The sequence below is a fragment of the Lissotriton helveticus genome, chromosome 1_1, assembly GCF_964261635.1.
Source record: "Lissotriton helveticus chromosome 1_1, aLisHel1.1, whole genome shotgun sequence".
In the NCBI taxonomy this organism is placed as follows: domain Eukaryota; kingdom Metazoa; phylum Chordata; class Amphibia; order Caudata; family Salamandridae; genus Lissotriton; species Lissotriton helveticus.
The window spans coordinates 431,068,141-432,221,573 of NC_136057.1; the positions used below are offsets into that span (position 1 = coordinate 431,068,141).

The 1,153,433-nt window shown below is 46.0% G+C and overlaps 3 protein-coding genes across 3 annotated transcripts; 2 read left to right on the forward strand and 1 right to left on the reverse strand.

Annotated features, from left to right (window-relative positions):
- Positions 1 to 7,141: 7,141 nt before the first annotated feature.
- Positions 7,142 to 627,440, reverse strand: TTC38 (tetratricopeptide repeat domain 38). The gene is made up of 14 exons (XM_078673810.1): positions 627,262 to 627,440; positions 544,593 to 544,670; positions 512,894 to 512,975; positions 410,538 to 410,709; positions 362,882 to 363,055; positions 329,957 to 330,032; positions 260,197 to 260,316; positions 233,704 to 233,763; positions 230,434 to 230,472; positions 206,811 to 206,892; positions 164,318 to 164,483; positions 128,673 to 128,832; positions 101,900 to 101,973; positions 7,142 to 7,365 (listed from the first exon to the last, which is right to left on the reverse strand). The coding sequence occupies exons 1-14, from the start codon at positions 627,295 to 627,297 to the stop codon at positions 7,233 to 7,235; spliced, it is 1,452 nt and encodes a 483-aa protein (XP_078529936.1). The 5' UTR covers positions 627,298 to 627,440; the 3' UTR covers positions 7,142 to 7,232.
- Positions 627,441 to 842,656: 215,216 nt separating this feature from the next.
- PKDREJ (polycystin family receptor for egg jelly) lies at positions 842,657 to 851,144 on the forward strand. The gene has a single exon (XM_078673809.1). It carries the CDS (start codon positions 842,683 to 842,685, stop codon positions 850,540 to 850,542), a length of 7,860 nt encoding a protein of 2,619 aa, XP_078529935.1. The 5' UTR covers positions 842,657 to 842,682; the 3' UTR covers positions 850,543 to 851,144.
- Positions 851,145 to 1,011,320: 160,176 nt separating this feature from the next.
- Positions 1,011,321 to 1,013,260, forward strand: LOC144762349 (putative sentrin-specific protease 8). Its single transcript, XM_078647514.1, has 7 exons — positions 1,011,321 to 1,011,578; positions 1,011,684 to 1,011,728; positions 1,011,838 to 1,011,906; positions 1,012,014 to 1,012,083; positions 1,012,266 to 1,012,350; positions 1,012,515 to 1,012,623; positions 1,013,249 to 1,013,260. The coding sequence occupies exons 1-7, from the start codon at positions 1,011,321 to 1,011,323 to the stop codon at positions 1,013,258 to 1,013,260; spliced, it is 648 nt and encodes a 215-aa protein (XP_078503640.1).
- Positions 1,013,261 to 1,153,433: the final 140,173 nt, after the last annotated feature.

Below are 1,153,433 nucleotides of genomic sequence, written 5' to 3' on the forward strand. Positions count from 1 at the left end.
TCTGTCGGATCCGAATCGCTAGTATTTCTATCGTCAAAGTGAACAGTAGAGGGGACAGCGGGCACCCCTGACGTGTTCCCCTGTAAATGCAGAATTCGCGTGACAGTCGTCCATTCACTCGCACCCGTGCCTTTGGACCCGAGTACAGGAGTCGAAGCCACTGCAAAAACTTAGGTCCAAAGCCGAACCTCTGCAACGTCTCAAATAGGAAGGGCCAGTGCACCGCATCGAAGGCCTTCTCGGCGTCCAACGAGAGGAACCAGTGGGGCTCACTCCTCTCTCGGACTTCCTGCAGCCAGTTATGGGTGCGGCGGAGATTTAGTTTGGTCGCCCTGTCCGGGAGGAACCCGGACTGATCTGCATGCACTAAATCAGAGATGACCCCCCGTAGGCGCCTAGCCAGGATCGTAGCCAGAATCTTTGTCTCCATATTAAGGAGAGAGATCGGGCGGTAGGAGGCGCACCTGTCTCTAGGTTTCCCCTCCTTATGAATAGGGACAATTGTGGCCAAGGCCAAGTCCGGTGGCCAGCTCGCCGTTTGGCGTGCCTCGGCAAATAATTGACTAATATGGCGTTGCAGCAGGTCCGCTGTACGTTTGAAAAATTCCGCCGGGAAGCCGTTAGGTCCCGGCGTCTTCCCCGGCTTCAGGGACGTTATTGCTTCTCCTATTTCTTCAAACGTGATCTCTGCCTCCAGTTCCGTAGCATCTTCCTGAGACAGTTGCGGAACCTCCATGTCACTCAGATAGTGGTTAGCGTCCGTCTCGTCCCCCAAGTCCCTAGCTCTATAAAAGTCCTCGTAGTACGTCGCAAAGGCCTCCGCTATGGCCTCGTCTGTACAGGCTGTTCTGTGCCCTGCCTCTTCAATCCTGTCAACCCATCGCGCCGCCCTTTCTCTCTTGCTCAGCCATGCTAGGAGTTTTCCCGATTTGTCGCCCACGTCGTAGAGGCGGTGGATTGTCGCCAGGGCTTGTGTGCGTGCCTCTCCCGTGACCAATTCTCTATAGTGTCTCTGCGTGTCTAGTAGTTTCCTAAGCGTCTTTTCTTCCTTTCCCTGGTGGTATTCTGACTCGAGGTCTAAAATCGTGGCCTCCTTTGTCCTAACCGCCTGCTGCAGTTCCCTCCTGGCAGTTCCCAATCTGCAATTTATACGATCTCTAAGGACCGGCTTCAATGCTTCCCAGAGCGTGATCCCCGATTCTACTGAGCCCTCATTCTCATCCATATAGACCTTTATGTCCGCTCTGATTCCCTTCAGTATATCTGGTGTTTGCAGATCCCATGCTGCGAGGCGCCATTCCCTAGTCTTTACCCTTCTCTCTCTTCCTAGGTGTACATAGAGGGGGGAGTGGTCCGAAATTCCCCGTGCCTTATAGTCCGCTAAGTCATTGACCGTGATTTCTTGCCTAGAGGTAAATAGGTAATCTAGCCTGGAAAAGACCTTGTGAGCCCCGGAATAAAAGGAGTAGGCCTCCTGTGTCGGGTGGAGCCATCTCCAGACATCAGTGAGGCCCAAAGTGTTCATCTGTCTAGCCAGTGGTGTACCCCGTCCTGTCGTACGTGGGGAACCCGATCTATCTCTAGTGGTACACATTACATCGTTAAAGTCCCCCCCCACTATCTGAATCGTGTCTGCCGTGTCCAGAAGGATAGCCGTGACCGCAGTGAGGGTGCGTGATTGCAATTTTGGTGGGGCACAAACCGAAACAATTGTATATCTGCGCCTCTTCCATGTTCCCTGTACTCCTGCATATGTCCTCTGTGGGTCCAACCATGTGCGGGTGACGGCAAACGGTGTGGATTTTTTTACTAGGACTGCCGCCCCCCTGGAATCTGCCTTGTAACCTGCGTGCGCCAGCACCACGTGCCTACCTCTTGCTATAAAAGCGCATTGGGTGCCTCTGAGATGCGTCTTCTGAAGTAATATTATGTCAGGCGCTAGCCTCCTAAGATATGTATTTACTAGACCTCTTTTAATCTTCGACCCAAGGCCATTCACATTCCACGAGAGTATCGTGACGCCAGGGTCACCAGTGTGGTTGTGATCTAGTGGGTCTGCCATTGTGCGTTTCTTCCATAGTTCCCCGAATGGCACTCGCAGTGGAGTGGTGTAAGGAGCGTATTAGCATGCAGTCGCTGTTTCTCAACATCCCCCCCCCCCAACTCAAGAGAACTCTGGTCCCCCCTGGACCCCCCCCCCTCCCCACCACCCTCCCCGTCCAGACTCATCCCCATATTGGACCGAGCTTTCAGCGGGAGACGGTCTGTCGCCCACCCCTTCCACCCCTTAACTCAACTAAACCCTTGCCTTTCCCCCAACTCGAAAGGCAGTGAGAGCACCTGTTCCAGTGTTTATCTAGCCCAATGTCTCAACCAAGTCTAGGCAAGAAAGCATATACACTGAACCGGGGGATGACAACCAACACAAGGGAGAACTGGGAACTTGCGTCTCCTCGTGTCTCCCGGCCGTCTTCTTCAGTTAGCCACTCTGCAGCGTTCAGGAGTGTGAGTCTTGCGTGGCGGTGTCGGGACCGCTCTGTTTGCCGGATGAGTCTAGTTCCAGATGGTGGATCTCCTTCTCCAGCGGGTGCATCGAGTCTCTCTTCTCACCAGGGTCTGCTTCCCCCTGTTCCGAATCCCCATCGTCCGCTCGATCTTCATCGTCTCCTTCCGAGAGTGCCGAATTACGTGGGATTTGTCGTCTCATGCCCGCCGTGGAGGACCCTCCTGGCGATTCCGATCGGCCTCTCCTGGCCCCCGTGGGCATGCGTGCCTGATATGGAGTCCCAGTCGCGCGGGAGTGGAGTCTCCTCGATATCCGCCGTTGTGGTTTTGGGAGCCCCCAGCTGACTCTCTCTCTCAGCGACCTGTCCAATTCTTCGCGTCCTGCCGTCTCTCTACTGTTGAGGACAGGCCTCTCCTCCAGCCACTGCCAAGCGTCGTCTGGGTGTGTAAAGAAGATTGATTTGTCCTTGTATAGAACTTTAAGTTTCGCTGGGAACAGCAGCATGTAGGTGATATTCAGTGTTCTCAGTTTCGCTTTCACCAGATCAAAAGAGCGTCGCTGTTTCTGGACTTCCTGGCTATAATCCGGGAAGATCATGATGTTGGTGTTCTCCAGCCTGATCTCCCCCATTTTTCTGGCCTCACGAAGAATGAGGTCGCGATCCGCAAAATTCAGGAAACGTGCTATTACTGGCCTAGGTCGTGCACCCTCCGGGGGCTTCGCCAGCAGGGCCCTATGGGCTCGTTCGATTATGAAGCACGCCGAGAAGCGTGCCGTAGAGAAGGTCGAGGTCAGCCACGTGTGGAGGAAGGCCGCCATATCGTTCCCCTCAATTCCCTCCCTAAAACCCACAAAGCGGAGGTTATTGCGGCGTGCCCTATTTTCCGCATCGTCCACCTTCCAGAGGAGTTGTCTATGAGATGCTTGGAGTTCTGCCATTTCTTTGCGGAGTGTGGTAATGGAACCCTCTGCGTCTCCAAGGCGTGTTTCATTTTCCGTGACTCGCGCCGAAAGGTTCCTAAAGTCCTGCCGGAGGAGGGTGACCTCCGAGCCTACCTCGCCTATTTTAACTTCCAACGCCGCTCTCGATTCTTGGATGTCGGATCTTGAGGCTTGAATGGCTGCTAGAAGCCTATCAGTGTCTGGTAGGCCCTCTTGAGGTGCGCTGGGGTGATCCTTCCCCGGGCGGGAGGTCGCGAAGTTATCCATTGGGCCTTGTTTCAGGGATTTGAGAGCCGGAGTGTTTTTCCCCATGGCCCCCCACCGATAGGGCGTACGCCTCCGGATACAATGAGGACTACCTCCCCTCCTTGCACAGACAGATGGATGTAATCCGTGTGTATCTAGTGATTGCAGATATCAATCGCCAAGTCCCACTCCGCTGCCCGAGATATCGACATGTGTGTCTGTTCCTTGTCTGGTAAGTGTCCTCCACTCCGTGGGCTGACGGATACTCTCCCCTGTTGTGTCACAGTGTGAAGTGAGGATCTACACTTAAATGAGGAGGCAGGGTGAGGCAGGTTTGGCGTAGGAATCCCCACGGGCAGAATCAGTAGGTTCACTCAGGATTCAGGTGTCGGCCGGGTACCCCGTGCAGGGTCTAGCACGGTTTCCAAGCCCTCGTGGATAGTAGTGGGTGGGCAGGTGTTCAAGAGTGAGGAGGCCCACGCATATGGGGTGACGGGCCGGCTTCCCGGCCAGCAGGCTGGTACCACCCGGGACAGGAGGGGGCTCAGTTGGCCTCTGGTCCGATCGCCCCCACTGCACAGAGCCGGCACTTCGGCGATCGCCAGAGTAGGCTTGTGGCGCGTCTCTGTGGTCTGCTGTCTTCCGCCTCTCCTCTGTGTTCCCGCCGAAGTCGACTCTCGGTCTTTCCGTTGTCAGGCGCGGTGTCACCTCAGTTGGGCGCCATATTGGTAAAGGGTGTCCCCGTGCGTGCCGGGTCATGTGAGGCCGCTCCCCGCAGTGCCAGACCTTCCGCAGGTGTTCAGGACGCTTCCTTGGGTCTCGTACTCCAGCCCCAGGCAGGTCTCCCCGCCCCCGGCAATCCCGATCCCCCAGTCACGCCGCCATGTTGGTAAAGGTAGGTGCCGTCGCGGCGCGGTGCGGGGGGGGGGGCGCGGGGGAGGGGGGGGGGACCGTCTCTTCCTACCTGGGGCTTGCAGTGGGTCGCCGCCGCGGGGGCCTCGGGCTCTCGCCGGAGTCAGCAATACTGTGCGTTGGAGACCCCGGTGTATCCTGCTGGCGACCTCGTCATCCGTATCTCCGCCGACAGCTGCGGCCCCCGCCTCTCTCGGATCAAGTCGTGCAGGTAACCAAGCCGAGGCACACTCCTCTCCTGTTCCGCGTCCTGCAGCGATCACTCCCCGGCTGCCGCGTTCTGCTCCCGGTGTCCTGCCGAGGCTAGCGCCGAGCCCGGGGCGCCATCTTGGTTTCGCCTCATCCACCTATTTCAGACACGGGATTCACGAAATGCAGGCTCTCTGCCCGTCCGCAGACTCTCGCAGCCGCGTCGAGGCTTCAGCTTCCCTTTCAGAGTGCAACACAGCGATTTTCGAGTTTGTGGCTTTCAATTTAAGGCGGATTTGGTTATAGACGGCCGGGAGCTCTCAAGCCCTGCGTCTAGCTCGGCATGCTGCTAAGCCACCATGCATAAGGATTCTTAGCATTATATCTTAATCCCCTGCCTGCAGGATGACCATATTCTGTATAATAACTCTGTACAAAAGTCACTGCTATCATCATCCTTGGATGACAGGCCCACAGTAACATTACATATCTAGGTAGAACCCCTGAGGTTACCTTCCGTGTATACAAGCATAAAATCTTCACTGGGCAACCAGAGGAGAATCTTCCATGCTGACACAAGATGCTGAGATTCCTGCAGACTGAAACTCCATCCCGCAGTGCGGGGTGTCCGATTCGAGACCAAGACGGGGTCCTTCGTTCTCTCCCATCAGGTAGTGGGGTTGGCTTTTTACAAAGGGATTCTTGGCTTTACACCTACATACATGCTAGGTACACTTAGCTAGGGTTTGCATCTTAGGAGTACACTTGATTACAGCCATGTATCTATATGCCTGCATATATTCATTGTTTTAGTACCATGTAGAATTCTACCTCTTATTTACTCTGTTGGTGCTCGTAATCATAAAGATCTGTTTCTGTCTAATGGTTGTTGAAGCATACGTATTTTATACTAGAACGACGCTGGTTCAATAAATGTTTATAGAAAACGTCCCCATAATTTCGTCTGTGTATTTCTCTGAGAAGAAGGGAGCACAAGTGACTGAGCGAAAAGTACCAAATTGTTTCCACGATCCCTGAAGGATCAAGGGTTGTCATGTTTGATAGTTGCCAGAAACTATTTGCCCCTTGGTATGGTTAGGGGGCTTATAGTGGCACTGGGAGCTAGCTGGTCTAAAGGCTAAAATCCTTTGGGGGTGTCTGGAATCATTCTGGACACCAATCCCTTAGTTTATGTTGTCTAAACACGCAGATCCTACATAGATTAGAAGGAACTACACAATATTAGGATATACTTACATTTGCTTAATTATTGTCTATTGGAGACATCTTGAAGCAGATATTTGTATCAACAAGTTAGCAGGGACCTTGGGACGTCTAGGGTTAGCAAAGGTAGAGGAAGGTATTGCAGGGCCCTGGTAAGAAGGTTGAATGTATTGAAGTGGAAATGTAAAAGTAGGTGAACTGTAAGGCACCAGAATGAACATACCAGAGAAAACAAAAGCATGACAGATGGACATTCTAATTGCATTTGGGGTTCTCGACACCTCTTGGCTTGCTACAGTCTTAAGAATCGATGGCAGAACGAAAGTGATAGAACAGGCTCTGGCATTGCACTGATTTCACGGGCAGTCCAACCCCCCCCCCCCCCCCCAAAACCCCACTGCACTCATGTTATTGGCTGCATCCAGAGTTGAAAACTCCACGGGAAGAGAGCAAGAGTCAATGCAACTTCGCAAACAAAGGGCAAAGAACAGCAGGCAGTAGGAAAGCACATGGGAAGGTGGCTGCTTCATATGGTTTGTCAAGAGAGCTGCACATCACAAAGTAAAACAAATAGGTCACCCCTCCCTAGGTGGAATCATCTGACTGCTCTACCAATTAAACATCCACGTCTTGCAAAGGTGAAACTCCACAGATCATGAAATTAATTTGCATATCACACACTGAACGGTGGGCCAATATTTACACAAGTTACAAATAAACTGGGACCTCCCTGTGATGATATTAAAGGGGGGATTAATGAACATGCAACACCTAACAAATGGGAAACACAAGTACCTGCATTCTAACTCGCTGTTAAGAAGGGACCTTACCATTTGGTAGTTTTCATACCTACTGGCGTGAACCGAAAGCACAGTATTATCATGATAACCACCTCATCAATGCCATGAACAAACAGTGGTGGGTTCTCATACTGTCACCCTGTATCTTTGTCAGGAATGCGGACCGCTGCATGGACGGGGGGGTAAGACTTGGCAGCCAGGCATAGCTGAACTACTTAGAAGCCTGTATTTCATCGATTTACATCTTGATTGTAGCTTACAATACGCGGAGTATGATTTGACAGCTGGTGATTAGTAAGGATTAGAGCCCTCCAAATGTGAATGTAATTAAAAAAACATTTAATCAAATCGTCCAGCCCTTGTTGAAGCAAATCATGTCTTCAGTATCACAATCAAGGCTCCTCTGTCTGCAATCAGATACTGTCGACTATCTTGTCGGGCAGGGATCCGAGGTGTGCCAAAGCGTGAACAGCCGATGCCTTCCGCATGAGTCTCTCTGTCAAAGGCGAATTTGGCTTCAGAGCATCCCGCTCTATTAACAGAGAACTAGAAAAAGGAAACATCTGTTAGATTGTTGAAACGCAGTGGTGTAACAATAGATATCGTCTGTGGCTTTTTTGAGGGAAGCTCCATCAATTGGAGTAACAAATGTTTACCGAAAATAATGAATGTTTTTATGTTTGCAAACTATGTGTCCCAAGGTTTATACAATGATGACTTAACTGAGTATTTGCACACAAATCTCACAATGTTGAAGCTAACAGAACCAGGGCCAAAACATATTTTATTTTCATTGAAGGTGATAGAGTAGATTCAACTAAATAATGACTGTTTAGTAACCTGAATGAGGTACATATGCAAGAGATTATAGGACACTACAGAATTGTTTTTCCTGGGATTGGCTAAATAAGGCTTGAACTAGGCCCAAATTCTATTTTGGATTTAAAATCGTGATAATGTTTTCCTTCTTACTGTCTGCACTCGCAGCAAAAAGTGCACAGAAACATTAGAAGTAATGTGTACTGTGATTTTCTTATAATAAATAATGTTGTTCTATGTAGGTGGTAGTGATAGTTTTCCTCTAAAATGCTGTTGTTCAAAGTTATTCCAGTTCTTACGGCCTCAAGCTCAGAGGGCCTATTTATTTATTAAGTTTCTCATCGTTTTACACACACCAAGATTTGTACTGTTGCATACAATAACATAACGGCAAAGAAAGGGCTAATTATTGTTCATTCAGGGGATGGTGATATGTATTGCTACATTTTATTCTGAATTGTGATTTCTGAGCCTAGGTATCATTTTGCTCACCTTATATAAATTGTGTGATTTTTACTGTGTATTTTACTATAAAAGAGGAATTCTGGAGGTGAGCTGTACTTGTTCAGACTTTCTCTTAGGCAGCAGACTAGTGCTATTGAGAGAGGCTTTAAGTCATCTCATTCTGCATTTGACTGAACGTTATGTTAATTCCCCATATATGAGATACGATAAATCACATTTTGCTCTTGTTAATAACCTCAATTATTTAATAACCCTTCATGGTTGCTATCTTTATCTTGCTCAAGAAGGTTTATTTATCTGACTATACTATTTTATTTAACGTCAATCCTAATCTATTTTGTGACACATTTCCAGATACATCCTTCAGAACTCCATCACCCCGATCCTGCGCAGATGCTTTATTTCTAGATCATCTATACGATAATGCCATCAGTTTTGGTGGAGAATGTGGGCAGAGCAACACAAAAGTAATAGAATAAATAAGATACAGGGATAACATTTCCCCTGCCTTGGATCGGTCTACACTAGCTTTTTGCAAACTGTGAGAGGGGAGATTGTAGACCTGACACCCTTGGCGTGGTTTTCCCCTATCTTTTTGCCTCTGCCTCCTGTATTTTTGATGCTGTGCTGGATTTCGTTTTTGCTGGTTTAGATGCTTTGGACACTCTGCCACTGCTGATCAGTGCCAGAGTGTAAGTGCTCCCTATGGAAATTGTGATATTGATTAGATATACATGATTGGCCTATTTGTATTACCAAGTCCCTAGTAAAGTGCACTGGGTGTGCCAGGGCTGGTGATGACAGATGCTACTAGTGGGCCTGCAGCGCTGATTGTGCCACCCACATGAGTAGCCCTAAAATGCTGTCTCAGACCTGCCACCGCAGTGCCTGTGTGCAGTCAGTGAACTGCCATGTCCTCCTGGTCAGTGTCCCCACTGACTAGGCCTAACCCTTCCCTTTTTGTGCACATTGGTCACCCCTATGGAAGGCTCAAGGCACCCCCTTGGGCAGGGTACAGTGTATACGAAAGGTAGAGCATGTACTAGTGCAGGTAACATGCTCTGGTAGTGAACAGCAGCCATTTTGTGTGATCACTGCTGCAAGGTTATCTTGCTCCATAGACTAACATGGGGGGCTGGACCCAATGGCTACCAGCCTATCTTACCATAGGAACAAGATAGGACATAAGTGATTCATATCCCTGAACTCAGAATTTAATAACACATCTTTTAGGAAAGGTTGTTTTTAAATTATGTGTTTGAGAACAGCACTTTTAGAAATGAGCTGTTCTCTTGTCTGACCTTTCTGTGTGCCTTGGCCTGCTTGTGGATTGACTGTCTAGTTTGAGGGTGACAGGGGCTGGGGAGCCCCCAGGAGGTTGTCCGAGTCAGCCCTTGGCTGAATGACTGCATTTGCAACTAGAGTGGTGGGAGGGGATAGCACCTGGGAGTGAATAGGGCTGTGCCTGCCTGCCACAATGCTGGCTCCACCTCCTGCCGGGCGGCTGACAACTCTGCCCCTCACTCTGAAAAGAAGGAAGAAGCCAAGTAAACAAAGTGACCCAGCAACACCCAGAACTGGTTCAGACCGGGCTCAGGACCCACTTGCACAAAGACTTCAAAGACTTTTAGGGGTATAAGAGAAGGACCCCTGACAACAGATTTTCAGATTCTACATTCAAGAGGAACCTCTGCCAGAAGAAGAACCGCTGAAGAAACTAGGAAGACTGCCCTTGCTGTGTGCTCTGGGGCTGACCGGTTTTGCTGCTCAACTGAAGGAGAGAAGAAGGGGACTTTGCTGTGTGCTGTGACTCCTGCCTGCTTGACCTCAAGACTTTGCTGTGTGCTGTGTCTACAAGAATCTTCAAGGGCCTGAGAAGAGCTGGCCTCCTGTCCTGGAACCCAGGGTCAAAAGGTTCCCCCAGAAACTGCAAGACGCTGTGGAGATCGTGCTCCATTGACTACTTGGTGCGTGAGTTTTCCACTGCAGGCCGTGCCAGCTGACAGGTGTGCTCATCGGCACATCAGTGTAGAAGATCGGAGGATCGTTGTGCCTCCCCTCGTGGCCTAGCCCCTAAAAAGAGTTGGTGGCTTCACAAGCTCTCTGCCGGCCTTTTGCCCATTCAGAAATCGCCGTGCCGCTTACACCACCGCTGCCCGGGGCCTGAATCATCCCGGAAATCTTGCCGTCCCGTGCCGGGGTCGCTGAAGGAAAACCGAAGGATCGGAGCCCTGATTGGCTCAAAGTGGTGAGCCCCCTTCAGCAACGCCGCGCAAGGATTGGCTGGCAGCGAGAAGCACTTTCGCGGCGCCGCACTGTCATTGGCGGGCTGCGGGAGGCTTGCTTGTAGGTTGCAAGCTGATTGGCTGGTTCGAGAGCAATGCCGTGGCGTCACGAGGGGCTCGCCGACGGAGCCGCGCCCGGATTGGTCAGCGACACAAGAGCATCGCCGCAAAGACGCCGAGGGAGCCGTAAGAACCTTCCCCGGCCTGCCGTCTTCCCGTCCACATCGTGACACACCCAGGGAGCCGTGAGAGTATCCCCGGCCTGCCGTCCCCGCGCCTGTCAGGTATTTTAGCTCCCCGCCGCCCGTTGGATTGTCAAGGGCAGGCGGAGAGCTTGCGGGACCGGCGGGGGCCGAAGGGGGGTGATTTCCTGCTTAAAGAGGCTCCGGGTGTAATTCCGCTAAAAGCGCTTCGTGAACAGCGCTAGCTACAGCATTTTTGGTCTTTGTCTCTAAGCATTATCGATTACAGCTATCTTCCTGCAAGTGCTTTGCTAAACTGAAGACTGAGACTGGGATAAGTTCCCTAGATAACTTCCTAACAAAGTGCCAATATAAAGAAGAGTTAAGCAATTTGTGTGTAACTGCCTTACCTTTGGTGAACTGTCTAAAACTAGATAAAGATATTTTTTTTTGATATACTTACCTGTGTGGTGTCAGTTTGTGGTGTATACTGAAGTTATTATGTGTGTGTTAAGTGCAACTACCTTACGCATTGCCTTGGGGATAGGCCTGTCTGCTCGTGCCACGCTACCTAAGGGGTGAGCAGGGGTTATCTGCAGTGTGTATCTCTCTACCCTGACTAGAAGTAGGGGTCCCTATTTGGTCAAAGGTAATTACCTCTGCCAACTAGAGACCCCCAGTTCTAACAGAGATGATTTATGGTGGGTTGCGAAAGTCCAAGCAATAAATAAAGTTGACTTTAAATTCTGTATTTATCTTGACACTGTTCCTGCACTTCTAAAACATAGGTCAAATGTTAGGCTATGTCTCTTGAAAAACTGCGGATTTTTTTTTAACATGGGGATCGGTGTTTACAAATTCCTCTCACTTTGCAATCAGAGAAAGAAAAGTAAAGTAAATTATGTGACAATCTTGCTGGAGTACAGGAGTATGAAAGGAAAGGCTGTAGGATATAAAAATGTAAATACCTGTACATGAACTGAACACATTCACCAGTTAGGAATGCAAAAATGAAGCCGTTTTTTGTAATTCTGAAATGTGATAGAAGGGATCATGTTGCTTACCCAGAAAGCATCTGTTCTTGGCATGCAGAGTTGTAGATTCACATGCTTTGCATATTCCTGCCATCTAGTGTTGGGTCCGGAAATTTGTACGTTGTTTTCTTTCAAAGAAGTCTTTCCAGTCATGATGTAAGGTGACTCCTCCTTTCGGTAATAGTGTGCATGGGCATCAACTCCATTGTTAGATTGTTTTCCTGCAAGAGGGTGAGAATGGAATGTATGTAGTAAAGAGATGTCCATGCGTAAATAATGTAATTAATGAGAACTGCAACAACTACAGATGTGCGGGGAGGTGGGAGGGCACATGTGAATCTACAGCTCTATATGCCAAGAACAGATGCTTAAAGGGTAAGTAACATAATCCGTTCGAGGCATTTGTGTTGTAGATACACATGCTTTGCATAGATTATATAGCAGTATTCTCCCAAAGCAGTGGCTAACCAGTAGATGTTGCAGTTGTCAGAAAAAGTGTTTTTAGCACTGCTTGTTCTACATTGGCTTATTGGCGTGCTAATACATCCACACAATAGTGTTTGGTAAATGTGTGTGGTTTAGACCATGTTGCTGCTTTACAGATGTCATTTATAGGGATCTTACCTAAGAAGGTCATAGATGCCCTTATTTTGAGAGTGGAATGTGCTTTAGGGGGTATAGATAAAGGTCTTTTAGCATTTGTGTAGCAAGTTTTAATGCAATCCATCTTGAAATTCCGGATTTACAAATAAGATTGCCTTTGTGAGGTGGTGTAAATGAAACAAACAGTTGCTTTGTTATACGAAAATCTTTTGCTCTGTCAATATAATACAATAAAGCTCTTGTGACATTAACTGTGTAAACAGCCCGTTCTGCTACGGAATCAGTTTGAGGAAAGAACACAGGTAACTTAACTGATTGGTTAATATGGAAAGCAGGAACCACTTTGGGAAGGAATCTGGGATTGGAACGAAGAACTACCCTATCTTTATGGAGTAGAAAGATGGGTTCTTCGAAGGTTATAGCCTGTAGCTCACCAACTCTCCTTAGCCCCTTCCATGCTAATAACAAGGTCAGCTCGTCATGCAGTGTACTGGAGCTGTGCTTATGACGAGCTGACCTTGTCATGAACAAGGGAAAATCTGAATTTCAGCACCCAGCGGGAATTGCCTTAGCACCAATGTGGTTAATGAAGTGACTGCAGTGAGGAATGCAACCTTTTATGAGAGAAAATAAATGTAAAAGACACTTGTGTAGTGGTTCAAAGGGTGGACCCATAAGTCTTTTAAGTACAACAGTAAGCTTCCACACTGGTCCCGGGGGAATTCTTGGTGGTAGGACTCTCTTTAAGACCTCCATAAAGGTTTTAATGACAAGAACTTTGAACTAAGACAAATGCTGTCTGTTTTGTAAATAGGCAGCTACCGCTGCAAGGTGTAACTGAATAGATGTGCAAGTTAGCCCACAATGCTGTAGGTGCAGAAGGTAACAGCCAATGTCCTGAACCAAAGCATCTAGAGGTAGAATTTTGTTGTTATCACAGTAGACAACAAATCGTTTCCATTTTGCTGCACAGCAAGTTCTGGTAGTAGGTCTTCTTTCAAAATAGTCATTCAGTCTGGTGGCAAATTTAAATATCCAAACTCTATGACTTCAGGAGCCAAATCGCTAAGTTGAGCTCATTTAGATTTGGATGCTTGATTTCTCCATGATTCTGAGTGAGGAGACTGGAGTTGTGATGTAGCTTTTGATGTGGAACTACTGAGAGTTCTAACACAGTGGTGTACCACGGTTGACAGGCCCATGTGGGAGCTACCAAAATCAGTGTGAGTGATGTTTTCCAGAGTTTTCGAACCACAAACGGAAGGAGTGGGAGAGGCGGAAAAGCATAGGCAAATATCTCTGACCAATTCATCAATAGAGCATTGCCTTCGGATAGAGGGTGTGGGAAGCTGGAGGTGAAGTTTGGGCATTGTGCGATGTCTACTGTGGCGAACAGATCTATTTGCGGGTATCCACATTGTTGACAGTACGGAAGGAGAACTTGGGAAGGAAGTTCTCACTCGTGTATATGTTGTCTCTTTCTGCTGAGGAGGTCGGCAATCTGATTGTTCACTCCTGGGAGGTATTCTGCCTGAAGGTGAATATTGTGATGGACTGCCCATTTCCAAATCGTCTGAGACAGGTGTGACAGAGACAGTGTCCCCCTCCCCCTGTTTTTGTACATAGTACACAACCGTCAGTTTGTCCGTGCGGACTAGTACAACTTTGCCTGTGAGATGAGACTGAAAATCTTTCAGTGCTAGAAATACTGCTAAAAGCTCTTGATAGTTGATATGGAGACATTTGTGTTTGTCGTCCCAGAGACACTGAATTGTGTAATGATAGGATGTACACCCAAACCAGTGAGAGATGCGTCTGCTGTTAGCACGACTTGTGGAACAGGGTAGATGAAAGGCCGCCCTTTTGATAAAATGTGTGTGTTCCACCACTGCAGAGAGCAATGGGTGCAGCTGTCCACCAACGCTAGGGGCCAGATGTATGACAATTTGCTTTTGCGACTCACAAATTGCGAAAAATTGCGAGTCGCAAATGTACAACAGTGTCAGAGACTCTGTAAGTGATTCCCAATGGGGTCGCAAAATGAGTCGCTCATGAATATAAATGAGCCACTCGCAATTTGCGACCCCATTGGGAATGGCTGGCCCTCCCAGGGATGGTGGCCTGCTGGGCTCAGCAGACCCTCACGTCTGGGACTGCTTCTAAATGCAGGAAAACTGGATGCATAAAAAAAGAAAAATGTTTTAGTTTCATTTTTTAAGGGCAGGCAGTGGTCCTTGAGACCACTGTCTGCCCTTAAAACATATGTTCCCATGCATTCCCAAGAGGAAGTGTTTGTGAATGCTTTACCAACCACTTGAAGTGGGTGGTAAATTGCGACTGTTTTGCGACTGCAATTGCGGTCGCAAAACAGTCATACATAGGGCTCAGACTCGCCATTAGGAAGGGACACTCTTGAAACGCCCCTTCCTAAAAGCGAGTATCAAATAAATTGTGATTCGCTGATTAGGGTTTGTACATGGCCCTTAGGTATTTTCGCATGCGCAAATGGGTCGCAAACCCGTTTGCGCATGCAAAAATGCGTTGTACATCTTGTCCCAAATCTGTTATTTGAGCCTGTGACTGATCCCACTGACGCGCTAAGCATTCTTGTAATGGACGCATGTGTAGTCTTGCATGAGGCACTATTGCAATGCATGACGCCATCATTCTTAGTATATGCATGAAAGTCCTGGCTGGCAAGGTTTCGACCTGTAGCAATAGAGTTTAGATATTTCAAAATCTGGCTGCATTGGGGGAGGCTAGAGTCGTGTGAGTGTTAAGAGTGGCTACTAGATAAGATTGTGAAGGCTGTAGGTGAGACTTTTGAATGTTGACCGTGAAACCCAATTGGTGGAGTAGGTGTAGTGTGGTGGGAGTGTGTTCTTGACACTTTTGGTGTGTGCTGGCTTTGATGAACCAGTCATCTAGGTACGGAAATACATGAATTTGTTGTCTTCTGAGATGAGCTGCCACTACTGCTAGACATGTTGTAAACACTCTGGGAGCAGTAGTTACTCCGAATGGGAGAACTTTGAACTGATAGTGCTTGCCTGCTATCACAAATCTGAGATATTTGCAAAGGACTGGATGAGTGGGAATGTGAAAATAGGCATCTTTTAAGTCCAGTGTGGACATAAAATTACCTTGCTGTAGAAGCGGAAGAACCTGTTGAAGTGTTACCATATGGAAATGTTCTGACAGTATGTACTGGTTTAACTCTCCGAGATCCAAAATTGGTCTTAAGGAGCCATCCTTTTTGGGGATTAGAAAATAAAAAGTGTAAACCCCTGAACCTTGGCATTGAATTGGAACTAATTCTATGGCTCCTTTTTCTAAATGAGATTACACCTCTTGTTTGAGTAACTGTAAAAGGTTTGATGAACGTTTGTGAACGCAAGGTGGAATGTTTGGTGGATTGGAGGTGAGCTCTAGGCAATAACCATGTTGGATAAGGTTGAGCACCCATTAGTCGGTTGTTCTAGTTTACTAAATAGGGAAAAACTGTTGAAGTCTTCCCCCACCAGGTGGTAAGTGATCAGGGGAAGTATTGGCAAGTCACGGTTTATTAGGGGAAGGGGTGTTACACGGTGTGGTGCCTTTACCCTTACCTTTGGAATTGTTTCCTCTATATCATCCTCTACAGAAACCTCTAGAGGGAAAGGCCTGAATGTTGCCTTTATAAGAGGAAGCATTAGGGTCAGAGGATGTTGTTTTGGACCCTGCTCTGTAAAATGAGTGGCAAAAGGAGCCTCTATTGAATGGGGACTGGCATTCATAGACTTTGCCACTTTGGTGTCCTTTTTCATCTTTTCTAAGGACTGGTCAACTACAGGACCAAACAGGTGTTCCTTGTCGAAGGGGGTGTTCAAAATGGACTGTTGAACTTCAGGGTTAAACCCCGAGATCCTAAGCCATGCATGCTTTCTGATGAGAATGCTGGTATTGATCACCCTAGCTGGGATGTCAGCTGCATCTAAAGCCCATCTGAATTAGGAGTTCGAGATTAATTTTCCTTTTCAACTACCTGCTGTGCCTTAGTTTTGTGATTGACTGGGAGATATTGGATCAGCTGCTCCATCTCATCCCAGTGTGCCCTTCGTACCTAACTAGTAGGCCCTGTGTGTTTGTGATGAACCAGTAGTCAGCGGCTTGAACAGCCACTCATTTTCCTAAGCCATGTATACGTTTTGATTCTTTATCTGAGGGAAGTACATCCCCAGAGGTTTGTGAGTTAGCTCTTTTGCGAGCATTGGTCACTACTAGGGATTCAAGAGGTAATTGTCCTTTGATAAACACAGGATCTGATGGTGAGGGTATATATTTTGTATCTACTCTTGGAGATAAAATACGTGTTAGTACCGGTTCTTTAAAGAGATCATCTGCATGCCTTTAAGCATAGGGAGTGTTTGACTTGATCTGTGTGTGGCTTCAAGTGATTCAAATAAAAAAGTCCTGTTATTGTCTCTTTATGTAAGGCCACCCCATGATACTCTGCTGCTCTAGCAATGAGCTGTTGGTAAGCCATATTATCGTCTGGTGGTGATGGCTTTGGAGGGCAAAGGTCTGGGTCATTGTTCGCTGGAGAGTCAATGGTGTAATCGTTCCATGGGTCTACAGGCAAATGAGTACCATCATCACCATGATTCCCATCTGGATCTGTATGTGGAGATCCCTGAGGTGTTGTGTAAGGGATCTTTAATTATTAACAGTTGAGAAGATGGTGGAGGCGGCGAGGGCTGTGGGGCAGGATAAACAGGGCTGGTAACCATGTCCTCCTTCTTCTTTAGAGGAGTCTTACTGGCAGTGTCCTCTGAAGGAAGCTTGTGCTTTGCTGGTGTTTTAGCAGAAATATGTCAATTATCAGGATTAATATAAATCTTTTTCTGTTTAGGATCCAATTTGGCCTTAAGAACGTCTAACATTGGTTCTGGAGGCTCGGAGACACTGTCCTTAGATTTCGGCATCACAATCGACTTTGGTAGTAAAAGGTTTACGCTCTGAACCGTGCTTTTGTTTCAAAGCAGAGTGTTTCAGCTCTGAAGCATGTTTTTTTGTTTCTAAGCAGAGGGTTTCGGCTCTGAACTAGGTTTGTCCTTGGAGCCTGATAGTTTCAGATCCAAATGTTAATTTGGTCGACTTGGACCCGAGCCGGAAGGCTTGACGGTTTGTTTTAGTGCTTTACCGAGAGGCGGGGCTTCAGAAACATTGTCTCAGTGCTGACCTTGGCCAGAAGGCAGATGTGGTTTCGTAGCCTTATGAGTTTTGGAAGAGGGTTTAGGGGGCATGGGGTCTTCGGTACTCACAGCACCTTGTCCGGGAGACACATCTTCTTACTCCAGATTGATCTTGAGCTTGGACTCTGGAACTGAGAAGGCCTCTTCTTCTAGGGCGGATACTTCGATTTACTCATTCGGAATCTTGCTTGAAGATATCCGGAGTGCGTTAGATGCTTTGACATTGCATCTCTCGTCGTCGAGCCCGACATTCGCGTGGAGTCTTCTTGGACCGAAACAATTTGCAAGCGTCGCAGTCTTCCTCCTTGTGCTCCGGGGAGAGGCACAAGTTACAAACTTGATGTAGGTCTGTGTGAGGGTACTTGGCGTGGCTCCCAGGACAATTGGAATGGAGTCCTTTCCATTGGCAGAAGGCTGGACCGACACGGCTAGGCCCGACGGCCGCCCACGAGGTTTTCGATCAAATACGGAGAATTTGTCGAGATATTCGATACGAGGAGAACAGGGAAACACGTACAGAAACAAGAAAGTTGAGGGTAGAGTGGATTGCGTACCGAGGGGAACACAAAGAACAATTTTGAACTGGAGCGCAGCACTACATGTCCGAACCCGATGGCGGAAAAAAAACCCAATCTAACAATCGATCAGATGTCCATGCACGCTATCACCGAAAGGAGGAGTCACCTTACCTTGTGACTGGAAAGACATCTTCGAAGGAAAACAACTTGCAAACATCCGAACCCAACACTAGATGGCAGGAGTATGCAACGCATGTGTATCTAAAGCATACATGTCTCAAATATAAAGATTTTAATAGGATCAAAACAAATCAAGACACTATTTGCACAAATGATGAACATTCACTAAAACCCGATTTACACACATTATTATTTGTAAGTAATATAGATTTATCAGTAAAACCATATGTCTGTGCATATTTAGTGGCTATTTTAATGGAAAATTTGCGGTCTGTAAATGACAGAGCGATACCACATGATGCTTACATTTCATTAGAAATTGCCTGCTTAATGTCCATTAAAGCTAGGTGGGTCGCAGGAATAAGGAAGGAGGAATAAGGAACCAGCAACATGACCTCAGGACGACGCGGAGCAAAGGAACTTTGTTGTCGCACACCCAATATGCAAGTAAGGGGGGGAGGGAGGGGAGGAGGGCAAGGAGGTGGGAGGGGGTGCGGGGAGAACACAAATGGGTTGATACTACTCTCTTCTCTTTTCCTATCTTTCTACATCTATCACCTATCTCTAGGGAATGTACACTGGAACTCTAAGCACAGGAGTAAAGATAGTCAACGAACAACACACAAGGACAAACGTAGGCCTAAGATAAGAAGACGATCAAAACGCAACCAGACAACACGCCAGTGTAGACAGAACGAAAGATGACGCACGACACACACCATAATCTAACGACAGACATTAAGGTAGTGTCCCTGAACGTAAAGGGCCTCAACCACCCAGTGAAGAGGAGGAAGATCCTAGATTACCTGGCCAAGCTCAAAAGCGACATCTATGTCCTGCAGGAGACAAGACTAGAGGAAGGAGACATAGACCGCCTAAAAGCCAGCTGGATAGGTCAGGTAATAGGATCACCGGCAAGAAACAAAAAGAATGGGGTGATCACAATACTCAGCAAAAAGTCAAAACTCGCACTAGTAAAGTCGCAGACGGACACAGAGGGCAGGTTACTAGTCACCAGTCTGCTCCGGGGGAGGAACCTATACACGTGGCAACTATCTATGGCCCCAACACCGAAGACAAGGCATTCTGGGAACAGACTGGGAAAGAACTGGGAACACTCCCACTAGGGGAACTTCTGATAGTAGCCGGAGATATGAATCAGATACTAGACCCAGCCCTAGACAGACACGCCCAAAAAAATGGCCAGACAACACAGAGAGGGAACATCCTACAGAACCTATGCACAAAACTACAACTCGGAGATCCCATGGAGACTACAAAACCCAGATGGGAGAGAGTACACTTTCTACTCGCCCCCGCACAACTCCTACAGCAGAATTGACTATATCTTCATGTCAAACACACACACCCACCTCATAGATCACACAGAGATTGGCCCAAGGACCATCTCAGACCACTCCCACATCTGCCTCACACTGACGGGCAAACACAATGAACGTCCGACACGCAGGTGGAGATTTGACGACGACCTACTCAAAAACATAAACAACAGTGCTGAGATAGAGTTAGCCATAAAAGAGTACCTCACAAACAATGACAGCCCAGACATGGACAGGGGGACCCTGTGGGATGCACTGAAAGCCACAATACGAGGAACAATAATCAGTATCAAAGGGAGACAGAACAGGGAAAGAGGCAAAAAGATAAATGGCCTAGAGAGGGAAATCAAAAAACTAGAAACAGGACACATAGCCAACTAAGAAGACAGGAACACCCTCACGACCCTAACAAAGAAAAAATATGAACTGAACAAGATCCTTAGCGAGAGGGCAGGGACCTGGATCAACAAATACAAAGCAATCAATCTATGCACCGCCAATAGGGCAGGGAAGGCACTTGCATCCTACCTCAAGGGCAAACAGAGGCAACACACGATAGCAGCCGTTAAGGCCAGTGCGAACAGATCGCAGACGACGAACAAAGGAATACTCAACACCTTCAGGGACTTCTATGCGCAGCTTTACAAAAAAGACGACACACTAAGCGATGATGGGGGTAGAGAACTCCTGAAACACATCACAACACCAGAACTGACCGAAGCCCAAAGGGAGAGGCTTGACTCAAAAATAACTAGCGAGGAGATAGAAAGACCAGTCAAAAGCCTTAAAGACAGCAAAGGACCAGGGCCAGACGGGTTCACAGCCAAGTTCTACAAACATTATATCACCATACTCAGACCCGCGATGACATCAGTGTTCACAAGCTGTGTACACAACGGGCGCTTGACCCAATCGATAACGGAAGCAAATATTATCGTAATCCCAAAGGAAGGCAAGGACACACAACACCCCAAAAACTACAGGCCTATCTCACTCACAAATGTAGACTGCAAAATCTACGCCAAGATCCTAGCAACTAGACTCAACACATACCTACCCACTCTCATACACTGCGCGCAGGTGGGATACCTGAAAAATAGAAAGTCCCACGACAACACAAAACTGCTCTGCCACATAATCAACCACGCAGCTAAAAGCAATAACGCGGCGGTCATGATTGCCCTGGATGCAGAAAAAGCTTTTGACAGGGTGTCATGGCCGTACCTGGACCAATGCATGCAAAAATTCGGATTAGGCCCCAACTACAGGAAGATGGTAATGGCCCTATATAACGAACCCAAGGCTCGAGTGGTAGTAAACGGAGGCACGTCAGAGCTGCTAGACCTAAAGCGAGGGACCAGACAGGGATGCCCGCTCTCGCCGGCCCTCTTCCTGCTAGCAATAGAACCCCTACTCAACATGATACGAGCAAACCCAGACATAAAGGGTATACCTATAGAGGGAGAGACCTTCAAGCTCGCAGCATACGCTGACGACGTCCATCAAGGCTATGATGGACACTATAGAACAATACGCTCAGGTGTCAGGATACAAACTAAACAGAGAAAAATCTGAATGTAAACCACTGAACATCCACACCAACAGAACAACGCTAAGGTCCTCAGGACTGACCTGGCAGAAGAAAGCCATCAAATACCTGGGCCTCCTCTTCGAAAGGGACCTGCGCACCACACTAGACCAGAATGAACAAGCAATATTAAACAAAATAAGAGAGAAGCTTGTAGGATGGTCTCCCAAATTCACCACATGGTGGGGGAGGGTGGAGACCATCAAGATGATAGTCACCCCAATGGTTAACTACATGCTCAACATGTTACCATTGACCAACACAGCAGACTTCCATAAAAAGCTGGACAAGCTGCTTAACACATTCCTATGGAGGGGGAAGAAACCCAGAATTAGCCTTCAAAAACTCAGACTCCCCAAGACATTAGGAGGTCTTAACATAACGAATTTCAAAATATTTCAAACAGCTTGCATAGCAAAACAAGGCTTGCACTGGCTCACTCCGAAGAACGACTACACCCCGGCCTGGCTTTCATTAGAAAGGAGACTGTTAGGCGGCATGGAACCCATAGCCCTGCTCACGGCGACCAAACACCCTGCAATCAAACACAACCCAATCCTAAGGAACACAAGAGTGGCCCTACTAAGAATAGATAAGCTACTAGACACTAGTATTAGGAACACCCAACTGGAATCCCTATGGCACAACCCTAGAATAAAATACAGGAACAGCACACTAGACATGCACACATGGTACCGACACGGCATCACCACAGTAAGCCAGCTGCAGTACAAAGGAACGCAGACAACCTTTGATTCACTCAAAGAACAACATAAGCTACACAGCGCAGAGCTGTACAACTTCTTAAAGATCAGAGTGGCAATCACCAAAGCAGACATAAACAAACTCACACCCTCAATACTACAATATACCACTAGCCTGAACAGAATAGGACACCAAGTGGCGCACCTGTACAAAGCCCTGTGCCCCAAGGCATCTAAACTAAATACCAAGATCACGAACCACTGGGGTAGAGCGGCGGGTAGAGAGCTAAGCGAGAAAGAGAGGGCCGACCTCTGGTCCTCCACATCAAGAAGGAAGGTGACAACAACCCTAGACCAGACAAAATTCTGGCTGTTACACAAGGCCTACTGGACCCCAGCCCGCTTAGCCTCCATGGGTATCCGAGAAAACGATTCCTGTTGGAACTGCAATAAGCAAAAAGGGGATCTTGCTCACCTCCTCTTCCACTGCGCCAAGGTCAGAAAATTCTGGGACTCAATAAACATAATAATCAATAACGTAACAGGAGCCACACTAACACTTGACTTCCACTATCTGGTCCTGGGATACACCGATCCATCCATAACATCAGAAGAAGACAGGGACCTGATTGACCTCCTGCTCACAGCGGCGGTCAAGACGGTATTGAATAACTGGAAAGACACAGCGAAAGCCACCTTTAAAGCCTGGTTCAATTGGGTCATATTCCTGCGGGGGGCTGACAGCATAACGACCAACAACCTACCAAACTCACGAAAGAAAAGCGAAATGTGGCTCTCGCTGGACAACTACCTGTCCTCACACAAGCCACCCTGAACGATATGGGGGCGACCGGGGAAGATACCCCAGAGACTGGTCACCGCAGCCCTACACAGAGCGCCTATCCTGAAACACCCTGTGCTTCTCTACTCTCTATATCTCCATACCTCACTCTCTCTACGCCACCAGGGGTGCGAAAAGACAATCAAACAGTCCAATGGAGGGAACGGGGGAACGCCGAAAGGAACCACAAGAAGAAGAAACAAGAGTGAATAATGGACAATTAGCCCGCGAGTCAACGCTTGACCCCCCACCCCCCCGGGGCGCCCTTTTCCCTGTTTTCTTTTGTCTGTGTTTTCCAGCTATCTCCCATGTATATGTATATCCTCTGCACCATGTAAATATAATTTTCAATAAAAATTACTGAAATAAATTTTTTTAAAAAAAAAGCTAGGTGGGTCGCAAAAGTTTGGAATTTTATAAATTGTGTTCAATTCTAAAATGTTTGGGAGGCATTACTGGCTTACAGTCTTGGTTTCTATGGTCTGGACAATTTGATTACTAAGAGTGTTCCAGTGTTCCTTAAGTATGTCCCATACAAAAGTGTGAGTATTACTATGGCAAATGCATTGTGGCATTGACAGAGTGCATTGTGGTATTTGGAGTTTGTGGGTGTGGATTATTTTGGTGTGATGAATAGTGGTATGTGTAAGCGGTTTTGAATTGCGAGTTATTAAGAGTCAAAATTATTGTGATTCTGATGATTTGGCATATTTTTCAGTTAAAGTAATGGCCCTCACTACTGCATTAGTTTGAGCATTGTTGAAAGGACGTTGGAAATTTAGGGATTGAATGCATAAAAAATATTGAATTATTTTGATTGTTGGAGTTTTGGATTGGTAAATGGATTTGTTGAAATCCAAGATCTTCGAAATGTAATCATCATCATCAAAAATCTTTATTTTGCAATGTTTCCAATGCATATAAAGTACAAGAAATAAAAGCATCTATAATAAAATAGGTACATATCATAAAAGGCTCATGGAGACGGAATTAAAATCTGTGTTTAAAAGTTAAAAAGACAATCACCACAAACATGTAATTGTGGCCTCAAAATGATTCTTAGTTGCCTCCCTTTTATCCTTCGCTCTCCCATTCTTTCATGGCCCTTCTACTAATCAAGGAGGACCATATAAACGAAGCCTTAGTGAAACAAATAAAGGGATTAGACAGTTGTTTTATAAAAATTGAGCATTGGCGGCATTGTTTAAAATGGATTTTACTTAAAAGGGGGTGAATATACATTTTCCTATGTAAGTTGTGAAAACAACACAAAGAAATATGTGCAAATCTGAATGGACTGACCTTTTATCACAAGGGCAAACTGGCAGGTAATTTAGCGAATAGATATTCTTTGGGAACCCCATCATTAGAAGTATGAGGTTCAAACGGAACCTATTGAATAAAACTATGTTGTAGATTTGACACAAATACTAATTATGATTCGCCAGCCTGAGTAGGGAGGGGACAGGTGAGGCATAGCTTTACTGAGGTTTTATTACGACTTGCTTCCACTCTCTCTCCTACAGTCTTCTCTAGGAAGATTTGTTTGATTCTTGCTTTGGAAACAGATCTTCAGCTACATGGATTAACTAGTAGATCTCTCAGACCCATAGCTCCCTGTGTAGATTTCACATATTGCAACCAAGTGATCTTATTTACATTATCTAGGGCTAAACAGTCAGTGATACTATTTTAGGTCAGGCTAACAGTGTATCTCTTCCTCATCGAATGCCATTACAAAATAGGTGGTAGTCTCACAATATCGGAAATGAATGAGGCATCTAGCTTGGTGTGACAGTTCAAATTTGAGCAATTACTTGGGAGGGCTAATAATCTGTTATAAAAACCATCCTCTATTCTTTGTAGAGGATCAATCGCCACCACCCCCACACCCCCGCTCCATACGATACTATAGCAACAGATTTTGCAGGATACACTTTTTTGTTCCCTCAATCATCTTAAACCCCAGCTTCTTGATGAAGCTAAAGATAGCCCTTATGCTTTTTTCCATGACTAGAGCTCTGTTGTCTACCATGTTTAACCAGGTGTGTTTTCTGTCTAGCACAACCCCCAGATAGGAAAAGGTGTTCACCACTGCCAGCCTGCATGCCTATGTGAAACGCTGGAAGTCTACTATGGCGTGTCCCTGCCACAAGTACGGCTTTAGCTTAGTTAACATGAAGGTCTAAACTAGTCAAAGTGTGAATAGGTCTCTATGAGTTTTTGCAACACTGCCCAAGGTCTTGCAGCTAACACAGCATCCTCTGCAGAGCAGTATAGGAAGGGGTGTTGGTTGAAAATGGGTACATCTTGCGTGGCTTCGGTCACCGCTGCCTGCACCCTGTTAATGAATACTGAAAGTAAAAAGGGGGCAGGAACGCAACCCTGTCTTAAACGCCGTTTTCTCTCGAAATGCCTTGTACACTCTCTATTCTTGCCATAGCGACACAGGCAGTAGCCTGGGCACACATCCGACAGATAAAAAGAATTATCGCTGTATCAATCCCAATCTCTACCACAATGGTCCATAATTTAGGCAGGGAAACAATCAAAAGCAGCCGACAAATCCATGAAGGCTACATAGATTTTTTAAGATTTTGCCAATGTATTTTTAGTCAAACTTAGGTTGAGGCATTGGTCTATAGTCCCCTTACCACTTTTCTGGAAACCATATTGCACTGGTATTAAAATGTTCCTCTCTAACCCAATTATCCAACCTGTTCAACAGGACGCATCTCATCAGTTTTGCTGTACTAACTAAAAGGGAGATGGGTTTATAGTTTTGCAGATTGGACTTATCCCCCGTTTTACAGATGGGAATTATTACTGTGGTATTCCAAGAGGCTGGTGGGCCCACCCTGCTTATGTTGTGGGAGAGGTGTGGCGCCGCGGCCAGGGCGACTGACGCTGGAATCTGGGGACCACGGTTCGATCCCCGGCTCCGGCAGCAGATTAGCCCAGCACCATGTGACTCTGGGCAATAGCTCGCTTAATCTTCCCGACGGCCCCCCAGCGCCTAGAGACCCTTACGGGTGATTGTGCGCTTTACAAATGTGGACTTTACTTTACTTTTTTGTTAAAAATATGAGTTAAAAGTGGAGTCCAGATCTCTCGATGTGCTAAGAAGAAATCTATTGGGAACCCCAGGTGCCTTTAAGGTGATACATTGAGCCAGGCTCAGTTTCACCTCTGCTATATTTAAGGCCAAGTTCTCCTTATGGGATAACTGTGCAGAGTTTCAAGGAAGTTCTGTAGGCACAGCCAGCGAGGAAGATTTGCTCAAAATGAGCCACCCAGTTATCCTCACCAATGTGTAAGGAATCATCTGGGGCATCAATTACTCTCCAGAAATCCCTAAGGTTTTTTGTAACAACTACGAGTGACAGGCTCACCCACGCTCCCTCCCTCAGGCCCCTGATTCTCACTTTATGTGACTCGTTATATGCTATGTGCAGGGCCCTCACCAGTTTTTGATCTCTTGGGCTGGTTCTGAGGTCACCATGCAGATTTTTTAGGTCTTAGAACAGGCTGCATCAAACTAGCCGACCGCAAGGTGACATGGGGGGAACTCTTCCGGAGCAGGTTATTTTTTACCTCAGCCAATATACCTGCAAATGCCATCAATAAGCCTTCCGGATTATGGACTGGATCTAAACATATCAAAACCTCACTTAGTTTTTTTTGTGATTATCAGTGGAACAACTCAGTCTTTATCAATCTTTTCCCATTTTAGTGAGTACCCAGTGTTCCTTGCTAAAATTTGCTCAGGCACTTTATCTGCTACTAGGCTGCTACGCGTTGCCATACCATATTGGAGGAAAGTGACGTATTATCATTAAATAGGGAAAAATGGTTCAGCTTCCATCAAGGTTTTTCAAAAGCTAGTATAAAGTCTATGGTGGGCCCAGACTTCCTGTGCCCAAATGTCTTTGGGATTAAGTCCGTATCGGGATCGGGCATATTGATTATTTCAAGATTCCAAGTTATTAAAAACCTGTTAAGCAAATTCCCATAGTCACTATGGATAAAATGAAAGATTGTATCTCCCTCCGTATCACCTAGTCCACACACAGATGCTATCATAATATCACAAGAATGCACATTAAAATCACCCAGCCACATATAAGTATATTTCTGATGTGCTTTCGCTGATCATAGATATTCCCCTTACCAAGTAGTCTGCAAATGAGGACATATTGCCTGTAAAATTAATATTATAGTAATTGATCAGCAGCCAAGCAGCCAGTCCCAATCGCCTAAACCCTGACAAAATAGAATGTGGAAATGGGGGGTGGGGGAGGTGTGAAGGATTAAAAAACTTCATAACATTTAGCCCAAGTGTATTTGCTACTAGTGTCATGATTCCACCCGTCGCTCTGCCCATTGAGGAAGGGACTGCTGCTGTTTGAAATGATCTGTACCCCGCTAAAAATATCTGGCCAGGTTTCCTGGAGGCACAGGATATCATATTTTACTACAAGGCTTTTCCAATCTAAATTTCCCATTTTTTGTTTTAAACAAGCTACACTCCAGGTATCTAATTTTAAAGTGCAATTGACTATTTCCTTCCTATCCACCCCTGTCTCAACTGCTTTAATGAGGGATGTGTTCATGGTAGGAACTATGGGGACATTATTCAATCAATCGTAAGATTCTAGATCTTACAGAGGGGTGGAATGATTATCAAACCCTTACTTCGTATCTCCCCATATCTGGAAAAAGGGGGAATATTAGAGGGTAAGTTTCATTTCTATTCCTCACCATCTAGAAAGAGGACAGCCTGGGGGGGGGTTCTATAGAAGTAGCCTAAAGGAATCCTTAACCCTTAAATTGTCTGCCGAGTGGAGGTGTTATATTGTGAGGCGCCGCATTCACACCAATAAGGTATTTTAAGGAGTCAGTAAAGGTTTAGATGTGGATGCGTTCTGATCTGGACTGGTGATTGTTTATTCTTGGTGTACAGGAGTAAACGTACAGGAGTAAACGTGGGTTACCACTGGTCGAGAGCCTGCCTTAGTGTGATTGATAGTGCAATAAAGGTACTATTCTTTTCCTCAAGTGAGATTTGAAATTGACTGCCTTTTCTTCATTTCTAGGAACAGCAGGCAAGAAAGTTTGTTTGTCTGTGTTGTGTGCAGTCCAGACAGCATTACACTGCAGCAAGCAGCACTGCGACTCGTCTATGGTCATTTTGAACCATGCTGTAATTAGTTATTGCTGTGAGTTACCCTGTAACTGATTGATCCCTATTTTAGTTGCCCTTTGATTGGTTAATTAACAATGTTTATATTAAATGTTATGTGAAGAGTTAGATCTAAATGGGTTCTGCATTGAACAAGTTCTCAATTACTATAACTGAGGGAAAAAAGATGCCTCTGGAAGATTCTTCTCTCTATGAAATGATGCCAAATGCAGGGCTACATACGTGTCTTTAATTTAAAGAATGGAATGAGATCACAACTGGTGACAAGAACATGCAATTTCCTTTGGAAGCTACCTTTAAATGTGAGATAGCTTGAAAATTTGAGGCATGTGATATATGAGAGAAACTAGCAGCCGAGACCTGAACAGTTTGAAGTGTTGAATGAGAGGAATCACATAGCAATTGAAAAGGAACAAAAGTAAATGAAGAGCCGGGTTAGAAATGCTCTGAGCTAGCAGTTCCATTGAAGATGGGGTATGCAGAGAAAAGCAAACACAAGGAGATGATGGATGGGGCGCTAAAACCTTTCAGACACTCAGTCACAGATCTGGGTTGAATCCATCATCGTTCTTTAGCTCATTTCTATGACCTCAGAAGCCGGATCGCCAGGTTGCTAGATTTGGCATCTGGGTACCTGATTTCTCCATGGTTTCGAGTGAGAATGTCTGGCCTGTAGAGGAGTTTCATGTGGGAACTTTAAAGAGGTCTAGTAACGTTCTGAACCAGGGCTGACAAGCCCATGTGGGTGCTACCAGTATGAGTGTGACAGACGTTTGCATGAACTTCCGAACTAGAAATGGAAGGAGTGCAAGAGGAGGAAAAGCCGCGGAAAATGTCTCAGACCAATTCTTCCATAGTGCGTTACTGTTGGATTGTGGGAACCTGGAGGAGAAGTTTGGGGATTTGGAGTTGTCCGCGCTTGCGAACAGATCTATTTGAGGAAACCCTCACCTCTGGAAGTATGGGAGGAGGACTTGCGAGTAGAGTTCCCGCTCGTAAACCTGTTGCCACATCCTGCTGAGGAGGTTGGCAAAAACATGGTCTGTTCCCGGAAGTTACTTCGCTAACAGATTAATTTTGCGACGGAGAGCACAGCGCCAATTGGTCTGGGATAGGTGAGACAGTTGTGGAGAATGTGTCCCTCCTTGTTTCTGTAGGTAGTACATGGCAGTCATATTGTGTCTGAACTAGTACAACCTTGCCGATTTGGTGAGTTCTGTACCCGTCTCCTTTCTTTAAATATTTAACTCCGATAAATTCAATTTCCATGACTAGGATTCTCCGTGTGCTTTGTTTTGCTTTGTGCTCTGTGAATTGCATTAATTGCCCGTGGTTGTTCTGCTGGACACCTAGGAGTCTGATCATATTGGACTGACTTATAAATAACTTAGGTACCACAAAAACTTAGAGAATAAGTGAAATCCCTTGTAGACACCTTTCACTTTGATAATTTTCATTGCCCAAGCCTACAAGGGTTTATTGGGTTAGCCAACTTTTTGAAACTGTGTAGGTGTGCGGCTACCACTGCAAGGCACTTGGTAAATACCCAATGTGCGGTTGTTACCCTGAAAGGGAGGACCATGAACTGATAATGTTTGCTGCCCACCACAAACCTGAGATATCAGCAATGTGCTGGGTGTATTGGTATGTGAAAATAGGTGTCCTTTAAGTCTAGTGCAGCCATAAAGTCGCCCTTTGGAGAAGGGGACACATCTTGTAGCGTTACCATATGCTTTGACAGGATGCATTTGTTTAGGGCCTGGAGGTCTGGAATTGGCAATAAAGAGCAGTCCTTTTGGGTATTAGAAAGTATTGTGAGTACACTACTGTACCCTCGTGACATATAGGCATATAGGGACAGGTTGTGACATATAGGGACAAGTTCTATAGCTCCTTTTGAGGAGGAGACCTTTGACCTTTTGTTTGAGCAGTGTTTTATGTTCCAGTGATAGCCTGTTTGAGATGTGGAATGTTGGGAGGTGTGGTAATGAGCACCAGACAATAGCCATGCTGGATAATGTCCAAAACCCACTGATCTGACGTAATGTTTTGCCATGTGGGTAGGAAATGTTGTAAGCGACCTCCGACTGGTGATATGTGATTGGGAGATAATGGAGGGAAGTCATTGTTTAGTGGTGGGTGCAGCTTCACGTTGCGAAGCACACTGGCCACTACCTTTGGAATTGTTACCTATATAGGACCCGCTGAAATAACCCAGAGGGGATGTATGTTGACCCTGATTGCGTTGGTATGAGGTGGAGGTGTCAGAAGATGTTGCCTTGGAAACCACTGTAGTTGGGGCAGCTAAAGAAGCACTGGGAGCAGCAAAAGGACAGGGAGCAAGTGTTTGGCAAGCCCTCACTGCCTTTACAGTCTGTGTCTTTTTTTATTTACTCCGAAGTTTGGTCCACGTGAGGCCCAAACAGGTGTTCTTTATCAAATGGCATGTTCAGCACATATTGTTGAACCTCTGGTTTGAAACCAGAAATACGGAGCCATGCATGATCTCTCAATAGGATGCTAGAGTGTATTCCCCAGGCTGCAGTGTCAGCTGAGTCCAAGGCACAATGGATGGGGGTGTTTGAAAAAAGCTTGCCTTCAGAGACAAGTTCTTGGCCCCACTTCTTGTGCTCATTTGGGAGGTATTGGAGAATGTCCTCCATTTCATACCAGTGAGGACAATCGTACTGTGCATGGCAGCCCAAAGAGTTGGTGATACGCCAATGGTTGACTGATTGTGCTGCAACCCTTTGCCCTGCTGCATCTATATGTTTACTTTCTTTGTCGGGTGGCAGGATATCTCCACTGGCCTGTGAGTTTGCTCGATTCCAAGCAGTGGTGATAACCAGGGATTTTGGTGGAGGTTGGCTCCAGATGCGGATGGGGTCCAATGGGGAGGCCTTATACTTTTTATCCACTCTGGGTGCTATAACCATAGATCCAATAGGGTCTTTAAACATGTCTTCTGTATGCCTAAGCATGCCCTTGAGCACTGGGAGGTATTGTGTTGCTCTGTGGGTGGAAAAACGTGTTTCAAAGAGGAAATCTTCCAAAGGGAGTTTTATGGAGTTCAACTTGATGGAAAGAGGCAGCCCTCCCTATAGGCTCGGGACAGGATGGGGAGATATCAGGAGGGGACGGTCGGGCGAGATAGAGACTTGGGCCTGTGTCCCCTGGTGGTTCTAGATCATAGGTATCCCAGGGGTCATTATGTGGTAGCGTACCAACCGTGTCCTGTCCCCCACCATGCCCAGTTGTATCAGAATGTGGAAATCCCGGAGATTAAATATCTAGTGGGTCCCCTGTAGAATGTGGTCGAGTGGGTGAAGCTTGTGAAAGTGCTGAGGGTGGTGCAAGAGGTAAAGGACCAGTGTTTAGCAGGAACTAGTATGTTCAGCCTCCTGGAAAGACAACTGTTTTTTGGGTGGTTGAGGAATAAGTGACAAAGAGCGGGCAAGGATTCGACATATATGAGGTTGGATGACAATGTATTGCTGGCTGGTGTTCAGAGACCAAAGTAGTCAATGCTGAAGGTTCTCGTTTGGTTGCTTTTTCAGCGCCAGAAGGCGGGTGTCGCAACTAATTACTCAGTGCTGACCACTGGACAGTAGGCTGTGGAGGTCCTATTGCCTCCGCATGATCTTCCAGAGGAGCTGATTCTTTTGGGCTGATCGAAACAGTGTTGAAGGGCAAAGGGTACCGTACTCAGACATTTGAGCAGGCGTTACATCCTTCATCTCCAGGTCAACCTAAAGGTTGAATCCAGAACTGCCCTCGATCAAGAACACCTCTTCCTCTGCAGCCGACAGTTTAGGGTGTTCTTCCTCCTCGACATCATCATGACAGAAGAGGTTTGGAGTGTCCTCTATGCAGCACAATACAAACCCGATAGCACAGGATGTTGGATGGATACAGGATGTTGTAGTCAACTGCACCAGTCCAACTGGCTTCTGCCCTGAATGTGCAAAATCAAAGGCAGTTTAATACAAATATGCCTGTAGCGCCAGTGATGCAGCAAAACATTTGAAATGAAATACCTCATTTTCAACAGAATCCTTGTTTTCAGCAAAATCCTTAAATGATTAATAGTGATATTTTCCTCAGTTTTCAACAATATTAGGAAGTCTGAATATAACTCCTACTGGACCACATCAGTTGTCAGTTGGCTGAGGGGGAGGGGGACTGCATGTTTGGTAGAGTCCTAGCGGTAGATCAGAGTGGCCCATATGTAGATGGTGAGGTGAATGGCCACCCAGTATCATTGATAATTGGTACAGGTGTAGGAGAGTAGGGTCTGCTTCCTATGGTTACCCCCACTTTTTGCTGTGATTCTCTTGTTTTTCGACTTTAGTTTGGCTGTGGACCTGCTAATCAGGCCCACAGCCCAGCTGTTCTCTCTCTAAACTGATACCATGTACTTTAGGTACATACCAGATTGGTTACTGGGTCACTCTTGTGAGCCCCTGTATAGTGTACCATAGGTACCCAGGGCATAGGTGCACCCTAGGCCTACCAGGGGCTGCAGCATGTATTGTGCCATTCTTGGGTTGCCTTCCAAACTGACACCACAAGTCTGTTCACACAGCCTGGGTAAGGTGGTGCAATCACCCCTTACTTAGATATAGTATACCTATATCTTACACCTATAAGTCACTCCTATGGCAGGCCTTGACAATCCTGAAGCAGAGTGCTTGGTTTTATGTGAGAGGGTGCCCTAGCATGAGCTGAGCCCCTCTGCAGCTTTCGGAACCATCTCCTTATAGCTGTTCTATGACATAGCCATACCATATAATTTTACTTATACTGCATTATAATCCTCGCGGTTAATTCTAACTTTGGTTTGGCTTTATCAAAACATGTCGTGTAAGGTGTCAAACACTTTGGAATACTACCCACCCTGCCAGTCCTGGCGGCGGGGGTAGCATTCCACCCTTCTAGAGGGAGAAGCCATGTAGTTACTGGTTTACCCGGTTAAAGTTAAACAGAGCCTCAGCATCACAAAATGGATGCTGCTGCCACAGACATGAGTCTGACCTCCTGTTGCTGGACAAAACTCCGGCAGGGGAGGCCTGGACAATAGGTTTCCTGTCCAAGGAGGTGCTGGCACCTCCCCAGACAGGCTTTTGTGTATTGGGGCAGGGAGGGCTGCATTCAGTGAATGATTTCCAGACACTGCCTGGGGCACACAAGGTGCTTCATGCATTTCCCAGTTCAAACCGGTTGCTGGAGCACTCAAACCCAGCTCTGGCGCGAAACTGGACAAAGATAAAGGGGTTTAACCACCCCCTTCCCAGGTCACCTATTGGAGGGACCTTAAGGGTAGTCCATCCCCTAAACTTAGTATAAGTATAGGAACCCAGTCACTAGGGCTTTAGATTACCCTGGACGAAACTTTGAAACATAAATTCTGGACCTTCGACATTCCATTTCGACCGGAAGACATCTCCCTTGTGGTCAAGGAGTGACCACCCTGTTCAAACAGGCACCAACAGCAACTTAGCCGGTCTGCATTTTAGAGGTTCCCGCCGGATCCCGAAGAATCTGCGACACAGGACACGGACTTCCAGACATCTCTGACCCCGACCTTCGCTCACAGCAAAGCTGAGACCCGTGGCGGACACGAGAGACGTGGGACCAGAACTCCTGGACATCCTGCATTTTGCAAGCTGCACTCACTTCACGAGGTGACTCAAAGTTGAGCATTGGGGTGCTTGAAGCCCCAGACCTGAGCATCATTTGCACCGAAGCTCAGAGGCCCCCACTCCACGAGTGACCCGTGGGTCCCGCTTTTGCATTTCAGCTCGACGCATCTTCGCAGTTCCTAGTCTGTTGGCTAGTGAGCCCTCGAAGACTTTCTTTTGAATCTAACTAATCCAACTTGCTTTCCTGGTTGCTCCAGACTTGCTCCAACTTCCCTACAAAGGAGAAGTTCCTCAGACCTTGCTGGTCTGCACCGAAGCCAATCTCGACATCCTGCGTGGGTTGCGTTCGCCAAGGCTTGTTGGGTCCAGTCCGGATACCGACACCGCAGTCAACTAGATCCTTCGTGGGACAGCTTGAATCCAGCTCCTGGTCGTCGTCGACGCCTCCTGGTCCTCCTGGATGAAGAGACAAACTTCACATCGTCACCTGAAATCACCCGACATCTGGTGGCATCTTTCTATCGCCGCCCTGGTCACTGGCAAGTGACCCAGACTCTGTCCCTTCTGCTTTCAGGTTCTCCAGATCTTCGATCCACCCTTGGATCCACCCGGACACTTTTCCTCTGGTCCCCTGCAGCACTTCTTTGCAGCTCTCCACTGAAAACGACGGAACCAGACACGAAAAGACACCTTTGCACCCGGCTTCCCTGGGTGAGGTAACACGAATACTCCGGTGCTCCCGTGGGTCTTGCCTCTCGAAGTGTCCTAGTTTAAATGGTTCCATCGTAGTCCATCGGGAAGTGTCCTTAAAGTGTAACTTTGTAACTTCTTCGTTTCCCATAAAAGTCAATAGTAATCTGCGGCTGTGTTTAGACACTGCACGCGTCTTCCATGGGCCTCCTACTTCCTAACCTTTGGTTGTTTAGAGTAGCCCCAGCGATTCCACACGCCCCAGGCCTGCTTTCTAATTCTCTACGTGGTTCTTATACCACTATTTTAGTATATGGTTTGTGAGGCCCCTAGGGCATAACGTAAACTGTGCAACTTATCGTATGCTAATTGAGTAACTTGTATTGTACTTTTACCTCTGACCTCATAAAGAGTGCAGAGGGATTGTGTTTAGAATAAATACATATATTTTTGATATATACCTTGTGTGGTGTCCTTTCATTTGGTACTCAAGGGATTATAATTGGTAAAACAACTTGCTTAATAATAATAATAATAATAATAATAATGGGAAATTTATAGTGCGCGAACTTAGCCCAAGGCCATCAAGGCGCAGGGACAGACAGACATACAGTAATAAGCTCTCTGAAGTCTTAGCCGGATGACTGCTGGTGCATGCTCCCACTAGGATAGTTTCTATATGATTGACTTTACAACCACCATCCATAAGGGTCGATTAGACTGCTGCAAGGTGCCCACTAGAACTAGTGGACATCATATGCCAGGCTAACTTCTCACAACAGGTGCTACCCGCTCCATGGTATGACTCATGGAGGTTCCCAACCTACCCCTCTTCGGAAAATAAGTCCAAGCTGTAAGTATATTAAACAAGCAAATAAAGAATCAGATTTCAGCAAATGCCACTGTAAAAAAAAACTCTTCTGAAAAAGACCATCAGTTCACAATAAGTGATACAAGTTCTGTTAATCTATTAGGTCGAAATTTCCTATGTAAACTGAATTGCATAACTTACGGCTCCCAGAACGGTGTGGAAATTCAGACACCGGAAAAGTACTCTGATTTTAAAATAAAATCACAGGAGTCGAAAGTTAATTTTTTTCCAGTTCTTACAAAAAAAGGTTTTCTTTCTGATTTAAGATACACAGTGAAAGAGTAGGTATGGCATGTTATAAGCAAAGAAATTGGATTGATTAAAAGTGCAGAGCATTAGAGAATTATAGTGAAATCAAACGCAGTTTACCCCCAAACTCTTCAATATAAGTTTACACAAGAAGCAGAGGAGGGAATGAAACCTGCTATTAAGACGATTGAGCAGGGCATTTTAAGAGGTTTTAAGAGAAGTGCTAGGAAGCTCTAGCAACTCGCTGATTATGGGCATAAAAAAACGAGTAGCGAATGGAGGGTAGTTCAAGAAAAGTGCAAAAGTGAAGGGCTTATAGGGCTTTGGTGCAAGCTGTTTTGAAGCTGTCACGTGGTTTTCATGAATAAGTTTGGGCAGCAGTTGTAAGAGACTGTCTGATGTGGGTTGTGATATGTATAAAGGCCAAATTAACCTCGGTGGCTGCAGCTTGGGTATAGAGATAGGTAGCAACTTCCAAGTGGTTGAAACGGAGGAGTGAGGGAAGAAAACTCGTGTTAGCCATCTTGGCCCATTTAATAGAAAAGAATACGGGCCAAAACTAGTTTGTAACAAACTTTAGAGAGAGGTTTAAACAGACCCTTGTACCCTACCCTCACAGTTGATGGGGCATGGTCACAAAACCAAGTAAATTTGGCTTCAAAATCACTAACACAGTTGCCCAAGGTTGCAGAGACCAAAATATAATTAATGGTCGCGTTATATGAATTACTCAAGAAGGTAGGGGCAAGATTTATAACCACTACACCCAAAACATTGGTCATAATTAAATTATATTTAATCAGGAGATTATTCAGCCCGTTCCCATAAGGGTCGCGGGCAAAGTGGGTTAGGGGCTCCTCATTAGTGTCCACCAAACTACAGACTAACTTAGCAGGGAGTCTGCAGTGGTGGGCATTAAATCACCCAAACAGAAGAAATGCACAGGCTTCGGGTGCAAGCTAAAAATTGTCTGGAATGTGTCGTCCGGGTCAGCCACCACCTGAGCTCTTTTAGCATCAAAACAGTTATTATAGAGATTAACTAAAATCATATCCACTCTTCCGCCAGATTGAACACATGTAGATGGAATATAACACAGTATCTAACAAACCTAATCAGCCTTCCAGGAAAGGTGTTTCTAACTTATGTCGCTAAGCCACCGTCAGCTCTTCGGGAGTGAAATAGCTGTGCTAGTGTACAGTGCACGGAGTACCCCTCAACAAATCTTTCCTAAAGTCTCCCAGGTTTCCTGGAAACAAAGAACGTGAAAGTTATGGATATACTCCCTCCAGTTCCCCATGTCCAACCTTTTCTTTATTCCTTGCTATGTTCCATGAGAGAGGCCCAAGTTTGGGCAGATCTCTATTATAACTGTCAGTGTTTGCAGCCCTAGCAACTGCGGGGGATAAAGGGGATATGGCATCAGTCCTCCCATGGGGCAAGTTGCTTAGAAGTGAATAAGATGGATCGGCCATTGTGTGATCCTTTCCCGGGCCTCATACTGTGGGCTGATTAGAGGGAATCAATCCTGGCAGTTCGGTCGCTAAAGCAACCGAAGCTGACACCCCTCCTCCATTCCTTATCGGTTTGGTGGAAAAATCCTATAATTATACTGAGGGCGAGGTTTCCAGTCAAACCTTGGGAGGAATGTAGGTTCTCTATAAACTCGACAACTTCAAAGCAGCCTCCGCCGCCGACCACAAGCTCATCAGATACTCAAGGAAGAAAGCACTCCAGGATAGAATCTCCACCCACATACACAACAGCAAGGAACTCTTCAGCATCATCAAAGAATTCGCCCAACCCAACAGTGAGACAACCGACATCCCCCCTCCCCTAGGACCTCTGAGACAGACTTCGCGCCTTCTTCCATCACAAAATCAAGAACATTGATGATAACTTCGACGACAACCAACATGCGGAACCTACACCCACCGTTCCCAACACCATGCAGCGACACTTGACAGCTGGACCGCCCTCACCACTGAAGACACCCAGAAGACTATGAAGTCAACCCCCACCACATCTACCACAGAGCCGCAGACATCATCGCCCGAGCTTCAACAAATTATCAACCGCTCCTTCGAGACTGCCTCCTTCACCGAGAACTGGAAACACAACGAGATCAACCCTCTCCTGAAAAAACCTTCGGCAGACCCCACCGACCTCAAGAATTTCAGACCGATCTCCCTACTCCTGTCCCCAGCAAAAGTCATTGAAAGAGCCGTCAACAGTCAGCTCGCCTCCTTCATAGAAGAAAACAACATTCTCGACTCCTCCCAATCAGGCTTCAAGAAAAACCACAGCACCAAAACTTCCCTTCTTGCCATGACAGACGACATTTGCTCCATCCTTGACAGAGTAGAGACTGTGGCGCTCATCCTCCTAGACCTCTCCGCAGGCTTCAACACAGTCTCATACCACACCCTAGACCACAGACTCCACAACGCAGGGATACGGAACAAGGCCCTCGACTGGATCTGCTCATTCCTCTCCAGCAGAACACAGTGGGTCAGACTCCCACTCTTCCTCTCAGACCCCCCCACCCTGTTCAATGTCAACATGGCCCCGCCCGCACCCATTGTCAGCTCCCACGGGCTCAACATCGTATCGTACGCAGACGACACCCAACTCATCCTCTCCCTGTCCAACAAACCCAACTTCTCCAAACACAACTTTCAAGAAGGAATAGAAGCAGTCGCCAGGTGGATGACGAACAGCTGCCTACAACTAAACATGGACAAAACCAAAGTACTCATCCCTGGTCCACACTCCGATGCCTGGAACATCACCTGGTGGCGCCCCGCCCTTGGGAAACCTCCCTCCCCCACTGATCACACACGCAACCTCAGAATCATCCTGGACACCAAACTCAAAATGGACCGCCAAATCAATGCTGTCACTTCCTCCTGTTTCCATACCGTCATCTCCTATGAAAGACCTTCAACTTGATTCCCGTCGAACACATTAAACCCATCAGCCATGCCCTCATCAGCAGCAGACTGGACTACGGCAACGCACTCTACACTGGGATCAACAAGAACCTCACCTGCAAACTACAGAACTCCTCCGCCAGACTAGTCCTTAACCTACCCGCCACTGCCACATCACCTAACACCTGCAGAAACTACCTGGCTCCCCGTCGACAAGAGAATCACCTTTAAACTTCTCACCCGTGCCCACAAAGTCCTCCACAACAACTGGACCTGCCTACATGAACCACCGCCTCTCGTTCCATCCCCCCAAAGATCCCTCCGCTCAGCCCAGCTCTCCCTTGCTACAGTGCCGCGCATCTAGAAGACCAGAACAGGAGGTTGTTCCTTCACCTTCCTTGTGGCCAAGGCATGGAACACCTGTCCGCTCCACCTCTGACAGACACCAATAATCCCCAAGTTCTTGAAGGACCTCAAGACCTGGCTCTTCGACGAATCACCATGAATATCCAGGTGCTGCACCTCCCCCCCCCCTTACCACCCCCCACCAGCACCTTGAGTCCCTTTCGGGTGCGTAGCTGCGCTTAACAAACCCTTGATTGATTAAGTGATCTACAGGAATGGCCATCCTAGGCGGTGGGACTATCTAAATAGATTTAGGGAAAATGAGGGTACAAGAAAAGATACTGAGGATCTTCATGACCAATGAGGCCTCATGGAAGTTGATCTCAATACAGTCCCCATCCTGTATCTCAGCTTCTTTGCCCACACAATTGACCCATCTAACCATAATCAGGTTATGGAACAAAACGTTGGTCATGCCAACCCTGCATTCCAACCATTGTACACATTTATTTTTTATCTCCTTTCACGATTTAGACTTATTTCCTGGACGGGGGGTTACCTCTGAAGGTCTTACAGGCTCAAAAACTAATTTGTCTAGTTACGGCTTCCCATACGCTGCTCTCAGCCGCAAAACCACCCGATGTCCTGCCACACGCCCAAACTCACTCAGCTCATAGGAGTCAGACAGGGTGGCAGAGATACCGACGAATCATGGGGTGTTAAATTAGAAGGAGGACCTGTAGGAGAAAGTAAAGTCAAGCCCCACAAAATAGCGCCAAAGGGGAGAGAAGTAATGGGACCCCCTCCTATAGTTGCAGCAGCTCTCCTGCGAGCTTCCATGGTTTCCAAGGCTCCAGTGCGCTTGTCAACCGTCTGTCCATCCTGATGTGTGGGCGAGCATGGCAACAGGGGAGGAGCGCACAGCTCAGTGTGGAGTCATAGAGTGGAGCAGATTGTCAGACTGGAGTGGCATAGTGTGTCATACAGTGGAGTAGAGTGTAGTAAAGTAGAGTGTCAGTTGATGGGTGTAGATTTGAAGTGCTAAGATTGGAGTAAAGTGTGGTAGAGGGAAACGGTGAGTGGAATGGCATAGCGTAGGGTGGAATAAAGTGAAGTAAAGTAGCAGAGAGGGGAGTAGAGTGGCACAGACATAGAGGTGTGTAGAGTGTTGCAGAGTGGAGTAGAGTTGCATAGAGTGAAGCGTCGTGGAGTGTGGTGGAGTGTCATGTTGTGTAGCAGAGTGGCATAGAGTGGAGGAGCACAGTGTTGTAGTGTGGAGTGGTGTGGAGTATGCTTGGAGTGGTAGTGCACTGCCATTACACACACACACATTTTCAATTGAAATGCCCATTACATTTGCACATACAGTTTTACTGATAAAAACTAATGATAATATGTGGAAATGGCATCACCTAGGGTACTGCACCTAGGGTCAGATGTACGACCCATTTTTGCATGCGCAAACGGGTTTGAGACCCGTTTGCGCAAGCAAAAATAACAATGGGCCATGTACAAACCCTATGTAGCGAGTCACAATTTATTTGCGACTCCCTAAATAGGATTTGCGACTCGCTATTAGGAAGGGGCATTCCAAGGGCATCCCATCCTAATAGCGACTCGCTACCCTATGTAAGAATGTTTTGCGACCGTAATTGCGGTTGTAAAACACTCACAATTTACCGCCCTCTTCAAGAAGGTGGTAAAACACTCGCAAAAAGGAAGGGGTCCCCAGGGGACCCCTTTCCCTTAGTGAATGCAGGGGAAAATATTTTTCAGGAGCAGGCAGTTGTCCCAGGGACCACTACCTGCTTTTAAAAAAATGAAACGAAAACGTTTAATTTTTCTTTTTTGAAATGCATCCCGTTTTCCTTTAAGGAAAACAGGCTCCTTTAAAAAAATAAACAGCTTTATTTAAAAGTAGTCCCAGATATGGAGGTCGGCTGAGCCTAGCAGGACACCATAACTGGGAGGACCAGCCATTCCCTATGGGGTCGCAAGCTGCGAGTGCCTCATGAATATTGATGAGGCATGCAATTTGCGACCCCATTGGGAATCGCAAACAGTGTCTCTGACGGAAGGGATGAAGACATGCTGGACAGGATATAACAAATAAAGCCAGCAAATAGAGAGCCAGAAAATGTGAGTTACAACCCACAAAGCCAATGGTAAGCAATGGGTGGAATGCATTCCCATGGCATCTTTCAGAATATCCTCAAAAAGTCTTTCACAACCAGACACAGAAAAAGGAGCGAGATATTTTTATATAGATTGCGTTTCTACAATTCGGAGAATTCGCTACTGTTCCCACGGATTCCAGACGTTTCCCTGATTGCTAAGTAATGCAAGTGATCCGGTGTCAAGTGACTGTGAATATATGAGTGCCTTCCTAGAGCTCGGACACAAACTCTGTTGGGCACCTGCTTTGGAGTGCCAAATTACTCATAAAAAAAGAAATTTTGTGGATTATTCGTTCTTGCTCAAAAATTTGGTGCACTGAAACAGCCTGTGGCATATTTTTCTGCCACATTGGATCCAGTAGCTCAGTGCCTCCTAGGTGTTTAAAATCAGTGAAAGCAATTTGTCTTGCAATTTAGCAGAGCAAAAGAATTGCGATCAGTTATACACATATTGTTTTAGTCCCTTATTCAGATGAGATTTGGCTGATTCATACTCAGAATCATACAAAAAGCTAACTCAGTCGAACAGATAATCTTAGCGGCTGACAATATTTTAACAGATGATGCAATACCTTGAATTTCAAATTGCAGACAAAGACAAAGGTAAAGATAAATGCGATCATGATTGTATTTATGTAAGGCACCAAACCAAGACCAGACATAAGAGACGTAGCACTTGAACTGGCAGATGTAACTTATTTGTGTTTGATTTTCGTCTGAGAGACCATCATGGAACATTGAGAAATGAATAATGCACCATGTCAAATATTTTGTAAGCATCATGCTTGTGTAATGTCATTTCACAATTGGTAAAACTGATTGATTTAGCAACAGAATGCAGCTCAGTCAACTAATTCAATGTTAACATCTAAACTGACAGCCTGTAGGGTTTTGCAGTGGTCCATGATTTAGAACACTGTGGTCAACAAGAGGGGTTCAAGACATCTTCTGGTACACCGATAGGAAATGGTAAACACATTTGAGCCTATTGGAAGCACTGCAACTACCTAAAGAAATTTCAGTTAAGTGTGCTGCTTGGCTTACGCAGTGGGTAGCGAGGGCTACTAGGGGAGAAGAAGACTCGGGTGAGCTAACGGGACCGTTGCTGGTGTTGTCCCACATTGTCTTGCACCTTCCGATTGGGGATATGCACCTCACTCAGGAGTTCAACACAGCCCGAAAATGCTGGAATAGGTACCTGCGAAGGGGGGCTATATCGACCCCTTACGCGCAGGAGTTACCACTAAGGATGGGCAGGGCGTTACTGCACAGTGGATCCTGGCAGATGCTGCAGACCTGGGTCAGCAGGGGTTGTCGACACTGGGGGACCTATATGAAGATGGCACCCTTATGCCGCTTGATATCCTCCAGGACCGTTTTGAGTTATCTGGAGATGACTTTTTATTGCATGCGGCGCTCACGACGGCGGTGCGGAAACACTGGAAAACGGGTATGAAGGAGCCATCTACATCTATGGGGTGTCAATATGTTGTGGTTGCGGCGGGCACTATCAAGGCGGTAACCTGCCTCTACAGGCGCATGACCCTAGAAGCCTTGGTCCCTTTGACGGCCTTAAAAACAAAATGGGAAACGGATACAGGTCAAGACATACCAGATGAGGCGTGGAATGGAGTAGTGGAGAGGGCTTGGAAAAGTACGCATAATGCGCGGTTCCAGTTGGTGCATTTTTACATCCTACATAGGGCATACCTCACACCAGCCCGCTTACATAACTATTTCCCGAAGCAGTCAGCGTCCTGCCCCCGATGTGCAATGGATGACGCTGATTTTAAACATATGTTGTGGGCTTGTCCTTTGCTGGAACCCTTTTGGCAGGGGGTGACGACATTGCTGAGGGAGGTTACAGAGAGGGAACTGCAACCCTCAATGGCACATTGCATTCTCCATTGGTTTCCCCACACTTCGAAGACTAAAATCACCAGTAAATTTATAGACCTGGGTTTCCTCCTGGCTAAGAGATCCATAACATCCCAGTGGAAAGCGAGTACAGGTCCCATTTTCGAAAAATGGAAAGCTGAATTTGGTAGATGGGCTGGGTGCGAGGGGGTGGCCCGGCTCCAAATGGCTCACAGAACAGGTAACGTGCAAGCGCTGGAGAAGGCGAGAGCCTGGGAAAGGCTGGTCATGGAACTTACGCTACCTGCGGCTGAGGATGAAGAAGGCCCAGCTGACGGCCCTGGGGAGCGCCCACTATGATCGGCCAGGGTGTTAGCAGACACCTCATTTGGACTGACTGGCGGGCCGCAGCCCCGCCCGGTCCATGGAGTGGATTTGTTTCCCTGGGAATCCATTTATCTATGGGCGAGAGGAGTTCAGGGTTGTAGTCCCGGTTGCATGGCAGCGAGGACATAATCGGCGCGCCTGAGAAGGGGGGGGGGGGGGGGACTGTTAAGGGGGGAGATGGGGACACTGTTGGAGAAGCTTCTGTCTGGCGCTAGGCTGTCGATGGTGCCAGATATGCAGGCCCTAATAAGATGTATTGCATGGTAGTCCACTTGGACTGGCCTGGTCATACCCATTAGATAATGGCGACGGGATTGCACACCCCTACTTTTGGTCAGGTAACAAAATGCTACCTCTTCCTGTAAAGTGAGGCTCTTTTTCTATCACATACTATGCATTGGCCCAGTTGAGGGATTCAGCCACAGTTTTAGGTCCGCTTACACTCCGGTGGGAACACGCTATGACACGCCTGGGGGGGGGGGGGGGGGGGGGGGTGTTGGAATGTTTTAAGGATGGGAAGAGGGAAGATTAGTTGGGAGCGATGTATTATTGTGTGTTTGTGTCAATAAAAAATAAAAAATAAAAATGTGCAAAGTAGAGACAACATGGTCACTTTCGGCAATAAGTATGCTGATGAACCCGCAACGCATAGTGTTCTTGGATCTGCTACATTTAAATTGGGTGGTAGCAAGACTCAATTCCGGAGGCTCTCTTAACAACAGATTAGTGAAAGCCATGATTGTAGCACCCAGGTGCTACCCTGATCCTCCTGATGACAGCAATGTACTACTAATGCAGATATTTGCAGAAGACCGAGTGGCGAGCAGTGAATGGACAAAAATCCCCTCATAGTCTTCACTACTGCTTAGCAAGGCGAGAGACTACAAAAGTGGTCTTGTGGAATCAGTCACGGAAGTAGAACAGCTTCACAACTCTGAGACACTTACAACCTTTGAGATGATTAGAGGCAACTGTGGGCTACCACTGCAGCAGATTTCTGGCCCATGCAGTTTTACACATGGCAGGAGTGGTAACATGGGAGCAAGCCACAGATGAAACAAAAATGGACTGCATGTTGCAAATGCAACTAGCTTGGGCAGATGGCGACATATGATCATCAATCTCGACAAATCTCTCAGAAAAAAGCAGAGGATTGATCGTAATAGGTCTCAATGATAGCTGCAAAAAGGGACTTAGATGACATGCCATGTTTGTGTAAAAGCACCAACAGAGTACAAAAGGCCATTTAAACCCAGCAGACATAGGATGTGCAGAACCTGAATGAATGTCTGAATCAAAACTTTTGGATGCCCCTTCCGAATTTCCACAATCTGAGGTGGGAGGAACAGCCTTCATACAGGTCATATCCAGCACCACCCCTAAGGAGGTCATCCGCTTCATGGGAGTAAAATTATATTTCTGTTGATCGTCATGCATAAGTTGTGGAAAAGGTGGGACACAATTCTGGATATGTTTCTAGCTCAGCCACACAGCCTCGGCTTTTATCAGTAAGTTCTCAAAACATGGACTTCAGGCCTCTACAGTGAAGAGGTCAGAACTGCCAGCACTGGTGGCACTGTTGCCAGTCCAAGTGGTAGATCTGGAACTCCATAATACATCTCATGTAATGTCTGTTGAGGGAGGATTGGAAGGTGAAACTAGGCATTGTAGAGACCCTGGACGGGAGCCTACAGGACCTGCCACAGGAAAAAAAACTTTAACTTGTCCTGCGAATACAAAGATTATGGAGGTTCATGTCCAGGATGAGTCGCATACCTGGAAGTTAAAGGGGGTAAAATCATGTACCTCTTTCCATGGGCACCACCTCTATGGTTCTTCTGTTTAGCAGGCTAAGTACTTTCATCCCTGAAACTCGGATTCGGCGCAAATCCAGGTGGGAGGGCAATTCGGGGAAATAGACAGGAATTGTAGGTCACAGCCCTTCTGTAATAGTTGAATGAACCAGCGATCTGTTGTGATTGATTCCATAATACTAAATAAATGGGAGACCCTCTAGCCCACCAGAGGAGACTTTGAGGTAGCAGAGCCAGCAGCCGATGACAGTGACTGGCTTCACTGTTGCTGGTGGCATACTCTAGATCCATCTCAGTCCAAAAGGAGCAGTACATCTGTTGAGGTCTTGGATCGGCTGCTAAAGTTGGCGCTGAATCCTCGAACAGCTTCAAAATGTTCTGAACTGCTCATGGAACTGCCTCACTGAGGAGGCTCGGCCCAGCAAATGAACTGTAGCGTTCCAGAGACGAGACAGCCTTTGCGCTGAAATCCATGAGACTAGCTTGGACATCGTCTGTGGAATGCATGAATGTGTATCAACATAAGTTGACAGCTATGCCCATTGATCGGGCCAGTGTCGCAAAAATCCAGGTAGTACTTCAAGATCTGTGGCGAAACCTCCAAATCACCATTGGTCAAGCATGAGAAGGACTTTTTTTATGAAGTCGGGGAGAACGATTTGCCATTTCTTATGGGCTTGGACATATTCGTCATGCAGAGAGCAAGGCTACTGGAAGCATAGTCCTTACATTCCATTTCTTTAGACTCTTGTGTGGAGGGGCTGTGAGAAAGGTATTCAGAATCAATTTTGAAGAAAAGGTTTGGAGCACTAAGTTTTCTGGCTTAGGGTATGATGAGAACATCTTTGGGTCATACGGAGAAAGTCTATGTCTTATTGCTACTTGTCTATAGACTTCTGGACCTGAGAAAGAGTTCTCCCAAGGAGTCACAAAGGAGCAAGCAGTACTTCATAAGAGGGGAAGGAGTGCTAGCAGGTAAGGGATATCGTTCTGGAGAAGTATGCAGACCACTCACCAGATATAAACCAACATCAGTGTTGTAAGGGGGTGGTGATCATCATTTAAGCCCTATTAGCCATAACAAGGGCACTGGAGGTGGACCTAAAAAGTTATTCCATCCTAACAAACCTATGGGCCCTATGAAGATGTTACTCTGAGGGCTTGTCATCAAACCATGCCTTATCCACTACTCAGTTGTTTTCAGCTAACTTTGAAAACAGCACCAAAGGAGGCATCTGAATCAGCATCATAAGTGCTGCTGACCTATCAGGGAATGAGAGCATTGACTTCCTCTTGATACTCTGGTAGTAGGCCATGGATTGGTGGAAGTGGGAGACATCAGGATAAGAGCCATCAGAGTTGCCACAGAGCAGGCTCACCCATGTTGAGTTAATGAAAGTAGGGGTGGGCGCTAAACTCTGCTCCGCAGACAGAGGTTGCAGAGTTTTGCCAACTCTGCGCTCCACTTGAAGCGTGGAGTTCAGCAAAAACTCCGACTCTGCAGCGTAGCGGAGTTTATTGGTGTCCACTCAGATGCCTGCCGTGCATGGCAACCCATGCCGCTTTCAGTCAACCAAGGCCTGCAGTGGTTTCCTGTCCGTTGTGTGGTTCCTGTTCTTTTATGTTTCTTGTCTGATTGGGTGATGCTCACAGACAGACGGTGATGCCTCCTGCCACACTTCGGTTTCATTTTTCCTCAAGAAGTCACAGCGCCAACACCTCCTGTGTTTTTGCTCCTGATGTTGAGTTGGGAGGGATAATTTAGATTGGTTTCCGATTACTGGAGCAAGTGCTCAGAAATGAATTAAGGATTGCATTATGCATGGGTGTATGTGGCTCCCAGTTAAAGGTTTTCTGTCCAAGATGTCTCCCACTGTAGTCAATGTACCGTCCAAAACGTAAGCACTAGCAGGCATTAATCAACTAAGACGTGATTGGCGCACATCTTGGAATGTTGCCTCATTGCTAAGGGTTTTCCTCTAATCCGCCCTATTCGCTTTCAGTTGCTCACTGCACGTGACATTAGCTGCCTACCACAGTATTCATGCTTTGTTGGTGATGTGAGTGGTGTCCTGCATTCTCTCTGTGTAGCTGTCTCTCTCAGCAATGCAGATGTGAGGGGCAGAGGGGCGCACCTGCAGCTTTCTTCCCTGGGGCAGGGCCAGCTGATCGGGGGATGTTGGTTCCATAGCGCGGGAGGCACTGTGTCCCTGTGTGGAGGCGACAGCAACTGATACATTAATTACAGTAGAAACAGCAGATACCCAGGTTGCCCCCCCGGATAGACTCTATGAGATTATTTTCCAAATTTAAGGTGACATACAGCGTTCAATCAGAGCGGCTTTCTGGGAGAATTTAACCTTCTGGTACGACATCTTCTTGGCAGAGGCAGATTGGCCTCCACCCTTTGTGTTAGCCGCTTCTAGAGGGGAGGACGTGATACTTCCAAGTTTTTCGCGTTATGTCCCTCAGGAACATGGAACAGCTTTCACAGCTAAGTGGACTTTGGCCCTTGCCCCAGCGGTGTACCGTAATCAGGTGGGTTGGGATATTGATTCACCGGCTCATGAGATACCTTTAAGATCTATGCCACAGCCACAACCACAATATCTAGACTTGAAGCTAAGGCTTACGTTTGTGACATTCTAACACAGTTAGAGTATCAAGGAGTGATTGGATCATGTACATCACCGATGAATAATCCTCTCTTTAGGGAATCAAAATCTGACGGTTCATATTGCATTATCTTGGATTACCGAAATTTGAATAGTCATTGTTGCACTTTTGTAGTACAAAACACACACAGCTCTGCGCTTGTGAACAATCTGGTTTGTAAAAAATACATGGCATTGCGGATTATTGGTATTTGCGTTTTGATGGTATGCGGGGTAAAAGATTTGTGGTAATGGTTGTTTACCTTCCAGAACATACCTCTATCCTACATTCTTTGCAATCTGACATGCTTGCAACTACCTACTTGTTGATGTGTGATAACATAACGAACCTGGTGATATGTAAAGTGCCAGGGGTGGTAGGTTTCACTTACTTGACGTTCAATGAGGGAGACAGTACCTATTGCATATAAATCACATTTGCACACTGCAGCTGCAATGTGTTTTTCAAATATTGAATTTTTTTGGACAGTGGTCCAGATGGTGTTTCTGAAAGAACGCTCACTGGCGAAATGTAAACGAATTCTTATTGTCACGCCCTTCACTTCTTTGGAGGCTGTGACTAAGGCAAGTGTACCTAACTCTAAAGCATTACAACCCCTTTGGATACATTGGGCTATGTCTTTGACATCATCTGATGTCACATTTGTCTTTGACCCTGCACTTCAGACACAGGAGTTTTTACAGTATGCTCATGTTCATCCTCCTACGTTGTCATTGCTTCCTTTACATGAGTACAAATGTATCATTTATACCAATGCCTCGTCTCAACCGGCCACCGGTTCCAAACACGCTTATTCAGCGGCTTGCGCAATTTTTGCTGGCTCAATTGTCAATGGAGAATTTAAGTCTTCCATAGTGCATATTCAAGCACTTGGGGACTGTACGGCACAATTGGCAGAGCTGCGTGCTCTTGTTCTTGCTCTCGAGTATGCTGATCCTGAGTATGCTGATCCTAATGTGAATACTCTCACTGTGTACGATTCTTACTACTGTGTCCAGTCTTTTAATGACAACTTATTCTTTTGGTCTCAAAATGACTACCGAGACTTTGAAGTCAGCGCAATTAAGCATAAAACGCTTTGGGTTTGAGTGGCAGACCTTAAACAATGTCTGCCCCTCACACGTTATACATACTCTTGCCCATCAGCGCGTGGGAGCACATGCTCTTGGTAATTCTTTGGCTGACGAAGCGGCCAAATCTGCAGTAGCCAAGTGTTCTGTAGCAGCAGTTACAAGGTCCATGACTAAAATAGATAATGATATTCTAGCAGCGGTGGCTGCTATGAGGGAGGGAACACCTTATCCTCAGGGTTTGCCTTTGAAATACTCTTATCATATAACTCCTGAACAGGTTCCTTTTGCTGAGATTACATCTGTTGGGGATCGGCTGATTCCCAACATGGACCGCAGACTTGCTCTGATCAAAGCCGCACATGAGGGCATGGCTTCTGCTCATGCCGGTGTGTCGGCGACAGTCTCGATTCTGCAGCAACGTTATTGGTGGCGTTGTTTATATAAACAGACCCATAATTATGTACTTTCTTTTGTCATTTGTCAACAAATTAAGCCATCGACGGTCACACGCCCACCTCAAACACAGCTATGTATTTCTAATCAACCATTTGGCTGTGTATATTTTGATCACTGCGGTCCATTCTCTTCTGATACTGCGTATAAATATATATTTGTTGCAGTTGATTCGTGTACTCAGTTCCTTTGGGTTCGGTCACAACGCAGTGCTGGCGCATGAAATGTAATCAGGGATTTGCGTGTCTTTGCCCGGATGTTTGCCTGTGGCATCTAGCATTCGGACCAGGGTCCAGCGTTTGCCTCAACGGCGTACAAGGACGAGATGAAGTCAATGGGGGTGCTGGTGCAGTGTGCAAATCCATTGTGGAGCGAATGAACTGTGACTTAAAGCAATCCTTGACATATAGAGTCTTAGGTACTGGCAGGAACTGGCTGGCCCATTTGTATGGTGTTCAACATGCACTCAATCTCCCTCGAAGATCTCAGGGTGGGCGGACCCCATACGAAATGCTCTTTGGCATTAAAATGTTTGTGCCAGACCTTGATGGTCTAGATGTTATGGCGGTGGCCGCAACTTTTGACATCGATAATCATTCTACTGTGTTACAGGATCTACAAAAGACCTGTGATAGCTACGCGACGGAACAGTTACCCGCTTCCACTGATGTGGTACTGCTGATTCCGGTTGCCGGCTGGCTTCCTAAGATTGGAGATCTGGTACGAGAAAAGCTAGAGAACAAAAAAGAATTTGGTCCCGTCCCTCATATCATGCACCAGTTCCAGTACTTGGATTGAAGGGTACTTGTGCAGACATTTTACCACCTTTACCTGGTCGCAAAGACAACAGATACATCTCAGTGGACAATGTCAAGTTACACCATCTGGCAGATTCTGAATAGTGTAACTCCTGCTGTTTCCTGCAACACTATTTCTTTGAATCCGGTAACCTCAACGTCTGCGACTAAAGCCCGTACTGGTGAGAGAGAGATGGAAACTGCTGTTGACCTTTTGTCTGTTCTGCCTCCAACCTCTTCCACCGCAGATGTCGAGTATAAGTATACCACAGATGAGTTCCAGAGGGAAGTGCTGATCAATCCTCGACAACATCATGCTGATATATCCCACCCACCTTTAATACCAAGGGATGCAAATGGTTATTTTGGGGACCATGCAAGCTTCTCTTATGACTCTTCCTCCTCGTCTTCCAGTTTGGCAGTAACACCAACTAAATTGAGTGTTTTCATCTTGTGGTTCAAAAAGACTTACCTGGTCCCACCATCGACTTACATCTGGTTGGTGCTTATCATGATTTTTCTCTTTATGTTGTTTGGGTTTGTGACCATGTTTTTCTTACTCATCAATGGTCAACATTTGCCAGAACGTTCTCCTGTGAACTTGGTCAATGGAATTCTGGCCCCTCACACATTGTCCCATATCATGAAACGTGTTCAGACACTTATGAACATTTCAGTATTGCCAGTTGCAGATGGCATCGTTTGGGACAAAGCAGCTTTCGAAATTCACGGTCCGACTGAGGTGCTCGGGGTGCCATACGTGTTTCGCTTCTCATTAGGAGGTGTGGTAACGTAGAATATACATACTGATGACTGGGATGTGCAAGTAGTACATTCATTATTTTCAGATTTAAAATATTATGATGCTTTTGATGCTGAAGATTTGTATTTAAATTGACAATTATGCTGATCTCTTCTGTTATCAAGATTATGGGCATCCTTTTTTACACAAAACAAACACGTTAAGACATGTTCTTAATTACATTCAATGGGAACATTGTCCTACTCCGTACAAGGGAGTTCTAAAACTCTTAGAGATAAGTTCACTTATTTGACCGATTATGACGCGTCTAATCCGGAATCCTATTTCTTTAAACTGCAATTGTCTTCACAATCCAAATTTATCTTGACCCACACTAAATTGATTAACTCTAACTCTTTTAGGACTAAATTGGCCACACAGGGTTATGATCACTGGAAAGAGACCATTGAGTTTAAATCGATCTGGGGCAGGTTCAGGAAACTGAAGCATTACATCGTGCCTGCCTGATCTGTACTCAAATTTTATTTTTGTCAACATTTCTTTTTATTGAGCATCAAACACAGCATAACAAATAGGGTAATGACCTCAAAGCCACCCGGGGGCGTGCTGGCTCCATGGTTGCAAAAACAGTCAGCTATGATGGTTTCAGTTTCATATGATCCCGAGTCCTGCTGCATCCCCCTCTCAAAATGAGTGATGCTAATTTTAAAGAAAATATATCACAAGGAGACGCGGCAAACCAAATATCCATCCTCCAAACACCCCCCCCCCCGACCAAAAGAACTACCCCCCCTCCCGGTGGTGTCTAGACTATAATGAAAAACAAAAAAAAATACATACGAGGCAATTTTTGACCAGGCATATTGACTAGTGGAGAGGTCCTTTGAACTCAACGCTGCCAAGCTCTGGAATTCCCTTCCCCTCTCCCTAAGATCCAACCAGAGCCTTTTGTCCTTCCGCAAAGAATTAAAAACCTTCCTCTTCAAAAACTAATTTCACTCCCAGCCTCCTCAGAGTACTCCTTCACTCAGCACTTGGACGCCTTCGGGCAGCAGCCGCGCTATACAAATCCCCTTTTCATTTCATTTCATTAAGGCAGTCCCAAAGTATATCTTATGGGCCTCAGTGTGTCAAAATTTCTAAGGGGAAACCTATATTTGGAAGAGGTGCAAAGCCCGCACTGTTGGAGGGCAAACCGCAGAAAGCAGACCCTGAGACAGAAAGGCTACCAGTCGACCCCAGCTGAGCTCAAAGTCTACGTAATTGTCCCGAAAAATGTCCGCAAGACGTTCCATGGAAAGTATCCTCCACAGTCAAGCATGCCACAGTGATGTCGCCAGAGTATCCGCCTTCTTCCATGCAGCAGCAACAGTAAGCTTGGCCGCCTCCAAACACGTCCACATAATCGCCTTGTCGGCTTTAGTTTGGCGGTCTAAGATGGGGTCTCTAACTCAAAGGAGAGCAAAGTCTATGGAGTTTGGAATTGGATAACCCAACATGTCTTTGATATGAGATAAAATATCATCCCAGAATGGCCATATCTTAGGGCAATCCCACCATATATGCCTGAAGTCCCCCTGAAGCCCACATCCCCACCAGCAAAGATCCGAGGTGTCAGGGAAAATTCGTCGAAGCTTGGTGGGGTATAGGTAGTAATCATGTAGCGTTTTATAGTAAGCTTCTCGAAGAACCATGGACTTGTTGTGTTTGTCAATGTCCCTCCAGATATGTGCCCATTCACCCTCCGAAATGTCCCAGCCCAAAACTTGCTCCCAAAAGGTCATGCAGCGTGCCCGTGGAGAATGTAGAGTGTGGAGCAGCATGCCATAAAGGGCTGAGATACTGCCTTTCATGGAGCCCGCCCTATGAACCTCTCGCAGGGATTCTGCTCCTACACAGAACTGTGCATAGAGACTTGGAACCTCAGTGAATTAGGGTGTACTAAAACTCACCTTAGTATCCAAAATCCCCTAACAGACTAGCAATCAGTGTCTCATTGGTTCTTCCATACCCCCAATGATTAGACAACCCAGAACATGGACTTCGAACACCTCAGGTAACGTGGAACACATGAACACTCTTTCGTTATACTATCATACCTGTCCAAAACGAGGAGTAAATGAAGACACGTGCAAGTTTGAAATATTTATTCCTAGTGCCGTGTTCTCAAGCGCAGTATCTTAGCTAATACAAGCAAACATATTATAAGCAACAAGGTTATCAGAATAGTTACTATTCCATAAAATACAAACGGAGAAAGCATGTTAAAATGCTAAAGGGAAGAAGGCTAAATTACACCTCAGTCTTACCCTCCCTTGCTAGTATATTATATTATATTTACAGAAGGTCTCTTTGGGTTTACAAGGACGGCCCCATACCTCTGGTCCTAGTAGAAAGGTATCACATCATTTTCTACATCAGTTCTCTGCATGCGAATGTTCTCCAAGTGTGTGTGCATGCTCTGCGCAGTGCATTATTAAACGCGCCAAAATCAGAGGTGGCCACAGCTGCATATGTGTTATGTCTAGGACGTGCGTAGATCAGACCGCACAACAACCACTGTGTTGAAATAACCTTGAAGGCCTCGGCACTCACTGTTCAGACATAGCTTACCAAGCAAGGCTGATACTATAGGAAAACATATTATTCTTGTGTGAAGCAAAATATTCTGCGGGACTCTAAACATTTATAATATTGTGTGCCGTGTGCAAAAGCAGCAGAAAGTAAAAATGGCGTTTAAACTTCTAATAAGCTCATGCGAACTTAACACAATGCAAAGGCAAAGCCCATCTCCATGACACCCTCCCTTGATCCGAGCACGGATAAGATAAGATAAGATAAGGGGCAAATTTCGGAATGCAGATTTCAAGAACAATAGTGAGACCCAGTCTCAAATTTGCACAAGGGGGTAAAAATGTTGTAGAACAAAAAACGTATAGTTCGATAATAGTTCCATTTACAAAAATGTAGCCATTGGACATAGTGAAGTCAATAGGTCTGGGCAAAGAAAAAAATTGATAAAAAATAAAAGAGAGAGAGGCGAAGACACATCCATTTTGAAATAAACAAAACAGTAAAAGAACGCCTGCAGCCACAGCCAGCAGTAAGGGAAACCCACCAAACAGGCTGGAAAAAAATCGAATGACAAAATGCCGGGAACACACCAAATATAGTTTGAAAAGAAGTCACAAGGCCACTGCTTACAACTTTAAAAAAGTGTGCCAGCCCTGTGGTGGAGGATGCATTAAAGATAGTGTGAATGAACTCACCGAAATGCAAGGGCAAATCAGTATTCAATAAAGCATGCACTTCTGTGCGGGTGTTTGCCACGTGAAGGACTAATGTCTCACAAGCAGATATGAGGGCAACTTCTTTCTGGGACAATAGAGCTCTTATGCGACTCATCTTGTTGAACTCTGCTTTCAAGGTCGGAATCTTGGGCCAGATGGAAACATCAAGCTTCCCATGCTGAGGAGGATACATTACATTTTTACAGCAAACCACACGCTCACTGACGGTGACAACATAAGCAATTCCCGCTACTAATCCACAACAGTCCTCATTATTTAAAAGTAAATAACTCCTGTTTGACAGCTTTTTGGATTGGCCGCGTCCCATCAGCGTGACTACCGAGGCCCGTCGGGTAGGCGTGGCAGCGTAGGAGAGCGGAGAGGCTGCCGGCAGTGGGTGCGCGGTGTGCGGGGGCTGCCGCGCTGTGAGCCGGAGACGAGCGGGGAGCGAGCTGCGAGCTGGTGAGGGCGCAGTGAGACAGACGGCCGTCTGTAGCCGTGGGGGAGAACGATTGAGAGACTCGCGGTAAGACAGCATTCGGCACGCGCGAGGGGGGGCACAGGGATCAACAGGGGCTGAGGCTGATTGAGAGGCAAATTGAGAGGCCACCTCTCGTACCACCACCGCCGTTCACTCCGCTGAGCGGTCGGCTTTTTCTCCTGTCCCCCCTGCCCCCCCTGACGCGCAGATTGTTGGCGCCTGCTTTGCGATTGCGCTTGCAGCCCCACGCGCCCAGAGCCTCAGAGCTCTCGAGTCCTGAGCTTCTCTCTGAGTTCTCCCCACCGGCCTAGCTCCCGTAGCCCTCGGCCTGCTGTGCTCCCATTGTTCTCGTTGGGGCTCCTGGCGGGCCCTTCAGCCTCCTAGCGCCTACCGCCCTTAGTCATCCCTCACTCGCTGCTCGTCGCTTGGCTGGCCACGGGAACCCACCAGCTCTGGGGCTGCTCCCCATGCTTTCCATCCCAGAGCCAGCCCGGGTCCTGACCGGCCCACCCAGACCCTGTTGGCCCCATTTCCCCCCCAGGCCTTGTGGTGCTTGCACGCGCCTCTTAGAGTTTGCGTAGCACGCAGCCCCAGTTGCTCTCAGACCTTGGTCCGACCCGGAGAGGCGAGGCGGTGAGGAGGTGGTGTCAGCGGGTTGGGGTTAGGGCAGGTGGACCCAGTGCAGGAGGGATGGGGTGAGTAGGGGGGTGCCACACACCAGTATAGCCACACAACGCACAGCTTGCACACAGCCCCAGAAGCCAGAATTTCAACAACTCGCTGCAGTGATAAAGCTGCAATAAAGCACCACTGGTGCCAGACCTGAGACCAACCAGAAGAGCCCAAGCCCAAGCCCAAGTCCTCAGGAACAATGAGATCAGGAAAAGAAAGGAAGTACACAGCGCCCAAAAGAAGGAAAGCTAAACAACCTGACGTCGCAGAGGTGTCGGCCAACGCCAACACCAACCACAGTTTAAAAACTCAAAAACCCCTAAGCATACGGGACTTCTTTAGAAAAACATCATCAAAGCCCGTGGAATCGTCACAACCACAAGCGCAATCTCCGGAGGCAATTACCATTAATACCCTGGCCCAACCAGGGTCGATTAACTTGGCCCTGGCGCAACAGTGGGCACCCGAAACCGCGAGGGCAATTGAGCCATCAGAGGTCTATATTTTTGGGCCTACCTGCACCGACCTTAACAGTAAAAAAATCTCACCCTGTCCACCTCCTATTGGACAAACTTTCAGTGTCTCCAGCAGAGGACCACTGGTCTTGTCAAACACCGCAAACTCAGTTGGAGAACACTACATGCTCAACAGAGGTCCACTCAAAGCCGCCACAACCTACTGTCATTTGTGTAGCGACCCCGATCAAGCCTCCTGTGGCCTCTTTTCACCAAACAACGATGGCGCAAATTCACGGGCAAGCCAACCCCGAGCACTCCAATAGCAGTCAACAATTCTCAACCACACAAACATTAATCTCCCCAACAGCGCCACTAGCTTTGAGTCCCCCGTACATGTTATTTTCGCCATCTGGTCACACAAAGGACACATCGCAAAGCCAGCCAGTACTGCCTTCCCAGAATGAACAGTTCATGACGGACTTGTCTCTTTTTTTCAAGACGTCTCAAAGTTCCCCTAGGTCTTGCCCCACCCCAAACGAAAAACAAAATATTGAAGGAAACACTGGGACCAGTGCCTGGCCACAACTTCTACAGACTCTTCAGCAAACAGTTAATGCACTTAATTACCATTCGATAAAATTGGAGGTGCAGGTTGACCTACTAAATACCCTGGCACTATTTACGTCTGGTATCGACAGCAAATTAGACAAACTCAATTCCTTAATTTTAAGGGCGCAAGCCTCCACGAAGCTTGCCCAATCAACTTGCTGTTGTTCCCCAATTATAGACTCTCTTTCTCTGCTCCCAGAATGCCTAACCACCGTCATAAGGGAAGTTAAGTTGCTGAGGGGAGGTAACGTTTTTACCAAACTGCCACCCCCTACACAGCAAGAACATCTAAAGCCCATTGAGGTTCCTGCTAAGCAAAACACAAACACAAATAAAGGAGAGGTGCCAAACACAGGAACAACCACCAGCTTAACGAAGCTGAACGGTCATTGCCAGAGCGCTCAACCACAACCAAATCTGATGGTTGAAAACGCCCCCCCATTGTCACCAATTGGACTTACAACCAGGCATGATCAACTTCAGCCTGTGCGAACAAATAGCCCTGTCTCTCAGACCGAATCAACAGTGGCGGCCCTCTCAGGGCCTCTTTTACCACGCAGCAAGAGAGAGCGTTACTGTCAGCGAAAAGCCAGAAATAAACTTAGGGCAAGCTCCAACATGATCCACCAGGAACTTTTTCCTATCTTCAAAAAAGTCGGAAACAAAAAATCTTCCATCAAAAACAGTGTCGCAGAGAAAAGGACAACCCCCAAGGGAGTCGCCCTGGAAAAACCTACCCAAGAACCAGTGAGGAGCCCACAGGACCAAAGCAAATAAACTATGGCCCTAGAAACAGCCGAGGGCAGTGCCCACACAGAAAACACCAGGGTGAGTTTAGAGATGGCAAGTGAAACCGAGCCAAAGACGACACCAGAAATATCCAGGCCACCGCTGGTTCTTATCTCTCCTGGAAAAGAAAATGCAATGTCAAGACTCAATTACTCCAAAACTATCTGCAACGATCCTATAGCTCCGACCAGTCTCAGTCTATATTCAAAGAGGGCTTCGCAACGACTGTCACAGCAGTTATATGAAATCAAACCAGACAGGATAGCCGAACACTCCAACATTAAGCCCACAAGTGTCGCGGAGACAATCAACAATGACCCATCGGGTCATCAGATTTTACTGGCCCCCGAATATAAATCCAAAGGGCGGCATGACATCCTCAACAGAACCAACCTGCTAAAATTAGCAGAAGGAATTCCGGGACTAGCTGGACTGGCCACGAACAACATAGAATCCATTGAATTCCTCTCCCCTCGAGGAAACCAACCCTCTAAGGTCACTGTGGCGACTTTTTCATCGGCCAGCTGGGCAGCAGCTTTTCTCGAACAGAAGTCCACTCTGCGGAACTGGGGAATTAGAGTGTACCCTTATTCCACCACTGGGTATCTTACTTCCCTGTTAACAAGATCAACCTCACCCAGCAATCTGGCAACAACCAAAACAACAGGACGTGCGAGACCCTACTCGGTCTTAAAAAATGCCTCAGGGCCCGACGACGAATCAAAAAGCCCCAAAAAAGCCGGGGACAATGCAGAATCTAATTATAGTTGGGGGTGGCTGCCAGCAATCCTGTCATCAAAACACTCAAACTGACCGCCTGTGGGTGAAACACTCGTAGAAACACACAAACCCTCTAGAAAACCCCTCTTAGCGGCAGACACACAGCACAAAAGAGACAACAAGCAAGGGCGGCCTCCCTTTTCATTGTGTTCATGGAATATCAGTGGACTTCATCAAAAAACCTCCAACGATGACACCATGGCCTTCTTGTGCAAACATGCAGCAATCGCCCTACAGGAAACCTGGGCGACAGAGGGCCGCCCCATAGAAGGATACATTGAATTCCGGAAACCAGCACTTAGGGACAGCCGATTTGGCCACCCCAAAGGCGGTCTTGTCCATATACATCTCAAACAACCTAAAAGGTGCATTCAATCAACTTCATTTCAAAGAAGACTGGTTATTAGGGGTCAAAATTAACCCATGGAGGAGGCAGCGTTTGCTCCTCCTCGTTAACGCGTACATTAACCCCAGCACCCGTACAAAAAAAGACCACCTGGTCCGACTGTGTGAGATCATGAACGACATCGCCGCTGAATATCCCAACTCGGACCGCATCATTACGGGAGATTTTAACACAAATCTATTTCAGGGGAACGCAGCAGACATGGAAGGGCCGGACCTGACTAACATCATCGAGGCATTGACTCAATCCAAACCTCCGAGGCAAGCCCCTAACATATTAGGTGAACTCTCTGTGATGAGATTCTACAACGCAGGCTACCTGGTAGTGAATGGAAGGTCAACAAGTGATTCACCTCCAAACTGGACCTGGTCGAACGGAAGAAAAAAGTCTTACCTAGATTTCACCATCTGCAATTCAGAACTACTATTTAACTTGAACAGTTTTTGCATCCACCCACGGTCTGAAAGCGATCACAGGCCCCAGGTCATCACCTTCACTACAAACCCGGAATTCCATAAAGCGGCTCCTATAACCTATAAGGGAATTCACACTGAAAACCTAAAGCGCCTCAAATGGAATGAATCCAACAGTCAGAGTGTTTTAAAAGCAAGTAAGGACTTTACAACAGGCAGTCACGATAAAGATGCCAACCCGATATGGGAATGGTCGCAGTTGTGCCTTCATCTGATCAGCTCATATCCAGCGACTGCGCGGAGATCAAACCGTGTACCACCAGCAGGGGCTGCAACCTCCACCGTCATAAAATCACTAAAGAGAGCAAGGAACAACGCATTGATGTTGGTCTCAAAATTTCCGGGGAACAGCGCCTTTTCTGCTACATTTCACCATGCCCAAAAAGTATTCAGGAGGGCAGTCTCCCAAGAGAAACAAGCCCATGAAAACCAATACTGGGTAAAATTGGTGTGGGAAAGCAAGCAAAAAAACTCAAGGAAATTCTGGTCCCTTGTTAACCGCACCAACCTGAACTTAACAAACTCTGGCTCAGCAAACATCCAGGAAGCAGAATGGGTATCATACTTAACAGATCATTTTCAGGGACAAGATTATCATGACTGCACTAGTTCATCCAGAGCATGCGGGATTGGAGTAGATGTATCCCTGAATACTTCCTCCGATACAACTCGGGGGCTAACCCCGGCATATGAACTAACCGAGGAACGAGTTGCCAAAGCAGTGACAAAAGGGAGACAAGATGGAGCACCAGGCCCGAATGGCCTGCCACAGAGGTTATTCAAATCGGACATCCCCTTCTGGTCCACGGTGTTACTTAATCTCTTTAACTACACCTTGAGGACATTGACAATCCCGGACTCATGGCGGGGCGCAATAATTCACCCCATTTATAAAGCTGGATCACGAGCCATCCCGAATAACTACAGACTAATCGCCCTACTGGATATAGAGGCGAAACACTATGCAGGACTCATTCTGGAGGATCTCAGGCAATGGGTAAAGGACCATGATCTGATTTCTCTGAATCAAACAGGGTTTGTTGCCAATTCAGGAACTACGACAAATTTATTAGCAGTTTCCATTATAATCGACAAAGCTTTATCAACACGCAGGATGGCTTTTTGCTGCTTTGTCGATTTCAAAGCAGCGTTTGATAGAGTGCCCAGGGCGGCTCTCTGGAAAAAACTGACACAGTGGGGAATTCCAAATAAAATCCTGAACCCAATCATTCAACTTTATTCTGATACATGGGTTCGAGTGAAGCTAGGGTCCGGCTCGCATCTCTCGCGAAAAATCATGACCTCACGCGGTGTCAAGCAGGGATGCGAGCTGGCCCCCCTTCTCTTTAACCTATTCATAGCCGACCCTTCAAGCACTCTAGACAAGGTAAATAGTCATCCACCTAAAATAGGAGGTACGGCACTATGTAATCTTTTATATGCCGACGATCTGGCCCTGTTTAGCCTCACTAGAGTAGGGTTACAAAGGCTCCTTGATGCACTATCGCAATATACGATTGGTAATCAACTAGAAATTAATATGGAAAAAACCCTGATAGTTCCATTTGGTAAGAAACATTACAGTGGCAGTGGCTGGTCAATTAACAAAACAAGACTTTCGATCGGCCAATCATACAAATATTTAGGTGTCCACTTGGACTCAAGGGGCAGCTTCTCAAAGCACAGCAATGTGATCGCAGCTAAAACTACTGCCCTAGTGGTCTCCTAGGCTAAGCTATCAAAGAAACTTTCAGGTCCAACTTTTTTCCCTCTATTAGAAGTCCTTAGAGCAAAGATCGGGCCAACACTTTCATATGGCATAGAGATCTTTAAAGGCAAAATGAATACTGTCCTAAACAAGCACACAACTAAAAACTATAGAAAGGCACTTCTTTTGCCGAGTACCGCTTCCCCGGCCCAGATTAGATTGGAGCTGGGATTAAAAAACTATGAAGCCTCTAATGTTGGTACCTATCTTAAGCTCTGTCACAAACTAAGACAGGCCGAACCAGGTACCCTAGAATCTCTAGTTTGGAAAGAAATCAATGAGGTTAATCCAGGGGGAACATTCGGCTGCCTTTTGAATGACTATATCCATCAAATGTCAGCTGCCGACCTTTGGGCTCTCAACCCTAGTCAGACGACCTTTAAAAATACAATCAAAAAATGTGTAAGACTGAAATCTCTGGCTTCAGATAAAGCCCTTGTCACAAAACGTAGTCAAAGTCAAAATAAGCTTTATTCGATATTCACAATGGATATCATAAAAGCATTCATAATATTTGTTAAAAAGGATCACTTTGCAATTATACACATAATTATCATAAAAAAGATATAGAATTTTAAAAAAACATTTTCATCAAAATTAATTTAAAAGACAGGATGTCAAGAAAAGGCTGGTGTGCATTTGGATCTTTAACAAACTGCCAAATCACGTAGACCCTGATAACGAGTTTCTAAATTTAAGTAGCAATTTTAAGTAATGTTCCATTTTACATATAACTTCCCTGTCCTCCAGCTCTTGTAAACGTTCCAACGCATCTCTGCAAGACCTTAGTCCCCAACTCTTCAGCAAGGGTCTCAATAAGGATTTCCTGGGGGTCGTATAGAAAGTACAAAATAATATGGAATGGATGTTTGATTGAGCAGAATTATCGTCACAGGGACATAAGCCCAAATTTCGCGACCAATCATTACATACCGGAAATGTTATAAAACAAAAAAAAGAGCCCAATCTAAATCTTGTAAGCAGCATTCTTGTAAAACAGGAAAAGTCAGTAGAAAGATATAGTTGTAACCCCTTATTCAGGGTGATCCTTTGATAAACCTGGATTGATTTATTTAATTTCTGGGTAGCCCACCTTTTGGCTTCCAGGTGATCCAATACGGTCTTTCTCAGGTTTTTCCTTGAGATGTGCTCCAATGTCGTTGGGTCGGTATAATACTCCGGCCGATCTATATCTTGGAACATCTTTTTTACGTATGCTAGCCATTTCATATGTTTTGCCCCCTCCAAGTTAAGAATATCCATTATTATTTCTCGATTTAGAGCGGTTTCAGGGGTGGTCCAGATTTTATGCCATAGGAGGGGTGGCTCAACTTTAATTAAATCTGTGATAAATGTTAGGCCTAGCTCTATGTGAATCATATAGACTGATGTTGCTTTTGGTGTCGCTAGCAAGTACTGTAAGAAATTATTTTCTGCTACTTGGATAGATGAGATGTTATTATCAATACCCCACAGGCCGGCCCCATATGTCGCTGTTGAAACACACTTGGCTTTATATATCATGGTAAGTTGTTTTACTGGCCTCCCTCCTATTTTGCTTGCAAAGTCACGTAGTCCTCCAATTGCTCTAACAAAGGCAAGTTTCCTTGCTTTGACAGCAGACTGCCATAGCACCCTCCTATTTATAGATATACCGAGATAGGTAAAATTATCAACTGTCTCCAGTCTTTGGTCTTTAATAAATATGGGGCATGGAATTTCCTTTCTTCCCTTACTGCATGCCATAGAAAAGGTCTTCCCAATGTTCACTTTCAAGCCCCTTTCATGCATATAATCGGTAAATGCAGCAACAGCTCTTTGTAGCCCCAATCTTGTTTGTGAAATGATAGCCGCATCATCGGCATACAACAAGATTGGGATGGCTTGGCCTCCCACCTTCGGGTAGTCACATTCGATGTTTTTTAAATGCTCACCAATGGCATTTATATAGAGGGAAAAAAGCAGGGGGGCTAAAATGCACCCCTGCCTAACCCCTCTATTGATGGTAAACCTTGGTGAACATTCTCCCTTTAGGCCAAACCGCACCCTGGCACCAGCATCTCTGTACAGTTTCATAATGAAAACAAGAATTGATGGATCCATCCCTTGACGCTCAAGAGTTTCCCATAGCTGATCATGGACCACACAGTCAAATGCTGAGCTTAAGTCTATATATGTTATGTAGAGGTTTCCCTTCTTTACCTCTACATATTTAGACATAATAAGATGTAAATTCAATCTCTGCTCGACTGTGCCGCTTCCCAATCGGAAACCATATTGGAGTTTTGATAGTATGTCCTCCTCTTCTGTCCACTTATGCAAACGTTTCAGGATGATTCGCCCCGCGATCTTCATCAAAGAATCGAGCAAGGAGATTGGTCGATAACATGATGGCAGGTGCCTGTCTCCTTTTTTATATATGGGTATCACTATTGCTTCAGCCCAAGTTGGAATTTGGCCAAAGGCATTCGCTGAATTTAAAGCAGCGGTTAGTAGTGGAGCCCACAAATATATTTCAGCCTTGAAAACGTCTGCAGGGATGGCATCTGGACCAGGTGCCTTCCCGGTCGGACTCTCCCTGATAGCTAGCATCACCTCCTCATATGAAAACACAATGTTGGTAATACTTTTGCTCGTAGCTGGTGATGTTATATATGAGGGGAGAATGGAGTCCAACGGGGTACTATTTGAGGCAGTTGGTTTACTGTATAATTCTTGAAAATGAACAGCCCAGGTATCACCATCGATTGCAAGGTCCAGGTGCCTCTCTGGCATTTTTGTCCATGGGAGTGGGGTGTTTAGAAATTTCCAAAAGGCTGACGAGTCACGGTTTTCACTGGTTGTCAAAAGGGTCTGCCATGCTTCCTCCTTCAGAGTTTTTTTCCTATTTTTGATGGCAAGATTATATCGCAGTCTGGCTTGTCGTATGTCGATAATTTGTTTTGGTGTTGTATGAAGAGCTTTCTTCAATGATTTTAGAGCTCTTGTACAGTCTTTGTCAAACCACCCTTTTGGGGTAATGGGGCCTGGCTTGAACTGTCTTGTAAGAAGTATTTTGAGACTCTCTTGGATTTTCAAGAAGGCTTCCAGGATGGATTGGGGGTGTTCATTTACGGACAAACATATGTGTATCTCCTCCCACCTCAGCTTCAGTAAATTTTTAAGAAGATTAGCTGGATTGATTTTTTCCCATTTAAGGGAATAACCATTTAATGTTCCTAGTCTGATGGGTTGTTCATAGTTAATTCTGGGATTTTCATGGCTAATACTGGGAAGGGGTAACACAACGGCTAAAGCCAAAGGATAATGATCACCAAAAAGGTGATCAAGCGTGTCCCAAGAAGATATTAAAGAGGCGAGCATCTTTGAAAAGAGGATGAAATCAATGGTGGAATTTACAGCTCTGCCGTGAAAAGTGGGTTTAAATGGTTTCAAAGGGAGTGATAAGACATTTGCAAAATCTAAATTAAAAGAAGCCATAAAATTGTTTAATAATTCCCCTATATTTGTGTGTAAGAAGTGATCTGGCATGTCATCCTCTAATTCCTTATCTTGTAGGGGAGAAAAATCACACACACCCCTGGAAGTGTTTTGACAGATATGACAATTAAAATCACCCATAAACACTGTCGCACACTCACCCCCCCGCGTTTCTTTGATCGAAACAATAGCTTGAGACAAGTCATCTAAGACTTTCTCCAAGCGATCTATGGGCATATTATTATAAAAATTAATAATTAAAAGACTCAGAGCCGGACCTAAGTCCATAACTATTATTTGATAGGAATCCCTGAGTACATGATTCCGAATCCTATGTCCCACATCTACTCTAACGTATATACACAGACCCCCCCGATGTTTGCCCTGGTTACTCTCTATTGCCGATGAGTGAAAGGTTTGGAAGCCCAATGAGTGTATCGGGGTAAGGACCCAGGTTTCCTGGAAACACAGGACAGAATAGGAATTTACTACCTCCAGCCATGCTGGTTGAACAATTTTTGAGGATATTCCGGCCAAATTCCAACTAAGCATATGTAGTTTAGAAGATAGTTCTCGGGTTTCCACACGGGTATGCAAAATATTTATATTGTTTCGCTGTTTGACAGGGGGCGAATAGTGTGCTGAATACTGTATATTTGCCCCATTTACCAACCCTTCGGGTGTCTTGCTGTTTTCCGAAAAGCTCTTCATGGGTGATACGTTTAGAGGTATAGTGGCATTTTTCCCCCCATCCAAATTCTCGACCTTTTCTACAGAAAGTCAGTCTATATCCTCCAGACCATAGAGTGGCTCATAATAGTTGTTACAGGGAAAATTCCAGGAGGGAGTTGTTGGCGGGAAGCAGTTGCCATAACCCGCTTGGTCATATCTAGGAGTTAAGGGGGTATTGTTTCTCCACGACCTGCCACTATTTAAATGTAGATCGTGGGCGGGAAAGATATCTCCCCTCTTTCCCTGTCCTGGGAAATGGAAATTTCGCGGTGGTCTTTGATGATATCGGGTAATAGGATTCTCATGATAATGTTTGGAACGATATGGCTTTGGGGGCATTAAGGCTTCTGGGTAAAAATATGGTAAAAATTTAGGTGAAATCGGGCCTTTATTGAAAGCTGAAAACCAATCCATGATATGGCTGGTGACTCTAGGATCTTTAAAAGTGATTATTATTACATCGCCCTCAATGTCTTTGGGGCGTAGGCCCACCCAGTTAGTTCTCCTCACCATGATGATGTCACCATTTAGATGGGGTGGCAATGGCCTATTATTTTTTAGCCAATAAATGACCTTATTTTTAAGGCTAACATGGTCTTCATATCCTACTGAAGTTGGTAAAGGCGGAACCCCCGTTAAAACAATGACATTATGAGATGCTGCTGGAGGTAGATCCACATGTCTCTCACACAGTGGTCTCTTATATTTCTGAAGAGAATTTTTCATATCCCGCGTGGATTTGGTGTTCCCCATTCTTGCCGAATCCACAAGAGATTTTATTTGGGCTGACTGTATTCGAGAGTCTAGGGGCGATTTAGTTGGACCAGAGGGAACTTTATTTGTTGGCCGCAAAGCAGCTGGGGGTCTTGGTATAGTAGGGGTATTTGGTCTCTTTACAGTTTTATCAAACTTGGGCATTTTGACCTCTTTGGTCACTTTCTCTCTCTCCTTAATAATCGGTGGGGGGTTTGCCAAATCCTTACTAATTGGAATATTTAGAGTGGGACATCCTATAAGAGTATCCAATTGAGCTCCTAATTTCTTTACTCTCTCCACTATAGGGATAAGTAATGCTTTCATTAAGTGCTCCATCGCATCGACAAAATCTTTTATGGTGGGAGGAACCTGGGAAGTTAGTGTATTTCTAAGGACGTTGGGTACCCCTTTAGCTATTTGATGTAATTCTTTCATTAGAAGGTCCTTATGGGGCATTAATTTGTGGATAGTAGTGTCTGCCTGGCCCAAGCTTTTTTTCCTGCGCTTTTTAGGGGGTGATCTAATGATTACCTTTTTCCTTTTCAAAGACTTTTGGCCTCTTAATGATTTGGGGGCCTTATGCTTAAAAGTGAATAGATCACATTTTCTTCGCTGTCCCGCCTCCGAGGATATAGATGCCTCCATAATACATGAACTTTCGTAAACAGTAGTCTTAGGAGGTTTAGGAGTGACAAAATCAATAAGATCAATAATTGAGTTATTACTAGGGAGGGGTTGCTCAAGTTGGTGACTGGTAAGGTTTTCGTATTTGGGAGACGAGCTGGGCTGGAAGATTAAAGGAATATTATCCGTATTAAATAACTCGGCGTCAATATTTTCCAGAATTGGATAATCCAGCTGAACGTCAGGGAGAACTTTAATACCAGGGTCCAGGACTGTGTTTTTGAGTTGTTCAATTGATAGGCGTCGAGCAGCACGGCGCTCAGCCAGGGCCAGCTCTCTGTCAACCTCAGCATTGGCTTTTATGAAATATTTATCCAATGGGCCCAAGATGGAGGAACCTACCCTAGGTGGTAAAACGTCATCAGTGGGCATAGACATACCTGGCGTGTGTTCCTAGAAACACGATGTATTGGGATAAGTCCCAATAACGGAATGGTACACGACAGGGGAGTGGCCAAGCCGAGCCCTGTCTGGCCTTGGAGGGCCGTTGAGGGCCCGCCCTTTGCCCGGGCTTCGCCCCGGGCTCCGACCCGCGCGCGTCCCGCGGTGCGCGTTGGTAAACTAACCTAAATTCCTATTGGAAGAAAGGAGGCGTGGCACTGGGAGGGGGCGCGGCTCACACGGGAAGAGGACCCAGCTGATGATGGTGAATGCTGGTCCTTGCAGTCCCGGGGCCGCGCCTCTCACCTCCTCTGCGGCCACGAAGTTGGTCCCCTCCTCACAAAGGAATCAAAAAAGGCGGCAAAGGGTCTTTTCAGCTACTCCTGTAGCGAAGGGCTGGAAACACAGTGGCAAGAAACCTCTGAGCGAGCGGCACCCAAAACGTAGTCATTCCTGGGCAGTAGTCAACTCCTACAAACGACTAACCCCTGTCGCATACCTCTCCACGACATTTTCACTTTATCTAAAGCGCGGCCTGATCGCCCTAAGAATGGGAGATTGGCGCTTTATTCAAAACGTACCCACCTGGCGTCGCAAGGAGGAGGACACAACATGTAGAGGATGCGGGTTAGCAACAGAAACAATCTTGCATGTGCTCTGTATCCGTCCCTCATTTAATTCTCAACGCAGGTGTCTGCTTAAGCCAGAATGGAATAGGCTGGGAGTCCGGACCTGTAGGCATGCCATTATTGCTGCTTTGTCTCTAGATAATATTGCCTTAAATATAAAATTGGCCAAATTCATTCACCAAGCATACCGCAATCCAGATAAAATGGACACTGCTAAGGCCTTACTGCTCACTGTCTAGACTGAACATGTATTTTAATAGAACTTGCAACGACCAATCTACAAAATGAAATGTTTTAATAAGCAAGCGTACGGTCATATTTTTTTTCTTTTAACTTTTTTAACCATTTTTTTTTCTATTCACAAAACTGTATATAATGTGATTTGTGTAATCTTTTAAAGATATGTTTTATATCTAAATTAAGGAATTTATTAATATTATTATTATTATTATTATCCTGTTTGCCAGTAATGTGAACGTGGGTATGATAGCAGGCACCAGTGTACCTTTCAAAATACAGGCTAAATTCGGCTCATTCTGATTACAAGAGCCATGCAATTGGATAGGTCTACAAATTAATGAGTGATCTGGTGTTTCAGTGCAATCTTCACCATTCAAATAAACTTCCTTACCCTCCCTAAGGCATCTACAGGTAAATGGAAGCGACCAAGCTTCATGGAGATAGGCACTTCCAAGAGGCTCATATCTACCAATTGCAAAGTACTTCATACACCCCTCGAACTTGAATAGAGGAAACGGGAGAGTTATTAACCAGTGGATAAGCCACGTTGCTGAATTGGCTTCAGCCACTGAAAACGGTAAAGGTTGCAACCTCTCAATGTGTAACATAGAAAAAGTTGCATCCTTCATTGACAGTAGACGTTGCTTGTCAGTCAAATTAAACGGGGCAAATAATGATGACGTGTTCATGCAATGCCATGGCACTTTTCCAGCTTTCAAGATCTGCAAGGTCCATGCAAACTGCATAATGGAACAAAATTGATTTTGACCATGGTACAAAACAGACACTTTATCCTGGACAATATCAACAACAGATGATACAATATTGTCTAACGTGTAAATGAGGGAAGAGAGCGTGTTAATGCTGTTATCTACAACTGCTAGCACCTTTTCTAAATTAGAAGGATCTATAGCTCTAATGCGGATAGCCGCCTCAATCTGGGACGTTTTCCAGACTTCGTTGTAAATAGCATATATCCATCTTTTAGATCTGCCGTTAGCCGGGCCCTTTATTAAATCATTCAGATCAACATTGTCAGTCAGTTTAGATAAATGCAACTTAACCGACGCCAAAGTGGAATGTTTGAGCCAATTCTGACATAATTTGCCTACAGAATAGGTAGTAACAGAATGGCCACTTTCAAAACGGGGATCCACCCTGACCTGTGTAAAGCCATGAGCTAAACCCAGAAAACGATGCTGGCAAGAATCAGCACTTCTGTGCCAGAGCAACCAACCCTTGGGATCCAAACTGGATATGTTAAAGGAAGAATTCAGCAACAGAGTTTTTAACTCTTTGATCGAAAATTTAGTAGCATTATCCCAACCGGAATATTCTTCTAAGTCAGGAAAAGAAGGAGCATTTAATTTTTTAGTAGTAGCCAATCCAAAGCATGTTGTCTGTGAAATTGTAGAATTCAAGAATAACATATGGTTCGGGATGAGGCATGCACGGTGCAAAGCCTCAGTGCCTTGCACTTGCCAGCTCTTGGAACCCCAGATATATTTAAGATCAATGGTATCCTTCCACAACTCGTAGCCCCCAAAAGCTAATAGGCCTAGAAAGGACTTCGAATACAATAATTTTGTGTCGGTAAGTCTAACCTTGGATGTGGACTTCTCGGTCATCTTAAAATAAAATGCACTGGGATTTGACTGATTAAAATCGGTAAAATAAGTGAACCTTTTAAAAAAAGAAGCAGAACTGCCTTGTACAGGAGCGGGACATTGTTCCCATTGTGTATAATTGACAGTGTTCCTCCTGGTATTAGCTTTATGCAGGTAGTGATTGCCAAAATGTTGGTAACAATACAAATCACCGTAATTAGCAGATTCTAAATACAAATATTCAGCATCAAAGGCAGCATAATATTTCAAATCAGAAAACAAAGCTTCTACGGCCTGAACATCCCAATCATCAGAACGTATATTTTGTTTAATCACATCCCCCATAGAAACTCTAAGCACATTAGGGACATTTATAACTTCAGTGGGCCCATGGATTTGAAATCGAACAGCATCCCGTACAATCCCGTCTAAGACAGGCCAAGCAGTGATATTAACAAAAGCCAGGTCCCTCTTCAATCGGTGTGATGAGGAATGGGGAGCCAATGTTCCATTGATATGTCGAATGCATGTTCTCTCTTCGACATAGTGTCCATTGACAAGTCGAAAACAATACACCACAAAGTCAATTGACATGAATAGGTATATCGAAAAAAGCACCAACCAAATGTAGGTCCAAGGTGGAATCAAAAAATGTTTTTTAAACAGTCTTGCTAAAACAGAAATTTTTGAAGGGGTCTTCGATGTGCGAGAGTCAGTGTCAAATGAAAATCTTGATTCTGTAGCCAAACGAGTTTGCAAATCAGGCATCGATAAGTCAGTGGGGTAAGTGTAGTCAGTTTCATCAAGGTGAGTACCAGGCAGTGAACTCAGTAAAGGACTCAAAACTGCAGGCATCTCGAGGGCAACATCAGGCCTTGGATCAGAAGCCGGGGCCAAAACAGAATTTCTCAAAATCTAAGGACATGAGACTGCCGGTGTCATACTAAGAAGAATCGGCCACTCTGTGTATTTTGACATTGTCAATGGAGATATACCTGTTTGCTTTACGACCTGGAAGTGGTGGTAAAATGACTGTTCTTGTGCCCTTCACGCCAAGCACCGGAACTGGAGCTCGTTAAGAGGGACCAAATTCTTTCTTGTTATCGATCTTCTCTCGAACCAGTTCTCCAACTTGGGGTAGCCAGCCAACTACCGGAATCTGCAACGCAGCTTCAGATGTGCAAGGCAAATGTTCCTTTGTAAGACCGTCTCTCGTCTTTTGTAGATCCTGTAAAACATTGCATTGTTCATCTACGTCAAAGGAGTAAGCAACAGCCGCCCAGTCTAGACCGTCAAGGTCCGGGACGAATATCTTGATACCAAAGAGCATTTCGTATGGGGTCCGCCCACCCAGAGACCTTCTAGGGAGATTATTAAGGGCACGCTGCACGCTATTGAGGTGGGCCAGCCAGTTCCTGCCAGTGCCTATAACTCTAGCTGTCAAAGACTGCTTTAAATCACGGTTCATTCGTTCCACAACACTATTACCCTCAGGTCTGTATGGAGACGAAAACTTGACTTGGACCCCCAACAAAATCATGGCATCCTTATACGCCTTAGAGGTGAAAGCAGGACCCTCATCCGAATGGAAGGTACCACAGGCAAAAATCCCTACAAAGACACGCAAGTCTCTTATGACAGTTTGCGAATCAGCGCTGCGGTGAGGCCACACCCACACAAAGCGTGTGCATGAATCAACTGCTACTAAGATGAACTTATATGCAGTATCAGAAGAAAAAGGACCGCAGTGATCTAAGTAAACACAACCAAGTGGTTTATTAGAAGTGTACAACTGTGTCTGGGGCGGAGGCGCAACAGTGGAAGGATTAATCTGCTGGCAAATGTCACATTGAAGGACATAATCACGCGTCTGCTTGTACAGTCCCGGCCACCAGAAACGTTGTTGTAACTGAGATACAGCAGCCGAAACGCCCGCATGCACAATCACAATACCTTCATGGGCAGCTGTAATCAGTGTGGACTTGCGGTCCGCATTGGGAATTAACCTCTCACCAACGTCCGGTATTTTCTAACCCTGGGCGTAGTGTGCGGAGTGGGGCTCCGCGGAGCTACGCGAAGTGGGCGCAAAACTACGCCCACCCGCGCACTCCGCGTAGCCCCACTACGCGCCGCCCGCCTCCCTCCCGCCCTCCCTAAATATTTAAATAAAAGGATAGAAAGCTTTTAAAAACACTTACCTTGTCCGCCGCATCCCCGGGGCTCCCTCTCGCCGTCCCTGGATTTGCGCCGTCGCCATTTCAGATACTAATGCGCATGCTCGGGTGCCCGCGCATGCGCATTTCTCATGAGAAATGCGCATGCGCGGCCGCCCGCGCATGCGCATTAGTATCCGAAATGGCGGCGCGAATCCAGGGACGGCGAGAGGGAGCCCTGGGGACGCGGCGGACAAGGTAAGTGTTTTTAAAAGCTTTCTATCATTTTATTTAAATATTTAGGGAGGGCGGGAGGGAGGCGGGTGGCGGCCGGCTACGCACCGTCTGCGGAGCGCGCGTAGTGCCGCCTGGCTACGCCCGCTACGCAAAATGCGTAGGAGACGGCACTACGCGCACTCCGTGCACGGAGCGTAGCTGGCCGCCCAACCTTAGTATTTTCACATAAGGAACTTTATCAGGACTTAAGTGGTATGAATACTTCGAAGGGAACCCCTTAGGATATTTACTCCCCTTCTCAGTCGCGGCTACAGCCGCCATGATATCATCATCAATCTTACTCTTGGAACGTGTAACTGCCGCAACCAAATATATCGATACTACTGATTTTGCGGCCTGATCGGCCAAAGAATTGCCAACAGCGTGAACCCCCACGCGCTGATGACCAAAAGTATGAATTACATACACGAGTGGCAAATGCTCCTTAAGCTCAGCCACTCGGACCCAGATAATTTTATGTTTTTTTGTGCTATCCTTGGAATCACGAAAATCATTCTGAATCCAAAAGAACAGATTTTCATTGTAAGACTGGACACAGTAGTAAAAATCACTCACAATAAGAGTCGTCACACTAGGATCAGCGTACTCCAATGCAAGCATTAGAGCACGAAGTTCTTCCAATTGTGCGGTGCAGTCCCCTAAAGTCTGCGTGTGCACGACCTTGGACTTGAATTCATCATTCACCATGGCACCTACCACAATGGTGCAACCTGAAACGTATGCATGCTTAGATCCATGCGCAACTTAAGCTGAACCATCAGTGTAAATGATACAATGGAAATCCTCCAAAGGCCGCATAGTCAATGGCGCAGGATGAACAAATTCATACTGCAAAAACTCTTGTGACTGTAAGGAGGCATCAAAAACAAACGTGACATCCGGAGACGTCAGGGACGCAGCCCATTGTATCCACCGTCGGTGCAAAGCTTCAGAATTAGGTACACTGGCCTTCGTCACTGCCTCTAGTGCAGGATACGGGGTAACAACCAACATGCATTTTCCCTGCGACAGTGCTCGTTCCTTGTGAATCGCCATTTGCACTGCTGTCAAAACTTTTTACACAGTGGAAAACCGCATTTCAGCCGAAGTGTACAAGTGTGACTTGTAAGCAATAGGTACTGTGTCGCCCTCGTTAAAAGTAAGGTAAGTGAAACCCACCGCCCCAGGGATGATTCTTATCACCAGGTTGGTGTGGTTATCACAAGTCAGTAAGAATTTAGATTCACGAAGATCAGCCTGCAAAGATTGCAAAATGGCTGTATGTTCTGGCAGCCAGCACGATTTGGTAAAAGTTGGTTGTATCAAAGCATACAAAGGCTTGATACGCTGGGCATATTCAGGTATGTAGGTACGTCCGAAGTTTAAAAATCCCAGCAAGGACTGTAATTTTTTCAGTGTTGTCGGAGCTCGCAGCTGTGCGCATTTCTCCAAGAAGTGAGGAGCCGATCCTCGACCTTCATTGTTGAGCTCATAGCCCAGTAACAACACTGTGTACTCAGCAATATGAGACTTAGCAAAGTTGAATTTGTAACCGAAGTCCGCAAAGCTACAAATTATGCGGTCAACGCGACACAGATGCGCCCAAAGTTTGTCGTCTGTGATATAGCTGTCATCTACATACGAACACGCATCTGGGTCAACTCTCTCCAAGAGAGTTACAATGTGGGCGGCAATCACACCCGGACTATTTTTATAGCCCACCGCTAGGCATTTAAATTGGCGTTGTTTGCCGCCACAGGTAAAACTGGTCCATTGAGAACTTAGACCATCCAAATTGTGGGCAAAAAAACCATTGGATATGTCAAGTGTGGTCTTAAACCGTTTACGCACAAGACTATCAACTAGAGCAGAGCCGTGGGTATTCTGTACTGCACAGGTACGGCAATGCGAGTTTAAATGCCGGTAATCCAATACCAAACGGTACGAACCGTCAGGTGTGGTCACAGTAAAAAGTGGGTTATTCATTGGTGATACACAAGCTTCAATTACACCTTGATATTCCAATTGTTCAAGGATTTCCGCAACGGAAGCCTTAGCTTCGCGTCGGATGGGCTATTGAGGTTGAGGCTGTGGCATAGACCGTAAGGGAATTTCGTGGTGTGGGGAAAATTTATCCCAACCACAATGCGTACGGTACAGAGCCGGAGCAAGGGCCTTAGCCCACTCTTCTGCAAAATTCAGCGCATGCTCCTTTGAGACAGTGTGCGCGAAACTAGGGAGGATCACCTCCTCCCCGCTCGGAGCTGCGAGAACAAAAGGTGGGGGCCAGTCAGCCTCCGCTAACAAAATGTCATAGGTAGTTGTAAGATTTTCCCAAAATACCCCTTTTATGGTACGTTGTATGTCACCTTCAATTAAAAGAACTATTTCATAAAGTCTATAAGGGGAAGCTACTCTGGTATCAGCTGTCTCCACAACAACATATTGGTCAGTCGCTGTCACCTTCAGTAGTGAACGCAGGGCCTCTCGCACTATGGTAATCTCCGCCGCGCTGTCCAGCAAGGTCAGAGCCCATGTCAGATTCCGAAGCTGTGTTCTCACTATCTGTGGCATATCTCGCCGTTAAAGCAGCAACTTCCTTTTTCTGAAACTGGGGCCTCTTCTGTGAAGAATCGTCCTGCTTGTCTTTTCCGTCTTTCGTGCGGGGCTGGTCGCGAGTCTGCGGGCCACCCCTACCACTTCCGCCGCCTCCACCACCGGACGATGAGGCCGATGTGTCCTGAAAAGAACGTTGATCAGGAACCTGAAATCTAATAGGCGACTTAATCGAACTGCAGTTGCGCAAGTCATAAACACGCTCAGTAGACGCGGGCACTGGTGATGGGGGACGGGACTCCTGTTTCTGTTATTGTTTACCCTGTTTTTTGTTTTTAGACCAATTTCGCTTCTTGGTCTTGGGTTGATCGTCAGTTTCAGACTTCGACCCTTGGGGTTGCTTTTTCTCTTTAGTAGAAAATGGCTCGACACACAGACTATTACGGCCAATTGTTTTATAAGCAGCTGTGATAATCTTCGGTAACTGTCGGGGTTTATCGGCAACGGGGACCGCGAGCAAAGCATTAGACACCTGAAAGTTTACCGCGTCTCCCTTTACATTAGAAAGGATGAGCTCGGAAACTACGTCAAATGCGCCGCATAGTCTCATTCCCAATTCAACCGCAGCCTCGGGTCCGTGTTCGTCCTGAACACGCTTAATGACCGTAGGAAGACAGCCATTGACGGAGTGCCGAAGCACCTCGTGTACACTGCCGCAAAAATTCTACCCCATGACTCGCAGTCACCGGCGTCCGGTATCAAGTCTTTCGGCAACCTATTTGTAAGAATCCTGTGTTTTTCAACAGGGGTCGTGTTAGGAAATACTGCTTCCAGCTGGTCAAATTTCTCGGCCAGTCAGAAAGGCATATCATTCTTATCCTGGGGACGCTTGCTCATCAAAGCATTAACCATTACTGGACTCAGCTTCATACCACTAGGTCCGGCTGGAAGCGCCGCAAAACTCGGGACCCCGCCCCGGAGATTGCGGGTAATGTATTGTACCAAGGCCCTAATAACTGCGATTGCGGTTGTATGTAGGACCCGTAGATCAGCAACGGGGACAGCACCTATTCGAAGATGCGGAGTAAATCCTGCCAAAACAGGCCAAGTTGCGCCTGGAATGGACAAAGGACCCAATCTAGTTGTCGCTAATGAGTGGGGATGGGCGCCATTAAACCAAACACGATGCTGCCAAGCATTAATTGGAACTTCCTGTGTCCTATGAGGAATATATTCTGCGGGCACGGCTGAGTGAGCATATGTGTGAAATACACCAGAATTTGCGTCCATTGCAGGAAAAGTCACCCACGAGTAAAAGATCTCATATGGGTACGCGACTTCAGCACTCGCACTGGGTGTGAGTGTTTGATTGATTCATATGCTCCGTCCATCACCACCCCCTTTTGTACCACCTTCAGGGAGGACCCAGCGAAAATAACCTCGGACTCTGAGGACACCACCGGTCACTCGGACAACAGCGTGCTGCTCTTTCCTACGATTACACCTAGAGCTGCAGATGACCTCATAGACAGCTGACCTGTCGGGTGATATCCCGAGTTGTCTCCTCTGCAGCAGTTGATGCACGGTATCCTTTTCTGTTATACCTAGACCCCGAGGGAACAGTGAAGGAGGCGGGAGGTGGGTGAGATGAAGGGTGAATGTACAAGAACTCATACCCCAAAGCGCACCACGTCCTCTGGAAATGACACTGTACTGAGAGGCCCCGGGGTGCGGCTCGTGGCCGCTTACTGCCAATCATACAAACCCTGTCCGTAATCACACTGAGCTTTCCTCTAAGCGTTGAGTGCCCGGCCGGGCCACTGTTGAGCCGGTGGAGACCGGAACTGATAACGAAATGACTGTATGTGTGCTGAACCCACCCCCCCAAGGCGAATGCACACACATTTGGTTTTTTATCTTGCTATTGTTAGAGTTGGGCCCAGCTAGGTTTTATGGCTGCGCCAAGTTTGTTCTAGAAATGTTATTAATCTTTATAGGTGCACTCTCCTGGGTTCAGCTCCCCGGTGTTCTCGAAACAGGGCCAACCCCGGGACTGATTCTTCCGCACACTGACCATGGCTGAACGAATTGGAATGTATAAGGTCACCACCTGGAATGTGCAAGGGCTGGGGGCAGTGCAGAAAAGACACCGGGTCCACTCCTACCTCCTTAGACAGCAGACACAAATTGCCTTCTTACATGAAACACACCTCACGGTCTCCGAAGCTTAGAAGCTACGGAAAAAGTGGAGAGGGACTATATATTCTACATCCTACTCAGCATTCTCTAGAGGGGCCACTATCTGGGTGCGACACGGAGCACCATTTACTGCAATAGAAAAGAAAGTGGATGAACAGGGCAGGTATATCCTGGTGAAAGGTGCCCTAGATGGCAAGTTGATTGTCCTGGGATGCATTTATGCCCCGAATTACGATCAGGACTTATTCTTACAGAGGGTCGGGAGGGCACTCTCCCCGTGGGCGGATATCCCCTGGGTGCTCGGGGGGACTGTGTTGGACCTGGCCCTGGATAGATCACACCCACCCCTGCAGGCGCCCGGCGCAACTAAGCTCACGGACACATTCAGGGCATGGGTGGAAGGCTGGAGACTCAGTGATGTATGGCGATGTACAGCCCACACATAAAGAATACTCCTTCTACTCCCCCATACACGACTTGCACACACGTATTGACCGCTTCCCATGCTCCCATGCGCTGGTCCCACTGATGTGCGCCCCAGAATACCTAGCAAAGACCTTCTCGGACCACAGGCCCCTCAAATGTACTATCTCCTGGGGTAGAGTCCCGACTCCAGTCCCTACATGGCGACTGAACCCCCAGCACTTGGAAGACGGTCCATTCAAAGCAACTCTTTCAGAGGCCCTGTCACGGTACTGAGAGGTTAACTGGGATACAGCCTCCTCCAACTTGGTAGTCTGGGATGCGATGAAGGTGGTTGTGCGGGGAGTGGCGATTGGGAAATTGGTGGGCGCTAGACAGGAGATCCACCAGAAATTGTGTGCGGTGGAGGACCGACTAGCGGAACTTGAGCGAGGGGCAGTGGAGGACCCGGGGAGGAAACAGACTACAGGCACAACACATCTTACACGCTGAGACGTTAGAAACGCTGCGCAATATTGACTACAAGGCCTACTTACAATGACAACACACGGAGGCGGACCGCTCAGGGGCGTTGCTCGCCGGCATCATACGTGATAAGCCGGACACCCCAGTCATTACCCAAATCCGTAACCCAGAAGGCGAGCTAGTGGACACGCAATGTGGCATAAACCGGGCATTCCACGACCACTTACAGGCACTGTATGCCCGATCTGGACCGGAAGACTCCACATCTATAACTGATTTCATGCAGGACCTCCCCTTTCCTCAACTGACAGCAGCGGTACGAGAAACTATAGAAGGCCCCATCACCCAACACGAAATACGCACTGCGATCAAACACCTGAACAAAAACAAGACTCCGGGCATGGATGGACTCCCGGTGGAGTTCTATTCCACTTATGCCAACATATTAGTGCCGATACTGGAACGGATTTATAGGGAGGCCTTCGAGAAGGGCCATTTGCCGCATTCAACCATGCAGGCCGTAGTGATATTTATCCCTAAGCCGGATAGGGACGCTCTGGAGCTCACGAACTATAGACCTTTATCCATGTTGGCCACGGAATATACAATCCTGAGCAAAGCTATTAACCTACGGATCCAGCCCCATCTGACTACACTTATACACTGCGACCAGTGTGGCTTCCTCCCGGGGGGCAGCACCTCCCTCAACACGAGACGCCTGCACGCTGTCATGACAGCGACGCCGACCGCGCTGGCGGGCTGTGTCACGTTAGACCTCAAGCAAGCGTTTGACTCGCTCTCTTGGCCCTTTATGTTCGAAGCCCTGCGCTGATTCGGGTTCCCAGCCCCGCTGATACGGTGGATTACGCTGTTGTACACCGGTCCCACGGCTAGGGCAAGCACGGCGCGCTACGTATCGGCTGAATACCCAGTTTATCGGGGCACCAGGCAAGGATGCCCCTTGTCCCCATTGTTGTTCGTGCTGGCATTGGAACAATTAGCTATTTCTCTTCGCCAACACGCGGAGGAGAGGGGGGTACTAGTAGCGGGGTCGTCCCATCTTCTATCAGTATATGTGGACGATATGCTACTGTACCTCTGGGATCTGGAGGCTGACCACACAATACTATATGACACTTTCCGCCGCTTTGAAACGGCATCGGGACTGGCTATCAACCCAGACAAATCTGTGGGGTTTTATTTCCACGAGGGGCCTCGCCGCCCTCTCTGCCATTTGGCAATTATACGATCCCGGTAGCCCAATCCAGCTTTAAATACCTGGGAATCCACGTATACCGGAAGTCGGAGGACCAACTAGATGGCAATATTTCTAGAGCCATTACTGGCCTCCGGGGTAGTGTCGGTTTTTGGACCTCGCTCCCCTTGTCGGTCATGGGCCGCATCGCGATAGCGAAGATGGTAATGCTACCACGCCTGCTATACTACTTCGTGAACCTACCCATATGCGTCCCGCACCACACCTTCGTGTCCCTGAAATCCTTATTGATTACCCCTATATGGGGGTCAAGCAGACGGCGGATTAGCTTGCGGAAATTACAACTCAGTACCTCACAGGGGGGACTGGGTGCCCCTGATTTCCAAGGCTATTTTTATGCAAGCCAACTTTAATGGTTGTCTTACTGGCTGGCGGGGAGGAATCTCCACGAGATCGGATGGACGGAGGGCCGGCTGGGCCGAGGGGAATTACACGCCTTACTGCTACCCAAATGTAGAATTCCGCGCGAGTGCCACCCACTGCTCCGCGTTGCCCTTCTATGCTGGAAGAAGGCTTTAGCTTATACGTTCACCGCCCTGCCATATGCAGATAATATACCACTGCTCGGTATCCCAACACCACAGGGCAGACTTACTAGACATGCCCTCAGGGACTGGACGGCGAACGGGATCGAGGGGGTGGGCAGTTTCTTCGGGGACGACCTATTGTTAGACCACCGCACCTTCGTGCAGGCGACCGGGACCTCGGACAGACATTACCTACTACATGCTATGATCTCTCATTACAACAGGACGGTTTGGGCGCCACAACGCATCCACCCACAGCAGCATGAACTAGTACACCTAATGCACTACATGGGGGCCGGCGGTCACTTGGTACGATGGCTGTACACCGGAATTAGGGCCTATGCCGCACCCTCCCTCGACACACTACGAGAGCTCTGGTCACGAGATACAGGGGAGGAACTTACAGATACGACTTGGCGGGTGGCCCTGGAACACTCAAGGAGGGTCTCCAGAAACGTGAAATACATTCAGGCCATGATCCTCCATAGGGCATACCTCACCCCGGAGAGGATCCACAAGATGTTCCCCAATGCCTCCCATCAGTGCCCGCGCTGTGGGACGGACGAGGCGGACTTCCTCCATATGCTTTGGTCGTGCCCACGGTTGAGGGGGTACTGGAGGGAGGTGTGTCGGACACTACGAGAGGTATCTCAGATTCAGGTAAAGGAAAGTGCACTGTATTGCCTAGTTGGAGCCCGGCCTCGCCCCAAGACGTTAAAACCCAAGCTGAGATTCGTAGACTTGGCCCTCCTCCTAGCGATCAGGAAAATTACAATGCAGTGGAAATCCCCGCGAGCGCCTAGGGAGGAGGCATGGCGAATGGACGTAGTGAAATGGGGTAGAGCAGAAAGTGCTGCCCTTAGAAAGGAGGAAGACGGGGGGAGATGAAAAATCCCGATGGCAATGGACTGGGAGGCTATGCTACTAACATTGGACGGTATTGACCAGCCCTTGTCCCAGGACACCTGAGCGTACTGAGACCTGGAGGAACTATGGTAGCACGTGATAGGCACTGAGATGAGTGGGGGTTGGTTGGAGGAGGTTTCATTGCAAAATCCTGGTAGAGAATGAACTGCACTGGGGAGCGTAGGCCGATTAGACAGGAGGAACTGAGCACCAGAGTTGGACGGGTGGGGGAGGGATAGTTGGGGAGGGTGTGGGTGGGTGAATGGACAGTTCACGAAGTTAATGGAGACAGGTACTATTGTATGCAAATTTGGATGGAAAGACTTAGAAGATGGAACTCTGCTCCTTATTTGTAGACTGGGAGAAAATTGAAAAACGTGATGTATTGCATGTCTGTCGTAAAAATGTACGCTACGTTGGTAATATACATTCACAAATAAAGTTTAAAAAAAAAAATGTCTGGGACGTGCGCTGATCAGACCGAACAACAACCACTGTGTTGAAATAACCTTGAAGGCCTCGGCACTCACTGTTCAGAAATAGCTTACCAAGCAAGGCTGATACTATAGGAAAACATATTATTCTCGTGTGAAGCAAAATATTCTGCGAGACCCTAACATTTATAATATTGTGTGCCGTGTGCAATAGCAGCAGAAAGTAAAAATGGCGTTTGAACTTCTAATAAGCTCATGCTAACTTAACACAGTGTAAAGGCAAAGCCCATCTCCATGACAAACCACAAACTTTTCCATTTCCGAAAGATCCCTAGTAGCCGCCTTCATAATGTGAGGTGTCATGACCCAATGTTTAAGCTGGAGATAGTGTTAGTGTTCACTCTGCGGGATTGCAAATTCCTGTGTACACTCCTCAAACGTCAGGACCTCCCCATTACGAAACATATCAGATATTTTGAGGCAATTCCCCTCCCTCCAACAGTCAAAGGGCCCCTCATGTAGCGCCAGGGGGAATACCAGGTTAAAATGGATGGGTGTGTAGGGGGAAGGGAATGAAGTCCAACCCTCCCTACGTGTAATCGTATCCCAAATGGTCAGAGTTGTACGGGTGGGGGTGCTAATATATGCACTGGGAGGACGATCTCTCCTGGGCTTCCAAAGTACATCCCATATATATCGCCCCACTACGGAGCGGTCCTTATGGTGCCAGTGATTGTCCGATTCCCTTGTCGACCACTCTGTTGTCACCAGTAACTGAGCAGCCTGATAATATAAAGCAAAGTCAGGCAGGGCCATGCCGCCGTTATCTCGAGGGCATCTGAGCACATGATAGGGCAGGCGCGCCCTCCCCCCATGCCAAATAAATTTAGTGATCAGAGTGCGAAGGCTCGGCAATAAAGTACGCTCCAACACGATAGGTAGCGCTTGGAATAAGTATAAAAATTTAGGTAAAACCGTCATTTTGATTGCATTAATTCTCCCCAGCCACGAAATGTACAGAGGCGACCATCGTTTAAGGTCCTGCTGGAGTTGAGTCAGCAAAGGAGGGTAATTCGCTTTGTACAGCTCACCAAGTTTAGCCTTGAGATGCACTCCCAAATAGAGTAAAGAGTGTTTTGCCCATTGAAAAGACGTCTGGTTTTTCAAGCGAAGCACCACAGCGGGAGGAAGGGTGAGATTAAGTATGAAGGATTTTGTGAAATTTATCTTAAACCTAACCCTGGGCGTAGTAGGCGTAGTGGGGCTACGCAAAGCTACGCAAAGTGGACCAGAAACTACGTCCACCTACGCACTTCGCGTAGCCCCACTACACGCCACCCGCTTCCCTTCCACACGCGGGTGGCGGGCAACTTCGCTACGCACACGGAGTGGGCGTAGTGTTGCCTGCTACGCCTACTTCGCAAATGGCAAAGTGGGCGTAGCGAAGTACTATGCCCAGGGTTACTTAAACCCTGCAAAGCTGCGTAGTTCTCCCTGTACCGCCTGCTGCGAGTTCATCGGATCCGTAAGTGAAAGTAGGATGTCATCGGCAAAAAAAGATGCTTTGTGCTCAAAACCGCCAGAGGGAATGCCCGGATCTCATCATTGGACCTGAACCTGACCGCCAAGGGTTCGATACTGAAGGCAAAAGAGAGGGGCAAGAGAGGCCACTCATGTCGGGTGCCTCTGCTCAAGCAAAACGGGAGGAGGAGCAACCATTTACCATCACTCGAGAGGTGGGATGATGGAGTTGACCTTCACCATATTAAGAAAAGTATCTCCAAATCGGAACTTCCGCATAGGTAAAAAAGGAAAGTCCAATCCACCCGATCGAAGGCTCTTTCCGCATCGAAACCCACTAAAACTGCAGGGATCCTAAACCTAGAAGCCTAACTGATCAGATGGACAGTGCGCCTGAAGTTGCCATGTGTTTGCCTGCATTTTATAAAGCCGGATTGGTCGGGATGCATTAACTCCGGCATCAGATTTTCCAAAAGCGCTGCTAAGATTGCGGAATATAGTTTAGCATCCAGAAGCGCGATGGGTCTATAGGAGCCGCAGAGCTGCGGATCCTTACCAGGTTTGGGAATTACTGTGATCATTGCCTCCGCCATAGAGCCCGAGACACACGCGTCGGAGGCGATGGTTTGAAACAAAGCTGTAAGATGAGGAATGAGCTCTGCTGAAAAACACCTATAGAAATGAGCCATCAGGCCCTGGGGCTCTATGCAGTTTGAGTCTAGAAATAGCCTCCCGGAATCCTCTGGAGTTATGGGGGAATCCAACACTGCGGCCGACGCACGAGATAACTGCAGAAGAGTAAGGGTATCTAAAAATTGCTGTTGCCGTGCCGTGTCTGGAGTAGTGCCCTGATATAGCTGACAGTAGAAATCCCCAAATATGTTTGCTTTAGCAGAGTCTGAGTGTGTGAGGTGCCCCTGATGATCTAAAATCCCCCCAATATAGTCCCTTTACCTTTGTACCCTGAGCTGGCTTGCCAAATCTGTGCCCACCTTAATGCTCTGTGCGAAAGAAGACTGAAAAATCTTTAGCAGAGTGAATTCCGCTCGGTTGGAGTATATGAACCGAAGTTTACCCCTAAGGGCGGGGAGTTGTCTCTGGAGAACTCGGGTTGGGGTGGCTTTGTGTGCCTGTTCCGCAATCTCTAATTCTTTCTCAAGAGCCTCTCTTTCCCTTGTCCTCTGTTTATTTAGTGTCGACTTAAGTTGAATGCATTTCCCTTGTATTAAGGCCTTAAAGGCATCCCAGGTTTTCTGTGGGGATGTGTCCTGCGGGTCATTAAGCACAAAGAAGTCAGTAATGGCCGCCCTTATGTCCTCCCTGGCCACCGGGTCTCGAGTGAGAGCCAACGGAAAATACCACTGAGGAAACCTCAGAGAGGCCCCGCTCCAGTGAAGGCCTAGGGTGACCAAACTAGGGTCTCAAACAGCGATCGGGAGTATCTGGGTAGCCTGTGCTGCCCCTCAGAGGGATTGACCAATAAAAATGTAATCAATTCTGAAGTACGTCCTATGTACATGGGAGAAGTGTGTATAGTCTTTGGTATTAGGGTGTAAGGAACGCCAAGCATCCATTAGCCCCAGGTCAGTGATTTTCTGTCTAACCCTGCTAGAAAAGGTGCTGGTGATAGCCCTATTAGTACTAGTACTATCAAGGGACCCCTGACATGTAAGATTAAAGTCCCCCGTAAGCACGATGGGGCCTTCAGCGAATCCCCCTATTTGATCAAAAGCATGTGAAAGGAAGACAGACTGCCCCGAGTTAGGAGCGTAAAGTGAGACAAATGTGCAAAGCGTGCCCCTCAGTCGACCTTTACCTATCAGCAATCTCCCCTCCTTATCTGATTTGACAGACTCGAATTGGGAATTTGTCGTGACATGGAAGAGCAAAGCCACCCTATTGTGTTTAGTAGCAGCGGAGGAGGTATAAATCATCGGATAGCCCCTGTGACGCAGCCTAGTGACCTCAGCCCTCTTGAGATGAGTCTTTTGCAATGCTACAACCTCAAATTTGCGGTAATTCAAGTATTTCCACATTTTCTGGCGTTTCTGGGGGGAGTTCAGTCCCTTGACATTCCAGGAGGCTACGTTAACCATCGAAAAGGATAGCCCTGCTCCTTTCCCCATACTGTCCCACTGACCACAACCCCACAGAGCAAGTCACTGAACACAGATCACAAGTCCATCTCCCCCCACAAGGCCCCCTCACCACTAAGAGGTTATAAGCCCGCTCTTCAAGAAAAACAAAGAACAACCCCCAACAGTCACCACCGGGAACCCTCCCCCCCTATAAAGAACCCCCCCTCCCCCCAAAACCCAAAGCCGTTGGACCCATAGGCCCACGGCACCAACACCCTCCAGACAAAAAAGGAGGAATAATGGGTAATACGGGCAAGACCCGCACCCCCCGATCGCAATGCCATAAAATACTAGGGAACAGCACAATGTGGAATGAACAATAAAATAAAAACCTCAGTGTCCTTGGTGATCAAGTCGGTCAACCACCGGCGCCGTAGTGGCCACTCTTGCCATTGAGCCCAACGACGGTACCGTGTGCTAAGGATTGGGACTCCTCCTGGACAGTGCTGCCTCCGTTGGCGACTTCTAAGTTGGAGGTTCCTCTGACAAGGGTAATCCTAGGACATGGAGACCCTCAGAGAGATCTGATATGTGGTGAGTTTTGTTTCCATGATCGAAAACGAGACCAACGGGAAAGGTCCATCGATAACTAATTTTATCTTCTTGCAACTTGGCAGTAATTGGTCGCATCATTTGCCGGCGGGCCAGAGTCGCAGGGGCTAGGTCCTGGAAGAGGGAGCAACCGTGACCCTGAAATGATACCTCTTCCTTTTTCCTGGCAGCAGAGAGAACGGCTTCTTTCAGTTTGAAAGAATAGAGTTTGACTAAGACATCTCGCGGGTGCTTACGGCTCCCTGTCGATAGAATGCCCACACGGTGAACCCTGTCTAGCTTGATCTTGGGTTGCTGCGGGGCAAGAACCCCAGCAAAGAGGCCTACAACAAAAGCCTCCAGATCAGGCCCCTCCGCCCCTTCCTCCAGGTCACGGATCCGAATGTTCTCGCTCGGGTTCTATTCTCCAAATCTTCCGCTTTAAGCAGAACTTGCTGTAGCTGAGCTTGAAGGTTCTGCTGTTTATCCTGCACCTTGGAGTTAGCCGCCACTAGATCTTGCATTTGCGCCTCCACCTCCAATACTCGGGTCCCCACGGCGCCACATCCTGCCGTAGAGTGGTGAGCTTTTCGGTAAGATCAGCTTTCAATTGATCCACCAAGGTTCTAGAATCTTGTTTAAACTCCCGGCAGATGTCAGCCTTAAAGTCGCAGAGAGTAGCGACCAAATCTTCACGTGTGAGCGCCATGTCTGACATAGGAGTGGTGTCCACTGGGGTGGAGGACGTCTCTGAGGCCTTAAAATACCCGCAGACCTTATTGGTATGTTTCTTGGGAGGCATAGGGTCCCCTCTGCGCAAATGAGCGTGACCAAACACTGCCCAGGGCCTGGGGTAGGTCGAAACTGCAAAAAATGAGGGTCTCATGATAAACTTCTTCCACACAGGCCCTGCCAACTGCACTGATTCAGGCTCCACGAGCCAGCAGCAAGGCTAGGTCGTCTAGGCACTTCTGAGGATTAGTTGATGCCGCCGCTGCTGATGGAGGGCCTTGGGAGCAACACCATCATTAGTACCTGCCCCTCCCCCCCCCCCAAAAAGTCGGCAACCGCAACTTCCCCCAAGATCATAACTCAATCAAGGGCCCACTTCCCACGCTGCCAGCCGTTACAGCAACGCAGACATCTTAGGGTCAGGCAAGCCCATCCTCAACCTTCTCTTCTCTGCTGCCGGGTTCTCGCCAAACCGCAACAGGAGCCCTGCAAGGGAACTCAACTGCGCGACTTCCTCATAGCAGCCGGCGCCCCCCACAGCTGCTCTATTCCGCCATTGCCCCCGCTGCGCTGAACTCACTGATGGGGGTCGCCGCTGGATCGTCCACACCGACGGGACGATTCTCCCAATGCGCTCGGCAGCGCAGCATCCGACAGACAGGAGGATCCCTCTGGGGCAAGAGGAAACCCCCACTGCCTCCACCAGCGCCAACAGCCGTCTGCGGGGCCCACATGCGGAATGCTCACAAAATGGCGCCCAGGTCTCTGCCCCCTGCCGTGCGGCCTCCTTCTCACCAGCTCCCCCACGTCTCCGGCATCGCCGACAGCTCCAGCAGCTCCCCAGAAGCAGCGGACACCGGAGAGGTATGTGACAGTGTCCCTAGGCTTCAGAAAAGCCCATGAAACGATCAGTAGGGTCCGGAGCTGAGCCAGGTCCCGACCGCTCTGCCATCTTACTTGGCCACGTCCCCTCAAATTTTATTTTTAAATGATGCAGTGTACCAAACCACTTGTTTCGGCCTGGCAACTGTAAAAAGTTTAAATATCTCATCCATTCCGTCCTTAGTGGAATACGACAATTGGTGTGCTCAGGCAAATTATACTAGCGATGCCTTGCAGGCTTTGTTTCAAACTGAGACTTTCAATGTCTCTGCAATGGATTCATCCGTGTGGTTGGTGTGGCAAACAAATTCAAATGCATGTCAATTGCGTTTTTATAAGGTAACACGTGGTTTTACACAGACTAGACCGGATCCTCGTTATCCACTTGCACATTCGGTCACCACATACTCGGTGGGTAAATTATGCCAACAGTGGTTGGAACATTCCACCTTATCAGTGAAACAACACCTCACACTCCCGTCAAGCGACATCAATTTGGCTGATTTTATCTTAGGACCTAGAATTCCTAGATCTAAGAGATTTCTTTATGCCGCTTATAATGAAATTTGGAAACTTTCGCAGATTGAGGCAGCTCTTTGTCTGCGTCAAATTGTTTCTTCTGTTATTGATATTGTTCAGAGTGATGTATCTGTGTTGTCAGAATCAGTTACGATCAGTTATGCAGTTTGCATGGACGTTACAGACCCTTAAAATGGGTGAAAGTCCCTTGGGATTATTTGAATGCTTCTGCTTTGTTTCTACCATTTAATCTGACTGATAAACAGAGATTTATGTCCATGAAAGATGCTGCATGTACACTGTTGCATATTGAACAATTGGAGCCCTTGCCGTTCTCTGTTGCGGAAACAGACACTACTGTTTTGTTGATTCATGGGGTTATCTCTCTTCCATTTTCATTGTTTCAATTTAAATCATGCATACAACATGTTCTGATTGGCCATTTTAAACCACTGGGTAGTGTATTTCTCCAGTTAACGTCGTTTACAACGCGGTGTTTACACAGCACAACCTTTACCACGTTGCCATTACAACGCAAGTCGTTACTATGACTTGCGCTGGAGGGCGCTGTTGGTTAAGGAATACTGTAATTTTATATTCTAACAACTTCCCTACTGGTACGTGGACTGGTGTTGGAATATACAATTATAATATTCCTCAATCCGCGCCCTCCAATGCAAGTCGTCGTAACGACTTGCGTTGTAATAACCGCGTTGTTAAGTACCGCAATCTAAAAGATCGCGTTCTACTGACATACATCCATTTCTCCACAAATGATGGTCCCTACCTTTCACTTACAGATGTCAGCGGGTGGATAAGGACGTTTTCCTAACAGGGGAGGACTGCGATTCCACAGTAGAACATTCCCTGGTTTGAAAAATGTTATGTTGCACAGCGCTTGTATTGTGTCCCTGCCTAATCTGCCTTGTTTTTTAAAAGGAACTCCAGTCCCATCAATAATTCCCGCTTTTACCTTCCTTACTAACGTCTGTTATCTTATTTTAAACAACCAAGACTGCTGTGGTTTATGGTCAGGAATCCCTTATTTGGTACAGTTTCACAGCGTTGTTGTAAATGTAAATGTTAATGTGTGTATACTTGTAAAGCGCACTGCCGCCCCATCTCGGGGCATCCTGGCGCTGGATAGCGCAGTGGAACCCTTCCTGGCTTTCCCTATGAGATGCTCCCTCCAGGGCACCTCCAAGGTGAAGCCAGGCATCCCAGCGCTGTTGGGGCCATTGTGGAGATTAAGCAAGCTATTGCTCAGAGTTGCAGAGTGGGACCCATGATTAGAGTAGGCACCGAGGCGAGAATTATTGAGTCCGCGGACATTGAGCCCAAGACCCTGCCGCGTCGGGCATTGAACCCTGGTCCCGGGCCTGACCTCTGCTTCAGGGTCTGCCGCTTCTAACCAGTGAGCCACACTTCTCCACTGTTGTAGCAATGTGCTTTTTCCGCCCCCGCATGGGAGTGCAGATAGTTCTATTTGGCCTTCCATTCCGACTATGAAAACAGATTCCAACAAATTAATCAGGCTCAACGCACTATTGTTCCAAAAAGAAGCGGCTCTCACTTCAGCTCGATAGACCTTCGAGTTACAGGTGGCTAGTACGTCTAGTGAGATTCAGTCACTTCTGAATAGTAACCTCCCACTTCACTTTGGGGAGCTTATACATCAAATATTTAATGCGTCTGACACTAAAGGCCTTGCACATTTTTTAATCATGGGGGATACGCTCTTGTGACTTCTTTTCAGATGATATTTGGAGTAATACCGTCTTTTATTCATTCTATTTTTTCCAGCAACCTCGGAGAATTCCCTTTATTACTAGCGTTAGCTGGTGTAATACTACTTGTCCTGTTCCTGCTGCGCAAGGGCTGCTCATCTTGTGGTAATGCACAGACCAGGCCAACTGTAATTGTAACATGATCGAATGCAAGAGGTTTTTGGATGCTTGCCATTAGCAATGCTTGGTGTGAGTTATGGATTAACTATTTGCTTTGCCTACTTTACTTGCGTGCAACTAGTGTTCTACTGTCGACGGTGCCCCTTCTATTGGGCTATAGATTCATGCCTCTCCAATACGTCATGTCCGGTCCCACATTTTAACCAGTTACTGGGCCCCTTAGAGGCTCATGACCAAGCTTGATCTGGTGATGGCCGTATGGCTGAATGGAATATCTGTGCGGCTGCGCAGAACCTCTTGCATCAGAGTTTCATTGAATATCATGCAAGTTGTCCAGTTATAGGTTTGGAAGCATCAGATTACGAGGAACACGTTTGTTCCTTGGACCTACTTGATTGGATGGCATCCCTTTTTTCTACTAACGATAGGGAGGAACTTTTGGAGGGGATTGCATTCTTAAGTTCACGTACTTTGATGGATTTATCACCTCCTTCATAATAACATTTTACCGAAAACAACGCTCTTTCAATAGTCGCAAAGAATTTATTGCAGTTTTTTGAATTTTTTCCACTTTAGTTTTTTTTTCCAAACACTTTTGAACTCTGTTGGGATTTTGAACTCTGTTTTGGTCCTTTGTCTATGTCCTACGACCTTACAAAGGGGAGGGTGTTATAAAGCCATTAGGGTCATGTCGACATTGCTAAGTTAGCATGAGCTTTGCTGCCATGATGCTGCTTTTGCGCACACTACTAGGGGTGGGCGGACATCTCCGTTCCGCCCACGGAATGTGCGGAGATTTGCCCCTTCTGTCTTGCGAAAAGAAGGCGGAGAAACGAGGCAAATCTCTGCACATTCGGGGGCGGAACGGAAGTTGGCCGCCCGCCTCCCGCCATATTAAATTATATTTAAAAGCCTAAAATTAAATTTAAATACAACTTACCTTTTTGCAGGCGCATCCTTGCCCGTCGCGGCTTCATCTGGGAACTGCGCATGCGCGGGAGCCTGCGCATTCCTCGCCAGGAATGCGCATGCGCAGTTCCAAGAAGAAGGTGCGATGGGCAAGGATGCACCTGCAATAAGGTACGTTTTATTTAAATTACATTTTTGGCTTTTAAATATCATTTAATACGGCGGGCGGGCGTCGGGCCGGCGTCACGTAACGGAAATATGTGGAGAGGCACGGAGATTGGTCCAATCTCCGTGCCTCTCCGCGAAAGTCCCTTTCGTGACTTCCGCCCAACCCTACACATTACTACATGCTCTTTATTTTGCCAGACTCTGTTTATGCCGTTCACATGAGAACTGTCTGCCTTTCACGTTCTCTGCTGAGTTCCTGGAGTTTGGTCCGAACACGATGTGCAAGGTCGCTAAACAAAGGCCCTTGTTATTCTGTTCCGGTCAATCCCTAGCACCTAGACATAACATGCTAAACACAGCTGAACTGCTGAAGACTCGTGCTTTGATATTTGATATTACGGGGATGCATGTTATTTTAACACACACTTGGAGAGAGCCCTTTCCATGGAGAAGAACTACGCTTTGCCTATGATGTAAACATTCCTCTAGGCTTTAAGGTATGGGGTCTGCTGACAAAGCCCAGAGATATTCTTTCATATATTAATATTCTTCCAGTCAAGGGGAGGGTGGTTAGGTTTTATAGTCCTTTTTCCACAGTCTTTATATAATGACTTCCCGCTTCGTACTCTATGGAATTGTTCTGAGTTTATGCATTTTGCTGCTCATAGTGGCTCGTATACTGTATTATGGAGCACAATAGTTAAAATAAATATTTTAAACTATTACAGTGATTCTGTCAATTCCCTTTGTGGACAAGTACGAGTGAGCGAGCAAAAGGGTATGTCTTGCTACCGCGATTCCTGAGATAGTCGGGAGTGTTGTGTTCGGGGTTGTCTAATCATTTGTAGCTTCGTGATTTTGCATGAGAACGAATGAGACACTATAGCTAGTCGCTTTTGGGATTTTGGGTACTAAGGTGATAGGTTGGTACACCCCTATCCACCGAGGTCCTGTTTTCCTGCACATAGTTCTGTGTAGGTGCAGAATCCCCACAACAGCCCAGTCGGAAAGTCTGAATCTGCGAGGGATAAGCTGATGGAGTTGGAAATTCTGGCTCCATCTTTAATATTAGGATCGTTTCTGATGACGAGGAGTAGTCCAGCATAGGAGAACTGCATTGAGACTCTAAATGGTCCAAACATTGAAATCTTAGGAGACCTTTGACCTATTTTTTTGTCAAAAGTTGAGGACTATCTTTTAAAAAACAAAATGAGCAATCTGGACTGCCTTAATGAGGATCTGAGGTCTGTTCATGCCTAAAAATATGCACAGGGCACAAATCGGGGGTACTCGCGGGTGGACGGTGTCCGTCCACTATTTTCACAGGGTGGACACCATCAACCCTTCCAAGAAGTTGGGCCCTACTGTAAAACATGCTGAACTCGTCCCGGTGTCATTTTCAAATGCCGGAACATATTCACCAACACCTGCAAGTTTCTGCTTTCAATCCGTAACAATGTGCAGGCAGGGAATGGGCTTTCTTATTTCAGACTCCCGCTGGGCTCATAACAAAAGCCAAATTTGAGGGGTAATCAGGCCTCCTTTTGTTCTAGTTTACTGGCTGAGAGCGATCTGGAACCTCATACCTAGATGCAAATACAGTGGAGGGGAAATAAAGGTGCACAAATCGTAAGCACTTTACACTTAAAGGAGATGTATGCTTTTGACTTTGTTCAGCCCCTGTATACGAGATATGCATGCACTGTAATTGGATTTATATAGTGCTTAATACCCCTGATGAGGCGTTGAAATAACTTAAATGCCACTATTTTTTCTTTTATAGTGCTACTCATCAGAATGCCAGAGTGATTTACATCATTCTGTCAGAGTGCTTTACATCACACTTATACATTACATATACAATAAATCATATACGTTTGTAAATCGATGTACTACATAAGACAGAGGGGTTACAAGTTGGAGAAGTCATTTCATAGCTCACTGTGCTATATTAGAAGGGTTATAATTCAACTGCAAGTAACATAAGATTGTCTGTGTTCAAAGCAGTAATCCACTTGGCTATCTACATAAAATAAAATCTGTCATCTGCGTGTAACAAGATGGGACAAATTAACCCTCTACGCTACTTTGAGTCATAACGGGTGTTAGAAAAAACACAGATCTGTCTAGTAAGTGCATCAATCTCTAGAGTTATCTTACCATTCTTATTCACTCAGATTTACTGGGAGCGCACAGATCTCTACAACAGGTGCCTTAACCCTTATAAGATATTTTAAAATTCCGGCTTTGCAAACTATGAAGCAGAATTTTGAGGTTTGCAAATTGAGGTTTGCAAGGGATTTTGGGTAATTGAATCTAGTGAGAGCCACACAGGTAACCCCCATCCTGGATTCCCATGGGTGTCCAGCTCCCCGCCGCGGCCCTTCGCCCCTAGTTGTCCAGCGCATATAGTCCCCTAAACTGCGCTGCAAGTAGCAGAGTAGCACATTGGGGCACAGCGGCTACAAGACAAGGGGTTTGCTGAGCCACCACACCCGCGAAACACCCATAAACAGACCTATTGGGTGATTCGGTGCTCCCACGACAAAATGGCGCCCAAGCAATAACATACTGTGGACGGAGGAGTGCGTTCTCTCCGGTCTAACGTTTCGACCAGGAGACACCAACACAACAGCGATCCACAAGCCAGAGCGTTCCACAGGCGGTGAGTGGCTCCAGTGCAGAGAGAGGCGAGCGCCGTCCCCCCCGATCGATACACGCCCGGATTGATGTGTGAAAGGCACGGAGGCGTGAAAATTGAGGACGTGGCTTCATGGCCTGGCGGCGACGGTGCGGGACCGGAAAGGCGCATACCAGACCTGACGATAAGGCACTGAGGATTGCGGTGTGCCTCCTCCAGACTGGCGGGGTGTCCCAGAGACTTAGACCCAGCAGCAGCCTCTCACCACAACCACGCGGCAGGCGGTGAGTGACTCCAGCGCCAAGGGAGAGGGGCGCTAATCCCCCGACAGGGGCACACCTGGCTGATGCGTGGCTGGCTCGGCAGCGTGAAAATTGAGGGCGCTGCTTTGCGGCCTGACCACTATCGCACTGGGCCCGAGGGCACTTTCCAGGCCTGGAGGTTGTTGGGGCGGGCTCCCAGTGATAGAGGGGCTAAAGCGGCGCCCGCCAAAAACGGCACAACTGGGGTGTTGATCCCGCGAAGGGGTCCTGGAGCACATCACACTTTTCAGGCAGGCAACCCATGATACCCGCCCGACATTCATCCACAACAGCTTCCCCGCGACCTGGGACGAAGCCAACAGCGCGGAGGGGGTCGGTCTGAATAGCACAACCTAGACCCCGCCTCTACGAGACTCGGGCCTGTTGCTTAGGGCCTCAGCAGGATCCAAGCGCTTGATTCCCCCACAGATGCAACCGCGGCCCCAGGAGCGACACCCCAGGACAGGGGACTGGCATTGGTAAGGGGTGAAATGACGATATACAGGCTTCAAGGTTTGAGTGTTCTGGGCTCGCTCCGGTACGGCTCCACCACAGGAAGGTGCCGACCAGATTTGGGGGGACTCTCAGAGGATTTTGATGCCCAGCTCAAGACCCTCCTTGATACACGCAACTCAGAGCTGGGAGGGCCTTGCTGAGGTACATGCTCTTGCTCCTCCTAAAGTGCACCTCTCCCAACGGCCGGGCCCTCACCTGCGGCCCCGGCGGAGCCCACTTCAGGCCCCCTCTCCGCCCTCTCGACACAGCCTAGCGGGTGGCTCCTCAAATAACACATACGTAATGATCGCCCCCTGTCTCAGCGAGGACGCACGTAGGCCAGAAGCGGACCCAACACCCGCCCTGAGAAGCTGAAGGAAGCAACCCGGCTGGAGTCCCGCACTGAATCGCTGCCGGGACCACTAAGCGACATCCAAACTACAGTGGCACCATCATGGTCACCATGCGGAAAAAAGGAGATCCCACTCTAAAAGAAATGCTTACAAAAGGGTCAGTAGCAGGAGATGGAGGAAGCCTTACCTCCCCAACATCGAAGCAACCCACTGGACAGGAAGAGGGGAGGTGCCCATTACCCGGGCATTCCTCGAAACTCTTTTTAACACCCTCCGTGGAGACTTTCAAACACTCAAACAGGAAGTGGCAGGAGAGTTTCGGGAAATACGCCGAGACATAGACGAGTTGGGAGAATGCGTGGCAGCCGTAGAGAATGGCGAACACTGAATCCGAAGAAGTGGAACAACTACAACAAGAAGTCCTCCGTCTTAAGGATCAGCAAGTCGACCTACAAGCTCATGCATAAGACATCGAAAACATATCCCGACGGAACAACATCCACGTGAGAGGTGTCCCACTACAAGCAGAAGGAGCGAGCATGACCGGATACCTCCAGGGCCTCTTCAGGGACATTCTGGGTGTTGGCCAAGACTTTGAGGTCCGCATCGACCGCGCCCACAGGGTAGGCCTGGGGAGGAAGGCACCAGCTTCCCCGCCAGACATCTTGGCCTTCTTTCCAGACTTCCCCCTAAAGGAGTGCATACTAAGAGAAGTTCGACTGAAACAACCAATCACGTACCAGGGGCATGCTATAGCTCTTTACCAAGACTTGGCCTCCATCACTCTCCAGAAATGCAAGGCTTTCAAAGAAGTGACAGCTTTCCTGAAAACCAACGGAGTGCCATACTCTTGGGGGCATCCCTTTCGCTTAACCGTTAAGTGGAATGGTAGACTACACCAACTCCGCTCCCTCCAAGAGACATGCGACTTACTCAGCCTTACAAAGCGCAGTCCCGACTCTTCTCCAAAACCTTAGCAACGATCATCAGGGGATGAATGGCAGAAAGTGGGAAGACGACGTTCACTGAAGACAGACGTGAAGCCGGATCAAGCCAAAATGACCAACGAAAGGGCTTTGGCCCTAGCAGCAGTAAGAGAGACACTTTGTACCAGAATCTCTTTAATCCTATCATGGGGACTGCAACACGCACTAAACATTAGCTAACTGTGGGGGGAGGGGGCGGGGAGCCCAGGTCATCCGGGCACCATGACCACCCTGTTATTTTCTTGCCGTATGTCCACAGCCTGGGCTGAGGATATTGTACAATGCTGGATAAATGGGAATGTTTCGTTGGGGTTGGGGAGGGGAGGGGAGTTGAGGGGACGAGGGGGAGGGGGGAACCGGTGTGCAGCCACGGGGAGAACACGGACACATGTTACATCCAGGACAGGGAGCTAATAAAGCGCAGAGTTTTTAAGTCATCTTCTTCTAATCAAAAACCCTAATCGCTCAGCTGACACGTACTCAGTGAACTACCATGTCGACCCACACAACCCAAGTCCTAACTCTTAATGTGAAGGGGTTGAATAATCCTATCAAGAGACATGCGATTCTGAGCTACCTAGAGAACTCTGGGGCCTTGATATGCCTGTTACAAGAAACACATCTGTAATCCAAAGAACGGCACAGAATGAGATCCCGAGCATTTCCTCACCAATTCTATTCCTCTATGTCAGATAAGAAAGGGGGGGGTGGCTATACTTTTGGCACGACACTTCCATGGCAGAATTGGAGACAAAATAGCAGAGATACAGGGACGGCTGCTAGCTTACAGGTTATGGATGGGTGATACCCCCGTCATCATAGGATCCCTCTACGCTCACAACGCTGGGCAAGAGCCCTTTCTTACAGACTCCCTGTTGGAAGTACTTCGCTATCATGAAAGACGATTTTAAATGGCGGAGACCTTAACCTAGTCATGGATTCAGGAAAAGCCAGACCAGGCCACCGCCATGATTGTATAGGGGCGATATCGAGTGCGGGGAGGGACTGGCTACAACATAACGGGCTGATCGATCTCTGGCGAGCAGCTAATCCTCACAGCACACAATACTCATTCTATTCCCATGTGCACCAAACGTATGCTCGACTCGAACACTTTATAGGGGCGTCCGATCTCAACGCCGTGGTGCAAACCATCGATATTATTCCGGCAGCTTTGTCTGATCATGATGCTGTGACAGTGACTTTTGACATACGCCCCCCTACACAGACCAAAGGGGAGGTGGCGACTCCGGGAATCCCTACTACAACGACCGGACATCTCACAACAGGTGCATAAATGCATCACTGACTATTTGACGACTAATGATTCTACTGCCCACCTTTGACTGCACTGTGGGGTGTCCTTAAAGCAGTTGTGAGAGGGGAGTTAATAGCTATCTCCGCAGCTGACAATAGGATCCGCAAAGGAAAGAGAGAGGAGTTAGGGGCTAAGGTGGCAGAGCTCAAGAGATTACACAGTCGGACCAGGGCCCCGCGAATGTGGCGGCAGCTGAAAGCGGCCAGGGCCCAATTGGCTAGCCTTGACCTTATAGGGCGGAGCACGCCGCCTTACGGCTTAAGTACACATACTATATCGAGGGAGATAAAAAAGGGAGGCTTCACACCTCAACCGGTGAACGGGTCGAAGGCGATGAGCAGATCGCAGAAGCCCTTCGCGACGTCTACGCAACTCTTTAGAGTAGGGACCCAACAATTGATGGTGCAGGTGAGGCTTATCTTAGCCAGGGGGAGGTAACAGCTATCAATGCGTCCGGCGCTACAGCATTAGATGCGCCAATTAGAGTGGGGGAAGTAATCAGCACGATCTCCTGCCTCAAACCTCTGAAATCACCAGGGCTGGACAGCTTCTCAGCTGGTTTTTACAAAAACTTTTGTCAGCTCCTAGCCCCGATTTTAACTCGCCTGTTCAACTCCTTTCAGAGACCGGGTTCTATCCCAGCGGATATGCTAGAAGCCGACAAAGTCGTCATTCCCAAGCCCGGGAAAGATCCCACTCAGTGCTCAGCATACCATCCAATCTCCTTACTCAATCTCGACCTGAAGCTATTTACATGTGTCTTAGCTGCCAGACTGGGCCCCCATTTGCCTGGCATTATTGAACCCGACCAATCGGGTTTCATACCCAACAGGCAAAGCAGTGACAACACCAAACGGTTAATGCGCTTCATATACAAAGACCATTATATGGGACTGGACGCTCTATTACTTTCAGTCGACGCTGATAAAGCGTTCGACAGAGTGGATTGGGGCTTTCTGGACAAAACATTAGCGCACTTTGGGCCTTGGTCGCCAGCTGCTATGACCAACCCAGAGCGACGATATGCGTCAATGGGATCAGTTCACAGCCGTTTGACATCCGGCGAGGCACAAGATAGGGGTGTCCTCTTTCACCCCTACTCTTTGCGCTTTACATCGAACCCCTAGCGCAACGGATTAAGGACAACCCCGACATCTCTGGTATCGTCTTTTGGGGGGGGGAGACGACACACCATTAGTTTATATGCGAACGATATCTTAGCGACTCTTGACACGGCCAGACGTTCTGTCCCAGCTTTCTTACAGGAACTGACTGACTTTGGCAAGGTCTCAGGTTTTAAAGTCAACTTAGGGAAATCAATGCTTTTGCCTCTGGGCCTCAATGAGAACGCTCCCGAGAGTACATTTCTAGGGCTTGGGGACTTACGATCTCACACCGAGATCCCATACTTGGGGATAAATCTGACTCCACTGACCAAACAATTGCACGCAATTATTCTAACTTCCATTCTTAATTAACAAAAGATCTTCGCTGGTGGCAGACACATCCCCTGTCGCTGTTAGGCCGCGTCACAGCAGTCAATATGTCCATATTGCCTAAAATACTATACCTATTTCAGACGATATCGGTAGGACCCCCCATGAGCTATATCCACTCATTGTAAAAAGAGATACAACATTTTATTTGGGCTGGGAAACGACCATGGTTAAGTAGAGATTTGGCATACCGACCCCCGGACGAGGGAGGCTTAGGGATTCCCAACCTACTGAGCAACTATAGAGCGAAACTACTGCGCTACCTCGTAGAATGGAGTAGACCGGAGTCAGAAAAAAGAAGGCTCTTCCAGGACAGGGCGATGGCACGACTCTCTTTGTGGAAGATACCATTCCTGAAACCTTCGGACAGACCAACATATCTCACCAAATCTCCTGCTCAGTACTGCGTGTGTGGGACTCTGTGGCGACTAAGTGGAACCGTACCTCCTTCCCTTTGCCCCTTACACCCCTATTCGACAACCCAGACTTCAGACCAGGGCGTTCCCACAATGGCGAGCCTCGGCCTGCAAAACCGCAGGACACCTATTTGATCTTAACGGGTTCATTCCTTACACTGCTTTGCCTGATTGGTTCGACGTCAAAGACCCCAAAAGATTCCAATACTTCCAACTTCGCCATTGGTTACTACATCCGGACACACTCCCCCTAGTTAGCAGACAACTCACGACCTACGAGAAGTGGCTTTCACCTAAGCACTCAGACCGCAAATTGATCTCTGAATTATATCTTCGATTGCGCCCACCGGCACCCACAGAGCGTTTGGCTGGGCTGCGACGGTGGGAGGCAGAATTAGGCAGGATCCTTTCCCTAAAAGAATGGCAACAGATCTATTATAGAGCAAACCATACTGCCAGGAACACAGCAAGCAGGGAAGCAGCGGTTAAAGTAGCCCTTTACTGGTACCTGACCCCAGCTCGACTACACAAAATCGACCCAGATCTTAGTTCCACCTGCTGGAGAGGCTGCAATGAGGAGGGCACGCTGACGCACATACTCTGGAAATGTAGGGAGGTGGCAGGTTACTCGACGGCAGTACTTGACGACATTTACACTCACTTTGAAACTGAAATACCCCGCTTTCCTGCCTATGCTCTTCTAGGGCTACCTAACGCACTCACCTTCCCATTGAAATCTGTACGAGGGAAGCAAATGGGACTAGCGATGGGCGCAGCAGTACACCACATGTTATCTCTATGGGGCACGCAGACCCGCCCAACACACACAGGGTGGCTACACAAACTGTAGTACATTATTGGTATGGAACGAATACACGCTAACCTTACACACTCATCAGCCTCTTTCCACACTATCTGGCGCCCCATCCTTTCGTTGCTGGCGCTTGAATTCAACGAAGTCACATGCCCCAAATACCTCCGCTTGCTCAGACTCACTGACGCTCCACAGTCTAAAGATACCTCATCTTCATTCTTACACGGCGCAGTGGCACACCAGTTCCGGGGAGGGTGTAAGGGGGAGTTTGGGTAGGGGGGGTGGGAGAGGGAGGGTAGCAGGCGGGTATGGTTATGGAGCAGATCTATGCACTGCCTATCAACGAAAGCTATACATTCATGGCCCAATGTTGGACACTTTTTTCACATGGACATTAGTAATAAGCAAACTTAAGATATGTTGCCTAAGGCAAGCAATGGGGTCTGTTGGGAAGCAAATGGGCAATTCTGGGTCTGCTTAAATGTAAGTTTGCCTGCTTTGAAACCAATAAAATAAAGTTATTAAAAAAATGTACAGCAGATTTCTCTAGGTGCCGGCTGAGCTAGGGCCCATAATCCACAGCTAGGTACATTGCAAAAAAAGGGTCCGTTTTCAGTGGAAAAATATGATGTGTCCATGTTGCGTTTTTACCGATTTCCGGTTGCGGGCACTAGGCCTACCCACACAAGCGAGGTACTGTTTTCATCTGAAGACTTAGGGGATCACAGAATAGTAGAACAAGTGTTACTTACATTTGTCTTTCTATGCATTTCTGCCTTCCAAATTTAAGACAGTGTGTAAAAAAGAAGACATTTTGAAAAAGGCCCCCCTTATTCACATGCTAGTATGGCTACCCAAAAATTCAGAGATGTGCAAAAAAAACACTGCTTCTAATCTCCATATCTTGTTCCCGTTTCGGAAATACATAGGTTTTTCTTGATACCTATTTTTCACTCTTTATATTTGACTAAATCTTCATTTGCCAAACAGTCATGAGCACTTAAGGAGTGCAAACCACTCCTCCCCCTGCTCTGGCCAGCCCACTTTGCGAGTGACTGCAATAGGAAAAATAAAATAATTTTACATTATTATCATTTCATTTTCCCTTTTGAACACTGGGGCGATACTCCTCTGCCTTAGCGGAGGATCTTCAACTGATTAGCAAGCAAAGTTTAGTGTAGATTCTGATAACTGGCCAATGTTTGTGGTGTCCCTTGCTGTTCCTACATCTCCCCACTAGGTTAGTTTTTCTATGCAAAATAGTAATTCCTTCTGAAGGCCAGCATTTTCTTGAAAGTGATAGTTGGGACTGGAATTGCATGTGCCTCTTTCTTTTGAGTTACCTTTGTCACCATTTCCATCTCATCCTTGGGACATTGTGCGGCTTATACTTAGTTTGATGTGGAGTGGATAACTATTATTTTGAAATGTATGGTCCATTCTTGGTGCGAGCATTCTTGTGATACTGATTCCAGGGTGAGATGTCAGGTTGTGCTGGTGAATGTGAGGGTGGTTTAGATATAGTTATGTCAACAACAAGAACGTGAGAGATGTCTGCTGCTAAATGTTAAGGTGACATTTTAGGGGTGGTGTGTAATTTGTAAAAACACAAGTACAGAGCCCCAAACGTTTTCTTAGGGTCCTATTACTGAATGCCAAGGTTGCCTTAACCTTTTTATTTCACTACCCTTCAATTCCCTATTCTTGCAGGTTCTTTTTTCATCTCCTTTTCTGCCTTCATCATTATTTTCTTATCTCATGTTCTCCTTTCTTCCCTTTCTGTCTCTCTATCTTTCATTGGGTCATGGTCATTTGGTGAAAAATGAACCCAAAACTCCTAAAATGAGTGCGAGTGGGTAAGGCTGAATAAGGATAATTCACAAACAAGAGTGGTCTTACCTCTGGAGAGCCCAGGCAGCTAAAGCAATTACATCTACATGGAAATGCGCTGTATATGGAATATTATGCCTGGTTGAGTAGGCGCAATAAACAAGGGGAGTTAGGGACGAGGATTAGGCAGGGCCGTTTTGAACTATTAGCTCTAGAACAGTAACCTGTACCTCAAACTGAATTCAGAAAAGCAACATTTCTTTATGCTAAAAGACAAACACCTTTCTTCTGTTTATACTGGTATGTTTATTTATACCTTTTTGTATGAATATTTCATTTCAAATTTCAAGCATTAGTGTCCAGAAAAAAAACATTATTTCACAAAAACATTTCAAAGCATTTCATTGTCTATTTAAAGAATAATCTAAAATGAATACCAAAAGTGTTTAATACAACAATATCACAAGACACACAAAAAATAATTGTGAATAAGTATTGTCAATAAACAACAACAGTAATCATTTAAATATCAAATTGCACGTTTCAATTCTTCCTTGGTTGAGTAGGCGGACGGTGAAGTTAGTTTTTTTAAACCTTGGGTAAAGGAAGCTTTGTGCTGACAAATGGCAACTTAGATTTGTGTATAACTTACAAAAGTGTGAGTCTTCTGCCTAAACCAGCAGTGTATGCATCTATATTCATAATGTTCTCAAATATACTCATGATAGACCTGCTAAACATATATGTGAGGTGTTGAGATCTGATGTGACTTGTTGTAATGCCACTTCTTGTAAACAATTAAGAAAAAGGTACCCCCTAATGATACTTTAGGGTCCAAGAGTAAGGGGGAGGGGACAGTAACAACTATGAAGACACTCTTGCTACACAAGTTATTTTCAAAGTGGCCAAAAAAGGCTCTTTACCTGGGTATTTTCTCAACATTGAATCTTGTTAACACAGGTGATACAAAATTCCTAACTGTTCATTAAAAGATTTTTTCATACACAAATACATTTTTGGGGGAAGTATATTTTGTTATTTTTTGAAACATTTCCTCTGTGCAAACACATACACTTAATTTCAATTATTGAATAATTTAGAGACATATCAGAATTGGCAAGTACAAAGTGCTATTATTTACAAATAAAATGTTTTGTTTCCAACGGACATAACAGATGATATACAAAATCGACAGTGAAACTTCACAGATATAACCCCACACCAACATCCATTACTCTCTCTCACCATCCACCTACTCACATACTCTCACAGCACTCTCACACACAGAGCAATCTTCAGGAAACTCCCGTCTCTTCTTATGAACATACACTGCCAAGAGGTTTACGTGGATTGATTTAATAACAGAACTGTCCACTGATACTGTTATCATTAGAAGATTTCCCCCTTATGGTCGGCCACTACCTGTAAAGTCATAGCTTGTGATGGCACTTCATGTGATGCCATGCGAAAGGTCACAAGCCGTGATGTCACTTGCATACTGCCTAACTAGGTTAGTCCCCCCATTTCTTTTTTTAGGACTTATGCCTCGTATACACAGATGTTGACACATCCTGCATGCGGATTTGTGTCTGAAGCTACAGGGTGCCATGTGGGGACGCTGGAGGATTATTGCTGAGGAACAAGTTTCTGGCCCATTCTAGCACCTGAAAAACAGTTATAAGAAGGGAATCTGCAAGAAGATGTATCCATCATAACAGGAGGTCTCCATTCCTATATGCTATCATCACTAGACAAAAGAGGCGCTATTAACTGATAATACAAATATATAACAAACCCATGTCATGTATATAAATAGACAAAAATAGGTATAAACGTAAAGCATCATTTATAGAGCATACATTCAAGACACTATCTTACAACTCCATCTCAAACCCCCTCTTAATGATTATTTTTAACATGGAAAATGTGTTTTATCTAATGTTACGTACCTTGCTAGTTTTTGATGAGAACTTAGCTTACTGTTCATAGCACAATAAATAAGTAATTGGTTGAAGACGTCTCTCTAAAAGTAAAATGTCCAATTATTAAATGATTCTTAATTTTGACAGCCAACAGAAATGCACTTTTCTGACTCTATAAAGTAGGGAGTTACAAGATTACACATTAAGATTTGGCAAAACTAATCAACAGGGTTACTTTTTCTTTCCAAGGAACCAGTTAATACAAACAACTAATAATAGAACAAAACAATTTAATTACGCTCCTTTGGGTCTGCTATTCAGTACATCAAACAATCATAGACAAAACCAACAGTTCAGACTGTTGCAACGCCTTGATCGTTCGAGGATACTGTTAAAGTAGTAAGAGTCTATTGAAATGCATGAGCAAACTCAGACCTAACATAAAAAGCATTGGCCCGGTAAGGTAAATGTTTACTAAGGGAATGATAGTTTTCCTAAAGACAACTGTGTGACACCAAAAGGGGGACTGCTTGCTATTTAAGTATAAAGGGTTTCATTATTTTACCCAAAGGCTCTATTGTATAGGTACTAGAAATGCAGGTGTCAGAACCAGTGCCATCTGACCTCAATTCTTGCCCTGGCTGCTGTTCTAACTCATAACAGGTTGCACACGCAGCCCTGTTAAAACCCTCTGTTTGGAGGATACCAACTGGTCAAATAAGGGATAATGGAGTAGATGAGAGGATAAGAGTAAGGAGAAAGAGGAATAGCAAAAGAAATGAAGGACAGGATAGAGAAAAAACAGGACAGGAAGAAAGTGGAAGAAAGAAGAATGGATTAAAAGGTAGACAACAGAAAGGTGGACTGAGGATGAGAGTTTAATCCAGAAAAGGAGTGCCCACTAATACAATTTCAGCATCAGTGACCAAGACACAGGCCCAGGGTGACTCCAGCAACAAGCCAGCCCAATAACAGCATGGAGAGGCGTGTCAGACAGTGGCATCGATGGGCAAGAGTTTGCACCACAATTCGTAAGACCAGGCATGGGACTGGAGCCTTGAGCCAAGGGGAGAAGACAGGCGGTAATGGCAGCGTGGAGAAAGAACAGCTACACTGTGGCTCATTGAGGCCAGGAACAGGGGGGAAGAAAAAGAGTGGAAGACACCCCTATGACAGGGTGACCCAACCAAAGCAGGTATTCGGCAACAATGTAAGACATTCCTTAACCATATTTTCACACTATTCCCATAAGTGAACACATTCAAATAGGAATAGATACTGCACTAAAGTGATAACACAGATCCTAGCCTACCCAGGTGAGTAAATATTGATGAGTATCTACTTCACTTGAGTAGCTGAATGGTGAGCTGTGCACGAAAAAGTACACACAGTGCTCATTTCAGCGGGCCCAGGATGCCTGCCATTACAACGAGCCATGGTTTGCTTTGCTGGGCCCCAGTGTGCCAACACCGAACCATTTCCAAGTGCTGAGAGAGAGAGTGTAAAAAGCACATCTGTGGGATAAATCAGTGCACAATGTGGATGTAACTTTTACCAGCACATTGACTGAGACACCTTGACCTAAGACCTACCATCACTCCCCCACCCGCCCAAGGGCTGAAGAACCTTCTACACTGCATGCTGACGACGACAGACCAGACATCTCCAGCCTACATGAGGCAACATACTAAATTGAAAGACTCTGGTCATGCTGACTTAAAAGGGACAAAAGTCCTGAACATGAAATAAGATGTCTAGATAAGGGGCCAGCTGGGGAGAAGATAGACAAACCTGATGTCATCTAAATTGCAGTAATCAGAGACGTTTTTGAACAAAAAATACGCTCCGTAGTAATCGACCTCAGCCTATTTCTCAATGACCTAAGAAAACTCTCTAAAACGATTGGCAAGAACTAAACCATGCTACCTGAACTGAGGTCCATCATAGCAGATGTCAATTAAACAAGTACGAGACCTTGCAGAAATGGTATGCTATTTTGAATGCAGGACCAAAGACTCAGAGGGCGGAACCAGGAGGAGTAAAATACAGATGATTGGCTTACTGAGAAAGACAGAAGGGCATTGCATGCAAACTTACGTAGAAACATGGCCTGCACACAAAAAAGCTCTGGAGGCACTGACAACATTTCATGCATTAGAAAGAGCCCACAGGGTGCGCTAGAGGCTGATACCTCTAGGAGCATCCCCTATACCAGCACTGACAATAATCCGAAAGGCATGAGAGATGGGGAACCTGAACATTGAGAAAAGAAAAGTAATGATCTTCCTGACAATACTGCAGCTGTGCAGCAACAACGGGCCTCAAACATTGGAGCAAAATGAAGACTTCAGGAAATGTAGGTAAACATGCCCTCCTCTTACCCACACTTCTGAAGGTATGGACAGACAATACCCTCTAGCCGATGGTACAGACCGAAAATAAATAGGGGCAATCAGTGTCTCAAGAGATCAAAATGCTGGCAGGCTCTGTAAGAAAGAGAACGAGCAACAAATCTCTGAAACATATTTGAAGCGCAAGATACAATGGGCAAAGTAGTCGACAAGACAAAATCTGAGCTTGATCAGCCTCACTTGTCGGAGGAAGATCCAACATTACGAGTAGTGAAGCCAGGTACAGCAGATAAATATGTATTGTATGAATGTCAGGTGAAAATGCAGCTATTGACAGAAGAGACAAGCTTAGGAGGGTAGCTGACTCAGCTAGTGTAGGTTAATTTAGTAAGATGAATGACACAGCCTGCAGGCTGGACCAGTAGGTAGAGTAAATCTTAGGGAGAACACCTTTGCAGTACACCTACATTGGTTACAGTTAGAGGTTTCCAGTTCATGGACAACCATTAGTTACCTTTCACCTCTGTTGAATCAACTATGCAGTTTTAGTCCAGGGGTAAGGATGCTGGGGAAGGTAGATACACTGTTGTTAAATGGGTCTCTGAAGAGAAAGCTAGCCTATCCGAAATGGTTTAAAACAGGGCACTTTCACTATAATGGCCTGCTTGAACCCACTCCTCCATTACTTGATTACTATTGCAGAAAATTTCAAGCTCCTTATGTGTAAAGTGAGTGGTCTGGACAACATATCAAAGTGGTATAAGATCCAATCACGTATTAAAAGAAAGGAATGTTTATCTCCTGCAGGAAACACATCTTGCACACACAAAGGGGATAGAATTGCAGAAAAGATAGAGACAGCAATTATACTAAACAAGTTACTCAGCCTATGCTAGAGGCGTCTTAACCTGGAGCTGTCTTTGGGTGCTGTTACAAGTCACTAGAACATTCACAGACAATGGAGGGCGATACATCATTACAGTGGCAGACTAGGTGGTAAGGACACTGCTTTTGTAAACATGTTTGCTCCAAACTGTGAGCAGGCAGCGTTCCGGACTGAAAAATCCAACCACCTGGCAGTACTGATACACTACCCAATTCTGGTAGACAGCGTTGTTTATTGTATTTCAGACACAGAACTGGACAGGTCACACCTATGATGACGAGAACTTCCCGAGCAGGACAAAACAAGCCAGCTATTATCCTGGTAGACTGCGGGAGGGAGCACAATAATGTAGGTCTCAAGACTATTATCTGCCAATCTGGATTAGGGCCCTTATCTTCACCATGCCTTGGCTTTTCGACCGAAACATTAAAGGCATGGGTTTCAGGTAACTGACTACCAGATCCGTATGGACTCCTCAGGGTTGACCACTCCAGCTTCCCTGTCAAAAAGAGCAGTCAGTACATATGGCACAGCTAAATCAGCAGTGGTGGCTGGTGATATTTTGAAGTGGCGGGCGTAAATGACTGTCTAGAATGCCATGTGACGAGTGAACCGCTTTCACACAATTCTGGAGACAAAACAATGATCATATCAGCAGGGTCAGTAACCCACTGAACTTCCTTAACAGAAACAATCAGAGTTAAATACAAACACTTTTTGAAAGTAAGAATGGGGCTAGTAGTGGAGAAAAACATCACAACTCGTATTGAAAAAAGTATATAATCTAGTGTGCATGTAATTCACTATGAGCAAATACAAAGAATCAGTCGAAGAGGTGGTGCCAAAAATACCACACCCTTACTACCCAAGGTGTGACTGCAACACGGGGCATTGCCCCATGTGTCAAGTATGTCCAGGAATACCATGGCACTCAACAATCAAATGTCAACCAAATATGTAACAATCTGTCCAAAGAAAATGTATTGAAATAAAAAGATTTCATTACTGATGGAGCGTATTTCAAAGATTTCCAATCAGTCTCTTTTCACAAGTTCAGATTTTCAATCAAGGTCTCTTTTCACGGGTTCAGTATTTCAAATTTACAATCCTTTGATAAACAAGTTATATTCATCGAATTTGCAAAACAATGATTGCAGCCTCAATATGTAATGAACAGTTTAAGTTCGTCCTATTCCCGGTGTTTTGGTAACAGCCGACACATGTCTCATCACACAGTGACTTTTTCATGGCTGTATAACAGTAAAGGACATAAATTGATGAATATTAGGGACAACTGACTGGTTGTCAAAGATGTACATTGTAAAGAAGATAGTACCAGTCATGATAAGTGCGCCAGAAAGGAAAGTCCAAAAGAAAGTCAAAACAAAGAAAGACCAACTATAGAGAAGATAAAACGTCAGTGCCATGAATTTCTTCCACGAGTAGTAAAGGTAATAGGCATGCAATAGAAATGCAACAGGTAGTGCCCTCGCTTGCATTGTCATGTAGATAGGCTTTGCCTTCGCACTGTGTTAAGCATGGGCTTATTAGAAGTTTAAACGCCATTTTACCTTTCTGCTGCTTCTGCACACTGCACATATTGTTATTAATGCCTTGAGCCTAGTAGAATATTTTACTTCACACGAGAATATGTTTTCCTATAGTATCATCTTTGCTTGGTAAGCTATGTCTGAACAGTGAGTGCCGAGGCCTTCAAGGTTATTTCAACACAGTGGTTGTTCTGTTTGATCAGCGCACGTCCTAGACATAACACATATGCAGCTGTGGCCAACTCTGGCTTTTGGCGCGTTTAATAATGCACTGCACAGAGCATGCAAACACACTTGATGAATATTCGCATGCAGAGAGCTGGGGTAGAAGTTGATGTGATCCCTTTCTACTAAGACCAGAAGTATGGGGCCACCCTTCTAAAACCCAAAGAGACCTTCTTTAGATATAATATAATATACTAGCAAGGGAGGGTAAGACTGAGGTGCCATTTAGCCTTCTTCCCTTTAGCATTTTAACATGCTTTCTCCCTTTGTATTTTATGGACTAGTAACTATGCTGATAACCTTGTTGCTTATAATAGGTTTGCTTCTATTAGCTAAGATACTGCGCCTGAGAACATGGCATTAGAAATAAATATTTCAAACTTGCACGTGTCTTCATTTACTCCTCGTTCTGGATTGATATGTTAGTATAACGAAAGAGTGTTCATGTGTTCCACGTTACCTAAGGTGTTCTAAGTCCATGTTCTGGGTTGTCTAATCATTGGGGGTATGGAAGAACCAATTAGACACTGATTGCTAGTCTGGTAGGGGATTTTGGATACTAAGGTGCGTTTTGGTACACCCTAATTCACTGAGGTTCCAAGTCTCTATGCACAATTCTGTGTAGGAGCAGAATACCTGCGACAGCATTATTTATGATTGGTTGTCTGGAAGGTGGTTAAAGAAGATGATCCATAAGTACTGTGAATTTCTTCCAGGAGTAGTATAGAATGAAAGGCATGCAACAGAAAGTATCCTCTTTGTATTATTTACAATAAGGAATCTGAAAGATGAGCCAAGAAATAACACCAGCTGTGAAAGAGAAACATGAAATATGTTAAAAAGGTTGTCTAACCTCAAAAAAGGGTTCTAAAGTTGTCAATAGCAGTAGGTAGATATAACGAGTATACTGTATAAGAAGGCCATCCATATACCAGCCTCGTGTTCATCGTATGAATCAAAAATCGAAAGGAAAAATAGAAGAAAACAAAGAAGTAAAACATATTGTCTCTGTGGCCAAAGTCTGTAAGGTCTTAAACAACTAAGGAAAGACACTTACAAACTAAGAAGGAACTCGTTCTGTTGACGTGAAAAAATAATATTTTGTCTCGCAAAACTGGATCCTCTACTTCAAGTCCAAAAAGCGAGGGATTCCGGAGAGTATTAACAAAAGGGTAAGTAAGTGAGAAAAGTATCATAAAAAACTGAATGCCTAATATCGCACATTTCTGAAATTAACAAGCTTTGAATATTTGTACCTGGAAGACTAAAAACAAATATAAGACTTGCTGTTATTTATCAACCAATAGGCAGCACCAAAAAACATTCAACCATTTAAAAGTCTGAATTTAAATATTTTTATATAACAAGAGAAATCCTCAGATACAAGCCTTACGTCAAATCTCCAACGTCTAAAAGAGTTGAATATCATTGAGCAGCACTAGCTCTCATTGGGAGATGTCTCAGAAAAGCGCAGAAACTCTTGTTTTAAGGTTTTGTTTTTCAAGTCTTTAATGATATTGTGGATTGGGAAAATAAAAACAACTCCAAATTTGAGCAGAGTGTTTTGCCACTTCACCTTTACAAGGAAGGTCTGCAGCAAGCTTGGATGGTTTCAACATTAAGTGAGGCCTCCTGGCCACAGGCACACATGCAGTTGTACATAATGCACATCAGGAATGATGCTTCAATACGGACTGATACACAGTACATTATTTCAAAGTTTCTGGCACAGCAGCTGAACAGTGCATCCTTTTTATGCTTGTTACCACTCATCTAGGAGTGATTCGAACAGCGCTCCATGCACTTTTATTTGTCTTCTGCAGTGCTACTCACCATGTCCTGGTTCAAAGTCCATTCAGCGATCCTCACATTGGCATGCGGAGAACCAGTCCTTTCTCAGAGCGCTGAACCATATGACATTCCACCGTCCCCATGCTTCATGCAATTCAGTGCAGTGAAGTTTGCTTCGTGTAGGCCAGCCCAGCCCAGCCCAATGTTGCTCTTTAGACTAAAGAGTATTAGACTTTTATTCAAAGTATATGAGAGCCGCATTGTGATTGGCATAAGCAGGGCAACTCAAAGCTCTATTGGAGACGAGAGACCTGCCGTCTTAGTCTCCCAGGGTCTCTGATATGGCGCTGGTCAAAAACATTTAAAGTGCGCATGTCAGATTTGGCTTGCCATAGCTATAGTCCAGGCCAACATGCGCACTTTAATTCACGACAGCCCTGTTCTCTATAGGAACTACAATATGAGGACCACGCCTCCTCCACTACACAATCGTAACTGTGCCAGGAGTATGAAAGATTTACGAAACAGACAGAGAATCATCAGACGTTGTGTGGCAGCTCCTGTGTAGAAGGGCAATAATCATTTGCCCCTATGGATGAGCTGTTGCTGTAAATCAGGCATATGTAACCTCGTGTATAGACATTCAGACTTCATCATCCTCGTCCCTGTTCAAGGTCATTCTGTTGATGCAGGAGACTTTACATGGAATCCTGGAGACCTCAATGGTGGTCAGGTCCAGCCAATCATCCCAATCCAACCATCTGAAATAAATTTATACTAAGCTGGGTAAAGTTAACAATTGTTTGCCAACTTTAATGGGACCCATTTGGAAAACTTCCTGGTAGTATGCTTGCACAATACTGGTAATAAAAGCCAGGGGAGCTGTCCCCAATGTTTTGCTAGTATCTCACCTTGGAATATATACCCACCTGTCCAATTTTATTTAGGAAATTGCATTATACTTAGGATTGTGTGAAATTCTGCTAAAATATTACCTTACCCAAGGTCAGAGGATGGGAAAAAGCTCGGGTGAAATCCTATCCCACCTCCTTGCAGTATGGCAGAAGTGTCAGGCTTAGAGGAGGCATTAAAGCAAGGAATACAACTGTCTATTAGAAAAGGCCAGGGTGCAAACAAATCTACAAGTAAAACAAGATAAACATTTTGCCTCGGGTAGCTTAGAAGCAGAAAAGTCAACTAGTGCTTTGGTAAAGAGAAACAAAGTTATCCCCCTTTTAGAAAAGGTCCAAACACTAAAACCCGGGACTCATTTATACTGTTTGATATAATTTGCAGGGGGGGGGAAAGACAATTGCAGCCATTGGACAGATCTAAGATACTGTCTATTTTCGTGCCAATTCCATCATTTTCTGGGAGGGAACTGACGACCATAGATTTCATATCACCACTGATTACAAATATGGTGTCTTTTGCCAAACCTGACCATACCCAACGGTTTAGACCCCTATACCTTAGGAGACTGATTTGTCAAAGACCCTTTTTTTTATTTGAGAGCAGTGAAGGGCAATAGGCTCCTGCAGGCCTGTGCTATCCTCGCAAAGAGAGAAGTTCCCAGGGATGCAGATGTAGAGCCTATAAATAATTCTTGGCTCATATCCACGTTCATCCACTTGAAGCCATGACACCGACTAACTTAGAATCCAAAACCATTCTTTTTGCAAATCCTTCAGTATGGCAATTAGGAATTGGGACCTGCCAACTATTCTCTTCTGAAGAGATTGGCCTATAGTTGTTAAATATGTGCTAGGAGGCTGAGGAAAAGCTTAGACAACAGTATCTTCGGCATTTACCCAATGAATGAACTAGAGGCCCATTGGACACACCTTTGGCCTATAGGATGTCTCCAGTTAAAAACGTGTGCAAAGAACCTTGGAGCATGCTCCAGATTAAGAAGGATAGAGCAACCAGACATAATAGGGTTGTCATGGAACAAGCGATGGGCTTAGTTCATTCAACAGGTACCTCACAGTTAGCTCTGGTTTAACACCAAATACTTTGTTTGTCTGATCTAGCAATGTTTATCAAATCTGTGGTAAGTACTGTTACACCAGGAACTAGTTCTTCAGCAGAAGGCTTGAAGATATAGAGTAATATGTTTATATTTCTTAAGATTTAGGCACATTCTCACCACTGGCTTCTGCACCTTCTGGAGTTTCAGTCTGTGATTCTTTTGAGTGCAGTTAAAAATTAAGCTGCTACAAGTGCGACCGATCTAGGACTAGGGCTCCAGTGAGCGTGATTTTATGTTCAATTGCAGTAATACGAGAAGCAGTTTTCTTTGCCACTGATATGATTTTGACGCTGAGATAGAGCTCCAGATCAAACCAAACTTTCAGGTTTTTCCCCCCTAACCCGTCTGAAGAGTCGGCTCGATATCCTGTAATTATAAGGTCAGTCTTGGAGCTGTTTTGGCTTAAGATGTTGTTAGTATGGAAAACAATGCATTTATTGATGAAAATTAATTCTCTTACTTATTAATAGAATCACCCGTTGTGAACTCTACATCAACTCCGACTTGAAAATATGTTGTTAAGCAGTCCATGAGACCAAGGTCCGGGATTGCTGATTGATAGTTCACAGGTGTGAGGGTGCGTAGCTGGCAGGCTAACACTCAGGCAAGAAGCTCTTGATCAGTCCCACAGATAGGTACAGCGACTTTAAAAAGGGTCAAGGTAGTTTGGCCCAATAAAGTACACATGGCTGAAGGTGTGTACGCGTTCCTAAAACATCATAAAAGTCATATGCCACATGAGTTAGGAACACAGAGCCAATCAGGAACTAGCACATGTAGTAATCACTCTCCTCATTTTTTTTTGTTTTTTTGTTTTTTAAACTTGTTTTTATTAGCATTTCGATATTGCACAATTCAGACCACATCATGAAACATATACACTACAGGGTGCATAAACAGCAGTGGAGGTCGAGAATGGAGGAACAGTGGCGTGTGGGTCGGGTCCTTGTGGTCCATGTGCTAGCAGTAGCAAGAAACGTGTGGGGTATAAACCAGGGGAAGAAGCATGTGGGTGCGAAGTGTGCGTAGGAAAGGGGGCGGTATGGGTCTGGTGAGACTAGACGTAACTAGGTGTATCGTGGAATCGTGGTGCTATCAGAGAGGGGGCCGAAGGACTGGGGTCATGACTGCATCGGGGGGCCAGGGGTGGCGGATCTGGGCGGGGGAGTTTCCGGAGCTCTCTCCTGTGTCAGTTGTTTGAAGCTGTGTATTAGCATGGCCCATTCCATGGAGATGGGACGTTTCCGGGCCCCCTTAACCTCTTCTTCACGTAGAGCATCCTCCTCCGCTGCCGCCCACTTACATACTGCTCCCACCCATGCTGCCAAGGGGGGGCCCGCGGGGGATCGCCAGTGCATGGCTATGCTCCTCTTTGCCAGGAAGAGTGCCAAGGAGATGAAACGCTTGTGTGCCCTGAGATGCTTGGGGATCCTAAATATGCCCAGCGCGCTGGCCTCCCACGTGGCGAGGGTGGTAAGTCCTGTGAGGTCTGCCAGAGTGGTATGGATAGCTTGCCATAGAGTGTGGAGGGTACGGCAGCTCCAGAACATGTGATGGAAGTCTGCGTTCTGGGAGTGACATCTGGGGCAAAGGAATTGGGAGTCGGGGTAGAATTTTTGCAGGCGCGCTGGCGTTAAATATGCCCTATGAAGAATGTTGCATTTCTAAATGTCTTTTTGGGGGCTTCGAGTGCCTTGACCCATTCAGAGTCATGTAGTGGGCGTCCGATTTCGTCTTCCCATGTGGCGCGCAGCGCTGTTAGGGGTGTGTGCGCAATGTCGCGTAGCGCCCTGTATAGCCAGGTAACCAGGTGTCTACCCGTCCCCATGTGTAGGATGGCGTGTATAACCGGATGCGTATCTGGTTCCCCAGCCTGAAGGTTGTGATGGGGGCGGAAGCCTTCCAGGAGCTGACGATAGCGCAGGAACTGACCTGGGGGGAGGCCGTACTAGGTCACAAGCTGTTGGAAAGGTTTGAGCTGGCCCTCTTCAAAGAGGGATTCCATGTCCGTGATCCCGCATGCCGTCCATGCAGTGAGCGTGTTGGTCGGGAAGTATGTGTCGAGCCTGGGCCAACCGATCAGCGGGAGTAGCGGGGAGTATGGGGGCGTACCGGGCGACATGCGATGTAACTTGAGCATGCACCGACGCGCCACCGTCACCTGTAGGAGATATGTACGCCGTGGTTTCGTACCCGGGAGAAGGAGTCGGGTGAGTTCCGGAGTGGGGATCTCTCCCGCCGGGGTGTGTGTTTCGCCCATGTACCGCCCCGCCGTCCAGTAAGACAACCACTGGAGTTGAGCCGCCAGGAAATAAGACTCGAGGAAGGGGCTCCCAGGCCTCCCTGGGTGGTCGTCAGTTGCAATGTCTTGAGTGCTATTCTGTGTCTACCCGACCCCCATATTAGTGCACGTAGGAGGGAATCAAGATCGCGGAAAAAGGCCCTGGGTGGGATGACCGGAAGGTTCACGAAGTGGTACAGGAGTCGGGGGAGCATGATCATTTTAGCTAAAGCCACACGACCGATCGGGGCGAGTGGAAGCTTGGACCAGAAGCCGAGCGGACCCCAGCCAGCGCTCTACAATTGTTTCCCTCGAATAGAACGGTCGGGGAGTGGTAGAGACGGATCCCGAGGTATCGGGGGGCCTCCGCTGTCCAGGACATTTTCTGTGCTCCCACCCAAATGTCACAGGGAGGCAAGTCCGGATGAAAGGGGTAAACTGTGGATTTGTCCCAGTTGACTCGGAGCCCGGAAGCGCTCGCTAAGTCTGTAAGCGCTGACCATATGGGAGTGAGGTCGTCCGAGATGTCTCTTACATAAATCAAGAAGTCATCAGCGTACATGGACACACTGTGGGTGACGTCCGCGAGCGGAATACCTCAGTGGACACCCTCCTGGCGCAACCGAATGGCAAGGGGTTCGACTGCGAGGGCGAACAGGAGAGGCGAGAGCGGGCAGCCTTGCCTCGTACCCTTCTGCACCGCGAAGGTCGTTGAGATGTGTTTCCCTATTCGAACCCGCGAGGTAAGGTTCGTGTACAGAAGCCGTGTGTACGCTGTGAGGACCGGGCCGATGTTCAGTCGGCGCAGGACGGAGAACAGGTATGGCCAAGTGAGGGTGTCAAACGCCTTCTCAAGGTCTAGGATGAGGCAGGCAGAGCGTGGGAAGAGATTTTTCGCTTGGTCCTGTACGTGAAAAATACGACGAATGTTCTGGGATGTGTTCCTGCCAGGGACGAACCCGCATTGATCCGGGTGTACTAGGGGGCGTATAATTTGGATATACTAGGGGGCGTATAATTTGGATATATCTATCGGCCAAGATCTTCCCTAGGATTTTACAGTCAGCCGACAAAAGTGTGATGGGGCGATACGACGACATAAGTTGTGGGTCCCGGTGTGGTTTTAGAAAGGCCACTATGACAGACTCCCGCAGAGATTGGGGGAGTGTCCCCTGTTTGAGGGCTGTCGCAAACATCGAGGTTAATTGCGGTACTAGTAATGGGGAGAATGTTGTATAGTATTCTAGCGGAAGCCCGTCTAGGCCGGGGGCCTTTTGACGGGATAGGGCGCGTGCCGCGTGGGTGACATCTGTAGACGTTATCGCGGAGTCCAGTATCTGTTTGGTAGCGTCCGTGATCGTAGGCAATGTCAGTGGATCAAGGAAGAGGTCCACCGAGGATTGGGAGATTATGTGTGGGGTGTTGTATACCGCCGCATAATAATGTCAGAACGCTAGGAGGATTTCGTGTTGGGAACGCGCTAGGGTACCATCAGGGGCGAGGATGTCGGTGATCGGTCGGATCTCGGTGTCTTGGCACGCCAACCAGGCGAGCATGGTGCCGGTCTTATCTCTGTCTTTATGTACTCGGGCAGCTAATGCCCTAAAATTGTATTTGCGGAGGTCGGCGCAAGCCGACTGATAGCCCGTTTTAGCCTTTGCCGTGAGTGCAGCATGCTCTTCGGAGAGGTCGTCCCGCTTGGTGACCATGGCGAGATGTTGTTCCGTTTTGGTAAGCGCATGTTCTAGTGTCCGCCGAACCCCGGTGATTTGTTTGATACATTCCCCGCGTGCCACCACCTTGAAGGCATCCCACTCCACCAACAGGGATGAAGCGGTGCCCGCATTGTGGGCAAAAAAGTCTTGTATGCTCTGCGTGTGTGCATGTTTAAAGACCTGGTCCATCAGACACTCCCGAGGTAGTCGCCAGGTGGGAACTGGGGGGTGGGAGGGGCGCCAGCTGAGTCGTAGGATGTGGGCATCATGATCCGAAACGACCCTCCCCAGGTAATCCGCGGAAACCACCTTAGGGAGGATCGGCGCGGAGCAAAGGAACCTGTTGAGGTGCACCCGTAAGTTGTGGGGGACAGAGTGGAAGGAATACAAGCGGGTGTGTGGGTGTAGGTGTCGCCATACGTCTGTGAGAGCCCAATGCAGGGCCCAAGCGCGGAACTTCTCCGATTGCTTATGAGTCGGGGAGCGCTGGGGCGGGGGGTGTGAGCGGTCCAGGGTGGTGTCGAGTGTGCAGTTGTAATCCCCTCCCAGAAGCCAAGGGGTTGAGGTGAATTGGGCTAAGATTCCCGTGAGGTGGTCCCAGAATTTGTCCTGCTCCATGTTTGGGGCGTAAAGCTACCAAGGAGGACTGCTTGGCCATCGAGGAGCCCCTCGAGTAGGGCGTACCTGCCCTCCTTGTCAACCACCCGGCGAAGTTCCCGGAAGGGGGTCCCTGGCCTGACCCACATCAGGGCGCCTCGTGCGAACGCGGAGTAAGACGTCGCGCAGATTGTGCCGCGCCATTTTGCCTGCAGTCTGCCCACCTCGGTGCTGGTAAGGTGGGTTTCCTGCAGGAACGCTATCCCGGCAGTATGACGTTTGATGTAGGAGTAGCGTTTCCGTGGTGTGTGTAGGCCCCGGACATTGAGTGTGAGGACGTTAACGTCCGAATGTGAAGCCGCCATCATCTGATTTGCGCACTATAGGGGGAAGGCACCCATGTGATCCGCCAGGAGTAATGACAGGGTAGTGTGTGCACGCTGATACGCACCATGCTTTAAACGCGGTGGGACCATAGTGAACCGGGGAAAAAACTGGGGATGGGAAACAGTCCCAATACATAGGATTTGTCACCGGTGGCAAGATATACAAATGAATACCCTGCTAGGGGGTGGGTATACCAAGAAAACTGCGGGGGCGGCAGCTTGTGTACTTGCGAGGCTGTGCGCGTATCGGGCCTGTGAAGGAATGTCGAATGTCGCGCGTTAGCCAACATTGTACATTGGTGGCAAGGGAGCCGTGTTAAGGGCGATGCACATCTGTGTGAGCTAGATGCCCATAGGGGCAGTAAGGAGACACAGTCACTTCAAGGATGCACCTAATTCTCCATCTAGGATAGCGTCCGCTGTTTGTGGGGTGCCCAGAGGAGGGGTGGTGGAGCCACCGCCGGAGAGAGTGCCATCACTATCGTTATCCCCCTCCGATGAGAAGATGTGCGGAGGTCGAGTAATATCCTGCAGGAGGGGCGAAGCCTGCAGATCAATGACAGCCTGTAGGGCTTCTCGGCGCTCCCGCACAATCTGTGTCAAATCCGGGGAGTCCAAAGGGGAGGAACCAGTCCCGCCGGCGGTTCCCCGGCGCGAGCGTCTCAAGCCTCGTCTGCTGGATCTTGCCGGTTTGGGAGTGGGGTTACGGTGGATCTCTGCCCTGGACTGCAATGGGCAGTGAAGGTCCGCCCAATCCTGCGCCTCTTCCGCGGTGGTGAAGTAGATGGCAGTGCCTTTGTGTAAGATCTTGAGGTGCGCTGGAAATAGCAGGGAGTATTGAACATTGTTCGCCTGGAGGCACTTCTTGACATCGAGGAAGGAGGAACGCTGTTGTTGGACAGCATGTGCGTAATCTGGAAAGATCATGATCCGGCTGTTTTCCACTTGCAAGGGACCCGCCGACCGAGCCGTTCGAAGGACCGCGTCACGGTCACGGAAGTGAAGGAATTTTGCGAGCATCGGTCTCGGGGGGAGACCCGGTTTCGGTTTCCTGTTTGGTACCCTGTGGGTACGTTCTATGGAGAAGAACGCAGTGCGGTCAGCGGCTGGGGTGAACGATTTAATCCATGTTTCCATGTATTCCAGGGGACGGAGGCCCTCAATGTCCTCCGGCAGGCCCAGGACGCGAATGTTGCAGCGTCGAGAGCGGCCTTCCAAATCGTCCGTACGCCCCTCCAGGGCCGCCATGCGATGTAGGACCTCTTGTAGCGTGGTTTGCTGTGCTCTGACTGTGGGTTGCAGATCGCCCAATGTCTTTTCCCCGTCCTTCACCTTATCCGCAAGTTTCCTGTGATCGTCGCGGATCAGGCGAATGTCCGTGGTCAGGGTGCCGAGTCGCTCTTCCATAGAGAGCCGGGATAATTCAATGGCTGCCCAGTACCTGGTCGAGTTTTGCTGATAGGGTGGGGTCGGCAGGCGGCGCGGCAGATTGTGACCATGCGGCATATTTTCAGGGGCAGTCTCGGGTACTAGGGTGGGCTGCGTGCCCTTGGGTTTCCCCATGGTGGCGATGTCCGAGGTAATCTCCCGGTGAAGACCGTGGGGTAAGTGAGGGCGCCTCACAAGTGCTTCGTTCGGGTCAACGGGGGTGAGGCGTAAGTCGCTGACCAAAATTAAAGGAGGATCCAACGAAGAGTGGTGTGGCACAACCTCCTCGCGCCTGAGGAGCGGTCAGCCTGCGAGGAGAGGTCCAGAGGCGGGGTTCCCTCCACACAAGGACAGCGCGGAAGGCAGTAGGGGGCCCCCCAGGTCCGGCAACCTCGTGGTGGGAGCAGGGTGGTTAGCAGAGTACAGGGTGGGCACTTCGATGGAGAGCACCAGAGTCAGGCAGCCACCTCGGTGGAGAGAAGAGCCGGCCACGCAAAAGGCCCTCCCAGCGGGTCACTGTAGAGGTCGCGACAATTGGTACATAGGCGTGCAGGTGTCCACGAGAAGTGGCCGCGGGAAAGTCTCACTGCGCGTCCCGAGCGGGCACCATCTTAAGGTCAGGCACAGTGGACAGCGGAGTAGCTGCAGGGGCTCAGCGGTGGTCTGGGCTCAGGAATGGGGCCCCCCTGAGGCACACAACGCCTGCCGCACGCACCTTGTCCAGGAGGGAAATCGCCAGGTAGCACGCTGTTGTATGGGCTCCACGCCGGGTGCCGGGTGCACAGCAACGGTGGAGTCGTGGCAGGTCCGGGTCCCGCAGGTCAGGAGGTAGGTCCCCACTGGAAGGATGCGTCTCGTGGGCGGTCGCAGCAGCCTCCGACGCCCCTCAGCAACCGCCGCCGTGCAGGAGATGGTGGTATGAGGTGGTCGGGAACAGCCAGCTCAGGATCACCGGGACGCGGCGGCCATCTTGGAGTCAGGCGCGCGTCCCCGGCGAGAGCATGTTCCCGGCTCCTGTGGTTGCCAGCGAGGGTGTCCGGGGCATAGGGGGCCAGTAGTGGACCACCCCCAGGAGTGGGGCGCCTGACCTCGTCGTCTGCAGTTAGCACCCCGCCCGGGAGGGAGATCGCCAGACGGCACTCCGGAGCAGGGGTTGCGCGCCGGGATCCGGGCACTCAGCCACGCCGGGGTTGCGCCGAGGGATAGGTGGCAGTTCCCCCACAGCAACTCCCAATGTCTCGCCCCAGCTGCTACCAAACAGGGAAGTGCGTCAGATGGCGGCTAGGGACGGTCGGCTCCCATTCATCGGGTCGCGGCCGCCATCTTGGGCTCCGGCGCGCTCCTCCGGTGAAAGCGAGAGTATCTTCCCTCTCCCGCGACCGCCAGTGAGGATGTTCGGGCTCACGGCGTTCTGTTGGTCACCAGGTATGTTCTGGCCTCCGAGTCTGTTGGTGATGGCTCGCCACGACCCCTGGAAACGGGCAGGATGCGAGCCCGATCGCGGAGCCTCAGCAAGTCACAGCCGCCATCGTAGCTAGCCTAGCCACGCCCCCCGTGATCACTCTCCTCATGCCAGACATCTGGACATTTTATCCACTGGCCACATCGTGTCCACGCAAGGTAGAGTCCCACCCCTGGCAACCATTAGACAACTAATTTATGACTCCAAAGGCAGCAACCACCATTCCTCATCATAAATGGTATGCTGGAAACTTTTATAACCTATGATTTTTGAATCTAAGAAGGATACCTACCAATTGTAAATCGAGACAGTCTTCAGACCGTGTGCTTGTAACTGTTCTCCCTCAATTAAAATAAACTGTTCCTGTTTCGCCAAACGCCTCATATCTTTAGTTTAAGGGGTTTCAAAGAAGTATAGGTTAGTGAGGTTATTTGAGATGAACAAATGACTTACTTTCGTTAATGGTCTTTCCAGAGGCTACTCTATTTAACTGAAGATTCCCATAACTGTAGACTATCCCCCGACTCCATTCTGGATCCAGAAATGTTTTCAGCATAGCCCCTGTGCCGCCAGTAGGTGGGATCATGCAGGTCCGTGTCGACTCAGCTCAACCCCAGAAGCGATGGCTGAAAACATATACAGGCACCACACAAGTGAGCTGATATCAGTTTTTTTCTGGACATCGCTCGCACCCTTAAACGCGGAGTCGAAAAAAATAATTGTTCGTACAAAGTGCAGTCGTCTACATAGGGATCTATGTAGATGAAAAGGAGTACATTCCATAAAATGGGGAGGTGGGAAGACAGTGAGGAGCCTGTTTGGATGGAGTAGCCACCAAAAAGTGGGTAACCAAAGATAAGTAACTTGCTTTTAGATAAGATACTTTCAAGTGTAGATTTCTCACCTGTGGAACAGAAACCAAAGTAGTATCTCCCCGATGATGGGTCTGTAGCATGCCTCACACCAAAAAGTCCTCAGAGTGGCCAAAGTACCTGGCTGTCAAGGCAGAAGTGCTCCATAAATATTTGCTCTGATGCCCACATAGTAGCGTGACAACTATCAAGGACAAGCACTCTGCATGTCAACTCAGTGGTTGCAGCCTAGGCTCTTGTGGAGTGCGCCTTCAATCCCTCAGGGGGCTGCTTCTTGGCCAACACGTAGCAGATCTTGATGAAGAGAAACAACTACCTGGTTATGGTCCTCTTCTGCACTGGATGCCTTTCTTTGCCCCAGAGAACCTCACACAGAGCTGATTATCCACTTGCTGGTCTTTGGTGTGATCGATGTAAAAGATCAGTGCTCTTCTTTTGGGGTCCAAACAATGGAGTCTCTCTTTCAAATGGTGAAGTGGGGCAAAGAACATTGCAGTGTAATAGACTGTTGGACGTGAAAGAGAATCCCAAACTTAGGTAGAAAAGCTGCTCTCGTCCTCAGTACCAGTTTATCCAGAAAGAAGGTGGTTAAGGATGACTCAACTGAAAGAGCGTGAAGTTTGCTCACATAACGAGTTGAGGTGATAGTGATTAGAAAGACCGTTTTCAGGGTCAGGAGCAATTCAGGAAATCTCTATATTGGCTACATGGTGTGTACATAAGAAAAGTAAGGACCACATTAAAGATCCATAGAAGCATCACAAACGGATTTAGTGTTAACATGCGGACCAAATCATTTTAAAAAACGCATCACAAGAGGTGAAAAGCTGGTCCAGGAAATGCAAAAAAGCTGAAAAGGGCAGACGGGCAACAATTAACAATACGCACAATTCCTCGCTCAACAGAGTAAACAGTAACACATCCAAATGTTTGGGCTGTATTGGATTCTCTGCTATCAGTGCCACAAATTTGCCACATTGGCCAGGGTAAAAGGATTTTGTAGAACATCGCCCGGCTACCAGGATGACATCCACTACTTTGGAAGGGAGACAGAATGAACTTTCACCACATAACCTCCATGCATGGAGATTTAGATTCATCATCTTGGGTACATCCTTTCAAAGTGGCCGCATGATCAGAGGACAGATGCTCATGGCTGTAGTTCCACGCACCACACTCTCCTGGCCCAATCTGGAGCAACTAGGATGACTTGGGCTAGTCGTTCCTGATCTTCTTCAAAACTCAAGGCAGGACAGGCAGCAGCAGGAAAGCATAAAGGAGTCTCGTGCCCCCCTCTAGGCAGAACGTGTGCCCAAGAGATATCCTTCTTGATAACCCCAATGCACAAAAGCATTGACACCGGCAAACAGATCAGGCCAGGGCACATTTCACTGTTGGGAGATGCCTTGTATCACCTTTGGGTGTAGCTGCCACTCATGGTTGGTTGAATGTGTCTTCCCTAGCATGTAACAATCCCACCAGGTGGGGTTTGATCAGGAAAATACCCTGACAATTCAGCTAGGTCCAGAGGTGCAAGGCCACTTGGCAGCCGATCCGTGACCCCACCCCGCTTGTTTCAATGTCAAATGGCGTAGGTGTTGACCAAGAGTACCTTAACCGGCATATTCTAGATAGCAGGAAAGCTTTCAACACCAAGCGAATGGCCTGCGACTTCAGCAAGTTCATGTGGAGATGGGTCTCCACCAGAAACCAGAATCCTCTGATTTCCACCTCTCCCAGACTGCCTCCTCAACCGAGTAGTAATGCACCTGCCACAACTGTCATCTCTGAGTGGGGTCTGCTGGCTGTCCAATTGCAATTGAGCAGCCACCAATGCATATCTTTTTCAGTCTCATTCAACATCTGTATGAAATCTGACAGGTTCCCTTAGTGCTGAGCCCACTGAGACTTTAGATCCCACTGTAGATCCTACACGTGCCATTAGGCACGGTTGATTAAAAAAAAATGTTTTAACAAACTTAATTTGGTACAGTCACAAATGTACACATGTTGATAAAAGGAAACTATAGCATTGAACATATGCATCATAATAAATTCAAACATTTTCCAAACCGATTACGTAAATGAATAAAGTGACATTGGAGTACAACTCCAACATATCGATTTCATGAAAATACAGTCATCATATAATCTAAACCAATATGAACCACCCAATCCCTCACCCTCCCGAAACTTGACATTATCACTATAGTGTGTTGTACAAGTGGTTATTAATATCGCTATAGACATTATATGAAAAACAAATGGTCCCAGACTGATTTAGAGGAACATAAGGGAAGGAGGATTTCCTGAGTTATAGGCTGCTCAAACATTCAGCAACTTGTAATTAATACATATAAAAAACAGAGACATTAATTAGTATGCACCAATAAGGTAAAAGGAAAGGCAAACCCACTGTTTATCTAGTGCAAATCTTGGTTTCTTTTATATTTTATCAAAAAATGCAAGGCGAAGGTAAAAACATTGCCACACGTATTCGAGATAAAGGGTTGCTCAAGAGAAAAAGTGCAGAGAGAAAAAGGTGCACGCGTTCTAGGTAAAATGAAAAAAGAGGCGGAGATTGCAGCATAAAGGCTGTTCAGCGTAAAGGTAGTTTCAACAATTTGAAATCAACACTGGTTAATTGGTACAATACAAACCAGTGTGGGTAGGCCTGTCCACAATACAATTTTTCAAATTCATTTTTTCATCTTTTTGTAGGAGCAGATATGCATCATCATGTAATAGGGCAAGGTGATATGATTTAGTACAGGCCCTTGGTTGGGGGTATGCGTCGATGTTTCGACCCAGCTTATTGAGTAAAGGGCAACTTAAAACCTCCGCTAGCAGTTCTTCTTCAGGACAGAGGGAACGATAGAGGCAACGTAATCCTGGTGTCAGGGGTTGGCAAGCCAGATCACTACTCCGGTTGGTAGGAAACATCCCTACTGTAGCAGCAAAATCAGGCTTCCTGATTTTGCTGCCCCAGTAGGGACGTTTTTTGCCCATTGTGGCGTTGAAGCACACCAGTGATTTGTTCACCTGTTTCCTGGCATGATCTGCTAAACTGAATGGATAGATGCAGCCAGTTTGAAAGTTTCTATATCCTGGAATGTTTGTACATCATGCCTGCACATCTCTTTTTTTAATGTAAAGTCTGGCTGGTCATTTAAATCCATGCAAGTAATATAGGGTCGGACTGTTTTCCGAAATCGTTTTTTTGGACGCTCAATTGACCTTGACACATTATTTTGTTTTATTTTGTTCCCTCCTAGTGATGTGTATTTTTTCGTTTGCCACTTGTCTGGTTTGTAATATACACTGTCTTTGTACCAGCACATTGTATTGAGCGCCATTGTCTTAATTGTTTTATTGTTCATAAAATGTAATAAAATTGTCATTTTTCTAGAATTAGTTTGCATATGGGTTTCTCTTCTCTTTTTTCTCTCTATATATCTTCTCTACTTAGTTTTTTTTCACTTACTATTTGTTTTGTCTTTGATTTGGTATTGTTTGGAATTAAAATCAAATCACAAATATCCGTGTTGCTGTGATATGTGGGATTTATTGGGCTTCCCCATTAGTTTGTAATGGTATCTTTAACAGACAATCAGTGAGGTAATGGAAGACTACGACCCCCCTAATCTCCGTAGGTATGCTGCAACCACTGCCATCTCTTTCATGATAGCCGACCCTGAAAGGACTGGGGTGCCTGTTGGGGTGCTGAGCCTTGGCTCTGTCTGTAGGCGAAGCCCCTAGCGATGCCTCAAAACTATCAAAATTGTTGGGGAGAGTGCCTTGCAGGTGTGGAGAGACTGAGGTAGCATGCAATAGTGCTCTTATTGAAGCACCTGAGTGCAAATTCGGCAATACTGATCAAGGCATATTCTCTGAGTAAAACCTTGAGTATCTCATCCACGCATGGCAACGAAGTACCACGCTTGTGCACACAGCTTTGCTCAAAGAGTTGGTCATGTCCAGACCTGACCTTATAAATGCAATTGGCTTCATCCTGGCCATCTTGAATGGTCTGTGCAGATTTGGTGTGAAATGTTTCTGGGACTGCTGGCAAGATCTCTGTGACCATGTCTCATATTACATGGGAGTAGCATCCCAGCAAACAGTTGACTGATCGGAGGTAAAAGCAAAGCTAGCGGAAGAAAACATCCTCTTCCCAAATGCTTCAATTCACTTGGACTGTCTGGGGGAGTAGTGGAAACATAATTGGAATACTTCTGCTAGTGGAGGCCTGTACTAACAGGCTCTCAGGAGTAGGGTGTTGAGTAAGAAATAGAGAGTAATCCGGAGCAGGTCTGTGGTGACATACCACCTGTCTGTCCACAGGCGGGCATGACCAGGGTTTAGCCCAAGTGCCAATGAGGGAGTCTGTCAGTGTTTCGATTAACATCTTGAGTGGCTCAGAGGAAGCTGTGCTGCAACATTTGAGTGAGGACCTTGGTTTTTACCTCAACGGAAGTCAACTATTAATCTAGTTTTTCAGCCGCACTTCTGATGAACACAGTGAATGAGGCCGACCCTTCTGTAGCCAGGGGAGAACCCAGAACCATGCCAGAGGAAGTGTCCAGTCCACTGGCCTCTTGTATATCCAGATAAAAACTGTTATCATTATATAGTGGAGAGAAAAGATTCCCACCATCACCAAAGGTTGGCTGAGTCTGGTCAAATTCTGATCCAAAACGTTGGTGGCGCTCCTGCACAAAGGCATAGTCAGATTGTATTGGGACCAGGCATATTGGAACAGAGCCAGAACTCAACTTAGGTCGAGATGAGTTTAGTTTGAAAGCACACAGAACAATGGGATCTGTATACTCCTCTGGCACTGGCGCAGGTGGAACTGGCAAGGATCATGATGCCTGCCATGGAGTCGGAGCTGAACCTGAAGAGGGTTTAGAAGGCACAGACGGCACAGAGGGTGGTGCATCTGGTGGTAACCTGAGTGGGGGACTCTGCACATCCATGGGGCATGAAGTAGCACCAGAAGAAGCCAGTAAGGTGTCAAATATGTGGAGCATAGCCTCCTCAAATGCCTCAATCTGTTGTGGTGTCACCTCTAAAATCAGGGTGCATTGGAATCAGCAGCAGAATCAGCTCCTCGGTAGGGAACCTGGAGTGATACCGAGGGGCACCTTGTTATCCGAGTAACTTCTCAGACAGAGAGTGGCGATTTGGAGTTACCTGAAGGTTTGAACAATAACAACGACCGGTTGCTCGACCATCCTGAGAGTTTAATGGATGTGTGTCCTCAACCTTGAGCAGACCCAGGTCTTTTGAGACTTCCTACAGTGCTCAGAGACGTACAGCTTGGCTCTGTGTTCCCAAATTAACTTTGAGCTCATCAGGGCTTACTCCCTGATTGATTTGGAGACCTGCAGTGTACTCAAACACTAGAGACACACCTCATTGAGATTGTAAAAGACATTTGTTTGCAACAGTCCCTACAAGGTTTAAACTCTGCAGTTTAAACTCTGCATGTTCCCTTGCACCCTGGAACAAATATTTTTAGAGACAAAAATTCAAAAGCTTATCAACAGATGAGAAAAATAGGAGCTAGCTCCCAATCCACATGGAAAGGCGCAGAAAGAAAGAAACTGACACCAGAGTGCTCGGTGGATCTTATATACGGCTCCAGATGTCACTGCCAGAAAGGAGCAGAGTTGACGTGGAGCTGCATAAGTCCACCAACTGGTGCACAGGGGCAATGCTGAAAAATCTTCGGGATCTAGTCTGTAGCCTGAGGATATTCTACAGGCAAGGAATAAGAGGTTAGAAGTATCCATCTGAAGTTGGTGGACTATTTTCTATAGTGCAGCACCTAAACACAATTAGGTCCAATAAATAGGTCTCCCAGTACACAAAATGTAGCTTACAGAGGTGTTAGATAATGTGTGACAAGGCTACAGGTGTTAAGTATGAACCTCTGAAAGGGGAATCAGAGGAAAAGACTAGCTTAGACCAAACCTGCTAGCTACATGTGCACGGCCTAGTTGCAGCCCAATTGTTCTGTGGCTGATGAGGAAGGATTCAGCTTTACCTATGGTTAAGAAGGATATCCTTTAAGACTGAGAAGACCAAGTATGTCATGAGGTAGCCCTTGCAACATCTTTGATAACTGTTCTTTTATAATTGTTTCCAATGAGCACATGTAAATCCCAGGCACAGTACGCAAAGTTGTCAAGCTGGATTTTTTTTTTTACTTATGTTCCTTTGTCAGACCCTCTAGGAATTTGCGATTTGCCAAAAATCGGGAGATCGGCCATTTGTATAAAGGCTACACTTTTTACCACACCGGCCGCGAAATTTGGATAAAACGCGAGATGGGATCATTTTATTTATTTGATGATGCTGACGTGTTGTGAATACATTAATAACAGATATTGCCTCGCCCCTTGCTGTGTCCCGGTCCTGCTGCTGGGTGAGCCATGTCCGAGATAGCTGTACAGCACTGGAAGGAGTGGAGTGGCGCGGTGCGGATACTGCTGCCGGGGGTGGGGTCCCTCCAGCACATGAGGTGGATGGGTAGAGTGAGGCTGCTGCAGGGTTCGTAGCGGAGAGCACTGTAAGGAGCCTCCCAATGTTGGTGCCACCGTCCCTGTCACCGCACCCACAGACCACTGCGCCCCCTTCCCGCGCATGTGTGGTACTCCTCTCTGGAAGCGATGCAGCTGTGGCATTAGCATGGACCCTACTCTGCCCGGGTCCGTGCATCGTAGCAGAAGCTGCAGGTCACGAATAATACCAGGCCCTTTAAATGACCATATCACTGAGGTCCCTGGTTATTGCAAGCCAGGCGTCGCTGTATTATTAATCACTGGTCCTTAAGATGCTATCTTCCAGAAGCCCTATGTCATCGTGACTCCGAGGCCCACTTATTATTTATGTGATGGTGGGTCCGTGTATTATGATCCAGGACACATTATCGCAATTATCATATCCAGGTACCTCTTTCTATGCACCCAGAGGTCCTTTAACCGTTATTACATAGAGGTGCACTGAGGACTGTATAGTAAACATGATTAACTACAGGCCAATATGTTAATATCATCCCCACTGGCTACTGGAATAATGACATCCCATCTCATATTCCATAATCACACACAATCAGATTGTATTTGTATCCCTCCGTTAGGGTCCTGTAGAGTTGGTTGAATGACATTGGCACACAGGATACCTCTGGGTCGTAGCATCATCGGCCACTCCAGGGGTTTGTGTGTTGAGATACCTGCACGCCAGAACCTTGCGTTTTCTGCAGATTGCATGAATGACATTTGCATGTTGATGACACAAAGTGTCACTCATTCATTGATGGCATAGAGGTCTGCTTGTTAAATGATGCTGGTGCATCACACGTACCTGTTAGTGCATCTCCCTGCCAGTTCATGCCTGCTGTTTTAGTGACATCTGCGCTTCCAAACCTTGCCTTTTGAGACATTTCAGAGTGAAGCTGATGTTGGTAGTTTAAGTGATTTTGGTGCTTAAAAAGTTTCTATAGCATTTGTGAGCTTGGTCAAAACCAATCCACATCTCCATGGTCTGGGGTGTCTCTCACGTCTTCATGGTCAGGGGTGTCTATGACATCTCTACGATCTGGGGTGTCTCCCAACATCTTCATGGTCAGTGGTGTCTAACCTTCCCATGGTCAGGGATGTCTCTGAGGTCTCCCTGTGCTATTGTGCTTGTTTTAACCTATGCTCCAGAATGTTACCACAAAGGAGAATATAGAAAAACCTCTCATACACTTTAAACATGCCTATTTTTAAGTGAAATACTCTGCTTAAAACTATTTGATTGATTTAAGGCTGAAAAGGGATGATCACGAGTAAAATAAAGTACTGCAATAATGCCGCAAAAATTCTACTTTTGTGCCTAAAATGTCTATTTTTGTGCCGTTAAATTTGCAAATCTATGCCGCAATATTCTGGGGGGTCTGCTTTGTGCACACTCCAGTACTCCTCAGCATTAATGAAGCTGGGAAACTTGTACCAGCTTTTCTTTTTTCTTGCATACTCCAGGAACACACACACTGACCATACTGGAGGTGAGGTCAAACACAGTGTTCAGCAAAAATGCGGAAATAGGCATAGGTGTTCCTCCTAAGGCTCAGTTATGCCCATGTTGTTTTCATTGGCGAAGCTTCATTTTCTCCCTCATCTCCCTAGATTCTCCATGCTACACATGCTTACGGTGATTCTCAATAGTTCATGCTGTCAAGTTCTATCACCTGTGAAAGTAATCTGTCATCCTGCTTCAGAAGACATGGCACAGGGAATGAGAGATCCCAGTACACATAACTACGGCCTCTGGAGGCTGGCTACCCAAGCTTTACTGTCAGAAGTTTGACACGGCAGCTCAAGAGTAGATTGTGAGGGAAGCCCACCTGAGGGCTGCACACTTTGGGATCATGGCTTGGGGCAGGGCATAATCAGAAGCCAGACTGTTGCCAGTCTTCTAAGAGGTACATGTTAATCAGTCATGGTGGCTGATAATGAGGTTTCCAAACAAGCAGCTCATTTCAATACTGCTGCTTGATACCATGAAGATCAGATCCACAAGCTCATGGTTCTACTAGGTCATGCAGTCTTTGGAGGCAAACTTTACTATATCAAACTCTGAACAGCTTGGGGATGCGGGTGTTGAATGGAAGTTAAGGGTTCATTAGATCACGTTCCAAGGTGGGCTACTGCAGACACGTTGTCACTTCTCAGTCCTCCCATCTATGTCTTCCAAAACTTCACAGAATAAGTACAGCAGCAAATACTTAACAAATGTTTATGGTGATCACTGAATATGATGGGTTGGTCGTCAGAGCTGGTTCATTTTGAATTTAAGAGAAGAATTGAGAGGTAATGCCTCGAGCAAACAGCACCTCGCAGAATAAATATTTCAGCAGTTTGGGTTAATACTTTTTAACTTTAGTCACTAGCTTAAATCAAGTACGGGGCAGAAGTGGTCAACTCATTACAAATAGACGATTTGCTGATTATACTGCCGGGAATATGTTAATGATCTTACTCCAGTTTACACTCGGCAGGTGTTCACTGTTCAAAGTATTATACGATAGTAAACAAATACCTTGTCAGTAGTCTCGACAGAGGCCAAGGAATGAATGAGCAATGACATTTTACAGCACACGAAATGCCCAAACTTATGAAGTCATACATGCACAAGCAATGACATATAGTAATAATAAATTGTTGATGTAATACCTGAGCATTGCTGCCTCCTATTTGACAGATTTGGTAGCGCAGTGGATAAATAAGTTCTACAGCTTTACTATAATTTTTATTTTCCACTTCTACAAGAGCTTGGCAAAGGGGTGAGCCCAAAGTCTTCGCAAGAGCATGTTCATAGTTATCACCAGGAGTTCTGAAAACAGGAAGTAAAAACTGCTTTACACATTTACTTCAAATAGCAGAATACATCACATATGTACATCTAAGTGCAGCCGGAAATGAATTTAGTAACAACAGCAAGTAAATGTACCTCACCAAAAGCACAACCAGGGATAGAAGTCGCCTCCATAAATCTGTAGTACATTATTAACTCAAACATTCAAAGAACTAACAACATTTGGTGCTTGCTGGTCATCTTAGCACTTGGCAGCTCTTCGTGCGCTTAGCGTGACAGTCCAGGAAGCGAGCGCTTCATTTTTAAACATTCCTGTTTGTTCTCTCATTATTTTACAGCCTCATTTCTTAGCCCCTGTTTTTAAATCATTAGCGCTTACCTGCACTGTAATTGTATTTACACCGCTGTTTGAGCGGGTCCTTAGTTGCTGCAGTCCGCCGATTTCGCAGCCATCTTGGGGGAGGCTGGGACACTCCACGGGCGCCATTTTGGTTAGCGCTTCAGTGTCCCAGGCAGACTCACGAACCGCTACATAAACCTGCAATGGAAACGCGCAGCGGTGACGCGCAGCGGGTGCGCCGGAATGGCGCCGGAGTCGCGCCAGAGTTCAGCCCGTCTGTGCCCGTCCGGGCCCAGGCGGGCTCAGGGCCAGGACCTATGTCAAATTCATCAGGGCCCAATATTATCCGTACCCGCGATTATCTTTTGGCCATACGTCCCTCAAAAAAGACGACATGTAACTATACTTATAGGGGAGTAAAACCTTTCACCTACTGTGAGGTTTGCTGCTCGCCCCAGCAATCCATAGGAAAGAGCTCCCTGCAAATGGCTTTGCTGAATTGCAGATCTCTCCCGAGGCATTCTTTAGAGATTAATTTCCTCATACAGGATCATAATTTAGACATCCTGTTTTTAACGGAAACGTGACTCACTTCGAGCACAGGGGTGGACATTGTTCGAGCCCTTCCCCCAGGCTTTCTAATATACTCCCAGAACAGGCCAGTAGGTCGAGGAGGTGGCATCGCCATATTATATAGGGATTCATTCCTTTTGTAGGGCACAGAACAGTGGGGTGCAGGATTGTGAGAGCTGTCAGTTCTCTTTGCAGATTTCACCCACGGTCTCTGTGTCAGGTCTACTGGTGTATCGCCCACCAGGGTGCACTGGAAATTTTGTCAGCTCCCTTATGGAAACCGTCACTGTTTTGGCATCTACTACTACCAACTTTATGATGCTGGGAGACTTTAATCTCCACTTTAATGATCCAATGGACGTCTTAGCGACAGACTTACAATGTGATCTTAAGGCCTATGAAGTAGGCCTGATTAATTCTGGAGCAACACATAATAAGGGTCATTTGCTTGACCCGATTTTCTCTAATGTGCCCCTTTGTAAGGCCATGCCTCCCCACCCTCTCCCGTGGTCAGACCATTTCTTGGTTCCTTTTACTTGGCAAATGGAGGCCATGACTAGACCCCCTCCTCCTAGTGTTCGCACTCTGGAAAGAGCTTGGTCCAGATTGTCGGTCGAGAATTGGGTCCTTAAACTAGAATGCTTGCGCCCCTCTCTAGTCCCTGACCCGGTACTGGCAGATGCAAATTTCGGCAACTGGTTGACCAGCTCACTTGATTCTATCCTCCCTAAAAAAACAGCTCCAAAAAGGGAGAAGAGAATAGGCTCTGCTCCTTTGTACACGCCTGAGTTGAGAATCCTTAGGAAGGGCTGCAAGAAGCTGGAGCGCACATGGAGGAAGGAGTGGGGTTAATCTAATAGAAGTGAATATCGCTCTGCGATAAGGGCATACAAATGCGCTCTACGTCGTACTAAAGCACAATTCTTTGAGAAAAGAATAAAAAACTCCTCGAATTCCTCTAGGGAAACTTTCTTAGTGGTTAAAGAACTATTGAAAGTTCCCGAGCACTCCGCAGCCCATGACAACCCAGAAGAGAAATGTAAAGACCTGGCAAACTATTTTTATACTAAAATAGAGAACATTCTAAGTGCCCTGCCCCAGATTGACCAGATAACAGAGGCTAGCAGAGAACCAGTCGGAGCCCTCGCACATCTGGAAGCCTTTGGACCAACAACAGTGGAAGAGGTCCTTAAAGTGTTGGTCACTATTAAGAGCGGCTCTCCCAGTGATCCGGTCCCTATGAGGATCCGGAAACAGGTAGGAGCTACTATTGCCAACCCTGCTACCGACTTAATCAATGCTTCCTTTGCTTGTGGTCTGGTGCCACCAAGCTGGAAGGGAGCAGTTGTGAAAGCCCTCTTGAAAAAGCCTCACCTAGATCCATTGGATCTAGCGAATTATAGGCCTATTTCTCTGCTGCCTGGACTGAGTAAAATCCCGGAAAGGCTGGTGAATCTACATCTATCACACTTTCTTGAGTCCAATGGCCTGCTGAGAAATTGGCAAACAGGCTTTCGGCCGGGTCAGGGCACCGACACCGCCCTTCTGGCAGTCGTTGAGGAAGCTAGAAGCATTCTGGATTCGGGAGGATCAGTGGCAGTGATCCTCCTGGATCTCAGTGCGGCTTTCGACACTGTTAACCATCAAGTGTTAATTCAACGGCTGTCAGACGCAGGGGTAACAGGAATGGCTCTGAAATGGCTTAAGTCATTTCTTAACGACCGGACTTACCAAGTATGGGAAGGCAGCGAGCGATCAGCATCAATCCCCCTCCATTGTGGTGTGCCACAAGGCTCATCCCTAAGCCCGACATTATTCAATGTGTATATGGCCCCCTTGGAGGATGTGGTTGCCCCATTTGGTATCAAAATCGTGAGCTACGCTGATGATACTCAGTTGGTGGTTGCCCTTTCCCAGATGGCTAAAAGTCCAGACACGCTGCACTCCTGCATGTCCAAAGTCTATACCTGGATATGTCAGTCGGCTTTGAAGCTAAATGGCTCAAAGACCGAAATAATGCTCTAAGGGCTCAAAGGAGCCTCACTTCCTCCGACTAGCTGGCCCAGCTGTTTGGGCGAGCACCCAAATCCAAAGAAGGAGATCAAGAGTCTTGGAGTCTGGCTGGAGCAAGATCTTTCTTTTAGGACCCAGGCGAAAAAAACGGCGAGAGTGTGTTTCGGTCTTCTCTGCGCAGCTCGGAAAGTTCTGCCCCTCCTCCCACCGCAATCTAGAAAACTGCTCATTCAGGGGTTGATCGTATCAAGATTAGATTATAGCAATGCTATCTTTCTTGGTGCGCCTGAAGCAACGCTTAATGAACTCCAGCAGATTCAAAATGCTGCCGCCCGGCTCCTCAAAAGCACCCCAATGTTGCGGTCAGCTAAACCTGCATTGAAGGCGCTGCATTGGCTCCCAGAGCGCGAAAGGGTCACATTTAAGTCCCTCTGTATTGCGCATAAAATTCTACAGGACAAGGGACCTCCCATCCTGAAGAATTTAGTCGTACCCTACAAAGCAAACAGAGCCTTACGCTCAGATCAAAAACATCTGCTTAGAACGCCCAAAGTCAAAAAGCCTCGAACGGGTGGGAGAAGATTCTCAGTGAATATAGCGATTCTGTGAAACTCACTCCCCCTGAGTCTACGTTCGGAGACTTGTCTTCTCCGGTTTCGTAAACTCCTTAAAACGCACCTTTTTCCCAACTAATGCCTTTGCTCACGCTTAACTGCCTCCTTTTCTTTGTTGCTCTGGAATAAGCGCTGGGATGCTTCAGGGTAACTACGCGCTATATAAAACTCGAAATAAAATAAATAAAATAAAATAAACAAATAGCCATCTACAGTGTCAGTGCAGCCAGCATGCAATTGCGTTTCCTCTCACATCACTACCATCAGTAATATTAAACAATCAAAAAAAGGTTTCTGGCAACATGATCATTTTTAAAAATTTCGAAAAATGAGAAGGTGGTATTTTCAAAGTATTACTTCAATTTTAAATCTCAACAAAAAGTGTAAAACGTGTTAGCATGTTTTGACGACTAGTTTTAAAAGGTGTTGGCGATAATTCCCACAGTGAGGCCCAAAAGAAGGGGGAATTTTATTAATCATTTTTGGGTTTCACCTGCACAGCGCTTGCAATGAGCTTGTGAAATCTACTGTTTTTAAAATTTCTTAAAAGGGGCTTCTCCTATCAGTTCCCAAGGCGAAAGTACTCATCCCAATCCTCTTTAGTGGTTGGAACGTTCTTTTATTACATTAAGGCTGCAAAGCATTTACTGTTTACAGAAACTTTTCTTTCCCTGGCTGCACGCATTTACAAAACGTATCTTCTACTAAAGCTGTTCACATGGTTTAAGTCCCATTCACTGTCCAGACTTCAGGGACTGTTCAACTATAAGATAAGATCTCTTCCCAGGGAAGAAAGCCTTCAGCTTCTAAGAGTATGCGGGAATGCTTGCTTTTTTATTACTTTGTTATGTAATGCAGATGCTTTAGCCTTAGAATGTTTGTGGCATTTCCTATTCATGAATCAGTCCCTTTCTTTGCACTTTGCAGGCATTATCGGCTCGATTTTACTACTATTGAGGAAGTCACAATTGCTGTTAAAAGGGACTTGATTTAAATGGTGCAGCAGGTGCAGTGGTACAGGGACCAAAAGGTGTCATAACGCCATTAAACACCAAATATTGCTATATTTTACTACTAAACAGGCAGTCGTAAGTGCAGTTATCTAGCAGACACTAAGGCCATGATTTCAATTGTGCAGCAAGTACAGTGGCACTGGGACCAAAAGCTCTAGCCATACCACTAAACACCGATTATTGCTATATTTTAGAACTAAACAGTAAGTCAGAAGTGCAGTTATCTTTCAGGCACTAGGGTCATGGTTTGAATGGTGCAGCAGGTGCAGTGGCACCGGGCCAAAAAGTAGTCAGAATTCCTCTAAACACCAAATATTGCCATATTTTACAACTAAACAGCAGGGGCGGCTCCTCCTTTAGAACAGAGGAGTGTCGCCCCACTTACAAATCCCTCCAAAGATGAAAATTAAATAGCACTTAACTACCATTTCATTTTTCATCCCCAGTCCCGAGCCGAGCGTCAGGACGGGGCAGGCGCTGCTGAGTGACAGGAGGATGTCATCTAGCAGGGAGGAGGGTGGGCTGGTGTGGAACTATTTAAACTGTGCATGTCTTTTTTGCGGCCGTCTTGTGACGGCCAGGCACACATTCACACTTTAAGCCTCTCAACCCAACTGTATTAAGACAGCTGGGTTGAGCTGCAGTCACAATGAGGACTTCCAGAAAACCAGAGAATTGAAAGTTGGGCCCATAAGATACCCATCGTGCTGACTGTGTGGAGAAGCACAGGTTCCTCCTGTGAATAACAGTCAGGCTGTGAGTACATTATTTGGTTTAACTTGTATGCTCCCCTAGCTCATATTGGCTACATGGGCAGCAACAAATCCACCTAACATGTCTCACACCAGAGCAGAGACATTCTATCCTCGCTGGAAAGCAACTCCAACACAGCTCTTCTCTCCTTGGGAGCACCGTCCATGCACCAAGAAGCAGAACCTGACAAACTTGATCGAATCCTTCTAGCTATAGAGGACAACAGAACGGCACTGGATAAAGAATCACGACAGCCTGGCCATGGATTTAAACTTCTTGTGTGAATACCAATGTAAACTGCCAGACAGGGTGCAGACCACTGAGGAGACCATAAAGGAACTTGTCCCGCAGCATTCTGATAATACTAGAGCCCTGAAGGACCTCACTGAGAGGGGCGAGCTGAAGACAGAGGCAAGCAGAAGACGCAAAGGGGCATGCCAGGCAGGAAGAGGTTGGCTTAGTATATGGTGCACACTTATTTAAGTGAATCACCTTGCATTCATTCAGGGAACCTTTATGGCGATTTTAGTGGTCATAGACAACCATTGAAAGCGCTCTAAGTGGGAGCTGTGGAGAGCAGCCTTCAGGCTCATCCAGAAGGAGTGTTAAGCAACTTGTTTTACTAGATCTAATCATGTAGTGTAGGTTAAACGAAAAAGAACCACACAGTGTATATAGAAAAAAACATGTCTATTTATTACACAACACTCACTACTAACACATTGATATGTTTCCTACCAGGAGATATAAATACAAATACACAATAAAACTTCAATTGCAAATAGGTAAAAAAATACAGTGGTTTCCAGGGGGAGACAAAACCATACACTAAAAAATTGGAATGAAAACTGCGGCTGAAGTCGGGACTTGGACCAGGAGACTCAGAGGAGCTGGAGACGCAAGGAATCACCCAAGGTAAGTACCCAGAAGGGGGGCGTGAAATACAGACCAAGTCAAAAATCAGCGAAAAATGTCGAGAAGGAGCTTATGCAAGTGGTGGCTTTTGTTGCCAATATGAGCTCACCTGAAAGTTGAAGGGACTACTGGTGCGTCAATCCCATAAAGAAGGAGGTGAGTCGTCAATGCTGTATAGCAAGATGTGGAGGATCAGTGTGGCCGAATCTGGTCGCAAAGATGTAAGATCAGAGAGGTGTTAACAAGGTATTTTGAGGGGAGTGCCGTAGGCCTGGTAGACACATGGAGACATACAAAGGGTTCTGGGATGGGCTACACGTTCCACAGTAAAAAATATGGTAATTTCTCCAGATTGGACTATATTTTTGTGGATAGAACTCTAGCGGAAAATATAAAGGCGGTCCATATTCTACCAGGCCATGTTTGAAGTGAAGTGAAGAAAATTTATAGTGCGCAAAACAATGACCCGCAGGTATCAAGGCGCCTAAAAATACAATCAGAATTTGAAACAGACGTCCTTACATATAGGCTTGTTGAAAGAGGCGAGTTTTTAGGGCCGTGCGGAATTTCTGTAAAGATGGAAGAGATCTCAAATCAAGAGGGAGATCGTTCCACCATTTGGGGGCTAGCGTGGAGAAAGCCCTGCCACCCCATTTAGCTCTTCAGACACGGGGGGTTTTAAGAAGCAGTTTCCCAGAGGAACGCAGGCTCCTACCAGGGGTATAGTGGGAGATGATGGACCCAATACCCGTGTCGCTATTTTTAGCGATGGCTCTGTAGGTCATACAAAGGACTTTAAACCGGATTCGGAGTTCTACCGGTAGCCAGTGCAGTGATTTCCTGGCCGCAGTGGCTGAGGAGCGTTTGGGGATATCCAGGACAAATCTGGCTATAGCGTTTTGGACCACCTGTAAGCGCTGTAGGTGGCTCCGGCTTGGCCCAGCATACAGCGCATTACAGTAGTCCAAACGTGAGCCAATAAGTGCAACAGCTATTTGTTTTCTTGCCTGCAAGGAAAGATATTTCCTGATCCTTCGCAGGGTATGGATCAAACCCCAACAGGTGGAAACAGTTCTGTTCACCTGACTGCCCATATCAAGGGCTAGATCTAGCATCACCCCAAGGTTCTTAGCAGATGTTGTAGGGGAGGGACATGTTCCTAATGAGTCAGGCCACCAATTGGCTGACCAGATGTTTTCTTTCCCCCCAAACACCAACACCTCAGTCTTCTCCCCATTCAGTTTAAGAGAGTTCTGAATCATCCAGTGACCAACCGCCTCCATACAAGATCTAAACTTGGAGGCGGCAAGCACATCAGAATGGGGGAGAGAGACGAGTATTTGGGTGTCGTCTGCGTAAGAGACTACCTCCATCCCGAAAGATCTTATTAGCCTGGCCAGTGGGGTCACATAGATGTTGAAAAGGGTCGGACTAAGCGCCGACCCTTGAGGGACCCCACATAGCACTGGTCGGGATGGAGATAGGAACTCTCCCAGCTTGACTCTTTGTTCCCTCCCAGTAAGGAAGGAAGTCAGCAGATCCAGGGCTGCACTTCTCACCCCCACCTCCCTCAGGCGAGATGTAAGCACTGAGGGGGAGAGGGTATCGAAGGCTGCTGTTAGATCTAACAGGATTAGGAGGGCGGTCTGGCCCTCATCTACTGTCGTGCGGATCTTATCAAGCACGATGGTGAGGGCTGACTCGGTGCTATGTTCCCTCCTGAATCCATGCTGGGAGGAATCCAGACATCCCGAGCTTTCCACAAAAGTAGCGAGATGCTTGTTAAGGTGTGCCTCAAGCATCTTCGCTGGGGCAGGAAGCAACGAGATGGGGCGAAAGTTTTTTAGAACCTCCGGGTCAAGGGATGCCTTCTTTAACAGGGGTTTGACAACCGCCTTCTTCCACTCTGTAGGGAAAATACCATCTCTGATGGCTAGATTCATTATTTCTAGCAGCGGTGGTAAGAGAGTCTCCCTACATTGCTTGAGAATTTTCAGTGGACAGGTATCCAAGGGAGATCCAGACTTGATCTTATTAAGCAGGATCTCCAGATCTTGTAAGATCAACGGAGGAAAAGAGTCCAGAATGCACAGTGGGGAGATGTCAGTAGTAGTCATATTCATCTCAACCCGAGTGATAGGCGCACTGACACAGAGTCTTTGTTCCTCGAGAGCCAAATGGATATCCTGTATCTTAGTGTGGAAAAAGGAGGCAATCCTGTCACATAAGTCCTGTGAAGGAATAACAGGATCAGGGGCTTGCAAGGTTGACTAAAGAGTCAACAGTTTTAAAAAGCTCCTTTGGCGAGGAAAGCGAGGTGGTCATGGTAACAAAGTAGTCTTGTTTGGCCTGTATAATCTCGGCTTTATATTTCCTGACAAGAATTTTGTGATCTTCCTTATTCTTGAAGTCCCAGCTGGCATGCCAAAGTCTTTCCTTTCGCCTCACTCCTTGCCTCAGAAGTCTGAGGGAATCGGAGAACCAAGGGGCAGATGGTCTTTTTCTGGCTCGGCGGCGGGACTGTACTGGGGCCAATTCATTCAAGGCCTCAGTGGTGACCTGTTCGAAATGGCCAACTGCATTCTGTACGCTATCCAAGCCAGTAACAGAAAGACTTGCGGCCCAGGGCGCAAAGGAGTCACTGCTGAGATTCCTAAAGTTTCTAGCTGTTTCCATGACATGATTCCCTCTTTTGCAGGAGTCCGACCTATGGTGTTCCAGAGTAAAAGGAACCGCTAGATGATCGGACCAAGATAGGTGTATCGGATCCTTGATAGTTAACCGAGAGTCATTCGAGAAGATGCCATCCAAAGTGTGGCCTGCCCGATGAGTGGCTCCGCTAACTCGTTGCGTGAGTCCACATGACTCCAAAGCCTCAATAAGGCATGATGTATCGGATAGATCATGTCGTTCTAGGTGATAATTAAAATCACCTAGGATAGACAGGTTTTGTTGGCCGAAATACGGTTCCAGAGCCTGGAGAACATTGTGAGTGAAATGGGTTCTCGAACCAGGTGGTCGATATACTAAGATCCCATTGAAAAAGGGGCATTGCACTTCCGTTAATGTAAAGTGGAGTGCTTGAAAGCTATCTGGGAAATCGGATATAGGTACGAAATGACATTGCAGGTGGTCCTTATAAAGGATCGCTAACCCCCCTCCCACTCGACCCTGTCTATCGAGTCTGACCAAACAGTATCCTTCTGGGACCGCTTCAATTAGGTCGGGATTAGAGGAGTCTTTAGCCCATGTTTCCGTGATGAATACTATAGTAGGCGATTTCTCCAGCACTAGCTCTTTAAACATTATTTTGTTCTTAACAAGAGAGCGGGCATTAAGCAGGATGCCCTCTACACCTCCTGTCTTATGGCTGGAGGCAGCGGGACGACCAGAAAGGGGATTTTTAGGTACAGAAATGGGAAACCTACGGATAGAGGAGCAACCGCAATGGAAAGGGAGAAGAAGATCATCCGGCTCGTATGAGTGCGAACATCGCAGTCGATACGGTTTCAGGCCCAGCAGTTGCTGATGGGAGTAGCTATAAAGGGCGGGAGGGGTATCGCCGGAGTCCAGAGGCCAGCCGTCCAGCGCGTTCTCAGCGCGGACGGGCGCAGACGGGCTGGACTCTGGCGTGACTCCGGCGTCACTATGGCGTCCACGCTGCGCGTCCACGCTGCGCGTATACGCTGCGCGCCATATCCTGCTGTCTATATAAGGCTCTAGTCCACCCACGTGTCTGCTCCAGCCAATGGCTGAATAGCGCTAGTGACCCACCCAAGATGGCGTCCCAGACAAACAAAGCGCGGGGACCGGGCCGCCCGAATGGCGGTGAATGCAGACCAGTTAGAGTGCAGCAGTGCGATCCGTGTCTAAGGGCACAGGTGAGGATCTAGTAATTTTAAACAATATTCTAGCTATTTTAAAATCAGGGAATAACGAGCGCGAGTCCAAAGTAAATACAAAACGGGGTATTAAAATACTATCACAAGCTTTCAGCGCGTAGCGCTATATGCAGGACGGGGATCAAGCAGGAGTGAGGAACTCTCCTACCTGATTTAAGTACTGTCGTCAATTACTGCCTCTAGTCCGCCCACGTGTCTGCTCCAGCCAATGGCTGAATAGCGCTAGTGACCCACCCAAGATGGCGTCCCAGACAAACAAAGCGCGGGGACCGGGCCGCCCGAATGGCGGTGAATGCAGACCAGTTAGAGTGCAGCAGTGCGATCCGTGTCTAAGGGCACAGGTGAGGATCTAGTAATTTTAAACAATATTCTAGCTATTTTAAAATCAGGGAATAACGAGCGCGAGTCCAAAGTAAATACAAAACGGGGTATTAAAATACTATTACAAGCTTTCAGCGCGTAGCGCTATATGCAGGACGGGGATCAAGCAGGAGTGAGGAACTCTCCTACCTGATTTAAGTACTGTCGTCAATTACTGCCTCTAGTCCGCCCACGTGTCTGCTCCAGCCAATGGCTGAATAGCGCTAGTGACCCACCCAAGATGGCGTCCCAGACAAACAAAGCGCGGGGACCGGGCCCCCCGAATGGCGGTGAATGCAGACCAGTTAGAGTGCAGCAGTGCGATCCGTGTCTAAGGGCACAGGTGAGGATCTAGTAATTTTAAACAATATTCTAGCTATTTTAAAATCAGGGAATAACGAGCGCGAGTCCAAAGTAAATACAAAACGGGGTATTAAAATACTATTACAAGCTTTCAGCGCGTAGCGCTATATGCAGGACGGGGATCAAGCAGGAGTGAGGAACTCTCCTACCTGATTTAAGTACTGTCGTCAATTACTGCCTCTAGTCCGCCCACGTGTCTGCTCCAGCCAATGGCTGAATAGCGCTAGTGACCCACCCAAGATGGCGTCCCAGACAAACAAAGCGCGGGGACCGGGCCGCCCGAATGGCGGTGAATGCAGACCAGTTAGAGTGCAGCAGTGCGATCCGTGTCTAAGGGCACAGGTGAGGATCTAGTAATTTTAAACAATATTCTAGCTATTTTAAAATCAGGGAATAACGAGCGCGAGTCCAAAGTAAATACAAAACGGGGTATTAAAATACTATTACAAGCTTTCAGCGCGTAGCGCTATATGCAGGACGGGGATCAAGCCCCATGTTTCAAATCATGCTGCGGTTAGTATGTCCTTAAAGTGTTGCAGTTGCCAAAATGTACGGTGGACATAAAAAAGGGCCATCTTTTTAGACCCCCGAGGTAATTGCTACCCTGAAACAAGCCAATGTGGGCTTCTTTCTTGATAATGCAGGATCAGCCTCCCTTGATGTAATCTGGGATACTTTTAAAGCGTATATTAGAGGGATGTTGCAAAGTCTGGTTCATTTTAAAAACAAGGTTGAGAGAATTGGCCTCAAAAGATTGGAAGATAGAGTGGGGGTACTAGAGGTCGAGCTGCAGCAGCAAGGCATCAGGTCAAATGAAGATAAGGAGAAGCTAATAAGGCAACTGGAAGAGGTGAGGCAAAGCTACAAGATCAAATTGGACACGAATTGCAGAGAGCGATGGCAAACAGGGTTTATGAGAACATTTACTTACTGCTTTGCATTTCACTCCTGAGGCTTGAGCCGGGAGGTTTACTTTTAAATATTCTTGAATACTTTTAATCTTCTGTTGAATATCTTCCGCGTGTGTCCTTTCCCCCTCCCTTTGGCATTTGGATTGATCGCGCGCTATTCAAACATTTGAGGCACGAACTTTAAGCATTTCCCTCACTTGGTTTTGAAGCGACAGACAAGGCAACGGTGATTGAAATTGTACCCGTTTCCCTTGTTAGGTGGCAGACTACTTGCCTTGACCTTGTGGGTGTGGCCGAATCACGGGCCGTCATCTGCGGGGACTAACAGAGATAGGGCAGCGGCCATCTTAGTGAGGACTCGCAGTGCACGTCGCTCGGACGACGGCATAAAACCATACGTCAATGGCTCCGCGCAGCGGACACGCATTGCGGGCGCGCCGATCGCGCGCCGGAGTCAAGCCAGAGTCCTGCACGTCTGCGCCCGTCCGCGCCCGACCGGGACGCGGGGCAGGACTCCATGGCCCCACCCATCAAACAAACTCCGCAGCCCTAGGAAGCAAAAATCACCGAATCTACTACTCGACAACAGACCTCCTCACACTCGGTAAGAACTTAACCCAACCATGCTTCCATACTATAGACCCTGATTCGATACCCTCGCACTGTAATATATGTAACCAGCCACTTCCCACGATAACCAAAATTTCTGGAGAGATAGCTAAATTGAAGATGATATTGCTAAATTGTAGGTCTATGACAAAACATAAAATGGAAATCCATGACCTATTAAAAAAGAATGATCTAGACGCCATGTTTTTGACCGAAACATGGCTAGAAGAATCATCCTCCCCTGACATTCTAGAAGCCATACCATCCAACTATAGTCTTCTGAGAATCGACAGACAAAAGCAACGTGGAGGCGGACTTGCACTCATCTGTAAAGCAGAATTAGAATGCACTTTAACTAAATCTGCCATAATTAACAGTGAGTGCGGAATATTTACTATTAAATTAGAACCCACCACTGCAATTACAGGTCTACTTATTTATCGACCTCCAGGAACTGCGGGTCCTTTCTGTAGCCAACTTATTGAATCAGCCACCCAGTTAGCAATTAAGATATAAAAACCTTATTATCTTAGGCGATCTGAATCTTCATTTCGAAGACACTAACTCTAAAGAAGCACAACTTTTAGCGACCGCTCTTAACTCGGTAGATATAAAACTTCTTTCCACTAGTCCCACTCATCAACAAGGACATCTCCTAGACCCGATTTTTGCAAATTGGGAGGGAATTAAGACCTTTCCCCCGATCCCTTTAATTTGGTCTGACCACAACATGGTACCTTTTGAAATAACAAGAGAACCCATAAAAACCGCATTTACAAAACTCCCTTTTCATAAGCGCCGAAACTGGAAAAAATTCACCCCGGAACTCTTCAAAAGCAAGCTAGATGAGCAACCCCCTACTACAGGTCACTCCTTGCAAGAAGTATGGGACAACTACGAACTATGGATAAGAAAAGCACTAGATAAAATCGCCCCATGGACCACCAAACCTCCAGCTAGACAATCTAAAACCGCTCCATGGTTTTCAAAGAAACTCAAAATAGCAAAAGCCCAATGCAAATCAATAGAGCGTAAATGGAGGAAAAATTATGCACCTGAACTTAAGGAGAGCTACAGAACTGAGCTAAAAAAATATCAAAAAATGGTTAGAATAGAGAAAAGTCAACATTTCAAAAACAGAATTGAGGAGGCAGACAATCCTACGAAGGAGTTGTTTTGCGTCTATAAAGAACTCACAACCCCCACTCGATTAGATACTCAAGATACGTATTCTACTGAAATATGTGAACAAATCGCTGACTTTTTCGTAGAAAAAGTGGAAAAAATTCATGCCACTTTCAAAAACTCCACAATTCCCGCAAACAGTAATGTAGACAATAAAGCCTTCCCAACGCAAAAGTCTTTACTCACCACGTTCACTACGCCAGATAAACAGGATCTACTGAACATTATTAATGGAATACATTCAGGTTCCCCTAGCGATATGTGCCCACAGGAAAAAAGTAAGGAAGTTATGGAAAACACACTAATTGATCAAATCAGTTATATGATCACTCTATCCTTCCAGGAATGTTACGTTCCAGAAGCTTGGAAAACTGCTCAAGTAATGCCTTTAAAAAAGAAACCTAACATTCCCATCTCCCAACTCCAAAACTTAAGACCAATTTCACTTCTTCCATTCTGTGCCAAAATCATAGAAAAGGTAGCAAACAAACACATAATGGAGTTTCTGGAGAAAGAAGCCCTCCTTCACCCCTCCCAATCGGGATTTAGACCAGGACATTCTACCGAATCAGCAGTCCTATATTCCACTGAATGTATCCGGAGGATGGTGGACGAAGGCGAGACAGCAGCGTTGGTCCTATTGGACCTCAATGCAGCATTCGACACCGTGCTGCACTCAACGCTGTTGTCTCGTCTCTCGGACATGGGAGTAAAGGGCCCAGCACTTGCCTGGCTTCAATCCTTCCTAACCAACAGATCGTTCCAGCTACACTGCCCACCCTTCAGATCATCGCCCCTCAGAGTGAGCCATGGGGTTCCACAGGGCTCTAGTTTGAGCCCTACGTTATTCAACATCTATATGGAACCCCTGGCACACATTGTAGAGGATTTTGGGGTGGGCATTGTCAGCTACGCTGACGACACGCAGTTGGTGTTCAAGCTAACCCCGGATAGTAGAGAACATGCCACCAATTTTTCAAACTATATGTCGGCAGTAGCCACCTGGATGGATAATAATTGTCTCCGTTTAAATGGAGACAAGACCGAAGTACTGGTGGTGGGGAAAGAAATTTCCGCATGGTCTCATGCATGGTGGCCCAGTGAACTGGGAAAGCTGCCCAGTCCCGTAGAGACGGTTAGAAATCTAGGTGTCATGCTGGACTCAGACCTCTCCGGTAAGACCCAAGTTAATAAAATAACAGGAAAGTGCTTTGGCATATTAAAAGTTCTCCGAAAGGTACTTGACCTTCTTCCCATCGATGCTAGAAAAACAATAGTCCATGCCTTGATAACACCTCACTTGGACTATGGAAATGCCCTCCTGATAGGTCGCAGCCAGAAGGGCCTTCACCAGCTTCAATGTGTACAAAACACAGCTGCCCGACTGGTGCTCGGTCTCTCAAGAAAATCATCTACCAAAGCAGCCCTATCAAAACTTCACTGGCTCCCTATTAAAGAGAGAATTAGATTCAAGACCCTTTGCTACGCCCACCGTATAGCTCACAATAAAGGCCCCAACTACCTGAAAAGTCTTCTTACCATTCATCGTCCAATTAGAGACTTAAGATCATCAGGCATGATGTTATTCAAACTCCCCCGAATCACAAGAGCTAAAATGGGAGGTAAATCCTTCCGTTATCTGGCCACAAAATACTGGAATGCCCTTCCACTCCACCTGCGGATGGAACCTTCCGAAATGAGATTCAGGGCAGAATTAAAAACTCATTTGTTCCCCAGTTAGTAAGTTGTCTGATAAGCTCTATGACATTACTCCTCTGGATTTGATCTGTTTAGCAGTTAGCGCGGGGACACACAGCTTTGTGCAGCCAGGCGCTTTACAAAAGTTTTATTATTTGAATATGGAGAGAGATCAGGGGCACTACAAGCACGGAAGGCAAGAGTTGAGAGATCAAGAGACCACATTAGAGAATTGGTAATCAATTCACTGGGCGATGTTTTGAATAAGGCAGAGGAAATGAAGGTCTATCTAGTCTATCGAGTATCCTTATTGGCTGAGTTATACACAGAAGAGGTTCAACCCGATATAGAGAGGCTTAGAGTTTGGCTGGAAAGCGTACAGAAGCCAGGACTTACAACGGAGGGTAAATAATGCTTGGATGCCCCTAAGACCAAGGAAGAATTTAGGACATACCTTCTGCGGATAAAGAATGGTAAGGCTGCTGGCACGGATACCTTTCCATCAGAGTTGTATAAACTTTTAATAGAAGAAATGATCTCAGAGTGGGAATTATTGTTGAACTCTATATATACCGGCAGGGAGGCCAGATCCCAAACTCATGGAAAGAGGCCACAATAGTCTTGGTCTTAAAACCTATCAAGGATCCTACGTAAGCAGACTCCTACCAACCAATCTCCCTGCTAAATGCAGATTATAAAATCTTTATGAGTATCTTAGCAGGGATATTGGCCAAGCTCGCCCCCCCAGCCGATCCATGTAGATCAGAAAGGATTTATCTCAAAGAGGCACAATCTACCTTACCATGACTCGTTCGAGTCCCCGTGGCCATGGTCGCATTCGATGTGGTTAAGGCTTTTGATCGGGTATGTTGGGCATATCTGTGGGAGGTCCTGGATGTAATGTGATTCAGCCCAGGCTTTACCCTCACTCTTCAAAATCTCTATGAGTCAGCCAAGATATTTCTAATGGCTCACTAACAAGGAGTTTTAGTATACAAAGGGGTACAAGGCAGGCTTGTGCCCTGTCACATTTGCGGTTCGATATCTATATTAAACCTCTGGCACAACAGCTACGGAAAGATATTCAGGTCTTCCCTTTTCATTCACCTTCTTTTAGTAGTAAGATTGCATTGTATTCCGGCGATTTGATAATTTATACATCAGACCCAGTTATAACTGTACAGAGGGTAGAGCAGGTGGTGGTAGAATTCAAAGCCCTGTCGGGGTACTAGGTGAATAATTCCACGATGGAGGTAAGTAATGTGTTGGAATATAGAAGGGTGGAGAGGGAGTGCAAGTGTGGAGATAAAATATTTAGGGGTTACTATTGTCAACCCAGTAGATGAAATCCCCTCACATGATTTCACAAGTGTGGTTAAGGAGGTCGACTCTTAATTTTCTAGATGGAAGAATTTCCCTCTCACAATCTTAGGGGCTCGTTAATTAAATAAAGACGTTGAGTCTCCCAAAACAGACATGCCTTTTTCACATTCCCAAGAGCAATCACAGACAAACTCCCGGGGAAAATAGTCATATGGGGTTCCAGGAGGGGTCAGGTTGGCATGGAAAAATATGAGGCGAAGGCTTGAGAAGGGTGGTTTGGCCCTCCCAGATTAAAATTTTTATTGTATAGCATTTCAGTTTAAGAATACCCGGATGTTATTGGAAAAGCCTGATAGTAACTTGGGAAAAGCTATTATGAGAAATGACAAGGAAGGTGGGTGCTGATGGGTTTATGAACAAGATTGGTGCCCCAAAATTCTTTAAAAAGGTATGACTGAAGTTTTTAAAAACAACACTCAAATCTTTGGTGCAAGGTGAGGAAAATGCTCACTATAGGATTTCATTCCAACTTTGCACCAACATGGGATTCCCCTGGCACCCCAGAATGCATGAAGGATGAATTGAGTCTTCCATTAAGGCGGGCAGGGATTGTTACCTGGGAAGTCATGATGACAATGCAAGGAATAGTACCCTGGGAATCCCTTATGGCCAAAGTTAGAGATAGTCTATGTAGGTTCAAATATGAGCAGCTGCCTTCCTGGTTTACGTCCTCGATATAGGAGACTGGGGGGAAGTGAAAATTTGAGTTTTCTCTCCAGGACGTAAGACCTAAAAGAAAGGAGGTCACCATATGGTATTGGAAACTCCTTGAAGCAGAAGATAAGAAAAGGAAATCATCACATATGGTGTGGGGAGCTATCTTCCAGGCGGTGGACTTAAAACCAATCTGGTGTGACTCTGAAATTATTATATTCTGTCGTTAAGCTGGCAAATTTGAAGCAAAATCACTTTTTCACCATTAACAGACTAAACTGGTCACCACTAAAAATTGCTACGTTCGCCTCAATACCCACCCTCAGGTGCAGAGGGTGTGGATTCTTAAAAGTTAATGATGAACATATTTTCTTCTCGTGCCCTAGGATAAAAGCGTTCTGGAGTGACATTGAGACTATCCTAAAAGACATTTTAGGGGTTACAATAGCCTTACATTCATTATTAGTCCTGTTGGCAGTAGATAAGAACACAAGCAGTCTAATGAACAGGGAGCAGAGTGGTCTCTTGTTCTACTTGATACTTATAGCGAGGAGGGAAATCTGTAAACGGTGGATGGATCCATCACTTCAGAAGGTCGCAGACTGGATCAAAGTGGCTAACTGGGCATGGCGTATGGATTTGGAATGTAAGATAGGAAGATCATCCGGGATATGGGCAGACTATCCTAGATGGAGTTGAATTTAGGGAAGAACCCCAGATAGGACAATGAGCTACTATGATTATACAGAGGCACCGCCCCAGGTGAAGGCTACGCTTGGGCAGTTCACAGTGGAGGGGCCAAGTGTGAAATCAACAGGCCAAGTGTGAAATCAAGGAACCATGAGGAGGACAGATACAGCGATCTGAGAGTTGCAGACACTAAGTTGAAATGAGGACAAAAGAAAATGCTGCACCCCAAGATCTGCCTACAAACGTGTGAGATCAGAGAGGTGTTAATAAGACATTTTAAGGAGAGTGTGATCTTCCCTTTAGCAGCTTGGCATGAATACTTATAGTTGCAAGGTTGTGGGTTTGAATAAATGTCATGCTAAGCAGAGTGTTCAAAAAGAAAGAAGGCCTCCAATTTGCTTGGGGCATTTGAGAAGGCTTGAAAGAGGGTGTATTATTTGTATTAGTGAAGCTGGCTTTCATTATCACGTATTGTATTATGCGAATTGAACAGCAGACTGTTAAGAGAGGCATTTCACGCTACTAATTTTGTCTGTAGTTTAATGTTCAGTGTCTCCCGCCTGATGACTGGTGTGCCAAAGGCAATCATGCCTGTACCTGTCTGCAGCCAGCTGCTGCCAATCAATATGCCTGTAGGTGCTTTATGTGTAATGCCCGATGTGGTACCTAGATGGAGTGGGGCCTAAAGACCCATCTCCCCCAGGTTTCTTCATGTGCCTGGCACTGATCACTGCCAGGGGCACAGGATAGGTCAGGAGTAGGGGATTCAGAGAAAACACTATTCAGGAGCTGGGTCAGGGGTTGCAAACTCTTTTCACCCCGGGGTGGGCAGGATAGAGGAGCACTTTCTCTCTCCCCTCACCCTCATTTTGTGAGTTCTTTGTGGGGTAATTGTGTGGGTGGGTGTTACTGAGGTAAGTTTTGGGTTATAACAGATTCATTTTCTTACACTTGCAGGTAGGGGGTTAAGTTGCCATAATTGGACAGGCTTTTGATGAGTAAGAGATGAGAAAGGGGTAGCTTAGGGGTCTGATGAGCCATATGCAGGCCTATGCACCTCTGGGGGGTACACAGGTGAGGGTCTGGGTCGGACGTTTTGAATTGAATTTGTAAGCTGCACAACTACCCCAAGGGGTTTGCCGGGGCCGGCCAGGTAGGAGAGCTGAGAACTAGCAAGAAGGATCTAAGAATTGAAGAACCAAGACTTCAAGCTTTTGCAGAATGCACCATAAACGGTTTCCTCACAGACATTGAGCATGGTATGGTGGAATGTTTTGAGATGTTTGAGGTTCGTGTTGGTGAGGAATATGTAGCAAGGAATGGAGAGTCAGTTGTAAAGTAGAGAAAAAATGTTTGGAGTATGAGTGGATTTTAGGAATTGTTGGCACTTTGGGGGAGACTTCAGGGACGGAGAAGCTGGGTGTATTATTTGTATTAGTGAAGCTTGAATCTGATTTCATGTAATGTATTATGTGATTTGAACTGCAGACCGGTCCTATCCTGTCCTATTAATTGGTCTTAGGCGTGCCGAAGGAAATCATGCTTGCACCTGATTAATTATACCTGCGGTGCTCATTTTGCCTCGGCAGTTGACATTAGCTAAAACAAATACAGTTAATGCTGCTAAGTCCCTATTATGTTTGCTATTTTTCAGTCAGGTGCTCTCATAGAATGCTACTGAGGTCTTAAAGAAGGAACATTTATATTGTTTATTTTGCCTGCAGAGGATGGCATTCTCTCACTTGGCACCTAGACCTGTTAATTATACTATTAATTCGCATAATTAACAGTATTGTGTAATGTCAGGTCGACTGTTAAGCACCACACCGAATGGTTGATCTCGGTCTTCAATTCAATATTCAATGCCTCATTAAAAGCCAACTGTGAGTGGACTGCACCCCTATTTTAGACAAACCTGTTTCTGAAAATTATAAAATGTATTGTTCTAGAACCAACTACAGAAGAGGCAGCGGTTTGCAACCTGAGCCGGCCTTCACACCCTCCAATATACTGAGATTCTTGCTGAGGTCATGGAGAGATTGTAAAACTACTGATGGACATAAGCTGTCCATGGCCATCATACACGTGCTGTAATCCCCGTCTGCATGTGAAGAGAGCAGATCTTGTGTGACACACACAGGCACAATATGTGTTGCATGTGCATAGTCAGATGTTGAATTACTGGCCTTCACCTGCAAATTCAAGAACACAAGAATACCCGCCACAATATCCCTTGACTAAATCATCCAGACTACCAGCAGACATTGGATAGTTCATCCCGAAAGAGAAAATTAAATCCACAAAGGGCCTGCTCTGTATTTTAGGAATGACCTGGCCGCATTACATTTGAAACATTTGAATCTAAAATGGACACACCAGGCTGAGCACTTGTTCGATCCTATTTTCACCATTTCTGGATTCCATTTCGGTGGGCTTGACCAACAGGCAATGGAGTGGAGGTGAAGAACAGGTGTTCTCGTCTGGCACCACCAGCCTCAGTCTTTATCAGAGCCGACTGCGGTCTCCCTTGCTGGTATGATCAACAATAACACTCTGTTCTGATGCCGACCCTCCCGCTGGAGGATCGTAATGCTTTGGGGGAGGACATCACCCTCTCAGAGATAAAAGAGGCCATTTCCCAACTTCAACCTGGAAAAGTGTAGGGAACACACAGAATACTGGTTGAATTCTTTAAAGGCAATGTCCATATCCTTGGCCCATATATGTTACAGCTATATCAAAAGGCTGAACAGGAAAAAAAACTACAGCTGGATCTGTGGAAAGCCACAATAGTGGTGATCCACAAGACAAGGAAATCATCTACACACTGCAGCTCCTACCGCCTAATTTTGCTTCTAAATGTTGGGACCAAAATTCCACCGTCTACAATGGCAGAGACTGGTTAAAGTGATCTTCCCCCTGATCCACAATGATCAATCCGGTTTAATGTCAAAAATATCCACTATGTTCAATCTGCAAAGGCAGAAAAGACTCACATGTTTTTCTCCCGCTTGACACAGAGAAAGCAGTTGAAGTGGTTTATTGGCCCTTCTTAATGCAGGTGCTGACTAGATTTGGTTTTGGGCCCAAATTCCAGTCATGGATAAGCTTACTTTACAGAGACCCAATAGTCAGGGTCAATGACACCCTGTCAAAGAAATTCAGCATTGGCCGGGGCATCAGACAGGGATGCCCTTTATTCACCCTTCTGTTTTCTCTAGCTGTGGAACCGATGGCATGCTTGATTCGGGCACACCCCGCTATTAGTGGATTTCAGGCAGAGGAGGAATCAGACGATAGGATTTGCAAGTCTTTGACGAATATATTGCACATTCAGGATACTCAAACTGGGATAAATCTGGCCTCTACAATACAGAAACAATGCACGTCCTAGACAACCTGCCTCGAAGGCTACGCATATAAAGAGAAGGTTTCAAATACCTGGGCATTTTTGTCACCTTAGATAAAAAAACGAGACCTGGTTCGAAATCTTCGGCGCATTCTAGTGGAATTCCAGACCAATGTGGACCAGTGGAAGAAACCACCTCTGATGCTGCTGGATTAAGCAGCAATGTTCAAGATGAGTACCTAGCCCAAATTTCTATAAATGCTCCAAAACAATTACTATCTGATCCCAGGCGACTACTTCACTAAGACAAATCGGGAGATCCGAAAAGTGTTGTGGGATTGGGGATATCCCAGAGTAGGGCTACAGACCATGCAAAGAAACAAATATGATGGAGGGATCCCTCTCCCAGATCTCTCTCCCTGATGTCAGGGCCTATTGCTGAGCCGCACAGTTAGTATTAATCAATGACTGGGCCCATACGCTGGGAAACCATCCCACGTACTCACTCGAAACCAATCCGTTCCACTCCAAATCACACCCACATTACTTAAGGGGGTAGTGGCATTAGGAGACGCCTCGGCAAAGCAGGTGACCATTGAAGCCTGGAACAAGACCAGAGCTACTTGGGGTGGGCAACCCAACACAACCAGGAGACCATGTTGTGGTTGGGCAAGAGGTTTATGGAAAACTGAGAGGCTTTGAGTCTTGGGATCTTATTGGGAGTTCTAAGTTCGGGAACCTGTAGGAGGAAGGAGAGTTGATTCCCTTAAGTTCCCTCCAACGTGAGTATCACCTCAATGCCAAGCAATACTATAAGTACATACAATTAAAGCATGCATGACAAGCTGAGGGAATAGACACGACTGAAATCCCTGAATACGCCCCCATAGAAGGGAGACTGCTCCTGGGAGAAATACCTGAGAAGTCGGACTCCTGTACGTATAGGACTAAAAATACCAGCAGGCCTAACTCCTTAAGGAAACTAAGGTAGAAATGGGAAAGGGACTTGGGTGAATTAGACAAAACAGACTGGGAAGTGGCCAAGATGCATCCGGTAGAAGTGGCTATGAAATTCCGGCTGCGTTTAGTGCAATACAAGATTCTCCATAGGGTCTATTACAACCAGGCACAGTTATACAAATCAGGAAGAGCCGAGACACCAAATTGCCTGAGGTACGGGAATCAGGGTGGCACATTCTTCCACACATTGTGGAACTGCTTCACTATTAAAGTATACTGGAGAAACATAATAGACAAACTGGCCACTATCATCTCAGTACCCATCCAGACAGATCATAAGTACATCATCCTTGGTATTCCCACAGAGGTAGACATCTCGAGAGCCCAGCTCCTTTTCTGCAATTTAAGTTAAGCAGTGGCAAAGAGACTTAGCTGAACACTGGGGCGCACCTGAGCTACCCACCCTGGAGGAATGGAGAGTAGGGATGGACCTCTAAATGATTGTGAAAAAAGTCATGTACAAGTCTAAAGGTTGCCCCAAAAGGTTTGCTAAGATGTAAGACCTATGGCAAAAATATTGTGGAATGGATGTGGCTGATGGAGAAACTGCTCACGCTGGAATGATTATCTTCTTACCAATCTGACTCTGTGTATGACTAAGTAATTTGCCACTTGCTAGATTACCTGAGAAGTACACTGGCTGCAGCGTTCTGACTTGTACACTTGTTGTTTACTATCAACTCATTGTGACCAATTGTTATGGTTTGAAAAATAAACGTATTTCTACAAAACAAAAAAGCAATAACACTGTATCCCCACTAGCACTATTTCAGCAGTACAAAACAGATGGCAGGCCTACAAAGAGCCTAAGCACTGATCAGGCCACGAAGCTGCACCAGCTATCTGTCATCGCAGACCTTGCGATCCAAGACCTGTATGTTGGCCAAAAGGACGGAGCTTGCAGCCACCACTTAAGAGTGACCCAACTACTCCCAGCGATGAAGCAGTGCACCATACCTCGTAAGCAGCCTACTGAGGCCAAGGGCTCAGCATCAGCCTAATGTGCGCTCAACAGCAGATGTGGCCTCCGACGTGGCCTGACAAGACAACTCCGCACACAATGGAAAGGGCAGATCACTTGAGACAGTGAGAACCCCATGTGTTCATTGGCGGTCCCCAAGAAGTGTTGGGGTGCCGACCAGAAAAGTAACTTCTGTGCGTGTGGAACCGGTGCACCAAGTTGTGAGGAGTGCAGCCCATGTAACCGTGGACCAGGTCAGCAGGCCCAAACGGCCAGGTGACTCTCAAGGGGGCTTGACAGAAGGCCCCCATAAACCTGCAACACAAACACAACAACCAGTGGCAGGTTCACTGTACAATGTCACTATTGTGAGCAGATCAAAATGAAATATAATTACGGCCTCTAGAAACCAACAAGTCACTACTGGGTATGAGAGAAGCAACTGTAAAAACTGAAGCCATACCATCATCATCATCGCTGAATGACCCATGCGAGCGCAAATGACCACTGCAGCTTCTAGCAGATCAAGGTCACTGTGAGGAGGAAGCACTATATTTCTTTGAACAGAACAACCTCAGCCAAGCACTATGCAGATGCAGAAGTGACCCTTATACCACCAGCATAGCAACTGGGAGAGGCCTGAGTGGCCAATCAACCAAAGAGATGTTAGCAGTCATTTCAGTCAGAGAGGGGCAAGGTGACAGACTGAAGAGTCCACAAGGTAGTCTCACAAACACGGGGGAGCTGAGCTGCCGCAGATAAGCCTCCGTAGGAGACTCTGCAACAGTTTTTGAAAGAAATCAGGGAAGTGAGAACAGATAGTTCTGACCTGAAGACATGCAGGAGGGAGCTCTAGAAAATATAAGAGTCAGGGAAACAAATTGCAGATTTGGTAATGCTTCAAGAACTGCACCATATATTTATTTATTTATGTTTGAGATCTATATAGCGCTAGCTAGTCTCGAAGGTATCAAATAGCTTTACATCTTCTGTGAATACATTTACTTACACTATACATGAGGATTTGTGTGGGTCACAAACCAAGAACAAAGGAGTAAAACATTATTTTTTTTAAATCATACTGCATTAAGGTAGTTAAAAACAGTACATTATGCCTACAACATTACAGAATGTTGGCAATCCCCCTAGTGACAGAATGGAGACTAAGTCAAGGTGACCACATCAAGGGATCCTGCCGATGGGGGTTGGATCTTTGGGAAACATAGCTCTCAGTTAGAGAGCATGTTGAAGTAGTTGTTAAGAGAAGGGTTTTGTGTTCTTGTTTGAAGCCAGAGAAGGAGCAATTACAGCAGAGGTCCTTAGACACAGAGTTCAAAATCCTAGGAGAAAGAGCACACCTGAGATGATTGTATGTTGCATGTTGAAGTAGTTGTTAAGAGAAGGGTTTTGAGTTCTTGTTTGAAGCCAGAGAAGGAGCAATTACAGCAGAGGTCCTTAGACACCGAGTTCAAAATCCTAGGAGAAAGAGCACACCTGAGATGATTTCTTCTTCATCATCATTGGAGGAATGAAAAAAAGTAGAATCTTCCCAGTACAAGGCCTCTTCCTGATCTAGATTATTTGGCTTCTAGGTATTTGGGGTTCTTTGTATGAAGGGATTTGTGAATGATTCAAGCTGTCTTGAGGGTGCATCTTCCTTTAATCGGAAGCCAACTGAGACTCTTGAAGGCAGGTGAGATGTGATCAAACTGTTTGATTCCTGTGAGGAGTCTGGCATTCCCATTGAGAATAGTTCTTAGGTGCACAAGGTGGCTTTTCAGAGTTCCAGTGATGATTGCTTGTCGTAGTTAAGTTTCGAGAGCACCATTAGTTCTGAGCTGAAGACATGGCAGAGGGAGCTCTAGAAAAACATAAGACAGTATGGCTCGAGCCTCCTCCGAGACTATTGGTAGCACCTGTGCAATCAATCCCAATATCGTGTGGGTATATTGGCCCAACAGGCATGCAGTGTTCACCGACCGCAAAGTGCAAGTGGAATATAAACCTTCTTACCAAAGGTGTCCAGCCTCTTGGATTCCCTGCCCAGGGTTAACTCAGGATGAGAAGGCCTGAACTACCAGGCTCTCCGGGGTGGGGTGCTGGATGAGGAAATTGGGATCCCCTGGAACACTGTGATGGCGGTGGGCAATTGTCCTATTCCCACAAGCCTCTGTGCAGGGCTTGGGCCAAGCCCCAAGAAGGACATCTGTAAGTGCTTCATTCAAAGGCAGTAAGGGTTTGGATGGGGTAATTCCTGGCTGAAGAACTTCTGTCAAGACGTTCGTCTTCACTGCATGCAAGGGTGGGTTAAGGTCCAAGACCTCTGCCGTCCTCCTCCACACCATAATCATTGAGACACCCACCTGGGAAGCCAGGGTAGGAGGAGAGACTAGGCCAGTGTCTGGGGAGGTGTCCAAACCACTGGCATATGCCAATTCCTCATACTAGTTGTGCTCAATGTCTTCTACAGCGTACTGGTAACTATAAGGGTCATCAGACCTCCTCCCATGTGCCCCCAAATTAAGGCCTATCGAAAGAGATAGGCACTGGCTCGGATATGAGTGTTCGGCCCCCTTCCCACCTATTGGTACCCGTGTCAGACAATGTCCATCCAGCTCTGTGTTGGCGCCTGTGAGCGTTGGCACTGGAGGAAGTGCCTGGTAAGGTCGCGGAGGCCCGACCAGTGCTGCTCCAGATCCAAGGGGCCCAACTAGCACCAGGTGCGAACCTACCACCAGAAGTCCTGTAGGGACCCCTCTTAAGCCCACATGGCCCGATGGCTCTACAACAGGGACGGCCACCCAAATATGAGATGCATGGCCTCACATAATTCTTCTAAGTTGGGCAGCTAACTCTGGAAGGTGCTGAGATGCGCAGGCTCGACCACAGAGCTAGACCGTGAATGCATTGCTCACTTGTCTCATCAGATGACTTCATCAGATGTGGTGAAGTTGAACATCCCTTTGACTTCTTGCTCTTCTTACCAGATTTCCCGGATGACTTTGATTGAGACGACAAGGGCCTGTAGTAGCTCCACGAACGAGCTCGGGACCATCTTCTAGACTGAGATCTTGAGCGTTGCGGTGTCACACAGCTCCCTCAAGATCTTGGGGTGCATGGCATGGGTAGTCGACACAGGTCTCGGCATAGTAGTTGTACTCCAAGCACCAGAGGCATACCAAATGCGGGGCTATCACCATCTGTCGATGACAGGCGACACGTGGTTTAAAACCAGCTTTCCTAGAGGACATTTTGATGCACAAGGAGACAAGGTCTCGACAAAAGGTCAAAAAAGGGTCCGGCAAAAAAAGACAGGGGGAAGATCTTCCCGGATCCATGCTTACTGGTGTGGAAAGAAAATAACTAACGTCAGCACACTGCTGTCCCCTATATAGGGACAATGCCGACGGTGCCAACTACTGGCATACAGGGGTACTGCTCAAGAAAAATTTCCAGACCCAGTCTGACGTCTGGGGATTATTCTAAGGTAAGGAATATTGAAGTCTATCAGATTAGGTTTCTAGCACAGTATTAAGAAAAGAGTTCTAATCTAGATCCTCACTTTGAAGCACCCTACTGGTTTATGTAGAGTTTTGTCACCTTGGCACTAGTGCATTCTAGCACAACTTGTTCATGAAGAAGAGAAGTGAAGGCAAGTAGGATATGATGAATGGATGACAACCATCTACAATTTTGGATGAAAGCTCCTCTACCTGGTCTATAAATACTTCTGTGATTGAAACCAGGGATGTTCAAAACCCAAACCGACTGATTTGGATGGCTAGCAGTTTTGGAGATGGATATGCCATGGATCCACATGCCTGTAGATTTACTGGGCCAATGCACCAAAACAAGCCCTTTCGAATTGTGTTTGAAATTGTAAATAGAGCCTTGTATGATAAGGGAGAAATTAGCAGATCCAAAGGAAATGATCGACGGAGCGTTGACAATACAAGCACTCACCCCCAGTCAACTGATCTGGGTTTAATCCATCACCATTCAGACTGATTTGCATATGGCCATGTCTGAACTGGGGTGGCAGAGTGGGCTAAAGAACGGTGATGGATTAAACCCAGATCAGTTGACTACGGAGTGAGTGCTTGTATTGTCAACGCTCCGTCCATCTTTCCTTTGTTTTTTCTTTGTTCGCCATAAGTTGGCAGGGTATGCTCAGACGTGAGTCCCTTGCTCATTTTGCCACTGGATTCAAGCAAGCCGGGCTGAAGAAGGCTGAAATGCCAGAAACCGGTCCTCGGCAGCTTGTTTCCGTTTCAGGGAAGGCATGGCTTGGCAGTTCGGGCTGGACTGTTCCCATGAGGCACAGGGTCAGACTGATTTGCATATGTCCATGTCTGAACTGGGGTGGCAGAGTGGGCTAAAGAACGGTGATGGATTACCAGATCAGTTGACTGGGGGTGAGTGCTTGCATTGTCAACGCTCCGTCCATCATTTCCTTTGGTTTTTCTTTGTTCGCCATAAGTTGGCAGGGTATGCTCAGAGGTGAGTCCCTTGCTCACTTTGCCACTGGATTCAAGCAAGCCGGGCTGAAGACGGCTGAAATGCCAGAAACCGGTCCTCGGCAGCTTGTTTCCGGTCCAGGGAAGGCATGGCTTGGCAGTTCGGGCTGGACTGTTCCCATAAGGCACAGGGTCAGACTGATTTGCATATGGCCATGTCTGAACTGGGGTGGCAGAGTGGGCTAAAGAACGGTGATGGATTAAACCCAGATCAGTTGACTGGGGCTGAGTGCTTGTATTGTCAACGCTCCGTCCATCATTTCCTTTGGTTTTTCAGAAATTAGCAGATCACAAACCAAATGTTTCAGATGTAGATGAGTTATTGGACAGCTGCAATCATTCTCTGGTGACTGTCAACCAACCATTGTACTAGGAAAGCAGAATGGCTGGACCTTGGCCAGCTAATAAATCCTTTAGGAAGAAATGCAGTGGTAGGAAACTGGGTGTCTGTTACAGTTCCCCCCACTTTTTGCCTGGTTTTTGATGCAACCTTGACTGGAAGTGCATAAGATCCCTGCCAATCAGGTCCTCTGTGACAGAAGCTCTTTCCCTAAACTGTACCTTTTGATTCCCAATTGGCACAACTTCAGCACCCCGTGTAAGTCCCTAGTAAAATGGTACCCCTGGTATCTAGGGCATTGGCACTGAAGAGGGACCCCCAAGGGTAGGAGCACGAATTGTGCCACCCTACGATCCCCTCACCAAAGCCATGCACCCTGCCACTGCAGACTGCATGCCTTGGTGCTGACAAAACTGAAGAGTAGACATGGCACCCATCCCTGAGTGCCATGCCCACAAACACTGGATGGGATATAGGCAAGACACCCCTCTGGCAGGCCTTATAGCCCTAAGGAAGGGTGCATTAAATCCCCTGTGAGGACAAAACTGCATGAGCGTATATGCCCCTACAATATCCATATCGATTCTTTAATATTGTAAGTGAACAGGGAAGTCTTGAATAGTACATTGGATGGATACTGGACCTTCTGATTTCTAAAAGGGTAACCACAATAACAACTGTATTGCATTGCTTTTCCGCTAGCCTTTTTCCTTCCATAGGAAATGTATTGAGTGTAATTGCGCATTACTGTGATTATTGCATTTTTTTGTAATTTATCATATTGTGACAAGTGTTTACCTTATACTGGAGTTCTTGGTCTAAATATATATATAAAAAGAAGTACTATGTTCTAATTTGGTTTTGACTTCATTTCTTGAGTGGTTGTAATTATTTATTGCCTTAGTGTGTACAACAAATGCTTAGCACTACCTACTGATAAGAATAACTGCTCTCCCAAACTACCACAAAATAGAGCGTTAGCATTATCTACTTTTGCCTCTGTAAACCAATAAAGGTCTCTTCGACATGGGTTTCCTACAGCGGTCTTCTGGTTTGTCCAGAAATGAGACCACCATGAAATCAAAGTCTTCTGCTAGAGTTTGGTGCAACATTTTTCAGGTGACCAGGAAGGTTAAGTCCTAATTCTATAAAAATGGTTGGACTTCACCTCTTCCTCAATAAAGGAAAGATCAGCGAGTGGTCATTCATAGTTACCACAATACAATGTCTTAGTAACGCCTCTCATGTCTAATGAATGCAAATGGGAGGTCCGAAACCAAAGCTGGGTTTGAGGTACAGGAACTGCCGAATCTGAGCCAGGTAAATAGGAAGGTGCAAGTATGTGTACTGCAGATTCAAGGATGTGAGGATATCTACTAAATGTACCAATAGAATGATAGACTGCAAACTCACCAACTCGAAAGAGTGATTTAAGAAAAAAAAATGTTCATCACTTTCAGGTTAATAACTGCTCGAAAAGATCCTTTGACTATTTCTTCATCAGGTACAGAATGAAACCTGGTATTTTCCCCTATTCCTCCTCTAACAAAGCTACTACATCAAGTAGGGAGCAGATGTTATTTGAAGTTTGGATTCAACTAAGTTCTGAAGCTAAGACTAGAAATCTACGTAGTAGTTGCACCACAGAGCAAAGAAGGACAGGCAGGTTCTTATAAGGATATAATGAGACACTTGTCTCCGCTCATGTTAGTTATTCAGGTGCAGAGGATATGTAGTCAGAATGTCTCTTGGAACACCCCCATCCTACCTTGGAATGGATGCCTGAAATTCTTGGTTGCAGAAGAAACCAAAGAAAAATACAGGAAACAAAATATCTCACTTTGAGTGAAAGAAGCATCTTTCCATCTCATTTAGATTTCTTCAGCAAGTTATCCTAGTTGCTTGCTTCAGCACCATTATTATTATTATTATATTTAAGTTTATAAAGCGCGCAGCTACCCGGAGGTTTCCCGGCGCTAAGGACCAAATGAGGGAGAGAGCAAACTAAAGGGTAAGGAAGGCAGTTACTGGTTAAATAACCAAGTTTTAACCTCTCTGCGGAACTTGAGATAACAAGGTTCAGTGCGCAGCGATAGGGGAAGAGAGTTCCAGAGGGAGGGAGCGAGACAGGAGAAGGAACAACCACCCATTCTGGCTCTTTTGACTCTGGGAACCAGAAACCTATGCTGAATGGATGAGCGAAGAGTACGGGGTGGACAGTACTGCTGAACCAAGGTATTAAGTTAGGGTGGGGCCCGGCCTGCATTCATTCTGTGCATAAAGCAGAGGGCCTTGAATTTCGTGCGGCTTTCAATACGGAGCCAGTGCAGGTTACGTAAAGAATTAGAAGTGGAGGATTTATTAGGAAGTTTACAGGGCAGCCGAACCGCCATGTTCTGGACTGTCTGTAGTTTACGGGTCACCTCTTTGCAGGCCCCCAGGAGAAGAATATTGCCGTAGTCCAGTCTAGAGGTGATTAAGGCCTGGACTACGGTTTTCTGTGTCTCCTGAGGGAGCATCCAAATGATCTTTCTAAGCCATTTGATGATGGTGATGCAGGTAGAGGAAGTTTTGGCCACATGGTGCTTCATAGATAACTGGTCATCAAAAATGATGCCAAGGTTACGTGCTGTTTTATAGGGAACGGGGAGGGTGTCCATTTGCGAGGGCCAATGTTGGAGCCCCCACAGAGTAGTATTATGGCCAAACAGAAGGAGCTCTGTTTTCCCCCCATTCAATTTCAATTTATTTTCGTGCATCCACGCGGCGATGTTACTAAGCCCTACGCAGAGAGAAGAGGAGGAAGAGTGAGGTCCCATCGATAGAGAGTAGATAATCTGGGTATCATCGGCATATGAGTAAATGGTGAGCCCAGCTTGCTCCGCAATAGTAGCCAAAGATCTGACATACAAGTTAAAAAGCAAGGGGCTCAAAATGGAGCCCTGAGGGACACCATAAGCCGATTTATAGATTTGAGAAGTTTATGAAGAGGAGAAGACTTGAGAAGTGCGGTCTGAGAGAAAACTAGCAAGCCAGTTGAGGGCTGAGCCAGTAATGCCAGATGATTTAAGGGCATTAATGAGGATGGGGTGGGAAACCGTGTCAAATGCGGCGCTCAAGTCAAGCAAAATGAGTGCCACGGTTTCCACCCTGTCCACCCGGCATCGGATGGTTTCTGACCATCATAACAATATCCACTGAAGACTGTACGCCTTACATGATTTCAAGGCTTCAGACTACATGACGGAATGACAAGTTAAAGTACTGATGAGTGTGGTATCAACTTCCTGATTGATTAGTGGTTAGAGCATATGTGGGGATTTGACAGGAGGAACATCCCGGAAGCAATCCTTACATGATATGATGCCTATTATGGAAGCAGCAGAATCAAAGGGTCAGCCTGCACCTTGGAACACTCTGGATTAATGGCAGACACTACATACTGGCAGCCGTCTTGTTAAAGTGGCTTGCTTCTGTGGAATTCCAAGTTGTTTGGGTGCCATTGCAAACATTCATGAGGGCGGCCCAACAGATACCTGGGTTCAAGAGACCCCTTCTAAATAAAAGCAAATAGATATGCACCAGCTTCTCATGCTCCTGATTCAACAGCAGCCTGGGTCTATTGCATGTTGGTTGAGGTTGTTTCCCACTGATGTCCTGGAGCTCATCCTACTAGGATTTGAAAACGGGGTAAAGTACAACCATTTCAGCACTGGACTCACAAGGTAAGCAGGCAGCCCGATGCTTCTCACAGAGAAGTGTTGGGGGGTGGGGGCAAGAGCTCAAAGCTCAACAGCCAACCAACAGACACAATAATTTAATGACCACAACTGTGGTTGTCTTTATTTAAAAATAAGTTCTTTAAACACACAATAAAACAAAATATTACACAATGCAATTAGGATAGCCAATACAGGGTTTTATTCCTTGTTGTGCTCTCAGTGCTCTACACCCTCCCGCTCCTGTATTCTCTCCCCACCCGAGTGACCCTACTAGTTTCAGCCCTCCTCCATCCTCGAGCTCACCCCACAGAGTTTAGATACACAAATGAGTTCCTAACACCGGTTTAAATTGAAGAACAGAGTCCTGTGCACACATATAAGGGTGAAGGTTTTAGTGGAAAAAACAAAAATAATAATGAAATCCCAATGGTTGTAGGGAAGCTGGTAGACGGACGTATAATGGCCATTACTCTGGACCTGAAGACAAATCCTACACGCCGGATTCTAGTGCCTAGACCATTTTGGTCACGGACTTACACGTCCGTCTACCAGCGTCCCTACAATCATTGGGATTTCATTATTTATTCTAGAATACTTTCCCGAAGACCGTATATTTTTGTGAACTACCCATGTTGCAACCAGGTTGGAATTATCACCGGTACAGCGATTCTATTGATACTTTGCTAACTTAACAGCCCTGAAGAGTCACAATTGTACCACGTTGTGACGAAACACGTGTCGGCTGCTTGTTCATTCTGTATTGATCCGGATTAAAAATCCCCATTATGATAACTCTGATGTCGACCTACTTGATGTCTACAAAAAGAACAATTGGAAATGTAGGTTTTTACACTAAAACCTTCACCCTTATACGTGTGCACAGGACTCTATTCTAGATTCACTGTGTAGATCTCGGCTTACACACTCACAGGGGTTGTTTTCGTTTGGGTTTGTTCCCCCTGACCTGGTAGCACCGATCTTAATTAATTGCATCTTAGAACATTTGCGTACTTGCTTGAGCGCCATTTCTTCCTGTCTTCAATCTAAACCCTTCACCGATATAGTTACCGGTTTAAATTGGGCAGAAAGTATTGAGTCCCCATGCTCTACTTTCTCAAAGCACGACTTTTAAAAAAATTAAAAAATCGTTTTATTATGTTTTTCACTTTCAACATATAGGTCATCAATACAAGACAGAAGGACTTATTAATAGCACCTCTGTAAAAGCAGTAATACAAACCAATAATGCATAGCATATTATAACCACAATGTTCAATCACATATGGTTTTGCTAATCGCAAATCCATTCCCCGTCTGCATCTAGGGTGTGTCACTATGTCGAGTACTCTGTAGGCTTGCCAATGCGGTCATATTCTAGTCCATTTGTTTGGACTCAAAGAACGTATTAGTACTTGGCTCCAGTTGCTATTTAACACTGATGGTACATGTGCAGTGATCCTGCAGGTCAGGTAATGTGATGGGCACCTTCCGTCTTCATGAAGTCCTCTTCTCAACGCCTGCATTGATGGATGATTGCAGCACAGCAAATTCAGCTTTTACATCAATTGCAGTTTCTCTGGCTGTCCGGCGCCACTCAGAAGCACTGCGTCAAGGTTGTTAAGCGCTTACAGCAAGGCAGGTCTGGGGGTCATGGCATGGCTTCTCCAGCATTTGCAGCCTCATACCCTGAGTATTGTCCTCCAGTGATCACGAGTAGTTGCAGCCTCCTAGGCTGACTTAGGTCCACTCAGCAGTGACACATCTTCCTTTCATCTACCTTTCTCTTTTCCTCACAGTATCTCCCTTCCGCAGGGCCTGGGACACTTCTTCTCTCTTTTAGCAGACAGGCCAGTTGCAACCCCACACCTCACCACTACTATCTACAAACTCAGTGTTCTAGAATAATTAGGGAGGAGCCCCCTGCTAACAAAGTATTTATGGCATTTCTATGGGTAGTCCAGTTTCCATCCTCTTCTCTTCAGTGTCTCGATCCCTATCCTTCAGCCACTGGTTGCAGGCAATACATGGTTACTGCCTGGGTTAACTTTCCTCATCCTTCATCTTGTGCCATGCTAAACCAGGGACATCCAAAATAATGGATCCGACTGGCTTCAGTACTCAGACTCGCAAACACTGTACACAGAGTCCTACTACCATGCATGTATCACAGCCTTACTGTACATGCACTTGGGTTAATAATGCAAGTTTTTGTATTACACATAACTGCAGACTTTTACAACAGAGACACTAAACGACCACTCCCACTAAAAGATATAAAGTTCTGGTCCACTGCAAATAACAAAACCCGGTATATGGTCACTGCTGCTTTTTACACTACAGCCACGACAGAGACAGTGGTCATCTGCCTACTACGAGGGCACCCTTGGTGCACCCTTCAGTTCACAGGACAAGCTCTGGACAATGTACTATCAAGAAAAATCCTAGGCCTCTGCGCACATGCAGTTGGGCAATCAGCAATGGAACATGCCAGGCACTATGCAGGAGCTATTCCCATTCCAACATGGTTTCTGTTTACTATTTCCTTGTGCGCACCATCACACTACTAAATGCAACCTCAACCAATAAGCAGCGTATGGGACAGGAGAGAAGAGGAGATTAAATAGTGGTGATCTTAGTGTGAGGATTCACATCATTAATTTCTCTACTTGCTCATTACAGGGACTCACAGACACCATTTTGTAGAACTAAGAAAACATGCTTGAACCCCAATGACCTATTCCTCCAGTATGCTTAAAGATGTGCACTATTAACATGTTGAATTCAGTACCTGTCCTCCTGTCTCATGTGAAGAAAGACTAGAAACAGGATTCTCAAAATCTATGGAAATCGGATTAGTTTAAAAAAAAATGATAACAAGAGAATTAAAAAAAGAAATCTCCCTGGTTTGAGGCATTCTAAAACACGTTCTACTTCTGATAGCCTGGGAGCATTCAGCAAGACGTTCAATGAGGATTTTACAAAGCAGACCGTGCAACTTAGTTTTGCTTTGTTTGTCTATCCTAATAGTGTTCTGGAAGGTCCATGACAACTACTGAACAACAAGACAGACCAATATATCAAGAGGCACACACAAGTCTGCTCAGAACAAAACAATGGGCATTACAGCAGCTCTCTGCTTAAGCAACTTTTGATTTTCTAACCATGAGCTACTATGCGCATGTAGGCACATAGCCCACATAAGGAAAGTAAACCAAAATTACTTTACTACCATGTGTTTACCTCTATTCTGTGGTACATGCTTTGTTAATTTGCTTTAGTTTTCTGGAAATGAGGATGTGGGTATTCCTTTTCCTGATAAAACCAGGTTGGCCAGTCCAACAAACTGAAAATGTTTCTGTTCCTGAAACTCACACTGGACTGTACTCGGCAGGCTCACCCATACGGTCAGTTTGACAATGTAATGGATGGCAGTAGGATGGCTACGTAACTCGGTCTCAAAAACCTATTTCAAAGTGATATAAGGTGCTTCTTCAAAGAGAAGAAATTCAAATGTAATACAACATTTTCTAACCAAGAGCTACATACAACATGATTGAGGATTGGGACTGTGACATTCTTTACGCATTCTCACATTGGCAACAATTATAAATTGCTTACTTTATAGCTTGCTGCAAAGTTGATAAAAGCTGACTTGTTGTGTCGTGATCACTTGCACCCAACGAGGACATCAGAACATGCAGATCATTGAAGATCAGAATATGATCTTTAGCATGCTTCTTTGTGACCTGTACAAGCTTTTTCCACCGGTCTCCGACATTTACCCCTGGAAAACAATCTGATATTTACTAACGTAACAAAAACATTCCCTTACCTTTGTAATAAAATGAACATAAATGCGAATTCTGTTATGAAATCAATGCATTTAAATCACATTTATGTGCCTGGTATACACTTATCATTGGCCACGCAAGAAGGTGTATATTCATAGTGGCCGCATTTATCTTACTATGGACTCTTATTAATGGAGCATTACCTCCAACCTAAACAATATGTACTTCAAAATTCTACATTTTTAACGTCCAACTAAAAAAATATATATATATAAAATTCAAAAAAGAAGTGGAAAGAGGAAAAAAAGAGGAAGCACAGAGCAGGAATATGTAGAAAAATAGGTAAAGAGAGTAGGAGATGAAAGAGGAAAAAAGACACCAACAGAATGGGCGATTCCCACGATTAGGAAAAAAAATGGGGGAAAAGTAAGAAAAGACTCTGAAGAAGAGAGGTGGAACAGGGTGAAGAAGAGAGGTGAACAGGGTGAAAATGTAACAGGATATATGGAAAGAAGGTAAATAAGCCCCCTGAACGTCCCCATATATTGGCTGCACTGATTCTCTTGCTACTGGGCTCTGGCAGCTACATTGATAGCACTGCCCCTCTTTATAGCACAGGATCCAATACTAAGAAGTACTTACTTTTAAAGGTTTTCTGACAAGCTGGAGCAGACGCCTGTCAACAGGTTTGAGCTCTATCAAAGGGAAATTTACGGGTCCCAAAATTCCAGTAGGTATCACTTTTTGTGAGTTTTTAACAGCGCTGTACCTTCGCGAATTTGCTGAAACTTACAGACCATTACATACTTGAGACCGGATTCACAAAGGTCCTCCGCACTCATGGCAGAGTCGCGCGGGAGTCTTCACACTCGAGGCAGAATCTACACAGTGAGAATTCTCATTGCAGCGATTCTGCCCCAAGTGCGGAGACTCCCCTATGAATATGGTACCTCCGCCACGAGTACGTATGTCCTTTGTGAATGAGGACCTCAAAGTACACTTGCAGACCTGAAAATGCCGGTCGATTGACAACACCTGTAACAGTAAGACCTATGGCAGGGATTCTATTTTTTTTTGTTTTTACCTACCAAACAAAATGTACAACTACAAGGTGTTTTAGGTTTTCAGAAATCTTTCTTTTCGACTGCCGTTTCTTTGCATCAATTCTTTTCTCCATCCCACTTTCATTCCCACAAATCAAGCAATGCCAAACATTTTTTGTTTATATATTTTTTTCTTTTATTTATTAACCTGTTTGAGGTGATCTGGCTGAATATTCTATCTCTGACTTTTTATCAAGTTGTTGATTGACGAACTGATAAAGATATTGAAGAAAAGCCTCAAACTAATTTGTGCTGTGGACCTGCTTACAAAGTCCTTCGGAAAGGCTCCGAAAGGCATTCGGATTTTCTTAAACCGTGTCAGAAACATTTCCGACCGACCGATTATGATGGAAAGGTAACAGCTCGGTCATTCCGACTCTGCTCTAACCGCCATTCGGAAACTCCAAGTCGGTTGGAGCCGATTCGTACAACTCAATGGACAGCATTTCTGACCGATCGATTGCTATGTCGGATTCCGACAGCCTTTCCGACTCGGTCTGTCCGACATGAAAAGGCTGTCAGAAACCGACTTTGGGACCCTAGCAGTCCCCCCTTCATCCAGAGGTCTCCGTTTGGGGGCTGTGGTTTTACCCAAGGGACCCCCCTGTAGAATCATGCACAGTGTGACAGGCACCAAGGGGAGCCCGCTACAGGGTGCAAGGGTTTCCAAAACCACCCCTTTATTCAATGGGAGCCTGTGTTGTTGGTCGAAACACAGGCTCCAATGGGAGACTTTCCAAACTGTGTTCGGAAGCACCATGATGGGTCGATGGAAACCTCCGGCCGCCAGTCAGTTGGAACCGTTTCCGACAAGCAGTCGGTCAGAAAGCTTTCCGACCGACATCGTAATCAGGCCATTAGTTCCTACTGGACCTGGTATAGCAGAATGAGACCATGCACCTTCAATTTATATAACATCTTCAGGGGACATGGCCACATATTGTCAAAATAATGATGTACTCACTAGACTACTCTGATCAATTCTAATGAAATAAGAGCTACTGCACATTAAAGACATACATATATAAATATACCATGTTGAAATGTGAGTAGATCCGACTACATTCCAATAGCAGCTACAGTGAAACTACAAATAAAATACTTATTTATTGCAGTCCGGACCAAGTATTTGACCACTAACAACAACATGACAGTTTGGCACATGGTCATTAAATAATTATTGCTCCTACCTAAAGGTGAACTAATTGTTTTAACAAATGATATACAGAGGTCTGCGAAATAATTGAAAAAGTATAATTTCTTAATATGGAATGTTACGTCTGGAATGGATGCTGTCTGTGATGGCCATGGGGTATCTTCCATAGGAAAATGGCAGGAGTGCTTTATGAGAAGAAATGACGCCTGGGAGGAGATGATGAGCCACAGCAAAATTCAGAGGGGATGCGCGAAACTTAATGAGACCTCCCAACATAGGTACAGCATTGCTAACTATCACTTCTCTACTAAGCTGCCACATTATGGAGCTAGTAAAGATTACTTCCAGGTATTTATAATGTATGACCGCTAGTAGTTTTTCACGTTCCAAGAATGAGGTATAGTTGATCTTTGATCAAGAGCACTCTGAAGAACAGTGTACAACTGTACAAAATACTGTCTGTAATTTGCGACCAGTATTTTTACGCCCAGTGTCTTAAAAAGCAAACTATGTTACTTATAGGGTGTTTAGCAAATAACTGATTCGTAGGGGGCGAATTTCGACCTACCGCATTTATATTAAAGATATAGGTCGCGATCTGATAGGTCTCTCGACGTGGTGGACCTGTGGCAGAAGGGGGGAGTTGTTCCGTTTGGTGAGCTGCAACGAAAATACCACCTACAGGAAGGGGAAACTTTCCGGTACCTTCAGGTGCAGAGTGTACTGCAGAAGGTGTTACCTAATGGCTCGGACTTGTCAGTTTCCTCACCATTAGAAGATCGATTACTGGATGATTACCTTCCAGACCATACTGACATACTGAAAGATTATCAATAATATGCCGGACCCTATGGGTAAGATACGGGCAAAATGGAATGACGAGGTGGGGGAGCTTGACGACGAGGAGTGGAGGGAAGACTTGGCGGTAGCGATTTGAACACGTTTTAAGTTCATCCAACTTAAAGTGCTTCACAGGACATACCAAACCAGTTCGGCTCTTGTTAAGATGGGTCTTTTGTCCTCACCGGACTGTCCTAGGGGCTGTGGACAGCTGGGTACCTTCCTGTATCAGTGGTGTGACTGCCCTGACCTCCAGAGATATTGGGGAAGAGTTGTCTCCTCCATGCCCCACTTATGTCATAGAACAATAGCTCTATCTATCCCCACGACTCTGCCTTTTGAATGTTTGGGAGGCTACTGATCAAAACAGGTACGAGCGTCTCTGGGCCACACTGGGCTGTATGATTGCCAAGGGCAACATCGCTAGAACCTGGAAGTGTGGTGAGGGGTTGCTCTTAAGTATGCGGAATGGGCATCAGACTTGGACTGGTGCATGCAGGCAGAGAGGGCGGTGTACGAAAGTAGAGGTTGCCCGGGTAAATTGACCAAGGTGTGGGGCCCTTGGAACAAAAGTAGAGGCTTTATTTGTACCCCATTTGCAGAACCGAGCGATGTTGTTGATGATGTGACATCATAGGCTGACTGTCACAGGGGCTGATGCCATTAGAGTGTTTTTCCTTTTGCCCAATGTATTCTACGGTTTCATTTATGTTTTCTGTAGTCCTTCGGTATTGGATTTTGCCTTGTAACTGCACCATTATTGTGTTCATTTTCTTTTATTTTTACTTTCAATAAAAAGAATAAAAAAAATAAACAAAAAATAAACAGATGTAGGTCGCAAATTGTGACCAACTAGGAATTGCAGCCACCATTGGGATGGTGGCCAGCTGAGCTAAGCAGACTACCTGGTCTGTGATTGCTTTTATATATGCTACATTTCTTTAAAAGGAAAACGAGATGCTTTCTAAACAAAAAATAAAATAAAAATAGGGCGACGCCCTAAACATGCCCCTTTCAAATATCAAATCGGTATTATATCACAAACCCAAACTACAATTTGATAACTTGTTACTGAATCTCAAATTCGGTTTGATACATTAGAAATAGCCTTTTTACAGTCGCAAATAGCCAGATTCTGTTAATTGGACGTAGCAACGGCACAAAAGAATAGCACATCTGACCCTCAGTACCCACCTCAGACTAACTGTGTAGAGTATGCCTACGGGATACAGAAGATAATGAAAGAAGAAAGCAAAAGTATGGTGCCTCCATACATCCCTCATTTAGTTTATTATCAAACAAAATCCATGCAGACAGTTGCTCGAAATAATCTATTTTGAAAATTTGGTCCATGATAAATTGTGTACCTGTTTAACCAAATATAATAGTGTTGGAATGGAATTCTCAAGTTACGCCAAAGCAAAACATGATCAACAAAAGTCAAAGAAGAAGAGATTTCCTCTGCTGCCATTTTGAACCTCAGCACAAGATATTACAGAGCACAGTTATGATACGACATGCTTATTCCTGGACGAAAACAAGCCTTTCCTTGAGGAATTAAATTACTTTGTGATACCTACTCTCCAACATGAAACAATAGCAGCCTAGTAAAAATCCATGCCCCAATGTCAATAACGAAGTCAGTCCATGGGCACTGAAGGTAATAAAGAGTGGTGAAGTGGAGGCGCTAAAAGAATATATATATATATATATATATATATATATATATATATATATATATATATATATATATATATATATACACACACACACAAATTTATGAATATACACTGTTTGGATAAAATATCATTTAAAAAATATAAAGAGACAGAAATATAAGAAATTAAATATTGGGACACAAATATCGTGATGCACAAATATTTTTTACAAGAATATCTTTTTTTGAGGTAAGTAATATTGTGAATTATATGTTTTTAATATTGCTTTCATTAATATAGTAGTTAAAATAATGTTTTTTTTAATTTTCATGTGTTTTAGTGCATATATTACATTTATGTGCTACTATTGCTTACATAAATGTTAATTGTTTTTAAAATACAACTTGACATTTTAAGTAAAGTAGAATATTTTATTAATATTCTTATAATTTATAGTGTTGTAGAGAGTAATTAGGTTTGTAGAGGGATAAAGTGGGAAGACAATTAGGTAATAAATAATTAACATTAATTTATACATTTTATTTTTATTTATGTAATTCTGACTTTTTTTCGTTATATATGTGTCAGCTGTCATGTTGATAGGGGTATAGGGTGAGAAGTTAAATAAGTAATACTTGACAATTATTACATATTTAATTGATTTTTATTTATGTAATTTATAGAATACTTGTTTATTTTTACTTATATGTTAGTAGGAGGCTGCTAGACTTTTAGGGTGGGAAGTTAATTAAGTAATAATTAGTGTATTATTCATTGTTAAATAATGATTTGATTGATTTTTAACTATGTAAAATATCAAATACTGATTTTACTTATAGTTTAGTTGCAGGATGCTAGGTATGTAGGGATATAGTTGGGAACTTAATTAATAAATAACTATTATTTGTAAATTATTGAATTGAATTTTAAATATGTATATTTTGGAATACTTAATTTATTTTTATTATATATGTGGGATGCTATGTTTGATGGGGTCTAGGATGGGAAGTTAAGTAAGCAATAATTAAGAATGATTTCAATTAATTATATGATTGGTATTTATTATGTAATTTATAATAATACAATTATGATATTTGTAGGGGTGAGAAGTTAATTAAGTAATTCGTAAACAATTAATTTTAAATATGTAAGTTAAGAAATAGGTATTTTATTTAGTTATATTTTAGGTGTGGTCTGCTACGTTTGTAGAGGTACAGGGTAGGAAGTAAATTAATAATTGAATAACAATTGTTTATGAATTGATCATGTTTTTATTAAATAGTAATTAGGTAACTTGGTTGTTTTTAGTTTTAAGATATTATATATCACTAATAGTTTTTTATTAAAAGTGTAATATCTTTTTTACATTCATGGGGTTACACATACATGCAATGTGTTTGAAGTGAAGTGTTTCCCATACTCTTGCTTAGACTGTTGTAGGAAATAGTAAAATTAACCTCTTCACAGTTCAAAAAGTTCCCTACTATTGTACTCTTTGGAGTGGGCATTGCTAAATTTCACCCCACCGAAATCCAACGTTTACTCTATTGTTGCAGAGACTGGAGTGGGAATAGTAAATAATATCCCTGCAAAGTCCAACACTTTCTCTGATGTTGCGTTGCCTGGAGTGGAAATAGTCCATTTTATTCCATGAAAAACAATGCTTTCCCTACTTTTGCTGCTTGAAGTGAGAAAAGTAAATTTAACTCTTCTGAAGTTCAACACTTTCCCTACAGTTGTGCTGTCTGGAGTGGGAGTAGTAAATTTCACCCTTCCCAAGTCCAATGCTTTCCCTACTGTTGCTTAGACTGAAGTGGGAATAGTAAATTTCACCCATCCGAAGTCCAGTGCTTCCCCTATTATTGCACTGACTGGAGTAGGAGTAGCAAATCTAACTCTTCTGAATTTCAACACTTTCCCTATTATTGCAATGCCTGTAGTAGGAATAGTAAATCTAACTTCTCCGAAGTCCAACACTTTTCCTATTATTGCGGTGGCTGGAGCAGAAATGGTAAATCTAACAACTCTGAAGACCAACACTTTCCCTACTATTGCATAAACTAAAGTGGTACAGTATATTTAATATTCGCATAGTCCAATAGTTTCCATAATAATAGATAAATAGATTTTATAGCATTAATTGTTTTATTTGTTATATTTTATGTTATTTCCTTATATTTGTTTTTAATTTAAAATATGTTTTGTAAACTTGGCTTTTGGAGTTTTACATTTTTAATATTGTATTTATTGTCTACATTAATATATCTTTTCTTATTCAATTTTTATATGGATTTATTGTATATATGTACATATATATATATATATATATATATAGTGCAACAATCAATACAAATATTTATTTTACATTAGATTAATTTCATTAATAGCTTATATGTATCAATTCGAATATATATGTATATTTTCATATTAATAATGTAAAATATTCTGAAGTCAAATAATGTAAAATATATTTGTATTATCTTGCACCAAATAAATATTTATTTATATAAATACAAACATAGGTGTTTGTGTGTTTATATAAGTATACATTTATACATATTAGTGGAATATATTTAATTTACATTACATTAAATATATATATTAAAATATTTAACATTTACTACTTTAAACTCCATTTATATTAAAAAACAATATTTGTGTCCATTTTTGGATGACAGTGTCAACAATATATATTTTTTGAAATTTTTGTACTTTTAAGTATAGAAGCACAATATTGCTGTAAACAATATTTTTGTCAACGATATTGTTTACCACAAATTGTGTCAGTAATCCAATTTCACTGGTGATCATCTTGGGCACACAGCAGCAATCTCAAAAGGTACTGATACTCACCAAAAGCAAGAAAGGCAGAGGGTTTCGCTTGTTCACCGAGCAGTAGCATTAAGGGGAAAAGGAGTAGTACAGTGGAATATCAGTACCTGAAACTAAATTTCTGATGGACTTGCAGCCTCTGGGGTTATGCCGTCAAACCATGATTCAGGGGTGACACAGGGATGAAACTTGCAATACAAAATGGCCCTAAAATATTGCCCCTTGCCATGTTTTTGTTTTTTAATATGGAATTCAATTCTTTATTTTGAATAACATCGGACACTGGGCCTTTGTTAGGTATCAATTAACTTCACTGATATGCAGATGAGTGGGATTGCTGGCAAGATGTTTTGCACACAACTTGTATACATTTACATGAATCTATTATATTATGAAATTGACAGTCTTGAAGGATGTGAACCTTTATGAAATTAGTTGTACCTCTCTCGACAAACCACAGTGTAGTGTTTATAATACTCTGAGGCTGTGTGTTTGCTATGGGTGTTCCTTTATGGGGGCAGAGGGAAGTACCAGGGTGGTTTTGTCAACATGATGTTTTTCCAGGCTAAGAATGGAATAGCAATGCAATGGAAGCCTCTGATCAAGGTGTAGAAAGCAGACATGGTTTGCTGGACAACGGATAGCTACTCTGCACTTTGTATCCAAAAGAACTTCTATAGTGTTCCAGATTGGAGGCAGTGGAAGTGTTATGTTCCATATAGGTACCCCAATATAGGCTCAGGTAGTCACCTAACCTTTCACCTATATTCTCCCTACCATTACACTACATAACGGTTCTTAGTACTGACCTTTTACCTAGTTACGGTAATGTCCAAAGATTACATGGGGTTTTCTCCGAAAAGCGTAAGCCTCATTCATTATGTATGAGGATTCTTGGAATCACAGCAGGACAGCAGGACTACCATCTCCTGCATAATAGCCATGTATAAGGGTCATTCCTTCTGTCATCCCAGTCTGACATGACACAGCAAGGTATATCCCCAGGAGGTACTGCTTTGGTTATATATACACCATCTCTTGCTGAGATAGTGAGAGAAGAAAGGACTTTCATGCCGACACACTGACACGAGAGGCAGAGGCTCCTGCACACAGACACTCCAGCTCGCAGTGATCTGAGATCCCTTGTGGGGTGTCCATCTCGACACCAAGACGGGGTCCCACAGTCTCTCACTTCAGGTAATGGGGTTGAATTTATCCTAGAGGGATTCTTGGCTTTCCACACACATACATGCTAGGTACATTCAGGTACATCTAGTTAGGGACGCATCGTAGGAGTATGCATTTTACTGTCATGTATTTTATATACTTGCCTATATTCATTGTATAGGACAATGGTAGAAATCTACAATCCTTTGGCACTGTGAGCTAGCTGGTATACAGGCTAACATATTCGGTAGGGGTATCTAGAATCAGTCTGACCCCAATCCTACAGCATATGTTGTCTAAAAGCGCAGATTCCACATAAGCTTTAAAGGAACTACACGACATGGCGCCGTCAACGTTGGTTTGGTACTTATTTAACAGTCAAGTCTGAGTAGTTCAGTCATGCTATTCTCTTAGACCCCTACTCACATTTCCCCGGAGACGTCTGGAGTGGGAAGGGAATTATACGCCACAGCTGAGTAGGCAAAATTCCTATTTCTTGGGCGTAGGTCAATCAAGCTTGAAGGACACACAGTTCCTATTGTGCATGAATCCTTATCTCAGTTTCCTTGAAACTTTTCCTTGAAACCTTTGTCAACAATGGCCGACAAAGACGTCGCTGGGCAAGCACAGCCTGCTGCACTCAGGGAAAAATAAATAGAAGGGGAAATTAACATTTCAGAAAATGTTAGGTATGCCCTTACTCAAAAGCTTAGAGACTATGGAGCAGCTAAGGGTGGGACATTAACATTCATGATTGAGGCTCATGAATCATATAGAACAGAGCTATTCTATTCATGGGTTAAATTCCCACAAACAGATGCACAATCAAATACATTTCATTGTTACACTGAAGATGAAACACCAAATGAACACTGTCCGTATGAAGACATTTAAATTCCGCTCACTTACCAGGAGCACATAAACTGGTTTAAAGGCACCCTTCCCCATACAAAAGACAAAGCTAGACTAGATCCACTTGGAAGAGATGGAGCTACTTGGCCAGTCCTTGCAGCTTACACGCCGCTTACTGAGATTGAAACAATGCCAGTAGCAGACCTAGGTCTACTTCATAAAGAAATAATAAAACTTTACAGAAACCCGACACAGTTCGTGATGATAACCCTCACACTTCAACCAACAGGAGCTACACAAGCAGTACAAATTCAGGGTTCTACGAATAAAATGACACCACAAATGCTATACGCAGTTATGGGTAGAATGCCCACTAAACATGAGCAAATGCCATTCTGGAAAGCCCAAAAAAGAACACAGCTGGAGGCAGTATTTACACACACAAGCCCTCAAGAAAAACACAAAATGCTAACAGTCTGCTTGCCAATGGGGATAGCTCCCCAGATAGATTGTACCACTTGGGGTACAGTTTTCACTGCCATATATACCAGTGACAGAGGGAGATAATTTTACTGCATAGTTATCCAAGCACACCCTTATCACTTAGCCAGCATTAGCCCCTGTGTAGGCCCTGCTGTTTGAGTGTTATAGGCCTCAGTTACGTTGGCCTGAGCACTGCCATTTTCTTTCAGCATAGAGCAGAAGCAGAAAGCAGGTCTGACCCAAGCTTCACTCAGCTCCACTTGTCTGCGTGGCTTCGCACCCCTTCATTTAGGCCCCCACCCTACTGTATGCTAGGTTCATGAACGATTAAGTTCAAGTTCCTTATTAATCTTGCAACACACCCCAGGCCCCCACCTGAAAGCTATGAACAGAGAACAGAGAAAGAGGAAGTTCCCCGCCACAGCTAAAGCTAGTCCGATAAATGAGGACAAAAGTAGCAAATTGGTATCACAGACTGGCACATAAACGCATAAATAGAACCCTTCAAAGTAATAATAACACATTTGTGTTGTGTGTGATGAATTAATGACAAACCTCCAGTCAAGATGCCAGGAACTCAGCCTAGACTGGCGTACGTGCCACACACAATTACGAGAAAGGGGGCTACATCTACACTTATGATGGGAAGGTACCAGGCAGGGGCGTAGGAGACGATGGGGAGATATGTGATACGAGGTTGCGTGATATGACGTAATTACAGTCTCATTGTTTGGTCACTATAAAAGGGTGGTCCGCGAGAATATCGTTGAACTACTCCGCGTCTGCACTTGTGTCGGACAGGAGTTTTTCCCAGGGGTTACTCGAGATAGCCCTTGTTCCATGTACTTAGGCTCTGCTCCTCTATTGTATATTCTGCTTTATAATACGATTTCCTTATTGCATTCAAAGTTATATTTCGCCATCTGAAATGTTATGCTATGTTATGTTTTCTCTGACCTTGTTTTATCTTCACTGCAATTAAGGTGTTTAACTTGTACTTGCAGGATAGGACTTTATACACAGTGGTGAGTGTTCCCAATACTATGTGCTTAACCTTTTTCTATGCAATCTGCCTCAAAGCTCACAAGTGTACTTAAAGCATATTCTCTCTCTCATAGCGCCTGTAAACTGTATTTTGTAAATCCAAACTGGTCCAAGCGACTTTCAAGAGAATGCTAAGAGCATTACCAAGTACTATGTGATTTATTGTGATATCATTGAATATTTCTAGAAGCTGTGTCTTCTAATAAAACTTGTACAACTTTCAGAAACAGTCTCCAAGGCTCATATATCCATTTTTTTCCTGTTTTTAGAGCAAGCGTTCCAGGAGCACTGGTTACAAATTAAGGTGTGCCGTTTCCCTTAGTTCTCTCTCACGGTCTCCCCAGCGCGGCTTCTGAGCTGCTGCGCCAAGTCCCCTGACTCCTCCTGTCCACAATTAATTTCCCCTCCAACATCTTGGTGACCTCGACGTGATGGCTAGAAACTAACTGAACAGGATGCATCTGGATTAAAGGGAGGAAGTACGAAGCTGTTAAGCGATTCTGCACCACTCTCCGGCCGGGCCATTGGGATGAACACAGCGCATGGGTAAGCATCATATTGTTTGACTGCCCGTCACTGCCATTGTTCTCTCTTGGATGCGGAGGAGAGGTGTGTTGTGTCGTGACACAAGCAGTGCTCTTGCCTGTTTTTCCATGCTCCCTGTCTGTTGGCCTCGCCATTTGATCTTGCGCAGAGGAGGGATTGTGTGCTAAATGGAGACTGAGCCTGATAGTTAGGTCATTACTATGATTTACGTATTTCTCTTTCCGTAAATAGCTAGCTGCATGTTATTGCTGCGCCTCGTGTACTTACAAAGAAGAATTGCATCTGTCATTTTGTAACGCTTATTTTTACATTTAGCTTTTTTATTCAGCATTTATTTAGCGGTTAAATGAAGCCCCTGTTGTATATAGGATACAGGGAAGGAGAGAATGCATGTGGCAGTTCTTTCGACATTTGTTTGTATCTCTGAAGGGAGAACCTCTGACTAAGTCTAATAGATTATCGGGGAAGGGAAGGTGCGTCTGGCGTCTTCCAAAAGCATATGTCTGTCTTTTTAAGAGTTCCTCTGTACTTATAAGGTTACGGAGAAGGAAAAGAGTGGAGTAAGTCATCTTTTCGGTATTTATCAAGTGAGAGTTCCTCTGTACTTATAAGGTTACGGAGAAGGAAAAGAGTGGAGTAAGTCATCTTTTCGGTATTTATCATGTCAGTGTGCCTCTCTGTATAAGGAAAGAGGGGGCCTCCATTTCAGTACTAATGGAGAAGAAGCTAATCTAAGCGGAAGAGGTGTGGCGCCGCGGCCAGGGCGACTGACGCTGGAATCTGGGGATCAGGGTTCGATCCCCGGCTCCGGCGGCAGGTCAGCCCAGCACCATGCGACTCTGGGCAATAGCTCGCTTAATCTTCCCGACGGCCCCCAGCGCCTAGAGACCCTAACGGGTGATTGTGCGCTTTACAAATGTGGATATTATTATTTATTATTATTAATCTGAAGATCCGCGTAGCTAACAGTATTTTCAGACACCGCTTGTCCCTGCTGTGTGACCAGGGAAATTCCTGCTGTGTGATCAGGAACATTTATCATTTTAGCCAGTGTATTTTCGCCAGTTAATAGTACCCTGTGTGTTTTTCTCTTCTTTTGCGTGCGCTGTTGTACATTGCTTTTTCTTTCTAAAACACAGGTACTAAGGCTGCTAATTATTAGGTATTCTTTTAAGATTGTATGTTGTTGCTTAGTGTCTAAGTAAAGAGTCTTTTATAAGGTTCAAAGGAGTAATTCGTTTTTTTATTATTGTTGTTTTCCTCATGGCCATTTTCTTATGTTGACTGGCCCCATACCAATCCTATTATTTTTCGGGTAAGGGCCTGCTAAATACTGCTGCAAATATTTTGTGAACATCAATTAAAGACTGGGTTGTTAGTGAGATTCAATAACTAGGGAGATTGTAAATGCATTTTTATGTATCCCCATGTGTTGATCTGCCACTGATAAACTAAGAGTTTCCGCAAAGATACAGCATATTGAGCACCACAATTGTCATAGATATATTGTTTTTTTATTAATGCTGCTACTCTCCTGTGTGCACACGTGGCATTCAGGATAGCCCCCTCCCTCCACGAGCACTGCAGGCTTCACGAGGGAGGATACAGAGAAACACTCTGCGCTCTCTGGATGACTGAGTGTCATTTAGTATAGCATAAGATGTTACTTTTTATTTTTTAACTACATACCAAACAAATGAATAGGATACATGACTATAGGACATACAAAACTACACACGCCATACACGTGCAGATTTTTATGACATTACTGGGACTAGAGGTACCTGCTATTGTGACATCATTGTGGCCTCGCAAACCTTTGAAGAGCAAGGTCCTTGAGGCTTGTTTTGGTAGCCACCCTACTGCCCTGGAATTCCCTGACAATTCCCCAGAAGGTATTTACAACGGCCCAGAAAAAGAAGAAATTAGAGAGGCATTTTATTCCGTCATTATAGAAGCATTAGGTGATGAGCTTGTGGTAAACTGCCCCACTCCCGAAAACAACTGACAGGAGATCAGCCAGATGTCCGGTACATATATGTACATATAACCAAAGAAGTACAGATGAGCCATAGCGGAGAACAACAAGTTGAGGTAGTTCTGCACATATTAGACAATAAAATTGTATCAGTGCAGAACGTTAGTGCACAAACACATAGGAAATTTAACAGAAGCCACATTTCCTTAATATCTAGAGCGTGGGACTTGTTGGGCATCCCACTCCCACAGGGTACCGAGATAAGGGCATCTACATTGCATCTAGTGAGACTGTGCCTCCCAGTGCCAACGTATGCATCCCTCACTGATAACACACAACTCACACTTCAGTCAGTAGGTAGTGTAATTAATAGCGAAAGCCCTGATATCGCCAACCAGTGTTCACTCACACCGCTTCCTCCAAGCACCAGCTGCCTGGAGGGGCAGGGAGATTCACAGGATACCCTCACTCCACTAGGCTGTGAGCATCCCGCCCTCGAGTTGCGTGACCAGCTGCAGCAGCAGCCATCACCAAGTCTCACAGAACTGTTACAAAGACACCCTTCCACGACGCATTATCCAGAAATGTGGGCATATTTACAAAACAGCATGTTAAAAGGAGATTAGTATTGTTGCTTTCACTGCCACAGATTGCCCGCCGCCCAAAGGAAACACTAGGATATGAGCAGACAGCCCAGACAAGACCCAAGACTACAGATCACGGTACACGTAGTGAACGGCTGTATTGTTGCCCTTTCTGAAGGTACAGCAACATCCCCTGAGTCTGTCTCACACCTGACATGTACAGTCATTTTGACACTAATCTCAGCCCTAGGAATTGACGTAACATCCTTGCAGCAGGTAAGGCTGACAATAACACCCGGTGGCGTTACACTCTTACCCCTGCTTACACACAACACAGAATAATAATGTCCACACCCACAGCACATCCACCAGCCTATGACGCAGATGACATTGATCCAGGACAGGGTATCAAGACTGACATAGAACTCTTATCAAATGTCCAGGCAGCCATAGGCCGTGACGATGCCTCAGCCCCAGACATCTCAGATAATTCACAAGACAGTAGACAGGAGGATACATTAGGCCAGCTATTACTAAGCTCCCAAAGCCCAGTACTGCAAGGAGCAGCATCAGGAATGCCAGGTCAAATTGACACGTTATTGACAGTAAAGATGAGATGTGTCCAACTCTGCAGCCCCCAGCAGGAACAAAACAAAGAGAGCAATGAGGCCTCTGGAGGTTGGCAGCACAGCTCCCACATGCCACTCCCTAGACTTGACCGCCCAGCACCCACATCCCTCACTGAGGACCATAATCCCCCAAGAACAAGAACAAGACATTATGGCCCATTCCGATCCCCTAGTCATCAGTATTATGATACACAGACATATTGGAATGAGTGGCAGCCCCTTAACACAGGTTCTAACAGAGAGAAAGAACCCCAGCTACAGGTCAATGAAGTAAGAAGAGACTGCGAACAGTATCCCTCTGAGGTAGTAACTGAGGGAGACATTAGCAGGAATAGGACAGAAAGTGACCTATGCCAAAGAATGGATAGGGAAGCAGGGGACATGTCACACAAACAGTACTCAAGAAGCCCCACAGGTAATACAGCAACACTCCAGCAACTGTCATTATACCTAGCCAGTATAGGGGATAGCATGACTGAGCTGATGGGTGACTTGGGCCAATCTAGTAAAAAGAAACAACAAGCACCAAATGAATTAGCTAGTGGTGCGAAGGAGGTAGGGCCACACAGTGGTGGGGTCCCAACTATCATGCCACAGCAAGGGTCATGGGTAGACTTACATCAGGAAGCACAAAGTGTAGCCACGCCACAGATCAACACAGCAGCTTCTCTCACAGCCAACTTAAGTGTGCCCCAAGCTCCGTCTACATTCATTAATTATAACACTCAGGTGACACGACCACCTATGCCTATACCTCAGACATCACCTCCAGTAGTTACACCACGTAGGCCAATGACACCACAGCTAGAGCAAGACTATTTGGATCTGCCAAAATTGTTCGAACAGGCAGAAAAGAGGAGAAGGCAGAGAAGAAGAGAGATAGAAATTGCAGTGTTAGGTAACAAAGGGCGACCTGAGAACATTCCACAGGAATATGATGTATCAGGTACAGCACGCCTGCGCACAGCAAGATCTAGAGAACTGAACAACATTGCCCTTTACAGGCCAAGACGGCCATTGACCAGTGGTCTGCTGACGCCAAATGAGATAGTAATACTCGGAGAAGGGAGCGACCTTTATGTCAATCCATTCTCAGATAACTTGGCAGACTGGACAAAGGCTAATGCACTTCAAAAGAGTGTCTGGCCCCGAGAAGGATCTTTTGGGCCAGAGCAAATGGCCACTGCTGAAGAATGTATCTTGCAGGAAGCAGGAGATGATGATTGGAACTATACCTACATGCGCCAAGGCCTAAGGGTCTGGAAGAAATACGCACACAGGTATGATAACACAAGACCCACAGGGGTAACACACCAGCTGCCCCTGCTATCTGAAAAGGTCAATGGCCTCCCTATCTCAGTCACTTGGTCCCTAACGGACAAAGAATAAATGAAGGAGGAACTCCCACCCCTCACAGAGGGTGCGGGAAAATGGATACAAGCCTTTGAAAATGACACTACAGGTGTGTCATTGGCTATTTGGGATATGAAAAGCCTACTCACATCCCTGATTGGAAAGGATGCAGAGGATATGTTTTCACGCATCGACGCAAGGCTTTCCACCACTAATTCAAAATTAGATGGTGATCCTTTCAATAAGATAAGATCAGCGCTATGGAATGAACTGCGCCGGAAGTTTCCCGATGTCTCGGACATTGCATCTCTAATGTCACAAACAAGGCAATTAGCTATTAAGAACGCAAATGCTAAACTAGAACAGCAAAAGTAAAGGCTCTTGATGCAGGAAGGCTAGCTACACCAGTGAGTCAAGTGACTACTGTCACTAATTCTTCACAAGGTGCCTTAAAAGTACTAGGAGGTAACGCACAGGTAACAAAAGATCACATACAACAACAGCTACCTCAGCAACACATGCCTGAGTACCAAATGGTGTCCCAGACTCAAGCTCCTGTATCACAGGGAGCTACAGTACTGCCCCCCATCAATTCGGTTTCACAGGGCACCACCCAGCAGTACCAGGATGGAGGTTATTCAAGTTAGGAAAGCCCACAGATAACTCTAGTGTGTCCAGTGTTGTCATGTCTCACAAACATTAGAGAGGACCCAGTTGTGAATGTCATGATTAACAACAAAACGTGTAGTTTCTTGATTGACACAGGTGCCACATTCTCCTGTATCAAGGAGGGGGCAGAGCGCAAACACACAAGATTTCTCTGGGGCGATACTAAGGGTCCCTTTCACAGAGCCAGTACAAATAGAAATAGGAGGTAAACGTATTCAACAGCGTCTACTTTACACACCACAGTCCCCAGTAAACCTCTTGGGACGTGATCTGATGGTCAAAATAAATATGAGAATATATTTCAATGAGAACGGCACAATGACCTTCTCTATTCCTGACACACCACAGACTAGAATGATGTCTGTCAAACAAAAATCCCTGAAGTTATGTCGTATTGTTTGATCGTAAGCCTGAAGAATGCCCTCTTCAGTGTCCCATTGCACGCTGACGACGAGTATTTTGTTAGCATTTTTCATTCAGAAATAGATAGTTATACTTTCAGTTCCAAAAGAATATGAATGTCTCTCTATGTGGATGATCAATTATAATTCACACTGTAAACTTCACCAAATATTGCAAGACTGAGCAACTGAATAGAATAATTTACTCCCGCCTCCCAATATTCAGCAGCAGCTGACACAGGCACAAGCCAGAGATAAAACGATAGAATGGAATGGAATGCACACTAGTTGCATCACATTTCTTTTCAGATAAATAAATATCACGAGTCACGAGATCATGTGCTGCTAGAGCATTTCATCCTTCTAAGGTGGATTCAAAGAATACCTTGAGTTGGAATACAATAGAGATCTGCTGTTTATCATCAATATACCATTTTGAGTGAACATGTGCATTACATATAAGCCATCTTTATTTTATAATATAACACATATATTTTGCATATTGCAAATAGAGACAACACATGTTATCAGATATTATAAAATGCAGAGAAATTAATAGAGTTTCTTTTTATTTTCGGGCCACGTTCATAAAGTAGCATTTCTGGCAAACTGCATATTCTGGGCGTAGAGCCAAACAGGAAACAGGCTTCCTGTAGTTGGCAGCGAACAATAAGATTGATAAGAAGGAAAAATACGTTGGTCTGTGGAAATGAGCAAAAAGAAATGAGTGGCCTAAAGACCACACAGTTTGGTAAAACAATTAGTAAGGAATATGTATGTGCAGATGAATAAGAAGAGATAAGGAATACGTTTCCAGATATGCACCGCTGTGTACAGCTATTACGTCATACATGCCCAGTGCTAGGAAAATGCAAACGAATACAGAAACACAGTAGATTTTAATGTTAAAAGTACGAATGCAGGGAATAAGCAATGCTCAGTATTACAATATTGTCAGACTAGAATGTGCGGACTTTAGAGGTGGTTGTATATCTGACTTGTACTTCGTTGATGGTTTTTCTACCATTAATGAAAAAAAAGGGATGAGATGTACAGGAGCTGCAGTAGTAAGAGTGATACAGAATGACTACTGAGACTCTCTAGACATTGTACAGCAGATAGCATTGCCATCACATTACTCAGCACAAGCAGCAGCTAGAAGGCCCAGACATGCACCATCTCTATCCCCAGCACAAAATGATTGAGCCCCCCCCCCATTCTGCTTGCCCAGAATGCACCCTCAACAGTGCAAGATGATCCATCATGCTTGTACACTATTGATAATACACAGCACTATGATTTCATTGCACAGCTGCACCTTAGAGAGATACAGGGAAGTGCCCCACCTGAAGGAAAAGAGCTGTGGAAGAAGAGGGGAGTACACAGAAATAAGATTTTATTTGCAGATGTTATTTGTTTATTTAGTTTTCAGACACACAAGGACAGGAAGGCTTTTGCGAATAGCACACACTCAGTTACACCTGCCTACACATGTTCCTAGTGATATCATGTCCACCACTTTGCCGACAGAGTGGTCCAACCCCAATGCACATGAGCATATACAACTCTTGGTTCAGTAATGCCTCATGGTATCAACAGTATTTCCCCAATTCAGCTATAGAAACAGTAGCATCAACAATACCAGGCCCAAGGTTCCATTGACTATGTTGACATGCTTGACAAATGCCAGAAATACAGACACGTCATGGTAGTGGTAGCCGGACCATGTGTCCATTGTGACACAAAGGCCGGAACTAAATTCCTGCTTTGTGAGGTCATATGTCACTGAGGATTACTGGATGCTATTCGCAGTGACTCGCAGTGACAGTGGCGGTCATAGTGGGCAATTGGAAGGTAATGGCTACATTGCCTTTCCGTTGCTCTGTTTACACTAGGGAACACTCCCAGCTCTGTTCATCACATCACATCTCACCGGCTTGTCACTGACAGATCAATGTATGTGGTTGTTCTCTCCACCAGACTTAAAACAAGTCACTGGGCCCTCTTCTGATATTATAAGCAATGAATTATTGTTTGTTTATGTGCACTAATGCGTGCTCCAAAGTTCTTTTTCATTCAGATATCAAAGACAAAGAAAAAGCGTCCTATCTCTAATGAACTTCCGCCTATCTGCTTTGGGACACACATCTTTTTAAAAGAAGCAGTCCGGAAGTGGAGAGACTTCAATTCAATGAACATTTGCAAATAGACTTTTTGAGGTTCCACCCGTCACCGTCCAAGATCTGAACATTGACAGCAAAGAAGACATCATGTGCCAGCTAACTATCCAAGATCAAGAATGTGGAGATCGTATGATGGCCTACGGAATGAGACGCAGCAACAGAACCACCCTCCATGTCAAGTTTTCAATGAAAAAGATATGTACAATTGCAATGATATTCTTTGTTATGTTTGTAGTTTCAGTAGCAGCATTCCACTGGTTAGCAGTGCGATCAGAGAGAGAGAGAGGAGCTATTAGCAATATTAAACTTGGAAAGACCACAGAGCTTCCCGTGTTCCAAACACTTCCTGGTAACAAGCAAACTGGGATAAGCACCAGCAGTAGCTATGACACCTATGCACCACCCACCTCGACACCTTCCTCACCCCAAGCAGACCCCACAGATAGGGACTTGGTACCTGAACTCACCCTGAATACCCCTATGACAGGTACACCTGAACGTCCCCGCCAAAAGAAAAGACGTGTTAGATATAGAATGAGTCGCGAGATAGTGCCAGTTAGATATACATCGTGTACCCAACGTAAGGAAGAACAGGCTTTGCAAATTCCAGACTGGATCAGTAATCTCCAAAAGACAGTTGTTTACACCTTCGACCAGCACTCTATGCCTGATTCCCACTCCCAGAGCCATAGTGAGAGAGCAGAGGATAATGAGATTCACAACGTTCTATTAGATAACATGTGGTATAGAGACATGAGGGAGGTTGGAAGAAAGGTCACAAATGAGTCCTGCTTTGTATGTTCACACATTCTTCACGCTGTAGGCGCAGATAGATTGCTCTCTCCTAAAGAAGTCCCACCACCCACAGCCAGATGTCTTCTACACCTGTTTCTTTGCCGCATACATGGTCAGATACAGCTCCACTCAGCCAAAGTGGATGATGCATTTGTAAATACCACAGAGTGGGATGACAAGTATGTACCATTTAGGGTCATCACTAATACATTGGAAATTGAAAGGAGAATGGAGGTTTATCGTGATATGAAAATACCAGCCGACATAATGCAGGTTTGGGAACGTCACTATAAGAAACTAGGGTACTTCACCTTCCCAACACCCCCATCGAAATGCCACTCACCTGAACATCACCGATGTAACTATACCCATGACACATGCCCTTGTCAGTGGAGACCAATTCTACACCTGAAGGCCAACATTTATTTCAACAACAAGTGGAATGGTCCACATGACTTAATATGTAAGGCAGCCTCTTTAGGTAGCACACTTGTAGGACAAGAGCACAAACATAATTTAAATGAGGATATAGAGAGGGAGTGTGCGGAGATATGGGGTAGGGAAACTAGAAGATACACTTTTAATGAGGGTACACCATACAATACGAAAAGAGCATACAAGCTAAAGTCTCCTCTCCTTTGCTTCCTAGGTAATGGAACGGTTCCTGTGGGTTGGAATACTAATTGCAACAGCACTAGTTTTAATTCGAACTTAAAGTGCGGCACATCCATCCTCATGGACATCTATTGGATCTGCGGACAAAAATCTCTATCTGCAGTTGCCCCCCCAATGGCAAGGACTTTGTTCCATCGTGACGATGCATGAATTGCATCTCGTCGTCCCAGCAGCGAACATTTCCCACATCTATGCACACCCAATGGCAGGTGATATCACCCTGCTCCACCACCGAAAAGGAGAAGTCAAAAAGTACTCCTCAGATGACACATTTCAGGAGAATCCGGAAGATTTCAACGAAGCTGAACTTTACTTTGGGGGAGTTATCCCCATGTTCCAGACCAAAGCCAATGCTCGATGGCTCCAAGTAACAAGATATGTTCATGTTCGAAGTTCTACATCGCTTTGGTTTCCCGGAAGGCCTTCTGAAGTGGATCTGCTTATTATATACAGGCCCGACGGCCAGGGCACGCACGGGGAGACACACGTCGGACAGTTATGAAGTCCACAGGGGCACCCGACAGGGCTGCCCACTGTCGCCACTACTGTTTGTGCTGACGCTGGAACCCCTGGCTATTGCACTTCGCGATAGAGCTGCGGAGGACGGCATACCGGTGGAAGGCACCGACCACATGATCTCAATATATGCCGACGACATCTTGGTGTTCCTCCGGAACCTACGAGGAGACCACTCGGTCCTGGCGAATATCTTTAGACGATTTGAGGTCATATCTGGGCTGGCTATAAACCCAGGGAAGTCCCTGGGTTTCTTCTTTCGAGAGGGCCGACAGCCCCCCCTTATACAGTTCGGGGCTCACGAAATCCAAGTGGCGCCGACCACGTTCAAATATCTCGGAATACAGGTCTACCGGGACCCGGAGGCCCAGATTGACGGTAATATCCGTAAGGCCATTAATGGCCTGCGAGGCAGCATAGGCTTCTGGACGTCCCTACCCCTATCAGTGATGGGACGAGTGGCGGTCTCGAAGATGGTCCTGCTTTCCCGCATACTGTATTATTTCGTGAACCTGCCGGTTATGCTCCCGCGTCAGATTTTTACCATGCTAAATACACTACTAGTCAGCCTTATATGGGGCTCGGGGAGAAGACGGATCAGCCTTAAAAAACTGCAATTGAACACCAGACAGGGCGGCCTGGGAGTGCCAGACCTGCGGAGTTACTACTATGCCAGCCAACTCGAATGGCTGACCCGATGGGTGGCGGGCAAGGATCTGCATGAGATCGCTTACACGGCGGACAAAGTAGCACGTGGAGACCTGCACTCCCTCCTCTTGCCCAATGCTAGGATCCCTAGGGACTGTCACCCCCTTTTGCACGTGGCCCTGACCTGCTGGAAGAAAGCTCTGTCATACTCGACTGGGACCTCCCCATATGCGGACAATATACCGCTACTGGGACTCCCGACACCACAGGGGACCCTGACACTGCGCAGATTACGACCCTGGACGGAGACTGGGGTGGACAGGGTGGGAGACCTGTTCGGAGACGACACCATGCTGGACCACCACTCGTTTATACAAGCCACGGGAGCACCCTCACGCTTATACCTACTACACGCCTCAGTGACACACTACGTGCGACGGGCTTGGGCCACACAACGTACAAAACCGGAACAACATGAACTAGTACACCTCTTATACTACATGGGCACGGGGGGACACTTAGTGAAATGGCTATATGTTGGCATCAGGGAGCATGTACCTTCGCCGATTGCTACACTCAGGGAGACCTGGACTGCGGACTCGGGTGAAAACATAACGGACGGGGAATGGAAACTTATTTTAGGCCATCATAGACGGGTGTCCAGGAATGTTAAGTTTCAGTTCATACAAGCCATGGTTCTCCACAGAGCTTACCTTACACCCCAGAGGCTACATAAGATATTCCCTGACACTGCACACTGCTGCCCGAGATGTTACCAAGACGAAGCACATATTCTCCACATGCTATGGTCATGCCCGAAGTTACACACTTATTGGGAGACGGTCAAGCATACGCTACACTCCATAACAACACTCCAGATCCCTGAGGGAGCGTCACCGTGCCTACTGGGGAACAGGAAACGCCCCAAGACATGCAAGGCACAGCTGAGACTTATGGACCTGGCACTGGTGCTGGCGATCAGGGTACTCACCATGCGATGGAAATCACCCAGGGCCCCCCAAATAGACATATGGCGCAGCGACTTACTGAAATGGGGCAAAGCAGAATCCACGGCACTGCGAGAAGAGGAGAGCAAGGGCCTGCGCAAATATCCTATAGCTCTGGAATGGGACTCGATGCTGCTGGACCTGGAAGAGACAGACCTAGCCAGCTCGGGAGACCCGGTGGGGTGACCTCACATAGGTGGCGGGAGGGGGCCGAGAAACACGAGCACCACTGCGACTCACAAGGGCTAGACCAGACCTAAGGCTTTTACCACATTACAAATAGACAGAGCCACCTTGCCCTGAGGTGGAGGGTGCACGAGTGAGAACGACCAGGAGACAGAGGGTGGGTGGGCGGGTGGGGAGGGAGAGACAGTTGGGGTGTGATGCTTATGTAAGACATGATTCTGGAGTTTACAGAATATATGTGGAACGTATCCGGGGATTGATCTGACAAGCAACTTATAACTGAAATGTAATGCTCCCACGAGTTAATGGTTATGAAAACGGAAAAGACTGATGTAAGCTATGATAAGAAAATGCACAGAACTGCTTGATATCATGTAACAGTCACGAATAAAGAGTTTAAAAAAAAAAAAAAGTAACGAGATATGAACTGATGCAGCTTGTTAACAACACCCGTGATGGGTTCAACGCCGTGAAAGAAGATCTACGAACTTTGAGACTCATGGTTCTGAAACAACACTATGTTTTGGACGAGTTAATTGCGATGAATAGTGGTGGATGCGCCAGGATGGGAAAGTCGTTCTGCTGTGCCTTAATATTGGCCGATGATGCAGATAATAGAACACTTACAAAGGCCATTGAGGACTTGGACAATTTGGGACAATAGATGCCTGAGGATGGAAGTGCAAAAGCAGATGTTTTAAGTAATTGGTCCAATTTGGACTGGATGCCTTCATGGCTATCTGCAGTACTAAAATTTATAATGCCTATATTATGTGTGCTTGTAATTGTGTATTGCGGAACACAGATTATGTTGCATTATGTTAGAAGATTAAAGCCTAAGAAAGTTGAGATGAACTACACAGATGTGAACACAGGTATGCACAGGGGACAAGGGGAAGATGTAGAGATAGCAGTGTTGAACATAGAGCGTACTGTCCCCGACCCTCACTTAGAGCAGGTCCCTTCTGAAAGTCAGTACCAGTACCCAGTACATGGTGGCCCACCACTTCTCTCAGGGAGAGACTTGGTACGTCCCTATGAGACAATGTGTAAGAGATTAGGAGGACCAGGTGAGGATTTAGGAACTACTTCTTTAGAACTCGCCCTGGCCACTTCCCCCATTTCCAGCTAAGTATACAGTTCGTATGATGTTTAAACAGGTTTGATTGGTTCAAATATGAACCAGAGGGGGGAATGACAGAAGGAGATAATTTTACTGCATAGTTATCCAAGCACACCCTTATCACTTAGCCAGCATTAACCCCTGTGTAGGCCCTGCTGTTTGAGTGTTATAGGCCTCAGTTACGTTGGCCTGAGCACTGCCATTTTCTTTCAGCTTAGAGCAGTAGCAGAAAGCAGGTCTGACCCAAGCTTCACTCAGCTCCACTTGTCTGCGTGGCTTCGCACCCCTTCATTTAGGCCCCCACCCTACTGTATGCTAGGTTCATGAACGATAAAGTTCAAGTTCCTTATTAATCTTGCAACACACCCAGGCCCCCACCTGAAAGCTATGAACAGAGAACAGAGAAAGAGGAAGTTCCCCGCCACAGCTAAAGCTAGTCCGATAAATGAGGACAAAAGTAGCAAATTGGTATCACAGACTGGCACATAAACGCATGAATAGAACCCTTCAAAGTAATAATAACACATTTGTGTTGTGTATGATGAATTAATGACAAACCTCCAGTCAAGATGCCAGGAACTCAGCCTAGACTGGAGTACGTGCCACACACAATTACGAGAAAGGGGGCTACATCTACACTTATGATGGGAAGGTACCAGGCAGGGGCGTAGGAGACGATGGGGAGATATGTGATACGAGGTTGCGTGATATGACGTAATTACAGTCTCATTGTTTGGTCACTATAAAAGGGTGGTCCGCGAGAATATCGTTGAACTACTCCGCGTCTGCACTTGAGTGTCGGACAGGAGTTTTTCCCAGGGGTTACTCGAGATAGCCCTTGTTCCATGTACTTAGGCTCTGCTCCTCTATTGTATATTCTGCTTTATAATACTATTTCCTTATTGCATTCAAAGTTATATTTCGCCATCTGAAATGTTATGCTATGTTATGTTTTCTCTGACCTTGTTTTATCTTCACTGCAATTAAGGTGTTTAACTTGTACTTGCAGGATATGACTTTATACACAGTGGTGAGTGTTCCCAATACTATGTGCTTAACCTTTTTCTATGCAATCTGCCTCAAAGCTCACAAGTGTACTTAAAGCATATTCTCTCTCTCATAGCGCCTGTAAACTGTATTTTGTAAATCCAAACTGGTCCAAGCGACTTTCAAGAGAATGCTAGGAGCATTACCAAGTACTATGTGATTTATTGTGATATCATTGAATATTTCTAGAAGCTGTGTCTTCTTATAAAACTTGTACAACTTTCAGAAACAGTCTCCAAGGCTCATATATCCATTTTTTTCCTGTTTTTAGAGCAAGCGTTCCAGGAGCACCGGTTACAAATTAAGGTGTGCCATTTCCCTTAGTTCTCTCTCACGGTCTCCCCAGCGCGGCTTCTGAGCTGCTGCGCCAAGTCCCCTGACCCTTCCTGCCCACAATTAATTTTCCCTCCAACACCAGAACTCATAGTATCCCGTCATTAGCAGTTATACCAGATGTATTAAGACAGATACAAACTGAGTATGGAGCAGAACCTGCTCTGAACTTAGGGATGAAATAACTAGGTTATTTTGCCCAGGTATCAGCTATAATATTAACAAATATAAAAGGGGAGGCAGCAGCAGTGGCAATAAGCCAATGCCTGAGGGATTTCACTCCTTTACAACAAGAATGTGAATTAACTAAAATTATCACAGACACAGAATTAGGTAGAGAGAGATTGGGAGCTAGAGCAACACAACCTCAGATCATGAGTGGTCCTGAAAAGGTTAACATCAAGCAAGCACCTGATTCTTCAAATAAGAAAAGGGATAATAACAATAAAAAACAAAAGAATAGATTTTAATCCAGGAGTGGGTCTGCTGAACAGGAGCCCTCCGAAAGAAAATATAACCTTAGGAATAGGGATGACATTAGAAAACCTGACAGGTATCAGGATATTGATACACATTCCTCTTGCTCCTTTCAGGGTTCACCAAGAAACTCAAAGAGGGAAGGACGGTCAGAACACAGACAAGAAGAGCATACGAAGTCCAGAGACACGCAACGCGCTTCAAGCTACCCTTCTAAAAAAGAAGACAAGCCACATTCTAAACCTTAATTTAATAAGTAGAAAGTAGCAGGTCTCAAAGTTAGACATGCCCAGAATTCTGAGGACTGAACTACTGAATGGGGAATGGGCTCTGACGATGCTAGACAGCGCGGAACAAACAATAGCTCACCAGAACCCGATGGAATTTCTGGTGACAGCGCAGTTAAATGAGCATATCACGGTGGAAACACCTGATATGAGGGTTAATGTCCCACATAGGTTACATGAAATAATACCCCAAATAGAAGGGGACAAACCCAGAATAGTTAAAGGTCTCTTTTAGGAGAACTTGACTTATAGCTATGACATCCTTTTCGCTGAAAAAGATTGGCAGCCTGAAATTCTTATGGACTGCCCAAAGGGAGAAACTGTAATTTTACCAGCTTTTTCTGACCACGTTCCAATTTACTTGAAACATACATACGTGCGGGAGTGGCCAGTAGCCCTTGCTCCAGCACTTTATCGCAACCATGTTGGGTGGGATGCTGAGTCACCACACCATGCAATCCCAGTACTAGTCCTACTCCTTAGAGACAGTACCCAATAAAACAAGAAGCAAAAAAACGGTCAGGGAGATCTTAGATCAACTTGAATACCAGGGTGTAATAGAAAGTTGAACCTCCCTAATGAATAATCCTTTGTTTTCCGTAACGAAACCCTATAATTCATATTGTCTAATTTTAGACTACCGACATCTGAACACATGCACTAAAACATTTGCAGTACAGAATGCACACAGTGACACATTAATGAATAACATTGTGCAGAAAAAATTCAAAACAACACTAGATATGACAAATGGATTTCTCTGTCAAAATATAGCACCGGAAAGCAGGCATTTAACAGCATTTTCCGCGCTGGGTTCCCAGGGTCAATTTTGTCGACTCCCCCAGGGGTATGAATAGCCCCGGGTTGTTCATCGCTAGGGGAACAAAATTACTTCAGAATTTGGATGAAGAAGCATTGTCCTAAATAGATGATATTTATCTGACGGATGATGATTTACAGAATCACTTAACCAGGTTGAGCACCATCATTTTGGGGTTTGGCTCAGGGGGCTACAAACTCAACTTTAAAAAATCAAAAATATCCCGCCTCAATGCCCTATTTTTTGGATATGTGCTATCCAGCAAAGCAAAGAGCTTGGTAGCTAACTTTTAAGAAAAGTGTGTGCTGCTCCAACCTCCCAAATCTTTGAAAAACTTACAATCCATATTGGGATTTTTAAATTTTGCCAGAACATACATTTTGGATTACGCAGAAAGTGTAAAACCTTTCTACGACTTAATTAGACCTGATTTTTCAGTTAGACATTGGACACAGGAACACACTGATATCCTTTGTTCCCTACAAGCTGACATTACAGCTTCAAAACACTTAGGCACGTGTACACGTACGCAATCTGGTGATCCGCATTAAAACGGGTCAATATGGGTACACTTCCCTAACCATCAATGAAGGTGAAAGGGTACCCATAGCTTACAAATCACATTTGTACACAAACGCTAAAATGCGCTTCGCTTCTACAGAAAAATACTGACGGCAGTACAGATCGCTGTAGTAAGAGAAAGAGCACTGGTTCAAAGGAATCCAATCATTGTCCTAACTCCCGTACCAGCCTTAGAGGCTGCTACAAAAGCAAGCATTCCTAATGCTAAAGCCTTACAACCCAGATGGATACAATGGGCTAATTCCCATACGGCAACGGATGTAGAATACAGATATATCCCAAGGTTAAAAACACAAGCATTCCTGAAATATGAACAAGACTATCCGCTACCAAATGAAATAATGCATCTAGATCAGAATAAATACATGATTTACACTGATGGATCTGCTCAGTCGGCCATAGGAAGTAAACAACAATACAGCACCACTTGTGCGATTGTAAAAGGTCGTATGCGGGAAGGTAAGTCCCATCCCAGCGATACATAAACCCAGTCTCTAGGAGACTGCACGGCTCAGCTGGCAGAATTAAAAGCCCTATTACTGGCACTAATAAATATGGATCGGGAATTCCCCACAAGGGAATTAATTGGCTGATGAAGCAACAAAGGGGGCAGTACGTACTGCAAACAACATCCTGTATGCTCAAATTCCTGGAGCGGGGGATAGAGTAATACCAAACATGGATCCCAGATTGGGTTGAAAACTAGCTGCACACAAGGGTCTAGGTTCTGCACACGCAGGGATTACCGCGACAGTTTCTTTACTGAAACAACGCTATTGTGGCCTGGTTTAACAAAACAGATGAAGAATTTTGTCTTAAAATGCGACATCTGTCAGCAGATGAAGGGTTCCACCGTAGCACGTGCTGCGCAGACACCTTTAATAATATCAGACAGACCACTAGTGTGTGTCTATCTAGACCACTGCGGTCCCCTACATTCGGATGGGGCTTACAAGTATATCTTAGTGGCAGTGGATTAATTTTTTTTTTTTAACTTTATTTTCAAGTTTTTGAAAAACAACCTGAGGTTAATGGGGGTACAGTTACATGGAAGGACGCAGCCGTCACACAAAAGGATAAGGCAGAATAATTTTTTCGGTACAGGCTATCATATTGTCACATGTGTCAAATATATCAACAGGAAAGGGCACATAGAGGAAATCGCTTCAAGTTACATGTTGTACTAGACATTGCGGAGGCAGTATATCAGGCAGAGGAATGTAAATGGTCATGAATAAAACATTTGGGGTATCTTCGAATCCAGTCATACATTGTACATTAGCCCATTACATGTGGCCTAGAAGGATCAACAAAGTTGCGTCTCAGCATTGCATATCAACATGGACATAATCTAGGCATCATTTCACAGTTGTCCAGTAGAGTGTCTCTCTTACAGAGCGACTTGTTGGTCAGTACAGTGATCATATAGGCAGGGGGGTGCAACCCATCACCTCCCATGTGACATATGCTCCACGCCCTCATCACCAGAATCAGTATGACTCAATAAGTAACATTGTAACAGGGCCCATATATCAGCGGGCCGCGAGGTCAGTGGCATTAACTCAGCATATGATTTAATCTGTTCTTGGCAATATACAAGGACGATCAGCCAGTCCTTAAATTTGGGCGCTCTTCCCCTTCCCCATTTACATGCCACTTTTCGTTTGGCCATGAGTAGAGCCAATGCAACAAATTTACGATGTGATACATGTATCGACTCTACACACCCCAACAGTGCAATAATAGGCGAGGGCCCCAGCTCATCATTGATCATTGTAGAAAGGGCGCCAAACACCTGCTGCCAATACACCAGTACAGCTGCACAGTTCCAAGCTAAATGTAGGAAATCAGCGCCAGGGGTGTGGCATATGTCGCATTCATGTGAATCGCGCAGTTTATACCTATATAATCGCGCAGGTGTGTAATACAATCTGTGTATAAATTTGTAATGCAGTATTCTAAGCCTACTACTAGAAGAGATACGCTCAGTTTGTTGCATGCTGAAAGTCCATTGTTCGTAAGTCAGCCCCGTTCCCAGTTCATGTTCCCAACGCGCTTTCGCATCAGGAGGGCACACATCCCTAAGGGAGCGAACTATCTTGTATATGGTGGACACCAATCGCTTTGGCGTGGCATTAAGAAGTATTTTGTGCAGGGGTGCGAACACCTGGGGTTCTTTTGGAAAATCAGGTGTAAGTGTCTTGAGTCCCTGACGAAGTCGAATATATAAAAAGGTGTCAAGGGGAGAACGTTGAGCGCCCGCAGTCAAGTCCTCTAATGAGCGGAACGTTCCACTTCGTAACATGCATGCATACCATAAGCTTGCGAGCCTCCTGCAATAGAGGCATATGTGGGTGATACACTAGAGGGAGGAGTGGCGAGTACAGCAGGGAGGTATCTAGTATTTTACCTAGTTGGTTCCATGCATTGACTGTGCTCAAGACCGTCGTCTGAGTCTTGTCTCTGCCTGGGTTGGGCAAATACAGTGCGCCATCCAGTGGGACAGGCTGTGGCAGCCAGTGTTCTGTCGCGATCTGTGGCATATACCGAGGCTGAAGGACCCAATAAAAGGCAAAGTGAGCCTGAGCGCTGCAGTAGTAGAGTTCAAAATCCGGTATGTCGAAACCCCCTTGTATATACGGTCTCGTCATAATCTCCCATTTCAATCGTGGATGTTTACCCCCCCATACCAAGCGAGTGAGTTCAGATTGGAGTTGCTGGAAGAAGTATCGTCCCGGAAAGAAGGGGATATTTAAAAATAAATACAGTAGTTGTGGCAGTACCACCATTTTGGTCAGGGATATCCTGCCCGCCATAGAGAGAGGGAGCGCGATCCATCTGGTAATTTTGTCAGTGAGGCGGGACATAACGGTACCATAATTGAGTCTCATAAGCTCGTCTCTGTCTCTGGAGATGCGAACTCCCAAATATTTAAGTTCATCATCACAACAAGTGATAGGATAGTCCATGGGAAAGCTAACAGTCGTGGGCGTTACAGGGAATAGGTAAGATTTGCTCCAGTTGATATGTATACCAGATAGCTTGCCAAATCGTATAAATTCTCGAAGTACAGGGTTCAAGTTGGCTTGGGGGTCACAGATATACAATGTGATGTCATCTGCGTACATAGACACTAAGATTTGTCTCAGTGGGCATTGCAGTCCCTTGTCAGTATGATGTTGCCTTAATTTGGAAGCGAGCGGCTCGACCGCCAAAGCGAAAAGCAGAGGCGATAGGGGACATCCCTGCCTAGTGCCTCTAGTAATATGTAAATCTTGGGACAGTTTCCCGTTGATTAGGACCTTGGCCACAGGCATTTCATATAGCAGTTTAATCCACGTGAGGAAAACCGGAGGGAATCCCATACGTGCCATTATTGCTAGTATGTAGTCCCATTCTAATGAATCAAAGGCCTTGGTGGCGTCTAGGAAAATAGCTGCAAGGGGCAGATATTCTGATACATTATTCATGACAGAAAAAAGGTCCGTAAGTTAAGGGGGTAGCCCTGCCAGGGACAAATCCCGACTGGTCGGGCAGAACTAGATTGGTCATAAGGAGATTTAATCTGGTGGCAATAAGTTTAGCTAGTATTTGGACGTCACAGTTAAGAAGTGACAAGGGTCTGTATGAGTCGCAGCTAGTCGGGGACTTCCCGAGTTTTAACAGGGATGTAATAAGAGCAGTTCTCATAGATGGGGGGAGATGTCCCACTTCAAGAGACTTGTCGTATATTTCCTTAAGCACTGGGGCCATAAAATCAATGTATGTTTTATATAATTCAACAGGTATCCCATCTAGTCCAGTGGCCTTGCCCGATAGCATGCTCATAATAGCATCTCGGACCTCGTCAAGTTCAAATGGTGCAGCTAGAAACCGCTTCTGGGTGTCGCTAAGCCACGCCAGAGCAACGTCTTGTAGATAATCATTCAGGTCAAGAGGCTCAGACCGAGATGTAGAATACAAAGCAGTGTAATGGTGTACAAAGGTGTTCAGTATTTGCGTGGTGTCTCTATACAGTACTCCATCTATCTCCTCAAGTTCAAGTATAGTGTTCGGTTGTCGCGTCAGTCGGACCACAGATGCCAAAGCCTTTCCAGGCCGTTCCCCCTCGCTGTATCTCCTAGCAGTCCAATACCGTCCTCTAAACTTAGCTTCTCTATGGGCTTCTTCTGCGTATGCCGTGATTTTTTCCCTAATTTTAGCAGTAGTATCTCAGTCGGGGTGTAGGGCTAGAGAGCGTTCCAGTGCCTTGAGTTCAGTTTCAAGCTTATTAAGCGTACCTCTGATGCTCTTAAGGACCCCCGATCCCTTAGAGATGCATATTCCACGTAATGTGACCTTGAAGGCCTCCCAAATAGTCTCAACCTCCGCTACGGTGCCCTTGTTTCGTGCAAAGAATCCTAGCATTTCCTCTCGCAATTCCTCCCGGAAAACAGTGTCTAAAAGGATGGTAGGTTGCAGTCGCCAAAAAGAACTGGAGGGGCATATATCGTCTGCGGCCAAAGTGAGACGAACCGGTGCATGGTCCGAATATGTTCTGGCTAAGTGTGTCACGTTCGATATCGCCGGGCAGAGGGCCTTCGACATCAGCAGATAATCTATGCGCGCCCATGTTGCTGCATGTGCGGTAAAGTGGGTACCTTCAAGGGTGGTGGGTGTACATGTCTCCAGGCATCAGTGAGATTGTAATCTTGTAATATGTCGTGCATCGTAGTACGAGCTTTGGTGTAATGGTGGGGGGGATGGATTAGATCTATCCACCAGGGGGTCCATCGACATGTTAAAATCTACACCCCATATTATTTTATTTGGCCCTGTGGCTATCACCGCCGCCCATAATTCTGTAAAAAATTGCGGATTGTCTACATTCGGACCGTAACACACAAGGGTGACCGATATATGGCCCAATCTTCCCCACATCATACAATAACGTCCACATATGCTGCTTTTGTGACTTACTAGTGTAAACGGGGCGCCTCGTTTAACAAGGATCGCTGTACCCCTAGCGTATGTTGAGTAGGAGGAGAAGATAGTGTGGGAAGCCCATCTACGAGCGAATGTCGGAGTGCTTTGTGGGTTGAGGTGCGTTTCTTGTAGAAAAGCGAACTGTATATCATGTCTATCAAGATATGATAACACATGTCTCTTTTTCCTGGGATCTCCCAGCCCCCGCACGTTCCACGTTATGAAATTTAAACTAGAGCACGGTGTTTGTTGCATATTAGCGAGTAAGGGTGATAAGTGAGTGCACGCTGAAACTGCCAAAGTCCCCTCCTCCACAACACATTTATATCAGCATTTTCCAATACCCGAGTCGTTGACACACAGCATCGTCTATACAAGTTTGCCGTACAAGGATAGCCAAAAGTACCAAATAATATAATTTCAAATAGCGTCCCTCCAGAAGCAACAGACCCCAAACACACTCCAACATCGTAACCGTCCTGCTCTCCACCCCTATTCATTAGTACTAGAGCAACTAACCATTGTACAGTTTGTCCCATCGCCCCCTCCCCACCCACTGCAGCAACCCAAACTTGCCAGAATAAGCCTCCCCTCCCCCGCCCAAAGAACTCCCTTGTATATGTATATACAAACTCCCCCGGGGTTGAAACAGTCCCCTATAGTCATATCTGAACATTGGGGTATGCCCATAAGGGGAAACACTTAGAGAGCGCACAGCCACGTCTCCCTCCTCCCGCCACAGGTTCTGGACTTGCATCAGAGATGGCCGGGGAGGGATAGTGGTCCCTGGCATACATTACCGCTGAATTAGAGGCACAAGGCCCCCGCAGAGGAATGTCCGATGTCCCCAGCCAGTTTACGTCATAAAGTCTTCAAGGTCATTCGGTCACCAAGATCAACAAGTGTCTTTCAGCCGACCGTTCAGGCTTCATCATCAGTTTCCGGGGGATTCTCTTGGCGTGCCGCTTCCCCACCGTTGCCTCCTCGCTGTGCTTTTTTAATGGCCTACAGATATTCTTCCACCTGTTGAGGTTTAGTGAAAAAACGTTGTTTCCCTTGGTGAGTAACACGAAGTTTCGCAGGATACAATAAAGCGTAGTCAATTTCTGCAGTACGGAGTTTCCGCTTGACCTCCAGGAATTTTCGTCTCTCCTCTTGTACAATTGTTGTGAAATCAGGGAAAATAGAGAAAGCCACTCTTTTAGGACAGGTTTTGCTTGGCACAGGCAGCTCGTAATGCCACATCACGGTCACGATAGTTTAAAAGGCGCGCTATAATGGGCCGAGGTGGAGCTCCAGGTTTGGGTAAAGGAGCCAATGACCTGTGTGCTCGTTCGACAATAAATTGTGCGGAGAAGGCGTCAGCTCCGATGGACGTGAGGAGAAGCTTTTCCACATAGTCTTCCATCCGCCCCGTGTCTGTGGATTCTGGAATGCCCGTGACGCTTCCAAGTCCTCATTCTTTGCAGCAATACCTCGCAATAAGTTGTCCATACGTGCTAGTTGGGTCGTGTGGGTAGCAGTGGTGTCATCATTGTCCGAAATTCTCCTCTCAGTCTCCGTAAGTCGCTCTTCATGTTGGTCCACTTTGTGCACCAAGGCATCCATTCTGGAGGTAAGTCTATCGACCTTATCCCCTACCATGGCGAACCCTTGTCGCATCTCTCGTAGTATTTGTTGCATATCTAAGTCACCAGGAGGAGTGTCGCTGCACGCTGCACCTTCACCAGTTGTTTTAGGATCAGGCGTGGCAGTCTGGGGTTTATTTTTGTGGGATGCGTCAAAGGTGAGTTTCGTTTGTCGATTGTCCTGTCGCAACATGTTGCCTCTGTAGTACCGGGATCCGCCGGGTCTCCGAGACGCAGCCGGCCTGTCGTGCCTTTGGTTGTTCGAGTGTAATACAATTAAAGAGGTGCAGCTGTGCCACCGTGCAACAGGGAGTCAGCGTTGCTGCAAGGAGGAGCTCACAGGATCTGAGAGGATCCACGTCGAGGACAATCCCCTAGCTGGCGCAATGGGCGTCCCGGCCCTGTAGGTGGAGATGTCACTATTCACGAGGGGCTGTAAATGGCTACCCCGTCCAGCACTTCAGGACCAATATCCTACAGGTCCAAATAGTAACCCAGGAGGGTCCCAAAGTAAATACGTTCCTGCAAGTCAATCAGCGCGCCAGGTACCTCGTGGAGGGGAGCAGCACGCTATCGTAATTACGGAGGTCACATGCGACTCTCGTCAGAGGGGCAGTCCGCGAAGAGATCTACGGGAGGTGCCCAGCAGGCCCGGCGTGTGAGGAGCAGGTATATGGCCCGATCCGCACCCTCCAGATCCAGGTGGCACACGCACCCTCCCGCCGTGATGTAAGTAAGGCAGTGCGCCTCTCATACTCAATGCCCCAGTGCTTCTCGTGGCCCCACAGCGCGCTCACCTTGCCGACTTCGCCCACAGCTAATGCCAGTTCAAACACTCGCCACAGAGAGGAAGGCTCCGGGCCGGGCGTTCTCCCGCTCGGATCCTGAAGAGCGGAATGCAGCCGGTGGGGGAGGGGGAAGGTCTAGTACTCACGGGCCAGAGCCTGAAGGGTGGCAATGTCGCCTGTCCACACTGTGAATACCAAAATGAGTAAGTGCATTCTGTGAATACCAAAATGAGCAAGTGCCTTCTGTGAATACCAAAATGTTAGTAAGTTTAGGATTTTGTAGTAAGTTAGTTCTGTGAATCGGGCCCCACATTTTTTTTTTAAATATCTCTAAATGATCGCATTACCTCCAGTACATTTTCTGATGATTGGGATTTTGAACCTGTCAATAATATGTTGTCTAATTTTGAAAAATCTGCTGCATTTGCAAACAATGAAATGTTAGAAGACACATCTAAATTTGATAGTATGCACTGTTACCATCATTATGGTCATCCCTTTTTACACAAATCGAGTATCCCTCGTAATGTTGTCACATACCACCTATGGGAACATTGCCCGACACAGCCGAAAGTTAGTTCGAAAACTTTTGCACAGAAATTTTCAAGGTTTAACACTTCTGACCCAACCTCATTTTACTATAAGGTTGCACCTACACCTGCACTGAAAAATATGCTGACTAACACCAAACAGATTTATTCTGTATCCTTTATTGCTCAACTGCCTGAACAGGGTTTCAACTTATGGAAGGACACTTTAGACACAAAATCCATCTGGGGTTCTAAGGAATGGCAAGTTCAGGGAACAGAAGCACTATTTAGAGTGTGCCTCATTCCACAACAAATGATAATGCTGAATGATACTGTGCAACAGGCTTCCTGTCTTGGACTAGCCCAGAACAAGGATTTAAACACAACACAGTTTCTCACACCTTCACACATCAATTTTACCTCACATGGAGGGGATACAATAGATGACATCATGCAGTATAACACTTCAGACCCCAATTCGAAGGGATGGTTAGTGTGGACCACAGGCACAAATAGATGTCAATCAAGATTCAGGGGTAAAATCAAAGGGTTTAGTATCCATAGTCCAGACCCACGATATGTACAAACAGAACATCCGGGGGTAGTGACATCAGTGTTGGAAAGTTGTGCTTTGATTGGCTAAAAACCTCAACACTTACTTTCAGATGAAGTGGATTTAAGGTTTTTTTAACTAGGTCTCCGAAAGCCACGTCAGAAACTTTTCCATTACGCGGTCTATCATGAACTCTGGAAAAACTCTCAACAAGAAGCTGCAGAGACTTTGTGAAATAGATAGAATTAACCTAGAAAAGGCGTTCGCTGTGGTTGACAATGGTATGACTACATTGACATCGAGGATTTTTAAATTGGACAACACTGTATCCTCTGCTAGAGACATACTGGAAGAGGACTTGTCCATACTACAACAAGGACAATATCAACTACATTCTATTATGCTATTAAACTGGACACTGCAAACATTGCTTGCTGATTATGTGCCTTGGCTATTTATCAACAGTACGTCTCTATTTTCAGCGTACAATCTAACTGAAAAACAGATTACGATTGCACAGAGAGGAGCAAAATAAACAATGCTGTGCATTGAAAAATTAGACAAATTACCTTTTACTGTTGCAGATTCATCGTCCACAGAATGGTTAATTCATGACCACATAAAAATACGGGCCCTAAAACAACACGCAGGCAGATATGAAGCTATGGGTAGGGAATTCATCAAGGAATCTTGGGAATTGTCGTACAGATTTAGATGTTAGAATGGGGACATGGAAGTGTTCCTTAGCAGACCAACTGCGAGAATTCCTTAAGTGGATCTCTCATATGCCAGGATATCATGCTTCACGGGGCCTGCAATGGTACAGTTGCTAACATCCTGTCACTTGAAAGGTTCCCCAGCTGCCGTGATTAATCCTGTGCTTCAAGTAGCCTTCAAATGGGAGTTACTTGATGCTGAATGATCAAGGTTGTTCTGGGATGTTCTCCGGCATGGCATATCTTGTCACTGTAAAGTCCAGGGTTCATGCTGTCAGGGAGGTGCCGTTATGGCCTTCGTTGAATGTTTACTTTATACGGTTTGATACTCTGAGCCGAGTGAAGGCAATACTTTTACAGCAACCCGTGCCCTTAAAAACTGCCCGAGAAACTTATGATCACCAGGTTGCAAGGCCCTCGGCTGAGATACAAACAAATTGCCCTTTCCATTTCACAGAAATGGTACAACGTTTCTTTAACATGTCTGATACAACAGGTATTGTCCACCTATTTAGGACCATAGGTTCTGGAATGTTAAGCACCTTTCAGGCAATCCTCGGAGTTGATCCCGACTTTATACACTCTGTATTCAGAAGCATTTTTGGAGGGTGATCCTCTTTCTAATAGCAGATATCCTGATTGTCCTCTTTGTGCTATGCAATTGACGTCCCAGTCACCAAGGAGATGGAACACCCGCTCTTGGAGTGCCGATACTGTGATCGCATGGCAATCCATCTGGGCACATCTGTCTTCGAGAGTCTTGGTTCTTGTCGTTTAGATCAGTCTGGATCGACTGTATTCTGCCTGTCCGCCGATGCCTGTTTTCTGGACAAGAATGTGTGTAGGATCTCTGTCTAACACTTCCAACAATTGCGCCACCAGACGTTGATGCTTTACTAGACCCGATAACAGCCCATGTTCTGCAGTGTCCTCAGCGTATTCCAATGTTGATGTCTGCATTCTTAGCGCCACCACGGGATGCTTCTGCTCCTGTTGGGAAGGATACCGGCTCCCTAACAAATACGCAAGCCTCGAATGACAATGCTACATCCCCAGCAACAGCTGTAGTGAATACGGAGGAACATCTGTGCTCGATTGACACGATCTGCGAGGTGTTGCAGGCAACAGTAATGTTGTGCCTTCCAGTCAGGACACAAACATTTGGCTTGTGTGCTGGGAAAATTAGACCTTTTTCAAAAACAACCAAATTTGGAATTTTAAACAAAAACTTTTTCTAAAAACTGCATGGCTTTCAGTTTCGAACGATATATACAAACGTATTTAGTACAGACTTCTATCACATGCACTATTTTTCTTTTTAATTTTTTTTTAGAAATTTAAAATTTTTAAGTACTATTTTTAATGGCCTTATTAATAGTTGCGTACCACGTTTAGCTGTACGTAGAATATTTAGTATGTCACCCAGTCGGATGAGGAGTGGGTGTTATGTTCCATATAGGTACCCCAAAATAGGCTCAGGTAGTCACCAAACCTTTCACCTATATTCTCCCTACCATTACACTACATAACAGTTCTTAGTACTGACCTTTTACCTAGTTATGGTAATCACCAAAGATGACGGTTTTTCTCCGAAAAGCGTAAGGCTCATTCATTATGCATGAGGATTCTTGGAATCACAGCAGGACAGCAGGCCTACCATCTCCTGCATAACTATGTATAAGGGTCATTCCTTCCGTCATCCCAGGGGTGCCGCTTTGGGTATATATATATATATATATATATATATATATATATATATATATATACACACCATCTCTTGCTGAGATAGTGAGAGGAGAAAAGGACTTCCATGCCAACACACTGATGCGAGACGCTGAGGTTCCTGCACGCAGATACTCCAGCTCGCAGTGGTCTGAGATCGCTTGCAGGGTGTCCATCACAAGACCAAGACGGGGTCCCACAGTCTCTCACTTCAGGTAATGGGGTTGACTTTATCCTAGATACCCACATACATAAGTACATTCAGGTACATCTAGTTAGGGACGCATCGTAGGAGTACGCACTTTACTGTCATGGATTTTATATAGCTGCCTATATTCATTGTTTTAGCAGGATGCTACAAATCAACCATCCTTTTACTTTGTTAGTGCATTTATATCTGTTACTGTCTAATGGTTGTTTCAGCACACCTATTTTACACTAGAATGACGCTTGTTCAATAAATGCTTATTGAGAAATGTCCCCACCGTTTATTCGGTGTATCTTTCTGAGGCAAAGTGAGCATGAGTGACTGAGCAAAAAGTAGTACACGGTTTCCACAATCCCTGATGGGACTGGGTTGTCATGTTCAATAGTTGCCAAGAACTATTCTCTCCTTGGTAGGAGTGGTTTCTAGTGGCACTGTGAGCTAGCTGGTATACAGGCTAACATATTCAGTAGGGGTGTCTAGAATCAGTCTGACTCCAATCCTACAGTATATGTTGTCTAAACGCGCAGATTCTATATAGGTTTATAAGAACTACACAACAGAAGCTGTCACCAAGAAATCTGATGACAGAAGCCCATGACAGAAAGAAACTTCCTGCTTTGACCACTAATTGAAAATCGAAATGCCTGTAAACGCAGGAAACAGAGAATTAAGTAATACGAAAGACTACACGGATCAGACTTCTATGGTGTGTATTTCCAACCACAGCTAATGTCTTTTACAAAGAATAGCTCAAATAAATACTTATTTGTGAAAATTCACTTCAATTAGATATTTGTAACAGTTTTCATGCACCACAGAATCCGCATGGTTGTTTTGAAAAGGGGAATTGTCTGGACTATATGTTTTGTTTTAGAAAATGTCAATAGAATATGTTAAAATAAAAAACATCACTTGTAGGCCAGCCTAGACTAGAATAATACGCCGTATATGAAGCACTAATATTACCTTTATTCCAGGTCATTAAAGTTTGCATTCCTTTTGGTTGGCCTGTGCCTGCATGCACGCTCACTCTTTCTTCAAGCTACCTGTCTTTGGTGGTAAATACAGGAAGTTTGGAATGTAATGCTGTGAGTCCCAGTGAGACTAAAGCGGACTACTGCAGCACACAATCTCCACTGTTTCATAAGTTAGTAGATGAGCTATTTCTAGGAGTATGTTATGTTTTTCAATCCGAACAGCAGTGACACTTGTGACTTCAATTTGTAATGCATAGATATTAGAGGTTCATGGTGACACTTGTATCTTGAGTCTTTTTAGTATTTTTACTTTCAGAAGTTTTATTTGAATTGCATACATACTTTGATTCCTACAAGTGCGTCTTCTCCTGAACTACTCAGCCAGAATGAATGTGATGACTGTGTGGAATGTTAGAGTGTCTGATGACAGAGAGAGTGGGATGTTAGTGTGCCTGCTTGTGTGGAGAGAATGACAGTTGAAGAGAGTGGGCTGAGCAGCAAACATGCCCTCTATGAAACCTGTAACATACTACTGAACCAACCAATAAACCTTCTTCATGAAATATACCTCCTGGCTACCCCTGGTCATCTTTGGAATTTACCTTACAACACAAACTTTGCATGTCTGAGTGGAACTACATTTAATATGTTCAGGTTTAAATTCACAGGAATCTAAAACACCAAGTTGAATATCGGTTATCCACCACACTTCCTGATGTTGTCACTTGAAGAAGGTCAAAATGTGTGAAGGCATCTATCTAACTACTGCTTATAGCAATAGCTAGAGTAGTAATGAACAAGAGGAAAGGCACATGGATATCAAGTAATCAGCTGCAATGCCACTACTTCAAAGATACATTCTTTCAATCAATTACAAAAAGGTCTGGGAAATAGTATTTATTTCTTGGTGATTCACTGCAAGATGTCAGCTTGACGCACGGACCAAGCAAAGAACAGGCCAACCGAAAATAAAGGTTTCTGTAGATAATCCCTTTGGTATTGTACTTGTCAAAGCACAACAAAGCGCATAAAACACATCCAAAATGGTATCTGGGATGTTAAGGACAGGTTATGAGGTTTGTTTCGCTGTTCAATAGGAAACAAACTGGATGTTCTCCGCTCAATGGCTCAGTGGTAAACGTAGTGAAAAATATTTTTCACATATATCCTCTCCTAATTTATTTCCATTGGCTGTCACCAGAACTAAAAATGTCTGCAAAATCCTAAGTAATATGCTTGAGGCCGTTCATCCCCATCAATACCTGTTCTCAAACTCTAGCAATAGAAGGTCGAGTTTGCTCGATGACAAGCAAATACCATACGATTCTTGAAATCCTTAAAGGTACTAGTAAATGCAAACCAGGCCTTTTCCTATTGCACCCAGAAACAGAGGTATTATTACTGAAGTACCTCAGATATCACATTAGGTTTTTAACTTCTAACTGGCAATAAATACTAACTTGTGTCAGTTAAAATACTTGACATAGCAGTTTGATGCAATACTGCTGTTTCTGGTTCTCTGTGTTAAAGCTGGTAAAATATTACAGTATTGTCTTAGTTAATACTACATTTCTACTATACCTTCTGATTAGGTCGGGCTCTAAAATAAACATAAGGCTAAATAAGTAAATAGGGCCTTATGCACAGAGGAATGATGCTGTCGTAAATTCTGTGATTGACCAAATCACAGGCTTTGCAACCGCAAAATACCTTTTTACATGTAAATAAGCCCTTTTATGAGTCTAGTCGCAAACCATTGATCAGTTACGGACCCCCAAGTTTGGGAGATAACTGATTCCGTGGGACACGCTTCCCCTCTGAAATAATTCGCCAGTCTCAAGGGGAGCAAGCAGTGATGCAAAGGACCAATAAATTCTTCCCCAATGGAAAACATTTTTTTAAAGCAGCACCTGGTTCTTTAATAGACACAAGCAGCTCTTTAAAAAAAATTCCATCTGAGAAAAAAAGTGATGCCCCTTGTAGTTCTTCACTCCGAATTCACAGCCAAACATACGGTAATCGCAAATTGTGATGTGCCAAACTGTGATATGTCTAATAATATTCTTCAGGCAGATAGTATTTATAGGTTACATTGTAAACTGCATTCCCATTCGCAAGCAAGTCAGTGTACAAATGACATATCCTTGGTTTGCGAATGGGATAGTTCATGAGGTCCTAAATGCTCATATTTATAAAATCATGAGTCAATTCACCATCAACATAACCAAGATAAATAAAACAATAATACAATGTTTTTACCTTCCATTTGAAGTCTGTAAAGCAAAGAGCATGTATCCACCACATCGAGCATAGCTCCACTTGAAAAACAATGAGGGGCCAGCTGAAATGCAAACAACAAATAATGCAAGACATAGGTTACTTAGCGAATTGGAGGCAAAAATGTGCGAACGTCAACAAGATCACGGGGTGTACTTTTAAATTTAAGGCCATTTATCTGCCCACAGTAAAATTACACGAATCAACATGTACAAGCAGTCTTACAGGCAGAGAGGTGCAAAATGCCTTGATGTACATCTGAGGGACGCTCTCCTGATATCCTCAGCCACCAAGGGAACATCCTGGTAACCGATTCAGGTAATGGCAGAAACCATTTCTGAACACAAAGCAGGCAGTAACTCATGATCCTTCAAATGCACCTATGCACGGTTGACATCAGCTGGCACCAGGGGTAGGCTTCCTTGTCCTTACACATCTAAGGATATAGCACTGTTAGCTTCTGTTTCTTGCATGCTGCTGCCCGCGCCTGCTACTTTTTCACATTTATATTACGAATTTTGTTACGGGTGGGGATTGAGTTCAACACATCATTGACCAACATGATGATTACCTCATCTCTACAAATTTGATACACCAGGAAGCGTGCTTAACATTCTTGCATCTAACACAAAGCTTCTAATTCCATTTACAATCCTCCAAGTACACTGCCATGTGAAATGCTTTATATCCAGCACCAGATCCGCAGGCAAGCATCAACAGGAAGTGAATGACCTGACCTTGCATTCACTCTGTCCAGCCGTCTGCTGCCTGGGAGAATCCCGGTTTAGCTCAGATAGCAATGCTGTCCTCTCTAACCTGGTCCTCCCCGCCCCCGGGTATGGTCCTGCATTATGTCAGACCACAAGGGAAGGCGATGGAGTAGTGGTTGATGGTAACAATAGTCATTCCATGTCTGCATCACTCGCCCACCATTCTGACTTACAAATCACGGAGGTGTTTAGTTGTATAAACATCAAAATTCAATGCTATCACCACCATGGAGGAAACCCCAGCTACTTTAAAAATCAAATTATCGCAATACATCATTCTTCTATATTAGTTTTGGGGGGCTTTAGAGATGTGGCAATATTAGGAGTTGATGCCTTTCCTACAAACCTTTCTACCTCCCTCTCCTAGATAGGCTTCTCGCAGCTAGTGGAGGGACCCAGCCATGACAACGGGCACATGCTAGATTATATTTTTAGTCATAAAAGTGCCATTTTGATACTTGGTGTAATCTAAACATCTGGTCAGAACATTCTTTCATTGAATTTCAACCCTGTGATCCTCTGCTGGCTCAACGTCAAACAGCACTGAAGATTCTGATCCTTCAAAGATCACAGTTAATTTTTAACCAGCTGCAAAGGGCCTAGTCCAAGCCTTAGAAACAAAATATAAGCAATCGTAAATGATCATGCGCAGCAATATTAGAGCTCTTTTCAAAGGCTATGAATAACTATGGAGTTAAATCCAATACCTCAGTTAAAACACATATATAGTCCCATCAGGTTTCTTGATTTAACCTGAATTTGAAAGATACGAAACAGGCTAATCAGAGGCTGACATCAGATGTTGTAAACACCAACGCTCCATACCCGCACAGCTCTTTGCTCAAATGTTCGAATAGAATAAAAACTCCATAAACAATCAGCCAGTCATGTGACTTGTTTAAATTGTTTAGTGCTTGTATAACACCTACCGATTGCTATGCTGGAACGACAATCTCTGTGCAGCTGTTTCAGAAACTGAGTTCTTTCTTTCTGGATAAAGTAACCAAGATAGGAGTGGGTATGGATACACATGATAAAGAGCCAGAGATCCTGTCAGGTAGACCTACTGAATCAAAAATATTGCCACAATGAGTCACCCATACAGATTCTTGAATCCCAGAGATCTCACAGTTTGACTTCTCAGGGAGTTCACAGGAGTCGATTCCCCATTATTTTTACTGGATGAGTCATTCCATCCTGGAAGGTCACCTTCGAACCCCTATTAAACAGGTAATTTTCTCCCCATTAAAAAAAAGCCAACACTGTAAGAGAGTGGAGTTCACTGGCCTGTTGGGTGGACTTGTCTTGACTAAACTCTGGTGCGGCTCCTTTAGTGGGACCAGCTGCGGCTTGAGGAGCCTAATTGCCTCAGAGGTTGGAAGTTCAGTAAACCTAATACATTGGTGCACAAGTGCCACACATTCTGGAGATCATGAGGGCCTCTGAGTACCAGAATTAAGAGCAACCCCTTCACTGAGTCGAGCCCAAGTGTAGGATGGCATTCGCTGGGTAAGGGAACCCTGGAGCCCAGAACTATTAAAAAAGATCCAAAGTATGTCGTGTCTAGTGAATAGAAATGTTCATTATTCATTCTAGAGAACAAGGTATTTTCCTTATATGGGATTTACAGTGTGGCGAGCATGTCCAGATTTGGTCACTTTTGCTTCTACTGGAACCCGATTTGTAGACAGAGTAAGCTATGTCCGGAACTCTCCATTTTTAATTTGAATATGGCTCCTCGGTGTGTAGGCGGTGTTCAATTTCTCCATCATTGAAATGAACAATAGATGTGTAAGCAACATTTATCCATCCTTTTATATTGAGGGCATGAGAGCTTTTCCATCCTTTGTAGGAAACAGGTTTTTTAGCAGTGACAATTTTACTCCTGAGATTACACACTGCCCACCCTTCGTTCTATTTAGAGGTATACGGTTTGGTAAGGTAACATGTTTAGTGTCAAACATTTTTATTTTCAGACTGGAGCGCCATCCACCCTTCTGTGGAAGTGAAGTTGTTGGTATGCTTCACAACCACTATGGTTTTATAAGTTGCAGTGCCCAAGTAACTGACAGCGATGCAGGCACGGATTGGCACATGCCACTCACCCATAAAGTTGAAGGTCATTAATCTCCATTACTGTAGTTTAAGTGAAATATTTTAGTACTGGTCTCCATCCAACATAGTTTGCTTACTATCCCTATAAAAAATTGAATTAATGCCCTGCTTCAGGTATAGAGGTGTGCAGAAGCATGAGTTTTTCCACCATTTTTATGAAGACATCAGAGGGAATAGTGCTTTAGCTGAAGTATTATAGGGACATATACTCACCCTATTAATTTAACATATAGGGTTGCTGATCTAGCCATTTCTGGTCTTTTTTTGTTGTTTTCTAGCCTGTGTAAAAAAAAATAACAATCTCCATTATATGAGTAGAATTTTTATAGATTTGAGTGGGGAAAAATTACTTCCATTCGGAACAATCTTTCTGGTGGATACTCTACCAACGTGTAGATTCCACACCTCTTGACTCTCCTCCTGGCACCAGACTAGATCCAGAAAAGTTGAAATAGCTTGCCTGTGTGATAGGTGACACTTGGTTCCATCTCAACATCGGGGTCCATCTCACACATGACATCAGATTCTCTACGCCCTTATGGTCCCGCTGGTATGAGCTGCAAGGCATCCAGGCTGCTGTTTGTAGGTTTCCTGGCACGTGGAGTATTGGCAGCGAGAGACACAGTGGAGCTATGGGTGGATTTGTGTGTGGGGCCTCTCCTGTAGGGCATGCTTCCCCTCAGCCTCCATGGCAATTCGGGTTACAAACAGCACCAAAGAGCAAGCTGAGCACTGCCTGTACATATTGTGTTCTGTATTTCAAGGATCCTTCAGCTCTTTGATCAATGATAAGTTCCTCATCTGCATTTATTTGTACGTAACTGTGTAAACACATCCCTATTTTCTTACTCAAATGTTCACAGTCTTTTTGTGAAACAGATAACATTTCAAAAGACCTACTCAGAAAAAAGAACTCCACTTGAAACTGATGGTGAGCAGCAATCCCAGATAAAAAGGTTTAAGTCTCTCAGACCACACCCAATCTATTTATGTATTTATATAGCACAGCATTCATCCCTTCGGGATGTCACGGCACTGAGGTAGCAGACAGTGGTGGGTGGGGCTGGTACTGATTAGTGACATCAATCTTTAGGGAATAGGTGTGTTTTGTGTTTCTTCCTGAATGTGGTGTAATCCTTGATCAACCGTACTGATCTCCAACTCTTACTAGAGTTCAAATGTTTCAATGAGAAACAATTTGGAAAATATGTTCCTTAACAATGCACAACACCAGAAAGACACTAGATTCCACTGTTAAACAACTGCTCATCTGAAATGTTACTTTATAGTTCAAAGTATTCATGATAATCATTCTCCTATTACAAACTGGAGTTGAGAAGTTCAATCCAGTAACGACCGACTGACGATACTGACTCACAAAGTGATGCAGTAACCTGCAAGTACCAGTAAGGACTACATTATGCTGATTACTCTGCATTAGTCCACCACATGTGCAAAAAGCTGCTGCATCTTGTCCCAGAGCCAAATGATTCTCAATACAGCACATTCCCACTGTGACTGAAGTAGGACCCTATTTGTGAAGTAAACGTGAAGAGCATAAATAACATCTTGACAAGGTCATGAAACAAGTAGGAAGGGACTTATTCCTGGCTTTCAAGTACCACCTGGAGTCTCTACTGCGTGTTCTTATTAGAGTCCAGGTATAGTGAGCTTCAGTAGTCCAATCTGGGCATTACTAGGGCAAGAGCAACCTGCTTACGGGCCGACTGCTGAATTAGCGGAAAGATTTTGTAAAGCACCCTTATAATCTAGATGTAGGTTGCTACTGTACTATTGGCCTGGGCATTGAGATTGATTTCGGTATCTATCAGAACTCAAAGGTTCTTGGCCTTCTTCCCCAGGGTCGGGCAGGTTCCTAAACATTCTGGCCAGCAGCTACTATTCCAGCTCGGAGCACTTGCACCAAAATTCACGACTTCAGTCTTTTCGCCGTTAAGTTTAAAAAAATTACAGGACATCCATTCTGACACCGTCGACATGCATCATGCAAGCTGAAAGAGCTTCCTGAAAAACCATCTTATTAAAAGGAAGCAGAATATTCCAGGAAAGGACAGATGTGTTAATGCTACCTATAATTCAAATAACTCACATACACGAGTGCTGTCTGTACTGCCCTTGTCCCAGGATCTGTATTGGAGAGGGAGTTGGCCTGTTTTGTAATGAATAATTTTAATGCTTTCTCCAATTAATCAACTTCTACTTTTTCCTTAGCCTATGGTCGACGGGTAAGGTAGTTGGTCTCAGATGATCATATGTTGGACCATTCTTCTGTATCATTTTCTCCAAGCAAACTTGGGATAGATATATTGATCTCAAGTGTCGGAAATGGATATAATGTGAGGCCAGATTTTTTAGGTATTAGAGGTTCTGTTTCATATTGGATTAGATATGAGAAGGATGTATATGAAATGGAACCATAGATGGATAAAAATCCAATCAAGAGACTTCAGGAGAGGAATGATGTGACTGGGTTTCGTAAGAAAAAGGCACATCCTGGCAATCTGGCTCTGGATATGTGGGTGCAGGCACTCACATTAGTTTGGAAATGCAGACTGACAAAGAGCCAACCTCTGTACAGCTCAGCTAGGCACTTACTGCTTGATTGACTGGAGAAGGGGTTATAGTTAGAAGTGGAAATAAAGAGATTAGTAAGGAAAGTTGTAGTGACGGTCAGAGATGACAAAGACGTCACAATGGTTTAAACAGGAGTCTTTATTCTCAAGACATAACTACTGCGACCTCAGCCACAGCCTAACGTTTCAACAGCCTCTTTACACCGTGTCCCTGGCGCTCGCCTTGGAACGCTGGTCGCGGTGACATTCTAAGTGATGTCACCGCGAGCAGCTCCATCACACGCTGAGACGCCGGGGGGGGGAAATGAAGAGGGAGATACCACACATCCCCCTTCCCTGCGGAAAGAAAGTATTAAGTACAACATGAACAGCGAAAAGCACAGGGTGACCAAAAGGAAACCAGATAAGGGATGAATAACAACATAGGACCCGGAGGAAATAACGACTCACGGTAGGCAGACAGGCATAGGTTACATCATAACATATTGATCAAAATGCCTAGGGGGTCTGGTCACTCTCCTGTTGGGCCTATTGCCTGGGTGAGGGGCTGCCGACAGCCTCTTGGTGGTGGAACTAAGGTCCTGCCTTGAGTCACCCTCCCCCCCCCCTTGCACTCTCAGGGTCTTTCTCTGGCGGGTGGTATTTTACAACTCTCCCTAGGTTCCATATTTTCCCCTCCTGTGTCTTGACTGCATTCTTGAATAGTTTGGTGATTTTAGTGGGACTGCTGTACCCTGACCAACTCGCCCTCCCTGTGGGAGATCTGATTTTGATGCTATCCCCTACTTTGAATTCGACCTCCCGTGTGGCCTTGTGCCGGTCATATCCTTCTTTCCTCTTTTTCATGGCTTCCTCTTGCTTCTTCAAGCTTTCCGCTCCTTTGGTTCGGTCTGACCACCCCTTGTGCCACTCCATCCACCCTGGGGTTAGCTTGGTGTTGGGTATCCTGGCACGGAGCAGTTCGAACGGGGTGACGCCCGTAGTCTGATGCGGCGTGAACCTGTATGCTTCTAACCGCCTCCACGCCTCTTCTTTCCAGCTTAGGCCACTGGCTTTGGCCAACTGGATGCTCTCCTTGAGGGTTTTGTTAAATCGCTCGACCATGCCATTGGTTTCGGGGTGGTATAAAGCGCAACGCTTGTGTCTGATGCCTCTTCCTTCAAGGAAGTCTTCCATTTCTTTCGAACATAGTTGTACTCCATTATCCGTGAGGATGTTGCTGGGCAGCCCTTCCCGGATGAACACCTCCTCTAGAAATCCGATGACTGTCTTGGTCGTGACTTCATTGACGAACTTTATCTCCGGCCACCGGGAATACAAATCCACGAGCACCAAGATGTAAGGCGTCCGCAGTTCTCCAGACATAGGGCCCACGATGTCTAATGCCAACTCATCCCATGGTCCAGACGGGGGCGGCCTACACACCATGGGGGGGCGTCTGTTGTCTCAGGACCTTGTCGCTGTTGCTGCACGGAATGCACTCTCTGATTCTCCTTTCGGTGACCAGGTCCATGTTCGGCCACCAATAGCTCTCTCTGAGTTTTTGTTTGGTTTTGGTGATGCCCAAATGCCCTTCGTGGGCTATCTCGACCAGGTTGTCTCTCACTGTTGCAGGTGGTACAAGCCTCGTTCCCCTGAATAGGCATCCGTCTACTATGGACAATTCATCCTTAATGGCCAGGTATGGCCGCAGGTTTTCATCCCGTTTGTCTCCGTGCTTCCATCCGCCTTTTACTCTTATGCAAATCTCCTCCAGTATCTTGTCCTCTTCCAACGCCTTTCTCCATGTTTCTTCTCCCAACGCCCTCTGGATGGTGCAGACATCCTCCACCTGAAGGCCCTCCTCTTCTTCATCCGTCTTCTCTTGCCTCTCTCTCGTTTCTTCATCACTGACGAGTCTGGATAGGCAGTCCGCTGCAAGGTTTTGCGTTCCTGGGACGTACTCGACGTCGAAAGTGTATTCTTGAAGGCTGACCACCCATCGCCTTATCCTGCTGGAGATGGCATCCAGACCCTTCTTACTGAATACTTCCACCAACGGCTTGTGGTCAGTTCGGAGGGTGAACTGAGTCCCCCACAGGAAGTCTCTGAACTTCCCTACTGCCCAAGATACTGCTAAAGCCTCTTTTTCGATCACCGAGTAGTTGTTCTCGGACTTCTGGAGTGACCTTGAGGCAAAGGCTATGGTCTCTTCTCCTTCTTCGCCTACTTGGGTGAGGACAGCTCCTAGCCCTTTGGCGCTTGCATCGGTAGTGACTCCTGTTGCCCGGTTGGGTATATATGACTTCAAACTGGGGGCCTCTGCAAGTGCCCTCCTCACATCCTCGAACTCCCTCTGGCACTCCTGACTCCATTTGAATTCCTTCTCCTTCTTCAACAGTAGCCTGATGGCGTAAGTCCTTCCCGCCAGGTTTCTTATGAACTTCCCGTAGAACTCCAACATCCCCATGAATGACTTGATCTCGTCCTTGCCCTTGGGGGGTGTCAGATTCACGATGGTGTTTTGTAGTTCGGCCTTGGGACATATACCTTCTGTCGTCACCTTGTGCCCCAGGAAGTCTAACTCTGCACAGCCAAACACACACTTGTCCTTTTTCACAGTAAGGCCTTGTGACTGAAACCTCCCAAGCACGCATCTCAGTCTTTTATCGTGCTCTTCATGGTTCTTGGCGAATATGAGCACATCATCCTGGTAACACATGACGCCTGGGATGCCCTTCAAGATGTTGCCCATGTTTCTCTGAAACACGGCGGCCGCCGAGACTAGCCCGAAAGGCATTCTTCTAAACTTGTATGTGCCCATTGGTGTCACAAATGCTGTGAGTTCCTGAGACTCGTCGTGTAGTTTTATTTGGAAATAGGCCGAGGTGAGATCGAGAGTGGAAAATACCTTAGCACCCTCTAGCATGCTCATCATTTGGGTGATGTTCGGTAAGGGGTATCGGTCGACCACGACCTCCTTGTTCAACGCCCTTAAGTCGATGCAGAGCCGGACCGACCCATCTTTCTTCTTTGCTGCCACGATGGGTGCCAACCATTCCGTCGCTTCCACCGGTTCAATGACTCCGGCCTTGCACAGTTTCTCCAGTTCGGACTTCACCTCCTCCTGGATGGCAATGGGGAGTTTCCTAACTTTAGCCACGACTGGCCTGGCGTTCTCCTTCAATCTTATCTTTTGACAGTAGTTTTTTAGGCATCCTAGTTCTTCTCTAAACACCTCTTTGAACTCTGTCACAACGTCAGCCTTGTGTTCTTGTATCTCTTGTATCAAGATCTGGGGATTACTGTTTGGATTTAAATAGACCCCTAGCTCTTTCTGTGCCTGCCAACCCAAGAGGTTGTCTCCTACAGTGGACACATACACTTTGGAGACCGTTGCTCTGTTGCTGTATTCAATTTTCCCTAGAAAATACCCTTTCATGGAGATGGGGCGACCAGCATACCCCCCAGGCCTTAAATCCATTTTCCTCAAAGTTATCATTCCCTTTGACACTCGTGAGAACTCCTTTGCATTGATAATGGTAATTCTAGAACAGGAGTCGAACAACGCTTCCAAGTCAACCTCCCCTACTTTTATGGTGTCCTTGGGGCTGCTGACCTGACCTCCCTCAACCTGCACCACTATTTCCTCACACGTAGAGTCGCTGGGACTTTGGACCTGCAACTCTTGTACTTGCACCACAATCTCATCGCACACTATATTCGTCCTGTCTCTACTCTGTCTACTGACTCCCTGCCCACTCTTGCAGTATTGCTTGAAATGACCTTTCTTACCACACTTGTTACACGTGAATCTGAGAGCGGGGCACTCTTTGTCGTTGGCTAGGTGCCCTCATCGGATTTCTAGAGGAGGTGTTCATCCGGGAAGGGCTGCCCAGCAACATCCTCACGGATAATGGAGTACAACTATGTTCGAAAGAAATGGAAGACTTCCTTGAAGGAAGAGGCATCAGACACAAGCGTTGCGCTTTATACCACCCCGAAACCAATGGCATGGTCGAGCGATTTAACAAAACCCTCAAGGGGAGCATCCAGTTGGCCAAAGCCAGTGGCCTAAGCTGGAAAGAAGAGGCGTGGAGGCGGTTAGAAGCATACAGGTTCACGCCGCATCAGACTACGGGCGTCACCCCGTTCGAACTGCTCCGTGCCAGGATACCCAACACCACAGGGAGGGCGAGTTGGTCAGGGTACAGCAGTCCCACTAAAATCAGAGGCTGTCGGCAGCCCCTCACCCAGGCAATAGGCCCAACAGGAGAGTGACCAGACCCCCTAGGCATTTTGATCAATATGTTATGATGTAACCTATGCCTGTCTGCCTACCGTGAGTCGTTATTTCCACCTACTGACTCTGCTCCCATTGCTTTGTGGTAGTGCGTGTGCTACACTCAGTTCACTTAGACTGTTTGATAGTCCCCTTTCTATTGCCACAGATATTAGTTAGGGGAACCAATCGGGATACAGCCTCCCTCCCCTTGTTGGCGGGAACTTCCTGTATAGAAGTCGTTGAGGAGAAGGTTCCTGTCAGGGCGGTGCTGCCGGTGGAGAGATAGTCACTTGGATAGCTGCAGAGGTGGAGATAGTTCTGCAACCTCTCTATAAGTACCGCCTATAGCCTGCAGCGCTCGTTTGCTGATTCTAACACTGGAGCCAAAGATTTGAGGAATTACGTCGGGGAAACACTGTTCCGCCGGAGGGAGCCCGCTACAGTTCGTGCTGGCCTCCCGCGGCTGTCTCTCAAGAATGGCGGGCCTCCTGAACAAAACAGACACCGGGGAACCCAAAAGCTGTGTGGTGACGATGGCGCAGCGCCAAACCTGGTGAGTGTCCGTCCGGCTCTGCCTGCCGGCCCTTTGCCTCGCTGCTCAACTAACGCCTGTGCGCCGCCTCAGTCCTTTGTTATCCTTTTCTCACGACGCTGCACAACAAACGATAGACGCCACCTGTGCCCGACCTGACACACGAGAAAATCTCCTTCCCCACTTCCTTCCGTGCCTTCACACAACTTCCTCCAATAGACTCACACTCTCCCGAGTCTTAATATCACAGTCACTTTCAAAGGCTTTTACGAACTTCAAAGTAATTTTCCATTCTCATTGCATCACCACAACCGCTGTTTCCGCTCTCCCACTGTTAGCCGTGGGCTCTCTCTCACCGCAATTTGGCATTACTCACTGTCTTGCAGTCTCCCTTCTCTTCATTCTTTCTTCGCTTCACCTCATGACCCCGCTGCTGCTTCTCCTTCTGCAGATTCCTTTGCGACGCGGTCTGCCTCTGCTGTTTCCGGGTGCTACTTAGTCAGCTGTCCTTTACTTCGTGGGAATTCTTCTTGCTGCTACAAGTCAGCTGTAATATTCACCTTCCTTCGGGCGTGTTGAGGTCGCAAATGTGTTTTCCCTCGTCGCCAGTGTAGTGACGGTCAGAGATGACAAAGACGTCATGATGGTTTAAACAGGAGTCTTTATTCTCAAGACATAACTACTGCGACCTCAGCCACAGCCTAACGTTTCAACAGCCTCTTTACACCGTGTCCCCGGCGCTCGCCTTGGAACGCTGGTCGCGGTGACATTCTAAGTGATGTCACCGCGAGCAGCTCCATCACACGCTGAGACGCCGGGGGGGGGGAAATGAAGAGGGAGATACTACAAAAGTTCATTTGTTTTTGTTGATGCCATTGAGTATGGTGATTGCATAGTTTCACATGACAGGACAGAAGTTGTACAGGTGCTGACGTTCCCAGGGAAACAATGGAAAGGGCACCTCAGTATGAAAAAAAGAGGCAAGCCTAACATATTACTCCAATAAAAGAGCACAATCACTGATGACACCATGGTGATGAGGAATATGTGCAGGAAAAAGCCAAACACTAGGGGAGACTGGCAGGAATAGATGCTAATGTTTCCTTGTTTGTTCTGGAGTCTAATTGCTTTGTGAGGTAGATTCCATAGCTGTAAAGGTCATCAATGATGTTCCCACCCACAATATGTCTAGGAGAGAAGTTAAAGATAATTTTAAATGTAGACATTGTTTCAAAAACTCTGCATTATGTTTCAATATAGGCTTCCACCTCCAAGAGAACTCTCATCAGACAATGTATACCCATAGTACAAGCTATGATTCGTAGGAATTTTATGTAGTTTAGTTTTACTGGTTAATGTTAGCAATAATGTGTTTTTGGACACAGCTGAAAAGGTAAATACCAATGGCAAAGCCACTAGGTCTAGACCAAAAATCAGTACTGGGGAGTGCGGGTGTGAGGCAGTGGGGTGTGTTTCGGGGGCAAAATGATGCAGCATGCATGTACCATGTCATTCTGTGTGCATGAACTTGCTTGGTGACAGTTGTGAGTGACTATGGAGTTACATGAGCCAGCTCTATTTTTTAATTTACTGTTCCAAGATGGAAATACTACTTGGAGTGGTAAATAAAAGAAATTATTTTTGATTTGATTGTGGCAACTGCTAGGCTTACACAAACATTTGAAAAAGAAAATATTTTAAGGACCATGGGTGGTGGTGGAGCAAAATAGAAGCGCTGAGGGGGAGCGTGTGCCAGTGAAACAACAGAGCAAGTATACGGAACAAAGGACGAGTTTGAGGCGGAAGGGCAAAGGAATGCTGTGGTGGGGAAAACAATGGATGATGTAGGTGGAGCAACTCTGAGCGTGTGGGGTGGAGGAAGCGCGCCAGACCTGGGGGTGTGGGAGGAGGAAGCAACACAGAAAGGGTGCACAGCAGGTATTGTGAGCAGGGAGAGTGCAAGAAAACAAATGCTTTCTCATGGAGTGCTCCGGTGGAGACAGCACTGAAGTAGCTGAGAGATGCTACAGTCATTCATGTAAACAATACGCTGCAGATCACAGTGCACTAAAGTTGCTCTCAGATGTCAACTGTCCCAATATCGTGGCCTCTACCAACTGTTCTGCGAGGATGAAGGAGGCCAAGGATAACTCTCCCTGTGTCCTGTTTTCAATAGTGAGAATGGCATAGCGACCGCAGAAGTGACCCCTCTCTTTGGCCCTCAGCACTTTGCAGGTCATGAAGGACCACAGGAGTTGACATCAACCCCGATTCCATCTTCACGACTTTGAATTGGTCACCATAAAAGTTGCCAGTGCAGCTCTGGTCAACCACCACCTTGAGGTTATATATTGCTGAGGTAACCAAGTAGCCCCTTGTGCATTTGGACAGTGAAGGAGGACTCCAACTGTCCTTGCTAGGTCTTGTCCAGGGGTTAGGAGAAGAGTTTGTTTCCATTCCAATTGTGAAATGGGAGGGATAAGCAGCTAAGAAGCTCCTCTAATACCCCACTGTGCATTTGGTTATTGCTGAGAGGGTAGGAGAGTAAGAAGATCTCTCTCCTCTGGGAAAGGTATGAAGTGCTGTTCCAGTTACCTCTCTTACATTTGGGCAACACGGGGGAGCCCGTGTAGCCATACCTGTCCATTAGGCAAAGCTGAGGGATGTCTCAAAAGATAAACCCTCGGGCAAGGCAATGTTTTTTTTTTTCAAGTGTGCATGGAGCTAATAATTCTTCCTTCTGAAGAAAAAGTAGGAATACATTAAAATACAATAAAAGTGCAGTTGCATCTCTGCCAAAAAGTATTTGTTTTTTTGCCATTCACAGAAGTACACCCGGAAAGCTGTGCCAATCGCAGGTTTCCCCATAGATGTCCGGAGAGGTCAGTTTATTTCTCTCATCCTGTTAGGGAGTTACTCCATTTCTGGAGTTCCTCTCCAACCATTTCTGGGTTGGAAATGTTTCTGCGTGTTCCCAAACTTCAAAGTGAAACCCTGGAAAACCCACTTCTTACCAACTGAGTGGGATTTACAACTAAGGGCAAAGAAATACACCCAAGTAATTGCATTTCCACCTACCAGGAGTCTCTCTGGAATTTCTCCCAGGTGTAAAAAAGGTAAATTTGGTCATAAACTTATATTTACTACCAAGGTTACCTTTGTGGATAGGGCCCTCTGTGTGTTACATCTAAGGGGCTAATTACGATGGTAGTCGTAAAAGCTCCAAATGGCATTCGGGTTGGCTGAATCCAATTCAGAACCCATCTTTCTGACCAATTCAGTAAGACTTTCGACTGACTGATTACGATAGTCGGAAAGCGTTCAGACTTTCTGAATCATTTCCGAAAAGCATTTGGAGAACCCGAATTGTTTGTAGCAGACGTTCGTAGCAGACTCGTACAGATCAATGGACCACGTTTCCGACCAACATGTTACGATGTCTGATTCAGACAGCCTTTCCGAATCGGTTGTTCCGACACGGATCAGCTGTCGAAATCCGACTTTTCAGACCCGTAGCAGGCCCCCTTCACACAAGGCTTTCCGAATGGAGCCCGTGGTGGTACCCATGGGTCTCTTTCAGACCATGCACAGTGTGGCAGGCACCCTCGGGTGCCTGCCAGAGTGCACAATTTTCCCCACCCACCACTTTCTTCAATGGGTGCCTGTGTATATGGTCGAACACAGGCTCCCATTGAAGTCAATGAGAGTCTGACCGAACGGTGAACTCCCCGAATCTGATCAGAAACCATTCCGAGACCGATTCGGTCGGAATGCTTTCCAACCGACAGCGTAATGAGGCCCTTAGCCTGGAAAGACTGTGTATTTGTTATCGGTTTGGCCATGGACAGGCCAGGCAGCTTGGGATCTGAAGTGTCTGTTGGAGCTTTTTTCTTTGAATAGGCACTATGGCAGCCTCTATGACAGGCTGGAAAAAATCTGCGTGACATAATAGGCCAAAAGTCTAGTCACCTACGTATCATACAGCACCAGCTTCTCCACTATGCTGTTATTTTTCCAGATTGTTTCATCTCAATGGTCACAAACTTGGGGAGGAACGGGAGAGTAATTGTCCATTGTGAATGCATCTGGATGGTGCATACATATTTTTTTCATTTTTGACATCAGTTAAAATTAAAGACGGATGGTACTCTTATATGCTGCAGGGAATCTGTTTACTCATATGATTCTAGAGTGTGTAGAAGATTTGGAGTCATCAAATAATAAATTTCCCCAGGAACACGAAAGATTTAGATCCCACTCTCCTCCTTTGACAAACTATCTTGAATAGTTTTTTTATGAAATTTGACAAACATTCTAGCACATCAGTCTCAGGTACTTGTTCCAGGTGCAGATAGCCCGATCAATGTAAGATGAAACGGTTGTCCTCCACTTGGTCATTTTAACTATCTATGAGGCTACAGCCTAATAACCAGCTCATGCAAATAATATCCAGGCCTATATTCTTAAGGAATTAGCATGTTCAAGCAGATTTTAGACTTTGCCTGCTAGATTCTAGACTGGGCAACAAGGCTTGGCATGCACCGGTTACAGGCTGCTATGATAAATGCTCGTTAAGGCCTCTACAAGAGCGAAGAAAAAGCTTAAGGTATTAACTTGTGAATTTCATGTCTTTTCGGGTTTTGTGCTGTAGTCATTATCACATCCCTGCCAATCTTAACTTTGTTTCCATTTATCTTTGTATGTGGTATTTGTACAGCATGGACCTAGCCAAATTGCAGTGGAGAACTATACAGTCATAGAAAAAGACACAGTCATCAAGAGATTGGAAATGCAGCTGGGTTCTAGGAACAGAAGTGGAATGTTACTGCATCGTAATATAGAGTTCTTTAAAGAGGTGCATCTTCTCATGTTTCATAAATTGGAAAGGGATTTGGGAGGCCCAAATGGATACAGGGATGCTGTACCAGAACATGGGTGCGCAGAAGAAGATGGTTTGTTGTGTTGCTTTTTCTATTTTTACACATCTTTAGTCAAAGTGTTCTGACAGCTAGTGTACCGCGGACCACTGGAGATGGTGAGCTTATTAGCTACATATGTGAGGTGCTAGCCGATATGGCTTTGTAAATGATGCAGCATATTTTGAAGGTCGTGGGGGCCAACAATGGGTGCCAGTGGAGTTCTATCAGTATGGAATGGCATGGTCATATTTATTCAAAATCAGGATGAGACAGCATATATTTCACTAGATTCGCTTCTCTGGATATAGTGAATGTGACGGCCATTTTAACACTCCTCAGTTTGATTGGTAGAGTAACGATCTGGTTACACTTCACATTCAATTTTCTAGGATTATTATAAAATTCATCATGAATTGTTATCGATTTCACAAATACTCACTTTATTCTTAGGAATTAGTCATTTTCAATATAATCACATTTCAAATCTTTTTTTTATGGCAAATCAGAATTTCTCCTAATTATGAGTAAAAAGATAACATATTTCTGGTAACCTCAGACCTATATTCTTACGTATAACCTGGTGATCACTTCAAGGGAAGTGGCACTGTATTTCAAGAACACCATACATTGTGCCAACAAATAAACATGCTACTTAAAAATACACAAAGGGTAACTCTCATTAAATACAATCACGCCCTGGATGGGCTAATGTAATGGTTAGCTTACTTTCCTATTTTTAAATTCATAGATGTTATCTAGATTGAAATTGCGTGCCCTTATGACCGTAACCTGTGTTATCGATACATTGTTTCAACCTGATTATCCCATATTACCGTACACTCATAATTAGGAGAAATGGTGATTTGCCATGAAAATTACATTTCACTATTCCAGAGAAGCGAACTAGTGAAATATATGCTGTTGGTTTGTATTTCCTCTGTTTATTTCAATGCATTCTGTACCACATGACTTGGTTTAAAAGGAGAACTGACGGTCGGTGCACTGACATTGACAAAGGCCCAGTGGCGAAACGCGTGTTTTATTAGTGTCAATAAAGTGGATGCTAAAAGTGCCGTACAGCCACGGCACTTTCAGCATCTGCCTTATTGACACTAACAAAACACGCAATTCGCCACTGGGCCTTTGTCAATGTCATGCACCAATAGATATCGATATACATGCATCTTATATTTTATTACATAAAATGCCCTCTAGAGGAACCAGTGAAATGTCGAACTTTAGTCCACCAGTCTCTGAAATAAGGGTTTCGTCATCATATCAGCCCAGTACCACTCTGAACAAATTTACTATTATCTACTGTTTAAAAATCTATTAATGAAAGGTGAACAAAACCGGAACATTATAATTCTAACCAGTGCCTGTTAGTTACACCTTGCAGAGAGCAACTTTAAAAATTATTACCTTCTACCGAGTGCGTTTAACAACTTATTTTTTCCATACAATCTGTGTTTTTTTCTAAAAATTGTACACTGATAATTAGATAATTAACAGATTTCTCCAACAGAAAACCAAACAGTATAGTCCAGCATTTAACAGATTATTTTCAACATTTCCATATTGGAAAAAAAGACAGCTTTTTCGAGCACAATGCCAAGGACGGCCATTCACCAAAATGCTACGGGTAACGTATGTAACATCAAGTCATTTGACCTCAATGGCATCTCAGGAAGCTAGGTTATTTGACCTCTGACCCACTGTCATATTACCCTCAGCTGTCCATTTCTCAACTGTCTATCTTTTTTGTATTATTTCTCTAACCTGTCTTTCTCGCCCCTACTATCTCATCCTGTATGTCAACTTTGTTTTCAACAATCTCCTTCTATCTCAAATGTCTTCCCTTCTCACCTGATTTTCTTACCTGTTCTCTCTCTCTCTCTTTGGTATGTCTTCCACCTCTAATACTCCTTTGTGTTTCTCTTTTTCAAAGGTTTGTCTTAATGTCACCTCCATATCTTTCACCTTTCGTTGTCTCTGCCCCTCTCAGGCGTGTTCTAACCTGTCTCTGTCATATCAACACTTTCCTCTCTCCCTCTCTAAAGTGTATAACAGCTCTGTCTCCCATTCAGCTCTGTCACCATCGCCACTCTATCAATTATCTCCTGTCGTTCAGCTGTCACTTTCTCCCCTGTCCACCTCTTTCAACTTTCTAATCAATCTCTTTACTGCGCCTCTCTATCACACCTGTCGCTCCTCCTTTCTGAGATCTCTCGTATCATTGCCTCTATCGTCTCTCGCAACTGTCTCTCCACCCTCTCCCACTCCTTCACCCTATGCAGACTCTTTCTCACTAGTCGCTCACCTGTCTCCCTACTAACTCAGCTGCTCTAGGAGAGGGCTCTTGTAATCACTCCAAACATTCTGAAAGCTTTGAGAAAGCTTGTGCATGTGGTTGTTACATTAATTGGCCTTTGCGTGTGGCTTTCAAGAAATGAAAGCAAGCAATTGGCCAAAGACGGCAGCATGTCCTGCCTTTTCTTTTCAGGTCAACTCCCCTGGCATAGGGAGTTCGAAAGCGAGCAGGGCGCGCATTGTGCATACTTTCCTTATCGGGATCTCGACTCATGTTCCGAAGTAAACAAACCCGCTCACTTTCGCAGTCGCGCTTGTTTTTGCTTCTGCAGGCCTGGCCCCTGTAGTTACTTTTAGCCCTGCTGTTTGCACCCCTTCCTATGTCGTGTCACCACCAGCCCCCTACCCCACCCTCTCCTGTGTTGCATATTTTCAGTTCAGCTCTCTACTTTCCATTGTCAAGCTTCGGTGTCTGATGTAATATAACGTAAACGGGGGGGCCATATGCAAAAACACAGAGAGCGCCGCAATGCATTATTGTGCGCTTGAAAACTATTCTTTGCTACAGTGTTGTTGCTATGTATTTTCTAGTTTATTTTAATTTTATTTTTTGGCGGGGCCAGGGTGATGACAGGCTGGTGGATGAGTGGTTGTACTGCTATTAAGTGCGCATGACAGTCTGGCCTGCTGTCTTATGCCAGCAATACCGTCAAGCGCACTGAAGCTCTCACCAACCCTGCCAGGATTGGCTACAGTGCACTCTTTGATCCTATGCCTGCGGAAAGGAGGGGTGCAATGCGGCAGGTAAGTGCTTTTTATTTATTTTATCTGTCTCGTCCGTCCGTCCCCTCCTCCCCGCCACAATGTCAACACACAGGCCGCTACTGGTGGTGTTCTTAACCTGCTACATACTCGAGTGGCTAAGGGAAGAGGAGTTAGATTAAAAGATATTAACTTTCATTTAATTGAATCCTATTAATGCCTCAGTGGTCTCTGTAGAATCCACCCAGGAGCGACAGATGATCAGTCTATGCTATATACAGGATAGAGACATCCTCTGCAGATGGTGTACATATTTCTCTTGGGTGACTAGTGAGTGAACCATGGGCATGTAATGTATAGAGCCTCACTATCAAACCTGTCTCCTCCTTTCTGAGATCTCTCTTATCATTGCCTCTATCGCCTTCTCGCAACTGTCTCTCCACCCTCTGCCACTCCTTCATCCTATACAGACTCTTTCTCACTAGTCTCTCACCTGTCTCCCTACTCCCTCAGCTGCCTTTTTAGGTCTCACCTAGCGCAGCGCCTATGCGCTGCACTAGGAGAGGGCTCTTGTAATCACTCTAAACATTCTGAAAGCTCTGAGAAAGTTTGTGCATGTGGTTGTTACATTAATTGGCCTTTGCGTGTGGCTTTCAAGAAATTAAAGCACGCAATTGGCCAAAGACGGCAGCATGTCCCGCCTTTTCTTTTCAAGTTAACTCCCCTGGCCTAGGGAGCTCGGGAGCGAGCAGGGCGCGCATTGTGCATACTTTCCCTATCGGGATCTCGACTCATGTTCCAAAGTAAACAAACCCGCTCACTTTCGCAGTCGCGCTTGTTTTTGCTTCTGCTGGCCTGGCCCCTGTAGTTACTTTTTGCCCTGCTGTTTGTACCCCTTCCTATGCCGTATCACCACCAGCCCCCGGCCCCACCCTCTCCTGTGTTGCATATTTTCAGTTCAGCTCTCTACTTTCCATTGTCAAGCTTCAGGTGTCTGATGTATTATAACGTGAACGGGGGGGGCATATGTTATGTTATGTTATTTATTCTTTTGTATAGCGCAACGGTGACTCAAAAAGAGTATCCCGGCGCTTTAGGTAAGGAGAACTACTTCACCATAACATAACACAGTAAAAGGAGAAAAAAAACACAAAAAAAAACAGAACACAGTAAAAAGGCTACTGAAGAGGCCTACTGGGTGAACAACCAGGTTTTAAGACCTCTCCTAAAAGCAAGGAGACTGGAAGCCCCCCGAAGTGAGAGCGGAAGCGAGTTCCACATCTGTGGAGCCAGCAAGCCGAAGGAACGGCCGCCCAGGCACGCTCTCTTCACACGTGGAACAACCGCCAGGAATAAAGATTCAGACCTCAAAGAGCGAGCCGGATGGTAAAAGGCAAGTCTCTTTTGGAGGTACTTTGCTCCCACCGCGTGGAGAGCCTTATAGGCCAAAGTCATTGCCTTAAAGGCGATCCGTTTGCGGATGGGTAGCCAGTGCAGCGTCAGCAATAGACCCGAAGCGCTAGCTCGTCTATTAAGACCAAAAATGGCCCTGGCCGCCGCATTCTGCACGACTTGGAGCCGCTGCAACAAGTACTCTGGTAGGCCCAGGTACAGAATGTTGGCATAATCTAACCTGGAGCCTATCAGAGCCTGCACGGTCAGCTTCCTGTGTTCCTCCGACAACAAAGGTAAAAACCTCCGCAGCATCTTTAGTAGGCCGAAACAGGTACCAGTCACCCCGAGGATCTGGGCCTTCATCGTCAGCCCCTTGTCCATCTTAACCCCCAAGTTCTTAGCCATGAGGGAAGAACAAGACGGGGGAAACATATCGATGGGCCACCAGGCCTGCCAGCTAGGCTCCGTGTCGCACCTGAAGAAGAGTACCTCGGACTTATCGGAATTGCACTTGAGGCTGTTCAGTTGGAACCATTTAAAAACAGCCCCAAGGCAATCCCGGATGCTCTCCCCATCAAAGTCTCCCCCTCTCTTGCAGGAGAAGAGGAGCTGGGTGTCGTCGGCGTAGGATACGATCCGGGCACCAAACGACTCAGCCAACGCCGCCAAGGGGGTCATGAAGATGTTAAAAAGGGTCGGGCTCAATATAGAGCCCTGAGGGACCCCGACTCCCAAAGGCGGCATCACGGCGGTGTCAGGAGATGTCCAGACCGTTTGCCGGCGGCCAGCTAGAAAGGAGGAAAACCAGCTGAGCACCGTCCCCCGAAGGCCGATCTCATAGAGTCTTGCGAGAAGGCCATCATGGGGGACGGTGTCAAAAGCCGCCGACAAGTCCAACAACACCAGCATGACTTTGCCCCCGGTATCCAACACCCCTTTGATGGTTTCAGAAACCTCAAGGAGCGCGGTCTCGGTGCTGAGATTTGAACGGAAGCCAGACTGGGTAGCATGCAGGATCTCGTGAGTCTCCAAAAAGTTGGAGAGCACTGCCTGAACGTGCTTCTCCAGAATTTTTACGAGAGCCGGCAGCAAAGAAATAGGCCTGTAATTGGCTGGGGCCTTCGGATCAAGACCCGGCTTTTTAAGCAGCGGGATGACCATTGCCTGCTTCCAGGCCGGCGGAACCACTCCCTGACTCAACGAGAGATTCAGAAGAGGGTTCGCCAGTGGATTGATCACTTCCGCGATCTTACCCAGAAGTTTGGCAGGGCAAGGGTCCAGTGGCGACCCAGATTTCAAATTGCCCATAAGCACTAAGGAGGCAGGGGCTGACAAAGAAGGAAACACAGCCAACGTAGCGCCATGCGAGGCCAGAGGGAGCATGTCAACCTCAGATTTAAACGGCCTAGCAGGTGCTCCAGATGGAAAAGAGTCCTGTATGAGTTTTATCTTGCTTGTAAAAAAAACAAGCAAGATCCGCCGCCCAGGATCCTGAGGGCACCTCTTCAGATGTAATCGACCGAGGGGAGATGAATTCTCTCACTATAGTGAAAATCTCCTTGCAGGAGTTGGAGGCCGCTTCAATCCTCCCTGCAAGATAGGCTTTTTTTCCAAGGCGAATGTCCCGGTGGTAGGCCTTAACCACCGCCTTGTAGGTCAACCTGTCCACACTATCATAGTGTGCCCGCCAGGCCCTTTCGGCTACCTTACACTGCTGCCGCGTAGCCCACAGTGCAGGGGTAAACCAGGGGGCCGAGACCCGCTTCGATGTCAAGCGGGGGGGCAGCACCGGGGCAAGATCGTTAAGCCTATCGGGAAGCCATGCTTGCAGGGACTCCAGATCTCTCTCCAGATCACCAGAGAGAGGACAGGGATGATCCAAAGCGGCCTGAGCCAACATCTCCGGGGTCACTCTATTAAACGCTCGGAGTGCGCGCAATGCATTATTGTGGGCTTGAAAACTATTCTTTTGTTCAGTGTTGTTGCGATGTATTTTCTTAATGGGTAATCTGCCTTTGGCTTATAAAATATTCATTTTGCCAGTAAGAGGCACCTCATTTGTTGACGGAGCGATGCCCGTGAGAATTGAAAAGCGCAGAGTGGCTCGGCTCTGCAGAATCACTGTGTACATCTGAGGTCTCACGAGGCGCCGGCGCCTCTTCGCAAACATGTAATGTATATTAATTAGAACATATTGGATGCTGCCTTTTACACCCTGACCCGGGGGACTTAAGAAGTGCTTAAAGGATCAGCAGAAATAAATATATTTTACGACTTTTTCAAAGACAACATGGTTCATCATACAAAGGAAGAAAAAAAATATTTGTATTTTTTCCTTTTCCCTCCCGATTTCCTTACTCCTTTTCTTGAGGTGTTTACTCTCAGGGTTTATATTTTTAGACACCCCTCTCGCCTTGTTGTAGAATACAGAAAACCTTCAATCACACAATGTTTGCTAATTCTCTTCTGACGGCATGCCCAATGAACCAAAGTCCCAAGTCACGACATGTGGCTCAGGACCCCCCGTCTCTGTGACTGGCGGAAGTATTCGTTGCATCTCCGGGCAGGAAACCCCTTGGTGGGTGTGAAGGGGTGTGTTATAGGGGCTGTGGTTCAAAGGTCACATACACCACTGAATCAAACGCGTCAACATTTCCTCCATTGTATCTTGGGCGTGAGAGATCGCCCGCTACATCATACCCAGTGGAGAGCAATGCGGTCCTAACTTTAAAACGACTTGTTAAAAGCGAAGTAAGTCACATAGAAGGTTTCTTGGCGCTGGGATATCACTGCCAACCGGCCGCCAAGAGACAGCATGGTTAAACACAGGCAGAATGCTCCCGATTACTACTGTGGGTAGACTCCGCTAAGAGGCCAGAGGTTGAATGATCGTGGCGTGTAAAACAAACCACAAAAAGGCTGTTCATGGGAGGGCCACCCTCTTCAGTGTCTTTTTTCTGCTTTTCTACAATCCCAACGTGTTGCACAACTAAATACTTATAAGGTCCCAAAGGCGGGACCTATTGGCTATGCCAATGCTTGTTATTACTGGTCTCTTACCTGTCCATCTTTGAGCTGTATCTTTCGAACAAGCCACATCTCCCTTCTTCCCTCTCAGTTGTCTATAACAAGGTGTCTCTTTATCAAGTTTCTCACAAGCCTCTCCCTTTCTTTCTGTCTCTCTTAGCTATCGCTTTCTCATTTCTCTTCATTTATATCAGATCCCTCATACTATTATCTGCTCTCACCGGTCTCTCCCCTTCTCCGACTCTCAGCAGTCTCTTGGTCTCCTCTCTATGTTTCTATTAAATACCGCTCTCAGCTGCTTCACTCTCTCACATTTGTCATCCTGGATTTCTCTTTAATCCCCTCCCTTCCCCTTATAGTCTTTCTTCTCAACCCACACTCCCTCTTCTCTCCTCATGTATTTCTTGCTCTGTTCGCATGCTCATGGATATCAATAGACATATAGAGATGTATTTTTAAAGGGGTCCGCTCCACTTGCAACAATAATAGTTTTATATTCCTTAATTCTAGCTGGCTGCTGATAGTTTTCATGCCTTCTTGTGCACATGATGTGGTTGTTTAACTTTGGAGACGCGAGATCTAAGGATAGTGGCAAGGGCCACAGTGCTGAAGCCAGGGATTACAGCTGTGACATCCTGTTGAGCACTAAATGATGTCTATGGTTAACATGGTTAACATGTTTAGCACGGGCCTACACACAGCCATCTCAGGGTGCTGGTGACATTTACAAACCTTCGTCCTTAAAGTTTATGACCACGATTTGATTTTGATTTGATGAGTTATACAGCACAACAGTCACCCAAGGGCATCAAGGCGCTACAGACTAAATGCCTTGAAGAATTTCAACTTGCAGCGTTTCTATATTCATCCTCGTTTTATTACTTAACATACAATGAAATTGCTCATATAATACTTACGTGCTTATCGTACACAGTTAGAGCACTTTCATATTCACCCTGTAAAAAAAGAAACAATTAGCATGGTAAATTCAACCTTGGCAGCAGTGGAACTGTCACACAACTGGAGCAACGATCATCTAAAAACAGTGGGAACAGGTGTCGGACTCGATAGAGGCTCTTTTTTGGCTACTTAACTGCAGGATCAAGAGTTATTGGGAAGTCAATAAACTCAATTTAAGGACACCCATAGTATCTACATCATGGTTCTCTGCTGGTTTTAGAGGAATGGAGGAGTAAAACTCCTAAAATAAATGGTAGGCAGACTGTAAACAATTTGTTTAAGAAAATTTCATTATGTTCACTTTTCATTTAAACTGGTTCATGCTCTGAAAGGCCTTCTCGCTCCTAGAAACAAGCCACACAGGGAGGCCTTCTAGCATCACGATGCCTAGACTGCTCTAGCCTTCTACAAGGGGGAAGCACAAGATATGTATGGACACAATTCATCAGGTACAAAACCGGGAACATAGAACCCACTTATAACCTCTATATTGGCTCCATGTTGGAATACACTGAAAGTCTTGTATACTTTATACACTGGGACCAAGGGACCAGGCTAATACCCAAGGGATTTGTATCCACAGCAAAGAAAAATAACAGCCTCTTATTTACCAGTGTTTATAAATTAACTTGATTTTTCTTTGTTTATCTTGTAGTCAATCAGTCTAACCAGGGCACAGTCTCATGTTTGACGCTTTATAAACACACCCAATGAAAAGTTTGCTATTCTCAATGAACCAGAAATCATCTTCAGTAAAAAGTAAGACAGTAGCACCAGTAGGAAATGCTAGTCAATCTTAGTGGGGTACATGCCAGAAATCAAGCTATACCATTTTTCCTTATAATGTGTATAATAGACATATGTTAAGACACATGGCCTATGCTGAGAGGAATAGATAAATGTGATTGCTTTCAAAGAGATGTTAAGACACATGGCCTATGCTGAGAGGAATAGATAAATGTGATTGCTTTCAAAGAGCTTTATTACAAGGCTGGCGGACCACAGACAGCCAAAGTTGCGGGGGCGCAGTGGTGGCGGTCTTCAGACCACACCATTACGACCAGGGCGGTGTCTAATCATCATTTCCGATTGTAGATTTAGGTGCCCCTGAAACCAGCAGGTGGAGTCAAATTTACTGGTGTAAAGTTACTGCTAGTAGTTTTTGAGACATAAGGGGAGGTCTGTGCCTCCGTAGCAGAGATTTTCCTATGATAAAGTACAGGGAAAAGTCAAAAGTTTATTAAACTTAAAAAATGTATTATTAACTTTGAATGTAAAAGAGGTTTTAAAAAGTCCACCTAAAGTAAAATGTTTATTTTGATTTATTATGTATTCAAATGTATCAAAAGGTATAAATGCAATTTATTTTAATTAATTCCTTTCTTTGAAAAAAAATGTACATTTATTTTTAAATTGTAAAAAGTTTATGTAATAACGAATTATTGCATAGTAATTCTTTTTTTAATTAAATACAACTTTTTACAGATCAAATCATATTTATATATATTTTTTCAACAGTAGAAACAAGTTAATGTATTTTAACATTATTTCCTAAGGGATTTTAGAAGTGAGTTACAGTTCTAGTGGTTGACCATGTGCGCTGCTGGACTTACTCTAGGTCTGAGCTGGAGTACATTTACAACAATTACAGCTGTTTCAGGAACGTTATGGCTGTAGTTGCTTTGGAAGTGTTTTGCAATGGGCATGCTCTTTTGTCAGTGGGTATCTGTCTCTTCTTAAACCCCACATTAGCCCTCTCAAAATCCCTTTTTATTCCTCTCTAAACTCATTCATTTAGTAGTAGGAACTCCCAATTTCCAGCCTCTCCCTCCTATCCTTCTCACATGTATTACTAAAATGTAGGCTTACGTTTGCGGAGAGCTCTGAAATCAGAATTGGCATGTGAATATTACTATTATTATTAATTAAACAACTAAGGCTCTTCAACTACCTGAATAAGGAAGGCATCCTGGAATATTGAAAAGAGGCGAGCTGAAGGTTTCTGCAGTTAGGTTTGTGAATAGCATTTTGTAGTACTTCAATGTTACTATTGTAGTACAACTAAATATACTTTGTAATGCAGTTTGTGAATTTGTGTTTCACAACAGTCTAGGTACAACCCTGTCTGTATCACTAATCTGCAGTACAGCTGATACCGTTGTGGAGAACCTTAGTACACTATATTGCTTGGTTCCTAGTCGACCACAAGATGAGATTTGGAGTAAAATATTTTACTTTAGAATTTTAGTTCTGTAGTTTGCGCCAACAGAGGCTTTAAACAAGGCGCATATAAAGCCATTAATATAACTTAATCATATATAACATTATTTCTGAACCATTTCCTTTTCATAACACACATAGGGACAGTATTGTTTTTTTAGTTCACAATGAGCATTAGCCCCTATTATTGTGCATTATAGCAGATCCATATCCTGAAGTTTGCAGTAATAGACCCTCATCTAAATTTGGAGAAAAAGTGCAAAATACATTGAAAGTGTGTATGTGTTTTTTCTAATTAATGTCTGTATTTAAAGTATTAATAGATTACACTGCGGGAATTAAAGCCATAGTGGTCAAAGGTAACGGGTGAGAGAAAAAGTAGCTGAGAAAGCCTTAAGGCTCAATCTTGGAGTTTTTTTTTTAAGAAAGAGCCAAGACTATTAAAACAAGCAAATAACCATGTTTTGAATATTTCCTTGTTTTTCGATGGTGGTTAAATAGAAGAGAGCAGTTGAGTTCATGCCCTGACAGTTTGTAAAGGGAGGACACAGCTGCTAGCTTTAACATGGCATATTTTAAGAATCTTTAAAAGATAATACTTTTCCTCAATCTTGTGATAGAAAACACAAAACAGACTAATGTTGAAAACGAAGGAAGTTATTCAAAGCTAAACAGATTAGGGGCAAACGCCAGAAAATGTCAGATGTCCTGCCCACTATATTACAGATTTCATTGATGTCAGTGACGCTCTAAATATGCAATAGAACATCCACCGTTTTTTAAAAGATGATCTACTTTGCAAACTCCAGTCAAGGCCATAAATATACTGCCCAGTCCTGTTGCCTTACGGATTCCATAAACAAATACTGCAGTATACTACACAACTGTATCAGCGTTGACAAAAAAATTCTGTAATAAGTAAGGGGTCGAAGAGAACATTACTTAAAATACCACAGTTGTAGCAGTCTCAATAAAAAAAAACTACAGACGTTAAAGGTCTCCCTTACCTTTTCGATAAAATACAGAGCATAGTGCCAATAATTATGGCAGGCAAGCATGTCACACTCCTGAAATGAAACAATGAAATGTTAAAACGAATACTCTTAAGCTGAAATACATTGCTTTGAATATTTAAATATATGATGATGCCAATGACAAGCATGTTCTATATCTTGGTGAGAAATAAGATTAGAAACTATTTGAAAGAGGTAGCATTTAGAATCCATACGCAGATCATCCTAAACATCAGCAAATGCTAGTCCGTAAACGCTCCTTCAAATTTAAGATTTCTTAAGTGTCCCTTGCATTACTTCATCAAAGCACAACTTTCCACATTGCAGAACAGAAAACTACTACCCAGAAACTGCTGAAGTATCAACTTTTTCTTGGACTTTATTTGTAGGTAACTAAAGCAGAGATGCTTCATATCTGATGACCACTCCCTCTCCATCCACTGAATCACATCCAGAGACAAGCTTCCTGTGACCGGTTTGGAGTGTCACCACTCATCAGTCAGGCAAGCTTGAATCTGGTGGCATAGCGAGCACAGGACCGACGTCTGGGCATACCAGTGCCACTCGGGGTAATAAATGGAACTTGGAGACCACTGGAGGGCTGACGGAGAGGACGAAAAAAAGACCGCACTGTGCTAGCCCAGCCAAGCTTGCGGTATTCAGGGCAAGGCCTGGAGGCTACTGCGCTCCTTCCTGATGGACAAAATCCTAACAGCGGCCTTGGATATATTTATTTCCAAATCTTTCTCTCCCTTGCGGGGTTCCACAGGAGTCCTCACTTAGCCCCACTGTTTGTAATGTTCATGTTTCAACTCTGGACCCTTTGATATGATCATTCGGTTTTCACCTAACCTGTTATGCGGATGACGCACAAATTGTGGTGTCTCTTCTTCCAGACCAGGAACCAGAGTGGGGCAAGATGTTGCATGATTGCATGAGATCGGTCAAGATGTGGATGATGCAGAACTGTTTGAAACTTAATTCAAGCAAAACAGAGGTCATTATCTTTGGAAACAATGCCAACTTAATTAGGTTGTCTTCCAAAGCCGATCAGGAAAGTAAAACATCTGGGAGTATTAGAAGACAAACTTACCTTTAAAAACCAGGTTATTATTATTATCATTATACATCTGTTAAGCGCATGGCTACCCGGAGGCATCCCAGCGCTAGCAGCATCAGGCAGGCCAGCAAGCTAGGTGGTTATAGGGCCGAATTTCTGAAACAGCCAGGTTTTTAGAAGCTTCCGGAAGGAGATATGGTGGGTCACTGCGCAAAGATGCGGAGGAAGGGTGTTCCACAATCTAGCTGTGTTATAGGAGAAGGAATGGCCTCCACATCTTGCCCTTTTCGTTTTAGGGACTAAAGCTAGGAATAAGTTAGCCAAATGTAGGCATCTCTTAGGGCGATAGACGGTGATGAGAGAATGATGATATGGGGCTCTTTTCCCCCCAGAAGGTCTTGTGGGCTAAATGCAGTTATCGCAGGTAGATGCAGTTATCGCAGCTACCTTCAAGTCGCTCAGAATTATAAGAAAAATAATGCCTCCATTACACCAGGATAGTCAACGTATTGTGATAACCTCCCTAATCTTATTAAAGTTGGATTCTGGCAATGGCCTTGTCAGTTTGCGGGTAATAACAGCAAGTAATAAATGAGGTAAGTAAAGACATTTCTTTTCATTGATGTCCTCGTATTTGTTTTGTCATACAACCTTGAAGGTTCACAGAGGGCAAAATAAATTCTTATTTCTTTCTTTTTAGGTCCTGGCAGAGTCCGTGGCGTGGTTCCTGGATGCCCTCGGAGAGAGAAAAGAATATGCTAGGGTAAGATACTTTACGTACCTTAAAGGGAAGTTTAAAAAGTATAGTGTTTCAGCCTTAAGGAGAGCATAACACCCATGCTCCAAATTGCATCACTTCCTATCAGTGCTGAATGTGATTAAATAGAGGGGAAAAAAATCGAAACAAGTATAATTATTGGCGTTGAAAGTTCACGCACTAAAGGCACGCACTGAGGGCAAACAAAAAGAGAGCCAGAGAAGGAGGAGGTGATGATTCAAAAATAAAAAAGGAGACTTACAGTCTGACCCCAAATAAGTCCAAGTCCTGTGCACACGTATTAAAAGTTATTAGGTTTTAGTGTCAAAACCAAGTGTATTCAAAAATGTTCATAGAAAGAGTAACGGAGGTCAACATCCAGGGTTTCATGTGGAAAAGATTTATATTTCAATTTGATCAGTACAAGAGAAACAAACCTGCCGACACGTGTTTCGTCACACCGTGCAACAGATGTGACTCTTTATGGGCTGTCGGTTTGATAGAAAGTTCGAGAAATCGCCAAACCGGTGTTAATTCCAACCCAGTCGCGGCCTGGTTGAGGGTTCAATATAGTTCAAGTTCAAGTTCAGGCATTTATATAGCGCACTACTCACCCGGAGGGTTTCAAGGCGCTTGGGGAAGGGGTTCATTCTTTGTCGAATAACCAGGTTTTGAGGTCTTTTCTGAAGGAGATATGGTTTTGAGTAAGGCGGAGGTGAGTGGGGAGTGAGTTCCAGGTCTTGGCAGCAAGGAAGGAGAAGGATCTGCCGCCCATGGTGGATTTTCGGATACGCGGGACTGTGGCGAGGGCTTGATTGGACGATCTTAGTCGGCGGGTAGGATTGTAAAAGGACAGTCGAGTGTTGAGGCATTCGGGTCCTAGATTGTAGAGGGCCTTGTGAGCGTGGGTGAGAAGGCGGAAGGTAATTCTTTTGTTGACGGGAAGCCAGTGGAGGTCTTTTAGGTGTCCGGTGATGTGATCTTGGCGAGGGATGTCTAAGATGAGTCTCGCTGATGCGTTTTGGATGCGTTGGAGTTTTTTCTGTAATTTTGCTGTGATTCCGGCGTATAGTGTGTTACCATAATCCAGTCGACTCGTGACCAGTGCGTGGGTGACAGTCTTTCTTGTCTCGCGGGGGATCCAGCGGAAGATCTTATTGAGAATGCGAAGTACGTTGAAGCAGGAGGATGAGACTGCGTTGACTTGTCTGGACATCGAGAGAGAGGAGTCTAGGATGAAGCCGAGGTTACGTGCATGGTCTGTGGGTGTGGGTGCTGCGCCCATAGCGGAAGGCCACCAAGAGTCGTCCCAGGCAGAGGGGGAGGATCCTAGGATGAGCACCTCCGTTTTGTCTGAGTTGAGTTTTAGGCGGCTATGTTTCATCCATTCGGCTACTTCTTTCATGCCTTCGTGAAGATTGGTTTTGGCGGTGTTGGGGTCTTTGGTGAGGGAGAGGATTAACTGGGTGTCGTCGGCGTAAGAGATGATGTTGAGGTTGTGTTGACGCGCGATGGAAGCGAGTGGGCTCATGTAAACGTTGAAGAGGGTGGGACTGAGTGAAGATCCTTGTGGTACGCCACAGGTGACTTCAGTGGCCTCAGAGTTGAATGGGGGAAGTCGGACTCTTTGAGTTCTCCCAGCGAGGAAAGAGATGATCCAGTCCAAGGCTTTTCCTTGGATGCCGGTGTTGCTGAGGCGTTGTATAAGGGTGCTGTGGCTGACTGTGTCGAAAGCGGCGGAGAGGTCGAGTAGAATGAGGGCCACTGTTTCTCCGTTGTCCAGTAGTGTTCGGATGTCGTCAGTCGCTGCTATGAGGGCGGTTTCGGTGCTGTGTTTGGCTCGGAACCCGGATTGAGATGGATCGAGGGAGTTGTTGGATTCGAGGAAGGCGGCGAGTTGGCTGTTGACGGCTTTCTCAATGACTTTGGCCGGGAATGGGAGGAGGGATATGGGTCGGTAGTTTTTAAGTTCAGAGGGGTCTGCTGTGGGTTTCTTCAGAAGGGCGCCGAGTTCGGCGTGTTTCCAGCTTTCTGGAAAGGTTGCAGAGTTGAACGAGCAGTTGATAACATCACGGAGATGGGGTGTGATGATGGAGTCAGCTTTGTTGAAGATGTAGTGGGGGCAGGGGTCGGTTGGCGAGCCAGAGTGGATCGAGTTCATTAGGCGGATGGTGTCTTCAGTGGTGATTGGGTTCCAGTCTCTAAGGTTGTTAGTTGGGGGAGAAGGACCTGGGGGGGGGTGGGGAGGGTTGGTCGCTGGGAGTATTCTCGAATCTGTTGTGGATGTCGGCAATTTTGTTGTAGAAGAAGGAGGATAATGCATTGCAGAGGTCTTGGGAGGGAGTGATGTGTCGTTAGATGCTGCGGTGGGGTTGGTGAATTCTTTGACAATGTTGAAGAGTTCCTTGCTGTTGTGAGTGTTGTTGTCGAGACGATCCTTGAATGCTGATTTCTTGGCGGATCGAATCAGTTGGTGGTGTTTGCGGGTGGCTGCCTTGAGGGTGGCCATGTTGTCTGTGGTTGGGTTTTTTCTCCATGTTTTCTCCCGGGTGCGGCATAGCTTCTTGGATTTCTTAAGGTCATCATTGAACCAGGGAGCTTTTTTACTGGCTGATTTGATCTGGTGCTTTTTCAGGGGTGCTAATTCGTCAGCACTGTGGGTGATCCATTGCTTGAGATTGGTGGCCGCTTGGTTTGGGTCCAATGAGAGGGTGGGAGGGTTTTGGTTGAGAGATGTGAGGAGTTGGTCGGAGGTGATTTTGTTCCAGTTCCTTCGAGGAATAGGTTGTGGGCGGTTGTGGTTCAGGGTGGTTTTGTAGCTGAAGTGAACACAGCTGTGGTCCGTCCAATGGAGAGCTGTGGTGCGATCGAAGGAGATGTGCTTGCTGGAGGTGAAGATAGGGTCGAGCGTGTGTCCGGCTGCATGGGTGGGGGTGTCAACAAGTTGTTTGAGTCCGAAATTGGCCAGGTTATCTAGAAGGGTGGTGGTGTTGCTGTCGTGTTTGTTTTCAAGGTGGTAGTTGAGGTCTCCTAGAAGAATGTAGTTCTCGGAGGCGAGGGCATGTGGGCTGATGAAGTCCGAGATGTCATCGCTGAATTGAGTACGGGTACCTGGGGGCCTGTAGATGAGGGTGCCTCTGAGTGTGGTCCTAGGATCGGTGTGGATCTGGAAGTGGAGATGTTCGGCGGTTGCAAAATTATCGTCGGAGCTGGTCGTGATTTTGATGGTGTTTCTGTGGATGATGGCGATGCCTCCTCCTGTTTGATTGGTGCGGTCTTTTCGGATGATCTTGTAAGCGTCCGGTATGGCTATGGCGATGTCGGGTGCTGATGATGTGTTCATCCATGTTTCTGTAAGGAAGGCGATGTCCGGTGACGCATTGTCGAGTAGGTCCCAGAGTTCAGTTGCGTGTCTGTGGACCGAGCGGGTGTTAAGTAGGATGCACTTCAGGCGGTTAGAGTCGGAGCTGTATGTGGAGGAAGTGGGTTTGGTGAGGGACCTGAAGCAGGTGAACTTGCAGGAGAGGCAGGCGAATGGGCCGTGGATACGTCCCGGGGCAGCTTCGCAGCATTGTGGTGTGCGTCCGGGGTTGAGGGCGAGGAGAGTTGCGGCATCATATGTGAATGAAGGGGGTTGGGAGCGGCGGGGACCAGGGGGACAGGCGCTGGGCGCGGTCCAGGCGCGGACGGGCGTAGACGGGCTTACCTTTGGCGCACCTTCGGCGCGGCCGCTGCGCGTGGATGCATCTGTCATAAGTAGAGAAGTGGAGGGGGGCGGAGCGTGGGAGGGGGAGCGTAGGGGAGGGACGGGCTGCAGGCACAACAAAATGGTGGACAAACAACAACAAAAAGGACAACAGGACGCTATGGGCGCAATCAGGCAGCAATTGTGCTCAGGGCGGCAATGGGGGTAATGCGATCTAGCGGTGGAGCACACAGGCACAATATAAATAAAATCACCAAACCAAGCAATGCGGAGCACTATGCCTCAGACCAGGTTCCAAATCAATTTAATTAAAGCTATGGCAGTGGGGAGGAGCAGCGCTACGCACCCAGGCACAGTTTAAATGAAATACACAATTAAAGCAATGCGGAGCGCTTACGCTACAGACCGGGAGCAAAATCAATTAGATTAAAAGTATGGCAGAGGGGAGAAGCAGCGCTACGACACAGGCACAATTTAAATAATATACACAATGTAAGCAGTGCGGAGCGCTACGCTACAGACCGGGTGCAGAATCAATTGAATTAAAAGTATGGCAGTGGGGAGAAGCAGCGCTACGATACCACTAAAGTGCTACGAGGTCGGGAGGAAGGGTGGAGCGACCGCTTCACAAGGAGTCAGGCTGGTCACAGAGAATCCCCAGCCGGGTTGTTCCTGGTGACTCGTGGGTGGGAGGGGGAGCTGGGAGGCGGGAGCGTAGGGGGAGGGACGGGCTGCAGGCACAACAAAATGGTGGACAAACAACAACAAAAAGGACAACAGAACGCTATGGTAAATATGGTAAATAGGGAAACGAATCAGGAATCCCTGGTGTTTCTGGTGCAGAGACAAGGAGGCAAACGGACAGGTGCGTCCAAATACTAAAGGAGACCAAGGCTCCCGTAGCGGTGTGTGGCAATCGTGTCACGTAATCCTGTAATGGACCCCAATCCTGTGTTTCTAACTTGGGTGTGAGACTCCTGACTGAATCCTCCTTCATCCATTCAGCCTACCAAAGATTCTGGCCCGTACCTGGCTCAGCCACGTTTCCATAGAAATGTGGCAGGGCTGTGCGCCTGACCCTGGACTCTGTTCTGGGTTGCCGGTCTCACGTCGCCACCACAGGCTATCGGTAAACAGGGATTTTACGTTCACCACTGCTGTAGCAGCGCCTGTATCACTTTCTCCACTCGAAGAGGAGGGAGGAATTCCTGATTACGGGGTTTGGGTGGTTAAACCGGTGTGGATTTTCCCTCTTCCAAGTTTTATTGAGAAAGTATGCTGGTTTTGGCCTGGTGCTTTTGTTTTACTGCTCTGGAGTCGGGTCTCTCTCGTGCTCCAATTCAGCATTTCCATCCAATAACAATAACTCTTCCTGCTTCCTGGGTTTAACAAGCATTTGCAATGCAATAGGTCTCGCATTGACTTAAGTTTGAGCTATTGGCATTGTAAATGACAATGCCTTTTTTTATGATTTGGTTTTTAAAACTTAAATCAAAGGCATTACCGTTTACAATGCCAATCCCTTAAACTCACGTAAATGCGAAACCTATTGCATTGCAAATGCTTTTTTGTTTTTTTTCATTTCGCTAAAATAAATGCACCGCTGTAATGCAGCTACCTCGAAATACAATTGTGCACTCAAAGCCAGACCCTTAATCAGGACGGCTCTGTACCTTGTTCTTCTGCAATGAATTGTTCTGTGTTTATTACTCTGTCCCCCTCGAGAGAAACTAGGCTTATATTGATGCATACATTCTAAATGAGATCACCTGTCCCGGCCCTCCCCTTGACCTTTTAAATCGCTCACTCTCCACAGGCTCTGTCCCCTCCGCTTTTAAAAGCGCTGTGGTGGTACCTATCTTAAAAAAACCCGGCTCTGACCCTGCGGTCCTGGGCAACTACCGTCCTATCTCCCTCCTCCCTTATCTGGGGAAGGTCTTGGAAACCTATGTCACCCGATGCCTGAGCACTTTCATCGAGGAAACTCATTTCCTCGATGACCAACAGGCTGGTTTCAGACCGTTCCATTCTACGGAGGCAGTGGTGGTGGCGGTTATGGACACGCTGAGACAGGGGGCTGACAAGAACATGGCCCAGGCCCTAGTGTTACTCGATCTCTCGGCCGCTTTTGACACGGTCGACCATGACATCTTGGTCGACCGTGTCAGAAATGCTGGCATCTCTGGCCTGGCCCTGTCTTGGATTGTATCCTTTCTCCAACTACGCTCCCAATCGGTACATCTGTCTTCCTTTTCTGCTCCTCGTATTTCACTTTCCTGTGGTGTTCCCCAGGGTTCTGCCTTGTCCCCTCTCTTGTTTAATCTTTATATGCAGCCCCTCCTTGTCTCTCTTCGTCATTCTTCTGTTACCACTTTTAACTATGCAGATGATCTGCAACTTATCTTTCCTATCGACCCCTCTCCTCTTTCTTGCTCTAATTTTCAAACCACAATGCTTAACATCTATGAGTGGATGAACTTCAGCCAGCTGAAGCTCAATCCGAGCAAGACAGAGTTGGTCCTGATAGGCGGGCCCCCTCACCCTTGGACTTCCAATTTCTGGCCCCCTGCCCTTGGTCCCCCTCCCTGCCCAGTCAACTCTGTGAAGAGCCTTGGTGTTACCATCTCTAGCGACCTTTCGATGCGGCCGCACATCAACGCTGTTACCTCGGCCTGCTTTTACCATCTCCGCAGAATCGGGAAGATCCGAAGGTTCCTATCACCAGAGGCTCTCACCCTTGTTATCATGGCCCTGGTCACCTCACGTTTAGACTATGCCAACTGTCTATACGTGGGGATCCCGGCATACCATCTCCAACGCCTTCAATTGGTGCAAAACCAGGCAGCCAGATTAATTTTTCAGCAGCCCAGACACCAACATGTCACTCCGCTGTTGAAAACTCTACACTGGCTCCCTGTTGCGCAACGCTGCATCTTTAAACTGGGATGTACTATTTTCAAATCTCTTTTTGCCTCTGCTCCTGTCTTTATTTCCCTCCGCTTGCACTCCTATGTTCCCTCTCGACACCTCAGATCCTCTGCTTACAATCTTTTGATCACTCCTAGGTTTAAACGCAAGAAACACGGTGGTGCCTGTTTCTCATTTCTTGCCCCGTTCACTTGGAATTCCCTCCCTCTCTCCATCCGGCTCAGCTCCGATTACTCCTCCTTTCGCAAATCCCTGAAAACACATCTGTTCCGCCTTGCCCATGGCTAGCTGCACCCACCCCCTTGTGCCCTTATCCACTGGTCTTTGAGCGCCAAGAAACCAATTGGTGTATGTGCGCGGTATCAAATTTTTTTAACATAACATAACATAACATCACAAACAGCATCCGCAGCATAAAGTGAGCTAATGTTCTCAAAGAACTTTTTTTGTAAAATTGACACGGCATACTTTGAGAAGTTACCTACGTGACTTTTATGGATTCATTGTTTTTTGTTTTTTTACCAGAATTCACTGGGGTAGTTGAAACCAGCAGGCCACTTCCGAGACTGCGGCGCTGCCCAAAAGTGACACATTCAGGGTCTGACTGGCACAGAAAGAACTCGACAAGGAACGGAAATAAAAGTGACTCCCACACCCCCCATTGGCGATTCAGATCCCTAAAAAAAGCCCACATTTGAAAATCGGGGCATTTTCGCACTTGTATGAATATAAACCCTGTATAAGTGTTTTGCAGGTTATGGGAGACATGTATTTGTCCTTACTACTGTTTTTTTGTAGTAATGTAGGCGAAATCAGCAGTAAAAAAAACAAGCTCAGTATCCGGCCTGTGAGGAGTGGGAGGGCGGGGGCTGCTTCCCATTCTTAAGTTTCGTTTTGAGGATCGAGTCCTTACTTTCACTTTCTGCCTTCCGGGACGTATATGCGCGTGGGGGGCGGGAGCAGGGCTGGCTGGTGACCAATGGCCTCTATTACATTTGTCGGGAGAGGAACAACACATGCGCAATCGCCGCAATGAGCTCACACCAGGGCAATAAAAAATGCGCGTTAGAGTGAGGTGTGTGTGGTATGATCATGCATTAGGCCAGGGGCGCGCATAGCCAAGTGAGTGAAGACAAAGCTGTTGTGATTACATGTTACAAAAGCCACGTCGCCACGCTCAGGTCAGGACTGTCCGACCGAAGAAGTCCGTCACTGGCGAGGCTCAGGTATTTACTATTTGCCATAATTTAATTAAATTGCCCGGCCCCTACCTGGCTAGCCTTGCGCTGCCCCCCTGAGGCTCAGCCCCCCTGCCTGCCTTCTGAACATCCTTGCGCCGCCCTAAATCTGAGCTGCTGCCTCAGGCCAGGCCAAGCCCAGCAGCAGGCCCGGCGGCCCTGAGTGAGTCTGTCTCCTCTGTGTCGTCACGGTGTGAGTTTGACCAGGATAGGCAGGAGCCAGGAGTGGTTCGGGTGGGGTGGGGGCGAGCGCGAGGAGGATTGACAACACTGCATGCCCAGGGTGCCAGTCTGCGCGTTCAAAGTTCCCGGCAGTTGCGTTTGGCTTTAGAAGAGCTCATCTCTGAACTGAAGTCCAATAGTAGCAGAGATTACGATGTCAGGCTAGTAGGCTACCTTCGACTGCAGCACAACACACAAGCTTTCTCCACCTGAGTGCAGCACCTAATGTTCTCATATGACCTCCAACTGCAGCACAAGTCACAATTTTATTCAAGCTGGTTCAGCGGCCAAATTGCCTTCAGCTGCTGCAGAGCCCCTATTGTCCATAAACTCCACTAAAGACCACAGCGCAGCCCTCGACAGCAGACTCGCCCTCCCCAAGTAAACCTATTGCAGAACTCTCTTGAGATGCCCCTGCTACAGCAGAGCCCTGTAAATGTCGACTCTTCAGCTTCAGCAGAGCCCCCCAAACTACATTGAAAGGCAACAACAGAATCCCTATCCCTCCCCAGCAGGCCCGGTTCTAGCGGGTGGGCCCGGCCCATCCAAAGATGAGCCTGGCCCACCCAAACAGGAGCCTTGGCCCTCGCAGTGAGGGCTTGAAGGCAGGCGTGCAACGCACAGGTCGTGTGTGTCAGCCCGGGGAGAAAGCTTCCCGGGCGCACACAGACAGTTTAAGATTATAGCAGCCGCACCAAAGTACTTAACAGGTCTTTAAAAGACCATTAACATGTTAATTAGGCTTTGTTTACTTTTTTCACCCCTTCATCTCTGCATGGTGAAAGGGGACAAATCCTTTCTCTGACAACGGTAACCTTTGCCTACTGTCCTGCTGCATTGATATTTCTTTTTCTATGCAGCGCAGCGGAAAGTGGTCTGTTTATTCCTAGTCACCCCCTGACCCCTGCAGCTGCTTATCACATAAGGCTGTGACACAAAATATGACTAATGGAGTAGGTAAGAGAATGTGTTACAAAAAAAAATTCTTTTTAAAATCTGCACAGGCCCAGCAGGACACATACTTCGTATGTGCTTCATTTAAACAGTTTTTATCATTTCATCATAGCCGATGCTGGTCAACAATAAAACAATACAAAATGGCAATGCCCAGATAAAGTTGGTGATTAATGATCCTGCTTTAGAGCAATCGTTTGTCTGTTAGTATTTTTTAGATGCAGACGCACTGTATTTTATGTGGATAGCTCAGTGGGTTACTGCCTTTGTCACAGAGATCCTTGTGTTACTTCAGAAGTTACAATCCTAACAAAAGGCAGTGAACAACGAACTGCCACCAAAGAGCTGCAAACAAACATGAATGGTATAATTAGAACTTCGCTTTTTTTGTTTTGTGATATAGTTAGAACTTCCCTAGTCTTTTCATTATTCTAATGTTGCTAAAATGAGTATGTTTGGGCAGATATACATTTTTATCAGTAAAGCTGACCCCCATGGAATACTCTTTAAATCCTAAGGTTGTGTTTCCCCAGACCAAACCCTCTTAAAATATACTACACCAGAATGGATGACCTATGATTCCTACACCTTGTAATCCTCATTGGCTTATGTGACATTCCCTGTAGACTGATTTACATACTTGCATGATTCATTGTCTCTGTAAGTGTGTGCGTGATGTAAAGTACTGACACACACTACATTGATATGAGCAGCGTTATACAACAAATTAAATGCATATGAGAGAGGGGATACGTAAACATGAGGGGCGCTGGTGGAGGGTGCCAGTGAGGTAATCCGAGGAGGAGGTAGTGGGAGGGACTATGGAGCGATGAGGGGCACTGTTGGAGGATGACAGTGAGGGAATCCGAGGAAGAGGTCATGGGGTGGAGGGGGAAGCTAGGGAGAGATGAGGGGCACTGGTAGAGGGTGGTAGTGAGGGAGTCTAAGGAGGAGGTCATGAGGGGGATGGGCTACAGAGAGATGAGGGGCGCTGGTGGAGGGTGGCAGTGAGGGAATCCGAAGAGGAGGTCATGGGGTGGAGGAAACTAGGGAGAGATGAGGGGCACCGGTGGATGGTGGTATTGAGGGAGTCTGATGAGGAGGTCATGAGGGGGAGGGGCTACAGAGAGACGAGGGGCACTGGGGGAGGGTGGCAGTGAGGGAATCCGAGGAGGAGGTCATAAAGGGGAGGGGCTATGGGGAGATGTGGGGCACTTGTGGCGTGTGGCAGTGAGGGAATCCGAGGAAGAGGTCAACAGGGGGGCATGGACGGATGAGGTACACTGTTGGAAGGTGGTAGTAAAGGTATTTATGGAGAAAGAGGTTTTTGGTGCAGCGCCAAAAAAGACTTTTGCATCAGCGCTGAAGCCGGCCCTGTCATGGCCTTTCTGTTTTTGTTTATTTAATTAGCAGTCGGGCCATAATGGCCACTGTGGAACATACTTTAAAGTGCTTGCTAATTATATTTATTGCTCTATTCAATGTTTTAAGTATGAAGGTGATTTTACTAATGTTTTTACCGGGAGATGGTGCCTGACATGGGGCGGGGCCCAAGGTCATCTTTGAGATAAGGTGCACTGGAGAGGAATAGTGGCTAATCAAGCTTGTAAGGGAGTGCGTTGAAGAGTCCGTGGTCAGGTGGAGGTAGTAATGAAGAGGGATTCTCCCTGAAGGCTGCTACAGAGGGAGCCAGAGAAGTGTCACTTGCCTGATACTCCCACCTCAGAAACCTCCTCATCCCATCAAAGGAACATTACATAGAAAACAAGCATTTGCAATGCAATAGGTCTCGTTTTAACGCAAATTTAAGCTATAGGCCTTGTAAATGACAAAGCCTTTTATTTATGTTCTAAAAACCAGAACGCAAAAATAAAGGGCATTATCATTTACATTGCTAATAGTTCAGACTCGCGTAATTGCAAGACCTATTGCATTTCCAATGCTTGTTATATCATTCGCTGTATGCATCTCCATCCACAATCTACAAATATCTTCACCACCCAAAGTGGTGTCAACTCAAATGATGCAGTCCTCTCGCATTTTTTTGCAGCCTTCTCGGATAGAAATATTTGTGAACGTTCATCAATAAAACAGGAAATATCCAGTAATTATTAAGGAACACTAAACAGTGCCTACAGGAAGAGACATGTTCACCTCCTATGGGTCTTCTGGTAACCATCAGTGACGTAAAAAGTAATAGGCGGTACTCCTACGGTTTAACAGATGCAGCATTCAGTCTGCTAAGAGGAAATGTTTTCAAACGTGATGTTATGCTGGAAAGGACAGTGCGCCTGTGTGCCCATAAACAGCATGGCCTTGACCTAAGTGAATCAATGAAGAGGCAATCGCACAATGAAGTTATTCACTAGTATGTTCAACAAATGAAGCAAAGCTACCATCTCACGAATGAAAAATATTGGTGTAAAAGGCAGCAGTGCTGTTAAGTCACTTGACAAACAGTGCAACTTCTGTGAACACGTGTTAAAAGTTGATGCATAGATTACTTACAACAGACTCCTCTACACGCAAAACGTGTGAGTCCAACTAGTCACCGAGTACTGTAGAAATACAAATGTTGATCAGACAACAGATTTCGCCATGGGATTTTAGGAGTGGGAACGAGGGAGAACCGAGTGACCCAAACAATAAAAACATTCATATTAAAAGGAAAGCAAACATGCTTTTTGCCGCACTGCAGCTACCGGTATTGACTGTCACGACAATGTCTCTTTGTTCGCACTTTAAGAAAAGAGCCCCAATGAAAACAAGCTCTTAGCATTGCTGTGGAGAGCGGGGGGGGGGAGGAGAAAGTGAAAGCGGGCATGGCGTGTTGTGCGCGTGAGAGGCACGGCATGGGGCGGCAAAGCAATTTCAAAGAGTGGGAGGGAAGGAGCGAGCATATGGGGATGAGGAGTGAGTGAGGGGGAGAAGAAGCATTTGATGTGGTGATGTGGTGTGCGAGGCATCTGTAAAGTAAAGTAATCTGTAAAGTATACCCTAACAAACATGAAGCGCAGTGTCCAGCAGCCACCGGCCGGCCACAGGGGAAGGAGGGAGATGAACGGGTGGGAGTGTAGACGCTTTACAAAAGAAGCTGCTAATTAAATACAAGAGCGGCCGGGAAGCGGCCAGGAAACACAAGTACGGCCGGCCACATAATTAGGGGAGGAGAAGCCGCACAGCACACGCTGGGCGAAGCCCTTTGATGTGCTGTGCGGCCGCGATGCGCGCTCTGTGCTGGGGGAGGGCCATTAGGAACAGGAACAGATGGCCATGAAAGTGTATGGGCCAAATGCGCGTGCCTGTACGTGCACTCGAAGAAAACGCCACGGACAAAAGTGGTGGTTTGACTATCCGATGGAGCACATGAATTCTCCCCCTTTACCATTGCTTCGCAATGGAAAAGGACGAGACCTAAAAACACTTTTTGTGAGTGATAACATTAAAAAGAGAATTGGAAAAGAGTGAGTTTTACTGGGCCTTGTAAGACTAAGAAGAGGTAAAGGAGGGCCCTGAAGCAGGCCTGCCTAGACATATATGCGACAAATCGAGCCCGCAGTGGCCCACCCAAATGCGTCCATGGCCCACCCAATTAAAAATTCCTGGAGCCGGGCCTGCTCCCCAGACACCCCCTGCTCCCCAAGGCCTCCAGCTGCAGCACAGAACCCGCTTCCGAGCCGAAATCCGGTGCGTTCCATCACATCGTGACTTAAGCTGCAGGAGAGCCCCCCCCCCCCCCCCCCCCAGGAATTCTGTTAGTTGCACGTGAAAGAAACACGGAGCCGGTGACCAACTCCAAGCTCCCGTGGAGGACAGGTGAGAATCACTGCCTGGTGCTCACCGGAGGAGTCAGCTGTGTGAGTGGAAATGCACGTACAATAACCTGCAAAGCCAAGCTAATAAACCAACCTCACTGCAGTGCTATGTTGGCCCCACAGCAGGGTTTTAAGCGGGATGAAAAAGCTGGGGGGGTCGCTCAAAGGAGCGTGGACAATCTAATTAAGGGCATTGCTTAAAAACATGTAAACTAAAAATCTGTGTTTAGCACAGTGTGCCACCCAACTTGTATTTTGCTGTTTCTGTCAGTGCATCCAGATATGACACAATAAGTAACATTATACCTACAAGTCTGGACTATTGGCTTTGTCAATGGTTGTTAGTTGCATAAGATTAATAAGCAGCAACTATGGCTTGTATTTAATATTGAAAACGCTTCCACTTAAAGCCCAGGTGACCCACGACAGTGTTGCTGCTTCTGAGTTTCAAAAAGAGAATGGAAATCCAGAGAGAAAATGAACCTCTTTGAGTGATTCCTACGACGCTCACCTGGCATGATGTCATGCCGTAACTTCTCCACTAATGCGAAGTGAGCAGAGCACATGATGTGCCTGCTGTCACTGCAGTCTGAAAAAAAAACGGACCGCCTGTGCTACGGCACAAAACAGAACCCCATGGAGACCCATTTCCAGGCCTCCTTTAAAAAACTGCCGGTGCTCAGTACCAGTGAGACCCAGCCCATTTAAAGCCCTGGCCCAGAGACAAGTTACCACTGCCTACCTCAAATAACTCAGCAAAATATCTAAATCGTTGTGTGTGTGTGAATGTCACCAGACATAAAACAGCTCCGTGATGTAAGTTGATATTTCCGAGATGTTACAATTATACCATCGGCATAAAATGATAAATGAACCTGTAGTTCTATAAAATCAATGGATCCGGCACTGGGTGTACGCTCTGCGGCGGAGTAACACTCTTCACTCATTCGGTCTTTTCTAGGACCACATACGTTGCTGCACACACGGCTGTAATCCACTGCACAGGTCAGGAGGCTTTCCACCTTGGTAGTGTGGGCCCCACATTCTATGCAGCCCAGTCCGAAGGTCTTTGCTCTGCAAGTCTTCAACCACTACCGGGAAGTTACGATCTCTGCACTGGGTTTACATTCTGCATGGGTTAAAACTGTGGTCACATCCTGTGCTGCCCAGTTTCACGTTTTGTTTTGCACAATCACTCATTCGAAGCAACCCGGTCCCAAATTCCAAGCTGCATAGTCCCACATTTCGCAGTAAGCAGTCTACCATTCTACCATTCTATGTAACTAGGTCCCTCTTCTGTGATACATAGTTCGCTATTTTCCTGCCCTATGTGCTACCCAGTCCCACACTCAGCGCCTGTGTTATCCAATGGGCATAGATGCACAGAAAGACACTTAATGCACAGCCACATCCTACGTAGCTTATTCTTTCTTCCGAGGGGCCAAAGACCACATTTTGCACTGCCCAGACTAGTCCAATGTACTTGTCTGTCCAGTCCCACATTCTTCTACGTGCAGTCTCACTCTCAGACTAGCGAGCCACACACTCTAGGGTGCATAGAATTTACATTATGCACAGGTGTAACATTTTGCCCTCCCAGACCCATATGTCGTACTACTACATCACACCTTGCACATTGCCTAGTCCAGTGTTTTGTGCTGCGGTCCCGCCCTCTGTGCAGTCCATTCCTCTGTACTGCAATGCACAATGCAATGTGCTGCATAGTGCAGTGCCCTCTCTCTGACCTGAATAGACTCGTATTCTGCATTGAGCATTCACCTTCAAATGGCTCTGTCCCATTCTCCTAACACGCGTACCCTACGCTTTGTCTCTTTGTGCACCAGCGCTTGTCAATCAGTGTACATTACATACAAGCATTACGAGAAAGAACAGATTCCTTTAAAATAGACCAGGCTATTGATATGCCATGGGTGAAGTTCCCTCTCACATTTGCTTGGTTTTGTGCCCACGAGAACACTTTGGTGTGCAGTGTACCATGTTACGCTTTGTTCTGTGTGCCACTGTGATTGTTGTATTTCATTGTACTGTGCACTTCACTGCCTGTGTGTGCAATCATAATCATATAGTTTCACTGCTAACATATTTCCATCTACCCTGCCCTGCCTGCGCCTTGCCCTGTATGTTGAGAGTGTGTTCCACTTTGACTAGAACTTACAGAAAGATAATATAGAGGCATTTCATTTAAATGTTGGAGGTTTCAAAGCAAAATATGCTAGATTTCTGGGTGGTAGGGCAAAGTGGTACATGGTGGGGCGTGCCGCCGGGTGATGGGGGGCCCCCTCCATGTGCTTTGCAGGGGGGCCCCCTCAAGTTTCGTTACGCCACTGGTGTGTGTGTGTGTGCGCCTGCCTGCGTGTGTGTGTGCGCATGTGTATGTTTGAGACAGCCTGTATAAAACAATGAAAGTATTATGTAGCTAACTTTCATGCATTTATTTTTTCATGTATGTGTTTATGGCATGCAGCCATGTTGCAGGAAACACTTCAAAATGCGAACAGAACTGCGACAAGAATCTGCTGCATCACTAAAAAAATTTACGGACTCTGTAACTTAACACTGCTACATGGAAAGGCTGGTGTTTTGTAGGCCATGTGTACTTTCTAGTGTAGTTGATTTGGAGTCAGATGTAGCTTATGATGCTAGATAGAACTGATGTTAACTAATTAAGTTCTTAGACGTTGCACGTTTGGTCTATAGGTGGAAATATCGGTTTTGGTGGCAATTTGAATTTTCACATATGGTACATGGAGGTTGATTGTGCTTCCTATAAGTGTTGCACTGTATCCGAAAACATGAAATAACTAAAAGTGGCATGTGGCCATGTTGCAGGAAAACACGTTATTTATAAGCATCCTGTGTAAAAGAACGAAACTATTATGGCGCTATGTTTAATGTATTTATTTATGTTTCTGTAACATATAGCATAAACTTTCCCTAAAGGGTGTCTGAGCACTTCACAATACGAACATAATTGACACAAGAATCTGTTGTGCTACGAACATTTTTACTAACTTTGTAAGCTAACACTGCTAGATGGGGAGGCTGGTGTTTTGGAGGCCATTTGTACTTTCTGTTGTAGCTGATTTGGGGATAGATGTAGTTTATGATTCTAGATAGAACGGGTGTCAGCTAATTTAGGTCCTGGACGTTGCAGCTTTGGTCTTTCGGTGGAAATATTGCTGTTTATAGGTGGAGGTATCGTTTTTGGTGGCAATTTGAATTTTCACATATGTTACATGGAGGTTGATTGTGCTTCCTATAAGTGTTGCACTGTATCCGAAAGCATTAAATAACTAAACGTGGCATGTGGCCATGTTGCAGAAAAACACGTTATTTATAAGCAGCATGTGTAAAAGAACAAAACTATTATGGCGCTATGTTTAGTGCGGGGCGCTGTAAAGTGCGGGGCGCTGTAGAGTGCGGGGCGCTGCAGAGTGCGGGGCGCTGCAGAGTGCGGGGCGCTGCAGAGTGCGCTGTAGAGTGTGGTGCGCTGTAGAGTGCAGTGCGCTGTAGAGTGCAGTGCGCTGTAGAGTGCAGTGCGCTGTAGAGTGCAGTGCGCTGTAGAGTGCGGTGCGCTGTAGAGTGCTGTGCGCTGCGGTGCGCTGTAGAGTGCGGTGCGCTGTAGAGGTTGGTGCGCTGCAGAGTACGGGGCGCTGTAGAGTGCAGGGCACTGCGGGGCGCTGTAGAGTGCGGGGCGCTGTAGAGTGCGGGGCGCTGTAGAGTGCGGGGCGCTGTGGGCGCTGTAGAGCGTGGTGCGTTGTAGAGCGTGGTGCGCTGTAGAGTGCGGTGCGTTGTAGAGTGCGCTGCAGAGTGCGTTGCGGGGCGCTGCAGAGTGCGGGGCGCTGCAGAGTGCGGGGCGCTGCAGAGTGCGGGGCGCTGCAGAGTGCGGTGCGCTGTAGAGTGCGGGGCGCTGTAGAGTGCAGGGCACTGCGGGGCGCTGTAGAGTGCGGGGCGCTGTAGAGTGCGGGGCGCTGTAGAGTGCGGGGCGCTGTAGAGTGTGAGGCGCTGTAGAGTGCGGGGCGCTGTAGAGTGTGGTGTAGAGTGCGGTGCGCTGTAGAGTGTGGGGCGCTGTCGAGCGCGGGACGCTGTAGAGTACATGGCGCTGCGGGGCGCTGTAGAGTGTGGGGCGCTGTAGAGTGCGGGGCGCTGTAGAGTGCGGGGCGCTGTAGAGTGCGGGGCGCTGCGGGGAGCTGTAGAGTGCGGTGCGCTGTAGAGTGTGGGGCGCTGCGGTGCGCTGTAGAGTGATGTGCGCTGTAGAGTGCGGTGCGCTGCGGGGCGCTGTAGAGCACGGTGCGCTGTAGAGCACGGTGCGCTGTTAAGTGCGGGGCGCTGTAGAGTGCGGGGCGCTGTAGAGAGTGGGGCGCTGTGGTGCGCTGTAGAGTGTGGTGCGCTGTAGAGTGCGGGGCACTGTAGTGCGCTGTAGAGTGCGGTGCGCTGTAGAGTGCAAGGTGCTGTAGAGTGCGGGGTGCTGTAGAGTGCGGGGCGCTGTGGGGCGCTGCAGAGTGTGGGGCGCTGCAGAGTGTGGGGCGCTGCAGAGTGCGGGGCGCTGTAGAGTGCGGGGCGCTGTAGAGTGCGGGGCGCTGTAGAGTGTGGGGCGCTGTAGAGTGTGGGGCGCTGTAGAGTGCGGTGCGCTGTAGAGTGCGCTGTAGAGTGCGGGGCGCTGTAGAGTGCGCTGTAGAGCGCGGGCGCTGTAGAGTGCAGGGCGCTGTAGAGTGCAGGGCGCCGCGGGGCGCTGTAGAGTGCGGGGCGCTGCGGTGCGCTGTAGAGTGTGGGGCAATGTGGTGCGGTGCGCTGTAGAGTGCGGTGTGCTGTAGAGTGTGGTGCACTGGAGCGCTGTAGAGTGCGGTGCGCTGTAGAGTGTGGTGCGCTGCAGAGTGCGTGGCGCTGCAGAGTGCGTGGCGCTGCAGAGTGCGTGGCGCTGCAGAGTGCTGTAGAGTGCAGGGCGCTGCGGGGTGCTGTAGAGTGCGGGGTGCTGTAGAGTGCGCTGCGCTGTAGAGTGCGTTGCGCTGTAGAGTGCAGGGCGCTGAGGGGCGCTGTAGAGTGCGGGGAGCTGTAGAGTGCGCTGTAGAGTGCAGGGCGCCGAGGGGCGCTGTAGAGTGCGGGGCGCTGTAGAGTGCGGGGCGCTGTAGAGTGCAGGGCGCTGTAGAGTGCGGGGCGCTGCGGGCGCAGGGCGCTGTAGAGTGCATGGCGCTGCGGGGCACATTAGAGTGCGGGGCGCTGTAGAATGCGGGGCGCTGTAGAGTGCGGGGCGCTGTAGAGTGCGGGACGCTGCGGGGTGCTGTAGAGCGCGGTGCGCTGTAGAGTGCAGGGTGCTGTGGGGCGCTGTAGAGTGTGGGGCGCTGTAGAGTGCGGGGCGCTGTAGAGTGCGGGGCGCTGTAGAGTGCAGGGCGCTGCGGGGCGCTGTAGAGCGCGGTGCGCTGTAGAGCGCGGGGCGCTGTAGAGTGCGGGGCGCTGTGGGGCGCTGCAGCGTGCGGGGCGCTGCAGCGTGCGGGGCGCTGCAGAGTGCGGGGCGCTGCAGAGTGCGGGGCGCTGCAGAGTGTGGGGCGCTGCGGGGCGCTGTAGAGTGCGGGGCGCTGCGGGGCGCTGTAGAGTGCGGGGCGCTGTAGAGTGCAGGGTGCTGCGGGGCGCTGTAGAGTGCGGGCGCTGTAGAGTGCGGGCGCTGTAGAGTGCAGGGCGCTGCGGGGTGCTGTAGAGCGCGGGCGCTGTAGAGTGCAGTGCTATGTGATGTAGAATACTGTGCGCTGTAGAGTGCGGGTCGCTGTAGAGTGCGGGGCGCTGTAGAGTGCGGGGCACTGTAGAGTGCAGGGTGCTGCGGGGCGCTGTAGAGTGCAGGGTGCTGCGGGGCGCTGTAGAGTGCAGGGTGCTGCGGGGCGCTGTAGAGTGCAGGGTGCTGCGGGCGCTGTAGAGTGCAGGGTGCTGCTGGGCGCTGTAGCGTGCAGGGTGCTGCTGGGCACTGTAGAGTGCAGGGTGCTGCGGGGCGCTGTAGAGCGCGGGGCGCTGTAGAGTGCAGGGCGCTGCGGGGTGCTGTAGAGCGCGGGGCGCTGTAGAGTGCAGTGCTATGTGATGTAGAATACTGTGAGCTGTAGAGTGTGGGGCGCTGTAGAGTGTGGGGCGCTGTAGAGTGTGGGGCGCTGTAGAGTGCGGGGCACTGCGGGGCGCTGTAGAGTGCGGGGCACTGCGGGGCGCTGTAGAGTGCGGGGCACTGCGGGGCGCTGTAGAGCGGGGGCGCAGTAGAGCCTGGGGTGCTGTAGAGCGTGGGGCGCTGTAGAGTGCGGGCGCTGTAGAGTGCAGGGTGCTGCGGGGCGCTGTAGAGTGCGGGGCGCTGTAGAGTGCGGGGTGCTGTAGAGCGCGGGGCGCTGTAGAGCGCTGTAGAGTGCGGGTCGCTGTAGAGCGCTGTAGAGTGCGGGGGCTGTAGAGCGCTGTAGAGTGCGGGGCGCTGTAGAGTGCAGGGTGCCGCAGGGCGCTGTAGAGTGCAGGGTGCCGCGGGGCGCTGTAGAGTGCACGGCGCTGCGGGGCGCTGCGGGGCGCTGTAGAGTGCAGGGCGCTGCGGGGCGCTGTAGAGTGCAGGGTGCTGCGGGACGCTGCAGAGCGCTGCAGAGTGCGGGGCGCTGCAGAGTGCGGGGCACTGCAGAGTGCGGGGCGCTGCGGGGCGCTGTAGAGTGCGGGGCGCTGTAGAGTGCAGGGCGCTGCGGGGCGCTGTAGAGTGCAGGGCGCTGCGGGGCGCTGTAGAGTGCAGGGCGCTGCGGGGCGCTGTAGAGTGCAGGGCGCTGCGGGGCGCTGTAGAGTGCAGGGCGCTGCGGGGCACTGTAGAGCGCGGGCGCTGTAGAGTGCAGGGCGCTGCGGAGCGCTGCAGAGTGCGGGGCGCTGCAGAGTGCGGGCGCTGTAGAGTGCAGGGCGCTGTAGAGTGCAGTGCTATGTGATGTAGAATACTGAGTGCTGTACATTGTAGAGTGCTGTATGCCGCAGAGCGTTGTGTGCTGTAGAATGGTGTGTGCTGTAGAATGGTGTGTGTTGTAAAATAGTGTGTGCTGCACTGCCCCTGAACCAGTAAGAACAAAAACGAAACTTTAAAACTGCAACAAAGTAGCACACTGTAGAAGCTGTGTGTGAAACTGACATGCTGTTCACAGTTGACGCGCGGGACCTAATCCAAGTCAAGAGCTGCGCGTTCACATCGCTTGTCTGCTGTCTGTTCCCCTTGAGTCCTTGAAAGCCAGAATGATTACAATAGTCTCACTTTGTGACAGCAGGCCTTTGGCCTGCAATCGCAGGGCGAGACCTAAAAAGCCCTTACTTCTTGATGATTGGTTCGGGCTTATCAAGTGAGCAGCATCGTCGGATTCTGCCTTTTGTGTTATTTCCTGCGCTTTGAAGACTGCAGGCTGCAGAGGAAAAGGAGAGCATGCAGGCGAGTCGAGAATGTGCCAGGGAATGGGTTGTTCGTCAGCTTCCTCAGGGTCCTCTATCTCCCTTTCACAGGACTATATCTGGACATCCAAAAGCAACATATGAATAAATTGCAACTACTGCAGAATGCAGTAGCCAGGTTGCTCACCGGTATCCATAAATTGACACCAGTAGCTAAAGAGACGAGAAAGCTTCATTGGCTGCCAGTAAGGCAACGGTGAGATTTAACCGCATGCGTGCGGGCGGAATTCCGCTCGTACGCTGAGATTTTTAAAAGCGCACTTTACGTGACGAGCCGGGCTCGTCATCAGCGTGGAAGGGGTTAAATCCCTTTGCACTCCCTTCAAAGCTCTGCACGGAGGAGGACCAGACCACCTCAGACACTGTTTTTGGTGAACATACCAAAGAGAACTCTCTGCTCATTAGGAGCTAGGATGGTCACATCACCTCTTTTAAAAAAACAGTCAATTGAGGAGGTAGAAGCTTTGTTACCTGTACCGCCAGAACTTTGTACGAACTCCCATTCCATATTAGAGCTTCCCCTGGTTTGATGTCATTCAGCTAATAAACAATTTCAACACAAAAAAAGAAAGGCACTGAAAACATGGCTCTTTAGGAATTAGGGACTGCATGCCATCCTGCGATCTGAGTGTTTGAGCTACGCGCCAGGACATCCTTGTGTAACAGATGCGCTTTACAAACGGACTTAACATAACATAACCTTGAGATGAAATGGCAGACTCATGAAGTATTGTCAATAAACTGCTGAGTGGCCACCATTTTTAAATGTTGCTGCATGCTTTCCTCCACCAGCCATTCTTGGAGAGAAACCATTAGTTAACTTGTTAGCTTGTTATATATAGGCAATAGTATGTATTCTATAAAAAAGGGTTATGGTAATATAGCGCATAAAGGTAGTCACAAATAGCAAAAGAATGACGCGCTATATCACATTATACTTTGTGACGTTCAATGAACACAGTGGACTCCCAATTGAATACTTTTGGCGTCTCAACATTTTAATATGAAAGCAGAATAAAGTGGCCAGTGTAAAAGGCAACATTTTGAAATGGGGAGCAAATACACGTATCCCAAACTTCACGTTAATGTGACAAAAATAAGCAATCATTGTCAAACTACATGAAAACATTTGAGAGGTATTCATTGATCAACTGAGTGGTAAAATGTATTTCGCGTCTATTTTTGGAACTGATCACAAGTCTTGCATCAAATTTGTTTGGGATTTTTAGATGGTGTGAATCTGATTGTTTAGCAAAATTTTCCAATTGTTGCTGCATGTCCAAGCAAAATTAGGCTGCTCATATTGAGTGATATCCAACTATGCAACCAAATCGCCCAAGGAGATTCGTTAGTCTCAGCAAACTGACAGGAAAACAGTACACACGTATCAAAAGATGTTTATAAAAATAAATCCTCATCACAGAATCTGTATTCGTTTGATTCTTATAAATGAGATTAGAATTTTCTGAGCGGTATTCAGACAAAATATCTAGTTTAAAATATCGTCCTACAGAAATATAGAGTTTAAAATATTGTGACATGGAAATATCGTCAGCAAGAATATCGATCTCAAGAATATCGATTTGAAGGCTAGTAATATTGATTTTGAAAATATTGACGTTAATATCTTTTGCAAAAATATAGTTTTTTAACTATGGTTATCTATTTTAGTATAAGCTTTAAATGTATATGATGTTAATTTCTTGTACAATCATTGTTGATATTTTATATATTTTTTAGTAGTTAATACATTTAATTACATTTCTTTCGTTTTTGTTCTGTAGCGGGTTGTGGGTTGATAGGGGTATAGGGTGGGAAGTAATTTAATTATAATAAATTAATGAATATTTTTTTATTTTACATTATTTAATTAAAGATATATATATTTATGTTAATTGTGCTATTCATTTTTCAATGCAGAACTTAAGTGCGCATTGTGGGGCTTATAGGGCTAAAGAGTGGAACGTAACTAATTATTAATTAATAATTCGTTAATTTACATCAATTAATAATTAATTGTGTAATTTGTTTTAGGTGCGGGTTGCGGGGTTATAAGGGTAAAGGTTGGGAAGTAATTTATTTTTAAATAATTACAATTAGTTAATTAACATTAATTAATTAATAATTAAAAATGCTAATTGTGTATTTTTTTAAGTACGGGTTGTGGGGTTATTTGGTAGAGTGGGAAGTGATTTATTTTTAATTTATAATTAGTTTTTGATTAATATTAATTAACTGATAAATATTTAGAATTGTCTAATTTATTTTATTAGGTGCGGGTTGTAGAGTGTATTAGGGTAAAGAGTGGGAAATAATTATTTTTGAATTGACCATTAATTGTTAATTAATATTATTTAAATTTTTGAATTGACCATTAATTGTTAATTAATATTTAAATAATTGATAATTATGTTAATTGTTTAATCTATTTACTCTATTTACTAGCTGCAGGTTGTGTGGTTTATAGGGGTAAAGGTTTAGTAATAAATTAATATGAACTAATTCATAATTATTTAATTCAAATTAATTATTAATTTGATTATGTTAATTGTGTAAATATTTGTCTGTAAAATGTGTGTGTTGTGTGTTTTTGGGGGGTATATTGTGGGAGGTACATGAACTAATGACTTAATATTTAATTAATTATAATTAGTTTGTTGATATATATTAATAGTGTAAATTTGTTTTTGAAAATGAAATTTTATGTGCAGGTTGTGAGTCTTGTGAGGTTATAGGGTGAGAAGTTACTATATTATATTAATGTAATACATTCTTTTGGGTTAATAAATTTGGGCCCCATTAGTTGCCTCTCCCCCACCCTTTTCATGCAGGACTCACGCCATGAAAAGGGCAGTGAAAAGGCAACTCATAATATGCTTGGTGGTGCCGGCTGCTGTACCGCCAGCATATTCGTGCCATTTGCAGACCAGCGGGATCCTTGACCCAAGCGGAGGTGGTGTCTCATGGTGGTCCTACCACCACATTCTGAGTGGTTTCAACCATTTGTTTCACGGATAGTCACACGCGAACAGTGTGTTGTGCAGCTACTTTGTTTCGAGAGGGGACCGACTTATCATTGTTTGACCACTTCAGAAATTGACGCTTGTATAAGGGTTATCATTAGCTATTTGTATAAGGACGCTATTTACAGCAGTGCGCATTGAATTATAGGCCGAAGTTGGGGACTACATTGTAAGTTTGGGACTACATTATTTTTGACCAAGACTAACAGGGAACAGCTACATAAGGATATTTGATGAAATGGTATAGCTGCAGACTCGCCAGCACATAAATAAGAGAAATAACTGTTTTGAAGTGCGCTCTGATCTCACGAATTAGTAGTGCATATCATAACCCTACTCGTACGGATGACTCGTTGCGCTTTGGAACCTCAGCTTACAACATAATGATCTTGCCTTGAGAAAGTCTGAATACGGATATGTACAGATGAAACACGTGTTGGCTTCAATAATTGCTGGGAATTTCTTTTACATCAATAAACCAACTTTTTCAATGAATGTTGTTCGTGGATTATCCTTGAAAATCCCTACATGATTGGAATAGAGTATACTCGCCTTTGGACTTGAGAATTTGAGCACTTGTTGTCATGATATATACACGTCCAATATATGCATTTTGGATTTATCGTAACTAATAAGGGTGTGCTATTACGGTGCTTTCATAAACATTCTGAGTACTGTAGGCGGACTCTCAGTATGGCGGTGGTCGGACCGCCACCACGAGTATGGCGGTCCTGTGGCAGCATACTCATTATTAAGTTCCATAAGGGGGAGGGGGAGTTTAAACATACTCAATTTCACACCTTTTTCCACATTTACACTTGTAGAACTTTCCTTCTAGTGAAAAATGAACGTGCAAAATAGGAGAACTAACTCTTCTGTAGTACAGTCAGGGAATTCTTTAACATTTAATAAAATAAATGTGTACAATCCAGGCATTCTTAAACATTTCCTAAAAGAGATTTGCTGCAAACATTGGAGTAAATATCGACTTTTATTCCCTACCTTTTGTGAAACAGGTTGACGGTGCATGGATTCTGGGAACATTAAAGTCTCACTAACAATTCTCAGAGAAAAGGCCAATGATATTGACCCTTACTTGAAATGGCAAAATGCGTTCATCATACGGTTATAGGCATCTAAACAATAAGCGCAGAGAGTTAATCAGAGGCCTTGGGATGAAATGCTCCTTAAGTCTTAGTTGGATATTGTTATCAACTTTAATGACATCCTTGTGGATTCACTGTTTCTGCAATTCATGGTAGTTCAATACTTACATAAACTGTGACTATGCGTACAACACTATGGTATGTCCAGAATACTGTGGTTTGTACAAACCTTCCAGTTTTTTTCAGTAGCCTCCATGAACCTCAATCCACTCTTCACTTCTGCTGTCATTTCATACACATGTGCAATTGTGTGTACAGACCAGGCATCTCTCTGGTCCACAGCTAACGACTAAATGAAAAGAGAATAAAAAAGATATATGTATTTGAAGATGGTCATTTTCAATACACAGATACTTTACAAGTTTCAACAGGCACTTTAACAGTATACTAACCACTCAAACTGAATAAAAAAATATTTGTATAAACAACAGTAATACACTTTTGTTTTCAACTTGCAAGAGCACGGTCCCCTGAACATTACTACTGTATTACCTCACCTCTCACTGGGTGCTACCTCAACGAACAGGAAACTGTTTAGTAAATCACAATAAGATGATTAGTTTTGTAACACAATGGTGTTAGGGCACTTTACATCACAACAGATCAAAAAACATTTTACCAGAGACTTGAGTTTACGGAAGTAGAAAGGTTGGAACAAAAATTTCAAGTACGACTGCCTTATTTTAAAAAGATGATGAACAACCATTGAAATTCCAGAAGGTCTGGTCATAAATATCTTTTTGTTTGTGGTCTGTATTCATATAACATAGTTAGTTTATTAAATGTTAGGATATATGAATTGTTTGTATTAAGTTATGTAAAGAATGTGGGATTGAATGTGTGTGGCAGTGAATATATATGATGCAAAGAAGACCAAATATCTGTTATTTAAGACATGTTTTTCCAGCGAATATTAAAGTGGTTGTATTGTAAGAAATTGCTTGCAAAATGGCACATCAGTTTAACAACTAATTCCTGCATTGGTGGCCATTACGGTCACACCAGCCTAACCGTAAGTGTGATAGTGTGCTCTACAAATTGTATAACATAGCATAACATAACAAGCAGTGTAGCTCCCACGGTCTGACATGGTGCCCCAAGAAATGTGAACAGACATGCAAGGCAGTAGTACTTCACACCTTTTTGTAGCATAAGAAGGGAAATCTTGTATTTAAAGGTTTTGAAGAATAAAAAGAAGTAAAGTAAAATGCTGTATGCGAAAAAATATCAAAATAATGGGGATAGCCCATTTATTTAGGTCTCGTATGGTTGTGAGACGTTGTGTGCAAGAAGGGGCTTGACGACTGTCCATTGCTTACAATTTGTTAGCTGCTTTGTCACTTTAATTTGCTACCATGTAACTTGGCATCGCATGCCGACATCATGTCATGTGTCTTAGTTAGGCACGGGAGAACGCTGTAATTTTTCACCATGTACACGTTACCTAAATTGCCTTCCCTTTCACGCAATGACTTTTAAAATACATTTGCATGACAATGCTGGATTAGTTTCTCTGAAACCGCTACACTCACAGAGTCTACTTAGCGAGATCATTATCACAACTCGTCGAACACCATGTACAAGGCCTCGACACACATTGTGCAAATGTTGTTAATATTTTGTATCCACGAGGAGACACAGCTATCACTAGGCCATAACCATGTCGGCCTTCCTAAAGTCTCGGCTCAAGAGCAAATTATAAATAAACAAGCATTTCCGGGTTCAGGCAGAGGAGCACTTTGCTTTCATTGCGAGATCACTACACGCTGAATCTTCAGCCCAGCTGTTTGCTGATCCCTCGGCAGGGGATGTCCAATTTGTGACCAAGACACAGACTTAGATTCTTTCCCTTCAGGTAGTGGTGTTGAATCATCCAGATCAGGGGTTCTTGGCAGAACACACACACCTACACCCTAGGGTAGGTAACGCATGGCAGGAGTACAATATATATGTATATAATGTTTTATATGCCTGCATATTTATATTTTAGCAAGATGGTGGAGCTTTTTGTTCTGTTCACTATTGTTATATTGCTAATCACTTGTAGCTACTTATGTCTATTGATCATAGCAACACATATATTCTATACAAGGATCACATGGGGTCAATAAATATTTAAAAAGCCCCACTGCGTATTTCTTGTATAATTATCTGAGAGAAAAAGAGCACAAGTGACTGAGCGAAAAGGTTCTAGTTCTTTTAAAACGAGCCCTGAAAGGGGTTCAGGGTTGTCATGTTCTGTGGTTGCCAAATCCATTTGCTAACTGTCTAGGTTTAGGGGTGCATCTAGTGGCACTGTGAGCTAGTTGGTCTCTAGGATGACATACTGCGGGGATGCATGAAATCAGTCTAGCACCATCCCTAAGTTCATGTTGCCTAACAAACACGCAGTTTCTACTGAAAGATTGAAACTACATGACAATAACTGCGAATATGCCAACTCTGCTTCTGGAGCATGGACCAAGTACAGATTGCTTCTGCTTGATTGCTATCCCTTCGCTGCTCGAAGTACTATTATTTTTTTTATTATTCATGTTGCTTCTTGCTCCTACCACCTACCCAGCCCAGAGACCTAAAAAGCAAGTGCTATGACACAGCAAGCACTGGTCACATCATATCACTTTTTTAAATTGTCTTGTTGCCCTTTCCCTCTAACTCTCTTTGTGGTTTGTGTTGCCCCTTCCTCTTTTGAAACCTTAACATCGCAGGCTGCAAATGGAAGTAATTCACACACATTGAATAAAGTTTGGAACCTAATAAAAAGCGCCTTAGAAACCTGGTCTTGTTGTTTGGATGTTTGATGAGTGGAGGGCGACCAGGTCTTCTCTTCCCTCTGTTGCTCCTTTGTGAATATATGTGCTTTTTTGTGTTGCCAGATTCATTGCAACCGCCATTCAGCAGCAATGACTACTAAATAGAGACTAGATTCCCCTGTTTTTCACTTTAGTAAAAGTAATGCTTATAGCCCTCCCACCCTCTCATTCCTTTTGCCATAAGGTTAAAAAAACACCTAGAAAGCGTGCATGCGCTCTCTGTAAGACGTGTTGTATACAATAAAACCACTTTATTCCTGCCTGCTACTTATCATTGGTTCACTGCTGCTTTGCTCTTTTTAGCTGGCCCCCAAGTTGTTCACTCAGCTGATAAGTCACTTCTGGTCAAGACTAAGCAGCACCGGCCGAGCACAGTCTCCTTACTCTTTCTTTTCATATCTGTGTTTTAGCAAACTTTTTTTTTTTTTAAAGTTGCTTTACACCCATTGCTGCTTCCACCCTCCCACCAACCTCCGACACATATACAGTGTTTAAACGTTGCGGGGTGATTCCCGTTGTATATCATAGCCGCTTCATACTGTCGTTTAGGTGTGGGTGGACATGCACAGTTTATTGTTTTTCCAGTATTGAATGTTGCGCACATTGTGATCAAATGTGGCAGCTGCCTCCCGGGCTCCTCATATTGTCAGTTTAATGCCCAGTAAGGGAGCACTCTACATGAGCTGTGGCAGAGGCACTGGGCTTGGTTTAGTGTTTGGGGGGCAGCCTGTGTTGCGGTGTTTCTGTCCCCTCCCTCGCGTTGCTTCAACCCTCCCTGCGCACAGACACAGCATCACCTCCTGCCTGTCCTTCCTTCACATGGACAACATTATGTAACATAGTTGCCAACATTTGAAAAAAAATTCCAGGAACGCTTTGCAGTATAGGGCTGCCGCAGATAGAAAGTTCTTGTGTGCGTACCTGTGTGTAATAAAGAGGAACAGTTTCTGCAACAATATTACCCGGGACAGTCTACAACTTGCCGGGACTGTCCGTGCAAAAACGGGACAATTGGCAATGCTAGCATTGTGATTAAAAATGTATATAACTCGCGTTCATGCGCAGGGTCTCTTGCACTGCCTCAAAAATATAAATAAGTTAATAGATTCAAAGCACAAGGCTTTCTATAAGGAGAACATCGAAGATGGCATGTCTGTGTGCACTATAGCTTCCCTGTGTTTTCCAGATTCACTAGATGAACGTCTGTGCCTTTAGAACGCCAAACGTTTGTTACCTTTTCAATCTTCACATTTTTGTTATGCTCGGGTCATATTAAAGTTTGTAATTAGTACTCAGAAGCATTATAGCAACCATTTTTTTTTTAGTTTTACTGCCTTGAGGACCCGCTTTTAATTCACCATTGGTACAGCAGGCGATAAGTCCAGAATTAAAGTTAGTCGGCTCGCTTTGCTCCTTTCCCTGTGAGCACAGATTGCAGGCCAGCGTGGGCAGACAGCCGCTGCCTACCCCCCTACTGCAAAAGCTTGACTGCAGGGCACAGCTGCTCACTGTGGCACAAAACGAGGCTGGGGAGGAACTCAAGCACAAAGGGTACGCACACCAGGTGTTGCCTCAAGGCTGCTTTTTCCCAGCCCACAGAAGAGGATAGCGGTGGTGTTCTATAACAGGCCGTATATGGAAAAGTTTCCTTTAACGTTCAGACTACACTCTGAGGCGAATATGTGATCTTACAACGAATTCCGTTGCAACGCATGCCTTTACCACGCATGCGTTACAACGGAATGCTTTTTCTTCGCATAGGCTTTTCCTCTAATCCTTCGTGGTGACGTCGTACGTCGTTAAGAGGAAACGGAAGATTCTTTCCGTTTCCTCTTAAAGGACGCCGTTTTCCTGCACAACTCGACGTTTTTTTAAGGTGAGTTTCTTTCGTTGGGGGGGGAGACCCCCCCAAGCCCCCCTTTTTTATGTTACCCTTTACCATACATACCTTTACTACGTACCTCGTAGTAATGGTATGCGTGGTAAAGGCTTTCGTGGTAACCACGCATGCGTTGTAATGCATGCGTGGTTAACGTTTCCGTGGAAACGGCCGCGTTGTAGTGTCTGTTTCCCCTCTGAGGCCTAATGGTTCAGAACAAATGGACGCCTTCCGTGCGGTTCAGGTTAGTTTCATTGTACTTTACTAATTACTGCAGTGCCTTGTGGTAACTGCCAAACTGCACGACTTAATTCCTCATAGGGACGACTTCATAAGAAAACAGATGGTGTACTCTCACCATCAGGATTACTAGTTCTGGTCTGTGTGTGTGCATGTGCTGTGTGTCTACTGATGACAGCACTTAACAATTGCTGCCCGCCATTGGAACTTGTTGCCAGTTAAATGCTGTTTTTCAGCTTAACAGACACATACATCAATGCACGGTAATAAATGCATAATCACAGCTACTATGGCGCCATCATGCTAAAATCAAGTTCTATTGAAAATATTTTCTTTAGTTTAATAATTGCATTTCATTTGGTGGACGATGTGGCGTATGGCCTAAGCTGCCAACTTTGGAGCTGGAGAACCGGGGTTCAGTCATTATCTTCCAAGAACCTTTGCTTGATGATTGACTGAAACGTAGTAACAGTGCTATGCTGTTACTGTGTGTACCACGCTGCTCTGCTGAGAAACCTCCCACCTTCACCGTCATCATTGCGCCTTCAGCTCCGGTCTGCAGGCTTCCGGTTCCAGTTTCGGTTTCAAGATTCCAGCTTCCGGGTCAGCCTCGGCGGCGTCGGCGGTGCTGCACGGGCAGTGCTGGACGGGCATCGTGGAAGTGGTGGTTGGCTGCCCGCTTCTCCGCGTATCCGTGCGCTGCGCGGGAAAAGTGCTACCAGCATACGCGAGGAGCATCCACCCTCGTTGTCCCCCGTTGGCGTCTGATCTGAGGAGACGCCACGGTGAGGGCGGCAGCGGATTGCAGGCACCAACTGGAGAGACTGGTTATTAGCCGGAGGTCGCCCATAGCAGGACAGGGTGAGGATAGTGACCCCTGGACCTCAAACCTGCAAGGAAAGACACACAGGAGGCTGCCAGGATCGGGAGCACGAGGACTGGAAGAGACAGAGGAAAAGGTGGTGGAGGAAGAGAGCGGGCCCACAGGACAGAGGTAAGTGGGGAAAAAAAATTATAACTGGGGGAGCTGCAGCAAAGAGTTATTGCCAGAGGGGCTGTAGTGCACTTAGAAAGTGCGGGTAATCTAACAAGGGCAGAAAACTGCCTGGAAAATCTCTGCTCCCTTGGAATTAAGCAGAGAAGGAGAATTTAAAGATATGGCATTAAGAAAGAATAAACGACGTAAAATATTAAAGAACTCTAAAACACCAGGAAATACAGGTTCTGGGGTAGAGGACATAACAGAACTACCCAAAGACTTGGAGAGTGCAATAACGACACCTACCGGAAATAAAACATCTGCATTGGGGTCTACTGCATCCTCAAGTACAATTAAACAGAAGGGGCCGATGACCGCTAAGGCAGCAGGTGTAAAAGGCGGTCCTATAGTCTCAAAATCTATTAAAGACTTCTTTGGTAAACATTTTAAAGAAAAGGAGACACCAGAAAAAGAACTAAAGGCGGTGGAGTCCCCAAAAATGACAGAGATCCTGGTATCAGACGCCGATTCCCTGAACCAGACAAACTTCGACATTGCTAAGATCCCGACAGAACCTCGGCTGTCCTCCTCCCCACGGCTGTTTCAGTCAGTATTAATCCATGACCCAGAGATAGAGGGGGAGGAAGAAAATGAAAATCAGAGCGATTCACAGCCGGAGAGAGAAGCTGCCGACGAGGAATATGGATTTAATGGGAAAGACAGTTTGGAAAATGCAAATATTGCCCAGACTGAGTTATCAGGTCTACCTGTGAATAGTTTGGAGGTGACGGGTACCTCGAGCTCATCAATGCTCGAGGTTATGCTGATGCTCCAGAAAACTTTGCAAGGAATCCTAGAGGTTTCAGTTGTAAATAATGAAATCCTAAAAACCCAAAGTAATCAGTTTAAGAACATAATTGGGGAATTGATGCAGATCAAAGACCAAATGCCATCCCTTGTAAGAACGGTAGAGAACACAGCTGACGAGGCGGGATATATGACAAGAGGAAATATTCCTAAAGAGGAGGAGCCCACTGTATATATCTCCCGCTGTCCCATGATTATAAAGAGATATGGTGAAAGAGGCATTGCCTGAAGAGGAGGAAAGAGGAAAAGGTCCAACGGGTCAAACAGGCAGTACAACAACAGGTGAACAGGAAAAAGGTACTGCAGGACCTAAGGCCCAGGGACAAGGCAGTGAAAGTAGAAATAGATAAGTTAACCCTTGTAGACACCGGTGCAAGCACCCTTAGTCCCCAGAAAAAATCATGTTGGGACCTAGGTAAATGCTTGGCTAAGAATGTAAAGGCCCCTATGAGGAAGTCCAGGGGGAGAAAAGAGGGGTTAGAACCCATATGGGAAGTGGAGATGTCCACTGATGCAGGGCCCAGTAACTTATCCCTGGCGAATAATTGTAAGAATGGAGGTAGAGTAGAAAGTAATTTGAAGAGAAGGGATAAAAGACTAGAGGAAAGCCAAAAGACTTTACAGGCATCCAGGATTATGGACACCTGGCTATACCTAGAACCTATGGGTCAGGGAAATGGGGGGAAATGGGGTAAGAAATTAAAACCCCTAAACCGCTCGCAGTTACTGTTCTCATTTGCTAAATGCCCCAGCTTAAAATATGTCAGTACAAATGACCTAAAAGAAGTGGGGTTTTTGGTTAATGATAAAGGTGAAGAAATAACAAAGGTCCTTCTCCATTCAGCTTTAATAAAAGTTGCAATGGAAAAAGCGGAAGCTGAGATGTTAAGGGAAGGAATCAGATTAGTAAATAGAGAGGATCTGAAAATGGATAACCAAGGGCACCAATTCCTTAGAAACCATGCAGGGTTGGGAGAACGGCAAATACAAATTATCTCATCTGGATGGAGTAACAAGGAAGTCCTGGAAATTACAATTATTCCCAAAAAGATAGGGTGGGGGAGGAAGATGTCTTGGTTGGGAACAGGTATAGAGAGCTGGCTTATATCGACCAGGAGGAGGAGGGGAATTTGAGTAACATCGATTAGGAAACTGGGTCGTCGCACAGCCTGCGCATCTTGTCCTGGAATATTAATGGCTACAAAAGAACACAGCCTCAAGAAACTTTAAAAAATCTCCTCGGGAAGACCGATATTATGTGCCTACAGGAGACATGGCTGTGCGACGAAATCCCCGTTACGGAAGGTTTTGCTAATCATATAAAACCTGCAAGAAAGAATCAAATGGGTAGGGCATCAGGTGGCCAGATGACGTTGGTCTCCACAAGGATAGTGAGAGATATTCTTCACCATGACTAAATATGTATCTGGGCATTGGGTAGCAGAGTGTTGATCCTAAATAACAACATAGGGGGTGGAGATTTATGTATTATCAATGTGTACATACAGAAAGGGGAAAAACATGAGTATAAAACAGTACTGGACCGTTTAAAAAAGGATTTAGAGAACTTATATGAACTCTACCCAAGAGATGTGATTTTAATTTTAGGGGATTTTAATCATAGACTAAATCCCCTAAAAACTGATGCCCGGAATAGCAACTTGCTAAAAGCGTATAACAGAGTCTGCAATGTTTATCAGCACCGAGCTCTCAAATCAGGATGTGGAGCTTGGTCAGCTGCTGGGGGCCATGGGCTTGGTTTGTGCTAATGGTAGGAAAGAAACAGATCGGCCCGCAAAGCGCACATTTAAAATAGGACAGCAAATGTGCCCCATAGACTATGTCTTTATTCAGGCTTGGTGTTTCCACTTAATTCAACATTTCGAAATACTCCAAGTAGAGGGCAGCGATCATTTCCCACTATCTATAGAAATGTATGCTAATAAGGTTCCGCCGAGACAGAAGGTGTTACATGTAGAGGTTGAATATCCCAAGCGACTCACAACCCGGATAAGTGAAGAACATCTAAATAAACTGAAGGATCTTCAGATAGTAGTTGACTTAGGAAATTTTGCAAAGGGGGAGGAGATATCCTGGTATGAGGATATGATAACACAACTTGTAGAATGCCTCAGAATAAAAATTAAACGGGGGAAGCATAGCTTGGCAAGGAAATGATCACTACATGTAATTAGTAAACCATGGTTTGATGCAGAATGCCGTAAAGCAAAGGCCGCTATTAGAAAGAGTGAAAGAAGCCTTAGGCGTAGCTATAACGATGCAGCATTTCTAGCACTGAAGAAATTAAGGATAAAATACAAGGCATCTATTAGAGAAAAAAAAAGATCTTTTAAAGAAAATTGTTGGAAGAACCTACTAGTGGCAATTGAAGAAAAAAATGTCAAAGGCTTCTGGAAACTGATACAGGAATGTACGGGGAAAACATCAGGGTCCATGCAATGTTCTGTCCCAGAGGATAAGTGGGTAATCTATCTTGAGGAGGAGATCTACAGCAATTGGCCAAGGAGGGAGGTGATAGTACCATCTAGTTGGCCAGGAGTTAGGGATGAAGTAATGGAGCAGTTCTCTCAAGGCCATATTAAAACCGTGATAGGCAACTTAAATTTAACACGAGCTGCTGGCCCAGACAATCTACCCACCATTATCATAAAAACAAATATAGATTGGTGGGCGGATTTGTTCTCGAAGACGTTCTCAAGAATACTAATAACAGGAACGTTACCAGATAGCTGGAAAGGGGCCATCATTAGACCCATACATAAAAAAGGTGATGTAAACTCCCCTAAAAATTATCGCCTGATAAACCTCTTGGATATTGGGGAAAAAGTTTTCTCTAAAATAATTTTAGGTTTGCTAAAAGATTGGGCTGAAGATAACTGTATAGTACCTCCTGAACAGGGGGAATTTAAAGAAGGGCATTCAACGGTGGATCATTGTTTTGCCCTCTGGGCGGTAGAGCGGAAGTCTATAGAGCAAAGGGGTAACCTGTTTTGCTGACTTCCGCGCGGCATTCGACCTTGTGGGCAGGGAGCAGCTTTGGTCTACCTTGGTAGGCTACAAGATACACGCAGACCTGTTAGCCCTTATCCAGGCCTTACATACAGACAACTGGGCCCAGGTAATCCTGGATGAGGAGGGCGGATTATCTGGGAGGATCCAGATTGAAAATGGCCTGAGGCAGGGGTGCGTATTAGCCCTGTTGCTCTTCTCTCTGTTTATAGCGGACCTACCTCGGAATCTAAGAGAGGTTAGAGGGGCTAGTCCAAAGCTAGGAGGTAACCACATATCTTGTCTGCTTTATGCAGACGATCTGGTGATCATGGATCAAACGGAGATAGGCCTGCAGAGGAAACTAACTATGTTCCATGAATACCGCTTAAATAAAAAAATTGGTAGTAAATATGGAAAAGACCAAAATACTGTGTTTCGGTAAAAGCAAGACCCGGTTCCCTTGGCATCTAGGCACGGAATTACTTGAGAGGGTAACGGAATATAGATACTTGGGAATATGGTTCACTAGTAACTTGTATTGGACCACCCATCTGGAAGCATTAAAAATTAGGGCAACAGCTTCTATAAAGGGCTTAAAAAGATTTAATAGGTTCTACGGAGACATGTCAGATGGGCCGGTTATAAAGGCCTACCTAGCAATGCTGCCTGCGCAATTTCTATATGGATCAGAGGTTCTCCTCCTAAGTGGGAAAAAAGGTTGGGATAAAGAGGAGGGTATGATCCTTAAAAGCTTGTTCTCGTTGCCAAAATCAGCAATGGTACAAGCAGCAAGACTGGAGCTGGGAGTTACCTCCTGGGCAATTACAACTAGGATGGCACTAATACGGTTTTGGCAGCGTCTGGGGACAGGAGAGCCCCCCAGAAAAATATCACAGTGGTGTAGAGATGAAATTGCCTCTAGCGAGTTATCTTGGGCAAAAGAAACAAGAGCCTCATTAAAAGAAGCATATGGGGAGCTAGGAATAGAACTAGATACGCAGCTAGGACACGTCAATATAGGCAAAAAAGAACTACGGTCATTGGGAGCGGACGAGTCCCGTATAAGCGATCAAGAGTATCTCCAGCAAAAAATATCGGTGTCCCATATGATCCAAGTATGGATTTTAGAAGACCATTCCTACCCCTCCTTGGACAGGTTGCCGAAAAAGCATTTAAGAAGAGAGGTATTAAAATTGAGAATGGGAATAAATCCTGTTATGTAAATAGCAGGGTTAAAAATCTCATGATAAATAGTAATGGCAACTGTACTTGTACGTTAGGTACACCCTGTGATATTATTCATATTTTATTAGACTGTAGGATGGTCCTTGATATACGTAAGGAGATTTTAGGCCCGATATTAAAAAAATATATGACTATGAATAGGAAGCAAGCTGCAGACCTTCTGGTGGGAATGACAAATCTGGATATAGCCTGTGCTTTGGGGAAATACATGAGTAGAGTTAAGGGGATTCTCCAGAGTACAGAGTTATAGGTGTATGTAACCCACCCTATATAAAAAATTTTTTTTTAAATGAGATTGCATTTTAATGTATGTATTGTGTTTATTCATGTTAACTCATGTGATTTTAACAACCTAGGAGGATACTGTTTAATAACAAAGGTGTCGAGGTTATCTTCCGGGAAATGATTGAGTTGCAATTTTACAAAAGTTCCATATTATGTGTTTTTATAAAGTTTTATAAATGTATAGTGTATACTTTTATGGTTGTAACAAACTAAATAAAGTTTTAATGACTGACTGACTGACTGACTGACTAGTGCTGGTTTTCACTGCTCTCAGCCAACTTCTACTTTATGCTTCTCCAACAGTAGTGCAGCTCTTTGCTGCTGCCAGATTGTTGGTTTACGCTACTTCCAGGATGATGCTAAAGTAAGCTGCCTTCAGAGAGATACAACTTCATGCAGTGCCAAGGGGGCGGCTAGCTTTCACTATCCCAAGGAGCTGCGGAGTCATTTTAGGTTGTTCCATAGTGCTTCGCCTGCTTTATTCTGCCCCTGCGGAGCTGCCATTGGATGTTACTCTCACAGTGCTGCATATCTTCACTGTCCCTAGGTAATGCTTCCTATCATTGTTACTAGAGTGCTGCAACTGGGAGTGTTTCTATGTTAGGCTGTTCAGATGTGCTGCAACTTTACTCTGACCTCCAAGAAGCTGGTACTTTACATGCTGCCCTGAGTGCTGTTCATTTAAGAATCGGTGGGCCATGATCAGCTTTCCCCCCAAAAAAACCACATAAATCCAGTATCTTTTTGCTGCCTGGTAATGACCCTTTATTGTAGTCGGAGCCAGCCCTTGTCTGTTTTTTAAGATCTGCACTGATTTTGATAGTTTGTAATCCATGTTTGGAAAGCAATATTGGAGGAGTTTTTCCTTTTTTTTCCCTCCAATGTTTCGATTAATGCTTTACTTGAAGGAAGGGACGTTTCCTCACTGCTCGCCCTCGGATCAATGCAATGCACTCTTACCAGCCAGTTATAAAAAATAACACTTTAAATGAGTACTTCTCAATGCAGTTGTTGGAGCACCCAGGATACTATTCTGCATAGCTAAAAACTTATAAAGTCCAAAAGGAGAGATCTATTACATTGCAAATGCTTGTATAAAAATGTTACCATTACCTCCTGTTCTACACTTCACTGCCAAACCCAATAGCTTACCCATAGGCAAGACCTATTGCTTTGCCAATGCTTGTTTTGCAATGTACTTTAGGTGCGGAGGAAAGAGAATGTGGTATGCATTCTTCTGTATGCACACCTCCATGGAAGGGAAAGATATATCTATTTAAAAAAAATGACCCTTAACAGTGGAAGTGTTTTTCAGTTGAGATTGGGGAGACATACCTCACGCTGCAGTACTGTGTCAGCATATGAACATACTATAATAACAGGCTGGGGTATAAAGGGGAGAGGGCAAGGAGAGGGCCTCAATGTACAGAGGAGCAGAGGGAGAAAAAGAGAATAAAGTGGTATCTGTGGGTAACCAAAAATTATGAAGGAGCGAAGGTCATTGAGGAAAGAAACAGGACATTTGGTTTTAAATTGAAGTTCAAAATAAAGCGCTTTAGCTGCGGTTACAGAGATGAAACATCAAAGCAATAACTATTCCAGAAGTCCAAAAAGAATACATAAATAAAGTATAAGAAAAGCAAAAAGACAAGTTGCAGTTAAAAACTGCCAGCTTAAAAGGTAATAGATGAACGCCAAGTTAAGAATCAAGCAAATAGGAATTTGAATGTGTTATTGAATAGTGCATGACGGAGAATGTGAAACGGACCATACACAGTGTTAAAAATGGAAAACTTTTGATTGTCCATATATTTATTTTTCGGTGAATGATGTAAGTACAGCTATGTTTTCACAGAGACAAGGGAACCCGAAAGGTATGCCATAGGGACCTTGGGCAGTATCAATTTACAAAAACCAGTGGTCCCTACATGTGGACAAGATAACATACAAAAATCATTAATCATACACCTGATAAGTAGTATGTCTTTTGTCCAGCCGGACAAGAAAATTTATTTTAAATGTTCTGGTTGATAAAGTGAATTTTAAGAACCAAAAAAAGATAACAAGTGGGCACAGCCGTGACCCACAACAATCAAGACAAAACAACAAAGAAATGGCCAAAAGGGCAAAGCGAAAATCTGTCTGTATACTTGTGGTCAGTGCTACAGACTCAATCTCTTAAACATAACCATACCAGTGCATCAAATAATATAGCATTATCATATTGCATATGGGGTTTTTTAGTCGACGACGTTTTAGCCAGTTTATGTTCCGACCGCAGATATCGTAATCAGTCGGCCGTACTGCAAACCGACCTTGTAGGTTAGAAAGCTTCCGACTAGCGATCAGAGGCTTTCTGACCGACATCATAATCAGCGCCTAAATATTTGATTTGCTTCACCTCATGCAACATAGATGTACCATATTGCACCCTGTGTATTTTGGTGTTAACTTCACAATAAAATAAAATGGAAAACTGTATGAATTTAAATAAATACCTTTACGATTCATGTCCACATTTCAGAACAGGAAAGTGGCAGGTTTTGAGAAATGGATAGGGTATCTATTTTACTCATTGACTTCTTTTGAAGCATAGGCAATTTCAAACAAGAGACTGCTAAAAGAAAGCTTAAGAAATCTGGCGTCTCCCACCTGAATCAGGTTTGTTGACATGTATGCTGTACATGAACTCCTATACTGTTTATTTGTATAACTGAATAATGTGCTGACTAGTGAAAGGTGTTAAATGTGTATGCGTATTAGTAATGCAAGATTCGATTGGAAATTGGAAATTAGCATTGAACGTCTACCTTCTAGCATGGGTGAGTTGTATTTTTTCTTGCACTTGGGTGGAAATGATATGGCTAAATGGAGGAGCTGCGCGTGGGTGAGGTATAGAAAGCGACATTTTATGTTTGGAAGATAGAAATAGGGGTGCGTCTCACTGTTGATACCAGGATCAGTCAGACTACTGTGGGAACTGAACCCTCTATGGATAGTAACAGGGTTTGTAAGGTCGGTAAGAATGTTTCTGTTGTGCCTTACGTTACCCCAGGCCAATAGCTTTTAGGGTCGCCATCTCGGTTTTCATACGAGTCACTTCATTGTCTAAATAACTTCCATATAAAGTCGTACCAGAGAAAGAAATATTAATTATTAAGGCTCCCTGTTTTCTTTTTTTACTGATTTTTACACATACAGACAGAAAAACATTTATTTTCTTGTCGGTATTTAATTTTAAATGTGGATAAAAATGGAAATTGGGTTGTTTTTTGAGTGATGCTAAATACTGCCTGCCATGACTGCAAGGCCAACAGCTGCATGGATTGATAGATGGGGGGGAAAGAAGTTTTAGTAAAGAAGCTTTAACAGCAGTAGATCTGCACCAGGTTGATACTGAAATTCGCACATTTTCACATACGTGCATTGATTTATCTTCTGCAGGTGTTCATATCACTGAAACCTGCCAGCCATTCAAGCAGGAGTGCATATTCAGCAGTTAAATTAATATACCAGTTCAGATTCATTTTTTCTTTAGAGAGCCCAAAATAAATATGGATGAATACAGATAAAAAAAACAACAAAAAATTATATATAAAGACGGAAATGTCCCAAAAAATAAATACCATAATATCAGAGAGCCCTAATTATTATCTGCTGAGATTCCTGTTTGAGAGCTGGTAAAAGCCAAGAAGGCCTCCTTAAGGCTAATACGTGGCAGTAACCATGTGCCACCAATGAAGATGACTAGGCAGCCGCACTGATCACTTACACCATCATACCCTTTTCAGGATTTCAATAAAATCTTCCCTGAGATCTCTTGGTAGATGGTCTATGAGTTGCTGAGGGGAGTACAATAAGGATCGGTCGCCCCTGCCCAGTAGAGATGTAGCACCTGCAGATTTCATATTTGTATCTGTTGTTCTACATAATTTACACTCTAGAGAGTCAAGTTTGCTACTTTCTTTGTATGGTGGGACTAGATGACGGAGTAGAAGCATGGACTGTTTTTGTAGCCAAGACCACAACAGAATCTGGAGGGAATCTGAACATAGGAATAGAGGATCTTGTTCAATAGGTCTATATTTTTTCTGCAGCCTGATTGCAGAATGTTTTGCTGAAGTAGGCATAATAAATAATTCTAATAGAGTGGCTTAGATGATAAACACTGGTGAAGAGTTTCAAAAATCAACAACACCTTTGCTAACGAAAAGTTCAGTTTAGTAGCTCACCAGCTGTGCAATTCTTGAAATGTGTTAATGTCATTGATTGGTCAAAATCTTGTTGGAGAAGAGTCCGTCAAAGGAGGGGAAAACCTCTTTGTATCAGAGAACGTTGTTGTTAAGTAAGAATAAGACATGAACCTGTGTCTACGCCTAGATGAATATGAATGTCTTGAAGAAGAAGTATTTCTGGAATATCATAAATTGTGTCTTGATCTTGGCAATGATCTTGAACTGCAATGAAATCTGGACCTCAGTGTTGGAGATCTAGATCTATTTGGTGCTACAGGTGGTCTTGTTGGAGAGTGAGACCCCAAAGGCACTACGATATGAGGAAGAGGGGGAGTTGTAGGAGGAACTAATTGTTGCGACTGTTAAAGTTAAGAAGTATGGTGATCAGGAGAATCTGGAATGGCTGATGGGGCGAGAATGGCAAATGTGATTCTTGAGTATTCTGAATTCAAGGAAGTCAGAAGTCTTCTCAACTTCATTTTTTCTGACCCAACAGGCAGATATAGTAATGGAAAATGAATATTTTATGCCTCTCAACATTGAATGACCTCCACAAAGAATGTCTCATATGTCTCAACGAGACGGCTTCTCTCGACGTCGAATGTCTGTGCCTCAATGTAGAATGTCATCCCTTTCTTCAACATCTACCCAGCCCTAGACCGTTAACAGGTTGCCACTATACCCTGCCTCAACTTTGAATGGGAATGTAGTCTTTTTTTCTGTAGTGTTCCTCTTTTTGGATCTCCATCACACAGAGTCCTCAGAGGGTGTAAGCAGAGCCCTGGTAGAGGACTGACCCTCTCTTGGCTAATGCAATATCGGTCCAAAAAGCCCCTCATGCTATCTGTGTAGTTCCTCCTTTCCATGAAGGAGAATCCTCTCCCTGCCCCCAGGGTACGCCTGGAGAAGGTCCTACAGTAGAAACATTTGTGTGGTGTATACCGGTCAGAAAGACAACGTATGTACATATCTTGGCAATCTTATTTTACATGTTTTTCTGCCACAGGCAGGACACATGGCAAATAAAGATGGCATTTTATTTGCTTTGGATGAACATTTTCATACCAAAAGATGGCAGAAAAACACTTTACATGCCAAAACATGTCGAGTGAAGTAGTTTATTTTCTAATCTGGAGCAATTTATAATGAACAAAGACCAAGCTCAGTGCTCCAAGATCTTGTCACCCGAAGCAGAAAAAAAACAGAGGTCACTGCTATCTGCTGAGCATGATGTGATACTAGAAGGTTATGAGCCCTAAAAGGCATATCTATGTTGCCCTATTCCTTCATCCCCATTTCCTTAGCAAATGTTTTGTGAATGAGTTTTTTTTGGGGAAAGATTATTTTTTCTGTTAATTTTCCTATTTTTATTATTTGGCCTTTTTAAATGTAAATACAGCCTACTTAACAGGCTGTAACATTTGATTCCAATTATATGTTAAAACTTGACCTTCCAGAAGTAACACAAATATCAATTTAGGAAGATACATTTCAATGACGTGATCTGGGGTCCCACATATGGGCAGGATAATTTAGAACTTGTGCTTATCAATGGAGATACCCTTATGGATAAATCAGAGTTCATATGCCATGGGGACATACGGAAATGACAAATTAAATGTCCCAAGTAATCCAAACTGATCACTGAAAATGGCCAAATCTTCAAAGCTATCAAGTTAATTGGGTGTTTTTCTTTGCTGCACAGTATACATTTACTATCACTTACATTTGTGGTTCAAATAATGTGATGCCGATGTTCTGTTCCGGGACTACCCCCAAGTCATCACATACTTATGATCAACAGGGTCAGACTGGAACAGAAAGTAGGCCCAATACCAAAATAAAAAATATTGAATTTAAAAGCAAATTAGGTTAGTTTTGAACTTGTAAATACACACTGTGTTAGTGTTTTGCAAGGTATGGAAAATTGCTTGGATCTGAGCTTATTGTAATCAATTTTTGTTTAATATCAGGAAAATTAATAGTAAAAACGGCCCAACAGCCCATAAAACAGGCACACAACCAGCCCAAAAAACTGCCCTCACACCTTCCAGTCAGTTAGACCAGCTCGTCCGGTACTGTCTGCTTGCCCTATAGGCCAGTCTTGTCTATTCACTTTCCTGTAATTCACTTTTAATGTGTGGTAGCAATAGTTTAGCCATTCTTAGGTAGGCTAAAGATGGCATGAGAACAGATGGATGGAAAGGAATTAGGAGCTCTTCCTCTGAAGACAAGATTACTTGTATTTCAGCCATCAAGCTAATTTTGCACCAACTAAATAATTACAATCGGATGTTTTAAAAATGTCTCCTAGTCAGCCATTTCTGGTCTTCTTGGTGTCTGACTTTATTCCGATGTTCACGAATATGTTCTTGCTTGACACATGTTTTGTATTCAAGGATTGCCTCATACTATCATTTATGAGAGAGATACTCAATCCATTTCACGTTTTAGGAAAGCTTTGTATAAAACTGGGAGTTGAACAACCTTTCTTTTGAGTATCATTTAATGATTTATAGGAAAACAGTGAATAAACGTTGGGCGCAATATATACTGTGCTATTATAAGGCAAGAGAGAATTGAGTATCATATTTACCATAAGGGAGAAAGTTCTTACAGTAATGAACTGGTACCACCAAAGTTTCACCTTTCTTTTGAATCATCCAAAAGGTTTCCAACTTCTCCTCGCACCTCAACAGCTACTGGTTATCTGAATCACTTACAGAAGTATAGGCAAGTTGTTTCTGAAAGCTTATGAAGTTTTAAAGTCAAACTGGAGGAACATGCTGATAAATCAAGATCAAATTCTACTTCTTTTGCTCCTGAAGAGATAGTTGCACTGTCTTCTAGTTTTCATCCTGTCCTAAAATTGCCATTAAAATTTAAACAACATTGTTTGGTCCATTTGTGATAACTCATCAGCTGGTGGACTTTCAGTTGAAGTAGCCTTAGAAGACTCATTCTTTCATTCACCCCAAATGAAATTATGTGTTCCTGATCTTCAGCATCCGCTTCAGTCCACAACTCAGCCAGTGATGGTACAAAGACAACCAGAATATGAGGTTCAAGAAATGTATGATCCTTTGATGTTTTTGAGATCGGCTTCAATTTCCAATCCACTGGAAAGACCATCCTAACAGTGGGTGTTCTTAGAAATATTCCTCTTCAGTTCACGCGCCCTTAGGCCTCAAACGCTGAGCTTCAAGAGGTTCTATATAGCTACATCGCTGACATCAGCAGGGCTGAGAGAAAGCAAATTATTCTGAAAATATTGAAGTACAAAATTCTTAAGAGCTAGAATGACAAGAAGAAATGCAGTTCTTGGCTCGTGTAGTATCTTTCCTAGGAAAATGGAGAAGTCAATAGGATGATGAGAGATTAAAGAAACGGTTTGTAGAAATTGCACTCATGATCCTCAATCAATCAAGCAGTACTTATAAAGCGTGGCTAATCACCCAAGAGGGAATCCAGGTGCTGTAATGCGGGTATCCGTCAAAGAGCCAGGGCTTGAGTCCATTCCTGAAGTGAGCCAACGAGAGTGAGGTACAGAAGTGGTAGGAAGGGTGTTCCATGACTTGGCGGCAAGGTGGGAGAAGGAGCGACCTCTGTTGCGTCAGTGGCAGATGCGTGGTATCTGTGTGAGAGTGAGGTGAGCGGTTCTGGTGGTTCCTGGGAGTAAATTGGTGGCGGTTCATGTAGGCGGGTCCTAGGTTGTGGAGGGCTTTGTAGGCATGAGTTAGAAGCTTGAATTGGCATCTTATCTGGATAGGGAGCCAGTGGAGGTCTTTCAGGTGCTGGGTGATGTGGGTCCTCATAGGCAGGTTGAAGATCAGTCTGGCTGCATCATTCTGGATCGTCTGGAGTCTTTTCATGCATTCAGTAGTGGTGTCTGCATAGAGTGCATTGCTGTAGTCCAGCCGCCTGGTGACGAGGGCCTGGGTCACTGTTTTTCTGGTTCTGATGGGGAGCCACTTGAAGAGCATGTGGAGTGTGTGGAAGCAGCCTGAGGAGACGTTGTTGACCTGACGTTTCATGGAAAGTTTGTTATCCAGAATAATACGGTGATTGCAGGTGTGGTCTTTTGGAGTGGGTTTGGGTCCAGGGTTCGATTGCCACAAGGAGTCATTCCAGAGGGAGGTGTGTCTGCCAAAGACCAGAACTTCAGTTTTGTCTGTGTTGAGCTTCAGGCAGTTGTTCTTCATCCAGGCTGAGATGTTCTTCATTCAGTTGTGAAAGGTGATCTTCGTTGAGGTGGGGCATGATGAGAGCAAGAGGATGAGCTGGGTATTGTCGGCGTAAGAGATGATGTTGATGTTGTGGGTTCTGATGATTTCTACGAGTGGTGTTGTGTAGATTTTAAAGAGGGTTGGACTGAGGGAAGAGCATTGAGGGACACTGCAGATGGGAAAGGATGCCATTGATCTGAGCGCGTCGTCTATGTTTCCGAACTGGCGCAGTTGATCAAGGAGTGTGTGGTGGGAGACGGCTGAAGAGAGGTGGAGCAGGATCAGGGTGGCTGAATCTCCTCTGTCGAGGTGGGTGTGGATGTCATCAGTTGCGGCCATCAGGGTGGTCTCTGTACTGTGATTGCCTCTGAAACCTGATTGGGAAGGGTTCAGCAGACTGCTTCTCTCCAGGTGTTTGGTGTGCTCCAGAACTTTGGCAGGAAAAGGGAGTAGTAACATGAGAGGTAGTGGGGGGTAGTTCTGGAGCTTCCTGGGGTCTGCAGAGGTTTTCTTGAGGAGGGTCTCACCTCTGCAGTAGCGGCCAGCATGGATCGGGAGTGGCAGAGGTTTGGGGGAGGTGGCTGATGTAAAAAAAAACAAGCAACCTTACCTTCTCGCCGCTATCCCTTACATCATCTTAGTCGGGCTGGAACAGTTCTGAACAAACAAATTATTCTCTACAGTGAGTTCATTACTTACTTCTGAGGGTATGATTAACCTGCCCTGCTTGTCTTTATTTGGCATAGATAGACCGATGTTATTGTAATTTTGTTTTATCACAGAGTTGAACAGCGATTGGACAGCCTTCAATTATGATTGGTTTGTCTGCCTTTTTCAGCAAGGTGATTTTTACTTACCATTTCTTTGGTGGATGGTAGCACGATTGGTGTGGGAAGAGTCTCCTTCTCTCCATGACTTTTTCTTTCCTTTTTCTAACCTTTCAGTTTTCAAACTCTGTTTCGTTTTATAATTGCCACTGAGTGAATTTCTCGACTTTTTCTAGTTTTTTCCTCTGAAGATGCCTATACCAATGCCTGTATATATATATATTTTTTTTTGTACAGTTGTGTAACGCTCAAGTCAACTTCAAGTCCTGATGATGACCGTGTAGTAATTTTGCGGTCGAAACGCCGTCGACGCTTCCTGTGGCCCAAAAATGTTTTAAGGACACATTTATTTTTGTTTGTGTTGTTCCTTTATATTTGTAATGTTTTACTGTTAAGCCACGTGTTTGGTTTGTGATATATGTTCTTTTTGTTTACCAACATTCCTGTCTTGAGCGCAACTGTTCTTTTTAATTTATAAATTAGGAATATGCTACTTACCAGTATGCATCTGTTCTTGGCATGTAGGGCTGCTGACATTTATATCTGTGCATAGATCGCCGCCTAGTGTTGGGTCCGGATGATTGCACATTGTTGTCCTGGAAGAGTCTTCGAAGTATCACGAGATAGGTGGCTCCTCCCCTGGACCACAGTGCGCATGGGCATCCTCTCCATGCTCAGATTGTTTTTCGCCATTGTGGCAGAGATGGAGTATGATACAGTAAGTGATGACCATGCCTGAGAATAGTTCTGAGTGCTACAGCTGCGACAGGCACCGGGGAGGAGGGCGGGCGATATAAATGTCAGCAGCCCTACATGCCAAGAACAGATGCATACTGGTAAGTAGCATATTCCGTTCGAGGCATGTGGGCTGCTGAATTCATATCTGTGCATAGAATAAATAGTAGTACCCTCCTTAGCGGCGGTTGCCCGTGCCAGCTGCAGAGTTCTGAGAACAGCTGACCTACAGCAGCTTGCTGTTTGGAGTGTACATCCACGCAGTAGTGTTTGGTGAATGTGTGTATGGTGGTCCATGTGGCTGCTCTACATATATCCTCTAGAGGAATGTTATCTAGGAAAGCCATGGATGCCCCTAACTTGCGTGTGGAATGCGCTCTTGGGGGAACTGTTAATGTGCGTTTAGCCTTATGATAACAGATTTGTATGCACTTAACAATCCATCTGGCTATACCTGATTTTGAAATTGGGTTGCCTTTGTGCTGTGGAGAGAAGGCAACAAACAGTTGCTTAGTTTTCCTGAAATCTTTAGTCCTGTCTATGTAATACAGGAGAGCCCTTTTAACATCCAGCGTGTGTAGTGCTCTGTCTGCCACTGAATCAGGATTTGGGAAGAATACTGTCAGTTCAATAGTTTGGTTAATGTGGAACTGAGACACCACCTTGGGCATAAATTTAGGGTTGGTACGCAGCACCACCCCATTAGCATGAATCTGAATGAAAGGTTCCTGAATAGTGAGGGCTTGCAGCTCACTAACCCTCCTTAGTGATGTGATCGCTACCAGAAAAGCCACTTTCCATGTGAAAAATTGTATCTCACAAGAGTGAAGAGGTTCAAATGGTGGACCCATGAGTCTGGTGAGAACTATGTTTAGATTCCAGACAGGCGAAGGCGGGTGTCTTGGAGGAATTACCCTTTTGAGTCCTCCATAAAAGCTTTAATGGCAGGCACTTTGAAAAGGGAAAGATGCTGTCTGTTTTGAAGATAAGCTGCCATTGCAGCTAAATGTATCCTGATGGAACTATATGCCAGATTGCATCTGTATAGGTGCAATAAATAACATATGATGTTTTGCGTTGATGCATCTAGCGGATTTACGTTATTATTGGAACAATAGATGACAAAACGCTTCCATTTGGCCGCATAGCACGCCCTGGTCGTAGGCCGTCTAGCCTCTTTGATGATGTTCATACAGTCAGGGGGCAGGTTTAGGTAGCCAAACTCTATGACCTCAGGAGCCATATTGCAAGGCTCAACTGTTGCGGATTTGGGTGCTGAATGTCGCCATGGCTCTGAGTGAGGAGACTGGGTGTGAGTCTGAGTCGCTGGTGGGGCACCACTGAAAGATGTGTCCGCCGTCAGTACTATCTGTGGTACAGGCTCTTGGAACGGTCGTCCCCTGCAAAGGTTTTGAGTGTTCCACCAATGCAGAGAGTTGTATGCACGACCGGTCACCAACACTAGGTCTTTTAACTGTCCCTGAGCCTGGTTCCACTGTTGTGCTAAGCATTCCTGAAGCGGACGTATGTGTAGCCTTGCGTGTGGGACTATAAAGATGCAGGAGGCCATCATGCCCATCAGTTGCAGGAACACTTGCGAGTGAGTGTTGGGGCCTGAATTTTTGAATTAGCACCTGCATGCTGTTGACTCTTCATGAGTTTGGCCGTGCTGTTGCTGTCAAGAGTGTTTATTTCTGCGCCTAAGTACTGTTGTACAGGTGCGGGTTGAAGAAGAGATTTTTGGTAATTTAGTGAAAATCCTAGACTGTGTAGGAGGTGAATTGTGCGGGACATGTGGCTGGCACACTGCTGGGCCGACTGTGCTTGGACAAGCCAGTCGTCCAGATATGGATAGACATGGATGTGCTGTCTCCGAAGGTGCGCAGCTACTGTTGCTAAGCACTTGGTAAACACTCTGGGGGCTGTAGTGACCCCGAAAGGCAGGACCTTGAACTGGTAATGTTGGTTGTTGATGGTGAACCTGAGATATTTCCTGTGACTGGGGTGAATGGGAATGTGGAAATATGCATCCTTCAGATCTAGGGTTGCTAGGAAATCTCCCCGACTGAGCAATGGCAGAACTTGTTGCAAAGTGAGCATGTGAAAGTGTTCTCACAGGATGTATTGGTTCAAGGGTCTGAGGTCTAGAATGGGCCTGAGAGACCCGTCTTTTTTGGGATTAAGAAGTACAGTGAGTACACCCCTGTACCCTGTTGTTCTAAAGGTACGAGTTCTATGGCCCCTTTTTGCAGCATGGAGATGACTTCTTGCTGCAATAAGTGCATGTACTCTGCGGACATAGGACGGTGCCTTGGAGGTATGTTGGGTGGAGTGGAGGTTAGTTCTAGACAATATCCGTATTGTATAAGCTGTCTCACCCACCTGTCTGTGGTAATGCCTTCCCAGACTGGCAGGAACTGCTGAAGTCTTCCCCCGACCGGTGTTATATGGTCCGGGGGCAGTGACAAGACGTCACTGTTTATTGGTGGCGGAGGATCTGGTATTATTATTTCCCCGTCCTCTGCCTTTGGTGCTGTTCCCACGGTATCCACCCCTACTGCTCTTGTTATAGGTGGTTTGTGTGCCGCCTTTATTGTATTGGGCTTGCTGCGATGCTTGTCCCCTAGAAGCCCCGGAGCGACGAAAGGAACCGCCCCTGAACTGTTGTGACTGTAGAGCCCCCATGGACTTGGCAGTTTCCGTGTCCTTTTTAGGGTTGTGTCTACATCAGGACCAAATAGAAAGTTAGGGTTAACTGGCTGATTAAGCAGAGTTGTTTGAATTTCTGACTTGAAACCAGATATGCGTAGCCAGGCCTGCCTTCTGAGCATCACACTAGTGTTGATGGCCCTAGCTGCTGTGTCAGCTGCATCTAACGCACATTTAATGGATGCGTTTGAGATTAGCTTCCCCTCCTGTATCAGCATTTCTGCTCCCTCCTTATAAGCATCAGGCAGGTGTTGCAGTAGCTGCTTCAACGTGTCGGAATGAGCCCTATCATATCTGGCTAATAGGGCCTGTGTATTTGAGATTCTCCAAATATTAGCCGCTTGAGCTGCGACACGTTTGCCAGAAGCTTCCAAGATCTTGGATTCTTTGTCCGGAGGAGGAGCATCGCCACTTGTCTGAGAGTTCACTCTCTTACGAGCATTAGCCACTACCAAGGAGTCCAACGGGAGCTGGCCTTTGATATACGTAGGGTCTACAGGCGCAGGCCGGTACTTCTTTTCAATCCTGGGGTTTACAACCCTTGCCTTTGTTGGCTCTTTGAAAATGTCACCAGCATGTTTGAGCACACCTTTAAGTATAGGCAAAGTTTTTACTGATCTTTCTGAGGTTGAGAAGGTATCAAACAGAAAGTCTTCCTCCACTGGATCAGCGTGCATGTCCACATCATGGTTAAGGGCTGCCCTTTCAATCAATGCGTTAAACGCAGCAGTATCCTCAGTAGGCGATGTCTTGACCGCATAGGACTGAGTGTCAGGGGTGGTGTGTGGTTCATCAGGGTCAACAGGGTAAGTCCATGGTTGGGACTCCTCTTGATCTGTGTCAATGGGATAATTAAACTGTTCCTCATTGTACCCTTCCTCCACATCCTCAGTGGCAGGTGTGGGAGAATAGGTGTAGTCCTGTCCATAGGATTGTATGGGTTCAAAAAGAGCAGGTGAGGTGGCAGAGTCCTTCTTTTTGAGTGGTATTTTGTATGACTCCATAGGATTTTCAGGAATGATTTTCCTTTTATAAATGGTGAGTCTACCTCAATTGGAGTCGATGAACAGTTTCGACTGGTTATCATAGGACGGTGCCTGGAACAGAACGTCCTCCTCCATGGGCTGAGTATTTGAGGCCACCGACGATGATTTGGATGCGTCGGTGCCCTTTGGGAGCTGGACCGTTTTAGGTTGTGCTGTTGGGGGCAGTCCGTATTTTATCGCGCCGTAAGCATCGGCGACGGACTGACCTGCTTCGAGGTAGGCGTCGTTTTTGATCCGACCGACTTCGACTGTTCAGCCTGCTGCTTGTGGCCATGCGTCGACTCGAGCCGTTGTTGCGCAGCAGGTACGCTCTTTTGCTTCGACTTGCTATGTTCTGTCGGGCCGAGTTTGGTTTTTGACTCGAAGGCCTTGACTATTAGTGGCTTCCGAAGCTTCGGATCGAGGGTTTTTTGAGTATCGAGTCCCTTGGAAGAGTCGCCATCTTTGGACCCCGACGTCGACGTGAGCGTGACGTGCTTAACTGTAGACACGGGCTTCGGCGCCCCGATCTTCGGGTCGACACCCCCTTGCGACCCAGAGGGGTCGATCACACGTTTTGACGTGTTTGGATCCGAAGTCGTCGAGCGATGACTGTTTTCACCAGTTTCGGTTTCGATTTAGTGTCTTTAGGTTTCGGTTTCGATTTCTCCACTGATTGTGGTCGATCGACCGATGGCTCTTTGGAAATGTTCTTAGCCTGGCCTGGATGCGGGGCTATAGAACGTGTACGAAGATCTTGGCTAAGGCCTTCCGACTATGCCTCGACCTGAGCCTTGGAAGAGCGTTTATTGGGCCCCGCTACTGCGGTTGGGCCTTGCTCATCGCTAGAGTTGTCGTCGACGGCTCCGATGGGTTGTGCGTCGTCTCCTACCTCGACGATGTCTTCATTATGGACGTAGATTTCCTCTTCGTCCTCATCGTAGTTGGAGTCTTGCTCAGACGCGGGATCCGACCGTTGATCAGGATCCTCCTCTTCTACACCCTCTTCGTCGTCAGCTCCGAAGATGTTCTCCGGGTCGGGCGCTGAGTCCCGCGCCGACTGTCGTGCAGCGCGTCGAAGCCGAAGAGTTTTCTTTGACCTGAAGCGAGAACAGGCCATGCAGCTGGCCTCGTCGTGGTCCGGTGAGAGACATTTATTGCACACCGGGTGCACATCGATGTGAGGGTATTTTTAGTTGCAAACGGGGCATTGTTTGAACGGGCTCCGTTCCATCGTCGATCGTTGATGGGGCCTTTGGTGTCGAAAAGGCAAGCGGCCTTTGACGTCCTGCTGGAAGAACTGGAACAAGTACGAGGCAGCGAACGAAAGACAATACCAACGCCCCGAAGGCCTTTTGGGCTTGAGATAAAGTTTTTATATATATTCCGAACGTGAGTGTAGAAAGTACATCCGAACCCAATGGCGGAAAAAAACAATCTAAGTATGGAGAGGATGCCCATGCGCACTGTGGTCCAGGGGAAGAGCCACCTATCTCGTGATACTTCGAAGACTCTTCCAGGACAACAATGTGCAATCATCCGGACCCAACACTAGACGGCGATCTATGCACAGATATAAATTCAGCAGCCCACATGCCTCGAACATTATATTGTTGTTTGAATATTAATTTTTATTTACTGAGGCTTCTGTTTTTTTTCATTTTCTCTTTCTTACAGCTTTTTCTCTGGATTTTAACCGTATGTATAACGTTTCATAATCTATCTGATCTCTTCTCCTGAACCTTTTGTTAGGTATACTGATGGGCTGGAACAGGAAGCAGCAAGGCTCCCTCCCCTAAGTCAATCACAATGCAGCGTTGCGATTGGTCTGAGCGCCTGGGCATGTTCTCCGCGCAGGCTGTAATGCAGCTTGCATGGAGATCATGCGAAGTGCGCATGACTGGTTTGGACGGCCCTAGAGGGCTGGTCAAACAGTCATTGCGCACTTGGAGTGAGCAAACCACTCCCCTCCCCTGCTCTGACAGCAGAACAGCCCCGCCTGCCCTACAAAGCTACATAGCAGGAACACATACAAGGATAATAACCTAGAGTTATTATCCTTGTATTTGCTCTTTCTTTCACTGCTAAGCAGCAGCAGCGGGGCGGTGCCCCTCTGCCTTAGCGGGGGAGCCGCCACTGCACCTCCATTTGTTTCCAGGCGTCAGGAAAGGTGGCTGTGGCGATGGAGGCATTGAGGATCGTGCTGAGCTGATGGCTGATCTCGTCTCTGCCGAGGTTAAAAAGTTGGTGGGTGCTCCAGAGTGGATGGAATCATTAGGGTAATTGTGTTTGGTGTGCTTCGTTGTTCCCATGCTGTTCCTATGCTGTGAGGGGGTAGTCAGCAGTAGTGGCTAATGGGATGATTGGGAGGTCGGTGGTTTGGGGTTCAACGTCGCAGAGTTCCTGTGATGAGGGGATCGAGTTTTCGGTGGTCTGAACTAATTATTATGGGGATTGCAGATATATGTTTTTAATAGAATGTTGCCAATTGGATAACAGAGATTTTCTGAAAAAGTTTATGTGGCCTAAGTTGCAGAAAAAAAACCATTCCATCTAGTTAGAAGTGGATTGTACATGGCTGTACATTTAAAGTACTGAAGGATGCAGATATGTGATACAGAGTAGCAGAAAATGAAGCATTAGGTTGTTTCTCGGTCATTAACACATTAAGGATATTGCAATGAAAAAAGATCACAAAGCAACAATGACTATTTGAACAAACAATAGCTTAAATCAATGATTCAGCTTCTATTTGCAAGAGGGGTAGGTATTTAAAATACATTTTGGGGGAGTGGAGGGCAAGATAGCAGAACTGTGAGTTGCTCCTTAGGGCATCATGTGTGCCCAATTTGAGCTAAAATATCTCAGATCCTGCAGCGATGTGGCTGCAGGGACAGTGTTTGCTGCCACTAGACCCGGAGGAAACCGTGAGACAGCACTGAGCGGTTGCGGCAGCCTATGAGAAACAACCGTAGCCTGAACCAGAGGCTGTGGTCACACAGTGTGAGTTGACGGATGCCCATCAGTGGAGGCGTGAGGTGTGAGGAACTATGTTGGACAGCCGCTGTGACCAGAGCAGTCACCCATGAGCTCCACTTGCACCTCTGAATGTGAGGATTTATCCCTGGTGGAGTAGACGGCCTGACGCCTTGTGCAAGGACCTGGGATCGGCATGGTTACCTGGGGAACCGGGTTGAGGCAGGCTGGACAGAGCTGCACGGATAGTGGGCCAGGACTGTATTACACAGTATATGATCCGGGTGGTGTGAGGGGACCCAGCACGTCAGTTCACATTCGAGACCTCCAAGGGTAAGTGGCGGAGAGGTCCTGGGCCAGATCGCCAGCACACCCGAGAGGGGTAACAACATTCCCCGACGAGGGGACCCCCCCATGCAACAGTGAGCACTCCCTCCTTGAGATCAGCAACACGGTTGAGCTGAGTGGGTTTAAGAGCTCAAAAAGCAGAAGCAAACAGACCGCACCGGAAGGACCGCACAGCAGGGGCCATGACCACATCTGGGTACTGTTAGACATGCACCCCCATGACCTCTTGAGACATATGACCCAGCGAGATACACCCTCCAGGTGGCGTGGAGTGGGGGGTGACGTGGGTCGCCCTCAGCACTTGGATTCCACCCTGGATTTCATACGCTACTGCTGTACTGCCTCACCTTCAAGCGGTGGTGCCTGTGCCAGTGGTAGAGATCTCTTTCATGCCCCCTTAAAAGAAACCCCAGACATACGGCATGTTTCTGGCATTCTTAATACGGTGCCCAACCCAACACTGAGCAACCACAGGCTAATACCTTTAACAAAGAGCATGGCGGAGCTCTGCAAATACTTTAAGTAATGCAGATGGAGCTCAGGGATGAACTTAAGCAGGATTTCATAAAGAGCATGGCGGAGTTCCGCACATACTTGGGTATCTCTTCACAGTCCACAGAGGAGACCTGGACTGAGTGGGGCAATGCATTGTAGAGACTGAAGCACACCTGTAGTCCATTGCGGCAACTCACGCAGCTAAAGAGACAACCTGCTCCGTCGTTGAGGACCAACTCATTTTTATTTTTTTTGTTATTTTAAAGTTTTATATAGCGCTAGCTTGACCCGTAGGTATCAGAGCGCTTTACATAGACACTGTGAAAAACAAAAGGACATTCCATTACATAGAAGGCTGTCAGTAAGTAAGCAAACCAAGGATAAAGAATACAGCATGAAAAATAAATAACAGTGCACTGGAGGGGGAGAGAACAATAAAAAGAAAAAGGTGATTAGCATCGTCCCTTCACCAACTATCCTTGAATGGGAGTCAACTCGGGTATTGAAGTCTAGGTTAGTTGACGTTGGTCAGGAAAGTATTTGAAATAGGGAAAGGAGGGGTTGCATTTGAGGACTCCAGGGAGAGCGTTCCATATACTGGGAGCGTTGCCAGAAAATGATCTGTATTGGATGGTTTTCTTTTTCATTTTCGGCGGAATGAGAAGGAGTGAGTTGGAGCTTCTCAGTGTTCTGGATTGACCTGCTCTTACCAGTTTGTTGTTCAGGTAGTTTGGGGCCGGAGAGTGGAGGGTTTTGTGTGTGATGCAGGCCAGCTTGTAAATACATCTCCCTTCCATGGGAAGCCATTTGAGGGAGTTGAGAGCTGGAGTTATGTGTTCAAATCTTTTTACTACAGATACAAGTTGAGCGGCCATGTTCAGCACTGCCCTTAGAGGGGCTAGGTGAGCTTCTGGAGTCCCTGTAAGCATTGCGTTCCCGTAGTCGATTTTAGAGAGAACTAGGGATTGGACTACTGTCTTGAGGTCATCATGGGGAAGAAAAGGTTTACATTTCTTAAGGTGTTTTAGAGAGAAAAGAGCACTTTTTGCAGAGTTTTTGATGTGGGCCTCCATTGATAAGTTCTTGTCAAGGGTGATGCCAAGAGACTTAACTGAGTCGGATAAGACGAGGGGGCAGTTTAGGGCAACCAGATTCTTGAGCCACTCTTGGATAGGACGATGGTTGCTTTTTGGAGAGATTAGGATTAGTTTAATTTTATCAGGGTTGAGCTTTAAGTGGTTAACGTTGAACCAAGTTTGGAACTCGGTTAGAGGGGTATTGAGGTGTTGGATGTCACTGGGAGACTAGATTTTGAAATAGATTTGGGTGTCATCCGCATAAAGGTGGTAATTCACTCCAGCTTTTTTCAAGATGATTGTGAGGGGCTCCATGAAGAGATTGAAGAGGGACGGGGAGAGGATCGAGCCTTGTGGTACCCCAAGTGTGACTTTTGTTGGCTTAGAGAGACAGGAGTTGATTTTAATTTGTTGCGAGCGATATTGGAGGAAGGAGGTGAACCATTTTAGTACTGTACGATTAATGCCGTAGCGCTTCGACAAGGTCTCCAGAAGAGCTGGATGATTTACTGTGTCAAATTCCGCAGATAGGTCAATATGGATGAGTAAGGCAGGCATCACCATCATCTGAGGCCATGTGAATGTCGTCAGAGATGTTGAGTATAGCTTTTTCTGTGCTACAGTCTTTCCTGAATCCAGATTGAAAGGCGTCGAGGAGAGTTAAACTCATCAATTTGTTTATTGAGTTGGTGGAGAATACATGTCTTCAATGTTTTTGCAAGGAATGGGAGGTTTGAGATAGGTCTGAGGTTGTTAAGATTATTAGGGTCGGCCCCAGGTTTCTTGAGAATGGGTGTGATTTGTCCTAGTTGAAGGGAGTCTGGGACACAGCCTGAGGTGAGAGAGGCGTTGAAGATTTTTGTCCAGAAAGGGGAAATGGTGTGGTTGAGTTGTTTTATAATTGTGGATGGGAGGGGATCCATGATGTGGGAGGAAGGTTTTATATTAGAAATTATATTGAAGACCTAGTTTTCGGACATTAGCTCAAAGTTGGACCAATGCGCATTGTTTTTTAGCTGGAGGCAGGTCTGATTGTCCTTATTCAGTACTCTTTCTGCGTGGTCAAGGGTGGTAGAAGTGGGGAGGTGAAGGGGGGAGGTTAAGAGGGAAGGAGGGTTTATTAGTGAAGAAGGTGGCAATTTCTTCACATCGCTCATTGGTGGCTTCGATTTCTTGAGAGGGAGTGCAGTTAGTTTGGCTTTTGACAATGCTGAAGAGTTCACTCAGTCTGTTTTTCACCAGATCTAGTTGGCTGTGGATAAAAGATGCCTTTTCTCTGAAAATGTATTTTTTGTATGCCTGCCGAGCAGATCTAAGTTGCGATAGGTGTAAGGTCGAGGGGTTAAGTCTCCAAGACCTTTCCGTTTGTCTGAGTTGATGCCTTTTATCATTCAGCTCCACGTTAAACCAGGGTTTACATTTGGTTCGCCTCGGTTGTTTGAGTGGAGCTACTTGGTCTAAAACCTCTGTAATTTTTGAGTTAAAGTGTGTTGTGAGGTCATCAGGCGTCCATGATGAGGGATGAAGTTGAAGATGGGGATGAATCATGGATTCAAGTTCGGATAAAGGGACTTTTTTGATGTTTCTGGTCAAGAGTTTTGGTTTGACATCACAAATAGGTTGGTGGCTGACAAGTGTTTCAATCCTGAACAGAATGAGGTGGTGGTCGGACCAGTCAATGGGAGAGATCGCTCTCCGAGAGACCAGTTCGTTGTTGGTAATGATCGCATCTAGTGTTGCACCTTTGATGTGAGTTGGTTTATTGCAGAGTTGTTTGAGGTTATGTACTTCCAGTAGGTTGGATAGGTTCAGGACAGTGGAGTCTTCTGGGTCGTTCCAGTGGATATTGAGGTCACCCAGGAACATGTCTTTGGTGTCTGTCATTGGTGTGGAATTTGATGGGGGAGGTGCCCTTGGTGGTGAGATCGACACCCAGGTATTCAAACGATAGGTATTCTGCAGGTTTGAGTTTGGTAATCTGTATTCCAGCTTTGTGGATGTGTGCTAGTCCCCCCCAGTTTTTATCGGCCTGTCTTGTCTGATGATGTTGTACCCCTGGAAGGGTGAGAATGTCAAGAATGGGCGTGGAGTAGACATTGAGCCAGGATTCTGTGAGGAAAGCGATGTCAATTTCTTCAGCGAGTAGAGCTTCAGCAATGTCAGTGGCATGTTGAGCTGCTGATCTACAGTTTAGGAGCATGCAAGAGAGAGGATGGGGAGCCTCGATGATGGGGGGGGAGTTAGGTGGATAGAGGTGTATTGAGCAGGAGGTCTAGGCGAGTGGATGGTATTAGGGATTCTGTTAGTGCCGATAATAACAGGGATGTGGAAAGGGGCAGACTTCTGGTTCGAAGCGAGGTAAGAGTCATTGATCATCAGGTTTCGGTACCGAAAAGGGCTGGCTATCTCAGTTGGGTCTAAGTGCCTGACTTGCCGGTGGATTGGGGGGTCGAGGGGTGCTCTGTGGGGCCATGGGAGGTGTATTGAGTGGGGCCATGGGAGGAGTATTGAGTGGGGTAGGGGGCAAAACTACCCGGGTGCAGGGAGCACGGTGGCTTGGTCCTGTTGAGGAGGTATTGTTGTAAGTGAAGGAAATCAGCAGCAAGGGAGTTAATTTTCATCTCCATTCTGTTCAGTTGCTGTGTTATTGAGCTGAAAAAGTTTAAGGTTTTAGGCAGGGGTCGAAAATGACTTGGGTCTACGGAGGGAGATTGTACAGGGGTCAGGGACTGGATGGCATCCCTGGGATTAGGAGAGGTTGGACGCAGGGAGCCGGATTTGTAATGTTCCGATTCGAGGAGGAGAAGTGGGACTAGTGTCCTAGTGAGGAGGGAGAGACATTATAGGAAGGACGTCAGAGTTCCGGGCATTGTCAGAGAGATTTTTAGTGGAGGCAGGCTGTGTATGTGGGAGTGCAACAGCAGGGGCGGTGCAGTGGAAGAAGGGGGAGAGAGACCACTGGATAGGAAATTACGTTGGACAAGTGGGAAGTGAGGGTCGAGGAAACAGGGTCTGTGTAGGTGGTAGGGGAAGATTGTGAGGGAGGGTTCAGAATATCAGGGGTAGAGAGGGGAGGGCATGTGGGGTCCCTGGGATTAGGAGAATTTGGACGAAGGGAGCCTGATTTGTAATGTACCCATTCGAGGAGTTTAGAGGAGAAGAAGTGGGACTGGTGTCCAGGTAAGGAGGGAGTTCTGGGGCATGTCAGAGAGATTAGCGGTGGAGGCAGGTTGTGTATGTGGGAGTGCAACAGTGGAAGGGGAGTGTGCAGAGGTAGGAGGGGGGAGAGAGACCACTGGATATGAAATGGCGTAAGACCCAGAGGGAGTCGGGGTCAGGAGAACAGGGACTGTGTAGGGGGTAGAAGATTGTGAGGGAGGGTTCAGATTATCATGGGTTGAGAGGGGAGTGTCTGTGGGGATTTCAGTCGCAGGAGGGCTAAAGTTAGAGACCAAACTGTCACGATCGGCCTTGAGGGGATTGTTAGTTGCGAGTCTGTCGCTCCTGGCGTGATCAGTTGATGTGATACGGGTGTGTGTTTGGCGACGGAGAGTAATGATAGGGGTAGTGTGATTGTAGTGAGTGATGGTGAATGTCAATGAGTTGAAGAGAGGATCTTCAGGGCAGGGAGATTGGATCAGTTCTACATTATTAGTGAGGGTGGTAGGGGATAGGGAGATAGGGTTTGATGGCTCAGTTGAGTTAACGAGGAGAGAAGTGGCGGTCAAAAGTGGTGAGGTGCGGGTCGGTGGTCTGTATGAGAATGGTTCCAGTTTCTGTACATGGAAATGGTGAGTTCCCCTTTGAAGGTCGGGGATATGGTAGTGGAGATTTTTTCCCCGTAGGGAATGATTACTGACTTGGTGACTTGAAGGTGAAGAGAGAAGGCGTTTTTCCATTTAGCCGGGCGATCAGTGTAAAAAATGAAGTTAGTTTTTGTGCTGCTGTTGAACGCTGAGTGGTAGTTATCTACAATGAGTGTTTCCGGGTGTTGTTTTAGAGTACTGTGTTTGAAGTTCTTTTTTGCATTACTGGTCATTTTGTTAGGGTAGTTAATGGACCAGGAGTTGGGACCGTAACGCACAAGATTGGAGTTTCGGGTGGGGTTAGGCGGGTGCATGATTGAATGGTAGAAATGTTGAGACGTAGTCAGCAATCAAGCAGTAGGCTGGGATGGTGGATTATCCTCAGTTGAGAAGGTAGACTGTGATTGGTGAGATTGTTTTGACCATACTACTTTGTGTAACTAGTTGAGAAATATTTATCTGGCATATGTACAAGAAGGAGGCCTGAAGGTGGCTTTCTCCCATTCAACTTTGTGTGACTTCTTTGAGAATTGTTATCTGGCAGATGTATTAAAAAAGTGCCAGAAGATGGCGCGGAAGCCTTATTTGTCTTCTAATCTGGTTTTCCTGTTCTAACAGTGTGCACTGTTTTTGGAGCGAAGGGAGACAGAGATGAATTGTTTTCGGAATTAACAAATTAAATTGCTACAGATAGCTCCTACAATTGGCAGACCAGTTGATTTAGAGATTGCTCGGTGTAATGCTTTTCTTTGAAGGAAGCTAGACAATCCGTGTCATACTGTGCCGCTTTCACATAAGACATCCATTTGGATAGGGTGTGTCATTATTAACTTTTATAGAGTTGCCTCAACATGGTTCAGGATGAAGGCAGCTCTAGTAATTAAGGTTGTGGTGCGGGACTGGTCAGACGTCCTCACAAATGTATTCTAAGATGGGGGCTCCCGTAGAAAATTGAGTGAGTAGAGGGGCAAAAAATGCTGGTGGAACCGACTGCCCTGCTTCAGCCTCCAGGCTGCGGAGCACAGGGAGAGACCCCCATCTCGATCACGGAGCAGGCAGCGGAGAGGGGGGGTGGGGCACACAACCTGGGAGCCCTCTGTCGCACTCAAACCCTGGGGCACGCTGTAGGGGAATCCAACTCAGGATTCCAAGTTCCGGATTCAGAGAGGGGCCAAGAGGAGCGATTTCACCAAGGGCGGGCAACAGGGGTCTGTTGTTAGTGGCCTGGGTGCAATCAGTCTCGGGGAGCCTAGGCTGCATCAATGCTCCCGCCAGACTTACCTTGGTAGATGCAAAAACGAATAGTCCGTGATGGGAGCGTGCGCACCGTAGAGAGCATTCACGTTCGGGAGGAAGGCTGTGCTGGCAGTGAGTTCGGGCGCAGACAGGCCAGAGTCAATGAAGAGCTGACTTTCACAACGTCGGCCATGTACTGGGGCAGGAAGGCTCAGAGGGTCGAGGATGCAAACCACAGCTGCAGTCAACAGGAGCGGCAAGACTTACGCTGTTAGCAGACTGTTGGACTGTCAGACAAGCAACGGCAAGCAGGCGGAGGTGAATCCATCGGGTTTGACGAGGGGAGGGATCATGAGGTAGCAAACGGAGCGTTAGGTAGCACTTCGCGTAGCAGCTTAGAGCGTAGTTTCGTGTGAGATCCGGTAGGCTCAAACCGGGCCCACAGGCCGGAGAGACTTTGGGACTGTAATGCGGGCAGGTTCCGACTTACCGGAGTCTGTTGGCGATGTAGAGGAGCTGAATTGCGGGACCACTCCGGGCGGTTGGTTCTGGGCGCCTCAGAGGGGCTCGATCCTGGCCCACGGGCAGGAGAGTCTTTGGCTTGTACGCAGTGTTGCCAGATTTTTAGACCCGGCCCAAGCCCAAAGCCGCTCAAATATAAGCCTAGAATAAGCCCAATTATACCAGTTCCAGTCCAAAAACCAGCGCAAATTCGCAAGTCTGAAATTATGCACAAATTATCATCACAAACAATTTTAAGGACAAATATACATTGTATTCAATATACAGTTGGTGGGAGGGCGTTAACTGGGCACCTGCCTTAATGCTACTCAATTTTAAGACCAGTCCTTACTGTGACTTTGTCAGCCCCCTCCCGCCCGCGGGCCGCCGCTCCCGGCCGTTGCCCCTTGGCGTGGAGTCTCCGCAGCTGCCGCGCTGCAAGGGTCCGGTCTGAAGCCTAGGGCGCTGATAACCGATGCGCGCGCTGCCCTGTCACAAGGAAGGACAGCAGCCCTGCGAAACGCTGCTCCTGTGGGCTGTACTGGCACTGCGTGTGAACCCCTCCCCTCTCCCCCCCTCTTCGCAGCACTGCCCGGGGAGCGCGGGAAGGGATGCGTTGGAAACTTCTTTTCGATTAAAGGCTCGCCAATAAAATGCCAATAAAATTCATTATGACGGGACCTGTGCCCCCCTCCCCCTATTTTGGGAAATTTAGGTAATTTAGAAAAAATTCGGCTATGACAGCAGCATACTTTCGAGTATGTTTTTTTTTCTTCTTCTGTAGAATAGTTCGTCCCCACAGCCTTCCACTCTCCCCACATACTTACACCCAAACAATGATGGAGGCGCTGATTGTACGAATCTGTTCTTAGTGGAAGGGCCAAAGTGAAAAGATAGAGCTGGAAGACAGAGGGCGGACAGAAAGACATATGATGTTCAGGTGGGCAGGTGATCATAAGAAGGGCAGGAGGGAGGATACTGAGCACCCGGCCGATTTGATAGGTAGGTGGGGAGATGATGGACTGGGGGTCAGATGATGGATAGATGGGCAGATGATGGATAGATGGGCATGGCACGCACGAAGGTGATGGGCGCTGGGCAGAGGATCAACAAATGGGCAGATGCCAATGCATGGTTTTCTTCATCAGAAGACAGGGTGTTCTCGCCAGTAAACCCTGGTATACCTGCCCTGCCTGCATAGACTGGCAACTACAGAAAGCGTGCCCTTCCCAAGGCTGCCCACCCCCAAAAGGCCAACCAAAGCAGACACTGCCTGCCCGCAATGGCTGTCCTCCACCCACCTCCCCCAAAACTTTGAAGAGTCCCTCTCTGCAGAGCACCCCGCTTAGGTAATCGTGATAAAATCTGACTTTTTGGAAAAAGTATTTGGCCCACCCTTAATTGTCTATTTGTCCCAAACCTTGTCATTTCGTAACCTACCTGGCCCTCTTTACAACCCTCTTGGTACCTCCATTTCATGTTTCTAATGAGCGGAGTTTCCCGCTTCAGAGCTCCGCGCGCTGTGCTGTGTTCCATAGAGTTTCCTGAGGTGATTTACATTGGACAGTAAAAGGTTCCTACCTGGGAACTGAAGGAGCTCTCGAGCCCAGACCCGCGGACCTCAGCTGCTGCTAGGGCTTCTTCATAGGTCTTCCCCCCGCTCCTGCCTGGGTCTGCGCGCCCAGAAAAGCAAATGAAAAGTAAAAAAAAAAATGATTACAGGCCTGCCCCCTCGCAAGACCATTGGTCCATTCTCTCTGGGGGCAGGCCATCAACAAGAAGCAGGGCCCTCATACGTAACGCATTCGCGCTATGAATGATTGACGGCCCTATTACCGATTCTCTGTGGGTGCCGCACAACCACTTATTTTGCGCACACTAGTGCAAATGTCGCCCAATTTCCCGCAACCCGCCAGGGTAGTTTTTTCCCCGCACAAATGGGAATAATGTCGCCCAATTGTGCGGGAAAACGCCCAATCTGGCAATACTGCTTGTACGGCGGGTAAGTAAAGGGGGGTGGGGATTGGCGGTAGTGTGGAGTGCTGCAGGACCGCCCCGGGGGGCTCGTTCACAGCGCCACCAGGCCGGAGGGGCTCGATCCAGGCCCACGGGCCGGAGAGGATTAGTGATTGGTGAGTCTGAGCCTGCCCGCAGTTCAATCAGAGTCAGTGGATGGAACAGAGCTGCAGTACCGCTCCAGGGGGCTCGTTAACGGCGCCACCAGGCCGGAGGGGCTCGATCCTGGCCCACGGGCAGGAGAGACTATGGGATTAGGCTGCAGGCTGGATCCGACTCACCAGAACGACACAGGTCTCTAGGTGCAATCAGGGTAACCGTTACTAGATGCGATGAGGATTTGGGGCAGGTGATCGGGTATAAACTGGGATATTAACCGAATTGTTGATCCCAAACCCGGAGCTCCAAGGGAGAGCTCCTACACCAGAAACTGGAGGGCTTGGAAAACCACTCAAGATGTGAAAATCTGAGGTGGCGTGGCCTGGCAGCCTAAGATGGCGGACGTGCTTCTCTAAAGCTCCGTCCCGGCTGTTCGCTAAAGCCACGCCAATTGCAATGGGGATCCTCTCCTTACTCTCCAACTATCGGACCGCCGAGCTGAACACCCCAGGAAACCCCCCAGCGCCACGGCGGCGCGATAGGACACGGGGTTCCCACAAGAACGAGGCGGCCAATCTGCGGCCGGGAGGAAACTAAAAATGGCGGCGCCCTTGTGAACAACCTGCGACGGAGCCTAGCAGCGACGGATCCGGGTCTCCCCATACAGGGACAGGAGTGACCCCAACTACTGGTGTGTCCTGAACGGAGGGGGCGGTGACGTGGATGTAAGCCCCCCCCCGACGTCCCCTGACCAGCAGGTGAGAGCGGATGCCACGGCGGCGCACCGGGCCCTGCTGGTGGTGGGCGACTCGCGCAGGGAACCCCACCTCTGAGCCACGTTGTCGGGGATGTTGTGGGAGCCCTCCCACTGCCCTGCGGAGCCCCCCTACCCACCTGCTTGCTGCGGGGAGGATCCGGATACGAGAGACTCCGGGCCACGGGTCGGTGGCCATGCTGTGGAGACACTGCTCAGCCTGACACCCCCTGTGCTGCATTGCCGCCGGAGTGCCTCACTGAGACCCCCATCGAGGCCCGTCAGCCCACGGCACACCACAAGCATGGGCCGCACTAGGCCAGTGCCACTCCAATGGCACTGTGAAACACCCCCCCCCCCCGATCGGCGCTAGGATTCGGAGCGCAAGGTGGGGAGACAAGGCATAGCAGTGCGAGCATAGGCGGGGAGGCAGCACGGGAACCCCGCCACACGGCGCCCTCACGCAGGAACAGCAGAGCCCCCTACACAGGCTGCACCTCAATACTCGGGGACCACGCAATCAACCGCATACCAGAACGCAGCTGGGTCCAGAGGGTGGAGTACCCCACCGTAACACGACCACACCGCCACGCCCGGACCCGAGGTGCACACGACGCAGGCCACAGTGCATGCCCGCCACACAGCCGGAGGCCCTTGCACGCCCTACACTCTGCCTCAACACCGTGCTAGCGTTGGACGGCGCCCCTGGTCCTCCCCTCCCGTTCGGCATCGGGATCCAGGGTGTACCGAGGAAGGCCGTGGACACCGCATAGTACAGACAGGCACGGGTGAGTGCCCCACATAACCACAGCAGCCACACCAACCATCGGCGGCTGGGGGGCGACAGACCAGACCAACACACTCTTGTCCCGAAACGCAGCGTTTGGCGCCAAAGAAGATGGATTCCGGCGCCGCAGCTACAGTGCCTCGACGACTACCCACAACTTGTCACACCTCGCGAGCTATGAAATGAAATGAAATGAAATGAATAAAAACTTATATTGCGCTACTTTGCCCGAAGGCATCAAGGCGCCTATGAAATAAAATCATAACAGGCAGGGCCCTAAAACTAAGGGTAAGTTTTGGCAAAGAGCCATGTCTTCAAGGCCTTTCTGAAGGCTTGCATCGATGGCAGGGACCTAATTTCACAGGGTAAAGTATTCCACCATCTAGGGGCAAGGCGCGAAAAAGCCTTGCCGCCCCACTTAGCTCTTCAAACTCGGGGAACTGATAATAGAAACTTCTTGGAAGAACGGAGGTTTCTAGAAGGAGCATATGGGAATAACAAGTCTTTTATTCCTCCCATCTCTTTTCTGGTCAAGGCCCCGTAGACCAGGCAAAGAACCTTGAAGGAGATTCTGGCTTCAATTGGAAGCCAGTGCAAGGACTTTCTAGCGGCCGTGGCTGATGACCTCCTGGGCAAATCCAGCACAAACTTAGCCGCAGCGTTTTGAACCGTTTGTAGGCGCTGTATTAAGCACTTATTTATTCCTGCATTGCAATAATCAAGCCGAGAAGCTATTAGTGCGACCACAATTTGCTTCCGGGCTTGGAGAGACAAATAATGCTTGATCTTCCGCAGGATCTTAATAATGCCCCAACACGTGGAGATAGTCCTATTTACTTGTTGACCCATTGCAAGGACCGGGTCAATCATGACCCCAAGGTTTCGGGCCAAGAGCGTAGGAACAGGGCAAGACCCCAGCGATGAAGGCCACCATTCGGCAGACCAAATGTCATCCTTCCCGCCGAACACTAAGATCTCTGTCTTCTCGCCATTCAGCCTAAATGAATTGTCAATCATCCATTGAGCAACTGCCTCCATACAGTGTCTAAAATTGGAGGCAGGAGACTGGGCAGACTGGGCGAGAGACAACAGGATCTGAGTGTCATCGGCGTAGGAGACTACCTCCATCCCAGACGATCTAATAAGCCTGGCAAGTGGGGTCACGTAGATGTTGAACAGGGTCGGACTTAATGCCGACCCCTGTGGGACCCCACACTGCACAGGCTTGGATTGAGATAGAAATTCCCCCAGCTTGACTCTCTGTTCCCTCTGGTCCAGGAAAGAGGCCAACAAACTAAGGGCTGGCCCCTCCACCCCTATCTCCCTCAGCCGAGATATTAACACCGAGGGAGACAGGGTATCGAACGCAGCCGTAAGGTCTAACAGGATAAGTAGGGTACTCATGCCCTTATCTACTGTAGTGCGGATGTTATCGAGCACTATGGTAAGGGCCGATTCCGTACTATGGCCCCTTCGAAATCCGTGCTGCGAGAGGTCCAGAAGACCAGAGGTTTCCAGAAAAGATGCAAGATGTTTATTAAGATGCGTTTCCAGCATCTTTGCAGGAGCTGGGAGCAGTGCAATGGGGCAAAAGTTTTTAAGAACCTCCGGGTCTAGGGAAGGCTTTTTCAACAGGGGTTTAACAACCGCTCTCTTCCACTGAGGAGGAAAAATGCCCACCCGCATTGCCCTGTTCATGATTTCCAATAGCGGGTGCAAGAAAGTCTCCTTACACTGTTTAAGGATTTTAAGAGGACAAGGGTCAAGAGGAGACCCTGATCTGGTCTTAGTCAGGAGGACATCCAGTTCCTGTAGGGAAAGAGGGGGAAAACTAGACAAACCTACCAGAGTAGAAGGCCCAGCAGATACTAGGGAAGAAATAGATTGAATGGGAGGAGAAAAAATTGAAGCCCTTTGTAGCTCTAGAGTCGAGACAATCTCGGTAATCTTTGTATGGAAATGAAGGGCAATATCGTCACAAAGCTGCTGAGTACAGGTGACGGGGTCCGGGGTCTGCAGGGAGGTCAACGAGTCAACGATCTTAAACAGCTCTTTAGGCGAAGTAAGGGCGGTGGTAAGCTTCAAAAAATACTCCTGCTTAGCTCTCGTGACCTCAACCTTATAGCCCCTCAAAAGGATTTTGTGGGTTTCCCTATCCTGTGTATCCCAGCTGGCCCTCCAGAGTCGCTCCTGCTTCCTGCACCCCTGTCTTAGACGTCTTAATGACTCCGAAAACCAGGGAGCAGACGGCCTTTTTCTGGCAGAGTAGCGTAGGGAGGCAGGTGCCAGTTAGACACCGCTGAACACACAACCTCGTCCAAAGCAATCGACGAAATGGGAATCAGGGGAGCCAGAGAATCATTAGTTATATTCTTAAAATTTCGCCTAAATTCCATTTTACTAGGGCCCTTCGGGATGTTGTTTACAGAGGTGACCTCCAATTTCAAAGGAACTGCGAGATGATCCGACCAGGTGAGCGGGATAGGGGCCTCGACGGTCAACCGACTATCATTCGAGAAAACCCCGTCCAACGTATGGCCCGCCTGGTGGGTAGAACCCTTAACTAACTGCTGCAGGCCACAAGCAGATAAAGTATCAAGGAGAGGAAGAGTTTCGCTCGCCTCTAGGTTTTCTAGATGGAAGTTAATATCTCCCAATACAGTTACATGCTCACAGCCAAAATGAGGTTCCAAAATACCGAGCAGATGCTGTCCAAAATCTACTCTAGGCCCAGGAGGTCTATATATAAGAAAACCCATGCATGGAACAGCATATAATGCATTGATGGAGAAATGGAGAGCCTGAAAGGCTGCATGAGGGGCTGATACTGGGGTAATGCGACATGAGTAAGAGTCCTTATACAAAATACCCAACCCTCCACCTATACGTCCCACTCTATCCTGCCTAACTAGAGTATAGCCCTCCGGTACTGCCTCAACCAAATCCGGTCCCGATGAATCTTTAGCCCATGTTTCTGTAATGAAGACCCAAGAGGGTCTTCTACCAAAACGAAATCCTTAAAAGACACATTGTTTTTTATCAAGGACCTCGCATTAATTAGAAATCCATGGTCCCTACTTGTACTCTGCATAGATTTACTAATATTGCCTGCATTAGTGGGTCCAGGAGGCACCCCAGCTCCCATACTGCTTGTCCCAAAGCATCTACAGCCGGGGGAGTTTTGGAAAGCCTCAGGGGAAAACGAATAATGGCACGGCAGCCGAGGAGGTTTAAGTTTCAGCAGGTCATGATGAGAGTACCTGTTACAGCCGAGTCCGCCCCCAGTAGAGCTGATCGCCCCTTCGTCCAGCTCGTCCTTGGCGCGGACGGGCGCAGACGGGCTGGACTCTGGCGTGACTCCGGCGTTACTACGGCACACACGCCGTGCGCATGCGTCGTGCGCATGCATATTCAAGATTAAGTAGGGCTCTAGCCAGTCAGCCTGACTGCTAGAGCGCTAACCACAATGGCGTCCGGCCGACGTCCTCTTCAGACCCCCACGATGGCGAGGAGACTCCAAGGGAGTGCGCAGGTGAGCCGCTAAAACCGCGGTGTGGGATACAATTATGGTGCAAGAATGTGGAGGAAGATAAAAACAAGGGAAAACAAAAAGTATATTTAAATTAAGAGTAGACAAAACGGGGATTTTAAAATGACCAAACAGCGCTAGAATGTCACAGCGTTACGCGCAGTAAAGGGTTGCCTTGTCAAGACTGACCCTGCTTTCACTCCGCCTTAAGTAAGTCTTTCGGTTTCCTCTAGCCAGTCAGACTGACTGCTAGAGCGCTAACCACAATGGCGTCCGGCCGACGTCCTCTTCAGACCCCCAAGATGGCGAGGAGACTCCGAGGGAGTGCGCAGGTGAGCCGCTAAAACCGCGGTGTGGGATACAATTATGGTGCAAGAATGTGGAGGAAGTTAAAAACAAGGGAAAACAAAAAGTATATTTAAATTAAGAGTAGACAAAACGGGGATTTTAAAATTACCAAACAGCACTAGAATGTCACAGCGTTACGCGCAGTAAAGGGTTGCCTTGTCAAGGGCTATAATCGTACAGCAGCCCCGGAGCCTCCCCGCTGCTCCCGGAGCTAGGGCCCAAGGCGCAAAACAGAGATCCAGATCGGAATTATTACCTACGACATCATGGGACGCCAACTCAATACAGAGACCACACAAGTGCGGAATCGCAGGCAGGATTCCCCGAAACCCACACATTCCTCTGCGGGCGAAAGGCCCTCTCACGAGCCATCCACATCAGACAAACTGGATAAAGTCCTCGCCGCCATTGAACACTCCAGAGTAACGATGGAGACTAAGTTTGGAGAGCTAGCAACGGACATTAATATCCTAAGAGATGACCACCGGAAACTGGCGGACAAAGTTAAGCATGCCGAAACGACGCTTCAAGTTATGGAACAACAGGTATGAGCACACCAGGATGCGCTGACAGACATGCAGCGTAGAATACAACTCCTTGAAAATAAAACAGACGATTTGGAAGGACACTCTCGGAGGAGTAACATCCGCATCTTGAATCTGCCGGAGGGCTCAGAAGGGTCCCACCCAATCACACACATGGAGGCCTGGATAAAGTCATTTACCCGACCAGAAGACCTAACTCAGTTTTTCTCCATAGAAAGGGCACACCGAGTACCAGCTCGTAAGTTAATACCAGGCGTACCACCTCAACCGTTTCTCCTGAAGCTACTCCACTTCCAGGATAGAGACACCATCCTTAGGGCAGCCCGGGAGAAGGGTGCGCTACTCGTGGAGGATAAACGCGTCATGCTATTCCCGGACTATTTAAGAGCCGTTCAACAACAAAGAGCCACCTTCCTGGCGGTCAAGCGAACCCTACAACAGAAACAGGTGCAATACGCTCTCCTTTTTCCAGTCCGTTTAAAAATCATCCATAAAGGCTCTACACATTTTTTCACCGACCCAGCGGAAGCAAGTACCTGGATAGACCAGCAACTACCCGGAGCGGAAGCCAAAGAGGATTCGCCACGCCGCCGGCAATCAAACCGCCCCAGACGACAACATAAAAAGGTCACCCTCACACTTACCTCCCACTCGAGGTCGCTCACGCATAGCGTCCCCAATCTGGAACAAATTATAGCAGCGCGCAGGAAGGCCCTACAGGCTGCGGCAGCGAGAAGGGAAGTTGAGAACAACTCTGATATAGAAGAAGCTCCCCACATCTTCAAGTCAGACGACGAAGCCAGCGATACACATACATCTCATGACGGATCTGGCACGCCACCGCTGGTCATCCCACAAACGGCAGACACATTGACCTAGACAGCAACGAGAAAGACTGATCATGCTAAAAACTGCAACGCCTTGACCGATGTCTGTCCCCCTACACTGCCAGTATACACGCTGCAAATATGGTTGGCGAGACTAGACAACCCCGAAAGCGACCTACCTGGGCTGGATACAACACAAACTGCAACATGCGCAACACCGAGAGAGACTGTTTCCCCAGCAACATGAACTGGTCATTATGCAGCGGGCAGCCGGACGGCTGGAGATACCCGCAACCGAGCAACCACCCCCTTCCACAAAACGACTTAAAGACAGTACATGAAGTACAGTTTGGACATCCCGTTTCCGACGCTATGTCCCTCTAGTTGGGAAATTTCCAAGACATCCAAGTTTTGTATCCCCGTTTTACAGGTTCACCCTATACCCCCTGCGGATCAATCTAATGGTAAGATATGCACCCAATGGACTGTGGGCGGAAGGAGGAGTGGGGTACAGGAGGGAAAGGTGGAGATGATACACGGAAGCGATAGGCCCGAGGTCTTGACATGCCATGACACATAGAGCCCCTAACACAGATCTAAAGATCATTACCATAAATGTCAGAGGTATGCATACGGCTAGCAAACGTTATGCTGTCTACGCATACATCAAACGACAACAGGCACAGATAGCGCTCTTACAAGAGACCGACTTCTTTGCACAAGAAGTGACCCGGCTACACAGGAAATAGCGTGGTATAGTATGTGCCACTACCTACTCGGCATATGCCAGGGGCGCCCTCATCTGGATCAGGCCAGGAGTCCCGTTTAAACAGCACACTCGAGTCACAGATAATGAAGGCCGTTACGCCCTCTTAGAGGGCTTGCTAGAAGGCCAGGCTCTCCTGCTGGGAAGTATATATGCCCCTAACGTGGACCAAGACCACTACTGGACACGCCTAACGGGAGTACTTACCCAATACATCTCAATCCCATGGCTCCTGGGCGGGGATTATAATTGCTCCCTGAACCTCCGGCTTGATAGGTCTCACCCCCCACCGCTACACTCACCGGCACAAAAACAGACGGCCCAATATCAAACATGGGTACAACACTGGAACCTGCTAGACCCGTGGCGTGAGCACAACCCGGACACACAACTATCCTCCTTTCACTCCATACCTCATAACCTACTCGTCCGTCTCGATAGATTCCTCTGTTACCACATGTACAACACTCTGACTTCCCCGGTAGAGTCCTCTCGGATCACGATGCACCTGCCCTGACACTTAGGTGGAGACCCCCACACCTCCCTGTGCCCACCTGGAAACTGACAGGTAATTGTCTTTCCGAGCAGGTATTCAGACAGACACATGACTCCTATATCCGTGAACACTTCGCGATCAACACAGGCACAGTAGGGTCTAGCCTAATAGAATGGGATGCATTTAAAGTAGCAGCCAGAGGCCACTGCATACAACCAATACTTGGCGTTCGCAAAACGCTCAACAGAACTCTACAAGCAGCGGAACTGACACTGGCGACACTCACGAAACAAACAGACACCACTGACGCCACTACCGAGCAGATAGCGGAAGCTAGAACCACCTATGCAGAGGCGCTACGAGACCTGCGCAAATATAACTTTAGAGCCTATGCTGCCGGGACACACAGGGAGGGCAACAGGGGGGGCGCGTTATTGGCATGGCTAGCCAGACAGGAGGTGACCGCAAGCCCGATCACAGAACTACTAGACCACACAGGTGCCTCCAGACACTCACAAATCGATATCTTACACATCTTCCGAGATTACTACTCAGCAATCTACCAAGCCCCAACGCAAACGAACCAACGAGAAATAGCGCAATTCCTCTGCCCCCTACACATCCCCCGCATCCCCAGAGCAACCTGGACTCTAAGATCAAGGCCCCAGAGATCACCCAAGCCCTTAGACAACTGGCACGACGTAAGGCCCCAGGTATGGACGGATTCCCGCTCGAATACTACAGCACATTCTCAATGCATCTTGTTCCCAAGGTAGTGACCGTACTCGACGAGGCGCTGGTCCGGGAGAACTCCCGAAGTCACTCCAAGAGTCTATTATTGTAACTTTTCTCAAACCACATAGAGACCCTGTCCTCCCTGCCTCGTATAAACCGATAACACTCCTAAATACAGACTGTAAACTATTAGGGAAGGTCTTAGCAAACCGATACACCCAGATCCTGCCGCCCTTGGTACACCCAGACCAAAACGGTTTTGTCCCGGGGCGAAACACCTCACAGAACATACGTAGGCTATTTCACATCCAAGATAGTGTGAGAGCACGATACCCCAACGCAGCCTGCTTGATCCTAGATCTTGAAAAGGCGTTCGATACTTTACTCTGGCCATACTTATTCGCGGTACTGCGCAGAGCCCGGGTCGGGCCTGTTCTGTTGAAATACACCAAACTACTCTACCATGGCCTCACATCTCGGGTACGGGTAGGCAAATACATTTCGACCCCGTTTCAGATAGAAAGAGGGACAAGACAAGGGTGTCCCCTATCCCCCCTCCTGGTCGCCCTAGCAGTCGAACCACTTGCAATTAAATTACGTCAGGAGGGGCAGACATGGGGAATACCGATTGCAGACGTAACACACTGCGTGTCAATTTACGCGGATGATCTCCTAATCTATGTCAGAGACATTACGAGTGATTTATCTACTGTCTGGTCGACGCTACAGAACTTTACTGTGGCCTCAGGTCTTAAAGTCAACTGGACCAAGTCCACAATATTCCCTTTAAGCCCACATCTAGCTCCACACGACCTACTGGTGGGCACCCATACGCTCACTTGGAGTACAGCAGCGCCTCGATACCTAGGGGTACAATTGTTTCACAACCCCACGGATCTATACGATGGGTATCACCGTAAGGTCCTAGCGGGACTGCGAACATCAGTATGATTCTGGAAAACGTTGCCCCTAGCCCCCATAGGCCGCATTGCACTTGCAAAGATGATAATGGTCCCACGACTTCTGTACCATTATGCCAACCTTCTGGTGGTACCACCACGTTCTTTTTTTAAAGAACTAAACACACTCCTCACAACCCTGATCTGGGGAGGGGGGGAGACACAGAGTAGCCCTGTCCACGCTTTACCTACCTACTACCCAGGGAGGACTCTGAGCCCAGTCCTTTGAATCATACTTTCTGGCGGCACAACTCCAGTGGTTGTCGTACTGGACAGCGGAGCGTCATATCGGGTAAAAACACTTACAGAGCACGGGCGGATCCCCCTTCCGGCTATATGCATACTATTGCTCCCAGGCACAAAGCCCCTACGAACATACCCCTTGCAGGTAACTGTGGCCCGCACATGGATGCTAAGGATCCACCGACTGTCCAAAGGGAAACCCCCATACTCGCCGTTACTTCCATTAGTAGGCCTCCCCCGTAATGATATTTATTATACCACCCGCGCTCTCCAGGTTTGGACAGACCACTCTATCACAGACATGGCGTCCCTTTTCGACGACGGACAGTTAATGACGTGCGCCCAATTGACCGATCTCTATGACCTCCCACCTGGGCAATTCCTACTACACCGACAGCTCATAGACAGTTTCCGCCCGTTCTGGAAAGCACGGGAGGGTGAACCCCCAACACACCCGGTAATACACACCATCATACATATGGGAGTGGGTAGACACCTGGTCACATGGTTATACAAGGCAATCCGAGAGCTTCTTCTTCGACCCCTGGACTCACAACGACAGACATGGGAGGAAGAAGTTGGTTGGGTATTTAACGATAAGCAGTGGGAAAAAGTCCTGGAGTACCCAAAAACAGTCTCTAGAAACGCCCGATTTTGAAACATCCAATTTAATATACTCCATAGAGCGTACCTCACCCCGCAGCGACTCCACCGATTCTACCCCAACATGCATTTTGCCTGCCCCGAATGCCAGGCCCTCGAAGCTGACTTCAAACACATGTTTTGGGATTGCCCCGTCATTAAACAATACTGGAACCAGGTGCATCATATACTACAGGAAGTAACTAGTAACTCAACCCTGTCCACATGGGAAGCTAGTGCCCTAGGGTTGTTCCGCAAAAGGAAAACCGAGAAAGTACCATGCCGATTCGCCTCATTGGCCATTCTTCTGTCAAAGAGGGGGATAGCCATGCACTGGCGAGCCCTGGATGGGCCCCCAGAGGAAGCATGGACAGGAGCAGTGAAGAAATGGGGGGCGGGGGAAGAGGAAGTGTTGTGAGACGAGGAGGTGAAAGGCATACGAAAACACCCAATCTCATTTGAATGGGCGCAACTGATGCACCTATTCACCTATGTTACAACGCAGCCACCCTCCCTACCCACTTCTCAGACACAGTCCGCATTGGGCTCCCCAAAAGGGCAGATAGGAGAGATCTCACGAGTAAATACTGGTCCCTAGAACATAGGATAGCTTGACACTAGCCCCACCCCCCTCACGAGATACACAGCTACCACCTTCTGCAACTACCACCCATTACGCACTAACCACAGTCCACGCCTCTTACCCGGATTTAGAATTTTTTGTTTTTTCCATGTCTACCCGTAATGGTATATCCGCATCAATATCCCCCAGTTCATTCCCCCAAAGTTAATAGTTCTCCTCAAATATCGGAAGTTCCGATTCCGATACACAGTTCTCAGGAATACATGCACCAAAGGCCTGGTAAGGGACACCACAGAGATACTTAAGAGGTAACACACAGAGTCCCCGGACACCCCAAATATTGTCGACCACATGATCCGTGCCCTCCACAGTGATACACTAAAGGGTGGACTTGGGTCTATCCACACTGAGTAATGGTTACAGATATGCAATGGGACTAGTTTGGGAAGATATCTCCAACTGTCGAATTGATATCCTACCGCTGTTCGATGTATAGGTACTAGTCATGAATTACTGAACTTCTATGATATCTTAAAAACTATGTACGCTTGCCAGGATACTTGATGTAATGTAATATAAACCTTCAATAAAAATATTCAAACAAAAAAAAAAAAAAGATGTGAAAATCTCCACCTCAGAAGCCTGAGTGAGGAGAGTTTGCATGCCAAACCTGGAGAGCTTTGTGGTAGGAATGCTCTCCTTTTTGTTTGGGAACACCCACCCTGAAATAACTGTGGATCAGGTACATCTAGCAGGCCCCAAGAGACAATCCCTACAACAGCGTTCTGTTTCACAACCACCTCGAGAATGAGAGGGCTCTACAACAGAATAGGAAAGCTTGTAAGGTTTCCTTTCAGAATTTCTCCTGAACTGCCTTTGCGGACCTATCCCAAGCTACACTCCGGCAACGTGCAGCATGTCAACCCATCATAAAAAAGCTTAGAGATGATGGCATCCGATACAAGTGGGCTTACCCTTTGGTCTCTCGTTTGAAATAGGTGACAAGCATCATTCAGTAAGGGAGGGTGGTCGAGCAGTGACAATTTTGGGCATCGTCGAGACATTTCTCCCAGTAGCCCCCAGCACCATAACACCCAGTCTGTGCAGCCAGGGAGATGGAGGGAGGGATCCTAACACAAATGATTATGCCTCCCATTGAGCCTCTCGGATACAGTGGGGCCTGGGCAACAGGGTGCCGTGGGTTCCCCTGGGACAGTGCAAAGGGCCCGAGCTATCAAATGGTGGACTCGGATCCAGTTACATGGAAAGGTCCTGAGAGATTAAGAATGGCTTCAACTTGATGAATTTTGACCTACACGGGCTATGCCCCTCAGTACCAGCTAGGTTGACTATGAAGGCCCACAGCCTCCTACCTTGAGAGACGGGGCATTCCACCAAGGGAGGAGACTTGCAGACCAGGAGACCCCGTTGGAGGACATGGCGCTATGCCTTGGGAGGCATTGGAGGCTGGTGGTCTTTATCTGTGCAGAGCCTACCATGGACGTTGAGCAAAGGAAACATGTTCTTGTAGCGTCAATTTAGTTTGCAGGGCAGGAGGGATGTCCACAAACTCTCAGTAACAGACAGACTCTAGCTAAGCAGAATATTCGGTTCAGAGGAATCTGGATGAGACGCATAGGGGGGCCTCTTGCCCCTGTGCATGGTTATGGGACGCTTTTACTTTTCCGCCTCCCTTCCGAGCTTGCCTAAGGGCAACTGTTGATTACTGTGCGCTATTGTTTTTGCTTTCATTTTCTAGTTGCAACTTATTGTAAGGGAGGGAGAGAAATACCAGTACAACATCAATCATTCTTTAGTGATTTGCGACACTTGAACACTTCTTACTAGGGAGCCACCGTGACCCAAATAATTTCATTTCATGCACGAGGGCTGAATCCCCAAATAAACGCACAGCGGTCTGGCGAGCATTAGAGAATTCCACACCTGATGTAATATGCCTTCAGGAACCTCAACTTCTCTGTAAAGATGGAACCTGGGGTATACCCCTCGGGGTACCCTGCCTTGGCTGCCGCAAAGCATATGGGGGTGGCAATATATCTGAGATGCAGACTCCCTTATGCAGTAGCCCATACCCGAGCGGACGAGGACGTCTTTTATCTCATCTTGGTGGGGTTCCTGGGTATCCCTTCACAATAGCCACAGTATATGCTCCCGGGTCCGCCCAAGGCGCTTCATTTATTGACTTCCTTGAGAAACTGGCAGGTATAGCACATGGGATATTATACTGACTAGAGGGACACTCCTCAGGAGAGGAGAGGGGGCAGACAGTGCTTAATGTGAGCCAGTGGTTTCTGGTGGTTGGCACTAGAGCTTATATGTCGGCACAACCACTTAATTGTTAACACCAGCACTTATGACAGCTACCACATGGTGCCACTGTTTGTATTATTTAGAGATGAGCAGAACATCAGGTATTTGTTAATTCAATGTACAACAAAAGCAACGAATACCTGCTCTCCAAGTCATTCTTATAGTTTTAGGGGCCTGAAATTGTCTGGATTGTCCCATTTACTTACAGGTTCTGTCATAGGCAATGCTGGCACAGGTTGTGGGTGGGGCATGCTGCTGTGGCCTCCTGACGAGGGCCCTGGCACTGACTTTTTTTTACAAATTAAGCACTGGAGTCAGACTGCCGCTTTGGGGGGCCTTCTCTAAAAGACTGAATAGGGTGCTGGCTGAGCTGGGCTTAGAGGATATGTGGCTGGTAAGACATCCGACCTTAGCAGCTATCACCTTCTACCCTCCTGTACACCACACACGCTCAGGGATTACCTACATATTGCTGAGTAATTCCCTCCTAGGACTGACCCACAACGCGAACATTGGACTAATCTCGGTATCAGTAATGCATCGACCACTGTCCAGAGTGACCTTGGGATGAAAAAGCCCTGGGGAAACTGGAGATTACACCTATCTCTGTTTAGAGACCAGGTCACCAAATATGACATAGGACAACCAACTGATGAGTACTCTGAACACAATGAAGGAGGGGGGTGCCCACTCAGGGAGCCCGGGACACCTTTATGGTCATTAGATGCTGATTTATAGCAGTAGCTGCATTATGTAAGTGTGCCCACGCCTTGGAAGTGAGGAAACTAGAGGATGAGATTTGTGACTTGGAATTGCAGAATATCTGACAGCTTCACGAGCACCAGAATGACTCTAATCTGGGCCTTTTCATCTTTTTAGAAGAACCAGACAGGGTTGCCTTTTGTTGCCTCTCCTTTTCACCTTTTTTATAGGACATGCTTGCTTCATTCCACAGATGCCAGCAGTTACACGGATTGCATTTGGCCCCTTGGAAAAGATTCCCTTTATGCTGATTATGTTATTCTGACACTCCGTTCACCAAGCACTTCACTTACAGCTGTACTGACTATACTTGAAGTCTTCCATGTTGTGTTTATAATGCGTGTGTCCCTCAGAAAGTTTTCAATTTATAATTAGAATGAGTGAGTTAGCAACCGGTTGCATATGGAATCTATCACCTCCAGAGTCGTTTCTACGTGCTGGCAGTGTGCCAGTTTTAAAGTGGGAAGAGTGGAGGGACTATTTCCTCAACTACATTTCCACGATCGAAGAAGATGCAGAATTGTAACCTGAAAAGAAGTACAAGATGTTAATGCACAATTTAGGTGCTGGAGGAATAAAAGTATACAATTCCATAAACAAGAAAGCAAGAGGTGTAAATGATGGTGATGTGTTCTCCAATGCTATTGATGACCTGAATGCGTACTATAAACCCACAGTTTGTGTTGGGGTAGACAGATACAAATTTTTCCATAGGAAACAAGAGAAGGAGGAGACAATAGACGACTATGTTTCTGCTCTTAAAGACCTAGCAATTAACTGTCGATTTGGAGGACTACACGATGAACTAATAAGGGATCAAATAGTTATGCAAGGCTCTAATGAAAACATTCAAGATAATCTTTGGGCGAAGGGGGAGTACCCTCTGCAGAACATAATAGACATAGCTAGGAAAGCTGAACTCACTGGACGTTGTGCCAAGGCTGTGTTAAAAGACGATAAGATAAAGAAAGAATGTGACAAGGTCAGCAAAGTGTCCGATCAAAAGAGTTGGAAAGTTAGCAAGCACACTGTAAGAAAGGAAGACACTATCCAACCAGAAAGCAGACAAGAAACGAGGGAAAGGATATTGTTACCGATGCCTAAGCACTGCACACATGGCATATGACTTTAGATGCCCCGCCCGTGAAGCAAGGTGCACGTTCTGTGGCCTAATTGGACATTTCAACAAGGCATGCAATAGGAAAAAACCACAACATGTAAAAGCAGTGGAAGATGATGAAGATGAGTCGGATGATGACACAGATGAAGACATCAACATGTATATCCTCAACATAGAAAATGAACAAGAGGAGGTAAAAGAAACAGGAAAAGGAGCTAAATCTAGAAAACCGATGTGTACTATGACTATTGGTGGGGTGGTAATAAGCGTAGCGGCAGATTCAGGCTCGCCTTACACCATTGTGAACGAAAAAGTATGGGAAGGAAAATTCAAGGAGGTGATCGGTGAGAAACTCTACGTACCTGATATATTTATTAAATCATTCAATGAGGAACCTGTTGAAATATTAGGGTACAGAAGTCTCAGGTTCATGTTCAAGAGTAGAGAGGCTCAATGTAAACTCTATGTATCAAAAGTTGGACCATCTGTACTTGGATGGAAGGACCAAGGAAGTCTAGGAATCAAGCTGGATCCTAACAGCCGTGAGCCCGTGCTTAGCATGTCGGACACCGACGACTACGCAGAATTACAAAGTAGAATGCCTATCAAGACCGACAATGACACTGAAACAAATGGAGTGGGTGAGTTATACCTGGGATATGTATGGGAACGTTCCAGCAGAATAACAAGGGATGAATGGATGGAGGAACAGATGAAGGACAAAGACACAGAAATGGTAATCCGTATGGTCAAAGAAGGTTGGTCTAGCGAGGATAAACTAAAAGATGGAATGAAACCTTTCTGGGAAGTGAAGGATGAATTATCCACAGAAGATGGACTACTTATGAGAAGCGGAAGATACGTACTGCCGATGGATATCCGGGAGAAAATATTGGAAGAATGCCATGAAGGACATCTGGTCGTCGCCAAAAGTAAAAACAAGGTGGGTAACATGTATTGGTGGCCTGGCATCAGCCGAGACTCTGAAAGCAAGGTGAGAAACTGTAAGTTATGTGTGGAGGCAGACAAAATTCAAGTGACTTACAGACCTCCCCCGCAGCCAATACAGTGCCCATCCATGCCTTGGGAAATTATTGGCATTGACGTGATAGGACCAGTGTCTGATCGAAAGGAACTACAATACATAATTGTTTTAATTGACCACTACACGAAATGGCCAGAAGTAAGGGTCACCAGTTAAGCTGACTCTAAACGCATAGTCCAGTTCTTAGAAGACACTTTTACGCGTGAAGGATTACCAAAAAAAGTTGTAAGTGACAACGGTGTTCAATTCACCTCTGATCTATTCAAAGAATACATGAAGAAGCACCAAATTGAACACATAACAACGTCAGTATACCGCCAAGCAACCAACGAAGCCGTAGAAAGATTTTAAAAAGTACTTGAAGGTACCATTCTGATAGCCACCTCAAACCAACTGGACTGGGAGAAAGAAATGATGAAGACAGTGTGGGCTTATAGAATAATGCCGTGTGAGTCTATTGGCCACAGCCCATTCGAACTCATGCGCGGACGGACTCCACTCACGAAGGACAATGTGGGTTGGGTTAAGGCTGCCCGCAGAGTACACTGGTCTTCAGAGGTGGTGAAGAAAACACTGGCTCAAGCACAATCTAGGAGCAAGAGTTACTACGATAAAAAACATGGGTGCAAGGAGGTGGATACTAAGGCAGGATACGTGGTGAAGGCAAGAAGAAGCGGACACGTCGGCAAGGGCCAAGAGATATACACCAAACCCCTTACCGTTCGTGAAGTGTACTGCAATTCTGCACGCTTGAGTGACGGGAAGGTCTGGCATTTCTCTGCGCTGTCAGCTCACAAACATCCTGGGAACGATGCAGTGGACAACACACCTTTTGATGCAACTGTGGAGCAATCCAGTACATTGAGGAGAAGTACAGCTAAACCATATTTTTCTGACACTGAATCTGACATTGAACTTCCTGCAACCCCAGGGCGGAGAAGTGATAATGGTGTGCACAAAGACACTCAACCTGAGGATCATTCAACCTTTTGATCCGGACCTGCTGGCACAAGGCGCAGGCTACCCACCATTCTGGACTGTGATCTGGCGCAACCTGTGGAGAGAAGCAGGGCTGGTAGACGGTGGGGACCGCCAGCTAAACTTAAGGACTATATATATGGATAGCGGAGCCTTGTGCTTCCTTCCAGTCTTTTGGTTCTAGTCCTCCCCTAAGGAGGGGGACGTGTTGTGTTTATAATGCGGGTGTCCCTCTTGGGACACCATACCCAGTGCGCTTGCCTGTGTCCCTGTGAGGACACCTTACCAGCAGTGAGGTCATCAGCTGATAACTGTCACATATGACAGTTACCAGCTGATCGCCGAGCTGACTGCTGTTTCGCTCCAAGCCTGTAGGAGCACTGCGTGTTGGCTTATAAATAAAGAAGTTAAGTTAACGTACAAGCGTCGAGCATTCTTAACATTCCAATGGGCTGCTGGATAAAGAATAATCGTGACGAATTCTAAATTCAACTCTGGAATAAGAGGAGGTGGAAATCCTGTCTCCTTGCTTTCCCTTTCAATGGGCGCAGTCTTCTATTAAGTATCTCGGAGTTCGACTTACAGGCACGATCTCAGAGCTTTTTGCAGCTATACCCTCCTCTTCTTTTCAACATAACTAAAGGTTTACAACCCTGGGGGAGTCTAATGCTGTACTGATTTGGCAGAATTAATGTCGTCAAAATTAATATATTCCCACACCTCATATTTATTTCAAGCACTTCCAATATGGCTTGACCCTTCACACTTAAAGTGCATCCAGTGCAAATTGATGACCTTTATCTCAGCCACTGTGGCGGCAAATGGACCACAAAACATCACAGAAATCTTTTGGTCTAGATTAAATGAGGCAAACAGTCAGGGATACCAGAAAAAAAAAATCACACAGGGATAACTGGGATAATCCCTTTCAGAGCGTAATCCCTCACCCACCGAAGGTGACATGCTTCATCATCTGGGATTCTCCTCTTGGCGGAAAACCCTAGTCCAACCAAGGGCTACAACCCCTTCTCTCAGAGGGAGAGCTCAGGGATGTTTTCATATATCTACTCTATAAAGGATATTCTAAACACAACAGATGAGACAAACTGGTTATGATGAGGGTGCAGCGCAACAAAAAATAACTGTGTAGGGAGTTATGGTAAAACTAACTAGCAAGAGCAAAAATATTAACTTTATTAGCTTATTCTCGCTGCCAGGATTAAAAACAGCGCCCCTGCAGTATGGATTTAAAACTGCATGTGTCAAACGAACAAGAGAGGTCTACATGTTTCAGCCATAGAGACACATGCCGTGTCAAGGCTTTCGTCAGGACCTGGATGGATGCTGCTGCACAAAAACAAGTGAAGAGTAACAAATAAATGATGCAGATACTAAAATACAAAACCACTGGTATAGTTGTTTTCAGTTCACAACATAGTGATTGTACCTATTAGAGACAGATACAAAAATATACAAACAAATAAGTAACTCTCAAACAAGTTTTCAGAAAAACCCAGATACTAAGGTGGGATACAATTTACACCATATCTTTAAATGCAACTAGCATGTGTTAATAGAGTAAAGTTTGCTTACCCGTAGTGCCCAGATAAGATACCTCACCTCTACCTGGCGGTGTGGGAGTACTCCGAGAACCAGAGTTCTGTGCTTCAGTTAGTCTATGTTCTTTTGACCGTCCCATGTTTCTTAAATTAATTTCCGGTCTTGCTCCAGATGCCTCTAACTTCCCAGTGCTTGACGACTTCATTATCTGACCAGACAATTTCAACTCTCCTGGCTCCTGCATAGTATTAGAATGCTGTTCCTCTATAGCTCTTCAGCAACTATTTACTGCTCCCATGCATGCGGTGGAACATAGGCTTAATCTAATTTTTACTTCCTTTTACTTTTGAACTAATCAGTCTTGTCCCCTTATTTGTTGGTCAGCCTATCTCACAATTTTACTCTTTCTATAGTTTTAAATGCTCTGCATGCAACTACCATAAATCAACATATCCCACCAAACGTGAACTGGCAAAGGTTACCTCAAATAACCTCTCTGTTCAACTCACACCATGATAAACTGTATCCTTGAAACTGAGACCCCTGTCAATAATATCCATTCATCGACCATCAATGATTTAGAAGGTATTACACCTTACTGCTAACCTGTTAATTACCACCAAATGCTTTCTGCCCATTGGTATACTCCGGTTTTTGTAGCTTGAAAGAAAATGCAAATTGCTTGAAACTCAGTGATGCCTCAACCATTATGCAGAAACAAAATCTGCTTACTCCTCCACCAATAAGACCTAGTCTGCACGAGCACTTTAACATTTTTTGAAGATATTAAATAGTTTAACTTTGTTCTTGTGATTCCAAATCCGTCTCCAGAATTCTTTGAATCTCAAGTGCAGTTTTCCAGCTCCAAAATACACAATATTCAATTCCCTTCACCACTTCTACCCTTACCAGGATCCCTCTACCTTCATCTCTCCTGCTTTGCACAATGCTTCTATTCTTACCCACTTTAACGTACCAGATAGTGCCACTACCAAAGATGCCATTCTAACTGCTAGATCCAATTACCCTTCTGACTCGTCTCGCTCGAATTTTCCATTCAGCTGTAGATACTCTTGCTTCTGTTTTTCACAAGACGACTAACAAATCATTTGATTCTTCTACTATTCCAGGACCCTGGAAACAAATTGCAGTACTTGTCTTATGAAATGGGCGTGGCTTACACTACATAAAAAATGGGAATCATCACATTTCTAACTTTATTACTAACTCATTATTTGATCCATACCCAGCCAGGTTCCGACCCTACCACACAACAGAGGTGGCACAAATATCAGTTAAGAATCAACTAAGACTGATCCAACATCTCAGGCACTACACCGCCCCCACCTTGGGTTTACCGGACTATGGCCTTTGATAGTGCGTTGAACGCAATTCTTCTATGGAAATTGAGGGTGGCTGATAACCAAGATAAAGCATTTAGTTGCTTTACTTCCTCCTTAAGGTTATATTGTCAGGAAACCGCCTTACCCCTTACAGATCGTCATTCCCATCCTGTATATTTGGCGTACAGCAAGGATCTTCCATGAACCCGGTACGATTCAATCAATATGGAGCCCACTTGCAAACTTTATGAGCTCCTATAATCTGGAATTAAGACACCATATTGATGAAACCCCGAATAGGAATTCAGCCACAACTCAAAATAACTTCTAAAACTGCATGATCCAGTTGCAAATGGAGAACTGCAAATGCCTGAAGTTAAAGACCAACAAATGGAGGTCATTGTCATAGGTAGTGCCAACTCAGTCTAGTCTAATCTTTAATGGGCTGCTAAACTAGGTTCTGTCTCACTCCAGCACCTATGGTTCACACCTAGGTTTCAAACTTGTTGAACAGTTGGACTAATAAGCACACATTTTTAAAGTCACCTCTTGCTTCAAAATACTGTACAATCTGAGGAAAATTCTTAATTTTCGAACTCCTGAACATCTTTTCAAACATACAGGCTGTGATTGGGTCATGTCTGAACTAATGGAACGCCCTCCATTTCAGTATTCCTAAATATCAAATCCACCACCTTCACCTTATCCACAATATGGCAGCTTGACTACTTTTTGGCCTCCTGCGCTATGCTGCCATTTCACACAACCTACGGTAACTATATGGACTCACTGTGGCCAATTCTTGTCTTTCTTTTTTTATATCAAATCCCTCTTTACAAAAGTACCTTTCACGCATGGATCTCCACTCTAATTTGCCTTTCTTCTGGTTCCATCCAAAATCCGAAGAGACCGCAAAGGTGCATGCTCTTTCTGCTGCCTTGCAGCCAAAGTCTGGAACTCCCTCCCCTGTGTATAATCAACTCACATGCAATGACATGAAATTCAGAAAACAAATCAAAGCCTGGATATTTGCGAACTGATCTCTACTGGTTGACCACAGTCACCCAATAGAAACCATTTGTGATACATTTTAAAATAATCAATCAAATTCATACCACCAGCTGAAAGGAGGAAAACAATTTTGTCTATAGCACATGAGGGTTTAAATAAGCATGGCACGCACGAGACAAAGGGTACACACTAATCATTTGTAGCTAGGAATACACAAGTTAATAACTGTGACATGGTATAGCACAAACACCGCAACTTAGCCTTTAGCTTTAGGTTCTTGATGTGTTGTTCAAACCCTGTTGTTCAAGGGGGTGCTTTATTTTGTGAATGTACTGCAAGATTAGCATTCATGATAGTATGATGTGTGAATCTCCACAAGTAAGGGTGACTATGGTACATTTAAGGATGAAAGCGATTCAGAGAGAGGGCTTCCCTCAGTTGATTTTGTGTTATAAATGAGCCCAGCTTTCTTCAAGCTTGACTGAGTCATTATTTAATAGTAGTGGAACTGAATGCTGTAAATCATCTCACTCAGATTACAACTGCATAGCTGAAAGATTTAGTAGAATGATTAAGGAGTGTGTAAGGTTTTGTAGGTGCGGGGAAAGTGGCTGGAAGAAACGCGTGCACTGCAGTATACCAGAAGCCTACATTTTACACAGCATGCAAATGATGAGCTTCTGCTTAAGGCACTGAGAGGTAGCATGCTGAACTTCAAGTGGTGTCCAAGATAGATAAAGGAAATATGATATTTGAAGAAGTAAAAAAGGGAATTACTAAAAGGGGAGCAATTTAAATGAAAAGTGATAGTGAGTGGAATGTTAACAGTGTGGTGAAATGTAAGCTAGATAAAGTAAGTTGGTAGAGAAGGAGAAAATAGGAGTATGGTCCATTTAAGTGGAGGTGAAAAAGAAAAAAATACGAAAGTGGGCTGGGATATTTGAAAGACTGGGGTTAAGTTTGTTGGCATATTATAGGTAGGCAGGGGCATGGTGGCTTGGCAATGTGGAATGGATGATTACAAGGCAGGTGTTGGGTTATGTGAGGTAAACCTCCTTTAATGGTTTTCGGTTCATTGTGGCTGGCACTTTAGAAACCATTCTAGGCTTCAGGCTGTCCTCTGGAGAGAGCTTTGCTATGTATAACAATTTCAAAAACTTCTAATAAAAGGCCATCACGAGGACCTCACTACATTTTTGTCCAAAGATATAACAAACCAATTTTTCATCTGAGGGCACACCCTATAACCTTTTCATAAACCTTTGCCATTTTAGGGTAAAAACCTTAATGCTCAGGGCACCTAACACCTTTGTGTTTCCCAACCAATGAAGCAACAGGAAGAACCACATTATCACAAAAGAATAAAAGCGTGCACTGAAACCTTTCCATGGTCTGCACACAAATGTTTATTTCCATATTGGAGGGAGACAATAGGCCAGTGATGTTCCTCAAAACAGAGACTCACTTTAAACCAACGGTGAGGAACTGTCTTCTCAGGTTTGACAGCTTCCATCCTCGTCACCTAAGAGAGAATCTGCCATATGGACAGTTCCTTCGACTGCGCCGCAATTGTTGCGACATAACTAAGTATAAATCCCAAGCCCAAGACCCGAGTAAAAAACTCAGACAAAGACGAAATCCAGCCAAAGTTATAAACCGTGCAATGAAAAGGGCACGGAACAACAACCGTGAGGCGCTCCTGGAAGACAGAACTCCAAAAGACAACACATCGAATAGAACGGTCTGTGTTACAACATACAGTTCAGTCTCTAACCAGGTCTCCAAACTGGTGAATAAACACTGGCACATTCTTACAAGCGGTACCCTAGATCTGGAAAAACCTTTGTTTGCCCACAAGAGGGGTAAGAATCTTAAAGACATCCTGGTGCACACAAGACCCCAGTGACCCAACAAACCCGGTTACAAGGGCTGTATGGACACTACCCGTGCGGGAACTGTAACAGCTGCCATCTAACTGAAAAAAGTCAGACCCTCACTTTCAAGAACGGTACAAAGTGGGAACAACGAGCATTAACGAACTGTAACAGCAGGAACGTTGTTTACCTCATCACGTGCCTATGCAACATGGAGTACGTGGGTATGACCACACGAGCTGTGAAGACCAGAATAAACGAACATAAGAGCAATGTGAGGTGTAGGAAATCAACCACAAAAATGGCAGCACATTTTTTGGAGGCACAACATTGTGTCAACGAATTACACTGGACTGTCATTGAACAACTACCAACGGATGTTGGCCTATTTGAGAAGGAACAGAGGTGGTTCTTCCGTCTTGGCACAGACACCATTGGACTCAACGACTCCATTCCATGGAGCCAGTTGCGATGACCTGTGGGCTCACATCTCTTATTTTTGGGCAGTAGCTTAAGCTTTCCTCAGCTTATAATCCAACCCCACTTATACATATCTTACCTATCCTACCCTCCCTGGACCCCTGCCTTCACATGTTTGGTATGGGCGTTCCTGGGTAGATTTCGGGATGACGTGCATATCAATCCCTATTTATGAATGCCCACGTCCTTTTTTTCACATCTTTAGGCGATCTTTATTAAGTGCAAATTTTTCTCTGTAAAAAGACCCCGAGTTTTGCATCTATTGCCTTTCTTGGGTTCCAGTATTAACCACGATGCCCCACCGCACTTGCGCGGGTAGCGAGTGTTTGTCTACGCATGCGCGCAACTAACAGTGACAACTACCCAGAGACACTTCCATCACGCGCATGCGCATTAGAGTAGAAAACGCCCTTCACTCGCGCGCAATACCGGAACATCTAGGAAGGACACACTCCTTCTTTGGGCAAAATCCGTTTCCAATCAGTACTAATTAACCAACATTCAGGCAATATATAAGGGGTTTAGTTTGAACTACTCGACATAACGTCGGAGCCGCGTTGAGGGGAAGGCAGCCTACCAGGTCTAGCAGAATCCGTGAGTTTTGGTTCTTTGTCATACAGGGCACTGGTATCCACTTTACCCGTGAGTATCAGCAACCAAGATCCTGAACTGAGCCTTTTAACATCTTCTAGGTTGCTGTACTGAGCAAGAAGGAAGAACCCCCAATACCATGCATAGACTCATGAGGCCCACTAGCCTTTGTCCATAAGTAAGCATTATCTATGAATCATGCCTTTTCCCTCCTGAAATCTAACTTAGGGATTATCATGGCGTTTTTTCCTAATATTATGTATGCCTTTGTCTGTGTGTATGTCCATGTTCTTTCTTTACAGGTTTTGTTGGACCTCATTTGGTTACACACTACCCTTCTTTATATTGAACAGGTCATTGTTCCTGACTACATCGACGTCTGATTGTGATGTGATGGTTTATCATGTTTTTTGTCTTTCACAGGTTCTGTTTTATTAACGCCAACTGGGCGCAACAGACTCTATTCTTATAAACACTATTATGTACATTGCACCTATTTTTAATTTTTGTAGAGTTCACTTTTACATTTACACTTCATGTGAGTAAGGTGAGGATAGTTGTGCATATCTTTGTCCTGAAGAAAGAGTTTTTACACTCCGAAACATGTCGACGCACTTTTGAGGTTGACGTACCCTAATATACAGTAAACAACCTCACCCTGCACCCTTTTAATGATACCAGCCGAGGCCTTAATACATTTTTTTTTATTTTTACACCTACGAGCCAGGTATCTTTTAATCACCACTTTTCACCACCTCACTACTCACACTTGTTTACCTCACACACACCAACACATAGTTCACTTTCAGTGCTCCTGCGTAGTCGCGAGTCGCAGCACGCCGCATCCCGAAGAGAGATGCGAAGACCCCAATGATGAAGCATGACACCAAGGGGCCTGTTGGTGTGTGTGAGGGGTATTTAAAACAACACTGTGTGCTCCCGACCACTGTAGGGATCACTACCACTGCCAGAGTGGATTCCATTTTGTTTATGCAAATTGCCAGAGGAGACCGAATCCACTTTCCCTCTCCCTCCCTCCTTTTGTTGTATTCTTGCAACAGGAAGAACCACATTATCACAAAAGAATCAAAGCGTGCACTGAAACCTTTCCATGGTCTGCACACAAATGTTTATTTCCATATTGGAGGGACACAATAGGCCAGTGATGTTAAAGATCAATAAGCAGTTGCATACTTTGTAGTAGTGTACTAAAAAGGATATACTGTATATTTTCACATTTTAGAGAAACATAATGGCACATTTAAGACCAACAACAGTGCAGTACGTTATGGGATAGGTACTCCACTGATAGAACAGTGGCTACGTTCAAAAAGTTCTAGACACCCACATAGCCTCAACGTTTGCTAATAAGACACCTAACTGAAGATCATTGCACATGAACAACATATATAAGTGTAAATGATACACCTTCCACAGCGGGAATTTTTCGATTGACTGCCCAGGCTCGACTTAAAAACGGATTGTGAATTTAAGCTTTTTGAGCAAATATGTTTCAACCTAGACCTTTACTCTTTCATTGTGGGTGTGGCCTCTGTGCTCCTGAACAAAGGTGGCATCAGCTACTCGGAGTACGCTGCTTTCCTGTACGTGCCACACAGATCCTCTCCCCACTTTTTAGAAAGGATAGGACAGCTTCAGTACAGCTGGAAAAATATTTGTATTCAACTAGGTCACTCAACTGATGCATTTCGGCTATGGCTGAGCCTTCGTCAAAGTGCGGGATGCCATTTTGTTCCAGATTTTATTTTCATAATCTCACAGGGCTCCATAGACACCAAACAAAATACTACAATTGATGATATTCTGTTATAACCATGAATTTAAACATAAAAAAGTGTAAAACTAAATATTCTCCTTGATGTTGCCCATATATACGCAATTAGAATAAAAACATTTTTCAAATTCATCTACATAACCATGCCCAGTTGCCTACTGGGATGTGTAGTCTTACTTCCCTTCATGCACCTAATTAATATCAGGGCACTGTTAATCATGTTGAATTCAAAGGACTATCCACCTTGACAGGGGTCTCTTCTGCACACGTTTCCCTTTCTTTGCTCCACAAGAATCCCACAATCCGTTGATTGGCCACTCACTGGCCCCCAGTTCGATCAACGTACATGCTTCAATCTAACTGTTGGAGCCTCTCCTCCTCTTATGAGTGGGTGGTGCAAAGAACATGAGTAGAGTGTTGGTTTGCCCACCATGGTCATGACTTTTGGTAAGAGTGTTGCCCTAGTATTCAGTACTAACTTGTCTGGACAAAACATTGTGTAGGGCAGGTGCCCAGACACTGCCTGGAGTTCACTCAAGTTACAAGTTGACATAATTGCAATGAGGAAGACAATCTTCAAGGTCAAGAGATGCAGGGATAAGCTATGCTTAGGCTCGAACGCCGTACAACTTCGGAATGTCAAAACAAGTTAAGATTCCACTGTGGCATAACAAATGCTTGCGAGGAAATGTGTGTTAAATCTTTAATTAATCTCCTTACAACATGACATGAACAAGAACGGTTAGTCTGGCAAACATAAAAAGGCCAGTAGGGCTGACAAATAACCTTTTACAGTAACCTCTGGAAGGCTTTGTTGGGTTAAAGACAAGAAAAAGATGTAGGACAGCTTTGCCTGCAAGGGGTCAGTTTTCTGCAGACATGGCACCAGGTTACAAATCTGTCCCAAAGCCCGGTATAAATCCACCACTTCAGGCAGGAGATCGAATGGAATCAATTGCCACCACTCAGTCTCCACACACTCAACTGTAAATTACGTAGATTTAGGTGGAGGAGGGTGACCTGTTCCTGTGACAAAAGAAACCAAGAAGTGGTAGCATGATCAGAAGACAGGTGTTTCATGACCAGGAGATCCAGGTACCATACTCTCCTTAGTCAATGTAGGGCCACTAGGATGACTGGGACTGATTGTTCCTGATCTTCAGAAGTCAGGACAAGAGAGGTAGTAGTGGGAAGGCATATGGGGAGCGAAGTCTTCCATTCAAGGTGGAATGTTCCAAATATTCTTGTGGAAACTCCAGTGTGAAAAATTGTTGATGCTGCTAATGGTGGCAGACGGATAAAGATAGAGTTCTACCCACTAATGAAAAAGACATCCTGTGCCACCTTGAGACATCTGCGCTGGTCATATGCTCTGGCATTCAGGAACAGCACCAGGGGGTTGACCCAGTAACAGGCGTACCTCCTGCAGCAGAATGAGCAAATTACCTTATTTAATTTGATTTGGTGTGGGAGGAATACTGGGGGAGAGAAGAGAAAAGGTAGGGTGTATCCTGTTTGAACTATTTGCAGGACCCATCTGCCAGACACAATGATTCGCCAATCCAGGAGGAAATGCCTTCCACTGGGTGAACACCTGCCACTAACAGAATTATAGGTGTAATGTCTCTGCTGACCTTAACGTTGTTTATCAGTTTGGCACCTGCTACCCCAAAAGGACTGGCTCATCTATTGCATCACTGGCTGAGAAGAACATCTTTACCTATACGCCAGTGCCATGGAGTAGCCCCTAAATTTCCTGAACTGGTAGGAAAATTGCTTGGCAGCGGTCAACAGCCCCATAGTATGCCCTGTAGGTTTGCTGTCCCATCAAACTGCATAAACCTTAGTGAAGCCTTAACATTATTGGAGAAAGTGGTGGAACGCATTCAGGCACGTGTGCAGGGTACAAAGTTGGTGCTGATTGCTCTACCAGTGCAGTTAGTTGAATTCAGATGGCTAAAAAAAATAATTGCCCATGCCCTGCCCCTCGTGTATCGCCTGAGCCAAAGACGCCTAAAGGTCCTCTGGGACTACTAGCATGATGTCGCTGGCCAATGTCCCAAAGATCATGCGTGTAGCATCTAAAAAGGCAGACCGTGCTTACAAAAAGTGGTGCCAAGCTGGTGGGAAAATATACATTTTCAAAGCTTCAGTCCTTTTTGATTCTCTATCTAGAGGATTGGTTGGAAAGGAGTTTTAGAAGGAAACCAAGGCATTCTCAGAAAGACTTTAAACAAGAGGTAAAATGTCCAAACAGTACAGACCTATATAACAAGCACAGTTTTTCAATTATTGCAAAACATATGTAAAATGTGCTTAATTACAACATGTGATTCATTACATATGATTTATCAGACTTGTATTCTTTGGAAAAAAACTAACGCCCAACACATGTTTTATCACTTCGGGACTTCTTCAAGGCTGTAAAGTGTTTACAAAAGAAAGCTTACATTTTTGCAAAACATTGACAGTACCTGCCAGAGAAGAAAGTATATTAAAAAAAAAAAGCAGATAGACTTTAAGCCCAAAGACGAGAAAAAAAGTGAGTCAGATGAGAAGAAAGATGTACTCCCTAAGTACTATTTTCCCACTTTACTTTCGTTTCGTACGATGTGGGATAACTTACCACTACTACCCATTTGCTTTATTGTTTGGAAAGGAGTTGGGGTTCACCTTTTTGGTTGAGGCATGTACAATAAGACTCTTCAAAGTAGGTTGCATGGTCGGAAGACTAAAGTGCCACCTATGACACAGGCTACCTGCCAGATAGCAGCGGAAGTACATGGCTTTAACCAAGTAGCCATCAAGGTATACATGAGGGCATCATTAAATAGAATTAAGGGATCATATGTTACTGGCCCAAGCTGTAGAATTTCTGTTAGAACATTTGTTTTACCCTCAATGGGGGAGGGGGAGGGGAGCTGTAATTCAATCATTTTGGGTGCCTTCTAAACCACCACTGCACATGAAGCTGTTGGTGGTCAGTGTGGCTGGTCAAGCGTTGTCTCATGAGAGGTATCAAGTTCACTAGTGTTTTGCAAATCAACATAATACATCATCAGAGTAATGAGAGGAGAAAGCCGCCTCACGATCATCATCATAATCACTAAATAACCTGTTACAGAATCATAATCAAAGCCAAAACCATAACAGCATTCAATCTAAAGCTGTAACGTAGTAGAGGCACCAGGTTAAAGTCAGAATGCATGACAATGGGATGTGTCTTTATAATCCCATGATGCAACACCAGTCAACCTCGAGACTATAAAGGCCCTGGGATCCAATATGGGTGTTGACAGTGGATTATCCTGCAGCGGTGGTTGCGTCCAGGTGGCGGGAGCCAGCATAGATCATGGGGACAGAGTGGAAGTCTGTACAGGTCCCGTAACACATCGGAAGGGGACAGCTGGAGACATTAAGGGACCCACCAGTGGTAACATGACTGGAGGTTTTTGTGATTCCATGGGGCTTGAATGCGTACCAGAGGGAGCCAGAAGTATACTCAAAATTTGCAGCATGGCTTCCTTGAAGACCTCAATCTGTTGCAGGGTTGACACAGTCTTGGAAAATCGGGGCACTATGGGACTAACAGGGGACCTGCTTCAGTGACCAATGACTTCAATAGAATGTGACTCACATTTTGATGCCCTCTCTTGCGAGTGGGGTTGAGGGGTCGAGTCCAGCTTTGCTTTCTTATGCTTAGACTTCGATTTAGTTAGAGCAGTGGCGCAGTCACAGGAGCAGCCCAGAGACCAGGCACACAACTTGGAGTTTGATCTGCACAAAGGCTGAAACGTCTTCTTGTGTTTGGTGACAAACAACTTTGACTACCAGTCTCGAATAGCGAGTGGGTGAAGTACGGTGCACTTGTCACACAACTCCGAGTCGAGCTTAGGCACCAAAGGCACATCATGTGAGGGTCTGTGACCAACATTCACTTCTTGCATTGCAGCAAGGTTTGAAGCCTGTTGTTTTTGGAGAGGACATCATTCCCTAGCACAGTGTGAAGAAAGTTTTAGGAGTCGTCAGAAAAATTGGCAGCGCAGCTCCAGATCCACATCAGAAGGCACTGAAATAAAAGAACAGACTTAACTGTGCATTGGTGGTGCTTACATGAGGCACCACTCTGTCACTTCCGGGATGCATCCTAGTGGTGCACGGGAACAGTGCTACAAAATTCTCTGGGTCCAGTCTGGGGCCTGGGATATGATCCAAGGAGAGGAATGTGTGGTTAGTAGTATCCATCAAACGTTTTCAGCTGTTTTAAACACAGACTTGCAGTGCATTGTACCAGCTACTGCTGTTAAGCATGTTACCTTTTTTATACAGCTGAGGATGGGAATATCATCTCATACAAACTTATGCCTTTAATATGTACTTTGTGCAGCTGTGCAAATTCTTTCCACACATTTACAGCTGACATTCTAAAGTGTCAAATCTGCCAATTTAAACATAGAAAAGATTTGATTTTGTTTTGTTTTAACCACAGCACTAGCAGCTGTGGACTTATTAAAAAGCAGATGAAACAGAGGTCAAAATACCAGATCCAAAGGAAAACAAAATTAGGGGGAAGTGGCAAAATTGGGGATTTCTAGGCAACAAAATAGAAGGTTTTTTATGTATCTCTACTGCAGCTATCCGATGGCTATTAATTCCAAACAAAAAGAAAAAATAATATGTGCATTGCCCTCCATTCTCAATAATGGACAACAACGATGAGTGACAACAAGTAGCACATCTGCACAGCATAAGAGTTTTCACACAACAGTCGGTCGTCGGTTAATCTTTAGGTCCCAGAGGACTGTGTAAAAGGTAGGTGAATATGCAACACCATGCATAAATATAGGAGAGGAAAAAGTTAAAAGCAGTATACACTTGTGTGACTCATTAATATCAAATGTGAATTTATCCACTAGATAAGGTTTCTCCAATGAGTAGCATTGAGCTACTGGTAGATCTCCAGCTACCTGTAACTAGCTCTCGTGTGTGCAGACCAGCATCTTAAAGTAGAGGCTTTTGGTTGGTTGGATGCATCCCAATATTGAAATGCATATATTCAAAACAAAAATGTGTACATTTTCAGAATTCATAAGCTGATATTTGGAAAAATTGGTTGGATTTCCAAAATATATCTAAGCTGATATTTGAGTGATAAATCAAGAGGCGTTGGTGGGAATTATTTGCATAATTATTAACTTGGTGTCAGAGCCAATGCAGTTATTATTGTCGTCATGTACACACAATGTTGAGGAATTTTAAATTGATGAAGACTTTCACAATTTCACAATAATGCTGGCGACCCTCCCAGATGAAGTGAAGTGATCACTACTCGTAACCTTGCATGGAGTGGCCATCTTGTCTGATGTGGTCACTATGATCATAAGTAGCTCTTGTTCTAAAGAGGTCGGAGATCCCTGCACTAGACTGACATCACAGCATGGGCGAACACTTGAGATCATGCTTCTGTATCAAGATATAAAGAAAAAGTAGAATAAAATCCTACCCTAAATCAGGTTATATTTACAATGACCATCAAGAGAAGCAGTTTAAAAATGCCTGGGCGTAGTGGTATATTTCCTGCTGGGTTATATTTTATGTTGGACCTTTCAAAAGTTGATGATGTGTAACCTGCCAAAAATGATTATTAAAAGGCTTCTGTAGAGAGAAACCACAACGAAGGGGAATTCCCAAGACTGGAAGTATTTTTGGGTGTATTCAATCTTAAAAACCTAGTGGACTATTCTTTAGAGGACGGATAGAACATTTACAATGCCAAAAAGAAAACATTAATTTGATGCTAGATAGAATACTGGGCTTTTAACCCTTTACTAACAAAGAGAAAATTGATAACTGAAGTCAGAGAATTTAAAGGGTTATCAGTTTATAAACCACAACTGGAGTAAAATGTGTTTTACACATAGCTTCTTGGAAGCCATTGAAGATTAAACACTGGTCGTAGTCAAGGAATATTTACATAACAGGATTGTCATGACACGAAGCTTAGCCTTCAAAACACCCCTTCGGATTAAAAACACTTACTGAAATAACTACCAGGCGGCTGGACTTCCAGGATTTAATGCTACCATGACAGGGGTTAAACAGCAACAAATTGATTATCTGTTAATTTGATTAAACACTGTCGAAATAACACAAATTGCACTATATGAAACATTAAAGTAAATGACAGCAGCTTACCTCAGTGGCTATCCTGTAAGCTTGGTCATAAAAGTTTGTTTCCATGAGCCCAAAAGAGTACATGCCCCTCACATAACTAAAGAAACACAAGCAAAACCAGTTGAAGACTCATTTCCTATAATTCAGCATTCAATTGTAAAATGCATTGCTTTAAGCATACAACAGTTTTTTAGCACTGGGCAATTATACGCCTATGAGCCCACAATGACCGGTAAAGTGGGTAGCCACTAATCTCTGTTCTAATAGGAGTTACTGCATCTGCAGATTCAAAAAATCTCAATTCAGTCCCAGTGAAAACGTGTTGGAATACAGTGAATTTCTGACATTTTTAAATGTGTTTTAGTGAATTCTTCTTTTTTTTTTTTAAAGGAACATTAGCACCTGAATGCAGACCTCAGCATAACCAGAGTATCTGTAGTACCTCTGTAGGTATAGTCACATCATTTACAAATACGAATCTTTAAAAGCTAATGATCTGATACATCAGCATTTAAAACCTTCTAAAAAGAACAGTTCAGTCTGTCAGATCTGAAAAACCGTTTTAATAAGTCAGGGAAAGCAATAGAAGAATAAATATGGCCCATTGGGTTGTACGTTGCCTACAGCAGAGGGCCATAAAATTAAAGTAGTGAAAAAATTACAAAGTAAAGTGTCAGCAAAAAAGTATACCCAGACAATAGCTCATGAGTCTGGAATCCTTGACCAGTCCACATGCTTTGGTGAATTTGAAACATCACAATACTAAGCTATTCCAGAGGTCTTTCCCACAAAAGTCGTTCCTGCAACTCTAGATTGGCATCCGCTACGCTCCCATTAGTTTAACCTACTACAAGCTTTGACATCTTTGCCTCATTTTCTATGACTGAGGTTGACAGGTTATGTATTAGGAGCAATGCTGAACCACCTGTGGAAGCCATGGTAGGCCAGCAAGTTCAAAAGCAGAATGTTTAGCTCCTTTCACTCTTCAGATCATCAAGGACCTGATTTCGATCTTGGCAGACTGGTTACTCCGTCACAACGATAATGGATATGTCATCTGCCGAAATATAAATCCCTTATATCCTATGGGATTTATATTTCGGCAGATGGGATATCCGGCAGCGTTGTGACGGAGTAACTCTACTGCCACGATCTAAATCTGGAGTGATGTAGACTGACTTCAAAAAGACCACTGTTTGCCACTTTAGCCAACTCTTGACCTTACTGACTCTTTAACATAGGTCAATATTTCTGCTTCTTAACACGTGCAACTGTTTGAATGTGCTGCCGCTGCCTAACTTCAACATTTTATTGAATCAGCAGGCATGTTTCATGACTCACAGGCACAGACAATCCAGTAATGGTTTAGGGATGGACACTGTGGCGAGGTCAGTCATAGATGAACGGAGAATAATTTTAAAGTTGGTGCCATGCCATGGTGGGCCTCTTAAAGGCTTTCAAGGTTTTCAAGATCCTCAATCAGATTCTCAACGATTACCTCTTACTGAGGGATTAAGAATAATGTAATCAAGTGGATCCGATATTTTATCAGTGACCAATTGCAATCTAGTCACCAGATAGCTTTCAATTTCTCATCCAAGCCCTTATATTGTGGTGTGCGACAGGGATCAGCACTCTCATCCTTACATTTTAAACTGTATTTGTATCTTTTGGGTGATAATCTTCACTGTCAACGCATAACATTTTTATGTATGTCAATGAGACCAAGTTCCTCCTAGGAAGGTACCATCTGGATTCAGCTGACAGACTTTCTACTCTGTTTAAACATGTTAAGATTTGGGCGAAAAGAAACCTTTTAAAATTCTATTTGTCCAAGTCGTTACTGATGGTCAGAGGACATAATCCCTCTGGCCAGGACGTACTTCTTAAGCCTCCATCTTTGGGTCTTAGTCCCAAATTAGTATCTGCTAGGCAGAACCTGGTCAGACTTCGATTTCTCAATGGAGGTGCCAGGTGGCTATGTTGACTGTCATGTTTTTATCAGCTACAGACAAATGTGTGGGATCTTTCCTTTTTTTGACATGTGCACGTAGGGTTATTCCCACCAATGCATTTCGAGAATTCAATCCATTGGGGTTTACTCAAAAAGAGTGCGTAGCAAGACAGTACTATGTTCAAAATGCAGCAGTCAGACCAGTTTCCTGCATTAGGAAATATGAACATGTTTCACATGCTTTCAGCTTCCCTTTAACAAAGACAATCCACTTTACTCCAGTGTGTATTCTTCATCGTGTTTATTATAGGCAAAAACTGTGCATGCTCTGTTCAAGGTTCACCAAATATGCCCGATTTAAATATCTGAATCTCTTGAACAAGTCCCTCTTAGATGAATGATACACTCATCAAAATTCCACACTTCATAAAGAAATTAATATAAGTCAAATTTATACACACAATTACGATACCTAAACTATACATTGAATTTTTATAGATACCAGTACAGGTCCGAATAATTATAATACAACTACATTAAATTAACACATTGACAGCCTGGGTGTCAACACACTGCTCTGTGCCCAACACTTTCTCTAATCTTTGTAAAAATGATGGAGGAGAATTGTATTCACTTCTGTGTCTGGTGCCCTTGATGTATGTAAGTGTAATAAGGGAGCTCCGGATACACCCTTTTATGGCATCTATATATATATATAGATACATATGCTAGCAGCTTACATTTTTAACCTTTGTACAGGCGGGCCCAAGGTCTGAGTATATAAAATTTACAACAACCGAGGTGACTACGTGTATGCTAGTAGAAGAAAATATAGTTACAAGCCCGAAAACTGCTTTTATTGCACTGACTGAACAAGGAAAAGTCACTTTGCCTTGTGTGCTTTCCAGTAAGGAAAGAGTAAAACAAAACAATGCTATGATCAGAGTTGAACTGGGACAGCACTCGAGTGAATAACAAGCATTTACAATGCAACGGTTTCGCCTTTGAAAAAGTTAGAGCTATTGGCATTGTAAATGACAACATTTTTATGTATGTGTTGGTTTTGAAAACAGATAAATAAATGACACTGTCATTTACAATGCAAATAGCTTAATCTCTCGCAAATGCCACACACAAACACACAGACCCACACAGAGTCCCACACACATACATACCTACAGAGCCACACACAGAGCAACACACACACATACACAGAGCCACAGACACAGACACACACACAGCCCCTCCCCCCCGTCAGGACGCACCCTCCAGGGCCAGCATGGACGGGAAATCCTTGCAGTTTGAGATGCCGGTGGAGTCGGTGATGCAGGTCTTCCACAAGTTGGACCAGAAGGTGGCCGTGGTGATGACTGTGCCGTCGATGCTTGACACCTTCTAGTAGTCGGTGGGCAGAGTGGAGCAGACCAGCACCCAGCCCGACAGGGCCAGCAGGACGGCCACGATCTCCCCCGCCATGCAGTCACTCACAGGCCATGAGAATCAATGGCAGAAGTGGGCTGACCCATTGTCACATTCTATATGCTAACACGTCACAAACAGAATGTGAGTGATATTAGAACAGACCAACGAAAAGGAATGCTTCATGGTCCCTCTCGAAATGTATATGGATGCATGTTTTTAATAAATTTTTCTGACTACAAGAGCCTGGAAAATAGCTAAATATGACAAGCCGGACCAAAAAAATTGGATTAATATACACAAAGCTAAATTACATGCATAAAATTGGATTATCACAATGAAAATCTACTCAGGGAGGCTTGTCAGACGGGGCTAAACACCAAAACTCTTGCTGACTATTGTAATGTGTGAGATTCCATGTTCCAAAATACTTCTGCAGACTTTACCACAGTGTAACAAAAAGCCACCCTTAAAGACCTGTTAGCTTAACCTTATGCTTTTCATAAGAAATGTTAGACTACTGCATTTTTCAAACCATTTCATAATAAACAGATTTAATCTATGGCATCAGACATCATTTTTCGATAGGAAATTGGAAACACTCATCTACAGGCTTGACAACAGTGGAATAACAAGCCACCCGTAAAAGCCTTTCAACTCCATTGCCTTTGTTTTAAGGTTCCAAGATTACCAGATCCTGGGCATCTAACATGGCATAAATTGTTTATCCCCATAACGAACTTGAGGTCTAGGCTTTCCAATACGGCATAAAGTGCAATTTAAGCACTTTTTTGTAGTGAAAGAACACATCTCCTGCCCAGTCATATCCTGTATTGAAGATAACCAACATTTAGGCAGGGCCAAAGCTCCTCTCTCAGTAGTGTTTCTTGTAACTCTTTTATGTTAATTACATGAGGTAATGAGACAGCTGTGCTGTCAAGCCAGCTCTAAAAAGAGACTCCTTATAAAGTTACATCGGTTTAGCGAAGTTTGGGGGATGGACACACATGGGATTTAATTGCTCCACAATGTATATTTGTACATACTTGTGTAGTATAAACCTAGTCGAAAGTGAGTAGAGTGCGGTACTGAGTCAAAGGCAGAGACACAACCAGAAATGTAATCTAGACAACGTTCCGGGTTCTGACAGGACAGGAGTACTAATTATAGTTCGTTGAGGCAAGAATCTACTTACGTGACTCAAACACACAATAATGGTCACCATGTGTTTTTTATCTGGCTGCTGGGCACACCACAAGGGGGTAATGCACATCATGCTGAATACCAAAAACTAGAAACAGCTGCCAACAGCACGGGCACACGGACAGCGGGGAGGGGTGGGGGGGCGGGAAGGGGAGGTCCTGGGGGGGGCTATGGACGGAGCCTGAACTCACCTGTGCGATTTATTTATCTTTGTTCACGGCGGCAATCGTAAAGGTGCACTGAAAAAGTTAATTGATCTGCTCGGTGTTTTGTTTAATCCAGTATTTAATTTATCTTGTCTTTAGGATGCGATATGTAGATGGACGAAATGTATACACTTGTATAGTGCTTCGTCCACAGGCAGAGGAGTACTGTATTAGGATAACAGGCGAAGGCGAATGAGTGCTTGGAGGAGCATTGCTGCTGCAGTCACTCACCGTGGGGGTGTGATGCAGTAAGGGCTGCCATACCCCATGACAAACTGGATATCCTGACGTTGGCATGATGAGTATGCTTGTCTGTATTTAGGCTGAGCCGGAAAGGTGGTGTCTATTGATCAAGAGACAGACAGCAGATGCGTTTAATGCAATGCAAGAATGTTGGGAATATTGTCGGAGAAGAGGCGGCTTTGGAACTGTAGAACCAAGTTCGAGTCCCTGTGACATTCAACATCCTGTGATGGTAGAGCACAATTTCCTCTGTCAGATAGATATATTAATGGGACTTTGACATCGAGACGGTGGAGTGGCCATATAGGGGCATTCCCCTTTAAAGTGAATTGACCCCGTGAAATAAAACATGCACGTGGGTTTCTTGATACTCCAACCCTGTGGTTACTTTGCTTCCGCATACGGACGGGAAAAACAGCACGGGCACACGGACAGTGGGGAGGGGTGGGGGGGCTTCCGCTCTCCTCTCTTCGGACGGGGCAGTCCTGGGGGGGAGGGGGGGGACGGACGGGAAAAACAGCACGGCCACACGGACAGCGGGGAGGGGTGTGGGGGGCGGCAAGGGGCAGTCCTGGGGGGGCTATGGACGGAGCCTGAACTCACCGGTACCTGTGCGAGGAGGTGATGGGGAGGCCGAGGGAGCCCCTCGGCCGCTGTAGCCCTGGCTTCCGCTCTCCTCTCTTCGGACGGGGCAGTCCTGGGGGAGCAACTTCAAACTCGCCAACCACTTCGGCCAAAGGCTTTTCCAAAATGAGGACAACATCAAGGGACAAAAAAAAATAAATACACGCCCACAGCCACATGACGTCAGAAAAGAGGCAGGATGAGAAAAACCTCGCCGAAACGCCACGAATCGCCTCGAACGATGACAGGCAGATCTCACTTCCAATGGCTAGCCTCCATTTTTGGAGGTAGCCAATGGGAGAGTGAGGCGGTGCCCAAGCCACAATACTCTAACAAAAGATTTCGACCTGCGCCGAAAAGCTGCGCGGCGCAGCTTTTCGCCAGGTCGAAACCTAAAAATGACCCTCACTCGTGAATCGAATAGCTAAAAAGGTGGCCCATATTTGCGAATTTGAGTCGTTTTGAACTTGCAAAGGTACTCTGTCTAGGTGTTTTGTGAGGCAGTAGAGACTTCTGTGGTACGGTTCATACATTCTCAGTCAGACTGTGCGTTGGAAGTCTCAGGGATATCAGTAACGTCATCCACATCTTTTACAAGTGCTGGGACTTTTCTGTTGTGAGTCCTGCATTCCCTAGGGGAGCCAAAACCAGTCCTGGGCCCTTGGAACTGAGTGTTTGGCCTGTAACCTTCATAAAAGCTAATCTGACGTAGTCCCAGACGCCGCTGCTTCCAGCGAAGCCGTGGTCATCCCTCGAGAGGAGCACGACACAGACCACAACATCGCAGCCCCGGCCTCACTGATAATATTGCTCCATGGCGCTGCCTACACCGAAGCAGAGAGCACAGCTTGGGAAGAGCAAAACACATCTCCTCGATGACATTGCCACCCCAGGTGTCACTGCAACAGTGCCAATAGGCTCCACCCTTGTCTCTGATGCTGCTACCTGCACCTTGGCTGAGAGCACCGCTCTTGAAGAACACGACGCATCGCCCTATCTTATATTGCAGCCCCTGGTCTGCCGATGACCGCAATCATCACAGATGCTGCCTGCATTGAAGCTGTGGTCACGGCTCATGAATAGCACAGCCCATCGACCGAGACAACATCAGAGCCTCAGCCCCACCAATGCCAGCACTCCGGAACACGACGTCACATGGCTTGAGCCTCAGCGCATGTGACTCCAAGGCCTGAACGACTTCTGCCCAACTTTTGGAACTGATGCTGGTGACGCCTAATCTTTGGATTTCAGCGCGAAATCCTCCAGGTCTCTTCACTTCCAAAGGTACTGTTTTGATGGTCTGTCCGATGCCGTATCATTGAACTCTTGGATTTGTGTTATTCACGCCGCCCCAATAGCCCCGGATGGCGCGATCAACTGACTTCAAGGAACTGTATTTCAAAGTTTATTCTTGCAAAATTCTTATCTATACTTGTGTATGTTAAATTTTTATTGTTTTTCTGAGATAAATATTGGCTATTTTTGTGCACTGGTGTGGAGTGTGTGGTTGAGGTGTGGTTGTGTGAGTGTGTGTGTATGGTTGGGGTGGGTGTGTGTGGAGTGGGGTGGTGTAAGGGGTGTGGTGTGTTTTACAGATTACTTTCGAGATAAACCTAATACTTATGCCAAGCTACCAAGGGAGTGAGCAGGGGTTATCCTATCTGCGTAACGTACTTACCCTGATGAGAATGAGGGTGCCAACTTGGACAGGGTGCATACCGAAGCCCAACTAGACACACCATTTCTAACAAACAGGATTCAGCTGGGTTGGAATTCCGGCATGGGGCTACCTCAACAATGTCAGCAAAATGTTCCTCTGTCTAAACAAAGGAATGATGTCATTTATATAATAAACTTCACCCATGTTACCATGCCGAAGCCCCAATCAGGCAGCTATTATTGATACAATCCTTGCAGAACTGTCACCGAGTGGACAACATACATCAACATTTAGAGCAGTGAACTTAGTCCTCGTACAGAATGTTCTGATAAAATGCCTACAAAGAAATGTAAATGTAAGCAAAGCCATTTCAGAGAAAATGTTCCCATACGGGCACGCAAGCAAATGTGTGTCAAGTGTCAACATTCAAGAAAGATGTCAACTTTAAACATGAGAATGTAAAATAGTGGTGTTCTTTCTCATGGCCTATGTGACCACATAACACTGCATTCATTTCTGCTTGCTGCAGGCAATGTTTGTGGCACAATGGAGAAATGAACTGTAAGCATTGGACCAACATATAATGAACAGGCCCACAACTTACCAAAATACTGGACCACACACTGACTTGTCAGACCAGCTCCTTAGGCATTGCCTTATTGCCCTAAAGTCCAGTCCGACACTGGCTATGACTAAACCATGTTCTTCGCGCTTGAGCTTTTCCCACAGTTTGAGGTGGCACACAGTAGTGTACACAGCATATCAATAAAACTCCCTACCAAGGAAATACAGAAGTTACTGCTGTAAGAAAAACAATAATCATCTGTCATGACAAGTCCAGGCCCAGTCCCGTCCAAGTCTCTTCTGTATTCCACTACTATTACTTGATGAGATGCTGAAAGTGTAGCACAGTAAATATAGATGCTCTGGGTTAAGGAGCACAAGAAAGAGCAGTAGGAGCACATGCGTCTTATGAGGAGGACTTGGGATATAATTTAAATTTCCAGTAACTGGAATAGTTCAACTATATTCGTGTACGAGCAAGAAAGATGCAATGCCCTTGGCATCTTTTGACAGTAAGCCTAGCTGAAAGTACTTTTAAAGTAATTAAACGGGGAATAGGGTGTGCTCTTCTAAAGAAGAGAAAAGGAAATGATCGTTTCCTATGAATGGTTTAATTTACTTTCTTGCATATTTAGAATTATCTAAACAGGCAACCAGGATATGTCCTGTAGCCAAAATAGCACAGGTTACAAAGGCTATAAAAGGGCCCATAAGGCAGGGACCCAATCGGATCTAGCGACCCCGACAAGAATTGTGTACATTCAAGACAGCTAAATCCTTCTAAAGGGCAACATGGTGTCACCATGCCCAAAAGAGCAAGACCAAACAGGTGGTGGTCTGAGGCAAAAGGGATGGCTAGTGTTGTGAGGATGATTTTAGGAGTCTCTATCATAAATGTTGTAAATATTGTTGCAATCAGGAACCTCTTTATTTGAGTTTGAGGTGTTTGGCCTATGTATATTATCTACTTTGACTTGTTGCTAAACGCTAAACCCACAGCAGTCATGCTCCGTAAGGGAAGATGTTGTTTTCCAGATAGAAATAATGCTTTATTAGGTTTCATCAGGTTTTTATAACAAGAGATTGCTAGTTGGAGGTACTTCTCATAGAATTACTTAAACCTACAGTCTTTATCGTATTAACATCTACTACCAAGCAGCCCAAGAGTATTATTCACATTCACACTTCATTTTGTCGACTTCGTGAAAATTCAGCACACACATTCCATTTCTTTTTTTTTTTTTGGAAAACCTTTATTTATATAGAAGTGTACACCGCTATTTAGCCGAACATCCCGGGGGCACGGCAGCATATCTAAAGGCATAGTATCATGGCATACATCGTTCACGTTTCCGGATATATGAGGTTCAATTTTACTATTAAATCAGGATGACGTCAATAACATAAAAAGCTGCAATATAACGTAAAGAGACGTGGGTGTCGGGTGCCTAACCGTAAGATATAGTCATACATCGGGCGAACCAAGCCAAAAGTTCCACATATTGAGACGACCACACAGAAGGCATGGATCACGTAGCAGAGAATCAGGATACACGTGCATTCAAATATCACAAGCACCGAGTAGACGCCCGCCCAAGTACACCAATAATGCAGCAACAGTTAAGGCATGAATCACAACAAATCAATGAAAACTCAGGGAAGTATCCAACAGACCGATCCCACATCCGAAAAAGGAAGAAAGAGAAAGGAAAACCAAAAGAGCGAAGGAAAAAGGCCATAGAAACACAAAAAAGAAAAATAATAAACCCCAACCCCCAACCCCCCACCCCGCACACCTGTAGATGGCTACGGCCTACCCCCCTAGCAGCGTGCCTGTCGCCCAGTAACTAAACCCGAAATATAGAAGAAAGAGAAAGTAGAATAGAGAGGAAAATAAAGATCCAAATAGAACAATAACACTGGAGGAAGGATCCTAGAACATACAAGCAAACAAAGTCAATTTCGGAACGAATCACGTAATAGGGTAGTCGCCTTCGGTACCAACATAGAAACCCAAAAGAGTTACAGGAAATACGTGTGAATCAGAACGAGCCAATATACAATAATAGCATGCTAACCCTTTGTCTACCCAGCAAGGTCAACAAATATAATACGAAAAACACAAGCGCACATCGCCAAATTGCGACCCAGAAAGAACAAAACTGGACCCCCCATCTAAGCAGCGGTGTGGAAAGAACAAGAAAGAAATACAAACAAAGGAAAAATAAGGGCCATAGAACAAAAAGAACGAAAACAAATCCCATCCCCCACCCCGCATACCAGCAGAAGGCTACAGCCCACCCCCCCTATAGGCATGCCTGTCGCCCCAAGCACTAAACCCCAAGTTACAAGAAAAAGAAGGAGGAGGAGCCCTGCACCCCCCCCCATCCCCCCCCCCAACTCCCAGAAGAAAAGGGTAAGCTCCCCAGGAGAGGAGGTAACCATCATTATGTGTCCGTTACATATCCCCACAATCACAATTATACGCCAAACCCTGTGTCATCAGCAAAAGCACCAATACAGCAAAACAATCATGCGACGTTCATCCCTGGCCAGTTCGAGTAAAAGTAAGCAGACACTCCAACACGGCAGTTCCATAGGCAAGCAATCCCGGCGTCCAAAGATGCATCCCAGGAGACACCCAGGCGCTCAGTAAAGGCAGGTGAATGGCAACAAGTCCCCTTCGCCAATAGTCACTGTCCAATATTGAAGGAGCCCCGTGGCACTGTTCGATGGTGGGTAAATAGAACAAAGATCCAGCAGGAATGTCGGTCGCGCAATGCAAGATGGCAGGCACACTGTAATCAAAATCCCAAACCTCTCGCCCCAAAGAATCCACGAAGACAAACGACCGATCAGCGACAGGCGACCGGTCCAACATATTTCCATCTGCGCCCCCAGGTCCCATATCAGGAACAAAAGACGCCAGCGAGTCATAGAGGGCAAACAATATAGAGCTCAGGGAGGAATGAAAGCCTGCAAGAGCCAGAAGAACATCCCCCAGTGTATGCTCCCTTTCTCCAATGTCTGCGGTGGCGACGTTCCTCGCCCCTGGGGGCCTCCCAGGCAGGATAGCAAACATCATATCGGACGTCTGGAGGGCCATTGTCGCCAGACAGGGCGTGTTGGGATCGGAGCAGAGAGAGACAGGACCCCAACTGAGTCAGCTTCACCAGCCTCTTACCCGCCATGTCCAGGAGAGATCCATAATCCAACTCCCACCGCAGCCGGCGATCGATCTGACAGGGGCCGTGTCACCCCGGCAGCACATCAAAGGGGCGATGCGGGCGGCCGGATCATCATCCGGTCTTGGGTTCTGCGGTGTCGGGAAAATCAGCCAGATGCGTACCGTGAGATCCCAGGCACTCGCATCTCACTCCGCTGGCATCCGTCAAAAACCACGAAGCGAGACTTCCGCAGGGGCCGACCGGTCTCTCCTGCTGGTTGCGTCCGTTGTTGTTCACTTCCACTTCGGCCACGTCACTGCGCAAGGTCCTGGCGTGTGGCTGGCGCAGGCCACTTTGTTTGCATCGACGTTACTCGCCCATCTGAGGTGATCGCGAACCCGGAGTTGCACGGGAAGGCTCCGCACTACCTCCGCCGTACGGGGGCATGGCGTGGACTCAGGATCAAATACAGGATATAAGGGAGGGAGAGGGCGAGCAGCGGAGCCGGGCTTCTAAGCTGCCATTTTGGATCCCGTCTTGGCTCCTCCTCCACACATTCCATTTCTGACCTTATAGTACATAAAATGTTGGGATTTAGTTGTGGCAATAAGTGAATAGAAGATTTCCTTAAGACAAAACAATGGTCAGATAAAGATGATCCAAATGTACGTACATTTCACGGCGGAGTTTGAATGAATTGAGGTTTAGTTGTCTATAGTACCGTTTTGCTCCGAATAATCCCAAAAGGAAAGCTTAATCAAAAAGCATTCAGGTCATGATCATTTTCCAGTCTGGAGAACTCAAAACCTGCAGCTATATCAATTTGACTTCCAGAGGGCCTGAAAACTGCCTGGAAATGCCTCCCAGATGGGAAGCATTTTTTAGCATTCCAAAATGTACTATCCTCGAGCAACTCCGTCTCCACTGCCGATCAGCTTCACTTCAAGATCCAGACAAGCCCTAGTACCACACTTCGCGACACCCTCGCCTAGAGACCTCCTGGTCCCTGCACTTTGTTCGCCACCACCATCACCGACCTCATCATACCCCACGCCATCACCTCCATGAACTACATACTCACAGACCTGAACTTCCACCTCGACATTCCCAGCGATCCCAACTCCACCACCCTCCTGGACAACCTCACCAACATTGGAATGAAGCAGCTCGTCACCACGCCTACCCACAAGGCAGGACACACCCTCGACCCTATCGTCACAGAAGGAAACCTCATCCACTTCAGCCACAGCACGCAACCCCATGGACAGACCACTACTGTGTACACTTCAACATAGACAAACCAAGCCGCCAAAACCTGCGCTGCGCCCCCCACAAAGGAACCGGAGCAAAGTCAATGAAGAGCAGCTCAACTCCACCCTCAACCACGACACCCCCAAGATCGCGAACAACGCCAATTTCGTAGCCAGGCAATTACACAAATGGATCTCCAGCTGCGCAGACGAGCTCGTACCCCTACACAACCCCGACAGAAAATGCCCCAGGAAGGCCGTCTGGTTCACGACTGACCTCCAAGAATCCAGACGCACCTGCAGACGCCCAGAGAAGAACTGGAGAAACAGCAAAATGGCAGAATACTGCACCACCTACAGAAAACGTCATGACTGAATAGCACCAACGCATCAGAACCACCAAAAGGACCTTCATTAATAACAAAATACTTGCCAACTCCAACAACTCCAAGGAACCCTTCAGCGTCATCACATCACCCCTTCCCAGGACCTCTGCAACAAGCTCAGATCCTCATGCCATCTGAAAAGCAAGAGCCTGTTCAACAATTTCAACGACCAGACAGCTGACACCGCAACCATCCCCTTCTCCAGCAATGCCAGCCAGCCCACCATCTCCTCCTGGACAGTTGCCATGACCGAAGAGACCATGTCGACCATGAAAGGCATACACTCAGGGGCCCACAAATACCCCTGCCCACTGCACATCTACCACAGCGCTGCCACGGAGCCAGGACTACGATGCACCATGAACGCCATCTTCAAGACCGGCACCTTTCCGATGATTGGAAACGCGCAAAAGTCAGACCCCTGCTCAAAAAGCCTTCAGCAGACCCCACGGACCTCAAGAACTACTGGCCCATCTCCCTCCTCCCCTTCATGGCAAAAATCACTGAGAAGACCATCAGCGCACAACTAACAAGGTTCGTCGAAGAGAACTCCATCCTAGACCCCTCCATATCCGGATTCCACAGCAATCACAGCACCTAGACCGCCCTACTCGCCGCCAGGGACGACATCCGTACCCTCCTCGACCAAGGACACACTGCGGTCCTGATCCTACTTGACCTCTCAGCAGCGTTTGACACGTCTCCCACCGAACACTCGCCACCAACTCCACAACGCCGGCATACATGAAACCGCACTTGACTGGTCCGCTTGTTCCTCACTGGATGATCCCAAAGAATCACACTGCCTCCCTTCCTCTCTGAATTCACGGAAAACAACTGCGGAGTAACCCAGGGATCATCGCTTAGTCCCACTCTCTTCAACATCTACATGGGCCCCATCACCGCCATTGTCAGACAGCACGGTCTCAGCATAGTATCCTAAGCCAATGACACCCAGCTTATACTCTCCCTCACCAAGGACCCCACCACCACCAGACTCAATTTCCAAGAACGTATGCAGGACGTCGCATCCTGGATGAGCACCGCTGCCTGAATCTCAACTCAGAGAAGACAGAAGTCCTCGTCCTCGGACTCTCCCCCACTGCATGGGACAACACCTGGCGGCCCACCGCCCTCGGCAGCCACCTGACCCTCACGGACCACGCCCAAAACCTCGGCATCGTACTCGACTCCTCCCTCTCCTTGAACCGACAGGTCAACACCGTCACCTCCAGCTGTTTCAACACCCTCTGCGGCCTCCGAAAGACCATCAATGGATCCACTTCCTTCCCCCCTCCCCCGAGTCAAGGAAGACCGTCACCCACGCACTCATAACCAGGATTACGGAAACGCCCTCTATACCGGGATCAACAAGGCACTACTCCGCAAGCTTCAGACCATAAAGAACACAGCAGCCATACCCGTTCTCAGCATCCCTCGACACCAACACATCACCCAACGCCTACGGACCCTCCACTGGCTCCCAAATGAGAAACAGTCACTTTCAAGATACTCCTCCACACCTACAAATGCCTCAACCCAACACCAGACCCCAATACCTCAACAAGAAAATCTCCTTCCACGTACCCAAAAGAAACCTCCGATCCACCAACCTCGCACTCGTTAAAATTTCCTGCATCCACAGAGCCAGAACAGGAGAGAGAGCGGCCAAGACCTGGAACGAGCTCCCGATCGACATCAGACGCTACCCTTCCCTGAACAGCTTCAGGAAGACGCTCAAGACCTGGCTCTTCGACTGAACGGACCAGCTTACCCCCTCATCCTCAGCGCCTTGAGACCCTCATGGGTGAATAGTGCACTTACAATTCCCTGATTAATTGATTGAGGATAGACTTTACGGTATGTAAGTCCCAATCATCAGAGATGGTGCCAGGAATGATAACATCTTGAAGTGTCAATTTAAAAACAAAACGTATTTGTAATGTTTCTGTCTGTCCAAATATTTAAAAAGGTATTTTATCTCAAACAATTCCATCAAGTACCGAAACCGCTAAAATGTTTATAAGAGACAGGTCTCTTTGCACTTTTGTGTGATGACGAATGCGGTTTCAATACCTCGACTACAGGTTCAACCGTAGAGCGTTCTGGGTGATAGTTCCAATTTAAAAGTAAAAAGAACACAGTTACAAAGCCCATCCACATTAAAAGAAAAAGCAATACCAGTGAAATCCAACATAAATCCATGGTGGAACAAAATGTATTGTTTTGAGCTCAAATATGTTTGCATGGGTTCGATGTGACGTGTCTGACGGAGCTGAAGAAAAGTAATCAAAATCCATTAAATAGCCAGAAGCAGTTTCTTCAAAAACAGGGACATTATGTGGTATTATTAAGCATGTAGTTTACTCCAACGGTGGAACATTGTAAACAACCTTGTTACTTACATTTGTTGATAAATTATTAATTTTGGGGAGTTGCGTATGAAGCTTGAACATTGTTAGCTGATATGACTGGAAGTAGCTTAACTTCAGTGTCAGATGTCCACAGCGGAGGTGTAGCAACTTCAACAACGGTTAAAGGTTGTGACTGGATTTCCCGTCTGTTAGAGAGAGGAGGCAGGTAACTACTCAGGATACCTCGGGACATACTGTTTAGGACTGGCCACGTGGTGTGGTTTGATCAGACCGATTGACACAAACCTTTTGTTTTTACAACCAGCAAGAGGCAGCAAAAGTACAGTTCTGGTACCTTCAACCGCCAGCACAGACACAAGTGCTCTGTACAATAGACCAAATTCTTTTTTGTTCACAATCTTTTCTCAGATCAGATAAAGACAGGAGTTGCAATTTGTGGCCCCACAACCCCAGTAGCTGAACATTTCTTCAATTTGGTGTGGTTGTCTTCATGGAAGCCATTCAGTTCCAGTAAGACAGCCAAACGTTCTCTCATTGTAAAAGACGATTCCGCCGCCATTGGGACAGGATTGTCTAGGTCAGATACATACATAGGGACCCCCAACAGGACCTCATAGGAAGTACAACCGCCCAAGTATCTTTTGGGCAGATTATTTAAAGCTCTCTGAACACCATAGAGGTGATATGCATCCTTTGAACCCAATACTCTAGCTGTTAAAAACTGCTTTATGTCACAGTTCTTCCTCTCCACAACAGAACTTTCCTTGGGATGGTAGTGGGAGGAGTACAGCAGTTACACCAAAGGCTTCCATGGTATCCCGGTAAACCTTTGAGGCAAAAGCGGATCGTCGGTCCGCATGGAATGCAGCTATTGCATATTTCAAGGATCAGCCGATTGCTGTTTCCAAACTCATAGGAATCAAGAGTAGGAAACCACTGCTGGTAGTATGAATACAAAACAGCCTATTTATTGTAGTCGGTGTTTGTAAAAGCATGCACTTCTCTAAGAAAAATTGGCGCTAAGCTTATGCCTTCATTTGACAACTCGTATCCCAGAATAGGACACAGTTATGCCAATTTGTGATTTAATTTATTTTTAATTTGCATCCAACCATAGTAAATCCCAGGATTATATGATCTACTCTGACCAGATGGGCGTCTAAGCCATCATCCTTAAGGTATAGGTCATTAACATAGGATAATGCTTCATTGTTCAGTCTTTATAAAAGGTCTGTTACACAGGTTGAGCACAAACCTGGGCTGTTCTTGTACCCTTGTGCCACATGGCAGAATTGTTTTTGTGACCCTAGGGTGGTAAATTCTGTCATATACCTGCTTTCAGGAGCTCTGTTTCGGCAAAAAAAAATGTCTAATGTGGTTTCATATTTTTTGCACACTATGTTATTAATTAGTGCTGCGCTGTGCACATTTTGCACTGCAAATGTTTAGTGTGGCTGTTTAATGGTCTATAGTCTAAGACTAATCTGTATAGGTGATCTGGTTTTGCTACCGGAACAAAGTATTGTCATTGGTGAATAACTAGGCTCGACGACCCTTGATATTCAAGTTGTGTTAATATTTCTCTAACTGCTTTTTGCATCATATTTAATGGGGTACTGAGGTTGCATTTGTGGGCTGGACCGTATGAGTATTATGTCATAAGGCGAATCCTTATCCTAGTCAACATGACTGCAATATAAATCTAAACCACAAGATGGTGCACTTACAAAAAAGTCTAAAGTTCTTTTTGTGGGTTGCTTACTTCCTTTATTGAGAATATTATATTTTCTTTCCTTAAAATACAGCCAAGGTTATAGCCAAAGCATTTTGTTCAGCTAAACGTAACTTAGTCAGGTCTTATTTTTGAAAATGTATATCAAATGTCTCTTTTCAGAAAATTTCACAAAGACTCCATCCTGATGCATGCCACCTTTTTGGATTGTTGCAAAAGAAACAATTGATTGACGGAATGCTTGACAATGCAAGCATTCACCCCCAGTCACAAGGATTTGGGTTAAATCCATCATTCTTTTGCTCACCACACCTCCCCTTTTGGACCCAGGCATATGCAAATCAGTCTTGACCCTGTGGGAACAGTCCAGCCCGAACTGCCAAGCCAGGTCCTCCCTGGACCAGAAACAAGCATCCTGGAACTGGTTTCAGGGCATCACCCTTCATCAGCCAGGCTAGCTTGAATCAAGTGGTGTAGTGAGCACAGGACCCACGTCTGGGCATACCCTTTCCACTTAGGGCAACATATTGCTGGCTGGACCTTATGGGTATTATGTCATAAGGCGAATCCTTATCATAGTCAACATGACTGCGATATAAAAATTAACCAAAAGATGGTGCACTTACAAAAAAGTCCGAAATTCTTTCTGTGGATTGGTTACTTCCTTTATTGAAAATATTATATTTTCTTTCCTTAAAATACAGCCAAGGTTATAGCCAATGCGTTTTATTCAGCTAAACGGAACTTCATCAGGGCCTATTTTTGAGTATATATCAAATACATCTCTTTTCAGAAAATTTCACAAAGACTCCATCTTGATGCGAGCAACCTTTTTGGATTGTGGCACCAGTACCATCCATTTGGGCTTGAGTTAGGAAATTACTCCCCAATTACAACACCTGAATCCGTGTCTCCTTTCATATGGTCACAAACTCCTTAAGGTAATCACCCGCAAATATAAAAAGTCTATTCCTTGGCAAACGCATTTTTAACTGATTCTGGAACAAAGCAAGAGAAAGCTGGATGCATCACAGATTCCCCTCCTGGGGCTACTGTTACAAAATGTATGTGGCCAATCTTTTCCAGCCAAAAGAATGTCATGGCAAAATGTCAGGTTCTCCCAAAAGAGAACTTAATGGTGTGCTCTTTATCACCCTCAATTTGGAGTTGCAATTCATATAACATGCTTGGAGAGCTGAGTCTCTGATCTGGTGTTTACAACTGAAGAAACTCATCAGTTGCTCTCGCCACCAGAAACTCTTTGAGATTCTGGTGAGCTATCAATACCTCTGCTGCGCTGTCTAGCACAGTCAGAGGCCAATGGACGTTCAGACGCAGAGTCCTCAGTATTTGTGGCCTTTTGAAACCGAGATACTTGCCACCTTCTTTTTAAATTGGGGCTTTTGTTGTGGGTGTTATTCTTCCTATTTAACAAATAAGTCTGAAGAGCATTGTGAGTCCTTCTTTGGCTTCACATAAGTCTGCTACCTGCACTCTGATTGTCCTCTTCTCTCCAGCTGTTTGTCAGATGACTTCTGAAAGGAACGAGAAGGACGTGTACCAGTATACAGATAACTATCAGGATGTTTAAGTGTTTCAAGATTTCAGAGATTATTGCGCTTTTCAGAAAACTCCTGTGGAGTAGACCCACCCTGTGGTTAAAATTTTTCTTATTATACCAGCACTTTTTTACAAGACTCAGGTGCCTGTTTGGAGTTATCCTTTTCAGAGTTCCCTTTAACTTGTATTTTATTATGTTTGGCTTCTAAACTATCCCAACCTATAGATGTATAGGTTTCTGCAATACGTTTTGGTAGTTCTTGCTCCAGATCCACTAATGAAACTTGCGCAAGATGATGGTGTACTGCCAGTGCTGCTGCTTTCCCTTTAATAATACAGCAGTTTCATCCCCAAGTCCAGGACTGGGGCTGCCTGTATGCATTTTGAACCTTTAGCACATCAGGGAAAACAGTAATGGATGGTGTACTATGTGTTGTGGTATACACAGCAGTGAACACCATGCGCCATGTGGCACAATCTTCTACCGGAGGAACCATTGCTAAAGGTAGGCATATTGTGAGAATTCTGTGTTTTTATTTACTTCCCATATAGCTCAAGCTGATTTGTTTATTTTCAGCAATCCAGACCGGAATTTCCTCCTCTCCCGTGGCAATCTTCCATTATCGAATTAATAGGTCCCGGTCTAATTTTCTGCATTGCTAAACATTCCTCGCTGGGTTTAGTGCCATTGTTTGCATGACATGCGGGTTCATAATTCTGTATAACCTAACTAGACTTGTGCATAATACACATAGTTCTAGGGCGTTTAGGTCTGCTATGTGTGGATACTGTGAGTAGCCGGCCAAGAAGGGCCATGTTGCCATTTCATTGCTGAGGGGACCCAGTCTGAAGTTTGCTGCAGTATGTGGGAGGTCGCCTTGGAACCAATTTGCTTGTTCCCGATATGTGAGCAGTATTTCTAGATCTGCATAAGCTGTGTAATTGTTGAAAACTGCTTGTACAGTGTATTCATGGAACTGTCTAAATGGTCTGTTAATTGCCAGAAACGTTACCCATCTATAGGTAATATGTATATACTTTGTGAGCCCATACTACGAAGGTAACATCTCCAGCTGTAGCTTGGAGTCCATGATATAGTAACATTTGTGTTACGGCATGTCTAATATTTACGAGTATGTTTACTGGTTGCGCGTTAGCCATGTTTATTTATGGAATTCAGAGAAGGTAACTATAGTGGGGTGATCCTTTGAAAAGTTCAAGCTTGAACAACCCCCAGGCAAAAAAAGGGGTTCCTTATTTAGCTGAGAAGGATGTATTCCTAACACCACAGTCTCTTCCAGTTAATTAGTGAGTAGGGTCTTTGGGCATACTAAAGAAAACTACTCGCGAGACCCATTAAATAAGTGCACTGGTAACAACAAGAGAGGAAGGGAACGGATTCAACGCTCCTACACCCCTTGGGAGAAGTCAAAGAAACAACTAAGGAGCGTCATGCCTTTTAAAAAAGGATAAACCTGAACTTTTAATCTTGGTCCTTTATCATACACTTCTTTTATACATATCCAATTGGCAAAACTAATACAACTTCTTTTGACACAATTTGGATATTTTTAAATCACTTAATTCACATTGCACACATCGAAAAACCCCAGCTCCGCAGTAATCTGGTGTTGCTGCACACCGGGGTGACATTCGGCCACTCCTGGTGGGGCCCGATGATGAAGCATGTCACCAAACAGCTTGGCGAGTGAGGGCTTTCTGTACAACCTAATAAGGTACCTTCTATAGTTGATCCCGGACATGGGTTACTATTGGATGCTTGCTCTTCTATTTTCTTTGGCATGACGCTCCATTAAATAAGTGCCCAAACTAGAACGTTGGGGCACTCTGTCGTACAGTTTCTACTTTTTCAGTAAAACTGTAAAATCTGAGCAACATAAGAGTCAAAAAACTTGGGACTGAGTCTGCACATACCATCAGAATATGTGGACTTAATTCCTGGGTAGCTCACAGTGCGCCATCCGGGTCCATAAGCTGACAGGGCACCGGATGGTGTCAGCAACCTCAGAACATGACAATCCTAACGCCTCCCCCACCATCCAAAGAAATCATGGAGACAAATCTTGCCCTTTCGTTAGTAACTCAGGAGTGCCCAAAGAGGTACACAAGAAATACACACGTGGTGTTTCAAATATTGCTTGAGCAAGACAAAAACGGTATACAGGATGAGTAATTCAACCATTGTACAACTGCATTAGATTATATGAATACCTAAAATTGCACTCCTACCTAGATTTGCCTATCCTGATAAGTATAGGTGTGCTCATCTGCAAGATCCCCCAGAGTGGTCTAACTCCTCATTTACCCGTGTACTTTTACCATCCGACAGCCAGGTCCGGTGTAGAGCAGGCTGCCATCCTACTCGGGATAGGGATGGAATCCATCTGGGCTAGGATTCAGGCACAGCGTGACCATGACAGTTGTGTCAAAATGCCCCTCTGTCTAAGCAAGGGCTCTTGAGGTTTATATAATAATCTAAACTCATGCATCCAGTGCCTGAGCTCCGGACTAGCCCCATCTTAGTTATTCTACCCACCCAGACAACACCCCATAAAATAGTTTGCACAGAGTACCGGGGACATTGTACAGAGTGTTCTAAGAGACGATAGTGTGACTACAAAGAAATGTACAGGCAGGCAATTATTTTCAGACCACACTGATGAGCAAGCGAAGTGTGTTACAAAGTTCACTGTTTAAAAAAATGCCAACTTTAACCGTGCATATGCAAAATGGAAGTGTTTGTTCCCAGAACCTATATGCACCTACACGTCAATTGAATGAGTGTGGGCTTATAGGGGACCCAAATCATATTTGCTTGTCCTGCCCACTAATTGGGGGTTACTCTAAAGAGGTTCTAATGATCATAAAAGGCATAGTGCAATACCCTATTGGACCAAAGCCCTAATACATGGCACACATCAAAAGAATTGAGAAACTGGACAGAGATTGTCTAACTTTTTGTGACAGAAAGGCTGGCCATTGAGAGCAATTGGAAGCTAAATCTCTCAACCGTGCTGAATATGTGGTAAGTAAACTATGGTATACAGTGGCAGGGAAAAGAATGCCACACCACCTGATAAAAGACAAAGGTGACTTCCCATCAATCTGGTGTCCATACTTGCACTTTTCAAGAGAGGATAATAGCAACCTAATATGCTCTTCACAAGTCTTTACTAGGGCTCTTTACATGTTTGATTAAAACACATGCAGGTTGGTGAAAGCTAATGAGCATGGAAAAGAAGGCTTTTGTTAAGGTTATTTTTGGTGGCTACAGAATTTACCCTCTGACTCCTCATCTTCTCCCTCCAGGAGTGAGGCTGGTGAATTAAAAATGTCTGCAGCAAGGATGAAAAGCCCATCAGGTGCCACCATTCGGATTCAGCAGTGATTCTACCTGCCAGACATGAGGACACCGGAATATATGAGGCATAATGGACCCAATCATGGTGTACACAGAAGAGCCAAAAAAAAAAGCACATAACATGTTTGCATAACTTGGGATCTCATAATCACATCACTAAATGATATAAGTATATGTCACTGCAAACTTGAGCCTTGAAGCAGTAATGTTAGGCACCAGCAAATGTCCTCTACAGGAAAGCCTATGGAAACAGCCATTGCGCTGGAAGATTGGGCAAGGATGCCCTTCAGAATGTCTTTCGGAATGTCTTTCTTAGCCAATGCGTAGCAGACCTCAAGATAGAGTAAGAAACAATGAGAAATTGTAAATTTGGTCGCTGACTTGCCATGTTTGGCTCTTGCAATGTCCACAAAGAGTTGATAATCCTCAATGCCCTGTTGAGTGCAAAGAAAGTAATAGGACAAAGCACTCCTGGATGCAGTCTATATAGCAGCTTCTCCTCTTTGGTGGGATAAGGAGGGTTAAAGGAAGGTGGAAGACTGGCCCAAGTGAAAGGCAGATACCATACTGGGTAGGAAGGTTGGACAGATAAGAAGGACCAAAATAGGAATAGCTGGTAAGGAAGATATACATAAAGTTGAAACAGATAATTTGATTGTGGACACTGAACTAATTTATTCCAACCACTCACATAGATGGACATCTTAGCAAGTTTCTTAGCACCCAAAATCGGTCACTTAATCAAGGAGGCAAAATAACTCTTGCTGGCACTGCTCAATATTCACATGCACGAGCACTGTGTTTGGGGATTTGGACTTGGAGGAACTGTAGACCTTCCTGCAAGATAAGGTACACCCTGTGCGAGAGAAGAAAAGGTGACAGGATGCCGGGTGCTAACAGATCAACGTACGTCCTTACCCAATCTGTGGAATATACCTTCAGCTGTGCCTTATCATCCCACATCTTATGTGGACCAAAGTGAAAACAATGAAATGGAGTAAAGATGGCACAGAGAAGAGCTACAATTGAAGGGGCCATTCAGAGGGAAGTGTATGTCACAAAACCAAGAAAGCTTACTGTTATTGGGTGTGGTGAACAGATCCACATATGGATACCCCTATCTGAAGAAGATCAATTTCTTCACTTCATGATGTAGCCCCCATTTGTGTTTCTCTAGCGAGAGGTGGCTGAGAACATACACTCTCTCTTTGAGGGCACTTGCAAGATAAACAGCTACCAGGAATTGTCTCCTATCATGTAATTCACAAACCCACATCGCCCTGTCTTGTTGATGTACTGGACACTGATGGTATTGTTCGCTAGAACCTGAATTGAGATCACTGACAAAAAGGAGAAATGCCTTCAAGGCAAAGCAGTCGCTTACAGCTTCAGCACATTTATGTACAGGAGCTGCTCTGAAGTGGACCAAAAGCCTTGTGCCTTCACATTGTTCAGAAGGTCACTCCAGCCTAGAAGCGGCATATGTGACCAATTTAGATTCCGCATGTGGGAGCTGAAAGGGTGATTCACTAAAAGGTAGGTATGGTCCATCCATCAATGCAAATCCAAGAAACCAATGAGAGAAGCAGCATCTAACCTGAAAGGCTCCTGTGATGTCGGAGTGGCCATTTATCAGCAACTAGTAGCAAAAGTATGCATGAGGTCATGAGACCATGCTCACGTATGACCTTCAGAAACAGAAGCTGTGTGCAAGTCAGAAATCTATGACTTATCACCCAAACATCCAGAATTCTCTGAGGAGAATGAATAGCTTTCATTTGCGTCATGTCCAGTACCGCACAGATGATGATCAACTTCTGCACTGGATTAGATAAAACATTTGATAGCGAAGCTCAAGTTGTGGAGAAGCATAATTGTGCAGTGAATTTGTTTCTCGACCAGTGCCGGGGACTCTGATTTTACTAGCCAGTCATTCACATATACAAATACATGGACGCCTGACCTTCGCAGTGAAACAGCAAGCACTATTTTTCTTTAGTAGGGTTATTTACCCATTCACAGTTTTTTCACTTCATTGGTCCTGAGGAAGCACCAGGGATCATTACGACCTTTTTAGGCCGCAAAACATGTCGACCGAAGAGATACTGAGGCCCATTATTGCCTAGTCAGTAACACACAACCTACAGGTTTTTAAAGCAGTCAGGGGAACCCAAGGATTAATTAAGATAACTTCATTTTGGTATCCCCTAGCCAGTTTTAATCAAATCATTCACTCACTCACCGTTTCTTACGAACCCTCAATCTCACACCCTCACTCATCATATGGCGTTCTCAAAAGATCTCCACTAAAGCGACACTTCGGGGGACTCGTAGGGCATTGCAGTGCCGGCCCGACGAGGAGCAACGCCCGATGATGAAGCATGACATCCCTTGGGATGTGTGAGGGCAACAAGAGACAAGACTTGGGCTTGCCTCTATTCTTTGGGGTTTATACCTAGTCCTTTCTGTTCCTTTTTCTAGTTCTTTTTCTCTGTGGACAACTATTGTGCCCACACTGGAACAGATGGTTTGAAACAGCAACCACTGCCAGCACTTCAGTGAAAACACACAGATCAGTCGTCAGCCAAAATTGCAAGACCTTGAACTGATACTGCTGAGATCCCAAGATGATTCTCAGGTAATATCTGCAGGAGGGAAGAATTGAAAGTTGAAAATAGGTGACTGGGTATCCAGGGATGGTAAGAAATCCCCATATATGGGACCAGTAAGACTTGGCTCAAGGAAAGCATCTTTAACTCGTCTTGCTGAAAGAATATGTTTAGAAAGCAGAGATACAGGATGGGCCTCAGACCTCCATTTTCTTGTGAAAGGAGTAGAATCCAAAGCGCCTTTTTTCCAGAGGCACCACCTCTATGTCCCCTTTGTCCAGCAGAGCAAAGAATATTGCCTCCAAAATTAAGGAATGTGTCAGACAGCACATCCTGGAAGAAGATGGGGAACCAGAGTGAGGAACAGAAAGGGTAGGGTGTAGCCAAAGTATATCAACTTGATGACCCCGCAATCAGTTGCCATGGTCTTCCGATCTGTAAGAAACTTAGAGACACCCCGCTACCTGAATATGGTGGTGTAAAAAAAGAAGAGAGGGGGAGATAGTAAGGTTTTCAGGCAGCATACCTGACACAGAATGGGAGAGACTGGATCTGCTGTTGCTCATGTTGGCATTCACTAGATTCATCCCTTCATTGAAAGGTGAAGGCCATATGGTGGGATGTCTGCAATGGCTGAGAGGGTTGTTTCTGTATCACTCTGGAATTGGCTTGAAATGTTCTATACTGTTTATGGAACTGTCTCATTAAGGAAGCTAGGAACAGTGAGTGAGCTGTAGCTCTATCTTCTTGATGCATTCATGTGAGGAGTCATTCTTCTCTAAGGTCAGCTGGTAGCCAACAACAGCTGGATATCTTCAGAAAAATGCATCCAAGCATCACAACACAGCATAACAACTAAGCCCGTGAATCATGTGGCGCTATTCATTGAGTTCAGACTGCACTTCAGAGTCTGCTTGGAGGCATCTATGCTGTCATTGACCAAATTGGTAAACATGTTTTTAAAATGGCTTGCAGGGACATAACTGTTTGTTTGCCAATTACCAGAGCACATGGTCATATCAGCTGAGCAGGCAGATGGCGTTCAAAGTGCAGTGCGGAAGAGAGCTCAGAGACGCAAAGACTTTTCAGTCTATAGAATTAAGTTATCAACTCCCTATGTGTGGAAAAAGCATTCCTGCTTAGCTGTGAGGAAGAAGCATGGAATATCAGAGTTTTAAGTGAAGCGTAGGAGGACGAATAGTGTGGGTCACCTTGGGGCAGGCCTATGGCATCTAGCAAATTTGTCTGTGGACCGATGGGCATGAAAAGGGTTTCTCAATGGGTAGGACGATTTCCTCAAGAAAGAAGAGGACTTCTTCATATGGCACTTTTGTTTTTTGAGTGTAAGATCATGTCGGAGATTGTTACCTGCCAAAGAACTTGCGTGAAGGCGAGTATGATCGCGCATGCGTATCCTCGCAGGTTTTTGCCATCAGCTTGTCCTCACACTCCACAAAGGCCTTCAGAGCACCGAAGCACAAAAGTCATAGGTCACTGCCATCTGTTAGGAGTGTAAATATCATAAGCAGATGTGATGTGGCTCCAATAATGACATGATCTTGCAGCATCTATAAAAGGGTTTAAAACCTAGATTCTTTGGAGGAAAGATTTAACAATTCCCTATCAAAACGCTGAGGAATTTGTCAGTGAAGCAGCTAAAGAGCTTTGAACCCTCGTCGATGAGATGCAAATAAAAAATTAACTGAAGCCAGCATGCCAGTTTGCACTTAATATATTCCGATGTCGATATGCCAAGCATGCTGAAAGCTAAAGCCACATGGTGCCACCAGGGCGCGATCAAGAGCCATTGTGGACGAAAGGTTTTCCAGACTAGTCAGAGGCCTTGAATTAAATTCATAAGGTGAGAAATCTGCAGCATAATGCATTCATCAGAATGATATCAGATTTGAGACCAAATAACTTACATACCAGAATAACCCCACACAGGCAGGAGGGGAGGAATTTTTTTGGGACAGATAGTGCATCGGGCTTGCCTTTTTTTGCTTACTTGTTGGCATATGTTTTATATCTATGTCAGTTGAGACAAGCCTAATATGCATATATTTGTTCAATTTGCTTTTATGTTGTGTAAATACTTGAAATGCGAAGTAAGATTTGGAAATAATGGATAAAAAGCTATGGAGAATAGCTGTATGTGATCTTCACATGACTATTACACAGTGATAACTAATTGCCAACAGATTCAGAAAAAGGAAAATGCTACTTACCAGTATGCATCTGTTCTTGGCATGTAGGGCTGCTGACATTCATATCTTTGCATAGATCGCCGCCTCGTGTTGGGTCCGGATGATTGCACTTTGTTGTCTTGGAAGTGTCTTCGAAGTATCAAAAGATAGGCGACTCCTCCCCTGGACCACAGTGCGCATGGGCATCCACTCCATCCTCAGATTGTTTTTCGCCATTGTGGCAAAGATGGAGTATAGTAGAGTAAAGATGGCCATGCAAAGAAAACCCTGCAGCTGCGACAGGCCCCGGGGAGGAGGGTGGGTGATATGAATGTCAGCAGCCCTACATGCCAAGAACAGATGCATACTGGTAAGTAGCATTTTCCGTTCGAGGCATGTGGGCTGCTGAATTCATATCTTTGCATAGACTGTATAGCAGTACCTCCTCTAGCGGTGGACGCCTGTCCCAGCTGCAGCAGTTTGAAAAAGAGTTTTGAGGACAGCTTGGCCTACAGCAGCTTGCTGCTTTGCTTGCACATCTACACAATAGTGTTTGGTGAAAGTGTGTATTGTAGTTTATGTGGCTGCCTTACAGATGTCCTCTAGTGGGATGTTTCCCAGGAAAGCCATGGATGCCCTCATTTTGCGCGTGGAGTGTGCTCTTGGGGGTACTGTTAGAGTGCGTTTAGCTTTTTGGTAGCATATTTGAATGCATTTAACTATCCATCTAGCTATTCCTGATTTAGAGATGGGGTTACCGTTATGTTGTGGTGAGAAAGCAACAAACAGTTGCTGTGTCTTTCTGAATGGTTTAGTTCTGTCAATGTAATATAACAGCGCTCTTCTTACATCTAGTGTGTGTAAGGCTCTTTCAGCTACTAACTGCTGGTTTTGGAAGAAAACGGGCAGTTCAATGGACTGATTGATATGGAAAGTGGAGAGGACCTTTGGCATGAATTTAGGGTTAGTACTTAGAACCACCTATCTGCATGTAAGGTTCCTGAATAGTTAAAGCCTGTAACTCACTTACTCGTCTGAGTGAAGTGATGGCAATTAAAAAAGCCAACTTCCATGTTAGAAATTGCAGTTCACATGAGTGTAGTGGTTCAAAAGGAGGTCCCATAAGTCTGGTAAGTACTATATTTAAATTCCAGACCAGTGAAGGAGGGTGTTTGGGAGGGATTATCCGTTTGAGCCCTTCCATGAAAGCATTGAATTCTGGAACTCTGAACAGAGACAGGTGTTGTCTGTTTTAGGGGTAAGCTGCTATAGCTGCAAGATGAAGTCTAATTGAAGAGTATGCTAGATTGCATCTTTGAAGATGTAACAGGTAACAGATAATGTTTTGTATTGAAGCGTCTAATGGATTGATTTGGTTATTGTTGCCATAAATTACAAATCTCTTCCATTTGGCTGCATAGCATGCTCTAGTGGTTGGGTGTCTTGCCTCTTTGATAATGTTCATGCAGTCAGGAGGCAGATTGAGATATCCAAATTCTAAGACTTCAGGAGCCAGATTGCTAGGTTCAGTTGATTGGGATCTGGGTGCCTGATTTCTCCATGGTTCTGAGTTAGGAGATGTAGCGATAGGTGCAGTCTTTGGTGTGGAACCACTGAGAGTTCTAGGAATGTTGTGTAGTGTACCATGGTTGTCTGGCCCATGTTGGAGCAACCAGGATCAGTGTCAGAGACTGCTGACGTAGTTTGCCTGCCACTAGCGGAATCAGTGGGGCTGGTGGAAAAGCGTACGCAAATCTGCCTGACCAGTTCATCCAGATCGCATTGCCCTGTGACAATGGATGTGGGAACCTGGCGGCAAAGTACCGGCATTTTGAGTTTTCGTTTGTGGCAAACAGATCTATCTCTGGATGCCCCCATTCTTGGAAGAATGGTCGGAGAACTTGAGGGTGAATCTCCCATTCGTGTATCTGTTGGCTGTGTCTGCTTAACAGATCCGCTATTTGATTGTCTTTCCCTGGCAGGTGTTCTGCTAGAAGAAAGATGTTCTTTGGAATTGCCCACCTCCATATGCTCTGCGCTAGGTAAGAAAGCTGTAGAGAGTGAGTCCCTCCCTGTTTTTGGATGTAATACATGGCTGTCATGTTGTCTGTCCGGATCAACACCGCTTTGTTGTTCCGTATGTGGTTTTGGAACGCTTTCAGTGCCAGAAAAACTGCTAGCAACTCTAATTGGTTGATATGCAGTGTATTTTGCTTGGCTGTCCAGAGTCCCTGGACTGTGTATTGATGTAGGTGGGTCCCCATCCTGTTAGTGATGAGTCTGCTGTCAATACTACTTGTGGAACTGGCTCTTGGAACAGTCGCCCCTTGGAAAGGTTTTGTGGATTCCACCACTGCAGAGAGCTGTATGCGCGACTGTCTACCAACACTAGGTCTTTTAGTTGTCCTTGAGCCTGGTTGCACTGCCTTGCTAGGCATTCTTGTAATGGACACATTTGAAGTCTGGCATGGGGGACGATGAATATGCAGGAGGCCATCATGCCTATGAGTTGCATGAACACTCGAGCTGGTAAGGAGTGTTGTGGCTGAAACCTTTGGATTAGTGTCTGCATGTTGGCTATCCTGACTGGATTGGGATATGCCTTTGCTACTGGTGTATCTATTGTAGCTCCCAGATATTGTTGTATGTGGGAGGGCTGCAGATGAGATTTTGGGTAATTTATTGAGAAACCCAGACTGTGTAGCAGCTGGAGGGTTTGAGACGTATGACTTGCACATTGGACATCTGACTTGGCTTTTATGAGCCAATCGTCGAGATAGGGAAACACGTGGATGTGTTGCCGCCTAAGGTGTGCTGCCACTACAGCTAGGCACTTCGTGAACACCCTTGGAGCTGTAGTTACTCCAAAGGGGAGACCTTTGAATTGATAGTGTTGTTCCTGTATTGCGAACCTGAGATATTTCCTGTGAGCTGGGTGTATAGGAATGTGGAAGTATGCGTCTTTGAGGTCTAATGTGGCAAGGAAATCGCCCTGCTGAAGCAGTGGGAGAACTTGTAAGGTTATCATATGGAAGTGCTTTGATAGTAATTATTGGTTCAGAGGTCTGAGGTCCACAATGGGTCTGAGCGACCCGTCCTTTTTGGGGATTAGGAAGTATAGAGAATATACTCCTGTTCCTTGGTGTTGAAAAGGGACTGGCTCTATGGCGCCTTTTGTAGCATGGATTGGACCTCTTGCTGTAACAGTGTTATGTGCTCTATGGACACGGGCCGGTTTTTGGGTGGTATGTTGGGTGGAGTAGAAGTGAGTTCCAGGCAATAACCATACTGGATAATTTGTCTCACCCACCTGTCTGTGATAATTGCGTTCCAGACAGGTAGGAACTGATTGATTCTGCCTCCGACAGGTGTTGTGTGTTCTGGAGGGAGTGTGGTGAAGTCACTGTTTGGTGGCAGTGGAGGCTCTGGTGTTATTGCCTCCACGTCCTCTGCCCTTATTATTGTTTCCTCTGTAACCTCCTCTATTGGAGCCTTTGTTAAAAGTACCCTGGGTATTTGACTTGAAGGTGGAGGAGGTTTGCGAAGTGCTGCCCCTTCCTGCACCTCTATATGAGGAGTGACGAAAGGAGCCCCGGTGTTGTTGGAACTGAAGTGCCCCCATTGACTTGACAGTTTCAGTGTCTTTTTTCATTTTATCTAAAATGGTGTCAACTGCAGTGCAAAACAGCAAATATTGGTTTACTGGTGGATTGCACCTCGCCCTTAAATCCAGATATGCGTAACCATGCATGTCTGCGTAGTAGAACGCTGGTGTTGATAGACCTGGCAGAAGTATCGGCTGCGTCTAGCGCGCATTTGATGGAGGCGTTTGTTACGAATTTGCCTTCCTGAATGAGGTCGTTGGCCTGCGCTTTAAAGGGTTCTGGTAAATGTTGCATTAGAGTCTCCAGTTGGTCGTAGTGTGCTCTATCATATCTCGCTAATAAGGCCTGTGTATTAGCGATTCTCCAAGAGTTAGCAGCTTGTGAAGCTACTCTTTTTCCTGATGCCTCTAAAATCTTTGATTCTTTATCAGGAGAGGGGGCGTCTCCTGTTGTTTGCGAATTGGCTCGTTTACGAGCGTTTGCGACGACTAAAGAATCTAAAGGCAACTGTTGTTTTATATAAGTAGGGTCTGCTGGTGATGCCTTATATGTTTTCTCTATTCTTGGATTGAGCACTCTTGCCCTAGTAGGATCCTTAAAGATATCTGGCGCGTGCTTGAGGAGCATTGGAAGAGTTCTGACATTTTTCTCAGAAGTGGGGAAGGTGTCGAACAAGAAATCTTCCTCTATAGGGTCAGTGTGCATATCTACCTTGTGATATTTAGCTGCCCTATCTATAAGCTGGTTAAACATGATTGTGTCATCTGTAGGTGACGGTTTTGTTGGGTATGAGGAAGTATCTGGGATGGGCTGATGCTCGTCATCATCCTGGTCAACCCACGTGTTATCTTGTTGATCAGGATCCCCAGTGTCATCATAATTGTATTGAGGATCCTCCCCCATGTACTCTCGCTCATTGTGATCAGAGTGTGTGGGAGAGAAAGGAACGAAAGGCATATCAGGCAGAAAAAGAGGAGGAGTGAAAGGCCTTGAGGGGGAGGTGCCAAAGTCTTTTTTCTTTGGAGGAACTGGAGAAGGAGTGTCTTGTGGTAAAGGCCTCTTCTTTCTGTGGTAGACTATGACGTGTCCTGTATCTGGATCGATATATAATTTAGCCTGCTCCTCGGACACTGGATGTGGGTGGAGTGGTTCTTCCTCGACAGTCCGTGGCTTTGGCGTCGAGGGTTTAGGTTTATGAACCTTTTTTGAAGTCTGTGGTTCGGTGCTTTTTGGTGTCGGCGCTTTATTGGGCTCGACAGCTGAATGAGGTCCGATAACTTTTTTCGGTTCGACTCGTTCTTTGTCTTTGTGTTTTCGGCAGCCTTTTTAGGTCCGCCTGTATCAGTTGGATAGACGACCTTTTTCGGTTGGACGATTTTCTTCGGTTCCGATGTCTTCGGCTCCGATGGTTTTTTCGCCTCGACTGCTAAGCCTTTTGGTGCTGAGTGTTTTTGCGGCGTGACGCTCTTTGGTGCCGAGGGTTTCGGTGCAGATGGTTTGTCGGCGTCTATAGCTTTCTTAGGCTGTACACCCTTTGGATCGACTACCTTACTTTTTGGGTCGATGATCTTTGGTCGGGCCGCCTCTTTTGGTTGTGCGCCCTTCGGGTCTACCATTTTTTTTATTTCGATGACCTTTGGCTGGAGAACTCTTTTTGGCTCGATGACTCTCTTCGGGCCTAGGCCGCCTGGAGGCGCTTGTTTGTGCTTCGGAGCCGGGCCGAGAGGTGGGGTCTCCGAAGGAATGTCTCGATCTTGGCTAAGGCCTTTCGGCGATGCTTCGACCGGAGCCTTCTTTTTAGAGCTGGGTGGAGTGGGGGGCTGGGTACTCACAGTTTTTTGCCCCGGCGTGATCTGGTGATCGGAGTCCGATTGGTCCTCAACGGTGACTATCTCGAGATCGGAGCCGGCCGCTTCGGGAAGCTCTTGGTCGTCCTCGAAGATATTCTCCAGTTCCGGTGCCGACTTCTGCATCTCTTGCCTGGCAGCCTGTCTATTCCGGATCGTTTTCTTGGATCGAAATTGGGCACACGCCGGGCAATCCTCTTCTTTGTGTTCAGGTGACAAACACTTGTTGCATACTGTGTGTTTGTCAGTATGTGGGTACTTTGAGTGGCATTGTGGGCACCTTTTAAAAGGACTCCTTTCCATCGACGGAAGTCGCACGTGGCATCGATAAGGCCCAACAGCCCGCGTCGACGACCGGATCAAGATGGAAATCTGGATAGAGTCGAGGGGTACCGAGCGAAAACAATACCGTCGAGTTTGAAGGCCTTTTGGCCTTAAGGAGTAGTTAGTTTCGATTCCGAGCTGGAGTATAGGAAATAACATCCGAACCCAATGGCGGAAAAAAAACAATTGGAGGATGGAGTGGATGCCCATGAGCACTGTGGTCCAGGGGAGGAGTCACCTATCTCGTGATACTTCGAAGACTCTTCCAAGACAATAAAGTGCAATCATCTGGACCCAACACTAGGCGGTGATCTATGCAAAGATATGAATTCGGCAGCCCACATGCCTCGAACATGTATATTTGGTATCCTGGCACCACTCACAGTATTTAAGGATGTTATTTACAGTTGGGCAGCAATGACAAATACTCCGATTTTTGGAGGAAGTGCTAATTCTGGAGAAGAAGCAGCTGGTGGAATTTTCTCTTTCATACTGCCCCTATAGTTGACTAAACTCTGCCAGCAGGTTCTCGTTCAGAAGTCTGAGCTGCTTCTGTTACCATCGAACTCTAAATCAAAACCCAATTCAATTGGTTGTGAATAAAATAATATGGAGTATAACCTAGATTCCTTCCTAAAACAATCCCTTACCTACTAAAAGGGATATTCAAGCTCCAGTAAGGCAGAACCCGTGCCACAGAATCTCTCATCTGAATACTCGTTCCAAGGTAAAAGTAAGTGTCATGAGCAAACTTCAGAGCCAGCAGATCTGTTGGGTGCTCTTGAAGGATCTTGTCCCAAAGAACAGCAGCTCTGGGTAAGCACCTAGAAAGGAAAAAAAGAACATTCGAGAATTACTGCAGGTAAGACTCATTGTAAATTGGGCTCAACCTGAAAATCCAGCAGATCACAGCTTACACTATACATTTTGAAACACATATAATTTAAGTAGAAATCAATAAGCTACTTCTTGTACTTATAATGATCAAGAAACAATGACAGAAATCTGCACCTTAACCCTATGACCTCCCTTGAGTAACTTTGTTCAAAGAATATCTTTTGCTATGCAGAGCAGAGTCACAAACCTGTCTCCAATGTCCTTTGCATTCCTTCGATCTGAAACTTTGATTTAACATGCCTTAAGAGGTTGTGTTTAGATTTGGCGTCTCTGAGTTTGATTCCAGATAAGACTTTAACCTCCACCAGAAAAACACCCTTTTTCCCCAGTACATATTGTGGTTATAAATGTATCCTGTTCTAAGGGACTGGCAATGGGATAAGAGGTTCATGGAAGGAATATGCAAAGTTCAGGCCTGGAGACTCGGGATCTGTTTCAATTGTAATATTTGTCCTGTAATAGTGCCCATTCCAAGAGTATACATTCTGGCTGAAATGTGATGCACAGAACACCACACCCAAACAAATATTTTGTAATAGCGAAAAAGTAATGTTAATTTCTATTGAAAACCTAGAGGGAATACTTTAAATGATTGTGGGCCACAGCCCTCCACCAAAAGAAATATACAGGTGCTTTTTAGTACTTCTCATACAAATGAAACAAAGAAATACCCAATTAATAATACAAAGGAACAAATGATAAATCCTCATAAAGCAAATACAGTATATATGTGGGACATGTGGACCTAAAATCAAATGTATTCTATAACTGCTATTTTGATCACATTATATACTGTTGAAGTAATCCCTGCCGTACATTATAAGAATATTGCAGGGCGTGTGTGTGTGTGTGGGAGGGGTGGGGGGGTTCAGCAACAGGGAGCTGGGCAGTTGGGGGGCCAGGAACAGGGAGAGTGGCTGGTGGGGGGCCAGCAACAGAGAGCGGGGCAGAGGGGGGTCCAGCAACAGGAAGCGGGCAGGTGGGGGGGGGGTGGGCAGCGGCAGGGAGCAGGACCGGTGGGGGGATTCAGCAACAGTGAGCGGGGCAGGTGGGGAGCCAGCGACAGGGAGCTGGGAAGGTGGGGAGCCAGCGACAGAGAGCGGGGAAGGTGGGGAGCCAGCGACAGAGAGCATGGCAGTGGGGAGCCAGCGACAGGGAGCGGGGCGCAGGTGGGGGGCCAGCGACCGGGGCCAGCGACGCAGAGCGGGTGGGGGGCCAGCAACAGGGAGCAGGGTGGGGGGAGCCAACAACAGGGAGCACCAGTAACAGGGAGCGGGCGGTGGGGGGGCCAGCAACAGGGAGTGGGTGGGTGGAGAGCAGGTGGGGGGCAGCAACTGGGAGCTTTCGGGTAGGGGGGCCAGCAACAGGGAGCAGGGTGGGTTGAGGTTCCAGCAACAGGGAGCAGGGAGGGTGGGGGCCAGCAACAGGGAGCACCCAGCAACAGGGAGCACCCAGCAACAGGGTTCAGGGCAGGTGGTGGGGCTAGCAACAGGGAGCTGCGGGGTGGGGGGGCCAGCAACAGGAAGCATTCAGCTACAGGGAGCGGGCCAGCAACATGTAGAGGGGCGGGTTGGGCACACCAGCAACAGGGAGCAGCATGGGTGGGGGGAGCCAAAAACAGGTAGCTGGGCGGATGGGTCACACCAGCAACAGCGAGCGGGGCGGGTGACCTATTACTATCAATTTTGTTTGAGATATGTATTTGGTATGAAATAAATTTCTTCCGTTCCATGGCGTCAGTCAGCTCCACAAGATCGCGTCAGCATAGTCCACGTCACCTGTACAGGCATCATCTCAACACGCTGATGTCAGCTACTTTTCACGAATTTCCATGCCAAGAGCTCAGAGCCATGAAGTACAATGGCAGTGGTATGTCCAAACTAGGGCCCTGAAATGGATCAGCCCTGACCAGAAAGATGATCAATAGACCTTACTGTACTATATTTTGCAAATGTTTTTCACTGACAGGTGTACATGGACTTGGTAGAGGGACGCCTGGGTGCCCAAATAACATTACAGACTTTGGGTGGAAGGATGAATGGCGTCAACTACCACCGCTCAATCTTCAGGCAAGAAGGCCTAGAGGTGACAGAATCAGGTGGAGGACCCTTCTCTGCTGCTGCAACAGAAGATCCTCCCTGAAGATATATGCTCAGTTGAAGCTGCTCGGGATACCAGACTCTCCGTGCTGGTTCCAGAGCCACAAGAATGACTTGGACCCAGTCGCTCCACATTTTCCTGAGCTATCTGGATAAGAGGTATTGGCGAAAGGGCGCACAAGAGGCCTGAGCGCCACTCGAAACTAAAAGCGTCGTAGAGCGCATGCTGCCTTGGAAACTCCAGGGCACAAAACCTGCTGCTGTTGCACATTCTTGGTGGAGGGGAACAAATCTAGCCAAGGCTCTCCCCACTCATGAAAGAAATCATGCAACACCTCTGGATTGAGATGCCATTCAAGATACGCTAGGCATCAAGGGCTGAGTTTGTCTGCCCTCAGGAAACCTGCCAGGTTTTGAACCACCAGGGATATGCCCTAATGTCTAGAGACGCAGGGTCTCTTGGCAAAAGGTCCATGACCCCACCCTGCCCTGTGTGTTGCAGTACCACATGGTGGTGGTTTTATCCGTGGAACACCTGACCCAGCTTCCCCTTGATGGAAAGCTTTCAATGGCAAGCGAATTGCTCAGATCTCCAGCAAGATGATGTGGGGTCCGAATTCTGCCTGAGACGATAGTCCTCTGATCTCCACACCTCCCAGATGGACACCCCATCCCGGGAGTGACAACTCTGTGAATACTGTGTGAACTGGTTGGGAAAGGGATCTGCCTCTGACCCAAATTTGGTTGTTCAAACACCACTGCAGGTCCTGTGCAGTTCCCTCTGAGATCTGAACCATGTCGGAGAGATTCCCCTGATGCTGTTCCCACTAGAACTTCAGGTCCCACGGCAGAGCTCGTAAATGCCATCTGGCATGTTTAACTAGCAGGTTGCAGGAGCCCATGAGGCCCACTAGCCTCAGACTCATTCTTACTGAAATCCTGGATGGAGGCTGAAACATCGGCATCATAGCTTGAATATACTGGACTCACTGCTCTCGAGAATAGGCCCGAAACTGCACTGTGTCCAGAACATCTCCGATGAAGGGGAGCATCTGAGAGGGAGTCAGGTGTGACTTTGGCCCGTTGATGGTGAATCCCAACGAAAGTAGAAGATTTGCTGTAGATTGGAGGTGGGCGAGGACAGTCTATGGTGAGGTCGCCTTCAACAGTCAGTTGTCACAAAAAGGGAAGACTGGCACCCGTGATCTGCGCAGATGAGCTGCAACCACCACCATCCCCTTCGTGAATTGCCGAGGGGCGCTTGCAAGGCCAAGGGGGAACACTTTAAACTGAAAGTACTCGTGGCCTACCATGAACTGAGGGTAATGAGAACGGCAGGCAGGATGTGAATGAGAAAATAGGTATCCTGCAAGTCCAAAGCTACCATCCAGTCTCCAGGGTCTAGGGCAGACAATGCTTAATTTGTGCCGGAGCTTTCCGGTGCTTAGCACCGGAACTTAATTAGCAGGGCCGAGTCTACACACATTTTGTGCATGTAATTGATTTTAAAGTCATTATTTACCTCACTACGGCACTTGGCAGTGGCATTGTCTGGCGCTGGCGGCCCAGCGGCCGCTGCTTAGTGTTGTAGGCCGCCCAGTGGGTGTGGGGTGCGAGGGACACTGAGCAGGGCTGGATTTGGGCTTCTGTGGAGGTTGGGGCTATGTGCAGCATCAGGCACACATTTTTTCTGAATGCGCGCGCATTCGCTGCTCTGCCACGCCCCGGCATACCCACAAGGCCGCACCTCACCCACCGCCGAGTCTCGTGGTTCAACGGCCCCTAGCAGCAAGTGCGGACGGACGATGTTGTTGAGGTCTGGAGTAGCCGCTGCCACCAGTGAGTACTGCTACTGGCCAGTAACAGCTCCGCGTTTCACTGATTGACTCTGAAGGGAGTGTGCGCGTTATTCCATAGACATATTGACTCTGCCTTGGGTACTCGAAGTAGCACACATCAAGAGGGCCAATTATCTGCTGATGGCGGACATATTACCAGCGCCCAGACAGCGGCAGAGCAGGACTTCCGGGAAGCCTTTCACTCGGAATGAGTGGCGGCCAAGTGACATCCAATGTCCATCTTCCTTCCTAAACAAGGACTTCACTGACGTGAGACATGCTCTGCTAGTACTGACTCCCACAGACTGAAACAATTTTATTGCTTTCGCTGTTGCATTCATGCGTTTACTGCAGGTTTGTTGCGTGCCGGTGTTGGAGGTGCCTTTTGGGAGCCAGTGTGGTAGGTGCACGCTTCTTTCTCTGATGTGCCACTATTGCTCCGGACTGCCCAGGCCTGACAGCACCGTGGTTTTATTGTGGCGAAACTTTGCAAAGTCCTACGGTGTCCCACGAGGTCCAGCTTTCCTGGTCCTGCAGTGCAGGGTTCTCTGTTTGGGGGAAACTTTCCCTGGTAGTTTATCTCGCTCACCCAAACTGTCCTGACCTGAAGCAACCGGTCTCTTGAGCAAGACCCTGTAAAAATTACTTACTGTACTATCCATTCCGAACACTAGAAGTGGGGGGCCCTTCCCTGCCGGCTGCCATGCCCAACTCAAATAAATCTACCTATCCAGTAATTCCATTGGCCTGGGGCTCAATGTCCATGTGCTCCATCTTGGACTGTGGCGTAGTAAGGGGTGAGCATGAGTAACTGTGGCTGGCCTGGCCGACACAAAGAGTCTCTGTTGGGTGGTCTGGCATTGCGTGCATGCCACCCTCCACCACTCGGAATCCATCACACAAAACACACAGACCCTTAATCTTATAGCGTGGGGGGTGCATGCAGGGCAAATGCCTGCCTGCAGTTGCATTTCTCTGGGTTGCTTCATGTCAGGTGTGCAACGCCCATTGCCCCCCCCCCCCTACACCCCCTGTCGTGTGTGTCAGCCCAGCTGAGACCGCTTCCCGGGCACACACACAGCCGCACCGAGTACTTCACAGGTCTTTAAAAGACCATTTATTCGCTAACAAGGCTTTGTTGTGTTTTCACTCCATCTTAGAGCCCCAGCATTTCTACACTGCATATTGCTGGAAGAATCAGCCCTCCCCTCCTCAAAAATTTTTGTAGCCCGCCCTCGAAATCTTTCTCTAGTTGCGCAGTGCAAGTCAGTCTACTCTAACTTATTAGCACTAACGGCATTAATGAGGAGGACACACTCTGTCAGGGTGAATTTAAAGTCTGCATCTGCCTTTCAAGATTGTATAAAAGCAGGAAAGATTCCAGATGATTGGTATTGCTTGCTGACAACAGTGATGAGTATTATTAGAATAAGATTGTTTCATTATGTTATTTTGTAAGCAGGCTGCATGGCGATAATCTAGCTAACTCAGGACCCGTAGGAGCCTGGGTAAGGAGAGAGCCTCTTGGGATGGAAAAAACAGGAACCTGGTGTTCTTAAATTTACATATTGTGTACCGGTAAGGAAGGAGTTAAACCACTGTAGGCAATGGTAGATGTAGCCAAGGCAAACTGATTCCTGACTAACTGGACAGTGGTTGCCTGTCCACTGCAGCAAGGTCTGAATCATTGATTCTACTTTGGAGTAGTTTGTGATATGTGGGTTTGAAGCTGGTTTACTATTGCACTGTTAGCTACAGGAAGTTTACAGATCATTGTACAAGATTTACGTTCATGAATCACATCTTGAATACTCACTTCCTTAAAAACTCTGATAGGGTAACGTGCACTGAGATTGCCGAACAAAACGTAGGATGAAAGATACTGAAACTGCTTCCACCGCACGCAGCATTAAAAGCCCACTAGCAAGTAAACATGTCCAGCTGGAAAACCGTGTTCAAAGTAAGTATATCCTCCACAACATCATGAAATCGAAGCACATGGGGTCCTTTCTTGGGTTGGCACTTAATACCTTCAATGTAGATATTCGAGCGTTAGCAAATGGATTTCCTGACTTTTGGCAGATCCCACCGGGGCCTGAATCTTTTTTTCTACCGAATTTATATTTGGGTGGAGGCATACTTGAACCAGAGACCACCAAAGCTCCACAAAGGAGGAAGCCATGTGGGCTTAGGCTTATAAATGCCCTCCAGAAAGCCCACCCCGACCCAGAAGTTACTTTGGGGGGCATACCCATGGACATGCTGCCCCAACCACCCCCTGCTCACACCCAGATAAGAGATGCAGGGCAAGAAGAAAACATAAGGAGAGTTTGCGGGCCCGGGAATGCATCACTGAAGGCAACCGTGACTCCACTACATCATTTCCGGGGCGGTAGAGGGACAAAGTGGAGCCACATGGCAACATAACAGTGTGCCTCAGCAATGCTACAAATTTCTCTGGACCTATTGTGGTGCCCGGGGTATATTTTAATGTGAGGATTCTGCAGTTAGAGTATCCACCAGAAAGAGTGTCAATATTAATTTGTTCTTTCGGTGCACCGCTGATGCTTCTTTTTCCTAGGTTGTAATTTGTTTGTTTGATTTGTCTCAAAAGCATGCATTGATTGCCATTCGAAGATGTTTTTTGATGGCTAATGGGGTGCTTTTATTTGAGTGTGGTTAGATTTTTGTGATATATTCTTTTACATGGGAGGAGACGTCAGTGATGTGTTCAATGTTTTCCAGTGCATGGCTGAGGTGGTCCCCTAGAATTTTGTTAGGAGGTTTTTTCAGGATCTTCTTTTGACATTTTTGGATAGTGTGATATGGGTTCACTTGTTTTATATTGAAAGGGTAGAGGCGATGATAGGGCCGTTGACCTTGATGATCTGTGCAAAAGTTAGATGAAAGGGACTGTTAGATCTGGGGGTCTCTAGTTGGCAATGGTTATCACCTTCGTCCAAATAGGGACCCTTACTGCTAAGTCAGGACAAGGGGATTACTCTCCTTATTAACCCCTGATCACCCCCTTGTTAGCTTGGCACGAGCAGACAGGCTTATCTCAGAGGCAGTGTGTTAAGCATTTGTGAATATACACAGTAATACAGTGATAGCACTACAAATGGACACAACACAGGTTTTATAAAAATAGGTGTTCTTTATATAGACTTAAACACAAGACCACAAACGACAAAAATCCAAAATACTATACTAAAGGTTACTTAAAGGATTATAAAAGTCTCTTAGTTCAAGTTGTTGGTAAATGCGACAAAGTTCTCTACAAAGTTCTTGGATGCGGCACACAAAGTAAAGAAAAGGCTCGCAGAAGGGAAGATGCGTCGGTTCCGTGACCCGGGGGAACGGTTGCGTCCTTCCTCAATGCTTGCGCAGAGTAGGGGACTCGTTGTGAGCCTTACCGGTGCGGAGGTGATGCGTAGATTCTCGACCTGTTGCGGTGCGCAAGATGGCGCCCTTGATGCGGCGATGCGATGACGCCCTGGCAGCCTTGCGACGACTCTGTACTTTGGAGCCGCGACAGGCCCTGCGATGCGCTTCTCCGGTGATGCGATGACAGCTCTCTCGATGCGCCACGCTTCTCCAGCGATGCGACAGCAGACAGCTTCGATGAACAAATGCTTCCAGGGAGATGCGACAAACTCTCGCTTATCCGGCGTTGCGATGATTTCAGCTGCGGCGGCGACACGCTTCTTCTCGATGTGTCGCGCTTCCAGCTCCCAGCGGCACGCAAGTGACTGGAGTCAGAATTCCCAGCAAGGAAATCCAGGAGGGAGCTGGGGGTGAAGTCTTTTGGCCCTGAGACTTCATCAGACAAGCACAGTTCAAGCCCTTGGAGAATATTCTGTAGATGAAAGTCCTTACAAAGTTCCTTCCCCTTTCCCTTGGCAATGAAGTAACCACTGCAAGTCAACCCAGCAAACAGCACACTGGCAGAGGGGCAGTCCAAACTCCTGCAGCTTCCTTGGTTCTTATCCTTGGTAGAAAGATTTCTTGTTACAGAAGTGATCTAAAGTCTGTGGGACTGGGTCCCAATATTTTATACCCCAAAATCCTTTGTTCTCTGAAGGCAGAGAGGCCTCTGCCTGGTTCAAACCAGTTCATGAGCACTGTGTTTACATGACTCTTCTCTTCCTTTCACTGTGCAGGGCAGAAACATCAGACGCCCCACAGGAGGTGGAGCCAGCACAGGGGAGGGAAGATGCAGCTCTGGAGCACTCTGTTGACAGGATTCCCCTTCTCCTTTCACTGTGCAGAGACATCAGACAAGCCACAGGGGGTGGAGCCAGCATTGTGGAGGGAAGGCCCAGCCCTATTCAGGTCCCAGGTGCACTCTCCCCCTCCCATCTGGAGGTAGATCTCCCTATTCACCACTGGGCTGTCCCAGACTGTCTCCTGGAATTTCCCCAGCCCTGTCACACACAAACCCAGAAAAGGAATACACAAGTCAGCAGAGGCGGGCTCAAATGGTTAGGCAAGCAAATACCTACTTCCTATAAGTGGTATTTGCAAACACAGAATATTAAAATAAACTTTACTAAAATATGTATTTTATTCTTCTGAGTTCAGGCATACTAAACTCGAATTTCTACCATGTTCCCTGAGTCAGTTAGGATTGTAGGGATGTAATAATCTTCACTGCCCATTCTAGTCTATGAGAACAGGTAGCCTTCAATAGGGAAAAATCGAAAATGGCTGTAAGTCACTACTAGAACATGCTACATACAGCAGAGCATGTCCTACCTTATACTTACAATGCACCCTGTCCTTGTGCCTACCATAGGGGTGTCTAATAGGAAGCAAAGGGAAGGTTTAGGGACTGGCAAGTGAGTGCACTTGGCCAAGTCGACATGGTAGTCACAGACTACACACAGGCCTTGCAATGGCAGGCCTGAGACACACTTTACAAGCTGCTTCTGTGGGTGGCACAACCAGTGCTACAAGCCCACCAGCAGCATTTGCTCTACAAGCCCTGGGCACCCATGGTGCACTGTACTAGGGGCTGACAGTAGATCAAATAAGCCAATCATGGAATCAAATCGGTATATCAATTTAACATAGGGAGCACTTGCACTGTGGCACAGATTAGCAGTGGCAAAGGGCCCAAAACATACAACCAGCAAAAATAGGTCAAAACAGAGGAGGCAATCCGTCAAAAATGGCAGGGAGTCTCACGCCAATGAGGTCAGGTCTAACAGGGACAAGGATGACTAGTGTTTTTCTGGCTTTGTGGGAGGTGGGTGCTAGTGGGTCAATGAAAGTTGAATTTCTTCACATGAATATTGATGTTACAGGAACCCTTCTTGTTTTTCTTTTCCCTCTTAGTGCTGAAGTCACCATGGATGTTATTTTCTGTGGAGAGCATTTGGCTGTCCATGAGAAATATTAAATGAAGTGCTTTGAGAAATCAACTCTGTTTTCTAGGAGAACGTTAGATAATTTTGACGTATGTTCTTTTGGGTGGCAAGGATCTGAGGCTGATTTTGAATCCTTTGAAGAAAAATTAAAGGTTGTGGGCTTTTTGATAATGCGTTGTGCGTACGTGGGTGGAGCCAGTGGAGGGAGTGGGTGGAGCCAGCGAAAAGTAGGTGTGGCCTCCGACAAACACTTCAGCACCTGCACTTCATATTTTACAAATTAAGCACTGAGGGCAGACAAGACCTGAGCCAAAGTGAGCATTTTGAACTTTTCCTTTTTGAGGAAACCGTTGAGGGCTCGTAGATCTAGAATATGATGATGGCCCTTGTCTTTTTTTGGGACCAGAACATAGCGGAAATAGCAACCAGAGCCTACTTCGGGTGCCAGAACACTCTCTATGGCTGCCTTGGCCAAGAGAGTCCTGATTTCCTCCTGAAGCAAGTTCAGGTGGTCCTCCGTCAGCCGGTCGTAAGTTGGAGGCATGGTGGGAGGGGCAATCTCTTAGGGGAGGAAGTAGTCCTTTCGGACCATCTGAAGACCCCACTTGTCCGATGTGACATTTTGCCAGTGAAAGTTGATCCTGACATCAACTGGCCGCCCATGATCCTGAAGGGTCAGACTAGGAAGGTTTAGAGGCTGCAGGGTTGGACTGACTTGACCCCTGGCCATCCAACCCACGTGGTTGAAAGAAGCTATGTCCACACAGCGTAGAGGTTGCTGTACTTGTGCTGCCTTGTGGCTGGGATATGGCTGGTGCAGCTGAAAGCCCCTACCGTGACCACAGAAGGGGAGAAAAGCTGACGGGGACGGGTGGTCACTGTGAGGCCGAAGGACTTGGCCGTAGCCAATGAGTTTTTAAAGCTCTCCAGGGGCCATGTCTGCCTGGTCTCCTAAGAGATGGATGCCATCAAAGGGCATGTCCATAAGGGAAGCCTAGAAAAGCCAGAAGTTCTCAGCCAGACGTGGCGTCGAACAGACACCGTCGATGACATCACTCTGCCCAACAAGTCAGTGGTGTCAAGCCCACAGCGAATGGTGAACTATCTACTATCTACTATCAGATACTCCTTTGGAGAGAATGGCTTGTGCCTCTTCTTGGACCTGTGGCAGCCCTTGCACAACAGTCAAGGCCTTGTTGAAAGGCAGGAGGGGTTCTCAGAAGGAGACACCCGGCTGCAGGTTCTCTGTCAAGATGCTCGTCTTGACTTCCATCAAAGGGAAATTAAGGTCTAGGACCTCTGCTGCCCTTCTCACCACCAGAGCATATGAAGATCCCTCCTCCATAGCCATGGTAGGAGGAGAAAGCAAGCCATAATCTGGAGAAGTATCAAGTCCACTGGCCTCACTCAGTTCCTCATACCAATCCATTTCGTGCTCAGGCTGGTGTTGTAAAGGGTCCAGCACCCCTCCTAATCTTCCTCAGTTCCTAGCCCTTCAAATTAGGGAAGAGGAACCAACCTAGGATCAAAGGGTGTCATTGTCACCGATCCGGCTCTGGTCATCAGGGATAAGAATGGGGTGGGCACCGCCGGGGGTGCTGGAGTCCCATGTGGGGGCTGGGAAAGGTCACAGTGGCACGATTGGATCCATTGGGGGGTGCCGGGGCGAAACCCAATGGGGCCCGAAGGCGCACCGGGAGGGTCAGGACTCCCAAATATGAAACACATGGCATCATAAAATTCTTTAAGCTGGCCAGGGGTTCACCATGGCTTTTGGAAAGGCAGGGAAGTACAGAGCAGACCCGGGCGCAGGTTCCACAGAACGAGGCCTAGAGCGTCGAGACTCCTCTGTCACATCGGCTGACGGATGAAGAGACGTTGAACCACACTTCGACTTCTAGTGTTTCTTATGCCTCTTACTTGACCGACCCAAAAACTTGGAGAGGGAGGATGAGGACTTAGAACTCCCGGAGCGGTGCCCGGACCTTCCTCTTGACTGGGACCGAGAACGAGACTTCCAGGGCAAATGGTGTAGAGCCAAGCATCGGGCCGCAGCAGCTTTAGGGACCGCTCCCTCAAAGCTTTCGGAGCCATGCCCGGCAATCAGAGCACAACTGAGTCGTGGTCACATTCCAGGCACCCAAGACAAATTAAGTGTGGGCAAGTCACCGACATGGCATGATGGCCAGTATCGCGCAGATTGAATGTAGAAGTCTTCGACATTGTGGAAAAAACTGCACACCAAAAATCGTTGACAAAATGCTGAAAAAAGCCTGTAAAAAATTACAGAGGGTAACAAACTGATGTCAGCGCGCTGAAGTGGCATCTATATAAGTGACGTGGACATCACTTTAGGCGTGGACGACGCAACACGAAGACGACGGACACTACCTAGCGGTGCGCAAGTGTATTGCTCGAGCAAAAGTCTTCTGGATCCAGCCGGACGCCTGGGAAACTCTAATGTAAGGAATATGCGGCTAGATGTCTCTATCAGATGATATGTTTAGTAGGTACCTTGAGACAGAAGGTAATATGACTGAGACTACTGGCATTATCACTGTCCCCTATACATACTTGTGAACCACCTCTCACTGTGGGGAACCTGTACTTACTTGTCACTGTAACTGAAAGTACAGCATATGAGCACACAAGCACAATCCACATTTTTTAATATCCACTGTGTATCTTGTACCAAAGTTCTCCTCTTAAGGTGTGGCTTGACAGAGCAGATGTGTGCAAGACCTACTGCCCATAGACAATAGGACTTGCCTAGAATGGGCTTTGGCTCCATCTAGAGGAGCATTTGTTTCAAATTACTAGATACTTTGGTGAATCTTTTCACCTTCAATGAAGCACTGTAGTACAATGCATGCACAAGTAACTATTTTACTAGTAGACTGAATCACCAAACTTCAATTCTTCATGTCACTGATGCATTGCATTAAGAAAGCAATTGTTTTCTTTGGCTTTTATTTCACAGTAGCAAGCTTTTAAATGTTTTAGTCTGGACCTAGGGGCTGGTTTAGAGTTTGAATGAGACTAATACTCACTCACAACAGGCATGGAGTACCCTGAGCATCAAACTTAAGGTCAGCCCACCTGAATTACAGGTCACATTCATACTCTTTAGATGACTTGATTGAGTAAGGGCAGTCAGAGGTTTGGCTATTCGACCACCTGCCCGCTTAAAAGAAAGGGACAGTAAAAACTTTTTAATGCAGTCTGCGTGGCCTCAGTCCCCCAAGCAGCAGCGCGGGAGGCATACACAATCTCGCAGGAGGTGTCAATCCCAGAGAGAGGTGCCCAGATCATCGAGCCTGGCAGCCCACAGGTTCAGAGGTTTTCCTAGCCCTTCGGGCTCTCTGCCTCCCCAAAGACATCAATTGACCAGCGGCTCATCTAAGGAACCTCCCTCATCGGCCCACCAGGACTTACAGAGGCCACAGACTCGGACTTGTCCGGTAGCCCAACAATCTGACACTCATGGAGACTAATGCCTGGTCTGAGGGGTTGACGCCACTTCTCAGTATGAGGTAAAGTCGGTGAACCCTGCTCAGGGGAGTGCTTCCTGTGGCCACTGCGGGCGAGGATCCCACCAACGTTCTGTAGCACTAACGATCCTTCTCCCCAAACCGCACAGAACTGTAACAGGGCCTTCTTACAGCCCTGTACAGCTGCGCCCGGACGTACTTGGGCTTCCACTGCTCTCTCCAGGGACATGCCCCCACCGACATACTGGTAAGGCGCCACAGGAGACTTATTGCTCCACTTCGCTTGTCTTTCTGCCGCGACACTGTTCATCCTTCTACAAGGAGGGGTCCGCAACCCAACCCAGCCCGAGCATTCTAGTTTCCTTCCTATTTGTTGCAGTTGGGCCGACAGATGCTTCCGTTATCCAAGTATAGGGTGGGGGGAAGGGGTGGGGGAAGGGGATGGGACAATTCTCTCATCGTTGTTTTTTGTTGTACTGCTACTCCAGACTTATTGATGCACTTTACGTTGTTCCCATGTACTACTTGCAAAGTGCCTTCATATACGCAATCCTGCACCTGCGTCAGACCCCATATGCGCCCACGACTATTCAGGGTGGGGCGCACCATCACCCCAACAAACAGCCACCATGACTGACACCTATCCTGGGAGTTTCCCTCCGCACACTGTCCTGGAACGTTAATGGGCTCCTAGACAGACTCAAAAGAATGGCTGTCCTGTGCGACCCCCAACGCCTGGGTGTTGACGTGGTCCTGCTCCAGGAGACCCACCTGATTGGTAACCACTGCCTCTTACTGGCACGCTATGGGTACGATAGAGTATGGCACTATGGTTTGCCCGGGGTTCCCTGGGGTGGCTTGATGCGTACTCTTCCCTTTGTGCTCCCTCAGGCCACTCATGACCCTCAGGGAAGGTCTGCATCTCTCAGCAGAACGCTGGGCGGAAATCCCCTTAATCTTGTGTCCATCGACTCACCCCCCTCGATGCTCACATCGACCCTGGAATATTCCACCGACCACCTCACCTCCCTGCCCTTAGGCGCCACAATAATCGGGGGAGACTTCAATGCAGTTCCTAACCCACACCTCGACACAACAGGCCCACCGCTTACCTCTAGAATTGCTCATGCTAAACAATTAATTAATTGGTCCGACTCCCTGGGTCTATGCGATGTGTGGTGAATCTGGCCCCCTCACACCAGACAGTTCACTCATACATCTGCAGCACACCACACTCAGGCGCGCATAGATGCTCATTCGTCCCATCCATTGATTGCCAAATGATCCAGGATATCGTATACTTCATAGAGGTATCTCTGACCTCTCTCCATTGCTCCTTAGTATTGAGGCCCCTCCCCCCTCAATGCGCCCAACCTGGCGGATGAATGCCTAGTTCCTCCAGGAGAAAGAATGTAGGAAGGAGGTGGGGGTGGAGCTCCAACAGTACTTCCTTGCCAACGCTGGCACTGTTCCTTCCCAGGGTACCCTATGGGAGGCAAGCAAAGCCACCATCCGTGGCTTTGCCAAGGGCCAACTCAAAAGTCAGCAGCAGACCCTGCTACATCAGATCACCTCGTGTGAGGCACAAGCGTTACTACTTGAATAATCCCCCCCTGTTGACGGCATAACACCACCCTGGAGAGACAACTTGCTCGCCTTCAGGCCGAAATCAAGCAGCTCTCCTTGGACGCCGCTAAGCTCCTCTGGAGATCGTCTGTGTCTAGGGTGTACGAATGGGGCAATAAGAATGGGAAGACTAGCCACATACCCAAGGGCCAACCGCATTATCCTTGCCTTTGCCTTCTACTATTGCACACTCTACACAGCGTAGAGCCCCTTAATGTCCTTCTCTGACCTGCTGGACATAGGCCGTGCCCACCTCCCTCGTCTGGGCCCTGCGGCAATAGCTGACCTGGATCTCTCCATCACTCACGAAGAAATTAATGAAGCGATAACTCATGCCTTGTCAGGAAAAACCCCGGTCCAGATGGGCTTCCTCAAGAATATTACGTACATACCGAGAGACCCTCATCCCACGCCTCGCAGATCTCTGAAGAGGCCCTGGAGAAGGGCTCTTTTCCACCCAAGACGGACACTGCCACCATCGTTGTTCTCCCTAAAACACAACCTCTGTCTCCTCGAAGCGCGGACTACTGCCCAATTTCTCTCGTAAATACGGAGGTTAAAATATTCACTACAATTCTCGCCCAATGGCTGAGGCCCTACCTTGCCATGTTGGTCCACCAAGACCAGTGTGGGTTTATGCCCATGAGAGGGACTAGGTACTGCCTCCGTCGTCTCCTTCTGGCCCTGACACATTGCCACTTGCTTACTCCTTACCCGGCACTCGTTGATTTCTAGAAAACCTTTGATGCAGTGGATTGGCAATACCTAGGTGAAGTGCTGGACATGATGGGTTTCGGCCCCCGCTTTCGCAGTCTGGTAAAGGTTCTGTACGCCCGGCCCCATGCCCAGGTGTTAATCAACAGGGCGCTATCAGAGGCCTTGTTGTAAACCATTTTAGGACACTATTGTAAATTTCCCGATTCATGCCCTTATATAGGTATAAATCACTATGTCCTTATATAGGCATAGGAATCATAACCATATTTAGTAATAGCTCATGCAGTCCAAATACGGCAGGGCTACTTCCACTAGTTTCGAAAATCTACAACGATTTCTTGGAAAACTCGGCTTCAGCAGCTAGGGACTTTCCCTTGCTCGAGAACTGACTTGTCCAAGAACTCATGGAGTTTTCAAAGAACTGAGAGTCTTTAATGACGTTATTATGTCCACCTTTACGTCAAACTCGGCAACTTCAAAGTATAAATATGCCCACACTTACCTTAGCAAACACACAGTGGTTTGGAGCAGTTTCACTATCTACTTGCCCGACGCATCCTGCTACAGCAAGTGCCGAAGGAAGCCGACCCTCCAGCAGACGTACAGAGAGACGCTGTCTTTTCTCCTGCCGAGAAATCCAGCTCCAGTGTTTCCATGCTACCCCTTGCAGGTTGTTGGGAAATCGAGTCCCGAGACTGACCTTCATTCTAAACTAAGGTACAGAGCTGATTAGACTCTAAGAGAAATCTTGGACAGACTCTAGGCAAAAGACGACTACATTTATGCTACACCTCACTTACTTCCTCCCTCGTACTAAGCATGGGTTAGGTACATTGGGGTAGGCGTATTTTAGAAGCACCAGTTGAGTACTTTTAGCCTCTGTTATTTATGTATATATTTATCTATGGTTTAGGAACCATACAATGTTCTTACAGTATTATTTTATTCTATTCTTTATACTGTTTGCATTATATTTTACAACCAGTTTTACGATTGTAGCAGTTCATTTCTTATGCTTGAGAAAGAAGACTGTTCAATAAAACCTTTTTATTGAAAAACGCCTGTCTATCTATTTCTCTGCACCTATGGTGAAACGAAGCATGCACGATTGACTGAGTGAAATATCTATCTATTCATTCCACGACTCTGATGATCAGTTTTATCTTGGGGAAACAAAGTTGTCATGTTTATGTGGTTGTCAGAAACTAATCCCTTCTTGTTTATTCAAGAAAGTTTCTAGTGACCTCTGAGCTAGCTGGCACTCACAATTAAGTCTAATATATTTGATAGAGACCTAGTCGACCTCAGTCCTACGTTTAAACTATAGGATATATTATTCCAATGCGCAGAGCCTATTGGAATATACGAACTACACTACATGGCACCCAACGTTAGGTAAGGCACTAATTTAACGCTAGATACTAGAGTAACTCCGTCGTGCTTTTCACAGAGACCCCTTTTTTCCTGTAAAAACTCATATAGACATCTGGAGTGGGTTAAAGGATAAAATATCCGCCTTAAACTGAGTAGGACGAAAAATCCTATGTATTAGTTTCTGGTTTTGTTCAACGTTGAAGGATACAGTGTTCCAAAATATTGTGCACCTTATCTTTATTTTCTTGAAACTTGCTCTGCAAACTTTCATTAAACAATAATGAATAACGACAACACCGAGGCCGGTGGATCTGGAAATCCTCGAACAGGTTTAGACACCACAGGGTTTAATGAAGACGACGCGGATGCTATAATCATCCCAGAAAACGTAAGAAAAGCCATAGCTATAAAGCTTATAGAAAATGCCTATAACCGAGAGGTGGTACGGTTATATTCGTCATATAGGCACATGAATATCGGCAGACAGAGGTATTCTATTCATGGATTGTCTTTCCACAAGCAAATCCAACAACACATGTGTTCCACTTCTACAAGATGGAGGAACATGCAGCAGAATACGTTCCTTTTGAGGACGTTGAAATTCCACTAACATACCAAGAGCATCAGCTCTGGTTTAAAGGTGCCCTACAACATTAAAATCACATTACCAGGCTCGGTCCACTGAGTAGACCAGGAGCTACATGGCCGGTACTAGCCAGCTATACACCACATCCTAACATTGAAAGAATGTCAGATGTAGAACTGTTAGCTCAGCTAAAACAATTAACTAAAATACATAGACAAATGGTACAATATGTCATGCGGACTTAAACAATCCAACCTGCTACAAGAATTCCACAGCACACACCTCATCAGGGGAACACAAACAAAATCACACCACAGACTATACATTCCCAATAGTACACCTCATGAGAAACACAGGATTCTAACAATCTGTTTACCAATGGGGATTGCACCACACGTGGAGGACTGTGACACTTGGGGTACAGTCTTTGCCTCAATCTACACAAAAACACAGTGTCCTGTCTATGGCGGTAATACTAGACATTCTGAGACAGATTCAAAATGAATGCGGACCAGAACCGGCCTTGAATCTTGGTATGAAATTATTGAAAGATTTCAAACAGGTCTCAGCTATCTTATTAGCTAACATTAAAGGGGAAGCAGCATCAGTGGCAATCCGCCAAAAATTAAAAGAACCCAATATTACTGAGCAACCGTATGAACTTGCCAGAATTATTTAAAAATCCTATGACGAACTAGGAAGAGATAGTTTGGGAGGGAAACCTGTAAAGCCCGAACAGAAAAGCCTGAAAAGGTTTTTATCAAAATAATCTAACTACTCCTAAAAAGAAATGGGAAAATAGTAGACAGTCACTTCCTAAAGAGAACGCTCTCAATCCAGAGGTAGATCTCCTCAAAAGGAGCACTCTGAAAAGGAGGTATAACCTTAGAAATAGGGATAATTTAAGAAAATCTGATAGATATCAAGATACTGATACACGATCCTGTCGTACCTTTCAGACTTCCTCGCAGAAATCCGAAAGAAGAGGACGATCAGAACACAAAGAAGAACGCGTGAAGCCCAAAGACGATCAACACGCTCCAAAAAATAGGAAAACTCAATTCTCCAGAAAGAAGATAGCAAGTATTAAAATCAGACATGCCGAGGATCTTGAGGACACAACTCAGGAACGGGGAGTGGGCCCAGACAATGCTGGACAGCGCAGCAGAGGTCACCATAGCTCGCAGGATCCTGAGAGATCATCTGGAGACAGTGGAACTGAATGAATGCATTCAGGTTGAAACTGCCGACACCAGGGTTAGTATACCCCATAAGTTATATGAAGTAACACTCCGGATAGTGGGGGATATAACTAGGAAAATAAAAGCACTCTTGGGAAAAACTATCCAAGGGTTATGACATCCTTCTGGCTGAAAAAGACTGGCCACCTGAATTTGTCAGGGAGAGGCCACATGGCGAAGAGATCATTATGCCAGCCTTCTCCAATCATATTCCTATTCTTAAAAAATATACCTAGGCCAGAAAATGGGCTGTAGCCCAGGCTCCAGCATTATATAAAAAAATCATGTGGGATGGGATGAGGACTCTCCTCACCATAAAATTCAGTTAAAAAATCAACCTACTGCTCAGAGGCAGTATCCAGTAAAGCAGGAAGCTAAAAAGCAAGTCAGGGAGATCTTAGATCAACTTGAATACCAAGGGGTGATTGAAACATGCACCTCGTCAATGAACAATCCTTTGTTTCTTGTCTCCAAATCAGACGAAACATATTGTCTAGTTTTGGATTACTGACATTTAAACTCTTGTTGCAAAACTTTTGCAGTACAAAATTCACACATTGCAGCACTGATGAATAACATCGTTCGGAAGAAATATAAAACTACATTAGATATTTCAAACGGTTTCTTCTGACAAAACATTGCAACAGAAAGCAGGTACTTGACTGCTTTCTCAATAATGGGGACACAACGACACTTCTGTCGTCTCCCCCAGGGATTCAAGAACAGTCCTGGATTATTTTCAGCCAGAGTAACAGTTACTACAAACGTATGATGATGAGGCATTATTTTATGTCGATGTCATCTATCTTACAGATGATGACTTGGACAGGCACTTTAACAGGGTGAACACCATAATACTTGGATTCGCCTCTGAAGGGTATAAATTCAACTTTGAATAAATCAAGAATTGCCCACCTCAACGTCCTATTCTTGGGATACGAACTTTCAAGTGAAGGCAAAAGCCTGGCAGCAAACTTTTTAGAAAAATGTGCGCTGCTCCAACCTCCAAAAACACTGAAAAACTTAGTCAATTCTAGGATTCCTAAACTTTGGAAGAACTTATATTCTGAATTACGCAGAAAGGGTTAAACCTCTCTACGAACTAATCAAACCTGGTTTCAAACCTATTAATTGGACTCAAAAACACACAGACATTTTGCGTTCACTACAAACAGACATGTTGGCAACAACACACTTACAAACACATGACAATCCAAGCAACCTTGTAATCCGAATCATCCCAGGGAGATGCGGATTCACATACCTAACCTTTAATGAAGGTGAAAAGGTACCAATAGCTTACAAGTCACACTTGTACACACAAGCTAAAATGAAATTCACTTCAACAGAAAAAATTCTGACAGCGATTCAGACAGCTGTAGTAAAGGAGAGAGCCTTCGCACAGGGTAAACGCATTAAAGTCGTTACACCTGTACCTGCCTTAGAGGCAGTTACATAGGCAAGCATTCCAAATGCAAAAGCTCTACATCCAAGATGGATGCAATGGGTTAATTCTCTTGCTGCAACAGACGTTGAATACGTTTTTGATCCTTACTTGAAGACACAAGAATTTCTCCAATACGAACCAGAATGTCCTCTGCCTACTGAAATTCTACCTCTAGAACATTACGGCTGTATAATATATACAGACGGATCAGCACAGCCTGAAATTGAGGGTAAACAAGCTTATAGTGCTGCGTGCGTGATTGTTAAAGGTCGCTGGCGCGATGGTAAATTCAGACCTATGGTAACAAAAACTCAATCACTAGGAGACTGTACAGCTCAGCGAGCTGAACTTCAAGCTTTCAAGATGGCGCTTGAAAATACCGATCTCAGAGTGTGCGATTCATATAACTGCGTCCGGAATTACAATGAATATCTGCAGACCTGGGTTCAAAATGGTTTTAAAAACACAAACGGTGACACAAACAAGCATAAAAAGCTTTTGGAACAAGTAGTTCTTTTGTAGAAAGAACTACAAAAGACTCACGTGATCCATACACTGAGGCATCAGCGTGATGGCGTTCTCGTTGAAGGGAATTCATTGGCTGATGTAGCCGCGAAGGCGTCTTCCGTAGCTACAATCAATCGTTCAAAAACAACAATTGACGGTGAAACCATGCTCGCTGTCAATGCCAGGAGCAAAGGCAGCGGAGCCGCGTTACCTCTAAATTATCAACTCAAATATAGATACATAATTGACGCAAACTCTGTTCCTTTTGCTCGAATCCCTGGAGTGGGGGATAGGGTAATTCCAAACAGAAACCGGAGAGGTGCTCCGATTCACGAAGCACACACATGTGGGAGAGGGTCTGATACATCAAGGGATCTCTAAATCTCTATTAGAATTAGAAGAGATGTACTGGTGGCCAGGGATGAAAGTACAGACACCACTGTTAGACAGCATAAGGCTTTCTACATGCGGATGTCCGAATGGACTGATGCAGTCCCACAAATATTAAGACAAGATTCATTTATTTGATGTGGCCTCAGCGCTCGGCTGAAGCCCGAACTGTTATAAAAGATTTGCGAGTCTCTATCGGCACATACGCAATCGGCACGCTACATTCTGACCAGGGTTCTGCGATTAGCGCGAGGGCTTACAAGGAGGCCATGGCCAGCTTGGGCGTTGCATTGCAATTTTCGAGTCCTTTTCATCCTGAGGGAAATTCGGTTGTGGAGAGAAAAAAATGTGACATAAAGCAATCTATAACAGCTAGGGTATTAGGTTCGGGTGATGGGTGGGTCACACATCTAACAAAAATGTCCAACGTAGTATTAATAACCTGCCAAGAAATTCTCTGGGTGGAATCACTCCATATGAAATCCTTTTTGGTACTAGAATGTTGGTTGAAGATCTTGATCGTCACACTTCAGTGGTGGAACAAAAACCCTTTGATATCAAAGATCGTTTGGCTGTTTTACAGGACTTAAATGAAACAAGAAGAAGTCTAAGCAATACCAGCGAAAATCCAACAACCACTGAAGAAAAACCACCTGTCCCAGCAAGACCTGTCTGGATTCCAAAGATTGGGGATCTGGTCAGGGAGAAAATAGGGGACAAGAAGGAATTTGGGCCTTCTTACAGAAAACCAGTACCTGTACTAGCAATCCACGGATCAAGAACAGTGCTACTGCCGCCCCTTGCTGGAAGAACGGAGAACCGGTCTGTATCAATTGACCTGGTAAAACCACACCATGTGGCCGATAATAAGTAGTAGGCCCAGTGGGCTCCCACGATGTAGCAGACGACCAAATCTTGCTACTATCCAAGAGGTTCAAACTGAAAGACTCATCACCTTTGAAGATTCTAAAGTGAGAGAAGAAGGACTATGCAACAAAGCCATGGAACTTATGTCTCTTGAAACCCAAATAACAGTTCATCAAGAAACTCCAGTCTACAATGATGTAGCAACTGACTATACAAACATGTCAAGGGAACAAACAGCTCCAGCGATTTCAAAGAATCCGGATGCAATACCAACTATTGACAGAACTGCCTCTGGCTATTTCATCAATTTTGATAACTTTTCTGAGGATCCCAGTGAGCCGGAAACAATGCCAGCAAACAAATCTTTCAAGGAAAAAGTAAAGGAACTTGGTCAAGAGCCTGCAAAAACATATCTGGTTTCACCATGGGTTGAATTATGGATTGGGTTAGGTGTATTGTATCTCCTGCTATGGCTCATTCTTGTTTTAAGTTTGGGAAAGCTGATAGATGGAAAACACATTAAAATGGACACAGCAAGTAAGAACATCAACTTGCTCCTGAAGCCACACAAATCATCTCATCGTGAACAACAAGACCGGTCATCAGTGAACATCACAGCGATTCCTCTACCTGGTGGAATAGCAGGGATACAACTGATTATGACATTTATGGCCCTGTCGAGCTGCTGAAAATTCCACACCAATTTAAGGTTTCCTTGAGTGATTTAGTTTCACCCAGCACATTTTCTGATGATTGGGACTTTGAAACTGTTAATAACATGATAGCAGACTTAAAAATGTCAGCAACATTTACAAAACATGAATACTTAGAAGGTTCATAAAAATTATGTAGAAATGTATTGTTTTAATCATTTTGGCCATCATTGCTTGCATAAATCTGCGAACCCTAGAAATGTTTTAACTGATAATCAATGGGAACATTGCCCAACACCTCCAAAAGGTAGTTCTAAAACATTTATTAGAACATTTCCATATTTTACAGGTTTTAATCTTACAAACCCAGAAAGTTTTTACTTTAAAAATGTGAATAAGACAGGCATGAAAAGTATGTTGACAAACACTAAACAATTTTATTCTGCGCCCTTTTATGCTCAATTGTCCACCTTAGGCTTTGACTTTTGGAAAGACAACATTGAGACAAAAACTGTTTGGGGCATAAAAGACTGGCAGGTACAAGGTTTAGAAGCATTCTTCAGAGCCTGCATCATCTCAGAACAAATTATGTTCTTAAATGACACTGTTCAACGGACATCTTGTCTTGGCCTGGCTAAGATAAAAGATTTAAACAAACCGTCCATACCTAAGCCCACACCTGATAGTAATAGGACTACAGATGAGGAGGTAGACGTAAAGTATATTTTACAACAGAACAGAAGAAATCCTGAATGGAAGAAATGGTTAATCTGGCCCACAGACACGAATAACTGTCAAGATAGATTCCTGAACTATACACAAGGGATCACAGTAACTCGGCCAGATCCAAGATCTATCCAAAGACAACATACAGGGATAATAACAACTTACCGTGTAGGAAAACTATGCCTTGAGTGGTTGCAGAAATCCACACTTCCAGAAATAAAACAACACTTATCTTTATTTAAAGATGGCGTAGATTTATGAGAATTCTTACTGGGACCTAGTAATCCACGATGAGTGGGAGCTCGCACAGCGTTGATGCGATTTGTGGGTTGTAAAGAATTGTAGCGTGCCACTGGATAGGGACACTGTCTGGCCAAGCAGTGTGAAACTTTGAAATCTTTCACACAGACTTCTTTGATTATAATGTTTATGGAATAAGACTACGGTCCTTTTGCTGTGCACTGGTTAGTTCCCCTCCCAGCAGGGGGACCTTCGTATTACCTAGTAATCCACGTCATAAACGTTTCATATACGCCGGTATATACGCTGCATACAATGAAGCATGGAAAGTCACGTAAATTCAAACAGATGAAAGAATACGAGAAATTGATCGTATTAACTTTGAGAAAAAAATCACTCTCTGTAGTTGACAATGGTTAACAACTCCGTCGTCCAGAATATATTCTTTGCACAGCATTGTATCCTCTGCCATAGACATAATGGAACAGGACTTGCTAATGTTACAACATGGCCAGTCTCAATTACGTTCTATAATGCGGTTAGGCTGGACGTTGCAAAACCTTAGTTCAGGCTATGTGCCTTGGCGTCTAATCAACAGTACGTCATTATTTACATTATTTAACCTTACAGATGAACAAATCTCATTGGCACAGAGGGGAGCAGACTATACGGTGCTGAGTATAGAAAAACTAGAGAGATTACCATTGACCGTTTCTGAGAAACCATCAGTTGAATCGATAATACATGGCAACATCACAATACCAGTGACGACTTTCCAGTTTCAGTATTGCTTAAAACACATACCAGCAGGCCTGTATGAAAGGTTGGGTAAAGAATACATTAAGTCAACCTTGGATTTACCATACACACATAAATGTTGGAGTGGGGGAAAAGAAGTATTTCTTAGTGGTAAAAATTGTGAAAACTCACTAAGCGGTACACTATTGTGTCAAGGTATTAACTTACACGGAGCCTGCGAGGGTTCTTCCAAAAACCTTTCTTGCCACCTGCAGGGTTCGCCAACAGAGGGGATAGATCCAATTTTTAGGCAGCTTTCCAATGGTAGCTACATTATGTTAAATGATCACAGCTGTTGTAGAATGATGCCAGGAATAGGCTATCTCGTTACTGTGTCAGCCAGGGTCACTTGTTGTATGCAAGTATTGTTTTCGAAAACCAAGACAGACGGGGAGTCGCCACTATGGCCTTCACTGAACATCTCTTCTATACGAATTGATACTTTGAGCAGAATGAAAGCCATTCTTTTACAAAAAACTGTGCCACTGACCTTGTCCAGAGAGATGTATGAGCTGCAAGTTCCTCTGCAGAGATACATGCATTAATATCAACAAACTGCCCAGTACATTTCGCAGAAATGTTAGGTCGTATATTTAACATGTCTGATACCAGCGGTATTGCACATGTATTTAAGACAATTTTTTCGGGATTATTAGCACCCTTTGAAGCAGTCCTGGGCAATTTTCCTAACTTCGTACACTCTGTGTTCGGCGGCCTACCTCTCATTTTGGGACTCGTAGCAGGGATCTTATTTTTATTCCTCCTGCTCCGTTATGGCAAATCCAGCCACCACCGATACTCAAGTCAGCATGGAGCATGCGCTCCAGGCCATGAGGTATCGAGAGAGAATAACACAGATCCTTGGCTTGGCTCGTTTGAGAGATCTGAATACCACATGGTTTCTGTCATTCAGACCAATCTGGCAAGACTGCATCTTACCTGTTCGACGATGCCTGCTTTGTGGAGAGGAATGCCTGTTAGATATCTGTCTAACACTACCATTGGTTAGGCCAACAAAGGAACGCATTACTGGGTCCGGAAACGGCTCATGTGTTGTGTTGCCCCCAACGGCTACCAATCCTGAGGGCATTCATTGAGATCTCATCGGCAAATCCAACTGGAGGTGAGATACACGGACCAACAGGTACCATCTGCTATGAACATTGCTAATGCGGCTGACACTGACGGCGATGCTTCACATCTGTGTACAATCGACCTTCTTAATGAAGTGGTTGAACTTTCATCTACTGTGGTAGACGATTTCTTTGCCAGCCTTGATGACTTAATGTTTTCTTCTGACACCGAAAATAACTTTTGAAATTAGCACACAGCGTTTTTTCTAACTCTGAAATTCGACCTTCACTTTTTTCAAAACAAATGCTTCCAAGTTTGGAACTCTATTTCACTACAGATTTATTTGACTTTTTTCCAAAAAACAAACTGAACTTTGGCACGAAGAAATCTGCTTAAAGTAGAACTATTCTTAGAGAACACGAATTCTTTGACTACTTCCTAGAAACAATATTGACCTAATACATAAATCAAACTAGCTTGTATATTCTGCTATGGGATGGTCTCGACCTTTTTTTCTGTATTTAGAGCCATTTCATAAATGTAAATTTCGTGATTCATTTGGTTAGCATTGCTAATATCATATCATATGCTTACAATTAAATCATTGCTTTTAGATGAATACTGTACAAATGATCATGTTGTGTACGACCATTTTTTAAAATACTATGCCGTCTGAGGAGGGAATAACCGGGAAGGCGGGTGGATTAAGAAATGGGTCATTGGACAAATATTTTTCTAGGGTGATGGTGATAAGGAATCCTCTATGGCTGAGCGTAGGGCTGAGCGTCGACGCTCTGTTGAAAGTATGAAAAACAGGTCCCTCACCGATACCGCTCCTCATCCTGTTGCCCAGGAGGGAGGCTCACCTAAGATTAGCGAGGATGTACTAACCCAGGATGGCGTCCCTTTTTTGTTGCGGGATTGTACTCCCACCCCCTGTTTGCCTCCCGATCAGATTGTAAGTGTCTCCCCCCCTCCTAGTTTCTGTTGTACGGCTGCTGATCGAATCACCCAGACCCCTATCGCAGTAAAGCCAAGGAAGATGAAGCCGAAACAACTAGTTGTGGTGGAGATGCATGGCCCACCACCTAGTAAGAGAAGAAGGAAGTTGAGGGAAGGGCAGGGTAAATCCAAAACTCCCCACTCCGATTTCGGTAAAGTATCTAAGCCCCCTTTCACCCCTGATATGGCAATAGTGGAGGTGCCAGAATCTCCTTCAACTCTGCCACTACCGCTAGTGGTGGCTTCACCTGTCATGGGTACCAACACCACATACCATGACAATATTTCTGGGGATCCACCACCGAATGCATTACTTCCCGCCACATCATTGGGGAACTTGGAATTTTTACTCAGGTCACTGCTCCTGCCCATTAGTGAGAGCATAAAGAAAGTTGAGATTAGACTGACCATCCTGGAGACTGCCATAAGTAGTATGGTTACTCTAGCCAAAGCCCAGGTGAGTGGGGTTGCTCCACCCGCAACCTCGGTTAGTTTATCCTCTACCAATGCTCCTATTGCTCCACCCCAGCCCCCCAAACCGAAGTCACAGCCCCATGGTAGGGCCGACCCCGTCTTCCAAAGACCGCACCCTCCAAAGCATATAAATATTCCAGTAGCAGGGCCAGTGGGTGATTCCCAAAGGGGACCGAAAATGGCCCCCACAGGAAATAAGCGGGAGGAACAGGGAAGCGCCAGACACACTAGAGCTCCAGTGACCAAGGGGCCACAAGTGGAGATACCTCCACAAGCGGTGCCTTTTGTGGTCGTCTTGACAGGGGTTCCGCCGTTACCAGATAACAAGAGGGAGGGCTACGCTCAATTGAAAAATAAAATTATACACTGGTTGAGTACTTATAGGCCCATTTCACATAACATTGATGGGGACATAGTGCATGTCAGGCGGCTCAATTGGTCGGGTAGCAGATGTAAAGATATTGAGGGTGACCTGGTGGTGGTTAATTTTAGTGGATTACATATTAAATTGGCCCACTGGAAATGGGGACAATTGCATTACCCCTTGGGCTCTGACATACTTCTATCCTAGATCAGTGGTGTTTCCCCTAACCCATGTAAGTGGGCTCTACCCCTCCAGACCCAACCCTCCGCCATTATACAGTAATAGGTATGCTCCTTATGGCCAGCACCCCGCCCAGGCCCTTTACCCCTCTGGAGACAGGCAACAGGTTCTCGTTGTTATCCGGTATGGAAGACTGCGACTGATGTCTACAGTCTAAGGGGGAGAGGGGTGGCCGACTAAGTGTGGCTAATCCTAAGGGCATAGATTTAGAGGCACTAAGGGTGGCAAGATGTAAAGACAATAGACAGGTGGGCCCCTTAGTAGCCCAAAGTACGGATGGCAGTATTACCAGAGTCTCTACGGATGTATTGTGTATAGACACCATAGATGGTAGCATTCCATCCCCCAAGCCATCTATCTGTGTGGACACCATTCCCATGCCCAAGGAGGGGGGAAGGTGTGGGAGTAAGGGGGTCCCTGGTATAGTTCCTATGGGTCACAGGGTAATACACCTGTTATCCTGGAACGTGGCAGGGTTAAAAAGGAAGATGGCTCTACCAGAATGGCACACATTTATTGAGAAGTTTGATGTTTGCCTGTTCCAGGAAACCTGGAGTCTGCTCCCACTACACAAATCTGGCTACACTACATATTTTTCCCCAGCAGTAAGCAGTGGGAGGGGTAGACCAGCGGGAGGACTATCGGTTTGGATTAAAATTGATTTGGATTGGGATGTTGTCATTCATGATTCAGTGTGTAGTGATGTACTACACCTCTCCTCTAGGGGATACATTGAGGGGAGCAGGCTCGAATTATTTAATGTCCACGCTAGAGGGGCATCGGGGGATACTGCCTCAGTAATTTTAACGAGTCTAGACTTAGCATTAGCTAAGTGTCCCCCATCTGCTAAAATTATAGTGGGCGGGGATTTTAACTGCACGTATGAACCCCTTTTAGGGGATGATCCTTTGGGTACCGAGGAGGAAGATTCTAGATGGTCTATCCCAGCCTTGTCACTACCCCCTATTCGAAAATGGTCAGCAAGGGCAATACAAATTTATGCCCTCACTAGGGAACACAATCTAAGAGCACTCAACGGCAGGACTATGTCCGACAGTGTGGGTGCAATGACCTTCAACAGGCTCAATGGTCCGTCTAGAATTGATTACATCTTACTGGACGTTAGATTGTGGAAAGACCTAATAGATATGGAGGTGGTGGCTACTCAGGATAGTGACCACAACCCCCTCTGCTCTAAGTTTAGGTGGGGTAACCCCAAGGGTAGGGGGGCGAGTGCTCCCCTGAGGTTAACCAAAGAGGTCGTCCCTTACAATAGTAACCGTAGGTTGAAATGGGACAAGGCCCATTTGCAGGAAGATCAACTTGGGAGTATAAAATCTCTTGTGGTAGATCTGACCTTGGACCTGGCGGTATGGGAACAGGGAATGGGAAGTGCCCCGGAGTCGCCCATTGCCTTTGATACAGCCTACAAAACCACAATAGAGCAAGTGAGCCAATATTTTTTATCCAAAGGGAAAAGCCATAGAGTTAATAACACACCTCCCATTTCTAGTAATCCCTGGTATTCGACCCAGTGCAAGGGAAAAATGAAAGAGCTAACAGCTGCCCTACTTAAAAAAGATCCTTCACTAGTTAGAGCGGCTAGGAAGGACTATTTAAGGGTAATGGCACTGGCCAAACGAGAGTGGGAGGAACAACATTGGCAGGACCTAAACTGTGCTGTCAGCATGAGGAATTCAAGGTTATTCTGGGACCTTATTAATAAAGCTAGGCAGCAGAGCGCACAGCCTTTAGCCGCCCACATAACAAGCCAGCAATGGTTTGACCACTTTTCGGCACTATATGGTGGAACTGAAGTCCCCTCTTGTCCAATGGTAGCTAGAGGTAGAGAAGGGGAACTTATAGGGGAGCTCGAGGACCCATTCTCGCCCTCGGAAGTAGTAGCGGCCATCAGACATCTGACCCCGAAGAAGGCGGCTGGCCCGGATGGGATCCCAGGGGACCTTTTGATAGAGGAACCTAGGGCTTGGGCCGAATTAATTGCCATTATAATGAATCTGATTGCTAGGGGTCACCCCGTGCCAAACTCTTGGAAGGGGGCAGAGGTGGTCACTGTGTTCAAAAAAGGGGCTAGAGAGGACCCTGCCAATTACAGACCTATCAGTCTGATAGACGTGATTCAGAAAGTGGTTGGCAGGGTCATCATCTCAAGGGTTGGAGCATGGATGGAAGAGGAACAAATCCTCTCCCACCTCCAAGCAGGATTCCGCCAGAAGGTGGGTACGATGGACCAGGTCTTTCGCTTTTTTGTCATCTATTGGAAGTCAGTTACCATCAAAAGGGGTAGCCTTTATATGGCTTTCATAGATCTCAAGACGGCTTTTGACCTGGTCCCTCGAGTAAAGCTGTGGGAGACACTGGAGAAGATGGGTTTCTCCGGTTCTCTTCTGAGTTTTATTGTAAGGCTCCACGAGGGGAATTATGCGAGGATCAGATGGGGCACCCAGGGCCAGCTGACAGATAGGGTGCCCGTGAGGAGGGGAGTACGCCAGGGATGTGTTATGGCACCGACCCTCTTCTCTCTGTTTGTGAATGGAGTGGTGGATCATTTAAGAGAGGAAGAGGCGGATGCACCATCCCTGGCGGGGGAAAGAATCCCCACTCCACTCTTCGCGGACGACACCATACTGATCTCTAAATCCCCGGTGGGACTCCACAGGTTCTGCACCGATTCAGCACCTTTTGTACAGATAGAGGACTTACCATTAACACCTCGAAAACTAAGCTCATGGCTCTTTCACCCTCCAAAAGATTTAGAAATAATTTTACGCTCAATGGGGCACCCTTGGAGTTGGTTGATTCATTCGACTATTTGGGGGTGCGGGTAAATAGTCGGATGAATTGGAAGGACCACCTGGCCAAAATGTTACTTGGCCATAAAAGAGTGTCAGGGGTGACCTTGAGGGAGCATCGGGAGTCAACGAGTAAACCTGTGGCACCGGTCATGGCAATCTATGAGGGCCAGATACTCCCGGCCGCATTATATGGCTCCGAGCTGTGGGGGTTTGAAAATGTTTCTGAACTAGTTGCAGCGGAAAACAAGTTTCTGAGGGACTTGGTGGCTCTTCCTGTTTCTACCCCGCTAATTCCTTTGCAGCTAGATCTGGGCAGGCGATCCTTCAAAGATCTAGTGCGGCTGCGCCCCCTATTGTTTTGGGCTCGGTTGCGAAGGACCAGGGAGCTCGCCAAATATGCTGCTGGGCTGGATGAACTAATATTGCTCGACATCGGTAACAAGATCGGGTGGTTGAGCAACATGAGGCAGTTGGTGGTGCAATTGGGCCTGAGAGATGTGTGGGCGAGCCAAATGCCACCCCCTAAACCGGTGATTAAGAAGTTATACTGGGACTGGGTTCAGGCAGAGGCAACACGCAGTGGGGTTGGGGGTTTACTTACTGAGCGGTTTTTAGAGTTTAAATGGTCTAGGAAGCTGGAACCCTTTCTCGACCTCATAGCCAAGCCTCGGGACAGAGCCCTTTATTTAAAACTCAGGTATGGGACCCTTCCGGTGCATGAGTTCACCGCGGGGTGGTCTAACGCTGGTGGTCCTCCGCGCCCCTGCCCCGGGTGCGCGGCTCCAAAGGAGTCTGTGGCGCATTTACTTTTTGCCTGCCCCGCTTATAAAGTTGCCAGGAAGGTCTGGTTGAAACCAGTATGCATGGGGTTGGGTTTGAGGTGCCATAGAATGGCCCTACGAGATCTTACCACTGACCCGATATCCCCTGCCATGGTATGCGGGGTGGCTAAATATCTGAGCAGTGCATGGCTGACTCGTACTAAAAGGATGAAGCTATACTCCACCCCGCCAAATTGCTAGCAGGCCCTTATAGGCAGGACGCTATGATGATGACTGGATGGATTTGAAGTAATTTTAACCATTATGCAATCGTGAACTGATGAGGATGTTTGGCTGGGGTCTCATAATAATCACCCAATGCACTGTATAATGTGTAGGCTTCAACTTTTAACAAGGGAATTTTATCGTTGATAGTTTTTACCAATGTTTCATTGTATAACATGTATTCTTTTATGGTGAGATTTTTTACCGAATAAAGATTATATACAAAATACGGTTCATGTATTTTTTAAGTGGGATTGTAAAAGCACATACTCTGGCTTCTATGTTTTAGTATTTACTCTTAGATGAACATAATAGCGTGGAGTGGGTGTTGTAAACCATTTTAGGACACAAATGTAAATTTCCCGATTCATGCCCTTATATAGGTATAAATCACTATGTCCTTATATAGGCATAAGAATCATAACCATATTTAGTCATAACTCATGCAGTCCAAATACGGCAGGGCTACTTCCACTAGTTCCAAAAATCCACAACAATTTCTTGGAAAACTCAGTTTCAGCAGCTAGGGACTTTCCCTTGCTCGAAAACTGACTTGTCCAAGAACTCATGAAGTTATCAAAGAACTGAGAGTCTTTAATGATGTTATTATGTCCACCTTTACGTCAAACTCTGCAACTTCAAGGTATAAATATGCCCACACTTGCCTTAGCAAACACACGGTGGTTTGGAGCGGTTCGACTATCTACTTGTCTGAGGCATCCTGCTACAGCAAGTGCCGAAGGAAGCTGACCCTCCAGCAGACGCACAGAGAGACGCTGTCTTTTCTCCTGCAGAGAAATCCAGCTCCAGTGTTTCCAAGCTACCCTTGCGGGTTATGGCAAAATCGAGTCCCGAGACGGACCTTCTTTATTCTAAACTAAGGTACGGAGCTGATTCTATGTCAGGAGCGGAGGCTTCTGATTGGGCTGTCACTTTCTCCGTTTATTGTACTCCAGCAGCCCCTAAAACATTAACATATATCACCAAACTACATTTCCCATGAACACCCGGGAAATGGAAACAAAAAATGTCCCATCAGCGACTGTCCAATCCCAGGTCAGGGCTCCTCTTATCCTCCTCTGTTGGCACTCTATCCTCCTCTTTCTTCGCTGCTCCAGCAGCATTCAGATGAGTGTTTTTCCTTTCTTACTCTGACTTTTTGTGGTGTATGAACTGTATTGTTTTCTAATCAGTGCGGGGTCGCGCAGATTGGCGCGTGTGCTTGTCCTCTTGTGGGGTATTGCTGATCTCTGCGCTGTTGCCGCGGTAGCGTTTTCCGCTCCTTTCGCGGTTCTCGTTCTGTGAGGCTCTGTGCGCGGGCGGCCTCCCGCCGCTAGGGGACCGCGCGTCCTTTCGCTACTGCTCCTAGGAGCCTTCACCCCCCGGTGGGCGCGAATCGTTGAGTTCCGCTTGGTCTGTCGGGAAAAGCGGCTCAATTTGACTCGCGCGCCACGGGGGAAGATTTACGGTGCATATTTCGGCGTCTGGGCAGCGTTAAGGTTATTTTTTGACAGAGCCCCTGCCTGGAGCCTGAACACCCGCGCGGCGGGTAAGACTGTTTAGTGTGACTTCAGGGACCGCCCAGGCAGGTTTGTCTTCACGGTGCCTCATAAGTGGGAGGCTGTCTGGTCCCAATATAGCTATTGAACCACGCTGTGTGGGCTGAGTTTATAAGGGTTCTGCCCTTCCATAACCCCTACTTGTGTTAGCTGGCTGCTATTCCAGTGCTTATGGAATACGACGAATATTACCAGGAAGAGGAGGAGGAGCAGTTCATGTACCTGCCGGTTGATGACCACTTTTGCCAAGTTATGGACTCTTCCATTTTGAAGGCTGTGACGCGGGTGGTTGCGCCACTGGAGAAGAAGATAGACCAACTTCAGGCTCAATGCCAACCCCTCGGGCAGAGGGAAGACCTTTCGGGGCAGACACCCCCCCTACCTCCAGGCCAACCATCCACGAGCAGAGTAGATCCCAAGAGGAAGCGTTCGGCTGACGCGGGAATGGACTCGGACGCGTTTTCGCATTTAAAAAAGGCGTTCTTAGATGCGAAGACCTCGAAGTCTCATTCAGACCCAAAGGAGGCGCCGTCTGGATTCGCGGGGGGTCCGGATGATGCCACCTCGGTCGATCCGGATGAGTTCCCCCAAACCTCGGATGGGGACGGGGAACCAGAGCGCTTGTGGCTTCCCTCTCATTCCGATCAGACGCCCTCAGAGCCCAGTACTGACATGCTTAATCCGGACGAGCTGCTTCACCCGCGCTCGTCGCAATGGGTTCCCGCTGCCAAGGTGGCGGCCTACATGGCAGCCAGGCTTCGTAAGCCTTTAGACCAGGAGGTTCGGAGCTGCCTACGGGCAGAGTGCCCGCGCCCCACATGGGAGGGCAAGGTCACGGCTACTCCAGAAATTGACCCCAAAGTGTCTACCTTTCTAACCAAGTTCATGAAGGACCCCAAGAAGGGCATAGATCGATCTTGGAGGGCGTGCCAAGATAAACTCTTGGACGTGGCGGAGCCTTTGGCTAAGATTTTAGACATGGCCGAGGATGCCAAGGCCTCGGGCTCTCTAATTTCCCCTGAGACGCTTTCAGGTTGGGCGCAAAGGGCAATTTTCCTGGGGAACGCTAATGTGGCGATTTCCACTGAGCGCAGGAGGTCCATTCTAATTAAAATCGACCCGAAGTTAGGGGAGCTGGCCACATCCGAAGCAGGCATGATGGCAGAAGGTAACCTCTTCGGGGACCCGTTCGTTAAAGAACTGGGTACATTTGTGAATACATTCAATTCCATTGATAAGGCCCAGACGTCTGTAAAGCGTATTGTTACCCCCCATGTTTTTGGCGCAGCCGGTCGTGGAAGGGGGCGCTCGACCGGCAGACCCTATAACAGAGGCTCCTATAAGCAGGGTGACTCCCACAGGGGTCAGTACCAAGATCCCGACAAGTTCGGCAACTTTTACCAGACCAGAGGTTACCCCCGCCGTCGTGGTGGAAGAGGCAGAGGAGACGGCGGCTACAATAATCAAAGAGGTGAGGATTCAGAATGCGAGTGGTTTGCGAGTGGGGGGCATGCTTCTGTGTTTTCTTCCAGCCTGGTCTTTGCTTACCACCGACGCCTGGGTCTTGCGGACAGTCGGAGGGTTCCGCATAGAGTATTCGGGTCTTCCCAGGCAACCTGTTGCCCCCGACCTATAACCTTCACGCCGGCCCAATGTTCTCTGATAGACAAAGAGGTCACGGACCTTCTCCAGAAAGGGGCCATTGTGCGGTCGGAACTACACCCGCGGGGTTTCGTCAGCAATATCTTTCTCGTGGAAAAACAGGACGGAGGCTATCGCCCTGTGTTAAACCTCAAAGAGTTCAACGGTTGGCTTATATACCGCCATTTCAAGATGGAGGGTATTCACCTACTACGGGACCTACTTCAGGAAGGGGATTGGATGGTCCGGTTGGACCTGAAAGATGCTTATCTCACGATCCCCATTTTCGCCCCACACAGGCGTTTTCTTCAGTTCCAGTGGGGCCGGCAGGTTTTCGAGTTTGTCTCCCTGCCTTTCGGCCTGTCTTCCGCTCCGTGGTGTTTTACCAAGGTGCTGAAACCAGTGGTGGAGCCGGAGCGCCTCCGTTCGGAGGGCATCCGCTTAATAATTTATCTGGACGACATGCTCCTCTTAGATCAGTGTCCACAGAGGTTGCTGGTCCATCTTCAGAGGGCTGTGTGCCTTCTAGAGTCCTTGGGGTTCATCATCAACGAGGACAAGTCGGAACTTCTCCCATCACGGAAGATGCAGTTCCTAGGGTTCCTCATAGACTCGGTGGAGGCCACCTTGTCCCTACCTTCTCGGAAGCTCTCCAAGATCCGGCACGAGTTGAGGCGCACTCTGGCACGTCCTACGATCTTGTTACGGCATCTGGCCAGGGTTGTAGGTCTCTTGTCAGCCTCCATTCAGGCGACATTCCCGGGCCCCTTGCACTACCGGGCCCTTCAACGCCTCAAGGCTTATCACCTGCGCAAGGGTCTCACCTACTCCCAGGTCGTTCCCCTAACGGAGGAGGCGAGGACGGAGTTACGGTGGTGGATCGAGCATATGGATGCTTGGAATGGTCGGGCGATCTTCGGATCCAAGCCGGACTTGGTAATAGAATCCGACGCCAGTGGCGTGGGCTGGGGAGCGCGTTGCGGCGCAGCTTCTACCGGAGGAGTATGGTCATCTGCAGAAAAGTCCCTGCACATCAACTGTTTGGAGTTGATGGTGGGCTCGTTCGCAGTGAAGTGCTGGACGAAGGACAGGATCCAATGCTGTGTCCTGCTGAAGATGGACAATGTGGCAGTGGTGCGCTACATCAACCATCTCGGGGGAACCCGGTCCAGAGCATTATCGGACCTAGCCCGCAGTTTGTGGGAGTATTGCCTGTCCAATGGGATATCCCTGTCGGCGGAGCACCTTCCCGGCTCCTCCAACCAAGTGGCGGACTGGTGGTCCTGGAACTGGAAGGACACCAGCCTATGGCAGCTTCGTCCCGATGTGTTCAAGGCGATCAGGGCCAGATGAGGTCCGTTCTCAGTGGACCTTTTTGCATCTCGTCTGGATGCCCAGCTGGAACGCTATTTCAGTTGGCGCCCAGACCCGAAGGCAGTGGCAGTAGATGCTTTCCTGCAGGATTGGAGCAAGGAGAGGGGTTATGCGTTTCCCCCCTTCGCAATGATTATGAGAGTGTCGACCCAGGTAAGGAGGCAGCAGGTGGATCTGGTGGTGGTCACCCCGACGTGGAGATCGCAAGCCTGGTTTCCAGTTCTGATGGAACTTTCCTGGGATTTTCCAATCCCTCTACCCCCCATTTCCGATCTCCTCGGGTATCCTCAGGGGGAGCCTCACCACCTTCTGGCCACGGGCACTCTGAGTCTGATGGCCTGGCGGGTTACAGGCAACGCTGGCAAGTCCCGGGACTTTCGGAGGACGCTGCCAGGCTGCTGGCCAAATCCTGGGCGGACAGTACCAACAAGAGGTACCGATCAGCCTGGTCTCGATGGAGTAGTTGGTGTCTGCGACAACAGATTGATCCTATGGGGGTAGACGTTGTCCATGTCCTGAACTTCTTAGCCTCGCTGGCAAAAGAAGGTTTGACGTACAGGTCAATAAATACCTTTAGGTCGGCGATCTCGGCGGGCCATGCCCCTCTGGATAATCATCCGGTAGGGGAACATCCTCTGGTTTGCAAATTGTTGCGGGGAATTAGGTTATCAGTCCCTCCGGAGCCCCGCTATACAGTTTTGTGGGATGTGAACAAAGTCCTTAACTTGTTCCGAGAGAGGCCCTCTCATAAATACTTATTGAGGAAACAGATCTCGGCTAAGCTGGCGATGTTGCTCTGTTTAATTTCTTGTCGCAGGGTCTCGGATGTGAGGGCTTTAGACCTTACAGGTCGCGTCTTTACTCCAGACGGGGTTACCTTCCACATTTCTAGGCGTACCAAGGGTGATTCACGTTCTATTTCATATCCTGCATTTCCGGATGTTCCGAAGCTATGTGTGGTTAGAGCGCTTAATGCCTATGAAGTGGCGACAATCGATATACGCCCACAGGGTGTCAAGCAGTTGTTCATTGCTCTTACAAAACCACACGGGGCGGTTTCATCCCCCACTATTGCGAGATGGGTACGCTGGGTCATGCAGGCTTGGATATCGCCCGTTTCGGGGCGCATTCTGTGAGGGGTACGATGGCGTCTAAGGCTTTTGCCCTGGGGCTCGTCTGGAGGATATTCTGAAAGCCGCAGACTGGTCCTCAGACTCCACCTTTAAAAGATTTTACTTCAAGCCAGTGGCGTCGCTGGCTTCCTTGGTGGTGGATAAGCTTTAAACTAGCCTAATCAGAAGCCTCCGCTCCTGACATAGAATATAAAATTTCCTAGCTAACGTGCAGGAAAGTTTCAATTCTATTAAGGAGAAGGAGGCGAGGATTAGCCCATCCGATCTTCTTCGAACCCTCCCAGAATCTCTGCGCTGTGGCGGTAAGTAAAATCTTTATGATGAAGTGTTCATATGTATTCTGTGGCAGGCTATGTTGCTTCTTATGTCAGTTGCTTTACCCAGTGTTGCTACTTGACTTGACCAGAAGGTATTTTCCGTGTGGCTCACCTAGTTCACCTGTTCCGTAGGTTCTGATGCTGGCAAGCAAGAATAACCGACAAGGGACTATGGAGGTGTCGCAGGAAGAAAGAGGAGGATAGAGTGCCAACAGAGGAGGATAAGAGGAGCCCTGCCCTGGGATTGGACAGTCGCTGATGGGACATTTTTTGTTTCCATTTCCCTGGTGTTCATGGGAAATTTAGTTAGGTGATATATGTTAATGTTTTAAGGGCTGCTGGAGTACAATAAACGGAGAAAGTGACAGCCTAATCCTTGCCTCTGCCTCCTTAATAGAATTGAAACTTTCCTGTACGTTAGCTAGGACATTTTATATTAGACCCTAAGAGAAATCTTGGACAGACTCTTGGCAAAAGAATACTACATTTATGCTATACCTCACTTACTTCCTCCCTCGTACTAAGCTTAGGTACATTGGGGGGCGTGGCTACGCAGGCGAACGGAATGGCCGCCTGACTGTAGAGCTCCGCCGGGCGAGAGAGGAACGGGGCCGTTCGCAAGAGATCCGGCACTGCACTGGGGTCGATTTCCGCCTGCAAATGATCCTTAACGCCATCTGATGCAGCCTGCCTAGTCTGGAGGACGGGGGACGGCGAGAACGGGCGGACCAGCTGAGGGGTGCTGAGGCCAGCAGGGCCTCGCGGGCCGTTACTTCGCAGCACCGGAGCGCCTGGTGAGTTTCCCTGATTGCCTCCTCGTTGTCCCCCTCGTCCTGGGGCCGCTGTTGAGCTCTCCCGGGTCCGCTGCACGGCCCCGGTGGTGTCCGTTGGTGGAGGTGCGGCCCCTCGGTACGTGACCGGCACTTGCGGCCTGGTCCGGCCTTGGGAGCCGGGGCCTCGATTTTCGGGGGCTGCCCGGGAAGTGCGGCGGCGGGCGGGGAGCGCTGGCAGCGGGCTCCGGGGTCGGGGGGCGATTGACGGGGAGCGTGGCCGGTGAGCTCCTGGGCGCTCTGCGGACGGCCACGCTTCGCTGCACTCGGTGGGGGCCTGTCACCTTTGCCCCCACCGCTACCGTGCACCCCAGACCCGCGCCTGTCCCCCTGCAGTGCCTTGCCTTCCACACTCTCCTGCTCGCCTGCTGATGTGATTGGCCATGTGTATCAGTCGTCTGTGCACCGTTACAAGGCCGGCGCTGGCTGCATGACCTGCGTGATATCGCCCATCTGTGCTTCGGATGCCAAGAGTTCCCGACTGCCTGGGCCCCACACTACGCTATCCTTGGCTGCCTGTCTCTGCGGGACCCTGGACCTGCCGGCTGCTGCCCAGAGATCGCCACGGCCGTTTGCTGACCCTGCTTCTTGCGCAGGGCCTCTGACGCATTGATCCAACCGCATTGATCTCCTGACGACCGGTGTGCGTCTGCCTTGCTCGGCCCCGGTGCTGGGAATCAGCGAGTACCCCTGAATCTTTGGTCCTGTCTTGCCCGCCTTGCAGTCGGGGGGCCCCATCGCTGTACTCGCCTCTCTGTCATAGGGTCCTGCGCCACTGGTGCTTCGCCCGCCATTACTTCCAACATGGTAAAGAAGGATGTTAACCAGAAGAGACTTACCTTCAGTTGGGCGCCCCTCCGTACGGCTGCGGTCTCGCCGGCAGCTGAGGCGGACACCGGTGCCCAGGTGGCTGCGAAAGATACTGCTGGTATGGTCGCTGAGATGATGGGTGAGATGCGGGCTGGATTCAAGGCCTTGGACTCTCGCTTTGATGCCCTCGAAAAGAAAATGGCGGACATGGGTGCGACGATCCAACTGCACGATAGGCGCCTGGACCTGGCGGAATCCAGAGTTTCTGACATCGAGGACGGAGCTGCGTCGACGCTGAAAAGGTTGGAACGTGTGGAGAAGATCCTTAAAGACGTCGCAATTAAGAACGAAGATTTAGAAGCGCGCAGTAGGCGCAATAATATCCGAATAATTGGTGTGGCGGAGACGACAGCTACCGGGCGCTTTGACACTTTTGTGGAACACCTCCTAATCGAACTTTTTGGCCGTGACACGTTTACAGCTGGCTTCGTGGTGGAACGCGCACACAGGTCGCTGGGACCCCGGCCCAATCCGGGCCTGCCTCCCCGACCCATTATAGCCAGGCTCATGAACTTCAGAGACAGGGACGCGGCGCTGAAGGCCGCCAGAGAGGCAGGCGAAGTTAGATGGCAAGGCGACGTGCTTTCTTTCTACCCGGACTTCACGGTCATGGTCCAAGATGCGCGCCGTAAGTACACTGGTGTCAAGGCTGCTTTGCGCAAACTGGGGTTACGTTATGGAATGCTGTATCCTGCCAGGCTCAGGGTGGACGTGGATGGCAGGTTTCGCATTTTTGACTCCCCTGCAGAGGCACAGGAATTTTGTCGATCCTACAAAAACAGAGGGTCGCCGCGAAATTCAGAAGATGCACAACGATCTCCGCCACACACTGACTCGCAGGCTAGTGCTGACCTGTTTAATGAAACCGGCCAGGGTTGATTCATCTCCACCATATTTTTCTCTGGACAGGCTATTTACCTCAGCGTTCTGCATCTGACCATGCAGTTCATTTTGGCCTTTTTTTCCTCTTTTGCAGTGCTTTCCATAATTGCTGAGACTTGAACGTTACCCCGATTGTGGTTCTCGCATGGCGGAGTGTCGCCTACCCCCATGGCGCGAGCCGTATTGTACTTTTCTCTTACGTTGTCTTTATTTTACAGGTACATTATTGGACTACTGTTATTGTCTGTTGCTTTAGGTTATCTCCGTATGGGTGGGATTAGCCTCCTAGGGCTTCAGGAGTGGCTGGGTGGTGGGTGGTTGGGATGGGTTTGTTTACGCTGTGGTTCTGTTGTTTGTGCACACGCACTATTTTTCTCTTTGAATGATGCCTGTTTTGCGGGGTGGGGCGGCGGTGCTACACATGCATGTTTTATCATGTTTCCATTGAGTTTGAATGGCTAAGGTAGGGCAGCGGTCTGGTCCTTCCAGACTTATTTCCATGTCTTGGAATGTCCGGGGTTTAAATGACACGAGGAAAAGACGGCAAGTTCTAAACTACGCAGCGCGACATGGGGTGGATGTCCTATTCCTACAGGAGACACACTTAGTGGGAGCTGATTCTTCCTCCTTTGCAAAAAGCTGGGGAGCGCACAGGTTTTTTTTCTAGCTATAGCAGGTATGCAAGAGGGGTGGCGATCTTGATACATAGACGCGTCCCTTTTGTGCTCTCGGACAGTGTCTTTGATGTAGATGGCAGATATGTTGTGGTTACGGGGGTGCTTCTGGGCTTCAAGATCACCTTTGTTGGAATTTATGGCCCCAATTCGGACTCCCCTGCTTTCTTCCAGGGTCTCCAGGATGTTCTGCTGCGTCTAGACACTGATATGATGGTAATGGGAGGGGACTTTAACCTGCTGCTGAACCCTACCAGAGATAGTACCTCCTCTTCCCCGGATTGTAAGCCCCGTTCCCATGCTGTACTGGCTGATATGTGCGCCCACTACCCACTGATCGACATTGAGGCCCGTTTACACTCTAGCACACCCACCTTCACCCATCACTCGGGGTATCACAACACCAGCACCAGAATAGACTACTGGCTCCTTTCCCCAGGGGTGGCCGGTTGGGTGGGAGACCATACGACACTCCCGCGCACGCTTTCTGATCACTCTCCCATAGTGCTTACCCTACTGATCCCCAGACTGGGAGGGTATGAGAGGCAATGGCGCTTTCCTGGCAAAGCGTTATCTGATCCGGTCTTTAAAGAAGACATTCGTACTGCCATAGAGGAGTATTTTGAGTTCAACGAGGGCTCTGTGGACACGTGGGCTACACTGTGGGAGGGGTTCAAGGCCACTATTAGAGGGGTTTGCATTAACAAACATGCAGGGGCTTTGCGCGACATCCGTGCCTCCCTGACCCGTATTGAGACGGAACTTGCCGCGCTAGACACGGACACGCTCACTAACGCAGACGGTGGGGTAGAGGCGAGAAGACTAGCACTCCTGCAAGAGTTCAGAGACACTGCAGACAGGGAACTGACATATCTCTGCACGCAACACTCAGCTAGACAATATGGTGAAGGTGATAGGCCTGGCAAGCTCTTGGCCCACTTGCTCCGTCCCCCCCGCCAGGCTTCATACATATCTGACATGGTGGACGATCTGGGTATTCGTCATCAGACCACCCCTGCCATTTGTGATGCCTTCCTCTCCTACTACAAGGGATTGTACACCTCAAGCCTGACGGCTGACTGTCGCGACCCTGGCCCTTATATTAACGAAATCTCTATGGTGTTCCTAGAGAAACATATGCAGGAATTTCTGGCGATGCCTATCGACCCGGACTGCGTTGTGGAAGCCATTGATGCTTTAAAGGGCTCTTCGGCGCCGGGTCTGGATGGTTTTTCGGCCGACTTTTATAAGGAGTACAAGGAGGAACTGGTACCTCGCCTGATCGAAGTGTATGCCGAGGCACTGGAGACAGGGATTCTGCCACCCACGTTGCGGGAGGCAGTTATTATTTTACTTCCCAAACCGGGACGGGACCCCACTAGGTGCGGATCCTACAGACCCCTTTCCCTACTGAATCTTGACTATAAGATTTTGGCGAAAGTCCTTGCCACTCGACTGTCTTTGCTTATGGAATCTATCATTTCGCCAGCCCAGTCCGGGTTCGTCCCCCATAGATCCACCTCCTTTAATCTGCGGACGCTGTTCTCTGTGCTCCACAGGATTGACCCGGATACACCGGCAGCTGCGGTGTTTTTGGACGCCGAGAAGGCTTTTGACTCCTTAGAATGGTCGTTCTTTTTGTCCGTCATGCACCGGATGGGCATGCCGGCCTTGTTTGTCTCCACGGTTGAGCTGCTTTACACTGCCCCCAGAGCAAGATTGCGGCTTAATGGCACGCTTTCTGATAGCTTCCCTCTTTCCCGGGGTACTAGACAGGGATGCCCCCTGTCCCCCCTATTATATATTTTGGCCATGGACCCACTGGTGCGCCACTTTCAGGAGCGCCACTTGCACCGCGGGCTCCAGTTCCGGACGGGTCCGTTACTCGTCTCCCTCTACGCAGATGATACCATTCTCTATGTCAGGTCTCCGGAGACCAACCTATCGCCCTTGCTGCTTGAGGTGGACCGCTTTGGGAAATACTCCGGCCTTCGTATTAACTGGCACAAATCTGACATCTTTCCGCTCACCCCCTCCACTGCCCGCTGGGACTGTCCGTTCCCGCTTGAGTGGAATACAGACTCGGTGAAGTATCTGGGTATCCACGTACATCTGGACACGGTATCCATGATTCGTCTCAATTACGGACAGGCGTTAGACTTTCTGGAGGATAATCTCGCGCGTTGGATTCGCCTCCCTCTTTCGATGGCCGGCCGTATCGCCATAATTAAAATGATTATACTTCCCCGTTTTTTGTACTTATTTAATAACATCCCGATCCCGCTCACTCAGGTCTTTTTCACCCAACTACGCTCTCTGTTGTTGCGTTTGGTGTGGGGGGATAAAAATCCTCGAGTTTCTTGGCGCACCCTGACGCTGCCTTATGAGCGGGGTGGCTTTGGAGTGCCGGACTTTTATATTTATTACCTAGTCGCGCAGTGCGCCTATGCACATCCTTGGTTCCATCCAGACGCTCGGATCCCATATTTGAGACCCGAGGCGGACTTGGTACTACCGCTTACCCTCAACTCGATATTGCCCAAAGGTGTACCCCGAGACCCACTTGACATACAAACTGTGTCCACTACATCATGGGCCTGGTTGCAGTTGCGTAGACTGCTCCAGTTAGACGTGCTGTACTCCCCGGCGCTTCCATTGCCAAACCCACACTGGCTCCCCATCACCGCGGAGGCAGTGGTCCGCAGAACGTTGTCCAAATACCAGCTCGCCACAATAGGGGATCTGTTTCCGGACGGCCATGTTTTTTCGGTGTCCGAGGATCCGCGATTTGCGGACCGAACGTTCATGGACTCCTTTGTCCTGACCAGGGTGAGGTCCATGCTTAGAACACAGTTTCCCTCGTTCCCACTGCCGCCAGATGACATGGCAGCATTGACTTTTCTGCTCCAGTCACAAACAGGAGCCCACATGGTCTCCAGGTTGTATGGACTCTGTGTGGCGGCCCTTCCTGCTTCGGACGCGAAGGTTCGTGCGGCATGGGAACTTGATCTTGGTGGCCCCACAACGGACGCCCAATGGGATGCCTGTTGCCGCTCCACTAAAGAGGTATCTGTCAACAGTAGACATAAACTAATACATTTTAAATTTTTGAGGCGACTTTACTTCACACCGGCACTGGCCCACAGAATTGACCCGAATAGGCCTCATCACTGCCCTAAATGCACAGCTCCACATGCAGATTTTGCACACCTCACATGGACCTGTCCGAAACTGCACACCTACTGGCTACAGGTGCACCATATCTTGGGCGACATTTTAGAATGCGAATTGCAACACAAGCCGGAAATTGCACTGCTTGGCTATGTCGCTGAGTTCCCCCGGACCACGCGTAAGCTTGCTGCCATAGGTTTCTTGCTGGCGAAGAGGGAAATTGCCTTACTTTGGGGGTCCAGGCGAATCCCTGATTCCAAGTCTTGGATGCGCAGCCTTGCCCAATGCAATACCAATAGCGTAGAATACTCCACACAGGTCCCAACAGCCTCACGCCCGATCGACATCTGGGGCCCATATCGACAGTATCTTAGCAAGATTACACGGGATGCACACTCCCAAGCTGCTAGCTCTATTGTCCCGGAGGGGGTGGGCTAGGTGGTTTTGGGTACCCTAGCGTGCGCTAAACACTGCGTTCCACAGTGTTTGGCATATACACACTCTCGGAAATGGATATGCATGAGCTGCTGGTTTTGGATTGCATGTTGGTTGGGGCCGAGATGTTTCTCTCTTCTGTTCCCTTGCATACCTTGCCCCGGCTGAAATGGTTGCTTCCCCCTACTCTTACATCTGTCGTTTTACCCACCCTTGCCTGCCTGCGCCTATGCCAATTCCATTTTCCTTGTCATTTGATGTGTTGCTCGCCGCTCTCTCTATCGCGAAGGCTCATTCATTTTCGTTCTGTTTGGTAACGGTTGTATCTCTTTGTATCATCATTCCGCGTGTGCAATTTTCCCTCAGGTATGGAAAAGTGAAAATGAGACTTTGGACTGTGTTACACTGCTTGTACATGTCATTGGTCCAGTCCTCCATCTGCTTTTTTTGAATAATGACCGCTAACGTTTTCATTGTAACCAGTTTACTGTGTAATTGTATGCTTGCACGGACCAATCTGATGCTAATAAAGAGATTTAAAAAAAAAAAAAAAAAAAAAGCTTAGGTACATTGGGGTAGGCGTCTTATAGAAGCACCAGTGAGTACTTTTAGCCTCTGTTATTTATGTATGTATTTATCTATGGTTTAGGAACCATACAATGCTCTTACAGTATTATTTTATTCTCCTCTTTATACTGTATGAATTATATTTTACAACCAGTTTTACGATTGTAGTAGTTCATTTCTTATGCTTGAGAAAGAAGACTGTTCAATAAAACCTTTTTATTGAAAAACGCCCGTCTATCTATTTCTCTGCACCTCTGGTGAAACGAAGCATGCACAATTGACTGAGTGAAATATCTATCTATTGTTTCCACGACTCTGATGATCAGTTTTATCTTGGGGAAACAAAGTTGTCATGTTTATGCGGTTGTCAGAAACGAATCCCTTCTTGTTTATTGACCTCTGAGCTAGCTGGCACTTACAATTAAATCTAATATATTCGTTAGAGACCTAGTCGAACTCAGTCCTACGTCTAAACTATAGGATATATTATTCCAATGCGCAGAGCCTATTGGGAATATAGGAACTACACTACAGCCTTCCCTATTCAAAGAGGGATGAGGCAGGGATGTCCCCCCTCGCCCCTCCTATTCGCCCTGGCGATGGAGCCCCTAGCGGCCCACATTCGGTCAGAGGACCGCATCCGGGGATGGGAATGGGCCAACTGGGAGGTGGACAAAATTTCCCTTTATGCAGACAATGTTTTAGTCTTTCTTGCGGAACTCGCTCAGTCAGGCCCTCACTGCCTCCGGCTCTTACACTCCTTCGGGCAAGCCTCTGGCCTACGTCTCATCCACAGTAAGTCAGTCCTGTTCCCTCTACACTTAGCCAGGGACTGCTACGACTGGCAATCCACAATACCCCTCAGGAGACAATCCTTCAAATATTAAGGGATCTGGGTGCCCTCCTACCCGACCTCAGCTGGTCCCTCAAGATCACCCTGCTGGTGAAAAAAGTAAAGAAAGACCTCCACAAGTGGCAGGTGCTCCCCCATCAACCCTCTAGGAGGGTCGCCCTGTTTAAAATGATGATTCTCCCCAGATTCCTCTATGTCCTCCAAAACACATCTTCTGCTTTCCGCGAGCTTGGTTCCGGGAACTAGATAGTACGGCCACCAAATTCCTTTGGGGGGTGGGAGGCCCCTTTTGGCTCTGACCCTATGCCGGGTTCCCCCCTTCGAAGAGAGTATGGGATGACATATTTATATTTATATTACCTGCTCACCCGCCTCCTCACCATACACGACTGGTTCAATGGGGGATGTCTGACCCGGCAAACAGGCTCGAACTGAGCAAGCTGGGTCTGCCCAAAATTCAATCTCTGATGTACGGGGGTTTCATACCTTCCACCTTGTCAGAGGGGACACGTACAGCGCTTCTGGCCTGGCGGGCATCACAGCGTCACACCCACTGGACACATAAGCTAACTCAACATACACCTCTCTGGCACAGTACCTGGCTCTGGGAAGTTAGTGGGCTGAAGGGATTCCGGTCTTGGGACCTTATAGGGATATCACAACTCGCGATGTGTGGGCTAGCGGACACATGCACTCCTTCCAGGAACTTCAATCCAGCTACTCCCTACATACGTCACAATTTTATAAGTACCTGAAACTGCGCCATGCCCTCCAAGCGCACATATCATAAGACACAGCAGTCCCGGAACACAACCCTCTCGAAGCACAAGTTATGTTAGGCAATTTGGGGTAGGGGGGTATCTCCCGCATTTATCGTACACTAATCAACAATACCCCAACCTCACTAGGTCTAGTGGGAGGGGTGAGTGGATCCAATGAAGGAAGTGGACTGAAGGGATGCACTCATGGCACCCAGGATGGTCACTGCATTGGCTAAACTCTGCCTGATTCAACTATACTATTTGCACGCTGAATTTAACCCCGGTACGCCTTCATAGGGCAGGCTTTTACCCAACTGCCTCCTGCACCGGCCAAGACCCGGCAGATTTCCTCCATATGGTGTGGGCATGTCCCCAACTGCACGGTTCTGGGGGGGGGGCATTGAGGCGGAACTCACAGAAGTTTTGGGGTGGGAAGCTCCCCACAACACTTGATCATGGGGATCACAGATGGGCTGGACGGATCCAGGAACAAGAAGCTGTTTTTTAACACGGCTATGGTGGTAGCAAAATGGGACGTAGCCGCTGCCTGGAAACGTCTAACTCCACCTAGCCTCAGGAAATGGCAAGAGGGGCTGGACTGGTGTGCGACAAAGGAAAAACCCATGTACAAAGCACGGGGATGCCCGAACAAATACCGTAGGGTGTGGGGCAAATGGCTGGGTATTATGGATTAAATCAGGAGCGTTTCCTAAATGTTTATAAAACGCTAAATCTAGTGGGGTCTTGGGTTATGTGATCGTTCATCCAACTGATTGGGAATTGTCATTTATAATGTACTGTGCTGATTCGCTGGTAACGGTTTTCTTGTCAAAAATCAATAAAATTGGTTATTAAAAAAAAAAACTTTTTAATGACCCCATAGCATGGGTAAAGTCTCCCATAGTGCACGTGGTCATTAGTCTTTGTTTTTTTCAAAAATAAAATCCCACTTTGGGATTTTGAAAAAACAAAAACATGTTGATAGAAATGTTGATGGTATAGTCTAACGTTAATACATTAACAGGAACCGCCATTATGGTGGTTCCTGGCAATTCTAATAGATGTCCACTGGGCCAGCAGACACAGCTAAATTCAGAGTACTGTTAATGTCAAGGCAACTGAATATCTTACTCCGTGGCTTCCAGAGTAAGTATCACACTCCAAAACTTAAATCAGACCTTTAAAGTGCAAGCCACAATAACTGGTTTTGCCAAAGATTGTTCTGCCTCCCGACCTCTACGCTCATGTATTCTCTACTTGCTCATTGTGTTTCTTCTCCTCTACATGAAACAAGTGGGCCCTAAATTTCAATATGTTTAATGTGAATTAACTCAAAGGAGAAAAAAACGCTTACCCTTTTGCAAATGTTTCCACTGCCGCCACGTGCAACTGCTCCCTGTTGCTCAATGGTTGCGCTTTTGAGAGCTCAACCATCCTTTTTACTGCAGTGTCCAACTCCACATCACAATGCACAGATCGACCAGTGCCGATCAGCTCCAAGCCATTAGCTATCACATGCCCCATCACTACAGAGAAAAGTGTTAGAAAACATTGTCAAGGAGGCAAGTAAACAGGAATATTAGGCTAAGCATTTTATCATAAGCTTTTCTTTGAAAATGTCACCATGCGTCACAGATTTTAAAAGGTGTATCATAAGGATAACTCATTACACAGAGCTGATCCTGTTATGTTATTAACACTTGTACAGCGCACAGTGCTTGCCCAAGGGTTATGATAACATGTTACTACCGATATTGAGGAGATGAGAAGTATTTATCTCTTCCGAAAGATTGTTTAAATAGTAACGTTTTCAATCTCTTCTGAAAGGGAACGAGAGCATTTGGTGTCCTCAAACCTTCCAGAAGTTCATTCCAGATCTGTGGTATCCAGAGGCGTAACGAGAGGCAAATTTCCAGTTGGTGTGGGGGGGCTGATACTTTTTTTGGGGGGCGGGGAGGGGGGTAATTCTCTCAGCAGAGTGCAGATGCAGGGGTCTCAAAGAAGGGGTGAAAAAACAACAAAGCCTTGTTAATAAGTGAATGGTCTTTTAAAGACCTATGAAGTACTCGGGTGCGGCTGTGTGTCTGGGAAACTATCTCAATCGGGCTGACACACACGACGCGTTGGGGTGGGGTGGTGGGGGAGGGGGGCTGAGGCCCGTTGAGCCAAATGGGCGTTGCGCGCCTGCTGGTATCATTACAGAAAATATCCGACTACCAAAAGTGTTTTTGTTGAAACATGGGCAGGTCAGCAAAAACGCCTTAGAGGAGCACAGACGGCGTCCAGGCACATATTGCCATTGCCTTTCCTTAATATAAGATGGAACTGAGCAATGCAACGTCTTATGTGCAATGCACAGGCCTTTGAACATGGTCCTCTGTTGGACTAGCAGCCAATGAAGTTGTTGCAAAAGTGGCGTTGCATGCGTCAGTCTTGGTGGCTTGAACAGTAGTTTTGCTGCATCGCTCATAACCACGTGAAGCTTATCCAACAGTTTATATGGGAGGCCAAAGTACAGGGCAATACCATAATCTAGCATGGCATGATCAACGCAGCCACCACTGTTCACCTAGCAGCAACCGAGAGGATAGGAACCAGTATGAAGTGCTGCCTCAAAAGACCTGTGCAGCTCCCACACACTGTCACTACCTGCTTAGCCATTGACGGGTTACTATCCAGCTTAATACAGAGACTTTTCACTACTGGCATGGAGTCTGGGGTGGGAGCTAACTCTCAGGGCCAAAACACACCCCTCCATCGATTCCCTGTCACAGTGATAGCTAGAACGCCAGTTTTATCAGGATTTACTTTCAGCGAGTTAGCGGTCATCCAGTTTGCTGTAAACCGCTGAATATTCTGAAGTTTCAACTGTGCCGGTGATGGAGCAAGTTTTCACACGTAAAGTGACTTGCTTGTACTCAACCCTCTCGAAAACAATATTAATGTACTAACTAATATGTTTTGTCTTATTAAAACTGCATTAAACGACATATTAGGCATCTAGCGGAAGCTTGCCAATGTATTTTTACTAACTATAATCCGCTTGCACTAAAATGGCTGCTGCTACGCGGGATTTTCTACTGCGCATGCATGTGTCATGCTCACGTAACATGTTTGGTGGGAAAACTTTTGCTTCTGCGCAATAGAACTAAGATTGCTGTTATGTGTCCTAACGTATAAGAAGCTTGCATTGCTGCTTTGCTAAGCTGTTTGTTTTCTGCTTAACATGTAACGCAATAGTTTAAATAAAATAATGGGAATAGAATAGAAAGAAGAGGTATACAGAGCATTCATTTATTCTGTGTCTCTAAAACTGTTTCCTTTCTATTTTTACATGGAACAAAATAAGGGGCCTAAATGCTTTGCTGAACACCATCTTTGGAGAAACTGCGTCTGTGCGACAAAAGTCCTGAAGCCACTAAAGCTGTAGCCTTGAACCCAAGCCAAATCAGACATGGATGGCGGAGAAGAGTGAACTCCCCGCTTTGCTAGAGGAAGCTGAATTGAACAAAATGTTAATTATGTTTATTGTTGCATTTCACTACCGGGCGGAATAAAAGTACATGGGTAGATAAAGTTATGGGGGGGAACAACTTGAATACATGATTGACAAGTTGATTCAAGAGAAATATGGTGCGGTGGCTACTCCTCGTTCTTGTCCAATAAAATTGTGGGATTCACACATTTGCAACATTTGGGGGTGGTACACTGACCTGAAAAATAGTATATCTAGGGTAGGCTTAGCTAGTTAGATTGTCCGACTTGTCCGAATAGCTAACCTGTCACTGACCCAACGCACTCAATAGGTGATCGGGAGCAGAGTTGCAGGCGGAGCACTCTGCAAGAAGATTCGATAACCCAATCGGGGTTCTGGGAAGGAGATCGATGACCCAATCGGGGTTCGACTATTAGCTGCAGAGAGGGTTTACAACGCTGGTGTTTTGAACTTTAGCTGTGGTGCAAGTCTTAGCCTGTGGTGGTCCTGTCCTGATCCAATTTGGTCCGTAACCTGTCCTGATTCTGGCTTGCACCTGTTCTTTCCTGCAGGCACCTGTACCTTGGGACTTTTATTCTTTTACTCAGCTCGTGGCCAGGGTTGGTCATCACACCGTTCTAGGTAACTATAAAGTGTGGGTTTGTCATTGTATTGTTTTCCCTTTTCTTTCCCACCCTCTGTTTAAATGCTTAATGACAATTTCTCTCCAATTCATTTGCAATGTTTATTTTTTAATCTGCATTATTCTAAAATAGAATAAGAAGTTGATTTGAGTTCATGTTTATAACTTTTCAAAATTTACTTAGATAAAGATTTTAAATCTTTCCCGAGTTTGTGGTTATTTATGAAATGCTAAATGTTACTATGATTACATATTTTCTCTCTAACTCCCTTGATCCTTTAGGACTATAGGTATCGGTGGCTTGGCTTGGTAAGACAAATGGTATAAAATCCAAATGGTAAAAAAAACCAATGTTTAATGTATACATAGACATATGGGCCCAGGTGAGTATGTTGAGCAGATGAGCCCGCGCTCTATCACCGGCATGGAACTCTCGATCCACAAGACCAACTGAGTGTCATTGGGGTTTTAAACAATTGGCAATCCAAGTGTACTAATGCTATCAGAAGGTATACATAAATACTGAACAGCAGCAGGGATAATTCAGATCCCTCTCGAACCCCAGGAGAGTGCACCCTATCTCTAGAGACATACCTACCCATCTGCACCCTCTGTGACCGTTCATTCAAAAAGGATGAAATCCACAGGAGTGCAGACCCGATAATACGGCACACTAATAACCTATACAGGAGCACTTGATGGTCAACCCTATCAAATGCTGTCGTAAGGTCCAGCAAGATCAACAAATGTTCATATCAGCCGCAACTCTAAGTTTATCCATAACCGAGAACATCACTAACCTAGCACTATAAATGGCACGAAAGCCTGATTGGCAAGGGTGGAGCACCTCTGATCTTTCATGAATTTGGTAAGGATTTTATTTAAATGCTGCTCCAGTATTTTAGCTGGAAATGGCGGCAGGGAAACTAGGCGATAGTTCTTTACGTTTTTTGTTTTTTTTTAATCGGGCCCCATGCCTTCTTCAACAGCGGGCTAACCCTAGCCCTCTAAAATCTCAGAGGATCTTTTCCTGATACCAATGAGGTTTTCAGGGGAGACTAAAGCTCGCCCTCCATAGTGGGAAAGGTTACTTCGAACACCTCCGGGGACAACGGTCCTCCAGCAAACCAGATTTAACAGCTGCCAAAGACAAGATCAGGGTTTCTAGATCATGGGTGGAAATACCTGTAGACGCCCACCCTGATTGGGAGTGCACATCAGTCACTATGTGTGGGCAAGAACAATGCGGGTGTTCCTTACTTCCTTCAGGATGTCCTTATTCTTATCCATAAAAAAACTTGCATCCTATTGCAATCCTGATGTTCTACCACCAAGGCCCGATCTTTCTACCGACTTAATTCGTTGAGCACCTTAAAGTTCCTTCTGTGGATCAGTATCTTCAGTGATCCTTGCATCTTCAAAGGCTACTTTAGTGGCCATAATCGCTCATTTGTAATTGCCCAACTCTTTTTTATACATCCACAGAGCCTCTGGCCCATAATTCTTGCGCCAGTGTCTTGCACATCAGCAAAGCCTCTGCTTCCCCTCACAAAGTGAGGGGGTGTACCAAGTGGCGCCGGGCGCCGCCTCCCCCTACGAGCCAGCGCCACCTTATCTATGGTATTCTGAATCTGTTGTAATTCTATCTAGGACCCTAATTCGATATTCCTGATTTATGCCTTTATGTGGTTATAATAAATAATATCCTTATAAAGGCATAAGAATCATATCCATATTTAGTAACAACCCATGCAGTCCAAATACAGCATGGCTACTCCTCTAGACTCCTAGAAAGTACAACGCGTTCTTTAAACAAACCAAGCCTCCAGCAGCCCGGGAAATCCCCCTGCTCTTGTTTTGATTTGTACAAGAACTCCTAGAGTCAGAAAGAACTGTTAGTTTTCGGTGACGTCTTATGTCCAACCTTACGTCAAACCCGGCACCTTTCAGGTATAAATATACCAACGTTGCCTTAAGCAAAGACACGGTGGTTTGGAGCAGAGCAGCTATCTACTTGCCCGAGAGCCCAGCTGATCCGGAGAGCCCACGGACGCCGCCCCTCCCCTTTGACGCACTGAGATAGACGCTGCCGAGAAATCCAGCTCCGGTGTTCTCAGCCGCCCTTGCTGGTTGCTGGGATATCGAGTCCTGAGAGAGAGATACCAGACCTCCTGCTTTCTAGATACCCAGGTACGGAGCTGACTAAACCCTTAAAGAGAATTCTTGACTCAGATTCTTGGCAAAACCAACTTAACTTAAACTGCTACTTACTTACTCCTTCCCACGTATTAGGCTTAGATCAGGTACACCGGGGTAGGCGTATTTAGAAGCACCAGTTGAGTACGTTAGTCAATGTATATATATATGTATATATTTTATCCATTTTAAAGTATCATATGGCTAAGAAACCATATCAATGCTTTTACAGTATTATTTTATAATACTCCTTTCACTGTACGCACTTTACTTTATGCTAAGTATTGCAATTGTGGCAATTCATTTCTCTTGCATGAGAAAGAAGACTGCTCAATAAATAACACCTTTTATTGAAAACGCCCGTCTCTCTATTCTCTGCACTCTGGTGAAACAAAGTATGCACGATTGACTGAGTAAAATAGCTGTCTATTGTTTTCACACGACTCTAGAGATACACTCATATTCTGAGGGAGCAAAGTTGTCATGTTTTATGGTTGTCAGAAGCTAATCCCTTCTTGTCTATCCAGGGAAGTTAAACTCCTCCTTGTTTATTCGAGAAAGTTTCTAGTGACCTCTGAGCTAGCTGGCAAAACTAATTAAGTCTAATATAGTCACTAGGGACCTAGTCGACCTCAGTCCTACGTCTACACTGCTGTTTATATTATTCCAATGCGCAGAGCCTATTGGAAATATAGGAACTACACTACATGGCGCCCAACGTTTGGTAAGGCGATAATCTAACGCAAGACACTAGAGTAACTCAGTCGTGCTTTTTCACACAGAACCCTTTTTCCCGTAAATACTCCAAAAGACGTCTGGAGTGGTAAAAGGTTAAAATCCGCCGGAACTTAGTAGGATGAGAATCCTATGTATAGTGTTTGGTTTAGTCAACGTTGAAGGGTACAGTGTTCCAAAATATTGTGCACCTAATCTTTGTTTCCCTTGAAACTTGATCTGCAACAAAAAGCTTTCTGTTAGTAAAAATGACGGAAAGTGAAGACGAAAGGGAGGCAGCTACAATAGCAGCTCGACTCCTAGCGGATGACACAAGTCTCCAAGAAAATGACCCGAATGCTATATTCATTTCGGTCAACATAAGAAAAACTATAACTATTAAACTTATAGAAAATGGACTGACATCACGAGGTGGTACAGTCATATTCGTGGTAGAGGCCCATGAATATCGGCAGACAGAGGTATTCTATTCATGGATACACTTTCCAGCAGCAAACGCTGCAACACACGAATTCCACTATTATAAAATAGAGGAACCTCCGGATGAATACACTCCTTTCGAGGAGATTGAAATCCCACTAAATTACCAAGAGCACCTGCTCTGGTTTAAAGGTGCCCTAAAACATAAAAATCACATCACCAGGCTCGGTCCACTAGGTAGACCAGGAGCAACGTGGCCGGTTCTAGCCAGCTACACACCACACCCAGACATTGATAAAATGTCAAACCAGGGACCTTTAGCTCAGCTAAAACAACTAATTAAAATACATAGACAATTGGTCCAATATGTAATGCGGACTTCAACAGTCCAACCAGCAATTAACATTCCACAGCTGACCCCTCATCAGGGGAACACAAACAAAATTACACCACAGAACATACAATCATTTCTTGGTAAAACACCCGTAAAACGGGAACAAATTCCATTCTGGTTAGCACAAAAAATCTGACCATCTGTCTTCCAATGGGGATCGCACCACTTGTGGAGGACTGTGACACTTGGGGCACAGTCCTTGCTTCCATTTACACAAAAACACATGGTGCTACCGTCTATGGCGGTAATACCAGATGTGCTAAGACAGATTCAAAATTAATACGGTCCAGAACCTGCTTTAACTCTGGGTATGAAATTACTGAAAGACTTCAAGCAGGTCTCAGCTATATTACTAGCAAACATAAAGGGAGAAGCAGCATCTGTGGCGATCCGCCAGAAATTGAAAGAAACCGATAGAGCAGAACAACCTTTTGAACTTGCCAGAATCATAGAAAAATCCTATGAAGAACTAGGTAGAGATAGTTTGGGTGGGAAACCAGTAAAACCCCAACTAACTGAAAATCCTGAAAAAACCTTTATTAAAAATAATATAAACACTCCAAAAAAGAGCTGGGATGGAAATAAACAATCCACTCCCAAAGAAAAACGTTTCCAGTCCAGAGGAAGGTCTCCTCAACGGAGAGAAAGATCTCCTGACCGAGGTGACAAGTCTCCCCAGAGGGAGCCCTCTGAGAAAAGATACAACCTTAGAGATAGGGATAAATTAAGAAAGCCTGATAGATATCAAGATATTGATACACGTCCCTCTCGATCTTTTCAGACTTCCTCACAGAAATTGGAAAGAAGAGGACGGTCAGAACACAAGGAAGAGCACGTCAAGTCCAAAGACAGGGAACCTGCTCATCAAAGTAATAAGTTACAATTTCCAAGAAAGAAGGTAGCCAGTATTAAAATAATTAAACATGCCGAGGATACTGAGGACACAACTGAAAACCGGAGAGTGGGCCCAGACAATGCTAGACAGCGCAGCAGAAGTGACCATAGCTCGCAAGATCTTGATGAATCTTCTGGAGACAGTGGACACGAATGAATACATTCAGGTGGAAACTGCAGATACCAGAGTTAGCAAACCTCATAAAATTTACGAGATAACATTGCGTATAGAGGGGGACAAGACTAGGAAAGTAAGGGGTCTCTTTTGGGATAACCTTTCAAAGGGCTATGACATCCTTTTAGCTGAAAAAGACTGGCCACCAGAGTTTGTCAGGGAGTGCCCTCATGGCGAAGAAATGATTATGCCTGCCTTCTGAAATCATATTTCAATTCATAAAAAATCCTTATATGCAAGGAAATGGGCAGTAGCTCAAGCTCCTGCATTATATATAAATCATGTAGGATGGAATGAGGACTCTCCTCCTCACAAAATCCAGTTAAAATGTCAACCCACTGCACAAAGGCAGTACCCAATTAAACAAGAAACTAAAAAGCAAGTCAGGGAGATCTTAGATCAACTTGAATACCAGGGGGTGATTGCACCTCACAAATGAACAATCCTTTGTTTCCTGTCTCCAAGCCAGACGATTCATATCGTCTAGTTTTGGACTACAGACACCTTAACTCACACAGTGCAGCACTAATGAATAACATTGTGCGCAAAAAATACAAAACGACATTAGACTTCTCTAATGGTTCTTTTGTCAAAACATTGCACCTGAGAGCAGGTATTTGACCGCGTTCTCAATAATGGGGTCGCAAAAACACTTCTGTCGACTCCCACAGGGATTCAAGAATAGCCCAGGATTATTCTCAGCTAGAGTAACAGAGTTACTACAAATATATGATGATGAGGCATTATCTTATGTCGATGACATCTATCTCACAGATGATGACCTGGATACTCACTTGAAAAGAGTGAACACCATAATACTTGGGTTCGCAGCTGAGGGTTACAAATTCAACTTTAAAAAGTCACGAATTGCCCATCTGACTGTTCTATTTTTAGGATATGAATTATCAAGTGAAGGCAAAAGCCTGGCAGACAATTTCTTAAAGAAGTGTGCTGTACTCCAAGCACCTAAAACGCTGAAGAACTTACAATCAATACTAGGTTTCCTGAATTTCGGAAGAACATACATTCTAAATTATGCAGAGAGGGTTAAACGTCTATGAATTAATAAAACCTGATTTCAAACCAATCAATTGGACTCAAAAACATACAGAAATTTTAAGATCATTGCAAACAGACATGTTAGCTAAAACAAAATTGCAAACTCGCGAAAACATACGCAACCTTGTAATCCGAGTCATCCCAGGAAGATGCGGATTCACGTACCTGACCTCTAATGAGGGAGAAAGGATACCAACAGCTTATAAATCACACTTGTACACACAAGCTGAAATGAAATTCAGTTGTACTGAAAAAATTCTAATAGCGGTTCAAACTGCTGTAGCAAAAGAAAGAGCCCAAGCCCAAGGCAGAAGAATAACTGTTTTAACCGCAGAATCAGCCCTTAAGGCATTAACAAGCCCACGCAATTTGAATGCTGTGGCATTAGATCCAAAATGGATACAATGGGAAAATTCTCTTGCTGCAGAAGACGAGAAGTACTATTTTGACCCAAAAATGGAAAAACTAGAAAATCTAGAATATGAAGAAGAATATCCTCTGCCAATCGAAATTCTGCCTCTCGAACAATACACATGTGTAATCTACATGGACAGATTTGCACAACACTACGATGTAGAGAAAAAATCCTACAACGCAGCGAGCGCGATTGTTAAAGGTCGCTGGCGCTTGGGTAAATTCAGACCGTTAATTACCAAAACTGAATCACTCAGAAACTGCTCAACTCAGCGAGCTGAAATAAGATCTTTAAAGATGGCGCTTGAAAATGCCGATCGCGAATTCCCCACACTAATAGTGTGCGATTCACATTACTACGTCAGATCTTACTATAATGACTTGCAGAACTGGGTTCAAAACTATTACAAAGATGACACAGGTGCCACAATAAAGCATAAAAAGCTTTGGGAACAGGTAGTTCTTTTACAGAAAGAACTACATAAGACTCACGTGATAAATACACTGAGTCATCAACGTGATGGCGTTCACGTTGCGGGGAATTCATTGGCTCACAGAGCCACAGCGGAAGCACCTCAACCGGCTTCCGTAGCCACAAAAAAGCGTTCAGAAAAATACATAGACGGGGAAACAATGCTGGCAGTAAAAACGTCTTTGCAAGGCGACTGTGCAGCATTACCTGTGAACTATCCACTCAATTATACATACATAATCGATGCAAACTCCGTTCCTTTTGCTCGAATCCCTGGAGTGGGGGATAGAGTAATTCCAAACACGAACAGGAGAGTCTTTTTAATAGCAGACGCACATATGGGATTGGGTCTAAGGCATCGAGAGATCGTGGATTCTCTAAAAGAATTACAATCAGAATACTGGTGGCCGGGGATGAGCCTGCAACATTACAAGTTTGCAAAGGATTGTCCAGACTGCAACCGAGATCGCAGTCGCGAACCGACCGGAGTATTGCCAGGACCCTTCTTTTAGAAAGCATAAGGCTATCTATACGCAAAAATCCAATAGGAGAAATGTGTACCATTTATGTTCAAGACTATATTCACTTAAAATGTAGACATCAGCGCTCGGCTGACGCCAGAACTGTTATAAAAGATTTGCGAGTCCTTATCGGCACATACGCAATTGGCATGCTAAAGTCTGACCAAGGTCCTGCTTTTAGCTCTCGAGCTTATGAGGAGGCCATGACCAGCATGGGCATTGCATTGCGGTACTCTTGTCCATTCCATCCTGAGGGAAATGCGGTAGTGGAAAGAAAAAACCGGGACATAAAGCAATCTATAATGGCGAGGGTATTAGGTTCGGGTGATGGGTGGGTCCAACATTTAACAAGTGTCCAAAGTAGTCTTAATAATCTGCCAAGAAATTCTCTAAAAGGTCTCAGTCCGTACGAACTATTGTTCGGTACTAGAATGCACATTCTGGACCTTGATAGTCAGACTTCAGTGGTAGAAGAAAAATGCTTTGATATCAAAGACCTTTTGGCTGTTTTACAGGACTTAAATGAAACAAGACGAAACCTATGCAACGTAAAGTTAAAGCAACAGCCAACAGCCACTGAAGAAAAACCACCTGTCCCAGCAAGACCTGTCTGGATTCCAAAGATTGGGGATCTGGTCAGAGAGAAGATCGCGGTAAAGAAGGAATTTGGGCCTTCTTACAGAAAAGCAGTACCTGTCTTAGCTGTCAACGGAACAAGATCAGTTGTACTACCGCCCCTTGCTGGTAAAAAGGAGAACCAAGTTGTATCCATCGACCGGGTAAAACCACAATCATGTGGCCAATAATAAGTAGTAGGCCCAGTGGACTCCCAAGAAATAGCAGAACACCCAAATTTGCTACAATACAAGAGGTTCAAACTGAGAGATTAATCACATTCGATAAACCTGCAGTAAATAAAAAAGGACTATGCAATAATGCCATGGAACTTGTGCCTCTTGAAACCCAAATTGCAACAGTTCGTCAAGAAACACCAGTCTACAACGATGTAGCCTCAGACTATGCTAATGAAACAAAGAAAAATCCAAAAGCAAATGAAAATCCGGAAGCAATTCCTACAATTGACAGAACTGCATCTGGCTACTTCATCAATTTCGATGACTTTTCTGAAGATTCAAGCGAGCCTGAAGAAACGCCAGCAACAAAAACTTTCAAAGACAAAGTAACTGAACTCTTTCATCAACTCAAAGAAACCTATCTGATTTCTCCATGGATTGAATTTTGGATTGTGTTAGGTGTACTTTTCCTCCTGCTTTGGCTCATCATGGTTCTTTGTTTGGGAAAATTCATTGAAGGAAAATACAGTACAATGGACATAGCAAGTCAGAACATCAAATTGGTCGTAAAGCCTCACAAGTCATCTCATATCGAGAAAAGAGAACTATCATCAGTGAACGTCACAGCCAATCCAATACACAGTGGGGTAGCATGGGACAGAACTGACTGACATTTTTGGCCCGATTGAGCTCTTGAAATATCCACATCAGTTCAAGGTTTCATTAAGTGACTTTGAAACACCAAGTACTCTTTCTGATGATTGGGACTTTGAAAATATAAATAATATGATGTCAGATTTAGTAATGTCAGCAAAATTCACAGAATATGATTATTTACAGGGTTCATCAAATTATGAAGAAATGTACTGCTATAATCCCTTTGGTCATCACTATTTGCATAAATCTGCACAGCCTAGAAATGTTTTTAGTTATAATCAATGGGAACATTGTGCAACTCCACCTAAAAGCAGCTCGAAAACATTCTATGAGAAATTCCCATACTTCTCAGGGTTTAACACAAGTGATGCAGAAACGTTTTATTTTAAAATGTTAAATAAGACAGGAATGACAACAATGTTGACAAATACTAAATTGATCTATTCTGAAACATTTTGTGAAAAAATGATTACATTTGGTTTTGAATTTTGGAAAAACAACATTGAAACAAAAACCATCTGGGGTACAAAAGAATGGCAGGTCCAAGGTCTAGAAGCATTGTTTAGAGCCTGCATGATCCCAAAACAATTAATATTCTTGAATGACACCATTCAACAAACTACCTGTCTTGGCCTAGCCAAAATTAAAGACTTAAACAAACCGTCTATTCCAAAGCCCATACCTGATAGTAATAGCACTACTGATATGGAGATAGACGTATCCCATATTTTATACCAAAACAGAACACATCCTGATTGGAAAAAATGGTTGATCTGGCCCATAGACACAAATAACTGTCAAGATAGATTCCTGAACAAAATACAGGGGTTCAAAATGACCAGGCCAGACCCAAGATACTCCCAGAGACAACATCCAGGGATAATTACAACATACAGTGTAGGGAAACTCTGCCTCGAATGGCTACAGAAATCCACACAGGCTGAAATTAAGCAACACTTGACTTTACTTAAAGACGGTGCTGACTTGCGTGATTTCATTCTGGGACCACACAAACAGCGTCAAAAGCGTTTCATAGCGGCCGGTATATACACTGCGTACAACGAAGCTTGGAAAGTAATGCAAATTCAAACAGTAGAAAAAATACAAGAAATTGATCGTATTAATTTGGAAAAATCACTTTCTGTTGTGGACAATGGGTTAACGACTCTGTCCTCCAGAATATATTCACTGGACAGTATCGTATCATCTGCTATTGATATAATAGAGCAAGACTTACTAATGTTACAACATGGTCAGTCCCAAATACGTTCTATTGTACAGCTTGGCTGGACGTTACAAAATATGCGTTCAGGCTACGTGCCATGGCGTTTAATCAACGTAACGTCATTATTCTCTATCTTTAACCTTACTGATAAACAAATCAGTTTGGCACAAAAAGGAGCAGACTATACGATTCTGAGCATTGAAAAACTTGAGAGATTACCATTGACAATGTCAGAAAGACCTGTCATTGAATGGATAATACACGGAATAATCACAATTCCGATAACAACTTTCCAGTTTAAATATTGCCAAGAATATATACCAGCGGGCCAGTATGAAAGGTTGGGTAAAGGGTACATCAAGTCAACATGGAAATTACCTTATACACACAAATGTTACAGTGAAAAGAAAAAGGATGTATTTCTTAGTGGTAAAAATTGTAAAAGATCACTAAGCGGTACACTCCTGTGTCAAGGCATTAACCTGCATGGAGCCTGCGAAGGGTCTTCGAATAACCTTTCATGTCACCTGCACGGCACTCCTGCAACACAGATAGAGCCATTCTTTAGACAGCTTTCTAACGGGAGCTATATTCTAATAAATGACCACAGCTGTTGTGGCATGGTGCCAGGGAAAGCCTATCTCGTAAGCGTGAGTTCCATGGTCAGGTCACTTGCTGTATGCAAGTATTATATCCAAACAGCACTCCAGATATGGAGGCGGCAATATGGCCTTGTTTGAATATCTCTTCTATTCGAATTGATACTTTAAGCAGAATGAAGTCTATTCTTTTACAGACAACTGTGCCTTTGACCTCGTCCAAGGAAACGTATGATCTACAAGTCGCAAGGACAACGGCAGAGATACATACCCTTTTATCAACAAATTGCCCCGCGCATTTCGTAGAAATGCTAAACCAAAGCCTAAACATGTCAGATACCAGTGGCATCGCACATGAATTTAAGACAATTTTTTCGGGACTGTTAACACCCTTCGAAACAGTTCTGGGCATTTTTCCCAATTTTGTCCATTCTGTCTTTGGCGGCCTACCTCTAATTTTGGGACTCATAGCAGGAATTTTATTTTTGATTCTTCTGCTCCGATATGGCAAGCCAAGTCGCAGACAAGACTCCAGAAACGATGGAAGAAACGATCCTAGCTATACGCTATCGGGACCGCATAACTAAAGTCCTCGGATTAGCCCGGCTAAGAGATCTGAATATGACCTAGTTTCTTTCATTCAGACCTATCTGGCAAAATTGCATCTTACCTGTGCTTCGATGTATGCTATGCGGAGAAGAATGCGTGTTGGACATCTGTCTTGCACTACCATCAGTAGTACCAATGGATACAGATACCTTGCTAGGTCCGGTAACGACTCATGCATCGTGTTGTCCCCAGCGGCTACCTATTCTGATGACGGCATTCGTTGAGACTTCACCACTACGAGTATGTGGCAGTGGAGTACGAGATGAGAGCAGCATCACCCAGGTACAACCTTCAGTGAGCATTGCTGATCCTGACATCGATGATAGCAATTATTCTCACGACTGCACTGTTGCAGCATTTTCAAACTTGGTCGAACTTTCACCTGATGTCGTAGACCAATTTTTTGCTAGTCTGTCTGAAATTATGTTCTCCCCGGAACAGAAAGAATAACTTTCTAAAAACAAACGAGCACACAGCGTTCCCTGAACTCTGAAATCGCCCTTCAGCTTCGATAAACAAAAGCTACTGAAAACATTTGGAACTGTTTTTTCTCCTGAAAGTGAAATTATTTTTTCTCGCTTCCAAAATATTTACCTTTTTCTGGCACAGAGTACTCTGCTTAAAGTAGAACTATTCTTAGAGAACAGAGCTTCTATTTTAGGAACTCTAGAGACAATATTTTACCTCAGCCTCTAGCACATGTACAGAATGTGTAAATTTTCGCAATTCGTTCAGCTGATGTATTTATGCATTTTTTAACTGAATGATACCACTGCTTGAAAGCGTACAGTACCAATACTCGTGTATTTACCATATACCATTTCAAATGCAAATTATGTATTTTGGGGTGGGTCGGAAAACACATGCACCATTATATGTTTACTATATCTTAGTTTTATTATGTGGTTATAATAAATAATATCCTTATAAAGGCATAAGAATCATAACCATATTTAGTAACAACCCATGCAGTCCAAATACAGCATGGCTACTCCTCTAGACTCCTAGAAAGTACAACGCGTTCTTTAAACAAACCAAGCCTCCAGCAGCCCGGGAAATCCCCCTGCTCTTGTTTTGATTTGCACAAGAACTCCTAGAGTCAGAAAGAACTGTTAGTTCTTGGTGACGTCTTATGTCCAACCTCACGTCGAACCCGGCACCTTTCAGGTATAAATATACCAACGTTGCTTTAAGCAAACACACGGTGGTTTGGAGCAGAGCGGCCATCTACTTGCCCGAGAGCCCAGCTGATGCGGAGAGCCCACGGACGCCGCCCCTCCCCTTTGACGCACTGAGAGAGATGCTGTCTTTTCTCCTGCCGAGAAATCTAGCTCCGGTGTTCTCAGCCGCCCTTGCGGGTTGCTGGGATATCGAGTCCTGAGAGAGAGATACCAGACCTCCTGCTTTCTATTACCCAGGTACGGAGCTGACTAAACCCTTAAAGAGAATTCCTGACTCAGATTCTTGGCAAAACCAACTTAACTTAAACTGCTACTTACTTACTCCTTCCCACGTATTAGGCTTAGGTCAGGTACACCGGGGTAGGCGTATTTAGAAGCACCAGTTGAGTACGTTGGTCAATGTATATATATATGTATATATTTTATCCATTTTAAAGTATCATATGGCTAAGAAACCATATCAATGCTTTTACAGTATTATTTTATAATACTCCTTTCACTGTACGCACTTTACTTTATGCTAAGTATTGCAATTGTGGCAATTCATTTCTCTTGCATGAGAAAGAAGACTGCTCAATAAATAACACCTTTTATTGAAAACGCCCGTCTCTCTATTCTCTGCACTCTGGTGAAATTAAGTATGCACGATTGACTGAGTAAAATAGCGGTCTATTGTTTTCACACGACTCTATAGATACACTCTTATTCTGAGGGAGCAAAGTTGTCATGTTTTATGGTGGTCAGAAGCTAATCCCTTCTTGTCTATCCAGGGAAGTTAAACTCCTCCTTGTTTATTCGAGAAAGTTTCTAGTGACCTCTGAGCTAGCTGGCAAAACTAATTAAGTCTAATATAGTCACTAGGGACCTAGTTGACCTCTGTCCTACGTCTACACTGCTGTTTATATTATTCCAATGCGCAGAGCCTATTGGGAATATAGGAACTACACTACAAATCCAACACACAAACCACTCACTTTTCTGTTCTACATCCTCCGCCCTATTTGGCAGCTGTATAGTGTCACTTAGAGCCTCCACTAGATGTGTTTTATTTATTTTTGACCAGTTACGTACTGTTTGCCAAATTGGTATACAACGAGCCTGCTGAGTAGGCAGGGGGATCATAAGGGGGTTGTGTGGACCATACCAAATCCAAGGTGTGGTCTTTATCAAGAGTCTGAGACTCAACTAATTACTATAAGCACAGCATTTCCATTTTCCATCCCTTCACCAAACGACACCGTTGGGGGTTCCTTGGTACAGTATCCCACCAAAAATAAAAATCCTCCCCAGCCCTCCCCATATCTGGAGCACACATCACTCATTTACTGCAGGAATAGCTGGTTAAATAGGGGAGTTACCCAAGGTGGGTGATAGACCATTATAATACCAATATACCTAACCATTAGTTCGACTTTTACCCCAGTACCTCCTGCCCATCCATAGTTTCGGCAACCACTGTCTCTGTGCCAAGATGTTTTTTCTCTTCAGACGATCATGCCAATAGCGCGAGGAGATGGTACTCCAGGGGCAGGGCCCTACAATATCCGGCGCCAACCCTGCTTCCAACCATATTTGTGTTAATGCAAATACATCTAACTCCTCATCATGCAGGATGGAGAAGATCTACAAACTGTGATTGTGGAGGGAGCGCTTGTTGAGCAGCATCACTCGAAGCTGCTCGTCTGGGCACACGTTTTTAGTGGTACTGTCCATCGTCTCTGGCCATGCTCCGCCTGTCACCAAACCCTGATCAAGGTGGACAAAATCTCATCCCAGTTTCTCTTCCCCGGGGTAAAACTGGTCAGCTGCTCCACTGGAAGTCAACAATCCATTCTCTATTGATCTCCCCACCACCCTATTAGATAGTACTTGGACAGTACCCTCTGTTCTCAACTCTTTCAGCTCCACCGCAGAATACATCAAGTCCACCAATCAGTCCTGCTCAGCAGCAGCTGACCGCTGAAGAGACTGCACTGCTCACTGGCAAACACTAAAAATCCTATCAATGCTTTACAGATTACATGCTTAGTATGAACTTGTTGAGTTCCACAATGTTATTGTTCCCTTTCCTTCCTTCAGCTACAAGACTACAGCTTCATACTATGCTTTACTTAGGTCAATTTATTCAACTTATATTTTATTTGCCCCAATTACTTTCCTCAAATAACCTAGGAATAGTTGATGAGGGAAGTGCCAAACTGGTTAAAACAACTGCTGACAAAGCCAAGGATTTAACTTACAGATAAGTCAGGGCGTAGGACTACGCGTAGTTTGCGCAACGCAAATTGCATGTAGCACAGTGCAAAAACAAGTAGCGTAGCAGCATTTTTGCTTGACATGTCAAGTTGGTGACCGCGAGCGAGCAAAATAACATCCCAGCGAGACTTTTCCCTCGTTCGCGATCAGCAACATCAAGTTGTCGATCGCGAGCGTGGAAAATAAACCTCCCGGTGATATTCTCAACGCGGGGAGGTCAGGTTTCTCATTGTGAGTGGTCGCGTATGCTCGCAACCGCTCGCGATGAGAAACTACCAGTCCGCGTTGAGAAAGCTGCCGCTCGAATACAAATCTACTTGAGCGGCAGAAAACGACCGCTTGCACTGTGCAAGATGCGGTTTGCAATGATTGCACAGAGCGGACAAGCATCCGGCACTGTGCAGTCAGTGCGAACAGCATTTTCCCTACCGCACTACGCAGTTTGTGTAGTGTAAACTGCAATTCGCGTAGCGCTACTACGCGAACTATGCCCAGGGTTACTTACAGAAATATTACCTGGATTATGTTACTAAGAATTTGATTATAGAATGAAATTACCCTTAATTATCCGACACTGAATGTGATTGCAAGGCCAGATTTACTTTGATAAATTAATGATAAACTGTATTACTGAATACTTAATTATGCATCATATATGAAGCCTATTCCTCTAACCACTTAGCAGTGCATTAGATTTAAGAGGAGGAGTACTTCAGTGTGTAAGTGATTACTTCACAGTGCAGCCAATTATAGTAGAGGAGAGCAGAGGAGCAACCTGCCGCATAGCATGGGCTGCACCAGCAATACCAGCGTCCCACACAAAGTGTAGGCAGTAGTAATAATGGTATAAGCTTCCCTACAGAAATCAGAAACTACACCACAGTTTTTCCCTAATCACAGCACAATTGAAGCACAGGCAGCAGTGAGGCTAGCCTCCCTAATGCACACACAGCAATGTTACAACAATAAGCATACCTGCAGAACACATACAGCCTAATTCTGTCTGGCTCTGCGCACAGGGCCCTAATTACAAGTCAAACTAACTGTTATGCCCTAGGGAGAACCTGCTCGGTCTGATAGCAACTGGCCCAGTGTTCGAGCACCCAAAACATCAGGCTGATTTTACCAGCCTGGAAACCCTGACAGTAAAACTGAAGGAGGGTCAGACTGCATGTGCACTGCAAGACCTGGCCCCAGGCTGCCTCCCACCTTCTTCCTGTGTCACAGAATACCCACACTTAAAACATTTCCACCTTAGATATACTTCAACAAAGTATTTTGTAACAAAGTCTTGCAAGTAATTGTTTCCATCATACCTGGAAACTCAACATCTACCAGCGGTTTGTGATTGCATGGGAGTTTGTATTAATTTGAAAATAACACCGCAGTTAAACGAGGTTCAGTTGGCATGACTAGGCCTTCGCCAGCCTGCAGTGATAGCTTTTCATATTTGCGGAATATGGCTGTTGAATATGTAATGTAATTGTTTAGCCATTTAATTTAATTTAATTTAATTGCGGGTTTATATAGCGCTAGGAATCGACTCCCGGAGGAGTATCTTCACGCTTCGACTGCTGGGGAACCCGTCCTGGCTCACCCTGAGAGATGGTCCCTGATGGGTATCTCTAAGGTGCGACCAAGCATCCCCGGCGGTCTGGGGGGGCCGTTGTGAAGATGAGGCAAGCTGATGCCCAGAGTTGCCGAGTGTGGTTTCTGACTAGAGTAGGCACCGAGGAGAGAATTATCGAGTCCGCTGACCCTGGTCCATGACCCTGCCGCGTCGGGAATCGAACCCTGGTCCCGGGCCGTTCTCTGCTTACGGGTCTGCCGCCTCTAACCAGTGAGCCACACTTCTCCATACTTCCTATGGCGTGTTTGCACTGTACTTCTTTTATGTTTATTGTACATACGTCACTCCTGTCATCTAAAATGTTCGGAGATGTACTTATGTGACGTCACTTTGTGTGCCGGCCCGTTGCTGTCACCACGCTGGTCGGAGCGCTTCTCCTTTGTCGAGCCTCTCGTAGGCCCTTGTACTTGTATATTAAACAAGTTAATTCATCTTTCCCAGTGTCATCTCTGTCTGCCACGACAACTTGGCGACGAGGACAACAGAACTTGACGGGCTCACGAGTGATGAATCAAAAGAAGGAGTTAAACGTGATTGAATGACGGCGTACGGCGGAAGCAAGGCATCACGGTAAATTGTGTCTTGAAGTTAAGGCTACCGGCATTTTTTGAAGTAAGTGAAGCTAAGTAGCGTATAAATAAAGTTGATCAGCAGCCTTCTCAGCGATTCCTGTCAGATCATGCGTAGTGCATGTCGGGAGTGGCGGGGCTGAAGCTCTGAATTGCTATTGGAGTAAAAGCTGTACACGTCATTCCGACGCAGGAGCGTGCCGCCATTTTGAGAGAAGAAACGCTGTTGCCGGACTAAGAATGTAAATGTAAATGTAAATGTGCTGGACTTGTAAAGCGCACAGCTGCCCGTAAGCGTCCCGGCGCTTGCTTAGGGAACCCGTCCTGGTATTCCCCTGTGAGAAACCCCGGCAGGGTGTCCACAAGGTGAAAGCCAGGCATCCCGCCGCGAGGGGCCGTAGTGGAGATTAAGCAAGCTATTGCCCAGAGTCGCAGAGTGTGACCCCGTGAGTTGAGTAGGCACCAGAGCAAGAATTGTCGAGTCTGTGGAATTTTGAGCCCGAGACCTGCCGAATAGCGCGTAACACCGTCACTGAGGAGACTAGCGTGATTGAAGAAGCGCCTAAAATAAAATGCTCATTATGAAGGAAATATGCGCATAGTGCGAGCATAAATAGCGCAAAACAAAGATCAGAAGGAGCAATACATATAAAATTTACAAATAGAAAGAATAATAGATGACAGAACTGACAAACATATATGAAGTAAAATATGGGACAGTTAATTAAACATCGTGAACAGTTTCTGTGGAATAAAAAAAAAGGATGTATAAATTTTGAAGGAAGAACTTGAGAGATTTGTGAAACAATCATTTGAAGAATATACATATAATAAGCAAAATACAAGTGAAATTGAGAGAAGTCTTCGGGAAATTAAAATCTATTATCAAATAAGACTTAACCTAACATGGCACAAAGGAATATATGTGTGCCACCACTTTTTCTAGAGGAACCTGGAAAACCTATAATGAAATGGAAGAGCTGGCTGAGAGCATTTGAGAACGACATAGTGTCAATTGATGGCAAAGGATACGACGAAGAACGTAAAAAAGCATTATTATTTGGTCTTCTAGGGAAAGCTGGACAGGACATATTTGATAGTTTGCCAGTATACAAAAGCCCACCAGGGGTTTTTATACCACTTAATGAATACCAAGAGGCTATTAAAAGACTCGAGAAACAATTCTCAGAGGAAACCATTTGTGCCTTCCTACCATGGTAGGAAGGCACAAATTTGCATTAAGGAGGCAAGAAGAAGGAGAGACAATTGAAGAATATATTGCGTGTTTGCGCGTATTGGCTAAATCTGTGAATTTGATGACATGACAGATGCTTATATAAGAGACCAATTGGTATTTTACTGCTTTTCAAAGAAAGTACAGGAAAGGTTATTAGCATGTAGAAACCCTACTTTGCAGGAAGTAGTGGATATTGCTAAGGGCATAGAGAGATCGCTAATATCAACTAAGGAATTGTCCTGTACTAGTAGTAATTCTAAGGTGTTTTATTTACAGGATAAAAAAAGATATGAACATAAGAGTCTTGAAAAGAACTGGAATGAAAAGAAGGTAGGAGGGAAAAATTTAAGTTGTTTCAGGTGTGGATCCAGGAGCACTTGGCTGATTTCAAAATGTGCCCTTGAGCCAGGTAAGAAATGTTTAAAATGTAAAAAATGTGGTCACAACACCTCGCTTTGCAAAACTAAGAAAAAAGGAAGTAACATGAAAATAAGTGCTTTAGGTGAATTTGATAAAGAAATGTGTGAAAATATTGTGTTGTCAATTGAAAGGGTTAATGGTAAAATTAAAGGGCCTATAGGAAAAGTAATGATTGGTGCTGTAGAATTAGACTTCACAGCTGATTCAGGTTCACCAATAACAATAATTTCAGATAAGACATTTGAGGAGAAATGGGAAAATGTACAATTGTACGAAACAGATGTGAATCCAAAGGCGTTAGGTGAACAGGATATAGACATGGTAGGGTATTTTTGTGATACACTTACGTTCAAGGGAAGAGTAATTAGTATTAAAATATATGTGGCAGAAAGAGGCAGGAATTTAGTGGGTTGGAAAGATTTAGCTAAGCTGAGAGTAATTTTGCAACCCGGGGCAGAAAACACCATAATATTCAAAGAAGATTTTATAAATTCAGTACAACTTGAAGGACGTCTGGAAGGAGTGGAAAGGGTGTTAGAAAAATTTAGTAAAGTTTTTAAGAATGAGATTGGATGTGTAAAAGGTTTTGTGCATGAAATAAAACTAAAAGAGGGGGCAGTACATGTAAAGCACAAAGTAAGAACTGTACCATTGTCAATTAAAAATGAGTTGAAAGATGTATTAGACAAATTAAGATTGGAAGGTGTCATCGAAGAAATGATGCTTCAGAGTGGGTGTCAGCTATTGTGGTTTCTAAAAAAAAGAAAACAGGAGATATAAGTGTAGACCTGAGGTCACTGAATAGTAATATACTGGTAAATTGTCACCCAGTCCCTAAAATACAGGAAATTCTAACATCAATTGCCGGGTCTAAGTACTTTACCCTAATAGATTTAAAATCGGCCTACCACCAGGTATGTTTAACCAAAGAGTCAAGAGAATTAACAACATTTATAACCCCATTTGGTGCCTTCAGGTATATCAGGCTACTATTTGGGCTTGCACCAGCATCAGGAGTCTTTCAGGTCGAGGTATTCCAGGATGACATCTTGATACACTCAAAAAACAAGGAAGAACATATCGGAATGCTAGAAAAGGTGTTAGGAATCCTAGAGAGTAAAGGAATGACAGTTTCAAAGGACAAATGTAAGTTAATGGAAAGCAAAATAGAGTATTTAGGTCATGTCTTGACATCAGAGGAGATAACACCTAAGGATGACCTAGTGGAAGCAATAAGAGATGCACCAAAGCCCAGTGACAAAGAAACACTGAAATCGTTTTTAGGCCTAAGTGAGTTTTACTCGAGATTCATTCAAGGATATGCAAACAAAGTAGAGCCATTGAGGAAATTGCTACGTAAAAATGTAAAATATCAATGGACAAGAAAGACATTACAATAGCACCGGCCCTAAAACCATATGATCCAGAGCTGGAAAACGTAGTCACTGTTGACGCTAGTGCTAAAGGAATTGGTGCGGTATTCTGCCAGATTCAAGGAAAAAAAGAGAATACTGTAGCCTTCATATCCAGAAGATTGAGCGAAACAGAGGTGAACTACAGCACTATCGAACGTGAAACACTTGCGTGTGTATGGGCTGTGGAGAAACTAAAAACATTCTTGTGGGGTAGGAAATTTGAAATAGTGACAGACCATAAACCATTGGTATTCATGATGGATGGAAAAGGCCGCGGAAATGGTAGGGCAAGTTCAAGTCTAATAAGGTTATTGTCCAAATTACAGGAGTATAATTTTACTATAAGGCACATTAAAGGAGGTCAGAACAGTAGAGCGGACTGTTTGTCACGACTACCCATGCACCAAGAGGAAGAGGGAATCTATGAAGACAATGAGTGTGTTGTAGCATATATTGATACCACTGTAATGTGCAATGCATCTATAACAGAAGAAGAATGGTTAAATAGTCAAAAGGATGACATCATAATGAAAAAAGTAATACAACACAACTACTAAATGGCCCCCAATCAGGAACCTACAAAGTGAGTTAAAAAGCTTCCAGCAAATAAGCAATGAATTAACTATAGAGAGTGGATTTTTAAAAATATGTGATCTGCTCATACCACCTGCAAAGTTGAGAATGAAACTGATAAAACTTGCTCACAAAGGCCACCCCGGGAGCAGTGCTACGAGAAACATTTTAAAAATGTACTACTGGTGGCCTGGATTGAATAGTGACGTGAGCGACTACATTGACAAATGTAAACAATGTCTAAAGGCCGACAAACATTGGAAAGTAAGCAAAGGGGAGCTTCAGATGGTAGAAATACCAAATGGTCCGTGGGCAAAGGGTGCAATTGATTTTGCAGGTCCCTTTAATGTGTTACAGGATGATTGTAGATATATGATTGTACTATCTGATTATTACTCAAAAAGGGTGCATTACAAGTCCGTGCGTTCAGTGACCACAGAACATGTTATCCAATTCTTACAAAAAGTTTTCGCAGTAGAAGGGCAACCTAAAATAATTGTCTCAGACAATGGAACGCAACTGGTGTCTAAACAAATGACAGATTTTTTACAGCACTTGGGTATTAGGCAGGAAAAGACACCGCTGTATAGTCCCAAAGTAATGGGCAAGTGGAGAGAATTAATAAGTTCATAAAGGAAGGTATCCAATTAGCGATTGCATCTAATTTGAATGTCAAGGAGTTCATACAAGTCAAAATAAGCACACATAAAAACACCCCTAATGATGCAACCAAGCACACTCCATTCTATTTAATGAGGGGGAGGAAGTGTAATAGTGAAATTACACCTAAATACAACAAGTGGTGTAAAGAAAATGAAGGTACTGAAGTAATTGATGATAATGAAGTCAGAGTCAAGGAAAAAATAGTATCTAAGCAAGAGAAATCCAAAATATATTCTGACAAGTCTAATAAGGCTAGAGAAAAAGTGATAGAACCAGGTGACTGGGTAATAGTTAAGAAACCTTACAAGGTGGCCAAGGGTAAGTCGGTGTTCAGAAAGCCAGTTCGCGTACAGGTGGCTGCCAAAGGTGCTGTGTGCATAGAAGGGAAAGGATGGCGCAGATAGGACGATGTAGTCAAGCTTAAATCAGGGCAAGAGAAGATTATAATGAAAGGGATAGGTGAACACGGAGATAATCCGGATGAGGGCAGTCTAAATTAGGAAGAAAGTGAGTCTGGCAACCAGAGTTTCTATGACATGAATGAAAGCATAAATGTATCTACTAATGAACTTGACAAGACTTTCAGTGATGTTATCAGTGATGATGTCATTGAAGCAACTTCTAACATCAGTGAACAGGATAGACCAAGTGTCAGCAGGGCAGGTAATGAAGTTGTAACCACTAGGATCAGTCAAGGAGCACAACACCAGACCAGGTCTGGTAGGGAAATCAGAGCTCCTAAACGGTTTGAGGATTTTGTATGAGAATGACAATCTCTTTGTGTTCCTTTACAAAATGTAGAAAGGGAGATGTTGAATATGTAATGTAATTGTTTAGCCGTACTTCCTATGGCGTGTTTGCACTGTACTTCTTTTATGTTTATTGTACATATGTCACTCCGGTCATCTCCGAATGTTCAGAGATGTACTTATGTGACGTCACTTTGTGTGCCGGCCAGTTGCGGTCTCCACGCTGGTCGGAGCGCTTCTCCTTTGTCGAGCCTCTCGTGGGCCCTTGTACTTTTATATTAAACAAGTTAATTAATCTTTCCCAGTGTCTTCTCTTTCTGCCACGACAATGGCATGTTTAGATTATGCAGCAATCCTTTCTCACTGTCTGTACGTTTGTGTGCTTTTCCATTTTAGACAAATCACTAAAAAGAAGCCTCTCATTCCGCGGTGTCTTTAATGCAATATTTGTGCTATGTCGAGGAAGCAATGCACAGGATGTTTCTTTTTATGGAAACTTCCCACGGTTTCCTGCCGATAAACTTAGAATGATATTCATTATTAGCCTAACAAACCACTGTATTTCTGAGTTATTTACTGAATGACTTATGCATTATTTTAGCCATTTGAATTAATTCGGAAGTAGGTTTTTCTAGACGTATCTTGTTTACAAGAATGATGGTTGGTTCATGTATGAGAAACATTTCTAGTATGTCACAAGTGTGTGTCTTCTGTACCCTGAAACCTTAAAAAATGTGTGTTATTTTGGGGAAGAGCAAGCCATTCTTCGGTTTTCTAACTGAGCAGATTCTGCATTAGTCTGTTTACTGATTTAATATTTAGTGCTTTCCTTGTACTTCCTTCAGAGACTGACCTTTTGTTGGTCCTCTTCCCTAGTTCCTAAGAATTTCAATGTATTGATGCTCGATTAGTTAAAATAATTACAGCTCAACACAAATAATTATAAAACATGATTAAAACAATATTTAAAAGGCAAAATATATCAAGTTTGTAGTCTCCTGTTGGAGCTCCAAAATACCCATTCCCGATGACACATATACTTCTCCACACTCCCGATAATCCACTATGCTTCACCTCACGCCAAACAGTCATGAACTTACAGGACCACACACTATTCTTAAGTGCTTTGTGCTAAAAAGTACTTTCAATCAATCATTCTTTTAGGGGCAAAATAGGGTCCGCCAGCCGTGGCCTCTCTCAGCCATTACTCCACATGCGGATGCTGCCCTTCACAACCGGATTGTATCCTGGAAAAGAGGGGCCGCTCGCCCCCCCGCACGTATGGCGGGGCGCCGGCCCCCTCACTCAACACCCTCGGTGGTGGGAAGTGCCCCTCCGCCGCGTCATGATGACGTGGCGGGTGCGCCCCACCACCGATTGGTGCTGGCCCCCGCGTTGGCCCAGAAGCAGTTCTAATTGCTTCCGGGTCAGGGGGCGGAGCCAGAGGGGTTAAAAGGCTGGGGGAGCACGAGATGCGCCCTCTTGCTCCAACGCTCCCACCAGGATTGCCCCCTCGCCCATCGGGCTCAAGGGGAATTTATCTTTCTTTTGTCTTTGCAGGACTCGTTTGGCGGAGGAGCAGACGGGTTTCTTGCAGCCCCGCAAGACTGTCTCCGGCTAGGAGGCATTCGTCAGGTCGCTCCCTCGAGCGCGGCCGAGGACTCGTTTCATCCGGCTGATTTCCTTCAGTTGGCCAGACTGGTTCCGGTTTTGTTGGGGGCGTGCAGATGAGGTTGCACGCTGGGCTCAGCGTTACCCTCATTGAAAGGAAGGTGGCACGAGCACAACTTGTGTGTGGGGGGTGGGGGGTGGGCGGGGCCGTGTACACGGTATGTGTTTCAGTCGGCCCGCCCTGCTTCGGCAGCCCCCTTTTTTCCAGAACAAGTTTTTTGGTCCCGTGTCCGCCTGCTTTGAATTCATGGTGTGCGCGTGAGGGGAATAAATTGGGAAGCAGCTCCTGATATAGCGAGTGCTGCATTTTTCAAGTCGGTACCGGGGGGGCTGTTGCAGGAGGTTGCAGGCAGCTTCACGAGGTTGAGGCAGGTTATGGAAGCGAAGCAGGGTCGAGCCTGGTTAGTAATTGGTTGTGAGACTGCATGTAACACTGTGTTAGAATACTGGTAATTAGCACAATTGGGTTACATTGGCATTGAGAGTGCAGGGCAGTGCGGTACAGGCAGGGTTTTTTGAAAGGCTTAGCGAACTACTGTCATCACTGTGAGGTCCTGTGTCCATCCTCATGGTTATAGGTTAAAAAACACAGGGGGTCCATTTATGGTTGAAAAGGAGCAGCTAACAGAGACAGGGTTCCTTGGTGTATGCTCATTTTACGCTGACATTGTTGCATTGCTACCCAGGACAGAGGTGCGGGGGACTCAGCTGCAAAGGGGGCAATTTCTTTAAGTGCGACAGCATTTGACAGTACTGTATGCTAACTTTCTTTTCATCGTAGGCCATCACTGAAGCGCACTGCAGGATGGAACCAATGGAGAGTGGCACGGGGGACACACGCTGTGAGAGGACACAGGCAGGCCTGCATTTCACTGCTTCTGGCGGGCCGTCGGGCTAGAGTGCGCTCGCCCAACACTCAGGCTAGCTGGTGTGTCGCGGTCACAGTTGCGTGGTGCTTAGGGCCAGTCTGTGTCCCTCCAACTAAGTAAAGGTAAACCCAGGCAGGCCCTGGTGGGGACAGGAACATATCGTACTAATAAGTATAGGTGGTTTACCTGTTGCAAGGCAGAGGGAGAATGGCTAGTGGGCGAGGCGCGAAGCGTTCCCGCAGGGAGCATATGCTGCAGGGCATGATGCGCAAGATGACAGCAATGGACAGGTGATGAGTGAAAGTAGACCAGATAGGTAGGAGTGTTGCTGAGCTCAGACAAAGGCTGGATGAGCAGGCTGGTCCAGCTGGGAGACCCAAACGGGTAATTACGCTCCCGCAGCCCAGGGGGGATTTGGATGCATTGCCCAAGCGGGTCAGAGCCAAGAGGGGTAGCGGTCGGGTCCCCAAGTCAGTGGGAGACGGGGGGCTTCTGGGGGTGGTCCCTGAGGGAGGGCTTACGCCACCGGTGGCTCCCACGCCTACTCCCATAATCCAGACAGGGGGGCCGGTGACACCAGCACCAAGTATAGTGCCCCAGGTGGTTCCAGCGGTAGTCCCTATGGTACCTGTGTTTACCCCTGCATCTATTCCGGTGCCCGGCACGGGATCCCCCATACCAGTTTCAGCACCTCCAGTGGTTGGTTAGGTACCTCCAGAGCTGGCAGCGCAGATAGCGGTGGTACTCCCTTGGCTAGGGATAGGCGGGATGTTACCTCCTTCAGTGGGCGCCAAAGAGGTAGGGGAGGACCCCGCTGCAGAGGCCCAAAGAATGGTAGCAAGAATCATGAGTGCTCAGGGTGGCGGGGGGGGCCAAGCACGCCTGTTACTCCACAGGAAGCATGTCCGGCAAGCGACTCTGCGAAGGACAAGACGGTTGGATCAACGCCGGTTGCTGAAAGTGGTAAGGAGGTGGCATTACCGGTGCTGGGGGGAGGCACAATACCCTCCAGGAGGGAAAATCTTGCCCAGCACGAAGCAGAAATAGTGAAGGATTTGATCTGGGCGGGAAAATATGTAAATATCTTATCTCTGTTAGCGGATAACAGGGAAATGGAGTATGCTAGGAAACAGAAGGACTGGATGTTGCCAAGCGAATGGCGGGGGCAATTGGCAAGGTTCAGGGTAGAGGAGACATTGGTCAACTGGATTAGAGCCTTCTCGGTTTTTATGGCGGTTACAGCCGAGCGTTTCCCAAACCTGCAGGCAGAAATGGCATGTTACCAGAGCAGGATTACTACTTTCAGTGAGAAATATAGAGGGGAGGGGTGGAAGGAGTACGACATCACATTCAGGAAGGCAAGAGAGTTTGACCAAACGCTATCCTAGGATAGGTTGGATTCCATTTCATGGTATGGCCAGTTCACAGCCTGGCAGCCAAGGAGTGCGAGCCCAAGTGGGAATAAAAACTACCCCTCCAAACCCCAACAGCCCTTTCGGACAGCACAGGGGGGGTGACACGGCCACTAAGCAGTGGTGGGCGAAAAGGGGTGTGCTGGGATTTTAACAAGCGTTCATGCACCAGGACACAAGGCACTTGTGAGTTCAAGCAGGCATGTTCCATATGTGGCCACCCTTCCCACCCAGAAACAACCTGCCGCTCAAAAGGTAACACCTCTGGAAACAGGGGAAGAAAGAAACAAGATTAAGGAGAGAGGACGGCTGGTAGCTCATTCACCCATTGATGTTCTGGCGAGGACTCCTTGGCTGAACAGGTACCCAGACCATGCCTCTGCGAGGATGCTGCAGGAAGGTTTTTTTACAGGGTTTTAGGATCCCAGCGGTGGGATATACCGGGACTCCAGAATGTAGGAATCAACTCTCAGTTAGGCACAACCCAGAGGTAGTGGCGACAAAAATTGCTAAAGAGCTGAGCTTAGGTAGGATAGTGGGTCCTTTTAATGACATCCCTGTAACTAATTTTGTGTGCTCGCCCCTCGGCGTGGTCCCAAAGAAGGAGGCAGGCGAGTACAGGCTCATTCATAACCTATCAGCACCTAGGGGCACCTCTTTAAACGACGCTATGAACGAAGACATTTGTAGTGTATGCATCTTTTGACCAGGCAGTGGAAATTTTGAGGACTCTCGGACCTGCGGCCTTGCTAGCCAAGTCAGACATTGAATCTACTTTTTGGTTACTGCCGGTCCATCCCCTAGAAAAACATATAACAGGAGTGAACCCGTAAACCCAGTTGAGACCGGGTAATGATAATAACAATAATACAGTGTCTCAACAAGGATATCTTATTGACGGACAAAATTACAAGTGAATTAATCACAATAGAACAGGGAACAAAATGGGACAAGGGAGACCAAAGAATGATACAAAATTATTATTTTGCATGTAAAGAGCACATTGACAAAATAAATTAGAGTAACCAAGAGTGTACTGGCAAAGTGAAGGTGAATAAACGGCGCAGTGACACAAGTGATTATGTGACAACGTGGGGTGGCGAGAAATAAACAATTAGCATACAATGGTCAAAATACAATATTTACATATATCTACAAAAATTACATTTATTATTCACAAATTGACCAAACAAAAGAAAAAGCCGCATTTGGCGTTGCAGGGTGGACGGCGTTTCAACCTTTATGACTTTAGGTCATCATCAGGACATTGGTTACTTAAATGGAATTCTGTGCTCTTCCAAGTAGGTAGACAGAAACCAGGAATGGGTATTGAAGGTAAATCTTCGTTATGAAAACAGGAGTTAATCCGTAGGGCTGTTGCTGACTATATACATCAATAGGCGCAAATAAACGGTGGCTGACTCAATTGGGTCCAAGATAACGGGGCAGGTTCAGTATAATCGCATGGCAGTGGCATGCCGACCAACAACGGCTATTAATCAAAGAAAAGGTCCCATGTAAATCGGGAATCTCTCTTCGCCACTGCGAGGGCCGGTCTAAGTAATCTGACCGAATTGACGAGTGAAGCGTCTGCATCCCCTAGATCAGCACCTGCTAGGTTTTGCTTTTCAAGGAAAATTCTATATGGACATGTGTATGCCCATGGGTTGCTCTGTTTCCTGTGCATACTTTGAGAAATTGTGTTCCTTTCTGGAATGGGCTTTCAGGCAAACAACAGGACACCACCATGTCATGCATTACTTGGATGACTTTCTCTTTCTGGGCTCGGCGGACTCTCAGGAGTGTGCGTGGGCATTGCAGGAATTTTGCGTGCTCATGCGGGCTTTTTGGGTCATGCTGGCACCTGGAAAGACGATGGGTCCGGCTATCAACTTGGAATTTTTAGGCATAGAATTGAACTCAGTGGTGGGTAGTGGTGGGTTGTTTCAGGTTACCCAGGGACAAAATCACGAAATTTAGAGCAGCTCTCCAGCAATGCTTGGTTAAAGAAAAGGTGACCCTCCAGCAATTACAGCAGACTGTGGGCCAGCTGAATTTCGCGCTAAGAGCAATACCTATGGCACGCCCCTTCTCACGCTCAATCTCGCAGGCCATGACGGGCCTGCGGGAAAAACACCATTGCACTAGATTGTCGGCCGAGGTTTGCCAGGACATGCGTATATGGATTGCATTTCTGGAGGATTTCAACGGCAGAGTAGTGCGGTGTGGTCCCCCACTACGTCTGCCGAGTTAGGCCTATGGACTGACGCGGCGGGCAGTGTGGGGTTTGGCGCCATCCTTGAAAACAAGTGGGTGGCCCAAAGGTGGCCGGTTTGGTGGGAGGAGATCGGTTTGACAGCTAACATCGGCTTCTTGGAGCTATTTCCAATCTGGGTAGCATTAACAGTTTGGCCTGATCAGTTGTGTAATCATTACGTGATCTTCTGGTCAGATAACATGACTGTAGTTGAATGTATCAACCAGCAGGCGGCACGGTGTAAGTTCATACTCCGCCTACTGAAAGAGATTGTGCTGGTTTGCATGAAACTGAATGTACAGTTTAGGGCCAAACATGTCCCAGGGGTGTTGAATAACGCAGCTGACGCACTTTCACGCTTTAAGATGCAGGTATTCAGGGAACATCTACCATTCGCAGAGGCTACGCCCACACACTTCCCAACAATACTCTGGCAGATTGGTGCCCCCAGCTACAGAACCTCGTGGCAGCTAGCCTAGCGCCCAGGACCAGAACAGCTTACGAAGGGGTGTTTTTGTCTTATTGCTCCTTTTTGGGACAGGACTGGGCAGAGAAATGGGATCAGGAGGGGAATATCACTCAGTACATAGATGCCTTGCATAAAGAGGGGCGCTCAGCAGCGACGGCTAGCAGACACATGTCGGCCGTATCTTTCTTTGCGCAGCTTAAGGGGGCCAAAGATCCCACAAATAGTTTCCTCGTGCGGAAGGCACTGAGGGGGTGGCGGCGCCTGCAAGCAACTGCCAAAGATTCCAGACAACCGATAGGTTTAGAACGGCTGGCATCATTATTACAGGCCTTGTCGGATACCTGCAGTTCACCAGGGGAGGTACTCTTATTCAGAGCCGCCTTTTCATTAGCTTTTTATGGGGCATTACGTGTGGGCGAGCTGGCGGCTAGCAGCAAACAGGACATGCTGGGGGGTCTTCCGCTGGAACACACAAAGATACTGGGCGATACGCTGTTGATCACCATACGGAAATCCAAAACTGATCAGGAGGCCCTGGGGGATAGTCTGGTACTACATCGTGCATGGACTAATCCTTGCTGCCCAGTGTTCCATGTAGAGGCCTTTATCAAACAACGTGCTGGCACAGCAGAGGGAGCATTTTTAATGCATGCAGACGGTACCCCATTGACCAGGTTTCAGTTCCAAAGAGTGCTGGCAATGGCTATTAGCAGGGCTGGTCTAAATGCAAAAGATTTTGGGACACATTCATTCAGGATAGGGGCAGACACGGAAGCAACGGCTAGAGTGTTGCATGTGAACAGTGTAAAAAGGATTGGGAGATGGTCTTCCAATTGTTATAAGCGTTATGTGCGGCTGCACATGTTGTGAGGTACCAAGTGAGTTACGCTGACGCCCGTCTTGTTGTTTGCTTGTATTTCAGTTTCTCGAGCCTGTCACACAAGGCGGAAACTATTACCGGATCACCGACACCAAGTGTCTTCAGCACGGCGGACCCAAGAACATAGGAAGGAGACACAAGTGGTATGGGTGGTTGGTCACTCATATGTGAAACGCATTCAATCGTTTTTCTTTTCAGGCAATTATAGACAGAGGGCGGAACAGGGAGGTTTCAAGGTTTCCTTTCATGGGAGGGGTGGTCTTTCCCTTAGTCAGTTTAGGTTTTATTTTTTACAGAATTGCTCGAGAAGCACACCCCATTGCCCTCAGTGGTTATTGTACATCTGGGTGGCAATGATTTGGTAAGTCTGGGCAGGAGGGTCCTGATAGAAGAGATAATCTCAGTAGTGAACTGGTTAGCCAAGATGCCCCGGGCTGCACCATAGTGTGGTCTCAGTTGATCCCCAGGCTAAGCTGGAGTGGGGGGGGGGACACTGTCAGGGCATTGAATCACTCGGTAAAGAGGATCAACAACAAGATAGAGAGATTATTCCGGTCACCTCAACTGCAGAATATACCACATGGATGCATCGGGGGGGGGGGGAGAACAGCTCTTCTTACAAGACGGGGTCCACCTGACTAGGGCAGGCAATGAGCTGTTTATGGCGAATATTTTGGCATGGTTGGGAGGGTTCTAGGTAGGCATGACCTTTCAGGGGAGGACGATTTGGGGGGGGGGCAGATGGTCAACTATGCTGGCCTGTGGCGGTAAGGTCATGATCAGTGAGCAGTCAATTTAAGGTCCTTAGGGGGGTCACCATTCTTGAATGGGGTCGCCCAGGGGGAGGGGCAAGTGGTCCCTTCTAGAACTTCAGGGGCGGTACATCCGCTTGGTTGGATGGGTGCGGGGAAGGGGGAGTCATGCTTTCTTTGGGCTGGTTAGCCACCCCGCACATACACTATGACGTCATTAAACGGCGCATAGTGCAAGGGCCCTCCCTTTTTGGGTAATGGAGTTCACGGAGCGTACGGGGGTAACCGGGAGGGGGAGTACCCTCTCGGTAAACGGGCCCTCTGCGCATGCGCACTCAGACGTGAGGGCGTAGCTGGTTAATAAGGATCTGACACCGGTGAGCGACCTTGCCGTAGGCCCAAAGTTAGGATGTGCAGAAAAGTTATAAGTATGATGTTAGATTCAGTTAGGAACACGCTGTATTAGACATTTGTTAAGGTTAGCCCTTTGATACCTGTCTACATTGATTGTAATCTAATGTCAACAATTTTTCTGCATAACTAATTGTGTGTAAATATAGTTTATTTTACTTTTTGATTTATTTTCATGTTTTAATAAATACGGCCGGGGGGTAGCGAGACCCCCCGCTTTCCAAAGAAACTCCTCATGTCCAAATTGCTTTAATTGTAATTCAATTCGGGTTGGCGCCCAGGTGGGGGGTGGTCGGTAGTCCCTGAACATATGGAAAGGGGGGTCCGCTCGGCTCCCCCGCACATATGGAGGGGCGCCGGCCCCCTCACCCCCCCCACCTAACACCCTCGGTGGTAGGGCGTGCCCCTCCGCCGTGTCGTGATGATGTGGCGGGTGCGCCCCACCACCGATTGGTGCTGACCCCCGCGTTGACCGGGAAGCAGTTCTAATTGCTTCTGGGTCAGGGGGCGGAGCCACAGGGGTTAAAAGGCTAGGGGAGCGCAGGATGCGCCCCCTTGTTTTTTTTCACGCTCCCACCAGGATTGCCCCCTCGTCCATCGGGGCTCAAGGAGAATTTATCCCCACCCACCATCCCCCGAAGCAGACTTGTTTGAGGGAGATTTGTAATTGTGGTAACAATGTTAGGGTCGTAATTTTCACAATAATTGTGTTGTTATTTTCCTTAGGCCTTTTTTCCCCGTTTACAGGCGTTAGTATTGAGTGATGCTTGTGGTTGTACAGTAATCATGTTGCGTAAATGTTTTTTTCCTTAGGCCTTTTTTTCCCGTTGACAGGAATATAATTGTCGTATTTATTGACATGTCATTGGTCAGGCGGTAAGGTCATGATCGGTGAGCAGTCAATTTAAGGTCCTTAGGGGGCGTCACCATTCTTGAATGGGGTCGCCCAGGGGGAGGGGCAAATGGTCCCTTCTAGAACTCCAGGGGCGGTACATCCGCTTGGTTGGGAGGGGGAGTCACGCTTTCTTTGGGCTGGGTAGCCACCCCGCACGTACACTATGACGTCATTAAACGGCGCAGAGTGCAAGGGCCCTCCCTTTTTGTGTAATGGAATTCACACAGGGTATGGGGGTAACCGGAAGGGGGGGGGGAGGGAAGTACCCTCTCGGTAAACGGGCCCTCTGCGCATGCGCACTCAGACGGGAGGGCGAAGCTGGTTAATAAGGATCTGACACTGGTTAGCGACCTTGCGGTAGGCCCAAAGCTAGGATATGCAGAAAAGTTAAAAGTATGATGTTCGATTCGGTTAGGAGGACGCTGTATTAGACATTTGTTACGGTTAGCCCTTTGATATCTGTCTACATTGATTGTAATCCCAATGTCAAGAATTTTTCTGCATAACTAATTGTGTGTACATATTGTTTATTTTACTTTTTGATTTATTTTCATGTTTTCATGTTTTAATAAATACGGTAATTCAAATCGGGTTGGCGCCCAGGTGGGGGAGGGGGATGGTCGGTAGTCCCTGACCATATGGATACTGTCCTCATTCTAGATTCAATTTAATCCCCACTGGTCCAAAGTGCTGTGTTCTAGTAAAGTGCGTCCCAAAAGGTCAAAGTGCTCCGTGCACAAAACTCCACCAATGTAAAAAAAAACATAATAAACATTTCAGATTACCAGAAATGATTAGCAAAAATCAGCTATTCTATTTAACATCAGGGTTTGAGTTGGCCCTCAAAAAAGAAAATGTTGACCCAGTCTGGTCTCTAGAAGAAAAGGAACTGAGTGAAAAATGGGAAAAACACATAAGGAATCAAAAACAATATTCTCAAGATTCCAATAGACAAAATGCAGTTACGTAGTTCTCAGTTGTAACCTGTGGAAAAAGTGATATATTTTTCTCATAGTCTTTTTTCTTATTTTAGGAAAGTAGGCAGACCACAATTAGTGAGTTACCTGAGTACAGTAGGGATTAATAGAGGTCCTGATGAGTAAAGCAGTAGGGGACTGCTTACAAAACATGTCGACCAAGTAGGGCGCATCATATAGCCCTACCACAACCCCTTTTTAACATTTCTAGCAAGAGAAGCGAATAAATCCTTTTTTTTCTACTAGCCAGGACATTTTTATCTCTCTTACATAGTACACTTCAATCCCTACACCCCTTATCACTTACACATTTGTCACACCACACATAGTCTGTCTTCAAAAATAAAAAGTGCTCCCGCGTAGTCCGTAGGTCGTAGCACGCACGCCCCGTAGAGGGACGGAAAGACCACAAACTGAAGCATGACTGTAGGAGAGTAGGGTTAGCTTTCCTATGGTCACCCCAATTTTTGCTTTTTGCTTCACTGGTTTTCGACTTAATGTGGCTGTGGGCCTGCTAATCAGACCCACAGCCCTGCTGTTCTCTCTCTAAATTCACACCATGTACTTTAGGTACATCACCAATTGGGAATTGGGTCACTCTTATGAGTCCCTGTACAGTATACCGTAGGTACCCAGGGCATAGGTGCACCCAAGGCCTACCAGGGGCTGCAGCATATCTTTTGCCACCCCTGGCTGGCCATCCAAACTGACAACTGGCTGATCACTCAGCTGGGGCAAGGTCGTGTAATCACCCCTTGCTTAGGTATAGTATTCCTATATCTAACCTTATATCTAGACACATATACACCTATAAGTCACTCCTATGGCAGGCCTTAACAATCCTGAAGGCAGAGTGCTTGGTTTTATGTGAGATGAGGCTCTAGCATGAGCTGAATTAGTCTGCAGCTTTCGGAACCATGTCCTTATAGCTGTTCTAGGATATTGCCATACCATATACTCTTAAGTGCATTATAACCCTCGCGGTTGAATGCTAACTTTGGTTTGGCTTTATCCAAACATATCGTGTAAGGTGTCATACGCTTTGGAATACTACCCCCTCGCCAGTTCTAGCGACGGGGGTAGCATTCCACCCTTCTAGAGGGAGAAGACATGTTGTTCCTACTATTCCGGGTTAAAGTTAACCAGAGCCTCAGCATCACAAAATGGATGCTGCTGCCACAGACACAAGTCTGACCTCCTCCTGCTGGGAGTCCTTCCAGCGAGGGAGGCTTGGACAATAGGTTTCCTGTCTTGGGAGGTGCTAGCACCACCCCAGACAGGCCATGGTGTATTGGAGCAGGGAGGGCTGAATGAAATGAGACACTGCCTGGGGCACACAAGGTGTCCCATGCATAGTCCAGTTCAAACCGGTGCTGGGGCACTCCAGCCCCAGCTCTGGCACGAAACTGGACAAAGATAAAGGGGTGTAACCACCCCCTTCCTGGGTCCCACCCATAGGAGGGACCTAGCAGGTAATCCAGCCCCTAAATTTGGTATATAGGTAGGAGCTGAGTCCCAAGACTTTAGATTTATCCTGACTGAAACTTGAAACGAAACTCTGGACCTTCGACATTCTACTCGACATAGAAGACTGAAGAATCTCCCTTGTGGTCAAGGAGTGACCACCCTGTGCAAGCAGGCACCATCACGAGATCAACGGTTTGCTTTGTCGACGCTCCCGCCGGAGCCCGAGCACAGAGCCTGACAAGACCCGGACTTCCAGACTTCCAACAGCCCGATCCACAGTCACAGCAGAGCTGAGACCCGTGGAGGCGACGAGAGACGTGGGACCGGCCATCTTGGAAAGCCAGCGAATTGCTTTTCATGCAACTTCTGAGGCACCCTCGAAGTTGTGCATTGGGGATTTAGAAGCCCCAGCCCCGAGCACCATCTGCACCGAAGATCAGCCCTCCACACTCCAAGGGTTCTGCGTGGGGCCCTTCTGCATTTTCCTGCTCGACGCGCCTGTCCGGTCACTTGCCCGTTGGCTAGTGGCCTCTGTGACCACGAACCTTTTGATTTACACCGCTGGTCTGGTTGCTCCAGACTGACCCTTGCTTCCCTGAAAAGGAGAAGTCCATCAGACCTTGCTGGTCTGATCCGTAAGCCAGCTTCGATTCCTGCGTGGATTGCCTTTGCCAAGGCTTGTTGATTCCAATCCGGAAGCTGACACCGCCGACAGCGAGAGCCTTCGTGGGACAGTCCGTATCCAGCTCCTGGTCGTCGTCGACACCTCCTGGTCCACGTGGCTGCAGGGTCAAGCTTCAAGACATCACCTGATCGCATCCAGACATCGCCTGGTTCCTTCCTGGTCACTGGCTAGTGACCCAGACTCTGTCCCCTCTGCTTTCAGGTACTCTTCATCCTCGATCCGCCCTTGGATCCACCCGGACACTTCCCTCCTGGTCGCCTGCAGCATCTTTCTTCAAGGCTTCATAGGATTCAGCAACGAAACCGGACACACTTTGACACCTATGCACCCGCTTCCTGTGGCTGAGGTAACGCGAGTTCTTCGGTGCTCCTGTGGGTATTTACTATCCTAGTGTCTAACTTTCTTCTTTTTTTTTTTTCTTGGCATAGATGTCTGCTTAACAGTTTACAAAATTAAAATTAAAATAAAGAATCATTAATCCATGAACTAATTGGAGCCCAGATATCTGCCTCTTTTTTACGGGCTCTAACTCCTCTACGTTTGTAAATTTCTTTCTCCCAGCGGTACGTGGTAAGCAGTTGTCCCAGCCAGCAATGAACTGAAGGGGGCTCTTTATCAAGCCATACTGTCGCTATGGTAAGCCTGAACACCGCCATCATAATATAGAGCAGCGTCTTATTGGGTGATGGCAAACCCTGGTTACTTACACCCAGCAGTATAACCTGTGGTGACAACACAATATCCCTATCCATTATTTGTGTAACGTAATGTCCCATTTTTCTAGTGTCTAGCTTTCAAGTAGCTTTCTCCTTGTCCATCCGGAAGTGACCTAAAAGAACTAGTTTCCATTTCTTTCGTTCCCGTTATAACTCTATGGTAACTCGCGTGTGTGTAAAGACACTGCATGCGCATCCCGTGGGCCTCCTGCTCCCTATCCTTTGGTAGTACAGCGTAGCCCCAGCGATTCTCCAGGCCCTAGGCCTATCCTTTGTTCGTGACGTGTTTCTTATACCACTATTTTAGTATATGGTTCGAAGTGCCCCATGGGCATTACTGTATTTTGTGCAACTTATTGTATTATAATTGAGTATCTTGTTATGTGCTTGTGCCTCTGACCTCATAAAAAGTTCAGAGGATTGTGTTAGAAATAAATACATATATATTTTGATATACAACCTGTGTGGTGTCCTTTCACTTGGTATTAAAGGGGTTACATATGGTAAAACAGCTGGCTTCACATGCCCTCTTGAGTTTAGCCCAAGACTGCTTTGTCCATGCTACCACTAGGATAGCTGGTCTATAAGGTTGACTTTACAACCATCACCATAAGAGTTGTTTGGACTGATACAGGGTGCCCACTAGAAAAGTGGACATCACATATCAGGCCAACTTCTCACAATGACACTATGGGAATCAGAGTGTGTGAGGGGTATTTTAAAAACACATAGTGCTTGTCTTTGTCATCCACAAAGACCAGCTACACACACCATATTCACATTGTATTTTGAAAAATAAAAAATAGTAATTCAGAAAACCTATTGATAGAATCCCATTGTTTGAGTATCTAGTGCAGGAGGTTGATTCTATCACTCCTACCTCTCCCCTCCCTCCTTTGTTTATTTAAATATTGACAGCGCACAGCTGTGGGAGTTTTTTCTGCTACTTGCAAACATACACCACCCCCCCCCCTTTTTTTTGCTCATCACTCATTGGAATAAAACACAATATCTTCATACACACACTGAAAATGGCCACCAACCTAGGTCTAACCTTTACAGAGGACGAGATTGCAAACCTCATGTCATCATTAGGCACCTTTGAGGGATTAAATACTACAGAGCCCTCAAAAAGCAACATTGATTGGAATGAAATAGAAGAACTGAGAAGAACCCAAATAAAGACTGCCCTGCATGGGTTACTGATGTCAGAATATTTTAAAGCCAATGCTGCACCACCTGGCTTGGTAGTTCGCAATGAACCTCACATCTTTCTTAATGACAAAAATATCAAAATCGATTGGTCACAGATATCATGGCGACGCACAAGAGATTGGATCGTGTTGATCATAAAAACTGCGAGCAGATTGGCACAAGAACTTAAAATTGAAATACAAGCAATCGAGGTACGCTTGAAGAACTACGAATCCCCTGCCAATCTGAGGAAACATCTGGAGGAACTCAATAAAACCCTCAATGAGTTTGAGGCAGGTCTCAAGCAAAGTAAATATAACAAACTCAAAAAGGATACCAGCCGCTGGAGCAATGAAAAAACATATCCATACATCAAGGATGACTATAGACCAGCACGCAGAGAAGTAACTGATGATGAATCATCAGACACAGGCTCTTCCAGCTCGGATTCCAGTAGAGGCAGAAGTCCAAGTTACCAGGGCACACGCTACAACCACAGACGTCCCAACCAACGCGGACCAAGAGGATGGAATAATTCTCAAACCCAACCGATGTATCAACCACAGCAATATGGACCCCCTCCTTTCTCGCACCCACAAGGAATATATCCACCCTGGGCCTATCAACCTCAAGAATACCCTTATTATGACCAAACTAATTTTTTAGGCTCGCGCCAGGGGAGGAACAAGGGCAGGAACCGGAGAGGCACAAACGTGCACTGGACACCCAGAGAAGACGAACCAGCAAGAGTATCGACAAGAAACATGACAGGGGCGTCGACAAGCCGGAAATTAAGCTGGTAGTAAATCTCACCAACTTCAACCTTTCTGATGCACAAATCACAGTGCTAGAAAAAGGTTTGGGATATGTACCCACGGCCAATATGGACAAATTTCTACTTTGCAAGGAAGTCCAAGAATTTATGAGACGACTCAAACGGCAAGTCTTTTTCAAAGACAAGGAAAAAGAAACACAACAGGGTGATACGGGGCTCAAACCCAAATCCAAATTAACCCCTATGGATAGCATCCTTCCCATCGAATTACTTGCTTTCGACAAAGCAGTAATGAAAGACCTCAACGACCTGGATTCACAGAACAGACAGATCTTCCAGAACATCACTAATGAAGAGAGAAGGGCCATACAAGAACTCAGCAGCAACCCAGAGCTAGTAATCAAACCAGCAGACAAGGGAGGAGCAACGGTCATACAAACCAGACAACAATACGACCATGAATGCAAGCGACTCCTACAAGACCAACGTAACTATGAGGTTCTTCGCAACAATCCCACAGAGAGGATCAAGGTGAAAATCATCACAATGGTGGAGGAAGCTCTAGCTCACAACTGGATAACCAAAAAAGAGGGTGAATTTCTATGCCAAGAGCATCCCAAGATACCATACCTATACACAATACCTAAGATTCACAAACGCCTAGACGATCCACCCGGACAGTCAATTGTATCCGGCATTGGATCAATCTTGGAGCCTGTATCAAAATTCGCCGATGCCTTTCTGAGGCCGATGGTACAAAGGACATCGACCTACCTCAGAGACACCAAGGATGTCCTGAATCTTCTGGAGGACTTAACATTTAACCCTGACACCCAACTACTAATCAGTTGTGATGTTGAAAGTCTCTACACGAGTCTTCCCCACAACGAGACATTAAACATTATTGAAGATGTCCTTTTCGAAGACGACTGGGAATACCAAACCCCTAGAAATGTAATCATGGAATGCTGCAGCCTGGCACTAAAGGAACATTTCTTGGAATATGAGGACACCCTATATCTGCAGAAACATGGGACCAGCATGGGGGGCACCTTTGCTCCCAGTATTGCTGGTCTCTATGTCCATCATTTGGAAACAACTAAGATATTACACCCCAACAATCCCTACAGAAAACACATCAACATCTGGAAACGATATATTGATTACATTTTCATCAGATGGGATAGGGATGAAACCACATCAAAGCAATTTATCACCTGGCTCAACCTCCAGGATGATTTCCTTAAGTTCACGAGTACTTTTTCCAACAGCAATGTAGTATTCTTAGACCTCAACATTTTCCCGAGAAATGGAAGATTAATGACAACTACCCAGTTCAAAAAGACATCTAAGAACTGTCTCCTGATGTATCAGAGTTTTCATCCCAAACATTTGAGAGACAATCTTCCTTATGGTCAATTTCTGCAGTCGAGACGCAATTGCACAGAAATTGCCAATTTCAAAACCCAATCAAAAGATCTCCGGAAAAAACTTGAGGTACGCCAATACCCAAACAAAATAATCAACCAGGCTTACAAACGAGCACGCAATAACTGTAGGGAAAGCCTACTCGAAGAAGCCCGACCGAAAGAAGAGGAAAGAAGGCCATTTTGCATCACCACATACAATACCAATTCCAACCAAGTGACAAAAATTGTCAATAAACATTGGAAAATACTAAACAGTGGAGGTTTGGACATTCCAAAACCTATGTTCTCACATAGAAGAGGAAGGAACATACGGGACATGCTGGTTCATACCAGACCACGGAAACAAGATGATGCCTCTCTTTATATCGGCATAGTGAACCTACAAGGACACCATCCATGCGGGAGATGCAAAGTCTGTAACCTAACAAAAAAGAGTAAAGAATTGAGATTTCAAAATGGTACCTCATGGAAAACAGAGAAAATTTACCACTTGTAATAGTCACAATGCGGTTTACCTAATCACATGTCCATGTAGACTAGAATACGTCGGCATGACCACTAGACCCGTAAAGATAAGAATAGGCGAACACAAAAGCAGCATCAAATGCAAAAAAACAAGCACCAAAATAGCCACACACTTCCCGAAAAAAAGGCCACAAACCTGAAGATATCTCATGGACTGTTATTGAGCAAGTGACCAACGACAAACACCTTTTCGAGAAAGAACAGAGGTGGGTGTTTCGTCTTAAAACCAATCTCCATGGCCTAAATGATGAGATACCGTGGGGACAACTGGAATGATGGAAACATGCTACGGCGTAAAGACCTCATGTACCACAAGCAAACCATGGCGCCACACTTGTACCAAAATGGATGTCCTGTATTTTTAATAGTATTTTTTAGTCCAGTTTTGAAAAGTTTTTGCCATAACTAAAATTACGTGTCGCTTTTCAAAAACAGCTGATCTGTGTCACCATCTAAATAGTCATCAATTTGAAGAGCTTTTTCGCCAAAATAAACTAAAGAAACTTAGTAAATGCCCCAAAATCAGAACAAGCCGATCTGAACGCACCAGATACAGTCTATCTGTGTAAACGATTAACAGGGAGGAATTTTTCAGATGTAACATACCAGTTTACCCGGGTCCTCCACCCCGCCAGTATTATAAGCCTAACATTATGGGTTACTAGTTCTTGTGCTCTGCGGGTAAGCACATTCATAAATATGCAAAAAATCACGTAAGCAAACACCGTGATTTACAACGTTCAAAATCTTCAACCACCTTTTTCCTTTTTTCCTTATTCTAATTTTAATTTTATTCCAACCTAAATCTCATGTCAATATTCTTTTTTTCATCACAAATAACAAAGTTAAAATTCTATCATAATACGGGCCATTTAGGAGCCCAATTTTTCAGAATGTGCCAGACTAACTAGAAAGAAAAAAGAGCCTGGCTCGGCAACAACACAACCGCGCTTGCCGTTTCTGGCAGCCATATTGGTTAGCGCACTAGCTCTTGGGGCATTCAATTTTACTTCCGGGTCTACCTGGAACAATGACTACGATGATGCCGGCTTTTTTTGCGGCTTTTCTAAAAACATAAATAGCGAAGCTCCAGACACTCCATAACGTCCAGGGAGCAGCACGGGGGCGGAATGAGGAGAACACCTTTTATCGGTTAAGTGAGTAAGACTACGGCCAGAAGTCAGTAAAAAATGGCCATTGTGACACGTCCATAAGATTGACTTTAGAACGCTCGTTCTTAACATTTTGTTTTCCAGAGTTACCACAAGGACTATCCTCCGATGCTGGCTCATGGGGCACGATTAGTTTAGAATAATGTATGTACATTTGAATACTTCCTTCTTTAGGTTGCACAAATCGTAAACTTGACAACAGTGTTCATTTTTCAACCACAACGTCACTGTTTAACAGGCAACCAGTTGCAACGCAACCGCTACGTACAGATCATGTGTTATAGATCATCTCGAGACCCTTTCATGAATACCAGCGACAACACCATGATTTCATTACCATAAACTATACCATTTGTAGAACCTTTTTGTTCCTAAGTAGTGAGAGTGATTCGGGTGTGTGTGAAATGCTTGGATGCAACTTCTGATAAGAAAACTGATAAGTATATCACGATAACGACGAATTTTGCAAAAAACGCATGTGGTTTGTACATACTGGTAAATCCACAGTGATCAAGAAAAAAGACTATGAGAAAAATATATCACTTTTTCCACAGGTTACAACTGAGAACTAAGTAACTGCATTTTGTCTGTTGGAATCTTGAGAATATTGTTTTTGATTCCTTATGTGTTTTTCCCATTTTTCTCTCATTTCCTTTTCTTCTAGAGACCAGACTGGGTCAACATTTTCTTTTTTGAGGGCCATCTCAAACCCTGATGTTAAATAGAATAGCTGATTTTTGCTATTCTATTTTAGGAAAGTAGGCATACCACAATTAGTGAGTTACCTGAGTACAGTAGGGATTAATAGAGGTCCTGATGATTAAAGCAGTAGGGGACTGCTTACAAAACATGTCGACCAAGTAGGGTGCATCATATAGCCCTACCACAACCCCTTTTTAACACTTCCAGCAAGAGAAGCGAATAAATCCTTTTTTTTCTACTAGCCAGGAAATTCAATCCCTACACCCCTTATCATTTACACATTTGTCACACCACACATAGTCTGTCTTCAAAAATAAAAAGTGCTCCCGCGTAGTCCGTAGGTCGTAGCACGCCCCGCCCCGTAGAGGGACGGGAAGACCCCAATGATGAAGCATGACACTACGGGAATCATAGTGTGTGAGGGGTATTTTAAAAACACATAGTGCTTGTCTTTGTCATCCACAAAGACCAGCTACACACACCATATTCACATTGTATTTTGAAAAATAAAAAATAGTAATTCACAACACCTATTGATAGAATCCCATTGTTTGAGTATCTAGTCCAGGAGGTTGATTCCATCACTCCTACCTCTCCCCTCCCTCCTTTGTTTATTTAAATAAGCCCCTCCAACAAAGACAATATAGGTGTTAACTTTACCCGTACCAAAGGGATTCGAACATTCCTCGATTCAACTTTCATTGGATGGTGTTACACTGTTAGAATTGAATGTACCATTGCCCCGTACCCCATGACGTGTACCGTGTTGTGTTAGCATTCATGTAGCTATTTCATATTGATCGCTATTGGAAAATGTGTGTGTGTCCAGCCTTTCGTAAAGTTGTGCAGGCTAAAGTTAGCATCTGAGATGCCATTTTCCTTTCTGTAGTCGTAATGTTACGCTGTAAGCAAAACCCGGCCTTTGTGCCCCTGCTCCCTGCTTGCCTCAGCAGAAGCTGCTGTTCAGAAAGTCCCCGTATCTCATTTAAGGTTGGAACCCAGATGCACGAAGAGGATAGTTTATTCATCTTTGCTTGCCTATCCCTGGACATAGTTATGATCCCACACTAGAGAGCTGAGACCGAGTAACATTTCCTTGGGAGCCTGATAACACGTACCCCATTCCGCAGGTGTTAGTTCATCCATCAGTGCCTTCTTTGTTAAGTTTTCTGCCCAAGCAGCATTTTTCCATTAGGGGCGGGGTTTTGAGAGGTGTTGGAAGGCTTATTTTGTGTGACCAAGTGTTCTGAGGGCAGTCCTTAGACAGCTATCCCATGAGGTTGGTCAGACCTGGCTCCACTGCAGTGTATTTACTAATAAAGGTGTTAAGATTGTATTCTCCACTGTCATCCAGACTCTTCATTTCTAGGAAGGCCGAGAGGTGGTCGCGAGTGACCAGAGTGGCCCATTTCGGGTCACTTCCTTCAACACCTCGCTCCTTTTCTGGTCGGCTACTATAGTATACGATACTCACAGTTCTATATAGAACTCTTCCTTCGCAGGGGCCAATGGATGGAACCCGTGCCCTGTGAAGGTGGCTGCTGTGATCTCACATGCTTAGAGGTGCAGTCATCATGACCTCACTTGACGGGGGTTACACTGTTGCCTGGCAGAGAAATTAATCTGCTTGATTGCCACTCATAAACTAGCATTTGGTCCACGCTGGCTCTTTCACAATGGGGAAAAACAGATCGGACAGGCCCCAGGCCGCCTCGGGGTGCTTGTGGGAATCTAATGACTGTCCAACAAGCAACGCCAAGGCCAACAAGTCACTGGCAGATACACTAACAGATCATTCCCATTGCTTTGATGAGCTTCTCACAGTAGTTCTGGACATTAAGTCCACCATGAGCCCTAAACTAGACACGTTATGTAGAGGATCACAAAAAGCTTGCGATCAGGGTTGAAAACTCGCAATCCATGGTGGCAGTTCTCAGGCCCACGGTGAAAGCAGTGGACGAACAACTTAGGGTCCTACAAGAGGAAGTGAAATATCTTCACGGCTGGGTTGAAGATCAAGGAGGGAGATTTCGAAGGAACAACGTTCTCATAGTGGGCCTTACAGAATGCTCGGAAGGTCAAAGCATGGAACTTTTCCTCGAAAAATGGTTCATTGATGCCATCCTCCAGGGAAAGCAGTCAACATTCATCTATGAGGAAAGAGCACATAGAGTGCCGGATGCCCTCACATCCCCTGTCCGGGCACCCCGCAGAGATCTGTGGTGGCAAGGCTATTTAATTACAGCGACAGGGGCCACAGTCAGCAAGTGACGAGAGCCTGTGGTCCATAGTCAATTGAAAACGCTCACATGCACATCTACCCAGACTACACCGTGGAGGTTGAGAAACGTAGGTCCTCCTTTACCAATGTGAAGAAAAATCTGCAAGAGCACAACGTGAAATACTCTCTTTAATTCCCAGTCACTCTGACAATACAACATTGTGGAACTACCATATTTTGCACCACTCCAGAGAAGGCCAGTGTCTGGATGGAAGAGACAAGAGATCTGGCATCCGCGTGGCAATGGGCCCGAATCTCGACCACCATGACAGACACAAAGACGACGTAAGTTGAGGAATAAGCGTCATTGCATGGCCCCACCAAAGATCAAGTGAAAGAGCCCAGGCAGAGAAGACTGCCAAAAAACACTATGGATTCTGATCTCCATCGAGCTTGGTATCGGAGGTGGAGAACCCAAAGGAGGACACTCTATCGTTGGTGAACTCACAGCTGGAAGTGGTACTGGGCGGGGGCCCTTCTGTAACCCCGCAAACATCCAAGGAACTGATATGATGAACTTCATACAGGTTTAGACTGGAATGTCATGAATGTAAACTTCTGGTATATGACCCACTGTGAGTACTGGCTTTACCATCTCACACATATATATCAATGTGCTGTACTATGGGAGAACAACAGAAATGCTGGCCTACCCACGTTCCTCATTTGTGTTTTATTACTGGTATAGACTCTGGTATGCTTTTCTTCTTTCTTCTTTCTCTTTATTTGATTTGAATTGCATATAAGTGCTGATGGCTGGCTGCACGTTGGCACACTGGCCTGGGAGTGGGAATTGGGGTTTGCTGTGCTGATATTTAAATTTCACTGTCAACACAGCAAGGTGGCACTCTTAGGACACGATGAACTGTGTCTTTCACACACTAGAGGGGGAGGAAATGTTTCCAAGTGGTGGGGGCATTAATAGCGGGGGCTGTGGTACCCAATACTGCTATGGCGGCATCTACTGGGCAACAGGGAACAGCTATATTTTTGCTGACGTGGACTGTCTGCAGATAAGCAGGATATGCCAAGCGATACCAGGTCTACCAGTACCTGCTGAGGCACAACATTACAATTGCGCTCTTTCAGGAGACCCACTTGATCTCTTAAACAATTAACTCAATGCGCAATCTAGGTGGCAGCTGGGACTCTACGGGAGGTACTATACACCCACACTGACCCGAATGGGCGCTATGTGATTCTCGAGGGGCGGCTAGATGGACTCACGATCTCACTGGTGTCACTATATGCCCCGAATTCGGGCCTCGTTCCTGCAATCACTGACAAAGGCTCTCATCCGCGACCCAGGGGCGCCAGTTTATTGGGGCGGGAATTTTAATTGCACCCCTGATTTAGACATAGACCGCTAAGATCCTCCGATCTTAAGCACTTACTCCACTACACTCACACAACACCAACAGTCTTGGATTTCTAATTTACACTTACAAGATGCATGGGACAGTATACAACCAACTAACAGGGAATGCTCGTATTACTCAGGGTTACATGACCGGCACACTAGAATGGACTTGATGTATTGCTCCAATAAGGCCCTCACCAAAGTAACCAGCACGGATAATTACAGTTGCACGTTATCCGACCACTGTCCCCTACAATTGCAGATGGTATGGGGGAGGTCCAAACCCAGAATCCCACATGGTGCTTACCTCTGGAAGTGCTCCTTGACACTTTGCTCTGTTCATCCCTGTCACAATATATCACATCGTACTTCCAAGATAAAAAGGGCACAGTCTTCAGTTTTGGGATTGAATGGGATGCACAGTCAAGGTGGTTCTGCAAGGGCAAATGATAAAATATATATGGCGCTCACTTGAACCTTTGCAGAGAATTCAGACACCCTCGAGACAGTGATCCAAAACTGTGAGCAATTATGAACCAACACAACGGAAACAGCGACTAAACTGGCCCAAGAAAAATTGTCACATAAAACAGCGATAGACCAGTTGTGTGCCCTAGATGACAAAGAGTACCTTGCTAAAAGACATGCTGAGGTAGACACTGCAGGCAGGCTGTTAGTCCGGCTCCTAAATCCAACTCACTTCACACACTCATCACTGCATTCATATCTTGGAGGGACGCCTATTCAAGAAGAGATTAACTCGGCCTTCCGCCTTTATTACACCTCTCTATATAAGGCCTACCCAGCCCAAGACCCAACAGAGATGCAGTCCTTCCTTGAGCACATAGCCCTTCCCCAAACCACGTGAGCACATCACGCTGGACATGAATCCCCTATTACAGAAACCAAAATAACCAATGCCATTCAGCAGATGGTGAAAGAGAAAACTCCTGGAGCAGATGACTGGCTTCTGGAATTATAGGTGACATTCTGCACACAACTAGCCCCTCGCCTACATCGGGTGCATATGGACACTTATGACAAGGGGACACTGCCACCCTTGCACTGAGAGGCTGTATTGGCAAACATGGCAGAGACCCATTGCACATGGGTTCCTTTCGCCCATTGTCACTTTTGAATACGGGCTACAAAATACTTGATAGGGTGTTGGCCTATAGACTGCTGGAAGTAACCCAACGTTTGGTGGATCCACACCAAAACAGATTTATACCTGGCAGAAATACCTGCCTTAATTTATGCAGGCTTTCTGTAATGTTGGAATGGGCACGCACAATGGGCGTGCCGGACTGGATTGCATCCTTGGATATTAAAAAAGCGTTCGACACCCTGGGTTGGAATTATTTACAAGCGGGGCTTGCAGGATATGGTATAAGTCTTCAGTTTCTAAAATGGACGAGACTTCTGTATAACACCCCAATGGCACATGTTGAGACAGGCCGCAAGAAATCGGACTCTTGTTACAGAGCATGGCACCAGGCAGTTTTGTCTTATATCGCCAATTATTTTCGCGCTGGCAATGGAACCCCTGGCCTGTGCGTTCCGTCAACAAGCAGTACAGTAGGTCATAAAGGCGTACAACCAATGGCATGTAGTTTCACTCTACACAGATGATGCTTTGATTTACCTACATGGCAATATGACCGTACTGCACAAATTAATGGAACTGCTAGATCGCTCTGGACACATCTCTGGACTGAAGGGTAATTGCGGTAAATCCCCTTTGTTTTCTATGCTGCACCTATCCTTGAAGCAAAGACAAGTCTTGCTCCATGCCCTGCTCACCTGGTGCTGCAACAACCTTAAATATCTAGGGGTTCAAATGTACCACTTGCATTCAGACTTAATAGACGCCAACATAGGCAAGGTGATAACCAATGCTCATGCCTCCTTAGCAGTTTGGACAGAACTACTGCTTTTCCCCATGGACTGCATAGCCAAATCTAAAATGTTGTTAATACCCAGGCTACTTTACATTTTTTAACACCCTTCCCTTTCTCTTGCCCCACAAACTGTTCCACAACCTTAGATCATTTCTAACATCCTTTATCTGGGGTAAAACTAGAACTGGAGTCTCCCTCAATAAACTTTACGCCCCGCTTTTGGAAGGGTTTCTGCAAACCCCCAATTACAAACATTATGCACCCGCGCAGCTGCAGTGTCCAATGTATTGGCTGGCAGGCAGTACCATTACTGAAATGGGACGCTGGGCACCAGGTTAGAAACTAAAAATTAGACTGGAATTGCTATTTGGGCCTGAGACAGGGATCCCACAGAAGGTGGGAATCATATTAATATCCTTGGCTCGCGACGGTTGGTCTCGTTACCTACAGAAAGCAATATCTCTACCCCCTAATGTCCCTGCCTTGCCTCTTGCCTTTTGGAATTGAGTGTATGTGTTTATGTATGTGTGCTTAAGGCATGCAATGTATTTTCCTGCGTTATTTGGTCATACAACCCTTAAAGAAGCTATGCTGCCTAAACTAATGTTTGTACTGGGTGGGTTTTAGCAGAAAAGGGAAGTTACTTTCATGCTGTGGTAGGAGAGCACAGCAAGTCTTCTGTCGTCCAAAGCAGTAGGAAATTGTAACCCATATATACTTGAAATTATGACAGCGTTAACATAACCAATCTTTTAATGGATAAGCTACCACCCTTTACTTGAACATAAAAAATGACTTAGTCCTGTTGCCCCTAAAGGAGTATTAAGTCATTTTATTGTGGACCTTTACACTCTCTATTGGTGTTGTGCTTCATCATCAGGTTACACCTGATCCCTAAAAACCAGGGTGAGCACAACCATCTTCCAGGGAGCCCTTTGGATAATGTTCTAATCCTGAAGGGGAGTGTAAATATTAAAAATAACCAAGTGGTCACCCCAAATTCCCTTTATTTTGGGTGCCAGTAGTATGATTAAAATGTGAGTAAAATACTCGCATGAATTAAGTGGAGGGTAACCACCCCTATATCCTCATAATAAGTCGACATGTTTCAGTCCTTCCTCACAACCCATACAGAGTCCCAGGCTTTCATAAGGATTGATGATGAATCCCCGTTCCTTGTTTAATGTCACTATTTAGTGTGTGATGTTGGGTCCGTCACTCGTCAATTGTCATAACAGACATAAGACTAACATTAATAGGTGAGGCTGGCTTACGTGCCTTAGCGCCTGGTTGAGAGGCATCCAATTCTGCCTTGTTTCGAAATCATAATGAAACAAAACAACAAGGAAACTAATACATGGACAGATAACAAGCATTTTCAATGCAATAGGTCTCGCATTTACGCAAGTTTGAGCTATTGTTGGTTTAAAATGCCAATGCACGAGGGGAAAGTTTATTTCGTTCTGTGCCAATACATTCAGCGACATCAGGAGCTAGTTGGTGAACCCAAGTGTTGGATATTGCGTGATTACACTTCCCACGGATAACAAGTACATTTAGGATAAAACAATCTTTTTTTAAAACGCTTCCTCAATGACCTTTTTTCTACAACATGCTGCAGAAGAAATACCTCCTGTCTCTCTCGTACCGTTTTTCTGCACCTCACGCCCTCTGAAAAGAGAGACGAGGGGACAGACAAGTGTCGTGTATGTACCATGAGACTCTAAGGACCAAACTGCTAAAACGTTCCCAAAAAAATTACATTTCAACCTACCGATCGAAACATGTTTATATAGGTACTGCTCGGAAGGGGCAAATGTTGGTTTAATATGCCAATGTACGAGGGGAAAGTTTATTTCGTTCTGTGCCAATACATTCAGCGACATCAGGAGCTAGTTGGTGAACCCAAAAGTGTTGGATATTGCGTGTGCCCCTGGACAAAGACCAGGCCTCTACAGTCCTCAGAAAAGTTACTGTAAGTGGTCTGGAGTTTTAAACCCTTTTCACACACCCTCCTTAAATAACACATGAGCCGTTCTCCCAGGAAATCCATCTCGAGAAACGGATACTTTACAAACGGAAAAGCCGTGCGCCAAAAGGGGCGAAAATATTCGCCTGCAATTGAGACACGGTAATTTAAAAAAATCAAACGTAGAAAGGAAAAATGGCCAGCTTTTACATTAGGTAATATAAAAGATATATGCATCAAGATTTGTAATGTTTCCCTGCAATACTGCGATTTAAAAATTAAAGCATCGCTTTACCTGTCGGCCGGTCCTTGCAGTCTCCTTGTGTGCGGCGAGGGCGTCTGGCAGAACCCTCTGCCCTCGATTAGAGTGGCATTACAGGGCACAGGACTGGCAAGGTGATGGGGAGGGGCCTCTGGTTCAGGGGAAAGGGGGCTACGAGAGATGTCAGTGTCTGGGCCTGTGCACATCCTGACAGGGTATGAGCAGTGCTTAATTTGTAAAATATGAAGTGCAGGTGCTGAAGTGTTTGTCGGAGGCCACACCTACTTTTCGCTGGCTCCACCCACTCCCTCCTCTGGCTCCACCCACTTACAACGCATTATCAAAAAGCCCACCACCTTGAATTTTTCTTCAAAGGACTCAAAATCAGCCTCAGAACCTCGCCACCCAAAAGAACATACGTCAAAATTATCTAACGTTCTCCTAGAAAACAGAGTTGATTTCTCAAAGCACTTCATTTAATGTTTCTCATGGACAGCCAAATGCTCTCCACAGAAAATAACATCCATGGTGACTTCAGCACTAAGAGGGAAAAGAAAAACAAGAAGTGTTCCTGTAACATCAATATTCATGTGAAGAAATTCAACTTTCATTGACCCACTAACACCCACCTCCCACAAAGCCAGAAAAACACTAGAGTCATCTTTGTCCCTGTTAGACCTGACATCATTGGCGTGAGTCTCCCTTCCATTTTTGACGGATTGCCTCCTCTGTTTTGACCTATTTTTGCTGGTTGTATGTTTTGGGCCCTGTGCCACTGCTAATCAGTGCCATAGTGCAAGTGCTCCCTATGTTAAATTGATATACCGATTTGATTCCATGATTGGCTTATTTGATCTACTGTCACCCCCTATTACAGTGCACCTTGTGTGCCCAGGGCTTGTAGAGCAAATGCTGCTGGTGGGTTTGCAGCACTGGTTGTGCCACCCACAGAAGCAGTTTGTAAAGTGTGTCTCAGGCCTGCCATTGCAAGGCCTGTGTGTAGTTTGTGACTACCATGTCGACTTGGCCAAGTGCACCCACTTGCCAGTCCCTAAACATTCCCTTTGCTTCCTATTAGACACCCCTATGGTAGGCCCAAGGGCAGGGTGCATTGTAAGTATAAGGTAGGACATGCTCTGATGTGGGTAGCATGTTCTAGTAGTGACTTACAGCCATTTTCGATTTTCACTATTGAAGGCTACCTGTTCTCATAGACTAGAATGGGCAGTGAAGATTGTTACATCCTTACAATCCTAACTGACTCAGGGAACATGGTAGAAATTAGAGTTTAGTATGCCTGAACTCAGAATAATAAAATACATCTTTTCGTAAAGTTTATTTTAATATTCTGTGTTTGCAAATACCACTTTTAGAAAGTAGGTATTTGCTTGCCTAACCATTTGAGCCCGCCTATGCTGACTTGTGTATTCCTTGCCTGGGTTTGTGTGTGACAGGCCTAGGGAAATTCCAGGAGACAGTCTGGAACAGCACAATGGTGAATAGGGAGATTTACCTCCAGATGGGAGGGGGAGAGTGCACCTGGGACCTGAATAGGGCTGGGCCTTCCCTCCACAATGCTGGCTCCACCCCCTGTGGCTTGTCTGATGTCTCTGCCCTGCACAGTGAAAGGAGAAGGGGAATCCTGTCAACAGAGTGCTCCTTGAGCTGCATCTTCCCTCCCCTGTGCTGGCTCCACCTCCTGTGGGGCGTCTGATGTTTCTGCCCTGCACAGTGAAAGGAAGAGAAGAGTCATGTAAACACAGTGCTCAAGAACTGGTTTGAACTAGGCAGAGGCCTCTCTGCCTTCAGAGAACATAGGATTTTGGGGTATAAATATTGGGACCCAGTCCCACAGACTTTAGATCACTTCTGGAACAAGAAACCTTTCTGCCAAGGAGAAGAACCAAGGAATCTGCAGGAGTTTGGACTGCCCCTCTGCCAGTGTGCTGTTTGCTGGGTTGGCCTGCAGTGGTTACTTCATTGCCAAGGGAAAGGAGAAGGAACTTTGTAAGGACTTCCATCTACAGAATATTCTCCAAGGGCTTGAACTGTACTTGCCTCCTGCTGAAGTATCAGGTCCAAAAGACTTCACCCCCAGCTCCCTCCTGAATTTCCTTGCTGGGAATTCTGACTCCAGTCACTTGCATGCCGCTGGGAGCTGGAAGCGCGACGCATTGAGAAGAAGCGTGTCGCCGCAGCAGCTGAAATCATCGCAACGCCAGAGAAGCGAGAGTACGCCGCATCTCCCTGGAAGCGTGTGTTCATCGAAGCTGTCTGCTGTCGCATCTCCGGAGAAGCGCGACGCATCGAGAGAGCTGTCATCGCATCACCGGAGAAGCGCATCGCAGGGCCTGTCGCGGCTCCAAAGTACAGAGTCGTCGCAAGGCTGCCAGGGCGTCATCGCATCGTCATCCCATCGCCGCATCAAGGGCGCCGTCTTCTCGCATCGCAACTGGATCATCGCATCGGCATCGTATCGCATCAAGGCGCCATCTTGCGCAGCGCAACAGGTCGAGCATCTACGCATCACCTCCGCACCGGTAAGGTTCACGACGAGTCCCCTACTCTGCGCAAGCATTGAGGAAGGACGCAACCATTCACCCTGGTTCAAGGAACCGACGCATCTCCCCTTCTGCGAGCCTTTTGTTTACTTTGCGTGCCGCATCCAAGAACTTTGTTGAGAACTTTGTTGCATTTACCAACAACTTGAATCATCCTTTAAGTAACCTTTGGTATAGTATTGTGGATTTTTGTCGTTTGTGGTCTTGTGTTTAAGTCTATATAAAGAATACCTAATTTTATAAAACCTGTGCTGTGTCCATCTGTAGGGCTATCACTGTATTACTGTGTATATTAACAATTGCTTAACACACTGCCTCTGAGATAAGCCTGTCTGCTCGTGCCAAGCTACCAATGGGGTGAGCAGGGGTTATTAAGGAGAGTAATCCCCTTGTCCTGACATAGAAGTAAGGGTCCCTATTTGGACGAAGGTGATAACCATTGCCAACTAGAGACTCCCAGATCTAACAGTCCCTTTCATCTAACTTTTGCACAGACCATCAAGGTCAACGGCCCTATCATCGCCTCTAGCCTTTCAATATAAAACAAATGAACCCATATCACACTATCCAAAAATGTCAAAAGAAGATCCTGAAAAAAACTCCTAACAAATAAGCCAAAAAGTTCTAGGGGCCCACCTCAGCCATGCACTGGAAAACATTGAACACATCACTGACGTCACCTCCCATGTAAAAGAATATATCCCAAAAATCTAACCACACTCAAATAAAAGCACCGCATTAGCCATCAAAAAACATCTTCGAATGGCAAGCAATGCATGCTTTTGAGACAAATCAAACAAACAAATTACAACCTAGGAAAAAGAAGCATCAGCGGTGCACCGAAAGAACAACTTAATATTGACACTCTTTCTGGTGGATACTCTAACTGCAGAATCCTCACATTAAAATATACCCCAGGAACCACAATAGGTCCAGAGAAATTTGTAGCATTGCTGAGGCACACTGTTATGTTGTTATGTTGCCATGTGGCTCCACTTTGTCCCTCTACCGCCCCGGAAATGATATAGTGGAGTCACGGTTGCCTTCAGTGATGCATTCCCTGGCCCGCACACTCTCCTTATGTTTTCTTCTTGCCCTGCATCTCTTATCTGGGTGGGAGCAGGGGGTGGTTGGAGCAGCATGACCATGGGTATGCTCCCCAAAGTAACTTCTGGGTCGGGGTGGGCTTTCTGGAGGGCATTTATAAGCCTAAGCCCACATGGCTTCCTCCTTTTTGGAGCTCTGGTGGTCTCTGGTTCAAGTATGTCTCCACCCAAATATAAATTTGGGAGACAAAAGATTCAGGCCCCAGTGGGATCTGCCATACAGGACATACTACAAAGATCAAAACAGGTTTACTATTGAGCTGTCTGTGCATGAAAGTCAGGAAATCCATTTGCTAACGCTCGAATATCTACATTGAAGGTATTAAGTGCCAACCCAAGAAAGGACCCCATGTGCTTCGATTTCATGATGTTGTGGAGTATATACTTACTTTGAACACGGTTTTCCAGCTGGACATGTTTACTTGCTAGTGGGCTGTTAATGCTGCGTGCGGTGGAAGCAGTTTCAGTATCTTTCATCCTACGTTTTGTTCGGCAATCTCAGTGCACGTTACCCTATCAGAGTTTTTAATTAAGTGAGTATTCAAGATGTGATTCATGAACGTAAATCTTGTAGAATGATCTGTAAACTTCCTATAGCTAACAGTGCAATAGTAAACCAGGTTCAAACCCACATATCACAAACTACTCCAAAGTATAATCAATGGTTCAGACCTTGCTGCAGTGGACAGGCAACCACTGTCCTGTTAGTCAGGAATCAGTTTGCCTTGGCTACATCACCATTGCCTACAGTGGTTTAACTCCTTCCTTACCAGTACACAATATGTAAATTTAAGAACACCAGGTTCCTGTTTTTTCCATCCCAAGAGGCTCTCTCCTCCCCCAGGCTCCTTCGGCTCCTGAGTTAGCTAGATTATCACCATGCAGCCTGCTTACAAAATAACATAATGAAACAATCTTATTCTAATAATACTCATCACTGTTGTCAGCAAGCAATACCAATCATCTGGAATCTTTCCTGCTTTTATACAATCTTGAAAGGCAGATGCAGACTTTAAATTCACCCTGACAGAGTGTGTCCTCCTCATTAATGCCGTTAGTGCTAATAAGTTAGAGTAGACTGACGTACACTGCGCAACTAGAGAAAAATTTCGGGGGGCGGGCTACAAACATTTTTGGGGAGTGGTGGGGCCGATTCTTCCAGCAATATGCAGTGGAGAAATGCTGGGGCTCTAAGATGGGGTGAAAACACAACAAAGCCTCGTTAGCGGATAAATGGTCTTTTAAAGACCTGTGAAGTACTCGGTGCGGCTGTGTGTGTGCCCGGGAAGCGGTCTCAGCTGGGCTGACACACACGACGGGGTGTGGTGGGGGGGCAATGGGCGTTGCGCACCCGACATCAAGCAACCCAGAGAAATGCAACTGCAGGCAGGCCCTGCATGCACCCCCCACCCTATAAGATTAAGGGTCTGTGTGTTTTGTCTGATGGATTCCGAGTGCTGGAGGGTGGCATGCACGCAATGCCAGACCACCCAACAGAGACTCTTTGTGTCGGCCAGGCCAGCCACTGTAGCTCATGCTCACCCCTTACTACGCCACAGTCCAAGATGGAGCACATGGACATTGAGCCCCAGGCCAATGGAATTACTGGATAGATAGATTTATTTGAGTTGGGCATGGCAGCCGGCAGGGAAGGGCCCCTCACTTCTAGTGTTCGGAATGGATAGTACAGTAAGTCGTTTTTACAAGGTCTTGCTAAGGAGACTGGTTGCTTCAGGTCAGGACAGTTTGGGTGAGTGGGATAAACTACCAGGGAAAGTTTCCCCCAAACAGAGATCCCTGCACTGCAGGAGCAGGAAAGCTGGACCTCGTGGGGCACCGTAGGACTTTGCAAAGTTTCGCCACAATAAAACCACGGTGCTGTCAGGCCTGGGCAGTCCGGAGCAATTGTGGCACATCAGAGAAAGAAGCGTGCACCTACCACACTGGCTCCCAAAAGGCACCTCCAACACCGGCACGCAACAAACCTGCAGTAAACGCATGAATGCAACAGCGAAAGCAATACAATTGTTTCAGTCTGAGGGAGTCAGAACTAGCAGAGCATGTCTCACGTCAGTGAAGTCCTTGTTTAGGAAGGAAGATGGACATTGGATGTCACTTGGCCGCCTCTCAGTCCGAGTGAAAGGCTTCCCGGAAGTCCTGCTCTGCCGCTGTCTGGGTGCTGGTAATATGTCCACCATCAGCAGATAATTGGCCCTTGTGATGTGTGCTACTTCGAGTACCCAAGACAGAGTCAATATGTCTATGGAATAACGGGCACACTCCCTTCAGAGTCAATCAGTGAAACGCGGCGCTGTTACTGGCCAGTAGCAGTACTCACTGGTGGCAGCGGCTACTCCAGACCTCAACAACATCGTCCGTCCGCACTTGCTGCTAGGGGCTGTTGAACCACGAGACTCGGCGGTGGGTGAGGTGCGCCTTGTGGGTATTCCAGGGCGTGGCAGAGCAGCGAATGCGTGCTCATTCAGAAAAAATGTGCGCCTGATGCTGCACACAGCCCCAAACTCCACAGAAGCCCAAATCCAGCCCTGCTCAGTGTCCCTCGCACCCCACACCCACTGGGCGGCCGACAACACTAAGCAGCGGCCGCTGGGCCACCACCGCCAGACAATGCCACTGCAACGTGCCACTGCCAAGTGCCGTAGTGAGGTAAATAATAACTTTAAATTCAATTACATGCACAAAATGTGTGTAGACCTGGCCCTGTCCCACATGCGATCCCTGGTGCATCGTCCGAAACCCGAGCTGAGCTGCAAGTCTTCACTTGTCCTCAGCGCACCGGGATCCTTAACACCTTTACACAGCATCCCCCATTGCACAACCGGTGGGCACCGGCAGCAGCTCGGGCATGAGTAGTGGGAATGTGAAGCGGGCACGGGGCAGGGGCCGGGTGGAATGTGAACCCTATAGTTGTGCAGCATCAAATTAAACTCAATGGGCAGAAAGCAGATGTTACAGTACGGTACACAATTATAAATAACCCGCATTTTTAAAAAAACATCACATGAGCGCCATTGCGAGCCACATATTGTGAAAAGAAGATGCACAGGCGCCATCATGCTGTGTTATCAGAAGAAAACCCATACACTGTTTAAAACAAGCCCTCAACATATAGCTTTAAATTGTTCTGTTATTGACTCCAGTTTCTGTTAAAATAGTATCCACCAACTTCCTTCGGAATCTACCATCGAAGTAGGGGGTTGGGGGGACGGGGGGTGTTGAGGCGATTGCAACAAGTAAATCACATTTCTAATTCTATGTTCTTCAAAAATGGTGAGAAATGCCATTGTTTTAGGGCTAGCCTCCTATTCGACAGCCCCCCCCATCCCGCGTTGAATTGGTTATTCTTCTAATCCTCCCTACCCCACCGCTTATTGTAAATGGATTCTTCTGCACTTGTATGGGCAGACAGGCATGACTCTTTGTTTTTTTACATTTCTAGACGGAGCATGCCCAAAATTGTTAACGTAACAAATTGTGTAGTTGGTGCTGGAAGTAGAGCTTTGTCCATCCGATCTCAAGTCGGTGAAACTGTCCTGTAGCTATGCTGGTGAAAATACACGTTGTCTACCGGCAAGACGGCGCCACTGTGGGTGGAACTGCAGCAGGGTGTGGTGTGAAATGCAGCAGGATGGTGTGTGAAACACTGCGCCGTGAGCGTTTACCTTCACGCTGGATCCGCTGATGTGAGTGTCCGCCCCCATGCTCTCTCCCTGGTCCTTCTTGCATGAGAGGGCTCCGCAGTTTGTATGTGGAGGTGGGCTGGCCTGGCAGCACTCTGTAACAAGCATTGTGGGCGTTGTATAAATACATTTTAGGCCACGGCGATTGCTGCTAGTTACTCTTTGGGAGGTGGCAGGGGTCAAAGAAGGAGACGCTTCAGAACGTCGCGTGCAGCCCGGTAGCTAGCAAAGATGTGATTGTTTGTGTGCACATCTGCTGTCCGGACGCAAGCTGAAAACGCGCTGCGACCTGTACACGTGCACATCTCATGTCCTTGGAGTCGTACTAACGCCGCTGTATGCGTGCACAACTGCAGTCCTTTGTGCACATGCACATGTCCTGTCCCCCTTCCGACTTAAGTCAACAACAATAGATCTTGCTAGCGACAGCGCTTCACGCTGCGTCGCTAGGCAAGACCTAAAAACAGAGGCTCTTCAACCCAGCTGTTCTGAGTGAGAATAATAGTGTTGTGTAAATATAATACATTCTCTAAATGCATGCAATGTTATGCATGTTCCATGCATGTCCAACCATTCTTATAGTGTGCCCTAGTTTCCTGATAATTGGTCGGGGACACAATCAATACAGCGTGCAAACTCATGTTTATGCATTGCATCTTATCGCGCTAGGGGAGACTGTGTCGTCCCTTTGAGTACACATCTTTGTCCAATATTCAGCAACACAAAAATATGGACAAAGTGAAAACAATTGGGTATTCCCCCAGTATTACTGCAAACATGATCTGCTAGCATTTTTGCAAAGTGAAAGGTAAAGATTACTGAATAAGTTCTTACTCTCCTAGGTGTACATTAACATCATGCACGGGCTGGTGGGTCATGTCCCCTGTAGTCATATTCTGGTGGAATTCAGATAGTGATCGTTAGTGCCCCCTAATCCACCTATATTCAATAATTAAGGGCAGGATCAGGGAGATAGTTTCCTACGGTGCCCAAAATGATAACAATTTTCTCTCTCCCCTCCCACATGTCAGTATGATTTGAAGGGATAAAATAACCATGGATTCCTAAGTAGATATTAAAGCCCCAAATTTGTGTAAAAATAGAAATGATTATTTGAAGGTGATCCACTGTATGTATACTTGAAGTTAGTGAAGATGTTGACAAAAGTTCGACGTTTAAAAAAGGTGAACTTCGGCTAGGCAAACAAGATGGCCGACCAACAGCTCTCCACACCGGCCCATTTCTTAATTTGTGCTGCAATCCACCTCTCATCTCCACATCCACCTTAAATCCACACAGATGAAAGGCCAGGAATATTTGTGGAGCAGCCTGTGGAGGAATTGTGGATAACTATGATAGAGCTCTAGCCGCAGTGGGGTGACGCCATCGTGGGCCTGTGCGGCACCCTCAGAATGGTGGAGAGGAGTGTGATGGCTGGGCTAGACTTGAAAGGCTCTGCCACGGACACTGAATAAGTTACTAGAGATCCACGGCACACACTGCCTCAGACGGGGACACAAGCGATCAAGTGTCCCAAGTGCAACTGAAGGGAGCACCCTGCCTTGAGTCGGAGGAGTGCCCCAGACCTTCTGGCCAAGAGAGTGAGAGGGGCCTGCCTGCTGCGCTTTAGCTGTTGCAGAGAGACTGCGGGAGTGCTCCGGAAGGTGGCAAGAGGGCCCCCACCTTCTTTTCTTATTTTTACACAACTGGGACCCTGAGGCAATGGGAGAGGAAGTCTGTGCCCCGGCCCCCAAATGCAAGCAGCTAGGAGGCCGTGAAGCCGCACTGCTAGAACCAGAATACCCTTGAGGAGAGGAGTGTAGTCCGCAGTGCTGCAGGGAATGACTGCCACTGGGATTGCGACCTCTATTCGGAATGATCCACTGAGAAGCTGGCATGTGGTAAAGGTGGTAAGGAGAGAGCGCAGCAACACAACAGCAGCAGGGAGGAAGCTTGATGAAGCCGGCCGAGGGGAGGAGAAGGGCAGTAGAACAAACCTGAACAAGAATGGTACCACGCTCTGAGTGGGGCCCTGGAAGGTAACTCAGCCACGGCCTCACCCATGTAGGCAACTGTACTGAAAGTGCCACTGGCCTCCTGACTGAGTCTGGATCTGAGGCCGACGCCCAGGGTTGCACGGCTGAGAACACCATGTGGCTGCCTGGGGCTCTCCTCCACTGCCACACTTTTACCCCTCAGAGGCCACGAATGACCTGGGCCTGAAGTCACCCAAAAAGTATTGGAGCTCTTGGTCAAAATTCAGCCCCTGCTCCACAGAACGGAGGCGCAGAATCCACATGGCCTCAAGACGTCTTAGCTTGAGTTCACAATTGCCACCGCGTACATCGGCTTTGGCAATATCAATCCCAAAGAAAGTGACCCTTTTGTCCAGGGTCTCATCTCCGCATGCAGCCGCATGCAGAGCAACGGGATATTTGGGGTCCTGCTTGTGTATTGCCCTCATGTGTTCTGCTATTCTGTCTTTAAGTGAGCGAATAGTGCTGCCCACATAGTGTTTCGCGCACATGCATTCGATGACATAAACCACAAATTGTGTCGTACAGTTTATGTTGCTCCTGATTGCATATAATTCTCCCTTGGAACCATAGAATTGTTTGCCCCATATGCACATGGAGCAAAAGCCACATTTGTAAAATCCCAAATTGCGGTGTGTAAGTCAGGTGGTGGTTGTGGTGCTTTGTGGAATGGTAGGACTGAGTCTATTTCTAAGGGTTTTGGCCCGTCTGAATGTGATTTGAGGGTGTTCGGCAATGTGTTCGTGGATATTCTTATCCGTCCTCAGGATGCCCCAGTGCTTGGTGAAGCTCTTGTGAATGGAATGGTGTAGACCATTGAAGTCCGTGACCATTCGGACAATTGTTCGGTTATCTGGTTTGTCAACCTTTGCTTTAAGGGTGTCTTGCCTTTTGATATTCTTAATTCTCTGAGAAGCCTTGTTTAGTGTCTTTTCATTGTAGCCCCTCCTAGTGAATCTATCCTTCTTCTCCTGTAAACTCTTGGTGAATTCCGAGTCTTCGCTGCAGTTCCTGCGAGCCCAGAGGAATTCACCATAGGGCAGTGGTTCCCAATCTGTGCGCCGCTAAAACTAGCCAGGGGCGCCGCAAATGGATGCCCACCAGTCTGGGAACCACTGACATACTCTTTTCCTGTTAGTTTGCATCGTAAATTAAAGCTCGAGCTGATGTAGACAGTTCAGTTGCGGCTGAACTTTTCCTTCCGGTGTACTCACCTCATTGGTGGGTTACAGCAGCACATCCAGGCAAAGAGCTGCCCCTCCCACCCGCTCTTGGTCTTGTGCTATGGATGACATTATCAAAGAGGCAGTGCATGGCACGAGGAAAGTAGGCAGTGCTGACGCTGCAGTGTAGCACTGGCGTCAGCAGGAAAGCCACTACCAGCATCATTCACAGGCAGTGAACAAAGGTCGTCTTAGTGGCCGTGGCCAGCATGGATATCACGGCCAGGGCACCTGACTTGCAAAGGTAAGCATGTGTGTGGTGAAAGGTGCCTCGCTGTTTCATTAATCCAGAGGAAAGTACCAGCGTGGAAGTCCTTCCCGTGGAGCGGCCTTTCAGTTACCTTGTATACAAGCGATTTCATCGTATCCCCTGTTATTAATAATTTAATTGAACTAGATATTTAGTACTTTCTGAAGAGTTGTACACTTGCCCTGCAGTCCTAAAGAGAAGAAATACTAGGAGCGAAATTCCAGAGAGTTAGAAAACAGATTTTTCCAAGTGCTAGAATTAACAGTTTCTCGCATCAGTGGAGTGCTGCAACTCAGCATATAACCCATAAGCTGTCTGGTATTTGTAGCCACCCCTTGAAACCAACTATCTGTAGCAATCTAAATTGTAGATTCTTGTAATTAATATACATTTTTATGGCAGTGGTTATCAGTTGTCCGGCGGGATTTTAGTGCACACGCAGTTGGGGTCGTACAGATACATTGCCCTGCTCAGACTGAAGAGCATGCATTGTACCTGCTATTAATAACATACATATTCTAAGTAAATAGGTCTGATCTGTTTTTTGAATGCATGTTTTGTAAAAGGTTAAGTGGTTTGGGATTTCTTTTTGTATGTCTGCATTTGTATGGAATTTTGAGTACGTAACAGGTATATCGCTTCATCCATGTCATATATATACATAGTTGGATGTTTACACTGTTATTAATACAGTTTTCACTTTATCAACATAAAACAAGCTAGAATCATAACAGCTGTTAGAAAAAAGTTGGAGCTGATAGTTTACTCGTTTTATGGAATAGTAGCAGAGGGGAGAGGGACAAAGGACCCAAGGTAAGCTTCTCCTGCTGCAGCATTGAGAGAGTGCTACTGGCCCTGTTAGGGGGCTAGACTGAACACAAGGCAGCAGTTCCAAGGTGATGAAATGAAATGAAAAAAATATTTGGTAAAGCGCACTGCGGCCAAGCGGCTTCCTGTCGCTGGGGACCTGATCAGAGCTCGCAGAGGGAACCCAGGGAGACTAGGAGGGGAATGCCTGAGAAAAAAGGAAGGTTTTGAGGGCTTTGCGGAAGTGAGTGTAGATGGGGATGGAACAAATGGAGAGTGGAAGACTGTTCCAGAACTGGGGGGCCAGGACTGAAAACCGGGTGCCCCCCATTCTGGATTTACGGAAGCGGGGGATGTGCAGAAGAGAGAGGGAAGAGGAACGAAGAGTGCAGCTGGGGACATGAGAGGAGGTGAGAGAAGTGATGAACAGGGGAGCAGAGCAGGAGTGAGCCCGAAAGGCTAGACAGGCCAGTTTAAAGAAAGATCTGAAACGGACAGGAAGCCAATGAAGGGACTTGAGAACAGGGGTGATGTGAGAGGATTTAGGGAGGGAGAGGATGAGGCGGGCAGCTTGGTTTTGAATGGCCTGGAGTCGGCGGGTTTCGTAGGCGGGTATGCCCACGTACAGGCCATTCCCATAGTCGAGGCGGGAGGTGACAAGGGCCATGACTATGGCTTTAAGTGCGTCGGTGGAAAAAAAACGCGAACTTTTCCGGATAAGACGGAGGGACAAAAAACAAGAAGACACGACGGAACTGATCTGGCTGTGCATGGATAAGTCATGACTGACTTTGATACCAAGGGTACGAAGGGAGGAAGCGGGCAAGCGAGGGGGACCAAAAGAAAGGGGCCAATGTGCAGGAGACCAAGGGTTGGAGGGACCACCAGTGAGGACAAGTTCCGTCTTGTCTGGATTGAGCTTCAAATGGTTAGCGCTCATCCACTCAGAAATAAAAACTAAGGTGGAACAAAACTTAGGGAGAGATACAGGGGTAGAAGAAAGGTCAAAAACGAGCTGGAGGTCATCTGCGTAATTGTACACAGAGACCCCCAGCTCAAGAAGGGAGGTGATGAGGGGATAGATGAACTCCTTTACTGGACAAATTGATGGGGCTTGAGGTAAGAAGGAGCAACAGGCAGGGCATACTTCCACACTGGGGTGTAGAATGAGGGCTGCTGACGTACTGCGTGAGCCGTACTGGGGAAGCAAGAGCAGGTCCAGCAAGGCGACTGCTCTATGTGCGCACAGTGTGCGCCCTGTGCACATACTGAGAGAAGGCCAAAGGAAAATACCTTGTCTGAGATGCTGTAGGAACACCACTGGCACACAGTGTTCAGCAAAGGCTGGAGGGAAGAGCCTCACACCTGCATCTGTGAATGTGCACACTGCTGCCACTGTGGGGGCTGTAGGCAAGAGGTAGGCCCTATGATTATAATACCTTCATCGGCTTCATCCCAATTATTTACAGGGAGAAAACTTGAAGTCCTTCCGAGGCCAGGTGTACATTCCGCCATCTACAAAAAAACTAAATCATAACGGGGAGCCGCGGCCCACGGCCAATAGGTCAAGGGAGCCAGGGGTCGAAAAAGTTTGGGAACCACTGCCATAGGGTATAGACCTTATCTGGTGTGGAGGGTGCGAACTGGTTGCGTGTAAAACTGCATTACATGCGGTGTCCTTTCTGTAAAGTCTGCTGTGTAATGTGTCATCCTTGACATAGATTTCCAAGTCCAGAAATTCTATCTTGGTAGTGCTGGATTGCATTGTAAAACTCATTTCCCAAGTGTTGTTATTCAGGTGTGTGTAGAAATCGTGTAACTGTTCTTCAGACCCTGCCCAAAGGAGGATACAATCGTCGATGTATCGACCCCAGAAGATTATTGAGTCCACAAAACGGGCGCCTTTTGGTCCCCATATTAGGCCAGCTTCCAATGAACCCATGAATAGATTGGCAAATGATGGCGAGAATTTTGAACCCATAGCCACCCCCTTCTTTTGCCTGTACCATTGGTTGTTCTGTATATATGTCCCAGTGTGTTGTTTTCAACACACTAACTTAGAAGGGTTATAGGGCTTACCCTTCGTCCTCTAGCACCATTGCCTACGTCTTGCTAACAATACTTACGTTAGCTGAGCGCCCAGTATTTCCCCTAACCCTCTAAAACCCTACCTCACTGTGGGATATTGTACCACAGTAAATCCCATAATTTGACTGTGGCCACCAAATATCCTTGAGAAAAGTAGCTCTTGGGCATGCTGCAAAGGACTTAAATTCAAAGCATGCGACATTCCGCACCGTGGATGGCGATTCTCCTCGGCTCTGGTGTGCCAACACCGGCGCAGCGTCCTTCCTCCCCAGTGGCAAGGCCTATCCTGGAGGCCATTAGAGCCCGGCTGCTCTGCTGGCATCTATATAGTCATCAAGAAAGGTCTTGACATTCATCTTGAGCGGTGGAAGACGCTGGAAGTGAGAAACACTGAGGGACCTTGTCTTGCAACAACTGCTTCTAGCTGCCATGATTGACGGGAATTGAGGAACTGTGCCACATGGAATGGGTGGTAAAGGAACAACTTCCTACCTAGGAGACTTTGCGCCGATAAAGCTTCAATTAGTACAAAATCAGGCGGCCCGGCTTGTATTCGGCCTCTCCCGATCTCACCACTCCACCCCGTTACTGAAGGCACTCCACTGGCTGCCTGTCAGGGAGCGTTCCCTTTTTAAAACTGGTTGTATGGTTTTTCAGGCCCGTCAGGGCTCAGCTCCTGCTTTTATTGCCTCCCTGATAAAAGAGTACGTCCCTACCAGAGAGCTGCGGTCTTCCTCTCAATCCCTGCTGCAGGTCCCCCGCTATAAGCGGAAAAAATGGGATTGGGACCAATTTCTCATGCCTGGCACCTGCCTTTTGGAACTCCCTTCCCGACCATCTGTGGTCGGCCAAACACTACCCGTTTTTCCGCAAAGGGTTAAAAACCTTCTTGTTCAACCAGGCATTTCCACAGTAACATATTCTCTGTCCCCCTCCTGTTAATTGTGCTTCCACAGCGCCAAGAAACCGTCCAGGTGAATGCTGCGCTTTATAAATATTTTAAATTCAAATTCAATTCAATGGAGACACCCTTCGCCCAGGCGAGCAGCCACCAGCGCAGCGCCCTTTGTCCCCACGTGGGGGTGCTGAGACAAGATCCAAAACCAGAGTGAGCTCAATCAAGAGGGGATTGTGGTGGACACCGGCAGTTTAACAGTGGTGTCTTTGTGAACTGTGACTCTGAATGGTGGTGTCATCTGTAGGACATCTAACGGGCTAACCATGGCCAAAGGTAACAAATCCAAGCAAGGTCAAATGGACAGATATACAAAAGTGGCGGGCCCTCAGGCATTGCCCAGATGAGGAAATGCCCCTCATGCCGAACAACATAGCGCTAATGCAATTCATACATGTTTGGAGAGAGACCCTTGAGGGAAGAATAAGAGAAGTCTGCTCTTAAGTCACTTTACTTTGCAAAGACCTCCATAAAGATTCTGAGAAAGTAACCCAGGAGGAAGGAAGAATATCAGACGTTGAAGATGCGACCCATACTCTGCGCGAGGAAGTCACAAACCTGTTAACTACCCTGAAATATGTGGTCTGGGGTGTGAATGACACATGAAGAAACAACCTACGCTTTGTTTGCTTTCCAGAGGAGGTTAAGGGCTCAGATACTAGAGTTTTCCTGGAAAAATGGTTGAAAGATTGCCTCCATATGGCGCACTTCTCCACCTGCTTTTTGTTTGAGAGTGTGCACAGGGTTCTAAACGCGAAGCCACATGCGGGTTCTCCGCCACACCCCCCTCATCGCCCTTTTCTCAACTACCAAGACAGGGACTTGAGAGAAGTAAGGCGAATGGGAGAGATTCGCTATGCTGAAGCTAAAATAATATTCTTTCCCGACTACTCACGAGAAGTGCAAAAACAGCACAGAGAGATGAACATACAAACATACAATATATGCTATTATTTCCAGCTAAATAAAGTCATGTTTGTGGGAAAGACCACCTTTTTCCTAAAATGGGAAGAGCTCCACCCACCCACGAACAGAAAGATCAAATTAGGACCATCATCATGGTGGCTCACAACAGCGAGCAAGGCCCAAAACACAGAGGATAAACAACTGACGCCAGGAATCCCTTACCAGCAACAAATGGAAGGATACCCGCCTTCCGCCCATGCGGTGGCTCTCGAAACCTGGTCTGTCATCAGATACAGAGGGTGGTATGACCAGGCATGTCGAGGAAAACACAAGGGCCTGTGAGATACCACTACAGATTTATCTGACCATGTCCACTCCACAGACTCAGAAACAGAGCACACAATGGTGGTGTCCAAAGACACCATGAACGCAGCACTACCGGCTGACACAATCCCCGATCCTTATATTGACACACCACGAGATGAGAGAGCTGATTAACTGAACATACGAGCCCGGTGGGGCCCTGGCAAAGGCGACGGTGACAGACTGCTATACTGCAGTGTCCTTAGCCGCAGAGACACAATACAGTTAACCTTACTAAAGTGTTAGTTTTTTCCCTCACAGGTTTCAACCAAGGTGGAAGGTTTCTAGAGTTTAAGGGGGTTGGGCTGTTGAACCACGGGAAGGGCAGGCAACAGACCTCTCCCACCTACCCAGGTCACAGTTGTCAAGTTGACGAGATGAAGTAAGTGTGTGGGGACGGGGGGGCTGGTGGGGTGTAAGGGGGGTTGAGTTTAACTGTTGGCAGGAGGGCCAAGTTATTGATAATTGTCGAGTAACATAGACAGACACAGCAACAAAGAGGCAGAGACAACTAAACAGTGGGGTCAGACATTATAATATCACCCAGAAGAACGGGGATGACAGGACAATTCAAGATAGGTACTCAATACGGTCATGGAACGTTAATGGACTGGGAAATAAGATTAAGCAGGGACTACTTGTCACATATGTTAAAAGGTTGAAACCTGACATAACCCCACAACAGGAAACACACCTGTGGGGCACACATTGTGGATTCTTGGGAAGGGGGCCTATAAGACGCTTGCTGATGCAGGTTTTAAACAGGCTCCAGCGGAGTAGCAATTCTGATCAGGAAAACACCACCATTTAGGGCAGAAAGAACGTCTTGCGGTCAAGAGGCTCTGAGACAAAGAGATGGTAACCCTTGTCAGTGTCTAAGCCCCCGCTGAAGATGCAAAAGATGAGCAAAATGGCAGGGATATAACTAGAGGCAGGCTCTCTTCGACATATAATTGGGCGATATTTTAATGATATGGTGAATCCCACCCAGGATCGCACCATCTCTTGCCCAGCTCCTCAAGGGGACATGAAGGCCCTGTGACTCAAAGATCTTTGGCATCGCCACTACCCACTGGCCCAAACCTATTCCAACTACTCAGGTGCACATAAGGTATTTTCTAGGCTAGACTACATCTTCTCGGCAGGAGAAGAGATAGAGGACAGAATACCTAGCCACGGACCACTCACCATTGTGGCTTACCCTCGTAGGTCTAGTGCATGGTGGAAACTCAATGCCTGGGAGCTGCGGGACGAGAAAGTGGCCAGGGAGATTAGAGTGGACATGGAGCTATCTTTTAAGGAAAATAAAGATATGGTGTCCTCGGTGGTCATATTGTGGAAGGCCTAAAAAATGGTTCTGAGGGATAGGGAGCAAAACATAACTGCGCACAAGAAAACGAGTGAAACCGGGGACTTTGAAGAGCTAGAGGCACGACTAGATCAGTTAGGGGTCAGCCGGGGCAACTAAAGACCCCTCCGTGCTACACACCATTGCGATTCCCCACAAAAAGTACCAGGCATTAGCACACAAAGAAGCTAAAGACACTATCCTAGTCACACACCGGGGTCGGTGCGATGCAGATGACAAAGCTGGGAGATTACTGGTATGGCTGAGAAGAAGGGAGGAGGCGGCAAGATGGGTAAATGCCATAATAGGTAAAAATGGTATCATCACATAACTTTATTCGGCATAAAAAGCAATACCATAAAAGTACAGATAAAACCAGTCAACAGTCTAAAATTCTCCTGAATACACATTCGATACATCAAAGATTGGGTGCCCCTCCCTTCAGCCAATTCCTTTGTAGGTCCATAAACAAGGGGTGACTTCCCAGTCAACCTACGATGGCGTGCTCTGTGGCACTTTGTGCAAATGCAGAAAATACTTATTTTCCTTTATTTGAAGTTGCTTCACATCCATAAAACCACATACCTCACTTCCGTACAAGGAATTTGGGGCTGCACATTGAGGTATATAATCTAAAAATTTGCTCAGGTGACCAACGACCTAACCTTTGTGCAAAATTTATGATCAACCCAGAGCAATTAATTAAAATACGTTTCTCCTCTAGTAAATTTTTTAAATTTAGATGGCCATCAAATAAAATCCCCAGATACGAGAAAGAATGTACTTTGCCCAGTCGATGTTCACCAATGGTATAATTGTACGTTTTACTTGTTTTTTTGCCCACTTCCATAACATATGATTTTGACAGGTTGGGAGACAAATCTAAATTCTCCATGAAAAGAACAAAGACATCTATCAAAATCTGCAGCACGAGGACCGCATCTTCCGCGTAAAGCAAGACGGGGATCCCTCGAGAGCCAATCCTGGGTGTGTCAACCTTTAAAGTGCTAAGTGCCTGATCAAGTCTATTTATATACAATGTAAACAAAAAAGGGGCCATAATGCAGCCTTGTCTGAACTCACTGGAACATGCAAAGGGTTGTGTAATATTTCCTTCCTGATTATATCTGACCGTGGCAGTGGTGTTCCAATGCAAGGATTTTAAAATGTTAAGTCCCGGATCCACACCAAGGTCACCCATGATTGCCCATAATTTCCCTCGGTTAACACGGTCAAAGGCCGCCGTCAAGTCCATAGATGCCAGGTACACAGTACCTTTGCTGGCGAAGGTATACTTGGCTGAGAGCAGATCTAAATTAAGACATTGATTGGTTGTTGACTTCCACGGCAGAAAACGAAATTGGGTGTGTTAAAATGTGCTGATACTCAGCCCAATCCATTAGTAGGCTGAGGATAGCCCTCCCTAAAACCTTTGCTGACACATCAATTCGGGAGATTGTTCTGTAACAGAGTGGGCTATCTTTGTTTCCTTTTTTTAAAATGGGGACAATCGTGACTGTGGACCAAGATGGCGGCATTACTGTATCAACTGCTGCATTGATGACCCTTGTCAGGATGGGCGCCCATAGATCTACCTTGCTCAGAAAGAGATCGGGTGGAATCCCATCAGGACCCAGGGCCTTATTTCGGGTCAGACCTTCAATCCCTGCCTTGATCTAACCCAAGGAAAATCTTATCTCTGTGATGCACAAGTTACTTACCTTTGGTAACGATATATCTGTAAGAAACATTAGTTAGTGTTAGATTCCTTACCTTAGAATATCCCCAGGGGTCAGACTGGATCCGTAAAGTTTTCGTCAGCAGTACCCCTGCGCGTCGCTAGGCGTCGTCTGCAGCTCCGCGTCTGTCGTCAGCGTCGTGATCACCGGGATGACGTCGGAGTACTTAGACTTCGCCCTTGCGCGCTCTGACATCAGTTCTGTACATAGCTTTCCGCGCCAGTAACGCAGAGCCATGATAGAAACCCACACTGGTGCCATGAAACTATGGCCCTGAAAGGGATGTCCTTAACCCTAGATATCGGTTTGGAGAACAGGGAGCATGGGTGGGGCGGTAAGGAATCTAACACGAACTAATGTTCCTTACAGATATATCGTTACCGAAGGTAAGTAACTTGATAATCTGAAAGAAACACGTTAGTGTTAGATTCCTTACCTTAGAATAGATACCCCAGCAATCCCCACCCCGGTGGTGGGTCTGCGAACCAAGATCACACCAGAAAGTCCTGGAGAATAGAACGGCCGAAAAAGCCATCTCTCCGGACTTGGTTGTCCAGGCAGCAGTGCCTAGCAAACGTGTGCAGCGAGGCCCATGTAGCTGCCTGACAGATGTCCTGCAAAGGGACTCCCCGACCCAGGGCAGTAGTAGCCGCCGTGGCCCGAGTGGAATGGGCACGCAGCCCAACAGGAGGCTCCTTTTTCGCCAAGGAGTAGCAAACCTTATTGTACAAGACGACCCACCGAGAGATGGTCCCCTTGTGCACCGCCCATACCTTCTTAGCGCCCACGTAACCAACAAAGAGCTGGTCGTCCACCATGAACTGGCGTGTGCGGTCTAGATAGAAGGAAGGCGCACGTTTTGGGTCCAGACGGTGGAGCCTCTCTTCCTCCTTCGAAGGATGCGGAGGCGGAAAGAAGGTGGCAAGGTGATGGACTGCCCGATGGGAAAGGCTGCGACTACTTTGGGCAGGAAAGAAGGACGAGTCCTCAGAACCACCTTGTCCGGATGGACAGAGAGGAAAGGAGGTTTTGAAGATAGAGCCTGGAGCTCACTCACTCTCCTGGCAGAGGTGATGGAAACCAGGAATGCAGTTTTAAGAGTCAGAAGACGAAGAGGACAGTTATGAAGTGGCTCAAAGGGAGCGCACATCAAAAAAGTCAGAACAAGGTTCAAGTCCCACTGAGGCATCACGAAGGGAACAGGAGGGAACATGTGCGTGATGCCTTTCAAGAATCTATTTACAACAGGGGACTTGAAAAGAGAAGGCTGATCAGGAAGCCGTAAGAAGGCTGAAACGGCCGAGAGGTAGCCCTTGATAGTGCCCAGAGCAGATCCCTGCTGGGCAAGAGACAGAAGGAAGTGGAGAACTTCTGAAAGGGGGGCAGAGAGTGGATCCACAGCCTTTGCTGTGCACCATGCCACAAATTTGTTCCACCTGCAGGCATATACCGTTTTTGTGGAGGGACGCCTGGCTGCCAGAATCACATCACAGACTTCAGGAGGCAAGTCAAATGGCCTCAAATGTCGCCGCTCAATCTCCACGCATGTAGGTGGAGACTGGACAGGTTCGTGTGGAGGACCCTCCCCTGCTGCTGCGACAGAAGGTCGTCCCGGAGAGGCAGACATATTGGGGGATCGACTGACATGCTGAGTAGCTCGGGATACCAGTATCTTCGTGCCCAGTCCGGAGCCACAAGGATGACTTGGGCCTGGTCTCGCCTGATCTTCTTCAGCACTCTGGGCAGAAGTAGTATAGGCGGTACAACAGACCGCAGCTCCACTCAAGACGAAAAGCGTCTCTGAGCGAGTGCCGCCTTGGAAATTCCAACGCGCAGAACTGATGACATTGCACATTCTCTTCGGTGGCGAATAGATCTAACCAAGGCTCCCCCCACTGCTGAAAGAGACCTTGTGCCATGTCTGAGTTCAGACGCCATTCGTGATCCATCAAGCACCTGCGGCTGAGTTTGTCCACCCTGGCGTTCAGGGAACCTGCCAGGTGTTGAATCACCAGGGTGACACCCTGGTGTTCCAGCCATGTCCAGAGGCGCAGAGGCTCCTGACAGAGGGTCCACGACCCCACCCGACCTGTTTGTTGCAGTGCCACATGGCGGTGGTGTTGTCCGTGAACACCTGCACTACACTTCCCCGGACAGAGGGAAGGAATGCATTCAGTGCAAGACGGATTGCCCGCAGCTCCAGAAGGTCGCTATGGAGCCAGGACTCCGCCGGAGACCAGAGGCCTCTGATCTCCCTCTCTCCCATGTTGCCCCCCATCCCAGGAGGGACGCATCTGTCACCACCACGCGCTCCGATTGGGGAAGGGAGAGAGATCTGCCGCTGACCCAATCGCGGTTCGTGAGCCACCACTGCAACTGGCTAGTCGGACAGGTTGCCCTGATGCTATGCCCACTGAAACTTCAGGTCCCACTGCAGAGCCCGCATCCGCCACCTGGCGTGATGCACCAGAAGGATACAGGAGGCAATCATCCCCAGGAGCCGCAGCGTCAACCTGACCGAGACCTGGGATAAAGGCTGAAAGATCGGAATCAGAGCCTGAATATCCCAAACCCGCTGTTCGGGGGGATAAACCCGAAACTGCGCTGACTCCAGAACCGCTCAGATGAATAGGAGCTTCTGAGAGGGGCACAGGTGTGACTTCGGCACGTTGATGGAGAACCCCAGCGAGTGCAGGAGGTCAGCAGTAGTCTGGAGGTGAGAGACGACTGTCTGGGGCGAGCTCGCCTTCATCAACCAATCGTCGAGATAGGGAAAGACTGAAACCCCTAATCTGCGCAGATGAGCTGCGACCACCGCCATCACTTTCGTGAACACCCGTGGGGCGCTGGTAAGGCCGAAGTGGAGCACGGTAAACTGAAAGTGCTCGTGGCCTACCGTGAACCGCAGGTAACGCCGGTGGGCCAGCAGGACGGGGATGTGGAAATACACGTCCTGCAAGTCCAACGCTACCATCCAGTCTTCTGGGTCCAGGTCCGCAGGACCAATGTCCAGCGGGTGACGGGCCCTTGGTCTTCCACTATGCTCTTGTGATCGCGCTGCTTTGGGGTCTAGACCGATATGACTTACTACTCCCCCAGCGGTGTTTGCCACTTCTGTCCTTCCCTGGTCTATGATGATGGCTTTACTTAGTGGGCATAAACACCTTTAACTTCCCCAGACATGCCCAGTCAATCAATGCCATTTAAATGTCTAGCATTACTAAGGGGGGCATAAAAATTGTATGTCGGGACTCTGAAATCTCCCCCATACTCTCCCCCCCGATGCCCCGTGCATTCCTGCTGGTTATTTGAGATCATCGTGTGCCTGTAAAAGTAGCCCAGTGGCATCACATAAGGTACTGTCCGGGAGATCGCAAATGAGTTTGCTATAGAACGCGCTCACTGGCAGATGTTGCCCAGATAGAATCTAACTAGAGGAAAAGAACGTCCCAGCCCTGACGGCAGTTGCCTGTCAGACGTTAGAAGAAGACGTTGCTCTTGCACAGGTGCCAACAGCCATAGGCGAGCTGCAACTTGCGAAGACCCCAGGTCCCAACAGCATACCAATGAAACTCTTCAAGAGAAATGCAGTGTTAATGAGCCCCTACCTACTAAGACAAAGGACAATGGCACCCTTCCACATAATCTCAGGAATGCTTCGATAGTTGTGATACACAAACCAGGTAAGCCCACGACAGACTGTAGTTCTTACCACCCAATCTCCCTCTTGAACACTGAGAACAAAATTCTAGCCATGAGGCTTTTGAAGGTTATTTCCACCCTCATACATTGTGACCAATTGGCCTTCATGCCCAAGAGGTCGACATGGTTTAACCTCCGTAGGTTATATAATTGGCTTGAAACAATACACCTTAGAGAGGATCCTCACATTATGCTGTCCCTTGATGCCAGTAGGAATTAGGTGCCTAACATTGGCCATTCTTGAGACAAGTCCTGGTGAAATATGGGTCTGGTCCCAAATTTCAGGCTTGGATAGCATTGCTCTACAAAGACACGATGGCCCAAGTGAAGGTGAATGGAGAATTATCTACAAAATTCCCTCTCAAGAGGGCCCCCTGCCAGGGGTGCCCTCTGTCCCTGTTTTGCTTGCTCTTGTGGTGGAACCACTAGCATGTATCACATGCACACAACCAGGTCTCCGAAGCTTCAGGGAACGGGAGGAAGCTTTGGGAGATGAATGTTATCTTTAAGTGCTGGTGATATTTTACTGTATGTCACAAACCGGCAAAAGACACTCCAAGCATTCTTCAAAATATTCGACACATGCATGAAGGCTATAGGATCAATTGTGGTAAATCTAGCCTATAGCAGACAGGTAGACACACTTTGACCAACATGAAGTTCCGGGGCACTTGAAGATAGATAGAAAGGGGTTCCGCTACCTAGGCATCCTTGTTTATGTGATCATAAACAAGGATGATCGCTTAGAGCACAACATCCACAGGGTCTTGACAGAATTCCACAAAGACATAGAAAGATGGATATCACTGCCACTGATGCTCTGGATAGAGCCTCAATGTAGAAGATTATAACATTATCCAAACTCCAATATATAGTTCAAAACACCTACCATAAAATAGCAGAGGACTTATTCGTCAAAATAGATAGGAAAGTACAGACTTCCTCTGTAATGGAGGATACCCTGTAGTGCTAGCAACACTCTTGTGGTCTGACACCCTATGAATACCTTCGATAACCATTATTTTAATTGACTTTGGTGTGTTATTTTATCCCAGCCTGAATGTACGACATCCTGCATGTGCCTTGTTTCTCTGAAAGGTTTATTTCTTGTAATCTTGCAGTCAAGGACAGTAGGACAGGCTTGCCAAAAAGAGAAAGTGTGGGATGTGCATTTGAAAGCATGAAAGAGTGAGAGGTGTGGAATGTACTTTTTGGTCTCTAAGTGCAGCGTTATGAGCAGCGGTGCACAAATGTGCACTGTATTGTACATTGAGAGATGAAGTTTATGATGCTATAAGCAGTGGTGCACAAAAGTGCATTCTGTTGTACATTGGTAGTATTATTAATTTCTTACTATTAGCTTTGACATGGCCTCATGTCATCCTGAATTCGGACTCTGCCTAGCTTGAGTTTTATCTGCGTGCACAGCCACGATTTCAAGTTGATTGGGTTAATAATGTTCAAGGATTGTTTTTTGAGAGATTGTTTAATGTACCCAGGAAGGCGTTTGTGAGCTTTGTATAGATAAAGGCCGGAACATGTGAGAATGTAGTGGGGACGTGGGATCTCCTTCCTGCCATGGAATGCTTGCTTGGAAGCTGGTCAGTCCTAGTAAGTTTCCTTGTGCGGGGATGACTATTCTCGAGCCTTCTAGTGTGTATTTTGAGATTATAAAGCCGGGAGAAATGGGGATTTTGGAATTCGAATGGGGACGGACGAGTCTACTTTGGTACAGCGGAACCAGGTTGCTGAGGCTCTTATTCCTGGCTGTTAATCCCCCAGTCAGGAGTGGGGTAAGATGTAGTGTTTGCACCAGGGAAAGTGTTGAGTTTTGATTATTGCCATTGTGATGTGTGGCCAGTGGCTTTGATCATTTGAGGTGTTTTATTTGTAATTCAGTGTATATATCTTTCTGATCTCTTGCAGGACGTCCAATATCATATTTGCTTGAGTGTTATCTCATATTATTTCTACTTGTTTATTCATTAGTATTATTCATGCATTTAACTGTTGCATTTACCAAGTGTGGTATTATTGCATGCTTAAAATATATATCTCTATGTGTATTTGAATATTGTGCATTTGGCATCTGGGAAAGCCTATCTGTTAGAAAGCATTGTGTAAAATAAAACCCCAAGCCTTCTTTCAAAAAGAGAATCTTTGCATTTTGTAAAATAAAACCCTTTTCTAGGTGTTGTTGTTGTGTGTTTATGTCTCCTGCTTTGTTGTGTGTTTTGAGCCAACGTGTGGGAGATTCTGTATTATCTGAAAGGCGAAGCAAGACATTTGCCGTCACTCGTGGATTCGAAAAAGTGCAATTTTAAAACGGGGAGATGGTCTCTAAAATGCCTATATTTTCAGTTGCTGAGTCCCGGATGGCAACTGAGTTATTTGAGAGGGAGACTGCCTCTTTTAACCCCTTTGGTGCTCATGACGGAATGGTTCCGTCATGAGCACCGGTGCTCCTGTGCTCATGACGGAACCATTCCGTCATGAGGACAGGGGCATGAAATCCCTCTGCTGTTTACAGCAGAGGGAGTTCCATTTTTTTGGGGGCCTCAGGAGGTGGGGAAGAGCTACCCCAACCTCCCGAGGCCCTTCCCTGGTTTTTAATGTAATGACGTCATTACATTGATAACAAAACTGAAACTTAGTTTCAGTGATCCAGTGTTCGTGGGAAATATCAGCCCCCCGAGCATAAACACTTGGGAGAGGTATCGTTGGAAAGGGAAGAATCTCTCCTTTCCAATGGTACCCTTCCCTAGTGGATCCCTGCTTGGAGATCCCCCCACAAGGGTGATTCCCAAGCAGGGATCCACCCACTAGCACCATGGAGGGGGGAGCAGCCCCTTGGGCGAGGACCTTTGCTGCCCCATTGTGTTTTGGGAATAACAGTCTTTCTGCCCCCCCTGGAGGGCAGAAGACCCCAATCTGCCCCCCAGGGGGGCAGAAAGCCCACTAAAATACAGCTGTTGTTTTTTTTACTGACGTTGGAATGGGGGCTGCCCGAAAGGTCATGCTAATGCCTCCCCCGGAGAAATGTTAGTCTTTCTGCCCCCCCCAGGGGGCAGACGGGAGCAGTAGCCCCCAATCTGCCCCTAGGGTGGGGGGGGCAGAAAGCAAACTAGAAACCAGAGGTTTTTTTTAATTGATGTTGGGGTGGGGGCTGCCTAAAATGACCATGACAATGCCCCCACCGCCAGTGAAACTCCAGTCTTTCTGCCCCTAGGGAGGCAGAAAGCCCATTAGAAACCAGGGATTTTTTTTTCTGATGTGGGGGTGGGAGAAGCCCAAGATGGGCAGGCCAATGCCACCATCCCCTCCAAAAAAATGCAACCATCTTTCTGATCCCCCCAGGGGCAGATGGGACAATAGGCCCTGATCTTCCCCGGGGTCGGGGCAGAAAGCCCACTAGGCTAATAATGTAGGGGTGGGGTCTGGCCAGAACGGGCATGACAATACCCACATCTCCCAAAAGAAATTGCACGGTCTTTCTCACCTGGCAGGGCGGATGGGGGCAGTGGCCCCTGATCTGCCCCCGGGGAGGGAGGGGGGGGGGGGCAGAGAGCCCACTAGGGGCCAGCTTTTTTTATGCATGGGGGCTGCCCAGAATGGGCATATCAACGCCCCCACCGCTAAAATAATAGCCACAGTCTTTCTGCACCCTTGGGGGCATATCGGGGCAACCGTCCTCCCCCTGATTTCACCCTAGGGCGGCAGAAAACCCACTAGGCACAGACATATTTAGCAATATGCCTACCTGTGGATTTTGGGCCCTAGCATATCCGGCACATAGGGAAACCTAGAAACTAGACACCAAGGGGGATCCAGGATGGGGTGACTTGTGTGCCTCTCACCAGGTTCTGTTACCCAGAATCCCTTGCAAACCTCAAACCTTTTCCTCACATTTCTGTGATGGAAAGTTCTGGGATCTGCATGGATCCACAAAATTCCACCCACCCCGCATTCCCCAAAGTCTTTCGAGAAAAATTGGTACTTCACATGTGTGGGTAGGCCTAGTGCCCGTGACAGGAAATGGCCCAAACCGCAACGTGGACGCACCACATTTTACAGTGAAAACTGACACTATTTTGCAAAGTGCCTATCTGTAGATTTTGATCCCTAGCTCTGCCGGCACCTAGGGAAACCTAGCAAACCTATACATTTTTAAAAACTAGACACCAAGGGGGATCCAGGATGGGGTGACTTGTGTGCCTCTCACCAGGTTCTGTTACCCAGAATCCCTTGCAAACCTCAAACATTTTCCTCACATTTCTGTGGTGGAAAGTTCTGGAATCTGTGTGGATCCACAAAATTCCACCCAGCCCACATTACCCTAAGTCTCCCGAGAAAAATGGTACCTCACTTGTGTCAGTGGCAAGTACCCGTGACAGGCAAGGGCTCAAAACGTATTGAGGCGACTTCAAAATTACCTGTCACAAAACCACCTGATTTTGGAAAGGGGGGGGTCCCAGGAGTTTTTGGCCCCGGGCTCGGCGGCCATCTAGGGAAACCTACCAAACCCACACATTGCTGAGAAATAGACATCCGGGGGAGTCCAGCAAGGCATCGCTTGCGTGGGTCCCCCAGCATTTCCCTGCCCAGAATCTCCTGCAAACCTCAAATATTATTAAAAAAATCTATTTTTTCGCACATTTCTGTATGGAAAAGTTGTAGGATCACCGTGTTGACACAAATTTCATATCATCCAGCGTTCCACCAGGTCTCCTGATAAAAATGGTATCTCATTTGTATAGGGTAGGTATAGTGGATGGCCCAAACCGTACAGTAGCGACTTCAAAATTACCTATCACAAAACTATCTGGGTTTTTTGTTGGGGGGGGCACCTGGGGTTTTGCCCCGGGCTCGCCGCCATCTAGGGAAACCTTAGAATTCTCGGTGCAACACCCTTATTCCCTATGTTTTGGGCTCTTCCCAGTCACAGGCCCTTGCCCCACCCACACAAGTGAAGTATCATTTAACCCGGGAGGCAGAGGGGAACGCTGTGGGGTAGGACATATGTGCTGGCATGGTGATTCCACCCAAAAATATGTGGAAAATGTGGTTTGTTTAGATATTTAGAAAATGTAAGGTTTGCAGGGCATTCTGGGTAGGAAAACGTTGGGGGATCCACGCAAGCCATACCTCACTGGACTCCCCCGGGTGTCTAGTTTTCAGAATTGTGTGGGTTTGGTAGTTTCCCAAGATGGCCGCCGAGCCAGGGGCCAAAATCCCAGGTGACTCCTCTTGCAAAACCAGGTTGTTTTGTGATAGGTCATTTTGATGTCTCCTCAATACGTTTTGGGCCCTTGCCTGCCGCGGGTACATGACCCACACCCGCGAGTGCGGTATCATTTTTATTGGGAGACCTGGGGCAACGCTGGGTGGAAGGAAATATGTAGATGCACGTGGATTCCAGAACGTTCCCACACAAAATTTTGAGAAAAGGGTGATTTTTTCACCTAAATTTAAGGTTTGCAAGGGATTCTGGGTAGGAAAATGTTGGGGGACCCACGCAAGCCATACCTCCCTAGACTGCCCCGGGTCTCTAGTTTTCAGAAATGTGTGGGTTTCTCTAGATGGCTGGCGACTCGGGACCAGAAACTCAGATGCCTCCTATGTATCCGAAAATGACCTGGTTTTGCAAGGGTGGGTCACATGAGTTTTTGGTCCCAGGCTTGGCGGCCATTTAGGGAAACCTACCAAACCCAATCCAAAAACAATCACCAATAATAAGCCCAACTCCTTAATAAAACTAAAAGCTCGCTGGGAAAATGAAGTGAGAAAGCTTGATGACAGATTGGGACACAGCCCTAATGCACGCCAAGAAGTAACATTAAATCAAGACTTAAACTGATCTAATTCAAAATCTGTCATGGGGTTTATTCAACAGGGCACGCTAGCATCGCTTCGGCAGGGTGGATTTCGCTAGTTGCCTTCATTGTGGGGCAGAGAGGGCAATTCATGCACCCATTCTGGGACTGCCCTAAGATTCAACAATACTGGAATGGCCAATGGGGTGTTAGGAGAAACGTCACCATAGACCCTAAATACATATTGTTGAATATCTCAACCGATGTAGACATTCCTAGAGCCAAACATTTGGTCAGTAAACTGGGGCTCATAGTGGAAAAGCGACACAACCAATCCCCCTATGCTGCAGGCCTGGTAAAATAGGACTGACCTCTATATGGCAACTGAGAAAGTTACATACAAGGCCAGAGGATGCCCAAGGAAGTTTACCAACATATGAGGTCTCTGGTTATGTCATTGACATGGGGGATGGCGGAGAGCAGCCCCGACCCATGGGGCCTCTCTAATGTGTGACAGATCATGTACCGACATATCTGACAGTTGCCTATTCATTACAGGTCTATGGCTACGAAAATACCACCGATTATGCATTCACTATCATGTACCTATGGTTTCTATGGTATGCCTACATGCTAGATGTGTTGACTGCGGAAAATCTCAAAATATACCCCCCAAAAAAGGGTAAACTTCAACCAAACAAAAACGTGACCAGGGGCAAAGTGCAGAGAACTTTGGCTGCACAACGGCTATGAAGTTGGTTTCCACCATGCTCTCGTGAAGGAAATCCAGCTGTATAATTTCTGAAATACCTCTAACATTCACAGTATGACTTAAAATATGAACTGTCCATTTTTAGGGGAGAGGGTTAAGTTGAAGTTCCAAGAGAAGAAAGTGATCCTGGCTGTAAGCCCTGGAGCATTACAGCAGCAATTTCAACCAGCAACATATTTCATTAAAGTTTGGCTGTACGTGCCCAGAAAAAGCAGAGGGCTATGACGTTTGAAGATGGGAGATGGTGTAAATGAGAGCGACAACTTAAAAAACGAATGACAGCGAGAGAGAGAGAAAGCGAGAGAGAGGGAGAGACAGACAAAGATTGGTAAGCCTAGCATATATCTGTGTGTTTTGCTATTTTACGTGTATTTGTAAAACGCATTATCAACCGCAAGGGTATCATGGCACTGAGCAAGTGTATGTTCTTATTCCTGCCTTTAGGTAGGTTGGTTAATTGAAAAGTCGTGTCTTCAGCTTCTTGAATAATTTAAGAAGAGTGGAGTCGTCTCTGATGTGGATTGGGAGGCCGTTCAACACTTTAGGAGCTATGTAAGAGAACACCTGTTCTCCTGATGTGGTTCTGTGTAAGCATGAAATGCATGCCAGCAGGAATTCCGTGGAGCCCAGGTGTCTGGGTGTAAGTGATGGACTGAGATGCGACTGTTCAGGTAAGTGGAGCTGTACTGCCTTGAATGCATTTGTGAGGAGTTTGAAACAAGTGTGGAGAGAGAGAGAGAGAGAGAGAGAGAGAGAGAGAGAGAGAGAGAGAGAGAGAGAGAGAGAGAGAGAGAGAGAGAGAGAGAGAGAGAGAATATGAGATAGGCTGGACTTTCAATGTACGTAGCTGAAGGGCGAGTCCCACGAGGACTAAGAATTCTCCTAGCACCGAGCTACGATAAACCACACCCAGACATGCTCAAGGAATGGGGTTTAACTAATTTGGATTCTTCAACTAAGCTGATGAAAATATTAATCAAGTATGCAGAAATTGACCGTCTGCAGCTTTTGAAAGATATGGAAGGAATCAATGAAGAACTGATAAAATTCGAGCCCAATGAGTTAATACCAAAAATGAAAAAGGAAATACAAAAACGCCTTAAGGTACATGAGGAAAAAATAAAAGCACGGAAAGATTGGAAATTTGCGCGCGAATTAAAGATGACTTTGAAAATGGTAAAATGTATACATTTGCGCGCAAATTTGAAAATGCCAAACGCCTGAAAATCAATCAAACATCAGCCCCAGCTGGTACTACAATGACAACAGGGGCAGGAGCAAGTAGTACAACACAAGAAAAAGAAGCAGGGGCCAGTGAGACAGAGTCAAACAGCAGTAACACCAGCAGTTTCTACTCGGATGAGGACCCCAGTGGGGGAACAGGCATGGCAGAACCCCAACGTGTACTCAATCTAGGCGAAGAAGTTGATTTTTTAGTCAGCGCCCGCCTACAAACTTTACGCCCTCGCAATCGGCAGGCGCAATTTCAAAAAGGACAAGAATCAACAGAAGCCGCAAACAACGCCGGAAAAAGCATAAAACAAAACAGCAACAAAAAGAAAAGACAGTTCTGGCGCAACAAGAAATAAAGAGGGCAAAAAACAATACAATTATTAACCTATCAGCGGCAGTATTAACAAGAGCGATGGAGCAGTTGCTGAGCATAGGTCTCACCATTTGCCCCATTTCAGACTTCAGTTACACTTCAACTAGAATTGATATCTTTCGATATATCCGCAAATTAAAACTGCAGAAATTTTTTAACATCAAACAAGGTCTAAATGAAATTGAGAGTAATGCAACAAGAGTACCCAAGACAGTGTTAGAGGCACGAGATGTAAGAGGCCTTCTTACACTACAACAACTGGGGGACTCTATTAGCAACAACGACACCAACACCACTCTGTCCACTCAACAAGAACTGAGGGAAGCAGAAATACAGCAAATTGGAGCTGGGGCAAGTCCATTCAAGCCCGCTTCCAGTTTTATTCCTACCATGCCAAGAGACGCCATCGATTCTTTCCATGAGGTGGTTACGGCAGACCTTAAGAGACTGTATCACCAGGTAAAACATCGCAAGAGAATCAAAACATCTAAAGAACAACAATACTGGGCTTTAGTCAATAAACTTAGAAATAACCACCAAATCATTGTGTGCAGCTCGGACAAGGGAGGCAATATTGTCATCTGGCCCCAAATACAATATATTGAAGAAGCGAACAGACAACTTTCAGAAACTGTCTGTTATGAAAAGACAAGTGCAAAACAATATGATTTAGCTAGAGAACAGTTGAAATAACTCCTTTTTAAATATAAGAGGGAAGGATTGATCTCTAGTGAGGAATTTAAATTTCTACATGTGGAACAACCGGTTATGCCCAGGTTTTACTTGATTCCCAAAGTGCATAAAGGCAGGTCTCCAGTTCCAGGGAGACCAATTATCTCAGCCATAGATAGTGTAGCGGAACATCTAGCACAATACACAGACTACTTTTTGCAATCCCTGGTTACAAGTCTGCTGACGTATATAAGGGACACAGGTCACTTTTTGCAAAAATTAAAGAACATTGCTTGGACAGACGATTGTTTACTTGTCACGTTAGACATCGAAGCCCTTTATACTAGCATAGACCATCAAACAGGGCTTAAAGCACTAGAATATTTTCTAAGTACCATACCAGTGCATTGTTACAACCACAATAAGATGCTAGTAGAATTTGTGAGTTGGTGTTTATACCATAACTATTTTATGTTTGGTAATGATGTCTACGTGCAGAAAAGGGGTGTTGCCATGGGGGCCTGCTTCTCTCCTAGCTACGCGTGTTTACACGTGGGCTGGTGGGAGAGGCGGGTCCTCATGGGGATACACCATGCAGTATTCGCAAAAAATGTGGTAATGTGGGTTCGTTTTATATACGATGTGTTTTTAATTTGGAGGGGTGATGAAGAAAGTGTGAAGGAATTCATTATGACTCTAAATAACAATGAGGAAAATCTCAGGTTCACATATAACATAAGAAACAAACCAGTGAACTTCCTAGACGTCAAGGTCTTTCACAAAGCAGGCAAACTGGCTACTACCCTCCATAGAAAGGACACATCGGGGAACACAACCCTGCATGCCACCAGTGCCCACCCCCGTCACGTCATAGACAATATCCCCTACGGGGAGTTACTCCGCCTGAAAAGAATATGTAGTAGTGATGAGGAGTTGGCGGTTTGCACTACTGAAGTACTAGACAGATTGAGGGAGCGGGGATACAAGGATAACATATTGAAAAGAGCGGTTAATAAAATGAAACTAAGATCCAGAGAAACACTGTTTAAACCAGTGACACCAAATATAGATACCAGGGAAGATTCGGCTGAATCTACCATTAGGTTCATCACTGCATATAGTTGCCAGGACAGGAAGATCCGGTCCATCCTAACTAAAAGTTGGCCTATATTAAAAACAGATGCAGTGTTATCTCAACATCTGCCAGCTCTACCTAATATCACGTTTCGGAGGGGACCCTCCTTACGTACACATATTTCCAATCCTTTCCCAGAACTGTCTAAAAAGAAATCTTGGTTCCCACCACAGCTGGGGTTTTATAAATGTACCAGTTGCAGGGCATGCAAATTTGGAGTTAATACCCAATATTATAACACTCCATTCAGCCCTACACCATTGCCAATCAAAGGAAACTACGGTTGCAAAACAGAGTATGCTGTTTACGTTCTGGCGTGCACCTGTGGCCTGAGATACGTGGGAAGTACCAGGCTTCCGGTGCATGCCAGGATATTGCAGCATATTCGGGCAATCGTCAACAATGACAGCTCCTACCCTGTGGTTAGACACTTTAAAAGTGTGCATGGGAATGACCTACAGTGTCTAAGCTATTATGTCCCTTCCTCAATTCCAAAACCCAGAAGGGGAGGTGACTGGGATAGGATGCTTCGGCAATTGGAATCGAAAATGATTTTAGAACTAGATTCCAAGGTACCAAACGGGCTGAACACCACGAAAGACCTGTACCATTTCCTGTAAATTAAGAACTTTCTTTTGGCACAGGTACCAGGTCATTTTGACAGCCCAGTGAACCCAGACTTATAGCAGAATTTTGGATAGTGCCCCTATTTAAGCCATTCTTTAATATTATTTATCCATATACAGTCTTTGTCCAACACCCAACATTTACCTAATTTATTCTCCTCTTTTAACTTTTTCGCAGTGACGGATCTAAGATTCTCCTGCACCACATAGGTTGCACTTCAAATACAGGGGGGAGAGGAAATGAATTTTTGAATTTTTCCCTCCTAAAAGTAGGATACATGAAGTCATCTTGAAAGGGGTTGCCATCAGAAGTCGATGTCCCCAATGTTGGCTATTTATATATAATATGTGAATTCATGTGAATTATGCGTTTTTATCAATACAATCTGGAGTTCTTGAAAGCACTTTAATCTTTTGCGTTGAGTTGCACATTGATCAGTGCAGTTTACATTGCTATTGTATTGTACATCCTAATGGTACTATTATAATGATGAAATGTATGGAAACATTTTTTTAGGATGGTTTTAAGCATGTATATTATTACTTTTTAAACCATGAAGTGACTCACATTTTATATACATGTTTATAGAAACTGTTTGTATTTATATGTGTATTTATAGTGTTTTACTTACAATCGCAATGTATTTATTTGTATTTTGCACATGTGTAACTGCACGACGGAAACGCACTTTAAAGTCTTTGCCAATATAGAACCGCAGAACACTATCTCAACAAGCATTTATGCTGGCAAAGAAATTCTATTACATGTTTAAAAAACACTAGTATATTTACTATCTTGTAAAGGATGAAAAAAAAAAAAACGATGTTTACACTTTGACTCTACCTACTAGTATTTTGTTTATTTTTATTTGGTCACATGGTGTATACACATTCAGTTAAAAAGAGGGCATTGTGGGAAATAATTCTGATGTGAACAAGGGCAACTGCCCGAAACGCGTCGTCTGCCACGCTGCTGTACTTCTCCCAGGAATAAAATATCCTTTGCCATCATCTGGGATTCGTTGGTCTTCTGTGTTTTGATCGCCGAGGTACTGGTGGTCTCAAGCCGACCTTTTGTAGCTGATATATATAGATAGATAGATAGATAGATAGATAGATAGATAGATAGATAGATAGATAGATAGATAGATAGATAGATAGATAGAGAGTATATGAGATAGGCTGGATTCAGAATGAATGTAAATAATGTAGAGACAGTTTTTTTAACAGAGAGACAAAAGGAAGGGGGAAAGATTGCATGACTTAAAAAGTGTCACTGAAGAGGAGAGACCTATTTACCACAGGGGTGAGATGAAAAACCATAGTGCAAATAAAGCTATCCAATCAACCAAGGCGATAAATACGAGCCTGGTGTCTCAGACTATAGCAATGCCCAACCAACAAAGGGGTCTAGGCGCCCCAGACTATTAACTATGCTTCGTACAACTGCAGGTAGTGCCTTGGTGGCTAGACGGGACAAGGTTATTAGAGTTTGGGAAATTATGTGAGCCACAACATCAAGGTTCAGCGGTAGCATTGTTAACGCAATGATTTAAGGACGCTGCAGGGGATATAAACTGTTTGGAATGGCTCTTCAATGCTGGAAGAAACTGGTCAAGAAAATCATGCAGATTTCGACATACCAATTGGTTGCACTCCCATCGATAAAAGGATAGTTTTTAACACCTCATAGAAAGAGAGTGGTGAATGTAGGGATACTACTCATTGTAAGTGATTGTTATGAGGTCGGGAAAATTAAGAGCCTAACCACGAGCTGTCTGTGAATCAGTTTTTAACCGCTTCAGCGCGGCGCAAATTTGCGCGCTGTGCTGAACGTTCTAATCAGCCAACCGGCTCATGACGGAACGGTTCCGTCATGAGCACAGGCCAACCGACGCTCATGACGGAACCGTTCCGTCATGAGCATGGAAGGGGTTAAATTAAGCAAGCAGTGCTGAAGCCCAGATGCACAAGGTGTTAAAGGTAATGCTTACATCCGGCTGCAGAAGTAGGCTGGATTTCTCTGCTGTATAAAGCCAGTAAGAGAAGAGCGGAAAGGAACTAGAGGGTAAAGAGCGGGAAAAAATATTCATATTTCTATATGTAATATCTAGGAAGTCTAGATTTAAATACAGTTAAACCAAGTATCTTCACAATACCTACATAACTTGCAACAGAATAAATAATATTGCAAGCACCGTGGACATGAAATGCCCAAGATGTAAGCAAGAAGATGCGAACTTAATCCAAATGGTGTGAAGTTTTTCCATCATAAGCTATTTCTGGGGCTGATACATTACTTTCATAGAAAGATCCCTAAATAGGACACAACGTAAGACACTATAAACTAGCTTCCTGGATTCATTCTCCTGCACTAAGGCCAAGAAAGCAGGTAACGGATTCCTGTATCTATATAGACTTTACATCAGGTGGATGTGAAATATTGAAATAACAACCCTTCTGTCCATGGAATGAATTGTGAAATCTTAGGCCTAGGGGAATACATGCAACAGAACACTGAAATACCAAAAGAACATGAAAGGAAACAAGGATAACTGCTGAACAACATATGTATATTAACTGGAGAGGGTTAAAGCCGAGGGGGTTAAAGCCGAACATATTTTGATATTTAGATGTTACTGTTTATGTTAAAGGCTAAAACAGAAACCTGATCATTCTGATGAAGCAAATCCAATAATTGATAATTAAAGTAAGAGTGAACTCAAATGTAAAGGAAGGTGATGATGTTGTAACGATAGGTTTACAACTGTCACACCAAACTTAATTTATAAACGGCTTAAAAAAAAAGTTAAATGAGAGCGTTAAACAAAGGAAACAGAAATAGCCTGAGGGGATAGCGGAGCTTGAAGAAAGAGTCATCTAAAATTAAAGTAGCAGAGGCCGGTGAGAAGAAGAACAGACAGAGACTCACCGCTCTTTCTGAGGTGCTGTTGACATATCGTGTACATTGGGGTCTTCGCACCCCTCTAACGGGATGCGGCGTGCTGCGACCTACGACTACGCGGGAGCACTTAGAGTTGGACTATGTGTGGTGTGTGTGATGCAAGTGAGGGGGTAGTTAAATGTGAGTGGTGGGGTTAGTGAAGGTTTAAAAAGTACCTGGCTCGTGGGTGTTGGAGAAAAACCTTATTCACAACCCCGGGCTGGCACTGTTAAAAGGGTGCAGGGTGAGGTAATTATCTGTCGTAACTATGAACAGTACCTCTGGTGTGCGTCAACATGTTTCGGAGCTAGTGCTCCTTCTTCAGGACGGGGGCACAACTTCCAACCTTACTCACGTATTTCTAACATATGTGTATTTTACAAAAAAGTGCAGGACTATATACAGTGAATTAATATTAGATACAGGCTATAGTGTGCCTACAGCGGTTTTTTTTGTGACCATGCACTTGCATGACCTACAAAGAAAAATAAAACGAATGAATGTGGTTGCCCTGTTCAGGGTGGCTCAACAAGGTGCAGTCACCTGGAGCACCACTTGGCGTAGTCGCCCTGTGAAAAGAAAATGACAAACAACACACATAACATAGATGGACACACAGATAGTATTTTCGAAATATTTGGTCATACTCATTATGTAGTGATGGCTTGCTTCATGAGCATTTCTGGACGTCAGGGGATGATTGCTAATTATGCAGTCTACAGGAACAAAAGAATGTTTTCAGTTTGTTTACTCACTTTTTTGCTAGGAAAAAGGTGTTTTCTGCAGACTCATACTCACTAACTCGGGACAGAATGTGTCTCCGTGTTCCCCTCACGCTGCTCCGCTGGTTTTAACTCGGAACGGGAGCTGGGCGCCTTTTGTACTGTGAATTCTCAAAAACTACCCTCTCGTCATTGGCTTATTGTCGGATATCGCTAATGCCCATATATGGCAAATCCGATCCTTGTTACCGTCACACCATGTATGGTATGTCCGGTTACGCGTAAGGTGCCAGGTGTGGTTTCTGCTGGTTAGAGTATGCGTGCATCTAAGCTCGATGGAATTCACCTGCGTGTGCTGGGGATTAGCGGCGCAAACGCATGTGCGATAGAGTAGTGATGAGCGCATGCGCACGAGATTAGCAGGGCAAACGCATGTGCAATGGAGTAGTGCCGAGCGCATGCGCACACGCGTTAGGGATGTTATCAATGCGCATGCGTGTGGTTTAGTATCTGCCAAATGGAGCTGTGTATCGCGCCTTGGTGTAATGAGACCAAACGTGGATTATGGCAGACAATGCTTCTAACCAGGATCATTATTTGTGGTGTGGTCACAGTTGTACCACGATCATTATGAGGATTTGGTTTTTATGGTGTAGCCACAGATGGAAGTACAGTGAATTCCTAAGTTCATACTCAACCACCTTCATGACGGTGCCACTGCAATGTTATGTGGCGAGGGGTATCTGTATGCACTGCATACTGGTATAGAGCAACCAAAGTCATTGCAAGGAGTTGGTCACTTATGTTGTTTCCACAGTAGGATGGTAAGGCAAGTTAAATCGCTGGGTTATTATACATGTCCCTTAAATGTGTCATAGTCTTGATGAATGGCATGGGGTGTCGCTATCAACTGGTTAGTTGCCCCCAGGGCACATCATCATTCAGCCCCTCAATATGTGTCCCAAGACGGAACACCCATCGTTGTTCCTTTTGAAAAAGACCCATTCCCGTTGGCAGGTGTTCGATTACTGTCCATTTTAAGTCATTCACACCATGTTGTTTTGCCAAGTAGTGTGTTGCCATTTTTGTCGTTGATTTTTTGCAGCGGACATTGCTTTTGTGTTCGCCTATCCTAGTTTTTACAGGTCTCGCGGTCATACCCACATATTCCAGACCACATGGACAGGTGATCATGTAGACTACATTATTGGTGTTACAATTCGTGAATTGTCTCTGTTCCCAATAAGTGCCATTTCTGAATGTCAAGTTCTTACTTTTCTTCGTGAGGTGACAGCTGCTACAGTTCCCACAAGGAAAGTGTCCCTGTATTCCAATGGCGGTCTGTCTGGTAGTGGCATTAGGCTTGGGTCTGGTATGTACCAATAGGTCTCTCAGGTTCCTACCTCGGCGATGTGCATACATTGGTTTTTCCAGATTGAGGCCGCCACAGTTCAATATCCTCCAGTGTTTATTTACAATTTTGGAGATTTCGTTTGACATTGTGGAGTATGTGGTGACACATATAGGTCTTTGTTTCTCGTCGGGTGACGGTATTTTGTCCTCCAGGAGCACTTCCCTGTGATTGTTCTTGGCCCTTTTCATGGCCTTCTCAATGATTTTAGGGGGATACTTTCGCTGTAACAGTTTTGTTTTTAGTTCCCCAGCTTGTGACTTAAAGTTGGTCAGTTCTGTGCAGTTGCGTCTTAACCTTAAGAATTGTCCATATGGGAGATTTTCCCTTAGGTGCCTCGGATGGAAGCTATCATATCTCAATAAGCAATTTCTGGCTGTAGGTTTGAAATGCGTGGTACTCTTGAGTCTGTTCCCGTCAGCATATATGTTGAGAAAAAAATCAACGACAAAAATGGCAACACACTACTTGGCAAAACAACATGGTGTGAATGACTTAAAATGGACAGTAATCGAACACCTGCCAACGGGAATGGGTCTTTTTCAAAAGGAACAACGATGGGTGTTCCGTCTTGGGACACATATCGAGGGGCTGAATGATGATGTGCCCTGGGGGCAACTAACCAGTTGATAGCGACACCCCATGCCATTCATCAAGACTATGACACATTTAAGGGACATGTATAATAACCCAGCGATTTAACTTGCCTTACCATCCTACTGTGGAAACAACATAAGTGACCAACTCCTTGCAATGACTTTGGTTGCTCTATACCAGTATGCAGTGCATAAAGATACCCCTCGCCACATAACATTGCAGTGGCACCGTCATGAAGGTGGTTGAGTATGAACTTAGGAATTCACTGTACTTCCATCTGTGGCTACACCATAAAAACCAAATCCTCATAATGATCGTGGTACAACTGTGACCACACCACAAATAATGATCCTGGTTAGAAGCATTGTCTGCCATAATCCACGTTTGGTCTCATTACACCAAGGCGCGATACACAGCTCCATTTGGCAGATACTAAACCACACGCATGCGCATTGATAACATCCCTAACGCGTGTGCGCATGCGCTCGGCACTACTCCATTGCACATGCGTTTGCCCTGCTAATCTCGTGCGCATGCGCTCATCACTACTCTATCGCACATGCGTTTGCGCCGCTAATCCCCAGCACACGCAGGTGAATTCCATCGAGCTTAGATGCACGCATACTCTAACCGGCAGAAACCACACCTGGCACCTTACGCGTAACCGGACATACCATACATGGTGTGACGGTAACAAGGATCGGATTTGCCATATATGGGCATTAGCGATATCCGACAATAAGCCAATGACGAGAGGGTAGTTTTTGAGAATTCACAGTACAAAAGGCGCCCAGCTCCCGTTCCGAGTTAAAACCAGTGGAGCAGCGTGAGGGGAACACGGAGACACATTCTGTCCCGAGTTAGTGAGTATGAGTCTGCAGAAAACACCTTTTTCCTAGCAAGAAAGTGAGTAAACAAACTGAAAACATTCTTTTGTTCCTGTAGACTGCATAATTAGCAATCATCCCCTGACGTCCAGAAATGCTCATGAAGCAAGCCATCACTACATAATGAGTATGACCAAATATTTCGAAAATACTATCTGTGTGTCCATCTATGTTATGTGTGTTGTTTGTCATTTTCTTTTCACAGGGCGACTACGCCAAGTGGTGCTCCAGGTGACTTCACCTTGTTGAGCCACCCTGAACAGGGCAACCACATTCATTCGTTTTATTTTTATTTTTCTCTTTGTAGGTCATGCAAGTGCATGGTCACAAAAAAAACCGCTGTAGGCACACTATAGCCTGTATCTAATATTAATTCACTGTATATAGTCCTGCACTTTTTTGTAAAATACACATATGTTAGAAATACGTGAGTAAGGTGGGAAGTTGTGCCCCCGTCCTGAAGAAGGAGCACTAGCTCCGAAACATGTTGACGCACACCAGAGGTACTGTTCATAGTCACGACAGATAATTACCTCACCCTGCACCCTTTTAACAGTGCCAGCCCGGGGTTGTGAATAAAGTTTTTCTCCAACACCCACGAGCCAGGTACTTTTTAAACCTTCGCTAACCCCACCACTCACATTTAACTACCCCCTCACTTGCATCACACACACCACACATAGTCCAACTCTAAGTGCTCCCGCGTAGTCGTAGGTCGCAGCACGCCGCATCCCGTTAGAGGGGTGCGAAGACCCCAATGATGAAGCATGACACCAAGGGGCCTGTTGGTGTGTGAGGGGTATTTAACCAAACACTGAGTGTCCCCACACTTGTGGTACACTCGCCGTCCCCTTCACTGTGAGTAGGATTCTTTTTGTTTATGTAATAGTGCCCGTGGAGTAAGAATCCTACATCTATACTCTACCTCCCTCCAATTGTTTTGTTTTGCTGTTGACATATCCACATGAGCCAACATCTGCCGGTGTACATGATGGAGTGCTGTAACTCCTTAGCAATTGATGTGCACTCCTTCACCAGCATCCTCTCATCCAAAGAGTGGGATTACTCCTTTTAAGCTCAGCTCATGTGAATATTATGTCAATATCTCTTAACACTGGACTTTCTAATTACTGTGGAATAATCATTAATACTATAATATGCTACATAATGTATACTGACATATATATGAACAACCCTTGCTCCCAAAGGAAAAGAGCACATACGAGAGGACTGGAGGATTAAGGCTTCTTTAATGCATTGGGCCTCCCTCAATCCAGCACGTTTTGGCTGTAGCGTATACCTTTATCAATGTGACACACACACACAGACACGCACACACACGCACACACACACACGCACACGCACACACCAATCCGTAGCTCAGCCTCGGCAGCTCGATCAGCGCCACTCCTCAGCAAACACGGACCAGGTAATAGATGCTAATTATTTTATTTTGTGCTGTTTTGCCGCCATAACGTTTCGGCTCCTGAAAGCCTTGATCACATGACACACGTAGAATATATGTATTATATATTTTATATATATATATATATATATATATATATATATATATATATATACACACACACACACACACACACACACACACACACACACACACACACACACACACACACACACACACACACACACACACACACACACACACACACACACACACACACACACACACACACACACACACACACACACACACACACACACACACACACACACACACACACACACACACACACACACACACACACACACACACACACACACACACACACACACACACACACACACACACACACACACACACACACACACACACACACACACACACACACACATATGGGGATCCGCTTGTGGATGCCGTTCCATTGGTGGGTGTGTCATATGGGGGTCATGGAAGTGAAACAGCAGCCGTACACGGAATCGAGGACGGGCCCACTTGCGGGGTCCATACAGGACTTGATTATGTGCTTTCCGCACCACACTTCCCATAATACACAGTCTCATTTGAGCCTCCCATTGGTGGGTGTGTCATATGGAAAATGGAGAAGTGGGTTAGAGGTTGCGCACTCCGCTTCTGTTAAAGCCCCTGAAGAGAAGCATATGGAGCTTCGAAACGAGTCGGGCAGATCCATTACGGAGCTGCATCTACAAGCGGATCCCTGTCCTCACCTACACATAAATCAAGCTGCTGCTCGTGTGCTACTCAAAGGTGGACAACCTTGGAGCGACAATTTATACGCGGACGTCCAGCCGCAGAGTATGCACCACCCCGTCATCCTTGGGGGTCACGGAAGTGAAACAGCAGCCGTACACGGAATCGAGGACGGGCCCACTTGCGGGGTCCATACAGGACTTGATTATGTGCTTTCCGCACCACACTTCCCATAATACACAGTCTCATTTGAGCCTCCCATTGGTGGGTGTGTCATATGGAAAATGGAGAAGTGGGTTAGCGGTTGCGCACTCCGCTTCCATTAAAGCCCCTGAAGAGAAGCATATGGAGCTTCGAAACGCGTCGGGCAGATTCATTACGGAGCTGCATCTACAAGCGGATCCCCGTCCTCACCTACACATAAATCAAGCTGCTGCTCGTGTGCTACTCAAAGGTGGACATCCTTGGAGCGACAATTTATACGCGGCCGTCCAGCCGCGGAGTATGCACCACCCCATCATCCTTGGGGGTCACGGAAGTGAAACAGCAGCCGTACACGGAATCGAGGACGGGCCCACTTGCGGGGTCCATACAGGACTTGATTATGTGCTTTCCGCACCACACTTCCCATAATACACAGTCTCATTTGAGCCTCCCATTGGTGGGTGTGTCATATGGAAAATGGAGAAGTGGGTTAGCGGTTGCGCACTCCGCTTCTGTTAAAGCCCCTGAAGAGAAGTATATGGAGCTTCGAAACGCGTCAGGAAGATCCATTACGGAGCTGCATCTACAAGCGGATCCCTATCCTCAACTACACATAAATCAAGCTGCTGCTCGTGTGCTACTCAAAGGTGGGCAACCTTGGTGTGAATATAACTCGAAGTCCCAGAAGGCTTTTCCTTAATGCACCAGAGCAAGCCCACCAGGGGGCGGAAAAAGCATTAATAAGGACTGATTGCTCCTGCACGTAATCCCCGCCTCTTTTGCACAACAGCCTGTGAACAAGAAGCAAGTTAGCTTCAAAGCGCGTCAGGCATTTACAATGGGATTTTGAAGCATGCTGACCTGCTGTAATAAAAGACTCTTCGAAAATCAAAAGGAGCCCGACCTGTTATTGAGTGCATTCCAAGCAGCTGGCACAGTTTTTTCTTGAAGTATTACGGCCTGCCAAGGGTCGTGGAATGCACCATCACAGAAACAGTTGTGAGCTGCCTTGGGATACCGGAATCTAACAATTGGCAGAATAACAGGGAAAGAGCTGAACGAGGTCCGCTTGTCTCCCAAATGAAATGGATGCAAAAAGGCAGACTTCACCAAAGAAAGCAATACACGAGCAGAAACTCGAAGTCCCAGAAGGCTTTTCCTTAATGCACCAGAGCAAGCCCACCAGGGGGCGGAAAAAGCATTAATAAGGGCTCGAACCCCCCCCCACGCCCCAGGGACCGCCACCTTCCCGGACACGAAGTATGTAAATATGGGGGTCCGTTACGGACCCCGAGCCGCGGGGACCACCATTTAACAATGTTGGGAGAGGGGGGCCGCCCTCCTGGAGCCCTCTGATGGCACTGGGGACCTCCACCCCCCAGGGCCGGCTCCTGCAGTGTCCCGGGGTGCCCACCCCCGGGACACTGCTGTTTACTATGGCAGGGGGGCGGTGGGAACCTTGCGGCTCCCACCTTGCCATAGCAAACTCTGCTTTGATTTTTGGAACGGAGAGAGCAGGAAACCTTCTCTATCTTCCAAAAAACCAAAGCCGATTGCTTTTCCACACTGGGAGCTGCATCTTAGCAGCTCCCCATGTGGAAAAGCAATGCCAGCGGGACCGTGGGGGGATTGGGGATCCCTCCACGGTCCCCAACGGAGAGGGCCAGCCCCAGGGATGGGGACCCCCGGGGCTAGAAGTGGCCCGGGAGGGGGAACATGCGGCCCCCCTCCTGAATAATTAATTTTATTAAATAAAAAAAAAACAAAGGCTGGCCCCGGGGGGTGGAGTCCCCAGGGCCATAAATGGCCTGAGGGGGGCAACGCAGCCCCCCTCCAAATAAATGTAAAAAAAAAAACAACAACAAAAAACTGGCCATGCCCCGGGGGATGGGGTCCCCGGAGCCGATTATGGCCTCGGGAGGGGGGCAAAGAGGCCCCTTCCAATTAAAAAACAAAACAAATAGGAGTCAGGCCCTGGGGATGGGGTCCCCAGGGCCAATAAAATAGGAAAAGAAGGGGGGCTACATAGCCCCCCTTCTTAAAAAAATGAATAAAAAAAAAAAAGACCAGCACCAAGCCGGAGGCCCCACCCCCTCCCTGCAACACTCTGCAAACGCGCCCCCCTGGCGGGGCGCGTTTGCAGATGGGGAACTAATTCCCCTTGAATACTGGGGGCCAACTAGCCCACCAGGTACCTCCAGTATGCGCTAGGGAGCTACGTTGCAGAGAGGTGTTCAGAGGCCCCGCCCCTTTTTACACCTCTCTGCAACGCAGCTCTGTAGTGCTTACTGGAGGTACCTAGTGGGCTAGTTGGACCCTAGGGACCCTCAGGACTCTAGGGGACTTAGTCTCCAAATTTAAAACGGCCACAGGGCGTGTTTACACAGTGGTGAAGGGAGGGGACTGGGCCTGAGGTTACATGTGCAAACATGCCCTGTGGCGCGTTTTAAATTGGGGAAATCATTCTTCAATCCTTAGGGCCCCTGGAGGCCAACCAGCCCACCAGGTGCTTCCAGTAAGCGCCACTGCACTGCGTTGCAGAGAGGTGGTCCAGGCCGTGCCCCTCTTTACACCTCTCTGCAACAGCGCTTACTGGAGGAATCTAGTGGGCAAGTTTGACCCTAGGGACCCTCAGGATTCAAGGGGACTTAATCTCCCAATTTAAAACGGCCACAAGGCATGTTTACACAGTTGGGAAGGGAGGGGACGGGGCCTGAAGTGACGTGTGCAAACACGCTCTGTGGCGCGTTTTAAGTTGGGGAAATAATTAGTCTTCAATCCTGAGGGCCCCTGGGGGCTAACTAGCAAACCAGGTGCTTCCAGTAAGTACCACTGCACTGCGTTGCAGAGAGGTGGTAAATGCCGTGCCCCTTTTTACACCTCTCTGCAACACAGCTCTGTGGCGCTTACTGGAGGTACCTAATAGGCTAGTTGGACCCTAGGGACCCTCAGAATTCAAGGGGAGTTATCACCTAAATTAACAAGCATTTGCAATGCAATAGGTCTTGCATTACTAAAGTTTGTGCTATTGGCATTTCTAAATAATGCAACACCAATAGCTCAAACTTTAATAATGCGAGACCTATTGCATTGCAAATGCTGGTTTCCTTACTTGTCAGAGTACAGAGAAAGCACTACGGCAGGCAGAGAAAGCATGATAAAAATGTTGTGCTCTGTTCTGCAGGAGCAGGTTACTGGCAGGGCATGCTGTGAGTCACACAAGACCAGTCCCTGTCAGTTGATGCCCTTAGATGAATCAGGTTTTTGTATGCAGGATTCAGGAGGTGGGAGACTAGCCTTAAAATCGGTAGTCTCCCGCCTGAATTGGGAGGATTGGCATGTATGGGTCAGGTGACCCTGCCAATAAAGGTTCAGGTGACCCTGCCAATAAAAAAGCACAAATGCACATGCTTGTGGCCAGTTTCGTAACTTTATCCACAACGTCTGTGTCACTCATTTACTAGTGGGCCTATGGCTCACAACATTACATTGGTGACGAGGGGTTCTGACCCCGTGCTGTGATGACTAGGAGGTCACTCCTGTGATTGAGGAGGAGATCAGGGCCTGCAAAGTCACTTATGCCAGCGCAAAGAGTGAACCTTTATTTGCTGGGGGAGGAAACAGAGACAGTCAGTCTGCTCCCCGTACCTCCTCGTAATAGCTACAGTGAGGGACCAGTGCAATCAAGGGACACATGGCCCCGCAAGGTAGTAGAGCGCCGAAAGAAGAGCAACCTGGCTAGTGACGAGGTACCCGCCTGGCTTATGCTGGAGCTAGCGGAGCAGCCCAACTAACTTTGCCTAAAAACTAGGTCAGAAGCGGGGGCACTGAGCCTGCAAGTCGTGCAGGGGTAGGAAACACTACTGGCTGTGTAAGAGGTGGTCCTCTATGCTCCCAATCCTCCCCAGGCCCTCACAGAGCAGCCATTTCAGCACAGACTAAGCTACCCTGCCACCCCTGAGCAAGGCTGAGAAAAAGGCAAGTGAAACGCATGTCGGCAGAGGCATAAAGCGTGGTGCCCTGCAGTAGCGAAGCAACTGTGGTCCATGTGAGATGACTGCACTCCAAGTAAGGCAGCCCAGACGAAGCGGACCACCGCTCGACAGTATAAGCCAGCCCTGCCTTTCAGTAGAATAAAGACGATCATTCCTCACAACCTTGCCTCTGATTAACTCACCTGTTTCTTACCACGTGGTGAATGGAGGCGAGTGATACATTGGTTGCTGCCCGCTGCACCTGCAAGGGGCCCAGCTGTCAGGCCCATTGGTTTTGAGGACCTGCCTGCAAGTGTTAACGGCTGCTTTGAGGCCCAGTGGGCCGTGACTGTTCCTGCAAAGCTGCAGCGACCGCTCCACGAGGTGTCGGGACAGCCGGTGTGCAAATGCAGGTGAGGAAGAGGGCGACCACAGCGCCACATAGTGGTGGTTCGCTACATCACATACAGCAACAGTGAGCTGTATGAAGCAGCCCGTACAGGGCTAAGGGCCAGATGCATCAAAGTGTTTTGCCCATTCTGTGTCTATGGGAAAATGTGTTGATGCATATGGCCCTAAGACTTTAACTAGAAATAAATACACTGAATTTCTGTGAGTGTATGAGTTAAAAGAGCTGCCGTCTGGAGGTGGAAAATAATTTTTGGCTTCGCGATGTTTTTGTGAACTATCGATGTAAGTGTTCCAATTCAACAAAGGTGCAGATGCCATAGTTGAAGATACGGCTGAGCATGCCTGCGCTGTAATTATCATGAAAACTCTGCGTAAACACTTGTAAGCAATGTTTTTAGAGAGAAAGAGAAGTTTGTAAACAGCCCGGCCACAAAAAGACGGACATGGCTTTGTCCAAGAAAGTGCGATTTTATCGATTGAAGTAGAACACACTGGGAGCTGTAAGCGTGGCCACCCACTAACAAAACAATAAAGCGCCCTGCTGTTTGCGAAAGTGAAAGTGAATTGTAAATGGTAAAGGCGGGAATACAATAAAACGCTTAGGTTGTGGAAACGACATGCGCTATGGAAAGCTATAATATAGAGCAAACCGCATCGCCGCTGTTTTGCGAGAAAAAGATGCAAAACATGTTTGTGAGGAACGTTGTGCCGTTGATTGAAGAGCATTCCACCATGCACAGGAGATTGCATTATTAAAGCCAAGAGTATAGAACAGAACGCAGGAGTGCCGTATTTTAAAACATTGCAGCACTGCTATAAAACTGAATTCTTACGAAAGTTAAACCGAATTGTATATGGTAACGGCGGGTATAAAACAAAACGCTGTGGAAACGAAATGCGCTCTAAAGAGCTATATTATAGAGCAGAAAGCATGAGTGCCGTATTTTAAAACATTGCAGCACTGATGTAAAACACAATTCTAAAAACACGCAGAGTGCTGTATTAGAAAACATTGCACCACTGTTTCCTAAGCCCGCGAGTGGTGTGCATGCGCACACGTGCCACCGCGAGCCATTATGTCTACAATTATCGCGCCAGTGTCTGGGTACAATAATTGAAACCATACGGCAGGAATGTGCGTAATAGACACCAATAGGCCATGGGCGGAAAAATTCGCCCGCCTTTGGCCTTTTGTGTGCTATCTTAAAAAAAAACATGCAGACAAAGGCCAATAGCAGGCCACAAAAGTAAAAACACATGCACAAGTGTGTACAATTCCAGGGTCCGTTTCAGAACCCCGGACAAAAGGGCTCTTGCCTGCGCGAGCACTGCTGCGCAGTGCAACACAGGGCGCGAGCCCAAAAAAGGCCACAGGGCGTGTTACACGGTGGTGAAGGGAGGGGACGGGGCCTGAGGTGACGTTTGCAAACACGCCCTGTGGTGCGTTTTAAGTTGGGGAAATAATTCCTCTTCAATCCTGAGGGCCCCTGGGGCCAACTAGCCCACCAGGTACTTCCAGTAAGCTCCACGGCACTGCTTTGCAGAGAGGTGGTCCAGACAGTGCCCCTTTTTACACCTCTCTGCAATGCAGCTCTGTGGTGCTTACTGAAGATACCTGGTGGGCTAGTTGGATCCAAGGGACACTCAGGATTCAAGGGGACTTTAAGCCTCAAATTAAAACGGCCACAGGGCACGTCACCTCAGGCACCCCCCTCCCTTCACCAGTGTGCAAACGCACCCTGTGGCGTGTTTTAAGAGGTATTTTTAATCCCCCTGCCCTATTATGTACTAGGGTCTTACAGAGGAGGTCATGGTAATCACTGGGGTATCCCATCGCATAGTGTTCCCTAGTGTATGTAGGTGTTTTCACTGTATTCTAAGTGTCTTTTAGCATAGCACTTTCTCTAGGCCTGGTTAGTCAGATTCAGTTACCATCATAACCGTCAGAAAAAGTTGTGGTTACAGGAGGACTTTCTGTTCCTCTTTTGGTTCTTTCTGTACATCTTTTTTTCTTCCTGCACTTTTCTTTGTCTTTGTGGACTTCTGTATTTCTTTTTTTCTTTCTGTGTGTTTTTTCTTCTTTCTTCACGTGTCCTACCTCTGTAGGCATAGTTAGAAACTAGCGTTTAAAAAACCTTTGAAATTCAATAGAAAAACCTTAGGTTTCAGGCACGTTATAGTTAGAAATTAGCATTTAAAAAACCTTAGAAATTCACTGAAAAAACCATAGTTAGTTGGACATTTCACTCGTACAAAACCATCTAAATTCCCCCGTTATAGTTAGTTCAGCTAACTATAACTCACGCGCCCGCAATGCACTGCTGGTGAAGTCACTTATTAGTTCACTCATGACATGGTCAGTGACATCACTCATGACATCACTGATGACATCTCAAATGACATCACTGATGACATCATCCTTGTGATAGATTGGCAGACCTCCTCTCACCCTAATATAACCTTTGATACACACACTCAAAAATAGAAACTAACATTTTAAAAACAATGGACATACCAATACCACTTACAACACACCTATTCAGTAATTTCAAGATCTACACACACATCCACTAATTCACCAACAGTCCTATACACTCATACGTGTATTCACACATCATATGTACTCATACACCTATACATCCTGTTACACCGACACTCATCCATATAGTTACTCACACACATAGTCACACATGTAAACAAAGTATCAAACATCCATTTACAACTTATACAGTTATACACACACCACCACACTTACTTCTACAGAAACTTACACATACTTGCTCTCTTAAACAATGCCTTATGGAAACACATACTTATTTACACAGGTAATCTTCCAATCTCTCACTCTCACATATACTCACTTTTATACACCAATACTCACATATACTAGGTTGTAGTTACTCATAAAGACACTATTGAGACAGTCATTCACTAACCAACACACCCATACACACACTCATCCACCCATACAGTCCTGCACATATGCGGTCTTCAACACATACAAACAGTGAGTCACTCATTCATGCATCTATGCACTAAGTATTACTAAGTAATACCCCCCACCAAACCATACAGACACTCAGACACTCATACTGATACTCAAAAAATTAACTAATAACCCATATAGACACTCATGTAGCTACTCACCAATCCATGCAGCCACTTATACACAACGTGAGAGACTTATACAGATATTTACATATTTAAACATTACCCACCAACCCATGTATTCATCAAGATATACTTTATCAGTTATACAATCAATTTTACAAAAAGAAAATCATCCATTTAGACACTTATATACCCATTTATTCTTCCATCGACCTTGAGATATACATATATAAAACATATTTAATTTTCAGAAAAACACACATTCACTAGATGTCATTAGTGATGTCATTTGAGATGTCATCATTAATGTCATTAGTGATGTCATTAGTGATGTCACTAACCATGTCATGAGTGATGTAATATGTGACGTCATCAGCAGTGCATTGCGGGCGCGCGAGTTATAGTTAGCTGAACTAACTATAACGGGGGAATTATTATATAATTTTGTACGAGCGAAATGTCCAACTAACTAGAACGCCCCTGAAACCTATGTTTTTTTCAGTAAATTTCTAAGTTTTTTTTAAATGCTAACTTCTAACTATAACACCTCTGAAACCTATGTTTTTTCAGTGAATATATATATGTATATATATATTATATATAGATAGATATATATATTTTTTCTGTTATAATTGTCTTACTTTAAATTGCTTGCTTAAAGCTCATGATTTCCAAACTTTTCTTAACTCCTTCTAGATGTATCCTTAGTGAGGTGTTTTCCATTCCATTGGTTGTTGCCAGACACATCATGAGCATGTTGTCCACCTTTGGATGGATAGCTGCAGCACTTGCCATCACACCCATCTGTGCATACTTTCATCAAGTAAAATCTAGCAAGAGTAAAAGGTTTCACCACTCACCAAATGTTGGATCTGCTTCTTGCATCTTTGAAAGACACCCCTCTATGCCTCCTAATGTTTTATCATTGGTCCATGTTACATACTGTAATTGAGAAACACAAGAGACTTTAAATACCTACTACTGAAGTCAGATGATATTTTGATCATGTCTTGCAACGGTTTTAGAATGTATGATAAAACAAGTTTATTTAATTTAGAAAATCACCAAGATATTTTACAGCTGGGAAAGAGAGACAAATTCAGACTGCACCTTGTGAAATATTACAGTGAGATGAAGGAAGGCAGCCAGGGGTCACATGGTAGGAAACAGATTCTCAAGCAAAGAAAACTAAAGGGATGATGAAAATTAGAGATTCCACCCCTTCAATCCCATGGATTTCCGGATCAGATACTATATTTAAACCTTTCGAAATAGTCAAGCTAGCTCTGTTCTTCAACCAAGGTAGCAAGAAAAGAGCATAGAGCACCCAAGTTAGTTGTAGAGTTGTTCTGTACAAGTGAAATTCCGGATTTCTTCCCAGAGTTCAACCTGAATATTTTGGCAACTTTCGGCCATTAATAGCACTCTCCGTATCAAGAAGCCACTCAAAATGAGGGCCCAATCAATGCAAAGGAAAAATATAAACATCAGCAAAATGCCATAAGCCAATACCAAAACATGACAGACACCTCATAGACCCACTGCATGGTGCATCTCACTCACACAAGTCTATCGGTTAAAGAAGGCAAATACCCTCTAACAATATCCAGCCATAAATTGGGAGATAGAAAACATATTCTAAATCAAATCGACAGTAGTTTTTTTTAAAGCTTCATAAAACATAAAGAGGCTAATCCATACATTAATGCAAAATAAAAAGATATTGAACAAAGTAATCTATTCTGGAGTTGGGGAAAGATATGCACTGATAATTTTGCCCTGAAAATATTAACCAAGGTAAAATTCACTAATGGGACGCCAATGTCCCCTGCATGCTATACAGTTATGTTCCCCAGCCCCAACTGCCTCATTTATAGTATATTGTATCCTGCTTTTTATATTTCCGCCCCAGTAGCATGCTAAACTAGTGCGCGAAGGCCTCGCCCTGTCCCATGTCATGAGTGAGGTCCCGGACCGGTCAGGTGACCTGGAGTGGTGACCCACGCATGTTCTCATTTCACTGACACAGACATACAATCTCGGTCACCAATTTGTCTAGTAGAGCAGTGGTGGCAATGTACTTTGGTTTGTCAATCAGTAGTTGAAACCAGACCTTCTCATCTGTATCACTACACTGGAAGCATTTTGGGCAACTTGGGTGAAGTTCTGCTTCTATGTACTAACCCAGATCCGTTAATTGCAATCCCAAGTTCATGTTAAAAGTGTGCATTTAAGTGGCCTTTGTGGTGCATATAGCTATGCACCAAACAAGCCTGTGTGCTGTATACAGGTGTGCATGAATAAGTCTGATTAATGAAGGTCAATTGGTTCCATTTTGGAAGTTCCTGGCCTATTCTTGTGTCTGTTTTCAGACAGTTGAAGTATATTATGGATATTTCCGAAGCCGGAGGTAGGAGACTCAGACATTGAAGTGGAGAAAGAGTAAACCGGGCCTCTTTAGAGATTCAATTATGTTATTTTGCTGAGAGGAGCTGCTGATTCGTATTCAGGAACACTGCCTATTGGTGGATGGTGGGGGTGAAAATTGGGACTGCAGTTTCTGTTGTTAGGGTGCTGTTGAGAGAAGGATGGGGCCTGCCAACTCCGCAGAGGTATGGCTGACCTGAAGTGCCAGAACTGGTGCTATGTGGATCCGCTGATCTAAGGAAGACAGCGGAGAGTGATCAGCATGCTCCAAGGCACGTGGCCACAGAGCATCTGCATGGGCAGTTCCCGGAAGAACAGTGGGCAGCGGATGTTGCAGATGCCAACACAAAGTTTGTGTCTAAGTTGGAGCCTGTCAACCAGGACGTTTGTACCACTATTGAGAGAGGTTTGGTCCGAGGCAGACTGTGCTGCACCTCTAACCCCCTCCTGGTGACTACCATTGTGCTGCTGTAACCTCCAGACACACAATGTGCTGCTGTAACCTCCAGACACACAATTGATGGACGGAATGCAGAACAAATCAATGCTGATGCCTGGACAGGTAAGTACAATATTACAGTAAAAGCACATGTGGCTCACAGTAGTCCCATTATATAACAATATCCGGGTCAACCAGTCTCAGTGTCCGCATCGTCCCCAGATTGTTCACTGCGGGCCAGCAAGTATTCCCTCAGTGGGGCCCATATATCTTTAGGCCTAGACATTTTCGGCAGCTCCTCCGTGTACAGGACCAATTGCTTTTGACAGTACACCATGTCGGTAAGCCACGTGGCAGATTTCGGGCCCTGCCACCCATCCCACGTGAATAGCACTCGCCTTTTAGCCAACAGTAGTGCCACTTTCACAAAGCAACCCAGTACACCCTTTACCTCAAGCACGTATCCTAACAAGCATATCAGCAGGGTGCATTCCAGCAAATGCCCAGTCATAGTGTAAAGCAGCTCCAACACCTCTACCCAATATGAGTGTACCCTCCTGCATCGCCATGCTAGATGCACAAAGTACGCCCCCCTTCCGGTGAACAGCCTTTACGACGCGGCTGTTACACCACGTGCCGTTACAACGCGGTTTTTTCAACGCAAGTCGTTACCACGACTTGCGCTGGAGGGCGCTGCAGGACAAGGAATTTTTTTATTTACTATCCAACACCTTCCCTACTGTACGTAGGCTGGTGTTAGAATAGTAAATAAAAAATTCCTAAGTCCGCACCCCTCCAACGCAAGTCGTGGTAACGACTTGCGTTGAAAAAACCACGTTGTAACGGCACGCGGTGTAAAAGCACGCGTTGTAAAGCCGTACAACCCCCCCTTCCTGCCCACACCACCTGCAGCAATCCGTGTCTCTAAGTCCTATTCTATGGAGTTTTATGGGGGTGTGATAGGTCTGGTGCAAGAACTTCAGGTGTATAATGCGTAGGTTACTATTAGACGATAGTTTCCCTGTCACCATACAAATCTGTTCCCATATAGTCACCGTAATCTGTGGGTCTAAAACCTTATTCCACCGCCCTAGACTTTTATCTTCTGGAAGCACCGTCTCTTCCTGTACCGCCCTGTATAGTCTAGTGAGTAGGTGTTTCTTGGTGGTCGCTGTTATAACCAACTGCAACGCCTTGGATACTTCCGGCTCCTCTGGGAAGCTGGGATAATGATCCCTGATAGCTCTACGCAGCCGATAACAGGTATACGTAAACAGTGGTGTAGGGTTAGAAATATAACTCAAATCATATCCGGTAAGATACGTCTCATCCCTATATAGGTCACCCATAACAGAAATGCCTGCCTCCTTGAGCGCGCAGATCGAGCCCCGCTCACTAGCTACTGAAATAGCACTGTGTCCCTCAATAGCCATATCCGGAGCGTACAGTGGAAGTCTATCTGTCCGCCTCCCAATGTCTTGCCAAGCCGAGACCGTGGCATCAATGGTGTTAATCTCTGACCTAGGCGTTAGTCTCTGAACATGGGTAATGATGCCTTGTAAGGGTATATTGCCCGCGTCTCCCTCCTCAACCGCCACGTGGGGAATAAAGCCATGTGGACGAAACCAGAAAAACGCATTTTGGGCCAGCCCACATAGGTAGTACATGAAGAAATCTGGAGCACAAAATCCCCCCCTTGTCAAACGGCAATGTCAGCGAGGCCCAGCTTATTCTCGGGGGCTACACCAACCGAAGCAGCTGAGTCTGCACAGTTTTAAAAAATTGTTTGTTTAACCGAATGGGGATATTGCAGAATAAATACAAGAACTTAGGTAGAACCACCATTTTGATAACTGCAATGCGATACGCTAGCGACAGGGGTAAGCCCATCCAGTGATCAACTTGCTGTACCAGTTCAGTATAGGCCCTCCCGTAATTTTCCCGTATCACAGTCACAGGATCCCAATGGATCCAAATGCCCAGATATTTCACTGGGTCCCCCGTCCACACCAAGGGATAGTCCACCTGCGGTGATTTGGTGGCAGGTGTGAGAGTAACAATGACAGACTTCTCCCAATTGATGTTCAATCCAGAAAAAAGACCAAATCGGATGTATTCCCGAATGACCCGTGACAAATATATTTGCGGCTCCCGGACATATAGAACCATGTCATCCGCATAAGCAGATATACCCACCGGTCTACTATTAAAATTCAGAGCAGCTGCCCTGTGAATTTGGTGAATTCTACACGCTAGGGGCTCTAAAACAATTGGAAAAAGAAAAGGAGACAACGGGCACCCCTGACTAGTGCCTCGCTGGATGTCCAAGGGAGCCGAAGTGAGTCCGCCCACCCTCACTCTTGCCGAAGCATCAGTGTATAGGATTTGTATCCAGCGGACGAAAACAGGAGGAAAGCCCATTCTGTTTAAGATAGATATCATGTACTTCCATTCTATCGAATCGAACGCCTTGGCCGTGTCCAATAACACAGCCACGGCAGGCAAGTCCGGGTTCAAAACATGAAACATAGCAAATATCGTTCAGAGGTTCCAGGATGTGGAGCGGTCTGGGATAAAACCAGATTGGTCTGGTAAGACCAAAAGAGGCATTAGGGGATGTAATTTAGTAGCCAACACCTTGGCGAGAATCTTAGCGTCAATATTGTTCAAGGATAAGGGGCGATAGGATTCGCATCGAGTAGGGGTCTTATCTTTCTTCAGCAACGTGATAATCAGCGCTTGTCTCAGCGAAGGCGGGAGATGTCCCACCTCATGCGCCTCCGCATACATTGCCAGAATGTGGGGTGTAAGCAGATACGCGTACTGTTTATAGAATTCTGCTGTCAGCCCATCAGGCCCCAGGGCTTTCTTATTAGGCAATGATAAAATGGCCTCCTTGACATCTGCCTCAGCTATGGGGAGGCTAAGAAATGTTCTGTTCACATCCGATAGCCAGGCGCATGCTGTATCAGACATGTACTCACCCAAATCAGATTCAGACATGTCCCCCCGGGAGGCATACGGTGTCTCATAAAATGTGCGGAATTGACCTAATATATCGTCAGGAGAAACATGGTCAACCCCCATGTCATCTACTATATGATCTATCAAGGGGGCATCTGTTCGTTCCCGAAGCCGGCTGGCCAGTACCCTAACGGGCCTACCCCCCTCCCCATATGCCCTCACCACATATCTCTTCGATAGATATTTTATCTCCGAGTTCGCTAGGGACTTGTATTCCTCCACGTATTCTCTAATGTGTGCCAGTGTGTCGGGTGTGGGCGATGCATCATAAGAAGCTTCCAATTCACGCAGTCTTTCCTCAGTACGACATAGTTGTCCCCTCAGGTCACGTAAGATGCCCGCCGATGTACCTATGCACTCCACCCTTATTGCAACTTTGAATGCTTCCCATAGGGTAGCTGCACTGTCAACCGTGCCCACATTAAGATCAAAATATTGTACGATAGCCTTCCGGATAGTATCCTCATATAAAGGATCTAGGAGAGAGTCTGCCCGGAACCGCCAAGTGAAGGGGCATCTCAAATGATGTGGCACCATTATCTGAAGCATGACTGGATTGTGATCCGAGAGGGTCCTCGGCAATATGCAGACCTCTGTCGCCCACCCGTTAGCTATACCATCTAACAGCCAATAGTCCAGACGAGACCATGTATTGCTGGAGTGATATGCGTGCCCTCCAGAACCCCATCATGTCTTAGACGCCAAGCGTCAATCAGACCCATTTCTTCCATAAAATCCCGAATACATTGGGCAAATTTGACCATATGGGTGCTAGTGGAGGCAGACTTGTCCAACTGTGGATCAATATGAGTGTTTAAGTCCCCCCCAATTAATAACGCCGCCTACGGCCATGTACGCAACACCTGAAACAAAGTCAAGAACGATGCTGGCTCGTCAACCACCGGCCCGTAGACATTTACAATAGTCACCATCACCCTCGCCAAGTTGCCACGCACCATCGCCCAACGGCCCCCTTTATCTACACAGGTGTCAAGTGGTTAAAATGGCGTCCCCTTCTTGATTAGAATCAGTACCCCTCGGGCATAATTAGAGTAAGAGGAAGACAGTCGGAAGGTAGCCCATCGCCGTGCTACCGAACCCTCGGTGTGCTTGGTTAGGTGGGTCTCCTGCAGTAAAGCGATGTGCACATCATGCCTATCCAGATGTGTGAGCACCTGCCTAGTCTTCTTGGTTGTGTTCAGGCCACGCACATTCCAGGTAATACATTTGTACTTCTCACCCGCCATTTAGCAAGCCATCAGGTAGTCTTGAGCCAGCATCGTCCCTTAACAGCAAGAATATTATCACCTGCGCACTGCACTTCAAAGAGTTAGCACCACCCCAAATCCGATCTTTCAAGCAGAAAGTAGGCCCCGGACCCCAACCCCCCCTCCCATTTTGGCAACCCCAATCCGCCAAAGACACGAATCACCCCCCCCCCTCCCCCTCGCCCCAACATCAACAACAATAGCAACCATAGTACTTTTTGGGTCATACCCAATGGGGACTGTAGCGGCAACATACACTCCCAGCACTAGGCGGGAGTGGGCCACCGCGCCTATCGCATTGTAACCCTCCCCCCAAGGCCAGCCTTCAGAAAACAGTACAAGTGTCAATCAGGGAGCAGCCATCCCATAAGCAACATACCCCAGATCAAACATTCGTAGAACTTCCCACAACCCCCCACATTATAACAGATCTATCAACAAGTGCTAGGCAGCCCCAGGTATAGCATCCAGTTCGAAACAAACTCCCAGGCGTCCCCACATCAGCTCTGCCACCCTGGAGCCCAGGAGGCGATCAATACGTTATTCTATGCAGTCCAAAACATCACATATTCATGTAGCTAGTACATTTGAATAACTCAGTCCTCAACGTCTGAAGTGGAGCCAGGGGATCTGCGCCGTTTCTGCAAAGATTTAGCATACGCCATCGCCTGCTTCGGTGTCGCGAATATTTTGCCTCCCTCGAACTCCCCGATGCGCAGCCTCGCTGGGTATAGCATGGCATACGGAATCTTCTCTTGCTGGAGCAATCGCTTCACATTTTGAAATTCTTTCTGCGCCGCCTGTAGTTGCGCAGTGAAATCCGGATAAAACGAGAGCGGATTATTTTGATATGTAATCTTTCCCTTTTGCCTGGAGATACGTAGGACAGTGTCCCTATCTCTGTAGTTTAACAGACGAACAATTATAGGTCTCGGCGGAGTTCCAGGAGGTGGACGAGCCGCCAGCGACCGGTGGGCTCGCTCAACCGCAAACATGGGGGATAGCTCGTCCGCACCACAGATCTCACATAGCATGGTCTCGATGTAATCCTCCAGACGTCCAACATTCGTCGACTCCGGCAGGCCTAGCACGCCGATATTGTTGCGCCTCAACCTCGATGTCCTCATTCTTTGCTTGAATGACCGCTAGAAGCCTCGTTATATCGGACGTTTTTTCTGCTACTTGTTGGAGTCCATCCTCTGCGTCAGTAATCCTCTGCACCGCTTCCCCTATACGTCCTGCCTGTTTGTCCAGTTTGGCAGAGAACTGGTCCATGCAGCCATTTAGAGCTTCTTTCTTCCCGTCTATCGCCTGTAGGCTAAACTGAATAGCAGCCAGCGATTTCTCCAAGGTTGAAGAGCCCTGCGAGGCAGCGTCCAAGTCAGAGTCAGAGGTCTCAGTCTGGGCCGATTTGCCGCCCCTGCGGAGCTCAAAAGTTAGTTTTGGCTGGGATTTATCCGGCTTGCCCATCTCGCACTCAGTAAGACCGAGTAGTACAGCCACAGCCTCGCTCTCCGACGTAGTCCAAGTCACCCCACTCTTGACCTCACGATGTAGACAGGTAGTCAACACGCACTTTCCACAGGCACAACACCTTATTCTGCCTGCCGTCGCTGGGTTCCCCCTCTATATGGTGATGAGAGGGGCCAAAGACGTACCCTTTTGCGTCAATCCAAAGTCAGAGAGTCTCATCACAGGCTGCTGTCTTCCAAATGAACTCCCACGTCAGCGGCCTCTGCAGGCGCACCGCCGGTGGCCCCCGCTGTGCATATCAGCACGATGTCATATCAACTAGTCCCGCAAGTGCACCAAGGGGGGGGTCAACACAACAATCACCAGTATCTGGAAGCCGCTTTTACCAACCACAGTTCCCGTACCTCGGATCCTCCATGTATTCCAGCCGCACCATCAGCATGTAAACAGTACCCGGGGGGGATTCGGCCTCCGTCACATGCCCTGCGCACCTCGCTCGCGTCCGCCCGGTAATCAGCACACTCCGTAACAGCCGCCGCCTTCTCGTAGTCTCGGGAGGGGGTGTGTGGCAAGGGGGCAAGTCTTCTTTGCAGCTGCTACCCCTCAGACAAGTCCAACAGTCAAGGCCCAGTTCTCACGGCCCATTCGCGGCCTGGCGCGGTCACTGGAGCCGGCTGCTCGCGTGATCCAGCAGCCCAGCTCCCGCAACCTCCTCCCCGCACCACCAAAATCCAGTCCCGCTCTCTGCCGAACTCCACTTATCTGGAAGCGGCTCGTCTCCTCAGGCGCGGATCCTCTCCTCTGCTCCTCGCCAGGAATCCAGTCCGCCGCAGCAGTCAAAGGTGCTGAGGGAGCGCGATCCTCAGCTGCGCTCGCACGTCCCCACCACGCCAGAGCTCAGCAGGCCTGGCTCCCAAACTTTCAGCCGCCATGCTCGCAGCTCGTTGTCACCGGGCAGCGTGAACAGGTATCGCAGCAGTCGGGGAATATATAATGGCAGTCCGCTCCCCTCCAAAATATCAAGCTACTAGCCCGGGTAGGGCAGGATACTGAAGGATTTTCACGGTGGCCGGCAGAGCAGCACTACAGCGCTGACATCTTGACGCGCACGAAGCCACACCGCCCCCAATTCTACGTCTAATTGCAAGAATTCAGAGTGAGAAGGCAGCAATAATTCAGTTTTTTCCACCCAGCCCTGAAGACACTGGTTCACTTTGCTCAGAGAGTTGTTAATATCATAAGGATAGTGTCTTCCTCTCAATTGATGTCTGTTACTCCTATCTCACTTAACACTAGCTTACCTGCAGAGGTTAAAATCAGCAGTTTGGAGTTCGAAAAGGAGGGACATAGATCAGGTCTGTCAGCTTCTGTTATGGATTCCTTCCAAGGTTCCAGAAGACATGCTACACAGATAGCATACGTTTATTGCAAGACATCCTCCTCAAAGCGGTGTAAATATGAAGATTTTCTCCAGTTCTTTGTAGCTCAGAGAATGTGTTGCAGTTTTTGCAGGACGGCTCTGATAAAGGTCTGTCTGTTTCGCTTTCCCCCTTAAGGGTGCAGTGGTCAGCTATTAAGGGATTCAGATCTCCTTGGGGTTCTGTTTTGAAAGCTGAGAAATGGATTTCACGACTCTAAGGAGTTTGAGCTCTTAAGACCAAAATTAAGAAACATCATCCTAGGGTGGGACCTCCTCTCAATTTTGGAAAACTTCAGAGATATCCTTTTGATCTTTACATTTCTGAATCTTAAAATGGTATTTTTGATTGCTATTGTTAATGCTAGGAGCCAGGAAGAACTGACTGCTATGACATGTTACTCTCCTAATTTCGAGATTTACAAGGACCATATGGTTTTGAGATTAGGTCCTTAGTTTGCGCCAAAGGTTGACTCATTATTTCACAGGTCTCAAGAGGATCAGAGAAGAGCCCTGGGGTATCTGTAGCCAAACTCCGAAATTCTGAGAGGAGTGGTGATAGTCTGACTTGCTGTGTTCTGCCGGTGAGGACGGATTGGATTCAGTCCAGGGCTTTGCCCCAAATGCCGGCGTCATGGAGTCTCATGCTTAGGGTTCAGTGAGAGATGGTGTTGAAGGTAGCCAAGAGGTCCAGGAGGATGAAGGCTGCTCTTTGTCCCCGGTCGAGGAAGGAGCGAATGTCACCGGTGGTGGCGAGGAGGGCAGTCTCGGTGCTGTGGTTGCTTTGGAAGCTGGATTGAGAGGTTGGCTTCGATGAACTAGGAGAGTTGGTCGTTGATGGCCTTCCCTATGACCTTGGCTAGGAAGGGGAGCAGGGAGATGGGTCTGCAATTCCTGAGATCTGTCAGAGGATTTCTACAGAAGAGGTAGATCTCTGCGTGTTCCTAGTCGTCGGAGAAGGTGTCTGTTTCAGTGGAGCAGTTGATGGTGTGGGGTAGCTCGGTGGCGATGGAGGTGGTGGCTCCTTGCAAGATGTGGTGAGGGCAGGGGTCCAAGGGGACTCCTGAGTGAATGCTCGTCTCAGTCTCGATAGTGTGGTCTGTGGTAAGCAGGATCCAGTTGCGCAAGAGATGTTGGGTGGCATAGTTATCCAGTATGGTGGTGGAGGGGTGATGAGCGGGTCTTGGGTGTCAAAGCTATTGTAGATCTGCTTGATCTTGTGGTGGAAAAAGGTGCAGAGTTTGTTGCAGAGGTCTCTGGTGGGTGGGACTTCTGCAGTGTGGCTGTTGAGTTTAGCGAACTCCTTGATGATGGCAAAGATTTCTTTGCTGTTGTGTGCATTGGCGTTGATTCTGTCTTGGAGGCCTGTTTTCATTGTAGTTTTGAGGAGGAGGTGTTGTGCTGTGCAGCGGTTTTGAAGGCTGTGCGGGTTTCCAGGGTTTTGTAGTTCTTCCATCTTTCTCGAACAGTCTCCAGGTGCGTCTGGAATCGTGGAGGGTGGCAGTTAACCAACTGGCTTTCTTTGAGTGTTGCTTGCCATGTGGTTTCTTGAGGGATGCCAGTGCATCAGAATAGTTGGAGATTCATTGGTGGAGGTTGCATGATAATGTATTGGCGTCTGTGGATGTCTGCGGTGTGGTAGTGCTGAGGAAGGCAGTGAGATGTTCTTTGGTGACCTTGTTCCAGTTACAGAGGGAACGGTGGGTACGGTGGTGTACGGTGGGTTTGGTGAAGGCGAAATGAACGCAGTAGAGTTTGGAGGTTTGGCTGTAGGTGATGTTTTCATTGGTGGAGGAGATGAGTTCAAGCATGTGCCCTGCTGCATGTCGGAGAGGTCAGTAGCTGCTTGAGTCTGATGTTGGCAAGATTCTCCAGAAAGGATGCGGTGTTCTGGTTGTTGGGGTTGTCTAGGTGGAAGTTGAGGTCACGGAGTAGGATGTAATCGGTAGATACAAGAGCCTGGGATGTGATGAAGTCGATGATGGCGTCGATGAAGGGCGGGGGCCAGGAGGTCTGTAGACGAGGGTGCCGGGGAGGGTGGTGTTGAGGTTGGTCTGGATCTGGAAGTGGATATGTTCCATTGTCGTCGTTGGGTCGTCCAAACTGGTAGTCAGGCAAGGGAGCTCTTGTGGACTATGGCGGTGCCTCCTCCTGGTCGGATGGTTGTTCCAGGTTTCTGTGAGGAAGGCGATGTCGGGGGGGACGGAGTCGAGGAGGTCCCAGATTTCCCTGGCTTGTTTGGGTAGGCAGTGCATGTTGAGGAGAATGCAGCTGAGCCGGTGAGGTGCACTGTGGGTCAGCAGCGCGGCGGGAGGAGTTAAAGTGCCAGGTTGGGTGAAGGCGCAGCTGCCGTTTTGTCAGGAGAAAGGTCTTTGGGTGTCCTTTGGTGACGCGAGGTGGCAGGGGGTGTGGTGTCTGGTTTTGAGAGCGAGGAGTGTGCTGGCATTGTTTCAGTGGAACATCCGAGAACCAGGGCCTGTGGCGATGCATTAGGTTGTGTGAGGGAAGAGGGCTGGCCAGCTGGGAGGTAGGAAGTGTGAAACGCAGTGCTAGAAGGAGGCAGGCCGCGGGGGTCAAGCAGGGACACAGCACAAAAAAAGAGTGAAAAAGTGAAAAAAAGTATGGAAGAGGAGGAAAAAGAGCAAACGTTAAAAAAAGAATGCAAAGAAGGCAAAGATGAAAAGGAGGAAGAAAGCACAAAGACAGAAGGTAGACCAGCTGCAGAAGAAAGATGATCTCCACTAGACCACCAGGGACGAGGCACAGGTGGGAGCCTGCGGGTGGAGGAAAGCCTCAAACCACCAACCAACAAGGGTCAGTGGATCTGCAAGGGGTAGCAGCTACCAGACGGAACTGCGTGGGGAGGGAAGCAGTTCACTGACAAGGACAGTGAAATTGATAATTTCCTGACACAGCGTCCTCCATGGAGTAGTGTGAGGGGGAGGGCTGGACAGCTGGGAGGCGGAAAGAGAGAATCGCAGCGCTGGAAGGGGGCAGGGCCACAGGGTCGTGTAGGGGAGCGGCGCGGTGCAGAAAAAAAGAGTGAAAATGTGAAAACAAGTATGCAAAAGGGGGAAAAAGAGGAAAAGTAAAAAAAGAGTGCAAAGAAGGCAGAGGGAAAAAGAGGTAGAAAGCACAAGGACAGAAGGCAGACCACCAGTAGAGCAAAGATGCTCCCCACTAGACCACCAGGGATGAAGCACAGGCCTGTGAGTGGGAGAGGGCTTCGAACCACCAAACAACAAGGGTCAGTGGATCTGCAAGGGGCAGCGGCTACCAGACGGAGCTGCTTAAGAAGCAGTTCACTGACAAGGACAGTGAAATTGCTAATTTCCTGGCACAGCGGCCTCCATTGAGTAGTGTGAGGGGGAGGGCTGGACAGCAGGGAGGGAATCGCAGCGCTGGAAGGGGGCAGGGCCACAGGGGTCGTGTAGGGGTGCGGTGCGGTGCGGTGCAGAGAAAAGAGTGAAAAAGTGAAAACAAGTATGCAAAAGGGGGAAAAAGGGGATAAGTAAAAAAGAGTGCAAAGAAGGCAGAGTGAAAAAGAGGCAGAAAGCACCAGGACAGAAGGCAGACCAGCAGCAGAGCAAAGAGGGTCCCCACTAGACCACCAGGGATGAGGCACAGACCTGTGGGTGGGAGAGGGCTTCGAACCACCAACCAACAAGGATCAGTGGACCTGCAAGGGGCAGCAACTACCAGGCAGAGCAGAACAGGGAGGGATGCAGTTCACAGACCAGGTCAGCAGAATTGCTGATCAAATGTAGACATCACCTGAATATTGAATGAACTTCACTGATTCCCCATTCAAGCCTGCATCATTTTCTTAAGACTTTAGCATATGTGTTTCATATGGCTTAGGCTACCAGCGCTCTCTACACTTGGATATAGTAAGGCCTGTATTAAAACTCCCAGAATGTACTTGTGAGGACCAGGAGAAGTCGGTTAGCCAGTGAGTGACCAACCTCTCCTAGAAAACTGCAATATCTGTAAGACCTAATACACTATCTAAAGGTCCACCAGAATCCATTAACGCCAAGACTTACTAGAGTCCCCATACCAGCTTCATCAGGGTTACTGTTGAAGGAGACTCAATCAATGCCAGAGACCTCCAAGGGGCAAAAACTTGACATTCTCACACCTGAGGTTTTCCTGCATAAGCCAACAGTTTTGCCTAGTCCCCATCCTGATGCCAGAATCCGTCAAACTCCTTCTCCCTGCACTATTCCACCGTCTACGTTCCCATAAGGCTGTTGATGGCAGGAGGCAATTATTACACAGGGACAAACCAGGTAACCTTATCGGACCCACAGTCTATCATAGCTAGCCTGAAAACTAACCCTTGTCACTATCACAACCAGTTGCATACAGTTGGCGTTTTGCACCATTTGGCGCTAGTTATATTAAAAAATTTAAAAATTCATAACTCTGGTTTCCCTTATTGAATGTTTGTCATTATGGTGTCATTTTGTTCTTTAACGTATTCGTTAGACTTCTAAAATGAACTGACAGTTTTAATTGTGTTGTCTTTTTGATGCTTTACAGTTTTAGTACTTCTAAATGGTTTACACATGTTTCTTAAGTTAAACCGGTCTGCCCCGTGCCATAGCTATCAGAGATTACACTCTGGTTTCAATTGCTGAAACCGTTACTGGGCCTAACAAAAATGATGACATTATTACTTTTGGTTGAATACCATCCACCACAACTGATAATCCACTTTCTAACACACCCCATACTTCAGTTTAAAATTCAAATGTTGAAAATATCCGATGTTACTAATTCCCAATCTAATTATACTCAAATTCTTCTTCTTAAAGGGGCTGAGTGGGCCCTGCGAGAGATTCAACAGAGGAAAATGCAATCAGCAAATTGGATGCAGGGGGATGGCTTGCTGAAATATAGCATGAATGATTAAAATCTCATGTTATGGTCTCTAGTGTTATGTAGGTTCTCAATGTTGAATTTGAACTTTTGCATCTGAAGACTACACTCCCCCAATTACTAAAGGCGGTGGAGTACAAAGCAGAAGGATTCTCATGTCACTGAATATTGAGAATTATGGTACCCATTAACATTCAATCACTCTTCAGCTCCCCACCCTCACATCTCATGTGAAGGAGGCACCATTTCTATGGAACACAACCTTCAAGACAAGTTATGCTAAGGTCGGGCGCTAGAGGGCGCACAAGCAGAATGGCCGCACTGTAGTGAGGCTCCTGCTGCCTGACTGCATGATCCTATATTAATCCTTTGCCACCAGCGCCAAAACTCTTGAAACTGCAATGAACTTGTAGGTTATCCTGACAAGCAGACTCGGTGAAAATCTGGCGACGATCGGAGGCTCCGGCTTGAAGTTACAGCCATGGCAGCGCTGTGCCGAGAACTGGGCTGGAGCTTGTCTGCCTGCGCTGCCCGGAGCCCGTGATCACGAGAGTCCGCGGCTGCCCACGAGGCGTGTGGGCCTCACCGAGCGGCGGACGGCTGTGATCCCTGCGTTGCCTCGCCCCCAGACCTGGGCGGCCTGAATGGACTACTGTGCAGCACTGTGCCCTACTACCGGCATCGGAGGCGGCTGGCATACATGCTGGACGGCGAACTACATGAGTGATCTGCCTACTGGTGAGACCCTGCGTGCAGCGGAGCGCCATATGCGGGAGGGAGGTGCGGACGGACAGTGAACCGCAGAAGACCGGCCTATACCTGGGAGCCCGCTGACTGGCATCGGAGGGACCCCCACTCCCCCCCCCCCCATACCGGAACTACCTAGAGGCGAGAGGACCTGGCGCAGTCTCCCGGACCGGCTCATCGCGGCTGCCTGTAATCTCTGCCCTGCTTGTGGAGGCTTCTTCTGGAGGTGGCTGATGACTGTAGACCCTGCTCGCACTGGTGCGATTAGCGGAGGGTGTAACGGCGACGGACCGCGGATCTTAGCGTGGGCGGTAAGGAGAGGGGGCTGGATGCGCGCCATTCGCGCTGCTGGTGGGGGTCACATGGCTGACACATCGCGTCCCTGACGAGATCCCTTGCCTTCCCCACCGAAGAGTGTCGGCTTACTACTCCCTGCACAGTGCTCGCCCACTGCACCTCGAAGACTGAGGCGGCGCTTACATATACTACCTGGGCCACTGCTCCTCCACTGCTGGGAGCTGCGTGAGCTCTATCTTTGGACCCTCAACGTCTTGGTTCAGTTACGCAGCGGACCGGCATTGTCGACCTGCCCTATCTCACGGATGCGGCGCGCCTGAAACCTGGTGCTGTTGAAGGATGCATACTGGCCTTTAAATATCGGAGGTGCTTAGAGGCCGGCCCCTATCGTTGGAGGTGGTGTTTCCTGCTGTAGGCTCGCGCTGGCCCTCTTGGCTTGCGGTGATTGTCCCACGCTCCCCTCATACTTGTGAGCGTGGTACACGGCTACTGCGAGTGCCAGCCGTTTTTTACCCTACCGGCCCTCCGGAGCCTGAGGCTGCACTTCTGGGGACTTCATTACTACCTGCCTCAACAAGACACCTACTGCGTGTTGTCCCACTTGTTTCCTTTGACTACTGATATTGTTCTGCACCTCACACAGCTAGGATAGACTGAGCCTCCCTGCATATACTTTCACAGCTTTCCCTCATTCAGCGCTGACATATCGCACTGGCGGTACCTGGCGTGACCCCTCTTCACATCACTTGTAAGGAGATCCTGTTGCGTTGTGCTGGGTTCAGACACAATTGCCTATCGCCGCTGCAGGAAGTGACGGTGCTAAAACTGCGTGCGCACGCCACACTCCGCCATGGGGAAACCCGATAACAAACAATCTAAGCTGTCTTTCGACTCTGCAGCCCCCAAGAAAGGACTGAAAAATGCGTTGGATACGGGGGAACCCCACGGCGCTGCGACATCTGGGACTAGCTCAGGCTCTGCGCCGGCGGATATGCATCAACTGATGCAGGAGATGTGACAAGAGTTTGCCACAATAGTGGATAAGGTAGACCGGATCTCCTCCAGGATGGACGCCATCGTGCAAAAGATGGACGTTCATGAGGAACGCATCACGGAAGCGGAGAGGTGAATATCAACTAATGACGACACCACGGCTTCTCACACTGCGCAACTCTCCAGGATGGATAATATCCTTAGAGTGATTGCGGCTAAGAACGAGGAGTTGGAAACTCGAAGCCATCGAAACAACATTCGCATGGTGGGCGTACCAGAATCCACCAACACAGGGCGCATGGAGGAGTACGTGGAGAGGATGCTTCTGGCGGCAGTGGGTCCTGACGCATTTTCCAAGCAATTTATCGTAGAAAGAGCGCATCGCTCCTTGGGCCCGCAGCCCAAACCTGGAGCTCCCCCGCGGCCCATCATTGCGCGGCTTCTAAACTACCGAGATCGAGACACAGCGCTGGGAGCAACACGCACCAACGGCGCCTTGTCATATGAGGAGGTCAACTTCTCTATTTACCCGGATTTCACACCTGTGGTGCAAGAACAACGCCGTAAATTCCTTGATGTCAAACGGAAACTGCGAGACCTGCAAATTGATTATGCATTGTTGTACCCGGCCAAGTTACGGGTGACTCACCAAGCCAAGCAACATTTTTTTTACAACTCCACAACAAGTGAGCGATTTTCTGAAAAATCTGCGCCAGGCGCGCTCCGGTCGCAGGGGTGCTGACGATGTGCCGAGGGACAATGCCCATTCGCTGAATGGTGATGGCTAACTGGCGGGCTCGATCGACTGGATAACTTGCTGATCCGCTGCTGTCGTCCTAGAACTTATGAACTACTTTCGATTACATTGTACACTGCTGTTGACCGAGTACACGATAGACAAGTGTTGGTATGCTGGTGGTACTGTACTTCAGGCACCACCCCCCCCCTCCTTGACCGTGCCCGCTGCAGGCCGTACAGGACGAAGGGCACGGTTATGGGGGGTGGCTATGTGCCTCCCTTGATGACCCCCATAGGGTGTACCCCCTTGGATGGGTTTGCTGCACTGCAGTGGTTGGGATGGTTACTCATTGGTGTGGGAGGTGGGTGGGACAGGATTTCTGGCAAGTTTGGGTTGCTTCAGTGGGTGGCGGGGAGGGTAGGGGCCAGTGGGAACAGGGAGAAGTTTTATCACCTCCGAGCTGTTTTTACTCACATGCTTGACCTGTTTTACTTTAGCATGATGAAAGTGGTCCCTAGGCGGGGCAAGTTGAGAGGGATGTTTACGAGTTGGAGTACGTTGTTAACTGACCAAACTTTCAAAGAGTTCTCACGTTTTAATCTGACAGGACTTTATGTGAATTATCTGCGAGACTGTTCTCTCGCACGGCATTGTGTACACACGAGCATTGCCCCACAGGCTTCTATTGGCATGTATAATCACACACGACCCGGTATGACAACCCATTGGCTTCTAGTGCATCGATTGCTGACTGTTGAGACATTGCCTTTCCATGGGAGACACTGATTTAAATGTATTAACGTGGAATGTGCGGGGATTGGGGGACCCTAGGAAGCGACGTCACATCCTATCATACTTAGATCGTCACTCGGTGCACGTGGCCCTTCTCCAGGAAACCCACCTCAGGGAACACACCCCACACACTTTCGCCTCCAGATGGGCAATACACACGGTGTTCTCATCCTTCTCTAACTATGCTAGGGGCACAGCGATACTTGTAAAAAGAGGTACGCTCTTTGTTATGACTGGTACGAGAGTGGATAGCCAGGGGCGCTATTGTATAATGTGGGGCAGATTAGGGCACATTGCTATGACACTGGTATGTTGCTACGGCCCCAACATTGATGACCCGCACTTTTTCACGGAGCTATGGGTAGCAGTTGTGGGAACAGGTCCTCAACACATTATTTGGGGGGGTGATTTCAACACTACTCTAGACCCTACCATGGATAGGTCTCATCCATCTCCGCACCATTACACTAAGGCAAGGGTGACACTATGATCGGTACTCACTGAGTGTAGTCTAGTGGACACTTGGAGGCATTGGCACGCGGGCTCCAGGGAAGGTACACACTTCACGGCACAGGCACGCTCTTGGGCGCGGCTTGACTATATATTTTTGACGCCACAACTTTCTACTTCCCTTACTAAGGCACTGCACCTCCCCAGGACGTATTCGGACCACTCCCCCGTAAGAATCACGTTACGCTCAGCGGACCTAGGCCCCTCCGTAACTGCATGGCGGATGCAACCTACGATGCTGATGCTTAGATTTTTTCCAGAGAAATAAGGACTCTGTCAATGACGTTGAAACAATCTGGGATGCATTTAAAGTAACTTTGAGAGGGCTTTGCATTGCCAAGGGCTCCGGAGTCTTAAGGAGCATTTTGACACGTTTGAGGTCGCTTGAGGCTGATCTTACACGCCTTGAGGCGTCATTGGCTATGAACGCTGACGATGCTACCCTCTTGACTATCTGCGAGAAGGTCTCTGAATATACTGAGGAGGCTGCCAGAGAAACGAAATTTAGAGGCAAATACTGGGCTGCTAGGCGCTATGGTGAGGGCGGGAGGCCAGGTAAGGCCTTGGCTGCGACGATGAAGCTGGCCAGAACACCTAATGTTATCCTAGAACTCGAGGACCCAGCCGGAGAAGTGTGTATAGACACGACTCGGATCCTCAATACCTTTGTGGAGCATTATAGCTCATTGTACACCTCCACTAGAACTGGTAGCCTCTGCTTACAAGACTATCTGGCTGACGTTTCCCTTGGGTGGCTTAGTGATGCACAAAGAGCGTTCTTAAGTGCCCCTTTCGAGGTGGATGAAGTGCGTGATGCAATCATGAGCATGCAGTCCGGGAAAGCTACGGGACTAGACGGAATCCCAATTGAATTTTACAAGACTTACATAGACTTTATGGCCCCTGTATTGAAGGAGGTATACGAAGACGCTCTTGAGGTCGGTCACTTACCGCCCTCTATGCGTGTTGCACTCATAACATCACTACTGAAGCCCGGGAAACCTGCGGCTAAATGTGACTCTTATCGGCCCCTCTCCCTCCTGAACTGCGATGTAAAAATACTTGCAAAACTAATAGCCACTCGCATCAGCCTCTTGCTCCCTGCCCTTATCTTGCCGGACAAGTCTGGTTTTGTACCTGGCAGAGCCACTTCGCATAATTTACGTACCTTTTTTTCTGTCTTGGACTCGGTCCATGAGGACTTACCTATGGCTGCCATATTTCTTGATGCCACTAAGGCTTTTGATTCCCTGGAGTGGGACTATGTATTCCGTGTCCTTGAGAGGATGGGTTTTCCAGCGATATTTATCTCATGGATTCGGCTCCTGTATGAACGTCCTGTAGCTAGAGTTCTTGTTAATGGCAAACTATCTTCGGAATTCCCAGTTACCAGGGGAACCAGACAGGGGTGCCCACTGTTGCCGCTTCTATTTGCCATAGCGACAGAGCCCCTGGCGGCAAAATTGCGACAACACCACAAAGACAATGGCCTACATTGTTTTCAGCGTCAACTACTGATATCAATGTATGCGGACGACATCACCTTATATGTGCGCAACCCGTGCGACAACTTAAATCCCATCCTAAGAGAGTTTATACGGTTTGGTAGACTCTCTGGAATTCAGATTAATTGGGGGAAATCGTGCATATTCCCACTCACGGCGTCCACGGTTAAGTTTGGTCTTGACTACCCCATAGCTTGGTGCGAAGGAGACTTTAAATATCTGGGCATCAGTATCGAGAAGAATAGGGATGAATTACTTCGGGCTAATTATGGCACCACTATGATGCGTATCACTGATAACATAACGAGATGGATCACGTTACCCCTTTCCTTAGCTGGTAGGACGTCCTTAATCAAAATGGTGATCCTCCCCCAAGTATTATACCTATTTTTGAATATCCCATTCTACCCTGGCAGATATTTCTTCCAGCAACTTCGGACGGAACTCATCAGACTTGTGTGGGGAGGGAAGTCGCCCCGCCTAAAATGGGAAACCTTGATTAGGCCCTATGCTCAGGGTGGGTTTGGTGTACCAAATTTTGAATTGTATTACCAAGCAGCTCAAGCTCATTATGCCTATTTTTGGGTGCACCAGCCTCGGTATATGCCCCAACTAGCTGTGGAACACTGGCTGGCCCATCCTATCCCCATAGAAGGAGCACTCTACGCCCTGATACCAAGTAGAGAAGACACCTACGACAGTAATGAGCACAGTAACAGCATGGTCTCGACTTACTTCTAAAATGGAGGCAGCGATGCTCTATGCGCCTTTGCTGCCTTTGGTTTACCACCCGCGTTTGCCCCTGCTACAGGAAGTTGGTTTTCGCAAACTGCTACATAATATACACGTTACTACATGGGGGGACCTATACCATAATGGCACGTTCCGATCTATGGATCATCTATATGAGAGCATAGAACCGACCCCGCTGGATGTCTTCCTATACATTAGACTTCGACAAGGTCTCAAAGCCCTCACACCTGACTTTCCACATGAGCCCCCGACGTTCCCTCCGCTGCAGCTCTTGCTTCAAAATGACACGCCTTGTAAACTTGTATCTACGCTCTATAGATCAGTACACGCGCACATAGACTACCCAGCTCTAGTTGCTAAACTGAGATGGGATCAAGAATTAGACACTCCACTAACGGACGAACAATGGGGATTCCGTCTCCAGCAGACAGAGCGCATTTCTGCCAGCAGCAGGTTTAGGATCCTCCATTATAAATATATCCACAGACTATACTACACCCCTGTCCGTATGCATAGATTCCGACTTCGCGCTACTGACACCTGTGATAGGTGCAACGCCCCTGGAGCTGATTTTCTGCATTTAGCGTGGGGATGAGGGGAGGTACAGCGATACTGGGGCCAAGTATTCGCAGCTTTGTCTAAAATGATTCATGTTGAACTAGACCCCTCCCCTGTCTTGGCTTTGTTGGGATACGTGGAGCCCTTACAGGCAGCATACCGCAGTTTTATTGCTCTAGCCCTCTTGATGGCCAAACGTAGAGTGGCATGTCGATGGGGCAGAGGCAGGGCACCCAAGTTCAAGGATTGGATTCACGATCTTACATATTGCCAGGAACAGCTTCATACATACTCTGAGCTGCTACCACTTGCCTCGCGGCCCAGGGATATATGGGCCCCACTACAGGGTTACTTAGCTCAGAGGCATGATGACGCCTCGGATGGGACGACCACCTGAAGCTTGGTGGGGGGATCGGTTTGGGTTTTCCTCTAGTGCGCGAATGTATAAGTAGGGATTGAACATGTGAGTCCTTTTGGTTGCATGAGACACTGGGATGCCCTTGTACTAGGCAAATGTGACTGCATGTAGCGGAAGCAGGTGTTGGTTTCACTGTTCTACTGGGGTGTGTGACTTGGGGGGGGGAGTGCGACAGGCGTCAGCCATCGGTATGAGAAGCTGGACTATATTATGCGCAACTATCGCATATACTACAGGACTAGTTGCTGTTCCTCTGCTGGTTTTTCTTTCGCAACGTTCTATAATATGGGTCAACTGTTATATGCATGCTCTGTGGATTGTGAACTGTGTACGAATCAATGCACTCCTTAACAATGTAATGTACCTGAAAATATCAAAATAAAGTTTAAACAAAAAAAGTTATGCTAAGGACAAGAAGATCATTCGGATCATCCTTCTCTTTCTCTGTACAATTATTTCAGTTTTTTCCTGAATTCAATTTTAACTGATTGTTGTTCATCTAATTTTTGATAAACATCATGCTTGCAATGTTCAACACTCCGTTCATCATCCCTTTTGGTTTTCCCTAAAACTGAGGGCACAATACCCTGGGTAAGAGAGAGATTCAGAAGCTGAAGGACAGTGTCAGGGTATGCCAAATAAACGGCTTTTAATATATGAAGAGGACATACCCATTTAGGGGAGCCTCATTTTACCTTATTTACTAGATCACTGAGGAGTTTCTTATTTAGTCCAGGAAAGACTGTCAAAGAGAGAGAGTTTGGAAGGACAGGAATGTCAGTGAGGCTACTGTGACTAGAGCCAATTGAGTCCTGGATTATTTATTTATTTTTTCCACGAAAAAGAAGTTCAGATCATTGCAAAGTTCCTGAGTTGCTGTGATCAGCAGGATCACGCGTACAGGAGTAGATTATTGGTGAAGAAAACTCTCAGCCTCTAAAATGGCTGTTTTATAGATAGTGAGGCTCGCGATATTGTGTGCTTTATCCTGTGCTAGGTAAGTTTTACGCCATTTCCTTTCCGCTTGGCGAACATTGAGTTTGACACTTTTTAAGTCAGCAGTGAACCATTTGGATGCTCCATGTCGCCTTAGGCGTGAGGTTTTGAATTATAAGGGGGCATGGATATCTATAGCATGAGTGTGCCAAATAGTAATCTCCTCTAAAATCTGTCCAGGTGTTCCTGAGGAGTAGGCTGGTCATGTGTTTCTAACAAGAATACCATGTCAATCCGATTCCAGTTTCTGAAAGTGCTTTTTTGTGACTTATGCAACAACATATCCCTCACATTAAAACTGATAATATAATGGTCTGACCATACACAAGGGTGGATGGTTAGATTCTGGAGTGTAACATTGATGGACCACACTTGATCAAGTGTGTGGCCTTTGATGTGCGTGGGGGAATGGATATGCTGGGTCAGACTTAAACTGGTTAGGGTCTCTGTTAGCTCCCCTGACAGCTTTCCCACTTCCGCCTCATTGGCCCAATAGTTCAGATCGCCTAGGATCAGAACTGTGTCATAATCTATGATCAGAGATGCAATGTTATTGGCTAAGACTTTAGGGAAATCTGGCATCGCTGTGGGGGGTCTATACAGAAGTACACAGACCAGTGAGGAGTTTGGAGAATCCAATATGATCACAAGAGTGTAGACTGCAGAGATTTCAATATGGGAAATGGCCATAAAAGGTAATCCTTTCTTAATAGCAACAGCCACCCCACCTCCTCTTTTTCCCCCGATGACTTATTGGTTTGTAATATGAAATAATTTCCAGGGAGGGCTGCTAGTATCTCTGGGGAAGTCTCCTCTGTTAACCATGTTTCAACCAGGAAGATCATATCTGGTGAATCAGTGGTCAAGAGATCAAAAAGTTCCAATTGGTGCTTAACAACTGAGCGTGTATTAAGGTACATAGTGTTCAGGTCCCGGTTAGGTTGACTTCCATCAGATTTAGCCAGATCTGTGTGATAAGGTTTCTGCCCCCTCCCTTCAGATTATTACAGTGAAGTGTAGAGAAGGGGCAAAGGAGATCTACCTGTGACAACTTCACGCAAACATGCTGATCATGTACTTGCCTATCTTATGGTGCCAAATTTTTAAGGGTGGCCTCTGAGTAAGTGTGTTTTAGACCATAGTGACATGCCCCTTGTCCCGTCCAGTGAAGTAAAGTGATCTGTCTACGATCAAACAACTTGGAAAATGCCATAGGCAGGGATTTGAACCTCAGATTTCCTGGTTACACACTGTGCTATTTAGTTATTGAATTGATATCTTCTTCCATTTTACCTTTTACATCAAAGGACAGTATTTTGTTCAATTCTACCAAGAGTTGACTAGTGCTCTGTATTAAATAAATGCACTGATCACAAGGTAAATCAATCATATGCAAAACATCTTTCTTTACAAAGTCAATGGCAGTCTAGAGCGGATAGCAGTCTCACAGTGGAGGTGATATTGGAAGTCAGATAAGTATTGAAGGTCCTGAGATGTGACGAATGGATGGCACATGCACTTTCTGATGGCACAAGCTAGGGAGGAAGGCAGAAAAGGTGAGGTCCAGATGGGTGCATTAGAAACAGGACTACCGGCATGACCATTCTGTGTTTTGACACTTTGGGAGCTGATCAGTAATTTGACTAAGATCACACTATTTACACAAAGCTGAAACAGTCCTTTTTAATTTCCCTGATCAACAGAGATCTCTACTTCACAGGAAGAAAACCACAAACAAAAATGTCATGTCTAAGCATGAAACTGGTATAATTCAGGAGAGGTTGTCAAGACAGAACCGTAGCATTTACCACTTCAACGAAGAAACAAAAACGGGAACCAACAAACTTTTTAGGCCTTCATAAAAGCTGGTTGCATAGCTGCATGGCCATAGGTTTTGCCATCTTGTATCAATTCAGGATGGGCTCCACAGCAAGGTGGTTGCTCTCAAAGATTCTCTGTGCAGGCGTCTGGCTACCAGGTTACTCTCTAGTCAGATCTCTTGCAGGGTCTAGTCCTCTTTAGTCAGCTGGTGTTTTTGTGAGTCAGGTGACCTACTGCTTTTTTGTGTACCTGTGTAGCCAGAAGGCCTATGATTTGGTAATAGCAATTGCAGCCCCTGTGTGCGAGGAGGACTATGGGTCCTTTTATTAGTCATCTTCTTCCAACAGAAACCAGGAGTCAGAAGTCAGGATTCTTCTTCCAGGAGGGCCTTTTTCTTCAGATGGAGCCTTCCCTGGTATAGGAATGTTCTGAGCTAGATTTATCTTGTGCTCTACCCAGGGACTGCAGGAGTTTTACCGCCCAATCCTAACAATTTTCTTGCAGTACCACCACCTCCTTTTGCCGCACTTCCTCTATGACATATTATAAACTTACTTAGGAGACCATGTTTTAAGATGTCGGCACCCATCTGCCATCAAGCAAGCCTGTGATAATTTTCTTGGACACTCCCCTACCTGACAGGGTCAAAACTGGGTTGCTCTCATATTGTGGCTGGAGCTTAGCAATCTAGTAGAGTCTTTTATTTAAAAAAATGTTTTTACCATCGAATAGATATGTATACATGCTGCCATCATACACATCAATTTGTCTTCATTTCTCTACGTCCTGATGTCAGCTCCTGTGTGTTCCCACCTAACCCAGATTCCCAGCATAGTGAATCGAAATGTTGCGTGCATGCCCGGTACTTCCACTTTGCTACGGTGCCTACGAGTGTGGAAACTAGACTTGTCTTACAGCCCGACCGCCTACTCAACAAAATCTGGGCCATGGCTCTCTGTATGGATTCTACGCCACAAGTGGCTTGGCCACTCACTCAATTGAGTGTATGATATTTAGATATCTTCTGAGATAGCACACTGAATGGCCTAAACTAAACTATAATCTACTAACTATGTCCTAGGGGAGATTTGTGCCAATACTAAAAACAGGTTGGGTGCTGAAGTCACACACACGGGGAGGGTAATAAAAACATAAAAATTGGGGGCTGTCCATGGGGGTCTTGGCGATTAATAGAAAAAGCCCATGTCGGCAGCCCCAAGTCAAAAGAGGCTGTGCTAAAGCTATCATTTGTTTCACCAACCGTCTCGGTCTACTCCCACAAATCTAATCCCTGCTTCGTGGTCAGTGGTTAAGACCCACTTGCCATTCAGGGGTACAGATGCAAGCTATTGTCCCCCGAGTAAGAATTGTCAATTCTCAGGGCCAAGGATGTGTATTCCAGCACTGGCAGTGTGATAAGTGGCAGAACTGGCTTTCAGACAGTTCTGGCACAGGCACTTTGGAGTGTTTACAAAGTTCTTTTCTGCTTACTTTATTAAAAATCTGACTTCACGATTAAGTCAGATTTTAAAAACTAAGCAGGAAATATCTAGAATGCATTTTTCCATGCCTTTCCTAAGCAGAGGTGGGAAATGAAGTTTGTAATCCCACCTAGGCCTAAAATGTCTAGCCTGGCCAACACAGTAAAATAGCTTTTGGTTTTTATTTTACTATAAGGGCACACCAACTAAAAATCGAGTGCGATATATATATATATATATATATATATCAACACGAACAGGAAAGCACATTTGAGAAAGGCCTCTGGAAGCTTAAATAAAAAGTTCATTTATTTTGCATTCGAAAACTTGCCAGCAGTCCAAACACAGGTAACAGGCTTCTCCGTGTAAAATGCTTGCCAGACGCGTTTCAGGAAATACATTCCTTTCATCAGTGGCAGGGATTGTAGTGAAGGCGTCGCGTTCAGCTTCCAAATTAATAACACCTGCCCGTGTGGGCGTGGCACTCCAAATGCCTCATGGTGTTTGTAGTTCATTTAATATCCAAGTGGATGCGATGCTCAGTCACACATAATAAAATACAAATGTTCACCCCCAGTGGGTAGATGCACTGCATTCCGTGCTTGAGCTGCCCTGCTTTGTAGTTTTCAAGTGCGAACTCTCTGCAGGCTCCAGTCCTGAATTGCAGCCTACAATGCTTCCTTCCGATGATTTCAAGCTCGTGAAGCCAGCTTGAACAGACCTGCATGAGAACAGTGAGCCTTCCTCGTTAGGCATGCCAGGCCCCATAAATCAACACGAACAGGAAAGCACATTTGAGAAAGGCCTCTGGAAGCTTAAATAAAAAGTTCATTTATTTTGCATTCGAAAACTTGCCAGCAGTCCAAACACAGGTAACAGGCATGAGGCATTTGGAGTGCCACGCCCACACGGGCAGGTGTTATTAATTTGGAAGCTGAACGCGACGCCTTCACTACAATCCCTGCCACTGATGAAAGGAATGTATTTCCTGAAACGCGTCTGGCAAGCATTTTACACGGAGAAGCCTGTTACCTGTGTTTGGACTGCTGGCAAGTTTTCGAATGCAAAATAAATGAACTTTTTATTTAAGCTTCCAGAGGCCTTTCTCAAATGTGCTTTCCTGTTCGTGTTGATTTATGGGGCCTGGCATGCCTAACGAGGAAGGCTCACTGTTCTCATGCAGGTCTGTTCAAGCTGGCTTCACGAGCTTGAAATCATCGGAAGGAAGCATTGTAGGCTGCAATTCAGGACTGGAGCCTGCAGAGAGTTCGCACTTGAAAACTACAAAGCAGGGCAGCTCAAGCACGGAATGCAGTGCATCTACCCACTGGGGGTGAACATTTGTATTTTATTATGTGTGACTGAGCATCGCATCCACTTGGATATTAAATGAACTACAAACACCATGAGGCATTTGGAGTGCCACGCCCACACGGGCAGGTGTTATTAATTTGGAAGCTGAACGCGACGCCTTCACTACAATCCCTGCCACTGATGAAAGGAATGTATTTCCTGAAACGCGTCTGGCAAGCATTTTACACGGAGAAGCCTGTTACCTGTGTTTGGACTGCTGGCAAGTTTTCGAATGCAAAATAAATGAACTTTTTATTTAAGCTTCCAGAGGCCTTTCTCAAATGTGCTTTCCTGTTCGTGTTGATTTATGGGGCCTGGCATGCCTAACGAGGAAGGCTCACTGTTCTCATGCAGGTCTGTTCAAGCTGGCTTCACGAGCTTGAAATCATCGGAAGGAAGCATTGTAGGCTGCAATTCAGGACTGGAGCCTGCAGAGAGTTCGCACTTGAAAACTACAAAGCAGGGCAGCTCAAGCACGGAATGCAGTGCATCTACCCACTGGGGGTGAACATTTGTATTTTATTATGTGTGACTGAGCATCGCATCCACTTGGATATTAAATGAACTACAAACACCATGAGGCATTTGGAGTGCCACGCCCACACGGGCAGGTGTTATTAATTTGGAAGCTGAACGCGACGCCTTCACTACAATCCCTGCCACTGATGAAAGGAATGTATTTCCTGAAACGCGTCTGGCAAGCATTTTACACGGAGAAGCCTGTTACCTGTGTTTGGACTGCTGGCAAGTTTTCGAATGCAAAATAAATGAACTTTTTATTTAAGCTTCCAGAGGCCTTTCTCAAATGTGCTTTCCTGTTCGTGTTGATATATATATATATATATATATATATATATATATATATATATATATATATATATATATATAAATATACATATATCTCCAAACATGTGGGCTATAATGTACACTGTAGGGGTGACTTATCAATCAATCAATCAGAGGATTTATTAAGCGTGATACTCACCCATGAGAGACTCAAGGCGCTGGCGGGTTTAGATCCGGGTCAGTCGAAAAGCCAGGTCTTGAGGCTATTCCTGAAGGTGTGAAGTGTGGGGGAGCGTCTGATGGTGGCTGGGAGCTCGTTCCAGGCTTTGGCTGCAACGTAGCAGAAGGCTCTTCCTCCAGCTCTGGTTTTGCGAATGCGCGTGGTCGCTGGAGCAGAGATTTCATTTGGGTGCGTGGAAAGAGATTCTTTTGTTGAGCTATTTGGGTCCGATGTTGTGGAGGGATTTGTAGGCATGGGGGGAGTAGTTTGAAAGTTACTCTCTTCTTGATGGGGAGCCAGTGGAGGTCTCGCAGTTGTTGGGTCATGTGCTCATGTCATGGGGTGCCGAGGACTAGTCTGGCTGCGGAGTTTTGGATAGTCTGGAGTTTTTATAGCAGGGAGTTGTTGATTACTGCGTAGAGGGCGTTTCTGTAGTCCAGTCTGCTAGTAATGAGGGTGTGGGTGACAGTCTTACTTATGAATATGTAAAATAGGATTTTCTTACATGGCAAAGGCATTTTCCCCCATCATGTGCCACTGCAGTGTATTTAATCCGCAGCCTACCCAAAGCACAGTGGTGCTCCAGGCAGAAACATATTTTTGTTATACATGTGGGTGGCAGAAATACACACTACAGGTCAAGTATGACATTTATCTTTCCATGCTGTATGGGCACATAAAGCACCATTCACAAGGGACTTGTAGTGAAGTTGACTAGGCTAAATCGGGTATTCTAATGGACAGCTCATATGTTAAAGGGGAAGCACAGGCACTTTACTACTTACTGTTTAGTAGTTGTAAAGTGCACCAAGTTCTACCGCCAGTAAAAATAGGGTCTCCAGAATTGTTATGTTATGTTAGCAGGTTCTTGTAAAGCACACATACACAGAATTGCTTCTAATGGATGTAAGAGTCTATCTGTACTGTCTGAACTCTCATGTTTATTCTTTGAATTTATGAGGTTCCTTTTTGCGAGATCACCTATACCTATATGAGTGTTGCAACGCAATGAATTCATGAATGTATGAATTAAATAAGATTATAATCATATTAGGTGTGGATGTTCCTGCTTTTTTTACATGGCCATTTCCACTTGTCGGCATTCAAAATAGCATGTTGGCTTAGGTGTGGCTACTGTGTAGGGGTTGTTTATATGCAGAGGTGCATGTGTGTATTGTTTGTGGACAAAACAAAGGCCAAACATATTTGTGTCAGCAATGCTTTGTACAACATGGCACTAGAGACGGAGAGACCCTTAGGGACAGAGAGCAAACTCTTCACAGCCCCACTGGCTTTTCAGAGGAACACAGCACACCTTTCAAGTGCCTGAGTCTGCACAAGCTCCACCTGCCAATCAGAGGTGGTTCTGCAATTGGAGTGACTATGATGACCCTGCTCCCCTACATAGTATTATGTCTGTCATTTGACTCTCCTCCAACCTGACAGCCTTGTCTAAGTCACATCTAAAGTGAATGACTATGCCAGAAAACCACTGGTCTTTCAGAGGCATCTGTCAAGCATTCTCATAAACACTAGAGGCCAGACTATTAGATATAGCAGTTTCCCTCCATAGCTATACTCTCTTCCTTAGACACTTTGAAGAACGTCATATTAAATAAAATATTTTAACAACACATTGTATCATCCTGTCCCTGGTATGGTGAAAGTAGATTTCTGAAAAGCTTTTCCCATCTCTGTAACCAAAAACAACTGTTGCACAAAACAAAGACAAGCATTTGCAATGAAATAGGTCTTGCATTTGCGAGAGTTTGGGATTTTGGCATTTAAACGATAATGCCTTTTATTTATGTTTACAAAACCTGCAAGTGGTGGGTAAACACCGCTTGCAGGTTTTGTAAACACAAAAAAAGGCATTAGCAAAAAGTCATGGCCATTTACAATGCCAATAGCTCAAACTCTTGCAAATGTGGCACCCATGCTTTAGCTTAAGACGTTCAAAGCGAAAAGCGCAAGGCAAACATGTAAAAAAAAAAAAAACATAATTAAACAGAAAAATTAAGTCATGGGACTGCGTTAGGCCAGCAAATAAGATAAGAAAAGCACGCCCGCCATTATTCTTGCTGCGGCGTGCCGCACTGGATAAATGAACATGAAAAAAAAGCAGTGGGGGAGAACATATTCTAAACAACTGTTTATGGACAGAATGCAGAACAATGTCATACATTCACCCCAGTACAGAGATTTGGGCCTAAATCCATTGTTTTTTTGCACTCCACACCACCCCAGTTCAGACATGGCCATATGCAAATCAGCCTTGACCCTGTGCCTCATGGGAACAGTCCAGCCCGAACTGCCAAGCCATGTCTTTCCTGGACCGGAATCAAGCATCCTAGTACCGGTTTCTAGCTATCAGCCGTCTTCAGCCAGGATAGCTTGACTCCAGTGGTGTGGAGAGCATGGGACTCACGTCTGAGCATACCCATCCCACTCGGGGTGACAAATATCCTGGCTGAAGACGGCTGATAGCCAGAAACCAGTCCTAGGATGCTTGATTCCGGTCCAGGAAAGACAAGGCTTGGCAGTTCGGGCTGGACTGTTCCCATGAGGCACAGGGTCAAGGCTGATTTGCATATGGCCATGTCTGAACTGGGGTGGTGTGGAGTGCAAAAAAACGATGGATTTAGGTCCAGATCTCTGTACTGGGGTGAATGTATGACATTGTTCTGCATTCTGTCCATCAACTGTTGTTTTTGCTTTTGTCACCCCGAGTGGGACGGGTATGCTCAGACGTGAGTCCCGTGCTCTCCATGCCACTGGAATCAAGCTATCCTGGCTGAAGATGGCTGATAGCCAGAAACCGGTCCTAGGATGCTTGGTTCCGGTCCAGGAAAGACATGGCTTGGCAGTTCGGGCTGGACTGTTCCCATGATGCACAAGGTCAAGGCTGATTTGCATGTCGCCGTGTCTGAACTGGGGTGGTGTGGAGTGCAAAAAACGATGGATTTAGGCCCAGATCTCTGTACTGGGGTGAATGTATGACATTGTTCTGCATTCTGTCCATCAACTGTTGTTTTTGCAGGAGAACATATTCTGCCTGCAACAGCAGGCAGGACAAAGTTACTTAAGAAAATAGTGCTCGGAGGCTGTAATTAAAGCCTACTGAGTAACAATACATGTAATAGGGAGTGTTCTAACAGGCAGGAACCTCTCTGGAGGGGAAAACAAACTCCAGACTAGTTTCAGCCAAGTTACATCTGTGGCACATATTGGTATAACCTTGTGTCATTACATCAAACATACAATACTACGCTGACAAAACCAAAACCATTCTAGGGTTGCTCGTGTTCTCTTCTAAGGGCAGCCTCACCAGAAAGTACCGATTTGTATAAGGTAGGCCTCTATCTAGAGCAACACGTTGGGCAAAAGAATGATGGACTGAAATGCTACCAAGAACGACTGCCATTGGTTTCGAGTAGACAATTTGTAAGCATTCCTCCCGTCATTTATTTTGTGCCTGATGGATGATACAATCACCAATAGTTGAGTCCAATGCCTCTCTCTGAATTGAGTATATGAAGTCTGTAAAACATGTAAAACTGTCTAAGCTACATCTAAAAGTATAAATACAAGCATCCTTTCAACTAATGCTTGATAGATTTTTGTATTTCAAAGTTATTTTCATCAAAGAAATATTTACCTGACTTAGTGCAGCATCAAAGAGTTTGCAGGCTTCATTGCTAGGAGTAGAAAGAGAGAGCCCAGCATCTTGCCATGCCTGCAAAAAGAAAGACAAAACATGCATTATCTGAAACCATTCCATTGCGTAGGCCAGGCTCAAACTAGATAAAGCTACTTTGAAACAATTTTTCCTAATAACTTAATTCACGGACAACAGCAAGGAACAACTACACCAATCAGGATTCTGATCCTTGACGAGTTCTGCTGCCAAAGCAAGCATTCTGATTTTTGTTGGTTGCATTAACACAACATGGACCGCTTCCCCCTTTTCAGCAATAGTAGTACCAACATTCCATCGCATCCACAGACCCTTTCAGGGAGCATAAAGAACAAAGTGTACACCCTTCCTTGAGAAGCTGTTACTGAATAAGAACCTCAAGCAGGTAATATTGTTTGTTTATCTGATCTTTAAATCAAGAGGCATTATTAAATTCAGGTATTTTAGTAAATGGCAAACATAGTTCCAAGGAAAAGGAATGCAAAATCACAGACCATTTTTATTCTAGCTAGAACATCTTATGAATGAGGAATTGTACATAGATCAGTGTGGTGTGTGTGTACAGTCCTACTGCAACTGTATTAAAGAAACCATAAATGTTGGGGAAGGTGAAAACGTGATTTTGATTGTGCTAAACAGCACAGTCCACAGTTAACCTTGAAATTACACATACTTTTACAATCCGAGGAACAGAGAGACATTACACTACCAGAACCACGCATTGTGTGTTAGGTATTAAACTCCTTAGTTGGGAGGTTACCATGGGTTCAAGGCACCTTCATGTCTTCTGGAGAACAATCCATTTATTTCATATTCTAAGTGATAAATGCTTCCCAATTCAATAAGACGCCACAGCAGGTTAACATGAGGACCCATGTCACGGTTAGAAAACATCCAACATATCATCACGACCACCAAATTGGATATGCAGGCATTTAAACAAAACAAGGAAATAGAAAGAGAGCATCAAAGTAACTCACGAGTACTTCAGCATTGACCGCAAAACCTGATATAACACTGGATAAGAGTGAAAACTGTGTAAAAGAGACCCAGGGGAGACTGTACAAAAACACTCAAGAGGACAATAAAGTCATGGGATGTAAAAACATCAAAGACCAGGCCCAGCTTCGCCCGCTCCTGTTGTGGACAAGGATTTGGAGGAGCGAAGAATTAAAACCCTATGCTGATGCCCTGGGAGATATAATGAGCCAGGGGGGTTGGGCTAAGATAAGATGGTTAAGTGACACCAAAAAGCTTTTGGAGAACATCGGCCTAGGAGATTGCTGGTCATCTCGTTCAGCCCCTCCAAAAGAAGTTGCTAAGGCGCTTTATTGGAAATGGACTGCGGAGCGTCTAATTACAACCTCTAACCACTGCAGGTCCACTGCCGCCTTTCTACAAATTAAAGACACTGTGGCCTTTGAACCCTACCTGGACTTGATTACTCTCCCCTTTGACCGAGCACTTTATTTTAAATTCAGAGTTGGTTCCCTCCCGCTAGGTGCTTTGGTATCGAAATGGTCTCTTGTGGCCCGTACTTCTCCCAACTGTGCATCTTGCCCGAGTAAGGTTGAGTCCATTGTGCATGTTTTGTTTGAATGCCCGGATTACGCAAGGCCTAGGAGTTTCTGGCTGAAACCACTCTGCCGGAATATGGGCACACGCAGTCATTTAGTAGCCTTGCGTATCCTAAGCACGGACACTTCCCCTCCTATTGTGTGCGGAATAGCTACATTTTTAAAACAGTTTTGGCTTATTCGATGTAAGAGATTGTCAGTAGCTGTTTAATTCTCTTTTTAGTTAATTTATTAATGGTCTTTCACATCTTCTTATCTCTTTTAATATTTTTATACTGACTTCTTGCGGCAATGATTTTTTGTACATTGTATTGATTGTATTGTAAATGTGCTTATAAGATATCTTGCATATCGAATAAAAGCTTATGACTGACAATAAAGTCAATCTGAACTATCATATCAGTAACATCCCAAGCCAAACAAAATACATTTTCCATATGTAACAGCAATAGACGAATCCAAACCAAGAAAGAAAATATTAATTGCAGACGTCAACAGAACTGTGAGAACTTACTTTTGTTTTTCAAATAACAAAATACCCAATTCTCTTCTAAACAGCCCCAATCATTACTTTAACCAACCACGTGTCTGCCACCCTCCAATCATTCTTCAACACCTTCACACCTGTATTAATAGTCTACATTTGAAGATCCTTTCAATTATTAGGTTTTACAGAATTACAGTTCACTTGCTCCAAATGTACTCATCCTGATAATTACCCTAATATTTTGTGTGGGATTAAATGCTGACTTGTAGAAATGGACTAGAAGAAGAATAGGACTAATGGAACTGGTTGCGTCTCTCAATAATTGACGGCTACTGTTAAGCCACTTTGTGCTCATTTGTGCTGTTTTTGGGTTTGCACTGAGTATTACACCTTCTAAACATTGCCTATACCATGGCATTTAAATACAATGTTGAAATGGAATTATCTGTTGATATTGTAGGTATGCCTTCACAAAATATTTATTATTATTTACGTTGTACTGATATTGTCTATAATATAAGACGGTATTAATGTAGTATCCAAGTATGTGGTGAAAGACAGTGGATAGAGACTAAACCAATTAACAATAGTCATTTAAGATTTACATTTAGTGCTACTAACAAAAACATACAGAACCACTGTTCTATACAATTTTTAAATAATTACTAACAGGACAGGAATCATGATTTGTCAAAAACACTATATGGTACGTAAATATGGGTCCCTAGTGTTGCAAATATATTTCTTTTGTGATACTATTTACTAAAATGCCTTATAGCTCTCATTTGATTGTCTATTTTACTGTACATTCACTTATATTTAAAAGGTTCTAGTATGCCCAACCCGGGCTGAACATTACATCTTTACTTTAAAATGTATAATTTAGTAATATTTTATCTAATCACAACATTCACACCACCTCCTATGACCTAAGCATTTATGTCTCTACCAGGCTACTCCAGAAATTAAAGGCGGCTTTGAAGGCAAATGCAGAACAAGAGCCAAGGAGCCACACTGCTGTTTGATGACATTTACTGGAGGAGAATACAAAGCATAGAGTGCTTAGCGCCAGGAGGTGGCAGAAGGAGCTACACAGCTCACCAGTCTCTCCCGCAGTGCGGGATGCAATGCTGTCTGCTGACATTTGCTGGAGGGGACTGCAACACCCAGAGTGCTCAGCGCCAGGAGGGGGTGCTATTAATCTCACCACTCTCTCCCACAGAGTGGAATGTGCTGCTGTTTGCTGACATTTGCAAGAGGGAACTACAATACCCAGAGTGCTTAGTGCCAAGAGGCGTAGAGTGCTGCTATACATATCACCATTCTCTCCTAAAGCACAGGACGTGCCTGAGTGAAGACTAGATCAAGGGTAGGCCGGTCTGGCCCATCAGTTGCTGGAGGATGCTGGGCAGGGCCACCCCTTTTTAGGTCTCGCTTGAGCCAGTGCATGCACTGCCCTGGCGAGACTATTAGTAAGTGGGCTTCAAAAAGCTGACCACACGCTTTTTGTGTGGCCTAAAGTGTGCGGTTACGAGCACAGTTACAGGCACCATCTGTTTTGAATTATCGTGCCCAGGCGCGTGCGCGATGATTCAATACAGGTGTCTCGCTGTGGCGCGCGCGCACCACTTGCGTGCTAGTTCCACCTTCCTACGGCTGTTCCCCTTTCTCCTGTCTCCTGTCTCAGTGCCACGCAGCACACCCATTTCTTTCCAAACTGCAAATGTGAAGCAGTTTCGTGCTTTCGTTGCGGCTAAAGCACCCGAGCAGTAAACAGACCTGCATTTTTATTTATTTAAAGAGTTTTGTATAGCGCGAATGTGACCCTTGGGTATCAGAGCGCTTCACACTATATGAGGTAGTTTCAAGATACATCTTGTATAACAGACATTACACAATGCTATTAGGTAGGTTAATTACAGTCATAAATGTTGACCTAACAATATATATATATAAATAGACATATGAGGTAAGTATTTGGATACATCTTGAAATCACCAGCAGCTTAATGTTTTAAAAAAACACGCAGCACATTGAGTTCACTCACTCAAACAGTTCCAAATGAAAACATGCCATTTCGAAGTTCCACACGTCTGTCTAAAAATATTGTCATTTATCAGCTTCGTTACAAATTGTTTCGATGAAAAAGTGCACAAGGTGCAAAAAAAGTAAAAGCAAATCTGTTCTTTTGAATTTCGTTTGCAATTATGTTACATTTTTTTGCAAAATTGACTGTCAAACTTTTAAGTGAGTATTATTATAAGGGCAGGACGTCAGTTTTCCTGACGTGTCACCTATCACAAATCTTCCAAAATGGCTACAAAATGCAGTGATTTATTAGTTCGCCACCAATGAGTCAATCAAAGGGTAAAAAAAACAAAAGACACACGTGATATTAAAAACCCCGAACTCCATCACCTTAATCCAAGCACCAGTCGAGGTCTTATTTGAGAACCGGCCCTGTGAGTACCCACAATGCAAGCGGCAGGGAGGGGCTCACGGCTTTAAAGCTCCACCGGCAGGTCCGTGACGCATTCACCCCTCCTACTGATGGCCACACAGGGGAGTTTCCTCCTCGCTGTTGCAGTGTGGGTACTCATAGGGGCCTGGTTTAACAAAAGGGCTTGATTTTTAGGTCTTGCAGTGCGTTTACCTGATTCATAACTCGTCTCTCTTTTCACTTCCCTCTTTCTCCTAACCTTTAAACTTATTTATTGGAGGTGGGCGAGCCACTCAAAGTTTGAGACAGGCTCCAGCCTGAAGCCTGGCTTGGCTTTATATCCTGTTCAAACCTCAAGTCTACAACTGTTTCAGCTTTCATGTGGCCTCTGCGGCTCTGCCTGCCTCCCTCTACTCTACTCTACCCAGGATTTGGCGTTACACCTGAGCTGCCGAGTTTGGAACTAGGAAACCGGATCAGATTCTCGGCATCAGTTCAACAACCACCTTAGATTCTAGGCAAATTATTTAATCTCTCTGTGTCTAAGAAAATATTAATGTGCTCTTTGTTATGTAACTGGTGCTCATGCAAGGCAGTCCACTACCTTCAGTCGAGTTCACACTATATTAAAACTGCAGAAAACAAAGTATTAACATAAAAAGCAGAGTCAATACTCATTTAGTGAATGATTTTTACCAAGTGAAAACTGAAATCTGGAACAATTGCGGCGTCCTTGCTTAAATTGTGTGATTTTAGGCACAATTTCTATTTTGACCAAAACTACTTTTTCTTCATAATCGTGTATGAAAGCACTTTGAAATAGAGAAGTTCAAAATACCAGCTGCAAAGAAATGTGTTGTGTTTGATTTAATAATAATAATAATAATAAGCATGTATCTATGAGAGTCTGGGCCACAGAGTTCACATGACAACTGTGTTGCCTCAATTCACAAATCGCACTGTCACCAGGCTAAGATCAATGGCAGCAATGGTTCTAAGCCCTAAGTTTAACAAGTGTTGGCATAGACAATAGGTCTCGCCTTTGGGACCTTATAAGTGTTCACCCATGCAACAGTTGATGTTGTTGCACCAAGGATATTGAGCTGCATAACTAAATACGTATAAGGTCCCAAAGGCGAGACCTATTGGCTATGCCACTGCTTGTTTATCTCTGCATCATAATATGGGTATGGGCAACACCAGAGGAAAAACCCTATGTGGGACCACTAATTCAACTACTGATGGCTATCTTGAAAGGATTGTTGAAACTATTTCTAAAGACACTGAATTGGCTGAAAGGCTCTCACTTACTAACAATCTGCCTGCCGCATTTCAGAAGTTTCACAGGTGCACATTGAGCAGGTCCATCACACTCCTTCTAATTCTCACATCATCTGATCTTTCTATTACCCCATCTACAGTATCCGCAAATACAGTCTCTTTATTTCACCATCTGCATCAAAATCTTCACCAAAGTGGAAGAAAAAACCACCAAAACATACCAGAATATGGAGAGTACCCCACAACCTTCAATTGCCCGCAAAGAAATCCGACAGGCGTACGGGTGATTGTTCATGAGCTATCAGAGGTACTTAGTCAGAAATGTAAACATCGATTGGGTGAAAGCTTGCATCTGTTGGTACTCTGCCTTACAGCGACTAAGCATAGGGTAGCAAAAATGGAGGAAGGGGAGGTGCAGCCTATGCATGGCATTTTGGAAGGGAATAAGAGAGGTGAAATCCTCCCTGGACCATCTAAAAAAAAGGGCTGATTTTGAAGTGCCAGAACTGTCCCATGAGAGTAGGAATATAAAAGCCCAAATCACAACGGGCAACAGCAGGTTAGCAGCAGGTCAGCCCTGTACCTCAGTCAACTGATTTACCTCCAGGCACTTTCCTTTAGATCATCATATCAATTAATCAATCAATCAATCAGGGGTTTATAAAGCGTGCTACCCACCTTCGAGGGTCTAAAGGCGCTGTGGGGGGAGGGGGGCTAGCTCCGGATCAGTTGAAGAGCCAGGTCTTGAGGCTCTTCTTGAAGGTGTGCAGAGTGATGTTGACTGGAAGCTCGTTCCAGGTCTTTGCGGAGACGTAGGAGAAGGCTCTTCCACCTGCTCTGGTTCTGCGGATGCAAGATTCTTTTTGGGTACGTGGAAGGAGACTTTTGTTGAGGTATTTGGGTCAGATGTTGTGGAGGGATTTATAGGCGTGGGTGAGTAGCTTGAAGGTTACGCTCTTCTCGTTGGGGAGCCAGTGGAGGTCTCGTTGGTGCTGGGTCATGTGCTTGTGTCGTGGGGTTCAGAGGACGAGTCTTGCTGCGGTGTTCTGGATGGTTTGTAGCTTGTGTAGCAGGGTTTTGTTGATTCCGGCATAGAGGGCATTGCCGTAGTCCAGTCTGCTGGTTAGCTGTGCATGGGCGACAGTATTTCTGCATTGGGGGGTATCTAATTAAAGGTCTTGCAGAGGATAAGGAGGGAGTTGTAGCAGGTGGAGGCGATGGCGTTGATCTGGAGGGTCAGGGTGAAGGAGGAGTCTAGAACGATGCTGAGGTTCTGGGCGTGGTCCGTCGGGGTGGGTGGGTTTCCGAGGGCACAGGGTGACACCAGGAGCTGTCCCAGGCAGCGGAGGAGGGTCCAAGTATGAGGACCTCTGTCTTCTCTGAGTTCAGTTTTAGGCAGCTGTCGCTCATCCAGGATACGACGTCTTTCATTCCTTCTTGGAAGCAGAGTCTGGTGTCTTCAGGGTTCTTCATGAGAGAGAGGATAAGCTGGGTGTCGTCAGCATAAGATACTATGCTGAGCCCATGCTGTCTGACGATGGCGGCGAGGGGGGCCAGGCCATGTAGATGTTAAAGAGTGTGGGGCTGAGCGAGGATGCTTGGGGTACTCCACAGTTGATCTCTGTAGGATCGGGGAGGGAGTCTGATCCTTTGTGTTCAACCGGAGAGAAAGGAGCGGATCCAGTCAAGGCAGTTCCCCGTATACCGGTGTTATGGAGTCTGGCTGCCAGAGTGCGGTGTGAGAAGGTGTCGAAGGCTGCGGAGAGGTCTAGTAGGATGAGGACCGCAGTGTGGCCCTGTTCGAGTAGCATGCGGATGTCATCGGTGGCGGCGAGGAATGCGTCTCGGTGCTGTGGTTGCTGCGAAATCCTGACTGGGAGGGAGGTCATTTTTCAGGTCCGTCGGGCCGGCCGAGGGTTTCTTGAGGAAGGGCTTGACCTCTGCCTACTTTCAGTCATCTGGGAAGATGCCAGATTCAAGGGAGGCGTTGATGGTCCGGCCTAGTTCAGGTGTTATGGTGTCTGCAGCTCTGTAGTAGATCTACGGAGGGCAGAGGTCTGTGGGGGCTCCTGAGTGGGTGTCCTTCATGGTTGTGGTGGTGTCATCAGTGGTGTCAGGTTTCCAAGTGGTAATGGTCAGATGGTTGTCAGTGGTGGAGAGGGGGGTGGTGTCCGAAGTCTTTCCACTGTAGTTGTCGTAGTGGGCCTTGATCTTCAGATGGAAGAAGGAGCTGAGCTTGTTGCAGAGGTCCAGAGATTGTGTGACGTCAGTGGCTTGGCTAGGGGGGTCTGGTGAACTGCTGAATGACGTTGAATAGTTCTTTTGCGTTACTTGCGTTGGTGTGGATTTTGTTCTTGATAAAGGTCAGCTTGGTGGATCTTATGCGCTGGTGGTATTCATTCATGGCGTTCCTGTAGTTGTTCTGGTCTTCAGTGGTTTTTCTGTTCCACCAGTTTCTCGAGAAGTCTGCAGGAGCGCCTGGCTTCTTGGGAGGTCGGTGGTGAACCAGGCAGCCTGACGGGGTGGCGGATGGGTGAGAGCTTGTCAGCACAGTCGGCGATCCAGTGGTGTAGTTCTTTGGCTGCGGAGTTAGCGTTGGTCGTGGTGCAGTGGGGGGGGTCATGGAGGAGGGTGGTGTTGAGGTATTCCTCTATGATCTTGCTCCAGTTCCTTTGTGGCGGGGCGCGGGCGGGTTTGGGTGTTGTGGTGGTGTTGAAGGTGAAGTGTACGCTGTGGTGGTCTGTCCGGAGGGTCTGCATGTTGTGGCTGAAGTGGATGTTTGTCCCTCCTGAGAAGATGGGGTCGAGGGTGTGTCTGGCTCTGTGGGTGGGGTGGTGATGAGCTGCTTTAGTCCGAGGTTGGTGAGGTTGTCAAGGAGGGTGGTGGAGTCAGGGTCCCTGCGGTTGTCGAGGCAGAGGTTCAGATCTACGATGAGAATTTAGTCCGTGGAGGTAATGGCGTGGGGTGCAACGAGGTCAGCAGTGGTGGTGGCAGAAGTGGCGCGAGGTCCGGGGGGTCTGTAGATGAGGGTCCTGCGCAGCATGGTTCTGGGGCTGGTCTGTGTTGGAGAGTGGGTCGCTCGTGCTGGAGGTGGACAGACGGATGGAGCACTTGTGAGGGATGGAGAGTCCTCCACCTGTGCGGTGGGGTAGTCCTTTCTTTGGATCCTGCATCAGTCGGGGATGGCGGTTTCGGGGGTGGAGGTGGTGTTGGTCCATGTGACCGTGAAGAAGGTGACGTCGGGCGAGAGGGTGTCGAGCAGGTACCAGATCTCCGTGGCATGTCAGTGGAGGACACGCACGTCGAGGAGGATGCATGTCAGGGCTTTGGTGGTGCGGGCGTCCGGCCTGGGTTCTGCGGTCATGGGGTGGCTGTTGATGCTGAAGGATTGTCTGCAGTAGAACTGGCCCTGAGTGGTATTGGGCATCCAGCTATGGCAGTTGTTGTCTTTTGCGGGGTTGTGTGTGATGAGGGCAGCTGAGTCGTACCTGTGGATGGCAGGGGGACCAGGGTCCCTGGTGCTGGCCGCGATTGGGTCACAGACGGGCTTGCCTTTGGCGCACCTTTATCAGGTAAAGTCCCGCTCGTAATCCACATCACAGAAGAAACAATGGTGCAGTTAAAAAAACAAAGTCACCTGGTCACCCAGTTAAGCTATTGACTGACATGATGAAGACTTTACCTCCTCTTCTGGCCCCTTAATTTTGCCTTGCAAATAGATTGAGGGGCTAATCGAGTCAAGTAGGACTATCACCAGTGCGGTTAGTTGGAGCATTGCAAAATGAGGAGTCCTGGAGAGGCTTTATCCTTAATGTTGATATTTTGCTGTTGCAGGAAACATGGCCATCTGTAGATATTTATTGTGATGGTTATATGCTCTACTATAAACCCTAAATTCCTTCTCCCTCAAGCACAGCAACATTTTTGTGTTGTCTGTTTGAGTTAGAACCACCTTGCTCTGCCTTATAACCCCTGATTCCTGTTGATTGTTCCTTCATACAGGCCTTTTATTTAAAGTGGCCTGGAGGATTATACATCATCTTGATTAACTTTTAAAATGGTGAATTTTCAAATAAAGTTCCCCGTAACATGTCCCTTTTGTTTGATGAAATAGATAATTTGCTAAACTCTACTGCTAACATAGGAGGAGGCTATAACCTGTTTGTGGGAGGTGACTTTAAAGTTGGGAGCAGTTTCTTGCTTCCATCTGTCAATCTGTTCACTCGTGAAGTGTTAATAAACTACTCAGGATGCAAGAGACCTTCTTGTAGAACTACTTTAAGAGGGTTAATCTTTGATATCCCCTACAATTTGTGAACCCCAGTACTGCTGTAGTTTCAACGTTTGTAGGTCATGCCACAAATCCTACTATGGATTACATTTTTGTCTCAAGACATTTGTGCAATTTCATCTTAGATGCAGACATCCTATCCAATTGTGAGATCGGTTCCACCTAAATGCATAGGTGCAGAATGACGCTAGTTCCCAACTCCCCTATTCGGCCCCTCGCGGCGGGATGCCTGGCTTTCACCTTGCGGATACCCTGCTGGGGTTATCTCACAGGGGAATACCAGGACGGGTTCCCTAAGCAAGCGCTTAGAAACCGCTTGGTGATTTGCGCTATATAAATTCATGTACATTTACATTTACATTTATTCAATTTCCCGGCCAAATGCTGTCAAAATACAATATGGCTGAAGAGGGTAAGGGGTAGGAGACAAGAAGAGACAGCTACGCCTTTCTTCCGGTTCCTCTCGGCAGATGTGTTTTTCTTCTGAGTTGTGTTGTTAGAAACGGCAAGTGGAGAAAACCTATAGTTTCACACTTTATTCTTAGAAACCATTACTTTTTCTTATTTTATTTTAATAACAGTTTCTATTCTTTACAAGCACTTACCCAATTTGACTGTAGCTAATCCCTCTCTTCAATATATTGTTTTTAATAAGCAGTATGCATCTTGTAGAAGCTTTTCTTCTGATAATGGTTCTTTCTTGATTTCCAGGAAAACCTCACGGTGAATGGTACAGCGGAAGTACCTTCAGCAATAACTGCACAGACTGGTAAGTATTATAATTAACCTGCACCGTTACCGATTAGCTTGAGTGTGTAAATACTATCTCACTTGAACCTCTGAGCCTAATCGTGTATAATCCTGACAAATGTATGAGGCTTCATATACTGGAAACGAACAGCTAAATGCCAACAGAACCTCAATTCAGTTCCCTGTATTCACCTCAGGAAAAGCTGACTGAATCATACTGGAAATGATGTTTAACACTGGTTAATTTTATGACAACTAATTTCCCTCAGACCCGTTTCCAGAAGAACGCGAGCGTGAAGGGCAACTCCCACAACTAACGCGCATAAAGCAACACTGTTCTAAGATACGAAACGTCTCTAAATATGCGCACGCCCAGGAGAGAGTCGAAAATACAAAAACTGCCAATACCTCCAAGTTCTTCAGGTGAAGTGCAAGGATTCTAATTACTCATCTGGTAAAGTTCTAACGCTCACTTCCTTCACCCAGAAACACTAGAGTGCTGAACTAGGTTTTCCTATCCCTCCTGGCAGCCATCTTAGGGTTTTTCCACTTACTGAATCTAAGTCTGGCTACACCATTTCTAACCTTGCGAAAAGCCTGGTGAGTAATTACATTGACTGACAAACTACAATTAGTGACTGATGGCTGGCTTCTGACATCAATATTTATAGCAATCATAATCCACTATTCAATTTTCTCTTTAGCCGCAAGGGGAATAAGACGGACAATGCTGATAACAGGGTCAGATTAAGAGTTAAAGGAAATGGAAAATGGCTAGTTTGGAAATTTGCTGATATGGGCTCTCTGTTGTTTAAACTGGTAGTACTCATTCAAAATATTTTTGATAGATTTTATTATCTGTGACTAGAAAGCCTTCAATGGTTATGGAGCTTTTGTGCTGTTGGGGGATAAAACCAAGGTTCCCCTTCTCCCGGTGAGGTGTAAATTTTAGCAAAACCAGTTGAAACTGGAGATCCAGATGGATGTTTTCATGCATATTTGGGAGAGTAAACCGCTTTCCGAATGAGCTAGGGTTTTTTGAATTGCAGGAAAGCAACAAATCTTCCCAGGCCTTGGACTGCAATTATTTTTTCCTTTTTTGAAGACATTGCTTTAAAACCTGCCTGCAATCAGTTTTCATTGCTCTCTCTCTAGGATCACTTTTTAGAGCCTGCAGTAGCCTTTTATTGGCAGTGGAACATGCGTGATTTAACCAGGAATTGAGGTTGAAGCGAGTATTTCTATTACATTTTAGTAATAGATCCTTGGTTTTATCCTCTACAGCACAAAAGCCTCCATAACCATTGTAGGCTTTGTAGTACTGAATGTACTAGTTGTTTTAGTTTACCTTCTGGTGTTTGCCAAGTATGCGTTTTGCCACCAATTTTATTTTTTCTTCATAGCAATGATCTAGAAGTGCATCTAATGGAAAATAAACATGACTTGTTTATGCTCAAGAATGAAACTGTACCAGTGCTTTTGTATGCTGATGATGCGGTCCTAGTAGCATGGACGGTCAGCGGTTTAAATATCTTCAGTAACATTTTTGTGAGCTTTACGAATGCCCTAAAGCATTGAAACTAATTTAACAAAAACTTTCTATGGCATGTTGGCTGAATTTTCTTTAAACTCAAGCACTATCAATGGACAGAAAGGACTCATCTATTCCCTTATCTACTAGTGACATTTGATAGCATGAACACTTGGGAGCAAAATATTTTGATCAGGAAACAACATTATGCTCAGTCTGTTTTTTTTGTTCAATTTGGCTGCAAACATAGGCAATAATCCCTTAGTGGAAATTTAGAGTAGAAAGTGTGTTATCGTTTTGACCTGCAGGGCTACCATTTGGTGGTAAGGAGTCACAAGCAGCATTCAGACGGAGGAAAATATTGCCCTTTGTCGTCTCTTGGGAGTAAGTAGTTTTAATTTTACTCACCATGAGAAATTAGGCTAGAAGGCAGACCATGTAAGGTTTGCTCCCCTGTTATTATGTTGAAGTTTCATATGGAGCAATGAACACGCTAACTTGAGCCAAGATGTAATCCTCAATTGCTTATTGTGTGTCCATGGTCAGGAGAGACCATAGATATCTTATGTCAAGATTGGCCTAGAACGACTGTGGGGGCTTCATCTGTTAACAAACCTTAAGGGACTTTAGAGCAAAAAAGGTCTGGTTAAAATAGGCTTATTCCGAATACAGGAAGAGAGCGAGATTGGTTGTTGAACAAAACAAGTCTTTAAGAGTTTATATGGACATTAAAACTTGTTTAGAATTTGGAAAGGCACTTAGATATTGTATGTAAAAGTTTTTCTGTGCAACAGTTTGATCCGTCTGTGCCTGTGCGACGAACGCTACCTGCAGAGTGCTCTGCATTTCACTTTTTTTTGTAAATATTATCTTGTGTATTCGAAATGATTTTTATTTCTGATGCTAAAACATACTGGTACTAGGAGTTGTAACCCATCTTTAATGTCTGCAAAAACTCAAGCCCTTGGAAGTTTGTGCAAATGTGTGTTTGTTAAGTCTTTGCTGTTCCAATCAATTATCAATTGTATTAATACTGGTTTATGTTACAGTTATCATTTTTATCTATCATTAGTGTTTTTATTGATTGCATTTTTAACAAATGTTTTTATCATTGTATTGTTCTTTTATGAGTGTTTATTAATAATCAAATAAATAGTGATTGAAGTGGCAAAGTTCCTAATTTGTTGGGCACTCTTTCTAATTTCCTCTAGATGTGGTGTCCCTGCAACTTTAAGGATTGTGGACAACGCCACGTGGAAAACCCTTTCTTAAGTTGGCGAAACGAGGAGAAATGCTATATTCGCCTCGTTTTTGCTTTTTCCATGTCTGCTGCCTTATGTAGCACACATGAAAAAAGCAAAACGCCTTGGATTGTTTATGTACAGGAAGGTCCCCCTTCCTGCACATAAACAATCTTTAAAAAAAAAAAAAGACATTTTTGTGACTTTCATGTGTGCAGCTTTAAACAGCACCATAGTAGTGGCAAAATGGCATTTCAAGATTGTTTCTTTCCCCTGCACGCAGACACCCTTGCACTATGGTGTAAGGGTGCCTGCGTTAGCGCTACACTGCTAAATGGAGCGCCAGCGTGGGGGAAAACGCAATGCTGCACCATATTTTTGTAAATATGATGCAACCTTGCATTTCTGAAGTGGCGGAGTGAGGCATTATGCCATGACGGCTAATGCCTCACTACACCACTTCTGGTGTACATATCCCCCTTAGTATGCTATGAACTCAGTGTGAATTAACATCCTGCCTGGCCCCTTATGTAGCGGCAAATTCTTCTCTTGGTCTTAAAACACAAAAGACTTGTGAAACCGGCTTGATTGTTCTTCAATTGCGCATTCACTGGTGGTAAACTGCAAACCACATTAACGTTGTACAGATTGGTAATGCATCTGAAAACAATTACAAATACGAATCCCCATTCCCAATGCTATTCAATGTACCCTGGCCCAAATGGTACTCAAACAAACTGTACAAGAATAAGTGAATGCAGACCAGTCAGAATGATTTTGCAACTCAAATTACAATGGTAAGACCACATTCATTGCATAACATACAGATGCTTTTTTTCTGTTCAATTAGACAGATGTAATTTGAATATCAATAAACAGAACCAGCCACCGTTCATTCACAGAACTTTCTCAAGGCTTTTGACTGAAGGTAATTTGTTTATTTGTTACAGTCTTGAAGACACGCCTCACATAGTGTGCTATGTCAGTTGTGTGCTGCTTATGAATCTCAAAAGTGGCCACTTTCAGTGCAAGAAGGTGTTAGAATCAAGGTCATAAATTGAAAATCTAAATTAGGATTTTTAAGGTGTTCATTTTAGAAACCACTATAGCACACATCTCAGCAGATCAATTCAATTCCATTGATTTAGATATCTTACGAGATCAAACATTATACTAAATACATAATCCATCCCTTTACATAAAAATCTTCTACACACTTTAAAAACTCATTTTGACACATGAACAAAAAAAGAAGAAGTCATGAATTTAAATACTTTACACCAAACAAACAAATTCATTCGGGGGCTTTTCAGAAAAGTGATCAAGTTGGTGCTGGAGGAGTGGTTATATCTAAAAACAATAGGTTTTATAAAACAATTTCTAGCCTCTACTACCTTCATACTAGAACAAGAACTTAAAACAGGTTTTAAATCTTGGGTTCCATGGTGGCATATGTAGCAGACCCCACTATCTTCGTATGGATTACTCCATCTACTTGTATGAGCTTTTAGAGGGAGTATTCCCAGTCTCAGCATAATGACATCTCCTGACACTATGCTGCAGAGTAAATTTGACATATTGTTGGGGGATCTTAAAGTCAATAGTAGAGGTGAAAGATTTCTAGTGAGATAGATGAAGGCAGTGTGCCTTCTTGAGCTCATGGCTTAATCGGGGAGTCATATTTTTCAAGAAATGCTTCAAATGTGCTTGGGACTGGATTGGCGGATGGTTTCTGTACATGGGAAATATTCTAAAGTGGGGGTGTGGCCACGACCGCCACCGAGATGGCTGGATCAGCACAAGGCTCTGGGCTCATCAGTCCCTGATATCCTGCTCGCCACTACACCATCCTGGCTCTGGGGTCCCCGCGGCATGCCAGGAGAGCCATGACCCATGGAGACGCTGGGGCAATGCCAACTCGGAGCACTGTGAGCTGAGGTCGAGGAGACTGGCGGGTGTCACCGTGCCACCGACACCGCCTCTAAGGCCCTACAGGGGTTTTGGGTGAGCCTGGGGCCGAGACTGCCCGATCTCATCGGTTGCCGGCGTGCCCCCTTCCTCCTACATTTTGCTGGATGCGGAGTGGTCAGCTCCCCGTGGCCTGGTACGCGTCCCTGTTCCTGATCTTTTGGTTGTAGGGCTGAGGGTCGGCCGCGGGGTCATGGGCGCCGGGGACTTGCAGTCTGGCCATCTGGCTGGGCACTGCGGGCTGGGCTTCTCCCATTGCTGACGCATGCAGCAAAGGGCTGGGGTCCTGTGCCGGCCTGTGTCTTTTACCCACCAGAGGAGCAGTGGGTCTTATTTGCGGATCCGTGACTGACTTAGCGAGACCTTGGTTGCTGGCAGATGTGAGGCATTGCGAACAGGTAGCGTGGCACCCATTCGTCTGATAACCCCACGAGGACTGTAACCTGGACTATTTGTCACTTGGAGTAGAGTACACAAGAGAGAAACCGCCGTCTGACCACCCGGTGGGGTGAAGATACACAGGCAGTGAACGCTAGGCACTCTGCCTCCCCACCCCCCACAGGCCCGAAACCCTTGTGACATATCAGATGTGATGGCTGAATTTAAGGCAGGCTTGAATTTAAGGCAGGCTTCGGAGCCAATGAGGCACGTTTCGACACATTAACGGGCCGCACGGACAGTCTGTGTGAGCGGAAGGACAGACAGGGCGTCTGGATCGGTGACGCAGAAGAAAAGATCGCTAGCTTAGAAGCTAGCTCCGTGACAATGCAGAAACGCCTAGATAAAATGGAGTGCCTTTTAAAACAAGATAACAATTAAGAACGAGGACAAGATCTCGAAGAAACAACATTCTTATTCCAGGAATTGCAGAGACCACCAACATGGGGCATCCTGAGAACTTTATTGAGCAAATGCTACTGAGAGAGAGAGAGAGAGAGAGAGAGAGAGAGATAAACAATGTTTATTTAGACCATAGTCTTTAAAACCATACACAGCTTTTGGATCTTCATAGTGATAACATATTAAAAGACACATTTCATTTTAACACAATTTCTAAAAAATAAATAAAACCATAAAATTCTCATCCATAAGTTCTCATTTTTGGGAGGACATATTAAAAAATTTAAAATCAGCATCCCTCTTTTTAATTTCTCCTATATAAAGTCGTGTATTGCTTTCAGGAATTCCCCCAAAGCGATTGTAATATCTAGGGATAGCATATCCATAAGAAGACAAGCCGCTTGAGCACGTGCAACTGCTAGTGGCCCTTTTTGATCGCCCTAGGTTCTCTAACACGTTTGCGGTCGAACGTGCACACAGCTAATTTGACCAGCGACCACCAGATGGTGCTCCGCCACGCTTCTTTATAGCCCATCTGCTTAACTATAGGTACAGAGACACGGCGCTGCGGCTGGCCAAGGTGGCTCTGGGCGGCCTTCAATACCAAGGCTCAATCATCTCCATTTTTCCTGACTTCACACAAATGGTACAGGAAGGTTGGCGGAAATATAGCACTTTTTAAAAATGAATTCCGCAAACGGAACATCCCTGTCTGACTGCGAATTCAGCATAAGGGACGATCCAGGATCTTTGACACCCCGGCAGATGCCGAGGCCTACTATAAATCTATCCGTGCTGGATCCCCTACAAATGATCATACTCCCCAGGATATGTATGTGTGTATGTACTGTATATTTGTAAAGCGCACTGTGATCAAAATAGTGCTAGCTAGACCATTCAGTGAAGGCATGAAACAGGCTAAGTCTTAGAAGTTTAGCCTGATTGTTGATTGTTAGTGAGGGCAGAGCCCGGTTATCAAAGATTTAATAAAACTTCAGCAGGTCAGTTGGAATCTTAGTGAGGCTGGCAGTTTTTTCCATAACTGAGCCGCTTTTACAGGAAAGGCAAGTCGTCCTTGCCGGACTTTGTTGAATCTGAGTTCTTGGACATAGTTACATTTAGCTGATCGGAGGGATCTGCCAGGGGTATTGTTTCTTAATCTGGCTTGTAAAGGTTTTTGTCATTTGTTATGTAGTGCCTTCTAAACTACACAGTGTGACCTAAATGTATTCCTCTGTTCAATAGGCAGCCAGTGGAGCTCTTTAAGGGCACCTGAGGCAGAAGAGTGTTGGATCTGTTTAGTGTTAGTTTTGCTGTAACTATGTGGATGCTTTTCAGTTTCTTTAGTAGAAAACTGGAAGCTGCTGATAAAAGGGCCTTACAGTACTCCAACCTACTTAATATGCCACCTCTAGAAATGAAGGATCTAGCTGGGACGTCAAGCTGTGGGTACAGTTTCCTGAGACTGAGGATCAGTGTGAAGCAGGTCCCAGGAATTCTATTCATCTTGCTCTTCCATAGAGAGGCCTTTGTCTAGGAATACCCCTATTTTCAGTACAGCAGTTGAGTTGCCCAACTGGGTTTCTGGGGGTAGAGGCCAGAGATTGGGAGGTAAGGATATAGAGGTTTTGCAAGGACAGCAAAGGAGCTCTGTTTTACTTCAGTTCACCATTAATGACTTTGTATTCATCCAGTTACATATATCCAAAATACAGGCCTCAAAGTTGCAATGAGAGTCAGCCGGATCTTCATTTGATGCTAAAATCAGTTGGGTGTCATCTGCATAGTTGATAAGCTTAATCTTGTGGGACTTAACAAGGGAGATTAAAGGTTTAATAAAATTGGGCTAAGAGAGGAGCCCTGGGGGACGCCACTTGGAGAAGTTCTGAAATTAGAGAGAAATGGGGGCATGGATACATTCAGTTAGGATTTTAGCCTGTTTAACATCGGGCCTCCAACACCCACTGACACTAATCTAGACAGAAGAGTGCGGTGGTTGACCAATACTACTGGTTGTCCGTTGTCTGTTATCCTATGTATTTTGTCAATGATGCAGATCAGTGCAGTCTCTGTTCCGTGACCAGGACGAAAGCCGAATTGCTCTTCTTACAGCCTTGAGTGATCCTCCAGGTATTGCAACAAGATTGTACTTACATGTTGCTCTAATATTTTTATTGGGAAGGGTAGAAGGCAGACTGGTCTAAAATTAGCTAGGACTGATGGGTCAGTCAAGGCTTTCTTCAACAGCGGCTTAACTATTGCCCTTTTACAACAGTCAGGCACCGTCTCGGTATCAAGGGAATGGATACAAAGTTGTAAGAGGGGGTGTTACAGCATACAAAGAAACTTGTATATTTTAAGAGCTTTATTCCAGGATTTGCGGCACAGCAACAACTGCATCTGGCAGGCAGACAGGAACAGTGGCAACTGACCTGATGCCTAGCAGCAGTGGAGATTCCAAGTAGAACATCAACACTACTGAAAGATGCACAATGTTTAAAGAGACATAGCTATTACAAATATGTACAACATAGAATGTAACACATCTCCTTTTTTTAACAAAGAATAACGATCACAATATAAAACAGGAAAAATGGTAATCTGCAAAAAGAAAAGAGCATTCAGTTTACATAATCAGCAAACCTACTTGGTGGACATCTGGAGTGAACAGACATCTTAACTCTCGAGGCAACATCACCATTGGTATCTAACTGTACATCTGGCACAGTAGTATTTTGCAAAGAATGATAATTGGTAAAACTTGGCAAAGAAGGACATTTAGCAACACGTTTGATGTTCCATAACTTACCATCTTGAGTAATAATACTGTTACTAAAAACGTTTACCACTTTCATAGGTTTACCAAATGTATTAGAACACTTGGTGAGAAAACCAGGTATCCTAATCCTGACCCAATCACCAATGCAAAAATTTGACTTCTTCACCTTCCACTTGTTGTCATACCATTCTCTAACCTTATCTTGTTTGCATTCCACTCTTTGTACAACATTTTTCATCAGATCATCAGAAAATGATTTATTGGAACACTTGTCTTTAAACCACCATGGGCAAATAGTAGAAGCTGGGTCACGCCCTTTTAAAAAACGGAAAGGACTAACTTCCGTTGTTGAGTGTGGGGTTATCCTGTATAACCAAAGTTTTTCTCTTAATAAATTTCTCCACCCAGAACCCGTCTTAATAACATCAGAAACAAAACCTTTCAAAACTCTGTTGAATCGTTCAACTAAACCATTCTCATGAGGTTCATACACAGAAACAGTGCAATGTCTGATGTTTTGTAGTTTGAGAAAATTTTCCATTTCCAAAGAGGTAGTTTGCACCCCATTATCTGTTACAAGAACGGAAGGACACCCTTCTCTGGAAAACACTTCTTTGAAAAACTCTATCACTATATTAGTGGAAACTGAAGACACAAACTTTACCTCCGGCCACTTAGAGTGGTAATCAACTAAAACTAAAGCATAACGGGAATCATGGGGAAGACACATAAATGGACCCGAAATTTCAAAAGCAATTTTCTTCCGAGGTTCATTTGGCCAAACAGAAATTTTTAAGGGAGGGACATTTACCCTCAACATCTTCTCACTTCCCATACAAACCTCACATTCTCTTACCTTGCGATCCGCCATTCTATCTATACCTGGCCACCAAAAGTAATTTCTTATCAGACGCTTCATGGCAGACATTCCAGGATGCATGCAATATCCAAAATAACATTTTGCATTTAAAACGGAGGTACACATTTTCCAGACTTGAAAACCAAACCATTTTCTAATTCCAACTCATCAAGAACAGTAAACATAGACATAGCACTATCCAAAATATTCTTTTTGTCAGGCCAACCCTCCAAAAGTTAATTCGTAATAGTCTGTAAAGTGACATCATGATCACCCGCAAGATTCCAAGCCTGTTCAGAAATATCTTCAAACGAACCCGACAGAACATCCTGTAAACCGGTAACCACCTCATTTTCTACAGAATTTTCATCACTACTCAATTTACAAGGCATGCGAGACATAAAATCCGCAATGACATTCTTTTTAACAGGCACAAACTCTGGTGTAAAACAATATTCCTGCAATCTTGAAGTCAATGTAGCTATGCGAGCAGTAGAACTCCATCCACCACCCGTCGAAAGAATGTTTACCAACGGTTTATGGTCAGTTCTCAAAAGAAACTTACTACCCCATATGTAATTACGAAAATGTTCTATGGCCCAGACACAGGCCAAAAGTTCCTTTTCTATAACTGCATACCTTCTTTCAGTTTCATTCAGTGTACGTGAAGCAAAACAAACATTCCACTCCTCCTTACCAGATATTTGAGACAGAACAGAGCCCAAACCATACATACTGGCATCCACAGTGATTATACACATTTTGTTCAAACAAAACGGTCTAAGGGTGGGAGCTTGTAAAATATCTGACTTAATGAGATCAAAAGCTTTTTGTTGTTCTTTTTCCCAAACAAAAACAGCATTGTGTCTGAGAAGTTTCCTTAAATGCTCCATCTTGGATGTAAAATTGTATACAAATTTGCTATAGTATTCGCACATACCTGCGAAGGAGAGCAACTGTTCCTTATTTACAGGAGCAGGAGCATTAGTAATGCCATCAGCATTCGATTTTTTTAGGCACCACACCGTCACCTGACAATGTGTGTCCCAAGTACTCTACCGAGTGTTGAAACATCTTACATTTGCTAGGTTTTAATGTAAAACCATTTTCTCTCAACTTTTCACACACGCACCTCAAATGTTGTAAATGTTCATCATTATTAGTTGAAAAAAATCAAAATGTCATCCTTGCAGCATTTGACAAACTTATCCAAATCTCTAAAGATATTAAACATGACTCTTTGAAATACTGATGCTGCCGATGCTAACCCAAACGGCATTCTAGTATACTGGTATAGTCCTTGGGGGGTGATAAAAGCTGTTAGGCATTTTGACTCTTCAGTAAGGGGAACCTGAAGGTAGGCTGATCTCAGGTCTAGAGTTGAAAACACCTTTGCCCCCTCCAACATCGATACCACTTTATTTATATTTGGAAGGGGATGACAATCTACAATGATACCTGCATTGAGAGCTCGAAGGTCCACACACATTCTTAAACTTTTATCGGGTTTCCTCACTTAAACAATGGGAGAAACCCATTCTGCCGACTCAATAGGCTCAATAATACTCTCTGCAACTAAATCATTTAGCATTTTCTTTAGTTCCTCTCTAACATTTATGGGTACACCTCTTAGTTTTTGTTTGAGAGGAATCACACCATTTTTAAGTTTGATTCTATGCGAACAGTCCTTAATCTTTCCCAAAGTATCCAAAAATACATCTTTGAAGTCTTCTTTAACTAACATTTCTAACTTACTCAATTTTCCTTTTTAACCATCGCAATATTATCTGCCTCCGCATTACTATCCAACATCACTGGCTCTTCAGCACGAGGATTTAGACTAATGCCAAACTTCCACTGGTCTCTCCAACCCAGAACATTGACACCTTTGATGGCTATGTATAATTTGAAACTCAAACATTTAGTTTTGACAGTAAGATCCACCACAAAAAAACCAACATATCAATTTTATCCTCATTAAAGCTTACAGCACAAATATCGGATGGAAAAATGTTCTTCAGGCTAAGGGTTGTACCCAGTCGTGAATCAAAATATTCCTTTGTAATAATCGTCCAAGGAGAACCTGAGTCAGCCATAAGTTCTAACTTGATACTTAAGACTTCAACCTCACACAATGTTTTTTTAATACAGATGCAGTCAGCTGGATCATTTACATTTGAAACACCTCCATCAAATATACCACAAAACCCTTCTTGTCCTCACAGTGATTCCCAGAACATTCACATTTACTCACTTTTGGGATTTCTCCAATGACAGACGCTACTTTTGCTTGAGAATTTGGAACAAACTTTTTAACATCTCTACACATGTTTGAAAAATGCCCAGTCCTACCACATTTCCTACACTCTCTGTTGATAGCGGGGCATCCTCCATATGAAGCTAAATGTGTTCTACTTCCACATCTAAAACACATGAAAGACTTGTCAAATCTTCTGACATTGCCCTGAACATAGGTCCTATTGGAATTGAAATTATGACTAGGATGTACATTTTCATTGGAAACTGATTCTGTGCGTTTGACCAAACATACTTCATCAACAGAATCAGTCTTCTGTTCACTGTGTTTTTTAACTGTACTCATCCACTTTTCAGACTGTTCTAAAGATTTGGCGATTGCAATGGCTTCAGATAACTTGGGATCACCCAATTCCCACAATCGTTCTTGTGTTTTCTTATTTTTTACATGCACAATAATTTGGCCTCTCAACATTTCATCACACATACTACCGAAATTGCAATGTATGGATAACGATCTAAGAGCAGTAATAAAATCATCAAATGATTCTGTATCATGTTGTGCTCTGGTATAACACTTATACCTGTTTAAGGCAATGTTTGTTACCGGTTTAAATCTCTTCTCTAACCTTAATAAGGCTTCTTTATAAACATTAGTGCCCTCACCCTCCCCTTCAGAGGGCGGAATTTGCGTCAGGGCCCTAAACACCATTTGTCCCTCAGACCCTAAGCAATGTAAAAGGATGCTCTTCTTTCTTTCCGCTCTCATGCGTTCGCCATCAATAGCCTTCATGTAAATGATGAACTCCTCCTTCCATCGTGTCCATGGTAAAGGTGGATCCCCTTTATGTTGCAAAAATTTGTCTGGTGGATCGAATTGCATGGCCATAAGTTCACTTTTGAGTGAAAGAACTAACTTTACTGCACAGAGTAGAACTAACCAAAAATAAAAAAGAAACAATAAAAGAAAATATATAAAGGACTAAAAATAATTTAAAAAATGGATAAAAATGTGGTGATGTATACCATCAAAGTTATCCAAAAGTCGTATCATAAAACAAATGTCTCACCTGGTTTCAAACACCATATATAAAAAAAAACGTTGTCTTTTAATATGAAGAAGAGCAGTAAATTTCCTCCAATACTGCGTGATCGATGTAATAATCCTGCTAGAATATCGTAACTTCGCTGTTTATATTCTCAAAATGAACTTCCTCGTATCGGTGACCTGTTGTCATGGAGACCGAAACAGCAAAATGTCCACCACGTTTTTAATGACGTGGCACGTCGCGTAGCGTCATTTAGTTCGTAAACGTCACCGCTGATACTTCCACGTGTAATAGAACACGAAAATGCCGCCACGAGCAGATGCAGGCGCACGCAGATAAAATATCCGGTAAGTCGCCCTCGCGCAGCACCAGCTTATCTTTAAAAGAAAACTTCTTCTCATTTACCTCATTTTGGGTTAAATTTCACTTCTCCTGACCCAAAATACATACAATAATCGGGTTTCCAGGAAATCCAAGCAAATAGCTTTCCAAGTGCGACACCTCCTCGAAATACCAATAGGTTTAATCAGATTATTCACAAAATGTTCTTTTCACTCCACGCCTGTGCCGCTATGATGTTGGTAGAGTGCATCTTCTTAGTTGACCCTCGTCGCCAAATTTTGTTACAGCATACAAAGAAACTTGTATATTTTAAGAGCTTTATTTCAGGATTTGCGGCACAGCAACAACTGCATCTGGCTGGCAGACAGGAACAGTGGCAACTGACCTGATGCCTAGCAGCAGTGGAGATTCCAAGTAGAACATCAACACTACTGAAAGATGCACAATGTTTAAAGAGACATAGCTATTACAAATATGTACAACATAGAATGTAACAGGGGGCCTGAGAGTTCATCTTCCCATCTCATCCATTGCTTTGGTGAAAGGGGATCTAGTGGTGATCCTGACTTAATGGATCTATACAATAGCCTGAATGCCTCAACAGAAATTGGGTCAAGCCTGGTCAGAGCCGCTGAAGGGAGGTCCAATAGATAGCAGGTTGAGGAGGACAATTGATGTTAGGGGTGGAGGTATTTAATTCACTAGGTTTGTCAATACTTTCTAAAATTCTTATAATCTTGTTTTCAAAGAATTCAGACAGATTGTCACGTAGTTGCTGTGATGGTGTATTTTATTGCTTAAAGCGGGAGGGATTAGTGAATTCATGGAGTATTTCAAAAGTCTGTTTTGCTTTATTGGAGGCCTCGGTGATCCACTCACAATAATAGTTAGCTTTGGCTTTTCCTATATTATTGTTATAGTCGTTTAGCACAGATTTTAGACGAATCTGGTCTTTGTTTAGGTAATGGAGCCACCATTTCCTTTCTAATTGCCTGCAGTTTAATTTGGCTTCCTTTAAAGTAGCATTGTACCAGGGGGGCTGATACCCCTGACTATTCAGAAACCTCGTATGAGTGTATCACTTAGTCTAGTGTTTTTTGGATCTCTTTTTCGAACCTTTGATCATTCTCTTCTATAGAGAATGAGGGAGAGAAGTGTCAATTGTTAAGAAAGGGCTTGGACTTAATTGTTGATAGTTTGTGCCATGCTTTATTTTCTATAAAATGTTTTTTTTTTTTCCGGCAGGCCCTTCTTACCCACATCTAAGCGAAAGGTAATCAATGAATGATCAGTGTAACACAAAGGGAAAATTTCCGTAACCGATACTAGACCTTCAGGGGAGAAAATAAGGTCAAGAGTGTGGCCTGCTATGTGGGTTGGGCCTTAAACCGGTTGTAGGAGACTGATATTTTCACAGATGTTCACCAGTTCTTTAAAAGCAGGGAATAGGTCACCTTCTGCCTAGAGAGTAAAATCTTCGAGTAGAACTAGATTGGTGGGCTAGAGCCTCATATTGGTAATGATGTTCAAAAGAGAGGGAAGAGAAGAGCTTAAGGTGTTGGGTGGGTATTCTCCTTGTGACCCTTCAATTGAAAGCCTGGTAATTCAATTTCGTCTGCCTCGTCTAAGGAGAAGGCAGTAAAATTCCAATTGACCTTATGGAGAATGCCTAGTCCACCCCCTTCCCTGGCAGTTCCGGGGCTCTGTCACGAATGATAAATACTACATTGGACTCCCCCAGTGTCAATCAATAGATTAGACCCCCAGTGTCAAGCAAAAGATTGATCTTTTCCACATGTTTTGGTAAGGATACTGGCGAGGCCTTGGGACACGAGTGCCCGCCCACTACATCTTGAGATAAACATGAGAGGGGTGGCTGGCCGCTGGGTTTGATGTATGTTGCCCATGTCCCCTTGCTTATATATATGTCAGCAAATTATTCAAATTGTGTATCTTCACACATGCATATCTAAATCCATGGAAGTAGTACCATGCCTTAGCTACAATACCATACTCTCTAGGGACCACCAAGGTCCGAGTCGTTCCCATGCCCCCCATGGTGAACACCAGTTTTGAATGTTGCGGGTTATGTTTTTCTTTCTTTCTTGTTGGGTTAAATGGGATTCAGTGGATAATTTTGAATCTAGTGTGGGTGGAGGATGGGGCACCGCATTGGGAATGTTTTATTAGAGTTGAAATGTTTATTGATGCTGCACGTCACACCTTAGCATTCTTCATCTATACTGTCATATGCCACAAGACCCCTGGGCCTACGTATCATCACTTCATGCTAACTTCATAACATGGTCAAGTTCATTGACCCAGGCGTAGTTATCTGGAATGTACGCGGTATTAACAACTCCCGCAAAGGGATACAGGTACTGGCATATCCTAATAGACACTCTACAATAATTGTCTTTCTTCAGGAGGCACATTTCTCCCCATGTGTTGATCATGCTTTTGCTAGGAATTGGGGCACACATCACTATTTCTCAAGTTACAGTTCAAGTCAAGTCAACTCAAATATACTTTTATTTGATTTTGTAAACAAAATCATAAAAGGGTGGGAAAACCACCATTGGTAAAACATGCAGAAGTATTCATTGTTATTATAATTTTTATTTTTATAAAAGGTATAAAAAGGCAATATTTTAAAAAGAATTAACATATAAGCAAGGCTGGAAGGGATTTCAAAGCCAAATGTTCTAGTACTGCATGAGTTGGTTAGCGGGTTCTGTATTGGCCAGTTCTTTTGCCGCATTTTTTAAAAAGTTTATGGCTCCGCTGGACAGTGGGATAGATGAGCACCTGAGACAGTGAATCACTTCTGCTCTGCAAGTTCTTATTTGTTCCTTCCTGAAGACCTCCCGAAGGCCCATTTTGCGTGTTTCTATTAGAGCGGGGCAGATGCATATTAGATGCAGTAAAGACTTGTCCCAAGCTCCGCACAGGCGGCATTCCTTTGATTGCCATGCGTATTTCCATTTAGGGGTTAGGTCCTTTGATGGATAAGACCCAAACCTTAGTAGCGTGAAAAAGTGCTTTTTCTGATGCGGGAAATGGTCTGGCAAGTAAGGTTGGGGTTGCAACTCTGGTATGTCTGTATCACGGTCCAGGCTGTTTTATCTAATGATAAAGAACTCCGCTTTATGGCTTTGTTAACCACAGATTTGAAACTAGGGTAGGTAGGGGAAGTAGGCCAGGCCTCCTCTAACTTCAATGCAGAGAGCGAAGCCTTCAGAGCTTCGAAGATTGAATTTTTGAGCCTGGCTTACTTTTCAATGTCTACCCAACAATAGTGGACGAGTGTGTTCTCCTATGTGTCCCGTATCCTCCAATAGTACTTGACTAATGCGCCTTGCCTATCGGGGATCTGATTTCTTAGACCATATTAAAGTCGGATTTGAGCTTGCGGAATATGGTGGGGGATTGCAAACAGTTTCTTGTAAAGAGTTGATTGTGCTAGGTTCAGGCCTGTGGCGTCCTTGCCGTTCAAGATTTCTGTGCTGTATGAGATGGAGGGCAGTCATTTTGCTTCTATGACCTTTAATAGGTGACATGTGGAGCCGCCTGCAAGCTTGTTTTTTAAGATTTTGAAGGCAAACTGCAGCGGTTTAGATTTTGTGCGACCTTGGTGCAGATGTGTCTTATAGGTAAGTTTGCGATCAATTTGAAAGCCTAGGTATTTGTATGAGTCCACCTCGGTCAAAGGTCGCTTGTCCAAGGTCCAAGTGAATGTGTGGTCGGATTTATGGTGTTTGTTAAAGCAAGCAACAAAAATAGGTATGCAGTTCCTCAAAAGGATGAGACAGTAAAAAGTGACTAGTGTGAGAAACTGACAGAAGTTCAGTGTTCCAAGAAAGAGAGGAAGGGGAATTCCTCCTTTCGGATATAATGCCCTAACACACCTAGGTGTCATGCTTCATCATTGGGCGTGCTCCTCGTCGGGACGGCGGTGCAATTCCCGACGGGCACCCTCAATGGGGGCTCTTTGGCAGAGATCTTTTTATCCTTGCCGTTTGGTGAGTGCGTGTGTGGGGCCCTAAAAAGAAGAATGTGTAATGCGTGAATAGGTAAATGGTAAATGTAAATTGATACTTGTATAGCGCACTACTCACCCGCAAGGGTCTCAAGGCGCTTGTACGAATACCGCTGTGGAACCCATCCTGGCTTTCCCTGTGAGGTGTCCACTCCTGGGCACCCCCAAGGTGGAGGCCAGGCATCCTTAGCGTTGTGGGGGCCTTGTGGAGATTAAGCAAGCTATTGCCCAGAGTTGCAGAGTGGGACTCCATGATTGGAATAGGCACCGAGGCGAGAATTATCAGGTCCGTGGAATTTTGAGCCCAAGACCCGCCGAGGCGGGGAATTGAACCCTGGTCCCGGGCTAGACCTCTGCATCAGGGTCTGCCGCTCTAACCATTGAGCCACACTTCTCCACTGGTAGTGGGTTAAAACAGGGAAGGTGGTCAGGGCCACTACTTTAATAATCCTGCCTCCTACCCTGTTTAAAAATGTGATGGCAACTAATCACTATGATGCAATGGGTAGTTGCACTTATGCGGTCAACATGTTTCTTGCCTAATAGTCCCAAGGAGTGGGATCAGACAGCAATTCTTCAGGACCAGAAAATGAACGTATTCTGTACTACACTAGTTACTGGTTATCAGGTATATTAACCTAAGTGTTTACCAGTTCTGTAGCACCAAGAGCGGTCAATGTCCCCCGGTGCTGGAATCAATCTAAAGGGTATTACTACGGGCAACATCGGTCGGCAGAGGACCTACTCCGTGTTGCCGGATCCGGCAACACGGGGTAGGTCCTACGCCGATTGAGCACGAAATCCTGGAACGTCACGTTACTTCCACGTTCTCACATGTTGCCAGCCGACCGAGCTTGGCTCTTGAGACCTTGTTGAAGGCCGCTTTAAGGTCGATGAAACATGCATGAAGTGGCCTTGATTTTACGAGTGCTTGGTTGGCCAGGAGGGTTACAGTAGAAATGTTTGTCAGAGTGCCCATCCCAGCCCTGCATCCGGTTTGCGTATGAGGAATACAGTTTATTCGCGCCGCCCAGTCCTCTAGATCTGCCAACAGGTTTGAAGCGTATATTGTAGCATCCACATCAATTAATGCAATCAATCTATAATTTGAAGGATCGGAACGTGAGCCAGATTTATATATTGGGCTTAAAATGCTTCCCCTCCAGAAGTCAAGGATCGTGTTAGAGACTAGGATGTCCAAAAAAAGAAGAGTTACTTTATGCGCCCAAAATGGTGGATTGTGCCAAAACAAGGCGTTTGGGAGGCCGTTGGGTCCAGGTGCACCCTCAGATCTTCAATTTTTTATTGTTTTTAAGACTTGTTCTTTGAGGATCTGCAGGGGAAGGTTTGAATCGGGGGGAGGGGATGTCATTGTTTTCTTGATCTCTGGCAATAGCTATGTTATGTTATAAATGTTTTTATATCGCGCTCTGCTACTACAAAGTATCCTGGCGCGAAGAGTGAGGTTATCCAGTTGGAAGCCAAAATAGACGAAGCCTGGAGGTGGAGTTTCGTTGTATAGTAATTCAATGTAGGCTCTCCATGTTTCCTCCACAATGCCAGAGTTGTGGTGTTGGTTCCTGCCATTGGTTAAGTGGTTAATAATTTCCCAGAAGAGCTTGGAGTCTCTTTGTTTACAAGAGTAATGGAGTTTCGCCCAAAGATGTTCATAGAATGCTTTCTTAGCCGCCTTAATGACTCTTTTAAGGTCTTTTCTGGCTTTGGAGATTAGAAGCAGTTGGTCTTGGGTGGAGGATAAGACCCGAGCTCTATTTTCTATAAGATGTTTGTTTGTTTTTTCCGGCAGGCCATTCTTACCCACATCTAAGTGAAAGGTAATCAATGAATGATCAGTGTAGCACAAAGGGATAATTTCTGTAACTGATACTAGACCTTCTGGGGAGAAAATAAGGTCAAGAGTGTGGCCTGCAATGTGCGTTGGGCCTTAAACCTGTTGTAGGAGACTTATATTTTTTCAGATGTTCACCAGTTCTTTATAAGCCGGGAATAGGTCACCTTCTGCCTAGAAAGTAAAATCTTTTTAATTTTGAGGGTTTTGGTGAACCATGCTGCCCCCAATGGTTTTCCTGCTTTTCTGGCAGTTGTTTGTTTAGAACATTTTTGATTTAGCTCTCTGGTAAATGACTCCCAGACCCGGATGCTAAATGGCTCGGTTTTGGATTTCTCCAAGATGCTGATACATGAATCCATAAAGTAACATATGTTGTCCTTTTTCCAGGTGAGGCGTTTAAGGTTATGGCAATGGAGTTGTTGCGGCATTACGATAATAAGAATTGGGTTTATGTTTTTTCTTAAGAGCGTGAAGGATTGCGGTTGGTGGTCGCTCTCTGCTCTATCCAAAATTTGAAATTTTGTAATGTGTTGAACGAGGTTGTGGTCCATGAAAGAATAATCGATAATTGAAGCTGACTTTTGAGTGACCCTTGTATATGCAGCTGGATTGTGTGTCGGGCTGTGACCATTGAGGATTTGCATTGAGAGATCGTACAAGTGAACTGCGCATTGCTTGCCAAAAGGGTCACGTCGAGTTTTGGCCTGAGTGTACCCCTAGTGCCTTTTGTTTCTTGCAGTAAGGTCATATTAAAGACCCCTGACAGAATTATGTTGGTGTCGTGGTAGACGAGTTTTAATGTTGCCAGTGAGGCTAATAAGTGGTCAAAACTTGCCCATTTTGTTTGAGCGCGGGGTGTATGTCAATGTTCAGGATTAATAGGCTGTTGAAAGACCGGGTGTCAAGTTTGACGCATTGCAACCAGGGGAATCAAGGCCTATGGCTGAGGCGAGTCCGGAATATCGATCGAAATGAAGGTGGAAAGGCCCCCTTTTGCTCTCCCCTGTTTAGTCTCCTTTGTAGCCGGATTCTGGAATTCCCTGTGGCCTACTAGGGGAGTGGATTTTGTTAGCCATGTTTCCTGGAAGAGGACAATATTGTGTTGTGTAATGAACTCCATGAAGTCAGGGTTTCCTAGTTTCGTGCCGAGGCCAAACACATTCCAGGAGCAGATTTTATAGCCTTTGAGTGGGTAAGTGGCAACATGTGGATTTTTTTCATGCTCCGGCTTGGGAAGTTCTAGGCATGTTTAAGTGCGGAGGTCCGGTAGACTGACTGGCTTCAGGGTGAACAAACCTGATTGTAATTGTCCTGGCCTTGGAATCTATGCCTGAAAGAGGACTGCGGTTATCCGGGCCTTTGGTGCCTTTTAACAAACCTTCTGGGTGTATAGGCATGTGTAGTGGGCTATGATAACACGGGGGTCGATCATTTTTAACTCAATGTCCCATCTTTCGAACGGGGCCCCCTGCTACGAGATTTGCTCATTAAGATTATGGTCAGTGATCGTGGCTGTGGTTGTTTCTTGGAATTCCTCGGAATGTCAATTCTGATGGAACTCTATACTTTCAATGTCCCTGGAGTAGATATGGCTCAAATAAGGGAGTGCTTTGAATAGTTTTAACAGAACGCTTCTGTTAAGGATATTGTGGTTACCCCTTGAGGCATAGTGGGGGATAAAGTCCAGTGTTTTATTGTTTGGGGAGGTGTCAAGCTGCGGCGCGTATTCAGCACCATTTTTCGTTGTCGTTGCTCCCCCTGTGAGCCCTGAGAACGTAAAGGGCAAATGCAGAGAGACGTTGATATTGATTTGTGTGGGAGTTTTATTTTCCTTTATATTGGTAGTGGCATTGCTTGCTGGGCTTGACTTGTCGGTTTTCTCAAGGTTGTGACAGTCTTTCCAGGCATTGTCCTTGGTCGTATAGGCCTCTCCAGGGCACGTTAAAGTTACTTCTTTCATTTCAATCATGGATGGAGATACACATTTTGCTGTTTGTTTAACCGAGGTGTTGAGGAGTTGCTTCTCTTTCCTGGTTGAAGGTTTGAATAGACTATATAGGTTATCTGGCGACGTTTGTTTCCTTTTAATGTGATTTGGGCTGCTAAGTATAGTGAGGGGGTCGAGTGGGGCGGTTAGAGATTCCTTGTTGCTTATTGCTTCCTATGTGTTGGGCCTTGTCTTTTATGTTTGGTTTCCTTCCCTGTTCAAGTTGGACGGGAGTTACGTTAATTGACTGTATTGGTTGTTTACTTTTTCTCGCTTTTCTGAGGCGTTTTTTCTTCCGCTTGGTTAGTGGCTTGGTTCCTTTAGACGGCCTTCCTTGAGACTGATTGCACGATTCGGAGGATTGGGAGGCCAAATTATTAGAATTATCATGGGAGTTAGCGGCCATCGGTGCAGATTTATTTACTAGGATTGGGGTTGGAGAAGTACCCGTGCTACCGGTAATTTGGCCTTCCGTGTGGCTCGGGCTTGCCGTTTCTTTTTCCTGTGGGGCCTTATGAACTTTCCCTGCCGTTGGAGGATTGTTTGAATGGGCTTCTCTGGTGGTACCCAGGAGGTCTGTCAGTAAGGTTGGTACCGCTGCTAGTTTATCGATGATTTGAGTACAAGGACAGTGACACGATTGGTATGTAGTTTCTTGGTCTCGCTGCACCTTCGTGATCATCTCATTGAAGCTGTGTAGTTTTTGTTCGATCCCCTGGACATGAATTAATAGAATATTTAAAAGATCTACTTGGGTATCAAGCTGGTCAGCGTGGAGGGTCATTGTTTTACCAATTGTGTCTAAAGTATTAAGCAGGACAGGCCAGGCAAAAGATGTTGGGGAACAGCTGGATTCTCCAGAGGGAGCCTGGGCGTGGTGTTCCATTTTGATGGCGAGGGCTGGAAGCGGGTCACTCTGACATCTATGGGACGTGCAGGATAGGACCCTTATTCTTGTGTCCTTGATTTGAAGGAGTGGCAGTGCGGGAGTGGATCTGTGTGTTTCAAACTGAAAGAAGGACTCCTCCAGTGATTCAGATTGGCTGAAGTATTGGCCTTTTTGGTGCATGGATTCCAGCTGGTGCGGAGATTGTTCGAGCTTGTCTCTGCTGTTTATGTTTGGGTTGGCAGGCTTTCCGCCTCGAGGTGGCAGCCTCCTGATAGCGTGATCAGATTGCCAAATGGACTCATAATATTTGTGGTCGGTTGATGAGTGGCGGTGCCATCATGAAGTCTTTTAGGATCATGAAAGCCTAATAAAAACAAGCATTAGCAATGCAATAGGTCTCGCATTAATTAAGTTTGAGCTATTGGCATTGCTAAATATTGCAACACTAATTGCAACAAACGTCTATAAATTGTAGGCCAAAAAAATGTATATTTATTTTTTTAGCAATGGTGGCATGCTGCGCTTTAGATGAATATGTTTAAAAGTAAAGTGCGCCATACTGCGATTGCTACAATAGTTAATTGTGGATGCGTTAACAATTGGTGTGTGCACTTATGGCTGGTGGTGTGTGTGCCTGTAGAAATTGTGCACTGATGGCTGGTGGTGTGTGTGTGTGCCTGTAGAAATTGTGCACTAATGGCTGGTGTGTGTGCCTGGTGGAAGTGTGCACTGCCGGCTGGTGGTGTGTGTGCCTGGTGGAAGCGTGCACTGACGGCTGGTGGTGTGTGTACCTGGTAAAAGTGTGCACTGACGGCTGGTGGTGTGTGTGTGCCTGGTGAAAGCGTGCACTGACGGCTGGCGGTGTGTGTGTGCCTGGTGAAAGTGTGCACTGACGGCTGGTGGTGTGTGTGTGCCCGTTGAAAGCATGCACTCACGGCTGGTGGTGTTTGTGCCCGGTGAAAGCGTGCACTGACGACTGATGGTGTCTGTGCCTGGTGAAAGTGTGCACTGACGGTGTGGTTGTGTGTGTGGTTGTGTTTGTGGTTGTGTGTGGTCGTGGTTGTGTGTGTGTGTGGTTGTGTGTTGTGTGTGTGTGGTTGAGTGTGAGTGTGTGGTTGAGTGAGTGTGGTTGAGTGAGTGTGGTTGAGTGAGTGTGGTTGAGTGAGTGTGGTTGAGTGCGAGTGTGGTTGAGTGTGAGTGTGCTTGAGTGTGAGTGTCGTTGAATGTGAGTGTGGTTGAATGTGAGTGTGGTTGAGTGCGAGTGTGGTTGAGTGCGAGTGTGGTTGAGTGCGAGTGTGGTTGAGTGCGAGTGTGGTTGAGTGTTGTGTGTGTGTTGTGTGTGTGTTGTGTGTGTGTGGTTGTGTGTGTGTGGTTGTGTGTGTGTGGTTGTGTGTGTGTGGTTGTGTGTGTGTGTGGTTGTGTGTGTTTTTGTGGTGTGTGTGGTGTGTGTGTGTGTGTGGTTGTGTGGTTATGTGGTTGTGCGTGTGTGGTTGTGCGTGTGTGGTTGTGTGAGTGTGTGTGTGTGTGTGTGTGTGTGGTAACATGGGAGTAACAGAGGAACATAAGAGCAACCTAAGGAGAAAATGAGAGCAGAGAGAGGAGGAATTAAAGAGGCTGGGGAAGAAATATAAACGTGAAATCAAAGGGAGAACAGAGTAAGAGCTTCAGAAGGAAGAAAGGAGCAGGGAACCTGAAGGGGTGAAAGGATAGATCTCCCCCGTCAGTTTGGTCTCCCCCTACTCAGAGGGGAGCTTACAAATACATCTTTAAGCTAACTAGATGCTCTCCCCCTACGGGGCTTATGCGAAAGACCAAACCGACGGGGGAGAGCATCTAGTCTATATGGTGAACTGCTGTCTACAATAAAAGCAAAACCTCCCTTCAAATAAGAAATGAAAATGGCCCATTGACACCAGGTTCCATTGTTAAAAAAACAAGCCTTGAGGCTTGAAGTCCAATGCGAGCGAAAAAAGTAAAAGTGAGAGCGGTGTGCAAGCCCTGGTAGTAAAAGTGAGGAGGGTTGGGGGGTGCAAGCCCTGGTGATGTGTGCACGGGGGTGGGTGGGAGTGGAGGCAAGCATCTGTGGTGGAATTGGAAGCACAGATGGAGGCACGCAAGGGGGGAGGGAATTGAAACACGGAGAGAGGCAAGCAAAGCGCGCGCCCAAGCACATGCACTCAAGCTTTAGGCCGGCCATGCCAGCATCTGGTAGCACTTTGTTTAGCCCTTACTAAATGTTGAGCATAGGCTCGACCTAATAAGGGTGCGAGTGGTGGCTGCAAACATGGGGGCTGGGAGAAACTGAGGAGGCTGTAAGCGATGATGGATTTGTGCCTCAATTGCAACAGATTTTGGCCTTTGGTGCAGGTCCGGGGGATGGAGTGCTTTTGAAGATAGAATCTGAAGACTTGGGGCTACGGTGGTTATTTTGGATGTGGCTACCCAACCGTCGGTCGGACGGCCGCTCCTATTGTCCTAACTCCTTATAGTGATTCGGTCACGTGAGGAACTCATTTGGGCCTCACCTGTGGAGGATGTGGTAAATTGAGTTGATATATTTGCTTTCCGAGTCTTGTGGTCATTGAGGTGTCGGTTTTCCGAAGTAGTTTTGATGGCGATTTTTTAAAAGTCAGTGATCAGGGCCCATTTGCTGCTGTTTTGGCCTGAGTGGGGCCTAGTATGGGTAGTACGTGAAACTGATGACGCTTTTCCACTTAGCGTCCGAGGTCGATGCAGTAGGTTGCTTCGAGTAGCTATTGGCTCAACACTTGCCTCGAGTTGGGTTGTGTCGGCTGGGGCTGTTGGGAATTTTGAGGTTGCTGGCTCACACAGCAAGTCCGGATCTCCACTGCATGGTGGACCAGATCCTGGTGGGAACGTACTGATAAGGGGAGTGGTGGGTGCCGTGAGTTCCTCCTTAGGATTGTGCTTTGGTCTGAGTGGAGGCGCCTGTAGGAAGGTGGCTACCTGACTATGGTTACCCCAGATTTTTTGCCTGTGTTTAGCTGTTTTTTTTGACTTAGTTGACCTGGTTCCCTGCTAATCAGGGCCCCAGGCCATCTGCTCTCTCTGTAAAATGGATTCCATGTACCCTAGGTACATACCACAATTGGAAATGGACTCCTTGTCAGCCCCTGTATAATGCACTATAGGTGCCCAGGGCATAGGGGCCACCAAGGCCTACCAGGGGCTGCAGCATATCTTTTGCCACCCCTGGCTGGTTCTTAAATTGACACAACTGGCTGATCACTCAGCTGGGGTAAGGTGGTGTAATCACCCCTTACTTAGATATAGTATACCTATATCTAAACCTATATCTGGACACATATAAACCTGTGAGCCACTCCTATGGAAGGCCTCATCAATCCTGGAGGCAGAGTGCGTGGTTTAATGTGAGATGGAGCTCTAGCATGAGCTGAGCCTGTCTGCAGCTGTCGGGAACAACTCCCTAAGCTGTTTCAGGATAATGCCATAACATATACTCTTAAGGGCCTTATAATCCTCGCGGTTATATAGCAACTTTGGTTTGGCTTTATCAAAACATGTCGTGTAAGGTGTCATACGATTTGGAATACTATCCCCTCGCCAGTTCTGGCGACGGGGATAGCATTCCACCCCTCTAGAGGGGTAGGACATGTTGCTTTACTTAAATGCGGTTAATTTCTACAAAGACCTTAGATCCACAAAATGGATGCCTCTGCCACAGACAAGAGTCTGGACCCCTGCAGCTGACCGAAACTCAGCCAAATGGGGCCTGGACAAAGGGTTTCCTGTCACAGGAGGGTGTCACCGCCCTCCAGACAGGAGATAGTGGATTGTAGCAGGGAGGTTTGAAAGAAACCAGACACTGCTTGGGGCGCACAAGGCTGCCCCTTGCATAATCCGGCCAAACCGGTTCTGGGGCACTCCAGCCCTCGTGCCAGGGCGGCCTGGATCAAAGGAAGGGGGTGTATCCACCCACTTCCTGGGTCCCACCCATTGGGGGGGACCTAGCAGGTAATCACGCCCCCCAGATTCGAATAAGAGTGGGAGCAGTGCCAATGCACATCAGATTTCCTGGAAGAAACATAAGAAACGAAATTCTGGACCCTTCGACATCCTACTCAACGTGGAAGCCCGAAGAATCTCCCTTGTGGTCAAGGAGTGACCACCCTGCACCAGCAGGCACCATCCAGCCCTCGACGTCTACTTTGTTGCAGTTCCCGCCGGAACTCGAGCGACAGAGATCGACGAGATCAAGCTTGCCTGCCTTCCAACAGCCCGATCCACAGTCCCTGCAGAGCTGAGACCCGTGGAGGCGACCGGAAGCGTGGGGCACGCCATCTTGAATTGACCACGAGACGCTGACCGTGCAGCCCACGAGTGACCCTCGAAGCTGTGCACCGGGGTTTGAGAAGCCCCAACCCTGAGCCACTCTTGCACCGAAGCTCACCCCTCTACACTCATCGAGTACTGCGTGGGGCCCTTCTGCTACTTTTGGCTCAACGCGTTGGCCCGGTCACTTGCCAGCTGGCTAGTGGCCCCTGTGCCGACGAAAACTTGAAACCGACTTGTGAATCTGGTTGCTCCAGATCTGCACCAGCTCCCCTGAAAAGGAGCCCCCACTCTGACCTTCCTGGTTCGAGTGAGAAGCAATCTCCCGGTTCCGCGTGGATTGCTTTTGCCAAGTGTTGTTTGCTCCAATCTTGAAGCCGACAGCGCCGACGGTGAGAGCCTGCGTGGGACAGATTGTGACCTGCTCCTGGACGTCGTAGATGCCCCAGAGCCCACGTGACAGTGGAGAGAAGCACCGAGACAGCGACCTGATTGCGCCCGACATTGCCTGGTTCTGTCCTGGTTCCACCCTGGTCACTGCTGAGTGACCCAGACTCTGTCCCCTCTGCTTTCAGGTACTTTTCGACTCGAGTCCACCCTTGGACTCCACCGGACACTTCTCTTTCACCCCGCCTGCAGCCCTTTCAGCTCCAAGCACCAAGAGCCTGCGTGACGAAACCCGACTCAACTTCGACCCTGTGCACCCGCTTCCTGTGGGTGAGGTAACTTTGCTCCGCCGGTGTTCCCACACTGGTGCACACCTCTAGGGTCTGTGTCTTAAGTTTTGTCCCTCTAGGTTCAGCGGAAGTGTCCTTAAACTCTAACTTTGTCATTTTTACGCACCATTGGTTAACATTGGTGCATGCGTGCGCTTTCCGCACTGTTCCCGAATCCCGTGGGCCTCTCCCGACTTCAGCACTGCTTGTCCTGACTGCTCCCAGCGATTCCCTAGGCCCTAGGCCTAACCACTGTTCGATTGGTATCTCTTATACCACTTGTTTAGTATATGGTTTGAGTGGCCACCCGCCCTCATCCATAATTGTGCAACTTTGTATGTTTAAACTGTGCTTTTGATTTAACGCTTGTGCCCCTTTATTCATAAAGAATACTGGGGATTGTTTTTAGTAATAAATACATATATTTTTATAATATATACTTGTGTGGTGTCCTTTCATTTGATATTACAGGATTGTATGTGGTAAAACAGCTCGCTTAACACGACCTCTTAAGTTAAGCCTTTAGGCTGCTTAGTCCATGCTACCCCTAGGATAGCTTGTCTAACAAGGTTGACTTACAACCTGACACCATAAGGGATTGTTTGGTCTGATAATAGGTGGTTCCAGAATTGGAAACATCACCTATCAGGCCAACTTCTCACATTGGTGAGCAGCGGTGCGGATTTGAGCTTGCTGTTGTTTTACCATTGCAATCTTTTATCAAATTGAAAGATCACATCAAGTACCTCTAGGTACATATAAATCAAAAGCTTAGCATATTAAGTTCTACTGAACTTAGTAGTTGTAGATTAAAGGGATTAGCACACCCTGACTACAACTCACTAGTAAGGTACAGTAGGAAAACACTTAGTGTAGGTAGGTGCATCACTTACACCACACTAGAGTCATGTCTTACACAGGAAAAGCCTCAGGGTCTACTCCTGTGACAGTTGACCTTACCCAGGCAACTTCCAGCTATGACAAACTAACCCGAAAGGACTTGATTGCCTTGTGCAAATCAAGAGGGTTAAAAAGGGGCGGAAGCCCCACCTGTCCAATCCTGATAGCCATTCTAGAACAGGATGACTTAGAAAGGGCGAAGGGAATTCCCCTAGGGTCAGGAAATGGAGAGAACCCACCTGTAACTGGTACCCCTCAGGAGGAAGAAGGAGAAGAAGGAGAAGAGGGGGATGAGGACTCAGAGGTTGAGGACACAGAAGACCAGGATCAGGAGGGTAGCCAGGTTGGAGTTGCCAGGCTTAGCCAGGCCAACTTAAACCTACTGGGGAATGGAGAGGGCCAGCACCTCCCCAGACCCTATAGCATTCTCCCAGGCAACAGAAGAGTGAGATCTCCCTCAGGGGACTCTAATATTTCTAGTGCCTCAAGAGAATCTGAGAGAGGTATGACTGCCTCTCAGAAGACTGAGCATAGGGCCAGAATGAGGGCTGTCAAACTCCAAATAGAGAGGGAGGAGGTAGCCCTGGCTCAAGCTAAACTTACCTTGGCTCAAGCTAGACTTACCTTGGAAAGAGAGCAAAAATTGTGTGGCTTAGATGCCACTGGTGGCAGCAATATTCCTAAAGAGAAACCCAGGTCCTATGATAGTAGAAACCTGACAAAGATTGTGCCCCCCTACAAGGAAGGGGATGACATCCACAAGTGGATAACTGCTCTTGAGAGAGCCTGCATGGTACAGCAGGTTCCTGAGGAACAGTGGGCAGCAATCTTATGGTACTCCTTTTCAGAGAAAGGGAGAGATAAGCTCCTCACTGTTAGACATGAGGATGCAAACAATTACAAAGTCCTGAAGAGTGTCCTAATAGATGGGTTTGGCTTAACCACTGAACAGTACAGGTTGAAGTTCAGAGACACCCAGAAGACACAGACTCAGGACTGGACTGATTTTGTTGATTGTGCAACTAAGGCTCTGGAGGATTGGCTACATGGCAGCAAAGTACATGACTTTACAGGATTGTATAATTTGATTATGAGGGAGCAGATCCTAAGTAATTGTCAGAACCAGCTCTTACACCAGCACCTGGTGGACTCTGATCTGATCTCTCCCCAAGAATTGGGAAAGAAGGCAGACAAGTGGGTCAGAACCAGGATTAGGCCTAAGAATCAGGACAGTAACCAGAAGAAGGAGTCTACCAAGCCTCAAGATAAGGGTGGGGATAAAAATAAAGAAAAGACTTCCCCAGGGCCCCAAAACTCCAAGAATGGGGGTGGGTCCCAAGACACTTCTTCAACAGAGAAAAAGCCTTATTGTTATGCCTGTAAACAGGTTGGGCATTACAAAACAGACAACTGTTGTCCCAAGAATAACAATAAAGAGAATATACCTCCAAAGCCAGCTCTAACACCTCCTGTTACTGTCAGCAGTAATCCCCCAGGAAGTGGGAGCACACCCAGGAATCTGGGTGGGTTTACTTTTGGAGCACAGGAGGACCCTGGCCTATCCAGGTCCCCCTCCCCAAATGATCTTGTTTATGAGACTGGCAGGGGGTTTGCCAACTTCTCTGATTGCCCAAATACTTTGAGCAAATATAGACAAGAACCCATCATCAATGGTTTGAAAGTTGAAGCTTTTAGAGACACAGGGGCTAGCATCACCATGGTGGCTGACTGTATAGTCCCCTCTAAGCAACTTTTACCTGGTGCCACATACCAGGTAACAAACATTGATGGCATCAAAACAAATCATCCCATGGCAGTAGTAAGTCTCAGCTGGGGAGGTGTCATTGGCCCAAAGAGAGTGGCAGTGTCATCAAACTTGCCTGTGGACTGTCTACTTGGTAATGATTTGGAAATCTCAGCCTGGGCTGAGGTTGAACAGGAAATCCATTCTAGAATGGTAAATTCCAATGGAAAGGTTAGTGGGGCTGTAATGGCTACAGCCCCAATTCAAGATGTCCTTCCTGAAAAGGTTGGTAGGGCTGAGAAACTCTCTGCCCCATCTTTAGCAAAAGCTCTTCCTGAACAGAATAGCAAAGCTGTTATGATAACAGCAGAAACCCAAACTGAGTCTCCTCCTGAAAAGGTTGGTGGGGCTGTGAGGGCCACAGCCCAAACTCAAACTGATATGTGTGTTGTGAAACCTGAAATGATGGATAACTCCACACAAACTGAGAGCATGGAGGAGGAAGAGGAATCTCCCCCTCACCAGACTTTAGGACAGGATCAGCCTCCTCAGGGAACTGATCTTACCCCTGATGAAGGAACTGCCCCAGAGGTGGTTGGGCCTAGCCTGACAGAACCTCTGATGTCAGTGGACCCTTCTCAGGTGGGACCCAGTCTGGAGCAGGTAACCTGCCCCTCTCTACCTTGCCTTAGCCAGCCCAGGGCTGCAGAGGACAAGAAGGACAGTGAGACCCAGAGGGCCCCCTGTCAAATAAAGCACCCCCATCAACAGATTAGGGGCACCAAAACTAGTAGCCCTAGTGAGGTGAAAACTTTAAAAACTCCTGAGGGAGCCCCCTTAAAAACAGTTAGGGACCTCCCACAGATGGATTCTGTTGGGCACAGCCAAACCTGGGACCCAAAGGGCCCAAACCTGAACTGTCCCTCCAGCAAGCCAAACAGAGGGACCCAGCCTCCAGCTTTAGGTAGCCAGAGGTTGACCCTGAGAGCACAGTGCAACTCAGTTGAAGAAAGAAAGGCACACATGGTGGAAGATAATTGGAGGAAGCTAAGCCCTAAATTAGTAGAGCCTCACTTCAATACTCCATATCCAAACCAGCCTTTAACTTTGCATAAACACACCCAAGGTAGTGATTCCCTATGGTGGAGACCCTCTAATACCCCAAGGGTGAGGGACTGCTTAGTGGACCATGAGACAGGGGGTACCCATGCTAGTGCAGGTACTTCCTTATATGGCCACTCAGGCAATATAGGCTTACCTGGCCAAGGATAGCCTTATCTCCTTTCGTTTGGGGGGGGGGTTGTGTAGGAAGGTGGCTACCTGACTATGGTTACCCCAGATTTTTTGCCTTTGTTTAGCTGTTTTTTTTGACTTAGTTGACCTGGTTCCCTGCTAATCAGGGCCCCAGGCCATCTGCTCTCTCTGTAAAATGGATTCCATGTACCCTAGGTACATACCACAATTGGAAATGGACTCCTTGTCAGCCCCTGTATAATGCACTATAGGTGCCCAGGGCATAGGGGCCACCAAGGCCTACCAGGGGCTGCAGCATATCTTTTGCCACCCCTGGCTGGTTCTTAAATTGACACAACTGGCTGATCACTCAGCTGGGGTAAGGTGGTGTAATCACCCCTTACTTAGATATAGTATACCTATATCTAAACCTATATCTGGACACATATAAACCTGTGAGCCACTCCTATGGAAGGCCTCATCAATCCTGGAGGCAGAGTGCGTGGTTTAATGTGAGATGGAGCTCTAGCATGAGCTGAGCCTGTCTGCAGCTGTCGGGAACAACTCCCTAAGCTGTTTCAGGATAATGCCATACCATATACTCTTAAGGGCCTTATAATCCTCGCGGTTATATAGCAACTTTGGTTTGGCTTTATCAAAACATGTCGTGTAAGGTGTCATACGATTTGGAATACTATCCCCTCGCCAGTTCTGGCGACGGGGATAGCATTCCACCCCTCTAGAGGGGTAGGACATGTTGCTTTACTTAAATGCGGTTAATTTCTACAAAGACCTTAGATCCACAAAATGGATGCCTCTGCCTCAGACAAGAGTCTGGACCCCTGCAGCTGACCGAAACTCAGCCAAATGGGGCCTGGACAAAGGGTTTCCTGTCACAGGAGGGTGTCACCGCCCTCCAGACAGGAGATAGTGGATTGTAGCAGGGAGGTTTGATAGAAACCAGACACTGCTTGGGGCGCACAAGGCTGCCCCTTGCATAATCCGGCCAAACCGGTTCTGGGGCACTCCAGCCCTCGTGCCAGGGCGGCCTGGATCAAAGGAAGGGGGTGTATCCACCCACTTCCTGGGTCCCACCCATAGGGGGGGACCTAGCAGGTAATCACGCCCCCCAGATTCGAATAAGAGTGGGAGCAGTGCCAATGCACATCAGATTTCCTGGAAGAAACATAAGAAACGAAATTCTGGACCCTTCGACATCCTACTCAACGTGGAAGCCCGAAGAATCTCCCTTGTGGTCAAGGAGTGACCACCCTGCACCAGCAGGCACCATCCAGCCCTCGACGTCTACTTTGTTGCAGTTCCCGCCGGAACTTGAGCGACAGAGATCGACGAGATCAAGCTTGCCTGCCTTCCAACAGCCCGATCCACAGTCCCTGCAGAGCTGAGACCCGTGGAGGCGACCGGAAGCGTGGGGCACGCCATCTTGAATTGACCACGAGACGCTGACCGTGCAGCCCACGAGTGACCCTCGAAGCTGTGCACCGGGGTTTGAGAAGCCCCAACCCTGAGCCACTCTTGCACCGAAGCTCACCCCTCTACACTCATCGAGTGCTGCGTGGGGCCCTTCTGCTACTTTTGGCTCAACGCGTTGGCCCGGTCACTTGCCAGCCGGCTAGTGGCCCCTGTGCCGACGAAAACTTGAAACCGACTTGTGAATCTGGTTGCTCCAGATCTGCACCAGCTCCCCTGAAAAGGAGCCCCCACTCTGACCTTCCTGGTTCGAGTGAGAAGCAATCTCCCGGTTCCGCGTGGATTGCTTTTGCCAAGTGTTGTTTGCTCCAATCTTGAAGCCGACAGCGCCGACGGTGAGAGCCTGCGTGGGACAGATCGTGACCTGCTCCTGGACGTCGTAGATGCCCCAGAGCCCACGTGACAGCGGAGAGAAGCACCGTGACAGCGACCTGATTGCGCCCGACATTGCCTGGTTCCGTCCTGGTTCCACCCTGGTCACTGCTGAGTGACCCAGACTCTGTCCCCTCTGCTTTCAGGTACTTTTCGACTCGAGTCCACCCTTGGACTCCACCGGACACTTCTCTTTCACCCCGCCTGCAGCCCTTTCAGCTCCAAGCACCAAGAGCCTGCGTGACGAAACCCGACTCAACTTCGACCCTGTGCACCCGCTTCCTGTGGGTGAGGTAACTTTGCTCCGCCGGTGTTCCCACACTGGTGCACACCTCTAGGGTCTGTGTCTTAAGTTTTGTCCCTCTAGGTTCAGCGGAAGTGTCCTTAAACTCTAACTTTGTCATTTTTACGTACCATTAGTTAACATTGGTGCATGCGTGCGCTTTCCGCACTGTTCCCGAATCCCGTGGGCCTCTCCCGACTTCAGCACTGCTTGTCCTGACTGCTCCCAGCGATTCCCTAGGCCCTAGGCCTAACCACTGTTTGATTGGTATCTCTTATACCACTTGTTTAGTATATGGTTTGAGTGGCCACCCGCCCTCATCCATAATTGTGCAACTTTGTATGTTTAAACTGTGCTTTTGATTTAACGCTTGTGCCCCTTTATTCATAAAGAATACTGGGGATTGTTTTTAGTAATAAATACATATATTTTTATAATATATACTTGTGTGGTGTCCTTTCATTTGATATTACAGGATTGTATGTGGTAAAACAGCTCGCTTAACACGACCTCTTAAGTTAAGCCTTTAGGCTGCTTAGTCCATGCTACCCCTAGGATAGCTTGTCTAACAAGGTTGACTTACAACCTGACACCATAAGGGATTGTTTGGTCTGATAATAGGTGGTTCCAGAATTGGAAACATCACCTATCAGGCCAACTTCTCACAGCGCCCCTCTGGATTTTCCTGAACGCATTTCCAGCTGCAGGCCTGGGTTATGGTGCCTTAGTGCTTTGCTTTACTTTGCTTTATGCTTTGCTTTCCTATTCCTTCCTTTCTTTTGCCTTGTTTTGCTTGTTTGGCTCTGCCTCCGTGCCTGTTACAACCACTCGTCTGGTTCTCTTCCGGTCCACCAGACAGTGTGCCAGACAGTGTGATCCAGCAAATTCAGGGGAAATCAGATGCAATCTGGCAGTCAGGCAGTGAGGACAGTTAGAGTGCCCCAAGATCGGGCTTGCCGGCAATGTAATGTAGTTAAGTCGTAGTATAGCCAGTTCCTGCCGGTTCCGCACGACTTGATTTGGTTCACTAGCTCAGTTTGGCACTTAAAGCAGAATGGGAGGGTGCGAGAGAACCACCTAAACCGGAGCCGTCAAGGGACCGGGGAGATAGAAGCGAGAAGGGAGAGGGGAGCAAGTAATTGCACAACCCCGCTCAACCCAACACAACCCAACCCGACCCGACCCGGTTTAGCAGTACTCTGCCTGATCAAACCCCAGTACCTCTGGCCACCAGTTCTCGCCTCTGGTCAATCTGATGGATCCTCTCTGCTCCGCAAGCTGCACCTCCACTGAATCAGTCACACACAAGAGCAACAGAAGGGCAGTGAAGTGTCGGGAGTCAGCTGCTTTATTTTCGGCTTTCAGATGGTGCGGCGTCGCGCTCACAATCGCGTCCTCCTCCAGGGGCGGCTGGTGACATTTGAAAGTGGTGGGCCGTAAACTAATTTGCATATTGCACCGCAGCGAGCACAGCGAGCGAGCCCGAACCACCTTGCATCCATCCATACATCATTCATGCATCCACCCATCCACCCACCCATCCTGCATCCATACATCATTCATTCATTCATTCATGCATCCACCCATCCATCCATCCATCAATTCTGCATCCATCATTCATTCATGCATCCACCCGTCCATCCATCCTGCATCCATCATTCATTCATGCATCCACCCATCCATCCATCCATCCATCCTGCATCCATTCCTGCACCCATTCATCCATTCACCCATCCATCCATCCATCCTGCATCCATCATTCATTCATCATTCATTCATGCATCCATCCACCCATCCATCCTGCATCCATTCATCCATCCATTCATCCTGCATCCATCATTCATTCATGCATCCACCCATCCATCCACCCTGCATCCATCATTCATTCATCCACCCATCCATCCATCCACCCATCCATCATCCATCCTGCATCCATTCATCCATTCACCCATCCATCCTGCATCCATCATCCATCCATCCACCCATCCATCCTGCATCCTTTCCTGCATCCATTCATCCATCCATCCATCATTCATTCATGCATCCACCCATCCATCATCCACCATTCATTCATGCATCCACCCATCCACCCATCCTGCATCCTTTCCTGCATCCTTTCCTGCATCCATTCACCCATCCATTCATCCATCCATCCATCCTGCATCCATCATTCATTCATGCATCCACCCATCTGTATGCGTGTAGTTACACGCATACAGATGGGTGACGTAAATGCTACTATTTCCTCAGAAACCCACATTCTTTTTCTGTTTTATTTTAAGTTCCGTGATTTATTGAAGCGTAAATCTTTGCTCAAACTGAGCCCTATTTGTCTCGGTAAATCGGGCAGACTCCTGCTTATAAAGTCCAATAAGAGTAACAAGGTGAATGAATAAAATGGCTTTGACAAGAGTGTGAACATCCTTCCGACTACAGCGTGACAGTGATAACCGGCCTCAATTCATACGTCTGATTTCCACCTGAACTTCTTTTCTTGCTTTGCTCTCTGAAGCGTCTGCTCTCTGAAGCAGTTCACTGCCGACCACATTTTTAATCCCATTGAATGCTACTTTTCACGATGAAACAATAAGACTTCGAGTTTAAATATGTGCCAATTATTCTGACACAAATCTATACATTCTCCTCCCATTTCACGATTATTTACAATAAGAGGCTCGAACCTGGTTTCCCAGCACCAAAGTCGGCCGCGCTAACCGTCAGGATTGGCTGGGGGGGCACCATGACTCCTCGCCCAGTCCCCCTGGTTAACCCCGGGGGCTGCGGCCCGCCCCCAGGTCCTCTCTCTAAGGGGAAATGCACAGGGAATCAATCTGCGCATGCGCGAACATGATTCTGCCCATAAATCAACTTGCGCAGATGCAGCAGGCCCATCCGCCCCCCCGCACGGAAAAGTCGGGTGTCTCCCGGATTCCCGGGCGGCAGGTAGCGAGCAAGATTATTTCAGTATTTGTTGTATTTGTATTTTCGTGACGACGCGGTGGGTCCATGGGGCTTAGTGGGGCTACGCCCCTACGCCCCAATGGACGCACCGCGCCTGTCCTCCTCCCGCTGCGGTGAAAGGCAAGGAAGCGGTAATTGACAGTGGATCACGGGTCGCGTCCCGTTGCCCCTCACCCCCCTGATTGAACGTCACCTGGTGGAGGCTGGAGTCAGGACCGGAGCTGGGACTGGAGCCGGGACCAAGGCTGAGGAGGTAACTGCTGCTGCTTTCGGTATTTCTGTCCTTCTCGCGCCAATCCTCCAGTTGCTGCACTACGTGGCGCTGCGTGTTAGGAGTAAAAACTAAGGGCCATATGTATGAACACATTTTCCCATAGACACAGAATGGGTAAAATCCTTTGATACATCTGGCCCCAAGTGTGTTTACAAGGGAATCAGCCCAATGGTTAGCGAGTCTAGACCGAGGAACAAACATGTTACAGTTCTTATTCGTGTGGTACCTGTATCTTAATTGATGAAACTGTACCTTTTCTTTATCACTCACATTATTCGGACACAGAAGGCCAATATTTGATAGTACATGGAACACTGGGAGAAAAAAGTACATTATTAGTTAATATATTTGCCCCGAACACTGATGACCCTGACTTTTTCTCAATCTCCATTTCCGACTGGACAGCTACAAGGTGGATCATTTTATTATTGGTGGGGATCTTAATTTACCACTCTGCTTGCACGCAAACTCCACTGGCATTCACCCATCTGACAAACCGAAGGCCCTGGAGGCACTTCGACACATCATTGAAACCTGTGTGCTGCACTATCCATGGAGTGCCTACCACCCAATGCAATCCAGATACACTTTTTATTCGGCACCCACTCTGTCTGGACCTGATTAGATTATTGGCTGTTGTCGGCTACTGCTCACTACATGATATCTGAGATCACTGTGCTCCCAAAACCACTTTCAGATCATAATCCAATCTTATTGAAGCCAGAGTACATATAGGTCTCGCCTTGAGTCTTGCTGGCGTTTTAACAGCAACTCGCTTTGGGAACAGGTATTGCGTTGAGAGGTCCATTTTCGAATATTTTGAGACCAATGGCAGAACTGTGTCTTCACAGGCCTTCATTGGGGGAGGGGTGTATTTCCTAACAGGTCGGTATTCTCAGAGATATCCGCAAGCTGATACGAAACTGCAGCAACTGGAGCGTTGCGATGATAACCTAAATTGTCTCAACGGGGTAACGGGGTAAGTGAGTTGGCAGAACGAGAAACTGCATACATGAGAAAACATACACAAGCTCTCCATTATGGCGAGGGTGAGCGACCTGGTTGCACCCTGGCAGGCATTCCACACCGTAACAGATCGAGCAATTATGTTGCTGAACTCTGAGCTGGGACTAGAGAGTCCATTATAGAAACAGAATGTATCATAGCCACATTCTGTACTTATTACCAGAAACTGTACTCCTCTCAGGTAGCTCATGCCCCCGAGGCACTTTTAACATACCTGGCAGATGTTGCCATGGTGTGGCTTGAGGATGGTCAGAGACACTTTCTCACTAAACCACTTACTCTAGAGGAGGTGACTCAAGCTATCGACGTTCTAGACGGCTCCAAAGTGCCTGGTCTTGACAGACTAACCGGGCCTTTTATAAAATGTATAAGCAACAACTAGCACAGAGATTGCTGGCAATATACAACGAGGCAATGCAAGTTGGCACACTTCTCCCTACGCTCCGAGACACAGTCCTAACTTTGCTGCTGAAAACCAGGTAACGATCCTGGTAACTGCGCATCATATCGCCCATTATCGCTGTTAAATTTAGATAATAAAATATTGGCTAACACAAGGCTGGCTCTGCTAATGGAACAACTCATCTCCTCGGCACAGTCTGGGTTTGTTCCTCACCAGTCCATCTCCTTGAATCTCAAAACTGGTTTTGCCGTACTCAATAAAATTTCCCCCGCCATCCCTGCTGAAGTGGTCTTGCTCGACGCAAGGAAGGCCTTAGACTCCCTCGAGTAGCCTTTACTCAACGGTTTAGTCCACAAACTGGGCATACCTCCCCAGTTTTTATCATCAATTGTGTTATTATATTCCAATCAGAGGGCCCACATTCGAGTGAACAGAGGCATTCCAGATTCTGCGTGGTACTCGAAAAGGGTGCCCGCTATCCCACCTTGAATTTATAATGGCAATGGTTTGGGCGATGCAGGAGTGACACTTGCACTGCGGGCTTCAGCTTATACATGGGCCTCTATGAATATCACTGTATGTAGATGACATTCTACTGTTCCATATTACCTCAACACAGTACTCTTTCAATGCACTATGAGAACTCTCCTGCGGTTAATATAGGCAAGAAATCGTCCCCGTATTCAATGGGATACGCTCACACTCCCTTACGAGAGCGGCGGCTTGGGAGTCCCTTACCTACATCTATACTATTTAGCAGCTCAGTGTCATTACACATACAGTTGGTACCACCCTGACGCTCGAATACCTTATCTACGCCCTGAATGAGGGCTTCTCGACAGAATCACACACACCCAGATCCTACCCAAGGAAATCCCACCCAAGGATACAGACATACAAACGCTGTGCACTACCTGTTGGGCATGGCTTCATATGTGCCGCATATTGGGAGGAGACCTCCTTTACTTTAAAGCCATCCGGCGGCATGACAACCTGTGGCTACCACTCACTAGGGAGAAACTAGTACAATGCACCCTTCACAGATAGGATATTTGTACTATGAGGGACTTGTTACGGAGGGGCGTGGCTTGGCGCCGATGGAGGAGGTCTCCTGAGCGCCGAGCTCCGCGATCGAGCCTCAAATTATCCTGATCCGCTTCGCCTTTGCACCCCCGTCTCCACTTGAAAGTCGGGTGACGGGGTTTCCCGGCTTCAGAGCGCTGGGACGCCACTTCGGCGACCCTGGGGACCCGAGGAGGGTCGATGGCGCAGTGACCGGGGTGCCTTCAGAGCCGTGTCAAAGATGGCGCCTAGGGGGAGGTTTTGAAACCCCAAGCGGCTGAAGCTGCGTGCGGGCCTACGGGAGCCCTGTTTTCCCCACCGACGACACCGGAGCTCACTGGCCTTGGTGGCGGACCGGCGAGACGTCGGAGGAGTCGCGCTGGTGTTCGGCAGAGCGAGGGTAGGCGACGTTTCGTCGCCAGGACTGTCCCCCCCGGAGCCCATCGCAGACAGCGGCACTGCTGCCGAGGAGCACCTGTGGTACGGCGCAAGATTACCCCCAGGGTGCCTGGGCCCCACCCGAACGCCGGCGGCGGGAGCCGGGAGTTGCCTTCCCCCTCCCCTGAACTTTGATGCGGCCCGAGGTGGGGGCGGACTCTCGAGATATTCCCGAGGATACGGACCGTCTGCTGACCCGCCCAATACTGGGGTGTGCTGCCCGGGGCAGTGACAACGCGGCATTGTGAGGGACCTCCCTAGCCCCCTCCTGACTACCTGCTGGCCCCGGTGGGCCCCCTGGAGGATCGGATCTGGTGAGATTGCACTGCGCCAGCGGAACCCAGGACACTGGTCCTTGCCCGGAACGTGGTGATTCTTTTAACTCCCCCTTGGATCCTGCACCGGGAGTGAGAAGCATATCTTGTGGAGGAGGCACTCTGCGACTGGCGGAGTGCGACGGAGCCTATTGAGAGGTCGTCGGGGGGCGGTAGGGCGTGGGTCCCACATGGCGCCACAAGGCGGCTGACAGACGGTGGCCGCAGAGGGGTTCCGTGGAGGTGCGCCACGAGCTGGCGGAGCGCAAAGGGGCGTGGAACGAAGAGCGACCTAAGAGGCTTGGATGTTGGAGTGAGGCATGGGGAGCTGGAAGCGAGCGAGTGCCCTGGAGTGAACGTCCCTGTATGAAGGACTGGAGAGAGACCAGACTACAGACGTCACGGAGGGAACACGCGAACGACAGAGGCCTCTGACTGGCCCCAACTACGGGCGGTGCGCTGCGATACTACTGTTGGCCCCCTGATTTCGTTGCGCCAGAACTGTCACTTGATTAGCGGAGATGGGGAGAACTGGTGACCGCCTGATTGGGTGGAGTTTCTGGAGTTGGGACCCCACTGGCTTCTCCACCAGCGGTGCATTGATCGACGTCCACCCAATATGGGGAAACCTAAGGGGAACAAAGGTGCCGCCCAGTCACTACCGGACACCGAAGCTCCCGATAAGGGGGACCCATCTGGATCCGGACAGTTGCGAGACCCACAATTGCAACTACACCTGGATCGTATCTTGACCGCGCTGGCAGACACCCGCGCAGCGTTACAACAAGACATTGCACAAATGGCCACGGGACTGGGATTACTGAGGGCCGACCATGGGAAACTCTCCGATAGGGTCAAGGTGATAGAGGACACAATCCAATCCCTCGAACCAGAACACAAAGACCTCAAGGCCACCATGTCCAGTGTGCTAGACCGTGTGGACGCACTTGAGAGAAGAGCGGAGGAAGCCGAAGGGTGCAATCGACGGAACAACATACGGATAGTCGGTCTGCCGGAGAAAGTGGAAGGGCAGAACATGGTATGCTACCTCGAAAACTGGCTCAAGATGGTGGTGGCCCCGGAAAGTCTCTCCACGTTTTACACTCTGGAGCGGGCGCATAGGGTTCCGGCTCGCCCCCCATCACAGGGTCGGCCCCCGCGCCCGGTGGTAGCCCGATTGTTGCATTACCGGGACCTACTGCTCCAGCAAGCACGAGTGAACGGTCCATATCAGGTGGAGAATAGTAGAGTCAATATTTTCCCTGATTACACGTATGAAACGCAACAACGGCGGACCTCCTTCCTGGCTATAAAGAGAGAACTAAGGGCTGAGGCTCTACAGTACTCCCTTCTCTTCCCGGCTACGAGTGATACTGGACGGCAAAACTAGCTTCTTCGACACACCAGACGAAGCCTGTGCCTGGTTCGAACTTTATAAATTCGGCGCGACTGTCCCAGAACGTGACCAAAGTATGAGCTCCGAAGGCTTACCACGGAGAAAGTCACGACGGATCTGCAACCGACGGAGGGGACTGAGAAGGCCTTCACTATCGGAGACTGCAGTGGAATGGCGAGAGGTACTGGAGGTGGTGACGGCCCTGTCAGGTGCACATAACTCCCCGTCGCGGGACGAGGTGGAGTCGGACAAGGGCAACGACTGTTCGGACAATGTGGGTTCGGAAACTGACAGTATGCCCTTGCCTGTGGTCACCCCAGCGACGGCGGAGGAAATGTTGGATGAATAATAGAAGCACCTGGTGAGCTGTGTGTGGTTGCTATAAGGACTGGGGTGGACTACCTACTGCAAACTCTGGGGGGAAGGGCCAGGTTGTGGAGGGGGGGGCCTGGTTGTGGATGGGTGGTCATGGCAATGTTTCTTATTTGGGCCTCGATTGATCAGCGAGGAGCTTGGGGATTGGGCAGCTGCCCGTTGGCGACCAACCCCTCCTCGGTGCCCTTAAGGCACTCCCACAGTGACCACTGTTGGGTTAGTCAAAAGTTGGTATTTAAGTGGGTTTGGATGGGAACTAGCCGGAGAGCACTAGGACCTGTTCTGGGGGGCAGTGGGGTTGGGGATGTTTGGGGGTTTTACTGGGGGGGGGCGCATCATCGATGTTGATATACTGACACACTTCCGAGGCCTGGAGAGCTGTTGGAGGGCGGTGCACAGGACATTATGGGACAATGGGTGATTTCGCTAATTTGAGATGTATAACCTGGAATGTGAGGGGGCTGCATACCATGACACGACGCCACAAGATCCACGCTTACCTAGTGCGTAGGGGGGTGCAGGTCACATTACTTCAGGAAACACATTTGACGAAAGCTGAAGGGCTGGCATTGCAGCGTAGATGGAGGGGACAAGTTTACAATACTACATACTCGACGTTTGCTAGGGGCGCGCTGATCTGGATTAGAGCGGGGATCCCATTTCAAGTAACCAAGCAGGTCATAGATCAGGATGGCAGGTTTGTGGCCATAGAGGGGAAACTACGTGGTAGGGACATTGCTTTCTGTAGTGTGTACGCGCCCAATGTTGATCAGCTGACCTTTCTAGCGAAAAATATCAGGGTCCCTGGCACACTTTCTCGCCGGACCATTGCTGATGGGCGGTGACTTTAATTCGGTGACTGACATCTCCCTTGATAGATCGCACCCCCCTTTGGCGGACTCCCCGACATGCCGCACGGCCAAAGGCAGACTAGACTGGCAAACGAGATGGGGCCTGCTGGACGCCTGGCGCGCACAACACCCGCATGACCGTGATTTCTCTTATTTCTCAAGTATGCATGAGCTTCATGTACGGTTGGACGCGGTGTTGTGTTCCCCGGCACTGATGCCGGCAGTGGTGCGGACTGACTCGCTTTGCAGTGGCAGCCTAGTGTTTCGGCTGTACCCACTTGGAGACTGTGCCCAGAATCGTTAGAAGATCCCCTTTTTTATGATGCTTTGAAGGAGCGGATTGTACAATACTTCGTGGAAAATGCTGGTACGACTGCGGCCAGAGCCACGGAATGGGACGCCTTCAAGGTGGTCATAAGAGGGTTTTGTATAGGGAAACATGTGGGAATACGGAAGGTGCTCCTAGGTGATATAGACAAGGCTGACAAGGCACTCCGCGAAGTAGAACTCTTGAGACCTGGTCACCCTGAGCTACAAGAGAAGGTTAGCGCCGCAAAAGAGGCTGTGGCGGCGGAAATGGAACGCTTACGTAGCTTTGACTACAAAGAATACACGGCGCGGACCCACTCAGAGGGTGACAAAGCAGGGACCCTATTGGCCTGGCTTGCCAATCCTACGAAAAGGGGCTCCCCCATAATGTCCAAGCATACAGCGGGAGATGAAGAGGTCTATACCCAGGATGAGATATCACAGTGGTTTGTGAGGTACTATGAACGCTTATATACAAGTAAGTTAGCGGCTGACGTCCCAGCCATGGATCTCTTCCTAGAAGGACTCTGCTTTCCGGAATTGGATCACGAACAAGCAAAATCACTGGGTAGGGACATAGAGTTGGGTGAGATAAGAAGCGCCATAAAACGCATGGCACGCAATAAAACCCTAGGTCTGGATGGATTGCCCGTAGAATTCTATGGGACGTACGCTGACATACTAGCACCCAGACTGCTGGAGGTTTATAAGGAAGCTAACCATTTAGGGAGGTTACCACAATCTATGCGAGAAGCCTTGGTAATCCCATTGTTAAAACCAGGGAGAGAGTGCGAAGACGTGGCGTCCTACAGGCCACTGTCGATGCTGACCACTGATTATAAGGTCCTGGCATATCGACTACTGCCATTCTTGACCACATTGGTCCATGAGGACCAGGCTGGCTTCATTCCGACGCGTAATACGACCACGAACATTCGCCGGTTGATACGGTTGTTAGAGGGGGACCATGTAGAGGCTCGGCAACCGATGAGACTATCGATAGACATAGAGAAAGCTTTCAATAGCCTTGAATTGGAATATCTTTACAGGGTGATGGGACGTTTCGGAGTGGGAGAAGGCTACCTGAAGTGGACGGCGGTGCTTTATGCATCGGCGGTAGCCAGAGTGAGAACGGGCACGCTGATATCACCCCAGTACCGAGTGGAAAGAGGTACGAGGTAGGGCTGTTCATTGTCTCCATTGCTGTTTGCATTGGCAGTGGAGCCTCTCACGATGTCGATCCGGTCGGGAGCCCACTATGGGGGACTGCGTAGTGGGGATGGTCAACAATATATCTCGTTATATGCAGATGACCTCCTAATTTTCCTTGAAGACGCCGACGAGGCATGGATAGGAGCTGAAAGTTTGCTCACGGGCTTCGGTGAAGTGTCTGGCTTATACGTGAACTGGTCCAAAACGTGCTTGTTCCCGGTGCGACATGGGGAGGCCCAACCCTCCGTGACCCGAGAGGTGAGATGGGAACCCACCTGCATGAAGTACTTGGGCGTAAACATCTACTACACGGCGGCTGACTTGTTGGAGGGTAACATTGGCCGCGGTATAAGGGCGATGAAGGGCAGTATGGCATTCTGGGCTACTCTCCCACTATCGCTGGTGGGCCGGATAGCGCTCCTAAAGATGGTGGCGCTCCCAAGGCTTTTGTACTACTTTAGGACGCTGCCAGTGTGGGTGCCTGTCGCTACCTTCAATTTATTAAAGTCAATGATAGTGTCCTTCCTCTGGGGAACGGGGCGCCGACGAGTGGCACAGGCAACGTTGGCCAGGCCTAGAACAGAAGGCGGATTGGCGGTACCGAACTTTGAGCTATACTACCTAGCTGCTCAGCTCCAGATCTACACGCAGGAAATAGCACACGAATTCAGGGGACCGGAGTATAAAAGGGGTCGGGGTATGCCTCGCCACGTTATTTCTTTCATAGCGTTGCAGCAGAGGCTAGACCTCAGAGAGCTAACGCAGGCAGAAAGAACGATCAGACTATGCTGGAACCGCTCACAGCGCAGAGCGGGCGTACTCCACCCGTATGTCCCCGAAATCCCGATAGGAATGCTAACGGCACTGCCACATGGTGGCGACTGGTCGCAGCTCCAAGATTGGGAAGAGGCGGGAGTCCAGGTGCTGGGGACCTGTACGGGGATGGAACACTGTTGTCGTATCCGACACTCTCGGAGAGGTTTGACCTGCCGAGAGGGGGTTTTCTGCTGCATGCAGCACTGACACGAGCTATTCAGTTGCATTGGAAAGAAGGGATGACGGAACCAAGGACAACAATGGCTTGCCAATACGCTATGATGGCGGCGGGAACTTTTAAAGCGGTTGCGTGCCTATACTCCAGAATGTTCAATGAAGGGCTACCGCCCCTGGAGACGCTGAAGAGGAAATGGGAAACAGACATAGGAAAGGAAATCCCCTAAGCGGCATGGGTGCAAATAGTGCGGAGGGCCTGGAAGAGCACACGGAATGCGCGATTCCAGCTAGTGCATTTCTATATCATCCATCGAGCGTATCTGACTCCGGGGACGATTAAGAAATACTTTGACGTGGAGTCCGCGGCGTGCCCTAGGTGTGCAAGACTTGGAGCAGAATTGGATCATATGTTGTGTACATGCCCAATGCTGGAGCTATACTGGAAGGAGGTGGGAGACACTCTCAATGCGTTGACAGACAGGGGCTTGGAATTCGATATGGCCGTGGGTGTCCTGCACTGGTTCCCCCACACCCCCAAGCACAAGATCACGAGTGAATTTTTTGACATGGGGCGAATACTGGCAAAACGAGAAATTACACGTCATTGGAAAGCGGCAGTGGGGCCCAGTAGTGCGAGATGGAAGAACGAGTTCCTCAGGTAGGCTGGGGCCGAAAGCAACTTACGATTCCGAAATGTGCGTAGGCAACACAAAGAGAAGGCACTAGAAACAGCACAGGCGTGGGATACGTTAGTGCAGTCGCTGCGCGATTACGGAACACAAGAGGATGAAGAGGAATAGTAATGGGACTGGTGTCTTTCCCTGAGACGTGACAGGCACATCATGCAGAACACTACCTAATCATTCCTGCGCACACATTTAACACCGACTGACATCACATATAGGCGTCGATGATGGGGCTCCAGGGTGGGGGGTGGGCTCGAGGGGGAGTTCATTAGTATATCTTGACAGGACGTGTTGGGGTCAGCCCTTAATGGGGCTTTTTGAGCATAGCCTGGATTGCGACCTAGCTCGCTGCTGAGAATGCAATTAGGGGACATAATATAGCAGGCTTGGGTAACGTAGAACTGCAATTGATTTGTATGATGTGTGCAACAAAAACCCAATAAAATTTGTTTAAAAATTTTTTTTAAATGAGGGACTTGTTACCGGATGCGCATGTTACACCCCTTTTAGAGGGACCATGGAAGAGGGACACACCATACATGGACCAATTAATCTTCAGGCTACAATCGCTTCTCCCTCCCTATCCCCTTCCTACTGACGAAGGATAGAGATAAACAGCAGCTACCTGCTGTTTATCTTTATCACCTCAATGCTCAATATAGGCATCACCATCTGGTCTATCTGTTTTACTTTTACTTAACGTGGATAATTATTCGAGATTGAGCTACGTACTGCCTTTGGAAAATAAGTCCTACACGCGTGAATTATTCTCTCCTTTTTATTCTTACCTGTACCTTCACCTGACCGCACATATGAGTTTAGACCAAGATGCTTTAAACATACTTAGCATCTGGTGCGCCACCAACCATTAAATTGTCCACATTGTTGTATCCTACTGATTCCAGACGGTCGCCTCGTCTCTTGATTTATTCCTTTTTTCCCCCCTTACCTTCCCTCCCCTTCCCTCCTTTCTCGCTTGACCTAACTTATCCAGACACCTTCTCAGGCATTCTGATTTACTAGTCCGGATGATGATCCCATAACCGTTGTTGGGGATCGAAACGTCATTGACAACCACATCTAACCGTTATTTATGATTTTTGCGGAGTACAAGATGTTCTTTCTATTGTGACGATTGTTGTTTCTTATCTCACCTAAAGTCACATTTAAGTTCCATGCCTGAGGTAAGGAAATCTGTTGATTTCCATAACTCCTGCCACTTCCTGCTCACTTTATGCTAATGTATTGTTTCCATGTTTTATATTTTTTCTAAATAAATTGCAATACCGTCCATTCAGATATTAATAGACCCAATCCGGATTGTAGTTTTGTGGTTATGTTTATGTTTATGTATCTCTTTTAAAGGGGGCCGCTGTCTCTAATAATTTAGAGATATTAAGAAGGCACTTTCTATCGTGCGTGTAAAGCAAAGGATCTGTACTGGAACAGCCTGACCACAGAGGCATGAGCTCAATTTTAAACTGCCAGCACCGCTTATTTTAGTTCATGAAGTCGCCTTTTTTCACACTTATTTACCCTTGCATCTCTTAGAGAAACTAAAAATCTCAGGCACTGAATGATATTCAAGAAACGCTCAATTGCTCCTTCTAAAATCCCCACCTTTAAGAACGAGCGATACATGAACCAATTCTTCTATGAAGCACCACAACAGTCTGGAACTCCCTTCTGCTGAGCCGTCGCCTCCCCATGCCTCCTTCAAAAAAGACCTCAAATCTCTGCTCTTTGAAAAACACTGGGCCTAAACAGTTCCTTCCCCCTAAATCTGCCTCCAATCGCATACCATCCTCAACTTAGACAAAATATTGATGATACTCACGGAGTACTATTCCACCCGTTTTTCACTGCTTTGTTTTGTTATGTATATGTGTAAAGAGCTTCTGGGAGAGGCTAACCCGGCATTGACCCCACCTTTAATTTACATGTATAGTTTCAATTTCTTATTGATATGTTCTGGCTTTATTGTGAAGTGCTCTGATGCCAACGGGCCATGTCCGCACCAGCGCTAAATATGAACCACTGAGAGGCCTCAAAATATTTTGGATAAAGTTAATTACAATTGCCAAAATGCTTAATGCTTCTGTTTAATAAAACAGATGGTCTGAAAGTCACCCCTATTACACTAGACCTATTGACAGCAGGGAGAATTAAGAGGTCTACGAAGTCGAGAACGGCTAATGTACGCTCCAAGTGAAATTGGCCTCTTTGGCATAACTGTGTTGCCTCACATTCTAGTTTTAGAAGAAGCGTCTGTGTTTAAATAGCAAAGTTATTATTAAGGGCCCGATGTACTAATGTTGGGAGTACCGATTTCCTAATTTTGATTCTCTCCGAATCACAATTAGAAAAACGGTGTTCCTAATGTTTGAAACTCTTTAGAATTTCCTTAGCAATTTCTAGCGGGCCGCAAATAGACCTACCTCATGCAAATAATGAGGTAGGTAGCAATTTGCGACACATTAGGAATCATAGCCATCACAGGGATGGTGGTCTGCTATGGTCAGCAGACAACCATGTCTGTGATTTCTTTTTAATAAAGAAATTTATTTTTTATTCAGCCCGAAAAACATGGTGTTTAAATAAAAAATAAAAAAAATAAACTTGGCTTTTTTTTTTTTTTTTTTTTTTTTTTTTAAGAGTAGACAGCGATCTGTAGGACCACTGCTTGCTCCTAAAAAATATTATTCTTTACATTCTCGAAGGGGAAGGAGGTCCCTCAGGGTGGGTTACCACCGGTTTTAACCTGGTGGTAAAGAATAACTGTTTTGCTACTGGAATTCATTGCAAAACAGTAATACATATCATACCGATTTAGTATTTGGAAGGGGTGCCCTAAACATGCCCCTACTAAATTTGCAATCACAAATGTACATTAGAATAATCATTTTTCTGGTCCCAAACAGCCCGTTTCTTTGAATCTGGCCGTTTGCGACCGTAAAGTGCTTTGTACATATGCCTTGAGACCACAAAAGTGAATTCAACTTGCCAAGTGTTACTGAGAAACTGTAAAACCAATTTTATTGAAGTCTCTGGCAGCTGTGCCAAGTATCATACATCTAGTGTTAGAGTAACACATTTTTACGTAATTGCCACATTACTGCAAGGACTAACATTCGTCATGCTAATCAGTTGATGCTAACCAACTGTGTGTTTACCTAAAAAGTGTTTAGCCTGGGTGCCAATAAGTTGCATCTTGCCCCCTGGCTGGCTTAACCAATACTTCCGCGCGGCACTGGACAGTGCCAAAAACAGACCCAAAGAGCTCTATAGCATCATTAGACAACAAACCTCCAAGCCTGTGTCCTCCTCTGTTCAGGCGTCGAAAGATCTATGCGATAAGTTCGCCAATTTCTTCAATGATAAGATCACAAAAATCGAACTCTCACTGGACGTCATCGACACGAGCCACACGAAGATCAACGCGGCTGGGTCACTTGATCTTTCTCCTGGCCCCTCTCCCAACACCTGGCTTAGGTTCCGTCCTATTCAAGAAACTGAGATAACCAAGTTGATCTCCACCTCCAAACCCTCAGCCCATGTCCTAGACCCCATCCCTGCCCTACTGACCAAAGAATTGAAGCACACTTTAGCTCCGCTCAGGAGCACGATCATAAATAGCTCTCTGAAAAACGGAGTGGTTCCTGACTGTCTCAAAATGGGTCAAGTCGCCCCCCTGTTGAAAAAACCCGGGCTAGATGCGACAGATCTGAACAATTATAGACCTGTGTCGAACCTCCCCCTTCTCTCAAAAACTCTAGAAAGATGCGTACTACATCAACTAGCCAAGCACCTGCACTTCATCAACCTCCTGGACCCCCACCAGTCTGGCTTCAGAAAAGGCTGTAGCACAGAAACCGCGATTCTCAACATCATCGACGATATACATGGATCACCAGACTCTGACCAATGCTTCCTCCTCATTCTCCTTGACCTCTCGGCAGCATTCGATACTATTGATCACAAACTCCTCATAAGGGCTCTCCAAGAAAGAGCTGGTCTGGGCAAGGCAGTCCTCAAATGGTTCTCCTCCTTTCTTCACAATCGCACATAAAAAATAAAAATCAAAAACTTCACTTCCGACCCCCAGCAAGTCAACAGGGTTGTCCCTCAAGGCTCGGTGCTTTCACCACAACTCTTTAACATCTACATGGAACCTCTCTCCAAACTACTCAGAAAATCCAACATCCAGTTCCATCTCAACGCTGACGATACTCAGATATATCTGGAAACGACCTCTCTCAAAGACATACAAAGACTTAACGATTTCCTGAAAGATGTCTAACATTGATTGACAAGCAACCATCTGAAACTACATCCTGATAAGACTGAGACACTCCTCATCTCGAATAAGGAAGATAACCCCCAAATTGCTGAATGGCTAAAGGCCATTGATGCACTCAGTGGGAATCTCACCCTAGCGGACTCTGTCAAATCGCTAGGCATCACTCTAGACCCAAAACTGAACATGACGAGACACATTAAGAACTCGGCCAAAAGCGCGTTCCTTAACCTCAGACTACTGAAAAAAATAAAACCCTACATTACGCCTAACGATCTCAAACAGGCCACCCAATCTCTGGTACTGTCAAGACTGGAATATGGAAACGCAGTCCTCTCAGGAATCCCAAAATCACATCTGGCTCCCATCAAAACAACGCTTCATGCGGCGGTCAGAATGATCACCAGTATCAAGAAATTCGATCATATCTCCCCTGCACTCAAGGAACGTAAGTGGCTTCCAGTGGAAATGCGGATTAGCTTCAGAACAGCCTGCCTCACCCACAAAGCCCTTCACACCGGCAAACCTGAGTACTTGGCGAAAAAACTCATAAAAGCCAGCCAGTCCAGGATCCTGAGGAGCTCAAACTCCCTTCTACTCATCCCACCTAAAACTAGAAGAAAAAAAAACTGAAGATCGATCTTTCACCGGAAGCGCCCCTAAAATGTGGAAATTCCCCCTCATATCAGAACCATTACCTCTTTTGTAGAATTCAAAAGCCAATTTAAAACTCTGTTTCTCAACCGCACCCTAGGTAATGGAGAACGTGGGGCTAATAGCAAACATCGACCTCTGCTCGAGCTCAGACTCCGAAGCACCTGGAAAGCAAAAATGTCCTAAACTACAATGTGCCGCTCTTTTACTTGCCCGCCTCTGTTGATATGTTTCTCCTCTATCTTGCATCTGATGATTATCGGTTCTGTACCTACTGTAAAGCGCTCCAATAACCCTGGGTCTGGCCAGCGCTATAGAAAACTTCTTAAATAAAGACAAAATGCTGACATCTCTTGTCCATCGTGGGATTATCCTTCCCATGCAACTCCAGGTTTGGGATACATTGCGGCTTCCCTGCTGACTAACATTTCCATTGGAGGCTGGAGCTGACACAAGTCATAATAGGACTCACTTTTGATAGAGTGCACTGACTGCTTCCTGGGCAATTTAAACCAGAGAGGCATCTGGACTCAACTATGAAGAGAAACAGAAGAGACTTCCACAGGTGAGTCCGAACATCTTAATGGCCAGCATGCGTCCTCAGTGGCTCGACCTAATTGTAGTGTCCTACTGGAAACGCTCTAGTGTCTCAGCAGGCTCTTGCTTTAAAAGCCACTCCTTCGAGTCCTGAACACACACACACACACACACCCCGCCCATCAAACACAGGCGTCAGTGTGATGTGGGCATGCTAACAAATGGGCCCAAGTGCACGTGCTTGTGGCGAATTAACCAAGTATCATCCAGTGTCTGAATCCATCATTTTAATAGCATGGGTGCCTAGGGACCACAAATCTACAATGGCGATGAGTGGGCCTTACCTCACGTTTGAGCAACCAGCCGCCTCGCAGCTCCTCGCGGGAAGAAGAGTAACCAGCGCTTGAGGCACCGCTACTATCGCTTGCCCAGGAAGAAGACAGCATGCATCGTTGGTGGAGGAGACCAACGACTAGTGAGTGCTGACCCCAGAGGTGAGGCATACAGCATTGCTCACCTGTCTGATGAGAGATGTTGTGAACTGTGCAGTGCAGGAAAGAGACATGGCGGCCTGGTGAGTAGCGCTCCATGGCCCATGCAAGTAGCTGAATGATGGTGAGGCACTCTGCCAGCAAGGGGGCTGAGCCCGCACAAGATCTGAAAGTCAGGACAGTCACTGCCTGCAGCACCCTACCACTCTATAGCAGCACAGAACCAGCAGAGCTCCTGTAACCTCACCTCTCACAGCACAGGGCATGTGCTGCACCTCACCAACCTGCAATGCAAGCAAGAAGTACGGCGACATTGCCAACAACGAAAAGCATGAACCAAGGATGCACCTGCCCGGAGTAAGCTCCTGCTGCGCCCGGAAGAGCCCACTGACGCTCTTAGGCCTAGGATGTCTTTGGTGGAAGCGAGTGCCCCGATGCCACTCACAAAGCCGTGAGAAAGCCAGCAGCCCTGCCACCCACCTGGCCTGAAGAGCACCATGAGGTAAGTTGAAAATAGAACCGGCATGCAACGGGACAAGATGTATGCTCCCCCAACCTCAATCAATCAATCAGGAGTTTGTTAAAGCGCGACTACTCACCCGTAAGGGTCTCAAGGCGCTAGGGGTGGGGGGGTTGGGGGGGTGCAGGTTCCATTCCATCAAGGAGGGGGTCTGTCGAAGAGCCAGGTTTTGAGGTTTCTTGCGAAGATGGGGAGCGATGTTGTCTGTCTGAGGTGGAGCGGAAGGGCGTTCCATGCTTTGGCCGCGAGGAAGGAGAAGGAGCGGCCTCCCGATCTGGTCTTTCTGGTGCGGGGGACCACAGCGTAGGAAAGCTGGGCTGATCGTAGGGTCCTTTGGGGTGCGTGGAATTTGAGTCGGCTGTTCAGGTATGCTGGTCCGGTGCCGTGGAGGGCCTTGTGTGCGTGGGTGAGCATCTTAAAGGTGATTCTCGCCTCGACGGGGAGCCAGTGGAGTGTGCGCAGGTGCTGGGAGATGTGCCAGTCAATGGCGCTGCCTGCCACTATCTGTCCCATGGAGCAAAAAGGAGTGAGAGGCACTCTCCCAACTATGCACATTCAGACCCCCAGCGAGACCCAAGCAAGGGCGACTCCCCCTTGTGGTGCACATTTGCTGTGTATGAGGCGCCTACAGGCTGTTGCAGCTACCCTGCTGGTCCCAGTCAGCAGGAAGAAGGTCGAGGCGAGAGTGTGTGGCCTGAAAGGGACCTTTAATGATGCAGGCCCAGACAAGGCACAGTAGAGGCTGCCCCGCCTGAGTCAACATTTGTGTCCTTACCTGCCAGTGAACAGGCATTCATTGCTTTGTGCTGCCAGCCCCGCAGCCGCCGATGCTCTCAGCGTGGACCGCGTGCCCCTTACCTGCAGCTGAGCTGACTCTCCAGTGCGGCACATGGCACCAGCATGGCTGCCTCAGGCTCTGGAAGAAGCTGCAGTGTCACCTAGTGGCGCCTTATCGCACTGCACCTGACCAAAGCCCCTCACCAGCATCCAAACATTTTAAAATAACAGTCAAGCTGCCCTGCCTAACGCAAACCCTGCAAGGCCCCCTGCCGCCTCTGGAAGCATCAGCAGCGCGACCTGGTGGCCACTATGCCACACCGCACCCTGTGCAGCCACGGCAGCCCCATATGTCAAATGAAGCCAAAGCCAAGTACGGGCATGAGGAGCACTGCAACACAAAGAAAGCCAGCATTGCGAGGCCTGCAGCGCCAAGAAATCTGCAGCGGCCTCTTGAAGTAACTATCGCCATCTAGAGGTCGCTCACGGCACTGTCATGTCGTTATGCCTGACTTCCAGAGAGACAGGTCAGGCAATGAGGAAAAGGAATAGGGACAGGAAAAGGAGGAGCGAGTAGTCTGTTAGCCAGTAACTTCCTGGCAGGGAATAAAGAAGGTTGCCCCTGTCCAAGCTCCGTGTCTTGTGTTTATTTGGGCGGGCTAGAGTGTGACAATGGCGACGAGGGTGGGATGAGCCAACCCCACACACAACGTCGCGCAGCCCAGCCGAGGACCGGCCCCAACGACAAGCCAGCAGCCCCGGAAAGAGTGTGCAGCGGAGCGACGCCTGCATCGGATCCTGGCCCACGGACGAGTGGAGCAAGGAAGAGCACGCAAGGAAGTGCCTGCGTGATAGCGCCTGGCCGCGGAAGAAGTGGAGAGCCTGCCAAGCGGCGCTGAGGTGCGCGAGTACCTGCCCCTCTGAGGCCCGAGGACCGCGAGAAGTGGAGAGCCCTGCCGAGCGGCGCCGAGGTGAGCGCGGAGTCCCCGCACCCCTTTGAGGCCTGAAGACTGCGAGGGTGAGTTCCCCAGCACACGCGACCGCTGGACAAGCCAGAGCGTGGTCTACACGTGCGTCAGAGACTGCCGAGAGCCAGGGAACATGGCGGCCATCTTGAAGTCAGGCGCCGGCCCTCAGTAGACCCACGTTTCCCACATGGCGGCCATCTTAAAGTCAGGCGAATGACCCCGAGCACCTAAAAAAAAAAAGTGGGAACAAAGTTAATTACATCACGCATGAGCAACAGAAGACAACTATAAGCTGAAATATTCACAAGCACTACCAAAGAATACAAGAACAATCAAACACTGCTGACAATCAGTGTAAATACCTACAACCTATTATACAGAACCGCTATGTCTATTACCGACGCCCAAAGTACTTCCTCGACCGGAGGCACACCCACGCAACCCAACACAACGGCGATGCCTCAAGTAGCGTCCGTAGGAGCACCCTTCATGCGACAACCACAGCCGCTGGTGCTGACGCCTGGCAACACCATGGGCCCTGCATGGAAAACCTGGAGTGAGGACTTTGAAGACTATATGGAAGGGTCCCTTGTACAAGACTCTAAGCGCAAACTGGTTGCACTACGCAATCTTGCTGGCCAAGAAATAGCACAAATAATCAAAGAAATGCCCAACGTTGCCACAGCCACTTATGACGAAGTGAAGGCTGCCCTTGATCGGCGATTCCTGCACAAGCTCAATGTCGATTACGAGCGCTATGTGTTCAACCTAGCGTCTCAGGAGAAAGGAGAGTGCATGGGCGATTTCATCACACGCATCAAAAGGATAACGCGTCACTGTGACTTCGAAAACTTCAAGACGGAAGACGCATTACGGCTCCGCATCATCGATGGTTGCCGCTCAGAATCACTACGCAGACGCCTCCTAAAGAAATCCTACACACTAGAACAAATCGAAGAACTTACAAGGATTAACGACCAAGCAGAAGACCATGCTAAGAGGATGGAAACACACAAGCCTGAACACAAAGACAAAGACCACAAAGAGCAGGTCTTTCGAGTACAGTCGCGTACAAACATCCGCCCAGGGTCGAGTGCGCATAGGACAAGCAAGCATCACCGCAGCTCCCGGAAATCATCACCTCGACGAGACTCACGACATACAAAGCACACCAAACCTGCACCTGCCTGTTATCGATGCGGTCAAGACTACCCCCACTCAGGGCAGTGTCCGGCCATCGGCCAACGATGTCACCGGTGCGGAAAAGACAATCACTTCGAGATAGCTTGCCAAGCCAGACAATCTACCCGAAGGTCACCCACTCCACGATCTGACACCCGGCATCATGCCCGAGCCGTAACGAGAAGAGAGAGCCACTCATCAGACTCCTCAGGTTCTAGTACCCGCTCGGCATATTTTCACCAACGGCACAGCCGATCCACAAGTACGCCTCGCTCTCGTCATCACTCCACGAGGTCACGCCAGGCTCACCGCTCCTCATCCAACAGCTCATCGGCACTCACCACAGTGTCACAAGACAGTGATGAGTACGTCTGTAGAGTGTTTGACTCGTCAACAACGACGCAGGACAGTGACGAATATATATGCATGGTGGCCGACCCAGATCGACTCAAACGATATCCAAAACTAGACATTCTGATAGGAGACCACCCAGCGAAATTCGTCCTGGACTCAGGTGCCTCGTTAAACTATATATGCGCACTAGAGTACCAGAAGATGAAGAACCGACCAAAATTAGAGCCAGCGGCAGTCCGCATTTTCACATGGATGTGCCGGAAACCACTGCCATGTCTTGGTCGGTTTCATACCACACTGACTTTCAAGAATAGGAAAATTCCTGCATATGTCCACGTCGTGGAAGGACCCGATTTCGCCGACTGCTTGCTCAGTCTGCCGACAGCGGAACGACTAAAGCTGGTGGAGCTGTTATACATGACGGAAGATGCCCCTGACATCGTGGCAAAATTCCCGAAACTCTTCAACGGACTGGGCAAACTGAACCATTTCAAAGTAAAGCTCCACATCAACGAAAACATCACTCCTGTTGCCCAGCATCACAGGAAAGTGCCCTTCCACCTGCAACAAGCCGTTGATGATGAACTACAGGACCTTTTACAATCAGACATCATAGAACGCACGTCTGGACCCACCCCATGGGTATCACCGGTCGTGGTGGTCCCGAAGAAAGGACAAGACAACAAAGTCCGGCTATGCGTGGACATGAGAGCGCCCAACACCGCCATCGAACGGGAGCGACACCCAGGGCCACACATCAGTGATATGATCACAAAACTGAATGGTGCCACAATATTCTCCAAACTCGACCTGAACAAAGGTTACCACCAACTAGAGCTCCATGAACAGTCACGTTATATCACGACATTTACCACACATCAAGGCTTATTCCGATACAAGCGCCTGAATTTCGGCATTTCATCAGCCGCCGAAATCTTCCAGGAAACCATCCGAAAGGTCATACAAGGGATCCCGAATTCCTTCAACTACAGCGACGACCTGCTGGTCTTCGGCAAAGATCAAGTTGAACATGACACCGCGCTGGATAGAGTGTGCCATGCACTACTGCAGGCAAACCTGACACTGAATGCCAATAAGTGCGAATTCCACAAAAACACCCTCAAATTCTATGGACATACTTTCTCAAGTGAAGGCATGACGCCAGACCCCGACAAGGTGGCCGCACTTGCTGACACTCCGACACCCAAGGACGTAAGTGACCTCCGCTCATTCCTGGGGATGGCGAGCTACTGCGCGCGATACATTCGTGACTACGCCACCATCAGCTACCCGCTCCGAGAACTGACACGTCAAGGACAACCCTTTGATTGGTCACGAGCGTGTGCCAAAGCCTTCACAGAAATAAAACAAGCTGTTGGGTCTGCCATTAACCTAGCATACTTTGACACCAACAAAAGGACAGAGATCACAGTCTACGCCAGTCCGGTGGGTTTGGGTGCCATTCTAGCCCAATACCGTGAACATTCTGATCAACGACACATCATCGCTTACGCGAGTCGTAGCCTCACGGACACGGAAAGAGCATACTCCCAGCCGGAGAAGGAAAGCCTAGCTGTAGTGTGGGCGTGCGAACACTTTCACTTGTTTGTATATGGGAAACATTTTACCATCATTACTGATCATCAAGCCCTCCTCACAATCTTTGGCAATCCCAACGCTAAGATGCCACCTCGCATCGAACGATGGGGTCTGAGACTCCAAGACTACGTGTACACGATTGTTCACAAACCAGGCAAAGCTGAAAACCCTGCGGACTATATGTCCCGACACCCTTTGCCGAGTGTCGCGAAACTTGAATCCCTAGCAGACGACTACATCCATTTCATCATTGATGCTGCGTGTCCTCCTGCAGTTCCCCTGGAAACCATCCAGACTGCATCTGCTTCTGACCCGCTGATTCAAACCGTCATGACCCACGTGCGCAACAACTCCTGGCGACACGCAATGAACACCGCGCCTGGATCGGATCCTCCCCTGCACGACCTCACGGCGTTTCACCGTGTTCACAAGGAACTGTCCATCAGTGATAACGGCCTTCTTTTGCGAGGGGGAAGGATCGTGATTCCTCACAACCTGCGCCAAGGCATTATCAATCTAGCCCACGAAGGCCACAGAGGCCTGAACGCCACAAAGAAGACTTTGAGAGAACGAGTCTGGTTCCCCTCTCTCGACTCCATGGTAGAGACAACTCTAAAAGACTGCATGACATGCCAACTAGTGAGTCGTGAAGAACCCCCAGCACCTCTTCAAATGTCTGAACTGCCAGATGAGGTGTGGAAGCAAGTAGCGATTGACTTCTTTGGACCGCTCCAATCTGGACAGTACATCATAGTTGTCATGGATGAATATTCAAGATTTCCCTTTGCACACATGATAGCATCCACCAGAGCAACAGCCGTCATTCCCGTACTGGATGACATCTTTGCAGCATGGGGTGTTCCCGCAAGAGTCAAGTCCGACAACGGGCCCCCGTTCAATGGCCATGAGTTCGCGGAATTTGCGAAGCATCTCGACTTCAAACATCACAAGATAACTCCACTGTGGCCACAAGCCAATGGCATGGTGGAGAGATTTATGGGTACATTAAAGAAAGCCATCCAACAAGCAGAGATAACACGCCGAGATGTCCAGCAAACCTTGAACGAAGTACTGAGGGCTTACCGGACCACTCCTCACAACACCACGAATCAGTGCCCGGCCACAATAATGTTGGGAAGGACACCGAGAACAAGAGTGCCCATGATAAGCACCACGCCTCAATCAAGGACTGTCACCGTGGACCACGAAACACTAGTCGACATTGACAGAAAAAAGTAACATAAAATGAAAACATATGCAGACAGTCGCCGGCACGCCAAAGAAGCTGATATCCGCGAAGGCGACTGGGTCATAGTGAGAGGAGACCGGCGAACGAAAGCAGACAGCCGATACCTGAACCTTCCCCTACAAGTCCACAAGAGGAAAGGAACCATGATTACAGCCAAGGCTGATCATAAGCAAATAACGAGAAATATATCTCACTTCAAAAGACACTATCCGGTGAACAGGCATGAATCATCCTCAGGCCACACTTCAAGTGACTCTACCAGTCAAAATGACAACGCCGAGATCCAACATTATCAACATCCAAGAATGGCCAATAATCCTGAGCGACGCAGCCACACACCAGAGAGAGAGACTCGCCCCAAACGCCAGGTGAGGAAACCACGGCGACTCGTCGAAGAAATGTAGCATCATTTCTTTGTACAAAAGGGGGAGATGTCATGTCGTTATGCCTGACTTCCAGAGAGACAGGTCAGGCAATGAGGAAAAGGAATAGGGACAGGAAAAGGAGGAGCGAGTAGTCTGTTAGCCAGTAACTTCCTAGCAGGGAATAAAGAAGGTTGCCCCTGTCCAAGCTCCGTGTCTTGTGTTTATTTGGGCGGGCTAGAGCGTGACAGGCACCGCACCACGTCCCTGTCTGGGCCAAGACTTTAAGGAGGGCATGCCACACTTTCAGCCGGCATCAGCAAGGAGTTTACAGACTTTCCCCACCAGACCCAGGTACCTGCTGCGCTGAAAGCAGTTTCCCAGTAGCGTGAAGAAAGTCTTAGATGGGCAAGAAGAGTGGCACGCAATGCTCCCAGCTGCTGTCCTGCCCCCCTCCGCAAGAAAAGCAAAGCAAGCATACAGGTAGCCAGCCGAGGGCACCCTTCAAGAGACTAAGTTGCTGACAGACAGAGCCTGGTTGTGTGTCAGGCACCAAGCACTCCCCCAGTGAAGAGAGGGGAGTAAAGGCCTAGTGTGGACGGAACGCAGCAAGACAGTATCTACATTTCAACTGTGGAAGCACAGCCCCGCAGTGGGCCAAAGACAGCACAGAGTGTCTTGCCCCACACTGCCTCAAGATGGAGGCTCCAGTGGCCCAATATGGGCAAGATGAGAGTCACACACTCCCAGTAGCAAGCTGCCACAAGAGCATGTGCAGAGAAGACATGCGACATGTGGCCGGACACCACACAAAACTGCAAGCAAGAAGGAGCATGGCACAACGGTACATTGTGAAGAAAAAAGGAGAGAAAGGAGTGGGACCATATCAGTTGCAATGAAGAATCAGACAAAACACAGATGCACAAGATCACAGGGTGAATAGACTGAAGACCCGGCTGATTGTGCCGTAACCACACCTCCTTCCTTGAAGGCGGCCGATGCAGGGCCGGAACGGATGTCAGACGCGGATCCTAGAGCCTCGAATGCAGAATGTTGAATGTTGAGGGATCACGGAGGGAGGATGTCTTCTCGACTTTCGGCTGGGCGCATGAATGTGGCGGCATTTCCACTTCTGAGTCACTGTGACAGGGAGGAAAAGCAGTGCAGTCCTCGGCTATGTACTGGAGAAGAGGAAGCAATACAGATTTGGCAATCTTTTGGATTCTGCAGCACTGAAGACTCCTGAAAACCCGCGAAAATCGGCAGGAGCGGGCAGACTGTTTGGACACAAGTTTGTGCTGAGAAGCTGCATTGAGAGGTGGGAGTCTCCCGTGCACGCTTACATCCACGGACACATTTCCTGCATTTCCAGGTGTTTGTCGTCCCCAGCAGGCTACAGGCCTCTCCAAGCTGTTCTTGGTGTCTCTTTGGCTGCTTCCTCCTACACCACCAGTTGGGCTTCTGGGAGCTGTAGTTCTTCAGGTTTCTGCCCCTGCCTCGCTGTGCCTGCATCCACGGACACATTTTCCAGCGGTGTATCGTCCCGGGCTGGGTCCCGGGCTGGCTCCCGGGCTGGCTCACAGGCTAACAAATCTACAGGCTGCTCTTGGTGTCTCTTTGCCTCCTGTACTGCCACCTGGACTTCTGGGAGCTGTAGCTCTTCAAGCTGCTGCTCCCGCTTTTGGACTTTCTCGATTCCATGCTGACTTAATCCATCAGGTGTCTCGCCAAGAGGGGGTAAGTGCATGTATTTTTGTTTGGGGCTGGACATTGTCCCGCTGTTCTCCTTGGCCGGGCTTGGCTCCGCCGAGTCCCCTCCGTCACTGAATCCAGCCTGGGGATTGTGCTCCGGGCCGGGCTTTGCTCCGCTCCTGACTGACTGGCCGGGCTTGGCTCTGCCGAAACTGCAGCTCCCAGCAACCCCGCAAGACGCCATTAGCAAGCGCCAGGAGGCGTATAAAGGAGAGTTTGGATACTCGCCCCGCGAGACGCGCGTGGGACAAGGGCGGGACCGTCTGTGGCCGTCTGGGGCCGTCCGGGGCCGGAGGAGGCCGGGCTGGGCCCCCCCTCTAACATCTGCCCCTAATCAAGGTACTGTAACAAATTAATTACCTTGACGAATAAACATGGGAAAAAGGAGAACTGATGGCTGCAAACCTGGTGGTGGGGGAGGAGCGACTTTGGATTCTTACTTGGTAAAAGTATCAAGCATGATAAATGAGGAAATCGAAAGAACTGAAAGAGGGCTCTCGTTGGATCCTGGCCGCACCATCACCGCCATGATACATGACATTCCAGCAATAGAGACTCCATCCCCTGGTTTCCCTCGAGATTTGATAGATCTTGTTGAACCAACCCCTTTATCACTGAGTAGCCATGTCCAGTCTTTAACTGTCTCTCCTTCAGGCTCGATAGATCCTGTTGAATCGAACTCTATGTCAAAGAGTAGCCTTGTTCACTCTCTAATTGTTTCCCCTTCAGGTTGTACGGAAGATATTCCACACCATATTTCTCCGTCACCCTCACCTATTGTGAGACGATGTACTAGGGCTGGTGGGTTGATACCTTCTGGAAAGGTAAAACAGAAGGGGACAAGGATATCAAAAGCAAAGTCAAAATTATCTAAACTACCACCCCCGTCCTCCAAACCTCCAGCAGAGGACCTAACAAACACCATTTGGATGACCCTTAAAGAAAAATTGGATTTTACCTTGGTCCAAATTATGTCTAGGCTATCCGCTATTGAAGATAGGATGATTGTTCTAAAGCGAAATGGTGGTTTGATATCCCAGCCAAATGCCCCTATAGCAGGAATAGTAATACACCAGGTGCCTGATGACCAACTGTCCGCTACAAAGGGATGGGTTCACCTACCTCCCCCAACCCAGGGTATTTCTCGTGTAGAAGGGTTAAACCATAAAGACGAAGCACCCATAACTACTGGTGTAAAACTGTTTAGTGGACCATTAAATCAGGAGAAAGGGACCCCGTCTATCACTGTGCCCATTTGCCCGACTGTCTCCCCAGACATACATATAGAATCCCCTCGAGAGAGAGAGAGTCATTCCAATTCATACCCGAGGCCCTACCTCTAGTTTTAGTCTTGGCCAACGTTCCACTTTTGGTCCCTGGCCAAGTGGAAACGACGGCCTCCTTAATTGATAAAGCTTTGTATTGGCTGACTAATAATATGAGGATATCTCCTATGGGTAACAGCAACTAGCCGGGGAAATTATAATGGCTAGAACATATGGCTTGGTGAACATATGAAAAAATTTAAGGGCGATTGTATAGCCATGAATTTTTCAAGTCCTCAGGTGTTGACGGGTGTGCTGGCCAACTTATTCCCTCCCCAACTAAGGGACTCTGTAATAATCCCACTAACCCTAGAATTTTTTTATGAAAGTAGTTGGTGTGAAATGAACTCCAGTAGATCTAGGCCAAAACGTTTATATCCACCCAGAGCATTTGTGAGGGCAATCCCATCTATGGTGGGTGGAATCAGCCTGAGGAATCGGTTTGGGGCACTAACTGACATGGAGGAATGTGATTGACTGCAGGGTGTTATTAATAATTTTCAGGGAGACACCATTGAACAGAAGAGTGTACGATCCTATGGACCAGGGCAAGGTAGATACCAGTCAAGATCCTCCACCATTGATAAAACCATTGGAAAAATCGCAAGTGAATGTTCTGTCTGCCCATATTAGTGACTATTCGCTAGCACTTTGCATGAACCCTAATAGAGAGTGTGGTTTTTCTTTAATAGGTAGTACTGTAATAGAGACCCAATCACCAAAGATCAATAATACAGAGCAATTACCATGGATAGAGGGTAACACCCCAGGAGTAGATATCCTTCGGATACATCTACTGTATCTGGAAATAAGGAAGGGTTGTCACTTCTCTCATGGAATCTTGCGGTAATTGGTAATAAGGTATTATCTCCCGAATGGTGTAGGTTCATTGACCAGTATGATATTAACCTTTTCCAGGAATCTTGGTCACTAGCTCCAGTCTTTCGTTTGGGCTTTCTCAATTTTTATGTCCCTGCATCCAAAAAAGCTAAAGGTCGGCCAACAGGTGGCCTGGTAATCTGGATTCGCCAGAACCTACGATGTAAGATACAGCAAATTAGCTCCACAACGAACGACATTTTGGCAGTTAGACTTGAATGGACAAATGGCTATAGGGTGGCTATTTTTAACGTATACGCCAGGGGGACACACATCCGAGGTAATAGCTGCTCTTGACTCAGAATTAGAGGCTCTCTCTGAGCAGATAGCTTCTGTAGTGGGTGGTGATTTTAATACAACTTTTGAACCACTTGGCCAAGAGGACCGGATTCTCACCGTAGATCAGGATAATAGATGGGGAATTCCACAACTTGAAGTACCCATCGTAAAGAGATGGATAGCTGTAGCCATACAACTAAAGGCAATGTGTTTAGAAAGAGGGCTTAGAGCAGCTAATGGGAGAACCTCCTCTGATCGACAGGGAAAAAACACATTCGACAATGGCAGGCATAGGAGTCGTATAGATTATGTGTTGGTGGATATAAGATTATGGCACGGTCTAGTGGATATGGCCATCAAACCTAGGCTGGAAAGTGACCATAATCCCCTTTGTTTGACATTTCAGACTCAAGAGGGGGGTTAGGGATGACCCCCAAGGGGTAGGGATGGACACACTAGACATTGTTATCACCAATAATATGCGCCATGTCAAATGGGGCAAATTCATTGAGAACCCTGAGAAATTGGAGGCGCTTAAAATTGAGGTTGTCAATGAATTGGCCCCCCTTATTTCGCAAACCAGTAGCCCGGATTTCTCCCAAGTCATGCTAGAGTCACATGCCCATCTTTTCTCCAAACTTAAATCCATCTTCACGAAGGCCATAAATTTGGACAGAGGATGTAAAAAGCTGCATGTGGCTAGGTGGTATAATAATGCATGTAAATTGGCCCGCCAGAACTTGAGTGTAGAATTAAGATCAAAGAATCCGTCCAGAGTGAGAGAGGCAAGGGATTTATATAGATACGCACAGAGATATGCCAAAAGACAGTGGGACGAGAATAGGTGGCGGGATTTGAAATCGGCTTGTGAAGCAAAGGACTCCAAGCAATTCTGGAGCTTTATCAAATGGGACAGGGGAGGACTAGCAGAACCACCCCAAAATCATGTTGCAAAATCACAGTGGCTGGACTTTTATTAAACCACAATATGCTTGTAGCCAGGTTGATGAAGAGTGCCCATTACCCCCCACCATTTTTTATCAAAGCGAGCTCTTTACCATTAAAGATGTTAGCACAGCATTAGATTGTGTGACAGGGGGCAGAGCTCCAGGGATGGATGGCATCCCTGCTGATGTCTTTTTAAGTGATAGACCGTCCTGGTGTCAGTATTTTGTATTGCTAGCTAACTCAGTGGCAAGGGGTGCTCCGATTCCATTTTCATGGCTTACTCTCGAGGCTTACCTGCACTATAATAGTTTTTCACCCGCATTTAGCGGGGCTTAGATAGAGGGGCTCCTGGGTTCCTGGTGGTGCTACTCCGACCGCCATCTTAGGTGGGGGCTGACGCTTGGGACACTTTAGGCGCCATATTAGGTGGGGCTAGAGGCTCTAGTAGCCGGAAGCCCGGGCACTGGAGAGCTTATTTAAGCTGCTCCGTTGGTAAGCGCTATAGATCCTCTACCACTGCGCGTATTGCCGGATACTGCTGCTGATCTTTTAAAATTTTGCACTCGTTAACCTTGGCACTTTGCTTTTAATCGCGCCGTTTGTTCTGTTTATATTCACGTTACTGTAATTTTTGTTAAACCTTCTGACCTGCAATGCGGGGGCATAGCGAGGCTTACCTGCACTATAATAGTTTTTCACCCGCATTTAGCGGGGCTTAGATAGAGGGGCTCCTGGGTTCCTGGTGGTGCTACTCCGACCGCCATCTTAGGTGGGGGCTGACGCTTGGGACACTTTAGGCGCCATATTAGGTGGGGCTAGAGGCTCTAGTAGCCGGAAGGCCGGGCGGCGTAATAATATAAATAGGCATGTGTCGACAGACGCGCAGCGGATGCGCGCAGAGGACGCGCCGTAGACGTGCCGGAGGTGCGCCAGAGGTAAGCCCGTTTGCGCCCGTTCGCGTCCCGGACGCGTCCGGAGCGTCGTTTTCGGATACCTCTTATCCATCGGGCGCACAGACGGACTTACAGGTATCAACTGCCTACAATACTGGGGGAGAACTACATCAGACTCTCTCATGCGGACTCTTGAATGTCCGCTCCCTCGTCAAACATCATGCCGAAATTGCCCTGGTAATAGAATCCTCCCACCTGGACATACTATTTGTGACCGAGACCTGGATCACGGCAGACTGTGAGGAAGAACTCGGTTGGGCGTGCCCACCAGGATACCTTATAAGACATATTCCTCGAGGCTCCGGGAGAGGAGGTGGAGTCTGATGTATCTTTAAAGACTCAATCATTCTCCTGCAGCTTGCGGTAAAGGAAGTACAGGGATTTGAGCTCATGGGCTTTTTTGTCACCGCCCAAGGAGGCACGCTGATGGCCGGCCTTTTATGTTATAGGCCACCTTCGTCAACTACAGCGGCCCTTCAGTCTCTGGTCGATCTGATCTATGACCTTTCAAATTCCCACTCCAAGTTCCTGGTTTTGGGCGATTTTAATCTTTGGCCCTCTGGCCCTCAAGACCTAGCCTATAGAGAACTTTGCCAAGCGTGTGGTAATATTCAACTTGAACAACTGGTTCTGTCATCTACTCACACAAAGGGGCATATACTGGACTTGGTGTTTGCGGAGAGGGAATTAGTCATAGTGGAAGAAATCTTAGACCAATGCTGGACCGACCATTCACTGATCCTTTTTACTATAGCCCAGCCTGCTCTAATAAAACCCAACAACCCGGGGAGCACTAAATTTAATCGACAATGGACCCGCCTTTGAAAGGAGACGAGTCGACCTATGCTGCTGTCTGGAACTTTTAGGATGGAGGACAGTGTGGATAAGAGCTACACTGCCCTCTGTCAGCAAATTTTGACATCACTGGACGAGGTGGCACCTTTACGGAAAGTGAGGGATAGACCCAGAGGGACTAACGCCTGGTTTACTGAGGAACTTGGCCAGTCCAAGCTTCGCTGTAAACAGGCGGAACGCACATGGAGGAGAGGGTACACGGAGCAGGACAGGGCTGCCTATAAAGCTATTCTGTTGGAATATAAGCTCCAGCTAAGGAATGCTAAAGCAAGGTTTTTGGAAGATACCTTGACAAAAGCACCTAATAAATCGCAGACTTTGTTCAAACTGGTAAAGAGCTTATCCAATCCCTCATGTGCTGTACCTTCCACCCCTGTGTCTCAGGAGCTTTGCGACTCCTTAGCCCTCGCTTTTGAAGACAAAATTAGGAACATTCTGAAGGGACTAGAAGTCTCCAGACAGCATACACCATCTTTGCTTCCTCCTTCGGTATCCCTTGGTCACCCGGTATCCGAAGGGAGTAAGAATAAGGAGAGGACTTATCAGTTGCCAAGTTTCCCTGTTCCTTCACTGGAGGAGTTTTGTGCACTGGCCAATTGTGTATCCTCAGGCTCGCCCCTAGACCCTATGCCGCATAAGATTTGGAAGGCCTTCCAAGGCGAGTTGTTTCCCCCGTTACACTTAATCTGTTGCCAATCGTTGGCTACTGCATTAGTTCCAGACAGTTGGAAGTTGGCAATCGTAACACCTTTGTTAAAAAAGGCTACCCTGGACCCCCTCTGCCCAGCCAATTATAGGCCTATTTCGCTCTTGCCATTTGCGATAAAAATCTTGGAGAAGTGTGTTACGAGAGCCTTGGCCAACTTCCTGGAAACCAACTTCTGCCTGGACGCAGCCCAATTTGGCTTCAGACCGGCCCATGGCACTGAGACTGCTCTGGTCACCGTGTTGAACGATCTGCGAACGCGTGTTGACAGGGGCAAGTCAGCCTTTTTAGTGCTGCTTGACATGTCGGCCGCGTTCGACACGGTGAACCATGAGGTCTTACTGGGCCGCCTTCGAAATGCGGGAATAACCGGCTTGGCCCTATCCTGGTTAACATCATATCTCGGCAATAGACAACAGGCTGTGGCGTTACCACCTTTCCGTTCTGCCATACGACAGGTGAATCAAGGTGTCCCCCAGGGTTCTGCGATAAGCCCGATCCTTTTTAATCTGTACCTCCAACCCCTGATACAACTAATAAAGTAATTCGGCATACAAGTCATCAATTATGCCGATGACACACAATTGATTTTTTCTTTTGAGGGTTCTGAGGTGGTTTCGAGGGACGCTTTTCACCAGTGTATGTCGGCCACAGCAGAGTGGTTGCAAGCCAACTCACTCCAATTCAATGGGTCGAAGACGGAGATATTGCACTGCTCCTTAGACCGACTCCCTCGTACCCTGCCGGAAGGCTTTTGGCCTACTTCTATACCAGGCTCGGTGGAGGCCGCAGAATCGGCTCGCAATTTGGGAGTCGTGTTCGAGTCAAATTTACAACTTGATGCCTCGGTGAATAGGACTGTAGGGACTTGTATGGGTCTGCTCCGTGCTCTTCGGAAGATATTGCCGCTTCTCCCTCGGGAAGCTAGAGCAGAAGTAGTGCGTAGTACCATTCTCAGTAGGTTGGACTACTGCAACGCACTACTTCTGGGAGCTCCAAAGACCCTGATCCTCAAGTTACAAAGGATCCAAAATATGGCGGCTAAATTAGCTTTGTCCCTCCCACGCTCGGCTTCTTCTTCTGGAGCTTTGGCTGACCTTCATTGGCTACCGGTCCAGCAGAGGATCTCTTATAAGGCTCTATGCCTAGTCTTTGGAGCTCTACATGGTCAAGGACCAATACCACTGCAAAATCTCTTCTCGTGGTACCAGGCCGCCAGACCTTTGAGATCCGCCTCGGCGTTCCTAGTGAGAATTCCTAGGATAAACAGAGTGAGAATGGGCGGTCGTGCCTTTAGCTTCACAGCCGCCACAATGTGGAACACTCTACCTCTGATGCTGAGGAGCAGACAAGATCTGGTCTCTTTTAAAAGGGACCTCAAAACATATCTTTTTCCAAGAGTAGTCTAAAGCATACACCGGATGGTTCACCTGATCTCAGCGCCAGGATACCCTCTGGGTGACAGCCGCGCTTAATAAGCATTAAATACAATGCAATACAGCTGAAATAATTCCGGTTTTTAAAAAAGGTGATAAATCCGACCCAAGTAACTATAGACCTATCAGTCTTATAGACTCAGCTCAAAAACTTATAGGTCGATAAGTCCAAAATAAAATACAAACATGGGTAGAGGAACATAATATTTTATCCCCATTTCAAGACGGTTTTTGTCCTTGCACTAGTTCGATTGATCAAGTCTTATTTTATTGCACTTTATTGGAGGAATGTTGTTTCAACTAAAGGGACACTTTATGCAGTCTTTGTCAACTTGAAATCGGCTTTAGATTTAGTCCCCCGTCCTAAGGTCTGGAAAGTTCTTGCTGAATTGGGGATGTCCCCAGAGCTACTGACCTTCCTCGTTCGCTTACATGAGAACAACTTCGCGAGATTAGATGGGGGGCACAGGGTGAGGTAACCGATTCATTCCCCGTCGAGCGAGGAGTTCGGCAGGGGTGTGTCTTGGCCCCCACGCTGTTTTCATTATATATAAACGGCATTGTGGACCATCTTTGTAGTTCCCCCACAGACGCTCCTGTCCTAGTTGGGGCTCGTGTACCTGTCCTCATGTTCGCAGACGACACGCTGATTGTCTCTCGGACTCAGTGGGCTGCAGAAGGCTGTTAATGCCTTTGGGGAATTTTGTCAACTGCGTGGACTTGAGATCAACACCTCAAAAAACAAGTTCATGTCCTTAAACCAGCGAAAAACCTTCAAAGGTAAAATTTACCTGAATAAGATTCCTTTAGATTCCTTTAGAGCAAGTGGGGCCTTCACCTATCTAGGAATTTTACTCCAGAGTAATATGGATTGGAAAGGTCACACAGATATGGCTATTTTAAAATTCCATCAACTTGCAGGTGCCCTATCCTCTAAACATAAATCTTCACTCACAAAGCCAATAACTCCTGCCTTGGAGATTTATAATATGAAAGTACTAAGCGCTACCTTGTATGGATCAGAGCTATGGGGATTTACAAATCTGAGCAAACTAGCAAAATCGGAGAAAAAGTTCTTACGTAGTTTTGTTGGCATTCCTCAAAGTACCCCCACAGCTCCGCTTCTACTTGATCTTGGTAGGATAAATGTGGTGGATATAGTGAGGCTACGACCATTGTTGTACTGGAGACGAATTTGGACCACCCCTGAATTAACCCATTACGCCCATGCACTGAAGGATGTGATTACGGCAGATCGTTTCCATGTAATTAAGTGGTTTAAAGAGTTAAGGATACTTCTGAAACAGATGGAACTCTACCAGCTATGGGAAGAACCTGACACATTAACATTTCCATCTAAAAACCAATTAAAAGAAAAATATTGGGAAATGGTTTGGGTTACATCTTGTAGAGGCAGAACTAATATCAACCTAACTGGCCGTTTCTTAGATTATAAATTAAGACCCCTCTGCGAGGTCTACTGGGATATTATAGAGAGTCCTTTAGATCGCAAACTGTACTTTCAATTCAGGATAGGGACCCTCCCGGTAAAAGCCTTCAGCCATAAAGGGCACCATCAAGGGATGATAAATGTCATAATTGTTCAAATTTGGTCGAGACAATAGCACATTTATTTTTTGTATGTTGCCCTCGGCTAAAACCAATTTGCATAAATCTGGGTACCCGGAGGCACATTGAAGCCCTAAGGCTATTAGAGTCAGATTGTTCACCTTGTAGCCAAATTTTTAAGATGGGCTTGGATCATTCGCACTCATACTTACCAGCCACATGATGCTAGCTAGCAAAACATATGATGTTCCTAAGAAGGTTCTATTTTATGTAATAATTTTTAATCTGATCTTAATTGGGGGTTTTTTAAAAGAAAAAAAACCTGCTTTGTAAACGACAGTAACCAAGGAATTGAATAATTTTTAACTACGTGTATTGTTATGTCCTATTTATTGTGTGTCGTGTTGTGATGTAATGTTTGTTGCTTTTATGACATTCTGTCTTATAAAGTATTTGAAATTGAATTGACCAGGCTACTACTGGAGAGTGTCCCACAGGCGCAAGCCAACCACCGAGGGGGAGCGATGTCCCTTGCGACAGTATAGAGGGAGAACCAAACATAAGCCGTCAGCAAGCGAAACTACGTTTCTACTCCACGCATTCCAGTGCAACCATCAGTTCCCAAGCATCAGCTGCTCGAGACATATGGCAACCCTGCTCACAATCGGATACCAAGGGAGAAGAACGAGGACTCATACCACCATAAGAGTGCACCTGAAGACAAAATTTCAGCTACCAAGGCAGAGAGACATCCCTGAAGATCGCTCAACGGGAGAACCACATTTAAGCCGCTAGAAAGCGCAAACTGTGTCTCTCCCCCTAAGCTTCCCAGTGGGACCATAAGTTCCTGACAGTCGGCAGTTTAAGTCAGACAACATCCCTGCTCGCGACAGCACATGTCACAGGTGAAGAACAGCAATAGCAAAAACAACAAGCTAATTGGTTGTCAAGTCCCTCCAGTCATCCTTCACTCCAGGCGAATCATCATCACCTGTCATACAGGTCTAATGGCAACCACATCATCACTGCAACATGCATCACCCAATCCAACGAAGGAGCAAGTCATCACTAGGGTGGAGTCTTACACCCACAATGCACCAGGAGACCAAATGTCCAGCACATATGGCATTCTGTCCTGTTGGTAAGCACACCGACCATTGTGTAACCTATCTTGCGGTTGCTCGAACAACGTCGTCGGATTCTGTCAGTGATCCTGCAGCGGACCCAAGTGGCCCACAAGCAGCCCGCGGTAGGTGGCAGCCCCACAAAATGGTCTCAGGACAATCTTGCACAAAGGGATCCTGATACAAGAGATGATCTGGAAGCGGCTCCACCAACAAAGTACCAGGAGGCACCGACTATTCGGAAGGATAACGTCCCTAGTATCGTTGAGACCATCCCAATTCTAGCAAGACTGGTCATCACGGTGCCCAGATACCTTACACCGACTGAGAGCACAGAATAAGGCTAGCACACCACTACATCTTTTATGCACCAACGGGTATTCCCATACAGGACAAGGCCTGTAGCGGGACTCCACTGAGGCTCCTGATGCACCACGTCTGAGCTGTCTGACATCAACAGCATCACCGCAAGAGCACACAAGCCCATCCAACAGTGTATAAGTGGACACTGATCAAATGGAAAGACCACCAAAGAATCTGGACTCCGTCTACACCTAGTTCGTGGACGGTGGTAAGTGTTTAAATTATGGATATGTGCCCGGGTGCTGCCAGCTGCATCTGTCCACTATTGTCCTGCGTACTGCCTCTCGAGGCAGAAAGACTAAATGGTGTCTTGTCTGCATAGTTGGGTTTCCATAGGTTGGACTTGCTTTGGTTTGAATAAAGTTAGGAAAGAGTGTATGGTCCTGCTGGACATGTTCTAGTGTCTCAGCAGGCTCTAGCTTTACCAGCCACTCCCTCGAAGACTCCCTCGAAGACAGAACACACACACCCCACACCCATCCAACAAAGGTGTCGCGAGCAGAGGTGCAACTAGAGCCAAATATCAGGCAGGGGCTGAAAACAAAATTCGGGGGGTGGGCCTAATTCTCCCAGCAATAGGTAGAGTGGAGATGCAGGGGCTCTAAGAATGGGTGAAAAAACAACAAAGCCTCATTGACAAGCAAATGGTCTTTTAAATATCTATGAAGTACTCAGTGCTGCTGTGTGTGCCCAGGCCGCTGTCTCAGCCCAGGCTGCCACATACGATGTGGGGGGGGGGGGCTGAAGCCCTTTTTGCCCAATGGGCGTTGCGTTGCGCGCCTGGTCACGAGTGATGTGGGCCTGTTAATAAAAGAGCCCTAGTGCACATGCTCGTGGCCAGGTATTCATATATCACCAGTGTCTGTGTCCATCATTTTATTAGCATGTGGGTCTAGGACCCACAATTCACTGCATGAGTGCGGATGGCCTCCAGTAGCTTTGCTAAAGTTAAAACAAAGCAGCACATCTCAGGCACCTGTGTGCAGGGGTTGTGGAAGGGACATCTAACTGCCTCTCGAGGCTTTCCCGCTATTCCTGCCATATGACGCAAACCAGGGGGGATAATTCTTTAAACAGAGCCATTCACTATAACACGGCATAGAGGACTACCGCGCTGAAACGTAAGTGACACAATTGCTGTCATTTAGTGAGAAGGTTTTCACAAATAACCCACCAAAATTGTTTGTAGTGAGTGTTTCTCCATCTTTGGGCCAACCACCGTTAGTGAAATGGCTTATTTTGACATCACAACTATCAAGAATTTTCTTTAAGCTTATAATCATTTGATCCCTCTGCATTTCTGTTAGCGAACACTAAACCATGCAGAATGGTCACTCGTTATTTACTACTGAGCAGCAAGTGTGCGTCTGGGAACCAGTAAAAGAATTTAGAGTCTCTCAAAGCACTCCTCTTTCTACCCTGATTTTCTGAATGACAATCGCCCTATAGCATTCACATCTGGCGCTTAAATACATAAAGCAGTCTATTCTATTCTATTGACGACTACTTTGTTCAAAAATAAATAATGAGGGCAAAGGTGAGGTTGCCTTTAAAGTTCTAGAGGCCATTTTATTTCTCATGTATACTTGCCCGTGCAAGAACCCTTCGGAGAGCGCGGTGCAACAGCAGTTTCTGCTTACCTTGCAGTCTCTCAGACCAGGGTACAGAGAAGACATGTTCGTGCCTCCCAGATAACAAACACTTCCTTCTTTCGCTGACTGCTCTGCAGCTTGCGCTCGTGATTTTCACGTAGCCTTTCTGTCGGCGAATCACGCTCCTCCCCACTGAACATGGTGAGGGCGGGGCCGGAAAACACCCCTCCCTCGGTCAAACCAGGCAGAAATAGTGTGCTTAAGAGCTTGCGGAAGGGCGTTCGCTGTCCTGCGCTGCTCGTTATTTCTCATACATGTCCAGGGCAGAAAGGAAATGTGTGAGCCCCCGCCCCCCCCCCTAATTTGCATACAGCGTGAAATCACAGAACATGACATCGATTGTTTATTTTTTTGCAAGAAGCAACTTTCTTGGTGAGGATATCAGTAAAACAATAACATACATATTAACACTATTAGAATAAGCAGATATTTTACATTTCAAATAACTGGATAACATTATGTTTGTCACACTGGATGGAAAGGTTAAGCTTAGGTCCCTCAAAAACGTATACGTTCAATCAAACAATGTTAACAATGTGTTTCCAGATTAGTGCATTAGATACGTATATGTGCATGCAGTATTTATATAGGACAGGGAATGGGCCCCTCAAGTGAGTGCTGCTCTTTCTGGGGTGATTCATTTCCACTGTTTACATTCCTCAATTTTAGCAACTCAAAGGTGAAAATGTTTAATAAAAAGGCCTGTGTACGGCACTTCCTTTGGTACAAGTACTCCATCCCAGTTTCCATGTTAGTAAATGCTGCCCTCTTGCTGCTATAAAGGAAAGCCATTGTTAAGACAATGCCACTAGGCTATGCTGCTCCAGGCTTACCAGCTACACTGTTTGTTTTGTACACCATATTGATTAGACTACTTGTCTGAATCAGTTCCTTGACAAGCAAAAAGGGTTAGACGTTTGATATCCTGCAGGAACTCACAACAGTATGCCGTGCAAACATCTAAAAGAAAAGCAGAGCAATCCAGCAAACTGCCTTCCTCTTTTCGAGGGCCTCCCTAGACTTGACCATGGCTGTGATATCCAGGGGAGTGAAGGCCTCTCCTGACTTGCAGCGGTGAACCATGGCTGTGAGGTGTAGGTGAGTGGGCTAGCGGCGTAGCAATGGTGCCATGGGTCATGGTTACTGCAAGGTAAATGGACCACTCTCGCCCCCCCCTCCCGATCCCTAAAATGGATATACAATGCATCCATAATTCTGACAAATATGGTCCAAAGCACCCCGGGCTCCAGTGCCATTGAACCTTCTGCACTAATGATGCCTAAGACCCTGGGTGGGGCCACATTCCATGGGCGTCACAGCCATAGTCCTGTAAAAGACAGACATAATCTAGGTACATAGGGGACCTAATACCCTACAGTTCCACATTCAAGGCACCTGCTGCACTTTAAATATCCACGCCTCTACAAGGGGTCTCACAATGATGGTTCTGTGATGCGAGGACTAGCAGCGGATGAACATGGTTGAGACAGGAGGGGAAAATGTGCCGTAACAATTGTGCATTGAGCCCTGGGGCAAACAAAGTAAATTGTTCCTCCGTCCACTGAATGGACAGTAAAATACAGCCATAATGTAAGTACATTGGCCCCAAAACCCCACAAGGCAACAGTGACACTGCACTTGCTATTCTATCTATAGCTTCAACCCTCAGAGCCATGGTCCAGTGCTGGGAGGCCTAGGACAGAAGGATCCCTTTCTTGGGTCTCGGAGCACTGGACCAATGCTTTAAAGCCTAGGAGAGGATAGGCTTTTCCGGGTCCTCACAGCTCTAGGTCATGGCTCTGAGGTGCATGGGAGAAGGGGCCAGTGGTAAAGTATGGGCTTTGGTGCAAGTAAACGATGCTGGACAGTAAAAGTAAACAATACGTTTGGTGCACTGGCTCCTTGCCACCCATGTACCCTGGTGCCATAGCACCTGCCGCAGTGATAGCTACACCCATGAGAGAGCGACCCCTTCCCCCATGGTCTCATAGCCATGGAATAGTACCTCAAAGCTCATGGGTGGGCACTCCCTGCCCTGGGTATCCAACCATGGCTGAGGGGCCCAAGGGAGAATCTGCCCTCAGACTCAGAGTGCAGAAACATGGCTGTGAGGCCTATGAAAGAGAGGCAAGTTGCATAGCAATGGTGCCATAGTTTGGGTACCATGGGCACCTAATATCCCTGGCTTGGTACTAGGTGTAGGTTGAGGAGTCTAACTCCCATGGGCCTTGCAGCACTGGACCATGGCTTTGCACCCTAGAGTGCCCCCCTCCCAACCCCGCCTGCCTTGGGCCTCTCAACCATGGTCTAGAGCAACGAGGCCCAGGAGAGCAGAGTGCAGTGTAATGGCGGCCTCTTACCTGCGTCTCGCGGCAATGGTCTGGTGCTGCAAGCCCAGTTGATGGGGGTTTTCTCTGCTGGACAGTCCCATGATCCAGAGTTGTAAGGAGCAGGGGAGTGGGTAGGACCTTTCCCCTGGGCCTCACATCTATAATCTAGTGTTGTGAGGCTAAGGGGGTGTGGTCCCACTCCACTATGTCCCCAGCAGTAGTCTAGCACTGCTAGGCCAAGGGGAGGGTGGTCCCATCTCCAGGGTGGGTCCCATCCCCTGGTCCTCAAATCTACTGGCTGGTGTGGCAAGGCCCATGAGAGGAGTCCCCACGGACTTGGGCCTCACATTAATGGTCTAGTGTAGCCGCCAGTCTCAGAGGAGAAGAGTCTCCATTCGTGGGCCACATACATATGACCCATCAGTCCCAGGAGAAGGGGGCCAGTCCCCTGGAGCTCACAGGTATGGTTTAGCACTGCGAGGCCATAGGAGGGTGGCCAATTTCCAGTTTTGGTTTCACAGGGCGCTTTGTGCCTTTTGAGACACGTGTTTTCTGAAACATCCAAAGTTTCTTGCATAGCAGAGGAACTGCAAGTCACATAAAAGATTTTTGGAACTTACTTTTAAATCTCTGCCTCTGACACAAACCATCTTAAAATAATTCAGCTGGAGACTGAGTTTATTGATTGCGATTGCTATTCATACTATATGTGAATTTTGATCCTGTTCCCACGTCCTGGAGTAAGTCGTAAGTCCTCACTATTGCAAACTTTGAGTGACAAGTTTAGAAAATGTACTCTAGTATTCATATGGAATGAAGTGCTTAAGCTTTTAAACACCAGTGGCAAATATCAGTTTCTAGCAGTGTCTAGTAGTAACATCCACCACATGACCTTTTCCAGTGGGTATGTTTTAGCCAGGGAACTGTGTTATTTGACATCTAAACTCAACTTTACCATTTCACCAAAATATGATGGAAATAAACACTATAACTAGAATGACAATTCCCTGAGAAGGGCACCCCCTTGGCCAGTAGACTAACTGTAAATGTGGAACGAGGAGCCACATTTTTGAACCCCGGCCTCTCACCTGAACAAACTGTGTGTTCTTGGGCAATCACTTTTCTTTACTTATTGCTGTGCTCCTTTTTTTGGCAACGTTGGGAGTATTTTGATTCCATTTAAAAACTGCTAGAAAGCGTATGATTACAACATGGACTCCGGTCCTGATAATGACTACGGCAGTCTACCCGCCATTTCAGGACTTTGGCATTTGGACTGCCACAGTACAGCTGCAACCAGTCAGAGGCTGCAGAACGCTGGTGGTGCCGCAGCACCGCCAAGCCTATTACAATTTGCCTCACCGCCATCCGTTTCATTGCAGTGAGACTGCCATGAAAAGAGTGGTGTGAAGGCAACAAAAGGGGAGCTAAGTGGGCCCCCTTGTGCCTCTTTGCATGGGAGTGCGTGCAGGAGGGGCACATGTTCTGCCACCCTGTATTTTTGCACCCCCAGTTCCTGCACGGTACGGAATTCATGACATGGTGCATTCCTTACCATGCAGGAACATACAGCGGCAGTCCCATGGCGGTGCCTTTCTAAGACACCTCAAAAAACCGGGATGCTAAATAGTCATCAAGTAATGAGAAATACAGAGGAGAGGTAGGTGAGTAAACTGCAGATGCTGGTCTACAGAGAAAGTGGAAAGAAACCCATCAGCCCACCAGTTGGCAGAACTTCATCATCTGGGTCATGTCACAATTTCCGCTTGATTCAACCTCAATATGTTTACTTGAGGTTTACTAAAACCGGAATGTGAAAAAGAATTGTCAACCAGACAAAGAGTGTTGTAAAGGGCTGTAAAAGAGAGGTTTGGTTGCAGTGCTCAAAAATGTGAAAACAAACTTTAATGTGAATTAAAAATGCCTGTATTGATGTCTACAGAAATTTTATTATGGACGACCATCAAGACGGCATGTTTAAAAGCAGAGTGGATGTAGTATGACAATATTACTACTTCTCAAGAATATTAATTGGTCGACATGTTTCAGCCCATCAGGGCTTTCATCAGGACCTATGGTACACACTACCGCAACACTTACCACTGTTAGTGATAAAGAATATAAAGACCTACCAGTGGTGTAGTCTGTTATTTCGCAGCCTCTCCTATGTATCCAAAACACAGACAAGAGAGATATACACAGGTCAAAACAATTCATCAGTAATTCTTTCGACAATTGTGTAATTTCTACAGTGTTTGACATCTAGTAAATTTTACTTAGGAGCATATTTGTACTCACCCAACATTGTAGGGAGGACAAGCCTCACCTCACCTGGCACTCGCTCAGGAAAAGGGAGGCCACGCACTGAGTAGACAGGGGTTGAAAATACAAAAGAAGTCTACATCAGTTATCAACAAAGAAATATGTATCTCACAAAATGCACACAGATGGACAGAGACCACAAAGGAAGACAATGGTTCCAACAGGGAACCAATACCGGAGATGATCGGGCGTCCCGGAGGTGGTCTCGCTACCTTATGAATCTTAGGCAACGTGTAGAAGTACGGAGTGACTGGATGAAGAGTAACAAGGAATCTCGCCTCTTGTGCTGTTATCCAGCCCTCCGCACTCGCCTCTTCAACTATAGACTTGATCTCAGTTGAGAGTCTCGGGGTAGGATCCGTACTCAATAGTGAGTATGATTGGGTGTTGTTCAATTGTCTCAAGCACTCAGCTTGATATGAGGTCATGTCCTGTATGACGATCGCACCCCCCTTGTCAGCTGGTTTGATCATGATGCTCTTATCTTTAGATAGAGTATCTAGTGCTCGTCTCTCCTGTTTAGATAGATTCTGGAAAGTGTCATGTCGGGAAAAATCCAGTGTCTTCATTTCATGTAGCACTGCTGTTTCGAAGGCACCAACTCTTGATGGCACTTGTTGTAAAAGAGGCATGAAAAGAGATTGGGTCTTTAGACCGGTGTTCGTGTCATATGTAGATTGTGGAACATCTTTCACTTTATCTTTAAAGAAAAAGTGTAGTCTCACACTTCGAAAGAATCTTTCCATTTCACTGCGAAGTTGGAAAGCATCGCCGCTGTTAGTAGGTACAAACCCGAGAGCTTTATTAAGTACTCGATGTTCTAAAGGGGACAGGTCGCGAGTACTTAGATTCACAACCAAGTCCTCACTGGAGTTTGACGTAAGAAGCCCTTTTAGGCGGAAGCAATATGCGGTTCCAGCACCTCCACCTCGACTCAGCCCTTCGCTTGAGGCAACGACGGAGAGGTGAGTCCCGCTGTTTTGCGCTTTCAAACGAGACGCTGAGACCTTGCGCTACGAGTGTAGTTTGTTTAAACTATATGCTGAGACCTTGTGCTACGAGCATTTTCCAACATAGACGAAGCTATATGCTAGTCTTTGAGCTGCGTGCGCACCCGGCGCTGTAACAATCTATACTGACTATAGCTGAAACTTTGAAATGAGGTTTTTTCAACACTCTCATACATGGCGAAAAATCTTTGAAAAGATTTTTTTACTTATTGTTGGCAACTTAGAAAAAGGACTCCCGAGTTAGAAATCTAAAATGGGCTCCTTGTCTACTCTAGGGGTCAAATTGCCCGCACAAATAACGGACACATGAATACTGGAGATTGTCTCTCATGTGTTGCCATTGACCAGGGTCTCTGTCCATCTGTGTGCATTTTGTGAGATACATATTTCTTTGTTGATAACTGATGTAAACTTCTTTTGTATTTTCAACCCCTGTCTACTCAGTGCGTGGCCTCCCTTTTCCTGAGCGAGCGCCAGGTGAGGTGAGGCTTGTCCTCCCTACAATGTTGGGTGAGTACAAATATGCTCCTAAGTAAAATTTACTAGATGTCAAACACTGTAGAAATTACACAATTGTCGAAAGAATTACTGATGAATTGTTTTGTCCTGTGTATATCTCTCTTGTCTGTGTTTTGGATACATAGGAGAGGCTGCGAAATAACAGACTACACCACTGGTAGGTCTTTATATTCTTTATCACTAACAGTGGTAAGTGTTGCGGTAGTGTGTACCATAGGTCCTGATGAAAGCCCTGATGGGCTGAAACATGTCGACCAATTAATATTCTTGAGAAGTAGTAATATTGTCATACTACATCCACTCTGCTTTTAAACATGCCGTCTTGATGGTCGTCCATAATAAAATTTCTGTAGACATCAATACAGGCATTTTTAATTCACATTAAAGTTTGTTTTCACATTTTTGAGCACTGCAACCAAACCTCTCTTTTACATCCCTTTACAACACTCTTTGTCTGGTTGACAATTCTTTTTCACATTCCGGTTTTAGTAAACCTCAAGTAAACATATTGAGGTTGAATCAAGCGGAAATTGTGACATGACCCAGATGATGAAGTTCTGCCAACTGGTGGGCTGATGGGTTTCTTTCCACTTTCTCTGTAGACCAGCATCTGCAGTTTACTCACCTACCTCTCCTCTGTATTTCTCATTACTTGATGACTATTTAGCATCCCGGTTTTTTGAGCACCACAATTTGGTACCAAGCCCGAAGAATTTGACAAGACCCTTGTTACCTCTCGTGTAGTTCTATATTGTTTAGTTGGGGGACAAGGTACAAGTAGGTCTATAAAGATTACAAATCTCCCCTGAGACCCTCATTTTCAAATTGCAGGTTTTTTGTTGTCTTTCTAAGACACCACTGCAGCACATCCGCCTGCCAAGGATTACAGTCATAATCCAGCGAGCAATGTGGGGACGGCTTTGGCGGTCCTACCATGGAGCACTGGTGTGGCGCTCCACAGGAGGAAAGCCAAAGTCGCAATCAGGCCTTAAATATTACCTCGGAGAGAAGTGCCCAGTCACATGGTATATTCACCCAAATGCAATATAGTGGTAAATGTATAGCCAGGGCCACTGAAACTATGCAATTGTGCAGCCAGGATGTTTTTCCCATAATTATGGAATTGCCACATTTGCCACATAATCCATCATCTGCTCCATAATCTACAAATTTTAACCCTAAAAAATGTTTCTTGCTCTAACGGTTCAAAAGTTACTAAAAACCCAGCAACGTGTTGCCATGCAATGAAAGGCCCATTTCAAAGGTTCACTGGTCACCTATTGTTTTCTTATTACTATGTTTGGGTGTTGAATTGATACTAATGAGGGGCAGACTATGCACCGACAGTGTTAACACGCATAAAATGAGAGAAGATTTAAGTAATTCTTTGATCAAATATACTGCATTACACTGCATACATTTGTTACCACATAATTTAATGAACCCTGCCGCACAATTTGGTTGTCCTCTGCTTCATAATTACAGTGGGCCTATGCATTGCCTTTACTACAGTAGAAGTGTGTCACAGTCTTGGCTCTACTAATTTATTCAACTGTTTGTTCCTGGGAAAATAATAAACTCCTTGTTCCTCCTTTAGTGATTTAACCTTGTGACAGACCTTTGAAATAATCTTACAGGACATACCCTCAGCACAGGTCCTTGGAATAGGTTTCATGCACTCATTTAAGGCTGTTTGCTTCCTGGTACCTGAAGGCTCTGGATGTATGACTGAACCACTACTACCTAAACCACGAATTCCCTAACCACGAAGGCTAAACAACGATTCGACCCAAACAACTACATTTTTTATAACGAGTTCCTTAACCACAAAAATGACCATATTGCTAATATTTTCTTTTCAATCCGCTTTTTTATAACACTTCCCACAGATCTTACTTTACTTTAGAGGTACCCACCATGCTATTAAACTTTATAAAACGTTTTTTAATCTTACCTGTCTTCCATTGCTGCCTCTTCTCTTCTTCACCGGATCGGAAAACAGCACTACGGTCCGGAAAACAGAGGGAAACGATTTTTCGCATACATCAGCAGATTCAACAGAAATGATATGCATGCTTTCCCCAAAATATCAATTTAAAGTATTTCAGCCATTTTAGGAACATTACAACTTTATTATTCTGAGGTGACAGGGCTCTTTTGCAACATCATTTTTAGACTTTAAGAAAGATGCATTTACTGTGTAAAGAGTTTTATGAGCAAACATATATGGAGGCAAAAGTATTGCCATACATATGGAAGTGCTCATTTGGATTGAAAAACACATTCAAACAGAAGTATACTCTATTTTTTCAAAAGGAATACATTGTCTTAAAGAATGAATCTCGTTTGCTGGAGAAGTAATGGCACGCTCGTTTCGGAAGACATATTTATGAGTAAGATGAAATGTTCAAGGGAGCACAAGTCTCATTTCTGTGAAAGGGGCTTTTTAATAGATATGACACAAGTTTTAAATCTCGGGAATAGTATATGTGATTCTTCCTGAGGTCGATATATAACTATACACCACGAGCAGTATGTTCTTTTTTTGTAATGAATCTGCAGCGGCTTCTTATCTAATAGTTTTTCCTCCCTAGAGGTGGAGAAATCTGAGTCATGGTTTAGGAATGTTGTGGTTCAGGAATTCGTTGATATGAAGAGTCGTGGTTAAGGACTTCGTTGTTCGGGATTCCTCGTTGTTCTGACTTCCCTGTCTGCTGTCCACAAGCATCTCTTTCACAGCTCATCAAGGCCTGAAGGGTTTAAAGGGTGGGATTTGGGGTGTTCTGCAGTGCCTTTTTGTAGGCAGCAGTGACACTGGATCCCCAATCAAAGGTCGTGATTAGCCTGGGAGAGGCCCTTTTGTTCCCTGAGCCTCCTACTTGTGGTGTAGAGCTGCGAGTCCCATGGGGTGAGGCCCCTTTCAAATTTGCACGTGATTGCCAGTTTTCTTAGCGCGGCTACATAGCCGTCTATCATTTTGCCCGCTTCCTGTTTTCTCTGTTGAAAATTGTGCCTATCTATGGATGTGCACACTGCGGGCCGACAATGGTTGTTTAAATCCTCTATCGCATGACGGAATACATCATCATCCGCTGCTTGCCTGGGGGTGCGCACAAGGTTCTGGAAGACTCTTATCCCTTCTGGGCCTAAGTTGTGAAACAATATCCTCCTCTTCCTCTTGCTGGGGAAGGCTTCTCCATTCTCATCTTCCAGGGCCTCAATGTAATTCATGTAAATGTAAATGTAAATGTTGGATACTTGTAAAGCGCACTGTTACTCTACCCGAGTGTCCTGGCGCTGTAGACCGCTGGGGAACCCGTCCTGGTTTTCCCTGTGAGATGGTCCCTTTCTGGGTATCTCCAGGGTGAAACCAGGCATCCCCGGCGTCTGTGGGGGGCCGGTGTAGAGATGAGGCAAGCTTAATGCCCAGAGTTACCGAGTGTGTTCCCTGGTTAGAGTAGGCACTGAGGCGAGAATTATCGAGTCCGTTGACCCTGGTCCAAGACCCTGCCGCGTCGGGAATTGAACCCTGGTCCCGGGCCGTTCTCTGCTTACAGGTCTGCTGCCTCTAACCAGTGAGCCACACCTCTCCACCACTTCATGAAGTATTCTCTCCAGTCCTCCCACTTCATTACAGGCTCTCCTGGTTTAGGTAAGAACCGGTTCGGCGTGGTGAGTGAGGACGATTGTGCACTCATTTTGGCGCGTCTTTCTGGCTCCGTTCCTTGTCCCCTCGGGCTGCCTGGCGCGCTTGCACTCTCCCCTTACGTCTGGGTTGGTTGGGGCCCTCCGGCACCCCCTTCTCCGTGTCGTCCTGACTCCGCCAGGGCTTTAAACGTGTTCTGGGCGCTGGTGACTGGTGGCTGTTTTCTGGCACAGTGTCCACCCCTGCTGTCTCCTCTTTGCCTATATGGTGGCAGGTGTCCCTGTAGACTAAGTTCCTTGCCCCTCTGTGGCGGCGCGCAGCCCTTCGTACCTGGCGAGCTTCTGCTCCTTCTGGTTGCCTGGGCGTCTTGGCGCTGTCCCCTGCCACGCTCTCCTGCTGTGCCTTCTGCCCCCTCCGTGCTGCTCCACTTGGTGACAATCTTGTGTGGTGGGTCCGATATCAGTTCTCCTTATGGGCTTCCTTCTGCCTTTTTCTCTGTTTTTCTTCCACAGCCTCGTCGCCACTGTAAGGTCCCAAGTTACCCCCACAATAACTCCACTGAAGCAGGGTTGATGCATCGAGGGTTATACTTTATTTCACTCAGCAGGAGAGCACCGGGCCCACCCCCTTTTGTACCGCTTTTCACGCAGTCATGGCAGTGTGGCGAAGCCCAGGGAAGTGCGTTCCAAAACTTAATATTTCCAGAGGTGCACGCACATGATTGTGAGGCCTTGGGCCTCGCAGCTCTACATCACAGTTGTGAGGCCCAAGGCAGGAGCTTTAGAAGTGCGGGCCCCTTGTTGGTCGGCTGGGCGGGGGGGGCCCTGGGCAGCTGCCCACACTGCACATGCCTAGCGCTGGCCCTGTACATGCCAATATACCCGATTCATTCGGGAGACTCCAGCATGTTGTAGCAACACATGGCTTTAATTTGGCTGTCTTTTGCCTAAAATTGCCTCCGCTTCAATAGAAGTCTCCCAATTATTTTCTTTAACTCTCCCACTTTCCTGTTGGAATGTATGATTTCTATTCATAAGCTCCCTCCGGGACACTGGCTGGCGTCCTTTCTAGGCGTGTGTTTTGCACATATTGGGCTACAGACAATAGTGGGGGAGCCACCTATAGCTGGTGATCATGAAGACTGTGCATGTGTTTTGTGACTATATATATATAACAGCTAAGTTCCCTCGAAAGAAGAACACAGAGGCCAAAGGGGACTTCAGGTCAAACAGCTCGCTTTATTCACAAATTCTCAGTGGCGGCAAATGCATTTCGGCTCATCAGCCTTCTTCAGCGCCCAACACTGTGGCATGTCCTTCACCACATGGCTCCTTCCTGCATGAAATATCTCCCAGCACCTGGCGCTGCTCCCCCTAATGTAGTCGACACACCCTTGATAGTTCGTGATCAGTAGGAGAACAACATGTCCCAGAATGCACTGTGGCGGCCAGACTGGGGAGGTGGCATGGGGGAGTGAGGCAAACGATAGGTTTGTGCTGGCTGACAGGTAGGCGGTGATCGGAGCGTAGTCGCAGAACAGGAGAAAGTCCACGGCCGTTTCCCTTGGTCCCCTCGAACCGCTACTGCCAAAATAACACAGGCAATCCGCTGGGCAGGGGCAGTCAATGAGGACTGGTCTCCCAATGAGGTAAAATACCTCAGTCTCCCCAATGGTGTTCTGTGGATCCTGGCGGTCACCGGAGCTATCGATATCTCGATTCACAAGAAACGCTGCAGGCAGCGTGGTGCCAGACTTGCTCCGGGTCACTTGATGTAGCGGGGCCCTCTGTACGGCGGCTCAGGCAGGCGCAGAATATATAACAGCAAAGTTCCCTCGAAAGAAGAACACAGAGGCCAAAGGGGACTTCAGGTCAAACAGCTCGCTTTATTCACAAATTCTCAGTGGCGGCGAATGCATTTCGGCTCATCAGCCTTCTTCAGCGCCCAACACTGTGGTATGTCGTTCACCAAATATATATATACACACACACACACAAACATTTTAAAGTTAAGCAAACCGTGAATTAAACATTAATATGTTCTGTGAAAGGGGCAAGACATTTGGCGTATCGCAATCATGTATATGTCCATTCTCCTCTTCGCACCACTCTATTCTAGACATTTGTCCTTATTCCCCTCATATCTTCCCGAATCAATCTACATATCTCACACCTATCTCCTGCATGTTGTTCCTTGCATCTCCCTCACTTCACCAGTCCCTCCTACACAGAACTACATTTTCTTTAGCTTTCAGATTCAGGATCAGAAACCAGTTTATTTAGACATTTGTCCATAAAACATTGTATAAGAAAAAACACACTAGGCAATTAAAACAGATTGAAAACATTTAAAAGGATCCCCCTCCTAGCTATCCTACCCCCCTTATACTACATTTCATGATTAAGATTTTGTTTTACAGATCGTAGAAACCGGGCAATTCCAACTTCCACATCAAGATGACACATTTCAGACAATAACTCCACAGCTTTATCCCTATGGAGAGCATCATATTTAAAAAACAGAGGTCTTAAAAACGGTATTCTATTTGTAAAATAAAAGGCACGGTCCATAAGAATATGCATAAGGGTACTTTTAACTTTCAGAGGGCAGGGACAAAAACCACTATTACTCTGTACTCTGATCCTATGTGGGCGGGAAGAGTAGATTGGGTTACATACCACCCTGGCCCTTAAAATTTCATTCCTCAATCCTGGGTCTGGAAGCCGTGATAGATAGGGAAAAACAGTATCCTGGCACAACGTAGCAATCGAGAAGCTAATGGATAATCTCTTTATTAGATACAGTAGGTCAATAGATTCTGACGCCGTAGAAGCTGATTCCCTCAGTGCTCGTTGGCTGGGAAATGGAAGCCAAGGTGTGACAGTACCACTATTTACATGAAGGTTCTTTAGTGCAATTATTCTAGTTCTTATGGCCTTTGCCCACATCCCCTCACTACTTCGGATCTCTTCCCAACACATTTTGGAGACTTTGACCACCTCATAACCCTCCGACAATGTTTTAAAATATGTTAGTGCCCGGGTAGAGGCCGCCATACTCCAAGAGACCAAATAGCACTCTCTCCTTATGGCCTGAACCATTGAGCCACGTGGGAGTGATAAAGGTCATTTGAGCACCACCCCTCCATGTCTATCCCATTCTTAAGTTGGGTCGAGGGAAAAAACCCTTCCCCCATACAGGCCTAACGGGGGTATCTTGCCTTCATAAGCCTTCAGTAATGGGATATGAGATAGCCCCCCAAACCTACCACTGAATCTTAACAGACAACTGGCCTGCAATAGGGCCTTGTGCTTAGTGGCATCTGAATGCGCTCCCCAATTTAAATTCCTCCTAAAAATTAAACCCAGGTATTTTTATTGATCGGTTTAGCTTTTGTTCTGTCAATAATATATTAAGTGTACATGGTTTTTACACACTTTTGCATGTATTCACTATGACAATTGGCACACAACTGACCACTGCTATGTGTGCTCTGCGGAAAGGCCACAAATTGGATGAGCATGTATTCTGGAACCCTTCATGATCCACTTTCAAGCACTGTGAAAAACTTGCACGGCGTTCAGACTGAAATGCACAGCTCTCAGTTGTGGTCCATCCACAAGCTGAACACTGACAACTACAAAGGAGCACCTCTTTTCTCACTACGCGCTACACAAATAACATTTTTAATGAAAAAACCGATATAAACATCGTATCCTGGAAAAAGCAATTACTCTTAGAGTGCAAAAGTAAAACGTGAAATGTAAACAGAAACAACATAGCTGTTCCCAGGATGAAGGGCACTGTCTGTTTTTGCTGGCCTCAGCTGTCTCTGGGGGTGGGGAACAAGGGGAGACAGTAGGACTTTTATAGATGGGGCACCGGTCCCACCAGGCTATCATCTCCCTACTGGCGCCACTACTTCTGACTAGAGCTGGAAATAAGGGGGCTGGAGGGGGTCCTTCTGGATCATGGATCCAGCAGCTAATATTCACCTGGTACCGATATCAGTGCAGGCCCAAGTTAAATGTGCTTACTTTTACTGAGGATTCTTTGCTGACACAAGAACACATTCAGCAGCAACTGCACTCTCTCTGATTTGTGTTTAGAGCAGCAAGCTGGCCGTGTGGACGTCCGAGGGTTCTTACTTCCAGTTCCAGCTGGGCCAAACACAAAAGTTTCTCTGAAAGGGTCAAGAGCACTCCTTTTGTTCGACTCTTATCCTGGCAAGTTGGAGCCTACCACACTGATGCCAATACCACAACAAGCATTTGCAATGAAATAGGTCTCGCATTTGGAAAGTGTGAGCTATTGGTATTGTAAATGACACATTTTTTTAATATGTGTTGGCTTTGAAAATATATAAATTAATAGCATTGTTAGTCACAAAGCCAATAGCTTACACTTTCCTAATGCAAGTCCCATTGGCTATGGCAATGCTTGTTGGTAGCAAGCAAGGACAGTGCTGTTGTGGTGCTGACTGATGATGTGGTTGGGCTGAGTGATGTGGTGGTGCCCCAAAGTGATGTGGTGGTTTCCCCGAGTGATGTGGTGGTGTCCCCGAGTGATGTGGTGGTGTCCCCGAGTGATGTGGTGGTGTCCCTGAATGATGTGGTGGTGTCCCTGAGTGATGTGGTGGCACCCCTGAGTGATGGAGGGTGGAGTTGGAGGATGGAGTTGGAGGGTGGAGTTGGAGGGTGGAGTTGGAGGGTGGAGTTGGAGTTGGAGGGTGGAGTTGGAGCTGGAGGGTGGAATTGGAGTTGGAGGGTGGAGTTGGAGGGTGGAGTTGGAGTTGGAGGGTGGAGTTAGAGTTGGAGGGTGGAGTTGGAGTTGGAGTTGGAGTTGGAGGGTGGAGTTGGAGGTTGAAGTTGGAGTTGGAGGGTGGAGTTGGAGGGTGGAGTTGGAGTTGGAGGGTGGAGTAGGAGTTGGAGGGTGGAGTTGGAGTGTGGAGTTGGAGGGTGGAGTTGGAGTTGGAGGGTGGAGTTGGAGGGTGGAGTTGGAGTGGGAGGGTGGATTTGGAGTTGGAGGGTGGAGTTGGAGGGTGGAGTTGGAGTTGGAGGGTGGAGTTGGAGGCTGGAGTTGGAGGGTGGAGTTTGAGTTGGAGGGTGGAGTTGGAGGGTGGCATTAGATTTCAAGGGTGGAGTTGGAGGGTGGAGTTGGAGTTGGAGGGTGGAGTTGGAGGGTGGAGTTGGAGGGTGGAGTTGGAGTTGGAGGGTGGAGTTGGAGTTGGAGTTTGAGGGTGGAGTTGGAGGGTGGAGTTGGAGTTTGAGGGTGGACTTGGAGGGTGGAGTTGGAATGGAGGGTGGAGTTGGAGTTGGAGGGTGGAGTTGGATTTGGAGGGTGGAGTTGGAGGGTGGAGTTGGAGTTGGAGCTCCTAACACGTCCAAGGAATCATGGCCGGTGTCTGGAAGTAAGCCAAAACTGGCAAAGCTTGTGCTTGTTTAAAAGGCACGTTGTCTATCACAGGTGCGCCACACAAAAAGCGTCTACACTTAACAGTTACCAAATAGTTTTCCCTAGTTGCATAATGTGGTGCAAGAAACTTTGAACATTTACGTGTGAGCAATTCTGCACAGCCAGCATGCCAGACAATGGGCGTACAAGTGTTTCATTATAAGAGCAACTGAAACCACCAGTAATCAATTTAAATAAAACACACACACAAAAGATGTGTCAGCAGAAACTAGTTCAGTCATGTTTTGAGGGCTATCAACATGGGTGAGCCATGGGCAGCCTAATGCATAGGATAAACTGATAAAGAACAACCGTGTTATTCGTGAGCGCATGCATGTATTCCAAAAATGCCGCGTGTGTAGCAGTTTCCGTCACTTTTAGTTTATTGCGCGCTCGCTACCCGCCCTGCCCACACCTCCCGATTGGCGGCTGTTTACAGGGAGGAGGCGGGCCCGGCAGCAGCAGCCCCGTGGTTTGTTTACATGCTGTGCAGCGAGCAGGGACGCTGCAGCTTGAAGCCAAGGCGACCACAGGGCAGCCGAAGCGTCACTGAGCAACGCTTGCAAGCGGCCCTGTGCAAAACATGGACTCGTGCTAACTTCTGTGCAGCCCCTAAACACATCTGAGCTGGGGGGAGGGTAGTGTTCACAAGGTCAAAGCAAACACACATTCCAGTGGCGGAGATCTCACGGTCCTAGGCACGAGATGCAATGCTTTGAGAGCAACATGTTAGGAGACACAGGGAGAAGGATATTTTTTAGGGTTGGGGGACACGATTCTGTTTATTTGTTTATTTTTAAAGTAACATGACCTGTGCAGCAATAATTTCATTAACAAGTCGGGTGGGGGGGGCGGGGAGCAGGGGAGCGAGCGAGTGGGAGGGAACGAGCATGGTGGTGTGCGAGGCTTCCTTTCAAGTCGGATGGGGGTGGGGGGCGGGGGAGCAGGGGAGCGAGCGAGTGTGAGGGAACGAGCATATGGGTTGTCAGAGATGGTAATAACATTTCACTTCAAGCTGAAGAATCCGGAGCAGGGGAGAAAGAGACTGGGAGGGATGCTGGAGAAGAAAAAAAAAAACAGGCTACGTCGAGGAAAGTAGCAGCTCCACTGAAGCCTGAGTGAGCGGGAGGGGCAGAGGGGGAGGCTGGGAAAGAGCAAACACACAGTTTTATTGATTTATTCTGCAGCACGAAGCAGCAGAGCTTTCCTACCATTGACTTAATACATGCTGCATAGGGAAAAGGAGAAAGAAGCCACACCCCCTCTAGATGCGCACATCGTCGTGCATGACGGGCTTCACTTGTATGCATTAATATTGGCTTTACTGTTCGACGCATATAGGCTTTGCAATATTTATTTAAAAAGTAACATGATCTGTGCAGCAATATTTCATTAACAAGTCGGGTGGGGGTGCGGGGGAGCAGGGAAGCGAGCGAGTGGGAGGGAACGAGCATATGGGGTGTCAGAGATGGTAATACATTTCACTTCAAGCTGAAGAATCAGGAGCAGGGGAGAAAGAGCCTGGGAGGGATGCTGGAGAAGAAAAAAAAACCAAGCATTGGCCATGAAAGAGACACAGGCTCACGGCCGTGAAAGTGAAATCACGGCCGTGAGACGCGCTCTGTAGTGGGGGAAGGGGAGGGGCAGGGGCCATTGTGAGACGGATTCCTCTGAAGTCTGCCTCTGAAGTCTGATACGAGGCAGATGGTGTTTAATGTGCACGCGCGTCTCGCACGACTGGCATTGCTTTGAAGGCTGATGGCGGGGGAGCAGCTTGGGAGGCATTCCATTGAAGTCTGGTGCGAGGCTGAAGGGTTTGACGTGCACGCACGTCTCACACGAGTGCATCACATGAACTGCACGTAATCCGCGCTTGGTCAAGAGTTTGTTTCGCCTACTATATACTCGCCTATTTATCCTTGCGGGATAGAATAGTCGAGACCTAAATACAGCTTGTTGTCACTTCTTAAGCATTTAAGAGCAGGCTGATTTTCGACTTTTCCAAGGCTTGTATGCAAGAGATCTGCAGGAACTGTAAGACAGTGGGATGTGTCTGTCTCTGTGAGCTATTACTAATAATCATTATGTTTGCTTCTAGGCATCTATAGGATCATAACACATAAGGGGTATTTCAGGATCAGTAGTTGAGTTGACTGGAGATTGATTCATCTCTGTAGTCATGGACAAGACAACTAGGCGAGGATTGAATATAAGGCTGCATGAATGTTTTTTTAATGTCCTATGCCTCTTGAGGTTCCTTCTTTCCTTTCCCATTTATTGAAGCATTCTGTGCCATACTAGTGAGCTCCTACCAACCACACTTATCGGATAGCATGGCATCACCTTGTGTGAGTCTTCACTATTCAGATTTTGATTATCAGCACAATCTTTCTCTTAAAATAAATGTCTTAGTGAGACTGTGTAATCGGGGGCCTTTTTAAGTTGTGTATCGTTCTAAAGTAATGCCTAGTATTTTGCCTGCAGCTCCTAGATGTCAGCGTATAACCCATTAACCACCAAAGTAATCTTAGCACTAGTACACCATGAAATAGTTGAGTATATAAAGATCTCTGCAGCAGGTGCCTAAGATATTTTACAATACAGCATATTTATGATTACTTAAGTAAGCCAGAACATATTGGCTATCAATTTCTGGGCCACAGCCTTAAAAAAATAACCGTGTAAACTGACTATGAGGGATCCCTGAAATTTTGTTTTCATCTCCTGCCCTGTTCAGGGCCGAGGGAAATACTTTAGCTGGTGTCACCTGAATAAATGGTTTGGGTGCCGCGCTGTAAACGAACAGATTCCAAGTAATGCCCACATGCTCACCTTTTCCGAGAGAGAGCAGTATTCCATATCTCTGATTCCAAACCTATGAAACTGTTGGAGAGTGCTGCTACTGCCCAAATGCTACATTTTATTGACTCAGCAGGAATTTTACATGGCTCACAGGTAGGATCCTCCTGTCCCGGTTTAGGAATGGAAACTGTGGTCCGTAACTGAGAACATTTGTTTAAGGCATCAATGATGGTGCCATGATGCTATTAGACCTCTCAGCGCCCTTCGCCCCTTCAATCCTCAGCTTGATTTCGATCACCTCTTACCTAGGTTTTAAGGGTAAAATGAACAAATGGATTTTTTCTTAGGATTATAAATATAATATTAATTAATGCCCTTCACTGTACAGAAAGGGGGGGGGGGGGGGAGGGTAGCTTTTCTTGAAAGTCGCAGTAAATGCAAAGCAGAGAAACTGCTCTTTTTTACCATTCAGGAAGTGGACTTTTTTGCACATTGACACATTTTACAGTCAACTGGCTATACATTTTAGTGCTGTGTAAAAATGTGATTGCTGTGTAAAAATTAAACCGGGTGATTCAAGGCAGCAAGTTTACTCTTCAGGATGGAAAAGGTGGTTAATGCTTAGCCAGCGATATGGCTTGGCGCAGAGTTGTGTGCAGGATGGTGCCAGGGGTTGGGTCTGGTGGGTACTGTAATAGGGTGAGGTGTGAGTGTAACTTGAGCTAGATAGATCTAGATATGCCATTAAGGTGGCAAATGCTTACCAAACTGTGGCCTGGCAGGGTTGTGCATGTATGATGGTGCCAAGGGTTGTGCAAAATACGTGCTTTTGCTGTGTTGTATGGTTACTGCCCAATTAGATACAGTTTTCAGTTTTTGGGTAAAGGGGTATTTTTAGGGTTTAGGATCAGTTTTCAGTTTTTGGGTAAAGGAGTATTTTTAGGGTTCAGGGTCAGTTTTCAGTTTTTGGGTAAAGGGGTATTTTTAGGGTTCAGGGTCAGTTTTCAGTTTTTGGGTAAAGGGGTATTTTTAGGGTTCAGGGTCAGTTTTCAGTTTTTGGGTAAAGGGATATTTTTAGGGTTCAGGGTCAGTTTGGGGTTTTTGGGTAAAGGGGTATTTTTAGGGTTCAGGGTCAGTTTTTTTTTTTATAAAGGGGTATTTTTAGGGTTCAGGGTCAGTTTTGGGTTTTTTGGGTAAAAGGGTATTTTTGGGGTTAAGGGTCAGTTTTGGGTTTTTGGGTTAAGGGGTATTTTTAGGGTTCAGGGTCAGTTTTGGGTTTTTGGGTAAAGGGGTATTTTTAGGGTTCAGGGTCAGTTTTGGGTTTTTGGGTAAAAGGGTACAGGGTAAAAATTAAATATAATTAAATTTAAATTAAATTAAATTAAATTGATTAAATTAAATTAAATTAAATTAATTAAATTAATTAAATTAAATTAAATTAAATTACATTAAAAATTAAATATAATTAAATTTAAATTAAATTAAATTAAATTGATTAAATTAAATTAAATTAAATTAATTAAATTAAATTAAATTACATTATATTAATTTTAATTAAATTAAATTAAAAAAAATATTATATACTTACCAATACTTACGTTGTAATTGTATGCGTTGTAAAGGTATATGCGTTGTAAATACATGCGTGGTAATGGTACTTCGTTGTAATGGATCCTGCGTTGTAAAAATTGCGTGGTAATGGTAGGCATGGTAAAAGTATGCGTTGTAACGTCATACATCCCTTCGGTAAGGCTCATCAACCTGTTATAGAGAATGATATCGAGCATCGGTACTGACAAAAATTTTCCCTGGGGCCACAAATTTGGTCTGTGATGTAACCGAGGAGTGCACTGACACGAGCAAGGTGGCTGTCGGGGTTTGGGGAGGGTTTTTTTGAAAAGTGATGGGTATTAGAAACCCTGGTCCCCAAAAATTGCACATGAGAAGTGACTTGACTCCGTACACTATTGGCATTGTTATCAGGGTGTAGAGAAGAATGAATGTTTCTCAATTCATGTTTGAAAACTATCACTTAAAAATACTTCTCAATGTACTGATAATCTGATGTACTAAGGTGAAATGATTCTGCATGTAAATAAATTATTAACAGATTTTATCATACTTTTACTGCAAGATGTCTTTAAAAATTAAGGTGTTCCTAAAGATAAGTGGTTTAGGACACCCTAGTTATGTCCTTTATAAAATTTCAATTAACCTTTAAACAAATGCTTCCTGGTTTATTTAATCTATTTTTGTATGTTAGTGCTGAGTCACATTAACATTAACCCAGTGCTGCTCTTGGCTTGGGGGCCACATGTTGAGGTCAGGATGGCCGCATGTGGCCCCTGGGCTGTACTTTGAGTATCACTGAGATGGAGAATAAAGAATGTCGCTGCTAGTCTTAGATGTTATCAGTGGTTATGAGTACATTACACTGGTAACGTGGTTTCAGGAGTCTTGAGTAATTCCTGTGAACAGTCTCTTCTTGTGTGTTGAGTTCTGTAATGAACACCTCCCACTAGTCATCCTGCTGTGATGTCTTTCTCTGATCTGAAGCTGCAAAGCAGCGGAGTTGTAGGTACGGTCACATTTGGTGATAGTCTGGCACTGGGCAGAAATACATGCAAAATCAGGAAATAACTAAGTTTCAGTGGACAGCAAAATCAATAAGAAATTGGGCAGCATCCCTAGTACCATCGAAAAATCTTCAGGAAAGTTCTGGCTTGTCCACAAAATCTGGAGTTCATATATACAGTTTTGTGCATAGCAAAACATTTGTTCTGAAAATCATCATGATGCAAGCAAAAGAATGACACTTTTGCAAATTAGAGCACATTTCTTATAAATGTAATATTGCCTTGCCTTCCAAGCACTATCCCAACACATGAATATTGATTCTGCCCCATAATAACATCATGCGCAGATGGTGGTGTTGTGTCGGGGACTTCTCTGACTCCAATCAGGTATGCTAATCGTAGGGAATGTGAGGCGCTGTGGAGGCCTAGCGCGTGTCGACCTGATAGGCCGGCAATAATCACTCGGACACAGTGGTAGTGCTTAACTAGTCCGCACGTCGCCGCCAACTCGCGTACATCTGTGGCTGGACCCTATTTATTAGGATGGGTCACGTGGTCTGACGCTACGCATGTTTGGCGCCGCTGGCGTCAAACACTAGAACACAACATTCCTCCCCAACCAAAAAAAGATGATGAACACAAGAATACATTTCGCTCAAACAGTCAATTCCAGTCTTTCAGTCCCGCACTAACGAGGGTGCCAGACATCATGGCAGACTCATACACCAGAACAGTCTTACGTGAAATGATCTCGAAGACCACAGGATGGCACCGGGTTTCTTCTCAGCTGATACTGGGACGCTCCCCGTCTCGGCGTGCCGCCACCCCCGGGGATGCCATTTCACTGTTGGGACACTCCGGCTCACTCTCGCCACCCTCCTGATCGATACCTTCGGGCCCCTCCGGACCCTGGCTTTCTCCATTAGCAGGACTCCCATCCGGCTCACCATGTGGCAGACCTCGTGGTGATGATATGGGGGTGCCATGTTCTGGGCCTCGGGACCCCCGGCCTCCGGGAGATGCCGAAGAGGATATTGCAGCCCATTCGACGTGGTATTTCTTGAAATGAGACACGTTGCGGGTCACAGTCTCTCTGCCCCGCGCTGCAACATCTTTTGTTCCTTTTACATTGATTACTGTCCAGGGACGTGTTTCATAGGGCAGCTGGAACTTTCCACTGGTGACGCGGTTCTTGAGTAGAACTCGGTCTCCCCTAGTGATCTGTGGCACTTGGGATCTCCGGCGCTGGCTGACCTGGGCATACGCTTTTCGCCGTCGTGTTTCAATCTGACCTTCATTAGATGAGTTCGGTAGCCACCGGGGGTGGTGAGGTATAGAGTCGGAGACCTCTCTCCCCATGAGGACATGTCCTGGAGCGACACCGGTTGTGGTGTGGGGTGTCTGTTGATAGCTCCGCAGGAATGCAAATATGGCCATCTCTAGTGATTGTCCCTTCTCATGGGCGATCCGAATGACTTTGTTGACGGTCCGCATAAATCGCTCAACCTCGCCATTTGCTTGCGGCCATCGAGGGGTTAACCGGCGGTGCTGGATGCTAAATGCACTGAGATAGCTGGCTAGTTCTTGTCCTTGGAAAGGAGGGCCATTGTCCGTCCTTAGTTCGCGCATCAGCCCATGCGCAGCTATGATCTTCTCCAGTTTGGGTATCACCTCATTGGCGCTGGTGGTGGATATTATTTCGACCTCCGGATACTTGGAATGGTCATCAATGGCTACCATGGTGTGTCGCCTGTCCGGGAGACTGCCTAAATCCAGGCTGATGCACTCCCAGGGGGATTGTGGTCGAGGCTCCACTATGATGGGCGCCGCTCGCGGTCCTTCCCCCGCCACCTGGCAGGCCTCGCAGGTCTTCACCGCGGCTTCCACCAGGTCATCCATTAGCGGAAACCAGACTTTGGTGCGCAGTCTGGATTTTGTTTTGACCATTCCTTGGTGGCCTACATGAGCCAGTTGCACTACTTGAGCCACCAGGGAGGCCGGTATCACCAGCCGGTGCCCTCGTAGCAGACACCCTGTGTCATCTTCGTTGAGTTCATCTCGGACATGGTGAAGACTCTCCATGATGCATTGCGCCTCTGGGGTCAGTGCTTTCCATTGCTCCTTGGCCTTATGCCAGTTCCCACGCTGGAGTGCTGCCTGGGCCCTTTGCAGGCAGTCATCCTCTTGAGTGGCTTTGGCGATGGCCTCCAGGGACAGTGGCATCGGACAGGATCTGGCAGTGATGCATTTTACGGAGGCCTCAGTGTCATCCGCTTCCTCTATCTCTTCCGGAGTGGCGGCTCGCTGGTGGCGTGACAGGTAGTCAGCGGGGTTTTTCGATCCTGGTTGGTACTCCACCTTGCAGTTGTAGTCCTGGAGTTGGAGCATCCATTTCTCAATGCGCGGCGGAGGCTTCGTGGAGGTCCCCGAGAAGAGGGCAACCAGCGGCTTGTGGTCGGTGAGGACTACGAAGGGCTTTCCGTACACATATAAGTGGAAATGTCGGCACCCCCAATGGATGGCTATTGCCTCTTTCTCGATTCGAGAGTATCTTTGCTCTGTTTCCGTGAGTGACCGGCTGGCAAATGCTACGGGGGTCCAGTCTTCATCAGCCCTCTGTCTTTGCATTAGCACGGCCCCCAGTCCCACGGGACCGGCATCCACTGCCACAAGTGTCAGTTTGTGGGGGTCAAAGAAGGCCAAGGTGGTGGCATCGGAGAGGGCCTCCTTGATTGAACGGAAATCTTTGTCTTGCTCAGGGCCCCACTGCCAAGGCGTGGCGTCCTTGGTAAGTTCTCGTAGTGGTAGTGTCAAGTTGGCCAGATCGCGGATGAATCTTCCACAGTAATTCACCATTCCGAGAAAGCTTCGGACTTCGGTTACGGTGGTGGGGGGTGGCGCCTCCTTGATATCTTTAACCTTCTCCGGATCCGGGTTGACGCCCTCGACTGAGAATGTGTATCCAAAGAACTGTAGCTTCCATTTAAGCAATTCGCACTTCTCTCTATGCAGTGTGAGGCCGGCCTCCCGCAGTCTTCGGAACACCTGGGTCAGTCTGTTGTGTTCAGGGATTGTTCGGGCATGAATCATGATGTCATCACTGACATTAATCACGCCGGGTATATCTGCAATGAGCTCTTGGATGACGTTCTGAAATATTTCAGCTGCGCTGGATACTCCAAAACTGAGGCGGGTATATCTGCGGAGTCCCACGTGCGTTGAGAATGTCATGATGTTGCGTGAGTCCTCATCAAGCACCAGCTGGTGGTAGCCGGATCGCAAATCCAGTTTGGAGAACCAGCTGGCTCCGGCCATTTCCCCTATGAAGTCGTCAATGGTGGGGGTTATGTGGCGTTCTTGCTTAATAGCGGCATTGGGAAGTCGCATATCGACGCAGATCCGCACTGCTCCAGGCTGCTTGGGCTTCCTCGTGACCACTATGGGTGATACCCATGGGGTTGGGCCAGTCACCTTCTCAATTATTCCAGCCGCCTCCAGCTTCTTAAGTTCTTCCTCAACGGAGGGCCTTAGGTGGAATGCAATTCGGCGATGTCTCAGGGCCACAGGTTGAACAGTCGGATCAATGTTGTTAGAAAGGCGATCCCAGGGGAGACAGAAGATGTCTGACTGACCACCCCGAGACCCACCTTTCCTTATGGAATAGGCCGAGCGTCGTCGAGAGGCCTCCTTGGCGAGGCTCCTCTCCTACAATCGTTACAGCCGAGCAATCACACCACTACAAAGGGACACCACACGAGAGTAGATTCTTGAGAGTCTTTATATAAAGAATAAAGGCAAGTTCTCGCAGCAATATGTACAAAGGGATCAAGGGATCCTTAAAGTCTCGGTATCAGGGGGAAGGGGGTAGCAGGGCAGTCTTGGTACCAACTGGTACTAGGATACCCTGTGCACAGCTCTCAATCCTCGAGCTGGGGGGGTGCAAGGCCGCGACGTCGTCAGCAGGGCTCTAGGGGTGGTTCAGCGAGGTCGGGCCGCGACAGAGACAGCGACAGCAGGGCTCCGAGGATGGTGCAGCGAGGTCGGGCCGCAACAGCGTCAGCAGGGCTCCGAGGTTGGTTCAGCTAGGTCGGGCCGCAACAGCGTCAGCAGGGCTCCGAGGTTCCAGGTTCCAAGTACAAGAGTTCTTATCAGGATCAGCCGCGACGAGGTCAGCAGGGCTTCGACTCCAAGATACAACTGGAGTCCTAATCCAGGGCTGGCCCAGAAATAGGACTGGAGTTCTTTGATGTCCGGACCCTCGTGCCTGTGGGTCAGAGGGGCCGGGATGAGAGTGTCCAGACACCCAGCGGGGGGTGGAGCCAGCGCCCAGGGAGGCCGGAGGGCGATCGATACCAGGCGTCCGGGGACGGCTGAAGGGCCATCAAAACTCCCCTCCTCCTGGATCCGTCAAGTGGCCACTCTACCACCTGGTCGGATCTTGGTGCCTCGATGTCGGGGCTTCGCTGGGGCCACGGCCGGGGTCGGGCTGAGGCCACGTGCTCGGGACGTGATGGGCCCAAGATGGAGTCGAGCCTGAAATGGCGGCCCGGGGTGGTGGCCGGGCCTGCAGGGTTGGGGCGAGCAGGGTTCGCCGGGTTCCAGGGGGGGAGCCGTGGGTTGCCAGGGGGGCTGCCCTCGTCGAGAGTTTGTGGAGGGTAGCTTCAAGGGGGCGACAGCGGGTCGATGGAGGGCCGATGTCGTCCAGGGCCCGCCATGTGGGAGGGGTAGGACCACGCCACGAGGCCGGGTCCAACACATGTGGAGATGTACTTTCTTTCCTGTAAACCTCCCGATTCCCTTGAATATGTCAGTAAATTCAGCTATTAGCTGTTGGATGGACTCTTGGTGCACCCCAAAGGCGAATGTGACTACGCCCAGGTCTTCCGCTGCTCGGCACCCTAGCAGCATGCCTTGCCCATCTTCTGAGACGAAGACGTTGGCGGTGATGGACTTGTCCCCATGCGAAACGGATGTTTTGAACTTTCCTCGGATCTTGAGAGGTGTGTCCTGTCCATATGCGAACACGGTGATGGCAGAGGGGCAAAGTATCGGTGGTGGATCCAGTGTTTGATGTAGAGAAGAGGCCATGAGGTTGATAGTTGCTCCCTGGTCTACCACGGCCATTACTTCTTGTGCACCTACCCGGATGCCATACTGGGGCAGCAGCCTGGCTCTTCGGATGGCGGTGCCAATCATGTGCACCCTGTGCACCATTCTCTCCTCCTCCTCGTCATCGTCCATATCACTTTGGCTGGGGTCTACGTCTGGCACTGCATTCACCACCTGTCTGGGCTTCCGAAACTTCTTGGAGCGACAGACTTTCTCGAAGTGGTTAAGGCGCCCACACCCGGAGCACCGCTTCCCTCTGGCAGGGCATTCTGTCGGAGTGGCATGGGGTTGTCCCCCGCAGTATCCACATGTCTTTGGCGTGGTCCCCACCGCAGTTCCTGCACTTTTCTTGTTCCATTTCGTCGGGGATCTCACTGTCACTTTGTTGACCGGCTCAGCTTTGACCGGTGCCTGGAGCGCCGCTTCAATGTGGGCTGCTCGGGCTTTCAAGAGCTCCTTGGTGCGTCCTAGGGTCAAGATGTCCGCTAGCGGTTTACCCGATTCCTCCAGAATGCGTTCCCTGAGTTTGGCAGGGGCACAGCCCTGGATGATCTGACCACGTATCTCTTCCGTGGTGTCCGTGAATCCACAGGTAGACGCTAAGTTCTTCAACCTAGCGTGATACGTGTCTAGCGATTCCTCCGGTAGCTGCCTTGCCTGTCGGAATATGAATCTCTCATAGTCCTGGTTGGCCATGGGCTCAAAGTGCGCGTTTAGAGCATTGATGAGCGAGATGTGATTCTTTGGGGGTACCTCCCCTAGCGTTTTAGCTATGTTGTGGACATCTTTCCCTCCTAGGTGAACGACCATGGCACGTTTTTGATCTTTGTGCACTTTGGTTGCCTCAAAGAATATTAGGAGACGGTCTACCCAGTCCTTCCACTTCGGGGCCAGTGACGATGGAGACCCTTCCACGATAAATGGTTCAATCGGGGGTATATTGGCCATGTTCTGACCCTGTGCTCTGATGAGCGTAGATGTGACCGGGGGCAAACTTGTCTCTGCTCCCTTCGGCTGGATTGCACGTTGGTTGTGCCACTGCTTGTTGATGGGCACTATCCCTGGGGTGCAACTGTGGGGGTGATCCCTGCTCTTTCTTGTTGTTGGCTTTATGAGTGGTGACGGTGTCCTCCTTCAGTGACCAAGAGCTGGTGTACACAGCCTTGTTTGTTTCTCTGCTGCCCACTTCCAGTCTTTTCCCAGGCTCAGCTCGCCTGGCCACGGGCTGCTCTGGCCTGGGGAGAAGGTTTCCCTGTCTCCTATTCCCCTCGTGGCACCCGCGATGAATAAAGGGGCGTGGCCGCGGTAAAAGGGGGCGTGGCTACGCACTCGAGCGACGCTTCCTCCAGTGCTCAGTTGTACAGCGGGGAAGCCCGCACCTCCTCCGCTCGTGTGTGTGGCTCAGTGTGCCCCTCCCTGCAGAAAGTGCAGCATGCGTGCACCTAGGCGAAGTGAGGTCGCGGGCCAGCGCGTCTCACCGTCGAACGTAGAACCTGACGCCGGGTCACCAGCTGGGCTGACGATCACGCTCAGCGAGCGGATTCCAGGGGCACGAGCACCGCGAGCAGGTGGCAGAGCTCGCGGCCGGCCCACCGAGGAAACCACGACACGCACAGCGAGGGTACGCCCACCCTCGTCGCCAGCTGTTGTGTCGGGGACTTCTCTGACTCCAATCAGGTATGCTAATCGCAGGGAATGTGAGGCGCTGTGGAGGCCTAGCGCGTGTCGACCTGATAGGCCGGCAATAACCACTCGGACACAGTGGTAGTGCTTAACTAGTTCGCACGTCGCCGCCAACTCACGTACGTCCGTGGCTGGACCCTATTTATTAGGATGGGTCACGTGGTCTGACACCACTGGCGTGGTTTGGCACCACTGGCGTCAAACACTAGAACACACCAGGTGGTACAAATTAGTTGCAAGAACAAAAGCAAACTATTGTGAATAATGAAAGACAGTGAGCTACTGGAAGGACCTTGAGAAATAGCAACTCACTGTGTCCATGTTGGAAAGTTTTGTTCGAGAACAGCAAGAACAACATAAATGGAAAGAAATAAACATGACTGTGCTGCAGAAATAATGGACAGTGAACATGGAAGAGGAAATATAAATTTTGAACATGATGGCGTTTATGCCGTACTGAGGCCTAGTTGACATAAGTCAGGAAAAGGCACTTTAACAAGTCATAGCAAATTTATTTAAAAAGTAACAGTATCATGTCAATATATATATGTAAATTCAAGAGTATATCCACGTTCTGCATATTGTTAACAATGAACAAACACATACACTGCACAAAAACTCTAAAAAAAGCCCTCCTGATTATGTCATAATCATTACAACGCACAATTAATTTAATAGTTAGAACACATTATACATCACTTTCTGCTTCTTGCAATTTTATTCTTCACTTAGCTTCAGTTTATTATACACTCGATGTCTGTCATCTTCCATCTCTGTCTCTTCCCACTTCCTTTTAGATTATTCTCTTTTCTATTTGCGTCCACAATTTAAAAATGTCTGCTCAGAAAATGTAACCTAGTGAAACAAGACAATGGACCAAATCAACACAATACTTACTGGTGATAGTATTTTGACCCCCCAAGCTATCAATATATTCAACAACCTTACTAAACCCCTTTTCTAAATCACTAACTCAGGTACCTACTGTAACCCACAAAATATGTTCTTCCAAAGCTTGAAAATCCCAAGAAATTTTAGTAGTATTGTTGACATCAGCATTACCTTCTCATCCATCTTCCTCGCCATAGTAATTCACGCATGAGCTTTAGCCTCCCACAGAAACCAAAAAGTAAAAGTCAGCATACGAGCCTCCCATCCCTCCAATATCGCCGCCTTCTATATCCATCAATCATATAAAATGTGGGACCACCCTCCAGGAAAACTTTTCAATTGTTTCTGCACAGGTACTCCGAGTGTTAAAAGCAAAAACAACAATCATGAACATTATCTGCGCCATCTTGTCTGATGGAAGTTTCTCCGCGCACATAGACTGCAATCATTCTGACCACCGCAGCCATTTTGTATTCCGTTGGTCACCTTTGTTTCACCTTGCCCATACTAGCATCCCTCAGACCAACCTGGTATGTGAGCTGGGGACTATAAACTATCGCCACGACAAACATCAACACCACTTGCTGCCTCAAACTCGTTTTGCCTCTCATCTCTGTTTACAGGCAAACCCATGGACACCCTTACACAAACCAGTTCCAAATACCAAACAGACTCTTGCAAAAATGGTTTATTGCACTGCACACAGCAAGACTTGTTTTTGCCAACAATGGGACCTGTTTTTATTAACAGAACGGACTATTAGATCTGGCCAGTCTCACATGTTTTAGACCCTGAAGCAAGGTCCAGCTGCAAGATAAAATTGTCTGTTTGGCCTGGGTGGGAGGAGAATAACTGTTGGGCTTGTGCAACCATGTTGATGAAACAATGTTTGGCTTGTGTGACAACCTGTCCGGGGCGGGGATACCAAGCTTACATGACACTGATCATAAAGATTACTTTGTCCTGATACTGTATAAAAGTGACCTGCAGGAGAACTGTTGTTAGAACACCTCAGCAGATTACCACGGTGTCTGTTGACAGGTTCTCCTCTTGAGAAATAATCTTGTTTCTTGTCTAGCAGTTTCCAGCGCCTGCCTCATTATTTTGATAGTAAATCCAGTGAATTAAAGGTGATCCTGTGCCGGGCAGCATTGGGGGTCTTAGGAGATTCGCTGCTTTTCACAATTGGCGCACCAACGTCGGGCCCATCTGAGACACGTGGGTCCAGTGAGAGAGGTCCTAACGGCGGAGAGAACAACTAATCGATTGGAGTTAACCTGCCTTGAGAGGACCCTCGTCTGGCTGCCGATCAACCTGAAATTCACCAGTTCCGAACGGACCTCTCTCTCGAGTGACCTACGGTCCTGACTGGGACCTTACAGGACTGCCGCATTTTTTGGAGTGAGAGGATAAACGGGTGCTGGAAGGTGACGACTAAGGAACTGTCCACAACTCTCCGGGTTAGGTCGTGAAAGATCGATTCTTACTTGTTATTAATTGTTTGACTGGTTGAATAAGTTCGACCGAATACTAGTATTCCCCTTAGTTGAGACATTCCCTACGTGCAAACAAACAGAGATTAGAAATCCTCTCTTTCTTTGCAGGCAGCGAAGGGCAGGTAGTGCGGACCTTTGTCCATGACCTATTGAGATGATTTGTTGACTGCTTGTTACGTCATGCCTGTCTTCTCAAAATCGATCGACTGTTTTGGCCGCACCGTTTATCAGAGGTCAGTCATCCGGCACCGCCGGAAGGCACCTCTAATAAGGACAGGTATGCGAAATATGGATTAGCCACTGTAATGTATAGCGAACAATGGCATAAAACGCGCTAGGGAAAGACCGGGAAAATCAGTAGGCCACTGATGGGATCTTTTCGACCCCGCTAAAATGGAAGCACTAGGAATAGCCCGTCACAAGAAACTTAGCATCGTAAATATTGATTGATTGGTAGTTTTGAACAATGGTTACTATTTGCAAATAGTAAAGGGCAGGTAATGCAGACTTCTTGTCTGAATTTAGGTTTAATTGAGAGATTTATTTTAACCGATATCCATCATGCCTGTCTTTTCTAAAGTTGTTGAAAAATGGTTGTTTAAGCTCGAATTGTTTGTTAGATATAAAGTACGGTATATTTCCCATAATGTATGGCTCATTGTGGACCAAATACACAAAGAAGAAACTCGATTCTCAGTGGCCAGTAGAATGAGTAATTCAATTCTAAAAAGTTAAAAAGATACAGTACGCAGAAACAACGCTAAAAGAATAGTCAAGATATGTTTTATTTATTTGCACTTCTACAACATAAGCAATTTGTAAGATCCTGGCGTTTAGATATGTCAATGAAGAGGATAGTAAATTCAGCCTCTTTTACTTCGCAGCTCATTTGATGGAGCAAAAGCACACATTTTTCTCATTGAACATTTTGCTACTACTATTGTATAGTTTCCAAGGGAGTACTTTAGCCAGATATTGGTTGACTGTGAGCCCCAGGTGCATTCTGGTTCTTGGGGTCCTAAACATCGTAATCTTTATTTTGCACACCATGGGGTCGATTCCGATCCGGTAAAATGCGCTCCGAATCGTCGTACGGAGCATTTTTCCCCGTACGAATCGTACCCGTAAACGTCCCCGTACGTACGACGAAGTACGATCCGTACCAGGAGCCAAAGTCCGTACGAGTCGTACAGGACTCCGTACGACTAAAATATCCGTACGAGTCTCACTCGGAACCCGCCGTACACGACATCGCTATGGTTCGCGGCTGGTTTTTACAACCCAGGAAGTACGATTCGTGTCGGGTACGCACCGTACGACCCTTTTCCTACGGGAGCCGAAAACAGTCGTAAACGCAGAGTTCACGCCGAAACAGGTACGGAACGCCCCCCCCAGGTACGGCACGTACCCCTCATGATCGCAGGGGTACGTGCGGTACCCCAGTGATCATGCCCGGTACGTGCCGTACACCCAGCGTACATGGGGTACGCACCGTACCCCATGTACGGTGGGTGTACGGCACGTACCCCATGTACGCTGGGTGTACGGCACGTACCCCGCATGATCACAGGGGTACGGCGCGTACCCCTGCGATCATGGGGGGTACGCGCCGTACGGTGTGTAGGTGATCGTGCGCTTTTCCGTACGAATCGACATGTACCGTACGAATCGCGGCCTGGTCGGCCGATCAGGATCGGAATCGTCCGGTCGTACGGCGTCCGTACGAGTCGTACGGAAAGGGCTCCGGATACGATTCGTACGGATGGGGATTTTACCGGATCGGAATCGACACCCATGTGTTTCACCTACCTTCTCACCCACGTTCCACTCTAATAATCTTGCCGACCTTTAGAGTGGTGCACCCTATACAAGCATTTAAGGCATGTCCTAGTCAGTGGTTGCGGACCCCATGGGTAGGTCTGCCAGCCCTGGCAGTTACAAATCTGTGGTATCCTAGCACAGCTGTGCCCACACGTTTTTTTGAACTGGAGCTGCATTGTTTCCCCCATCCGCCCGCAAACTGATCTCCATGCAAACATTAAACGAGTTTGTTAGTGGTCTTGCCACTGTAACCAAGATGTACACCCTTAGAAACAAGGATGCACCCAATGAAACTTGCCACCTCCTATAGTTTCCCTATTCTGTGAACGGGGACAGCCCCAGACCACTGTAGATTGTTTAAAAAAAAAAAAAAACATTAATTTATCATCCCCCTACCTTATACTGAATACCTCTGGCATCTGACCTTTTCCTACACGCGGTCTGTAATGCTGCACTTGAATGATTCATGTAGTGAACGTTCCGCCATTAGTTAACCTTGTTGCACTAAATCTTTCTGGGATTCAATACCAAGGACTGCATCTCAGAGATGAGTCTGAGTCGTGGTGGGTTAAAAATCTTCATCATCACGTGTATTAATGTGCTTTAGATGCTGCCCCCGCCTTTTCTTTAGGTTATAGCGGTGTTTCAACTGAAGGTTGGAAAGGCTTAGCACACTGTCTTTTATGCAAAAATAAGCTAGTGTTATGAAATTGTGCATTGTGTGTGCGTGAAATGTTTGTATAGTATGTATGTGTACGTGTCATGTGCATATGGGTCAATATGAGAATGCTTTTGTATGGCTGGGTTGTTAACCAGGTGGCCAATGGGATGCGAAAAACAGGCCCGAACCTGGGGCCCACATGCGAAAGACAAATAGCATTTTTATTAAAATGTGACACATTCCTTACTAAAACCGTGTCTCCTGGAAGCCAGTGAATGGGAGGGCAGTTTACATCAGGAGGCCGAAGGTTTATTGTAGTACAAAGAGCCCGGCTCCAGCAGGTATAACAAGTGTGCGACCTTTCACTTTTCCTAGGAACACTTTCTATCCTATTTAGACCGAAGTAACGCACACTAGTGAGAATGATGAATTTGATTTATGTACTGACCAAATGGAGAAGTGAAGGGTCCCCTGGGTTGGGGTTCCTCCTATCTCCCTCCACCGTGGAGAAGTGTGGCTCACTGGTTAGAAGCGGCAGACCTTGAAGCAGAGATTGGCCCGGGACCAGGGTTCAATTCCTGACGCGGCAGGGTCTTGGGTCAATGTCCACGGACTCGATAATTCTTGCCGAGGTGCCTACACTAACCATGGGTCCCACTCTGCAACTCTGGGCAATAGCTTGCTTAATCTCCACAACGGCCCCATCAGCGCCGGGGATGCCTGGTTTCACCTTGGAGGTTCCCAGGAGGGACCATCTCACAGGGAAAGCCAGGACGGGTTCCCCAGCGGTATACAGCGCCAGGACACTCCGAGATGGAGTAACAGTGCGCTTTACAAGTATACTTACCTTACCTTACCTAGAAGTTAGAGACATTGTCATGTTTCAGATTTACCTCTTCTTCTTCCATCCACATAGAAACACAAGAGCTGTACCATTGCACATCTGACTGGCATCCCTACTTTACACCTATACCTCAACTCGGATTATCATTGCTAGATGTTGGGGGACACCACTGTGAGTATTAATATGACGGAGCTTGTGTCCAGCCATTAAAAAGAGTAAGTATTTTCAGGTCACCTGCTTAGGTCATCTGAGGTTCCGTGAATTCTGAACCCGTTCCATAAAGGTCATGGTTTCGTTATGGATTTGATATTAGCGAACCGTAACTAGTTAGTACGACAAGTATGAGTGTTTTCATCACGTTAGACCGATGGATTCACTACGTATTTAGGGATTTGGTTCTGAACCCTTGGGTTCCATTTTGTGTATGGCAGCCATTTTGTGATTGCCCTCACATAGGCCAATGACTGTGGCTGAACAAGTCCTTTAAGTACATGCACCTCCAGTTCGTGCTGACTCCTGTTTGACCTAAGTGAACTGACCCTGTTGCCTGAAGCTGACCTTGTTAAACCAGTTCCTGCCCTTTAGCTGATCAAGATTAAGGATCAGAGCACAGGACATCGTAAAACTTTATTGCACACAAATATGCCTTATCCTACTCACACCTGTTTCTGCTCCTTTCTTTATGGTCTATTTACGATGGGGATGTGCCCTATTTTATTATGGGTTCGTTCGACCTGTCTTAAGAAGAATGTTGGATTTGACCAATGATTGATCATGGGCCGGGTAACTGAAAAGTGGGTTTCACCGTCATGCGATACCTCTGGTGTGGATACATGTGATTGGACAGTTTGTAAATGTAAGGTATTTGTCTGGAATGTGATTTTTGGCATAAAAAGGGATGACTTGCTTTGTAAAATTGAGCAGTCTCTTGAGAACTCATACCGTGTTGACTTCTAGGACTTCTGTTACTGGCTGCAGCCAATAAATTTGATCTTTGACGCCACCAAGAAGAGTCCCGTGTCTCTGTGTTCTAAGACAGGTGATACCCGAAGACTTTGGGCGTGCCCCTGGCGCCGCCGGGTCTTAAATAACCCGGTTCTTCTGTTGGCGCCCACGTGGGGGACTTCAGCGTTACCGGTCCAAGCCTGAAGATCGTGAGGAGCTTCGTGAGGAAATTCTGGAGGACGGCCACCACTTCATCGACCCCGGCATGTCGAACGTGGACTGAAGGTCTTTTCTGCGAGGCTTCCCGCTTTCCTGACGGCTACTAAGGACTCCTGCCCTGACTGTCGCCCTGTCTTGGACCCATGTGTGATGCTTTGTACGGCGAGACGATAGACGGGTCTTCTGGTGGCGTGACTGATACCTCAGTTAAGTATAAGTGGGTCGCTCCCAGTCCTTAGTTTTTGGTCCTTTGGTTCTTAGTTTGTTTGGTCCTTAGTTTTGATTTGAAAATTGCAATTTCCAAAGCCTAGGGTCTTGTACATTTACGAGTGTATCGGTAGAGATAATCCCTTGAAGTTTGAAGCTCGATTAGTGAGCGAAGATGCCTAATCGTAGCAAATTTGGTACTTGGTTTGGTTGTGGTTGCAACAGGGATTCCCGATTGGAGGATTCGTGTCCGATACCTCCAGTTGGAACTCCGACTTATGAGCTCTATTCTAAACGCGGCGTGGGCCCCATTACGTTCAATGAAGAATGGGTCCACTACACTAGAAAAGATGGTGTCTTACAATGGCCCCAACATGGTAGCTTTAATACAGAGATTTTAGACAATTTAGAAACTAAATTATTTAGGAAGAAAGCCCGGCCGGCAATGTTTGACTCCTTTCGCCTTTGGCGTAAAGAAGCCAGACAACAAGAAATTAAACAAGCTAAAAAAGATAAAAGAGAAAAGGATGTATCAATAATGCAAGCTGCTAGGCAGTCTAAAGAAAACGAAGAAGATAAAGCAATTGAGGTGTCAGATAGGCAACGTTGCATGGCCATAGATAAATGTTATCCGGCCTTGCCGTCTACTCCTCCGAAAGTGATTGAAGATCTTGAGAAAGATCCTTTGATGTCTCATTTACTGAGATTACCACCTCCTTATGTACAGGGTGCTACTGCGCCTCCATTACCACCGATTGTTCCACCCTTTGTTTTTCAACCTCCTGCTGTTGCTCAGCCACCTGGTACTCCACAGGTGGTTTTACCTCCTCCTTCGCAACCCGCTCTAGGGTCGCCAGCTTTGCTACCAGCTTTGCCTCAAACTCCTTTGCCTTCCGCTTCTGCATCTGAGACTCCTACTGTTCTTATTCCTACACCTTCTTTGCCTCAAAACACTTATTCTTCTGTTCTTATGACTGCTTCTTCTCCTTCTGTTTGAAAAAGAATGACATAAACTGTTTCTAGTTTATTGTCTCCATTGTTTGGGTCACTGAATATGACCCCTGTTTTGGAACGTAAGCAGAGTCGTAGTCAGCGTCCTGGTTCCGAGGAACAGGCTGTGTTGGATTTGTTGGCTCGTAAATGGATTATAAATGCCTCAAGGTATAGTTTGCCAGCGGTTATGGATGTTTTCTTTCAGTGGGAACCGCCCAAGCAAAGGTATGTTTTTAATGTGATGTGTATGTTTCTGCGTCAGGAATGGGAAGATAATGATTTGGGTTTGATCCCGCAGGAACTCCTTGATGTTCAGTCGGATTTTGCTAAAGGGATGATGGTGGAATCTGATATTACAGATGCCGTAGAGACGATACTGGCTTTTAGATCTAGCCTTCCGCCTCAGACATTGTACGAACCTTATTCCTCTGCTAGGAGAAAAGCGAGACAGTATCCCATGAGAGAAGTTCCCCCAGTTTGGAAGGAAGTGGACCCAAACGCTAATCCAGCTATTCTGCCTCATTTTCAGCGAGTATGTGTACATGTCCCTTGGAAGAGAGCAGAGGTCTTGGCTCTTAAGCAGACCTTACCTGATCCCTGTAAAAATCCGGCTGGTTATTACAAGGAGTTGTCCCAGACAGTTGACGCATGCATCATGAATTTAGCCGATATAGATATGCTGTTGGGTAACGTGGTACCTCAACCTCTGTGGGCAAAAATTTGTCATGAGGATCATGCGATTGAGTTAGGTGATTCATGGGTGAATATCGCTGCTGCAGATGCTAGACAGGTTGGTGGTGCTAAACCTGAAGCTCTAGTGGCAGATCTACCTGGCAGAATTATTAATTTAATGAAGACGATGATGCCTGCTTTACGAGTGAATTGGGATAAGTTAGCAGCATGTAAGCAGAAGAAAGATAAAAGTGTATCTAATTTTTTCACTAGGTTTGAAGAAACATTTATAGATCATAGTGGTCAGGATATGAGTACGGAAGGTGGGCAAAGATTGTTCGTAGATAAATTTGTCTTTAATTTACTCCCTGAACTTTCTAATAAGTTGAAAGATTCTGAAAGTTCTTGGGCTGTTTCATCGTCGGCCCAGATATTGGCGACTGCACAGTACTATGAGAATAGGGATAAGGACGAGAAAGAAAAAGCAGAGAAAAAGACAAAAGAGTTAAAGACAAAGGTTCTTTTACAGCAGGCGTATCCGCCTCGCTCGAATCAGCAAAAGTCACAGCAACGCCCACAGTTTCAGCAACCTCCACAGTTTCAGAGACCGTAACAGAACGCTGGGTATTTTCCTCCAAGACCCCCCTTGGGTTTGAATCAGTGTGCGTACTGTAGGGAGGAAGGTCATTATAAAAATGAGTGCCCTGTTTTACGAGAACGCGCGTGTGGTATGCCGGCCCCAAGAGGCCGTGGTGGTTTTCAGCAAGTGTCTAGGGTTAGAGGACGTGGTGCGTTTCCTCAGAATGAACGTTCCTTTCCCCCACAGAATTCTATGAATTGTTTTGATCAACAGAAAATTGCATCTGGTCAGTCGACTCAGTACTATGCTGATGACTATCATGTTGAGAGTGAGAATGCTGATTATAATGATTGCTAGGACAGCCATGGACAAAGAGAGGGAGTAGTGTCGGTTCCAGTAGATCAGAGTGGGCCTTATGTTGCAGTAGCCACATCGGGTGTGGTAGAGCCTTTTCTTTTGGATACTGGTGCAGCGAAGAGTTCTATCATGCACTCTAAACTCCCTGGCGCACCTTTGTCTGGCGTAACTAATGTTTCAGTAGGATTCTCTGGCGCCCCAGTTCGTAACCCAGTTTCTAGTCCCTTGTCTCTTTCTATAGGGCCTTGTGAATTGGAAGCACCTCTCATTTTAACGACAGGTTGTGGTGAGAATTTGTTGGGTTTGGATTTGTTGAAAAGGTTGCATGCAACATTACGTTGTTCTCCTGCGGGAGTACAGCTTACATTGGGTAAGAAAGTGATCTCTCTGATGTATTTGTCTAAAGATCGGCTTCCACCGGAATTGCGTTCTCTCCCTGATACTCTTTGGGCTACTGGTCCTAATGATGTGGGTCTTTTGGAGATTCCACCTTATGTTGTAACGCTTAAAGCGAATGTTAAAATGCCGAGTATTCCCCAATATCGGATTTCTAGCGACGGTGAAAGAGCGCTTTTAGCGATCATCTATGATTTGATTGAGAAAGATGTGATTGAAGAAACGAGAGGTAATGTGTGTAACAGTCCTGTTTTGCCTGTCTTGAAGCGCACTGACTCTTCTCAGCCACCACAGGTTTGTGATCGATCTTAGAGAGGTTAACAAGATTGTTGTGCCACAGTTTTCCAGTTGTTCCGGATATTACTGCTTTGTTGACTTTGATTCCTGCTTCAGCTGCCTGGTTTTCAGTCATAAACTTGAAAAATGCTTTCTTCAGTTTTCCAATTGCTTAGGAGAGTAGAGATATTTTGGCTTCTCTTTAGGAGGCCGAAGCTTCCGGTTTAAGAGAGCTCCCCAAGGCTATTGTGAAAGTCCTTCTATCTATAGTCAGGCTTTGAAAACTCAACTTGATACTCTTGTTTTGCCTGCTGGTGCTGCTCTTATTCAGTATGTGGATGATTTGTTAGTGGCTGCTGATGATACCGATATCGATACAGGCTGAAGCTACTGAAAGTGAGAAGAATGTTTGGAGAGAAAACTACGGGTAGATTGGATTCGACTGGTTGTTGGGTTGAATTGTCAGAACACCAAAGATGGATGTTGCCAGATGCGTACGTGCTTGCAGTGGTTACTATGGCACATGGTTTGTCTCACATCAGTGTGAAAGGGATTTGTAAGTTGTTGGCTCCAGTATGGCAGAGTGCTGGAATTCCCAAGTGTGCGGAGAATGTGGTCAAGAATTGCATGGTGTGTTTAATGTATAATCCTGGCAAGGGAACCCCAACTCCAGCTGGTCACTTTGCTCCTCCGACGTATCTGTTCGAGGTTTTGCAATTGGATTTCATCCACATGGAAAGGTGCAATAATTTAAAGTATGTCCTTGTATTTGTTTGCGCCTTTTCTAGATGGGTAGAAGCATACCCCCTAAAAGATAATACTGCCTTGTCCACTGCTAAAGTCCTGGTCAAAGAATATTTCCCTAGGTTTGGGTTGCCAAGGATGGTATGGAGTGATAACGGAAGTGAATTTGTGGGGAAGGTGATGAAGAGAGTGTGTGAAGGGTTGGGAATTCACCAGAAATTCCACGCTGCGAATCATCCCCAACCAGCTGGTTTAGTTGAGTGCTATAATGGCACGTTAAAGTTAAAGCTGGCTAAGATTCAAGCGAGCACTGGTCTTCAATGGCCTGATGCTTTACCGTTGGCACTTTTGTCGACTAGAACTACAGTACATTCCCGGATAGGCCTTAGTCTGTATGAGATTGTCTTTGGTCGTCCGGCAAACGTTTGGGGAGTGCCGAGGCCAACGAAGTTTAGTGACATCGAATACCCTATGCTAGTGGACTACTTGTATGACTTGACGACTAAATTGCGTGTCTTACATCAACAGGTTCATGATAAATTGTCGCCAGCTTCTGCGGACCCAGGTCACATCCTCAATCCCGGTGACTGGGTCCTGGTGAAAAATTTTCAGCGGACTAAGAATGATCAGCCCCGCTGGAATGGACCGTACCAAGTCCTGCTATCTACGAGGACTTAAGTAAAGGTTTTCGGGAAGAAAAACTGGATCCACGGCGTACATTGTAAGAGGGCGCCGTTGCCTCTGCCGTACGACCAGTGGGTCCGTGAAGGTATTGCAGATTCAGAGACTGAAAGGGTGACGAAGTTTGCACCGTTTAGCGACGCTGAGTTGGTGTGGAGAGGCTCCGAGAAAGAAGATGACGATGTTCTTCAAGAAGCTGTGCCTGTGTCTCAAAGATTAGACACTACTGAACCTGAATTGTTGTTTCAGCCTCAAACGAGGCCTGGAAAAGAGCGTTATAATCTACGTCTTAGAAACAATGGACTAATAAAATAAATGAATTCCTTTTTTTGATTTTTGGAACTGAACTCTCTCAGGAATTGAATTCTCTCAGCCAAGAAACTTTTTTAGTATATTTTTGTGAACCACCATCCGGGTTCAGCTGTAGGGTCACGGTGTAAAGACTAGAGAGTGCAAGCCAAAGATGCAAGGTCGACGGTTCTGGTTGGTCTAAGGGAGTTCCCTGGGCTGACAGAAGCATTCCGTAGCAGAAGAAAACCAACCGCCGTGAACAGCATCGGTTAGAGGAAGGAGTTTTTTGAGATTGAGAGAGCCGTTGAGAAAATGAACATTAAGAAGAAACTGTGTAAAATTATGCATAGCAAATGTTTTCTGATCACATGTCTTTTGATGTTTTTTAGCATGACGTTAGCTTTGGTGGGTTGGTTTGTATTTTCTCTTCAACTGATTTCTGCACCCATTTTCCAACCTACGACTTTACCTGCTACTACTTCTTTTTTTTTTTTTTTTTTTTTTTTTTTAAACCTTTTTTATTAGCATTGTGCATCACATAGTCATGACAGTAACAGCAGCAAGAATCCAACACAGTATCAATTACGGTACATTCAGCGGTTAACTATCATCTTCACAAGGTGAGGGACATCATAGATATATTCCTTCAATGTCTCGGAGCCAGATGCCACTGCGTCTATATCATCCCTTCAACCAACACAACTAAGCAAGTAGCAGGGGGGGTTCACCTCCCCTCCGCATTCGGGCATTGCCTCCGGCAAGGAGGAGAGCAGTCCTTAGTACCACCAGCCCATGGTCTCCCCATCCCCAACCAGTGTCCCGGCTATGTCACCTGGTGTATCAGTATGTTATCTGTGTGCCAAGTGTGCGTGGCCCCGCTTAGCACCTCAGGGGGCCGTCCATGGGAGGACAATCAAGAGCGGAGCTCAGCGGGTCAAGGCCCGTTCTATTGTGTGGAATGCAATATGGCGGGTGTGGTGTATAGTGCCTACGAGTGCTCACAGACCCGGGACCGGCTCGTCATCTCCAGAGGAGTCGCTGTGGGTCGCTTGAGACAACCAGTAGACCTGTAAGGGGGACCAAAAGTCGCTGGGTTTACAGCGGGCAGGTAACAGGTCTGCATAAACGCCGTGTTGGTCCTGGCAATACGTGAGATCGTCCAGCCACTCCTTAAATTTTGGTGCCCTGCCCCTCCCCCACTTGCAAGCAATCCTCCGTTTAGCAAGAAGGAGCGCCAGATCGACAAACTTGCGGTCCGACTTGGGTACGTTTTTGGTATATCCTAGCAGCATCACCACCGGATCGATGGCAAGGGGACCATCAATCATCACCTGGAGCTCAGCATGTACCTGCTCCCAATATTCCTGTATTACGCCACATTCCCACGCCAAATGGAGGAAACCCGCGCCCTCTGCGCGGCATCTCGCACATCTGTCGTCTTCCGAGAGTCTAAATCGTAGTTTCCTGACTGGGGTATAATAATACCTCTGTATGAACTTGTAGTGGATAATTTTCAGTCTACAACTAGAGGAAACTCTGGCAGTAACCGAGCAACAGTATCTCCACTGTTCATCAGTAAGTGCAGCGGGTAGGTCAGCGTCCCAGGCAGTTCGTGCCTTGGACAGAACAAGGGGGCGTTGCTCCCGAATGGCTGTATACAGTTTTGACACCAAGTGTCTGCCGTCCGACACGAGCATGACGTGTAGTGGCAAGACCGTGCCCGGTTCCTCCGGGTAGCCAGGAATTATCTCCTTCATACCCTGATGGAGTCGGATGTAATAGAACACCTCCATCGGCGTCGGGGGAGTAGCCCGGAAAATCTGTTCTTTTGAGCGGAACCGTTTCTCCTGAAACAACTCACCCCAGGTATGAAGTTGGACGCGGTTGCACATGGAATGAAATCCATTTTCCGTGAGGAGCGATAGCTTCGGATGGTACGAAAGGGGCAGCGCCGGTGAGTAGAGCATGGGGGCTTCCAGTAATTTGGTTATTCTACGCCACGCGTCCATGGTGCAGGTAACAGTGGTGGCAGGCGTCTCTACGTCGCCAACCAAGCCCAACAGCATGCCCCTGAGCGGCAGCGGATGTACGATCCACTCCTCAGCTGCAACCTGAGGCATAAAGGGAGCGGGGTTAATCCAGTAGTAAGCATGTTGAGCCTGCGCACTGAGGTAATACACCTCCAAGTCTGGTACGTCGAATCCGCCCTTGTCATACGGCTGCGTCAACACCTTCCAGCTGAGGCGCGGTTGTTTTCCGCCCCAGAAAAGGCGAAGCAGTTCAGACCGGAGTCTTTTAAAGAAATAGGCTCCCGGGTGATAAGGTATATTTTGAAAGAGGTACAGGAAACGTGGAAGGACGACCATTTTTATCAAGGAAGCTCTACCTGCCATCGACAGTGGGAGGGCTAACCAGCGAGTTACATTGTCGGCCAATTTGGAGATGGCCACTCCATAGTTCAGTCGGATCGTGTCCTCCTTATTGAGTGACACTACTATTCCCAAGTATTTCAAGTCAGCACTACACCACTCCAGCGGGTAATCAAGCGGGAACTGGGCTACTGAGGGCGTGAGGGGGAAGAATTGCGACTTATTCCAATTGATGTGCACACCAGAGATGCCACCAAACAATACAAATTCTCTCAAAAGTGGGTTGAGGTGTTCTTGTGGGTGTCGCACATACAAAGTAACGTCGTCCGCGTAGAGGGATATGCCGATCTGTCTTTGGTTACAATTAAAGGCGCTGGCCTTATGTAATTGCCGGATCCTGCAAGCCAGGGGCTCGATTGCCAGGGCAAAAAGCAGGGGCGACAAGGGGCAGCCCTGCCTAGTCCCCCTCGTGATCGGCATCTGCGCTGACAGTACTCCGTTGACGACGACCCTAGCAACTGGAGAGGTATAAAGCAATGTCACCCAGGCAATGAAGATCCGGGGGAAGCCCATTCTACCTAAGATTGCCATTAGGTAGCCCCATTCGACAGAATCAAACGCCTTGGTGGCATCCAGAAACACAGCAGCGACCGGCAGGTCCGGCGATATGGTAGGTATGAGGGAGAACAGGGTGCGGAGGTTATGAGACGTGGCTCTCCCTGGGACAAATCCAGATTGGTCCGGCAGCACCAGGGTAGTCATAAGTAGGGATAGTCTAGTTGCAAGTACCTTCGCTAGTATCTTTGCATCGCAGTTCAGCAGCGATAAGGGCCTGTAGGCGTCGGTATCTTTCGGGTCTTTCCCTGGCTTGAGCAGCGAAATGATCGCCACCTCCCTCATAGAACCCGGCAGTATCCCCTCCTCTAGCGACTCCTCAAACACCTCCTTCAGTACTGGCGCCATTGTGTCGATGTAGCATTTATAAAATTCGGCCGGTAGGCCGTCTAGCCCTGCAGCCTTGCCGTTACTGAGGGACATGATCGCTTCCCGGATTTCATCGATCTCAAAAGGACATCCCAGGAACGCCCTATCGCCCTCGCTCAACCAACACAGTGCAATGTCGTCCAGGAAACTACCGAGGTCCACCTCCCCAGTCTGCTGTGTGGTATACAACCGTTCATAGTGCCGCAGGAAGGCGTCCTGTATCCCCTTAGAGTCCTGGTAGGTCTTGCCTGCACCATCAGAGATTTCTAATACGTGCGTGGCAAACCGTTGATGCCTTGTGAGTGCCGCCAGAACTTTTCCCGGCCTATCCCCCTCGCAATAGCGCCTAGCCGTCCAATATTTGCCGCGGAATTTGGCTTCCCTGGCTGCTTCCTCCTCATAAGTCGACAGCTTGGCCCTGAATGCTATCGCTAGATCAGGGCAAGGATTACTGACCATCTCTGCTTCTAATGCCTTAAGTTCTGCTTCAATGCCCGTAAGTGTGCGCACAATTGCCCTCAACACGCCACAGCTCTTAGATATTGTAACACCTCGCACAGTCACTTTGAAAGCTTCCCAGATCGTTTCAACCTTATCAACAGTCCCCTTGTTCCTAGGGAAGAAGGCCTCAATCTCCTCCCCGAGTTCCTGTTTGAAGACCGGGTCAAGGAGGGCCGAGGGGAAGAGTCGCCACGGCGGGCGTATTCTTGCATAGCCAGGCAGATCCAGGATAGTCAAGACGGGGCAGTGGTCCGAGTATGTACGAGGCAGATGTCTCACCGTAACGACCCCCCCAGCTAGACCCCGTGAAATGAAACAGTAATCGATCCTGGCCCATGAGCGCGCGTGTGTGGTGAAGTGGGTGCCCTCTCGAGCTGCCGGGTGTGAGTGTCTCCAGCTGTCTAATAATCCCGCTTCCGTCAGTATGCCCTGCAGCGCGTCCCTAGCTTTTGTGTTGTACTGTCCGCTACCGTCTGATCTGTCCGCCCCCGGGTGTAAGGAGAGATTGAAGTCCCCCCCCCAGACTACGTGTGTGGCCTCGACTTCCAGTGCATGACCCCATAGCGTCAAGAAGAACCCCGGTGTGTCGATGTTGGGTGCGTAGCAGTTTATGAGCATTATCACATCAGTGCCCAGTCTCCCCCAAAGGATCACGTATCTCCCCTCGCTATCCATCCGAACACCCAGCTTCTGGAACGCCAGTGTTTTATTAATCAAAATGGCCGTGCCCCTGGAATAGGTGGAATAGGAGGAAAACTCTCTCACAGTCGCCCATCTACTCGCAAACTGGGGGACACATCGCGGATTCAGGTGAGTCTCCTGGAGCAGAGCTATCTGCACCTGGTGCCTATCTAAATATCCTAGTACATTTCTGCATTTCCGTGGGTTATTAAGGCCTCGAACATTCCAGGACAGTATAGATACAGTATTCAAGGCGTGATCACCCGTGCTTATTATCACATCCCTGTAACCAATAAACGCAGAGTGCCTCGGCACTCCGTGGTGCCGCATCATGTACCAATAACCTCATCGTACAGTACTGTCGGTTCTTCCGATCATTCATTCTGATACAACCCGTACATCCAGTCTTAACACACATGTCATGACCACCATCCGCACAATGCCTGTCTCTAACTACAACTCCCACCCCAACAAGTGAACACTCCTCATTCCTCCACACACAGCAACACAAACCCCATCCCACTAGTCCTCCCCCAACCCACTGAAGCAACCCAAACTTGCCAGTACAATGACCCCTCCCCCCACCCCAAACCCCGTACTCAATACCCATAGAAAAACCATGTGGGGAATCCCCTCCTGGGGGCATCAGAGGTACACATCCACGTACCCCATCACTCCCCTCCCATCCCGCATATACCATATGGGGAAGACAGAGAAGAAGGGGTGGTGCCTGGCATGCATCAGTCCTGCAGATTTAAACCTAGAGAAAAAAAAAAAAAAAAAAAAAAAAAAAACAACAGCGCCGGACCCACAGTCCCTTAATGATAGAAGACAACAATAATTTCAATGGTACCACCCATACGCCAGCTGCCGCTCGCAAAGTCACCTGTGGTGCCACCAGTTCGTGCATCCCAAGCATCAGTCAATTAGCGGAGCAGTTTACACCATCATGATCAGTAGTCTGCTGGAGGTCCACGGTGCAGGAGGGCCGTTACCTATGTCTCCCCGTGAAGGAGAATACCACCACAGAGCTTTCAGGGCAGAAATTCCAATTAAATCGCCGGCAGTGCCCCGGACCTGTACCAACAGTGTGTTAGGGCGCAAGTGGCCAGGTCATCACGAGGGTACCCTTATGAGTCATCTTGTTCAGCAGGATTCCTTCCCGCTACATCTTCTTCCTCGTTCCGCCTGTCTCTTCTATCAGTGCGAAGTCTCTTAACATAATCCTCAGCGTGCTGTGGGTTCGTAAAGAAGTGTTGTTTGCCCTGATGGGTCACCCGTAGCCGTGCCGGGTACAAGAGTGCGTAGTCGACCTGCATGTCCCTCAATTTTTTTTTCACATCCATGAATTTCCTCCTTTGGTCTTGTACCATGGGCGTGAAATCTGGGTATAGGGAGAACTGTACACCATCACAGGACAAATTCCGGAGTGTTCGAGCAGTGCGCAGTGCCACGTCCCGATCTCGGTAGTTAAGTAACCGGGCAATGATAGGCCGCGGTTGCGCCCCTGGCTTGGGGATCGGGCCTAAAGAGCGGTGCGCCCGTTCCACGATGAATTGGCTCGAGAAGGCCTCCTTGCCTACCGCAGTAAGCAGTATACGTTCAACATAGTCCTCCATGCGGCCAGTGTTGGTGGACTCCGGAACCCCCGTGACGCGGATGTTATTGCGTCTACTCCTCGCCTTGTGGAAAAGTAAATTTTGCCATGTTCTGTGTCCCTACGTGTCATCCATCATATGTTATGTGTGCATGATTAAATATGCATATGTATTCCCCATGTTCGATTCAAGACGCAATTACAGTAGTGTCCACCTCTAGTATGTCAGTTCCAGTTCTCGTGAATACTACGAATATCAGGCCTATGTAAAACTACGTTGCCTCGCTTCTCAGTGTGCACGTTATTCTATTGAAAAGTCCCCGTTTCTAGGCCTCAAAAGGGCCCGGACACCAGATCCGGCTTCTGTCTCCTGAACCCTCGCTGAGGAGCGATACAGCCCCCACCTGTATCCTCGACCCTTCACTTACTTCCTGCCTCGCAGTGCCTGGCTCACCCTGGCTCTGCCTCTGAGTCTGCCAAGAATATGTTATGATTCCAGTTATCAGTTCAGTCCTCCTTCTCTACATTCCTAAAGCTACTGAATCGCATCGATAGTTTCCGTCATTGTCTAGCCTTCACGTCTCCACGTTAGAGAAATACTGTATTAATGGTCATTTAATATTCTTCATCACGCACTACATGTAGAATAATGCATGCTCCAGTCTTAGAATCAAGTTAGCCTTTCCCCTCCTGACTTCTAGTTTATATCAACATGTTCTCTAAACATCAGATACTAGATACTGCTTAGGTACATGTCGCCCTGACTCTCCAGACTTCAGTCTCTGCTCCTAGCACAGAGTTCATAGCCCCCAGCTTCTCCTAGTGATACGTCATTGCTAGTTTGCGCGCACCATCAGGTTAGAGGTCCCGGCTCCTCAGGTAGCCCCCTCCATGGTTTCCGCCCCATTCATGACATATTCTGGTACGTTTGCATCACATGTCTATGTATACGCCCTGTTACACCTCTTTTCACCCTTATCTTTCACGACTGCTATGCGTCACGCCTATTGCTCCACCCACTGCTACGCCTATTGCAATGTAATGCTATGTGTTTGCGTTATGTATATATGCTCATGTATTGTTATTAAAAGTTAGACGCCGTCATTCCCGATCCTGTCCCCGGCAGCTGCCATCCTATTCCCGTGCAGGTCATCCTGTTCCTGTCCTTATGCTGTATTAAACCTGCAAAACTCCTACTACCTCGAATCTTGACTCTTATTTATTGAGCTATCTGTTATTCATTTATTCATTCAAAAATAGGGTATTATTTATTTATTTACCACATAATGGCGCCCGAACAGGGACTTGCCCTTTCCCCACGCGTCGGTGAAGCCACGCCGACCCCCTGACCCTCTGCAGTCGTGACGGAACTCTTCTGCGCACCGGCAGATATTTCTGCTTCAAGTATCCCTCAGGCCCACGGAGGAGACGGAGGAGGCGGTCCAGCATCCAAACGAGACGGTGGAGGAACGCGGCGAGTCCCGACCAGAGCCCAAGCCGAGAGTCCAAGGTCCGAGGTATCCGGAGGTCCACCCGTAACTGAAGTCCGAAGTTCGTCGTCCGTCGTCGAAGCGGTCCAGTCCAGTCTGAGGCCTTCCGTTCTTGCTGCCCGGTGAGTACCATTACTGGGGTAGTATCTAGACAGGGTCAATTTAATTGACTCTGGTCCGTGGGTTGGTGGTACACAGACCCACAAACGAAGTGTCCACTTCGGTGGATGCGGGTCCTGACGTGTCTCTTTATGAGACCGGTAAGTTTCGTACTGTTTCAGCAGTGCACCTAGTTTCTGTTCCAGTCAGTTCTGTTCTCGAGGAAATTCATGTATTCTGTGTTCCGTATTCCAGGTAGTATTCTGTTCGAACTGTTATTTTTAAATGTTCTTCATGTATTTTAATGTCGTGGTATGAATGGGGGATAAGTATCGTGTTCATTGTGTATTGTATTGTGTCTAGATTATAGTCCAGTCATGCCTTTGTTTTCTAAGTTACGTCAGTTAAAAACCAGAAAGGGTCTGCTGGAAGCAGCAGTTCCGGTTCCGCCTAGGGACAGTCCAGGTCATTTTATGTATCAGAAGCATGGCATAAGTGCCATACTATATCTAGATTTATGGGTAGAGTACACCAAACAGTTGGAAGAAAAGTATAGATGGCCCGTATCGGGTACATGGGATGCCGAGCGCATCATGCGAGTAGAAGAGGCATTATGGAAAAAGAAAGCCAGACAGTCACAGAAAGATGCCATCGAGTTATGGCGCAAAGAAGCTCATAAAAGAACCGAAAAAGAAATCAGAAAGTCAGAATTAAGTAGAGAATCCTTGGAACGAGCACAAGAAAAAGAATTAATCGAGATAGGTGAACGAGTTAGAACTGAACAATCAGACAGACAGAGGAATGCCCTCATTAAGGGTATGTATCCTCTTCTTGCCGAGGGCTTGCCAAAAGCGACCCCAGAGGCATCCAGTAATTTCCCGCCACCATTAGTTCCGACCAAGTTACGTCACAAACAGACCGCAGCTGATATTTTTATTTCGTCCTATTTGGACGACACAGTCCCAGAATATGCAAATCCTGTTCGCGCTCCGCCAGTCCCTGTAAATCAGGCACTTCCCGCTCCTCCAGACACCGGAGTACCTGTTACGGTACCCCCGGTCCAGCCCGCCATACAGGTCCAGCCCGCATTTCAACTTCCTGCCGTGCAAAGACGAAAAGCATCAGTTGATGATTCTAGTTTAGGGGCCGCAGGAGGAGGTCCTCCTCGAACCCCGCCGCCACATAAGCGTTTAACGACAGCCGAATTACATATGCAGGCGTCACAACGTACGCCCAGACATCAGTCTGTTGCAGAAATAAGAAAATCCCTTGCCGAATGCTGCTATGACCCAGTCCCAGGCGAGGATGATATGGTTTTATATTCATTACGCGTAAGAAATGTGGCCGAGTATCTAGTCACCCTACCGAATATGAAAGAAGATCTAGACAGAATATATCGTTTCATCCGTACAGGGGAAGATCCAGAAAGTATTAGTGATGTCATGTCCCAAAGGAAAGCTGAGACCCAGCTCATGATATTAAAGTTTCTGATTAATTGTCTAATAAGAGAACAAGATTACCCGTCCAAAAATCAAGCCGAAATGAGAGCCCTGACAAAGTGGAGTAATAGTATAGCCGAGGGTAAGCACAAGACTATCAGTGCTATGGACAGTATGTACAAGAAAATTCGTAAAGAAATAATAAGGTTACACGATCAACGTAAAGCAGCACAAGTAAGCGAGAAAGAAAGTAACTCTGATACTGAAGAGGTAGAGGACGAGAATCCCGACAGAATAGCGTATGTAGGAAAATCTAGATTTCCAGATCGCCATTTACGCCTAGAACACAAGTCTATTTTTCATCATCCAGCACCAGAACAAGGTTCTCTAGAACAAGTGTTTCAAGCTACCGATCACATTCTGAAATCACGAATCGGTTACAGTGAGTTGAGTACCATGCATGAACAAGAACTAGTCCGATCAGCAGTCCGATGGATTACTGATTCTACCACTTTTCCAGACGAAATAGTGGCACAAATGTTTCTGAAAATGCCCCCAGCCGAGCAACGACTGGCGGGTATGTATATGATTCAGCACCTCATTACATTGTATGAGGGTCAGCACTCTGATCCAGGCCCGTTACATGATATCCTGAACGAGTTACTCCAGTATAGATGGAAAGGTTTAGGTACCGATTTAATTAGTGTCATTCTAGAACAGCGTCACAAATATAGAACGTTTTTGAACCCGCATTTTGTTCATGTCTCACCCCCAGAAAGTAAACCATTTTACATGGAGAGACAGAATCCGTTACGAGAAGTCCACCCAGTTAGAGGAACGGGTGGCGAACTAGAACGAGTGTTTGTTTACACTCCGATTACAAAGATGGAACTCCTAGAGATGAAGAAATTAATCCCCTGTCATGATAAAGATCCAGCAGGGTTCCATCGAGAATTAAAAGACATGCTCCGTATGGGAGAATACACGTATCCAGATATAATTAAAATGTTAAAAGTTCTGCTGCCCGCAGGGGTGTATGAAAAGCTCAAGGAAAAAGAATGGGAGGTGGGAGAGAAAAAGATCGATTGGGCAGTTCTAGAAGCTGAAGATAAGGCACGAGTACCAGGTACCGGTCTTGGAGCGAAATGTAAAGAATTACCAGAATTATTAATACAAGTTTTACCTAGATTATTGACAACTAGAAAAGAAGACTGGGATGCAATCTCAGCCTGTAAACAGAAACAAGACGAAGATATTAGTGATTTTTATTCCAGATTTGAGAAATGTTTTAGCATCAACAGTGGCCTCAAGACAAGTAGTGAGTCATACCCTCACCTTTTTGTTACTAAATTAGTCGAGAATTCAAGCCCACAAATTAAAAATCGAGTTTTGAAAGTCGAAAGTACCTGGCAAGCTAATACCCCGTCCCAGATGTTGCAGATGCTCCAATACCACCAGAATAGAATCAGGGAAGAACAAGAACACGAGAGAAAACGTATGAAAGACACGAAAATGAAAGTACTAGTTGCACAATCTGTTCCTCAAGACAGTCAGAAGAGGGGTCCAAATCAAGCCAGTCATCCTGCAGCTCCCGTTAAAGGGAACTGCAATTATTGTAAACAGCCAGGTCATTTTATAAATGAGTGTGCAGTTCTGAAACATAATATAGCTACCGGTAAGACTAAAGAAAGACCACGTCCGCCTAGACAAGAACAAGTTTCACAGATTCCTCAGCCACAGAATGCGCCACAGACAGTTACAGCTCCGCAGCCTATCGCTGCAACACAGCACGTCACACAGCAGATGTACCAGTATGCACAGTCTGAGTATCCAGAGTACCAACAGTATTCATGAAACAGCCTAGAGAGGGAGGTAGGCTTGCCTCTCATCGAGATACCTGTAGATCAAGAAGGTCCCTATGTTCACAGTCAAGTATTAGGGAAAGACAGAAAGTTTTTGATTGATACAGGGGCAAGTAGGACCACAATTAGTCACGCCGAAGTTCCAGGGGCTCCGCTCTCAGGCTCAAGAAATGTTTCCCTTGGATTTTCAGGAAAACCTATCGTAAATGAAATTTCAAAGCCAGTTACTCTAGAAGTAGGTCCATTGTCCCGTACCACTGATCTGTTACTTACCAAGTCATGTCCAGAAAACCTATTAGGCATTAAAACACTGAAAGAGTTAGGTGCAGTTATATGCTGTTCCCCAGAGGGAATACGATTGTTTCTACGTGACTTTAAGGGTCACTATGTATTACGAGATTTTGATCCCAGATTGTCTAATGTTCCGCAGCATTTATGGGCGCAAGGTCCAACTGATGTAGGTTACATGCAAATCACACCCCATCGTGTGACTCTTAAGCCAGGTGTAGTGTTACCACGAATCAGACAGTACAGATTGCCACCTGAGGCTGTAGCAGCCTTATCCAAAATTATTGACGAGCTCATGGCTCAAGGAGTAGTTGTAGAAACTGACTCCAATGTATGCAATTCTCCGATCATTCCAGTCATGAAACGTACTGATCCAAATGCACCCCCAGTATATCGATTAGTGATTGACCTACGAGAGCTTAATAAATGTATCATTCCCCAGTATCCAGTTGTCCCAGATATCTCTTCCCTATTAACAGCCATTGATTCCGAAGCTTCATTTTTCACTGTCATAGACCTCAAGAACGCATTTTTCAGTGTCCCCATTCATCCAGACAGCCAGTTTCTTTTCGGATTCTGTTTACATGGAAGGAGCTATATGTTCACACGAGCTCCTCAAGGTTTCACAGAAAGTCCTAGTATTTACAGTCAAGCACTCAAGAGACAACTAGACAACATTCACATGCCAACTGACACTGCCCTGCTCCAGTATGTCGATGATCTACTGGTCACAGCCCGTTCTGAACGTGCTTGCGAGCGAGCATCCCTTACAGTCTTGTATTTCCTAGCCGAGATGGGGCACAAGGTGTCCCCTTCTAAGCTTCAATTCTGTGTCCAGCAAGTGGTCTACTTAGGACACTTGCTGTCCAAGAGGGGTAGGCAGTTGACACCAGACCGTATCCAGTTAATAGCGAGTCTTCCTCAGCCCAAGACCCAGAAGGAGGTACGTGCTTTTATCGGCCTTACTTCTTACTGCAGACAATGGATTCCTCAGTATGCATTTCTAGCCAAGCCACTGATACAGTTAACGACACAGGAGGCAGCCGTATCGACTGTCCTCCCTTGGACATCTGAACATACACTCAGTTTCAATGAGTTAAAGAAAGCCCTATGCCAAGCTCCAGTCCTAGCTACACCGGACTACAGTAAGCCTTTTACACTTTTCGTAACTGAACGGGAAGGTACAGCATTATCTGTTCTCACACAAGATCAAGCAGGACAATACAAGCCATGTGCTTATTTTTCGAGCACATTAGATCCTGTAGCCCAGGCTCTGCCTGCGTGCCTCAAGTCAGTTGCAGCCACAGCACTAGCTATCAGACAAAGTGATTCCATAGTATTAGGACATTCCTTGACAGTACAAGTTCCACACTCCGTGGAAGTTCTTTTAAACCGAACACAGACTCAGCACTTGACAATTGCACGTTTAACAGGTTATGAATTGACACTGTTCCAGCCACACATAGAAATCAGACGCTGCAACATTTTAAATCCTGCTACATTGTTACCATCAGTTACTTCGAATTCTGCCACACATGACTGTGTGGAAGTAGTTAACATTACGACAAAGCCAAGACAAGATCTGACAGATACTCCGTTACCAGACCCCGACCTGACACTTTATGTGGATGGTTCATGTATGAGAACAAGTACAGGAGAACTAGTCGCCGCGTATGCAGTGACTACTGACACTGAAGTTATTGAAACACACCGTATTGACACCCTGTCCGCTCAAGCAGCAGAGCTAGTTGCTCTGACACAAGCCTGCCTACACGCTAAGAACCGGAAAGTTAATGTTTACACAGATTCACGCTACGCATTCGGAGTCGTACACGACTTTGGAGTGCTCTGGCAGGAGAGAGGTTTCATGACTTCTCATGGAACCAAGATTCAGCATGGTCTCCTTATTCAAGCTCTGTTAGATGCCATACATTTACCGACATCTATCGCTATCATGAAGTGCAAAGCACATACGAAAGTTACTGACACCATTTCTCAAGGTAACGATCTAGCAGATCGCACAGCCAAGCTTACAGCACAGACTCCAGACATTCCAGTTAACATAACACACACTCCAGATCCGACTACATGCATGACAGTTAAGGACCCTACTCAAGATGTCATAGATATCCAGTTACACGCTACTCCCGATGAAATCAAGAAATGGTCCGAACAAGGAGGGGTCCAGACAGATCAAGGATGGTTAACGAAGGGTAGAGCCACATGGTTTCTCCCCGACTCTATGGTTCAAGTCATTATCAATACCGCACATAGTCCAGCACATTTAGGAGAAAAAGCTATGTTAGACAGTATCCAGAACATTTGGTTCAACAAGCATTTACGAGCTGCAGCCAAGCAAAAAGTCCGTACCTGTATGATATGTTGTCAGTTTAATCCAGGTAAAAGTGTCCCGGTGGAACAAGGTGGATTCCAGCCTCCTGACCACCCTTTTGAAGTCCTCCAGATGGATTATATTCAGATGGAGCGATGTCGAGGTTTCAAGTATGTCCTTGTAGTTGTATGCGCTTTGTCCAGGTGGACAGAAGCATATCCAGTCCCAGATTACACAGCCGCGACCACTGCCAAGCAGTTGGTTCGTGAGTTCTTCCCCCGTTATGGACTCCCTAGAGTCGTATATTCTGACAATGGCCAGCCATTCTCATCTGAGTTGATGAAGCATGTTTCCCTTTTGTTAGGGTACCAGTGGAAGTTCCATTGTGTACGCCATCCTGAAGCAGCCGGTCTCGTAGAGAGACATAACCAGACCCTGAAAATCCGTATCGCTAAAGTGTGTAAAGAGAAAGGTGTGGACTGGCTAGTAGCTCTGCCAGTTGCCTTGTTCTATATGCGCATGGTCGCACATTCCAGATCAGGTCTGTCCCCGTATGAGGTCGTTTTCGGCCGCCCCCCTAACATGTGGGGTACTCCTAGACCCCGAAGTATTACCGATGTTTCAAGTAATATGCTGACAGATTACCTAGCTTCCTTGATGTCTGCCCTCAACTCTTGTCGTTCACAGGTTGCCGCCGCATTTCCAGACAATACCGAGGTGGCACCGCATGAAATCGTTCCAGGATCCATGGTCCTTGTCCGCAATTTTGACCGCTCAAGTCCGCTGGAGCCACGCTGGAAGGAGCCCCGATAGGTCCTCCTCGCCACCCGTACAGCCATGAAGTTGGAAGGTCGCAAAGGCTGCGTGCACCTTTCGCACGTGAAGAAGTTTTATGGACTGAAACCCGTCTCAAAGAACATTTCCCAGGATTTGAAGGATTGCCAAAATATTGTTCTCAAGGACTGTCCCGCAAAAGACATTGCTACAAACCCTCCCCTGTTAGAGAAGACTCCGCAGCAGGAGTATAAGTTGAAACTCCGGTCTAGTAAAATAAGTCAGCCAGTTTGATTGTCTAAGTCCTCCCCTAGGTGAAACGGTTAGACTGTTTCTGACATGTATAAAATAGACCCCCATAGTGAGAGAGTTAGTCAAAACTCTATTCGATGTATCGTTTTTCTATGTTTCATATTATTTCTCAGCATTATGATTTCCTGCACCAGTTACGCATTTTACCTGTGTTTCCCAGTTTCTCATGTAAATAAGTCTGCTAATGCTACAGTAGAGCATATGTTTAGTGATCTGCCTCCTCATGAACTCTCTTACCGCCTCGCTATGCGAAATAATTCTTTTATCCGCATGTTACATTATTCACACCAGACCAGCAATGCCACTAATTGTTGGGTATGTGGTCGACTCCCCCCTTTCCAGACACCGAAGGGAGTTCGGCCACTCTTTCCTTATCCGTTTTCACATAATGGTTCGTGTGGAGCATGGTCCACGTTAACGTCATCCTCAACAGATATGTCTTTTCTTAACAGCACATGTTTTCCAGACAAGCAAGGTCTCCCCCACAGAACCGGGTTAGATCTAGAAAATGAAGTGTATAATTTAGGTAATTATTCTTCGAATTTCATGGTCTTGAATGTTCAGTCTGATTCCACTCCAGATTTACCTGCTATTTCAGTACTACCAGTCAAAGGTGAATTATGTGTCCGAAATTATGGTTCTGTACACGTAGGACATAGTGATTGTACTACTATTGTCAAGTATAGTGACAGTGGGAAATCTGTTTTCAAAGCTTCACGTCATTCTTATTTTATTTGTGGTCAAACTGCATATGTTCGTCTGCCCCTCGATTGGGAGGGAACCTGTTACATTGCCTTCCTACTGCCACCAGTTTTCCTAGCCCCACCTGATTACCATAGAAACACACATCTAGTACACATTAGACATAGAAGGGAGTCCCCAATTGTCGATTATACTGAAACTGCCCTAGAACAGTATACAGATTTCAACAGAGGTTTCTTTTTCTTTATAGGACCTATCCAGAATAGTAAACTAATCCGTAGGTTAACCAGAACCCTTGAAGCTGTAGTCAATGAGACTGCCTCTGCTCTAGGTAACTTAACCGAAGAGCAATCTGCTATGAGATTTGTCGTTTTACAGAATCGTCTCGTCCTTGACGTCATACTGGCCGATAGGGGCGGGGCCTGTAGAGTCATCGGATCTAGTTGCTGCATTTTCATTCCAAATAACGCGCCGTCTGTTTATTCAGCTATAACCAGACTCCATAAAATTGCCCATCTGTTACACCAAGATCCAGGCACCTGGACATGGTCCGGTTGGTTCTGGAATATAATTTCCGCCTGGGGATGGAAAGTCTTGTCCTTTCTAGGTATTGCAGTAGCGATCATATTCAGCTGCTGCCTCTGTATACAATGTGGCCCTGCGATTTGCGGCATTTGTGCTACATCATGTATTCCTAGTCCCAAGCCCCGTTCTAAATCCCGTTCCAGGATAATTCGAGACGAACAAATGATACTGTATGAAATGATAGATGGTATCATGAATATTGATGTTTCCTGATGGAAACGTAGTGACAAGGAGGGAATGTGGAAAAGTAAATTTTGCCATGTTCTGTGTCCCTACGTGTCATCCATCATATGTTATGTGTGCATGATTAAATATGCATATGTATTCCCCATGTTCGATTCAAGACGCAATTACAGTAGTGTCCACCTCTAGTATGTCAGTTCCAGTTCTCGTGAATACTACGAATATCAGGCCTATGTAAAACTACGTTGCCTCGCTTCTCAGTGTGCACGTTATTCTATTGAAAAGTCCCCGTTTCTAGGCCTCAAAAGGGCCCGGACACCAGATCCGGCTTCTGTCTCCTGAACCCTCGCTGAGGAGCGATACAGCCCCCACCTGTATCCTCGACCCTTCACTTACTTCCTGCCTCGCAGTGCCCGGCTCACCCTGGCTCTGCCTCTGAGTCTGCCAAGAATATGTTATGATTCCAGTTATCAGTTCAGTCCTCCTTCTCTACATTCCTAAAGCTACTGAATCGCATCGATAGTTTCCGTCATTGTCTAGCCTTCACGTCTCCACGTTAGAGAAATACTGTATTAATGGTCATTTAATATTCTTCATCACGCACTACATGTAGAATAATGCATGCTCCAGTCTTAGAATCAAGTTAGCCTTTCCCCTCCTGACTTCTAGTTTATATCAACATGTTCTCTAAACATCAGATACTAGATACTGCTTAGGTACATGTCGCCCTGACTCTCCAGACTTCAGTCTCTGCTCCTAGCACAGAGTTCATAGCCCCCAGCTTCTCCTAGTGATACGTCATTGCTAGTTTGCGCGCACCATCAGGTTAGAGGTCCCGGCTCCTCAGGTAGCCCCCTCCATGGTTTCCGCCCCATTCATGACATATTCTGTTACGTTTGCATCACATGTCTATGTATACGCCCTGTTACACCTCTTTTCACCCTTATCTTTCACGACTGCTATGCGTCACGCCTATTGCTCCACCCACTGCTACGCCTATTGCAATGTAATGCTATGTGTTTGCGTTATGTATATATGCTCATGTATTGTTATTAAAAGTTAGACGCCGTCATTCCCGATCCTGTCCCCGGCAGCTGCCATCCTATTCCCGTGCAGGTCATCCTGTTCCTGTCCTTATGCTGTATTAAACCTGCAAAACTCCTACTACCTCGAATCTTGACTCTTATTTATTGAGCTATCTGTTATTCATTTATTCATTCAAAAATAGGGTATTATTTATTTATTTACCACAGCCTCCAACTCCTCATTCTTCGCCGCTATCACTCTGAGGACATTATCCATGCGGGTGAGGCGCGATTCGTGCGTCGCTGCAGTATCCTCCGTAGTGGAAATGCGTCGCTCCGCCTCCGTCAGCCGTTCTTCGTGTACCTCCACTTTTTGCGCAACGCCATCCATCCTGGAGGACAGTCGATCCACCTTATCCACTACAGTGGCGAAGCCCTGTCGCATCTCCTCTATGATCAGGCGCAATTCAGGCGACATGAGCGCAGGAGGTGCCTCGGCGCTTGTTGGTCCTGAGGAGCTCCCGGCACCTGTCATGCCACGTGTCGGTTTCTTTGCAGGCGCGGGTTCGAAGGACAGTTTGGGTTGTTTGGCATCGTTTTTGCCCATGGTGCCCTGTCTGCGGGCGCCCAGTGGTCCCAGTGAGTGGAGGACCCACTCGCTCCCAAATCAAAGCACACGCTGCTGTCGCCCCCAATGTGCCCGCCCAGAGACAGGAGCAGCAGCGATGGACCAGCAGTGTTTAATATGTCTCTCGTGTATCCCCTCACACCAGCCCTGTAAAGCAGGGTCACTCGGGAGCACCCACGCTGGCAGTCGGGTCGCCACCTCCCGGGGCTCAGCACAGCAGTCCACGGCAGCGGGAGCACCCTGGATTATGAAGGGCAGTGGGGCGAGGCGAGTGTGGATGCGCCCACGCCGCAGTCGCAACAGGGACACCGCCGATATGAGCCTGCGATCTCCGATGTCGCCCCAGGCCTCAGTGTGTGGGTGCAGCGTCGGCTCTGACGCGTCCCGGGGGGGTCCGCCGGGTGACGAGCAGTGCGATCAAATAAGTCTGCAGCAGCCCTCGTAGGGTCTAGGGAAACACTCACCCCTCAGTCCGCCGCCGCAGTAAGGGCGCTGGTGTGACGAGGATCCCCTCCCCTCCGTGCAGTGTCCTTAGGGGGGGGTGAGACTCACCTCCGCTAGCCTCCGGTGATCGCCCAACAGGCCGCCCGCCTCACCGGCCGAGTTACGCGACTTCGAGGCCTAGCCGCCTCGTGGGAAGCCGCGGTCTCAAGTGGCACAGCACCCGGTTCTGGTCAGCAGCTCTCCGCAGCAGCGCACCCCGGGGCCCTTTCACAGCGCCATAGCTCGGGTTCCGGACCTCGGATCTCCTCCGGATTTGGACAGGTCCTGTAGCTCGGGTATATCTGGCCTCGGTGCAAGTTTCAGGTGTCAATCTGCAGGGAAAGCGGATCAATGGAGGATGATTCTGGCCAGGCAGCCAGAGCCTCACAGAAGTGCGGCCATTAGCTTGTGCGCCCTCTAGCGCCCCCCACCTGCTACTACTTCTTTGCATTCTTTTCATACTTTACCTGAACACGAACAGATTAGAAGGTCAGAATTTTTAAATAACTCATTCATACAGTTATTGCATCAACATCAGTTGGTGGTGAACATCACTAATTGCTGGGTGTGTGGTCTTATGCCGCATACTACGGATAGAGGTGTTCCCTATTTGATTTTACCGTTTAGTCAGAACGGGTCTTTGTGGGCTTGTCAGACTATGTTCCTTTATGCCCTTAAGGTTTATCCTACGCGTTTTGGAAGAGAGAACACGAGTAACCAAGCTTTGGTGAAAGGAGTTTTAAACATGAGTAGAGATATCGAAACGTATAAGACTATTCCCAAGGATGAGTTATTAGCATATGTTGGTTGTAATGCAACCGGATATAGTATTAGTCTGGGTGAGAAGCAGAGACGAAAAAGGTCACCTCCGATTTGGATTGTACCCCATCGTGGTCATTTTTGTCTGCAAGGGAAAGGCAAGAATCCGAGAGCTCAGTTAGGGAAGAGTGTTTGTACTCAGACGTATGTCTTTGCGTCCCAAACTTCCCCATCGTTTTTAGCAGCTAAGGGCACGTATTTTGTCTGCTATGATAGAGCATATACATGGTTGCCCCCTGATTTTTCGGGAACATGTTATGTTGCATATTTGTTGCCTCCTACGTATACTGCTGCTGTAGATTACCACAGAGCGAGAGTTGTTAGGGGTGTCTTCAGTGAGGAAGATACTACGGGACAAGAAGTGGGAGACTTTTTCAAGGGTTTCCTACCATTTTGGGGACCTATGGCAAACAGTAGAACTATACGGCAATTGACAAGAGTAGTTGAATCCACCATAAATGAAACTGCTGGTGCCCTTAGTAATCTGACCGCTGAGCTTCAAGCGGATCACCTTATGACATTACAGAATCGAATGGTTTTAGATGTCATACTTGCAGATCGAGGTGGGGTATGTAAAGTGATCCAATCGAGTTGCTCCGTTTTCATACCAGACAATGCTCCTACAGTATACCAGGCCATTTCTAAGTTACATAAGATCTCTGAGTCTATAAATGTGGATAAAGGAGATTGGTCGTTGATTGGATGGTTTTGGGAACTGTTATCGACCTGGGAATGGAAGATTCTGATGATCATTGGGATGGCTTTAGTGATTCTTTTCCTGTTCTGTCTTTGTGTGCAGTGCGCACCTGCTATATGTGGCCTCTGTGCTACTACATGTGCAAGGAGACCTGTCCCAAAAGAGGTACTAAGTAATAGGATTATGCTCCAGCAACATCTTGATGATCTGATGAATATAGACCTGGATTCAGATTGACGTGAGTTTAGGTTATTGCCTATGTAAGGGCAAAAGGAGGGTCTGAGGTTCCGTGAATTCTGAACCCGTTCCATAAAGGTCATGGTTTCATTATGAATTTGATATTAGCGAACCTTAACTAGTTAGTGCGGCAAGTATGAGTGTTTTCGTCATGTTAGACTGATGGATTCACTACGTATTTAGGGATTTCGTTCTGAACCCTTGGGTTCCATTTTGTGTATGGCAGCCATTTTGTGGTTGCCCTCACATAGGCCGATGACTGTGGCTGAACAAGTCAAATCAAATCAAATCAATGTTTATTTGCATAATTAGTTAAAATCATTACAAAATTCTCATGATAAAATTACAGTACAAAGTTTGTTAAAAATGCTGAGGTTATTGTCTCTCGGCCTAAAATCCGAGGATTAGACTGTCCCTGTTGGCCTGCCACCTTGATAGCCCTCCTGTTCAGTTTGTTCTAAACAGTTTCTAGCTTCTTCCAGGAATTTGACTCCGCGGCATGCCAAGATTATGGAGGCACCAGATTGTGACTGCATGTCTGAAAAAGCGAATGTTTAGCGCGTTGAGGGTGGGTTTCAATAAGAGTCGTCTCTGATTTATCAGGGCCGGGCATATACAGAAGAGGTGAACAAGGGTTTCTGTTTTATACCCACAGAGGCGACATTGTTTCGTCTGGTGGGAAGGTTTCCAGGATGGTAGTAGATCTTTTGAGACATGCATCCCCATCCGATAGGCTATGAAAGCCTTTTTGAGATAATCACAAAAGTGAGATACTAGATATGCCTGTGGTTTTAGGGTTGTAAAGGAGTTCATGATGGTCCAGCCGTGCCGACGTTTTGCCAGTATCTCTTTATTCTCCAGAAAGGATTTGCTTTTTGCTGCCGCGTTGGCTAGTTTGCTTAGCATTGCCTTATCTGTCCCTGGTTTCCATGCTGATTCCAGCTCCAATTTTTCCACACACAATTTCAAATACTGTCCCCAGATATTCGGGGTTTCGGTTTCCCCCCGTTTTATGATTTCCTCCCAACTTAGCCAGTCCAGTGTGTCAGGGTCTGCAGATCGAAGTTTATAACAGAGTTTCACGAAGCCGCTCATGCTCCGGAACTTCTGATTTTGCAGGCCGAATTCTAGCCTGACTTGTGAGGCTGAGGCAGATTTTGGCAGATTGAAGACTGCTTTATAAATTTGAATCTGTAAATCGTTTAAAAGATCGGCCTCCTTGCCGCACCATGTAACTAGACCATAGGATAGGGTGGGCATTATCTGCGCTGCCATTACTTTTAAAAGATGGTTATAGTTGGGACAGTCCATTTTTCCTTTAAGGGAACGGTATGCAAAGATTAAAGATTGTGCCTTTGCTTTTAATGCTGTTTTGTGGTCCTTGTGATTTACTCCTTTTGTGATTGTTATTCCCAAATACTTATAATACTCTTGTTCTTTCACTGTTGTTCCTTGGGCCATCCATTTGTACTTTAATTTTTGCGGGTCAACTAGACGGACCACTTTGGTTTTTTCTTTGTTTAGGTCCAGGCTTTCCCGTTCTAAGTACAATGTTAATTTATTGATAGCTCTTTGTAAGCCGATTGGGGTTTTACTCAACAGTACAATGTCGTCAGCATATTGTAGGTAGTGTATTGGGTTATTTACCAAGTGTGGTGGGTGGCTGTCTGCTGATTCGATCGCGCTTGTGAGGTCGGAAAGGAAAAGATTAAAGAGGGTGGGGGCTAATACGCAGCCTTGTTTTAGGCCTTGGTGCGTTTGGATTCTCCTGGTAGTACTGCCTCCATTTCCCAGTTTCACTCTTGCCCAGGTGTGGTGATGTAGGGCTTTAATAGCTATTAAAAGTTGATGTGGCAATCCCCAGCTCTCCAATTTTCTCCATAGGCGCTCTCTATTCACCCGATCAAAGGCACACTTGATATGTATGAAACAGGCATACAGGCGGGTGCCCTTTGCTACCGCTTGGTCTGTTAGGATAGCCAGGCAAGTTAGGTTGGTTATTGTTCCCATTCCTTGCCTGAATCCTGTTTGAAATGTTGGCATGATCTTTGTTTCTGTTATCCAGGCTTGTAGTTCCAATAGGATGCAGGAGGCATAGAGTTTGGCCTCTACGTCTATTAACGATATCAGTCTGAAATTTGTGGGATTGCGGTGATCGCCGTGCTTGAATATTGGGTGGATAATGCTGCCTTTCCAGGAGGCGGGTAACTCTGCTTGTTTGTATATTCTGTTGAACAGAGGTGTTAGGGTCTCTGACCACAGATCCGGGTCGTGCTTAAAGATCGCGTTTGGCAACCCGTTTGGTCCTGCTGCACCCTCTGACTTTAGTCTTGAGATTATCGTCCTCAGTTCATTTTTGGAGGATAGGTCGTCTGGCTCTGTTGGCCCCTTCTGATGTTTTTCCTGTCCGAATTTCCAGTAGACCTTGTTCTTCACTCCTTTTGGTTCCTCCATGTTGTCCTTAGCTACCCCTGAGCCTTTGGCATGGCTTGGATCTGTATTACTGTATAGGGTTTGCACATGTCTGATCCAGGTTTCTGCACCAACCCCGGCTTCTTGTAGGAGTTTTGCCCCTTGGTTGAGCTCATTTATGATGCCCCAGAAGTCCCGGCTATTAGGGTGTTTTCCTGCGATTAGCAGTTTGTTCCGAATGGTTTCTTTGTATAAGTGTTTTGCGGCCCTCAATGCCTTCCTGTAGGTGCTCCTGGCTCTCCTTAGGTTGGATTTGTTTGCCGCTCACCCGATGTTTTTTGGCTTGCGAGGGCCCGGACTTCCTTGGCCACCTGTCTTTTTTTAGCTCTTAGGTCCATGCTGAACCATGGCTCCTTCTTGTTGTAAAGATGTCTGTGGTTCCCTGACCTTGCTGGGAACTTTTGCTGCAGTACCTGAATCATTTGCTTCCAGTTGGGAACACGGTCCTCCTCCTTTTGTGTTCCTAAGTTGGCCATATGTGCTTAAACTGAGTTTGTGATTTTGCCCAGCCCCTCTCCACGCCATTTTAGTTTTCTCAGGTTGAACTTTGATGCGTGTTGCAGCAGTGAGGTTGTTGTTGGCGCAAAGCTTGGTGCATTTTTCAGACTTATTATTTGGGGGAAATGGTCGCTTTCTACTCAATGTTCTATACCAAAAGATTCAATGCTGGAGATGAATTCGTCACTTACTATAGAGTAGTCGATTATAGAGTATACCCTGCCGCTCAGATATGTGACGGCTGCCGGCCTATCCCCCTTTGTGTTGCTATTCAGGATTGACAGGCCGTAATCATTGAGGCTAGATGCTAACTTTTTTCCGCCACTGTTTGCTTTCATCTTCACCTTCGCCTTGTTTTGGTCGATGAGGGCGTTGTTGAAGTCCCCGGAGATAACCAAAGGGTAATGGGAATAGATCCTTTGCATAACCTTAATTAGTGACAGCAGGATCACGTGTTTTTCTTTTTGTGACTTCTTGTCCGGATGGATATACACGTTAAATATTATCATTTCCCACGGTTCTGTCCCCGGTGATGGATGTTCAATGATTCTGGTCACCTGGACCCACTTCAGGCCCACATCTATCTCCTCAGATGCCCAGTTATATTTATAGGTTACGTATGTCGATAGTCCGCCGCGGGGGTGGCCATGCGTGGAGAAGCTTTCTGCATATATTTGATGTTCCTTGAAGCCTAGAATTGGACTTGAATGTAATTTCCATGACTCCTGTATCAAGATTATATCTTGGCGTAGAAAGAATGCTTGGGTTTCATAATCATGGGCCATTTCTCGAAAGCCGTGCACATTCCACGAGCAGATTGCAACTGTAGATTTCTTTGTTAGATTCTGAGGGGGCGGCTCGTTCCGCAGTGTTGCGGAGGAGTTTAAGTCTGGGTTAGGTAACTTTCTTGCTCAGGACGCTAGGTATCCAAGACCAGTCCGTTCTGTCTGCGTGGTAGAGACCAGTTGTTTGTAGATTGCGCCTTGCGCTTGTGGGCTCTGGCGTGGAGGCCCGGGCGCCACGTAGACAAGAGATGTGTTGACCTCTGCTCTCTTTCCCCTTTATTTGGTCACGTGTATTAAATTGTAAGGGATATGGGTACTTCGGACGCGTATGTCGCATTATGGATATTCCCCATGTTTCAAACTGAGGTCTAGCAAGGTATATCCTTTCTACCAGGTCCTTTGAGGCCCAAGTTGTGACTGTTTCTTCTATGGCTGTATTGTTTGTGTTTTGTTGGAATACAACAGAGTAAAGGTCCTGGGAAGTAATTTCTTTTAGGTCCGGTACTTCGTTAAACAGTTTTAACAAATTGCCTCGGTTCAAAATGTCTTGTGTCCCCCTTGTTGGATATTCGGGGATAAAAGTTAATTGTAGGTCATATGAATCTGAATTTTTGCTTGGCTCATTATGTATTGATCCTGCTTTTCGAGCAGACAGGTTGTGAGATTGAATCCTGTCACAACCGGGGTAGGCTGATTGTTCTTCTTGCTCTTTATGTACTGCCTCAATTGTGATTTTGTTTTTCTGGGTTGGGGCTATGTTTGTTAACTTCGTTTGGGCCGTACTTTGCTCCCTTTGCGATAGCGAACATTTGCGATCCTTGTCCAGGACAGTAATTCGCATAGGGTTTGGCACAGATTTGGTTTCGAATGCTGCTGCCGGACCACAAGATTTGTATACATTTCTTTCAGATGTTGCGGATAGTAGTTGTTCGATAAAAAAATGTATAGCAGGGTTGGAACCCTCTTTGTGGCTATGTTTTGTGCCCAGACTGTTATTTTCTAGGGCTGGTGTCGGGTCTTGTTGCTCACAAACTCCATATTCGCCTACTTGTGTTGGCTTCGTTTTTTCACTTTCCAGCACGCGCACTTGTAATTGCTGGTTCAAACTGTAGTCCATTTGACTTTTATCGCCTGTGGGTGGAGATGGGCTAGGATTAACTCCTGTCCTGGTGCCTTTGCCCCTTGATGAATGGATCGATGGATTTAATTTATCGAGTGGGTCTGCAGAAGTGTCCTCGCCCGCTGTCGGCCCATTCAATGGATTGGATTTGTTTTCGTAATGGGTGTTTGTATTAAATATGGGAAGATTTTGTCCGGATCTACGTTTGGTCGTTTCTTGTACTTGAGCCTGGCCTTCATTGCCCTTTTCCTTTCTCTCTTTGTTGGTTTGTCCTCGGTAATGGATTGGTGCATGGGTTGTATTTCTTCAGTATCTGAATCTATTTTACCTGGGCAGCATTTCTTTAATGGTTGTTCTCGGTCTGTTGTTTGTTTGCTTGTTGTGGGGCCATTAATAGGCTTTTGCTTAGGTGTTTGTGGTTTCTCCGGAATAGGCTTAGTTTCTATCGCCTGACAGTAACCACGTGATTGTTTTACCTCCCCTAGGATGTTCATCAAAATGGCCGGGAGGCTTGCTAGCTTTTCAATAATGCTTCCACATCCGCAGTTTCGTTTTTGATTACTCCCGCTTGTGTTGGGCTCTAATTTCCCTTGAGTTGATAAGAGCATTGATAGGGAGTCCAGTTTTGCGTTTATGCCCGAGATGTGCCCGGCCATTAGTGTAATGAGGTCAATCTGGACTTCCATTTTATTGGATTGGTAGTTCAGCACCCTTATTGCTTGCTCTAGAGTGCTTAACAGAGATTGGGTCCATGGCATAGAGGGCTCGTTTTTTTCGATTTTGCTCAGGTCCTTAGGTTCTAGGTCCGACGTGCTCCCCGATGAAATTGTGATTGGCGCAGAACGGCGATGGTGTGGTTGGTTTGCCTGCATACACATGGTGTCGTTTATCCATGCTTTTTGTTGGTCACTTTTTGGCTAGAGGCCGCGGGGTGTTGAGACCAACATACCCGGACTCAGATGTTGATCGCCAAAGCAGTGTTCTGCTCGAGGTCCTCTCCCTTGAGAGTCTATGTACTTTGTAATCCTCTCGGTAAGTTCCTCGAGTTGGGAGTCGTTTGATAGGAAGAGGGGTTTTAGCCATGAGTCCCCTTCTTGCCCTCTAATGGTAGATGGATTTTTGTGACCTGTATTTCCCTCCTGGATGTCCTCGGTTGCTATTGCGTGGTCACTGACCTCGACTAGCTCCGCAAATGTCGCACTTTTACTCTGGCATGCCCTGATGTCCTTTGCGGGGCAATTTTCTGAAATGTCCTTTATGGCTTGGCCTCCCTTGATTTCATTTATAGCTGCGGGAGTGTTAGGACGGTGCACCTGTGCGGTTGCCAACGCCATTTTGCCTCGGAGTGAGGGGCCCGAACACAACGGAGGGGTTAGACACTCTGGTTTGGTGCTTGGCATGTTTAATGGCATGATGGGGCTTGGTAGTTTGGAAGCCTCCGCAGTTGGTGCGTAGATCGTCGCTATTGGGTCCTTAAGGTAAAAGAATTTTAAGAGACCGGGTTTCCGTCTGGAGTCTGATGTTAACTCGGGGGTTGGTGCCGATACCAACCTCTCCCTAGAATTTGATTCTGACCCTGTTTCCGGTGGCTTTTAGGATTCCATAGTTGGCTTTCTCGTTTTTTTTGTGGATTTTTTACTTTCCGCAGGTTGGCGCATTTTCCCCGATCTCATTTTCCCGGTCGAGATCTTGCGCTCCTTTAGTTCCTTTAGTTCCTTTGGACCCTGTCTTGAGGATCTGGTCGTACTAATTTGTAGCTATCTACTACGGGGACGAGCGGTCGCTAAGGCAGGAACTTATCGTAGTCGGGGGGAAGCAAACGGAGTAAACCGATGTTGACAGGTGTAGGCGGATGTAGAGAGTGGGTGGCTGTACGTAGCTGTGCGGTCGGCCCCTGCCGGCTGTCGAGAGGACTGTCGGGGGGGGGGGGGAAATCATACAAGTCATGTGTGTGCACCCCAGGATAACAACAATTACGATGCACAATTGCCTCTCCTTACCACGTTGCCCCAGGCGGCCTTCCTTTGCTCGGTACGCAGGCTCCCCCGGACTCTCAGAGCTCTGGGTACTCTGGCTCTCTGGCGATCTGAGCCCCTAGCTCCTGGCTCCTTGTGCTCCTTGTGCTCCTTGTTCTCAGCGGGCTCCCAGCGCACTTCCGCCACTTGTCTCCTCTGCTCTCCGCTGCGTTTCCTCTCCTCTTTTGCTGTGGCGTGTGGGGGAGGCGTAGATGGCACACTGCGCCCAGCGCTCCTAAACCCCCACTAGGCAGGTACTCATCCTGCCCAGCCTCTCTGCAGCTCTGCAGCACGGCTTGCCTGGGTCACGCTGGGTCCCACTCTGTGACTCCTTTATTAACCGCTGCTTGTAAGTCACAGCTAGGCGCAGCCCACACTGGCCTTCGGCCCGGCTGTGCAACACAGCACCGCACGGCCCTGAACTGATATGGCACAGGGGTACGGGTGCGGGGCTCAGGGGAAGCGTTTGGAAGAATGGGAGCGAGTGCGAATCACCCCCCGGCGGCGGCTCCCCCCGGCGGCTCCCAGCGTCCTCTCTGACAGGCTCTCTGACAGGCTGCGGCTCTGATTACTGAGTGTTTTTCCGCCGCAACCGCGGCGTCTGCTAACACCCAGTGTCTGCCTCGCCTCGGCAGCGGTGTAGCATGCAGGCTGCTGGCTGCAATGTTGTCGTGTCAGCCGTACCAGCTGGCCCCCGGCTTCTCCCCCGGCTGCAGTCTACTTCGGTCTGCGGCGTCCGTGGCGTCCGCGGTCTCAGCTTGCACCTTGCACCTTGCTCGGCGCTCGGCTCTCGGCTTGCTCCACCTGCTACCAATCAGGCAATCTCCTCCTCCGATCGGTCAAAGTTGGAGGTATTCTTTGCTATTGAGTAGGTATCTTTTAAGTACATGATGTACACCTTAGCTCCAGTTCGTGCTGACTCCTGTTTGACCTGAGTGAACTGACCCTGTTGCCTGAAGCCGACCTTGTTAAACCAGTTCCTGTCCTTTAGCTGATCAAGATTAAGGATCAGAGCACAGGACATCGTAAAGTTTTATTGCACACAAATATGCCTTATCCTACTCTCACCTGTTTTTGCTCCTTTCTTTATGGTCTATTTATGATTGGGTTGTGGCCTTTTTTATTATGGGTTCGTTCGACCTGTCTAAAGAAGAATGTTGGGTTTGACCGATGATTGATCATGGGCTGGGCAACTGAAAAGTGGGTTTTACCGTCATGCGATACCTCTGGTGTGGATACATGTGATTGGACAGTTTATAAATGTTAGGTATTTGTCTGGAATGTGATTTTTGGCATAAAAGGGATGACTTGCTGTGTAAAATTTAGCAGTCTCCTGAGAACTCGTACCGTGATGACTTCTAGGACTTCTGTCACTGGCTGCAGCCAATAAATTTGATCTTTGATGCCACCAAGAAGTTTCCGTGTCTCTGTATTCTAAGACAGGTGGAACCCGAAGACTTTGGGCATGCCCCTGGCGCAGCTGGGTATTAAATAACCCGGTTCTTCAGGACAAAGGGGCTTTTATTCCAGTACCTCCTTTGCAGGAAGGATTAGGGGTTTGTCAGTTCTCTTTCTGCTCGAGAAACATACAGATTTTCTCAGGCCTGTGTTGGATCTAGAGTGGCTGAATCGGTTCATTCCCGATGTCAAGTTCAAGATGGTCTTTCTTCAAGTCATTCTGGCCATGATCAATCACGTGAACATTCTGGATTCCCTGGACCTGCAAGATGTCTATCTCAAAGTCTTGGTCCATAAGACCTCACATCGTTTTCCTCTTTAGGATTGAAGTTGGGGGTGTGAGTGGCGACCAGCACAAGAGACTGTGCGCTCCTTGAATGCCAATTATATTAGCCAAAGACGATACTTGCGAAGTGGCCCACTGGAAGTGGAAACCATGGAGCCCGCTTGTCCTTCTCGGGTTTCTCATACTTGCTGGAAACCTTTCCTTCAGCAGATAGGCTTGTGCCCCCTTGTGTGCCATCCTAGGAGGAGGTATTTACTGAGAGTAATAAATATATGGATATAGCCTCGTTCTGACCAGTCACTGCACAAACCAAGAGCTCCTTCTTCTTCAAACACAGCTGCAGTTTCAGTTAAGCTCCAAACCAGGCTGGAACCTGATGAATCCACACTTCCCATGCCGTGGCTCAGATAGGAAACCATGGCTTCCTCCTGCCGCCTACAGCAGAAGAGTGACGTGCCCAGTGCGACTTGTGCTTTCTCTGCTTACTGTGAACTTCTCTCTTCTGTGTGGGAGAAGACTCCTCTCACAAGAATGGAGGAAGAACGCTCCACACTCACCTCACTGCTACATTAGGCTTGTGAAGTCATCCAGGGTCCCCATTGTCGGATAGCAAGGTGAGAAGTGCTCCCGCAAACTTAGAGACCGATGGGGCATTGAAAAAATGCAGGTATGGGGTACATGACGTTTCTGCTACGGCTAGCTCTGCACTCAGACCTTAACAAAAAGATCAGCAAACTGCGCAACGACATAGATTCAGCTGGAGCCAGAGTACTAGTGACAGAAGCTAAGATCCAACACCCAGAAGATGCAATACAGTCTCTCTCAGAACAGTTGCAACCCCTTCAAATGCAAGCTATATGGCAATCCTCAAAATGAAAGACCTTGAAACTCACTCCTGAAAGGAAATATTAGGGGTTGAGGCCTCCAAGAGGATGCAGAGGGATCAGACCTACAACAGTTTGTGGGGGAATTAGTAGCAGCGCTACTGAAAGAGAAATTTGGCTAGACAAGGGACAGCATTTGGCAGGAGACTTCAGGAGACCGAGGGATATTCTTGTTAAATTCCATGACTTTGAACAAAACAAATGTGTCAACGCAGCTAGAGGCTAGAGCCCAGTCAAACAAAGGTTTTGAATGTAAACTCTTAAAAAATATAACACCGTCACACTAGCATGATGCCAGCAGCTCAGGATTTTCACGGCCAAAATACTGTAACACAAAATAAAATATTGCTGGCTATATCCCTTTGGTTTTGCCTTCAAACTCTACAATAAAAATCACCAAGTGAAGAAAGTGAAAGAAGCAGCAACAATCCTGGGTCTGCATCAATAAGGAAGCGCAGCAGGAGCACCATTGTGGGAATCATGAGACAAGAGCCGTCCCTTGTGTGACAGACCCCTGTGAGTGGAGAACTGCAGTGAGTAAGGAGAACTAAAACATCAACCAAAGACTGATCAAGTGAGCATGTCTCATCTTCCCAGAATGGCCTGCGGCACTACACTGCAGGACACATGGTAATAACTGGCCCTGCACATGCACATCTCCAAGACTGATGTATAGACAACTTTTGCCTTATTGGCAAAACCAGGCAGGCACAATGTAAGAAGTGTCACTATCCGGTATTGACATCTCCTATGCAGACAGAGTAGTGTGGTAGTTAAATCCCACTTTGGGAAGCCTCGAAGACACAACTAGGCAAGACATGCTACCCTGGAGAGGTGCACATGGTAATCACCATGCTAGGTTGTGGGTATCCATTGGGGGAGGGAGACCTCCAGGTGCAACACAACTGTCTTACACTTGTTCAATAACACACAAATATTCAAGGTTTTTCTGTTGGAGGGTTGTTACTGTAAGTACACCACAACACAAACAACAACACTCTCCAAAGTCCTCTGCAATAGTTTTTAATGGAGAAGCTAAATATGAAGGGAGACATTCTAATGGGTTTATCCCTTTATCACTGCTTGAGCTATGGGTAAGGTTCTCAAATTGTATGTCAGAGGCCTAAACTTCCCTAATAAGTGTACTAAATCATATCAGTTCTTCTCAGATGAGAAGATGGCTATTGTAGCTATCTCAGAAACTCAGCTTTGGATAAAATAAGGAAACCCAACTCTGCAATAAAAGATACACTAGTGCCTTTTACTCTTCTGGCACCACAAAACATAATAGACTTGCGCTATTTATACGAGGGCTCCTAACATATGAGGTAAAATATATTGAGAGAAAGAGAAGGCCAAACCCTTCTAGTGAAGGTAGCATTAGAGAGGCAGAGGGTCATCCTTGCCATTGTGTATGCTTCCAACACGGGACGGATATCTTCTTATGAGAGTTTCAACATTTCATAAAAGGGTTCACTGAGGGCAATTTATACTATTGGCCGACTTTAGCTGGCTACGAGGCACAAATCTCAGTAAAAAAAATATTTCACAACACGTAGAGAATCGTTCTCTAAAAAGCTAAAAAACAAAGTTTGAAGGAACTAGGACTGAAGGATGTATCAAAAAGATCCCCTTCTTTTCACGCTTACATCGATCATACTCATGGATCAATAACATCTGGATAAACAATACACTGATTCAAACCACGCTGGATGGATTCTACACCCCCTTTTACGGAAAGACTCTGTACAAAAAGATGAAAGCTGCACGCACAAGCAAATTGAAACAGTGTTCCAGATAGCAGAGCAAAACTATAGACTGTCAGCCTCCCAGAGACTCCTTCACCTAGAATAAATCAAACAAGCAGACCATTTTCTTCAGCATTCATCTCTATAGTTACAGTTACAGTTGCAGTTCCAGGTATCCATTTCTACAGATGTGACATCACTGGTATCCTACCAAGTCCCACTTACACCCTCACTTACTTTGTTAATTCTCTGCGGCATCTGACTGACTGGGTTTCTTCAGCCAAGGTTAGATCCAGACATGTGTGTAATACAATTAGTACAATGGTGACCATTGACTTCATGTTGTGTGTTTTCTTGCAATTACAGGGTGGGGATGTTTTCATTCGTCACATCACTTCACAGCACAGCACAGAGCAAAACTGTTTCTGAAATATATAGTGTGGGATACGTATTTGATACCGTTCACAAGCATGAGAGAGGAAAGTACTGCTCTGCCTCGGAGCAAACACTGGAGACTAGCCAGTTCCAGTGAGTGACCTCGACGCAGACCGGTACGGCTTGCCAGCCTTGACTGCATAAGAAAAGAAATGAGGGGAGACAGAACATTTTGGATATCAGACAGGAGCTCACCTGGGGAATGGACGTGTTTGCTCAGGAACCTTTTTGTGATCCTGATCAAGACATCTGCCTGACTGCCTAACTCCCCAGTCGTGCTGGCCAGAAGGTTAAAAGATACTCCATCGGTGATGTATATAAAATTTTGATTTCTTGCTTGGAATATATATGAATATATATATATATATATATTCACTGAAAAAACCATAGGTTATAGACCATATATAGTTAGGAATTAGCATTTAAAAAACCTTATTTTACTCACACAAAACCATTGAAATTCCATATATAGTTAGTTGCACTAACTATATATCGCGCACCCGCAATCCACTGCTGATCATGTCACATATTACATCATTCATGACATGGTCAGTGACATCACTGATGACATCACTGATGACATCTCAAATGACATCACTGATGACATCACTGATGACATCTCAAATGACATCACTGATGACAACATCCAGTGACTGTATGTTTCTGTAAAGTTAAAATATGTCTTACATATTGAAGAATGAGTGGATGTATAAGTGTCTGGATGAAGGATTTAGTAGGTGCGTGACTGACTGTATGAGTGAGTGATTAAATGTGTCTCACTGAATGCATGGGTTAGTGACTAAACTGTCTTAATTTGTGCATCATTATGTCTGTTGTTCTGTAAACTGCTGCATGTGTTGATCATTAGCTATACGAGAGGCTATATGTGTTATTAATTGGTTGCCCAAGTATTTCTATGGGAGATTGAGTTTGTGTGGGGGTGGCTGGAAGGTGTGTGACTCTATGCATAGATGTGTGAGCAGTTTATTCACTAGGTGTATGAGTTCAAGAGTGCATGTGGAAACAGCTACATGGGCAGTTGACTGTGTGCATGAGTGTATTGATGAGTGAATGGATATCTCAATGCTACATGTCATAGTAAGTACATATGTAAAACACAGTACATGTGAGAGTTGGCATATATAAATAACTGTGCATGAGAGCCACTGAATGAGTGAGTGGTTGTATCGATCATTGTGAACTTGTATCAGGGATTGTATAAGAGAGTAAATATGTGTTAGTATATGTTTCAATAAGTAAGGTGTGTTTAACTGTATAGTTGAAGAAATGGAGGTGAGATTGTTTCTTTGCATGACTGACTGGGTGTGTGAGTAACTCCATGGATGAGTGGCAGTGTGTGAGTGTCTGTATACACTGAGTGTATCTAAGGTTATATTAGAGTCTGAAGAGGTTTATCGTATTAGCACAAGAATGATGTCAAATGAGATGTCATCAGTGATGTCATCAGTGATGTCATTTGAGATGTCATCAGTGATGTCATCAGTGATGTCACTGACCATGTCATGAATGATGTAATATGTGACATGATCAGCAGTGGATTGCGGGTGCGCGATATATAGTTAGTGCAACTAACTATATATGGAATTTCAATGGTTTTGTGTGAGTAAAATAAGGTTTTTTAAATGCTAATTCCTAACTATATATGGTCTATAACCTATGGTTTTTTCAGTGAATTTCAATGGTTTTTTAATAGCAAATATCATAAGCTGTCGAATGTCAAGTACGTGGTAAGTAAAAACATTTTCGTGTTTATGCACACTGATCTGCTTTGAATGCTGCCCCCCACCCCTCATTTCTATTAGGAGTACTCTCTCTTTGCAGATAGTGAAGGGTAGTTAACGCAGGCCTTTGCCCCCGTTGTAATCCGTCGTGCCTGCTTCTCTCTCCATTTGATTGATTGTTCTCTTTGGTTCATTCTCTATTTACAAACAAGCACAGAGTCGCAATACTCTGTTTAGTCTTTGCAGATAGCGAAAAATCGTGTAAAAAAACAAAAGGAATCGAGCAAAATCAGTAGGCCACTAATGAGATCTCTTTTTGACCTCCCTAAAATAGAAACATTAGGAACAACCTGTTGATAATACCAATGTGTATGTACATAAGCGGCGTTCATTTGTGTTCACAGTACCCCTTGTTGATTGTTTGAATCGAGCATTGAATTGTTCGAAGTTGGTTCTCTTAAGAATCTTCTCTGCCTGCAAACGAGGAAGAATAGGAATATTCTCTCTCCCTTTGCAGATAGTGAAGGGTAGGTAACGCAAACCTTTAACACGTCGTGCCTATTTCGTTCCTCATTGATTGATTGTTTCCCCAAACATTGACTGTTTGGGAATTGGTTCTTTTTGGAGGTATTCCCTGTTTGCAAATATACGTAGGAAAATCTTTGCAAATAGTGAAAGGGTACGTAATGCGGACCTTTCTCCCCCGTTGTAATCTGTCATGCCTATCTACTCCCCACTGATTGATGCACCTGTTTCACCCGGACCATTTACTAGAGATACGTCATCTGGCCCGACCAGAGAGCACCCCTAGTGAAAAGGACATATGCAATAATAACGAAGTGATCACTGTATCCTGTTAACAGAAACTTTAGCATGAAACAACCTGGAAAGAAAAGAATAGGAAAACGAAAATCAGTAGGCCACTGATGAACATGAACTTTTATTAAACAACGAACAAAGAAACGATAACATAACGTAATGATAAAACCTATTAATGTCCTAGAAACAAGAAAACGTTAAAATATGCCAGTGGTGAGAGACCAGAAAAACAGTAAGAGAAACCAAATCACCCCTCGCTGTCCCACCGCCTGCCACGCCAAAAAAATCGATAGACTAGGGAAAATGCAAGTCAGTAGAACATCCGCCCCCACTCTGGAAACTTCCAAGGTGGGGCAGGGTTGCGGCTACGCCCAGCCGGGAGCAGCCCATATAAGGCGGGTCCTGCTGCCACGCCTCGGCCAGGAGATCCTAACGTAGGGTGTAGCCGGAGGAGAGGCCAAGGCCAGCGGGACCCGGCCAGGGGATTGCCTTTACAACGCTGAAGAGTTGCAGGGGGGGGAATATCTCCTCGACCCTCCCCTCTCTCTCCCAGTCCGGCCGCGGTGGCCCTTGACAGTTTCAGGTAGTCCCGCCACATGCTCTTCCGGTCCGGCCACCAACGGTCGGGGGGCCGAGGCCGACGGGATCCGGCTGCAGCCGATAAACCAAGGAACCCGTTCATGGGGCCAGAGCCAGGGGCGTCCGGCCGACATCCACCGGAAGCCCGGCCCGAAGACGGACGGGACACTTCTTCTTTCTTGAATAATGGCTGCGACAACACTGGGGGGGGATGTCTTGCACATGCCTCCGACCCCCCCCCCCCTCGTCCTCATCGCCTGGTCCGGCCATAACAAATCTCAAGCGAGACGCCGTGGGGTGCACTGGGAGGGAGAGACGATGCGAACAGGCCTCTCCCGCCTCCCCAGTGGAGGCTTCCCACCTGCACCCTCAGCGCTCCAAGCGCCCGGAAAAGGGTTCTTCCACTGTGGCGATGCTGCAACGTCTTGCCCGGCAGGGTGGAGCCCGTCCGCTCATTTCACCCCGCGATCGCCAGTAGCTACCGAACTCTCAAAATGGCGGTCGACCTGGCAAGAGCGGGCCCAGCATAAAGAAATGGCCCGGTCACTGGTTGACTCCACCACCGTAGTCCTCCACGACCTTGAAGATTCTAAAGGAGCCGCGGGAGTCTCCGACCCCCCATGGGGAATGACTGCCATGATCGCCCGTGGAGTGACGAAACTGTATCCGCGGGACGTCGGCGCTCCCATGCTGGCGCCAGCCTCACTTTGAATTACTAGAATCCTGCAGACCTCAGTTCCGGTGAAAGCACAGTGTGACCCGGTAGGAAAAATTGTTGCACCCCCTCCCCTTTTTGACTGATAGTTCAAACCACCGATCCTTTCCTTTGCCCTTTTAACGGAACTTTGGACTGCCTCCCCCTCTTTTACATTTTCTAGAGAAAACAAAACATTAACCACTACATTAGCATAGCAGTTGACACCAGAACTGTTTTCAAATTGAAAACCAACAACATCTTCAACAGAATCCTTTTTGTTTCTGCTGTGACCCTGCTACAGCACAGGCATTGTCCCCAGCAGTAATTCTGCAATGCCGGTAAGAATAGCTGTGGTGCCTACTGGACTCACTCACCCCCGCGGCGCCCCACGCCGTTATTTGCTGGGCGGCAACTTACTAGACATCACTTTCGTGCCATCTAGATTTCAGCGCGTTCTGCTGCCTTGGAACTATTCGCACAACAGACTGCTACTGACGACCCACCCCCAGGCAACATCTTCTGAATTTTCATAATTTGAAAGAACTAGTAACATGTCCTCATCAGGAATTCAAAAGAAATTGCCACGGTCTCTTCGTTGTTTAAATGTTTTTACTGTTTTTGTTTTGTTGTATATATTTATATGTTATTAAAGTTTTATATTCCTACTACTTTGTTGGAGTGCTATATATTTTTAATGTGACACATAATTGTAAAAACTTTGATGTACAAAGAGTCATTCCTGGAATCTTCCGCTTCAGGCTCGGTCCCCTCCCCAATCACAATACAGGATGGTTTTCAGATAGTAGGAACACGTGTGGTGTGACGGATCTCATCGGTGTGGGCCTTGATCTACTATAACTCCTTTGAAGAGGGGTGATTCTTTACAGCTGGAGCCATAAACTACATCTGCAGGGCTAGCTGATAGCCTGGACAATCGGACACAGAGGAAGAGGAGTGTCAGAGGGTGCGGTAGTGAATAGGGCGAAAGGGAGGTGTCGGGCGGGCACAGAGTGTGATTCTCAGGGAAGAGCAGCGCAGATGGGGGGAGGTTTATTGCCCATGCATAAGACAGAGAGCGGGGGTGACCAGTGCCTGGGGAAGATGCTTGCGAGGGTGGGGAGCCATGCTACGAATCGACAGCGTGCAGAGAGTGGGTCTGGTCAAGGCATCTAAAATGGCTGCCGTGCACGACAAAAGTGTGGCATTTCAAAAAAGGCAAGATGGCGCAAACAATGTTTTTCAACACTTCCTCATTTCCTTCGAATCGAACGTTAACAGACGTTGGTGCATATTACCAAAGTTAAGCGATATTTATCGCTAACGATGCTTACCAACGAATTTTTTACCGCTAAGCATCGTCAGAAATTATCGAAGATAAACCTTGCTATTATCAAGGTTTATCGCAAATGCGATAATAAACGGCCGCAATGCATGAATATCGCTAAAAAGTCAGCGATATTCATGCATTACCGAGCTAATGCTCTTAGCCATGTTATCCACCTCCCATTGGATAACATGGCTAAGAACTGCTCAGGGCAGGTGTTACTTTTTGGAGATATTCGCGCTTAGCGCGAATATCTCCAAAAGTTGGTAATAGGAGATAGATATCTTGCATGTTGTAATGCAAATTATTGTGGTATATGGAACTCATACCATAATCTCTCAGGAAAGCAGAAACTGATCCTTTTGGGACCGCCTGAAAAGGCCTAGGGGGTGAGGGGTACTCTACTTTGCCCCCTTTTCACGTTCCGAACTATTTTATTTTACTCTCTTCTGTAATTACACAAAATAGCAGCGATAAGATGCATCGGAGACACACAGTGAGAGAAAGGAGGCCGGAGATGAAGAAGAGATGTCAAATACACATTGGAGATAATATAGTGGCAGAAGGGAAGTAAATATGAGTAAACTTATCATGTAACATAAAAATGTTGCACTCTATACTATAAGTCTCATTTTATACTACAATCACTTCGCTACAACCTCATAAATTAAAAATAAAAATGAATAATGTCTCAAACAATTTTTGATTTCTAAATATAAATTTATTCTTCAGAATTTTCTAAATTTGAAAGAACTAGTAACATGTCCTCATCAGCAATTTCCTCATGAAAAGTCTGCAATGATGATTCTTGTAACTCTATGGTCTCCAAACATTCGATAAATTCGCCATCAACAGATTGATCAAAAAAATCATTCAAGTCATCTCCTCCTTGTGACAATATTTCATTATTGGTGCTGTCAATTTCAATCAATGTAGTGGAATCATTCAAGTCATCTCCTCCTTGTGACAATATTTCATTATTGGTGCTGTCAATTTCAATCAATGTAGTGGAATCATTCAAGTCATCTCCTCGTGACAATATTTCATTATTGGTGCTCTCAATTTCAATCAATGTAGTGGAATCATTCAAGTCATCTCCTCCTTGTGACAATATTTCATTATTGGTGCTGTCCATTTCAATCAATCTAATGGAATCATACAAGTCATCTCCTCCTTGTGACAATATTTCATTATTGGTGCTCTCAATTTCAATCAATGTAGTGGAATCATTCAAGTCATCTCCTCCTTGTGACAATATTTCATTATTGGTGCTGTCCATTTCAATCAATCTAATGGAATCATACAAGTCATCTCCTCCTTGTGACAATATTTCATTATTGGTGCTCTCAATTTCAATCAATGTAGTGGACAATTCAAAAGAAATTGCCACGGTCTCTTCATTGTGAGCCATTTTATTTTGAAATTGCTTGCTGTAAATTGCAGAAAAAAATAATCACTTTCATTTATCGTTTTTAGTAATACATAATATAAAACTAACTTTATCAAGTATTTAGTATAACAGAAGGACTGCAAATAAATAACAGAAAACATTTTTCAAATTATCTTCAAGTGTACAACATAGTTCCCCTTACAAATTAACAACTTACCTTTTTAAAAGTAGGAGAAGTGTTAGTACTGTGTAAATCAAACACCAGAAATTCACCACCAAAAATTCCTCACAAATGTACCTCAGACAGTAGTATCACAAAATGGCTGTGGTTTCCTCTCATTTGACATATATACATAACCAATTAACTTTCATCACACACAAATACAAAACCAAAGTAACATTTTAATTGGTTCTAAATTTCAACACTTTCAAATGTGTTTTCCCCATGCAATTTTCCATAGGACATTTACATACGTCTACAGCCTGAATGGCTGAACGGAATTACACCAAACTTGGCAAAATGGTACATCAAACCTAAGAGGTCAGGAAGGATCTACTATGCCCCCTTATGGTCATTTCCCCCTTCGCTTTGGCCTCCTCTTGTCTCTCGATCCTACCGAGAGACAAGATGGCGGCCGCTACGGACTGTTTGGAATGTTGACAGACGCCGGAGAACCAATCAGCTTCGCAAAGCTCCGTAACGCGAAAACTACGCGAAGCGGAGCGCTGTTACAGATATATATTTTTTTTGAACGTTAATTTCTCAAAATCCACTGGAGCACATATATTGAGACCTAGCAAAGGCACATCGGGCTACCAGTCCCTAATATTTTGCCAAGTTTCGTGCAAATCCATTCAGCCGTTCGATTATTGACATTTAGATACGTCTACAGCCTGAATGGCTGAACGGAATTACACCAAACTTGGCAAAATGGTACATCAAACCTAAGAGGTCAGGGAGGATCTACTATGCCCCCTTATCGCCATTTGCCCCTTCCCTTTCGCCTCCTCTTGTCTCTCGATCCTACCGAGAGACAAGATGGCGGCCGCTACAGACTGTTTGGAATGTTGACAGACGCCGGAGAACCAATCAGCTTCGCTTCACAAAGCTCCGTTGCGCGAAAAGTACGCGAACTGGAGCGCTGCCCGGTCCGCTGTTACAGATATATATCTTTTTTTAAACGTTAATTTCTCAAAATCCACTGGAGCACATATATTGAGACCTACAAAAGGCACATCGGGCTACCAGTCCCTACAATTTTGCCAAGTTTCGTGCAAATCCATTCAGCCGTTCGGGCTAAAAGTGAGGCCAACCGCCCTATGGAAAACTCAATGTTAAAAACACGTTTTGGGACCCCCCTTTTTTCTCGACCCCCCCTGGACGAACCCCCCCCAATTTTCAGGGGCTGCTCAGAAACAAAATGTGCCATTTTCCTGAAAATTTCAGCCAATTCCGTCCACAAACGCCAAAGTTATTAGACATAGAATTTTCAAAAAAACCCTAGAGAAAAAATCCTAACTATATATACCTACTGGCGACCGCCAGTAGGTAATATATATATATATATGTGTGTGTATATGTGTGTATATGTATATATATATATATATATATATATATCTATATATATATATATATATATATATATATATATATATATATTGTCATCCTCTTAAGAGTACTTCATTAAAATTCCTCTTAAGAGTGCTTCATTCTGCACTCCGACCTATGGCCCAATTGGTGGTCAGCAACAGGAAGTCGGCCGTCTTTGAGTTGGGTAGGAGGACTCGTCAGGGTTGCCCCCTGTCCCCTCTCCTGTTTGCCCTGGCGCTGGAACTACTGGCAGCTTGGATACGTACGGATCCGATGGTTAGGGACATGCGCTGGTCTCTGGACCATATCTCCCTTTACGCTGACGATATCCTTCTGTACTTGACCTATCCGAGGAGGTCTTTGATAGTAGTTTTAGATATCCTTACAATCTTTGGACGTCACTCCGGCTACTCCATAAACTGGAGCAAATACCTCCTGTTTGTGGTGGCGGGCGAGCCGGCGATTCTGCCGCGTGGGTGTCCTATTCAAACATGTACCGAAGGATTTAAGTATTTGGGTATCTTCCTCTCTCTGGATCCCTCTCTTCGGTATTCTCGCAACCTTTGGCCTCCTCTGCTTTGGCTGTGTAAGGATATTGATAGATGGAAATCGCTCCCCCTTTCCCTGCTAGGGAAGGATCCCCTCTATAAGATGATGTCTTTACCCCGGTTCTTGTATGCACTCCAGAACTCCATGGACCCAACACCCGCGTCATACTTCAGGGAAGTCGAGAGCCTTCAAAGGGATCTATTGTGGACCGGCAAGCCTAGCATTGCTCTTGGCAAACTTTCCCTGAACTGGTATGATGGAGGCATCAGCCTCCCTGATATCAAATTGTACTATTTGGCGTCTCATCTGTCCTCCATTAATCACTGCACCTATGCCCAACCTTGTACCCAGGCTATAGCATGGATAGATGGATCCTCTCTGGAGGGACCTTCAGTAGAGCCCTGTACTCCAGGCCCTGGCGCTATCTGCTTACGGGTCCCACTAAGCATGCAGTGCTCGTCTGGCATGCGGCCACCAAACGCTTTGATGGGGGACCCAAGCTTACACTTGCCACACCGCTTTGGGATTCCGAACAACTGGGCAGTTTGTGGAGAAGTAAGGGATTTGACAAATGGGACCTCATAGGTATTACACGTGTAGGCGATCTCTGGGAAAAAGCATACATCAAGTCATTCACCAAACTGCAGCAACAGTACAAATGGCCGAGTCAGTGCGCTTCCGCTACACGCAGGTTCGACACGCACTTCGCACACACTTACAGCCCGGGGCCACGCTACCGGAATCATCCCTGCTGGAGGATAGAGTACTTGATGGTCATCTCCCTGATAGCACCATTTCACTGATATTTAAAAAACTGGTTAACAACATCTCGGATCCTCTCCTGTCCCTCCGAGAGAAGTGGACTGGAGATGGCATAGAGATGGATAGTGAGGTGTGGCAGGAGGCTATCTCTTCTACCAGAGTGGTGGCGATACCAGCTCGTCTCCGACTTGTCCGACTAAACTTTCTCCACAGGATATATGTAACGGGGCCTCAATTGGTACAGATGGGGAGGGCAGACAGGGGCGCTTGAAGATGGGGATGCGGCCTGCTGGGAACCTTTTTCCACATAGTCTGGGAATGCGAACTGATCCAACCCTATTGGTGCGACATTCATGACATCATTAATACTGTTTTATCCGTACATCTCTGTGTGGAAGCCCGTAGGTGTTTATTAAACATCTGGGAAACAACCGATTTAAAAGGTTACTTGACGCAATGGGTTACATTGGGACTAATGCTAGCCAAGAGGAACATTGCCCAGCGATGGGGGGCACTGCTCCCACCTACAGTGCAAGATTGGGAAGAAGACTTGGATTGGGCAATGTTCAGAGAAAAAACTGTGTATGTGTCCCGTGGATGTCCCAAAAAATGGTCGCGTTTATAGGGCTTGTGGAACTCCTATCGAGGAGAAATATGTCAACCTCCTTTGACTCTTACTATCGATGATTCCCCCTCACCCTAGACCTTCCACTCTAGATAAATGTACCCTGTGACTTACCTACTGTATCGATGATGCCTATTGTACTACTCCCTCTGAAATGTCACTGTATTGCTGATGTCTGTTTCTTATTAATAAAAAATGTTTCACGGGGATACTCGCCTCCAGACTTGGACCGCACCGACCGGGTATTATAGCACCAAATCAATCGGGTTTTATCCCAGGTAGACAGTGCAGCGACAATACTAAACGTATTCTCCACTTAATCGATAAAACCCACTTTGTGCAGACAGACTCCGTGCTCCTGTCAATAGACGCTGAGAGAGCGTTTGACAGAGTGGACTGGGGCTTTCTCGAGAAGATTCAGGTGCACTTTGGCTTCGGGGAACACTTCAGAGCATGGGTTGCAAGCTGTTACCATCGACCGCAGGCACGGATCCGTATCAATGGGCTAGGCTCAAAACCATTCGAAAGCCAGCAAGGCACTAGACAAGGGTACCCGCTTTCGCCCCTCCTCTTTGCGCTCTACATAGAACCACTCGCCAAGAGGGTGCGGGACAACCCAAATATCCGTGGCACCACTTTTGGGGGACAACCACACTCAATTAGCCTCTATGCCGACAACATCTTGGCAGCGCTGGACGACCCCGCGCGGGCAGTGCCAGCCTTCTTAGACGAAGTGGAGGCCTTCGGACGGGTGTCGGGCCTTAAGATGAATAAAGAGAAGTCAATGATCCAACCGCTCGGCAGCAATTCCCACACCACACATGAGCCCACCTTGTACAGCCGGAGACTACTGGTTCAAATGCAGCTCCCATACCTGGGGATTGTCCTCACCCAGTCCACCGAGCAAACGGTCACTCTGAATTACTCTAATGTTACCTCACAGCTCCAGGGGGACCTCAGAAGGTGGCAGAAACAGCCACTACCCTTACTGGGGTGTATTGCAGCGGTAAAGATGTCCACACTTTCCAAACTACTACACATTTTTCAGACCATCCCGGCAATTCCCCCTGCGGGCACCATCAAGACCCTACAGGAGGCGATACAACACTTTATCTGGGCTGGGAAGAGGCTGCGGATGCACAGAAGCTTGTCCTTTCAAGGGCCAGACGAGGAAGGCCGGGTATCCCCAACTTACAGCAATACTTCCAGGCGGCACAACTGTGGTATCTTGTGGAGTGGTACAGGCCTGAGCCCGAAAAGAGATGGCTCTTCCAGGATAGGGCAATTGCACAGACCTCGCTCTGGAAAATACCCTTCCTCCATGGAGCGAACAGGCCTAGATATCTTCAGAAATCACCCATAACCCGCACAGTGTTACGCGTATGGGACTCAGTGGCAACTAAAAGAGAGCTTACGACATTCCCGTCACCGCTTATGCCTTTGCTCGACATCCCTGATTTTGCCCCATTGATGGATACCCACATGTTCCCACAATGGCGTGGGTCCACTTGCCGATCAGTGGGTCATCTCTTTGACCTAGAGGGATTCATACCGTTCACCGCACTACCACAGCTTTATGACATCGCCGCTCCACAACATTTCTAATACTTTCAACTCTGTCACTGGTTCACACGGCCTGACACTATCCCCCTAGTAGCTAGGAAACTGATGACATTTGAAAAATGGCTAGTTACCAAAGATTCAGATCGCAAATTAATTACAGATCTCTATAAGATGATCTCCCCATCTCTTGAGACATACCGATCTGCCTGCCAGCGACGCTGGGAGGTGGAATTGGGGCGACCTCTCATGACCCTGGAATGGGATTCTATATATTACAGAGCCCACCACACAGCCAGGAACACAGCAGGTAGAGAAAAGGCGGTGAAACTGGCGATTTACTGGTATTTGACCCCGGTTAGACTGCATAAAAGTTACCTGTCACGTAGCTCGACTTGTTGGAGAGGGTGCAGCGAGGAAGGCACCTTGACGCACCTTCTCTGGTACTGCAGGGAGGTGACGGCCTATTGGACATCAGTCCTCCATGACATCGACGCTTACTTTGACACCGAAATTCCACGATTCCCCGCATATATACTACTGGGTCTCCTGAACACGCTCACATTACCGCTGAAGTCACCTAGAGGACGGCAGATAGGCCTAGCAATGCAAGCGGCCTCCCAACATATCCTATCTCTCTGGGGCACAAACACAAGGCTCTCCCATCTGGTACACGCTGGGTATGCAGCGCATCCAAGCCACGCTCACGCAATCCGCGGCTTCTTTCCATACAGTCTGGCAGCCGATCTTATCCCTCCTATCGCAGGAATTTAACGAAATAACATGCCCGAAGTACCTACTCCTGCTACGCCTTACTGAGGCACAACAGTCTGAAGCTGAGCCCGGACCGCAGACACCATGAGTCTCCTACAAATAATGTCTTATACAGATGCGGAGCAAGGCACACTGGTTGGGTAGGGGGGAGTTTTTTGTTGCAACTATTTGTTCTCACGAGTGACACGAGTTACGAGATACGAGCCGAAACCAAGATGGTACTCAAGGACTCTTGCCGCTCCAACGGGCTTATACTTACAATGTTATTGCATATATAAACTGCGGGCATTACAGTCGGCCCTTAATGTAATCTTGTGGGCATTTATGAGAAATACAATGTACTTGTCTTTTTCTAAAACCAATAAAACAAATGTAAACAAAAATGTTTTGCAAAAAAAAAAGTGCTGCATTAAGAAAGGTACTTGCTATGTTCATTTGACATCTGATGAAAGTGCAGTAATACATATATATTGTCCTCCTCTTAAGAGTACTGCATTAAACTTCCTCTTAAAGTGCTGCATTAATGAAGGTATTTGTTTCATTTTGCCTCATTTTGAGAGTTCCTTTTCTAAGTGTGTCATTTGAAGGTACAGTGACACATTAATTTGCCTAATTTTGAGAGTGCTGAGTTCCTTTTTGTTTAAGCATGTCCTAATGTTTCAAAACTGAAGTAATACATTTTTGGGTTAGACGGCAGGTGTCAGGATGGCCACTCACCTGAAATCCAGGCAGTTCCACTTGGTTGAGGACAGTTCCTGAATCCCTATGAAAGTAGACAGGGAATGTTTGTTTGTTTGTGAAACATCAAACACCAGCGATCTCCCAGGTGGGAGGGGGATATAGGATGAGAGAAACAAAAAGAGAAATAAAACATGGCTGCCAGCAGCTTGCTGATTGGGTACTAGGATTTTATGACAAGACCAAAGGCTACGATTATTGCAATCTTCCTTTATTGTGCCACCCACAGCAGCACCTTTAAGAAACAAGAACATTGACCAAAGTTCTAAGAATCAACAATGCGCTTGCCCGAGGCTACGCAGTGGCCATTGAGAGGGCGGGCCATTAGTCACTGAGGGCTGTCCCGCCCCTCAAACAGAACCGGATGTTCAGTCTCCTCCTTCTGGTTGGAGGAGGTGGCTGAGAGATATTCACGTCCGGGGCAGCGGGGAGGGGCCTCCCAGGGTACTTAGGTCCCTGCACCTCTTGGGAGGGCCTCTTTGCCGCCCGGACGCCGTCGCATACAGCAGGACACTCTTTTTGGACAGGACACTCTTTAAGGTGAGCGAGGCCGTGCCCGGCCCATTCCCCCCCCCCCCCCTTCCCCTCCGCCTGCGCCCTCACCCGAGTCGTGAGCCTGGCGAGGCGGCCCACCACGTGTGGGCTGCTGTGGGGGGGGATGTCCTGTGTCCTGTTCCCCGGTGGTCCCTGGGGTGCGGTACGGCACTACCCGCACCCCCCCCCCCCCTTCCCCTCCGCCTGCTGCCAGCCTTGGTAAGCCGGGCGAGGCGGCCCATGATGCGTGGGCTGCTGTGGGGGGGGATCCGACTGTCTCCCCGGTGGTCTCCGCGTGTGGGCTGGCCGAGTCACGGCATTGCGGGTGGCAATGTCCTGGCAGCTGGGAGATATTGTCTCGATGTCGGACCCGCCGCACCTTGCGGGACCATGCATACCTGCCCTGTGTTCGGCCTAGCCTCGTGTGGTGGGGGGGTGGGGTCCAAGCAGCGGGCGGAGGGGCCGGGGATGCTTGTTTTCTCTAAGGGATGCACCCCCCCTCGCCCGCCCAGGTATTGCAGTGTTTTGCGCTGCTCGAACTCACGCACCAAGAGATAATGTGCACGGGTCGGAAGAAATGTGCGCGCCAGCCTCGCCTCCGGTAGCGTGCCACCACCGGACCCCTCCCCCGGTTACAAAATGGCGCTGAGTAGGTCGTACCCTGGGGGCGGTAGGATCCACGGTGTGTGCGGGGGTTGCGCCCTTGGTCGTTAGACAGGTTCAGACAAAATTCAGCTGTTTTCCGCCATGCGTTGTTACGACTGTAAGGTTCTTTGTAAATTAATGAATGTTTGCCTGGGTAATATGCCGCCTGGGCTGAGATGCAGGTAGCTGCCTGTGCCGTCGCTTGTGCTGCGCGGCGGTCGTGCGGCTGCCTGCCCCGGCGCTCGTCAGTGCAGCGGTGAGCGCTGGGGTCAATGGCATTCGTGGACGGCTCGGCAGCAATGTTGCAGGTACTGCCCCTCCCACCCCCCGGCCGTGTTGTGCAGCGCAGCGGTGTGCTCTAAGATCAATGGGCAATTTTGTACGGCTCGGCCGAAATGGTACAGGTACTGCCCCCCCGGCCTTGTTGTTCAGCGCTGCGGTGTGCGCTGTGATCATTGGGCGGCCGCCATGTTACACGGCCGCCATGCTACAGGTACTACCCCCTCGGCATCTTAGCGTGGTCTGAATTGATCAGTGCAGCAAAGGTGCGCTGGAACCAAGTGTGATTTATTAACGGGCCTATGTTGACCAGCCTGGCCGCCATGCTTCAGGCAAAGGCCCCCCCTCGCATTGGGTAGCTTGGTAGCCGCCTGCTTGCCCACGCCGGCGTGTGAGTCCATGCTCGGGTAACACCCCTGCGAATAAATTACTGCCTCCTCGGCTTGGGTTGCCTGGTAAGTGGCCTCCCCTGCCCCACCCATTACAGGGGCGTGAGTCCAAGTCTGGGCAGCACCCCCTTTTGGCCCCCAAAGGAAGGAATGGTGTCCCCTCAGCCCCCCCCCCCCGATCAAGGGGGCACAGCAATAGTAACGCTACTCCCATTTTGTGTGGGGGCCTGCAATGTAGATGATGTGGGCGTCGGGTGACATTGTTGTCTTTATTTTTCAGATTCTGTCGCATTTGCCTAACGCGCCCTGGAAACCCCCACCCCCCCCCCTCTCGCGTCGATAGAGGTGCACAATACTGGTGCAAGGTATGTACGTCAAAGAGATGTCGCGATAATGATTTAAAGCTAGTGAGCAGGCCGACGGGGGGGCTCATGAGGGGTTGGAAGTGGTCTCGCAGGAGACTGGTTGTGCTGTTGTGCTGTTGGTTCCCGGCTATGGCCGGTACAATGTGTAAGGTCCAGTGTTTCATTCTTTTTATTTTCCCCAGTGCTCGCAGCCACCGAAGCAGACCCCGGGGCATTTCCCCCCCCCCCCTCGGACCTCGTGCGTTCTCTTAGGAAGTACAAGAGAGGTATGTACCTTGCATGGGGGGCCGGTACGAAGGTGGTACCTAGATATCTGCGACATCCTGTTCTCGTTCCCCATCTGACCCGACCGTTCATTTCTGCCCCCCACGGTTTCTCCTTAGCCTGGTGGGGGAAGCTTTTCTGGGGTAGGGGGGGTGGGATCGGTCCTGGGGCAGGGCATGCGAGTTTTGGACAAAATGTGGACATGGTGGCTCATGGTTATCTCTCTTTTCAGGATACTCCCGCAAACACCATGGAAAGTCAGGGGTCCCCATCGCTATTCACACAGATGTCCCAGGTTGATGACTCGGGGCTAGGACCTTCCCAGGACCCTCAGATGAAAGTTTTGTTGGATTTAATAAAAGCGAACGGGGTGGCGTGGGCCAGTGAACTTTTGCTGCCCAACGCCCTGTCTACCCACAGGCCGCCCTCCGCCCCACGGATAACTGAAATAGAGGTGGCTGAGGACTTGGCCACGGGGAGGCCTAAGCGCATCAAGAAACCGACAGTGAAGGACTTTCCCGCAGAACCCCCCAGTAAGACTAGGGCGGTGGACCCTGTCAGGAATGTCATTGTGCACGCCCCGGCATCCCCCTCGGCGGTGTCCCGGGTATGCCCCCCGTCACCGCCTCGCTCGGTGGCGCCTAATGTGGAGTTTGCTACCCGGGAAGATTTGGGTAAGCTCTCGGACTCTACCCGGGAAAATTTGGGTAAGCTCTCGGACTCGCTGGCCTCATTCATGTCTGAAATCAGAGCGGGTTTGTGCATTCCCCCTGTGCAGTCCCCAAGTCCGATGCATTCACAGATTGTGGCCCCATCAGTGGTGGTGCCATCCCTTCCCGCTGGGTAGGCAGACGTGGCAAGGGTGTGGGGTGGGCCTGCAGTTCTAGGTGGGGACACGGTCAGTCCCCTGGCCGGGGGGATTTCCCGGCTTGACAGCACGCCGCCAATCATTGTGTCCACGGTGCTCCCTCCCCAAGTGATGCCGGTGGCCCCAAGTGAGTCCCACGATGCCCTTTTGCCCGCAGTGGCACTTTCCCTGACACCGGCTGTTTCCTCCGCCGCCCCCCCTCCGGGTGCACCCGGTGCCCCTGCTTCCTCCTTGGCGCTGGGGGTACCTTTGCCCGCGCCGTCAGTTCTGATGACTATGGCACCCATTCTGTCAGGAACATGTTCCTTAGCCTGGCTGGTCCCACAGGTAGCTAAGGAGAGTATATGGCGGAGAGAGTTCATAGACATTTTTTCACTGCTAATGCTGGGGGCGCAGGGGGCGGATGTGACTAGAATGGGTTCCAAGGATGAGGTGAAGAAAGCCCGTTTTCAGTCTTGGCCAGAAAAAACGATAAAAAACTGGCGACAGGCTTTTGCCATTTTGGCTGCAGTGATTACTGAGCGCTTCCCCGAGCAGGCGCAAGGTCTATTTCAATACAATAGCATCATAACGAATGAAGCGGAAGCATCTGCAGGGATGGGGTGGTACTCTTATGATTGCGAATTCCGCAAGAAAATGTCTGTCTGTCCTGATCTGGGGTGGGACCAGATTGAAGTTAGGTCATGGCTCGTATATATGGGTAAAGGTAAAACAGAAGGGGGTGCTGATAGTGCTGCTCAATCTAAGAAGTCCGACAATGAGAAGTTCCCTCAGAAGAAAAGTAATTTTAGGCAGTCCTTTCGACGGGGGTGTGGGGGGGGGACTTTCAACAGACAATATGCCAAGAAAAATGTCTCGCACAATTGCAGATTGTACAACGCAGGTAATTGCACCTGGGGCAAAGCATGCAGATTTTCCCATGCGTGCAACAAATGCGGTGGTTCCCACCCAGAGTCTTCCTGCGAGAAGCGGCCCGCTCCTGCCAGCGCCGCCAATAAAGATAAATAATGACGCCACCCCCACACCTGAGCCCAATGCCCTCTCAGCCCTGCCCCCCCATTGCTTCGCTTTGCACCCCAGCCCTTCTGCTCTAACAGGGAGTACTTCTCTTACCTCGCCCTCCAAAGGCCCGTCTCCAGTCATCATTGCCAGCCTGTTGCCCCTCCTGCGAGCTTACCCTAATGCTAAGGATAGAGAGGTCCTGTCTTCAGGTTTCCTGGAGGGTTTCCAAATTCCATATCAGGGTCCTCGTGTTTGCAGGGATGCTGAGAACCAAAAATCTGTCAGGGAGCTCCCTGAGGTTGTGGACAAAAAGATTATCAAGGAGGTGGCCTTGGGGAGGGTGGCGGGCCCCTTTCCTCCCCCCCCCCTTCCTGACTTTGTTGTGTCCCCCCTGGGTGTAGTCCCCAAGAAGGAACCTGGGGCTTACAGGCTGATTCATAATTTGTCTTTTCCTGAGGGGGATTCTGTTAATTCATGGCTACCTGAAGAGGCTTGCTCTGTCTCCTACTGTTCACTTGATATGGCCATTGATTTAGTGAGGAGAGCGGGGGAGGGGGCTTGGCTTGCGAAGGCGGATATCGAGGCGGCTTTCCGCTTGTTACCTGTACACCCAGACAGTCAGCACTTGCTGGGTTTCAAGTGGAGAGGGGAGTTTTACTTTGACAGGTGCATGCCAATGGGCTGCGCTGTCTCGTGTGCCTTCTTCGAAGCCTTCAGCTCCTTCCTCCAGTGAGCTCTCTCGGAGGAATACAAAGTGTCAGCAGTGTCTCACTACCTGGATGACTTCCTTTTCATTGGGAGGGAAGGCACGCAGGAGTGTCAGGAGGGCCTAGACTGCTTCGTGGACCTGGCTAACCGCTTAGGGGTTCCCTTGGCACCAGGTAAAACTGAGGGCCCTGCTCAAGTACTGACCTTTTTGGGGATTGAGCTCGATACAGTGGAGGGAGTGTCCCGTCTCCCTGCAGACAAGGTAGCGGGGCTGAAGAAGGATATACATGACTTGTTAGGTAGGGATAAGGCACCCCTGGGGGTCATCCAGAGTCTTCTAGGCAAGCTGAACTTTGCGGCCAGGGTCATCCCGGTGGGGAGAGTTTTTGCGAGGCGACTGGCCAGGGCCACTGCCAGGGTCCACAGACAGCATCACTTTGTCAGATTGACCTCGGCGCTCAAAAAAGATCTGCTAATGTGGGATGATTTTCTCTCTGATTTTAATGGTACGGTGATATGGAGGTCCCCGTGGGTGGAGAGCCCTGAGTTGAACATGTTCACAGATGCATCAGGAAGCGAGGGATTTGGTGTCATTCTGGGTGAGTTCTGGTGCGCGCAGGGATGGCCCAATGCTTGGCGCAGGCGTGGTATTACTGCTAACATCACTGTCTTGGAACTTTTTCCTATCGTGATTTCTTTACATCTTTGGCCTAATACCCTGTCTAACAGGAAAGTTTTGTTCTGGTCAGACAACATGGCTGTAGTTCAGGCAATCAATGGTCTTTCTGCCAATTGTCCGTTAGTGCTGTCTTTGCTCCGGGAACTGGCTAGCAGGTGCTTGCGTTGCAATGTCGAGTTTAGAGCTAGACACATTGCGGGGGTCTCTAATGTGGCAGCTGACGCTCTTTCTCGTTTACAGCTGGACCGTTTTCGGGCGGCATGCCCCCAGGCGAGAGAGGAGATGACCCCCTTTGCACCTTGGCTCTGGCACATCTTGGAGTGGAGCAGGAACTGAGAGAATTAGGAGAGAAATCGTTAGCGCTGGGTACAAGGAAACGCTATGCGAGCCAACGCGCTACCTTTTGCAGGGTCATCTCTGACTTAGGCTTGCAAGATTTGGCGCTAGAGGGGAGAGTTCAGGCATTTGTTGTGTGGGCTAGGAAACAGAATAAGTCACACTCCTGGGTTTGCGGCCACCTGGCGGCCATCAGCCATGAAGCTAGGTTGTGTGGGAGGAGCGATCCTGCAAAATCCTTTGCGTTGCGGGCCGCTCTGAAAGGTTGGGCTCGAGAGGATCCAAGGGCCCCCGACGACAGGTCCCCAATTGACTTTCCGTCTTTACAGGCTATGTTAAAAGTGTTGCGTGCTGTTGTTTACTCCCAGTATGAGGCAGCCTTGTTTGCCGCGGCCTTTAGCCTAGCTTTCTTCGGGGCCTTCCGGAGCTGCGAGCTGGTGGCCCGCTCTAAGTCCGATGTCTCTGGAGACGCGTTGGGTGTGGGGGATATTGCCTTTGGGGATGGGTTGTCCATTACGCTCAGGCGGTCCAAGACTGATCAGGCTGGTAGGGGTACTGTTATCAGACTTTCTCCCCTGGGGGACCCTGGTTGCTGCCCGTTATCCGTTCTCCGTGCCTTCCTGGCCTTGCGCCCTGAGGGGCCTGGGTATCTACTTGTTCATGCTGACCGCACCCCCTTGACTAAGTACCAGATGGACAAAATCATGCTCGCCTGCCTGGACAGGGCTGGTTTGCTAGTACAAGGGAAGAAGTTCTCGAGCCATTCTTTCCGCATAGGGGCGGCTACTTCAGCGTTTCGCGCAGGTATGCAACCAGTTCAGGTTCAGTCTGTGGGGCGCTGGGAATCGTCTTGCTTTAAACGGTACATTAGGCCTTGATTCCTGTAAAAGAATGTATACGTTGTTTTCGTTTGCTGTGTTTTTTGCATTCTTTGATGTTCTTGTGACATTTGGCCTTGATTTCTGCATAAGAATGTACACTTTGGTTTTGTTTGCTGTGTTGTGGCATTCTCTGTTTTCTTGTGATTTCCTCAATAAAGACCCTTGAACATATTGCGTCTTTCCTTGACAGGTTCTCGAGTGTGGGTGATTGGGCATTCCATGGTCGACAGATTGGCACGCTGGGCAGAGGTCAGACAGTGGACCAGCTCCTTCTCAAGTATTGATTGCGTGTGGTTGGGTTTCCCGGGCATGCGTTGGCATAGCCTCCTCTTCCGACTTAGGGAGGCCCTCGCACGGGGTGTTCCCCCCCCCCTCCACTTGATTATCCACCTGGGAGGCAATGACATTACGTACTTGGGGAGGTCCACTCTTCTACAAAAAATGAAGACCGACCTGGGAATCATCAGTGGCCTCTTGCGGGGTAGTGAGGTCTGGTGGTCTGAAATTGTCCCCAGGAGATCTTGGCGGGGTGCTTTGTCTTGCGAGGCAATAGAGAGGTCTAGGAGGAGGATCAACGCTGCCATGAAAAAGTTCACCCAGCGCAGAGTTCTGGGCTTTATCAGGCATGAAATGCTTCAGGACAAAGTTAAAGGTTATTTTGAGGAGGATGGTGTTCACCTCACGCCTGTGGGCTTAGACCTTTTTCTGCTGGATTTGAAGGAAGCACTCATGAGCAAAGGTTGCAGGTAATTCAGGTAGCAAGGGTGGGGGGGCCTGTGCGGCAGCGGGTACCACCGCACAGGCTGTGGCGGAATTACTGGGCGATCCGTAAGAAGAGAGGTGCAAACGAACGATGTACTTCAGCGGGCACATAGGGGTGCCAGAGCCTAACCTGTAACCTCAGGGGAGGTGCAGGAATTTGTGTCGGCGCCCAAGTAGTCCTTCGGGCGGTTGTGGGCCTGTGCAACCGGGGGTTTGCCTAGTCACGCCCCGCATGGGGTGTGTCTGTAGTTATATTTTATTTGTACAGCAGTTGGGTGGTTCGCCACTGTGCTGTTTGGCTCAACAGGCGGGCAGGTGGCGAGAATGCAGCCTGCCCAGGATCGCCCGTAATGTTACCCACCATCATTACATATGTTGTATGTAATAAAACCTGCAGCAATTTTTTCCCAAACTAATACTATGTCTGTGTATTATTTTGCGCGTTTGGGGAATGTGCTGGGGCGGGGGGTTATCTGGTGGCCCTGAGGTGACTATGCGCTTGCCCGAGGCTACGCAGTGGCCATTGAGAGGGCGGGCCATTAGTCACTGAGGGCTGTCCCGCCCCTCAAACAGAACCGGATGTTCAGTCTCCTCCTTCTGGTTGGAGGAGGTGGCTGAGAGATATTCACGTCCGGGGCAGCGGGGAGGGGCCTCCCAGGGTACTTAGGTCCCTGCACCTCTTGGGAGGGCCTCTTTGCCGCCCGGACGCCGTCGCATACAGCAGGACACTCTTTTTCCCCTCCCTTTCCTCTAACCCAGAGTGCCTGGATGTGGGGATTTGTGGAGGTTTTTAATGTGTTCTTTATCGTTGCAGGAGGAGTTAAGCGGAATTACTGGGCGATCCGTAAGAAGAGAGGTGCAAACGAACGATGTACTTCAGCGGGCACATAGGGGTGCCAGAGCCTAACCTGTAACCTCAGGGGAGGTGCAGGAATTCGTGTCGGCGCCCCAGTAGTCCTTCGGGCGGTTGTGGGCCTGTGCAACCGGGGGTTTGCCTAGTCACGCCCCGCATGGGGTGTGTCTGTAGTTATATTTTATTTGTACAGCAGTTGGGTGGTTCGCCACTGTGCTGTTTGGCTCAACAGGCGGGCAGGTGGCGAGAATGCAGCCTGCCCAGGATCGCCCGTAATGTTACCCACCATCATTACATATGTTGTATGTAATAAAACCTGCAGCAATTTTTTCCCAAACTAATACTATGTCTGTGTATTATTTTGCGCGTTTGGGGAATGTGCTGGGGCGGGGGGTTATCTGGTGGCCCTGAGGTGACTAAGGGCCAGAACCACATCCATCTTCCTTCTATTTTGCTGGTGCCCAAAGAGATAAGTCTTGTCTGCCGTCTCTCTTATGTATGAATGAATGTTTTAGTTATTAACGTGTTTCGAAATATTTAATACAGAGTAATTAATTTTATTATTATATCTTGTATGATTGAGTACTCCTGTGCGAGTGAGTTTCTTTTCTGAATGTCAAATTTATTCATCTTGTAGGCTCTCGTTTTTTCGACAGTTCAACTGGCTTTATTTAGCTAAGAAATGCCTTTGTGGGAGTGTGTGTGATTTACTACCAACTCAGACTTTTCATCGCCATAAATATTGCTGCTACTGTATGTTAGGCGTATGGGTCTCGAGGTTAATTAACTTGGCTTTTAGTAAGGGGCTCTCGCGTACTTGCGAGTCTCGAGAGTTTGATTTATTTGGGTTTCGTGTACCAAGCGCTGGCTTTAAACTATTGTCCATCCATGAAATAAGCATTTTACAAATGTTCAAATGAAAGCATCCAACGCGCTGCTAATCGCGAGGACCCACAGTTACCAAGCACTAGCTGAAAAAAACGTCACAATGCTGCTTGCCCTCTTCAGAGCTTCGAGTTATGATGCATATTGTCTCGTCTTCCAGCTGACGCTCACGCACACGCTCACGTAGAGCTGCGGTGAACGAGCACTCAACCACTGGTTCAACGATCGTTTTTGATCGTTTTTCTGAGGGGTTTCACAAAGGTTTCCTCAATGGCTGTAGGCAGAGTTTCACAAAACGTTCTGCTTTGAGACTCAAGACCATGCAAAGGGATATTAGTGGTCAGAGGTAACTTACAACAATTACTTGTAGGAGTGTTTTCTCAAGACTACATTTTTGGCGTTTGGTGACAGTACCTTATATAAGCAGTGTCTATATTGGCTATATTAATTGGACCATCTTGCGAGTAGATTTTATTAGGTTAGTTTCATTTGGGGTTGCTTAGGAAGAAAAGATTTACTTAAGGGAACTATGTCAGAACCAAATGTTAGTGAAATGACACTTGAAAACAAGATTAGTGATATGTGTAACAAGCAATAATCCGGTCAAAACAGGTAAGGTTTTGAGTTAACTTTCTTTTATTAGAACCCAGATCTTCAGCCACAGCGCAGAGCAGTACGTTCCCTTGAATCACGAACATCCAACTGACACAGCAGAAGGAATCCTCGGGAACGTACACTCCATACAGAATACAACGCCGGCATTCCTAACGAGAATACACACATAGCATTCTAACAAGAACATACTAAACGTTCCCCAACCAATTCAGACCCACTACAACACCTCCCCCTTTAATAAGGAAAACAAAAAAAAAAAAAAATTATTTAGTAAGTAACAAAATTCTCATTCCTAGCAGGCTATCAAATAGTGCGACCACTCCTAACCGAACTGCCCATAGCAACACCCCCACCCCATGAAACAGCAACATTAGGAGCAGGAACATTACCAGCCGTCGGAACCACATCAACACTATTGTCACCCTGGTCTTGTAACCAAAATGTCCAATCCAAATCATTAGGACAACAACTCCACTTTCTTTTCCTAATTAAGTCAGCTTGATCCTCTCTCAATTTAACCACCTGTCTTTTATTCCACCAGCCCCTCCCATTAAGAAAAACAGAGCCTTTAGCCACCTTACAAACCTTAACAGGATCATAGAAATGAGACTCACCTTTCCTGACCGCGAAAGGTTTCTTACATAACACCCAATCACCAACAGAAATATCCACATCATCAACAGAATCCTTTTTGTCAAAATTCTTTTTCATACGATATTGACTACGCTTTACAGTCTCTGACAAATGGACAGAACGCAACTTCCCTTCAGATTTACTAGCTAGCCAAGAAGGAAGAAGTAAAGAATTAACTTTTCTACCCCTAAGTAATTCAAAAGGAGTAACTCCTGTGGAGCAATGCGGAGAAACATTATAATTCCAAATGTTCTGCTCAACAAATGATTTAACATCTAAACCAGCAGCAATAGCAGTCTGGATACCTTCTTTAAAGATTTTATTGCCACGCTCAACCAAACCGTTGGAAGCGGGAGAATACTTAGCAACCTTTAGATGTTTAATATCCAGAGAACCTAAAAACAAACACATTTTCTCAGATACAAAATGTGTTCCATTATCCGTGACTAAACATCTGGGCGCACCCTCCAGCAAAAACAACTTACTTAAAAACAAAATAGTGTTTTCAGTATTAGGAGCATCAACAAACTTATAATACATCCACTTAGAATGATAATCCACCGCAAGAATCAGATATCTGAACTCTTCAGAAAGAACTAAATAGGGCCCTGAAAAATCGAGTCCCACCTTGATCCAAGCTTCCTCAGGGAATTCAGTGGAATGTAACGATAAATTAGGTAACTTCCAGTGCTTATCAGAAAACAAACACTCCTCACAACCATCAATCAAGCCTCTAACCTGTGCTTCCAACCCTGGCCACCAATAGTGTTGTTTAATTTTCATGTAGGTTTTAGTAACACCTAAGTGACCCTCATGACCTTTTTTAATAATAACCTTCCTCAAACTGGATGGAGGGACAAACTTATCACCTCTAAGAATAATACCATCCTTCACCGAAATTTCATCAGCCACCAATGCAAAGTTCCTAAGATCACCTGAAAGATTTCTAATCTCAGGCCAACAACCTTTGCAAAAAGACAAAACCCTAGACAGCACCAAATCATCTAAACAAGCTTTCCTCCGATCCTCCTCTGAGACAAAAGACCCACAATTTTCCACAGCATCCAAAACTGACACACATTCTACCTCATCCTCATCAAAATTTTCCTCATCATCCTCCTCCATCAACATCCTTGATAAACAGTCAGCACAAAAATTCTTACTACCCTGGATGTGCTTGATGTCAAAATTGAATTCCTGCAATTTGAAAGCTAACCTGGTTAACCTAGCAGACATTGAATTACTATTAGAAACCTTGTTAAAAATGAAAGCAAGAGGCTTATGATCCGTCAAAATCTGGAACTTCCGTCCCCAAATATACATTTTAAATTCTGGACCGCCCAAACACAGGCCAGTGTTTCGCGCTCAATAGTGCTATAATGTTTTTCAAAAGATTTGAGCGACCTGGAAGCAAAAGCTACCGTCTGTTCCTGTCCCTTTACCTGTTGGCTAAGAACTGCACCCAGTCCATTCATACTGGCATCCACAGTGATCATTGAAACACAATCATCGCGAAATGCATGCAAAGCTTTTGCGGAAATAACCAAATCCTTGACTTTTTCAAACACACCATTCAACTCTACCGTCCAAATAAACTTTTGCCCCGTTTTTAGAAGACAGCGAAGAGGATCAACCAACTGAGCGTAATTACAAACAAATCTCGCATAGTATTCTGCTAAACCCAGAAAAGAGCGCAACGCATCTTTATCAGTAGGTGGTTTAGCCTCCTTAAGAGCTCTAATGACTGAAAATTTAGGTCTAATACCTTTATCTGAAATCGTATGACCTAGGTAATCCAGCTCATTAACACAAAATGTACACTTGTCTGCTCTTATAGTCATACCACTATTTTCCAAAGTTCCTAAAACCTTTTTAAGTCAAATCAAATGTTCATCAGTAGTTGTTGAGAAAACCAGGATATCATCAAGATAGGCCTGAACTCCCACCAACCCTTTGAACAAGGAATCCATCACTCTCTGAAAAATACTGGCAGCTGAGGCCAGTCCAAAAGGGAGTCTCAGGAACTTATACGCACCAAAAGGTGTGACAAACGTAGTAAGTTCCTGAGACTCCTCACTCAGAGGAATCTGGTGGTATGCGGATATCAGGTTGATAAGGGAAAACCACTTAGCCCCCCCAAATTTGCCAGAAGTTCGTGAATCTTTGGTAGGGGATGGCAATCCACAACGATATTCCTGTTTAAACCCCTCAAATCCGCACAGAGCCTAATCTCCCCAGTTTTTTTCCTTGCGACCACAATCGGGGCGACCCATTGAGAGGATTCAGTGGACTGTATAATTTTCTGATCAGTCAAATCCTTCAACATTTTTATTAACTCCTCTCTAGCACTCAATGGAACAGGCCTGACCTTATGCATGACAGGTTGAGCGTTCGGAACAAATCTGATTTTATGCACAACATTTTTAATACAGCCCACCCGATCTTTAAAAACCTCCTTAAAGTCCTCAAGTAAACGCTTGCAATCAAAGTCGGAATCCCCCACGCTCATGACTTCCATACCTCTCACCTAAATGGGGTTAACATCCCCCGGCACTAAATACAACCCCATTTTAGCAAGATCCTTCCAGCCCACAATGTTTTTCCCCTTAACAGCAACATAAACTTTAGTCATTATACATCGACCAAGTACTTCTACATTAGACATAAAGAATCCCAACATGTCAATGTCCTTCTCCCCAAAAGCCTTTGGATTGATATCTGGAGAAGTTAAGGGAAGATCTTTACTCCAATTCTCAGAAAAATAAGAGTCACGCAGAATGGTCACTGGAGAACCAGAATCAGCCATAACTCGGGTATGAATTCCATCAATCAAAGCATCACAAAAAGGACCTTTAATTTCCAACAAATCGTCTTTGAAATCCAGAGTCAGCAGCAAATTGTCAAAAGAATCTGAACAAGACTCCAAATCGCAACTTACGTTGTTGACTTGAACTGACTTTTTTTGATCCCTGCAAAATTTTTGAAAGTGTCCAAACCTCCTGCAATTTGAACAGCGCTTATTTAAAGCAGGACAATTAGGAAAATTACCTATGTGGAACTTTGAGCCACATCTAAAACAGAACATTTGAGACTTCTTCTGCATTGTAAATGATTTCTTAACAGCAACTTTCTCCCCAATAGCCATAACCCCTTCATCAGCTGAATCCTCTTGATGATATACCACATTAACTCTGGAAGATGAATTAGCTTGCAAAGCTTTGGTAGAAATAGCCGATCTTTCAATACCAAGAGCTAAGTCAATCACTTCAGAAAGGGGAGGTTTTTTGAAGCTTAGAATCCTTTCCTGGATTTTATGTGAAGAACAATTAAAAACAAACTGGTCCTTAATCATGTCATCAACAGTAGGACCAAATTCGCAAGTTGTAGCTAACACTCTCAGCGCTGAAATGTACTCTTCAACCTTTTCTTCTTCCCCTTGTTTCCGTTTATAAAATTTATGTCGCTCTAACATAATGTTAGGAGATTCAGAAAATTGTTTCTTGAGTCTTTCAATAGCCTCCAAATAGACATTCCACCGTCTATCACCAGATTGACCAGCAGGGGGAGGAATAGGAGGAATACTCTCAAAAATGCGCTGAGCAGCTAAACCCAAACTGCCAAAAAGAAGAGGGAATTTCCTTTCAGGGGAATATTCTGTTGCATCTATAGCCACTATATGGTTTTCAAAGAGGCCAAACCATTCTGTCCAAATAAGATTGGGTTTACCAGGTTTGGCTAAAAACGGAGGAGGTTGAGTGAGTTGGTTGATTTGTTGATTCACAGACAATTTCAAGAAGAGAAAATAATAAAATAAACAAATGTGAAGAAACAGTCAACTCAGACCGGAAAACCAGAATTCAAAAGACATAAGATTACCAAAGTTGAATAAAAGGTGTGCGTATCACCGTGACACGCAAATCTTCCAGAATAAAGGCAAAACAAATGAGTGTATATTCGCGATACACTGATGAGCAAGTCTGCCACAGGATGATCAGCTCCGAAGACCGTTGCCAGGGCAACCAAAGCTTCAACAAGAATAAAGATGGCCGCTCTGAAATGTGAACGACGTCAGTACCCAGAGTACTTTGCGGCGACGTGCAACGTGAAACGTCACAGTAGCACAATCCAAGTCTCGCACTGCTTTCAATCGTTGACTTCGGCGCGTGCCTTCAGCTCGAGCCGTCAACGACTGCTGGATCCCAGAAACCCCAAAAAGAAGCAGAGATGGATCCTACCAGACTCTTCTTTGAAGCGAAAGACTGGAATTAAATGCTGCGCATCACAATATTCCCAGCGAAGGAAGCGAAAGATGACGAGTGGCTTTCCAAGCGCGGTTCCAGCAAGATATCTTGCAGGTGGCTGAAGACACTCCCAGCGTTGCCAAATGTAACAAGCAATAATCCGGTCAAACCAGGTAAGGTTTTGAGTTAAGTTTCTCTTATTAGAAACCAGATCTTCAGCCACAGCGCAGAGCAGTACGTTCCCTTGAATCACGAACATCCAACTGACACAGCAGAAGGAATCCTCGGGAACGTACACTCCATACAGAATACAACGCCGGCATTCCTAACGAGAATACACACATAGCATTCTAACAAGAACATACTAAACGTTCCCCAACCAATTCAGACCCACTACAATATGCTAACTAAATTCGCACTTGATCTAGATAAAAAGAAGTTTGATGAACTTATTATAAATAAAGCTAGTTTTTCCCAAGAAGCGCGTTTTTGGTTCGCAGGTGAGGACCGAGCGTAGGTGTGGAGCAAGGGAGGAAAAGTATCTAGAAAAAGGAAGAATTTAGATGAGATTGGATTTAAGAGTAAGCGATCTAAAGCTGCGCACGCAGAGGAAGGTTTTCACAAACGTACAAAACGGGGAAGTGTCGAATGGGGACCTGGAAAGAGGTCAGATAGTCACAGGTCATAAGAATAAAGGTAGTAGAAGACATACTACCATCCTCTGTGATTAATCATCTGGCAGTACAGAAATAAAGCTGAGCTGCTCTTCTGAGTTTGACTCATATGTGGACATTGTGGAAAAAGTCAAAGGTCTGGACACAATGGTATCTGATAAGGCGGATGGCTTTAGTGGGGTCGTAGACCCTCTTGGGGAGTCTATGTTTGACCCCATGATGCTAAAACACCCACTTTCACCTGAATGGAGCCCGGATCTGCATGTGGCACAATACGTGGAACTGTGGTTGAGGAAACAGATCCCAAAGGATGTCAGAATGAGATTACGGTCTGAATGCCGAAGACCCATCCTGGCTAAAAAGATTGGAATGACAACAGACCTGGATGCTAAAATTATAGCGTTTATTGGGAAAGCAGGTAAAGACCCTAGGAAAGGTCTAGATAAAGGTTTGAGAATGTGTCAGGACTGGTCCGATCACAAAAATATTTGATTTGGCCTATGTGGTTAAGAAGGCTCTGGATGTGGAAGAACTGAGAGAGTGTATACAAAAAGCAGTTTGCTTGCTGGACAATACAAACACAGCTCTCTCAGTTGAAAAACAGTAGAGTATCCTTTTTAGGATTGATCCCAATTTTGCTGAATTGGCCAATAATGAAGCTGACTTGGAAGCTAATGAGATGTTATTTGGTGAGACATTTATTAAGGAAATGTCAAAATACGGTGGGGCTCTTAGTTCCTTGCAAAAGTCGCAGAGAGAAATTGAGAAGGTCTTTGACCGTCGTGTTTTGGGTGGGACCGGGCGAAATAGAGGTTGCTTCCCCAGCCGTGGACAATGAATCACAAAGGCCTCATTTTTCGAGAGGGTTTAGAGGCTACCAGTACCAGTCACAAGGTGGCTATCAATCTGGACATTTTTACCCCCAGAGACAGAGGGCAACTTGAGAGGAAACAGGAGGTCAATAGGCACAGGTAAGTCAAGACCCTTTTGTGATCCATGTAAAGTTGGGCGGCAGACTTGCTCAATTTGATCACAATTGGTGTACGATTTCCAAGAACCCGTGGGTTCTTCAGACAGCTATGCGGTATCATATAGATTTCATGGAGGAACTGGTTAAAGAAGAGTGTCCGGTTATGATAAGATTCGAGTCAAAGTTAACAGAACTAGTGGATACAGAAGTAAAGGAGCTATTAGCAAAAGGTGCGATTGTGGAAGAGCTAGATCACACTGTGGGATTTTGAGCAATATCTTTTTGGTGGAAAAGAAAAGGAAAGGTATGAGACCTGTCATAAATTTGAGGAAGTTAAACAATTGGTTGGAATACCACCATTTCAAGATGGAAGGAATGCATATGCTGAGAGACGTGCTGCAGTTTGGAGACTGGATGACTTGTCTGGACTTGAAAGATGCTTATCTAACTATCCCTATTTGCAAACAACATCAGAGATTTCTAAGGTTCAGATGGGGCGGAAAGTTGCGGAAGTTTGTTTGTCTCCCCTTTGATTCATCCTCGGCCCTGTGGTATTTCACCAAAATGCTCCGTCCAGTTGTTGCCTTTTTGAGAGAGAGAGGAATTCGGGTAATCATCTATTTAGACAATATTTTAATCATGGATGAAGAGAAATCGAGAGTGGAGGATTAAACGAAGTTAGCTGATTGATTTCGAAAGCTTTATTCGACAGCATGTCATAAAAGCAAAACATACATCACATCACAAACATTATAAATAGTACATAACAAATACAGTATTTAAAAAGTTATTAAATCTAGATTGCTGTCGTTTACAGAATAAAAAAGTTTAAAAAGTATTTTTAGATCAGTTAAAATAATACATAAAATGGTGACCATTCTTATATTTTTTAACATCTTAAAGTTCATTAGCTAGCTTCTAGAGGCTGTAAAGTGCGAGCGCGTATGGTCCAAGCCCACCTTAAAAATGTAGCTACAGCAATCGCCATACAGGGTGAGCAGTCTGACTCTAGTATCCTTAGAGCCTCAATGTACCTCCGGGTGCCCAAGTTGGTACAGGTTGGTTTTAGCCACTTACGACGAGGGATAATATAAAGGGGACATACAAACAATATATGGACTATGTTCTCAGTCGAATCTTTACAGTTACGACATTTATCATCCCAGGGTAATGACCATTTATAGGTGAAAGCTTTTACAGGGAGGGTCCCGATCCTAAACTGAAAGTATAATTTACGGTCAAACGGACCCTCTATGTTATCCCAGTAAGCCTCACAAAGTGGGTGAGGTTTATATTCAAGGAAGCGGCCTGTTAGATTGGTATTTACACTAGTACTATGAGAAGATGTCCAGACCATTTCCCAATACTTTTCTTTCAGATTTGTTTTTGGTGGAAACCTTGATGTGTCTGGGTCTTCCCAAAGCTGGCCAAGTTCCAACTTTATTAATAGTCCCCTTATCTCTTTAAGCCATGGGATAGTATGGAAGCGATCTGCCCTAATGATATCCTTTAGTGCATGGGCATAGTGGACTAGTTCTGGAGTTGTCCAAATTCGTCTCCAATACAATAGAGGCCATAACCGTGCTATGTTCTCAATATTTTTCCTGCCAAGATCATATAAGAGTGGAACAGTAGGAGTACTTTGGGGGACCCCAACTAAACAGCGTAGAAATTTATTCTCCGCCTTTGTTAGTTGGTTCAAATAAGTAAATCCCCAAAGTTCTGAACCATACAAATTGGCACTTATAACCTTCATATTATATATCTCCAAGGCAGGCGTGATTGGCTTGGTAAAATAAGCTTTATGCTTGGAGGATAGGGCACCCGCAAGCTTGTGGAATTTTAAAACAGCCATGTCTGTGTGACTTTTCCAGCCCATATTACTCTGGAGAGATATTCCTAGATACGTAAATGCCTCTACCTGCTCGAGTGGAGTTCCATTTAAATAGATTTTACCTTTGAAGGTTTTCCGCTGGTTCAGGGACATGAACTTGGTTTTTGAGGTGTTTATCTCAAGTCCACGCAGTTGGCACAATTCTCCAAAAGCATTCACAGCCTTCTGGAGCCCACTTGGGGTCCGGGAAACAATCAACGTATCGTCCGTGAACATGAGGACAGGTACGCGGGCCCCGGCTAAAACGGGAGCGTCAGTGGGGGAACGGCTAAGATGATCCACTATGCAGTTGATGTATAACGAAAACAGCGTGGGGGCCAAAACACACCCCTGCCAAACACCACGCTCGGCAGGGAATGAATCGGTCACCTCACCCTGTGCCCCCCATCTAATTCTGGCGTAATTGTTCTCATATAGGCGGACTAGGAGGGTCAATAGTTCCAGAGACATCCCTGCTTCAGCGAGAACCCTCCAGAGTTTGGAGCGGGGGACTAAATCGAAAGCCGATTTCAGGTCAAAAAGACCGCATAGAGAGTCCCATTAGTTAAGGCAACATTCCTCCAATAGAGTGCTATGAAATAAAAGACCTGGTCAATTGAGCAGGTACATGGTCGAAAGCCGGCTTGATATGGGGACAAGATGTTGTATTCTTCTATCCATATTTGCAATTTATTTTGCACTAAATGACCTATAAGTTTTTGGGCTGAGTCTATAAGACTGATAGGTCTATAATTGCTTGATAGAGATTTGTCACCCTTTTTAAAAACCAGAATTAATTCAGCGCCTTTCCATGAAGATGGAATTGTAGCTCCCCTAGCCACCGAGTTAGCTAAAAACACAAATTACTGGCACCAAGACGATCTGTCACTTAAAAACACGTCAGCCGGGATACCGTCCATGCCTGAGCTCTTCCCCCAGTCACACAGCCTAGCGCTATGCTGACATCTTTAGTTGTGAAAAGCTGACTTTGATAGAAAATAGTTGGGGGTAGCGGGCACTCTTCTTCGACTGGATTACTAGCATATTGTGGTCTGAAAAAGTCTACCCATTGTTGTTTGGCAACATTTTTTGGAGGGGGTTCAGCTACACCTCCTCTATCCCACTTAATAATGGCCCAAAATTGTTTAGAATCCTTTACTTCGCAGGCTGATTTCAGATCACGCCACTGATCCTCATCCCACTGCTTTTATGCAGCTTTCTGAACTTGCCTATATGTCTTCCTTGCCTCTCTCACTCCTAGTGGATTCCTACCTCTTATTTCTGTGCTCAGGTTTTGGCGGGCTAATTTACAAGCGTTGTTATACCACCCCACCATGGGTTGCTTTTTGTTTCCCTTATCCGGTTTTATGGTCTTCCTAAAGAGGAATTGGAGTTTTGTAAAAAAGTGGATATGTGCCTCAAGCATTATTTGGGGAAAATCATGCTTGAGAGTTAAGATTAACCACTTCTTTAACAACCATATTTTTAAGGATCCCCAATTACTCAGGGTTCTCAATGAATCTGCCCCATTTAATGTGGCGCATATTATTAGAGGTAACAATATCTAAAGTGTCTATCCCTCGCCTATGGGTCAGTTCTCTAGTCCCCTTGTGAACTTGAAATACCATACAAAGTGGGTTGTGATCGCTTTCCACCCTAGGTTTAACAATCATGTCTATCAGACAGTGCCATCCTCTTATATCCACCAGAAAGTAATCTATACGACTGGTGTGCCTACCGTTATCAAAGGTATTCTCTCCCTGGCGGTCAGACGGGGTTCGCCCGTTTGCTGCTCTAAGCCCTCTTGCTAGGCATAAAGCCTTGAGCTGTATGGCTACGGCTGACCATCTTCTTATGGCAGGTATTTCAAGCTGAGGAACGCCCCATTTACTGTCCTCATCAACAGCAAGAAACTAATCCTCTTGAGGTTCCGTGAATTCTGAACCCGTGTTTTTAATGTCATGGTTCCGTTACGATTTTGGTAACAAGGAACCGTAACTAATGAGTTCGGAAAGTACGAGTGTTTTCGCCATGTTACACACAAGGATTCACAGTGTATTTGAAGATTCCGTTCCGAGCCATAGTTTTCATTCTGTGTAAGGCAGCCATTTTGTGGTTGCCCTCACATAGGCCGATGACTGCGGCTGACTGGATCTTTAAGACGCGTGCCCTTTAGCGGGGGTTTGTGCTGACTTCTACATGACCCGAAGTGAACTGACCTCTTTGCCTGAAGCCGACCTTGCTGAGCCAGTTCTTGCCCGCTAGCTGATCAAGACTAAAATCAGAGCGCAGGACATCGTAAAGTTTTACTACACACAAATATGCCTTATCCTACTCTTACCTGTTTCTGTTTCTTTCTTTATGGTCTATTTATGATATGGGTTGTGGCCTCTTTTATTATGGGTTCGTTTGGCCTGTCTAGAGAAGAATGTTGGGTATGTCCGATGATTGATCATGGGCCGGACAACTGAAAAGTGGGTTTTACCGTCATGCGATACTTTTTGGTGTGGGTACATGTGATTGGACAGTTCATAAATAATAGGTGTTTGTCTGGAATGTGATTTTTGGCATAAAAAGGGATGACTTGCTTTGTAAAGGTGAGCAGTCTCCTGAGAACTCATACCGTGATGATTTCTAGGACTTCTGTTACTGGCTGCAGTCAATAAATTCGATCTTTGATGTCACCATGAAGAGTCCTGTGTCTCTGTATTCTAAGACAGGTGAACCCGAAGACTTTGGGCGCGCCCCTGGTGCCGCCGCGTTCTAAAATACCCGGTTCTTCAGTTGGCGCCCAACGCGGGGCGACATCAAGCGGTACCGGTCCAAGCCTGAAGATCGTGAGTAAGCATGGGCGAATTTTGCGAACTCGCGGTCTGCGAATTTGCGAACTCGCGATCCGCAAAATTCGCGAATTCGTGCGAATTTACAAATTTGCTGTTTTTGCCAGTTCGCGAGGTTTTTGTACAAGTTCGGGAACGCGAACTTACTTATGTGGTCGCAACGGTCGCGACCATGTTGTTTCTACGTGTCCAGCCTGTTAGCGACCCTGTGGTTCATCGCGGCCACCCTCCGGTTCATCACTGCCACCCTCTGGTTCTCCAATGCCACCCTCTGGATCATCACTGTCCCCCTCTGGTTTATCACAGCACCCTCTGGTTCATCACTGCCACCCTCTGGTTGATCACTGCCATCCTCTGGTTCATCCCTGCCACCCTCTGGTTCATCACTGCCAGCCTCTCGTTTGCCACTGCCACCCTCTGGATCATCACTGTACCCCTCTGGTTTATCACAGCACCCTCTGGTTCATCCCTGCCACCATCACTGCCACCCTCTCGTTTGCCACTGCCACCCTCTGGATCAGCACTGTCCCCCTCTGGTTCAAGGCTGCCCCCCTCTGGTTCAAGGCTGCCACCCTCTGGTTCATCACTGCCATCCTCTGGTTCATCCCTGCCACCCTCTGGTTCATCCCTGCCACCCTCCGGTTCATCACTGCCACCCTCTGGTTCTCCAATGCCACCCTCTGGATCATCACTGTCCCCCTCTGGTTCAAGGCTGCCACCCTCTGGTTCATCACTGCCATCCTCTGGTTCATCCCTGCCACCCTCTGGTTCATCCCTGCCACCCTCTGGTTCATCACTGCCACCCTCTCGTTTGCCACTGCCACCCTCTCGATCATCACTGTCCCCCTCTGGTTTATCACAGCACCCTCTGGTTCATCACTGCCACCCTCTGGTTCATCACTGCCACCCTCTGGTTTGCCACTGCCACCCTCTGGATCATCACTGTCCCCCTCTGGTTCAAGACTGCCACCCTCTGGTTCATCACTGCCATCCTCTGGTTCATCCCTGCCACCCTCTGGTTCATCCCAGCCACCCTCTGGTTCATCACTGCCACCCTCTCGTTTGCCACTGCCACCCTCTGGATCATCACTGTCCCCCTCTGGTTTATCACAGCACCCTCTGGTTCATCCCTGCCACCCTCTGGTTCATCACTGCCACCCTCTGGTTTGCCACTGCCACCCTCTGGATCTGCTTCAAGTCTGGCACCTGCTTCCTTAGCTGTAAGACCTTCCTGTTGCAGTTATTTTTTTTACAGGAGCAATGTGCCATACTTGTAACTATTCTCTGACCCTGCTTTGAGGGTCAGAGCAGGGTCAGAGAATAGTTGAAAGTAGGCAACTGAACTCTGGAGGCGCCCCTCAGGAAGCACTACAGGGAATGGTTACAAATTAGTTTGAACTTTTGCACCTGCTAAGTGCTTTCAGTTTTCCAAAATGTGTTTTTCTTCCATTTCGCGAGATTTGCGGGACGCGAAATCGAACTTGCAATCCGCAAATTCGTGCGAATTTGCTGGTTTCTCTTTTTTTTTGCATGTTCGGGCGGTTTTTCTTTTTTTTTGCGTGTTCGCGCGTTTTTTTGCTTCTTCGCGGGCCGCTTGCAGCGCACCGACTCGGAGGTTGCCCATGAGGTCATGTACGGGCGCGGCCATCTTGTTTGTGTGACGTGTTTCCGTTTCCGGCCGCTCGTTGCGAGTTCGCGTCGTATGCGGCGCGCGATTACGTATTCGTGAGCGTTTTTGCGTGCTCGCGGGGGAAATATCGCGCAAACTTACCCACGCGGTCCTCTATGGGCGCGGCCATATTGTTTTTCATTCACTGCTATGGTTTTGGGCATGCTACCTCTCTATCCACCTTACATCTTTGCAATCCTATGTTTTTCCGAACTTTTTTTGTTTTTTTTTTGCTTATTATCTCTCTCTTCAATTTCCTACATCTATATTTTGTGTTTTTTTAAAAACTTTTTGTTACTTTATTACCTACTTTATTTCTTTTGCTCTCTCTCTTATTTTTTTCACACCTATTCTTCTTTCCTTCCTCTTGTGCCCAGGACCATGGCTAAGGGAGGCAACAAGGGCAAGGGGAAGGGCCCAGCCCCACGTACCCGGCTCCCTTTTGGGCGTTGGAGAGGGGAGGAAGTGCAGCCGAGGGAGATCTTTTCTGCGGTGGAGGTGGCCGCCTTGCTGGTTTTTGTCCAGGTCCACCTCCCTAAGACCGTGGCAGCAGGTGGGCGGATTGCTTCCGGTTACGGCCTCCGGGAGCGTCGCCAGCTGTGGGACACGGTGTGCCGGCGCATGCATAAGGAGTCTGGGGTCCGGCGCACCTACCACCAAGTGACGCACCGGTGGAGTGACATCTTGGACCGGGAGTATGACCTCGTCGACCTGCTTGGTGTGGAGATCCCTGGGCTTGGTAAGTAGCTATTTAATAACTACTTTTTTTCCTTCTGCTCTGTTATATTGCTAATCTATTTTTTTTCTGAAGAGTATGAATGCTGCTGATTAGATTACATTGCAGGTAAATTAATGTTTAAATAGCTTCTGTTATTGCAGGTGCTCGCCTGGTTATTGGCGTTGATACTATGCTTACTTGTTTGCAACTTTTTTGTCATTTGAGAGCATTACTACGTAATGCTAGAGACAGTAGACTCAAGTCTAGTCCTTCTTTGTACTCCTGCTGCTGCCACTTTGAAGAGATAGTGGTGGATTGATACGTTGAGTATACTATTTATTACTTGTTCTAGGACATTTGTTAGTGGTCTGCAATCATGATGACGGACTGTGTCTGTCACGCGACGTCTCGTGCTGCTGAGTGATGGCAGTTGTAGTAGAACCTTTTTGTTGTTGATGTAGTTAGTGAATTACATAACTTTCCTATTAGACGGTCTGCGAATCCTGCAATACTGTACTACTATCCTCTTAGTTGACCAGATCAGATGCAATTGATGTTAATTTGTTTCCCCGACATAATTTTAGATTGAGTACAAAGAAATCAAATATTTCCCAAAAAACAATCATCCATGTTGTGTTTCCTTATTTCATGATCACCAGCAAAAACTCCCAGGGGCAAGGCGACGGCGACAGAGACTCCGGTGGCAGAAGTTGGACAGGAGCAGTCCCTTCCAGGCTCTTCTGCTGGCCCCAGTAAGTTGTCTTATTGTTATCTTAATACTTATACTTCCCTAACTTTTACAGCCCCTATTTATTATAAACTGGTTCCTAATAATTCTATGTTTTACAAAATAGTCTTGGATCTTCTTCTAATGTAGACTACTTTCTACATTCTTATCCTCCCTCTACCATCACTCTCTGTGCTACTACTATTTACAATTATGAGTCGGTCTGTGTAGGTAGCTAAGCTTGCCCATTCGGCAAACGGTGTGAAACAAAACTCTGATACAGCAATAGCTCTAGGCACTGAGTGTAGTCCTCTGGGTTGCCCTTGCTGTCTATTCCAGTCTTCATAATGTAAGTGCTTTCACAATTTGTAACAACAAAATGTAATTGTTTACACCAACTAAACGGTAGCAGTGTCCTTTTTGATTTGAGAGGAGCACATCCCATACCGCTAGTGTTTCAGGGACTATTCTGCACACAAAGAAGTATGGACAAGATGATAGGTGCAGTTTGTCTTTCGACATACCTCAGTCCGAACAGAAGTTGAACCCCCAATCCCCTGACATACTATCTAGAATGTCTGACCAATGATTTTTACGACCCAGAAGAACAGAAGAAGAGAGACTACCTCCAAGTCCCGGCCTATCTGAGTCACTGAAACATGACTGCCAAGTGCAGTAGTTCAAACCTTTCCGCTCACTCACTCATAAACAAAAACCACACAGTGTTTGTTAGTTTTAAAGTTTTATTTTCAATTAAGAAATGAAAACACAGTACTGCTGGTGATGACTTACTAGTGGTTGGAGAATTGTCTGGCAGAAGGGCAATGTAATCTTCTTTCTGTAATGAGAAGAATGGTGCCCGTTAAGCAAGCATTCATCAGTTGTCATAAGAACAAGTGTAGCATTTAATGTAATAAGCATATAAAAGGTTAACACCCTCCCCAAAACCGTTATTTCTTTTCAATCCCAGTTATAAAAAAAAATGTGTTATGTAACATTTTCTTCCGTTACGAGACAAAATAGGGGGTTGTGTATGGCATCTGAAAATATGACATGTTTTTCCTAGATGTCACAACATCTGACGCGGCACAGATGACAACCAGTGCCGGGGCCAGCAGTGCGGAGGGGTCCACTCAGGATGGGGCTGCGCCAACAGGAGGAGCTGGGGGGGAAGACTCAGCGGCGGCGGACGGTGGTAAGTTATTATACTCCTTACTTATTGAAATATTTTTGAGTAGCCTCGCAAAGGAGTGTATGATGTACTGTACAGTAGTACACAGTACACTAGTATAAGTACACTGTACTGTCAAGAACATTTACTAATTTAGAACTACTTTTTGGACTATCACGTAGAAGACAGTCAACCTTGACTGTTAATAGCATTAGCTGCGGTACTTCTCTGGTAACCAATGGCCCCCTCTATTTCACTTCAACTCGCCTGGCCAATTTTTATTGTGATTTGTGAAGCCAAGTCATATCAGATGAAGTTTAGGGGTGTGAGGAACGAAAAGTTAAAGAAGGGTGAAACGAAGGACGAGCGAGTCTTAATATTTATGACTGTAAAGAATGGTTTTGTTGAATGCAATTCAACATAAGAAGACAGCGCTTTCCAAAATATAATGAAAAGTGTGTTAGTTGGTTTTTGAAAAAAATATATTTTGGTACATTTGAGACATCAAGAAGAATCATAGACGTACTTTCGAAGCCTGGATGTTATCTTCTTTATCCTCCTCGTCGATAGCTGAGGTGTATGATATAGTAGAGCAGACGCTGAGTGGAAGAAGTATGGCCAGTGGCAGTGCCACCCCTATAGAAAATTAAGACATTCAGATCCCCACTTGCATGTACTGCTTAAAGTACTGCGAGTCTGCATCATCATGGCCTGTGTCTGCATTTCTTGGGTGAAAGCAGAGTGAGCTGCCATTATGGCGGCGAGCACAAGTTCACGTACCAGTGATTTCTTTTGCAACCCCAAAGAAAAAAAGTAAAAAAAAGGCCTTTTTTGAGTACTCTCTGACTATGTAAGTAGTAGTGAGTCCACCCATAGTGCTGCTAGTAGAATTCCTGAAACTCCCAGTAATGTCACAGGCTTACAAATACGGCTGAAAGATACATGCCAAAATGTTATAATGTTACAACAGGTATCTGTGCACACGTCGCCTTTTACAGAGTAAATGCTGTAGGTAATCAAACACAACCAATAGACAAACAATGTGAAAGTAGTCTTGATAGAAGTGTTTCTTCAATTCAGATTTTATCCACCACGCCCAGCCAACACGTGTTTCGTCAAGGCTAGTAGCCCGCGACTTCATCAGGCCTCCCGCGGGCAGCGGTTCCAAAGCTATTGCCACAATGGCTAGGTGCTCTCAACCGCTTCCAATTCCGACCCGGCTACCGGGTAGTGTCGAGGTTCTCGCTGATTCGTCTCAGCCGCCTCAGCTTTACAGCGTCTCCGCGTGTAAACTGTAAATGACTTCCGCATTTACACGCGGAGACGCTGGAAAGCCGTACGTCTTCTTAACCTGCCGCTCACACGGATACTCCTATGGTGTGTCGCATCTTTGGTATTAACCATCACACGGACGGCTGAGACGAATCAGCTAGAACCTCGACACTACCCGGTAGCCGGGTCGGAATTAGAACCGGCTGAGAGCACCTAGCCATTGTGGCAATAGCTTTGGAACCGCTGCCCGCGGGAGCCCTGATGAAGTCGCGGGCTACTAGCCCTGGCGAAACACATGTTGGCTGGGCGTGGAATCTGAATTGAAGAAAAACTTCTATCAAGACTACTTCCACATTTTTGTCTGGTTGTGTTGTTTGATTACCAACAGCATTTACTCTGTAAAAGGCGACGTGTGCACAGATACCTGCTGTATCAATTATGTTTGGATCTTGGTCCTAATTGGAAGTTTAGGTTCTTCCTCCTATCTGGGGCACCCTCAAAATAGTGGTTAGAAATTATAAATAACGTCACATACGGGAGGCGCCAGTTGTGGATCGACAATCACAAAAAACCTGGTCCGTTATCTTAAAAATGTTATACTGTGTTTGCTACTTGCTGGTGTTACTTATGCTGGTGTTACTGAGTGTCAACTTTCTGTTGAATTATTTTGACTTTATGTTAAAGACTATTGGATACAGTATTTTTCTTTCTTTTTTCATAGATGCTACTCCCAAAAAGCTCACCCGTAAGGAGATGGCTGTCCGGGCCAGGGCCCGTAAACTGGAGGCTATTTGTGTCAAGTATCGACGGTTGTGGGCTCGGGAGCATGAGGAGGAAACTACAACAACAACCTCCACATCCTCCTCCACTGCCCCCGGGTCCACCAGCCACAAGCCTCCAGCCAAACGGAGCTGTGGCCCGACAGCCTCCCGCCGCCGCCGCACAGCAGCAAAAACACCAGCTGCCCCCCCCCCCCAGAGCCTGGATGGTACGCCAGCACCGCCTCCGAAAGCGAGTGGACTACCTGGAGCGCCAGGTCCGGGACCTCCGCAAAGAGCTGCGGGACATGCAGCATCAGCTCTTTTTTAAAGACTGTTGGGGGGGTGGGAATTGGGTTTCTTGGAAAGGGTACTTTTTGATTTTTGGACATTGGTTTGCTTAGGGAGGGGGGTGAGTTGGGGTAATTCTATTTTTTTGACGACAACAACATCCATAATTTATATTTCTCAATAATTATATTTTTCATTCAAAAACACAGTATACGCGCTCATATTATTTTGTGTGGGGGTTGGCAGTGGTTACTGTACGTTTGGTTTTTCAAACTTACCAGCATGAATGAAACATCTTGTCCTAAATGTACCAAAATGCAAGTAACCGAGTTAGTCAATTCAGTAGCCCTACTACTGTACTTTACTAGTAGTACTGTTAGTCTCTGCTCTCCTCCAAACTTAGTCCTAGCCCATTATTCTATATGCTTATCTTACCTGTGATTTGCGAATCACGGTTGGTGAATAAGGTTGGTTGTTGACTTGAATCCTCGACGGATGCAATATCATTGTTGTGCTGGTAGCAGTAGTGGTACACACTGGCAGTCACCATATGAAAAAAAGAGGAAATTAAACATTGAGTGGCCTGAGCGTAGCATTAGAAACAGTACAATAGATAGTACAGTACAGAACAGTGCCCTAAATTGTAGCCTAAGCAGTTCCAACGTAAGGTAAGCATTAAGCATTACATTGTTCACGTCGTGTAGGAGGAGGATGTTCTTATTATCAATCCAGGATGGCGCACATGAACTTCTGGTTGCTTTGACCATATCCTCCCCAGCAAGTGTGTGGAATTTATTGTTGTTGTCAGTCACACATCAATGAAATACCACACAGCCCGGGGGAAGAGGGTTAGGGTTTGAAAATTGGATGGGAATTGGGTTTTTTTGGGGGATAGTTTGGTAGAGAGGAAAAAAAACACAACATGGTCAGTAAAACAACAAATGAAGATAAACAAATCTTTGGATTTGAAGATATCGATAATCCTTTAAAGGGACCTAAAGAAAGTGCACTACTGCATGCGAGAAGTTGTTTGGTGGTAAATGGATGGTTAGCTTACTGAAAAGTAGTACTACTACTTACTGCAACTTACTAGTAACTACGAAGGAACAAGTTAGCAAACTTGGCAGTACAGGGCTGCAGTCATTACGCAATTTCACTTGCCTCTCTGCCCTCAGACAATAAACACTTAGAACATTAAATTAGTGTTAAACATAGCACAGACGTATCAAATAGCTGGAGGGATGAATTAGCAGAGATCAAACAAACGCACAGAGTCACACTCGTAGAAGTAAGTTCAAGTTCACAAGAATATCATTGAAAAGATAAGGAGAATTTCGGATACTGTTACTGTTTTTGTAGTGGTCCCGTTGAATTTGTGAAGTCGATGCATCCAGCCATTCCTCTTACTGGCGGTACTCCTTCATTCCATCGGATGCTCCGTCGATCAATCTTGGTGACCAGACAAACAGTCCAGTGTCCACTGCCTGCCTGATGCGGATTTGCGGATCGCTAATTGTACGCCTGAGTAGTACATCGATGGCAGAGGGTAAAAGCCTGCCTGTAATTGATGATGGAAAAATACAACAGTAAGTGTTAAAGACACCTCGGAGAAAAAAATATGTAAGGCACGCTGTGTAGTGCAAAAATTATACTGTCACTTTCAGAGATGACAATCCCCAAAATCTAGAACACCCCACATTACCCTCCCAAAAACGTGCAGAATACTGCTGCTACCTCACAGAGGCCTAATTTCAAATCGTGTCAAAACGCACTCAGAAAGTATGTCCAAAACCCCCCTTTCCCACCATGGATTATGTTCAAACGATTAGACATTACAGCAAGTTTTCCAAGACCCCACCCAGTCGTAAAATAACCTCCGCCCAAACACATGCAATACAATAGTGCTAACCCTAACGAGCCCTAAGTTAAGAATAGTGGCAAACGCTTTCTTTCACTAGGCAAAATCCACCCTTTCCCACCATGGATTTTCTTCAAACCACTAGTTGCAACCAAGATTACACATTCCCACGAGTGCTGTAAGACCCCAGAGCCCAGTTGCAAAAATCTAGAACACCCCCAAACACATGGAATACTGCTGCTAGTGCTAACCCTAACGAACCCTAAGTTACAAAAAATGCAAAAGGCTTTTCAGCATGGATTTTGTCCAAACCACTTTTATCCGGTATTAGACCTTCCCAGCAATGCCCCAAGACCCGCCAACCCACCCGCAAAAAAGCACAACACCCCCAAACAGGCAAAAAGCAAAAATGGCAAATCTCATACTTACAATATTTTTGGGCCTTCTTTCAATTCTGTCCAAACGCGCTGTGCAGCTAGGCCATAACTCCCGTTTCCCACCATGGATTTCCTGAAAAACAAATGCAATCAAAATTAGACTGTGCCAGCAGTGCTCCCAGACCACAAAACCCACCCACAAACACCCAGAACGCCCCCAAAGAGCACCTCAAAGACAAGCAAGTCAGCAAAAACGCAAAAAAGTTTTCGCCTCCGATTTTGTCCAAACCACTTTTATCGGGTATTAGATCTTCCCAGCAATGGCCCCAGAGCCGTCAACCCAGGCGAAAACAAGTAGAAGACCCCCAAACAGCCAAAAAGCAAAAGTCATTTTTGGGGAAATTTCCAAAATCACTCCACGCGCGCTCTGCAGCTAGGCCCTAACTCCCCTCTGCCTCCATGGATTTTCTTCAAACCTCTTGCTATCAAAACTATCCCTACCCAGCAGTGCTCCCAGACCCCGAAACCCACCCACAAACACCAGGAAGCCCCCAAAACGCTGTAGTGAGCGAAATGTCGGAAAATGCAAAAACGCTTTTCCTCATGGATTTTGTCCAAAACAATTTTATCCGGTATTACACCTTCCCAGCAATGCCCCAAGACCCGCCAACCCACCCGCAAAAAAGCACAACACCCCCAAAGAGGCAAAAAGCAAAAATGGAAAATCTCATACTTAGAATATTTTTCGGCCTTCTTTCAATTCTGTCCAAATGCGCTGTGCAGCAAGGTCATAACTCTACTTTTCCACCATGGATGTCCTGGAAAACAAATGCAATCAAAATTAGACTGTGCCAGTGTTGCTACCAGACCCCAAAACCCACCCACAAACACCAGGAACCCCCCCAAATAGGCCACCGAAAACATGATAGTGAGCAAAAAGGCAAAAACTTTTTTTGCTCAGATTTTCTCCAAACCACTTTTATCCGGTATTAGACCTTCCCAGCAATGGCCCCAGAGCCGTCAACTCACCCGCAAAGAAGTAGAACACCCCCACAAGTGCAGAGTCTTTCTTCATTGGGCGTAATCCAGCCATCTGCTTTGAGGGAAATAGGAGTCTGGAGGAGGAGGATAGAGGAGCATGTTCTTGTGAACTTGTGAACCTGAGGAATGCAGACTGCGGCACCTTCAAATCAATAAGCAAATAAGTGAAGACAGTTCTGCTGATGGGCTTCTTTTTGTGATTGATTAGGTGATTAAATTTTTTATTTATATTGACTTTGCAAAACAAAGAAAGACATACACACAGGAATAAAAGTGAATAAGGACGAAAAAGAAAGTTATTGATTCATTGGCTCATTTTCAGGGCTCGGTGTCAGGGAAGCAGAGTTCGTCCTCATACTCTGCGAATTCAGGCGGGAGTAGGTCACCTGACAGAGAAGAAATTCCCTCATCTAAGTTGGTGTCCTCCTCGTCTTCTTCCGGCGTGTATTCTCGTACTTTGTAATCTGGTGGTATGAGGTGCTGATTCATCTTGATCATTGTTAACCTCTCCACATTTTTCGGCGAGAGGCGGGTCCTTTTGCAAGTTACAATGCCACCAGCAGCACTGAAAACACGTTCAGAAGACACGCTTGCGAGTGGGCAAGACAAGTAATTTATAGCCAGGTTGGTGATCTCTGGCCACAATTCTCTTTTCCCATGCCAATACGCCAATGGGTCATCATGAATATAGACCTCTGTTGGGTCATTCAGATAGTCCTGCACCATCGACTCAAGGTTCTGCAGGGTTCCTCCACTTTGCTTACTTTTTGCTGGGACCTTTTCAGAAGCAAACCCAAGCTGAGTTAGCCAATTGTCTTCTTCACACAATGTTCCTGTTGTGTCTGGTGCAGATGATCTGGTTGCTGGTGTCTTTAACGGCTGAGAGGTCACTTCTGCCACAGCCACAGGTGCAGGAGTGGATTCTTTCGGCTCCGGATGGCCTTCTGATGCTGATGTACTGCCTTTTCCTTCAATTTCCTGCCGTTCTCTTTCAAACCTCATGGCTGACAGACCTAGCCAACGTTTGTACTTTGAAACTTCTTCGTCACCAAAAGCAAACAATGCTCTGGCTGCCAGTGCCTTTTTGTAGTGTGGAAACAGAATAGTAGCACAAATGTAATGCTGTTCTGTGTTGATCTTTTGAAGACGTTCATCGCAATGTAGGCGCTGTAATAATTTCTCCGCCAAATGAAAAGCTTCTTGCTTTTCTTCATCTTTTTGCAACGTAGAAGACACCTCCTTCAGTTGGTGCTCTAGCATGCGCAACAACGGCATAGCTTTTCCCAAACTACAGTCCTCCCTGCTGACTGCACGTGTGAAGACCTCAAAAGGACGAAGCATGTCTGTCAGGCTTTTAACTAGCTCCTATTGCTCCCCATGTAACCTCAGGTCCTTCGTAGCTGTACCCAGTGTAAGGAAATACTGATCGAGTACCATAAACTGCTCATACAGACGCTCAAGCATGTAGAAGGTTGAGTTCCAACGTGTTGCCACCTCCTGGATGAGTGCTTTCACTGGCAGTCGACGCTCATGTAGCAGGCCCCTCAGATGCTTCCGGGCCTTAAAAGAATGGCTGAAATGTGTGCACATTCTTCGGCAGGTGGTCAGCACCTCGCACACTGGACTTTCTTCACTCAAAAGTTTTTTAACAACCAGGTTTATACAGTGCGCCAAACACGGCACTCTGAAATAGTGACCCTTATCCATGGCCTTAACTACATTGGCGCCATTATCCGTGGAAACATAACCAATCATGCGTTTTTTGGGGGACAGCCATTTCAAGACCCTTGCGTTAAACTCCTGCAAAATGTTTTGTGCTGTATGAGTTGTCTCCATGCCAAACATGGCTAGTGTTGCATGTTTCCGAGCAGCTTTAAAAACGTTGTCCGTGTCAACACCTGCCCTTAGCTTTGCTGTAACTCCTGAAAAAGAGACCCAGTGTCCAGTGATGCACATGTAATCAGTGCCTGCGCCACTGGTCCACATGTCTGTTGTCAGATGTATAGTATGAACAGCACTCTTCTTCAAAGCTGCCCCAATCGCCTCCAGCACATCTGCATGTAGTGCTGGAACCGCAACTCTGGCAAAATAGTACCGGCTAGGAACCTTCCATTTAGGGCAGAGCGTTGCCACTAATTCAAGAAAACCAACCCCTTCCACAAAAGAAAAAGGGAGAAGGTCCAGCGCTAGCATTTTAGCCAGCTTAGTGTTCTACAGACGCACCATTGGGTGGTTGTGTTCAAATGGTGCATCTGAACACAACATGCTTCTAATGGTGGGCTGGACCTTTTTTTACGGGAAGATGATGACTTCTTCGACCCAGTTACGCTCGGTGATGATGACATTTTTCGCATTGGTGTCTCACTCTCTCCCACACTCTTAGTGTGGCGCACAGGGGGTGTGCTGCTGACAGGGGTACTGGGTGTAGGTGAAGAAATGTTTGACGCTTCTTCCTCCTCATCATCATCAGATGAAACATCAACGGATACAGTTTGTTGACTTCCAATTCGGGCTTCCTTGATCTCCTTTAGGTGCGCAAGCCATTGGACAAGGTGCTGTCTCTTAAGATGACCTCTCTGGCCTCCGGTACCATAGTTGGTACCAAGCGTACCACGACTAACTGCAAGCTTACAAATGCTACAAATGGCTATGTTTTTCCTTTTTGGGCAAACACTAAAGAAGTCCCAAACTGCGGACTTCAAATGTCTGTGGGGGCGGAGGAGGCGATACTGCTGGTCATGCTGCTAATGCCAGATGAAGTGGAGGATGTGTGTTGCTGAACTTTACTACGTTGTGCACTTGCATCACCACTAATTGAGGTGGAGGTGGATGGAGGTACCTTCTGGCGAGAAAATATGGAAGCGGTAGGTGGTGGTGTACTAGTTAACTGCATTTGTGGTGGTCCCGTTGTCACGTCGCCATCATCACGCTCAGCAGCATTTCGGGATAGGGTAAAAATGTCTGTTTGCTGCATGCCCGCTGAGGCTGGAGTGACGCCTATGATGACTGTGTCGTCGTCAGGAGAGTCTTCATCAGCAGGAGTATACGCCACTTCTTCTTCAGCGTCATCATCACACTCCATAACTCTGAGACTTTCGGGGACCTTCCTTTTACGCTTAGCTACCTTTGTCAGATCATGGTGTGCCTCACTCTCAGGCAGCACTGGTGGTTCCCAATTTTCATCCATATCATCAGAAAGAAGGGGGCTTGAAGAAGAAGTAGACATCATCCTTGATCTTTTCCTTGTTGGGTATCTGGAAGACAATGAATCATCAGGAGGAGTAGCTTCCTCAAGTGATACCTCGGCTTGAATGTCGATTTCCTGATGTGCCCCTACTTCGGGAGGAACAACTATTGTGGGCACTTGTGCCACTCCATGCACCTCTGCTTGCGCATCTCCTTGCGCTGCCTCTCCTTCCACATATACTTGGGCTTGTACTACTTGCACAGGTGGTTGTTGTTGCGGCTGTGTTTGTTGAACACTCGTCAGATCAGTTACAACAACCTGTGTTGATTGAGGGACATTGCTGCTACTTTCTTGCGATTAGCCAACATCACTGGTCGATGGTGATTGAACAACTATACTGGCGGCCTCTAAAGCACTCAAGGGCTTGGACCTAAGTTGGCGTGGTGGTGGTGGCACTGAGCCCAATGGAGCGGGGGTGCTGCTCCCAGCAGCTTGGTCCCCAGCAGACCCCGCTGCTGCTGCGGGCGCACTTTTTTTTCCCCAAAAAATGTGGCAGTCGGCACACCAGTCTCCTTGGTATGTGGCGCCACTTGCTTCTTCTGCTCCTTACTGCCAACTTTCTTGCTAGAGGAGCTACGGGGAACTTTTTTTGGGGCCATCTTCTTCAGAGGTCAGAACAGCAGGCCGCAGTTGCACGAGTTGCAGAGTTGTCTTGTCTGTGGCCACACGTGACGTCGCGTGATGTTATGCTGCACACACACCGCTGCAGGACTTCTTCCTGGCACTGGTGGTTCTCTTGTGCACCTAAAAGCAATGGAAGACAGAGGAACATCAGTTATACACCTCAAAAAGTCAAAAAACACATAACAATCAGCACAATCTCATGCCATCCATGCCCACAGAAAGACTAGGCCCATGCACCACTCACTACCCCTGGGCACAATGGATGAAAGCTAGGCAAAATGGGTACAGGCCTCAGAACACTGCCTGTCTTCAAAATGGCCCCTTGCACCCCAAGCACATGGCCAGGGCCTGCCTGTACCAGTCCAGCACTCAAAATGGCCACCACCCACATGGCCAGTCCCCATCAACAGTACACCCCAAAAAAACGAAAAACACACAAAAATCACCACAATCCAATGCCATCCATGCCCTCCATGATGTTTACATTAAAGAGACCCCACAGACAGACTCAGTAAATGCACCACTCACTACCCCTGGGCAAAAGGCCTCAACAGCAGCCCCAAAAATCGAAAAACACACAAAAATCAGCACAATCCCAGGCCATCCATGCCCTCAATGATGTTTAAATTCAAGAAGACACCCCACAGAAAGACTAGGCCCATGCACCATTCACTACCCCTGGGCATAATGGATTAAAGCTAGGCAAAATGGGTGCAGGCCTCAGAACACTGCCTGTCTTCAAAATGGCCCCTTGCACCCCAAGCACATGGCCAGGGCCTGCCTGTACCAGTCCAGCACTCAAAATGGCCACCACCCACATGGCCAGTCCCCATCAACAGTACACCCCAAAAAAACAAAAAACACACAAAAATCACCACAATCCAATGCCATCCATGAGGTTTACATTAAAGAGACCCCACAGACAGACTCAGTCCATGCACCACTCACTACCCCTGGGCAAAAGGCCCCAACAGCAGCCCAAAAAAATCGAAAAAACCCACAAAATTCAGCACAATCCCAGGCCATCCATGCCCTCAATGATGTTTAAATTCAACAAAACAGTTGTATCATGCACCCATAACTAACCCTGGTCCTACTGGATACTGTGGCTACCCACAATATATTTTATTTAATGTTCTGAAAATGTTCCAAAATTGTAGTTGCAGCAACTGTAATGCCCCAAACAAACTTACTTGTGAAAGTTGATTTCTAATCCAAAAGTGATCCAAAGAAAGTCAAAAAGGCCTCAAATCCAAATATCCAGCAGCATCCACAAAAAGTAATCCTTCCAGGTCAAGATCCAAATGAAAGTGACCAGCACATGAAGAAAGCACTGGGAGGAGCCTGCTGGACAGGAACAGGATGTTGGAGACTGTGGGGCACTTCCTTCCTCCCCCCCCCCCCCCCCCAAAATGGACTCCTTGCAAAAAAAAGTGCAGGCAAATGTCAACCTTAGGAGTTATTCTGATAAAAATCATCATTTTCAGAAGGTTTATGCTGCTTGCTGGTGGATTTCTTGTGCAGAATTGCAAATTTTGCAATTTCGCGAGTGCAAGATTGTTGCTGCCCGCCGCATCTACGTGTTCGCAATTGTTTACTCCCGCGATGCGTGATCGCGAGCCTTTATGACGTTCTCGCGTTGACAAAATCTCGCTGTGCAAGGTGGCGGGCGGGATGACGTAATCGCGGTCGACAAACTCCCGCGGGATCACGCAGCAAGATCCAAAATGGCGCAGCACACCCAAACATGGAGAAAACCAACTTTTCAAGCGCTGAATGACGGTAAGTGAACGCCGCGCGCCGCAATATTGTATTTGTCAAGCGCGACCAAGCAAAAAAAAATCCGCTGCGTGCGAATTTACGAATTTTCGGCAAATTCGCGAGAGTTCGCGGGTCGCGAATTTACCGAAAATCCGCAAATTCCGCGAGCGGAACGGATTTTACGCCCATGCTTAATCGTGAAGAGCTTCGTGAGGAAATTCCGGAAGAAGGGCCCCCACTCCATCGACTCCGGTATGTCGAACGTGGACTGAAGGTCTTTGCTGCGAGGTTTCCCGCTTTCTAGACGGCTACGAAAACCGCTGCCCTGACTGCCGCCCTGTCTTGGACCCCCCTTTGTGCAGCTTTGTAAGGCGAGACGATAGACAGGTCTTCTGGTGACGTGACTGATACCTTAGTTAAGTATACGTGGGTCGCTCCCAGTCCTTTGTTTTGGGTTTCTTTGGGTCTTTGATTTGGGTATTGCAATTTCCAAAGCCGAGGGACTCGTATATTTACGAGATTATCGTTGCAGATAATCCCTTGAAGTTTGAAGCTAGAATAGTGAGCGAAGATGCCTAGTCTTAGCAAAATTAGGAGAATATTCTGTTGTGGTTGTAACAGGGATTCCCGATTGGAGGATTCATGCCTGATACCTCCAGTTGGAACACCGACTTATGAACTCTATTCTAAACATGGTGTGGGTCCCATTACGTTCAATGAAGTATGGGTCCGTTATACTAGGAAAGATGGGGTTTTACGATGGCCCCAATATGGTAGTTTTGAGACTGAGATTTTAGATAATTTAGAAACGAAATTGTTTAGAAAGAAAGCCCGGCCGGCGATGTTTGACTCCTTTCGCCTTTGGCGTAAAGAAGCCAGACAACGAGAAATCAAACAAGCTAAAAAAGATAAGAGAGAAAAGGGGTTGTCGATAATGCAAGCTGCCAAGCAGTTTAAAGAAGACGAAGAAGATAAAGCAATTGAGGTATCAGATAGGCAACATAATATGGCTATTGATAAATGTTATCCAGCATTGCCACCTCTTCTTGAGAAGGCGACAAAGGACCCTGAAAAGGACCCTTTAATGTCGCATCTATTGAGATTACCACCCCCTTATGCACAGAACGCTACGGCACCTCCTCCACCTCCAGTTGTTCCACCTCCTGGTCCTGCTCACCTACCGGCTCCCCTTCAGCTGGTCCTTCCACCTCCTCTTGGGCTGCAAACTTTGCTATCAGTTTTGTCCGGACCTTCTTTGCCTTACTCTCCTTTATCTTTGACTTCTGCTACTTTGCCTCAAAATACTTTGTCTCCTGTCCTTATGACGGCTTCTCCTTCTGCTCGACAATGGATGGCCGAAACTGTTACTGGTCTTTTGTCTCCTTTCTTTGGGTCGTCGAGTATGACCCCCGTCTCCTGTCCTTATGACGGCTTCTCCTTCTGCTCGACAACGGATGGCCGAAACTGTTACTGGTCTTTTGTCTCCTTTCTTTGGGTCGTCGAGTATGATCCCCGTTTCTGCGCGTAAACAATTGCGTAGTCAGCTACCTAGTCCCGAAGAGCGGACAGTGTTGGCTCTCCTGGTTCGCAGGTGGATTTTGAATGTTTCAAGGTATAATTTAGAGTCAGTTATGGATGTCTTCCTGTAGTGGGAAGCACCCAAGCAGAGATATGTGTTTGATGTAACGTGTACTTTCCTCCGTGAGGAAAGGGCAGATAATGATTTGGGTTCAGTCCCGGTAGAGTTGCTAAATATCCAGTCTTAGTTTGCGAAAGGGACGATAGTGGGTCCCGGAATTGAGGATGCGGTTGCGATGGTGCTTGCGTTTAGGAGCGATTTCCCTTCTCAGCGACTGTTTGAGCCTGATTCCGCAGTTAGGGGAAAGGTACGACAATATCCAATGAGAGAGGTTCCCCCAGTTTGGAGTGAAGGGGACGCAAACGCTAATCCGCCTGTACTGCCTCATTTTCAGAGAGTATGGGTACATGTGCCATGGAAGAGAGTAGAAGTTTTGGCCCTTAAACAGTCTTTACCTGATCCCCGTGAGAATCCAGCTGGCTATTACAAAGAATTGTACCAGACAGTTGACGCCTGCATCATGAATTTAGCCAACATAGATATGCTGTTGGGTAATGTAGTACCTCAACCTCTATGGGCAAAGATTCGTCATGAGGATCATGCGATTAAATTAGGTGACTCATGGGCCAATCTTGCTGCTGCGGACACTAGACTAGTTGGTGGTTCTAAGCCTGAGCCTCTAGTGGCAGATCTACCTGGCAGAATTATAGATCTTATGAAAACGATGATGCCAGCGTTACGAGTAAATTGGGACAAGTTAGCAGCATGCAAGCAGAAGAAGGACGAAAGTGTATCTGATTTCTTCACTAGGTTTGAAGAGACATTTATAGATCATAGTGGTCAGGATATGAGTACGGAAGGTGGACAAAGATTGTTCGTAGATAAGTTTGTCTTTAACTTACTTCCTGAACTGTGTAATAAGTTGAAAGATTCTGAGAGTTCTTGGGCTGTTTCCTCGTCGGCCCAGATACTGGCGACTGCACAGTACTACGAGAATAGGGATAAGGACGAGAAAGAAAGAGTAGAGAAAAAGACAAAAGACTTAAAGACAAAGGTTCTTTTGCAGCAGGCGTATCCGCCTCGCTCAAATCAACAAGAGTTACAGCAACGCCCACAGTTTCAGCAACCTCCATCCTTTCAGAGACCGCAACAGAAAGCTGGGTATTTTCCTCCAAGACCACCTTTGGGCTTGAATCAGTGTGCGTATTGTAGGGAGGAAGGTCATTATAAAAATGAGTGTCCTGTTTTACGACAGCGCGCGTGTGGTATACCGGCCCCGAGAGGTCGTGGTGGTTTTCAGCAAGTGTCTAGGGGTAGAGGACGTGGTGCGTTTCCTCAGAATGAACGTTCCTTACCTCCACAAAATTCTATGAATTGTTTTGATCAACAGAAAATTGCGTCTGGCCAGTCGACTCAGTACTATGCTGAGGACTATTGTGTTGAGAGTGAGAATGCTGACTATAATGATTGCTAGGACAGCCATGGACAAAGAGAGGGAGTAGTGTCGGTTCCAGTAGATCAGAGTGGGCCTTATGTTGCAGTAGTTACATCAGGTGTGGTAGCGCCTTTTCTTTTGGATACCGGTGCAGCGAAGAGTTCTATCATGCACTCTAAACTCCCTGGCGCACCTTTGTCTGGCTTAATGAATGTCTCGGAAGGATTCTCTGGCGCCCCAATTCGTAACGCAGTTTCTGTTCCTTGTCTCTTTCTATAGGGCCTTGTGAGTTGGAAGCACCTCTCATTTTAACGACAGGCTGTGGTGAGAATTTGTTGTGTTTGGATTTGTTGAAAATGTTGAATGCAACATTGCATTGTTCTCCTTCGGGAGTACAGCTAACATTGGGTAAGAAAGTGATCTCTCCGATGTATTTGTCTAAAGATCGGCTTCCACCAGAATTGCGTTCTCTCCCTGATACTCTTTGGGCTACTGGTCCTAATGATGTGGGTCTTTTGGAGATTCCACCTTACGTTGTAACGCTTAAAGCGAATGTTACATTGCCACGCATTCCCCAATATAGGATTTCTAGCGATGGTGAAAGAGCGCTTTTAGCAATCATTTATGATTTAATTGAGAAAGGTGTGATTGAAGAAACGAGAGGTAATGTGTGTAACAGTCCCATTTTGCCTGTCCTGAAGCACACTAACTCTTCTCAGCCACCTGTCTACAGGTTTGTGATCGACCTTCGAGAGGTTAATAAAATTGTCGTGCCACAGTTTCCTGTTGATCCAGACATTACTGCTTTGCTGACTATGATTCCTGCCTCAGCTGCCTGGTTTTCGGTTATAGATCTGAAGAATGCTTTCTTCAGTATTCCAATTGCCGAAGAGAGTAGAGATATTTTTGGCTTCTCTTTAGGAGGCCGAAGCTTCCGGTTCAAGTGCGCTCCTCAAGGCTATTGCGAAAGTCCTTCCATTTATAGCCAGGCTTTGAAAACTCAGCTTGATACTCTTGTATTGCCTACTGATACTGCTCTTATTCAGTATGTTGACGATTTATTAGTGGCTGCTAATGATGAGGAAACCTGTAAAGAAGCTACTATTTCTTTGTTATGACATTTGTCTGACTTGCATCATAAAGTGTCACCTTCAAAGTTGCAGTATTGTCGCCAAGAGGTGACCTACTTAGGTCATCTCTTGTCAAAGGAGGGAAGAAGGTTGACCCCAGAACGAATTCAAGCGATTGCTCGAATGACTGTGCCAAATACGCAGAGAGAGGTACGTGCTTTTCTGGGTATCACGTCATATTGTAGACAGTGGATTCCGAACTGTTCTTTGTTGGCAAAGCCTCTGTTGGCATTGACTTGTAAGGATATACCGAACCCTCTTCCTTGGTCTGACGATTGTCAGAAAAGTTGCGTGATGCGTTGTGTTCTGCTCCAGTGTTGGGTACTCCTGACTACAGTAAGCCTTTTACACTCTATGTCCACGAGAGAGAGGGTTGTGCATTGTCAGTTTTGACTCAACAATTCGGTGATAAGCAGCGTCCATGTGCGTATTTCTTGTCGACTTTAGATCCGGTAGCTAGAGCATTGCCAAGTTGCTTAAGAGCTACAGCGGCAGCGGCTGTTTCTATCCGACAGTCTGCTGGATTGGTGATGGATAACACGTTGGTTGTGATGGTTCCACATGCAGTGGATACTTTGTTAAATAGAACCAAGACTCAGCACCTTCCTAGTGCGAGATTGTCGGGCTATGAGTTGACGCTGTTGGCTAGTCATGTGCACATCAAGCGGTGTAATATATTGAATCCAGCGACATTGGTGCCGATTTCTGTGGACACAGATGGTCAGGAACAGCATGATTGTTTTCTTAGGACGGAGGAGGAAACGAAGGGGAGAGTCGATTTAAAAGATACTCCTCTTTCGGATCCTTGTGGTAAATAAATAAATAATACCCTATTTTTGACTAGACTTATAGCATAACAGATAGCTCAATAAAATAAGAGTCAAGATTCGAGGTAGTAGGAGTTTCTGCAGGTTTATTACAGCATAAGGACAGGATCAGGACAACCTGCATGGGAATAGGACAATAAGGCCCGGCAGCTGCCGGGGCTGGGTCTGGGATGAGCGCGCTAACATTCAATAAACAAAACATTGACTTATATACATAGCGCAAACACATAGCATTACATTGCAGTAGGCGTAGCGGTGGGGGGAGCAGAAGGCGTGACGCGTAGCAGTCGCGAGAGATAACAGTAAAAGTAGGTGTAACTGGGTGTAACTGGGCGTATACATAGACATGTGGTGCAAACGTAACAGAATATGTCATGAATGGGCGGAAACTTTGGAGGGGGCTACCTAAGGAGCCGGGACCTCTAACCTAATGGTGCGCGAAAACTGGCAATGACGTGTTACTAGGAGAAGCTGGGGGCTATGAACTCTGTGCTAGGAGCAGAGACTAGAGTCTGAAGGGTCGGAGCGACATGTACCTAAACCCTATCTGGTATCTAATGTTTAGGGAACATATTGATATAAACTAGAAGTCATGAGGGGAGAAGCTAACTTGACTCTAAGACTGGACCATGCATTATTCTACATGTAGTGCGTGATGAAGAATATTAAATGACCATTAAATACAGTATTTCTCTAACATGGAGACGAGAAGGCTAGACAATGACGGAAACTATTGATGCAGAAATCTGTAGCTTAGGAATGCAGAGGAGGAGGACTGAACTGATAACTGGAACTATAACATACTTTTGGCAGACTCAGAGGCAGAGCCAAGCTGCACCGGGCACTGCGAGGCAGGAAATAAGTGAAGGGTCGAGGATACAGGTGGGGGCTGTATCGCTCCTCAGCGAGGCTTTCAGGAGACAGGAGCTGAATCCAGGGTCCGGGCCTTTTTGAGGCCTAGAAACGGGGATTTTATAATGGAATAACGTGCACACTAAGAAACGTGGCAACATTACTTTACATAGGCCTGATATTCGTAGTATTCACGAGGACTGGAAAATAGCATACTAGAGGTGGACACAACTGGAATTGCGTCATTAATCAGGCATGGGGAATAACATATGCATATTGGTCATGCACACATAACATATGATGGATGAAGCGTAGGGACACAGAACATGGCAAAATTTACTTTTCCACATCCTGATGGTACGCTATGGGTTGATGGGTCATGCTACAAGCTCCCAAATGGCGATACGACCGCGGCATATGCGGTGACGACATTATGTACGATCGTTGAAACTGCACGAGTGAGCTATTATTCGGCGCAAGCAGCAGAGTTGATTGCATTAACGAGAGCGAGTACTCTATCTGAGGGAAAGAGAGTAAATGTGTATACCGATAGTCAGTGCGCGTTTGGTGTAGCACACAGTTTTGGACGCTTGTGGAAAGAAAGAGGATTTCTCACATCGCATGGGACTAAGATCCAACATGGGCAGTTGGTGAATGAGCTTCTTGACTCACTTACTTTGCCGAAGCAAGTTGCAATTGTGAAGTGTAGTGCTCATCGGAAGGTTACGGATGATGTTGGTCGTGGTAATGCGTTTGCGGATGAAGTTGCGAAAGAAACAGCGAGAAATGTGATGAGTCGAATGTACGTTGCAGGCCCTGCGAGATGGATTGGTGCAGCTGGAATGTGTGAAGATACGATTGAGAGTGTGAAATCAATCCAGGCTGAAGCTACTGAAACTGAAAAGAGTGTGTGGAGAGAAACTACGGGTAGATTGGATTCGACTGGTTGTTGGGTTGAATTATCAGAACACCAAAGATGGATGTTGCCGGATGCATATGTGCTTGCTGTAGTTACGATGGCACACGGGTTGTCTCACATTAGTGCAAAAGGGATTTGTAAGTTGTTAGCTCCAGTGTGGCAGAATGGTGGAATTCCTAAGTGTGCGGAGAATCTGGTCAAGAACTGCATGGTTTGTCTGATGCATAATCCTGGCAAGGGAACCCCAACTCCAGCCGGTCACTTCGCACCTCCGACGTATCCGTTCGAGGTGTTGCAATTGGATTTTATCCACATGGAGAGATGTAACAATCTGAAATACGTCCTGGTGGTTGTCTGTGCCTTTTCAAGATGGGTAGAGGCTTATCCCCTAAAGGATAACACTGCTGTATCCACAGCTAAAGTCTTGCTCAAAGAATATTTCCCTAGGTTTGGGTTGCCAAGGATGGCGTGGAGTGATAACGGAAGTGAGTTCGTGGGGAAGATCATGCAGAGAGTGTGTGAGGGTTTGGGCATAAAACAAAAATTCCATGCTGCGAATCATCCCCAATCAGCTGGATTAGTGGAATGTTACAATGGCACTTTGAAGCTGAAGTTAGCCAAAATTCAGGCGAGTTGTGGTCTCCAATGGCCCGATGCTTTGCCGTTGGCACTTTTGGCAACTAGAACTACAGTGCATTCCCAAATCGGACTTAGTCCGTATGAAATTGTCTTTAGTCGACCGGCAAATGTGTGGGGAGTGCCGAGACCAACAAAATTTAGTGATAGTGACCATCCTGTGTTGGTGGACTATTTGTATGACCTGACGGCTAAATTGCGTGTCTTGCATCAACAGCTTCACGATAACATGTCACCAGCCTCTGTGGACCCAGGTCACACCATCAATCCTGGTGACTGGGTTCTCGTGAAAAATTTTCAACGGACCAAGAACGACCAGCCCCGCTGGACGGGCCCTCATCAGGTGTTGCTGTCTACAAGAACGTCTGTAAAAGTCTTTGGGAAGAAAAATTGGATCCATGGCGTACACTGTAAGAGGGTACCTTTACCTCTGCCGTACGACCAGTGGATCCTCAAAGATAATGCAGACACCGAGACTGAAAGGTTGCCAAAGTTCACACCGTTCAGCGATGCTGAGTTGGTATGGAGAGGGACTGAGAAAGAAGACGTTGATGTCTTACAAGCAGCTGTGTCTTCATCTTCGAGATTGGACACCACCGAGCCTGAACTGCTATTCCAAAACCAGACAGAGCTTGGTAAAAACCGTTATAATCTACGACCTAGAAATAATGGACTAATAAAGAACAAGTAATTCCTTTTTGATTTTAGAACTGCACTCTCTCAGCCAAAAAACTGTTTTGATCATTTTTTTTTCCTTTTTCCAACCGCCATCCGAGTTCAGCTGTAGGGTCGCGGTGTAAAGACTTGGGATTGCAGCCGTGTAGACACAAGGTTGACGGTTCTGGTTGGTCTTAGGGTGTTCCCTGGACTGACAGACGCACTCCTTAGCAGAAGAAAACCAACCGCCGCGAACAGCCCAGTTAGAGGATGGAGTTTTTTGAGATCGAGAGAGTTGCTGAGAAAATTAACTTTAAGATGAAACTATGTAAAATAATGCATAACAAGTACTTTCTGGTTACATGTATTCTGATGTTTTTTAGCATGACGTTAACTTTGGTGGGTTGGATTGTTTTTACTACTCAAGTGTCTTCTGCACCCATTTCTCAACCTACGACTTTTCCTACTACTACTCCTTTGCATTTTTATCACATCTTACCTGAACACAAGCAGATTAGAAGGTCAGAATTTGTACATAACACATTCGTACAGCTACTGCATCAACATCAGTTGGTGGTGAACATTACTAATTGTTGGGTGTGTGGTCCTATGCCACATATTACAGATAGAGTTGTTCCCTATCTGATCTTACCGTTTAGTCAGAATGGGTCGTTATGGGCTTTTCAGACGATGTTCATTTATGCCCTGGAAGTCTATCCTCTGCATTCCATGAGAGATAACTTGAGTAATCAAGCCCTGGTGAAGGGAGTTATGAATATGAGCAGAGATATCAATACGTACAGGACTATTCCCAAGGAAGAGTTATCGGCTTATGTTGGATGGAACACGACCAGATACAGTGTTAGTCTGAGTGAAAAGCAGAAACGAAAGAGGTCACCTCCGAATTGGATCGTACCCCACCGAGGTCAATTTTGTCTGCAAGGTAATGGCAAAAATCCGAAAGCTCAGCTGGGGAAGAGTGTTTGTACTCAGACATATGTTTTTACGTCTCAATCTTCCCCGCCGTTTTTGGCAGCTAAGGGCACTTATTTTGTTTGTTACAACAGAGCATATACATGGTTGCCCCCTGATTTTTCAGGAACGTGTTATGTTGGATACTTGTTGCCTCCTACGTATACTGCCGCTGCAGATTACCACAAGACAAGAGTTGTTAGAGGTGTCTTCGATTGGGAAGATACCGCTGGACAGGAAGTGGGAGACTTCTTTAAGGGGTTCTTACCGTTTTGGGGACCTATGGCTAACAGTAAAGGCTTACGGCAATTGACGAGAGTGGTTGAATCCACTATAAACGAAACTGCCGTTGCCCTTAGTAATCTGACAGCTGAGCTTCAAGCGGATCGCCTTATGACATTACAGAATCGTATGGTTTTAGACGTCATACTCGCAGATCGAGGTGGAGTATGTAAAGTGATCCAATCGAGTTGCTGCGTTTTTTTCCCAGATAATGCTCCGACGGTATACGAGGCCATTTCCAAGTTACATAAGATCTCCGAGTCTATACATGTGGACGAAGGAGATTGGTCGTTAACTGGATGGTTTTGGGGACTGTTATCCGTTTGGGGATGGAAGCTTCTGATGATCATTGGTGCGGCTCTAGCGGTTCTTTTCTCATGTTGTCTTTGTGTACAGTGCGGTCCTGCCATATGTGGCCTTTGTGCTACTACGTGTGTCAGGAGACCGCCTGTCTCGAGAGATACACAGAGAAACAAGATAATGCTTCAACAGCACCTTGGTGATCTGATGAAAATCGACATCGACTCAGATATAGACTGAGTAATTGCCTATGTAAGGGCAAAAGGAGGCTAAATTACCAACGAAGGGAGGTAGAGAAAAGAGATAGGATTCCTTCTCCACAGGCACTGATAAATAAACAAGGAGAATCCTACTACCAGTGTGCACCACAGTGATGGGGAACACTCAGTGTTGTGTAAAATACCCCTCACACACCAACAGGCCCCTTGGTGTCATGCTTCATCATCGGGGTCTTCGCACCCCGCTAAGGGGATGCGGCACGCTACGACCTGCGACTACGCGGGAGCGTTGACAAGTAATGACTATGTGTGGTGTGTGTTGAGTGCACGTGAGGGGATTAATGTGAGTGAAGGGTGTGGTGAAAATTAAAAAGTACCTGGCTAGTGGGTGTAGCGAAAAAAACGTTATTCCATACCCCTAGCTGGTGCTGTTAAAAGGTGTGCAAAAGACGAGGTTCAGAGTCTTAATTAGGGACTAGACCTCTGGTGTGCGTCGACATGTTTCGGAACTGGTGTTCCTTCTTCAGGACGGGGCACAACTTCCCAACCCTACTCACGTATTTCTATTAAAAAGTGTGATTCTACTTATTAAAAAGTGATAATGATCTCACGGAGGCTATCAATGTGCCTACAGCGGTATCTTCGGTTCATGCAATTGCATGCCCTGAAAAAAAGGAAAAATTCACCTTTAGTTTGGTTGTCACATAAGACTCGCTCAGACAGGTGCAGTCACCTGGAGCCCCAAACAGTCAAATTGACCTGTAAAAAAGAGGGACATACAAAACACACAACATAAAAGACACACTAGAAGGTTTTTTGTACATGTTTTTCATTTGGACATGCAACACGCATGCGCGCACCTTTCAGAAAACATTGGATGACCAAGAATGGGGGTAAAAACAGCTTCCCGATATGGTGAAAAACGAAAGCATTTCCTCTTTACCGCACGACCAGTGTGACGCTTTCGCGCATGCGCCTGTTACCAGCAAACCAAGGGCACCATAGCGCATGCGCGTCCTGTTCTGAAACCTTTTCAACAACGAGGCATGCGCAGTGGGGCTGTGATCGACACCAACTGCAGTCTGGGCATGCAATAGGCAGGGAAGCGGACACTCCTTATTTGGTCTTCTGAGAAACCCGGTAATAAACCAATAACGAAAGGACACATGCCCCATAGAGAACGCACAAAGGGACACGATAGGCGGGCATACGGATGTACCTTTTTAGGACATCATCCGATTTCCGCTAATTGACGAGTGAGAGACCGCCTGAATCCCCAATATATACCACCATGGTGCGTGCATTCGCTTTTACGGCGGAGCAGCACAGGGTGGTAGAAGGAGGCTAATTTAGGCGGATTTTGTGAGTATGCATATGGAACACAAGAACAACTCTCTGATATCCAGATCTAGTGTGGAGTACAACAGTGAGTAATAGGAGTAACAGTACTGAAACCACTTCTTTACCCTCACAGATTGTGGATCCACCTACCTACCCTGATGTTTCTGGATATGCTCATGACGCAATTCACAACAGTGACAATGAGTATGTCCAAATGAAAAACATGTACAAAAAACCTTCTAGTGTGTCTTTTATGTTGTGTGTTTTGTATGTCCCTCTTTTTTACAGGTCAATTTGACTGTTTGGGGCTCCAGGTGACTGCACCTGTCTGAGCGAGTCTTATGTGACAACCAAACTAAAGGTGAATTTTTCCTTTTTTTCAGGGCATGCAATTGCATGAACCGAAGATACCGCTGTAGGCACATTGATAGCCTCCGTGAGATCATTATCACTTTTTAATAAGTAGAATCACACTTTTTAATAGAAATACGTGAGTAGGGTTGGGAAGTTGTGCCCCGTCCTGAAGAAGGAACACCAGTTCCGAAACATGTCGACGCACACCAGAGGTCTAGTCCCTAATTAAGACTCTGAACCTCGTCTTTTGCACACCTTTTAACAGCACCAGCAAGGGGTATGGAATAAAGTTTTTTTCGCTACACCCACTAGCCAGGTACTTTTTAATTTTCACCACACCCTTCACTCACATTAATCCCCTCACGTGCACTCAACACACACCACACATAGTCATTACTTGTCAACGCTCCCGCGTAGTCGCAGGTCGTAGCGTGCCGCATCCCCTTAGCGGGGTGCGAAGACCCCGATGATGAAGCATGACACCAAGGGGCCTGTTGGTGTGTGAGGGGTATTTTACACAACACTGAGTGTTCCCCATCACTGTGGTGCACACTGGTAGTAGGATTCTCCTTGTTTATTTATCAGGGCAAAAGGAGGGTCTGAGGTTCCGTGAATTCTGAACCCGTGTTTTAATGTCATGGTTCCGTTACGATTTTGGTAACAAGGAACCGTAACTAATGAGTTCGGCAAGTACGGGTGTTTTCTCCATGTTACACACAAGGATTCACAGTGTATTTGAAGATTCCGTTCCGAACCATAGTTTTCATTCTGTGTAAGGCAGCCATTTTGTGGTTGCCCTCACATAGGCCAATGACTGCGGCTGACTGGGTCTTTAAGACGCGTGCCCTTTAGCGGGGGTTTGTGCTGACTTCTACATGACCCGAAGTGAACTGACCTCGTTGCCTGAAGCCGACCTTGCTGAGCCAGTTCTTGCCCGCTAGTTGATCAAGACTAAAATCAGAGCGCAGGACATCGTAAAGTTTTACTACACACAAATATGCCTTATCATACTCTTACCTGTTTCTGTTTCTTTCTTTATGGTCTATTTATGATATGGGTTGTGGCCTCTTTTATTATGGGTTCGTTCGGCCTGTCTAGAGAAGAATGTTGGGTATGTCCGATGATTGATGTTGGGCCGGACAACTGAAAGTGGGTTTTACCATCATGCGATACTTTTTGGTGTGGATACTTGTGATTGGACAGTTCATAAATAATAGGTGTTTGTCTGGAATGTGATTTTTGGCATAAAAAGGGATGACTTGCTTTGTAAAGGTGAGCAGTCTCCTGAGAACTCATACCGTGATGATTTCTAGGACTTCTGTTACTGGCTGCAGTCAATAAATTCGATCTTTGACGTCACCATGAAGAGTCCCGTGTCTCTGTATTCTAAGACAGGTGAACCCGAAGACTTTGGGCGTGCCCCTGGCGCCGCCGGGTTCTAAAATATCCGGTTCTTCACTCTTGTCCAAGAGGTTCAAAGGTTGTATTAAAATCACCACCTACAATAATAGACAACTGTATTGGGAGGGTCTCAAGGTGGTGATCAAGAGCAGAGATTACCTCGGATGTTTGTCCCCCTACCGTCCCCCTTGCATGAATGTTGAAAATAGCCACCCCTTGACCACTTGCCCATATAATTTTGACTGACAAGATTTCATTCGATGGAGAGCTAATTTGCTGCACCTTACAACATAAGGATTGACGGACCCAGATTATCAAACCCCCTGTTGGTCGACCTTTGGATTTCTTGGTGGCAGGAGCTTGAAAATTAAGGAACCCCAGGCGAAAGACTGGAACCATCAACCAAGATTCCTGAAAAAGGATGATGTCATACTGGTCAATGAACCTACACCATTCTGGAGTTGTTATTTTATTGCCAATTCCAGCGAGGGTCCATGAGAGAAAAGTCAGCCCTGCCGTACCTTGTGAAATACAGGGTAGATCCTGTGAGATCTTATCTCCTAGGGTCACGCCCTCGATCACTGGTTGGTGTTCTATACTAGTGGTCATGTGACAGTACATCTCTGGTAAGAACCCATCTGTTCCACGGTGATCACGTTCCCCGGTAGTGTTTAAGCAAGTTACTTGCCCAAAATCCCTGGTCTCTAAGGGCAGCCCTTTGGGATGGGATCTTTCCAATGGATTTATTTGAGGTGTAGGAACCTTGTTCATTGATGCATCGCCCTGATCCTTAGGATCGTACATTCTACCAATCTCTACTGCTTTCACAGACACATTACTTTCTACACCCTGAAGTCAATCACATTTGTCCAAGTCGGTCAAAACCCCAAACCGATTCCTCAGGCTAATACCTCCCAAATGTTCTTAGTACAGGAAACCGTTTCGGCCATGGTCTGCTAAAGCTCGCTACACTCCATCTCCTGTTATAGAAAAATGTGAGCGTTAGTGGGATCATGGCAGAGTCCCTTTGTTGTAGGGGACATAAATTTGTCAATATATTAGGCAGTACCCAAGGACTTGAGAAGTTCATGGCTATACAGTCTCCCTTGAATTTTTTCTGGTGGTCCCCAAGCCAGGATACCCTTCTTGCCATAATAATTTCCCCTGCTAGCTGCTGTTTGCCCCAGGGAGATATCCTCATATTTTTGGTCAGCCAATACAGGGCTTTATCAATCAAAGAGATGGTTGTTTCCACCTGGCCAGGGGCCAAAGGGGGGGCGTTTGCCAAGACTAGGACTAAAGGAGAAGCTTCCGCAACAAATTGAAATGAGTCACACTCTTGGCGTGGGTCTGTAGATGTTGCTAGAGGATTAAGTGGTTTGGTAGCTTCGATAGAAGACCCTTTCTCCTGATTTGTTGTTCCACTAATAATTTTGGTTACAGTCTTCTCGGGTCCCGGGTCTCTCGGATTTGGCTCCTCTATGGTAGGTAAACCATATGCTAGGGGAGATTGGTGTACCTGCCCCTGCATAGGGATAGACTGACCATTTGGTACATGTTGTGATGATAGTCCTGTTGTAGGAGTGTTTGGTGTTGGTGATGACCCCCTGTTTTGTTCAAAAGCGTTCATCCTAGCTTCCACTAAGGATAATCTAGACTTAATTGGAGCCAGGGCTAGATCTAGTTTTCTTTTAAGGATCATCCAGACATTATCGGATAGGTCCTCTAGTGATGGGTGACTAGCCGAGGGGGGATGTTTGGGTACTTTTGGCTTTGTTTTTGGCAGCCTAGCCACCTTCTGTTTTGCCTTCCCAAGTGCTAGCAACCCACCAGCCCTTGTGCAACGTCTCGCTTTAGGTGCAGGAGAGGGGGAAGACAATTGTGAATCATCCTCCACGTGGCCTTGGGGGGTGGCAGTTTGGGACTGGACATGACTACTCTTTATCGTGGAAGTGGCATCGTCAAGATCTAACAAGTCGCGGGGAAGACCAGGGGATTGCAGCGGAGTAGAAGGAATATCATATATCATAACAGTGGTACGAACAGGGTCCAATGATAGCCGTGTTTCGGTTCTTTCGATTTCTTCATTAATCAGGCTGGATACTTTAATCAAATATGAGTCCATAGTCGCTCCACCCCCTCCTCCTGATTTGTTCATATCAGTTCTCATTTTCCCCATAGTATTACAATAGGGTGGTTACAGTACCTTTACTTAGATGCAGATTTTGGAGGGGGGCCTAGCCCGGCCTCCTTCGGCCCCTGACGGCCACGGACGGCCCACCCTTTGCCCAGGCTTAGCCCGGCGCCGCCCGCGCGCGTCCCGCGATGCGTGGGGGCGAGAGCGCTTTGAGGGCTGGCGCCGGCGTGCGGCTGACGTTGCTCCTCCTTGGGTCACTGAGAGTTGTAGGCGGTTGCCTGGAGTTACCGCGAAGCCGTTTCCCTCACGGCGCTGTGATGACTGATGAAGCCGTTCCCCTCACGGCACGATTAACAGGTGAGGAAGCCATTCCCCTCACGGCAAGAGACAGAGCAAAGTGCAGGCAGCCGTTCCCCTCACGGCGAGCTGATAATTTGTTTAGTGCTTCCCGCGATGCGTGGGAGCGGGAGCGCTATGAGGGCTGGCGCCGGCGTGCGGCTGACGTTGCTCCCCTGTGGGCCACTGGGTGTTGTAGGCAGTTGCCTGGAGTTACCGCAAAACCGTTTCCCTCACGGCGCTGTGATGACTGATGAAGCTGTTCCCCTCACGGCACGATTAACAGGTGAGGAAGCCGTTCCCCTCACGGCAGGACACAGAGCAAAGTGTAGGCAGCCGTTCCCCTCACGGCGAGCTGATAATTTGTTTAGCGCGTCCCGCGATGCGTGGGGTCGGGAGCGCTATGAGGGCTGGTGCCGGTGTGCGGCTGACGTTGCTCCCCCTTGGGCCACTGGGAGTTGTAGGCGGTTGCCTGGAGTTACGGCGAAGCCGTTTCCCTTACGGCGCTGTGATGACTGATGAAGCCGTTCCCCTCACGGCACGATTAACAGGTGAGGAAGCCGTTCCCCTCACGGCAGGACACAGAGCAAAGTGTAGGCAGCCGTTCCCCTCACGGCGAGCTGATAATTTGTTTAGCGCGTCCTGTACGAAGTAAGCAATAGATCTTTTGGACAGCCTTGGTTTCGTAGTAAACAAAGAAAAGTCATGCTTGGTTCCAAGTCAAGAGACTCAGTTCTTGGGGTTTTTGATAAACACGATCCAGGATCAATTGAGATTACTTATGGACAAAATAAAGAAAATAAGGAAGGAAATTAGAAGAATTTTGTTGTTGGATGTGATCTCTTTGGGAATGCTAGCCAGGGTTATAGGGTTGTTGTCTTCAACTATTCAAGCTATTTTTCCAGGACCTTTGTATTATCGTGCTCTTCAGAGATTGAAGAGCAATCACTTAAGGTATGGTTTGAAGTATTCAGAGGAAATTACACTTTCAGAGGAAGCCAAGTTAGTACTGCATTGGTGGCTAAAAAATATGAAGGCATGGAATGGGAAAGCTACTTTTGGAGTAAATCCGTAATTGATAATAGAATCAGATGCAAGTTTAACTGGCTGGGGATCTCGTTGTGACTTCGACAGGGGGAATATGGACTATGGAAGAAAGGGAAATGCATATAAATTGCCTGGAAGACAGGGCAAGGTGTTCAGTCTTCTTGAGGCTGGACAATGGAATTGCTGTGAGATATGTGAACAAATTAGGGGGAGCAAGGTCAAAGGATCTGGCAGATCTAGCAAGAGTTTTTGGGATTATTGTTTGAGTCAGGACATCCTAGTTCAGGCGGAACACATCCCAGGTTTGACGATTGTGGAGGCAGATTGGTGCTCGAGGAATTACAAGGACTCCCGCGTTTGGAGTCTCCACAGGTCAGTGTATTTGAGGTTGATGGAAATTTGGGGACCTTGTTATGTGGATCTATTTGCAAACAAGAGGAATACCTAATTGATGAAATCTTTCAATTTGCGTTCGGAACCTGATTCAGCGGGGATAGATGCTTTCAGACAGGATTGGGGGGACTTTGTCCTTATGCTCTCCCTCCCTTTGTAATTATAACTCAAGTAACCTTGTTGGTTCGGAAATGGAGGGAAGCAATAGTCTTGATAACTCCGCTTTGGAAGTCTCAGGTCTGGTACCCAATTCCTCTAGAAATATCGATAGATTTTCCAATTTTGCTTCCATGGTTTTGACGGGTCAGTTGGGGTAACATCACGATCTTGTATTATCGGATCAGTTGAGACTGATGGCATAGAGAATTTCAGGCGAGTATGGGAAGTACCTGGACTTTCGCAAGAGGGTTCAAATCTTATTAGAGAGTCCTGGGCTCCAGGAAGCAGGAAAATGTATGGACTGGCATGGGTGAAATGGTTGCGCTGGTGTGTGGAGAGGGATTTTCATCCCATGTCAGTGGATGTAGTTAGTGTGGTCAATTATTTAGCAACCTTGTTTGCTTCCGGTTTGGCCTACCGTACTATCAATCTACATAGATAAGTCATTGCTGCTGGTCATGAATTGGTTAATGGAGTATCTGTGGGACAGAATGTTCTGGTGAGAAGACTGATGAGAAGTGTAAGAGTTTCTATTCTTCTGTTTGGGATGTGTTGAAGGTGTAATCATACTTGGAGAACTTAGGTAACAACTGTGGGTTGAATTTGAGAATTTCAAGTGGGTAGTTGACAATGTTGTTGTGTTTGCTGTCTTTTACAAGTTTTTCTGATGTGAAAGCATTGGTTGTCTGTTCTAGTATTGTAACGCAGAGGGTGTCTGTTTCTACTTGTGCAGGAGAATGAAAACAAATTCAGAAACCATTTTCTACCCTTATTTTGATGAACATGAATCTTTATGTGTTGTGCGTTGTTTAACAAAGTATGAAAAGAGAACTTCAAGTATTCGATCTATCTTCAAATGAAAAGCAACTTCTAATATCTTATGGGAAACCACACAAGGCTTTGTCTAGCCCAACTTTAACTAGATGGGTGAAAGAAGTGATGAGGAATGCTGATGTTGATGTAGGCAGGTTTGGTGCACATTCGGTGAAAGGTGCTTCTGCTTCAAATTATGCTGGGTGGTGCTTTGACTGATATTTTGAGATGTGCCGATTGGTCTAATAATTCTGTTTTTCAAAAGTTTTATTTTAAACCTGTGATTAATGCCCCTATGCCCATTTTCTGGCATAGGTGTATTTTAAATGAATTGGAATATGATTGGAGAAGGCTGGCATGATGATGTATTCCCCATGTGGGCACTCCCTGACACATTTTGGTAGCCAGTCTTTTTCAGCTAGAAGAATGTCATAACCCTTAGAGAGCTTTTCCCAAAAGAGTGCTATTATTTTCCTAGTTATGTCCACCTCCATCCGAAGCGATACTTCATATAACTTATGGGGTACACTAACCCTGGTATCAGCTGTTTCAACTTGAATGTACTCATTCAAGTCCACTGTATCCAGATGATCCTTCAAGATCTTGCTGGCTATGGTGACTTCTGCTGCGCTGTCCAGCATTGTCTGGGCCCACTACCCATTCGTGAGTTGGGTCCTCAAGATCCTCGGCATGTCTGATTTTTAGACCTGCTACCTTCTTTTTGGGGAACTAAGCTTTCTTATTTTTTGGAACGTGTTGATCGTCTTTGGACTTCACGCGTTCTTCCTTGTGTTCTGACCGTCCTCTTCTTTCCGATTTCTGTGAGGAAGTCTGAAAGGTACGAGAGGAACGTGTATCAGTATCTTGATATCTATCAGGTTTTTTCAAATTATCCCTGTTCCTGAGGTTATACCTCTTTTCAGAGGGCTCCTTTTGAGGAGACCTTCCTTGGGACTGAGAACGCTTCTTTTTAGAAGTTTGTTTTGTATTCTCCCACTTCTTTTTAGGAGTAGTGAGAGTGTTTTTAATAACGACCTTTTCAGGACTTTCTGTTAGTTGGGGTGTAACTGGTTTCCCACCCAAACTATCTCTACCTAGTTCTTCATAGGATTTTTCAGTTATTCTGGCCAGTTCATATGGTTGCTCAGTTACATCAAATTCTCTTAATTTTTGGCGGATTGCCACAGATGCTGCCTCACCTTCAATATTAGCTAATATTATAGCTGAGACCTGTTTGAAATCTCTCAGTAATGTCATACCCAGATTTAAAGCAGGTTCTGCCCCGTATTCATTTTGAATCTGTTTCAGGACATCTGGTATAACTGCCATGGACAGAACACCATGTGTTTTTGTGTAAATTGCAGCAAAGACTGTACCCCAAGTGTTGTAGTCCTCCAGGTGTGGTGTGATCCCCATTGGTAAACAGATTGTTAGTATCGGGAAATACTGCCTCGATTTGAGTGATTGTTTTAGCTATCCAGAATGGAATTTGTTCCCTTTTTGCGGGCAATTTACCAATGACTGATTGTATAGTCTATGTTGTTATTTTATTTGTGTTCCCCTGGTGAGGGGTTTGTTGTGAAATCCTTATAGGAGGTTGGACTATTAGAGTCCGCATGACATATTGAACCAATAGTCTTTGGATTTTGATTAGTTGTTTTAGTTGAACTAATAGTTCCGCACCCGTCATTTCTTCAATGGCAGGGTGTGGTGTATAGCTGGCTAGTACCGGCCATGTTGCTCCTGGTCTACCTAGTGGACTGAGCCTGATAATGTGATTTTGATGTTGTAGGGCACCTTTAAACCAGAGGGCATGCTCTTGGTAAGTTAATGGAGTTTCAACATCCTCGAAAGGAGTGTATTCCATTGGAGTTTCCTCTTCTTTGGAGAAGTGAAACACATGGGTTACGGAATTTGCTTCAGGGAAGAAAATCCATGAATAGAATACCTCTGTTTGCCGATATTCATGTGCCTCTATGACAAAAATTACCCTACCACCTCTTGATGATAGGCCATTTGTTATAAGCTTTATAGTGATGGTTTTCCTTAAGTTTTCCGGGATGATTATAGCATCCGGGTAAGTTGCTTGGAAACCTGTAATGTCTATGCCCTGTTGAGTTGCAGTTCCTACAGCTCCACCGGTCGCGTTATTGTTGCCATTAAGCGACATTGTTTAATGAAAGTTGCAGAGCAAGTTTCAAGGAAACAAAGATAAGGTGCACAATATTTTGAAACACTGTATCCTTCAACGTTGAACAAACCAAAAACTAATACATAGGATTTTTGTCCTACTCAGTTATGGCGGATATTTTATTCTTTTACCCACTCCAGACGTCTATTGGAGTATTTTAAGGGAAAAGGGGTTCTCTGTAAAAAGCACGACTGAGTTACTTTAGTAACTAGCGTTAAATTAGTGCCTTAGCAAACGTTGGGTGCCATGTAGTGTAGTTCCTAAATTCCCAATAGGATCTGCGCATTGGAATAATATATCCTATAGATTTGACGTAGGACTTATGTCTAGTAGGTCTCTATCGAATATATTAGACTTAATTGTGAGGGCCAGCTAGCTCAGAGGTCACTAGAAACTTTCTCGAATACACAAGAAGGGATTAGTTTCTGACAACCGCATAAACATGACAACTTTGTTTCCCCAAGAATAAACGTATCTTCAGAGTCGTGGAAACAATAGATAAATATTTTACTCGGTCAATCGTGCATGCTTCGTTTCATCATAGGTGCAGAGAAATAGAGAGATGGGCGTTTTTCTCATGCAAGTAAAGTGAACTGCTACAATCGTAAGACAGGTTGCAAAGTATAATGCGTACAGCGTGAAGAGTATTTTAAAATAATACTGTAAAAGCATTGTATGGTTTCTAAACCATAGATAAATACACACATAAATAACAAAGGTTAAAAGTACTCAACTGGTGCTTCTAAAATACGCCTACCCCAATGTACCTAACCTAAGTGTAGTACGAGGGAAGAAGTAAGTGTGGTGTAGCATAGGTTTAGTTTTCTTTGCCAAGAATCTATCCAAGACTTCTCTTAGGGTCTAATCAGCTCTGTACCTTGGTTTTAGAATGAAGGAGGTCTGGTATCTCTGTCTCGGGACTCGATTTCCCAACACCCCGCGAGGGGAGCATGGAAACACTGGAGCTGGATTCTCAGCGAGAGAAAGGACAGCTTCTCGATCAGTGCGTCAGCTGGAGAGTCGGCTTCCTTCGGCACTTGCTGTAGCGAGCTGCGTCGGGCAAGTAGATAGTCAAGCTGCTCCAAACCACTGTGTGTTTGCTAGGGCAAGTGTAGGCATATTTATATCTTGAAGGTGCCTAGTTTGACATAAAGTCGGGCATAATAACGTCATCAAAGAACGCCAAGGGAGTGATAGTTCTTTGAAAACTCCATGAGTTGCTGGATAAATCAATATTCAAGCAAGGAGATGTCCCTGACTGCTTAAGCCGATTTCTCCTAGAAATGATTGTGGCTTTTTGGAACGGGTGGAAGTAGCCATGCCTGTATTTGGACTGCATCGGCTATGTCTAAATATGGTTATATTTTCTATGCCTCTATAAGGGCAATGTGAATTGTACCAATATAAGGGCATGAATCGAATCAGTAAATTTCGCTGAGATCCTAAAACGCCATACACCAATCGAATGATAAACCATGGTGCACATTGAGAGATACAACCACATATATAAACCTCTTCTATGTTTCTGTACTAGCAATCAAATACCCACAACTTCATGCTCAAAACACTGAACCCAAATATATGTAGAAATGTCAAATATTTATTATATCAATTCAATGTACATATACATAACATTTAGATAAAAAACTATTTAAAACAAACTATTCTGAATATTCACTATATACGTAGACTCCTATATTCTTTCTTTATCAATATAATCGTACAGTGTCATGGAGAGATCACAGAATGATTAAAAACTATTTTGTTGGGCTCTATTGTTGTTATCATTAAACCAGGGAAACCGGCCGGCAATTGCAGATTCTACAGACTGATTTCGTTAATTAACGTTGAAGCGAAAATCCTGTCGAAAATCTTGGCCTCCCGCCTGGCCCTTGTTATCACCTCACTTGTTCATGTAGACCAGTCTGGCTTTGTGCCGGGTCGCAACACAGCGCTAAATATCCGTTGCCTCCATAGTGTCTTGGGCCCCAATCAAGTCATAGAGGAAGATGCTGTTCTGTTAACCTTGGACGCCAGAATGGTGTTTGATTCATAGAATGGGCCTATCTATTTGAGGTGCTTTGGCGCCTAGGGTTTGGCCCAAACTTCCTGGTATGCGTTAAGCTGCTTTACATGGATCTCAAAGTCCAGGTTATGGTCCACAATTGCTTATCCAGAACATTTTCATTAAAAAGAGGCACCAAAAAGGGATTCCCCCTGTCCCCATTGATTTTCTCACTGATGCTAGAGCCGCTGGCAACATGGGTCAGAGGAGATCCAATGCTGAGGGGGTTGAAGTGGGCAGAAGGGCAGGAAGACAGGCTATCCCTCTATGCCGATGATATTCTGCTTCATCTGGAGTCGCCAAAAAAATCAGTGCATACAATTTTAAACATTTTCACCAATTTCGACAAGTATTCTGGATATTTGATTACCTGGTCTAAATCCGTGATTTTTGCTATTCTCACTGATGCTAGAGCCGCTGGCAACATGGGTCAGAGGAGATCCAATGCTGAGGGGGTTGAAGTGGGCAGAAGGGCAGGAAGACAGGCTATCCCTCTATGCCGATGATATTCTGCTTCATCTGGAGTCGCCAACAAAATCAGTGCATACAATTTTAAACATTTTCACCAATTTCGACAAGTATTCTGGATATTTGATTACCTGGTCTAAATCCGTGATTTTTGCTATTGATGGAACGATCCCAAAGCTCCGATCAGGATGCGAAGTGGAGATAACTGAAGATGAATTCCGGTACCTCGGGATCTATGTAACCGCTGACCCCAATACTTTCTGCGCCACAAATCTAGCGGCGCCTCCGGATAGACTGCGTAACAATGTCAAACACTGGAGAACTTTGCCCCTCTCCTGACTGGGCCGAGCTGCTCTTTTTAAGATGTTGCCTCTCCCCCGATTCTTATACATCCTTCAGAACTGACTAAACAAAGTCCCGCTGTCCTATTTCAGGAATATTGAGAGTGAGGTTAGGACTCTACTGTGGGAAGGAAAGGCGCCTCGCATCGCTTTACATAAATTACCCAGAGGATGGTATGATGGAGGTATTGCACTCCCAGATATGCGTCTATATTACTGGGCTTCACAGCTGGTGGTGGTGAGACAATGGTTATATCGCTCCCCGTTAGACCCTGTGTATCTCATAGATAAATATCAAATGGGGGAGAGAGGGCTACCTAGGGGCCCTCTATTCGAAAGTTAGGAAGGGTCTTTACCTGGGCCCAACGGCCCATACTGTGGAGGTCTAGCGTCAGGCTATTAGAAGACTCTGCTGGCTGGATGTACTGACCCAAGCCACCCCATTATGGTCGTACAAAAGGGGGTGGTGATGGACGGAGCATCTGAATCAATCAAACACTCACACCCAGTCAAAAGAACTGGGTTTAATCCATCACCGTTCTTTAGCCCACTCTGCCACCCCAGTTCAGACATGTCTATATGCAAATCAGTCTGACCCTGTGCCTCATGGGAACAGTCCAGCCCGAACTGCCAAGCCATGTCTTCCCTGGACTGGAAACAAGCTTCCGAGGACCGGTTTCTGGCATTCCAGCCGTCTTCAGCCCGGCTTGCTTGAATCCAGTGGCAAAGTGAGCAAGGGACAAAAGGGGGTGGTGATGGATGGAGCATCTGAATCAATCAAACACTCACACCCAATCAAAACATCTGGGTTTAATCCATCACCGTTCTTTTGTGGTAAATATTTTAGTAATTTACCTTGATCGGAATTTCTATAATATCAATAAGGTCAAGCATGAAGAGCAGAGTCCGTGGTGGTTAGAATTCAGGATCTTTATTCAGTAACTCGAGTTAAGGGAGAGCTCCGACATATAAGGAGGCTCGGGAATGGTCTCTACTTTAATCACAGAAAACATGGTATTTATATACGGAAAAGAGGAAGGAGCTTCCCTTGAATAATGTTCAGTTAAAAAAATGTGGCAATCATACAGAGGTCACGGCAGTAGCGACGTAACTGTGTCATAATCATGAGGAAGTAACGGCAGAAGCAGAGAGTTTGAGAAATAACCCTAGGCTGGTTCCTTAGATAAGAAATAGAGAAATGGTCGTGACAGGATGTCTGGTGTCATGTGTTTAGCAAACAGGAGCTGGTTTCTCAGAATTGGTCTGACCATAAGCGGGGGTGGTTACAACGGGGCTCGTTTCTCGGAATCGGCTTGACCACGAGAATGTGCAGTTGCAGTTTGAGGAAGAGATGTGTTTGCGTGCAACCTTACATTAATGTGACCGAATTTACTAGTTACCGTCATGATGAGCTCGGGACGTGGAAGAGAGGGTGTATAATGGGACACACATAACGATAATATTCTATTTTCCACATTCCCTCCTTGTCCCATAATATACCCTGTTAAGATTGTCTTTCTTAATCTACCTCTATGTTCATTAGGTTGTCTACTTGTTCCTGTAACATGATCCTTTACTTGTTTTTCTTTCTAGTTTGGGGTCTGGGAATGCAGGTAGTGATACAGAAACTACAAAGTGCTGGACCGCATTGAATACAGAGGCAACAGGTGAAGAGAATGGCTAGAGGAAGACCTATAACTGTAAGTGCCTTCCATCCCCATGAGGACAGGAGGCCCCAGAGCCAACCCATCAGGGACCAGGCATCAGTGTCTGCATCTAGTTTTCTGGAAAGTATATGAAGGCGGGAAACAGCGGAATACACCGAGGCTGCGTTATCTGGAATAAATATAAAGCAGCTGGACCCGATCAGTTCACATACGCCACCACGGTCGGCCAATATGATGTCTAGAACCATGCAGTTCTGTAACGTCATGAGTCGGTCGGCAGCCATCTCAGCGGTGATGTTACTTAATGCACCAGCTCTTTCGTTTATGGCTCCCTGGAGTACACGAGTCAGTTGTCTTATGTGGCGGCTGTTGATCATAGGCCCCCAGAATGGGATGATTCCTTTAAAGAAATCGCCAGCCTCTTAGTCCGCTGTATCTTCAGCATCTATGGCCCCCCTTCGCCGTCTATTAATTACGGTCGGTGGGTCACTTAGATGGTAATCTGCTGGGGCGGTGTAGGTAGGGGGGAGGAGAAATGCAAGGTAGCACTTCCCGGACCAGCCTTGGGGCAGCCAAGTGCGTGCGTGAGGTCCACAGATAAAATGGGTGTTGTGGGCAGGGGCCATCGTTGGGAAATTTAGGTCAGGTAGGGTGTATGTCTTGTTACACTCACTGTCTCCCATTTTCTGACCCTTGCCCTTTCCTCTTACGCAGAATAGGCCCTTATGGGGCACGGCCCATCCTCCCTGTTCTGTCTGTCTCTTCTGGACTGAAAACGTTTCCCTAAAGAAGGTAGTATCGTTAAAAAGGGAATAACTGGCGTTTTCATTACTGTCTGCTCGCCCCCATGTCGCTGTGAAAGTTACCATCTTTTCGACGGCTCGTACTGTTTTCGTTTTTATCTCGTTCCAGGTGCTACTGTTCTTGGCTTTGGTCTCAGGAATGTTTCTAATAGAAGCGGAGAATATCATAGAGAGAGCATAGGTAGATCCAGCATAGCCAAAAGGGAGAGGGATAAAAGGCATACCTCCGTGTACGGAGTGTGGCATTAAACCACAGACCCAACAGTTGGTTTTGTTAATAACCAATTGATGTTGGTGGAGCGTGGAGATGAAAGTGTTATTGAAGAATTCCTTTCTTCTGTTCTCGAGATGTGGAGGGAGATCTACATGTGAATGCATAGCTGTGTTGTTCAAAGGCGTGGGGGAAGACGGTAGAAAAGCTAGATGAAGGAACCAACCTAGGCAAGCCGTGATACAAAAGATAGAAATCATAAAGAGTAGGAAGATAGAAACTTTGTTATGTAATAATTGTATACAAGATATATTTTCCATGGTTTTGGTGGCTAGTCTGAGTCAATTTTGCATACGTGGCCCAACACTTCCCAGCAACAGCTTCACCAAAACTACGTCCTGGACTTAAATAGCCACCGGTAGGTCGAGGTCAGATGCAATGTCTCTAGCTTGTTTCTGATGGGATTGCAGCCGGGATCTGTACTCCTCTTGGGGGGAAAGTTCAGGAAGGGGTGAAACAAAGTCTGTTGTCTCAATGTCGATGTCCTTGGGGTTAGCAACAATGTCAGTAGGAGTTGGTCCGAAAAATCTTTTACAGTGGCTGATGTGCAGCCACCCTTTTCGTCCTTCCACTTTGACTGCAGTCCTCGTCGTCAGTAGCACCAGCTTGGGAGACGTCCACCTTCTTTCCAGGGGACTGGCGCAATCAAAATTCCTCACCAGGACCCAAGTGCCAGGTTGGATGGCGTGTTCCTCGGGCGTTGTTTTGTCTGGAAAGGCTGCAGCCACCTGTGATAGACAAGAATGTAGTGCAGACATCAAGGAAGCTAGGTAATCTGTCAGTACATTAGAATCAATGTCAGTTAACTTTTTAGGGGATGGGACACCCCAGATATTCGGAGGTCTCCCAAATGTAACCTCATAGGGGGACAGCCCCGTCCGGGAATGTGCCACCATTCGCATGTAGAAAAGAGCAACCGGAAGGGCTGTAACCCAGTCTATTTGCTTGTCAGCACATATTTTAGCTAACTTGGTTTTGAGGGTCTGATTATGTCGTTCGACTAGACCTGCGGCTTGGGGGTGTCGGACACAGTGGAATTTCCAGGTGTATCCTAACAGTAAGGAAACAGCCTCCATCAGTTTGGAGAAGAATAGTTGTCCGTTGTCAGAGTATATGACTCTTGGCAACCCATACCGAGGGGAAAATTCCCTCACCAATTGTTTAGCTGTCATCTGGGCACCATAGTCTGGGACGGGGTATGCTTCAGTCCATCGGGTTAAGGTACAGACTACTACGAGGACATACTTGTGTCCCGGACATCTCTCCAGTTGTATGTAGTCCATTTGGAGGACTTCGAAGGGGTGATTTGGAGGATGGAACCCTCCTTGTTCAACTGAGATACTTTTCCCTGGATTGAACTGACAGCAAATCATGCAGGTTCGTACTTTTTGTTTAGCTGCTGAACGTAGGTGTTTGTTATGCCATATCAAATTTAGACTGTCTAACATCCCTTTTTCTCCTAGATGTGCGGGACCGTGAGCAGTTTCTATGATTACAGGAACCATTATGTCAGGGAGAAACCATTTGGACCTATCCTTTGTTACCCAACCCTGATCTGTGTGAGAACCTCCCTCTTCTTCCCATTTCCTCTTTTCACTCTCTGTAGCTTGGTTTTGGATGTCTACTATATCTTTGGTAGGGTCGATAACTGGATAAACAGTCTTGATGGAGATTTCAGTGTTCCTGTCTGAGCAGCGTGTTTAGCTGTGGCATCCGCCAGAGCATTACCTCTAGTGATAGAGTCTATGACCTTTGTGTGTGCTTTGCATTTCAGTATAGCTACTTCTGTGGGCCTGTGTATTGATTCCAGTAGCTGAAGAATAAGATCTCCATGTTGTATCTTAGTTCCATGAGAGGTCAGGAAACCTCTTTCCTTCCACAAAGTACCAAAGTTATGGACTACCCCGAACGCGTATTGCGAATCGGTGTAGATATTGACTCGTTTTCCTTTTGACCATTCACATGCTTGTGTGAGAGCTATGAGTTCTGCTGCTTGGGCTGAATGCACATGTATTCTAGCTGCCAGAAGGACTGTATTTTCTGTAGTGACAGCATAAGCCGCTGAAAGTTTGCCTGTCTGGAGGCGCATACAGGAACCATCTACGAACAGTGTGTGTTCTGGTGCATTTAAAGGTACATCTACAAGATCAGACCGGGGCTTTGTGACTATGTCAGGGGGTCCCTGCCTGCCACGAGTCGGGTACTGACATTAACCCGTATTCCTTTCCACCCCGGCGTACGCAGGACGGATACGCTCCCTTTAAGGCAGCCTGGGCTTACCCGGAGGAGGGAACTCCGCCGGTGACGTCATCCTTTTGCCTCCAATCGGGAGCAACTGAGGCACTGATAGAGCAACGTCCCGAAGAGAACGCGACAACCGGAACAGGAGAGGAGGAAGCGTCCAGCGAGCCTCGGGAGGACTTCGGTGTACAGAGCGAGAACCTAGAAGCTGCGTCGCAGCCCCAAGAGAGGAGAGAGGACACAGAAGCCGCGTCACCCCAGGAGAAGAGAAAGCCGGGAGGCCAACGAGACCACGCTCCGCCCCGCCACACTTCAGGAGGAGAAGTGTGGCTCCACAAGGTACGGGCGAGAGTAAGGGGACTGTTCTTTGCACCGGGAGGGAACGGGTAGGGGTGGTTGAGGGTGGTCACGGGACACGCGTGAGTGAGCCTTATCACATCCCCGAGTGTACACAGGGAAGCCTGTTTTTCATTGCACAGTTCGGTAACGGTCCCTGGTGATCCCCTTCACTCCCCTCCCCCGTTCTGTCATAACCGGAGTATCGGTCACACCATTAACCCAGGGTCTCATTTCTTTCCTTCTTTCGAGTGCCTTCGGACCCTGAAGTCTTTTTGTTGGATAAACCCTGGAAGTCTGCACTGAAGGATCTAATCTGGCCGGAAGTAAACAGCGTCCAGACCTAACAAGACTTTGCCATCTCGTAACAGGAGACTCTTGTTGTTTTCTTACCCCCTCTGAAGTACAACCCAATAAAAAAACGTATGAACTCTCTCTGAGTGAACCTCCTTTCACTTCTACGGGTTGCCCCCCCCAGTGCATCCTTTACAAGTGGCGAGCCAGATAGGAGTGAAACCATCCTCTGATACAAGATGGAGGCCCTCATACAACAAATGAAGGAGGGCCAGGATAAACTCGAGTGGGCCATTGGACAAACTTCCACTCAGGCTGAAGTGGACCGCACGGCGTTCACCACTGCCATACAGGCACAGTCAGAAAATCTCCTGAAGTTGGCCGAAGGTCAAAACCAACTCATGGCGGTATTGGGACAAGGGAGAACGAATGCCCCACCTCCAGGAACAGTAGTCCCTTTACAAAAGTTCACACCAGGGGACGATCCTTTGGCATTCTTTTTGAATTTCGAGAGGGCTGCTAGGGCCAGTGTTTGGCCTGGTGACCGGTGGCCTTTTTACCTCGCCCCTCTTTTAACGGGTGAGGCCCAAGCCGCCTACCAGATGGTTAATAAGGACGGCACCTCTGTTTATGCTGTCGTTAAACAGTACATCCTCGACCGTCTGGGTGTGGATGAAGAGACCCACAGACTTAAATTCCGACAGGAACGTGGAACCCCAGGAGACCTTTCTAAGACCCTTTTTTACAAGCTAAAAGCTGCTGCTGACCTGTGGCTTAAGCCACAGGAAGGGAATATAGAAGAGGTGATGAATAAAATCTATCTTGAACAGTTTTTGGAGGCATTACCCTATGGGACACAGCGTAGGCTGAAGCAACATGCAGGCTTGACTCTTGAACACGCCATTGAAATGGCTACTTCCTATGCCCGGGCCCAAGGACGCCCCCCTTTAAGAGAACCAGAGAAAACTAGTAAGGCTATAGCCGTAAAGCTCGAGAAGAAATACCCAAAACCACCGCTAGAACCTCCACGACCACGTTTACCCAAACCAGACTTTCAGCCCAATGCTAGCCCTCAATGTTATGACTGTGGTGAGTGGGGCCATATAGCAAGGTATTGCAGAAAAAAAACAAAAGAAGAAAGAAGAAGAGCCTATGGACGTTAACTACGCCCCACATTCTCTTCTATACGCCCAGGAGACAGGACCAGTGTTCTATGTGAGTGTGAACATTTATGGGAAGGTGGTTAATGCTTTACTAGATTCTGGATGTAGGCATTCGGTAGTAAGACAAGAATTGGTTCCTTTGTCCTGCCTAATGCCAGGGAAAAGTGTTCACATAAGGTGCGTTCATGGGGACGTTAGGGAGTATCCATTAGCTACCGTTAGCCTCTGTACCGCTGCAGGAACGAGAACAGAAGTAGTGTTTGGGGTTTTGGCTTCAATACCTGAACCAGTTATAATAGGAACTGACAACCCGAGCTTCAACGCCCTTATGTCTGATGCCTTACAATGCACCCCACGTGACAGTCTGCTTGTTTCCGAACCGTGGGCTAGGGATACCCATTTCAGGACTGCACAGCTGAACGACGCCTCTCTCACCAACGCTTGGCACATAGCCCGTTCAGCTCAGGACCCTGTACCTAGGACCTATCCTACTTTCATTGAAAGAAATGGGTTGTTGTATAGGCTGGCTAAACCTGATGTAGTTCCCCAGCTGCTGGTACCTGTTGCCTTTAGGCACCAGATACTCTTTTTTGCACACGCACATTTACTTGCAGGACATTCAGGCGGAGAAAAGACAGGGCAGGCCATCTTACAGCACTTCTTCTGGCCGGGAGTGTATGCACAAGTACAACGCTATTGTCAGGAATGCCAGATCTGTCAACGGCGAAACCCCTATATTCCCCCTGCGGTTCCTCTGAATCCATTACCCATCATAGGGAAACCGTTTGATAGATTAGGAATGGACCTTATAGGCCCGTTGCCTAAATCTGCGAGAGGTCATCTATATGCCTTAGTTTTAGTTGACTATGCCACTCGCTACCCCGAGGCGTATCCCCTCCGGGCAGCCACATCATAGGCCATTGCTCAAAAGCTAGTCGAGGTTTTCTCTAGAATGGGATTTCCTCGCAAAATCATTACAGACCAAGGAACACCTTTTGTTTCACGCTTAATGGCACATGTTTGTAAACAACTAAGAATCACACACATCAAAACGTCTGTCTACCATCCCCAGACAGATGGATTGGTCGAGCGATATAATGGTAGCCTAAAGCTCACCTTAAAGAAACCTTTGTCTGGGGACGGTAAGAACTGGGATCAGTTGCTACCCTTGGCTCTTTTTGTCCTACGGAGCCAAAAACAAGCCAGTTTAGGCACCTCTCCTTTTGAGTTACTGTTTGGTCGGACCCCAAGAACCCTTTAGAAATCACCAAGGATAGTTGGGAAAAGGAAGGAGCACACGAGGCAGAGGTCTTACTTGACTACACACGACAACTCCAGACTAGACTTCATAAACTTAGGACTATGGCCCATGATCATCTCGCCATAGCCCAGAACAAACAAAAGACGTTTTATGACAAAGGAAAAAAATGGAGGGAACTTGATGTTGGTGACTGGGCTTTGGTGTTGTTACCTTCCTCCACGCATAAACTCAGAAAAGAATGGCAAGGACCTTTTGAGGTCCTCTGGAAAATCGGTAAAACCACTTACATCCTGCGAGTTAAGGGGAATAAGACGCAAATGTACCACATAAATTTGTTAAAAAAATGGCTGGGGAAACCCCCTCAAGCGGTCCATACCCTCAGGACTGCCCCTCATACTGTACATGACACTCCGATAAATCCAGACATAACAGAAGGACAGCGAGAAGAAGTTTTATCTCTTCTGCTCCGTTACTCAGACGTCTTCTCAGACCAACCAAGAAAAACAAACATAGCAGTACATTCCATACCTACTCCTCCCAGGACTGTAGTTAAACAAAAGCCCTATCGTGTCCCCGAAGCTAGAAGAAGTGCCTTCCAAGACGAGATCAACCAGATGTTGTGCTCCAGGGTGATTGTACCCTCACACAGCAACTGGTGTTCTCCAGTAGTACTCGTTCCCAAACCGGACGGCAGTATTCGTTTCTGTATAGACTTCAGAGCAGTAAACAGGGTCTCAAAACAAGACGGTTACCCACTGCCTCGCGTGGGTGAACTGCTAGAACGCCTTGGTGAAGCTCGGTATATCACTACTATAGACCTCACCAAGGGGTATTGGCAGATTCCGCTAAACCCTACAGACCAAGAGAAAACAGCATTCTCTATCCCCTCTGGCCACTATCATTTCACCGTTCTCCCGTTTGGTCTGCACGGTGCTCCGGCGACGTTCCAAAGGGCAATGGACAGAGTCTTGTCTTCGCACCAAGAATATTCCTCTGCTTACTTGGACGATATCGTCGTCTACAGTAAAACGTGGGAAGACCATACAAAACATCTTGAAAAGATACTCACTAGTCTAAGGGCAACAGGATTCCATATAAACGCCAAAAAGACCAGAGTAGCCTTCAGAAAGGTGAAATATCTAGGTTATGTCTTAGGTAACGGAATGATAGAACCACAGACAGAGAAAGTGAAGGCTATCCTAGAACTCCCCTATCCTAAGACTAAAAGAGATCTGAGAGCATTCCTGGGCCTGGTGGGATACTATAGGAGATTTATTCCACAGTTCGCGGACATGGCTGGGCCTCTTACAGACCTGTTAAACAAAAAACAAGTCCTCTCCCAGGTTACCGGCCCCTACTCCCAAAGAAACCAATGCTTTTCAGACCCTATAAACCGTCCTTACCACGTCACCTGTCTTGCTTTCTCCGGACTTCACCAAACCCTTCATCCTCCAGACTGAGGCCTCAGGGGTTGGTATTGGGGGAGTCCTTTCTCAGGAGGACTCAGACGGGTTGGAAAGACCGGTTCTTTACATCAGCCGTAAATTGTTCCCCAGAGAACTGGCCTACTCTACTATAGAGAAGGAGTGTTTGGCGGTCCGTTGGAGTGTGGACAAACTCAGGTACTATCTGGAGGGAAGGCCCTTTGTTTTATATACGGACCATGCCCCACTAACGTGGCTTCAACAAAACCGTGGTCACAATGACCGTATCCTCAGGTGGTTTTTTCTCTCTACAACCCTTCCAAATTGAGGTCCGTCATCGCAAAGGTCTGGAACAGGGGAACGCTGACTTTCTGTCCCGATTTCCTCTTTCCCCCGATCGGGGAAATCCTGGGGGAGGGATGTGTCAGGGGGTCCCTGCCTGCCACGAGTCGGGTACTGACATTAACCCGTATTCCTTTCCACCCCGGCGTACGCAGGACGGATACGCTCCCTTTAAGGCAGCCTGGGCTTACCCGGAGGAGGGAACTCCGCCGGTGATGTCATCCTTTTTCCTCCAATCGGGAGCAACTGAGGCACTGATAGAGCAACGTCCCGAAGAGAACGCGGCGACCGGAACAGGAGATGAGGAAGCGTCCAGCGAGCCTCGGGAGGACTTCGGTGTACAGCGCGAGAACCTAGAAGCTGCGTCGCAGCCCCAAGAAAGGAGAGAGGACACAGAAGCTGCGTCGCCCCAGGAGAAGAGAAAGCCGGGAGGCCAACGAGACCACGCTCCGCCCCGCCACACTTCAGGAGGAGAAGTGTGGCTCCACAAGGTACGGGCGAGAGTAAGGGGACTGTTCTTTGCACCGGGAGGGAACGGGTAGGGGTGGTTGAGGGTGGTCATGGGACACGCGTGAGTGAGCCTTATCACATCCCCGAGTGTACACAGGGAAGCCTGTTTTTCATTGCACAGTTCGGTAACGGTCCCTGGTGATCCCCTTCACTCCCCGCCCCCCTTCTGTCATAACCGGAGTATCGGTCACACCATTAACCCAGGGTCTCATTTCTTTCCTTCTTTCGAGTGCCTTCGGACCCTGAAGCCTTTTTGTTGGATAAACCCTGGAAGTCTGCACTGAAGGATCTAATCTGGCCGGAAGTAAACAGCATCCAGACCTAACAAGACTTTGCCGTCTCGGATCAGGAGATTCTTGTTGTTTTCTTACCCCCTCTGAAGTACTACCCAATAAAAAAAACGTATGAACTCTCTCTGAGTGAACCTCCTTTCACTTCTACGGGTTGCCCCCCCCAGTGCATCCTTTACAGACTAGTTCGACTATCTCTAGGCAGTCGTGGGTTTGGTTGTCTACTGGAACAGTGGGTAATAGTGTAGCTGGGTTGAGGATATTGCATTGTTTGATGATAATGTGGGGTTGAAATAATGTAACTTCATAACCTGTGAGACGAGCTATGGTCAAGTGTTGTGTCTGTGTCCTATTCAGAAGTAATTCTACTGCATGTGGGACTTGTACTTCAAGGGGATGTCCTAGGACAATGGAATCACTTTGTCGAATTGCCAGAGCCGTCGCTGCAACGGATTTTAAACAGGCAGGCAAGCCTTGTGCAACAGGGTCGAGAGTACTGGAGAAATAAGCACAGGGATGATGTTTATTGGCCTGTGTTTGTGTGAGCACTGACAAGGCTGTACCTTCCCGTTCCGTGACAAAGAGGACAAAAGGTTTGGCATAATCTGGTGTGGCTAAGACAGGTGCAGAGCATAATGCTTGTTTAAGGGTGTCAAAAGCAAAGGTATGGTCAGGTGTCCATGGCAATGGAGAAGAGGTGGCAAAATCGGAGTTCGTTAATTGTATCAGGGGTTTGGCCAAATAGGCGAACTGGGGAATCCACTGCCTACAATAGGAAGTGAGGCCAATAAAAGCACAGACTTCTTTCTGTGTCTTAGGGACAGGAATGTTAAAAATGAGTTGGACTCTTTCAGGTGTGAGTGCCCTACCCTCCTTTGACAGCAGGTGTCCTAAGTATGCCACCTGCTGTAAACACAATTGCAATTTAGAGGGTGACACTTTGTGGCCATGTTGTGCAAGGAACATTAGGACAATTCGTGAAGCCTGTTCACATTCTGGTTCTGAACGTGCGGTGATCAGCAAGTCATCGACATATTGTAACAATGTCGTATTGGATGGTAGAACAATGTCGTCCAACTGTCTTTTAAGTGCCTGACTGTATATACTGGGACTTTCTGTATACCCTTGAGGAGCTCTTGTGAAACAGAAACTACGGCCTTGTAGGGAAAATCCGAATAGGTACTGACTGTCTGGGTGAATGGGTATACTGAAAAAGGCATTTTTAAGGTCAATGACGGTAAAATGTGTGGCATCAGGATCTATAGCTGTTAGCAGAGTACTGATGTCTGAGACCACAGGGTATTGTGGTACCACACATTTATTGAGTTCACGTAAGTCAACCACGAGTCGGTAAACTGGTGGTGCACCATTGTCAGTTTTCTTTCGGACTGGCAGAACTGGCAAGTTACATATGTTGGAAGGTACTTCTCTGACTACTCCTTTTTGTATCAGGTCATCGATAATCTCAATAAGGGCTTGTTCCGCATCTGGAGGTAACTTGTATTGTCGGACACGAGGTAGGACAACACCTTCCTTTAGCGTGACTAAGTGCGGTGTAATATCCATGAATCCTACATCAGTTGGATCAGTAGCCCATAATGTGACAGGAATGTCCCTTAATCTGACATCTAATTCTTGTGTGGTGAAATGACCTTTGAAATCTCTGAGGAATAGTCGGATCCCTTCCGGGGAACAGCATATCACAGCACCCAGTTCCTTTAGTGTCTGGATGCCAAGTAGATTTTCGGGGCAGGACTTTGTAAGTACCAAATTGGTGGAAGTTGTAAGAGTGCCAACCTGAAGTGATACTGGTTCAGAAACTTTGTTGATGACGGGTGTACCTGAAAAACCCAAAGAAATACTATTTGAGCCAGAGAGGGGTACCTTGGGAACTTCGTTGTGTTGCACTGTCATCCTACTAGCCCTGGTGTCGATCATAAATTTTGTTTCTTTACCTAGGAGTTTAACATGTACATAGGGACCCTTTTGGTCAACCGGGACCGGAATCAGTGGACGACTATCGTGTTCCTCCCAGCTGTCTCATGAAATCGTGGGGAATTCAGGATAGGAGGACACTGGATACTGATAGAGTTGGGTCGCTAACTTATTATCAGCTGGGGTAGCTGATGTTGGAGTAGAGGGACGAGTGGTATAGGTGCGAGGTTGTGTCTTTCCAGTCGCAATATTGTGTTGTAAGACTGGACAGTCACGTACAAAGGGACCAGGCTTTTTTCAATAGTTACAGTTAACCCTTTCTTGTGATACTGGAGTTTGCTTATGGGTCTGAGGAATTGTATTAGTCAGCGCTACCAATACCTTCATTTTAGTATCTTTTGTCCTTCTTTTCTGCTGTTCTTGTTCGTCCCTAATTCTGTTCTGATGATACTGGAGCATCTGAAGTGCTTGTGAAGGGAAACTAGCTTGCCAAGTACTTTCAACCTTTAATACTCTATTTTTGATCATAGGTAAAGCATTTTCTACGAACTTTGAGACAAACAATCTACTATAGGCGTCTCCACCTGAGGAGAGACTGCTATTGATAAGAAAACATTTCTCTAATCTTGTATAATAGTCCCCTACATCCTCATCTGGTTTTTGTTTCCATGCAGAGATAGCATCCCAATCTTCCTTCTTAGTGGCCAACAACTGTGAGAGTATTTTGGGGAGAAGGCGAGGGAGTTCCAGAACTAGAGGTCCCAGGCCTTTTCCAGGATCACGAGTAGTGTCTTCTTTCTCTAAATCTGCCCATGCTACCTTTTTCCCTTCAACCTCCCAATCTTTTCCCTTTAGTTTGTCGTATGTTCCTTGGGGTAGCAGGACTTTGAGGAGAATATTGAGGTCCTTATAAGTAAAGGAGCCCATTTGGAGAATATCCTTGAGTTCCCTATGGAATCCTGTAGGATCTTTTTCATGAGAAGGTACCATTTTCTTTATTTCTAATATTTCTAAATTTGTCAAGGGAGTATAGACAAATGTCTGTTGTAGTTTTCCTGCAGAATCTATGACGGGGTGTACTTCTCGAAGGGGAAATTGACCTTGGCCGTACTGAGGGGAATTTGAGTCATATACATCAGAGAAGCATTGGACATAGCGTTGTCGCTGGTCTAAGAAAATATTGAGGAATTCTTGTCCCCTTGCCACCCACCTCCCTTCTAGACAATCCCGTAAGAGAGGACGTAACATTTTGGGCGGGTAGCCAGTGTCTTCATACAAGGTGAAGAGGTGCTGAACCATATATATACTGGCTAGTCTTTGAGATGTCATAGGGAGTGATACAAACATTTGAGCAGCTATGTCAGGGCCGTATATGGAGTATTGAGACACCCAATGAGCGCTTGATCGAGCGAGTTCTTTTTCTTGTGTGGTGAGTGGAGGCTCGTCGTCCATCCAATCATCCAAGGCTTCCTGTGTTTGTTGGAACAATCTATCTGAAGAAGCTGACAATTTTTTAGTCCTATTCCTGAGTTGTCCACTACCTAGGGAGCGAGGGATACGGGAACGCACTGCTCCTTGAAAAGCAGTTCCTTCTTCCCTTTCTTCGTCTGTACCCTCATTCTCGATCTCCTGGGTAGGGGCATTTTTCTGATGTGAGTCGGAAACCTTACTAGTGAAGAGAGGAATGAAGAGATCTATTTCTTTTATTTTATTATAATTTCCCGCTATTACCGCTTGATCTAGCTGAAGTAGGTCATTGGAAACCTTTTTTCCCGCACTTGAGATCATGCGGATAAAACAGGTAATCATAAATCGTGAGAGGCATTTTCTATGAGCAATAGGTCTATTTTTAATAGCCTGTTGTAGGACTTCTAAATTTTATCTTGTTCGGAGAGCCTCGTAAATTTTATTCAGGCAATTTGTGATATTCGGTACCTCCCGTATGCTTTCTAGGGCTTTCCGTAGACGATAGGAGACATCTGCTTGTGAGCCTTCCCCTTGAATAGGGTCATATTCACATTCTAACATAGGTAGAACACCACCCGAAGTGTCAGGGATGGGTTCCGTCTGGGTGACTACTCGTCTGTTTGCTATTTGATTAGTATAAGCAGGAGGTGGTTCCATTAAATAGGTGGTAATGAAGTCTTCGGGCACGGAAGGAACCTTAGGATGTGGAGGTGCTGTGGGGATGTTAGGGTCTGAACTACCATCGGACCCTGTCTTTTGCGAGAGGACGGGATATATACCCATCACGGAGGCCGAGACCTCCCTTTTCTTTTGTTAAAAAAAAGATCATCATACTGATCCTGTAACTTTCTCATCCTACTTTCTTCTGACATTCTCTTTGCTTTCTCCACTTTCCCTTGCTCTTTCTGTTCCCTTCGATGTGCTTCCTTTCGCCAGATTTCGACACTCTCTAACATCGAGGGTCTTGCTTTCTTTTCCCAACATTTCTTTTCAACCGCCATGATACAATTCAAATCCCATGTGCCACTCTTTGGCCATCTAATCGCAGTTTCTAAATCTTTAGTGTAACCTTCCCAAAGATCCAAATACAAGATGGTACCAATTCCATATTTCGTATACATGAAGTAACCAGGAGTATCCTTCGGGGGGACTGGTACAGATTGTTCCAGTAACCCTTTCCGGGTACCCAGTTTACACAATTTAGAAAACAAAGGCATTTTCGTCAATAAACAAACAACTTACACTTGATAACTTGATATACCCTGAGTATCAGAGTACAAACATACCGTTTTCTAGAAACCTAGAACCCGTCTTGACCATGTTCTGAAAATCAGAACCCGTCTTGACCGTGTCCTGAAAAAGATCAGAACCCGTCTTGATACACCCCCAGCAGTACTCACCGAGGTGCAGAGAACTTGAAGACCTTGGAAAACAGGTCACTGGACTTGTTGCGCTGCGCTCCTGATCAGGGGCTTGTCGGGGTTCTGAAGACCTCGGACTCGGCAACTTCACAATGTTCGGGCTCTGGGTCGAGACTTCCGCTGTCGTCCTCACCGCCTCGTGTGGATGGCTAGGCCGCGGCTCGGTCCCTCTTCGACACGAAGGAGTTCATGCAGGAACACCCTGTAGTGTGCACTTGGAAGTCCGTCGGTGTCTGGAGAGACAGGTTCGGGTCCACATCACCGGCGTGTGGGGAGAAAGGGAAGTCCCTGTTCGGGCGGCAATTTGCTGTGGTAAATATTTTAGTAATTTACCTTGATCAGAATTTCTATAATATCAATAAGGTCAAGCATGAAGAGCAGAGTCCGTGGTGGTTAGAATTCAGGGTCTTTATTCAGTAACTCGAGTTAAGGGAGAGCTCTGTCACCTAAGGAGGCTCGGGAATGGTCTCTACTTTAATCACAGAAAACATGGTATTTATATACAGAAAAGAGGAAGGAGCTTCCCTTGAATAATGTGGCAATCATACAGAGGTCATGGCAGTAGCGACGTAACTGTGTCATAATCATGAGGAAGTAACGGCAGAAGCAGAGAGTTTGAGAAATAACCCTAGGCTGGTTCCTTAGATAAGAAATAGAGAAATGGTTGTGACAGGATGTCTGGTGTCATGTGTTTAGCAAACAGGAGCTGGTTTCTCGGAATTGGTCTGACCATAAGCGGGGGTGGTTACAACGGGGCTCGTTTCTCGGAATCAGCTTGACCACGAGAATGTGCAGTTGCAGTTTGAGGAAGAGATGTGTTTGCGTGCAACCTTACGTTAATGTGACCGAATTTACTAGTTATCGTCATGATGAGCTCGGGAGGTGGAAGAGAGGGTGTATAATGGGACACACATAACGATAATATTCTATTTTCCACACTTTAGCCCACTCTGCCACCCCAGTTCAGACATGGCTATATGCAAATCAGTCTGACCCTGTGCCTCATGGGAACAGTCCAGCCCGAACTGCCAAGCCATGTCTTCCCTGGACCGGAAACAAGCTTCTGAGGACCGGTTTCTGGCATTCCAGCCGTCTTCAGCCCGGCTTGCTTGAATCCAGTGGCAAAGTGAGCAAGGGACTCACGTCTGAGCATACCCTGCCACACTTATGGTGGCCAAAAGCGGTACAAAAGGGGGTGGTGATGGACGGAGCATCTGAATCAATCAAACACTCACACCCAGTCAACAGAACTGGGTTTAATCCATCACCGTTCTTTAGCCCACTCTGCCACCCCGGTTCAGACAAAACACTCACACCCAGTCAAAAGGCGGGGGCCACCAGGTGTCGTTCCATGCGTCGTGGTTTGGGCCCATGATGAGTACTTCTGTTTTGATGGTGTTTAGTTGTAGGCAGCTGTTTTTCATCCATTTGGCGACAGCTTCCATGCCTTCTCAAAAATAGTGTCTGGCGGTATTGGGTTCATTGGATTGGGAGAGGATGAGTTGGGTGTCCGTAGGTTCTGACGATGGGGGCGAGCAGAGCCATGTAGACGTTGAAGAGTGTAGGGCTGAGGGAGGACCCCTGGGGGACTCCGCAGGTGGTAGGTGTAGGATCAGAGAGGAAAGGGGGAAGTCTGACCTGCTGCGTTCTGCCGGAGAGGAAGGAGCAGATCCAGTTGAGGGCCTAGTCTTGGATCCCTGCGTCGTAGAGTTTGCGTATTAGCGTGCAGTGAGAGACTGTGTTGCACGCCGCTGAGAGGTTGAGGAGGATGAGGGCTGCTGTTTCTCCTTTGTCCAATAGGGTGCGTTTGTCGTCTGTTGCAGCGAGGAGGGCGGTTTCTGTACTGTGTTTTTTTCTGAAGCCAGATTGGGAGGAGTCGAGGATGTCGCGCTCTTCGATGATTGTAGCGAGTTGGCTGTTGATGGCTTTCTCGATTACTTTTGCTGGGAACAGGAGCAGGGAGATGGGTCTGTAGTTTTTTAGGTTGGTGGGGTGCGCCAAGGGTTTCTTTAGGAGGGAGTTGACCTCGGAGTGTTTCCAGTCATCGGGGAATGTGGCGGTTGCCAAGGAGCGGTTTATGGTGTGGCAGAGCATGGGTGCGATGTGTCGGTGGCTCTGTTGAAAATGTGGTGGGGGCAGGGGTCCATGGGGGCCCCGGAGTGGATTGGCTTTATTGTCTTCAGTGTGTCTACAGTGGTGAGGGCTGTCCAGTTGTCAATCGCTGGCTTCAGGGTGCAGGGGGTGGTTGGGGAGGGTTCAGTGTGTTGGTTGTCTTCGTCGAAGTTGTCATAGATGCTCTTGAATTTGTGGTGGAAAAAGGTGCTGAATTTGTCGCAGAGGTCATGTGAGGGAGGGATGTCGGTGGACTCGCTGGTGGGTTGGGAGAACTCCTTGATGATGTTGAAGAGTTCTTTGCTGTTGTGTGCGTGATTGGAGATTCTGTCTTCAATTCCTCGTTTTTCTGATGTGTTGGTGGTGGGCATTGGTGGGGGCTATGAAGTTGTTGTAGGCTTCTGTGGATTTGGTGTTCCTCCAGACCTTTTCGAGGCGGCGGCAAGTGTGTCTGGACTCTTGAAGTTTGGTGGTAAACCATCTGGCTTTCTTGGCCTGGGTGTTGTTGTTTTTCTTGAGCGGGGCTATGGTGTTAGAGCTATCGGAGATCCATCTGTACAGGGTTCGGGCTGCGGAGTTGGGGTGGAGTTGCTGAGTGATGAGGTTAGCTGGTTATCTGTGATTCTGGTCCAGTTTCTTCGTGGGAGCAGGTACAGGTGTCTGTGGATGGTTGGTGTTCTGAGTGTGAAGTGGACGCATCGATGGTCCGTCCATGGGAGTTTGGTGGTGTAGCTGAAGGTGATGGAGTTACCTGTTGTGAAGAGGGGGTCGAGGGTGTGTCCTGCTGAGTGCATGGGTTCGGTCACTATCAGGCAGAGTCCAATGTTGTGGAGGTTGTCCAGGAGGGATGTGGTGCTGGGGTCCAGTTAGTTGTGGAGGTGGAAGTTGAGGTCTCCCAGTAGAGTGTAGTTGGTAGACGCGATGGCATGCGGGGAGATGATGTCCGTGATGAAGTTGACAACAAGTCTGCCGGATCCAGGGGGTCGGGAAATGAGGGTTCCTTGGAGGTTGGTGGTAGGGCTGGCCAGTATCTTGAAGTGAAGGTGTTCCATTATGTCTGTGGGCTCGTCAGGGAGTGTGCTCAGGTTGGATTTGTGGACAATGGGTGAGGCAGTCCTTCCTAGAGATCGTATATCCTTGGGGAATGGTGATGTCCGGTCCCGAGGTGGTGTTGGTCCATGTTTCAGTGAAGAACGCTACGTCCGGGGTGGTGCTGTCGAGGAGGTCCCAGATTTCGGTGGTATGTTTGTGGAGGGATCAGACGTTGAGGAGGATGCATTGCAGGGTCTTCGGTGGGGCTGTGGTCTTGCGGGCGGGTTGTGCCGGGTCCGTGGTCTTGGCGGTGCTGCAGGTGTGCTGGCAGCTGTGACAGCTGAAGGGTCCGTGGGTGTCGGCTAGTGATGCTAGCTTGCAGTTGTTGTTGTGTCCTGGGTTGAAAGCGTGGAGTGCCACTGGGTTGTAGCGTGGGTGTTGAGGAGATCTCGTGTTTCTGGTGCTGGTCACGGTCAGGTCGCGGATGGGTGCAGACAGGCTTGCTGTGGCACGCCCGCGGCCCGTGGCCGCGCAGTGGCCCCCATTAAGTAGGGGTCGAGGAGAGCTGGACAGCTGGGAGGCGGGAGCGGGGAGGAGAGCTGGATTGGGCCGGTCACGTTGGTTGTGCTGGGGGAGGGGCCGCAGGGGCAGTAGCGGCAGGGAAAAATGGGCAGAAAAGGCAAAAGAGAGGAAAAAGTGGAAATGAGGCTGTGAAAGGTGCAAGAAAAGTGGGGGAAAGACACAGAAGGAGAGTGAGAGGGGAAGATTAAACCACTGAAAATCAGTTAAAAACGAGTGAAAACAGAGGAGAGACACAGAGGGGGAGTGAAAGGGGAAGATTGAAATCAGTAAAAAACGAGTGAAAATGGAGGAAAGACACAGAAAGAGAGTAAAAGGGGGAGAATGAAATCAGTGAAAAACAAGTGAAAACAGAGAGAAAGACCGTAGCGAGAGAAAGGAGACAGAGGTCTTCTCTTTAAGGCAGGCATCTGGGCCTTATTTTCAGGCTCCAGAACCTCTTGAACACCCCTACTGGCTGTCATAGACCGAGTGGTTACACAAGCCCACTCAGGCAGACCCAACATCTCCAAATGAGACCTTCTCTCCACCTTAGCCCAGAGAGAGCTCTCTAAATCATTGCCCAACAGACAATCAACAGGCATGGCTGGCCTCACAGCTAATTGAAGAGTACCTGAGAATCCCCAAACTCATAGGAAACCTGAGCCACCTCACACTGGCTTTCTGAGTTGTCCGCAGCAACTACAGGGAAGAAGGCATGGGGGATAACCTGCTCTTTGGACACCAGCCGGCCACTGGCAGCTGTCACACTAGCCCCGGTGTCTCTTAAGGTTCGACCCTATGGTCATTGATGGTCACCCACTGCCTGTACTTCTTGATGTTTTCAGGCAGCTGGGTCTTAGGGTCAATCTCAAATTCTCCTAAAGAGACAAGGGACATTTTTGTATGACCCCACCTGCCTTGGACACTCATCTCCTCCCCCCGGGCAACACTCACCATCTGATGGGGTGGTGCACGAGGTGGTGCTTTGGAATCCCTCATGGGACACTGTGCATCATACCAATGGTGGCCCACTTGACTACACGTAAACCACTTAGAGGAGCCCTTGTGAACAGGTTTACCTGTCTGGGCTCTTGCTTTTTCTCAGGGGGAGGCTGGGAACCCTTCCCTTGGTTCCCTTGGGAATTACTTAGGGGCCCTTTCTGGAACTCCCTCTGTTTGCCCTTGTCCCCCCCACTCCTCTCCTGGGGGCCCTGCCCACCTTTGGTGAAGTCTCCCTCATGACCCTTGTGGACCCTGGTGCTGACCCAGCAGTCCGCCTTCGCAGCAAGCTTCCTAGGGTTAGTGAATTTGCTATCAATAAGGTGCTGGCGTAGCTCTGGAAAACAATAAACAGACAAGTGCTCCCATGCAAACAAATCATACAGCGCTTCAAAAGTATCCACTTTGCTACCCTTCACCCAACCATCCATTGCTCTGCTAAAGAAAGACTGATATTTCACCCAGGTAGTTGCCTCCAGCTTCTTACAATTCCTGAACCTCTGTCTACAGACATCTCAGACATCCACAACAGCTTCAACATCCTGACCGCCCCGACAGCCACCGACACCGCAGACCTCACAGCCACCACCCACATCGTTCCTCTTCTCACCTGGACTAACATAAACGACGACACCATCAAAATCATGAACACTATCCACTCCAGCTCTCCGTCAGACCCATGCCCACACCACATCTTCAATACAGCCAGCGCCACTATCGCACCCCATATCTCCGCAAAGCCATCAACATCTCCTTCGAGACCGCGACCTTCCCGGAGAGCTGGAGCCATGCCAAGATAAACGTCTTACTCAAGAAACCCAAGGCGGACCCAAGGGACCTCAAGAACTTCTGTCCCATCTCCCTGCTCCCGTTCCCGGCGAAGGTCATATAGAAGACCGTGGGAAACATGCTTTACAACGCAACTTTTACAACGCACTACCATTACGACGCAACTTTTATAATGCAAGTCATTACAATGAATTGCGCTGGAGGGCGCTCTAGGATAGGGAATAGTTTCATTACTATCCAACACCTTCCCTAATATCCACAGGGACTGGAGTTGGAATAGTAAATTAAACTATTCACTATCTAGCGCCCCCCAACGCAAGTCGTTGTAACGACTTGCGTTGTAAAACCTGCGTCGTAATGGCATGCGTTGTAAAAGCATGCGTTGTAATGACATACATCCGAAAACCGTCAACAGTCAACTGACCCGCTACCTCGAGGAGAACAACATCCTGGACCTGTCCCAGTCCGGGTTCCACAGCAACCACAGTGCTGAAACTGGCCCCATCGTTGCCACCGATGACATAAGGGCCCTGTTGGACAACAGCGAAACCGCGGCCCTCATCCTCCTAGACCTATCAGCCGCCTTCGACACTGTCTGCCAACGCACCCTACGCATACGCCTCCACAACGCAGGGATCCGAGACATGGCTCTGGAATGGACCACCTCCTTCCTCTCCGGCAGAACCCAGAGCATCTGTCTCCCCCCTTTCCATTCCGAAGCCTCCAAGATCACCTGCATTTAAAGACAACAAGGGCACCCAATAAAATCGGCAAGGGACCTTGGGAGTGGATTTTTTGAAACAACAGTGGTCCCTTACAAGCGCAGGAATGAAATATAATAAATATAAACACAGTTGTTTCTATATTGATTTGACATGTCCAGCCGGACAGAGGTCTAATATTTAGTCATTTAGCAGTGTAAGAACAATTTCAACAACAATTTACAAGGTGGGGCACAAGCCTCTACCCTACTTAACATTCATGAGACGTACAGTTGGAAAATGCAAAACACAAAGGGCTTTTTAGGCAAAAGCTTACGGAACTGTTATCTGTACAGTTTCAATTGTCAAACAGGACATTACTAGCACCTTTACATTTTAAGTGACATTTAAGTTTATAACTGTATAAGGTACACAATTTTGTCGACGGCGTTTCGATCCGTTTAAACCAATATGCGGAGCAACATCAGGACATGTAATGAATGCCTAACAGTTACAAGCCTCATTTGCCGGGATAGGGGTCCAAGTGGAAGCGTCAGGCCAATTAGTAGGAAATTATAACGGTCGCTTCAGTTATAGCAAAATTGCCGAATTTAGCAGGCAGAGATGCACATTCAAGGTGTGCTAACACCTTGACTGTGCTCACACCTTGACTGTGCTCACACCTTGACTGTGAGGCTACTCAAGACCTGGCTATTCGAGCAGTAGCAGCACTCCACCTCCCCAGCGCCTTGAGACCCTCACAGGTGAGTAGTGTGCTTTACAAATGATTGATTGATTGATTGTCCCTGCAGCGGCCGTCATTAAGTAGGGGTCGGGGAGGGCTGACCAGCTGGAAGGTTGGGAGGGTAGCTGATTGGGCCGGTTGCGTTGGTCGTGCTGGGGGGGAGGGGCCGCGGGGGCAGCAGTGACAGGGAAAAATGGGCAGAAAAGGCAAAAGAGAGGAAAGAGTGGAAATGAGGCAGTGAAAGGTGCAAGAAAAATGGGGGAAAGACACCGAAGGAGAGTGAGAGGGGAAGATTAAATCAGTGAAAAACAATTGAAAACAGAGGAAAGATAGGGAGTGAAAGGTGGAAATTGAAATCACTAAAAAACCGAGTGAAAACGGAGGAGAGACACAGAGGGGGATCGAAAGAGGGGATTGAAATCAGTAACAAACAAGTGAAAACAGAGGAGAGACAGAGGGGGGGTGAAAGGGGGAGATTGAAATCAGTAAAAAACGATTGAATACGGAGGAAAGACACAGAAGGAGAGTAAAAGGGGGAGATTGAAATCAGTGAAAAACAAGTGAAAACAGAGAGAAAGAGCGTAGCGAGAGAAAGGAGGCAGAGGTCTTCTCTTTAAGGCAGGCGTTTGGGCCTTATTTTCAGGCTCAAGGACCTCTTGAACACCCCTACTGGCTGCCATAGACCGAGTGGTTACACAAGCCCACTCAGGCAGACCCAACATCTCCAAATGAGACCTTCTCTCCACCTTAGCCCAGGGAGAGCTCTCTAAATCATTGCCCAACAGACAATCAACAGGCATGGCTGGCCTCACAGCTAATTGAAGAGTACCTGAGAACCCCCAAATTCAAAGGAAACCTGATCCACCTCACACTGGCTTTCTGAGTTGTCCGCGGCAACTACAGGGAAGAAGGCATGGGGATAACCTGCTCTTTGGACACCAGCCGGCAACTGGCAGCTGTCACACTAGCCCCTGTGTCTCTTAAGCTTCGACCCTATGGTCATTGATGGTCACCCACTGCCTGTACATCTTGATGTTTTCAGGCAGCTGGGTCTTAGGGTCAGTCTCAAAGTCTCCTAAAGAGACAAGGGACATTTTTGTATGACCCCACCTGCCTTGGACACTCATCTCCTCCCCCCGGGCTACACTCACCATCTGATGGGGTGGTGCACGAGGTGGTGCTTTGGAATCCCTCATGGGACACTGTGCATCATAGAGGAGCCCTTGTGAACAGGTTTACCTGTCGGGGCTCTTGCTTTATCTCAGGGGGAGGCTGGAAACCCTTCCCTTGGTTCCCTTGGGAATTACTTAGGGGCCCTTTCTGGAACTCCCTCTGTTTACCCTTGTCCCCCACCCCACTCCTCTGCTGGGGACACTGCCCACCTTTGGCGAAGTCTCCCACATGACCCTTGTGGACCCTGGTGCTGACCCAGCAGTCCGCCTCCTCAGCAAGCTTCCTAGGGTTAGTGAATTTGCTATCAATAAGGTGCTGGCGTAGCTCTGGAAAACAATAAACAGACAAGTGCTCCCATGCAAACAAATCATAAAGCGCTTCAAAAGTATCCACTTTGCTACCCTTCACCCAACCATCCATTGCTCTGCTAAAGAAAGACTGATATTTCACCCAGGTAGTTGCCTCCAGCTTCTTACAATTCCTGAACCTCTGTCTACAGAGTTCGGGGGTCAAACTATACCTTGTCATCAGGGCTTCCTTCATGTGGGCATAACACATCCTATTCTCACTGGGGAGGTCTAACAGTGTATCTCTCCCATCACTCACAAACCAGCCCCACAACCCCGCTCCCCAATCTTTCTCAGGGACCCGATAGGCCAACATTGCTATGTCATAGGCTGCAAACCACTGCCCAATATCTTCCTGTCTATGGAATTCTTTGATGACATCCTTGGGGATATGGACTCTTACTTCCGCAGGCACAAATGGTGCCCTGCCACCAGAGGCAATGATATCTAAGCCTTTTGGTTTGAGCTTTAACTCCCTCAACATTCTCTCATGTTCCAATCTCATTCTCTCTCTCTCCAAGGACAATCTGCTATCCTCTATGTCCCTTTGACCCTCCCTCCTGAGACTGGCCACCTCTAGCTTGTGCAACCTATTTCTCGCCCCATCTTCCAGCTCTCCTGGGGACAGGCCTTTGAAAGAGACGCTACTGCCAGGCGGGGACAGTACTCCTTCCCTGGATTGAACCAATGGCCTATCCAGCTGCCCATCTGCATCCCCAACTGCCTCCACCACCAGTTATGGGGTATTTCTTGCTTCTACACTGGCCCTCAGCGCCTTTTGGTATTCATCCTTTTTGGCAATGCCTTGGGTAGCAACTTTAAATTTCTTGCAGAAGTGATTCAGCTGTTTCACATTGTAGGTTTCCAATCTCTCTTCCTAAAAATCTAGATCCATGCACTCACTAGCAGTGTACACCAATTACTGTATATGAGTCACAAATGCAAGTCCAGAATCCTCACCGATGACCACCAATGTTAGAACTGGAGATCTCTAGTAGGCAATAGTATACACCTTTGTCCAAATAGGGACCCTTGTTTCTAGTCAGGGAAATGAGATTACACTCCTGGATAACCCCAGCTCACCCCCTTGGTAGCTTGGCACGAGCACACAGGCTTATCTAAGAGGCAGTGTGTTAAGCATTTGTGAACGCATACAGTACACAGTAAAAACACTGCAAATGGACACTACACAGGTTGTATAAAAATAAGTAATCTTTATATAGACTTAAGACAAGACCACAAACGTCAAAAATGAACAATAGTTACTTACCTGTAATCTGTGGTTCTCCAGTATTGGTCTTTCATAGATTCACATACCTGAATCATCCCCCGTCGTCGGAGTGGGAGTCCCACTGTACATAAAAAAGCAATAATATGCACATAATAACCAAAAACCTTGGTAATAACCAACCAGGAAGTAAAGTCGCCCTAAGCTACAAGAGTAAAAACCTCCACACTCATGACTATCATAGTCATTTTGTATAGTCCAAACTGAAGCCAATCAGGCAACAGCAATCACCAGAATGTTCTCCCCAGAGGCTCAGGCTCTCAGATTTTCTCGCACAGGAGTGAAGCCAACATCATAGCCAAAGGAGCCTCTGAGGGGAGGTGGGCGGGTGCATGTGAATCTATGAAAGACACCAATACTGGAGAACCACAGATTACAGGTAAGTAACTATTGTTCTTCTCCAGTATTGGGGTGTCTTTCATAGATTCACATGCCTGAATCAGAGTAGATAGCAGTACAAACCCTAATGCTCGTTAGAAGCTCTTTGTATCACAGTATATATGTAAACATGCATCTCAATGCAGCATGAGCAGAATCTAAACGTATAAAAATACAATAGTGCTTATAAATGCATACTGGGCAAAAGAGAATACCATGTAAGAATAAGCATCTAAAAAGCGCATAGCGGAGGAGGGAGGACAGAGTCTCACCTTATTTGAAAAGATTGCGGAGAACTGCTGGTCCCACCGACGTATCTGCATCACTTGCAATGTCCAAACAGTAATGTTTGGTAAACGTGTGCCTGCTGCCCTGGTTGCCGCTCTGCAGATCTGACGAAGAGGCACACCAGCAAAGAGAGCAGTGGAAGAGGAGACCGCTCTTGTAGAATGTGCTCTTGGCATAGAGCGTAGAGGCCTTCCCGACTGTTGATGACACAGACTAATCGTTGAAGACATCCAACGGGCTATAGTAACCGTGACGTAGCCTTCCATATGCTACGAACAGCTGATTTGTTTTCCGCATTGTTGCAGTTCTTTGGAGATAGAATTTGAGACATATCCTCATGTCGAGGGAATGCAAAGCTCTTTCTGCTGCTGTTTGTGGATTTGGAAAAAAATTCTTTAGAATTACTGGTTCATTAAGATGAGAGTCTGAGGGAACCTTAGGCATGAAGCTTGGATTGGTACAAAGCACCACTGAATTTGAAGTAAATTGATCGTGAACGCCTGAATGTCGCTGACCCTTCTTGCTGACGTCAGCGCTAAAAGTAGAGAAACCTTCCATGAAAAGAACTTGAGATCCACTTTATGAATAGGTTCAAAGGGGTGACGCATGAGCTAAGCGAGCGCCACATTTAAATACCAGGATGGAGGTGGACGTTAAATAGGAGGAAACATTCGGAATAGTCCTTTAAAAAATTGGTGAATTATTCTAGCAGAATAAAGAGAGTTAGAGCCATCCTGACGGATTCTCGAAATGGCTGCCAAAAATACTTTCAGCGTGGAATGAGACAAACCCGATCTAGCCAAATGAAGACAGAACAGCAAGATCTGTTCTGGCTTGGCATAAATTGGATGTAAATTGGCAGAGTGACACCAGGCACAGAGCTCTTCCATTTGAGCTTGTATGTCTTAATCGTGGCAGGTGCTCTAGCATTGGCTAAAACCTCTTGACAATCCGCAGGGATATCTAAATGTGCGAACTCAATGTGTTGAGGAGCCAAACTGCTGATTTCAAGGGAGCTGGGCCCGGGTGACAAATATGACCCCCTTGAATGGTCAGAAGGTTCGGTATTGGTGGAAACTGAATGGGACCTCACTCCGAAAGGAGGAGAAGTTCGGTGAACCAGTATTGGCGAGGCCATCTGGGAGCAATGAGAATGAGGCTGTCTCTTCATTTTGCGGATGACTCTGGGAACCAACGGTATCGGAGGAAAGGTGTATGCATATATCTGAGACCAATTCATCGAAAGCGCATCCCCGCATGAGTCCTTGTGGGGAAGCCAGCTTGCAAAGTGAGGGCATTTGCGGTTCTGAATTGTTGCAAACTGGTCCAGATCGAGGTGACCCCACTCCCGAAGACTCAGTCCAGAGTCGGTTTATGGATCTCCCATTCGTGATTGGATATTGCAGATATGCTGAGAGAATCCGCTAGTGCATTGGATATCCCTGGAACATGAACCGCTGAAAGATTGATTTTGTGATCCAGAGCCCAATCCCAAATCTCCTGGGCTTGCTGGGAGAGAAGGGCCCATTTTATACCGCCTTGTTTGTTTAAGTAATGCATACTTGTATTGTCTGTCTGAATTAGAACCTAGGACCCTTGGATGACTGTTCAAAAGGACTTATAAGCCAAGAAAATGTCTCGCAGCTCTAGGAAATTGATGTGCCACTTCCTTTATTGCACATTCCACTTTCCGTTGACAGTCATTCCCTGAAGGTGTGCACCCCATCCTTTGAGGGAAGCATCCGTAGTGATGGTAAAATTTGGTACTTCCGCCAGGAATGCACATCCCTCTTGCAAATTTTTCCCTTGAGTCCACCAGTGAAAGACTTCTCTCATATGAGGAGTTATGCTGATAATGTCGTCAAACGACCCCGACACCTGCAACCATTGGAGGTTGAGTTCCTCTTGTAGAGGTCTCATTCGGAGACGACAGTTGGGAATCAGAGGGATGCATGATGAAATCATCCCTAGGAAAGATTTGAACATCCGAACTGAAACGTACTCTTTTTGTTGCAATAGGCGAGCCATCTTGCAGATCTTGTGTTGTCTTTCTTTTGAGACGAAAGCCTGAGCCAGATGGGTATTCAGTGTGGCTCCCAAGAAAGACTTTCTTTGAGATGGAATGAGATGGGATTTTTCGAAGTTTATGGAGAGACCCAGAGACTGGAATAGAGACAGGCACCTTTGAACATGTGTGCTTGCTGCTGTGAAAGAACTGGCCTTGATAAGGCAATCATCCAAGTATGGGAAGATTTGAATGCCCTCTAAGCGAAGATGTGCTGCCACCGGAGCTATAACCTTTGTGAAAACACGGGGTGCTGAATGAAGTCCAAAGAGGAGAACTTTGAACTGAAAATCCCTGCCAGCCACCCTGAATTGTAAGATTTTTCTGTGCTTGGGGAGGATCGGCACATGAAAATATGCATCTTGAAGGTCGAGGGTGGCCATGTGATCCCCCATAGAAAGAAGTTGAAGTATTTCTTGAAGTGTTAACATTCGGAAGGTCAACTTCTTTAAGTATTTGTTGAGGGCGCTCAAGTCGAGGATGGGACGCCATTCCCCCGATTTTTTTCTTAATGAGGAAAAATCATGAGTAAAAACCTGTTCCCCTTTGCAAATAAGGAACTTTTTTGATCGCTCCCTTCTGTATTATTGATTGTATTTGGGTGAACAACTCCTTGATATGATCCGGAGGCGGGCCCTTGGGAGGAGAATTTGGGGTGACTTTAACAAATTCTAAATTATGTCCTCTGGCCACTATATCCAGGACCCACTTGTCCGTAGTAATTGTGGACCAGTTCGAGAAGAATGGGGATATTTCTCCTCTAACTTTTGACTGGGGGGAGGGCAGAGATGGTGGCAGGTGGCATGTCTCACTGTTTTTTATTGGAAACCCTTACGCGGTAGGAGGACGTCCTTCTGGACTGCCCGTAAGAGTTACCCCGCTGTCCGTAAGATTGTTGTTTGTAGGGTTGGTACCTCTGGTTCGATTGAGAGGTGTAATATGACCTTTGTTGATTGTAATTTCCTCTGTTGAAAAAGGAACCACGCCCTTTAGCCCCTTGAAAGGACGACTTGCGAAACTGCAGACTGCCCAAAGATCTCGCCGTTTCAGTGTCCTTTTTAATAACCTGGAGGGCCTCGTCAACATGCTGGCCAAAAAGAAACTCGCCATCAAAAGGCATGTCACCTATCTTGGTCCGGACCTCCTGGCAAAACGATGTGGACTTTAGCCATCCCTGTTTCCTCAAAACAGCCGCACCCACCAGCTGTCTAAAACCAGTAGACGCTACGTCTAATGCTGCGTCGTTCATCTCTGCTGAAGCCAGTTCACCTTTGCTTCAGTTTTCGCTGGTTCTGGTAGCATGTTGACGTAGGGGGAGATGTCAGACCACATTTGCCTGTCGTATCTCCCTAATATCGCTAGGGAGTTCACAGCTCTTACCGTGGTTGCTGCCATTGTGGAGACCTTCTTCCCGATGGAGTCCAAACGCCTGCCATCTCTATCAGGTGAAGCCAAAATAGGTGAAGAGGGGTTCCTGGCCCGTCTTTGCGCCGCTTGAGCAATGACCGAATCAGCCTTAGGTTGCCCTATTAGGAATGCAGGAGAATTGTCTGGTGCCTTGTACTTTTTGTCTAAGCGGGGCAATACAGCCGGAAGGGAATTGGGTGTAGCCATAATCTTTAAACCCTCGTTCCATATGAAGTCAATGATGGGAATAGTTTTGACTTGCCTTCGCGGCTGATCTTTAAAATTATAAAGAAAGCACTCGTCTTTCTTTGTTTCCATCAGGATTAGGAATCTTTTGGTCGCTCTTTCCATGAGGAGATGGAGACCTCCGATGTCTACTGGAGGTGCAGTAGCCGCAGCTGGAGCCGAAGGTGACAGTGTCTGAATTTGGTAGTCATCCCACTCCGACAGACTAGATTTGTCATCCACCTCTCCTTCCTTTCTATCCTCATACGTGATGTTCGCTTCCTGAGAATGATGAGATGGTGCTGGAGAAGGTGGTCTTGGAGATCTGAACGTGGATGTAGAGGCCTGAGGCATCGGAGTGGAGGGGAGAGATTTTGCCGACTCTGATGGAGGAAAACAACTATAGTAATCGTCTAACATGTATTGTAAATTATTAAGAAGGGCCAAAGGCATTTGTGCTGAGGGCACCGTGGTAGGAGCCTGACAAACAGATTCAGAGAACTGTTCCTCCTCTGGATCCTCCTCTTGATATTTAATAAGTAATTCAGATGGACTAGTAGAGGTGCGGAATCTGTCGTCTACGTCTGATTGCTCTTCATCTTCATCTGAACCCAACAATTGGTCAGGCAACTTAAGTGGTAATAGAGTTTGTAATGATGAATTTCTTTAAAGAGTTTTATATAGCGCTGGCTAGACCCAGAGGTATCAGAGCGCTTTACATGAGGTTTAACAAAATTACAAGATTACATCAGTTTCAATATACAACAGTTGCTAGAAAAACAATTACAAGAGTATAGAGAATGAGATAAGTGGAGTATAGAGGGGAAGGGGGGAAGGGTCAAGGGGAGATACAGCAGAAAGACGGCTGGGTAGGTGAAAGTCGAGTGGGAGTCCCAAAACCCATCTCCTCTATAGCTATCACGTAGCTCCACTGGGCTTTGGCCAAATAGCTAGGTCTCAAGGGAAACATTAACATAATACGAGTATGGAGGGCAAAATAATGGAGCGTAGAGGGGAGGGTGAGAAAAGGGAGGAAAGGGGATATACAACATGGAGAGACGAAAAGAAGTCAGTCTAAAGGCCGACTGGGTAGGTGACGACCAAGGAGGGAGTCCACGGCCCATCTCCCCTATAGCTAAACCAGGTAGCTCCATCGGGCATCAGACAAAATAGTTCAGTCTCAAAATATTGAGAGAGGAGAGAAGGAGAGACATAGAGGGAGGATGCAGGACGAGATGACAGGAGAGATGAAAGGCAGTCTGGCTGAAGACCGACTGGGTAGGTGACGTCCAAGGATGAAATCCCCGACCTTTCTCCCCTATAGCTAAACCAGGTAGCTCCATCGGGCATCAGGCAAAATAGCTAGATCTCACATGCCAAGGGAAAATTCACGGGTAAGCAGGGTGGGGACTAGGGCAAGGACAAGGTGAGGGCAGAGGTCAGTAGCAGGTAAGTGGAGAGGAGTAGAGCGGGGAGGAAAGAAAGAATTGCAGATGTTCGCATAAGGGTAGGCACAGTCCTGGGTGGGAAGAGTAAGTCAAAGTTCAGCAGGGGGGGCAAGAAGTCATTATTTTCGGTCATGATGGGGTCAGGTATCCTTGGACCCTGTTCCATATGGAGTGTGTCAGATGGATATATAGTCCAGGTGAAAGGCCCCCATACTCTGTCACTCAGCAGGCGGAACCTCATGGAGCCCCCATTCTACAGAGGAGACAATGTGTCCACTGCAGTCCAGAAGCAGGATTCCAACACGGGCAGGATCGTCCACACCATAACACTTCCTGGGGTCTCAGCCCCACACGGAGTCCACGCATCAGGCAATCTGCTGCGGCCCCACTGAGTGCAAAATCCAGGGCCCGTGAGTGGGGAGAAAGCAAATAACTATCCACTCGCCCCCAACACCTCACCCTTACAAGCCGCCACCTCACCGCCAAAGCTCGGGGCTCCACAGCACAGTATACTCAGTGCAGGTCCGGGGGCTTCAGAGGAGAGGGCGGGGGCCACCTAGCAGGCACCCCCGCAGGTCATTCGCGCCTCCTCGCCCCGACCACGTCTCTCAAGCAGAGAAGGTGATGAAATCGATTGGGCAAAAGAGGTTGGAAGACCATACTTGTAGTGCTGTACACGTCGATAAACGTGGCGTCTATGGTTTTGTCGTCGACGGTGCCGTCGTCGACGCAGAGGGTGCTGACGAGACAGTCAACTTAAGTGCTAGTGTAATCTTCATCGGCGATGTTTTCGATGATGAGGCATCCTTCATCGACGATGTCTTCGTCGACGAGGCAGTCTTCGTCGACGATGAAGCTGTCGACGACGAGGCAGTCTTCGTCGACAGTGGGATCGTCGACGTCGAGCTAGTCTCCGTCGACGGAGCACTCGTCGACAGGGTAGTCTTCGTCGACGGTGGGGTCATCGATGATGGGCCAGTCTTCGTCGACGGAGCACTCGTCGACGGAATCTTACTTCCTTCAATAATCGATGACGGAGCGTCGACGATGGAGGGCATTACCTTCGTCGACGAGATAGGTCTTACCACCACAGAGACCAGCGTTAAATGAAAGCACAGGTGCACCACAAATTAGAAAAGTGCTCAAACACAATTATCTCGGAAGCACAAATAGGATTGTCCAGAGGTCCTTTTGTTTGGATGATTTATTTATCAACAGAAAGAAAATGAACAGCCGACACGTTTCGTCCCTGACGGGACTTCTTCAGGGCTGTGTTTACAAAAGAAAAAACATAAACATATAATTAAAAACATGGACCATTAAATAACTCAGCCGAGCATGAAATAGTCACACTTTTTTTTAAAAAACACTGTAAAGGTGTCATACAAAGAACACATCTTAGTTTGCTACATTCCTGAGCTTATCTAGTCAGTAATACCCCAAGTCAACATGAATTGAAGGTATAATACTTTCAAGGGTGAAATTCATTGATAGAAAACGATACAATTTAGACGGATACATGTTTAAAATTACATTCCTAGAGAAAATCTGATGGATTAGATGGATGATAAAGAATAAATAATCAAGCATCTTTTGACAATAGTGGGAAGGTGGCAAGTGAAGTATCATAAGGTCACCACTAAACACTTTGAGAAAAAAAGAAGAAGAAGCCACACCTACCAAGAATCGAATAACAAATCCCTGGCGGTGTGTAGAGGCCAGTTGGTTGCAGTCCGCTCTGTAAATTTCTATTATAAGACTAGGTAAAAGAGAGTAAAAGGAAAAAGTGAAAAGGGAGGGAGGGAAATTCTAACCTGGAAATACCTTACAAATTCAAAGCTAAGCCAAACGGTCAGTATCAAAGAAGGACTATTCAAGTATTCTCAAGACAAGGATCGAAAGGAACTTACTGTTAGTAAGCGTAAGATATAATAGTCTTTAAGTGAATTCAATCCTATGAAGTCGTATATGCAGCTGGGCTTGGAAAAGTACTGTTAAAAAAGGGATGCAAACAGTCTATTAAAATTCCAAAATTGGTATGTGAAGTCCTTACTAAACAGACTAGGACAAGGGGAAACAGTCCTCTTCTTGGGGGACTGTTTCAGCAAAGTGAGTAGTTGCTGCAATATAAACAACATACTTGTCACATATAAATTATAAATATTGTGTTGTGACCCCGGCTTACCTAGAATGAGCTATCAACGCTATGAGGAGAGTTAATTTTACTCCAATAGCAAATGGAAATGAGTATGGGGTGCACCAACCATGTGATGTGCACCTCAATCTGAATAATGAGAGAAAAGACAACAGCTTATATTAGAAACTGAGTTGCGTGAATTATATGAACCTACGAGAGATTATAAAAGGGTAATCGAATTCACCTGAGAATATATAATTAAACCTTACGACTAGTAATCGTGAAGTCAGAAGAAATCTCTCATGATTCCTCCTCCAGGTTTCTAAAGTAACAGAGAACAAAATAAAGATATATGTAATATTATCAACATTGTGCAAGATAAAAGACAGAGAACATCGAATAAATATTGTGAACAATATTGTTAAAAATGTAATGGGCCACGCAATGTTATAAATGATATGTAGTTCACCAACCCAAAGAGTAATAAAGCAGTTACGATAAAAAAATATAATATCAACAATATTGTTCAAAATGTAAAGAGCAGAGCGATATTTTAAATGATGTCTAGTTCACCAACCCGGAAAAGTGATAAAAACAATTACGATTAGCAGAATCACTTAAGGCAGATTTTAAAGAAACCAGAAGGTAATGGTGGAGAGTAAGGAAGAAAGCTCTCCACAGTAGTAATTTCGCCAAGAAACGACAACAATTTCAATTGGAAATGGCAAAGGATTTTAATCCAATCAATGCTATACCGATGGTTAATTTAAATAAAGGAAGGAAACGCGGAGCCGGGTTAAGTAACTGTAACCTTTGGGTACAAGTAGGGACAGAGCCAAGATTAAGATAGTGGGTAAGTTGTTTTATTTGTATTACAACAGTCAGGTATGAAAGGAATAGGGGCACACGGTGATTGTCCTGGGGCTTCAGGCTCTCGGTCTGGATCTCTTCCTGATGACTTCTCCAGCTCGCCCAGCGTGAAAACAGAAAAGAAACAAACGTGGCTGTTAATACACAGCTCTTACAAACATCTGATAAAGGGAGAGGGTGTGAGGGAGTACGGTTGTGGGTCACAGGTACCACCACCAAATGGCCTTCACCAAGAGTGTGCAGTGAAAACAGCGGTTTCACCCTGTCTTCCGCCTCCCCCCCTACCCGGTTCCTCCCCGCTTAAACCCGAACAAGATACGCAAACGCCCACGCACCTGACTTAGCCACGCGTCCTCCTGCGCGTGGCTGGAAGAATAGCGGTATCGTTGGCCTCCTGGCTTTCCCGGGTCGTCCTCTCGTCGCTGCTGGCCTCGCTCATGGAATTCCAGCTCCGCCGAGTTGTCTTGACTCCTTGCCTCTGTAATCGGACCCTCTGCACTTTCCGGATACGCGGTGGAGACTCCGTTCGAAGATGCCTCTGTCTCCATGTTCTCTTCGGCTCCTCTGCTTCCTCCGTCCTCGGCAAGCTCCACAAACACCGGCGGGACGGCGTCTTCCGTGTCCGCCTTTCTGTGCTCCAGAGCCGCTTCTGATTGGAGCATGTGACTCCGCGTCACAGGTGTGGGGCAGGGCTCCCAGTCAGTAAAACAGGAATTAAAGGGGCCAGTCCAGTCCTGTAGGGAAGAGGAAAAGTCCGTTACAGGACTAGTATCCTCGACCTGCTGACAGTAACTTACCACAGAAAAAGTAATAAACGCAGGAAATGTGAGCCCAGACGTTGTGTCCCCTCAGTCCGTATAGCGCCTGACGGTAATGGTCCATGACTACGCTAGTATTTATACCTAACTAAATTATTTGAATACATTCACCTGTGTGATTATGACGCTGAGGTAGAGCATGGAAAAGTGGCGTGCGACGGCGGCCATCTTAAGATGGTGTAAGAGGTTAAGGCGCGATAGTAATGTTCCGGGGACTGACTTTCAAGTGTTGTTATAATGGTCAATGCTAGTGTGTATCTATAAAAAACTAACCTCCCAATAATGTGTGTAAGATTAGAGCTTTTTATGACTTGATGTGGTGTTTATATTCCGTAGACATGTTATAACTAAAAGCGTGGCGGCCATGTTGGAGCAGTCTACGAGCGTCTATTAAACAATCAGATCCTATTGGTGGTCATATTCGACTGGTACTGTTGTCAAAATTAGACAATTTAAAACATGTTTTAAGAAAATCCATAGGTACAAATTGGGCATAACACCAATAAGTAATAATAGCCTCAGATTAAATGGGAGATGGCGATTGATCAAAAAACATATCGGAGATTAGGAACTGTAGTGATTGACTGAAAAATAGTGGAAGCGCTATGTGGAGAATCAGTAATTGGATACCAACTCTAATATTCCTGTTTATGCGAATAAAGCATAAAGGGAAAGAGCAACACGAAAAGTGCCATCAACAATGGCCATGTTACAATAGCGGTATATGATTATTGCTTTTATGGATATAACTCCTATCTAAAAAAACTCTATCATTAAAGAACCAAGATTATTGTCAATAACAACGTCGACAACAAACGTAGAAAGAAATTATTAAGAAAATAAAGAAGGAAAAGAGTAAAAGTAGAGCGGACAATGCAATCCAGGCCCCAGTGGCCTACCCCATAGTTCACTTGTCATGAAAAGACATAGGGAAGAAAAGGCGAAAGGGATATATATATACACATTTAAGCATTAATTTGGTTCAAAAAATCTATACATATTATATCAGGAGATACTGAACTAATAACATTCGTAATCCATAATTTCATAAAAATAATACATATGACAGGTCTGTATGACATGCATAAGTGAGAAGTTGGCATAATACCCCACTGCTATTGGTAGTTTAGAAATCAGCAAATAAAGCAATGGAGTATATTACATGGAAAGGACCCGTATATATTAGAGCATATATAGCAGAAGATGTACAAAGGGGATGTATACATCATACTAGAGCAAAAAACTTGAACATCCGAACTGAACCCTTGGACACATTGGTTAATTCATGCCAAGAAATGGTGTAATTCATCATCAAAATTGTGACCAAATTCTAGCGTTCTCAATCTGCAAATCCACATCGCTTCCTTCTTGCGTAGGGCTAATAGCCTATCCCCACCCCTAGGGTTAACTGGGATATGATCTATACCCATGAACCAAATAGTATCACTGGGTAGATGTTTTTCTTGCATATGATGTGTCATTGCATATTTAAAGTCCCCATTCCTATGTGCCCTGACATGTTCCTGTATTCTAATTTTGAGTGCCCTCTTTGTGCTACCCACATACATTTGGTCACATGAGCATCCCAGTACATACACCACATAAGAGGTATTACAATTTATGTAGTGGTTAATTTTATACCTGTGTGTAGTGTTGAAACAAAATTCTTTTGTTTTGTCCTTACCAAGGCCACACATATTGCACCCCCTACAGGTATAAAAGCCTGTTAACTTGTTGTTGAGCCAATCCACCCCTTTCTCTCGGGTGATGTAACTGGGGCAGAGGATGTTTCTCAAATTGGGGCCCCGTTTATATGTGATCCTGGGTTTTGCTGGTATAATTCCTTGTAAACTGGGTATAGAAGTGAGCAAATGCCAATGCTTCCGCAGGGTATTATAAATTCTCGCACTCTCGTCGGTGTATGGTGTAACCAGTGCAACGGCAGGGAACTTGGTCTTCCTATTTTTGGCTGGAATCAGAGTGGATTCTCTAGGGACATCATTGATTCTTTTGAGTGCTTTATTCAGAATTTGGGGGGGATAACCCCTATCGTAAAAACGATTCGTGGTCTCCTTAATATTTTCAGAGAATGTTTCTGGGGTGCTGCAGTTGCATTCTGACGGCGGGGGTGTGCACTGGTAAAGTGTAATGTGCTATTGCAACTGGTAGCCTTCCTGTGTGTTTTGCTATTTTCCTTGTTATTCTCCACAAAGAAGGTAATGTCAAGAAAATGTATTTCTTTGGCACTGTATTCCATGGTGAACTTGACATTGTAAGGGTTATTGTTCAGATATTCGAAATAGGTCAACAGTGCTGGGACAGGTCCATTCCATAACATAATAACGTCATCAATGTACCTGCCCCAGAAGATCACATGTTCTGACCATTCTGCAGCCCGGCGGCTCCAGGCATGCTCCCGCTCGAACCAGCCCATGAAGAGGCCGGCGTAAGCTGGAGCAAACCTGGAGCCCATTGCCGTGCCCTCGGTCTGTTGGTACCACATTGAGTCATATAAAAAGAAGTTTTTAGAAAGGATGATATTAGTCATTTCAATAAGAACTTCATTATGGTCCAAAAAACCTGCTGCTCTCTGTCCAAGGTAAAATTCAAGTGCTCTAATGCCAAATTCCTTTTTGATGCAAGTATAAAGACTCGTGACATCCAGTGTCACAAAGATCAAATTTTCGGCCCATGTCAATTCCTCGAATTTAGCTAGAATGTCCTTGGTGTCCTTTATGTAGGACGGGAGGTTTTGTACGAAGGGTTGGATATATGTATCCACATATTCCGAAAGTCGTTCAGTGGGAGAATTTACCCCTGAAATGATCGGGCGGCCCGGTGGAAAGGGGCCGCCCTTATGGATTTTAGGTAATATGTATATACATGGAAAGGTGGGCTCTGAAACCATGAGGTATCTGCATTCTTCAGCACTGATTAATCCCTCTTCTCACCAATCTACGAGTCGCATGTTGATATGGGCACTAAGGGCGGCCATGGGGTTACTGGGAATCCTAGTGTAGCAGGAGATATCGGAAAGTTGTCGTTCAATTTCCGAAAAATATTCTGCTTTTCACATTAAAACAACATTACCCCCTTTATCGCTTCACGGATGACTATATTGCTATCTGTTTTGAGATTGTTTAAGGCTAAGGGCTCTTCCAATGAGAGGTTGTGACGGCGTGCATTAGGACGGATGGAATGGTCCAGGAGTTGATGTAAGCCTTGTGTGACTTTCTGTTTGAAAATGTCAATGTTAGCGTGAGTTCCCACCGGGATGTATTTGGATATTGGTTTTAAACCACTATCAATTGTAAGTTTTTCTACTATACCCAATTCCGCACAAACCATATCACTGTCAAAAGATGTATCAAGTTCAACTGACATCATTGATTGAATGACTTTTATTTCGGTTGCTGTATAGGCAGAAGTGGTATCAACATTACAATCAGTGGACACAGTGGAAGGGTTTCTAACAAAGTGATCTTTTAGTTTTAAGGTACGTATGAATTTAAACAAATCCACAAAGATGTCAGTATCCACACCCATGTTATTTGGGCAAAAGCCCAAACCCTTATACAAAACAGATATTTCTACTGAGGATAGAGCCCTATCTGAGAGATTAACAACAATACTTTTTTCATTTTTCACAATGTTATTTACAGTCATATTCATTGCTTCTTTGTCCTGTTCGACCTTGTCCGCCCCGCCACTGCCTCTACACCTTGACCTCTTCCTCTGTTGTCGTTCCTGCCACCTCCTGCCCCCCCTTCTGGTTTTTGTTCCTTTGGTCTTGCACCAAGTCTCAGTCTTTCCATTTCCAATTAAAAATTATTGGTGGTAGATCTTGCTTCCCCTTCCATGGTCTCAGGTATAATATCTATGGAGATTGTACTCGCGACTGACGACAAGGAAGTTATGCTACTGGCGGAAGTTAACTCTAAAGTTTCTTCCCTGCCTCTCTTGCCCTCCCTTGCTATTTTCACATTGTCATACTTGTGGGCAAAGGTGTAAATTCTACCTTCTTTATAGTCCTTGTCTTCACGTTTGATCTTCTTTATTTTTTTGTCCCTAAGATAGAGTTGGTGACTTTCCAAGATTTTATCAAGGATCGTGTAGTTTTTCTTAATCACTTCCTTGAGAGGTGAATCCTCTATTTCCTTTTCCAATTCTTCAATCTCCTTTCTAAGTTTTTCCCCCTTCTTTTCTGAATTGACAATTAAAATCTTCATCATATTGTATGAGGCATTTCTAAGATTGCCCTCCCAATCTGTTAGTTGTTCAGGATCCAAATCCTCAAAAGTTGGAAATATGAGGATTCTTAATCCACAAGGGATTTTTTAGTTTTCAATATATTTTTCTAGGGTGGTGCCGTCCCACCACCTAGACATTTCACTTTTTTTAAGACGTTCTAATCTTTGAAATTTCATCTTTAAACCCTCCGTATTGGGGCCTTGAATAGTACCTGACTTGGGGTATTACTGACTAGATAAGCTCAGGAATGTAGCAAACTAAGATTTGTTCTTTGTATGACACCTTTACAGTGTTTTTAAAAAAAAGTGTGACTATTTCATGCTCGGCTGAGTTATTTAATGGTCCATGTTTTTAATTGTATGTTTATGTTTTTTCTTTTGTAAACACAGCCCTGAAGAAGTCCCGTCAGGGACGAAACGCGTCGGCTGTTCATTTTCTTTCTGTTGATAAATAAATCATCCAAACAAAAGGACCTCTGGACAATCCTATTTGTGCTTCCGAGATAATTGTGTTTGAACACTTTTCTAGTTTGTGGTGCACCTGTGCTTTCATTTAACTCATGTTTTAAGTTCTGGCTAGAACTGGCATTGTGTTGGCGGGTGTCGTATCGGTGTGCACATAATCCCCGCCCAAGGGTTTAGATAAGGGGAAAAAATTACAATAGTGGCAATTTATGTATCAGGTGCATCTTCATCAAGGTTCCGCCATCTACTATGTATTAGCACCACAGAGACCAGCGTCGACGGCGAAGAGGCTGATGACATTATCATTTTAGGCTTAGGAGATGAAAAGGTGACTTGATGTTGAAGTGCTGTCGATGACGATAATCGACGATGATGGAACCGACGACGACTCCGTCGACGGCGTAGACTTCTTCTTCTGAGGAAAATTCTTCTCAGGAAGCCTCTTAGATGCCAAAGACTTTCCAGTCCTTTTAGGGGGCGATACCGATGAAGTTCTAGAAGGTGGAGAAACCTTTTTTCCAGAAGGCAAGCTAGAGCCCTTGGAGGGCTGCGTCTTGCTCAACACCTTGGCCCAGTGGAAGATAGATCTTCCTCAGCCATCTTCTTTCTTGAGGATATAGATGACCTTGAAGCCATACTTCTCACTTCAGAAATGGGTTATCCTGGCCTTTAATCTTCTGTAGCCACAGAAGAAGGCGTCCTTCCCTGTCTCGGAGGGTCTTTTGAGGGAAGGTCCTGCAGATTTTACACTCTCTCACCTCATGATCAGGATAAAGGCAGTAGATGCTCTTTTTGTGGGGATCTACTTTAAAAAGCCGAATCTTTCTACAGGATTCACAAGGCCTGAAGAGAGATTTTCTAGTAGAAGACATCTTGGATGAAGAAATCCAGTCGCGACAATCCGGTGAGATGAAATAAGATGGCGCTCTTGATGCGATGACGTGAAGACGATGCATGCATGCCTGAAGGCCTTGCGGTGACTCAAAAACTTCTGAGTTGCAACAGGCCCTGCGACACGCTTCTCCAATGATGCGATGGCGACCCTTGCGGTGGGGACAAGCTCCTCCAGTGATGCGACGGCAAGCAACTGTGGTGAAGACACGCTTCTCTGGTGATGCTGTGGCAGCCTCTGCAGCGGCAACACGCTTCTCCGGCGATGCACCTGCACAGCTGCGACAGCGACACACTTCTTCTCGTTGAGTTGCGCTTCCAGCTCCCTTCCAGTGACACGCAGGCTTCTGCAGACAGAATTCCCAGCAAGGAAATTTAGAGGTGGCAAAGGTGTGTCTTGTTTTCCCAGAAGTGATCTTAAGTCTTGGGGTCTGGGCCCCCATATTTATACTACTATTCTCTTTGATCTCTGAAGGTAGAGGTTCCTGTACCTAGTCCAAACCAGTTCTGGGTGCATTCTGCAAGTCCACACCTTCTTCCTTTGTCAGTGTGGGCAGGGGTCATCAGACACACCACAAAGTGGAGCCAGCATTGTGGCACAGCCCTATTCGGGCCCAGGTGCTACTCCTCCCACCACTCCTCATGCAGATAGGCCTATTCAGCCTCGTGCTTACTCACCCTGTCTCCTGGAGCCCCCCAGCCCCTGTCACTCACAAAACCAGACACACAATATACAAGCTGGCAGAGGCAGGCTGGATGGTTAGGCAAGAAAATACCTACTTTCTAAATGTGGTATTTTCAAACACAGAATGTTAAAACCATCTTCACTAAAAGATGTATTTTAATTCTGAGTTCACACATACTAAACTGAAATTTCTACCATGTTCCCTGGGTCAGTTAGGATTATAATATTTTATAATCAAACTGCCCATTCTGGCCTATGGAGCAGGTAGCCTTTCAATAGTGAAAAACGAAATAGGCTGTAATTCACTATCTGGTCATGCCACACACATCAGGTCATGCCATAACTTTTACATACAATGCACCCTGCCCTAGGGCCTAGCTGTGAGAAGGTGGCCAGGCAAATGCTGTCCACTATTCTAGTGGGCACCTTGCACCAGTCTAAACGACCCTTATTGATGGTAGGTTTAAAGACAACCTATGTAGAAAGCTATCCTAGTGGTAGCTGTGGAGAGCAGCTTTCAGGCTAAGTCTTGAAGGAATGTAAAGCAGCTTGTTTTACCAGACTATAATCTCATGAATGACCAAATGAAAGGAGAACCGCACCAGGTATATATATAAAATATATGTATTTATTCTAAACACATCTCTCTAGCCTCTTTATGAGGCTATAAGCAAAAGTACATACAGTAAACTTATTAATCACACAGAAAATTAGCACATTATACATTGAGCCGTAGGGGCGTACCAAACCGTATATTAAGAAAGTGGTATAAGAACCACGACTGACATAGATATGAGGCCTAAAGTCTTTAGAACCGCTGGGGCTACCAGGAACCACCCAAGGTAGTGACACAGCGGACCCATGGGGGACACATGCAGTGTCTAAACACAGCGCAAATCACCATTAACTTCTGCGGGGAAAGTCGCGGTTGGAATTTTAAAGATTAAGGGCACTTGGAAGAGGACTTGGAGCAAACCCCTTTAGAACTAGGCAGTTCTTGAGTCAATATCCACGGGAGCACCAGAATACTCGAGTTACCTAACCCAGGGAAGCCGAGTGCATAGGTATCTTTTCATGTTGGGTTTCGTCATAATTTTCAATGGCGATCTGCTGCAAAGTGCTGCTGGCGACTAAGTCGAAAGTTTCCGGGTGGATCCAAGGGTGGATCAGAGATCTGAAGAACCTGAAAGAGGAGGGGACAGAGTCTGGGTCTCTTGCCAATGACCAAGAAGCCGATGAGCGGATGCCCACCAATGTTGGGTGCTTTCAGATGAAGAAGGTGAAGCTTGACTCTTCAGCCACGAGGACCAGGAGGCGTTGACGATGACCAGGAGCTGGATTCAAGCTGTCCCACGAAGGATATCGAGTGCTGCCTTGTCGGTATCCGGATTGGACCCAACAAGCCTTGGCAACAGCAACCCATGCAGAAAGCAAAGATTGGCTTTGGTGCAGACCAGCAAGGTCTGAGGGACTTACTACTCAGTGGGGAGTCAGGGCACGTCTGGAGCAACCAGGAAAGCCCAAGAAACAGAAGAGTTACCTTTGTGGGAACCCACCAGTCAACGGACCAGGGATCGTGAAGGAGCCTCAAGCGGAAATGCTAGAAGCGGGCCACGGAACACTCATGGAGTGTAGACACCCAATCTTCGGTGCAGATGGTGCTCGAGACTTGGACTACAAGTAGACCAATGCACAACTTCGGGAAAGTTCAGGAATTGGATCCACTTGCAAATGTGCACGGTATCCACGAGTTCCGGTTCCACGTCACTCGTTAGGGCTGCGGGTCTCAGCTTTGCTGGGATTTGGTGTCAGCCTCTGAGAAGTCTGGAAGCCAGTGTCCTGAGTCACAAATCCATCGGGAGCCTTGGAAATGCAGACTGGCAAGATGCTTCGTTGGTGCCTGTTTGAACAGGGGAGTCACTAATTGACCCCAAGGGAGATTCTTCTGGCTTCTAGTCGAAATAGAATGTCGAAGTTCCAGGATATATGTTGCAGAGTTTTGTCCAGGTGTAATCTGAAGTCCTAAGGACTGGGTTCCCATACTTATACTGAGTTAGGGGGTTGGACATACTCTGGGGACCCACCTATGGGAGGGTCAGGGTAGAGGGGTGGTTACACCCATTCCCTTTGTCCAGTTTCACGCCAGAGCAGGGGCTGAGTGCCCCTGCAACCGGTTTTTACTGGGGTATGCACAGGGACACCAAATGTGCCCCCAGCACTGTCTGAAAAGCATTCTATTAATGCACCCATCCAGCCCCAATACACTAAGCCTGTCTGGGAGGTAGTTACACCTCCCTGTGACAGGAACCCTATTTTCCATGCCTCCCCTGCCGGAGTTTCATCCAGCAGCAGGAGGTCAGACTAGTGTCTATGGTGACCCCGCACACTTCAACAGAAAATATAATGATAATGCAGTGTCAATAATGATGTACACCTAGTTTTATCAGCTTTCCAGTTGTTCTCCCAAGAATTCCAAAGTCAGATTCTTCAGTAAACAATTCTTTATTCAAAATTATGCTTAAAACCAATAGCCAACGCGTTTCGTCCGTGACCGGACTTCTTCAGGGCTTGTTTAAAGTTCTCTATATAATAAGACTTCACGGGGGGCGTGGCTAAGAGCCGATCATGGCGGACGTGTAGTTGTTAAGCTCCGTCCGTAGCCCACGATACCTGCTATTAATCCTTCTCCCTGACGACACCACCCACCCGGAATCCACCCCAGGAACCTCCACAGGAACCGGTGAGGCGGCGACGACTAACAGCTGCCTTCCGACGCTACCCGGGACTGAGTACAGACACAGTGCCTGCCTGGGCCTGCGCCAGCAAGTGAAGCCGCGACCTCGATTTGCAGCGCGACCGGACTTATAGCAGGCGGCCAGCGGAACGCCGCGGGACTACTGGAGGTACCTGAAGATACGGGACGCGGCTGCACGTCTGACTCCCTGTCCTTACTTCCACTGTCTTGGGGCTCCCTCCCTGAGTCTCCTAAGGGGGCCACCCCTGGCCCACCGGCTCCGGCCCACATCGACGGCGGACTCGGACCGGCACACCGCCACGGCTCCACCGCAGTGCGGTCTACGCACCTCTGGGGACCGACACTCTGCGCGACGGCTGCCAGGCACTGGGACGTGCTGAGATGCCCAGAGAACTGCTGCACTGACCCGAGGGCGGACGGCGACTGCGCGACAGGACCCAGCTCCGCGTCTCCCTTGAAGGACGCCATCTTGCTTCGCCTCCCGGGCCACGAGACCGCCACGCCATCTACGTGAGGGGCTGCCAGGCGCGGGGCCCGGAGATACGAACTTTATACAGTGGCATAGGGGGCACACCGAGGCACTCATAGAGCCCATGAGCACACGCAGAAAGCAACGGACCCCGGAGCCACCCAGAGACAAGGCGTAGGGGCGAGGTCTTCGCACCCTGAAACACCATTACGGGGGCTACTGCGCAATATTACTGAGGGCCCTCCATACTGCCCTCCGGCGTCACGCACCAGACGGCACCGGCTTCTGCTGCCCCACCTCGAGCTACTGCAGCGCAGTCGACGCTCAACATAGCGCACCAGCACCCACCGAGAGCGCTGCAGTTGTCGTGGATCCTGCAGGCCCCCTCCACTCCTCACGAGCACCTGTGCCATTGATATCCCGCCTCCTAACGGACCACCTGCTGCGAGGACAGCCCGATCCCACGACATTGTGCACCGCCCCGTTGTGAGGGCTGTGTCGGGTGTGAGTGCCCAGCGCAGCGGCGCCCTGCACACCAGATCTATGGGGAGAAACAGGGGCAAGGCCCAGGACCAGGGCGCATCGACAGACATGCAGTCCACCGGCTTGGAGGACCCGCGGGCTCCTCAAACGTAGACGTTATCCCGCCGACCGGGAAGGGATCGCAGGACGCCAAATTGGACCTTATCCTGAACGAAATAAGGGCTACGAGAGAAGCGCTGAAATCGCGCATGGACAACATGGCGACGGGCCTCTCCCGGCTCCGAGCAGATCACAACAAACTGGCAGAGAGGGTGTCGGAACAGAAGATAGCGCTTAATGATCTAATACCTCAACAGACAGAACACTCAACGAAGATTGAGGGCATGGAGAAGCAACTCAGACAACTGTGGGACAAGGTGGACGATGCGGAAGGACGGGCCTGGCGCAACAACGTCCGCATTTTGGGCATTCCGGAGCGCAGCGAAGGGAGGAATCCTACCCAATTTGTGGAAGACTGGCTCAAACAGATGGTAGGCCCGGAAGATTTAACTGCCCTATATAGTGTGGAACGAGCGCACAGGATGCCATCCAAGCCACCACAGCCAGGGGCACCGCCGCATCCATTGATCGCTCGCCTCCTCAACTACAAAGATCGGGACGCAGTCCTGCGTGCAGCCCGGGAGAAAGCACCACTTCGTTATGAGGACAAGACTGTGTCTGTGTACCCAGACTTCACACCGGCGGTACAGCGAGCCAGATCCACCTTTCTGGGGGTTAAACGCAAGCTTCGCGAGCGGGAGTTGAAATATGCCCTCCTGTTTCCCGCCCGCCTCAAGATTCTACATGGCAACAAGTCACACTTTTTTGATTCACCAGAGGACGCGGAGGAATGGATGGAAGTAACACTCACACCGACAACCTCACAGGACCCGTTTGCCGAGGGCGGGGACGGCGGCCCTCGTCACCGGCCGGACCGACGTCGCCCTACTACAGACACTGGCCAAGCCCCCTCACCTCGGAACCCCCCGACTGTACAGGAAACGGCGACCGGCTTGGAGGGGCGACCGAAGGTGGTGGAACTAACGGAGGAAGCACTAGCTGCTCATGATGCGGGCACAGCGAGAGACGTCGCCAGCATATCAGGCACACGCACTGAAGTCTCGGGATCGGCGGATAGCCTGCAGATCTTCCCCAAGATAACGGCGCAAATGGCTGAAGACTTCTGACACCGACGCCTTGAACACTAACTAGGTGGTAACGTATGAACTGTATGACTGGTATGATTGGCCACAAAAGGGTGGGTGGCCTGAAGGGTTACACCTGCCCGGGCTTGCTATGTCACCACGGCCTAGCACTGATCGGATTCGACTTGACTACACCCCCCATCATATGAACATGTTTCTGTTTGACTGTCAACCATGTTGGGTACCGAGGTTTGGACCCCCGGTCTGTTTATCTGGGGACCTCATTGTTCAGGGGTTAACTGTTTATTTGGCACTCTCCCACTCCTATAGGGTACACCTGACATGCTCTCCCACGAGCACAACATTGACTCAGTATGCGATCAGTCATGGGGCCACTTAATGTTTACTCCCTGTGCACCTGGAACGTGAGGGGCATGGGCTCGGTCTACAAAAGACATAGAATACTGGCACAACTCAACCGCAAAGGGATCATGATAGCTTGCCTCCAAGAGACACATTTGTACTCTGCTGAGAACTCGAAACTGTCCAAAAAGTGGAAGGGCCAACTCTTTGCCACGTCCTACTCTGCATTTTCAAGGGGGGCGGCTATTTGGCTCCGCAATTCTGTGCCCTTTCAACCAGTGGAGCGGAGAATTGATAAAGAGGGAAGATATGTATTTGTGAGGGGTATGCTGGATGGGGCCGCTGTGGTACTCGGATGTGTATATGCACCTAATTCGGGGCAAGCAGACTTTTTAACCAGTCTCAATGGTGTGTTGGTGGATTGGGCAGGATATCACTGGATTATTGGGGGGATTTTAATGCTGTGTCAGATGTTACATTGGACAGGTCACACCCTCCACTACACGCCACCGACAGCAGGAAACAGGCGGCTGCGCTGACGCAATGGGCAGATGGGTGGGACCTGACAGACACATGGCGCAGTAAACACCTATTCGACAAGGAATACACCTTCTTTTCTCCACCACACCAACTACACACCAGAATAGACCGAGTGTTCTGCTCCCGCCCTCTCTTGGAGGCGGTCCTCACGGCACAGCATATGGGGAAGACGCTTTCAGACCACAGCCCTGTAGAACTGACGATACAATGGGGTAGAGTGCAGACGCCAATCCCGACATGGAGACTGCCTGTAGAACTGCTAGAAGACGCAGTCTTCAAATCATCAATCGCGACCACCATAGAGACCTACTTTGAGACGAATGCTGATACTGCTGGCTCCAGACAAATAGAGTGGGACGCGTTCAAAACGTACATAAGAGGAGAGGCAATGGCCACCCGGGTGGGCATGAAAAGGGAGGTGATTGATGGCCTTAAGGGCATAGAGGGCAAACTGGCCATGCTAGAGCGGGAGGCAGCGGGCACGAACCTACCCTTTACATCACTACAAGAAGCACACATTAGACACGCTGAACTGCTCGAGGACTTGCGCTTACTGGACTACCGAGAACACACTGCCAGACAACACACGCAGGCCGATAGGTCAGGCCCACTATTAGCTCGCATCATACGAGACTCCCCGACACACCTCCCTATATTGGAAATTGTGGACCAGGGGGGCACATTGACCTCGACTCAATTGGGAGTCAACACTGCGTTCAAGGACTACTACACTACACTGTATGGCCGGCACCAGCCCGTATCACAAGTAGCACTAGAGAACTTCATGGAGGGTCTAGATCTTCCCCAGCTGACAGTTAGGCAGAGTGACGACCTGAAACGCCCTATCACCGCAGCAGAGATTAAACAGGCAATACGCGACCTCCCGAGGAATAAAACCCCTGGGACAGACGGCTTGCCCGTAGAATTCTACGAGGCGTTTGCCGACATACTTGCCCCACGGCTCCTAATTGTTTATCAAGAGGCGCTGCGGACTACCACCCTACCACAGACATCCCTCCAGGCTTTGATTACTTCCCTCCTGAAACCGGGTAGAGACGGGATGCAACTGGCTAATTACAGGCCCTTATCCCTACTTAACACTGACTACAAAATTCTGAGCAAGATATTGGCCACTAGGTTGGCGCAATACATCCCCCAGTTGATCCACCCCGACCGATGCGGGTTTGTGCCTGGTAGGAGTACGGCTATGAACCTTCGTAGACTAGCCCAATTGATGCCACGAGACCAAGATAATGTGGGCACGGAGGGTTGTATCTCCCTAGACCTGAAACAAGCCTTCGACTCCCTCAGATGGGACTTCATGTTTGCAGCATTTGCAAAATTCGGGCTACCCCCGGAATACGTTGCATGGGTACGACTACTGTACACCCAGCCCACGGCACGGGTGCGTACGTCTAGATGTATATCTGAACCCTTGGCCATTTTCAAAGGCACCAGACAGGGGTGCCCGCTCTCTCCGCTCTTATTTGTTCTGGCGCTCGAACCGCTCCTCTGTAGGCTACAGGGGGAAGCTTCTCACCGGGGCATTCGGAGAGGCGGGACGACTCATGTGGTGTCCGCGTATGCGGATGATATAATCCTGTATCTCCGTGATATACGAGGTGATCTGGACCCAATACCCACGCTCTTTGAGGAATACCGACTACTGTCGGGCCTGACGATTAGCGGGCCCAAGTCGTACGGATATTGCTTTACTGCTGCCGGTTCGTCTGCACCACTGCTTTTCCAGCCGTACACTTTCCAAATGGCGGAAACCACTTTCCGCTATCTTGGAATTCAAATCTACAGAGGTGAGGAGGAAATGTTGGACGGCAACCTGGGCAGATCAATACGGGCGCTGAAATCGCAGATACAGTTTTGGACATCGCTGCCCCTATCGGTGATGGGTAGGGTAGCGATCTCTAGGATGGTGGTGCTCCCCCGACTCATTTACTTCTTCACTAACCTACCGTTCCTTATCCCAGCGCCGACTTTCAGGACGCTGGACACACTGCTGCCGGAGCTACTATGGGGATCGGGGCGGAGACGCATAGGACTTGCTAAATTGCAGCTGACTACTGGGACAGGAGGACTGGGAGTTCCGGACTTCCGGGCCTATAATTTCGCCTGTCAACTGCAATGGCTGGCATACTGGCTAGCAGGCCGTAACCTACATGAGATAGACATGACGGAAGAGGATCGTTCCAAAGGGAAGATCCATGCCCTGCTCTTGCCCCGATCGGAATTCCCTGGGGACACCCCCCCTCTCCTCCGACTTGCAGTGAGATACTGGCGGAAGGCGGTTAAGTACACAAACCCAGCGACTTCATACGCCCCCACGATCCCATTACTGGGTATTCCACTAGCGTCCGGAACGCTCTCGGCGCATAAACTAACACCGTGGCACGACGCAGGGGTCACGCACGTTGGGGACTTATTTGCAGATGGACACATAATGTCCTTTGAGGACTTCAGGAACGCACATAATGTACCAGGAGATTCGTTCCTCCTACATGCTGGTTTACGTCATTTCGTGGCGATGATATGGGCGCGAAATGGTGATGAGCCTCCCATCAACCCACTGCTAACGATGCAATACCTGATGGGGACGGGTGGCCACTTAACTAGATGGCTTACTACCGGCATCAGAGCGGGGAGGGCAACGCCTCTGCTGCCCCTACAGGCGAAATGGGAAGCCGACGTTGGACGGCCGCTCGAAGATAAGGAATGGGAGCGTATCCTACAATACCCCAGGAAAGTGGCTAGGAACCCGAAATTCAAGTTTATTCAATTGATGATATTGTACAGGGCGTATCTCACACCTCGCCGTATACACGCTATGTTTCCTGACGCTGCAGATTCCTGCCCTCGGTGCAATGCAGATGATGCCTCACTGCTGCACATGCTCTGGGACTGTCCGAAGCTGGGCTACTTCTGGACTAATGTACATGAAGCGCTCGCTAAAGCAGGTGCGCCCATACTGACACCCGCCTCGGAACATGCACTGTTGGGGCTGGGTCCGGCGGTGCGTAAAAGGAGTGTGTCGACACGCTTCACTGACTTGGCTATGCTGCTTGCGAAACGTGCAATCACCATGCGTTGGAAATCGCCCAAACCACCTGATCATGACATGTGGAGGTCTGAAGTTGCACGCTGGGGCAGGGCAGAGGGGGAGGCGCTACAACGCGAAGAACGCAGGGGCCATAGGAAGATATTGATATCACTGGACTGGTTCACATTGTTAGGGGCTTTCGAGGCAGAGGGAGACGATGAATCTAATGTCTCCTCCTCCGCAGTTTGAATTATAAACTGTTCAACATATATAGCCAATTGTCCCGAACGTCCATGGTGCACCACAACACACTGAACCGGGGTAACCCACCACACTATCGATTACACCTCTAGCTGATTGCGATGACTACTGTATTTATCAGAAGCTGTTCTTGGGAGTAGCCAAATACCAATGTACATACACAACTATACATGATGAGTGCCTAGGGTGGGGTTGCGAGGGGTGGGGGTGGTGGGTATTTAAAGGGTTCTTGTTTGATTACCTACAGATGTAACAAAGCCGAAAATGTATATACCATATGTCAGCATTATACTGCATAGAACTTATTACTGTAATGTTCCCTGTATATTAGCAATATCATGCTATGCTTTACTTACTATGCGAATAAACAAATTTAAAAAAAAAATAATAAGACTTCACAATGGTCTTCACACTTGAGGTTCGAACAATTTCACAAAACAGTAAGTAATCATGAATCCATAGTGTAAGAACTTCCCATTTTTTGTAGTTATAAAAGCAGTAAAGGCCGTAAATTCAGTGTCGGCATATCGTGAAGCGGATAGTCGTCCGATACGCCGACACTGAATTTACAGCCTCTACTGCTTTTATAACTACAAAAAATGGGAAGTTCTTACACTATGGATTCATGATTACTTACTGTTTTGTGAAATTGTTCGAACCTCAAGTGTGAAGACCATTGTGAAGTCTTATTATATAGAGAACTTTAAACAAGCCCTGAAGAATTCCGGTCATGGACGAAACGCGTTGGCTATTGGTTTTAAGCATCATTTTGAATGAAGAATTGTTTACTGAAGAATCTGACTTTGGAATTCTTGGGAGAACAACTGGAAAGCTGATAAAACTATGTGTACATCATTATTGACACTGTATTATCATTATATTTTCTGTTGTAGTGTGCGGGGTCACCATGTGCAATTTGATTTGAAAACCAAAGTTCTTGGTTTATACTATTGATATCTAGGGGATTGTGTCCCAGACCTCCTGCACCTACACATTTGCATACCATAGGGACTTTGTCACCAGTGCAGGCAGAGCAGCCTTAATCCCCTGTTCTGGTTTGAATTTCAGACTAGTGTCTCTGGCTGCAGCATCCATTTTGTGATGCTGGGGCTCTTTTCAACTATTACCGGTTAGGTTAGTGTGTACATGTCTTCTCCCTCTAGAAGGGTGAATTCTACCCCCGCCACCAGGACTGGCGGGGGAGGAGGGGGTAGAATTCCAAAGTGTTTGACACCAAACACGACATGTTTACATGCAGCCATTCCAAAGTTAGCATTTACAGCGAGGTTATAATGCACTTAAGAGTATATGTTCTGGCTGCATCACAGAACAGCATCAGAGAATAGATTCCGAAAGCTGCAGAGGGGTCCTGCTAATGCATGGGCACCCTCTCACACAAAACCAAGCACTCTGCCTTCAGGATTGATAAGGCCTAGATATAAGTAACCTATATCTTAGTAAGGGGTGCATGCACCACCTTACCCAGGCTACAGTAGCAGACTTGTGGTGCCATTTTGGAAGGCTTCCCAGGGGTGGCATAATACATGCTTCAGCCCCTGGTAGGCCTCTGGGGTACCTATGCCCTTAGTACCCAAGGTACCATATACTAGGAAATCACAAGTAACCAATCTGGAGTGTACCTAAAGTACATGCAATCAATTTAGAGAGGCTGGTGTCCTGGATAGCAGGGCCCCAGCCAGGCTAAAGTTGAAAAACAGTGAAACACCAGCAGAAAGTGTGGGTAATCATAGTAAGCAGATTCTACACTCCTATACTACCTTAGGCGTGTCTGATATGTAGAAAATGGAAGGTTTAGGGACTGGCAAGTGGGTGCACTTGCCAAGTCGACATGCCAGTCACAGACTGCACAGAGGCTCTGCATTGGCAGGCCTGAGACACAGTTTAGAAGCTGCTTCTGTGGGTGGCACAACCAGTGCTGCCATCCCACCAGGCCCTGGGGACACATGGGGCACTATACTAAGGTCTGACAAGTAAATCAAATAAGCCAATCATGGAGTCACTAATTCAGTCCATAAATTTACAATAGGGAGCACTTGCACTGTGGCACTGAATAGCAGTGGCACAGTGCCCAAAGCTTTTAAACCAGCAAAACATATTAAAAACAGAGGAGGCAATCAGAGAAAAATTAATGAGAGACTCACGCCAAGGGTACCAGGTCTAACAGGGAAGATACTAAAATATGCAGAATTAAAGGAGTATGATCTAGCTCAGGGGGAGATCTTACAAATCCGCCATGCCCTCAAAGCGGCACTCTCAGGCAACAAGGATATACCAGAGTCATCCCCCCTGGAGGACAGGCTGCTCTCATTAACATATCAGAAATTATGTAATAACCTACCTCACTCGTTCCAGACCCTTCGAGAAAAATGGCAAACGGATATAGGACCAATTGAAGATGACGATTGACAAACAGCATTGATGTCCCCAAGGGAGGCAGCCATCCCTCTAAAGCTCCGTCTTATCCAACTAAAAGTCCTGCATAGAACTTACTTCACTGGGGTTACTCTTGCAAAGATGGGGAGCAGACAAGATGCTTTGTGTCTCCGCCAATGTCACAGGGAGGCAACCTTTGATCATATTATATGGGAATGTCCCAACATACAGGCCTTATGGGATAGAGCTACACAACAGATGCAGAGCCATAGGAAATGAGATCAAACTGGCACCACAATTGAGGCTCCCAAATATATGGGAGGCAACAGACCTTACGGAGGTAGAACAGCAATGGGTCACCCTAGGATGTATGTTGGTAAAACGCACAATAGCAATGAGGTGGGGAGCAGCTGAGGTGCCATCATAAGGGAGCTGGGCAAAGGAACTAGATAAATGTATGATTGCTGGAAAGGAGGTATTCAAATCCAGAGGATGCCCCAAGAAATCTGATAAAAAATGGGGCAAATGGAACATGTACTGGGTTGAACTGTGCATGTCACCCACTAGTGAGATGGAAATGAAAAAAAGACAATGGAACAGATAGGATATAAGTGGCTGAACAGAAATGAAACTAGTTACACATGTGCTGTGGTCAATAACTGCATTGACATGTACTAAATGTTGATATACCAGTGACTGACATGTTCATTAAAATAAAAACATCAACAACAAAAAATGTTGTTTGAATTTTGACTTTTTACACACAGTGTGCAAATACGCAAGAGAAAATAAGAAATTAAAATGCTAAACAGCATGTAGTCGTCAACGCGGGGTTTCGGTGGAAGAGAATCGATAAACCACCTTTTTCAGGACTTTAGTTAATGAAACAATCATCTTCATATGATGGTCCAAGGCAAGCATTTATTATCTTTCATGCTTCTTGTTTAAAATTAATTCTCCTAATAAGTGCTCATATAATTCTCTTCAGATCTCTGAGTAGAGGATTAAGCTGTATTTGATGATACATTTTGATTAAAATTGTTTAGCACACAGTTATTTTAGTGGGTAATGGGGAATGGCTCCTCCAAAAGAGATATTTCTTTAATAGGTAGGCACCGATGTTATTATTTTTTCGGTTTCAGTTATGGCAACAAGTTCTGAAACAAGAGTTACCCGGGAAATGTCATATTTATACCGACTCATGGGCCACTTCTAAAGGGATAGCTACTTAGCTCCACACATGGCATGCACATAATTGGCAAATTTATTCTAAGGAGGTGGGGGCAAGGAATTAGGGCAGGAAATGTGAGAAATATTATCGCATATTACAGTCACTGTGTATCATGTAGAAGCCCACTGTCCCATTGATTCACTAGAACGATGGTTTATTTGCCTAGCAGACGAGAAGGCCAAAATCTCTGAATCGGAAGTGGCAATGTAGGATTCTGACATGGTGGGGATGGCCAAGTGGGCCTACCACAAATGTGGACACCAGGGAGGGAAAGCCACTAGTAGATGGGCAGAGACTGTAGAGGTGTGCACATTCCCCTTGATTTTATATAAACTGTGATTATGCACCGTCATATTTGTCAACACACTCAGCAGAGATCTGTCCCACAGATTGTCAGGGGCCAGGCGGGAAGAGGAAAATTGCCTGGACAGATATGGCTGATTGACTATATTGGGCTATTGTCCAATAACAGAGGGATCTTAAATAGTGACAATACCAATCTGGTGATACAAGCTGGAGACATAATTGCTCAGATAATAAAACCATTTATTTATTATTATTTTTTTGGGCTATACAGCCAGGAAAAACATATAACAAGCATGTCAGTATCGAGCAATACCCATACATCCCCCCTCCCCACCCTTTCCACCTCCCTCGTAGTTCAGGATCCACACATCATCATCCAAGTGTTCAGCCATTACAGTCCTCTGAGTCCATTTTGGTAACATTTCCTGATCCTGCAGGCCCACCCCCTCCATGGCCATCATATAATCGAGTGTTCGCAACCTTTTAGAGCCCCCCACCAGTCCATGGTACTGTCGCCATTTGCCCCACACCCTGCGGAACTTCCTAGGGCATCCTCTTGCTTTGTACGTGACCCTTTCGGCTGCCATGTATAGGTCCATCCCCCTCCTCCATTTCTCTAGCTGTGGTATGTCTGGCGCCCCCCATTTCCTGGCTACATCCCTTTTGGCCACTACCAAGGCCAGCCCTAGAAAAATCAGCAATCGGCGTGCCAAGTCCACATCATTGGTCATCCGCAGGAGTATTAGCTTCGGGTCCGAGGGGATGTCCGTCTCTAGGACCTCTCCCAGTTCAGTAAGGACTGCCCCCCAGTACTTTTGAATGCTGGGACAGAACCAAACCGTGTGGAAGAAATCTCCTCTATCGTGGCCGCAGCGTAGGCAGCAGGGATCGGGTACCCTCCCCATTTTATGCAACCTCACTCCATCGAAGTAAGACCTATGTAAGATCTTGAACTGGATCAAACGGAGGCGTGATTTAATCGCTACCTCCCTATGGTGCATCAGTACCACACCCCAGTTCACCTCATCCATCTCCCCAACTTCCTGCTCCCAGGCGGCCCTGAGGCCCTCTAATTTGTTCGGTCTATTATTCATGATAGTTTTATATGTTAGGGAGACCGCCTTCCCGGGGATCCGTTCCTGTAGCAGGCGGCCTTCCAGTGGAGCGTATTCAGGGAGTGCCTCCATCAGCGCCCCTTCTGCCCTCCACGCATGTCACAGCTGCATATATTTAAAGAATTGGGAGCGGTGGAGGCCAAAGTCCCTCTGTAGTGACGGAAAGGATTGCAGTGCCCCTTTTTTAATTATGTCTCCCAATGTGGAGATGCCTATGGCGTCCCATCCCTGGAACCCTTTCAGCTTACTAAGTTCCTTCAGCCAAGTGCAGTTCCATAGGGGAGTTTGCTTCGTTGGTTTGTGTTCCCACTGAATTGCCTTCGTCGCCCTTTTCCATGCTCCCAGCGTGATCTTAGTAGCCGGCAGCAATCTGGCCTGCCCCTTTCCTCCGTAGATGTAGTATATGCATGTGTGAGTACCCATATTGTGTCTTTCTAGTGCATAGGTGGGGTGTGTGGCAGGTGCATCCATTTATTAATGGGTACCAAGTGTTCCGCCCAGTAGTAGGCCTCCAGGTCGGGCAATGAAATGCCGCCATCATATTGTTGTCTCTGTAGGGTCGATAGCGCTATTCTAGGTTGTTTACCCAGCCATAAGTAGGACCTCAGTTCCGCATGAATATCTCGGAAGACCTTACATTTCAGTGGGAAGTATTCATTCTGAAATGCATATAAGAATCTTGGAAGTGAGATCAAGGATCGTCAGGGGAAGCGATTGCCATCTGCTTGCGTCTTCAGTAAAACTGCGTATGACGCGATGAATGTTGCGTTCGTAGGATAGATTGCCGTCTGTTGGGACAAATATCCCCAGATACATAAATCACTGTCGAGTTGTCTGCAGTCTCTCAGGCAAATTGGGCCACTCATCCCTCCCTTGGGGGTCATAGAGCGTTGATTTGTGCCAATTGATCTGGTACCCAGACTTGGCTCCGTACCTATCCAGTTCGGCAAATAGGGCCGGTATAGTACTGTTGGGCTGCGTAATATAAAGCAGGACATCATCCGCGTATAGGGACAGTTTTTCGTCGCTTTCATCTGCTTGCCCTATCCGAAATCCCGTAATCCCTACGTTCTGTCTAACCGCACAAGCCATCACTTCAATAGAAAGGGCAAACAAGAGGGGTGACAGGGGGCATCCCTGCCTGGTGCCCCGTTGTATAGGGAAGGCCTCTGACAGTGTCCCGTTAACCCTGACTTTAGCACTAGGGCCGGTGTAGAGTAGATCAATTTTACGCCTGTACTTGGGCCCAAATCCCATGCGCTCTAGTACTCCTTCCAGAAAAGGCTAGTGGACAGCATTGAACGCCTTTTCTGCGTCCACAGATAAAAACCAATGCGGCTCCGTCCTGTTCTCCACCTCCTTTAGCCAGTTATGAGTCCGCCTCAAGTTATATCTAGTTGCCCTTTCCGGGATGAACCCCATTTGGTCCAGGTGGACCAGCCCCGGTATAACCCGTCTCAGGCGGAGAGCCAGAATTGTTGCATATAATTTCGCCTCCACATTTAGCAGGGAAATGGGGCGGTAGGACAAGCAATCATCAGCCGGCTTCCCCTGCTTGTGGATTGGGACAATTGTGGCCTGTCTAAGGTCCAACGGGAACTGTCCTTCCACCTCAGCGTCTAGGAAGAGGCCCAGTAAGTGACGGGTCAAGAGATCCGCCGTTTTCTTGAAAAATTCCGCCGGGAAGCCATTGGGGCCCGGGGCCTTTCCCGTGCGGAGCCTGGCCAGTTCCATCCTAATTTCCTCCTCTGTATTATCGCTTTCTAAATCTCTTTGGTCAGCCTCCTCCAGCTCTGGGAGGTTAATATCCGCCATGTATTGCAGTGCATCGTCCTTTGACCCTAGTTCTCGTGCTGCATAGAAGGCCTTATAAAACTCACCGAAAGTATCCGCTATTCTGTCATCTGTACGGGCCCATCCACCCTGATCATCTTTCACCTTTTCAATTGCTTAGATAATAATCATTCCAGTGTATGGAGGGATAGTCAGAAAAGAGACTGCCTCAGGCCTTATAACTGTATGAGGAGAAGGAGAGTTTGGGTCTACTAACAACAACACCGGGGTCAGAGTGTTGGTGGAATACACAAATGGTCCCCCAGAACTAGCAGAGATCATTGCAACCAAAAAAGACAAAATGTTATTTGCCAGAACAATCATACTTAATTCTTTTCTAGATCATACTGTGAAGTGTTGGCCTCATGTGGAACACACTTTAAGTAGGACACTCAGCACACCAAGACGCACCGGGAGCCCCCAGCTCCGAAGTGACCACCCGACAGCGCAGACTGACACCTCTCTTAAATCAACCTGAAAACGTATGTGCTTATCTAATGCGGACTGTCCTCAACAGGCCATACTTTTGAATAACACATATGAAAAAAGCTGTGATTGTTTTACCACTTGTCAAGTGGACAAATATTCTGGCAAATATAACAGACGGACCGTGTACATTCCCATGGTTAGGAACAATGATATTTCTAATAAATCCAGCCTTGCATACCCAAAGTACAAGGGAAACAGTACAGCGTGATGGAGATTGTGATTCTGAGATTCATTTATTGTCAGACAGGATATATAAGTTTAGGTGCTTCTGTAGTAGGGGTTTCAGGATTATTAATATATAACATTAGGAGCATCAATAAGTTAGCATGTTTGATGGTTAAGAATATTCATCGCACATTTATTGCGTTAGCAGTTATTATTAGATATGTAGGGAACTAGGAGAGCAACTTTGCAAAAAAGACTAGCGATTGATTATTTTCTTTTAAAACACGATCATGGATGTTCTGTTCCGCTTTAATTTGTACCTGTCTTTGGCAAGCTTTGCTTTATTTTAGGTGGGATAATCATCATAATATGTGTTATGATTTTATTGTGTTGCTTTGCCCTGTTTATGCCTAATAGTATATCCATGTTTCCACCAAGAATAGTTGATTTTAGACTTGTAGGTTATGAGAGTCAATGGCCAAAGTGTGGAGTATATTCCACTTAGATTTTGGAAAAGGGGGGTGGTGATGGACAGAGTTTCTGAATGATGCAGAATACTCTTACCAAGTCAAGAGATCATGGTTTTAATCCATCACCGTTTTTTAGCTCAATGCACCATCCCAGCTCAGAACCTGGCTATATGCAAATTAGTCCGTTCCTGTCCCAGTGCATGATGGGAACAGGGCAGACCAAACTACCAAGCCAATTCTTATACTGGTAAGGAAACAAGCTTCCGGGGACCGGTTTCTGGCATCACAGCCTTCTTCGGCCCGGCTTGCTTGAATCCTGATGGTGCAATGAGCAAGGGACTCACGTCTGAGCATACCCTCCCACACATAGTGTGGATAAACCGATTTTGGAAAAGGGGGGTGGTGATGGACAGAGTTTCTGAATGATGCAGAATACTCTTACCAAGTCAAGAGATCATGGTTTTGATCCATCACCGTTTTTTAGCTCAATGCACCATCCCAGCTCAGAACCTGGCTATATGCAAATTAGTCCGTTCCTGTCCCAGTGCATGATGGGAACAGGGCAGACCAAACTACCAAGCCAATTCTTATACTGGTAAGGAAACAAGCTTCCGGGGACCGGTTTCTGGCATCACAGCCTTCTTCGGCCCGGCTTGCTTGAATCCTGATGGTGCAATGAGCAAGGGACTCACGTCTGAGCATACCCTCCCACACATAGTGTGGATAAACCGATTTTGGAAAAGGGGGGTGGTGATGGACAGAGTTTCTGAATGATGCAGAATACTCTTACCAAGTCAAGAGATCAGCCGGCTTCCCCTGCTTGTGGATTGGGACAATTGTGGCCTGTCTAAGGTCCAACGGGAACTGTCCTTCCACCTCAGCGTCTAGGAAGAGGCCCAGTAAGTGACGGGTCAAGAGATCCGCCGTTTTCTTGAAAAATTCCGCCGGGAAGCCATTGGGGCCCGGGGCCTTTCCCGTGCGGAGCCTGGCCAGTTCCATCCTAATTTCCTCCTCTGTATTATCGCTTTCTAAATCTCTTTGGTCAGCCTCCTCCAGCTCTGGGAGGTTAATATCCGCCATGTATTGCAGTGCATCGTCCTTTGACCCTAGTTCTCGTGCTGCATAGAAGGCCTTATAAAACTCACCGAAAGTATCCGCTATTCTGTCATCTGTACGGGCCCATCCACCCTGATCATCTTTCACCTTTTCAATTGCTTAGATAATAATCATTCCAGTGTATGGAGGGATAGTCAGAAAAGAGACTGCCTCAGGCCTTATAACTGTATGAGGAGAAGGAGAGTTTGGGTCTACTAACAACAACACCGGGGTCAGAGTGTTGGTGGAATACACAAATGGTCCCCCAGAACTAGCAGAGATCATTGCAACCAAAAAAGACAAAATGTTATTTGCCAGAACAATCATACTTAATTCTTTTCTAGATCATACTGTGAAGTGTTGGCCTCATGTGGAACACACTTTAAGTAGGACACTCAGCACACCAAGACGCACCGGGAGCCCCCAGCTCCGAAGTGACCACCCGACAGCGCAGACTGACACCTCTCTTAAATCAACCTGAAAACGTATGTGCTTATCTAATGCGGACTGTCCTCAACAGGCCATACTTTTGAATAACACATATGAAAAAAGCTGTGATTGTTTTACCACTTGTCAAGTGGACAAATATTCTGGCAAATATAACAGACGGACCGTGTACATTCCCATGGTTAGGAACAATGATATTTCTAATAAATCCAGCCTTGCATACCCAAAGTACAAGGGAAACAGTACAGCGTGATGGAGATTGTGATTCTGAGATTCATTTATTGTCAGACAGGATATATAAGTTTAGGTGCTTCTGTAGTAGGGGTTTCAGGATTATTAATATATAACATTAGGAGCATCAATAAGTTAGCATGTTTGATGGTTAAGAATATTCATCGCACATTTATTGCGTTAGCAGTTATTATTAGATATGTAGGGAACTAGGAGAGCAACTTTGCAAAAAAGACTAGCGATTGATTATTTGCTTTTAAAACACGATCATGGATGTTCTGTTCCGCTTTAATTTGTACCTGTCTTTGGCAAGCTTTGCTTTATTTTAGGTGGGATAATCATCATAATATGTGTTATGATTTTATTGTGTTGCTTTGCCCTGTTTATGCCTAATAGTATATCCATGTTTCCACCAAGAATAGTTGATTTTAGACTTGTAGGTTATGAGAGTCAATGGCCAAAGTGTGGAGTATATTCCACTTAGTAAGTACAATGGTAGCCACGGACTCCATTTTGTGGGCACATCATTTTTTTGTGCTTTCTTGCAACTACAGGGTGTCAATGTTTACATTCCTCACAGCACTTCAAATCACATAGCAAAACAGTGTCTGAAACATTAAGGGCCTCATACACAAAGGTAAACTTAGATCAAAAGTCTAAGTTTAGACCTGAAGTCAAAGCTTAGACCTAAAGTCTAACTTTACTATTAGTAAAGTTAGACTTTTGGTTTAGGTTTAGACCAAAAGTCTATCTTAGACCACAAGTCTAACTTTACTACAACTAAAGTTAGACTTTTGATTTAAGTTAGACTTTTGGTCTAAACTTAGACCAAAGGTCTATCTTTACTACTAGGAAAGTTAGACTTTAGGTCTAAACTTAGACTTCAGGTCTAAACTTAGACTTTTGGTCTAAGATTACCTTTGTGAATCGGACTTGTAGTGTGGGATATGTATTTCGTACCATGCTCAAACGTGAAAAAGGAATGCACTGCTCTGCCTCGGAGCAAATAATGGAGCCTGGCCAGCTCCAGTGGGTGACCTCCATGCAAACCGGTACAGCTTGCCAGCCTTGACTGCATAACACAAGGAAGGAGGGGTTTCTAGAAATGTCTCCTTAAGTTGGGTAAAGGTATTAAAGATGGGTACTTTTAGCTCTCAGACAGGTGCTAGCCTGGGGAATTGATGCATTTGCCTAGGGACCTTTTTGTGATCCTGATCGAGACTTCTGCCTGACTGGGAGAGCTCCCCAGTCATGCCTGTCGAATGTTGGAATATACTCCATCAGTGATGTATACTAAGTTTGGATTTCTTGTTTGTATTACATATATTTAAGCTTCCACATACTCTACTATTCACAACATACCCTGTTATTACCAAAACACACTCTCATTAACACACATGTTGCAGTACTCCAAGCTCCAGAATAGCAGAACGTATCTCAAATATTAATCTTAATATATTATTTATTACAGACACATGGACCCCATCATACGTGCACATTCTAAATGTTCAAGTTCCCACAGGATATAGTAATACTACATCCACAATCTGACTACACACATAAAGAGGGAGAGGCCCTAATTTTTCTCCTTAAGTTTTCCTAGTTCTATGGCAAGCAAGTAACAGTACTCCATTAAACTCCTCACCATACCACCCATACCACTCACCTTGGAGACTTTAAACTCCCTGGCAATCTAATAAATGCATTGAATATGACACAGAATGGCAACCATCCATCATACTCATAGAGCCACAAGCTTGACCTCTTCCATATGGAATCCCAACCAATCAATCCAAACCACCTATAACACGGGACAGACTGGACCGACCGTCTGCAGCATCCTGTTCAGCATCCAATCTACACACCAATGTCATCCCAGAAGAGAACAACAAACCTGCAGATCCTCAAAAGACTCCTCCAACAACAACCTAAAGCTCCAACTCACCTCTTACCTTGCCACATCAATGTCTGTTGCTAATGCCCTTCTAAGTGCATTCAAAGCATTTTTGGAAAACGATGTGATCACATATGCATCTAATAAAACACACGCAAATACGGCTAGCCCATTAGCAGCACCTTGGTAGTCAAAAGACGTTGCTGTCAACAAATGCACCATCTGCAGACACGAAAAAATTGAAGAAAAGCAGAACTCCGAGAACCTCAGGCTACTGAAGTTTCTCTGCTCAACATAAAGGGAACACTTCACATCAACAAAAGCCAAGCACTCTTCCATCACAATCAGTGAAGTTGCTAACAGAAGCAGAACACTTCAAGATAATCAAGCACTGCATCAGCCTCCTACCTGACACTCCTATTCCACACCGCACAGACAAGTGAAATGCCATCAACCTTTTCTTCATTGAGAAAATACAAACAATTCAACAGTACATTTACAACACCTCACGTCTTTCTCCTCTGAAACCCACCCATCCCACAACAGCCACCATTCAAACTCCTGCCTCTTGCAAATCACGGCAACATAGTCAAAGTCCTCAAAGCCACTTCTTGTGAATAGCATTTACTACCCCTCTCCTTCATCAAAGTCCTCTCCGGAGCTCACCATTGTCAATACCTCCCTCACTAAAGGCATCCTGAAGCTCTTAAGAGCTCCTTGTAATTATAAGAAACACACACTATGCCCAATTAGCTTGTCAACTACTGGCACAGTACTCACCTTCCCCCCGTCAATAAGACCTTTGAAAAAGCAGTCTATCCACAATTCCAACATCACATTAAAGCCAGTCATTTTCTGCACAACTAGCAGTATGGATTCAGATCACACTGTGGCACAGAGACAGTTACCTTACATTTGCTACATAATGCCCTCCTGACCACAGATGACGGTTCATGCCTCCAGTTATTTATTGCTGTAACTCTGAACTGCTTTCTACACTTTCGATCATTCACCCTCTTCCAAATCCTGAAGTCCCGAATGACATTAAGTGGCGGCATACTTCTCTGGTTTTCCTCCTACCTACTCAACCAACAATAGCTTGTTCAATGAGCACCACCAGGTCAGAGTATCTCCTTATCTCCTGTGGAGTCCTCCTAACTTCCTTCTTTTCTCTTTTTGCCTTCAACCTCTACATGAAGGCTGTGGGATTCTACTTGTCAGTAATCGCTTTAAAATGTACCAATAAGCCATCACACAACTATACTTGAAAGTCGCCACAACTTCAGACACCCAACGTCTCAAGTACTGCATACACCTCATCTAGATATGGATATCCAGACCTACTCGGAGTTCACCCCAACATTTTCCTGCTATTTGTCAAGAACAGTAAGCAACAACTAGTCCCAACCTGGCTAAACAACATGCTCTGTAACAGATATGAACCCCACTTTTCACCAAATTCCAACTTGCTTGGAATCACTCGACACCAACCTAACCATCACAGAACACATTGCCAAAAAATCAAATTCGGTCTGGGACCAGCTCTCTCTGCTAATGAAAGGGAATCCATTGTTCATGCCCTCATACTCTAGCATCTGTATGGTGGCAACGCGTTGCTACACAGCCTATTTAGACTCCATAATGGCGCTCACTTCTTCACCAACCTGAATAAATATGACCACAGCACTCCCACCCTGATGGAACTTCACTGGCTCCCCTTTCTGGCATCCACCATCTTTAAAACCAGCTGGATAATCTACAAGCAATCATGACTGGTACTTAAGACTCATATGGCTGACAGGCTAACTACCTCTGTTGTCTTTCAGTACACCAGCAGTCAGGAGGACATCATCAGACTGCAGACAAGGAAGTGCAACAAAGACAAAAAAGCAACAGGCTTCTACGTCTATGCCCACAGGATAAGGAATGACATTCAAGTATCAATCATACAGTTCCCCATGCTCCGGTTTAGAAAACAGATACAGCTATTTAAAGAACACTACCTTATGACACAGATAGTCTATGTCCGCTATCTAACCTCACTGCTCCTCCAATCACTCACAGACTATATCTTTGTTTTTGACTTTATATAGAGCTTCATTTAGCTATGTTCACACTATTTAAATTCCACATACATACATACATACTTGGAATTTGAAGCCAAAGCAGGCCTGGCAATTTTGTCAGACCAGCCCCTGGGATGGGGGGTGTATGTGCATGTGTGAAGTACTGCTGCTTTTGTTAGTGGGGGCCTAGATTGCAGCACTGCTGCAAAACTGTCCCACACCACTGCAAAACAGGCCTCCTACCCTTCCAGGAAATGCCTGATACCTGGTACAGCCAGTCCAGCCCTGAATAATATGAGAATAGAGGGCAAATACTTAGATGGGATTCACATATTATGGGGCGATGAGGAAATGGATGCTGTTACAGACGGGAGAGGGTTGTGATGCTAAATGACCCACTATAGGGAGTATGACAAGATATGAGAGGGAGTAAGAAGAAGAGGTGTGAGTTGGGTATGGAAGGGAGAAGAGAAACATTTTTTTGAGCTGAGGGAGGGTTTGTAGGGAAGGGTAAACAGGGAGGGTCAAGGGAGAAGTGGGGCTCCTTTCTGGATTATGACAGTGCAGTCAGGAGCATTATGGTTTGCAAAAATTGCAGGGAGTCTTTTCTGAAAGTGAAATTTTTGCCATGATACATTGCACGATTGGGCAGTGATTGTCACGCTGAAAGTGGCCTTTAGGTTCAGTGGCGCAAATCCACGCAGTAGTTAGTTGATCGGTGCTCGTTGAAAATTCAAAGTTGTTTTTCAGAATGTTGATAAGCTGGTGAGTCAGTTTACAGATTTATTTTTAATATTTGATCTGAAGAGTGGACACTTAACTACATGGTTGGATTTTGGGGTGGCAGGTGTTCAGCTACCAGGGTCCAAGTTACAACAGTAAGGTCTAAAATGCCTTTCAGGTGATGATTAGCAACCCATGGTGTAGGCTGCTTCTGCTTTGCACATGTTATAAAATATTATGCCCGACTTTGTGCCAAATCATTATTTTGCAAATAGGATACACATGCTTTCGTATTTTGATCTTCTGATGGGATTCAGTCAGAACATCTCATGGCTGATCACAAAAACACTGCTCCTTATCATTCTCTGTGGTCGGACATTAGCACCCACACATAAAAGAAAAATCTGACAGGGCTTTTTACTGTATATGGTCTCCTAATTATGCTATTCACATTGTTGACCAGGATATGCTTTCTAATTGCAGCACAGTTGTTCCATAATAGAGCACAGTAGTTTAAATAAATATTGTACGCTTTCTTAGTGCTGGGAACTGTGGTCTCTCCCCCTCGGCGGCCGTGCAAGGTGGTAGAATGCAACGGCGGCGGGGAGACCAGCTGAGGGCAGTTGTTCGTGTCCTCACAAGGGCTGGAGGTCCCTGGTTTAGCAGAGGGTCCTTGGTACACAGAAGTCTGTTTAGGGCTCGGGCCTACGTCACCACGAAGTGGGGGCGGAGCTTCCGAGCTCTTATGCATTTAGAAAAAAAAAGAATTCTTAAAGGGGTCCGGCTGGCACATTCCTTAGTTTTTTATGGCATCTGCCTAGTGATTCGTCTTCGCTGTGCTGTCTATTTAGTAGCCTTGACGTGATAGGCTATATGTAATTTACGCGCGCCCGATTTGGCATATTCTCGGCGGTTTCGCGCACGGCAGACTTATGAATCTTAATTAGGAGCTGTCAGAGTGCCCGTGTAATGCAATCCAGATGGTGCGAGCGCGTTCACCATTGCATTGCATGTATCATGCGCGCGTTTAACATTTACCTTTCGCGCACGGCAGTCCATTCATTTTAATTAGGAGCTGTCAGAGTGCCACGTTCACGGCGGAGATAATGGAAAGAAGTTTCCTGTAGCTTCAAGGGCAGTCACAGTATTTTTTAAGATACCTCGCATACAAGCACCCTTGCCTCGCCAATCCGCGTGTCTTCTAAAATAAAAGTGCGCAGTCTTTCAAGATTTCCGAAAAGATATTTCTGTTGTTGCACGAACATTTGCCTCTTCTCTGCGAGGAGTGATTTCCGTAGCTGTTTTCTCCTCCCTTCAATATGTTAGAGTTTAACAGAGATTTTCGCAATAAACAAAAACACCTATGTAGATTGCGGCGTGTTTTATTTGCCATCACCTTGAGTTGATTTTTACGTACATATTTCACACACACACAGTAGTGAGGGCAGAGTAGTGAGGGCAGAGTGTAGAGTAGTGAGGGCAGAGTAGTGAGGGCAGAGTAGTGAGGGCAGAGTGCAGAGTAGTGAGGGCAGAGTAGTGAGGGCAGAGTAGTGAGGGCAGAGTGTAGAGTAGTGAGGGCAGAGTAGTGAGGGCAGAGTAGTGAGGGCAGAGTAGGGAGGGCAGAGTAGTGAGGGCAGAGTAGGGAGGGCAGAGTAGTGAGGGCAGAGTAGAGAGGGCAGAGTGCAGAGTAGTGAGGGCAGAGTGCAGAGTAGTGAGGGCAGAGTAGTGAGGGCAGAGTAGTGATGGCAGAGTAGTGAGGGCAGAGTAGTGAGGGCAGAGTAGTGAGGGCAGAGTGCAGAGTAGTGAGGGCAGAGTAGTGAGGGCAGAGTGCAGAGTAGTGAGGGCAGAGTGCAGAGTAGTGAGGGCAGAGTAGTGAGGGCAGAGTAGTGAGGGCAGAGTAGTGAGGGCAGAGTAGGGAGTGCAGAGTAGGGAGTACAGAGTAGGGAGTGCAGAGTAGGGAGTGCAGAGTAGTGAGTGCAGAGTAGTGAGGGCAGAGTGCAGAGTAGTGAGGGCAGAGTAGTGAGGGCAGAGTAGTGAGGGCAGAGTAGTGAGCGCAGAGTAGTGAGGGCAGAGTAGTGAGGGCAGAGTAGGGAGTGCAGAGTAGGGAGTGCAGAGTAGGGAGGGAACATTAGTGAGGGCAGAGTAGTGAGGGCAGAGTGCAGAGTAGAGAGGGCAGAGTAGTGAGGGCAGAGTAGTGAGTGCAGAGTAGTGAGTGCAGAGTAGGGAGAGCAGAGTAGGGAGGGCAGAGTAGGGAGGGCAGAGTAGTGAGGGCAGAGTAGTGAGGGCAGGGTGCAGAGTAGTGAGGGCAGAGTAGTGAGGGCAGAGTAGTGAGGGCAGAGTAGGGAGTGCAGAGTAGGGAGTGCAGAGTAGGGAGTGCAGAGTAGGGAGTGCAGAGTAGTGAGGGCAGAGTAGGGAGGGCAGAGTAGGGAGGGCAGAGTAGTGAGGGCAAAGTAGTGAGGGCAGGGTGCAGAGTAGTGAGGGCAGAGTAGTGAGGGCAGAGTAGAGAGGGCAGAGTAGTGAGGGCAGAGTAGTGAGGGCAGAGTAGGGAGTGCAGAGTAGGGAGTGCAGAGTAGGGAGTGCAGAGTAGTGAGGGCAGAGTAGTGAGGGCAGAGTGCAGAGTAGTGAGGGCAGAGTAGTGAGCGCAGAGTAGTGAGGGCAGAGTAGTGAGGGCAGAGTAGTGAGGGCAGAGTAGTGAGGGCAGAGTAGTGAGGGCAGAGTAGTGAGTAGAGTAGTGAGTAGAGTAGTGAGTAAAGTAGTGAGTGCAGAGTAGTGAGTAGTGAGTAGAGTAGTGAGTAGAAAGTAGTGAGTAGAGTAGTGAGTAGAGTAGTGAGTGGAGAGTAGTGAGTAGAGTAGTGAGTAGTGAGTGCAGAGTAGTGAGTAGAGTAGTGAGTAGTGAGTAGTGAGTAGAGGAGTAGAGTAGTGAGTAGTGAGTGCAGAGTAGTGAGTAGAGTAGTGAGTAGTGAGTAGAATAGTGAGTAGAGTAGTGAGGTGAGTAGAGTAGTGAGTAAAGTAGTGAGTGCAGAGTAGTGAGTATAGTGAGTAGAGTAGTGAGTAGAGTAGTGAGTAGTGAGTACAGAGTAGTGAGTAGTGAGTAGAGTAGTGAGTAGTGAGTAGGGTAGTGAGTAGTGAGTAGAGTAGTGAGTAGTGAGTAGAGTAGTGAGTAGAGTAGTGAGTGCAGAGTAGTGAGTAGTGAGTGCAGAGTAGTGAGTAGTGAGTGCAGAGTAGTGAGTAGTGAGTAGAGTAGTGAGTAGTGAGTAGAGTAGTGAGTAGAGTAGTGAGTGCAGAGTAGTGAGTGCAGAGTAGTGAGTAGAGTAGTCAGTAGTGAGTAGAGTAGTGAGTAGAGTAGTGAGGTGAGTAGAGTAGTGAGTAAAGTAGTGAGTGCAGAGTAGTGAGTAGAGAAGTGAGTAGTGAGTAGAGTAGTGAGTAGTGAGTAGAGTAGTGAGTAGAAAGTAGTGAGTATAGTAGTGAGTAGTGAGCAGAGTAGTGAGTGGAGAGTAGTGAGTAGAGTAGTGAGTAGAGTAGTGAGCAGAGTAGTGAGTAGTGAGTGCAGAGTAGTGAGTAGAGTAGTGAGTAGAGTAGTGAGTAGAAAGTAATGAGTAGAGTAGTGAGTAGAGTAGTGAGTGGAGAGTAGTGAGTAGTGAGTAGAGTAGTGAGTAGTGAGCAGAGTAGTGAGTAGTGAGTGCAGAGTAGTGAGTAGAATTGTGAGTAGAGTAGTGAGTAGAGTAGTGAGTAGTGAGTAGAGTAGTGAGGTGAGTAGAGTAGTGAGTAGAGTAGTGAGTAGTGAGTAGAGTAGTGAGTAGTGAGTGCAGAGTAGTGAGTAGAGTAGTGAGTAGAGTAGTGAGTAGAGTAGTGAGTAGTGAGTGCAGAGTAGTGAGTAGAGTAGTAAGTAGTGAGTAGAGTAGTGAGTAGAGTAGTGAGGTGAGTAGAGTAGAGTTGTGAGTAAAGTAGTGAGTGCAGAGTAGTGAATAGAGAAGTGAGTAGTGAGTAGAGTAGTGAGTAGTGAGTAGAGTAGTGAGTAGAGTAGTGAGTAGTGAGTAGAGTAGTGAGTAGAAAGTAGAGTAGTGAGTAGAGTAGTGAGTGGAGAGTAGTGAGTAGTGAGTGCAGAGTAGTGAGTAGTGAGTGCAGAGTAGTGAGTAGAGTAGTGAGTAGAGTAGTGAGTAGAGTAGTGAGTAGTGAGCAGAGTAGTGAGTAGTGAGTGCAGAGTAGTGAGTAGTGAGTAGAGTAGTGAGTAGAGTAGTGGGGTGAGGTGAGTAGAGTAGAGTAGTGAGTAAAGTAGTGAGTGCAGAGTAGTGAGTAGAGAAGTGAGTAGTGAGTAGAGTAGTGAGTAGTGAGTAGAGTAGTGAGCAGTGAGTAGAGTAGTGAGTAGAAAGTAGAGTAGTGAGTAGTGAGTAGAGTAGTGAGTGGAGAGTAGTGAGTAGAGTAGTGAGTGCAGAGTAGTGAGTAGTGAGTGCAGAGTAGTGAGTAGTGAGTAGAAAGTAGAGTAGTGAGTAGAGTAGTGAGTAGAAAGTAGAGTAGTGAGTAGAGTAGTGAGTAGAGTAGTGAGTAGTGAGTAGAGTAGTGAGTAGTGAGTACAGAGTAGTGAGTAGAGTAGTGAGTAGAGTAGTGAGTAGTGAGTGCAGAGTAGTGATTAGAGTAGTGAGTAGAGTAGTGAGTAGTGAGTGCAGAGTAGAGTAGTGAGTAGAGTAGTGAGTAGAGTAGAGTAGTGAGTAGGACATCACAGGCAGCAGCTGTGCAAGCTTCTTACACTCACAAGGAGACCACAGGCAGCTGAGGTGCAATCTTCTCCCACTCACAAGAACGACATCACAGGCAGCAGCAGTGCAAGCTTCTTACACTCACAAGGAGACCACAGGCAGCAGAGGTGCAAGCTTCTCACACTCACAAGAAGGACATCACAGGCAGTAACGGTGCAATATTCTCACACTCACAAGGAGATCACTGGCAGTACACACCACATGAACACACTCCATAACACATAGCAACAATACATTGGCATTTACAATGCCATTAGCTCAAACTCAAATAAATCTGAGCCCGATTGCATTTCTAATGCTTGTTTTGAAAGAGCACCCGCTCAGCCGTAACCCTGCCCTCCTTTAAAGCGCCGCCTGGCGCGAGCTCGGCGTGGGGGCGGCGTCAGCCGAAGGTAGCGCTGGGAACTGTGGTCTCTCCCCCTCGGCGGCCGTGCAAGGTGGTAGAATGCAACGGCGGCGGGGGGAGACCAGCTGCGGGCAGTTGTTCGCGTCCTCACAAGGGCTGGAGGTCCCTGGTATAGCAGAGGGTCCCCGGTGCACAGAAGTCCGTTTTTGAAAGAGCAATTATAGAATGGTGCCTGTATGAATGCATGCATGAAAGGATATATGGATGGAACAGTAATCTATAGGGAAACAGATTTATGGATGACTAAACGGATGGATCGGAAAAAGCACGGATCAATAGTATGAATGGTTAATGGGTAGATAGTTCGATGTATGAATGGGTAAAAGGATGGATAAATGGAAGGGTGTATCACAAATGGAAGGAACGTTGAAAGGGTGGCTGGATAAATGAAACAAAGGCTAGAATAGCTAGAGGATGGATGAGTGAACAGATGAATGAATGAAAGGATTGGTGGATGGATGGGCAGATAGAGGGATGGGTGAAAAAAGTAATTAATAGAAAAATGAATTGATGGATGCATTGAATTGTGAATTGCTGGGGGGGATGGGTGAAATGTAGACTATAAAGATGAACAGATGAATTGATAGATAGGAGAATTGGAAGATAAAAGTGACCTCTTCTAGGGTGGGTGAGGCTCTCTCAGTGGTCTTAAAGATATGGATCAACGTGAGAGGAATTTTTAACTTTCTGGATATCCCCTGGGTCATGGCACACTGGATTTTATAGGTCCATAATTATGGATGAAAATGCAGAACCACAAATGTCAGTACCCTTGTCAATACACTTAGTAGTTCTTGCTGCGAATCGGGATAAACCAAAAGTCACATTGAGGGGGCAAGCTGACAGCTACGCAAACCAGAGAACCTAAAGGATTTTACACTGGGGCAGTTAAATTATTTTCAGACCACCTGTGGCTGGTCATAATTCCAGCAGGCATTTTCCTGGGAGGCTTGTACCACTGAACAACTTTTTGAAGCCAAACCGAAAGTGACAGAGGGGGGTGGGCGGAGAGAAAGAATAGGATGGGGGAAAGAAAGAGAGGATAGACAGAGAGAGGAATGGGTGGGCTTATTTGGACATTTTTGCCACGGTTGGTTTTGGTTCCCAGTTATCCCTTGCTGATTTTAAGATCTATTATGTGATCTCCAAAAACAGTTCAATCAATCGATTCTGGCGAACACCAACAGTAGGATGGAAGACCACTTCAACAGGCACCTTGGGCTTCACGGCTTTTGGAAAGCACAGCATGCCATAGTTGCTCTTTTACGGCGAACACTCCCAGGGTCCTGCGAGACTGTGAGTTCTACCAAAGAACAATGTCGTCGGACCCGGCAAGGCATACGGTTCGAACCAAGGCACGCGGAATGCGTGTTTTTGAATATGCGCGAGTGAATTGAAGGATATCGGCGTTTGCCAGTCTTTGCCACCGGTGTCAGCGAGCCCAGACTCTACCAACGAATGCTGATGGGTGGAGTTCAGTTGTTCCTGCTGGCTGGGGTCCTGATGGGTGTGGGAGCGGAGGAGCTCACCCCACCACTGTCACTATCTTGTTTAGACACAGAGCCAGTGTTTAACACGCTGGACACTGCCAACAACATTTCGTGCCTATGGGGCCAGTTCGCGCGGATCATCTACGAGCCAGCGGCCTGGGTGACACCAGCGAGCGCCGCTGGGCCGGGCCCTGTCTGCGGCTGGGTTGTGGAAGGCCTAAGGCTCTACGACAGCGATGACTGGACCTCCACGGCCACCATACGCCTGCCCCCTCTCCCGTGCGAGCTGACGGTGCAATGTACGAGCGAGGGTTGCCCTGGCGGAGACTGCCGACACTTGCCCTTTGTCATTCGGTTCACCGAGCAGGACCTGTTCTTCTTTATGATCCAGCCGCCTAGCCCAGTGGTGTATCAGTTACAGGAGGTTCAATTCGGCTGGTGCGCGCGCTTGTGGAGCCCGGAGAAATCGTACCTCTTCACGCGACGCGAAAATGTTCTACCAATCACGATCATGCAGAGCGAGAGGACACAGGTCCGCCCGGAGTTGCTGCCCGACGCTGACGTGCGCCAGAATTGCGCCCTCCACTGGTTCTACCATGTGAAAACACGCTTCGTGCGGCTGGGACAGCACATGACCGTGCTGGAACCCCCTGATTCCTCTGAGGAAAGCCCACACTTCCAAATAAAAGTACTGCCTGGCTTCCTGAACATCTTCACCGCCACTTCACGTCAGCTGCTGCCCACGGACTCTGAGCTCAGCGTGTCTTGGACCCTTACCCCTCTCGGCGCCCATGGCCTGGCCTACCAGCTCTTTGACCACAAGAATTTGGGGGACTGGGCCCCGAACCTTGACCCTCACGCAGCCAGGAGCGACCTTTGCTTCGCGGCCAAGACGCCAGCCGGAAGCAGCGTAGTGGACCGCCTCACCTTCCTGATCGTGAACCAGTCCGTCGATGTTGAGCAGCTCGGCCGCCTGGCCGTGGACAGTAGCAAGGTACGTCTGGAGGTGAACGAGAACACTTGGAGCATTATCCTAGTTGAGCCTGACAAAAACCTCGGATTATTTAACTTCCCAGGCGGCTTCTACTTTTCCTTGGAGCAGGGAGACAACTTAACCGAGCACTACATCTTCTTCCAGAGGCAGGGACCATCCTACCTTTTCCAGTTTGACTTCAACGGCGGGGCGTTGGTCACCTTTCGTGTGCACCTGCACATGAATGTTAACTGGACCTACAACTCGCTAAGGGACATGGAGCTGGAGATCCACCTGTTTAACAGTGGCCCCTCCGAACGGTTTACTCTTGTAAATGTGGTCTGGTTCATACCACTGCAGCACCCCTTTGTGCAGTGTCAGTGGACCTTTGTTCTGGAATTTTACAGCGCCAAGAAAGTCATCCTTATCAACAACAGCACATACACATATAAGAATGGGACCCAGGATGCCGCCAAGTACATCCCGAAATCTGTCCTATCTTTCAACCCTCAGCAGTACAAGGGATTCGTGGCCACAGTTAACTGTACAAAGAGCGGGGAGAACCCTGTTATCTTGAAGACATTAGTTGGCACACATTCTTCCAAGGTAGTGGAGTCGATGATCGACTGTTACAAAGTGCCTTGTGTCTTCAAAGAATTTCATATTCAAAAGCCCCGCGATTCACTCCCTGTTATCACCATGGCAAAGGGAACACAGATGACTTTGTACACCATATTGGAGATAAACTGTCCAGCTGCTCGACATGTTAACTTACTCTGGAAAGTCTATCAACTGGCTAGCAAGACAGATGCTCCACACTGGGGCACAGATCTGAACATACCAGCCATATCACCAATAAACAAGTGTCATTTAGTCATTCCCAGTTTTACATTAAATTTTGGATTTTATTTGTTTAATATGTCAGTTACAATCAATACAACGGATGACACTGATCCTATATTGTATCAGTCTGATTCAGTGATTGTGGAAGTTCAGCAAAGAGCGCTTCAAGCAAGGATTGAGGGAGGAGCTAGTCGTTTAGTGGGTTTTCAAGATAGCTGGACACTTAGCGGAAATCGCTCTGCTGATCCAGATTCACTTGACCCGTTAGATGGAATATCTTTTAAGTGGTATTGTACACAAGTTGCATCTGACTATGCAACAATGACATTATCGCAGAATGCATCATGTAGCCCGTTGCAGACTGACCTCTTGTGGTTAGACTCAGTTTCTCCTATTCAAAGTATGGCCCCAAAAATCCTTGATATAAACAAGCAATTTAATTTCCGCTTAGTTATTACTAAGGGAGGAAGAAGAGCTTATGCAGACCAATCTGTAAATATTGTAACAGGAACCGTGCCTAAATTAACTTTGGAATGTATTGAGAACTGTAGGGAAGTTTTATTGCCAACAGTCCGTTTTATTTTAACTGCAGACTGTTTAGATTGTGTTATTGATGGCAAAAGACCACAGTATAAATGGTTATTATACCTGAACGGCATAACTGAAGTCAAATTTGATTGGGAGAAACATTCTTCAACAGGAAGGTTTAAGCCATATATGTCTATAGATGCCCTAAGTTTTCTAAACACTGCAGGAAAAAACTACACCCTTCTTTTAAAATTAACACTAGGTGCTGCTTCGGAAACATCTATTGGGTATTCTTTTTTTGTAAATAGTCCACCTCAGTTTGGTAACTGTTATATTAAACCAGATCAAGGAACTTCTTTAGTAACACTGTTTGTTGTGGACTGTAGTGGTTTCTATGATGATGACCAACCTCTTGTTTATAGGGTAATAGCAGTGTCACAGAAACTGAGCAGAATAAGTTCCTTGCAGCAGGATGTATTAGGCACGGTAGTATACTCTGGCTATGAGCCTGTATCCCTGCCTTTTTACTTACCTATTGGTGATGAATCACAAAACTATAGATTGCCAGTCTGTGTTGTAGTGTATGATTCTCTGGGTTCTTTTTCTCAAGTTGATCTATTTGCAAGAGTGACAGCTTTAAGTTCCAACAGACTAGAAGAAGTGCCAATAGACGTTTATCTAAAACAAGGAGACTATATAAAAGCAGGTCATTTAATGTATACAGTTGCATCAGTTCTAAACAAGGACATTTCTTCTGTGGCTGCAGACAATTTAGGTGGCAGGGCTAAGTTGAGAGAACATATTCTCAACATGTGTAGGAGCATATCTGCAGTGGATGTTCTAGCAGTCAATCAAATTGTCACAATTATTTCTAAAGTCACCAAAAATAGCAAAGAAATAAACCAGCAATCACAACAGCTAGCAGTGGACAAGTTAGCAGATGTTGTGGGTGTTCTAAGAAAATTTAGAGACAAAATAGTTTTATCTGAAGAAGCAGAGCAACTGAGCACTGGCGTGCTCACAGGACTATCTAATATTATTGTCGCTGCCTTGTTAAATGCTGACACTGTGAACATTGATACAATATCACCGGGAAAAATTAATGTGCTTAAACAAGTCTTGTCATTACTCGAGACTGTTAATGAGATAGTAATGGTTGGAAATGTCCCTGGAGGAGAAAAAACTTTAATGGAAAGCGACTGCTGGAAAATCCACTTGAAGAAAGACGAAATGTGGGATATTGATAGTACGTTCATAACCCAAACAGGTTGTAAAAATTGTTTCCAGCCCACTTTCAAAAGTGCTATACAAGGTGTACATGGAAAGTCTATAGTAGCAACTGTGTTTTATGAATTTAAAGAGAACCCTCTACCTTGGTTGAAAAATGGTAGAGATATTCAAACAATGGTGACTGGATTCCAGATGACAGCCATTACTGTAACAGGAGATCCAAAAAATCTTATTCCAGATAAAGTAGATATGATGATTATGATAAAGAATACCACTCTGGTTGTTCCAGTTCCTATTTCCATAGGTCCTGATCCAAACATTACTGAAATAACAAGCGGTGAAATTGGCTTTGAATATGACACGACAAGAGCACCAGAACTGTTGATACAGTTGTTCACTACACAAAATATAGCTTTTAATGTTTCATTATACTTAGGTTATAATTATAGTGGAAGTTCTGCATTGGCTACTTATCAAACTCTAGGCCGTGCAACATTTACAGAAAAAAGAAAAAATGGAAATACTTTATTTCGGATTTGGGATCCCTATGTGATCAATGTACCTTTAAAATCAATTACACAGGCTCCACAACAGGGCAACATAACTCTTCGTTTGTGGTCTGAATTTCAGGTGCCAAAATACACAGCTAAGCTGTTGAGTATTTCCATTGTTCATTATTCTTGCATAGATTTTGATGCATTGTCAGAAGCCTGGAGTGATAGTAATTGTAAAATTGGTCCACTTACAAACAACATTCAAACACATTGCATTTGCCATTTTTCACAACCGAAAGAGGTTCCCAAGATAAATTCTTTTTTTAAAAATATCCCCCAAATTGTTGCTGCAAAAGTATGGGTCCCACCAAATATAGTGGATTTTAGACAAAGCTACTTAACTGACCTACAGAAGAATTTAATCACCTTATCAACTGTTCTTTTTATTTTTGCCCTTTACATTGTTTTGGCTGTGTGGGCAAAGAAACAGGACAATATTGACATAATTAGCAAGGATCACGTTGTAATATTACCAGACAATGATCCATTTGATAAGGAATGCTATTTGGTTACTGTTTACACAGGAAGTCGTTGTGGGGCTGGAACAACAGCAGATGTTTTCTTAAAATTAGTTGGAGCATTTAGCGAAAGCCAAGTTCATCTTTTGAAGCACGCAGAATACTCAGCATTTCCCAGAGGTGGATTAGATACCTTTTTGCTAACTACAAAGTATGAGTTGGGAGATCTGTATTTTCTTAGAATCTGGCATAACAACAGAGGGGGGTCACCTGGGTGGTACCTGAGCAGAGTAAAAGTTGAACACATGTATAGCAAACACACTTGGTACTTCATTTGTAGAAAGTGGCTTGCTGTTGATAAGGCAGATGGTTTAATAGACCGGACCTTTCCAGTTACAAAACCAGATCTTCCTTTGTATAAAAAGGACTTTTTCCTGATAGATGTATCCAACAACTTTGAAGACTTCCATCTTTGGGTCTCGATTTTTGCTTTGGTAATGGCTAGACCCTTTAATAGACTTCAGAGATTGTCTTGTTGTCTAGCAATGCTGATGAGCATTCTCCTTACTTGCACACTATTGTATACTTTTGAGATAAATCAAATTGAGAGGGTTGACCGTTATATAAGATCATTAATAGTAGGAGCTGAAAGTTCTCTAGTTACTGTACCTGTATCTCTTCTGTTATTTCGTTTATTTAGATATTCACGGAGAAGGCATAAGCCCACATCCTACAACCCATATCTGGCATATGCAGAATTCAGAACTGACGAGAAAAGCATCATGCCCAATGATGTATCTTTCTGGGTATCTCACGTTCAGCCGAGAGGCTGGAAGGATTATTTGCAGGCATTGTACAACAATAGAGAGTCTGCAAAATCAAAGAAAAGCAGTTCTGTAATATCGAATCCACAAACTATTTCTTCATCAGCTCCAGTTGAAAGAATGTTCAACAACTGTGTAGTTTCCGAAGCTGTTGCAAATGTAATTGTCCCACAAGATGAAGAGACCATCTCTGCAAGTACAGAACTTATGCAAGATCACCCAAGTCGAACGTCTCCACAACTTTCTCTTAGAAATAAAAATAACCAAAATAGTACCAAAACTCATGATGTAGACGATAGCTCGAAAAAGAATAAGCAAAACAACCCCTGTGGCACATGTTTTATTCTTTCACGTAAACAGCCAGATATTGTTTATTCATGGTGGTGCATATATGTTTCTTGGGCCATCATCCTAATAATTACAGCTGCTTCATCATTTTTTATTATTTTATATGGTATTTCATTCAGTATTGAAACTGCAATCGATTGGCTGTTGGCAAACATAATATCACTTCTCCTAAGTATATTTCTTCTACAGACCACAACAGTAATAGTTTTTTCAGCTCTTGCTTCATTGTCATTAAAGTACTTGACTCATATTCCTTGGGAGAACAGGAACAGTATCCTCGAAATTATGGTGGAGTGCATGGCTAAAGACTCGGATCAAATGAGGGAGTTACATTATGAACTTGTTAAAATCCGAAATAGCAAGCAATATCGACCATTACACGAAGATGAAATAACAATAATGAAAAAAAGAACTGCTATTAAAAGCAAAGCCTTTTCGTACTTTACAGGAATTGTCAGCCACTTCATTTTTTTAACTCTGGTGCTAAACCTTGCTTATTCAACAGATGATATCAATGTTTTCCTCTACAACCGTGCAATTGCTAGTCAGTTGTCCACAAACTTATCTAATGTTGATAGGCTGGACAACATTTACATTTGGATGAGTGCTGTGTTTTTGCCCTTGATTCATAATCAAAATCATCCCACATTTCTGTCTACGAGCTGGTCAAAAATCGTTGGTTTGCCACGAATGAGACAAGTGAGAGCAAAACATGTTACAAAAAATTGTTTTCGGTCCAATAGCTTTGTTTATAAAACAAGCCTTGGCAAAAGTCACTGTCTTCATAGGTATGGAGTTGATGAAGAGGACAAGCTTAACTATACTGATTATTGGAAATCTACATCTAGCGCTGCTTCCAAAACACAAACAGGATTTACTTATGAATATGATACCTTTCCCTGGATCTATTATTCATATGGGAATTCATCAATATATGGAACAGGGGGTTACACTGTTTATTTTTTTCCCGAAAACAATTTATTCAGTTCAGTTAAGAGTCTCCTTCATCTTCGGAATAGCTCTTGGCTTGATGAAAACACCTGGGCTGTGCTGACAGAATTAACTACATTCAATCCTGATGTTAGTTTGTTTTGTGCTGTATCAGTTGTATTTGAAGCTACTCCTTTAGGAATAGTGCATGCACGTTTGTCAGTCAATTCCTTTACCCTAATGACTTTTGATCAGAAGGACATGATGCAAATGTTTACCCATATAATTTTTATTGGTTTTCTTTTTATCTATATCGTTGATGAGATTTACACTATGCATCGGCAAAAGCTAGGTTACTTAAAGCAGGTGTCTAATTTAATCAACTTTGGTCTAAAATCTGTATTCTTTTTAGTGGTTTACCTTCAAATTATTAAGTTTAAATTGGCATCTGATTTACTTAATTTTTATGCTCTCTATCCCAATCAGTTTACGCCATTTCATGCAGTTTCAAGTGTGGATGAAACTTTGAGAATAACAGAAGGATTTTTGGCATTTTTTACTATTTTAAAAACTCTTCGATTCGCCAGATTTTTTTACAGTGTACGATTAGCACAAAGGTCTGTCCATGCAGCGCTACCTGGAATTTGTTCAATGGCATTGGTCGTGGCTGTGTACTTTTTTGCATACATGGCGTTTGGGTACTTGGTCTTTGGACAGCATTCATGGAGCCATAGTAATTTAAGTCATTCTGCACAGACTGTTTTAGCTTACTGCGTTTCAGCTTTTAGAGATACTTTATTTTTAAATAATAGAATTCTCGGTGGTATATACTTGACATCTTTTATGCTAGTTATGATTTGTATTGTAATAAATTTATTTCAAGCTGTCATTATATCTGCTTACGATGACATGAAACAACCTGTTTATGAAGAGCCATCCGATGAGGCAGAAGTAATGGCATTTTTAGTTCATAAGTTACGAAAGATTTTTGCTTCCCTAACCAACAAGAACGGAGCAAAAAGAGAACCAGAGAGTTTAAATGGTCTTCTCTATGGACAGCCTTACCGAGAAAGGCAGCAGGCATTGGGACTGAAGACAAAAAAATTAAATGGAAAGAAAATGGTATATCTTCTGATTTGATTCAAATGTGTTTGATTGCTTACTGGCACCTAATGTGCAGTCTTCTGCAAACTGTCATAAATAATGCTAATGAAATTATGCTCAAAGGCAAGTCATGCTAAAAGAGGCAACGTCCCATTGAAGGAAGAGTCTTTGCCAATAAACAATATATTGTAATGAAAACTATCACAATGGGGAGGCTGTGTACAATGGTACTATACTTTTGCCAAGGGTCTCTGGGGTTATAATGATAAATCACTCAAGTCTAAAGGCCAGTTGCATTGGCAATGTCACTGGAACTTCCAAAAGGCATTGATGGTCAATTATAAATAAGTTGCTCATAAATAGTATATTGTTTGTAAAAAAATGTATCTTCATGTGTGATAAACATCTTCAATGTATGCAAATTACACCAGAACCTTGAATGGCCCATCATTCACAGATATAATATTCTTCAGGTGAATTACATGTTTTGAATTGAGTGCTGTTTGGAAATAATATTAGCCTAATGTGTAATATACATGGACATGCAGCAGAGTCAAGCACAATCTGCTAACTTCAGCAATACAATGTAGAAAATATGATGTTTGAACCATACAAATCAATTAATAAAAGTTGTTTTCTAAGCATTTAGCAGTTTTATTGTATTTTTTTACAGATCTATAGTATTCAAACAAAATGGTATTCAGATAAATAGTACAGGCAGGAGGTATGTTGTGAGGAAGAGAACATTCATGATGTTTCTCGAGGCTGTCCAACAACCTTTTGGGAAAAGAGTGAGAATCTTTTGATGACTATTTCATTCTCTGTTCGAGGCTATGTTAGTGTTTATTGTAGCTTTAGATTGTGGGGGCATACTTTGGTCCATTGGCAGTTTTGATAGGATTTGTTGGTGGCTATGTTAGGTCTGCATTTCTTTGCATGGGACCTCTGCGGGGGCTAATTTGTTTATTGATGGTCATATGAGGATGTTAGTGTTATGTGAAGGTTTCATGGGGTTGTTTGATGGCAATTTGAATGATATCTGTTCATCTAATCAGAGTCTTGTAAGGATTTGTTGGTTGCTATCTGAGTACCTGGTGGATGCCAGATGATGACTGGGGCTCGAAGAGTTTTTCTTAGGGCCCATATGAGGGTCTGATTAGTGGTAAGTGAAGAGCTGGTGGCAATATCTGTTATAATGATGAAGGGTTAGGTAGGGATGATCAGAACTGGGTGACAGCTGGGCTGTGCCCATTGAGTGGTCTCCAGAAGGCTTGGTGAGGTTCTGTTAGTGAAAGTCTGTGATAAGTATAAGAATGTGCCTCTCATTTTCTCATTCTTGGAGTCTCTGAATGTTTTCCTGTGCAGAAGCAGCAACTTATCACAAGTTAAGTGAAAAGTTCTTTACATGATTGAAACATGTGTCTCGCCAACAGACTACTAGGTCGTACAACTAAGTATGGACCCCCGAATTTCATGGTACAAGAATATTGAGGGAGGGGGCGTGGCCAGGCGCCGAAGGAAATGGCTGCCTGAATCCCTAGCTCCGCCGGGACCGTCTGTGTCCCCTTCGAAATCCGACCGAAATCCTGGCTGGGAAGGCTCTCTGACGGCAGCCCCCAGCTCCCTCAGGTCCAGTGACTCCTCGGTGGGAATTCCGGGCTGGACGGACCCTCGGCGGCGCCGCAAAACGGCCGCAACTGCCAGCGGCGACCCCGCGCCCCATCCCCGGAGCCCGGAAGCGGCCGCCTCCGTCACCTGAGGTCCCGGCTTTCGGCCTGCCGCGGCTCGTGGCTGAGAGGCGCGAAAGCGGGGGGCGTGGCCTCCGCACCGGCGCGAGACCATCGAGGTGCCGGGACCGTCTGAAAGGGCGGACAAAGTGACCCCTTGGACCCAGGGGACCTGAGGACTCCTGCACACACTCACCCAAGCGGTAAGGGGGGCTGCCACACACACAGCGTTTCAACACGGGCAGTGAGGTGAAAGCGACCGGCCTTGCGGCACACGGCCTTCCAGGAAGCAGCGGCCCTTGACCGATATATTCGGACACCCCCTAAAGGCCGGACACATACCCACGGCTGTGGAGGAGGCGGGTCCCGGGACATTGGCGGCAGTTGGGCCGACTGTGAGTTCAAGCGGACCCGGGAAGCATCTGATTGGGCAGTAGAGTCTTGGGGCGCACCCCTGGCAGCGGGCCCCACGCCACTATAGCGCCTGGAAGATAGCGGCAGAAAAAAGAGGGTATCTGTCTCTGCTTGAGGTCGGTTGGAGCCGGGGAGTGGATTTGAACTGGCGGCGGCCCGGAAGAAGGTGGGCGACGGACCGTCTGACCCCAGGGGCACCAGATCGACCATGAGACCTAAAGGGGGTGTAGTGTCCCAAACGAATAAACTGGATCAATATACAGTGCCTAAGACTCAGACGCAGTCCGGGGGGGAGACGAGGGAAGTCACGGGAAAGGCGGAACCCTCTCTAACGTCCATCATGGCGGCAATCCAGTCACTTGGCACTAGCCTTGAAACAAAGATGGACAAGATCACCATCGAAGTGAATCTGCTCCGCACCGACTTGGGGAAGACCACGGACCGCTCGAAAGCCAACGAGGTGGACATTAAAGCCCTCCAGGAGTCGGAGAAGAAGCTCGAAAGAAGGGTCAGCGAACTTGTCCACCAACACAGACAGATGGCATTGCGGCTCGATGACCAGGAAGGTAGGGCTCGAAGGAGCAACATACGCGTGGTGGGTGTAGAGGAAGACCTGGAGGGTGACAGCACGGAGCTGTTTCTCGAGGACCTGATACTCCGCCATCTTAAACCCAAGAGGCTGTCCAAGATATTTACCGTTGAGCGGGCCCACCGGGCTCCGATTCCTAAACCCAAGCCTGGAGCCCCACCGCGAACAATTATTGCCAAAATTCTCAACTACCGAGACCGGGATGCGATACTACAGGCTGCCAGACAACACGGGGACCTGCAATACGAAGGGTCCACAGTACGTTTTTTCCCTGACTTTACGCTACAAGTGCAACAGGAACGGCACTCTTTCCAGGGGGTCAAGGCGGCACTCCGTGACCATGGAGTTCGATACATGATGTTCTTTCCCGCAAAGCTAAAGATTATACATGATGGCAAGTCCCATTTCTTCACCTCACCAGCGACGGTGCAGGAGTGGACGCAACGCTGGCGGTGGCCCACCCCCTTCAAAATGGCGGACAGTGGAGAGACAATGGGCACCCCTCTCCTGGATCGGCGACGGGGGGAGCTGAGGCTGGTGGGCAGAGTCAACGATCCTGGCGCTCGAGGTCCAACAGTCCCCGCTGGGACTCACCGTGAGAAAACACAGCGCGATGAAGCGACGCACATTGGACTTGGAAGAAGCCGGACAGTAATGTATAAAATGTGCTTGTTTGTATGCCTGGGCGCCCCGAGGGGGTAGTACGGGGCCTGCCCATGGATCAAGGGCCGGGCTCCCCTGTGCTACTAACACACCCATGGCCTGAGGGACTGAAGGACCTGGGACGCTGCGGGAGGGCGGCCGGGACGGAGCTGGCCACGCATATCCTGAGTTAGAAGTTCCTCGGTGTATCACCGGGGTAGGGTTGGGCGACAGGCGCTCTGCTAATTGGGGTGGTGGGTAGTTTAAAACCCACGGAGCAGGGGGCAGGGAGGGGGGGGGTTTGTTTTTGCAGAGGTGGGTGGGATGGCTAGGGTCCATACAGGGAGGAGAACAGGGGAACTTTCGGATGTATATGTTACCGTTTGCACTGTTAGAGCCTTTGGGGGGGGAACCAGGGTGGGTGACGGCCGCTGGGGGGATCCGGGGAGGGACGGGGAGTTGGTGGTTTGTTATGGTCGTACAGAGTGACTGCCTATGATGTCCTTAATGGTTCAGTGGTGCTAAGTGGAAACGGCTTACAAAGCAATGGTTATGGCTAGGCAATGGGACAAGAGCTTAAAAATCATGAGCTGGAATGTAAATGGGCTTGGGGACAGACTTAAGCGCACTATAGTCCTCCAACTCATTAAACGACACCAACCGGACATAGTAATGCTGCAAGAAACTCACCTACTGGGTAACACGTGCCGCGCTCTCAACAGGTGGGGCTACACTCTCGCTTCGCACTCTGGCTTCACCTCAGGTTCCAGAGGGGTGGGGATCCTTTTGCGCCGCTCCTTGTCCCTCCACATTGATAGTACTAACTCAGACCCGCAGGGCCGCTTCACAGTGGTCACAGGAAGGTGGGAGGGTTACACGCTGAACCTGCTCTCGGCCTACATCCCGCCGGGCTTGCAGGCTCAAGCATTTGCGGACCTGGGCAAATTGCTGCTCTCCCTTCCCGAGGGTCAGTTGGTCTTAGGCGGAGACTTCAATTCAGTAGTGTCAGGCATCCTTGATAGACAGCCCTCCAGAGACCTACCCCAAGGGCAACAGTGGTTAGCTGACTTTCTTGAGGCCTTTGGACTTACTGACGTTTGGCGTCACCTGCATCCCAAGAATAGCCAATTCACCTTCTTCTCTGGGCCGCATCACACCTTCTCACGCATTGACTACATCCTCACCGTCCTGCAGCACCACACTATAGTACGAGAGGCCACACTATTAACCCGGGGCATTTCGGACCATTCACCAGTCACTTCACACATCACGTTTGGATCCAGGAGGGAGGGATGTGTAGCGCCAATTAACCCCTGGCACCTTAAAAACGAAGACACGCTGGGGAAACTTGACACCTCTATCGCCCACTATTTTGAAGAGAATTTGGGATCAGTAGACTCCCCTGTCACGGTATGGGAGGCATTTAAAACGGTGGTACGAGGGGAGGCGCTGTTGGCCATTTCAGGTAAACGACGGGAACAGCGATGTCAGGTCTCTGCAGTTGAGGCTGATCTTGCGGAACTGGAGGCGGAAGCACTCGAAAAAGGGGCCAGGATGGTCAGACATAAGTGGCAGGTCAAATTGGCAGAATACAAAGAGCTGGTCTCCCAGGAGACCCAGGTGGTGGCCAGACATAGGATGGGTAGGCTGTACGACCAGGGAGACAAAGCCGGAAAGCTCATCGCCTGGCTAGATAAAAAGCAGCAGGCCAGGAAGATAGTCCCGTTACTCCATACGCAATCCGGAGTGATCCTCACAGAGCCTCGAGATATAGTGGATGAGTTTGCCAGACACTACAAACAGGTCTATACGAAGGTGTCGGACCGTCCCGAGGAAGACTCTATAGCCCTCCTTGCTGATATCCGAATGCCGTGTCTATCTGAGGATGATCGAGAGACCATTGACAGCCCCCTCACAGAGGCTGAAATACAGCGCGCGATAATGGAACTCCGGCCAGGGAAAGCGCTGGGTCCCAACGGCCTCCCAATAGAATTGTACAAGATTAAACCCGATACCATTAGTAAGCATCTTAAAGCCATGTTTGAGACCAGTAGAAAGGAAGGAATACTGCCGCGCGACCAGCGCATTGCCACTATAGTGGCAATCCCAAAGGAGGGGAAACCCGTTGAATCCTGTGCCTCATACAGGCCAATCTCCCTCCTCAACGCCGAGCCAAAGATACTGGCAAAAGCGCTCGCCAATAGACTTAAACCAGTACTGAGTACCCTGGTGCATCCTGACCAATCAGGCTTTATGCCACACCGAAATACGGTTCAAAAACTTTATTCGATTAAAAAAAGAATCATAAAAGTAAGACATTTTACAGAACAAGATTTAGAGATATTATTAAAAAAGACAATCTTAAAATTAAACATTAAACTGGTAAAAGGACATTAATTAATATATTCTTTCAAGCAATACGTGTTAATACATACATTGTTCACACTAGGATGTCCATCAGGGAGAGCAAGGGAAAGGAGTCACAATACAACATTCTACATGAGCAAAGACAAAGGTTCTTAAGGCTAAATTAACCGTACCGTTTTCTGATCAGGAGAGACACTCGTATAAAGTTTAACATTGCACAACATACTCCAGAGGATGGCAATGATAACAAGTAGTCATAACCTTCATTGTAATTACATGGTTGCTTCCCCTTCAAAATAGGCTTAATAAACCTGATTCTCGGATCCTTATATAAGGGGCAGAAAAGAACAACATGCATGGTACTTTGATTAACTTTGTTATTACAGGGACAAGGGGGCAGCCTCTCACACCAACCCCCTTGTTTAGGAAACGCAAAAAGAAAATGCAAGATATTTAGCCTGAACCTTGTCAGATAAAAGCGCCATTGTACATGAGTTGTAAAGGTTAGATAAAACTGATGCTGTAAATTGACCATAGGACCAGATGGCCTGGCTAAGGAATGCACATGTGAGGATTTCCAATAACTTGATTTAATAACAGTTTTAATGTCTCCCTGTATTTTTTCAGGGTTATCAAAGATGTCACCCAGACCTATTTTATGGAGCATTTCGTTAACATATGATAACCAAGGAATCTGTTTCCCATTTTCCAGTTTTAGACAATCCTGGAGAATGTCTCTAGAGAGCTGAAGGTCCTCTGTTAACCATATTTTGCCCCATAATAGTAAGGGTGAAAGACGAATGGTATCACTCACATAGCTCAAACCTATTTCATCATGAGCAAATTTGTTTGATGAACCTGATGGGATTGCCAATACACGCTTTATAAATTTATTCTCCATGACTTGTATCGTGGCAGGGCTTTCAATCCCCCAAACCCCAGCCTCATAGGTAGCCACCGACAAACATTTTGATTTGTACAGGGTTTTTAAATGTGTAATAGGTTTTTGACCTAGTTTGCCACAGAAGCGAAACAGACCTTCTATAGAGCGACTGGCGCTCTGAACTCGAATCTTCATTAACGGGGCCCAACTTAATTTATTATTAAAAAGGTTTCCCAGATAGTTAAAATTTTCAACCTTTTCAATGGTAAAGTTATTTACCACAAACTTTCTGGTTTTAGTCCCCTTTGGGCCACAGACCATAGCAAAGGATTTGGTGAAATTTACCTTTAGGTCTAGGTCCAACATGAAGGTGTTAAAAGCATCAAGACAGATCTGCATGCTATTTCCTGTGAGTGTCATAAGTACCGTGTCGTCGGCATATGAAAGCATTGGTATGCTCCTGCCGTTAACCTTTGGGAAGTCATGACAATGGTCCAACAGATACTTTTCCAGACCATTTGTGTACACAAGGAACAAAAAAGGGGCTAATATGCATCCTTGTCGTACGCCCTCAGTTGAGAGGATAGATTTAGTTTTTCCCCCCCCTGGCCCAAACCTTATGGCTACAGTTGTTGATTCATGCAGTCTGCGAAGCAAGGTGACCAAGGGTTCCTCAAAGCCCATATCCCCCATCATTTGCCAGAGCTTGCTCCGACACACAGTGTCGAATGCACACCGAAATACGGCCCTCAACATCCGACGCTTACACGGAGTGCTTGGGCAGCGCCATAAACTAAAGAAAGACGCGGTGGTGGTCTCCCTGGACGCCACTATGGCGTTCGACACCCTAGAATGGCCGTACATGTTCGCTGTCCTGCGTAAGCTGGGCTTCGGGCCCCAGTTTACGTCGTGGGTTCGTCTCCTTTATTCGGAACCGCTGGCACAGGTCCTGGTGAATAACAAAGTGTCGGGGGTCTTCACCTTAGAGCGGGGAACTAGACAGGGCTGCCCCTTATCCCCCCTCCTGTTCGCCCTCTCCCTGGAACCGTTGGCTGCCTGGATCAGACACGACGTATATCTTCGCGGAATAGAGTGGGCGGAGGGATGGGAAGATAAAATATCCCTCTACGCTGACGATATTCTTCTATACCTCTCCAAGCCACGACGGTCGATCCTTGCAGCACTTGATATCTTCGCTAGCTTTGGTCGTAATTCCGGCTTCAGAGTCAACTGGAGCAAATCGTATCTTTACGTCCTCAGAGGGAGTCCCCCGAGGCTTCCCGACACGTGTCCCATCACAGTCGCTGAGGAAGGCTTCAAATACCTGGGAGTGTTCATCTCCACGGACAAGGTCCTATCCTACGAGCGTAATCTTCAACCTCCCCTCTGGCGTCTCCAACGAGAGGCCAAGTCCTGGCAGGACCTGCCATTGTCATTATTAGGCCGAGCTGCCTTATTCAAAATGATGGCGCTGCCTAGGTTCCTCTACGCCCTCCAGAACTACCCGGACCTGGTGCCGAACTCCTACTTCACAGCAATTGAGGCGGCTCAGCGTACCCTCCTTTGGGCGGGCGCCCCTCGTATTGCCTTGTCAAAACTCACACGGGGGTGGTATGACGGTGGCATAGCCCTCCCCGACATCCGTAAGTACTACTGGGCGGCCCACCTCTCGGCGATTAATCAGGGGACCTACGGGGATGGCAATGATCCGGCCTATGGGATGGACAGATGGCAACTCCCCGGGGGAACTATGAAATTGCACTATACTCTAAAATGGGTAAACATCAATTCACTGGACCTACACAACACTCGATACAGATATGGCACATAGCCCAGAAAACACTAGGCTGGTCCGGGGTCCTCACCATGGCTACACCACTCTGGGCTTCGGAAACATTAGGCAACTTGGGTCGTACTAAAGGGTTCCGGAATTGGGACCTCATTGGGATCTCCCAAATAAAAGACGTCTGGGGCCCTAAAGGTGTTCACACATTCGCCCACATGCAGGCAACGTACGAACTGGCACACGCTGAATACTTCAGATACCTGCAGGTGCGACACTCACTTCAGACAAACATTCCACCTGGCACCACACTGCCCCAATGCTCCCCTCTTGAAGACAGACTATTAGATGGCCTTATGCCAGAACATGCTATATCTTTCACGTACAAAAAATTGCTCAATAACTCCCCCGACCTACTCCTTCCCTTGAAAGAGAAATGGACTGCTGATGGGTTGGAAATTGATGAGGAGGAATGGTCCTATGCTCTTGCCTCTCCCGGCGAGGTGGCAATATCAGCCCGACTGCGCCTAATCCAACTGAAAATACTACATAGAATTTATCTTTTATGTACGAGGCTGCTGAGGATGGGAAGAGGTGGGGACGGACTCTGCAGAAGGGGGTGTGGTGCAGAGGGTACCTTCTTTCATATCCTTTGGGGGTGTCAAAACGTACAAATATACTGGGGGAGAGTGGTGCGGTGCATGCAGGAGGTGTGGGAGGTGGAACTTCGACCTGAGGCCAAAAGATGTCTGCTCAACATTTGGGAACCAACTGACTTACCACATAAAGGGAGGATTTGGGTAACGCTTGGGCTGATGGTGGCAAAACGGAACGTTGCTAGGCTGTGGGGTGATCCCAGCCCGCCGAAACTGAGAGACTGGAAATGTGACATGGACTGGTACATGCTGCAGGAGAAGACAGTATATGTCGCACGAGGCTGTCCCCGAAAATGGGTGGAAATATGGTCCAGGTGGAACGAGTACAGGGGGAACATATGTGAGCCTCCTATAACCACGCAGTCTAGCTCATTGGAAATATAAGGCAGACCATTGCTACCTGACTCCATGCACTCAAAAGCACTTGGGTACCATGCATGCACCGTAAATGCTCTTAACCTGACAGTCATGTAACTTGTCGACCATGTTAAAGGGGGGTTTGTTATCTGTTTGTTCCTCTTTGGGAAACTTTTATACACTTTGACCTTATCATACGTGCTACACTGTAAAATGTGACCTTCCTAATCCCGCATTATCCTTCGGGATCTCATAAATTTGTACTCTGCGACGCCGCCGTACCCCTGGGTTGACGGCACTGGGCTGTGTCTTTGTTCCACGAAGCTACAGGGGTTTTTTACTGTTTGCCGGCCCGAAGGGTTGTAGGCGAGGAATGTTTGATTCAATCCGCTAAATAAAGGTCTTTAAAAAAAAAAGAATATTGAGGGAAGTGCATTTAGGGAATTATAGATTTACTATTCCTAACTCCATATTTACGTACCCTGAATATATATCCATATATAATTAGATATATTGATATATATACATATATGTGTATATGTGTATATATATATATATATATATATATATATATATATATATATACACACATATATATATATATATATATATACACACATATATATATTTTCTCTGAAAAAACCACAGGTTTCAGGGACGTTATATTTAGTTGGACATTTCACTCATGCAAAACCATAGAAATGGGGCCGTTATAGTTAGTTAAGCTAACTATAACTCGCGCTCCTGCAATGCACTGCTGATGACGTCACATATTACATCATTCATGACATGGTCAGTGACATCACTGATGACATGGCTTGGCAGTTCGGGCTGGACTGTTCCCATGAGGTACAGGGTCAAGACTGATTTGCATATGGCCATGTCTGAACTGGGGTGGCTTGGTGAGTAAAATAACGATGGATTAAACCCAGATCTGTGACTGGGGGTTAATGTTTTGCCATTGTGCTACATTCCGTTCATCATCTTGTGTGTTTTGCTGATCACTGATGACATCTCAAATAACATCACTGATGACATCATCCAGTGACTGTGTTTTTCTGTAAAGTTTAAATATGTTTTATATATATACATGCCAAAGTGTATTGAAGAATGAGGGGGGTGTAGGAGTGTCTGAATGGATGATTTAGTAGGTTGGTGACAGACTGTATAAGTGAGTGATTAAACATGTCTTACTGAATGCATGGGTTAGTGAATAAACGGTGTGAATGTCTGTATCAGTCTGCCAGTTGGTGTGTAAGTGGCTGCATGGGTTGCTGAGTAGTTACATGAGTGTCTATATGAGTTATTGATTGGTTGTCTGAGTATCTATATGGGTGCCTGAGTGTCTGGGTGGGTGGGGGGGGGGTGTGACTCTATGCATAGATATGTAAGGGGGTGATTCACTGGGTGTATGTGTTCAAGAGTGTATCTGGGAATGGCTGTATGGGTGGGTGAGTGTGTGTATAGGTGTGTTGGTGAGTGAATGGATGTCTCAGTGGTACATGTGTAACTGCATATGTGAAAGGCAGTATATGTGAGTGTTGGAGTATATAAATGACGATATGTGAGAATGAGCGATTGTGAGAGTGTATAGATGAGGGTGTGTGCTTGTGTCAGTAATTGTATAAGAGGGAGTATGTGTTAGTATCGGTATGAATAAGTGAGGTGGTGTGTGTATAACTGTATAGGTAAGTAAATGGGAGTGTGATTTATTCTTTGCATGACTGACTAGGTGTGTGAGTAACTATGGATGAGTTGCAGTGTGTGAGTGTCTGTATAGGTGTATGAGTGCAAATGATAGTGCTGTATTGGTGAGTGACGCCGGGCTGAAGACGGCTGAAATGCCTGAAACCGGTCCTCGGAAGCTTGTTTCCGGTCCAGAGAAGGCATGGCTTGGCAGTTCGGGCTGGACTGTTCCCATGAGGCACAGGGTCAGACTGATTTGCATATGGCCATGTCTGAACTGGGGTGGCAGAGTGGGCTAAAGAACGGTGATGGATTAAGCCCAGATCTGTTGACTGTGTGTGAGTGTTTGATTGGTTCAGATGCTCCGTCCATCACCACCCTCTTTTGTACCACTTTGTTCGCCATAAGTTGGCAGGGTATGCTCAGACGTGAGTCCCTTGCTCACTTTGCCACTGGATTCAAGCAAGCCGGGCTGAAGACTGCTGAAATGCCAGAAACCGGTCCTCGGAAGCTTGTTTCCGGTCCAGAGAAGGCATGGTTTGGCAGTTCGGGCTGGACTGTTCCCATGAGGCACAGGGTCAGACTGATTTGCATATGGCCATGTCTGAACTGGGGTGGCAGAGTGGGCTAAAGAACGGTGATGGATTAAGCCCAGATCTGTTGACTGCGTGTGAGTGTTTGATTGGTTCAGATGCTCCGTCCATCGCCACCCCTTTTGTACCGTATTGGTGAGTGACTGCATGTATGAGTAACTGTATGGGTGAATGAGTTTGTAGACCTAGGAATCAGTATGTGGGTATGTAGTAAACAGTATTGGTGTGTCTATGGTTTCAAAAACTGGTTGTCTGTAATTTAGATTGGGTGTATCAAAGGTTATATTAGGATGTGAGGAGGTGCATCAGATTATCACATGGATGATGTAATCAGTGATGTCATTTGAGATGTCGTCAGTGATGTCATTGACCATGTCATGAATTATGTAATATGTGACGTCATCAGCAGTGCATTGCGAGGGCGCAAGTTATAGTTAGCTTAACTAACTATAACGGCCGAATTTCTCTGGTCTTGTACGAATAAAATGTCCAACTAAATATATGGTCCCTGAAACCTGTATTTTTTTCAGTGAATTTCTAAGATTTTTTAAATGCTAAATTCTAACTGTTAGACCTGTCAGTCCTAGGGTGGTCTTACCCCGTTTCTTTTGTCCTTGCCTAGTTTTTTCCACCACCTTTTTTTGTTGGACCTAGGTCTCTGGGCGCCTTACCACTGCCAATCAGTGCTAAGGCGCAGGTGCTTTCTCCTACCAACATGGCTGCCACAGGCCCCTGCTACTGCGGAGTGGTCTTTTTAGTAACACACTAGTAGTCAGGAGCAGGCTGGGACATTAGGATACTGTAGCAATGCCATCCCGCCTTTTCTGCCCATAGCCCAGACGGTGAAGCTCCTGGAACCTTCCGGAATAGGGGAGGAGTTACACTTTGCCGCCTTGAGAGAGTGGTCACCTGACCTAGAGGTATTTAGGGAAAGGAGGGACACCTGCTTGTCAGTTGGGGCATCACTGGACCTGGGGGAACCTCTGCAGGAGTTTAGGCGGTAGGGCTTAGGGGAGGAACCTACACGACTGGAAGTGACTGGGCCTAGGCACTGCCTTCTAAGTTGAGTGAGCGACTCTACCAAACCCACTGATCTGGCCCAGCATTGGGGAACCCAGGGAACCACCCTCAGTGAACCAAGGGATCCATCCTGCCTCTGCGCCACCAACTCAATCCCCCTTCTTTTGCCCCCTCAAGAAACCACACAAGAAGGGCACGGAACTGCCAGAGGCTGCCTTCTTCCCAAAGCGCTGTGTGTGACTAGAAGCGCTGTGTGTGACTAAAAGCTCTTTCACCCCCCAGCTCTGTACTGTCCAGAGACTGCCTGTGCCCTCCAAGCACTGGGGCTACCAAGCACTGGGCCCTGGAGAACGCTGCATCCCCTACACGCTGTGCTTTCAGAGCGCTTATTGTGGAACTCACCGCCGCAGCCCGGGACTGACCTGCTCTGCGTTTGGCACTGCTGCCGGTTGCATCTGGGGCCGAGAACACCGCCGCGGCCCGGCGCCTCGTTGGCGAAGTGCTGCTATTGCCCGCCGGGCCTGCAAAGTACTCTGGGGCCTGCCGTCACCGCCGCGCCCCCGGCGCTTCCCCTGGGTGGACCCTGCTGCTGCCTTTGCCTTCGCGGCGGCCCTCTCCTGGCTCCGGTGCCGCGGTAGGCGTGGCAGGCCCAGTGAGGCCAGACACCACCATCACATGACGGGGCGTCGGCCGCTTCACAGGCCACGCTCCCGCCAATGCTGCGCCCGGATTGGTAGCATGGCCGAGCCCCCCAGCAAGCGGGCCTTGGATTGGCTCTGGGGCCTGGCACACTCCAGCGCTGCTCTGCCATTGGCCGAGGAGGCAGCTCCTTTCCCGGCCGTGTCCTGACTGGTCCCTGGGCTGGGGAAACTATCGAGAAGCCCGGAACCGGTACCGCAGCAGTGCAGGGCTCACCGGAGGGCAGGAGCCCTCCCCGAACGCCAGCACAAGGCCTGACTGGCCGCAGTACCACGAGGGGGGGTTCCCAAGCCTGCAAGAGCCTCCCCCTTTGCCCCACGATGCCAAAGCCTCCGTGGAGGCTGAAGGAACAGGTAATCCTCCCCTCGGGAGAACTGTATTTGGGCCCAGTTGGCCCAGTTATACTGATAAGGACCCCTGGCTGGGCAAGAGCCGAATTAGGTACGGGTTGACGGTTGTTGATGACAGGTTAACCCCTGGCTAGGGGAGTGTTCACTACAACTTGTCCTGGAGCAAGAAACCTGATTTATGTGATGTGTCATCCAAGTAAGGGATCATGAGTTTCAATGATCCATTCCTGAGCCTTAGGTTTTAATGAAATGGTCCATCTCGAAGTGACCCCTGAAGTGCTGTTTTTATTGAACTTGCTTAGGCCAATGCTTAAGCTATGCCCACATAATGAAATGTTGCCTGTGTTTTAAAGAAATGATTCTGCCCATACTTCTATAATGAAATGTTGCCTGTGTTCTAAAGAAATGGTTTTACCTATGCCTACAAGGAAATGTTGCTGATGAGTTAATGCTGAATTGATTAAAATGAATTATTTACCAGCAATGAGCCTAATCTAGATAAAAGCATCTTGTTTTAAACAGACTAGCTGGTGTGGTGTCAGTTTATTGTGTGCATTTCCTGTCTCAGTGTGAGTGTATGCTGCACGGCTACTTTACACCTAGCTTTCGGGTGCCTTCCCGCTCGCGCCAAGCTACCACCGTGGAATTGATGACCCCAGTTCTTACATTGGTGTTCAGCTGCGGGATAAGGACCTGTGGTTGTGCAACACCCTCCAGTGATTCAGTGTGCGCCGCAATTGGACACCTGTTGCATGCAAGCTTAGTAAATTAACCTCCACTGTCTGATTGCGCAGATTCCTGTTTTAACCTATTACCTACGCCCTAGTGTTCTTTCCCTTAAATTGTCTGGGTCCCCACCTGTCAAAATGGAGTTTGAGCTGGCCAATCTAGAAGTGTACACGGTGGCACAGCTAAGGGACTTCTGTCAGGGGATGGGGGTGTCTGTCAGGCGAATCGCCAAGAAGGAGGAGCTTCGGAAAGCCTTGAGGGCATGGGTAATGGCCCACCCGGAGGGGAGAGGGGATGGGGACAGGAGGGGCAGGGCGCACAAGAGGAGGCGGGCCCTCCCGGAGAGCTAGACCTACTGAACATTGATAGAAGTGAGAATGTGTTGCCAGGAAGACATTCCGGGGCAGGCAGTAGTGTGTCTAGGAGGAGTGTCTCACCAGGACAGGAGGACAGGAGGACAGGAGGGCGGAGAGGCAATCGAGATGGGAGCTTGCTAAGATGGAGAAGGAGAGAGAGGAATAGAGGTTATGTATGGAGGAGAAGAAGCTTGCGCACAAGCTTAGCCTAAAAGAGTCGGAGCTGCGAGCAATGCAGATAGGTGCACAAGGGAATACGAATGGTGGCAGCGTACCAGAAGTTCCACGAGAGCCTAAGTTCTATCTACCAAAGGAGGTGATAGCTGGTTACAATGTGGGGGATGACATTGACAAGTGGTTGGAGGCGTATGAGGTGTCCTTGGTAGCCCGTGGGGTGCCCGAGAGCTACAGGGGGGATGGCCTGTATCGATACATACCTCCCGTGGTAAGGAACACACTCCTGACTTTAAAAAAAGCAGACCAAGTCAACTACCCTGTCATGAAGGATGCCCTGCTTAGGAAGTTTGGCCTCTCCCCAGAGAAGTATCGCCAGAGGTTCTGCAACAGCCATAAGATGCATACACAAAACTGGATGGATTTCTTTGACTATACCCGGAAGGCTTTAGATGGTTGAGTGCATGGCAGCGAAGTGAGCAATTATGAAGGGCTGTACAATTTTATTTTAAGAGAGCACCTACTAGATAAATGTTTTCCGGAGGTGCACCAACATCTGGTGGACCGCAAGTTGACTGACCCTCGTGAACTTGCGGAGGAGGCGGATACCTGGGTTAGCACTCGGGTGTCCTACAAGGGACCCGGGGGAGATGGCCCGAAAGGTGGACAGGGTTTTCCCCAGAAGAGAGAGGGGGGAGATAAAAGGAAGGAGTTCTCTCAAGGCCCACAACATAGACAGGCTGGGAAAGGGCGAGGTTCCCCACCTCAATCTGGATCCCATAAACCCACTTACCCTGACAAGAGTCAGCAGCCAAGAACTGTCTGGTGCTACGAGTGTTGGGAGGTTGGACACTACAAGTGGGATCCCCAGTGTTGCAAGAGATCCCCAGGCCCACAGGAGGTAAGAGCCCCGGGATGGCTAGTGTAGCGCTGGGGGAGGAGTTGCCCCTAGATAAGGGAGGGGAGTAGACAGGCCTGACCCTGGTCTCACTCGGGGATAGAGAGTTAAGGTCGCAGATTCTTGGTCTTTCGGGAACTTGTTTTGGCCTGCTTAGGATGCTGCGTAAGTTCTTCCCTTTACTATCAGTAGATCACAGGAAGTTGACGGTGCAGGCCTTAATCGGCTCAAGATTGGACTATTCCAACGTCCTGTATCTTGGCCTGCCGGACTACCTTCTGCAACGGCTCCAGGTGGTCCAGAACTCAGCTGCGCGGGCCATTTTTGGCCTTTATAGGCGCGCCAGAGTTTCGGGTCTCCTGCAGTCGCTCCACTGGCTGCCTATCCTGAAACGGATAGTGTTTAAGGCTTTGACCTTGGCCCATAAGGCTCTCCATGCCTCGGGGGCAAAATATCTCCAGAAGAGGCTGATCTTTTACCATCCGACCCGATCTTTGAGGTCTGAATCCCTGTGTCTGGCGGTGGTCCCTCGAGTAAAAAAGGCTCGCATTGGGGGACGCTCTTTTGGGCTGTTGGCACCACAGATGTGGAACACGCTCCCTTTGTCACTTCGCAGCACTTCTAATCTGCTGATTTTTAGGAAGGGTCTTAAAACCTGGCTTTTTGCCCAGTAGTTAGCCTCTGTTCCTGTCTCTCCTTGCTTCAATGTGTTGTGTTACTCTGTGATGGTTGTATTAAAAGCGCCGGGACACTCCATGGAGTAGCCGTGCGCTATAAAAGACAAAAATTAACATAACATAACATAACAGAGAGATGGTTCCAGTGACGCCCTTGCCATCGAACACTGCCAAATACCGGCAGAGAGTGCAGGTTAACGGACAGGAGTTGGAGGCTCTAAGGGACACAGGCGCCAACATGACTATGGTGCTGATACGACTGGTGTCCCCGGAGCAAGTGATCCCTGATGTATTCCATCCGGCCGTACTGGCTGACGGCAGTGTGAGTCACTACCCCGTGGATCAGGTTCCCTTTGAGTGGGGAGGAGTCAAGGGCCCATTGAGAGTTGCTGTAAGCCCTGCCTTGCCAGTTGAGTGTCTGCTCGGAAATTATCTGGAGTATACCGCCTGGAAGGAAGTGGAGTTCCAAGCCCACACTGAAATGCTGGGGTTACCAGGAAGGACTTGCGTGGTCACAAGGTCCATGGCTGCCCGGCAAGGAACTCAACCCGGGTTGGAGCCTGGAACAATGGCCCAGCCCAATGCTGGTCAAGAAGAGGACGTTGTGGAGGACACACCCCGTGAGATGGATGGGGAGTCCGCGGAGGTAACCCCGGAGTCCGCGGAGGTAGATGTTATGACCGTGGGGGGCTTGCCGACCCCTGCTAAGTGGCAGGTGGAAGGAGGGCGTACCCGGGAGGGATTCTGTTGGGCACAGAGAGAGTGCCCCACGCTTGAAGGCATGCGGTGGCAGGCCGAAACCCAAGCGACCAACCAAAACACCGGCAATTACATCATTTACTGGGAGGATGGCCTCCTCTACAGGGAGTCTAAGGCTCCGGTGCATGGATCATCGAGGGCCCTAGTGGTCCTCCAATGCTACCGGGCCTTCCTGCTAGAATTGGCACATGAAATACCACTAGCTGGGCACCTGAGTCAGGACAAAACATTTGCACGGTTGGTCCCACACTTCTACTTGCCCAGAATGCGAGTTGCCTCTGACACCGATTACAAGACCTGTAAGGCTTGCCAGGCGAGTTGCAAGACTGGGACTAAGTTAAAGGTCCCTTTGGAACCGGTCCCCCCTTTTGAGCGGGTCGGTATTGATATTGTCAGGCCAATGGACCCTCCGACTTCTTCGGGACACCGGTTCATTTTGGTGTTGGTGGACCATGCCACCCGGTACCCAGAGACCATTCCTCTGAGGACCATCACTGCACCTGTGGTGGCGCGGCTCTGATGGGGATTTTTACCTGTGTGGGATTCCCCAAGGTTGTGGTGTCGGATAGGGGCACGAACATCATGTCGGCCTACATGAAGGCAATGTGGAAGGAGTGCGGAGTGACCTACGGGTTCTCCACTCCTTACCACCCCAGACTAACAGGCTCGTAGAGCGCTTCAATAAGACCCTGAAGGGGATGATCCGGAGCCTGCCAGAGGACTTGAGGCAGAAGTGGGACGTCCTCCTCCCCTGCCTGCTGTTTTCATACATAGAGGTGCTGCAGAAGGGGCCCCTTTGAGCTGCTCTATGGCCACCCCGTTAGGGGGCCCATCAGCCTTGTGAAGGAGGGGTGGGAGAAGACTTCGAAGAAGCTTCCCCGTGACGTGGTCAGCTACATGCTGGCATTCCGCAGCCAGATGGCCAAGCTGTGGAAGGAAGCCTCAGACATCCTGGAGGCAAGTGAAGCTGTCATGAAGGAGTGGTACGACCGCAACGCTCGGACGGTGGAGTTGGATGCTCGACAGAAGGTGTGGGTCATGGAGCCCAGAGAGCTTAGCGCCCCTCAGGACCGGTGGACTGACATACAAAATTGTGGAGAAACGAGGCCAGACCACTTAGGTTGTCGACCTGAAGACCCCGCGACAACCCCACAGGGTGTCCGACATCAACTGCCTGAAACCATACCATGAGCGATCTGAGCTTTCTCTCCTCATGGTGACGGATGGGAGCGAGGAGGAAGAGAGCGTGCCTCTTCCCGACCTTCTGGCGGCCCAAGAGAAGGATGGATCGGTGGAGGGTGTGGTCCTCTCCCCATCCTTGACCCCGGAGCAGCAGAGGGACTGCCGCCAGGTTTTGGAGCAGTAGTCCTCGTTGTTCACTCTTACTCCTGGAATCACGCATCTGTGTACCCATGATGTGGACACAGGGGACAGCCCACCCGTGAAAACCAAGTCTTACCGGCTGACCGACAAAGTTAAGACCAGCATTCAGGGTGAGGTGGCCAAAATGTTGGAGCTGGGGGTGATTGAGCCTTGCAGCCCTTGGGCTAGTCTGGTAGTGTTGGTGCCGAAGGCGGCCCCACCGGGCACCACACCAGAACTTCGGTTTTGTGTGGATTACCGTGGTCTGAAATCCGTGACCATGACGAATGCTCACCCGATCCCTTTGGCGTATGAGTTGATTGACCGGCTGGGAGCAACCCGGTATCTCAGTACCATCTATCTGACGTCAGGATACTGGCAGATTGACATGGCAGACTTACTGGCCACTCACCGTGATAAGGACTCGGAAAGTTGCCACTCATTTGTGCCTGGAGCGGGATTTCTACACTTGTTTACTGCTTGTATCCCGTTTTCGCTGTGCCTGGGTTGGTGTTTCCTGTCAGCGCTGCTTTGCGGACCGGCTCCCCTTGACTCGCTGGTGTGAGCGTGAGCTGCAATCTGCACGCTCAGTCAACCGCTCCCAGCTGGAGTCAGAAGGGTTGAGCCCAGTGTAATCAACCTCAGCGCGCTTAGCCCGGGGGACTGCGAGGACCAGAAATCCCAGCTGGGGTCAGCTGGTTCCTCTTCCCCCAGGCGACACGCCCACGGCCACGCCCACCAACGAGGAGGATAAAGATTCGTGACACCCGCTTCGCGGGCGCCACTCACCGTGATAAGGACTCGGAAAGTTGCTGCTCATTTGTGCCTGGAGCGGGATTTCTACACTTGTTTACTGCTTGTATCCCGTTTTCGCTGTGCCTGGGTTGGTGTTTCCTGTCAGCGCTGCTTTGCGGACCGGCTCCCCTTGACTCGCTGGTGTGAGCGTGAGCTGCAATCTGCACGCTCAGTCAACCGCTCCCAGCTGGAGTCAGAAGGGTTGAGCCCAGTGTAATCAACCTCAGCGCGCTTAGCCCGGGGGACTGCGAGGACCAGAAATCCCAGCTGGGGTCAGCTGGTTCCTCTTCCCCCAGGCGACACGCCCACGGCCACGCCCACCAACGAAACGTACAAAAACAGAATCATATCCCGCGACGCGGGACGCGCGCGGGACCAAGCGCGGGACTAAGCCCGGACAAAGGGCGGGCCGTCTGTGGCCGTCCGGGGACGACCGCGGACGGGACGGTCTATCCCTCTAACATCTGTATTAGGGATTCCTGATCATTTAAATTGTGAATAGGTCTCGCTACATCATAATCTAGCTGAGACGACCATAACTAACAACGAACACTTGGCCCTAATATGAGGGCATTAAAACAATTACGCTCACGTACAATCTACATGAGACGTATGGGTACCGACGCAGCTGTTAGGAAATCAACTGACAAATCAATGAAACCGGGACTATTATCTTATACTCCAGCCATAAATAAATATTTTTCTACTCTTTCCACAAAAAATCATTCACTCGTATTTACATCAGAAGAACAAGATAAGTCAGACCTCATCATGGATAGGGTACAGCATGAAATGTCTCTCCCCTCTGTTCAGAGACATCATGAACAAGACTTCCTAATCACAGAGAACAGTTCGGTAAAAACGCCTTCTCTTGTAGAGTGCCAAACATCGCCCATAGATATGTCTCAAATAAAGTCTATAACACCAACAAAACTACAAGACAATGTGCAAACTTTGGAGTTATCGGTAAATAACAGCATGAAAGGAGAACATGAAAAATCAGAAATATTACTCAGTCAAAATCAGCCATTTACCAGCTCACCAGAAAAATCACCTAAATTCTTCTTCAACTGTGCTAATTCCATTGACTCTAACTTTACAAATCTGAATTTAAAATCTGAAAACAGTGCTCCTCTTTTGTCAAAAGCATTATTTTCACTGCAGGAAATTCTAGAATCAGTACTTACCCATCTCGGACAAATTTTAGCCAATTCTGATGATACACTAGATGTTCAAATAGGAATCCTAAAATTTTTGGTTGAACAAAAAAGGAAAAAAGATCTATCCAAAGTAATTCCCAACGATCATGAATCAGGTAAAACTTCTCTAATAGATGACCGTCATTCTAATGGGATAAAAAACCTAAATCAACTGGAAGTAAGCACTCAAACAACCGATGTGGTAATAATTGAGACCAAAACTAAAGAAATAAAAAACAAGAAACAACATCCTATTACCTACTCACTCAAAAAATTGTTTAAAGAAGAACCGGAAGCTACCAGCGAAAAAGATATTAAGAATTATCCCATCTTCTCTAGTAAAGAAATTAACAACAATTCAGACCGTATAACTTGGGATACACAACTAGTGTCATCAGGAGTTATTACTGATCAGGAGCCTAGTCAGATAGAAAAGACTGGAAAAAGTAAGGAGCGGGAAAAAGCAAAGGGAAAGAAAAGGAGAAGAAAGTCTCTGAGAAGAATACAGAAGAAAAAAGGGAATAAACTTAAATTTCAAAAATCCATACCATCAAGTTTTGAGAGTTCTCAATTAATTAATAATACAACTCAAGCAATAATTCCACTGGCAAACACACTGAACCCAAAAGCAGAAGAATATCGGCCGATGACAGAATATCGATCACCTGTGCATAAGTCTATGGTCATAAATAACTTGGACGAATTGCAATCTCAACATTGGGAAAAAGTCTCATCAAAACTTATCATAATAGAAGAACTGTTTCCAACAGACAAAATGCCTCTTAATCGCAGTAGAATAATTAACCTTTTGCAAGAAATTTCATCTTTGAACTCTCTCACAAGTAAAGAAATCGACCTGGTACTTTTTCCAAAGAAAGACAACAATAAATTAGCACAGGTATCCTTTTTTTCTCCAGTTCTTCCTAGAATAATCATTAGAGAGAAGGAAATTCTCCACAGAAATGGCTACGATGTATATTAAGTACCCGACTTTAAAACCAACGTACAAATTAATTGCATAACTGGACAAATCCAGAGAAGAAAGGATGACCATGGTTTCAAAAGGGGAGAAGGTGTATTAAATAACAACAGAAAGGACACACTCCAAATACAAGTAAAGCATGGAGAGAGGTCAGTTTGGTCTCGGGAACCAAAAATAAGTGACACCGAGAACCCTATAACATCCTGGGCATGGCTATCAGAGACTCTAAATAGCAAAAAATTGGACAAACCGCAACAGCATCAGGTTTAGCAAAGTACTGTCGTTATTAACTTGGAATCTGGCAGGGAAATCTGTTAAAAAAATGAAAATTGCAATTAAGGATACCCCAGACATTATAGCCTTGCAGGAAACATGGTCGACTGATCCCTTCAAACAAAAAGGGTATTATGTTCATGAAACACCGGCAAAAAAATCAAAAAGAGGACATGCCAAGGGAGGTCTGGCCTTTTTACTAAAAGAAGAATACTCCTGGTCACAAGTAATAATAAATACTAACACTGATAATCTGCAATGTATAAGGATATCACTTAAACCTCAATCATCAGCCATGAAAGAAAAAATACTACTCTTTAATATTTATGTGCCTCCCAATAGTAATTATGACTCGCTGTTTGACCATCTGATGGAGATTATTTTGCATATTATTGAAGACCATCTCCACATACCATATATCATCATGGGAGATCTAAATGCTAAAATTTCAAATAGTGAACTCAAGAAATGGGCACTCTTATTTAAAGAGGAATCGTTGGAAACATCTCTCCCAGAGTTACCGAAAGGAGTCAAATCAGATAAGAGAGGACGCTCACTTTTATCAATTCTTCCGATAATAAATGGGACAATCTTAAATGGTAATACCAACGGAGATAGACCGGCATCTTACACGAGACGGGGAAATGGATGTCCCTCTATCCTCGATTATTTTATATGTGGGACTGGAGAGAAAGACCAATTTACCCAACTCTCGATTCAATTTAACGAGGAAAGCGACCATGCACTATTATATTTAACAACTAACTGGAATGTCCCGATCTCCTTTCAGAACCAGTCAATATTTTATAAACCAAATACGGAAGTTAGCGCAAAAAAGCGCTGTTTATACTGGAGCATTGAAAATCTAGACCATTTGAGCACTCTACTTTTTCATACTCAATTATTGACTACTACCTATTCAGATGATCCTATAGAGAATTTTGAACTTATCATCGACAAGCTTAAGCTTGCCTTACAAAATAAACTACAAACAGATACACAGTTAAAAAGAAAACGTAACAGTAAAAACAAAAATTGGAATCAACCAAATATAAAACAACTTAACAGGCTGATCCGAGCCCAGTATTTGAATTTCTCGCCTGAAATAAAAACGGAAATTAATAGACTAAAGAACCAAATACGGAGAGAAAAAACCAAGCAGAAAAAAATGAAACAGAACGCTAACTGGATAGATATCCAACTGGCAGCCAAGCAAAAAAATCAACACAAATACTGGTCCTTGATTGCGAAATTTACTGGAACCAAAAAAAAGCTAGAAGCAACTCCAGTCTCAGAGGATGATTGGGATACATACCTCAGTGAGCTGTACAGACCAAATCAGTTTAATAAGGTAGGAGAGGCAGAAGAACGATTAATGGAAACAAATGATTTTAAGATCAATAAAACTTCGTCAGTATCTATCGCTATGAATATAAGAACAGCAAGAAGCACGGGTGCTTCTGGCCCTGATCAAATCCCTATCAAAATCTACCAACTTGATCGGAAAAAGTGGAGTCTGGTGCTTTCACCGCTTTTTAATTATATATTCGACACCGGCAAAATGCCAAATTCCTGGAAGGGAAGCATAATTATCCCGATTTATAAGAAAGGGGAAAAATCTATACCAGGAAATTACAGGCAAATAGCACTTATGGACGCGGCTGGGAAGATATTTGCAGCAGAAATTCTGGACAGATTGAAAGATTGGGCATTTACAAACGGACATATCCCGATGTTTCAGTCTGGATTTCGCCCGAATCACTCTGTTACAGATAATATAGCGATCTTCCAGACAATTTTAGATAAATACACATTGGGGAAAAAACAACCTATTTATACAGCGTTCATTGACTATTCGACGGCCTTTGACCGAGTCGATAGACCGACACTGTGGTCAAAATTAAGAAGGATGGGCATTTCAGAATCACTACTACAACTCATAGTGAACTTACACAGCAATACCTGGTGTCGGGTTCAAATGGGGCGCGATAAGGGCCTGACGAAGAAAATATTGACATTTAATGGCCTGAAGCAAGGGTGTCTTTTGGCTCCAATTTTATTTTCCTTGTACATAAGTGATTTACCTGCCGAACTTCAACTAGGATTATGCACTCCTCCAAAGATTGCCACTGAGTGCATACATACACTGATGTATGCGGATGATATTGTCCTCTTTGACCTCACTCCGTTTGGACTCCAGAATCTCCTAGATATCTTACATAATTACTCGAGGAAAAATTATCTTATCCCAAACATAAATAAAACCAAAGTGGTTGTATTTTCAAAAAAGAAGAAATGTGTAAGATACGAATGGAAGCTAGGAGGGGAGAAATTAGAGCAGGTAAAGGAGTATACATATCTTGGGAGAATTTTTTCATACAATATGAATAACACCAAACAAATAGAACATCTCAAAAAGAAGGCGGACCTGCATGCTGGGGCCCTGTCACGTTTATACTCAGCCGCTGGGAACAGACACTTCTTTGCATTATTACAAGTCTATAAAGCGAAGATTCCACCACTTATGTCATATGCCTCGGAATATATCCTTACAAAACAATGGGTATATATGGACCAACAAGAAGGCAAAATATTAAAAAAATTAATGAAAGTTTCCACATCTACACCGGTACAGGCATTGAGAATAGAATGTTCCATCACGAGTGCATATGCCACATCGATAACAAGCATCATCAGGTGGGCTTATAATTTACTGCATTCAAAAGAAGGAACTTTGAGAAACTTGTTAAAAGCTGAGACATTTAAAAAGGATTCTGCCCACCTTACCTTTTCTATAAACATGAAAGAGGCATTTCAGCTTGCGAAAATTAGTCTGGAAATGTTGTCAACCTGGACGCCGGCACAACTAAAACTTTTTTTAAAAAACTTCTCGCCCAAACTGAGCTATGAGCTTGACCATAATCATTGTAAAAAACTATCTGTCTACAGGACTTATGCAGACTCTCAGGAATACAAACAAAAACAGGTGTACTTAGGATACACTTTGGCACATGGTGCAAGGCGAGCGATCTTGATGCTGCGTCTAGGTATACTTCCAGTATTAACTTTTAGTTCTTCCTGGAGTCCGGATAGAGCTGTGGTATGCACCCTCTGTCAAGGGGGCATACAGGATTTGGTACACCTTCTTTTTATTTGTCCAAATGAGAAAATTGTAAATGCAAGGTTAACATGTATAGAACCCATCTTCCGGTCTTGTAGGATTGCTAACACTAAGGATTTCTTAACATTATGTAAAAATCCACCCAATGAATATGTCTGTTATAGAATTTTTAAGTTTCTGAAAATTTCATTGAAAATGTATTAATTGTATGAAAAATTAATTGTATTTTTTATATTTTATCAAATTTGTGGTCCTCAATAGAGTACCGTAACAAATAAAAACTTTTTTGACTTGACTTTTGACATGGCAGACTTAGCAAAGGAGAAAACAGTGTTCTCCACCCCCGAGGGCCACTTTCAATTTCGGGAGATGCCCTTCGGGCACAAGAATGCTCCGGCCACTTTCCAGCTGTTGGTTAACCAGGTCCTTTCTGGCCTCTAAGCCTTCTCAGCTGCCTACCTGGACGATATAGCTGTCTTCAGCAGCAGCTGGGAAGACCATCTACAGTATCTCCAAGAGGTGCTACAGGCTCTGTAACGTGCTGGCCTAACCATCAAGGCTAGCAAGTGCCAGATTGGACAGGGATCTGTCGTCTACCTGGGACACCTGGTGGGCGGGGGTAAGGTGCAACCCCTCCAGGCCAAAATTGAGACCATCATTGTAGGAGAGTAGGGTCTGCTATCCTATGGTCACCCCAATTTTTGCTTTTTGCTTCACTGGTTTTCGACTTAATGTGGCTGTGGGCCTGCTAATCAGACCCACAGCCTGCTGTTCTCTCTCTAAATTCACATACATGTACTTTAGGTACATCACCAATTTGGTACTGGACACCTTGTCAGCCCCTTTACCATGCACTATAGGTGCTCAGGGCATAGGTGCATCCAAGGCCTACCAGGGGCTGCAGCATATCTTTTGCCACCCCTGGCTGGTACTTAAATCGACACAACTGGCTGATCACTCAGCTGGGCAAGGTGGTGTAATCACCCCTTGCTTAGATATAGTATACCTATATCTAAACCTATCTCTGGACACATATTACCTATCAGTCACTTCTATTGCAGGCCTTTACAATCCTGGAGGCAGAGTGCTTGGTTTTATGTGAGATGGTGCTCTGGCATGAGCTGAGCCTGTCTGCAGTGTTCGGAACCATTTCCTTACTACTGTTCCAGTGATACTGCCATACCATATACTCTTAAGTGCATTATAATCCTCGCGGTTAATGCTAACTTTGGTTTGGCTTTATCAAAACATGTCGTGTTTGGTGTCATACACTTTGGAATACTACCCCCTCGCCAGTTCTGGCCACCCTTCTAGAGGGAGAAGACATGTTACTTTACTTAAAATGCGGTTAATCCTAACCAGAGCCTCAGCATCACAAAATAGATGCTGCTGCCCTGACACAAGTCTGACCTCCTGCTGACCGAAACTTGGCAGGGGAGGCCTGGACAAAGGGTTTCCTGTTACAGGGAGGTGCTACACCACCCCAGACAGGAGATAGTGGATTGGAGCAGGGAGGGTTGAAAGAAACTAGACACTGCCTGGGGCGCACAAGGTGTCCCAGGCAAAATCCAGTCAAACCGGTTCTGGGGCACTCCAGCCCCAGCTCTGGTGCAAAACTGGACAAAGGGAAAGGGGTGTAACCACCCCCTTCCCAGGTCCCACCCATAGGAGGGACCTAGCAGGTAATCCAGCCCCTTGATTTGGAATAAAGGTAGGAGCTGTGCAGATGCACATCAGATTATCCTGACTAAAACTTATGAAACGAAACTCTGGACCCTTCGACATCCCACTCGACGTGGAAGACTGAAGAATCTCCTTTGTGGTCAAGGAGTGACCACCCTGTGCAAACAGGCACCATCCAGCACCTCACCGTTTGCTTTGTTGCAGTTCCCGCCGGAACTCGAGCGACAGAGATCGACAAGACCCAGCATTCCTGCCTTCTAACAGCCCGATCCACAGTCCCTACAAAGCTGAGACCCGTGGAGGAGACTGAAGCGTGGGGCCGGCCATCTTCAAAAAACTACGAAGCGCTGACCGTGCAGCATCCGAGGCTCCCTCGAAGCTGTGCATTGGAGTTTGGGAAGCTCCAGCCCCGAGCAGCTTTTGCACCGAAGCTCACCCCTCCACACTCATCGAGTGCTGCATGGGGCCCTTTTGCATTTTCCTGCTCGACGCGTTGGTCCGGTCGCTTGCCCGTTGGCTAGTGGCCCCAGTACCGACGAACCTTTGAATTTGCTCTGCTAGTGTGGTTACTCCAGACTGGCCCTCACTCCCCTGAAAAGGAGCACCCGCTCTGACCTTGCTGGTCCGAGTAAGAAGCGATCTGCGAATCCTGCGTGGGTTGCATTTTCCAAGGCCTGTTGACTCTGATCCGGAAGCCGACACCGCCGACAGCGAGAGCCTTCGTGGAACAGCTCGTGATTCACTCCAGGACATCCTCGGTGCCCCAGAGTCCACGTGGCAGCGGAGACAAGCTTCACGACAACCACCTGATTGCGCCCGACATCGCCTGGTTCCTTCCTGGTTCCTTCCTGGTCACTGGCTAGTGACCCAGACTCTGTCCCCTCTGCTTTCAGGTACTCTACATCTTCGGATCACACCGGACACTTCTCTTCTGGACGCCTGCAGCATCTTCATCTCCAGGCACCATAGATCTTCGTGACGAAACCCGACACGCTTTTGCACCTGTGCACCCGCTTCCTGTGGGTGAGGTAACTCTTGAACGCCGGTGTTCCTGTAGTGGTTCACACCTCTAGTGTCTAAGTCTAAAGTTTTGTCCTTCTAGTCCAGTCAGAAGACCCTTAAAACTGTAACTCGATAACTTTTACGCGCCATTGACTTTGCATTGGTGCATGCGTGTGCTTTTAGCGCTGCACCCGAATCCCGCGGGCTACTCCCGTCCTAACTGCTGTTAGTCCAGTGTAGTTCCAGCGATTCCCAAGGTCCTAGGCCTTACCACTGATCGAATAGTGATACTTATACCACTTTTTGATATATGGTTTGAGTGGCCACCGGCCTCATCCATAATTGTGCAACTTTCATATGTTTTATTGTGCTTTTGTTTAAACACTTGTGCTTCTCTACTCATAAAGAGTACAGGGGATTATTCTGAGAATAAATACATATATTTTTATAATATATAACTTGTGTGGTGTCCTTTCATTTGATATTACAGGATTACATATGGTAAAACAGCTGGCTTCACATGCTCTCTTGAGTTAAGCCTTTAAGGCTGCTTAGTCCATGCTAACCCTAGGATAGCTTGTCTATAAGGTTGACTTACAACCACCACCATAAGGGATTGTTTGGACTGATATAAGGTGCCCCCAGAATTGGAGACATCATACATCAGGCCAGCTTCTCACATTGGTGTGCAGCGGTGCGGATTTGAGCTTGCTGTTGTTTTACCATTGCAATATTTTTATCAAATTGAAAGATCACATTAAGTACCATAGGTACATATAAACAAAGCTTAGCATATTCAAGTTCTACTGAACTTAGTAGATGTAGATAAAAGGGCTTAGCACACCCTGCCTACAACTCACTAGCAAGTTACAGTAGGAAAACACTTAGGGCCAGATGTAGGAGCCATTTACCGACCGGCAATGGCCGATTTCGGCCGTTACCGACCGGTAAATGGGTTTTCGGTATGTAGGGGCACATTTTTACAGAATCGGTAAATTTACCGATTCTGTAAAATACCGAATCGGTATTTTTACCGATTCGGTAAATCTCAGATGTAGGTGGGACTCTTCTGAGTCCCAAAGGCCCTACAAATTCGGTATTTTACCACCCAATCCAATTGGGTGTTAAAATACCAAATTCAGGTGTGCATGCACATGTGTGCATGCACACCTATGCCATGTGACAGACAGACATGCCCTTAGGGCATGTCTGTGTGCCACATGGCGCACATGTCAATTTTTGGGGTGCCAGAGGGTGTCAAAGTGACACCCCCTGCACCCTTGCAGTATTCGGTATTTACCGATTCGGTAATTACCGAATCGGTATTTCCCATTGATTCCTATGGGCTTCACAGCCCATAGGAATCAATAGGAAATACCGATTCGGTATTTACCGAATCGGTAAATACCGAATATTACCGAATCGGTAATTCCACATCTGGAATTACCTACATCTCCCCCCCTCTATTTTACCACTTCTTAAATACCGAATCGGTAAAATTCGGTATTTAAGAAGTGGTAAAATAGATTTACCTACGTCTAGCCCTTAGTGTAGGTAAGTGCATCACTTACACCTCACTAGAGTCATGTTTGGCACAGGTGAGCAACCCATTGCTCTGCCTGTGGAAGGTGACCTGGCCAACGCACCCTCCAGCTATGACAAACTCAGCAATAAGGACTTGGGTGCCTTGTGCACTGCAAGGGGGCTGCTGAGAAAGGGTCACAACCCTACCATTCCCATCCTGATAGCCATCCTGGAAAAGGATGATCTTGAGAAAGCTAGAATAGTTCCCTCAGGGTCAGGAGAAAGAGTGAATCCCCCAGATACTGAGAACACCACCCCAGAGGTAGAAGATGAGGAGGTGGACCCTGAATCAGAAGGTGAAGAGTCAGATCATGATCAGAGGGATGACCAGGTACCAGTTGGGAGGCTTAGCCAAGTCAACGTGGACCTACATGGAAATGGAGAGAGCCAGCATCTCCCCAGAGTACATAACAGAATTCTTCCAGGCAATAGAAGGGAGAGATCTCTTTCCAGGGATTCTCACCTTTCTAGTGCCTCAAGGGAATCTCAAAGGGGAATGACTTCCCCCCAGAGAAAAGAACATAAGGCCAGGATGAGAGCTGTCAAACTCCAGATAGAGAGAGAGGAGGTAGCCCTGGCCCAAGCTAAACTTGCTTGCTGGGTACTGAGATGGAGTCTGGCTTAGTCAGAATCCCTACTCAGGCAGTTCTGCTATATGATGTGGACATATCTGTGTCTACTCCAATGAGTCCCAATACTTTGGGCAAATATAGACAGATGCCTTTAATTAATGAGAAACTGGCTCAGGCCTATAGGGACAATTGTGCCAGTGTCACTATGGTGACACCTAACTTTGCGGACCCTGGACAAATCATACTAGGTGAGAACTACCTAGTGACCAATGCTAGCAATGCCACTACTACACATAGTGTGGCTGTTGTTAAATTCTCCTGGGGAGGGGTAACTGGCCTCAAGAAAGTTGTTGTTAGTGCAGACCTCCCAGTTGACTGTCTTTTGGGCAATGATCTTGAGGAATTCTTATGGTCAGAAGTGGAGTACAGGACTCATGCAGAAATGCTAGGGATTTTAGCACATGTCCTTGCTGTAACCAGGTCCCAGGCTAAGAAGAGCCTACCTGAACCTGTGGTGGATCTTGAAACAATAGACCAACCACAACCCAAGAGAAAGAGCAAGAGGGTTAAGGCAGTGCCTTCCCACATGCCCCAGGTTGAGGATCAGACCTCACAGGAGGATGATTCTGTGATCCAAGAGGAGACTGTCCCTGAAGAGCTTGAACCTGATCAGGTTGAGGTTCTAGGGGCAGGGGGGCCCTCAAGGGCAGACCTGGGGCAGGCTCAGTTAACATGCCCTTCTCTTGAACCCCTCAGACAGCAAGCTGCTGCTGAGGCTGCTGGGAATGCTCAAGGTACCCATAGAGTGTATTGGGATGATGGGCTCCTTTATTCAGAGGCTAGAGACCCCAAGCCTGGTGCTACCAGGAGGTTGGTTATACCTCTGCAATTTAGGGGCTTCCTTCTAACCTTATCCCATGATATTCCCCTTGCAGGACACTTAGGCCAGAACAAGACCTGGGACAGGCTTGTCCCTCACTTCCACTGGCCTCATATGTCAGAAGATACCAAGGAGTTTTGTCGCTCCTGTGTCACCTGCCAAGCCAGTGGCAAATCAGGTGGCACCACAAAGGCCCCCCTTATACCTCTACCTGTGGTGGGGGTACCCTTTGAGAGAGTTGGGATTGACATTGTTGGACCAATGGATCCCCAAACAGCATCTGGGCACAGATTTATCCTAGTGGTAGTGAATCATGCCACCAGGTACCCAGAGGCAATTCCCCTGAGGACCACAACAGCTCCTGTTGTGGCAAGGGCCCTACTTGGAGTTTTCTCCAGAGTGGGCTTTTCAAAGGAGGTCCTTTCAGACAGAGGTACCAACTTTATGTCTGGATACTTAAAAGCAATGTGGAAGGAGTGTGGAGTGGACTATAAGTTCACCACACCCTATCACCCACAGTTAGGCTTTCCTGTTTTCAGTTTCTATTTTTGGTAAATTATGTTGGTTTTTTTCAGTGTTTTCAATATCTTAAAAAACAGTTTTTATCAGTGGTTACACATTTTCGCGCCACTAAAAACAACAGAAAAAGTGTTTTTCCGGTGTTTATGGAACGTTTTGCTTTTATTATTGCTTGCTTTCTGCACTGGGAGAACATGGTATATAAACAGTGTACATATAGTGTATATGAGGTCCAAACAGATTTTTGCAAATTAATCTTATCGTAGTACACCATACAATACTTCTTCAGTGAGTCTTTGGGTCATGTGCGCTCGCTCTTTCCTTCCCATGTAAACTTCTGTGAAAAGGCCCTCTCAGCATTCATAGCCCCTTGGGATGAGAACCATCAGCTAAGGGACACAGTTGGGATGACTCTTTCTTTGATGCCACATAAAGCACAAAATGATAAATATTTGCGTTTTAGTTCCTGTGTATAAGAAAACAGTGCACCAGAAAGGACTAAAAAGTCAATAGCATCCCTCATTCACTATAAAGACTGTAAAGATGCTTTCAGCATACCATCTAACAAGTGGCAAAGATCTCCGACAGGGAATCACTTCAGCTCGGGTATTAATTTGACAGGTCATCACACAACTTTTTTATATACATAGCTGAATCACTGCAAATACAAACAATATCACTCCAATCTTTGTTGAACTTGGAAAGAACATTTTTTGCAGAGCATTACAAGTGACACTGCGTTCCATGTTTTCCAAAAGTCTGGTGTCATGTTTTCACCACTATCCCAGATGCTTGGTGATATATATACTTGTCACTATACCTTGCATTGAACGTTTAAAGCCTGAGGTGTTGGCAATTCACCTACTATCAATACTGACCCACTGGAAACTATGGTCTGATGAATTAAGGGTTTTCACCCATTCTCTGTGGGTAAATGTGATGACACATATTAGGAAAGATTTTTATGAAACCAGCCATTTTACCTATCAGTGAAAGAATCAAATGCAGCCAAAATATCAAATATGAGTTTGATATTTCCTGATTCTCTTGAGTTTATAAAATAATTAAACTACACCTAAAATATGATACTAAACCCTGCATCTTTAGACCAAAGGCCACAAAACTGGAAAAAGTAAAAGGAAGAAGAAACCATATTTTAGTGGCATCCCTAAAGAACAAAACTCAAGCAGAATAATGTTAGTCAGTCTTTCTCACTGCTAGCTTGTATAATACAGTTAAATTGTATTGACCTCTTCAGGAATAAAATAATGACTTTCACTCTATTTTTCCTTTCTTTGATTGGCATTTAGTTTGTGGTTGTGCAGGTGTTTTTTCAGTGTTTATTTGTTTTCACCGGTGAGGGCTATTTTTCTTCCAGTGGGGTTTTATCAGTCATTATAGGTTTAAACCTAAAACCCCACAGCCTACCCACAGTGCAATGGGCTTGTGGAGAGATTCAACAAGACCCTGAAGGGAATGATAAAAGGATTACTTGAAGAGCTCAGGCGTAGATGGGATGTCCTTTTACCCTGCTTACTCTTTGCTTACAGAGAGGTCCCACAGAAGGGGGTTGGCTACAGCCCTTTTGAACTTTTGTTTGGCCACCCTGCGAGGGGTCCATTGTGTCTTGTGAAGGAAGGATGGGAGTTACCTCTCAAAAAGCCTAAACTTGATGTTGTGGACTATGTACTTGGTCTCCGCTCCAGGATGGCTGAATACATGGAGAGAGCATCCAAAAACCTGGAGGCCAGCCAAGAATTACAGAAAGCTTGGCATGACCAAAAGGTTTTTCTGACTGAGTACCAGCCAGGGCAGAAGGTGTGGGTGTTGGAGCCAGTGGCCCCAGCAGCTCTCCAAGACAAATGGTCTGGACCCCACACCATAATTGAGAAAAAGGGAGAGGTCACCTACTTGGTGGACCTTGGCACCCCTAGGAGCCCCCACAGGGTGCTCCATGTAAACAGATTGAAAGCATTTGTGGACAGGGAAGACATGGGTTTACTCATGGCTACAGATGGGGAACAGGAGGAAGAGAGTGACCCTCTCCCAGACTTGTTATCCCAAAACCCTGATGATGGTTCAGTAGATGGTGTAGCCTTGGCAGGCAGCCTCTCTGACCAGCAACAGATGGACTGCAGACAGGTGTTGCAGGCCCATAGACATATGTTTTCTCTTACACCCAGTCAAACTAACTGGTGCACCCATGAGGTGGACACTGGTGACAGTCTGCCTGTGAATAATAAGATCTACAGGCAACCTGACCATGTCAGGGATTGTATAAAGGCTGAGGTGCAGAAAATGCTAGAACTTGGAGTGATTGAGCCATCAGAGAGCCCCTGGGCCAGCCCAGTAGTCCTTGTGCCAAAACCTCATACCAAAGATGGAAAGAGAGAAATGAGATTTTGGTTGGACTATAGAGGTCTCAATGCTGTCACTAGGACAGATGCTCATCCCATTCCAAGGGCAGATGAGCTCACTGATAAATTGGCTTCTGCCAAATATCTGAGCATATTTGATCTGACAGCTGGCTATTAGCAAATCAGGTTAGCTGAGGAGTCTAAGGCCAAAACAGCATTCTCTACCCCCAGTGGACATTATCAGTTTGTGGTGATGCCCTTTGGTTTGAAGAATGCACCTGCCAACTTCCAAAGGTTGGTGAATCAAGTCCTTGCTGGTTTGGATGACTTTTGTGCAGCATATCTAGATGATATTGCTGTCTTTAGCTCTACCTGGGAGGATCACCTTATCCACCTGAAGAAGGTTCTGGATGCCCTGCAAAATGCAGGCCTGACTATCAAGGCTACCAAGTGCCAGATAGGGCAGAGCAAGGTTGTGTACCTGGGCCACCTAGTAGGTGGGGGTCAAGTTCAATCATTGGAGAGCAAGATCCAGGCCATACAGGACTGGGCTCCTCCAACTACCCAGACACAAGTCAGAGCCTTCTTGGGCCTGACTGGGTATTACAGGAAATTTGCAAAGAACTATGGGTCCATTGTGACACCATTGAATGATCTGACATCCAAGAAGATGCCCAAAAAGGTTCAGTGGACAGTTAGCTGTCAACGGGCATTTGATGACCTGAAGAAGGCCATGTGCTCTGCACCAATCCTTAAGAGTCCTGACTACTCCAAACAGTTCATTGTTCAAACAGATGCTTCTGAGTTGGGGGTGGGAGCTGTGCTTTCACAACTTAATGTAGATGGTCAAGACCAGCCCATTGCTTTCATTAGCAGCAGGCTGACCCCTAGAGAGAAACGTTGGTCAGCCATTGGGAGGGAGGCCTTTGCTGTGGTTTGGGCCCTGAAGAAGTTGAGGCCATACTTGTTTGGTACTCACTTCCTAATTCAGACAGACCATAAGCCCCTCTTGTGGCTCAATCAGATGAAGGGTGAAAATCCCAAACTGCTCAGGTGGTCCATTTCCCTACAGGGGATGGACTTTACAGCGGAGCACAGACCAGGGACTGACCATGGCAATGCAGATGGTCTCTCCAGGTACTTCCACGTAGAACATGAAGACTTATCTGGTCAAGGTTAAGTTAAATGTCCCTGCGTTTGGGGGGGTTGTGTAGGAGAGTAGGGTCTGCTATCCTATGGTCACCCCAATTTTTGCTTCTCTGGTTTTCGACTTAATGTGGCTGTGGGCCTGCTAATCAGACCCACAGCCTGCTGTTCTCTCTCTAAATTCACATACATGTACTTTAGGTACATCAACAATTTGGTACTGGACACCTTGTCAGCTCCTGTACCATGCACTATAGGTGCTCAGGGCATAGGTGCATCCAAGGCCTACCAGGGGCTGCAGCATATCTTTTGCCACCCCTGGCTGGTACTTAAATCGACACAACTGGCTGATCACTCAGCTGGGGCATTGTGGTGAAATCACCCCTTGCTTAGATATAGTATACCTATATCTAAACCTATATCTGGACACATATATACCTATCAGTCACTCCTATGGCAGGCCTTTACAATCCTGGAGGCAGAGTGCTTGGTTTTATGTGAAATGGTGCTCTGGCATGAGCTGAGCCTGTCTGCAGTGTTTGGAACCATTTCCTTACTACTGTTCCAGTGATACTGCCATACCATATACTCTTAAGTGCATTATAATCCTCGCGGTTAATGCTAACTTTGGCTTTATCAAAACATGTCGTGTTTGGTGTCATACACTTTGGAATACTACCCCCTCACCAGTTCTGGCGACGGGGTAGCATTCCACCCTTCTAGAAGGAGAAGACATGTTACTTTACTTAAAACGCTGTTAATCCTAACCAGAGCCTCAGCATCACAAAATGGATGCTGCTGCCCCGACACAAGTCTGACCTCCTGCTGCTGACCGAAACTTGGCAGGGGAGGCCTGGACAAAGGGTTTCCTGTCACAGGAAGGTGCTACACCACCCCAGACAGGAGATAGTGGATTGGAGCAGGGAGGGTTGAAAGAAACTAGACACTGCCTGGGGCGCACAAGGTGTCCCTGGCAAAATCCAGTCAAACCGGTTCTGGGGCACTCCAGCCCCAGCTCTGGCGTGAAACTGGACAAAGGGAAAGGGGTGTAACCACCCCCTTCCCAGGTCCCACCCATAGGAGGGACCTAGCAGGTAATCCAGCCCCTTGATTTGGAATAAAGGTAGGAGCTGTGCAGATGCACATTAGATTATCCTGACTAAAACTTATGAAACAAAACTCTGGACCCTTCGACATCCCACTCGACGTGGAAGACTGAAGAATCTCCCTTGTGGTCAAGGAGTGACCACCCTGTGCAAACAGGCACCATCCAGCACCTCACCGTTTGCTTTGTTGCAGTTCCCGACAGAACTCGAGTGACAGAGATCGACAAGACCCAGCGTTCCTGCTTTCTAACAGCCCGATCCACAGTCCCTGCAAAGCTGAGACCCGTGGAGGTGACCTGAAGCGTGGGGCCGGCCATCTTGGAAAAACTACGAAGCGCTGACCGTGCAGCATCCGAGGCTCCCTCGAAGCTGTGCATTGGAGTTTGAGAAGCTCCAGCCCCGAGCAGCTTTTGCACCGAAGCTCACCCCTCCACACTCATCGAGTGCTGCCGTGGGGCCCTTTTGCATTTTCCTGCTCGACGCGTAGGTCCAGTCGCTTGCCCGTTGGCTAGTGGCCCCAGTACTGACGAACCTTTGAATTTGCTCTGCTAGTCTGGTTACTCCAGACTGGCCCTCGCTCCCCTGAAAAGGAGCACCCGCTCTGACCTTGCTGGTCCGAGTAAAAAGAGAACTTTGAATCCTGCGTGCGTTGCATTTGCCAAGGCCTGTTGACTCCGATTCAGAAGCCGACACCACCAACAGCGAGAGCCTTTGTAGGACAGCTCATGATTCACTCCAGGACATCCTCGGTGCCCCAGAGTCCACGTGGCAGCGGAGACAAGCTTCACAACAACCACCTGATTGCGCCCGACATCGCCTGGTTCCTTCCTGGTCACTGGCTAGTGACTCAGACTCTGTCCCCTCTGCTTTCAGGTACTCTACATCTTCGATCCACCCTTGGATCACACCGGACACTTCTCTTCTGGACGCCTGCAGCATCTTCATCTCCAGGCACCATAGATCTTCGTGACGAAACCCGACGCGCTTTTGCACCTGTGCACCCGCTTCCTGTGGGTGAGGTAACTCTTGAACGCCGGTGCTCCTGTAGTGGTTTACACCTCTAGTGTCTAAGTATAAAGTTTTGTCCTTCTAGTCCGGTCGGAAGACCCTTAAAACTGTAACTCCATAACTTTTACGCACCATTGACTTTGCATTGGTGCATGCGTGTGCTTTTAGCGCTGCACCTGAATCCCGCGGGCTACTCCCGTCCTAACTGCTGTTAGTCCAGTGTAGTCCCAGCAATTCCCAAGGCCCTAGGCCTTACCACTGATCGAATAGTGATACTTATACCACTTTTTTGATATATGGTTTGAGTGGCCACCGGCCTCATCCATAATTGTGCAACTTTCATATGTTATATTGAGCTTTTGTTTAAACGCTTGTGCTTCTATACTCATAAAGAGTACAGGGGATTATTCTGAGAATAAATACATATATTTTTATAATATATAACTTGTGTGGTGTCCTTTCATTTGATATTACAGAATTGCATATGGTAAAACAGCTGGCTTCACATGCCCTCTTGAGTTAAGCCTTTAAGGCTGCTTAGTCCATGCTACCCCTAGGATAGCTTGTCTATAAGGTTGACTTACAACCACCACCATAAGGGATTGTTTGGACTGATATAAGGTGCCCCCAGAATTGGAGACATCATACATCAGGCCAACTTCTCACAATCATGGCCTGGGAGCCCCCTAAAATCCCAAACAGAGATCTGAGCTTTCCTCGGCCTCACTGGATATTACCACCGGTTTGTCGAGGGGTATAGTACCATCGTAGCCTCCCTGACTGAGTTACCATCCAAAAAGCAGCCACGAAAAGTCATCTGGACGGCTGCCTGTCAAGGGGCATTTGATACCTTTAAGCACGCGATGTGCACCGCTCCGGTGCTTGCAACACCTGATTTCTCAAAGGAATTCATGGTGCAGACAGACGCCTCTGAGCATGGCATGGGAGCTGTGCTCTCTCAATTGAACGACGAAGGCCAAGACCAGCCTGGGACCTTTATTTCCCGAAGGTTACTCCCAGGGAATAACGGTAGAGTACAATAGAGCGTGAAGCCTTCGTTGTGGTCTGGGCCCTGAAGAAGTTGAGGCCATACCTCTTTGGTTCTCACTTCCTCATTCAGACCAACCTCCGACCCCTTCGCTGGCTCATGCAAATGAGAGGGGAGAACCCAAAGTTGCTAAGGTGGTCCATCTCCCTCCAGGGTATGGACTTTCGGGTGGAACATCGGCCTGGAGCTGACCACGCCAATGCTGACGGTCTCCCCCGGTTTTTCCGCCGTAGTGACGAGAACTCCCTGGAGGTTGGGTAGCTCTCCCCACTTTTGGCTGGGGGGACGCATGTTAGACCTATCAGCCCTAGGGTGCTCTTACCCTGTTTTTTTCGCCCTTGTCTTGTTTTTTCCACCACCTTTTTTTGTTGGACCTAGGACTCTGGGTGCCTTACTACTGCCAATCAATGCTAAGGTGCAGGTGCTCTCTCCTACCAACATGGCTGCCACAGGCCCCTGCTACTGCGGAGTAGTCTTTTTAGTAACACACTAGTAGTCAGGAGCAGGCTGGGACATTAGAATACTGTAGCAATGCCATCTCGCCTTTTCTGCCCATAGCCCAGACTGTGGAAGCTCCTGGAACCTTCCGGAATAGGGGAGGGGTTACACTTTGCCGCCTTGAGTGGTCACCTGACCTAGAGGTATTTAGGGAAAGGAGGCAAACCTGCTTGTCAGTTGGGGCATCAGTGGACCTGGGGGAACCTCTGCAGGAGTTTAGGCGGTAGGGTCTAGGGTCTAGGGGAGTAACTTACACCACTGGTAGTGACTTGGCCTAGGCACTGCCTTCTAGGTTGAGTGAGGGACTCTACCAAACCCACTGATGTGGCCCAGCGTTGGGGAACCCAGGGAACCACCATCAGTGAGCCAAGGGATCCATCCTGCCTCTGCGCCACCAACTCAAACCCCCTTCTTTTGCCCCCTCAAGAAACCACACAAGAAGGGCGCAGAAACCACCCAGCGCCACCAAGGAACACCTTCCCACAGTGAGGACTGCTGGGGGATCAGCCAGGTAACCAGCGCTTACCACCTGCCCTGTGCCCCTGCACTGCTCTGCCTGAGCTGTAACTGCCTCAAGCTGCACTGTACTCTGTCCTGCCAGCTCTGTGCTCCTGTGCTGTCCTTCTGCAGATATCTTGCGCCTGGGCTGCCCGGAACTGCCAGAGGCTGCCTTCTCCCCAAAGCGCTGTGTGTGACTAAAAGCGCTATGTGTATCCCTGTACCGTCCAGACACTGCCTGTGCACTCAAAGCACTGGGGCTACCTCGCGCTGGGCCCTGGAGAACGCTGCACCCCCTACACACTGTGCTTTCAGCACGCTCATTGTGGAACTCACCGCCACAGCCCGGGACTGACCTGCTCTGCGTTTGGCGCTGCTGCCAGTTGCATCTGGGGCCGAGAACACCGCCGCGGCCCGGCGCCTCATCGGCAAATTGCTGCTATTGCCCGCCGGGCCTGCGAAGTACTCTGGGGCCTGCCGTCACCGCTGTTATGTTATGTTATGTTAAAAAGTTTTATACCGCGCTCGGTCACCAAACGGTTTCATGGCGCTCATAACAGATGCAGGATGAGGGAGGCGAGTGTTATGTTATTCAAAAGCAGACTGGAAAAGGTAGGTTTTTAAAATTTTACGGAATCCTTCGCTTCCTCTGGGTGGGCCCTGCTGCTGCCTTCGCTTTCATGGCAGCCCCCGGAGCAAGGAGAGGGCCGCCGCAGTGCGGCGGTAGGCCGCACCAGGCCCAGCGAGGCCAGACACCACCATCACGTGACGGGGGCGTCGGGCGCGTCACAGGCCATGCCCCCGCCAACGCTGCTCCCGGATTGGTAGCGTGGCCGAGCCCCCCCAGCAAGCGAGCCTCGGATTGGCTCTGGGGCCCGGCACACTCCAGCGCTGCTTTGCCATTGGCCGAGGTGGCCGCGCCCTTCCTGGCCGTGTCCCAACTGATCCCAGGGCCGGGGACACCATCGAGATGCCTGGGACCGGTCCCGCAGCAGCGCGTGGCTCATCTGACGGCAGGAGCCCTCCCCGATCACCAGCACAAGGCCCGACCGGCCGCAGTACCACAAGGGGGGGCTCTCAAGCCTGCAAGAGCCTCCCCCTTTGCCCCACGACGCCAGAGCCTCCGCGGAGGCTGATGGAACAGGTAATCCTCCCCTCGGGAGAACTGTAGTTGGGCCCAGTTGGCCCAGTTATGCTGATAAGGACCCCTGGACTGGGCAAGAGCCCGAATTAGGTACGGGTTGACGGTTGATGACAGGTTAACCCCTGGCTAGGGGAGTGTTCACTACAGCTTGTCCTGGAGCAAGAAACCTGATTTATGTGATGTGTCATCCAAGTAAGGGATCATGAGTTTCAATGATCCATTCCTGAGCCTTGAGTTATAATGCAATGGTCCATCTCGAAGTGACCCCTGAAGTGCTGTTTTTATTGAACTTGCTTAGGCCAATGCTGATGCTATGCCCACATAATGAAATGTTGCCTGTGTTCCAAAGAAATGGTTTTGTCCATACTTCTATAATGAAATGTTGCCTGTGTTCTAAAGAAATGGTTTTACCTATGCCTACAAGGAAATGTTGCCGATGAGTTAATGCTGAATTGATTTCAATGAATTATTTACCAGCAATCAGTCTAATCTAGATAAAAGCATCTTGTTTTAAACAGACTAGCTGGCGTGGTATCAGTTTATTGTGTGTGTTTCCTGTCTCAGTGCGTGTGTGTGCTGCACGGCTACTTTACACCTAGCTTTCGGGTGACTTCCCGCTCGCGCCAAGCTACCACCGTGGAATTGGTGACCCTAGTTCTTACACTAACTATAACGTCCCTGAAACCTGTGGTTTTTTCAGTGAATTTCTACCGTTTTTTAAATGCTAATTTCTAACTATAACGTCCCTGAAACCTGTGTTTTTTTCAATGAATTTCTAAGGTTTTTTTAAATGATAATTTCTAACTATGCCTAAAGAGGTAAGACATGTGCAGAAAGAGGAAGGAAGGTGCAGAAAGAAGCAAGAGAAGTGAAGAAAGAGGCAACAGAAGTCCTGAAAGACAAAGTGTGAATAGAAGCAAGAGATATGCCGAAAGAACCAACAGAGATGCACAGAGGCCTTGTTGCAAAGTTGTTCTGTGCCCTTCACTTTCTGCTGACTGGTACTGGTGGTAACTGACTAACCAGGCCGGGAGAAAGTGCTATGTTGAAAGACACTTAGAATACGGTTTAAACACCTACATACACTAGGGTACACTATGAGTTGGGGTACCCCTGTGGTTGGCATTAGCTCCCCTGTAAGGCTTGTGTAAATAGGGCAGGGGGATTAAATCTACCTCTAACTCAGAGATGCAGAAAGAGGCAAGAGAAGTGCAGAAAGAAGCAAGAGAGGTGCCGAAAGAAGCAAGAGAGGTGCAGAATGAAGCAAGTGATGTGCAAAAAGAGGCACGAGAGGTACAGAAAGAGGCAACAGAGGTGCAAAAAGATGCAAGAGGGGTGCAGAAAGAAGCAACAGAGGTGCCGAAAGAGGCAAGAGAGGTGCAGAAAGAAGCAAGTGATGTGCAGAAAGAGGCACGAGAGGTACAGAAAGAAGCAACAGAGGTGCAAAAAGATGCAAGAGGGGTGCATAAAGAAGCAACATGGGTATAGAAAGAAGCAAGAGAAGTGCAGAAAGAGACAACTGAGGAGCAGAAAGAAGCAAGAGGAGTGAAGAAAGAACTAACAGAAGTGCAAAAAGAGGCAAGAGGGGTGCAGAAAGAGGAGAAGTGCACAAAGAGACACAAGAGGTAAATAAAGAGGCATGAGGTGTGCAGAAAGAAGGAAGCACAGTGCAGAAAGATACAATAGAAGTGTTGAAAGAAGCAACAGAGGTGTAGAAAGAAGCAAGAGAAGTGCAGAAAGAACCAACAATGGTGCAAAAGGGTGCAGAAAAAGGTAGGAGGGGTGCACAAATAGGCAGGAGACGCGCAGAAAGAGACAAGAGGAGTGCAGAAAGAAGGAAGAGAAGTGCAGAAAGAAGTAACAGAGGTGCTGAAAGGCGTAAAGGGTGCAGAAAGAGCAAGAGAATTGTAGAAAGAGGCAACAGAGGTACAGAAAGAGGCGCAGGGAAGGTGCGGAAAGAGGGAACCGGGGTGCAGGTAGAGCAAGAGAGGCACAGGAAGAGAAAAGAGGGATGCAGAAAGAGGCAAGAGATCTGCAGAAAAAAGCAGCAGGTGCTAAATGAGGCAAGTGAGGTGCACAAAGGGGCAAGAGATCTGCTGAAAAAAGCAACAGAGGTGCTGAAAGAGGCAATTGAGGTGCAGGAAGAAGCTAGAGAGGTGCAGAAAGAGGCAACAGAGTGCAAGAACAAGCAGCAGAGGTGCAGAAAGATGCAAGAAAACTGCAGAAAGAGGCAACAGAGGTACAGAAAGAAGCAGGAGAGGTACAGAAACAGGCAGGAAAGGTGCAGAAAGAGGGAACATGGGTGCAGAAAGAAGCAACAAGAGTGGTGTATAAAGAGAAAAGAGGGGTGCAGAAAGAGGACAGAGAACTGCAGACAAAAGCAACAGAGGTGCAGAAAGTAGCAATAGATGTGCAGAAAGAAGGAAGAGAAGTGCAGAAAGAAGTAACAGGGGTGCTGCAAGAGTCAAGACAGGTGCGGAGAGAGAACAGAGGGATGCAGAAAAGGCAAGAGATCTGCAGAAAAAACAACAGAGCTTCTGAAACAGGCACATGAGGTGCAGAATGAGGCAAGAGATCTGCAGAAAAAAGCAACAGCGATACTGAAAGAGACAAGTCAGCTGCAGAAAGAAGCAAGAGAGGTGCAGAAAGAGGCAATAGAAGTGCAGAAAGAGGCATCAAAGGCGTACAAAGAGGCAGGAGGGTGCAGAAAGAGGAGAGAGAAGTGGAGAAAGAAGCAAAAGAGGTGCTCATAGAGGCAAGAGGGTTGCAGAAAGAGGCAAGAGAGTGCAGAACGAACAAAGAGAAGTTCAGAAAGAAGTAACAGAGGTGCATAAGGAGGCACAAGGAGTGCAGACATTAGAAAGAGAAGTGTAGAAAGAAGCAACAGAGGTACATAAAGTGGTAAGAGTGGTGCGGAAAGAAGAGAGGTGTAGAAAGAGGCTAGTGAGCTGCACAAAGAGGGAAGACAGGTGCAAAAAGAGGCAAAATGGGTGCAGAAACAGGCAAGAGAACTGCAGATAGAGGCAAGAGATTTTCTGAAAGAAGCAAAAGAGGTGTAGAAAGAAACAAGAAAAGTGTACAAAGAGGTGAGTGAGATGCAGAAACAGGCATGAAAGGTACAGAAAGAGGGAAGACAAGTACAGAAACAGATGTGCTGAAAGAGACATGAAGGATGCAGATAGAGCAAGAAAAGTACAGAAAGAGGCAACAAAGGTATAGAAAGAGGCAAGAGATGTGCAGGACAGGTACAGAAAGAGGGAACATGGGTACAGCTAGAAGGAAGAGAGGCACACAAAGAGAAAAGAGGTGTGCAGAAAGAGGCATGAGATCTGCAGAGAAAAGCAACAGAGGTACTGAAAGAGGCAATTGATGTGCAGAAAGAAGCAAGAGAGGTGCAGAAAGAGGTAATAGAAGTGCAAAAAGAAGCAGGATAAGTGCAGAAACAGGCAGGAAAGGTGCAGAAACAGGCAGGGAGGGTACAGAAAGACGGAACAGGTGTGCAGAAAGAAGCGCAAGAGGTGCAGAAAGAGGTAAGACATCTGCAGAAAAATTAACAGAGGTGCTGTAAGAGGTAAGTGAGATGCAGAAAGTAGCAAGGGAGGTGCAGAAAGAAGGAAGAGAAGTGCAGAAAGAAGTAACAGAGGTGCTGGAAGAGTCAAGAAAGGTGGAGAAAGAGAAAAGAGAAGTGCAGAAAGCGGCAAGATATCTGCAGAAAAAAGCAACAGAGATGCTGAAACAGGCAAGTCAGCTGCAGAAAGAAGCAAGAGAGGTGTAGAAAGAAAGGGGCAATAGAAGTGCAGCAAGAAAATTCAAAGGTGCACAAAGAGGCAGGAGGGGTGCAGAAAGAGGAGACAGAAGTGCAGAAAGAAGCAAAAGAAAGAGGACAGAGAACTGCAGAAAAAAGCAACAGAGGTGCAGAAATTAGCAAGAGGTGTGCAGAAAGAAGGAAGAGAAGTGCAGAAAGAAGTAACAGAGGTGCTGCAAGAGTCAAGAAAGGTGCTGACAGAGAAAAGAGGGGTGTAGAAAGTGGCAAGAGATCTGCAGAAAAAAACAACAGAGCTTCTGAAACAGGAAAATGAGGAGTAGAAAGAGGCAAGAGATCTGCAGAAAAAAGCAACAGAGATACTGAAAGAGGCAAGTCAGCTGCAGAAAGAAGCAAGAGATGTACAGAAAGAGGTAATAGAAGTGCAGAAAGAAGCATCCGAGGTGCACAAAGAGGCAGGAGGGGTGCAGAAAGAGGAGAGAGAAGTGGAGAAAGAAGCAAAAGAGGTGCTCATAGAGGCAAGAGGGATGCAGAAAGATGCAAGTGTAGTGCAGAACGAACAAAGAGAAGTTCAGAAAAAAGCAACAGAGGTGCACAAGGAGGCACAAGGAGTGCAGAAATTAGAAAGAGAAGTGTAGAAAGAAGCAACAGAGGTACAATAAGCGGCAAGAGTGTTGCAGAAAGAAGGAAGAGAGGTGTAGAAATAGGATAGTGAGTTGCAGAAAGAGGGAAGATAGGTGTAAAAAGAGGCAAGATGGGTGAAGAAACAGGCAAGAGAACTGCAGAAAGAGGCAAGAGATTTTTTGAAAGAAGCAAAAGAGGTGTAGAAAGAGCAAGAAAAGTGCAGAAAGAGGCTACCGAGGTACAGAAAGAGGCACGAGAGGTGTAGAAAAGGTGCAGAAAGAGGGAACAGGGGTGCAGATAGAGGCAAGAGAAGCACACAAAGAGAAAAGGGGGTGCAGAAAGAGGCAAGAGATCTGCAGAAAAAAGCAACACAGGTGCAAAAAGATGCAAGTGAGGTGCAGAAAGGGGCAAGAGATCTGCAGAAAAAAGCAACAGAGGTGCTGAAAGAGGCAATTGAGGTGCAGAAAGAAGCAAGAGAGGTGCGGAGAGAGGTAATAGAAGTGCAGAAAAAAGTAGGAGAGGTGCAGAAACAGGCAGGAAAGGTACAGAAAGAGGGAACATGGGTGCAGAAAGAAGCACAAGAGGTGTAGAAAGAGAAAAGTAGGGCGCAGAAAGAAGACAGATCTGCAGAAACAAGCAACAGAGATGCAGAAAGTAGCAAGAGATGTGCAGAAAGAAGGAAGAGAAATGCAGAAAGAAGTAACAGAGGTGCTGCAAGAGTCAAGAGAGGAGCAGAAAGAGATGAGGGGTGCAGAAAGAGGCAAACGATCTGTAGAAAAAAGTAACAGAGATACTGAGGGTGCAGAAAGAAGCAAGAGAGGTGTAGAAAGAGAGAAGAGGGGTGCAGAAAGAGGACAGAGATCTGCAGAAAAAAGAAAGCAACATAGGTACAGAAAGTAGCAAGAGATGTGCAGAAAGAAGGAAGAGAAGTGCAAAAAGAAGTAACAGGTGCTGCAAGAGTCAAGAAAGGTGCTGACAAAGAAAAGAGGGGTGTAGAAAGTGGCAAGAGATCTGCAGAAAAAAGCAACAGAGATACTGAAAGAGGCAAGTCAGCTGCAGAAAGAAGCAAGAGAGGTGCAGAAAGAGGCAATAGAAGTGCAGAAAGAAGCATCAGAGGTGCACAAAGAGGCAGGAGAGGTAAAGAAAGAGAAAAGAGAGGTGCAGAAAGAGGCAAGAGAGCTACAGAAAAAAGCAACAGAGGTGCTGAAACAGGCAAGTCAGATGCAGAAAGAAGCAAGAGAGGTGCAGAAAGAAAGAGGCAATAGAATGTAAATGTAAATGTGCAGCAAGGTGCACAAAGAGGAGAGAGAAGTGCAGAAAGAAGCAAAAGAGGTGCTCAAAGAGGCAAGAGGGATGCAGAAAGAGGTAAGAGTAGTGCAGAACGAACCAAGAGAAGTGCAGAAAGAAGCAACAGAGAAGCAGAAGGAGGCGCGAGGAGTGCAGAAACAAAAAAGAGAAGTGCTGAAAGAAGGAACAGAGGTGCTGAAAGAGGCACGAAGGATGCAGAGTCAAGAGAAGTGCAAAAAGAAATAAGAGAGGTACAAAAAGAGGAAAAAGTGATACAGAAAGAAGGAAGTGAGGTGTAGAAAGAGGCTAGTGAGTTGCACAAAGAGGGAAGACGAGTGCAAAAAGAGGCAGGAGGGGTGCAGAAACAGACAAGAGAACAGCAGAGAGAGGCAAAAGATTTTCTGAAAGAAGCAAAAGAGGTGTAGAAAGAAGCAAGAAAAGTGCAGAAAGAGGCGAATGAGATGCAGAAACAAGCATGAAAGGTACAGAAAGAGGGAAGACAAGTGCAGAAAGAAGCAACAGAGGTGCAGAAAGAGGCAAGAGAACTGCAGAAAAAGGCAAGAAAAGTGCAGAAAGAGGCAAAGGGGGTATATAAAGAGACAACAGGGGTGCAGAAAGAAGCATCAACAGAGGTGCTGAAAGAGGCAAATGAGATGCAGAAAGTAGCAAGGGAGGTGAAGAAAGAAGGAAGAGAACTGCAGAAAGAAGTAGCAGAGGTGCTGAAAGAGTCAAGAGAGGTGAAGAAAGAGAAAAGCAGGGTGCAGAAAGAGGCAAGAGATCTACAGAAAAAAAGCAACAGAGGTGCTGAAACAGGCAAGTGAGGTGCAGAAAGAGGCAAGAGATCTGCAGAAAAAAGCAACAGAGATGCTGAAAGGGGCAAGTCAGCTGCAGAAAGAAGCAAGGGAGGTGCAGAAAGAGGCAATAGAAGTGCAGAAGGAGGCAACAGAGATACAGAAAGAGGCAGGAGAGGTGCAGAAACAGGCAGGAAAGGTGCAAAAACAGGCAGGAAAGGTGCGGGAAGAGGGAACATGGTGCCAAAAAAAGCAAGAGGGGTGCAAAAAGAGAAAAGAGGGGTGCAGGAAGAGGCATGAGATCTGCAGAAGAAAGCAACAGAGGTGCTGAAAGAGGCAAGCGAGGTGCAGAAAGAGGCACGAGAGCTGTAGAAAAAAGCAATGGAGGTGCTGAAATAGGCAAGTGAGGTACCGAAAGTAGCAAGAGAGGTGCAGAAAGAAAGAAGAGAAGTACAGAAAGAAGTAACAGAGGTGCTGAAAGAGTCAAGAGAGGTGCAGAAAGAGAAAAGAGTGGTGCAGAAAGAGGCAGGAGATCTGCAGAAAAAAACAACAGAGGTGCTGAAAGAGGCAAGCGAGGTGCAGAAAGAGGCAAGAGAGCTGTAGAAAAAAGCAATGGAGGTGCTGAAATACGCAAGTGAGGTACAGAAAGTGGCAGGAGAGGTACAGAACGAAGAAAGAAAAGTGCAGAAAGAAGTAAAAGAGGTGCTGAAAGAGTCAAGAGAGGTGCAGAAAGAGAAAAGAGGAGTGCAGAAATAGGCCAGAGATATGCAGAAAAAAAGCAACCGAGGGGCTGAAACAGGCAAATGAGGTGCAGAAAGAGGCAAGAGATCTGCAGAAAAAAGCAACAGAGGTGCTGAAACAGGCAATTGAGGTGCAGAAAGAAGCAAGCGAGCTGCAGAAAGAAGGAAGAGAAGTGCAGAATGAAGTAACAGAGGTGCTGAAAGAGTCAGCAGAGGTGCAGAAAGAGAAAAGAGGGGTGCAGAAATAGGCAAGAGATCTGCAGAAAAGCAACAGAGGTGCTGAAACAGGCAAGTGAGGTACAGAAAGAGGCAAGAGAGGTGCAGAACAAAGAAATAAAAGTGCAGAAAGAAGTAAAAGAGGTTCTGAAAGAGTCAAGAGAGGTGCAGAAAGAGAAAAGAGGAGTGCAGAAAGAGGCCAGAGATATGCAGAAAAAAGCAACAGAGGGGCTGAAACAGGCAAATGAGGTGCTGAAAGATGGTGGCTGATCATAGTGGTGGCAGCACTGTGAGATTCCGCTGGGGAAAGAAAGGCAGACTGCGAGTTTACTCTTCTGCCTACTCGCTTTCCTGCATTCATCTTTTAGCGCTTTTAAAAACCGAATTTGCACTTTTACATCTAATTGATTAGAAAATTCTGATGTATGTATTTTTAACAATTTGGACCCGTTTTTAACCTTTGTGCTGTTGTCCCGGTTCCCCTGCGCCCCGTTCCACCGCGGCTGCTCTGTGCCGATTGTTGTGGAGGGCCAGGTCGGGCGGCGCCATTTTGAGTGAGGTCCGGTCCCTGGCTGGTCGGGAGGTAGCGGTCCAGCTCGGGGAGGGGCTTGGGGGTTAAATAGACTTGGTGCTTCCCTGACCCACGTGGCTGATCATAGTGGTGGCAGCACTGTGAGATTCCGCTGGGGAAAGAAAGGCAGACTGCGAGTTTACTCTTCTGCCTACTCGCTTTCCTGCATTCATCTTTTAGCGCTTTTAAAAACCGAATTTGCACTTTTACATCTAATTGATTAGAAAATTCTGATGTATGTATTTTTAACAATTTGGACCCGTTTTTAACCTTTGTGCTGTTGTCCCGGTTCCCCTGCGCCCCGTTCCACCGCGGCTGCTCTGTGCCGATTGTTGTGGAGGGCCAGGTCGGGCGGCGCCATTTTGAGTGAGGTCCGGTCCCTGGCTGGTCGGGAGGTAGCGGTCCAGCTCGGGGAGGGGCTTGGGGGTTAAATAGACTTGGTGCTTCCCTGACCCTCGTGGCTGATCATAGTGGTGGCAGCACTGAGAGATTCCGCTGGGGAAAGAAAGGCAGACTGCGAGTTTACTCTTCTGCCTACTCGCTTTCCTGCATTCATCTTTTAGCGCTTTTAAAAACCGAATTTGCACTTTTACATCTAATTGATTAGAAAATTCTGATGTATGTATTTTTAACAATTTGGACCCGTTTTTAACCTTTGTGCTGTTGTCCCGGTTCCCCTGCGCCCCGTTCCACCGCGGCTGCTCTGTGCCGATTGTTGTGGAGGGCCAGGTCGGGCGGCGCCATTTTGAGTGAGGTCCGGTCCCTGGCTGGTCGGGAGGTAGCGGTCCAGCTCGGGGAGGGGCTTGGGGGTTAAATAATGGTTCCTCATAGGGCGCGCAGCGGCCGCGCGCAGCGGGCGCGCCGTCTTCGCGCCGAAGGAGCGCCTAAGGAGGGCCCGTCTGTGCCCGTCCGTGCCCCGGACGGGCCCAGGGCCAGCCATTCTGCCCGACTTCCTGCAGGGATGGCAAATCTAGAGAAACGTATGTATTCTCGCCACGATCTTGTGAAGCTTGCCCCCCCCTGTGTTGGTCTGCCATGTCGACGTGTAGATCTTGGTGGAACTTGGGTTGAGTGCCCTAGCTGTGGCTTCCTCCCCCAACCTGTCTTACCCCCACGCTTGGTCAGGAACGCCGGGGTTGCTACCATTAGGGCGGGACTGATTAATGCTAGATCGATGGTTAAACATGCTGCGGATATCTTCGATCTTCTGGTGGATGGCCAGCTGGATGTGCTGTTCGTCACGGAGACGTGGATGACCAGCACCTCCGCTCCGAGTGTGGAACTTGCTGTCCCCAGAGGCTTTAAGATTGCGAGGGTAGACAGATCCCAGGGGAGAGGGGGCGGACTGGCTGCCATTTACAGGGAGGGGTGGTCCTTTGTTGCTGAGCCTCCGATTGCGGGTGTTGATGGCGAGGTTCTTCACTTTGCTATAAAATTATCCCCGCACTTCACCTTAGGTGGTTCCGTGATCTATAGGCCCCCTGGCCAGGCAAATCATTTCCTTGACTCCTTAGAAGAATATATAGTGCCGCGGGCCTTAAGCTTCCCTAGGTTCCTTTTGGTTGGCGACCTTAATATTCATGTAGATACCCCTGACTCACCGGATGCCCGCAGGCTCGGCGAAATTCTTGCCCTGGCGCAGCTCAGTCAATGGGTTACTGTCCCAACTCATGAGGGAGGTCATCTGCTTGATTTGGTCTGCTCCAATTCCCGATTCAATCTGTGTCAGTGGAAAAAACAACTTGGTCTGACCATGACCTGGTCAGGTTTGAATGGGTATCGGAGGAACCTGGTCCCACGCCCACCATCTATCACGCCCAAAAGATCAACTTGCCCGTGTTCAGACAGGCCCTGTCCAGAGCTCGCCCGAAAACTACGATGCTTCTGGACAAAGCCGTCGGCGAATTTAGCGAGTGGGTGCGGCAGGCGGCCTCTGCTTCCATCAAACGTACAACTGTGTCTAGGGTACGACACTCTCCCTCCCAACCATGGTTCTCTCCTGAACTGAGGGTGATGAAACTTGGCTGTAAAAAATTAGAACGTGCGTGGAGATGCAGCTATAGCCCAGAGGCTAAAGCTGCTCTACGTTTAGCACAGAAGAGTTATTATGCAGCCATCAAGGGAGCAAAGGGGAACTACTATGCAGGGCGTATTGCAAAAGCAGATAACAATAGCAGAGAGATCTTCGCTATTGTTAAGAGCTTTGTTGCGCCGGTAGCTGATGCAGTTGCCCTTCCGTCCTCTGCGCAATGGTGCGAGGACTTGTCCACCTTTTTTGTCAGTAAAATAGCGAGGATCCAGCAGGACCTTATGGGGGCTATGTCTGCTGACTGTGTAGTGACTGACATGTGTCCCATACTTTGTCCCTATTCTGGACAACAGCTTCTGAACTTTGGCCAAGTTACTGAGGGTGATGTTTTGCCCCTCTTGCAATCTCTGAAATCGGGCTCTCCCGCTGACCCGTGCCCGGCCCGGGTGCTTTCGGAGGTGGCGGATTTGGTTTGTTTTGAGATCACTCAGATAGTGAACCTCTCCTTGGCTTCAGGGGAGGTGCCGCTTGGGTGGAAACAGGCCAAACTTCTGCCGCTTTTGAAGAAACCAGGACTGGACGCGACGGTTCCTGGGAACTATCGCCCAATATCTCTTTTACCAGCACTTACGAAAGTTTGTGAGAAGGTGGTGCTTCAACAATTGGAGAATTTTGTTGAATCTTCCAATGCCCTCCATTCTGCCCAATCGGGTTTCAGAGCTACTTATAGCACTGAGACAGCGCTAGTGGAGATGACTGAGGCGATTCGGGACTGTTTGGACGGAGGCGGTAGAGCGGTCCTAATTTTATTGGACCTCTCTGCCGCGTTCGATACCGTCCCCTACGAACTCCTTCTCGCTAGGCTGTCCTCTATTGGCATTGGGGGAACGGTGCTGTCCTGGCTGTCTTCGTTTCTCTCCGACAGGTCCCAGCAGGTTTGGATGCCCCCCCATGTTTCAAATTCTAAACCACTTCTCACGGGGGTCCCCCAGGGCTCCACTCTTAGCCCCTTACTGTTCAATATTTACATCACCCCCCTGGTCTATCTAGCGGAACAGTATGGGGCTAAGATAATTGGGTATGCGGACGATACCCAACTGCTGTTCACCTGGCCTGATGATCAATTGGACTCATCAGTAGTTCATCGGTGTCTGTCCTCTGTATTTCGCTGGCTGACTCAGGCCCAGCTGAAGTGCAATGAGGACAAGTCGGAGGTGCTTTTTTACGGTTCCTTCCCCCCTCTGTTTAAGAACACACTGTGGCCCCCTAACATCCCTAGTCCGAAAGAGATGGGAAGACCGGCTAAAAACCTGGGCATCTGGTTTGCAGAGGACCTCAGATTTGAGGAGCATATAAAAAAACTGACAGGCACCTGCTTTGCCACACTGAAAATGCTCCGCAAGTTTTTCCCTCTGCTCCCTAATGAAGCTAAGGAGACGGTTGCCCGAGCTCTTATACTGGCAAGGCTGGACTACGCGAATGCTTTGTTCAGCGGTATTCCGGCCTACCTGGTGAAGCGCCTGCAAATCATCCAGTACGCGGCCGTCCGTCTGATTTTTAACATCCCCAGATGGAGGAGCGTACGTGCTGAGATGAGCACCATTCATTGGCTCCCGGTTGCGCAGCGCATTTTGTTTAAATCTCTGGTGCTGGCGTTTAGAGCCATTCACGACCAAGGCCCCGTTTATCTGAGAAAGAGATTTATTTGTTATGTGCCAACTCGCTCTCTTAGATCATCCACGCAGCTGAAACTGTACCTTCCCCGTTTCAAACGTGCCAGACTTGGTGGCCAGTCAATCTCTGTGATTGTGGCCAGGGCGTGGAACGCTCTACCTCTTTATCTGCGTTCCTCCCAAACTGTGGCGCTATTTAAGAAAAATTTAAAAACACACCTATTCAAGAGTTTAATATAAGTTGTTTTCTCTGCGGTTCTGTTTCCCGCCTTTCCCCTCGCGCCAGGATACTCTCAAGTAACAGAGCGCGCTACAAAATAGTTTATACATACATACATACATACATACAAAGAGGCAAGATGTCTGCAGAAAAAAGCAACAGAGGTGCTGAAACAGGCAAGTGAGGTGCTGAAAGAGGCCAGAGATATGCAGAAAAAAAGCAACAGAGGGGCTGAAACAGGCAAATGAGGTGCAGAAAGAGGCAAGAGATCTGCAGAAAAAAGCAACAGAGGTGCTGAAACAGGCAAGTGAGGTGCAGAAAGAGGCAAGCGAGCTGCAGAAAAAAGCAACAGAGGTGCTGAAAGAGGCAAGCAAAGTACAGAAAGAGGCAAGAGAGCTGTAAAAAAAAGCAATGGAGGTGCTGAAATAGGCAAGTGAGGTGCAGAAGGTAGCAAGAGAAGTGCAGAAAGAAGAAAGAGAAGTGCAGAATGAAGTAACAGAGGTGCTGAAAGAGTCAGGAGAGGTGCAGAAAGAGAAAAGAGGGGTGCAGAAAGAGGCAAGAGATCTGCAGAAAAGCAACAGAGGTGTTGAAACAGGTAAGTGAGGTACAGAAAGAGGCATGAGATCTGCAGAAAAAAGCAACAGAGATGTTGAAAGAGGCAAGTCAGCTGCAGAAAGACGCAAAAGAGGTGCAGAAAGAGGCAATAGAAGTGCAGAAAGAAGCATCAAAGGTGCAAAAAGAGGCAGGAGGGGTGCAGTAAGAGGAGAGAGAAGTGCAGAAAGAAGCAAAAGAGGTGCTCAAAGAGGCAAGAGTAGTGCAGAAAGAACCAAGAGAAGTGCAGAAAGAAGCAACAGAGGTGCAGAAGGAGGCACGAGGAGTGCAGAAAGAGAAGTGCAGAAGGAACAGAGGTGTTGAGAGAGGCACGAAGGGTGCAGAGTCAAGAGAAGTGCAGAAAGAAGCAACAGAGGTACAAAAAGAGGCAAGAGTGGTGCAGAAAAAGGGAAGATAGGTATAGTAAGAGGCTAGTGAGTTGCACAAAGAGGGAAGACGGGTGCAAAAAGAGGCAAGGTGGGTGCAGAAACATGCAAGAGAACTGCAGAAAGAGACAAGAGAATTGCTGAAAGAAGCAACAGAGGTGTAGAAAGAAGCAAGAAAAGTACAGAAAGAGGCAAGTGAGATGCAGAAGCAGGCATGAAAGGCACAGATAGAGGGAAGTCGAGTACAGAAAGTGACAACAGGGGTGTTGAAAGTAGCAAGACAGATGCAGAAAGAAGCATGGAAAGTGCAGAATGAGGCAACAGGGTGCAGAATGAGGAAAGAGAAGTGCAGAAAGAAGCAACAGAGGTGCAGAAACAGGCAAAAGAGGTACAGAAAGAGGGAACAGAGGTGCAGACAGAGGCAAGAGAGGTGCAGAAATGGGTAAAAGGGGTGCAGAAATTTGCACGAGGGGGACAGAAAGAACCAAGAGCAGTGAAAAAGAACCAACAGAGGTGCAAAAAGAGGCAAGTGGGGGGAAGAAGGAGGCAAGAGAACTGTATAAAGAGGAAAGAGAGTTGCAGAAACTGGCAAAAGAAGTACAGAATCAGGGAACAGAGGTGCAGACTGAGGCAAGAGAGGTGCAGAAAGAGGGAAGGCGTGCAGAAAAAGCAAGAGGAATGCAGAAATTTAGAACAGATGTGCAGGAAGAAGCCAAAGCAGTGCAGAAATAAGCAAAAGAGGTGCAAAAAGAAGCACATGAGATGTAGACGGAGGCAAAAGATTGTAGAAACAGGCAAGAGAAGTGCAGAAAGGGGCAAGAGAATTGCAGAAAGGGGCAAGAGAATTGCTGAAAGAAGCAACAGAGGTGTAGAAAGAAGCAAGAAAAGTGCAGAAACAGGCAAGTGAGATGCATAAATAGGCAAGAAAGGTACAGAAAGGATGGAAAAAGCAGAATGAAGCAACAGGGGTGCAGAAAGAGGATATAAAAGTGCAGAAAGAAGCACATGGGTGCAGAAGAAGGCAAGAGAACTGCAGAAAAATGCAAGAGATTTGCAGAAACAGGCAAAAGAGGCATAGAAAGAGGGAACAGAGATGCAGACAGAGGCAAGGGAAGTGCGGAAACAGGTAAAAGGGATACAGAAAGGCAAGAGGGGTGTAGAAATTTGCAAGAGAAGTACAGAAAGAAGCAAGAGCACTGCAAAAGAACCAACAGAGGTGCAAAAAGAGGCAAGTGAGGTGCAGAAGGAGGCAAGAGAACTGCAGAAAGAGGCAGAAGAGTTTCAGAAACAGGCAAACGAGGTACAAAAAGAAGGAACAGGTGGGCGGACTGAAGCAAGAGAGGTGCAGAAGGAGGGAATAGGGGTGCAGAAAAAGGCAAGAGGAACGCACACATTTGGAACAGAGGTGCAGGAAGAAGTCAGTGCAGTGCAGAAAGAACCAACAAAGGTGAGGAAAGAGGCAAGAACGAAACAAAAGTGGTGCAGAAAGAACCAACAGAGGTGGAAAAAAAATGCAAGAGGGGCAAAGAAAGGGGTAGGAGAGGTGCACAAAGAGGCAAGAGGGGTACAGAAAGAGGCAGGATGGGTGCAGAAAGAGGAAGATAACTGCAGATAGAAGCAACAGAGGTGCAGAAAGAGACAAGACAGATGAAGAAAGAAGGTTCAGAGGTACAGAAAGAGGCAAGAGTAGTGCAGAAAGAGGGAAGAGGGTGTAGAAACAGGCAAACGGGGTGCAGAAAGAAGCAAGTGAGGTGCAGAAAGAGGCAAGAGAGGTGCACAAGTAGGTTAAAGAGTTACAGAAAGAAGAAAGGTAAGTGCAGAAGAAGGCAAGAGAAATGCAGAAAGAGGCAACAGAGGTGTACAAACAAGCAAGATAAGTGCAGAAAGAAGCAACTGAAGTGCAGAAAGAGGGAAGAGGGGTGGAGAGAGAGGCAATAGGGGTGCAGATGAAGCAAGACAGGTGCAGAAAGAAACAAAAGTAGTGCAGAAAGAAGGAACAGAGGCGTTGAAAGAGGCAAAAGGGGTACAGAAAGACATAAGAGGGGTACAGAAAGAAGCTAATGAGGTGCAGAAATAGGCAACAGACGTGCAGAAAGAGGGAAGAGAGGTGCAGAAAGAACAAGAGACTTGCAGAAAGAGGCAAGAGAAGTGCAGAAAAAGAAAGAAACGAGGAGAAAGAAGCAACAGAAATGCAGAAAGCTGCAAGAGAGGTGAATAGGGAAGCAGGAGTGGCTTGCACACCTCTAGTACCAATTTAACACCCACATTTAACAATAAGTAACAGGTGACCATTCCAGGTTGGCAAAGGGCCTTCCACCACGCTGTAACACTTGTAGCTGCATTTTTGGTAACATTCGAGCCGTTTGAGCTAGAAACAAGGCTATTTTTGTACAAATCTGCAGATTAGTAAGCAGATGATGAATTATGTGGCTAATGCAGAAAATGTATAATTGTGCGAAAGTCAGTGCAGCCAAACAGTCACATGATTCCAGTGGCCCTGCTCATACCTCTGACTAGGTCCACAAGTGCTCCTCAGTGATTCCTTCTTTATTTGTCACACTGAGTTCATAGTTTAGCTTCTATGGAAACGAGGAAGACTAAACCTGATGTTACCACTCTACCCACTCTACAACACAGACCACCATTCCACATAATTACTCTCCATAACACATAATCCCACCCTACATAATTCCTATACACTAAATACCACATACTTTTTATTCACATAATTTCACTGCACAACACACCACATAATTCCACTACACACAAAGTACGTCCCCTCCACTCCAAAAAAACACTAGAATAAAACTTTTGCATTTACAACGCCAATAGTTCTAATTCTCGCAAATGCGAAACCTATTACATTGCAAACACTCCTTTAACTAGTAGTCGCGTTTGCAGAGTGGTGGAAAAAGGGTCCTGGGCCTCCAAGCAGCGCTCAGGAATTCCGCTGAGTAGGACTAACAGGAGGCACCAGGAGGGCTTATTGGCCCTCCAAGTCCCTCAGGAGTGAATTGGACTTCATCCCCCATCCCGTAGTCTGCCATGAGGCATGTTTGCAGAGCGGTGGAGAAAGGGCGGCATGGCCTCAGAAGATGTCTTAGCAATCCCACTGTGTGGGACTTACTGGAGGTAACAAGAGGGGTAGTTTGCCCCCAAGGACATACTTGGGGGCCAACTATCCCTTCAATTACCTCCGGTAAGTCCCACACAGCAGGATTGCTAAGTTCTCATAACAGCCCACGCCCACTGTGCCCACCACTCTGCAAACTTGCTCCCTGGCGCGCTCTTGGATGGGGATTGAAGTCCCTTTCACTGCTGGGGGTCCGATAGGGGCTATCTAGCCTACCTCTTACCTCCAGTAAGGTCCACACAGTGGGATTGCTGAGAGGTGGACAAAGGCCACGCCCCCTTTCCCCACCACTCTGCAAACGCTCCTCCTGGCGCGTTCTAAGTTGGGGTATTATGTTCCCTTCATTCCTGAGGGTCCCTGGGGGCCAACTAGCCCACCAGGTACCTCCAGTAAGTGCCACACACCTGGATTGCTGAGAGTGGTCTGAGGCCACGCCCCCTTTTTACACCTCTCTGCAAAAGCGGCTTCTGGTGCACTGCTGCTCAAGGGATGAAGTTCACTTATGTCCTGAGGTCTTTAGGACACAAGTTGACCTCATCGCCCCACCAGCAGTGCAATAAAAGACGTGTTTGCAGAGTGGTGTAAAAAGGGGCGTGGCTTTGGACCACTTCTCTGCAATCCAGCTGTTTGTCGCTAACTGGAGGTACCTGGTGGGCTAGTTGGCCCCCAGGTACCCTCAGTATTCAAGGGGACTTAATTCCCCAACTTAGAATGCGCCAGGGGGTGCATTTGCAGGGTGGTGCAGGGAGGGGAAGGGGCCTCCGGTGAAATGGAAGCTTTAAAAAAAAAAAAGAAATCGGAAAGGTGGATGTGTGGCCCCCCCTTCCCTTAATTATTTTTGGGCCCTGGTGAACCCATCCCCCAGGGCCTGAGCATTTGATTTTGTTTTATTTTAATGGAAGGGGCGGCATGGCCCTCCTCCCCTAGGCCATTTCTGGCCCCGGGGACCCTATCTCCCGGGGCATGGCCTATTTTTTCTTTTTTTCATTTGGAGGGAGTCCAGCAGAGTAGCACTCCAGGAGAGTGGCAGTCCTTTCCGCAGATCAGCACCCCTACATCCTAGCAGAGTATACACATGACTAGAAGTGTGCTAAATTGGGGGAGTCTGAGGTATAGTTCTTATGCCCTGTGGTGCTTTTGAAGTGGGGAGACTTGAAAGAAACACCTTTGAAGTGCAGAGATGCCCTTCCTTACTGCCTTGGCTCCAGACTCACCACAGGGGGATGTACAGCCCTTAGTGTGGGGACAGGACACAGCATATTCAGGTGTAAGTGAGGCTGGGTCCAGCTCCTCCCTCCCATGCTGCCAGGATGGCCAATCAGGTCACACCGAAGTTCCCATTGTGTGTGGCTTTCTAGGGGGGAAACACAAATCCCAGCTGTCACGCACCCCAGCCATGTTATCAGAAACAGGCAGCAAGCACGACAGGGCTAAAGCAAGAAATGTAAACTTTCTTAAAGTGGCATTTTCATAATTGCAATTTAAAATCTGACTTCAACATAAATTTGGATTTTAAATTGTGTTTCTAGAGACACTGAACTTGAAAAGTCTATCTCTTCATATTTGAGAATTACACTTATAAAATGTAAAAAGGTGATCCCAACATTATGCTATGGTAGAGTTAGGCATTGCAGTAGTGAAAAACAAATGTAAAAGTGTTTAAGTACCAGGACATCTAAAACTGTCCTACTTTTTAAATATGCTGCACCTTGCCCGTGGGCTGTCCAGGGCCTACCCAGGGGTGGCGTATATGTATTAAAAAGGAAAGTTTGGGCTCGGGCAAGAAATTTAACTTGCCAGGCCGACATAGCAGTCTAAACCACACACACAGGCTCTGCAATGGCCAACCTAAGACATGTTTAAAGGGCTACTTAAGTGGGTGGCACAATCAGTGGTGCAGGCCAACTAGTAGCGTTTCATTTACAGGCACTGGGCACATGAAGTGCACTTTACTAGGGACTTATAAGTAAATTGAATATGCCAGTTGTGGATAAGCCAATGTTTCCACGTTTCAGGGAGAGAGCGCAAGCACTTTATCACTAGTTAGCAGTGGGAGAGTGTGCAGAATCCTAAGGCCAGAAAACATGAAGTCATCAAAAAGGGGAGGAGGAAGGCAAAACGTTTGTGGGTAACCCCACAGAAAGGGCTATTTTCTTAAAAACCCTCGCTAACTTATGAACATGCACACCCAATTTAGGTTTCCAAGACCTTCAGAGGCACCACAAAGGTTTCACAAGATCAAACTCTGCAATTGCCCCCATGACTCCAGAAATCTAAGACTGTTTTGATCTCAAATTCAAGTGACTTATCAACCATTACTGGTGGAGAGGGAACCTTAGAAAGGGGTAGGGTAGGGCCTGTTTGATCTGGGATATAAGTACCACAGAATTCATCTTCTACCATGCTGTTAAGGTTAGACATACTAAAAAGGACTGCTCAAGACTCACAATAGAAAAGGGACCAAGCAAGACTTGAATTTTGGATAGAAACCCAAACGAGGCAAATATTCTGTGTAAAGCCATTTGATGTCTCCTGGATGATACACCTGTGCGAGATGACAATTTCATTGAGAAAATCTCACATCAGCATCTGTTTTGTCTAGATGAGAAGCTGCGGCTAAGTGTACTACTGTTAGACACTGGAGAAGGAAAGTGACTGATGGGACTAAAGAGGGTGCTACTGTTGAAGTTCAAATACAACCCATAAGTTCAATTGAAGGGGAAGACAAGAAAACAAATTATGTAGAGAGAGTTATTATCATCAAAGACAGCCAAAGGGATCCTGAGTCACAATTATTTTGCTATTTTGTGGTGAAGTACTGCAAGTATTGCTCCAACACCTGATTACTACAATGCCTGTTCATCTGTCAGTGGATGATGGCTAGCATGCTTGAAGTTGATTGTGCCCTTTCATTGAAACAGAATGTTCCAAAATGTGTCTATGATTATGCCCCTCTCTTTATCATGTTGACTTTAGGTTACCTAGGTTGTTTAAGAATTTCTTTGATAATATCATGTGCTAACTAGGGTGCAGTGGGGATATGATCCACTGGTATAAAGTGTGCTACTTTGGTGTAATGGTGATCAGCTACCAAGATAAACATAATTCTCTGTAATGCAAGCATTTCCACTATGAAATCCATTGGTACATTGGACAGCAGTTGTGTCGGTACAGGTCCAGCCTATGCCATGATCACTCTTGGCTTGAGCATATACCGCACAGGTCTTGGCATACTTTATGATGTTTTTACTCCAGGTAGGCCACCAAAATAATGTTTGAGCAAGTCTGCAGTCTTCATTATACCAGGAGTTCCTACCAGAGTCGTAGCCCCATAAGTTTATTTTTGCCATAATAATATATAGATGATGGAAATGAAAAGAATATCTACTTTACTAAGTCTAGGAGTATTTGCGTTCTGTACCCATTGATCGTCTTTAAACCTTTGTTATTTTTCTGATACTTTCTGTAGAAGCCATGAGTTTTTGTTTTAAGAAAACGAATGCACCTCTGTTTTAGTTCCTCTCTGGTCTTGATAATGTGACTGCTTTCTTTCCTGGACGATAATAAGAATTTCTATTGAAAGCTTGGTAAAAACAACAGCTACGCAGCATCTCTAAGGTTCATGCATCTCATCGATCACAAAAATGTGAGATTTTTAGGATCGATCTAAACCTTAATTAGGTGTTAGGCTTCTTCAAAAAAATGCCTTCAATGATTTAAAGCTCCCAAATATCTGGAAGTTCTTGCTCTGGACAGAGGATTTTAGAGAGGTAGAAAGAAAGAAAAATATCTTCATATTTGAATGGGCATTCTACCATCCCTGTTGCATCTTCCCCCCTGGAAACGATCTCCAGCTCAGACTACATGCCGCTTATGCGGGGAAGCTGATGAGAGTGTATTACACTTATTGTGTATCTGCAGAGTACTTCAAGCCTAACGGTAGCGGCTGCTGAAGCCCATTTTCCTAAGCGGGGGGATAAGAACCTGCAGACAAGCAGTGAAGGCATGCCTTGGTGGTGCCGACATACAGCTGTTGTATCGCTTTGTACGGTCAATCGAAGGGGTAGGGGGAAAAGGTCTTACATCAAGTGACCATCAATATCTATCACCACGATCAAAAGACTTCTACAGCCCCACCTTTCAGTGAACATTACTTATCCACTTTAACCTCCATCGAGAAGATAGATGCCGGAGTACAACACCCATCAGTATCACTTCACTGCTGCTGTTTGTAAGCCAATCGAACGTTTACACACTCACCTCTATAACATCACAGATGCTATTTTTAACCCAACCAAATACTGTCTTGTTGTCCCCTAACAGAGACCCAATATTGACTTTTTCTAGTCTCCATCATCCTTAATCCTTAACCCCTTTTTAACCATTTTTCTAGGCACTTTAAGCAACAGTATTGGTAAGTCTCTAGGAAAGTCGTCTGTACAAAGAATGGTTAAAAGTCTTTTCCAATTTGTGGCAACTGCAAATAATTACTGATTAGTGCACTAATTTTATATAATGAATGACTGTTTTAGGACATGCTCTTTCGATTTTTTATCATGAATCATGTTGCTACTTACTGCTTTTCTTTTTAAATGTAAATTGTAAAGGTTTTTATTAACCAAACAATAAATGACTTACTTACTTATGTGCTCTCTCAATACAGTTGCGGACTGGCATTCTCAACATCTTCAAAAAGGGTTCATCCTTTCATATTCAAGAAACTATCTCAAATGGGGTATCTTAGAAATATATTCATTTGCTTCCTGACTCAACACTTGCCGTTCAGCAATTTCTGTGTATCATCCACCTATTAACAAGAATTGGAATTTGAATTTAAGGGTATTTGTTGAGCGCACGTTTACCAGGCGGTTTCATGGCGCTGTTGAGGAGGGACCCTGAGTTAGGTCGTAGGCGGATTAGATATTAAAAGCCTGTGAAAACAAAGTAGTTTTCAGGGTGCTGCGAAACTCCAAATAGGATGGCATTACTCTCATTGGGAGAGGTAAGGAGTTCCAAAATTGCGGGGCCAGGACAGAGAACTTAGAGCCTCCCACTCTGCTCCTCCTGAACCTGGGGACCACCAAGAGGGACAAAGAGGAGGAACGCAGTTGTCTGCTGGGGATGTAGGGTTCGATTTTGGACTTAATAAACGATGGAGCTGTTCCCGCAAGGGCCTGGAACGTGATACATCCCATCTTAAAAAGGGCCCTTTCTCAGATAGAGAGCCAATGGAAGGATCTTGGAAGGGGTGTGGTGTGGTGTGATTTAGGTAGACCGTAGACCAAGCGAGCGGCTTGGTTCTGTACCAGTTGGAGGCGCCGGAGGGCGTAAGCGGGGGCACCATTGTACAGAACGTTACCGTAATCTAAACGGGAAAGGACCATAGCCATAAGGATCAATTTGAGGGCTGAGAAGGAAAAGAACCGTGAGATTTTTCGGATGGTGCGCAAAATAAAGAAACAGGAAGAGACCACCGTGCTGATCTGGGAGTGTAAGGTGAGATGTTGGTTGAGCGTGATCCCCAGGGTCTTGACAGAGGGAGAAGGAGAGGGGGGAGGACCAAAAGAAAGGGGCCAAAAAATAGAAGACCGAGGGTTAAGTTTACCACCAGTGAGGAGAAGCTCGGTCTTATCAGGGTTGAGCTTGAGATGGTTAAAGCTCATCCAATCCCCGATAAAGACCATCACCGACTGGAAATTGTGGATAGAATCAGGAGATTGAGAGAGGTTAAAAATGAGCAGGAGGTCATCGGCGTAATTAAACACCATGACCTCCATCCTCTGCAGGGTAAAAATAAGAGGAAAGATATACAAATTAAAAAGAAGGGGGGAGAGAGAAGATCCGTGGGGGATGCCACATTGCACTTTGCGGGCAGGGGAGGAGAAGTTCGCCAAATGGACTTCCTGTGAGCGGTTGCTAAAAAATGAGCTGAGCCACGCCAGGGCAGAACCTCCAATGCCTGCCGCCTCAACATGGGAGAGAAGGATGGTGTGGTCCACCGTGTCGAAGGCGGCCGACAAGTCAAGAAGAACCAGTGCCTGTGGAAGGTTAGCATCTAGCCCCTCTCTAAGTGTGTCCATGATGGAGACCACCACTTTTTCGGTGGAATGGAGAGGGCGGAACCCTGCTTGGCGCGGAGCAAGGTAGCCACTGTCCTCAACGAAAGAGCTGAGGACTTTAATGGCGTAGCGTTCAAGAACTTTGGCCAGGTAAGGGAGAAGAGAAATAGGCCGATAGTTTGCCAACGCCGTTGCATCTGCGCCTGGAGATTTGGAGAGAATCTTCTCATATGCCGAATTTTAAAGAGAGTAAGATTTTCTAATCCTCCTCTTCCAAAATACAGTCAATTGTGGGATGTTAATTTGGTTTTTCAAATGTTCATTAACTGGCCAGAGGACCTTTTGCTGTCTCTTAAAATGCTTTCTGCAAAGATAACAATGATATTATGTTTAGCAGCTATCTTATGTCTTTCAGATGTAAGAGCTTGGGATATTACTTCACATCATTATAACCTTACAAGTGTTTTGTTTAACATTAGAAAACATACAAAAACAAATTTCACTACTGTGCTCTATCCATATTTCTCGACCACCTAAATTGTGTATAGGTAATTGTTTGAAGGTATATGAACAAAATACCAACCACCTCAGGGCATCTTCTGACACCCAACTCCTAAACTGTTTTAGGAACCCTCACAAAAAATGTTTAATTCCCTATGCTCGCTAGGTGGGTTACATGGATAATGCCATTAGCAGGAATTGATACCTCAATTTTTGGAGCTCATTCTTTCACGGATGTCATAGCATCCAAAGGAAAACAGCCATCACAACGCAACTTTTACAACGCAATACCATTTCAACGCAACTTTTACAATGCAAGATCCATTACAACACATGCTATTACAACGCATGCTATTACAACGCAAATGTTATTACAACGCATGCCATTACACTGCATATTTTGGTAAGTACTCTTTATTATTGATTTTTAGTATAATTACATTTTTATTTTTTATATGTTGGAGTATAATTAATTTAAAAAAATGATATATATTGTTTTAAATTTAATTTAAAAGTGAATTAAATATAATATTAAATATGATACATTTACATTTATTTAATAATTGTGTTTTTTTAAAGTTATTAAAAAAAGATTATTTTTTAGAGTTTGTAAAAGTCCTCTTTTATTTTAATTAAAACAATTAGAAATAAGCGTTTTCTTAAAATTAATACTCGGGTATTGATTAGTATTAACACATTAGAAATTATTACCCCTCTTAAAATCCAACAAATACACAACATTTGCATTCCTTGGAGATAGAATTGTAATTAGTACCCCTACACTATCCAGCACTTACTCAACTGTACCACCCCCATAGAGTTAGAATAGTAATTAGTACCTCTACACTATCCAGCACTTACCCTACTTTAGCACCCCCTTGGAGTTAGAATAGTCATTAGCACCCCTACACTATCCAGCACTTACCCTACATTAGCACCCCCTTGTAGTCAGACTAGTAATTATTACCCCTACACTATCCAGAATTTACCCTACTTTAGCACCCCCTTGGAGTTAGAATAGTAATTAGAACCCCTCCACTATGCCGCACTTACCATACTTTAACACCCCCTTGGAGTTAGAATAGTAATTACTACCCCTCCACTATCCAGCACTTACCCAACTTTAGGACCCCATTGCAGTTAGAATAGTAATTAGTTCCCCTACACTATCTAGCATTTACCCTACTATAGCACCCCCTTTGAGTGCGTGTTTCCAGCTTCCAGGGAAAGTGGGTGACGTGAAGGAGCTGTTAATGACGTTCCGGAGGTGGGGTGCGATGATCGTGTTGGCTTTGTTGAAGATGTGATGAGGGCTTGGGACGGAGGGGGAGCCGGAGTGGATGGTGTTCATGACATGGGTGGTGTCTTCAGTGCTGATGGGGGTCCATGCATTGAGGGTGGTGGTGGGGGTCGTTGGTTTAGTGGCTGGGGGTGGGGTGTGGGGTCCGAAGCTGTCGTGTAAATCTGCAATCTTGCGGTGGAAGAATGTGGCGAGGGAGTTGCAGAGGTCTGGCGACGGTGTAATGCCGTTGTTGCTGGCGCTGGGGTTGGAGAGTTCTTTGACAATGCTGAATAGTTCCTTGCTGTTGTGGGAGCTGTTGTCCAGCCGCTCTTTGAACAATGTCCTTTGGTGGTGCGGATCATCTGGTGGTATTCGCGAGTGGCGCTTTTGAGGGCTGTCATGTTTTCTGATGTCCGCTTGTGGCGCCAGGCTTTTCCCAGGGTTCGGCCCGATTTCTTTGCGATTTTGAGGGCATCTTACCCTACTTTAGCACCCCCTTGGAGTTAGAATAGTAATTAGTACCCCTACACTATCCATCACTTACCCTACTTTAGCACTCCCTTGGAGTTAGAATAGTAATTAGTACCCCTCCACTATCCAGCATTTACACTACTTAAGCACCCCCTTAGAGTTAGAATAGTAATGAGTACCCCTATACTATCCAGCACTTACCCTACATTAGCACCCCCTTGGAGTTAGAATAGTAATTAGTACTCCTACACTATCCAGCATTTACCCTACTTTAGCACACCCTTGGAGTTAGAATAGTAATTAGTACCCTTACACTATCCAGCATTTACCCTACTTTAGCACCCCCTTGGAGTCAGAATAGTAATTGATACCCCTACAGTATCCATCATTTACCCTACTTTAGCACCCCCTTGGAGTTAGAATAGTAATTAGTACCTCTACACTATGCAGCAATTACCGTACATTAGCACCTCCTTGGAGTTAGAATAGTAATTAGTACCCCTACACTATCCAGCACTTACCCTACTTTAGCGCCCCCTTGGAGTTAGAATAGTAATTAGTACCCCTACACTATCCAGCACTTACCCTACATTAGCACCCCCTTGGAGTTAGAATAGTAATTATTACCCCTACACTATCCAGCATTTACCCTACTTTAGCACCCCCTTGCAGTTAGAGTAGTAATTAGAACCCCTCCACTATCCTGCACTTACCCTACTTTAGCACCCCCTTGGAGTTAGAATAGTAATTAGTACCCCTACACTATCAATCAATTAAAGCATTTATAGAGCGCGCTACTCACTTGTGAGGGTCTCAAGGTGCTAGGGGTGGGGGGTGCTGCTACTGCTCGAAGAGCCAGGTCTTGAGGTGCTTCCTGAAGCTGAGATGGTCCTGGGTCAGTCGTAGGTGAGTGGGGAGGGAGTTCCAGGTTTTCGCAGCCAGGTAGGAGAATGATCTTCCTCCGGAGGTGGTTCTGTGGATTCGAGGGACGATGGCGAGGGCGAGGCTGGTTGAGCGGAGCTGGCGGGTGGGGGTGTAGAACAAGAGTCGGCTGTTGAGGTAGTTTGGGCCCATGTTGTGGAGCGCTTTGTGTGCGTGGGTGAGCAGTCTGAACGTGATCCTTTTGTTGACGGGGAGCCACTGGAGGTTTCTTAGGTGGGTGGTTATGTGGCTGTGGCGAGGGATGTCGAGGATGAGTCGTGCGGCGGTGTTTTGTATGCGCTGGAGCCTAGTCTGGAGTTTGGCGGTGGTTCCTACGTATAGGGCGTTCCCGTAGTCCAGTCAGCTGATGACGAGGGCCTGGGTGACTGTTCTGGTTTCTGTGGGGATCCACCGGAAGATCTTCCGAAGCATTCTCAGGGTGTTGAAGCATGAGGATGAGACGGCGTTGACTTGTTTGGTCATCGTGAGGGAGGAGTCCAGGATAAAGCCCAGGTTGCGTGCGTGGTCCGTGGGTGTCGGTGCGGTTCCCAGCGCCGGGGGCCACCAAGAGTTATCCCAGGCAGATGGGGATTGTCCGAGGATGAAGACTTCCGTCTTGTCTGAGTTGAGCTTGAGACGGCTGTGCTTCATCCAGTCTGCTACTTCTTTCATCCCTTCCTGGAAGTTGGTTTTGGCGGTGGCTGGGACCTTAGTGAGGGATAGTATCAGCTGGGTGTCGTCGGCGTAGGAGATGATGTTGATGTTGTGGTTTTGTGCGATGGTGGTGAGGGGGCTCATGTAGATGTTGAAGAGTGTTGGGCTGAGTGAGGATCCTTGAGGAACGCCACAGATGATCTTGGTGGCCGCGGATCGGAAGGGGGGAGGCGGACTCTCTGGGTTCTTCCGGAGAGGAACGAGATGATCCAATCCAGGGCCTTCCCTTGGATTCCAGTGTTGCTGAGGTGCTGTATTAGTGTGCCGTGGCATACGGTGTCGAAGGCTGCTGAGAGGTCCAGGAGGATGAGGGCAGCTGTTTCCCCGTTGTCTATCAGGGTTCTGATGTCGTCTGTGGCTGCGATGAGGGCGGTCTCGGTGCTGTGGTTGGCTCGGAATCCGGACTGGGAAGGGTCGAGCGAGTTGTTGTCCTCGAGGAAAGCAGTCAGCTGCTTTTTTTTTTTTTTTACTTTTTATTGAAAGAAGGAAAAACGAAGTACAAGGCAAAAAAGAATCAGTATACATGGACATGTGTTCTCATAGGAGGACACGTAGACACCATATTATACAACAGATCAATAGTACACATTGTGGGGAGGGGGCTAGCGGGGAAACAAATTTAAGGATAACAGAAGTACACAAGACATGGAATGTCGGATCAGGGGGACATAGGGACTTCGGGGTTGTCCATGAACGGAGGCGCACATAGATTTTCACGGTATGCGTTCCATTGGCTCCAGATACTATTCCATTTTCTAGGTTTGCCCCGCGCCACATACACAGTCTTCTCTCTGAACATACACCAGTCCATATTCTCCTTCCACACCGATACCGTGGGCGGGCGCTGGGAACCCCACAACTGCGCTACATCTCTTTTGGCAATCATATTCCCCAGGGTCGCCCACTGCGTCTGGGCCACACCATAATCATTCGGCTCCCACACATTCAACAGGCACCGCCTGGCTTCGGGCTGTAGCACCACCCCCGTGACTCTACCCATCACTGCATGCACGTTATTCCAGAACTGCACCACCTCCGGACAATCCCAAAGTAAGTACCAAGCATCCCACAACCACGCTTACATAACCCTTCCGAGGAATAACCCATGCGAATCAAGTGCGGACCAGTGATATATACACGATGTAAGATCTTGAGCTGGACGAAATGGAGACGGGCAGGGATCACGACTTCCTTAGGCGAGGATAATGCAGCTTGCCAATCCTCGTCGTCCAGCTCCAAACCATCGCCGGTCCAGATCTCCCTAAGATGCACTAACAGATCCACTCGGGTGTTGATCAACTTCTTATATATCAGGGAAATGGTACTGTCGGGGACGTGGCCGTCAAGGAGCCTATCTTCAAGGGGGGAGGACTCGGAGACGACAGTCCCCGCAGGGAGAACCGAGCTCAAGGCATGGTGAATCTGTGTGTATCGGAAGAATTCCCTGTCGCTCAATTCATATTCTGTCTGTAGTGCCGCAAAGGTCTAGATTTTGCCCTTGACCCAAAGATCGCCCACACAGCTAATACCAATCATATCCCATTTTTCAAACCCTTTCGTTTTACAGAGACATCCCAACCTTTCAGAAGCATACAAGGGGGTCGCACGAGTCAATCGATCCTCCCAACCCACAGACGCATTAGCAGCATGCCACACTTGTACAGCAACCTTGGTAGGTCCAGATAAATCCTTGCCCGCCACCTTGGAGTAGAGCGCCCTCCTGTAGTCCCCGCCCGGTAGCAAATACTTATCCATCTCGAACGCCGGATTAGGATCAGGCGCATATGTCGCATGATTGATGGCACTCAGTTGCGAGGCCCAATAGTAACGCCTAAGATCCGGCAACGCTATACCCCCATCATACCAGGGAAGAGTGAGTTTAGCGAGGGAAATACGCGAATGTCCATTCAAATTAACCGTCTCTGCAGGCTCTCAACCTCCCTAAAGTAGCTCGCCGGAATAATATCGAACGTATTCTGAAGCGCGTACAAAAACCTCGGCAGGGCCATCATTTTAAAAAGGGCTGCGCGTCCAAGCGGCGAGAGCGGCAACCCGCGCCAGCGCTCAACGTCAAGTCTCAATCTTTGAAGGCGGGGGAGCAGATTATGTGCGTAGCGAGCCGCAGGGTCTAAAGTTATAAAGATCCCCAGGTACTTGAAGCCCGTCGGAGAGACCCGAATGGGGCATCTGCGAGGCAAGGGAGGGCGACCACCCGAGAGCACGTATACACAGGATTTAGCCCAGTTGATAACAAGGCCCGAATTTTTCCCAAACGAAGTGAGCACATCGAACAAAACATTAAGAGATTTTCGAGGGGACGTAAGGTATAATAAAATATCATCCGCGTAAAGCGAGACGCGATCCTCAAAGTCAGGGGACAACCGGATCCCCTTAAGCGAGGGCTCCCAACGCAACCAGGCAGCCAGCGGCTCAAGGGCGAGTGCGAAAAGCAGTGGTGACAACGGGCAGCCCTGTCGCGTGCCCCTCCCGAGAACAAAAGACGCTGAGACCCGACCATTCACAACCACCTGCGCCAGAGGCTCCGCATACAAAAGTTTCACCCAACTGATGAACCCGGGACCGAATCCGAATTTCACAAGAGCGGCCCAGAGATAAGGCCACTCAAGAGTATCGAAGTCCATCGTAGCATCCAAAGAAGCCAAGATGGCCGGTTCATGGAGTGACGCCACCCTCGCGAGAACACCGTGCAGGCGCCGCAGGCTAAGCGCTGTGTTACGATGCGGGATAAAACCGGACTGATCCGGATGGACCAGGTCGCTGATAACATTCGTCAGGCGGTTAGCCAATACCTTAGCCAGAATTTTCGGTTCAGCGTTTAGAAGCGAGATCGGTCTATAAGAAGAGCAGCGATCCCGTGGCTTCCCTTACTTGTGGATCAATACAATAGTAGCGAGACGCTGGTCACGTGTATGGGAACCAGAGTCGCGGGACTCTAGAAACATATCACGAAGATATGGGGCCAGTGTGTCTGGGCACAGTTTATACAGTTCAATGGGCAGACCATTAGGGCCCAAGGCCTTGCCAGAGCGGATCGAACGAATGGCAGTAGCTACCTCATCAGCCGACAGCACCGCGTCCATCAGGTCTCTGTCAGCCGCAGACAGGCAGGGCAAAGTAATATCGCGAAGCAACAAATGAGAGTCAGACTCCGGTCTGTCAGAGACCGGAGTATACACGGTTCGGAAGTGTTCCGCAAAGCATTCAACAATCGCAGCCGGGTCAGTCACGCACACTCCATCAAGGTTCTCAATCACAGGAACTACATGACTCGCCCTTTCTTTCTTGTCCAGCCACGCAATCAATTTACCCGCCTTATCCCCAACATCATACATTCTGCCCTGCTGTTCCCTGCCCATGACCTTCGCAGCATCAGTAACCAGGGCCTTATAATCTAGGTGTTTGAGGCTGAGGGAATGAAGTTTGGCAGGGGACACACCGCGCTCCAAGTCACTCTCCAGTGCGATTATCTCCGCCTCCAGACGAACCACCTCTTCATGCTTACTTTTCTTGGCGGTGGCGATCAAAGATAAGGCCTGCCCGCGTATCACAGTCTTAAACGCCTCCCACAACGATACAGAAGATGACACAGATGCCACATTTTCTACAAAATAATGATCAAGGGATTTCACCAATTCGGAAAGGGGCTTGGGATTGCGAAGAAACTAGGGGTTTATAGGTGCGACCCGTCCCTCGTTACTCATGGTAATATCCATGCTAAGCCAGACTGGGGAGTGGTCGGATATGCCCCGGGTGAGGTGCCTCACCTCCCCCACGGAGGAGGACAGCACCGCCGGTAACAGAATATAGTCGAGTCTGGACAGACTGACATGGGCACCAGAGTGAAAGGTGTATTGCGCCTGATTCGGGTGCAGCAACCTCCAACAGTCCACCAGACCAAGTGTCTCCAGAAACCCACTTAACCAGGATTGCGACTTGGGGAGATCCCTGGGGGGGTGGCGATCCATATCACCGGAGACCACCGAATTGAAGTCTCCGCCTATCACCAAAATGCCCTCAGGGAGCCCCAGTACTACACGGCCAAGATCAGCAAAAGTCGAGGTCTGTAGACCCGGCGGAACATAGACAGTGACAAATGAGACCGTCCTCCCCTCCCATCTACCAGTGAGAGCGGCATAGCGCCCCCTATCGTCAAGAAGCACAGCATCAATTGCCAAGGGGAGGGAGGACCTGACGAGGATACCCACACCCCTAGAACCAGAGGTGAAGCCAGAATGTGCCACCAGACGATACCCTCGCCGATTCATGGCATGGCATGTGTTCCCGACCAGATGCGTTTCCTGCAACAACACAATATCGGGGGAGAGGCGCCGCAGAAGCTGCAACACCACACCCAGTTTTATCCTATCCCCCAGCCCATTGACATTCCAACACATTAGTTTCAACCCACTAACCCCCATACCAAAAAGATGAGCAGAGTCCACCCCACAACGAACACAATGACCTAATCAAGAAGAAATACGATACGTTGCCTTGAAAGAAACCCACAAACCCCCAAGAACCCCCCACCGTCCCCAACAAGAACCCGTTACAACGCCCCCCACCCTGCACCCCTGCGTTAGACTCAAAAGCCACCCCAACTTGCAGTGTGCCTGTCGCCTCATCATTAAACTAGTCTACGAAAAGAAACCCCTGAGGAGGAAAGAGTCCCACTCCCCCCGCCACCCCCGGGTACATAGCAATAGGACACAGTAATAGAAGAAATATCGAACCCAGTCGAATTGTTTGTGAATGTTCAGAAATCAGGAAACATAATGTCACTCTTGTTCCGATACGCCACCCTCGGCTCCACCCGGATGCCCGGTTGAGTCAGTCTGTTTGGGGAGGGTAGCCAGCCAGTCGCTAACTCCATCAGGACGATCAAAAAAGAAAGTCCGGTCTTCATATTCGACACGCAGCTTGGTTGGAAAGAGCATTGCGTATTTCAGGCCCAAGTCTCTCAGCCTTCGTTTCACTCCCTGAAACCCCATCCTCTGCCTCTGAACAAGCTGCGTGAAGTCCGGGTAGAAACTCACCGTCGTGTTCTCGAATTTGACGGGGCCACTTACTCTCGAGGCCTGTAGGATGGTGTCTCTGTCCCTAAAATTGAAGATCCTGGCGATGATAGGTCTCGGCGTGGCGCCCGACTTCGGCTTCCCGCCCAGCACTCGATGGGCACGCTCCACAGCAAAGAATTTACTCAGGCCTGTGGGGGCCAGGTAGTTCAAGACGATGTCCTCCACGAGAAGATCAGTTGCCGAGGCACCAGAGGTTTCAGGGACCCCAACAAGGCGTATGTTGTTGCGCCAGGCCCTATTTTCAAAATCCTCCAGGCGATGGACCATGAGATCGTTGGAGGAGCGCAAGCGTCCAACTTCCGTCTGCAGATCAGAGACATCGGTCGTGAGGCTAGAAGTCTTCAGGTCCAGAGACTTGACCCTTTCATTGGTCTTCGACAAGTCAGCTCTGATCAAAGTAACATCAACTGCTACAGTGTCTATTTTGAGAGCGAGAGCCTCATATTGCTGACCAATGGAAGTCTGAATGTTGGCAATGGCGCCCATGACGTCCTGCAAGGTCAATTCGGCCAACGTAGTCGGATCATCAGTGGGGCCCTCAAAGGCTCGACTGGCACCACCGGGTGACCCCTTGGGTTGGGTATAGCGATCCATGACGTTTGAATCGGTCCCCCGCGTAGAGGCATTTTAGTCTTCCGCTTCTCGTTGTCAGGCCTGGTGGTCATGTTAAATGGGGAGCCCCGAGGGGGCACACGAGACCTGGTGAAAATGGCCGCTCACCCCCAAACCACTGCAAATGACAAAGGTGGGCTAAAAGGGCAGAAGCAGCAGCTCAGCCCAACACCCAAACCCTCAGAACAGTTGGCGTATAGTCAGGTAGCAAAATTAGGCTGAACCCCGATGGAGGAGCGAGGCAATCACGCAGTCGGAGAAGGCAGCGGCCCAGAAACGAAACCGAAAGTCAACTCAGGGCAACAGGGGAAACCCCTCAGGCCGCTGTTGTTCAATTACTCCCCGGCGACTCGGTGTGCCAGCTCCCGGTGTCGCCGTGGGGCGGGCCTCCGAAACTCCGGTCGGCGTATCTGCGGTTCCCGAAGCCCAAATGAAATTCTGAAAACAGCTTAGGTATCAGCTGAGGGTCATCTGCAAGAACCCGTGGTCAAAGTCAGGATATCCTTCAGGATAGATGCGGAGGGCAGCGAGGGACTCGGGAGCCCTGTGCTTACGCGGCCATCCTGGATGCGCGCGTAGCTCCTCCAGTCAGCTGTTTGTTGACGGTCTTCTCGATGACTTTAGCCGGGAAGGGGAGAAGAGAGATGGGACGGACGTTCTTGAGGTCCTTTGGGTCTGCTGTGGTTTTCTTCAGAAGGGCGTTGATCTCTGCGTGTTTCCAGCTTTCAGGGAAGGTCGCTGACGTGAAGGAGCTGTTTATGACGTTCCGCAGGTGGGGTGCAATGGTGGTGCCGGCTTTGTTGAAGATGTGGTGGGGGCAAGGGTCGGAGGGGGATCCGGAGTGGATGGTGCTCATGACGTGGGTGGTGTCATCATTGCTGATGGGGGTCCAGGAGTTGATGGTGTTGCTGGGGGTCGTTGGTTTGGTGTCCTGAAGTGGAGTTTGGTGAGATGGTGAGATGTAGTCTTCTTGAATGTGAAATGTATGCAGCTGTGGTCGGTCAAGTGTAGTCCTGTGGAGTGGTTGAAGGCGACGTGGTTACTGGTGGAGAAGATGGCATCGAGGGTGTGGCCAGCGAGGTGGGTGGGGGTGTCCACCTGTTGCTTGAGTCCGAGGTTGACGAGATTGTTGATCAGGGTGGTGGTGGTGTTGTCGTTGTTGTTCTCCAGGTGAAAGTTCAGGTCTCCTAGGAGGATGTATTCTGGTGAGGCTAGGGCGTGTGGGCTGATGGCGTCGGTGATGGTTTCGCTAAATTGTGTGCGTGGGCCCGGGGGTCTATAGATGAGTGTTCCTCTGAGGGTGGTCTGGGGGTCGGTGTGGATCTGGAAATGTAGGTGTTCGGCAGAGGGGATGATGTCTTCAGCGTTGGTCGTGATGTTGATGGTGTTCCTGTAGATGATGGCGATCCCTCCTGCTGTTTTGTTGACGCGGTCCTTCCCGGTGACTTTGTAGCCGTCCGGGATGGCTGTGGCGATGTCGGGGCTGAGGAGGTGTTCATCCAGGTTTCCGTGAGGAAGGCGACGTCAGGTGTTGTTGTGTCGAGGAGGTCCCAGAGTTCGATGGCGTGCTTGTGAACGGAGTGGGTGTTGAGGAGGATGCACTTGAGGTGGTTGTTGTTGCTGTTTGCATTGGCGGGCGGGGGACGGGGTTTGAGGCAGGTGAATTTGCAGGCTTGATAGGTGAAGGGTCCGTGGGTGCATCTAGGGGTGGCTTGATAGCAGGTGGGCGCTCGTCCGGTGTTGAGAGCTTTGAGGGTAGCGCTGTTGTATGTCAGTTGGTTGGTCTGGGTCCGGTGGGGTCCAGGCCGGGTTCTGGCGCTGGGTGCGGTCCAGACGTGGATGGGTGTAGACAGACTTGCCTTTGGCGCGCCTTCGACGCGCCATCGGCACGCCCGCTGCGCGTTTGCGCAGTCTCCGCCATAAATGGCGAAGTGTGAGGGAGGAGCAGCTGGGAGGCGGGAGCGGGGTGGCGAATGGGGAGCGGGATCGGGTACAGAATAGAAAAAGGGGGCCGCAGGGGAGCAGCGGCGGGGAGCGGGGGGGACACAGAGCGGGAGACAATCACTGGGAGAGCGGCGAGGGGGCAAGCCTCGAGATAGGCAGTGGCACAGACAAAAAATACAGATTCAAAACCAAAAACAGTGGCACAAGCAGAAAAGGGGCACAGAGCAGAGAAAGCACAATACACGCAGGGCAGCAGGATCAGCGGCGATCTCGCAGCAGCAGCTGAGACCAGGACACACGCGGGGGGCTTGCGGTGAGTGGAGCGACTGGCCCTGCGAACAGGGTCAGGGGTCACAGCTCACCACTGCGCGGTCTCCGCCATAAATGGCCAAGTGGGAGGGAGGAGCAGCTGAGAGGCGGGAGCGGGGCGGCAAATGGGGAGCGAGATCGGGTACAGAATAGAAAAAGGGGGCGAGCCACAGGGGAGCAGCGGCAGGGAGCGGGGGGGACACCGAGCGGGAGACAATCACGGGGAGAGCAGCGAGGGGGCAAGCCTCGAGATAGGCAGTGGCACAGACAAAAAATACAGATTCAAAACCAAAAACAGTGGCACAAGAAGAAAAGTGGCACAGAGCAGAGAAAGCACAATATACTCAGGGCAGCAGGATCAGCCGCGATCTCGTGACAGCAGCTGGGACCAGGACACACACGGGGGCCGTGCGGTGAGTGGAGCGACTGGCCCTGCGATCCAGCATTTACCCTACTTTAGCACCCCCTTTGAGTTAAAATAGTAATTAGTAACCCTACACTATCCAGCACTTACCCTACATTAGCACCTTCTTGGAGTTAGAATAGTAATTAGTACCCCTACACTATCCAGCATTTACCCTACTTAAGCACCCCCTTGGAGTTAGAATAGTAATTAGTACCCCTACACTATCCAGCATTTACCCTACCTAAGCACCCCTTGGAGTTAGAATAGTAATTAGTACCCCTACACTATCCAGCACTTACCCTACATTAGCACCCCCTTGGAGTTAGAATAGTAATTAGTACCCCTACACTATCCAGCATTTACCCTACTTTAGCATCCCCTTGGAGTTAGATTAGTAATTAGTACCCCTACATTATCCAGCACTTACCCTACTTTAGCACCCTCTTGGAGTTAGGATAGTAATTAGTACCCCTACACTATACAGCACTTACCCTACTTTTGAACCCACTAGGAGTTAGAATAGTAATTAGTACCCATGCACTATCAAGCAGTTACCCTACTTTTGCATATTATTAGTGTTAGGATAGTAATTATTAACACTACACTAATTAGCAGATTTTATTCTAAAATTTAAAATATATTTAATTTATTTTAATTTTAAAATAATGTAAATAAAACTTTTAATGCATTTTAAATAAAGAAAAATTCATTACTTTTTAATAAAGTAACTAAAAATATTATTTTAATTTTTTTAAACTGTATAATATTAATGGAAATTAATTTTAAATGTAATTTAGATACATTTTCTCTCGCTTCTACATTGTAGTGAATTGAAAAAAATGTCCTTCATTTATTTCTATAGCTATCCTGCAGACTTCCGCGTCTATGTTATTCCAGTTCATTTTGTGTGGATCACGGAAGAGAATAGAAGCATGATGGAGCTGCTGAAAGGTAAGATAGTTTATTAAACATAATTAAAGAGAAATACATGTATTAATATAATTTTAAGATATTTATTATAAATGACAAAAAAGCGCATGTTGGTTTTTATTAATAATATATTTACTGCAAGGCCCTCGAAAGGAAATGGAGGCATTCTTACTCTGTTTCTCGGAAAGCTGCTTATAAAGAAGCTTTGAAGGGGTATCACTCACAATGTAAAATTGCGAAAGCTGCATACACTGTGAGTACAGTGAAGCAAGCACAGAATTGTCCGCGCACTCTTTTTTCTGTTGTTAAGAAGTTAACAGGAGCGAATACTGTCCCGATCCCTCCAGCTTTGGAGGAAGCCCAATGCAACTCTATTGCTGAGTTCTTTATTGCCAAGGTCGAACGCATATACGATTCTATGAGCACTCCCTTGACAGTAATTGAACCTCGATTAGGACAGACTGCGGCGACTGAACGACCGCTTTCAATGGCGAAAGTCACAAACTGGCAACTGTTTGATGATACCTCGTTCCTTTCCTGTTTGAACAGTGTTAGATCTGGATCACCTCGTGATCCAGTCCCTGCGAAAGTCCTAAAGTTACTGGACCTTGAACCCCGGCGGGTTCTTATGAGACTTCTTAATGCATCTTTAACTGAGTCTCATGTGTTACAGGAATGGAAACATGCGATGGTTGTCCCTCTCCTAAAGAAGGCAGGAGCGGACGTGTCCAATCTTGCCAACTTTAGACCCATATCCTTGTTGCCTGATTTCTCAAAAGTGTTGGAAAGGCATGTTAACACTCAGTTAAATCACCTTGTGGAAAGCTCGGGATTTTTACATCCTTCGCAGTCCGGCTTTCGAGCGCACCACTCCACCGAGACCGCGCTCCTTGGGGTGACGGAGAGTTTGCTGCACGGTATCGACCGCAGGGAGACATCTGCACTCCTCCTTTTGGATTTGAGCGCTGCGTTCGATATCGTGTCCCATCCCATCCTCTTGAACTCTCTCCGGTCCCTGGGAGTAGATGGTCCTGCGCTAGCCTGGATTGCCTCCTTTTTAAGTGAGCACACTTTCCAGGTCTTTTCAACGAAATCTGTATCTGTCACCTGTTCATCGGCGTATGGCGTTCCCCAGGGGTCTATACCCAGCCCCCTACTATTTAACATCTATGTTAGACCCCTGGCTACCATCGCAGAGGACGCTGGGCTGACAATATTTTCATACGCCGATGATACCTAGATTGTTTTCTCCCTTTCCAGCAGTGAGTGCAACAGTATATCGGTCCTGAAGGTCGGACTGTCGCATGTCGCTGAGTGGATGCAGAAGCACTTCCTTAAGTTAAACGGTGACAAGACCGAGATCGTCATCTTGGGGAAGAACAAAGATCTCTGGGGCCCTCAGCACTGGCCTAGTGACATGGGACCCCTTCCCCAACCGGTCTCTGTGGTTCGCAACCTCGGATTTCTTATAGATGACAAGCTCTCCATGAGGCAGCAGGCCACTAAGGTGGCCTCCGTCTGTTTTGCCACCTTGAGATGGCTTCAGAAAATCCTATGGATGCTGCTCCGTGCCACCCAGAGAACCGTAGTCCAGGTGCTAGTAATTTCCCGTCTGGACTATGGAAATGTCCTCTATCTTGGTGCCGACACTTTAACCATCAACAAACATCAGGTGGTGCAAAATTCGTCGGCCCGCCTTCTTTGTAATGTACCGAGGAGATCTTCGGCCTCACAGGCTCTTCGTGACCTACATTGGCTTAGGGTCCCGAGCCGCATCAAATTCAAAGCCCTGTGTTATCTTTTTAAAATTAAGCAGGGCTCGGCCCCAAAATATTTACAGAGTCTTGTCCAAACCTACAAACCCAGTCGCACATTGAGATCTTCTGCAAATGGCGATTTTGTTGTTCCAAGATTTAAACTTGTAAAGATGGGGGGTCGGTCCTTCTCCCATCTAGGCCCCAAATCCTGGAACGCACTACCTATAGCCCTGAAATCAGAGACTGATCTATTTTGCTTTCGGAAAAAACTTAAGACCCTGCTCTTCGAGTGGATCTGCCCTCGCACTAGCTGGCTCATTGCACTGTGTTGTGTTTTCTTTTTCTTCTTTTGTCTATCCCTGGCGCCGGGAAACCCACTGCGGGTAGCTGTTGCGCATTATAAGTTTAAATAAATAAAATAAATAAATTATATATTTAAAAAAATGTAAAGATAAAAACTTATATTTGTATGTTTAAAATAAACATTGAATTATTTTGCATAGTGTTTTTTAATAAATATAGTCATATATACATAAATAATAAATAAATTGTCCCTTTTTCTTTTTTGTTGCACCAGATGACGTTTACACGCCAACGTCATACTTGCAGGCAGCCATTTTGACGAGCAACCCCGGACAGAGCAGAAGCATGGGAGACCTGCGCTCAGGTAAGTAGCTTTAAAAAACTTAAATACAGTAGTGCAAGAGTGTCTATTATTTCAAGGAGAGAAGAGGGTGGTTTTTAGATGTTAATAATGTGTTTTATTTGTTAAATCATCTATTGTCACCAACTATGTTGTAGGAGTTTGCCCACGTCGGGTCATGTGTTTACATTTAGAAAAAGATTTAGTTTAACAAAAAGGATGTAGAAAGGATATCGATTTGTAAACAATGTATTTTGTTTTAAAATATGCAAAAAGTTTTGATTTTCAAAAAAACAGAAAAAGGAAAAGATCAATTTTCGATATTTGGATTTATTTACAGTTAAGGATTGACAACGAGGATTTTTTATGGAAAATTTGATAACTTTTTGGGAGTTTAATATGGTTTTTTTGGATGGTGGAATCGGAAGGTTGGATTTTTTGAAAAAACATTGAAGAAGGTTTCGAAATCTTGGAAGAGTTAGATTAAAATCATGTAAAATATGGAGAAGAATTACCTTTGGATTTACTCTTTTGAAATCGACCTTTTTCTTTTTGTTGGAATATTATTTGGTATGCACTTCATACAATTTCTGGAATATGAACTGCAAATATTGAAAATTGACTTCGTTGAATAGTGGAAATGGAGTACCAATTTTTTAGGAATGGTTTTCGATTTGAAATTTGTTTTTCAAAATGAAGATTTTTCGAATGGGTTTTCGGATTGTGGATTTGGATTATTAAAAAAATTAATCATGGAATACATTGTTATGGATTGGATTAATAAAGAAAAGAAAAAAGAAGACATCTAAGGTAAGGTGACCCGACTTTAATTTTATTTAAAAAGTTTTGAAAAATGCCAATTTTAATTAGATGTATAATTTAGGGCAAAATAGGAAAGTAAAAGTGTAGGTTGTATTAGTAATGTAGATTGCGTGCAACATTATCCAGGTAGTCTGAAGCCACACACAACGAAAATTGTTGCAATGCACCCAAAAGTCCTTCAGACATTTCCTTTGATATTTTAGAAATTTGTGGGTTCAGACTACCTTTTAATGCTTGTGACATTCTCATTTCTTGGAAACTTTGCTCCTTCCTCAATGTTTCCAAAAAATGATAAAAGTTTGGGTGAGCTTTGCCAATTGTATGGTTGAAGGAGTTATGCCTACCCTCTATGGCATTGTTTGTCTTTGCTCCTCCTTCTAAGCAGCTCGAGTTGCAGTTCCACCACTCCGCATGGAAACGTGGCTTTCTCCTGCGACCCGACCTGCTTAGATGCCCAATCCATGTGTCTTCAAAGTAATTTAGTAAAGGTGCCAATTTTTCCTCGTTTGTTGTAAGAAAGTCAGATTCTGTAATTGCAGTGTAGGACTCGTCTACACTATCAGGAGGAACAAAGCAAAGTGCAGTTAGTTTTTTTCAGTTCGAATTGCAGTTTGCTATCCGATACATAATCCACAACTAAGGATGTTTTTGGTATCTTACGCCAAAATGTCTGGGAAAAGTGGAAAAAACATCCTTGAATTTGGGTATCCACGTACGTTTTGGAAATAACATTAATCATTGCAAATTCACAGGGATACACCACCAAAACCTTGGCTTAAGCTGATGACATAGCAATTATGACCACAAACCCGAAAACTGCTATGTCTGCTATTACTAGTGAGGCGATTAAATTGGGAGGGATTTCAGGATACGCACTCAATCAGGGGCAGACCCAGATCGTAGTGAATAATAAAATAGAGATGTATGACCCTTTGGTGGTAAGTGAGGCGACGTACCTGGGTATTTCCATCACATCTAAACTTGAGTGATTGGTGGAATTAAATGTGAAACCAATGTTGGACTCCATGCAAAAGGATCTGCAACGGTTAGATAACTTACATCTTTCTCTAATAGGTAGGGCTAATGCCTTGAAAATGTTTTTTTTTCCCAAAATCCTCTATTTATTTAGAGCTATCTGTTTAGAATTCCCCGATCAATGCTTTAAAACAATGGAACATACTTTTTCTAGCTTCATGTGGGCCTACGCACAACCTCGGCGAGCTTATAATTTTCTGACCCTTACAAAAGAAAGAGGCGGGCTTGCCCTTCCAAACCTTAAAGCTTATTATTGAGCGTCTGTCCTGCTTTATAGCCAGGAATTGCTGCAAAATATAAGGGATGAGGGGCGCTCTGGGGACGTCCAGCCTTGCATATTCCAACTAATCATAGGAAATCAGAGCTGTGGCTATCTATGGCGACATCTCCACAACAGTTACCATAAGAAAGTTAAATTCAAGATGTTATTTAGTGGTTTTAAAAATTGGAAAGCATTAAGGAAAATTCTGGGCATTGGACGAGTCTCATATTACACACCTTTATGGGATAACCCCGACTTACCAGAGAACTTTAGAGGCAACTGTATGAAGAAATGGGATATGGCTGGAATTACAAATCTGGGGAGCCTCTTCTCAACCGTGGGGATGTTGTTATCCTTTGTAGAATTAAGAGAAACATTTCAGGTGGACAGAAGGGATTTTTAAAAATATTTTCATATCCGAGATTATATTACACGAAGACTAGGAGGGGCTTTGCCAGAGAAAATTACACTAGTAGAAACTCTAATTCATAGTAATAAAAACAGTATTGGGGGGATATACTCCCTTGTGAATATGTTGTTTCCAGATGATCTGGAGAAAACCGCCCAGAAGTGGCAGGGGAAAATTGGGATAGCTCTAGATGAATTCCATAAAACCTACTCAATGTCACAAACATGTCTCATGTCCACTAAACTGCAGGAGCAATTTTATTAAACTTGCTTATTTTTATACTACACTCCTGATTAAAATTGCCAAATGGGGGTCTGGTAAAGGGACATGTTGCCCTAGATGTCAACTATCCAGGGCTGATTGTGTACATATTTTCTCCACATATGACGGATTAATCCTGCTTAAACACGAGATCGTGAAATTCCTCTCAGCTGTATTAAAAAGATCTGTAAGTCTCTCTGAGGAAATAATCGTATTAGGGGCCGTGGATTCCAGCCTTCCCAGATCGGGGGCGGTATTGATTGCTATGGCTGTTTTAAGGATTTGCATAGCCTCGGCGTGGCTGGACCCAATTGCTCCTTCGTTTCAGCAATGGCTGGCAAGGCTATTAGCTATCTTCAATTTATAAATTGCCATTTATAGAAGAAAGGGTAAGAAGAGACGCAAATGGGGGTTGAGAATTTGGGCCCCCTTAATGGATTGGTGTCAAGCCCAAAAATAGTATTGTTTGATCTGGGATGAACCCTTACCTTTGGCATATATACATAGTTTTGGGTAATCTGTATAGTAAATATGTAAAGGTCTTTTGAATTTGTTTATGTCAAATCCAAAATAATATTTTACTGTATGTTCTATGATGCATATTCTCCTTCGGTATATGCAGTTTTTGGTTAAATTGTATAGTAAAATGCCTTAAATGCTTATGAAAACGTTTATGAAATTGTCAAAGTGGTGATTTGCTGATCATGTATAAAATGTATTGTATGTCTACTTGTCTGACCTGGAGGGTGGGGTGTTTATTATTATTGACAAAATCAAATAAAGATATATATTTTTTTTAAATCATTGCAAATTCAAAATTAATAATGATATTCCTAGGACTATTATTGGATGTTTTGGATTTAATCACTGTTAAAAGTTCAGTGTAAGTTGTGGTTTGTTTATCAGGTAGCAAACTGTATACTAAGGAGACTACTTTATTGTTATTTTTTGCATGAATGGTGTATATTTGGGTGAATGGATAGAGCATGCTTTTAAACGTCCCATCCATCATCCAAATATCACTATTCTCCAACTTAACTAGATTACGTGGAGTGCTCAAGATGAGTATTCTTTTAAGAGGGTTTTTGTTGTCATGCAGTGAAAAAGGTTTGTTAGAAATAGAAAGTGAGAGCTCAGGAGGAATACGTATGTCAGAGTAGGTTTGTGGAGAAACTCTTTGTGGGTTACTTGCCTGTTTTTTGCGTTGTATAATACGTTTCAGTTTGGGTATAATGGGCATACTGCTTGCAACATGAGTTGAGACATGTTGTGCAACCTCCCTTAAAATAGAACCACAGGTGTCATTGGAGGTGCTTGCAATTTCTTTAATTTCATTAATTGTTTCTCTAACCTCAATCTCCATTGCAGAGGCAGAGTGGATATGGTCTGATGTTTTTAAAACAGACTCACCCAGAGTAACCGCTCTGCCTCTGCAATGTGTTGAGTAGTATTGCACACACCTCCAATGCCACCTTGGTTCTGTTAGTCTCTCCTTGCAATAAATGCACCCTGCAAGCTTGAGGAGCCGGTTTCCCTTGTTTGAGGTTATATATTTTCCTCTATTATCAGAAGACATTATCTGAAATGACAAACAAAACAATAAAAAAGTAAGATATATGTATAATCAAATGAAATGCCTGTTGGAAAAAAATATATACATTTTTGGCAATTGTTTACTGAAAGAGAAATGGAGATACATTACAATTTTTTTTGTTTATTAGGTGTGTTGCACGATTTCAGAAAAACACATTTTACATTTTTATTTACTTTTTGGGATATGAACTCACCTTCTATTTTAATGTTGACTGTTGAAGCAGGTGTGTTCCTTTTATTTGGATGGTCTTTAGAAGTTGGTCTCGAATGGTATTAATGTTCCCTTTTAGGTTTCTCTTGTTATCTGTGGTGAAGATAATAATATGCACTGTTTTTTTTCAAACTTATAGTGATATTGTTTGAAAGAGATAACATTTGAACTTATTGTCATAAGAAAAATTACAATGCTAAGCATATGCCAACATTTAAGTACAACATAGAAAATTATATCTAATTTGAGACAATCTTTTTAAAAAATGTAAGAACTTTGCATGAACACTTATGAAAATTATAAGGATGCATCATTCACACACTGTGAAATTAGTTTTGTCACAAATAATATTCTTTTGTTTTCATTTCCATTGGATGAGGTTTTTTTTGCATTACTAAGTTGTTCGTCTTATTAAATCCTGCTAATTATATTTGGATGAAAAAAATAGTAAGACATTTTAAAGAAATATTTAGCCGACGTTGCCTTTAATTTTTTAGATGGAGCCACTTTCATCTTTGATCTTGAAATTAAGATAATGTGGATAAAAAATGTTAAACATCGCATTGTCTTTTTACTTCTAATTACCTTTTAAATTGTGGAAACTTTTGGTGTATTTGGAATTTTGCGTTTTCGTTCTTAGCTTATTTCAGCACTGAAGAATCTTCTTTAGATCTGCTCAAGTTAAAAATATTTTATTATAAGTATTGATTTGGTTTTTATATGTTTTTGTTGCTTGTGAGATAGCAATGACTTTTTAGAGAATTATTTTTTTCAGAAATGTACTCACCTTAAAAAGATGTTTTGAAGATTCAAGGTGCAGAAAATATATTTTGGATGCCTTCTAGTATCTGAAGATGTTATGAAGTAGTCTTCCTAATTCTCGTTCTGCTGGAATCTATATTTTAAAAAATTGCATAATTTTAATTTTAATAAATACTTTTTTTATAACATTTATATATACTGGGCATATTCTTTAAAAAATATTTTATTACCAGAATAATATGCATTTTAGAAGAAAACAGGCACTGTTGATTTTTTATTATTAACCCATTCTGTCATCGCATTTTTAAATTCAATATTTCAAAAAAATGAAATTAGCTGAACTGTATATTTGCATTTTTTAAGGTTTTATTTTTGTTCACTCAATAATTGATTTAGCATCACTTACCGAATTTTTTAAATTCACTGACAAACACGAGTGAGCATTTTAAATAATCTTTTGGACACTAGGGGCCCATTAGGATGGCGGGCGGATTGCCCCTGGGGGCAATCCCCCGCCATCCTTTCCTAAATGCCCACCTGCCATATTAGTATGGCGGGGGGACCGCGGCGGACGGAAAGACCATCCGCCGCTTTTCCGCCCCGGTCGCCTTGCGGCCGGGGCAGAAAAGGTTTAATATGGTGGCGGTGTCTATTAGACACCGCCAGCCATATTAGTATGGGCCAAAAGAGATGCCTTTCAGTGGCGGCGATGGCGGGCCCCCTGTGGGCCCCCAGAGTGAAGGAGAGGTGGGGGGTGCACACGGGGGGTACCTGTGGTACCCCCCTGCATTTGCATAAACAAAGCGGCAGGCACCGTGCGGTGCCTGCCGCTTTGTTTATGCAAATGCATTAATGCTTTTTTAGCATTGTGGCGGGCGGTGCTGAGAGCACCGCCCGCCACATTGCTAAAAATGCAGGATGCACCCGCCACTGTGGCGGGCACATCCTAATACCCCCCCCCCCCCCGGGACCCCCGCCCTAATGGAGGGTGGTCCCAAACCCCGGCAGGATGACGGGCGGAGAAAGTCCGACCGTCATCCTATTGACCCCCTTAATTATTTGTTTTTACATATAGACGTACATCTTTCAATGCTTATACTTTTTCATAAAATATGATTTGCCTCACTAATATGCATGATATCACCATTGGATAGCTCATTTAAGCATTTCACATTATTAACAGCAATATTTTCGAATTATGAATTCATAAATAAATGTATAGTAATTTTAGTATTAAATCTCTATATTGACAGATTATTGCACATGCATGAATGACATATGACCACATGGCCTCAAAACCTCATAACAGTGCAAGGTCGAAAGCTCAAGCAAGAAAAGAGACTGAGCCATGCCATGCTATTGAGTAAATTCCAGTAATGAGCGTACTGTAGATGCAAACAATCTGCATTAAGTATAAGAAAAACCAAAGGCGACCAAAACCCCGAATTCCCCAACCAAACCCCCCCTGGCCAACCCTCCTGCCACGTTCCAAGTCCACCACATTTATAGTCCTTTTAATATGTATTTTATTTTTTGACTTACTTTGCAGGTTAGGAAGCGTTAACAAATATTCTTCTATCTTCCATAAACTCTGTGGAAATATATTGTTTATCTGTAAAATAATTATAAATTAACAAATCATTTTTTGTTAGATTTTTTATTAATTCCGAGATATTCATTAGTTAAATAATGTACTTACTTATTTTTTGAAGAGGTTGTTTTGTGATTTTTCAGTCTCAGTAACTCCGACAGTGAGAGGTAGCAAAATATGCGTGTGCTCTCCCTGGTAGTCAGTTAACTACTGATTTCAAAATGGTGGTCGGCTTATTTTTATCTGTTTTTTTGGGTACTACCATACATATTTTTTAAATATGTATCGTGATCATGTTTTTTTAAATAATTCTTATCATGTGTTAACATATATTTTAAATTGAGTTTTATTTGATGCTAGTTACTTTCGATCATGTCTGATTTCATCTCCATTTTGTGTGATACCGGGTCATTTTAATGTCATTGAAACTGTTGTAGGACTTCTGTTTGAGACTAGGGGCCCCATTAGGATAGCGGGCAGAAAACCACCCTGACCGCCATGGAGGCGGGAAAGAACCGCCCGCCGGGGCCGCGGATAAACCGGCGGCCAAATTAGGATCAACCGCCAACAAAGACCGACCGCAGCGGTAGCGGGCCAACCAAAACCGTCCGACGCGGGCGGTGACGGCATAAAAACGACCGCAGCGGTCGGAAAGCAGTGGAAAAGCAACAACCCACCGAAAGCAAAGCAGAGACACCGCACTCCCCGAAGGTCCCGCGGTCGGAACCGCTGCTTCCGACCGTCGCGGTCGCACACAGCAGTGAATGGGAGAGATAGCGGAAGAGCTGCAGCATAGCCACTGCTGCGGATGGTACATGAAAAACATGGCAGACGATGCCAAACACCGCAGTGATGCCAAACATTGCACAAATCAAATTAGCCAATCCCTCTAAATACATAAAACACATACAAATGAAATATATAAATGCAAAATAAAATCAAAAGCCCAGGACAACTCCCACAACATACCTGACAGCCAAATCCCACTTGGACACACCCACAGAGCTGAGTATAAAACCAGCCCCTTCACTGACCAGAATCCTTTGCAATACTCCAGAAGAGAAGGCCATACACCACATCCGACAGGAGAGGCAAAAGAGCACAGCACACACACACCACCACCACCACCATCACTACCACCATTACACCAGCACCAACAATCCCCCAGCACACAACACACCTCACACACCAACACCATACTCACCACCCACACACCTGCACACATAAACACTTCAACCACCACATCACCGTGATATCACAGAAAATGCCCAAATTCACAGAGTGAGTTGACAGTCATGATCAATGAGATAGTCAGAGTGGAGCTACAACTGTTTGGTAGCCTGGTCCAACAGACACCATTAGCCACAAGGACACAAATGTGGGAAAGGATAGTACAAAGGGTCAAAGCAGTAGGGACCACCCCGCGATCCAAGAAGGAGATCATGAATTTGTGGCATGATCTCAAGAGGGTTGTCAAAGAGAGGAGGAGCAAGAAACAAGAAGCTGGCTGGCAGGACAGGCGATGGCCCTCCCATCCCACAGAAAACATTCACACCACTGGAGGAGAAGGTGCTTGCCATACTGCATCCTGAGAGTCTCACAGGAGTAGCCGGGGGAACGTAAGTACAAACAAATGGCAACCAACACACTAAGAAGTACTACCTTGCACAACCCAAACACCATTACACTGTCCACCCTCACCCAACAGGTAGCTAGCCATCTTGCTTCGGAGGCCTGTATGGGGGAGGGAGGTCTGTACAACAACTCACACCATACCCCCTGTACCACAGCCTACCAAGATGGATCCCTCCCCAACACCACCCAGAAGCATGTGTCAGCCATTGCACTGTTCACCCTCACCTAACAGGTAGGTAGCCATCTTGCTTGTGATGTCTGTCTGTTGGAGGGAGTCTTTCACTACCACTCCTACCATGCCCCCTGTCCCACAGCTGAGCAGGATAGAGGCCTCCCCCACCCAGGAGCATGTGTCAGCCATTGCACTGTTCAACAAACAAACTTACAGGTAGGTAGCCATCTTCACTGGGAGGGTGTTTGGGGGCGGGAGGCCTGCACTGCCACTCCCACCATGCCTCCTGTCCCACAGCTGAGCAGGATAGAGGCCTCCCCCATCCAGGAGCATGTGTCAGCCATTGCACTGTTTTCCCTCACTTAACAGGTAGGTAGCTATCTTGCTTGTGATGTCTTTCTGTTGGAGGGAGGCCTGCACTACCACTCCCACAATGCCCCCTGTCCCACAGCTGAGGAGGATAGAGCCTTCCCCCACCCAGGAGCATGTGTCAGCCATTGCACTGTTCAACAAACAAACTTACAGGTAGGTAGCCATCTTCACTGGGAGGGTGTTTGGGGGAGGGAGGCCTGCACTACCACTCCCACCATGCCTCCTGTCTCACAGCTGAGCAGGATAGAGGCCTGCCCCACCCAGGAGCATGTGTCAGCCATTGCACTGTTCTCCCTCACTTAACAGGTAGGTAGCTATCTTGCTTGTGATGTGTGTCTGTTGGAGGGAGGCCTGCACTACCACTCCCACCCTGCCCCCTGTCCCACAGCTGAGCAGGATAGAGGCCTCCCCCACCCAGGAGCATGTGTAAGCCATTGCACTGTTCAACAAACAAACTTACAGGTAGGTAGCCATCTTCACTGGAAGGGTGTTTGGGGGAGGGAGGCCTGCACTACCACTCCCACCATGCCTCATGTCCCACAGCTGAGCAGGATAGAGGCCTCCCCCACCCAGAAGCATGTGTCAGCCATTGCACTGTTTACCCTCAACTAACAGGTAGGTAGCCATCTTGCTTGTGATGTCTGTCTGTTGGAGGGAGGCCTGCACTACCACTCCCACCATGCCTCCTGTCCCACAGCTGAGCAGGATAGAGGACTCCCCCACCCAGGAGCATGTGTCAGCCATTGCACTGTTCTCCCTTACTTAACAGGTGGTAGCTATCTTGCTTGTGATGTCTGTCTGTTGGAGGGAGGCCTGCACTACCACTCCCACCATGCCCCCTGTCCCACAGCTGAGCAGGATAGAGGCCTCTCCCACCCAGGAGCATGTGTCCGTCATTGCACTGTTCAATAAACAAACTTACAGGTAGGTAGCCATCTTCACTGGGAGGGTGTTTGGGGGAGGAAGGCCTGCACTACCACTCCCACCATGCCTCCTATCCCACAGCTGAGCAGGATAGAGGCCTCCCCCACCCAAAAGCATGTGTCAGCCATTGCACTGTTCACCCTCACCTAACAGGTAGGTAGCCATCTTGCTTGTGATGTCTGTCTGTTGGAGGGAGGCCTGCACTAACACTCCCACCATGCCTCCTGTCCCACAGCTGAGCAGGATAGAGGCCTCCCCACCCAGGAGCATGTGTCAGCCATTGCACTGTTCTCCCTCACTTAACAGGTAGGTAGCTATCTTGCTTGTGATGTCTGTCTGTTGGAGGGAGGCCTGCACTACCACTCCCACCATGCCCCCGGTCCCACAGTTGAGTAGGATAGAGGCCTCCCCCACCCAGTAGCATGTGTCAGCCATTGCACTGTTCAACAAACAAACTTACAGGTAGGTAGCCATCTTCACTGGGAGGGTGTTTGGTGGAGGGAGGCCTGCACTACCACTCCCACCATGCCCACTGTCCCACAGCTGAGCTGGATAGAGGCCTCCCCCACCCTGAAGCATGTGTCAGTCATTGCACTGTTTTCCCTCACTTAAAAGGTAGGTAGCCATCTTGCTTGTGATGTCTTTTTGTTGGAGGGAGGCCTGCACTATCACTCCCTCCATGCCTCCTGGCCCACAGCTGAGCAGGATAGAGGCCTCCCCCACCCAGGAGCATGTGTCAGCCATTGCACTGTTCTCCCTCACTTAACAGGTAGGTAGCTATCTTGCTTGTGATGTCTGTCTGTTGGAGGGAGGCCTGCACTACACTCCCACCATGCCCCCTGTCCCACAGCTGAGCAGGATAGAGGCATTCCCCACACCAGGAGCATGTGTCAGCCATTGCACTGTTCAATAAACAAACTTACAGGTAGGTAGCCATCTTCACTGGGAGGGTATTTGGGGGAGGGAGGCCTGCACTCCCACTCCCACCATGCCTCCTGTCCCACAGCTGAGCAGGATAGAGGCCTCTCCCACCCAGGAGCATGTGTCAGCCATTGCACTGTTCTCCATCACTTAACAGGTAGGTAGCTATCTTGCTTGTGATGTGTGTCTGTTGGAGGGAGGCCTGCACTACCACTCCCACTCTGCCCCCTTCCCACAGCTGAGCATAATAGAGCCCCCCCCCCACCCAGGAGCATGTGTCAGCCACTGCACTGTTCAACAAACAAACTTGCAGGTAGGTAGCCATATTCACTGGGAGGGTGTTTGGGGGAGGGAGGTCTGCACTACCACTCCCACCATGCCTCCTGTCCCACAGCTGAGCAGGATAGAGGCCTTCCCCACCCAGAAGCATGTGTCAGCCATTGCACTGTTCAACAAACAAACTTACAGGTAGTTAGCTATCTTCACTGGGAGACTGTTTGGGGGAGGGAGGCCTGCACTACCACTCCCACCATGCCTCCTGTCTCACAGCTGAGCAGGATAGAGGCCTCCCCCGCCCAGGAGCATGTGTCAGCCATTGCACTGTTCAACAAACAAACTTACAGGTAGGTAGCCATCTTTACTGTTCTGGATGTGTGTGTGTGGGAGACCTGCATCCCTACATCCCTACACACACAGCAACAATTGCATGCAATGCATTGACACCTGGCATGTATGAGTAAATACTGTTCCTCTGCACCATGAAAGTACACACAGTGTTGCACTGAATAATACTAGTGGAGACTTCACAATTGTGTAGTGTACAGACAGTCGATGACACGCAGCTGACACAATACTTGCACAGTGCACAACACTGACCATTCCTCATCTAATCCACAGGTGATGAAGATCTCACTGCTGAGGACCACAACAACGAACAGCAGAGCCAGTGTCCAACTCGGATGTTGACTCCCATGACAGTTTGGACGATGAGCTCCAGGCCGGCCCATCTGGAGTGCCAAGGCCCAACAGGTCCCAGGCCCCCATCCTCCCCACCACCACGTCTGCTGCAACAACCGCACAGCAGACCCCTGCAGTCACAGCCTCTGCCTCCAACGCTGCCACCACTGCCGCCACCACCACCAGTACCACTAGTACCACCAGTACCACCAGTAACACCTGCAGCACCCTCCCTGTCCCAGGGGATGACCAGGCCACACCAACAACTGTGGAGGGCAGGGAGAGTGTGCGTGGACCTACAGTGGCGAGGCAACAGGTCCGTGGCAGCAGAGCAGGTGGGAGGGCCAGGGTCACCACCAGACCTCAGGAGGAGTGGACACCATCCCTGGATCACTTCACTCGAGTTGTCAAGGCATACCAACAGGTCCAGGGACAAAGTGGCTGGTCTGATGAACTGTTGCGGGAGCTCATCCTGCTGATGAGGTCCATCAACAACCGCCTTGGACAGATGGTGGAACTCATGGGCCAGCAAGTGGCGTTGCAGAGGGACAGGCCTGTGTCCCAACCAACACCTCCGCCCCCTCCTGTTGTGCCGCAGGATGACAGTGCACCATCCTCCCCTGCGCCAACAGAGAGGGGCGAGTCCTCTGACGCCGCTGGCCAGTCAGCAGGCCCCCCACCGCCAAAAAGATCTAGGGGGCGTCCAAAGAAGAGCCTGGGAGTCTCCGGAGGTAAAGCACCTGCCACACGCAAGTCACAGAGTCAGCCCTGATGGCAACCCTCTTCCCCACTGCATTGACTCTTTGGACTGTCCTTCCCCACACTGCCTTGTCAATGGCACATGTCTGTTGGACAGGGTCACCACATCCATGTGGTCTCTACTCTTGCATCTCATCTACTATGACTGTCAACTCACTGCTCCATCACCACCTACATGTGGAAATGCCCGCACCCCTCACATGTCAACTTTGTAAATAAAACACCTTACACACTACAATTTGTGCTGTCTTGTCTTTAGTGCAATATTTACAGTGTCCAAAATGTCCATGATGTATCCAAAAGATGTACATTATGTAGGCCATGATGAGTATGATGCACCTAGGGAGACACAACAGAACAACAGTCACTGGCATCAGTGTGGTATCACAGATGGTAACACAGACATAACACTACACCAAACATCAACATAACTGTACAGGCAGGCAACACAATGTGCAGCAAGTCTCAAGAAACAGAGTCCTGCATATGCTAACATGTGAAATGTCACTGCCACATTTCCACACACAGGTGACTCCACATGTGCCTGTCTGTAACATCCGCGCTTAGCCCTTCACAACAACAGCAACCACACCAGACAATGTACAAGTTGTACCTTGTTACCCACCTTCAAGTGAAGTAGCGGTCGATGAGGTGTTGGCGCAGGTCATCTCCTTCCTCCTCTCCACATTCCTCATCACTGGACTCAGGTCCTTGAGCAGGCGGTGGCCTTGGCTCCTCACCATCGTCCATGAGCAGGGGGATCCCCTTGTGGATGGCCATGTTGTGCAGAATACAGCATTCCACAACGATCTTGCAGACCTTCCCAGGCGAGTACGCCAGTGCACCTCCTGCCCTGTCAAGGAAGCGGAATCTTGACTTCAGCACGCCAAAAGTCCGCTCGATTACACGTCGGGTCCTGCCCTGGGCCTCATTGTACCTGATGTCAGCCGGGGTCCTGGGATTCTTTAGCGGGCTCAATAAGGAAAAAGGTGTATAGCTAGCTAATTGGTGCAAAACATAACTAAATCTCTCTACAATTCACAGAACCACCCTGTAGTAACAAATATATATACACCAGTGTATTACAAACCTTATTTTGAATTTTCTTCTTTTATGTAGAGCTCTTAATCAGCTTTGTTATTTGTTTAAACTTTTTAAATATATTCTATTCAGTTTCAATCATTTCATATAATACATTTGTTTGGAGACAACATGATTACAATTATTGCATATACGATAGACGTAAAGATGATGGAGGCAGTGCGGCAGGTGTCAACAGCCATGGCCGGCTGGGATATGCAGAGTCACCTGTGAAGTCACCTGTGAATTACAAACAAACGTTGCAATGTTGCACAGCCAGAGGGCAGCAGGTAACACACAGCACCCCATATCACTAGGTATACTCACCCACAATCCACGCACGCTCGGGATGCAGATTTTCCATCATCCGTGGAACCATGGAACCATCCGGGGAACCATGGAACCATGCTGTTCCTCATGATGTACGAATCATGGGCAGATCCAGGAAGTCTTGCACACACATGGGAAATGGTCATGTCTGCAAGGCACACCACTTGCACATTGATAGAATGGTAATGTTTCCGATTTCCAAAAATGTGCTCAGTTGCCTGTGGCGTCACCAGACCTACATGGGTGCAATCGATGGCACGTACAACATGGGGGATGCACCCAAGGGGATAGAAGTCACCCTTCACACCGGCCAGTTCTGCTCCCCGGGGGGAAATGAATGTAGTGATTCTTATATAACATCATGGCAGCAAGAACATCCCTCAGCACCTGGCTAAACATGGGCTGCGACATCCCTGCAGCGCTGGCCACGGTCTCCTGGAAGGAACCAGTTGCAAAAAAGTGGAGTGCTGCCATGACCTTGTATGTGGGTATGAATGCCGTTGGGTAGTGGCGGCGAGCCTACCGGCGGGGCTCCAACAGATCACACTGGGTCTTCAGTGTTGGTCTGTCGAGGTGGAATTTCTGAATTATTTCAATATCTTGCATGTCCTCCAGCACTGTCAGGTGACGTAGGAGATTAGGCCTCCTCCTAGTTGAGATGTAAATGGACAAATGTCAATGACAACCATCTTGAGATGGCTACAGCACATACAATCAACGATGTCATGGAAAAACAACGACTGCTCTGAGAGATGCGTGGTACACCAGGTTACATGGGTGGCCATTTGAGACACACAGAGGGCACACCTCTCCATTAACAATACACAAGTGCCGCTAACAACACATCGGTCAATGTGAATGCTCACATACTGAACCACACATTTCACATGTGCACGCATGGTGCTGTACCATCCTCCAATGTGTCCAAAATGACCCTGACTGTATCATACCCATCTGCTGTACCTGTCACACCTCAATGCATCATCTTAACCTTGCACACATCCACACCACAATAATCACAGTAGCTGGAAAACTGTCACTTGTCTGCATGAGCTGATATGAAAGCACCAGTCTGGTACGATACCATACAGTGAGACAAGCCGTGCCAAGGTCAGCACTGACCCCCAAGACATTGATCTGTTACACATCATTGACACCAGCTTAAGACTGTCAAGCATCATCAACCGTCAAATGCATAAGTGACATGGCAGGGACAACAGACCAAAGTGAGTCACACATAACGTGCGTCCACCTGTGGAATATATGGAAGAATGGCATTGTGTGCACAATGATGTGCCCCTCATCATGCTGCTGCAGTGTACTGATGTAGTGTTCACGATGTACATAGCCATTACATGTTACAAAAATGGCGGTAGCTACCGCCTGGCCACGGCGGTGTGACACCAGCCCCACCCCCTTCACAAGTGCGGTAGCCATTGGCATGGAGACATGTGTATATGTCTGTGGGCATGCTCTGCCAGCCAAATGGCGGTAGCTACCGTCTGGCCACGGCGGTGTGACACCTGCCCCACCCCCTTCACAAGTGCGGTAGCCATTGGCATGGAGACATGTGTATATCTCTGTAGGCATGCTCCGCCAGCCAAATGGCGGTAGCTACCGCCTGGCCACGGCGGTGTGACACCTGCCCCACCCCCTTCACAAGTGCGGTATCCATTGGCATGGAGACATGTGTATATGTCTGTGGGCATGCTCCGCCAGCCAAATGGCGGTAGCTACCGCCTGGCCACATCGGTGCATCACCGCCATGGGTCATTGCCTACAGCCAATGGGAGCGATGTCTGCGGTGGCATGATGCAAATTTCAAATACGCGGTTGGTGTGCTCCGCCACCGCGGAGGCGGTCATTGGATGCTGTTGAATGATGCACCATCGAGGTAGCGCACCCCGGGCACCTGTGGTGCATCACCGCCATGGAGCATTGCCTACAGCCAATGGGAGCAATGTCTGCGGTGGCATGATGCAGATTTGAAAATCGCGGTAGGTGTGCTCCGTCATCACAGAGGCGGTCATTGGATGATTTTGAATGATGCACCATCACGGTAGCGCACCCCGGGCACCTGCGGTGCATCACCGCCACGGAGCATTGCCTACAGCCAATGGGAGCGATGTCTGCGGTGGCATGATGCAGATTTGAAAATCGGGAGGCGGTCATTGGATACTTTTGAAAGAGGCAGGCCTGGACAACCAATTGTTGCATCTTTGCACCTTACAAACGACCCCAGGGGGCTATAAATCAGTGGGAGTGAGCCTCACATTTCCACTGCTCACAGAGCCTGCTGCCTGGTACTCTCTCCTGCTGCTGCCTGAAGTACCTGCTGCCTGGGACTCTCTCCTGCTGCTGTCTGAAGTGCCTGCTGCCTGGGACCCTCTCTTGCTGCTGCATGAAGTGCCTGCTGCCTGGGACCCTCTCCTGCTGCTGCCTGAAGTGCCTGCTGCCTGTGACTCTCTCCTGCTGCTGCCTGAGGTGCGTGCTGCCTGGGATCCTCTCCTGTTGCTGCCTGAAGTGCCTGCTGCCTGGGACCCTCTCCGGCTGCTGCCTGAAGTGCCTGTTGCCTGGGACTCTCTCCTGCTGCTGCCTGAAGTGCCTGCTGCCTGGGACCCTCTCTTGCTGCTGCCTGAAGTGCCTGCTGCCTGGGACCCTCTCCTGCTGCTGCCTGAGACTCTCTCCTGCTGCTGCCTGAAGTGCCTGCTGCCTGGGACCCTCTCCTGCTGCTGCCTGAAGTGCCTGCTGCCTGGGACCCTCTCCTGCTGCTGCCTGAAGTGCCTGCTGCCTGGGACTCTCTCCTGCTGCTGCCTGAAGTGCCTGCTGCCTGGGACTCTCTCCTGCTGCTGCCTGAAGGGCCTGCTGCCTGGGACCCTCTCCTGCTGCTGCCTGAAGTGCCTGCTGCCTGGGACCCCTCGCCACTCACTTCCACCACAGGTGTTCCATGTCCACAGAGATGGCAAGGACAGAGAAGATCCGTGCCACTCCATTCACAACCGAGGAGCTGGAGGTCCTTGTGGACGAGGTACTGGCACTGGAACTGTTCAAACCTCCCGAGGCTTCGTCGGGAGCAACAACGCTGCCGAGGCGCGGCGCAACTTTGCTTTTAATAGTGCTTTAGACACTTTTTACTTATCTTGCCTCACTGGTTCAGGGGCTGCGCTGTGGACATCGCGCACCCCTTGTTGTCTTCGGATTCCCTTGCCTGCCGCCGCCAGAGCGCCCCACGCTGAGCGTTCCCTCCCCCTCTGACGGGCAGGTCACGAGGGCGGGGACGGGCGTGGCTTCTACCTTGGGCTGCTCTGTGGTTGGCGGGGCAGCTCCTCTGTCCCTCCACCCCCTGCCACGCCCCCACTACTGGTCACCTACTTATGGCACTTCTTTCCCGGTCGCGCAGCGGGCTCGACGAAGGCGCGCCGAAGTCGCGCCTAAGTTAAGCCCGTCCTGTCTTTCTACTTATGTTGAGCAGAACCAACTTCTTGCTTCTCATCAAGCAGGTTTCCGCTCGGGTCATTCGACCGAATCTGTGGTGCTCGCCGTTCTCGACGAGCTGAAAGCCAAGGCTGACACCAATTCTCCCCAAGCTCTGGTTCTCCTCGACCTGTCCGCTGCGTTTGACACGGTCGACCATAACATTCTTTTGGACCGTGTCAGCACAGCGGGCATTCGAGGCCCTGCCCTTTCCTGGATCACGTCCTTTCTAACAGGACGTTCTCAAGCTGTCCACCTCCCCGGTTTTTCTGCTCCCCCCCTCCCGGTGCCCTGTGGGGTTCCCCAAGGCTCTTCCCTCTCTCCTCTTCTTTTCAACCTTTATTGTCGGTGCCAGGACAGTAATTGCTTGTGTGAATGTTTCTGTGTGCCCCTGTTGTCTGACTCTGTGTGACCCAGACACTAGGCCCAGTGCCTGCCCACCCAAACGAGGAAACATCACCAAACTTACATGCTCCTTGCTCCAGTCCCTTCACACGGAATAGTAGATATGCCCCATCTGTGTCCTGTATACTTGCACACTAACACACTTCTGTTGATGCATATTGTGTATGTGCATCCTGCATGTGTGTGACATTATCAGGGACCCTCTATGCCCCAATGTGTGCATGCAATCACATCTGTTCGGGCCATGCAGAGTGCCCTTGCGAGGGGTCCCCCAGTTTTGGCTGGAGGGAGGTTACAATTGGTCCTGACTCTGTGTCTTGCTACTGTACTGATAGATGTTGGTACATGACACTGTGTAACTGGTCATTTACCCTTTTTTTCTCTCATACCTGCAGCTCAAGGTACACCAGCGTAAGGCCGTGTGGAGGGCCATTGCAGCAAAGGTGCGCGCCCTGGGGGTATCCAACCGACGACACACCCACTGTCACAAGAGGTGAGACGACATCAGCCGGCTGGCAAAGCAAGTGGCAGAGATGACCTTGGGGATGCTACCACGCACAGGGCGTTTGGCACGGCACAGCATGACTCCACTGATGGGCCGCATCTTGGCAGTGGCTCATCCAGACCTGGATGCACATCTGAAGGAGCATCAGCAGCAAGGCAGGGGTGGTGAGTATTTGGGGAGGGTGACTTTGGATGGGAGTGGATGCATGTGTACAGGGCCTGTGGCTGCGGTGACCCATGTGATGTGCGTGTGTTGCTGTGCTGTGCTGTGTCATGTGAGTGGCTGCTGTGATGTGTGCTAGTATCAGGCATTGGGCCACCCTGGCCTTACTAAGTGGATCCTCCCTGCTGTACTTTCTGAGTGCCAGATGTGTTAGGCTCCACATGGCCATTCAGCATTGGGATAGTGTGGAGAATCTATTAGGGGTGAACAGCAGTGTACACTTACTGAGTGTGACTTCATGTATGCCTGCTTTACATGCACCATGATCGTTGAGGCACACACATCTGCCAACAATGTGCCCCAGAGTAACACATGGTGCTTGGTATGGCCCACTTGGCATTGTGGACTGTCATGTCCTAATAGGTGTGTGTGTTGTCCCCTCCTGTTCCCTGAAGGTCTGTCAGTGGTAATAAGTGTGTGGGCAGGCTAAGTTGTGTGTGTGGTACACTTCATCTACTGGCAGGGTGTAGTGCTGTGTGGCATCAACATGGCTCAGTCATGGCAGATATTCAGCGTTACAGGCACTGTTGTGGTCTATGTTGTGTGTTGCTGCAATGTGATTGCAGGGTGTGGTGGTTACCATGTTGGTTTGGGGCTCTCCTGTACTGCATTGATTGTTATTCGTGTGACCAGATGATGACACTTACACAACCCTGTATCCCTCTCTCATGCAGATTCGCAAGAGACCACGGAGGAACAGGAGCCAGAAACCAGTGGTGGCGCGAGTGGCAGTACAGCTGCACCGGAGGCCAGTGACACAGAGTCCACCAGCGCATCTGAGGGGGACAGAAGTATGCAGGAGGAATCTGTGGCTGAGACACAGAGTACTACATCATCTGATGCCAGCGGTGATGCAGCCATTTTGTCAGGCACAGGGGATGGGGAGTCTGCATCATCTACCAACCAGCGGCCAGTGCCCAGCCTCCCATTCACTTCCTCTGGTGCTGCCCGTATCCGTGTCAGTAAGAGGGGACGAGTCACATTCACACCTGGCACCGCTGCCCCTGCACCTGTCACCCTGCTGCCCTCAGTGCAGAGTCTGTAGAGCTCCTACGCCAGCTTTGTGTGGGCCGGACCGCCCTGCTCAATGCCTTCAGCGACCATGACAAGAAATTAGGCCAGGTGGTTGCATAAATGGAGGGCATACACTCTGACGTGGGTGGGCTACACCGTACAGTCCAGGCGTTGTCATCTGCTGTGACGTCTGCCCTTCAACAGGCACATGTTCCCATTCTACCTCAGGTACCTTTGTCCACCCCCCCAGTCAGTGGCCATATCAGATGATAGTGATCAGGGTTTGGCTGCGTCACAGAAACGATACAGCACAAGGAGCACACAACAGACACAACCCAAGCACTCCCACCCACAGACACCATCCCCACAGAAGAGAAGGGCCACCCCAGAATGCACAGACAAGAGCCAGTCAAGGAAGAGCAAGGCCAGAAGAGCAATGAGGCAGACAATCGGCTCCCATGCCGCAGAGGCATCACCAGCAAAAGACTCTCCTGTCACTAAAACTTCACGCAGACCTACCCATGCAGTGTTTGTGCCCACTGAGGAAGTGTTGTATAGCAAGGGTACACCTAGGACGAGCACAGGGACACATCCCCCACCACATCAACCCCAATTCCGAGCCCAGTGAAGCTGGGGGAGGAGGGCACTGTAAAGACCACCCCTGAGAAAAAGGCAAAGGAGGGCACTGTAAAGACCACCCCTGAGAAAAAGGAAAAGGAGGGCACTGTAAAGAACTCCCTTGAGAAAAAGGCAAAGGAGGGCACTGTAGGGGGTACACCTGGCAAAGAGGGGAAGGTGGTCCAGAGGCGTAGCCAGACAAAGCGTACCGCAGGATCCAGCACATCAGCAGAGGTAGTGCCAGTGTCTGCACCTGATGTGGGACAGTTGGTGTGTGTGGCTGTTGTGTCTTCACCACTTCCCATCAACCCCAAGACAGGGAAGCCATTTCATATTCCCAAAAAGTGGAAGGGCACCCCTCAAAGCTCTCCCACCCACACTGTGTCAGAGGTTGGCATGACTCCACCTCCACGTGGCACTATGCCACCTGGTCCACACAGCCCTCCAGCTTGCCAAGCCACTGATAGCCCTACATCAGCTGGGGCTTTGTCACCCCACTCAAGTGGGCCTGCTGTCCCCAACACACAGCCAGGCCCAAGTCCGCATGACAGCCAGGAGTGAGTGGACATCCCCCTCATACGCATGTCTCTCATACAGGTGTGCTATTCCTGAACATTGTTTACAACCTGGGTGTGTTGCTGGCCCTGTTGCTCTGCTGTGTTGGCCTCTTCCCTGTGCTATGGACACTGGCCCTGTTGCTCTGCTGTGTTGGCCCTCCCCTGTGCTATGGACACTGGCCCTGTTGCTCTGCTGTGTTGGACTCTCACCTGTGCCATGGACACTGGCCCTGTTGATCTGCTGTGTTGTACTCTCCCCTGTGCAACCTCTCATGTACTTGCTGTGCCACCTGCCCTGGACACTGGCCCTGTTGCTCTGCTGTGTTGGACTCTCACCTGTATATTACAAACAACAAAGGTCCTTAGCAATTGAGAAATATAGGGAAATAATAAAACATAGGCCGTAATAGGTAGCTATATTACTCCTCTGTCCAGCCAGACAAGGATTTAATTTTGTAGTAAATCACAATTTTATTTTTTTAGAGAATAGTCTAACATCCGTTAGTGGTAGGGCACAATCCTGTACCGTACTTAGGAGGGAATTACAGGGGGAAAGAAGCATACAACATGTAAAGATTACAGGCAAAGGCAGAGCAAAAATTGGCTACTTCCAAGTTAGTATTTCAATTTAGAAGAATCGCCAAAGTGCTGATCACGGTACAAAAGGGGGTGGTAATGGACGGAGCATCTGAACCAATCAAATACTCACACCCAGTCAAAAGGCCTGGGTTTAATCCATCACCGTTCTTTAGCCCACTCTGCCACCCCAGTTCAGACATGGCTATATGCAAATCAGTCTGACCCTGTGCCTCATGGGAACAGTCCAGCCCGAACTGCCAAGCCATGCCTTCCCTGGACCGGAAACAAGCTTCCGAGGACCGGTTTCTGGAATTATAGCCGTCTTCAGGCCGGCTTGCTTGAATCCAGTGGCAAAGTGAGCAAGGGACTCACGGCTGAGAATACCCTGCCAAACTTATGGCGGCCAAAAGCGGTACAAAAGGGGGTGGTAATGGACGGAGCATCTGAACCAATCAAACACTCACACCCAGTCAAAAGATCTGGGTTTAATCCATCGCCGTTCTTTAGCCCACTCTGCCACCCCAGTTCAGACATGGCTATATGCAAATCAGTCTGACCCTGTCCCTCATGGGAACAGTCCAGCCCGAACTGGCAAGCCATGCCTTCCCTGGACTGGAAACAAGCTTCCGAGAACCGGTTTCTGGCATTACAGCCGTCTTCAGCCCGGCTTGCTTGAATCCAGTGGCAAAGTGAGCAAGGGACTCACGTCTGAGCATACCCTGCCACACTTATGGCGGCCAAAGCGGTACAAAAGGGGGTGGTAATGGACGGAGCATCTGAACCAATCAAACACTCACACCCAGTCAAAAGATTAGAACGGTGATCTGGAATTGCACAGCACACCATGGACGTGCCTCCACAGAACTCCAAGTGAGACTTCTCTCACCCCTTAAAAAGGTAGATCGCGCCGCCCAGTCACGCTCACTACACGTGTTCTATAGCCCACTATCCCTGCTCACTCTTGAGCCTTATGCCCTAACAGCACCCGTCCGGAGGTTGTCATATCCGTGATAAACCAGGATCAATCCGCTGTTCCCACGGGTAAGCTAGCATCAACACGCTATCCTTCACTGAAAAACCTGATATTTGTATGCCTGTCACTGTGTAGACTCACACGCGGCTAAATTCACTCAACCCCCGATTGCCGAAGCAAGTCCATTTAGATGAGGAATTGCCCTGATTATGAAATGCGCCTCTCACTTCGCTGCACGTGGAACGTTTATACAATTAGGCACGATCTGAATAGTATGTCACGAAAAGGTCTTCCCACGATGAACTGGTATGCCGATTCCGAAAAACTGTCTATAACTGCGTGTATTATTGTCAGCAAGTTTATAGTAATCTAACTCAGCTATTGGTTGTTCTTGTCTCTCCCTGTTTTTTTCCCTTTCAATTTTGTCACTAACAGGCGGTTTTAAATTGTTAAATACCAGGCAAATGTAAATATTGTCAGTCCTGATGATGATCCCAGGTGGAGAAGTGTGGCTCACTGGTTAGAGGGGCAGACCGTGAAGCAGAGGTCAGACCCGGGACCAGGGTTCAATTCCCGACGCGGCAGGGTCCTGAGCCCAAATGTCCACGTACTCGATATTAATCGCTTCGGTGCCTACTCGAACAACGGGTTCACACTCTGCAACTCTGGGCAATAGCTTGCTTAATCTCCACTATGGCCCCCCGCGGCAGGATGCCTGGCTTTCACCTTGGGGATGCCCAGTACGGGTTATCTCACAGGGAAAAGCCAGGACGGGTTCCCAAAGCAAGCTCCTTGAGACCTTGCGGTGATAAGGCGCTATATAAGAACCTTTTGACATTTAGAGCAAAGGGATCGAAACGTCGACTTCTTCTAGTGCCTACGCAACTTGCCATTGTGTATAATGCTGTTATGATCAGCACTTTGGCGATACTTCTAAATTGAAATACTAACTTGGAAGTAGCCAATTTTTGCTCTGCCTTTGCCTGTAATCTTTACATGTTGTATGTTTCTTTCCCCCTGTAATTCCCTCCTAAGTATGGTACAGGATTGTGCCCTACCACTAATGGATGTTAGACTATTCTCTAAAAAAAATTTGGGTGATTTACTACAAAATAAAATCCTTGTCCGGCTGGACGGAGGAGTAATATAGCTACCTATTACGGCCTATATTTTATTATTTCCCTATATTTCTCAAGTGCTAAGGACCTTTGTTGTTTGTAATATATGCTTGATACCCGTGGTCCTCAGCCAACTTTCAGGTCCCCTTGTTTTATTAAAAGGACTTTAGCGCAATCGCTGGATTGCAAGGGTTTTTCACAAACCCTCTTCTAGAGGGTGGGCCTTCCTAGTACCCTTGCCATTTTCCCTCTATTCCCTTTTTCTAACTCTCTGACATGTGCAAGCACGCACCTCTGTACACAGAAGATTATATCCAGCAAATCTGCTCAAGACCTTCCCTTCTTTCTGACACCCCAGATGCACCTAGCGCAGCAAGCAGTTCCTTACCCGATCAGCTTGAGAAACTCAGAAAAAACAAGTGCGTCTCCAATTAATGATATTGATGCTCACTGATTACCTGAAAGCTGTGGTAATACCAGTAGGCCTCCAAGTGAGAAATATCCCTGGTATCTTCACAGACAATCCGAAGTATATCGCCAATTTCAGTTACATAGGAACCACCTGTTCCAGACATTGGCTGGTCTTAGGGATTGACATAGCCACAGAAACACTAAAATCACTAGAGGTAGAAATTGCCGACATAGAGAAACAGCCGCAGGACTCTGATCCCTCCATTGATAGCAAGAAACTGCTGGAACAAGTTGAAAAGACAGTAGGAGACTTCTATAGAATAGAACAAAAGAAGAAAGCAAATAAAATAAAGAAAGACATCAGGCTATACAACATCGAGAACACCTATCCCTATCTCCAAAAAGATTTCTATATCAATAGAACTTACGCGAACCCACAAACCAGCAGACCCTGGGGGCCTTATAACCATCGTCAGAACCTTGTGGGATTCTCTGATACCTCCGCTGACTCCTCAGACAGTTCAGATCCAGGAGAAGGGGCCAGTACTACCAATAGACGGGGTGGGTGTCATCCTAATTTTTTAGCCAGAGGCCAGCCCAGCACCCCACAGCGTGGACGAGTAAAGAAACCACAAAGATGGCACAACCCACCGGGAGAACGGAAAACAAGGAACAATTTCTATCAATGGTAGTCAACACTACGACACTGTTGGAGATTAACCCTATCTTTAACTTATCCAGGCATACTCTTCTAGATGAGGAACTAGAACTCCTTAAAAAAGGCCTGTCTTTCGTGCCCACCATACGTCCAAATTACATGGAATTGCAAACGGAACTCCTAAGATTCTTTAGGACTATCCGCCTCAAAGCTTTTTTTCAACTACATCCTACACCCACGCCCAACTCCAACACACCATTTCGACCTCCCTCTACATTCTCACCTTCTGCAGGAATGATACCCTCTGAGATCCTAACATTCGAGAAACTGGTCCTCAAGGATCTCGCTAATCTAGAACATACTAAGATGTTCATTCCTTATAACATTTCGCGCCAAGAAAAAGATGCTATTGATAGACTCAAAACCAATAATTCTTTGGTAATAAAAAGCGCAGATAAGGGTGGCGGGATTGTGATCCAGGAAATTGAGGCTTATAAAACCGAGGTGTTACGCCAACTGAATAACACGGATCACTACCAAAAACTTCCAGGTAATCCTACCAAACAAATTCAAGAAACCATTGCCAAAATTACATCTCAAGCATGTGTGGACGGGTATCTAAGCAAAAAAGAATATAACTTTCTCAATGTAAAACCCCCCGTATGCCAGTAATTTATACCCTGCCGAAAATACATAAAAACCTAACCAACCCACCTGGCCGCCCAATTATTTCAGCCTGCGGATCAATCTTGGAACCACTGGGGGCATATGTAGATTTCTTTATCAAAGATTTCATCCCCCAGACAGCCTGCTATGTAAGAGAAAGCATGGCTATGATTAACCTGGTGGAACATTTTCCTTTTGACCCTTCACATGATACCCTATGCACTATGGACGTGGAATTGTTATACACGAACATTCTACAAACAGCAGCTTTACTTGTCAACCAAAAAGTCCTAGACTCAAGACCTCGCCCCCACAGGGTTCCATCCCTATTCATACTTCAGTTACTTGAAATATGCCTGACTAGGAACTTCTTTGTCTTTGACAATGTGTATTACCAGCAAATTAAGGGGACTTCCATGGGGGCTATTTTTGCCCCCAATCTGGCAATTCTGTTTATGGACCAATTAGAGACAGGATCCATCCTCACACCCTCCAACCCTTTCTTTGCGGGCATCAAACTTTGGCGAAGGTACATTGACGATATTTTCCTCATTTGGAATCAAGATAGTGAGATATTACATCAACTCCTTCATTGGCTGAACAACAATTGCTCGGGCCTCTCTTTCACAATATCTCATGACAAATCCTCAATTGCGTTTCTTGACTTAACAATATATCACTCGGAAGGGGAGTTGCTAACACGACTCTATAGGAAGCCCACTGAGCGCAACACGCTCCTAAGTTACACCAGCAATCATCCTAGGGCCCTTAGGGACTCGTTACCCTATTCACAATTTCATAGAATTAGACGCAATTGTTCCTCAAAAGATGACTATTTCAGAGAGGCATCAATCCTTTCTAACAAACTGAAAATCCGTGGCTACTCATGGAGAATAGTCAAAGTGGCCTCTAAAAGAGCTTGGTACTGTCCCTGTGAGACTCTGCTATCACCCAAAAGTAAAAGTCACCAAGAAAGAATAGCCTGTGTAACAACATTTTCCCCGGCCTCTTCAAAATAAGGAAATCCATCATCAAACATTGGCCCACAATAAATGCTGGAAATATAAATATTGACTGACCTATATTTGCGTTTCGCAAAAGTAAGAACCTGAAAGACCACTTAGTACGTGCTGCCCTCCCCTCTCCCAACACACCCCCGACCATTGAATCTGCATGGGGCTTACCGCCCATTACAGGACATGCCAAATGCGGGGCTTGTAATGTATGTGAGTACACGGTTGAGGGAAAGAAATTCACCCACAATAACACCACGGTTGAAAGGCGATATTTCTCAAACTGTAATACCAGTAATGTAATTTACGTCATTCAATGTCCATGTTCAAAACTGTATGTAGGACAGACAACCCAAAGAGCCAAGACAAGAATCTGCCAGCATTGGAGCCGCATCAGATATAAAACGCCTAATGCCCCACTGGTGGACCACTACTCTGAAGCTGGACATAACGAGAACGACATACAATGGACGGTCTTGAAAGTTCTAAAGTTGCCGCAGAGAGGTGGAAACATGGCCCAGCTCCTTAATCGGGAGGAATTAAAAACAATAATCCAATTTGATACCATAAGAAATGGTCTCAACAGAGCGGAGGATTGGACTGCATTGATATAAAACAAAAGATTGTTGGGCTCAACAATCATTCTGACTTTTTATAATTGCCAACACCGGATACTGTGGAACAAAAAGTAATATGGAAATGTACTGTTCACATGTTTTTAATTCTAATATCGTTTCTTTGCACTGCGCGTTTTTTGCATTTTTTTGCACTTTAATCATTTTCACTGCATCTCGTTACCTTGGTAACCCCTTGCACTTTTCACCTTCACCACTCCAAGATGGTGTACTCACTCAGTAACCAAATCTTTTCTGCCCCATGCCTAGCTCAGCCTTAACCTAAATCTAACGGTTTCTACGGGGCATAGCACATCTTTATTATCCTAAAGGTGTGTACTCTACATGGTACAAAAGACCATCACACACTCCAAGATGGCGGCCAGAGTCAGCTTCTAATGGACGCCTTTCTCTATTTCCTTACTCACGTGATTAGCCTATCCTACGTGACCGACCAGATCAACACTTAAGTAATGCACAACAGACCAGTACCGTGTAGCTGCGATCCGGCAGAGACCACGAGGGATTACATTTCCCACGTAGAGATAATTGCAGACCCTTGCAGTCTCTACCACCATAACTCAGTAAGTGACGACACAGCCATTGCGAGAACTATGGTTAACCTAGTCTAATTTACTCTGAACCCCTCCCTAACTATATATATATTTCTCAACAGCGACCATTGAGCGCAGTGCGTTAATCTAAAAACACGAACCGGTTGATCTGGAATTGCCCAGCACACCATGGACGTGCCTCCACAGAACTCCAAGTGAGACTTCTCTCACCCCTTAAAAAGGTAGATCGCGCCGCCCAGTCCCGCTCACTACACGTGTTCTATAGCCCACTATGCCTGCTCACTCTTGACCCTTATGCCCCAACAGCACCCGTCCGGAGGTTGTCATATCCGTGATAAACCAGGATCAATCCGCTGTTCCCACGGGTAAGCTAGCATCAACACGCTATCCTTCACTGAAAAACCTGATATTCGTATGCCTCTCACTGTGTAGGCTCACACGTGGCTAAATTCACTCAACCCCCGATTGCCGAAGCAAGTCCATTTAGATGAGGAATTGCCCTGATTATGAAATGCGTCTCTCACTTCCTGCATGAGTGCCCTACGCTGCACGTGGAATGTTTATAAAATTAGGCACGATCTGAATAGCATGTCACGAAACGGTCTTCCCACGATGAACTTGATTAAAATCACCGAATGTACAGTATGGTATGCCGATTCCGAAAAACTGTCTATAACTGCGTGTATTATTCTCAGCAAGTTTATAGTAATCTAACTCAGCCATTGGTTGTTCTTTTCTCTCCCTGTTTTTTTTCCCTTTCAATTTTGGCACTAACAGGCGGTTTTAAATTGTTAAATACCAGGCAAATGTAAATATTGTCAGTCCTGATGATGATCCCAGGTTATTTAGAGCAAAGGGATCGAAACGTCGACTTCTTCTAGTGCCTACGCAACTTAACATTGTGTATAATGCTGTTGTGATCAGCACTTTGGCGATACTTCTAAATTGAAATACTAACTTGGAAATAGCCAGTTTTTGCTCTGCCTTTGCCTTTAATATTGACATGTTGTATGTTTCTTTCCCCCTGTAATTCCCTCCTAAGTACGGTACAGGATTGTGCCCTACCACTAACGGATGTTAGACTATTCTCTAAAAATATTTTTTTTGATTTACTACAAAATAAAATCCTTGTCCGGCTGGACAGAGGAGTAATGTAGCTACCTATTACGGCCTATATTTTATTATTTACCTATATTTCTCAAGTGCTAAGGACCTTTGTTGTTTGTAATATATGCTTGATACCCGTGGTCCTCAGCCAACTTTCGGGTCCCCTTGTTTTATTAAAAGGACTCTCACCTGTGCCATGGACACTGGCCCTGTTGCTCTGCTGTGTCGTACTCTCACCTGTGCCCTGGACACTGGCCCTGTTGCTCTGCTGTGTTGGACTCTCACCTGTGCCATGGACACTGGCCCTGTTGCTCTGCTGTGTTGGCCTCTCCCCTGTGCTATGTACACTGGCCCTGTTGCTCTGCTGTGTTAGACTCTCACCTGTGCAGCCTCTCGTGTACTTGCTGTGCCACCTGTGCTATGGACACTGGCCCTGTTGCTCTGCTGTGTCGTACTCTAACCTGTGCCCTGGACACTGGCCCTGTTGCTCTGCTGTGTTGGACTCTCATCTGTGCCATGGACACTGGCCCTGTTGATCTGCTGTGTTGTACTCTCCTCTGTGCAACCTCTCATGTGCTTGCTGTGCCACCTGCCCTGGACACTGGCCCTGTTGCTCTGCTGTGTCGTACTCTCACCTGTGCCCTGGACACTGGCCCTGTTGCTCTGCTGTGTTGGACTCTCACCTGTGCAGCCTCTCGTGTACTTGCTGTGCCACCTCTGCCATGGACACTGGCCCTGTTGCTCTGCTGTGTTGGCCTCTCCCCTGTGCTATGGACACTGGCCCTGTTGCTCTGCTGTGTTGGCCTCTCCCCTGTGCTATGGACACTGGCCCTGTTGCTCTGCTGTGCTGTACTCTCCCCTGTGAAGCCTCTCATGTACTTGCTGTGCCACCTGTGCTATGGACACTGGCCTTCCTGTTTGTATTTAACCTGTGCATATTCTATTGCATATGATCATCATTTTGTGCCTTGCTGTTGTCTACTTGTTTTATACTTTCACATCTGTGCAATATGTGAATAAATACAGTTACTCCTGTTGTGTGTTGTGTCAGTGCCCTTGCTGATTGAAGTTATTTTGGTGTTTGCATTTGATTGCCTGTGCCCCATGCTCTATGTATCACTTCAACATTGCCAAGCTCTTTGCCCACATCAGATTTTTAGACAGGGGTGACAGGGTCTGCAGTCCATTCAGACCCTGATACTAGTGTTATCTGTGATGGCTATTTTACCTGCCATGCAGTCACGTTTTTAGTGATTTGCTATATTTGGCTACACTGTTCACATGTCAGGTTGAGGGACGCTGCCAGCACAGGGTGTGATGCTGTGCACAGGTTTGCATGCAGGGTGGGAAAGGTCATGATGTATGTGTGTGGATTCCTTTCTGTGTGCCCAGCTGTGTATGTGTATGGTCATCTTGTGTTGACCCTTAGTCCTGGTACCATGGCCTACATGAGATGCGTTGTCTTGGGTGTAGCAGAGGTGTGCAGTGTGAAGGGTGTACGTTTGTAGTGGATGTGTGTGTGCCCCTGGATTGTGAGAGACACGCATGTGTCACCCAGGAGTTGTGGGCCTGTTGTTTGTTTTGTCTTGCCCTGTGCAGGAGATTGTATGCACTTGTGTGAGCTGTTTGTTTTGCACTGTGCTGTGTGTTGGTGTGCCCATGCTGTTCTGTGTGACTCCTCCTTGTTGTTTTGGTAACTTAGAAGTGTGCAAAGTGTGTGACTTGCACAGCAGTGTTGTGTTTGTTTGATCCTCAATGTGTCTTGGGTGTGTTTGTGTAGACTGTGTGGCCCTGCTGCTCCACACTGCCATTGTGTTTGTGTTTGTCATGCATTCCAGGCACATGGTGCCTTTTCTCCTCCTGTATGGCATGGTATGTGTGGTGTGCAGCCATCCCATATGTGTGCCACTTGTGCCTGGTCATTGTGGGGCTGCCTTCCCTCTATTTGTGTGTGGTTCACCCCTTACATGTCTACTACTGACATGCAGGGTAGTTCACTTTGATGTCAGCTGTCCTCTTGGTTTCCATGTGTGTGTGCCTACCGATCACTTCATTTGTGTGAATGTGCTTTGTGGTGCAGTTCTTGGGCCAAGAGTGGTGTTCCACTCTAGACATTGCCCCAATGGTTTATGTGTGTTGTTCTTATGCTATTAGTCATTCAGGATTGATCATGTGCACTTCAGCTGTGTGTGCTGCCCAGTGCTCTGGTTGGGGTGGCTGGGCTCTTGTATCCCAGAGTGGTGCATGTGTTGTTGTTGTGTTGGATGTCTGTGTGTTGGCTGTGGTATTCCTTCACTTCCTGGGTGTGCTGTTGTATTTGTGCAGTGCTGGTTTGTGGTGTGTGTGTTGAGGTTGTATCATGCATGTCTGTGTGTTGCTGTTGTGCTTGTTGTGCACACACTGTTGGTTGTGCATACAGTGCTGTGTGTATGTGGCCTTGCCATTGCCTGATGTGCATCCCCTGATGTCCTGTGGTGTTTGTTGATTAGGATGTCATGTGGATCTGTGGTTGGTTTGATGTGGCAGTGTGGGTCTGTGCAGGTGCACTTCTTTTGTGTGATTTGTGTTATGGTGTGTGTGTTTTGTTCCTGAGTGATGATGGTGTGCACGCCTGTTGTGTCCGTGCTCCCATTGCCTTTCACCAGTTTGGCTGACAGGGTATGTCTGTTTCTGTTGGGGTTCAGTGTGTGTTCCTGTAGTGTTTGTGAGTTGTTTTTGGGCAGGCATCTATTGGAGCTTCCCTGTGTGTGTGTTGTGTCTGTGGCTACACCCAGGGTGTGTGTTTGTTTATGTGTGTATGTGCTGGCAAGTATTGTCAGCCTTCAGTGTGTGTGGCATTATCCAGGTAGTCTGAAGCCACACACAACGAAAATTGTTGCAATGCACCCATTAGTCCTTCAGACATTTCCTTTGATATTTTAGAAATTCGTGGGTTCAGACTACCTTTTAATGCTTGTGACATTCTCATTTCTTGGAAACTTTGCTCCTTCCTCAATGTTTCCAAAAAATGATAAAAGTTTGGGTGAGCTTTGCCAATTGTATGGTTGAAGGAGTTATGCCTTCCCTCTATGGCATTGTTTGTCTTTGCTCTTCCTTCATAGCAGCTTGAGTTGCAGTTCCACCACTACGCATGGAAACGTGGATTCCTCCTGCAACCCGACCTGCTAAGATGCCCAATCCATGTGTCTTCAAAGTAATTTAGTAAGGGTGCCAATTTTTCCTCGTTTGTTGTAAGAAAGTCAGATTCTGTAATTGCAATGTAGGACTCGTCTACACGATCAGGAGAAACAAAGCAAAGTGCAGTTAGTTTTTTCAGTTCGAATTGCAGTTTGCTGTCCGATACATAATCCACAACTAAGGATGTTTTTTGTATCTTACGCCAAAATGTCTGGGAAGAGTGGAGAAAAACATCCTTGAATTTGGGTATCCACGTACGTTTTGGAAATAACATTAATCATTGCAAATTCACAGGGATACACCACCAAAACCTTGGCTTAAGCTGATGACATAGCAATTGTGACCACAAACCTGAAAACTGCTATGTCTGCTATTACTAGTGAGGCGATTAAATTTGGACGGATTTCGGGATACGCACTCAATCAGGGGCAGACCCAGATCGTAATGAATAATAAAATAGAGATGTATGACCCTTTGGTGGTAAGTGAGGCGACGTACCTGGGTATTTCCATCACATCTAAACTCAAGTGTTTGGTGGAATTAAATGTGAAACCAATGTTGGACTCCATGCAAAAGGATCTGCAACGGTTAGATAACTTACATCTTTCTCTAATAGGTAGGGCTAACACCTTGAAAATGTTTTTTTCCCAAAATCCTCTATTTATTTAGAGCTATCTATTTAGAATTCCCCGATCAATGCTTTAAAACAATGGAACATACTTTGTCTAGCTTCATGAGGGCCTACGCACAACCTCGGCGAGCTTATAAATTTCTGGCGCTTACAAAAGAAAGAGGCAGGCTTGCCCTTCCAAACCTTAAAGCTTATTATTGGGCGTCTGTCCTGCTTTATAGCCAGGAATTGCTACAAAATATAAGGGATGAGGGGCGCTCTGGGGACATCCAGCCTTCCATATTCCAACTAATCATAGGAAATCAGAGCTGTGGCTATCTATGGCGACATCTCCACAACAGTTACCATAAGAAAGTTAAATTCAAGATGTTATTTAGTGGTTTAAAAATTGGAAAGCATTAAGGAAAATTCTGGGCATTGGACGAGTCTCATATTACACACCTTTATGGGATAACACCGACATACCAGAGATCTTGAGAGGCAACTGTATGAAGAAATGGGATATGGCTGGAATTACACATCTGGGGAGCCTCTTCTCAACCGTGGGGATGTTATCCTTTGAAGAATTAAGAGAAACATTTCCCTTGGACAGGAGGGATTTTTTAAAATATTTTCATATCCGAGATTATATTACACGAAGACTAGGAGGGGCTTTGCCAGAGAAAATTACACTAGTAGAAACTCTAATTCATAGTAATAAAATCACTATTGTGGGGGTTAACTCCCTTGTGAATATGTTGTTTCCAGATGATCTTGAGAAAACCGCCCAGAAGTGGCAGGGGAAAATTGGGATAGCTCTGGATGAATTCCATAAAACCTACTCAATGTCACAAATAAGTCTCATGTCCACTAAACTGCAAGAGCAATTTTATTAAACTTGCTTCTTTTTATACTACACTCCTGATTAAAATTGCCAAATGGGGGTCTGGTAAAGGGACATGTTGCCCTAGATGTCAACTATCCAGGGCTGATTGTGTACATATTTTCTCCACATGTGACGGATTAATCCTGCTTAAACAGGAGATCGTGAAATTCCTCTCAGCTGTATTAAAAAGATCTGTAAGTCTCTCTGAGGAAATAATCTTATTAGGGGCCGTAGATTCCAGCCTTCCCGGATCGGGGCGGTATTCATTTTTATTGCTATGGCTGATTTAAGGATTTGCATAGCCTCGGCGTGGCTGGACCCGATTGCTCCTTCGTTTCAGCAATGGCTGGCGAGGCTATTAGCTATCTTCAATTTAGAAATTGCCATTTATAGAAGAAAGGGGAAGAAGAGACGCAAATGGGGGTTGAGAATTTGGGCCCCCTTAATGGATTGGTGTCAAGCCCAAAAATAGTATTGTTTGATCTGGGATGAACCCTTACTTTTGGCATATATACAAAGTTTTGGGTAATCTGTATAGTAAATATGTAAACGTCTTTTGAATTTGTTTATGTCAAATGCAATATAATATTTTACTCTATGTTCTATGATGCATATTCTCCTTCGGTATATGCAGTTTTTGGTTAAATTGTATAGTAAATGGCTTAAATGCTTATGAAAACGTTTATGAAATTGTCAAAGTGGGGATTTGCTGATCATGTATAAAATGTATTGTATGTCTATTGTCTGACCTGGAGGGTGGGGGGGGTGTTTATTATTATTGACACAATCAAATAAATATATATATATTTTTTTTAAATCATTGCAAATTCAAAATTAATAATGATTTTCCTAGGACTTTTATTGGATGTTTTGGATTTAATCAGTGTTAAAAGTGCAGTGTAAGTTGTGGTTTGTTTATCAGGTAGCAAACTGTATACTAAGGAGACTACTTTATTGTTAATTTTTGCATGAATGGTGTATATTTGGGTGAATGGATGGGGCGTGCTTTTAAACGTCCCAACCATCATCTAAATATCACTGTTCTCCAACTTAACTAGATTACGTGGAGTGCACAAGATGAGTATTCTTTTAAGAGGGTTTTTGTTGTCATGCAGTAAAAAAGGTTCGATAGAAATAGAAAGTGAGAGCTCAGGAGGAATAAGTATGTCAGAGTAGGTTTGTGGAGAAACTCTTTGTGGGTTACTTGCCTGTTTTTTGCGTTGTATAATACGTTTTAGTTTGGGTATAATGGGCATACTGCTTGCAACATGAGTTGGGACATGTTGTGCAACCTCCCTTAAAATAGAACCATAGGTGTCATTGGAGGTGCTTGCAATTTCTTTTATTTCATTAATTGTTTCTCTAACCTCAATCTCCATTGCAGAGGCAGAGTGGTTATGGTCTGATGTTTTTAAAACAGACTCATCCAGAGTAACCGCTCTGCCTCTGCAATGTGTTGAGTAGTATTGCACACACCTCCAATGCCACCTTGGTTCTGTTAGTCTCTCCTTGCAATATATGTACCCTGCAAGCTTGAGGAGCCGGTTTCCCTTGTTTGAGGTTATATATTTTGCTCTATTATCAGAAGACATTATCTGAAATGACAAACAAAACAATAAAAAAAGTAAGATATATGTATAATCAAATGAAATGCCTGTTGGAAAAAAATATTATACATTTTTGGCAATTGTTTACTGGAAGAGAAATGGAGATACATTACGATTATTTCTTTTGTTTATTAGGTGTGTTGCACGATTTCAGAAAAATAAATGTTACATTTTTATTTACTTTTTGGGATATGAACTCACCTTCTATTTTAATGTTGACTGTTGAAGCAGGTGTTTTCCTTTTATTTGGATGGTCTTTAGAAGTTGGTCTCGAATAGTATTAATGTTCCCTTTTAGGTTTTTTTTGTTATCTGTGGTGAAGATAATAATATGCACTGTTTTTTTTTCAAACTTATAGTGATATTGTTTAAAAGAGATAACATTTGAACTTATTGTCATAAGAAAAATTACAATGCTAAGCATATGCCAACATTTAAGTACAACATAGAAAATTATATCTAATTTGAGACAATCTTTTTAAAAAATGTAAGAACTTTGCATGAAGACTTATGAAAATTATAAGGATGCATCATTCACACACTGTGAAATTAGTTTTGTCACAAATAATATTCTTTTGTTTTCATTTCCATTGGATGAGGTTTTTTTGCATTACTAAGTTGTTCGTCTTATGAAATCCTGCTAATTATATTTGGATGAAATAAATAGTAAGACATTTTAAAGACATATTTTGTCAACGTTGCCTTTAATTATTTAGATGGACCCTCTTTCATCTTTGATCTTGAAATTAAGATAATGTGGATAAAAAATGTTAAACATCGCATTGTCTTTTTACTTCTAATTACCTTTTAAATTGTGGAAACTTTTGGTGTATTTGGAATTTTGCGTTTTCGTTCTTAGCTTATTTCACCACTGAAGAATCTTCTTTAGATCTGCTCAAGTTAAAAATATTTTATTATAAGTATTGATTTGGTTTTTATATGTTTTTGTTGCTTGTGAGATAGCAATTACTTTTTAGAGAATTATTTTTTCAGAAATGTACTCACCGTAAAAAGATATTTTGAAGATTCAAGGTGCAGAAAATAAAATTATCTAAACTGTATATTCGCATTTTTTTAAGGTTTTATTTTTGTTCACTCAATAATTGATTTAGCATCACTTACCGAATTTTTTTAATTTACTGACAAACACGAGTGAGCATTTTAAATAATCTTTTGGACACTAGGGGGCCATTAGGATGGCGGGCGGATTGCCCCCGGGGGCAATCTGCCCGCCATCCTCTCCTAAATGCCCCCCTGCCATATTAGTATGGCGGGGGGGACCGCGGCGGATGGAAAGACCGTCCGCCGCTTTTCCGCCCCGGTCGCCTTGCCGCCGGGGCAGAAAAGGTTTAATATGGTGGCGGTGTCTATTAGACATCGCCAGCCATATTAGTATGGGCCAAAAGAGATGCCATTCAGTGGTGGCGATGCAGCCACAAAAAGGCATGTAGTCTTCACTCTGGGGGCCCACTGTGGGCCCCCAGAGTGAAGGAGAGGTGGGGGGTGCACACGGGGGGTACCTGTGGTACCCCCCTGCAGTTGCATAAACAAAGCGGCAGGCACCGCGCGATGCCTGCCACTTTGTTTATGCAAATGCATTAATGCATTTTTAGCATTGTGGCGGGCGGTGCTGAGAGCACCGCTCGCCACAATGCTAAAAATGCAGGATGCGCCTGCCACTGTGTCCCCTCGGACCCCTGCCCTTATGGCGGGCGGTCTCAATCCCCGATAGGATGACCCCCTATATTATTTGTTTTTACATATAGACGTACATCTTTCAATGCTTATACTTTTTCATAAAATATGATTTGCCTCACTAATATGCATGTTATCACCATTGGATAGCTCATTTAAGCTTTTCACATTATTAACAGCAATATTTTCGAATTATGAATTCATAAATAAATGTATAGTAATTTTAGTATTAAATCTCTATATTGACAGATTATTGCACATGCATGAATGACATATGACCACATGGCCTCAAAACCTCATAAAAGTGCAAGGTCGAAAGCTCAAGCAAGAAAAGAGACAGGGCCATGCCATGCTATTGAGTAAATTCCAGTAATGAGCATACTGTAGATGCAAACAATCTGCATTAAGTATAAGAAAAAGCAAAGAAGACCAAAACCCCGAATCCCCTAACCAAACCCTGCCTGGCCCACGCTCCTTCTGTGTTTCTAAGTCCACCACATTTATAGTCCTTTTAATAATGTATTTTATTTTTTGACTTACTTTGCAGGTTAGGAAGCGATAACAATTATTCTTCTATCTTCCATAAACTCTGTGGAAATATATTGTTTATCTGTAAAATAATTATAAATGAACAAATAATTTTTCGTTAGATTTTCTATTAATTCCGAGATATTCATTAGTTAAATAATGTACTTACTTATTGTTTGAAGAGCTTGTTTTGTGATTTTTCAGTCTCAGTAACTCCGACAGTGAGAGGTAGCAAAATATGCGTGTGTTCTCCCTGGTAGTCAGTTGACCACTGATTTCAAAATGGTGGTCGGCTTATTTTTATCTGTTTTTTTGGGTACTACCATACATTTTTTTTAAAATATGTATCGTGATCATGTGTGGCTGAGACACAGAAAACTACATCATCTGATGCCAGCGGTGATGCAGCCATGTTGTCAGGCACAGGGGATGGGGAGTCTGCATCATCTACCAACCAGCGGCCAGTGCCCAGCCTCCCATCCACTTCCTCTGGTGCTGCCCGTATCCGTGTCAGTAAGAGGGGACGAGTCACATTCACACCTGGCACCGCTGCCCCTGCACCTGTCACCCCTGCTGCCCTCAGTGCAGAGTCTGTAGAGCTCCTGCGCCAGCTTTGTGTGGGCCAGACCGCCCTGCTCAATTCCTTCAGCGACCATAACAAGAAATTAGGCCAGGTGGTTGCATACATGGAGGGCATACACTCTGACGTGGGTGGGCTACACCTTACAGTCCAGGCGTTCTCATCTGCCGTGACGTCTGCCCTTCAACAGGCACATGCTCCCATTCTACCTCAGGTGCCTTTGTCCACCCCCCAGTCAGTGGCCACATCAGATGATAGTGATCAGGGTTCGGCTGTGTCACAGAAACGATACAGCACAAGGAGCACACAACAGACACAACCCGAGCACTCCGCCCACAGACACCATCCCCACAGAAGAGCAGGGCCACCCCAGAATACACAGACAAGAGCCAGTCAGGGAAGATCAAGAACAGAAAAGCAATGAGGCAGACTATCGGCTCCCATGCCTCAGAGGCATCACCGGCAAAAGACTCTCCAGTCACTAAAACTTTACGCAGACCTACCCATGCAGTGTTTGTGCCCACTGAGGAGGTGTTGTATAGCAAGGGTACACCTAGGAAGAGCACAGGGACACATCCCCCACCACATCAACCCCAATTCCGAGCCCAGTGAAGCTGGTGGAGGAGGGCACTGTAAAGACCACCCCTGATAAAAAGGCAAAGGAGGGCACTGTAAAGACCTCCCCTGAGAAAAAGGCAAAGGAGGGCACTGTAAAGGGACCACCCCTTAGAAAAAGGCAAATGAGGGCACTGTAGGGGGTACACCTGGCAAAGAGGGGAAGGTGGTCCAGAGGCGTAGCCAGACAAAGCGTACCGCAGGATCCAGCACATCACCAGAGGTAGTGCCAGTGTCTGCACCTGATGTGGGACAGTTGGTGTGTGTGCCTGTTGTGTCTTCACCACTTCCCATCAACCCCAAGACAGGGAAGCCATTTCATATTCCGAAAAAGTGGAAGGGCACCCCTCAAAGCTCTCCCACCCACATTGTGTCAGAGGTCGGCATGACTCCACCTCCACGTGCCACTATGCCACCTGGTCCACACAGCCCTCCAGCTTCCCAAGCCACTGATAGCCCTTCATCACATGGGGCTCTGTCACCCCACTCAAGTGGGCCTGCTGTCCCCGACACACAGCCAGGTCCAAGTCCGCATGACAGCCAGTAGTAAGTGGACATCCCCCTCATACGCCTGTCTCTCATACAGGTGTGCTATTCCTGAACATTGTTTACAACCTGGGTGTGTTACTGGCCCTGTGGCCCTTCACTTCCTGGGTGTGCTGTTGTATTTGTGCAGTGCTGGTTTGTGGTGTGTGTGTTGAGGTTGTGTCATTCATGTCTGTGTGTTGCTGTTGTGCTTGTTGTGCACACACTGTTGGTTGTGCATACAGTGCTGTGTGTATGTGGCCTTGCCATTGCCTGATGTGCATTCCCTGATGTCCTGTGGTGTTTGTTGATTAGGATGTCATGTGGATCTGTGGTTGGTTTGATGTGGCAGTGTGGGTCTGTGCAGGTGCACTTCTTTTGTGTGATTTGTGTTATTGTGTGTGTGTTTTGTTCCTGAGTGATGATGGTGTGCACTCCTGTTGTGTCTGTGTTCCCATTGCCTTTCACCAGTTTGGCTGACAGGGTATGTCTGTTTCTGTTGGGGTTCAGTGTGTGTTCCTGTAGTGTTTGAGTGTTGTTTTTGGGCAGGCATCTATTGGAGCTTTCCCTGTGTGTGTGTTGTGTCTGTGGCTATACCCAGGGTGTGTGTTTGTTTTTGTGTGTATGTGCTGGCAAGTATTGTCAGCCTTCAGTGTGTGTGGCACTGGTGTTGAGTGTTCCTTGTCAGCCACTCCTACAGTGGCAGTCTCCCTGGTTGTGTGTTGTGTGGTGCAGGGTGTGTATTGTGCTTGCTTGTTGCAGAGCTTGTTGCTGTGCATGGGGGTGTACAAGATTGGCAGCTGGCCTGTGACTTGCTGGTGTGTGTTGATGTGTGGTTAGGGGTGGTGTGTCCCTGTGGTGTTTGTGCCCTCCCCATGCCTTGGAGTGGCCCTGCCTTCTGCATAGTACGCATGTGTTGACCGCGGCGGGGACTTGACAGGAACCGGGACGTTGCTGCTGGTTGGCGGTCGATGTGTGTCCCGGATGCGCAGGGGTGCCTTGTTGTCAGGTGGGTCATGTGTGGGTGCCCTTGTGGATGTGTTGTGTCCCCAGCAGGGTGTCTGTGTGGTGATTGGACCCTCTGTCGGCCTGTGTGTTGTATTTGTGGAGTTGCGTACCTGGGCGGCGTCCGCGGCGGCCCATCTGACGGTAGTGTTGCAGGAGGTACATCACCGGATGCATATGGAGGGCTGGGTCCATGGCGTTCATGACCGGGTCTCGGAGATCGTGCTCTGCTGTCGACTTTCCGCCATCTCTGGTTGTGCGGTGTCTCCGCTGCGGTGCGTCTGCTTGTTTGGGCCATCCTAATTTGTGGAACGGGGCGGACGTCATTCCGCACGGCGGAGAGTCTCGATTGGCTACCACCGCGGCTGTGGCGGGTGCACAATAACGGCGGTGAGCGGTGCTCCGCGGCAGAAGGGAAATGACCTATGTTTTGCGCTACTATAATTTCCGGATGTGATTCCCGCTGCTCGCGGGTGGAAAAAGCTGTTTTTCTGCCCCGCCACCACCGCAGTGACATCCTAATGGACCCCTAGGTCTTAAATTGGCGGTACGTTCATTTGATTTACTGCACTCTGCTTTTATTAGTATAGTATTTAGTGTTTTTACATAATTATTGTTATAATATGTTAATTTGAAAATGTTCTTTCATGTGATATTATTTAAAATTAATTTTTAATACACTAGTATTATTTGAGTATTAAAATTAATACCCTCGTATTTATTACGTAACTGAGTACTTTATCATATGTGTGTACAGTTTCTCATTACATTTTAATACACTTCCCCACCCAAAACCCCTATTTTCCCTGCATCCCTGTAGTACTTGAAATTCTGGACCCATGTTATAAACATCATCGTATCATGACGATTTTGATATCAGAAGACCGAGAATGGCTAGTACACTGTGCACAAGCATTTTCATCATATTCGAGTGACGATTTCACCTTGAAATCGCAGTTTTCGTCCTGAACCCTCGGGTTCCATTTTGTGTCCGGCAGCCATTTTGTGAGTTGCCCTCACATAGGCCAATGATTAAGGCCAAACACGATCCTGAAGGACACGAACACCTTTCCTGACTTCTCTACGACCTGGGCAAGCTGACTCCACTGCCCAAGGCCAAAACCTGTTCGCTCAGTTCCTCTCCCAGTGGCCGGGCGAGATAGTATCAAGGCACAACATGCCATAAACTTTTCATCTCACACAAACCCTTCCTAATCTTACACACACCTGCCTCTGTTTCTTTCTTTATGACTTGCTTTACGAGGAGGGGGTGCCCGTTTTTTGGGGTTTCGTCGATACGTGATGAAAATACTGGGCCTTGCCGGGTAATTGATTGTGGGCTGAACAAACTGAAATAAGGGCTTGTCATCATGACTCTGCTTTTTCTTTGTAGTGAAAATATGTGAATGATCAACTGTAAAACAAAGAATGTTTGCCTAAAGCGTAATATTTTGTATAAAAAGAGAAGGCTGGCTTTGTAAGGTTGAGCAGTCTCCTGAGAATATACACCGTGTTGTACTTCTAGGATACCTGTTACTTGGTTGCAGCCAATAAATTCGATCCTTGACTTCACCTAGAAGACTCTGTGTTTCTGTAGTCTGAAACAGGAAGGACCCGAAGTCATAGGGTGTGTCCCTGGCACCGCTGGGTTCCGAAAAACCCAGTACTTCAGTTGGCGCCCAACGTTGGGCGATATCAGCGGTACCGGTCCAAGCCAGAGGTTCGAGGAGCTTCGTGTGAAAATTCTGGAGGAAGGCCGCCACTTCATCGACCCCTGCATGTCGACGTGGTCCGAAAGTCTTTGCTGGAGGTTCCCCGCTTCCCGACGGCTACGAAGGACTGCTGCCCTGACTATTGCCCTGTTTTGGACCCTTGATGATTGGTAGAGCGAAACGATAGACGAGTCTTCTGGTGATGTCATCGATACCTCAGTTAAGTATAAGTGGAGCGTCTCCCAGTCCTTAGTTTAGGTATCCCCTTGGGATCTTTCATTTGGAACTTGCAAGTACCAAAGCCGAGGGACTCGTGTATTCACGAGACTATCGTAATCGATAATCCTTTGAAGTTTGAAGCTAGACTAGTGAGCGAAGATGCCTGGTCTTAGCAGACTTGGAAATTTGTTTTGTCTTGGTTGTAATAAGGATTCCCGATTGGAGGACTCGTGTCCGGTTCCTCCGATTGGAACTCCAACATATGAACTATATGTGAAACATGGCGTAGGCCCCATCACATATAATGAAGTATGGATCAAATACACCAGGAAGGATGGTGTTTTAAAATGGCCCCAATATGGTAGCTTTGACACGGAGGTTTTAGATAATCTCGAGGTGAAACTTTTTAAGAAGAAAGCCCGGCTGGCGATGTTTGACTCTTTCCGCCTATGGCGAAAAGAAGCCAAACAGAAGGAAATTAAATTAGAGAAGAAAAATAAAAGAGAAAAGGGTATTTCGATAATGCAAGCTGCTATGCAGTATAAAGATAACAAAGAAGAACAAGCGAGTGAACAGTTGCACAGGCAACGTAAAATGGCGATCGATAAATGTTATCCAGTTTTGCCGCCTCTTCAGCAAGATACAGCAAAAGAACTTGAAAAATATCCCCTAATGTTGCATTTATTGTGTTCGCCACCCCCCTATGCGCAGAGTGCTACAGCACCTCCGCAACCTTTAGTCGTGCAACCTCCGATTGTTGTGCCTCAAGTTCTTCCACAGCCACCAGCTGCTCTTCAGTTGGCTCCTACTCTTCCGGTGCAGCCTCCTCAAGGGCCACCGGCTTTGACATCTGCTCTGCCTTTACTTCCTACAACTTTGACCACTATATCGACTACCACTCCTGGTATTCCTCCTGACCCTGCCTCTGCATCTGCCTTGCCTCACTCTGCTTTTCCGCCTGTCCTTTCATCGACCTCCCCCTCTGTTTGCCAGAGAATGACTAGCACTGTTGCTAGCCTTCTATATCCTCTCTTTGGAGCAACAAGTGTAACCCCCGTCTCAGAGCGTAAACAGTTACGTAGCCAACTGCCTGATTCTAGGGAGAAGGAAACATTGAATTATTTGGCACATAAATGGGTTACTGACCCGATGAGATATGAGCTAGAGTCTGTTATGGATGTCTTCCATCAGTGGGAAGCACCGAAACAGAGATACTTTTTTGAGAAAATGTGTACTTTTCTTTGTGAGGATTTAGAGGAAAATGATTTAGAGCCTAATCCGCCTGAGTTGTGTCGTGTCCGGTTCGAGTTTGCAAAAGACACGATTGTGGGTTCCGATGTTGAGAAAGCAGTTGCGACATTGTTATCATTCAGGAGTGAGGGTGTTTCTCGGTCGTTGTTTGAGTCTGATTCCTCTGTTAAAAAGAAGGTAAGACAGTATCCAATGAGAGAAGTTCCTCCGGTATGGAAGGAAGCAGTACAGGCTGATGCGGGTCGTAATATTGACGCTGTTCCAGCACACTTTCAGCGTGTTTGGGTACATGTTCCATGAAAAAGAGCTGAGGTCTTGGCCCTTAAACAGACATTGCCTGATCCCCGTACAAATCCTGCAGGATATTACAAGGAATTGTCACAGACTGCAGGCTCTTGCATTATGAATTTAGCCGACATAGACATGTTGTTTGGAAATGTTGTTCCACAGCCTTTATGGGGAAATATTCGTCATGCGGATCATGATCAAGAGTTAGGTGACTCATGGGCTAATATTAGTGCTGCAAATGACCGACAAGTTGGTGGTGCTAAACCCGAGCCTTTAGTAGCAGACCTCCCTGGTAGGATCATTAATTACATGAAGACTTTAATGCCTGCGATGCGAGTGAATTGGGATAAGTTGTCTGCGTGTAAGCAGAAGAAAGATGAAACAGTGTTTGATTTCTTCACTAGGTTTGAAGAGACGTTTATCGACCACAGCGGTCAAGATATGAGTACAGAAGGTGGTCAACGGTTGTTCGTTGACAAGTTCGTACATAATTTGCTTCCTGAGTTATGTAAGAAGTTAAAAGATTCAGAAAGTTCGTGGGCCGTTTCCTCTTCAGCACAGATATTGGCTACTTCACAGTATTATGAAAATAGAGATAAAGATGAGAAAGATAGAGCAGACAAGAAAACGAAAGAGTTAAAAACAAAGGTTCTTTTACAGCAGGCGTACCCGCCTCGTGGTGGTCACAGTAACTATCAGCAGCCTCAGCAGTTTCAAAGAAACACGCAAAGGACCGAATATCCTCAACAACGTTTTCCTGTAGGCCCTAATCAGTGTGCATATTGTAAAGAGGAGGGCCATTTTAAAAGTAGCTGCCCTGCTTTATTACAGCATATGAATGGTGTTTCTAGCGCAAGAGGTCGAGGTATTCCACAAGCGCCTAGAGGTAGAGGACGTGGAAATTTCCCCCAGAACGCGCGTTCTTTTCCGCCTCAGAATTCAATGAATAGTTTTGATCAGCAGAATAACGCGTCTGGTAGGACGCCTCAGTACTATGCTGATGACTACTATGCAGAAGATGAGAATATGGAAGGTAATGATTGCTAGGACAGCCATAGACAAAGAGAGAGAGTTTTTCAGTTCCAGTAGATCAGAGTGGACCTTATGTTGAGGTGATTACATCAGGTGTGTCAGAGCCTTTTCTGTTGGATACTGGTGCTACAAAGTGTTCCATTATGCACTCTAAACTACCTGGCGCACCTTTGTCTGGCGAAATGAATGTTTCAGTAGGTTTTTCTGGCGCCCCGGTTAGGAACCCGATTTCTAGTCCTATGTCCCTTTCTGTTGGACCTTGTGAATTAGAAGCACCCCTTATTCTGACAACAGGTTGTGGTGAAAACTTGTTAGGATTGGATCTTTTAAAAAGATTGTATGCGACTTTGTACTGTTCTCCTTCGGGAGTACAACTTACACTGGGTAAGAAAGTGGTTTCTCCAATGTATTTGTCGAAGAACAAACTCCCAACAGAATTGTCATTTCTTCCTGATACTCTTTGGGCTACTGGTCCTAATGACGTGGGTCTTCTGGAAATACCGCCATATGTTGTGACATTGAAAGCCAATGTGAAAATGCCACGCATTCCCCAATATAGGATTTCTAGTGAAGGTGAGAAAGCGTTGCTAGCGATCATTTACGATTTGATTGAAAAGGATGTAATTGAAGAGACAAGAGGCATCGTTTGCAATAGTCCTGTTCTGCCTGTTTTAAAGCGTACTGATCCTTCTCAGCCACCTGTTTACAGATTTGTGATTGATCTTAGAGTGGTGAATAAATTCGTTGTGCCACAATTTCCAGTTGTTCCTGCTATCACTGCCCTATTGACTATGATTCCAGCTTCCGCTACCTGGTTCTCGGTGATTGACTTGAAGAATGCTTTCTTCAGCATCCCGATTGCCGAAGAGAGTAGGGATATTTTTGGCTTCAGTTTAGGAGGTCGAAGCTTCCGCTTCAAACGCGCTCCCCAGGGTTACTGTGAACGCCCATCAATATATAGTCAGGCTCTGAAAACACAACTTGATATGATTGTTTTACCTGATGGTGCTACGCTTATTCAGTACGTTGATGATCTGCTTGTTGCTGCAGACACTGAGGAAATCTGTAAAAAAGCCACGTTGTCATTGTTGCGTCATTTGTCTGATTTACATCACAAAGTGTCTCTTTCCAAATTGCAATATTGTCGACAAGAAGTGACCTACTTAGGTCATCTCTTATCGAAGGAGGGAAGGAAACTGACCCCAGAAAGAATTCAGGCAATTGCAAAACTGAGTGTGCCAAAGACACAGAGAGAAGTGCGTGCTTTCTTGGGTATTACATCATATTGCAGACAATGGATACCGAATTTTTCTTTGTTGGCCAAATCTTTGGTGGCATTAACTTGTAAAGATACACCGAATCCCCTTCCATGGTCTGAAGAGTGTCAGAAAAAAATTTCCGAACTGCGCAATGTATTATGTTCGGCTCCTGTGTTGGGTACCCCCGACTACAGTAAGCCCTTTACATTGTATGGCCATGAGAAAGAAGGTTGTGCATTGTCAGTGTTGACACAGTTGTTTGGGAACAGGCAGCGTCCATGTGCGTATTTTTCGTCGACCTTAGATCCGGTAGCTAAAGCGTTGCCGAGTTGCTTAAGAGCCACAGCAGCAGCAGCTGTTTCTATTCGACAGTCTGCTGGTTTAGTGATGAATAATACATTGATTGTGATGGTTCCACATGCAGTGGACACTTTGTTAAACAGGACCAAGACACAGCACTTAACTAGTGCTCGATTGTCAGGTTACGAGTTGACACTGTTAGCGAGTCATGTGCACATAAAAAGATGCAACACGTTGAATCCAGCTACGTTGTTGCCGATTGAAACAGAGTTAGATACTTCTGAACAGCATGATTGTTTTCTCAGAACAGAAGAAGAAACGAAAGGGAGAATAGATCTTAGTGACACTCCTCTTGCAAAGTGTGATGGTACCTTATGGGTGGATGGTTCATGCTTCAAGCTTCCGAATGGAGATACGACTGCGGCATATGCTGTTACGACTTTGCATACGATTGTTGAAGCTGCACGTATCCCACATAGTTCAGCTCAAGCAGCAGAGTTGATTGCACTTACAAGGGCGTGTGTGTTGTCGAAAGGAATGAAAGTGAACATATATACCGACAGCCAGTATGCATTTGGTGTGGCTCACAGTTTTGGACAATTGTGGAAAGAACGTGGGTTCCTGACTTCGCATGGAACTAAGATTCAGCATGGTCAATTGGTGAATGAGCTCCTTGAATCACTTACTTTGCCATTGCAAGTTTCGATTGTAAAATGCAGTGCACACAAGAAGGTGACTGATGATGTTGGTCGTGGAAATGCATTTGCTGATGAAATTGCAAAGGAAACAGCAAGGAATGTGATGAGTCGAATGTATGTTGCGGGCCCTGCAAGATGGATTGGTGACGTGGGAATGTGTGAAGACACGATAGAGAGTGTGAAGTCTATTCAAGCTGAAGCTACAGAGAAAGAATTGAGTGTGTGGAGAGAAAGTACGGGTAAATTGGATGCCAATGGTTGTTGGGTTGAATTGTCAGAACATCAGAGATGGTTGTTACCCAATGCGTATGTGCTTGCAGTGGTTACAATGGCCCATGGAATGGCTCACGTCAGTGTGAAAGGGATTTGTAAGTTGTTGGCTCCAGTATGGCAAAACGCTGGAATTCCCAAGTGTGCAGAGAACGTGGTCAAAAATTGTATGGTGTGTCTGAAATAAAATCCTGGTAGGGGAACCCCAACTCCAGCTGGTCATTTTGCGCCTCCAACGTACCCATTCGAGGTTTTGCAGTTAGATTTCATCCACATGGAAAGGTGCAACAATTTTAAATACGTACTCGTTGTTGTTTGTGCCTTTTCAAGATGGGTAGAAGCATACCCCCTGAAGGACAACACTGCCTTGTCCACAGCTAAAGCCCTTGTCAAAGAATTTTTCCCTAGATTTGGAATGCCGAGAATGGTCTGGAGTGACAATGGGAGTGAATTTGTGGGTCGAGTGATGAAGAAAGTATGTGAAGGGCTAGGCATCCAACAGAAATTCCACGCTGCAAATCACCCCCAATCAGCTGGACTAGTAGAGTGCTACAATGGCACATTAAAACTAAAATTGGCCAAAATCCAAGCGAGCTCTGGTCTTAAATGGCCTGACGCTCTGCCTTTAGCACTCCTATCAACCAGAATGACTGTGCATTTGCGAGTGGGACTTAGTCCCTATGAAATTGTGTTCGGCCGTCCGGCCAACATATGAGGAGTGCTAAGGCCGACAAAATTCAGTGAAATCGAATACCCTGTACTGCTTGACTATTTGTACGAATTGACGGCTAAATTGCGTGTTTTACACCAACAGGTTCACGATACTCTGCCTCAGGTCTCGAAACTCCAGGACATCATATCGATCCTGGATACTGGGTGCTGGTCAAGAATTTCCAGCGAACAAAGAATGACCAGCCCCGGTGGACCGGCCCTCACCTAGTTCTTCTCTCAACGAGATCAGCCGTTCGAGTGGAAGGGAAAAAGCACTGGATCCACGGTGTACACTGCAAGAGGGTACCTTTGCCTCTGCCGTACGACCGGTGGGTCCAGGAGGGTGTCGCTGACTCAGAGACTGAAGCTGTGCCTCGATTTCTGCCTTTCAGTGATGCACGTGTAAAAGGAACAATTTCTGAAAAAGAAAGTGACAATCTCTTGCAAGAAGCTGTGCCACCATCAAATCGATTGGACACTACGGAGCCTGAACTCCTGTTTCAAGACCAGACAGTATCTGGGAAGCAACGCTATAATCTGAGGCCGAGAACTATGGACAAATAAAATTTTCCTTTTCTTTGCTAAATTTTGAAAGTGCAGCTCTCTCATCTGAGAAACTTTTTTTATTTCGAACCACCATCCAGGTTCAGCTGTAGGGTCGCGGTTGCCCAAGTCTTTGGGGTGCAGCCGAAGACGTTAGGTCGACGGTTCTGGTTGGTCTAAGGGAGTTGCCCTGGACTGACAGAAGCATCCCTTAGCATAGATCACCCTACCATCGCGAGCAGCATTTTAGTGAGGATGGAGTTTTTCGAGATGGAGAGACCTGCCAATCAAATGAACTTTAAGACTACAATTTGCAGAATGATGACCAAGAAACGTTTTTTGATATTATGTATTTTCATGTTGTTCAGTGTAATGATGTTTTGTATAGGATATGTTTTATTCTCTTTTCAAGTGACATTTACACCCACTTCATCGCCCATACCTCCTCCTACTACTAATTCCTCACATTCTTTTCAACCTCTTCCTGAACATGAATCCGCTAGGAGATTAGAGTTTATTAATAACTCCTTCGTTCAGCTTTTGCACCAACACCAACTAGTAATGAACACAACTAACTGTTGGGTGTGTGGTCTTATGCCTCACACAACAGATAAAGGTATCCCTTATCTGGTCCTGCCTTTCAGCCATAATGGTTCTGTGTGGGCATACAGAACGATGTTCATCCACGCACATGAAATCTACCCCGTACGTTCTGTAAAAGACAATCCTAAGAATAGTGCTCTAGTCAAGGGTATAGTAGATATGATTAAAGAAGATATATCCTATGAGACTATCCCGGGAGATGAGACACTAGTTTATATAGGATGGAACGTGACCGGATATGGAGTTACTCTGAGTGAGAAACAGCAAGCTAAGAGATCTTTCCCGATTTGGATTGTACCCCATCAGGGTCACCTATGTCTGCAAGGTAATGGCAAGAATCCCAGAGCTCAGTTAGGGAAGAGTATCTGCACTGAAACATATGTTTTTGCGTCCCAGACTTCCCCTTCGTTCTTAGCAGCTAAGGGTACCTATTTCATCTGCCATGATAGATCCTATACATGGTTGCCCCCTGACTTTTCGGGCACATGCTTTGTTTCGTTCCTGTTGCCTCCCACCTACACAGCGGCGGCAGATTACCATAAGACAAGGATAGTTAGAGGTGTCTTCAGTGAAGAGGACACTGCAGAACAAGAATTTGGAGACTTCGTGAGGGGTTTTCTGCCGTTCTGGGGTCCCATGGTTAACAGCAGGAACATAAGGCAATTGACAAGGGTGGTTGAGTCCACCGTAGTTGAAACTGCCGGTGCCCTTAGTAACTTGACTGCTGAGCTCGTCTTATGATCCTTCAGAACAGGGTCGCGTTAGACGTCATCCTTGCAGACCGAGGTGGGGTATGTAAGGTGATCCAATCGAGTTGGTGTGTTTTCATTCCAGATAACGCTCCAACAGTGTACCAGGCCATCTCCAAACTGCATAAGATTTCCGAATCTATTCATGTAGACAAAGGAGATTGGTCGTTAATGGGATGGTTCTGGGAATTAGTATCCGGCTGGGGATGGAAAATTCTGATGGTCATAGGGATGGTCTTAGCCATCCTCTTTCTGTTGTGCGTACAGTGTGCTCCTGCTATATGTGGCCTCTGTGCTACATCGTGTGTAAGGAAGCCTGTATCGAGGGACGAGCTAAGTAATAGGATGATGCTACAGCAACATCTCAATGACTTTACGAATATAGACCTGGACTCAGATTAGCATGAGTATAGGTTATTGTCTATGTAAGGGCAAAAGGAGGGTCTGTAGTACTTGAAATTCTGGACCCATGTTATAAACATCATCGTATCATGACGATTTTGATATCAGAAGACGGAGAATGGCTAGTACACTGTGCACAAGCATTTTCATCATATTTGAGTGACGATTTCACCTTGAAATCGCAGTTTTCGTCCTGAACCCTCGGGTTCCATTTTGTGTACGGCAGCCATTTTGTGAGTTGCCCTCACATAGGCCAATGATTAAGGCCAAACACGATCCTGAAGGACACGAACACCTTTCCTGACTTCTCTACGACCTGGGCAAGCTGACTCCACTGCCCAAGGCCAAAACCTGTTCGCTCAGTTCCTCTCCCAGTGGCCGGGCGAGATAGTATCAAGGCACAACATGCCATAAACTTTTCATCGCACACAAACCCTTCCTAATCTTACACACACCTGCCTCTGTTTCGTTCTTTATGACTTGCTTTACGAGGAGGAGGTGCCCGTTTTTTGGGGTTTCGTCGATATCTGATGAAAATACTGGGCCTTGCCGGGTAATTGATTGTGGACTGAACAAACTGAAATATGGGCTTGTCATCATGACTCTGCTTTTTCTTTGTAGTGAAAATATGTGAATGATCAACTGTAAAACAAAGAATGTTTGCCTAAAGCGTAATATTTTGTATAAAAAGAGAAGGCTGGCTTTGTAAGGTTGAGCAGTCTCCTGAGAATATACACCGTGTTGTACTTCTAGGATACCTGTTAATTGGTTGCAGCCAATAAATTCGATCCTTGACTTCACCTAGAAGACTCTGTGTTTCTGTAGTCGTAAACAGGAAGGACCCGAAGTCATAGGGTGTGTCCCTAGCACCGCTGGGTTTCAAAAAACCCAGTACTTCATCCCGTGCCAGGAGGTATTTTACAAAATATTTTGTATTGCATTTTTGCGTTGTAATGGCATTTCAATGCATTTAATATTTTTACGTTGCAATAGTTTGCGTTGTAAAAGATTCCGTTGTAAAAAACTATGCGTTGTTAAAAATGCGTTGTAAAAGCATGCGTTGTAATAGTATGCGTTGTAACATCATACATCCCATCCAAAGCATTTAGGGCAGGTTCACTCTTGGAGTACATTCTAAGAACTACTGACTGGTCAAACAACAATACTTTTTGCTCTTTATTATAAACCTCTTAACATGGCTTCATCTGTGGTCATTGACATGCTTTAAACAAGGATAATATGAGCCTTTGATCTTGCCATAAAATGTAGGTTTCCTAGTATTTATGAAGGAGTCTTCATTTTATTAAAGACACAGACACAAGTATTATCCCACCACACAATTTCATTAACTGTACTGTTTCCTTCCCATTGTAGTGTCCACCTCTGTGACAACTGCCAACGCATAATGTCTTCCAATTTCTTTGTCAGTAATAAGTTTAATTCATCTTCTCCATTATCTGCATGCCTTCAGGATGTTATAAGACCGTCTTAATTTATTTCCTCAAAGACCAGATTTCCAGACTTTACTCAGAGGCTGTTTACATTACTACTAGCTGTTTCTATTGTTTTTCTATTACCTATGTTTCATAATTTTTTATGACTTCTCGCTTAAGAAAAGGGGATTGTTTGCAGTCAAGATAGATTTTATAGAGGTTCTTTATCTCTGATTGGTTAACTATTATATTACTGTTGCTCTACCATTGGCTTACTGTCTAAAAGCCTTATGGGATTTGCAGTTTTTTTAGATCTCTTGACTGCTGCTATTTGAAATAAAGAAACGTATGAGAAGCTTACTACAAGAAAATCTATATTGTCTTGCCTCTTAGTTCAGTGATGGTTCATATTTAGTACTTCTCATTACAGTGCCATAATGTGACTTCATGATGTCAGAGCTTCCTCATGTTAATGAAATTTTAAAAATTGAATTTTTATGAGACTTTATCATATTTTACATGATGTTTGTTGTTTTATTTACATAGCAAACATGTTTCAAGCTTGGCTCGTGCACGGGCTCTAAGATCCGAGCCAGACCCTAGACTCAGCTCTGGCTCGTCTCCCCCTGTTAATTTGTTGGCGTGCCTACTTTTACTTGGCATCACAGTAGCTTTGGTGTACACGAGTGCTTGACAAACACTACACCCTGTGTACCTTATGGTGGGAACATCCAAGGTTTCTAAACTAGGCATGCTTCAAAAACACACTGTATTATTGTATGCTATATGTGAAGATGAGCCCTTTTCTTGCTTCATTTGGGGATACCCCCTTCTTTTTCCTCTTGAGAACCAAGCAGATGGTAGGTCCCTTGCAAGCCCTGATAGCGCTCACATATTTAATTGGTGCAGCAGTGTAGATAACATACCTTCCAACTTGAAGAACAATCTCAGCTTGATGAGGTGGTGAAGCCTTGAAGGGAGTGGAAACTCGTGTCGAGAAGAACCTACAAGGATTTTTTAACCCCACTTCGCCCCAGGCCTCCTCCTCCCCAAAACAAAAAAAAAAGCTTGCTGAGGTGGTGCTGATGTTCTGGTGTTGTTTTCATACCCCTTAATGGTCTGCAGTTCAAAGCCTCAAAAAAACAAGCTAGAAAACCACTATTTTCAGTGTGTTTTCCCAGCCACTCTGTGATATCAGCTCCTCACTGGGAGACAGTGTGATGGGCAGTGCTTTAAATGGGCCGGTACTCACCGGTACTGTGTACCGGCACTTCTTTTATCCCCCATCTGAGTACCGGGACTTCTCCGTGCCCAGGGAGAGTACCGGTACTCACTGCACCATGTTGGGATTTCCAAATGATCCCAAATAAATAGTCATCATGAGAGCATGCACTGCATTTCTACTCTGCAGTGTATGCTCACATGAGTAACATTTTACACTGGCAGTGGCAATCATCTTGCCATCAACAACAGTGTGAAGTCAACACCCTGTAGCTGTATGGCGGGCAGGAATGGAATCCCTTTAAATATACTGTTTGCAATGGCTTTCCCTTCCTTCTTTGCCATGCAGCAGTGAGGATCAGGGAGAAGGAGCCAGTTAGGTGCAGCGCCTGAGTATCAGACTTTCCTCAAGGGCCATGCAGGGGGCTCAGGACTGTATTCCTGCATCCAGCGCCATCTGGGACCCAGAAAACAGCAATCAGATTCCTGCAGTTTGGCCTCCATCCATACAGCGGCGCTGAGGATGCAGGACACCAGGTGGGCCATTTTAACCCCTTAGCCTGCCTGCCACTAGGGTCTGACAGGGTCTTTCACCTAATTAATGTACCCCTGCTGAGCTGCGACATTTAGTCCATAATGGGCGAGGAGGAGCTGGGGAAATGGCCTGAGCGCCCTCCCTGGAGTCCAGGTGAGATTGGAGGAAGCCTCTACCCTGGTGGAGACTGCATATGCTTGGGACCTGGCAGCGTTCAGTCTCTCTTATACTGAGAGTTCTCCGGCCATGGGGCATTCTGATACCAATTGACTCTGCCTGCTACAAAGGGAGAAAGAAAAAGGTAAGTAAGACTTGTGTGTTCCATGGGATATCATCCTAAGGCCATACCTATCCAACCATCGGGTTTAGTGCCAGCGGTAGACACACTTAGCAAATCATTGACTCTCGTATGGGAAAAGGCCAGAACACATTTGCAGGCAGCCAAGGATGCAATGAAAAGATATGCTGATCAACATACGATTCCTGCTCCCTCTTATGTGGTAGGGGATCAGGTGTGGTTGTCCACAAAGAACCTACATACGGGTGGGCCTAGAAAATTGGAGCCTCCTTATGTGGGTCCCTTTTCAATTGTGAAGAAGGAGGGTAGTCTGCGGGCTTGTGTGGATTACAGAGCCTTAAACAAGGTTACAATTAAGAACAAATATCCCCTCCCTCTTATTCCGGTACTTTTGGATCAGTTGAAGCATGCCTCCGTTTTTACTAAGTTGGATTTAAGGGGCGCATATCATCTCATTCGTGTTCGTGTCGGAGACGAATGGAAAACCGCCTTTAGGACGAAGTTTGGTTTATTTGAATATTGTGTTATGCCTTTTGGTTTATGTAATGCTCCGGCTGCTTTTCAGTTTTTCATTATTGAGGTGTTGAAGGAGTTTTTGGATTTGAGTGTTATTGTTTACATTGATGACATTTTGATTTTTTCTGAATCTTCTGCTGAGCATGAGTCACATGTGTACCGAGTGTTGAAAAAACTACAGGAACATCAGTTGTTTGTGAAACTAGAGAAATGTCAGTTTCATGTTTCCAGCGTGGAGTTCTTGGGTTTTATAGTTTCTACTGATGGTATCAAGATGGATCCTCGAAGGATTGAAGCCATTGTAACCTGGCCTAGACCTGGTTGTGTCAAAGACATTCAGGTTCTTTTGGGCTTCGCCAACTTCTATAGGCGACTTATATTGCGATTTTCAGATGTGGTGGCTCCTATGACTGCTTTGTTAAAGAAAGGGGTTCCTTTTGTATGGTCTACCAGAGTACAGGAAGCTTTCCAGCAATTGATTGATAAGTTTACATCTGCCCCTGTTTTGGTTCACCCTGATCCTGCGCTGCCTTTTTTTGTTGAGACCGATGCTTCCCTATGTGCAGTAGGAGGGGTGCTTTCTCAGAGGGATGCAGATACAGGATGTATGCATCCAATTGCGTTCTGTTCTAAGACCTTGTTGCCAGCAGAACGCAACTATACTGTAGCACAGCGAGAATTGCTTGCGATCAAACTGTCATTTGAGGAATGGAGACAGTATTTGTGGGGGGGGCTCGCCATTCGATCACAATCTACACAGATCATAAGAATCTAGAGTTCTTTCGTCCTGCCCGAGCTCTGACCCCGAGACAAATGCGATGGGTCTTGTTTTTTAATGAATACGACTTCATCATTACATACAGACCCACAGCTCAACAGGTGAAATCTGATGCCTTGTCACGTATACATGTAGATCAAGCAGAGTCTGGAGCAGAGTCTGGACTCGAGAAGGAAATAACACCCATGCTTGCGAGTGACAAGATTGGGCTTAGAATGTATTGAGGTCACTGGAGCAAGAGAAGAGTGTTCTTTTCTTCTACATTCTGTGTTAGTCAGTTGCTCCAGGGCCCCTTCGTGTACAGATGTACTTGATTGAATACACCCTCTTTACCCACAACAGACTTGGAGGAGTCTTCATTACAAAATTAGCGACATTTTGGGATTACCTTTATCTTTCTACAAGCAGTGGATTTTAATTCCTTGAAGAAGGGGCCAGAGAGTAAACCGTGAGCAAACTGCTGCTGACTTTAATTCATTTGAAGATTGAAGGAACCATTATTCACTAGTAAGTGAATAATCAAGGTGGGTGAGAGACTTTCTATTTTAATTCCTACCTCTCCTAATGAAGATTTTTCAAGGTTTTTTTCCAAAGGTTTTGTTAACGTTACGTTTGTATCCTAGCAACAGTTAACTGTGTTCCTGAAGCGTCTACTCAGCGTCTTAATGCTTCAAAGCATTTTTGTCTTCTCTATTGAAGCGAGTGTTACAGAGCATTGACGCTTGAACTACACGAGTACAGCAGCAGGCATCAGTGTGTGAGCTGCGCATGTACAGCAGCAAGCATCAGCGCGTAAGCTGCACGTGTACAGCAGCAAGCATCAGCGCGTGATCTGCACAAGTACAGCGGCAAGCTTCAGCGTGTACTCTGTGCGAGTGTAACGGCAGTCTTCAACACGTGATCTGTGCTAATACTGTGGCAATATAACAGAATCAAAGTATCGGCGTGTTCAAAAAATAAAAATAAAGAAGAAAAGGCATTTCTTTGCCTAACACTAGTTTATCACGCGAGTACTGGCATTAAATTCTGTTTTTTTTCTTCTTCCGCATGATCTTCACGAACGGGAGCTAATGAATGTTGGCGCTCTGTGACAGAGGAATCTATTGTGTAATCTGTATACAATCCAACAAGGCATTAATGAAAATTACCTACTGCAGCTTTGTCTCTTACCTTCTAAGACTCTGTGTCTGAGCTGCTGATTCTGCTTCTGAGTTGTCTTCACTGAAAGATCATAGAGTGCTGACATCATAGAGTTTTGACAGTGTGTATTTCTACATACTGCCCCCAGAGGTCATTTTAATTTTTGCATGGCTATAATCCTGTGACGTGCACACCAATTTTAAACAAGCATTTACAATGCAACGGTTTCGCCTTAGCAATGCCTCGGCACTGCCAGGTCGTGCATCTAAGGATGGAACGAGTAGTACAGAAGAATTCACTTTAATAAACTACCACGTTTACTTCGACTCAAGGTGAAGATTTTAGATGCAGTTGAGAGGCACTGGTCATGGTCCCCACGCAAGAAGACAAACTAACCTCCTACCTCTGGTTTTAGCTACAGGTGGCCATAAATGCCAGTTCCTGCTGTGCTTATGATAGCTACGTCCCATAACATTTGATTTAATGGCCACACTCAGCTTTATTGATGTGGTTCCCCTACTCTTCAGTGCCAATCCAAACGCATTTGATAACCCCCTGTAACCAGGCGGCCGCAGAGGGACTTTGATGGGGCCATACTGTTTCTGGTAGAACCGTGTTAATGATGACAGTGAACTGCACAACGCTGCATGGTAAGTATCGGCCAGAGAAATGACTGGAAATGCAACAGGCCAAAGAGGATAGAGCGATTATTAAGGAAGAGGGAACAGATACGGGGCACTGAGGCGTGTGTCCTGGTATATCCAGAAGCCCATCGGGCTGAGGGACGTGTGTCTGTCGTGCGCGCACCCTCTATTCCCATAGCAGATATTAAACGGAAGGAAGGACGTGTCTGCAGCTGTCACGCTTCCCCACCCGCCCCCGCCTCCTCTCTTCTGCCCTCTCAGGCACTCTCCTCCCGACTCCCACAAACATTCGCTCATGCTGAACCGGATAAGTGATGGCGGTGGGGCCAGAGTTCAGCTCCACCTTGAACGGCGGAGCTAAAGGCCACGGGGCCTGTGATCAGCGAGATGAGTAATAACGCATGGCGAGCCACGCTGCATTCAATCACAAGGAGCGCCCGGGGCTGCGCCGCCTCTGGAGGCCCCGCCGCTGGACACTGCTCTGACAGCCTGATCCAGGGACCGTGTGTAAATTAGCAACACGTCCGAGGCGCGGAGATTCAGAGTTTACACACATCTTAAGACAGCATTGCAGATGTTATCAAAGCGCAGCAGCTCGCAAGCCCAGACCTGGACTGCTATACACAGATTAGAACGCTTTTGTCTTTGTTGCAGATGTCTGTGGTCCTGTTTCAAATGGAAAGTATCCACTCCAGTAGCATTGCAAGGGCTAATATTTCAGGGCTGCAATTATTTTTGACCTTTTATTTCCATAATTTAAGTAAAACCAGCATGGGGAGGGTGAGCTCTGTACACATCTTCCCCTCCACACGGACAGCGGGGGGGGGGGGGCGGGAACGGACGGAGGGGGGGGGGGCGGGAACACAGACAGCGGGAGAGGGGGCAGGAACGGACAGCGGGACATCACGCAACCCACCCCTGCAAACGACGCGTTAAAAATGGCCAACACAAAAAAAAAATTTAAAACACCCGCCCACTGCCGCAGGACGTGCGAAAATGGGCAGGATGAGAAAAAGATCGACGGAACGCCCGCGAATCGCCTCGGACCCTGACGGACAGATCTCACTTCCAATGGCTAGCCTCCATTTATGGAGCTAGCCAATGGAAGTGAGAGGCGGTGACCAAGCCACATACTCTTCTCAAAAGTTTTCGCCTGCGCCGAAAAGCTGCCCGGCGCAGCTTTCGACGAGGCGAAACCTAAAAAAAACAGCCCCAGCAGTAACAAGTGAAGACTCAAAGTTTTGGACTGAAGGAGTCAGAGTGAAAATGTGAGAGCTGGGTGCAAGATCAGCCCAGGAGCTGAAGAGAGCATGGTCCAGATCCAGAGTTGAGACGAGCCACAAGTGTGTGTGAATCTGCAGGTGTGTGTGCGCTAATGTGTCTTTCTGTAATACACAGCATGCAACTATGCCTAGTGTTGAGACCACTGAAAGTATATTTTGACCCATTAGGGGTTCACCTCTGGCATAACTGTATCCGTTCAAGGGATAATTACTATTCCGGAGGGATAATGGGCATTCTTGGTCTGGCATACTCACTTCAGACATTAAGAACACGCCAGGCCTAATTTTTAGGCATACGTGTTATGATAGTGGCCACTCCTCGGATTATACTGGGCATACTATGGGCATCATGATGTCCAGCCTTGGAATAATGGTGGGCACAATTGGTATACTACAGACACCCACAGTGTTAGGATTTAGAAGCCTTGGACTTTACTGCATAGACAAGGGTAGCAGAATAATTCTGTGAGGTATTTGTACATCTGAGGATGGATAGAAAAATGTTTATTTTCCTTAAACTTTCCAGAAACGAATAGTCTGACGAAAACAAAAAAGGTAGTGTTTGCTAAATACCTTTGAAGCGATTAGTCACCCGAACAGCTCGAGTGTTTACTGCTGATAGTACTCCTTAAACTGATCGCTAGATTAACGTAAAAAGACGATACTTTTACAGACATTAAATTTGTTATTCACGCTACAGGATTTTTTCTTGAGCAGTAACAGTTCGCACTATAGAAAAGGCTGGAGACCCACTGACTATATAGACCGCAGATGCACATAGTTGGCTATAGCAAAATAATTGTACGAGTCCATCTTCAAACCAACTTTAGCGCTGGAACCAGCTGTACTAGTGCTTCCTCCGAAAAATGGTTTTAACTACTGTACTTTTGAGTGTGTGGAAGCAGTAACATTTTTTAAATGTTTGCTAAAAAAGCAGGAGAAAAGTGAGCAAAAGCGGACTGGCCACCTTAAAGGACATTGTTGAGAGACTTGGCAACCAATAGTAATAAATTACGTCAAAAGCGGTGCCTTTCATTTAGGTTGATAGTGGGAGACTATGCCTGAAATTTAATAAAAAAGGACCAACAGATCCCTAAATTTTTCAGCCCATGGTGAGCATGCAGAATCAAAATTAATATTAAGGTCGCCAAGTAATACTAAGTGTGTCAGAACTATAGCTGTGGTCAACATTACGGAGGGATTACTGGATTCACTGGTGGCTGAAGTGGGTCTATAAACCAAAATTATTGAATAAAGACCCTGCAGATTTTCTATTTTGTTTAAGGAGTCTCAAGGTCAGATGTTTAACACGATCTCATATTCATACACTTCAAGGAATTTTCGCCAAAAACGCCGCGTATTTTGCAAGCTGCCAGAGACTACTAAAAAAATAAATTAAAAAAAAGGTGAACTTTCCCTCAAATCGGTTTTTCGGTAGTATGCTGGAATATTTTTTACACAGGAGCCACACAAAGTTGCCTTCGTGTCCCAAACGAGAAAGGGTGCAAGGAAGTGTTTAGAAGGCTGAAATATAATGGTTATATTTTCTTTTATGTCAACAGATTAGACAACAAGGGTCGAGACGATTCATCCAAGTAATGATTTTACGTGATTACTACTTTAATCAATATGCATGAATGCTAGGGAACTTATTCTATAATGCACTTTAAACTCGAAAAAATAGGCAATGCACGCGTACTTTGAGGCGGTAAGTGAACCCTCAATACGCACTAAACGAATATGCATTTTAAAAAAAAGATTGGATCACAAAGTTAGCTAAGGATGCAAATACATGCTTGTGAGTCAAACACCAGCCTCGTTTTTAGATCATGGGAACAAAAACGGTCACGTTCTTAGTTCACACATCTGGTAAAATACTAGATTAAAAAGTAATCATAGGCAGACGATGCTCCTGAACTAAGTAACAAACACTAATGTGCACGTGAGACGGTCCTTTAGAAGTTATCCCTTTGCACACCATTAAGAGAGACAGAATACCACACAGACAGGCCTCAGTAAGAACAGAGTTAAGTCCTCGATAAATTGCTTCAAGATGCGGTACAGGAGGCCTGGGCATTTGCAATGAGCCATGAGCAGGGGGTTCTGCACATCAGTGGAACCATCAAAGCGTTCATGAAGCATCACCTGGAACTCGCAATTTGATTTGATGGTCGTCCGTTTGGAGATTGCCACCGCATACCTTGAGAAAAGCAACTTGCTGACTGGAAAATATTGAATAAGATTATTGCCTTCTCAAAACCGGCTCACGTCCGTTGAATTCAAAGTGAAAGTATGACATGAATGAACGCCGCCTCTCCGATAGGAGTCAATAACTATTTGAATTCCAGGAGACATCAATAAGGCATAGAATATCCGCCCTCCTTCGTCAGCCTAGACAACCACCTGCAAATTGAATTAGAAATACCAATTTCGCCCGCCAATACTCAGTCATTTCATCGCACTGTTTAGTTCTTGATCTGTGCTTTAACCACGTTTGCTCTATCACGTCTAAATAAGAGGCTAACCTGGCAGTATAGATCATTCAAAGCGAGGGGTCCGGTGGCATTTCTTTTCACTAAGCAGACACTGGGTCTCATTTTCCTCTCTACCGAGGTTAATTCACCCACTTTTCTCGAACAGACTCTGCTTTCGGCTGACTGAAGAAATGCGCCTATTAAGAGTACCACTTGGCACAGGTAGTAAGGCCGACAACAGCCAAGTCGTGTAAAGATAAGCTGTGGTGAGGAAGAAACACATTCAAAACACTACACATGGTGTAAAACAACCTGCCTCTGTCCGGGGAAAAAGCTAATTGGGCATGGAACACAAGTTGTGCCCCCGCGGCCGTCGCCATTTTAACGGAGGGGGGCGCCTCGCGCACTTCCCAGCGGTAAGATGGCGGCGGCCGCTTGTGGCGTCGTTTGTTTTTCCGGCGGCTGGTGCGTGGTGCTCCTGCCGCTCGTTACCTGTGTGCGTTCCGCGGTGCCCTGTTCTGTCCTCGGCGGGCCGGTGCAGCGCAGTCCCTGGTTCTCACAGGAACAGCAGGACCCAAGCGGCGCCTCCCTAGCTTGGGACTTAATGACGCCGACGCACACGCAAGAGCCGTATGGGCCGCACACGCGGAGCGTCCTTCGACGGAGAAAGAGTGGCCACTAACGCAAGCGTTACGGGCCTAGTAGAAAAGGGACAAGGACCCAGTACGAGTTAGCGTTTCCAAACATGTAGAACAGCCGAATACACAGAACAAGGGAAAACAAGTCAGGTCCCGGGCCGCGCTGTGATTGGCTGACGTCACGGAGTGTCCCGGGCCGGCAGCCAATCACAGCGCTGCCCGGGAATGACGTCACGGGGGTGTCCCGGGCCGGCAGCCAATCGCAGCGCGGCCCGGGACAAAGGGGCGGGGCTTTAAAAAAGCACCAGAAACGCCCCCGAATCGCGTTTTCGTGAGAAAGCGCGATTGACAGCCTCTGCCTCCCAATGGCGAGCCTCCATTTATGGAGCTAGCCAATTGGAAACAGAGGCTGTCCTAACCTCACTACTAAAAACAAAAGATTTCGACTGGGAGGGGCTTCGCCCCTCGCCAAAAGTCGAAACCTAAAAAGGAATTTTTCATAAGCAATTTTACCCACTTCTGTAAAATTTATAGTGATCTACTGCTGTGATGTGCACACATTATTTGCACATTTTTATTCCTTTCTGTGATGTGCACACGACTACAGTATTGAGTACAAGAGTTGTGTTCAGGTTTGCACATCCTTACTTCTGTGATGCGCACACATCTTCAATTTTAAAAAGCGAATCACGCACTACAGCGATTTGCACGCTTCATTTACGTTGAATTGCATGTTTCACAGCGATTTGCACACTTTACATTTTATTTGTTTCCAACTACGTTTTATTAACATTATGCAGAGCATCTCTCCACCTGCACCTTTCATGCAAGATCCTGTTGAACCTCCTTTAGAGTGGAAATTCTGGATTCGCTCTTTTAAAGCTTATATTGTGGCGATTGATGCAACTAAGTTCAAACCTGACAGAAAAATGGCTTAATGTACTATCATCTTGGTGTTGAGGGCCAAAACATTTTTGTTCATCTACTTGAATATGAAGGTTCAGATGATCCTGATATTGATGAATTCGAAGCTGCTATCGCCCAGCTTGACAAGTACTTTGCGAAATTATAAAATGTAGTGGTTCACAGATTTAAATTCTTTACTAGGGTACAAAAACCTTCTGAGAATATCAATACATATGTCACTGCCTTGAAAGTGTTAGCATGTACATGTGAATTTGAAGACTTCCCTTCACAATTGATTAGAGACCAACTTGTTGTTAGATGTAGTTCTAAAGAAATTCAAGAACGATTACTTACTTGCAAAAATCCTTCTTTAGACAAATCTATTGACATAGCTAAGAGCATTGAGGGTTCTTGCCAAGATGTTAAATTCCTTGAAGAATCTCTTAATAAAACAACTATTTCAGGAGCAGTTGTTAACAAATCCACTCCTGTTGTGGACCACAAAAAGAACACATTTCCGGCTAAATCCAATTTGCAATCTTTCCCCCCCAAGAAAAATTATTTGTTTTAGATGTGGTTCACCTAACCATGTTTCGTCTTTTAGATATTGTCCTCCACTTAGTCAACAATGTAAAAAATGCAACAAAATGGGTCATTTTTCAAAAGCATGTAGAGGTGGTAAATTTAATAACACTATTCGTTGTTTAGTCAGTGAAAATTGTGAAGTTGAAGTTGACAATGGTGATTCATCTAATGAATTGTTAATAGGTGTCAGATGTGTAAAAGACTCTTAACTCTTCTTCAGTTGCAGATCCTGAGATTGAGGTTTGAATCAATGGAGTTTCTATCAAACTTCTAGTCGATACCGGAGCTCGTATAACTATTATAAACTATCAGAAATATGCACACTCATGGAGTACACATTCTCTATTGCCTCCTCGTGTTACAACTGTGGCTTTTGAGGGTAGCAGAGTGGATTTCTCGAATCTTCCATCACTAGAAAAGTCTATGTCACTCGCAAAGGTATTAATGTTTTAGGTCTCATTCACCAAGCTGAGCTCAATTTAGTCATCAGACCTGGTTCTAGTAATCCTGTTAGTATTGAGCAAATCAATACTGGAAAAGTCAATATTTCTGTTAATAATTTACAAAATGGTGAATGTTTTCATATTCCAGAATATGATTGGGAAAAGAAATTTCATAAGGTTTTTCAAGATAAGTTAGGAAAAATTTCTTTCTTTGTCTTTTCTATAAAAGTTAAACAACAAGTCACTCCAGTAAAGCATAAGTTAAGAAACATACCCTTGAGTGTTAGAAAATCACTTTCTGATATGCTTTTGGACTTGTGCAAACAGGGCATCAATGAGAAAGTTGAGGACACTCTATGGCTATCTCCCATAGTTCCCGCAAAGAAAAAGACAGGTGAACTCAGAATGTGTGTTGACTTAAGAAGTGTCAACGAAGCAATTTGGTTTGACAATTTTCCTCTACCCAGAATAGAGGATCTCATCACCAAAATTGGTCATTCATGTCGGTTTACAAAATTAGATCTTAGGTCAGCATACCACCAAGTTGCTTTAGATCAATCTTCTCGCCATTTAAATGCCTTTGTCACGCCAGAAGGGACCTTTCAATTTAGCAAAATGCCTTTTGGCACAGTATATACGGGGTTACCCAATGCACTCTTAATAGTGAAACATATGTTATGTAACATACAACAATTAAATACAGAAAAAACACAAAGCGACAGAGAGTTCTAGGAAACTCCAGAGGGAGAGTCGTCCGCTGGAGTCCTTTATTATATCAAACAGCCAGCCGACACGTGTTTCATCGCTATTGCAAATCCTCAGGGCTATAATGGCTGTATCAAAAGCCGAAGGTCGCACAGCTGGTGATATTTCCGACCCAGCCGAGCCCGTGACCGTCAATCAAGAAAATATAAGGAACTGGTCTCCACACTCGGTATGAGGTTCAAAGCGGAGAAAATCGTCATATGCCGTAAGAAATATTGGGACGTAGAGTAGTCTTCTAGTTGCGTTTCTAAAGGAGCATCATGTCAAAATCAACACACTAGCCTGGAGTCGGGTTCAACTTCATTCACTGTAGAGTGGAAGCCAATTTCTCGTATCACCGGGTGCGGTAACAGGCGTCTGCTCTCCTCGGGCCAGGACGGCCCAAGGAGAGCAGACGCCTGTTACCGCACCCGGTGATACGAGAAATTGGCGTCCTCTCTACAATGAATGAAGTTGAACCCGACTCCAGGCTAGTGTGTTGATTTTGACATGATGCTCCTTTAGAAACGCAACTAGAAGACTACTCTACGTCCCAATATTTCTTACGGCATATGACGATTCTCTCCGCTTTGAACCTCATACCGAGTGTGGAGAACAGTTCCTTATATTTTCTTGATTGACGGTCACGGCCCGGCTGGGTCGGAAATATCACTAGCTGTGTGACCTTCAGCTTTTGATACAGCCATTATAGCCCTGAGGATTCGCAATAGCGATGAAACACGTGTCGGCTGGCTGTTTGACATAATAAAGGACTCCAGCGGACGACTTTCCCTCTGGAGTTTCATAGAACTCTCTGTCGCTTTGTGTTTTTTCTGTATTTAATTGTTGTATGTTACATAACATATGTTTCACTGTTAAGAGTGCATTGGGTAGCCCCGTATTTTCTGTAGTTGGTAGTCCAATCTACTTACGTTTGAGTGGTTTCAAAGGCTCTCCACTCACCCTTTGCACCACCTGATAATAGCTAACCAGCATCCAGTGCATTTAAATTGGGCTGTGCACCCTTTGCTCATCTGACAAATAGCCTTTCGAGACCCTTGCCTTTTGGCACAGCTTCTGCTGCAGCAGTTTTTCAAAGATTAATGTTAAACATTTTCCATAGTATTCCCCAAGTGGCAATATTCCAAGATGACATTTTGGTGTTTACTGAAAGTGAGTCAGAACATAATGTTATTATGAACAAAGTGTTAAGTATACTTGAATCTAGAGGGGCACTCTGAGAAAAGGCAAGTGCATTTTCAAATCAAAGGAAATGGAATACTTAGGTCATGTTTTCAGCTCAAGGTGTAAAACCCAAACCTTGTCTTGTAAAAAGCATTTTAGAGGCACCAGCTCCAAAAAACAAGGAACAGTTATTTTCCTTTTTAGGTGTCTGTGAATTTTATGCAAAATTCTTTAAGAATTTCGCTAACTTAACTGAATGTTTCAGGTCTTTATTGAAGAAAAATGAAGTTTGTTTGCTTGGATGTGTGTGATCACTCTTTCAAAGTCATCAAAGAGAGGATTGTCAATGCACCTGCACTCTACAATCTTTTTCTGATAACAGAACTACTGTAATTACGGTTGATGCATGCGAGTAAGGCTTGGGTGTGGTTCTCACTCAAGTCGAAATGGGGCATGAGATTACTGTTGGATTTGCGTCCAGGACTTTCAGACCTGTTGAGTGCAAGTATTCAGTAATTGAAAAAGAGCTTTTGGCCTGTGTGTGGAGTGTGGAGAAATGTAAAGTTTATGTGTGGGGCTGACATTTTATTTTGAGAACTGATCACTGTCCTTTAGTAAACATTTTATCTGGAGAAAAAAAATAATCAAACCACAGCTAGAATTTCTTGACTTGCTGCAAAACTTTTAGAATTTCCATTTTCTGTAGAGTGTTTCATTGCTTACATAGGTGACGCTGTATTTTGTGAGAGTGATTGGATTGCAGCTTTTTGGAAATGATTGTATTTAAGTAAGGTGATTGCGTTAGTGAAATTTTGTTGGCCAAAAGAAACTCAATTGCAAAATGCATTGTAACCATTTTGGAAGGTTTCCGATGAGTTATCTTTAGAAAGTAACATCCTAGTCCGTGGTGACAAACTTGTTGCACCCATCTCTTTTCTACAACAATTAATCAGCTTGGCACACAATGGTCATCTGGGTGCCACCTTGACAAAAAGAAAAATTTGAGAAAAATTCTGGTGGCCACGCATGGATTCAGAAATTGAAGACTTTGTATCTAATTGTGTCAAATGTAAATTAAGTGATAAAGTGTTAACAACTGAACGTCAAATTGAATCTGTAACTCTTTGTCCAAAGAAAGCTTGGCAACGTATTGGTGTTGACTTTTTAGGTCCATATCAAATTTTACCACACAGCTTAAGATATTTTGTTGTCATGGCGGATCATCTTTCAAGATGGGTTGAAGTTAAGCCAGTTTCTGAACCTACTACAAAGAAGGTGCTAGAATGTTTTCAGAGAGTTTTTTCTAGAGAGGGACTTCCGGAGGAATTACTCACTGATAATGGGGTTCAGTTTGTTTCCTCAGAAATGTTCTCTTTTCTGAAGAATTGTAACATTAAACATTTAAGAACTCCACTTTACCACCCCCAAAGTAATGGAAAGGATGAACGTTTCAACAAAGTTTTAGTTGAATGTATTCAAGCTTCTATCAAGAGTAATGCAAATGTTACAAAATCTATCCAAGAATTGGTGTGGTCTCATCAGACTACCCTGCATTCTGTCACTGGAAAATCTCCGTTTGAATTAACGAGAGGTAGGGAAGCTGTCCCTGAATTGTGTCCTTTTTGGGTTTCGAAAATGTTACCTAAAGCTGGGGATGTCAACGGTTGCTGCCAACCTGCTGAATCCCGTTCCAACTTGGTCAGTCGTAAAAGATTTGCTAAAAACAATTTGGGTCCAATAAAGCATTGTAGATTGAAAATTGGAGATTGGGTACGTGTCAATAATCCTATTCTAGTTGGGAAAGGTTTGTCAAAGTTTAAAGATCCTGTTCAAGGTTTTGAAATAAGGAAAAGTTCTGTAAAACTTTCTGACGGGCACTGGTGGGGCATCACTCATGTGGCTTTAGTTCCCCGCAACTTTCCACTATCAGAGAGAGTAAGAAATCGTTATAGAGGTAATTTGTCGCCATCTAGAAGGGACAGTATTTCTATTAGACCAAGGAAATTAAATGTTTTTTTCCTTCATTAAAGTTCTAAAGAATAGGGTGGGGGTAAGATGTTTACTATGCTGTAATTCATTGATGAAAGTCTCATGGAATATTTTAGAATATTAGAGTACTTCATGTTTTAGAATATATGAGTACTGTAGACTCGTCTTAATGTTTTTCTATTTTTTTCCTTCTGTTTAGTTTTATGTTTTTATAAAAAGGGAGATGTGTGGTAATGTGTAATGCTTACGCCTTGGGCTTAGAATGTATTGAGGTCGCTGGAGCAAGAGAAGAGTGTTCTCTTCTTCTACATTCTGTGTTAGTCAGTTGCTCCAGGGCCCCTTCGTGTACAGATGTACTTGATTGAATAAACTCACTTTACCCACAACAGACTTGGAGGAGTCTTCATTACAACTCGCCACTTTCAGCGATGCCAATGCTGATGCTCAATGAGCACAATCTGTTACTGTCAGGCAGATTTGTTTTATTTTTACATTTGTTTGTAGCTGTTAAAATAACTGCACTTGAGTTAAGATGAAAGAGCAGTTAGATGCCTTTAAATGATGTGTTTTCTCTCGCCACAGAGGTTGAATATCAGGCGATACCATCAGACAAATTGCTGCTTATTTTTTTAACATGGAGACTGATGTTTATTTTTGTTTCCCTGACTGCAAGGTGAGAGCATTTTTGAAAGTTTACACACATAAATACCTGTGAAACTACAAATATTTCAATTTTAGAAATGGAAAGGACAAAAGAAGCAGCTGTTTTGTTATTCTGAAGTGTCATGGAAGAATTTAAAAGGATACTTTACTGGGTGATGCCCGAAAGTTAAATATTTTCTGGAGCCAGGGGTCTAGATTCCATAGGTGCAGCAGGTACAGAGGCCTGGGGTCCAGTGGAACCAGATTATTGCTGTATTTCACAAATCAAACAGGGGTTAGTGATCCATTTCCTTCCTTGCACTCAGGCCCATGGTACATTGGATAGGTCACTGGCTGGTACCCAATTCCACACATTATCCTTGGTGTGCTGCATAGTTTTTGTCAGTAAAACTATGTCTGTGTAAATTTAGTGGTAATGACAATGGAAAATGCACTACCACACTATGCACCAACAGTTACATACCACAACGATTCCTGTCAATTTTAGCCAGTAGCCCCGCCCCTGGCCCCACCCCTAAGCCCGCCTCTGGCCAGAGCCTTCGGTCACAGCTCAATTTAGTGAGTACCTGCACTCCCCCACCCCATTTAAAGCATTGTTGATGGGAGTCGATATCCTGTGTCACACGGTGGCAACATGGGAGTCGGTAGGTATGTGATAATGATCTAAGTGTCGGGAAGGGGATTGGGGTACTTATCTGGCAGCCCTGGCTCCTATTCATTGCATTAAACAGAGCATCTGGTGGGAGGAGGCTTTTAAAATAGGACACACTACTGAGCAGGCTATTGAATTCATTGTTGAGCCAAGAAAAGCATTTCTACATCTTATCTTCAAAACTACCGCCTTCGCCAATTCCTGACTTTGGATAGACAACAAAACATGCACTAAAGTGTTCAATAAAGAGCTCTCTCTTGGCTGTCAAGTTGTTTTTATAAAGGATCATTTTGACTTCGCCATCTACTCCCCCTGCTGGCCATCAAATGACACGCCAATCACTTAAGAACGAACGGGCATCAATAGGATGTCAACAAACAGCAAGTCATCCCAGGTCATGAGCCTCAGAAATCGCTTGCAACCAGCCGGCTGATGTTGCCCTGTTCTGCAAACTCAATATCTGTTTGTGAAGCTACAGGACAGTGTCAACACAGCGCTACTTTAGATATGTTAGAATGTCTTTTATGTTTTAATGACGTGTCTACAAAAGCTTACCTGCTTTGACAAATGCTAGGGAATGGTACATCTCAATGACAAATGTGAAATGTCACTTGGTCACATCAACATAATTTGCTTGTTCACTTGCCATTTTACTTTCCCGGTGAATGTTTACAAGTGTTTGTTGTCCGCGAAACTGCTTGATAGTATAAACATTTTTTACAAAACTTACACTGAAATGAAAAGTATTCTTGCAAGAAGTTCGAATCTCTTTGTTCACATTCCTAACTTCTTTATTTCCCAATCTCAGATGTTGCACTTTATTAGATTGCACAACTGTGGGCAGGGCCGGCGCTAGGCATGGGCAGTATGGGCAGCCGCCCAGGGCCTCGCGCTCAGGTGAGAGGCAGGGGGCCTCCCCCTTCACTGTGAAATGAATTACTTTCACAGATTGCCCCCCTGCTCCACCAGGGCCCCCTCCCCACACAATTACAATATACATCAGTGATGTCTCGTGTCGACCTCGTGGTGGCAATCGTGGGGGTGCAGGGGTGGGGGGAGGGACAAACAGAGTGGGGAAGTCAAAGCGGCAGGGCCAGCAATTAGGGCTCAGAGTGTCAGGGGCGAGCCAACACCTCTCTTAAGTACCGGCCATTCACTGTCTGCATTTTGTTGCTAGGTGACAGAACGCCCCTTTGTTTCCAGGACCAGCTGGACACAGGTAAGGAGCAGTGGGTGAGGGGAGGAGGGAGCAGCCAGATCAACTGGTGCTGGGGCAGCGTTTTAAGAAAGGCCTTGTTATTGCTTCGAATGCCCAGGGGAGGGGGCTCCCTTTCCATGGGCCTTGAAGCACTAGAACAAGCTGCAAGATCCAGGTGTGGGGCCCCCTTTTCCTGGGCCTCTAAGCACTATAGAAATCTGCAAGGTCAGGGTGTGGGGGAGCCCTTCCCAGTAGCCACTACTCCCTCTTTCTTTTCCTTTCCTTTATTTGTTCCCCTGTGAAATGAATCCAAAAAAGAAAAACTTTTTTTCTGGAAAGGTCATCTTTTTGTGACATTTTTCACTTCCAAAGTGCAGCCTTGGGAAAGAGAGAAATAAAAAATTCGAAAATGTAAAAAATAACTAAAGCAAGACAGAGTGGGTCGAAAAGGGGCCAGATTGATTTTATTGACACCCAAAACACATTAGTGCCACTACACAGAGTTTACTAGTGAAGCGCCACTTTTGTTTTCTTGTCTTTCTCTAAACAGCATTGTTTTCCCCGGGTGGGGAAGTGCACCATTTCTGGATGTACTGCAATACCTGCTGGATGGGCGGACTAAAAAATAAAGTGCATACCGCTACTCTGTATTCACAAATGTGGTCTTTTTAAACCATATTGCTTTAGTTTTGTAAGGATATATTCAATGGGCATTGAAGCAGGTCCGTTCCGGCCCTGTAGTCATTGCCTTAACTTTTCATGCAAAAGCACTCATTCATTTCTGAATAAGTGCAAAAGCGTTAAGGTAACCATGTTGTTCCTGCTTACATTTCACATGCTTTAATTAATCTTACATTCCTTATGAGTGTTTGCTTTTTCCAGAATGTTGTCACTTTTTTTTAGGCAGCATATTGCTCTTGTCTAGTGCGTAATTTGAAATGAGTCGCCTCTAGGTGTTTGTAGTGGGGCACAATTGGGTTGTAGTTGAAAGTTTCTCTCAGTGGGGTAGTATGGTGTTCAGTGGGGAGAGGATGTGGCCCTATGGTCAGAGCTGCCGAATTTGGAACTGGGGAGCCAGGTTCAGCCTTCATGACCAGTCCACCAGACCAATCTCCCTGAGGAAGCATATTTCCACGCTAGACCTTGGAAGGACCCGCAAGACCTTAGAAGCCCTGGTGTCTTAGCACCAGCAGGTGAGCCCTAGCAGTGGCAAGTGTGGGTTAACCTTGAAGGCCTGTCTACCACAATCCCTGTTGAAGCCCACTGCAAGTCTTTTGGGCAGGCCTACGAAGCAGCACACCCTAGAGCAACAGTGACTCTGTCATTGAGGTCACAGGACCCTTGAGCAGGGAGGATCTAGGGCAGTGCAAACGGTGAGATTGCATTGAACGCTGACTTTGGGTCATGTTTGCGAGTATATTATGTTTCTAAAAGCACTTGCTGCCTCCTTCCTGGCCTCCAGGAATTTGCAGCAACAATAAAAATGTCATGAAACTCCGGTGATCAATGTTCTTCCTAGAGAGAGATGGAGGTTTGTCAAGTGGAAGTTTTGACTCATGGAAAGGTAGTGCAGAGGGTTAATGTGCTCGCTGCAAAGAACATGTCCCATGCAGATCACTAAGTCCACATAATGTAAATAGGCCAGTGGATTACTGCTTTTGTCAGAGATATCCTATTGGTACTTGCAGTTTATAAGTCAAAATCCTAACATAGAACAATGAGCTATTAACTGTTATCTAAGAGCTGCATGCCAACTGCAAGGTATAATTTACATAGTTATGTTTTTTTCCCCAGTCTTTGATTAACATAATGTTGCGAAAAGGGTTCACTTGAACAGAAATCAATTCTGGTTATTAAAGAGAACTTCCAACCATGGTATTATGTTCTAAATTCAGAGTTTGTGTTTCTCCAGATCAATCACTATTAAACTATACTGCCTACTAGTACGATTGTCATGTGACTCCTAGTCCTTTGTCTTATGTAAAATTACCTATTGTGATTTACACACGTATTATTGATTATCTCTGTGTAATGTGTGATATAAAGTTCTCTGACACTCTAAACTGGTATCAGTGGTGCTGTTTATCAAATTAAATGCATCTGAGAGAGAGTGTAGGTATGGAGACTTGAGGGGCACTGTTAAAGGGTGGTAGTGAGGGAATCCGTGGCAGAGCAAGTCATTGGGGGCACCAACATTGTCGCACAGGGCTCCACCAGAGCTAAATCTGGCCACATCTACTTCCTACAGTTCTAACACCAAATCAAAAGCGTTGATTTGACAACCCCTTGAATCTGTAGCATACCTTCAAGTCAATGTATGATTTAGCAGTGGTCTCAGTTGCTCTAAGACTGTTTTTGTTTATGTAAAATCTTTATTTGTTTGCAATGGTGTCTTGTAATTTTGTACTATATGTGTTGTGTTTTTGCACTTAACATAATTCTGGTGAGTAAAGAGCACACACACAAAAAAGATTGTCCTACGTCTCTTAGCATGGGAGTGTGGGATTCTGGTGAGAGGACTTACGTTAAAACAAATTACGTAATGTCATCCTAAGGTAGCACAATAATGGCACAGAAAGATAAGGGAGCCTTTTGAAATGTGCAATTATATCCATGGTGTGAGAGGTTTTCTCGTGTAATTTTATATTTTGAATGATCCCGCCCCTCATTACCTCAACAGGATCTCCCCCCTTTATGAGGCAGAACTGGAAATTGTATCATGCACTCATTTGGAAACAATCTGTTAACGATGAGTAAATAATATACATCTTTGTGAGACCTGCACCTAGCTTTTCCATCTAATGAGACAAATGTAATCCATTTAACAGTTTTAAAATATATGGACTTATTTCATTTGTATATTTATCTTTTTGTCCATGTTACTGATATGTTAGGTCTCTTCAGGGATGCCAAATAAGATAATAGTCCTGCGATGTCACTTTCTATGATGTCACTTCTTGTGATATTACCAAGGGCGGCTCCTTCACTAGGGCGGAGGAGCGACGCCCCACTACTTTCTCGCAAAAGCAGAAACACAAAATGCTAAAACGACAATTTTATGTTTCTGCTTCTAGTACTGCGAGAAAGCAGAAGTGTTTTGTTGGGGGCAGGCGGGTCTGTTTTAGGGCAGGGGAGGATTGCCTTGCCAACTGCTAAGGGCGCTGACTGTTCGGCCAAACCAGTCTTGCGCACTCTGGACTTTCTCTATCTACATGGTGAAAATCGCCTCCCATAGGCGCCTGGCTGGTCTGCGTCCTGATCAATCACAACGCTGCCATTGCAGCATTATGATTGGCTTAGGGGAGGGGAGGGAGGCTGCCTGCTTCCTGTCCCCCCCCCCCTTTGAACTCCTGCGAGATCCTCCACCCGCGAGTCATGCCGGTGTTCCATGTTCCAACGTCCCACGTGGCTGAGCGTCCCCCCCCTGTTTGTGCGCATGCGTACAGACATTGCGCATGCGCAGTGACATTTCCATGACGTTTCACTACGTCTGTTATAATTCATTGTACCCCCTTATCTGCGCACATTCGTCGCAGGCCAATCACATTTCAGAATCACGGTCCATCCAATCATATCGCAGGCTTACGTTTACTTGCACTTCTATTCAACCAATCATCTAATTCTGTTGTGTATATAATCCCACGACGTTGTTCGTGAAATTCTTTTTAAGCTGTTCAGCGGTGAGTCTTTCCTCTGCTCTTGTCTTTTGCTGCTTTATACTTGTTCTTGGTATTGTGATTGTAAGTGGTTGTTCTGTATTAAATGTTCCTTTTAGTAATCGCTCCTTCTTTTTTTAAAATGTTGTCATTGCTCTAGTGAATGTTATAGTAAATTTTTAGTTATTAAATGTTCCTTTTAGTAGTGCGCATATTGAATTATTGATCGATGTCTGATTTTTTTTGTCGCCGTCTATAAGCCATGTTCCTTTTACTAATGCGCCACATACCGAAATGTTCCTTTTACTAATGCGCCACACGTCTGTTTTTTCTTGTCGGCGTCTAAAACCCATTTCACTTTTACTATTGCGACACATACCGAAATTTATAAGCCATGTTCCTTTTACTAATGCGCCACATACCGAAATGTTCCTTTTACTAATGCGCCACACGTCTGTTTTTTCTTGTCGGCGTCTAAAACCCATTTCACTTTTACTATTGCGACACATACCGAAATTTAGAAGTAATTTTCGACGTTTTTCGATGGCAGCCAGCATAATAGTAGTTTTCTGCTTGTAGGTCCGCCATGTTCCCCTTCGTTACTTGTAATAGTTTTTGCTTTAAAACTCCAAACTTTACTGTGTTTAAGTTCTATTCCTCACAAATTGAAAATAAATGTCGTGCATGTGCTAGCATTTCCTATCTGCTTATGGAATTATATGGACCCCACCCATATTTTTTTCTTAAACTGTGACGCATCGAGTTACTCTTCGGAATGGCGCCTTTTTGGTAGCCGCGAATGCCTAACCAGTGGTAGAGAACGGTGCACGATTTTAGCCTTGACTGTAAACGCTAGTGTCCTCCAGAGTCTCTTCCAAGGCGTGCTCTAGGCCTAATTGAAAATAAATGTCGTGCATGTGCTTGCATTTCCTATCTGCTTATGGAATTTTATGGACCCCACCCATATTTTTTTCTTAAACTGTGACGCATCGAGTTACTCTTCGGAATGGCGCCTTTTTGGTAGCCGCGAATGCCTAACCAGTGGTAGAGAACGGTGCACGATTTTAGCCTTGACTGTAAACGCTAGTGTCCTCCAGAGTCTCTTCCAAGGCGTGCTCTAGCCCTAATTGTGGTGGGCGTGTGCGTGCTCTGTCGTTTATGTGGCCCCATCACGGTGCTTGTGCAGCCAGCGTAATAGTTACTTGTAATAGTTTATGCTTTAAAACTCCAAACTTTACTGTGTTTAAGTTCTATTCCTCACAAATTGAAAATAAATGTCGTGCATGTGCTTGCATTTCCTATCTGCTTATGGAAATCTATGGACCCCACCCATATTTTTTTCTTAAACTGTGACGCATCGAGTTACTCTTCGGAATGGCGCCTTTTTGGTAGCAGCGAATGCCTAACCAGTGGTAGAGAACGGTGCACGATTTTAGCCTTGACTGTAAACGCTAGTGTCCTCCAGAGTCTCTTCCAAGGCGTGCTCTAGGCCTAATTGTGGTGGGCGTGTGCGTGCTCTGTCGTTTATGTGGCCCCATCACGGTGCTTGTGCAGCCAGCGTAATAGTTAGTTGTAATAGTTTCTGCTTTAAAACTCCAAACTTTACTGTGTTTAAGTTCTATTCCTCACAAATTGAAAATAAATGTCGTGCATATGCCTAACCAGTGGTAGAGAACGGTGCACGATTTTAGCCTTGACTGTAAACGCTAGTGTCCTCCAGAGTCTCTTCCAAGGCGTGCTCTAGGCCTAATTGTGGTGGGCGTGTGCGTGCTCTGTCGTTTATGTGGCCCCATCACGGTGCTTGTGCAGCCAGCGTAATAGTTAATTGTAATAGTTTCTGCTTTAAAACTCCAAACTTTACTGTGTTTAAGTTCTATTCCTCACAAATTGAAAATAAATGTCGTGCACGTGCTTGCATTTCCTATCTGCTTATGGAATTCTATGGACCCCACCCATATTTTTTTCTTAAACTGTGACGCATCGAGTTACTCTTCGGAATGGCGCCTTTTTGGTAGCCGCGAATGCCTAACCAGTGGTAGAGAACGGTGCACGATTTTAGCCTTGACTGTAAACGCTAGTGTCCTCCAGAGTCTCTTCCAAGGCGTGCTCTAGGCCTAATTGTGGTGGGCGTGTGCGTGCTCTGTCGTTTATGTGGCCCCATCACGGTGCTTGTGCAGCCAGCGTAATAGTTACTTGTAATAGTTTATGCTTTAAAACTCCAAACTTTACTGTGTTTAAGTTCTATTCCTCACAAATTGAAAATAAATGTCGTGCATGTGCTTGCATTTCCTATCTGCTTATGGAAATCTATGGAAACCACCCATATTTTTTTCTTAAACTGTGACGCATCGAGTTACTCTTCGGAATGGCGCCTTTTTGGTAGCAGCGAATGCCTAACCAGTGGTAGAGAACGGTGCACGATTTTAGCCTTGACTGTAAACGCTAGTGTCCTCCAGAGTCTCTTCCAAGGCGTGCTCTAGGCCTAATTGTGGTGGGCGTGTGCGTGCTCTGTCGTTTATGTGGCCCCATCACGGTGCTTGTGCAGCCAGCGTAATAGTTAATTGTAATAGTTTCTGCTTTAAAACTCCAAACTTTACTGTGTTTAAGTTCTATTCCTCACAAATTGAAAATAAATGTCGTGCATATGCCTAACCAGTGGTAGAGAACGGTGCACGATTTTAGCCTTTACTGTAAACGCTAGTGTCTCCAGAGTCTCTTCCAAGGCGTGCTCTAGGCCTAATTGTGGTGGGCGTGTGCGTGCTCTGTCGTTTATGTGGCCCCATCACGGTGCTTGTGCAGCCAGCGTAATAGTTAATTGTAATAGTTTCTGCTTTAAAACTCCAAACTTTACTGTGTTTAAGTTCTATTCCTCACAAATTGAAAATAAATGTCGTGCATATGCCTAACCAGTGGTAGAGAACGGTGCACGATTTTAGCCTTGACTGTAAACGCTAGTGTCCTCCAGAGTCTCTTCCAAGGCGTGCTCTAGGCCTAATTGTGGTGGGCGTGTGCGTGCTCTGTCGTTTATGTGGCCCCATCACGGTGCTTGTGCAGCCAGCGTAATAGTTAGTTGTAATAGTTTCTGCTTTAAAACTCCAAACTTTACTGTGTTTAAGTTCTATTCCTCACAAATTGAAAATAAATGTCGTGCATATGCCTAACCAGTGGTAGAGAACGGTGCACGATTTTAGCCTTGACTGTAAACGCTAGTGTCCTCCAGAGTCTCTTCCAAGGCGTGCTCTAGGCCTAATTGAAAATAAATGTCGTGCATGTGCTTGCATTTCCTATCTGCTTATGGAATTTTATGGACCCCACCCATATTTTTTTCTTAAACTGTGACGCATCGAGTTACTCTTCGGAATGGCGCCTTTTTGGTAGCCGCGAATGCCTAACCAGTGGTAGAGAACGGTGCACGATTTTAGCCTTGACTGTAAACGCTAGTGTCCTCCAGAGTCTCTTCCAAGGCGTGCTCTAGGCCTAATTGTGGTGGGCGTGTGCGTGCTCTGTCGTTTATGTGGCCCCATCACGGTGCTTGTGCAGCCAGCGTAATAGTTACTTGTAATAGTTTATGCTTTAAAACTCCAAACTTTACTGTGTTTAAGTTCTATTCCTCACAAATTGAAAATAAATGTCGTGCATGTGCTTGCATTTCCTATCTGCTTATGGAAATCTATGGACCCCACCCATATTTTTTTCTTAAACTGTGACGCATCGAGTTACTCTTCGGAATGGCGCCTTTTTGGTAGCAGCGAATGCCTAACCAGTGGTAGAGAACGGTGCACGATTTTAGCCTTGACTGTAAACGCTAGTGTCCTCCAGAGTCTCTTCCAAGGCGTGCTCTAGGCCTAATTGTGGTGGGCGTGTGCGTGCTCTGTCGTTTATGTGGCCCCATCACGGTGCTTGTGCAGCCAGCGTAATAGTTAGTTGTAATAGTTTCTGCTTTAAAACTCCAAACTTTACTGTGTTTAAGTTCTATTCCTCACAAATTGAAAATAAATGTCGTGCATATGCCTAACCAGTGGTAGAGAACGGTGCACGATTTTAGCCTTGACTGTAAACGCTAGTGTCCTCCAGAGTCTCTTCCAAGGCGTGCTCTAGGCCTAATTGTGGTGGGCGTGTGCGTGCTCTGTCGTTTATGTGGCCCCATCACGGTGCTTGTGCAGCCAGCGTAATAGTTAATTGTAATAGTTTCTGCTTTAAAACTCCAAACTTTACTGTGTTTAAGTTCTATTCCTCACAAATTGAAAATAAATGTCGTGCACGTGCTTGCATTTCCTATCTGCTTATGGAATTCTATGGACCCCACCCATATTTTTTTCTTAAACTGTGACGCATCGAGTTACTCTTCGGAATGGCGCCTTTTTGGTAGCCGCGAATGCCTAACCAGTGGTAGAGAACGGTGCACGATTTTAGCCTTGACTGTAAACGCTAGTGTCCTCCAGAGTCTCTTCCAAGGCGTGCTCTAGGCCTAATTGTGGTGGGCGTGTGCGTGCTCTGTCGTTTATGTGGCCCCATCACGGTGCTTGTGCAGCCAGCGTAATAGTTACTTGTAATAGTTTATGCTTTAAAACTCCAAACTTTACTGTGTTTAAGTTCTATTCCTCACAAATTGAAAATAAATGTCGTGCATGTGCTTGCATTTCCTATCTGCTTATGGAAATCTATGGAAACCACCCATATTTTTTTCTTAAACTGTGACGCATCGAGTTACTCTTCGGAATGGCGCCTTTTTGGTAGCAGCGAATGCCTAACCAGTGGTAGAGAACGGTGCACGATTTTAGCCTTGACTGTAAACGCTAGTGTCCTCCAGAGTCTCTTCCAAGGCGTGCTCTAGGCCTAATTGTGGTGGGCGTGTGCGTGCTCTGTCGTTTATGTGGCCCCATCACGGTGCTTGTGCAGCCAGCGTAATAGTTAATTGTAATAGTTTCTGCTTTAAAACTCCAAACTTTACTGTGTTTAAGTTCTATTCCTCACAAATTGAAAATAAATGTCGTGCATATGCCTAACCAGTGGTAGAGAACGGTGCACGATTTTAGCCTTTACTGTAAACGCTAGTGTCTCCAGAGTCTCTTCCAAGGCGTGCTCTAGGCCTAATTGTGGTGGGCGTGTGCGTGCTCTGTCGTTTATGTGGCCCCATCACGGTGCTTGTGCAGCCAGCGTAATAGTTAATTGTAATAGTTTCTGCTTTAAAACTCCAAACTTTACTGTGTTTAAGTTCTATTCCTCACAAATTGAAAATAAATGTCGTGCATATGCCTAACCAGTGGTAGAGAACGGTGCACGATTTTAGCCTTTACTGTAAACGCTAGTGTCTCCAGAGTCTCTTCCAAGGCGTGCTCTAGGCCTAATTGTGGTGGGCGTGTGCGTGCTCTGTCGTTTATGTGGCCCCATCACGGTGCTTGTGCAGCCAGCGTAATAGTTACTTGTAATAGTTTATGCTTTAAAACTCCAAACTTTAATGTGTTTAAGTTCTATTCCTCACAAATTGAAAATAAATGTCGCGCATGTGCTTGCATTTCCTATCTGCTTATGGAAATCTATGGACCCCACCCATATTTTTTTCTTAAACTGTGACGCATCGAGTTACTCTTCGGAATGGCGCCTTTTTGGTAGCAGCGAATGCCTAACCAGTGGTAGAGAACGGTGCACGATTTTAGCCTTGACTGTAAATGCTAGTGTCCTCCAGAGTCTCTTCCAAGGCGTGCTCTAGGCCTAATTGTGGTGGGCGTGTGCGTGCTGTGTCTTTTCTCTGCTGCACTGTCGTACTCTCTAGATATGTGGCCTAACGCCCAGAGCTGGCATCAAAGTCACGTAAATAAAAAACTAGTTGCATTCCAAATGCTACAAGTGTCACATTCTCAAAATTTAAAACAATTGGCTTTGCAAATGTCAAAGCTATCCATGTAGCTATTTTAAAAAGCAAGACATAAATGAATTATTTGTCATTCACAAGACCAATAGCTCCAAATTTTCTAATGCGAGACCTATTGCATTACCACTGCTTGTTTGAAAATGCAACCATCAAAAAATATCAAATAATATTGTGCTTTGCGTCTGCTTGCATTGCATTTGTTCAACTTTAATTCTATTTACCCCACCAATGTGTGAATTATTTCAAAACGGTGACGCATCTAGGTATTTTTGAAAATGGCGTCTGACCATTCCTTCTCAAATGACTTTTTCTGTTAACCACCTCATGTGTCTGGTCTGTGATTAATGATGTTTATGGAAGTGTTTTATCAAGTATTAGTTGTTGATCACACCTTCATTGTGCAACGTTTGTAATATGTGAGTCAACATTAATAATTGTGATTTTTTTCTGTTGCCTAGGTCACACTCACAGCCCGGCTGACAGTATAACAGTCACCGCCCTGCTTACAGTCTGCTGTCCAAACCTTGTTTGGCGTCTGTTCCACTTCAGTGTGTATTCTATCTCTTCCTTGTTTTCAATAAGCTTTCTCTGAGCACGGCAAACGGCTCTTGTGTTCCTTGTAGTTGGTGAGTGCATTTTACATTGTAATCTCACCCTGATATTTAAGCCCATCAATTTTTTTTTTCGGAGTATTCTTCGAAGTTTCATCGATTGACTTAAGTGGTTCAATGAGCTGTCAATGTAAATTATGTCCTGGCGTCAGCAAAATGTTAGAAAATGAATTTGTTTTAGAACTAATCTATTGAAACCTCATTTCGTGAGCTCTAATTTGATTCTCTCTGAATGTCATTATTGCTATCATCATCCTTATTAATGTACTCCGTATTGAAGCAGTATGCTGTCTTATGATTAGAAGTCATTTCCATAGCCATAGTGAAAGTAACGTTTCCTTAGCACACTGTAATGATACTGAAACCTTCTTTTTGTAGCATTCCTTCTATGTTGCCTCTATTTTTTAGCTTTGAGATAAAATGATGTTGTCTTATTAGCCGTTTAATGTCGTAGAAAGTGTTTGACATTCATATTCCTTTTTAAAAATTCGAAGATATCTCTTTCTGTATATCACATTTTCTTGTACTGTAAAGTCAGACATCTTTTATGATGCCATTTTCCCTTTATCATCTCCTTAATGGCTTTGTATTTTTTTAAAGTTCACAGTGTATGGCATCTATTGATGTTATCATTTGTACATGCTCGAGGTTTTGATGGTTTCATTTTATTTTAATGTCGTCCCCATGCTGTTTATGCATATTGGAAATAATTTTTTTTGTCTTTTTAGTGCTACTTAAAATGGATCCCTTACAGTTCAATCAGCTTTTGGCATATTTGAGCCGTAATGTGTATCCAGTTGATTTCACCAAGGTTGATAAGCATGCATTGCGTCGAATGTCCAAAAACTTCGTATGTGAAGGTATCTTATTTTGTAATGTTAATTCTCAATGGTCGAAAGTGTGTATTATATGTGCTGTATTGCTTGTTGACTTTGCATTTCTATCGTGCTTGTTTGGTCAATCTTGGTTTTTGTTTCTTATTCCTTGTCGTTAGATGGACATTTGTTCCATAAATTGAAGGATGTGAAGAGAAAAGTTGTTGTTGGTGCTGAAGCTGCCCGAAATATATTTCATGAATTTCATTCTTCGACATTTGGTGGTCATTCCGGTATTAATAAGACACAGCGAAGCATCAGTGCCCGTTTTTTTGGGCCAGATATGTCAACTCATATCAAAGAATGGGTGAGTGTTATTGTATCCTGTAATTTCAATTTCTAATGTTGAATGTAAATCTTCTTTATTTTTTCCTTTTTTTTTGTACTATGATCTGCTGTAATGTGAGCGTTTTTTTATAATCAGACATCATGTTTAACTGGGCATCGCAATTATGTATTTGCAGATTAAAGTTTGTGATGCATGTCAAAAGGAACAGCCATCTCTCATGAAGTGCCCCGAGTTAAAACCGATAAAAGTATGTTAAGAAAAGTCATACTTTATATTTGAAGGTCTATCCGCAGAATCATGTTTTGCTATTTCTTATTCCATACTTTTGCAATTGTTTTATTTGTAGGTGACTCGTGTTTGGGAGCTTCTAGGAGTGGATTTGATGGGCCCCTTACCAACAACTCCTGCTGGATACAGATATATTTTAACTGCAACCGATTATTTGTCGAAATGGGTTGAGGCATTCCCTTTAAAAACAAAGACTGCATCTGAAGTTGCTTTGAAACTTATGGAAATCTTTCTGCGCCATGGTAGTCCTGAAAGGATCCTCTCAGATCAAGGCCGGGAGTTTGTCAACGAGGTAAGCAAAGTATCTTTTTCTGACATTGTTGTCCTGTTTTCATGTATTCTCATAGTTTATCTTATTTGTGAATTATGTAGTGAGCCGTTTTGTAATCCTTCTGATTGTTAACTTGTATTGCACAATTGTTTTAGAAAGTTCTGAACTTTTCTTTTCAGGTTAATGCTAACATGTGTAAGCTGTTGAACATCAAACGGTCTGTAAGTGCACCCTATCATCCCCAGACAAATGGTTTAGATGAGCGTACAAATGCCAACATAAAAAGGTAATTGTAGCTTCATTTATTTAAATTGTTATATAGCGAGCAAAAGATCTTATAGTTATCCGATCGCTTTACAGAGAGAGGGATAGGGGCAACAGGGAGGTTACTACACTTCATAATGGATAGGGTGTGGTAATGAGAGGCTTAATAGGTTAGCAGTGGTGTATCCCAAAAATACCTCAATCAGGTAAGCCGTAAAATGAGATTTCGAAAATTCATATGGAGCTGCAATCGATTTTATGTGTACTTTGGCTGTACGGATGATTTATGCCATGTGCTCAAAATCACACAAACAAGGTGTTTATTTTTGTGACTTGTGCATACTTTGCTGTATCGTTTCGATATTGTGTCTCTTTTAAACGTCATTAACGTTTTTTTGTATGTTAAGTCTGTAATAATCACATATGTTTGTTGAAAAGAATGTCCAATAATGAATTGTTATTTTTAAAAAACACATAAGTAACATCGTGTTTCTTTGTACAGCACATTGACCAAGTACGTGAATGAGCACCAGACTGATTGGGATCGTTATTTGGACCATGTTTTGTTTTCATTACGATCGAAGCCGCATTCCACCACGAAATTTTCCCCCTTTCTACTGTACTTGGGTCGTGAACCAAAATTCCCTTGTGAGCTTGATGATGAGCAGGTATGAGATTTCCAAGAGTAGAAATAATATTGGTATTTGTTAATTGGTATGTGTGCAAAACTTGCTATGTAGTATTTTAGTTTTCTTTCTACACTAAGTATTACTTATTTGTTAATCGATTGTGTTTATGAAGTCAACTTTTAGTTCTATGCAATTAAATATCATTTATTAATTTTTATGTTTCCTTTATTAGCAAGAGTATGTACTACCATCAGAAAGCGAATATGCCTCCATTGTTGCAGAAATGAAAATTAGAACAGCAGACTTGCATGAACAGGCAAAACAGAATATAGAGGTTGGCCAGGAAAGGCAGAAAGTCAAATTTAAAAATAGACTTTGCAAGAAATATCAGCCATACATCTTTCAAAAAGGACAGTTAGTGTTATTGCAAAATACTAGGCGTTCCACCAGAAAAGGCGGCGTTTTGGAGCAGAGATTTTCAGGACCCTACACTGTTTCTGAAGTAAAAGGAAAGCGTGTAAAGCTAATGAATGCTAAAAACACAGTATTAAGTAGAACTTTTAATTTGGACATGTTGAGGCCTTACAATGTAAGCAATCCAGGTAATTTCTTGCTGTAGTACACTTCTTTCATTCTTCACCTACTAATCATGGTGCAGTTTTTTTATGTTCGTCTTAAAGTGATATGGACAGATTTGTTCTGGACACGATACTGTAAAGAACAGATGAATTCAGTATCCTGAACAATTTTTATGTTTTTATTTGTTATAAGTACACGATATAGTACTGTGTTTATTGAATGAACTTGTTAATAATGTTTTATAAAAAATGTTTCTGCAGGCACAATGAACAGTGATAGTTGGTCTTCTCAGCTTCCATCATGTTCTGCACCTCTCCGACTGTCACCATCAAGTTCCCAAGAATTGCAAAATGTCTCTCCTCCAAGCAACCTTTCATCATCGCCTGCAGGGCTCGCCCCGTCTCCATCACGGCTCGCCCCGTCTCCATCACGGCTCGCCCCGTCTCCATCACGGCTCGCCCGGTCTCCAGCACGGTTCGCAATGTCTCCAGCAGTGCTTGCACCATCTCCATCAAGTTTCTCAGCAACTCCACCACACATTTCTGCGTCTACAGCACAGCTTACAATCTCTCCATCCTGGCCTCCATCTCCTCTATCATTTGAGTGTGTTTTGAAGAAGCAAGTTCTCGATGTGTGGAATAAACCTATCACTGGAAGGTTGGAAGCAATAGTTTCAAGTTATAAACTATATGATTCTTCGTTTGCTACTTTGAAACCTAATGAATGGATATGTGACGAGGTATGCTTACTTTATAAAAATTTTTAGTGTACGTACTGTACTTTTGTATGCTTGTCATTTTAGTGCAAGTCTTAATGGACAGTTTTTCTTCTTATACTTTTGAAGGTGATAGATGCTTATCTGTCAAGACTATGTATGCGAAGAGAAAAGGTACTTTTCTTTGAAACAAAAAGTCATCAGATAACTTATTATTTTTACTCATTTTTAAAGTACATTTTCAGACAGTATTCTCACGTCATTATATTTCTTTAATATTTAGTGCTTATTGATGTCTTGCACAGTGGCTTCCTCTGTATTCAGTGGCAATTATCCATCATCTTCTTGCCGGGTAAATCCTGTTATGTCTTTCCTGCATCTGATTTGTTTTATCTGATAATTGTGTTATTCAATTTTGTGAGAATATTGAATATATTTATTTTGTTCTTTATTTCATAGCTTCCTATTTTTGAAAAAGAGACTGTCCTGTGTCCCACCAATACGGGAATGCATTGGATACTAATTGTGAGTGTGAAATGTAATTATTTTATCTACAAGTGTTCTTCATGTAATAGATGTTATGCCTGATGTTTGTTAATTTATTAATCCCTCTGCTAGCATTTCCCTTCCACAAGTTTTGAAATCTGAAATGTATGTAAAAAGACTTGAATTTCAATACTTGTTTTCCATTCTATTTTTCTTTCCAGATAGTGAAACCTTTGTCCAAATTTTTATTTCTGTACGACTCAATCGTTGCTGATGTTGCAAGGTACCATCATCATTTATTAAATTGGAGGTAAGAGTATACTTAACTTGTTTTTGAAATCTGTGTAAATCTTGAAGTCTTGTTACACTGGGGAGTTATGTTTTTAAGATAGTAATTGTTCATTCTAGTTACATCTTGTATTTTTTTGTTGGTAGAAGAGATATGAAAAATAACTCTTTGATATGTTTGTAAAGTGCTTTCCTACAGGCAATCGGTTGTAAAGATCATGACCAATGGGAGTTAGTGGTAGAAAGTAACGCCAAGCAACAGGACAGCTACAATTGTGGTGTTTTTTGCATGCTGGTAATTTTGCTATACTGTTATCATCTAATTATGTTACCTTCTGTGGTTTTATGTTAAGCTATGCTTAAGTTCCAACTGTGGAACTTACTTTGGTGATAATGCAAGTGTATGTTGCTCTGTTTTTGACTAATTTTTTTAAGATTATTTTCACGATATGAATGTCGCTATTTTGTGAGCTTTGATGGATTTTTCCCCAATTTAAAACAGTAAATTGTTTTTACAGATTTACTAGGTTACATTCCCTTACTTTTCCAAATTTAATTTCCGGTGATGTTTGTTTAGTTTGCAGAATCGTACGTAAGTGGTTATCCTGTTCCGCATCAAGAGATAATAAATGCTGCTTTCTGGAGGATTACAGACTCTTTATTGCAATGAAGCTCATGGAGTTCTCAGGTTAGAGGGAATTATTCAACAATATTCTATTTTGAAATAAAACCGCTGTATTTTTGGATTATGAACTGTACATTTTTTATGTACTAGGTGTTTTTGGCTGTTTGCAATGAATCGAAGACTTATTATTGTTTTCAATGTCTCCAAACTGTAGATTGTTTATCACTTCTTTCAATATGTTCATTTAACAGTACCCCCGTTTCATGATGCATTGTTTCTCTTTATTTAATTTTAGATTCTGTCTTAGATCTCTGTGGTGCATGTAATTGTACCTCGTCTGGTTTGGCCACCGTCCTATGCAATGAGTGCCGCCGATGGATTCATTTGAAATGCATCCAAGTTGACATGTCTTCGATGTCTTTTGATCGAGGTTTCGTTTGTATCAAATGTGTTTGAAAAAGCATGGTAACTATGTTACTTATCTTGTTTTTGCAAATCGGCTGTATATCACCATGGTCTGAAGTGTCGTCCTGTGCTCTTCTTGGTATGAAGGAAGTTAACTTCTTTACTGTTTGGCATCAGCGATATTTTACTTCTATATCCATGAGTGAAAAATGGTGAGTGAATGTTGAAATATAAAATTGGTTGTACCTCACCCTTTAAGTACATTGAAATGCACATTTCCTAACTTGAAACCAACCGCCATTATCCACACTTGTTACTATGTGCTTTTAGGTATTTAAAGCAACCTATTTCCATCACTCATACGGTGCTTGCCTTATGTTCGATCCTATCTCTTAATAGCACTGTGGCTATCTGATTTTCCAAAAATCACCACGACTTATTAGCAGCATGTTCCCACAAAATAATAATGATTTGAATTTTTAGTTGTCTGTGTGGTCGGAACACTGGAACAAATCAAAAAGATAGTCGTGTGTTTTTCATGTGTTATGCAGTTCCTTACTGTTTACTGATTTTCAACTTATCTAACCCTGAAAATCTACCCTGAGAAGTCACTCTATTTGGTTGTCGCCCAAAATTTTCTACAACTATTTGGGTGATACCGAAAGATCTATGCCTGTGCTCCTTCCATACAATGTCTATGCTTTGCAATTTTAGTTTCTACTTATCCTTTTGGTACTGCAAATTTTTTACTTTGAATCACCTCTCAAAGACTACAATCTTTGTATCCCACTGAAATACTAAGATATTTTTTAACCTTAAATTCTAATCCATATTCTGCTATTACTTCAAATATACCGCATCACTTTCATCGTGATCAGTCCCTCTATCGTTCCATGAAGACTAAACTTGTTCCATTCAACAATCCAAATAATGGTAAATGGGATCTCCCACTATATTAACGAGGGGTTCTACCTCTGGAATAATCTATTTCCAAAAGCCGGCTGTCTCTTCTTGACCCCGGCGAGAGTCTCTATTTAATGTGCTTAATCCAATTCCACTTTTTCCATTCAACTCGTTCCATGAAGACTAAACTTGTTCCATTCAACAATCCAAATAATTGTAAGTGGGATCGCCCACTATATTAACGAGGGGTTCTACCTCTGGAATAATCTATTTCCAAAGCCGGCTGTCTCTTCTTGACCCCGGCGAGAGTCTCTATTTAATGTGCTTAATCCAATTCCACTTTTTCCATTCAACTCGTTCCATGAAGACTAAACTTGTTCCATTCAACAATCCAAATAATTGTAAGTGGGATCGCCCACTATATTAACGAGGGGTTCTACCTCTGGAATAATCTATTTCCAAAAGCCGGCTGTCTCTTCTTGACCCCCGCGAGAGTCTCTATTTAATGTGCTTAATCCAATTCCACTTTTTCCATTCAACTCGTTCCATGAAGACTAAACTTGTTCCATTCAACAATCCAAATAATTGTAAGTGGGATCTACCACTATATTAACGAGGGGTTCTACCTCTGGAATAATCTATTTCCAAAAGCCGGCTGTCTCTTCTTGACCCCGGCGAGAGTCTCTATTTAATGTGCTTAATCCAATTCCACTTTTTCCATTCAACTCGTTCCATGAAGACTAAACTTGTTCCATTCAACAATCCAAATAATTGTAAGTGGGATCTACCACTATATTAACGAGGGGTTCTACCTCTGGAATAATCTATTTCCAAAAGCCGGCTGTCTCTTCTTGACCCCGGCGAGAGTCTCTATTTAATGTGCTTAATCCAATTCCACTTTTTCCATTCAACTCGTTCCATGAAGACTAAACTTGTTCCATTCAACAATCCAAATAATTATAAGTGGGATCTACCACTATATTAACGAGGGGTTCTACCTCTGGAATAATCTATTTCCAAAGCCGGCTGTCTCTTCTTGACCCCGGCGAGAGTCTCCATTTAATGTGCTTAATCCAATTCCACTTTTTCCATTCAACTCGTTCCATGAAGACTAAACTTGTTCCATTCAACAATCCAAATAATTGTAAGTGGGATCGCCCACTATATTAACGAGGGGTTCTACCTCTGGAATAATCTATTTCCAAAGCCGGCTGTCTCTTCTTGACCCCGGCGAGAGTCTCTATTTAATGTGCTTAATCCAATTCCACTTTTTCCATTCAACTCGTTCCATGAAGACTAAACTTGTTCCATTCAACAATCCAAATAATTGTAAGTGGGATCTACCACTATATTAACGAGGGGTTCTACCTCTGGAATAATCTATTTCCAAAAGCCGGCTGTCTCTTCTTGACCCCGGCGAGAGTCTCTATTTAATGTGCTTAATCCAATTCCACTTTTTCCATTCAACTCGTTCCATGAAGACTAAACTTGTTCCATTCAACAATCCAAATAATTGTAAGTGGGATCGCCCACTATATTAACGAGGGGTTCTACCTCTGGAATAATCTATTTCCAAAGCCGGCTGTCTCTTCTTGACCCCGGCGAGAGTCTCCATTTAATGTGCTTAATCCAATTCCACTTTTTCCATTCAACTCGTTCCATGAAGACTAAACTTGTTCCATTCAACAATCCAAATAATTGTAAGTGGGATCGCCCACTATATTAACGAGGGGTTCTACCTCTGGAATAATCTATTTCCAAAAGCCGGCTGTCTCTTCTTGACCCCGGCGAGAGTCTCTATTTAATGTGCTTAATCCAATTCCACTTTTTCCATTCAACTCGTTCCATCAAGACTAAACTTGTTCCATTCAACAATCCAAATAATTGTAAGTGGGATCTACCACTATATTAACGAGGGGTTCTACCTCTGGAATAATCTATTTCCAAAGCCGGCTGTCTCTTCTTGACCCCGGCGAGAGTCTCCATTTAATGTGCTTAATCCAATTCCACTTTTTCCATTCAACTCGTTCCATGAAAACTAAACTTGTTCCATTCAACAATCCAAAAAATTGTAAGTGGGATCGCCCACTATATTAACGAGGGGTTCTACCTCTGGAATAATCTATTTCCAAAAGCCGGCTGTCTCTTCTTGACCCCGGCGAGAGTCTCTATTTAATGTGCTTAATCCAATTCCACTTTTTCCATTCAACTCGTTCCATCAAGACTAAACTTGTTCCATTCAACAATCCAAATAATTGTAAGTGGGATCGCCCACTATATTAACGAGGGGTTCTACCTCTGGAATAATCTATTTCCAAAGCCGGCTGTCTCTTCTTGACCCAGGCGAGAGTCTCCATTTAATGTGCTTAATCCAATTCCACTTTTTCCATTCAACTCGTTCCATGAAGACTAAACTTGTTCCATTCAACAATCCAAATAATTGTAAGTGGGATCGCCCACTATATTAACGAGGGGTTCTACCTCTGGAATAATCTATTTCCAAAAGCCGGCTGTCTCTTCTTGACCCCGGCGAGAGTCTCTATTTAATGTGCTTAATCCAATTCCACTTTTTCCATTCAACTCGTTCCATCAAGACTAAACTTGTTCCATTCAACAATCCAAATAATTGTAAGTGGGATCTACCACTATATTAACGAGGGGTTCTACCTCTGGAATAATCTATTTCCAAAGCCGGCTGTCTCTTCTTGACCCCGGCGAGAGTCTCCATTTAATGTGCTTAATCCAATTCCACTTTTTCCATTCAACTCGTTCCATGAAGACTAAACTTGTTCCATTCAACAATCCAAATAATTGTAAGTGGGATCGCCCACTATATTAACGAGGGGTTCTACCTCTGGAATAATCTATTTCCAAAAGCCGGCTGTCTCTTCTTGACCCCGGCGAGAGTCTCTATTTAATGTGCTTAATCCAATTCCACTTTTTCCATTCAACTCGTTCCATGAAGACTAAACTTGTTCCATTCAACAATCCAAATAATTGTAAGTGGGATCTACCACTATATTAACGAGGGGTTCTACCTCTGGAATAATCTATTTCCAAAAGCCGGCTGTCTCTTCTTGACCCCGGCGAGAGTCTCTATTTAATGTGCTTAATCCAATTCCACTTTTTCCATTCAACTCGTTCCATGAAGACTAAACTTGTTCCATTCAACAATCCAAATAATTGTAAGTGGGATCGCCCACTATATTAACGAGGGGTTCTACCTCTGGAATAATCTATTTCCAAAGCCGGCTGTCTCTTCTTGACCCCGGCGAGAGTCTCTATTTAATGTGCTTAATCCAAATCCACTTTTTCCATTCAACTCGATCCATGAAGACTAAACTTGTTCCATTTAACAATCCAAATAATTGTAAGTGGGATCGCCCACTATATTAACGAGGGGTTCTACCTCTGGAATAATCTATTTCCAAAGCCGGCTGTCTCTTCTTGACCCCGGCGAGAGTCTCCATTTAATGTGCTTAATCCAATTCCACTTTTTCCATTCAACTCGTTCCATGAAGACTAAACTTGTTCCATTCAACAATCCAAATAATTGTAAGTGGGATCTCCTACTTTTATTGTTTTCCATTCAAATTACAAAGTGCAGGCCCCTCCTGGGCCTGTACTTTTATGTTCTGATTGACAAAGTACAGGCCCCTCCTGGGCCTGTACTTTGATTGTTTTCCATTACCAAGCGCAGCTGAGGCAGTCACAAAATTCATGATCATTTTGGACAAATTGAGGCTAGCGTTTTATTCTTTCCTGGAAAACATGATAGAAGAAAAGATTATTAGTCTTCCAACTCAGCCAGAGATGTGTTTGTCTATTCATTCAATTCAAACTCGAGACCCTTTCCTGAGAAGTGTTTCTTCTGTTGGTTCCAATTCAAAGTACAGCCCCTTTCTGAGCTGTTTACTGTCCATTTAGTGGTCCAGTATTCAAATTACAAAGTGCAGGCCCCTCCTGGGCCTGTACTTTTATGTTCTGATTGACAAAGTACAGGCCCCTCCTGGGCCTGTACTTTGATTGTTTTCCATTACCAAGCACAGCTGAGGCAGTCACAAAATTCATGATCATTTTGGACAAATTGAGGCTAGCGTTTTATTCTTTCCTGGAAAACATGATAGAAGAAAAGATTATTAGTCTTCCAACTCAGCCAGAGATGTGTTTGTCTATTCATTCAATTCAAACTCGAGACCCTTTCCTGAGAAGTGTTTCTTCTGTTGGTTCCAATTCAAAGTACAGCCCCTTTCTGAGCTGTTTACTGTCCATTTAGTGGTCCAGTATTCAAATTACAAAGTGCAGGCCCCTCCTGGGCCTGTACTTTTATGTTCTGATTGACAAAGTGCAGGCCCCTCCTGGGCCTGTACTTTGATTGTTTTCCATTACCAAGCACAGCTGAGGCAGTCACAAAATTCATGATCATTTTGGACAAATTGAGGCTAGCGTTTTATTCTTTCCTGGAAAACATGATAGAAGAAAAGATTATTAGTCTTCCAACTCAGCCAGAGATGTGTTTGTCTATTCATTCAATTCAAACTCGAGACCCTTTCCTGAGAAGTGTTTCTTCTGTTGGTTCCAATTCAAAATACAGCCCCTTTCTGAGCTGTTTACTGTCCATTTAGTGGTCCAGTATTCAAATTACAAAGTGCAGGCCCCTTCTGGGCCTGTACTTTTATGTTCTGATTGACAAAGTACAGGCCCCTCCTGGGCCTGTACTTTGATTGTTTTCCATTACCAAGCACAGCTGAGGCAGTCACAAAATTCATGATCATTTTGGACAAATTGAGGCTAGCGTTTTATTCTTTCCTGGAAAACATGATAGAAGAAAAGATTATTAGTCTTCCAACTCAGCCAGAGATGTGTTTGTCTATTCATTCAATTCAAACTCGAGACCCTTTCCTGAGAAGTGTTTCTTCTGTTGGTTCCAATTCAAAGTACAGCCCCTTTCTGAGCTGTTTACTGTCCATTTAGTGGTCCAGTATTCAAATTACAAAGTGCAGGCCCCTCCTGGGCCTGTACTTTTATGTTCTGATTGACAAAGTACAGGCCCCTCCTGGGCCTGTACTTTGATTGTTTTCCATTACCAAGCACAGCTGAGGCAGTCACAAAATTCATGATCATTTTGGACAAATTGAGGCTAGCGTTTCATTCTTTCCTGGAAAACATGATAGAAGAAAAGATTATTAGTCTTCCAACTCAGCCAGAGATGTGTTTGTCTATTCATTCAATTCAAACTCGAGACCCTTTCCTGAGAAGTGTTTCTTCTGTTGGTTCCAATTCAAAGTACAGCCCCTTTCTGAGCTGTTTACTGTCCATTTAGTGGTCCAGTATTCAAATTACAAAGTGCAGGCCCCTCCTGGGCCTGTACTTTTATGTTCTGATTGACAAAGTACAGGCCCCTCCTGGGCCTGTACTTTGATTGTTTTCCATTACCAAGCACAGCTGAGGCAGTCACAAAATTCATGATCATTTTGGACAAATTGAGGCTAGCGTTTTATTCTTTCCTGGAAAACATGATAGAAGAAAAGATTATTAGTCTTCCAACTCAGCCAGAGATGTGTTTGTCTATTCATTCAATTCAAACTCGAGACCCTTTCCTGAGAAGTGTTTCTTCTGTTGGTTCCAATTCAAAGTACAGCCCCTTTCTGAGCTGTTTACTGTCCATTTAGTGGTCCAGTATTCAAATTACAAAGTGCAGGCCCCTCCTGGGCCTGTACTTTTATGTTCTGATTGACAAAGTACAGGCCCCTCCTGGGCCTGTACTTTGATTGTTTTCCATTACCAAGCACAGCTGAGGCAGTCACAAAATTCATGATCATTTTGGACAAATTGAGGCTAGTGTTTCATTCTTTCCTGGAAAACATGATAGAAGAAAAGATTATTAGTCTTCCAACTCAGCCAGAGATGTGTTTGTCTATTCATTCAATTCAAACTCGAGACCCTTTCCTGAGAAGTGTTTCTTCTGTTGACCACGTGTCTGTGCCTCGTCGGCGGGGACACCTTCATTGCCTGCCCGTTGATTGCTTGTTCTGATTTCCTAATGATATGGCCAGAAGTGGCCTGTACTTTTAGTGTCGCGGTTTGTTCCGTTGTTCCAAAGTACGGGCCACTTCTGTGCCTGTATTTTTATTGTCTGATTTTCCTAAGTAGGGAACACCTTCTGGGTCTGTACTTGTCTAGTCTGATTTCAAAAATACGGGCCCCTTATGGGCCAGTATACTAACGTGTTCTGCTCCTCGTATGTTCCTATATCTTTTTTGATAATGGGGTCATTCTGTCTTTAACTCATGTGTGTAATCCATTGGCACTTTTTTGAGTCTCTGAAATCGAGGTGTGTTTCCTCAGGTCAATTCTGTTCAATCTATAGATATTTTCATTAAGATTAAAGGTAATTGTGAGTGTGGTCTACCAGTATACTAACGAGTTCTGCTCCTCATATGTTCCTATATCTTTTTTGATAATGGGGTCATTCTGTCTTTAACTCATGTGTGCAATCCATTGGCATTTTTTTTACTCTCTGAAATCGAGGTGTGTTTCCTCAGGTCAATTCTGTTCAACTATAGGTACTTTCATTAAGATTGAAGGTAATTGTGAGTGGGGTCTACCAGTATACTAACGAGTTCTGCTCCTCATATGTTCCTATATCTTTTTTGATAAAGGGGTCATTCTGTCTTTAACTCGTGTGTGCAATCCATTGGCAGTTTTTAGAGTCTCTGAAATCGAGGTGTGTTTCCTCAGGTCAATTCTGTTCAATCTATAGGTACTTTCATTAAGATTGAAGGTAATTGTGAGTGGGGTCTACCAGTACACTAACGAGTTCTGCTCCTCATATGTTCCTATATCTTTTTAGGTTTCGACCTGGCGAGGGGTACGCAGTGCCACTCCCAGATCGAAAACTATTGTCTACAGTAGGGATGTCGGCACCGCCTCTGCCTCTCATTGGCTAGCTCCATAAATGGAGGCTAGCCATTGGGAGACAGAGGCTGTCAATCGCGCTTTCTCTTGAAAACGCGATTCGGGGCAGTTTCTGGTGATTTTTTTAAGCCCCGCCCCTTTGTCCTAAGCTGCGCTGCGATTGGCTGCCGGCCCGGGACACCCCTGTGACGTCTTTCTTGGGCCGCGCTGTGATTAGCTGGCTGGCCTGGGACCGGACTTGTTTTTCTAATCCCATGCATAGTATGCTTTGGAACTGCTTTGAATTGTACACCGTGGGAGCGGCCATCATGGTTATTTTTGCGCCGTTCTCTGTGTTTATTACCCATTTCATGGAGGCTTCTGTTTCCTACTTGTAATGCGTCTGCGCCTCGGCCCCGTGGATGCGTCAGCACCCCTCGAACGCCCTCTCTCTTTCTCCTCAGGCCGGGACATGCTGTTGTATAGCCGCCTCGTGCCCTCTGATTTCCGCCGGACATGGGGAGCCCTTCGTAGTCACCGCCATGCCTGTCTATTTCCAGCGACCTGAGAACGCCCTTAAGCGGGCGAACGGTTGTAATAAGGTGAGGTAGCCAGGCTTTGGGTTTTAAGCATCTTTATTTCGGAGCGCCAGGGCGGCTGCCTTCGGCTTCCTGCATAACCATATCCTGTTCCGCTCTAGGAACACTAGAGCGCTACCACATATCTCCCCCCTTAATGCACAACAAACAATTTACAAAAGTCTTACTTCCAGTCCATCTCATAATCTTTGAATCTCTCAGGTACCTTAACTCTCCTTCCTACGCGAGTCTCCACTCTCTCATCTTTTCTCTCTCCTCCTGTCGTCTTGTGCTCCATACACTGTCGTACCTTCTGCTTCTCTGTCCATTGCCTTCTTCTCACTACCTTCTTCGCTTCTGCTTCCTCCTTCCGTTGTCTCTCTCCGTATGCCTTCCTCACCTACTGTTTGTCCTTCTGTACCATCCACGTTCTCTCCTTGCCTTTCTCCACCTTCACTTTCTCCTTCCTCGAAGACTTGCTCTGTTCCTTCTTCCGTCTCCTCTTCCCATTTCAGTATCTTGCTAAACCTTGCCATTCTGTCCATAGACCATACCTTTCCATCGCTCAGGAGAGCCGACCGGGCATAGGGTTCCACTACTTTAAGGGGAGGTGAGAACTTGCTCTCCCCCTTCCTTTTCATGATGGCTAGCTTCACCCTCACCCAATCACCTTTGTCTAGTTCTGTACTTCGAGTGTTACGTCTCTTGTTGTAATGAGCCGTGTAGACTTCTTGGGCTCTTTCTAAATTTTTCCTGACCACCGCCGGTGACCACTTGCTCTGGACAACCAATTTCCTCCATGCTGCATTGTCTTTGGTGAAGGCTTCTCTACCTCTTAAGATCTTGAAGGGGCTGTATCCTGTGCTCCCCGGTGTGATGCGGTACGCCCAAACCATTTTCTCAAGCTCTTTTTCACAGTCCATGCCATCCTCAATGGCTGCTTGTATTGTGCCCATTATCACCCCATTTAAATCCTCCACTTGTCCATTGCCTGCCAGGTGATATATCGGGGTGTGCTTCATTTCTATGCTGTTCCTGTTGGTAAAGGCGATCCACTTCTCTGATTGGGTCATTGTCGCAGATGATGATCTTCGGGATGCCTTCACTGAGAAACGTGGAACGCAAAAATCGTATGACCGCCTCTGTGTCCACATGTTCTAAAACACATATTTCCGGCCATTTAGAGTACTTGTCTATGGCTACCACCACGTACTTCTGAGTGCCCTCCATATCTAAGACCGGACCCATTATGTCCACCGACAACATCTCCCACGGGCTATCCGGAATCGGGAACCTCCCCAAAGGTGGTCTCAGCATGCTCTGTGGCTTGTCTGACTTGGCACAAGACTCGCACGTGCATCCATGGACAGCGTAACCTTTCACGGCCTCTAGGTCTGTGTCTTCTTTGTAGGCCCTTTCCCATTCTTGGGCGCTTATTACTCCCTCCGTGTCCTGGATGGTGGCCACCACGTACCCTTACCAATCATGCTTCTCATCGCCTCTTCCATGGCTGCCGCCCTGCTAAGAAAGTCAGCAACTTTGTTCTGTGGCCATGGGATGTGTTCAAATTCATAGACGAAGTCCAATAGCTCCATAAATGGAGGCTAGCCATTGGGAGGCAGAGGCTGTCAATCGCGCTTTCTCACGAAAACGCGATTCGGGGGCGTTTCTGGTGCTTTTTTTAAGCCCCGCCCCTTTGTCCCGGGCCGCGCTGCGATTGGCTGCCGGCCCGGGACACCCCCGTGACGTCATTCCCGGGCCGCGCTGTGATTGGCTGCCGGCCCGGGACCTGACTTGTTTTTTAAATGTAACACAATGGTTGACATTACCAATAAGATTGTGGTTCTAAACAAACCAACCCTTTTTAGCAACATTAGGTAATGAAAGAGTGGGGAAAACGTAAGGTTCCAACCCTATGCCTTGCATTTGCATTCACCTCTTTATAAGGTAACTCATAAAAGCATTTTGGAAATAAAAGTGTCCACTCTATAAAGAAGATCCATTGTAGTTCAAGAAATAAACCTGGTACGAAAAAAAAATTGTAAATTAAAGAAGTTTACACCTTACAGAATATATTTCAAATTTCCAGTTTGAAATTATTCATAACTCGCGCTCTTTAAACTGATTGTGAATGTGTCCTCCTAAAACTGTATGTAATTGAAAAGCAAACTGTAACTCTCGTAGCTGTAAAGAGAAACCAACATTGTCTCATAATGGCTGCAGCATGAGTGTTACGTGATCTAGATGAAGGTTTGATGAAGTCTTTCTTCTATTTCTGTTGCATTGCTCTGTCATTATGTGCAAAAGTTGCGATGGCAAAGAAAGCGGCTGCGCGCGCGCTCTGACAAATTGCGTGACGTCAAAAAGCCGTGCGACAGCAGCGTCCTCCCTTTTGCTCGTGCGTGCCTGAAAGCGCCCTCTCACTGCCGTAGGATTACAACACCCGGCAAGAACAACACGACCACCAGTCGCTTCTTCACCCACCGATAACTATACCTTCTGATCGTGTGACTGTAGTTGGAGAGTTCGAGAAAAACATCACACTCTTGCCGACGAATGCCCAAAAATAAAGGTGAGACGGGGTAGAGGAAAGGAGGCGGGGGTGTCCAGATGTCCGCTGTAGGCCTGTCACGGTTGCCAGTTTGGCAGGCACACGGGCCTTGGTTTGACTCTCCTAGTTTATTTTCTTAGTACTTTGTGTGCTTGTTTGTTAGGCATGGGTAATTGTGATGCAGCTCCAGTGCCTGTCGGAGTTCCGGTTGCGGTATTCTTCAGAGGTTTAATGTATCTCAGCAGACGCCGCATGATTCATTGCTGCCAAGTGGCACCCATGTCTTCAAATACCCCCCAAAGCACCTGACTTTCAGTCTACAGGCCATTAAATTTTTGGAACTTGTAATGTTGCATTTCGAGTACGGTGCTACAGGCCCCAAGTGCTGTTTACTTCAGAATCCAGGACTAGATGAAGGTCTCCCCTGATGTGGGGGGTTCACTTGGCAGTTGTGGTCAAACATGTCTCACTTATCCGACATTCATATTTTTTTTCATAATAAAAGTGGGGTCGTCCCCCTAACCACTACTTTTTATTTTTTGATCATTGTTGCACATCATGTATGCCAGGTGATAATAAACTGGTTTGAAAGATTAGGCAAGAGGGGGTGGGTACAGAAATTGAAAAAAAAATGCACAATAATTTATTGTTGTACAACGAGGTTCGCAAGCACGCGAGCGCACACCCACAAACATTAACTATTATACAGTAATAAAAACAAGTTTATCAGCTGATTGCAGTATACTCCACCCAATCTCTTTCTCTCTTTATTCTCGTCTCTTTGCCCCCCTCCGCTTTCTTCCTTTTAATATAAACAGATCTAGTAATCTAAACTTCCAGTGACTCTGCCAGTCTCTCCTCTCTGTCTCATCCGCGTGTCCTCTCTCTATCCCCACTTGGGTGTGCCTAACCTCACTCTTTCCCTGCTTCCCCAATATCTCCACCCTTTCTCCCCCTCTGTTTCCCGCCCCGGAAAAGCTTCTCGACATCCCCAACGTTTATGCTGCAACTAAATCAGTCTGCTGGCAAAAAATACGATTATAACAACTAAATAGGCTATCATGACATTTCTTTGCACATGCATGTTTGTTATTCCTGATGGTTTTTGATAGGGTGCAAGTCACATTAAAAAAAAAAACAACAACCCTCCAGGCTTTCCACTGCTAATTACCAATGTTTCCACTAGGCTCGCCCCTCCCCTTTTCTCGAAATATGCTTCATTCGAGCCATTGACGCACCTCTGAAGTGACATCAGCTCACCCAGACAGTCTCACAACATCCCGGTAGTGTGAGATCGATCCATGCTGATTTTCTAAGTACGGGCCCCTCATGGGCCTGTACTTTTCTTGTTTGATTTCTAAAGTACATGCACCTTATTGGTTTTCTTCGGAAGTTCCATTGTGTTTCAATTGGGCAAGCTGTCAAATGATTCCCATAGATCGATCCATGCTGATTTCCTAAGTACGGGCCCCTTGTGGGTCTGTACTTGTATAGTGTGATTTCCTAAGGACGGGCACCTTTTGGCCCTGCATTTTTTCGGTTTGATTTCACAAGTAAGTTTCCAGAATTTTGCCCATATTTTAATTATTGTTCATTGCCAAGTCCAACTGAGGTTGTGAAAGACTTCACTAATTAACAAAATGTAAAATAAAGTTTTCTAGAAATATCAGCCATACATCTTCCAAAAAAGAGTTAGTGGTATTGCAAAATACTAGGCGTTCCAGCAGAAAAGGTGGCGTTTTGGAGCACAGATTTTGAGGACCCTACACTGTTTCATAAGTACAAGGGATGCGTGTAAAGCAAATGAATGCTAAAAAAAGTATTAAGTAGAAGTTTTAATTTGGACATGTTAAGGCCTTACAATGTAAACAAACAAGGTAATATTTTGTTCTAGTACATTCCTTTCATACTTTACCTAATATTCATGGTGTTTTTATCCGCAGCTTTTCTAATTTTACTTTTTAAGTGATATGAACAGACTTGTTCTGAACACGCTCCTCATGCTCCGTAAAATATCATACTAATTGACTATTCAGAGCATTTGTTATGTTTTTATTTACTATAATGAACAGTGATAGTTGGTCTTCTGTGCTTCAATCATGTCCTGCACCTCTCCGACTGTCACCATCACGTTTCCGTTTCCCAGAAGTGCAAAATGATTCTACTCCAATTCACATTTCACCATCTCCATGGCGGCTCGCCCCTTCTCCAGCACAGCTAGCCCCGTCTCTAGCACGTCTCGCCCCTTCTGTACAAGTACTTGCAGAGTCTGATTTCCTAAGTACGGGCCCCTCCTGGGCCTGTACATTTCTTGTCTGATTTCAAGAGTACGGGCCCCTCCTGGGCCTGTACTTGTATTGTCTGATTTCAAAAGTACATGCTCTATATTGATGTTCTTCTGCAGTTCCATCGTGTTTAAATTGGGCAATTAGTAATATGATTCCCATAAATCGATACATGCTATCTTCCAAAGTACGGGCCCCTTCTGGGCCTGTACTTTTATTGTCTGATTTCCTAAGTACGGGCCCCTTCTGGGCTTTTACTTGTATTGTATGATTTCAAAATACTTGTATTATCTGATTTCAAAAGTACATGCTCTATATTGATGTTCTTCTGCAGTTCCATCGTGTTTAAATTGGGCAATTAGTAATATGATTCCCATAAATCGATACATGCTATCTTCCAAAGTACGGGCCCCTTCTGGGCCTGTACTTTTATTGTCTGATTTTCTAAGTACGGGCCCCTCCTGGGCCTGTACATTTCTTGTCTGATTTCAAGAGTACGGCCCCTCCTGGGCCTGTACTTGTATTGTCTGATTTCAAAAGTACATGCTCTATATTGATGTTCTTCTGCAGTTCCATCGTGTTTAAATTGGGCAATTAGTAATATGATTCCCATAAATCGATACATGCTATCTTCCAAAGTACGGGCCCCTTCTGGGCCTGTACTTTTATTGTCTGATTTTCTAAGTACGGGCCCCTCCTGGGCCTGTACATTTCTTGTCTGATTTCAAGAGTACGGGCCCCTCCTGGGCCTGTACTTGTATTGTCTGATTTCAAAAGTACATGCTCTATATTGATGTTCTTCTGCAGTTCCATCGTGTTTAAATTGGGCAATTAGTAATATGATTCCCATAAATCGATACATGCTATCTTCCAAAGTACGGGCCCCTTCTGGGCCTGTACTTTTATTGTCTGATTTCCTAAGTACGGGCCCCTCCTGGGCCTGTACATTTCTTGTCTGATTTCAAGAGTACGGGCCCCTCCTGGGCCTGTACTTGTATTGTCTGATTTCAAAAGTACATGCTCTATATTGATGTTTTTCTGCAGTTCCATCGTGTTTAAATTGGGCAATTAGTAATATGATTCCCATAAATCGATACATGCTATCTTCCAAAGTACGGGCCCCTTCTGGGCCTGTACTTTTATTGTCTGATTTCCTAAGTACGGGCCCCTCCTGGGCCTGTACATTTCTTGTCTGATTTCAAGAGTACGGGCCCCTCCTGGGCCTGTACTTGTATTGTCTGATTTCAAAAGTACATGCTCTATATTGATGTTCTTCTGCAGTTCCATCGTGTTTAAATTGGGCAATTAGTAATATGATTCCCATAAATCGATACATGCTATCTTCCAAAGTACGGGCCCCTTCTGGGCCTGTACTTTTATTGTCTGATTTCCTAAGTACGGGCCCCTCCTGGGCCTGTACATTTCTTGTCTGATTTCAAGAGTACGGGCCCCTCCTGGGCCTGTACTTGTATTGTCTGATTTCAAAAGTACATGCTCTATATTGATGTTCTTCTGCAATTCCATCGTGTTTAAATTGGGCAATTAGTAATATGATTCCCATAAATCGATACATGCTATCTTCCAAAGTACGGGCCCCTTCTGGGCCTGTACTTTTATTGTCTGATTTTCTAAGTACGGGCCCCTCCTGGGCCTGTACATTTCTTGTCTGATTTCAAGAGTACGGGCCCCTCCTGGGCCTGTACTTGTATTGTCTGATTTCAAAAGTACATGCTCTATATTGATGTTCTTCTGCAGTTCCATCGTGTTTAAATTGGGCAATTAGTAATATGATTCCCATAAATCGATACATGCTATCTTCCAAAGTACGGGCCCCTTCTGGGCCTGTACTTTTATTGTCTGATTTCCTAAGTACGGGCCCCTCCTGGGCCTGTACATTTCTTGTCTGATTTCAAGAGTACGGGCCCCTCCTGGGCCTGTACTTGTATTGTCTGATTTCAAAAGTACATGCTCTATATTGATGTTCTTCTGCAGTTCCATCGTGTTTAAATTGGGCAATTAGTAATATGATTCCCATAAATCGATACATGCTATCTTCCAAAGTACGGGCCCCTTCTGGGCCTGTACTTTTATTGTCTGATTTTCTAAGTACGGGCCCCTCCTGGGCCTGTACATTTCTTGTCTGATTTCAAGAGTACGGGCCCCTCCTGGGCCTGTACTTGTATTGTCTGATTTCAAAAGTACATGCTCTATATTGATGTTCTTCTGCAGTTCCATCGTGTTTAAATTGGGCAATTAGTACTTGTGTTGTCTGATTTCAAGAGTACGGGCCCCTCCTGGGCCTGTACTTTTCTGGTCTGCTTTCCTAAGTACGGGCCCCTCCTGGGCCTGTACTTTTCTTGTTTGATTTCCTAAGTACGGGCCCCTCCAGGGCCTGTACTTTTCTTGTCTGATTTCCTAAGTACGGGCCCCTCCTGGGCCTGTACTTTTCTTGTGTGATTTCCAAGGTACGGGCCCCTCCTGGGCCTGTATTTTTCTTGTGTGATTTCAAGAGTACGGGCCCCTCCTGGGCCTGTATTTTTCTTGTGTGATTTCAAGAGTACGGGCCCCTCCTGGGCCTGTACTTTTCCCTTTCCAACTCAAATGACAACTTTCCACCTGGGCTCTGCATATGTTCGCATTCGCTGGGGTATCGTTATTGCTGTTAAGGGAGGCTAATACTACGGCGCTGTAGTTTGGCTCTGGGAGGACGAATCATGGTGGTTGTGGCCTTTTAGACGGGACACTTACTGGTTACTCCCGGTGGGTGTGCGTGCTGGTGCTTTTACAAAGTACCATCCACGCCAATGCTCGCTTATACCTTCCTTTATTCGTGTTGAATAAGCTGCTCTGTCCTTGGGCTTCGCCTGCTGCAGAAATATTGCTTCTAGGTCCAGCACCAGACTGGAGAGCATGGGTGTTAATACGTTTATTTATAGTATTTACTTAGAAGAAAAGTTAAACAGTCAAACGATGGTTGGTTTGAACATTCCCTTTAGCTGCCAAATGCCTACCTCTTTTCTTAAGCAAATATGTCCTTCGTGAGTCTTCTCAGTTTTCTACCTTTTTTTTGTCTTTCCCAAAGCTCCTCACAAGTACTGACCTGTCCATACTCCTTCATATCTGCAGAATCACCATCGTTCTGCTCCATTGCTTCTTGACTTGAAGATTATTTTTTTTTCTACTTATTCTGCCGCCAAGAGTCACTGTTGTTTCTTGGCTTTCTACAATCAGAAGACGCTTCAACCTCGATGTGTTAAGGGGGTCAATGTAGACGGGATCTCCGTTGAGCTGTGTCCCGTTCCCCTGCACAGGATCCTTTTTTCTGTTCCATGACAAAGGGGCCTATTTTGCAAGATGTTCCAATGGCCTTTATTGTTTGTTTACTGTCCATTTAGTATTCTAGTGTTCAAATTACAGAGCACAGTTTTGCAACTCCATTGCCAAGCACAGCTGAGGCTGTCACAAAATTCATGATCATTTTGGACAACTTCAGGCTAGCGTTTTATCAATTTTTGGAAAACAGGATAGAAGAAAAGATTTTTAGTCTTCCAACTCAGTCAGAGATGTGTTTCTCTATTCATTCAATTCTTTCAATTCAAACTCAAGATCCTTTTCTGATAAGTGTTTTTCCTGTCGATTTCAATTAAAAATACAGCCCCTTTCTGAGCTGTTTACGGTCCTTTTAATTGACCATTGTTCAAATTACAATGTACCGGCTGTTACCGGGCTTGTACTTTGATGTTCTGATTGACTTTTTCTGTTTTTTACTAACTTCCTCTATATTCTTAAACAGTAGGACGCTTTTCCTAACCAGGCTCCTGCCCGCATCTAAGCATCATTTTAAAGACAGATCGCAGTATTCTTTAACATTGTTTTGACTGACTTCTTTGCATCCCCCCAATGGGACTCCATTCAACTCAGCAGAGGCGGTCATCACTTTCAAGATCAGATCTGAGAAGCCTCTCTTAGCTTGCCTTATAATTTGTGTGTGAAAGGTTACTCTCCGAGCAGTTCTCAGCCTCTTTCTTCACAAATTGTACTGGTGTATTGTCAAATGCTGTGCGATTGCACTCCATGCACCCGCATCTGGCTATCTGGTTCCGTTGGATGTTACTCTTTTGTATTTATTGTTTACACTCGATTAAATCCACTGAAGCCAATTGGTTGCCTGGAGTCTTGGCCGCCTTCTTGCCTTCAAGCTCTTTCTTAAAGTTTTATTGTGAATCTGTTTATGCCAGAGTTCACGTATCAATTAATGGCTGTATGAGGCAAATCCATGGCAGTTCGTGTGCATTCAAACGATACACAACACTACTATCCGTTTGGTGGAAGTATTTAGTCTTACTTGGATTTTGCTTGCTCAAAAGCGACATATCTGTGTGGTGAGGTTACAAACCAAACAGGACACATTATGTCTTCATTTTTTTTTACTGGTGTCAGTACTCGTTGTGCTGATAACCAATTGTTCACCGGCTTGTTTTCACATGCCAAGCACAGCTGAGGCAGTCACAAAAATCATGATCATTTTGGACAACTTGAGGCCAGCATTTGAATAGTATGGGTTCTGGTCTGCTTTCCTAAGTACGGGCCCCTTCTGGGCCTGTACTTGTATTGTTCATAAGACGCATCAATATAGTTGTGTGGCAACGGGATCGGGACAGGTCCAGAAATGCCTCAATGATGCAAATCCATGACAAAACGAGTACAGACAAACGATCCCATGACAGGGACCCAACACTACAATAAGTTTTGTGCAAGTATTTAGTCTTAGTTTGCTATTCAGCCCAAAACAATATAACTTTGTATTTGGTTGAAAATAAAATCTGACCCATTATATCCATTTTTCCACCCAAATGGTGTCAGTACTCTATGTGGTGATGCTAAATTGATATGCCGCAACGAGTCACTGTTCTTTTATGGCTTGTACGGTCACAAGACATTTAAATATTGGTGTGTGTGAACATGATGACGGTCAACTTTCAACATGTACTGTCTCCTTGATGTATAATATTTTTTAATTTGCGTCGATGTCTTCCAATTTCAAAAACTAAACATCAATCTTTTCAATGTCAAAATTCTTCTCTGACATCAACCGTGGTTAGATGATAAGGGCTTTTTGGAGTGAGGGGTGGGTCTTTTAGGCCACTAGATGCTTGACCTTGGCGGTTATCTTATTGTCTTCTTAAAACTCTGCTTTTTTTTGTTCACCTTGAAAAATGTAGAGACCTGCTTACTCCCGTTTTGCTCCGAATTTCTTGTAGTGTTGTCTAATGTCTAATATGTTTTCTCCCAAAATGTGCTGTTATTAATGGTGTTGAGTTTGTAAACACTCGTGATGTAGTTTTGAAGCACAAATGGATTGACTTTAAACTGATAGTATCCAGCATGTACAACAAGTGTAATATATTTTTTAATGAAAAAGATTTATATGATTTTCAAAATGAGAGTACTTGTTGTCGAGTGTTCATATGAACATGCTCTGACTGTATGTAAGAAGTGAGTGGCCTGAGTTTCAAAATTCATGTCAGTGCCTCAAATTTTTGTAATAATTAGTCGGTAACTTCAGTTCACCAACCCAAAAAGTCCTGCAATATTATGTTTTCTTTTTTATTTTATTTTTGATTGAGAGCATGAATTTCGAGTTGAATCAGATTTAAAAGTACTGTGCACATAATCCCCTACATTGGTGGTATGTGAATTATTTACAATGGCTGTGTTGGTTAATTGGGTTTAGTCCACTTCTCTGTTGGTATTGATGTTCTTCAACATACAGTTGGCTTGATGCCAGCAGATATCATCATGTTCTGCTTCCATGTATTTACACTGGACACAATCGCAACAATCTGGGATCGCTTCTTGACCTCAGCGTAAGTCTGTGTGTTCAATCGACTCTACGTCTTGACCCCCATCCACACAGGCTATCTGTTTTGTTCGGATATGGCTCTGACCCTGGCAAAGACTATAAGAATGCACCTGCCTATTTGCATTTTCAATTACCTTGTTAAAATTTAATCCATTTCTTCATGCAACCTTTCTGATAACAATGGGTTAGTCAGTAATGTAATTTAATGATCTTTGGCTGACCATCTTGGTCGCTTCCTATCAATCACCGTTGACAGTTTTAGAGGCAAACATGTCGATGTTCATCTACACCTTCTTCTGTTCATTTCTGAATCATATGCTACACCTGTATCAAATTGAGAGTTAACTATGCTTATGAATAACGTTCGACATCATGGTTACTTGGGACTATCTGTACACTACCAGTAATCAAAATCATTGGACACTTTATGCACACTCCTCACAAGTACTGACCTGTCCATAACATTACATAATAATGTTCTTTGAATTGAGGTTCATTAAGAAATCTGTAGGCGGATGGGTTGGTGATCCTTGTCAGGCGACCTGTCAGATGTTCACCTTCAGCTTGAAGTATCCAATATGCAACACTACACTATATTTATGACATGCATTTTAAAAAATATATTTTACTTGCACATTCAGTCATTATGGTTGTATACAACTGGTTATAGACGGCAATGTAGGTCTTTAATGTCATAAAAAGTGACAATGTAGAAAGGCAGAAAAGACAGACAATGTCATTATTTTTAATTGCTCCGTGGTAATTAGAGTATAAATACACAGATCTCCACTAATACAAATGTAATGCTACAGATGTGTGCGTTTAACCATAAAAAGGATTTATGGTAAGCGACAAATTTTATAATTGGGTACTTTGATTCAATGAACACGAGTATTTTTTAGAGAAAGAATAGTTTAAAATTTCAAGTAAGGTGCATGTATATTATAGGAAGGTGGATCTTAAAAACATTAATTACTTTTGATTTAAATTAATAGGTAGGCTTGACTAGATTATCTTTAATGCTTGAGTCATAAGGACTAAACGTGTTGAACTAGCAAATTGAGAGAGATAGCTAACAGTAAGAAACTGCATAACACATTTGCAACGGCCATGGCTACCGCTGTAGACTCCAGTACCTCTAATGCCATTTGGAAGTGAAAGTGCTTTTTATTTTTGTATTAACCCATGCTTTTTTTTTTACAGAATGCCCCCAGCGGCCCTTACGTGTGATTTAGGCCTTAGCAAATAAGAATTATTTTTATTGTTACACTTACGAAGTGTCCAAGTTTCATTCACTAACATATACATCGAAGAATATTAAAGTGTTCATAATTCAATTACAACCATCTCTAAATTGATGCAAAGAAAAGAAAGTATACCCTTGAAAAAATATCTTGACACAGCGAGCATGGTAATGTATAGCCGAACATGCAAAAGAGATACTTACTGTGTAAGTGACTGTTTAACATATGTAACATATGTAACATATAGCAGTACTAAGAAAAGATGACAGTAAATAACCAATGTGAAACATTGAAACTATTTTTACCTGTTCTGTTTTTTCAGTGTTTGGAGACATCATATTCTCAAATTAAAAGTAAACAGAGGTTTTTAGAATTGTTAAAAATAGTATTACTTATTTGTGGGCCCACAAATTTTGTTGTGAAGTACAGAATTGGATTTTTAAATTTTACTGTTGGAATTGCAAATTTTGAATGGATTGTGACTTGATACATTCTGAACAATTCTTTACTGTAATGTTTGTGTTTGTGATGTATGATGTAAAATTATTATTTATTATGCTAATAATAAATGAATGTAATTGGTACATGTGGAAATTATTAAAAGAAATGAAATAAAGAATAATTAAAAATAAATATTTTGACTTTATTGTCTTTTTGGTACGCAATATGCATGGAGATGGTGCATTCAATTGTTGTGAAACGTACAAGCAGACTGCAAATAAAGAACATTGCAGAAAGGTGAAAAGAAACTACTTTAATAATTTTGTGATTAATATGGCATGCAGAGATAGCAAATGAAGCAGCATCACATCCTTCTTGGTTTTTATCAAGAATGGTGATTGAGGTGTGGAAAATACAATTTGCACGATAAATGAAAGAAAAAAACAAGAAGAATGGCCATTGGAGGCATTATAATAATGGGTACGCACAAGTTGGTGTCTACTAATGAATATGAAGTGGTGGATCCAACATGCACTGAGAGGGCAACGACAAAAGAATTATACAAATTTGGACTGTGAGGAGAAAACACTGGACAAGTAAGACGTTAAGTCTAGAAATTCAATGGAGTATTTTCTTAGTAGTCATTAAAGTTCTGTACTAAGGGTATCTCTGTTATAGTCACAGCATGAACAATAACTGCAATTAAAACACTAGCCAGAGTAATTTAGATTACGCAAGGGCTCCATACAAATAGGCAAGAATATTCATTAGATTACAAGTATAACAGACATAAGCCTACTACAAAACTGTCATTACAAATAACAAATAAATGCATACACTTTTTAAAAAGAGGTGGCAAGAACAACATGTAAGATTCTTGGGTGGTGAAGACTCAGTCAATTAATCTGTATACTACCTACTATGTGGAAAATGTAACACAAAAGCAACCAAACACTGTCACTGTATGTTACACAAACATTTTGTAGGTTGTTGGGAAATGGATGTAAATGGGTAAAGCACATTAACCCATATGTCCTGGTGTGTTCGGAACTATGAGTAAAGCATGGAAGAGCCTATGTCCTACATGAAACACAATAAAGAGCCAAAGTGCATAAATAGGTAAGACGATCTTCTACAGAATGTGAAAAATCGGATGAAGAGGTATACTAAAGTACAACTGGCACAAAATAAACAAATTGCAATGGCAGGTGCGAAAGATCTATGACAATGCGGTGTTCCCAAATAAACAACGGTAGAATGTCATAAAAGCCAAGCACACTGGGGGGTAACAATGTAGTACTACAAGTAAATGTAAGTGCACAAACTATAAGTCGCAATGTTTTAGGAGCAGCAGAGGTTGGGCAGCAACACTATCAACGGACAATCCCAAAATATAAACAGCCTGTATGAGCTCCAATTTAAGTTTAATGGTACAGAGAACTGCAGAGAACAAAAACACTATCATCTCACCATAAACCACAAGCACCACGGGGAGCAGAAATCCTACCTGCTCCCCAACAACGCCAGCCGAGCCCTAGCCAAGGCACAACAAACAACTTGAACAGGCCTGTATAAGCTCCCTTTGGAGTTATGGGGTACAGAAAGCACCACGGGGAGCAGAAATCCTACCTGCTCTGCATCAACCCCAGCCGAGCCCTAGCCAAGGCACAGCAAACAACTTGAACAGGCCTGTATAAGCTCCCTTTGGAGTTAGGGGGTACAGAAAGCACCACGGGGAGCAGAAATCCTACCTGCTCTGCATCAACCCCAGCCGAGCCCTAGCCAAGGCACAACAAACAACTTGAACATGCCTGTATAAGCTCCCTTTGGAGTTATGGGGTACAGAAAGCACCACGGGGAGCAGAAATCCTACCTGCTCCCCAACAACGCCAGCCGAGCCCTAGCCAAGGCACAGCAAACAACTTGAACAGGCCTGTATAAGCTCCCTTTGGAGTTATGGGGTACAGAAAGCACCACGGGGAGCAGAAATCCTACCTGCTCTGCATCAACCCCAGCCGAGCCCTAGCCAAGGCACAGCAAACAACTTGAACAGGCCTGTATAAGCTCCCTTTGGAGTTATGGGGTACAGAAAGCACCACGGGGAGCAGAAATCCTACCTGCTCTGCATCAACCCCAGCCGAGCCCTAGCCAAGGCACAGCAAACAACTTGAACAGGCCTGTATAAGCTCCCTTTGGAGTTAGGGGGTACAGAAAGCACCACGGGGAGCAGAAATCCTACCTGCTCTGCATCAACCCCAGCCGAGCCCTAGCCAAGGCACAACAAACAACTTGAACATGCCTGTATAAGCTCCCTTTGGAGTTATGGGGTACAGAAAGCACCACGGGGAGCAGAAATCCTACCTGTCCCCAACAACGCCAGCCGAGCCCTAGCCAAGGCACAGCAAACAACTTGAACAGGCCTGTATAAGCTCCCTTTGGAGTTATGGGGTACAGAAAGCACCACGGGGAGCAGAAATCCTACCTGCTCTGCATCAACCCCAGCCGAGCCCTAGCCAAGGCACAGCAAACAACTTGAACAGGCCTGTATAAGCTCCCTTTGGAGTTATGGGGTACAGAAAGCACCACGGGGAGCAGAAATCCTACCTGCTCTGCATCAACCCCAGCCGAGCCCTAGCCAAGGCACAGCAAACAACTTGAACAGGCCTGTATAAGCTCCCTTTGGAGTTAGGGGGTACAGAAAGCACCACGGGGAGCAGAAATCCTACCTGCTCTGCATCAACCCCAGCCGAGCCCTAGCTAAGGCATAACAAACAACTTGAACAGGCCTGCATAAGCTCCCTTTGGAGTTATGGGGTACAGAAAGCACCACGGGGAGCAGAAATCCTACCTGCTCTGCATCAACCCCAGCCGAGCCCTAGCCAAGGCACAGCAAACAACTTGAACAGGCCTGTATAAGCTCCCTTTGGAGTTAGGGGGTACAAAAAGCACCACGGGGAGCAGAAATCCTACCTGCTCTGCATCAACCCCAGCCGAGCCCTAGCCAAGGCACAACAAACAACTTGAACAGGCCTGTATAAGCTCCCTTTGGAGTTATGGGGTACAGAAAGCACCACGGGGAGCAGAAATCCTACCTGCTCTGCATCAACCCCAGCCGAGCCCTAGCCAAGGCACAGCAAACAACTTGAACAGGCCTGTATAAGCTCCCTTTGGAGTTATGGGGTACAGAAAGCACCACGGGGAGCAGAAATCCTACCTGCTCTGCATCAGCCCCAGCCGAGCCCTAGCCAAGGCACAGCAAACAACTTGAACAGGCCTGTATAAGCTCCCTTTGGAGTTAGGGGGTACAGAAAGCACCACGGGGAGCAGAAATCCTACCTGCTCTGCATCAACCCCAGCCGAGCCCTAGCTAAGGCATAACAAACAACTTGAACAGGCCTGTATAAGCTCCCTTTGGAGTTATGGGGTACAGAAAGCACCACGGGGAGCAGAAATCCTACCTGCTCTGCATCAACCCCAGCCGAGCCCTAGCCAAGGCACAGCAAACAACTTGAACAGGCCTGTATAAGCTCCCTTTGGAGTTAGGGGGTACAGAAAGCACCACGGGGAGCAGAAATCCTACCTGCTCTGCATCAACCCCAGCCGAGCCCTAGCCAAGGCACAACAAACAACTTGAACAGGCCTGTATAAGCTCCCTTTGAAGTTAGGGGGTACAGAAAGCACCACGGGGAGCAGAAATCCTACCTGCTCTGCATCAACCCCAGCCGAGCCCTAGCCAAGGCACAGCAAACAACTTGAACATGCCTGTATAAGCTCCCTTTGGAGTTATGGGGTACAGAAAGCACCACGGGGAGCAGAAATCCTACCTGCTCCCCAACAACGCCAGCCGAGCCCAAGCCAAGGCACAGCAAACAACTTGAACAGGCCTGTATAAGCTCCCTTTGGAGTTAGGGGGTACAGAAAGCACCACGGGGAGCAGAAATCCTACCTGCTCTGCATCAACCCCAGCCGAGCCCTAGCCAAGGCACAACAAACAACTTGAACATGCCTGTATAAGCTCCCTTTGGAGTTATGGGGTACAGAAAGCACCACGGGGAGCAGAAATCCTACCTGCTCTGCATCAACCCCAGCCGAGCCCTAGCCAAGGCACAGCAAACAACTTGAACAGGCCTGTATAAGCTCCCTTTGGAGTTATGGGGTACAGAAAGCACCACGGGGAGCAGAAATCCTACCTGCTCCCCAACAACGCCAGCCGAGCCCTAGCCAAGGCACAGCAAACAACTTGAACAGGCCTGTATAAGCTCCCTTTGGAGTTAGGGGGTACAGAAAGCACCACGGGGAGCAGAAATCCTACCTGCTCTGCATCAACCCCAGCCGAGCCCTAGCCAAGGCACAACAAACAACTTGAACATGCCTGTATAAGCTCCCTTTGGAGTTATGGGGTACAGAAAGCACCACGGGGAGCAGAAATCCTACCTGCTCTGCATCAACCCCAGCCGAGCCCTAGCCAAGGCACAGCAAACAACTTGAACAGGCCTGTATAAGCTCCCTTTGGAGTTATGGGGTACAGAAAGCACCACGGGGAGCAGAAATCCTACCTGCTCCCCAACAACGCCAGCCGAGCCCTAGCCAAGGCACAGCAAACAACTTGAACAGGCCTGTATAAGCTCCCTTTGGAGTTAGGGGGTACAGAAAGCACCACGGGGAGCAGAAATCCTACCTGCTCTGCATCAACCCCAGCCGAGCCCTAGCCAAGGCACAACAAACAACTTGAACATGCCTGTATAAGCTCCCTTTGGAGTTATGGGGTACAGAAAGCACCACGGGGAGCAGAAATCCTACCTGCTCCCCAACAACGCCAGCCGAGCCCTAGCCAAGGCACAGCAAACAACTTGAACAGGCCTGTATAAGCTCCCTTTGGAGTTATGGGGTACAGAAAGCACCACGGGGTAAGCACCACGGACAGTAAATAACCAATGTGAAACATTGAAACTATTTTTACCTGTTCTGTTTTTTCAGTGTTTGGAGACATCATATTCTCAAATTAAAAGTAAACAGAGGTTTTTAGAATTGTTAAAAATAGTATTACTTATTTGTGGGCCCACAAATTTTGTTGTGAAGTACAGAATTGGATTTTTAAATTTTACTGTTGGAATTGCAAATTTTGAATGGATTGTGACTTGATACATTCTGAACAATTCTTTACTGTAATGTTTGTGTTTGTGATGTATGATGTAAAATTATTATTTATTATGCTAATAATAAATGAATGTAATTGGTACATGTGGAAATTATTAAAAGAAATGAAATAAAGAATAATTAAAAATAAATATTTTGACTTTATTGTCTTTTTGGTACGCAATATGCATGGAGATGGTGCATTCAATTGTTGTGAAACGTACAAGCAGACTGCAAATAAAGAACATTGCAGAAAGGTGAAAAGAAACTACTTTAATAATTTTGTGATTAATATGGCATGCAGAGATAGCAAATGAAGCAGCATCACATCCTTCTTGGTTTTTATCAAGAATGGTGATTGAGGTGTGGAAAATACAATTTGCACGATAAATGAAAGAAAAAAACAAGAAGAATGGCCATTGGAGGCATTATAATAATGGGTACGCACAAGTTGGTGTCTACTAATGAATATGAAGTGGTGGATCCAACATGCACTGAGAGGGCAACGACAAAAGAATTATACAAATTTGGACTGTGAGGAGAAAACACTGGACAAGTAAGACGTTAAGTCTAGAAATTCAATGGAGTATTTTCTTAGTAGTCATTAAAGTTCTGTACTAAGGGTATCTCTGTTATAGTCACAGCATGAACAATAACTGCAATTAAAACACTAGCCAGAGTAATTTAGATTACGCAAGGGCTCCATACAAATAGGCAAGAATATTCATTAGATTACAAGTATAACAGACATAAGCCTACTACAAAACTGTCATTACAAATAACAAATAAATGCATACACTTTTTAAAAAGAGGTGGCAAGAACAACATGTAAGATTCTTGGGTGGTGAAGACTCAGTCAATTAATCTGTATACTACCTACTATGTGGAAAATGTAACACAAAAGCAACCAAACACTGTCACTGTATGTTACACAAACATTTTGTAGGTTGTTGGGAAATGGATGTAAATGGGTAAAGCACATTAACCCATATGTCCTGGTGTGTTCGGAACTATGAGTAAAGCATGGAAGAGCCTATGTCCTACATGAAACACAATAAAGAGCCAAAGTGCATAAATAGGTAAGACGATCTTCTACAGAATGTGAAAAATCGGATGAAGAGGTATACTAAAGTACAACTGGCACAAAATAAACAAATTGCAATGGCAGGTGCGAAAGATCTATGACAATGCGGTGTTCCCAAATAAACAACGGTAGAATGTCATAAAAGCCAAGCACACTGGGGGGTAACAATGTAGTACTACAAGTAAATGTAAGTGCACAAACTATAAGTCGCAATGTTTTAGGAGCAGCAGAGGTTGGGCAGCAACACTATCAACGGACAATCCCAAAATATAAACAGCCTGTATGAGCTCCAATTTAAGTTTAATGGTACAGAGAACTGCAGAGAACAAAAACACTATCATCTCACCATAAACCACAAGCACCACGGGGAGCAGAAATCCTACCTGCTCCCCAACAACGCCAGCCGAGCCCTAGCCAAGGCACAACAAACAACTTGAACAGGCCTGTATAAGCTCCCTTTGGAGTTATGGGGTACAGAAAGCACCACGGGGAGCAGAAATCCTACCTGCTCTGCATCAACCCCAGCCGAGCCCTAGCCAAGGCACAGCAAACAACTTGAACAGGCCTGTATAAGCTCCCTTTGGAGTTAGGGGGTACAGAAAGCACCACGGGGAGCAGAAATCCTACCTGCTCTGCATCAACCCCAGCCGAGCCCTAGCCAAGGCACAACAAACAACTTGAACATGCCTGTATAAGCTCCCTTTGGAGTTATGGGGTACAGAAAGCACCACGGGGAGCAGAAATCCTACCTGCTCCCCAACAACGCCAGCCGAGCCCTAGCCAAGGCACAGCAAACAACTTGAACAGGCCTGTATAAGCTCCCTTTGGAGTTATGGGGTACAGAAAGCACCACGGGGAGCAGAAATCCTACCTGCTCTGCATCAACCCCAGCCGAGCCCTAGCCAAGGCACAGCAAACAACTTGAACAGGCCTGTATAAGCTCCCTTTGGAGTTATGGGGTACAGAAAGCACCACGGGGAGCAGAAATCCTACCTGCTCTGCATCAACCCCAGCCGAGCCCTAGCCAAGGCACAGCAAACAACTTGAACAGGCCTGTATAAGCTCCCTTTGGAGTTAGGGGGTACAGAAAGCACCACGGGGAGCAGAAATCCTACCTGCTCTGCATCAACCCCAGCCGAGCCCTAGCCAAGGCACAACAAACAACTTGAACATGCCTGTATAAGCTCCCTTTGGAGTTATGGGGTACAGAAAGCACCACGGGGAGCAGAAATCCTACCTGTCCCCAACAACGCCAGCCGAGCCCTAGCCAAGGCACAGCAAACAACTTGAACAGGCCTGTATAAGCTCCCTTTGGAGTTATGGGGTACAGAAAGCACCACGGGGAGCAGAAATCCTACCTGCTCTGCATCAACCCCAGCCGAGCCCTAGCCAAGGCACAGCAAACAACTTGAACAGGCCTGTATAAGCTCCCTTTGGAGTTATGGGGTACAGAAAGCACCACGGGGAGCAGAAATCCTACCTGCTCTGCATCAACCCCAGCCGAGCCCTAGCCAAGGCACAGCAAACAACTTGAACAGGCCTGTATAAGCTCCCTTTGGAGTTAGGGGGTACAGAAAGCACCACGGGGAGCAGAAATCCTACCTGCTCTGCATCAACCCCAGCCGAGCCCTAGCTAAGGCATAACAAACAACTTGAACAGGCCTGCATAAGCTCCCTTTGGAGTTATGGGGTACAGAAAGCACCACGGGGAGCAGAAATCCTACCTGCTCTGCATCAACCCCAGCCGAGCCCTAGCCAAGGCACAGCAAACAACTTGAACAGGCCTGTATAAGCTCCCTTTGGAGTTAGGGGGTACAGAAAGCACCACGGGGAGCAGAAATCCTACCTGCTCTGCATCAACCCCAGCCGAGCCCTAGCCAAGGCACAACAAACAACTTGAACAGGCCTGTATAAGCTCCCTTTGGAGTTATGGGGTACAGAAAGCACCACGGGGAGCAGAAATCCTACCTGCTCTGCATCAACCCCAGCCGAGCCCTAGCCAAGGCACAGCAAACAACTTGAACAGGCCTGTATAAGCTCCCTTTGGAGTTATGGGGTACAGAAAGCACCACGGGGAGCAGAAATCCTACCTGCTCTGCATCAACCCCAGCCGAGCCCTAGCCAAGGCACAGCAAACAACTTGAACAGGCCTGTATAAGCTCCCTTTGGAGTTATGGGGTACAGAAAGCACCACGGGGAGCAGAAATCCTACCTGCTCTGCATCAACCCCAGCCGAGCCCTAGCCAAGGCACAGCAAACAACTTGAACAGGCCTGTATAAGCTCCCTTTGGAGTTAGGGGGTACAGAAAGCACCACGGGGAGCAGAAATCCTACCTGCTCTGCATCAACCCCAGCCGAGCCCTAGCTAAGGCATAACAAACAACTTGAACAGGCCTGTATAAGCTCCCTTTGGAGTTATGGGGTACAGAAAGCACCACGGGGAGCAGAAATCCTACCTGCTCTGCATCAACCCCAGCCGAGCCCTAGCCAAGGCACAGCAAACAACTTGAACAGGCCTGTATAAGCTCCCTTTGGAGTTAGGGGGTACAGAAAGCACCACGGGGAGCAGAAATCCTACCTGCTCTGCATCAACCCCAGCCGAGCCCTAGCCAAGGCACAACAAACAACTTGAACAGGCCTGTATAAGCTCCCTTTGAAGTTAGGGGGTACAGAAAGCACCACGGGGAGCAGAAATCCTACCTGCACTGCATCAACCCCAGCCGAGCCCTAGCCAAGGCACAGCAAACAACTTGAACATGCCTGTATAAGCTCCCTTTGGAGTTATGGGGTACAGAAAGCACCACGGGGAGCAGAAATCCTACCTGCTCCCCAACAACGCCAGCCGAGCCCAAGCCAAGGCACAGCAAACAACTTGAACAGGCCTGTATAAGCTCCCTTTGGAGTTAGGGGGTACAGAAAGCACCACGGGGAGCAGAAATCCTACCTGCTCTGCATCAACCCCAGCCGAGCCCTAGCCAAGGCACAACAAACAACTTGAACATGCCTGTATAAGCTCCCTTTGGAGTTATGGGGTACAGAAAGCACCACGGGGAGCAGAAATCCTACCTGCTCTGCATCAACCCCAGCCGAGCCCTAGCCAAGGCACAGCAAACAACTTGAACAGGCCTGTATAAGCTCCCTTTGGAGTTATGGGGTACAGAAAGCACCACGGGGAGCAGAAATCCTACCTGCTCCCCAACAACGCCAGCCGAGCCCTAGCCAAGGCACAGCAAACAACTTGAACAGGCCTGTATAAGCTCCCTTTGGAGTTAGGGGGTACAGAAAGCACCACGGGGAGCAGAAATCCTACCTGCTCTGCATCAACCCCAGCCGAGCCCTAGCCAAGGCACAACAAACAACTTGAACATGCCTGTATAAGCTCCCTTTGGAGTTATGGGGTACAGAAAGCACCACGGGGAGCAGAAATCCTACCTGCTCCCCAACAACGCCAGCCGAGCCCTAGCCAAGGCACAGCAAACAACTTGAACAGGCCTGTATAAGCTCCCTTTGGAGTTATGGGGTACAGAAAGCACCACGGGGAGCAGAAATCCTACCTGCTCTGCATCAACCCCAGCCGAGCCCTAGCCAAGGCACAACAAACAACTTGAACAGGCCTGTATAAGCTCCCTTTGAAGTTAGGGGGTACAGAAAGCACCACGGGGAGCAGAAATCCTACCTGCTCTGCATCAACCCCAGCCGAGCCCTAGCCAAGGCACAACAAACAACTTGAACAGGCCTGTATAAGCTCCCTTTGGAGTTATGGGGTACAGAAAGCACCACGGGGAGCAGAAATCCTACCTGCTCTGCATCAACCCCAGCCGAGCCCTAGCCAAGGCACAGCAAACAACTTGAACATGCCTGTATAAGCTCCCTTTGGAGTTATGGGGTACAGAAAGCACCACGGGGAGCAGAAATCCTACCTGCTCCCCAACAACCCCAGCCGAGCCCTAGCCAAGGCACAGCAAACAACTTGAACATGCCTGTATAAGCTCCCTTTGGAGTTATGGGGTACAGAAAGCACCACGGGGAGCAGAAATCCTACCTGCTACCCATCAACCCCAGCCGAGCCCTAGCCAAGGCACAACAAACTACTTGAACAGGCCTGTATAAGCTCCCTTTGGAGTTATGGGGTACAGAAAGCACCACGGGGAGCAGAAATCCTACCTGCTCCCCAAGAACGCCTGCCGAGCCCTAGCCAAGGCACACCAAACAACTTGAACAGACATGTATAAAGTGCCTTTTGATTTAGGTAGTACACAAAACCACAGGGAGCTTAAATACTTCCTGCTACCCATCAACGCCAGCAAAACCCTAGTCAAGGCACACTGGCAAACTAGAACAGGCCTGTATAAGCTCCTTTTTGAGTTACCGGGTACAGGAAAAAACAGTATAAAAACTAAGTCTAATAAGGCCACCAGCGTTGCGTATTTTTATCTTAATTTGATTTTGACTTAAGACTGACTCCTCCTCCAAAGACACCTCCAAATCTAATTCACAGCCTCGCTATCATCTGAAGGAAGTCCTCCCATTATTGAAAAGTCTATTGTCCAGGACTACGGAAGTTCCTTCCGAGTGTGTTCTGGTAGTTTGAATGTTTACCATTTTTTCCAGTATTATCCTTGTACCTGTGATGGTAGCCTTTTGTAACTTGCACATGTCACTTTTCTCGTGTAACACACTGTTTGCTACCTCTCACATTTTGTTTGCTTTAGATACTTGCACCAGTGCCACCATTGCCTACGTAACGTTTGTTGTTGTGCTGGAGTGTCTGCGATTTATTGCAGAATTATACCTCTACTTGTACATTGTATGCTTTTGTAACCTGCACACATATCACTTTATTCTCCTGAAATGTAACGATTGGTACCTCAAGTCTTTTGGTTGCTCACTATTGTCAGTTTTGATCATGTAATTTAAGGTTTTTTATTTTTATTTGCTCATTTGCAATTGTTTCCTCTTGTATCATTAACGGTCCTCTTGTGAAGCACTCTGACACCTTCGGGTAAAGTCCGCGCTATATAAAAACTCATAAATAAATAAATACATAAATAATAAATTTAAAAAAGTACAAGTTGCAACTATGCCGAAACCCGGGATTGAACCAGGGTCCTCTAGCTCTGCAGTCGAACGCTCTACCAACTAAGCTATTAAAGCTTGCTTGAATCAAAGAGTTGCGCGCCTGCCCTTCTGTCTCACTGCGCCATGAAGCCTCGTGCACCGAGCCAGCCACAGACTGCAGCTGAAAATGGCGCAACACCACCAGTATGCCGCTTCTTATTATTGTATTTTTTTTATTTATTTCCCCGGAGAACTCCACCGTGGCCATCGAGGGAAGGCAAACATGGCCGGAGGGACCGCACTGATATAAAACTCGAAGCTTCAAATAACCGGGAAAAAGTACCATGCCATCGGGGGAGTTAAACCTAGTCAAAGGGGCCGCTCTGTCAATGTAGGCAAAACTCTGCGGAGTACACCGCGCGGGGGCCGCCCGCCCTAAATAACCAAAAAAAGCAAATGGCGTACGCAAGAAATTTCGGCAATTCTTCTAGTACACTGAAGCACGAGAACCGCTCCTCCCCCATGGCGTAGGGGGTACAAAGCGCCATGGGGGAGCGACGGCGAATACCTCGGTGTTGAGATTTGCTACACTGAAGCACGCGAACCGCTCCTCCCCCATGACGTAGGGGGTACAAAGCGCCATGGGGGAGCGACGGCGAATAGCTCGGTGCTGAGATTTTCTGCACCCCGTGACGTAGGGGGGACATAGCCACATGGGGGTACAATGCTTCTCAGAACACCGGCTGCGACTGGAAGATACATGCAAATTAGAGGGGCCTCACATCTTCTCTTTCGCCCGGGCCCCAGGAGTTCTAGGACCGGCCCTGACTGTGGGCACGTGGGACTTATCTTGCAAAGCACATGTCGCAATTCCACGTTTACCACAGCCTCGTTTCTGCTCACTGCATATATGCCTATATGATTATCTTAGAAGAGTGGGAGATTAGAAAAAAAGATCGGCTGGATGCAGTTTCTCCGTTAAATTCAAACGAGGAAGAGGCAATTTGAGGCGGAAGATAGCCAAAATAAAGCCATTTTGGGCTTAAAAAGCGAGAGTCTCTCACCTGAGTCGGATACATTGGCATGTATGTCACGAAGTTCTAATAAAGTATGAGGTAGTCGAACCTTGTGAGCGCGTAACGTCTGTTTTTGAATACGTGCTGACGAACAGCGGCGCAGAACGAGGCCGCAGCGCCGCCGCTCTCGCCTGTCAGCTCGTCGAGGCCTTCCCGCGCCAGGGGACGATGATGCTCGAAGTTCCGTTGTTCCTGCTCGCAGGCGCCCTGGTGCGAGTCTGTGCCGAGGAGCGTCCCTCGCCACTCTCAATATCTTGTTTAAACGGAGCTACACGAATCAACAATGCGGTTGCTGCTAACATTTCCTGTCTGTGGACCACGCTGGCCGAAGTAAGGTACCAGCCAGCGGCCTGGGTGCCTCCAGATATGGTCGTCGGGCCGGGCCCTAACTGCGCCTGGACCGGTTGTGGCGCTGCCCTTTACTCTAGCACTGATTGGTCGTCGGGTACGAGTTTTGCCCTAGTGACTCCTCCCCCGTGCGTCTTAGAGGTGAAGTGCACGACCACTGCTTGCGCCTTGCCCACTTGCAGCCACCTGCCCTTCGTCGTACGGTTCCTCGAGCAGGACCTGTTGTTTTTTCAGATCCACCCACCCGGCCCAGAAGTATATCAGTTACAGGAGGTCCAGTTCGGCTGGTGCGCGCGCTTCGGGAACATGGGCAAAACTTACTTTTTAACGCGCCACGTAAAAGATCCCCCAATCAAGGTTCTGGAGAGCGAGGCTGCAGAAGTCACCCCAGAGCTGCTGCCGAGCGCTCACTGGCGTGGGGAGTGCGCCCTCTACTGGTTCTATCGTGCGAAAACACGCTACACACAGTTGGGGGCCCACGTCGCTACGCTTCAGCTCCAGGGATTCCCGAACCCGACCCCGACTCTCAAGGTGATAGTAGAGCCCGTCTTCAAGAACATCTTCACCGCCACTTCACGTCCCCTGCTGCCTGCGGACTCTGCGCTTAGCGTGTCTTGGATACTGACCCCTTTCGATGCCCACAGCCTGGCGTACCAGCTCTATGACCACAAGAATATGGGGGGTTGGGTCTCCAGTCTTGACCCCAACGCAGCTAGGAGCGACCTCTGCTTAGCTGCCCATACACCAGCTGGTAGCAGCGTAGTGGACCGCCTCATCTTCCTGATCGTGGACCAGCCCGTCAATTCGGAGCAACTCGGCAGCCTGGAGCTGGCCAGTGGCAAGGTACGTCTGGAGGTGAACCGCATCACTCAGAGCATTAGCCTAGTTGAGCCTGAAAACAAACCCTACTCTCTTGAATTCACTGGCGGCTACTACTTCTCCTGCAAGAAGCAAGACGACTTAACCGAACACTACATCTTCTTCCAGAGCAAGGGACCATCGTACCTTTTCCAGGTCGACTTCATGGGCGGGGCGTTGGTCACCTTTCGTGTGCACCTGCAAATGAATGTTAACTGGACCTACATATCACTAAGGGACATGGATCTGAAGATCCACCTGTTTAACAGTGGCCCCTCTGAACGGTTTACTCTCGTAAATGTCGTCTGGTTCATCCCACTGCAGTATCGCTTTGTGCAGTGTCAGTGGACCTTTGCTCTGGAATTCTACAGCGCCAAGAAAGCCAACCTTATCCTCAACAGCACGTACACATATAAGAATGGGATCCGGGATGCTGCCAAGTACATCCCCCAGTCTGCCCTATCTTTCGACACTGAGTTTTATGAGGGGTTTGTTGCCCCAGTTAACTGTTCAAGGAGTGGACTGAACCCTGTTGTCTTAAAGACATTTTTTGGCACATACCCTTCCAAGGTAGTGGAGTCTGTGGTCCAGTGTTACAGTCTGCCCTGTGTGTTCAAAGAATTTGCTATTCAAAAGCCACCTGACCCACTTCCTCTTATAACCATGGCAAAGGGGAAGGAGGTGACTTTGTATGCCACACTAGAAATTAACTGTCCGGATGTTGAGCATGTTATCTTTCTCTGGAAAATCTATCAGCTGTCTAACAAGACAGATGTTCCACATTGGGACAGCGATCTGAAAGTGCCAGCCATATCACCGATAAACAGGAGCTACCTAGTCATTCCCAGTTTCACATTGAATTTTGGATTTTATTTGTTTAATGTGTCAGTCACAATCAGCACACTGGATGAAAACGGTTCAACATTTTACGAGTCTGATTCAGTGATTGTAGAAGTTAAGCAGAGAAACCTTCAAGCAAGGATTGAGGGAGGATCTAGTCGTTCAGTAGGTTTTCAAGACAGTTGGACACTTAGCGGGAAGCGTTCTACTGATCCAGATTCACGTGACCCATTAGATGGAATAACTTTTAAATGGTATTGTACACAAGTTGCATCTGATTATGCAACAATGACATTATCTCAGCATGCAGCTTGCAGCCCGTTGCAGACTGATCTCACATGGATAGACCCCATTTCTCCTATTCAAACTGTGGCCCCAAAAACCCTTGAAGCAAACAAGCAATATAATTTCCGCTTAGTTATTACTAAGGGAGTAAGAAGAGCTTATGCAGACCAATCTGTAAGCATTGTGCCAGGAAACTTGCCTGAATTAACTTTGGAATGCATTGAGAACTGTGGGGAAGTTTTAATGCCAACAGTCCGTTTTAGTTTAACTACAAAATGTTTAGATTGTGTTATTGATCCCAAAAGAGAACATTATAAATGGTTATTATACCTGAACGGAATAACAGAAGTAACATTTGATTGGCAGAAGCACTCTTCAACAGGAAGGTTTAAGCCTTATATGTCTATAAATGCTTTAAGTTTTCTGAACATTGCACGAAAAAACTACACACTTATGTTAAGATTTAAAACGACTACTGGTGTGACAACATCTACTGGCTACTCTTTTTTTGTGCATGGCCCACCTCGTATTGGTAATTGTTACATTACACCAAAACAAGGAACGTCTTTAGTGACACTTTTTGTTGTGCATTGCAGTGGTTTCTCAGATGAACACCCACCTCTTGTTTATACAGTGATAGCATCATCACTAAAACAGAGTACAGTGAGTTCTTTGCGTGAAGATCAAGTTGGCATAACAGTATATTCTGGGTATAATCCTGTATCGCTGCCGTTTTACTTGCCCGTTGGTGATGTATCAGAAAACTATAGATTGCCAATCTATGTTGTTGTGTATGATTCCCTAGGTTCCTTTAGCCAAGCTGATTTGTTTGCAACAGTGACAGATATAAGTTCAAGCATACCTGGAAAAAATGTACTTAATGAGTTAGTCATATTTTCCAGTGGATCCCATGCACCACTGAATGTTTATTTAGAAACGGGAGATTATTTAAAAGCTAGTAGTTTATTGTATACAATAGCTTCAGTTTTAAACAATGACGTTTCAACTGCAGCTATTGACCTCTTGATAGGCAGGACTAGGTTGAGAGAAAGTATTCTTAATGTATCTGCTAGCATAGAGCCTGTGGACGTCCCAGCAGTTAACCAAATTGTAAGAATCATTGCCGAAGTCACCAAACATAGCAATGAATTAAACCTGAAATCTCAACAACTAGCAGTGGGGAAATTAACCGAAGTTGTCCAGGTTCTAAGTAAACTTAGAGAAGAAATCATTTTATCTGAACAAGCAGAGCAAACGAGCACTGCATTGCTCACAGGACTATCTAATGTTATGGATGCTGCTTTGTTAGCTGTTGACAAGGTGAATGTCAATGTGATTTCACCTGAAAAAATTGATGTGTTTAAACAAGTTTTTTCGGTACTTGAGATGGTTAGTGAATTAGTTATGGTTGGAAACGTTCCTGAGGGGGAAGCAACTTTAATGCAGAGCGACAGCTGGAATATTCACTTGAAGAAAGAAGAAATGTGGGCTATTGATAGTACTTTAATAACCCAAACTGGTTGTAAGAATTGTTTCTACCCCATTTTTAAAAGTGCTATACAAGGTTTGCATGAGAAGTCTATAGTATCAACTGTCTTTTATGAATTTAAAGAAAATCCTCTTCCTTGGTTAGAAAATGGTAGAGATGTTGAAACTATGGTGACTGGATTCCAAATGACAGCCTTTACAGAAAAAGGAGACCCAATATATCTTATTCCAGACGTAGCAGACTTGGTTATTGCCATAAAGAATGAAACTCTTGTTGTTTCAGTTCCTGTTTCCATAGGACCTGATACAACCCTAACTGGAGTAACTAGCGGAGAAATTGGCTTCGAATATGATATGATAAGAGCACCACTATTGTTGGTGCAGGTGTTTACTAGAGAAAATATAGCGTTCAATGTTTCATTTCACTTAGGCTATAATTCTAGTGGAAGTCCTCCAGTGGCCACTTATCAAACAGTTGGACGTTCAACAGTTAACAAAAACAGCGAGAGTACATTGTTTCGGATATGGGATCCCTATATAATTAATTTAAATTTAAAAACTTTAGTACAGGCTCCTCAACAAGGAAATATAACCATTAGTTTGCTGTCTAAAACCCAGGTGCCCAAGCACACAGATAAATTATTAAACATTTCCATTGTTCATTATTCTTGTTTAGATTTTGATGCATTGTCAGAAAACTGGAATGAAGGGGACTGTGAAATTGGCCCACTTACAAACAATACTCAAACACACTGTATTTGTCATTTTCCTCACCATAAAGTGGTTGTCAAGGCAAAATCGTTTTTAAAAAAACTCCACAAATTTTTTGCTGGAAAAGTATGGGTCCCCCCAAATGTAGTGGATTTCAGGGCCATCCGTATAACTGATTTAGAAAGTAATTTAGTTGCTTTATCAAGTGTTCTTTTTATTTTTGCAGTTTACATTGTTTTGGCTGTATGGGCAAAGAAACAGGACAATGTTGACAGAATTAGCAAGGATCAAGTTGTAATATTGCCAGACAATGATCCATTTGATAAAGAATGCTATTTAGTTACTGTTTACACAGGTAGCCGTTATGGGGCTGGTTCAACAGCAGATGTTTTCTTAAAATTAATTGGAAGTTATAGCGAAAGCCATGTTCATCTTTTGAAGCATCCAGACTACTCTGGATTTCTTCGAGGCGGATTAGATACTTTTTTGTTAACGACAAAATATGACTTGGGAGATCTGTATTTTCTCAGAATTTGGCATAACAATAGAGGGAGTTCACCTGGATGGTTCCTTAGCAGAGTGAAGGTTGAACATATGTATGCCAGACAGACTTGGTTCTTCATGTGTAGAACATGGCTTGCTGTTGATAAAGCAGATGGCTTAATAGACCGGACCTTTTCAGTTACAAATCCTGTCATTCCTTTACGTAGAAAAGACTTTTTCCTGATAAATGTGTCTACAAATTTAGACAACATCCATCTTTGGGTCTCGATTTTTGCTTTGGTAATGGCTAGGCCATTTAGTAGACTTCAAAGATTGTCTTGTTGTCTAGCGATGTTAATGAGCTCACTACTCACTAGCATTGCCTTGTATAATCTTGAAAAAAATAATGAAAAGGTTGAGGGGGTAGAACGTTACATGAGAGCAATAATAGTAGGCGTTGAAAGTTCTCTAGTTACAGTGCCAGTGGCATTTCTGTTGAGTTATTTATTTAGAAACTCAAGGAGGAGGAATAAGCATAATTACTACTTTCCCTATCAAGCATATACAGAATTCAGAAGTGATGAGAAAAATATTCAGCCCAATGATGCATCATTCTGGGTATCACACGTTCAGCCGAAAGGATGGAAAGATTATTTGCAGTCATTATACTTTGTTGAAGAGTCTGTAAAATCTACAGACACCAGTCCCGGTATATCTAGCTCACAAACTGGTTTCTCACCACCTCCTCTTAGAAGACGAAAGTTCAACAACTGTGCAGTTTCTGAATCCTTTGCAAATGAAATTGTTGTACAAGACAAAGAGACTATCCATGCAAATACAGAGCCTTGGCAAGATCACTCCAGTCCGACTTCTCCAAAAGCATCTCTTAGAAATAAAAACAACCAAAATAATGATACAATGAATGATTCGGATGGCAGCTCAGACAAAAAGAAGCATAACAACCCTTGTAGGAGCTGCTTTATTCTTTTATGGAAAAAAGCAGATGTTGTTCATTCATGGTGGTGTATATATGTTTCTTGGGCCATAGTCCTTATGGTTTCAGTTGTTTCATCATTTTTTATAATTTTGTATGGTCTTTCCTATGGTCATGAAACTTCAATGGATTGGCTGCTTGCAAACGTAGTATCATTTTTGCAGAGTGTACTTATTCTGCAAACTGCAAAAATTATAGTTCTTTCCGCTTTTTCTTCTGTGTCACGCAAGTACTTGAACCACATTCCCTGGGAGAATAGGAAAACGTTCCTTGAAATTAAGGTGGATGAGACTGCTAAAGACTCAGATGAAATGAGGGAGTTACATTATGAACTTGTTAAAATTCGAAATAGCAAGCAATATCAACCATTACAAGAAGATGAAATCACAATAATAAAGAAAAGGACTGCTATTAAAAGCAAAGCCTTTACTTTTATTAAAGGAATGGTCAGCCACTTCATTTTTTTAACCTTAGTCCTTAACTTTGCATATTCTACTCAGACAAATGTTTTCCTCTACAATCGTGCAATTACTAATCAGTTTTCCTTAAACTTGTCTAATGTTGATAGGCTGAACAGCATTTACATTTGGATGAGCACTGTGTTTTTGCCCCTAATTCATAATCAAAATCAGCCAACTTTTCTGTCTGCCAGCTCGTCGAAAATCGTTGGGTTGCCGAGACTCAGACAAGTGAGAGCAAAATATGTTCAAAAAAATTGCTTTGGTTTTAATAGCTACAAAACACACCTTGGCAAAAGTCACTGTTTTCATAAGTATAGCGTTCATGAAGAGGACAGACTTAACTATACGGACAACTGGAAATCTACTGCGAAACCTGATTCTACAGCACAAGCTGGGTTTACTTATGAATATGATACTTCTCCATGGGTTTATTATTCTTATGGCAATTTATCAGTATATGGCTCAGGGGGTTATACTGTTTACTTTTTTCCTGAAAAAGATTTATTTAGTTCAAAAAACAAGGTCCTTCTTCTTCAGAATAACTCTTGGCTTGATGAAGATACCTGGGCGGTCTTAACTGAATTGACTACATTCAACCCTGATGTTAGTTTGTTTTGTGCTATATCGGTTGTATTTGAAGCTACTCCATTAGGAATTGTCTATACTCGTTTGTCAGTGCATTCTTTTACACTAATAACTTTTGATCAGTTGGACATAATGCAAATGTTTATGAATATTATTTTTGTTGTTATTCTCTTCATATATATTGCTGATGAGATTTACACTATACATCAGGAAAAGCTAAGGTATTTAAAACAGGTATCTAATTTAATCAATGTTATTCTAAAATCAGTATTAATTTTAGTGGTTTCTTTTCAAATTGTTAAGTTTAAGTTGGCTTCTGATTTACTTAGTTTTTACGCTCTGTATCCCAATCAATTTACCCCATTTCATATAGTTTCAAGTGTGGATGAGACTTTAATGATAGCACAAGGATTTTTAGCATTTTTTACCATTATAAAAACTCTCCGATATGCCAGATTCCTTTACATTGTACGATTAGCACAAAGATCAGTCTATGCAGCTCTACCTGGCATTGGTTCAATGGCACTGGTAGTGGCAGTTTACTTTTTTGCATACATGGCTTTTGGGTACTTGGTTTTTGGACAACATTCATGGAGCCACAGTAATTTAAGTCGTTCAGCACAAACTGTTTTAGCGTACTGCATTTCTACTTTTAGAGATATAGTACAGTTAAATAATAGGATTCTCACTGGTATATACTTAACCACTTTCTTGTTAGTCATGATATGTATTATAATAAATTTATTTCAAGCTGTTATAATATCTGCTTATGACGACATGAAACAAACAGTTTATGAAGAGCCATCTGAGGAGGTTGAAGTGATGGCTTTTCTAGGTCATAAAGTACAAAAGATTTTTGTTTCCCTAACAAATAGAAAATCAGCAAAAACAGAACCAGATATTTTAAGTGGTCTCCTCTATGGACAGCCCGACAAACATAGGCAGCATGCTTTGGGTTTGAAGACGAAAAATGTAAATGGAAAGAAAATGGTTTATCTTCTTACTTGAATTAAGTATTTTTGATCACTCATTGTCCCCGCTGTGCATACATCTATAAATAATCGCATACAGCAATTATGAAATTATCATCAAGGCAAGTCATACCAACAAAACATTTTTATTTTTACAGGAAAGCCCACTGCCCAACATACATTGAGTTCTAATGAATGGATTGTCCATAAGGGATCTATCAGGTATATTATAACCATGTATTACTGTCCTATAGTGCAATTTAGGCGGTAGCCTGGGTGTGCTTTGATGATAAACCGATGGGGTAAGTGGATTGTAAATGCCACTCAGTACCCCAAATGACATTCTTGGAACATTACACAAATATTCCCACAATATGCTTTTCTAAACTTATTTTATTTTAGCATTTCCATTGGGTAAAAACCTAGGATTTATGTGAATTATGTTATATCCGTGAAACAGAGCCTGTAATTTGAGAATATGATATTCTGCCAGTGATTTATGGGTTCTGTAATCACTAATTTTGTATAATAAGAACTGCCAGACATAGAATATACATAGATATACAGCAAATGGTTGAATAGAATCTACTGACATTAACATCAAAATGAAAAATATTTACAGCTTGAAATGTCAAAATGTATAAATAAAATGTTCATGTAGTATTTAAACCTAGTTAAATTAGTAAATATTTTCTTTTACATATACTTCACTCAAATATAAGGATTTCTGTGTGCACCCTTAGGAGAGTGTAAAAGATGCCATGCATGCATTTAAGGCTAGATGTAGGTAGGCTATTACCGGTCGGTAACGGCCGAATTCGGCCGTTACCGACCGGTAATAGACTTTTCCTATGTAGGAGGCTTTTTTACAGATTCAGTAAATAATGAAACAGTATTTACCGAGTCGGTATTTACCGAATCGGTAAATGAGATGTAGGAAGCACTGTAAACAGTGCTTCTGGGCTTTAAGGATTCGTTATTTACCACCAACTATTAGTTGGTGGTAAATAACAAATTCCTATGTAAATGCAAATATGAGCATTTACACCTGTGCCATGTGACAGATGTGCCCTTAAAGCCTGTATGTGTGCCACATGTGCACACACGCACTAACCAGGGGTGCAGCAGGGTGTCAAAGTGACACCCTGCCACCCTTGACTTTTTCCCAATTTTACAGAATCGGTATTTACCGATTCGGTAATTGACAATCATTCCTATGGGCCTCCAGGCCCATAGGAATGAATAGCAAATACCGAATCGGTAATTACCGATTTGGTAAATACCGAATCTTACAGATTCGGTATTTTTTACCGAATATTTATCTACATAGCAATTACCGATTCGAAAATACCGAATCGGTAAAATTTGGTATTTTCGAATCGGTAATTTATAATTACCTACATCTACCCCTAGTTTCTGTCCAGGGCTCTTAGGGGAAATCAGTAGGAAGCCTTTGTAGCCGTTTTGGGTTTCTGCATTTTAAACACCTTATGATTGATTGATTCACTGTCCGTTGGAAGTGAATGGTAATTGGATGCACCAGTACCAAATATTCAAGCAACTGACCTCCTCCTGCCACAGATATATGGTGCACACACTCTGGGATTGTATTAATGTCTTTACTAAAATGTTCAGGCTGAGCAGTCAACAGACCCCTTCAGTACTGTACAAGAGGCTAGTTCAAGCGTGATTACCACTCCCTGCAAATTACCACTCCGCCATACCTTCCCTTCAACATGGAGTTTAGTGGTAAAACTATCTTCTTGAAGCAGTAATTATTTGGTACTCTTTTGCCTGAATACATTGAATGATTGAGATCGGAAGGAACCATGGTGGGAGCAGCTATTACACAGTCATGAAGGTACAGACCCCAGGAGACAGCAAACAAAGGAGGCTTTGCTGGAATTTCAGGAGTGACCTGCATGAACACACCTCTAATGGTCTTTTTCTGGGTTTGTGCTGGCCCCCCCCGGCCCAAGAATCCCAAGACAGAAAATGAGCTGACACCTGGTGGGTCCATCATATTAACAAGTATTTGCAATGCAATAGGTCTCGCATTTGTGAGAGTTTGAGCCACTGGCATGGAAAATGACAATGCCTTTTATGCATGAGTTTTAAAAAATTGCAAGTGGTTTTAAACACGCACTTTTCTACCTGTAGTCGTTGCTTACGAGAACCAAGGCTGACAGTAACTGCGCCTTGTTTACTGCCTGCCTTGCTTCTCTTAAGCAAGGACTACAAGTACATAAAGTCGATCACCTTTGTTTAGTATTTGTCACAGATCCGCTTTCTAAGAAAAGAATGCAGATGCCAAGGTATGAGACCCTGTGCTAAAGAGAAATCAAACACTCCAGCGACTGCACTTTAGATCTCTCCGTGTGTATGTTATATTTCTAGGATTCTTTTTTCATTCAGAGTTAGGGGAATACCATCGTTGTAGTGACCAACCAAGTTCAAACAAGCCCAAAGCAGGGCAGATTTGGAAGGAAGGACCGGGCTACATAACGCAGCTCTAAAACGTAAAGAGACAGGACATTTTAAGGAACACATTCTCTAAGTAGACAAATGGAAGAAGCTAGCAAAGTTTTGGCCCGAAATATATTTTTGGGACATTTCAGAACGGTAAGGTGAAAAATGTGTACATACATGTTGCTTTTACTTTTAAAAGGTCTCAACCTTGCTTCATAAGCGGTCAAAGCAAAATTAGAGATAAGACCATAAGTCATTTATAACTACTTTAACCATTTCTTTACAAAAGACTCCCAAAATATTGAATACATCAACCCGAATGAATACTGTCCTTCATGTAAACTCTGAAATAAACTATTGGAGTCCTTATTCCAAGTATGACAGTATCCTGTAGATTAAGAGGTAAGCGACCTGCAACAAACAGCTTTATTATCAGTTACAGCAAACTTTCCAAACTAATTCTAGCTAAGAATGATGCGATGAATGCTGGGACCGGTCAGTGTCTAAAAATACTAATTGTCTGTTGGCTAGCAATTCACACCACTATTTGTATATGCGTAGCAGAATTAAGGTATGCTGGTTAGGGTATAAACACTCAGTTGCAGGTTTCGGCCAATGCCACATCGGTTTTTACGACCAGCGCTCCCTTTTGAGTCATTGGTCTAAGCCCTCATATCAACATCTAATTGCTGAAAAGTTCTTTGTCCATAAATAAAGCTCTGAACTGATAACTGTACTTCAGACACGGAAATACATGCAGCTGTTTAGGTACAGCAACAATTCCTTAAAATGTTCCCAATGCAGACATACATTCTGTAATCTATTTTTTTTTCAAACAAGCATCTAAATGAATTTCAAGAGCACCCTCGGAGGCCTTGTGTGGACTACTAGTCGAATGAAAGAAAAACAACTGTTATGTCCAATGGAAATACTCGGAATAGTCTGAGTGTGTTTTGATCTGCGAACCTTCTAATCTTGGGATCACTCCTTTAAAGAGAGACAAGCACGCAGCACATACAATTCCTTCTCTCTAGACATCAGGAGCCATTGGTCTCCAGTATTTGAAGTTTAAGTAGGCTCTGCATCATTGAATGTTATTTTATCAAGCTGCAATGCAAAACTGTTCTACATTTAGAAATCATGATACCACTCAAAAAACATACAATGACGATGATGACGAAACTTTTCTTTCACCCATTACTCAATCCAACCCAGTATACATGGTTTGTGGCCCTCATTTTATTTTCTTCATTGACATATTCAGCCTCCTGCCTTCCTTTCACAGCCACTCCTTTGACTCATGACCTCCTGATGTATCTCCTCTTTTATTCACTTTTTTTTCTACTGTGTCCAATGTTAATTTATGTAAATTAAGGATTACAGTCTTAAACACAATCCATCCACATTTCAGAAAACAGTAACCATACATTTCTAATAGTGTTGTCACCAGTGCAGTACTCAATAAAATGGGGTAGGCTAACTGGTGATTGCTAGATGTGTTGAAAACCCATTGCTTGCCAAATTAATAGAGTGTATGCCACAACTCCCTGAAAAGTATTTTTTTTTTAAATATAAACAATTTAAGTATGAAAAATTAGAACTCGAGGCACTATCCTTATATTACACACACACACACACACACACAATTACTTCACTACATACTTCTGAAAATCCATTTTGTAAACAAAGTCTCGCTGTAAACTGTAGCTGAACAAACTGCAAGATACCTGAGGACAGCCTGCCACATCATAAGTAAAACCAGCAGGGAAAGTTGTAACAATCAGGAGCAAATATTATAAAAAAGAGAACACAGCCAAATCAAAACTTGATAAGCGCCAGAGTCAGAACTTTAGCACAACAGTGTTAACTTGAAGGCTCTGCTTCATTTTTATTTGTAATTTATCTTTTCCCCTGCATTTGGTGTGGATCATTTCTCGCTGTGCACAACAAAGACAATATTCGGACACAGACCAGCACCAGGATTTCAAAATCGAGCCATCTCCCAGGCCCACAGGACAGGAGCATCATGCTCTATGATGGATGTACTACTTATGGAATGCGTTTAGGAAGTGGGGGATCTAAGTCTTGCATCACCTTTTTGCACTGTTCTTTCAAATGGCAACAGGTGGAGGTGTTGCAAAAAAGGTGTCGGGTGCTGCAAGCCGCTAGTTCTTGGGAACAGCATCACCTTTAAAGAGCTTTTTTTCGTGGAATAATGCCTGCTTGTGCAGTGTTGGATTGTGCAATGAGCAATTTCACCTGTCCCGGCCATATCCATCAGGATGTTCTACACCTTCATCTGGCACCCTAGCACTCTAAGGAACTTAGGTGAGATGTGTTGTAGCATGAGATGGCACTTTAACGGCTCTGTCTTCTATGATCCTATATCCCCTGCCGTGATAATTTTAAATAGTGTCAGGCCAGTCATAGGCTTAGATGATGTCGTCCTTATGGGTGTTGAGCCTACTGTGTGAAGGCTGCTATATCTGTATGTTTGTGGGAGATGGATTGGGGGATTGAGCATGAGTTTTTCCTGAATTCTTACCAGGTGTTGTGTCCAAACCCGTTTTAGGTAGGAAAAACACTGTTCAGGTTTTTGCCTGCCTGCAGTGGTCGCTGTGACTGAAAGGGCAAAGATGCTGTGATAGTAAATTAATGTACTGTGTAGGGGAATAGAGCTATCTCTCCCACGCCCGCAGTGCTCCTTCTGCTTGTCATGAAGTGAAGGATGGGGTTGTGATGCTGGGGTGTGTTGTGTTGGTTGCAAAGCAGTTGTTCTGGGGTGTACATGGTTATCGCCATTCAGAGTCTAGTAGTGATCGGGAGAGTGACGACTGAATGCAGCGCACAGAAGAATGGGGAGGTGCAGTCATGGGAAGCAGCAAATGACATCTTTGGAAACCTGGTCCATTGGGAAAGGGGTATTAGGGTAGGTTCAGATTTGAAAGCTTTTCCTAATGGATGAAAGAGTTGCGCTCTGCGTTTGTGATGGGGAGTAGGCACCGTGAATGGAGTGTGTCAAGATTTTACATTTGCGAGTCGTGTTCTTTTGCTATATGCTTCTTTTAAGTGAGGTAGTGTTTGTGAGGATTATGGTACCCTCTGGTAAAGAGATCACCGTGCACGGGGGGGGGCATCCTGCACACACATTCACACACATGCGTGTGAAGGCGAATGAAGAAGAAAAACAAGGCGGAAGAGACGCGAGATGCCGTGCGCGTACACAGCTCCTGTCCGTACACGTGCACATCTCCTGTCCCACTTCACAAGAAAAATAGACGACAATAGATCTCGCCAAGTGCCTAAAAACGAGGTGCAGGAGCCTTTAGAGTGAGAAAGGAATATCCTGGTCCCATTCAAGCATGTGTCAAGTCTTCTGGGCTCGCAGCTGGAGTCGCCGGGCAGAGGAGTAGGGCCCTGCCGGACACAGAGTCGTCGTACACTCTGTACAGCATTGCCGGGCGCAGGGTCTCAGCAATGCTCAGGGCATCCCTAGTGGGTATCTATCAGGTCATGACACAATTAGAAGTCTCAGTGGCAGCCGAGTCTTAATTTATGGCGTTTAGAAAAGGCAACACTATTGATTTGCTTGTCATTCCAAGCAGAGCATGTCCTTAGGATTCCTCTGCCATTCAGCTTGCAGTACAGAATATTAATTCTTGGAGTCTTTTGTGCATTCTGGAAGAGACTAGTTTGGCCTTGAATCACCAGTCTTGGGCCATCTTCAATTCCAGTTTTGTTGTACACATCTCTTACCATTCAAAGATGCATCTGTCAAAGGAATTCACTTCCAGCACCAATGGCACACATTTATCCTTTTTTTATTTATTTAATTTTTTATTTTATTTGTGCATTTTTAAAAGTGAAAAACAAAGTAAATTTATACAAATCATAGCATTGGTATGGTATAGACAAGATGTACAACTCATTTGGTATGACTTAATAGTACATAACTCTGCTTTACAGGCATATGTAAACATGACAGTAATTTATAGTGCATTGCATGACAGTACAGGGCAAAGAATTATCGTGGGAATAAGGGACATCAGACAGTAGTTACAGTCAACAGATAAGCGGACCCCAGATATCGCGAGGTTTCGATGATGTAGGTAATTCCGCCGCATAACGTGAACTGATCCCGACAGTAAGTCAGGTCCTGCAACCATAGTTTAGGTGCAGGTCTGCCCCCAACCAATAGAGACTCTGCGTTTAGGCATCAACAATGCTATTGCCACAAACTTCCTATGAGATGCCTTAATGTTAGCAACCGCGCCCAATAGGCATAGTGGGGAGTACAGGATATGGGCATCTCTACCATCAAGTGTATAATATGTATTGCGACTTATATAGCGCACGTATCACCCGAAGGTATCAAGGCGCTTGCTTAGGGAACCCGTCCTGGTATTCCCCTGTGAGATACCCCGGCAGGGTATCCACAAGGTGAAAGCCAGGCATCCCGCCGCGAGGGGCCGTAGTGGAGATTAAGCAAGCTATTGCCCAGAGTCGCAGAGTGTGACCCCGTGAGTCGAGTAGGCACCGGAGCGAGAATTGTCGAGTCCGTGGAATTTTAGAGCCCGAGACCTGCCGAGGCGGGGAATCGAACCCTGGTCCACGGCCGATCTCAGCATCCGGGTCTGCCGCCTCTAACCACTGAGCCACGCTTCTCCACTATGTTTGCCGGACCTCCAATATGAATACACCTTTGGGCATACTCAAGCTAAATGATAAAAATCATCGGCATCAGATGCCCCACATCGCTTACAATTGGCAGCGTCTTGCAACCCATATTTATATAGCTGAGCCGGAGTGTAATATATAATTGATGTAATATTTAAAGTGCACCAATCTTCGGATACCATTCGCTGTCAATTGTCCAGTCAGGTGGCAACCTTCTAACCGCTCGTCTTCTGAGATTGGGTTTGGTAGAAAGGCATTCCACTTAGTCAGTGCAGTCATGCCTACTGCGGCCTCATCCCTCTGTGATTCATGATACAGTCTTGTGACCAGCCTGGCTCACGACTTGGCAGTATTAAGTTGCAGTGCCTCAAGTGCTGGCGGTTCTGTGGGAAATTGCGGATAGAGCGCACACATAGCGGAACGCAGCCTAGTGTAGACAAACAGCCGCATGGCAGTGCCTCCGGCAACCATAGTCGCCGATATTATAAATTGACCCCCAGGAAACACGTCCTCCATTGTCGTCATAGCCATGTCTTTAAGGTTCTTTAGTGTTCCGATTTCTCCAGTAACAGTGAGTTCTGTATGGTGTAGTAGTAGCAGTTTCTGTGCCCGTTTTCCGAGCTCTTGCCAGGCTTTGGCCGTAGTTTGCACAGTGTCGAACTCCCCTTTCTCAAATACTGTGTGTTTATGGACTATCATGGCTTTAAGCTGTATCGGGTGTGCAGCGCCTGCCTCTACCGCTACATGGGGAATGTAAGCTGGGTCCTGCTGCCAGTGGTAGGCGCATATATGTGCCTGTGCGCAGAGGTAGTATAGATGAAAATCTGGCAATGTGAACCCTCCTTGATCATAAGGAAGCGTAAGTGTTTCCCATTTAAGTTGAGGGTTCTTACCTCCCCATGCCAACGTAATTAAGAGGGAGCGGAGCATATAAAAAAATGTTGTTTTAAATATACAGGGATATTAAAAAATATATACAGAAAACGCAGAAAGATTACCATCTTCTTTAGCACTATACAGTCCGTGAAGGACAAGGACAACTTAATCCAGCGACTTACTTGCCCTTCAAGGCGCGTGGTAGCTGTGCCATAATTGGATTGTATGACAACCTGCGGATCTCTATGGAGCCATATTCCCAAGTATTTCCCAGTGTCAGTACAACACGCTAAGGGATAATCTCGGTTGATTTGTTGTGTGCTGTCCTTGAGAGCGAATATGGCCGATTTAGACCAATTGTTTCCCAGGCCTGAGAACCATTCAAACCGGATATATTCCCTAATGAGTTGCGCTAGGTGTGTAGCGGGGTCACGAACATACAACACCATGTCGTCGGCATACATAGAAACTGCCAGAGGGCGCTGGAAAAACCGTAATGCAGCCTGAGCATAGTGTTGCCTTAGAATACAAGCTAGTGGTTCAAGTATGAGTCCAAAGGGCAAGGGCGATAGCGGAGACTCTTGCGTTGTGCCACGTTGTATACAAATTTCCTCCGACAGCTGACCATTAACTCTTACACACAGACTATGGGATTTGTGTAAAGCAATTTCCAGTTGGAAAAAATAAATGGCACACCCATATGGTGCAGAATTGCAAACATATATGTCCAGGAGATAGAATCAAAGGCTTTTGCAGCATCAAGGAGCACTGCAACTGCCAGCAGGGTGGGTTGAGCGAAGAGTGTTCGTAAATTATGGGACGTAGAGCGAGTTGGGATCAACCCAGATTGATCGGGAAGCACCATAACTGGAAGGAGTAGCTTCAACATATTTGCTAATACCTTTGCTAGAATTTTTACTTCTGTATTTATTAATGACAGGGGTGGGTAAGAATCACACCTGTCCGGAGCTTTCTCAGGTTTTAACAATGTGACTGCAAGCGCCTCACACAAGGTCGGTGGCAGACACAGAGTCTCGTATGCTTCTACATATAAATGGAGTCACGGGCCAGTATATCTATATATTTCCTATAAAATTCTGCTGGTAGCCCATCGGTACCAGCTGATTTCCCATTAGGCAACGCAGTGATGGCCTTCCGTATTCCATCTAGAGTAATAGGGTGAATCAAGAACTCTTGTTGTCCACGTGAGAGCCATTCCAGTGCTATATCGTCAAGATATTGTGTTAGTTCTGCCTCATCTGCAGCTTGTCGATGAGCATACATCACAGCGTAATAATTTGCAAAGGTTTTGAGTATTTTGGGTGTGTCATAATGCGTGGTATCCTCTGCAATGATTGCTTTAACTAGACAGGACTTGCCTTGGGATTCCATTATGTGGCTGGCTCGTGCACTACCCGGCCAGCTACCTTCACCATAGTACCGAGCTTTGCTCCGCTGTGACATATGTCGTATTTCCTCATAGGGTTAAACAAAATGGGGGTTCTGTTGGGTCAAAACAAAATTACTTTTGGAAATGCTATGAAATGCAATATAGGATGTATGCTCTCTTATACACATCATTTTTGGGGAAAAAACAATGGTTTAACAAATACATCATGAGATTGTCTGATTAGCTGTACTGTATTACTTTATCAGAATTAAGTCATTCAATGATGATTATACAATACAAAGGTAGACTGTCAATTCAAGTGGAAAAGTGCAGTTTAGTGACAGTTGTGTTTTAAGTGCTCTCAAGGTGTAAGATATATACAGTGTGGACAATATCATATAAATCAACAAAAGGAGAGGCAGGGAGATTCAAGGACACCCTCTTAGTCCCCGGTTATCATGTATAAACAAAAGAAGAGAGGTCAGTTGTCTCAACAACCACAGAGACGGAGCAACACAAAAACAGGATGTTACCTGGCCCAACTTTGGTAGGTAAGAAAGCCCTCACAGACCGACCTGGTCAGTGTCATGCTTCATCATCGGGCCCCACCAAAGAGGCCGAGTGCCTCTTTGGTGTGCTGCGACGCCAGAAGACTGCGGAGCGGGTTGTGTGAGTAGGCGTGCAGTGAAATTAAAGATAAAAGTGCCTTCAGAGTATCTATAAAAAATTTTTTATAGTAGATCCCTATGACACGAGTAAAAAATATTTATGTGTCTGAAAATACAGCCAAATTTAATAGTTTGGTTAGTTCAGAACAATCACTAAATCAGTCAACATGTTTCTGCCTCTGGAAACGGTGTCAATTTACCAGGCATTCTTCAGGACTTGTGCTAAACCCTGGCGGTATGGGCTCTCTAAGGCCCACCCTTACCTAGGGACGTGAAAGTGAAAAGTAAACAAAAAAGGGGGTGTAAAAAAGTGCAAAATGGAATGAGCAATTGCCCATTCCTTGATACTCCTGATTTAGGAGTGTTACTGCACCTGCAAGAAAAAGTGACAGACGAACACACAAGACAAACACACAATTAATTCTTGGTATCTGCTATAGCGTTAGTCTGTAGGTGCTCCAATACTGTGGCAAACGATGTGGAGGCGGATAAACACTATTGTTATCAGCAGCCATAGTACCCTAAGGGGAGAATACCACTAGTTCTAGGAAGTGGAGTGAACTACATGTGCATTAAAACTGGCTAAATAGCTAGAGTGGTTAAAAACACGAACGAGTATACTCCTCACGAAGGATCAATGGACCAAAGGTCAGTGATCCCACCGATACAATGTAAAAAGCTGTAAAAACGTCTCACTTTTTCATTTTGATGCTAACTGCACCATGGGTCTCGGGAGGGGGGTGGGAGCGTAACTGGCACACCCTGTAATCAGAAACAGAAGTTCAAGAAAAGGGTTAAGGGTTTACTTAGCTCAGATGCGGCGATCGTGTTAGTGGTGATGGGGTCAGGAACTCACGCCCTCAACGCTCGGCACCCTCTCTGCACCTAGCTTATCCTCAATACCGGACCCCGACGATGGTGAGCGGGGCCGGTAACAGCGTTTAAAAAGGATCCTCACGTTGTGCGGATACTTCCGTAGTGGGCGTGGTCAGGCCAGTAGGTGGGCGTGGTCTCGGGGGGTAGCAAGTCGGAAACTACGTTCGAAATGACGCGGTCCGTATGATATCACAACCAGTATGCGGATACTTCCATAGTGGGCGTGGTCAGGCCAGTAGGTGGGCGTGGTCTAGGGGGGTGGCAAGTCTGAAATTACGTTCGAAATGACGCGGTCCGTGTTGCTATCACAACCAGTATAGCAAACTGGAGCGTAGGTGTGCGTCAAAAATACAAATTTTTAAGCGAACCAAAAAACACACACCTTCACTCCTTGATGGAAGTGCCGTATTAGCGAAGAAAGGAATGTAACAGCTTCGTATTATTAGACATTCATGCGGAAAGCGCCTTCAGGCAGAATTGTCGGGGATGCCTGGATCCGCTAGCGGGAAGGGAATTACCGCATATTATTATAAGGAGTGCTGCAAGATAAGAGCACGATGTGGGAAAATGCAGTGAACGGTGCCCCAAGCTATAGTATATAGGCACAATGGGAAAACAATTCAAAGGACATCAAAGACCAGTGTAGGTTAAGGCGTCATTTACGTCATATGACTCAGTATAGCCTTCCTACTGTGCTCGATTCACGGTAGGGGATTAAAAATAATTGTTGTTCCAGATAGTGTAATAGGTAAGTGGTTGGGCTGTTATCATTGAATACACATTAGTGTTGTAAGGAAGAAAAAAAAGTGGAGGGATCACACCCGGATCTGTAGGGGCACCATCTATTGTGCCTTCTCCTGTGTCAATCACGTGGCAATCACGTGGCCAGATGTAAAAGACACATTCTACATTTGTACTGTATTCCACGGAATGTCATCATTTAACCCAACCAAATGTGTGCCCAACCGATATACCCATCGTTGCTCTTTTTCAAATAGTCTGCTTGCAATGTTGGTTGTACCAGTAACCTGTTCTACAATAGTCCATTTCAAGTCATTGGTTGTGTGGTTACTGTCTAGGAAATGCCTGCTCCTTTTAGTTGTTGTCTTTTTACACCTAATATTGCTTCTATGTTCACATATCCGCTGTTTAACCCTCCGTGTGGTCATGCCTACATATCATAAGGCACAGGGACATGTGATCAGATACACAACAGTCGTAGAGTTACAGTTGGTGTGTGCAACCTGTGTCCAGACCTTCCCTTGTTCCAGTGTAAGTGTTTTCGATGGATGCGTCAAATGACAAACACTACAGTCTGAGCACGGGTAATGTCCTGTAATCCGAGGCAGACCCCATGAGTCAGTAACAGAGGTGATTACTGGTTGAACCTTCTCCTTAGGGCGAGTGTGTACCAGAGCGTCTTTCAAACTCCGGCCCTTTTTAAAAGAGAAGAGTGGTTTCTCCCAATCCTTCTTAGTAGATGTAATTATGCTCCAATGTTTGTTTATGGATTTCTTCATCATGTTAGATAGGCTGGTATAGGTGGTCACACATGTGAGTGGAATCTCTTCCTGAATGTTGGTTCTTTCTTCAAGCAGTGCCTCCCGTGGCTGGTTACGAGCTCTCTTGTAACCTTTGTTAAGTATTGTGGTGGGGTAACCTCTGTCTTGTAATTTCTCAGTTAGTCCAGCGGCCTGCTGTTTGAAGTCTTGTAAGGTACTGCAATTGCGTCTTTTTCTCAGGTATTGCCCATATGGTAAGTTCTCCATCAAAGGGCGGGGGTGGAAGCTGGTAAACTCCAATAAGTTGTTCTTGGCTGTTGGTTTATGGTGGGTCTTAGTTGTTAAACCCGTACCGAGAACAGAGATCACCACGTCCAAGAAGACAATTTCAGTCTTACTGGTGGTATGAGTGAACTTGAGGTTGTGGTCAAGTGTATTGATCCAGTTCAAAAATCTCTCAAGGTCGCTGGCACTGCCTGTCCATAGCACCAAAATGTCATCGATGTAGCGCTTCCATAATAATATGGAAGCGGAAAATTCTGCGGATGGTGGTAGGATGTGTTTAGCCTCAAAATCTGCCACGTAAAGTCCTGCCACACTAGGGGCAAAAGTGCTGCCCATGGAAGTTCCTGAACACTGGAGGAACAGCTGGTTCTTGAAAGAGAAGAAATTCTCTTTTAAGGCAATTGTAGCACATTCAATAGTGAATGCTTTTGGCGTCTGGTGATTCCAGTTGATAGAGTCAAGCGACTCCTCCAGGACTTTGATGGTATCTTCCTGGGGGATGCTTGTGTAAAGGCTCTCGACATCTAGGGTCACCAGTGTGATTGTATTCTCTGCAAAGGTGATGTCTAGGAGGAGCTGTAGTAAGCTTTTTGTGTCCTTAAGATAAGTCGGGGTCGTCTGCACAATTGGTTTGAAGTATTGGTCACAGAAGCGGTACAAAGGCTCAAGAAGTGAGCCAATGCCTGACACTATAGGGCGTCCGGGTGGAGGTAGCCTATTTTTATGCATCTTGGGCAGTGTGTAAAAGTATGGAATTACACCACTGCCAGTATTCAAAAAATCCGCTTCGTTCTTGGATAGATGCCCTCTCTCTTCCGCTTGTCTCACCAGGGTGGTGATTCTCTTTCTCAAATCATTCGTGGGGTCCCTCGGTAATGGGGTATAGTTTCTGTTGTCTGATAACAGGTCCTCACAGGTTTTGTCATAGTCTTTTGTATCCTGTATCACTATTCCCCCACCTTTGTCCGCTGGCTTGATGGTTATCTCTGTGATTCTGTTACTGACGCTGACCCTGCGTGAAGCACTTTCCTATTCCAGCGAGGAAACCTGTGATCCTGCTGTACCCGCCACGCCTCGCCGGACCCGCTGCGCGGGTCCCGCTTCGCGGTGTGCAGCACTTCTCTGCTTCGTGAAGGGGCATTGTTCTCGACCAACCGGCAGGGCTGCGAGCATAGCGGCGGACTCCGAGGACCACGAGTCCCCGCGCGCCCTTACTCCAGCTGGGCTACTCTCCCTGCCGGCCCCGCCCTCCAGGTAGCTGGTTGGACAGCTACATTAAGGATCCTCCACCCCCGCGGCGCGGGAGGGCGCCGGGAGAAGCCCGGGACAAGGGCGGGACCGTCTGTGGCCGTCCGGGGACGTCCAAGGACGGGACGGGCTACCCCATTAACATCTTCTGTCCCAGATTGTAAGGTAGGCCTTTAGCCATGGCGGCCAATTCCGAGAACTCCAGCATAGCGGGTTCCAGCAAAAGGACACTTGACAATTATTTTACTAGGGGTGTCGTCGACCTGGACAAGGATGACTCACTATCTGAACGCAGGATTGAACGACGCCGTTCTATTGAGTCCCTGAAAAACAGACCTCTAATTGATTTGGCTCCTCCACCTATTTTACTGGACACTATTATTATTACACCCCTTGATGATCCATTGTCATTGGACGAATTCCCATAGTTGCTTAGAAGTACTCCACCCCCAACGGTCTCTACATCAATTGTTCCCTCACCCAAAGTTTTGCTTCCATCTGTATCTAGTCCGTCACCAAATGTGGCCAATGTACCCTGTCCTTTACCTAAGGAGCAGCCGAAAAGGCTAGGTAGACCATCTACCACCCCTAAGACCCTCGGCCCTCCGCCCACTAAAAAGAGGAGGGGGTTAGGAGCTCCCCAAAGGGGCAAGCTCAGTCACACTGAGTTTGGCAAAACATCTAAACTTAAGACCCCTGGTGTATTTGCACCCAAAACCTCGGCACTGATTGATGCAGTGACTATAGCGGCACCAATCTCAGACCCTATCAACTTACATCTTGGTAATACCCGAGGGATCCAAGATGAGGCTGTTTCCATTCCAAACCTAGTGACTATTCCTCTCTCAGATACTGAGCGGAATACAGTTGAGCAGTTGCTTAGGTCCTTCATGCTCCCAATTTTGGATATCCTTAAAAGGGTTGAGCACCGACTAGGCAATTTGGAGGCTCTGCACAATGCCAAATTAAGTGCTCCTATCACCCCTTTAATCCCTACTCCTGTGTCCACAATTACATCACAGACCCCAATAGTTTCTGCTCCTACTACCCTGGCCCCAAACGACTCCAACAGTGGCAACAATAGAGTTGCTAAACCTTCCGCCAGTAACAAGCAGGGCACTGTAGACAAACCAATGACTTCTGCTAAGACAATCACTGTAAACAGTAAGTCTTTGAATAATATCCACCAGAATAATTTGGTTTCTCAACAGGCCCAGGTTCCTGTTCAAGCAGTAACACAAACTATGGCTCAGGCTCCAATAGATGCCCAGGCGGGAGACGCTACCTCTAGTACTAGGACTAAGTACTTGAGTAGGGGGAGGTTCACAAGGTCCACTAATGGTACTCCACATGGCCCTAATGTAGAATTACCCCCAGAGTCGCTACCCTTTGTAGTTGTACTCACAGGTGTCCCCCCATTAGAAGCAGGCAAAAAGGAGGGCCATCCCCAACTTAAGAATAAGATTCTACATTGGTTAGGCCAAAATAGACCACTCCCATATTATATCGATGGGGAGATAGTCCATGTTAGACGCCTGCCCTGGCTGGGTACCAGGGAAAAAAACATTGAGGGTGATATAGTTGTTATAAATTTTAGGAACCCAGTAGCTGTTGGGGCTATATTAACAGGCCCTCCCATGAATTCGAATACTGCTATTGTCCCATACGACCTAACTTACTTTTACCCAAGGTCGTATGTGACTCCTGCTCTTTTCTCTGGTGGGGTTCCAGACCCCAATGGCATTAGGAACACTCACTTGCCTCTAAATAACAACTACATGCACCTCTTGCAGAGGCCTCCCCCCCCTAGGAACAACCTGGTGTGGAATACAGTCCCTGCTAATGGACGTAGTCAGCCTCGTGCGGGGCAAGAGTTTTTCCAGGGGAATAGAAATATGGATCATTTGATTCCTTTTACTCCACTGGAAACCTCGAATAGATATGGAGCCATTTCTGGTCTAGATGGCTGCGATTGACTTCCAGCTAAGGCAACCAAAGATTTTAGTATTGATGGTGGGGGGCCATTGGAGGAGAACACCCAGAGTGGGTCAAGCTACCCATTTAAATTCTTCCAACGGGGTAGTTCTCCCTCTAGCACAGATGATGATAACTACATTGTATCCAACCATGAGATCCCGATGATACAGACGAACATAGAAGTGGGTGATCCTAATGTGGGAACTGTTATACTTTTAAACAAGCCAGCTGATCAACTGTGTTCTAATAACAAGAATTTATTGTTGTTATCGTGGAATGTGGCGGGTTTGGTGGTAAAGCTAGAGAACATGGAGTGGTGTGATTATGTGGATAACCATGGTATCTGTATATTCCAAGAGACATGGGCCAGGACTACTCAGCATAGATTGGGTTTTGCAACTTATGCCGAGCCTGCAACAAAAGGTCCCAGGGGCAGACCATCTGGTGGATTGATCATATGGGTGGCTGTCCATCTTGGGTTCTCGGTTAAAAGAATCAACACCAATTCTTGCGATATTCTGTGTATTTTCCTAACCCGTAGAAACACACCCAAAATAGCGATCATTAATATTTACTTACGTCCAGTTTTGGGTGGTACGGTTTCTCATACTTTGGAGTCCCTGACTGCCCTATTAAACAGCTTCTCAACTGATACCAAGGTGATAATAGGGGGGGACTTAAATTGTCATTATGAACCGCTCGGGGGCGTCTCACAGTTAACATCAGATGAGGATGACGCCTGCCGGATTCCACCCCCAAATATCTACCCAGTAAAAAACTGGTCTCCCATGGCCATGCAGCTCACCGCATTGACGTATATATTCTCCCTTAGGGCCTGTAATGGCCGCTTTCCGGGGGATAGCCCAGGGAAGAGCACTTATAATGGAATGGGTCACTCATCAACAATAGATTATCTGTTGGTTAGCATGTCTGTATGGCACCTGATTCGTTGTTTCCACGTATCTGACCGCGTGGAAAGTGACCATAACCCCTTGGTAGCAGAACTGGACATGCCAATCCACGACGGGGAGCATCAAGAGGTCGATATGGTCTCCAGTGCGATTAGGATCACACAGGGTGGCAAAAAAATTCGATGGTCTACTATCAAGTCGTCGCCAGATAACCTGGCATCACTGTATAAAAGCGTCATTCCCCAGCTTGAGCGTCTAAACACATTGTATGAAAACGCCTTTAATTCTGATAATGATGTTAAATGCTTAGCTATACATAAAGAATTAATGCTGACCTTAGCAGCTAGCTTTTCCAAACCGGTAAAACAAATCAACCGACAGGCACGTCCCACAAATCCCTGGTACAATCAGTCCTGTAGGCAGGCGAAGAGCACTCTAATTTCTGCCATCAAATCAGGCCATAGGGCTAACATTAGCGCTGCAAGGAACTTCTATAAGAACCTCCTTTCTCATGCAAAATCCGAATGGGAAACAGAGAAATGGAAGGCCATTAAACAAGCACTAATAACGAAAGACGCCCGAACTTTTTGGAACTTGGTCCATACTGGGAAGCCAGAAGGGAAGGTAAAGATTGATCCCAATATTGCCGAGGAAGCTTGGTGTGCATACTTTGGTGATCTTTATTCTAGCACCGCTTCCCCTCAAAATGCGTCACCCATAACGCCCTTGAGATTGGGCCTAGATTGCCCTTCCCCTCCCTTTACTAAGTTGGAAGTTACTCTTGCAGTCCAAGGGTTAAAATGTAATAAGGCCCCTGGGTTGGACAAGATCCCCGGTGATCTCTTCAGAGATGAGCCGAAGATCTGGGTCCCCTACTTGACCGTCATATTTAATGCCATTCTTGACGGTCAAGAGCCTCCAAGCACATGGCTGGGGGCCGAAATTATCCCAATTTATAAAAAGGGATCCCCGCTGGCCCCGTCAAACTACAGACCAATTAGTCTAATTGACGTTACCCAAACAATTTACGCCAAACTGCTTTTGCAACGCTTGCAAGATTGGATTAGTGAGAATAACATCCTCTCCCACTTGCAAGCAGGGTTCCGTGCTAAAACATCGACCATCGACCAATTATTACGGCTCCAGGTTCTTTACTGGAAGCACGTGGTGATGGAAGGGGGGAGCCTCTACCTAACATTTGTGGACTTAAAATCCGCATTTGATATGGTGGACAGAAACCAACTTTGGAGCATATTAACAACAATGGGGATACCACCCTACTTATGTCTCCAATTCAAAAGACTCCATGAAGGAACTTATGCAAAGGTTCGCTATGGCAGAAATGGCCAGCTAACAAGAGATTTTCCCATTGAGAAGGGAGTTAGGCAGGGATGCGTATTGGCCCCTACGCTATTTTCCCTTTTTTTAAATGGCCTCGTTGATGACTTAACTACTGTACAAAACAGTGACGCTCCTAACTTAGCTGGTGGTAAATTTCCTGCACTCATGTTTGCGGACGACACCCTGCTGCTCTCAAAAACATCTATGGGGATGCAGCGGGTGTTAGATCAATTTACCAAATTCTGTAGGGACAGGAACTTGGTAATTAACATAGACAAAACAAAGTACATGGTTTTTAATGGCATTGCAACTAATTGCCCTTGTCCAACTATGGATGGACGAGCACTGGAAAGGGTAAATAATTTTACCTATCTAGGCCTGACCCAAAAAAAAAAAATCCGCTTCGTTCTTGGATAGATGCCCTCTCTCTTCCTTGTCTCACCAGGGTGGTGATTCTCTTTGTCAAATCATTCGTGGGGTCCCTCGGTAATGGGGTATAGTTTCTGTTGTCTGATAACAGGTCCTCACAGGTTTTGTCATAGTCTTTTGTATCCTGTATCACTATTCCCCCACCTTTGTCCGCTGGCTTGATGGTTATCTCTGTGTCATTCTGCAGTTGTTGTAGTGCCTGATATTCCGCACTTGTGAAATTGCCAAATGTTGTTGGGTTATGGCAGGTCTCAAGGTCTTGAAAGACCGCCTGTTCAAAGGTGGTGATTGCCGCTGGTACAGTGTGCGGTGGGCGGGTGAAGGGTGAGTTTAACCTCAATCCAGTGTCACCTTGCCGGATAGACTCATTAGGATCTGTTTTGCCTTCAAAGAACGCTTTGAGTTTCAACTTGCGGAAGAAACCGGCAAGTTCGCAATGAAGCTTAAACTTGTCCGGACGTGCTGGAGGTACAAAGCCCAAGCCTTTTTCAAGTACTCTAACCTCAATTGGTGTGAGGACTCTTTTTGAAAGATTAGTAACGAGGCTCACACTCCGCTCGTTCCTGGTTGGGGGTTGTTGCTGCGGGTGTGGTTTGCCACGGAGTCGTCCTCCTCCCATGACACCCGGTTGTTGCCTCTCCTCCGCCCTCTCCCCCTCCGGCCGCTCTCTAAAAAGGCGGTCTGTATTGGTTCTGGAAATTCATAGGAGGCATAAATCTTGGGTTCCAGCCCATGAATGGGTAAGGGGGCTGTTGGTAAGGAAATGGGTGGGGGCCCCCACCCATCTGTGGTGGCAGTGGCCATTGTTGATGTTGGTTCTGGTAACCAGATCTACTTCTATTACTCCGATTACCACGATTGCCTCTCCTTTTCATTTGTTTGAAGGAGCCATTACTTGACCCACTACTATTGGATGAAGCATCGTCAGAGTAGTCAGTATTACTAGCACTCTTTGTTGGTGGAGTGTAGTTCGCTGCAGAGTAAGGATACATTTTTTCGAACTCGAATTTCTTTAAATCCTTCTGAAATTTTGTAGCCTTTGATTGCATGAGATTTTCTTTGTACTCATTGAGTTCTTTATTTATCTCATCCAATTTCTTCTTGTAGCCTTTTATCGTGGCTTTGAAATGGGATTCTGTCTCTCTAATTTCAATCATCAGAGCTTCGGAAAGTCTGAGTGCTGTCTTGATGATTAAAACGAGCCAATCACGCGTGCAATGCCACGCGATCATGGCCCAGTCTTTCCGGTATGTTGCATCATTAAGAAAGATGCGAGGGGCGTTGGTCACAAGGAGACCCCTAGGTGCTGTATTGGAAATTAGGTATTGCTTGAGGATGGTTCCGTGCAAGATTGTCCGTATATGCTCACGTTTTTTCTCCGTGAGTTTTTCCCACTCGGAGGTGTTTGCTATAGCTTGGGAGATCTGCGGGTCTGCGAATAGTGAAGTATCAGACATGAGTGCTTCTATTTCGGACTTTTGATTTGAGTATGTCAAACCCAGGTTCGCCATGGCTAGTCCAGAAAAAGGAGACAGGAGTATGTTTAAAAAGTAGTAGTGATAGGAAGAACCTACACCACGCTTAAGGTAAAATCGAACTCTCACAGCTGCGCGCTGCTTAGTACAAATCAACAAAAGGAGAGGCAGGGAGATTCAAGGACACCCTCTTAGTCCCTTAGTTTTTTCCTTACAACACTAATGTGTATTCAATGATAACAGCCCAACCACTTACCTATTACACTATCTGGAACAACAATTATTTTTAATCCCCTACCGTGAATCGAGCACAGTAGGAAGGCTATACTGAGTCATATGACGTAAATGACGCCTTAACCTACACTGGTCTTTGATGTCCTTTGAATTGTTTTCCCATTGTGCCTATATACTATAGCTTGGGGCACCGTTCACTGCATTTTCCCACATCGTGCTCTTATCTTGCAGCACGCCTTATAATAATATGCGGTAATTCCCTTCCCGCTAGCAGATCCAGGCATCCCCGACAATTCTGCCTGAAGGCGCTTTCCGCATGAATGTCTAATAATACGAAGCTGTTACATTCCTTTCTTCGCTAATACGGCACTTCCATCAACGAGTGAAGGTGTGTGTTTTTTGGTTCGCTTAAAGGTTTGTATTATTGACGCGCACCTACGCTCCAGTTTGCTATACTGGTTGTGATAGCAACACAGACCGCGTCATTTCGAACGTAATTTCAGACTTGCCACCCCCCTAGACCACGCCCACCTACTGGCCTGACCACGCCCACTACGGAAGTATCCGCATACTGGTTTTGATAGCATACGGACCGCGTCATTTCGAACATAGTTTCAGACTTGCCACCCCCCGAGACCACGCCCACCTACTGGCCTGACCACGCCCACTACGGAAGTATCCGCACAACGTGAGGATCCTTTTTAAACGCTGTTACCGGCCCCGCTCACCATCGTCGGGGTCCGGTATTGAGGATAAGCTAGGTGCAGAGAGGGTGCCGAGCGTTGAGGGCGTGAGTTCCTGACGCCATCACCACTAACACGATCGCCGCATCTGAGCTAAGTAAACCCTTAACACTTTTCTTGAACTTCTGTTTCTGATTACAGGGTTTGCCAGTTACGCTCCCAGCCCCCCCCCCCCCCGAGACCCATGGTGCAGTTAGCATCAAAAGAAAAAGTGAGACGTTTTTACAGCTTTTTACAATGTATCGGTGGGATCACTGACCTTTGGTCCATTGATCCTTCGTGAGGAGTATACTCGTTCGTGTTTTTAACCACTCTAGCTATTTAGCCAGTTTTAATGCACATGTAGTTCACTCCACTTCCTAGAACTAGTGGTATTCTCCCCTTAGGGTACTATGGCTGGTGATAACAATAGTGTTTATCCGCCTCCACATCGTTTGCCACAGTATTGGAGCACCTACAGACTAACGCTATAGCAGATACCAAGAATTAATTGTGTGTTTGTCTTGTGTGTTCATCTGTCACTTTTTCTTGCAGGTGCAGTAACACTCCTAAATCAGGAGTATCAAGGAATGGGCAATTGCTCATTCCATTTTGCACTTTTTACACCCCCTTTTTTGTTTACTGTTCCCTTTCACGTCCCTAGGTAAGAGTGGGCCTTAGAGAGCCCATACCGCCAGGGTTTAGCACAAGTCCAAATTGATTTTATTGCTGTTTTGTGTGTGATGATACTTTTCTGAATATTCACCTTCTTCCCTGCGCACTTAGCGCTTGCTCTCTGGGCATTTCTTACCTTGCCCCCAAGCACTGTAGCCCCCATTCCAGACGACGAAGGTCTGGCTGGGCTTGACTACTTTGGGCGCCATCTTGGGTGAGGCGAGGAGCCGGCGAGCAGTCTAGTGCTCGGCCCCTCCCGCCCACAAGCATAAAACCATCGATCTTCTGCTCACTCGGCGCTTAACAGCTCTGTGAGTAAGTCCTGAGGCGGAAAGCCGGGACCCTGCTTGTGACATTTGTAAATATAGGAATTTGGTGCATACGATTTTAAACTGTGGCCAAATTGATTTTATTGCTGTTTTGTGTGTGATGATACTTTTCTGAATATTCACCTTCTTCCCTGCGCACTTAGCGCTTGCTCTCTGGGCATTTCTTACCTTGCCCCCAAGCACTGTAGCCCCCATTCCAGACGACGAAGGTCTGGCTGGGCTTGACTACTTTGGGCGCCATCTTGGGTGAGGCGAGGAGCCGGCGAGCAGTCTAGTGCTCGGCCCCTCACGCCCACAAGCATAAATGGCCACCTGGCACCGGAAGCGCAGCGGACGAGCGCAGCGGGCTCGCCGACGGCGCGCCGAAGGCTCGCCAAAGGCGAGCCCGTCTGCGCCCGTCCGCGCCAGCTCCGTGCCGGGGGCCGGCCATGCTGCTGCCTACACCCCCTCTCGTTGTTACTCTTGGTCCAGAGCCGAGCTCATGGCATTCAACCACGCACCCTGCACCCCCGAGAAGCGTTGTAACTTGGCCTCTTCCTACTGCTCCAATTATACTTGTAAAAACTGTTCCTTTGCCTTCACCACTACCCCTACTTCCACCGTAAAGCCTCCCGCCTTAGCTACCCGAACCCTCACGGCGGGGCTATTAAACTGCCGCTCCTTGCCATGCCATTCGAGCGATATTTGGATACTACTATCTTCCACCTCCTGGGATTTACTGTTTCTTACCGAGACCTGGATTAAAGATACATCCAACCCAGATATAGCGCTAGCCATTCCCCCGGGCTATCGCTTTATAGGTATCAGCCGTGAGGGCTCAAAACAAGGCGGAGGCATAGCTGTTATTATACGGGAATATCTCACTATTACCTCTAGGAAAATTCTAAATTGAGAACCTATAGAGGCTTTGTATTTTTCCATTACTGAGTCATCTATTGCCATATTTTCTGGATTATTGGTATATATCCCTCCACGCTCCCCTCAGTCGGCACTCACCCAGCTAATAGCCATTACGGCTGACCTTTCCTTAAAGCATTCCGACTTCATTGTTCTGGGAGATTTTAATCATCATGTGGATGTACACGACTGTACACCTGCTAAAAATCTTCTTGACGCAATGCAAGGCCTGAACCTATCCCAAAGGGTGTGTGGCCCGACCCATTCTGCTGGCCACACCCTCGATCTGATTTTCTCTAATTTGTCTGATCTTATAGTCCCTCCGCCCGTGCCCCTTACGTGGACGGATCACTATCTAATCCCGTTTGAGGTGTCTTTGTCCAAAACACCTAGGAAAGAAACCCTTTGTAGGGATAAGGGAAGAAATTGGCATAAAGTTACCTGCTCTGCTCTTGAACAGGAATTCAAATGTACCCTGGCTTCTCCAGTTTATGATCTTAATGAACGTGTGGCCACTCTCAATAATGATCTCCTTGATGCTATTGAGCAAATTGCCCCCTTAAAAAACCTTTCCTCTCTTAGATCTAAACCTTCGGCCCCTTGGTTTACCCAGCCATTACGAGACAATAGAAGCCACTGTAAGAAACTGGAGCGTAGCTGGCGCCGTGAATATGACCTGGAAGCTAAAGCCCGCTACAGATCTGCGCTAAAAGATTTTCATAAATTGAAACGCTCGACCATGAAAGAGTACTTCGCAGATAAAATTAAAAATGCGGAAAATTCCACTAAGATTCTCTTTAACATTGTTAAGGAATTCGCCAACCCCTCTGCACTAGAATCCCCAATCATTCCAACCCCCTCACTCAGTGAAGGACTATCTGACTTTTTTTATGAAAAGATTAATAACATTACTGTAAACTTCCAGCACAATCCCCTTGATATGCCGACAGCTCAGGTCATTCACGATACGGCAGTGTTCACCTCATTTCAGCCACTCATGGAGGACCACGCTTTATCTCTGTATTTGAAATGTAAATCTGGCTCTCCCTTGGACCCTGCCCCTGCCCGTGTATTGAGTGACTTAGCACCAATTCTGTTGAAACCTTTGCTAGATATTTGGAATTCCTCTCTGCAGCTGGGTCTTTTTCCTTCTCTATGGAAACAGGCACTGTTGATACCCATCCTAAAAAAAACAGGCGCCGACCCACTATGTTTTAACAACTATCGACCCATCTCACTGCTCCCCAAGCCCGCAAAAGTGTTGGAGAAAGCGGTACAGGAGCAGTTGTCTGAATATCTGGAAGCTAACCATCTTCTCCATGATACACAGTCAGGATTTAGGCCTGATTTTAGCACAGAATCAGCTCTGCTTGAGGTGTCTGAATCTATTCGGGAGTGTGTGGATAGGGGCGAGGAGGCCATGTTGGTCCTCCTCGACCTATCCGCAGCTTTCGATACCATCTCGCACGACACTCTGCTGATTCGCCTACAGGAGGTGGGTGTAGGAGGAACTCCCCTGCCTTGGGTGAAATCATTCCTGTCTGATAGATTTCAACAGGTCTCCCTTGGACCTTTTGTCTCCTCTAAAAAATCATTGAGATGGGGAGTACCGCAGGGATCTGCCCTCAGTCCCCTTTTATTTAATGTATACCTGAGGCCATTGGCGGAGTTAGTTGAGGCGTGTGGCGTCAGAGTGATTTCCTATGCTGATGATACTCAGTTAGTGTTTTCTTTTAGGGATCACTCTGACGGCATCATGGCCCACTTCCGCCACTGTCTGGTTAACATCGCCTCATGGATGTCCTCTAATAACTTAAAATTGAACACCGACAAAACTGAGGTGCTATTTTTTAATCAAAAGTCTCCTATCCCCTCCAACATCTGGTGGCCCTCCCAACTCAATCCCCCCCCTGTACCGGTGCAAGCGGCCCGTAACCTGGGTTATCAATTTGACACAGCATTGTCTTGTAAAACCCAAATCACTAAGGTTTCATCAGCCTGTTTTGGTAAACTTCGAATGATTAAAAAAATCATTCCTTTTATACCTCTTGCTTCCCGTAGAGCAGTGGTACATGCTCTAATCACATCCCATCTGGATTATTCAAACAGCCTTTATGTAGGTGCCCCTGCCTATCTTATTAATCAGTTGCAACTTGTGCAGAATTCAGCAGCCCGGCTAATATGTAACATCCCTTATCGCCACTCGATTTCTCCCTACCTAGCCAAACTCCACTGGCTACCTGTGAGATACCGCATCCAGTTCAAGGCTCTAGTCCTGGCCTTTAGAGCTCTTAACGATCGTGGCCCGGCTTTCTTAAGGCACAGAATCAGACGATCTCTTGCTACGAGGGATTTAAGATCCAACCACCTTGGACTTATGTTTTGCCCTCGTTTTCGTCTGGCCCGAACAGGCGGTAGAGCATTCGTCGTGGCCACTTCTAGACTGTGGAATGCTCTGCCAGTAGAACTTAGACTCCTGTCATCCGAGGCTGTTTTTCGCAGTAAACTTAAAACCTGGTTTTTCTCTCAGATTTAACCGGCAGGAACTCTCTACTGAACCTTCTGGGACCTCACTTGCTGTTAGCGCCGGGACACCCCCGTTGGGGGTAGCTGTTATGCGCTCTACAAATGACTAAATAAATAAATAAATAAGTCCTGAAGAATGCCTGGTAAATTGACACCGTTTCCAGAGGCAGAAACATGTTGACTGATTTAGTGATTGTTCTGAACTAACCAAACTATTAAATTTGGCTGTATTTTCAGACACATAAATATTTTTGTCATAGGGATCTACTATTACATTTTATTATAGATACTCTGAAGGCACTTTTATCTTTAATTTCACTGCACGCCTACTCACACAACCCGCTCCGCAGTCTTCTGGCGTCGCAGCACACCAAAGAGGCACTCGGCCTCTTTGGTGGGGCCCGATGATGAAGCATGACACTGACCAGGTCGGTGTGTGAGGGCTTTCTTACCTACCAAAGTTGGGCCAGGTAACCTCCTATTTTTGTGTTTCTCCATCTCTGTGGTTGTTGAGACAACTGGCAATATCATATATACATATATCTATACAAGTGTTTCAGTGGCCAGCTAATTATTTTTAACCAAGGTTTCCTTTCTTCTTGTTGGAAGCCTGGCTGTGCTGGACCCCGAGATCAGCGTCGTCGTTTCGACCCTATGGTTCCCCAATCGGTGGTCACGGCGGGTCTTTTTCAAGACAGGAGTGGGAATGACAGTCTGTAATTAAATGGATGCTGTGTATTTAGAGATTCTGTGGGAGCAACTAGTTTTGCGCCTAAAAAGAATGGAGGTGTATGTACTCACTCTGGAATCATTGCTGGTGCTTCTCAGCCTGATCCTGTAATTGGCACAGTGGCTCGTGTACCTGTGGGGGAGGAGGGAGGGTTTCAATACTTGGCGCTGGAACTGCCAAGTGAACATCAATTGAAATGGTGGGCATGCAGAGTCAGAAAGCCAGGCTCATGGGGTCCCGAATGGCAACATGTTAGGTCGAAGTGTGGGATAGTGAGCATGCACAGTAGCAGCGCGTCAGCTTAATTTGAGTGCGACGTGTGAAAAGTGCCAAGGGGATGGGCTCAAGTGTTATGAGCCCATATCGGTCCGCGGAATTCCTAGGAAGTGGCGTTAGTGCCAACCCGCTTTGCAGGGATATTGGAGATGGTCCAGAGATCCGGGGGTGGAACCAAATGCATAAATACAGCCCCATCTGTGAATAGGAATTATCAATTATTCTGTGTCGGTATTGTGAATTTGATTAAAGGGGTGCCCATGACGGTTATTACGGTTGTGTAGCGCTGTGGCCAACCTGAGGAGGACAGCGAGGGCGCTTAGTTAACTTACGAAGTGCCCGGGGCGGTAGTGTGAATAAATACTAGCCCGATGGTGAAATCAATGTGCCTATAGTCTAGTACTGTGGCTAAAGTGCGTCCGTTATTGGGTACGATTGCTGAACGGACGCAGAAAGGGACGAGTCCCAGGTGGTGGTGCTTACCCGGAAGGAACAGCGGAGGCGCTTATTACCTTACAAAGTGCCCGGGGCGGTGGTGTGAAAGTATCGATGTGCCTATAGTCTGGCAAAGTCGCTACAGGTCAACCGTTAACAGATACTGGACAGATGCAGGAAAGGACCGAGTCCCAGGGGGTGGTGCTTACCCGAAGTCTAGAATGAAGACGGTCCTGGACAGTGGTGTGCTAGATCATCCGTCGAATCGCAATGGAGTGTTGACAGCCGGCTAAGTCTAGCTGCCTGGTTATGTGTTGAAGCTCCGGGCATAGCCGCAGGAGCGTATGTACGTAGGGCCCGTCGGTTGCTAGGCAATGACGTGGCGTGGGGTACTGTATCACGCGGCGCGCGTGGGATGACGTGAAAGTGTCTGCGTGTTGTAAATGAGTCATCCTAGTGTGCTTGATTGATTCTGCCATGGAGATTAATGCATGAGGAGCAGAGGTCTCAGATAGGGGGGCGAATAGGTTTGTAAACAAAAGCATATTTATGCACGGGTTCATTACACACTTTGGACGCATTTGGGAGAAAGCACAGAAGAAAACCAGAAAGAAACCAAATCATATTGCGTATATATGCTTATAAGTCATGGAAACATACGCTACATGTCTGGATTGAAAGAACAAAAGTTTCTATACATTTGATAACGTTCCTATTTCACATCTCACAAAACTGTGGTTGAGTTACTATAAGAAGGGTAGAGTTGAGAAAATAATTAAGACAAACGATTTTGTTGTAAAAGTAAGCGCATATTTGATATCATATTCTAGCGGTCATCTAGTGCGGATTTGTATTAAATGTACAACTTATTGTCACAAACAAGATGTTGTAAAGTCTAACAGGCAGGAGTGTAGCAGGGGGGGTGTTAGATGGCTACAGCTGTTTTGCACGTTCATTTTGACCAGGATAGGGAGGTTTAGAACAAGCCCATTTGTTTGGCTATTTCTTCATGTTCGTTCAGCCCAGCGGCCACAGAGTTGAAGATATGGATCCATTTGCATTCTTACCGATTAAGGGCCGCTGCCATAGACCCCCCTCTTGGGTTAATCAATCAATCAATCAATCAAAGCACTTGTATAGCGCCTACTCACGCGGATGGGTCTCAAGGCGCTTGGGGGGGGGGTCTGCTACTGCTTGAAGAGCCAGGTCTTGAGTTGCTTCCTGAAGGATGGGGAGGGAGTTTCAAGTCTTGGCTGCCAGGTAGGAGAAGGATCTTCCTCCGGTGGTGACTCTGCGGATGCGCGGGACGGCTGCGAGGGCGATGCTGGTGGAACGTAGCTGGCGGGTGGGAGTGTAGAAGGTCAGGCGGTTGTTGAGGTACCTGGGTCTCTGGTCGTGGAGAGCCTTGTGTGCGTGGGTGAGGAGTCTGAACGTGATCCTCTTGCTGACGGGGAGCCAGTGCAGGACCCTCAGGTGTCCGGAGATGTGGCTGTGTCGGGGGATGTCAAGGATGAGTCGTGCGGAGGCATTCTAGATGCGATGGAGTCTTTTCTGAAGTTTGGCTGTGGTTCCGGCGTAGAGGGTGTTCCCGTAGTCCAGTCGGCTGGTGACGAGTGCCTGGGTGACCGTCTTCCTGGTTTCGGTGGGGATCCACCGGAAGATCTTTCGGAGCATACGCAGGGTGTTGAAGCATGACGACGAGACGGCGTTGACTTGTCTGGTCATCGAGAGGGAGGAGTCCAGGATGAAGCCCAGGTTACGTGCGTGGTCCGTTGGCTTGGGGGCGGTACCCAGGGCAGGCGGACACCAGGAGTCGTCCCAGGCGGAGGGCGATGATCCCAGGATGAGGACTTCCGTCTTGTCTGAGTTCAGTTTCAGACGGCTGTTCTTCATCCATTCAGCGATGTCTTTCATCCCTTCATGTAGGTTGGTTCTGGCGGTGGCGGGGTCGTTAGTGAGGGAGAGGATCAGCTGGGTGTCGTCGGCGTAGGAGATGATGTTGAGGTTGTGTTGGCGTGCGATGGCTGCGAGGGGGCTCATGTAGACATTGAAGAGGGTGGGGCTGAGTGATGATCCTTGTGGTACGCCGCAGATGACTTCGGTGGCCTTGGATCTGAACGGGGGCAGACGGACCCTCTGGGTTCTTCCGGTGAGGAACGAGATGATCCATTCCAGTGCCTTCTCTTGGATTCCGATGTTGTTGAGGAGCTGCACTAGGGTAGGGTGGCAGACCGTGTCGAATGCTGCGGAGAGGTCCAGGAGGATGAGGGCCGCTGTTTCCCCGTTGTCAAGCAGGGATCTGATGTCGTCTGTGGCTGCGATGAGGGCGGTCTCGGTGCTGTGGTTGGCGCAGAAACCGGACTGCGAGTGGTCGAGGGATCCGTTCGTCTCGAGGAAGGCGGCCAGCTGACTGTTGACAGTTTTCTCGATGACCTTGGCAGGAAAAGGGAGGAGCGAGATGGGACGGTAGTTCTTGAGATCGGTGGGGTCCGCTGTTGGTTTGGGCGCTGAGCTTGGCGTGCTTCCACTAATGCATTGACCTTTTCAAGAACTCTCCATCTTATGCTTTCTGGTGGGTGATTTAGGTTAGTGAAGTGTTCTACCAATGGTGCACCCTGGACTTTGCATCTGACTTTGCTCATATGTTGCAAGATTCTCATTTTTACTTTCTGAGTGGTTTGGCCAATATATGGTATGTTGCTTGGACATATGATGATGTAGATAACGTTTGCTGTGTTGCAATTAGTCAATGAAGGTAGCGTGTAGGTTTTATTGAGGTGCCCCAGATTGGGGCCCTCAATGCAAAGTGGCCAGATTTTGCAATTGCCGCATTTGAAATGTCCCAAGATAGGAGGCAATCCTAGCTGGTCGCGTAGGTCCGGTGGTTTTCGGGGTTCCAAGTACGCTTCAACAACACTGTCTTGCATATTTCGTCCCCTCTTAAAAGCAAACAAAGGGTTATCCTTTGTGTTCAGCTCGGGTGCGACCAGTGGAAGGTGGTGACGCAAACTATATTGTCGGTGGCTGTTTTTTTCTTTTTGGGTGTCAGGGGTAGTTCTCTTGGACTGTACCACACCCTTTTCTTGGCTCGTTTTAGAAGACCCAGTGGAAAGCCACGTTCACGTAGGCGTTTAGTTCATACCTCCGTTTCTCTGAAGAAGTCATCTCTCTTGGTGCAGTTTCTTCTCATTCTGAGATACTGCCCGCAGGGCAGATTGTCTCGTAGATTACGAGGGTGATGTGATTGGTATTTTAGCAAAGTATTCCTCTCGGTTGGTTTTCTGTACAAGTCACAGTAAATCAGGCCATTGTCTACCTGAAATGTTAGATCCAGAACTGCTATTGTTTCACGGTTATAGGTCATTGTAAATTGGATGTCGCTGCATCTTTCATTCAGCCATATGAAGAAGCTATGCAGAAGGGACTCAGAACCTGACCAAATCAGAATAAAATCATCTATATATCTCTTCCAGACAGCCTCAAACCACAGTGTTCGAAGACGCAAAGCCCAGGTGATAAGGGTGAAAAGAGCATACACCAATGTCAAAAAAGCTACCAAATGTGCCAAGGAAAAAGGAGTGTTATTCAAACACACTAACATGCACAAATCAATGCAAACTACCAGGTACCAATAACCGGCAAGGAAGAGCATACCTTACAAGTAAACAGTCGATGTACCAGCCACTCCCACACAGGGGGCGAGGCACGAGGCAAAAATCCTCTCAGACTGGTGCCCAGAACCTGTAAACAAAAGGGGCAACCACGTCAGCACTAGCTGAACAGGGGGACAAAGGGGGGAGGGAAATCAAAATCCCGCATACATCGTTATGAGCCATACTCATGTTCATACCTTATGGGCAGAAAAACGTGCAATGTCCACTTTTCTAACAAACAGGAGAGTCCGAACTCATGTCGGGCGTGTAGAAGAAAACTGTGCAGGGCCGGAAAATTAGTCGCTCCTACAGCTCCTACAAAAGCAAGTAACAACACCACCGTGTCAAAACCAACTCATGGCGACTATATCACATAGCGTGTCTAAACGCCGGGAAAGATCAACAAAGCCCATGTGTACCTTAGAATGGGGGCTGAAATATTCCAACACCGGCATTCGAAATCCACAGGCAACAAGCTCCGCGTTCGTGGCTCGCTCACATGACTCCGGGGCTCATAAGGGGCATCCCCAACTGCCAACAGTGACAACGGACACCCAATTGATCACTGAACATCGGGCAGGATATCAACAACGGACTACCGCAATAAGGGAAAGAAGCAAAAATCGCAGCAACATGGCCGCCAGAGGGGTGCAACAGGAAAATATAAAAAAACATCCATCCAGCGTGCAGCCTCACAGGTGGCCGGCGTATTAAAACAATACGAAGAAGGGGGCTCAATTATTACAAGCCGGTACGAAGGATTATAGAAAAAACATTTTGAACAGCCATATAGCTCACGTAAAAGAGAAGATTACTAGACCAACACCACCAATGAACATAAAATAAAAATAACAATGAGAATGTGTGTATGTAAGAGAAAGGAACCCATCACCACACCTACTCTACAAAGATATGGGCACTGCACAATCACAGAAGGATTCACATTCTAAATCCACAACGTACAGGCACGAAATGCCGACCGGGGGTGGCAAGTCAGAACTAAAACCAAAATTGTACATGACTATATACAAATAGAGAGAGAAGAAATACATTATCATATTGTCAGGTACAGTACATGTTAATCAAACCAATGGAGGTACTAAATAGGGAACACATACAGATGGACCTATGGCCAACCGCCCGGGTCCTCCATAATAAATGATAGAGATCTGCGTTCTCTAATACACAGTACAACAAGGATGTTAAATCAATGCCCACAACTCATCATGGTCGTTTAATCCATTCATAGCGGCGTGGTATCTGTCAATCAGCCTGGCCTCTATTCTGTTCAGTTTCATTTCTAGTTCTCCTCTACTTTTGGCTGTAATTACCAGCGCCAAGTATTGAAACCCTCCCTCCTCCCCCACAGGCACACGAGCCATTGTGCCAATTACAGGATCACCAGCCATGATTCCAGAGTGAGTACATATACCTCCTTCCTTTTTAGGCGCAAAACTAGTTGCTCCCACAGACTCTCTAATACACAGCATCCATTTAATTACAGACTGTCATTCCCACTCCTGTCTTGAAAAAGACCCCCGTGAATTGACAGTCTACCTTTGTATTGTATAATCATCATTGAATGACTTAATTCTGATAAAGTAATACAGTACAGCTAATCAGACAATCTCATGATTTATTTGTTAAACCATTGTGTTTTTTCAAAAATGATGTGTATATGAAAGCGTCCATCCTATATTGCATTTCATAGCATTTCCAAAAGCAATTTTGTTTTTACCCAACAGAACCACCTTTGTGTTTAACCATATAATACCCAGGTTCTGATGGACACAGGGTTACCCCTTTTTTCTTTAATCGTATTTCCTGATAGGCCACATCATTATATTATGTGATTTTAGTTTTAAGGAGTGGCAGTGTAGCGGGATCTGCGGGATCACCATTCCTGCGCTCTAGGTCACACAACTCTTGTTAAAGTGCAGCCATAGTGCTGCGTAATGAGTGCTGCGTAATGATTTCAGAACCCCCGCCTGAAGACATATACAGGCCCCCCGAATGGTCAGTTTGAAAGCCCCCCAAAGTGTCTCCACAGTCCGAACAGACCCAGTGTTATGTGAAAAATAGTCAGAAATAGCTTCACGAATTTCTTCACGAAAGACTTTGTCTGGTAGGGAGGACGACTGTAGTGGACATTGAAATTGGGAGGGGATGTTAGATCGCATGCTGAGAAATACCAGGAAGTGATCTGACAGCGTCTGAAGTAAATGCCTAATCTGTACTGTCCATGTATTGATGTCCTGTGTTACTAGCCAGTAGTGTATGCGGGACCACGTTTGATGCGCATATGAGTGACATGTACCCTCTCGGGAGCTCGGGTATCACAGCCGCCAAATATCCGTAAGCACCAGCTTCAATAGTCTATCGTGTACTGATGCGGCAGCTTTCTTAGGAGAGGGGTCAGCTGTAGATAATATATCCATTGCAGAGTCTAAAACAACATTAAAATCACCCCCACAGATAAGAGTTGAGGGAGGCAGTTTGTAGAGCTTACCCCATAGTGTATCATAAAATGCAGGGTCATCAATGTTTGGCCCGTATACATTTACAATAACCATCTCCGTACCATATAGCGTTCCCTGCACTATTATATATCTACCACCATCATCATCCTCCACGTGTATTGGTACAAAGGGGATCCCTCTCAACGAGAATCATAACTCCCCGCGCATAGGAAGAGTAAGATGCAGCCAACCGCACTCCCGCCCACTTGGTGGCTATGGTTGAAACCGCCCACTTAGTAAGGTGAGTATCTTGTAAGAGAGCTATCTGGATATGGTGGCGATGCAGTTACAAGAGCATTGTCGCACTTTTTTAGGGTTGTTAAGCCCTCTAACGTTCCAACTTATCCACGAAATCATCAAAACGTTTGGTTCTGTCATATCTAATATTGTTGATGATCAAGATTGTGTTGCTGCCTATAAATGAGTGTTGTGTAAGTCGAGCTTTGCCAATATGATGAGACCAATGCAACTACAATGAAATATATCCCCCCAACATCCCCCCACCCACTGCAGCACTGGAAACATGCTGTGAAGTCCCACCCCATAACAACTGAGCATTTGCATGCCTGAATCCGAAAATAGAAAAGAAGGAAAACAAAAATCAAAACAACAAAGGCACCCAGAGGTGCCATAACATGAGGAAGAACTTTGTGGGAAATTCCCATACTGAGGGTCGCTAGTAGCCATTAGCTCCCTGTTGAAACAGGGTGGGTCAAGACATAAAGAATCAGGCTAACCAGCCATAGGCACAATAACAGTTAACAAGCCCTAGTGCATAGTACCACATATACCCCAACATTACATAAGGAGCGTCGTAAAGTATTAATAGCTTGAGCAGCATACAGTTTGCATAGATCAATCACAACATATTAGGAAGTGCAATTAAGAGATGGCATAGACTAAGAACTGCATAATGTATTGAAGATAGGAAGAAAAAATACATGAGATATAACTGTAATCCGTGAGCGACACGCCAACTGGGTTCAACAAATAGTGTGAGTCAGCCCTCAGAATCGGAGTCCGCACCCCTATCTTGCATCAACTCCTGCCGCTCGATCCATCGGATATATTGTAGTGCATCTTTGGGCGTCGAGAAGATGAGCGCTTTCCCAGCATGTTGAATTCTCAGGCGAGCTCGGTATAGCATCGCATATTGGATGTGTAGGGATTGCAACTTCTTTTTGACAGCTTGAAATTCTCGGCGCGCTTGTTGCACGATTACAGTGACTTCCTTTTTCTCTAGCCAAACGTAGTGCCGTGTCACGATCCCATTAATTCAAAAGTCTGGCTATGATGGGACGGGGTGGTGCCCCTGGTACAGGGCGAGCCGCCAGGGAACGGTGAGCCCTTTCCACTATTTGCACTTTAGAGAAGTGTTCCACTCCCAGTAGGGTTGTGAGCAACGTTTTGACGTAGGATTCCATGGGCCCAGTATTGGTGGACTCTAAAATGCTGGAAATTTGTAGATTGTTCCTTCGGGAACGGGCTTCAATGTCCTCATTCTTCGCATGTTTGCATAGCTTCTCCATGCTGGCACAGGATGCGCTGACAACCACCATACAGTCCTTCGTAGTTAAGATGCGCTGCTGGCCTTCCTAAATCTGTGTGCCATGCTTGTCTATCTTTGCCGCCATGCATGCTTAACATCAGATGCTCTAGCTTTGTACTCGTTTTCGCTTCAGGATCAGGCTCAGTATCTGAAGCATTTGGGGTTTGGGACTTTGCGTGCTTTTTGGCTTCGAATTGCAATTTGCTTTGCTGCTTGTCTTTTCTACCCATGTTTGGCCGTGGTCTTGAGGATTAGTGTGCAGCAGAATTAGGGATATGTGCAGGAGCGAGGAGCTATCACACCAATGACACGCAGCGGTTGCAGCTTTTGAATGTATCCTACCACCTGGAGTACACCAGAGAGATAGACTATGGAGATGTGTTCGTCACTTCTTCAACGCTATGTCCCACACCAGCGCAAACTGTTGTCCTGGCCACAAACTGGCAAGTATGCTGGATCCCGTGGAGGAGTATAATGCACCACACAGTCGTGATTGTCCCAGTGACAGATGTGCAGCAATTATGCACGGTAGTGCCCCACAGTTAAGCTAGGCAGGTTGAAGAGAGGAGCATGTCTACAGCGAACACAGGCTTTGCGCTTCCACACTTAGCTTTCCACTGGGGGGTGGGGGGTATATCACAGCACAGCAGCCACCAGGAGTCCACAAAGAGCTATGCATTGCACAAAGGGTTAGACAGCAGCTTACCCGAGGATGCACTGGTGCAGTTCATAGGCAATGAACGTTATTCAGAGCAGCGCCATGTTATGCAGAGTCACGATTAGGCCCAGCAGATGGGGCAGACAACAAGGTAATCACGGGGCCAACAGATCTGAAGGCGCGATGTCAGAGGGGAGCAGATGGAAGCTTTCAAGCCAGCTGCCCCCTCCATAGCAGCAGCGCCAGGCTACAGAGGTGGTAATCACAAAGGTGGGAGGGCCACAGTTCATGCAAAGTGCGCCAGTATATACAGTACGTCAGCTAGTTGTGGGTAGAGCACAGGCAATTCCTCCGCATACAGCGCACCCCCCATCCTCTCCAACAGTGTGTCCACACAGAACTGCAGCCTACCAGAGGGCGTGATGGCGTGTTGCCAGACAGTGAGGAGGGTGTGCAGCGCTAGTCAAAGACACATTGTAGGCACAGCAGTCGGCGCAAACAGAGAGAGGAGCACAGGGCCGCCAGAGCAGAGGGCGCGACTTCGGAGGGGGACAATACCAGCAACAAGAGGCTTCACAGTAGTCCTATATTACCCAGTAGTAGCGCCGGGCAACCAAGGCAGTGCTCACGGAAGCGGGAGAGTCGCAGACCGCACAGGGCACACCAGGATGACAGCAGTATGTGCACTAATGTGGCTAGGTGTGGGAGCGGTATAAGCAGTTCCACTGCTCTCAGAGTGCTCCTTGTATCCGCAGCTGCCAGAATGGCTGACCTTCCCATCGCGGGAGTGAGCTAGCGTAGAGCCCAGTCCCACCGCAGTGTTCCGTGTGCCGATGACAGATTGGTGGTCGGGGCAGGGCCACAACACCGGACAGCTGCCGTGAGCTCAGGTCGCAGCACCGGAGTAGGAGGATTCCCTTTAGGAGAGTTCAATGGCGATTTCCCTCCGGGTGCCGCCATCTTGTTCCGAGCAAGGTCCCGCTATAAAAGGCATTTAGAGACACATAGCACCAAAAACAACCACCCCAAAGTGTTCCTCTGCAGTCCGTGACTCAGGACACACTTGGTGCAGCCATGGATGGCGCCGAAAATGCAGGATATTTGACGGATGGTGGACTCGACCAGCAGAGCAGCACTAAAGTGCGGCCATTTGGCTCTGGGCTCTCTAGCGCCCCCGACACATATATCCTATATACATTTTTTCTTCACGTTCAACTGCACACTTTAACCTCTTAATTTCTGGGCCTCCCCTCCCCGTGCTGAGCCATTTTTGGGGTAGTTTGCAATTAGGCCTCTGTAACTTTTTGACCACATAAGGTATCCACGCCAAATATGCGTACTTTTCTTCCAACATCATGGTGATTCTAAAGCTACCCAGAGTTTGTATTCCCCTGGAGGGGCTACAAACGAAAGCGTCTGTTTTTTCCCTGCAAATGGTATCATAAAAGGGGTTGTGGTCCTGAAAACACCATTTCCCAGCTTTCAGGGACCTGCAGACTTTTGTCAGAAAACCAAAAATTGTTATACAGCTTTAGCTAAGTACATTAGGAACATTAACGACTTCCGTGGGGCCATGAATCTGAAACCGAACTGCATCCCACACGATTCCATCAAGGACAGGCCGAATATGGCTTGCGTTTTACAAGGCACGCCTGTTCCTGCTATCATCCCCACGTTTAAATTATTAGAGAATGGAAGTTATTTAATGCTCAATAATGAAGACTGTTGTGGGTTAATTAAAGGTATCCCTTTCATAGTTACAGTAAGTGAGCGGGTTATTTGCTGCAGAAATGTGCTTTACCCTCCCACACATGAACATAGTGATTCTTCCATCTGGCCAAGAATACCAACCTTGGGAGCAGAATTCAGCGGCATGGCAAGAATAAGAGCTCTTTTGTCCCAGAAAGAGATGGCCTTGAGCTCGGCCCGTGAAACTTTCGTGCTTCACGTTGCTAACACACGTACAGAAGTTCAGGCTCTATTGAATACTGATTTGCCTTTGCATTTCGGAGCAATGGTTCGCACTATCTTTAACGCATCCTCCACAAAGGGCCTATCACATTTTTTTTAAAGTTGTTAGCAGTGGTCTCGTGACTTCCTTTGAGAAAATTTTTGGAGTCATCCCTGCTTTCTTCCATTCAATCTTTTCATCCTTGTTTGGAGGGTTCCTGTTTTTACTTGCAGTAGCGGCTGGCGCTCTGGTGGTTTTCTGTCTTTTTAAATATGGATGCCCATCCTGTGCAAGACCACGCGCAACTGCTGCTGACGCGGTTCCGCAATCGCATGCTTGAATATTATGGCACACTGCCGTTGGCGACTTTGAGCACGGCATTTGGATTATCTTTTCGATTCTCCTATTTCACCTGTGTCCAGCCTGTTTTTCACTGCCTGACCTGTGATTTCCAGTGGGCCATTGATTTGTGTCTCTGCGGACCGGTTTCTCCTGACGTCGATTTTAATCAACTGATGAGTCCTATCATTGCTCACGAGTTGGTTTGTTCTGACGAGAGGATTATGGCCTTAGCAGTGGCGCATGGACTAATTGGTCCCTGGGATGTGTTGTCGGCAGCACGGAATTTCTTGGAACTGAGTTTTCTTGAAAACCCACCGAGCTGTCCTCTGATGGTTATAGAGGATCCGGTGCTGGAAGAACACGTTTGTTCCTTTCATCTTTTAAATTGGATGGCTGAACTATTTTCGGATGAGGACAGTGATTTCCTATTAGAGGCTGTTGCTGCTTACTTTTCATACACAGTTTTATCATAGACACTGTCTCGGTTTGATGTGCTGATCAATAGCATTTCATTAATTTTATTGACTTATTTGTCAATAACTTTTTATTTTTCTTTGCCTATTGGCTTGAGCCATGTTATATTTTTGGGCTATTTTTTAGCATTACTTTTTAAAGTTTAGTTTTGATTCATTCTCGCATACTGTTGAGTTCTGCTCTCATGTGATGGCACTTCTGTTCTCATATTTAGTCCGTTCACGGATCATGGGGGGGTGTCATATAACTCCTGTATATCCTTATATCGTGTTAAGTTAGCATAGGTACATTTGAGGTTTAAACGCCATTTTTCTTTCTTGCAACTTATGCACACGACACTTAATTGTTGACTTAGCTTTCAACCTAGTAGTTTGCCGTGGTTTATGTGAGAATAATATGTTATTGCTCTGGTATCAGCTTTGCTTAATAAACTATGTCTGCACGAAGAGTGCTGAAGTTTCAGGAACAACACGATATGGAATTGTTATGAGGTCTGATCTCTACGCCTTCATAGTCATAACACAAGTGCAGCCTTTGCCAACTCTGGTTTCAGGCGGGATTGATATTGCTTTGCACGAGGCACATAGAACACACTTGATGCGGTGCACATGCAGAGAGCTGGTGTATGCTGATGTGATTCCTTCATGCTAGGACACTAAGGTATGGGCCCGCCCTAAAACAACCCAAAGAGACCTTCTTAGCTAATAATATAATATATGTGTTAGGGAGGGTGAGATATAAGTGTTGTTAACTCTTATTCATTACAGCATGTTAACATGCTGTCACCATTCGCTTTTTATGTCTTAGTAACTATGCTGATAATTTTGCTACTGATAATAAGTATACTTGTATTATCTAAGATACTGCGCCTGAGAAGACGGCATTAGTAAATAAACATTTCAAATGCACATGTGTCTTCTTTACTCCATGTTCTGGTTTGTAATGATAATATAACGAAAGAGTGTTCATGAGTTCCACGTACCCTGAGGTACTATAAGTTCATGTTCTGGTTTGTCTAAACATTGGGAGTTTGATACGTCCAATGAGACACTGTAGCTAGCTCGGTAAGGGGTGAGGTGGTTGCTAAGGTGAGTTTTGGGACACCCTAATTCGCCGAGGTTCCACTCCTCTGTGCACAGTTCTGTGTGAGAACAGAAACCCTGCGACAAGTTTTCTGGGCCGTAGCCCATTTTTGCTATTTATTGTGCTTTCAAACTCGTGCCAGTTAATGATAGAAATGTGTATGAAAGCAATAATGGATCCTGGAAACCTATACATTTTAGAAAAGTAGACAACATTTTTAATTTATCAGAGGGTCATTTGTGTAGATCCTTCAAGGTTTCTTTGTAGAAACTAACCATTGAATATAGGGAAAATTGAAAATTAGTTGAAAAAACCAGACATTTGTGTCAACGTTTTCACCTGTAACTTCTTCAAATGATGACAGCTTTTTGAAAGCAATATACTGTTACATCTGCTGGACCTTTCTGGTTGTGGGGATATATAGGACTTGTAGGTCCACCAAGAACCTGACGAACCCAGATCCACCAACTGAGAAGCGGCTTGCAATGGTTTTTAATTATGTACCGGGTATATAGCAATTAATTTGGGTAAATATATACATGGAAAAATCTGTATGAAAAACACCTATGTATTTTTGAAATTGGAACAAAATATAGAGTTTAGAAACAGTAGATATTTGCACATTTTTGAAATTGTGAGTACGCATACCAGCATGAGAATTATAGGTCATTTTTCAAAATGACTTCTTTTTTATGCAATGTCTTTCATTTGGGAGGCAGAAATGCATTGGAAGTCAATAGGTAATAATAGTTGCTCTACAATTCTGTGTTACCCTAAGTCTCCCGATATAAATGGTACCTCACAGGGCCCAAAACATATTGCCTATCACAAAATGATTTGTGCCGTTTCCTGTTGCGTGTACTTGGGCCTCCCACACGAGGGAGGCACCATTTTTATTGGGAGACCTGGGGGAATGCTGACTAGTAGGACATTGCCATCAGCCCGGTGATGCAACAACTTTCCCACACAAACAGGTGTGGAAAAAGTGATTTTTTCAGCTAAATGTGAGGTTTGCAGGGGATTCTGGGTAAGAAAACATTGGAAGATCCACGCCAGCTATACCTCCTTGGAATCCCCCGGGTGTCTACTTTTCAGAAATATGTGGGTTTGGTAGTTTTCCCTAACTGGCCGCCGAGCACGGGGCCAAAAACCGAGGTGACTCCCCTAACAAAATCAGGTTGGTTTGTGATAGGCAATTTTCATGTCACCTCAATACGTTTTGGGCCCTTGCCCGTCGTGGGTACTTGGGCCTCCCACACGAGTGAGGCACAATTTTTATTGGGAGACCTGGGGGAACGCTAGGTGGTAGGAAATTTGTGTCAGCCCAGTGATCCCACAACTTTCCCACACAAAAATGTGTGGAAAAAGAGTTAATTTCAACTAAATGTGAGGCTAGCAGGGCATGTTGGGTAAAAAAAAGCAGTGAGAGCCACGCAAGTCATTCACCCTTGTACTTCCCCCTTTGTCTACTATTCAAAAATGTGAAGGTTTGCCTAGTTGACGACTGAGCTAGGGCAGAAAGTCCCCTGCTACCCATTTTGACAAAAAAAATCTTACAAAAGGCCATTAAACCGCCACAAATATAAAACTAACACTAATTTGATAAAGCTAATCCACCACTTACACTGGTTGGGTTTATCACCTACAGAAACGCTGGCTTCAAAGCACAAATACTTATCAAAGTATAAAAATATTGAAGCTAAGCCTTCTGAAGGTGAGCCAGAAAGCCACGTCACGCCACCAACCGCTTTATGGTCCATTCACACGCCATTCACACGCCACACACAAGACTTCCATACCACCAGCCACGGGCCCAAGCAACCAAATTACTTCCACTCACACAAACATACTGCCGCCATGCAAGGGCCCATCACATTCATATGCCACAAGACATAATGAGTTTGACTACATTTTACCACCTGTCAAGCCTCCCCTACTTCTTCCTGAACATTACCGAATACATGCCGAGTGAGCCTTTACTACTGGCTTCCAAGACAGCCACATAAGGCTCATGAAGACGTGTCTTTCATGCGCCTTTGGCGCACTCACTATGCTAAATTCAACTCCTTCTAGGTTGTGGATGCAAGTTGGGGGGTGTCCGAGTATCCTTATAGGCCATATCTCAAACAGAGCGAGCATATCTACCTTTGAAACTAAGGGAAACGTGCTGGAACTTTTCAAAAGATAACATCATAAACTATGAAGAACGGATGAATGTGAAACACGGGTAGTCCGTGACAACGTAGCATATGTCCAATCCACCGTTATGTGCAGTGACTGTAATGCACTTATCATACAGCAAACTGACCATCTACTATGTTCTAACGGAGGATGAACATGGCAAGCAGTATTGACCCATAAGTACTACAGTAAATTCAGTGTGAGTGTGGCAGCAATCAAATTAAATCTATGGGTGAAGATGTAGCCAGGAAGTTTATCTATACTACCTTTAATATCTGCCTTCTACCTTTGCAATATTCCTCCGAAAGCGCACCTACCATAAGCTGTTCTAACCTGTGTCTGTCCTCAGAGTACTGACTAATTCTGTCCAATTGTTAAGAGACCCTAAACTAATGCCTTCCATCTCTAGCTACTTTAAGCTAGAGTGAACATTTCTGTCACAATGCTCTATTCAACTCCTTCCAGTTTGTGGATGCAAGTTGGGGGGTGCCCGAGAATGCCGCAAAAACATTTCTCGAGCTGAGCAAGCATATCTACCTTTGAAACTAAGGCAAACATGCTGGAAATTTTCAAAAGCTTCCTAAAGAGAACATCATAAACTATGAAGAACGGTTGAATGTGAAACACGGGTACTCCATGACAACGTGGCATATGTTCTGTCCACCAGTATGTGCGGCGTAGGGACAATAATGCACTTGTCAATTGGCGAACAGAACAACTACCACGTCTGAAAGCAGATAAAGATGTTGAGAAGTCCATGATTTCCTCAAGAAGAGGAAGAAATATTCTGCAGCTGCTTGCGTAGTGAAGGAGTGGCGCACAGACAGTAGGTATCCATTCACACCAATTTAAAGGTTAACCTATGGGCAGCTCCACCTCAGTCAATTTCCCAGTATTTTGTTTTAGTGTGATACAACATAAAGCAAGTAGGAAAATAGAAGGCAGGCTTACTTGGACACTAGCGACAGTAAACACGAGTCTCTTGACTCTTTTCATGCATCGAGCACACTTTACAACAACGACATGGTCGCTCCTTTTTGGGTGTTGCAGGAATTTTATCAGCAAAGTGTCGCTCCTGCAGCCTTGCCACGTCCTCCAGAACACATGAAGTGGAGGCTGCTACTTCTATAGCAGTGAGACTTTCAATCACAGACAACTGAAAGTCAAGGAAAGACATGAGTCTTCCTGTGGTGGTCTCATGATAAACAACATACTCATTATATGTTGCCATCTGGATCAGGTGCGTAAACCGTTTCTTATACCAAGTACGAGTTTTATGACTCGCATTGTATGGTTGAAGAACCTGGTCGTTCTTGTCCACTCCGCCCATGTACTAATCAAGTATACAGGTGGGCTTGTGGACTTCGGCCATCTGACCCCAAACCGTGACAGGGAAGTGCTCTCAGCATGAATTGTAATGAGCACGTACATGTCACGCCTATCTGAGAACTTGACTGCGAGCAGTTCATTGGAATGCAACTCAGTGTTCTGCTCACTGAACAGCTCTACTCCTATATAGTGGCTGGGCAAGCTCCCATACGATCTTTCCTGTGACCCCTATCGTGGAAGGACAACCTACAGGATTAAGAGTTGTACCCTTACCTGTATACACTCTCAAGCTGTACACACAGCCAGTCGAGCTCTCACACAGCATGTACAGCTTGATGCCATAGCGAGCGCATTTGCTCGGAATGTACTGCCTAAACAGCAGCCGCCCTCTATACAAGATCAAGGACTGATCAATGGCTATATTCTTTCCAGGAGTATAAACCTCTTGAAACCTGGCAGACAAATGTTCCACGACAGGCCGAATTTTGAACAACCTGTCATGGTCTGGATGGTCCCGGGGTAATGCAGCAGAATTGTCATTGAAATGCAGCATACGCTGCAATAGCAAAAAACTATCTCTGCTCATGTATGGTGCGAAGATGGATTTTAACCAAACCATGCAAGTAGACCAGTAGGATAGCAAGGTTGTTTTATGCATTACCTTCATTTTAAGTGGGAGTCCCAAAAAAATCTTCAACTCCTCTAAAGTAGTGGGAGTCCACTTGCGTGCCCTAGAATGAGGCCCAAGAGTGCCTCCTTGCTCCCTCAGAAATTGTTCGGCACGCAAATTTGTTTGCTGCACAATTTCTTCAAGGAAGTCAACATCCAAAAAGAGATGGAAGTAGTCAATTGGCAAAAAATTTGCCGTATCAACTTTACAACCAGTGTCACCAGTGAAAGGCGGAGTTTGGGGCTGAACTAAATTGGAAGGATGCCAAGACAACACTCCCTCTGTGCTTGCGGCTGCACGTGCTTGCACTCTGGGCTGCTCTATCCTTTTACTGTTGTCCTGCTGCACAGACTGTGAAGTCAAAGGGACAGTACAACTGACATCGTCTCCTTCAGAACCACTGGACGATGAGTCGCCAGATGGAACTGTGCCAACTGAAAAATCACTCCCAGATTCGGCTCCATTGTCCTCTCCCTCAGATGCTGTCTCAGCATCTGCTGTCTCAGTCTCTGATCCTGCCTCAGAGCTGGACTCCAGAACCACACTTAGGGCCTAGGCAGCATTATCAAATGATATGCAATCTCTGTGATTGCCTAAAACTATTCTTTTAAAACACTATCCTACATAAAAGGCAGATAGGTTGTTGGTTTTAAAGTGTAGGTGGGTGTGTGCATGAGTGAAGTGTTTAATAGTAAATAATGACAAAGTCACCTTACCTTTCCTTTGCGAAATTTGAACGCTCTCCAAAAAGACTAAGAAAGAGAGAAAAAAGACACAGTATTACTTTACCTTGCCACATACCCATCATCACAGCCTTTTGGTGCTGGTGAAAGCCAGTGCGACCAGCAATTTGGCGCCAAGATGCCTACTGGTGAACGTGTGCTTTACAATTGCACACTATGATCTCCTTTGATTCCGTTACTACTGTCGTGTATTTCTATAGGTTCTGAATCGATCCCCCTATTCCTGACCCTATTCTGGTTAAACTACCTAGCTAGTTAACTAACAGTCAGCCCATGAGGCAAGAAATCCCCCATGATGCAGATACCGTTATCTGACGCAGTCACACTACGGCACAGGAACGTGTTATCTGATTAGGTCATAACGCTTGAGATCTAATTAGACAAGCGACATTCCTCCAGCCCCTGATAAGGCATACGACGTTCTCATAACAAATCAAACCTATGACAACCTGGAAAATCCGTGCGGCCATTGTTTTGATTTCACAGAGAACTTTTGCAAAAGAATGTGCTAACGAGCAAGTCGTATGACATCTTTATTGACGTACCTATGTCCATCCTTACGTCAATCTCGGCACCTTTAAGGTATAAATATTGCCGACCTTGCCCTATGCAAACACACGCGTGGTGACAAGACGGAGCAGCCATACTTGCCGAAGCCGAGAGCCGAAACAGACCCCGCAGGCAGCAGCCCCGCCTTCCTGACGCGCTGAGAGACGCGCTGCTATCTCAAGCCGAGAGACCCAGCACCGGCGCTTCTGGGCAGCCCTCGCAGGCAGCCTGGAATATCGAGAGCAGAGAAAGAGATACCATTCCTCATTCATCCTAAATTCCAGGTACAGAACTGAATAACCCCTCCTAGAGAATTCTTTAGTTATTCACTTGGCAAAAACAAACTTAACTTAAACTGTAACTTTCTATTCCCGCCCACGCATTAGACTTAGGTCAGGTACACGGGGTAGGCGTATTTAGAAACACCAGTTGAGTACGTTTAGTCAAATGTATATGTGTATGTAAATATATTTTAATCATTTTAAACATCATATGGCTCAGAAACCATATCAATGTTTTTACAGTATTATTTTATACTATTGCTTCTAATGTATGCACTTTACTTAACTATAAGTATTGCAATAATATCGATCCATTTCTCTTGTACGAGAAAAGAGACTGATCAATAAATAACATCTTTTATTGAACACGCCCGTCTCTTCCTTTTCTCTACATTCTGATGAGACTAAGAATGCACGTACTGACTGAGTAAAATAATTGCCTTGTGCTCACACGACTCTTGATATTGACTCTTGATTAGGGGAGAGCAAAGTTGTCATGTTCTATGGTTGTCAGAAACTAAATCCCTTCTTGTCTAATCAGGGGAGTTAATCCTTCCTTGAACATTCGAGAAAGTTTCTAGCGAACTCTGAGCTTAGCTGGCAAACCCAAAAATTAAGTCTAGTTTCGACAGTAGTAGACCTAGTTAACGTCTGGCCTAGGCCTTTACTGCTGTAGGTACTATTCCAATGCGCAGAGCCTATTGGGAAAATAGGAGCTACACTACATGGCGCCCAACGCGTTTGGAAAGGGCGATAAAACTAACGTAAGACATTTAGAGTAACTCAGTCGTGCTTTCTCACTCAGACCCCTTTTCCCAAATACTCCAAAGACGTCTGGAGTGGGTGAAAGGTTATTATATCCTCCAAAACCTCGCAGGAGGGAACTCCTATGTATGGTTCTTGGTCTAGTCAACGTTGAAGGATAAAACAGTTCCAGAATATTGTGCATCTAATCTCTGTTTCCATAAGAAACCTGATCTACAAACAAACATAATACCATCCTGTCTGTAAAATGGCAGAGAGTGATGATGAAAGAGAGGCAATTAGATTAGCTACTGAAATAGCAGATGCTGATGCTACCATGCAAACAGCAGACCCGGATATAATACTCATCCAGGTCGCCAAAAGGAGATCTATAACCTTAAAACTTATAGAAAATGGACTGACACCTAGAGGTGGCACAGTCATATTCGTAATTGAGGCACACGAATATCGGCAGACAGAGGTATACTATACATGGATACATTTTCCAGCAGCAAATGCTGTAACAAAGTACTTCCACTATTACAAAGTAGAGGAACCTCCTGAAACGTACACTCCTTTCGAGGAGGTGGAAGTACCACTCAAATTCCAAGAGCATTTGCTCTTATTTGATGGCGCCCTAAAACATAACAATCACATTACAAGGCTCGGTCCTTTAGGAAGACCAGGAGCAACGTGGCCGGTCCTAGCCGGATACACACCACATCCAGACATCGAAAGAATGCCTGCAGCAGAGCTGTTAATACAGCTAAAACAACTACTAAAAATTCACAGACAATTAGTTCAGTATGTAATGCGGACTTCAACAATTCAGCCAGCGATTAAACTACCACAGCTGACCCCTCACCAGGGGAACACAAATAAAATTACACCACAGAACATCCAATCCTGCCTAGGTAAAGTTCCAGCTAAACGGGAACAAATACCATTCTGGTTGGCACAGAAAATTACCCAAATAGAGGCGGTGTTTCCTGACACCACCCCATTAGAAAAACACAGGATTCTGACTATATGTCTCCCAATGGGAATCGCACCACACATTGAGGACTGTGACACTTGGGGTACAGTCTTTGCTTCCATCTATACAAAAACGCACGGTGTTCCATCCATTTCGGTGATACCAGATGTGCTAAAACAAATTCAAGATGAATACGGTCCAGAACCTGCTTTAACTCTTGGTATGAAATTACTGAAAGACTTCAAGCAGGTCTCGGCTATATTATTAGCCAACATAAAAGGTGAAGCAGCAAACGTGGCGATCCGCCAGAGGTTAAAAGAGACAGATATAGCAGACCAACCAGCTGAAATTGCCAGAATCATAGAAAAATCCTATGAAGAACTAGGCAGAGATAGTCTAGGTGGAATACCAGTAAAACCGCAACTGACTACAAGTCCAGAAAAAATGTTTTTTAATAATAATAATAATTCACCAAAAAAGAACTGGGATGGGAACAAACAATCCAATCCTAAAGAAAAGAAATTCCAGTCCAGAGGAAGGTCTCCTAGGCGAAGAGAGAAATCTCCAAACCCGAGACAAAGGTCACCCCAGAGTGACCCCTCTGGGAATAGATATAACCTTAGAAATAGGGATAATATTAAAAAACCTGATAGATATCAAGACATTGATACACGTCCCTCTCAATCTTTTCAGAATTCCTCGCAGAAATCGGAAAGAAGAGGACGATCAGAAGAGCACGCCAAGTTTGATGTCAAAGACCGTTTGGCTATTTTGCAGGACTTAAACAAAACAAGAAAAGACCTGAGCAACATACAGTTGAAACAACAGCCAACAACCACTGAAGAATCACCACCTGTCCCAGCAAGACCTGTCTGGATTCCAAAAGTCGGGGATCTAGTCAGGGAGAAGATCGCGGTAAAGAAGGAATTTGGGCCTTCTTACAGAAAAGCAGTTCCTGTCTTGTCTGTCAACGGGACAAGATCAGTTGTACTACCGCCACTTGCTGGAAAAAAGGAGAACCGAGTTGTATCCATCGACCTGGTAAAACCACAACATGTGGCCGATAACAAACGGTAGGCCAAGTGGACTCCCAATAAGTAGCAGAACACCAAGGTTTGCTACCAGTACAGAGGTCCTAACAAAGAGGCTCATCACATTCGAAACGCCTAAAGAAGAACAACAAGGACTATGCAACAATGCAATAGAACTCAGACCTCTGAAAACCCAAATAAAGACATTTAGCAGAGACACACCAATCTACAATGAAGTTCCAAGTGAAAATGCAAGAAACAAAAATCCTGAACCAATTGGAACAATTGACAGAACTGCATCTGGTTACTTCATCAACTTCGATGATTCCTCTGAAGGTTTCAGCGAACAAAAGACACAGCCATCATCAAAATCCTTTAAAGACAAAGCTAAGGAACTTTTGAAACAACTGAAAGAAACATATCTGGTTACTCCATGGATTGAATTTTGGGTGGGTTTTGGTGCATTTATCCTCATACTTTGGCTCATCATGGTATTTACCTTGGGACGCTTCATTGAGGGAAAATATGCTAAAATGGACACAGCAAGTCAGAACATCAACTTGGTCCTCAAACCACACACATCTTCACACGTCGAGAAACGAGAACTTTCTTCAGAACTTTCTTCAGCCAACTTCACAGCAATTCCAATACCTGGTGGGGTAGCCTGGGACAACACTGACTATGAAATTTATGGTCCGGTCGAGATCCTGAAATATCCACACCAAATCAAGATCTCCTTGAGTGACTTTGCAAAACCAAACTCATTTGCTGATGATTGGGACTTTGAAAGTATAAACAATATGATGTCTGACTTAGTAATGTCTGCTAAATTTACAAAACATGATTATTTGCAAGGTTCTACAAATTATGATAGTATGTATTGCTATAACCATTATGGTAACCATTTCTTGCATAAATCTGCACAACCTAGAAATGTTTTAAATTATAATCAATGGGAACATTGTGCTACACCTCCAAAAGGGAGCTCTAGAACCGTTTATGACAAATATTCATATTTTTCAGGTTTTAACATAACTAATGCTGAAACATTTTATTACAAATTGTCAAACAAGACAGGGATGAAAACCATGATAACCAACACGAAATTGATATATTCAGATTCATTCTTTGAAAAAATGAATACTTTTGGATTTGATTATTGGGACACAAATGTTGATTTGAAAAGTGTTTGGGGTACAAAAGAATGGCAAGTACAGGGTATAGAAGCTTTGTTTAGAGCCTGCATGATCCCAGAACAAATGATATTTTTAAATGACACTGTTCAACAAACCACCTGTCTTGGCTTAGCCAAAATCAAAGATTTAAATAACCTGTCTATTCCAAAGCCAACAATGTTTAGCAATAACTCTGATACAGATGAAGAAATAGACATAAGCCATATACTTAACCAAAACAGAACACATCCTGATTGGAAACAATGGTTGATCTGGCCCACAGATACAAATAACTGTCAAGATAGATTCCTGAATAAAACACAGGGTTTCAAAATGACCAGGCCAGACCCTAGATATCCTCAAAGACATCACCCAGGGATAATAACCACCTACAGTGTGGGCAAATTATGCCTTCAATGGCTACAAACTTCCACACTGCCTGAAATTAAGCAACACCTAACTTTACTTACTGATGGTGCTGACTTGCGTGATTTCATACTGGGACCACGCAAACAGCGTCAAAAGCGTTTCATAGCAGCCTCTGTATATGCAGCATACAATGAGGCCTGGAAGGTTACTCAAATTGAAACAGCAGAGAGAATACGTGAAATTGATCGTATTAATTTGGAAAAATCACTTTCTGTAGTGGACAATGGGTTAATGACTCTGTCCTCCAGAATATTTTCATTGGACAGCATTGTGTTTTCAGCAATCGACATATTATCGCAAGACTTACTGTTATTACAACATGGTCAGTCGCAATTGCGCTCTATTGTACAGCTTGGCTGGACGTTACAAAATCTGCGTTCAGGCTATGTGCCTTGGCGTTTAATCAACACAACGTCACTATTCCAAATCTTTAACCTTACTGATAGACAAATCGGTATGGCGCAGAAGGGTGCTGATTATACAATCTTGAGCATTGAAAAACTAGAAAGATTACCAATGACAATGTCAGAACGACCTGTCAGTGAATGGATAATCCACGGAATCATAAATATTCCAATCTCAACCTTCAGGTTTCAATACTGCCAAAAATATATACAGGCTGGCATGTACGAGAAATTGGGAAAGGGGTACCTTAAAACAACTTGGAACCTGCCCTATTCACATGCATGTGTCAGTAACAAAGGACAGAAAGAGTTTCTTAGTGGCAACAATTGTGCTATGTCACTAAGCGGCACGCTTCTGTGTAACGGTATTAGTTTGCACGGAGCCTGTGAAGGGAATTCATACAACCTTTCATGTCACCAGCAAGGCGCACCTGCAACTGAAATAGAACCATTCTTTCAAAGACTCTATAATGGGAGTTACATTCTTATTGTAGACCGCAGATGTTGTAGTCTTATGCCCGGGACTCCTTATCTCGTCACCACGACGGCGAAGGTCAAGTGCTGTGGACGTTCTTTGTTCCCCAGCTCCTTACCAGACAGGAAGGCAAGGGCATGGCCCGGTTTGAAAATTACTTCTATTCGAATAGACACTTTAAGCAGAATGAAAACAGTGCTTCTTCAGACGCCTACAAGGCTCACGTCATCTAAAGAAACGTATGATCTACAAGTCGCAAGGACGACTGCAGAGATACATACATTATTATCAACTAATTCCCCCGTACATTTCGCGGAAATCCTGAGCGAAATCTTAAATATTTCTGATACCACTGGGGTCTCAAAGGTATTTAAGACAGTATTTTCGATGGCATTAACACCATTCAAAGCCATACTGGGTATTTGTCCAGATTTCGTCCATTCGATTTTTGGCGGACTTCCCCTGATCCTGGGACTAATTGCAGGAATCCTATTCCTAGTCCTTATTTTTCGTTATGGCAACCCAAGTCACAGATCAAACTCTCGCGACAATGGAAGATACGATCCTAGCCATTGGATACCGGGACCGGATATCAAAAATCCTGGGACTCTCCCGGCTTAGAGACCTAAACATGACTTGGTTTCTATCATTTCGACCAATGTGGCAAAGGTGTGTTTTACCTGTACTAAGGTGTCTGCTATGCGGAGAAGAATGTGTGTTAGACACCTGTCTGACGCTACAATCGGATGCGCCGGTGGATGCAGATACACTGTTGGTTCCTACCAAGGTTCACGCATTGTGCTGCCCTCAAAGGCTGCCAATTCTGATGACGGCATTCCTGGAATCTTCACCACTACGATTGAAGAGTAGTGAAGTTCAAGATGAAAGCAGCATCGAACAGGTACGACCTTCTGTCAGCAATGCAAATCAGAATGTCAATGGAGACAATCATGCGCACGAATGCATGGTTACCCCTATTTCCGACTTAGTGGAACTTTCCCATGAAGCTGTTGACAGTTTTTTCGAAAGCCTGAATGATATGATGTTCTCTCCGGAACAGAAATAGAGACTTTTGAGTAAACTCGCACACGGCGTTCCCTGAATTCGGCCTTCAACCTTTAAAAATAAAGTCACATGAACAATTACAATCCAGTTCACGGACAGCAACTTTTTTCAGCAAGCCCTTAAAATATTTTTCTATATATTTTTTCCCCGGGACACTGATCTTATGCTTAAAGTAAGAAACTATTCCTAGAGAACTAAGATTTCTATTTTAGATACTTTATATAGACTTTAGCTGCCCGCTGGTAGGTTCACAAATATTTTATTATGTGATGAAATGGTCTCGACCTTCCTTTCTGTATAGCTATATTAAGAGCCATTTCATGTGTATTTCTCATATACCAAAAAGCAATAATGCATTACAATGCGTGTTTACTTTTGCATTTAATTCATAGCTTAAGTGCATACAATATATATGACTGCAATTTTTCAGTATATTTGAAAATTTCGAAATGCATTTATGTATTTTGGGGTGGTAAGGTATACACTATACTCTATAGTATGTTGTACTATGTTATACTATGCATAGATTAGTAGATATGACCATAGTTAGCGTGGAGTGGGTGTCGTGTATTTCTATAGGTTCTGAATCGATCCCCCTATTCCTGACCCTATTCTGGTTAAACTACCTAGCTAGTTAACTAACAGTCAGCCCATGAGGCAAGAAATCCCCCATGATGCAGATACCGTTATCTGACGCAGTCACACTACGGCACAGGAACGTGTTATCTGATTAGGTCATAACGCTTGAGATCTAATTAGACAAGCGACATTCCTCCAGCCCCTGATAAGGCATACGACGTTCTCATAACAAATCAAACCTATGACAACCTGGAAAATCCGTGCGGCCATTGTTTTGATTTCACAGAGAACTTTTGCAAAAGAATGTGCTAACGAGCAAGTCGTATGACATCTTTATTGACGTACCTATGTCCATCCTTACGTCAATCTCGGCACCTTTAAGGTATAAATATTGCCGACCTTGCCCTATGCAAACACACGCGTGGTGACAAGACGGAGCAGCCATACTTGCCGAAGCCGAGAGCCGAAACAGACCCCGCAGGCAGCAGCCCCGCCTTCCTGACGCGCTGAGAGACGCGCTGCTATCTCAAGCCGAGAGACCCAGCACCGGCGCTTCTGGGCAGCCCTCGCAGGCAGCCTGGAATATCGAGAGCAGAGAAAGAGATACCATTCCTCATTCATCCTAAATTCCAGGTACAGAACTGAATAACCCCTCCTAGAGAATTCTTTAGTTATTCACTTGGCAAAAACAAACTTAACTTAAACTGTAACTTTCTATTCCCGCCCACGCATTAGACTTAGGTCAGGTACACGGGGTAGGCGTATTTAGAAACACCAGTTGAGTACGTTTAGTCAAATGTATATGTGTATGTAAATATATTTTAATCATTTTAAACATCATATGGCTCAGAAACCATATCAATGTTTTTACAGTATTATTTTATACTATTGCTTCTAATGTATGCACTTTACTTAACTATAAGTATTGCAATAATATCGATCCATTTCTCTTGTACGAGAAAAGAGACTGATCAATAAATAACATCTTTTATTGAACACGCCCGTCTCTTCCTTTTCTCTACATTCTGATGAGACTAAGAATGCACGTACTGACTGAGTAAAATAATTGCCTTGTGCTCACACGACTCTTGGGATTGACTCTTGATTAGGGGAGAGCAAAGTTGTCATGTTCTATGGTTGTCAGAAACTAAATCCCTTCTTGTCTAATCAGGGGAGTTAATCCTTCCTTGAACATTCGAGAAAGTTTCTAGCGAACTCTGAGCTTAGCTGGCAAACCCAAAAATTAAGTCTAGTTTCGACAGTAGTAGACCTAGTTAACGTCTGGCCTAGGCCTTTACTGCTGTAGGTACTATTCCAATGCGCAGAGCCTATTGGGAAAATAGGAGCTACACTACACTACCATCCTTGCAAACGTGCCCCTCATCTTTCCTTAGCCCCTCTCTCACATACATTTAATCTTTTTCAAAGTGTTTCTACTGTGTTGCTTTACTAATCCACTTAGCTCTCTACATAATACAGATCGTTCTTTTCAGCATCAAAACTGCCACTACACAAAAGTCAGATATCCCTATCTAGCAGAATTCTTTTTTGTACTCTGCAGCAGTACCACACTTTACTGCCTTTCAGGTAACTTCAAAGAGATTCATTATTGTTCTTTCACTGTCTCATATTTTCAGCCCTGAGAAATATCTCTGAAAATAAATATTTATATATATTTATAGAACAATTAATTCCCAATGTCAGCGCGCTCAATACCTGGTGCAGGCAGCAACGGGTAGAAGCATTACCCGATATTTAAATTCAGAAGCACAAAGGATGCCGCACTCCAGAGACAGGTTTCACAGTTGCTTTGTTTTCACCACCACTACCACCAGTCGACGTGAAAATAAAGCAACTCTGAAAACTGTCTCTAGAGTGCGGCATCCTTTGTGTTTTTGAATTTAAATATTGGGTAAGGCTTCTACCGTTGCTGCCTGGAGTGCGGCATCCTTTGTGTTTCTGAATATATTTACATATATATATATATATATATATACATATATATATATATATATATATATATATATTCACTGAAAAAAACATAGGTTGCACACATGTTATAGTTAGCTGAACATTTCACTCATACAAAACCATTTAAATTCCCAAGTTATAGTTAGTTCAGCTTACTATAACTCGCGTGCCCGCAATGCACTGCTGATGACGTCACATATTACATCACTCATGACATGGTCAGTGACATCACTCATGACATCACTGATGACATCTCAAATGATATCACTGATGACATCATCCAGTGAATGTGTATCTTAATGAAAAATAAATATTTTTTATATATGTATATCTAAAGGTTGTTGGAAAAATAAATGGGTAAATAAATGTCTAAATGGTTTTTTTTTGTAAAAAATTATTGCATAACTGACTTATTAAGTGTATCTTAGTGAATACATGTATTAGCGACTAATGTTTAAATATGTAAATATCTGTATCGGTGTCTCACTTTGTCTACAAGTGGCTGGATGGGTTGGTGAGTAGCTACATGAGTGTCTGTAAGAGTTATTAGTTGGCTTTTTGAGTATCAGTATGAGTGTCTGTATGGTTCGGTGGGGAGTATTACTTAACGTATAGATGCATGAATGAGTGACTCACTGTTTGTATATGTTTTGAAGACAGCATGTGTGCAGGACTGTATGGGTGGATGAGTGTGTGCATGGGTGTGTTAGTGAGTGAATGACTGTCTCAATAGTATCTTTATGAGTAACTACATATGTTTTCATCTACTATATGGGAGTATTGATTTATATAAGTGATTATATGTGAGAGTGTGACAGAATGGAAGAGTTCCTGTATAAATAAGTATGTGTTTCTATAAGTGATTGTGTAAAAGAGTAAGTATGTGTACGTTTCTGTAAAAGTAAGTGTAGTGGTGTGTGTATAGCTGTATATGCAAGTAAATGGATGTTTGATAGTTGATTTGCATGTGTGAGTATGTGTGTGAGTAACTGTATGGATGAGTATTGGTGGATAACAGGATGTATAGGTGTATGACTACATATAATGAGTGAGTACATGTGTGAGTGACTATATAGCACTGTTGGTGAATGAGACGATGTGTATGTAGATGGTGGAATTACTGAACAGGTTGTTGTAACTGGTATTGGTATCTCCATTCTTTTCAAAATTGTAGTTTCTATTTTTGAATGTATGTATCAAAGGTTATATTATGGCGAGAGGAGGTCTGCCACTCTTTCACAAGGATGATGTCATCAGTGATGTCATCAGTGATATCATTTGAGATGTCATCAGTGATGTCACTGACCATATCATGAGTGATGTAATATGTGACGTCATCAGCAGTGCATTGCAGGCACGCGAGTTATAGTTAGCTGAACTAACTATAACGGGGGAATTTCAATGGTTTTGTATGAGTGAAATGTCCAGCTAACTATAACATGTGTGAAACCTATGGTTTTTTCAGTGAATTTCCAAGGTTTTTTAAATGCTAATTCCTAACTATAATATGGCTGAAACCTATGTTTTTTTCAGTGAATGTATATATATATGCACTGGAAAACCAAACACCCACTTCCTTTACAAAGAAATGGAAAGTTTGCATCTCTGCAACCTCTCTAATTTTTCACCTTAGTCATCTTCCGCTCAATCAACACAACAACCACAAATACACACACCTACTTGCTACCATTCTTGGCTGAGCTTATCAATTATTCTTCTTTAATTCAAATTCAAAGTGCAGGCCCTTTATTCAGCCTTCTTGCTAACTACTACCCGTAAATAGCAGTGGGTAATTTGCACACTTCCGTCCTTTCTTGCGTCTTTTCTACCACACACTGAGGCAGGTTTACAAGCCCCTTGTGCCACTTTTGCATCATTTTTCCCACGAGCTTGTAAATCTGCCCAATTGTGTGTACTTTATGCACTAGCTTTCTTCCTTAGATGTGGTACTAGTTTCTCTTGCTCCCACTGCGGAATCTAATGACCTGGAAATTCAAAGATCCACTTCACTGACAATGCAGTGAGTAGTTTGCGTCTCACCAGCCTTTCTTATTTTTCAAGTTTTTCATCTTCCACTCAATATACACATCATACACACATACACACATCTAATTGCTGCATTCCTTAGCTGTGATTATCAACTATTCTTTTATTTTATATTCATATTCAAAGTGCAAGCCCTTTATCGAGCCTTTTTGTTGTAACTACTGTCCCAGGAATTCTGCTCATACACAGAACTGTGCATAAAGACTTAGGACCTCAGTGAATTAGGGTGTACCAAAACCCACCTTACTACACAAACCCCCTACCAGACTAGCAATAAGTTACTCATTGGTTCTTCGCCCTAGAGCAAAAACACCAATGACTAGTCAACCCAGAACATGCGACTTAGATTACATGAAGTAAAGTTCATAACAGGAGCACTCTTTCATTATAGTCTTACACCAGTCCAAAACAAGATGTAAAGAAAAACGCGTGCAACTTTGAAATGTTTATTTCTAACGCCATAATCTCATACACAGTACCTTAGATAATATAACCAAACATATTATCAGAAACGGTACACAGTCAAAATATCGAGTTGAAAATTTCGACCTACCAAAATATCGTGTTTAAAATTTCGAAGGTACAGAATATCGATGTCAAAAATATCGTAGGACAGAATATCGACCCTGAGGTAAGTAATATCGAAATCATTTATATCGATGTAAGTAATATCGAAGTTAGTAATATCGATAGCATATATATCGATGTAACTAATTTCGATGTTAATAATATCGATATTTGTATTATTTTTTAGATTTTTATTTTTATGTATGTGTTATATGTTTTTGTAAAGTATTTAAATTAATTTATATTACATGTGTATTATTTTTATATATTAATAAATTTATTTTTAAGTAAATTATATGTTGTAGTACCGGAGCGGGTTGTGGGTTTATAGGGGAATAGGGTGGGAAGTAATTTAATTGTAATAATTAATTGGCAATTAATTATTTTAATTGATAAATTAATTATTTAATTGGTATTTAATGTTAATTTTTATTAAATGTTATGTTTCCGTACCAGAGCGGGTTGTGGGTTTATAGGGGAATAGGGTGGGAAGTAATTTAATAGTAATTAATTAGTTTTTTAATGTAATTATTAATTGGCAATTAATTATTTTAATTGATAAATTAATTATTTAATTGGTAATTAATGTTAAGTATTATTAAATATTATGTTTTAGTACAAGAGTGGGTTGTGGGTTTATAGGGGAATAGGGTGGGAAGTAATTTAATAGTAATTAATTAGTTTTTTTATTTAATTATCAATTGGCAATTAATTATTTTAATTGATAAATTAATTATTTAATTGGTAATTAATGTTAATTATTATTAAATGTTATGTTTCAGTACAAGAGTGGGTTGTGGGTTTATAGGGGAATAGGGTGGGAACTAATTTAATAGTAATTATTAATTGGCAATTATTTATTTTATTTGATAAATTAATTATTTAATTGGCAATTAATGTTAATTTTTATTAAATGTTATGTTTTAGTACCAGAGCGGGTTGTGGGTTTATAGGGGAATAGTGTGGGAAGTAATGTAGTTGTAAATAATTACAAATTTTTATGTGTAATATTTTTTGTAAATATTTATTAATTGGCATTCCCTACTGTTGAACCCTTTTGAGTGGGAATAGTAATTTTTCTCCCTACGCTATCCAACGCTTTCCCTACCGCTGCACCCTCTGGAGTTGGAATAGTAATTTTTACCCATACGCTATCCAACGCTTTCCCTACTGTTCCACTCACTGGAGTTGGAATAGTAATTTTTACCCATACGCTATCCAACGCTTTCCCTACTGTTCCACTAACTGGAGTGGGAATAGCAATTTTTACCCACCCGTTATACAACGTTTTCCCTACTGTTGCACTCTCTGGAGTGGGAATAGTAATTTTTACTTTTACGCTATCCAACGCTTTCCCTAATATTGCACTCACTGGAGTTAGAATAGTAATTTTTCCCCACCCGCTATCCAACGTTTTCTCTACTGTTGCACTCTCTGGAGTGGGAATAGTAATTTTTACTTTTACGCTATCCAACGCTTTCCCTAATGTTGCACTCTCTGGAGTGGGAATAGTAATTTTTCCCCCTATGCTATCCAATGTTTTCCCTACTGTTGCACCCTCTGGAGTTGGAATTGTAATTTTCCCACCTACGCTATCCAACGCTTTCAATCCTGTTGCACCCTTTGGAGTTGGAATATTATTTTTTAGTCATACGCTATCCAATGCTTTCCCTACTTTTCCACTCACTGGAGTTGGAATAGTAATTTTTACCCTTACGCTATCCAACGGTTTCCCTAATGTTGCACTCTCTGGAGTGGGAATAGTAATTTTTCCCCCTACGCTATCCAATGTTTTCCCTACTGTTGCACCCTCTGGAGTTGGAATAGTAATTTTCACACCTACGCTATCCAACGCTTTTAATACTGTTGCACCCTTTGGAGTTGGAATATTATTTTTTACCCATACGCTATCCAATGCTTTCCCTACTGTTCCACTCACTGGAGTTGGAATAGTAATTTTTACCCTTACGCTATCCAACACTTTCCCTAATGTTGCACTCATTGGAGTGGGGATAGTAATTTTTCTCCCTACGCTATCCAACACTTTCCCTACTGTTGTACTCTCTGGAGTGGGAATAGTAATGTTTCCCCCTACGCCATCCAACGTTTTCCCTACTGTTGCACCCTCTGGAGTTGGAATAGTAATTAGCCAATCTACGCTATCCAACGCTTTCCATACTGTTGCACCCTTTGGAGTTGGCATAGTAATTTTTACTCTTACGCTATCCAACGTTTTCCCTAATGTTGCACTCATTGGAGTGGGAATAGTCATTTGTACATACCCGCTATCCAACGCTTTCCCTACTGTTCCACTCACTGGAGTTGGAATAGTAATTTTTACCCACCAGCTATCCAACGTTTTCCCTACTGTTGCACTCTCTGGAGTGGGAATAGTAATTTTTACTCTTACGCTATCCAACGCTTTCCCTAATGTTGCACTCATTGGAGTGGGATTAGTCATTTTTACATACCCGCTATCCAATGCTTTCTCTACTGTTCCACTCACTGGAGTTGGAATAGTAATTTTTACCCACCCCCTATCCAATGCTTTCCCTACTGTTGCACTCTCTGGAGTGGGAATAGTAATTTTTACTCTTACGCTATCCAACGCTTTCACTAATGTTGTACTCATTGGAGTGGGAATAGTCGTTTTTACATACCCGCGATCCAACGCTTTCCCTACTGTTGCACTCACTGGAGTTGGAATAGTAATTTTTACACCTACGCTATCCAACGCTTTATCTACTGTTGCACCCTCTGGAGTTTGAATAGTAATTTTTGCTAATCAATATTATTTATATTTATTTATGTATTTAAGATGTTACATAATGTTGTATTTAATTAATTTTAAAAATATTGAAAGTATATTTAATTGTTGTTATTTATTAAATATACTTATTTATTATTATTTATGTTATTTATGTTATTATTTTATGAGTGTTGATGTATTTTTAAATTGTAGTATTTGTTAATATTTTATAATTATTTAAGAAATAATGTATATATTATAATTATTTAAGTATATATTATATATTTATTTATTCATTGTAATTAAATGTTTACTAGTAAATAGGTATTATTTATTCATTTTAAACATTATAACACATTTTAACATAAGTTTAAAATATATATAAGTACTATTTACTTAATTTTACCTTTGTTTTAAAAAACAATATTTTTAATTACGATATTTTTAACATCGATATTTTTGTTTCGATATTTTTGTACTTACCATGTTGTAGATAGGGTGTCGATATACTTGCCTTCGATATTCCAACGTCGATATTTTGTCTGTCGATATTTTCAGCCTCGATATTCTGTCAGAGATCCATCAGAAACAAGGTTGTCAGTATTGTTACTATTCTATGAAATACAAACGGAAAAAGCATCCTATAATGTTAAAGGTAAACAAATTTAAAATATACCTACATTTCACCCTCCCAACCTAGCAGATTAGTTTATAACTACAGAAAGTCTCATAGGATTACATGGGCAGACCCATACCTCTGGTACTCAGCAGCAGTGGATCACATTCAGTGCTCCACAAACTGTCAAGATACAAATGTTCTCCAACTGTGTGTAACTTTGCCTCCATAATTTATTTATTTATTTATTTATTTTCCACATTTGTTAAGCGCACTCTTACCGGAGCGGTGTCCTGACGCTGAGAGACCACTAAATTGCATGCTGGGTGGGGTTAGTGAGTAAATAGCCAGGTTTTCAGGGCCCTTCTAAAGGGCAGTAAGTCAGCGATTTGCCTTAGGGCCAATGGCAGGGCATTCCACGCCCTAGCTGCTCCCCAGCGAGCTTTCCTGACTTTGGGGACTATGATCAATCCTTGGTCCGAAGACCTGAGTGACGTGGTTGGTTTGTAACACTGGAAAAGCGAGGTCAGGCAATGGGGGCCCAAACCATTCAGTGCTTTAAAAACTACACAAAGAGTCTTAAAGGCTATTCTTTTCCGCACTGGCAGCCAGTGTAGCTTAACCAGATCATGTGCTACCGAAGAGAATTTGGACGTACCCGTAACAAGATGGGCCGCCGCATTCTGTAGTATTTGAAGTTTATTTAACAGCCCCTGTTGGGCGTTTAAAAGCAGACTGTTACAGTAGTCTAAACGCGATGTTGCCAGTCCCATTACTACGGTCTTTCTGTGTTCGTCAGGTATAAAAGGGAGCACTTTCCGTATGGTTTTCAAGGCATAGTGGATGGATGAAGACAGAGCGTTGACTTGAGGCTTGAAGGAGAGAGTGTCATCCATCAGCACCCCCAGGTTTTTGACCTTAGTAACTGTAGAGGGGGGCGACCCCATTTCCTAGGGCCACCATCTTAGGGACCAAAAATTGTCTCTAGCCCCGAATAGCAAAACTTCAGTCTTAGCGGAATTCAATTTAAGACAATTTTCTGCCATCCAATTACTAACCTCACGCATACAATCCCTGAACCTATCAGCTGTGTTGTCCACTCCACCCGGTAGCAGCGACACCACAATCTGTGTGTCGTCTGCATATGAAGTTACTTTAAAGCCGAAAGATCTTATAACTGGCGCCAGGGTGGAGACGTACACATTGAAAAGGGTCGGTCTCAGGGATGAACCTTGAGGGACTCCACAAGGGACAACAAAAGGGGCTGATTCATAGTCTCCCAGGGCCACCACCTGAGTCCTGCTGGAAAGGAAGGCCTGCAAGATCTTAAGAGCACTTCCCTGAATTCCGCAGGCCCCCAACCGGTCCACCAACAACCTGTGGTGGACCGTGTCGAAGGCTGCAGATAGGGCCAACATGATCAGGGCGGCTCTGCCTCTTGCATCCATCACTTGTCTTATATCTTCGGCAGATTTTATCAGAGCTGATTCAGTGCTATGCCCTGGCCGGAATCCGTGCTGAGATGGATCCAGACATTGTGCTTTCCCTAAAAATGCGCTCAACTGAGCGTTTATTAAGCCCTCTATGATTTTAGCAGGTAAAGGTAATTTGGCGATGGGCCGATAGTTATTCAAATCGACCACATCCAGGTTTGTTTTTTTAAGAAGGGGTAAGATCGAAGCTTGTTTCCAGCGTGTAGGAAACTCACCACTTTCCAGCATGACATTGAAAAGTGGGGTGAGTCTCGCAGCTACGACAGATGGAACTGTTTTTATAATGGTCGCAGGACAAGGATCACTAGGAGAGCCTGATTTAATCCTCTGTATCAGAGTCACAACCTCCTCCTCAGAGATATGGGAGAAGTTAAATAGTTTATCCATGTGATTATCAGTTTCTGGCCTATCAAGATGAGACAGTGGAGGATTAACCTTAACTAGGTGATCAAGGGAGAAAAAGATCTTCTCAACCTTATCCTGAAAGAATTTGGCCAGGTCTTCACATAGCTCCTGACTCGGGGGAATTTCTACCGATTTGGGAGCTACAAGAGATGACACTGTGCGAAACAGTTTTTTAGAGGAGTTACTCGCATTCTGAATGCGAGTGGTGAAAAAGGCCCTTTTGGCTGCTCGAATCCTTTCTTTATAGGCTCCCAGCTCTGCATTCAGTAGCTTTTTATCCTCCTCCTTATAATATTTCCTCCAGTTTCTTTCCAATTTTTTACATTTCACCTTGTGGTCCCTGATTTGCTCCGAGAACCACGGGGCTGATGGGCTGGATCGTGTGGAATGATAAGTTTTAGGGGGTACTAATTCCATACATGCCGAGTCTAGCCAATTAGTAAAACTCGTTGCAGCCTCCTCGGCCGTACCTGAGGGATTCGTAGGTGAGGAGATCAATAGGGTCTCAAGGGCCTTACTATCAATACTTTTCCTGTTTCTAATTGTTCTTAGTGGCTTCCTGACCTTACTGAACTTGGGGGGGGGAGTAGGGTGACGTGAAAGTAGATTGCGGCATGGTCCGACCAGGGAACAGGGTTAATTGCCGTAACCACTAGATTAGAATGGTTGGAAAAGATGCCATCAAGAGTATGTCCCGCCTTATGTGTCGTGCCCACAACTTTTTGGCATAATTCCACCCCTTGCATCAGATCAAGGAGATCTCGAGTATCAGTGTCGGAAATGCATTCCAGATGGAAATTAAAATCACCAAGCCTGGTAAAAGATTTGGTGCATATAACTTCCTCTAGCATATTCCCCATAGTAGAGAGAAAAGGGGCCTTAGCCCCCAGGGGCCTATAGAGTAGGCAACCTTTTAGAGTTTGATGGTCTGACAAGGTAAGATTGAATGCAAGTATTTCATCCAGGCCCTTAGATGCAGGTTTAAAGCTTCCTCTTACCGAGTTATGGTAGATGATCGCCAGTCCTCCACCTTTCTTCCCTTGCCTGTCCAGTACAAAACAGACATAATTGGGGGGGGGGGTGGCTTTGACTAAGTCAGGGCCAGAGGTTGCATCCGTCCAGGATTCTGTTATAAAAGCTACCTTAACATTTGCCTCGAGTATCAATTCAGCCAATTCGAGGCTGTGTTTTACTAGAGACCTTGCGTTGAGCAACATGCATTTAACTGTGGCTGGCTCATTTAGGGGTACAGGTAAATCCGGGCCCTTAATCGATTTACTAAATTGCCATAGAACCTGAGGAAGCTTTTGCTTACATCCAGCGCATTGATGTTGCGTTGTCTGTGTGTCTGGGCACATTTCCCGCCTAATGCAACCTAAAGTTCTAGTTCCGCCCCCCAGAGCCCACAATGTACTCCTGTTGTAGGAGAGGCGGCTGGCTGTAGTCTGGGTAGGTTCAATTTGGCCAGGGATAGTGGCCCTAGGCGCAGGCCAGGCGTGGACAGACGCAGACGGGCTTGCCTTTGGCGCGCCGGGGTAAGGGCATCATTTTATGCTGTCAACGGCGTGAGTGTGGGAGGAGCTTAGCACTAGTCTGCTATCCCACTCCTGCTCCTCACCCAAGATGACGGGACCCCAGACAGCGCCCACTCGGCTGCCACGGGGAGGTCTTGAGCAAATTACAGCAAAGTTGGGCGGAGTTGGGCTAGCACCGGTCCATCAGGCGGGGGAAAGAAAGGCTGAATCCCAGCGGCGATTAGGCAGCGGGTAGGTGAAATCGGTTAAAAAGGTATTTAGAAATACCATACAGAGCAAGTTGTATAAAAAAAGTGCAATTAAAAAGACAACAGGTCTCACACAACAGGTCCCGGCTTTCCGCCTCAGGACTAGTAACATCACACACCACACGCAATAGTAATGCATTATGAAACGCGCAAGTATCAGAGGTGGCCACAGCTGCATATGTGTTATGTCTCGAACGTGCGAGGATCATTCTGAATAACAGACACAGTATTCAAGATAACCTTAATGTTCCATGCTCTCACTTTACACACAAAACTAGGGAGGCAGTTTACAAATCTAGCATGCCAAATTATTCTCATATAAAGCAAAATAGTCAGCGTTCTCTAAACAATATCACAAGTACGTGTCGTGTGCAAAGCAGAGCAGGAAAGCAAAAATAGCGTGTAAGCTTCTAATAAACCCATGCTAACTTAACAGGGTGTGAGTGCAAGGCTCAGCCCGACAGCACCCTTCCTTGATCGAAGCGCGTGATATAAATGTGGGTGAATTAGGAATGCAGAGTCCAAGCCTAAAAAGCAGAGTCAAGTTCACATTTCCAAAAAAAAGTTATTCGCTCTTTGATAGAAAGCAGTAGCTAAATAATAAAGAATACGTAGAAAAATCAAAGAGTCTTAATCCAACAGCGTGTAAGCACAGTATGTAGCAACAGCCTCCCACAGGAAGTCATTGTTCTCATCTGAAAACATTTCAGCCATCCAATTTAATAGTGGGAATGAACATACATGTTCCTCAACGACCGGAGCCTCTATCACCATCGGAGGAAAACTCGGGTCATCTTCAATGTAACTGCGTGCCAAGAACTCAAGCGCCGCTGCAAAAACATTCCATTGTCCCATTATTCCATGTATTGCTGCTAAAGCCATAATCCCGCCGCCAGAACAGAGCACATCATGAACCACTAAGGGGCTCATCGGCTGACCATAATCCGCGTTGGGAGACACCGTACTGCAGAGATCCATGGCCCAGTAGAAATCACAGCTCAGGCAATGGAACACAGGTTGAACGCATGTGAAAAAGGAAAATCAAAACAATAATCCATAAGCTGCACTCAATGTAGCCAGAGACAGCGCTCCGTAATAACTAATCATTCGGTTGCGAACCATCAACAGCCGGGACATATTGTCGTCTGCTGCAGGATGTGCATCTATATTTATGTAAACAAATTAATAAAAGCACACCGGCAACTAATGCGAGTATTAAGCACAATCCACCAAAGATGCTGGAAAAAATCGAATGAAAAAATCCCGAAAAGACACCAAATATACTTTCTACAGAAGTCACAAGGCCACTGCTTCTAACTTTAAAAAAGTAAGGTAACCCCGTAGTCAAGGACACATTAAAGATACTCTAAATTAACTCCCCAAAATTCAAGAGCACATCTGTATTTAATAAAGCATTCACTTCTGTGCGGGTGTTTGCTACATGAAGGACAAATGTTTCTGTAGCAGATATAAGAGCGACCTCTTTTTGAGACAATAGCGCTGTTATACGACTCATTTGGTTGACTCTGCTTTCAAGGTCGAAATCGACAGCCAGATGGAAAGATCCAGCTTCCCATGCAGAGGAGTTAACACAACTTTTTTTTAATCAAACCACACGCTCAGTTACCGTAATCATGTAATCTCCAATATTTCAAAGTAAATAACTCCAGTTTCCAGTAAACTGAACGTTGTTATGATAGCAGGTGTCAGACTACCTTTCAAAACTCAGTCCAAATTAGGCGCATCTTGTTTACAAGAGCCATGCAATTGTATGTGTCTACAAATTAAGGAGTGATCTGGTGCTATTGTGCAATCCTCGCATTCACATAGACTTCTTTTCCCTCCCTCAGGCACCTATATGTAAATGGTAATAACCAAGCTTCATGGAGATAAGCGCTGCCTAAACATCCATATCTGCCCATAGCATAGTATTTCATGCAAACCTCAAACTTAAACAGGTTAAAAAATAACGTTAAGATACTGTGGATAAGCCACACACCTAAATTGAATCTCCAATGAGTGACCACTTCTAACCATTCTCATAGCGTGCCCTGTGCTCTGATTTGACAGTGAGAGAGTGATCGCACCATAGTTTGTACTGCAAATTTATTGTCAGCATACGCTACAAATACGCTTTGACGTTACGCATCGCATCAAAGCTTCCGTGTGACGTCATGTACGGTGCCCCGTACGCGAAAGACGCAAATGTTTTTAATTGTTTAAAAACATATATTCATGTGTTTAATGAACATACTAACAGAAGACTTAATCTAGGATGATTATGAAATCTTTTTTTTTTACTTTTAAAAATCCTATATTACTTCTATATTGTATGAATGGAGCTGCGTGGCCCTCCGCCTGGTGCCCTAAACTCCACCATGCCCAGACCCGGTTCATAAGCACTTGTGATTGTCACCACAAAACCATTAGCACGCATATCGCTTTACCACACATGCTTTTACAACTAGTATGCATTTACCACGCATGATAAACGCATAATCTTAATAATGTTTTTTTGCTGACGAACACGCATTGTAATGGCTGTGGCTTACGTCCTTCAAATTAGTTTCTAGGTATACGTGTGACCAAGTCTGATATGATCGGAGGCCAAGGACAAACACCGTGGTGTCTGTGGCAGGAAATCTCATAGATCACAGAGAAAATATGCGCAAGGTAAAATGAAAGTAACAGTTATAATAAAAAAAACGGAGGCAAACTACTAAAATGGCGGTTGGATGGAGTATGTAATCAACATTTAGCACCTCGACACTACATTTCAAATAAATATACATACAGTATGTTTATTAATATATTCCAAACGTATAGCACCGGATGACACACACGACCCGGGAAAAGAAAGCGGCAAATTTAATACCTAAAATCAGGAGAGGTTTGCTTGGCGAACTTGAAGAAAAAGAAAAAAAAGCGCATTTGCAAACAAGGCTGCACATGCGTAGAGAGTACAACTGATGCAGGGAAAAAACCCAGAAAGTTTTACATACTGTCATAGAAATATAGCTCTAAAATTTGCCCCCAGAATTTGCCCACGAGACCTAATGAATAAAACGGACTTCTAGTTTTTTTCCCTTTTCCACCACATACGAGTACCATACACGTACGCTGCGATTTTTTATTTAAAAATAAAATAAAATTGGCGCTAAAAATCTATGTACGACCTCCTGAGCAAGCCGAGAGTCAGGATATTTCTACCCTGCCCCCTTTCCTTATTTCTCAACTTTGTTTTACTGTTTTCTTGTGACTCGCTTCTAGCGATGAACAAAATGGCTGCCAACACTTCCTGGTTTGCAGTGTTCACAGACAGTTGACATCCAATCAGCATGCAGCTCGTGATCGTAATTGTACGGTTTTCGGTACGCGTGTCGGACTCCTTCTCTAGATATCGCTATGATTAGCCCTGGCTAAAGGTCCCTATGGAAAATTGCATGGGGAAAACACGTTTTGGGACCCCCCTTTTTTCTCGGCCCCCACTTGACGAATCACCCCCAAACTTACAGGGAAGGAGCGAAACCGAGCAGGCCATTTTCTTGGAGAAATTCACAAAGATTCGTCCACCGACGCCAAAGTGATTCCAAATAGAATGTTGTGGATTTCCTATGGAAAGTCGATCCTAACTATAACTACCTAGTGGGTAATTAATATATATATATATATAAATATATATATATATATATATATATATTAATTACCCACTAGGTAGTGTTCCTTTGTATGTGAACGTTAGAATAACATATTATTTAACCTTGTGTATTTTCGTGCACTCCAACTCCTCTTTGAACCACGATTACCACTGGCAGTTGGTAGATCGTACTTCAAACACGAAGGATGCACTCAATTCCTATTTTCTATCAAGCTTGAAATGAACCTTCATTTACCTCCAGACGTTTCCACCATTAAATTATTTCTCCCTTTTCAGACATTCCATTGATTGCCTCAAGACGGGAGGAGCTGGAGCTGACCCCACAATGATGTCCTGGGCCTCTGACACCTTCCATCGTGGTATCAAGACACCGTCCCCGATCGGAGACCTGGTCTACCGTACAAACGTACCCCGGACTCGGACCTTGCACCAACACGTCGTGGGACACACCGGTTGTGGCAGGTGAGCAGTGAAGCCTCAGTGTGCAAGACCTACAATTGAGCACAGTGCGGAAGAAGGGGCTGGGGTGCAGAACCCTGGGTGCACAGGTGCATGCAATCGACTTTCCCGTAGCTAATAATGTAGGACTATATTATCAAAGAACGGCGATAACTTTATCACCACTTTAGCGGCCGGAAACTGCCGCTAAAGCGGTTATAATGGGCTTGATAATATGCTCTTGTGAATTCCCATAGAAGCCCAGGTTCACACCAGAACCTGGGCTTCTATGGGAATTCACAAGGGCATATTACCATCCCCTTATCGTCGCTTTAGTGGCAGTTTTCTGCTGCTAATGCGGCGATAATGTTATCGCTGTTCCTCGATAATATGGCCCATAATCTCTGGCTTCATGTGTTTCATTTTAAGGACTTGCTGAATCACACTCTTTCTTGCGATTTCAGTGTCATAGACAAACGGGTGACGGGAGGGTAAACACTAAGGGCTGGGTGCAGTAGGCCGATGCTCTGTCTCCTCCTCCCTCTCTTCTTTTTACTCTCCCTCCCCTTCTCTCTTCCACCAACTCCTCCTCCCTTCCATTCTCACTATCGTCCTTTCATTCGGACTTCCTTTCTTTTCTTCTTCCACATAGCACACATACTTATGTTTCATTTTTGTCTTGCAGGTTTCCTACGCTGCTTCCACTCGAGTCCAACCCACGTTTTTTTTATTATACTGTTTCTTCTATTAAAGTTAAGTTTCTATTTATTTTTGTTTTTAATAAAGATTACTTGTTTTTCAAATAAATAACTCAGTGTATAGGTCTTCGTTCTCTGACTTGTCTATAATTTATTGTGAAAATCATCTGTTCATAAGAGATTTTAAGGATAAAGTTATCTAATATTAGAGTGCACCTACCAAACATAATCTAACTGACTATTAGACAAATGAAGCGTGGGTAATTGTACAGCTGCAAGAGTTCTATGAGTGTATCACTTTATAACACCTTAAGTACTGCCCGTGTGATTACCAAACAAATGAGGCACTGCCTAGGACCACTGAGGCTTCAGGGACCGCGGAAGCACACCTTGCATATTTAAATAAAGACCCGGAGTGTGGCGATCCCCAGACTTCAGTTGGCCTCAAACCCGGGACATTGTATGACCTGCACCTGACATGTCGCCCTCCCTAGGACCATGATCCATTTGTTAGTATAAACGCATACTAACACTACTTACATACGTGTAGTACAGCAACCAGAATGTAGTAAAGAAGCGCAAAATATAAATCCTATCAGAAATCGGATGACAGTTCAATGAGCCAACGACCCTGGCATGAGTAGAAACAGCTACATGAAGAAAACAGGTCTTCAGCACAACACAACCAATTTTGAAATATTGGTGAGTGGTACTTTCTTTTTACCTTCTCCTGCTCGTCACCAAATTTATGTAGTGATGAGGCAGACAGCAGTGGATCCAATAAGTAGATGTATTACAAGAAAACAAGACACCTGAAACAACCACCCACAGGAGCAGACAGCAAGGCAACCATCTTCTCCAGCACCGTGTACAAACTCTGCAAGGCTCCCCTCATGACAGCCCTACATTCTAGAATTACATACTAACATTTTATTATGGCTTACATTGCAATACTTTATGTCAAATAGAAATTCCCTTTGGGCACATTAAATGTAGAGACATCAACTAATCTAAGACAAAATAACCAACAAATATTCAGACATAAAAACTAAGAGCAATGCATAAGCAACAAAATTATGTGAAAACGATCAATTCAATATGCACAGTTTATTTATACATTAAAAATAGTAAAAAAGAGACAGATTAAAAATATATAAAACTTGGGAACACAGAAAATACATCGAAAGGAACAAATCAAATACATGAATACATCTAATCCATTTCCTAAGGCTATAAAGGGAGGTACAAAAAAAGTATATTCAGCAACAATCAGAATACTCCTAGATCAATACGTGTTGTACTATTCCCTTGGTTTCGATGCGTTTCGGCGGACAGTTAGTATATGGCGGCCTTCATCAAACCTATGGCAAAAAACACCCTTCTTCACTTCTCTAGCTTCCACCCTAAATCACAAAGAGAGAGCATACCCTTTAGCCAATTCCTCGTCTGCGGAGGAATTGTTCTGACATTAATGACTATTACAAACACGCAGAAGTTCTTAAAAAGAAATTCAAGGAGAGAGGATACCCTAAAAAACTGTTGTCCCATTCATTGAAGAGGGTAAGATTTTATGATCGCGAGGCTCTGATACAAAAAAACAAAAAAAGAAAAAAGTCCCTTGAACAAGGTGGTGTTTGTAAGCAAATTCTCAAATATAAGTAACCAAATTAAGAATGTGGTGAACAAACACTGGCATATCCTGAACCATGACGAGGAAAATGCTTTAGAGAAACCGCTTTTTGCGTTTAAAAAGAACAAAAACTTGCGAGATTTATTAGTGCACACTTATAAAGAGGAATCAGGCGATAATCAGAGAACACTTGACAATACTAAAGTAGTGGGTACCTCTAAGTGTGGAATGTGTAACATCTGTGAACAATGTATAGTGGCATCTGAAATTACGTGCAATGATAAAACTGTTAAATGTAAGACTCATAACAACTGTAGAAGCAAAAATTTGATCGATCTCCTGGAGTGTCCTTGCGGGCTCTTTTATGTTGGAGAAACTGGCAGAGAGGCAAGGACTAGGCTCCAGGAGCATAGATCTGCGATAAAAATGAAAAAGATCACTGCTCCAATTGTCTCACATTTCCTGGAAAAACAGCATGGTGAAAGTGACTTCAGATGGTTCATACTGGAGAGGATAAAGATTGGAAAAAGAGGTGGGAACATTGTTAATGCCCGCACAAATAGAGAGCAGTGGTACATCTCTCATCTGAATTCAGTCAGACATGGACTTAATTCCCGTGAAGAATGGGAACGTATAATGGGGGGCAAGTAGAATTGCCCTGGATAGGGATGTCCCACCACTGATATCTTATTTCCTAATATCTAACAGTGACAGATATATTTATGCAGCAACATCCATGAAGAAATTGGATGATAGGATTGGCGCCGAGAGTTAATGAAATTGGAACCCTTATTGGGTTTTTTAGATTTTATATCCTGACCTAACCGTAAATAACTAGATATTATGTATTAACTTTGCACAATATTCCTTGAACAATGGTCTAAGGAATAATAAGTACATACATTTCGGCATGGTTCAGAATAATAACAATTGTGTAGATGCCTGCTGATAGCGATACAGTAGCATTTCTAGGTGATAATACTCACATTATTCACTGAGTGATTCTAAAATTTAAATCGGCGATAAATCTTTTAAGCTCTTTTAGACGGGACAGAGTCTTATGTTTCGTCCCCGTGTGGACCTATCTCTAGGTTTACTGATAATGTAGTTCTCCCTAGAGAATTTGACTACCAATTGTCCTACCTTTATGTCGAGCGACTTTGTCTGGCGTTGGTGTTTGGCGACTGCCACGCCCTTGATTGAAATAGCGCGTAATCATGTGCATATAAGCCACACAGTTGCTTTGTACTGTTCTTTTAGTTGGAGACGACCGGTATTACACGCGGGACGCTAGAAGTAACATAATTCAAGGTATGTTCACGTTTAGAGGGAATAGATATAGAGGGCTTAGGATTGTCCATATGTCAAATTGAAGTCGGTGAAATTTCTGTTCACAGAGGCCGTGTAAAAAGAAATAAAGACTGAAGAGGCCCTGAATACGTCAGTGCGCACATATATATATACGTATAAACAAAATATATATGTAAGTATAGTTTCTGCCTCTAAAGTAAATTTTACGAGAAATGCTCAATTTTCAAGGGCAACGAGTCTAATAGATATAATTTCTGACTTTTTAGTGCACTACAAGTACGGCAAAGTATATGGACTTTCAACACAACTTGCGATCTGGGCAGTGTACCGCGTGTACTCTGGCTCTCAAATAACGGCTTTTATGTGAGTATAAAATACGAAGCCCTGCTTACACTTCGGTAATAATTATGCATTATGCAGGGTGTCAGGAGGCAGTTAGATATATAGATATACTTATCTTGCAGGTTTCGTTATTAATCATTAAGCATCAACCTATTTCCACCTGTATGAGTTCTAACAAGAAGCGACTAGGATGTAAGTATTACACCTTTGTACGCGTATAATAACGGGTAACTTTGATATGAAATAGATGACAGTTGCTAGACTCGTTTAAAGATATACTATCTTATAGATAGCTGTATGACGGGTTTCTATTAGGATATACACATAGAGAGCATTGCCTATCGTACGTGTATGGGGCACATATACATATATATATCGTTGCTTTTTTTCTACAGTGATCGAGCCGTTGTCCACGTAAAAATCGTCTAAATTGAGAATCTTTATTCTATCAAAGAGATAGGAGGCATCACTCCCCACTCTGACTTTAAGCTCTGTATACAAGGTCAGTGACTGTGAGACATTGGGGGTCACTTATGGGGCCATGAGCACAGGGGTTGATAGGCTCCCATTTGGATGAAGACATACGGTCTGTGCCGCTAACCGCTAGCCAGGATGAACCACACTGAATAACTAAGCTTAATAGACCATCCTGATATATGAGGGATATAATGTAATGTAATGTCATAACTGGAATGTAAAAAGGCTTATGTATAAAGAGTTATTGATATGCATATTTCTGCCGCTGTGAATGACAAATATAGGATCCACTCGTGTGGACTGTGTGTAAAAAGCTATGTACATATGTATAAGTTTTGCAAAAACATATATGGATATTGTTTCATCTTGAGTTTTGTTTCATGTTTGCGGAAATGTAGGTGTATTGCAATGTGTAAATGGATGATACGTTGTTTTGAAACTTAGAGCAATAGCTGTGTGACATTAATTTTGTTATTTCAATTAGTTTTATGTACAGGGTAAGATTGAACTATGTCATAGTATAGAAACTAAGGCATATTTTATCTAATTTTAGATATCTTGGGAAGACAGTCAATATTTGCTGATGAAGGCGGCCATATACTAACTGTCCGCCGAAACGCGTCGAAACTAAGGTGATAGTACAACACGTATTGATCTAGGAGTATTCTGATTGTTGCTGAATATACCTTTTTTGTACCTCCCTTTATAGCCTTAGGAAATGGATTAGATGTATTCATGTATTTGATTTGTTCCTTTTGATGTATTTGATTTGATGTATAAACTGTGCATATTGAATTGATCGTTTTCACATAATTTTGTTGCTTATGCATTGCTCTTAGTTTTTATGTCTGAATATTTGTTGGTTATTTTGTCTTAGATTAGTTGATGTCTCTACATTTAATGTGCCCAAAGGGAATTTCTATTTGACATAAAGTCTATTGTTGGTACCCTATCCCTTTGGTATCGGGTCCCTCTCTCTTTTATTAGAGTTACATTGTAATACTACACAGACCACATGACTTTACAGCAATGAGCTCATGGTTTGATCCACGAGTCTTGAGACCGGTAAGGGTGGGTAGTTCGCTTCCCAGTTCCTGTATTGTATAAACGCAAACTAACACTAGTTCCGCAGGTGTGCTACACTGCCCAGAGCACATCACTTTACAGCAATGAGCTCACAATTTAGGCTCACGGTTTAATCCCTGAGTCTTCACACCAGTAGGGGTGAGTAGTTTGCTTCCCCCTTCCTATATATTATAAACACTACTTACATACTTATTCTACAGCGACTAGAATCCTACAGCACCAGAGCCCATCACTGTACAGCAATCAGCTCGGTTTCATCCCCGAGTTTTCACACCGGTAGGTGTGAGTACTTCGCTTCCCACTTCCGGTATAGTTTAAAGGGACGGTACAGGTCAGTAGTTCGCTCCTCACTCCCTGTATGGTATAAACGCCTACTAACACTACTTGCACATGTATACTACAGCACTCAGAGCCCATCCTTTTACAGCAATCACCTCGATTTCATCCCCAAGTCTTCACACCGGTAGGCGTAACTACTTCGCTTCCCGCTTCCGGTTTACTATCAACACACAGTAGCGGTCAGTAGTTCGCTTCCCACTCCCTGTATGGTATAACCGCCTACTAACACTACTTGCGCACGTATGCTACAAACACCAGACCACATCACTTTACAGCAATGACCTCATGGTTTAGACTCTCGGTTTCATACCAGAGTGTAGCACCATATCATATCAGCACCATGTCACTCTGAGCAACACCACATTTTCAGACCGGTAACAGTGACTACTTCGCTTTGCACTCCCCCACAAAGCGTACAGTGCTCCTACCCTCCTTTCCTACTTTTTTGCCCTTTTTACCCCTTACTTGCTTCAACGGAATCACAAAATGGCAGCCAACACTTCCTAGTTGCAACTTCATCACAGCCAATAAACAGCAAGCTCCTGCGTATAATGCCTCAGCCAATCAGATGGCAGCATTCCCAAATATCAATATCTATAAATTTCAATATTTCTCAAAAACTACTGAACAGATTTACAACAAATAAACAAAAGTGTGCTTTCTACACCAAGACCCTTCTCCCAGACAACTTTGGGGTAATTCCGTTCACCCGTTCGACCTGTAGCCTTGTCTAAACTTTCCTATGGAAATGAACATGGAGATAACACGTTTTGGGACCCCCCCTTTTATCTCGACCCCCCTTGACGAATCACCCCCAAACTTTCAACATAGGAGCTGATATAGAAAAAGAACGAGATTTTAAAATTTCATCAAGATTAATCAAATGACGCCAACCTTATAAGCAAATCAAAAAAATGCTCTTCCTTTGCATGTGCAAACACGCCCTTTTTAAGTTGGGAGATTAAGTCCCCTTGAATCCTGACAGTCCCTGGGGTCCAACTAGCCAACCAGGTATCTCCAGTAAGCGCCACAGAGCTGCATTGCAGAGGTGTAAAAAGGGGTGTGGTCTGGATCACCTAGCTACAATGCAGGCCTCTGGCACTTACTGGAGGTACCTGGTGGGCTAGTTGGCCACAGGGGCCCACAGGATTGAAGGGGAATTAATTCCCCAACTTAAAAGGCGCCACAGGGCGTGTTTGCACTCATCCCCTCATGCCCGGCCCCTCCCTTCACCACTGTGGAAACACGCTCCATGGCATGTTTTAAGGTGGGGGATTAAGTCCCTTTAATTCCTGAGGGTCCCTGGGGTCCAACTAGCCCGCCAGGTACCTCCAGTAAGCGCCACAGAGCTGCGTTGCAGAGAGGTGTAAAAAGGGGCATGGCCTGGACCACCTCTCTGCAACAAAGGTCTCTGGCGCTTACTGGAGGTACCTGGTGGGCTAGTTGGCCCCCAGGGGCCCTCAGGATTGAAGGGGAATTAATTCCCCAACTTAAAACGCGCCACAGGGCGTGCTTGCACACATGTCACTTCAGGCCCAGCCCCCTTCCTTCACCACTGTGCAAATGCGCCCATGGCGAGCGATCTATCAGAGTTCAACTGTGCTACTGCTTAGCATGTTCTGAATAATTTCTACATTTGGACAAACTGCCTGCAGAAATATCCTTGACAAAACTTTGAAAAAGGACTGAGGCCCTTTCATAGGTCTGAATGGAGGGCTCAGTTATGTGACATCGCTCTAGTGAAATACTTTTCTTCAGTCTAGAGGCATGGAAACAAGCTATGCTAAAAGCGAAACAGTCAAACTGCAAACAGACATGTTTGTAATGGAGGATACGAAATGAGGCACTACATAAATTCCTCATTATGTAGGGGGTCGTGCTGGGATAGTGTTTTAGGGTTTAGTGTAGTGCAGTGGTATTTGTGTAGTGTAGGGAGTCGTGCTGGGGTAGCGTTTTAGGGCTTAGGATAGCGCAGTGGTATTTGGGTAGTATAGGGGGTCATGCTGGGGGTAGTGTTTTAGGGTTTAGGGTAGTGCAGTCATGTTTGGGTAGTGTAAGGGGTCGTGCTGCGGTAGATTTAAGGTTTAGGGCGGTGCAATGGTGTTTGTGTAGTGTAGGGGTCGTGCTCAGGGTAGGGTTTTAGGGTTTAGGGTAGTGCAATGGTGTTTGTGTAGTGCAGGGGGTAGTGTTTTAGGGTTTAGGGTAGTGCAGTGGTGTTTATGTAGTGTAGGGGGTCATACTGGGGTAGTAGTTTAGGGTTTAGGGTACTGCAGTGGTGCTTGGGTAGTATAGGGGGTCGTGCTGGGGGTAGTGTTTTAGGGTTTAGGGTAGTATAGAAGTGTTTGTGTAGTGTAGGGGTCGTGCTGGGGGTAGTGTTTTAGGGTTTAGGGTAGTGTAGTTGTGTCTGTGTAGTGTAGGGGTTGTACTGGGGGTAGATTTAGGGTTTAGGGTAGTGCAGTGGTGTTTGTGTAGAGTAGGGGGTAGTGTTGGTCGTAGATGTAGGGTTTAGGGTAGTGCAGTGGTGTTTGTGTAGTATAGGGGGTCATGCTGGGGTAGTGCTTTAGGGTTTAGGGAAGCGCAGTGGTGTTTGTGTAGTGTAGGGGGTTGTGCCTGGGGTAGTGTGTTAGGGCTTAGGGTAGCGCAGTGATTTTTAGGTAGTGTAGGGGGTCGTGCCGGGGTAGTGTTTTAGGGTAGCGCAGTGGTGTTTGGGTAGTGTAGGGGGTCATGCCGGGGGTATTGTTTTGGGGTTTAGGGTAGCGCAGTGGTGTTTGTGTAGTGTAGGGGGTTGTGCCTGGGGTAGCGTGTTAGGGTTAATGGTAGCGCAGTGATTTTTAGGTAGTGTAGGGGGTCGTGCCGTGGTAGTGTTTTAGGGTAGCGCAGTGGTGTTTGGGTAGTGTAGGGGCTCATGCCAGGGTAGTTTTTTAGGGTTTAGGGTAGATCAGTGGTGTTTGGGTAGTGTAGGGGGTCGTGCCGGGGGTAATGTTTTTGGGTTTAGGGTAGCGCAGTGGTGTTTGTGGTAGTGTAGGGGGTTATGCCGGGGGTAGTGTTTTGGGGTTTAGGGTAGTGTAGTGGTGTTTGTGTAGTGTAGGGGTTGTGCCGGGGGTAGTGTTTTAGGGTTTAGAGTAGTGTAGGGGTGTTTGTGAAGTGCAGGGGTTGTGCTGAGGTAGATTTAGGGTTTAGGGTAGTGCAGTAGTGTTTGTGTATAGTATGGGTCGTGTTGGTGGTACACGTATGGTTTAGGGGAGTGCAGTGGTGTTTTTATAGTGTAGGGGGTCGTGGTGGGGTAGTGTTTTAGGGTTTAGGGTAGTGCAGTGGTGTTTGGGTAGTGTAGGGGGTTATGCTGGGGTAGATATAGGATTTAGGGTAGTGTAGTAGTGTTTGGGTAGTATGGGGGTAGATTTAGGGTTTAGGGTAGTGCAGTGGTGTTTGTGTAATGTTTGCTGGTTTGTGCTGGGATAGGGTTTTAGGGTTTAGGGTAGTGCAGTGGTGTTTGTGTAGTGTAGGGGGTCGTGCTAGGGTAGTGTTTTAAGGTTTAGGGTAGTGTAGTGGTGTTCGTCTAGTGTAGGGGGTAGTGTTTTATGGTTTAGGGTAGTGCAGTGGTGTTTGGGTAGTGTCGGGGTCGTGCTGGGGTAGATTTAGGGTTTAGGGTAGTGCAGGGGTCGTGCTGGGGGTAGATTTAGGGTTTAGGGTAGTGCAGTGGTGTTTGTGTAGTGTGTTTGGGTTTGTGCTGGGGTAGTGCTTTAGGGTACTACAGTGGTGTTTGTGTAGTGTAGGGGGTCATGAGGGGGTAGTGTTTTAGGGTTTAGGGTAGTGCAGTGGTGTTTGTGTAGTGTAGGCGGTAGTGTTTTAGGGTTTAGGGTAGTGCAGTGCTGTTTGTGTAGTGCAGGGGGTCTTGCTGGGGGTAGTGTTTTAGGTTTAAGTGTAGTGCAGTGGTGTTTGTGTAGTGTAGGGGGTGGGTTTTAAGGTTTAGGGTAGTGCAGTGGTGTTAGGGTAGTGTAAGGGGTCGTTCTAGGGTAGATCTAGGGTTTAGGGTAGAGCAGTGGTGTTTGGGTAGTGTAGGGGGTCGTGCTGGGGTAGTGTTTTAGGGTTTAGGGTAGTGCAGACGTGTTTGGATAGTGTAGGGTGTCGTGCTGGGGTAGTGTTTAGGGTTGAGGGAAGCACAGTGGTGTTTGGGTAGTGTAGGGGGTCATGCTGGGGTATTGTTTTAGGGTTTAGGATAGCGCATGTGGTGTTTGGGTAGTGTAGGGGGTTGTGCTGGGGTAGTGTTTCAGTGTGAAGGGTAGCGCAGTGGTGTTTGGGTAGTGTAGGGTGTCGTGCGTGGGTAGCGTTTTAGGGTTTAGGGAAGCGCAGTGGTGTTTGTGTAGTGTAGGAGGTCATGCCTCGGGTAGTGTGTTAGGGTTTAGGGTAGCACAGTGGTTTTTGGGTAGTGTAGGGGGTCGTGACGGGGGTAGTGTTTTAGGGCATAGGGTAGCGCAGTGGTGTTTGGGTAGAGTAGGGGGTCATGCCTGGGGTAGTGTTAGGGTTTAGGGTAGCGCAGTGGTTTTTGGGTAGTGTAGGGGGTCGTGTCGGGGGTAGTGTTTTAGGGTTTAGGGTAGCGCAGTGGTGTTTGGGTAGTGTAGGGGGTCGTGCCGGGTTTAGTGTTTAGGGTAGCGCAGTGGTGTTTGAGTAGTGTAGGGGGTTGTGCCGGGGGTAGTGTTTTAGGGTTTAGGGTAGCACAGTGGTGTTTGGGTAGTGTTGGGGGTCATGTTGGGGGTAGTTTTTTAGGGATTAGGGTAGTGCAGTGGTGTTTAGGTAGTGTAGGGGGTCGTGCTGGGGGTAGATGTAGGGTTTAGGGTAGTGCAATGGTGTTCGTGTAGTGTAGGGGGTAGTGCTGGGGTAGTGTTTTAGGGTTTAGGGTAGTGCAGTGGTGTTTGTGTAGTGTTCGCGGGTTCATGGTTAGGGTTAATGCTTTAGGGTTTTTGGGTAGTACAGTGGTGTTTGTGTAGTGTAGGGGGTCAAGCGGGGGTAGTGTTTTAGGGTTTAGGGTAGTGCAGTGCTGTTTGTGTAGTGTAGGGGATAGTGTTTTAGGGTTTAGGGTAGTGCAGTGGTGTTTGTGTAGTGTAGGGGGTCATGGTGGGGGTTGTGTTTTAGGGTTAAGTATAGTGCAGTGGTGTTTGTGTAGTGTAGAGGGTAGTGTTTTCGCGTTTAGGCTAGTACAGAGGTGTTTGGGTAGTGTAGGGGGTCATGGTTTAGGGTAGTGCAGCTGTGTTTGTGTAGTGTAGGGGGTCGTGCTGGGGCAGATTTAGGGTTTATGCTAGTGCAGTGGTGTTTGTGTAGTGTAGGGGGTGGTGGTGGGGGTACATTTAGAGTTTAGGGTGGTGCAGTGGTGTTTGTGTAGTGTAGGGGGTTGTGCTGGGGAAGTGTTTTAGGGTTTACGGTAGTGCAGTAGTGTTTGGGTAGTGTAGGGGGTCGTGCTGGGGGTAGTGTTTTAGGGTTAAGGGTTTTGCAGTGGTGTTTTTGTAGTGTAGGGGGTAGTGTTTTAGGGTTTAGAGTAGTGCAGTGGTGTTTGTGTAGTGTAGGGGGTCGTGCTGGGGGTAGTGTTTTAGGGTTAAGGGTTTTGCAGTGGTGTTTGTGTAGTGTAGGGGGTAGTGTTTTAGGGTTTAGTGTAATGCAGTAGTAATTGTGTAGTGTTGGGGTAGTGTTTTAGGGTTTAGGGTATTGCAATAGTGTTTGTGTAGTGTAGGTGGTCATGCTGGGGGTAGTGTTTTAGGGTTAAGGGTAGTGCAGTGGATGATTCATGGCGCCGCGACCCACATTGTCTCTGCCTATGTGGACGATATTATAAGTTATTTGAAGGACTTGAGTGTCGATCTTGACACTATACCTGAAATATTTGATGCCTTCAGCACATTGTCAGGCCTTACTATTAATGAATCTAAGTCCCATGCGTATTATTTCGACGATGCACGGGAGGGGTTTTTGTATGATTGGCCCCTTGGGTATTCCAGACCCACCTGCTACATTCAAATAACTGGGGATTCATATTTACCGTAATACCCAAGACCTGTTGGACGGGAACTTGGGCAGGTCACTCACGGCACTTAAGTCTCAAGTCCAGTTCTGGACTTCCTTACCTTTGTCAATAGCCAGTAGAGTGGCCATCACGAAAATGGTAATGCTACCAAAGTTGATATATTTTTTTACTAAGCTTCCGCTGCCTATACCCACAAAGACCTTTAAACTAATGAATACCCTATTGACAGACCTTATATGGGGCATGGGACAACATCGTATCAGTCTAGCAAAACTGCAATTACCCACCACCCAGGGTGGTATGGCGGTCCTGTATCTGAGCGCATATAGCTATGCCTGTCAACTAAAGTTGCTTGCTATTGGTTAGCGGGTCGGAATCTTCACAAACTGGATTTAACAGATAGGGACAAAAATAAAGGATTTATTCATAGATTACTACTGCCCCATGCTCCCATATCACCAGCCTTACCACACTTACTTTGGTTGGCGATTGAATATTGGCGCAGCGCACTGAGATATATTGGTGAAACAACGCCATATGCCCCTACTATACTTTTACTCGGTGTACCCACTAGATCAGGGACGCTCTCAAACCGTGCAATTCAGGCATGGTCAGATGCCAGTGTCACGTCACTGGGGGATTTTTTTCAGGATGGCATCTTAATGCCACACGCGGAGTTCGTGCAGGTGCACAGCATTTCTGCCACATTGTTCCTCCTACACACTCATATCACCCACCCACTGGAGCTGATCCACCCATGAACGCACCCCTCACGATGCAGTACATGATGGGTAATGGTGCTCGGCTGGTAAAATGGCTGACTCACGGGATCAGAAGCGAGAAAAAGCTCTCCTTGCTGGTAACACGCAATAAATGGGAGGGGGATATCGGCCGCCCGTTCTCGGACAAAGAAAGCAACAGGATCCTGGAATTCTCCAAAAAAGTCTTGCGGAACCCTAAATTTAAGTTCATACAGCTCATGATGCTCCATAGAGCGTACTTGACCCCGCAGCGCCTGCATGCTATGTTTCCAGGCACAACGGATGAATGCCCGCGATGTCGGGCACCACAGACGGGCTTACTGCACATGCTATGGTCCTGTCCTAAACTGGGACATAACTGGGAAAAACTTTGTGTCAGTCTTGCGACGGTGGTCCCTTCCCGCCCATATGATTCCCTCGAATATTGCATCCTGGGATTGGGCCCCCATGGTAAGAAAGGGAATCCCTCCTCGCGTTTTGTTAATTTTTCGCTTCTCCTGGCCAAACGAACGGTGACCACCCGCTGGAAATCGACAGCGCTTACAAGTCAAAAGCAACAGTATAACAATAGCATTGACAGCGCCAAGACAGCGCGATAGAAACACCAAGTGCTAGGCTTTTACAATTCAAAATCAACAGTATACCAATAGCATTGACAACGCAATACGAGAGCACAAGCATAAGAGAAGTATGAAGCACTTATCTTGGCTGCGAGCAGCAAACAAAGAGGAAGTGCTCACGGGGCAAGACACATATATAGGGCTAGTCTTTATGGTTATTATGGAACATGTGCTAAGCATTCTGGGAATGTTAGTTTTATTGTAAAACATGTTTTTATTGGCTGCTGTTTGTTGCAGTAAAGAGAGAGAAAGCATAATCCGAAACCTCCGGTCCTGTAATAGAATCAACTGCCAGGCTGCTCCTGTTGAAATATAACAGGAAGATATTTGAAATCTCACTTAAAACATGTCCTAATTTTTCTTTCTACAGCACTAACCATAATTTCTAGAACAAAATGAACCCCCTCATTTAATTCCTTTTTAAATTAAATGTTTTAAGTGTTATCAGTTTATTCCAATCAAGATGGCTGCAGGTGTGCCATACTTTTGTCATTAGTAAGGCTGTTAGCGCTCTAGTTGTTCTTTAGAACACTCTGGGAAGCTGCAGTAGGACACAAAGGAATCAACCGACAGTCTCCCCCCTTGTTGGATGTACATGTTTTACTGAGAATGTCAGACTTCATTATCACATGACTGAGAAAGATCATGTGAATTTACAGAAAATATGCTCTAATTTTAGCTTCTGGAGCACCTTCCAAACCTCTATGGGACAAGCATGAGAAAATAGTTCTCTCAAACATGATTCATGATATCCCAGCAGAAGGCTTTTTCACATGATAAAATCACGTTAGAACACACCACAATTCCTAAAATGAGTATGGTACCATCAACAAATGATTTATAATGTAACTAAAGTCTTAAAACCTTATATTAACTAGAATGCTTTTTTAAGGAGGTGCTATCATGTATATTGGTCCCAAGATGGCTGCCAACACTTCTTTGATGAATTGCTTACAGCCAATCAGATCTTACGATGAGATGTGTTGTTAGGCTCCGTCCAGATATATATGTACTTTTTCCCTTTATTATCTAAAAAACTACTGAACAGATTTACACCATTTAAGAAAAAGGCACAAGTCTGAACTAAGGACTACCTCTTAGCTAAATTTGGTGTAATTCCGTTCAGCAGTTCGGGCTGTAGCTGTGTCTAAAGGTCCCTATGGAAAATTGCATGGGGAAAACTCATTTTGGGACCCCCCTTTTTTCTCGGCCCCCACTTCACGAATCACCCCGAGACTTTCTGGATAGGAGCGGACCTGGACATTAGTTTTGAAAATTTCACGAAGATTCGTCAACCAGCGCCAAAGTTATTCCAAATAGAATGTTGCAGATTTCTTATGGAAAATAGGTCCTATCTATAACTACCTACTGGTGACCACCAGTTGGTAATACATATATATATATATATATTATATATATATATATATATATTACCTACTGGCGGTCGCCAGTAGGTAGTTATAGTTAGGACCTAGTTTCCATAGGAAATCGTCAACATTCTATTTGGATTAACTTTGGCCCTGGTGGATGAATCTTTTCTCAAAGAAGATGGCTCGGTCCACTGCGCTCCTTCCCTGAAAATTTGGGGGGGATTGGTGAAGTGGGGGCTGAGATAAAAGGGGGGTTCCAAAACGTGTTTTCTCCATGTTATTTTCCATAGGACGTTTAGACACGGCTACAGGTCGAACGGCTGAATGGATTTATAAGAAATTTGGCAAAACTGTAGAGTCCGGCTCGCAGATTACGCTTTTTGTGGAATGGTGTAAATCCGTTTAGTAGTTGCTGAGAAAATTAAAGTTAAAGTCAATTATATATCTATAAGCGCGGACGGGTGCGCGCACTCAAGCGGCTGCGCGCGAGCGGATTTTTTTTTGCTGCGTGACGTCTGTTAACGTTCGATTCGAAGGAAATCAGGAAGTGTTGACCGCCATTTTGTCACTGCGAGTAAATATATTGTCATTTCAAAGCGTTGGAACATGGAAAGGGGAGAAGGTAGAGGTTGTTTTGCTGCGTAGGTTTTCTCAGGGTGTGCAGTAAGGTCCTTAAAGGCGAAAATATATAAAAAAAAAAAATTGAACAAAATTGCGGGGTGCGCGCACACCTATTTACAAGAGTGTGAAAATGGAGATAAATCAGAAGTTTGAGTGCTTTGATATAAGGTGGCTATGAAAAGAGCCCTTGTGTTTATTGAGTTGTTTCTGCATTTATAAGTAAGTACCGATGCAGAGTCTGATGTTGCAGAGGAAGTTTCTGTTTCCCTCATCCGTGAAATGAACACCATCTGTCCTATAGATGTCTTGCATGTGGTAACGCAAGTTGTTGTGGTAAATAGAACCCATGCTATAATCTCTGAGGAAAGCAGAAACAGATTTATTAACATGTCTCCTTGCTTTCTCAATTTGTGCACAAGGTTGATTGGACCAATTCCATTTCTGTCTTTGGCATATATTGGAATATACCAAGGCAGTTCGAGGAAAAAGTGTCATCAATTGTCTAAAGGTGTCTTTTAGAAGCATTTCCAGACCTACCCCAGTCAATGTGCCTAGATCGTTCCCACCACAGTGCACAATTATAAGGTCTGGTTCTGGGAGATGCATAAAAGTTTTCACCAATGGTATTAATTGGTAACATCTTAATCCTCTTTGCCCAATCCACGTTATCTGCACATTTGGTAAATCAAGGTTGGAAATTCGTCTGCTTGCTGCATATTTTCCACTCCAGTGAATATAGCTGTGTCCTAAAAGCCAAACCTTCATTTTCAAGGCAGATGCACTCATACTCCGATGGGTTGTGGAAGTGGAATGGCAGTTAGAAGCTGAAATTCAGGATAAAAAAAATGGATGAGGCTTGGTGTGGTTGAAAAACAAAAGATGATTGGTTGATTCTAATACGTGAAGATTGAAGACTACGTTGCATGTTAATGTTATGTAAAAGAAAAAGTAGTATTGGGTGTGAAAAAAATGACATGTAACAGAGCTGTGGATAGGCAGGTGTTTCTGGAGGGAAAACAGTGTTGTTAGTTTGCTGTAGAACGTTGAGATATGAACTTTTGACCTGTGCCTTCAGCCAGGTGCAGAATGAGGTGTTACCATGGAAACAGCCAGAGATGGCAGTGGGTGATGGGTGACTTTTATGTGACATTGAAAATATTGTGAGGGACAACCAACTGAAATGTGAATTTGAATACAAAATTTTGCGGGAGGAAATATGATTGGCTGAAGAGACATATATGAGTCTGTATTGACTGGATATCTGTGCCATTGAATTTTGGTTGCAGTGATAGCAGCATAATTGAGACTTCCGTCAAACGAATATCTATTTTGTGACTGTCACTGTTGTACATCGTACAAAGCATTGGTAAAGGTAAGTCTGTAACTGTTTGTTTTGTCATGTACTGTAAAAGAAAGGGTTCACGGGCTGTTATAGACCTGTGGGTTCTAGTATGAGTATATCAGGTCGACAAAAGAAATATTATATGGTTTTTATATTATATATTATATATATATTTTTATATATATATATATATAACTCAATAAAAAAAAATATATATAAATAAATATATATAAATGTACTGAAAATATTAAGTTAGTACAGCTGAAGTTACGTGGAACTCATGAATACTGTTTCAATATACAATCATTTTAGTTGAGATTATGGATTAAAAGAGAGAATGTGTATATTTGAAATGTTTATTCAGAAATGCACTGTTTTCAAGGCAAGTTTCTTATCTAATACCAGTGCAGACATTGTAAAAAACAAAGTAATCGGTATAGCCACTAGTACATAAAATACAAACGGTATAGTTGATGAAAAATGAATATGGTTTAGCAAAATTAATTATACACTCTTATGAGGAAGTATATTGGGGCAGATTTATGAAGGCCTTGCGCCGCCGGTGCGTTACTTTTAACATAAATAAGGCTCATTATATGTTAATAAATGGATGAAGGTCTCTGGCTTTTCAGTTTAGGAACGATACATGAAAATGCTAGTGGTTAGACCAGTGTTTCCCAAACTGTGGTCCGCGGACCCCCAGGGGTCATTGACCCATTCTCAGGGGGTCCGCAGGCAGCAGTTTTAAAAGCACTTCAAAGTTCCTTGCAGAATTATCAGTTTTGGAGCAACAATAAAAGTGTCAAGATAACACCAGTGATTAATGTACCTGCTGGAGAGAGGAGAGTTTTGTCCAGTGGCAACTTCAACTTATCTAATGTAGCACAGAGGGTTACTGCAAAGAATATGTACCATGTATTTAATTTAAAAAAATGTTATATGCATAGGTCAGTGGGTTACTTACTGCTTTTGTAAGTAACTTATTTTTCTTCCCAGATTGTCGTATCCTTGTGCATAATAAGGTCTTCATTTACTATTCTTTGAAAGCTAATAAAATTCAATCTGTAATGATAACTGTGTTGTAGACTGCACCATTGTTTCCCAAAAACCTTTGGGGGAGAGCATTCCAAAGCACCCTCTGTAGTGGTCAGGCTCACTCATTGCACTTGGTATGCACCGTATGGGGACTGGTCTGAAAACATTTTCTAGGGCTGCTTTTGGTTTCCAGACTGGTCCTTGCAGGAGCAGGAGCCTCGAACAGCAAAATAAAACCAGCCATGTAAAGGTTTGTCACTGGGATGCAGCACCAATCTTCCCATTAAATTATTTAGTTTTTTGTAAATTCACAGAAGTGGCGGTGCAAAAGATTTGCTATGTGGCGACATATTTACAACTTGATGCATCTAGGCAGATGTGTCATGCTGTAAAGTCCTGTGCCACATGAAACCTGCGTCAGTTTTCATATGGGTGTTTTGTTGCAAGGTATGCATTAATTTGCATGAAAGCCCTGTAAAACTAACACGGTGAAATTTAGAAAATTTCACTGAGTCAGCTTTATGGCATTGCTGAATCAAATCCTTACGCCTGTTTGAAACAGGCATAAGGAGTGATGCACCATGCAATGTGTGGCTTGCCCCTGTGCATTGCAGTAGACATGTCGCGCTTACGACGTGATTCCTGCAATGTGCTGCTTTTGCGGCACAGATGCGTGACACATCTGTGTTGTTTTTGCTCAATGGTGCTCCACATTGTAAATGCGGCACACCATGGGTGGCAGAGCAGCGGTGCACATTAACTGGTGCATCTCTGGGGATGCACCAGTTAACATAAATCTGCCCCTTTACATTTAAGTATGAGCAGGGGACACAGAGTTGGTGAGGCTTATCCAAGGTTAAAAAGAGATGAGTCCTGTTTACTATTATAGTCTCTGAGATTTGTCTCTTACTCTGCAACATCTCATTGTTGTTCTCTTTCTTTAAAGATAACGACAACATTAACCATGAGTGATAATGAGCAATCCGTTGATCTCGATCTTATCGTTGAACTTGTCATTGAAACGTCAGTGGAAGTGGATCCCTTAGATGATTTAAATCCTGAGGATGATGAAGAACATGATGAGGATGCCGATTTGTCAGAATTGTATGACATAGGGTGGGAAGCTGACGTGCTTCAGCCTATGGAACTATAAACATTTATTTTTAAAATGTATTGGAAATAAAAAGTGAAAATGTAAACCGTTTCATTTAAAATTAAACATAACTTGAAAAACAGGTTATGTGTAGTGTCTTTAATAAAATAGTCAAATATGCTCATAAAAATATTTCTAAACCAATGAAAAGCTTTATTAACAAGCCACATGACCTGTTATGCTTACGTTACGCGCTCCGCGCCGCGCCCCGGATTGCTTTCGGGAAGCTGCGCTTCGCGCCTCGCGCACCGGAGGACTTCCGGGTGCGCTAACGCGGCGTGTCATATGACGCATTATGCAACAACGCGATACGTCGTTGGGGCTCCACCGGAACTGATTGAATTGGTAGTCTACAGTGTTTCTGGATGTTTCAGACTGAAGCTGGCGTTAGCATGAGAGCACCCCGTGGCTACGTTGTGGCCATTCTGCGAGCAATCATGGCAGAAGCTTCCCACCGGAACTCTGCGGGAGTCGGGGGCCCCGGTGACTCTTGTAGAATCTTCAAGGCTGATGGGACGCTTTTGGGAATGGGGCCCATGCCGTAGCAGTGAAGCGTTCGAGTTCCAGGGTTGTCCAGAGCCATCCTTGCAGGCCAGGCCCAAGTCTGTGGAGCCGACCGCCATTTCCTGAGCTCCGTGGCAGCCGCCTGTCGCTGTACCGCAAGAGTGGGTGCAATTCAGCCGGATGGCGGGTGAGACGCTGTAATAGCAAGAGCAGGTGTAATTGAGCTGGCCGAGCGAGGCAATGTGCCGCAGGAGCGGGCGCAACTCAGCTTGTCGAGTGAAGCGCTGGGGTGCAGCTGAGAAACCTCCACCTGGGGAGGTGGGGGAGGCTCGTTCGCGCCGCCTCTCCCTTCCAGTGCACCCCACGCCGTCTCCTGGTGCAGGTATATGTGATGGTTGGGCCAGGGCACCGCAGGACGTGTCTTCAGGTCAAACGGATTGTGGGACAAGGTCCAGAATGGAAAAGTCACCAAAAGGCTAAAAGTTCCGCCGGACCCCGGGAGCCGGCCGCCTATGTCGAGTGAAGTGCTGGGGTGCAGCTGAGAAACCTCCACCTGGGGAGGTTCGTTCGCGCCGCCTCTCCCTTCCAGTGCACCCCACGCCGTCTCCTGGCGCAGGTATATGTGATGGTTGGACCAGGGCACCGCAGGACGTGTCTTTAGGTCAAACCCTCAACTATGGCACCCAACATCCAGGACTTATGACATTTGTGGAAGGCTGTGACATCGAAGCATCTCAGGGACCAAGCATATGCAGAGTCCTTTCTACAGCCTCTGCGTTCCTTCTTACCTAGTTATGGTTTTTTCACTGCCACTCCAGGCTTTTAGTCTGTGGATGGCAAACTATGAACCTACACTCACCTATGAAAATCTTACTATTGATGCTTGACTGAGGACAAGGAGATCAGTGAAGCGCTGGGGTGTAGCTGAGAAACCTCCACCTGGGGAGGTGGGGGAGGCTCGTTCGCGCCGCCTCTCCCTTCCAGTGCACCCCACGCCGTCTCCTGGCAGAGATGTTGCAGCAGGCTGCCATGTAAATAGTTATTTAATTAAACGTTTTACCATGTTACTTTGTTGGTGTGTTGTATATATTTATAATATTTGCATAGGGTTTCTCGTTATTTTGGGCGGGGTGGGCGGCGGAGCAAATTCACTGAAAAAACCATAGGTTATAGACCATATATAGTTAAATATCTCAAGTCCTTCTGTGCACTCAATGGAGATACAGGTCGTCGATCAGAAAATGTGCTGGCCACCTCTAATGGTAATAGCGTGGCCAGGGCTTTTGTCGATGCCTCTGCAAATTGCACAGGGTGCACTTGTTTGACATGCCGCACCATGGTATGTATGGAAAAGGAATATTTTTTGTTGGATTTCCTCTTGAGGGAAACGAGTCACATATCGTGCAGGTTACTTTTGGTGCATTTACTTTCTTTTGATCTTCAGGATAAGTGAAAAATTGCCAGATGAAAGATTCTTTTTTTCTTCTTAAAGGTAGTCGATCATTTTGGAAGTGTTGTTTTCATGTTGCAGCAGGCTGGCATGTAAATAGTTATTTAATAAAACGTTTTACTCTGTTACTTTGCTGGTGTGTTGTATTTATTTATAATATTTGCATAGGGTTTGTCGTTATTTTGGGCGGGGTGGGCGGCGGCGCCGAGCTATGTTGCAGCCATCATGGCGTCGAGCTCGGTTTCTCTCACTAGTTTCATATTTCTCATGAGGGGTTGTTCCTAATGTTTCTATTTTAGCGAGGTCAAAAAGAGATCCTATCAGTGGCCTACTGATTTTGCTCTATTCTTTTTGTTTTCTCTAACGATTTTTAAGTTAAACTTTGCTAGTACGATACAGCGGCTAGTCTGCATTTTATATATATGTCTTTTTTATTAGGGGTGTCCTCCGGTGGAGTCGGACGATCTACCTCTAATAAACGGTAAGGGTTGTATGTTTTTTCAACGAACTCCGTTGTAACGCATGCCTTTACCACGCATGCGTTACAACGGAATGCTATTTACACGCCTATCTTTTTCCACGTATTTTAGTGTGGTGACGTCATTAGTAAAAAAAAAAACGGCCTTTTCCTTCCTCTCAGATGTCGATTGCCTGCACATCACGTCTAATGGTGAGTGTTTTTTTTGGGGGGGGAAGCCCCCCCAAACCACCCTTTTTTATATGTACCCTTTACCATACATGCCTTTACTACGTACCTCGTAGTAAAAGTATGCTTGGTAAAGGCTGTCGTTGTAACCACGCATGCGTTGTAATGCATGCGTGGTCAAAGTTTTCGTTGAAACGGCCTCGTTGTAGTGGTCGTTTCCCTTCAGGCCCATGCTGTTTCAAAACTGTGCATGTGCTTGAAGCAGGCGTAGGTATTGACGCAGCATAGAAACTACTAAGAACCAATTGGAAGTGTTGTTTTCAAGTCACATGACTTCACATGCGCGTCTCAGGACGTGTACGCGGTGATAGTATCTAGTCACGTACGCCATTTGGAAGTAGCGGTCTAATTCAACGAAGTTTAAAAACGTGAAAAGGAGTAAATTCAAACATATCCGGATTTAATATATCTTTTGAGCTCGATTCAAGCATACAATTGTTAAAGTATAAAACCTTTTATATATTTTTTTGAAAATAGCAAGGTGTGTACATTCGGTCACACACGAAAGTTTAAAAAGACATTCGGCTCCATTTAATGAACATTTTCATAATAATAAAAAAGAAGCCTAGGTTTAGTGTCTTTGACGTAGCATAAGTTCTTTGATGGGTCTATGAAGAAATTCAATAAGTTCGGATTGCAAAGTTTTCGCGAAATATGTAGGTGGGTGCGCGCACACGGTCGCGCACGAAAGCCTGGAAATGCGCTATCCATTTTATTGAGAACTGTTGCCGAGAGTGCGCACACCGGGTCGCGCACGAAAGGTAAGAAAGGCTATTTTTATTTATAGACAAATTTTAATGCGTTGAAAAAAGGCAAGGTACAGACTTTCTAATTCTGTATCGCTTTACAAGGAGTCTCTATGCAACTTGAACAGTGAAGAAAACGGCTTGTTTCCGAAAAAAATATTGCCAGAACTTTATTGACAAAAGTATAGGTTGTATACACAAGATATTTCTGAATTCGCATTTTAAAAACCAATGAAATTCACTGAAAAAGCCATAGGTTTTACACACGTTATAGTTAGGAATTAGCATTTAAAAAACCTTTGAAATTCACTGAAAAAACCATAGGTTTTACACACGTTATAGTTAGGAAGTAGCATTTAAAAAACCTATGAAATTCACTGAAAAAACCATAGGTTTTACACACGTTATAGTTAGGAAGTAGCATTTACAAAACCTATGAAATTCACTGAAAAAACCATAGGTTTGACACCAGTTATAGTTAGCTGGAAATTTTACTGATATAAAACCAATGAAATTCCACGTTATAGTTAGTTGGACTCACTATAACTTGCGCGTGTAATGCACTGCTGATGACGTCACATATTACATCACTCATGACATCACTGATGACACCATCCTTGTGACACAGTGACAGACCTCCTTTAACTGTAATCTAACCCTTGAAACGCATATTCAATAATAGAAACTAAAGTTTTCAAAAAAATTGAGATACCCATACCAGTTACAACAACCAATTCAATAATTCCACCATCTATATACACATGCACTAATTCACCAACAGTTCTATATAGTCACTCATACATATATTCACTAATCATATGTAGTGATACACCTACACATCCTGTTACACACCGACAGTCATCCAAAAGTTATTCACACACATACTCACACATGCAAATAAACTATTGAACATCCATTTATTTGCATAAACAGCTATACACACACTACCACTTTACTTCTAAGGAAACTTACACATACTTACTCTCTTAAAAAATCACTTATAGAAACACATACTAATTTAAACAGGAACTCTTACAATACCTCACTCTCACATATACTCACTTATATACATCAATATTCACATATACTACATTAAAACATATGTAGTTACTGATAAAGACACTAATAAGAGAGTCATTCACTCACTAACACAGACATATACACACTCATCCACACATACAGTCCTGCACATATGCTGTCTTCAAAACACATACAAACAGAGACTCAGTCATTCTTGCATCTATGTACTAAATAATACCCCCACCAAACCATGCAAACACTCATACTGATACTAAGAAAAACATCTAATAACCTATATACATACACATGTATCTACTCATCAACCCATGGAGCCACTTATACACAAAGTGAAACACTAATACATATATTTAAAAATTTAAGCATTACTCAGTAATATATGTATTCACTAAGATATTCAATAATATATACATATGTAACACATATTTATTTTTCAGAAAGACACACATTCACTGGATGGTGTCATCAGTGATGTCATGAGTGATGTAATATGTGACGTCATCAGCAGTGCATTACACGCGCAAGTTATAGTGAGTCCAACTAACTATAACGTGGAATTTCATTGGTTTTATATCAGTAAAATTTCCAGCTAACTATAACTGGTGTCAAACCTATGGTTTTTTCAGTGAATTTCATAGGTTTTGTAAATGCTACTTCCTAACTATAACTTGTGTAAAACCTATGGTTTTTTCAGTGAATTTCATAGGTTTTTAAATGCTACTTCCTAACTATAACGTGTGTAAAACCTATGGTTTTTTCAGTGAATATATATATATATATATATATATATATATATATATGTACATATATATATGATATACGAAATGCCTGAGCATTCAAGGGGCACACTGCGGGGCTCTGCCCTCCGGGCTTTTATGTTCCAGCATACGTCTTCACACTGCAAAGTTCTTGATGCCCGACGCGTTTCTGGGGGAACCTCCCTCCTCCTCAGGGGCTGCTTCCATCAGACACGCGAGGATGCAGCACGTGCTTTCTTGACCTTTTGTTGAGACAAGCCCCAGGGTAGGTGTGTGTTTTCATCCAACGTCATAACCAGCATTGTGGGACTTGAAGTCACTGTGGTGATGCATAAGTCGTTGTGAACTTTATAGTAAAGTCGAGGGTCTGGGATCCATCTTGCATGCGATTAAAACCTTGAGTAGGCTGCCTGTGTGTTTCAGTGCGCTGTATATGAAATGAAGAGTCCTGCACTCATAATGCTTCCAATCAGTTTGGGAACCCGAGCTTCATCCTGCTGATCGTATTTTTCAGATTAGCAGGCGATGGTGCTCCCGCCACGGCCAGGCTGCCGTGTAGAAATATGATATACGAAATGCCTGAGCATTCAAGGGGCACACTGCGGGGCTCTGCCCTCCGGGATTTTATGTTCCAGCATACGTCTTCACACTGCAAAGTTCATGATGCCCCACGCGTTTCTGGGGGAACCTCCCCCCTCCTCAGGGGCTGCTTCCATCAGATGATGTCATGAATGATGTAATATGTGACATCATCAGCAGTGGATTGCGGGCACGCGAGTTATAGTGAGTCCAACTTATAACGTGGGAATTTCATTGGTTTGTATGAGTAAAATGTTTAGCTAACTATAACTGGTGTGAAACCTATGTTTTTTTCTGTGAATTTCAAAGGTTTTTTAAATGCTAATTCCTAACTATAACAAACGTGAAACCTATGTTTTTTTCAGTGAATTTCAAAGGTTTTTTAAATGCTAATTCCTAACTATAACGATTGTGAAACCTATGGTTTTTTCACTGAATTTCAAAGGTTTTTTAAATGCTAATTCCTAACTATAACAATTGTGAAACCTATGGTTTTTTCAGTGAATTTCAAAGGTTTTTTAAAAGCTAATTCCTGTGTATATCGAGTTTGTAACCTACGATTTTTTAAGTTTTTTTATTAGCTGTTTTTTATAACTATTAATTATTATTATTTTTTTTTTCAAAAATTATTTTTTCAATGTATTTTTCATGTTTTTTTCTTTTTTTATCATTTTGTCTTGGAGCGCTCAGGGTGCGCGCACCGGTAAGCTCACCCAAGAGCTATTGCCGTGTGCGTAAAAAAAAAATGTATTTAAACTAAATAATAATGCAAGACATTCAGTATCATACTTATAAAAGTATTATTTTTGATTTTCCGAATTAAAATGATTTAACATTTCCGAAAAGCTAGCAAAACGTCATTTAGGCACGCCGCTTAAGCGCCCCCATAAGCGCCTACGTTCGTGCTGCGTAAGCACCCCTGGAAGCGCTCCGGTGCGGGCAGTGTAAGCGCGTCAAGTCATGTGACCTTAAAATAACTCTTTTCATTGGTTGTTAACAGTTTTTTTTACAAATAATGAAAACCCCACCCATTTACTTCACTTCTTTTTTCACTTTGGAGACAGCAAGACTTGATCTTTTCTGTTCTACCTTTTTGTGAAAAGAATGGCTGCTAGACCCCCCAGTAGCAGTGAGGACTCGGATGAGTTCATTCAGGAAGAGGCTCCTCAGCCCAAGGTAAGGGAGCACTTCATTTGGAAGTTTTTTACCATACCACCAGGTGAAAAAAAAGGAAATGCTCCAAAGGTGGAGTGTAAAATTTGCCAGACTGTGCTTTCAAGGGGTGACCCTAGAAGGAAGTATAGTTTTGGCAACTCAACGATGATTCGCCATGTTCAGAGGAGGCACCCCCAGAACTATGCCCGGGAGAGTGTCAGGGCCCTGGCACGAAATCCCCCAAGGGATGGTGCTTCAACATCTACTGGAGGACCAACTACATCATCCGTGAGAGGTAGACCTGAGCAGCTGATTCCTAACATTCAGCCTGTTTTTGATGGCATCACTATAAAATGTAAGGACTGTGATGAACTCCTTTGTTACGGAGAACAAAGTATCATGAACATTGTACGTACAAGGGAAAACGACCGCTGCCGCCCCAGCCCTAATTTTTACTCTTTTTTTTGCTCCTGTTCAGCAGTTTGACATTCCCTGTTTTTGTTTTTGTTCACAAAGAAAACCTAAAAAAGAAGAAAAAAACCAGTTCTTTTTAGAACTACCTCCAATTCTCCAAAAAGAGCTGTATTCTTAACAAATTCAAAAGGAGTGAGTGAAGTGGAGTGCAGTGAGAGAGGAAAGGAAAATGAGTGAGGGAGCAAAAAAAGGGACGAGAGGGGAAAGGAAGTGAAGTATGGGGATTGAAAGAAGGTGAGTGTGGGAGTATGGCTGAGTTATAGGGTGTGAGCGTGACAGAAGAGGAGTGAGAGACTAAGGGGACGGAGAGAATGAGGCTAACAGAGAGAGAATGAGGGAAGGGGAGTGTAGAACTAAGAGGACAGAGGGAGTAAGACAAGGAGTTAGTAAAGTGGAGTAAGGAGAGTAAGGGAAGGGAAAAGAGTGAAGGAGTGAAAGAAGGGAAGAGAGAGGAAGAAAAGTAAAGGAGAAAGTCTGAAAGAAGGTGAGTGTGGGAGTATGGCTGAGTTATACGGAGTGAGTGTAACAGAAGAGGAGTGAGAGACTAAGGGGACGGAGAGAATGAGGCTAACAGAGAGAGAATGAGGGAAGGGGAGTGTAGAACTAAGAGGACAGAGGGAGTAAGAGAAGGAGTTAATGAAGTGGAGTAAGGAGAGTAAGGGAAGGGAAAAGAGTGAAGAAGCGAAAGAAGGGAAGAGACAGGAAGGAAAGTAAAGGAGAAGGTTTGAAAGAAGGGGAGTGTGGGAGTATGGCTGTTTTATAGGGAGTGAGCGTGATAGAAGAGGAGTGAGAGACTAAAGGGACGGAGAGAATGAGGCTAACAGAGAGAGAATGAGGGAAGGAAAGTGTAGAACTAACAGGACAGAGGGAGTAAGAGAAGGAGTTAGTGAAGTGGAGTAAAGAGAGTAAGGGAAGGGAAAAGTGTGAAGGAGCGAGAAAAGGGAAGAGACAGGAAGGAAAGTAAAGGAGAAGTTTTGAAAGAAGGTGAGTGTGGGAGTGTAGCTGAGTTATAGGGAGTGAGCGTGACAGAAGAGGAGTGAGAGACTAAAGGGACGGAGAGAATGAGGCTAACAGAGAGAGAATGAGGGAAGGAAAGTGTAGAACTAACAGGACAGAGGGAGTAAGAGAAGGAGTTAGTGAAGTGGAGTAAGGAGAGTAAAGGAAGTGACAGAGTTAAGGAGCGAAAGAAGGGAAGAGACAGGAAGGAAAGTAAAGGAAAAGGTCTGAAAGAAGGTGAGTGTGGGAGTATGGCTGAGTTATAGGCCGTGAGAGTGACAGAAGAGGAGTGAGAGACTAAGGGGACGGAGAGAATGAGGGTAACAGAGAGAGAGTGAGGGAAGGGGAGTGTAGAACTAAGAGGACAGAGGGAGAAAGAGAAGGAGTTAGTAAAGTGGAGTAAGGAGAGTAAGGAAAGGGAAAAGAGTAAAGGAATGAAGTAAGAGAAGAGAGAGGAAGTAAAGTAAAGGATAAGGTCTGAAAGAAGGTGAGTGTTGGAGTATGGCTCAGTTATAGGGAGTGAGTGTGACAGAAGAGGAGTGAGAGACTAAGGGGACGGAGAGAATGAGGGTAACAGAGAGAGAATGAGGGAAGGGGAGTGTAGAACTAAGAGGACAGAGGGAGAAAGAGAAGGAGTTAGTAAAGTGGAGTAAGGAGAGTAAGGAAAGGGAAAAGAGTGAAAGAGCGACACAAGGGAAGAGAGAGGAAGGAAAGTAAAGGAGAAGGTCTGTAAGAAGGTGAGTGTGGGAGTATTGCTCTGTTATAGGGAGTGAGCGTGATAGAAGAGGAGTGAGAGACTAAAGGGACGGAGAGAATGAGGCTAACAGAGAGAGAATGAGGGAAGGAAAGTGAGAACTAACAGGACAGAGGGAGTAAGAGAAGGAGCTAATGAAGTGGAGTAAGGAGAGTAAGGGAAGAGAAAAGAGTGAAGGAGCAAAAGAAGGGAAGAGACAGGAAGGAAAGTAAAGGAGAAAGTTTGAAAGAAGGTGAGTGTAGGAGTGTAGCTGAGTTATAGGGAGTGAGCGTGACAGAAGAGGTGTGAGAGACTAAGGAAATGGAGAGAATGAGGCTAACAGAGAGAGAATGAGGGAAGGGGAGTGTAGAAGTAAGAGGCCAGAGGGAGTAAGAGATGGAGTTAGCGAAGTGGAGTAAGGAGAGTAAGGGAAGGGAAAAGAGTAAAGGAATGAAGTAAGAGAGAGAGAGGAAGGAAAGTAAAGGAGAAGGTCTGAAAGAAGGTGAGTGTGAGAGAGGAGTGAGGAAAAGGGGAGTAAACGTGGGGATTCAGAATAAGTGAGGCAAGCGCAATAAGGGAACAGAGGTGTGGGAGCATCAGAGAAGAGTAGTGAGGTTAAGGAAAAGAGTATAGGGAAAGTACATTTTGTACATCAAACTTACCTTATAAGTAATGTAAACTTAATTACATATTTTCATTAAAATTTATATCAGTGAAAGACAAAAAAAATAAGTTAGAATATTTATAATATATATTTTACAATACAAGAGACAAAGTAGGAGATTAAAAGTCATAAAAGGTTAGTAAGAGATAAAGTAAAAGTGAAGGACTCAGAAAGAAAAACAAAGGAATGGTGAAGGTCAGAGAGAGTTAAAAAGAAATAGAGAGAGAGCAAATTACTAAAAGGATAATGACATGGATACATTCAGTGACAGTGAACAAGAGCAGGAGAGAGAAATGAACTGAAGGTGAGTAAGATCCTAAAGGAATGTGCATTAGGAAAACTAAAGGAAGAAAGGGGAGTAAAGAAAGGGGACTGAGTGACAGAGAAGCAGGAGTGAATAACGGTGGATTAATGACAATGAGGCATGGAAGGTGAGTGAGGGTGAATGTAGGGTTGTAATACAGTGAGGAGATAATGTGAGTGAAGGTAAGAGAGAGGGAGTGAGGGAACACAAGTGAGAATATGAGAGAACAGATGTGAGTCAGAGAAAGAGTGAGTAAACGGCAGTAAGGTGAGTAAAGGAAGGAGAATAACTGAGGGAGCAAAGGAAGGGAAGAAAGGGAAGAAAAGTGAAAAAAAAGGGACTGGGAAAAGGTGAGTGCGTGACGAGAGAAAGAAGAAGGGTAGTTAAAGATGATGAATGAGGATAACTGAAGGAACTGGAGTAAGGGAACAAGGGTGAGGGAGGGTGAGTGAAGGGCAGTGAGGTTGATGAAAAAGGGAAAATAAAGAGAGGATAAAAGCAAGTGAGCTTGAGACAAATGAAGTGAAGGAGTGAGAATATAGAGGTAGTGAAGGAAAGAGTGGCAGAAAGGAACTGAGTAAGAGAGCAAAGAAAGGTAAGTAAGGGAGTGTGGGTGAGTTTTAGGGAGTAAGCATGACGGAAGAGGAGTGAGAGAGTGAGAGGATCGAGAGACTGAAGCTAAGAGAGAGGGAGTGAGGGAAAGGAAGTGAGGATGTGAGAGGACAGAGGACGTGAGAGAAGGAGTGAGTGAAGTATAATAAGGTGAGTGAGAGAAGGGGAATTATTGAGGGAACAAAGAAAGGAAACAAGGGGAAGGGGAGTGAAGTAGAGTGGCTGACAGCTGGAAAGTGATGAATGGGAGAGAGGGAAAGGGCCATGAAGGAGTGGATAGTGAGAATAAGTGAGGAAAGTGGAATAAGGGAAGGGCGGTGAGGGAGAGTGAAAAAAGGCCAGTGAGGGTGAGTTAAGAGGAATGATAAAGGGTGGAACTAGGTGAGTGAGCATAAGAGAATGGGAAAATAATATATATTTAATAATAGAAAATACAAAATAATTTCAAAAACATGTTACATGGTTTATTTTTGCTGTTCTCAGAATATATTGAATTCCACTTAAAACAGTGACTTCAATAGTACTCATCATATAACAGCGGGCAAAAAACCCACAATCAAAATGATTGTGTTTAAAAAACCCATACAATTTTTTAATAAATAATGTAAAATTTAGAAAAAACATATCTAAACTCACTTTTGATCCATCCACTTTTCCACGAGGCCAAATAGTATATGGAAAGTCCTTTTCTTTGGAAATTAGTCCAGAGTATTCTTAATGTCTCATTTACCCGAGTTTCTGAAAGAAAAGCTCCAACATATTTTACATTATGAAACAAGAGTTTTACTTCCACCTCTAGCTTACTTTTTATAAATATTTTCTATAATACTCACAGCACACACTATATGATATACATATACTATCTCTATGAGAACTACATGTTTTTTATTATCTTCATTACTCTCATTCAGAAAGTAATTTTGAACAGCAAACTAAGTTATATTAACTGCTGCAATCTTCATAGGCCAATTACCTTCTCTAAAATTTTGGTTGTAAGAACACTAGGTAAGAATTTTGTAAGTCTGAAGGCAAACGTTGTTTGAAAGTCAATTGAGTATTATTACAGTGTTTCCATCCTTTTTGACATTTTAAATAAGCTGTGTAATGTCCTGATGTTGTTGAAGGACCATCATGGTAAAGAATTGCTGCAGTTGTAAAGGTTCTTCCTGAAATTGATAATTGAGAAGCCACAACATTTTTAATTAATGTTGTCAATTTAGTTCCATCAGGTCTACATCGTTGGAACATTAAAAAAACATACTGTCCATATCTTTGTATAAATAATGTTGATAGCATTGGTGATTTACATTACAGTACAGACCATGCTTTGATTTGCTTGTCTAACTAGATTATTAAATGACACTGATTTGAAGTCTGGTAAAGTCAAATATATAAATCTTTCAGTGTCTATTGTAGTACTACTTGAAAAGGAGCAATTGTCGCAGTCATGCTGCCACTTATAAGAAAGGCCAAAAAGATTTTCTACATCTACACCTTCATCTTGCAAAACAACAAGCATATACATTAGAAATTCCTGACAATCTTGCTGAATATTCTGTGAAAATTGATTTAGACCAGAACATATGTCTAAAACATTTCGAATTTCAGAAACACTTTGTATTTTTGTTCTATCACTGCTACATTTCTCTAACACAGAATTTAATAAACAACAAAATGTTTGATCACGATTTTCAGCAATCTGTTCTTGTACAGTTTGGAGAAAAAAAACAACATTAACCACTACATTAGCATAGCAGTTGACACCAGAACTATTTTCAAACTGAAATCCAACAACATCTTTAACTGAATCCATTTCGTTTCTGCTTACAATTACTGGTTCATCTAGCTTTTTTCTTTTTGCTACAACTTCACTACAATTTTTCT

What these genes read in the sequence shown, in the direction of transcription:
- TTC38 (XM_078673810.1), bottom strand. Translation starts at nt 627,297, where the DNA reads ATGTCTTCTCTGTACCCTGGTCTGAGAGACTGCAAG. An exon ending in CTGGTCTGAGAGACTGCAAG is followed by an intron (nt 544,671 to 627,261) that starts GTAAGCAGAAAC and finishes TTCTTTTTGCAG; the next exon opens with GCATGGCAAGATGCTGGGCT. An exon ending in TAACTGTGTACGATAAGCAC is followed by an intron (nt 206,893 to 230,433) that starts GTAAGTATTATA and finishes TTTGCATTTCAG; the next exon opens with CTGGCCCCTCATTGTTTTTC.
- PKDREJ (XM_078673809.1), top strand. Translation starts at nt 842,683, where the DNA reads ATGCTGATGGGTGGAGTTCAGTTGTTCCTGCTGGCTGGGGTCCTGATG.
- LOC144762349 (XM_078647514.1), top strand. Translation starts at nt 1,011,321, where the DNA reads ATGTCTCCAGCAGTGCTTGCACCATCTCCATCAAGTTTCTCAGCAACT. An exon ending in ATGAATGGATATGTGACGAG is followed by an intron (nt 1,011,579 to 1,011,683) that starts GTATGCTTACTT and finishes ATACTTTTGAAG; the next exon opens with GTGATAGATGCTTATCTGTC. An exon ending in ATCCATCATCTTCTTGCCGG is followed by an intron (nt 1,011,907 to 1,012,013) that starts GTAAATCCTGTT and finishes TTTATTTCATAG; the next exon opens with CTTCCTATTTTTGAAAAAGA.